General features: G+C 48.5%; 43 protein-coding genes, 6 long non-coding RNA genes, 4 other non-coding genes and 3 pseudogenes across 93 annotated transcripts; 22 read left to right on the plus strand and 34 right to left on the minus strand.

Moving 5' to 3' along the window:
* Positions 1-13,221: 13,221 nt before the first annotated feature.
* Positions 13,222-30,416, minus strand: TMEM248 (transmembrane protein 248). 2 transcript variants are annotated; one of them, XM_075771233.1, is made up of 7 exons: positions 30,157-30,416; positions 20,668-20,842; positions 19,702-19,987; positions 18,254-18,404; positions 17,369-17,552; positions 16,764-16,907; positions 13,222-15,982 (listed from the first exon to the last, which is right to left on the minus strand). In XM_075771233.1, the coding sequence occupies exons 2-7, from the start codon at positions 20,824-20,826 to the stop codon at positions 15,962-15,964; spliced, it is 945 nt and encodes a 314-aa protein (XP_075627348.1). In that variant the 5' UTR covers positions 20,827-20,842; positions 30,157-30,416; the 3' UTR covers positions 13,222-15,961. The 2 variants fall into 2 exon arrangements, with proteins under 2 accessions (XP_075627348.1, XP_075627347.1); XM_075771232.1 differs by lacking the exon at positions 30,157-30,416 and adding an exon at positions 22,645-22,662.
* Positions 30,417-32,582: 2,166 nt separating this feature from the next.
* Positions 32,583-57,487, minus strand: RABGEF1 (RAB guanine nucleotide exchange factor 1). 4 transcript variants are annotated; one of them, XM_075771773.1, is made up of 10 exons: positions 57,025-57,152; positions 46,317-46,502; positions 43,786-43,952; positions 42,663-42,782; positions 39,502-39,671; positions 37,812-37,893; positions 36,901-37,033; positions 36,411-36,502; positions 35,789-36,045; positions 32,583-34,780 (listed from the first exon to the last, which is right to left on the minus strand). In XM_075771773.1, exons 2-10 carry the CDS (start codon positions 46,493-46,495, stop codon positions 34,382-34,384), a joined length of 1,599 nt encoding a protein of 532 aa, XP_075627888.1. In that variant the 5' UTR covers positions 46,496-46,502; positions 57,025-57,152; the 3' UTR covers positions 32,583-34,381. The 4 variants fall into 4 exon arrangements, with proteins under 4 accessions (XP_075627888.1, XP_075627887.1, XP_075627886.1 ...); XM_075771772.1 differs by lacking the exon at positions 42,663-42,782 and having other exon boundaries at positions 39,502-39,668; positions 57,025-57,487; XM_075771771.1 differs by lacking the exon at positions 42,663-42,782 and having other exon boundaries at positions 57,025-57,143.
* Positions 57,488-58,140: 653 nt separating this feature from the next.
* KCTD7 (potassium channel tetramerization domain containing 7) lies at positions 58,141-72,888 on the minus strand. Of its 2 annotated transcripts, none has more exons than XM_075771781.1 (6): positions 72,371-72,888; positions 70,466-70,585; positions 67,895-68,087; positions 66,919-67,088; positions 65,073-65,251; positions 58,141-64,554 (listed from the first exon to the last, which is right to left on the minus strand). In XM_075771781.1, exons 3-6 carry the CDS (start codon positions 68,036-68,038, stop codon positions 64,178-64,180), a joined length of 870 nt encoding a protein of 289 aa, XP_075627896.1. In that variant the 5' UTR covers positions 68,039-68,087; positions 70,466-70,585; positions 72,371-72,888; the 3' UTR covers positions 58,141-64,177. The 2 variants fall into 2 exon arrangements, with proteins under 2 accessions (XP_075627896.1, XP_075627897.1); XM_075771782.1 differs by lacking the exon at positions 72,371-72,888 and adding an exon at positions 71,404-72,263.
* Positions 72,889-73,653: 765 nt separating this feature from the next.
* TPST1 (tyrosylprotein sulfotransferase 1) lies at positions 73,654-116,517 on the minus strand. 6 transcript variants are annotated; one of them, XM_075771778.1, is made up of 8 exons: positions 104,706-105,021; positions 103,208-103,267; positions 95,751-96,694; positions 88,564-88,762; positions 78,455-78,505; positions 76,654-76,729; positions 75,585-75,632; positions 73,654-74,180 (listed from the first exon to the last, which is right to left on the minus strand). In XM_075771778.1, the coding sequence occupies exons 3-6, from the start codon at positions 96,593-96,595 to the stop codon at positions 76,685-76,687; spliced, it is 1,140 nt and encodes a 379-aa protein (XP_075627893.1). In that variant the 5' UTR covers positions 96,596-96,694; positions 103,208-103,267; positions 104,706-105,021; the 3' UTR covers positions 73,654-74,180; positions 75,585-75,632; positions 76,654-76,684. The 6 variants fall into 6 exon arrangements, with proteins under 6 accessions (XP_075627893.1, XP_075627892.1, XP_075627890.1 ...); XM_075771777.1 differs by lacking the exons at positions 103,208-103,267; positions 104,706-105,021 and adding an exon at positions 116,202-116,442; XM_075771775.1 differs by lacking the exons at positions 103,208-103,267; positions 104,706-105,021 and adding an exon at positions 105,144-105,366.
* A 217-nt stretch (positions 116,518-116,734) lies between these two features.
* Positions 116,735-160,427, minus strand: CRCP (CGRP receptor component). 6 transcript variants are annotated; one of them, XM_075771650.1, is made up of 8 exons: positions 160,236-160,378; positions 159,690-159,851; positions 156,667-156,703; positions 153,267-153,365; positions 149,880-149,974; positions 136,896-136,953; positions 128,191-128,320; positions 116,735-117,204 (listed from the first exon to the last, which is right to left on the minus strand). In XM_075771650.1, the coding sequence occupies exons 1-8, from the start codon at positions 160,241-160,243 to the stop codon at positions 117,137-117,139; spliced, it is 657 nt and encodes a 218-aa protein (XP_075627765.1). In that variant the 5' UTR covers positions 160,244-160,378; the 3' UTR covers positions 116,735-117,136. The 6 variants fall into 6 exon arrangements, with proteins under 6 accessions (XP_075627765.1, XP_075627769.1, XP_075627766.1 ...); XM_075771651.1 differs by lacking the exon at positions 116,735-117,204 and adding an exon at positions 126,216-127,384; XM_075771654.1 differs by lacking the exons at positions 116,735-117,204; positions 159,690-159,851 and adding an exon at positions 125,367-125,597 and having other exon boundaries at positions 160,236-160,427.
* A 41-nt stretch (positions 160,428-160,468) lies between these two features.
* TRNAG-GCC (transfer RNA glycine (anticodon GCC)) lies at positions 160,469-160,539 on the minus strand. The gene has a single exon. It is a non-coding gene; the product is annotated as a tRNA-Gly (tRNA).
* Positions 160,540-164,876: 4,337 nt separating this feature from the next.
* On the plus strand, positions 164,877-173,487 carry LOC142604544 (argininosuccinate lyase). The gene is made up of 17 exons (XM_075771649.1): positions 164,877-164,995; positions 165,105-165,167; positions 166,553-166,747; positions 167,593-167,676; positions 168,004-168,060; positions 168,317-168,414; positions 169,047-169,124; positions 169,562-169,639; positions 169,784-169,836; positions 170,190-170,252; positions 170,471-170,585; positions 171,239-171,323; positions 171,498-171,557; positions 171,828-171,911; positions 172,182-172,262; positions 172,636-172,742; positions 173,243-173,487. The coding sequence occupies exons 2-17, from the start codon at positions 165,156-165,158 to the stop codon at positions 173,391-173,393; spliced, it is 1,401 nt and encodes a 466-aa protein (XP_075627764.1). The 5' UTR covers positions 164,877-164,995; positions 165,105-165,155; the 3' UTR covers positions 173,394-173,487.
* On the minus strand, positions 168,377-181,415 carry LOC142604545 (uncharacterized). Its single transcript, XR_012838410.1, has 3 exons — positions 181,280-181,415; positions 177,686-177,808; positions 168,377-168,513 (listed from the first exon to the last, which is right to left on the minus strand). It is a non-coding gene; the product is annotated as an uncharacterized LOC142604545 (long non-coding RNA).
* LOC142604543 (argininosuccinate lyase-like) lies at positions 177,518-187,125 on the plus strand. The gene is made up of 17 exons (XM_075771647.1): positions 177,518-177,591; positions 177,701-177,763; positions 179,816-180,010; positions 180,975-181,058; positions 181,386-181,442; positions 181,979-182,076; positions 182,709-182,786; positions 183,225-183,302; positions 183,447-183,499; positions 183,947-184,009; positions 184,228-184,342; positions 185,003-185,087; positions 185,262-185,321; positions 185,591-185,674; positions 185,945-186,025; positions 186,274-186,380; positions 186,881-187,125. The coding sequence occupies exons 2-17, from the start codon at positions 177,752-177,754 to the stop codon at positions 187,029-187,031; spliced, it is 1,401 nt and encodes a 466-aa protein (XP_075627762.1). The 5' UTR covers positions 177,518-177,591; positions 177,701-177,751; the 3' UTR covers positions 187,032-187,125.
* A 1,643-nt stretch (positions 187,126-188,768) lies between these two features.
* GUSB (glucuronidase beta) lies at positions 188,769-200,767 on the plus strand. Of its 2 annotated transcripts, XM_075771645.1 has the most exons (12): positions 188,769-189,042; positions 190,797-190,985; positions 191,444-191,625; positions 192,132-192,274; positions 192,793-192,980; positions 193,904-194,056; positions 194,889-195,067; positions 195,465-195,611; positions 196,754-196,838; positions 198,364-198,540; positions 199,165-199,300; positions 200,545-200,767. In XM_075771645.1, exons 1-12 carry the CDS (start codon positions 188,806-188,808, stop codon positions 200,700-200,702), a joined length of 1,974 nt encoding a protein of 657 aa, XP_075627760.1. In that variant the 5' UTR covers positions 188,769-188,805; the 3' UTR covers positions 200,703-200,767. The 2 variants fall into 2 exon arrangements, with proteins under 2 accessions (XP_075627760.1, XP_075627761.1); XM_075771646.1 differs by lacking the exon at positions 198,364-198,540 and having other exon boundaries at positions 188,781-189,042.
* Positions 200,768-203,027: 2,260 nt separating this feature from the next.
* VKORC1L1 (vitamin K epoxide reductase complex subunit 1 like 1) lies at positions 203,028-219,892 on the minus strand. Its single transcript, XM_075771656.1, has 3 exons — positions 219,637-219,892; positions 207,808-207,917; positions 203,028-207,107 (listed from the first exon to the last, which is right to left on the minus strand). The coding sequence occupies exons 1-3, from the start codon at positions 219,828-219,830 to the stop codon at positions 206,881-206,883; spliced, it is 531 nt and encodes a 176-aa protein (XP_075627771.1). The 5' UTR covers positions 219,831-219,892; the 3' UTR covers positions 203,028-206,880.
* Positions 219,893-223,162: 3,270 nt separating this feature from the next.
* Positions 223,163-225,719, plus strand: CHCHD2 (coiled-coil-helix-coiled-coil-helix domain containing 2). The gene is made up of 4 exons (XM_010313444.2): positions 223,163-223,337; positions 223,867-224,113; positions 224,714-224,873; positions 225,400-225,719. The coding sequence occupies exons 1-4, from the start codon at positions 223,288-223,290 to the stop codon at positions 225,408-225,410; spliced, it is 468 nt and encodes a 155-aa protein (XP_010311746.2). The 5' UTR covers positions 223,163-223,287; the 3' UTR covers positions 225,411-225,719.
* Positions 225,720-226,882: 1,163 nt separating this feature from the next.
* PHKG1 (phosphorylase kinase catalytic subunit gamma 1) lies at positions 226,883-234,670 on the plus strand. The gene is made up of 10 exons (XM_075771318.1): positions 226,883-227,232; positions 229,770-229,903; positions 230,194-230,369; positions 230,687-230,741; positions 231,341-231,406; positions 231,629-231,792; positions 232,373-232,463; positions 233,377-233,530; positions 233,615-233,740; positions 234,355-234,670. Exons 2-10 carry the CDS (start codon positions 229,821-229,823, stop codon positions 234,604-234,606), a joined length of 1,167 nt encoding a protein of 388 aa, XP_075627433.1. The 5' UTR covers positions 226,883-227,232; positions 229,770-229,820; the 3' UTR covers positions 234,607-234,670.
* Positions 234,671-235,476: 806 nt separating this feature from the next.
* Positions 235,477-240,601, minus strand: SUMF2 (sulfatase modifying factor 2). Its single transcript, XM_010297954.2, has 9 exons — positions 240,449-240,601; positions 239,895-240,051; positions 238,899-239,013; positions 238,268-238,312; positions 237,908-238,058; positions 237,302-237,357; positions 236,771-236,855; positions 236,052-236,217; positions 235,477-235,699 (listed from the first exon to the last, which is right to left on the minus strand). The coding sequence occupies exons 1-9, from the start codon at positions 240,513-240,515 to the stop codon at positions 235,594-235,596; spliced, it is 948 nt and encodes a 315-aa protein (XP_010296256.2). The 5' UTR covers positions 240,516-240,601; the 3' UTR covers positions 235,477-235,593.
* Positions 240,602-241,446: 845 nt separating this feature from the next.
* On the minus strand, positions 241,447-248,928 carry CCT6A (chaperonin containing TCP1 subunit 6A). The gene is made up of 14 exons (XM_075771711.1): positions 248,731-248,928; positions 248,382-248,445; positions 246,803-246,937; positions 246,014-246,187; positions 245,750-245,853; positions 244,961-245,071; positions 244,302-244,461; positions 243,956-244,038; positions 243,444-243,540; positions 242,885-243,032; positions 242,570-242,703; positions 242,354-242,456; positions 241,980-242,052; positions 241,447-241,798 (listed from the first exon to the last, which is right to left on the minus strand). The coding sequence occupies exons 1-14, from the start codon at positions 248,862-248,864 to the stop codon at positions 241,726-241,728; spliced, it is 1,593 nt and encodes a 530-aa protein (XP_075627826.1). The 5' UTR covers positions 248,865-248,928; the 3' UTR covers positions 241,447-241,725.
* LOC142604595 (small nucleolar RNA SNORA15) lies at positions 245,217-245,352 on the minus strand. Its single transcript, XR_012838449.1, has one exon. It is a non-coding gene; the product is annotated as a small nucleolar RNA SNORA15 (small nucleolar RNA).
* LOC142604596 (small nucleolar RNA SNORA22) lies at positions 246,320-246,451 on the minus strand. Its single transcript, XR_012838450.1, has one exon. It is a non-coding gene; the product is annotated as a small nucleolar RNA SNORA22 (small nucleolar RNA).
* Positions 248,379-253,243, plus strand: LOC142604560 (uncharacterized). The gene is made up of 3 exons (XR_012838427.1): positions 248,379-248,465; positions 252,691-252,819; positions 253,133-253,243. It is a non-coding gene; the product is annotated as an uncharacterized LOC142604560 (long non-coding RNA).
* A 5,609-nt stretch (positions 253,244-258,852) lies between these two features.
* PSPH (phosphoserine phosphatase) lies at positions 258,853-264,130 on the plus strand. Its single transcript, XM_010307162.2, has 5 exons — positions 258,853-259,181; positions 259,871-260,005; positions 261,578-261,723; positions 262,487-262,635; positions 263,944-264,130. The coding sequence occupies exons 1-5, from the start codon at positions 258,961-258,963 to the stop codon at positions 264,052-264,054; spliced, it is 762 nt and encodes a 253-aa protein (XP_010305464.1). The 5' UTR covers positions 258,853-258,960; the 3' UTR covers positions 264,055-264,130.
* A 4,018-nt stretch (positions 264,131-268,148) lies between these two features.
* On the minus strand, positions 268,149-283,147 carry NIPSNAP2 (nipsnap homolog 2). Its single transcript, XM_075771712.1, has 10 exons — positions 282,951-283,147; positions 278,562-278,701; positions 278,438-278,483; positions 275,484-275,578; positions 273,432-273,502; positions 272,882-273,022; positions 272,431-272,462; positions 271,087-271,181; positions 270,151-270,234; positions 268,149-269,353 (listed from the first exon to the last, which is right to left on the minus strand). Exons 1-10 carry the CDS (start codon positions 283,034-283,036, stop codon positions 269,289-269,291), a joined length of 855 nt encoding a protein of 284 aa, XP_075627827.1. The 5' UTR covers positions 283,037-283,147; the 3' UTR covers positions 268,149-269,288.
* Positions 275,487-281,006, plus strand: LOC142604561 (uncharacterized). Its single transcript, XR_012838428.1, has 2 exons — positions 275,487-275,770; positions 278,043-281,006. It is a non-coding gene; the product is annotated as an uncharacterized LOC142604561 (long non-coding RNA).
* Positions 283,148-285,238: 2,091 nt separating the features above from the next.
* Positions 285,239-288,956, minus strand: MRPS17 (mitochondrial ribosomal protein S17). 3 transcript variants are annotated; one of them, XM_075771227.1, is made up of 4 exons: positions 288,897-288,915; positions 288,111-288,153; positions 287,343-287,489; positions 285,239-286,046 (listed from the first exon to the last, which is right to left on the minus strand). In XM_075771227.1, exons 3-4 carry the CDS (start codon positions 287,463-287,465, stop codon positions 285,756-285,758), a joined length of 414 nt encoding a protein of 137 aa, XP_075627342.1. In that variant the 5' UTR covers positions 287,466-287,489; positions 288,111-288,153; positions 288,897-288,915; the 3' UTR covers positions 285,239-285,755. The 3 variants fall into 3 exon arrangements, with proteins under 3 accessions (XP_075627342.1, XP_075627343.1, XP_075627341.1); XM_075771228.1 differs by lacking the exon at positions 288,111-288,153 and having other exon boundaries at positions 288,897-288,956; XM_075771226.1 differs by lacking the exon at positions 288,897-288,915 and having other exon boundaries at positions 288,111-288,667.
* Positions 288,957-289,055: 99 nt separating this feature from the next.
* Positions 289,056-314,417, plus strand: LOC104642649 (merlin). 2 transcript variants are annotated; one of them, XM_075771229.1, is made up of 20 exons: positions 289,056-289,409; positions 290,384-290,484; positions 293,575-293,815; positions 295,296-295,413; positions 297,184-297,309; positions 297,680-297,802; positions 301,452-301,535; positions 302,313-302,381; positions 302,602-302,684; positions 303,913-303,988; positions 304,437-304,574; positions 306,336-306,410; positions 306,945-307,058; positions 307,501-307,623; positions 308,542-308,759; positions 309,643-309,745; positions 310,474-310,601; positions 311,197-311,347; positions 312,029-312,238; positions 313,260-314,417. In XM_075771229.1, the coding sequence occupies exons 3-20, from the start codon at positions 293,808-293,810 to the stop codon at positions 313,293-313,295; spliced, it is 1,983 nt and encodes a 660-aa protein (XP_075627344.1). In that variant the 5' UTR covers positions 289,056-289,409; positions 290,384-290,484; positions 293,575-293,807; the 3' UTR covers positions 313,296-314,417. The 2 variants fall into 2 exon arrangements, with proteins under 2 accessions (XP_075627344.1, XP_075627345.1); XM_075771230.1 differs by lacking the exons at positions 289,056-289,409; positions 290,384-290,484 and having other exon boundaries at positions 293,679-293,815; positions 309,643-309,761; positions 310,493-310,601; positions 313,260-313,429.
* Positions 314,418-326,556: 12,139 nt separating this feature from the next.
* Positions 326,557-327,647, plus strand: LOC142604538 (C-C motif chemokine 3-like). Its single transcript, XM_075771613.1, has 3 exons — positions 326,557-326,716; positions 327,027-327,135; positions 327,299-327,647. The coding sequence occupies exons 1-3, from the start codon at positions 326,644-326,646 to the stop codon at positions 327,390-327,392; spliced, it is 276 nt and encodes a 91-aa protein (XP_075627728.1). The 5' UTR covers positions 326,557-326,643; the 3' UTR covers positions 327,393-327,647.
* A 368-nt stretch (positions 327,648-328,015) lies between these two features.
* Positions 328,016-335,795, minus strand: LOC142604585 (E3 ubiquitin-protein ligase PHF7-like). Its single transcript, XM_075771929.1, has 9 exons — positions 335,684-335,795; positions 335,407-335,501; positions 335,201-335,302; positions 334,762-334,886; positions 334,517-334,679; positions 334,307-334,413; positions 334,063-334,176; positions 333,702-333,820; positions 328,016-328,191 (listed from the first exon to the last, which is right to left on the minus strand). The coding sequence occupies exons 1-9, from the start codon at positions 335,793-335,795 to the stop codon at positions 328,106-328,108; spliced, it is 1,023 nt and encodes a 340-aa protein (XP_075628044.1). The 3' UTR covers positions 328,016-328,105.
* Positions 335,796-337,072: 1,277 nt separating this feature from the next.
* LOC142604579 (E3 ubiquitin-protein ligase PHF7-like) lies at positions 337,073-341,561 on the minus strand (annotated as a pseudogene).
* Positions 341,562-342,321: 760 nt separating this feature from the next.
* Positions 342,322-347,363, minus strand: LOC142604580 (E3 ubiquitin-protein ligase PHF7-like). Its single transcript, XM_075771919.1, is given in 9 exon segments — positions 342,322-342,706; positions 342,855-342,973; positions 343,218-343,341; positions 343,344-343,411; positions 343,515-343,676; positions 343,759-344,157; positions 345,004-345,026; positions 347,170-347,177; positions 347,270-347,363. Coding segments are annotated over 9 exon segments (1,167 nt in total). The 3' UTR covers positions 342,322-342,536.
* Positions 347,364-348,548: 1,185 nt separating this feature from the next.
* Positions 348,549-350,916, minus strand: LOC142604581 (E3 ubiquitin-protein ligase PHF7-like). Its single transcript, XM_075771921.1, is given in 11 exon segments — positions 348,549-348,753; positions 348,996-349,109; positions 349,240-349,297; positions 349,300-349,345; positions 349,449-349,611; positions 349,693-349,709; positions 349,711-349,818; positions 350,133-350,234; positions 350,339-350,433; positions 350,615-350,850; positions 350,912-350,916. Coding segments are annotated over 11 exon segments (1,149 nt in total).
* A 4,592-nt stretch (positions 350,917-355,508) lies between these two features.
* On the minus strand, positions 355,509-358,063 carry LOC142604586 (E3 ubiquitin-protein ligase PHF7-like; annotated as a pseudogene).
* Positions 358,064-362,963: 4,900 nt separating this feature from the next.
* Positions 362,964-365,441, minus strand: LOC142604587 (E3 ubiquitin-protein ligase PHF7-like; annotated as a pseudogene).
* Positions 365,442-367,256: 1,815 nt separating this feature from the next.
* Positions 367,257-369,317, minus strand: LOC104635002 (C-C motif chemokine 3). The gene is made up of 3 exons (XM_010301675.2): positions 368,458-369,317; positions 367,912-368,029; positions 367,257-367,513 (listed from the first exon to the last, which is right to left on the minus strand). Exons 1-3 carry the CDS (start codon positions 368,528-368,530, stop codon positions 367,414-367,416), a joined length of 291 nt encoding a protein of 96 aa, XP_010299977.1. The 5' UTR covers positions 368,531-369,317; the 3' UTR covers positions 367,257-367,413.
* Positions 369,318-369,449: 132 nt separating this feature from the next.
* On the minus strand, positions 369,450-370,578 carry LOC104635001 (C-C motif chemokine 4-like). Its single transcript, XM_010301674.2, has 3 exons — positions 370,467-370,578; positions 370,159-370,273; positions 369,450-369,994 (listed from the first exon to the last, which is right to left on the minus strand). Exons 1-3 carry the CDS (start codon positions 370,543-370,545, stop codon positions 369,889-369,891), a joined length of 300 nt encoding a protein of 99 aa, XP_010299976.1. The 5' UTR covers positions 370,546-370,578; the 3' UTR covers positions 369,450-369,888.
* A 23,782-nt stretch (positions 370,579-394,360) lies between these two features.
* Positions 394,361-421,380, plus strand: TMEM132E (transmembrane protein 132E). The gene is made up of 9 exons (XM_075771616.1): positions 394,361-394,692; positions 407,259-408,156; positions 409,099-409,239; positions 412,583-412,775; positions 413,026-413,169; positions 416,998-417,203; positions 417,782-418,061; positions 418,143-418,334; positions 418,853-421,380. The coding sequence occupies exons 1-9, from the start codon at positions 394,611-394,613 to the stop codon at positions 419,879-419,881; spliced, it is 3,165 nt and encodes a 1,054-aa protein (XP_075627731.1). The 5' UTR covers positions 394,361-394,610; the 3' UTR covers positions 419,882-421,380.
* A 34,736-nt stretch (positions 421,381-456,116) lies between these two features.
* Positions 456,117-723,791, minus strand: LOC142604549 (uncharacterized). 3 transcript variants are annotated; one of them, XR_012838418.1, is made up of 6 exons: positions 488,110-488,252; positions 487,121-487,945; positions 486,477-486,574; positions 466,247-466,388; positions 465,493-465,661; positions 459,655-461,399 (listed from the first exon to the last, which is right to left on the minus strand). It is a non-coding gene; the product is annotated as an uncharacterized LOC142604549 (long non-coding RNA). The 3 variants fall into 3 exon arrangements; XR_012838417.1 differs by lacking the exons at positions 459,655-461,399; positions 487,121-487,945; positions 488,110-488,252 and adding exons at positions 456,117-457,074; positions 723,128-723,791; XR_012838416.1 differs by lacking the exons at positions 487,121-487,945; positions 488,110-488,252 and adding an exon at positions 723,128-723,791.
* An 825-nt stretch (positions 723,792-724,616) lies between these two features.
* Positions 724,617-740,251, plus strand: LIG3 (DNA ligase 3). 3 transcript variants are annotated; one of them, XM_075771872.1, is made up of 21 exons: positions 724,617-724,795; positions 725,183-725,283; positions 725,387-725,761; positions 726,258-726,395; positions 727,346-727,543; positions 727,993-728,144; positions 729,071-729,237; positions 729,889-729,966; positions 730,069-730,237; positions 730,914-731,069; positions 731,527-731,658; positions 732,436-732,515; positions 732,942-733,029; positions 734,008-734,085; positions 734,346-734,469; positions 734,824-734,966; positions 735,817-735,891; positions 736,494-736,640; positions 737,685-737,859; positions 738,756-738,847; positions 739,689-740,251. In XM_075771872.1, exons 3-21 carry the CDS (start codon positions 725,476-725,478, stop codon positions 739,920-739,922), a joined length of 2,712 nt encoding a protein of 903 aa, XP_075627987.1. In that variant the 5' UTR covers positions 724,617-724,795; positions 725,183-725,283; positions 725,387-725,475; the 3' UTR covers positions 739,923-740,251. The 3 variants fall into 3 exon arrangements, with proteins under 3 accessions (XP_075627987.1, XP_075627988.1, XP_075627986.1); XM_075771871.1 differs by having other exon boundaries at positions 724,649-724,795; positions 725,183-725,275; XM_075771873.1 differs by lacking the exon at positions 725,183-725,283.
* An 812-nt stretch (positions 740,252-741,063) lies between these two features.
* On the minus strand, positions 741,064-774,315 carry RFFL (ring finger and FYVE like domain containing E3 ubiquitin protein ligase). Of its 4 annotated transcripts, XM_075771875.1 has the most exons (9): positions 774,161-774,315; positions 770,423-770,495; positions 753,863-754,053; positions 748,254-748,658; positions 746,270-746,353; positions 745,679-745,886; positions 744,343-744,366; positions 742,893-743,769; positions 741,064-742,819 (listed from the first exon to the last, which is right to left on the minus strand). In XM_075771875.1, exons 3-8 carry the CDS (start codon positions 754,046-754,048, stop codon positions 743,588-743,590), a joined length of 1,089 nt encoding a protein of 362 aa, XP_075627990.1. In that variant the 5' UTR covers positions 754,049-754,053; positions 770,423-770,495; positions 774,161-774,315; the 3' UTR covers positions 741,064-742,819; positions 742,893-743,587. The 4 variants fall into 4 exon arrangements, with proteins under 4 accessions (XP_075627990.1, XP_075627991.1, XP_075627989.1 ...); XM_075771876.1 differs by lacking the exon at positions 746,270-746,353 and having other exon boundaries at positions 774,161-774,295; XM_075771874.1 differs by lacking the exons at positions 770,423-770,495; positions 774,161-774,315 and adding an exon at positions 769,412-769,640.
* A 1,310-nt stretch (positions 774,316-775,625) lies between these two features.
* On the minus strand, positions 775,626-783,388 carry RAD51D (RAD51 paralog D). Of its 3 annotated transcripts, none has more exons than XM_010299689.2 (11): positions 783,304-783,388; positions 782,814-782,946; positions 781,520-781,581; positions 781,247-781,365; positions 780,422-780,503; positions 780,180-780,314; positions 779,642-779,737; positions 779,365-779,455; positions 778,436-778,506; positions 777,380-777,547; positions 775,626-776,678 (listed from the first exon to the last, which is right to left on the minus strand). In XM_010299689.2, the coding sequence occupies exons 2-11, from the start codon at positions 782,893-782,895 to the stop codon at positions 776,595-776,597; spliced, it is 990 nt and encodes a 329-aa protein (XP_010297991.2). In that variant the 5' UTR covers positions 782,896-782,946; positions 783,304-783,388; the 3' UTR covers positions 775,626-776,594. The 3 variants fall into 3 exon arrangements, with proteins under 3 accessions (XP_010297991.2, XP_075627627.1, XP_075627626.1); XM_075771512.1 differs by having other exon boundaries at positions 775,626-777,134; XM_075771511.1 differs by lacking the exon at positions 775,626-776,678 and having other exon boundaries at positions 777,141-777,547.
* Positions 783,389-786,983: 3,595 nt separating this feature from the next.
* UNC45B (unc-45 myosin chaperone B) lies at positions 786,984-799,535 on the plus strand. The gene is made up of 20 exons (XM_075771639.1): positions 786,984-787,255; positions 787,391-787,560; positions 788,347-788,383; positions 788,715-788,890; positions 789,449-789,538; positions 790,031-790,198; positions 791,378-791,546; positions 791,826-791,996; positions 792,816-792,987; positions 793,346-793,646; positions 794,052-794,146; positions 794,824-794,965; positions 795,416-795,556; positions 795,750-795,877; positions 796,306-796,372; positions 796,746-796,859; positions 796,963-797,078; positions 797,439-797,556; positions 797,656-797,811; positions 798,724-799,535. Exons 2-20 carry the CDS (start codon positions 787,399-787,401, stop codon positions 798,988-798,990), a joined length of 2,790 nt encoding a protein of 929 aa, XP_075627754.1. The 5' UTR covers positions 786,984-787,255; positions 787,391-787,398; the 3' UTR covers positions 798,991-799,535.
* A 290-nt stretch (positions 799,536-799,825) lies between these two features.
* On the minus strand, positions 799,826-805,667 carry LOC142604489 (uncharacterized). Of its 3 annotated transcripts, none has more exons than XR_012838356.1 (5): positions 805,400-805,667; positions 804,051-804,240; positions 802,793-802,849; positions 801,334-802,378; positions 799,826-801,205 (listed from the first exon to the last, which is right to left on the minus strand). It is a non-coding gene; the product is annotated as an uncharacterized LOC142604489 (long non-coding RNA). The 3 variants fall into 3 exon arrangements; XR_012838355.1 differs by having other exon boundaries at positions 799,826-801,500; positions 802,164-802,378; positions 805,400-805,644; XR_012838354.1 differs by having other exon boundaries at positions 799,826-802,378; positions 805,400-805,642.
* Positions 805,668-805,865: 198 nt separating this feature from the next.
* LOC142604490 (uncharacterized) lies at positions 805,866-807,994 on the plus strand. The gene is made up of 3 exons (XR_012838357.1): positions 805,866-806,165; positions 806,593-806,673; positions 807,596-807,994. It is a non-coding gene; the product is annotated as an uncharacterized LOC142604490 (long non-coding RNA).
* LOC142604594 (Z30 small nucleolar RNA) lies at positions 806,952-807,049 on the plus strand. The gene has a single exon (XR_012838448.1). It is a non-coding gene; the product is annotated as a Z30 small nucleolar RNA (small nucleolar RNA).
* A 1,815-nt stretch (positions 807,995-809,809) lies between the features above and the next one.
* PEX12 (peroxisomal biogenesis factor 12) lies at positions 809,810-812,716 on the minus strand. Its single transcript, XM_010299691.2, has 3 exons — positions 812,539-812,716; positions 811,679-812,223; positions 809,810-811,022 (listed from the first exon to the last, which is right to left on the minus strand). The coding sequence occupies exons 1-3, from the start codon at positions 812,662-812,664 to the stop codon at positions 810,623-810,625; spliced, it is 1,071 nt and encodes a 356-aa protein (XP_010297993.2). The 5' UTR covers positions 812,665-812,716; the 3' UTR covers positions 809,810-810,622.
* A 67-nt stretch (positions 812,717-812,783) lies between these two features.
* On the plus strand, positions 812,784-892,363 carry AP2B1 (adaptor related protein complex 2 subunit beta 1). Of its 3 annotated transcripts, none has more exons than XM_075771325.1 (22): positions 812,784-812,925; positions 817,030-817,087; positions 819,159-819,264; positions 820,520-820,655; positions 822,379-822,624; positions 834,956-835,146; positions 837,281-837,502; positions 838,404-838,524; positions 840,674-840,769; positions 845,487-845,602; positions 846,692-846,857; positions 847,474-847,572; positions 850,525-850,784; positions 856,152-856,344; positions 866,795-866,836; positions 868,735-868,881; positions 869,963-870,108; positions 872,629-872,758; positions 881,376-881,460; positions 882,170-882,256; positions 890,641-890,795; positions 891,856-892,363. In XM_075771325.1, the coding sequence occupies exons 2-22, from the start codon at positions 817,051-817,053 to the stop codon at positions 891,928-891,930; spliced, it is 2,856 nt and encodes a 951-aa protein (XP_075627440.1). In that variant the 5' UTR covers positions 812,784-812,925; positions 817,030-817,050; the 3' UTR covers positions 891,931-892,363. The 3 variants fall into 3 exon arrangements, with proteins under 3 accessions (XP_075627440.1, XP_075627442.1, XP_075627441.1); XM_075771326.1 differs by having other exon boundaries at positions 812,807-812,906; XM_075771327.1 differs by lacking the exon at positions 866,795-866,836.
* A 4,805-nt stretch (positions 892,364-897,168) lies between these two features.
* On the plus strand, positions 897,169-906,405 carry RASL10B (RAS like family 10 member B). Of its 2 annotated transcripts, none has more exons than XM_075771659.1 (4): positions 897,169-897,656; positions 899,967-900,299; positions 902,980-903,024; positions 903,386-904,994. In XM_075771659.1, exons 2-4 carry the CDS (start codon positions 900,084-900,086, stop codon positions 903,698-903,700), a joined length of 576 nt encoding a protein of 191 aa, XP_075627774.1. In that variant the 5' UTR covers positions 897,169-897,656; positions 899,967-900,083; the 3' UTR covers positions 903,701-904,994. The 2 variants fall into 2 exon arrangements, with proteins under 2 accessions (XP_075627774.1, XP_075627773.1); XM_075771658.1 differs by having other exon boundaries at positions 897,179-897,656; positions 902,900-903,024; positions 903,386-906,405.
* Positions 906,406-907,186: 781 nt separating this feature from the next.
* Positions 907,187-912,154, minus strand: GAS2L2 (growth arrest specific 2 like 2). Its single transcript, XM_075771393.1, has 7 exons — positions 911,716-912,154; positions 911,244-911,613; positions 910,339-910,577; positions 910,125-910,232; positions 909,449-909,545; positions 908,823-909,096; positions 907,187-908,646 (listed from the first exon to the last, which is right to left on the minus strand). The coding sequence occupies exons 2-7, from the start codon at positions 911,599-911,601 to the stop codon at positions 907,437-907,439; spliced, it is 2,286 nt and encodes a 761-aa protein (XP_075627508.1). The 5' UTR covers positions 911,602-911,613; positions 911,716-912,154; the 3' UTR covers positions 907,187-907,436.
* A 1,980-nt stretch (positions 912,155-914,134) lies between these two features.
* Positions 914,135-932,592, minus strand: MMP28 (matrix metallopeptidase 28). 3 transcript variants are annotated; one of them, XR_012838396.1, is made up of 9 exons: positions 932,429-932,592; positions 924,965-925,044; positions 924,137-924,300; positions 920,051-920,272; positions 919,155-919,400; positions 918,574-918,723; positions 917,869-918,036; positions 914,828-916,697; positions 914,135-914,736 (listed from the first exon to the last, which is right to left on the minus strand). XR_012838396.1 is itself a non-coding variant. In XM_075771571.1 (8 exons), exons 1-8 carry the CDS (start codon positions 932,528-932,530, stop codon positions 916,303-916,305), a joined length of 1,527 nt encoding a protein of 508 aa, XP_075627686.1. In that variant the 5' UTR covers positions 932,531-932,592; the 3' UTR covers positions 914,135-916,302. The 3 variants fall into 3 exon arrangements, 1 of the variants encoding a protein (XP_075627686.1); XR_012838395.1 differs by having other exon boundaries at positions 914,776-916,697; XM_075771571.1 differs by having other exon boundaries at positions 914,135-916,697.
* A 7,242-nt stretch (positions 932,593-939,834) lies between these two features.
* Positions 939,835-962,301, minus strand: TAF15 (TATA-box binding protein associated factor 15). Of its 2 annotated transcripts, XM_075771328.1 has the most exons (16): positions 962,142-962,299; positions 958,090-958,126; positions 956,939-956,987; positions 956,647-956,737; positions 956,451-956,568; positions 953,471-953,754; positions 952,531-952,645; positions 945,723-945,757; positions 945,073-945,105; positions 944,375-944,484; positions 943,703-943,832; positions 942,361-942,450; positions 940,901-940,985; positions 940,725-940,810; positions 940,507-940,609; positions 939,835-940,205 (listed from the first exon to the last, which is right to left on the minus strand). In XM_075771328.1, the coding sequence occupies exons 1-16, from the start codon at positions 962,149-962,151 to the stop codon at positions 940,166-940,168; spliced, it is 1,416 nt and encodes a 471-aa protein (XP_075627443.1). In that variant the 5' UTR covers positions 962,152-962,299; the 3' UTR covers positions 939,835-940,165. The 2 variants fall into 2 exon arrangements, with proteins under 2 accessions (XP_075627443.1, XP_075627444.1); XM_075771329.1 differs by lacking the exon at positions 945,723-945,757 and having other exon boundaries at positions 962,142-962,301.
* Positions 962,302-964,687: 2,386 nt separating this feature from the next.
* RHBDD2 (rhomboid domain containing 2) lies at positions 964,688-971,930 on the plus strand. The gene is made up of 4 exons (XM_075771330.1): positions 964,688-964,865; positions 966,410-966,811; positions 967,197-967,347; positions 969,481-971,930. Exons 1-4 carry the CDS (start codon positions 964,718-964,720, stop codon positions 969,911-969,913), a joined length of 1,134 nt encoding a protein of 377 aa, XP_075627445.1. The 5' UTR covers positions 964,688-964,717; the 3' UTR covers positions 969,914-971,930.
* Positions 971,931-974,732: 2,802 nt separating this feature from the next.
* Positions 974,733-1,005,350, plus strand: POR (cytochrome p450 oxidoreductase). 4 transcript variants are annotated; one of them, XM_075771939.1, is made up of 17 exons: positions 974,733-974,845; positions 976,902-977,027; positions 987,126-987,318; positions 994,485-994,533; positions 995,408-995,536; positions 996,152-996,301; positions 997,202-997,326; positions 998,246-998,335; positions 998,807-998,905; positions 999,561-999,677; positions 1,000,490-1,000,608; positions 1,001,828-1,002,009; positions 1,002,171-1,002,320; positions 1,002,890-1,003,157; positions 1,003,615-1,003,760; positions 1,004,011-1,004,096; positions 1,004,351-1,005,350. In XM_075771939.1, the coding sequence occupies exons 3-17, from the start codon at positions 987,140-987,142 to the stop codon at positions 1,004,493-1,004,495; spliced, it is 2,034 nt and encodes a 677-aa protein (XP_075628054.1). In that variant the 5' UTR covers positions 974,733-974,845; positions 976,902-977,027; positions 987,126-987,139; the 3' UTR covers positions 1,004,496-1,005,350. The 4 variants fall into 4 exon arrangements, with proteins under 4 accessions (XP_075628054.1, XP_075628057.1, XP_075628056.1 ...); XM_075771942.1 differs by lacking the exon at positions 976,902-977,027 and having other exon boundaries at positions 974,776-974,845; XM_075771941.1 differs by lacking the exons at positions 974,733-974,845; positions 976,902-977,027 and adding an exon at positions 981,852-982,030.
* A 463-nt stretch (positions 1,005,351-1,005,813) lies between these two features.
* Positions 1,005,814-1,014,701, minus strand: TMEM120A (transmembrane protein 120A). The gene is made up of 12 exons (XM_075771943.1): positions 1,014,539-1,014,701; positions 1,011,946-1,012,064; positions 1,011,323-1,011,439; positions 1,010,797-1,010,856; positions 1,009,972-1,010,067; positions 1,009,590-1,009,679; positions 1,009,116-1,009,181; positions 1,008,669-1,008,730; positions 1,008,307-1,008,399; positions 1,007,496-1,007,560; positions 1,006,792-1,006,860; positions 1,005,814-1,006,701 (listed from the first exon to the last, which is right to left on the minus strand). The coding sequence occupies exons 1-12, from the start codon at positions 1,014,611-1,014,613 to the stop codon at positions 1,006,588-1,006,590; spliced, it is 1,026 nt and encodes a 341-aa protein (XP_075628058.1). The 5' UTR covers positions 1,014,614-1,014,701; the 3' UTR covers positions 1,005,814-1,006,587.
* Positions 1,014,702-1,014,966: 265 nt separating this feature from the next.
* STYXL1 (serine/threonine/tyrosine interacting like 1) lies at positions 1,014,967-1,025,869 on the minus strand. Of its 2 annotated transcripts, XM_075771322.1 has the most exons (10): positions 1,025,621-1,025,869; positions 1,024,817-1,024,878; positions 1,024,241-1,024,364; positions 1,023,839-1,023,895; positions 1,022,776-1,022,921; positions 1,021,256-1,021,404; positions 1,020,068-1,020,162; positions 1,017,914-1,018,023; positions 1,015,650-1,015,784; positions 1,014,967-1,015,226 (listed from the first exon to the last, which is right to left on the minus strand). In XM_075771322.1, the coding sequence occupies exons 1-9, from the start codon at positions 1,025,721-1,025,723 to the stop codon at positions 1,015,653-1,015,655; spliced, it is 978 nt and encodes a 325-aa protein (XP_075627437.1). In that variant the 5' UTR covers positions 1,025,724-1,025,869; the 3' UTR covers positions 1,014,967-1,015,226; positions 1,015,650-1,015,652. The 2 variants fall into 2 exon arrangements, with proteins under 2 accessions (XP_075627437.1, XP_075627438.1); XM_075771323.1 differs by lacking the exon at positions 1,023,839-1,023,895 and having other exon boundaries at positions 1,015,089-1,015,226.
* Positions 1,025,870-1,025,888: 19 nt separating this feature from the next.
* Positions 1,025,889-1,034,873, plus strand: MDH2 (malate dehydrogenase 2). The gene is made up of 9 exons (XM_075771321.1): positions 1,025,889-1,026,058; positions 1,028,187-1,028,355; positions 1,029,111-1,029,194; positions 1,030,193-1,030,302; positions 1,030,798-1,030,923; positions 1,031,594-1,031,671; positions 1,032,875-1,032,974; positions 1,033,413-1,033,564; positions 1,034,564-1,034,873. Exons 1-9 carry the CDS (start codon positions 1,025,990-1,025,992, stop codon positions 1,034,693-1,034,695), a joined length of 1,020 nt encoding a protein of 339 aa, XP_075627436.1. The 5' UTR covers positions 1,025,889-1,025,989; the 3' UTR covers positions 1,034,696-1,034,873.
* An 8,384-nt stretch (positions 1,034,874-1,043,257) lies between these two features.
* On the plus strand, positions 1,043,258-1,072,357 carry SRRM3 (serine/arginine repetitive matrix 3). Its single transcript, XM_075771332.1, has 15 exons — positions 1,043,258-1,043,421; positions 1,051,509-1,051,764; positions 1,054,939-1,055,040; positions 1,058,760-1,058,894; positions 1,059,051-1,059,131; positions 1,059,544-1,059,573; positions 1,059,984-1,060,052; positions 1,060,351-1,060,386; positions 1,061,169-1,061,219; positions 1,061,315-1,061,419; positions 1,061,946-1,062,117; positions 1,067,948-1,068,276; positions 1,069,303-1,069,530; positions 1,069,761-1,069,898; positions 1,072,005-1,072,357. The coding sequence occupies exons 2-15, from the start codon at positions 1,051,541-1,051,543 to the stop codon at positions 1,072,219-1,072,221; spliced, it is 1,917 nt and encodes a 638-aa protein (XP_075627447.1). The 5' UTR covers positions 1,043,258-1,043,421; positions 1,051,509-1,051,540; the 3' UTR covers positions 1,072,222-1,072,357.
* Positions 1,072,358-1,076,383: 4,026 nt separating this feature from the next.
* Positions 1,076,384-1,078,344, plus strand: HSPB1 (heat shock protein family B (small) member 1). Its single transcript, XM_075771545.1, has 3 exons — positions 1,076,384-1,076,845; positions 1,077,681-1,077,744; positions 1,077,994-1,078,344. The coding sequence occupies exons 1-3, from the start codon at positions 1,076,485-1,076,487 to the stop codon at positions 1,078,151-1,078,153; spliced, it is 585 nt and encodes a 194-aa protein (XP_075627660.1). The 5' UTR covers positions 1,076,384-1,076,484; the 3' UTR covers positions 1,078,154-1,078,344.
* Positions 1,078,345-1,083,489: 5,145 nt separating this feature from the next.
* Positions 1,083,490-1,103,424, minus strand: YWHAG (tyrosine 3-monooxygenase/tryptophan 5-monooxygenase activation protein gamma). Its single transcript, XM_075771119.1, has 2 exons — positions 1,103,133-1,103,424; positions 1,083,490-1,084,676 (listed from the first exon to the last, which is right to left on the minus strand). Exons 1-2 carry the CDS (start codon positions 1,103,217-1,103,219, stop codon positions 1,084,020-1,084,022), a joined length of 744 nt encoding a protein of 247 aa, XP_075627234.1. The 5' UTR covers positions 1,103,220-1,103,424; the 3' UTR covers positions 1,083,490-1,084,019.
* Positions 1,103,425-1,114,649: 11,225 nt separating this feature from the next.
* On the minus strand, positions 1,114,650-1,125,825 carry SSC4D (scavenger receptor cysteine rich family member with 4 domains). Its single transcript, XM_075771930.1, has 10 exons — positions 1,125,711-1,125,825; positions 1,121,635-1,121,670; positions 1,120,524-1,120,829; positions 1,119,185-1,119,256; positions 1,118,505-1,118,819; positions 1,117,491-1,117,571; positions 1,117,136-1,117,213; positions 1,116,180-1,116,491; positions 1,115,598-1,115,675; positions 1,114,650-1,114,966 (listed from the first exon to the last, which is right to left on the minus strand). Exons 1-10 carry the CDS (start codon positions 1,125,823-1,125,825, stop codon positions 1,114,650-1,114,652), a joined length of 1,710 nt encoding a protein of 569 aa, XP_075628045.1.
* Positions 1,125,826-1,128,806: the final 2,981 nt, after the last annotated feature.

Raw genomic sequence — 1,128,806 nt, forward strand, 5'->3', positions numbered from 1 at the left:
TTAATTGTAAAATTCAGTTTTACCCTCCTCATTTTAACTTTGTTAAAGCTGAAAAGAATTATATTCTATTTAGAGGAAAGAGTGCCATGGCATGTTTTTCCAAGCAGGAGTAAGACCCCCAGCATGGACTGCACCAAGATCTGGACCTTCCCAAAGTGATGCTGTGATCCAGCTCAGGCACCTTCTCTATTCATAAAACTGCAAAGCCCCTTCTTTTCAGAAGGGATTAGTAAAAATCTTTTGTGTTTGCAATTCAAATCTCTGAAGCGTGGGGTAAAACTGACCTAAATCCAAGACTTCTTGGCCACAGAGGGGCTTCTTTCCAACCTGGAGTAAAAAGTTGGTATTTCAAAAATAATAATTATAAATCAAAGTTTTCATTCACTTGTGCAAGGAAAACTTTCTGATTTCAGAAACACTAATTTTCTTACTGGTTTACTGCGACAAAGTGACGGGAAGCAAGGCAGCTGGCATCAACGTTACACCGTGTTTCTCTTTAATGATGCATCTCCTCCTGCCTTCATCCTCCCCCTCGGGGAGGGTCCCTGACCCGTCTGGGCTCCAGGGATGAACCCAGGACGATGCCTCTTTCCAAGCCGACCTAAGAATATACCTGCCTTGCAATGCAGGGGTAGACCTTGCTGAGAAGCCTCATCCGCAGGATAAAATAGGTAATAAGAAAATAACTTGCATCATGCAGTGTACCAGCAGCAAAATTCAATTTTGTTTCATTGAAATAATCAAACGTTTTGGGGTCATTTCAGCCAAACACAGTAACGCGAGTCAGGCTGACCTGATCCAGCATGACATACTCGCTCGGTGCTCCCCTGGCAGAAAACACGGCCATGTTTAATAGGGAATTTGCCGAGCAATCCCGAGTGCTCTCAGGGTCATGGCAACTCCGTCCCCTCCCACCGCAGCAGGGGAGCAGAGCTGCCGAGGGCTTTGCAAAACCAAGCCTGATTTTAGATTCTATCAAAAGGATTTATTCAGGCATTAAAATCCCAGCGCTCCCTCGGTCTGGCCCCCGAGCACAGCCCCAGGTAAGCAGCCCAAATCCCCAGCCAAGGTGCCCAAGACCTCCCAGCAGGTACGGCTCAGATTTTAACCTCACTGACAAACACTTCCCTTCTTCCTCCGGTCACCCCCAAAGCATCAGAAGAGTTGACAGAATCAAGGATTTTCCCTTTTCCAACCCAGCAGAGAAGCCCAGATCCAGGTGCTCAGCCTCCGGGGCTCGCTCAGCTCCAGCTCCCGGGCTTGTCCGTATCCAACGTCCCCGTTCACCATGAGGCAATTAATTACCCAGCACTATATAAGGGGCTGGTGAAGTCTTTTGCATAAAATATTTGTTTCCTGAGAAGAGGGGGAGGGGAGATGCGGCTTAAAACATTCCTTGGGATGCCTAAATAATCCAGCCCAGATGGAAAACGTGTTCATAAAAGGAAGATGTTAAATACAAAACAACTGTGGGGGAACGCAGAAGGGCAGGAGTGGAAGGGAAACAGCCGGGGCAACGCAACTCTCAGCCTTCACGCAGCAGGTGATACCCAGTCCTGTGAAATCCAAAATCTGCTCCTTTCTGGTTTATTTCTTTTTTTTCCAACAGCACAAACAGTATTATTTTTCTCATCGTGACAAGCAGAGGTAGGACAAGAAAATAACAGCAGAAACCATTTGATGAAGGTAAATGGAAGGAAAGAAAGTGCAGCTTTCTTAAGGAAAAAAGAAAAACGGGGCTAGAGGAAGAAGATGTGGGTGGACAGCCCTCTCCCCTTTGCAGATAGGAGCATCAAAAAGTTTAGGGCATTTTTAGAAAGAAAAGACAAGCTGTGCAGATGAGCCACAACCCAAAATTTAGACCTAATACCTGGGGAAAATTTAGAAACAGTCTTGAGAAGCGTGGATCTACTTTCCCTTTACTGTAGGGTTCCTTTCATGGCATTACTCAGCATCTCAGCCATACCGTGTGCAAGAGGAAAGCAGACACGAAAGTACCGTAGGATCGGAGGAACAACATTTTTAAATGCAGTCACTGGACTTAATCTCAGAGCAATTAAAAGCAATAGCCACCATCACTTAGCAAAATTAAGATTAAAAACTATCCTAGAAATCAACCACCGATGGATCAGACCTTCATCACGCCTCTGCAGAGACTCAATGCAGAGGCTGCCCTCCAGACCTCTGTTCATTCCTCAGCAGAGCCAACACGCTGCCATGCCCAGAGCGGCATTTTTAGGTCTCTATCATCAGCACAACAGTAACAGCCATCACTTCACAGCTCTTCAACAACCCAGAGCCTCTGCTATTACCAGCTGCCATCAGAGGGGTGAGAGCAGCCGCGATGCTGAGAAGCTTTTGCCCTGGGACAACCAGTTCAGACACACAGTGATTTTTGATTATTTTTTTTTTCCCCCAGTATAACAAGCACAAATTAACCCAAAAAGATTCAGCAAAGAATAGATGAAGCTCATCTAAGTGCCAGATGGTAGCAGTCCTGACCAAATTCAAAGGCCTCATCCCTGCTTAGTCTTCTCAGCCCTAATCTAGATAAAAGCCCTCGCTTCTTGAGCAAAGAGCTTATTTTCCACAGTAAGAAGATGAGGGTGTTAAACCCTGGAGAGCCAGGGGAGTATTGCTATTTAGAGGAGGGGATGAGACATCCCAACTGTCTCAGATCTTGCACTAAATATTCCCAATCTCACCCTTCCTTGTAAGTGATGGCAAATCAGTAGATGACCTGGGAGAGCCTACACCCTCATCAGGAAAGAAGGCCCAAAGCTCTTCAAAGTAACTTCAGTTGATTGTGACCATGGCTTGGACCCCTGAAATAACTCTTTTGCCAATGCACGTTCACGTTTTCAGACCCAGGTTTGTAAGGATATACAGGCTCCCAAATGCTAGAGTAAGCCCACCTGTAAGCAAATCCTTGGTGGAAAGCCAAGCACGGGTGTCTGGGGATCACATTGAAGGCTATTTGCAGAGGATGGAGTCTGGATTTCCATGGAGTCTGGATTTCCACGGAGTCTGGATTTCCACATGACACTTTCAGAAGGAAACCTGTGCTTGGGTACATTACCCCAGCAGCACATCTGGAATTGGAAGGTCAACCCATGGATTGGCCACAGACACTCCAGGTTTCCCCGTGCTGTGGTGTGGGAATGCCCTGGCCATAAATAGGAGGAAAAAGTCATGAAAGCACGAGGAGATCTCCACTCTCAGGTACCACCTAGTCCTCGCTCTTGCTATCAGGACAGCTGTCAACGTAACCAGCCACATTGCTGCTGCCGAGGACGGGAGCGAAGCCGGCTGCCTGGCAGCTGCACATAAGGGATGAGCAGATGGATGTGGCGGGGTGGATCGTGGGGGGTGGGAGGGAAAGTTATGGGCCTGAAAGTCTTAAAAGGCACAAGAAGAAAGAGAAATCCAATCACAGTTAAATGCTGCAGCTCTCCCTCTCACTACAACCTTCGGTGCTGAAATAATCCAGGAGTGCTTTGAATACCTGCAGAGAGGGCTCTGAACATCTGATTTTGGATTCAAGCCACAGCACAGACCAGCGAGCATCAGCAGCGTTAACCCAGAGCGCGGCGGGAAGCAGCAAGCCCTGCCTTTCTTCTCGGCCATCCCAGGGAGGCTTCCAGACCTCGCCACCCCCACGAAATCCTTCCAAAACACAACCTCCCATTTAACAAACATGGACAGAGGGATGCAAGACTGTCACCTGCGACTACAGCAGCCTCACACCGACGCTCTTCCCTGCTGGCAGTATCGATCCTGTCCCAGTCTGGGGCTCCATCTTCTAAACCACCGGGACAGAGAGGTTTTATCCCTGTTTTGCACATGAGGACATGAAGCAAGAGGCAGACTGGAACATGAGGTGGTCTCCAGAAGCCAAGGTCAGGGTGTCTCTCAGATTCACCTGAGCTCATATCTTTGCCAGAACAGGAGAGTTGATTATTTTTTTATTTAAAAACCTAAACTGCAGAGGTACAGCTATGCTTCTCATTCAAGCCTGCTTTCTCTTAACACACCCCTAGCTCTGTAAAGCATTTCCCAACCAGAAACGGCAGTCTTCAATTCTTCATGAACAGCGGTTAGTCTCGCCACAATTTTTATTGTGCATCATGAATTTTAATAGAAATACACACAACCCCCAATCCCTCAGCACCAAGGCATCGAGACAGGCAGGGTTTGTACAAGGTGAGAGGTGCTACTGTTTTTTTAATGCAGTCGCAGCAAATGGTTGTGGTGGGTGAAGGAGAGCCTAACAGAGCTACTTCCATCCGCAGAGAGCATGGAAATCATCTTGGTCAGGTCCTACATAGCAGCACGGTGTCCTGACTCGGGTGCTTTGTATCAGCATTTGTCAAAGTTATGACAGCCCCAAAAAACCACCCCAAAACCCCCAAAAGAAGCTAGTGAACCTGCCTGCTCCCATCTGACTCACAGCACTTCCCACCCCATCTCCCCATCCACCCAGGCACAGGAGATGACCCCGCGCACCAGCAGCCCTCCCCGCTGTTAACAGCGCCCCTGGATGAGCCCCAAACACAGACCCCAAACCAACCCAGAGACATCAAAGAGACTTCTGGCTTAAATGATCTTTCTGGCTTTGACGAGGGAATGGTTTTCCATTGCGGCTTTGATAGCAAATAAACGAATCGCTTTGCTTTCTCTTTACGTCAGCCTCAAAAATGTGTCGTGTCCGTCCCCGTCCCCCCCCCCCCCCCCCACCGTTAACAGACATCAGTTCTGGCACGACGCAGATCCCTGCCTTCCCACACAGAAGGGATTAGTGATTCACCCTCTGGTTTCAGCAACTCTGGAAGCCCAAGAAATTAGATTAAACTTCTCTAACACATCTTTGGTATCTTCTCCTGGAAGGTTAAAACAAACAAACCAACCAACCAACCCACCCAGTTTCATTTACCAGAAGGAAAAGCAACCCCTACTAACGCTCGGCATGGAGAAGCTTGGGAGATGAGACGGATGGACAGTCAGTTCAGTGGAGGGTTTCCCATTTCCAGGAGCAGGCTCGCTCACAGGCATGCTCAAGGTTGCAGTCTTACTGGCAGCTTCCTGCAACAGCAGAAACCCCAGATGCTTGTGGCTGGAAGCGACCTATTTTGGGGAAACGAGCAGAACAATGCCCAGAGCACCCTCTCCCTGCAGAGAAGGCAGTGGGGAGGAACATTTCCCAAAATCTCTTGGCAGCAAAGTACCCTCTAGTTCCTTATGGGCAAAGCTGTGTGTCACATGAAATCCAGCTGGGAGGAGGAGGCAGCAGCATTACCAGCATTACTAAGAAGCCCCAGAAGAGACAGACCCCATCACAGAGACCTCTCCAGCAGGAAGCTAATGCCTCTCCTGGGCTGTCCCATACAGACGCCACAGCTCCTGGAGACATCGTGCTTCCAACAATGTGAACATTTGCAAGCTGCTCTCAGGAAACTTGGCCAAAAAACAGGAGACGCATTGTGCTATCCACAAGAGTCACAGGCTTTTGGCCCTCCTGAGGTCACACCATGGGACTCACATGGAGAACACCCATAGCAGCTCCTACTTCACTTACCAGCCTCCTCCTTCACACCGCGGCAGAACTGTCTCAGTGCTGAAAGCTCCTACAGGCCATGCCTGTAGACAGAGCTGCTCTTTGCTTTTGAAGATCCTATCAGAGATGCTCTCGGTGGAAAACACACTACCACCTTGCCCTAAGCATGGCAGCAAAAAAACACCTGTGGGCACGAGTGCATCCGAGTCTCACCAGCACACGGGGAAGCAGCAGCTCTCAAGTCACTGAGGTTTCTGATCTGCAGGTCAATACGCACTGCTCAAAGCAGGTTATGAGCCGCACACAGAAGGATTCAACACTACCAGAAATGCTGGTCTCAGCAAGCTCCTATTGCCTGTGATGTTAGACACCAACCCTGTTCACATGTAGCAGCTCATGCCCCCAAAGGCTAATGCTCCCCATGCCTGGGTAAAAACCACTCAGCTCTAATGTGATGGTTAAGATCTTCACCCAGCAGCCAGATCAGTGCAGCACTAGACGGCCTCAAAGGACTTAGGGCTTGTGAGAGTCTAGTGGAGATGCCAGCAGCAGATGGCAGGTCATCGGAGAAGGCCCTTGGCAGCAGGGCTGCAAGGACCCTCCCTGCACGGTGTGCTCCTTCTCCTGGGGAGCATCACCACATCTTCCCCATCCCATCTGGGAATGGCAGCCTGGGCTTCATCACTGGGCAACTATGAACTTCAGCTCAAACTTAGCTCTATCTGCTGCTATGACGCCATGAATGACTCAAGGGGAAATCTTCATGCTGCAGTAGCTGGCACATCCATCCGAGATTGTATAATTCAGTGCACACTCACACTTCGCCCTCAAGTTTTCAGCAGATCTGCTCGGATCCCAGTTCTCAATGATGGGGAAGTGCTTCACTAAGTATTTTGACTTTGTCAGGGTGATCGTTCCAGGGGGCCATTATCTGCTCCAGCATATTCAGCTACCCCAGCCAAGCAGGCAAGTCCCAGCAGTGCTGGGCTCCAACAAGCCCCGGACACCAGTCAGCTCAAACACAGCAGCTTTCAAGCTGCTCTAATTGACACCAGGGTCTATGCCAGCCTCCAGCTGTGCCCGGCCTTTGAGAAGATGACAGCCACCTTGTGTGCCAGGGTACGGGCTTCCCCCCCCGCACTACAGTCACTTGTTTGTTTTACGCACGTACAGTCGTGCCCGGGCAACTGCTTGGTGGAGGGAGCTTTTCTGCTGTAAATCTGCTTTGTATCAGTCTACATCCCTTCTGCACACAAATGCTGGGGAGACAGTAACTCCTGCAGAAGGGCTGCCTTGACACCGGGCAGACCGTGGTGCCCCAGCAATGGGAGACCATCCTCGTGCAAGTGGCATGCCCAGGGCAGGCACTGCTGGGAGATCTCCCGCGATGAAGGCTTCCTGTATTCCTACAAACCATTTTATTCATGCACGATGGAGTGTCATAAATAATCACAAGTGGGCTGTGCTCCCAGAGCACCGAGTGCAGCACGGTTCGCCAGGAGTTTGCCTCGCTTGCTAACAGCCAGCGGGAACGGTGCACACAGCATCTTCATTCAAGCAAGATCCAAAGTGGTGGGAGAAAGAAAAGATCCCTCATCCACCATGGCTGGGCAACCCAGGGACTGTGGCTTTATTTAAAATAGGAGATGGAGGAAAGCTCAAATACTCCAGAGAACAATTAGATGCCTAATTCCCATTGCCTTCAGGGCAAAGTTAGACACAGGAGCTGGGTCCTGGTCAAGAGATACTAATGTCCTGCTGCCAGCAAGAGTTTGAGTCATCTTCCTGGAAACATTGCTGCCCTCCTCCCGATATCACTGTTGACATTAATTCTGAATTAAGACAGACCCTATGCTTGTTAGCCAGCACCAGTGTCAGACCTGGTGGGCTGAGGTTTATGACTGTCACAACAGAGAAAGGCAAATCCTCTGCAATACCTTCTTTAATCAATAGCAGGAACAGGCTTGTCTAATTGCTTTGACCTTTGCTTGGTAAGCCTTCTGCTCACTGGGCTGGGCTTCAGCAGGGGAGATCCACAAGCCCAATTTAATCCTTACAAATTTCCTGCTGTTCCATTTTCTTGCCTGAGAGCAAGACCCAGGAAAAATGCACTAATTCCCCAGGCTTTCCCCAAGCAACCGCAGACATAGAAGGGCCTGTGGGAACAGAACCGAGCCAAGGTATCAGGCTGTCTCTGCTGCACCGAATGTATCGAGGCGCTACTTCTGACACTCATCTGGAGCGAGCACCAGTTTGTAGGACCAGCTTTGAGCCAGTCTAAAAGCCCCACACAGCAGCCCTGGGAACACTGCAGGGCCTCTGTTGCATGAAAGATTTGTTTCTATTTAAAAGAATGCATCCATGGCCTCAGACGCTGCTCAGGGGATACCTCGCACCTACTGCTAAGTGAGCACTAAGGCTAGGTGCGTTGTTTATTGAAAATACACGTGGAGACAGAGACAAGGCATTTTGTCAGGTAGGAGGTGTTTTGGCACAGCGTGCTCTCCCGTTGTTCTCGGTGGCAGCTGTGGAACGTGGCAGCGAGCAGGACTGCAGGAGGGGAGCAGCGTGGGCACGCTCCTGGCTGGCACCCAGAGCCCCCCAGCACCAGGAAGCCCAGCAGGTCTCTCTGTGCTGGTTGGGATCACTCCCATGGGGAGATCTCACAGCTCGCCCCCTCCCCAGCAGCACCTTGGCTGGACCTGGTGCAAGAGGAGATACCAAAGGGCACGGCCTCGACTGGACAAGCTATAGATAAAGTCAACCTTACTGAAAAATGCCCATCCTCATTCCCACACTTGAACTCAACTGCACAAAACCTGGGGAGTGACCAAGTCCAAAGGAGCACGTGAACTAAGAGACCACTTGGGAACATCAGGGGAAAGGGCTGGAGAACTGCTGCTGTTGAAACAATTTTCCATCCCTTCCTAAATGAATCCCTTCCTATTTATGGAGGTCCACAATATCTGACAACGAAGTATTTATTGGGGGAAGGAGGGAAGCAATCTACCTTTGTGCTACTGCTCCTTACGCTCCTTCAGGAGATACGGCCACAACACCCAACGCAGACCCCGACTCCCGAGCAGTCCCAGCTGGATGCTCCCACCTCCCTTTGGGGTCACAGACACCCCAGGAGGGCTGTGGGGTGCCCGCAATGGAGCTTTTCACTAAGAAAAGGCCCTTATAGCTCCAGGCAGAGCCACAAGCCCTGACCCGAGTCCCTGAAGGGCTCTGCTGGGCTCTGCTCTGAGCAGGCAGGGCAGCAGCACGGACAGACAGACAGACACCGCCATGCCCTGAACAGGCCTCAGGACACCTTACACCCTCTCTCAGCCACTTATTTCTGGCGTGGCTTACGCCAGACTTGATGTTCCCCTTCCTGCCCCTTCCCCGCGGGGTCAGACGCAGAAAGCGGCCGGGGTGTCCGACACCCCCCCGCAGGACAAACACCCGCTCTGCCCGGTTTCGGGGTGACGCCGCTCGGCAGAGGCCCGGCAGAGGCCCAGCGGAGCCGGCTGAAGCCTGAGCTCCTGCCACCATCTAGCGGTGATGCTCCACGGGGAGAGCCGACCCGCCCTCAGCCGCGCCCCCCCGGCCCTGCCCGGACCCGCAGCCTGCCAGAGCCCCGGCCTTGCCCTCGGCCTCCAGCTCTCCCTGCAAAACCTCCTTCGGGTGCAGCCATTCCCCCCCTCGCCCTTCCCCAGCTGACGAGTGTCAGTTTCGGTGCTTCAAATTCTTTGTTTGCAGGAGTTTCAGGCATCTTTTCCTGATCCAGGTCAGCTCTTGTTTTCTCCTTGTTTCTAGGCTCTCTCAGGTCACTTGTACTAGCTCCAATCTCACACAGGATTTTCTTGGAAATTTTCATTTTCAAGCTGTTTGGTCCATTATTGAGCCATAATAAACCAACCAGGTTTTCAGGAGGGCGAGGCTTAAAGGTTAGGGGCAGGTTCAGCCGCCCCCATTGCTCCAAGCTCTGTAGCAAGCTTTTAGCCACAACCACAGTCTCCTAAAACCCTTTGAGATCACCCTGAAACCCAGTTTTGCCCCACAACAGCAAAGGCACCGCTGGAGACCCCCACACCACAACCATCCCCCCAGGCAGGGACTCACCAGGGCTGCAGGAATCCAGTAGCTCCAGTGCAGCATGTTCACATCCCAGCAGTTACTCCTATCACACCCAAACCATCCATTTACTGCCTGAAATACCTCTCCAGGGTTCCCTGGAAAGACAAGTCACCCCACTGGCCAGGGAGCAGCAGGAATGCCAGATGGTGACTGCCCCAGTTCAATCACAGCCCCCAACGTGAGGGGCCATCGGGTGATCAGCATCTCCTGTGGGTAACGACCAGCTCCACCTCAACAGCCTCCAGCTGTGCTAAATGCCAGAGCAAAACTAGCATGCATGAGATTGCAAGTCCATGTTAGTCTGCTAAATGATAAATCCACTCACCTGAGACCCCCACAACAGAGCAGGCAGTAACTGGCCCCAGCTGCTCAGTAAATGCTGCTACCAAAGGAAGGAAAGGGGTAAGAGTCCAGGGAAACAGAATTAAACTCCAGGGTGAAAATCCTGCTTGGGGTGCTGAGCTGTGGTGAGTGCTGCCAGGAGGAGATGCAAGCAGCAAAAACCCCATCTATGGGTCACAAAATCACATTTCTTACCTACTTGTGCCTGCTAGAAGATGTTGTTTTTGTTCATACAGGACACTGGGGTAAAATGGGTACAAGGACATAACAGGTTCACCCATGTTTTTCAGTCACTCACCTTCCCTGAGTTGCTTCTGGGCTCTCACCCTTTCCCCCCAGACACGACTACTCCGTGGTTGTACTCTTTATACCAAGACTGTAAAGAAGACATTGCCATCTTCCTTGCTGTAAAGCCCCCTTCTTGCTAGCAGGTAAGGGTCATTACCAGAAGGGATCTTTTCAAAGGCTAAATGATAATATAGTGTATTGTGAAATGTTTTATTCGTAAACAGTAATAAGGCCTATGAAAAAGCTGGTTCATGGATTGTAGTGGGGATTTTTTGTAGCTACAGCTGAAATCTTACAGTTATTTATTTCACTGAGGTGCAAGAATCATGTTGCAAGGAGCTAACAACAGAGATAGCACAAGGAAATCTATGTTTATTTAACATCCTGTAAAGAAACACTTTCAAAAGGTACATTGGGAATATTGGTTCTGCCAGGAAGCCTTGCAGGTTGGGGCACAGCCTCCCCCTCCTTGTAGCAGCACGGTCAATCAGATGCATTTTCTAGCCACGGGTAAGTTACTGCTCTCAGTAAAGGTCATAGCACTTAGCAGAGCTGTAAAAGCCCTTTATAAAGGAGAAACTGAGACCTGCAGACACAAAGCAAGCCACCCAAGTCACCTAGTGAGGCACCCAGGTGTCCCGTGAGCCGGTGTGGTGCACCAAGGGACAGGAACGCCTTGGCATCAGCGCTGAAGGAAGATCTGAATCCAGCAAGCTTGCACCTTGCTTCTCAGCATGGCTCCTATTTATTTAGCTGAGTTGTTTTCAACCCGGGATTCACGGACACCTCGAGGTAAGTCCCCAGGCTACCTCTGAAAAGTTGGCACCAGCTAACAGACAAACCCCCCAGGTAATAAGGTGCCAACACAGGAACCTTTGTGTTTCCAACTTTTCGGGCATCTTTGAGGAAGATATTTGTGGGGCTCAGAAATCAAAATTTTGAAAGTCACCGAGCCAACTAACAGCAGACAAACAAGTTGCAAGAGCTTGACACACACATGGGTTTCTACCGTTAGCTACAGCTTTATTTTCTCACTCTGCCAGGCAATTCATCACTAGCACAATTTTGATTACAGCTGGAGGGAAAAGGAGAATTTACAATCCAAATTTCAGCAGCTGCCAGCATACTCATTCATATGAACTTTTGAGAACAACATTTCTTTAGAACTCTCTGTTTTAAAAAGAGGGCTAAAGCAATTTGCTTGCCAAAAGAAGGCACTGCTGGAGAAGGCAGATGCCGTTCCTCGTTTTCAGCAATACTTTCACGCAATACCAAAATATTTGGCACAAAGCAACCGATTAAAGAAATGCCATCGCTGATGGCAGATGGTACTTCTCATCCCAATCTGTAGCAGCCTGCTAACGTTCGATGTAATCTGATTGCAAACACAACACGTGCATTTTTTCCAGATGAGCAAGCTTTACATAGTTTTTCATTGCCCTTATTTTAGTTTGATAACAAACATCATCATTATGAGCAAACAACCTGATTACAGTGTTATCAAATGAATCCCTCCTGCTCACCCCACCCTTCCAGCACCTGCAAACGTCCTGTCACATCAGCAAAACAGTCTTCCTTCCCCCCCCCCCCCCCATTGTACTACCTGCTTGTAACACCTAGTTTTAAGCTGCTCATACTATCAAGAGCCAGGAGGGGGCCTGGAAGGAACCTGAGTTAAGACTAGGGCACTAAATTACAGCAAGACTTCCTATGTGAAGGAATATTATAGCCATATTCCAGGCAGCAGGTTGCTGATCTTTACTTTAGAACAAAATGGATTCAATCACAAACTGATTTTGCCAAGGACTTTTTATTCAGTGGGAACTCACCGTACATCCTCCTGTAAGTTTACTCAAGTGTAACTCTATGCACTAAGAGCTATGAAAACAGGATTTTCTTCAAGGAAGTTGTACTTCTATAAAACTCACTGAACAAAGCCATGCACTTGCCAAATAGTGGCTGCCCAAGTTATGAAAGAGAGTTTGTTTAACAGAAAACAAGTGAATACACGTCCGACCGCCTTTCTCTTCCTCTTTGCTGGCTGAGGGACAGAATTCAGTGGAGGCCAAAGGCGACTGCTTTGCTAATTAAAACAGCGCAGACTCACTCAAAGCTGAGGCCATGCTAACACGGGGCATTAATGCTCGTTCAGGGCAGGCATTTCAGAGCTGGCCAGGTTTCCTAGAGCCATACCAAGGGGATTTGTAAAACTATTCTATTAAAATCACTTTCTTCTACTAATTCTCAGAGTCCCTCGCCCCAGTAAAAATTATAAAACAATGTCGCAGGTTTGCTTTTTAATGATGCTGCCATTCGCCACCAGATTTGAATGGGCACCGTTTGGATGCTTTGTTTTTTTGGACAAGCAAGACAGGCTGGCCGCCGTGCCGCACTTTTCACAAGCTTCCAGGAGCACAACACAGTATGTTTTTCCTACTCTCTCAAGCACTGAAGCCAGCCAGGTGCAACTTGTTCCAGCTGCCCAGTAACTGGAACTAGAATTTCACAAATCACATTATCTTGATTTCAACAGCCACCCACCTCCGTCCTCCAACCACCTCCGGTCACCTGCAGGCACTCTGAAATGCCCTGTGGTTCAGCTGAGTAAGTTACACAGCAGATGTAGTGAGGAGGCAGCAGAAGGCCTGATCATCATCAGGGAAGAGCAACAGGAGAGACGGGTCCAGGTCACAAATTCTGCATTTCTCACCATGGGCACCAGCTACTTGCCCAACCCCATGATACACAAAAGAAAAAAAAAAAGTTTATGTAAGGTGCTCACTGCACCAACAAAGGGTTTGAAATTCCAATCTGTTGTGGACTTTCACTACCGATTTCCTCTAGTGGTCCATATAACAGATGATTTATGAAACCTCCGCAGCAACTAGGCAGTAGAAATAAAGACAACAGAATAAACTTCATCTTTTTTATTCTGCAAAGCAATATGCACATCTTACAAACACAAAATTAATCTAGGAGAGAAATGTCATTTCCAAATCAGCTATTAACCATCATGCAACAAGACAAGTGAAATGTAAGAAGAAAACAAACAAACAAAAGCCATCTTAACCCTACAATCACCTGCAGAGGGTTGAAAACCAAGGCTCAGATTTTCTATGTAATGCCAAAGAAAAATGCAAAACAAAATGGCAGCTTTCTAAGAACAAGAAAACACGTACAAATAGAATCAAAACTGATTCAAGTCATAGTTAAAAAGAAAAAGAAAACAAAAAAGGAAAGATCAATATGATCTGAACTTTAATATTAAGTTTTTACGCTTCTGTTTGGCTGCATTTAACTTTTGTACATTGCGCCTAGGAACAATCCAGTACTCCTCAGTATTGCAGCATCTCAACCCGATGGACACCCTTACCTCTCCGCTGCAATACAGGGGTGCAAAGGGATAAACTAAGGCCAAAAATCACAACTCTTTAACATTTCCCCTTTGGGTTCGTGGGCTGCAATCTTAGTATTTCTGGGTTCTTCAATACAGTGGGTGGTAAGGTGCAAAGCAGGCTCCTCTAATTACCAAGTAGCAAAAACAGAGTTAAAAAAAATCCCGTTTTCCCCAACAGACCAAATTCCTGTTTGGACATTTAGAGTTTGATTTTTTTTATTTGCTGAAACAGAAATGCTTTTCTTTTTTAAAAAAGAGTTGTGTTGTGTTGGGTGTTTTCTAGGTATTTCCAGAATTTGCACCACCACCCCAATCCGCTTCCTCTTCCTGCCTTTGGTCCCCAGATCAAGCCACCCTCATAGGCAACTCTAGAAGTCAGTATTAATGCAGAAGGCTGGGTATGTGTGAATTAGGAACAGATTGGACAGTTTTCATGAGAAGCCATCTACCTGTTTTGACTTCACCAATTCATTTCAGCGAAGCACTATTAGCTCATAGCAGCATCAGGAGAAAACTGGAAGCTTCATTTTATCCCTCGACTTCAAACTAGGCCATCTCTAAAGCTTTGCCTTAACATCCCCAGAGAAAAACACATGTTAGTTAACGCCACTTAAGTAACTGAAATTCTATAAAGGTAAGATGTTCCGAAGAAAAGTGAGACCATTTTGCTTCGAACACTCTGAAGACTCGTGAACTTACTGAAGTCCCATACATCCAAGACCAGTAGGTTACTGTTCAATAGTGTCTACAGGTAATAAACTAAGAATCTTATGCCAGCATAACTGAGACTGTGAGTTTTTTGACTTGGGTTTCTTCTTCTGTGTATTTTAGAGCAGAACTTACCAAAGGAGGAGGGAAAAGAAAAAAAAAAAAAAAAAAAAAGCATTGTGTGTATGTATGCCGACCTCCAGTTATAGTACCTGACAAGAAAGCTGAAAGACAAGATGAAAGGGTCAATTAAGGCAACCAGTGAGATTTTAAAAGCAGTGGTGGAAATGTCTGCAGGAAAACCCTGACTCCTGAAAATTAAGGAGGCTACATAATAAGAAGCCAGAAAGAAACAGCAAAAGCCAGAATGGGAAAGGGAGAAATGCACAGGATAAACCCTCCAGTTTCAGAATGGACACAGAGAGCGGTGTGTGTTGCACTGTGTGGTTTCTTTGACCTTAATCACAACAGCCCTTAGTTCTCTCCTTGTCATTTTCCCCTGAGTGGACAGCATGAAATGGAAATCGGACAAAGCTAATAAAAGTGTCATTTTCAGCTGCCCTTCAGAGATGGATGGAGAGTCCCAAAGTGAAGCTCTATACCAGACTATGGGATTTCTTCTCCTTTCATTATTTGCACTTGCCCAAGGCTGTGCAGAGCCCCAACAGACTGTTAATACAATACAGCTTTTTATTAAGTTTCACCTTCTAGAAAAAAAAAAAAAGTGTACAGAAAGCTGCTCTGCAGCAGAGACATGCAATCCTGGTTTGAGGGCTGTGGATGGGAGGCCAAGTGGAAAGCTTTCCAGACAGTCTCTATGCTGACTGATTCTCTGGCATTCAGCAAGCCAAATGGGGGGGGGGATCAAACTTAGCACTTTTCAAGAAGAAACATTTTAAAATGGGACTTCACTTCTTATTTTTTTTTACTATGAATAAAAGCACAAGTTTGTCCTAAAAACAGCACTATTAAAATGTGAATATGTATGTCTTTTTTCAAAAAAAAAAATCTAAAATGTTGATATCTTTTCTTGCAAGCAAGGAGCAAATGGAAGAAAGTATTAGGCCACACAAATACACATTTAATTCATGTAGATTGGTGGCTTTGGAAATGCAGTATTATATCAAAGGTGCATACTGTTTCAAACACACTGTACATATCATTGGGCAAAAAACAAAGATCTGTTGGTTTGTTTGAGACACTTGCAAAGGCATCTTAATCTGCCCAGATGCAGCTAGACAAAAATATCTTGCTCTGACTATATGTAGCCATATCACTAAACATATCTACACAAACATTCGGCTATGTCCACAGGTAAAGACTGAAAGTTTCCGGCCGCACTACAATGCGGAACAAGTGCATCATCTGACCTATTCTGAATATACTTTTATAAATATGTACAAATCAATTACAGGCACTTGAAATGTCTTTGGTTGGAATAAACCAACATTGCAAGATAATGTATTCACAGAGTGTTAAGACCCATTCTGGGTTCAGCAGGCAATGATTACGGTTCTCAGTCATTCTCAGTAAAAGGAGAGGATGGATTATGCTTCTGACAAAGCAACCTAAACAAAAAGAAAAAGAAAACATTTAATTAAAAGTCAAATTCTTAATCCTGTAACAGTGATATTACTTATCGCCACGCAGCTGGCACATCTGTCCTCGCCTTTTCAAAGAACCTTGAAAAATCTAACTTGGAAAGGAAATCAAAGTAAGTCTGAAGGTGTTTTGTACTGAGCATAATCAATTAAAAAGAAAAAATCCACAAAAAAAAAATCAAACCAGCTTACACTGCAAAATATCATTAAGATCAAAAGGTGCCAACATTAGCTTCCTACTTCACAATTAAATATATTCATATTTAATCCTTCAAGCAAAGCACAGGTCTCCAATGCAGTATTGAATAATGACTGTTTCAATAGCTTTGTCATTGTTTTAATTTAAATCTGATTAACAACCATTAGAGTTAAATATCATGTTTTATTCAAAGTTTTCAGTCTGTTGTGATAAAAGATAAATAAAAACTACTCAATGCTATCTATTCAATGCCTAATACAAAACAGCGCAAGTAACATCAAATTACGGCAGAAGAGTTGCATTACAGCACTTACTAAACTGCAATAATCCACTTCTGCAGGAGAGAAATCTAACTCTGAGGATCTATGAAGCACATACACATATTTTTAGCACCCGTCAGTACTGTCCACAATGCAACACCCATGTCTCTTTGAAAGGGAATTAAATCTACATCTCCAGAGATAAGAGAAACCAGTCTGTACTATGTAAAAAAGGAGGTTTTCTATGTTTTCTTATCAGAGTCAATATTTTGTTATTACACAGACTCACCTTTTCAGAGCAGAATTCTGTATTGCTTTGCCTCAGTTTGCTTGGTCTGCCTTTAATAACTGCATAGCAGAACATTGTAATCACCATCACAAAAAGAAAGTAACTGGTATGCATGAGATGCAGGTTTATTAGAGAGCGATCATCCTGCACAGAGAATTAAAACCATTTACTGACAATGCACCAATAGCTGGCATTTTATATTAAAGCAATAATTATCAGATCAGCACAGAAATTACTTAATGAATCAACTTTCTCCCCTTTACACAGCTGGCATAGTAATGAAAGTGATTCCTAATTGTGGCACATAAAGAGCCAAAATGTTCCTCATAATAAAAATCTGGTCTAGAGATCTCTTCCCATATACTGACAGTGTCTTTTGTCAAACAATTTCAAAATATAAATGTTAGTTATTAAAAGCTGTGAGGCACATGGAAAAGACCATCATGCACCAGGGGTAAAGCAGATCCAACCCTCTCTCAACCCTTGCCCTACATAATAAACCAGCACTGAACATGACGACTTTAGGACATGAACTGAACCATATTCAATTAAAACAGAGCTAAGCATTTATTCAACATAACACATAAAACCACCAGGGCACTTACATCTGGAACTATAACAGTTAGTTTGGGATTTAAAGCATGATACACTTTTCCAATTGCTCCTTTGTAACACCAGAAAGGGTTATAATCTTGTGCATATTTTGTATTAGAGTCTCTTGCTGTGGTAAAGATCTTGTACCAAAGTGTAGCATTGCTGTATGTTTCAGGAACGCAATGTGGTGGCTGACTGCAGAAAAACAGAAATAATTAGCACCCTAATTGCCATTCTCCCTGTTCAGTAAGGCTAACTTTTAGAACCGTGACAAGCCCAGTCTTCTCAACAGCAACATAAAACACAGTTTTATTTTGGAAATTCCAAAAACAACAACAAAAACCAAAGCTTAACCAAAAGAGTGTATAAAAACCATATGATTCCTATACTAAGATTAGAATTTAACTGCATGTTGTTCCACTAAGTCAACATCCCCTAGCTTAATTAGAAAAGCACTGGTTTTCCTAAGGCTTTACATAGTCGTGTTTATCTATCTGCTGGTTCTCCAGGGTGTATTGCATAGTGTCAGTCGAGAGAAGACAAAGGGAAACTATTTTGATGAAAGGTCTGTACCTGCTGCGGTATGGCAGCACAGCAGCATTCGGCTTATGCTGATCTCTCTGCAGGGAAGAGGCTAAGAACCGCAGTGTCAAGCCTTAGCTCTCACACAAGGTAGTGAAACTAAATTATAGGGTATCTTTCTTAAATATTCACAGATTCCTTTGTTCCTACTGAAGTCCAAATCACAAGTAGCATGTTGAAAGGCAGGTAGGGGCTATAGTTCAGGTACATAATTTCCACAGTCAACAATAACATTCATCAGGAAGTAACAACCTCAGAGAACCAGTTGAGGAATTAATCACCCAGTAACCAGTCAATGTTTAAAATGCACTTACACGGTGACAGGAAACACATTGCTGGCTGCTGTCACAGTCATGCAGGTTGTGAACACAACCTGTTCGCAGTGGCCATGAAGAACGCAGTCATCTGAATTCCAGGCAGCCGGCAGGGTGAATGTAATATTTATTTCCTCATGGGATTCTCTGCCTTTGAGAAAAGAGAGAAGGAAAGCTGGTTTTCGTTCACAAAAGTATCTGAGCAACAATCACTAGGATAAGGATAACGTGCAAATGACTAAGGCAGCAATCACCGCCCTGAATCTGTACCTTTGAAGGCATCCAGGATCTTTACTATCAACAAAAAGAGCAAAAAGAAAGTTAAAAACCAAAACAACTCAAACCAATCTACAAAAACCCCAGCTGCTGGTCTTTCTAATCTCTCCTGCCCCCAGAAGCAGCGGGGTCATTAGGCTCCTTCCATAAATGAAAAACTCGCTATTTAATGAGTGAATTCATGTGTGATCAGAGAACTTTATTAGTAAGTAAAATCACAGATCTTTAGCCTTTCTCCTCCCATAGACTTTGTTCCACATTTGCTTTTTCTGATGCTTACTTTTCAAACTGGAGATAGTCGTGTAGACAAAAAGGTGCCAGCTGATATTGAACTGCAGATTAAGTAATGTACGTTAACTCCACACGGATATGTTCATACTGAAAATAAATCCAGGCTACTGGAAATGGAACTTGCGTTTGATAGATCTTAAAGCCACAACAAAACAACAACATAAAATACAGTAATACAGATTTACAGCTATGGTAAATGTCTCTTCACAGGTCTCTGAGGTTCAAGACACCTTCAGGCATTATTATAAAATGCAACCCTAGCTAAAAGCTAAAATTCAATGAGGTTCTATTATCAATTTCTACTAATTTTCTACAATCACCTCTCAAAACTTACTGGCGGGGCAGCCACATAGCAGATCAGTCTCTTCACACCACAGAAATTTTAAGCATCTTATTTGTTGCTGTTTGGGATATTAAAGCTTATTCATGTGTGCATTTTACATAAACTATTTTTTTCAGACAACATGCCACTTCATCTCTAATGGATATACATTAATGCCTTTAAAATGTGAGTTAAGGACTTGAAGATGTATCAAGATAGAACTGCAGATAGTCACTGCAGAAGCTTTTGTTGCTTGGAATTTTGTTGGCTTAAAAATTACCTTCCATTGTCATTAGGTTAATCATTTAAAACCGCAAAGCCTAACCTTGGCAAACCTGCAGGTTCTTATCCATGCTGAATGCAGGGAAATGTTTTGCTAGCAAACAAGTGAAGGGCTTTATATAGCAATATACTCACAGCAAATCAGGAAACACACATATGTTCTAAGCAAAAAAATAATCTCATCAATAATAAGCTGGTGAATTTTTATTTGTTTATGTAGTTCTCATTCAAATTACGTAGTTCTCATTCAAATTTATAAAGGTCAAGTCTTGCATACCTGAGAGTCCAATTTGGTGTCCAAAAATTGTGGAACTCAGATGTGTGACATTGCGAGAATATCCGCCAAATGGTCTGAGCGGGTCCAGCGTCAACGTGATTGTAACAGAGATGTTTATTGGACCGGAGTCCTCAAGAGCCTGCGGAGACTGCGTAGAAGATCTCGCCTGTCCACTAGTCACGGTACTTTCGGGAGTTGTGGTATCATTGATGAGATGCTTTAAGGTTTCATTCTCAGATATACAGAAGTCCAAATCATTAAACCTCAAGAGGAAAGTATTCCAGTCCTTAAAACAAATGTGAAGATTTCAACCAGATTAGCAAGTTAACTGTTGGCTGCCACTTCTCTGGAGCAGTGCAGACCTCAATATGTACCATCCTGCTCGCAGTTCCTAGCCATTTAACAAAAATTACATGGCTTACAAAGCAAGCACAGATACCACCACGGCTATCTCAACAACGGGGCAAGTGGTTTACAAAAATTAGACGCGTTTGATCCCAGCCACCGCCTGACCGCTGCTCAGCGCGGCAGCAGAATATTCTCCTTTAAACTACAAAAGGAATGTACTGACTTGGTCCGTTCTCGCCATGCTCAGGGTATGAGTGGTTTCTAGCAAGGCTTCCCTCATTACAGAATAGTACTATTAGGTAAGACGTTTAACAAACAAGCTAGCTGACACAACAGAGCAAGAAGAAAGGCAAGAAAGGCTTCCGGCCATAGCAGGGATGATCCACGTCAGATGATTTGACCTCATCCTTGAAATAAAACAAGACTATTCAAACATTCAAACCAATAGCCTCTTTCCTTATGAAATTAGAGGAAAGTATAAATGAAGACAATCTCCCAAGACTCTGTGCACTCCCTTGAGAGGGTTCTTGGGAGCAGGGGGAAAATAACTCATTAGCTCTGGGCATGTTTTTCAAATTAGTATTCCCACTGTTTAGCTCAGGAACTTTTTGTACCTACCTCTGTCATTTCTGGTGACTTGATCTCCTTGATTTTGAAGAAATAACCCAATGTCAGAAAAGCTATTGCCATCGCGCTTACACTGATCATAAAGACCACAAGCGGAGGTCGACTGCTGATGTAAACCTTCAGGTTCTCCAACAGGTTTATGTTGAACATTATTCTGATTGTTCACCTGAAAACAAAGAGTATTACAACAGAGTGGCTGGGCTATTTGTGTTATGGGTGGGGACTGGTAGATCACATAAGACAAAAAGTTTGACAACAATATATACTAAAATGAGATTCAATTATATGACTCTGTACTGTTCATTGAACACAGACTCAGTGTGCCTTACATAAAGCACAAATCAAAACATGCTCGACATCACCTTCTCAGCACCTGAAATTGCCAGCTAGGAACAGATTTTAGAAATGAGGACAACATCTAGCACAGACAAACATCGCTGATAAGCAATAAACCAGTTCTGTTCTTTCCCCACACATCCAGGCAGGATATACACTGCTACACTTTAATACCAGCGATATTTGAATTCAGTGTGGATGGAGTTGTAATGCAGCGCACAGATCAAGCTTTGTACATCCTTGCACATACCTTCAAAACTGAGGCTGAAGCCTTAAAGATCTCCCTTTGCCCCATCCCTAGCCCCAAATGCCTCTACCTCCAAAACGGGATCCGAGAAGCAGCCTATGTCATTTTAGGCTTCTGCATCAAGAATCCCGTGGCCAGAAACACCTAACAACTGCATTAGGGTGGAGGCCAAAAGACTCCTTTCTTTATTTGATTCTTGCAGAATCTAGAGAACTTTTGCTAGAGTCTGTAAATAAAGAGAGGATCCTACACATGCTGAAGAAATGTACTGAATCATTAACTTTTATCCAAAATATAATATTTTCCCTGATTCCCCTTCTGAATTTTCATTTGCAGAGCAGAAAGACCCAAACTAAGCTTCCCCACCTCCACTCACAATGAAAAGCAAACAGTCCAGTAGTAAAGAGCAGCCCTGCAGCATCTGCTTCAGAAGCTCTGCAAGGAAGGAACTTCAAGCAAACCTCTTATCTTTGTCTTACCTAAAATCGTGGTTGAAAAGGCCTTTAATCCCAACTAAACTAGAAAGGCAGCAACTGGTCCTAGCAATGTGTTGCTTATCCCCAAAATTCATAGCAAGAGGTGATCTTCAGGAGTAGCATCTAAAGAATTCAGCACTGCAATGTTTAATGTTGGAGCATTCATACAGCTCTGATAACATTTAATTAAGTCAGGGACTCTGGTCCCTGCAGGTCTGAGTGATTCTCACTGACTTTTATTGGAAGCACATGTCATTTACAATCCAGATGTGGCACGGCTGAAGAGCGGTAAGTCTGAGGATGAGAGAGGGATGGGTTTTGAGAAAGAGGGCAAGGGAGAGAGTGATCTTTGAGCTGATCTATTGGTTTAAAAGAAAGCAAGAGAAGGGGAAAGGACAAGCTTTCAAAGTCGTTTTCAGATCCCACCACGTACAATCATCACAACTTTCTGGTGTCTACTCAAGATTTTACTGGCAGAAATGCTTCTGTTATTCTTAACAGAACGAATATTGACAAAACCTGCAAAACTGCCCCAGAGAGGGGAAAATTCAACTCACTGAGAAGAGACCCGAGGTCCTGTGGCAATAACACAACTCCAAGTTGTGCACACTGACTTTCCTCGTCTCCTCCCCATACACCTACTTGCTCTCCTCGGTGAAATCTGCTGAAACAGGGTTCACTCCAGAGCACAAGATCACATCCTGGGTTTACTATTTTACACCATCAACCAATTTTCATCCGCTCTGCAAAGACCAGGAAAGCCCGCAACTTTTTATCAGCAAGAATGTGTGCTGCAAACACCTCTACAAAAATACAGGGTGTGTCTGAGAGTGAAAACCACAGTGCAGAGAAAGGATGGAGAGAAGGAAAAGAGAGGAAAGAAAAGGTGATGACAAATGTGCACCTTACCAGAACTTCTATCTTTGTCCAAACCCAGCCGTGTTATGGCCAACAGGCCAGTGAAGGCGTCAGAAGGCGGCAGGACTGAGAGGGAAAGGGAGAGCTGGTGTTGGCAAGGATCACGCTGGGTACGAACTGCGCGTCTGTACGTTCTGCCTCCTATCTTGTCACTGGCAGCAAATTACTTAAATGAGCCCTAGTTAAAAATCCCAAACGCTCCATCTAGAAACATTGGAGACACATGTTGAGATGGAAAAAAAAAATATCAAAAGATAAACCAAAAGCAGAGTTCTATTCAGTGCTCCCTTCTGGATTTCCTTTTGAAAATAACACAGATGCGGGCTTTATTACAGTATTTAATCAAAGCTGAATGTCACCCAGAGCATATACAGTACGGTGATCCCTTTTCAAAGGGGCTTCCAACAGCTCCATTAGCATCCTTGTTTACCACAGGGTCTAAAATCAGCCATAAAACTGGATGCACTGAAAAGCATACATATAAAATATTTGGGCTAATATTTTTATGTAAGAGATCACCGGCTTTTAAGTGCTGGTTGCTTAATATGCTCCCATAACTCAACGGCTTTGAAAGCAATTAGAAAATGCTATAAGCTGCAATTTCCAAAGCGTAATGTGCCTTTTGAACATTTGTGAAAGAAAAGGGAACAACTGTGGATTTCAATACTAGAACTGACGTGAAAATAGCAGTTGAACATGGTTAAAGCAAACCAGAACAGAGGAGAATGTTTCCGTATTGCTGCCTGAAGAACTGCCGATTTTTTATGAAATAAAGTGCTTAAATAACACTAATTATCAAAGAACTTGTGAAACAAATTAGTGCACGTAGAGCAAAACATATCCCCACTAGATTTTAGGGGTTTGGTTAATGGTCCACATACTTAAACTCCTCCTTTCTGTTAGGACCTGTTAGAAACACAACACAAATGCTATTTTCTACCAGCTCTAGTTGTAACTAACAACTTCCTCTGTGTAAATGAATAACTTAAAGAATATCAGTTAAACTTTTATTCCTTTTTCACACAGTTAAAAAAAGAAACCAAATGCTATTACCTCCTGGCAGGTCAGAAAAGCAAGATCAGATTTCACTTTTTTAGCTAAATAAATAATTTAAAAGGCGGCTCTAATAACTGCTGCCTGCCTCTCTCCACTCCAGCTAAGCTTTTTAATACTCGTGCAATAAAAATCTCCACAGTCAGCCTAACAAGTAGCTCAAGCGCAACAGGAAGAATGAAAATTGCCAGCCCGGAACATTGGCCACCAACTCCAAAGTAATTGCTCGGTATTGAGGTGTATACGTCAAGACAAAACGCCACGTTCAGGCACAGTTACAGCTGACGGTTCTCATTGGGAAACACTCGACAAGCACCGGAGAGATATTGTGCTCTTAAATCAGACCCTACAAGCCCCAGAAATTCTGTTATACAGTAAAAAAGACAAAAACGTTAAAGGATGGAAACACACAACAGTTAATATGTCAGAGTGGAAGGCAAACGCAGAATTGGGTAACCATCTAAAAAGCGAGGAAATAGCCACTCATTCTACAACCTCGGGGAGTCTTCCTCCACAATAGCTCAAGACCGAATACAGTAACCTCAAAGCAGCAACATTTTTAATTCCTCCTTATTTGTACATGAAAGATTATAGAAAAGGTAAATTCTGAAATAGACCTATGAGTTCTTCAAGAATAAATTACAAATAAGGAAAATCTTGAAGTCTGTTGCACAGACCCAAAAGTCAATGGAATGAGTCACAGCAGAAGTATTAAATTCCTGTTTCGAGGCTTAATATCAAAGGAACTGAATTCCTAACAACAATTAAAAATGCATGCTGTACTAAAGCAGGTATTAAAAGTAAAATTGCAGTTGCCAAAAGAAAAAAAACCAAAACCCAAAACCAAACCAAAAACTAATTTTGAAGAGAGAAAGTAAACATCTGACATAATTTTTACATGTTTCTTGCCATAATATTGACTACCATCTTTCCACCAGAAAACTTAAAATCGTGTAATTTCTTTACGAATATTTCCCCTTCTTGTTGTGCATGTAAGATAGTCACAGTCTAGAGGAGAAAAATATTTTGAGGGGGGTTCAATACTAAAAACACCCCACTGAAACACCTTAAGGAAGAAAATTGTGGGTGGAAGAGAAGGGCATCAGGCCAGCGCCAACCCATCCAACAGCACGCCATTAAGACCTCGCGTGTTTTCTAAGCCTGAACCTCTTATTGCACATAATAGCATTTAATCTTAACCGTGCAGTTCAGTTTATTTATAAATCAATTATGTTTTCAAAGATGCCCCATTACTAGTAGTACAACGGGGGTTAGGAAATGGGTCACATCAGGGTTAACCACTTTGAATGAAAATAATGTTGCGTGCCAGAAAAACACTCATAAACACAAATCAACTGAGCTGTGATTTTCCTAGCAAACCAGCCATAAATAACATGCAAACAAAGAAATGGTGTTGATCTCAAACTAAAGTGCCTCTCATTTAAGAACAGTAAACAGTAGTAGGTAGCAAAAATATCTTTAATTTGGTTTTCTTCTCTTCAAACCAAACTTGATGTCCAACACCTAAACCACGAAAATAGTAAAGCAAAAGAGATCTCAGTTGTGTGCCTATTAAAGTTCAGAATATTCAAAATGGTCTGTCAAAGCTTTATAAAGACTAATTAATAAGAACGTCTGTACCTCTAATCTAATATCACCAGCCTGCCGAACAGAACTTGCAAAAGCAACCTCAGTTGATCTTACAACTGAAAATAAAACCTCTGCTGGTTCTCAGAGCAGCAGCAATTATTATCTCCCCTTCCTTTCTTCTAAGAAAAGAGGATAAAAATTAAACAGAGGCTTCTGAACTCACCAGAAGGCTGCCCTTTTATGCCTTACAGCTTTTACAGTTTATTTTAGGAAGTGGGGGGGGCTAATCAACAAATTTGTTCTTTACATCTTTGTTGCAATTTCACAACATGGTATTTTTATTATAAAACATGCAGTTGGAAGAAAAAGAGCATTTTCCTACTAATTTAATAGGAAGACTTACTTCACCATACCAATATCTATGGAAAAAAGGAGGTGCCTGTATCTGCAGCTGTATCAGTTCATTTTTTTAGGAAGCATATCAAGATCCTGTGGACTGAAATTGTACAGCCCAAAACCTGTGCCAGCAGTGGAAGGGCAGGCAGAGCTGGCTCTGGGAGGAACGAAGGGAGGGGAATCCTCCAGAGCAGAATGCTTTTTCTGTCCAGCTGATCCTCTTCCCCTTCTCCTGTCCTTCAGTGTTAAAGAAAATAAAACAAAGTAAACAGACTCATAGTAAATGCCATCAGTCTTCTTCACAAAGTAGGGGAAGAGAAGTAATCAGGACTTGCAGAGGAAGAGAGTTGATGAAAACATCACCTAGGAGCCTTCAATCCACGGCAATGAAATACAACCAAAAAACCAGCAGCCAGATGTGTACAAACTCCTCAAGAAGGTGCAAGAAGAAAGCATGCAAGTGGGAGATAACAGTGCATCAGATCAAACCAGCCTGCGGCTCATGACAGTTTTCTGAGCTATTTTATCCTACAAATGTGTTTACTGATAAAAAAAACCCCAACCAAAAAAAACCCCATCAACCACAAACGCATCTTCCTAGAGTCTGGAAGCAGCATGGCAGGAAATGGCCTGGCCCTTTGTGCACGCAAAGAGCGCGGACAGGAGGTGCTGTACAGCACAGAATGTCACCTGTTGAAAAGGAGACTCTTTCCTCGGGTTATTCTGATAATGGCGTCGGTTAGGAAACAGGTTGTTAAAGCCTGAGAGCCATGGGGCTTGCAAGAACACAACGAAGCAAAATGCTTCACACTTGCATGGAATGTTTCACTTTTCAAAGCATAATTAAGCATTTCAACATCCCCAAGAGCTACATAAACAGCAAACATTTCAGTTCTCCCCATAAAACAAAGCCAAGGAAGGGAAGTAATTTGGTCAGAGTTATAGTGAATTTTAAGGATCAAATTGATACTGAATTTCACACACCCAACTTCCTGACTAGAATTCTTTTTAAAGACAGAAATCTTATAATAAAAAGTAGATGAGCTAAAAAATAAAAAGGAAACTTTGTGGATCAGACGTTACTCAATCTGTGTACACGAAGTTGCCAGATACTTAACAGCCCTTCCCAACAAACGTGTGTCGTAGTTCAGAATGTCTGCGGTGGATTTAACACAAGCACCTGAGCAGTGTGTCCGCTGATGCTTCTGGGACAGCAAAGGTGAATTTAATTTACCACTTTAAAAAAAAAAATTTGTAGAAACAGACAAATGCAAACAAGTTCCAAATACTTTTTTTAAAATGCTACGAATTTTTTAAAAAATGAAGACCCAGAAAAGAGTAGAAAAGTTATAAGCCAGGAAATAAAAACAACGCGAGGAAAGCCTCTTTCACTGGTTCAATGAACCTCAAATTCTGACGTTTGTTAAAAGTGAAAAACACAATTTAAAATACATCCAGCTGTAAAATAAAAGTAAACCTAACCTCTGGTTGAAAATAGACATTTTGCTGCCAAACTTTACACAGGCAGCCCTGTTTGCCAAGCGAGCCTGTGCCATGGGAAAGAGAACGCTTTCATATACAAGAGTTCTGGCTTGGGCATTTTTTAAACCTTCCAACTTTTACAAGTCAAAGTCATGACTTACAACATGACTTATCGTAATCTAAATCATACGGACTGCAGTAAGACATACAATATTAGACTCAAGGACTTTGAAGTTGTATTAAAAATTGTTATTCTGCTTACTGCTGCTTAGCATGAGAGCCTGGAGGAGGAAGGCAAAAGTAAAATGATTTGGTTTTATAGGATCTGTTGAATTTCCATGACAAATCAAATTCTGTGTGTACCGTACTGAAACAGCCAAACAAAAGCAGCTCACAGAAGGGCTTCACTCAGGAAGTATGAAAAGTCTCAGCAACAGTTTAATAATCAAAACTGGTTTAGTGACCAATTTAAGAAGGTTAATCGTTGACTTCATTAAGGCTACCCATTAAGGAATGCAGTACAGAATTCAGCAGCGTCAGTACAGAAAAATGCCAGAAAAAGGCTCCTCAGCCCGTTTGTAATGAGAACTGTTGCTTGTAATGAGAACTGTAAGGAGACAGACACAGACAGATACACAGCTTGAATCACAAGCAGAAAATGAGTGACAAGATGAGGAAATGGCAGCTTCAGTGGGAATGGCAAAATAAGAGTTCTGGATGTAGAAAGAAGGTAACGCTGGCTGTGTAAGAGAAGTAGGAAAACAGCCAGCGGCCACTAGTGAAGATGAAAATATAAACAGCAGCAAACCGGACTGAAATAAGGGACTTGGGCAACAGCTGAAATCTCAAGGATATGGCAGTAATATCACCATGTCTGTATACTTCACCCCCGCTGGTCAAAAGAAACAGGACTTTAATTTGCTTTGCCCAAACTCAGGTTTTGTTAATTATCTCTCTGTAAAATGGAGACGGTACTTAACAAAACCTGACATGCCAGGGCACATGTAAGTTTTCTTCCTAAACAAAACCCGAGAGTTCTGAGTCCTGGGAACCAGCTTTATTCACAGGTCAGAACGGTCTTCTCCAAAAAATGAAACCCCCAACACAGACGTGCTTTTGGCAAGGGGAGATTTGGGAAAACCAACAAAATTCTGACACCAACAAGTTTAATTAATACTTAGTTTACGGCTCATTTGATAAACCAGCTTCATTTCTACAAAAAATGTTTTACTATTTAATAAAATCAAAATACAGCTGATCACAGCTAACAGATCTGCAGGAACACTGTCAGGGAGTGTTTAAGGAGGGAGCCGCACTCCTGTGGTATGCCTGCCATCCACCCAGGGGTGATGGACGTGCCAGTCTCCTGTCTCTTGCCGGATGCATCCGGCTCACACAAAGGACACCGAGGTCTGTTTGTTCCTGCCCTCAGATGCTCCTCTCCTCTCACAGAGCACAGTGTCTATTTTGTATTACCAGGCGGCATTTCAAGTTCTTGTCTTTCAAGCGAGAAAGAAGAATCACATTCCACCAGCCCTGAGCCACTCCTCAAATCATGGGAAATAACAAAGCTACTAAGGTCTTAATCCTCTTTGATGGGACTAAATCTAGGGTCAAGGAGCATTCGGTCTCGCAGGCACAATTCAGTATTATCTCTGCTGCCTACAAAAGTTGTCCCCTGTCCTGCGGACACCTGCTGACCAGCAGTTGGATTGCAGCCATCGCTCCTTCCCGGAGATCAGAGGAAAAGCAGGTAGATGACCGAAGTGGCAGCAGCTCACTAGATGAACCTAGAACCATTTTGTATGTCCAACCTAGAAGCAAAAGGATTAGTAATGTATTTCCTACAACTCAACTGTTTATAAAAACACAGTAGTGATTTACCACAAAGGACAGACCCAGCCACGATAGGCTTTCATCTCACGATACACTTCCAATTGCAAAACTTCTCAGAAGTTTGATGAGGATGTGAAGAGTAATCCTTCATGAATTCTTATCTAGACTCAAGGTTTATCTAACAGGGTAAATTTACCTGTATAATTATACCGCTACAGCTAATCAGGCAAATAAATTTCCCCAGAGAAGACAAACCCTAAAAAAGCAAACAAAGTGGAGGGAGGGGGAAAAGCTGTGCTGTAATCTGTTCATTCCCTTGTCAGGCAGAAATGTCTCCCACGGTGTCCATATCTGTGATTACGATATACGGTTCAAATTTAACGTTCGGAATCTAGCAGCCATGTTCCAGGCATGATGCGCCAGAAATTTTATTATGACAAACATTATAACGGCTTTAGACATAAATTAAATCAAAAAAGTAAGAGAGGATAAAAATATGGGTACGTAGCGAATAGAAAAAAAAAAAGGAACGAAGGAATCCCTATTCAGAAGCTATTTTGAAACAGAAATATTTTTAGTGCTACCAGAATTGCTGTCTCTCACTATTTTTTCCTGGTACGATGCCACACAAAGTTCAACCTAACAACCTCTTTTTTTTTTTTTTTTTTTTTTTTAATTAAAAATTATTAAAGTAGAAGGAAAGAGCAAAGTAAAACAAAAGCCGAGCGGCCAGCCCCAAGGGCCCGGTTTATCGCCGTGCGGATGTGCAAACCCACCGCCCGGCACCGCCGCTCGGCGCGGGCGGCACAGCAGGGATGCCCCCGCCTCACCCGCTCTGCTCCGGCAAACCGGGCCGAGGCTCCCGCACGGCGCTTCCACCGTTACACAACCGGCACCGGAGCAACCCAACGCCCCGCTCCTGCCCCGCCAGCGGGACCCCGGCGTTGAGGCCCGGAGGTGCCCCCCGCCGCACACCGGCAGGACACCCCCCCACACACCCCGCCCCGGGGCGGAGGAGGACGAAGGCGACCCACATCCACCGCGCCCGGGCGCGCCAGGCTGGCGACGGCCGGGATCCCTGCGCCCGGCACGGCACGGGAGGCCCGCGGGCCCCCTCGGCCAGAGCCACCCCCGTCCCCATCTTACCGGCGCCCGAAGCGGGGGAAGAGGCCCCCGGGCCGGGAGGGTCGAGGCCCGGAGGCAGCGGCGGAGCTCAGAGGCGGCGGGGCTGCCGTGCGGACGGGCTCTGTACCATCCTCCTGCCCTGACGGGGGGCTACGGGGAGGGGGCCGGAGGGTGGGGTGGGGGGAGCCGCTGCCGGCGCCGCTGCCCGGACACCCGCCTCCTCCGCCACCGCCTCCCGCTGCTTCCGGGGACGCAGCCGCGACCTCTCACCCCGGCCGGCCGTGCGGACGGTGGCGCGGGGGGGACAAACTGCTGCGGCGCCGGCAACGCGCGGCCCGGCCCCGCCCGCGGGAGGAGCCAGGCGGCGGGCGGGCCCCACCGGAGCGGGTGATGCCGGCCGGAGCGGGCAGTGCCGCACCGGGAACGGGCTCCGGGTCGGCGAAGCGCTGACGGCTCATCTCGTACAGCCGCCCCCCCGCTGTCTTGTCAGGCCGGGGCGCAGCGCTGGAGGGGGTGGTACAGCGCCGGCCCCTGCCGTGCCGACATTTCCAGCCACTCTTCACCCCCTTTTCCACCAAAAACATTCAAAACCAGCTTTGTTTTTTTCTTTTTATGAAGGTGTCCAATACCTAAACCTGTTCAAGATTAAATCCTTAAAGCAGTTGACTTAACAGAAGGAACCAGAGGAATTAACATTTTAATTATAATGAAGCCCAAGAGAGGAGAACATAAACTTGCACCTGGGAGGCGTAACACACCAGAGCAAGGCCGGCCATGGCGGAGGAAGGGGCAAAGAGGACAGAGCAGGGCTTTGCCCTGGCGTCCAGTGAGGGGACGAGGGAAGGGCCCGATGCCCTGGGAGGTGACAGCACTCCTTTCGGTCCGAGCAAGGACAGCCCGAGCCCCCGCACAGGTCCCAGCCAGGGGCTCGCTGCTGCTAACACAGCCCAGATTGACAGGCTGGCAGGAAAGCGTCTGTAAGAGTTGTGGTACTTGGGAAAGGTAAAAGTACAGCGTTTTCCTGAAGATGAGACAGGTCAGAAATGACCCTGGCTTTGAAGGTGTCTAAAGAGGGAACTGAATTACTCTCCTTAGTTAATGACTGACTCTTCCTGACCGAGGCTGGTGGAAGGCAGGAGGGAGTAGCGCCAATGCTCATTTGGCAAGCCTCTCAGACAATTAAAAACGAAAGTCACATACACTAGTTCTGTATGCGTCTGACAAAAGAATGGTGGCTGTAGATAAAGCAAAAGGACATGTTTATGTCCTACTGCATACTCAGATAAAGCACCAAACTGTTCTGCCCTGTGTTGCAGCCACAAAGCAGCCTCCACGGTTCAGTTCTTGATCAGATGGAACACTGCTTCTTCACCCCCAACCCTCTTAACCCCCTTTTTTTCCAAATTGCTGTTGAATAGCACTAGCCATAGGTATCGGCATCTACCTGTGCCTCCCTCCCTTAAGCGTGAGCTACCCAGCCACAAGAGAACATACACCAGAGAATCTGTAAACATTGATGGTAACTGGGTAGAAGAATCAATTTAATTTCATAATTATGAAACCAAAGTGTTGTACAGTTTAATTAATTGGTACTTCCTGTAAAATACCTTCTTTACTACAGCAAAATAGGTAGTTCACATGCAAAGAAGCAGTTTACAACTTTTAGCAATGAGCTGCAAAGTCCTCATTTTGAGTAATACTGAAATAGTAGCGGGCTGTTGAAAAAAAAAAAAAAAAGGCAATTTCTGATACTATGACTGCCACCAAAGCACAGCAGCCTGTAGTCCGATTCATTTTAAGATAGTATTTCAATTAAATTCTCTGGTTCACAAGTAACTTGATCAGATACTATTTCACAACTTTCTGCATAACTGGGGTCCCTCACTCTATCTTATCCCAGCCTCACCTGTGGGACCAGAGCATCTCTCTACCACAGCAATGCCATCTGACCTACAGACAGGTCATTTGCCTAATAAAATACTGACAAGGTCTTAAAGTAGTTGAGTTACTCAAACTCTAGAATGCAAGTTCCCGCAAGAGCTGCTCCCAGCGTTATTGCTACTCAGGCTATACTATGGCTAGGAGCAAACCACTCCTGCCTGCTAACTTTTCGATGGGGTATGGAAATCCCTCTTACCTGCTTCACAGGGGATTCCAGGATTTGTTTGTTGAAAACACTCCTACTTTAGTGACTTGATAACAAGATGGCACATGAATAAGAGATACTTTAGTACAAATGCACCAGCAAGTCTTTAAGTACTTAATCACTACAACGATCTTTCTGCAAAGAAAAAGACATTGTTACCTAGACTTGCACTTGAATGGCTAAGAATTGTGTCTCCCTAACACAGAGAATGCAGAAGCGGTCACAATTATATTCACATTAATCATTAACAGCATAACAAAACCCAGTGACGAGATTTTTAGGAACTCATTAACAAGGGCATAATGTACACACTTTTATTTAAACATGGCAATTTACACAATAGCTAAAAGTTTACTTCCCCCCTCCCCTTCAGGAAAACCTGTGTACCTGGATATCAGAATTAGCACCTAGTGTTTATAAATAAAATGAAGACCTTGCAGTATTATTTACTGCAAGCACTGGTCAGAACTTAAGCAATTTGGGCGCAGTGATACATGGATACATTAAATAATTTGTGATCATCCAATTAGCTCAGTGCTTCACCTCAGCAGTGGAGTTTTGGGTAACCGGTTATCTCTGAAACACTAGGAATGCATAGTTCATACGGCTAAATACGTCTGACAAAAAGGGACAAATCACAGTTGTGGTCTGAAATTATTGCAATGCAAATTTAAAATAGCAGTATTTTTAAAGCAGTGGAACATAATAAAGAGGTAGGTACTTTCCTCCTTGATGGTAAGAACTTAACATTGCTTCAGAGTAGTCCAAACTAAGTATTTATGTCAGATATCTCAGGTACACAAACAAGTCGTGGCAGACTGGATTAACTGGAAAATATTTAAAATGATATATAAAATGTTTCACTGGCATAAAAAAGATATATTGCAAGAGGTTACTTTTTGCGGAGTGAACTATTATTCCTCACTTGAAATACACCCATCTAAACTTTTAGTGGCATGAAGCCATATTTATTACCTTGATGTTCAATACTTTAGCAAGGTAACGCCCTTTGCTAAGGGGGGGTCACTAAAGATCAGAAGACTGATGTTTTTGTGAAAATAAAGTGCACTTTTCTGCTCCGAACAACGGCTCATGCTTCTTCCAAAAAGCAGCCTCTAATTATATGAACTTATTTATCTGCCTACCAGGATTGTCAAAAAAGCAATCAAGACCTCAACCACTGATGGAAATTACCAGGCAATGCCAGAAAAGCCACTTTTTGGTGCAACTCTTGCACCATCTCCTCCCTGCCCCCTTTTTGTTCCACATTATGCCATTTTTAATAAAGATACTTCCCTCCTTTCTGAAGTTCGACTCAACATTCTGTTCAAAAGTAGTAATATCAGCACTTGCGTGCACCACTGAAGACTATCAGGTGTACTGACAGAGCAGAAGGAGTGTTTACATGAAGAAATGTTGTATTTTAAATAACACTTTTTTTTTTTTTTTACAGACCAGATTGAGATGAGTGTCAGGTTTTCAGATCATTACAACAATATCCTCTCTGACTGCAATTCACCAGTTACACCATCTAGCTTACTGAAACATTAACAGTATACTTGCCTTTATACTGCGACATGATTTAACTGAAAGGTGCTAAAATGAACACCGTTATATCATTTTCACTCGTACACAAGATGTCATGCACAGTTGAGACATTAGATTTTAAATCTATTTACAATTTTACATATTTTACAATATATATTTCATCTTTACAGCTACAGAATAAAGTCAGACTAACATTGGTACCTTTTGAGTTTCTGCTGGAACTTGAATTCTTAAACTAATTATTAAAAACAAGTAAGTGCATGCCTACAAGAAAGCTTTCAGGAAAGATGTCAACAGACTAGTGTTGCTTAAAAATTACACCGGTTTGTGTAGAAAATTTAAATTCAGTTCAAAAAACCCACAAAAGCCTAATAGAAATCTACTTGACTAAAATAAATACAATTCATTACACTTAAACAAACAAAAAAAGTACCTTTAAAAATGTACTAATTTAAGCTCATCTGATTTTTTAGCCGTAAATTTACTTCCCTTCCCAACTAGGGGATAGTACTAGGTGAGGATAATGATGCTTTTCAAAGTTAACACTGATAATTATCCTGCATAAACCTGAGGCTGCAGTGGTGGGGGCAGCTTGTCATTCTCCATATTTTCAGAGTCAATAGCTGCTAAGGCTTGATTTTTTGGTTTTATTTCTAATGGATACTTCTCAACAATATCTTGGACTTCCTTTGTAATTCCATCAGTCCAATCTATTAGGTCTTTCTCAAGCTTCTTGGCTTCATTGACAATTCTTTCCTGTCTCTCATTCAACTGAGATAGTAGGTCTAAGTTTTTATACATTTGCTTAACACCCAGGCACACATCAGGTGAAAAACTGTCAGATTCTTGCTTCTTCGGGGATGTCTGACCAGTCATAAAGCGATCAAAATCTTCTTGGCTTAAATTTAAAGACTGAGCATCCAGTTTTTCAATGAAGGCCACAGCACAGCACTACAAACAAAACAGAAAGTGAGAATCATTGCAAGCTACAGATTGGAACTTATGTGTTCTATGTTTTAACCCTGCTGTTAGACCAGTAACTGATTATTTTATTTAATGCCTCAACAGATTGCTCCTAAAGAGCTTTTCGAGAAGCTAACTGTATCAGACAGTTCACATGCCTCTTTCTTCTTCCCAAAGTCTGAAGAAGTCAAAAACTCAGAGAATAATACAGGAAGACACTGCTTTACCTGAACAGTACTGACTCATGGGATAATGGACATTACAAACCTCAGGGTCACTGCATTTTGGAGGTGAAAGAACAGAAGATGACAGCTAGACAAGAGCACTAGACTAATGTTTAATAATCTGATCAGCAGAGATCTGCTATGCTCTCTACTAATTTTTCTGAAGGAAGGAATGTCAAACGCCCATTTTACCTTGTGGATGCTCTCCTCCCACTGAAAGGAATTTTTAACGTTCCAAGTATTTCTTCAACTACATATTTTTGAGAATTGCTTTATGAGGAAATGCAGAGAAGCCAAATTCATTAATATAAACAAGTGCACAAATAAATGCCTCCTCCAGAAGCTTTAAAAAGCCTGTTTACCTCCACATATTAATGGCTTAGTTCTGCAGCCCCTTCAAAATATGAACTCTCATGAGCTTAAATGTGGAACTTTGCATCTCTAACATCTGCACAGTCCAAACTCAGGATTTTAGTAATAGAAAATACTTACTGCCTTACAGAATAAAAATATAGCCAAGTCTTACTATCAGACTGTTCAAATAAAGAGTTTAATTAAAAGAAAACAAAGCACTGTCTGGTTTGGAAAGCAGAGAAGAAGGGAGGGGAGATAGAAAGCAAAAGAGCTTCCTGCACTCTAAGTAACTTCAACTACTACTTGAAGATTAGTTTTAATTTTCCTTCTATGTTATGCTGTGTATTACTGGAAATTCCTCCATCCAAATCAAAGACAATCTTGTTGTACAAGATGTCAATGCTACTCCTGCACTTACCAGATTCGTAAAATAGTAGCCATCTTCTCCTGTCATTAACCTGCTTGGATTACAGAAGCGTGTTATATACTGGATGTTAGACTGCAGGCGGGGTGGGTTTCCCTTCAAAACAATGTATATAAGTGTTGGAAGAAAGTCATCAGCAGAAGCTGGTTCATTTTTTGTGATTTTAATAGCATTAAATATATGCTTGCTGCATTTGGTGATGCATGCTAATTTATCACGCGGGACACGCTTTGAATCCATTTCAATAATATCTGTAAGATAAAAAAAGTTCTCAAATCATTAAAACCATATTAATCAGACACCTGAATGAGTAGGACACTTAATGGACAATACTAAAATTGCATCATTTTTATGTGTGGTGCTTGTTGTTCCATAGAATTATCTGTTTATTTAACCTTCTCGTGGTTCAGTCCAAGCATTTCAAATAGGTCAGGTAAGCCCGTCACACTTCTGTGATAGCAACATTATTCCCACTTCACAGATGATAGTCCAATACCACAAAGACTACCACAAATCTAAAAGCCTGGACTCCCTTCTGATGACAGCAGAAAATAATTTCTATGAACAAGAGATATGAAATTTTAAGCTGTAAATGTAAACTTCATTGTTCACAAACCTGTAATTGCTTTTACAACCATATCAGAGACTTCTGGAATTTCTTCATTGACGGGAACACAAAGCATTTGTGGAGTTACCCAGTGCAAAGCCCTGTGACAAGAAAAAATGTTACACTATTCTGTGCCAGTAATGCTCAGGTGTTTGAAACCAGCTGCTTCTTTAATTCAATGCACAAGGAGTGCTTTGTGTAAATGAGGCACTAGTCCAGTTATAAGCTAGTTTGTTCCACTGAAGTAATTTATTTCCAGAAAAAATATTTTCTTTTTTTGCTATCATTTAACAAAAGCACACCAATTAGTTTTCCTACCATAGCAGCTTTCATTATTCATTCTATTCATTCCTTCTCTGTTTCTTAAAGTATTTTTAACTCTTCCTGGTTAAAAAGCTTGCTATTTTTGAATGTACAGCAGAATATTTTTAATGTGCTTGATTCAGAGCTCATTCACAGGACTGTAGATTACTCAACTATTTCTCTTTCAAAGACTTACCTGATTCTCTTCTGGACAGCAAGATCTTTCTTCTCATCATCAGTCGTTTCAGGGCAAAAGACATATTTATACTGCCGAGTCATAATGTATTTTTCAATCTGATCCATTGCTTTCTCAACTTTTTCAGGGGGCACTGAAAGGTAAATAAAGTATTCCACAGCTGTTTTGAAGATTTAACAGAGTTTGGTCATAATATCACCAAATCAGGACTACTGAGCTGAGCCAACTCGAGTTAATAAAGAACTGATATACTTGGAGCATTTTCACTCTGTACAGCAGAGTAAAAATATACTGGTGAGAACACCATAGTGACATGCCAAAGTACATCCACAGGTTCACAATGAGGCACATTCAACACACAAATTAAGTTCAGCTGTTTGTAGCTAACAAGAATATTTCTTGAAAATACAGTCTTGGAAGACCTCACTGGATTTATTCTCAAAATCCTCTGTTCCTGTTTATGTCTCTAAAAAAGTCCCTGGGTACGTTTAAGCTGTGCCACTTGCATACCAGGCACATAAAAGCAGTCTGCAACAGGAACACTCCCCTCTCCCTGGCTTCTTGTGCATTACAGTGCAACGTAAGGCTCAGAGCCTGTTAATTGGGTTGAGGCTACACATTAAACCTCAGTTTTAAACAAACAGTATTGAATTTAAAACAAGAAATGAAAACAACTGAACCACATTTAATTGAGAGTTTAAAAAAAAACTTGTAAAAACAATGAATTTAGACTGCAAAACTTTATAGAACTGGTGCTGCTGGGAATAGTTTTAACTATGGTACCAGAATTTGTTAACAGCATTTCTGAAAGCTAGTAAGGAATGCCTCATTTTTACTTGAAAATGCAAGAGGCTTTATCCTCAAAATGTTACTTTTTCAGCAGTGAGATATAAGGAAGAGGAACATGATACCTTTCCAACGTGTCTGTAATTTCTCTGCTACATTTTGATAGAAGTCCTGGGCACATTCAGATTGCTCCTCAATACTTAAGTCCTGTAACAGAAAACTGAGTAAGTGTGCATGTGTGGAAGAAATGGCAGCGAGGCCTCTGATGTTCTGTTTTTGTTTAAGGAAAGTGTCCAGCTGCAGTAACAGTCTGAGAATGCAAATATATCAGAGGTGTTTATGTTGGCTAAACTATATTTAAAAATACGAGAAACCAAGACATACTGGCTCCTTAACATGTGAACACTGAACAGATGTATATTAGCAACGGAATGGGACAGGTGTAATGATATTTCCCCCAGACACATCCCTGAGCAATGGTGCCAAATAATATAGACTATGAAGCAGAATGCTTGCTCCCAATTTTGTCTCTATAACTTTTTAAAAGATGACAGTATACCAAAAAAACCCAAGAACATATGTTATAGATTTGAAAGAATATCTACACAGTAAACACTTCTAATGATTAAAGCTACTATGAAATATATTCACAATGTTATTTGTGAAACAACATTGTCTTTTGGGCATTAACTAACTGAGCTACTGAAGAACATATCAGAGGTTTGAAGGGTTATAATTAACTTTACTGATGTCACTTTTCACCATTAAATGGCAGCATAAAACCATATATATATATTAAAAAAAATAAATTGAAAGAGAACTTAGTTTCTGAATTCTCTAAGGCCAAAAACTAGACAGTTACTCTGAACACAAAGTCTCAGCTCTGGTGGCAGTGCTGCATTTTAGGCCTGGTTTACGTGTAGTAGCAAACTGTACGTTTTGAGAAAGACTTCTTTTTGACTAGCACAAACTATCAAGGAACCAGGAGAGTACCTTTCATGATTATAATCAATAATAATAATACACTATTCTCACAAACTATGCTCAGAATGAATCAGTTCTAAAAGAAAAAAAAACCTTCAAGATGTTTTCAAAGTGCCTTGAGGGCATGTAAGATTCCATCAAAACTCCCTTTAATTTCCAGTCCAATTTGAAGACAAAATTTGAGTAACTACATGCTAAATAGGAAAGGTAGGGGAAGGAAAAAAAAAAAAAAAAAGAGGAGGTTGTGAATACTGACTGATTTCAACTACAGGTGGCACTACAAACACATTAATATTTCAGGAACATTAAATATTTTATACTGAGAATGAAGATGTAACCCTTATTCCATATTTAAAAAAAGCACAGTCAAGTTCCCCTTCCACACAGAAAAGGGGACCTGTGGGTTGATACTGTACAGTTGTACAACCTGTGGGTTGATACTGTACTGTTGATCTTTACAACTTTTTAGACTTAAGATATCTGAAAACTCATTATGTAATATATTATAATTTTTACAAGTCATTTATCTAGAAAATTGTTTGTTCAGACATTTTTATCTTTCAGAATTAATTTATTCAGGATGCAAAGGAAAGTTCTCTCGAGACACCTGAGACACTGTGGTTTGAGGGTTTCTTTGGTCATATACCATACCAAAAAGGAAAGCATTCAGAATTTAAGACTGCCACTGGATCTTCATCTGACTCAGCATATCAACTGAAGACTCCTGTATACAATATATAAAACCCAAACTGCTGGAAGAAGTGTAGCATTTTCCCCATTTCTCTCTAATTTGCCCATTTTATTTATATAAATAAGGCATGCAAAACTTACCCTTTTATGATTCATTGTGTCCAAAAATAGTTTACATTGCTTATAGATATCTTGTCCAGGTTTATGATATGTCTTGAGAAATTCTATGAATTCCTTGGATACTCGATCTGTCTCGATGCTAGCTTGCCTGTTTATAGAAGGGCTGGGAGCCTTGGCTTCTTGGATCTCTGCTGGGAAAATGCGGGCACATCAGATTAGCTTTTTTATACTGATGGATGAATTCAGGAAACATTTAATGTGTATTAAAATTTCAGTTGTTTTTTTCAACTGTGCAGATGAATAAGGATTTATTTCTCAAGCTTGACCAGTGAAATGCTGGATATTATTAAACAGAACTCTAGGAAACTGAGTATTCCACTGAAGTGAAACATTCATAGCCACATACCCATTTACACTAATGGCTTTTTTTACATTAGCAGATTACTGTAACATGAGTTTGCTTTTGGGTTTCTTACATTTTCATTCCCAGGTAAGATCAAGGCTTCCAGATGGGACCGTGCAGCAGTTTAAGATAATGGAGAGGTCCCTTTCCCATTCTCCCTCGCCTTTACTTGCACCAACACAAGTATTCATTCAACTGGCTTGCGAACTAGCTCAGGGAATAGTAGTTCAGGGCAGTCCTAGTCAGCAATCAGTGTTTCTTATGGCGTTATTTTTCAGCTGGATCAGCTCCTCAAGCTGGCTTCCTACCAGGTCCCAGGAGCAGCAGCAGCAGCACAAGACAAGGAAGGGGAGCGTGAGGTTGGTGCAAATGCAGCTGGGCAGCAGATGCCACAGAAGCACACCTGCAGTGTAAATGAGAACTTGGCCATTTCTGTTTCAGCAAGAGGAAAAGCACTGCATCTCTTCAAGGAAGAATGTGTTTGGCACTCAAGAAGGAGCTGGGAACACAGACTGCACACAGCACTGGATTCAAGTTCATATAGCTGCAACCACAGGGTTTTTCCACACAAACACATCTGATTTCCCAAGGTATATGTTGCAAGTTAATTGTACTGATCCAATACCTTCGCTACCCAAGTTTAGTTCACCCACCTTTCAACTTGCCAGCCAACACTGTTCAAAATGAAGGATTGAATAGAGATGATGTAAATGAGCATGATGAAAAGTAAGCAGCAAAGAGACAGAAAACATGAAAATATCCATGATCAACATGATACAAACATATCTTTCAGTCTGAAAATACTAACATGCACAACAAAAAATTCTTCTTTCAATAAGCATACGTGCAGAACTCCAAAATGAAAGGAAATAAATGGGATTAGTATATTTAAATTGGTATGTTTAATTTGAACTTGAAGTAGCTTTGGTTGTTTTTGTTGCTTTTAAAGTGATCCAGCACTACAGTAAATTCAAAGCTGTATGATCCAGTGACTAACAAACACTGATCATCTGACCAAAGCACAAGACTCATTAGGACCTCTACACTTCAGCATAACCTTCTCTGGACAATTTGGTCAGGTACTGTTAGAACACTTACGGTATTTAAAGATAAGAATGGAAAAGGTTTTACAAATATTAACATTCCAACTGTAGCAATCAAGATAGAAAGTGCAAATCAATCTCCTTTCTAGTTACACAAGAACAGTTTTTCCAGAGGGGATTTCCTCCAACATTCTTTATACCTAAGATTCAAAATAGAATGTCTGTATAGTATTCAAGCTGAACGGCAACCATCACTATATGTTGATCTAAATTTGTCACATTTAATGTTATATAACCAGTGAGAACACAGTTTTGAAACAATAAACAAAGAAAGCAGGTACACTTTCGAAAGGGTAGAATTCTAAGATTTTTTTTTTCCCCCACAATTAATTACTGACTTCATTCCAAAGAACAGCTGAAGATTTATTTACTCATTTCAACATTGAGTTCACTGTATTATAAAAATAATGAACCTCATTCCGGTATCTGACCTTAAGGAATATGAATATGACTCAGTCACAAATTTAAAATATATTCTTTTTTAGTTACTATAGAGATACAGTCAACTGAGGCAGATTACTGTTAATGTAGGCATTAAAAAAATTGAATGTTAGAATAAACTATCTTTTTAACGACACACATCAAGAACTACAGGTAGTCAACTCAGAAATGTTGCAACTTCATTGATTGTGTTGAAATCGTGATTTAAGGAACATGAATCTGTACAATATGCACTGATTACTAAGGACTGCAGGAACAAATGTACTTTCAGCAACAAAATATTTTCAGCTTTGCTGTGTACTCTAAAAGAATTAATTCTAACTAAAAAGAAGCTGTTTACAGAAAAGAAATTCCATCTGAACGAGTTAAAGAGAACCTAGCAGAGGAGATATGCCAAAATGAAAAGAAAGAGTATGGGAAGAGTTAAGGATCACCTTTACAAAGAATAAACAATATATTAAAATCTTTCTCAAGACATTCTACAAAAATGCTAGTTGTCACAGCAGAACTTTAGCACTCCAGTGATTCACTATGGTTGTGCCATGGTCACGGATCTGAGTCCAAGTAAAGAATATTAAAAAAAGCATTGTCATTAGCTCTACTACACACACCCATTCATCTTCATAGAATTTGCAAAATAAAAAGTTCTTCAAATTTCTTTAGTCAGCAGAACACATTGGAACTGCAAACAAATAACATAGGACAAGATCCTAAAGCTGTTCACATCAAGGGTTTTGCCGTCCTTTTGGTTTAAATGAAATCAGCATGTCTTCTCTTGATAGGAAATTGTCATCTTGATTAATAACAAACATCTGGAGATGTTTTGAGACTGCAAAAGTTCTTGAAGTGGAACTATTAAATTGAAGTAGTTTCAACTTATAATCAGATTTATAATGGCAACCTGCAATTTTATTTTGATAAAAATACGAAGCAGCACAAGATCTAGCTACTTCTTATAAAATTCTTATTTTTTTGAAACTGCATAATCCTTCAGATGTCATGCTGAGGTAGAGCTCAAAGAAGCTTCAGCTTTATTCCTATATCCTCCCTACCAACAAGCAAAGAATTGGTTGAGAGATTCAAGTTCAAGATGCTAGACTTGCTCTTTTTGAGTCATCTTCTCATTCAACAACATGAGTTATAACTGGCACAACCCTAGTTTGTATTTTGCAAAGCCCAAGTAGTAAGCTTACTAAAAATCAAGCAGACAGCTTGCTCAAGCTGTACCGCATTACCTTCAGTAGGGGAAGCCAGTTCCCAGGAGGGAGTAAAAATCTCCTTCAAATCCCTGAGAATGTTATCAGCATTTCGCTCCCTCCCAAGCTGTCCTTGCTTAATGATTTTCTCTTGAGCCACTGAAATAAATGCAAAAGCAAGCAAGACACCAAGAGCGGGAGCACGTTAGGAGAGATGGTGAAGGGGATAAAAAAAGAAAACATGGAAGGTGAGAAGAATGAACGTAAAAAAGTTTTTAATACATAGCTGAATGCCTCATTTAGCCAGCTGCTGCCCATGCGCTAAGAGAAATTCTAAGATGAAATCCAGACATATTTAGAATTTCTTATTAAGGAAATGCATCATCTATAAGGCTAAGATACATTAATGTTGCTTTTTCTTCTGGAATGCCTCCTCCACAGTCTAGCATTTTCTGGTTTTTGCCCATGTAAGCTATTGCTATGCAAAGGCACCAGTGCCATTAATCATTCTTACTTGTAACACATGCTGTAGAATAAACATTCAGCCAACCACAAACTTGATATTCACAACCCACATATGCAGAAACACTACAAGTTTCCTTTCACATTTATTTTCATCTAAAGGCACCCTGCTTACACATTCCAATTTTCCTGTTAAAGCTGTTGAAGTGATCCATTATGGCAGTATGACCTGATATTTTATATCAGCATTTCTATCACACTTCGGCATATCAGTTTGTTTGAGCTGACTGACAGTCTGTGCCTTTTCTCTTGCTTTCTTCAGGAAGAGTGCCCCTTCAAGTCCTAAACCACAGTATCACACTCATGAATCTAGCAAGAATTTCTGCCATACGAATAAGATATTTCCACTCAGCAGTACAGTGGTAGACCACCACCAGGAATACATTTGTGCTACACTTTAGTGGAAGAACTCCTGTACAACTGACACAAATGGCCACATGTTCAGACTGACATCACCCAAAAGCTCGTGTTTTTCTGTGTTTTTAGTAAGACTTCACATATCACTCTCCAGAAGCATCATTATTCCAACTTTTTAAAGTCACAGAGCACTACTCTGCTTTTTAGCACAACACATCTATCTATCAAAAATACTTTGTAACTGAAGTTGAACAGAACCATTAAAAGCAAAGGAGAGAGTTACCCTTCTTAGCTCCTGTTCTGGAAGAAGCAGTGAAGAACTTCTTCACAGTAGTGACCTTTCGTGTTTTCTCATTGGTTTTCTTTTCTTCAAATTTTGAAAAGGTCAGTGACTGCGCCCCTTGGGTACTCTGACTACTGGCATATGCTTCCTCCTCCTCTCGCTGAAGCCTGGAATTAGAAAAATGTAGGTCTAATTTAAGTGCTTAAAACCAGCACAAATAAGCTAATTTCCTGTGCAATAAATTAATTACTCATTTGACGTGCTAATTCTCCTCTATACCCATCTTCATTTCTTGCTTCCTACCACATCTCCCTTTGCTACATTATGTTCACTCCTTCCATGTTGCAATGGTGAAAGTGAGGGAAAGTTTAAGATGGCCAGGGAGGACTAAATAGTAAGGTCAAAAGGGAGGAGACTGAAGTATAATCATGTCACAGCCCTGAATTCTACAAAGGCAGAGGTGAGGGGAAAGATTGAGGGAGGACTTCCAATAATTGACTCAGTTGCTGTCCTCTCTGCATCGTGTTCCGAGTTTCACAACCTATTACCACAGGCAATCCTTTACCATCTTACTAAAGATAAAAAATATGGCTCACAGCTGAGCAAGTGAAATACCCTGTCACAATCTCAGAAATATTCTGGGAAATAGATCATTGCTGTCATACTTTGTTTTTGAAGTCTTGGTAATACATATGCTTGCTTGAATGAATGAGGCAAACCACTTCACTGCAACACTAACGGGTGCTTTGCAAAGACCAAGCCCATCTTTTAATCGACGTGTACAAAGTAGAGGATGACAAACATACTAATCCTTCAATGGCTACTTTTTTTCCTATGCAGAAAGATTAAAATAGATTACATTATATTGCCCTTCAAGATGCTAAAAGGTTGAGCAATTTTCTCTAAACATCCATCCAGCTCAGAATGGACCATAAACGGTCTTGCATTTGTAATCTCTTGAGGCAGGAATTGTGTCTTATCTGTGCTGACAAGCCTGTCTGTTCATTACAGCAAACAATGACAGCTTATCTGTTCCTTTAGCATCTCCCTACTGAACAGTTACTTATTAAAGAATTCCTTAAATGCCCTGTTTTATTGTACATAGATGTCCTAAGACTGACAGCATAACTATCTGCTCTAGTAATACTGAAGTCCTTATTAACTGTTTAAGCCAAATTTATGGCAGAGGAAAAAATGACATGTCCTCTGTACTGTACTCAACAGCTTACCGATTTGGCTAGAGAAAGTTTCAAGTACTTTCTACCTGCCTTTGTGGTTAATCTGTTCCAGTGCCAGACAGTAAAGAGAACTTTTAAAACAAACAACTCGGGCCTAAGGTAACAGAGCCTAGAATAGTTAGATATCAGAAAACTTGGAGTTTCCAAACCATAACACAACTCAAGTTCAGAGAGCTTCCACAGACGTCACTTTCTTCAGGCAGGCTGATGTGAACACAGCACTTGATGTCTTTTTTTCTTTGGAGTTGTTTGTTTTTTCTTCTCCCTCCCCCCCCCAAGAACTTGGTTAATGCATCACTAGGTAACTCAAGTCTACTGAAGGGTTTCAGACTTGAGTGCAGACACATATATACTGTGTCTCAGTCATCTGCACTTTTTCCTAGAGTTCTGTCATACTGTACTAATACATTAAGGTAAGGGTAAGTGGAGAATCTGTATCAATATGAACAAACATCTTGGCCAGCTCAAGTCAACGGCCAATCAACTCTTAATACACAGCTAGATGGTCCTCCATCTCAAGAATCCACGTAACCCTGAAACAGTTAATTCTGGGTGGATATCATGTAACTCACACCTGGAAGTGACACAAAGGACAGTGTAGTACAACAGAGGATGCTTTGCAGTTTTTCAGGCAGTGGATAATGCTTTTGCTTTCTACCCAAATCTAACAAAAAGCAGCTGTAGCTGCTCTTATTTTCTCACTGAAGCATAGATTTCCTCCAATACCCATTTTCAGAGTCAAGCATTTATCACACTAGGAAAACTAGACTGTTTTGCAGAAAAAACATGCTTAGAAAAATTACCTAAATTATTAAAGCTAAAGCTTTGATGCATTTGGACTTAACGCCACAGTTTAAAAGAATGACGACAGACCCAATTTTTTTAACCAGTAGCTGCAATGTAAAACCATTGTGCTGGCTATATTCAAGACAATAACTGCGGTCTCCAGAGGCAGAGGTATTTTAATAAAAATTGTCGCTTTCACCCTTCTAACTGCTAGTTAGAATTACAGATTTCAGTATGCAAATTAGGTCAAAGTAGTTGTTGAGAGGTTGGGGGGGTGTTTACATTTGTTACTTCACAGACTTTCTTTTGAAACCTCTTAAATTAGAATGTCATGAATATTCATCTTTGCATCAAAAAGACGATTCTAATTCCTGCTGCAAAGGTCAAATTTGAGAATTTATGATGCAACTGAGCCCGAGCAAATAGGAATAGAAAATAGGAGACAGGAATAGTATTTAGTGAAGTCACCCTACTGTAAAAGATGAAAGAATAAAGAGAACTCTTTACCGCTCTGCCAGCTCCCAATCCTCTTGAATCTGTTTCTGCCTGGCCTTATGGTATTCCTCTCTCCAGCACTTGGAGCAAAATCCCTGCCAAGCAGGATTGCCATAGTAACCACATCCCTTCTTGCACAGTAGCTCTGACTGATCAACGTGAATTCCTCTGCGTTCAGATTTCAGGTTCATTTTCTTCCTGTTTACAGACAAAAAGGGTTAAAGACAGAAACATGATAACAGCCTACTAGAAATAATTTCTTTTGAAGGCTTGTCTTTAACAAAGAAGTCACCTCTTAATTATTGAATAGTTCCACAGTAACAAAATAAAGGCCACGAGAGGAAGGGCAGAGTTATGTAACTGCACAGCCCCGAAAGCCAACTGCAGCATTAGCATATGTTTGCATAGCTTTGACCTGCAAATAGTACCAGACAGCTGGCCTGGAAAGCAGTACCAGTCATACAGCTACGTACACGTGTGGAAAAAGGCACAATTCTCTGATCTCACCAGTGCATTGTTCTAACAGTCCCAGAGGCACAAAGCAATGGAGGAAAAAAGAGATACCCAAAGTTACAGTCACCATCGAAAATGAGCAAACTGAGTAAAGGACAAAATGTAAATAGATTTGTATTCAGGCTGGGACTGTCTCTGCAAAGAATCACACTAGTAAAACTTTAGATAACGTATCTTTGGCCACGAAGAATACATCTTCACAGCACACTGAACTATCACAGCTAATTAACATGGATGAGGTGCACTTCCATTTCCTTCAGTACTCAAGTTACTTCAGAGTTAAGTTGGGCATCTGTATAAAGCACAGCTCTATCGAATTTATATATAGTGACTGCAACAAAAGGATTTATTTTCATGCCTACACCACCACCACTGTGCAGAGCCTGTCTTCCAATGATCTAGCCTTCCCCTTTCTTTTTTTTTTTTTTGCTTGACAGAAACCTGCCCACATGTCAGCTTGCTCCCAAGGGCATTTCAACTACTTTATTCTAATTCTAAATATTGGATTCATTTTAGGAGAAAAGCAGCACCGGATCACCTGCACTAGCAAATTTAAGGTCCACACATTAAAATATTGACATTTGGATTGCAATGTTGACATACACAGATACTAGAAATATCACAGCCTGGCAATGGAAAGCAGGTTTTGGTCACCAAATCCAGCCCCTTTTTCTCCCTGCCATCCTCAGCAGAGAGTGCTTTGCATAAACTGAGCAAGCACCTTAGCAATTCGGTTTCTTGCTCTCACATTCATAACCAAAGGTGTCCCTAGGACTTCCTTCCTCTAACAGGAAAATCAGAAGATTTCTAAACAAACACTACCCCACAGTTTGAAGACCCTGCCCTCCCCTCCAGCACATTACTTAAGATCACACAAGGAAAACAGAACACACATTGAGGTGCAATGTATGGAAAACAAGATGAAAAGCAATTTTCTTAAATTAAAGAATGCCAGTAAGTGCCAGAGTAATCTTATTTTTTCCCCTGAGATTCATAATCACCCCTAAGTTCATATGTTTGAGCAATCTGGATCTCTGGTTGCTCATTTTTCTGCCCACCAAAGGTTAGTCACCCTGGAAGCTCTTGCACTTGACAGTCTCAGAAAGAGCCTCAAATGCTTCTCTGGGTCATCCAGTGAAACAGATGTGATATGCACAAGCATCATTACCAAAGACAGTTTTCTGCTATCAGAAGTAACAGCTATTTTGTTCCAAGCTGAATTATATAAGAACAACCATTTTAAAAGACTGGTAACATTTAACATTTCCCATTAGTCTAAACAAGTTAGGTGAAGTAATGAGAAACACATAGGATTTTCTCTGAGGGGGGAACAAATCAAATATTCCATCTTATCTAAGTATTAAGGCTCCTTCCACTAACATCTTTTCTATCTTTGAAAGAACTAATGAGTTTCTAATAAAAAATAGTTTAATTGTAGAAGTCTATATATTAAGGGAATCTGTTTCTTAATGACATAATTTATAGACACATTGTCTCATTTATATAGACGGAAAGCAGTTGAATACTCTCTTTTCTTTCTCACAGAAATGTCTGACAGTTAAATAGACATTAATATGCTTCTGCAAAGCAAAATAAGAAAAAAAACCAACTAGATTTTAAATATTTGAGAGCTTTTTACTTCATTCCTATATGGGCAAATTAACAGAGGAAAATAAGTACATTGTCTTCACAAAAAATCTTTTGGTTTCTGTACTGTTTCACTTTCCGATTCCTCAAGTAAGGTCTCTATGCTGACTATGATGGTACACAGATCTGCTGACTGACAATCTATCTGGCAGACCAGAAATTAAACATCAAATGTTTGTCAACTACACAGCCTGGGACAGAAATTACAGTTGGCAGTATTTGGAAACACAGCCCATTCTCAGAGCACCATACATGCCCTTTATCACCAATTCTGAAAAGAATGGGGAAGCAAAAGCTTCAAACTCTTCAGTTGCTCCTGTTTCAGTTTAAAAACCACTTCCTTAAACAGAACCTGCTGCAGGATTTTGATTAGAGGCTTCTATTGCAGATGCCTATACTAGAAAAAAACCACCATGCATAAAATTTGCGATATTGCAAAATGGTAAATTTGCCACGTTTGCTAATGGTAAAGATGATCAGTCAATGTTTTCACTGTAAGCTGCAGGGAGCTATAAAGACATGACAGATTAAAACATTTTCATAACACAAACTTCAGAGAAATTTTACACTGATCTCTATCGCCCAAGGAAATAAATTCCCTGATCCTATCACCCGCTACACTGGAGTAAGTTACAACAGGTTTGCAATTGCAGTCTATAGGCCAATTTCATCAATTCAGGCGTCTGTTGTTCTTATTCAAAAGCACTGTGCTTTGGACACTCAGATTTTTTGAAAAATAAAGGATAGAAAGAAATACATGACCTTGCTTCTATCCCACATCAACACCTTGCTTTCTGAAAGCTTAACAGCATACTCTGTTTCTGTGCCAATTGTGCACTTTCACAATCTCTATGCAGATGCACAAAAATTAGCTTTCTGTATTCAGAGCTTTAACCACATACTGGTGCCACAATTACCTTTGGCATCCTGCTAGTGCGTTGTGTACATTAGAACTAAAAATAAAGTTCTGTTTAGTGTCAAAGTTCAGCAGCTTTCCCTGGAGTAAGCAAAGCAGGTCTCTTAATAGCAATGTTGGGTTTCTTTGAGGGTTTTTTGTTGGTTTTTTTCTTCTTTCTGGAGAGGTTTGTAAACAGCTGCAAAGCCAAGCCACTAGAAAGCAAGGTGTTCTGTTTCCTCCCCTTCAAGTATTTTTGATTGCAGTTACATCAGTTTCAGACCCAGGGACAAAAGAGGTCACCCTGAATCAATATGAACAAATCACATGCTGCACTTAAAAGCAAAGGCTTTCTGCTTCCTTCAAAGACATATGGCCATGATAAAAAAAGTTTCACAGCCAATTTTTGCAGGTCAGCATTTAAATTTTAATGAACAGAACAACTCAACAAATTTTAATAAACTGAATAAGAAAACTGGCTCAAGTCGACTTTCTGCAACTAGATCATTGTATATTTTATGATCTTTCATTCCTAAAAATGTTTTGTGGGAACTTCTGAGTATTTAAAATGCTTTTTTCCTTTCTCTATTCCCTTCTCCTCCAACTAAAGGTGTATCATTCTTTATTCAAGGATCAACTCCTCAATTTATTTGCACAGTCACAGCTCTTATTTTGCATGCTCAGACCTCTTATTTTCATTCCTGCCCTGAACGCATGACCTGTTCAAAGCTCACTTCTGAGTAACATAACCCAAAAGAATGAACAAATTTGTTGTTTTCCTAGTGTTGGAGAGGCAGACAACTCTGGACAGCTTCCATACTGCCTGACCACTGAGAAGTCGGGAAAGCAATAGTAAGGAAGGTAACAAAATTCCATGTTAACAATAAAGAAATAAAAAAAAAAAGCAAATGTAATAAAGTACCAGAAGATCATAAATCAAATTAACTAACTAGTTGAATTCGGAGAGGTACACTGCACCAAACATCTTTTTTACATCTCTTGTATCCCAATTAAAACACTTCTCAACAACTGCAAGAAACTGCGTCTCCCTCCCAGGAGCAAATGTCTGTAATTTAAAGTGCATTTGTACTCATACATTGCTTTGCTCAGAGTGCTTCAAATAGTTCTGCCGTGAATATAGTCAGGGAAACAGGTATCACACTGTCTTACACATTTCCTCACAAATACCATGATATAGAATCTTCTTTTGGGCATTTCTGTACCAGTACTAGACCTCATCAAAGGTCAGCGTCTGTGTTAATTAGTGTCATCCCTTTGAAAAGTTTAGAAAAAGAACATGTTCTTAGACTTAGTCATTAATTTATAAAATCCCTTTCCCCTTGTTACTCATTTGCAAGTAAAAGCTTCTTCCCTCCCATTTTCCTCTGAAACAGAAAAATGGAAAACACCCAACCCCTTTCTATGCTCATGATCTTTAAACTCCACCTAACACAGTGTGTGTGTGGCTCCTTAAAGGATCACTGCTAACACGTGCTGTTACATCATAGCTGCAAAAGTGGATTAATTCTGGACAATTACAACATGGAAAGCTGTCCCATTGCTGGCAATCAGTGTATTTGCACCCCCAGCTAACAGAGGACTAGACTGTATGGACACCAAAGAGCTCCTTGTCTTACTGCCACATGCATTCCTGAGCCGGTACCCGTCTGGCCTGACAGCACACTAACTCCGAGCTACAGCATCAGCTGCCCATGGCCATGTCTTTCCACACTGTTCTAGATGTCGAGCTTTATTTTCCAAACTGCAGTGATATCTAGAGCAGATGAATACTTGTGCACTGTTGGTAGATGAGGAATACGATACATATTATGTTACACATTATGTGAAGCATTGCACGTCAAAGGTCTCTAATGACAGATCAGATTTCCTTCTGTAGCTTTTTCATAAACATCTTAGAATATTTTGTTTTGTTATGATGTCTAACACGTGAGGAAAAAACCCACTGTGGTTTAATTCAAAACTGGCTTTTTACTTGCTTTAATGCAATTCTTTCTAAAGCTCTTGAATACATGTTCCTATTGACATATTTTTCTTGTACTTAGACTCATTTATTTTTTTTCTTTTTATTCAGTAGTATTTTAAGCACCCATTTACTTAGAGCAAATACTCTTTAAAAAGTGCAATACCACCTCAGAGCTATCTTGTCCCTTGCTCACACCCCTAGATTTTTCCTGTCAAGTTCCTCATCCAGGAAGAATACCCAATAAACCACAGATCTTACTTCAGAAAATGGAAATTCACATAATTTTCTTAGGAAGGCTGAACCAGCTGTCTGCCCAGCAGTTCCTCTATGACTCTGTCAAAGCTGCAACTGAAAACGTATGTGCAAACAGTACAGGGTTTTGGTTACCACAGCCCTGAAAGCAGACACCGGAGCCAAAACCAGAAAAACCAACTTTTCTGCAAAATACTGCTGGCTGACAGCCACGTCACTTTCTCCAAGTCACATATTTCAATTTGTCTTTGAAGACTTACTAAAGAAAACACAGAAAGAGTTAAGACACAGGAAATATGTATTTTGTTACAAATATTATCAAAGAAAAAGAACCAAGACATTAAGGTCAGCCGGGGGGGGGGGGGGGGGGGGCGGAGAGTGGAGGAAAGAGGGTTTTTTTAAGAAATGTTTTCGATTGACCTGAAATGCAATGGTATTCATTGAATGCGGGTGCTTAACAAAATCTATATCCTAGTTTTCAAGTATTTCCAGTTTCAGGTCTCGGGAGCCCAAGTTTCTCATGGGAAGCAAAAAAGATACATCTAAATCTACAAAGGGATTCCATGAAAGCACTTGGTCCTCAGACACTTGCAGTCTGCAATCTACAATCTTAATTCCCTACACACAAATGGGAAACAGCCACAAACACCAGAACGCAATCTACAACAGTCATCAAACTCAGGCAGCAACGCCTTGCTTACATCCCACCTTCCTGTATGGGTCTAGTTCCGAGTACATCAGGCTGGACGCCCAACGTCTGGCATCTTGACTGCTCACATAAAATGACAGTGAAGTTCACCAACGTCAGCGCAGAACTAAACCAGATTGCACCAACACAGAATTAGGCAACCAGACACTACTTGACTTTTTTTTTTTTCCCCTCTGATGATCTTCCATTAGATTCCCATGGGGCTAAAGATAAAACCTTCATAATCAGTACTATTTCACAATTAAAACTATGGGATGAGAAGAGAGCTCAAAAGTTTGCCAACACCTGATGATCACATGTGATATCTTGATATGCAGGCGACTTACAGAAAGCACAAATCTAGCTCTAAGTTTCCAAAAGGCGCACTCTCCTCCAATTATAAATCCATAAATCCTCAGGTCATTTTTATCAGTATCCTGTAATAGGGACTGAAATAGCAGCAATTATTGCTCTAGGACATTGTACCTTTCGTATCAGAATCAAAGTTCTCAACACCAGCAAAAGACTATATTCTAATTTTCACAGACCAGATTACAGAATAGCTGGAAAAAATCATAGTAAACTTATTAAGGCAGGTATCAGTCACTGCAAAGAGCAAGTGCGTTCTTAGCTTTTATGTGGTATGAGAAAGGGACTCCTTTCATCAAAGTAGAGTCTGTCACTAAGGGCTGATTTAACACATACACATGAAAGAGACTACACTTACGTAACAAGTCCTTTTCAGCAATCAACCTAAGATAATTTTCATAACGCATTAGGGTTTCCAAAGACTGCAGACACAGCTTTAGCTTCAGGAAAAGCACTGTGTGTGACATGAGGTTTAGAAGCAGTACAGATTTATCATGAGTTCAGACACCACCAGCTTGTTTTTCTTGTTCCTCTCTAACGTGTACCTACCTTACTTCCCAGGGACCGAGTAGGCAAACAGATACCTTTATTGGCAATGCAGATTGCATCGCTGCCACGACAACAAGATATTGACTTTTTCATAAACTATTTATTAGTCCTGGATTGTTTAGGTCACCTTCGATGGAAGAGCTAGTTGAAAAAGCTCACATATCAAAGCTGAATAGAAAGGGGTCTCATTCTATCAATCAATCTATAGATGCCTTTAGGAGGAGGTAACTGCAAGTCAATTTATAATTATTACAGGCTATGAAAAACAGTTTCTAAAGAACTCTGCATGCTAACTCTGGAAATGAAAGCAGTGGCTTTGTTCTGTAAACAAGTTTCAATATTGGTACCAAAGTTCATTAAACATCTGTAAAACCAGGAAAAGACTTCACGTAACAGACTCAAAACAGGCAGGCTGACACAAAGGTATGAAACTGCCTTTGACTTCTGCAAAGCCTATTCCAGCCTTCTACGCTTTTGACCACGAACAAAAAAATTCTGTCTCGTGACATCTGAACCCCTCCTTCTGCTTTTGGTTTGGGTTTTGGGTTGGTTTTGTGGTTGTTTTTTTTTCCCCTCTCATCTATTTACCTTACTCTATTTCCTGAAATCAACAGTCTTCTCAAAACAATCTTGGCACAACTCTTAACAACCTACACCAGTCTTTTCACTGGACTGGTGCAAACGTGATTTGACTTTTCAAGTTTAAGTCTTCATAGCATTTAATGAACAACTTGCATTAATTCTTCTCATTAAAAAAATATCAAAGTGCTCCAAAGAGTGTTCATAATGTCTCATGCACTATCACGCACCATCCCCAGACATGGGATTTTAGAGCAGGAAAAGAAGAAAAACTGGGGAAGTCTCCAAACACACAAGTCTTACAGTAACAGTTGCTGTTTTACATTTTACTGGTGCCTGAATAGTACACCATACTTCACATCAGACCAAGGAGTAACAAGTCCCACCGCAAACTGCATACACCTTCAGTTAGTGAAACTAAATTTATAAGGTAGATGAGAAAGTGCATCAAAAGAGCGGGGGTGGAAGGATAGGATTGGGTTAACGTCTCTAACAACTACAAATTTTGCCTATGGAAAAACATCCTTAAAATAACATGTATGTATTCCAAAGAGCAACCACTGACCCAAATGCCATAAAATTATTAAGAGCCATGTAAGTGTTGAAATAGTCATGATTCATGTGCAATCCTAAACATTCAGGCATGTAATTAGGAGAAAGGTAATTAACCATGAGTTAATTTCCTCTAAAGGAAAGGGTGCGGCAATATGATCTAAGAGACTCATGAACAGAAAATACAAAAGCCATTAGACAACTTCCGAATTAGGAAGGAAACGTGGTTGCTATCTTTGCAGAATAGATCATATGAGTCTTTACAGTTTTAATGTGCATCTTACTTGCAATTAAGAAATTTCAACTATAGCAGTAGCAGTTAATTCCTAGCATAAACGGTACAGGCTGCTAACTAAGGATCCTGAGAAAAGACACAGTCATTAAGTGTGATGACAGACACGCAGAGTCTGATTAGCCACCTGAAAAAACCCACACTGTTTGGTACTGTAATTTGGCAGGGGAAATTGCAGCCACTCTTGTAAACCTCCGAAACCCAATGACCAAGAGGCTTCACCACTTAACCCACAGAGCTCACAATTCACTTCAACATGAAGATGCATCTTCCCCCTCCGTCAGTACAGACCTTAAGCCATGGTTTTCTTTGTCTGCACCAAATTCTTAACTACCGCCCGTAGCAATGACCGCTCAGCCTGGAGTAGCATGTATTCATGAATTAACAGACTGTGTCTCACCATCTACATGTGACTCATAATTGCACTTTTAAATGAAATCACAAGAAACATCTAAAAACTGCTTTGTACTGTTTGACTGGGAATTCAAGTAAGAATATGAGGAGGATTAGCTAAAACTTCTAATACCTCCTCAGAAACAGCAGCAATCGGCTTCTACATGCTCTGTGGTTTTTGCCAACATGTCAACCACGCTCACCTGGTTACAAATTAAAAGTGAGTTTGCTATAATCTCAGAGAAAACCTTCAAACCATCTTACGCACTTTGTACCTGACTTGTTACTGACAGCATTTTAATAGGATTTCACAAGCGCAATCTTTAGGTCTAGTTTAGGTCACAAGTAGTCCATCAGAAGAAAAAAAAGCATAACTGAGAATTCTATAGCAAACATCAGAAGGGGAAGGAAGGAACCCTAGATTAGATAACACTGCAAAAGAAAATTAAATACCAGAATCATGGAGTATCTTCAAGCTCATAATCATAGATTGTTATGTAAACTGATCTGATGAATTGGTATAATTGCCTTTATATTCCTGTTCTCCCCTTCTACTGCATGTTGTTTTGGGGTTTTTTGTCAGCAAAGCATTCCGTTGAGTTACGATTCTCTTCCTAACCCTCCTCTCTGCAAAACACTCGTGTAACCATGTCTGGAAGGCCAACCCATCCAATTCCTGCGTGAAGTACTGTTCCTGGAAAACACTGTGTCCTTCTATGCTGATCCATCATAAGTCTCAAAGGAGTCTCAGGTAACTGGAAAACCAAGAGCTGCTTGGTACACATCCCAGAGTACTGGCATAAGGAACTGCCAATACAAAGCACTGCTTTGAAAAGAGCTTTGTGACTAAGACCAAACAGGAAAAATACAGCAAGGTGCATCAATAATGGATTTAAATCACAATCTCCATAATGCCACCCTCTTCCCAAAACTCTGCAGTGCTGCTAATTCCCAGATCAGGGCACCACTTAGCCCCAAAAAACCGATTTGAATTTTGCCTGTAACAACCCCCTCAGTTAATGCAGCACCCCATCACACAAGTAATGGTGCCCCCGTCACAGACCAAGGCAGCCCAGACCAGCAGAGTTTAGGACAGTGTCGAACCACTCCCTTGGAGAGCTTTTTTGTTACTTGGAGTGCGTCATTCATCTTTCAGTATCTCACACCCTCTCTGAAAATACGGCCACTCCCTACTTCAAGGGAACAACGTGAACGCTACACAAGGTGCTGACACAGTGACAAACACCCACAAAAGCATACAAAATGCACTGTTCAGCATCTTAAATATACTCCAAACTTCGTTGGCTTGAGTTTAAAGGACTTTGATCCATAGTCTCACAATAAGAAGCCATGCAGCAGTAATACTTACAAGCAAAGTCAAAACTTCTTCGACCCGCAAGGAACTTAGTAAGGAAACAGGCTGAGGGGTCAGATTTGCAAAGTTATCGGTAACATCTTCACCCCAATTTACTAGCGAAATATACCCATGGAATTAAAAAATAATAAAAACACATATTATAAAACCAATTTAGCTTTAGGAGCTGCACATGGAGGAAATTGGTTTACTAAGTTTCTGTCTACCCCGGTGCATTAAGCCCGATTACACTTTACCTCCCGGAGCCCGGTGAACCCTCCACACAGCCCCAACCCCGGGGAAGGGGCTGGCCGGGCGGGCAGCGAGGGGCCGGGTACGACCCCCCCCTCAGCGGGACAGCAGCGGCGGGGCCCGCCTCGGCGGGGGCTCAGACACCGTGTCACCGAGACTTACAACGAACTGTAACGACCGGCGGCAGAGACGATGGGGGGCGGGGGGAGGACGGGACGGGGACGACAACGCGGACAGCCACCAAACTGTCACTGAGTGTCACCCCCCGCATCCAGGGGAGGGGGCTCCCTCAGCGCGGGAACCCCTTCCCGCAGCCAGGCCCAGGCACCGGGCAGCCCCTGAGAAGGGCCCGGCGCGCGGCCCCTCAGCGAGAAGCGCGACGGGTCAGAGCTGCGGCTCACCGGTTGCCCCGGGCGGCGGGGACGACCCGCCGCTCCGCTCCACACCGCGCTCCTCCCGCGGCGGCTCTTCCCCCACAGCGACCCGGCGCTTCCTCCTGTCCGCGGCGGTGGCGGAAGGGCGTGGCGTCACTTCCGGGGGCGAGGCCCTTTGCCCGGAAGGAAGCTCGCGGGACGCCTGAGGGCTCCTCGGTGCTGCCGGAGGGTGTCCGCGCCGCCCTCAGCGGGGCGGCTGGGCCGGCCTGGGGACAGGGAAGGCGGCCAGAGGGAGGGATGATTGCCGGGAGCGAAGAGCTGCCGCACGTCCGACTACGCGCGGCATCCCCAGGGCTGTTTCACTGTGTCACGTACGGGCTGGAAATAGGAACAGATCCAGAGGCTTCTGGGGTATCTACGTGTCGTTCTCTTCAGATTCTCATTTTCTGCCCCTCTCTCCCTTCAGACACAGGCCAACAGAGGCTGTTGTGACCTCCCGCCCAGGCGCTGTCCCCGTGAGCGCTGGGCTGCGTTTATGCTGACTGCAGCAGAAACAGCTATTTAAAGCTTACTCCCCTCTCCCGTCTCGTTTACACAGTGCTGTGCTGTGCTGCTTTCGGTGTAGTCTTTGCCTCCCACAGCGGGGCTCAACCCAGCCGGCCAGCTCTGAAAGCAGGGATTGCTTTTAGCCAGACAACGGGACAGCAAGGAAAATGTTATTTTAGTTATTTCAGAAACAAGGGGAAAATACTTCTGAACGCAGCCAGCTAAGCAAATCCAGAAACCTAACTTTCTTGTCGAGCCTTGCACAAGCAGGGACAGCGACAGAGCTTCTTTGGGCTGTTTCAGGTGAACAGGCGGGCACGAGGGAAGGAAGAACGAAAAGGATCCGATACCAGTCGGTCTGCCTGAGGAGAGAGCAGACACTGCGTAAGTGCCATCTGTTAGGGAAGTGATGCTCAACGAGTCGGTGGTTGGTGCTGTTAAATGAAGCCTGGGACAGACACCGGTGTCTTAATTTTCGTTTGCAGTCACGCAAAGCAAACTCGGATGACAGGGAATGCGAGGAGGGGGACGGCAGCGGCTGCAGACCAGATTAGCCAGATTCCAGCAATTTCCAGCAAATATACTTTTATTGCACGATGCAAACTTTATATCCACATTTTCTTCTACGTATTTTAAATAAAAAATATATATATTACCCGAACTGAAAAAAGTCAAACCTAGTAAGAAATAATACACTTCAGTACCCACAGTATTAAACTTCACACATGGACTTACTTAAAAACAAAACATATTTGGAGATAATTCCAAACCCTGATCATCAGCATCCAGGCTGGATTTTCAAAGGCATTATGGGTTACAATGCATAGACGCATACAATTTATAATTTGGCAAAACAAAATCCATTTATAAAATTCACAGTGAAAGTGGAGGTAAACTTATACTAAGCTTGTGTAATTAAAATGACTAAGAACTGCTGTTCTGGAAAGCAATTTCCAGTTTGAGGACTATATACAGAAAATACTAACAGAACACAATTACCCTCTGAAATCTAGCTTATTTGCAGAAAGATAATGAAAGACTGGAGGGTTTTTTTCTGTTTATTAAATTAAATTGTGCATCCATAGCCCAAAACTCAGAACTGTCCTGGGTCCCCTCTGCTGTGTGTGAACAATCTGACAACATTTAGAATTGTTTACCTACAAATAACCAAAGAGATCAATACAACTCCAGGGTCCAGTACCAATGAGAACTTAAAGCCAGTGGGGTCTAGAAATTGTCCAAAGTAGTTATTAAATGAAGAAAGTGAAATATGATGTCCCAGAGATTTATGATGAGTTAAGAGGTCATTTCTACAGTCTTTGCTCTGAAGTCTTCTCTTACCTGTCAGACAATTGCATCCTAAACTCGACTGCTCTGCTTTGCCACGCAGGAAAGAAATCTCCAGTGAACAAGCTGTGGCATAAAGGTCTTCAGACCTTTGAACGACACTGAAATTCAAGCAGCATGACCGCGCAGCCACCTCACCTGTCACTGCTGTTATTTCCCAGCGCAATCCACAGCCACTGGATCTCCCCACCCACCTAACTCGATACATCACAACACAATGAACTTACACAGAAAACGGATGAACACAGTCGAGGTTAGCTGGGCTTCCAGAGAGACTGGATCCTCTGCCTGACCTCACATAAATGGTGATGAATGTTTTTCTGCCTCACACAGTACAAGGGTTGAAATAAAATGGAAAGAACACTCTGCAATCCAAAAAAACCAGCTCTGACATAAGACTTTCCCTGTTGGCACTTCCATCATCTTCCTCATCATGTCCCCTGTCCCAGGTCATCTATAAACAAGAATGAGCAGTGAGAATAAAGTTGGGAAGGAAGGTTCCCAGGGGTTGCAAATGCCAAATGAAGCTAGAAAATAATGACCTTTAATTATATCAGTAATAATATTTTTTTTAAGAAAAAAAGCACACAGATGAGAGAACATGCACTTATCCTGCAGCTCATAGCAAGCAATAAACAGCCCTCAAACCCCAAAATACAGGTACTTAGCCTGACTACATATTACTATGAAACAGATTTAAGCCCTTAAAAGAAGTAAGAGTTCACATTTCTTAACAGTCTTTAGAAAAAAATAAAGCAGAAGACTGAAATTAAAGTGATTATGCTATAAATAAGTTTAATTCATTTATTCAGGTATTTTTGTCAGCAATAAGAATTTCACTGATTCTTTAGCAACTATCAGTGACCATCCTGTAATATTAAAATAATCCCTTTTGTTTAAAACAGACTAAAAGTATTCACCTTGCAAACAAATTTGAGGGTGCAGCAGAGAGAAGTAAAACATTTCCTGCACGTAGAGTTGTACATCTTAAAGAGAAAGGGGCGAGGACCAAGGGGGAATCCAGCCAGAGTCATTATCTCACTGCGAATCTTCAGGCTAGACACCTCATCTCCTCGTGCCTCTTACAACTCATCTAACAAATGGAGATGTGGGGGAGTGTGGATCAGGATCTCACCAAAGTCTTCCTTCAGAGCTAGTGAGGATTGTCTCTGGGGAAATACACTGCAGAACTAACTCTCTCCCACTTTCGCATTTGCAAAAAAAACCCAGCACAGGCTCAGTGCACAGGATACATTTGAAACAGGGTGTATTCAGTTCTAGGGGCAGTGATCAGCACCCTCACTCGGCTTCAGAATTGACTAGGAAAACGCAGATATACCAAGAACCATAAATAAAAGAACTGGCCAACCTCTCTGTCTTTCCCAATACATACATTGGAACAATCTGGTTCAAAACAGATTAGGGTTTAACAAAGCTATCGTTTGGAATAGTTGAAAATATCAACATCCTTCCAAGTTTGCTGGAATTTTAACAATCACTTCAGTAAAGATCAGATTATGTGCTTAGGCAAATCAGTACATTTCTCGTATGACAGAAGTCTTTGACTTTTGCCTTCAAGGACTTGCGCTGGCAAAACCCAACATTGTGATTACTTTGTTTCACCGCTGAAGCGACAGGCATCTAAGCAGAGCAAAAGAATGGTGACTGCAATTGGATTAACAAATCCTGATTCTCTTAATGGACTCACTGTTGAGAATCAAGGAAGATTCTTGATTTTCCTTTACCTGTAACAGCCATTACTTTGTCATATATTGAACACCTCTGGTATCAGTGAGTTTACAAAATGGGGCCAGGGGATATCTAAGGCATAAGCAGGCTTATCAGAAAAGCAATGTTCAATCAACCCTTAACTCTCACACTCTCAGGAAAAGAGTATTACACAACTGAACAACAAAAACCCCCTCAAAAATATCCACATTAACAAATTCAGGTATTTGTACATATTACTTTTTAAATAACTATCCATCAACTGTCCCCCTATTACCCCTAGTATTCATAAAAACCAGGGTAATCACTGCAATCCAGATACGCAGTCTTGTGCTTTGAAAATATCAGACTTCTTATTTAGGGAAAAAAAAAGTTGATTCTAACACAGGTGTTCTTATGTATCAATTTGGAACTTAAAATGGCATGCATCCTGTCTCAGAACACAAAACAAAAAATGTCTTTCCTTCAAATGAGCTAATGGATGACAAGCACTGTCCTTTTAATGATCTGCAAACATGGTATTCATAGCAACATTCTATTAATGACATGAGACTGTTTACTTCATGGCCAATTTGTCTATGGTGTCAGCTCGCAAACACAGGGTATTTGGGAGCACGGGGGTGGAAAAGTAGCTATGTAGATGGTAAAGTGGCAAAAAAAGCTAAGTAGGAGAAGCACAGAGAAATAGGTAAATGTGTTCTAGCAAACCTCTGGCCTAGCCAGATGTAAAGAAAAGTCCTAAAGAAAAAAAAAGCACTATTACATAGGCATTTCATTTAATTAGACAATTATAAAGCATTCATGATATACAAAAACATCAATTATCTTAAACATGGATTTAGTAGATCAGCTACTCACATTTTTGTTGCAAATGCAGAATTTCAAAAATTACGCTATACGCCAAGAAAAGATAAGTCAATAATGTTATATAAACCAGTTATTAGATTATACTCCCCTGACATCCGCCTGCACAACTCTTCTGTTTCTGTCAAAAAATGAATACATATTAGGCAATATCATCTAAATCACTGTAAACAAAGACTGCTTAGAACAAATGTAGTCAATAACAATATTGTTAACTTGCACAAATCACAACACAGAATGTATGTGTTTAATGAAAGTATGTTGGCTCAAATCCGTGTTTACTTTTTCAATATTGCACTTAATGTTTGCTGTCTTCTGGAGGATCTGAAGGATGAAAGCTTCAATTAAGATGCAACTGATATAGACCAAGATTTTAATTCTATCTTTTTGGTTAGGTAGTCTTCCTTACTTATTTAAGCAATAAACAGGAAAAAGTTATAAAATATCAGTGTGTGCACATTAAGAAATAGCAAACATAACTGAAACAGAAATTTTGTCATCATAGCTTCTTTAGAGTAACAGCAGAAAAATTCTTAAAGCCAAACCAAAAAAACCATACTGTGTTCCATTTCTGTAAGTAGTGCTGAAATTCAAACCAGAGTTATGTCCCATGTAAATACACACATGGGAAGTAGCAAAAAACACCAAATAACCCAGTAAAACTGCACTTCTCATTGTAGTTTCTAAATAAACTGACACTGAAAACCCTGAACTTAAATGTCTGAAGTGTACAGGTAGCCAAAACTTTGTAAGCCTCAGCTTTAAGATCTTAACGTAATTTTATTAGAAATTGCGATTTGCAGTTCAAGATTCCCTGGGGAAAAAAAAATCAGCCAGCAGAGTAAAGAAGAAACCACACAAGCTTCCTCTCATTTTAGGGAAATTTTACTAGTCTCAGTTTGACTTTTAATTTTGGGTTGTCAAACACAACAACTTGCAACACAAAGGCCAATATTTAACAAAACAATTTAGATGACCTTAAAATAAGATCCAAATGCCCATAATTTCTTCCTTCCTCCCATTTCAAAATTTAAGCTCTGGACTAGAAATTCAGCACTTGACAATGATCCTCTGTAAGTAAACATTTGAAAAGAGATCATCAGAGCTCTATGTCCCCACCTCAGAGAGACAATTTACTAAAAATTCCTAAATTAAATACATAAAAGTGTGAAGGTTGATCAGTACAAACAATTTGCCTCTTTTTTGCAAGACAATCTGATCATAAAGTTCTTGGAATTATTCTAAAACTTACCTCAGGTAACTGAGAATTTTGATCACTGTAATTAACACATTTCTTAAGTGTTTTGGTCAAAAGTTTAATTAAGCAATATTCTTGGATTAACTAATCCAATGGAATGCAATATGCAAACATTTACTTCCTCTCTCTCCTTAAGATTATTTTGGGGTCTTTTTGAAAAATACTTGAGTTTTCTGTACCTCACAACACAGTAATATCTTCAGATGTTCACATCGACCTTTCAGGTTTGGATATACAGTAATTCAACTTTGGGATGTGGTTACTAATGACAGAAGTGCAACAATTACCTTTTGAAAAGAATATGATTCGGCAATGCTGTCTCTTTCACTGTGGAAAGAAATTTACTACTCGGATATACTGGTTGATAATTGGAGAAATATTTGAATATGAAGGCTGATTCTTTTTCTTCCTGGTATTACACCAGGAAGAGTCAACAATAATGTTTAAAATGAGACTTAATTGTCTGAAGAAGGTGAGATGAAGGAAGCACTTGTCTAGTGTCATCATTTGGCTAACTCTAGAACAAAGTTTACTATCACAGAATGTAAAAAGAGTCAGTAATAAAATAATATACATTAAATATTCCTCTTACTTCTGCTAATAGGAACATACATGTAGGGTTTTCTCATTTACCAAAAGCCTTTGCAAATGACCTGATTCTATAGAGCTTCTTTTTTGTAGATACTGTAAACATTTAGAATTTCTAAGGCTAAAAACAGGCACAAGTCTTCCATGAATAGTTATTATTCCTAAAAGCATTAAGGAATATATTCCAAATCTGCTATTCCTTTTCATAACAATGGAAATAATTGAAATATAGTAATTCACAATGCAGATTCTTAATTAATAAAAGAAATATAGCTTAATTGTGACAACAATTAGTAATATATAGGGAATACTCATACTTTTTTTAAATGGTCTATTACATCAAAATTACATTTCCAGAATCTCTGTGCTGGGTGTTACTCAATTTTATAAAGTGGTAAGTTTAAGTAGTGACTAAAACATTTCTAAGTGGGTAAAATTCAACCCCGTTACATCAGCATTATTAGCACCCCGGCTTTATAATAATGCAGGTGAGATCTGCAATATCCATTTTGCAGACTATGATATTAAAGCCACGTGGTAGGTGGCACCTTTTAAAAGATGTTAGACGCTCCTCTCCGTAATTTCCATGAGGTGATTTTGTTTTGTGCCTCGTTAAGGTACCTGAGCCAACAGTCTTGTTTCAGGCTGGTTTTTCAAGATTTCAGAGGTTTTTCAACCTCCGTAACAGGTTCCCTTTTGCTAAGCAGCTAAGCATTAGCCAACATTTCAGCAGACTGATTCCAATGTATGTTAGCAGCAATGCATTTCCAGAGACACGTTGCAAAAATATTAAAAGCAATCGTCATCTAGAAGTCCTTTTATTCCCTGCACCATTCTGGACAAAATAACTCACCACCAAGTAATCTTGAATTCATAGATAGGACGCTTGCAGTAATAGTGATTTATCAGGTGTTTATCACATACCCCGATACACTGATGATCCACAGTTATCCCTCTATCAGACAAGTCTGTCACAATACAGTGCAGAAGATCATATACATCAGCTACAGCCTCCCAGGGGCCAAACGATACATCTACTTCGCAATGATGTTCAAATAGCTTTGTCTCACTTTCACTCCTTTCAAAACGTAAAGAATTGAAGTGTGGGCATTCGTAGGGAGTGATGGGCATCTCTTCTTTGAAGACGCAGACCTTCAATTTTGCAAATCTTGCTTTTCTTTGCATAGCTCTAAGCTTTGCTATTTCGATTATCCGTTCCAAATGATCTAAAAAACAATAAAAAATTGAAAATAACAATGAAGGACCTAGTAAAAGAAAACAAATGCAATTATTTCACGTGAAAGATTTGGTGTTTAACAAGTTATTCTTAACATTTTTAACATAATATTAGCAGCAATGGGAAGTTGCATGTAGCTAGATATATAATAATTAAATCAATCTTAGTTATTTTGTGAACTCAGTGCCCTTACTATATGCCCAAATTTGCTCAATCTCAGGTCCTAACAGAACAAATGCAGAGGCAGAGAAACCTTCTTATTTAATAAGCCTTGCATGTTATGGCCTAGATCTTGCTCCCTTTTAAGACAGCATAAAAATCCACATCCTTGGATACAGCAGGAAGAAGTCTGATGTGGAGACCTCAAAGATCTAAAGAGCGTGGAAGATACCTAAGAAACCTCTCAAATATAATGGAATTAGTTTGAAAGCTGAAAGCAGACCAGAAAGCACCATGTATACTTGAACCACATTGGAAGAAACAGTCAATACTACTGTGTTTATTTACCTTTGTAATATGGCATTAGGCCCAGGAAAGCTTGTCTAACTTTTTCTCCTTTAAGAGGCTGGATGTCCTCTAAATTGTCTAGCAGTGGTCCTATGGAATAATACTGAGCTTCCTTGTAAACTGACCTCACTCGCTCTCGTGGTGGCAGGTCACCAGATCGTAGAAAGTTAAGTATGTCTCTAAAAAAAGGGCAAAAATATTGTTAAGTAACAAGTTTCTGCCAAAACTGTTGCAGGTTGGAAAGGAGAGGAAACACTGGATATTCATTGTTTAGTCTATTGAGATAGAAATCCTTACAGTTAGACAGTAACTGAAGTAAGTGTGAGTCATATTTCTACATATGTTTTTAAAAGCATTTGCCATGTTTAAGTTTCCAAGTTATCATTTCACATTTTGACACTGTTAATGTCAAAATTCATTTTAAAATATACTGTCATATTTTAAACCAAAAGTTCAAGGTGGAGTTACCACTTAAAATAGAAGACAGGACAGTATTTCATGGGAAAGAGATCATAGTCACTGCATTTCAAATTTAGGTCTGTGACAAAATAATCTTTTCCATTTTCCTGGAGAATCATATGCATGGACACTTCATCCCACACAGAACCAAGATTCTAGCTGAATAGATGGTGCATTTGCAAAAGAGGTGTTTGATTCACAGGATCAGGGTAATATGCACTTGTAGTATATCACTATTATTATTATTATTTCCTTGTAGTTCTGAAACACTGTAAAGCTACAAGATTTTTAATAAGAAAATAAATCCCTTTATAAGCGTTAACCAACAAAATTATTACTGACCATATCAAATAAAACAAGCATTACTGCAATCTTCATTAGAATGTCAACAAATACAGCAAGTGCTAACTTGGCTCTCTGTTCCAGCTGTATTTTCAATTCAGATTGATAACATCACAAATTAATTGATTTTCCAACAAAGCAGCAGGCACTTCCAAATTGCCAAATGTAAAGAAACAATTATTTTCCAATAAATATAGTGGCTTAATCTATTTCTGTCCCAGATTATGGTACAATCCAAATGTGCTTTGAAAATAATTCAATCCTTCTCTATTGAAGAGATTAAGGAAATGTCAACAAAGGAGAAACAAGCAATGTAAGTTAAATTGCAAAGCGTGCTTTGGGCAAAGACCTTAACCCCTGAACGTTAACCCATGCACACTGCTTACCTGTTCTAGCAATCTCACACCAATTCAAACAGAATATTAGTAAGATCATGGTTAGTTTAATTAAAAATAAAACAAAAGCTAAACACATAAGAAGGAATCCTGAAGGTGCAGGAATATGGCACTACCAGCAAAAATAATTTAAAAAAATTTCTTTGAGGCTTGTGCTTTTTTACCAGTTACATTATATCCTGTTTAAACACTGAAAACATGACACTTTCAACTGTTTAAGAAACCTAGATGCATTCCATCCATTCCCTCTTTATCATAAATACTGTAATATCAATTAAAGGAGCCGCGTTGTGCAAAAGAGCTTCCTATGAAAAGCAATACCAAATACATTCTTTCTTAAAACATCAACTTGACACCTTGAAATGAGGTACTCTACAGAAGAAAATGCACTAAATTCAAAACATTACTTTTTTTTCTTTTCCCACTGTAAAACTTAAGCCCTTAAGAATAAAACAAATAGCTTTTAAATTGCAATCTACTCCTCTCCTCAGATGTTTTGAAGGTGTGGATGCCAGCGAGCCACATTTACCTACTACACAAATATGATTTAACTAGAAGGAAAAAAAAATACATTAAAACTTATTTTTCTTTAAAAATATTTTTCTTCAGTAACAACTTTTAAAGTATACTACTGAGGACACTGTACATACCCAAAGTAGGTTCCATCTCTGTCAATAAAGTATCTGCCTTCAGCATCCGTTGGAATATAGTGCCTTCCACTGAACATAGCCGCCAACATTGTGTCCTCATAACGTCTCAGTGTTGACAGTCTTGTTGTAAAATACATGCCTCCTACGTTTAGTGGAACAACTTCTGGAAACTGCAAAAGCAATCACATCATCAGAAATGAGCCTCTAGTCCTTTGCAGACATGTTCAGGCCAAAAGGGTTACAACGTCTAGAAGATATAGCATGCAGTCTTTGCCACTGTAACATAATTTGGTCTGACAAATGCTTCTTTCCTGGCCTGTCACCACGAAACAGTGAGGTTCAAGGGTGAACAGCTTGAATACTCTGGCTGGCTTCTGGGTGCAATCAGTGAATGTTTTCATTTTAGTTGGAAATCTGAAACAGCAGTAATCACTCAGCTTTAAAACCAGATAGTCACTAAAAGCATGAATGCCTCCTCTTGGCTCTTTTGGGGAAAGAAAAGAACCCCAAACACCGCCCGCCTCCCCTTCCATACACATACACACACAAAAAGGTAGGAAATCTCAGGCCAACCTTGGGATTTGCACTCAGTTGCTACTCTACTGATTTCTTTACACTATACTACTATACTATATTTTACTGTATCATACTATACACTGAAAAAAACAGTGATTCTGTATTTACATTAGGTTTACAGCAGGCCTAAAATCTTAGTATCACACCTTAAGATGCCTCGGTACCAGAATAAAAACTTACTTGTATTTGTCAAGTCCAAACGGATGGAAATTCTAAGTAATGCTGCCAAGCTATTGAAGTAAAATTCAAGAGAGTTGTGTTCAACCATTTAGCTACTAATGGAAACTGAACTGATATCCATAAATACTCCGACAAAGAAATCCAGAATTCTTGGGCACTTGAGCAGTACGTGCTGCAATAGCTGGACCTTACCAGGTGAACAGGACCAGAGAGCTCTTACCTGCTGAGGCAGCAGAGGTAGTGCTTGTCCTGCCTGGGTTGCGGTAGGAGTGGCTGGCTCTTGGAAATCATCCTCTGCATCTGAGCTCGACATGGCATCATCCGGGTTTCCACTCACTTTGTTCTGCCCCGTAACTACCACCATCCCTCTGGCTCTCGTAAGCAGGTCTGCTGGGTAGGCAGCCGTGGCAATGCTAAATGGGAAACAAGACCCAAATCACTTGGGCGCTCTCCCCACCAGCTGCAGATCACGTGGCAGGCAAGGCACGGCACTCCCCGGCTTTACACTGATCATTTACAATGGCATTGTTATTACTGGGAAATGAATCACAGCAAGGATAACTATAGTGCTGAGAAACAAACTCAGAGAGGGCTGTCTCTGCAGGAATGCAGTTTGCAGAGCTGCAAGGTCCTACAGTCACAGAGTCCCTGCCAGTGGCTGGGTAAGAGACTGCCGTCCATTGGCTATGTGCTGCAATGCGTGATTGGCTCCGCCACGCTTTTGCAGCAAAATGTCATTTGCTGCGTGAATTTGGGTGGCTGCTGTTCCACCCCAGCCATCGCAATAGGCCATCTGCAGCGGCACGTCCTGAAATGCACATTCTCATTGGCCATGCGCGCTGTGCAACACCCTGGGCTCCTGCTCCCAGCCAAGCTCCCAGTCTATCACCTTCAGCTGCAAAAGCGGATCAGAGCCTGCTACGGACAATGACAGGCGCTGTAAAGGCGCTCTCTTCAGTTCTAGCATTTCCTGTGAAATGTGAAAATTGAGCTTTCTAACCAGACAGAGAAAACAGACGTTTTCCTGCCCACTGCATCACATCGTGCTGTACACAAACGCATGCATCTGATAGGCATGTATTTAACTCCACATATTATCTTGTGCATTTACTGCTAATTATCAATTTCCTTTCCTGCACAGAAAAAAATGCATAGCAACACCAACTACAATGCTTTCACAGTCCATCTTCAACCAGCAGACAGGACGGACTAACAATAAGCTGCATTATAAAAATAATAATTGAAAGAGCTGAGTAGGAAAGACTGGAAACCCTGCTGTTCTTTATACACCGCGTTCTTGCATAAAAAAGTACCTCTGTTTACAAGATTGCGGTGGTGTCTCCAGCGGCATCAAAACATAACAGACACATTATACTACTGGAAGCTTTATCTAGTGCTCTAACCCTGCAAGCTCCTTCTCTCAAATCGCTATAAGATGTGAAAAGGGGAGGAATATTTGCACAAGCACATCTGGTACATTTACTTATTGACTAAATAAATGTTTCATAAAGGTTGCTTCCAAGCAAAATCAACAAGCAGAAATGACATAAAATTTTAACAGCCATGATTAATTATTTTGCCTTAATAATTCTGCTAATACAGTCATTATGCACATTGTCAGGCTGTCTGTGGATCTTAGCTCTTAAAGGGAAAGCTGCAAGTTCACAATGAACAGACAGAACTGGGATGCTCCTGGTGAAAACAGAAAGCTGATCAAACCAAAACCTCTACATGCTGTGGGAGTGTACGTAGCCTTCTTCACCAGCATTTGGAGGTGAATTCTAGACCCTGTTTATCACCCTAATAAACTTAGATAATTAGGTATCATGCAGTTTCAAAATTTTCTTTTTAAACTGCAGCTTGTTAAGAGGTTTGTCTCAGCTCCAGATAGGTATTTAATTTCTCTTCTCTACAGTTCAAAAGATGGACTTTCACTTCATCATCTCTTTTGTACCACAGTACAATGCAGAGGCGGATAAATAAGGATGGAAGGGCTTCTCAATGTCCACACCCTATTAACAATTTTAATATTTGTCCTGAAACAACATTTATTCTGACATCATCAATTATCAAAACAAGTCAACTATGCCTTACAGATAAAGAACATATACAACATAATTGAAGATTATTTTAGTAGGGACTCCTTTAAGGAGGTAAACAAATTACCAAGAAACAGCTTGCAGAAGCTTAATTTATAAGATGCATAGTCAAAATTGAGCGTGAGCCTGTATTTACTGCGAATGTATTATTTATAATGCTGTTACTTGACACCAGTGTTTTGACTGCTGTATTTCCAGCTCTCTGAAGAGTATGCAAAAGAACTCAAGACTGACCAAAAATGTGATCTTTAATTGTCTACATTTTTCAAGAATGTCCCATAGATTTCACATAAATGGACCATACTCTGAATAAACAAAATTCAGCTCCATTAAGTATATTGGAATCATGGACCACAGAATGCATTTTGGGTAAGTTCAGCCATTTAGCACTGGACCAAAAAGGTCCTTTTTCCCCAAGAGAAATAGAGGTTCGGAAAAAAGAAATTCTTCTTCCTCTTTCAGAATCCTCCTTCAACATGACACCGAGGTTTCAGAAAAGAACATGAGAGAGCATATGTTAATTATGTTACGCTCATGAGTAATAACCTTCTTTGCCATTGGAACATTCACACAGAACAATCTCCTGAATAGTGAGGTTTAGCACACAAGATCTCAGCCCATAATTAGTCCAGGATTTGAAGAATAAGATAGATGGCAGTAAAATTAAGAGACTGATCATTGACAAGTTTAACCTGTTTTCTGACGTTCATTAAAGGTAAGTGAAGTTCCTCTCTAGGTTTGCTTCACTTGCAGTTCATCCACGGACACGGAGTAGTGAAACAGCAGTATGCTCAGTGGAACAGAGAGTCTTCCTAAAAAGAAAAAGATAAATCAATGACTGGCTAGTTTTCTGACATACAGTCTTCTGCATTCTGGTTCTCTGCATTTTGGTTCTTTTCATTTCATGAGGAATATGCGTCCATCTGAATGTCCTCTTCTTGCCACTTAAAGCATGCACAATAATTAGTATTAACTACACACAAAAATATTTCTTTATTAAATCCCTCATTAAAGTTACAGGGTTTGTTTCATTTAAACTAAGTTCATCCATTTCACTTTCAAATACACCTAGGTCAACATCAACAGATAATTAATGAGAAAACATCATCAGTAAATAAAATTATTACTAAATCAAGTATTTAACTCAACTATACATCATCCAACTCTACCAGAAATACCTCCTTCCAGTTTACAAGCTACCTGTCATTTAAATGGCAGAGATTACTTCCTGGAGCTTTGTTATCGACAGCTCAGATGCTGTCTCACATACACCCACCAAAGAAAGCTTACTGAATGAACTGGACCTGCAAGTTTTGCTTCATTCCCTAGAGAATTACAGCAACCCTAGAGCTGCATCGAGTTTTACTTGATGCTAAGATTCAAAAAACCTTTTCAAGGCTCTCCTGTTCCCTCAATTTTTCTGTATTGGTTTAAACAACTTTCTCTTAAATACCTTCTGAGATTACACCGGTGTTGGCAAAGTTACATACCCATAAAGAAGTGACATAATGATTACATGGTCAGTCTTTTTCATCAAGGTACTGATGTATGAATCCATCATAGGAGACCTACAGAAACTGCTATTCAAAGCTCATTCATTGGAACGTGCTTGTTTTGGGGAGATACCAACCAGATTGTTACGAAGGCTCTCCCTTTCTCAAGGGAGACTGGGTCCCTGTGAGGGCGCAGAATGAGCCGTGACTTAGCAGTGTCTCCACAGCGTTCTTCAAGAGACTCAGATGATCAAAGGTTTGCGTGAACAAAGTGGGAAAAGACACAACCTCCAGTTAATTCTAATGAATCCACATCAGAACAGCAAAGAAACATCCTGGAAAAGGGCAGGGATGCCTGAGCTGCAGTAAACTGCATTATACATTTGACTGTAAAATTCTGGACATACTCAGCATCTCATTAGCAAAAGACAACACAGAGTATGATGAAGGGATACTGTAACTTAACTCCTGCATCAGAGCAAAGACACGCTGTATGGGAGGATATGACAGGACGCTTCATCACCGCTGACCTTCTTGGGTAGGAACAGGCCTAACCAGAGGCTGACAAATGACCACCGGCTAAAGGCCACGCACCCTGTACTCGCTGGCAGCAACGTCTGCCTTCTTACACTGAATTTCAGAGCGCGGACAAGCTTTTAGGAGCCTGAAGCAGCTTTCCAGTTTTGCCACCACGGAGGCATCATCCCATTTGTGGATGGGGCCACACAGTCCCAAGCGAGCTCAGAAACTGAGCCAGACGTGTGGGTAAGCCAGGTGTCTGGCAAATCAAGTATTAATTAGGCACTTAAATATTAACTGCCGCTTAGCGCCTTGCTAGGTCCTTCTAAATAGCATGGTTAACGGAGTTCACCAGAAAGCACCTGCAGATGCGGCAGCTGACTTTCTGACTGGCCCAGGCCGAGCTCCTGCCGCGACCCCACCGGCGGCGAGGCGGCGGCCCCAGGCAGGGCAGCAGCTCCCCGTTCCCCCAGCGCTCGCTGGAACCTGCCGTTCTGCCAGCCGCCTCACTCACCCCCTCCCGTTCCCCCGGCCGCGCCCGGGCAGCGCCTCAGCCCAGCGCCGCGGTGTTTTCCCGCCCCTCACCTGACAGGCGCCTCCCGCGCTGCCGGTGCTCGGTTAACGGTGCCGGGGCCGCGCTCATGCCCCCTGCCGGGCCGCGGGGGAAACACCTGCTGCCGCCGCCGCGCCTTCCGCGCCCAGCCCGGCGCCGCGCCGCCCGCCCGCCGCATCTGCCGAAGGAGGGACAAGGGCCGTCACGGGGGCGGCGCCGCCTCTCCCCAGCCCGTCCCGGCACCCGCCGCCCCGGAGAGGAGCGGGCCCGCCCGCCCTCACCTGCTGCCCGCCCCGCGGCGGCGGCTCCGGAGAAGGGTGGCGGGGGAAGAAGCGAGAGCGACCGCCGCGCCCCCGCGTCACGTAGGGCCCATCCGGGTCCCGGGCGGGCGGGGCCGCCGAGGCGGGGACGGGGACCGGGACTCTCCCCGCACGGCGGGAGGCTCCCCCCGCACCGATCGCACAGCGTGGGGCTGGGGGTGGGCTTTTCCTCAGTTCTGCTCACGGAGGAGAGGAAACGTCCCATAACTCACCGATTAATTACCCTCCCGTTAGCCACAGGCCCGTGCCGGCACCTCTCCCCCCGCTCCCCCGGGGAACCGGCAGCGTGTCCTGGAGAACGAGGGGCAGCAGCTCCCCGCCGCGGCACTAGGGGATGCTCCGGGTTTACTTCTGCAAACAACTGTATTTTTGAGTTTTAAAGGATTTGGTAAATCTGTACCAAACTGTAAAATTATTTCCTGAGGGCACTTAAACGTTATTCATTCACCGTTGGGTTTACAAATACGCGTTACTGATCTACAAAGGCAGTTGTAGCAACAAAAGAAACAGGAAAACTAAAACTGTTTCAAACCCCAAGAGACAAGTTGTGGGGAAAAAAAAAATTTGGGGAAGAAAAAAAAAATCTTTTTGGGACACAAAACTCATCTGAATACCCTTACTTGAATAATCACGTTCCATACTGACTGATGGATAGGATACAAATTTCACAGCCAGTTTGCAGCAGCAGTTGCACCGCAGCAGCACCTGTCTGAACACAATTGCTTTTTAGGAACAAATTCAATAGGCTAAAAATTACCTGACTTTTCCTGCAGGAAACAAATATCATGTTACTCTTTTGTAACTCTCACTAGAATGCTCTAATTTACTTTTTCTTCATCATCCGGTCATTAAAAGCAAACAAAGTGCATTCAGTTGCAAACCTTAAAAAGAGATCCAAACCCAGGACATTAGATCCTATCTTCCATCTGACTAATACATCAATATCTTGAATTATTTAAATCTTAACTGAGGCAAATACATTAATAAAAAAAAAATCACATTTAAAGCATTTATTTTGAAAAATAAAATACAAAAGATCATTGAATTGTAATTGTACATGTAATTTATCAACTTTTTTAAATAAAAGATATTTAACAATTTCCACATGTGAATAAAACAACTGTTCCACCAAAAATCTTTTAGGACAAGCACAGACCACTCTTTTGAAAGCTTCATACATTTAAAACCAAACTGCTACAGTAAAAAAAAAAAATCCTTTAAGATGGAGTTTTGTAATTGAGACAGAATAGCAATTTCTGAGACAGCCATTGCTTTGAATTTTTTAAAACCTTAAAAAAATAATTGTGCGAATGTAATACGGTTCTACATTAACATCAGTGATTTTTTTTTTTTTAAACAGTTTTACATGCGCTCACAACAGCAAAATTTTGAACAAAAACAGTATGAAAGAAATGGGGGAGAAAATTCTGAAAAAAGCAGGCCATGAGCAATACACCTCACTGGTCTCAGCGCGACAGTCCTTGTAAGATCATTTCCATTGAAAAGGCAGCAGTCTTTTTTTCTGAAGAAAAAGAAAAATAAATGTTTGAGCTTTCAATGTAATATTCTGGTTTTATCCCTGAAAACATTTCATAATTACAAATAATGCCTAGTGAAGAGTAATCATCATTATCTCAGTAGGTGAAAAGTCACTGTCAAGCCTCAGCCACTAAAAACTTCATTCCTGTAAGGATTATGCCTGCCTTTGCTATCATTTATCATTAGAGTTACTTCTTGGAGAATTTAAATATATTTCATTTCCACTTACATTCAAAACACTTGTGAAAGTGGGCTGAGTTTACATGCTGACAGGGTCTCTCATGAGAATGCACCAGTGGTACTTACTGCTGGGAAGTTAACAGACTTGGTTTCTCAGAAACGACAGCAGCTTTAGGTCAAAATATTGCAGTTTTAAATACATTTGTCAGAGGTAAGTGGAAAAATGAAGGAGATGGTTGAGTCATTTCAACGCTGAGTATATGGAAAGATTATGGTTTATCGATTTCCGAATGAAGGCCTGCAATTAATCTTTGGAAAACTTTTACATCCATTATTTCTAATTGGTATGATGCTTTTGGCTATATTTAGGGCTACAGAGCGAGCAATATTTATGGCCACATAATAAATATCTATGTTGGGTATATTCATGTGGCATGTTGCTTTTGGTTATATTTAAACTAGATGCATTTTGCCATCTTTTGTTGTCAAGCTAGAACATCTGATAATCCAGGATTTTTACTTGTCAACCATGTTAATACAGTAAATCTTCGTTAACTAGTCCGGAATTTACCGAGTTCCCTGCACAATCTTGCCATTGTTAATTCAACAACTAAAATGCAGTTTATTGAAAATACTGGCTATGGGACATATTAAAAGCATTTTACACAAATCAGCTCATCTTTAGCTGTTTATCTAGAAAGGACAATTGATTTAAAAACAAAAGACAAAGGCAATTAAGAGTCATCTTTAAGGTTTCACTATTTTGTTAAAAAAGGGACTATTTTGTTAACACTATTTTGTTAAAATCAATCTGTTGTACAAGTATGCCATAGTGCTGAAAGACATACAGATACTACAATGAACAAGAAACTCTGCTGAAGAATGCCTGGACATGTAGTGGTATAGTTTTATATAAATTCCTTCCAATTTCAAGCTCCAAAACAGTGCTGGCAATCCAGTGGCATGGCAAATACTGCAAATTGTGATGAGCCACATAGAACTGCATTGTGGTTCTTAAAGCATATGAACTACGCTTTTGTAGCTCACACCACTAGGACTTACCTCAATGTGATTTTTACAGATTCTGAATCAAGATCCGTATCTTCGAATTTTTCTTACTCAGAATCTTACATGGACTTTAAAAAAACCAATCACCTTAACTAAATCAAGAAGAGCAAATGAGCAGGACTGCATGCTCTTTTATTACCTTCTGTGCAAGAAATGTCCATTGCATCTTCTATTCCATAGGTTCAGTCTGTCAAGTAAGTAATTAAAATGAAATTAGTGATTTTACATTGGAAGAAAAGTATCATTATGAGCACCAATGTTTGTTAGCTGCTTAGTTACATTAATGTTATACTAAGGATAAAATTAACATAAAGGACAACACTATTGGCATCAATTTCAACTCCAGTGTCCGTTTTTATGACTTAAGCAATATTCTCTTACTATTTCACAAAGCTTATTTTTTTGCTTTTTAGATGATCTTTACTTTGGATAAATCTGCTCAGAGTTTGGTGAATACTGTAATCATACCAAGCTAACTGTATAAACCCACCTCCTGAAATTTAGCAGAGTCCCATTTTGAAACCTCCCTATCATATGGATTGAAAGAGGACATTTGCTAGAAATAGCAGACCAAGTTCTTTTGATGTATCACAAGATAATTGGAAAATACAAACAGCATAATTTAACAGATACTGTAGGCAGATCAAGGATCAGTTATTTTGCTAGCACACTATCTATACACAGTGTGATAAATTTTAAAGATAGCTCATCTCCCTGCATTTTCCAGAAATCCTTATCAGCAATATTTAATTTCCTTCAGTTCTGACACACCCTGTGCTTGCAGCCATACATGCTGCAATTTTATCTGTAAGGTTGTAGACAATCTTCAAATAACCACAACAATTGCATTTGAAAGCGTTAGAAATAACTACAGCACACTTTCTCAATACAATTTGCTGACAATAACTTTTAAGCAGCACACATTTAAATAGTTGTCTTGCCGTTAAGCTGCATAGACATTTTGGCCAGCAGTCGAGAGTGAACAATGCTGTGAGCAACAGCACATATAGCTGCGTGGTGGCAGGTTCTTAATGGTTTTCCATTAGCTGAGCACAACTTGCAAAGCATGAGCACTAACTGTTCAAAGGGTGAGTGCAGGCAAACATCCAGTAAAAGAGCAAAGCCCACATCAGAGATCACACAAAGATTTATCAGAAAGATTTGGTGTCCACAGCAAAAAAGTTATATTCTGAAAACATGAAACAGACACTACGGCTATTCGACTTTACTGATCCACGTTCATTTTATCTTGCCACGAGACTTCCTTTCTACTGTCTTCTTTGGCTGGAACAAAAGAAACCAATTTTCCTTTTTAATCAATTAATTTTCGTTTGAATGAATGGAATAAGTCAAAATGCTTTGTTTGCATGGGCTAGATTCTCCTGTGTATTCTTCAATCTCTACATGTAACAGAAGTCATAATCACAGAGTCTTTTCCTAATATTGGGGATCCAAAGTAAAGAAAGCTTGTGCTCATCAGGTTTTTCTTTTAAACATAAAGACATTGCAAAATATTTTACTTTTGATGGGCTACTTACATTCTAAATAAACTTCTGCACTGTAGGTATCATTAAGGATTGGAAATCAAGTACAAATAGTAATGCAAGCAGATACACACAATTCTGGGGGCAGAGTGGCCCTAAAAATGCTTTCTCTCCCAATTCTGCAATGCTATACTCCTGCATATGCAGGAGGAATCAAAAAAAAAAAAACCCCAAGTATTTTTCTACTTAGCTTTACTTGAACATACCCCGAGACAGTAACTGTGATGAGCCACTTCCTGTTTTTTGAATCAAAGCACAACGTAGAGAGCACTTTAGATGGCATTTAGACGTTTACCATCAATTATACAGCCTACAAAAATTGGTATTTTTGAGCCTAGTTGAGCAGCTCTCACCCAAGAAAACAAAACCAATTGCTACATGTTCTACCTATTTCATATGTATTTTATTGCTTAAATGAAAAAAAAGTATTTTTGTTATTTCTCTGAAAGGTGAATTAAATTATTTGCTCCTGTCTAGATCGTCTGCTCTGGTTTTTCATGGCTAGATTAACAGAGCTTAAATCTGCAAGGCTATGGGACGGAGAATTAATTTCACTACACACTGGAGAGAAAAAAAGAAAAAAACACACACACAGAGAAGCCCTTCAAGCTACTGAAATGGAGCACTCCAACAGGCAGCTCCATGGAACAAGTCTGTTCATCTTGTCTGCTCCATTACCTTCAGGAGACACAGAAGAGCTGCCCAGCAGCAAGGGATATCATCTTCCAAACTCAACTCCTATGGGCTAGAGGTTACAGCCCATGTCTATGTGAGGAAAGGGCATGAGGTTGGAGCATGCCTCCCACACAGGCACACTGCTGGGGGCAAGGTATCAAGGCATCCTGCAGTTTAAGAGAGCTCCATGATAACGATTTTGCTTTTTCAATCGCTATTGCAAAGATTAGGTCCCTTGGGTAGCTGATGCCAATTAATAGCATTGGAAGGGTACCAGACGATGAATTCTCGGTAAAATCTGAAGTTCAATAGCTCACTTGATTATTAAATCAAGACACCATCACTATCCATGGATGAACTGGTTTTGTTTGTCTGATACAGTAGTAGTTCTTTCAAAAAGTCTCTCGTTACTTATCTCTGCTCTCTATACTATACTTGCTTTAAACCTTTCCATGCAAGGCAACAAAAGATAAAGTTTCTCTACAAACAGCAAACTTTGCAGTTTGCAAACTTTCCTTGAGTTTCACAGCAATATTCAGTCAGCTCAGGTTTACAAGCACCATACTGTTACACTGGAGTTAAACAGGGACTCAGAAGAGGCTTGGGACTGCCGAGTGCAAAAGCACTAGAGATTCAATCTCACAGACAAGCTATTCTCTTGTTATCTAGTCACCTATTCTCTTACAATCAAAGAAGAAAACTCCAATTTATGAAGAAGTGGTTTAAAAAGACTAGTTGCATACTAACTTGCTGCTACACCCGCAAAAAGGAAACTAATCCAATACTGTACCTGTGGCACTTCTTTAAGAAAGTCAGGAAGCTGAAATTCACCTTTATAGACCTGGAAAAACAAAACCCAATACATTACTCAAAGCTAGCATTCACTGCTGTTTGAAATGCTAAAGAGCTTATTAAAGGGAAGAAAAAAAAAAAAAAAAAAAAGGATTTTTTTGGGTTATTAGCATCCAGTAACACTAAAACAGATCTACCTAAATTGAGCACAATCTATTTGTAAAAGCAAGTTTTATTCCTAAGGCTTGGTCATCCGAAGTAGTTCTACAGCTGTACACTCAGTCCCAAGCTTGCTCTGTACTCACTCTGACCACGTTTCCATGAAAATGGTAAAACTATGTAACTCATATTACATTTCAGGTTTGCTCGAATTATTAAGTCCTGTGCAATCCATTCACTATGCTTTTAGAAAAAGATTTTTAACAGGATGATTAAATACACTAGGAGTGAGTTACTACAATACTTAATTTTGAAGTTTATCTATAACAAATCTGTTGCTTCACGTTTTAGCACCTTCAATAAAGTAAGTTCCTTTTGGGCTTAATTACAATTCACAATTAAAAGATTCTCCATTTAAGGTTTTTCCGAAAGAGCTACCTGTCATAATCTCATGGGCTGTGTCAGAACCGATATGCCAGCCAGGCCACAAACAACATTCAGTTCTCAAACATTTATATTTTACAGTTAAGAATCTCAACAAATGTCACATCATAAAACATTTTCTGACACATCACAGTATTCATTATGTACAAAATATATACTATTCACACAAACAGAAGTATCACACATTGAACAACTGATCCCATCTTACTATGCTGTCAAAGGAAAGTTCTGTTAGTTTTGATGTAGTTCATCAAGACAATGCGACTACAATCAAAGTCTGACTAACAATTTCGGTTTCAATGCTTTTACACATATCTATCCCTTTATTCTGGTGTAATTTTCAGGTAACAGGAAAGTTTATACATTTGCTTTAATCCTTAAAGATACACAGATGCCACTATAATAGGTACAGATATACTACTAGCAATTTTCCCCAAGTACTCTGTGTCAGACCTTGAGTCACTTGGCAAACACACTGCGTGAGATCAGGTACCTAACTCCTTCCCCCACAGGCTGTAACCACACATCTAAAATCCCCAGCTCTTGCAGGGAGAACACAGGGTTGGGTAAGGCTGAAGTTTTCCTCTATTATTCTTATACCATTTGGTCATTAATTTGCTTTTCGTCTACATCAATGTAAAAAAAAAAAAATCAACAGTACAATCCTTTTCTGTTTGGACTAGGTGATCATTGTAGGTCCCTTCCCACTAGAACAGTTTATTCTAAACTAACAGACATATAGATTTAATAGCTTCATATACCAACACAGAAGAGCTCCACTTACTAGTAGGGCTGTCACAAAGTTAGTCAGCAACTCCTATTGTTATGAATTTCTACAACATTTGTAGCTTCATTACCAGCTTGACTTCATGAGAGTCCAATCTTTTACAGCATAATGCTAATTCTGAAACAACACTGTTTGGAGAAAGAGCAAGCAACAGATATCATCAAACATACCAACAGCCACACCAAACGAGTGTTTCCACTATCTAACCAATTAGGAAATCAATTGGCAATGTATTGTCTTCTCTCTAGAGGATCCTTCTTAAAAAGCTGTTTGCTTCTGAGATTGAACTGGAACCAATTCCAAAGAGGGAGGGGGAATATTATTTTTATTTTTTCTTTCCCAAAAGGTATAATTGAAGAGTTTTACTACCCTTTCTACTGAACCAAAAAGACCAAACAGCCTAATGTCATGAGTTCTTTAGTCTTGTGTAGCTGTAATCACATAAAAAAAAAATCAAAAGCCACAAACCCACTTTGAAAAAATTCTCTACAGCCATAAAATGGAAATGGGGCTACTCTAAAACCTCAAGAGTTGCACTCTCTGGTTTGCAAATTGCGTCAAAGGAAGATGATGCAGGAAGTCAAGGGATGCTTATTAACAATATCCATTTTCTCTGCTTTCCTATGAATAGATGACCAGAATATAAAGACATACACATTTTGTCAATATACTGCGGTGGCCTAGGACTGCAGCTGAGTCAGCTCAGAACCTCCTGTCCGTACGACGCCTCACCCCACAGCAGGCCTGCGGCATTAAACAATATGACTCACGTGGTGCGGACTTAGGAGCTGGCAGTTCTCATCACTCTCTATCGCTAGGCTAAACACATCCAAACAACACGGCTTCACTAAATCCCAACGTGAGAGTAGGAATTATTATACACATACATTGCGGAACTCTGTTCCTTCTGATATGCCATGTTTTAGATAAAATAGAAAGGCTGAGTCAAAATGATAGGCACAGCTCTCATTTATATTCAGCCAGGGGGTAATGTCATTCCCATGGAAACCTTAATGAAAGCCACACTGGTCAAAAATTCAGTGTGTGGCTTACTGGAGCTTAGATAGACTATAAATATTTATAAGTGAAGAAGAGTATTTCATATTTTCAGCTTTTAACCAAGCCATTAAAATGCAGACTATGTTCTAAAGAGCAGCAATGGAAGTTACAAATCAACAATATTATCACATCAAAAAAATGCTACAGATCAACCTAGGCAAGGTTCACAAGAAAAAAAACAGTATCTTTTATTAGACTAGTGCTGATGTTAGAAGAAACAGACAGGCTTCTTCACCTCTTCTGGCAAACCACTACAGTCATTATCCAGGAATTCCGAAAACCAGTTAATACTGATGATGATAGTACATTGCAACTGATTCCGAACCAGAGTGACCAAAACCATGTTCGTCTCTCTGGAAGCCTCCTCCTCTCCTTCTCATGTAATCCTGACTTGGTCTAATTTTTATATTGCATATATATATATATATATCTGCTCTAAAAACCTTACCAATGTAATGCCCTTTGTAGGAACAGCATTTGCTCCTAATAAGCATCAATAGATGAATATCCTTGGCTATCTACTATCAGCAACATTAAGAAAAATAATGCCTAATGTCATAGCCTGGAAAGAGAAGAAAACATTTCAGGGGCATTTGATATTATGTTCACGTGAAATATCACAATTTACACAGGCAAACCTAACCAGCGACAGGCCCAAGAACATTAGGTTTAACACACAAGTGTGCCTAGTTTTTGTTCAGAACTGACACTATCTAGAATGCTGGTTTTGTCAAGATTGAGACTGCATAGAAACTAGTTTAAAGCAGTTCCAAAACCAGTAAGTAGTTCCTTTTGAATCAAAATCCAGGGATCAACTGCAATCCAGAAATTCTAAAAACAATGACTCCATCTGCAGCCAAAGAAATTAAGAGGTTTCAGATTCAAAATTCGTTTCTGACCAATTTCTAAGTCTAAAACACATTATTCAGAGAGTGGCAGCAGCAAGCAGAAGCAGGACACTGGAATGATTTCCAGGCTAAGCAAGAATTCAGTAAAACTGAGCTGAACTGCTGTTTAACATTTCTAAGGGAATTATTTTGCAAGTCCAAATGTCTTTCCAATGGGGGGGGGGTGTAAACTGAAGTCTCTGTCAGTTTGTTGTTCAGTGTTGGCAGTATTCAAGCTGTTCTATTAAAAAAAAACCACCACCACAAAACAAAAACACATTCTTCTAGCCAAACTAAATGCATGTTATTCTTAAAAAGAGATCAGAAAACAAGTTCCACATCCAGTTGTCTGAGAAAACCCTTGTAAGTACTCAAGGAAAATTTAAGAACCTAAGTGTAAGTCAGAAGTGTAACCTATACCTCATCTTTATAGTAGATTAAAGCACTCCTTTCCTTTTCACCCACTTTCAAGCCTGGTTTAGAAAGAGTCACATTATATTTGGTCAGTTCCACTACACAGAGATAATGGGTCTTTTTGTCTAAAAGTTAGTCTGCAACTACGTGTACTTGGGCTTGGTAGATTTTCAAAACATCAAAGTTGCAGAGTACAAGGCTATCGATGTTTAATTGTCAAAAAAATAATAAAACCAGAAACACTGGCAATACCAGACCAGAACCCCTTTCTAGAAACTGCACAGTACATGGAGGTACCCTCATCTTGCTCTTTCAGACCTTCCTTAACTTTTAAGGCAGCTTACAAGGCTTAGACAATTCTTCACCTCTTTGTTGGAACTGCCAAGAAAGGGGACATCTGAGTTGTAAATATTTACCTAGTAGAAACAACACAGAGAGCAAGATTTTAGACAGGCCTATGAACGTCTGCCAAAAGGCAGCTTGCAGCTATACCAAATTTTGTATTTTGCTTGTTAATATGTCTGTACATCTTACTAATCAGGCACCTGCATAGTTGTTTGTTTGGGTTTGTTTTTTTTTTTTTAAAAGATATCAGCACCTCTGGAGAAAAACAATGCAGTTGGCAATCTACATGTTGGAATAAGCACGCACTAAAGATGGTATTAAACACATTTGAAGGACGCTGAGAAAGTCTGTGCTGTTGGTGGTCACAAGACAGATGAAGTAAAACCCCCGATTTTTGGTTTAAGTATCAGAGAAAACATCCACAAAGCCAAATGCTTTATGCTTAACTTATGTTAACCAGCGTAGAAACACACTGCCTTTTTTCTAAGCTGCTTGAGCAGCCCCTCATTACAGCATGTCTCCACAATTACACATCTTTGACAACACGAGTAATTATTCTCATGCATTACTACAAATATACTTCGCACCCTTTATCACAGATTGTTTCTGTCTTTAAAACCTCAAATACAATGTCTTGAAATCACGATTGTCATGGACATCTCACCTCTTAACAGCAGGAGACATTCCCTCACAATTTAAAACAGGCACGAAATAAGAGTTAATAATAGAACTCTGTTTTTTTCCTCTAGATGTTACTGCAGAAAATACCATCAACAGAACATAAAACAGAGGTAGATAACAGCTTTCGGATGTGATTAGAAGAAGCCACATGTATTTAAACAGTCATGATGAAAACCATAGCTTTTTCTATGGAGTTCTGTACACTTCCGTCTCTCGATCTCTCCAGGGCAAGGAACACAACTTCATGAAGTTAAAAGAAATAACTGGAATACGTATTCCAAGCATACAAATTCATTTAGTGGAAAGTATGTGCCAAAGAAAATCTGATGCAATACGTTACAGATGTGAGAGGAAACCACTTAGCCAATCAAAACATACAATAAGCCAATTTCTACTGGGCATAAGTCAGAGTCTTGCAGTTATAAGCTGTTCTCCGCTTTGGGTATATTCTGTTAAACTGCTGACACACTTTTACACAAACTCACAATATTGATAAGGACATCTCAGACACTCTTGTAACTTGGAGTAATTCTATTTTTGTAATTCATTATATAGTGATTGGGCCACCAGTTCAGACAGCTAAATTATTTGCATTTTCTGCATCATTTGCAGATGAAAAGTCCTTTTAGCTATAGGATGTTATCTTCTTTTATGTTCAAGATGTAGAATTTGCTAAAACTCGGGGCGGGGGGGGGGGGGGAGTGGCAGTAGTCAGTTATGTAACTATAAGGAAGGGACCCTTCCAATCATTATAACAAAATGAACACACCAGCAACAGACTTACAAGAAAAACAGGCGATCGCACAATTCTGCAGTCACTGAATAACTAAAGGCTGTCTCTTGAGGAGGTCACACGCAGAAATCTGCTGAATAGTGCAATACTAGTCAGACCTTGTTCCCTCTCTCTGCATTAACTGAGACAAGATAAAGCGTCATAAAAGATAATATTGTCAGGTTTAACATAGAACAGATAAAAAGTTAATAGCTTTGTTACTGAAAACATCAGAAAAATCTGTTATACTCATGTCAGATTTGTACTCTACCAGTGCAGATACTGTCAGAGAAGTCTTATTTCATAACACCACACAGCACTTAGAAGCTAACATAAGAGGTGATGAAGTTAGCTTCACCGTTTACGTCCCAAAACAAAACCAGAACTAGGATGACAAAGTACAAACACTGATTGCATCTTACTATTTTTGTGCTATGGGAGCACGGAAAACCAACCTAACCATTTTGGTGTCCTAGGCAGGTAACATGAAAGTGAAAAATCCAAATTTAGGAGAGAGCATCGACTTCCTTTCATTACCTACAAGCACACAGAAATTCTAATTCAAGCACTGTACTTTAGCTGATGAGAATCATCATTTTGTTTCCAGACTGAAGAAAAAAATTAAGCTGTACATATGCAAGTCACCGGCAGGGGGACAAAAAACAAAAAAAGAGGAAAAAGAAAAACAAGAACAGGACTTCACTGCTTAGAAAGCTTAGGGGAAGCTAAAATTTTGCACTGCACTAGCCATTCCTTTCCATTTTTCTCCAGTACCAGCCCTTGTTTTAGGTACCCTTACACTGTTGGTTCTTACTTTCGGGACTGACAGCAGCAGCTTTGAAATTGCTGAACAGTATTTTCACTGTGAAGTCTGATTATAGTCTCTTCCAAGAAGAGATAGATTTTGCTCAGTGCAATTAGTGCAGTATAAATGCAGTTCTACAAGCAGCATTTAAGCACATTTTAAGACAATCACATCGTGTAGTTTAAAGTTTGGAATCCTAAAATTATCTTCTACAAGTGGGCCTCAAAAGAGGCTTTCTAGCTACGAGCATATTTTGCATCCTGACCAATCTTCATTCCACTTACCTTTTTGATTTTGTATGTACAGTATAAAAATGCTTTTAATCATACAAAACAAGAACTCTCCGTAACAACAAGAACTGATTTGTTTGTTTTTTAACATATCTGATAGCAATGAACTAGCTGACACAGTGTTGTTCCATCTTTAGGTGGAGCCAGAATCTCCCCTGCCAATAATTTCAGTGGTGTTGCGCTTCCACCCTGTTGCAACTTCCACCGTCAATTTAAGCCAGCATTACATAACTGCCACAAAACTGGAAAACTCCCCCTGCAAACCCACACCAAAGGGTGAAAAAAAAAATTTAAAAAAGAGAAAGAAAATCAGTCCTTCCCCCTTACCATTGCTTTCTGTTGCCAGACAGAGGCAACTTCCTCATCTGAAGTGCTAGCCCGTGCCATTTTAAACGGGCTAAAAAACTACAACAGTACTGGAGTAGTAAGTGTCAGATAATTCAACATTATTTAAAGTTAGTCACTCTAAGGGGTTACTATACTAACACAATACAGTTCTGCTTTAGTAGTCTAAACTTTATCTGTTTTCAATGAACAAAATTCAAGTTCTGTGTTCAGTTTGAAGTTCTCAGAGACCACAAATATAAATATAATAGAACAGCTTCCAAACACAAAGTCAGCAATAAACAGTTACATGAAAGATTTATATATATTTCTTATTATGTACTGAAGAGTAACTTTGGAAAGATTTTATGCGGACAGCTTCATCTCCAACAATATACCCAGTACAAAACTCTGTGAAAGACTATCCCAGGTGAAGAAATTTAACATGAGAGCAAGAACAAAAGTAGTGCTACAGTAATTTACAAATTCAGCAGCTGCGAGTATGACATTACACACTTAACTTGTCAAGTGCCACTTCCTAAAGGCTGGGGAAAAAAAAAAATCTAGATCAAGAAATACTTTTTTGTTTAAATAAATGCCCTCTTCTCTAAGCTGTAGCAGCAAGAAATAAATTAGCATAGGTTCATGGAAGAGAAGGGGAAACCCACAGGGCAGCATATGCTATCCCTGATAGGCAAAACTAACACATCAGAGTTACCTTCCTTTCTCTCCTTCCCCTCTACTTTTCCCAAACACCTTGAAGTGTTTTGAAATATCTGCCCCCCATCCTCAAATCAAAACAACATAAAGCTGTGGGGAAAAGAAAACAAAGCATTTTTCAGAAGTGAGGCAGCTCCCACTGATCACCAACCAGAATATTAGTTCTTTCAAAACTTACTTGGTTTCAGGCCAAGCTCAGTGGCCAGCATTTTGGCAATTTCCTACGCAATATGCAGGGTGGCCAGGAAGCCTGGCACTTCTACAGAGGCTGATGAGCCTGCTGTCCTAAGAATTAGGTAACCTAAGAAGCAAACTGGTCTGGGAGTTGGGAAGCCTTAAATCTTGAAACCCTAGGAAGTCAGGACATCGACGTTTCCATAGTCACAAAGACAGAGAACCCAATGGTCTGAGCAGGGATTTGCTGGGAACCAGCTGGGAGGAAACAAAGCAAAGTGAGTGGGGAGGAATTCAAGCCGCTCAAACACAAACTCGAACACTGATGTGAGCCATCATTTTAAATGGCTCCTTGGGGTACAAGACATTTTGAAAGCCTCATGTTTCTCCATGTTTCAAAAGGAACATTGTAAATTTTGAAGATTAGCCATCTGTAATCCTTTTGCTTTTTTGGATTGTAGTCTTAATTCAGGACATCTCCCTCGTTTTGTCTATATAAACCATATATGCAAGAGTAATTTTGTTAAAGAACAAGTGACTAGGAAAATATATACCAGGTACTACAACAGATAACAAAATTAAAATGCTATCTTGGGCTGTAAGTAAAACTATTACATTAAAATAGCAGTCAAAATATTAACAAGTGTTCCATATGCTTGCAATATTTAGATCAGCTATTATAACAGTAACCTCCAGTTTTTCACAGCTTTTTTAACAGTAGTAAACAAACTAATTATGCTTCAAAGCAAACTTGTGAAAAAGCCTCAATACACTTTAGCTTTTAAAAAAAAAAAATCAAAGCCCAATTTGAAAAGGTATGCTTGTGGCTTTGTTTATTACCTGAATTTCTCTCTTGCATTTTGAACTGAAATAGATTTCAAGAAGGTATCCAATAATTGACTGAAATCCATACAACTTTTACGACTCGGACTGAGCTTGCCATGCACAGGTAGCGGCCTCAGAAAGGCTGCCATACTGCAAAAACTTATTTAAATTGTATCAGTAAGAGATAACCAGCCTTAAATTACTGCACCGTGATACAAATTCGGATCTGGGTCACTGTTTTATAGTACACAGAAGTAAGTGCATCAGGATTTTCTTTTCAAGGCTCCGTGAAGTAGTATTGAACACTTTTTTTTTTTAAAGGTTGAATTGAGTGCAGAAAAGTTTGTTTGTGAGCCTTTTTAAAACAGTAAGTACCAAGAAACCTACAAAATGCTAATCACTATCCCTACCAGAAAAGGTGGGTCACCTTTTCCATGCTGAGCTAACAACTGTTAAAACAGTCAACCTGCCATCCTTTAATACATTGATCAACTGGTTAATGAAAGCTTCCCAGGGAGGACTCCTAAAAAGAAATAATGCAAAAACATTTAGAGACTTCACAAAATGTGATATTTTTTTCTTTAATAAGTACCTAACCCATTGGCATACCAATCAGGTTTTTTAATATTGGAAGGCTAGTGGAAGACAGTCCTTTTACATTGTTTCATTCCATTTTCTCAATGATTACTTTGCTGCAGCAACAAAAGTCACCTTTTTTAAATAAAGTACACATTCTCAAAAGAACAGAAGAGTTAATTATTCTTATTTCAAACAATGGTAATGAGCTTTTCTATGGATACCTCTAGGGATAAACAGCTGTATAGCCTAACTACTCAAATTCCAACAACATTAAATACAGACTAAAATCCTTAAGTTTAGGTTAATCAGCACCAGACCTTCCTCCATCTTTAGTTTGTTCTACAAAGGACAGGAAAGAACTGGAAAATCTGACATTTTGATAATCTTGGGCCATTTTCCATGGGTCACACTTCAAATTCTACCCATTATTTGGGGTGTAATTTCGTGACAGAGTTTCTGCCAACCCTCATGTATAAAAAGCTGAGCTCATCAATCAAGTTTGATGCCCAGGTGAGAAAGCTGGCTTTTCTTCCACTACTAACTAGTTCCCCAACTATCTGGACAATTCTGAAGAGGTTCAGCCACATACACCAAAGAACACAGCTCCAGCCTGGGGTTGGGGTAAAGGAAGATGAACTGAATTCAAGACAAACAGCAGGATCCAGACTTTCAGTCCTCAGGGTTCCACAGAATTTTTCCTCCTCCCCGCAGCAAGGAAAACTTATTGCTAACTATCAAAAGGTATTAGAAACAGACTTAAAAAAACCCAAACAAAAGACAAGCCTTCCACTCTATAGTTCACATGCATTTGCTCAATAATTAAACACACACAAATGCCTTACCCTCCTTGTGTTTTCCACAACTTTTTGATCTGGCTTTCCATAATTTGGTGGATTGGCATATGGATCATAACCCAGTTTTGCTAGCATTGGTGCAATCACGGGCATATCTTGCAGAACATCAGCAGGTATCTTCCCAACCCACTTTGACAGTGCTTCCACATTGACTGGCTTGATTACTTGGTCAGTAGATCTTTCAACCCTGTGGAGGCAGAAAGGTAAGTTATATTTTGCATTCCAACCAATACTTGCTTCTTCACTAGCATCAAGGCCTTTAGCCTTTTTTTTTTTGTTCGATTGGGTTTTTTCCCCTTTCCTCCTCTTTCCCTCTCAAAATTTCACATTGCTACAGAGCCGAAGGGAAGTGAAGTTTTACTACATAAGGCTAAAGTGAGAATACCTAGCACAACATTCATGCATGCTTTCTGGTTTAGGCTTTCACACAGAATGTACTGGAGCAAGTTCTTTATGTAAAGACAGTAGTGAAAGCCAAAGAGCTGTTAAGTGAAAAGTATGCAGACACCTACATATAAAGCTGTTTTCCCACATTTGCTGTTTCGTCGTCTTAAATGCTCTTGAAAGTTGTATTCTAAATTAAAAAAAATCCACGTGCCATTTACTCCCCCTCCCCTATACTGTGACTAAATTTTTTACATAGAGAGACTGCAATAATGTTTCATAACCATTCCTTTTAGTGATTGTTTGGTCGTTACACAGTTCTTAAAGGCAAGTGCATAATCATAGCAGTGTCATACGTACTGTATTTAAAAAAATAGTTGATCTGTTGCTTATTTGACCAACAGTTCTAAAGTAATTTTCAGCCGTGCACTCTAGTTTTGTTGTGTGTTTTTCTTTTTGTGTTTTTTTCAAGGGAAGAAATCTGGCATTACTTTGTTTTCCCACATTCCTTGCTTCTATTAGATTAGAAGATGCACAACTTCTTTACCGTGTTTATTTCTGAAACAGGCCATCAGGACTCAGAACAGACTGAGTAATTTAAAACTCTCTGAGTTTTTACTCTGAGTAATTTAGAACTTTTTTCTGAACTCAGGAAGACACATGCATTTTGGATGTCAAAGTTTATTTTTCTTTTATGGCAGATTAAAAATCAGGTCTGTATATACAAGTTGCCTAAAGGAATATTTGCATCTGCATTGCAAGTAATGCCATAAGGTATGCCACTGTATCAGTAGTTCCTGCTGGCTGGCTATACCTGCCTCAAACCCAGCTGAGCATACAGCTGTCACATCCACTTGCAGCTATCATCCTTCCTGGGCCTTATTTACATCATGAAGAATTTTGATCACAAAAAGCTCTACCATCCAGAAAACAAAATTGTTATACTTGAAAGTAACAGTACAAAAGTATAACACCAGTACCTCAATTACACAAGATAAAGAATGAGAACACTGAGATTCAAATTAATTCTCAAACAGCTAACTCTTCAGTTATACAGGAGGCAGAATAAGAAAACATCTTTTGAGAAAAATAAATGGAAATTTTCTGAAATACTCCCAATAGCTTCCAAGTCCAGAAGCCTGAACGAAAGTCAAACTGCTCGCAAGACTAACATCAGTCAACTCACAAGAGCAAAAAGTTTGATTACAGTTATCTAAGTTATCTAATTAACCTCAGCCAAGAAGAGGCTGAAGTATTGTTGCACATTAGACAAACATTAAATCAATACCAAGAGGCATCCCATTCAGATGCACACTGTACTGTGCAATGAAAGCCTTAAATTATAAGCTATGCATGCATGTAGTCTGCCAGTCATTAACTCAATTTGATCTTAATGACAGTCTTTACCTTGTTACTCTTTTGTACTTGTCATTACAGCTAAAATTCTTCCAGGACAGAGGAAGGAAGTTAGTCATACAATGTTGGAAGGTCAGTAACATAAGTACTTTAAACATAATCAACAAAGAACACACCAGACAGGAAAGTGATCACCATGGGGAAACTGTCTTGGCAAGCAGGGCCTTCAGATTGCTGCAAAAGGTGTTTAAAGGAAGCTGGGCAAGATGGGTAACCACCTGACTGACAAAAAAACCCTGTAAAACAACCACCAGAATTTTTCAGCCTTACTCTATTCAACCATTTTCAGTAGCTCAAACCGAAGACAGGAACTCAGAATGGGATATTGGGACCAGGGAGTTGTGGCCGAACTTCAGCCTTCCTGAAGGCTATTGGCCTGAGATCACAAGTCTGCACAGCAAACCAAGAAGTCTGGGCATTGCCTTTTTAACCCTAATTAGCAATAAAATAGATGTTAAGAGTTGAGTTTCAGAAGATCAAAGTGGCAAGGCAGAGTCAGGAGTCTGTAGAAGCATAGTGGGTGGGACCCTCCAGAAGAATTCATCACTAGATGTTTGAAAAGTTTAAGACTTATGGTCCTCTGCCCCTCGGAGCCAGCCAAGCCCAAAATCCCTTCACCAAAACTATAAATTGATTTGACCATTTAAAATAAGAGTGATACTGTGAGAACCACGTAACGGGTTTGACTAATAGTTTACTGGAACCCCAAACAATGGGTGCTATACATCAATTAGGACCTATATTAGTACACATATGTGCTTTACCTCAGGACAAGGTATTTGTTTAAACGTGCACATTTTGCCCCACTGCCATTTTAGTCTTTAGTAACAATAAGCTCAGCATGAAACATTTCCTGTGATTAATACCTGGCAAGAGATAAGCAGGGAACTACATTTACCTGTTCCTAGGCACCGATTCTGTTTAAATCCTTTTCTGTCCTTTGAGTTAAGGTGGGAAGAAAAGTAAAACACAATTTGTGGGAAAGATTTTTCAGACCAAAGAATATCTGAGAAGTATAGGGGAAGACAGAGAGGGGCTGGGAGGAAAAAACCACCTCAAAAGCCAAACAAAGCTAAACAGGGACACATACCAAGTCTTGGCAAATTTGATTATGTATGCATATGGCAAATGCTCCCTGGTCAGTGCTTCCAGGCTCCACTACAAAACCACAGGAACAGTTTCAGCTTTAAAAGCAGCTGGTGGCATGGAACACAGGACTAACCCCAAATACTTCTACATCTGTACTAGAATCAAATAGAAGGTGTGTATTAAGAATAGTGTATTCTGATGTAATTTTGCCTAGACAGCTATTTTCATAATAAGCCTAATAAAATTGCTATAAAAGGGTTGACATTTCTTTACATCGGTGGTCACCACAGCTGTTTTTAGTTAGGAGGCAAATGCCAGCACTACATTAACAATACTAGTTATAGCACGTAGTCCAGCCATGATACATTCCTTGAACAGCCACGCTGGCAATTACTTCAAACCACAGAAAGTCTCCCGCTACTACAAATGCTGCGGTGCACATCCTTAAAACCCTTGCTGTGTTTCTCCTTGCAGCTGGCTAAAAACCAAAATAAGGGGCAAAAATGCTAAGTAAAATAGAACAACAGTGAGGCTAGGGCTGCATGAACAACAGAAAAAGCAGGGATTACTAAGCAAATGCAGGAGAAGAGAGTAGGGCAGCCAACGGTTTCCTCAAATCAAGCAGCCAGGGGAACAGACGAAGTCAGAATCTTAAATACAGACTGTCTAGTACCTAATATTGCTATTAACAGACTATTGCATAAGAGTTTCTGAGTCTGGAATTAGAGAAAAATGGAGTCAGCTCACGGCCTGAAGAATTCTGCAAGCCACTGGGTGGCTAGCTCATCTCTGGAAGGTAAACAGTCTGCACGCACAATTTAACTCTCTATACAACTGAAAATAAAACGCGCTGACCTAGAGCTTCATTCATCTGACAGATTTCATTTGGCAGAATTGATTTTGATTTCAGATGAATTTAAAAGATATTCTTAAACATTTGCTTTCTGTTACGAGGTAATAACATCATTATAAAGATCTTTTAGCGATACTGTAATCTCTTTCTGAAAGTGTTTTAAAGTATTTCAAGACAACAAACTTGCCAGATTTCTTTTCAAAAACCCTCCAACAGTTAAAACACCTCCAGACATCTTATGTCGGACCTGACTTGAGCAGGTATCATGCCTCTGAAGTGGATACTAAGCCTGTCTGAAAATCTTAAAGGTAAGTGGAAGATGACTGAGGCAGGTTTCTCTGCTCATTTTCTTATCTGTACACAGTATCACAGCCTTTGCAGATTATAATCATTGCTCATTCTTTGACTTCAGAGGTTTTCTACCCTACCTAATACTTTGCAGACAACTAGGGAACTAATTTTACCTAGATTTTCATACTCTCCCTGCTGTGCTACAGAGGCTAGGCCTATGTGGTGGTATCTTTTAGATGAGCATCACATTTCAATACAGATGATTTGGTACTTGTGATATCTTCCTCCTGCCAGTAAAAACTGTAATATAATTTGAGCATTCTGATTTTAATATACTATTATGAAACAGCCCGAAGCACTTGGTACCAAGCATGTGGTAAATTAAAGCTCTGTGAGAAGACAGAGTTGTAATAGACAGCAGCAGTTTGAATTTCCTTAGATTCTCTGAAGTGATCTTCATCATCATCCCTTTGGATAGTCAGGTGGGAGAAATCTGTTCATCAGAATACGGAGGTCCACTGTTCCCAGACTCTGTTGTTTCAGCTGAAAGATGACAGTATTCACTCCATGAAGAAAAGAGCACTCTCCTGAAGCCTGAAGAGAAATTCTAAGTCGTAAGCGAACAATGTTGGTTCGAACCTGACACAGAACGTAACAGCCATGCACACTTGATGCCATCAAGAATTTTGCTGCAGCTGAGAACAAGCCAAATGCAACTTGATAGAAAGAAAACTAAGTCTAATCCAAGATATATTCTATTCAGCTGTCAAAATTTGATAAGCTGTTTGTGGCAGACTAAAGTTCTCAAACTACTCAGGAAGCATCTTTCCCAAGAGTCATTTTTACAGGCAGTTACCCCCTGCTCTGGGCAAGGACTCCCTAGACAGGCAGCCATCCCCATCCGCAGCACTCAGCTGCACATGAGAGGGCAGTGAGGAGATGGGGATGCCGAAAGCATGAGGTTTTAACTGGTACAAGGAAATAAAACTGGGGAATCTTGAGCTCCCCACACACAATTTCAATTAGTGTCATATAAATGCACAACAGACATCCAAGTTAGAGAATTTTGTATTCACTGTTTTTTCTGCAGCCCTCAAAAAGACTGACTCACTGAAGTCATTATCAAATTATAAAGGTCTCTTGCAACTGAAAAACAAATCTTGCCATATATTTCAAGGGTATTTGATTAGATAAACACCACAGACATAACACTAATAAACCATTCTTTTCCACTATTGCCAAAGCCTTCTGAAATAATAAATTACTTTCACATATCATCTCAAGAGAGATAATAAAAGCATAAAGCATTCCATGAACAGATTGAATTGAGGGTCACAAGAATAATTCCATACTCTTTTGTCTTAAATTCTAAAGTTTGATTAAAAAAAATAATCGTGAAGCCACATCTTACTTTCAACAATCCTTTTTTTTTTTTTTTGACACATGAACAAGTATTCTCAATTGCTCACATCCCATTCCACCAGATTTAGCAAGAAATACTACTTGAAACTGTATGAATTCAGTAAGGCTAGTGAGTTTTATTGTATAGACGTCCATTAATTTTTAAAAATGCTAATCTGGAAGTTTTAAAGTAGTAATATTTTACTAGAAATAGCATCATGCATAGTTATTTTTACCTAACACTTAACAGAACTTGACAATCACCTATTTATATCAGTAAAAGTAAGTTTACTCCCCCCTCAGCTGCCACATAACACGACAGAGGTAACGAAATAGAAGTTCAGACACAGCTTGCAGAGATGTACAACAGTACACTGCTTCAGGTTAACATTATCAGAAGGCTTCAATCTGCTAAGGAACAATAAGGCATTAAAAAAGGGTTGAGATGCCTTCTCGATAGCTCTGTGAACACAGTGGTGGTGACTGTTTCCTCAGTGGGAATGGGGATGCGAAATCTCCAGACTGTAAATATATAACCATTATCTGAGTTTTAAGTTCTCTTTGTAGCCACTGACTAATAGTTCTATGATTTGCTTTAAATCATATTCCCCTACAATATATCAGAAAATCCACACAGTCACTCCCCTAGGAATTAAGTAAACAAAATATCTCATTCTTTATTTCTCAAAACTGTAGTTTAAAAAAAAAAAATCACTCTGTATTCAACAGCTTGACATGTCTCTATCTGGCCCACATTTCTTGCTGTGCAAGGTGCCTCTGTTACTCAGAAGGACTTGGCCAGTAGTGAATATTCAAAAACAGAAGCCAAGGAATTTAACTGGGCATGCCTTGCTGCTGGAATAAGGCTTTTTAATCAATCCTTTAGAAACTCAAACAAGACAATCTGGTTGATGTATCTGTCAGGAAAAAAAAAAAGGGAGAGATTCAAACATTCACAGCTTTCCCCACAATAAAGACTAGCCTGCTTCCATATCTGAGAAGCTCCACTGTAAATAATGTCCAAGAAACCAAAAAGAGTAGTTTAACTAGAGAATTAACTAGCTTTTCCCCTTCCCTACAATACCTATCTAGATTTTCTAAGCAGAGCTGGATTTTGGTTTTTGAAAGTAGCTAAGTCAGGTGCACAGATAGCATAACGGAATACCAAGAGATTTGCTTACAACAAGGTTAATTTTATTCAAAATGCTTGTCCTTTTAGGAACACATGCCAACAGAAAAGCATGCCAATTCTGCTTTCTATTTTGTTGGAACAGTTTCTCAAGTTTCCTGGAAGAGTATGTTCTTGGCAAGTATAACTCGAAGGCCATTCTTGCATTGACAACAATACTTAAGTGCCTGAAATCAAACAAGTGATCTTGCTAGGATGGATAACACCAGTCTAAATAAAACAGTCCAGCTTTATCTTGGGGTACAGGGGAGAGCAAAACTCTACTGGAAGAAAGGCTGATACTAGACATCCCAATTCAAGTTAGACTGACCATTAATTAAAAGTTAGTTCACATGTTCCATACGCATATGTTAGCAGGAGCAATTCGAGACTGCAAATTGTCTGGAAAGCAAGAATTATTTTTAACTAACAATTTGCATCATAAATCAGGTTCCCGAGACATCATTAGCTACTTAAAAACTGAAATCAAGTTATGACTAGTCTTTTACATGCAAAAAGTACTATTTTACCTCTTAGAGCAATACAAGGTAAAGGAGGAATGCTCATACTCACTTTGAAAGAGAAACACCCCCTGCTTTTCCAATCATTTCTTCATGGTGCAGCACTGCTTGGTTCCATGGTATGCGGAGAAACTTTAAGAGAGTTCTCATCCATCTTTCAGGATGCAATACGAGTTGTTCGTAATGTACCAGCATACACCTTTCAAAACCAACCTCCATACACTGGTTATACATAGTTTCTATAGCACGATTCCACTTGGTCAAACAATCCCTGTAGCTGTTAAGGTCAAACCCAGCTATAGTGACTTTTCTAGATATCATGGAATGCACAGATGCACGACCATCCCGTACCATTAGAAGAAATTTGGCATTAGGGAAAATTCTAGCGAGATAAGTTAAGGATTTTAAAGCAAAAGGATCTTTGTTACACAAATATGGAGCAGGCTCTCCATGTTTCACAATGATTTCCAGTAAGAATGCTTGCATGGCTGAGTCCAGAACCTCATCTGTGACTCCAGCTTCATCCAGTCGGATCTTCTCTTTGCTTGATCTAGCCCACATCTGCTTAACTGCCAGAATTCGTGGGATTACCCTTGTCTCTTCTCCACATCGAATATCCGGATGGGCATCAAGCATGGCACGCATTAAAGTAGTGCCACTTCGAGGTACTCCTCCAATAAATATTAAAGGCATGTCTTTGTTGTAAGCAAAGGTTTTGTTTGCATTTACATCGGAAGCAGTTCTTACTGTGCTTCTCACACTTTCCATCCTCACAGGCTGGCTGCGTTCTTCTATTCGATGGTGACACTCCATAGCATGTTGGCCCAAATAAAACACTGTCACCGAACTGATCACCAGACATGCCAACAGCAAGTTCTGTTTGAGTTTTCCAACCATTTTGATAAAGACTGTCACTTCAAAATAGAGAGACCTTCTATTTCAAATTCTCTTCTAGTTCACATGCCATGGGAATCCTAATCCAAAATAAATTAAGGTCTGGCAAGGGGGAAAAAAAAATAAAAAATATTTAGAACTTTGTTAAGAACTACTACAATAAATCAACAACAGAAATACCTGACAGCATTCAATAAAACTATTATCTCCTAGTGTTGCGTTAAGACCAGTAAATACAAAGTCTAAACACGATCATCCCATAATAAAAAGCCTTTTTGTTTACCCCTAGAAGTCACGAAACATAACAAGATTCATGACTACAATTACTATTTACATAGAAGTTCTCTGGTACATTTTAAAAACGTATTTGGAAGAATTCTACCACTGGATAGCTACTGTTAAACTTTACAGTCAAGCAAAGACATCATTTATATGAGACACATTAAAAAAGTAATTAAGAAACCACTTTACTTGAGGTTTTACAACAAAAGATGACCAAAAATGACCCCTCTGAGCCAGAATTGCCTAGATAAAACAAGTGAACAAGACACCCCACACAAATCATGTTGGAAATCACCAAAGAATTTAAGTATTGGAATAACTCTGGCTTGCTGAATAGATGGAAGCAGTATCCTGCTCATTGTCACATTTTCACATCACTACATTATCTCCTGTTTTGCTTGAAACGTTCCGTTTCCTTCTCAGGATACAAGATGATAGTAAAAGACGTTTCACAGTTACATACCAACACCGACAGCATCCAATTTTTGATCAAGGCCTTTAAGCAGTGAAGAAAAACAGTTTGCAGCAAGTAAGCGAAACTTCAATTTTTAATTCAAGGGAAGCTTTGATTAAAGAAGTGTGTAGTCATTAAAAGCTACAAACACAATGCAGGATTAGAGTGGACTAAGATTAAAACTAAAATGATTCTTGATTTAAATAAGAACAACAATTAAAAAAAAAAATCAACCCATGCTGACTTCAAAAATTTCATCCATCTCAGAATCCAAATAATACAAAGCAGGATATATAAAAAAAACCCTAATTATTTCATCCTAACTTCTTTATTGGTTTCTTTACCTAAAATTTGGCCCACCAACCCTCCCCCCACATCTTATGCAGTGTTTTGAACTCCAGAGAAGTGTTAGCTGAAATGCTAAAAAATTGAGTAAGTTCAGAAGAAAAAAAATAGATCTTGTTCTCAATCAGCACCCCAGGGAAAAGCGTTAAAGCACTGCATAATTTTAAGTCATGTAATAAGTCATTGCCAGAATAAAGTATATACTGCATTCTACCTCCAAATAAGAAGGTTTGGATTCTTTTTAAGCAGTGCTAGTAAGCTTGCTCTTTCTTTTAGTCTCTTTACTTCACCTAGATAAGTCTGCGTTTTTGCTGGTATGACAGAAAGACTCTTCCCCTTCCGAGATAAAACGTAACACTTCAGAGTTAAGAATTTGAATATATGGTTACTATACAGAAAGGTTTATGGCAAGAACCATGTGGCAAATCAAAAGTCAACTGACAATAACAGTAAGACAACTATGCTTTATAAAGTATTGTGGCAGCCCACATTAATTAAGTTTATGGTTATAGTAATTTCATATTTATAGCATTGAATAGAAATACTGTAAAAAAATTTAACTTATGTCATAGTATAATCTTCCTTTATTTTATTTAAGATTCTTAAAATTGCATTATTTAAAAGTAACTTTCATTTTTACAGATGAGAAGGAAAACAAAGACTATATTAGATGATTTTCTGGACATACATGTGAATCTGAACAAAACTTTAAGACAGAAACCAAAGATTTAAAACTCTGTCTGCTGAATTCAAATGTACACACTTACAAGAAGGACAAAGAATATGCCGTGACCTACAGTGAATATCAGTGAGTTATATTCAACACTGGCTTAGATAAATTTGCTACTTTGCTGGATGACTTGATCTGTTCACACCAACCCATAACTTTCCATTCGTAACAGTTAATGTATAAACAATTGGTTTACCTGTATTCTGTAATTCAACAGCTTTGGATTTTCAGATAAGGCAGGCTGAAAACTGACTCTTCCTCTCAAAATTCAAATGAAATTAGTACTCTAATTGAAATTTTAAATAAGAGAAATAACTCACTGAACAGTATGAATCACAAATGCTTTTAATTGTAAGGAACTCCGAGTAGTGAGGTACCGCCAACATTTTAAATGACTGGCTTCCTCAAAGCTTTTCCATCTCTGTCAGCAATGCACAACACATCCCTAAATGAAGAACATGCTTACGCCGACTCTCTAGCCCCTCTACAAAACATTATCCACTTAACCTTTTCCTCCACGCAAATCCAGTCACCAACTCAGAAATTCTCAAGTCACCATCCGAGCAAGACTCTCTGGACCTGTCCCTCAAACCGCTGGCCTTCACTAACTGCTGGGCTGCCTGGCAGGCTCTGCTGCAACTCTTAGCAGGCAAGTGCCTTGCGCTGCACCAGGCAGCGGCAGACAGAGGACAGAACGTAACAGCGCAGGGGCAGAAGAAGGGAGTAAGGGAATTCCTCATGCAGGCATCCATCACAACGGTATTTTTCTCTTGCAGTGCATCCAAGAGAGCCAGTCGCCGAGCTGTGAGAGAATGTCTCGCCCCCTTCACGCTGACAAAGCTTATTCCAATCAACAGTTGCCACAATACTACATTCAAAGTTCAGCTTAATAGTTTTTCTTTCCAAAATTAAATTGGAATCATAACTTAAGAATCATAACTCTTACCAGAACACTGCTCTGTTATAATCAGTTCATCCTCTGTAACAAGATTCATTCTACCTACATACCTCTCCTTGCTGAAGAGGTGGCTTTAACCATACCTAAAATATCTGGACATTAAAAGGAATAAAATTCCAAAGATTTAAGTGGAGGTCATCTGAGTAATGCTCAAAAAAAAAAATCATTCAGTAAATACTTCCATAGCACCAAAAGGCAGAAAGTCTCTCTCCTGAAGAGATTCCGCATGAACACCTAACTTTCAACTAGGGAAGGGAAACTGTTCTGCTTAAAACCAGCAAATAGTACACAGAACCTTTTTAAATGCTTTAGATACAGTAAAGATTTAGTTAAAAGTCAGTACTTATTTGAAAGAGGAGTTAACACAACAGAAACAGTATTTTGCTACAGAGCACACAAGACGTGCAAATATTTACACTTCATACAATCCCTAACATTATTCAGTTTGAGTAAATTCCATAAAACTAATTTCCTCAAAAAACCCACCCAAACAAAAGCCAAAACCAACAAAAAAACCCCTCCACAAAAATCTTTATCTTTGAAACTAAAAACTACTCCTGGAAGACACTAACGTTCCCCAAATGCAAAAGTTATGTTTTCCTCTAGTGATCAGCTACCTATCAAGACCGTGAGCATCGACTGTTTTCCTTTGATCATTTATATTAGGATAGCACCTTAAAAAAAAAAAACAAACCAAACACACACACCCACCAGCACCAGCTTTCAGAACACGAAGCATTGGAGGAAAGCCTGTTGACTGAAGGCCGAAATCCTCAATTCACAGGCTGGGTAAGGCAGAAGGATGACTCACTGTCAGCACAATTCCAGCTGTGAACGCAAATACACACTGCAGTCTGTGAGCAGGTTTCCTAAATTGCTCTAAGTATTGACCACTCACATACAAAAGCAAAAACCCATCCACGCGACCAAAGCAGCCCCACACCAACCAACCACAAATACTTTCATTTGATGCAGTAACTTTTTTCCTAAGTTCAAAGATGCCAAAGACTGAAAGACCATAAGGAGCTAGCATTAAAGTGTCCTACAACCTTCTGTGCTGTTTTCTTGCCTGGAAGCAATACCTAGATCATGCAACTGCCGTGAACTGCAGCAAGACCAGGGCTTTGTATGTCAGGAAACCAACAGAGGAGCAGACAGAAACAGCACCTCTCAGCAAACTAATCTATTCTACAAGCCAGCAAACTCCCTTCTGTGCCTGAAGTAACACAGAAAGCTCTTTAGGACAAGTATGACGTATGGCAGTTACTGCCCTTCTAGCAGCTTGCAAATAAACCCCACCTTCTCCCTCCTCGCCATGAGTAAGCGCTCTGGATCACATCTGTCAACCTGAAGGATTATTGCAAGTCCATTAATGTTCTGCTGTTAACAGTAACTAAATTGACAGCATTTAGAAATCACAACAAGGCAATCAGCAACCCCTTGTCAGCATTTAAGTAGAGCTTTGAAAAATTGTGGCGTTTTTACCTGAAGAGCAAAGTGCGACTCCACCTAAAAACACATGCAACTCTTCATAAAAATATCCCAAAACAAAACAAAAAACCCCCACCCAAAACAAACACAACCCCCTCACACACACAACACAGTCCTAAGTTGAAGAAGTTGAAGATGACTACAATGGTAGAGAAGGCCTTTAGCAGCAATAGTTTCAAATGACAGACTAAAACAAATTCCTAGAAAAAACTAAGTGTAACAAAAAAAAAAAAAAAAGGGCAGAGTTAGGATCTACAAGTTTCAGTACAAGAAAGTGCAGTTAAGCAGAAGTGTAGTAACTGAGTTTTATTCCCAGAAAAGTCAGGCCTATGAGTCAGCCACAAGATGATGTTAGCAAAGCAAAAATGACTGCTTTGTTTCCTCCTTCTGCACACACTAATTCTCTCTCCCTCCTTCCCTCCCCCTACATGCAGCAGGTCAAGACCTTTTTCCTCAAGTTCATCCAAAAAATGTTGAAGATTTTTAGCTGAGTCCAGGCAAGGCATTCATTTGTATTTTATGTTAGAACAGTTTGGGTTTTGCTGTTGTTTAAAGCCAGGGGAAAAAAGATGATCCATTACCACCCAGTAATAAGCAATCCTCTTAAGCTCTAGAGCTCAGACTTTCACTTTGGAGGCTGGAAAGAGCGATGACTACCTCCCTTCTCCTGTTCAACCCAGCAGCTTTTCCCAAGGCTAAATTGACAGGACAGAGACACTGGCGTTACTCATCTCAAAAAAAAAAAAGAAACACACACCACTACCCCCATATACATATATAAAGCATTTTTCAGGGATTAGCTTGTCCTCTGCTTCCATCTCTTGAACTTCTGGCTCAGATTCTAATAACCGGATCTCTTCCTGGGAAGAGCAAGTATAGTAGTCCTGCTTAGATTTTTGTGGAGCATACCTTGTTCCTGTATCTGCCCAAGTGTTCATCACAGTGTTTGACCTCAAAGCTTCTAGAGAACTTTGCTGGGAGGAAAGATCACACTCAGCTCTGTGTCAACAGGCCTTCAGACTTCATAGGCATCCTTCTCAAATCGTTGTGCCCTGCCCCTGTGCTGGAAAGCAGGAGCAAGATAGAGGTGAGGGGAAGAATGCTAGAGTTCATACTATTGGAAAGTTGTCTTTCCCTTCATGGTCTTTTTACAGTTTACCCTCATGTCCTCCTACCATGTTCCTATGATTTTCTTTTCCTACTTAAGAGTTCCACTCAATCCCTTAGTCTCTGGGGCAATGACCCCCTTTCTCCCTCACTAAGGCTTTATGCAGTAGACTCCAAAATACAGACTCCAGAAACAGAGAAAATTCTCACAGTTCAGAGATGCTTTCAGATGCACAACCACAGTCTGACGACTACACCCAAAGCTTGTGGTATAAATCTGCAGAGGAAATTTATTTTACAGCAGCAAGTTAGCTAAGCTGAATGGAAAAAAAAAAATCCTAAACTGTTGTTCTCCATTGTCAGTCTCTCTGCTCCCGACTGTAGGAAGAGAAATTAAAATACTGGTAGGACTCAAAGAAGAAAGTGTCAACCATGTCAGCATCTTCCTTAGCTCTTCTTGAACCTTCACTTTTCCTTGGTAAAAATAAATACTTGAAAGGCAGCAGATACTGAAAATTCTCAGGAATCATCTTCAAAACAATACACATTGAGAAAACTGGAGATAATATATGTCTTAGAATAAGTTCTAGATTAAGCTCATCAAATAGTCCAAATAAGAAGCCCTTGCATACAAGGCATAGTCTTTCACCATTCCTAAACGAAAGTTAAAGAAAGCAATTCCCTAAAACCTTTCCTTCAATAAACTGGTTTGTTTCTAGTTGTTCGTGTTTGTTCACCACAAAGAAGATTGCATAGGAAAGCCGACAGTTACATGATAATGGTATAGCACAACACCAGGGAACACGACTGAAATATTCACAGTATACCACTTCAAGAAGCTATCCAAACCATGGTAGGCTCATTTAGAAGTTTGCTCCAAAAATCGTTTAAGTATTCAGGAAGCATTTTTGTGCCTTCAAAGCGGCGTCTGCACAATCACCTTAATGATTTCCCCAAAGACTGGATATCATGTATTCCTACCAGTCACGTAACAGAATCTGAGAGAGGAATGTCAAAGTACGGCACAAGCAAGCAAACCCCAAGCAAAATACTCAGCAAAGCCAGAAATAAAAATCAAGAAGCCTTGAGCACCAAGTCCATCTTTAGCTTTTTAAGTCATCGTGGCTCTCAAGTCCTGCAGCTGTTTTCTCTAGATTTCTTCCCCCCTTAGTTATACAGTAAAAAAGGAAGATAAAATAGAATGAGCTATTTTTAATCACTTGCACAAAGAAATAAGCAGTAAGCTACCTGGTGGAAAGCATCTGGGATGAAAGACAGCCAACTAGACCTGTCTTCATGCAGAGCAGCCTGACAAGTAGAATGATAGGACTAAGTTGTATAACATTAGTATAAGGGAATGCAGATGTATGAACAGCATTCCTTTATAGTTCACACTGTAGGAACTATAGGAATGTTGTTCACACATTTGCATTCCCTTGAACCTACACTTTTATTTTTAAATCTAACACTCTGAAAAATTGTAAAGGCCAAATTAATCTTCACAGCCATAGACCACTACTGAATCCGAAGTTTCCACGTTGGGGAAGACTGCATACAACTATGTAATAATCCCACAATTTCTAGTACAATCACATTACAAGGAGTAAAAAAAGATGTTAAAAAGATGTGCTCATATTTATGTATTTCCCTCATATAATCAATAGGTAAGAGAAGAAGCAAGCTGTACTCTTTCCTTTTACCAGTTAACCCCCACAGAAAAAAACCCCAGCTTTCTTCATAATCCTCTACTAGACAGATACATAGATACACACATGAATATATATAGGTTCGTGTGTGTCTGTAAAGAGAAATTCAGAAGCATCTGGCCTTCCTCAGCAACTACGAACACTTTCAAGCTTTCTTAACAAGCAAGAGAAAAAACATCCCAGATCCAAAACAGCTAATAAGGTTACCAAAGCACTCAAAATTCAATATTTCTGGGGTTTTCAACATTCGAGACCTCTAAAGTGAGTTTAAAGTACAATTAATTACAATGTTCTGCCTCAAACGACAGCAGAGAACTCTATATTCTGCTCTACGTACATATATAATACATACAGCAAATTATCTGGATTTGCATACTGAATAGTCAAAAAACAGTTACCAACGTGCTCCCAGTTATGCAAGAATACACAGTATTTGTTAAGTACTACAGTTACTGCTGGAGAACAATTCAACAACAGGAATTTTGTGGCAACACACATAGGCTTCTAGCTCTTTAAATTTATGTTAAAAAAACAAAAAGAGAGAAAGAAAAACAAGTCAGTAACACACTGATAGCTGATGAGCTACTGTTCTGCACACTTTTGTGTACTGTGCCTCCTCAGAGGGATTTCAGCACTCCGTTATACAATAAGGTAATTCAAAGAATCGAACTGCTTAATCGTATTAAAAAAGATACAGACATACGAAAATTTGCACAACACGTTCACAGTAACACATGCAAATGGCTTCTTCCAGCAATACCACCCGCAAAATCACTTCCAGTTAAGAGACACATTGGGTCTTCTGCTAAAACGTTTAACACATACTCTGAGTAGTGTACGTTGTGCTTGCAAATATAAATGCAGCGCTATAAAACTATTTCTGCCTGCCTCCCCTACTCAACCGCGGGTCTTTACAGCGGTGTAGCACCCGCGGCCAGTCCCCCCCCCCCGGCACATCTCAGCTGCTGAACAAAGACATCAGAAGCGCTGGGAGCTCCTTCAGCAAGTCAGCCCGCCCGGACGGAAACTTTCCCATTTACCCGGCTCGGATCCGCCTCGCACCCCGCCACGGCACCGGCGGGAAGCAACGAGCCGACCCCGTCGCGCATCCTCGGGCGCTCCCGGCTGCAGCTACGGGACCCCGCGGCGATGCCCACAGAGCCGAGTGCCCCGGCCAGCCCGGCCCAGCCCGGCCCGGTTCCCCCAGCCGGCAGCGGCGCCTGAGGGGCGCGGACACCGCACGGCCGCAGCGCCGACCCGCTCCCCGCCGCCGCCTCAGGCCGCGGCCGCCCCTCAGCCCGGCCGACAAAGGCAACGGCTCCGGCAGCACCAGAGCCGCCCCAGCGCCAGGCGGGGCAGGGCGGAGCACGGCAGCCGCCGTCGAGGCTGCGCGGGCGGTGATGGGGCGAACGGCCGCACCCGGAGCCCGCCCCGCCGCGCCTCCCGCCTCAGGTGCTTGGCGGGCAGCGGCTCCTCACCTGCGCTGCCACCGCCCCCGCGCCGCGGCAGCCGCTGCCAGGGCCGGGCTGGAGCCGCGCAGCAGCAGCACTGCTGCCCCTCCGCCGCCGCGGCTCCCCTCAGGCACCATCGCAGTGGGTAGGGACCGGGACCGGGACCGGGACCGGGACCGGCTGCGCCACCACCGCCTCCCCTCAGCCGCGCGGCTGCGGCTGCCATGGAAATCACAACCACGCCCTGATTGGTCGCGGGCCTCGATGTGTCGCGGGACGCGGTTGGGCCGGCGCTGAAGATTGACAGCTGCGGGGGCGGGGCCGGGGCCTTTAACCCCTGCTGGCGCGGCGGGCCTGGCGGGAAACATCTGGAGCGCACAGCTGGAGCGGGCGGCGGCGCCACGTGAGCGTCTGGATGAGCCCATGTGCACCAACGTCTGGACAGCTGTGCCAGACAGATGTTGATGTCTGGGAGCAGCTGGATTTTGTCACAGATCGCTCCACGCAGCCCTGCCGCCGCTGCTCAGGGAGGAAGGCAAAGGCTTGCGCGACAAGAAGATGTTAACAAGAAAACTCTTCACCAAATGCTACCCACTGGGCTTCGGTTTCAGGGGTTGGTCTTGCAAGTGAAACCATCCAAAACAGACAGTCCTGTTGTCCTGGGCAAATGGGTTTCAAATGCAGCGCTGCAACCGCCCCTTAAATGGAGAAAAGCTACAGTTAAACGTTTTAACAGATGGGAGGCTCTGGCGGCGCGGGACAGAAGGGAGCACTGCCTGGCTCGGAGCTCAGGTGTCCTCCGGTGTTACGCACCTGTTTTGCGGCAGCAGGGAAGCACAAGCCACGTGCCTACCGTGTGTGCAGCTGTGGAAACATCTGGAACAGCATCAGGCTGAAGCACAAGCTCGAGCCTGAACCGGCTGCCGGCACATCTCATGGCTCCTCTGACCCACAGCTGGGTGAAGCAGCCAGGCAAGGACCAAGGATGGGTTGTACCAGCGCTTTGCCCCTGGAGGTATAGCTACAACATGCTTAATCCACAAGGAGACTCAGAGCTACAGGTTAAGCCACCTCTAACAAAGACTGGCCTTAGGCCATCCTAAGTGCTTCCTTCTCGGTAGTCTAAGCAGTAAGACAGCTTTTATCTCGAAAGAGCAGGAAAATAGGTTGAATTTGGCTTGTTAACACAGTGGTACATAAAGACTGAATCAAACTGAACACGTATTTTTTTCTGTACGTACAGGAGCTCTGGCCCAGCTGCCATCACCAAATGCAGACAAACGCCCCATGGAAATGTCAGCGCTGCTGCAGAGTCATATTGAAAGGAATGATCCCATGGGACATTCCCTACATTAGTGTTTCTTGCCAAATGGGAGAAAAAAAAAAAATCAGCTAAAGGGATTTAACATGATGCCAGCCCAAAAATCCAGTCTGGTAAAAGCCGCCTCTGCACTGAGCTGTGATGCTCCTTCCCGACAGATGTTTGTGCCCTCTGCCTCCCAAACCCTCCTGCGGCTGGGGCATCCCCTCTGCCGTCACAGCACAGGGGGCTGGCAGCTAACGAGAGCCACCGCCAATTCGGTGCCATCGGGCTCGGCTGGCTGGGGCCACCGGAGTTGGGAGACAGCACCAGCAGCGAGACCTTGGTATAAAAAGAACAGGAACCACCGTGTGGGAGAACATCCCCTTTTAATTCCCAAAGCCCTAAAATCAGGTCTGACTCAATGTCCTGTCTCCCAGAGAGACGGTACAAATCCCGCGTGGCTGGGGAGATAACCAGCTGGGCTTTGCCGTCATCCCAGCCTCACGAGATGCAGAGCGACGGTGCCTGAGCTGGCAGCGATACCGTCAGGATACGAGAATTAATCACAGCCCATTACCTCATTTCTCATCGCTGTTGCAAAACACCTATCATACGACTTTCACAAGCCTGTCAGGACGCGGTTTCCATCGATCCCGATGAGCCGACGCTCGCTGCCGGTGCTGCCCGGAGAGCCGATACGGATGAGCGCTTGTTCTGCCTCCTGCTTCTCCGAGGTGACGGAGGAGCGTTGCTATCGAGCGGGGCGAAGGTGGTGTGGCTCACGCGTGTTTTATTTGTTAAGAAAATGAAGCGGAGGCGGCCATGTGAGCAGGGATCTACATGCAGGACAAGCATTTTCATGTTGGGAGAAGTTCTGCTCTGTAAGGACTGAGTTTTAAGAGTTTAACATCCATTTTTTTTTCAGACATGCTCAGGGAGCTGCTGGGAGCAGAGAGAAACCAGCACCTCCTCTCAGGTGGTAAAATTCCTTTCAGATTTCTTTTCTCTGACAGCTATTGACAGGGAGTAAATGCCATTTGCTTCCAAATGCAGCTGGATTTGAACTAACAATTCAAAGATGAAACAGTCTGTATCCGGTTTCCAGTAAGTTTGCCTCCATCCATTAAACAGCACTTTTCAGATCGCTTTATTGGTTTTTCTTTTATGGCTTTCACTGTGACTCACACAGATCTTCCCTTTTAAAGGCTTCCAATCCGTGACAATCAAACAGTGCCTCCAGGGGGGGAAAAATGCTGTTCTCCAAGGGAAAGGGGAAAAGCACGACCCTGCTGCGTGAAGCAGACGGAGCTACTGTACGTAGCGGGTGCCGCACGCTGGGCCCTTCTTTAATCAGCGTTTGTCTGAAAGCTACGGATCAAATAACCCATCAACTATTGCATCACGGTACCGACGGAGCTTAACTCTCGGCCGTGAAGTTGCTGTTGCTGGTGGATAAACACTACCAGAAGCAATAGCATCTCATTGTTCGTTATCTGACAGTCGCATTGGCTGTTTCTTGTTGGCTCGTTCCTGTTTTGTTCCTTAAAGCTGGGAAATAAATTCCTCCTCGCCGGGGAGTCAGCCGCACGCATGGGATGAAGGATGAGCCCGGGACCAAAGCCGCAGCTCTGGGGGGAGCCCAGCATTTGCTGAGCTCCAAGAGACACAGAGCCCAGAAGCGGGTCCCGGTGGCTGTGCCTGCTTTGTGCCCGGTTTTCCCTCGGCACTGGCACAGCTTACGGTTGTTCCCAGGCTTTAAGTTCTAGCAGTGCCCCACGGCGCGTCTGGGACTGCTGGTGGGAGGAGGAGGGGGCGAGAGCAGCCCCGAGTCCTGAAAGCTGGTGCTATTTAGGACCCTATGTTAAACTTTTTTTTTTTTTTTTTTTTTTCATTTTATTTCTGAATGTGAGCCACAACATAGACTAAACTTTTTCTCCAAATCACTGCTACGGCAGAGAGCCGCCATACAACATCTCCTGGAGGGACCGAGCCCGGTAGCTGCATCCGCGCTCCCTCCGCACGTCAGATCCGGGGCACGTCAGGGGTCCAGGGCGCGCGGAGGAGCCAGGAGCCATCCTGCACAGCCTCAGGCACCGCGGACTGTCACAGACCCAGCAGCAGTGACGGATTGTGCTGCCTTACTCTGCACCAAGGCCTGCCGGTGAGCGACAGCTTTCCTACCACATCATACAAGTTGCTGGGCCAGCGCGTGAGCGAGCAAAGTCCCCAGCACGCTGCCCTGACCTCTGCTAGCTGGAGGTCTGGCACAGTCAGAGACAAAAATGGGTCTTTTTTTTGGTTGGGTTTTTTTTTTTTCCATCCCTGGACTTCCAATACAATGCTTTTCCTGACACTAACTCCACTCCAAAAGTAGTCCTGAATACAATTCAAGTGTGATGTTTAAAAGCAAGAGAAAACTTGCTAGTCCAGATATCCTGGCCCTCGTCCAGGAGTATTTTACCTTAATTCCACCTTCCCAATCCTAAGAATGTAAAGAATTTCCCTCTGACTCTGCCCAGCTCATTCCCCCGCGCAGAGCAAGGAGAGCTGCGCTTGCTGGCTTAGGCACGTTCTTACCAGAACTATTAAATATTATTCTTTTTTCCTCGAATGCCTCAGCCGTGATTGCTCAACCCGACTTTTTGCTGGCTGCCTCGCACGGGGAGGATCCCTCCTTCGCTGAGAGGCAGATGGAGGAAGGTCAGTGCTCGTGGCTTTCATCCCCACGCTCACTAAAGGCACTTTTTGAAAGCCAGGGGGGTGAGAGGTTCAGCTGTCGCTTCTGCCTCAAAAAATCTCCCTGTTACCTCCGTTATAGGTTATAGATAGATAGATCCGTTACAGAAGAACTGAGGGAACAGAGGAATTTGGTGGAGGGTACCGATATGATAAAGCACAAAGAAATTCAGCTGGATTTCAGCCTGTCCTGTGCATCTGGGAAATTCATTTGGCCTTTTGGTAGAAGGAATTCAGAAACCCCAAGTCCTGCGTGTGCCTGTGCTGTCTCGCAGCCCGGAGCACGGCTGGGCATCCTTCCCCCAGCAAGCAACCCCGCTTAAGTGCTCGGTTGGCTCGGTGTCAAAGCCGTGCTTAAGCCAATCCCGTTATCTCTGCCTTTATGAATACAAACTGCCCTCTGAGTAGGGGAAAAAGGATGGACTTACCTTACTGACGAAGTAAATTGCCGTCAGTTAAACCAGCACAGACTGCAAGCCCTCAGTGGGTGCCTCGGCCAGGGGAGGACCATGGGGCAGCATCCCTCTCCACATCCCCCGGCCTCTGAGATGCCCTAAATTTATCTTGGGCTGAGGGTTATTCCAGACCCCAGAAGCACGGGCAGGAGACGGGAACACCCGGCTCCCGGCTGCACATCACAGCAGGATGGGGAGCTGGTACCCAGCACCGCGGATGGATCCCAGCGGTGTCTGTAAGTGCAGACTGAGCCAAAAAAACCCAGCCTGGATGTTCAGGGAAGACTTATGATCCCCAGAGGAGGAGATCATCCAAGGACTGCGTTCATGAGCCTCTGAGTTTAGGGAAAACAGGCCCCACAAGACATTAAGTTGATGACATTCCTCTGCATCCCCTCACAGCAGGAGAATAAGATGTTTCTGCTGAATAGATGTTTCTGGATCCAGAATCACGCCTTGCACTTAACGCAGTCTGTCTTGCGAGCAGAGCAAACCTGTCAGCTGCGAACCCGGCGAGGACGCTGTTTAACTTGGAAGGATGCTAATGTCTCTCTCTGTGTTTCCCAGAGGCACGCTCATTTTTATTGCTTTTCTCTGCTACCAATATTATTTTCCTGGCCCGGCTGCCTCGCGTATCGATCATGTTAGCAGTGTAAAGTTTGCCCTCGGCGGTGCGAAGTTTGCCCCTGGGGATGCCGGAGCAGATGCGGTGCATGCACCAAGGGGCTGGGGCCCCGCTGGGCATTTCCAGCAGCCACACAATTTGTATTTCACAGCCAAAGCTAGCAACACCAAGCCCTGGCAATCACTGCGGGAGCTGAAAGTGCCACTTTTGGTGTTTGCCTACAAAAAGCCTCAGCTGCCAGCACAGGGATCCACCTAACCTGCACGCACAGCACCATCCTTGTGCATAACCCGAAAGCATCACTCCCGTGCCTCCGGCTCTGCCCTAGGCTCACAGCCAGCGATCCCGCCGGGTCTCGCAGCGCACGGGCTCACCCTGCTCTTCAAACCCGCTCTCGCCCATCCCACGTTGCGGCCGCACCTACCTGCCGGGAAAGATATTGGCCTGAAAATATAAAACCTCAGCCTGCTCCCCGCTGCCTGGCATCCCGCCGGAGGGCAAAGCACGACATATCGGATCTGGTTATGTTTCAAACACGCTTTGCACTGGCTCACACCGCTGCTGGAGGTCCGGGCCAGGGACCTGGGCACCGCTGCTGAGCCAGAGCCTCCTGGCTCACGCTACCCGGGTGATGCAGCCCCAAGAAACCCACCTCCCCGCCAGCTCCAGCCCCAACTTTGAGCCCTTTTATCCCTAAGCCCGGCAGGGCCACACTCCATCACCAAGCTGGGCTGGCTTTCCTGCTGCAAGCACCGTTTCAGGAGGATTTAAACTGAGATTATCGAAGTCAGGAGAACATGGACTTTTCTTTAAGTAGCTGCAACCTGGCCTTAACCCGCTTGCGGCTCAGAGAGGAACGAGGCGGTTTCTGCTCCGACCCCATAAAGCAGCTCTTTGTGATAAATAGCTCCATATTCCCCCGTCTCTGTCTGATCTGGTGTCTGCTGCTTTCTAAATGTGACAGCTGAGAATTGATCTTTCCACATGCCTGGAGAAATAATTACGGGGCTAGGAATATCTCCGTGCAGTCCTCATCCCTGTTCTCGCAGGCAAAGCGTTTTAGGCATCAGATGTATTTATTTCACGGGGAGATTTTTTCCCCAGCTGTAGGAACCTCTGGAGGTGTAGAGTCCTTGGGTTTTTCCAGCTGGTAGGCAGTCCTAGCCATCCAATAAATATAGAAGTAGCTGTTTTTCCAGTCAGAGGGAAGGAGTGAATACTCTCCTCTTTTACATTTATAGGCATCTTCCCGTGTTCTTGGCTTGCAGACAGCTGCCTATGTGGCACGACGGACGTGTGCAGGCAGAGCGCTCATCTCCGGCACGGGAACAACCGAGAACAAGCCATTGCCTAATTCCTTCCCCTCCTTTAGGTTCCCCTAAAAAAAAAAAAAAAAATTAAAAAAAAAAACCAAACCAAAACCCAATATTGCAGAGACTGGCTAAGCTGTAGCGCTTATAAAGTCTCATGTGACCGCTACCACGCTGCTGGAGGAGTTTGCTTCAGGTAACGTGCGATGCCCTCACCGCCAAAGGCTGCTTTTGCTGAGCTGCCCTGCATGGCTGGCCGGGGAGGGAAGCGCCAGGCTTTCACCCACCAGCGAGGATCGATGCTCCTCAGAGCCCCGTTGCACCCGCGCAGCCCATCCTCGGCACATTTATCCATCACGTGCACGGGCGTCTGCTGGGAAAGCACCGCCGGCAGCACGCCAGCCCTTAACAGAAGAGGGATAAGCTATTTCTTGCGGAACTTGTCCCGTGAAGTTTAAATGGCTGAAAATGCCCAGTGGTTTGCAGGATTAAGGCCTGAGTTTGTAAAGCAGTAGCACGTGTGTCAGCCAGTTAATGAGCTAAATATCCATTAACTTATTTGTAATGCCAGTGATACAAGAAATGATCTCATCTGTGTCTGGAAAACAGCGCAGGGAGGTGAAAGAGCAGCTCACAAACTCCAGCATCTAAAAAAAAGAAAACCAAAAAAAACCCCACTGCCAAAGACACGGAGCTTTGCTTGCATCGGATCAAAGGATTTCAAACCCTCTGGGTGCGATGGTGGCAGTGAGACATCAGTGAAATCGCCTCGGCCGCACACGCCGTGCCCGGGCAGTTGGCGACGGTCCATGCGATGAGTTACTCCGGCACAGGACGGACAGCGTGGCTGGTCTTGCAGGACTTGGCTCTTGCAACCGCGGCAGTTCTGAAAACAAAAATATCCCGTCGTCTAAAGATGTTGGCATCTCTACTGCGCACAAGGCGCGGGCGTTTTGAAAGCAGTGACTGTACGACGAGCGCGCAGCGGGTCCGTCACTCGTCCCTTCGTTAGCTGGCCAGCTTGCAAGGAGCTATAGAAGTGTAAATGATTTTAAAATTGCATAAAGGTCTGAAGGACCATGATTAACGCTGCTAATGAAATCATACGTGGTGCAGCCCTTTTCTTTGAGGTTCTTACGAGTGGTTTTAAAATTCACACTGTTAAAGATGAGACAAAGCAGCATTTAAATCCTGTCCCCACCATGGTTTCTTGTTCCCAGCTTGCAGTATTTTCATCATCCCCTGCCTCCTTTATGGTTGAGCTTGATTTTTGAGCTAAAGGAAACCGAACTGAATCCCAATTCTCCCTCCACGGGGGCTGTGTCCCTGCTGCTCTCAGGCTCATCACCGGGAAGCGTCGGTTCAGCAGTTGGAGTTTGGCACCTTTCCCGGGGCGAGATGAGGAGGGTAATGTGATGCCCCAAAAAAATAATAAATAAAATCCCCTTGGTTTGGAGGACAGGCTCATTTGCTGGATCCAGCACCCTGCCCTGGCAGTGGATTTCCCCCCGCTTTGCAGCGACTGAACAGCTCAGCCTGGGATGTTGCTTGAAAATCCTTGGTTTAGACCCAGTTTTTCTTCCCAATGTCATATCTTCAGGCCTTGAGTGAGGCACGTTGTGAAGTGGGTGAAGCCTGAGCCCCCGGGCCAAAGTCTGGCAGAACGGTAAATAGGGGAGGGAGAAGCGGAACCTTCTGCAGAGCTCCCTCTTCTTGTTTGGTTTCCATCAATCATTTATTTTTACAGTGGCTTTTTGAAATGGGAAGGTGGCGTTTAATGCTTTCTCTGAGCTCACCGCAACGCTGCTGGGCTCGCTATAGGGAGGGGAATAGCCCTAAAATAGAGGAGGCACCTTGAAGTGTTGGGAACGGTGAGACCCAATGAGAACTTGGGGGTGTGAAGATATCTGAAATCAGTACCCACCATAAAATGGCCTGTGTGAAACTATAAACTCATTGTAGACAAGCTACAAAATCCAGACCTCCTTTCTCCCCGTCTCCAGCTCTAACCACCATACCATATCCCCCTCAACTATAAAACAGACGTTAAATTAAAAAAGCAGCACAGAGAAGAATAAAATGCACCAAGGAAATCATCTACCGAACCTCTGTCCCTTTATGCAAAGAACCTGGGGCACAAAAAGAAACAATCTCTTCTTTTTTTCCTTAAGAAAACCAAAATTGCACCAACAGAGGCAAATAATGAACCCATCTTCCTGCAACAGTACTTTTAAATCAATAAAAGAGAGCAGCCATCAGTACGCCAATTTTCCAGACTGCAATGGAGACAGAGGGAACGGAAATGGCAAAATCAGGACTTGCTTGGCCCATCCTCGTCCAACACCCCCCGTGGATTCTCCGTTATTTCCAAATACACAGGCATAAATAGACCATTCACAGTTCGTGCTAAATGCCGTTGGACCTATTGCCATAGGAACCTGCTGAATTGTGTAGGTGTCTTCCTTAATATTCACTTCTGCATGTTCTCCTGCAGTCAATCCTATAGGAATATTCTATTTCTTGCTTTCCTAAGGAAAAACGGGACTTTCTCTGCCAGAAACGGAGCAGAAGGAGCAGAACTCCCCAGACAACATGCTTATAAAACGCAGTAAGAACCTTTCTTCACTCGTGTGGCCAGCAAGAAGCTTTTGCCCATAGATCAGGGCTTTCGATTCCAAATACTTTGGGTTCCTTTGGGCAGAAATCCCTGCCTTGCTCTGCAGCCAGCCTCTGGCTAACCCGGGGTGGATGGAAAGCAGTTGGGTTGGGTTGGGTTGGTTTGTTGGGGGTTTTTTTTGTGGACACATCCATAGGTCATTGCACAGACTTGCTGAGAGCCAGCAAGGATGGTAGCAAACCATCGGGCACCCAGATCTGCAACGTGTCCGGCAAAGCGCTGACGTGCAGCCACCGGCAGCAGCAGCAATACACGGTCCCATTTATCTGCACGGAGTCCCAATGGCACGTCCTGCGCAGGGATGTGAGAAACTCATCCTGCTTTGCCTAAAATGCATTTTTATATATATATAAAATGCATATACCTACACTGGAACAGGCTCCTCAAGGAAGTGGTCACGGCACCAAACCTGGCAGAGTTCAAGGAGCATCTGGACGATGCTGTTTGCCGTATGCTTTAGTTTTAGGTAGTCCTGTGAGGAGCAGGGAGTTGGACTCAATGATTCTTATGGATCCCTTCCAACTTGAGATATTCTACAATGCTATATACATATATATGAGAATTTCTGCTCCAGTCCATGTTTTTGGAGGGGTGGCGGTGGCTGGCTGCCAGGTGCCCACCCAGCCGCTCTCTTGCTCCCCTCAACAGGACAGTGGAGAAGATAAGATGAAAAATCCCAACACTCATGGGTTAAGATAAAGACAGGAGACACCCCACAGCCACCAAACCAATGCTCCGAGCTGGAGGACGCAGCCTCTCCACCACCCAAATTACCCCACAATTTGAATTTCCAAAATTATCCGACAAGTGCCTTTTACCAGCACAGGATCGATACAAACCAGCCGGGACACAAGCGAGGCAGCTCCACTATTTCTCCTCCAGTGACTAAGAAAATGTGACTATGTGATCAACCCTCATGAATGCATTTGGGGAAGCCTGCCAGTGCCTGCATTTGATTTCTTGCCTAAACTCCAGCCAGCTTAACGCAACATCAGTTTGGAAGCCATAAAACACGAGACAAACAATGTAAATCAATGCAACCAGCAAAATTTAACAGGAAACAGGCTGTGTGCGCTTTATTTTCTGGATCGAAGAGCAGCTGGCCGACGCAGCCACGATTACCTCCGAAAGTCCTTGCACCCATTTGCTTATTTGCAAGCAGGTAAAAGGGAGCTGAAAGCTGATTTGGTATAAATCAACTGTACATGACTTAAAATTGGATAAAAGACAGAAAAGTCACAAAAAGAGACGGATGAAATACTATTAAACTAAAAGACTGGAGAAACCGATGTCTGGAGATGTTGGGATTTACTGCTAAGGACTGGCAGCAAGGGCAGCGGCGTTCATTGCCGCACGAGTAAATGTCTGTGCCGTGGAGCTACAAATAACCGCACTTAACCCCTCTTTGGGGTATTTTAAGGCAGGCAGCAAGCTCGGTGTCACTTCTCCCCCCCAGCAGATATATTCCCACCCCAGGCACGGTCAGTGCTGTGCTGGGGGGTCTCAGCTGCTCACCAAGGGAGCCCGGCGCATTGGTCCCACGGGGCTGTGAACGGTAACAGGGATAAAGCTGAGCGGCGCCGGTGGGAAGGCTGGGACCAAGCGCCGGGCTCACAGGAGGAGAGGATTTGAGAGAGCCATCAGGGTCAGCTCACAAAGCGCCCAGCTGATATAATCCCTCTCACAGGCCGATCAAAGTCCACTAAAATCCATTTCCGTTTGTTTTTCCCCCTTCTATTCCCGTTATAGAGCTGCTGCAAAACCCCAGCAGCAGTGCCTGCTCGGCGCTGCGTGTCCCCGCAGGGTAACACCAGGATCACGCTGCTTTACACCGTCACATCTCCAAAACCGCAAGCCCAAATGGGGTTTCACCAAACCCAGCCACTTACCCTGGGTCCGACCCACCTTTTGGAAGAGCATCCCGCTCACCCCTGACCCGAGCAACGCAACCCCCAACTCACGGCACTGCTGAATTTCACCTTTTTAGACTTAAACAGGCGATTCTGGTTCCCATGGGCAGTGCCGAGTGACAGCGAGCGCCGGCTCCGGGCAGACAGACCCCCGTCCTTCCCACCGCAGCCACTGACCGCCAAAGGGATCACCGATATTTGGAGAAGGGCTCAGCCCGGAGCTGGAGCCTGATTTCAGGCAGGTTGGGAGGATCTCCGCACGTCGAGAGGCGGCTCAGGACACGCATCGGGTCTTTGGTGATCTCTTCCCACCAGCTGCTATTTCTTCCCCACCCGCTTTTATAGCAGCCCGATAGCTCCCATTGGCTCGAGGCACGCATTATAGTGACTACTATGACCCATTTAAATTGCGCTAAATAATTTCTCAGTTCATTGTCCTGCAGAGATTAGTTACATATAAGCATATTTTAATGATTAACTATCAGGCTCTGCTGAGGCCCCAGCAAAAAATGCAGAATCCGCAGCCTCCCTCCGTCTCTCCCTCCCCTCCTGCCAGCTCCCTGCTTCATCACCAGTCTCGCAATATTTATAGTTTTCCTCGGAGCCTCCGCTCCTGGCCTGATACAACCAGCTCAGCTGGCGCTGGAGGGAAGGCTCCAGCTCGCAGAGCTGCGGAAAGGCTGGGAAAAAGGCTGGGAAAAGCTCAAAACCCAGAGTCCAAAGAGGAAAAAGGAACATTTAGAGGTTAAATCGTGAAGAAGCAGCGTTTGTAGTCAATCACAGGTTTTGGAGCCAATCTCAGGCTTTCTCAGTGCGTTGGGCACTAGAGATGAGCCGGAGCCTGTGGTCGGACCTCACTGTCCATTGCCCTGATGGAACCCAGCGAGATGCCGCAGGCGGTGACGTTACCTGGGACGTGAGCCGGCGTCAGTGCAGAACCTGCCCCGCGCGTGGCTGACGCCAGCTGTGGTCCTTGCCCCGGGCATTTCTTCCCGCATACGGCTCTAAGGGACGGGGCTGCGGGAGCAGGACAATTTGGGGCTGGATTTGCCTTTTGAGCCACTCCCAGCATCTGTGCACAAGGAAAATAGGTCAGAAACAGCGATTGCTTGTCCTTACGTGCACAGCCCTTCACCCAAGCAACCCCTGCTGCTGCTCCGGTGGCTGCAGAGCAAAGCCTCGCCTGGGCAAAGCGCAACAAGACTGAACAGGATGAATCATGTTTCACCAGAAAAACATCGGCCACTCGTATGCTGCTCGTCCCACCTCGTCCCACCACACCTGGCAAGATGGGGCAGCAACAATCCTGCTGCGGGCACCCACCAAGGACGGGACAACCCCAGCACCGTGCGGGGATGGGTTACACGCCGATGCCCTCCACCAGCTTTTTGGAGCACGAGGAGAATTTTGGGGCTGTTTTCAGAGCGAGACCCGTGACGCTCAAGCCGCTTTCTCCGGTTACTTCAACCACTGTGGTCTCACCGGCGGCAGCGACACGCGGGCAGGGGGTCCCGTCCCACTCGACGCAGCCCCACAGGGCTGGGAAAGAGGCGACTTTCCGCTGAGCCCACACCTGGGGACAGGAGGTTGCACAGGAAAAAGGAAAATGTTTAAATTGGCCTGAAGCGGCCCATTTCCACCCCCGGCCTGCTCACGGACGCTGCAGCGTGGGCAGCTGGGAGCAGCAGCGTTTGGGGGGGTTTGATGGGTTTTGTTGGGCGACGAAGGAGCAAACTGCCGGGAGGAGGCGGTTGAATCCCGCAGGTTTTGAGCGGGTGTTTTCAGTGCTTCCTCTTCCCTCCCTCACAGCCACCTCCGGCTGCTGCATCCCGAGGAACCCTTTAGCCCTGCCTTGCCATGGCGTTTCCTAAGGAAATCAGTGAATAATGAAAAAGGGGGGGGGGGAATGCCCACCCTTTGTGGTTGAATTTGAAGAGTATTATAAAAAAAACCCAAACCACCCGTGTCTTGAAATGATATGCAGCAGCTTTAAATTTTTCACTGCAGCCGGAGAGGCTGGGAAGGGGCTGGTCCGGAGCTGACCTGAGATGGGGAACAGGGCTCAGCCAAGCGCCTGGGAAGACGAGCCCCATTGCAGCGGCACCAACCACTTTCCCCATGGGACAAGGGACACCAGGTGCCCAATGCATCGGGACGGGGACTGGGGTGCCACTTGCAGAGACATCAAGGTGCTTGTCCTGCAGGTTTCCCCCAAACCCCACCTGCTTTCTGTCCACCCACGACATTTCAGAGCTCACCGTGTATCGCAGTTCCGGAACAGTCAGGTAGCCGAACACATCTAATTAACACAAAATCAGCAATTTGAACCAGGTGATGAGCCCTTTCGGCCCAGTGCAAGACCAGATGCTTGAACTGCAGCCGCCGATAAAAGACCCCAAATTCATCCCGGCTGATGCCCTCCCTCCTTGACGGGCAGCGCAGGGAGCAGCAGACTTGAGGGTCCTTTTAGACTTTGCAAAAATATCTCTAGTCCAACATAGCGCTTTTTTTTTTTTTAAAGCCTTTAGCATGTCTCCAGGGGTTAACTTTTTTTTATATATATATATATGCATATATATATATATGTGGGAAGAGCTGGGAGAGCACCCCCACACATGCTCACCGCTGAGCTGGATAATTTCAGCAGTTCAGACTTTCTATTTTTAGATGCCTTTTCCCCCGACAGCGTCTGGTCTGTAACAAAAGGGATTTGCTCCCCTGAACTGACATCCCGTGACGGAGGAGCCCCAGGGACCGACGCGGGGCGAGACGCGAGGTTGGGGAGCCAGGCTGGCTCTGCCGTACCGGGACAGCCACCAGTTTTGGCACGGAGGAGCGAAGGGCAAACGTTTGGGGGTCGGGGGGGGTGTGTTTATCTGCAGCTGGGCAGAGCTCAGCTCACTGCTGGGACAGGGGGGTTAATCTCAGGCTTAACGTGCCCTTCTCTGTCCCCGATGTTCTGCAGACCACAGAGCCCATCCCCGGGGGAGCGGGTTGGGTTAATGGAGGTGTCGCCCACTCAGGGGATGGCTGACCCCATCCAGCACCCTGACCCCATCATGGAAACCTCTGGGATAGCAAATCTCTGGGTAAAGCCAACCTTAACCCTTAGTTTCACCTAAGCACTGCTGGGCTCAGTGACCGAGGCCGGGACAGAGCCCAGTGAGAAACCGCTCCTCCGCCGTGACAGCACAGCAGGGCAAATGCTCCAGAGGAGCCGCAGCAACACCCCAAGCTTCAGGCGCCGCAGCCGATGCCTGCTCCATTTCCATCGCTTTCAAGAGGAAAAAACCAACCAGTGTGCAAAGAGCAAACCCGGCAGGAGGCATTGCCCTGCTGCACAAACACAAACGTATCAGGTCCCCGCCGCGCTGCAGCAGCCCATCACCGGTGGAAGCGGCAGCGAAGATGCCCGGTTACATGTTTCCAGCTGGGATTGATGGTTTGAGCTCATCCCCGTCGTCCCCCCCCCCCGCTGGTATCTCAGGTGAAAGCCCCGCTCCGCGGCCCCGCTGCTGCCCCGGCTCACGTTAGGCGTCACCGTCCTGCGGTCGCCCCTGCCTGGGAAGCAATGGGGCATCCGTGACCACGCTATCCTCCTGTCCCCAGGGAGGCCAACGGCGGGAATGTTTTGGGGTGAGAGGTGGAGGAATTTGCAAAACTGCTGGGTTTGGTGGTTTGGTTTTTTTTCTCAAACAATGAAGTTTCTGCCCGGCCCCATAAAAGAGCCGTGTGCTTCCCACCAGCTTTTCTCCCACAGCTCGGCAGGGTACGGAGCGGGAGCCCAGCAGGGCCCAGCGCTAATTGCACACAGCGGGGCGGGCGGTGAAGTTGCCCGTTAGGAGGAGGATGAGGGGTGGGATGCACAACCGAGGGCTTTAAACCACATTGGCACAGCGAACCCTCGCCCTGAGCGCCGAAGCCGATCTGAAGGGACTGAAGACACTAGTGCCACCACCGCCCTCCTCACCAGCAGCCTCCAGCATCGTCTGGGAACAGCCCAGGCCCCGTTCAAGGGAACAAGAAAAGGCTAAAATAAACCAGAATATCCAACAGCTCTGTAAAACCTGCAGAGCTGGACTTCAGGCGAGGCGGAGCCGTGCTGCAGCCAGACCTGAGTGGCTGTATAAAAACGCACCATCAGCACCGGTTTGCAGGTGGCCACAAGGAAAAGCCCCTGCGGCAGGTTTGGCTGTGGGGAAAAGTGAATCTTGGATGGAGATCTCAGTGCCGGGCATCTCCGGTGCTCCCACGAAATGTGTCCCCCCCAGCTGCCTCCCCAGGCTGGATGTGGCAGAGATGCCGGGGAGAGCTGTTCAGAGGCTGCTCTTCGTGCCCCCGCGTACCGGCCAGCACAGCCGCAGCTCCCGCTGGGACCGTTTGCAGCATCCCTGAGCCCTCCCTGCAGCTCCCTTCCCAGCTCTCCTAGTTGCATTTTTTGGCTTTCCCATCTCTTTCAGATGTTCTCTCACCCCTTTTGGCTGGTTCTCAGGCCGGCCTTATTTTAATCATCTTTAAACTTTAACAGCATCACAGCTACATTTGATGGTTGTTTTTATAAACACTAAAGTTAATAAAATAAAGAACCTTAATGCAGAAGGAAATTAATTTAAGCAACATATGCAGGGAGACTTGCTCGTGGCGAGCAAAGGTTCTTGGGGCTTAACAAACGTTTCCTAAGTGCTCGCTGCATTTTAGTTGTGCTTTAGCCAAAGCTCTGATTTTTTTCAGAACAAGCATTTCTTTTTGCTCAATAAAAACTTTGCAGCAGGATTTCTTTCTGTGGGAACAGAAAATATTTTCTCTGTCAATGTCTTCGGCAGCTCCAACCTAAACAAGGCTGCCCTCGACTCCCTCCGGGCCGCTGGCCGGATCCCAAACTGCACCTCCACAGCAGCCCTGTGGAAAGGAGCTGACATGACTTTCCTCTCTCCGGGAAGGCTACAAACATCATTTGTGGTTTTCAAGGGTGCTTTGGGCTTCTTTAGAGAGTTCCCAGGGCTTGTCTAGGGGGGCGTGGGGGTGTGTGGTGGGTTTGGATACACCCAAGCTGCTGTTGAAATATTTCAAAGAGCTTTAACATCCCAAGGACAACGAGTTCCCTGCCTGCCCTGACCCAAGCCCCTTCCCCTTTTACAGGATCCCACCCCGGAACAGGGCCCCCAATCCCCGATCTCACAGCGCAGCATCGGAAGCGTTGGCTTACCAAGCTGGTGGTGAGGAACATGCGTCCTCAGGGCAGGACCTGGCCGCCCCGACGAAGGCATCGCTCTCGCAGGTGAGGAAGAGGCATGATGCTCATTGTGCTACTCGCCGCTCATTCATCTCGCAGTGGTTTTCCAGCCACCCCCCACGCTGCCCGCTCCCTGCCCCGCTCTTCCTATGTCCCCACCCATGTCCCCAACATCAGCTCTACCGCGGCATTCACTTCAGGACACAAATTGGATCTTCCCTACCAACACATCGCTGATACAGAAAGGCCGGTTTTGGTGTCCCCGAGTTACCCTTTGCAAACTGTCTTGCTGGGATGATGCCAACGCCGCCCTCATCATGTTTTCTGTGATTCAGAGGATGCTCCTGCACACGTTGCTGTTGTGCCACCGAGGTCGGAGAGCAACGTCCGTGTACGCAGCTCAGGACCTGCTCCCACAATTACATTTTAAACACAAGAGGAACCTGTGTAATTTAGGTTTCCTGCATAAACATGACCCTCTGATTGCCATGAAATAAATTAAATTAACTGCTTCTCAGGAAAGCGCAACTTTCCCCTGCCGAAGGGGACACGGCCACCGGCCCCACGGCGCTCAGCAGCCCACCCACGAGGGAACGCTTTCCTTTGCCTTCATGGCTCAGCCCCATCCTCGGACTTGATCTTGTGCCCAAATCAAGAGCACAGATGTTTTCATTAGAAAGTCATTTCATCACACAGTTCAGCTCCCCGTTCTCTCTGCTACAGGCGACGTGAAAGATGTGCGACAAATGCAGGACATGCCTTCGCGGTGAGGTAATTCCCAGGGGTGCAAGACTGTGAAGCCTGGCACTCCCTGTCCTATGGAATTCCTAACTCAACTCCCTGGAACAAACAGCCTCCAAGGGTTCACCGCAGGTATGCAAGTGCACGGTCACGTCGGGACTGCCGCTGGAAGGGGACAGCCCCAGCAGAGCTGGGATTGCGGTCACAGCAATGCTGCTGCGGGTGCAGCCGCCCCGACAGCGTGTCCTGGACACCCACACGCTGGTCTCAAAGCGTGGGGAAAGCCGAGGGCTGCAGCCCCCTCGTCAGCCCCACAGGTGTGAGTACAAAAGGCTCCCCTGGCCATCGGGATGTGCAGAAATCTCAGACAGGCCCTCGGGCAGCGCTCCTGCTGCCGGCCCCACTGCGAGCCCCGAGCGACAGCCCTGCCTGTGCCCCCGCGATGGCTCACCTCGGGGTGCTGAGGGCTTCGGGAAAAAATAATGGCCTTTGGCCAAAGAAGAAATCACGGCAAAGAGAAGCAAAGTGACTTACTCGAGGCCACAGGCCGGTGGCAGAGCTGGCGTTTGCTGACCGAGCCTGGTTCCAAAGTCACTGTCTAACTCTGCTCTCCTTTCGCTGGTCGGGTGGGGTTGGTGACCCAACGGAAAGCTCTCGGGGTGGCAGACACCGACCCTGCAATGGGGTCCCCTTTCCACCTGCACCTCGCTACCCAGCGCTGCTCGACGTACCCGTCCCACAGGCATCTCCTGTTGCTGGCACAGACATCACCCGTCCTGCCATGCCGGCTCCGCACCTTCCACCCCAGCGCTTCTCAGCTGCAGGAAGGGAAATAAATCTCCAAGGACAAAGAACTCACCTCCTGGAACAGCAGGAGCTTTCAGTGCCTACCTGGTCACCTAAAAGGACGATACTTGTTGCTGAGATTTAAATGTGAGGCTTTATTTTTGTGGGTCAGAGCATGAAAAGGCAGCTGCTGCTGCCTGCCGGGTGGTTAACTCGTGAGCGTCACCTGCCTGCACTGGAGAGGAGTCAACTGAGATACTGCCATGAATCTTTCTCAATTACCAGGAACATTTTGAACCCACAGTGGCAAAGCTCACGGGGCGAGATCCTACCTCTTATTTAGACCAACTGGTACAACTGCAAAAAACAGACAAATTTTCAGGCATGAAAAATCATCTTCATGCTCCTTCTGCAGTATGTCTTTCGAAACAGCCTGGCACCCCCTTCGCTTGGGGACCTGGTATCAGGAACAGGCTGGAAAAGGCTGGTTATGGGTAGCGGATGGAAAATGAAGAAAGAAAAGTGGGAAAAGCCCCATCTGGTCCAAGCCGAGCTGCACACAGGTTCCACCAACCCCCCTTCCCCCTGCCAAAGCCCAACGCGTTTCAGAAGTCACTGAACAACCGAAGCTCCCAGCTGAGACCAACGCTTCCCAAGCCCGTGTCCAAACACAGAGATGTGGATTTCATGCCTAGGAAGTGAGGCACTTTCTGGGACACAGAACATGCTGTTCGCACGTTGCCGTGGCAAAGAGCTGCCACCCAGGGAGGCAGAGGCAATAAAAAGTTTAGTCATAGAAAATGCAATACAGAAAAAAATTGTATGTTTCAAACCCAGAATAATCCCAATTTGGGTCGGGTTAATTCACCCGTGGCTTGACTCAGAGCGGCCGCGCGCAGCCGCTGTGAATGAGGGAACGGTTCTGTATTTCGGGCCAAACTTAAGGCAGTGGAGAGGCACCACGGATTAATTTGGCCCGTTGAGTAACGTTAAGCAAAACTCAGGAGCAAAGCGTAATTAAGATCACACTGAAGCACCATCTCATCCCAGCAGCATCCTGGGACGCATCCTTCACACCAGAGAAGCCTCTTTTGGAACAGACTCAACTCACCGTCGTAGAAGGACACACTGTCAATGCAGAGCAACTCCGATTTCAGGCTCAAGGCAACTCATGGAACCACAGGCACGACACAAAATCCTGCTGCAACCCTTGCAAGACTGTCCCCCTCTCTCTTCCTCAATATCCCAGAAATAAAGTATTCGCACTGTGCCAGGGCCCCAAGCACCACGGGCAAAGGGGCCATGGTGCACCAGGCATGGACGGAAAGGGGGACGAGGGAGGAAGCCCCATCTGCTGCGTCTCAGCTCTTACCAAGAGCAGCCTTTGACTCTGTGCTGAGCGAGCAAAGGAAAACATCCTGAGTCCATAGCGGGAGGAAGGGAAAGCAACCTGACAGAAACACCAAGGCTGGACAGGAGCCATGCAGATCACTTAGTCCAACTCCCCCGCTCAAGCGGGGTCAACCAGGTCTTCCAACTGCCAGTTGGGAGAAACACGTATTTCAATGGGATGAAGAGCAAAGTACAACCTAGGCAGCCTGTGGCTCCCCCCGCTCCCTCTGAGCAGCCTCGAAGACAGGTCTGGGACCAGCAGGAATTTGCTCCAGGGCACACGCTGACTTCAGTCTGCAACAACTCAGCTGCGTTCTAGTTACATTTCTCAACTTTTTTCTTCTAAGGTATGACAGTTTCAAAAATATGTCCGGTTTGATTATTCTTCATGTGTCAGGGGTCTGCTAGGATTACAGCAGCTGCAGACATCCAGCCCGGATGCCGTATCCTGATGTGACTGGTTAATTACTTTAGGGCATGATTCTCAACCGGTGTAAATCAGCCAGGTTTGGTTGGCTTCAAAAGCAATAGCTTGTCCATGACCAGTAGAGATTTTAGTAAGTAAAACATTATGGACAGTACTGTTCATGACAGAGCCTTTTTTAAAACATTAGTATAAACACTTTGAACTTCAAGACACTCTGTGGGTGTTATTTAACCCTCCCAGCACACCAACACGTTAGGCTTGAATGCCATTTCAGTGTACTACTACAATGTTGTTCAGAGACATGCTTCAGAAGAAAACCTGCTTTAGAAGAAAACCACAACTCCAAACTTTTGGAGGTTTTGGGTTGCTTTTTGTAATTAAGACTACACACCTTTATCACAAATATAGACAAAACGCATTTTGCTACCTGCAAGAAAAAGGCAGTTTGTCAAATTCTGCATTTCAGTGGTGGGCAACAGCCTTACACACAGCCCTGCCACCGCTTCACGGCACGACCACCAAAGCTGCTCAGCTCATCAGCAGGAATTTCCTGTATCTTCCACAAAATTCCCTGCGCACATCTGTTTCCAACATACCTACTTCCCTTTCCCAGCACCAGAGCACAGCGAGGTAGGGGCAGCAGCTCCTTCTCCTCCCATAAAACAAAGCTTCTTGCTAATAAAACTTCTCCAGCAAGGACTGCCAAACAATCCTGAAGAAAGCTGGCCTTCCTGGGCTTGAATTCATGAGAAGTCATGACACCTCGAGTATTTTAAAGTAACAAAACAGCAGAGGAATTCGGGCAGCTCGTTCCTCCTTTCTCCCAGAGCAGTGCCGAGAGTGCAAGAGCTGCCGCAACCAGAGGGGTTGGTCAATCTGCCAAGACCTAAACACGCAATACAGAATAAAAGCGAGGGACACATAAGAAATGAGAAAGCTAAAAATAACAGATGCTTCTTAAATATTCAGAAAGTGCTGAGCGCTCTGCCCTTTTCTTCTCAAAACTAGGGACCGAGCTTTTAAGAGCCCAATACACATGTATGTTTTCTTGTACACAACGCATCAGAGTGCCGCTCCCTTGCTGCCGGCTGCTCTCCTTCAGAAGAGCTAGCAGAGTACATTCACTGTGTTAGGTAACCGATTAGTTAAGAAAAGCAAAAGCAGCCTTGGGAGACAGGCAGATCTTTTCAGTGCTGTACCGGACACCAGAAAAATGGATTCACATAAGCAAGATGCCATTTGCTTTCCATAAACCACCTCTGAGTCTTGGGTTTCCAAAGAACACACCTGAGAGTGAACACCACAACGTGAAACCTGCTCTCGGAGCCACAGTAACTCCTCACCTGCACTTACACGGTCGGAGACCACAGACTGTAGATTTAAAAAAGATTTCTTGATGTAATGCAGATGTCGAATTCCCAGATCCCTTCAAATGTTAGTTAGTATTGCATTTTTAGGGAAATTCTCGTTTCCATATCTTAATTGAGACTGAACAAGCTATCCATGCATTTGCACAAGTGTAATATACATATCCACCTGGAATTGATTTTGATAAAGAGGTTAAACACAACAGCAAGTGAATGGGTTCTCGTATCTTGTAGCATACACGTACAACAGAAGACAACATCGATGCTGGTAAAAATCCATTTTGATAACAAATCAGCAATTCCCAAGATGAAACATCCAACTTCAGAGATCAGTTAAAATATTCTTCCTGGCTAAAGACACTTGTGATCTGGTTCCATCTGCTCTTCATAAGTTTAGAACATGCATCAGTAACTTAATTTTAGAAAAAGACAGATAAAAATGTAAACATCTGCAGCCCAAGGCCACAGCATGTCAAAGAACATCAATGACTGCTAAGAGTAAAAATGCTAATTTAAAAATTAATTTCAGGTAATTCCGCGATATGATCTACTTATCTCTCATTTTGTTGCACATTTAGATAGACAAATATATATTGATGTATCATAAAAACCACCAAGGACTTTTCCCCTCTACTACTACACTTACCCAGTCAAAACATACCTTTAGCCTCCAGCCTTGGAATGCATTTAATACAAGATAAATTATCTTTAAGAGGTAACAAATACATTTTCCAATAATTTCCTTTCCTCTCCAAACATCAAAGAAGCTTAAAATACCATGGAAATGCATATCATAATCCCCCAGACACTGGAAGTTATCACTCCCTTTCATATACGGCACAGCTAAAGCTCAGAAAGGGTAAATTCTTTGAAGAACACAAAATAAAACCGTGACAGAAGGGAGGGGGAGTGTGTGTCAGATATTCTGATTCAAGGTCTTGTACCTTTTCTATAAGCCACAAGATTCCCAAGATGTACTTAAAACTTTATTTCTATTTCCAGTATATTATAATAATTATAAAAGAATGATCTGCAGTCATAGTATAAAACCAGTGTCACACACAACTCATGACTTTATGTATGTGTGTATATATATATGCACACAAAAGATTTATTATAATCATCAATGCTTTCAACATTAAATACTTGATCCTGAAATGTCGAATCAGACAAAAGCTCAGTACACAGAAAACTGCTTCAACCAGGACCGATTCTCATTCTTCTAAACCAGCCTGGGACTTCACTTCAGTGTTGACTCATTCATTTATTCCACAGTCGTCAGCATGTTCACAAGACTGTGACTTGTCTATATATAAATATTGGAACAAATGTTCAGAGAAAATACTACACCTCATGCTTAAAATGTTCTTCTGTTTGTATTATTAAGAGCCTTAACATCTGAATCCAGAGCCTTAACTGCTGTAACCCTGTCCAACTCAGCTGATTTCAGTGGCAACGTGTTGATTCAGCTGATGATCTGGATCTCTCTTATCGCGTACAGACCATCGGACATCCCTGAGAACAGTTACTCTACCAACAGAACCTCTCACTTCCATGATGCCAACAGCCTACATGGAATTGTCTGGCCAGATACCAAGTAGTTCTTGTACGTTACTCTGTGTTCTGATCCCTGAAAACAGCCCTTTTCACAAACAGCTCCAAAAGTTGGCTTTATACTGTAGATCATATTCTGAAAACCAGTCGGGCAATTCAAAAGCATATGAAAGCAATCATAATGTACTGCTGTGATAATTAAAACATTGCCAGCTGTATGTAAGCCTATTCAAATGTACAGCTGTTACACGGGTAATGGAAAAAATACAAAAGCTTCAGATTCCGTGACCCATAATTTCTCAGACTGCTACATTACAAACTCAGTTACTACCATCCCCATTTATGAAAAGATCCCAAAACAATAGTGTCCTTTCCCATGCTTTCTTGTAAACAATTGGTTCCCTCATCACCTCCGAGTAATAAAAACTGTAACATTTTACAATGATGTCCAATACAACATTAAACTGATATCAAGTAAAAAGAACAAAAATATCAGCTGATTCTCCTCTGCTGAAATTGTTGCCAGTTTTGGTCTAGATGTCTCCTATGCTTGGTCACCTTTGTCGTCGGTTGCCATTGCCAAGTCTCTCTGCTGTTCTTCTGGATCCCCTGGAAGAATACTGGTGACTGTCTGCAGAAGTGACTCAATCTGCTCTTCTGTTAGCCTTTCCTCACTTTCTTCTACCATCTGCAGGTCAAAAAAACAATCTATTGTTATCATTCAATCCATACTTCCTTCCTCAGCTCCAAACAGAAAGACTCAACTGATTGGGAAAACTATTTTCAGTGGATGGAAGACATAGTCTGAGCTCATTACAAAAGCATTTTACAAAGTAGAACTCCTACAATATTAAAAAAAAAAAAAAAGCAAAGCTCCATTGTTAACCACGACAAATGGCATGCCATAATGAGACCCTGCTTTTGTTGCAAGGAAAACAACACGCTCAGAACAGGCTTTCTTCCCTGGTTTCTCCTAAAGCCTCTCAATCTACGCATCAGTATCTTGGGCCAGGCTTTTCATTTAGCTCATTCCAGACCTATTTTTCTAAGTTCCTGTGCTTTCACGTGAGAACTGAAATGACATAACCTGATAGTGGTTACCTAAACCTTGGCATCTTATCCAGCACGTAGGCTACAAGTAATTAGGCCATAAAATAAGCCATCTAATCCCACAGCAGCTATACTTTATTGGAATTTACTTAGATTGTGAAATTCCTGAATATAAGAGCATATAAAAGCTCTGAGCAACACAAAACATGTTGTCACGAATCAACAATAATTCCATAAGATTAATTAGGGACCTACTCTCACTGCGGAGCTGCGGGAATTCTTGTATCACTGCTACCAGTAAAACAACTGCCCTAATTTATAGGCAGCTGTTAAAAGGAAAAGCTTGTCAGAGGACTGGAAAAGCAAGCCAAATGAACTCTTCAAACGCAAATGAAACCAATTAGGATTGCGGGGTTTGAGATTTTCTTTTTTATACAAAGTCCTTTAAAATGTCCTTTGAAGAGCAGTGATTTATATTAATTATGGTTCCAAGTCAATGCAGTCAATCAGTTCTAGCTATCAATTGTCAGCTATTCAGATGCATCTTGCCTTCTAAAAAGCAGAGTGGTGTATTTAATTAACTTTTTTTTCCCCCCTTCAATGTCCTACGAGCCCTCTTTGCACAATCTGATCATCTTTCATCAGCCATTATCCACAGATCCCTGACGAGAGCAAAGGGAGCCCGCTAGAATCCACTCATGTAGCAAAAGGTAGACAGTGAATATCCATTTGCAAATGACTGTTTCTGGGGACCATCCTGACCAAAGAATGAAATTCTCTGCGGAGTGGCTTTCCAACTACGGTTAGCTCAAGAATTACTGTAGGACCCTGGCTTGAAAACCAGCCCTGGCTCTCATTACTGCCAGCTGCTATACTATACACTAGGAGTTAAAATGTACTAAAAATCCTCCTAACATTACCCTTCTGTGTAAGCAACTGCTGCAGCTACTGAAGTGGTATCGGAGGTGATCTCAGCAGCCCGACTAGCATACCTTGGAGCACCAACGATATACAATGAAGTATGTTACAGCGCGTAAACACGCCCTGTGCTGCCAATGCCGCCGACAAAGCCATTACTCTACAGATGACCTATGGTATTAAGTTTTGTAGAAGATTATCAGCCTGGGTTTTTGGACTGGATTGTAGTGTTATTAATTACTGTTACACTGAACTTTAAAGGTGACAGCCCCATAGCAGCAGGAACCGTACAAAGAAACAGTCACATCCTTTGGACAGGCAGCGTCACTTAAGGCAGAATGATTCATCTCTTAGTGGCCAATGTCTCCTGCATTCGTTACCACCCCACTGCTTTCCGATCTTCAGAAAAACGGCACCTTACCTTCCCCATTTAAATTTTATCCCTCCCTATACATCTCCTTTCCCTTTCTTCTCCAAACACTTTCTCCTTTAGTGCTTGCTTCAGGTAGCCAGAGCTAAACACAAGGATTTGATCAGAACTTAAACAGATAATAAGAGAGCGATTTCTAGATCAGCATCAACTCAACTTCTGCATTTAAGGCAGAATATACTTATGTGTCTAATCACTGCTTCTTAGGTGCTCCTGAGTGCCAAATGAGTAACGCCCCAACTCCCAGTATGAACAGTCACATCGACGTCATTTGTACTGGCTGAACACGGAAGCCTGCGGGACTGACAAACAGGACACTGACAGATGAGCTCCGGTGATTGCTCTGGCAGTTTAAGAAATCACACTTTACCAGAAAGTTGATGAAAGAAAACAGTCTCTCATGTTTCAGATGCTTTGGTGCTCTAAGTTATGTCTCATTAAACTATTGAGAAAAGCACCTTTAAAGAAAGATGCTGGATACTGTGCTGAGGAGCGGGTAAAGTAGCTCCAAATTCCCTTCTGTTGACAGATCTGTAGTCTCTGCCAGAGTGAAGTGGTAATTCCTTAAACTGTGTAGCAAATTCATCCACGACTCACCTCTCAGTGCCTCTGAGCCGTGCATCCTCACTGCCAGCTCTCACACCAGCAATTACCGACAGACAAAAATCTACATTTGGCAGGATGGATGCCTTGTTATTCAAGTTGATGCTTCAGTGCTATTTTGCTGTGATACTATTCAAGAGTTCAAAGGATCAAAAACATAAGCTATAAAAATCAATTTTTTTCACTTTTCAGGGAAACAGCCTGAGCAGTGACTTAGGAAAACATAAACAATTAGGAAGCAGCAAAGCAGCACACCAGAAGGAAAAATTCAAAAAATAAGCACAGAGAGCAGGTAGATAGAGACAAATGAAACTGTTCAAAAGGAAACCAGGTATCAAGGGAAACAGGAGGTCACTCAGAGCCTTATTCTAGATTCAACAGATGTTCGCAGTGTTCTGATTTACAACTATAAGACAAAATACCTTTGCTACTGATGGTACTAGGAAATAATGTTATGATATGCAGAAGAGAAATTATGTGTAAGAAAAAGCCTAAGATGCAAAGAGAAACAACTGTATTCAAGTACCTACTTTACCAGCAAGAATTTTACCAATATATGAAAAAAAGTCTACTAAAAAGCCTTGCTAACCCTTAACTTGCAATTGGCTGAAACTGCTCAAGTAACAGATTCAAACCATAAGCAGCCAGGAATGCAAAGTGTATACCAAGGAAAACAAAAATGCAAATGTTTTTAATAAGCGTATGACCTAAGATGTTTATGTTGGCAGTGCCACGCACACCAAATGGAAATAGATTATCCTCACAGACGATGCCATGTGCAAAGTGCAGGGTATCATCAACCAAAGCTCCGCTGAACTGTGTATTTTCAATATTTGGGGGGTTGCGTAAGTAACAGAATTAGACAACGTTACAGTAACACAATTGATTGATAAAAAGCACCCTGATGTGCAGCAAGCCAAGCATGTCGTCTTCTCAGCGCTGAGACCAAGGATTTTTGTGAACACAACAGAAAGGCAGTAAGCCATGTCAGCTATGCAGCTTCTTGTAGTAAATAATTCCTAAGTCATTACTGTTTTTCAAGTCTATACTATACACTAAAACAACTACAGTGTTTTGGTAGCAAATGTTATAGCCTATTAATGTCATTTATGCATATACACAGTATGTATTTTCTATAAAATGCAACTATATGGTCAAGATTGATTCAGTCAAGTCAGGCCTCAATAATAAATTTGATTTCACTCAAATCAGTAACAGTTTTTAAACACTCACTGCAATATATGCATACAGTAAGCAATGTTCACATTCCAGTTGCCCCCCAGCTAATGCTCTAAACAATATAAAGATGACCAAAGAAGGAAAACTTTACTTGGTAACGTAGTTGGTATAAAATTCTTACAGCTAAAAAACCCGAGGCACATTCCCCCTGCAGCTAGTATATACTTTTCAAGCCTGATTACCTAGAGTTGATTCTTACTTTATTGATAAATGTATTGACAAAACCAGCCAGATCTTCAGAACTGTGGAATATATACAAAATATTCAGAAGGCAGCTGAAGCCACTGTACTGCTTGCCTCTGAAAGCAATGCTACCTTTATTTACAAGTTGAATAACCAATTTTTCACTTACTTACGCATCTTGCACTTAAAACTCTTAAGCCACAGCTTATGCATTGACTTAATAATTTCAAGTCCTCAAGAGGTCCAACTAACTTAACTGGACTTTTAAGCTTAAAAGTAGTCAAACATTTACTAAATGGAGAGTATGTCAAGAAAAGGATGCCAATTCTGTTCTGCCTCTCCAGATACATCTACGCACGGGCTTTCTAACACAGCAAAATGAAACATGCATCCAACATCCATCACTGAATCTTGCTACAAGAGAATGAAAAGACAAATCGCTCGCCAACTGCAGAATTAAACACTGGCAGATGCCTTGCTCAGTAACGTAACCGCTACTGGGAACCAGAGCTGTGCTTGTTAAACAAATGTGTATGTGGAATATTTTACTACCATGCAGCCTTTCCCAGCTGCACATTTTAGCAGTAGCTTTTTTTAATTGAGCACTATGTATGAATTTCTCAGAGGAACAAAACAACCATACTTACCAAATCAGAACGTAATAATAGAATTACATTAAGCAGTAAGTCGCATTAAAACTTGCTGATAAATTCTCATGGCAGAAAGCAATTTTCAGAAGCTTTTACAGATTTTATTTCTCAAGAAGCTATATCAGAAAATAACAGCTAGCCTATCAAGATAATTTCAGATTAAAGTGTTTATTCATAAAATAAATGTGCAAATCTGTATGTTCATAGTGCCATGTACACATCTAAGCACAAGATATGAACACAGACGTATATATACACATACTTCTCTAGATTTTTTTTTTAAACTCAGTGAAACAAGGACATTTTAGGAATATGCTTTTCCTAATTATAACAATACCGTATCTTTTCTGTTTACCCAAGTAAAAGCAAAGTATAAGAGACTTCATCATCCTCACTGTGCTTCTTTTAAGCTTTCAATGCTAATATTTATTTCATTTAGCCTTCCGAGCCATGACAATACACTGCAAATGCTGAATAAATAAAGCCACACTGAAGAACCTTATGAAGTTCTAAAAAAACTGAGAAACTGTCTCAAGGATAAGTAATATTTGATGGGTAACCAACCTCAGCATCACAGAACAGAACAATCTGTGGGTTAAAAGCTATTGTTTATTTGAATAAGCTAAGAATTCTATTTTAAAAATAAATATTTAACTGCAGTAAAAAGGAAATAGGGGTTCTGATCACTTCCAAAGCTATCAAGCTCATAATTTAACTCCAGTGTAGGAGGTACATGAATGATTGGATTAATGTCCCTCAGAGATAATTAATCAAGTATGCAAAGTGGGAAACTAAATATATTGTTGAGAAAATAAAATGTTTAAATCCTCTAACACCTTCCATTTTCCAGAATACTTTACATTATTATTATTTTCTATTCAACAATGAAAGACAATCTGCCAGGCTGGTTATGCAGAGCACGTATCACGACATATGAAGCTCTCCAAGCTGGAAATCTAGTTTTAAAAAGCACAGAATTAAAATCTACTTTTCCATTCAGAGGGAAGAATGTGGAGCAATTTGTTCATTAGAAAAGATGATGCTTAATCTTCAAACCCATCGCAGTTCAGCATTAAGTAAAGCTGGACCGCTGTCATGGTTAGAGCAACATCACTGTCTTTTTTTTCCTTCTTTGTGAATCACTGAGCCAGGAACAACATATGTTAAAGATTAAAACAGGAGGTCAAGATAGCTGCAATGTGTATAGTGTTTTACCCTGTGGGATATGAATTAGAATTTCATGCTCCTTTTGTTGCTGTTGTTGTTTGAAAATAAAAAAATCCTGGCACACAGTCCGGAAAAGGCAAATATGAACAATTCCAGCAATTTATGCATAAAGACTTACAAAAGAACTTGAGATCAAAAGATCACAACATAAAGTTGCTTCTTAGCTTAAATATAATTTTATCAAAATTGATGTATTGTTTGCATACAACTAAAGACAGGGAATTTTATAGAGGGAAAGTAAAAAACCAAAGGCTGGAAAGGCAAAAAAGCAACAAGCAGTAGTAAATATAACTATCCTCTCACATCAGCTATTAAAAGCCTATCAGATAAATTTGACTGCATTCCATGGACAGGTAACACTGAATAGAAGTTTGAGACATCAAAACTATTGGAGCATGTGAGACAGATATATGGCTTGTTTAGCATTTTGTTTAAAGCTAGCTTCTTAAAAAGTAAGATTTATTTCCCTACATTATATGAAATGGTCAGAAGTTTTCATTATCATCATAATTTATTTCTGATTCAATTCCTGGAGCGCCTCAAAGCTTTAGAGTGAAAGTTCAATGAAAACAGAATCAAGGCGATTTTAGACCTAGTATTCACTTCTCTGTAGGTCATGTCTGAGCCATCAGCTGCAGTGAATTGATTTGCCTCCACGAAATCTCTGTATAGATCATCTTCTCCCTACCAACATGTCGTGGTTTAGCTCCAGCTGGTGGCTGAGCACCACACGGCTGCTCACTTGCTCCTCCCTGCCGGTGGGATGGGGAGGGGAATCAAAGAAAAAGGTAAAATGCGTGGATTGGGATAAGGACAGTTTACTGGGACAGCAAAGGAAGAGGAAAATAACATCAACAATGCTAATAAAAGAATATACAAAGTGGGTGATACACAGTGCAATTTGCTCACTGCCCGCAATCTGATGCCCAGCCCATCCCCAGGCAGTGATCCCTCCTCCCTGGCCGGCTCCCAGTTATATACTGAGCATGATGTCCTATGGTATGGAATATCCCTTTGGGTGGTTTGGGTCAGCTGTCCTGGCCGTGTCCCCTCCCAGCTTCTTGTGAAAATTAACTCTATCCCAGCTGAAAACCAGGACAGACAAAGAAGAAAATGCTGGTAGCCTCCACTGCTCTGCATTATTTTATACTCAAAGATGCTCAGAGAAGACAAAGATTTTGTGCGTTCAAAGACGCTGCACTGCTACAATCTCTTTCCCCTGTCCTTGTCAAAACCCAAAATAATTCAAGACAGTGATCGAACAGCAAAATCATTTCTTTGCTATGGCTCCTGTCTCTGTATTTCACTAACAAAAACGGCTTGCAGTTTCCTAGCAGTTATCGAGCTCAAAAGACTTTGATGTGCTTTGATGAAAGAGTAAATGTACTGCAATTTTGGGGAGGCTTAATTTAACACAGTGTTAACAATCCAGTCAACTTAGACTACTGTAATGCTAGTTGTGGAAAAACTCGCCCTAGGAATTACAAGGGTATCGCAATGTAATAGAAGTAACTGTTGCCAATACTTCCTTGATGATACAAATTCAGACTAGTCCCCAAATGTATGAATATTACATTTTTCATAAGTCGCTTTTGATCATTAAAGAAGGGTTACATACCAATAATGGGCTGACACTGAACTAAAATCTTGTATCTGTATTCTGTAAGTTTAAACAATGAGTCTTGTCTAACTTTGATGATACAAACCTTGAAATATCTGAAGCACGACACTCTACAGAAACCTGACTTCTAATATGAAGGCCCAAATTTCTTAGATTTGCCTCCTGGACTTCAAACATGACACGGGAGCAAAACAATTTTCAATATTTTATGGATAGGTAAGATAATGAGGAACTAAGTATGATAACGAGGGGAGGATAGACGAAACCACACAGTCATCCGAAAGCAGCAAAACATCATTGTATTTGAAGAAGAAAAGGGAAAAAAAGACTGTACATGGCCTATACGGGAATATAATAAAACTGTGTCCAAGCACATGAAGCTAATAGAGGTATGAGACAGGCGTCATTGCTTATGAATAACTTTCTAAGCAAAACTCATGAAGCCTTAATGCTCTTGGTTGGGTTGATGATTGACACTGATCTCTTCAATCACAAGACACAGTATTAATTCCTCAGCTAGAAGCGTTCTTTTATGAGACGCCTTCAGCATGACAATGTCTATTCCTTGGCTATGAAAGAAAAATAGTCCTACTGGTTACCTCTTTAATCCTTCCCTTTTTTTGCAGCAAAATATGATCCTATTACTACATAGTTTGGTTTCAGGGTAAGATTGAAAGAGATGATCTTAATGTGAGAGATCTTTATTAAAAGAATATCCTTATTACAATAATTGCTTTATTACCACGGGGTTTTGTATTCCTAAGGAGATACTTCAGAGCATATTACCATCTATTTCTATTTAGCAACAATTCCTCTTTACACCAGAATTACACTTAACAGATTGGCAATGGCTAATTTCCATCAGAAAGTCTGTTTATATCCATTTCTCATTCTGTACCACTGCTCAAAATGCCGTATCAGTCATTACTCACTCCTTTCCTGCATGTTTGGTTTTACTATAACATAAAACCCCAGCATCAAAACAACCTTGTCATCACAGCTGTCAAAAAATGAAATACTTGATTACAGAGCAGCAGCAAAAAGACTCAGGTTAAATATATTCTTAGTCGCAATACTGTAACTAACCTTTAATGACTGCATTGGGCATTTTCAATATGTGACACTGAAGCAAACAGAGGTGGAGAATCTGTCTGAGAGAAAGATGGGCAAGTCTCTAAGGAGTGCTCAGAGGAAGCAGAGTGGATTTGAAACCGTGAATGTAAAGATGTGCATAAAGGGATACATTCAATCACTGACCATGAGAAAGTAATTATTCAATTGATCTTCAAGGTTAAAGCTGCTTTCATTTAAGCTTTGAACAGTCAGAGGCATTGTTACTCACCAGCTGTATTTCAACTGCTGTCACAGGCCTGTGGTTCAGCAACTGGAGCTTTTCTGCCCTGTTTAAAAGCAAAGTGTAAAACAATCCACATGACTATATAATTTGAGGATCCCAAAAATGACTGGTAAGAGGCAAATACATTCCTGATAGTTTAGTTTCTGACTGGGTTTGCAGTGTGGTTTAATTGCCGTGATAATTTGGGTATTTTAAATACAGCACTTCCTTGCGTGTTTAGACATACTGCTGTTGCCACCTCTAGTCTAAGGTGGCAAGGCAGAGGACCTTAGATCATTACTGTACAAGCATTAATTAACATGCACCGTTGCTTTGTTAAACACAGTATAGAAACGCTAAACAACTCAAAGATCGCAGACTCTTTTGCTATGAACACACAACCGCAAGAACAATTATCATACCTAAGAAGCTATTGCCATTTGGCTGATGGACTGTAATATGTTTATTCTTTTAGCCCGCTGCAAATGTAAAGCTAAGGAAAAAAAAACCAAACCAGCTTGAAACCACTTGGCCACATGTATTCTCTAAAACCCACATGGTTTAAGCCGATGCATTTTCTCATACTTTATTACAATGGGCTGAGGCCGTACTTTTACACATGTATCTTTGGGCAAAAATATATCTTCATCTCTGTTCCCATGCAAATCTACCTTTCCGTTGTGTTTCTACACCTCTTGGGCACCATGCAGCAAATCGGGGGGACTGAGCTGGACTGTGAAGATAATCAACCTCTTTTTCCTGGGTTGTTCTTGACTTGATTCACTGCACCGTCCCACAAAGACTCGTATGACCACAAACTGCAAGGTAGCAAGATACAGAAGATCCGACCCACCCCTCAATCAGTGCCTGGGTTGTAAATGTATGGTCATTTATTGTGGTTGAAAAGATGAGTGATAATTCATTAATATGCAATAATTCAAACACTTCTGATTACCTGTCCACAAGCTAAAGCGGACAGAAAGCGATTCTATGCATTCAGATTTGCAGTCTTGTGCCTTTAGCACAAAAGCATTTCAATTCAATGTTAACTTCTTTTGCCTTGATTTTTAGATATGAACCATGTTGCATCTGTATTTTTAATAGTTCAAATTCCATCCTCCTCTGCCTACAAGGGGGAGAAGTCAGTAAAACTCATCTGATGCTGGTACTTAAACACAAAACACTTCAATATTCAGGGAGACGCTTTAGCACTACTGAAGCCAGTGGCAAAATTCCTGATGCATTCAGAACCATCATTAAGCTGACCCAGCCTCACTGCTTTTCTGGATTCATTTTAACCAAACTGCTATTAGATCTACTTTTTCATCAAGAAATCACGAGATCTCACAAATGTCCATTAAAATACTTTGATCATTAAAATAGAAGAGAGGAAAAAAAAGGGTGAGAGGGAGAAAATTTTGTTGACATTTAAATTATTTGGGCGGGGGGGAGGGAGGGGGAGGAGATGTGATCAAACAAGCATTTTCATGAAATTCAAACCACAACATTTAGGCAATAGCTCTGCAGTCAAAAATTATTCATTTTACACCCTACTTAAATACGAATCATTCTAAAAACAAAGTAAAACGCAGCTGTCATATGCCAGTAATGCATATTTCATTAGTTTCAGAAGCTCAGAACATTAACATTGACCACATAACAGCAGCAGGGCTAATGATCTGAGCTGATCTTTGTAGTTTAGAACAGAAAAGCACAATAACACAACACCCCTAAAGATACAACAGATGTTTAAAAGGACATATGAAACAGTAACAAATGCACTTTGATAAATAAAAACATAAAATTAAAGTATAATAACAATAGATACAATGAGTAAAGGAACTTGAACATACTTTTGGAAAAAAAAAAAAATCTTGAATGATTATTACTTGACACACAGCCCCTCCCAGCAGCCATCTCTGTTTATGCAGCACACTGATGCGTTAAAGTGAGAAGTGACAGTTAACACGCGTGATCTTCCAGTCTCTGACACAGTAGCGAACTACAATTTTGAAGAAATAAAGCTTGGAATTCATTATTCTTTAAAGGGCATCTTTAATGCACATTTAAACTGATTCTGAAGAGTTTCCCACTGGTTTATTGGACCTGTGGGTGGCTTTCAGGAGAACACAGATGCTGTAGTTCACAGCCCCGAGCTCTCCCATGTAGGTGTTTACAACCAGCAGATCAATGTCTATGAGTCTGGAGATACTTCAGAGATACCGTCTCATTTCCAGTGCCCTCCAACACCGGCTGCCCTTGAAATCTAACACCAGCTAACAGCTTATAACACTGTCAGACGCTTCAATACTTTATCATTCATGTATGTGCACCGGTACACGTTCAAAGACCAAAGGGGAAGCCTTTGACAAGCGAGGCATTGCGCTGGTGTGTACATGCACGCACGTCTACGTGTCAAGAGATTGAATTTAATACTTAGGGCAGGCAGTTGACACCCAAAGAGAGTAAGGCCCTTCATTTATCCGCTGAACATGCCAAATGAGCAGCACTAGCATAAAATTTTCCTGGCTGATGTCTCCTGAAGAAAAAAATCCTGTATTACCAGAGATTGGATAATCAAACCCTATTCAGCTAAAATGCCCACCATTGCAAGGGATTTAGTGATGGGAATAGGACTACGGGATGCTCTTGGCTCAATGAAGACAACGGCTCTGCTGATACCAAACAGGCTTAATTATACTGGAGGGTTCTGTGATGTGTATTCACAGCCCTAAAGAACAGAAAACAACTTTGAAGAGATGACATGCTGACTGTTGGGTTTAGATCCTGTCTAGTGGTGACAACCCCAAAATCCTTAAAAAAAGAAAAAAGAAGCTTTCAATTGTTCCACCTAGTCCCTGAGCCATTCTGCCATCATTTTTATAAAATGCTGGAAAATAATTCTAATCATGACTTTCAGCTTCAAAAGAAAAGCCTGGAATTTTTAAATGCTGCATTTGTGAAATATTAACAATTCACAGCAGATAGCTCCAAGAAATCCTCCTATATATTCATTAACCATTAAAAAGCATACATGATTTGACATCTTGAATTTACATTTACATTACAAATGTATCCATTTTTTTTCCTCTTTAAATTTCAAAACTGGAGAAGGGGATAAGGAATTAGGACTTTATAAAGGAGAAAAAAAAGAAGAAAAAGCTATTTTAATCAACGACAGAACTATTCAAAATGTCCATTTAAAAAACGAGCTCAAACATTTTGGGTACCACCCTATCCTTTTAATCTTCTTTTCTACTCCTACAGAACCACATCAGAAGATTTTTTCCTCCGTCTTCAGAAAAAGCTTACAATAAAGTGACATTTGGCACCTGGATAAATGCCAACAAGCGTGGCAGATTTCACATCGATCGGGTATGGTCTTACAGCTAAAAGATTATTTTTGCTGAAGAACAGGAAGACGTTTCTACCTACACATCGGCATCTGCCCTCAAAAGCAGGGTGATGAACTTACTCATGGAAAAAAAAAAAAAAAAAAAAAAAGATGCCTAAAGCAAATATTTTGATGGTTGTTTCAAAGTTTTTTCTAACACAATTTATCAAATTAGTTCCCCAAGTTTGTCTACACTTATTTGTGGGTCTTTGTACAAAGCGGTAAGGATCACTAGCCCCATTTTACAGACCGGAGGAGTGAGGGGGAACGATTAAGTGGGGAATGCTTTAAAGGCAGTGGGGCTTGGAGGTATAAGAGTCGGGAAGAGGTTTGGCATGGAAGGAGAGAAGGAAAGGCCCATAAGACAGTACGTCACAGCAGATGTTGCTATATTCTTTAAAGGCTCCGCTTGCTGGAAAGCACTGTGTGGTCATGGCCCCTGGCCAGACCTGCTCCCTCCTCTTGGGGATTTTCTAGTGCCCTGAAAAGAATCTGTCCTTGCATTCGTGAACTGTAAGGCGCGCATCCAGGCTGCAAAAATACAGGAGGATGCTGGCGGGGGGAAGGTGCTTTCTGTCAGTTACTGCACAAATCAGTATTTAAAGGCAACTCCCACTGTAGTGACTATGCTTTCTCTTCCATCCGGCAGAATAACTGTTTACATTTTTCCGACTTCTCCTGTTAACAACCCCTTGGCAGCACCAGGTTTGGTCTTAAATTCTGGATACTGTGATTTTACAGACGACAAAAAGGAATCAGAATTAGCTTCGTTAGCCAGATTTATTAGATTGCTTTGGGTTTGGAGAATCAAGGATGAAAGCCAAATATGCTTCCATTGGCGAGAAGCAGTGAATACGCCTCCTTTGTTTTCCCGTGCTAATCACTTAAATCTATTTATTTGGCAGCTTGATGTTTACAAGAAGAGACTATAAAGAGCATGGCTGAATTTAACACTGAACTGAGAGCACCATTGTTGGCTGCCTTATTATCAAAAAGATAAGGTGTCTATAACTGCTGCCATTTACTACTGTCATAAGCAATGAAAGGACAGAAATAAAACCTTAATATTGACAGGAGACAAGTACTGAAATACTTTAGACTAGAATTAAAATTGAAAGCAGGTCATCTAAGGAATCAGTAAGAGAAAACACCCACCCTTGTAAATTGTACTGAACGATATCACCGCCATAAAAGCAGAAGTCCTAACAGAGCTGGGTAAAGAATATTAAATGACCTCTTCAGCGTACAAGTATCTGTCCAATTCATCTGAATGAATGTATGAAAGATTTAGTGCTTTTTCCTCAAGGGCTAGGAAACTGCCTGGTTCAGTGCCTGGAGCACTTGATGGAGATGCAGAAGCTGGCGCTTTGGTCCTGGCTTTCAATGTCAGTTGCTTCACGGTTCCTGGCCAAGCACGTGTCTGTGCCTCAGTTTCCAGACACGTAGAACAGAGACAACATTTGCAGCTCTCATAGGACAGCTATGAGGATATCTACTTGGAAAACACCTCCCCCTCCTTTCAGAGCCCTACTTACAAAGACAGGCTTTTATGTTCGCTGTTTAATGAATTCATACAAGTTTCTAATGAATTCATAGAAGTTTCTCACTGCACTGTACACTCACACGCCTTTTCAGAGATCAGAGCCTTTCAAAAGTCTTTCCTTACTTTTGCAACAAGACATGTCCCAATCCAATCCTATAGCTCCACCACATCTCCAGATAAAACATATTCTTTGACTTTTCTGAAAGACCACATAAGATAAATTTTCTCATATTCTTGTTTTTCAAAGTAATATCTTTAAAATTTGTTGCCGACAAAACTTCAGAGCCAAACAAACCGGATCAAATAATCAAAGCCATATCATGTCTGTGCTAAAGAACACAAATCTTATTTATCCAGAGCTATTTCAAAACAGGCAGAGCTCCATCATATTATCACAGAAAGGCTAATGGCAGAGCAGGTAACAACAGAAATAAATTAAAACCAATTACACATTGTGACTAAAACAATCAATTAGTGAAACTGTTCATGGTTCCTGAAGACAAGAAATACAGGACACAATAAAAAAGGCCACCTCTCAAAGACTTTTTGCTCATAAGCCATTAACATTTAGTATTACTCATTAGGGAATAGATTGAAGTTTTACAGTCAGGAGAAGTGGATCTCAAAAACATTATTTCAGCAAAGATAGTACCATTCAGAGTACTTGCAGTTTTTAAAATGTGTACAGAAGAATGAGAGATAATTTGCCAGTAAGTCATTAAAATGTGTTATCTGAAAACTTTCGTGCCTGTTTTTGATCTGCAAAGCTCCCTACTGGAAAAATGACTCAGAACATCAAAAAGGAATTAGCAGCAGGGTGCAAAAAACCAAAAGCTACAGAAATGACATATTTCATCTGAAGGTGCTTGTGTAGAGTTAAGGGGGTTTAAAAATTACAAACACTAATTAACACTGAAAAATAATAATCTGTAGACATGTTAACATTCTATATTTATGATTTAAGCAATGTATTTGTTTTATTTACATAGAGATTGAATCCAAAGACACAGAGAAACGACCAGCTATTCATTTGGTACCTAGTCAGTTTCTTGCTGATCAACCTAAACATCATTCGCGCGTAATGAAGAGGTAAGTTATTTTATTTTGGCAAAATACTGCAAGATGACAAAGGGATAACTGACTGTAATTGAAGACATTTGGACGAATATGTTGATACTAGTGTGGGTACACTGGATAGTAGTATGGGTAGCTATGTTCCTCCTGCAATAGAGAACAGCTAACATTTTATCTTTTCTCTTCTGTTTAGTAAATATCCAGCTGCTGAGATTACTTAAGAAATACCAAGCATGCATGTGTGCAAAACATGAAGTGACCTCTGCTTACTCAGGAGGTCCACGTTCGAACCTCTCCCTGGTGTTTGTACAGAATACAGACACGGACTCCAAACACGTGATCTGAGACCAGCTTAGGGGACCCTTTTGATGCTTTGGTCCCAGCTCTTCTCCCTGCGTGCAATTTCTGACCTTCCCTAGTCATAAAAACGGAGTGACTACTCTTGGCATCCCCTTGATGCAAACACTCACAAAATGTCTCTGAAGTTCAATGTCACAGTAGAAAACTGGATTCCTCAGCGCCCAATACTAGCAGTAAGCACTGCAGCACGGCGCGCAGCCCGAGTCAGAGCTCAGTACTCACTGCACTGACATTTTTAACACTGATACCAAAAGTTTGCTGTTAGGGTCAGAGTCTCTCTGTACCTGGGATTTCTTGCTAGCACGTACACAAGTTAGAACCCAAATATTCACAATTCTATTCGAAATAAGCTTTAAGGAAGGCAAACGCTGCATGCATCAGTGCTGACTGCAGTATTTTGTATGGGCACAGACATGATAAGCCTGAATTTAATTCGTGTTCCGTTACATCTAAAAAAACCCAAACAACAGGAATGTTTTCCAACTCAGATGAATCCATCTTTACACTTTCTACAGCACGCATGTTTACACCCATGCTCATTAAATAAAAAGGATAACTGTCCCATTCAACTAAACAGAAGGTGAAGGATATTTTCAGCTTAATTGACCTCCAAAAGTAAGTCTTTGTATTTTCTCTGGGCTGTCTGGATTTTAGTAACACTGTTTGGAACATGAAAGCTGCTCATTCAAGAGAAGAATACATACAAAAGATGAGTGATGGTTGAAAGCCATTTTCTCACATAAAAGCAAGATTCCACTAATCAGAGTTAATCGTCCGTTACGCAGACTCTTACAGGACCCGCCTAGCGAGAAATCCCAAAATGGCAATTACTGCTGTTGGGCTGAGCAGTGCCTCCCCCCTTCCAGGCCACATCCAGCAGTAGCCAGGACGCAGCTAGAGCCAAGATCAGCATTTCCAGCTGAGGGCAAAGTGATGTGGAGTGGGCTTTGGGACATATGAAGCTCAGGCTGCGGGAGACAAAAAATATGTGCAGTTATGGAAGAAAAAAGAATGAGTCTGAGGTCTACGTTTGAGGGGAGAGTGTATATTGTAGGAGGCGCAGATGTCAGATTACAATAGTGTAATCCTTCACAAGCAAAAAAAAAAAGTTCTCCTAGAAGACAAAAAAAAAAAAATAATCAGTGTCTTGTGTTCAAGATCACACTGCATATCTGGGTAGAGAGAACGGACAGCACATTGCTACAGTGCATAATAAATTCACAGATTCTAAAAAATACTAAAAAGTTACATACTGTTGTGCAAGTTAAGACAAAATGTATCGTATTACGTCAGCAGTGATCCAAATATTTGCAGCATTTATATTTTAACCAAAACTTCGTATTATGTGTCTTGGTATTGCCCATTTTTTAAGCTACTCAACTCCTAGACTGTATATAAATATATATGCATGCGCGTTTTGTTTTTCTAGGAAGAGATCTATAGGCATGGGTAAGGAGAGAACAGTACTGGCACCAAGACACAGCACACAGAGCTAAAAAAAGGCCCTAAAACATCTGTGACTGTGCAGAGGCAGATTTATCCTCAAGAATGTATGAATGCTAGGAAAACCATAAAGTAACAGCAGTATACATAACCCTATATTTTATTACTAGCTGAAAATACTTAAGAGTCAAATCCTATGGTCTTGAGTCAACCACGGCAGCTCATGTAAAACGTTACCTGAATCAAGACCGCAGGATGTGCCTTACGGATGAGCTGCGGTCTGTGAAATCACCTATCGGGCTGCATTCTGCACAGGGCTTACCACTGTACTTCAACTTCGTTACATTTGTCTGGGATGATCTCTGAGGGCTGATAATGGTGTCTGAATGCAAAAGATTGAGCAACACTGCTACAGATCAAAGGGTTAATTTCAAATCAGTTCCATGGGAAACACAATGGTCTTTTTAAAGACTATTAAATGATGCTATTGTTAAACTAGCACCATCCTGACTTTAGTGTTTCACTTTGAAAGCTCTGGAGGAGACAAAAATTACAAAGTAAATCATTCAGCCCTTAATATTGTAGAGGTTTGTATTTTTTATAGTTCTTGGCAGTAATGAGGGAAAATACTTTCTAAAAGTACTACAGATCTTCAACTCAATACTTCCTTGAATGTGTTGATTTAAAGACAAAAAGGGCAATGATTAAATCCAATTTTAAAAATTATAATAATATGCAGTGATTAGAAATTTGATTATTCCAAAATTAGATCTAAGATAGGCTATCAGTAACAGGAACAAGTACAAGTAGAGTCAATTTTCATTTAACCACAATTACAGAGCGCAAGCTTAATGAATGTTCTTTTCATGCAATGCCATTCGCGCTACCTTACAAAACATGAAGCCATTCCAGGGACTAAAACTGGAAAATTAGCTGCTAGTGGCATACGGCATTTCCAAGTACAACATGGCTTACTGTACTGTAGCATTAGCCAAAGCTTGAGGCCTCAACAAGGTAATAATAAAATTCACCATGATGTCAGTTCAGAGCTTTTCATTAAAAAAAAGAAAAAAAAAAAAAGAAAATAAACGTCAGTTCTACAGTTTCGATTTTACCAAAATAACTGATGGCAAGGAAAAAAACCCCTGTGCTTTACCATATTTTACTGACTATATCAGCAAAATATATGTTTAGATGTCTTTGAATTTGCTCCATTTAGCAAGGCAGCTATCTGAAATTACTGTGAAAGGTTTAAGTTGTTTTTACATGTTAGTATTTATTTTAAAATTTGCATTTTAGGAAAAATTATTTTTTTTCTGCCTCTAATATTAACGAGAAAAAACTCATCACAAAACAGATAGCTGTCTGCAGAAAAGATATGCTAGTCTGTTGACCTGGTATTTTGAGTAGCGAATATCAGCAATAACAGAAAGAAAAGACTTGAGGTGATTTTACAGGAACTGCACCATTTGCCAGCACAACGCTATCAGCTCTAACTGAAGCCAGAACACTTCACGACATCATGTGTAGCCCGACAGGCGATGCATTCTGCAGGGTTAATATTCAAGATTTGTGGAAGGAGGGCAGGAAGAATGAGAATTCCCTTGATTAAAAGCTCTGTTCTTCAAACAAATGTGTCTCAGTTCTTGGTGCTTCTCTGGATGGTGTCTGGTCTTGCTTCACTCCCTAGAAATCCTCACATACACTAGCACAACCTAGTGCTTGAGTGCTGCAATAACATGTGGAGTGGGGAAACAGCTCATCACCCTACCTCCCTCCATCAGGTTTTCAGATATAGCTGCAAATCTTTCTTATATTCAAAGCCCTGAAATCCTTGTATTAGAAAAGAAGTTGCTGAGCCTAACTGACAGCACAAACACACTGCTTAATTGTTTCCTCCTTGATTAGAGGCAGAGTCATAACAGGAATTTAAAAGGCAGAGGAAGCAGTCTAAGATGAGGGGATGTTCCTGACTAGTTGTGCCTTTTAACCGGATTCGCTGTTCCTTTTTCAAGGAGAAAACAGAAAAAGCTGCTGTGCCCTCACTGAAGACAGACACCAACTAACAGATACACCTTAGATCAAATCAGCTAGCTTCAGAAAACTGTTAGCAGCAGAGACAGCATATGACCAGCTAAGAGATTAAGGAAGAGAGCATCTCTTTGAATGCCTTACCCAGAAAGGAAGAAGCAAAGACAGACTCTGGAGTTCATTACTCTTCGTGGGAGGAAAAGTCATTACAGCGAGATCATGTAAGCAAGGTCCTGGAGAGCAAACATTGCAGGTTCTTTCCTCTCAGAGGGCAGGAAAGCTCTCTACCAGCTAACTGGAACGAAATCTCTAGCGAAGCCACCTCCATCACACAGAATGGAAACAATTAAAGCCTTTAGTTTTTCATTTATTTAACAAGAAAGCAGTGTTGAAATGATCTTGGTTATGAACCAAAGGGTAGTTCAAAATTTCCTTGGAGGCATTACTATTTTAAGCAGTTTAACATAAAGTGCATTATATAGTAATTGCACACCATATGCTTTCTGTGTTTTGCTGAGAAGAGGCTGCCAGATGGGCTCCGGTACTTCTAGCTTGAAGTGTCTGAATGGAAAAGATTAGAATAAAGAAAAAGTGCCAGGATCACATTCTGTTTCTTATATTGTAAAGTACGTGGCAAATGTAGAGCTGGCAGGTTCTTTACCAGATGACAAAGATATTAACAAAGTAAAAGTTGCACAGGATGCTCAAGAAGCTAAGGTATCACAGTTCAATCTGAGTTCTGATAAGCCAAAAATGCAGTAAATTTGTAACCTAAACCAGTGGTTGGCTCTTCACTCTCATCCTTCTGCAGAAGGAAATGACTTGGGAATCATTCTCTTGCTTACCTTACAGATTGATTCAGAGAACAAGCACAGAGAGGATGATACCTAAAACCAAAGGCACCTCCTAGCATCCATAAAAAAAATAAAACAGTCAAAAAGCTCATTTAAAGCTTGTAACTATTACAACCTTTGCAGCAGTGCTATATTCAAGCTCACAGAACAAGCAGGCGTAGAAAGGCAAATATTTGGGTAGATCTACAGGAACAGCTAAGCTCTATGGGACACAGAGATTTTTGTAGCTAGAATTTTCTGGGTTTATGACTCAACATCGTTTAGTACTTCAGTCTTAGAGACCCGATATGGGGCAGCAGATGCAGTCAAGATACCTAATGTGATAACAGAGCTCCCCTGCCTTTTTGCAAGAGTTAACCCTGAGGTCTTGGTCAAATTCTACCAGAAAGAAATTCAGAAACGAGCTTTGAAACAAAAACCAAAACCCAACACCACCACCCCCCCCCAAAATGAACCAAAACCTTTGACTTTTAATGGGACTCTTTTACCTAACTCAGTTACTTCTGAAAAATCCTATTCTGCCTTTTGAACTCCTGCTGGCTTTTTGCTGTGATACGGCATTCTCCTGGTGCTTTCCTAAACAGCTGTCCTGTACAGACTGAACAAGCTTATTTCACTTCAAAGAGGATGACTGTTTCACATTACCAGAAATGAAGGATGCTCATCACTTATTCAAGAAACAGTTTGCTGACAATTTTAAGATACTCTCTTTCATTTCCACACTATCAGCTCTTTACAGTAAACAGAGCATTTTCTCCATGCTTCAATACCTCCGTGTCAGAAAATAATTAAAATACCTTGCCCACTACATAAATTAGGATCCTGCTATATAAAATGAGCTACAGGAGGACTAAACAGTGACACACTGACCTGGCAACTTTAGTTCTACAAAAAAAGCACTACAAGCAAAGTTACAATACCCATAACAAAGCTCCCAAGTATGAGCACCCCTGTGTCTGCAGTGACAGCAATACTGTGATCAGAGCTGCTGATAGACTGGATGTGAGCACACACAGAGAGGGGGCACTGAAAGTCAACAAAATAGCTGACAATCTGCTTTCTACTCAATTTACTATGCTTTGGAGAGGGTAAAAACTTGCCTTGTAGCATTGCATCCTCCAGATGCTCTGACTTTGCATTTCTTTTTGTGACACAACCAAATCATTAGTAAGAGCATCCTTTCCAGAGCACGAACTCCCTGGGAGTCCTTCCAGCACGGAAGAAAAATACGGTCAGTGTCTATATAGCATAAACTACTACTTCGTGGTGAAGAGGGAGTCATTTAGAAGCAACTAAATCTTTGTTCCTTCTGCTTTTAAAAAATCAGATGACTGATTAGAGCTATCCAAGCAAGTAGCCAACTGATTCTATTTCTTTTGGTTCTGACTATTTACAACAGGCTTCACTCACACTCTGGAGAGAGGTTCAAGAGGATTATGTGTTTCAAGCACTGTGAACAGGCACTCGCACCACTGTCAAAGAAGGAAAATGCTCTTGTAACTGTGAAGGAAGTCTTGTATTTTCTATGCAGGACTTCCCAAAATAAGAAGATGGAACTGTACGTTCAGCTTTACTAGAAACTGGGGCAGAGGAAGGTTGATTGCCACAGTATTTAGGTAACTGAAATGGACATCTCGGAAATCCTAGTGGACATAAGTATCAGCGGACAAACAGCACAAAAAGAGAAGATGAACATCTTAGTTTGCTAAACGCCAATTAGAGAGCATAACTTTGAGAGATGAGCTGCAGCAGTTGGGGTTCACAGGTTAACACAAAACTTAAATTCAGAATAACATTCTTTCCCATACATCTATCTTAGGATTTTGTTTACTTATTACCTCCCTGCAATACAGCCACCTTTTTCACCTCTTAGGAATGAATGCATTTTTGCTTAAGGAAGTTTATAAAATAAGACTGACAATAAACTGAGGTTGGGTTGGGGTTTTTTTGCAGTTCTCTTACTGTGTTCAAAACCCATTTACAACTCACAGCTTCTTCCTCAGAAGACATTTTATGAGCTCTACTTTGCGCTTGAACCATGTGAGATTATGCTAAAAACCAAAATACTGACAAGAATCTGTTCGAGAAATATTGAGTGGGCAAACACAGGCCCACTTAAGGAAATACTCATCCATGTAGGCGTTAATGAGAAAAGCAAAAGATGTTTGGATGAGTATTTAAATAATGGCACAAAATACTTAGGTTAATAAAACACAGACAGATTATCATACTGTTTCATTTCAACATTTCCATGAGCTTGTATTTTTATTCAAAGACACATCTCTACTTACTTGGTTAGCTTATGGCCTTTCATTGCGCTGAGGAAATCTCTCACAGTCTCAGGACTCTGGTATCTACAGGGTGTTTTTGAAATGTACTTCAGTGTCTGTGAGGGATAGGAAGAAAATACACATTATTTCACAGTTACTATTTGCTTTACCAGTTGTGTATGACACAAGCTGATTTTGAAAAGTCTCCTCACTACTACTCAGAAAAATTGGAAGAATCAATTTAGGTTTTAGAGTTTGGCATTTCACTTTTTTTTTTTTTTTAAACAGTGGGCAATGCTGTCATGGACGACAGATCGTACTGGTTTTCTGTCTTCAGTAAGACTATACTGGTATTTGCTGAGGCAGTAAGAAACAGGCAGTATGTAACTACAGCTTTCTGTAATGGAAAGTACATTAGCACTGATCCAGAAAGCCCCAATGAGTTCATTCTGTGAAGACATGGCACAGCCAGCTCATGACACACCCAGGTGAGAGTTACAGCTTTGACTATTCCCTCTGTGGCTATGGATGGTCATTTATCTGATCTATTCAAAACCCAGCGTCGCAAGTTGAAGAGCACAGGAAAGGAGCAAGTTTTAGCTCTGTCTACTAAAAAAAACCCAAATCTGCTGTTTGTGAAAGACATTTGCTTTCTTGGTTTGAAATAATCTCCGGTGATGCCAAGACTGTGATGAAGACATACTTGCAGCTCTGCTGAACAGTATCACTCACATTTACTTTTTCTTTTAAAACCAACAAGTGTTTACAGCTAGCTTAAAAAGGTACCAAGATACAGGGTTTGGGGTTTTTTGTGGTGGTTATTTTTTGGTTTGGGTTTTGTTTTTTAAAAGCACTAACACTTCAGAGAAGTTGAATACTATTCATCCTTAAAACCATGTTACCTTCTGCCAAGTTTTCATGTGCCCAGTGCCAGGGATACTCTCACTGCCAACCCATAAACAATTCGTTAAGCTCTCCAATCTATGGTTGTTTTCATCCTTTATATGCATATTTGGCAATGCTTTCTTAAGTTCATAAAAGCAGGTTAGGTGGGTTGTCATGAAAATCTGCCAGAATACTGTAGTATTAGAAATGTTTATCTGACTTGAGACAATTTATCTTTGTTCCATTTTTGACATGAAACACCTACCAACCGCAGCTAACTTTTGCAGCAGAAGTTACATCTGCTTTCTTTATTTGAAACACCACAACACCTACTAGACAGATAATACATACAAAATTTGACTCGAATGAAAAAAACAATTGTCGATAAAACAACCCCACACAAATTCCAGTTCACAGCTGTCTTTTCACTGGAAGTAGCTTAGAATCTTCCTGACATGTTGCTTGGATAAGACCTCAAAATGAAGAGCTGGAAATAATGATCATCAATGGAAAAGTCAAGGAAATTCTTGCATTGTCTGCATTGTGTGCATCAGCAACTGAAGGATTTAGAAAGAGTATTGTCAATGCTTGTTTTGAATTAAGGAAGACAATCTTCATCTGTTGGTACTGCATAGCTATCTATACATAAGGCTTAAAAGTATCACTACAACTGACTCATGATGCACTAACTGGATTGCAAATACAGGGAGATGTGTGGTAGGATACTACGTGCACAGATTAGCTATAATAATAATAAAAAACCATAAAATTCTGTATGCTACTCTGAGTTTCCTTCTACATATGTAATTATTCTCAGAAAATCTTTAAAGTGAATATTTATATTTGAAAAGTCTGAAGCCAAGAGAGCTGAATCAGCATTCAGACCAGAAAACAACAGATATTGGGAAAAAATTATCTCCAAGATCATTATGGCATATTAGAAGATAAGCAAATATATTTCCAGTATATTTCCATTAAAATCTGTTATCATTTAAAAATACTAAGTAAAGGAAAACAGACTTCAGCAACACAGGATAATTCATCTTACGTGATGGACAGAGTTGACAAAATACAAATCACTGGAATTCTTACTGACTAGTTTCGTTGGTCTACTGGGAAATATATTTAAAAGCACCATAAGGCATTAGTTAACTCTCCTTTCTCTTAAGTCCTGCTTGACCTTTTCAGATAAAATGAAGTTGTTATTCACCGATAATGACTGAAATGAAGTCACCATGTTGTCATGTAATAAAATTATTTAACTGGAGTAATTTCTTCTCCAGTTTAGTCTTTTTGGCAATTTCAAATCAATTAAAACACCAGACATAGAGCAAACCATAGCTCCAGTTCAGCAAGCTTCAACTAGTTATTTCAGTACCGATGGATACAAGCCTGCACAGTGCTCATGAAGACTTACTCAGCATGAACAAAGATAGTCCCTTCAGATCAAATTCTAGTTTTCTTTCTGTCAAATAGAGAAAATACACCTACAGTTTACATCAGCTTCACTCCATGCACAAAAATGAGCATCCTATAGGTTTTACCATGTAGCAATATAACAAGGCAATTAAAGCTTTAAGGTGCATTCTGACAAAATATACTTACAGGATCTTTCTCAGCTGTTTCAAAGAGGTACAGGAAGAGACTGTTAGTCTCCATGAAGATTTAAATTAGATTTTTTGTAAGCCCCTATTTTGTTGAATATGAGGCTTAGGAATTACTACTCTATACCTTTTCAAACAAAGCCAGAACTAAAACAAAAACAAAGACTAGGCCAAATCTTCTTCACATGAGTAGTTTCACTGCTCAACAGGATTACTCACACAAGCAAGGCAAACTGCTTTCAACGCAGTGCCAATCATGGTGCTACTCGTGCAATTCTCTGACACGGACAAAACAGGTCACACTGCAAGCCTGTTATGAAGTTGCTAATTTGAGATATTTCAAATGTCAAGGTTTGTATTATACATTTTTAAAAGTTCTTCCTAGCAATAGATTGAACATTTATTACCAGTCCGGCATCCAACTGTGTTGCTAACTGTACATGTGATTTTGTTATTCAGGTTGTCCAGATCTTGCTGTTTTGACACACGCACAAAATAAAAATCTATTTTAGTGCGAAATTATAAGTTTAATTTTGTTAATAAGAAAATACATGTGCCTCAGTTTTGAAACCATGATTAGGTGGTACCATCAATTCACCAGATGATAGCAAGTTCTGCCCTGCGTCTTAAAAGGACAGAATATTTGGAATCAAAAAACTCCCACGAAACTAAACAGTTAAAATACAAGGCAGGGGTTATTCTTTTTGTGATAGATTTTAATAAGAGCAGCTGCATGCCTCTGCCCTGACAGCACAGTCAGCCTACAACCTGAATAATCTGACCACAGAAAAGTAGCCAAAAGATGTATTTTATTGTATTTTTTAATAGGGGACATTTGATACAAAATTATTAATATACAAAGGATGTGAATTACTCCAGCTTGGGCTAATTCACAAAGGAATTTCACAGTGCTACTCACTTCATACATGATTGTGTTCAGATTCTGCTGACCAGAGCTCTGTTTGTTTTTTCCACTCTCTTTGCGCTGCTGCTTAAGATCAGTAAGTAACTGGAACACCTGGGGAAGAAAATAAAGCGTTTTGGACCATTTGAGAGTATTTTACCTAAAAATATTACAGCAGTAAAACAAAAGAACAACGCAAAATCTTATCTGCCAAACAACAACAACAAAAAAAGCGCGGCTTCTTTGGTGAACACACCAGCAATTGAAATTAAAAATGTTTTGGCACCAGAATGATGAATAGGCAAGTAAATTGTTTTATAAAAATTGTGACTATTTTAAACAGTTTTTCAGCACTTGTTAAATGTTATCCAAGAGCCCAAAAGGAGAAGCTGCCAGGATGAATCTATCCTACTTGTTTATCTTATCTCATGTCCTGAACAGAGTTGGGTCATACCCTGCTGTACTGGCACAGAACTCCCATTTAAATATGAGTGATGCTTGAAGCAAAATGTCACAAGTTTACGGCCCTACTGGATTTGTTATGACAGATGTACCTACAATATTAAAATGGATATATATTCTGTCTCACAGAGATGAAATTTAAATTATCTAGAAAAACAAAAGTAAACTACAACCGTCACGCTGCCAGGAACCAACTAAAGTCTTGACCTATAAGATGCTCCTGAGATTAGCGTTCCTATTGTAAATTCCAGTGGAGTTATTCATAATAGTAAATGTTACAGTGACCAGCATAGTGTTATGGTATGCTAAGCCACAAAGGTTAAATTGGCTCCCTATTTCATCACAACAATGTAACACAAGCAGACATTCCTGAAAAGAAGGTAATAAAGCTGTCTTCACATTGATGATGCAGTGAATATTAATGTAGGAGCAAGATTCAGAGGCTAAGTCCAAAGGCAAGGAAGACGTTTTAGTTTTTACAACTGTGCTTTGTTAAATCTGTTACAACAGAACATCTTTATTCATCACAGCTAGATATGCAGCAAAATGCTGAGACAGCATCACAATTACTCCTTTATTCCTATATTAAATCACTTTAGGTTGAAACTTCTTCAGATGTTTTGCTTCAGGCTTTACAATATAACCAGAGCCAACAACCACAGCAAAGTAACAGACCACTTTTTACTGTTTATCCCCTAATTTTTAACTAGCTTCGTTCAAGATCCAGATCCAATGGCATTATAAACTGACAAGTCCATAGAAATAAAACACAAACCATTCTAGACAGTGCAAAATAAGAACATTACCAGCTACAAACCCTGCAGTTACTTTATATTGCATCTTCTACGGAAAGGAACAATTTGTGTACCAACCACCAGTAGTCAATCCTCACTTGAAAGCCAAATCTGAAGCTATCAAATTTTATCTAATAAATATTTGAAGAAAATACAGCCAGTGACAACGAGATACAAAATGACAACTCCAAACTCACGGAATAAATAAACGTAGGCATAGGACATACAACATGTCAGTCCTGAATACTCCTTTCAAACACCACTTTCTGTACGATAAAGAGAATGTTAGCTATGCCAGACAGATTGCAACTGGAAAGAGGAGCAAACAGAAAGAGATCAGTAGTTTTAGGGGAATGGGTACTTTGAAGAGCTGTGAAAAGCCATGCCCTGAAAGCCTACAGCTGCAGACACTGCAAATCCCTTCCTGCAAAGGACGGAAAAGCTGCAGGCATGACAACTGCTGTGAAAGGGGAATGAGAAGCACTCTCATCAGTAACTTCGTTTTTCCACTTCCTTTTGCTCTTTTTCACCATGCATAGTGCATTCACCAACAAAAAGACTCGGCTGAAGAAAGTTCCGACTGAAGAGCATGAAGAATGAATTCTGCAGTTCTCCCTGTTACAGACCATACCTTTAGGACACCTATAGATTTTACATGATGTGGCTGACACTACTACTTGAACCTCAGCAGGCAGTAATACCTAGACTCCAACAAACACCCCAGCAAACAAAGGAGGAGGAAACAGAGATGATTTTGCAATAAATAATCTCTGAAATTCTTGCTATTTTCTGTACTGCAATAGTACATGTTTTTAACAAACGGACACTTAACACTAGTTTGGCTGATACACCATCTATTTCTTAGGCAAGACAGTTCTTTCCAAGTACCTCAATCAAAGCTCTTCTCACAGCCACCAAATGGTTGCTCTGCTGTACACAGACAGATGTGGCTCAAGCTAAAACATTTCAAGATTTATTTCAGAATAGAATGAAACAGCTGCGCAACTTTCAAGCTTCGGCACTACAACCATATAAACAAAGCACTTGAGTTATTAAAAACCGTTCAAAAAATTACATTTGTAAATGAAGCACTGAAATCTTTCATTACCTGGCTGAAGTTAAACCAACATGAACACTACATTTCTTTCTACCTCACTAAAAAAATACCTTTACTCAAGAGAGAGGAAAATGATTCTGAACTTATCTATACTAGAAAATAAGATTATTTTTTGTTATTTGTATGCCAATATTCATTGTTTGTAAAGACAGGGCACTGTAGCTTCCCCATGACACTAGATCAAGGTACACCAGGAGTGTTTATCCTGAATAACACAGATCAGCGAACTGCTCCTCCTTTACTATAACCTAACCTGCTTTGGAAACACCTCAAGATTTTTAAAAAAAATAACTGTCAAGCATTTGGGGGTGTAAGACTGCATCTCCAGTAGCCCTGGCTTTAATATAACTATGCATTAATAACTTACGGATTCTCGGATGATACTGCACATCACAAGGTGCAAAATGTTTGACATTTTCTGCAAGAATTTTTATTTGAAATATTAAAGAGACTCTGGCAATCAGTGTGTCGCTCACTTGGTGGTATATTGGCTTGTCATAAGATAAAATTTAAAAAAAAAAGCAAACTTGGACACTACTGCTCAGTTACATAGGTGTCAACATGCCCAATTTGGGATCTGACGCACCATACATCACACAAAGCACCAGTGAATCCAGTGCACTTGCCCAAATACTCAAGTGTTTAAAGATGCAGAGAATCAAACTCTAAACAACAAACCACCATACACAAGAGGATTCAGCAAACCACGCAGCAACAGTGTAAATACGACAAGGCTGAAGTTAAAGATACCAACATTCTAAAGATCTGCTTCTCATCTATTTGGAAAACATATGTATATCTGGTTTTGTAGATTTGGACCAAACAAATAATAATACAGTATCCATTACTAGCAAAAACATTTCCAGATCTCCTTTAAAAAGCTTTTTGCTTAAAAACAAATCAAATGCGGGGGGGGGGTGGTGGAAATCACATGCAGGTCTTGCTGATTGCCACTGGCAATTTTCAGCTTCCAAAGTAGTAGACAAGTGACTGATTACAGCTTTAAACTGCTGGTTTAAAACCAGGATGCAGATAAACTTACCTCAAAGTTACTTAGCAATGCAGCATTTGCATCTTTTCTAAAAGGAAAAATAAATACGATTATTTATGTTCCAAATGAAACTGTTTAAAGTTTTTCTTTACTGAGTCACGCAGACTCTAAAAGAACAGATACTATTTTCATAAAGTGTAAAAAAAAAAAAAAATCCCAAAGAATTCTATTTTTGGCGACTCTACAATTACCAAGCCGTTGCCACCGCTGGAAAATATTTTTCCATGTTGTTCATAGAATTATTACATAAATATATAGTATATTTGGCACAATTTGCCCCATAAATCATAATACAGTTGTAAAACATAATCCTTTTATTCAGCCACCCTATTTTATTCACTCACCCAATTTTACAAACTGAAATGAAATTGCCTTGCCTCTTCCTTACAAAAACAGGTCTCCAGTTTTATTTGAATACAGACTGATCGGAAAAATAATTCAGATTACACACACTATTTATATATTAGTCAAGAGCACAGAAAAAGAAAATATGACTATTTTAGTACCATGTACATATGTGTGTGTATATATACAGATATGGCACTATATTTACCTATATTTACACATACTGTGCTGAGTAAAAAAAACAATCTTACTGCATTTCTTCTTTATTTATTCTTTGAATCTTTATGTGCGTACTCCTTTATTAGCAGGCCAAGGCTGAGAGTTTCCCATTTTCCACCAACCAAACACTTCCCCACTAATTCTGCCCCATTTAAGCAAGAATCATTATCAACCACTGGTAGGCTGAATGCAGTCTCTTTGAGTCAAGTGCATATTTAGATTAATCACACCTCTATTACTACTGGATATTGTAATTTGATGTTTTTAAATTTTAAAAAAAGGGAGAAAAACTGAGGCAGAACATCCTATATTCCCTGAACAACACATTCTGCTGAGCAGTCAGTAGCCACAACAACAGAAAGTTTCATACAAAAGGAAAAAAAGGCTTTTCTCAGGTCTGCACAGCAGCTTATTAAAAAAAAAAAAAAAGAAAAAAGGTACAATGCATTGTTAAGCACCGTCAACTGTTTGAATAGAACTGTCACGTTCATCACTTTCAAACGAGTTAAATGCATCCACAAACTTCCACAGGTTCTATCATTGTTTTTAAATGAAAAGGACCTTCTAAAATACGCTGAGATGAACTTCAACTTCCATTTCGCTGACTCGAGTGAAAGTTCAGCAAGTGAGCTCACACACGCATTAGTTTTCATTCATGTTTTACAAACCATATAGCTTTTGTTGCTAGGTAAATGCAATTCTTCAGAATGTTTGCATTCAGGCTATCACTACAGAAATCCCGATGGATCAAAGACATTCTTTGTTAGAAATAATAATGCTATAGAAGAATTATATAGGGAATTATTCTGTTAAATAAGTGAAAGGGTCATATAGAGTAAATACATTACTATGCAAATGAGTCTGCGAAATCTATCTGAAGTTGAATTATTTATGACAATTGGTTTCTTTTAAATTCTAAACCACTTTGTCATTCAGAAAAAATACTTATTTTTTTCTTCTAACAATGGATAGCAAATGACTCAGTCTGAAATCCTCAATGATTTTTGTTGTGCTGAAATACCAGAATTATAAACTGATAAACAAGACCAGTCTCAAAAACTTTTGCAGAACTTGTAAAGTAGAAATACAATTTTCTTCGGTCCTAACTCTCATGAAGCAACCATCAACTTTAAATTCAGAAAACAAGAAATTATAAATAATGAATTCTAATGTATATTTAAAAATAGTCAACTACAAGTATGCTTAATTTTTATGAGATTAAGACTTAAGCAGAAAGGAAAAAACTGTCATGTTAACACCAAATATATAAACACTTTTTAGAATCTTTAAATAGGCAATATTTGCCCAAATTTTAGTCCAAACCAAAACATTAGTGAGACAGTCTTCTGCATATATCAAAAAATATCTTACTATATGGCATCATACCTCTCAAAATATCACTGACACTTCATGTTTTTAAATCTACTACTTAAGAATATGTTGCATAGTTAAACCACGATGTTTCCTGGAGGGTTCTTTTCTCTGGTAACAGATACTTCTGACAGGTAAGAACTTATGAGAGGTTTTCCTAGTTGCAGAGATTAGGAAGATTAAATTCCAATAGCAATTCAAGTGCAAAATGGACCAAATTGTTCCATTCCAATGCAAGGAACATACACCCACAGCTCAGGACGTTGAGCCCCCAGGTCTTCTACATCTGATGCACCTTCCTATTGGTACTAAAAGAGGTAGCATCAGTAAGGTAAGTTGGGTTACTCAAGGTAATAAAAAACAAGTGGACGTATAAGCAGCATCAGCATAAGACTTACTAGTAATGGTATCAAAAGCATCTTTCTCAACAGGGCAAATCCTATTCTTCCTCACATGCAACAGTGACTTTGAGCCTGTGTACGTGTTTCACAGCATTTTTCAGTATATAACAGCAACAACAGCTCGTTTCCCTGCAGGCCGCTACTCACGTTAAGGCTAACGTAATATAAGTCCGTATTTCAATGGATGCTTCTTATTTGTTATCTACTTTCAAATTTTATGAATAGATTTAATTATAATAGAAGATTTAATGATAATAAAGCATCCATGGATAACGTAACCACAAGAGCTCAGCTGACTTTGGTGGATGCTGGCATACATCCTCCGTGCCCCTGTTCATTAGAAACCAGTGTTGCGTACACGTATGTAACCACACGATGTAACGGGCTCCACAGAACTCACAAGAATGATGTTCTAAGCTTCAAAATCAGTGAAATCCTACTGTTTTGTGCCCAGATGACACTAACAAGACACAAATATGTATAGTGTTGTCAGCGTAGGAGGCAACAAAACTTGCTGCCTGGGACAGCAACCTGGGGGCTGGCTGGTGTGATTGCCACAAACCACCAGCTAGCCAAAATTTTGGCTCTTGTGTTTGCAATTGCTGGTGCACACGTGTCAGGTTATGTCCTTCTCCAGCAAATTCATCTCCTACAATGAGTCGTCTACCTGATGCTCACAGGAATAACTCTCTCCTCGAAGCTGCAGCAAAGGATGCCCATTTCACCTCTCCGGGTGCAGAAGGGAGAACGGAGTGTGAGGACGCAGGAGGGCAGGGGAGATGGGGATGCAGAGCAGGACTCAAGCTGAGCCACGACACCTTTTGCCCAAACAAACAGATGCTTCGGCAAGATTTTTAAAGGAAACATAAAAACCCAACTCAGTTTCCCATCAGAATGCCTGAACACACTGCTGGTTATAGGGGCGTTAAAGGCACAATATACCCCCTATACACCGCCTGCAGGTCCGTATAGATACACACACAGTGTGCGGAGGTCCACATAGATACAAACCACTCCACCCCGCCCCCCGCAAATACACACACGCCCCCAGAGGCAGGCCCATATGGATATACGCCCGACACACACACTGCAGGCTGGCCCATATGGATATACCCCCCACCCCGGCCCTGGAGCCCCCGCTGCCGCCACGGAAGGTCGCCGCTGGGGGGGGGGGGGGGGGAGGTGGCAGCGGCCCGTCCCCGCGCCCTCCCTGCCGCTCCTTACACCTCCATCTTGTCCGCCCCGGGCACGGCGGTACGCTGGGGCCGGCCCCGGCCGCCGCCTGGCCGCGGAACTTCTCCTCACAGGCACACACTCGCAGCACACCCGGCGATGGCGAGGAGAGCGGGCGGGAGGCCGGGGCTGAGCTAAAGGAAGTTTTGGCGGCCGGGACGGAAGCGGAAAAGGAAGGAGAAATGAGGAGGTGGAAAGAAAAGAAGAAAAAAAAAAAATTTTGCTGCATTGGCCGGGAATCGAACCCGGGCCTCCCGCGTGGCAGGCGAGAATTCTACCACTGAACCACCAATGCCCGCGATGAAAAATATTTTCCCGCCCCCTTCCTTGTAACTACTGTGGCCAGTGCGGAGAACATCTTCTGAATGGGGAGCGTCTGCTGAAAACCGGCTCGGACTCTGACACCCAGCCATTGTTAAGTACAATGACAAAGGGAAGACAGTAGTGTAGAACTCCCTCCAAATAAGATCTCTAGCCATGTGCAAACAAAATACTGTAAGGCTGAACTAGTTGCGTAATACTCCTGTCAGCTTTTAGAGCACCTGTACTTGGCATCTTACCAAGCTCATCAGCATCGTATGTCTTTTCCTACCATCACTGTGACTCTTTCCCATTTAATCTATGTGCCATTAAATTTTGCAAGAGCCCTTTTCATTCTTGAGAAAAATGAAGACATTTCATTGAGAGCAAACAGCTGAAAATCCTATTGCCTACAGCAAGGAAAATTATCTGGCTCAGAGACCAAGAGCCAGGGAAACATTAATTAAATTATTTTGCCATTATCTCTGAGCCTAAAGTTTATATGCAAACACAACACCACTACGTCCCTAAGGAGTCACATACATGTACACTTGCTTGTTTGCAGCAGGGCTGTAAGAGCAATTTAGGCAATTTAATGTGTTAGACTTCTTGTGCTCACAACGCCCGGCCTGCAATACTAGCCCAAAATCCACCGGCCACCTTTCTCTCCAGAATCAAGCCAAAAGAAAGTCCATTCTCACTGTGGGACTTTACTTCTTCTTGGGGTGTTGCAAATCCTCAACCAACTCTGAATAACATGAGCGAACTGCAGCGCTTCAGGAGCAGTCGGCAGTGCCAGGGCAGTGGGCAACAAACAGCTCCCGGCTCATCAGGAACCATCATCATCAGATACCTAAGTGCTTGGCAAAGTTTAAAAGCCTACTGCAAAGCTTTTTCAGCCCTTTTCAGCTGCAACCCCTAAAAAAGTTCCAGTGGACATGTGGACCCCATCACATACAGATTGTAGAACAGATAGAAATTAATTTATACTCCAGAATCGTTTGTCATGGAGTCCTTAGGAAAAGACCCAGGAGACAGGTCTCCAAACTGTAGACTGAAAGCTGTTGGTCTGACTCAGTGAGAGTATGTAATGGATGCTGTCCTTTTTCATGTCAGGATTAACTGACCTTGTAAGTTGGCCAAAACCAGCACAGCAAACGCTCTGTGACTTCTCTGCCATGTTCCAAACCCTGCATGTGAAACCGCCTGTACGCCAGCTCCAGCCAGGCTAAAGGGAAGAAAAGAAGAGGGAAGATGGCAGCTTTCATTTGAGAATATGGTACTTCCAGACTATCAAATTTCAGAGTTTTGTTCCAGAAATCTACTAATCCCTGCCTGCTCCTCATCACTCCCTTTACATAAAGGTTCAATATCTTCAGCATATTATTTCTCCTTTGCATCTCCTCTTTATATCTCTCCCCCAGCACCAATTTATCATCTTTATTGTCACATTTTCTCCAAAAGTTTCATTCCAGACCTTTTCTGATACACCTTTTTAAAATCCGTGATGATGATGCCTGATCCCAGCAGCTGGGATGAATAAGCATAATACAAATGCCTCTCTCGACAGCTTTCCTTTTTTTTTTTTCCTAATAGAAATATTCTTCTTAAATATTTTCCAATGGAGACATATGGCCTGTAACGGTGTAAATACATAAATGGACCAGCCTCAGGTCCATTGATACCATGCAAGGGAGAAGGGGAATCTCTAAGAGAGAACTCATTATTCTTACATACAACTTTTTAGGAGAGATGGAGTGATTAGCTCAGTTCACTTTGTTTTTAATGGCTGCACTTTAGGTGTTAGACAGTTATGCTACACCATCCATAGGGAATGCAGACATAGGTTTTTCTAAATGTGCTTAGCATGTCAACATTTTAAGCATTGGCTTGTGATTGTTACCACTAAGGCTTGGTGAGAGAGGGGCCTCGGTATTAACTATTGAAAGCAGGGGGCCTAGTAATTGCTATTGAAAGCAGATCTGCAGGGTATTTGTATTCTTTGTCATGAAAGATGTTTACTGTATTCAGCATTTTGCTGATCACCCTATAGTGTCTTTTTTTCTTTTACATTCAAAATTCATTAAACAAAGTTGTTTTTTTTTTAACAAAAAATGTCAGCACCGCTTCACATCAGTCTAGCTGACAGTGCGTTTGACTAGCACTTTCAGCCCATAGAGCTTTTTTCTTTTTCTAAACCAAAATGACAGTTAAAAAAAGAATGTGTTTGAAGAAGGTACACTGTAGCAGTTTATGCCATCCTTTTTCTTCACTGGACTCAGTTATGAAAATAAGTCTTATTATGAAAAATGTATTTCCAGAAACCACTAAAGCACTCCTTCAGAGCTGCACTCCCCAAGTATTGCACTCTTCTAACAAAAATGCTCTCTAAAAGAAATAGTAAGGCTGTGACTGATTACAAAAGCAAGAACAAATAAAGTTCAAATCTCTGAGGACATTAAAATATATTTAATTAAATCTCTCCATGCTGCAATAGGGGCAATTTACTCTCTAGTAGTACATCATTGTACGTTAGCTTGGGAAAGGGTGTTGCTGGGAATATTAATGTATGAACAATGTGCCACTCTCTGTGCCAGAAGGGAAAATAAGTAGAAGACCTTTCTCAGACCTTCCTTGGTATTTAACTGTGGGGTGGGGATTTTGGGAGTTAATCTTCCTATTTCACTAAGGAAATAAAATACTGAAAGAAGATGATGGGAAATGGAGAGCCATCAAACCCAGAACAGAGAAGACAGTAATGAGAATACATTTCAGCGTGCATTAGAAAACCTATTTTACAATGCTATTTTACTGTTTTTTCCCCTCAAAAAAGTCCAACTCTCCAGCTCTAAGCATCTTTAAGAAATCCTATTTCTTCAATGTTCATTTTTGCATTAATGACTTCTGCTTGGATTTAAAGTTTCACTTCCATTTTTATTACAAAATATTACTCTATATTCTACATTGCTTATTATACAGAAAGGCTAGTTACTGCCTGTTTCATCTAAAAATGGGAAAAGAGAGAATTAATAATTTCCTAGATACAAACTGGGACAGGAGTTAAGCAGTGTAGTACAAGCAGACTAATCCCTATGAAGTTTGCTAAACACACAGTGATACTGCTGACAGATCCCATGTAAGAGCACGCGTCCTTGCCACATGTAATACCAGACATAGATTAATAGGATTTTATTGACATAGATTCACTCTGGTTATAAATTCAGTGCTTACTATTTCCCCAACACATCAGCAATCTCCTGTCAAAACCCAGAGTAAGGACAAAGACACTCCTAAAGGGTGAACAAGACAAGAAAAGAGGTAAAAATGAGGGATTTCAGAGTAGGAAGGAACATGATCACAAAATAATCAAGCACTGTTTCCTAGTGTAGATGTCCTAGTGTAAAAGGAAAAGGAGGTAAGTTGCAGAACTGAAAGAACAGTAGAAAAGGACAAGAGGATCAGTTAAAGGGAAGAAAATAACCCAACAAAATGTGGACAAGAGAGTTGGAATATGTTTCCTGAGCTCTGTGAAAGGTTTGGACCATGCAGGTAGAAAAATATTGTACTGTAGTAGCACACTCAGTAAGGCGAGCCAGCAAGCATTCAGCTTTCTGCGGAGTGTCTGCAGGAAAGTGCCCCGTGTCTGAGGAGTTCCTGAGAAATTGGTGCTGAGGAGAAGCTTTGTGAGTTGCTGCTCCCAAAGCTCCCCTGTATTTTAGATCGATTCTTTACATCCATGCTATTTAGGGTTTGATGAGTTTAAGATATGGCTGTTTGCCAAGGCTGCAGGGCACAACCTCACACCCTACAGCCGCAGTATGAGGCTCACAGGAGCCTCTTGGCAAGAGTGGCCCCATGCAGCTGGCCACAAAGCTGGAGCTGCAGCATCCTTACAAGTGGGGTGGAAAGTCTCATCCACACAGAAACGGAGGAGAGCAACTAGCTCCCATCTATTTAATTCTTGTGTGTTTGCTGGGGTGGCAATGATCCAGCCATCATACCAAGTACATTCACATCAATAACTACTCATTAGAGGGGTACACAGAGTGACACGACTCCTTCAGTACAAGGATATTCCCAGAAAAGGAGCTGAGCTGTCTGTGAAACCACAGAAAAGAACCTCTGGCACTGCAGGAGCTCTGCCTAAAGCTACACCAATAACTTCACTAGCAAGCATCTCTCCCAACCCTCTTCCTTGCAGCAACCCTGGCTCCAAAGAAACTTCTCGCCCAAACTTGCTAATCATGCGCCGGGCGAGCAGGGGCCGGAGGCAGGAGAGGGGAGGGAAGGGCGAAGGGGACCGAGGGGGGGGACCGGAGCAGGGCCGGCCCCAGCGACACCCCGCCCCGCCGGGGCGGGACGAGCCGCCAGCCCCGCACCGAGGTGTGTAAAAGCGGGGCGGCGGGGCCGGGGAGCAGCGAGTGACCAGCCGGGGCTGCGCTACGGAGCAGGTGAGCGGGGCCGGGCGGGCAGCGGGGACCGGGGACCCCGTCCTGCAGCCGGGCCGGCATCGGGAGCGGGACCGGCGGCAGAGCTGAGCCTCACCTCGCTGTTCCACAGGTTGCACCAGTCGCCGGGATCGCTGCGCAAACGAGCAAAACGTCGTCCGAAATGGCAGCCGAGGTGAGGGTGAACTTTGCTTCTCCGGTGGGGTGGTCTCGGGGTGCTCTGGCAAACACAAACTCAACTGCCTGATAACCCCAACATTGCAACCTGCCAGGCTCGTCTGGGTGCTTCTCTCTACTCGATTTGTTTTCCTGGGGTTTAAATGGAGAAGGGGACAGCAAACATATTTGCTGCAATATTTCTGACAACCCATCTCTGATCCTGCTGAAAACCCACGGTAGTGAAGATATACCTAGATACCTCGAAGATATACCTAGATACCTCTTCCCCATCCAAGCGCTGGCTCCCAGCACTGGCCTTTCACGCCCCATCCCCTCTGCCACTCACCCCAGGGACTGGTTTCCCAGCGAGGAGCTGCAAAACTTTGTTTTTTCAACTCCAATTATCTCCCAACCCCGCTGCTCCTACTGACAAACCTGCTTCAAAACCAGATCTTCATCACCCCGTGCCTATACCCTGCCCTCCGCAGGCTCTCTCCCGCTCTCCTCTCAGGCACGCTGGTTCAGAGAGGCGCCGGGAAAAGGGTCACTCGTGTCACCGGCCACAGCCCCGCCGGACACCGGGCACCGGCCCCAGCAGCCGCCCGCTGTCCATGGTAGCTCGGCGATTGGCCCGGCAGCCCGGAGCCACGCTGCTTCAAAGCCCTTCTCTGGGGGTAGTTGGGTTTTTTTTTTTTCTTTCCTTTTCATTTCACTCGAACATTTGAAATACTGAAAGGTACCAAGACCTCCCTCTCTGCAGTTTGCACCTTAACCAGTTTTATGCTAATTTTATACCAAACCTTGCAAGCACATCATGGACTCTGGAGATGCTCAAAATGGTAACTTCAAATGCTTTATAGTTACAGGAGTGTTGTACAGGAAGTAGCTTGTGCTGGCCTACAGCTCTTTGTCAACGAAATATTTTCTTACAGTCTCCCTAAAAGAGTGGGGTTTTTTAATTATTATTTCAAGTAACAGGAAATACTAGCTTTCACTATAGCCCTGACTCCCTTTTTTTCCCTGCCAAGAGACTATCAAAGGGTCAGTGATCAGCAGCTGCCTTGAGAGAGATCCATGCTGGTCTGGGACCATATGCCCTGATATTTGTTTTCAAAGACAGGATGTACTCCTTCCAGAGTCTTGCAGGAGTAAAGTAAGATAGAAGATTCCTGAGTCAGACCTGACACCTCAAGGGCTAAATGCTAGTGACAGTGACATGCTCTCCATCTCTACAACTACTTGCCAAAGCTCTTAAAGTTCTGCTAAATGGTACAGCACTGAAAATTCATTCCTGAGTATGTCCTCAGTTTTAACTGGATATGGAGTAGGATGGACATTAACTGATTTTTAGGGAATATATCAGTAAGTCTTTTGAACGTGCTTCAACTTCATTACTTGCAGGGGGATAAAATGTTGGGAGGAAGGTTTGTCGGAAGCACAGACCCAGTCATGGAGATGCTCAGCGCTTCCATTACCTATGATCAGAGACTGTCCGAAGTTGATATCCAGGGGAGCATGGCTTATGCCAAAGCCTTGGAGAAGGCTGGGATCCTATCTAAAACTGAGCTGGAGAAGATCCTGAGTGGCCTGGAAAAGGTATTTATTTCTTTACATCTATGATGTGCGCTGGAACGAATGGCTGCTTTTCTGACAGCATCTGCAGTAGCCTCCCTGAGTTACCCTCAGTACACTTGGAGGCATGTGGACCGGGGATCGATGCTCAGATTGCATCCTGCTAAAGGCACCATAGCCCGGCAGTAGGATGTGAACCAGCTGACAAGCCCCCCCTTCCGTGACAGCCTGAAGCCCTGATGAGCACATTGTCAATGCTCATGATGGCAGCCCCAGGGCCTCAGGGAGGTGGCTCAGGGTGACCTGCCCGCCCATCCTCTTCAGACTGAACATGCACCAGGAATTGTTTCAGGGTGAATTAGGAATGTTCTTTTCCTGCTGGCACTTGGGATCCTTTTGAGTCTGGCTGCCTGAGTTAGTAGGAGGCAATGCATAGCATTGTATAGGGGTGAAGAGAAGTCCGCAGCTAAGCGCTTTTTTAAAATATCCATTGTTGTTGCTCACCCGCCATGGACAATGGTGAGTCTATACAATGTTTGCACAGGGAAATCTTTGTGGACAATGCTAACGCAACCGCTGACGTTTCAGCTCACTTTTTTCACCCCAAAGCTTAAATCCTCCTGTAGCCATAACACTGCAGGATCATCGTGGGCAGAAAGGTGAACCCCACCAAGCACAGCATAGAATATCAGGATGGAGCAAGCAGCCAGCCTTGGCCTGAAAGAACAGGAAGGCCAGAGCTTGTGTGAGACTTAACACTTTGGTTTCCATTGGGGTGGCAGAAGTTGGTATTTGCTGGGGACACTTACAGCCCCCGTGCGCAGCAGGTATCAGTAGCGGCTGACTGGTGTTTCTGCTGATGTTTGTAGATCTCAGAGGAATGGTCTAAAGGAGTCTTTGTCGTGACCCAAACTGATGAGGATATCCATACTGCCAACGAACGCAGACTAAAGGTTTGGCTCCTCTAACCTCTTGCTCCCATTCCCTGTTGCTAGATCTCCCTGACATGAAGTGCATGTGCCCCTGTCCCTCTGTGAAATTCCTCTGGGCCTTGTGGCACTGAAGCCCCGGGTGCACAATCAAGTGTCTCCACGACTCCCTTTGTGGAAGAGGCAGTGCACTAGCATAGAACCCAAACTTGCCCTTCCCCAGAAGGAATCCCATGGCTACTCACAGGATCCTAGTGCTGAGTCCCTTCCAGGCAGGGAGCGGGGCTGCTCATGCAGAGTCTCCTCCTTGGAACACAAAGGTACTGATAGAAATGCTCCTCTTGTCTTCAGGAGCTGATTGGAGACGTAGCTGGAAAGCTGCACACTGGAAGAAGCAGAAATGATCAGGTATTTACAGAATCTCTTTTTTCCCCTTTGTGCTCCTCCCTTACGTTCACTTCAGGAGACCTTGGACCAGAATGGCCTTTGGCTCTCTTCCTGGAGAGCAAGATATAGTGACATTACCACATCAAAATGACCAAATAATGAGAGGATGATGCACCTTCCCATCACACAGAATGAGGAGGGTTTTACTTTGCAGTAAAAGTGGCCAGTCATATGTATGTCATATCCTACTTTGCTGACTGTGGGTGATCTCATGTAGGTTGTGACTGACTTGAAGCTGTTCATGAAGAATTCCCTCTCTGTCATCTCCACTCACCTCCTGCAGCTCATTAAGACCCTGGTGGAACGCGCTGCCATGTAAGTCCTTTTCCATATCCAGGGCCTTGGCCTTGCTGGGGCAGGAGGCTTCCAGGCTTGCTCGTTGCCTGACACCAGTCAGGGCGGCAGCAGAGTCTTCTGTGGAGGCAGTTAGGCAGGCAGATTGTGATAGCACAGGGAAAGACAACAGACCCTCTCTCTTTGCGGCTCATGTCACAGACACCATCATCCTCTTCCCACAGTGTGTCCTGGCAAAGAAACACAAGGCTTGAGAAGGCATGCAATCCATCTGAAGGAGGATGGACATCCAACTTGAATGTGTCTCAAGTTGCGACCTATGAGAAAAGCTCAGCTGTGTGCACTCCCTAACTCTCCTCCTCACGCACCACACTCCAAAGCAGTGGTGGACTGGGGAACCTTTGCCTGCCCTGGTGGGATTACTGTACCAGGCCATTGCCCAGGGGGGCCTAGGGCAGACACACCACACTGGAAGATCCAGAGATCTAAACCCCGTGTGCTTAGGTTGAAAGGTGAAAGGGAGAGCAAGAGACAGAGCAGCTTCAGCACAACAAAGGCTAAAGAAGTTCTCTTTGTGACCTTGCTAGAAACCCCTGGGGTGTACCTGCTGCTGCCCTCTGTCCTGACAGCTCTTTCTGTCCTTTCACATGCAGAGAAATTGATGTTATCTTGCCTGGCTACACCCACCTGCAGAAAGCTCAGCCCATCAGATGGAGCCAGTTCTTGCTCAGGTAACCACCTCTCCCACTTGGCTGAAGGAAGCCTTCTCCACCCTTGGGGCCCTGCTCAGCTGGAGCCCAGAAGGGCCTTATCCTCTGATGGGGCAGCTGGGGGTGGGGACAAACCAGAGATGACCCTGAAACAGGAACAGGAGCTCCCTGTGCTTCTATGTGGGTCTGACCATCTGGGGACCCAAGCGCTGAGTGGCCGGTGGAGGCTGGCACCCTGTACGCTCCGTCCGCTGGCCACAGTTGGCTAGTGGGGTAACATGGAGAATCTTGTATGGCTGCTAGCTGTTCCACTTCAGAGGGCCTTAGTGCCTGGGCTCCATTTCAAGCATCTTCTGTTCAAGAGAGGATCCCAGGCTCTCGGCGTGGCAGCACACTGCTTTGGAAGGAAAGTGACGTTTTCTGACTTCAGGTGTTTCACTTCTCATGTCCTTTCCTAGCCATGCTGTTGCTCTGACCCGTGATTCTGAGCGCCTGGGAGAGGTGAAGAGGAGGATGAACGTCTTGCCTTTGGGAAGGTAAGACCTACTGTTTATGTAATCAGTAGGCCTTGCTTTGCTCTGCAAAGTCTTCAGAGGTGCCTTCCCTGCTTCCTAGAGCTCAGTTTTGGTTGGAGCGTGCAGGATATCTTGCATGACTTCTGTTTCTTTCTTCCCTGGCAGCGGTGCTCTGGCTGGCAACCCACTGGAAATTGATAGAGAGCTTCTGCGTAGTGGTAAATGTCTCCCTGTGACTGCCTGGCACAGGACGATTTGTAATATCTAGGAGGGAGGGAAGCATTGATACATGGCTCCCAATGGCACCATAATGCACTGCCCTGGAGCCAAAGCCTTTCTTTCAGGCTTTGAGATATGCAATGCCTGTGAGGTTGGAGCAGGAAGAACCACCTCTGCTGCACATGGGCTGCCTGGGGAATAACAAAATCCCCACTCAGCATAACACTTAAGAACATTAGTGTTCCTGGGACTAGTCAAGGGGTCACAGTCACCTACATGCTGGAGCAACCTGATGCATTCAAGCTCCAGTCATGCCAAGCCTGACCATCCCTGTCCATCACCTTCCTTACAGAGCTGGACTTTGCTTCCATCAGTCTGAACAGCATGGATGCCGTTAGTGAGAGAGACTTTGTGGGTAAGCACAACCTGATCACTTCTTCCCACCAATATTTTAGAAGCAGGCTTCTCAGACCTTTCCAGTTGACCTCCTTTAACAAGGGGAATAAAATCCCTCACTAGGAAGTAATTATACAGAAAATCTGTTTGCTCATGTTTAACCTCCAGTCAGGGCTCCCTGGGTTTTCAAGCAAACAATGACGTTTTTCACCTCCTGATTTCCTGCCTTCTCTGCAGTGGAATTCCTCTCTGTTGCCACCCTGCTGATGATCCACCTTAGCAAGATGGCTGAAGATCTCATCATCTACAGCACCAGCGAGTTTGGATTTCTGACCCTCTCTGATACCTACTGGTAGGTTTCTGGTCTCTGGGCAGTAATTCTGCTCAGCTGTCCCCTCCTGAGAGAATGAGACAGTGTTTGGAGTCTCCTTGCTGCACAAGGCTGATGCAGCAGTAAAAGGCTGGCAGAAAGGCAGCCTCAGGGTGAATATTGCTCAGTAATGATCACTTGTTTTCTGATTCTGCTAACTCAACCAAGCCTGCATTCAGCAGACACTCCTCCCCAGCAACTGCTGGCAGACAGAACTTCCTCCTCTGCTGGGAATGTCTGCCAAAGCCCTTCCTCCACTGGCCGGCCTTGCCATCCTAACAGATTTCCCGTCTCTCCGAGCAGCACAACCACAGCCCTCCCTCTTTCAGGTCACAGCAGCACTTAGGCTGCGCTGCTGATACCCCCTCTCGGGTGGGAGCCTCCTTTCTGCTTCCCTCCTGAGAGGTGGGACTGCATGGTACCTCCAGACAAGACTGCAAAACCAAAGGCTTTGCTGTGGGAAACATAACAAACTTGGCACACTCAGTTCACTGCTTCCCTACACCCTGAACAGCTGCGCAGGAAAGGGGGACCTACGTGTCGCTTTGGGAGGCCTGGGCCACGACGCTGCACAACCTGTGTCTGCAGGGACCGGGGTCTGGCTCGCCGCTACATTCCAAACCCCTTTCTTTCAGCACTGGCAGCAGCCTGATGCCTCAGAAGAAGAACCCCGATAGTCTGGAACTGATCCGCAGCAAAGCTGGACGAGTGTTTGGACGGGTGAGCCTGCTAAAGAAAGAAGCGGGATGGGAAAACTGCTCATACCGGGGCTGAAGGACATTCCTTCCCCTTGCCTCTGTGGAGAGAAATGTGCCCAGGCTAGGCTCTTCACCTCTGCTGGGGCAATGTGCTTCTCTTCCCAGAACTAACTGCCTCACCTACTTCTCTCTGCAGTTGGCTGCTATTCTCATGGTTCTCAAAGGACTTCCAAGCACCTACAACAAGGATCTGCAGGTAAAACAGATGTTAGTTGTCACACCATCTCTCTGAGCAGACACAGCCATCTTCTGCTCTTGAGCAGCCTTGCCACTACATTTCCCTGCACAGACTCCGCTTGTGTGCGGCATGCCGAGAAAGGGGCTGAGGCACGGCACGCTGCAGTTGACAGCCCAGCCGTAGCAGGAGCCCCGGGGATGACAGGCCTGCTCTGCTGGCTGGGCTGCTGGGGCTCTTGGGCTGCATCAGGTTGATTTTTCAGCAATTTCCATCCCTGTTCTAATGCAGGAGGACAAGGAGGCCGTCTTTGATGTTGTGGACACCCTGAATGCTGTGCTCCAGGTTGCCACTGGAGTGATTTCTACCCTCCAGGTAAGGCTTCAGCCTCTCACTCTTGAACATGGTTGGGGTGCACGTTCTGTGAGTAACCGAGGTAAAAGAGCTCTGGACAGGTCCCATGATGAAAGCTCTTCAGCGGCTCACCCATACTGCTCATTATGTCCCCCACTGTCAGCTGCTCAGGGTGTCAGAAGGTCCTTTTAGAGCCAGGTCCCTCCTAGATGAAGTCCTCTCACTGTGACCACTAACGTGTCCTCAAGCAGGAGCTGATGATAATGTCTCCCTCTGACTCTTCTTCTGCAGATCAACAAGGAGAACATGGAGAAGGCACTGAGCCCTGAGATCCTGTCATCTGACCTGGCTCTCTACTTGGTTCATAAAGGAGTAAGTATCTTAGGGAGAGCTGGAGCTGTGATTTCTCTGGACACAGAATACTGCTCAGCGAGGGCCTGAGATGAGGCCTTCTGTTCTGTCCCCAGGTGATGATCAGTCTGGGTCAACAAACACGAAAGCTGGAAACCCATTCTTTACATGTATCCCAAGTAGTGGAACTGCGGCCGGGTGGACTTGATAGTAATTTACAGGTGGAGTTTTACCTCCTAAAGCCTCCCCTCTTCACACCCAGAAAACCCGGATTTAGATTGCATTGCCCTAAGTGAAAACAAGCCAACCAAAAAAGAGAGCACATCCGTTTTTCCCTTTGAGGCTGCACCCCAGTTGCCTGGTCACTCACTGTGGCCTCTGCTTCTCACTGCAGATGCCATTCAGACAAGCTCACGCTGCCTCTGGGAAGGCCGTCCACCTCGCCGAGTCCAAAGGCATGACCATCAATAATCTCAGCCTGGATGACCTGAAGAGCATCAGGTCAGTATCACTGTTAGTTTGCCATGACTCCCCCCAACAGGTGGGTAGCGGCCTCCCCTTGTATGGGCCTCCTCACGGTGCTCTTCCCCAAAATGCCTGGGCCAAACAGCACCCCAAAATCCTCCTGGCCTGACTGGCATCCATGCTGCGACTGAGGGGCCTGAAACCACTAAAGGGGACAACACCACTGCGTTCAGCTCCCACAGGGCATGGGCAGCAGCTTTTGGGAGGGACTGGAAGAAACTCATGCCCTGACCTGGAGGCACCAGCCCTCCAGAAGAGTTTGGGTCCTTGGTCTCCCCTTGGAGCCGACGCTTTGGTCTGCCCCAAGCAGCTACTGTCAGGCACTAGAAGTGCAGAAGCAGGGCTGCAGGAGACCTTTCCCCCTGGAAAAAGGCTCCGTCTCCACTCCCTCCCCGTCTCTGCAGGCGGTGAGCAAGGAAAGGCAGCCAGCAGCACCCAGCGTTCTCCACTGACACCTCTTCTCTTTGCCTCCCCAGCCCCCTGTTTGGCAGCGACGTCTCCCAGGTCTTCAACGTCGTCAACAGTGTGGAGCAGTACACGGCCATGGGTGGTACCGCCAAGAGCAGCGTGACTGCCCAGATCGAGCAGCTGAGGGAGCTGCTGAAGAAGCTGAAGGAGCAAGCTTAGAGTGTGGGGAGATATCCCGTGGATGCAGCTTTGTGCCTATCTATCACACTAATCTGGAGTTAATAAACACTGGGGTGTATGTAGTTCACTGAAACTCCTGTCTTGTGTCTTTCTTCTTAGGGACAAGCTTGAGCTGGTCTTCTTCAGCCCTTGTGAGGCTTGGGAAATGTTCACTGGTGTAGGAGCCTGGCAGAGGAGCTGGGTTCTGGGGTGTTCAAGCTCTTGGGGGTGGTAGGTAAAGAGCAGCAGGAATGTCTGTCTACAACAAGAGACCTGAAAATGTGTCTCTTGGTGAGGAGGGTGGTGGACTAGGGCAGTGATCATTCCTTTGCACTCAGCATCAGTGAGGCTGCACCTTCAACACTGTGTTCAGTTGTGAGCCCCTCACTACAAGAAAGACATTGAGGTGCTCGAGCGTTTCCAAAGAACAGCACCGAAGCTGGTGAAGAGTCTAGAGAACAGGTCTTAGGAGAAGTGGCTGAGGGAACTGGGGTTGTTTAGCCTGGAGAAAAGGTGGCTGAGGGGAGACCTTATCACTCTCTACAACTACCTGAAAGGAGGTTGTAACCAAGTGGGTGTTCGTTTCTTCTCCCAAGTAAGAAGTGACAGGACGAGAGGAAGTGGCCTCAAGTTGTGCCAGGGAGGTTTAGATTGTGCACCTGGTAGTGCATTGGCAACACATTGCACATCTCCAGCTATCACTGTCCTCCTCATAGCAGTACACTTGCCTGCCTGCCTTCTGGCAAGGGGATTATGAGGCCATAATAAGAAGTCTCCTCACCACCTGGTACCGAAACTTGCATAGTCTTAGGCAAGACTTGGCCAGTAGGTCAACCCACAGGGCTGATTCCAGCCCAAAGCACAGAGGTTGCACGGTCCCAGGTCAAACTTTTTCCTCCGTGTGACCCAGGCCAAGCTAGCTGGGGCAGAATGCTTGAAGAGAGACTGGCATGGCTGGCTGCCTCTTAGAAATCTTACACTGTCTTCCTTCTGTCCTTACAAAAACATAACCAGAACAAAGATCAGGAAAAACCTTATTTGGGGAATGAGAATGCAGTAACTTTGTATCTTTCATAGGGTGAAAATATTTGATTAAACGAACACTTAAAACATTATTCCCCACTATTATTCTGCACTGATTTCTGAATGGCATGTGCCTGCTACTTGATTCTAAAAGTAGAGAAAGAATAGTTGTCTACAGGGAAGGTGGCAATTGTCATTAAACACTAAACCAGCTTGAACCTGGCACGCACAGCACAGTAGCGCTAGTTTTGTCAGGGACAATTTTTTTTCTGTCACAGCATGTGAAATCTGGCATTTTGCTCAGCACGCTGCCCTCCATGCTGATGCAGCAACACATTATTGACTCAGTACTGCAAGACTCCGTAACACACATAGGTAACGGCAGTAACGCAAGCATTGCCTCACCATGTTTAGGTTAAGGGCTGCACTACAGACAGTACAAACTGCCACGAGCTAAATCTCCTGCCATTAACAAAGTACCCCAGGAGACACAAAGTGCTTTATTCCTACCTTTGTAGCATTTGTGTTTTAAACACATGGGAGGAGAACCAGCAAGAGAAAAATTCCCTTTCTTCAACACTTTCCCCCAACCTCAGTCTCCCATTATCCTGGCCCTAAACCTCATCTATTCTCCTGGCATTTGAAGAACAGCACATTTCAATTGCCACTCCATAAACCTTCTTTGTGTTTGCTCTGTTACTTCCTGCTGTGTTTCTGTTTTGGCACTTGTGTCTCACTCTCCAGATAGGTTAGCTGTGGCCAGGAAATCACTTGTGCACACTTAGCTGATAGGAGAAAGGAGCAAGAAAGGGAGAGGTGACACCAGTACCCAACACCTACAGAGTCAGAAGAAGGGATCTCTCATCTTCACCTCACAGTTCTTTTTCCTCCCATAAGCTTTCTTGATCTGTGCCACTCCCCTCTTTTTCCCTATTTGTACCTTCTAGCTCCTGGTCAGTACCTTCAGAGGCCTCAGCTGAATAGATTTTCTCTCGTTCACAGCAGCAAATGTCTGACATTGTTCCTTGTGGCCAGTGCTGAGTGACACAGGGCCCTGCCAAACTGAAAGGAGAAGGGAGGTCTTAGCAGATTATCACATCTCTGTCTCCTACTGAAATAAGTTCATACTCACTGGTACTTCCCACCCATCCATCCTTTTCTTAAAATTATGAAATAATTTAGATTGGGAGGGACGTGTGGAGGTCTCTGAAGCTCCACGGACATTACAGGAGTGTGTGGTCCACGGTATCTGCAGACTTTCACTTTCACCCTGCTATGACTCATTGTGATTTGAGTTTTTAAAGCCCTGTGCCTTATCCCAGGAAGATCTGTATAGAAAGAAGGATCAGTGGCTTGGACACTGCTCTGGACTTGGCCTTAAATCCCTGCTCCATTATAGACCACAGGAAGGGACTTAAGCCAAGAATTCATGTAGGCTGATCATGAACTACCAAAACTCTCAGCAGATGGCTATGTAACACTGATCTGACATCCAAGCAGATAACAAACATACAGAAGGGCTCTTGAAACATTACAAAAGGTAGTGAACTCTTCTCTGGGTCCCCTCAAGGAAAAGATCTTTAACTCGCATTTACACTCTGGAAAAATCCTGTGGAATATTTTGTCTCCTAAGCAAATTGCTATGCCTGGTCTTTTTGTCCTCCAGCTCTCTATTGAAGAAGCTGAGCTAATAACATTTCTCTGCCACCACAAGAGAGTTGTGAGAACAGATGTACCGCATGTCTACAACGTCCCCTGCAGGCACCATGGATGAATTTGAGGCAGCAATAGCAAAACGTGTCCCTCTAGTCTGGACTCCTCTTTGCCAGGGGCAACGCAAATCAACTTCATTGTGATTCTTCAACCATTTGTATTCCTCACCCTACAGAGAGATGCACATACAGATAAGTAGAAAAAATTACAAAGAGGCCTGGAACTAATGGAACAGAAACTGGAGCTTTCACTGGTGTATTTAACCATGTAACTGTTTAATTACAGTTATATTAAATTAATATTTAGAAATCAAAGCTGTCATGTATCACACATACATAGGGTTAATGATGTGAAAACACAAATAGCGAAGTAGATAGAGGGCACGGAGATCCCATCTTTCATTTTCTAGTCCTGTGGGTCACAACTGGTCTCTGAGGGAGACCAGATCAATCTTTGAATGGGTTGTGCATATTCGACATATAGACAATCTCAAGCCCATATCACAAACACAACGAGGTAAAACCTCTCCCTGTATATGGTTCATTCTGGATGTAAATCTAGTGCTTATTATTTTTCCAAATCCTCAGCAAATCTCCTGTCAAAGCCCAGAATAAGGACATTCATAAAAGATGAACACGACAAGAGACGCATTAAAAATGAGGGACTTCAGAAGAGGAACGAACATGGTAACAAAACAGTTCAGAGAAGTTTTCTCAGGGTGTAGACAGCAAGATGCTCTGTGCATCTGCAAGCTGAAAGTTTGAAAGAGAACAGGGACATCACCTCAGAAAAATAATTCTAATAAGGGGAAATTTTTGAGAAGCAGTGAATTAATAGCTGGCTATGAATCCAGACAGAAAGTTTGAGCCTTGTTCTAGACCGGTACTGAAGGCAGCAGGTTGGAAACCCAGCCACAAAAGGTACTTGCTCATTCAGGCTGGGTAGCCAGAGGCAGCCTGATGCTAGCCATGTCACTCTGCCTGTGTCCTCTCTGCTACAGAAAGCAGCACGCCTTAATCGCACAATCCCACTGTGCCCTAGACTTCAACATAGAAAGCGGATGAATAGTAGGACAGAGAAGAACATGGGAAAGATGGCTGGACTAGGTCCCTTCCTACCTGAATTATCCTACGGTGCTGTGACAACAGGGCTGGTTAAAGGGCAGAAAACCCCGAAAGGGGAGAAGAAAAACTGGGATGCACTTCCTGCGCTCCCTCAAAGGCCTCTGACAGTGCACAGCGAAAAAAACCACGCCGCCGTAGCACACTCCCTCAGCAAAGCAGAAACAGCCCTGTGCTGCGGGGTGGTACGAGGGGAGGGGGGACCGGAGCAGGGCCGGCCCCAGCGACACCCCGCCCCGCCGGGGCGGGACGAGCCGCCAGCCCCGCACCGAGGTGTGTAAAAGCGGGGCGGCGGGGCCGGGGAGCAGCGAGTGACCAGCCGGGGCTGCGCTACGGAGCAGGTGAGCGGGGCCGGGCGGGCAGCGGAGACCGGGGACCCCGTCCTGCAGCCGGGCCGGCACCGGGAGCGGGACCGGCGGCAGAGCTGAGCCTCACCTCGCTGTTCCACAGGTTGCACCAGTCGCCGGGATCGCTGCGCAAACGAGCAAAACGTCGTCCGAAATGGCAGCCGAGGTGAGGGTGAACTTTGCTTCTCCGGTGGGGTGGTCTCGGGGTGCTCTGGCAGACATTGAGCTCAACTGAGTTAAAATGTAAGAAGTCCCGAGATGAGCAGCCTGCCATTGCCTTCAGGTTCTTCCCTCTTCCTGGGAGAGACTAATAACCGATGCAGTTCATTCCTGACGACTTTTTTATAAGCAGCACCTTGCGTAAACACTTCTCTGTACAAAAGCTGCATTTTCAGTTTCTGTGCCTGGTAGGCGAGACGTGACGAGCCATCTGAGTCACGCTTTCTGCCTTCCAAATGGCTACTACAACTCTGGCTTCCTCTGCTCTGGGTTACACACAAGTGCCCATCAGCTGTCAGACCATACAAGCCACTTCTCTAATCAGAGTCCTGTAGCTAGCTAAAGTTAATCTCTCAGGTTTGATTTCCTGATTGCAAATGTATCTGTTGCAATGTTTCTGCTGAACAATGTCTTTCTTTGGTGGAAACCTGTAATACTGAAGATATACCTAGATGCCTAGATATACCTCTTCCCCATTCAAGCGCTTAGCCTCTGGTACTGGCCTTTAATTTAGCATCTCCTGTGCCATGCTCCTGTCGACACCAGATGCACACTAAGGACCTCTAACACTTTTTAAATTCTGATTCCCCCTCTCTGCCTTTCCTCAGTTTTCTGACAAAGCTGCCTTAAAGATATCAAAAAACCATGTGCCTACACTCTTACCTCCATAGGGTCTCTCCTGCTGTCCTCTCAGGCATGTTGTTTCAGCAGGGATCAGCAGAGATGTGGAGACAGTCACTAGGGAAAAAGTTTCTAAGGTTACTCAACAGTGCTTTGTCTGACTGATAAAACCCTGGCACAGATTAGCTTGCAACTGTCCCACCAGGTTCTTGCTGTCCATGGTAGTTTGAGTGTACAGCATGAGAGGAGACTTGACAGAGGTGCTTAAAAAATCGAGATTAGTAATTATTATCTGCTCTGCAATGGCCCTTCCTTTAAATGTTCTCCAATTTCTTTTATGTGCCTGCTAGCACTGGAGAGTTGCTTTTGAAATCTTGCATAAGTTGTAAGGTCTTTGCACCAGTAAAATAACTATTTCAGTGCAAGTTTGTCAGTTAGGACTTCACCTAGACAAGCAAAAAGCTTCTGATCAAGTGACATACCTGGCTATTAGCTAGTGAATCCATTCAGTTGCTGAATCACTGGTGAAAAAAAATCTTATGTACACCCTGCTGTGATGCATAGCTGGAACCATGTACCTGTCTTTGGTCACCCAATGAGGTAGTTATGTAAATGACACATTCAAGTTTGTGAGGTTACTATATGAATCTTGGTTTGGGTGGAAAAACACCTTTTGTTTCTATGTGTTTTAAAACCCATTTGTTGATTCCCCCCCCCCCCCCCGAACATTCCTGATGCTCAAAGGTACCCAAACCTCCCTTTCTGCAGTCTGCACCTTAGCCAGTTTTAGGTTAATTTTATGCCAAAGCTTGCAAAGCACATCATGGACTCCGGAGATGCTTCAAATGGTAACTTCAAACACTTCATAATGTGGCTTGTGCTGGCCCACAGCTCTTTGTCAATCAAAGAAAAATCTCTCTGTTAGCTCAAGAGCACAAAAGGACTTAGAGGATAGTAGCTTTCACTATATTCCTTACTGACAGCTTTACTTCCCCCCTCCCCCCGCCTTGAAAAGGCTATCAAAGGGTTGTTGACCTGCAGCTGCCTCAAAAGAGAAATCCATGCTGGTCTTGCAGTATATGCCCTAATAGTCATTTCAAGGACTCCCTGCAGAGGTGAAGTATCTTGGAGAATTCCTGAGCCAGACCTCAGAGCTCAGGGGCTGAATGCTAGTGACAGTGACATGTTCTCCACCTCTACAGCTACTTGCCAAAGGTCCTGATGTCCAGGGACCTTTCTGGTCAGCGCTACCACAATGAAAGGACATAACTGAGCATGGCCTCTATACTGGATAAACAGATCATTGGATGTTACATAGTGCATAGGACCTGAACTGAGGTTACTAGGCTTCTTTAATTTGCTTATTCCTCTCTGTCAGGGGGATAAACTCTGGGGAGGAAGATTCAGTGGAAGCACAGACCCAGTCATGGAGATTCTCAATGCTTCCATTACCTATGATCAGAGACTGTCTCAAGTTGATATCCAGGGGAGCATGGCTTATGCCAAAGCCTTGGAGAAGGCTGGGATCCTATCTAAAACTGAGCTGGAGAAGATCCTGAGTGGCCTGGAAAAGGTATTTATTTCCTTCACAAACTATCACGCATGCAGGAATGAATGGCTGACAGCATCTGTGATAGCCTCCCTGAGTTGCTTTTCTAAAAAATATATTTAGATGTCCTCAGGTCCTGTTCCTTAGAGCTAGCCATGTACTGAAGTGCTTTCCTGAAAGGGAATGCTGTCCTAAATCCCAGACATGACAGGCCCATGTGTATTGCACTCGGTACTCTTGGAGACATCCTGGGCAGGGGATCGATGCTCAGATTGCATCCCGCTAAAGGCACCACAGCCCGGCAGTAGGATGTGAACCAGCTGACAAGCCCCCCATTCCGTGACAGCCTGAAGCCCTGATGAGCACATTGTCAATGCTCATGATGGCAGCCCCAGGGCCTCAGGGAGGTGGCTCAGGGTGACCTGCCCGCCCATCCTCTTCAGACTGAACATGCACCAGGAATTGTTTCAGGGTGAATTAGGAATGTTCTTTTCCTGCTGGCACTTGGGATCCTTTTGAGTCTGGCTGCCTGAGTTAGTAGGAGGCAATGCATAGCATTGTATAGGGGTGAAGAGAAGTCCGCAGCTAAGCGCTTTTTTAAAATACCCATTGTTGTTGCTCACCCGCCATGGACAATGGTGAGTCTATACAATGTTAGCACAGGGAAATCTTTGTGGACAATGCTAACGCAACCGCTGACGTTTCAGCTCACTTTTTTCACTCCAAAGCTTAAATCCTCCTGTAGCCATAACACTGCAGGATCATCGTGGGCAGAAAGGTGAACCCCACCAAGCACAGCATAGAATATCAGGATAGAGCAAGCAGCCAGCCTTGGCCTGAAAGAACAGGAAGGCCAGAGCTTGTGTGAGACTTAACACTTTGGTTTCCATTGGGGTGGCAGAAGTTGGTATTTGCTGGGGACACTTACAGCCCCCGTGTGCAGCAGGTATCAGTAGCGGCTGACTGGTGTTTCTGCTGATGTTTGTAGATCTCAGAGGAATGGTCTAAAGGAGTCTTTGCCGTGACCCAAACTGATGAGGATATCCATACTGCCAACGAACGCAGACTAAAGGTTTGGCTCCTCTAACCTCTTGCTCCCATTCCCTGTTGCTAGATCTCCCTGACATGAAGTGCATGTGCCCCTGTCCCTCTGTGAAATTCCTCTGGGCCTTGTGGCACTGAAGCCCCGGGTGCACAATCAAGTGTCTCCACGACTCCCTTTGTGGAAGAGGCAGTGCACAAGCATAGAACCCAAACTTGCCCTTCCCCAGAAGGAATCCCATGGCTACTCACAGGATCCTAGTGCTGAGTCCCTTCCAGGCAGGGAGCGGGGCTGCTCATGCAGAGTCTCCTCCTTGGAACACAAAGGCACTGATAGAAATGCTCCTCTTGTCTTCAGGAGCTGATTGGAGACGTAGCTGGAAAGCTGCACACTGGAAGAAGCAGAAATGATCAGGTATTTACATTACTGGTTGGTTTTCCTCTTTCTGTATTCCTCCCCCACCTCAGGTCCTTAATCAAATTTCTTTATGCCGTCTTCCACATGCCACTCCAGCATATACTCCCTAGGGCTCTAAACTTGTGAGTCATCTGCACAGGGGAATGGGCTCTGCAGGTGCTAAATGGACACAAACTTCCACTGACATCCCTTTGAAAGCCTACAGAAACAATGACTTTACTGGCTGGGTGACATGCCTCTTTCAGGATCAGTCCTTCTAATGATGACTGACTAGTGTTGGTTGGGAATTTTCTGATCCAAAGTTGACAATACCTGAGAAAGCCAATGAAAAGATTGGGCTTTGGTTCTGTGATGGAAAGCAAGACAGAGCAGCTTTCACAAATGAGTGACCAGGGATACATCTGGTAAGAGGAAGATGTCCTTTCCCATCACACAGAACAAGGAGGGCATAAGTCTGCTGAGGCTTTCTGCTGAACAGTATTTGGTCACTAAATATGTCACATTCTGCTCTGACTGTGGGTGATCTCATGTAGGTTGTGACTGACTTGAAGCTGTTCATGAAGAATTCCCTCTCTGTCATCTCCACTCACCTCCTGCAGCTCATTAAGACCCTGGTGGAACGCGCTGCCATGTAAGTCCTTTTCCATATCCAGGGCCTTGGCCTTGCTGGGGCAGGAGGCTTCCAGGCTTGCTCGTTGCCTGACACCAGTCAGGGCGGCAGCAGAGTCTTCTGTGGAGGAAGTTAGGCAGGCAGATTGTGATAGCACAGGGAAAGACAACAGACCCTCTCTCTTTGCGGCTCATGTCACAGACACCATCATCCTCTTCCCACAGTGTGTCCTGGCAAAGAAACACAAGGCTTGAGAAGGCATGCAATCCATCTGAAGGAGGATGGCCATCCAACTTGAATGCGTCTCAAGTTGCGACCTATGAGAAAAGCTCAGCTGTGTGCACTCCCTAACTCTCCTCCTCACGCACCACACTCCAAAGCGGTCGTGGACTGGGGAACCTTTGCCTGCCCCGGTGGGATTAGTGTACCAGGCCATTGCCCAGGGGGGCCTAGGGCAGACACACCACACTGGAAGATCCAGAGATCTAAACCCCGTGTGCTTAGGTTGAAAGGTGAAAGGGAGAGCAAGAGACAGAGCAGCTTCAGCACAACAAAGGCTAAAGAAGTTCTCTTTGTGACCTTGCTAGAAACCCCTGGGGTGTACCTGCTGCTGCCCTCTGTCCTGACAGCTCTTTCTGTCCTTTCACATGCAGAGAAATTGATGTTATCTTGCCTGGCTACACCCACCTGCAGAAAGCTCAGCCCATCAGATGGAGCCAGTTCTTGCTCAGGTAACCACCTCTCCCACTTGGCTGAAGGAAGCCTTCTCCACCCTTGGGGCCCTGCTCAGCTGGAGCCCAGAAGGGCCTTATCCTCTGATGGGGCAGCTGGGGGTGGGGACAAACCAGAGGTGACCCTGCAAACAGGAGCAGGAGCTCCCTGTGCTTCTATGTGGGTCTGACCATCTGGGGACCCAAGCGCTGAGTGGCCGGTGGAGGCTGGCACCCTGTACGCTCCGTCCGCTGGCCACAGTTGGCTAGTGGGGTAACATGGAGAATCTTGTATGGCTGCTAGCTGTTCCACTTCAGAGGGCCTTAGTGCCTGGGCTCCATTTCAAGCATCCTCTGTTGGAGAGAGGATCCCAGGCTCTCGGCGTGGCAGCACACTGCTTTGGAAGGAAAGTGACGTTTTCTGACTTCAGGTGTTTCACTTCTCATGTCCTTTCCTAGCCATGCTGTTGCTCTGACCCGTGATTCTGAGCGCCTGGGAGAGGTGAAGAGGAGGATGAACGTCTTGCCTTTGGGAAGGTAAGACCTACTGTTTATGTAATCAGTAGGCCTTGCTTTGCTCTGCAAAGTCTTCAGAGGTGCCTTCCCTGCTTCCTAGAGCTCAGTTTTGGTTGGAGCGTGCAGGATATCTTGCATGACTTCTGTTTCTTTCTTCCCTGGCAGCGGTGCTCTGGCTGGCAACCCACTGGAAATTGATAGAGAGCTTCTGCGTAGTGGTAAATGTCTCCCTGTGACTTCATGGCACAGGACGATTTGTAATATCTAGGAGGGAGGGAAGCATTGATACATTGTCCTGATATTATTTTGCATGTGTTGCAGCACCTTAACATGGGGATGGAGGGTAATAAATTAAAGAAAAAAAAAAAAAAAGTATGATCTGATGCTCTGTGACAGAGGTGGGAGGCAGCTCCCAATGACTCAGTAAGCCACAAGGCTTTTTACTACAGTCAGAAAGCAGGTGCCTGTAAGGTGGGAGCATAAATAGAACCACTTCTGCTACACACTGGCTGCCTGGAGGGTAATAAAAAAGACCCCACTAAGCACATTTTGTGTTCCTGGGACTAGTCAAGGGGTCACAGTCACCTGCATGCTGGAGCAACCTGATGCATTCAAGCTCCAGTCATGCCAAGCCTGACCATCCCTGTCCATCACCTTCCTTACAGAGCTGGACTTTGCTTCCATCAGTCTGAACAGCATGGATGCCGTTAGTGAGAGAGACTTTGTGGGTAAGCACAACCTGATCACTTCTTCCCACCAATATTTTAGAAGCAGGCTTCTCAGACCTTTCCAGTTGACCTCCTTTAACAAGGGGAATAAAATCCCTCACTAGGAAGTAATTATACAGAAAATCTGTTTGCTCATGTTTAACCTCCAGTCAGGGCTCCCTGGGTTTTCAAGCAAACAGTGACGTTTTTCACCTCCTGATTTCCTGCCTTCTCTGCAGTGGAATTCCTCTCTGTTGCCACCCTGCTGATGATCCACCTTAGCAAGATGGCTGAAGATCTCATCATCTACAGCACCAGCGAGTTTGGATTTCTGACCCTCTCTGATGCTTATAGGCAAGTCACTGGGCAGAGAGACCTTCTCTCAGCCTCTCCTCAGCTGTCCCCTCCTGAGAGAATGAGACAGTGTTTGGAGTCTCCTTGCTGCACAAGGCTGATGCAGCACTAAAAGGCTGGCAGAAAGGCAGCCTCAGGGTGAATATTGCTCAGTAATGATCACTTGTTTTCTGATTCTGCTAACTCAACCAAGCCTGCATTCAGCAGACACTCCTCCCCAGCAACTGCTGGCAGACAGAACTTCCTCCTCTGCTGGGAATGTCTGCCAAAGCCCTTCCTCCACTGGCCGGCCTTGCCATCCTAACAGATTTCCTGTCTCTCCGAGCAGCACAACCACAGCCCTCCCTCTCTCAGGTCACAGCAGCACTTAGGCTGCGCTGCTGATACCCCCTCTCGGGTGGGAGCCTCCTTTCTGCTTCCCTCCTGAGAGGTGGGACTGCATGGTACCTCCAGACAAGACTGCAAAACCAAAGGCTTTGCTGTGGGAAACATAACAAACTTGGCACACTCAGTTCACTGCTTCCCTACACCCTGAACAGCTGCGCAGGAAAGGGGGACCTACGTGTCGCTTTGGGAGGCCTGGGCCACGACGCTGCACAACCTGTGTCTGTAGGGACCGGGGTCTGGCTCGCCGCTACATTCCAAACCCCTTTCTTTCAGCACTGGCAGCAGCCTGATGCCTCAGAAGAAGAACCCCGATAGTCTGGAACTGATCCGCAGCAAAGCTGGACGAGTGTTTGGACGGGTGAGCCTGCTAAAGAAAGAAGGGGAATGGGAAAACTGCTCATACCGGGGCTGAAGGACATTCCTTCCCCTTGCCTCTGTGGAGAGAAATGTGCCCAGGCTAGGCTCTTCACCTCTGCTGGGGCAATGTGCTTCTCTTCCCAGAACTAACTGCCTCACCTACTTCTCTCTGCAGTTGGCTGCTATTCTCATGGTTCTCAAAGGACTTCCAAGCACCTACAACAAGGATCTGCAGGTAAAACAGATGTTAGTTGTCACACCATCTCTCTGAGCAGACACAGCCATCTTCCGCTCTTGAGCAGCCTTGCCACTACATTTCCCTGCACAGACTCCGCTTGTGTGCGGCATGCCGAGAAAGGGGCTGAGGCACGGCACGCTGCAATTGACAGCCCAGCCGTAGCAGGAGCCCCGGGGATGACAGGCCTGCTCTGCTGGCTGGGCTGCTGGGGCTCTTGGGCTGCATCAGGTTGACTTACAGCAATTTCCATCCCTGTTCTAATGCAGGAGGACAAGGAGGCCGTCTTTGATGTTGTGGACACCCTGAATGCTGTGCTCCAGGTTGCCACTGGAGTGATTTCTACCCTCCAGGTAAGGCTTCAGCCTCTCACTCTTGAACATGGTTCGGGTGCACATTCTGTGAGTAACCGAGGTAAAAGAGCTCTGGACAGGTCCCATGATGAAAGCTCTTCAGCGGCTCACCCATACTGCTCATTATGTCCCCCACTGTCAGCTGCTCAGGGTGTCAGAGGGTCCTTTTAGAGCCAGGTCCCTCCTAGATGAAGTCCTCTCACTGTGACCACTAACGTGTCCTCAAGCAGGAGCTGATGATAATGTCTCCCTCTGACTCTCCTTCTGCAGATCAACAAGGAGAACATGGAGAAGGCACTGAGCCCTGAGATGCTGTCTACTGATCTGGCTCTCTACTTGGTTCGTAAAGGAGTAAGTATCTTAGGGACAGTTGGAGCTGTGATTTCTCTGGACACAGAATACTGCTCAGCGAGGGCCAGAGATGAGGCCTTCTGTTCTGTCCCCAGGTGATGATCAGTCTGGGTCAACAAACCCGGATTTAGATTGCATTGCCCTAAGTGAAAACAAGCCAACCAAAAAAGAGAGCACATCTGTTTTTCCCTTTGAGGCTGCACCCCAGTTGCCTGGTCACTCACTGTGGCCTCTGCTTCTCACTGCAGATGCCATTCAGACAAGCTCACGCTGCCTCTGGGAAGGCCGTCCACCTCGCCGAGTCCAAAGGCATGACCATCAATAATCTCAGCCTGGATGACCTGAAGAGCATCAGGTCAGTATCACTGTTAGTTTGCCATGACTCCCCCCAACAGGCGGGTAGCGGCCTCCCCTTGTATGGGCCTCCTCACGGTGCTCTTCCCCAAAATGCCTGGGCCAAACAGCACCCCAAAATCCTCCTGGCCTGACTGGCATCCATGCTGTGACTGAGGGGCCTGAAACCACTAAAGGGGACAACACCACTGCGTTCAGCTCCCACAGGGCATGGGCAGCAGCTTTTGGGAGGGACTGGAAGAAACTCATGCCCTGACCTGGAGGCACCAGCCCTCCAGAAGAGTTTGGGTCCTTGGTCTCCCCTTGGAGCCGACGCTTTGGTCTGCCCCAAGCAGCTACTGTCAGGCACTAGAAGTGCAGAAGCAGGGCTGCAGGAGACCTTTCCCCCTGGAAAAAGGCTCCGTCTCCACTCCCTCCCCGTCTCTGCAGGTGGTGAGCAAGGAAAGGCAGCCAGCAGCACCCAGCGTTCTCCACTGACACCTCTTCTCTTTGCCTCCCCAGCCCCCTGTTTGGCAGCGACGTCTCCCAGGTCTTCAACGTCGTCAACAGTGTGGAGCAGTACACGGCCATGGGCGGTACCGCCAAGAGCAGCGTGACTGCCCAGATCGAGCAGCTGAGGGAGCTGCTGAAGAAGCTGAAGGAGCAAGCTTAGAGTGTGGGGAGATATCCTGTGGATGCAGCTTTGTGCCTATCTATCACACTAATCTGGAGTTAATAAACACTGGGGTGTATGTAGTTCACTGAAACTCCTGTCTTGTGTCTTTCTTCTTAGGGACAAGCTTGAGCTGGTCTTCTTCAGCCCTTGTGAGGCTTGGGAAATGTTCACTGGTGTAGGAGCCTGGCAGAGGAGCTGGGTTCTGGGGTGTTCAAGCTCTTGGGGGTGATGGTAGAAAGCAGCAGTGCATGTGTTGAGGGAGGCTTGTGTGTGTCCACTAAGGGAGACACTTGGTACAATATCTGCAACACCACAGCTCTAGCTATCACTATTGTCCTCCTAGGATTATGTTTCCCTGCTGGCCTTCTGGCAGGAAAAAAATCTCACCACCTCCCGGCACTGGAAATTGCATATCCTTAGGCAGGTCTTGGCCAGCAGGTCAACTCCCAGGTCACCCCAGCCCATCACAAAAACACCTTTGCTCTGGTTTACATTGAAGCACAGGGTTGCATGATTCCAGGTCCATCTCCTTCCTCTGTGTGAGGAATTTACCGTGATGTACCTCAAAACTTTAAAAAAAACATCCCTGGCATTGCATTGCTCTTGCCTCTTAAAAATCACTTACCATCTTCCCTTCTGTCCTTATAGAAGTAACATCAGAACGAAGAGCAGAGAAAGTCTTACTCAAGGAACTAAGTGCAAGAAGTTCCTGAGTCCCTGGCTGTTTACTGCCATGTTTCTCTGGTTTAGCAAATTTGTCTCACCTTCCAGCTAAGTTAGCTGTGGCAGGGAAAACAATAATGTACACTTAATTCAGGTGGAGAGGTGACAGCAACAGCCAACACCAAGAGACTCGGAAGAAGGGATTATCTCCTCCTCCCCAGCTCATGATTCTTTTCTTTCCTCCCATAAGTTTTCTCACAGTTTTCTCATTCCTGGTCAGTACCTTCACATGTCTCAGCCAACTAGACTTTTGCTTGTTCCCAGCCTCCACAGTTCAGCATTTTAGGGGTTAGTGCTGAGTAATGTGGGGCCCTGCTGACTGAAAAAAAGAAGGTGGTTTTAGCAGATTATCACATCTCAATATCTCACTTAAATAAATAGTTCGTAATCACTGGTACTCCCCATTTGACCATCCACCTTTCTGATATTCTTATGTGTCACCAAGCCTTTTGTTGATCTGCAATAAACTGAGCTGTTGCTTCTGTAATTGAATCAGATGACTGACAGCTGCTTATTGTGCACGGAGGTACATGTGCTCATCCAAGAAACAAACACAGGCTACAAATAAATGTACTATAAAATTCAAATCAATCTGATGGCGTTTCCCTCCTCCCTTGCCCCTGTGATGCTTTATTCCTAACAAAGCTCTGAGGGACGTGGTCTGAATAGGAAATGTTACCATGCTTCACAGGTGAGTCCAGAGGGGGGTTTCTAATGCAGAGATCATCCTCCTGCGGATCCCCAGGATGCCGTCCGGTCATCCGTGCTCTTCTTTGCTGTTTCCAATAACTTCTTGTTCTCCTGCTTCGACAAGTGACTCTGAAAATAAATAAAAGTAAGGAAGCAAATAATTAACAGGAAACCACCACCCCCACACCCCGAAAAATCCAGCAATCCTGGACACAGCCCAGCGCCTGCAAGTGTTTTTACGCCCGGATGCCGACGGCTTGGGCTGCAGCCCCGTTGCGGAACACCCGGACCCTGCCCGGGCTCCGCAGCGGCCCCCGGGGCGGGACCTGCCCGCGCCCGGGCACTGCCCACAATCAAGATGGCGGCAGGAGCATCAGGCGGCGCGGTGGGCCGCGCCATGGTGGGGGGCTGCCGCCTGCTCCTGCTGCTGGCGCTGGGGCGGGCGGCGGCCCCGCCGGGCGGTATGCTCTACCCCCGGGAGACCCCTTCCCGGGAGCGGAAGGAGCTCGGCGGCCTCTGGACCTTCCGCGCCGACTTCTCGCCTGGCAGGGACGCCGGCTTCGTGCAGCGCTGGTACCGGCAGCCGCTCCGGCAGGTACCGTGGGGCCGGGAGCGGGCAGGGGCTGCCCCTTCCCCGGGGCAGGGCGGTGCGGTGTGGGGGTGTGCTGTCCTCCCGGGAAGGGCTGCCCTGCGAGCCAGGCTTCCTTCCTCTCCCGAGAGCACCGTTCCCCCCGTCCTTCCCCACGGGGCTCGCGGAGCGGCTGCTCTTTGCCCCCTGCCCAGCGCTAAGTGTCTTGTCCATGTGCAGAGGTTTTGTTTTCTCATTACCGACCGGCGAAACAGCAGTCCGATTATCCCGCTTCTGCTTAGAAGCCAGAAAGCATTTGAATGAACTACGGCCGCCTTTAGCTGTCGTAGAAATCCCTGTGCTGCAAAAGCAAGGCTGGCCTCACACAACATTTACCTGCCCTCAGCAGCATAGAATAAACAAAAACATGCCAGGAAAGGGAATTATTTATTCCAAAGTAGCCAAGTGGGCTATAAACAAGTTCTAGTGTAACCGAAATCCATTATGAAATTAACACCATTACATAAAGAAGTTATGTATTCTGTGCATAAAATGTATGCATCCTCCATCATTTCTATTTTAGCCCTTTGGGCAATTTTTTGCCAAATTGCGGAAGGAGAGAAGAGCTGAAAGACACTATGCTGCTAGAAGTTTTGCAAAAAGAGACGACCAGAGGAGAGGAATCCTGGACTGAGCCCCCCAAAGGGAGGTTTAGACATGTACGCTCAACTTACTTCAGACATCAGAGAATCTCCCTGAAGGAGACAGACTTTGTGGCCATCCCAGGCAAAGCTTATCCTGTATGGCATCCTAGAAAATCCACCTCACCATCCAAGGATTTTCCTGCTAGGATTTTATGATGTCTAATAAGGGTGCTGAGTTTCTCTGCAGTGCAGGTGCAGTTCAGTGCTGAGTCAGCTGCGCACATGATGCTCACCCCTGGGCGACCAGACCTTCCTCGTTCTGCTTTCCATGGAAAGGCTTCCGTAGGAAAGGGGAAGCACTCCGGCTGTGCTCTGCTGCAGTGCTCATTTCTGCAACATCACGAGCGCAGTAGGTGCTAAAAATGAAGGGCTGTATTTTGCAATAGCATCCGGTTAGCTCAACGTTAAATGCAGCACAACACTGCCTGCCTATAATCCTTATAGTAAAAATAAGCAAGTGAATTGACTCTCTTGTAATCCTAAGGAATCTATGTGGCTTTCAGGGAGTGACAAAGGCTAGAGTCATCCCAAACGCTCTCCACGGACCTTCCCTGGGGGATCCAGCCCAAAATATCCGATGCTCTTGCTACCCTTCTGTTGCAGCTCTCAGCCTGACAAGCAGCACCTCGTGCCAGTGAATTGACACCACAACACCAGCACTGCACACCGGAACAGCTAGAGCTGTGCAGGAGAAACTACAGTTTGTGGGAAGTGCCAGGCTGAAACAACCACCTGGGCATTTCCCCCCCCCCACTTCTCTGATTCCACAATACCAGAACCATTAATTAAAGCATTTCCCTATCATAAATCAGGAGGGGAAAAAGATACGAGCAGCTTTTTTTCTGTAGGAATAAGCAGGTTCTTCCCGGGCCTGGTATCAGGTAGGACTTGTATAGGAGCTGTGACAGACCACTCCAGTTTCTAAACAGGTTTTCCCAAGTATTTCGACTTGGCAAAGGGATTGTAAGGCTGTCAGGGGAAGGGGACATCTCCAGCAGTACAAGTTCGACACCCAAGACAGTAAAATTTCTTTTTTTAAATGATTTGTTCTCTCCCTTTCTATGCAATTTCTGCCAGACCGGTCCTGTGATTGACATGCCAGTCCCTGCCAGCTTCAACGATATCACTCAAGACCCCAGCTTGGAGAACTACATTGGCTGGGTTTGGTATGAGAAAGAGGTGCTGCTTCCTCTCCGCTGGCTTCAGGACGACCTCAGCACCAGAGTGGTGCTCCGTTTCGGTAGTGCCCATTACTACTCCATTGTGGTACGTTGCATGGAAAATTGTCCGTGTGTTCCCAAAATTATGCCGTACTAAAATCTGACCTATGACTTCTTCAGCAAACACATTTCTGCCTAGATTTTACATCAGGTGTTTTCTTAACTCTTGGCTGTTTTCCTCCAATCAAGAACTTGGCCATGTTTCCCAAGTCTCTCTTCTCTGATCCCCCAATATCAGGACTAGTAACTAAAACATTTCCTTGCTACAGGATCTGCCCAGAACAGCGTCTCCTAGTAACACTTGCTTGTACGTGACCCAGACCTAGCTCCTAGTAAAGAAAGGTCTGCTAGATTGATCCCTCAAGGAGTAAGAGCCCAGAACAAGGTTCGGTGTTACTGGGAATCCTGACTGCCCTTTGCTGGGCTCCTTCCCTTCTCCCTGCTATGCTCACCACAAACCACAGCAACCCTCCCTCTTGGGCTCACGGGTTTCTTCTCCTGCAGTGGGTCAACGGAGTGCAGGTTGTGGAGCACGAAGGGGGTCACCTCCCTTTTGAAGCAGATATAAGCAGCATCGTCCAGAGCAGCCCAGGGATCCCCTGCCGCATCACTGTCGCGCTCAACAACACTCTGACGCCCCATACTCTGCCTCCGGGGTCAATTCAATACATGGATGACAAAACAAGGTGAGTTGCTAAAGCGCCGTCCCACGGAGCTTATCCCAGGGATGAGAGAATGGGAATTTACTTGGCTACTGGTTCATAAGACGCTCTGAGCAACTTACAAAACCATGGGTTGTATTTATGCCAAAATTCATCAGTTGAGCAGGGAGGAGCGTAAGCCTCAGTGTTATGAGGAATCTGCACTGAGTTATTGCATCTGTTTTATACACGGGGAACTGAGATGAAGTGATTTGCCAAGCTGAATCAATGGCAGATTTGAGAAGCTTGAGTTCAACTGGAAACAGCTATCCTGAAGGGTCAAACCTACTCAGTGTGTTAGATGTTTGTTAACTGGTAGTTCCCTTCAGTGTAGCAGCAGTAGCACTACTGAGAGATAGATTATCCTGCTGTAAAGACAATTTTACCAGCTAGCATCTGTTTTTGTATTAGATTGCTAGCATCCATGTGCTGCCTTCAGTTCCTGTGTAATGAAACATAATGTAGCCATTTCTCCTGTCTTGCTCACTCAGGTATCCCAAGAACTATTTTGTACAGAACATCAGGTTTGATTTCTTTAATTATGCTGGAATCCATCGCCCGGTTGTGCTTTACACCACTCCTTCTGTCTACATAGATGATACTACTGTGACAACTACTTCATCAGAGAGCGTTGGTAGGTCCAGAACACTTACAGCAGCTACCTCAGGCTCCAAATGGAGATGACAAGCGCAGCAGAGAAAATATCCTGCAAAAGTCTGATTGAATTTGTTTCAAAGTGGCTTTCTCTTGAACCTGAGCTGGTTTATTGCACAGCTCAGCAGCTGCAAGAATATGGTAAAGAGTTCAGGAGCAGTAAGAAAAAAAAGAAGTGCTTGCAAGAGACACTGTTGAAGTGAAAGGATGATCAGGTGTTTCTTGAAGTAGAATTTCTCAGTAGGGGCTGTCTTCCTGCCACTTAAAGCAGGATTATCTCTAAATAGCAGAATTGTGTGATACTCAAATCTTGCTGGAAACTTCTGGACCTCAAGATAGACAGGTCATGCTGCTTACATTCAATTCATGCCACTCTGTCCTTGTTTTACATCTCCCTTGTTTTTTAATGCTGCTTTATGTGAAAAACCTCCAACATTTAATGCAGCCATTTTTCCTTTCATGCCAGCCTCTGATTGTCTTTTGTTTCCTTTGAACCAGCAATGGTGCAGTACCAGGTGTCAGTTGTTGGCAGCACACTCTATTCCTTGTCCCTGAGTTTACGTGACCAAGAGGGGAAAGTGGTTGCTACAGGCGATGGACCAGCTGGAGAGCTGAAAGTCCTGAACCCAAATCTTTGGTGGCCTTACCTGATGCACGAGAACCCTGGATACCGCTACTCCTTAGAGGTAACAGTGACATTTCTTCCCTTCTGCGTGCATTCCCTCTTACTGTCTAATAGGGTTAAGGAATTGCCATATGGCCCATCTTCCATACTTGTCTTCTCCCGTGGATCCTGTTCACATGACCAGAGTGGCATTGCTAATTATGCAATAATCAAATCAAGCTTTGCCAGCTTCCTGAATGCTGAACTGAAAGATCTGTCAGTGAGAAGGGGGGGCATGCCTGGAGTGCACGCCTGCACTCTCAGATGCATTTAGGGCATGATCCACCACTCGCAAAAGGACCGTTTGAGACAGTACAGGGGAGCAGATACTGCAAAAGCAGAGTCTCTGAGCAGCAGGCTGCTAACCTCTTCCATGTGCTGTGCCATGCAATGAGCTTCCTTCCCACTCTGCAAGACAAGAATTCAGCTTCAGTAGCATGAGCCTGGAAGACTCTGTGTGAGTTAAGGCTGAGTAGTGACATTTTGATGTAGAAATTAGGGCAGATGAGCTGCTGTGAGTTTCCAGGGGCTTGGGTTTGTATCTCTTGTGAGCAGATGACAGTTCAGTCGTTGGCTGGTATCAGGGTGCAGAGCAGAAGAGGTGTACCGCTGCCTTGCCTGGGGGGATGAAATGGCCTGGATGAGTAAGGGGAAAAGAAACTGAAACTCCTGGGGTGAACAAACCCCAGAAGGATCATCCAGGCCTCATTCTTCATCCTTAAACTTCCCCAGGCTGGATTTCTGTTTTCTGTTCAGTCAGATCTTACTCCTTGACTGAGGACCACAGGAGTCAGCTGAAACAGCAATGAGGGGCAGGCAGCATGCGGAGGCAGGGCTGGGAAATGGCCGGGCAGTCAGGATAGCCCTTATGGACATGGGGCAGGGAGAACAGGTCATCCTTGCAAAGCCCAGCACATCACTTACATCTCCCTTTTGGAAATCCAGGTGAAAATGCAGGCGCAGGTGAATGAGATGTTGCTGGAGGATGTGTACACGCTCCCAGTTGGCATCCGCACCGTCCACGTCACCAGCACGCAGTTCCTCATCAACGGCAGGCCTTTCTACTTCCATGGTGTCAACAAGCACGAAGATGCGGATGTAAGTGTGCAGCACTCGTGGTGGAGCCACCTAATAGCACCTTGCTTTGTGCCACTGAAGCGGTGCCGCTCTTGCCTCCCCTCTCCACTCAAAGGGTCTGTTTCCTCACACCCTCCTCCCAGGCTGGGAGCTGCCAGGGTGAAATTTTACCAGCCTTAAGGAGATGCCATGCCCAGTCCTGCCGTAGTTGTCACATCGCTCTCGGGTGAACCCGGGTGTGCTGGCAGAGGAGCTAAACTATCTCCCAGCCATGGTTTCCAGTCAGAAATAGCAGCTCTTGGGTTCCCCGCCCCGAGAAATGCTGGGGACAGTCTCCAGTGGGGTGGCGGAGCTGCGAGTCGCAGCCCGGCCACAGGGAGGCCCCACAGCCGCACCAGAGGCCCTGTCCCGCCGGGCAGAGCCACCCGGTCCCTGCCAAGTCACTCACCTCAGGGGTGGCAGGTGCTCCTCCTTGGTACGGGGAGGAGGGCTCTCCTCAGAGGGAGCACAGAGCCCCACCAGCCCACGGTGCTCCTTCACCCTGTGTCCCCCCCCCAGCCTGCCTCGTGGGTACCGCCTGCGAAAGGGAGGGAGAGGGCAGCTCCCTGAAACGGTGGGCAATAGCAGTGCCAGCAGCTTGCCTGCAACAGCCATCCTTGTGGATTGTTCAGACAACCAGGGTCTGAGTATGCATGTGGCAGTGCCTCTCTAAAAGGCAAACACTGCACAGAGAGACAGTGCAGTCAGAAATGACAACCAGGGAACGAGAAGGGAGGTGTGGTGCCCAGCTAATGCATGAGGAGAAGCCCTGGCCCAGCAGTGTGACAGGGTGCGATGTCTCTCCCCCCCCCAGATCCGTGGCAAAGGCCTTGACTGGCCCCTGGTTGTGAAGGACTTCAACCTGCTGCGCTGGCTGGGGGCGAACTCTTTCCGCACCAGCCACTACCCCTATGCCGAGGAGATCATGGACCTGTGTGATGCCTACGGCATTGTGGTGATCGACGAGTGCCCGGGAGTGGGGATTAAAATGCTGTAAGTAATCGCTCAAAGGACTCTTCCCCTTCTTTCTATGTTCATCCCTGCCACAGCGACCTCCTCCTGTCCCACAGCACCCATTGTCCTGATAATGGAAGTACTTTGCTCTATTTAGAAATTGGCCTGTTGCGCCATGTGTGCCTAGTGAGGTTGGGCAACTGGAGGGCGTTTTGCCACATGGCCGTCGAGTCATTTGGTCTGGCTTGATTAATGAGCCCAAACCACGGCCCTGAACTGCGCAGCAGGCTTTGGGGAAATAGGGCAGAAGCCATATTCAGTGTCTGGGCTCAGCTGTGCTTATACATCCCAGAGGCTTAAGCTTTCACAGGGAAAGGCAAAGGGGATAGATTTTATACCCTCACCTCACTGGGTCTTGCTTCCTTTTGTCTTTAAGCGAGAGCTTTGGGAACAAGTCCTTGCAGCATCATCTTGTTGTGATGGAGGAGCTGATCCGCCGGGATAAGAACAGGCCATCAGTCGTGATGTGGTCAGTAGCCAATGAGCCGGCATCAGAGCTGCCCCCAGCAGCTTACTACTTTAAGTAAGTGCATCTGCTTGTACACAGAGCTGAGGCTAGAATCTTGAGACATGATGCATCTTCCTTTGTGATGGCACAGAGAAGTAGTATAGAGAAGGCAAGCATTTTTTTGGGAACCTTGAAACAGTACCCACAGCTGTAAACTAAAAGTGTAACTGCTGCATGTGTTGAACTGATGCTCAGAACTGCACAAGTCTCAACCTATTGTTTCTGAACCATTAAGGCTCTGCAAAATTACCAGGAGTCCATTTGGTCTGAGCAGCTCTTCTTGAGCTAAGGCCTGTTGGGAACAGGATATTCCTTGTTACCAATGCAAGATGAGTGCTAAATTCTTTGAGAATGACAGCAAAGCTGTAAAATAATTGACCTTTAATTCTGAACACAAGATTCTTCAGTTAGTGCTAGTTATTTGTTCTGCAGGGGATTGTGATACCCCACTTCAAGGCCACTGCTTTGAGTCCCTACAGACCCCTTGGTTTTATTTTTAAAGAGATTTAAGCTTTGGATAGCCAAGAGCCCATCTGTAATGGGGTTGCAGTCTGTCCCTAGTAGCTGTAGGTGCATTAAGAGATAACCGAATTTTCATTCTTCAGAATGATCCACCACCCTCCTGCAATGTCAAGGTAGCAGCAGAGCTTGACCCTCCCATTCTGTGTCTCATCTCTTTCAGAGTTTCCTCAAAAGCAGCCAACCTGTGACTGCTCTGCCTGCTGTGGCCTCCGGCTTTTGCAGGAACACAACCCAGGCATTCAGAAACTTCCCATTACGATTCTTACCTTTTTGTCTTCAAACTCACTGTCCCTTCTCCAACTTCTAAGCCACTAGCACCAACAGACAAATCAACATACCCACATTCGCTATACTTCCCCTCTGGTCTCTTTTTCAGGTGGGATAGCGACCAACTTTGTGACAGATAGTCTCTCTCTCTCTGCCGTGATATTTCTACTCCTACAGAACTGGCTAGAATTGCAGGCACTTTATTGCAGATGATCACTAAGTATCTTGCAGTATTTAATTAAAAATACTGTCTGCTAAATCAAAAGCAGCTCCAAATGTTTGAGGGGGGTGGAAGGACAGAGCTTGGGGAAATGGGGCTGTGCTTCTCCATGCTGTTGTTGAACTCTTGCTTTACTGTTTGCAAACAGGACAGTGATAGCTCACACTAAAGCTCTCGATCCCTCCAGACCAGTAACCTTTGTGACAGATGCTAATTATGCTCTTGATCATGGTGTAAGTTTACTTTATTTTCTAGCTTTTTTTTTTTTTAAATTCATATATTAGCTTTCCTCTTCCAGTGATTTGTTTTACAGTAATTTCCCCCCACCTCCCCAAGTTTATTGGAGGTATTTAACAGGAAGAAGAAAACTTACATTTTTGTTTCTAGTAGAAAGCACCTTATCTTGTAGTTGTAGTCCAGCTGAAAAAAAATATCTGTAAGAGAGAAACAGTTCTTTGCCTTGAGTGAAATATGCAGGATCAGACCACTGGATTCCATTAACATTGTCATGCTTTGCTATTCCATTGATTGTGTTTACTGATGCTCAGGCTTTTCACTTGCAATTAAACCAAAGCTTAAACCTCTTTAAAATGCTAACAGCCCTTGTGGAAGTCTAAAGGAAGGAAGCTTTGCTTTAATTCCTGGTTTAAACTGCTCTTGATCTTCTTTGGCAGATGTCTGTTAATGTTGAACAATCTGTAAGCTCTTCCAGCTTCATAATTAAGGGCCTAGAGCTGTATGAATAGCCAGAAGGCACTTTTCTTGGATGTGCTGGCCCATAGCCAAGGATCCAAGGATCTTTAACACCCATAAACTTGTTTCCAGGGTAGTTCCCACGTAATTTTTAATTTTTCAAGATGGGTTTGTAATCCTTGTCACTATGGTACAATAAACACTTCTAGCAGGTGAGTTTGTAGGTACATGATACCTCCTACAGGTTACACTTTGTGCTTCTTTGAAGCTGTCCTGCAATTAGCAGGAACGTCTGTTCCTCCCACCCCAGGAAAAAATACAAAACTGGTGGCCTTAGTTTTGCAGGAGCCCAGCAGGGATCTGCTCTGAGGTATCGCCCTTTCATCAGGCACGCACACACAGACTGACATCCCATCCCCACAAGCACATTCCGACTAGCTTGAGAAGACACAGGAAAACAAAACCAAAGAATACATCTCATACACTGAAGTGAGATTAGAACTTTTTTTCTTTTATTACAAAACATGTTAAGAGAACATTGAACAAGTTACATACAACATCACTTTATCTTTAGTGGGCTTTGTGCCCTTTTATCATACTGTCCATGTGGTAGAAATGGCATATAACTTGCAGAATGCTTAGTCTTAGTATTGCACCATTGATGCACAAATTTAGTTGCTAGTCAAAATATTTGACCACTAACTTGATAATCACATTCCAATACTCAAAGTACATCTAAATGTACCAGCAAGCCAGAGACATCTTGGAAACTCAAAAACTTCTAACAAACCTGAGGATGAAATGGGTTCATCTTGTCTAACTCTTTGCTGTGACTTCCTAAGTCTGTAAGAAAGAAAAATGCCTATATGCTATTAGCTTATTAAATTTATCCTGCTTTTTTTCTGGGAAGGATGTTGGGAGGGCCTGAGTGATGGGGGAAAAGACTTTTCTATGTGTAGTAAAACTGGATTCCATGAACTGAACCAAAAGGAGGATTTAGCTTTAGGAATGACGGTTGTCTACTTTGAGCTCTGTAACAAAACAGTCTCACCTTGTTTTCTCTAGGCTCCTTATGTGGATGTAATTTGTGTAAATAGCTACTTCTCCTGGTATCACGACCCAGGCCACCTGGAAGTTATTCCACTACAACTCACAACACAGTTTGAGAACTGGTATAAAACCTACCAAAAACCCATTATCCAGAGTGAATATGGAGCAGACTCGGTTCCTGGACTTCACAGTGTAAGTGTTATAAGATGCCCTAGGTAGGGAGAAGCACTGCTCTTCTTACAGGGTTCAGAAAAACTTAATTAGAAGAGATGGGTACAATTGAGCCCGACTACTAGATTGTTAGATGTATTAGCTTCCTAGTGTCTGAAAGGCTCCAGGATTGTAATCCTGCTCCACTGAAATCAATAAGCTTTGCCACTAACAAAGGTTAGATTCTACCTAAAGAGAAGTTTTTAGCTGTGACTAAAAGCACCAAAACCTGTACTTTGGCATTTGTAGAAAATGGTTAATTGGAAGATACGACACTGGAGCCCAGCCCTTCATTTCACGATGCTGTCCTGCACAGAAGGGGGTGGCACTCCTATACCTATGGTGATAAAGCACCACAGACTCCCCCCCTCCAAGTACATCTGGACTACATTTGTATTTTATGCACAAAGTTTCCCTGTGTAATTTCAGTAGTTGCTAATTGTCACTAAACAGCCATTGTTAATACAGCCACAATGAAAAGACCAAGCCATTGTAAAGCTTGTCTTGAGGAAGCAGGTCCCCAGCAAATAGGAAGTTAACATATGGAGCCTTTGCTGAGATCAACTATCACCTTCATTCAAGGCCACCTTTTTTTCCTGGCTGTAGGATCCACCTCTTATGTTCAGCGAGGAGTATCAGAAAGCTATGCTAAGGGAGTACCATTCCGTTTTTGACAAAAAGAAGAAAGAGTATGTGATTGGGGAGCTGATATGGAATTTTGCCGATTTCATGACTAATCAAGGTAAGCTCGTCTTTATATTTTAAACAACTCCCCATCCTCCCTGCAAGTTTAAAATGGTTTATGATACAGAAAGAATATTGTGCTGTAGGGTAGGACAAAAGGGCCCTCTGCTTACCAAGATGGAGCATAGCTGGTTTCTGTGGCAAAGTCCAGCACCAAGAGGGAAGGTCCTGCCTGTACTTAATGCATCCTCTCTCTCCAGCTTGAGCTCCTAGATGTCCCACCTGCAAAAATGCTACCAGAGCATGAGACTATGCACTAGGGCAGAATGCAAGGGAAGCCTGTGAGCAGACCCAATTACTTTATTTCTTGGCCATCCTCAACTCAGAGCTTCAGTCAGCTGTTAGGGAAGCACCTCACCTGCTTCGTATTTCATCTACAACTGCCCTTAGTAACAGAGCACCTTAATTAACATATTATTAACTTGATACAGAGGTTTAGCAATAAAGGACCAGATGCCACACTGGTAGACAACTATCATGACACTCAATAAGTGTATTTGCAAAGTATGGGACTTAATGTTCAGTGCAGACAGTCACACAGAAATTAAATTATTACAACTTGGAAGGAGACCCAGTAAGGAACCAGTTATGCATATGCCACCTGCAGTGAGTTAGGGTGGTAAACAGTCAGTGTTAATTTCAGGCAGAGAAACACTATTAAGAATAACCTGTAGAGCACCAATGTAGGTATTGGAAAGCTAAGTCATTGCAGAGAAGCAGTCAGAAAAGTAATACTAGTTTCGAATAGGAGGATGGAGAAAGTGTAGACAAGTTCACATACACATATTCAGTTCTAGTCTCTCTATATGTTGCGATCATCTTTTCTAGTTTCCTATGAAAACTAAAATAGGCAAAAAGGACATGGACACCACTAAAGGACAGTACAGTCAAACAGTTAGTAATTTCACCATCAAATTTCAAGGTGCAACTAATGGCAGAAGGAACATCTGCTGTAAATATAATACTGACCAAGTTAACGAGCACACCTGAATTAACTGTCATTGACTTACCAGTTGTAAATACAATGAATTGCAGCTATATTGCTCAATTACATCAATTAATCTTGCCAAGATGACGCAAGTGAGATCTGCCAAGTTCCCCGTTGTACCTGACTATGTGTAGAAGAAAGTGCATAGGTCTCTTCCACCTAACCTGATTTAGTACATCCATTGTAACAGTTCACAGTAGGGGAATACAAGAGCATTTTATATATACTTGCTTTATTTTATAACTTCTTTGCAGGGACCACACGTGTTTTGGGGAACAAGAAAGGAATATTTACCCGCCAACGACAGCCCAAATCAGCTGCATTTGTTCTTAGAGAAAGATACTGGAAGATTGCAAATGAATCAAGCTGTCTTCCTCCTGTAATAAAATCACATACCCTCTTTCTAAAATGAAATCAAAAGGTATAGTGGCTGGGTACTATGCTGAATTCATTCATTAAATTTCTGTTTAAATAGTATTTATGGCTGACTCAAGTCTTGCAAGTCTAATGCAATTTCTAGTCCACCTGAAGTAGTTAGTGTGATACAAAGCACATCAGAAACACTAGTTTTCTATGCTTAGCCATGTCTGTAGGATTCCTGTTTCCAGGTATTAAAATGAACATACAGAGTTTCAAGGAGCTGAAGTTAGAGATCCTGACTGAGGTATCGGTTTATGGAAAAAAAAAAAACCAAAAACCCATGACACAAATCAATGCTGAAGACTTAAAAAAATCCAAGTTACTCTAAATGACCGTCACATCCCTCCAATGGAAATGAGGTTTTCCAGTTATACTCCCCTAACAGTTGCACTACTCTGATCACAGTAAATTGTCCACAGGATTACTGAAGAGCACAATTTATATAGCTTTTCTTGCTGGACAAAATGTATGTGGCTGGCTGATAAATGCTGAGAGTTCACAGCTTTCAGGAAGTGAACAAGCCACTATTATCCTATGTGAGGATACCCAACATACTCCAATACAGTATGGAATGCATACTAAAGCAGCAAGGTGGAATATGTTAGATAGGTAGGTCTTACATTAACTGAACTTGGTTTAAAACTATTTATTTTTATCACAGTACCAGCACTGCTGCTATTCGATGTGGTTTTACCTTCCAGCATGGAAGGGCTTCCTTCATACTAAATTGTTACTATGTAGTACAGTAATACTAGTCTAGAGGTTAAATTTGATCTAAGCTTTTTTTGGTACTGGCCTGAAGCATTCTGGGATAGGGCGATGTGTAAATTAATGTGCATGCGCTACTTGAGACAGTAACATCCGTTTCAAGCTGCACACCAGGCTTGGAGGACTCTAAAGGCCAGGGGTTTAGACTGGAGTAGATTATGCCAATGCTCACAGAAGAGCTCAGAATCTGCAACCTTCTTATTGCAACATCCCGGAGCTGTCCCAAGAGGAGCACTGCCCGTAGGAGAACCACATGATTGGAGGCTGCCCACTGATTTTTGGAAGTTGGCACAATTAAGTAGTTTCATTATTCCAATCCGCAGATACTGTGTGTAACTGTTGCTATGACTACTTTTTCCTGCAACTGGCTCTTCTGCTAATACTCAAGAAAATGACCAAAACATCTGCCAATATAAAGAAAATGTTTGCTCTTGTTTGGTGGCCAAATTCTCTTTCCTTTAGATGTGATACATGAGAAACCAACACTTCCACACTGCCACGTGCAGAATAAGGACATACATATTTACTGTAGACTTCAAAACAGTTTTTCTTGAGTTTAAGGGCAAAGAAGAAACATACTATCGACATTCCTTAGGGTTATACCATGTTAGGCTTACAGATTTTATATATAACTAAAAACCAGAATATAAAATTCTATCCACAGTAAAAAGACACTTGCTCAAATGTACCATAGTATAAGGGCAGGTACCGTATTTAAGCCCACTACCAGTGTTTGAAAGTAATTTCAAATTCTCAATCTCCAGGCATATTTTTTTTTTAACCCACTTTCTTCCCCATTTCAACAGCCATGACATACCAACAACTGCCACATCAAAATACAGATCAAGATTTCACATTGTTAACGCGTTACAAACTAGGGCTCAGATCCCTACGATAACACACCGGGCTTGCGGTTGCAGAAGAGAAAGCTATTACTTTCATTCAGTCCAACAAAACAGATGCAGAGTTTAATATCCACACGTATGGTAAGCACACGTTTCAGTCGTAGTTCCTGCTTGTTCTTAACAGCTCAGTGCAATTGTAAACCCAACCCACCCCCCAAAACCTCCCTCCCCCCCAAACCAGGAAAACATACAGCAGTTTCCAGATGTGCGATCTTGTCAGAGTGGAGTTAAAGCAGACCTACAGAACCAAGGAAAACGGGAAGTGATAAAAATAACATACGGAACATTTTTTTCTTTGCATGTTGCTTAAAGAACTGTAAACAGTTAAAGCCTCAAGTCAACGCTGCTCAACCTTTACACACTCATGTGCACACAACATTCAGCAAGACTCTATGATGCTGCAGAAATTCTACAAACTGCTATCTCTGGCGACCCAAGTGCCTTCACCCTTCTACCGCTAACACGCAACGTCTTTAAAAAAAAAATCACAACTTAGTACATTTCTAGAAACAGAATTACAGTACTGACTTTAAAAAACAGTTTCTAAGGCTCAGACTGAGTCCAAAAAGGCCTCTAATTGGGTTCATTCAAGCTCTTATGTCTGGACTGCATGAATGCAGCGTAAGAATGATTGCAGCAAGACATCCACAGGTAATTTCTACATTTATTTTTTATACCAAAAAGTTATGTGCAACAAATAGAATTCGTACATATTTACATTGTTTTACCTGTTAGCAAAATTGTATCCTAAACCTCCAATAGAGAATCTTTCAACCTATATTGATAAAAGGAACATCTGCCCAATGACTCCATTTAAATGGATGTTTAATTTGGAGTTTAAAGCACTAGTAATAAATAGTTGATGGAACATACTATACAGAACAAACACCTAATATTTAGGTCATGCTTCACACAGTTTTATGGTACGAGAATACTTCGTCTTTTCTGGACCAGTTTTGTCTGGATTACATTTAAACAACATTGGCAGAACCAAAGCTATTGGATCTCTCTTTGACTTTAGCCCATAAAAATTAGGAGCATCAAGTGCTGCCTGAAGCACCTTGACGATGTTTTTGAACAATCAAGAGACTGTACAGCAGGAGACAAATGCGTACTACAGTATGCAGAAACCTCCTAATAAGAGAGATTTGGTGTCGCTTTAGGTATCAAAGGGGGTAGGGAATGTTTCATTGACCTTCACATTGCAAGCACTTTACAGTAAGAAACTTCCAAGAACATTCATTTCCTAAATGAGACGTGAATGCTTCGTTGGCCTTAAGAGTAGCAAGTATCTTACAGTAAGAGGATTTCAGGAATGTTTAATTCCTAAGCAGGTTTTGGGATGAGGTTCTTTTGCCTTTCCAATCTGCCCCTCCTTGTGGAACTTCTGAGAGCCAGGAGGGGAAGAAAGCCCCAATTCAGAACCACTGTTTGTAGATTAATTATGAATCATTTTCCCCGCTCTGTCTTCAAAAGTGTTGAAACCACAACCAGAATCTGGGTAATGATACTGCTCCCCGTCCCTCTGCCAGACCAGGTATTATTTACTAGCTTTTACCCACAGTCTTGTATCCTCAAGAATTTGCCTTCAGATTTGTAAGGCTCCAATTAATCTCAACCACACGTTTGCAATGACATTTGTTTTGGGTGGGGGCAGCAGGGGGGCAGTTGCCTGAAGCACTTGTCAGATTTCCATCACACTACTAATTGTAACCCGAGCCATTTTACTGGAAGAAATATGCTGTTTCTATCATTGGGAGCAACGAGGAAAGAGTCAAAAAACTGGAAGCAAAAAGGTCCAAATTTCTACTGCTAATATTATTTTGCCCTTTATTCAGGCCAACTGCATTTCTGAAGCACAAGAGAGAAAGTAGAAGAGTTAGGACCATTTCTAGCAAATCACTTCCAGTAAAAAGTAACTGCGAGAAAAGCACACAAGACAAGACAGTTCAAAATTAAGGATCAGATTTGCAAGTTCGTGCACAAAGTGTAGCTGCAAATTCTTCCAGAGACCAAACTCAATTCCCATTTGATCCCTATGCACGCACAAACAAGGACTGCAGACATGACTGCTGAAAATCTGGCCCTAAACAATTTTACTAAACAAACTGAATTAACAGACTATGCCCACACAGAAAAGCACAAGACACAGCGAAATTAGTCAACATCTACACTTTCAGCTGATGGGGCTTTTTTCCTTTTTTTTTTTTTTTTTTGATATGCACTACACCCAGAAATTGGACCAAGTAATCATTGAATATACTTGTCTCCATTGCTGCTTGTTCTGAGATATTAGCACTGCAACTAACCATTTCAGGCAGCACGTGTTCACCTCTTCCTTGGATGAAAAGATGCCTTAGTGTAGATCACAGGAATGCATCAAAATAAATCTATACAACATATTAAACAGTGAAACTGCCTCAAGGCTTGTAAAAGAACAAAGTAAAGCCTTGAGGGACCAGGTTAACATCACTCACTCCCCTCATGTCAAAGTTCAAGGCATTTGAGAGACAGAACTAAACATCAAGACAAGCTTTAACTATACTCTGGTCAATACAAAACGCATTTAATGAATTGTCTAAAACTGACAAGAGGGACAAGTAATTTAGTGTTACATGCAACAGATGTTACTCATACCACAGAACTCTATACATAAAAGCAGTTTCCACCTACATCCTTGATACAAACCAGAAAATTACTTCAGTAGTAATTTAAATACTATTTTGTGAATTCAATCTAAAATGTCTATTTTCTCTACGGAACACTGCATGTTTCACAGTCAAGTTTATCCTCAGCAACTTAGTGTCTATAATCCACTTAGCCATACAACATAAGTGTCTCTCTGACATTCAAGTTTAAGAAAAAATATCCTAAAATTAGTTTAATTCTTTAAATAAATGGGTACGCAGTTGGAATTCTTCATATTTAGAAGCTGACAAGGGCAAAAAGCAGCACAGCACCAATTACAGAAAAAAGCTGAACCTATATATTTTGGTGTCACAGAGTCTGAAACACAAATATTTTGCTTTTCCAAATCGCATCACCAACCTTCTATCACATTAAGTTAACTGACACAATATTGCTACCACTTCTCAATCTAAAAACTAAAATAGATCTCTTAATACTCTTCTATGCCCAGCAAGTTTGCTGGGAATTTTGTTTGTTTGTTTGTTCATTTTTAAAGCAAGGACACTTCTGCCTGCCAAGTTCAACACAAAGTATTTGGTTTAAGATTTTAAGACAGAAGGCACTTTTAACATTCAGCCTTAGAATACTGAGTGCAGAAACAACATTTACAATTTTGTTCCTTGGTTTAAATCTGCAGTTTATTTTTTTTTTCCCTAATTAGTTATTAGAGAGAGCAATGATAGCACTATATCACATTTCATTTTCAAGAGCACATTTACTTACTTATCCCACTAAATAGGTTGTCCTTCCCAGGGATCTTATGTGTGTCAAGCCTAAAGTTCACTTCCCAATATAGCACAAACCAAAGATCCTGACGAAGATCAATTAACTGCTTCTTCAGTGCACTACTTTGTTATCCCACTCAGTCAGTGGTTTCCACTGCGAATTGCAATTTTATACTGCAGCATTCATATAACATCAAACATTAGTAACACTGGCTGGCTGACTGCAGTTTAAAAATGAAACAGCTCTGCATCGAAATTAAGTCCTTTGATACATCAACCCCCAATCTGCATATCATATCCCAGTGGTATGCCTTCTATTGACCACATTAAGCTATTTTCATTCTTTACAGAAAGTAATGAAGTTGTGGTTTAATGAACATACTTCAGGTTTCAGCTTAAATTCTATTTTCCTTACTGGAGACAAAAAAAAAAAAAGGAACAAACCCCAACCATCATTCTTATGAAAGCACTAGCAGCGAGTGCAGCAACACGGTGTTCTCTCTATAGAGGTCACTTCTTCCATCGTACCCATTGACTGTTAGCTAACACTCTGACAGCTCCTAGGCTAATGAAACTGATTGTACAGTGACTTCTCCAGGGATGAAACGAGTATTTCTAATTTTATTTACAGTATAAGTCCTAGTCAAATCTAAGTCCATCAGCTAAAAAAAAAGTAATACATATACTGTAAACATGGCAACATTAAATATGGTAATGCTAGTCTAGAATATTTAATGTCATGACCACATCTTGTTATACCTGAATTTATATACAGGATATTTTATAGCAAGTGTTATCCACTTCACAAGTGGAGGTGGAAGAGAGTCTAGGTTTTGCTGTGGCTAAAACTCCTTCAAAGTAAAGTTAAAGCTTGTCTTTGATTGTATTAGAGCTTTCTTTCATAACCACATTTAAGTTGAAGATTAGCACACAAAAAATTATCTAGGGCCCCTTCAATTTTATAATTAAAAATTCAGTTACAATTCTCAGGGAAAGTGTCTGATATGGAGAATAAAAAATTACTGCAAAATAAACTTAATGGAAGTTGGGTCTTCGGACTGTCAGTCAAAAGTTCAAACAGGCATTATTCCTGTTTGGGTTGGAGTTGCCGTTTCCAGGCCTCGTTCAAATAAACTAGTCGTTTGTAGTTGATGATAAAGAGAATGAAGTTCAGCAAATATGTGATGACGCAGACAATGCAAAATTCCTTCAGCACGAAGTACAGAATGTATGCCAAGTACAATGACCCTACTACAGACACTATGGAGGATGTCATGAGGATTAGAGCTGCTACTGCACTTGCTGTCATACCTGCAACAAGAGAGAGAAAGTTACTACCGCTGCTCTCATTCCCCCCCTTCCACACAAAGCAAAAAGCCTAAGCACTCTAATTCAAACTGCAGGCTACTCAGCAAGTCTGTATTACATAAAAGTCTGTTTAAAATACCATGAGTTCAAGATGGCTGACAAATCGCTATTTGGAGGGGAGCTTCTAGGTTCTGTACGACAGTCCTTTGATAAGAAGTATGTGTGGTATTAATCATCTTCCGTATTCCTGAGTTACGGGAAAGTTACATGTTTGTTGTGTCTATCAGTATTAATACTTTATAGCAGATCATATAGTTATGAAGAAATATGCATACATTACATTTCATGCACTATTTTTGCCTTCTATCTCTATTACTCCTGCAAAACTTGTAAATTCCATTTTTATTTCCTCTCTTTTCTATCGTGCAATCCAATGCTAAATACATTAAGTGAAAATACCAGTGCAGCAACTGTTTTGACGCTTATATTAACAGCATAGCAGGAAAAAATGCAATTGCTTGTTATCAGTTGTTTTTTTAAGCCCTTTGGACAGATGTATCATTAGGCTGGTGCTAAAAAATAGGATTAAAAAATCACATGCATTTATCTGGTCTCTTTCAGGTTGTGCAATGTATAATGCACTCCTCTTTCATCACCACAGACCTATTATATATTTTAGGCTCTAAACTGAATAAATACTTACCAAGTAGCATTTGTAGTATATAAAACACGAGTCCAAAAACACTGTTTGACTGATTTATTGCACTGTCCTTTCCAAAGATGGAACCCAACAGACCGAATCCTCGACCCCATCTGTAAAACAGTGAAACTAATTAACTTTTATTTGGATACCTATTGCTTTACATCAGTATTTTCAATTCATCATTGACAAAAAAAAAAAAAAAAAAGAAAAAAGATACATATATTGTGATGTGATGACTGCAGTCATGTATGAAGTTCAGGGGTATCCCTGAACCAACCAAGCAGCTTGCACCGGAGGGTGCACTAGGTACAACTTTATCCCATGCATTGCTGATGTAAGTTATTTGACACACCAGGAACCAGCAAGTTCACACAACTGCAACTTCACCAAATACCATGTCTGCTTCTTAGGGTTGTAGTTCAAAGCTCTTTTGTCAAATAAATACTTCCTTCCTCCAACAAGAGCTTTAGTAGTTCTCTCCACTACAGCAAGTTGGACACATGCTCACTAACCAGCTGAGGGAAAATGGTACAACTTGGTAACTAGTTGTTACCAGCTCAGCCAGGACTTACCTTGCTGGCACCAGAGCAAGCAGATCGGAACATATGTTTGCACTTCAGCTGCTCCTGATCAGTCTAACACCTTAGGAGGAACCCAAATCCATCAAGCAAACAATCTGGTGATGGTACCATAAAAAGATTCACAGACTTTATTTGTTAGATCCCTTGCACAGTGTGATGTTTTGAACTAGCACCTTAACCACAAAGTGACTTTCAACTTTTTAGTGATAAGGTAGAAAGTGGCACAAGCCCTACAAAACTGCTGGTGCAATAAGGGGGATAAAAGATTAAATTAGCAAATGTATTTGTGCTAGAAACCATTAATTTGATGCCCTAAGGCAGATCACACCATTATTTGTAAAAACAAGGCGAGGACTATACTTAGTGTCACTTGAAAGTATGAAAAGAAGTTAACAGTACTTCAACATGCAACTTAATTAACTTACAAGAGAACGTGAGGATATCTGCCAGCATGACTTTGGAGCATCAAGTCAAGCACTACATAAACATAAGGCTAGGTTCACGTTATCAGGTTAACTTTCACATAACTATGTAAAAAAAAAAAGGCACAATTCCTCACTGCTGTTGCAGCAGAAAACGTTAGTGTGCTACATTTATGCCAACAGAAGTGCAGTTTCTGAATAGCTTGTTGTACTGGTGACAATGGTTCTACTAAACCAAGATGCAGCAGAGGTTTGCTCTCTACACACCACAGGAACATTGCTGATATACTTCATCATACATCTGAGACCAGTGAAAGGCTACCACCACATTACAAGTAGTTTCCTCACATGAGAAAGATGCCACAATAAGTACAATTTAATACCATCTCCAAAATACTTCATAATCTCACAGCCATTTGTGCAATATTTTCAAAACATATTTGAATTAATCATTTTAATTCAAACTTAATAACTGTCTGCAATTAACTATTATACCCGAGTCTCATGCTCTTCTCCCCAAGAAACTGAGCAGAGAATTAGGTTCCAATTCCCAGAAAGCATGTTTACAACATAAACAGTAAAAAAAAAAAACCCAAAACCAACAAACATACTTTCAACTAGTTTGATCTCAAATCTTATAAATGACTGAAGTTAAACTTATGTGTAAATACAAAGCTTCAAGCCAGCATAGAAAAGACCAACACTTGCTTTACCACGGGGACAACGCCTCACACCCCAGAGCTGCGAAGGGTTAGAAAGACAAGAAGTAAACTGCTTGGGGGAGCAGTGCAATACTGCCTCACTCCCTGCAGTCAACCCAGTGTAATTTGGAGCTATGCAAACCATGGGGGACAAAGCTGGTTACACATCCTCCCTGCAGCATATGAAGGGCAACAGTCCCAGTTAACATATAATATAGTATTGAGGATAGAGGGCAAAGATCTGGAAAAGCAGCTGGAGAGATGCGAGTGCAGCACTTCAGAACTAAGCCACATTTCCAAGAGGGAGGGATTTTAAGAGATCAAACACCACGCAACAAGACATAAGCAAACACTGTAAAGAAATACTGCAAATTCCAAAGCATCTCAGCTATAGTGAGACTTTCCTCCCACATATTGAATGTTATCTGGATTTTAAGTGAGAACTGTTTATTTTTTAGCCTTACTTTGATAAGATGGTCACAGGACATGTAACAACTGTCTCCCAGCCACCAAATACAGCATTAAAGAGCCAGACAAATATATTAAAGGTATTATCATTTTACATTTAATAGTCTATTTTATTTATCTGTATTACCACATTTATAGATCTTTCAGCTTACTATCCACAGGTGCAATTTATTGTTCCAGTCTCCAAGCGAGAATTCTTTGCAGGGTGACATTAAACTCCATTTGAACACACTCAGGCCTTTCCTTACCGAGAGACTAAACACTGTAACTCAAAGTGTGCCCAAGTCTATGGTTCAACATTAGCTTAGCTCAAAGTAACTGCAGAATGCTGAATTCCTGCATTCTCCCTGCCCTAGCTGTACGCTCTCACTTCTGATGCTCATGAGATCCTGTCACGTTTGCAGGCAAACTCAAGCTTAAAACATCAGAAACGTTAGACAGAATCTGACCCTACATTTATTCTGCAAATGAATAAAATGTTGCTAATGGAAAAATAACGAGTTGAAGCCCTTCCTGACAGTCAGTGTCCCCAAGTGATCTGTTCATAGCTGCAAGAAGGTCAGAGCACAGTGAAAGCTTTTTCCCGTGCAATAGTTCATTAAGTGTCTTGTTGGCCTCGTAGCAGCTTTAAGGACATCAAGTATTAAATTTCAGTCCATGGAGTACAGCTCTAATCTCGCATCTTATTCCACACACTTCAAGACATCTAAGAAGCCTGTAGTTTAAGACATGAAGCACTTTTCCCAGCCTTATAAGGTTTGAAGTTTGAGGAAGTTTTCCGCATCAAACTGAAAAGCAAAAACCGTAGACTTTGTGTATTTCTAATTTCTTTACTGAAGAGGTTAAATCATGCCCTAATGCTATCAAGGAGCTCCCAAAACCCACTAAAATGCACAATGAACCAAGCACTTTTGCAAGCAATTGGACGACGGAAGAAAACTGACTATGATAAAAATCTTCCTTCTCACAATGAAATCATTCGAATCACACCTGAGTTATGATAACTTTGAAAGTCTAAAAACATACAGCAAGCAAATAGCAAGAAGGAAGATTGCAGTCCTAACACTGGAATAAACGTCAAGAAATAAAATATCAGTAAAAAGGACTATAAACTGCTCAGAATTGTGTCATGGAACTTGCCTTTCTTATACAGGATATAAGTTACAGTAACTATTGTTAACTTGGATCAACTTTTTGGACACAGAATAGTAAAATGAACTGCACTAACTAAAAAATTGCTTGCATAGCAAGATACAAACATAATCCAACATCACCAACTTTTTCCTGCTACTGACTTGTGGCTCCCCATCCCTGAAGCAGTCAAGTGTTCTGTTGTGCACATAATGCTGAAGTCACCCTGTGTGATTCAGAGCAGTATGACAAACCGATGTGGCAAGCTGGCTTTTGCCACACCCAAGTTTCACTTCTATTAAAAAAAAAAAAGGCACCTGAACTAACTTCAAGGAAGTTCTTTTAAAACAAATCTTTAAGATACTTTCCTGTATGTTTTAAGTACCCCAAATTCTCTCTCTGTTCAAGATGACGGCCTGCATCACTTCTCATTTGCAGGTACAACTTTGGTCTTGAAAAAAAATTTCAGACTAGTGATTCAAGAAATCCAAGAAAGTGTTTAGAACTGTTCATGTAGTTTCCTAACATCTAAAATTGAATATTGCCATGACTTTTAGGCCAATGTCCTTTTTATCAAAAGGAGGTCTTGAAAATTATTATCCACCCTCTAAGCAGTGTACCTTTTGGTCTGTGATACTTATCAAAGCTCAGAAGCATTGGATTTTTAGAAGTTTAAAGCAGTATTTGCATGCACTTGACACTTCTTAGCAGGAAGACAAGAACAACTGATGTAACTTTGATCCACAAGTGACACATCTCCAATAAAATCTGATACTGTTAAATCATTACCTCTTTTGCACAATTACGAACATCCTCAATGTTCCAGAAGAGCGTATTACAGGAGTATACTTTAATTCTCAACATTTTACCATAATTTAGCAGAGACAATACCACTGGCAGAAAGGCAGCCAAGAGATCCTCCTGCAGTACACTAGTATCTCAGTCATTTTAAAGGACAAGTAAACAACCTCCATGTTTAATAAGTTAAAAGCTGTAAGAGTTATCAGTATTAGTTCAAAAAGCAACAGAATTCCAAGTCTGCCAAACACAGCAATTCAAACAATCAAACAAAAAGTATGTATTTAGCCAGGAGTCAGATTATTATCTTGTTCACTCTCTGTCAGAAATGCTATACTGTTTTTTCTAGCCAAGCACCCCAATTCTGACAGTACCTGCAGGAGATGTTTTCAAGGGCTTTTACAAAGACATCATTCCCCAAGATGCTCTCCTTGACCTCAGTTGTCATTAAGTTAAGAATCAGCTTAAGAAACTTATGAACTGGGGTTTTACCTGCATCAACATGCTTAGTAGCCTACCTTGAAGCCTTCCTGAACGTACCCAGATGCTTTCTGAACACATACTTTTGACCTCCTCTGCATCCCCTGGTGATAATTCCAGAATCACATCACCTCAATTTCACTTGGCAATCCTTAGTTCTCATGTCAGGGAAAGAACTAACTACTGTAAATTCATTTTAACATGAAAATAACCATACTAGATCAGGTCAAGCACAGCCAGCTACAGTACTATGTCCCTGACATCAGCAAGTAGCAAACACCTTGAACAAAGCATACATATCATACTTCCCAGTTCACATTCTGGTCTCCTAAATGTCTAGTTGAAAATGCTATCAAATCCTTCAGGAGACCAGATTATTAAATGGCATGTATGATTCAAAAATCTGAGAACACTCTGCATATGTGCAGCAGCACGTTTTCCAACACATTTCTCTCTCTCAATTACTGGGTTTGCTGCAATGAAAAGGGCAAACAATAAAAAAATTGATTCTATATTCAGAGAACTGTAATGAACTCAAGTTTTGTTTTCCGAGTAACACTAGATTACTCAAAGCCTCTCATTTCAGGATTACTTTTCATCCCATAAGCATTATTTTGTTATCAACAGCAAGCACCATTTACCACTTTGTAACCCTGAAGAAACAATAAATATAATTTTCTAAAAAAGCTTAGACTGGATGAGCTATATGCACATTTCCTTAAGTCTTGTCTGACTTCTAAGTTATGGTACAGAATGAAAGTTCTCGGGGGGGGAGTAAAGCTGGCCTGTGCTCACACATCGCCATCACTGAAAAGCTCATATAAAGGTCAAAGGATCTGAACCATGTTAATACTTAGCAATGTCAAGAAACTTCAGTTGCAGCTTCTTTACAGCTTCACTAGAAGATTTTGGATTAAATGTAGTTCATGGTTACAAGGTCGCTTAGGCCACACTAACAGTTTTAATAAATTAAGTAAAAGCCTTCAATTAGAAGCCACAAGAAAGATTAAAAATTCCCATTTGTAAACTTGCCAAGAGTGCTCAAAAATTTCAATACTCTTAATTTTATGTTTAAATCTATTAGCAGTATTTACCATAAACAAATGAAATTTTGTTCTATATATCTTCCAGCTCTACCTCAGAAACAGTCAAAAAAAATCTCATTGTCTAGATCTGCAAAATCTCAAGCAGCCAGTGGTTAATTATTTTATAGCAGTCTTTACAGAAACACTGGTTAATCAAGCTCCAAGCCAACAGCATTGTATTCCTTCTACATAATCTCTTCTATTAAGCTATCACAAACAAGCCTGAATTTGAACTATAGGCACTTCGTTAAATACACTTTGCATCAGGCGAAATAATTCAGCCCTATTGCAAATTCTAGTCAAGCTAGAAATGATGTATTTTTGCTTTTCACAAATACACATGCCAAAAAAAAAAAAAAAAGACTCACATAGCTAGGGTACTGCTGTATTTTGTAAAAGATGTGCCTCAGCCACTACATATTATACCAGTTTGAAGTATTAAGTCATCAGTTTTCTTTTAAAAAGATGAGACAAAAATTGCTTGAATATCAGCTTCTGCCACTTTGGGAACGACTGGCTTTAGAACCACTGAAGCTGTTACTCTACAGATGTTCCTGAAACACCTTCCTTCCCAGCACATGGAATAACCCCCAGCCCCTGTCTCCCCAGCCAAGTCCATTATCTATCACCTCTGTCTGAGTCCTGTTTGCACACTTGCTGCCTGCCCGCCTGGCAGACCAAATGGGAGAGATAACCTTAGCTCACGCAGCAGGTTTTTTCCCCTTCAGCAGAGTTAGTACTTTGAGTTTCTCTCCCCTCCCCTTTGGCATTGAATCTGCTTCCATAAAACTTTAGTGACTTGTATCCTTTGTTAAATTTTTCCATTAAAAAATGAAAAATTATGAAATAAATTATTAATACACAACACAGAGGCTAAATCTTCTCCAGAAACCAGGGTAAAAAACCAGTATAATACAACTTATCTTGGCCTCAAGTTGTTTGTGCTTTTTTTGGCTCGATTTCCTTAGCAGTAAAACTTGTATCATACTCATCTAGCTACAGCTATGCCAATACACCATCATGCTGAACCCACAGCACTCCAAATCCTAATGAAGCAAAGTGCTTGACATACTGGATGGATTCTGTCTATGCTGATTTCCTTCTGCCCAATCAACAAGCCAGAGATCTTCAAACCTTCCCTCAGACAGCAAAAACAATGAACTGAGTAACTGAAGTACAGAGGAACTGAAGCAGCACCATTACACCTGCTAACAATTTGCAATCCTCAGAAATTAATAACAACCAATTTTAAATTACAGACAGATTATAGCTGAGTCTCAGGAGGCAACCTTTTCATGTAAACTATTTCAGTAGGCTAAGAACCACAAATATGATTCCTGTTGAATGACCGCCAGCTGCTCCACGTACCACCCTGCAGCAGTTTAACCAAACTCCTTTTTTTTTTCTTCTATACAGAATCAAAGATGCCTAACAAAAACAATAACTTGGCTCAGGTTAAAGAAACTTCTGACTAGCAAAGACTTGCAAAACTAGTAACAATTAAACAAAAAAAAAGCACGTGGCCCTCATTTGCCTACGCTGGTTCACAAGAAGGGACTAAAACTTCCCCTTTTATACTACCTGCATAGAGCTACCTTTCCCATTTCTCACCTTACAACAACTGTCACAAACAACTGCAGCTGTCAACCTCAAACATATCTGAATGCTTGCTTACAGCAATAAAAAAAGTGCTGGGACATCAGGAACTTGCCATTAATATGAAATCCAACTTCTATATAACATTCTTAAGCTGGAATCAAACAAACTTGACAGACATCAAGTTTACAGGAACCGCCCCACAACAGAATGGAATGGGAACCTGCAATATAAATATCAGGTCAGGGAGGAGGTCAGAGTTTTCTTTCATGTCTCATTTCCTTAAATAATGGGGTTGTTCTTGTCAACCTGATCTCTGTTACAGTCTGCACTCTATAAAGATGCACCAGAACAATAGTTCTAGCAAGGTGTGCTTCACTGGAAAACCAGCACATGTCAAATTTTAACTGCAATATCTTATAGCATAACTGCATGCTCTGCAGAGGAATAAGCTCTACACCTGCATAATTATACTCACACAACATAGTGTTAAAGTACGATGTCAAAAGACTAAAAAATTCCAACAATTTACACAGGTCTAAATTCACCATATAAATTATTTATGAAGGTGAGCAGAACAATATAATATTACAGTTGGCACAGGCCATGCTTGGGCCCATCCAGTAAAACAACCACATGTCTGCACAGATCTGTCCACAACACATGCAAAATTTTACAGATATATATTTCCAAGAACTACCAGATGATTATTTTGGGGCATCCACTAGAAGACATAAGGCAGAGATGCATATTAGACTGTTTCAGAACATGCATGTCAGAGTGGCTTAAATACAAGATGACAATCCAAGGTCTTGCACATTAGCATGAAGTTCAGAACAGGGAATCTCTAAAATACGTCATGTATCAAATTATATATCCAGATGAACACAGATTCTTAAAATCCTATTTTGACTCTAGAACTTCTTCAGGAAGTCAGCTAAAGATGTTAACCTAGATCAATATTGACTATTTCCAAACCTCGTCACTTACGCAGCTGCAAATATTGCTAAAGATACCCAGTGACATGTGCCCTTTGGTCATTCACGCCAGCTATCTTAAGTCTGTATTAAAGTTGTTACAGCATTAACACATGCAAGGCTACAAAACTTCCTTCAAAAAGAGCCATCTACCAATCTGCTCTGCAGGAACCTCATATTAATCAAGACAGAAAGCAGACGCATATTAGAAGACCCAAAAGTCTCCCAGGCATGTAAAAGAACAAAGCAAAAAGCTCTGGGTCTCTGCATTATGCCATACCACTATCCTTATTACTTGAAATTTGTCTATTAGTTTAATTCCCTCTGTGAAACTACTGTAACAGCAAAAGCAAAAATATTTTTCAGGAACTGCTATTAGCCAGTTTCATTATAAAGCAAGCCATTCTTGACACTTAATTATTCTCAAATATAAGACAGCAATTTGCTTAAAACATCTAGAGCAACTGCCAAATGAAAACATTAGGTATTTCCCTAATACCTTCACTTATTATACTGTCCTTAGCAGTTTTTCTTTTTAAACTATTTCATGAACTTTCCCCATGATAAAAGCTTGAAATATGCTGATCATTAGTATTTTGAATAAGGGATACTAGGAAAGTATCTCTCCAACCTAATCTTCTGGATGAGTCAGTCTCTGAAACAAGATTTTCTATGCTCCTCCCTCTGCCTGCTTTACAACATTTCTGTTCTCATTGCTGTGCCAATACCAGATTTGGCTTAAAAGCAAGACTTGGAAATACTAACAGCTTATTAGTGAAAAAAGTCCTCCCCAAAGATCAGAACTTAGTTCCAAAGTAACTCAGCTCAGGGAGGAATATGCTAATTTATTCTCATTATTCTATACATTTAAAATTAATCCCAACACAATAATGTGCTTTTTAAAGTTCAGTCCACTGTTGGAGTCGACACTCAAAATGTGAAGATTGTTACTTTTCAAGTTCCATCCGCAAATGAAGCTTAAATAGTCACACAACCAAATGAACCGTAGAAGCCAGTAGAAGCCACAAAGTATAAGTTTGTCACCCACTTAACTCTACGGAGTTAACTCTGCTAATCAGGTAATCAAATAATTTGTGATTGCCAGTGTAATAGCTTAATGAGAAAAAAAACCACACGAAAGTTAAATCTGCATTTCATTGGAAAACACTGGAACACAATATTTGAAACTCTACTATCCCAGTGAAATCTAAATTGTAGTTAAAAGTTCCTTTTAGAAATCAAGTTTCAGGTAAACTTTGGTGACACAGTAACAAGGAATATTTGATTGGAGAGAGAAAATGATGGATGGGGAGCTTTGGTAACATGGAAAATAAGATTAATTTCTTTCGATGTTATTCTTACTTCAAAGTTTAATAGCTTGCCATCTTGTCTTAGTTTTAAAGCAATACTCCTTTTTTGTCTGTGTCCTGTACAGCGTTGAAAGCACATTCTTCTCCAAATATGGTTTGACTGAACAGAACCTTCATGCTCCTTTTCCACAAACTCCTTTTACCACCTGCTCCAATTATCATGAGCCATCCTGACATTCACAATACTTCAGTCAGATTTTCCTAGCAACTGCTAGTGAGATTTTAGTTGATTTTATCCCTAATGGTTCATATTATAAAGAATTACTAAAGTAAAGTATTTACGGGTCTTACCATGACATATTCAACATTTCAGCTGCAGTATTACTAGTGAATACTTTAATTACCAAGCATTATTCCATAATTAGAAATACCTGAAGATATAATTGGAATTATTTTACTTCTTCAAAGCATTTAGTAAACATGCATTAAAACTATTACTTCAAATTCCCTGTCTCAATAGCAGCATTTGCAGTAACAATGAAAAGGTAATGAAGGACCAATTCTATACAAGAACAGACTCCTACAGAGGCTACTTAGGCACTTAAATCCCTGTTACTCTCTTTTCACCTCTATAGCTGTGCTAAAATTTAGATTACTAATGATACTCACATGGTTTAATCTCAGTAGCCTGTGCATAATTTTAATTTATAAGTTTAAGTTATCTGGCAAGCTTAATGAAGTCTTCTCATTTCAGGACACTTCTCAAATAGAGACACAAACAAACACCTTCACAAACTAAAGATTATCTGATGACAGACAGAAAAGCAGAGTTAAAGCCCTCATTCAATCACAAGAGCCTTCTTTCTAACATCTGCAGATACACATCTCTGCAACATAACACAATCCCAATTCTGTCACCACAGAAGTGGATTTAAGAATATGAGTTTCTTGTATGTTTTGCCTAAACAACTTAATCAGCTTCCACCTTGACAGAGTACGGGCATATTCATTGGCTTGTTACAGTAATACAGCAAATACCTTTGCAAAAACTGTGACAGCTTTTATACAGGTTACACAGAAGGGAAAAAAAAAATCTCAAGTACTCATTCAGCTGAAGGCATTAACATAATAACAAAATTCTCATTAGAAAAAGGAAGCTTTCAATACCTACATTTGCTGAAGAACCAAAACCCTCCCCTTCCCAGCTCCTTACGTGTGGACACATCTGCATATGCCTTTGTACGCCTACATATATATATATATATATGCACACAGACATATATATATGCGCGCACAGAGCAGTTTTGAGATTGCTGGACAAATCATCTTATTTCTTTAGTTGAAATACTTGAGAATATGCTTCTAGAGGAGTTTCTTAGTCAATTACACCCAAAAGTATTTCCTGTGGCATTTTTATACTGGTAGCACTTGTAACTATACAACAGGTTAAGGCTCTTCATTATTGTAATTCAATCAACTAGTTACTTGACAACAAGTCAAGCTAGCAGCATATTAAAATTTATACATTGACCGTCCTAACAGAAGTAAGAACCACTGACCTTTAGAAAACAATTACTAAAGTAATTACTGACAGGAAACCTGTAAAATAAATCACGATTTGGACTGGGCTTTTGCTGCCAAGGCATACAAGTATCTCTCAAATTAAGCACTTCCTCTGCATCGTGAGGGCAATCTTCTGTGCTGCCAGGTAACATTATAATGAAAAAGCAATTCAGATACTCAGATTGAAACAACCCAAAGCCAATCATCTACAATTGTACACGTTTATGTTGGCCTCAACCACTAGTCACACCTAAAGCATTTCACTCTAACCTGCATTCACCACTAAAAGGCCTGTCACTCTAGCTAACTGCCACTGATTACAACACAGAAACTGCGGGTGCCTCACTCTCCAGGCCGTGGTGATCCCGAAAAAAGCCGTTCCCACACCAGCCCTCCAGCAAAGGGGCTGCCTGAACCGGGAGCCCTGACACCCCTCTCCTCGGCCTGCCCGCCCTGCGGCCCCCAGCACAGACGCGGCTGCCCAGCCCCCTCCGGGCCCCAGACAAGCCCTCCCCGGGACGAGCCCCGGCCCGCAGCCGCAGGCTCCCGCCGCCGCTCCCCTCACAGAACCGGTCCGGCCCCCCCAGCAGCCCCCGCCTTAGCCCCCGAGGCACCGGAGGCAGCGCTCCGGGGCCCGGCTCCGCCGCTCCCCGCGCCCCTCAGCCCCTTCTCGCCGAGGGCGGCCTGAGGCGGCGGCGGGTCCCATCTCCGCCTCACCTGGAGGTGATGGCGGCGGAGCAGCGGACCCGCTCGCTGAGGTCGCACAGGGCCTGGTAGTGGAGGTCGCGGCCCTTCTCCCGCTCCAGGTGGCAGGCGTAGAGGGAGAGCAGGATGCCGGCCGCGCACACCGCGGAGCGGGCCACCCGCTCCCAGCGCGGCACCGACACTCGCAGCAGGACGGGCGCCGCCATCTTACCCCCTCCCTCCGCCTCAGCCCGCGACGCGCGCCCGGCGCCCACTGGCCGCGCACGCGCACCCACACCCCATTGGTTCGCTGGGCGGGCGCGCCCCTCTCGCCCCGCCCACACCGACCGCGCCGGACGTGGCGCTCCGCGACGACGTCACGTCAGGCCGGTGCGAGGGGGTGTGGCGCGGCGGGCCGTTATGGCGCCGCCTGGCGGCCATGAGGGGGCACCGCAGGGTGCCCGGGGTGTCGTCGTCGTCCCGCCCCCGGATTTCAGCAGGAAAATGAGTTTTTCCCCCTTTTTTCCTCAGATTTGGGCTGTTCCGGGGCGTGTTACTAAACCCGGGCACGGCTGACATGACCCTCAGGGCTGATGTGCCACTTCACTATAGCTAAGGCGACGCTGGTCTCTCCCACAGGTACTCCAGTGGCTGCACCAGGTTTTTTCCATGATTTTGGAGAGGACCAAACCACTGCAGCCCACAGCCACACAAACCCATCCGGTGCCGCCTGTGCAGAGGGACCTTGCTGAGGGCCTGTTACATTCCCTGAGTTCACCCTGAGACTTTCAGGACACATAATTTTGGAGAAACGATATAAAAAAATGGATTAAAAGTTTGTTTATTCTAGCGCACACCATAGCCTGGTGCTCCGCCTGACTCCGGAGCAGCTGTCGATGGATTTCCCCAAACCTCGCTCAGCCTTATCTTTGGAAGAATACGCTTCGCACTTGAGCAACAGGATTTCGTCATCTGTTTCACAGATCTAGGATCACATTTGTATCACACCTCTAAAAATAGCCAGCAGACCTGTGAGTCAATAGCGCTGCTCAGAATTAGACGGATACAACCAGAGGCAATCAGGGCTGGATCTTCTTTCTTTCATGCATGTCTGGTTTCTATCAAAAGTAGCATCGATATCTGGCCGTAGCTTAAGGAAATAGCTGATACCTTGGGTCTGCCAACACAGAAGTCACCTACTAGTTGAAGATAAAATAATCTTTGCTTACTGTAAACACCCACCACAACCACCATTATTGCTTTATTTTGAGGACGGCCACCAGCAACTTGTTCTTCTTCCCTTCCCCGTTTCCTTGTACGAACATTGCTGCTGGGCATTAGCAGATGGAAGAGCGAGTCAGTACAAAGCGAAGCTGAGTTTTCCCAAGGCAGGCAGGACGACAAAACACAACGCCAGCATTCATACCGCCAGTTATGCCATCCGTGCCTTCATTGTTCTGCAAAACAAAACGAATTCAAAGAGAGACGTGTTGCAAAACGACTTCAGCAACAAGAAGGAATCCCTCTGCCAGCAAAAAAGAGAAATTGAAAACTATTAATTAAAAAGAGTCAAGCAAACCATTCATTAAGAAATGAGTTGTTATCTCATGTATTTAGAGCTTGGCCCTTAAATAAGATGAGTTCTAGTCAAAGTTTTGCCTTTTTGTCAACCAAATGGATGCTGTGAGATGTTGGGCCCAGGACGCATCGCTCAGGCTGGCAGCAGCAGACGGAGGAGCGGGGCTGAGCCCTGCCCTGCCTTGCCCTGCCCGCCTCTGAGCGCTCCTGCCTAACTCCAGGAGCTATCCACAGGGCCAACTGCAGGAGAGAAAGTGCCAAATCTGAAGTGACTTACTGTCTGTCTGTCGTGCAAAACTCGTAATGCTTCGCAGGCATTTGACAAAACCCCAAACGCAGAGCTGCTGAGGAAGAAGCCAAAATGGAGAGAGGCCAAGAGTAAAAGAACCAGAGAGCAGTGGTGTGCGGAGATGAGCTCCTGCAGTAATGCCAGCAGTCTGAACTTATGTGGATGCCGCTGTTCTGAATATGACATATTCTTTATATTCATCTCCTAATAACGTTTACATTAAGAGCAACTGTTTTTCTGACCAAAGCTTTGCTTTCGGATTATCGTTGCTGTATAAACTCCCAATATTCATGCTTCCTTTATCAGAGAACTGTTACACCCCCCTCACATACAAGATGTTGAAATGACTGGTTTTACACAGCTACGTCCCTTTCAACTGAGGAAATTGTGAACAAGCAATTTTTGGGTCATGATAACAGCTTTATAATGAAGTGAGATAACGTTGCAGGGTGGCAATCACATTTTGGGGATGAATGTGTGTATGTATACTCTAAGGACAAGAAGCGAGGTGCCTGCCTGTAACGGGAAACAGAGTTGTATGAATTTTTACTTTCTGTTGAGACTGAGAGTTTATTACCTCCTTAGGTCTAATCCTGCATGTTAGTCTTCTAGACTCTTTTCATTCTTTTCAATGGGGTTTAGATCAAGAAATAAACCAAACAACTGGTGTGCTAAACTAACTGAGTAAGGAAGGATCAGATTTCAGCAGAACAGCTTTACCTCTGATATATCTGGACTTAGGTAGTAACTCTAGGGACTGTATTTTAATTGCAGTCCAAGTTATATGACATAACTTGTGCCTTTCTCATCCTTATTAAAAGATTAATTCTTCTCTAAAGCTCTGCTAAGGTTAATAACTCACAGCAGATTCCAGAAATCATTTATGTTCTGTCTAAAGACCTCCCTCCATTTAACAAAGTGCAGTGACATTCACTTTATTATAACCACTCTGCATCTAGTAGCCTAACTACACAGTAGAAGGCCTGACTTTATTCTCTCTCATTTGCTATTTTTATTGTGTTCCCCTCCCTGGACTATTCAATACCAATCTTTTCAAGCTGTCTTTCACCATCTGTCTCCAAACTTTCCAGCCCCCCCGCCCCGTTTGTTTTTTTTTAAACAAACCCCAACTCAGGTGTGCAGACCCTTCCACCCAGAGGGACAGCCGAGATGGGGTCAGGCCTTGCTAGAGCCACCAGCAACCATGGCGCTGTCATGATTTATCTTGTGCTAGAGCTGCTGTGTATAAAAAAAATAAATTAATACAGTAATTATTAAAAAAGACATCCCTCAAAATACAGTGTCTCAAACCCCACAAACCCGAAGAGCTCATGCCAGCCCACGCAGATGGCTTTGTGCGTGGGGCTGAGGTGGGCAGGAGGTGCCCTCGCTCCTTTTTGGGGTGGACTGAGGTAAATCCCAGCCTTTTGGGTGAAACTCAGCAATTCTGCGAAAGGCTGAAGGGCTTTTGGAGGCTCCTTCACGGTGTCTCGCGTGCTGCCTCTGGGCTTCTCCAGAGAAAGCGGTTCCCACAGGGCAGGCGCACGTCTGAACACCATTTAACCATTTAATTTTCACAGAGGCACCCGCCGCCATCCCTCCCTCAAACCTCCGTTTCCCGCTCCGGGCCAGCGCCTCAGGCGGGCGGTGGAAGGGGCGGGCCTAGCGCAAACCCCGCCTCCCCGCGCGGCGTTACGGCAGTGACGCAGGCGCGCGCGGCGGGTGTCGGGTGACCTTCAGAGGCGGTGGCTGACGGTCCGCGTGAGGCCGCGTTCTCTCTTCTCCTCACCTCACCTCAGCAAACCTCCCCCGCCGCGATGCCGAGGGGCGGACGGAGCCGCACGTCCCGCGTGGCGCCCCCCGCCAGGTGAGGGTTGTTGGGCTCCTTCTTCCCCCCCTCTCCTTTCCTTCCCCGCCCCCGTGTAGGCCGCAGGCGGCAAAGGCCTTTCCGCCATTCCGGGGTTGGGCGACGCACCGGGGCGAGGGGGGTTGGCCCAGCCCGGCTGCTTTGAGCTCGGTTATAGCAAGGTCGGCGCTTGGCGGGAATGGAGGTGGATGTCTCCAGCATTTGCTGGGTGGCAGGGCCCGGCCATCCAGTGCCTGAGCGTTAAGGGCCTACTTAATCAGCCCCTTTTAGGCTATATCTCATTTCCCGCAAAATAGCACGCTTCTTTGGGATGTGGGGGCTGCGGCTAGTCCTTAAAACACAGCCAGGAGGAAGCCTGTAAACCTTACCCTGTTGTGCGTTAATTACTCACCAGAACATTGCGTTCCTGCCATCAGTGCGCAGGGTGTAATAAGGAGGAACTGCAACCGCATGCTCTTTGCAACTGGGTGGTCTCTGCCTGCTTTGAGTTTGGAGTGACAATGTGAGGTTTCTCTTTATGTCCTTGCAGTCGGGCACCACAAATGAGAGCTGCATCACCAGCGCCTGCTGCTCGGGCGCCTGTCCCGGCAGCAGCCCCAGCTTCTGCTGTGGCTGCTCCTGCACCGAAGCAGCCTGGTCTGATGGCACAGATGGCTACAACTGCTGCTGGAGTTGCTGTAGGCTCTGCTGTCGGCCATACCATAGGTCATGCGCTTACAGGAGGGTTTGGTGGAGGAAGCAGCTCTGAAGCTGCAAGGCCTGATATTACTTATCAGGTAAGAGAAAGCATAGCTGGATGCCAGCTAATGAGGCGCAGTTAACTTGGCAGATCAGTTTTTTATATATATAGGCTTAGGTAATTGCTATAGACATAAAAACCATGCAAGTAGCTGGGAAAGCACGGGTAACTGTAGAGACTCAGTCTCCATGGTAACTACCACAATCACCATGAGTGTCTTAAAAGTACTTCAAAGGGATGCATGAGTGCTTGCAGTAGGGTATTAGTGTTGTGTTCTGCTGTAGTACGCTCTGATTCAAACAGGACATGTTCCAGGCCTGATGACGGTAAGGTCTATTGCAAGACCCCTTTGTGCTGCTCACGCATTAAGATAATGCTGTTACCTTGCCCAGATGCTATCCAGGGTTACTGAAGTGTATCCAAAGTTACCTAAGTGTTTGTAACTTACAAAACTGTTCAGAATGTGTCATGCCACTGCTGGAAACTTTTGTACTTCAGCCCTTTTTTTTGTTTTCCATTTAAACAGTAACACAACATTTTGACTAAAACTCAGGGAGGAAATACAGAGCAGGCAGTACTTGGGGTGGTTTCATAGGAGCTGTGGAAGGGATGCTCATGAAAGTGTGTGCCATTTCAGGAGCCCCAGGCAGCTCAGCCTGCCTACCAGCAGCAACAGTCGCAGTTTGCTCCTTGCCAGTATGAAATGAAACAATTCCTGGAGTGTGCGCAGAACCAGACTGACCTCAAGCTCTGCGAGGGCTTCAGTGAAGTGCTGAAGCAGTGCAGGTTTGCTAATGGTAAGTTGACAGTGCTACTGGGCAGCTACTAAATGAGTTAATCAGTAAAATTATCATGGGAAGTCCTGGGTTTTTTCAATCCATACGGTAAAGAATGGATTGATGCAGAGCACGTGCACTGAAGTAGGTTAGAGCAAGCTGCTGTTTTGTTTGGCTTCCTGTCTTGGTCTTGTACGTGTAGCTGGAGGTGATGGGGTGGGGAGAGGAGGAATTCCTGAAGCTTTTGTGCTGCTGCATGGACAAAGCTGACAGTTTGGGAGAGCGGTGGCAGCAGGCTTGGAGAATCAGCACAGCGCTGCTGGCCTGCAGCAAGCGCTGGTTTGGCACAACTCACAACCCATCCTGACCTGGGAGAAAGGAGACTGCCGAACACCAGTGTTGGGTGTTCAACACCTCCCAGCAAATAGATGAGGGGAGAGGGAGCACCCCAGATGTTAGCATACCTCTGCTTTACAGCAAGGAAGACCACCTGCCTTTCAGGGATTCCAAACTTACTGCAGTTAACCAATAACTTCTTACCTTACAGGTTTAGCCTAAGCCCTTGGAACAAGGTTGCTGAAGACCATCTTACAAGAACTGACCTATGAATGAAAAAAAAAAGCTTCATTAATAAAGTCTAAAGCTGTCTGATCTTGTTAGTTCACATATCCGCGCTATTGTCCTCCTCGTGGTGCAATTCCTGCCATAGCCACTACAGATGTGATACAATTTACAGCAGCAAATTAAGTTAGCACAAAATGGAAGAATGAACAATAAAGCAGAATGAGCTGATTTGGGTTAACTGGTTTGCTGATTGTTGTGTTGAATGTAAGTGATGTGGTGTATAAATAAACTTCTCTCTCTGAAGTACCGTGCTTTAGTGGACTTTGGAGTTGAGTGAAAGGTGAGCAGGCGAGACCTGATTTTGGCAAGTTCCTTTTGCCTGCAGGGCCTGAGCTACAGGAGGTGAGAAACGCCTGTGGCTCCATGGTTGGACATCTCCTGCCTGAGCCTTTGAACCCCACTGCTGATGGAAACACTCTGTGAGAAGGAAGCTGTGTCTTGTTCCATGCTGTACTGCCTGCAGTGGGGCTCTGTTCCCCAGCGGCATCTTCTCATCCCTTTAAAAACAAGCTCTGTGTTCAGATTCAAGAGATCTTGAGAAATCTTCCCTCTGCTCAGAGAGGATCTCGGTGGTCGGCCATTACCTGTGCTATGGAGCAGCTGTTCACTTGTGAGATAACAGCCTGACATCAGCCTCGCCGTTCCCAATAACAAGCAGAAGCTGTTGGGTTGTTTTTCTTCCTCCGTCTTGCAGTAGGAGTCTTGGACTGAAAAAGGTGGGAGAATTGAAGGTGTATTCTCATGGGGGGAGCGTGGCGGGGAATAACCTTGCACTGAAAATTGCCATTCCTGTTAAAAATACTTCCATAGCACGACCTGTTTTTCCTGAACTGTTTTTACGTTGTTGGGTATTCTGCCTGTTCCCAAGAGTCCCCGTCTGTGATCTGCAGTGCCTGGAAGTGAAAACATAAAAATCAGGATTCAAAATGGGGAGGGGTTACCTCAGGCCTGGCGGACAAGGACACAACCATCTTTCCTGGTGACACCACCAGTTTTGCTTCTGCTGTGGAAGTTCCCATCTCAGTTGCCAGGTGTCTCACTGTCCTGGTGAAAAGAAGTAAAATCAGTTTGGGCCAGAAACGCCCGCACTGGGCTGGTGCTGAGCTTGCAGCAGACATCCCTAAAATGCTCCCCGCGAGCAGGCAGGAGATGCGCTTAGGCTTTGGGGAAAGCGCAGCGTGGCTAAAACAGTTCGCAACTCGCCGCGGTTGGAAAGCGACAACCCACGCAGGAAAGCCGGGAGGAGGGACCCGGCCACGCCGGGGGCCGGGCGAGCCCCGGTTCTCCCCCCGCAGCATCTCGCTTCGGGGCGGCTCAGCCGTGACTCAAAGAGATGATTTAGCTCCGGGGCTGAGCCCAGCCCCGCGCAGGGAAGGGTTAAGGCTGACGGAGGAAGTCCCCAAACCTCCGCACTGCTGCGCGCCTCTTCCGCTCCGCGGCGGCCAGCGGCTCCGGTGCCCCTCCAGCCGCCCTCCCCGGGAGGGGGGGGTACGGGCTCCCCCCATCACCCACAGCCGGAGGGAACCTCACTTCGAGCCGCGGCCCGACATGCCCGCCCGCCGGCCGCGGCTGCCAACTCGCGTTGCGCTTTATTTTTGGCTGGGCAGCGGCCGGCAGCCCTGAGCGAGCAGCCGGCGGCAGCTCCCCAGCGCCCAGGCCCTTCCTCCCGCCCCGGCCTCTGCCCTTCGCCCGCCATCGCCCGCCCCAGGCCCGGGGACGGAATTGGCGGCGGCGGACCCAGGCTGCCTGCAGCGAGGTGAGGCCGGCGGCAAAGCCGCTCTGCCGGGAACCCGGGTTTGGGAGAAACCGGCTTCAGGAGACGGTGCTTTAGGGGCGGGGGAGGATTTCGGAGCCGGTGGGGGTTTTTAGCTGCCCCAGAAAGCTTGCTGTCAGTATTACTTTAAGCATTATTTTTTTTTCTTTACTTGCTAAGTACGCCGGGGCTGGTTCCCCGGGAGCTGCGGTGTCCCCTTGCTCGCTTGCCCTCGCCGAAGCGGGAGGTTTCGGTGCAGAAACACCCTCCCGGGGGGTGGGGGGGGACTTCGCCGGGGGGGCCCCGGGGTGCTGCTGCAGGGCGGGGGGCCGGGACGAGGCGGGGGGGGGGGGGGGGGGGGGGTGTACTCCCGTGCTGGCTTAAAAGCTGACTTTAGTTTGGGCTTTCCAGATTTCTCTCAATAAATATCTGCATGTTATTGAATATTTACCAAGGCAAGCGTTGAAAGCCCCGTCTCACAGCAGCGGGCCGGGCACACGCCGGGTGGCAATGCCCAGCGCCGGCTCCGTTAGCATTCCTCCATCTCTGCTTCAGGACAGAAACCTACAGCCCCTCTCTCCATTTCTCCCCCCCCCCCCCGCCCTTGCACTGCCACGGAGCTCGTACAGCACTGATAAGTAAGCCTGGCTTATCCTGTTAGTGCTCTGTACCAGCTGCTTACATGGTATCAGGGTGTTTTAAACAAACTCCTGGGCTCTTTCCTCCCAGAAGGCAACACACGGACACCAAGCTTCTCCTGGCAGCGCTCCGTGGATGCTCCCCAACCTCCAGCCCTTCCCTACAACACCAGCCCCCAGGACTTTGGTTTTCAGCTTCAAAAAAACACCAAAGTTGTTGGTTATCCCCCCGCCTTGCAGATATTTTCTTTTCCCTATTTCCTGATCATGCCTCTCATTTATAATTTCAGTCCTGACTTGGTTTGCCATTGCTCACTATTTCCAACAGCTAAAATTCTATGAATTAAATTAAACTCCTGGCTGTTTAGGAATGCTCCAGCCCTTTTTAGACATCCCTCCCAGCAGCAGACAGACACCTGAAACACAGCATCAGTCTTTATAACCAGGTCAGGACAGATACGCTTTGATAATAAGATTTAAATGTACTTAGAGATACAAACCTGCCTGGGAACCTCCTGGCAGAGTTACTGCCGCCTCGGAGAGAACGGCAAAGGAAAACCCGCAGTATCAGGGCTCTCCTGCCCACCTACTCCCTCCCCCAGCAGCAAGCTGTCAGCCCAAAGTGACGATTTTGCTGCCCAAACCTTTAAGAGCTGCTTTCCACACCAGCTGCTTGGTCTCTGCGTAAGTTTGCGGAGGAACTGGACCCAGACAATCAGGATTTCAGCAACACCAGGCCCAGGCACAAGCTGAGGATATCCAGTTCCCAGGGCTTAAAGGGAAATGCCGGTGAAAATTAGGGATGAGGACTACTGGTATTCCCCCTCCCCTGCATCAAAATACTGTCACATCGTTCCTCCTCCAGCAATGGCAGCATATAGGAAAAAAAACACCAAAAAAGAAACACACACCACCACCCCTCCCCCCCCAAAAAAAAAAAAAAAAAAAGAGGGACAAAAGCCTTTCAGGAGTTTTGGAGGCTGCTGGCAGCTGTACGCATGTGGCCGAGGAAGCTCGCTGGGCTGCCGTCCTCAGGCTGGCTTGGCCCCGGCTGACCCCGCAGTGCTGGCTGTCCCCGGGCACCCAGTCCCCTATCTGCACCCTGACCCACAGAGGCCCCACCCCACTGCTTCACTGACCCTCACCAACCATTTTTCCTCCTTAGTCCTTTTCCCTTCACTTTAAACACTTTTTCCCTCCTTGTTCTCAGCCAAACCATTCTGGACAACTTTGTTGTCTTAAAAATAGTCAGGGAAAAAAAGAAAAAAATAAAAGGCAACGCAGATTTCAGCGCTTTGCAGGGGTCTTTGGGTGGTGTCAGCATGGGGTGATGTTTCTGGAGGCTGCTGCTTCTGGGGACCTTTGGACCTGCAGTGCCAGCATTGCTTTGCTACTGCGCCCCTTTGCAAGCGTAAGGTGCAGCTCAGCCACTGCCTCCTCCACCAGAGCTCTCCCAGTGGGAGTCTCAAAAAAATAATTAAATTGCTTTCCCAGGTGGGAGGAACCAGGAGAAGTGAGGCATAGTCCTTAGCACGTGGTAGGAGCTGGAGGATGATGTTCTGAGCAGGGTGCAGGTGCTCTGCAGGAAGGGACGAGGTTTTGAGGTGCTGCAACTTTTTCCAAAGCCTTGGCCCCAGCCAGGCTGCTTCTGCCCCTGGGGACACCCAGGTTACAGGGATCCAGTGGGATTTCTCCTTTTCTCAGTGGGATCTCCACAGTGTCCCAAGGGCAAGGCTTTGCTTTTCCAACCAGCAAAATATCCCCTTTGGTCTGTGGTCCAGGATCATCCTCCTCCTCCTCCAGCTTGACGTTTTCCACTCTGGGGGAGATGGGGGATGGGACAGGTCCCTGCTCCAGCCCTGGGTGCAGCACATGCCCATCCTTGCTCTCTTCTCCTTGCAGCCCCTTTCTGCCAGCAGACGAGCCCAGAGTGCTGCCAGGCAGGAACCAGAGATGACCAAGGAAGAAGATCTACCAGACTGGAACTCATCCAAGGAGTTTTATGAAAAATATGAGCCGAAGGAGGTTTTGGGCAGGTAAAGCTTGGTTTTGGCAAACTGTGGTTTCACCTACTCCAGTACCTGATAGGAACAGCATCCCCTTGGGAATCTGATGCAGTGCCCAAAGTAGCATGGGGTTAAAAATAGCATGAAGAAACATTCTCCATCAGCTCAAAAATCTTCTGTCCCACCAAGACAGGGTAACAGAGCAAAACCCACTCAAACATGAAAATACCAACCAGCCCGGGTGCCGATGGCACGGCCAGGAGGTTGGGCTGGACGGGGAGGAATGGAAACCCCCATCTTGTCCGTGTTGTCCCTGGCAGGGGGGTGAGCAGCGTTGTCCGCCGGTGCATTCACAAAACCACCCGTCAGGAGTATGCAGTGAAGATTATCGACATCACGGCAGGTAACATATCCCCCAAGGAGGTGCAGGAACTGCGAGAAGCCACCACCAAAGAGATCGACATTCTCCGGAAAGTCTCGGGCCACCCCAATGTCAGTAAGTCAGGCTCTGAGTATCAGGGCAAGGGAGTTTTCTGCCCCATTTATTCTTCAGGGTGTCCTCAGGAAGGGTTTTTGGGGTGAAATCCCTGGAGGGTCAGACCTCCAATGGTGCTAATGCAATGCAGGGCACCTGCTTAGAGCATTGTTTGCTCTACCTCCACACACCCACCAGCGGTGCTCACGCTGCCCGGGTTGTCTCCAAACTAAAGCACATCAACTCTTCATTAATTCAATTAGATCAGCAATTTTTAATCCGTTAATGGACAGGAACACAATACACACTGTGCTCACAGCCCCCATGTTTTATTGCAGTCCAGCTGAAGGACAGCTACGAATCCAGCACCTTCTTCTTCTTGGTGTTTGACCTGTAAGTACCAGCTTGCCTTCTCCCCAAGCCCTTTCCCCCTCTGTAGATGGCCACCAGCCAACACTTGCCCCAGCCTTTCGTGGCCCAAACAGAGCAAAGGGGGGGCATGACCAGCTCTTGCTTAAGAAACGAGTCTTGATTGCTGCAAGCCCGCTCGTTGCGGCCTCGCTGCTGGCAGTGTTTTCCCTCTGTCAGCGGCTCAGCACTGCTCAGGTTTCCCCATAACCTTTGGTGGGAGCCGTCACGCGTCCCTGTGGGTTATTTATATGCCCAGCAGGACCAGGGTGTGCGTGACGCCGCATCTCCTGATGCCGGGGCAGCGCGATGGACGTCAGCAGAGGGGGATGACGCTGGGAGAGCCCTGTCCCTTTCCCATCCAAACCCTGCCCTTTCCAGGAACAGCCTTTCCTCCTCCCACCTAAATTTTTTGCAGCAATATAGGGATATTTTTACCCCTTTTTATTAACGAGTTGGCTTTTCATTTTGTGCAATGGGTGCCCTAGGGCTGTTAAGGGCCAGCGACCCCCAGGTGATCCTCCCTAAGGGCTTGGGGCCAGTTTGCTGCTGCAGCTTGCCTCTGTTTTCCCTCCCGCACACAGGATGAAGAGAGGGGAGCTCTTTGACTACCTCACCGAGAAAGTCACCTTGAGTGAGAAGGAAACCAGGTAAGGCCAGATGCAGAGGGCTGAAAATCATATTGCAAAAGCAGAGCGCAGGTTTGAAGAGCGACCTTGCGGCCAGCACGGCACCCACCGCCAACACAGCTCCCCAGGCTGAGCCCCCACGCTCAGACATAGGGGCTGAGCTGTGTGGTCCCTGTCCCCATCCCCGGGAGCGCAGTGCTGGTGGGTGTTCGGGCTAGAAGAGATGCTGTCACCCATCCCCAGGAAGATCATGCGTGCGCTGCTGGAAGTGATCCAGTACCTCCACTCCATCAACATCGTCCATCGGGACCTGAAGCCAGAGAACATCCTCCTGGACGACGACATGAACATTAAGCTGACGGACTTTGGCTTCTCCTGCCAGCTGCGTGAGAATGAGAAGCTCAAAGGTAGGAGGATGGTGAGGAGGGGGCGATGCCTGGCTGGCCTGTGGCCACCCCGATGCTGCAGAGCCCACAGGGAAGCCCCGGTGCCTCCCCTGGGGCCAGTTTTGCTGCCATGGGTGCAAATTGGTGTCTGTCAGCTTGGGGTTGCCCCTCCTGCTCACGCACAAGCCCGGCTCTGCCTGCAGCACAGCCTCCACACCTCACTCCTTGCCATGAAGAAGTTGCTGCCCATTAGGAAAACCATCTGATTCTTTCTCTTTTTTCCCCCTCCAGTTGATCCTCATCACCCCATCCATTTCTGCCCAACATTAAGGTTTTTTTTCCCCAACTCCATGTATCCAACAACAAGCATCCCCCCACCAGCATCCTCATTGCTCTCTTCGCTCACATTTTAACCATTATAATCCACCAAGAGAAGTCACCAGCAAAATGTGCACACATTGCAGTTACTCCCTGCAAGCATCATTGCTGCAAAGATCCCACCTGGGATCCAGACCCCCCCTCATTGACCGCTCAGAGGTGGGTGGGGATGGCACAAACCCTTCCAGGTGGCTCAGGGGGATGCTCTGCCCCATCTTTGCAGAGATCTGTGGCACTCCTGGCTACCTGGCCCCCGAGATCCTGCAGTGTTCCATGGATGACGAGCACCAAGGCTACGGGAAGGAGGTCGATATGTGAGTGAGATGCCTGCCTTCCCACCTCGCCCCTTGGGCTGCTCCCAAAACACCCGTGGTGTGAGGCACAGCAAGAGCTGTGCAGATGGGTACCGATTTGAGTGTTTGGAAGAAATTAAATGATGCACCAGAAGACACCTTTGGGGGCCACAAGGGGCTGTCTTGGAGACCAGGGGCTCTGGCACAGAGCTGGGGAAGAAGCAGCCTGGGGACAAGCCCATGTTCCCATTTTGCCCCATCAGGGAGGGCAGAAAGCAACATTCTGTTCATAAAAATCACCTCAGGGCTCAGCTCCAAGACATGGGGCTTTTTAAACACACCCCATAGGAAGACATGAGCCCAAGGCAGCCCCCAAGACAGCAGACAGCTCAGGACAGCCTGTCTGAGCCCAGTCTGAGCCCTGTGAGGACTCTGCCACCATTTCTGGTGGCTTTGGTCACAGGCCTGCAGCAGTCAGAGCTGTAACCACTTCAGACACACCAACGCATTTCAGCCCTTTTTCAGTTGAAATACATCCATTGAACCACACACCAGGACACTTTGCACACCACAGCCTGAACAGAGACCCCCCCAGAGCATCCAGTCCTGCTGACACCACCACATCCCACCCTCCCCTGTCCTCTCCCTCCCCCAAAAAAACCCAAGAAAAACCAAGTAAGGCAAACACCCCCAACTCACAGCTTCCTCCTGCAGCATCCAGAACAGCTCATCAACTCAACACCCCTGCTCCTTATGACCCATCAGGGCTAACGAGCCCCGGCCATGAGCTCAGCCTCCCTCATCAGACACCGCACAGGGCAGCATCCTCCTGGTTTTCCAGGGTGGCAAAGCCCAGCATGCCCTGGTTGGGGGGAAGCACTGAGCCACCCTTGGGGCACGGATCCAACGGGGTGCCCCGGGGTGCTGCCCACAGGTGGAGCACCGGGGTAATCATGTACACCTTGCTGGCCGGCTCGCCTCCCTTCTGGCACCGCAAGCAGATGCTGATGCTGCGGATGATCATGAATGGGGACTACCAGTTTGGCTCCCCGGAGTGGGATGACCGCTCAGACACCGTCAAGGACCTGGTAGGCACTCGGGGATGGGAGAACTTTTGGGAAGGGGTTACAGACACCTGGGACACCCTGGGTTGATGTGGTGCTCTCGTGCAGATCTCCCGGTTCCTGGTGGTGGATCCACAGCAGAGGTACACGGCTGGCGAGGCGCTGGCCCACCCTTTCTTCCAGCAGTATGATGTGGAGGAGGTTCGGCACTTCAGCCCCTTCCGGAAATTCAAGGTGAGGTTGGGTGTGGGGGTGTCTCAGCACCCCGACCCTGAGCCCGGGAGTTGCAGGAGCTGAGAGGTGGGATGGGTTTCCCAGTTGAGTTGGGAGAAACTGGGAGTTAGAGAAGGCTGATGGACCTGGGCTTTGGCAGGAAGCTGCAGTCTGGGTGAAGACCCTTCTCCAAGCGCTATTTCACTTATTTTCTGGTGCTTCCTAAGGGCCAGAAGAGGATTAAATAAGAAAAGGGAAAAGCCTGCCTCCCCTGCAAATCATTAAAAAAACCCCAAAACAAACACTTCTAAGGGGAAATCGATGACCCTGACATCACATGGGTGCATGAAATGACGCATGAGGAATCCTTTCCCTTCCCTGTAGCCAGCCATTAGGGCAGCTCATAGGCACCCGAAGTGGCATTAGGTGACACATTTAGGACTGACCTGCAGTTCTGATGTCAAGGGCACACTTGGAAAGAGCCTGTACTGCTCACATGGGAGTAAACACCCGTGCCAGGAGCCGGGCTTCCTCCCAACTCCACACGGATAGCAGCCACGTGGGATGTGCTAGGGCTGATCTGGTCCTGTTTTAGGACTGGCCACCAATTCCAGCCTGTTCCTCCCGCGCTGCAGGTGATCTGCCTGACCGTCCTGGCATCGGTCCGTATTTACTACCAGTACCGGCTGGTCAAGTCGGTCACCCGGGAGCTGGTGGTGCGGGACCCGTATGCCCTGAAGCCCGTCCGCAAGCTGATCGACGCCTGCGCCTTCAGGACCTACCGGCACTGGGTGAAGAAGGGGGAGGCGCAGAACAGAGCTGCCCTCTTCGAGAACACCTGCAAGGCCATTTTGCTGACCCTGGCAGCCGAGGAAGGGCTGTTTTGATTGCTGCTGCGTAAACCGACGAGTTTGCTCAGAGTTAAGGCGAATAAAATCTTTGAAAAACCAACCGGTGATTTCTTTTGCTTTTTCTTAGATACAATTGGCCTCGGGTCAGGTGCAAATGCAAACCCAGCAGACAGCTGCGATTTGCCCCTGGGGAATGTCCCACTGTCAGGGAAGGGTTTGGAGAAGCTGCCTCTGATAGAGCCGTAACCAGCAGCAGCTCCCAATGTGCAGATCTGCTTGGGGAAGGCTCAGCTCAGCCCTGGAGCAGGACCCTTTCGGGGCAGTCGCAGGTGGAGGAGGGATGAGCAGTGCCCGGGGGGGTGTCCTTGCCCACCTGTGTGCTTGGGGCTTTGGTGGCAGAGCTTGTGTGCAGCCGGTTCGTAGCTCTTGTGCTGGCTAGAACACCCAGGAGAGGTGGGTCAGTGGTTTGTGTCATTTGTGCCCTTAGAAATGAGAGCACACGAGGTTTAGACACCGTTTAAGGGCCAATAAAGGCACCTTGTTTCACTTCTGGGAAGGCTCGGAGGCTGGTACGAAGCTGGGATTTCCCAAGAAGATGGGGAGTGATGTACGTGTCCCCGTTCCAGGGACGTGCCGCCATCGCTCCCCCTGCAGCCGCCCCTCCTGGCAGCCCCATGCCGGTGGTCACGGGGGGGGGGGGGCTGTGGGTGTTCGCTTGCTCCAGCTGGGGCTGGAGGTCAGAGCAGCTCTGACCCAGTGTCGTCCCCACCCCCCTCTGCTTATTTAAAAGAGACACCAAGAGGAGAGCTGTAATATCTCCTACACCCAGAGGACATTAAAGACAAGCCGCCCTGCCTGCCATTCCCAATCACTGCTCCTGCCCGAGCATCCCAGTGCAGAAAGGAGTTTTAGCTGAAAGTATTTATTTCTCATTTTTAAAACTGTCCTGATGAAAGTGACTGCTGGGGGTTACTGTTCATCTCCACAGGAGAAAATGCCTTCAGGTCTTCCTGAGCAACCTTTTCAGAGCTCGGGTTTGGTCCGGCTTTTCTTGGCCGTAACGTGCGGGATGTCGGCAGCGCAGCGGAAGCTGAGGTTGTCAGAGGCTGAGTCTGGCGTGTTCCCCATTCTCATGGGGAAAAAAGAGACCCAAAGTTAGGGATCCTTCCTAGTTAACATTTACATCCTTTAATGTGACCCTCTATAACAGACCAGAAACATCTTCCACTTCCCTTGAATAACTTCAAGAAAAAGCACTTAATTCTACATACTTGATGGAAAATACGTATTATTTGAGAAGCAATTAGGAACACATTTATAGCAAGAAAATTTTTAGCAGTGTTTGTAGTATATTTTCCTAACTGCTTCTCAGAAAAATTGAGTAGGAACAGACAAATGTCTTAAAATAAATCCTCTTTCCAAATAAAGCCAAGTCAGAAGAAATCACTGTGAAACAGTGCCTGAGCACTGCCCAAACCTACCTGGTAGTAACACGAGCTTTATGATTTGCAGACCCATCTGCAGTGTCAATCCACGAGGCACCTCTCAGGACCCGCATGTTCTGAGCACGCTGCCTCGATGAGAGCCCCGGAGTCAGATACTCGGACGCGGTCCACTCCCAGGTGTTTCCCAGCAGGTCGAAGAGCCCTGAGACACGGATGGTTTTGCATCAGGATTATTAGAGCACATTTGCAAGGGCTGCAAAAGCACTTTGGTGTACAGGAGGGGGGGTGCAACATTGAAAGCATCACTGCAAGAGTGTGGTTTAATGGTGCGACTGGGAACCAGAAGCTCTTTACTGTATTGCAAACTGGTCCCTGTTTACAACTCAACCTTCAACAAATTTCTCATTTAAATGTGTCTCATTGTTTCCCACCTGCGTGCGGGCATGACATCTGCTGCCCTCAAAACAACACACTTGGGATTTTCAGGTAAATCACATGGAAGTGCAAAATAACTGACTGCTAATTAAAAGCAGGGGACGGTTGGGTGCATTGAAGTGCACTAGGTGTGCGTCAGCCAACTTCAGTAACAACCATCAGTGTTTTTGCTGGGCTTGGTAATTCTATCAAGATGCTGATGTGATCCTATGTCATATCTGAAACCTTGCTACAATGACAGGATTTTATAGTTAGTGTTGAACGGATATGAGAGAGCAGATGCCATCCCCAAAACCAGGGTGGGGGTGTCTGCTCCATACCGTAGTTGTTCTGAGGAGGGAACGCTGCCACTGGTGAGACGCCATGATAACCGTCTTCTGCCGTGTCGACCCTAGGGAAATCACCCTGTAGGAAGAAAGATTGCTCCCAGTAAAGACCCACCGAGGAGATGACATGAAGTCCTTCTCTTCATGGGACTGTGTTACACTTAAATAATGGAAATAACTCTCCATTGCAAATTAACTCTATGCAGTGTTTCTGGCCAAGAGAGGAGATCAACCATCTAAAGTTCTCCCAAGACATCCTCCTTTTCAAACAAATTTATGTATGTAGTTTTGGTTATGTATGAATTTTTGGAAGCACTGAAATCCTGGTTTCCCAGGGAAGCTGGGCTGAATTTGCTCCCTCTAAGGGTATTTCAGCCCACCAGGAGATGAATCTTGGTACCTTACAGGTAAGTCTGCATTACTTCCCAGGACCACGCAGCCTGCTCAGCAGCCACACACGCTCTGGTCAAGTTAAAACACCATCAGAAGAGCTCAGCATAGATGGGATGATTTTTAGGAACCTACCTGCCACAGATTTGTACGGTTCGGCTGAAATTTGTTTCCCCAGGGGTACACCCTTTCTGCCAAAGAGGAAAAGACACCCATCACGCCTGTGTCACTCCAGCCTCTGCATTTGCCTATTTTTAACCAGGCTTTTATGACTGTCCTTTCTGCTCAGCTTGGGACAGCGAGAGGGCTTACATGAACGGGGCTGGTTGGTCTAATCCCTACAGACACTGCCAAGGAGCCGAGGAGAGACGGGAATCAGCAACAGCTTCCTATTTACAAACCGTCACTTGCACCAGGGAGTCCCACGGTCCCCCCAGCTGCTTTATGCCACCATCAATGGGTGCGGGCAGGTGGGTCCCTCCTTGCCCCAAACCCAAGAAATGGTATTTTTAGCTGGCAGAAGTGCTTTCTTTAGCAAGATAGATTAAAAACATAGACAAGCCATTACTTCTTCTGATATTATGATTATGATTATTATTATTTCAACTCCCAGGCCAAAAGAGGTGGTTCAGCCCCCCAGATTAATCTCTGAAAACATCCCTGGATAGAGGTTTGGATCTGGCAGAACTAACATTACTTGATGCCTCGGTTTGGAAAAAGGGCAGAGCTTGTGGTACGTACGCTCCAGTCCTCCCCTGGCAGCAAATTCCCACTCCTCCTCTGCCAGGAGCCTCTTCCCTTTCCAGGCGCAGAACGCCTGCGCGTCGTTCCAACTCACGTGCAGCACCGGGTAATCCAGCCTGTCCTTTATGCTGGAGCCAGGACCTGAGGGCTGGGAAGAATTGCATCAAACAGATTTTAATCTATTTTATAAACTTTTCAATTAAAAAGGGAATAAAGGACAGAACAGACCAAGGCAGGGAATGTGCAGCAACCAGAGATGCTTTTTTTCACCATTTTTGGTCAATAAGGTTCAGCACACAGTAACACGCACACATTCCCAGCATGGCAAGGACTCACCGCACCGTGTTTTTCACCCACCTGTCGCCAAAAAGCCTTCTCGATGGGCAGCCACCAAGGGGCAGACTGGGAAAAGAAATGACACCAGATTAAAGCTGAACTGGTGACATCCCCCCAGTCACCATCATCCTACAGCAGTGTGTGTGAAGACGAGCACTGGAAATGGTTAAACACTGCATTTTGAGCTGGGTTATCACAGGCATTTTGATTGTGCTTTCCAACAGAGTAAAGCCGTCTGCTTTTAAAAGTGAAAATAGATCAAGAGGCCCATACTGGTTAGTTTTTCTATTTTAAGGATTGATCAATAAAGTACTTTGAAACGTGCTTTGCTCTCTCCCAGCTCACTGAAGCATCTCTTGAGTCCTGTCGGACAGTATTTGGAGAGCATGTAAACAGAGGAGCGCCATAATCAACCCAGCTCAACACTGCTGTTAGTTTCAAAAGCAAAACAACCCAAGACTAAAGAAAAACCACTGAGAATGGCCAGACTTGGCACTGAGAGGTAGCTGAACTCAGCAGAAAAGCAATACCAGCAAGGGTGTCCCCTCCTGTTTTGTTATTTTTTTTACTTAAAAAAAAAAAAAAGGTCAGACAGGGATGTGACCTCTCCATCATCATCAATGAAACTCATCCCCTTGTGATTTAGATTTACCTCCAATTTTTGGGTGACTTTTTTTTTCAGCTCTTCCGATACGAAATCCTCAAAGACAAAGCTCCAGCCAAATGCTTCTGCTTCTGTTTTGTATTTCTTTTCTCTAACAAACTCCCTGGCATAAATACAACACACTCAGGCATCTGGGTAAGAGTTCTTCAAGAGCCACACCACCAAATACAGCGATCTGCACACGCAACAAGTTCAGAGCAAGGCAAAATGTACATGACCTACAGACACCCCATCTGCAGAGAGTCCCAGCTCCTCCCCAGAACAGCTCCAGTTGGTTTGGTACGGATTTAAGAGATAAAACAGTCCAATTTCACAGATCTGGTTTTATGTTATTTACACAGGTAAACTCATCCTGCACCCTGGTCTTCCATAACATATAACAACTGCACAGATGAAAAATCCCTTAAAGCCACTAAAGCCAAAAGCTCCTGTTAGTTAAATGTCCCCAAAATGCAACAAATGTCACACGCTGCTGAATAATCTCACCCTGCTTCTGTCCCATTTGTTTCCCCATTGCCTAAGTTACAGTAATTGCCATTACTGTATGTTACTGGTGTGTGGAAGCGACAGGTCTTTTTAACCAACAAGGGCTCAGCCAGGCAAATAAAGGCATTTTCCCCAGTGTATTTATTAGTGCTCTGTACAAGGGCTTCTATAAAATACATGGAGGAGCAGTCCTGTATCTACAAATGGAAACTGAACCTATAGGAACCTGAAATCTGAAGGAGTACAGCCCTATTAGTAGGGGAGAGAAAGAAAAAGGGAAAGGGAAAAGGGAGCATGTTTGCAAGCTACACTGGTAAGATGCTTCAGCTTGCACCCACAGAGGTGATTTATTACTGACAGACACGGTTTTTGTTCTAACAAAAGTGCCAGCAGCACCCAAGCATTGGATTTCAGACCCCGAAATTTCCTGCACCCCCCCACAGCTGCCTGAGCTGCTGAGACCCTGCGAGCCGAGCAGACCCAAACCTTCACTCTTACCTGAAATCCCTGTTTGTGACGGGATATTTGTCGACAGCAAACGGCTTCACCGTCACCTCCCTGATGGGCCCCTCTTCATTCATCTTCTCCAGGGAACTGGATCCCATCTGAAACTTCCCACCAGGCAGCTGCACCATGTTTTCATCCCGTCCAAATGCTAAAAGTGAAGAAATACAGTATGAGAACTTTCATTTTTAAACATGACAGCTGAAGACAGCAGGGATTATTTGCCAGAAAGTCACTTTAATGGAGATAGGGTGCAATATAGTAAGTAACTATGATTAGCATTTGTATAGGTCTGCATTTTATTGATAACAAGCTTAAAAGATTTTAAAATCACATTTTCAGCATCTCTTTTGGGAAAGAAACGGCTCCAATCAAATGCAATCGACAAGGCAGCTCCTTTAAATTAACCATTTGCTGCAATTAGAAGAAAGGGAACCCGTACAGGGGGAAACAAAGTGATTTTTTTTTTTTTTTTTTTTTTTTACAGCTTCCCTGCAACAAGCCACGGCAGAAGGACCGGCAAAAGCCGCTCCAGCTCAGGTGCTCACCCCGCAGAGCAGCACCCAGCACCCAGCAGCACCCCAGCAGCACCCACGGCCTTTCCCAGGGAGCCATGCCCGGCAGTGACTGGGCCTGCGGGAACAGAAAAGCCAAATAAATCACCGGTGGAACCGTAGGGCTTTGACCCAGAAGTGCTGCAGGCTTGGGGAAGTGTTTCCGGGCCCTTCTCCACACCAGGCACGCCTCCACGCGTGGGCGGCACGGCCATGTACCGCGCCTGCAGCACCACACGTGGGGTTTAGGATTACGGAGCAGACGGTTTGGTTTTGTAGGAAAAGGGAGACATTCGTAACACGGCCGCTACACCTAAGGATTGAAAAGCATTTTGTCTCTGCACATGAAAATCCTCCTGGCAACCGGGGCCACCAGAACCAGCCCCCCCTTGAGGCATGCAAGGTTTCACATGCAAAACAGGTTTTTTTCTGGGTGTGGGTTTTTTTTTTTAAAAAAAAGGTTGCTGTTCTAGCCGACTGTGACTAAGGCAAGCAAGCCTGTCTGTTAACAAAGCACAACTACGATTAGGGATAAACCTTTAAGACCGCTGGACCCCTGTTCCTCACCCCTAGCCTTGATGTAAAATGCAGTTCATACTACATCTGGTATAGCACTGGCTGTCCATACTGTAATACAGGAGAAACAGCATTAAAAAAATCTACCAGTCTGTTATGACACGGATACCACCACACAACAGCTTTTTCAACACACACTTCAAGCCATTGTGGAGTACGTTAACTCAGTTTTATCTAACAAAACTGAAGTGACTGGCTTAATGCAGCTTTATGAGCGACTGAAGTTCCAGGGCTGAAGCCGCATCACTCCAGCAGCAGCCTTGAGTATTTCACAGCCCCCAAGAGCAGGACTGTGACACGGCAATATCGGAATAGATAACGAGCTGGGAACCAGAACTGCAACTGAAGGCTGTAAGCAAAGCACTCGGACCTTGGCCCAAGGAACGTGAAGTTTTAAATAACCGACACACACAGAGCACAGAACAGAACAGTTTATTGGGTAAAAAGTAAAGCAACTTCAGTCATACACATCAGTGAAATTAAAAATAAATAACTGATTTTTAGAGCCAAATATATGGATAGTTGCTAATATTTTGAGTGGCCATGTTTACCAAAGAGGGGCTGCTTGTTACAGCAGAGTAATTTCTGTTGCTGGGAAAATCCACCACGGCTAAGAGCGCCTCCGGGGGGATTTCTTAAAGACATTCCATGGTGCTCTACGGGAGCTGACCACTGCCGACAACAGCAGATCCAGCTCAGCCTTTAAGGGAGGACATTCCAGCTCGCATAATTTCATCCACCAAGAGAATGTTGCTGGCGATCACCGTGCTACAAATATTAAATAAATATTGTTAGAATATCCATTTTGACATAGCTCAAAGACGACTCAGCTTCATTTCTGCCTTTCAAGACAGCTTCTTCTACATGGATCTCTTGATTCTGTATTACTCTATCTATCCAAACGATCAAACACTCGTTGTTAGTTAAAGTGAAAATAACTAACATTTACCATGAATGGAGCAGTTGCTTTTTGACATTATAATTATCCCAGATTCCAGCTGCTGCAGCTACCATCGGCTCACCTGCAAAAGTAGTAAAACAGTCTTTAAATTCAAAGTAAGACTTTCTGCTAAAACCTGGTATTACATCCAACAGTGTTACTGTGTGCTTTATCTTCACAAAAAAAACTTTGAACAGAATGCACTTAAGTACTGTGGCATGCCAAAGCTGACTGCAGCAACAGGACATCTACCAAGGCATTCTGCAAAACTTTTTATGAAAAAGGTACAGCTTTCTGCATTCACAGCAACTTTATTCTTCATGGAGCTGAGCCCTGACCATTTCTTACTAGGGCATCATCCCACTCTTTTACAAAGCCCTTACCAGTGTTCAGATCAACTCCGGTGAGTTGCCCCGATTCTGCGTGCTCTGTCTGAACCTTCACTAGTGTTTCCTGGGGATCGTAACCAGAGTTCTGAGCGAGAACCTTTGAAAGAACAGAGACATTATTTCACATTGTTCATTAAAAGAGACCTCCAGCAGAAAAAGCAATGGGTCTTAGCATGCTTTAAAGCCACTTTATTCAGGAGTCCCTTATACCTTCGGAATGATGAGCAGAGCATCAGCAAAAGCCTGAACTCCAAGCTGGGCTCTTCCTTTTACATTAGGTTTATGCTTAACAAGAGCATTAGCTACTGCCACTTCTAGTGCACCTGCTCCTGGAACCACACATCCTGCAAGGGAAAACAACATTGAGACTTCACAAGAAGCACCTATTCAGATTTCAACAGTTCATTTTTGGTGTAGTTTGTTCTCTTCCCTCATCCTTAAAGAGACGGTCTATAAAAAAAATTCACTCATTTTGAGGTGAGTTTCAACAGAAGATCCTTAGCATCGCTCAGAGTGGAGACTTACCATCCTCAATAGCGTTTTTAACAGCACGCAGACCATCTCTTACTGCATCCTTGATTTGAGTGAGCGTGTGCTTATTCGGTCCCCTGATCAACAGGGTAACAGAGCGGGGGTTGTCACATTTCTCAATAAAGGTGTATTTCTCTTCACCCTGTAAAAACAGGGTTATGTGTTCATATCATGCATTTACTTAATCAACATGTACATGTAATAAAAAAAAAATTTGAACAGACACCTTCAGATTCAGTTCTGCACTAACAGCGCTTCAGTAAGTGATGAGAAGTAGTAGAAACGTATTTCTGTTTTCTCAGTTTTACAGATATTAAAAGCACAGCACGGAAATAACAGGAAAATACACTATGACAAGAGCAATATCCAGGTAGATGTTCGCATACAAGCGGACACTGGGATGTGCAAGGCCACCAGCCTTTATTCATGTTCCACTATAGCTCTTAAAACAGTTAAGAAAAATCCACGCATGGACATACCAAGACAAAAGAAAAGCTGGCATCAAGTGAGGCACATTTAACCTGCCTTCAGCTGAAAGCTCAGTTGTACTTACCAGTGTATACTCATAGACAAGCCCTGCATGTCCCAGGCAGTCAGGAGTGAGATCCTCCACAGAGTTCATGGCAGTGCCACCACATGCAAGGGTCAGTCTGAGAGAAAATACGTGCAGCTTAGTACTTACTTTATATTAAGTAAAATCTGAAGTCGCTAACATAACAACAGTATCTCAGCACACAGAACACCACATGTCATAGGCTTGGAACAGTTTGCTTCTGTTCATGAAAGAGCTATTCACAAAAAAAAAAAGCTTGTTGAATTAAGTCTCCTCTACAGGTGTGTACATTTGAAGCATACGGATAGCTCACATTCCTGCATCACCCTGCGTGTGGAACTGACATTGCTATGGTTTGTACAAGCCACCCCGAGTTACACCAGTAAGAGCTGGACAGACAGAACTGGACTTTTTAGTGCAAGTCCTTAAAGGTGGATTCAAGCTAGACTTGACTCATTCTTGATGTTTGGAAGAGCGAGGTATTTTAGTCCCTCCTCTCCCCAGGAACTCACCTTTCCATGTTCCTCCTTTTAGCTCTCCGCAAAGCAACTATTCCTTCTTTTGCTAGTGCATCCAAGGAAAACGGGTCAATTCCCTAGAAACAAACAAAGTGACCATCAGGATAAAGAAAAAGCTAAAACCACCCTCTCTCAGCCTGACACTAATGAGTAAATTCTTTCTCAGGGCTCAAAGAAGATCTCAAGTAGGAACTGTATGCATATTTTCAAAAGCACATCAGCCTAAATTCAGCTATTTTTATCTGAAGAACTGTACAAAAGGAGTCAAACAGCACACAGCTTGCCAAGAAAGCCAACACTTCAAATTTATTTTTCTAGTTGGTTATACCCTTCATCTCACCTTCTGGTTGATCACAACAAATCCTTTATCTGAATCACCACAGACTCTTCTTTTCAAGTCTATTATTTTGTTCACTCTGTCTTCAATGAACTTTCTTTCTGCTTTCACTAGCTTCTCTCTCTCTTCTGCACTTTTATAGAAGAATCCAGAGCTCACCTCTCTGAAGGAGAAAAAACAACAAAAAAACAGTAAGACAACTATCCTCTGTGCTGTAGAAATAAACTTCAGCTACATTCTAAAAATTTAAAAAAAAAAAAAAAATCAAACCAAACCAGAAACCTCCCCAAACCCAGCATGCAACACATAGCTGTTCCTGCTTTCTAGTTCAGAGCTTCTCCATTTGAAACCAAGTGATCGTTTAAGTATATTTACGTTTGCTCTAGAATATGAAATTATGCCCAAGAAAGGAAGGACTTCCAGCCTTTCTTCAATAAAAACCACACAGCTCTGCCGTTCAAAGACATTTTCACAGCCATCAGCTTCCCTTTTCCAAAAAAGGACTGCAAAGGGAACATCACCTCTTCCATTCCGCTTCTACACTACCTGCCTCACTCTAGAGGAGTATGCAGTCCTTTCAGTTCTTATTTAAGCACACCTTAAATACAAGTCTTTTAAGACGGGAGCATTTTCTGCTCCTCACCTTGTTGTTGTGCACTTACGTTTTCTCATATTCTAGAGATACATTGCAAGTAAGAACATAAGCATCTTCCACTCTTTTCTTCATGTCAGGGTGACGAGCACCATGATCCAAAACCAGCCCCCTAATCAGCCTGTAAGAATAAAAAGGATTTTGTGTGTCAACATACACATGCAGAAGATACGCACTTCATGGAAGTGTGAACTACTCAGAGAACTGACAGTGCAACTGTCAAACACAAACTCCCTGTGCACTTGTGTCGCGAGTAAAGAAGGATCGTGTATCCCACTTCCAAAGGCATGGCCCTTCTCATATAAAAAGCATGCCAATCAGAGTGTGAAAAAGGAATTTATTCTGGCATAGTGTCTGACTGCATTAGCTACTGAGGAAAGCTAGTGCAGAATTCATCCATGCCACTGAGGTAAATAGAAGAGCCTATGGAATATCCAACTAGATGACTACAATCCAGTTTCCATTTATTGAATGCTATTTTGTACTCATAAAGAACAGATACAAGCCTAAAGCATAATCAAGCCACAGACACTAAGAAAAAGTCTAAGCCAGTGTTACTCTGCAATTAAAAAAAATTTCTTGTCAGGGAATCAAGTTCAGTGAATGGCGAACTTCTGCTGTCTAGGTAATTTATGGCCAAAATTGGTATTTCTGCCTTTTTTTCACCTCCTCCCCAATGACTTTTCCAGTGGTAGCTTTAAGACACACAAGTTCTTCTAAAAAGAAAATAAAAAAAATCCCAGGCTACTCAGATGTCAGGACATCATTAAACTGAAGCTCAAGCATACTCATTACTTACGTTGTGTCAGTTTCTGATTTGTGCTTCATCTCCATAATCTCTACCATGTGGAGGTCAATAGGCTCATCTGGTTTTCTGACTGTCAAAACAGAATCTACTACAGCCTGGAATAGAGGAGAGGGGAAAAAAGCCCCAAAAGGACCATTAGTCTTCCAAAGTGCAAGGTCCTATCTTTCCAAGCACCCTTCATTCAAGTAATAATCACAGTAGTTTAGAACCTGGATCTCTTCACACAAAACAAGGCACAAGGGTAAGTACACTTACCTCTGTTAGGATGTCAGCAAGCTCGGTGTGAACTTTAGTACGGAGGGATGTTCTGGCAACATCTATAAGGGTCTCCCTGTCCATTTCCTTGGTTACTTTGACCTGCTCCAAAACTTCAAGTGCTTTTTCCTTTGCAATCTCAAATCCTTCTGCTACTATTCTAGGGTGCAAACCCTAATGCAAGAAAAGAAGGAAAATCATTAGGCAACAGAAGACAAAGTGGTACTTCTTCACCAGTGGAACCTGTGGTTTCAACACTCCATATAATGTCAAAACATAGGGAATACACATGCTACAAAGACAAGAAAATGTACTGTCCTTCTGAATACATATAAAAGGAATGCAAATCCTTCCAATGCAGAGGAAAAGTACAGATTACTCTAGCACAGAATTAAAACCAAGGGAACTACAAAGCACACTTGGGTGTTCACTGTGCAGTATGAATGCCTATTCTGTAACTTATACCATCCAAAATACCCAATATCAGGGAGGATCTCCTTGTTAGCATACAAGTAAAAGAAGGGTTTTCACTCACACAAAACAGACAGTAGTAGTAGCAGGTATCAGACAAAACCTTCTTAAAAGCTACAGTATCCACAATAAGACTTGTTCAAAATCAAAACAGCTTAAGTCCTCCATTTACAAGTTCTGTGACGCACTCATTTTAAGCAGAAACATTCATTTTCATGTTTGTCTTATAAGCATTAATCATTAAATGCAAAACAAGTTGAGTGGTCTCAGATGAAGCTTTTAACTCGTCCACCTACGGAAGAAATACTGCATACGTACCTCAGAAATATAGAGGTCTGCCTGCTTTAGAAGTTCTCCTATGATCAAGACATTTGATGTGGTACCATCTCCAGTGATGTCATCTTGTGCTGTTGCTACTTTTGCTATCAAGGAGGCTGTGGGGTGTTGTATTTGCTAAACAGAAATAAGCTGAGCAGTAAGTCCTACTGCACTAGTACAGGAAGCAAGCAATCTGAAATCAGCTAAACAAAATATTTAAGGACTACCTGATGTTTTCATGATTCATGTCAATTCAGCAGTGTTCAACAAATAACACCAATTAACTTTGACAGTAAGATGACTGAATTAATCCATGTAATACTATTTCACCCCTCAGATTATGCATCTATACACAAAAATGTTGAGTGCTAAAAGCCAAACTAGTCCTCAACTCAGGCTTGATAAAGCCCTTTTCTCCTTTAGGCAAAGGATGCACCATCACAACTAGGCTCTTGCTGGCACTAAGACCAGCATGTTTAGAGCAAATTTAGGAATCTCTGTGTGATCAGTGCTGTACATACCCTAACTGGTTTGCTATTCCTCTGGCAGTTTATTTTACTCATTCTTATGAAACTAAAGAACATTCAATTAGTTTGTTTCTTGCCACTTCCTCTGCCAAGTAGCATATCTGATGTTCCAGCTATGGCCATCGTGCCTGTCTGGCCAAACTTCACAACCACCACACATGGCCTTATTTTACTTACAAAAGTCAGTCTTTTAATTTAAGGAACACACACATCACTTAGCATCTCCAATGGCTGACTGAATATTTTAACATAGGTTGAAGCCTATGACCCTGCAGAACTATCCACATTTGAAAAGGCTGGTGCTTAGTAACTCCATTAAAGCAAGATCAAATCCAATGGGACCATTTATACTGTCGCTTAGCTTTGTACCATTCTTCTCTTCAAAGTACTACCTCTAGTGTAAAAGAACTGATTTCATATTTTTTTTTTTTCTGTCTGCCAGATCACCGCATATATTAACTTCAATAGTTTGCACTGAATTACAGTGGACAGCTAGTATGTAATGCTCCACACACATCGACAGGCCATATTGACCTCCAACCCAACAGCCACGGACTCAAGGGCCCACGGTGGGATGCTGCCATTCCTCATGTAACTTTCACCCCTACGTTGGGGAAACTGGGATACAAACCCAGATAGGAAAGCTATATTAGATGCATCCATCACTCATATTTAAACACTTTCCAAGCCAGCCACCCATGGTGAACTCTGCTGTCCTAGCCCTGCTCAAATGCAACAGAAGCATGCTTTCCATAAGCAAAGCAGAAGGCGACAAAAGTGCCACTATCATTATTTAAACAGCTCATCTTTCCTTTATAATTGCCAACTTAGCACACAAATTTCATTCAACGTCTACCAAGGTGCACTTCCTCCCAAAAGACATCTGCCCCTCAATGCACAGGGGTAAATACGACAGAAATGCAGGCCGGGGAAAGCAGGGCACGTGGCCTTCCCTCAGCCGCAGGTACTCAATACAAGCAGGATCCTGCCTAAGTCTCCCCCCACGGCTCCCCAAAGCTCCCAACCTCCCCCGCGGGCAAGAACCTCCTCACCATTTCCTGCAGCAGCACGTTGCCATCTTTGGTCAGCTTTATGTCTCCGGCCCCCGACACCAGCCTGCGGGCGACACGAAGCGGGTGAGCAGCCCCCGCGGCCCCGCCACACGTGCCCGGCCGAAGGCCCGCACCGCTCCCTCCCCATTCATTCAGCCCCACCCGGCCGGGCGGCCTCCGCCTTTGTTCCCCACCGCATGGCGGCGGGAGGAACGGCGTCCCGACCTCAGCCGAGCCTCCCCCCCACCCCTCTCCTCACGCTTCCCCTCAGGCCGTAACGGCCGCCCGCGCGGTGAGGCGCCTGCCCGCCCTCCAAACACCGACGGGAGGCGCGGGGGGGTTCCCTCACATCTTCATGGTGCCCTTGGGGCCCAGGTTTGTCCTCAGCACGTCCTGGAGCCCGCGGGCCGCGCTGATGTTCACCGCCAGCGCGGCCTGGGCACGGGCCACCTCTGCCTTGGGGTTGAGGGCCTTCACCGCCATGACCGCCGCTCCGCTCCGCGCTGGGCCAGGCCGGGCCGGGCGGGGCGGGGCGATCGGAGCGGCGCGGCGAGGGGCGGGGCGAGGGCAGGCCTCCCCTCCCTGCCCGCCCCTTCTAGAACACTCCGGGGCACGCGCGCGTCTATTGGCCGGCGGCCGATCCAGCCGCATTTCCATTGGCTGCGGCGCCCGTCGCTCCGTCGGCCCGCTCCCGCCTCGCCGCTCAGGCGCCGTTGGTCGGAAGGCGCTGGCGCGGGTGGAGGCGCGCGCGGTGGGTAACGGGGAGCGCGGCCCCTGAGGGGGAGCGGCTGGGGCCGGCCCTCGGCGTGGTCAGGCGATGCGTGTGTGAAGGAGGCCTTTGAACGGGCAGGGTCGCTCGGTCAGTAATCCCACCCACTCATGTGACAGACACCCCTGGCAGGTTCGTAGAACCGTGAGAATAATTAAACCCGGTGATTTAACATTAGATCGATAGACTTAATAGTTAAGCGGATCGGATTAATAATCAAAATGGTTCTCGGTAAAAATTCAGAGTTGAGGTTAATCAAAACTCGTCTTCCCTTAATAGAGAAGCTGCTGTGTGGGCCAACGAGGCCTGCACAGCCACCACAGCACAGCCCCGTGTGCCCAGGGCCTTCCCTGGGCCTGAACCCTTCACAAGGCATCGTAAGCACACGGGGACGATCTCTCCCAAGGCCATGCAGAGGTTTCCTGTGAGGCTTGTGGAAGAAATAGTGTTGAAGTCAAGGCAACCTTGATGGGTGCTGGAAGCCATTGGCCTGTGTGACCTATCAGGGCTCAGTCCTTGAGGCTGTAAAATACTTGTGCCTTACCAGCTTTGGGCTCCGAAATGGAGAACAATTGACAGTTTCCCTTGAGAGGACCTTGAGAAGAGAGCTCCTGTCATGGTTCCTTACACACTGCCAGCACAGATTGCACCAAATTTGGCTCCCACATTGCCCCATTTAGGCCTGTACCCCCAAACACCCATCTGCTACATCTGAGCAACTGGCAACATCAGGCATGACACAACCCTCTTGTTATTTCAAATCTTTCATAAGGAAGGTGCCCGCCCCCAGAATAATCATGGCCCCTGGCTGCAGAGGTGTGCCAGGGAGATCCAAGCCAAGCGGTTTTTGGTGTTTTCCGGAGGGCGCTAACCCCAGCAAACAGGGACAATTGGCCAGCATTTCGTAAGTATTTGGTACAGAGAAGACAGACAGCCTCCCCCAACACTCATCCACCAGGCGTGAGGATGGCACAGGGTAAATCTCCCTGTTCCATCCCACTTTTTGCAGCAGAGGTCGGGATCCAGCCCTGGATGCTGGGCTTCAGCAACTTACAGTAGTGGCGCTGAGCAGCAATGCAATGAGCTGAACGTGTTTGGTACAACTTTGTTGCACAGGCGTTTTGGGGGAGCTTGACTGAAACAAGAGTGAGTGTTAAGTGTCAGGGCAGACTCACCAGCCTCTCTGGCTTTGGCTGTAGGATATGGCACCTGCTGGGAATCTGCTCTGCCACTTTGGGTGAGGATCTCAGGTTTCCGGGCAAAACGCCATGCTGTGCAGAACTCCCATGCATGGCAAGTCAGTCTGACTGACTTGGGTCAGGAGGTCTGGAGGGGACAGCTGCTAATACGCTTGGGTTTCTGTTTTTTAAATGTTTTGGATTAAGTTGGTGTTGAACGTAATACACCACAAGTTTGGAGCACTTCTGTTTAGCTGAGCAGTGCATACGTCTTGTGAAATATTTTAATGCTGACTCTTTAGTATAGTGGCTGGGCTTTCTGTTCTGTTACTGTAATCATTAGAAATAAACATTAAACATTGCAAAATGCAGGAAACCACACTTAGCATTTTGATAATTGGCTCTGGAATTCTTCTGTTAATGTTTAGTCTTCACTTTCATTGGGATGCTACCGGCCTGCTGAAACCGTAACAAACCAAAACACGCCAACCCAGCCCCCAGAGGCTGCAGCGCTAATATTTGAGGTGCCTAGATGCAGTGCCTGGTTAAAACACCTGAATCCCCAGCTCTGCCCTGGATTCTATAGCCCCCAGGTCACAGACAAATATTTTGGTATTCTTGCTTCTCTGGTTTGTAAATTTTTTTTTTTTTTTTTTTTTGCCTTGATCCTCTCTCAGGGCTGTTCTCAGCAGAGGGCAGCCTTGTCAAACCCATACACATACCAGCAGGCACGTTGTATTTTATATTTTCCTTGTTGCTGTTCTATGACGTGCGTGGGTGATGTCCTGTGGAAAAGCAGGAATTATCCGTCCTAAATACCTGCAATGTGTGGGGCTGGCTACTGACAGCGATATGGCCATCCCCCAAGCAGGGGAATTATTACTGTAGGAAAACAAAGGAGTTGTTCTGGGAAAATTTAGTTTGAATTTTAGATGGAGTTTCTTTGGGGGGAAAAAAAAAAAGGAAACCCATTTTCAAAGATATTCTAGTCCTTCGTGTAGGTGGTGTCTGCTTTTTGTACAAATTGAGAGGTTTTGTAGTCACCTACAAGAGTTAGCTGCTGTGCTTGTGTTGATAGTCACACATCCACGTGAGTTGTGCTTTTCACTCTTTCTTAAAGCTTCCAGGCAGAACTCTTTGTGTTTCTTTGCTGGATCACATGTCTGAGGATAGTTATTTCATGGTATAGTAACATTTCTCATTAGCATTTTCCCTTAAATCCCCATTTTCCAGCATTTTTCAGACATCAGAACAAGCTTTTCTGCACTTTTCTTAGCTGTAGTTGTTGAACTGTTCTGCATATTTGTTTTTAATGCATAGTAAAAATACAGGGCAGATGCTTACTAGGCCTAAATTGTCCTTTGAAATTAATGGATTTACAACAAATTACACCAGATTAGAATCAAAATATTTAACTGAATTACAACCACAACATGTCTGTTAAACTAAGCCAAATAAATGGAATATCCTTCATGAAATATTCAGCAGGAATTCTCTTAGTCAAATCATGCACTGCTTATCTTGGCAAAAAACCCTCTGAGATTCTCGGTAAAAGCAGTTTTCTTTCATCTTCATCAAGACCTGTTTTCATTTAACCTTATTCACAGAAATGATTTCTAAATCTGTTTTAAAAACATACTGTCTTGCCACGATAAAACTAACAAACAGGACCAGACTGAACAGTGAACCATGGCACTGGTTTTGCAGCAAAGAGGCTTGGTACCAGCTTTTCCTGACACAAGAAGTTATTAATAGATGCTCATGTTGACAAATACTCGTGTACTGACAACTTCTGAAAAAACATAAAGGAAGACATGGGAGGAGAGACACAGAAGGCTATTGATTTTAATTAATGCAGGTAATTTTGAGGGGTAATACTGCCAGGATGGCAAAAGAGATCATGCATAGAATATTACTGGTGCACCCAGTGGTGCAGAACAGTTTTTCAAGACGGGCAGCAGTCATAAGACTCCTATCACAAGCGAATGAAAGAAGCTAAATCAGCTAAATCTGGCTTTCTTGACCTTGAACCAAACAACCAGCTTCACAGTTCTGGGTTGGCAGCCTCCCATTTCCTAACCAACATCCACAGTCAGGTCTAAGGGAAGCTCTTCTGTGGGATGCCAAAACACGAGCACAGACAGGTTTTGCAATTCTTCTGTTGCTTTTGACAACATTGCATTTGGGGAAACAAAACAGAGCCTTCTCATAAGCAGAAGTTTTAATTTTGCCTTCAAAGCTTTTGATGAATTCTGATGTGATTTTTTGTGTAACATCGCTCACTCTGATGCACCGAGTAACAGCTTAAGCCAAAATGCAATACTGCAATCTTAACCCACAAACCCGTTCATCTCATCCACAGTGAAAGAAAACAGTGTCGCTGCCTTGCCTCTGATTTCACACCAAGAGAAGCTCCGGACCGCTGCTTGTCCAAGCCCCTCCTCAGCTCTCGTCCCTTGCCCTCCCGCACTGACGCTCTGCATGGAGCGAGGTGAGTTTGCCAATACCCGTCTTGTTCTCCGTGCCTGTGGCACAGGCTGGCTGGCGGGCAAGCGAGCTCCCCATCATCTTGTGCAGGGTCTGCTCCCCGCCAAGCTGTGCCTACCCAAGCTGGGAGCGCCCCAAATTGGGCCCGAGCGGCTCCTCCCCCGACGTAGGCAAGGTTACACCTCTCTTCCCTACGCCTGTCAGTGAACAGCTGGACTTCTCTGGTTACATGTGTGCAACCGTTTAAAAAAAACATCTAGGCTGGCTTACTCAGCAGATTATAAAAGAGTGATTTACAAAATGCGGCTTTCTTCCAGATCAGCCCGTGCCGTTGTATTTATGTGACTGAAGGTCTCAGCTGATCCCTTCTTTTCTTGTGCAGCCAAGAGGTTTGCAGCAGCAGCAACAGCCACGGCCAGTACAATACTGTAAGTCACTGGGAACGTTTTTTTCTCTCAGTTTGGAAGGGGTTGGCGTTTGGCGTATCAGATCCATAACACTTACCATATTTTACTAGCACAGAAAATGAAGAGTATCTTCTGCTGGGGCTGTGACTGTGCTGCCCCGCAAGATGCAGCAACAGTGTGGTGCCTGTTTTATAACAGCAGCATGAATGAATGATGCAATCATGCAGGGGGGAAGCATCATCGTTTTGTCAGGACAGGCAAGAGGGGATTGGAGAGTTGGGAGGTGTATGTCAACATCCATCAGGTTCCCTCTACCCCTTTTCAACTACTTTTTAATTAAGCACTGCTGTTCAGATGTTAGCGTATAGCTGCAAACAGTTCATCTCTTAACTTGCATACAGGTTTGTATTGCTACCTTTAAAAACTGAACAGAAAACCAGGCAGTGTGAAGCAAGCTTAGTGAGGTTAAGGACTGAATCTTTCCATTCTCACACTGAAAACCACAGAAACTCACAATTATGGATGGATGGGTTGAACTTTTAAAGAGTAGTACTTGCAGATATAAGCAACAGTCTCAATTTGCTTACATATAACTAATCTGCCTAAATGTATCGCCTTTCCTCTAAAACTTTCAAAACATATTGCTAATACTGAGAATTAAACGTCAGCACAGAAAAGCTGTATCACTATCTTATTCCCATTTTACAGACATAGGACTAGAAACAATGCGGATTAAGTGGTTTGTTTAAACTAATCCCATGGAAACACTCCTGTGAACATTCTTACAAGCAGGACCAGTCCTGTAGCGGGAACAGGTTCTGAGAAAAATGTCAAGAACTATTTTCTCCAAATCCCTTACTCTAAGCAGCAGTTTTCCTGCAATGCAACAGAAACAGTTTAATGTGGTTGCCTTTCTGTTAATCTCACTGTGTGTTCAATGCAATGTTCTCCTGCTGCAGGAATGTATCTTGGAGTGTATCTCAGTGAAGTGCTCGCTCTCACCTTGTTAAATGGGAAAGCGAATCAGAATCAGAAACACCAGAAACTGTTTGCAAACTAGGATATTCCTGAGTGAGCTGTTAAAAAAGATATTTTAGGTAATATTTAATTAGGATTCACTTAACCTTCATTTTTTCACAGCAATAAATGTGAACATAATGCAAAGTAGCAGTGTGGCAGCACTTCTGAAAGCCAAAATATAAGTGTAGTCACAATGAGGATTTTGAGATCTTGTCAAGATCTCATCAAAATATACCAGCCCCAGAACACCTGGAGTTCCGAGTACCATTTACTTGTTCCTTTTGCATTACATGTAGCAGATACTGTGGATGTTTCAGCTTTTCACAGTGCGGCAAGTGCCCTTCTTTCAGGGGTCAGCAAACAGAAAAGATTTCAGTTGTTTTCCTTTGGCATGTGGCCTTACATAATTCCCGTGCTTGCTTCTGTGACTCCACCCTCTCTGTTACGAAACAGAACTATTTATTGTGGAAATGCCAGGGTTTTTTCCAAATGGCTTAATGAAGTACTTCATAGTCTGGAAGCAAGGACATCTCATGGGAATTCCACTTGTGATTTCCTTTTTCTCTGTCTTTTCTCAAGTTTCACCCTACCTCTCTCCATCACTCTTATGCCTTCTCTAGTCACTTTGCCCATTTCTTCTCTTCCCCCATTTTCTTCTTTTCAGCTTTTCCCCACAATATTTTATTATCAGACCTGCTGAAATGTTTGCTGTTTGGATGCTTTTCCAGCATGCAAATAATAGAATAGGAATAGATTACCTATATGAAATTCAGTGGCAGAAAGATCAGAGATTTTCCACCCATGTTTTTCATATGGAGACAGAACTCATTATTTGTGGGAATTTCCTTTTTCTTACCATCTCATTAAAACCTCAACTCATTTAAGCAATCAGATGCCCTGTATTTCTAGTAATTAATCTCTGCCAACTGTAGAGGCCTATACCACCCTGGAATAAAAAATTGCTGTTCCCTTACTACAGCTGTTAAAGATTTGTCCATAGAAAGGTTTTACACAGCTTCAATTTTGAAATTTTTGAAAAGAAGGGAAGGAGCAGAACCTCTCCTGCTTGTGTTTTCCCTTACTCCTTTTGCCCATTACTCAATCACTATTGATGAAAGCCTTGCCTTATGCTCTCATCTATGTTTTGGGCTGGGAAAATAATTCACAAGTTACTGAAATTGGCATGTTACCATTTGGAATGGCATTTGCCAGCCTCTGGAGCTGATGGTGACCCTTGGAGCTCTGCCAACAAGGGCAGAAGAACCTTATTTCACTCCAGCTGAACCACCTTTAACTCCTAAAATTTGCTTTTCCCACCAGCAAGACTCCCTGCAATAGCTGAAGCTTCCTTCATAGCTTCTCCTCTTTGCTCCTGTATGAGCTCCTCTACTTTACAGTCCATTACAAGTTCTCCTACATGTGCGATGATACATACATTAGCCAAAACCAGGTCTGCGTTTTCCAGGACTCAGTGCCCAGCTATAGGAGAAACTGGAAAGATTTTAGCAGGCCATAGGCCAAAGGAGATCAGGAACTACTAATGGCTTCTGCATTTCAAAACACAATTCTTGCATTCCAACTTGTCAGTTTTAGGCACTATAAACCACAGCTTGAAACTCTTTCGAAAGAGTTATTGCATGGAACAAAGAGAGGACAGGGTTAATTCTAACCATGGCTCCACAACTGATATTTGTAATTCTTCCTCTAACTTGTCTATTTGTCCATCAAAGTACAAAGTCCACCACAGCGGTGGTCTTGTCATTGTAAAGAGCATCCAGAAGGGAAAGGAGTGTGGGAAATGTGGATACCTGAGAGAAGGAAAAGTTAATGTCTCTTCCTTCCTGCTCCCCAAGTGTATTTCTAGTGATAACAATTTTCTCAGATCAAAGTTTTGAAGACATGTATCCAGAAATATATTTCAGGTTCTCACCAAGAAATCACATCATGGTGTGGCGTCCACACACAGTGACATTGCATCATAATATGGTAATGTTGCAGTGCAGCCTCAGGTTAGTGTGAGGCAATGTGATGGCTTTGCATAATAAGGAATCAGTGTTGGAACGTGACGCAAATATCATGCCACAGTGATGCAACAAGTTTGTCCAGTAGAGCAAATCTTTAAAATTGGCATCAAACCCATGGCTGAATTTTTGGTGGACTTAATAATTTCCAGTAGGCTGGAGTGGATGTTGTTTTTTTTTTAATTCCGCTGCACAAATATATCTAGCAAATGGCTGTCAAGGCCTGCCCTAAAGTCAAAGCCCTCCTGCTCAGAAAATCAAAATCTTCCACTGAAAATACAAACACAGCACTGTGGAGCCAATGTCAAGTCAAGGCTAATGCAAAGTAAACTTGGAATGCACGTGTCACTTGTCCACTCACTGCCAAGTCTTAGCTCAGAAACAGTCTCTGTCAGAGGGAAGTTTTTATGTCCATGGTCACTTAAGAGAGAGAGGTTTCTCTTACGTGCCGTGCTGATGGCGTATGACTATATTTCTTGTATGTACAGTGCAGTCTTTATAGAAAAATATAAAAAACCACGTGCTGTCTGCAGCAAATAATTCTTTAGTGATGCTTGTAAGGCTAGACCAGAGTTTTACAGTATGTCTGTGCACAGAGTAGCTCTGATGCACCAAGAGCTGAGGCCTATCAAACAATGGTTCAGTCCCTGTTTCTGCCTTTCTCAGAGGTGGAGCTTGTAAAAGCCCTTTTCTGGACCGTCTCCTCTTTACTGCCTACCCGCTCACCTTTGCTTTCTGGCACAGTGGGGAGGTTGAGCCCAGTCTCTGTCCTACCTTCCCACACCTAAACCGAATGCACAGAAATGTGGGCTGTGCGATACCTGCTTTCCCACTTACACCTGTGATGCAGATGAGCACTGAGGAAGCTACTGTGTCACCTTCCTGGCCTTGTGCAAAAGCCATGAACCCACTTTGGTTACTATAGTAACATGTTCACACCAAAAACCTCAATAGCTAGAATGACCCTCTAAAAGAGTAGTTTCGTGGCTGCCTTTGGAGACCTGTGCCTTTAACGTGACTTGCGCTCTCTGTTTCTTGGTATTTCATACCTGTTTGTTAAACAGAGATTATCTCTTACAAATATGGCTCTTAGCTGTTCACAATGGGTTTCACCCCTTAGGTTTGGTGGCTTCATTTATACAGACTTTTACCTTTCAATGAAGGACTGGAGTATTCTCTTTTATTCTATACACATGAACAGATAAAAGATGAGTGTGTGTTCTATACATTTTTTAAGTGATTATGGTAATTTTTCATAAAGCCTTTTGTATCTCAATATTCACCACATAGTTGCTAGTTGTGGGAATAAAACCAAAGGTTCCTGTTCCTGCTTTGACTGTTAACTATTTAGCTGTGATCTCTCAGCGAGTGCACAGAAATCACCTCAGGAAACAGCACTGGTGCTTACCATGTGTGATTCCTGGATGACTCCTGTCTGGCAGTGAGCTACACCAATACCGATCAGCTCCTGTGCATAGTGATCATCTTCTCCATCTTCACTGGATGTCTTTTGTATCTGGGGGTGCTAAGTTTGTCCAAAAAGGGCAAAAAAATAAATGTTTTGTGGCATCTTGTGTAAGACCTCTCACCATCAAAATTCACATGGTATATAGGAGAAAAATAAATTAACTTAGTAAGAGGAAAACAAAAGATGAAGGTATATATGATGAAGGTATATAACATGCTGTTTGATTATTTTTTTCCCCTATCCCAGAGAGAACCTGCTGCTGCTACCCAGATCAATTACACAAGACATGTCCTGAGAGAAGTCTAGGAAATTAGAAGAGGCAACAACAACAAAAAAAAGCTTTTACAAAAATCTAGGAAATTGTATAGATAGAAAACTGTGTCTAAATGTAAAGACTGGTAAACAGCGGAGTCCATACTAAATTCCCTTATGAAAGGGTGAAGCCCAGGATGAGTAGGGTAGAGTAAGAAAATACCCAATTAACACCGTGTGCTTCTGATCTGCAGCAGTAGTGCTCAACAGCACTTTTAAGTGGACAGGTATAAAAGGGAAGAAAATAAACTTTTGTCAGGCATTGCAATGGAAAAAGTTGTGTCATGATGTTGTGGTATCTTAAGGTGTTGAGTGAAGCTCCCAAAGCCTGAGACTTTATTGGGTGTTCTAGAAGACTAATTCCCAATGCTAATGGCCAAATCTTCTATGCATTCATAGATTACGAGAGTATTTAGTTTGTATTAATCAGGACGTAGAAAAGGGTCTAAATCTTCATGATTTAGGGACAACCACGGATAGGTTTAAAATAGTTATGTCTACTGCGATCAAGCAAATCCTTAAGGGCTGAGTGTCTTTTACTATCTCCTGGAGCAACTAATTTGACACACTAGATTGGGTCTGATGAGAAATCAAGATCCATTTGCATGGTGAGGGCGAGATGAGAGAGAGAACTGCAAGTCCCACACAGCAGTTGGCAGTCTGATGGTTCAGCAAATGCCAAGTATTACAACCTTGAACCCCATGCGAACATCAATGGGCCGAGCCTACAGAGAGCAAATCAGCAACTGACCAAAGCTCCACGGCCCACCTGTAATGTAAATTGAATATCAGTAGGCAGCAACAAGAGAGCAAATCACCAACCGAGCCAGACCTCCACCACTGCTCACAGTCTTTGATAAAAGCTGGCTTTCAGGCTGTGCTCATCCTTACTCGCAAGAGCCAGATCAGTTGCACCAATGGCTCAAGACGGAGTGCAGTACTGTCACTCAGAGAAAGACTTTATCTTGTCTCCTCACAGTAAGAAGGTTCCTAAAAGGATGGCATCCCTCTTGGAGATGAAAGAAATCTTCCGCAATGCTGATGCAGTATGCTTTGATGTGGACAGCACAGTCATCAGGGAAGAAGGCATTGATGAGCTCGCGAAGTTCTGTGGAGTCGGAGATGCAGTTGCAGAGATGTATGTATATTTGCTGCTTATATCATAGGAGTAGTAGTAGTAAAAGATAAGCATGGATAAGGTTCATCTGTGACAATGAATTTACAACAGGGATTAATTCAACTCTGTCACAGAAGATTATTACCATTTAAAAGGATTTTAGGAATAATAAGTGGAATTAATACATAATGAAGTAACTTCTCTTGGAATTGTGAAGCCACTCAACAAAACTATACTGACATCAATTCTGTAATGTAAATTTCTTTGATAGACTAAGATCAGGCCTCATCACTAAACCTGGCCAAGCACTAGCAAACCTTATTATTAGATGGAGGAGAGGTGACAACTCTTCTCTAAGGCTGATGTTTCCATTGAAGCTTGTAGCAAAAGTTCCATTACTTCCAGAGAACAGCACCTGGGCTGCGGTTTAGTTCTGGTCCGAGTGGCTCCGATGCACAGAGGGAATGAAGCAGTTTTCCTTTGCCTCACTAGTTCTCACAAGAGCTCTGATCTTTGGAGACCTTATACCAGTGGTTGCTACCAACCTTTGCAGTGTCCCAGTCTTCTCCTTTACAACATAGATACACTATAACCCAGAACCTATGGACTCTTAACCTTGTTCCTTGTCATTCTTCTTTAACTACCTGTTCTTGGGAGAAGCCTCAACTTGTTAAGTGTCACTGAATTGTTTTCTTTGGATCACAATTTAGGACCCGCAGAGCTATGGGTGGCACTGTGACATTCAAAGCAGCTTTAACGGCACGACTAGGTCTCATACGTCCCTCCTATGAGCAAGTGCAAAAACTAATATCTGACAACCCACCTCAGCTAACACCAGGAATAAGGTAAGAAGAATTTCAAATGATGTAATGAAAAAGTCTACTGCACATGGCATAAATCAACAAAATTCTGTGACATTAGTGAGGCTGTAAGACCACAGAGCTGGTTTAGATTGCTTTCCTACTCCGTTTCCACGTTGTTTGTGTACAAAGCTTATATTAGGAGCTTATAATGACCTGACTCCATGTCAAGTGGCTAAGCATCCATGTAAAAAGAAAACAGTGTTAGGTATTAACTAGTGCTTTGGCTGGCAAGCTCAAATTCTGACTTGAGGACTAAAAGCGCATGGAAAATAATCTGTTCAATCACATCTGTGTTCTGATGGGTGATGGAATTGGCAAGAAATTTAATACCCAGTATGAACTACTGGCTTGGTCTATTTTGCAATTGTATTGCCTCTCTCACACTTCTGCATGCAGTCACGCCCCTGGACTCTGCTTAGGGGATGCCTTGTTCAGAGCTACCCATTCTGTACTGAAGTACCTAAAAAAGTATTAAAAAATCATTACGAGGAAATACATATATATGTGTGCATTCAGTCATCTTTGGGTTTGGAATAAACATTAACTATTTATATTGAAAAATTTTTCCCTATTCAAATTGTTTCAAACAATCAAAAAGAATTTCTTTACTACAAAACCTACCCATAAGCTCAGTCTAAAATATTCTTAGCACATACAGTAGTTTTAGATGATACTGTGCTTCTATTTTCTCCTTGAAATGAAGCACATACTCAGCTTTTTCTGTAGAAAGCACAGCTCGATGTAACTACAAAGAGAACATTGTTTCCTTGGTTAGAATCACATGATTTTCCTTTTCATTCCTTCCTTTTCTTCCTCCTTTTCTGTGTAGCCTGCTTTAAGCCTCCATTTGCTTTTTAGTATTGAGCGTTTCTGCTGTTCCCGCTACCACTTCTACTGCTTAGCATTGCCGCACGCTGATCTTTCTGCCCGTAGAGCCAAATCCCATAAAACTGCTAACTGCCTTCAAGCCTCATTGACATTAACTGGGTCTGAGAACTTTTACTTTTTTTGATTCCTTCTCTGTAGCCGGTGCCCTCTTCTAAAGATGGTATCGATGTCCAGCATCTGGGGAACCAACTCCGAGTTAGAAAACGTTTGCCCTTTGCACATGTGTTGCCCCACTTTTGCATTTTGGTGCAGTGGCTCCCCCGCCTTCCCTACTTTTTTCTGCACTGTAGATTTGTTTTCTTGCTGTTGTCTTCAGAAAAAAATCTGAACTCGATCTGCTCTTGCTTGTTCAAGGGATATAACGTGAACAATATCAAAGTGCAAAGAAAACATTTCTAGGGAGTGCTTGTTTCTGAGCAACTAAATATCTGTGTCTAGACGTGATGGTTTTGTTCAGCTCTTTTCAAGCAAGCTGTATGCACAAACTTGCAAGGGAAAGAAGGAAAAGCTTTGGGCAGCAGCAATGGATGGAGCTAAAAAGCTGCATGCATCCTAACTAAAACACAAAGTATGGGCAGCCTTGTTTAGGAAAGATGTCTTTTAACTTGCTTGTTATCCCTAGATGCTGCCAGGCACTCACGTTTGGTGACTGCTTTTTCTTCCCAGAGAGCTGGTGAGCAGGCTTCATCAACGAGGAGTCCAGGTCTTCTTGGTCTCCGGGGGATTTCAGAGCATCGTGGAGCACGTGGCCTTGCAGCTGAACATTCCGACAGCAAACGTCTTTGCCAACAGGCTGAAGTTTTACTTTAATGGTGAGATTCCCTTTAAGTCTCTTTTCTCTGCCACTTGTTGGGTTTGAACTGTCAGGTATCCGGCTACAGGTACTGTCCAGCCTACATCACCTTGTGACCAATCCACCTAGCTCCAAGTAGGACAATTGCAAGACCTCACCAAAAACATGAGTTCAGGTTATTTTCCAGACATGAAACAGAGCTGTAGTTACTTTTTAATTGCAAGCTGTGTCAAGCGTAAAATGTATTACAGGCACCAACAGCAGAGTTTCATTTTCTCTTGCTTCTTCAAGTTAAAAGAGTTTGTAACTTACCTCCATTCAGAGGCAAACTCCACTTTCAGTGACTTTGAGGTATGTATGGAGACCGATGTACTTTAGTAGAGCTGCTCTGGACTTTTAGGCTAGTGTAATCAAGCAGAACTGTAGTTAGTGAGGTTTTTTTCTTACACTGTCTATACATCATACTGGATGCTGCTTTTGAAATGTTGACACCAGAATGACTGGACCAGAGGGACTGGGAATGGATTTGTAACGCTACCCATACAAGGTTTCTACTTTTGTCTTAGCATTTTGGCTCTTTGAAAATATCCCCACTGAAACTTGGGTTAAATTCTAGTTTTCACACTTACCTTCTAATTAATTTTTTGGGATGCCGATATTGTGAGGTTTACGGGACTGCATGTAATTAGCTGTTTTCTGAAGTAAAGACCATAGGCGTGTATCTTTCTTCATTTTCAAGAAAATATGCTATGTGTCTAACTTGTCCTTCCACTGTGTTCTAGGAGAATACGCAGGATTTGATGAAACACAACCAACAGCTGAATCAGGGGGGAAAGGAAAGGTTATTACTCACCTGAAGGAACAGTTCCACTTTAAGAAAGTAGTTATGATTGGAGATGGAGCTACAGACATGGAAGCCTGTCCTCCTGCTGTAAGTATTAAAGAACTAGACTTCTAAATTCCTTTTGTGCAAATCCTTTGGGAAGAAAAAACAAAGAAAAAAGTGCAGTTTGAACTCTTTATAGTCTTCAGGGAAGATCTTTAGCACTTCCCACAGCCTGAAAGAGATCTGTGTAGGTAGTTTTCCTCTAGAAAGCCTGCATCGTGCAATAGTTGATTTCTCTCAGTTCAGACAGCCTCAGTAAGGATGTCACCCCCTAAGCCAGGGTGCTGGCGGGGTCTAGCAGGACTGTGTAACAGTCTAGGGACCGGTCTCAAATCAAGCTGGTATTATCACATCTGCCTTTCCCTTCTATGTCCCCACAGTCAGTGCTTCCTTCTGTGCCCAAGTCTTACCCTACCAAGATCCTGGTTCTGTACCCTGATTAATGGTGCTGAATGTGAAGGTCTGGCACAGATCTGGTGCGCATTGACCTGATACTGGCCCTGCAAGAGGGCTCATCTCACTGCACAGTGATGATATCTCTGAAGATATCAGCCCTAGTAGGGTGAAATAATAAAAAAATGAATAGAAAGACAACTTTCCTAAATGGTCGTTTCATAGAGGAGAGATCTTAACTCCGTCTCCCCTTTAGCGCCTTTCTCTACATAAAAGTACCCCAATGCCCCTTCTTTGCCAGTGTTGGGGGGCAGATATCAAAGTGCATGGAAACGCACAGAACAAACTCTGGGAGCAACTGCTGAGCAGGTCCCTCACTGTTAAATATGTGCATGACCAAAGCAGCTTAGTATTTGCTGAATGCTTTCTACCTAAAGGCAAAAAAGCAGCAGTGGAAATTTTAAACACTGCACTTTCACTGCAGATGGTTGTCTAAGATGTAGAAATGATGATTGTTCCTGGTTAATGATTGAAGACATGGTTAATGTTTACTTTTGGTATCTATCAAATGAGGTAAACAGAGTTAAGATAAACAGTTTAGGCATAATTGTGAGATGCTGCGTGCATATTCGAATGTTAACTCATTCTTCAATAGTAAGGCTTTATGTTGCATCATATTTACATCAGATTTTCAGTAAAATCTTAAAGTTAGGAGGCACTGAGACACAATTTGCCTACTGGAATAAAACTCTAATAACCAAAGTGGTGCAAAATTAAATGTTAATGAAGTTCTCGTTAATAAATCTGAAAAATGAACATGCAAAATAAAATAGGGGAAGAGGCATGGAGGAATAGCATAATTTTCAAAACCAATCTTAAAACCAAAGTCAATTGCTAAGAAGCTCCATTCCTGACGTGGGACTGCAATAATATATGTGCCCATTTGTTCTATTTTGCCAGGACTGCTTCATCGGATTTGGAGGAAATGTAATCAGAAAGCAAGTGAAGGAGAAAGCTAAATGGTACATTACTCACTTTGATGAACTGCTAAAGGAACTGGAAGAACGATAAATTATACAAGAAAATAATATATTTAACAACTATAAAGCCATTATACAATGCAATTAAACATATATTTGTTTGCAAAGTTGTGTTCTGGAGTTTTTAATGATTCTGGGTGTTGAGTACCTTCCTCTCTGGCCTGAAACTCCTGTTGCAAATGGCACCATTCTACTGAAATATTTTGTAAGGTAGAAGTCAGTTGATTATTCACTTACAAGCGAAGACCAAAGGTAGGAAAATATCAATAAATTAAAAAAACCTTAATGGACTGGCCCCTGGTCAATACTGCATCTATTGTTTCTGAATCATTAAAGGTAATACTTCTACTTAATTTGGGTGGCAAAAGAAGAACAAGGGGGCAACAAATGAGAAGTTTGTCTAATCAATAAGAAATAATAAATTAATAACAACAACAATAATATAGTCTAAAATGTAAACAGTATGGTAAGTACCTTCCATTCCAAAGAATCTCAGAACTAGGTTAAACAGTGAACATGTAGGTAGGAAACATTACTAAGTATCTCTGATTTCATTAAAATATGGCTACAGGAGAACCCAAGATGTCATCTGTTACTCAACATCACTGTTACTCAACCTGTAGTCTGAGACACGCAAATCTGAGATATACGCAATATTCATCAGTGCCCAAGAAGCATACTTTAAGGCGAGTGATATAGTGGTTCCCATACCTCATTAAAATACTTTAAACTCCAAAACGTTGATTTTGTAAAATGGTCACACTGTTTACTTAACTGTTCTATTTATTTAACAATCCCCCCCCATCAACCTATAACTGGACGAAAGCTAATTCATCAACCTTTAAAAAAATGGTCTACTGATTAAGAAAATACTGTGAAACTTACCTAGTCTCTTCCTCTGCCTCAAGTGTGGATCAACCACTCTTAAACTGTTTGTGCTAGAAGTAAGTCTAACCTGTTCTAAGGAAGGATTTCTCTGAGCTTCGGCTAATGAATCCCACTTTCTTAAGGATTTGTCTTTTGTGGCTGCAGTGTCTGATCCAAGAGCATCCTTATACAGAACACACTTAAGATAAATGCTGCCTTTTTGCCAGCAAGTTCCTGACAACTCCTCTGCGAAGGCCTTTAACCAGCTTTGCTGACACATCATGGTACTTCTATTTCCCTGACTTCTAAGACTGTCACCTCTGATAATGTGAAAAGCTTTACCAATGTTAAAATACATGTCACATCTTCCATTTCCTTCCATTCACCTAATACCATCACAGGAGAAAGATGGGTTGATATGACATGATTTGTCCTGGAAAAAAAATAAAAATCTATGCAGGCTCTTATCTTTTGGGTGCTTACAAATAGTCCCAGTATTTTTCCGGAAACTGAAGATTAGGCTAAGTGTGCTAATTCTCTTTCATCCCACCACATATTTCATAGAAAGGAGGATAAAGTGATGTGCCTACCTTCCAAAATCTGACACTCTCCCCACAAGATAATCACAGGTTTTCACAACTTGCACTTAAGAAGATTAAATGAAGGTGCAGCCAGAGAGCTCCTGTCCAATTGTTTAACCATCACCAACAATTAAAACAAATACTGGTTCTGTCCATTCTGCAACATCATCAGAAAGGGTATGGGGGAAAGAGGCATTAACAAAGCCCTAGAGTGCTGAATGGCAGCTCTCAGTGATGCCATCTCATGTTTTTGGCAAAAACCTGAGGCACTAATTGCTTGACGTTTCAACAGCACGTGAACACTAGCAAAGTAGAATGGTTAAAAGAAACCAAATCCAGAAACAAATTTCTGATGGCTTTTTAGAGAAAAGACATATAAACAGCTATACTGAGTATCTGTATACAGACTTTAAAAAACTCCACAAAAGCTAAGACAGACAATAGTTGGCAGGCTGCTCACCAGAAGTCTTCTGGGAGCATGATCTCTTTTAAATTCTTCCTGAGAAAAATCTCAGCCAACTCCAAGGGCAGCTCATGTACAATCATGCTTTTGTTTAGTCAAGACTGCATGAGTAGAGCAAGTATAAACTCTTTCTGCTCTCATTCAATGTGTTCCTCTGCAATTCTACAGTTATGAAGCAAAAGACAAGTGTGTGTTTGCTGCAGTTTTCTATTGAATTAAAAGGCCACCAAAAAAAAAATCTAACATCCAGCTAATCAGCTATAGCTACAGGCCCTGATCCTCCAAACATAGTGACAGGATTCACTTCAAGTATATGTAATTTCAGCAATGCCACAGTCAGAAGACCCTGCAGGAGGCTCCAGGCCACAGAGATGTTAACATTCACAGCAGTATCTTCTGCCAGTCTGAGTGCTATGGAAACATGGCGTTGCGCCAATGATTTCACAAGAGCTCTTTAGGTCTGACTGGTTTGAAAAAAAAACCAAAAAAAACCCACCCCCCTTCCACTGGGCAAATATCAAGCCTGACCTCTAGTCCAGGAGGTACCAAAAGGATTACTTAGCTTAGTGGGTAGCTAAGCTCTTTTGTCTGTAAAATACTGGGGAAAAAATAGGAGGGAATAAAAAATTTTCAATTTTTTGAAAGAGGGAAGTTTCAATTTTACAACTAAGCTACCCATTTACGTGAACATATCCCATCACAGTAGAGCAAAATCTGGAGTAGCACATCAGGCAAGTAGTATCTTGTCTTCAGGTCGGTCTCCTGGCTAAGAGCATGGGGAGGCACACCGCTCCATAAAAAGCCTTTTATTTTAATAAGATTATTCAGTGAGGCAGAATTGCTTTAAGTTATATATTCAATTTGCATAAGGGGACTTCTTAAAAGAACGGTTTGCAGATCTTTCTAGGAAGACTACTGGACAACTAAACAAGTTTTAACTGTGTCTTCATTCAGTGGAACAAGAATTGACCAGAGACCCTTCCAGGCATTGTTCCCCACTTTCCAACCACTAGAAAGTGACTTCAGTTCTGAACTCTACAAATTCTGCTCTAAGAAATACTGAAGTATTGCTAGCAACGAAATACTAAGGAAGAAGGCAGACTTGGCCATGAAATTAAGAGGGAAAAATCACAACAGTATTCAACTTTCAGGGGAAAACCATCTTTAGAAAGGGCTCAGGCAAAGGGAGGCAAGAAGATTGGCATTACTTACTTATCTACTGTGTTATGTTGGGTGAGTTTACATAGTTATCTGTAACTAAAATAACAGGAACTAATCCCTCTCTGATGACAGCCAGAGCACGAGTTTGAAGCTCAGATCAACAGGAGGCACATTCATAATACATGACAACAACACTAGTGGGAATTCAGATCTTAGGTAGTGTATCAAGACTGAAGAGACTTGTGCCGTATGATGTCACCCCGCAGAACATCCAGTTATTCCTTAGATTTCTTATTCATGCAAATTAATATATTGTCTCTGACTGAGATTGCTGGTTATGAGTGGTAAGTTACAAGGACAATTCTCTAGGAACACAAAATGTGGGAGGATACTGGGAGAAATAACAAAGACTGGAAGCCAGTATTGTCACCCTTTTTTTCTCCTTTTGCAGCTAAACAGTAGTCCCAAAAGTCTGGGAAAAGGACAGTCCCAGATGATAGTACTGCTCATGACTGATTTATAAGAAGGAACAGCTAAAGTGACGCCCACTGAGTAAGCCAAGCTGAGAACTTTAAGCTAATACAGTACAGAATTTTATGCAGTAAAATCCCATCATCAGTTGACAACAGGAGGAAAATATGAAAATGGACAAGAATCAGATCAAATATTGACTTTTTTCAAGATGAAATTCAAGTGAAGGCAAGAGTGCTGTGTATTTCGCATGGGAAGAAAAGAAGAAATCAGACCTGAAAAATTCAGTATAATTTGTGGAGAAAAATCGAAAGGAAAAATATTTTCTATTAATCACCACAGCACTTCTGACCTCTAGAACACTTAGCAAAATGGGATGCAATGGAGATATTGTAAATTCATTTTGGCGAAGGAGAGCAGAATACTGGGAAATGCTGTCCCTGACACAGAGGCGTGATACTGGCTAACTAAGCTGAAATACTCTATGCAGTTACACAAAATTTCCATAATAAACACTGCATGATGAGACAAAGAGAAGAGAAAACACAGGTGGTGCAATACATATAAGGTGCCAGTAAAATGTGAAAATTAAAAGGATTTTATTGGCTGATACGTTCTTCCTGAAAACTTATTGAAATGTACAAACTGAACATTCAGTAACTGATTTGTACGTTCTGTGTGTTACACTGATTCTTGTAGCCACTTTAGAGAGAGAATTTTTTTTTTTCACTTACAGGATGTTCACATCATTGCAGACACCAAAAGTGTTGATATATTCTAGTCTAAAAGTGAAACCAAAATAGAACTGGACATAATGGTACACCGCTTTATGCCAATCCTATTGACTCAACATGCGCCAGTTTCACACATCAATTCATAAGTACCTACTGTACAGTTAGTGAAACACCCGACCAAGCATATGTCTGAAGTCATGATTGCTTATTAAATTAAACCCCTTTTCCTAGACTTCCAAGTTCGTTGTAGAGATAAACGTATTTAACTGAACTTGATTCCCTGCAGAAAGTTCAGGCAATCACGTCTTCTCAGTATCTCTTTGAAAACTGTAGGTCATACTTCAAAAAATTAATTTCAGGTGTAGACATCTACACTAACGTGTGGTTAGTTTCAACAGGCTTCAGAGTCCTTGCAAAACAGAATGCCCTATCTTCTGTCCATAAGCTATCACCTCACAAACCATGTTATCCTCAATTAATGACTGCCTAGAGCTACTTACTGATTTCAGGCCTGCTAGAAAAGCCAGGTGTATTTCAGAACTGCCTGAGGGCTTCAGAGCTTCTAATTTCAGAACTCCCACGTTTGTTTTTAAAATCTGCAGTCATTACAATGCTACACAAAGGCCACAGCAACTGTAATGCTCCATTCTGTTGCTGTTACTGAACACTGGGCATTGCCTATGTAGCAGAAGATATTAAATACTGTACGCCATACTTAACCAGAGGAGCCGTCTCACAGAGGAACTCGTGTACGTCTTTGTAGTTGTTTACAATTAACCAACCTTTTAATTACAGTCCTATATTTCTTTTTTTTCCTGGTACAATCCTAAGAGCAAAAGGTCATTAGATTCTGAAGAAAAGAGGTCTCTTTTATAAGCTCAATACAGTACTTGTGTATTTCAGACTATGATATACAATGTATACCATAAATTAATTTAAGACAAATACTTGTCACTTTATCTATGTAGGCACAAGTAAATCAGTGACTTTACTGAAGCGGAGAAATCTTCAACGGTATCATGATTCTGGACTCCATTTCCTGAATAAGGGGCACTGAAAAAAATTGAGACAGGGTTTAATTTCACCAACAGAGATCATTAGCTGTTCTGCACACTCAGTTTGAACAGATATTATTATCTTCAAATTACTCTCCTAGCTAGTGCATGCCAAGTCATCAGTAACCACCAACATTCCTGTAACTGAAGCACAGTAGTTTTGAGAACAAGTGATTTTTAATATAATCTGTCTGCCCCTTTGAAGATAAATATTCCTATTCCTTTTCATCATAATGAAAATTACCTCACATTTTTTCTGGTATAGTTCCTTTGAAACATACCCTATGGAACCAAAATCTGACATGCTTAGCATACTTTTGTGAGTTTTGTTATGAAAGTTATCTTTGATCTCAAAGATTTCCTGGCTTCTAGTTCCAAAGTCTAAATTCCCTTCTCAAAGGAATGCATTTAACAAGGCTCCCGTATTTCATGAAATATTAGAGGTAATAATTTAATACAAAGACAAATTTCACTATTGGCTCCCTAAAGTTTTGGGCACAAACTTAAGCATTTACACAAATCTATTCTTCTACAGGAGAGGTGCTTGTATAAAAATTTACTATTAATGTAGCAATTTTTCAGCAATTAGGCAACTTTTCCAATTTTGTACAACCAATTGCAAAACTCACTTTACAGCTTAGTGAAATATCCTTCCTTTCCCTTACAGTAGGAAAACCGACACACAGACACACCAGAGACAGAAAACTTTTTATCACTGTGCAATGTAGTGAAGAACAAAAAAGATGGCATGCACAAAAGTCTACCTCCAGCATTCCAATGAAGTTAATAGGTTACCTGTGTAATAGACTAGTTCATCCCAGCCAGGTTTATGCCATGCAGCGTTCCTTATATCTTCTCTGGTTTGTAGATCTTTGTAAGCTGGTGAGGAAAAAGAACAAGCAGAAAGCTTAAAGGCAACCTCTTTTCCTTCTGTATGTGAATAGCTTCCTTAAAAGTATTCTAGTGCGTAATTAGGAGGCTGCGAACACTGGGAAGGAAAAAAGTCAGAAGTTCTTCTCTACAAAAAGGAAAAGCTCCCAAACCAATGGCAAACAGAAGGAACTGGGGAAGACAGAGAATGTCTTAGACGCAGGTAAGACAGATAATGCAACAGAGTACAGTTCTACATGAGTGCTGTCAGAATTCTAATGCTGGAATATAGTATTCTGAATTGTTGAGATATGAAGATAATACTGCATATTTTCTAAAATAAATATTAGATGATGAGTTTCTGCAAATCGAAACAATCCTAACGTGAAAAGTAAGCATTTGTGGAGGCTAACACACAGATAAAGCCAAAACACCGTGATGTAGTAACGTAAATAAATGCTTCACTTTCCTTTTTGTAGGTGTGGTATATGTGATGCGTGAAACTAAACTGTAAAAACTTGACTTCACCATGAATGGGGATGGAGGAAAGAGATAGCAGGACATGGCTTGTCATGATCATGTTACTGAAAGCAAACAAGTAGTCCCTAATAAAGAGCGAGCCATGAGAAACTGTTGATGGAAACAGAACAAAACATGAAATGTTCACTTCTGCCTGCTTGTTTGAGAAATAAAGTTACCTATGCAGGGATTAAGAAAATGAACATTGCTGGTGTAAAACAAAAAAAGTCTCTTAAGATATTCCTTTGCCTTTTGTAAAAACCTTGTCCCCTGGGCAAAGTCAACAGTCTGGTAGGGGCTGGTTCAGTAAGAAAAAAAAACAGAGAACACAAACAAATTTACCCCAGAGGTGATGAACCATATACAGCTGCCCAATTTGTGAGAAAAATCCTCCAACTGCTTCATTATTATCCTGTCGGAAACGAATTGCACGAGCCCTACAAAAAAGCAAAGTAGCATTTAAAAACAGCAGATCTGGGTAGAAAATAAGTGATAACTGAAAGGAAAGCAGAATTGCCAGGAAACCCAAATGTTAAACAACATTTGCAGTACACTTCGGTAATTAAAAATGAGAAAGCAATCCACAATACACTAATTAATTAAAATATACCTACATATCTTGTTAGAATGAGTTAAAATTGGAGGCTTACAGTTTCACTAGACTGTGCATTAATCATTATTTGTCTTCAACATTAGATCCAGTATGACAATATCTGCTGGAACAGTGTAAAGCGGCAGGACATTTTTATAGCAGGTTCTTCTGAAATTAAATCCTTGAGTTTCAGCCATATCATCTTTGACACACTCACTTACCATAGATTTTTGGTAGTGGAACACAGCTTTTTTTATTCATATGGACCCTTCCTTTGCAGCTGTCCTGTGCAACACTCCATGATTTGTTGTGTAAGTATAAATCCATTGCAATTTCTAAAACAGACTGGCTACCACTATAGATAGACCTATTTTATAAAAAAATCTAAATTCAATTTATTCACATTACTGTAATTAAATAAATTATATTGATGGCAATGACACATCTAACAATCCAAGTCCTCACCTTTGTCACAACAATTGAAAATACTCCAAATTATTTAACTATCAACCATTAGAGCTGCATGGACTTAGTGAATGTAAACTGAAAGAAACTTACACTGGTTTTAAATAAAACAAAGTCAGAAGCATATACTCAAGACTGACTCAAATGCTTTTAACCCATATATTAAAATACAAATGTGCTGCTCAATAGGTCTTCTAGCAGCAACTGATTTTTGAAGACTAAAAGAGCAAAGACTTAGCCATTTAAACTAAAAGTAAGTCAGCTTCCAGTGGTCTTGTGAAAGTTGTGAGAGATCAACATAGTCTCATGGAGTTAACCACCACCCTTCACTGAGCAGTGCTTTCTGCGGAAAAGAAAGGTTTTCTGCTGTATTACATCAAACTAAAAGGGTTATGTGAAGGAAAGCCAAACCACAGAGCCCACAATATTGTCTGCACACGGAATTCCTCTTTCTTTCCTCAAAGGATAAATAAGAGGTCAAAGAACTATCTTACAAGTTGCATAAGTACAGAAGCAGGCCATTAACTGGGTGACTGAAATGCTTTTGTACCATTCTGCCACCTCCCCTTCAAGGTTTTTAAACATACATCTCTCAAATAGGAGAACACAAGTGCTAAAGCAACACTTACCAGTAATTTCCCCACTCGATCATTGTTCCAGGCTACAAAAACAAAACAGACTGTTAAAACTGTAGTTTAAAGAAAGTTAGAATATTTGAACAGTTTTCACAACATTTATGTATGGAAAACACTTTTTATTAACAAGATCGCTTCCTTTAAGTGATAAGCATATTATAACCATCTGTAATTACTCTGTTTACTTACTGTATTACTTCTTAGTCATTTGCCTGAAGTTTCCTTCAAATGAAAACACAGGGGTTTCAGCCCTGCAGATATTAGTATCTTGTTGGAGCCTGCCTTCATTTTGTATCCCACACTTTGAGAGCAACAATGACTCAGACATCAGCTTTGATAAGAACCAGATTTTTAAGATGAGGTCTGTTTTCCATCTACGTTGTATAAACATGCTTTGAACATTTTACGACAGCATAGAGCTTAAAAAATAAAAATTTAAACTTACTCTAAGTTGATAGGATCTCAGTTCATAAATATTAGGCCCCTCTCTGGGAACAGGTTCATTCCAGAAACTAAACTCCAACAATAATTGGTTCTTGCGTGAGAGAAGCATGTTACCTCTTTCTTTGCGAAACTCTGTGAATTCCTAAAAAAACAATGTGGTAACTGTCAAACTGTGTATTATGTTTCAACAACAAAAAGCAGTATACCACACAGTCATTTAGATTTTTTGGTTTTTTAATACTATCCTGGGGTTTGGGGACATTGAAATCCTTTAAATTGTAAAGGCATCTAAATTCCCCTGGCATATTTGAAACTTTCGACTGGCACTTTTACACAGCACTAAGTGTGTTTCATAAAGTATTCAGGTATTAAACCCCAGTATTTCTGAATATGAGTATAAACCCTTTTCCAAAGAGCTTTCTAAGTTTGTACAAGAAACACTGAGATATTGAAGTAAAAGCGGGTATCCAAATATGCTGGTTTTTGCTCTGCGTATTCTTTGTTATCCTCTGAGGAAAATAACCAATTCTAACAAAATTGATGCATTTTACCTTATTTTGACGGAGTTTACTCATGACCTCATTGAGGGCTGGATAGCCTCCCTCATATCTCCACAGATGAACTGAAACAGAAAAAAGGAAGTTTTTTCAGGGATGTCACAGACCAGTGCTAAATCTTACGGAATAACACAGTATAAAATGCTCTTCATACTACAGTATTATACAAAACTAGAAATCATGTGACAGGTTTAAAAGAGATTTTCAATAAACAAAGCACTACACACGAGCATTTTCAGAATAATGGAATCATCTGCTTTTTGAAAAGGGGGTTTTTTTTGAAAATTTTGCAATCTACTCTGAAGGTAACAGGGAAATTTCTGAAAGGACTTTTTGTTGCCATGCTAGTAAGATGCGATGACTTTACATCACTGTAGTTGAAACTGAAATTCAATTTAAGAGCATGACTTCATTAAAAAAATGTATTTTATACCAATTTAATCTAAAAGCAATAGAGGGCTAGACTTTTTAGTTCAGTAAATTACTCAAGCACAAAGAGCAACACATTTTCTGTAAGATATGAAAAATGATGCAAATGTTATTTTGAGGTAAATATTACATTAAAAAAGCAGAAGATATCTGAACATGCTACAATTGTTACATTTGCTAGGATTTTCCCCATAAAAACAATTTCAGAACAAGTATCTACATCTGAGGTTTTTCAAAGCATTCTCTCTTTAATAAATCATAATAAATCCCTTTAATAAATCATAGCAAAATTTATTTACAAGCACTTAATATAGCAAGGCAACAATATTTCACCTCAAAGACTCACAAAAGCTATTTTCTCTCCTCTAAAGCAGTCCTGTGCCTTTTCCAGGAGAGCGAACTGGAGACTAATGTAAGGCACTTCACTATGATAGCAGATTCATCCAGTGCGCCTGCTTCTGCTGTCTTAACCCCAGGGCAAATTTGATATATCCAGCTAATATTAACACAGGCTGGGCACAAGTATTGAACAAGTCAAAACTCCATAATCTGCTTTATTACGCTGCTAGAACTGTTGCAGTAACATTTTCAAGGCAGGCTATGGATGCAATTACAGATACAGTCTGTGTTAATACATTACAAAAGCAACGAATGACTCTTGGCTAAGATATTCTCATTTCAGTTGTCTTCATTCCTCAATTTGCCTTCAACTTTTAGAATTGTTTTTCAGACATTGGTTTATCTACTGTTATTTCTTTGCATTTGTTCAGTGTCAATATTGCAATATGCTGTGAATGCGGGAAAAACTGATGTGTACATGAGTATATTTTTTAATAAGAAAGCAATGACATTGATACTAGCATAGCTCTAACAGTGGAGCTACATAACAAACTACATAACAAGTATCAGTACACCACTCTGGCTTCCCATGGCTTCCCATTCCTTCAATTTCCCAGAGACTAGGAATTTTTTCAGGTTTTCTCTCTGCACTAGACTCTTCGTAGTTCACCTCTGTAGCAGCTCTTCAGTAATTCCTAGTTCCAGTATATTTTGAATCTGCATAGTTAGGCAGTATCTTTATATGAACATGAACAGAAATAATTTTACTTTCCTCCAGTAAAGGCCTAGCTTATTGTTGAGTTTACAATGCAATCATTTTTTTCAGATGGCGTGAATGATTTGCATTTCATTATCATACAGCAATTGAAGTATGAAAGTCTGAGTAGAGCTTTGATACCGGCCAATGCAAGATAAACTGTCTTTGTAAGCCTTTGCCTTTACCCTAAATATTCACAAACATGATATGTGCCTGCAAAATATTACAGGACCACATTTTACAAGCTTTTCCTAAAACTGTTAATCTACCACCTGGAAAACATGAAAGTGTATTAACAACAGGACAAATTTTAGGAATTAATGCTTCACTGTCAAACTCAACAAGACAAAAAGCAAGCACTGTAAATGTTAATATGGCTACTGATAATTGATGCACACACACCCTCACTGTATACATTGCTAAAGGTTTACTGTCAACAGAGATGATTTAAAGAGAAGAAACCTGCCAAGCACACGTTTCACTTGTATGGTTTTACATTCTGTTGTACTTCTATCTCCTACCAGCCTGATCTTGCTCTCCGTACCACGTGTTCCAAGTCCCCACCAGTGCACATGGGTAGTGTTTTTCTTCATGAATCTTTGGCAGCACCTCTTGACTTGAAAACAAGGAATACAGACACTATGTTGCATTTCCTTTAGGGAGGCTACAGTTGATATGTATAACAAATCACCACACGTTTATCATTATGGTATGAAAATTCACAAGCTCTACTTTTCAGAAGAGAAAGCTGAAATACAAAAATCTGCTATACAGGGGAAAGATAGCTACAACACTAAGAAAAATTAAGGTAAGTGTTACCATTTCTTAGACTGTATGGCAAATACACAGCATGGCAGAATTCTTTCGATGCAGTAAGTTACGTCTATCACCTAAAAAGTTATCCAACGCATTAGGAAAATAAATATCAGGATGTCTCACTTACAGAAAATGCACCCTAACTACACGGGTGATCTGCTTTAGGAAAAGCTTTTCTTTATCAAGGGAGGTAGAATACACAAAAATAGGAAAGGACAGTCTTCTCTACCAGTTACAATGCTATTAATTCTGTTAAGCTGAATGAATAAAACCAAGTATTTTGATAGATCAGCTGATGACTGTACTTCATAGTATGCAGCCTTATTGCTTTCTACCATTTCAGAAAGTATAGTTTGAGGTAACTTATTCATTAAAACACACAGTAAAACTGCCCTAAAAATACTTCCAACACAGAATTTCTATTTCACTATTTCTAATATTTTTTCAAACTTTAAAGGTGGCCTACATTAGCATTAGGAAATTAAGTTTTACCAATTGCTGACTTGGTTAAGACAGCTTTCATCGCACTGTACTTTGATGAATAAGTCAATTAGTCTAGTTGAACTTTGCCTTTTAATATTTTTCCCTGAATAATTACCCCTCTTAATCAGTTTGGCTTATAGGCAATGAGTCTCTGCACAATATCAAATAACAGAAAGTAGACTGGTCTTGGGCTGCGAGTCATTAGATACGAGTTTTGCTCTTGATTCTGCCACTGACTTTCTACACAACTTTGAGCAAATCTCATTACCAATTTGTACCCCACAATTTCTCACTACATAGCATAAATAATATGATAGAATGACTCTCCAAGGATGTTTTCAAGGATGTTTCACCATTGGTTTGTTTTTGCAAAGCATAATGAGATCCTAGAAAAGCAGCTTTAAACAGGAATGTTAAATTATTACAATAATCCTAAAATATATTTTTGTTGCAAATTATAGAACACCCCCCCACAGAATACCTTATCATTCATAGATATGAACACCATCTTTTTCTTTTTAAAAAATAACTGTTTCTAATTCTTCAGAAGGGGTCTTTAACCACAGTGATTCATGAAGAACTCTTATAATTGTCTTCATTACATCAGTTCTTTATTAATACATGATGACTAATCCTTATTCTGATTTGATACAGAATAAGGAATTAACCTGTTCATATTTAATTTAGGGAGAGGAAGAAGGGAAGTGCAGAGTATCTTAGATTTTTTTTTTTTTTTATTACTCCATTCTTTTCTCCTTCCTTGCAATACTTAAAACTGGCTTTGGTTTGGAAAGAATAAATCTAACCATACATACTTCATCTAATTGCTCTCAGCAGTTTCTTTCTTTGCTACTGTCTCCTTGATAATAAAAGCTTCTGCTTTCACTCAGCATTTAGGTAGCTCATGAGATAAGGCGGAGAAATGGTTCCCTGTCTTGTATAATTGGACATGTTTATATTGAGCTTTTAAACAGAAAGCTGGTTGAATGCTAATTGTGCTTCTCTGTGTATATACATTTTTTTAAACAAAAAAGTTAAAATACCTTATGATTGAATGTTATTCTAATGGATTTCTGTTTCTATAGCAAGGAAAACAGTTTTGGGTTATCCAGCCCCATTTCAAAGCTGAACACATGAAGGCAGAGAGATGCTAGATGACCTACTTGTGGCTGTACAGCAAACCAATAACAGAGATAAGGACATAAACAGGGAGTTGAGAACTTCCTCCCCACCCTCCAGCCCGTCTGGTGTTGTCACCAATACACCACACTTTAAAAATTGGTTGCAGTAGGGTATCATTATGCTAAGAATGTTTCATTTAACTGACAATATGATCATGGTCAGTGAGAAAGCCTTGCCGTTTCAAAACAGGTGAGGCTCACGACATTTCCAAATTTAAACATTCAGTTCTTGAAAAGGCAGTTGTTCTGGCTCCAGAGGAGTGATTATGTAGGCAGAATAGGACTAATATATCTGCAATTTCATCCTTAACTAGTAAATTTTGAACGTTACTATACATACATTTTATAAAGCTGTAACTTTTTGGAAAACTCATAACAGTACCGCTCCCTTTGGAGGATATCACCCCAGTGCACAGATTGTATTCAAGGATTTCCATAGCTCTTTAAGAGGAGATCTCAATAACATCACTTTTGTAGAAGTAGGAGATCGATGAGCTGAAAGTCAGCCCCTGGGTTTTCAAAATCTCCTCAAAGTTATACTTTAATAGTGGCATGTAGTTCTACTTACCGGTGATCTCCCCCTTTCCTTCCTGTATGCAGACGATAACAACCCTCAACATATTCCTACATGGCAGCTGCAGTGGGACATGCTACCATACCAGGATCTACCCGCAGGGACCAGCAATTGTAAGACAACTAAGGGAAGGGGGAGAGCTGTTCCAACAAATATCATCAATGTTTTGACAAAAGGCATTGTCCTAAGATGTAGCTTAGGAAAATGACACCCCCAAGAAGGGAAGGCAGGGGGTGAACTGAGTAAAGTATCTTTTATCATATCTCTCTCCAAGAATAGTATGATCTATTGAACACCATACCCTGAAAGTAAAAGCAGAATTTTTTCACCTCCTAAGTAATTACAATATTTGCCAATTTTCAGAACAACTTGTGATCAAACCAACATGTCTAAAATGTGAAAACATAATACGCACACTTACCAAATCTTGTTGTAGGCCTCCAGACACTCTGGTTTTACATTGTGAACTGAAATAACAACATTATGTGAGAAATGCAGAAACAGAATAAAGAAATGGTAATGTTAAATATAAAAATATCACTCACTCTGTAGTTTATACAGACTGCTGGTCTCTCTTTTGGCTAGAAGGTTGGAGTGAGCATCTTTCCTTGGATCAACTTTGCGAACAAACAGCGATTTTAACCAACTGTCTTCACGAGGTCTGCTAGCTGAAGAAACCAGCCCCCTACACGTTAACAAGTACAGTATACTGTCACTGAGCGTGAATTGAAAATGCCCACAATGCAGGGCAGATAGGCACAATCAAGTTGAATGCAAACAGTATCATAATACACAGTTACATATAATGTCTGTTACTAAAACTTTCCACTGAGCCACTTCCTAGCAAGGTAAAGGTGGTTCTCTTCCCACTAAGATCTACTCTCTCACAAACCATTTTAGCAGATACAGAACGGAACAGTTAACCATACACTACACACTTTCATCCTTTGCGCACATGAAGGGGAATGGGTGGATAGCTGCTTTTCTGCCTATTTATCTCCTTTTTAATAAGTGGCTTTGCTCAAGAAGGCTGGGTCTGTCCTTACGTACACAGGCAAGAGTGAAAAAGAGCAAAAAGACAGTGTGCATAAGGAAAAATTTGTGCAGTGTAAATAGGAAAGTAACCGCCATATGTTCCTATGTTGCTTAAATATAGCTCTAAAAAAGGAAAAGTTTAATGGTGCATCTTTCAAGAGAAAAAACATAATGAAAGCCTAATTTGGGGGGGGGGGGGGGGGGGGGGAGGGGGAAGAGTGGCAGGAAACAAACAGCCTGCAAATATTTCAATTCCAAATTCTGGCAACTATAGTATGTAAGGATACAGATCCACATTCTTTGTACAACATTCATGATTTCCCTTTCTTTGAAACAGAAGAACTTCACTGTCTCTTTTTATCTAATCTTTATGCAGTTTCTGCAAGTACACTTCCAAAATAATATCACTTCCCTTTACACCACAGAGTCCACAAAACATTACAACTAATAACTGCACTTTTATAAAATGATGTGTTAAAGGAATTATTCTTCTCTTTTCCAGGTAAGACCCCCCCCAACCCCAGGTAAGACTCACCAAAAACTGTGCAGAAGTACAAGAAAGCTTATGTATTTAACTGACTGTCTACAAGGTTCAGTGGACCACAAGCTCAAATGTTTTTATTTCTTTCTCATAAGCAGCAATTCCTTCAGTTTACCTCTTTTTGATATGGGGTTTCTCTGAAATACTAAAACATTTCTGACGTACTAAAAATGTGGCACTACAGCTGGAAATGTAAACCTTTTCCTGCCTCAGAAGTCAACTTTTCACCCTTAATTACTGACTAGGAGATCCAGAAGAAAACTATCAATTTTCAGCTATAAAGCTGTCTTCCAGATATCAAAAGTTTGTGACAGTCATTCAAGGAAAAAAAATCAGGGAAGAAAATCTCATCTTCCTTTGTGAAAAGTATCTTCATGAACACGCCTGTCTGTATCACACAAAAGTAGTTCACACTAGCAGTGTTTTTCAATAAGCAACCTTTTAGCCCCAATGTCTGAAAATAACATAATTAACTGGTTCACTCTGTGGAAGCAAGATGGAGGAAAGGAAAAGCATTTCATAGCAGCGAAATACTAACAATCAAAAGAACAACTGCAGCTGAGATAACCTTCAATGTTAAGAAGTAATTGGTAAATACCTTATTTGTGTATTATATTGAAAGTAGTGCCTTCTTTAGCCCAAGGCAAACACACAAACACGTTAAGTGTGCTGAAAGCTAAGCAGCTATTCCTCAGTACAAGCATTTAAAAGGGCACTCCGCCATGAGGCTGTTGCTAGAATAGAGGGTAGCAGCTGCCTGGAGTAGAGGTATCTGATCTCAGCTGGAGGAGGTGAGGCACAGGTGACTGCAGTTGTGTTATCACACCTACATCAGGTATCACAGGAACACAAGCTGCCCCAGATGATAGGGGGTAAACACCATCTAATGAATCCAAGTTGTTTTAAAAAGCTTCCTTAAAGTAAGCACTAATGCTCACTGGACAGCAAACAGGGCTCTAGGAAACAGAACTCAAGCCCTGTCATGCAGTATTCATTTTTGCAACTCAGATCTGTAAACTATTGCCATTTCCTCCTATTTATCAAATAGAGTTATCAAACTAATATTTAGAACCTTCCTCTATGAGGATTATTGTTTGCAGCAAACTTTGAAAGAGACAAATAATCATGTTGCTTTTTTGTGAACCACCTTTATCAGCAGCAAGAGTAAACTGGAGTTACAGGGATAATACTGAAAAGCAAATTCCTTTGCTATTAGGAGTCTCATGACTTGAATGTCAAACTGCACCTAAAAATGAAGGAATATTTAATTTTCGATACAATGAAATGCGTAATACTTTACATTTATGTAAAATCTTTTACCCAGCAATTGTAAAGTTCCTCATGAACAATGACTAACAAATCATGAATATCCATCTAAATATACACTTTACTTATAATAAAGAATGGTAACAGCTGAAGTTTATTAAAACAGATAGGCAGTGCACCCAATCTGAGATGCTAAGGCCTTATTTTTAATCCATATTCTTAGAGAAGTCCTACACTACTGGTGTCAATCTAGATACCCACAAATCAAGAAGCCCTGAACTGATTACTGGTTCACTTGTTTGGGTAATATGTACCCAAGATTAGCTCTGGAAGAGTAGGGACTAAATTCATGTCTTTGGACTGCTAGTTGTAAGCATCAACCACAAATTAGTTCAAAACTAATCCATCATCCAAAAGACTACTTTTAACTAACTTGTTAACATTACGCCCCACAATATTATACTACCTGTTCCAAGTAAAACAGATATTGGATCCAAATTGTTCCAAAACCCAAATACCACTAATGACAATGTGAATATACACATAGACATGCTATATGGTATTACCATCACACTTAGCAATTTATTTTCTGGGAACAATACTTATTAAAGAGTTTCCATGCACTCTTTAAGGCACTGCTTGACTTCGCTAGCGAGTTCTTAGCCTACAAATGTTACCTATGGGCTTAGCTTTCTTGCTACAAAGACTGGGCTGTGAACACAAAAGTTCACAGTGGGTGAACACACTATATAGCTTCCTTAGATTAGAACCGATGGTGAGAACACTTCTACCCCACTTAGCTTCTGCTTTAGCACAAAATATAAACTGGCTGGGAGACATCAAGTCAAATATTTAGATTTTGTAGAAACCCATGTCTGCTGGAAGAGAAAGAAAAACAACTTCTCTATAATTGTTAAGTTTTTGATCCGTGGTCTAACAGATGTCAAAGTTTATTTGAAACCCACATATCCTCCACAACTCTTCCTGCGCCTGTTTTAAACAGCTGCTTGCAGTGATGCCCTTAGTCTTGCACAGGGACTGCTGCCCATTCTGAGGCTTGAGACAGCAGCTTTCCCCATTTCAAAGAAAGGGAGAGAAAAATGTGTGTAGATCCATCCCTGCTTGGCTGCATCTGTGTTTCCAACACCCAGGGAGCATGTGTGCGTGCTTCCTATACCCAAGACACGTGTGTGCACATCTGAGAGCTGCGTATGTGTGCGTGCACCCTGGCCACCCAGGAGGTGTCTGACCCTTTATGCATCAGACATGTGGGCATGCAAATGTCTGCACTCCAAAACTTGATGGATGTGTCTGTGCGTGTGCCCTGAAACCTGGGGGTTGCATGCATATGTACACACATCTCAGCTCCTAAGGGAAGTATGAATATATGTGCCCTTACACCCAAGGGGTGCACACACATGCTGGGATCCATGTGTAGCCATGCATCATGAAGGTAGAAAGATGCTGGTGTGCACAGCCATGCACCCTGACAGTGGGGGAAACATGGATGTTGGGCAGGGGTGCAACCTGGCACCGTGAGCATGGAGTGGTTGTGTGTCCTGACACCAAGGGGCGTTGCTGCGTGTTCAGCCATGCACCCCAACACCAGGAATATGCATGTGCAGGGTGGCTGTGCAGCCCGACACCCGGCGATAAGTGGCCGTGGGGTGCCTGTGCACCTTGTTGCCTGTAGGGGCGGGGTGTCCCTGCAGCCTGAGCCCGTGGAATAGGCGGCAGGGGGTGGCGGGCACTCCGTTCCCGGCGGGGCAGGGCAGGGGTGCGGCGCAGCGGGCCAACGGCACGGCCATCATCCCCACCTAGGGGCGGACTTGAGGGAGGGAAGGGGAAGGGGCTGGCCTTGGGACCCATGACCTTGAAGGACACCCCGAACTGGTCGCACTCCCCGCCCCACGGGAGGGCCGCCGGCCTTGCCAGCTACCTGCCCTGGCGAGCGGCGCGCCATTTCCAGTCAGGAAAGAGGAGGGGGGAGTCGTCTACGCGGCGGGGTGAGGGGAGGCGCGGGCGGCGTCGGCTCCGTCTCCAGCCTCCCTCGACGACCCTCTCCCGCCCGCCTCACCCTCTCAGGGCTCACCTGAGGGCCAGGCCACCGCCGGGCGGGAGACGCGGCACAGCGCTGACTCCCGCCAGGCTCCGCCGCAGCAGCACTCGCGCCGCCATCTTGCTCCGGCCGCCTCCCTCCTGGGCCGGGGGGCGCTGAGCGTTGCAGCGCCGCCGCCGAACGCGAGGGGCGCACCGCCGCGGGGAAAGGGCTGTGGGCCTTCGGCCACGCCCCTTGGGAGCCACAGGTGCGCATGCGCGGGCTGCCCCAGCTCAGGGCCCCCGCCCCACCCCGGCTGCTCAGCTGGTGGGGAGATCCCAGTCCCGGGTCAGGGTCTCGCCTGAAAAACACCAAGAAGGAGCGCAAGCATTTTTTTTTTTTTTTTAATCATATGCAAAAGCTTATTTGGGGAATAAGAAACAAGTTTTTCACCCAGACATAGTTGAAACGTAGCTGTCCCAGCTACAGTAGCAGTTAGCTTGGCTAAGCCAGTGGTGTGCACTAGCATCCAATCCTTAAATAACTTTAAAAATAAACTTGTAATTAGGAAAATAGTTATAAGGACAGTTGTAAAAGCAACTAGCCAATAAACATAGAAAACAAGTTAATGAGCAAACCTTGTCTTTCTACATAGCACATATAAAGTTTATGTCATTCTGCTGTGGAGTTTCCATTGCCATTTCATGACTTTACATCAGCATGCTGTGAGAGCAAGCCAGCGGCTAGCACACCCAATGTGCTTTAACATAAGTACAATGTTTGTGGAGCCTCTTTAAAAACCAGTTAAAGCTACAATTGCCATCATTCTTTTAAAAATGAGTTACACTTCAGACTATGTACATTTAATCACATTTTGATCTGACAGCATCTTGAGTTCTTGAGCAACCCTCTGAGAGCCTACCTGTAAACTGAAGAAAGCTGACAATCTTCTGTGATGAATCAGTCTTAGAAAAAAATATGACATTTTCACAGCTACTCAAGAAAAATCACAGGAAATACAGGGAAATACTTCCCTAATCACATGTAGATGCAACTCATTAACCAAACAGGAAACTTCTATTTCTTATAAAGATGATACATCTAGTTATTCAAACACTCATATCCCAAGTACTGAGGGTCAAATTCCTTTGCTGCCTGCTTGGATACAACTTAAAAGTTTATTTCCTATAGTCCAGGGCTATGTTCTAGGCTGCCTCTGATTTCTTTCAATCTCTGGTAGGGTTGAAGTTTCACATTTTACACGCATTCAAGCAGGAGTCAGAGCCCAGGTTTCCTTCCACTTTGATCAGGGCCTTAATCAGCCAGCTATAGTAACTAAGTAATTTACCTAAACCTAAACCACTTCAAACATCAACAAGAATAACCTACAACCATACATTTAAGACACTTCCTCAAAGTCAGAGACCATGTCCACATTACTGATTTAGAGACACATTTGAATCAAGGTGTCTTGACATCCCAGCTTATTGATCTGACATGCAGGACAGTACTCTAGGACTAGCATTCAAAGAGCAGTATTTTTTGGTTTGAAGCACTGAAGAAACTAAGTTTTTCATTCTTTCTGGCCCAAATAATTTGCTGAGCTCAATTTGACTTCATTAGCCATTTGTAAGGAGCTGAAATTGATTTTTTACAGGTGAAAGAAGTTAAAGGCCAAATGATTCACAGCAGTGACAATCGAAGAGAATACAATTGATAGTTTACTAGTGTAAACTGGCTCAGTTTCTTGAAGTAAGGTATTTTAGGTCAGATACACCTTGTTTAGCTTCTCATTTTGAAGACCATGCCATAGGTAGACACTTCAAACTGGGTCTCATAGCTTTAATGCACCACTCCCCTCTCCATAGAGACATATGGAATGCTGTCCCCACAGATGCTGGATTTTGAGGCAGATGCCCCTTTAGATCTGAATGACAAGTCAGCAACATGAGGCTGCTGTAACAGCTGCACACTCTTAGTTTGCTTTATGTCCTGGAGGACAGGACAGGAGATCCCCAGAGCTGTAGCAGGATAAAACAATCTTTATAATCATTAACTGCTATGGCCTTCTAGTTTCATACAAAAGCATGCAGCAAATCAGTACCTGTACTTCTCCTGAAATGTGCTGTTTTAATTAGCTTTTCTGATGAGACCAAATCTAACCATCTTTACTTCTATTTTTTTTGGCTCTATTCTCAGCAGGTTTTATTTCCTGCTAACAGTTCAAAGAGATCCATCTCTGAGAACTAAATACTTCCTTTGGACAGGTTAAAGACAACCATGCTAAGCTACCCAGATTTTTTACTCTCACCTTACTGGCATTATAAAGGCAAGTGGCTTTGTTTTGTTAGAGATTTTGGAAGTTAGAAGATAATGCAATGTGGTATAAGCAACTGTAAAGAGGAAATAAGGACACATGCAGGTAGCTGGTTTTAAAATGCTGCACTTCCTTTCAACAGGTTTAATAGCATTATCTGAAGTAATACTACAAACCACAAAAAACTGAAATACAGAACAACCAAATATAATGACCCTCCCACCAAACTTAAGCATTATACAGTTATATTCTTGTCTTTCCCAATACCGAAGTTATCCCAAGTGAACAGCTGGCTTTTGAAACTGTCAAAGCTTGGGGCAAAATTACTTGCAACAAAATGAAATGTTAACACTAAACTAATTTTCTCTGTATTTTCATTTAAAGATTTGAGGTGCTATCCATCTGTAACATCTGTTCTTATAAGCAATTATGTTTACTATTTATTTTGACTACAGATTTCACTGAAACATTTAACATACAACAGCAGGGCCCCAAACATCCCTGACAGACAGGCTGAAAAGCCCTCTGCTTAAATATTTTCTCTATTTGTCTGTTGAACAAACTTTAAGTTCTTGAAGTTTTTCACTTAGATAGGTAGTATCTGCCTCTGTCAGATTTTCCGAGTCCGACAGATTTTCAAGGAATCTGGTTCCTGCACAGGGCTTTCCTGTTATTGGATCTATGACATTTCCAACCTTGAAAATAATTTCAGCCAGTTCGTGTTTCACATGTTTGCTCCTTCGCTCAGGCAAAGCTTTCAGAAGAACAATGTCTCCAACAACACACTGCTGCAACGGATCATGGGCAAAATAGGTTTTTCGTTTGTTAAAGAACTGTAGAAGGAAAAAAGGAAAACTTGACATTAGATTTCAAAATGAAGCAATTGACAAATACATAGTTAAAACAAACTAAGTTTCACTAAGGAGTACAGACTTATGTATTTTTTAATGAGATTCAGTTTGGATCATGAAAAGAAATGCAACTGTACAGTCTGTTTTTCCAAAGAAAACACAGCACTATTCTCCTCCGACTATCTTTCTGGTGAGGAGAGGCTCCAACCATGCCTGTAGAAAAAGAGATTTGGAAGAAAAAGCCAAGTACAAAAAGTTGTTCATAGTGAACATGTGGATACAGGTAAAAATAACAAGCTCTTCACTTCAGAGATTCCCTGTCCCAGCATCACCACTTTTCATTGGCCTCTCTGCTCTCTAGTTCTGCTGTGTTAGCCTTTCCTCTCCTTTGGATGCCTCATATCAACACTGCTTCAGCAAGACAGCTGCCTTGGCTCTTCCAAGCTGAATGACTTTCCTGCGCAGTCCATGCTTCAAGAACTGATAGTAATTCTTATTCATTCTAATATGTCTAAGGTTCATCAGCCCTGAAATCAGTATTTTGAAGTTTGTCATTTGAGAGCTTTCTTGTTCAATTCATCTTCTTTCAGATAAAATTTAAGTATTTATTCTTATTGGAACAGCAGAGTTCAAAATTTTTTTAAAGAAATTAACAGGTGGTTCTACTCTATAAAATAGCAGACTGGGATCCACAAGACCCATGATCTAATCCTTAACCTTCTGGTCACCAAAAGCAAGGTATTCCACCTACATGTACCACAGTTTCCCTATCTAAAAATTGAGAAAATACTAATTTTAACCTCCCTGTCTGACATGCATTGACAAGAAGTGATAAATACAAAGCTTGTATAGCCCACCACAGTACAGATTCAAATACCAAGTATGCTACAATTATGCACACAGAAAAACTGCTACAAAATTTATTGTAAAAGTGACCACTATGTCAAGTTTCCAAAACAAAGCATACTCCAAAGTAAAATGAAAAATTAAATTTAAGTGTGAAACAACAAAAACTTACCTTCTCAACTGAGATCAAATGAAGGTCATTAACAAAGCACTTCAAAGAAATAAATTTAGCAGGTAATTTGTAAGGAAGTGTCCTCACAAACACTGCTTTTCATTCTTCGCAGTCACCCCCACAGCCAAATTACCATGTAAGTTCCTTAAGGAGTTTGCATTGTAAAGAGCTATCAAAAATTCTAAGAGTCAAATCAATAAAACATTCCTCCACACAGTACAAAAGTTACCATGCAAGACAAGCTGCTAACCAGCTCTTACCTTTAGTAAGTATGGATCTAGCACAAGCCTTGTCACTCTCACTTTAGCAGTTTTCTGCATTTTGGTTCCTATTACTTTCCCTACTATCCATTTTGCATGAACAGCTCCACGTGGTACAGACATTGTTTAGTTTTGGTCATCCAGTGCCTGGCAACAAGCAAGCAGACATGTTATTTTAACAAAAAACCCATAACCAGTTTCTGATCAATATCAAAATTATTTCCATTTCAGACTAACAGCTTAATTAGGTCATTTTATTGGAAAAACAGGGTAGATACAAGCAGTTCAAAAATCCATATATTGCAGTACCTCAGCCTTGTTTTACAATATAAGAAGGGATGCGAAAACGTCCCCATTACTAGGGGAAGTTACTTCAGGATGGCAGTAAAAATGGACATAATAGTGTGAAGATGAGACCTTACCCCACAAAGTCCACAAAATTCCTTTGAATCAATTGTCACATATACAATACAGAAACATGTAGCTGTGGCAGTTATGAATTTAACTTATATTCCAGCAGCTGTTTTTGCTGGAGACCTGTTAATCAGGTCTGTGTATGACCAGAATTAACCCAAACAGGGAACAGGCTATAACTATTATTCAGAAAGTCATTTGCTTCTGTGTATCTCTATTAGCTGAGCTGATAAAACCTCAGAGAGTTAATAAGCTTCTCAAAGCATAAATGACCTATCAAAGAGTCATCTGAGCTACAGTAAGTGTAATCACTTTGGAGTTAGTTCTTTCCTGTAAGTAATTACACTCTATTACCTTATTTGTTTTGTTTGATTAGGGAGACCTTTCTATACCACTCCTGCAAGAGTCACAGGCAAAACAGATAACTAAACATTAGAAGACTTGAACCAATATTAAAACTGATGAAGACTACTGACCTTTTTCTCTCCCACCCACCTACGTACTGTTAAGCACAACTGACACCTGTTGAATCCCCCATCTATCCATTCTGCAAGACTAAATAACACTTGCTTTTATGTCACAACAGATCAAACCAAAAGTTTAGGGATACAGAGACACATCCATAAGATGAAACACTTCAAGCAGCACCATTCAGGGCTACTTTTACCATCACTGATTCAGCTGCATGACCCGCAGGGCTGAGGGAGGGAGTCAGCAGGAGTGGCCCTCCTTCTGCAAAGCAGGAATAACCACCACCAACCACACTGACCAGCCAGGGAGATGCAAGCATGTACAAAATAAGTAACACCTACAAAGCACAAGGGAGCTACCAGGAAGACAGGAGCCAGACAGCTAGGCTAGGCGCATCTCACACGGAAGAGGATAAAGAAGGAAGTTCAAACAGATTGGGAACCTGCCCCCGGCACTCCCCAACCCCCGGATCTCCACGGCCCTCCACACCAGGCCCAGCCTCAGCAACCTCCCTGCCAGCACAGCTGAGGGGGAGGCCCTGTCCCGCAGGCGCTGGGCCCCAAGCTGAGCGCCACAGCCACCTCCCGGAGGGCTGCTCAAGCCCAAGCCCAGACAGCACCCCACGCCCGAGCTACCCCCCCGTCCAGACGCCCCCCCAACCCCCCTCACCACCAACACCGCCGCCGCCGCGCCTCAAGGGCCTTAAAGAAACCGACGCGGAACGGGCGGAGCCGAAGCCGGAAGAGCCTCGCGGCAGCGGGGCGGGGCCAGCGGCGGGGAGGGGAGGAGCCTCCTGGGGAGGTTTTAAAGGGGCGGGGGGGGCTCCTCAGGCGGGGGAGGAATGTTTGGGTTTGTGTTGTGTGTATGTGCTGCCCTGGGCTTGCCTCAGCACGCAGTAGGATACTAAAGCCGATGGAAATGAGGTTTATTTTCCTTTCCTAGGCAGCGGGGGACAGGGGGCCCAGCCTGGGCATGCAGCATGGGAGATTGGGGAATGGGTGCTGGGCCCGGGCCCTGTTTCTCAGGGAGCCACTGTCTGTGGGGAGACGTGCCCTACCTCTGGCCCCTGTGGGCTCACACAGCTGAATTCACCCCAGTATTTGGTATAAAAAACTGGGTGCTGTATTCAGCAATGTGTTGTGCTGTGGGGCTGGACAGGCCTTGGTCTGGATGCACTGGAATGTGAGGGGGCAGAGGTGTGAGAGCTGAGGTGCCATTTTACACTCTGAATTTCAGGGGATGAAGTTGACTCTCAGTGCAGTTTCTCTGTGGCTGCCTGGTACTGAGGTCTCTTTGCCCAGGAAGTAGTTTTTGTGCTCTTTCACCTGCTGTTATGTAAATGAGCCAAATCTTGAAGGTTTTCCATGTAAATCTGGAGTAATTGTAACATGTATGAAGTGACAGTTGGCCTTTTGTCCTTGCTTATCCATACCCTGGTAGAAATTCAGTTTCTGTAAATCTGTATCTAAAATGAAGGGTTGGAAAAAACCCCAAACTTACACACTGAATAATGGTAAAAAAAAGTCTTGACTTTGCCATTGCCTTTGAGGTAATGTGCTCTTGGCAGTTCATGGAGCTTGTGGTCTTTGTTTCTGTGACTTCAGGCTGAGGCCATCCCCCCCTTTTTTTTATTTGTGTTCATTTATCTTTCTCTTCTGGCAAGTATTTTGGCTGCAGCCCACTTTTCAAGCTTGTTCTCTTCAGGCATTATTGTCACATCATCTCTCACCATGGGAAGAGGGCAGGTAGGGAATTGTATTTACTTAATAGGACAACACTGTGCAGCTTTCCTTTTTAAGGTGGCGGGATATGGTGAGAACAAGCTATTCTTTGTATGGCTGGAGACACTGTTGAAATGGTTTGATCAAATACTATCAAAGGAGTTATTTGGAAGTTCATTATCAGTTCTTACAGATATCCAAGTCCCTTATTTTTATGGGTTTCCCTTATTTTAGTGCTTATTGCTTGAATTACAGTGGAGAGAAGTTGGGAGGAGTCTTGCTGGCACAGGCAGGAAATGGTTAAGTGCCTTTCATATCACCTGGGAAAGCAATTCTTTGATTTTTCAGAGGGCGCTAACATGCTGCAGTTCATAGGAAACAAAGGAAAGGAGATCAAGTATAAAAGTTGTTCTTGGATTTTATTTTCTGTGGCAGAACTTGTGAGGGCTGGATATTGATGTCTGTTGAAAAATACGTGATTTTGGATTAAAAAGAATTTTTTTATTCTTATCTTCATTCAGAAAACGATCTGTGAGGTAAGTCTTGATTGCAGCTGGTGACTTTAGATAACTTCTTTTTAGATTGAGAAGTAAGAAAAACCTTTATATTGCTGACCCATTTTAAAACAGTGAATTCTTTGCTTGAGTTGTTACTTGGGCAGGGCAGGGAGCACAGGCAGGAGTGTGAGTCAACAACTGTAAAAAGCCCACAACGCTTTCCTGTATTGTCTGCATTCAAATTGCTTGCATTAATTTCTGAGCTTAAGTATAGAAATTCAGGAACTGGGAGAAACATAATAAGTCAAGGGAATTTGCGATTAAGAGTTGCAGTAAATATTTCAGCAATGACAGGAGACTTTCAAATTGTAGTAGTATCTATGTTAATGTACTTCTGTAGTTGATGCTTCAAGCATCTTCTATTGGTGGCTCTTAAAGTACTTCCCAAGCCTTGTTTCTTTAAACCACACTGCACTCCCAAGGTTTTATATGTCCAGCTCATATAAGGACTTTGTTAGCAGATACAGTTGTTGCCCCTGCGCTTGTGCTGCTCCTTTTGGGGTATAAGAGAAGAGTCTCACAGTTTTCCTTAATTCCTAGCCTGTCTGCAGCTGAGACTAAAGAGATCTCACCTTAAAAAATGCTGCTGGCTTTTTGTGTGTGTGTGAAAACAGATGCTTTTTCAGTTGAGTGTGGCTGACCAAAGTGTGATTGGATGGTAATAGCTCATGCACAGTTGTCACTGAAAGCAAGTGCCATGTGAAGGGAAATCTTTATATCCTGTGGAGAGCCCTGCAAACCATCCATTCACCTTGGAAATGCTGAACCAAAAGCAAATTGTACTCTCACTCTTGGGAAGGTTAATTACAACTTGTTTGTTGAGGTATTTCTCTGTGTCTGTCTCTAATGTACTGAATTCTGGTGGATGTATTGAGCTTTTGGGGGGAGGGGTTGCTGATTTCATTTTCTTTCTCTTTATAATTTTCAGTTAATACTGTAAGTAGTATCCAGTGTGTGGGTTATTTCCCATTTTGACAGTGTGCAGCACAGTGGTGTAACACGACTGCCCATGTAGAGCTGGGATATAGATAAGCATCAGTTCTTGCAAGAGTCGCCTTGCCAGTTCTTCTTGCTATTGCCTGCTGTTCCCAGTTTCCCTTGCACCCCCATGTTTTGCTCAGGCACTAGTTTCTCATTGTCAAGAAGGGAGAAGACCATAATCAATCAGAGCTGGTGGATGTCAGTTCTTTCATCTTGGACATGAACGTGCTGAAAGGCAGAGTCAGGACCATTTATTTCCTGCAAATTATATTCCTCATCACTGCACTTCTGTTCCCCTCATTAAGCAAAGCTTTTATCATCTTTCTGTTTGGACATTCACAGCTTCTATCTGTTCCCAGACTCTGGCTGGACAGGAATCTTTTATCACCCCACCCTATTTTGGATTAATGTGTTACTTGGTAAGGTTATGACATCCTCTGATCTATGGCATGGCATTTTGCTGCATCTGGGTCTTGAGCTTAGATCCCTGTGGCAACTGCAGAAATAAATCACTGGACCTCAGTGACAGAAACTCTATCTTGAAACAAGTTGCACATGATTCACAGTTAGAAGTTGTTATTAGCAGAGATCTAGAGAGCGGCTTACTTTTGCATTCAAACAGAAGATTGCAAACCCAGATTGTCTTACTCGGCAAGATTTCCCTTATTTGAAAAAGTTATTTTTCTAAAAACTTGACTGTTAAGTGCTTTTGCTTATGTTGTCAGTATCTGACATTCATTTAAGCTGTTCAGTGTGAAAACCTTTTCTATTTCTTTACTAGTGCTATTTATTAAAATGCAGTTTACATTTCTTGGGAAAATTTGATATTCAAAAATGTCTTTTCACTGTGAGTCAGAATGTACTTTTCCATGGAATAAAAATTCTGGAAAGGAAAAAAAATGCTATTGGAAATGTTGAACAAATTATATTGTCATTTCAACCAGGTTATATAAAAAAAAACCTTAAAAGTCAAAATGAAGGGCTCTGGTGTTTTTGTAATATTTTGAGAAATTTAGTACATTCTTCTACAGTTGTTCAATTTTATCTGTTCAGCATTTTCCATATGAAACTCTTTGAGAATGTTCTGTACTGGCCTTAATTCCAAGTTCCTGTTTAATTCAATTGGCCGTTTCAAATTACATATTAGAAATGAAGTTTTTTTCTTCTTTGTCTTCAGCCATTGGTGTTTCTTCTAGAACTAGTAGAAGGGGTTGTTTCCAGTATTGTATAGTAGTTTGTAGTTCTCATGCTTTAACTGCTGTAACCAGTGGTACGATTATTAACAGTAAACCTCTGGTTTTGAAGAAAATTGGACAGGAAAAACCTTTGGAATGTAACAGGTTAAAATAGAATTCTGCTATTAGTTGTGTTGCAGCTTGCAGATTAGAGACCAAAAAACTACTGAAATAATTTTGGCATTTTGGATGTCTTCACATGATGCTCTCCCTGTAAATATTACTGTGGTCGCATACCACCATACTACTATGGTCATTTTTTGTTTTTTAAACATTCCTTTCCTCTTAATTGAAAACATTTTTCTATGCTAACTAGAAAGGACCTGAGCTGTGCTCAGACGTACGCACTGAGATATTACCTAAATTATAGAGGAAACGCACTCTGTGGCAAGATCTATTTTTTAATCCTTTTAAAAAATATTGCCTGAGGACAAGGGGGTACCCTGAGGGTGATGATGGGATTTGGGCTCTGGATATGCCTATCCCTGAAAAACTCTGGCTTGCACTGATTCCTGGTAGTGTGAACTGGCCTTTCGTAGGACTGGTGGCAGGCACTAGCAGAAGGACCAGCTTGGGGAGAGTGCTTTGAGAGCGTGTAGTTCCTGGTCTTGAGGAGGGAGCAGGTACAGTTACACTGGTTTGGAAAGAAGTTCAGAAAAATAGAAATTCCATCTTGTGCTTTTCCAGCATCATAATATTGTTAGTGAATTTTTCTTAGTGTGCCACCTGTCTGCAATTTATTTAAGCCCATTATTCCTTGTCCTAACCACTGTGGTCAGGAACAGCAGACATTATAATGTCTCATCACACTTGACCCTTCTCTGTACTAACCAGTACTTTCATTTTACCACAGGTTATTTTCTAGCCCTTGGATCTCTCCTTTGGATTCTCTCCAGTTAGCCCATTATCTTTCCTGAAGTGTGTTGCCCCAAACCGAACAAGACTTCATCAGAAGCTTTGCCAGAGCCAACTGGAGGGAGAGGACTGGTCTCAGTGGCATCAGAAAGATGAATTTCCTCCTGAGCTTTTCTTCCCTGCTCTGAGTTGTCTCAAGTACTTGTTCTCAAATCTGCTGTTGATGCCCATATGATTTGGTAACTAACTCATCTGTTCTTTGCCTCAACTTCCCTACAATTTGAAAAGAAAAACTTCCATATACATTTTACCTCCTGCTTAGTTACTTGAAATTTTTGGATGACGGGCACAAAGTGGAAAATAATCAGTACATTTTCAAGCCAATTTAGAGCTCAGCAGAAGAAAATAAGGGGATAAGATAGTTTATAAAATCTTGGAAGGTACAGACAAATGGAACTTTTCAGTTTAAACTGGAACTTTATTTTGGAATTCCTTAAGGAGAGATTGGAAGTCTGCCATACTGCAGTAGTCTTATATTGTAGGAAACCAAGAATGCCTCAGTCTCTTCTTGACCTATATAGTTCAGATACTAATTAGGTTGTGCAAGTCTGAGCTGTTAATTTTATGAAGTAAAAAGAAGAAAACTTTACAGGCTGATTTCCCCTGCTCAGAAATAAACATCTGAGAACTACATAGTGCAGATTCACACTATCATTTAACCCCAACTTTCAACATTTGGTTTGAGTGGTATCCACAAAACTCTTGGGGCTGTGGAAATAGCACATATCAATTTTCTTGATGGCATGCAGTCAATTGCATTTAGCATAGAAGATTTGTGAAGGAATTTTCTGTAGGCTTTTGCAAAATTAAATTCATTTCACAAGAACTCCACTGGGAGATTTTCTGTTCTAAATAACTTTCATCCTTGTGAGTTAGTATGCCCAAGAGAACATAGTAAATTCAGTTTAATTTCACTCCATGTATTCTTGGCATTTGTATCATTTCAAGGAGTTAAGATCTCATGTTGTAAAGAAACTCAATAGGTTAATTGCTCAAGGAGCCATAAGTGATGGAAAATGATTGAGTTGGATTTGATGTCATGTTTTGCTGTGTGATATAGTGCTCTACTGTGTGTTTTACAAGCAGAGCTTCCACTGATGCATTTGGTGTTGGTATGTGCCACAGAGACCTTTGAGAAAGGGAACTTTATTTGGATTTGTAAAAGGGATGAGGAATGCCATATTTCTGTTGACATTATTAAAAAGTCAGGTATTACTTTTATGAAACTGTAAACATTCATCCATTACAGAGTTTTGTTGCAAGAGACTGCTGAATTGCATGGACATGGGTGACTGGAGCACGAGGGTTGGATTATAGGTTCCCTAGATGTCCTCAGCAGTAGTGAGAGGCAAGCCCCTGGACCTTGCAGTATAAGGTCTGAATGATGTTCTTTCTAGTACTGTAGGAACCCAGAGTCTGCCGAGGTCTGAGGAAAGACAGGAATGACATTTTGGAGCAATTTATTTTAAAGATCAAACTAAATTTCAAGGTCAAACTATTTTTTTGTTGTTTCAACATCCTTTCTTATTGTCTTGGACACAAAAATGCATATTTAAAGGTGACTTTATTCTGCAAGTTTGGACTCACCCTGCTTTGGAATCTAGCCAATAAAATGTTACTGAATTTCCATCCCTAAATGTAATGCATGTTCTATTTCAGGTGTGGCCATCCTCATAAGCTAAAAAATATGTCCATCCGAGGCCTGAAGAAAAAACAACCAAAGACTTTTAAAGTCAAAATTGTAACAGTGGATGCTGAAATGGAGTTCAGCTGTGAGGTAAGAGTCCTCAGCAGAATGCTAGGAAGATGGAGACTGACCTTTGTATTAGCAAGACATAAATTTGAAAAGTTCAGATTATCAGTTCATGGATGGTCTTAACTGATCTATTTTTGTAAACAATGGATTACTTACTCTCAGATGCATTCTTCTGTTAAACAACTCTGACTACTCAGAATTTAACGCTGTTTCCGTGAAATCCATTTGACTGTGACACAGCTAAATTAGCAGTAAGGCTGCTTTCTTTGTAAGCATTCCAGCACATGATGCAGGGCTTGTTTGTAAGTATACCTACTTTGCCACAAAATTTTTTTTTTTTTTGTGAGTGACACAACTTTTTAAGACACTGCCAGCTTGGATAAAGAAGTCTGGTCAGAGGTGGTCCTAAGATGTTACATATAAAATAATTTATAAAATGGTACTTCTGTGCTCAGTTGATCTGGGACATTCTCTTCAAATTTGCCATTTGTAAACTCCAGTTTATTTCTTTAACTACAATGGCTGTTTTGTATCTCTGGGCAGAAGAGAAAAATGATCCAATGAAAAAGCTAGCTTTTCTTCTATTAGTTATGGCTATCTAGTAAATTGGATAGAGAAATCATGACTGCAGAAAAATATGGAAGAAAATCAATGTAGGAAGTGATCAATTGCTAAATGAATTGGGCTGCACTATTGAGGTGACATAACTGTACCTGATTAATTCCTAATCATCCAGCAAAAGCGAAAAAAAGACGTACAGTTATTTTGAGAAGTGGAGTTAGAAAACTGAGGTCCAGTGAGACTGGCAATTCTAATGAGAGACTTAACTGTCTTGTGGGGCATTTAGTATTTCATTTACTACATCCCTCAGAGACAGAATAGATTAGTCAGAAGCAGTGCATTTCTGTGACTTACTGATCTAGAATACTTGCAGGCAGAGTTGTGAAAATAAAGGATTTGGAAAATTTGATTGAGAGATCAGATGTCTTGTTAACAAATCCAGCTTAATGTACGTATTCCTTCCTTTGCCATCTCTCCCTTCTCCCTGGATAGTGCCCTTTTGCTGGGATGATTTCCTGCTTTCCATCCAAATATTGCCTAAAAGTTCTTTTATTTTTGCCATTAAGTTTTTAGTGGCTGACCCATACAATTAGACAAAAATAATTTTTTTAACATGTAGCCAAATAGAAGAAGCAGATGTGCAGCCTCTTCAGTGAAAAAAATGAGGTATCATATGTGTGTGAATTTTGCTCTCTACGGAGCCAGGCTACTAAATTACTCTTCAAGACAGGCTCCTGTTAATTTAAATCAGAGTAGCATAAAGGCTTGGCTTGGTGCCACTGAAATAGCTGAAGTATGTGAAAGATGGATTTGCTTTCATTGTTTGGCATTTCTATGCTGTGCCCTGACACTCCTTTGATTTCCACGGCCCGCTGTCTCTCCAATTTGTATAAACTGTTGAATAAGATTTTTTACAAATATTAATAAAGCCTTGCCATGTCCTAGGAAATCAATAGTAGAATTCTCATTCCCTGTGCTCAAAAAGTGCTTGATGGTGTGATTAAATGACTACAGCTGCTGTGTGAATGTTTCTCTGGAGAAGAGGAGGTAGAGCATTGTAACTATTGCAACTTTGCTATAGACAGCAGCAGGCATATTTTATTGAAAAGCTAAAGGTGAAATAAGAGTTCATAGGAGAAAGGTAAATGGTAGCCTAATTTGCTTGACTAAACCAGAGCAAATTCATTTTAAGACATACGTGTTTTTCTTGATTTTCTTTTTCTCTTTTAGATGAAATGGAAGGGAAAGGACTTGTTTGACCTGGTGTGCCGAGCACTTGGTTTAAGGGAGACTTGGTTCTTTGGCTTGCAGTACACAGTAAAAGGAATGTGCACCTGGTTAAAGATGGACAAAAAGGTATAGGAAACAAAAGATAAGTGTGGCAATTTCTTACTTATAAAAATACTTACTTTTTAAAGCACAGGAGCTAAAGGAATGTGTTACATGACAACTCATAATTTTAGATGATATCATTTTTTTAAGACTAAAGTTCACTGTGTTATTTGGTCTGATTGCTTCTATCACACTTGGCCTGAAGTATCACACACCAATCACCACTATATGCACTGATTCCTATTAGAGTAAAGCTCAGCATTGCCCTTCCCTCTAAAATATGGAAAGGCCGCTTTAAGTGGATTATCAGCTGCTTTCTGATTTTCCTCTGGAATATTATTTTGAGACACTTATGTACTATTTTTGCTGCTGATTTTATTTTATCTGTAAACAGGTTTTAGATCAAGAAATCCCCAAAGAAGATCCCATTAGCTTTCATTTTTTGGCTAAATTCTACCCAGAGAAGGTAGAAGAGGAACTATTACAGGAAATTACCCAGCATTTATTCTTCCTTCAGGTCAGGAACAGTTTTTAACCATGAATTCCTTCTGTATTTACCCCAGTCCTTTTGTATTGTCTTTGATCTTGTCGGCAACTGCTAGTCTCAGAGTGATTCTGCTGGCTTCAGCTGTATCAGTGTCTCTGTAAGGATCTCATTTTTATGAAATACAAACCTCTCTCCTGACTGCTGTGGTTTTGTGTACTAGTAAACTGAATGTTGTTTATCTTCTGCAGGTTTTTGTTCTCTTGATGGCTTCTCTTACTGTTGGTGCTAGGAATGGGAGTTAAATTGCTGAGACCTCTAGTTTCATGTAAAATGACTTTTACGCCTAGCAGTTTGGGTGATAATTCTACATCTGGATATTCCAGATTTGTTTTGCTTCTATAGTATATGTTAAAAAAAAAAATCCATGCAAGGCTGGCACTGCTTGAAGAACAGTGAGGCTTTTCCCCTAACTGGTCAGCGCTGAGAAGTGTAAAGAGAAGCCATTGTTTTTATCAGCTTCAGAAGTTCTTGAGGACTGTGTCATCTGGTCTGCTCTGGCTGCAGCTAAGTGGGATGAAGAGTCTCAACAGCTCCTTGTTATTGTTGTCTTAGACCTGCTGGTGTAACTTCTTGTGTAACCATTCCCTAACCTAGTTCTTTCAAAATGAGCAGAATTAGAAGAGACTTGTTATTAGATATATGCACTGTGTGGGGGAGTGACTACACAAGCAATTACGGTGGCAGTTGTGAAGGTGAAGAGGAGGGAAGCAATGGTGATAAGCAGTTGGGGACAATAAGCTTTTTCACCCGTATCAGCTGCAGATGGAACAAGACCTCTGACTACAGCCTAACCCTGAAACTTAGAACTTGCGAGTAACTAAAAATAGTCCAGGTGGCTACTGCGAGATCTTGTTGTGTATGACTGTAGAGGGCACAGTCACTAGAAAACAAGAACTCCCTAACCTGTCCTTAAATCTTCATTTTGAGTTGTGGGGAAAAAAGATCATAGAATTTGATAGCCATTCTGAAATGAAGGTTTGTTCATCTAGCAAATTTCAAAAGGAGTGGAGCAGCATACACAGCTATGACTCACACAGAAGATTCACCAGAATGTGTGATCCTTTTAAAAACAAACTCTGGAGGCATCATCATATTGTCTGATAGCCCCTGGATGAGAAGTGCTGTTCCTTTGGTACGGGGCTGCTATTCTTCTGAAACATCCAGACTTGCACATGCTAACTTCTGCCAATCAAATTAGCCAGTTTGAGTTGTCTTCCCTACCCCATTGAACTTGGTGCCTGCTACTTATGCTAGCAAAATAAATCCTTAGCCCTGAAAAATCTTCATTATAGGTAACAGAACCCATTTCAGCTCTGCCACAGGCGCAGCTACTGAGGAGCTGCAGGACAGCAGTACTGTGCTCAAGAGCAGAGTTGTTAGCCGTGTGAACACAGCTTGGTCTGTATACCATGGTGGTTCTTATGAAGTAATAAAGTTAACCCCACACATGCATTTAGTATCTTTGCAGAGGCAGCCCTCTTATTTGCCACTTGGTTTTCTTTTGTCCCAGAAATTGTTAGGGTTCTCTTAGCTCCATTAAAAAGTAAATGAAGGAGCAAATTCTTGGAGTACAATGCTTCGTTACCAAAATAAAGATGCATCAACTATGAAAAGCCATGCTATGGCTCCATAGCTGTAGCAGTAGGTGTACAAGCATTGAGTTTTGGATGGCTCCTTGTTGGTCAGCTGATTGTTCCAATGTCTGTGACATCCTGCTTCTCTCCTGAGTAGCTGTGGAGTCCTCTGCAAGTTACAGCCTTGCGGTGTGTTGCTTTTATTCTGGTAGCTTTCAGCAGTATATGTCTGTGCAAGTAGGTTAGGTGTATGGAATAAATTCAGTCTGCATCTGTAAATAAATACAGTAAATACACTTGTTCCTTGAGGAGGATGTGTTAATGAAGTAATGGGAAAATACGGTTTCAAGGGTTAATATACTAACTAGAACTTCATCCAGAACCCTTAACCACTTGACAATTTGTTTCGTAAGCTAGTTTTGGAAAGGAATGAGAGGGGCAGAACTCTTTTCCTAGTTTTTTAATCCTGATTTTTTTTCACTTTTTTCTTTTCTCCTTGAACCTGCCTTGACTAGCAGATATGCAATTAGCAAATTCTTCTCATTCCAAAGTAGAAAAACAAGACTGAAACAAATTTGAACTTGCAAAGTTTCCTGACTATAAACTTAAGATCACACCTGGATGCTAATAGGAAAAACATGTATGGACATCTGGATGCCTAAAGATTTCAGCTCTGCTAACTATTCAGACCTTTACAAATTAATGTGGTGTAACAGCTTTTTACAAAATGTGTGAATAAATGTAAATGACTAAAGCTAAATGTTGTCTGTTTAAAGATTAGGTTATTTGCTCCTTCATAAAGAATTATAACAATGTCCTTTTAAGAACTGATCAGAAGAAAACCCCAGACACTTATGGGGTATTTATCTTAAGTTGTTCTAAATTCTGAAATGTATCATTTAGACCACAGAGTATGAAAGCTGGAGCCTTCCAATCTGGAAGAAAAGTCTTTTCAATCTTTTCATTCTTTCCGTTTTAACAGCTTAGAAAGAATTTTCCCTGTGCTATAACTCAGGTTCCTAGATTGTGCTCACCAGAGACTAAATTTAAAAGAAAAACTTTCTTGATAGTTCATTTCAGTTCACAATACCTACAGTGCCAAGGTGTATTTGTAAAGATAGCTCAGTACTATCTCAAGTAACTTTTCTTACTGGAAATGTTTAAGGCTGTGCATTATGCAGAATTTTCTTGTCTTGTGCTTGTTAGTAGACTAAATACACTACACCTGCGAGGAGGCTTTGTGAAGATTAATTTCCCCTCCCATCTTTAACTTTTCAAGTAAAAATTACCCAACTGATTTAAAATCAGGCAACATCTTACAAACTATTACACCTCTGATCTTGGTAGCACCATAGATTATTAAAATGAAAAGAATGTTAAAAGACTCTTTACCATTTATACTGGGCTTTTATTTTTAAGCCCCTATTTTTGTTGTGCTTAGAGCACTGTAATTAAATAAAGTGCTTTATTAGTCAGCTTCCCTTTGTGGGGTCTCCTTTATTTTCTCATTCTGGAAAGCTTGAGAACATATTATTATGGTTTTCAGTATGTCTCTGTCCTTGGCAATATTAGTCAGCTGGACAGCCCTGAGCAATCTAGTTGGACCTGCTTTGACTAGATAACCTCCAGAGGTCCCTTCCAACCTAAAATTTGATGTTTTAAATGTTGTAAAGCTAACTTTTCCAAAGCTGGAAGAAAAAGAAGAATTGTTAAAAGGAATGAAGTGCAAACAATAAAACTCATGTTTTACAGTATGTTCTTTTTCAGGACTCCTTATATAAATGTGTGGAGATAGCCCACTGGCATTTCTATGAACTTAGATTTAAGACACTTTAACTTTCAAAAGTCAGTGGTTTTTAATTAAATGTAATGCCAAGTAAAGACTTCCTGTATTTCTGAATGCCATTTTATTGTTGCTGTTATTAACTCATAATGGGGATGTTTGGTGCCAAGTTATAGTCTGGACATGTCTAGTTTCATTTCAAGCCTGACATAAATCCTGACTTTGAGCTTCTTCAACTTGCTCCCTTTTTCTCTTGATTTAGGTTAAGAAACAAATACTGGATGAGGAAATCTATTGTTCTCCAGAAGCAACAGTTTTATTGGCTTCTTATGCTGTTCAGGCCAAGGTTTGTGTATAGAATTGCTCTTTTTTATTGATTTTTTCCCCCTTTTTTAACCAACACATATACATGCTGGTATGTAAAACATAATAGTGTTAAAATTTGCTGTTAAAGTAGGTCATTGTGGGAGGTACAGGCACAGCTAGAAAAATAAGCATTAGATGCCACTACAAAGATTTTGGTATTATATACTATGCTTTCACAACTTAAGGGATTTCTGTGGACTTAACGTTTTAATGTAATCTTTCTCCCAGCTAGAATTATTTCCTGTTGTTTTAAAAAATGTCCATGGATACGGAGCTCAATGGAAGGACATGATGTTTTTTAGTATCTCTCAGAACATAGTTCACTTCATGCCACCAGGAGGCAAACTTACATGATGGCAGGAGGTGAACACAAATTCTTAGCAGGGCTGGCCCTCTGCAGCAGCCCAGCCTATATGCAGTAGGCTACAGGAGTAGGGGAGCTTATACTCCTGAATGTAGTTCAGAGGAGGGTATGAAGTCATGGGTGATTCCTTCATATCTGCACTTAATCAAGAGCTGCAGGCTAGGACTGAAGTCCACCTTAGTCGCTCTACTGGAGCCATGTGCATAGCACAAAGGCTGGAAGTAACTTCCATAGACAGCTTAGATGAGGGGAGCCTGTTTACTATGTGTTACCCTGTATGCAGGAGAACCAAAACAAAATCTATCTAAGTGATTGCATCAAACTACGCAAATAACGAGTTCTTCAGCATTCTGCATCTAACAAACTGAAGTATGTTTTCTTTTCTTGGGACAGTATGGTGACTACGACCCAAATTTTCATGAGCCAGGCTTTCTAGCCCACGATGAACTTTTACCCAAAAGGGTAAGTTTTTATTCTGTATAAAACCAAATCTTTGAATCTACTCTTTGCAGCACAGATATTGCTGTGGGATTAACCAGAGCATTAAAAACTGTTTGTATCTGCCCTGAACTTGGCAAAATGACCGAGCTGTGAACTGCATGGCTGCATTCACATTGCTTGGGAGAGGCAGCACATGTATTTGTATCTTCAAAGGAAACCAGACTCCTTCCTTTCTCTGTAGGTCCTCAGGCAGTATCAGCTGACAGCAGAGATGTGGGAAGAAAAGATTACTGCTTGGTATGCTGAGCACAGAGGTATTGCCAGGTACTGAAATAATTTCATTCTTTGGAAATCCCATACATTTCAGTAACTGGTTATTTGTTGTCTTCAGTGAAATTTGGCTATTGTAGAGTGAGCAAAGAAATACTGTTTTCCAAGCTGTGATGTTAATACGTTAATTTATAACTAAGGATAAAAACACCCACTCATCTGGGGTAAAAAATGTCTTGTGTAGGGCTCCAAGTGATTGTCAAATGGACTTGTTTTGAAGTCAACAGAGAAGCTGAAGGCTCTTGCAGAGTTTCAGGACCTAACATATCTAAAATAAGAGTCCCGTCTTATCAGAGTCCATGTATGCCAGCAGAGAGAAGTTCCTACAGAAAGAATCTGCAGTTAGTCCTGAGAGAATTAGTCTTTTCATTTAAGGCCATTAGCTGCCTGGGGTTGCTGGTGTGTCTACCCTATGTGGCAGCTGCCTTCTGGAGCCATATCACACCAGTCTCCCCCTAGAATAAAAGAAAGAATCTGATATATTTTATACCTTGTGAAAATCATAGCTGTCAGCGTACTTAGCAAGGAACCAAAACAGTGAAGACATGGCATCATAGTTCCAGGACTGAGTTTTGGCGTTAGTCCATGTGGACTTTCAACTACTTCTAACATATTCAGCATGCCTGGAAGTTCAATTAAACAAGAAGTAGGAGCTGTTGGCACCCAGAGGCAGCGTTTCCTAATGTTTCAGTTCCACTTCTCTTTGGCTGTTCTAGATGCTTCTTAGCACTATTTTTACTGAATATTTTCCTCAAGACTTATTGATGCCTCACCTTGAAGGGAGAAGAACAGCAGGTGGAGAGATTCTCATCCTTCTTTGGCCTCTGCCCAAAGCGCTGTTTAGAATTTGTTCAGGACTCCTTTCTCAATGAACTCTGTTTCCTAAAGGAAATACCCTCATGTCATGGAAAACAGTGATAGAGTAGGTTTCCAAGACATAATAGTGATGGAGTGGCAAAACTAACACAACGATAAGACTGGACTTGAATTTTAATAAACATTGCACTCTACATGATTCAAAATAGGTACAGCTTTACTGTCTTTATTCTGTAGAGATGCTGTTTTTATTATCCTTTTTCTATTGTTGAGAGTAAGATGGGAAAATTAAATAAAGTACAAAGAACCAGATTGCCTGTTCTTTTCTAAGTGGGAAATGTAGAGTCAGCTAGGACAGAAAGCTTGGAAAGGAATCTCCAAGTATAATCATGACCTTATTCTCTAGGGATGAAGCTGAGATGAACTACCTGAAAATTGCCCAAGACTTGGAAATGTATGGTGTCAATTATTTTCCAATTGCTGTAAGTGCTTTATTTTAGCAGTTTTCAATTGCTGTAGATGATGGTACTATCCTTTTAAAATCCTCCAGGGAGTTTGGAACTGGGACTCCTGGCTTCTGCTTTTCTCTGCTGATGGGCTATGTACTGATTGCCCTGACTTGGTTGACTTGTCTGCTAAATGAGTAGATGAATAAAACAGTTAAGATTAATGTTTTACAATCTGACAGAGTTCTTGGATAGCTCTGGGTGTGTAATAGGAAGGAGAAATAAACTAGAAGTTTGTTTGCTATAGTCAAGCTAGAGGACTGGGTTTATTAGCTTGGAGTTACAACACTCATAATATTTTATGGAAATACCAATGTCCTAAAAATACAGATAAATATCAATGTATTAGAATAAGTGTGGTTCTTGTCTGTGGTTGCTTAATGTCACCATAAATGGCTTTTACTGATATCTATTGTTTTTTTAGCAAAATAAAAACCATACGGATCTCCTACTTGGAGTTGATGCCAAAGGTATTCATATCTACAGCATTAACAACAGGTTCTCTCCAAATAAGTCATTCGAGTGGAGTGCTATCAGAAACATTTCCTATAGTGAGAAAGAGGTATGATGGCTTTGATATATTATTCTTTTTATATGGGCATGGGTGTGGACTGGGATTCTTGGAACAGCCTGAAAGCTGTCCCTGTTTAAATAATTTGGGGGAGAAGGGGAAAATCCTAGGGAGCTTTGTTACAAAACTAAAAATAACAGACCTGCCTTTCAGATGTGCTGCATAACCGCGGTTCCCCTAGGAGCCAGAGGCTGCTGTGAGCTCTCCAAACTTGTGGAGTCCACTGTTCTTGTTCCTTCCCTGCTGCTTGTCCTTTGCAAAACAAGTGTGTTGATCTCTGAAAAAGATAGATACTATGAATGCCACCGTGACTAGCTGCTTCAGCTATCTCAGCAGGAATTAGATGATCTGTAAAGACTTAATGCCATTTTCATATGCAGAAGCTGTCCTTGTAGATGAGTTTTGGAGCACACTGGCAAGAGGAGACATGCAGGGAGATGTACATGTTTTTCTACCTGAATTCTGCCAGTTTGTCAGTGTACGATTTCAGTCTTCAGCACAACCCTACCATTGCAATTTCACTGTGATGTCAGGGCCCATCTTTTACTTGCATAAAGTACAATGGGGAGTGGGTGAAATTTAGTCTAATTACAAATTGTGTGGCTACATGGAAAGCTATAATTAGAAAAACAAAACCAGAAAAACTACATTGGTACTGGAATATCTGGAGTTTGTGAGACAAAGGATAGCACAGCCTGTTCCATTTTCTGTGGGCCTTTTGAAAAACATTAAGGATAAGATTTGTGGTCCAGAGTTAGATGGGCATACATTAAATCAGGCAGGGCAGCCTACAGGAGTTCTGTCTCCAAAAAGTTTTCAATCCTTGAATAACATTAAACTTCTTTGGTCTGTGAATAAACTGCTTTAACTCCCTATTCCTAGGAAATTGGGCAGCCCTGTATCAAAGCTCCAGTATATTCAGTGACACATTCACAGCCCTGCTCCTCACAAGGCAACATATTCAACCAGTTGTTACCTACGGGGTGAAACGAGCTGTAGGACATTATGATCTTGGTGACTCAGATGGCCTGAAATTATACATTGCATTGCAAATGAATTATAGGAGTAGAGTGCTAGTTAACCCATGAGTTGCTGAAAACAGGATCTTAAAGAATGGAGCCATATTTTGTTATGCAGCCAAACTGAACACAACATCTGAGGTGAAACAGTGTGTACTGACCTGTCAACATGAAAGCCCTTCATGTCCTCTGGAAACAGCTTGGGAGATTTGACTGAAAATGTGAGAAAGCAGGAGTGCCAGGACTTATCTGATGGTCAGAAGAACAAGTCCTTCAGGCCCTAGAAACATTTGTTTACACCTGCAGTGACTGGTATTCAGAGAGGTGTTTGACATCTTCCTGACTTTAAGAGTATGACTACTTCTGGGGATTAATAATGTATTGTTTTCCGATAACCAGTGCTTGTTTCAGTGTTCTTAGTATACCTTGCAATACAGAAGTGGTATTATTATGAAAACCACCGTCCAAACTGGTACCGGGGTGGGTCTGTAGGAGGCTTTATCTTCTGACAGTGTGCTACGGGAGCAAATGAGGAACCTGTGTAACAGCAGCCCTGGTTCTGAGTCTTGAGCAAAACATTTTTGCTTCACTCTCCCCACATTTGTGGCATAAATCACTGCTTCCGTGGAGAGAAGTGGAGATGGGCTAAAGTTTGCATTAGTATTAATAGTTTCAGCTTTGTTTTTCTTCCTTCTCACTGTGTTTCCTTTCTTTTTTTCTTTTGCCTGTACAGTTAACTATTAAACCTCTTGACAAAAAAGCAGAAGTCTTCAAGTTCTTTTCCTCTCAACTCAAAGTGAACAAATTGGTAAGTGTCCTGCTTTCCTTCTTTAAAACTGAGCCTGGTAATACTGACTGATACCTGAGTGAGAAGTATTATTTGTAAAACCTGTGGAGAGGCCATGGAACACTGAGTTTCAGCATGCGTTTTCCTGAGGATTGTTCTGTCTGGGAAGTCAGGACGCATATGTTTGTCCTCTCTGGGAAGGGGAGATGATAGGTGGAAAGCAAGATGTGAAAGAAACAGGTGACCATTCCCACAGCTACATCTTGTGTACTCTTGGCCTAGATCTATTGCCTGTTCTTATTCAGGAAAATGGAACCAGAGGGATGAAGGACAGAAGGAACCCCTGATCCTGTTACGAACCTTTCTGAAATATTATGTACCTGGGTATGAACCTGCCCTGGGTGCTGATTTTCTTGGAAGGGAAGCAACTGCCAGCACTTGCGCTGAAGTCAGAATTGTCAGCCTCTGTCCCGTGAGGCCAGTGTGGGGCTCTCTGTCCCTCTGGCTGGGGCACAAGTACATCAAAATTGCATTTGCTTTGCTTTTCCTATCCAGATTTTGCAGTTATGCATTGGAAACCATGACCTATTTATGAGGAGAAGAAAAGTGGACTCAATAGAGATCCAGCAAATGAAAGCACAAGCCAGGGAAGAAAAAGCTAGAAAAAAGGTAGATTATTTCTGCTCCTCCGTTGTTGAAAACACTGATTATTATTCCAGCTGGTGCCCTTGCTGTCCATGCACTGCATCAGTATGTGTGTGGGAGGTGATAAAGTGCAGCAGGATTGAATGTGGGGACAGCTCTAGTGTGTCTGCAGCATCTGAGGATGTAAGTGATGTTTGTGAAACAGAATAGGTGATCGTAAAGATGTGGGGTACATAACAGATCGATCCAAGTGCTCTTCCAGCAGTCCAAAATAACTGGTATTGCCTGTTAGAGGAGTTCAGCGCTGCAAAGTTCAACCAGCTTTATTATTGTATCTCTGGTGAATATCAGTCCACCAGCTAGAGAGCCGTCCATTCCTCATTAGATTCATTTGCTGTGCTGCCTCAGGCCCAGAGGAGATTCTGCTGCAAACCCACAAATGTGGTATTCCTCATTCTGTTTCCAGATGGAGAATCAAAGGCTGGCCAGGGAGAAGCAGCTCCGAGAAGAAGCTGAGCGAGCTAAAGAAGAGCTGGAAAGGCGTCTTTTCCAGCTGGAAGATGAAGCCAGGCAGGCCAATGAGGCCCTGGTGAGTAGCACATTAGTCTTAATATTCTTGTACTTATGGGCTTTCTTGGTTTGGAAGCTTTTTTTTTTCTTCAGGATTCTGTCAGACACCAGGAATTACGGCTCAGACAAGGCTGGAGAGTTTTTGACTACTGGCGGACAGGGCATGCTGGAATACCTGGGAAAACTCTGATCTGCCATCATCTCCATTCGCTGTGAGCCATTCATTCCCTGTATTTGGTTCACAGTGCTTTCTTCAGGCAAAGAGGGAAGAAGGGAAGCAACCTTGGAGCTGAAATTGGGAGAAAGGGGCATGGTGCACTGGCAACTGTAGGGGCGAAATTCAATTTTTGGTTGATGTCTTTGTCCAACTCCAAGCAAATGTGTCTCCTTGCTTTGTAGAGGTGAGAGGCAGGAAGGAAGTTAGGCAGTTCATAGAATCCCAGACTGGTTTGAGCTGGAAGGGACCTCAAAGCCCATCTAGTTCCAAGCCCCCTGCCATGAGCAGGGACACCCTCCACTAGACTAGGTTGCCCAAAGCCCCATCCAACCTGGCCTTGAACACTTCCGGGGATGGGGCAGCCACAGCTTCTCTGAGCAACCTGTGCCAGGGCCTCACCACCCTCACAGGGAAGAATTTTTTTCTTATATCTAATGTAAATCTATCCTTGTTTGGTTAAGTTTAAAGCCATAACCCCTTGTCCTATCAGTATTTGCCCTTGAAAGGAGCAGAGGAGGAACACCAGATCCTGCAATTATATTTACTATACTTTTAAGGAATGATATTTTTTATCACTTGATCTTTTGGGAAAAGATGTCCTAAGGAATGATATTTTTTATCACTTGATCTTTTGGGAAAAGATGTCCTCTTCCTATCTGACTGCAGGCATGATTTTGTAGATGCCAGGCAGAGTAACCAGGAAAAATTGTTGTTTCTTAGCTCCGATCGCAGGAAGCAGCAGAGCTGCTGGCTGAGAAAGCTCAGATTGCAGAAGAAGAGGCAAAATTGCTGGCCCAGAATGCTGCAGAAGCTGAGCAAGAGCGACAGAGGCTGGAGATCACAGCTTTGAAAACCAAGGAGGAGAAACGCCTGATGGAGCAAAAGATGCGGGAAGCAGAGCTGATAGCAGTGAAGCTGGTGAAGGAGTCTGACCGGAGGTTAGATTTGCTTCAGTGGGATTGTGTGGTCTCTACTGGGATGTCTGGGTGGAGAGGGTGCTGCTTTTCTCAGAGCTAAGCCCAGGAGGGCACGATTGTTCCCAAAGCAACACTTCACTGTGACTAAGCTTTCTTGCATCTTGTTTGTTCCACCTCATACCAGTGGTTGTGATGCAGGTCAAGAAGTTTACAGAGGATGAGATGCAAAGCTTTAGAGATGTTTAGCATTAAAGATCCAGAATGCAGAAGCATTTTCTATTTAGAGTTATCATAAGAGCATTGGCTACCTAGCTATCTAAATTTATCAGTCTGTATACCCTGTGAGTTATGAGGCGGGATTCATTCATTAGTACCAAGAGATGATCTCTTGTTTACACTTCTCAGATCTGAGAGGTGTAAACCAGGTAAACTTGTATGGAATATAAACCACTCTGGAAGTGTTTGCATGTTTCATAACACCATGCTGCTTGAAGATGCAGAGCAGACCAGCGTTGACAGAGGATGTTTAACCTTGCTATTAAGGACCTCCCGCTTGGTTTAGGATACTGCCAAAAAACTTGCCAAAATAAAGAGCAGATATGTTGCACCTCTCCCCACCTCAGGGAGGATCTCTGACAGCCTGGAGAATCTGTATCAGCAGGTGATGGAAATTAGGAGTAGGAAAAACAGCCTAAAAATTCAGCCAGTTTGTGCAGGATTGTCTTTGAAAGCATGTGTCATGCTGTGTTCTGTTAGTTCTCCATGTCACCATCCTACCACAAGTGTCTTTGGGTAAAGGAATCACTGACAGTAATGGATCTTGTTTTCTGGAAGCTAGTGAGGTGCATAGCTCTGAATATATTGGAAATCATCAACCATTCACATCAGGATATTTGTCTTACAGAGCCAAGGAAGCAGAGCATCTGAAACAAGATCTGCATGAAGCCAGAGAGGCTGAACAGAAAGCAAAGCAGAAACTCTTAGACATAACCAGGCTTAATTATCCTGTAAGTTTCTGCTCTACTGGACACTACTTCATCTTCAGAGATAGTCATATGTTGATTGCATTTTTATAGCCCACACCAAGCTGAGTAGTGGCATGTCGGCATCCAGCTGGGCAACAAACACCTATAGGACCAACTGGTGCTTAAACACAGTGTAGCTAGGATGGAACTTGTATTTGTTCGTGGCAGTCAGAATGATAAGAAAGGCAAGACAAAAGCTAAAAACAGGCCTTGTGTTGGCACTTAAGGAGCAGAGACTGTCTTGCCTGCGTTCGTGCCTAATACTGACTCTGTGCCATCTCAGTCAGGCAATGCTTTGTGGAGGTGGTTGTACTGAGCCAGCTGTGTTGTCCCAGCATGTGAAGTGCCCATGAGTATCTTTAGGCAAAGCAGATGAAGCTGTCTCCAGCAGGAAGGCAGCACTAAGGCTCTATGCCCCAACTCCCTCTTCTGCTCAAGTCTGGCTGAGAATGGATTTCCATTCGCTGCTGAAATAGATAGGAATGTTGCAACCAGGATACTTCTTTGCCCTTGGATCTGTGGCTTGGACTTCAGCAGTTCATCTGGGGCCACTCGGGTAGAGGGGAAGGGCTGCAGCAGCATCTGTGTGTCTCAGAATCCACGGGTAACTTCTAAAATGGCTCAGCATAGTAGCCTTGCAGAAGCTGGGGAGATAAACCCAAAATCAAACAATCAGATCTCAGTGACAGTGCTTGTGTTGCTTCTTTCAGCACATGGTGAGGTACCCACAATACTCACCAACTGACACCAGAGATGCCAACTTTGACAAAGGATCCATAAAGCTGGATTTGAAGGACATTGACCTCAAGAGACTATCCTTTGAAATAGAGAGAGAGAGGTATCAGTATGCTTATGGTATAAATAAATGAGAATATTTTTTTGCTTTCTGTACTTTCCATGATTAACAATCTCTGGAGTCATGGGTCATCCTTTTAACAACTCAGGATGGCCTCCTACTTGTACATACAGCCTTTTACTGAGCTGGTGTGGACTGTGTCTGTGTAAGACTAGTTATTTACACAGAGGAAGAGTGTCCTGGTGGCATCAAGCCATGACAAGTCCAGAATCCTTCTGTCTTGGAGAGCGTTATGTCAGGGGCAAAGTACTTTGTCGGAGTAACAGCATGTTAGAGGAAGAAGTTTCCCTCTAGCGTTGAAGTATGGTATTGCTTTGATACATCAAGAGGCTTTTCCTCTCTTGGTCTGGAAGGAAATGCTTGGTAAAAAGTTAGTAAGTGTGTGAATGCTGAAGGATGGAAGTGAACCCCCTTCTCCCTGGGTCAGGGGAGTCAGGCTGACATGTGCCAGACTTCATTTTGCCTATCAAAAAAACCAAAATGAAACAAAGAACTTCCTCTCTCCTCCTTCCACACACACCTGTTCTTGAGCTATGTCATGCCAATAAGCTTTTTGTCTCCAATGTGTGGACTACAGGCTAGACTACTTAGAAAAGAGCAGAAAATTCGAAGATCGACTGAAAGAACTGAAGTCTGAAATTCATGCTTTGAAACTAGAAGAAAAACAGTCTGGGCTTTACTCTCATTGGAATGAAGTACTGGGATCCTTGGATCGCTCCTTAGGAAATGTATGTGCCTTAAATACCTGCCACTTTTTTCAGCATGAACCATAAAAGAGAATAGTGTGGGTGTGCCAAAGATAGTTGCTGTATTTCAGTTCAAAGCACATGCTCTAGTACCCTTGACTGTAAAATATTAAAAGCATGAACACAGACAAGGAAAATTCATGTCAAAACAAAATCTAGGAAGTTTTTCCTGGGTGGGATACCAGTACCATAAGCAAAAAATAATTATCTTATTTTACAGATTATGAAATCACAGTAAGAGTTTAAGGTCTGGGAGTAAACTAAACTGTTGTAACTTAATAACACATTTAAATGTGGTTCCTCATAGTTTGCATCACATTCTCATTCACATGTTTTGTGGTTGCTAAAAGTCAGAAAAGTCTTGGTGTATTTTTAAGGCACTGAGGAATTAAACCCAGATTTTTGTCCTACATTTGTTGTTATTTATAGAAACACTCCAACCTCTTACTAAACCAGTGCAAGAATAGGATTGGCTTTGTCTTCCCAGGTTGTTCCACATGTAGCAAAAATGGCTCTGATTCTGGTTTTAGAGAGAAAAGGGAGGCTTGGAAAAATTATGAGCGACGATGGCCTTTATTTTCTGACTATGCATCTGACGTTCTTTTTGGCTTAATGAGTGTTTATATAGAGCATTAAATTTCCATGTGTTCTCTTCTTTTAAAGACCCCATCATGGACGAAAATCTTCGAAACTGGAGATTCATTGGATATAAATCTTCAAAGACCTTTCCCTGCTTACTCATTAAATACTACAAGCAGCTGGCCTTGTACCAACAAAATTCAACACACAGCGCCAGTGGAAAAATCATCTTTTCAAGCAAATTCCTTGGTTGCCAACAGTGTGGGCACAGGAACCAGAAAGCAGATTATAAAGGTAATCAGATTTGTAAGTAAATTCCCAAATGTTGACTAAAAGTTTAGAGTTCAGAGAGGTAAAGAATGCCTGGCTTTAGGGACCTGTTTTGTCCAGCTCTGTCACAGCCTCTCACATGATGAGTCAATACATGGCTGTTGCATAAGTTTGAGACCCTGCACTGGCACACCATTTGGGACTGTTTATAACTTGAAGCCACCTGTTTTCCTCATGATCTAAGCAGGAATATAAAGCTGTAAGCCTTGCTAAATGAAACTGTGATGCCTGTATGCAGTAAGAGGATCTGTGTTAAATTTTATTTGTATCAGCCGGACTTGGACATGAGAATGTGCTCCCAGGTTTAGAGAGCTTAAAACATACTGTGCCTGTCTTCTGGTTTTAAGGGACAGGGAGTAAGATACCAATAAAAGCCTAGACTTCCAACAGTTCAATTCTCTTCCAATGTGTTCTCTGTCAAAGAGTCCTGATGAGCTAATGAGCTGGGTCTTATGAAAAAACCCTGCTTTTAAATTTCACTAGAATGGAGAATCTAGTATGTACACAAGAAGAATTGTAATGTCATGCAGTCTTGAACAGTGGGAAGGAAATTAGCTTTTTCTAGGCAATGCTAATTGTGCAAGGTATAGGGAATAAAGAAAGCTTGGTGTAGTTGCTGCTGGTTTATATGAACAAAACTGAGGGGGTTTAGGATCAGTTAGAGGCTCTAGTATATAATATTCAGGACCTGAATCTTTAGGGTTGTATGCTTAGAACTAGAAGGAGCACAACTGAGTGTAGCAACAGATGAGGAAGCAGCTCTTTCTAATGCAAGTAACAGAAGCAACTTTTAGCACTAACCTAATCCAAACAGCAGGGCTGAAGCAAACATGCTTGTCTTAAGAAGGAAGAAAAAGCTATTGCAGAGCATCTTGCAAAAGGCTACAGAGTCAGAGGTAAAGGAAGAACTGGATCAAAGGGAGTTACTTTGCTTTCAGTAGGAGTTCAGGGCAAAACTAATTTTTCCTATTTGATTTGCCTGTAGGTTCAGCAGCATGACTCGGATGTGATCTACATTTGAAGACTCCCGTTTCCTTACCAGACTGGTAGAACCTGGTGGCCATCTTTTTGGCTGCTGCAAAATGCATGTATACGAGGACGCTTGCGCAGCTCTGTCTGCTGACAGGCATCGGCGTAAGAGACATGGTACTATAGTTAGTGTGGTGCCATTCAGCTTCCAAGCAGGTAACACAAGCTGGGACCACTAAAAAATGCCACTGTAAAATGGCTAGTGTCTTTGGGTACAATGGTAAACATACAAACCCAGAGGAGTGTTGTTTACTACTTATGCACTTTTGAAGAAACACTTTATACTTCGCTAAACCTTCCTTCCCCAGATGTTTTTACACACTGACTTACCAATATGGTACTCTGCTTTTGTAGAACGGATGCTAGGCAGCAAGTGTCCAGGAGATGTTTGGGATGAGAAAAAAATTGTACATGAGCTTGGTGTTTACCTACACAATAGACTAATTATGTTTTTGGTTCGGACCATGGGACATGACTCCCACAGAGCTGCTCAACATTTTAGTGTTTGCCTGCCAAATATTTTTCTGTTCCTCCCCAGACATTTCTTGGTTCACTTAATTGATTTTCATTTCTCTGTGAGAAATCTCAGCTTTTAATTCCAGATGTAGAAGTGGACATCTTCAAATACCTCTCATTCCTGGGGGAATCCTTTGTTTGGAATGCAAAGCTTCTGTTCTCCTTACAGTTTCTCACTAGATCAAGCACTTTCTGTGCTTTTGCCGCTCCAGCAAACTTTGCATACATTAACTTGTTTCCCAGTTCTCTGCAACACAGCTTCCAAATTAGACAAAGGCAAAAGATGCAATTGTGTCTGCTAAAGTTGGACTTGTTTCTGATGGAGAGGTGCATGCAGCAAAATGTCTGCCTCATTAGTAAAACCTACTTGCATTTTCTGGTTTTGTGTGTGTGTGTAAGTGTCTGTTTCACCATAAATCTTCAGTCTGAGGACTTCTGGAGAAGCAGACAATATGTAGCTGTAGCTAAAGTAGTAGCACAGCTGAGCATGTGACATGTGATGTAAAAATGAATGTTAATGTTGTTAAATATTTTGTTCTAAAAAAGCTAAGACTAAAAAAATTACATTCAATAAAGAGCTTCAATTTCCACTTGGTAGTAACAGCTTTGAACTGAATGTTGTGTCAATATTACAGCAACATTAACAAGGCAGGTTCTAAGAACAAACAGAAATCTCCTCTGTACACATCTGCAACAGACTGAGAGCACAGTGGGGAATAGCATCTGTAGCGAGCTCTGTTCTCAGACTTTAACCAGTCATGACAGATACATAGCAAGATGCACGTAACAGTGATCCGCAGTGCTCTCCTGTTTGTTTTCTCAGCCTTGAGAGTAGTTGCTGCCTTTGGCAGGGACATAGAGTGGTGGGGTGTCTTAATTCTGTTCACAACTCTGATATGAGATGTTTGCAGACTATTTTGCTATTACATGCATAGTTTCTGATCTGTCTGGGAAAAGCCTCCTGTGTGAGATGGAAGGTGTCAGATGGAAGAGGCAGATGCTGTCTAGGTCCCAAGGTTGGGTAGGTGGCATTGGCCAGAACTTGGATGGTGAGGAGATAGGAAATGGTCCGAGAGCAAAACAGTACAAAACAAGTCTGAACATGGCATTCTTGGATTTGGGGGTGGGGAGGAGTGCTGGAGTTTCCCTGATTCTTTTCCTGTTTCCTCTTTTTTTGTGTTTTTATGTGTGTTTTGCCACAGATAACTAAGCTTGTACCCTCATTCTGCCACATGTGCTGGGGTTTCCTTTCACTGTCGTAGCTGAGCTGCATTGGGGTATAGGACACAGAGGAAAAGAACTGCTCCACATGCATGATTGATCTATTTCTTTGGACTTGGTCCTGTGTATCACAGTGAAGAAAAGGACAGGGTCACACTGCTGCCAGCTTAAAAATGGAGCCTATCTGCACAAGCTGTTCTCAGCCCGCTGTCTCATAGGTATTCTTGCTGTGCTTTGCTCATTTGTAGCATCATCTTCCTGCATACTTGTATGGGTGTTTGAAAGATTAGATGGGGCAAGAAGAGCTGGAATCTCCTGAAGTCTGATGTACTGGGCTGCTGCTGGGAGGGCACTGCAAAGAGAAGTGCCACCTGGGCATTAGTTTGCTTAAAACCTAAATAAATATTTGCAGCAATTAAACTTTGTATGTTGGTGCTTCTGATGCTTGTTACTTGCACTATTGACCACTTCTTAAAACAGGCAGTTACAGATGTGTTGAGGAAGATGTGAGATTGTCTTTCAGTTGAAGAAAGTATGAGAAGCATGAGCCCTATTTTTCCCCAAAGCAGGGAAGAGAACACAGATATCTGGTTCTAATCAGTAATTGCAAGATTTGTCACCCTAAAGAGCAAGGTATTTATCTGATGATGCTGTCAGCATCTTCGAACACTCGAGGCCGAACATCCAGCTGAGTGGTGCAGACCTGTGGACCTGCAGTCAGCAGATGGTGCTGCGTTGCCACTCTGCCGCACAGCTTAGACGTGCTCTACAACAGCTCGGAAAGCCCTGGCTCAGAAACCCTGCACTGCTCCTTGAGAATCTCTGCCGATTTGTACGTTCCCACACTAGCCTGAACTTGCTTGCATTCTCTTCCTGGAGTTGAACCTGGCATAATTTTTGATGGGGATTCAAAATGTGCAAGCACTATACTCTGAGAAGTGATGATTGCACAGTTTAGTGCCACAGCTATGAGCTAGCTCCCCATGTTACAGAAAAATCCACTAATAGTTTTGACACATCCATGTCATCATCAGACTGTAAAAATGGCCCTCTGAATGGATTTCATCCCACTGCCAGAAGCATGTGGGACCCCACAGGTCCAGTGCTATGTGATGTTTTCATTAATGTTATTTGAAACAAGCATAGGCCTGTTAAATTTGCAAAGTGTGGAAGAATTATGGCGTGTAGTCTAAAGATGGTAGGCAGTCTACAGGAGCAGTCTACAAGGGTTAGTCTACAAGTCTACTGAGAGCAGTCTACAAGGGTTACTGCAAGGAGGAAAGAACAAATTAATCCTTTGTTTTCATGCTGGATAAGACACAATGTTCTGATCTCAAACTAGAGAAAAAAAATGGGAGAAAAAATTTTGCAGGTAGCGAGGAAGTGCTAGTAGATCACCAGGAGAGTGAGGAAATCTGTTCCAGGAGTGACACAGTGAGTACTGATCATCTGTGTAGACGCTGATGATTCTCCTCAGCCCTCTCTTATGTGTTTCTCTGAAAAACCACTTGCTCTAACCCCAAGGGGCTCTCCCTGCCCTCATAAAAACCTTAAATGGGAAACTGCGTATTCCTGCTCAGCAGGATGCTCCTGATCTGAGCTGTGGGAGTGAGCAAATGCTGTTTAGTCCTTAGAGACAGCATGTCCTCACCAGGGACCTGTCTCTTAAAGACCAGCCAGTCTAGTCCAGATCCAGGCTTAACCTGGCCCTGGGAGGTTGGCACCGCAGTGCATGTGGCTGACCCCTGAGTCATCTGCTCTTGACCTTTTCCTCCCTGCACTGCTGCTGTTAGGGAGTACAGTCACCAGCAGCACAATGAGTTCACTTCCTGCCTTCACAAACTGCTGTTGCAGAATTACGCTCAAGCGAGCTTCTTCCTCTTCTTCCTTGCAAACAGGGTGTCATCCTGACATCTTGCTGTGTTGCTACCCTCACCTCTCTCTAGGCTTGTGGACTCTGAGCCAGTGAGGTCTACTGTTGTCTCTTGTGCCCAAGGTATTTGTTCTCTGTTGCTGGAGGGCAGCTGCCAACTTCTTGTGTCTTTCCCAGAGCATCCCTGGCACTTGCGTTCAAACCTCATGGGGGGTGGGGGGACGACGACGAGGGACGGACAAACACTAGGCTAGCACCCTTAATTTGTCATTGTCACATGTGTTCCCAGCCTGCTGCTCTCGGTGCTGGGGAGTATGGTGAGGACACAGTCCTGGCATGGGGACAGCTGTGATGAGTCCTTGATGGCAAAAATCACAGGTCAAATTGTTTTCACACAGCTGTATGGGCAAAAGGCCCAGATGCAAGATTGTGCTATGTGTTGCTATTTCTGGATCTCTGTGCTCTTTGGACTCCTATCTTCCTGCAAGGCATCTTCAGGGGGTAGCAGCGTCAGCTTTCTGGAGGTGCTCTGGGCACATTGGGGAGCCCACTCCTGCGACTGCATTGAGGCATTTAGATGGGGGTAGAAAGTAGTTTTCACACCAAAGACTGCTTTGAATCAGGAGCAATATCCCTCCTGGGAGGAGAGGGCTTTGTTGTGCTGAATTACACCCAGCAGGGTTAGGGCTGGAGTCTGCAGGAAGGAGCCATCTCTTAAAAGGATAGTAAAGGGCTAATGGTTGCTATTACGCCAAGCTTGGTCCTAAAAGCAAAGCCAAGATGTGACAACTTGTTACTTGCAAGGCCATAAACCTCTGCGCTCTCACTGGGGAATTCACAGAAGGAAAAATCAGCCTCCTTCAGCTGGAAAGTGGAAGAGACTGTCCAAAGAAACAGCTTTGTGGCTGGGCCATTGAGTGGGGAGATGCTGTGGGTGCTGGGGTTCACAGATTCGGGCGGGGGGGGGGGGGTAGAAACAAGAGATCTGCAGGGACCATTAAATAACCTGCCTATGGTGTGATTCAGTCCTACATCCCGTGGTTGAAAGGAGCAAGGGGAAAAGGATGCAAGCTGACCCCAGAAACAGTCTTGTGCCAGTAAATTTGAAAGGGAGATTCCAGAGAAAGAGGAAGTCAATAGAAAAAGCCTGAAAATTTAAAATAGTGTTATAAAAATCTTTTGACTCAGCAGAGAGGCAGCCCAGGAAGCTCTGAGGAACTCATGGGAGGCGATCAGAGTCAAATTTGCAGAGGAAACTGAAAAGAAAGAAATAGAAACCCCTGATGATGCCAAAGAAGATTTGATGTGCTTAGGTACTGCAGAGAATGTGACTGTGTTCCTGGGGATGTGGCAGCAAGGCCAGTGAGCTGGGATGGGTAAATACAGGGAATGTGAAGAGTAAAAGGCTGCCGTGGCAAAACTAAATTCACATCCTGGGGAGCAGAAGGAGCTTAGGAGATGGGGGTGTCTGTGCTGCGAGACACTCTGCTTCAGCCCTGCTCCTTCAGAGCAGAGAAAGAGGAGCTGCCAGAGATGAGTGTGTCCAAAAAGGATACTCTGGAGGAAATTTGTCAGAAGTGCTATTACTCAGTGATTCCAGACTGAATGGTTGAGCTCAGCAGGCCACAGAGGTTTCAGAGTGAAGCAGTTAATCACATACCAAAACCCTGCAACCACTGAAACCACCTCCAGTTCTGGAGGGAAACAAGTGAACCTAACTTTCGTCCTGGGAATAAGAGAGCAAGCAGCTGCCGTCTGCCCGGGCTGATGGCATTTGTACAGCCTTGTAGTACATTTGATTCCAAAATAACTGTGGTTAGTGACACCTTTTAAAACAGTACTCTAAAATGCCTCTGTGAATAGGCCCTTGTAAAGACAGACCAGTTCAAATTCAGAAGGAAGATCACACCCATAATCTGGCTGGCTTCTGGACCATGCTGGTTGCACAGTAGGACTGATACCCATCTGAGTGGTGGTGGGTTTTTATCTGCCCTGCTTGGGTCAGAAACCTGCATGAGAAACTTACTATTTTAACATGGAAATCTAATTTCCCATGTATTTGTATTCCCAGCCAGTTTCTAGCCATACATCCTTATACCAGCCGTGCCCACCACACCTCTTTTCCACCCCTGGTGTTGACTCTGATGCGTTCACACAGATCAGTCCCTAATTTTCCTAACCGCTCAACCCAAGCTCTTTGCATGGACATTTCTCCTGTCCTGTAACACTGGGGTCTTGTGACAGTCTTGTGATTTGTAGCATGGGTCTTTCCCTGCCCCAGACATTTCCAGCTGACAGCCTCCCAAACTAGAACAGCTGCTATTGTTATCCCTTGTCCCCAACAGCATGATCGTAAAGTCTGCACTGCTGAATCAACTCCCTTCTCCATTACTCCAGTCCTCAAGGTCATTGTAATCTTTCTGCGTGATATCCTGGCCTCTGCTAGATTGATGATAGCATCTTGTTTTGCCTCATCAGCAAATTTCCTTTGCATTCTCCTGCTTTTTGTGCCAAGATCATTAATGCAAATGTTAGGCAGATAACTTTTGAGGCAGAAACTCAAGGATCTGTACTGGTAAGCCCCCTTCAGTCTAACACATCCCCTTTCAGCTGAAGCAATTACCATGCTCCTTTCAGGCAGCTTTTTACCTGCTTTACGTTTCACATGCCAGTCACATCTCTGGCTTAGCTAATAATTCACTATGTGGCACCATTTCAAATGTCTTACTGAAGCCCAGACGAGTGAGATCTACTGCATTTCCTTCGATGCAAATATCTGTGAACTTATAAAAGGAAGCTATTAGGTTAGTGTTGTGGTGTGTCAGGACCAATAGTGTGTGATGTACTGCGAATATGTTGTATCTTGCGTGATGCCTGAGGATCTGGAGAGGGGAGTTCCGTGGGAGGCATGTGTCTGCAAAATACAAGATTATTTACATTAATCGGGGTTGGAGAAGACTGGGGTTTAACAGAGTTAGTTGATGGAGGAACATGCTAAGCAGATTACATTCACTCAGGAGTCATTTAAAATACTAATTTCTGTTTCTAAGGTCAAATGAACTACAGCTACTTGGGAAGAAAAAGGCCTGTGGTGATGTTTTTGAGTTTATGGCCAGATTTTAAAGATATTTAGGTCCTGAGTATTTGGCCTGTGTGACTCTGTTCCATTCCTCTTCAATGACATTCAGGTCATTTTCATAGGAAAACGCTATTTTCTTTAGAAAATGGATTTAACGTCTCCTTATTTTCTAGAGTTGATCTTTGATGCTGCAAGTCCAAGGATTAAGCAGAATATTGGAGTGCATGAAGGATGGGACAGAAACTATGTCTCCAAATGCCATAATGTGGTTGTAGAAACCAGCAGGATGATCTCGAATGCTGCATTCAGCTCTGATAATTTTGACTCAGAGATGGATAGAACCAACCCAGAAGACTTTGAGCCAGGTGATGAAAGCATTTAGCGACTTGGAGACGAAAGATTGAAAAGAGTGGGACAAATAGATGAATGGAGCTTAAAAATAAACATTCAATATTGATTATTTACCCTTTCATGCAGAAGAAGAAAAGGACATCTACGTGCTTGAAACCATTTAAAGAGAGAAACTGGGTACTAGAGAGAAATATTTTGACACAAGGCATAAGGCGTCGTTAACATGTGAAACTCTCTGCCAGAAGGCCTCATCAAGGGCAAAAAGTGGAGAAGAAAGAAGCAATTGCTTTGAGATAACCCCAGCTATGTAAGCTTAAATTTTTTTTTATTTTTAGCCCGTTTTCATGGAAATGGGGCTTATGCAATATGCTGTCTGGGTGCAGGAGGTAATGATAGTTGGTGTCTGCAAACTCAAAACTGAAATAACTTTTTGCAGTCAGACAACCTCTTTTTAAAGCCCTGATGATGAATTCACTTGGGCAGGTGCAGATCTCTGCAGAGGCAGTAGCTGAGAGCCACTGGCTCTGCCAAGATGCAGATGGAAGAGATGTAGGTCAGTCCGCCTGAGAGACCATAATCCACGTGCCCTTGCAAAACCAAAACCAGCCCTAGTGAGAATTAGCCCCAGGGTTTTCCTCCACTTGAGCACAGGGCTGCAGGTGCAAGTCATGAGGCACAGGAGACAAATAGCGGGAGGGGGGCCTGGGGTTGGGGGGTAAGCACTGTGTGAGCACGGGGAGGGGGGGGAGGCTGTGGGTGCTGTTTGGGGGAGCTAGGGCACAGCAAAGCTGGGTTCACAGTGTGGCAAGAAGGTGCCCGTGAGCTGGCGAGTGAGCTTCTAACCTGGGCGTTTCACAGTGCCTTGTGCTCTGAATCCTGCTATGCACAGAGGGATGTATTTACATTTAGGTGAAGCTGGATGCTGCTTTCTCATGTAAATGCTTGCTCTGCTCACACAGCATTTCTCTTCCCTGGTTTTGTTGAAAGAAATGTAGCTGCTTGCCTTAAGGAGCAAAGGGTGCTCGAGGCTGGGGACTTGGAGACGATATGGGGAGACTGGGAGAGAGTGAGAGAAGCTGAGGTTGCAGCTGCCTCTGGGTGAATATATCCCCTGGGGTGGTCTCTAAGCTGTCAGACATGGAGCTGAGGGTAACCAGCTCAGGGGACCCCTGTGGTTTGGCAGAGCTGTGCTGGGAGGCTGGAGGGTGTCAGGCACAAGTGCCTGCAGTGTCCAATTACCCTTTTTTTGTTGGACCTTACTAATCCCCTTGTGCTTGTGTTTTTCTGCGATGCGTGGACACACTGGTGTGCAGCAACCTCCTGCCTGGGGAGAGATTATTTTTGCCTTTACCACTCTCTTTCCGTTCAGTCTGCTGTAGAAGTCACTCAGGCTGGGGGAGAACAGGTCTATCATTGATCCAGGACCATAGAAAAAATCCCTGTCCTGCGTTGTGGGTCCTTATGCTGAGCATAGCACAGGATCCTCTGAGGGGGAAGAGATATTCAGGAATTTGAATTAAAAAGATATCAGTGGGGATTGGTTTAGGAATTCCACTTCCAGTGCTGAAATACTCTCAAAACAATTTATGCAAGGGTCAGTGATAGCTCACTGCAGGATGAGACTGACGGCTGATCTGTTTTCCTTGCAACCTCTAGCCATGGGACTCGTTTGCATAATTTTTATCAATGATAAGCGTCACTTCCCAGATGGATGTTGCACAATGTCGTGTGGTTTTTCTCTCTACACTTGCATGGGATTGTGGTGTTGGCAGTTTCTGTCATTTCTTTCTGCCTGTGGTTTCCTTCTGTTTTATGCTGGTGCATGGTGAAAGCAGAAGGGCTACTGTGATCCCTTTAGTGCTGCGAAGCGCAGGGCCCCATGTGTCTGCCAGCCTCTCCTGAAAGAGGTGCAGACAGCATCTCTCTGCCCTGACTCAGGGTCAGAAATACAACCTGCTTCTGCCAGCTAGCAGGGGTTTGTCCTCAGGGCAAACTCTGCAGGGTTGGGGAGGCTTTCCCAAAGTCAGCTGCAGACTGAGGCAGTTGTGTCTCAGCTTTCCTTAGCAGGCTTGGGGACCAGAAGCAATGCTGTCCTCTTACAGTGACCGAGAACATCCCTCGACTTCTCTTCTAGTCTAAATGAATCCTGTGACATTGTCTGGCTGCCCTGCTGTGTCTGAACTTTCCTGCTTTTCTCACAGCCCCTGGCGGTAATTTTAGACTTTAATCCCCCCATTTTCTTAGAGAGACACATGCAAGGCAGTGCCAAAAGCATCTAATAATGCAAGACTAGTGTCATGCTTACTAATCACTGACTTTCTGGTATCTCTCCCACTCCATTTGAATTTGTCCTGCTAATCATCAGTGATTCAGAGATGGCCTCAGCCTGGCTAGGGAGGAGGTTAGGGATATCTCTGGGGACTTTGGTTATGCTTGCCTTATCTACCTCTTCCTTACTTAGTTGTTCTCTTTTCTCTTTTCTCACCTGCGTGCACTAAATTTAGTTGTGTTGAGTACTTGACCATAACCTTTTGTTTTGTTCATGCAAAGACAAGCCCAAAAGAGGTGGCATCTTCCGGTACTTGCTCCCCATCCTAACTAATGCGCTTTTGCTTTCTTTTGTTTTTTAAATGTGTATTTGTAAAGCTGGGTTTTCTGATCTCCTGTGTTCACCCCTCCTCCCCCCTTGAATTTCTCTTGTGTTTGTCTGCTGGATTAGAAAGTCTTCTACTTAGAGGTCTTCCATGACAGGAGAAACAAAACCATAAGTCATTTCTTCACTCTCCCTTTACATCAGTTCCTTCTACTTAATTTTTTAAACACACTTAAACAAAAATTGTCTACTTTTGCTGAGCTGCAATTTTGTGGAATTCATTGAAATATCCTTGATTCCAGTTAGAATGGAAAGTATTTCATCAGCGTCCAGTAAGAAGTCTCATCTGGCTCTCATCTAAATGGGGAACTGAAAGCTTGGCCAACTATTTCTGCAACAAAGAGGAAATATTTTCACCATTTCCATCAGAAATCTTTGCAATTGTGAGATTTTTCTATGGTTCCTACCGGATGACAGGGTTTCCTCTGGTTCTGCTAAAGCCAAATGCCCACAGATCATCATGCTTCTCCTTCTCATTGTGATGATCTCAGTTTCTAATACTTGCTGGGTGTGGGATATTCCTTACCAACAAAAAATGTTTTCTGTTGCTACTCCCTTACCTATCTCACTCCTTTTCTCTGCTTGGGCAGCAAAGGGGCTCCTGCCAAGCCAGCGTTGTCCACTGCAATTGCTCATCGCAGGCTGTGGGCCCTGTGACTTGGTTCTCCTGCCCAAGCCAAGCTCAGCTCTGGCTTGGGGCTGCTCTCCCCAGAAGTACCCCACCCTGGGGTTCGGGTAGCTCAGCATCCTGTTCCTACAGTTGACTCGGAGAGCAATTGCTGGTTGCCTTCATTATAACAGCCTGTTGCACGCTGTTGTCCCCCCTCATGCTTCTCCTTGTTGATCAAAAGCAAAGCTGGCTCTGGTGAGGGCAGGAGAGATGCCAGAACGGGGTGGTTGGCAGGCAGAGGTCTGGGGCAGGTCTTGTGGGAGACGTGGGGGTTTACGGGCAGAGGGGTTCATAAAACCACAAAAGGCTTCTGCCAGCTCACCCCTGAACTTGGGATTCCTCTGCACACAGAGGACACTTTGGGATTAAGAGAAACCTCTTAGGGACTCTGCAATGGCATTAACAGAAAAACTCATGCAGATTTTCAGTCCTCTGAGGAACTGAGCTTTTTCCTTCTGTTTTTGTGTATCCAGTGACATTTGACAAGCAGGAGAATTTACAGCAGGTACCACCTCTCCTCCACGCGCTTCTCAAATGCCCCAGATGAAGACCCTGGTCACCATTCATTACAAACGATTTATTCATTTGTAGCCCCAGGCACAGAGCAGCTTAAACAGAAATAGCTGAAACGGTGAGTTGGAGAGGTCGTTTCTGTTCATACCACTGCCCTGAGGCCAGATCAAGCCTAGCAGAGACCTGAAGGTCTCCAATGAGATGATTTACACCTATTCTCACCCCTGTCCCATCTTTTTCTAAAAGAAACAATCATGACCTTTTCTCTTACTCCTAGACCTCCTCTCAAACAAGTGCTAGTTGGGAGGGACGCATCCTTCAGACAAGGACCTGTTGGCAGGGGAAGGTTTTTCTGGGCAAAAGGCCATTGTGGCCACCGGAGATTTATCTCTGCACGTGAATGGGGAGCATTGCCCCTGCCATGCGGTGGGGATGAGAGGACAGGCACAGCCGTTGCTCAGCGTTTTGGTGAGTTAAACTCTTCCCTTGAATCAGGGTGGCAGAAATTAGTCATGCCAGAGCAAGGGTCAGGAGGCAGGTGGTGGGAGGATGGTGGTTTGTGTGGTAGCTGGGAGCCGAGGAGCAAACCTTTTGTGGCACCATGGGGCAGCATCAGGGCAAGGCCAAAAAAAGGAAAAAAAAAAAAAAAAAAAGGAGGAAGCAGTAAGTTTGGCAGGTCTTTCTGGCTGTGCACCGGTGGGGGTCTTTGGGAATTACCCTCTGGGACTGCAAACACTGCCCCTTTTCAGTCATGCAACAATCTCCTTGAGGTTTCATCTGCAAGGCTGCAATGAGCTGATCTCAGTGGGCATGAGCAGACTTCTCCCTCCAGCTCCAACTTTTAATGCCCTATCTCTTGACATGGATGTATTTGCTTTTTTGGGGCTAAGCCAGTAGAGAGAGCTTAAACTGGATGAAATTATCCTGCTTGGGAAGAAGTGGGCAAGCAGACTGCAAAACTAAAATCCTTAGAGAGGTGTAAATCCTCTGTTCACCCTGGGGACAGGGAGGGTGGCAGCTAGGCTGCAGCCAGGGTCCATGACTCCAGCCCTGGAGCAAGGCAGCAGAGCCCAGTCCCTACAGGCCATGCAGTCCTCCATGTCTCTGCAACCTTTCCAGCACGAGACTGCTGCTCTTGACCATATTATCAGCAAAAAGCGACAAATGTGAGACCCCCCTTCCAGCTTCACACAACCTCGTTCCTGCATGTCAAACGAACTAGTGCTCAGTGGAAATGAACGTATGCGCAATGCATCGTTATGGAGCTAACTCTGTGTCCCTGCTGTGATCGGCAGGGCAGGATGAGGAGAAGTGGTGTTTGTGGCAAAACTGGGGATAACTTGGGATTTGACACCTGGCAGTGGTTTTCTGCCAGCAATAGCAGCCGTGGCTGGGGATTTCCATGCCATGGTGTTGTCCCAAAAGTTGGGGTTTGTTTACCCGGTGTGCAATATGTCAATATACACACAGAGCTGAAGTATTTTATTGCATCTTTGCACAGATATGGGTGTCTCACCCAAGACAGCACACCAAAGCTCCAAATCAGTGGTTATTTATACATACAACATTAACATACTCATCTTTCTAATACATATATATTATTTATCATTATATGATTGGTTAATAAATCTTTGCCTCCTATGTTAATTAGTGCACACACCAAATAGTTCTTTCTTTTGAGTCGGTGGTATAATTACGGTGGGTGGTCCATGGATCGATGGTCGTGATCTCCTCCTGTTGGAATTACCTTTCGCCTAATTTCCTTCTTTGCCAATCCTCAATGATTCTTCAGTGCTTGTTGGTCAAACTAATAATTCATCAGTTATGCTTCTACTTCTTGACAATCATGTCTTAATTAGTACATTGTTTGGCTATACATTAACTAACACAGGGGTAGGACTTAGCACCAATAGTCTTGGTTGCATTTGATTTTGCTGGAACAATGGCGCCTGAGCTGGGCTGTCTGCCCACAGAGAAGCTCCACTGCCCCCTGACACAGTGGCATTGCTGAGGCTGTTGCAAAGCAAATCCCTGCCTGGAGCTTGCTGGCCTTGCTTCACGGCTGCCCGCTTGGGATTGCCATGGGGCTCTGGCCCAGAGCTTGATACCCCAGCCTGGCTCATGGTCAGTAGGGTCCTTGCAGCAGGCGAAGGGTTAGTGTCATGAGGGTTTGTGCTCTGGCTGGTCCCCACCGGGCACCCAAACAGAATCTGAAAGTTGCAGCCCCGTGGCCGGTGCTTCCCCTTCTGCGGTTTCCTTGTTGTGTCCAGCTCAGCAAAACTGGGTGATCCTAACACAATTTCCCTGGTATGATGCACTCTTTTTTCCCTTGAAATCTTGTACCCGCCCAGCAGCTGGGAATAAAAGGAGAGCATCACCACAGGGGCCAAGCATCGTGCAGAGGAGAACCCTGCAGCCCCCCAGCTCCAGCCCTGCTTGCGGATCCCTTGCCCCGCGCAGCACCATGAAGGTCACCACAGCCACCCTGATCGCTCTCCTCCTCGCAGCCACCTGCGTCCTGTCGGAGGCCCATCTTGGTGAGCACGTCGTCGCTGCGTTTTCCTTGGGGCTGGATGTGCCCTCGCTCCATGGGAGCTGCCGGGGCAGCTGGAAAGCCCCATCCCTTTCAGCGGGGACCCTGGCTGCTGAGGGGAGGGCTGGGAGCAGCAGACCACTGCCAATGCTGGGACTCAGACCTGGGGCCAGGGGTCTCCTTGGGTGCCCCAGGACACAAGGAGAGGGGATGGGATATGGCAAATCCCTGGGGGATCCCAAGTGCCAGTGGACCCAGAGGCTGTGCTGTAGCCTGGGGTCTCACCAGGGCTGTGTGTCTTTCTGCCCTCACAGATGGCGTCCCCACCACCTGCTGCTTCAGCTACCAGCAACGCCCCGTGCCACGGGGCCTCGTTGCCTCTGTCTACATCACCAGCAGCAGCTGTGCCCAGCCAGGGGTGATGTGAGTACCCACCACTGCCAGGGGCTTGGGGTGTGATGGCCAAGGCAGTGCCTCGAGGGTGGCTGGGAGGGGGATGGGGACACCCGGGGTGCTGCTGGTGAGACCCATCGCAGACATCCCGCTGACCTGGCCGTGCACCTCAACACTGGTTTTCTCCCGGCAGCCTGGTCACCAAGAAGAAGAAGGAGCTGTGTGCGGACCCCCAGGCGCCCTGGGTGCAGGCGCATCTGAAGCACTTCCAGACCCCAAAGAACTGACCCCTCCCTGCTGCTACCTGCGATGGCCCCGGTGCGATGCCCAGCAGGCTTGTCTTCCAGCCCCAAGCTCGCAAGAACTGCAGCCATCTTCAACAGGAACATTTATTCTATTTAACTTATTTAAGTTAAATTAAGTATTTTTTGCTAAGTGAAAATATAAACTGTATAAAAATAATAACTTAAAATAATTTAAACTATATCAATGTGCCTGTCAATGAAGCGTCAGGAGTTTTGATGCCTAAATAAAGCCTTTGTGCTGTCACCCCTTTGGGTGTCTCTGCAGTCCTTGCTGGAGCCCCAGTATGGGAGAAGGGACCCACAGGGACCCCTTGCCTTCCCTACACCCTGGGTTTCACTGTTCCACTCCACACAGGGCAGCCTTGGCCCCACGGCAGCTCCTGCGGTGCTTGCTGCTGCCCAGCCCGGGTTGAGCTCCGGCACCACCCAGCACATCCCCATGAGGTGACACCAGCATCTCACCTGGGGCTGCCAGGGCCAGCTCCTATTTGGGGAAGGGCCTGGCAGCACCTGCAGTACCAACAGGAGGGTTGGGGCCACTGTGGAGGCTCCTGCCCTGCTGTGCTCAGGCACACCAGCAAACAGATGTGTGAAGTTCCAACTTTTATTAGTGAGGGTCTGCAGGATTCTGGGACAGGGGCTGGGAGAGCAGTGGGGTGTTGGGGTGTCCTTTGAGGATGCTGGCCTCTTCTTGCTCAGCCAAAGTGCCAGGAGCTGGGGCGCTGTGTGAGGGTCCCTGTGCTGGGGGAGCTGGAGTCTGGGCTGACTACAGCAGTGGGCACTGCAAGAGCCAGGGAAAGGATGAGCACAAGCAGCCCATGCCACATTTCCTCCCTTCCCAGATCACAGCCCTGCGCCTGGTCCCAGGTCCCAGCTGTCTCTGGTGGCCACGTGGCCCTGGGGACCCTGTCCACCAGCTGCACCATTCACTGGTACCCGTGTCCCAGATGACCCACCACCTGCTCCTGTCCTGCTGGCCACAGGGACTTGCCGGAGCCGCAGTGGCTGTGACAGTGTTAAGGCAGAGAGGTCAGATTGCAGTACCAGGCCCTAGATTAAGAGCTGGCATCAGGATCCGGGGTGGGGTGGTCTTGATCCCCCCACCAGAGCTGGGTGATGACGTCAGGGTCCGGGGCAGATTGCGCCTACCTGGATGCAGCGCCGGTGGAACCAAGCGCTGGCACAGGCGGGGCAGACCAGGGTGTCGTAGGTGGGTCGCCCCGCCACCGCCTCCAGGCACACGAGGCAGGCAGTCTGGTCCTGCTGCACCGCCCGCACCCGCTGCACCGGGCGGTGCTTCCAGCAGAAGGACCTGTGGGACGGAAATGAAAGTTCAGCCCCAGCCCTCCTTTGCCCCAGCCCCGGCATCAGCACCACGGGGCGACTACACTCACTTGAACTCCCCGAAGAACTGGGAGATGCAGCCTCGCTCTCTTCCGCAGGGGAAGTGGAAGTTTCGGGGGCAGCGCCGGCCCCGGCAGCCGACCGAGGCGCCCCGCGGCCGGCAGATGCAGCACCTCTGGCGACGGCACGGACGTGGACAGCGAAAGGCCCCCGCGCTGCGGGCTGCCCGGCCCGGCGCCTCGCTGAGCCCACCGCCAGCCTGCTCCCCCGCTTCCTGTGGGGCTGAGCTGCCCGCCGTCACCCTGCCCCTGACGCCGAGGCGAGGAGCTCCGGTGCCGGCACGATTCGGAGCGGAGCGGTCCAGCGCCGTGTACGGGGGGGGTCCCGAACCGGGGATACCCCAGGGGAGCGGAGAGACCCGCCGGGAGCTCGCGGCTCGCGCGCCAGCGGCTGAGGAGAAGTAGGCGGGGCCAGGAGCAACGGCGGGAAACGTACCCGCAGCGTAACGACACTTGCCTCAGTCACCAGAAAGTTCTCGAACTGCAGCCTTCTTCATCGGGAAAAAATATTCGTTTTAACTTATTTCAGTTAAACGAAGTAGTTTGTGCTAAGAAAAGGGAAAATACAGACCCAAGGTCACCTTTATCGAAATAGTGATGCTGGGCACAAGTATAAATTGGGAGAGGAGTGTCTGGAGAGCGGCCCTGCATTAAGGGATGTGGGGGGGGTGCCGGTGGAGAGCTGGCTCCATAGGAGTCATCAGGAGTGTGCCCTGGCAGCCGAGAGGGCAACTTCACCCAGGGTGCTGTTTTTTTAGTGAGGATCTGCAGGTTTCTGGGACAGGGGCTGGGAGGGCTGTGGGGTGTCAGGGTGTCCTTCAAGGATCCTGGCCTCTTCTTCCTCAGACTATCTTTTGTTATTTTCCCATTTTTAACCCCTTCGCTCAAGAGACCGCTTCCGCTTGGGTGGCAAAGCTGGGGGTGTCCATTTGGGCTTGCGGGGTGTAGGGCAAGGTCATTTAGAGTGGCACGCAATAAACACATGTAGAAAAAGGAATAAACGTCTCCCTACAATAATGCCTTGACTCAGGTGTCCCACTTGTCCTGTGAGAGCATTAAACCACTCTGGGTTTGATGACCTGGTGTGGGATAATCGCCCACACAGATGGAAGAGCTATGGCTCACGCTTTTTCAGGTTGAACTTCAATTCGATGTCGGGTTTGCGACACCAATAACACCGTCCCAAAGCTATCTATCTATCTCCTCTAGATAAGGCCCAGGTGTTTGTCAAAGATACCTGGCGTACTCGAACTCAAGAACCTGGTATCAGCAGAGGATGTAAACTAAGAGGAGCAGTTGGGGTACAGAACGATACGGCATTCTCTGGGGTTGTTACATGAGTCTTGTCGTGGTTTTACCCCAGCCGGCAGCTGAGCACCACGCAGCCGCTCGTTCACTCCCCCCACCCTCATCGGGATGGGGAAGAGAATTGGAAGAGTTAAAGTGAGAAAACTCGTGGGTTGAGATAAAGACAGTTTAACAGGTAAAGCAAAAGCCGCGCACACAAGCAAAGGAAAGCAAGGAATTCATTCGCCACTTCCCATGGGCAGGCAGGTGTTCAGCCACCTCCAGGAAAGCAGGGCTCCGTCACGCGTAACGGTTACTTGGGAAGACAAACGCCATTGCTCCGAACGCCGCTGCCCCCCCCCCCCCCCTCTTCCCCCAAGCTCCTTATAAACTGAGCATGACGTCATATAGTATGGAATATCCCTTTGGTCGGTTTGGGTCACCTGTCCTGTCTGTGTCTCCTCCCAACTTCTTGTGCACCCCTAGCCATCCTGCTGGCCGGGCAGTGCAAGAAGCAGAAAAGGCCTTGGCCCCGTGTAAACACTGCTCAACAATAGGTCCATAGAACAAAAGCATCTCTATATTATCAATGCTGTCTCCAGCACAAATCCAAAACATATCCCCACACTAGCTACTATGAAGAAAAATCAACCCTCTCAGCTGAAACCAGGACAATCTTCACATCTAGGGTATGATCATAGGGTGTTTGCTGGATGAATATTCCAGCAGTTTAACAAACCCCCCCTGCTTGCATAAGATGTGCCCTCCAATGTCGTAAAGTTTTAGTATGGGTTAGGTTTTTGAATTGTTCCTTCAACACCTTGTTCATTCTTTCGATCAAGCCACTAGCTTGGGGATGGTAGGCAGTGTGGAATATCCAATCTATTCCGAGCCCTTGAGCTCAATCTTGTATCTTATGTCCACTAAAGTGTGTTCCTTGATCGCTTTGTATTTGGTGAGGAGGTCCGTATCCATGGATGAGTTGTTCTAACGCTTCAGTTGTGCTATGTTGATTAGCGTATTTGGTGGGTTTAGCAAAACCCAGTCCTGACACTGTATTCACAGCAGTGAATACATACTGCCACCCCCTTGACAGGGGCAGGGGGCCAATGTAACCGACCTGCCAGGTACTGAAGGACCGCTGACCCTGTTTTATCTGTCCCCATGGCCTGTAGAATGCCCTTAAATGGAGCTGCGTACAAATAGTACAATTATGTGCGCATGCTTTATAAATATGTAATGGCAAAGGGGTTTGATTGTGAGCAACGTCCCTTGCGCAGGCAGTATGAGCCGATCGACGTCCACAAGCTGCATGTGCATTTACAGCTTGAGCCTGTGCTTTGGCAGAGGTCGTATGATCTACCTACCCGTTATTTTGTGACTCAAGCGAATGGGTTTTTTTGATGAGCTTATTACCTTATTTGGTAATTCTCTAATCTGTCTACGCCACACTATTCCCCAAAATTGTATGGTAGTACTAGGGCTCTGTATTTTCTCTGCATTAGTTGCCCAGCCTCTGTCCTGTAAATGTGCTTTCAGTGATTCGGCAGTTACTTCAACTTCTTGTTGTGACTCTGTCATAATCAATAGGTCATCAATGTATTGGTAAACAGTAAGGGTACTTGACCACAGTGCTATCAGCTGCTGATCATTTGGTGGCAAATGGAGGGACTATGTTTGTATCCCTGAGGCAATGCTTGGAAAGTATATTGCTTGTATTGCCAGGTAAAGGCAAACTGGTCTTGGCGTTCTGAAGCAATAGCTATCGACAAGAAAGCATTAGCAAGATCTATCACCACCTTCCAGGGTTGTAAATTTTTGCTGATTTTTTCTATAAGAGTAGCTGTGCCTGGCACTGTAATGGCAGTTGGGGATGGGAGGTGGGACTCAATTCTCTCTAATCTACAGTCATTCTCCAAGTGCCGTCTGGTTTTCGAACAGGATTATTAATCCAAATAGGATTATTAAAAGCAGTCCCCGACTTTCTTGTCGGCCACGGCACAGCTGTTCCTGGATCCTGCCGACTACGCCAGCTGTGTGAGCCGGCACAGGCAAAACGCAGGAGCAACCAGAAAACCAGGGTCGAGATGCAAAGAGTAAATTTATTTTCGTTACCTCGCCAACTGGGGGATCCCCAAAGCAGCAGGCAGGCAGAGACACGCAAGCGGGGATGCAGGCACCGTGGAGCTCGGTCCACGCTAGAGTATCACCAAACCTGCTGTTTTTGCCGGTATTCCAGGGATTCGCGCAGGCGTAGCTTGCCACTGTGCTTTGATCTGTCCCGTAGCAGGGCAGGAATCTCAAGCATGTTCGATAGGGTGCCTCCAAGTCTAAACCCAGATGTTCTACTTGCCCAAGAGACAAGGCTGAAGACAAATTAGCATGACATACGTGTTTTCCTACAGCCCAGTTGAGCGTGTTTATAATCCTCCTCGCCAACGGTCCGTTATTTTTCAGCATTGTCCTTCAGGATCCTGGCCTCTCCTTCCTCAGCCAAAGTGCCAGGAGCCGGAGTGCTGCGCGAGGGTCCCTGTGCTGGGGGGACCGGGGTCTGCATTGGCTGCAAAGGGGTGTACCGAACTGTCCAGGACTTGGATGCCCAGGCAAAACATGTCCGCCTAGACGGTTGCCGTGTCCTGGCAGAGCGGTCAGCAGAAGTGCTGCAGGGCAGAGCGCAGTGGTGGGAACAGGGTGCTGTTGCTCCCCCCGCCCCCCCCTACGAGCTGGGGGACGGGGTATTTGTGGCAAAACTGGGGATAAGTTGGGATTTGACACCTGGCAGTGGCTTTCTGCCAGCAGCTAGTGGCCGTGGCACCTGAGCTGGGCTGGGCGGTCCGTCAGCAGAGCAGCTCAACAGTCCCCCGACACAGTGATGCTGCTGGGGCTGTTGCAAAGCAAATCCCTGCCTGGAGCTTGCTGGCCTTGCTTCACGGCTGCCCGCTTGGGATTGCCATGGGGCTCTGGCCACGGAGCTTCGTGCCTCAGCCTGGCTCATGGCCGGTGGGGTCCTTGCAGCAGGCGAAGGGTCGGTGTCGTGGGGGTTTGTGCTCCGGCCGGTCCCCACCGGGCACCCAAATGGAATCTAAAACTCAAACCCCCATGGCCGGTGCTTCGCCTGCTGTGGTTTGCTTGTCGTGTCCAGCTCAGCAAAACCGGGTGACCCTGACGTAACGGATAGTAATCCAAGGGCCGTATCACGGCGCCAACAGGAGGGTCAGGGCCACCGTGGAGGCTCTTGTCCTCAGGAACATCAGCAAACATGCGTGTGAAATTCCAACTTTTATTAGCGAGGATCAGCAGGATCCTGGGAAGGGGGCTGGGAGGGCAGCGGGGTGTTGGAGTGTCCTCTGAGGATTCTGGTTTCTTCTTCCTCAGGCAGAGGAGCCGGGGCGCTGTGTGAGGGTCCCTGCGCTGGGGGAGCTGGAGTCTGGGCTCCGACTGCAATGAGGGGCACTGCAAGAGCCAGGGAAAGGATGAGCACAACCAGCCCATGCCACGTTCCCTCCCTTCCCGGATCACAGCGCTGCGCCTGTCCCAGGTCCCAGCTGTCTCTGGTGGCCACGTGGCCCTTGGGACCCTGTCCACCAGCTGCACCACTCACCAGTGCCCGTGTCGCTGCAGTCAGCACACTCCCAGGTGTTGGCGTCTTCTCCCACGGCAGAACAGAGCTGGTGTGTTCCGCGGGAGCCGCAGGAGCTGCAGAGCAGGAGTCTCCAGGGCCTGGGGGAGCAACGGAACCCGCTGTCACCAAAGGCCCCCGAGCTGTGGGGTGCCAGCCCCAAGGCTGCGCTGAGCCCACCTCCACCCTGCTCCCTTGCTGACAGCCCAGGCTGAGCTGCCAGCACGCACCATGCACCGTGGCTGGCTCAGCATCCCAGGGGACCTCCATCCCTGCCCAAAGGAGGAGACGAAGGCATCGTCGCCTCGCTGGGGCTTTGGGGACCGGGATGATCAGCACTCACCCATTCTCCTCCGCCTGCTCCCGTCCTGCCGGGCACAGGCACAGGCCAGCATCGCAGGAGCCGTGCCGCTCATAATGGTCTGCAAAGGCTCCATCCTCCTCCCAGGCAGCATCCCTGCGGGAAGCGGGGAGCGCTCAGTACCAAGAGCATCAGGGATCACCCCGCAGGCACCCCGGGAGGCAGGAGGGGACCAGCTGGGGCATTGCGGAGCGGGAGTGCGCAAGGCAGCGGGGAGCATACCGACCTGTTGGGGATTTTGATGCCCAGGCGGAACATCTCCGCCTGGAAGGTCGCCATGTCCCGGCACAGAGGGCAGCAGAAATGGTGCAGGGCAGACCGCAGCGCCTGGCCCTAGGTTACAGGTGGCATCAGCGTCAGCATCGGGGTGGGGTGGTCCTGGTCCCCCCACCTGAGCTGGGTGATGACGTCAGGGTCCGGGGCAGATTGCGCCTACCTGGATGCAGCGCCGGTGGAACCAAGCGCTGGCACAGGCGGGGCAGACCAGGGTGTCGTAGGTGGGTCGCCCCGCCACCGCCTCCAGGCACACGAGGCAGGCGGTCTGGTCCTGCTGCACCGCCCGCACCCGCTGCACCGGGCGGTGCTTCCAGCAGAAGGACCTGTGGGACGGAAATGAAAGTTCAGCCCCAGCCCTCCTTTGCCCCAGCCCCGGCATCAGCACCACGGGGCGACTACACTCACTTGAACTCCCCGAAGAACTGGGAGATGCAGCCTCGCTCTCTTCCGCAGGGGAAGTGGAAGTTTCGGGGGCAGCGCCGGCCCTTGCAGGTGACCGAGGCACCCTGCAGGCGGCAGATGCAGCACCTCTGGGGATGACAAAGAGGTGGGCAGTGTCAGTGCCACAGACCCAGCCCTGGGGATCCTGGTTTGCCCTCACCCAGCACAGCCCGCCCCATTTTGGTGGGCTGCCTGGCTGGTGACACCGAGCCCCTACTAATGCCGCCGATCCTCTCCAAGTCCCCCATTTCTGCAGCAATGGGGCTTTGTGGATGAAGGAGGAGCTGGGGCAGGGCTGGCTTGCAGCCGGCTGTCAGAGGATCCCTGGGGGCCTGCTGCCCTGTGCAGCACACCGGAGACGGGGCGCGGGGACCACGGTGGGGACACGTATCCCCAGCCTCACCTTTTGTGCCACCCGCTTCAGCTCCTGCCGGATGTCGGGGAAGAGGAAGCCGTAGAAGCCCTCTTCATCGGCCCCTCTCTGCGTCAGTCCGCTGGCGTGGTACTGCAAGTGGGGAACAGAGGGCGCGTGGCAGGGGCTGCTGGCGGTGCAGGGCTGGGGACCAGGGTTGTTTGGGGACTGGGGACTGTGGAGCCCCGGGGACTCACCAGGCAGTTCTCATGGATGAGGAGCCCATCCTGACGGCACAGCTGCCCGAAGATCTCGGGGTCACAGTCTCCCCGTCGGCAGAGCCCGCACACTGCTGGGGGACAGTGGCACCGTCACCCTCAGCACCACACCGGGGTGGCAGTTTGGGGTAATGCCGGGAACAGGATCGGGGAGAGGCTGGAGCACCTTGCCACGGCTCAGGGGCCTCTGCTTGCCCAGCCGGGCACCGGCCAAAATGCCCTCTGGCAGGTGCCCGGAGGGATTTTCTGCGCCTACCTTCCTCCTTGGGGATCTGACGCTTCCTCTTCCGTGGGGGAGGCACACCCGAGGGTCCTGCCTGCTCCTCCGGCGGCGCTGTGGGACACTGTGCGGCGGGGGACTCCCCCATCTTGCGGCGCTGTGACCTCAGCTCCATCACTACAAGTGGCTGCAGTGAAGGAGATGACTTGGCGTGGGGACGTCGGTGCGGTCACAGACCGTCCTGATCCTCCAGTGTCTGTGGCAAAAGCACCACTGAGCGGGGGGCGGTTGCACGGGGGTAGTTATGCAGCCCGGGGTGTTTGTGACACGGCACCGCATGCACGCGCCATCACAAACGCAGTCTTGCATGTGCGGAGCCGTGTCACAAACATCCCCACGCCAGGTCATCACCATCTTCTCTGTATCCGGGACCTGGAGACAGGCGCAGGGCTGCGATCGGGGAAGGGAGGGAACGTGGCATGGGCTGGTTGTGCTCATCGTTTCCCTGGCTCTTGCAGTGCCCACTGCTGCAGTCGGCCCAGACTCCAGCTCCCCCAGCGCAGGGACCCTCACACAGCACCCCGGCTCCTGGCACTTTGGCTGAGCAAGAAGAGGCCAGCATCCTCAAAGGACACCCCAACACCGCGCTGCCCTCCCAGCCCCTGTCCCAGAATCCCGCAGACCCTCACTAATAAAAGTTGGAACTTCACACGTGTGTTTGCTGGTGTGCCTGAGCACAGCAGGGCAGGAGCCTCCACAGTGGCCCCAACCCTCCTGTTGGTACTGCAGGTGCTGCCAGGCCCTTCCCCAAATAGGAGCTGGCCCTGGCAGCCCCAGGTGAGATGCTGGTGTCACCTCATGGGGATGTGCTGGGTGGAGAGGGGAACAGAGGGCGCGTGCCAGGGCCTACCGGCAGTGGGGGCTGGGGACCGGGAGTATTTGGGGACCAGGGGGTGCTGAAGGCCCGGGGACTCACCAGGCAGTTCTCATGGATGAGGAGCCCATCCTGACGGCACAGCTGCCCGAAGATCTCGGGGTCACAGTCTCCCCATCGGCACAGCCCGCACACTGCTGGGGGACAGTGGCACCGTCACCCTCAGCACCACACCAGGGTGGCAGTTTGGGGTAATGCCGGGAACAGGATCGGGGAGAGGCTGGAGCACCTTGCCACGGCTCAGGGGCCTCTGCTTGCCCAGCCGGGCACCGGCCAAAATGCCCTCTGGCAGGTGCCCGGAGGGATTTTCTGCGCCTACCTTCCTCCTTGGGGATCTGACGCTTCCTTTTCCGTGGGGGAGGCACACCCGAGGGTCCTGCCTGCTCCTCCAGTGGCGCTGTGGGACACTGTGCGGTGGGGGACTCCCCCATCTTGCGGAGCTGTGACCTCAGCTCCATCACTACAAGTGGCTGCAGTGAAGGAGATGAACAGTCAGCACACTCCCAGGAGCTGGCTTCTTCTCCCACGGCAGAGCGGAGCTGGTGTGTTCTTCAGGAGCCGCAGGAGTTGCAGAACAGGAGTCTCCAGGGTCTGGGGGAGCAATGGAACCCGCTGTCACCAAAGGCCCCCGAGCTGTGGGGTGCCAGCCCCAAGGCTGCGCTGAACCCACCTCCACCCTGCTCCCTTGCTGACAGCCCAGGCTGAGCTGCCAGCACGCACCATGCACCGTGGCTGGCTCAGCATCCCAGGGGACCTCCATCCCTGCCCAAAGGAGGAGACGAAGGCATCGTCACCTCGCTGGGGCTTTGGCGACCGGGATCATCAGCACTCACCCATTCTCCTCCGCTTGCTCCCGTCCTGCCGGGCGCAGGCACAGGCCAGCATTGCAGGAGCTGTGCCGCTCATAATGGTCTGCAAAGGCTCCATCCTCCTCCCAGGCAGCATCCCTGCGGGAGCCTGGGAGGTCGCCATGCCCTGGCACAGAGAGCAGCAGAAATGGTGCAGGGCAGACCGCAGCGCCTGGCCCGAGGTTACAGATGGCATCAGCGTCAGCATCGGGGTGGGGTGGTCCTGGTCCCCCCACCAGAACTGGGTGATGACGTCAGGGTCCGGGGCAGATTGCGCCTACCTGGATGCAGCGCCGGTGGAACCAAGCGCTGGCACAGGCGGGGCAGACCAGGGTGTCGTAGGTGGGTCGCCCCGCCACCGCCTCCAGGCACACGAGGCAGGCGGTCTGGTCCTGCTGCACCGCCCGCACCCGCTGCACCGGGCGGTGCTTCCAGCAGAAGGACCTGTGGGACAGAAATGAAAGTTCAGCCCCAGCCCTCCTTTGCCCCAGCCCCGGCATCAGCACCACGGGGCGACTACACTCACTTGAACTCCCCGAAGAACTGGGCGATGCAGCCTCGCTCTCTTCCGCAGGGGAAGTGGAAGTTTCGGGGGCAGCGCCGGCCCCTGGCAGCCGACCGAGGCGCCCCGCGGCCGGCAGATGCAGCACCTCTGGCGACGGCACGGACGTGGACAGCGAAAGGCCCCCGCGCTGCGGGCTGCCCGGCCCGGCGCCTCGCTGAGCCCACCGCCAGCCTGCTCCCCCGCTTCCTGTGGGGCTGAGCTGCCCGCCGTCACCCTGCCCCTGACGCCGAGGCGAGGAGCTCCGGTGCCGGCACGATTCGGAGCGGAGCGGTCCAGCGCCGTGTACGGGGGGGGTCCCGAACCGGGGATACCCCAGGGGAGCGGAGAGACCCGCCGGGAGCTCGCGGCTCGCGCGCCAGCGGCTGAGGAGAAGTAGGCGGGGCCAGGAGCAACGGCGGGAAACGGACCCGCAGCGTAACGACACTTGCCTCAGTCACCAGAAAGTTCTCGAACTGCAGCCTTCTTCATCGGGAAAAAATATTCGTTTTAACTTATTTCAGTTAAACGAAGTAGTTTGTGCTAAGAAAAGGGAAAATACAGACCCAAGGTCACCTTTATCGAAATAGTGATGCTGGGCACAAGTATAAATTGGGAGAGGAGTGTCTGGAGAGCGGCCCTGCATTAAGGGATGTGGGGGGGGTGCCGGTGGAGAGCTGGCTCCATAGGAGTCATCAGGAGTGTGCCCTGGCAGCCGAGAGGGCAACTTCACCCAGGGTGCTGTTTTTTTAGTGAGGATCTGCAGGTTTCTGGGACAGGGGCTGGGAGGGCTGTGGGGTGTCAGGGTGTCCTTCAAGGATCCTGGCCTCTTCTTCCTCAGACTATCTTTTGTTATTTTCCCATTTTTAACCCCTTCGCTCAAGAGACCGCTTCCGCTTGGGTGGCAAAGCTGGGGGTGTCCATTTGGGCTTGCGGGGTGTAGGGCAAGGTCATTTAGAGTGGCACGCAATAAACACATGTAGAAAAAGGAATAAACGTCTCCCTACAATAATGCCTTGACTCAGGTGTCCCACTTGTCCTGTGAGAGCATTAAACCACTCTGGGTTTGATGACCTGGTGTGGGATAATCGCCCACACAGATGGAAGAGCTATGGCTCACGCTTTTTCAGGTTGAACTTCAATTCGATGTCGGGTTTGCGACACCAATAACACCGTCCCAAAGCTATCTATCTATCTCCTCTAGATAAGGCCCAGGTGTTTGTCAAAGATACCTGGCGTACTCGAACTCAAGAACCTGGTATCAGCAGAGGATGTAACTAAGAGGAGCAGTTGGGGTACAGAACGATACGGCATTCTCTGGGGTTGTTACATGAGTCTTGTCGTGGTTTTACCCCAGCCGGCAGCTGAGCACCACGCAGCCGCTCGTTCACTCCCCCCACCCTCATCGGGATGGGGAAGAGAATTGGAAGAGTTAAAGTGAGAAAACTCGTGGGTTGAGATAAAGACAGTTTAACAGGTAAAGCAAAAGCCGCGCACACAAGCAAAGGAAAGCAAGGAATTCATTCGCCACTTCCCATGGGCAGGCAGGTGTTCAGCCACCTCCAGGAAAGCAGGGCTCCGTCACGCGTAACGGTTACTTGGGAAGACAAACGCCATTGCTCCGAACGCCGCTGCCCCCCCCCCCCCCCCTCTTCCCCCAAGCTCCTTATAAACTGAGCATGACGTCATATAGTATGGAATATCCCTTTGGTCGGTTTGGGTCACCTGTCCTGTCTGTGTCTCCTCCCAACTTCTTGTGCACCCCTAGCCATCCTGCTGGCCGGGCAGTGCAAGAAGCAGAAAAGGCCTTGGCCCCATGTAAACACTGCTCAACAATAGGTCCATAGAACAAAAGCATCTCTATATTATCAATGCTGTCTCCAGCACAAATCCAAAACATATCCCCACACTAGCTACTATGAAGAAAAATCAACCCTCTCAGCTGAAACCAGGACAATCTTCACATCTAGGGTATGATCATAGGGTGTTTGCTGGATGAATATTCCAGCAGTTTAACAAACCCCCCCTGCTTGCATAAGATGTGCCCTCCAATGTCGTAAAGTTTTAGTATGGGTTAGGTTTTTGAATTGTTCCTTCAACACCTTGTTCATTCTTTCGATCAAGCCACTAGCTTGGGGATGGTAGGCAGTGTGGAATATCCAATCTATTCCGAGCCCTTGAGCTCAATCTTGTATCTTATGTCCACTAAAGTGTGTTCCTTGATCGCTTTGTATTTGGTGAGGAGGTCCGTATCCATGGATGAGTTGTTCTAACGCTTCAGTTGTGCTATGTTGATTAGCGTATTTGGTGGGTTTAGCAAAACCCAGTCCTGACACTGTATTCACAGCAGTGAATACATACTGCCACCCCCTTGACAGGGGCAGGGGGCCAATGTAACCGACCTGCCAGGTACTGAAGGACCGCTGACCCTGTTTTATCTGTCCCCATGGCCTGTAGAATGCCCTTAAATGGAGCTGCGTACAAATAGTACAATTATGTGCGCATGCTTTATAAATATGTAATGGCAAAGGGGTTTGATTGTGAGCAACGTCCCTTGCGCAGGCAGTATGAGCCGATCGACGTCCGCAAGCTGCATGTGCATTTACAGCTTGAGCCTGTGCTTTGGCAGAGGTCGTATGATCTACCTACCCGTTATTTTGTGACTCAAGCGAATGGGTTTTTTTGATGAGCTTATTACCTTATTTGGTAATTCTCTAATCTGTCTACGCCACACTATTCCCCAAAATTGTATGGTAGTACTAGGGCTCTGTATTTTCTCTGCATTAGTTGCCCAGCCTCTGTCCTGTAAATGTGCTTTCAGTGATTCGGCAGTTACTTCAACTTCTTGTTGTGACTCTGTCATAATCAATAGGTCATCAATGTATTGGTAAACAGTAAGGGTACTTGACCACAGTGCTATCAGCTGCTGATCATTTGGTGGCAAATGGAGGGACTATGTTTGTATCCTTGAGGCAATGCTTGGAAAGTATATTGCTTGTATTGCCAGGTAAAGGCAAACTGGTCTTGGCGTTCTGAAGCAATAGCTATCGACAAGAAAGCATTAGCAAGATCTATCACCACCTTCCAGGGTTGTAAATTTTTGCTGATTTTTTCTATAAGAGTAGCTGTGCCTGGCACTGTAATGGCAGTTGGGGATGGGAGGTGGGACTCAATTCTCTCTAATCTACAGTCATTCTCCAAGTGCCGTCTGGTTTTCGAACAGGATTATTAATCCAAATAGGATTATTAAAAGCAGTCCCCGACTTTCTTGTCGGCCACGGCACAGCTGTTCCTGGATCCTGCCGACTACGCCAGCTGTGTGAGCCGGCACAGGCAAAACGCAGGAGCAACCAGAAAACCAGGGTCGAGATGCAAAGAGTAAATTTATTTTCGTTACCTCGCCAACTGGGGGATCCCCAAAGCAGCAGGCAGGCAGAGACACGCAAGCGGGGATGCAGGCACCGTGGAGCTCGGTCCACGCTAGAGTATCACCAAACCTGCTGTTTTTTGCCGGTATTCCAGGGATTCGCGCAGGCGTAGCTTGCCACTGTGCTTTGATCTGTCCCGTAGCAGGGCAGGAATCTCAAGCATGTTCGATAGGGTGCCTCCAAGTCTAAACCCAGATGTTCTACTTGCCCAAGAGACAAGGCTGAAGACAAATTAGCATGACATACGTGTTTTCCTACAGCCCAGTTGAGCGTGTTTATAATCCTCCTCGCCAACGGTCCGTTATTTTTCAGCATTGTCCTTCAGGATCCTGGCCTCTCCTTCCTCAGCCAAAGTGCCAGGAGCCGGAGTGCTGCGCGAGGGTCCCTGTGCTGGGGGGACCGGGGTCTGCATTGGCTGCAAAGGGGTGTACCGAACTGTCCAGGACTTGGATGCCCAGGCAAAACATGTCCGCCTAGACGGTTGCCATGTCCTGGCAGAGCGGTCAGCAGAAGTGCTGCAGGGCAGAGCGCAGTGGTGGGAACAGGGTGCTGTTGCTCCCCCCGCCCCCCCCTACGAGCTGGGGGACGGGGTATTTGTGGCAAAACTGGGGATAAGTTGGGATTTGACACCTGGCAGTGGCTTTCTGCCAGCAGCTAGTGGCCGTGGCACCTGAGCTGGGCTGGGCGGTCCGTCAGCAGAGCAGCTCAACAGTCCCCCGACACAGTGATGCTGCTGAGGCTGTTGCAAAGCAAATCCCTGCCTGGAGCTTGCTGGCCTTGCTTCACGGCTGCCCGCTTGGGATTGCCATGGGGCTCTGGCCACGGAGCTTCGTGCCTCAGCCTGGCTCATGGCCGGTGGGGTCCTTGCAGCAGGCGAAGGGTCGGTGTTGTGGGGGTTTGTGCTCCGGCCGGTCCCCACCGGGCACCCAAATGGAATCTAAAACTCAAACCCCCATGGCCGGTGCTTCGCCTGCTGTGGTTTGCTTGTCGTGTCCAGCTCAGCAAAACCGGGTGACCCTGACGTAACGGATAGTAATCCAAGGGCCGTATCACGGCGCCAACAGGAGGGTCAGGGCCACCGTGGAGGCTCTTGTCCTCAGGAACATCAGCAAACATGCGTGTGAAATTCCAACTTTTATTAGCGAGGATCAGCAGGATCCTGGGAAGGGGGCTGGGAGGGCAGCGGGGTGTTGGAGTGTCCTCTGAGGATTCTGGTTTCTTCTTCCTCAGGCAGAGGAGCCGGGGCGCTGTGTGAGGGTCCCTGCGCTGGGGGAGCTGGAGTCTGGGCTCCGACTGCAATGAGGGGCACTGCAAGAGCCAGGGAAAGGATGAGCACAACCAGCCCATGCCACGTTCCCTCCCTTCCCGGATCACAGCGCTGCGCCTGTCCCAGGTCCCAGATGTCTCTGGTGGCCACGTGGCCCTTGGGACCCTGTCCACCAGCTGCACCACTCACCAGTGCCCGTGTCGCTGCAGTCAGCACACTCCCAGGTGTTGGCGTCTTCTCCCACGGCAGAACAGAGCTGGTGTGTTCCGCGGGAGCCGCAGGAGCTGCAGAGCAGGAGTCTCCAGGGCCTGGGGGAGCAACGGAACCCGCTGTCACCAAAGGCCCCCGAGCTGTGGGGTGCCAGCCCCCAAGGCTTGCGCTGAGCCCACCTCCACCCTGCTCCCTTGCTGACAGCCCAGGCTGAGCTGCCAGCACGCACCATGCACCGTGGCTGGCTCAGCATCCCAGGGGACCTCCATCCCTGCCCAAAGGAGGAGACGAAGGCATCGTCGCCTCGCTGGGGCTTTGGGGACCGGGATGATCAGCACTCACCCATTCTCCTCCGCCTGCTCCCGTCCTGCCGGGCACAGGCACAGGCCAGCATCGCAGGAGCCGTGCCGCTCATAATGGTCTGCAAAGGCTCCATCCTCCTCCCAGGCAGCATCCCTGCGGGAGCCTGGGAGGTCGCCATGCCCTGGCACAGAGAGCAGCAGAAATGGTGCAGGGCAGACCGCAGCGCCTGGCCCGAGGTTACAGATGGCATCAGCGTCAGCATCGGGGTGGGGTGGTCCTGGTCCCCCCACCAGAACTGGGTGATGACGTCAGGGTCCGGGGCAGATTGCGCCTACCTGGATGCAGCGCCGGTGGAACCAAGCGCTGGCACAGGCGGGGCAGACCAGGGTGTCGTAGGTGGGTCGCCCCGCCACCGCCTCCAGGCACACGAGGCAGGCGGTCTGGTCCTGCTGCACCGCCCGCACCCGCTGCACCGGGCGGTGCTTCCAGCAGAAGGACCTGTGGGACGGAAATGAAAGTTCAGCCCCAGCCCTCCTTTGCCCCAGCCCCGGCATCAGCACCACGGGGCGACTACACTCACTTGAACTCCCCGAAGAACTGGGCGATGCAGCCTCGCTCTCTTCCGCAGGGGAAGTGGAAGTTTCGGGGGCAGCGCCGGCCCCGGCAGCCGACCGAGGCGCCCCGCGGCCGGCAGATGCAGCACCTCTGGCGACGGCACGGACGTGGACAGCGAAAGGCCCCCGCGCTGCGGGCTGCCCGGCCCGGCGCCTCGCTGAGCCCACCGCCAGCCTGCTCCCCCGCTTCCTGTGGGGCTGAGCTGCCCGCCGTCACCCTGCCCCTGACGCCGAGGCGAGGAGCTCCGGTGCCGGCACGATTCGGAGCGGAGCGGTCCAGCGCCGTGTACGGGGGGGGTCCCGAACCGGGGATACCCAGGGGAGCGGAGAGACCCGCCGGGAGCTCGCGGCTCGCGCGCCAGCGGCTGAGGAGAAGTAGGCGGGGCCAGGAGCAACGGCGGGAAACGTACCCGCAGCGTAACGACACTTGCCTCAGTCACCAGAAAGTTCTCGAACTGCAGCCTTCTTCATCGGGAAAAAATATTCGTTTTAACTTATTTCAGTTAAACGAAGTAGTTTGTGCTAAGAAAAGGGAAAATACAGACCCAAGGTCACCTTTATCGAAATAGTGATGCTGGGCACAAGTATAAATTGGGAGAGGAGTGTCTGGAGAGCGGCCCTGCATAAGGGATGTGGGGGGGGGTGCCGTGGAGAGCTGGCTCCATAGGAGTCATCAGGAGTGTGCCCTGGCAGCCGAGAGGGCAACTTCACCCAGGGTGCTGTTTTTTAGTGAGGATCTGCAGGTTTCTGGGACAGGGGCTGGGAGGGCTGTGGGTGTCATGGTGTCCTTCAAGGATCCTGGCCTCTTCTTCCTCAGACTATCTTTTGTTATTTTCCCATTTTTAACCCCTTCGCTCAGAGAGACCGCTTCCGCTTGGGTGGCAAAGCTGGGGGTGTCCATTTGGGCTTGCGGGGTGTAGGGCAAGGTCATTTAGAGTGGCACGCAATAAACACATGTAGAAAAAGGAAATAAACGTCTCCCTACAATAATGCCTTGACTCAGGTGTCCCACTTGTCCTGTGAGAGCATTAAACCACTCTGGGTTTGATGACCTGGGTGTGGGATAATCGCCCACACAGATGGAAGAGCTATGGCTCACGCTTTTTCAGGTTGAACTTCAATTCGATGTCGGGTTTGCGACACCAATAACACCGTCCCAAAGCTATCTATCTATCTCCTCTAGATAAGGCCCAGGTGTTTGTCAAAGATACCTGGCGTACTCGAACTCAAGAACCTGGTATCAGCAGAGGATGTAAACTAAGAGGAGCAGTTGGGTACAGAACGATACGGCATTCTCTGGGGTTGTTACATGAGTCTTGTCGTGGTTTTACCCCAGCCGGCAGCTGAGCACCACGCAGCCGCTCGTTCACTCCCCCCACCCTCATCGGGATGGGGAAGAGAATTGGAAGAGTTAAAGTGAGAAAACTCGTGGGTTGAGATAAAGACAGTTTAACAGGTAAAGCAAAAGCCGCGCACACAAGCAAAGGAAAGCAAGGAATTCATTCGCCACTTCCCATGGGCAGGCAGGTGTTCAGCCACCTCCAGGAAAGCAGGGCTCCGTCACGCGTAACGGTTACTTGGGAAGACAAACGCCATTGCTCCGAACGCCGCTGCCCCCCCCCCCCCCCTCTTCCCCCAAGCTCCTTATAAACTGAGCATGACGTCATATAGTATGGAATATCCCTTTGGTCGGTTTGGGTCACCTGTCCTGTCTGTGTCTCCTCCCAACTTCTTGTGCACCCCTAGCCATCCTGCTGGCCGGGCAGTGCAAGAAGCAGAAAAGGCCTTGGCCCCATGTAAACACTGCTCAACAATAGGTCCATAGAACAAAAGCATCTCTATATTATCAATGCTGTCTCCAGCACAAATCCAAAACATATCCCCACACTAGCTACTATGAAGAAAAATCAACCCTCTCAGCTGAAACCAGGACAATCTTCACATCTAGGGTATGATCATAGGGTGTTTGCTGGATGAATATTCCAGCAGTTTAACAAACCCCCCCTGCTTGCATAAGATGTGCCCTCCAATGTCGTAAAGTTTTAGTATGGGTTAGGTTTTTGAATTGTTCCTTCAACACCTTGTTCATTCTTTCGATCAAGCCACTAGCTTGGGGATGGTAGGCAGTGTGGAATATCCAATCTATTCCGAGCCCTTGAGCTCAATCTTGTATCTTATGTCCACTAAAGTGTGTTCCTTGATCGCTTTGTATTTGGTGAGGAGGTCCGTATCCATGGATGAGTTGTTCTAACGCTTCAGTTGTGCTATGTTGATTAGCGTATTTGGTGGGTTTAGCAAAACCCCAGTCCTGACACTGTATTCACAGCAGTGAATACATACTGCCACCCCCTTGACAGGGGCAGGGGGCCAATGTAACCGACCTGCCAGGTACTGAAGGACCGCTGACCCTGTTTTATCTGTCCCCATGGCCTGTAGAATGCCCTTAAATGGAGCTGCGTACAAATAGTACAATTATGTGCGCATGCTTTATAAATATGTAATGGCAAAGGGGTTTAATTGTGAGCAATGTCCCATGCGCAGGCAGTATGAGCCGATCGACGTCCACAAGCTGCATGTGCATTTACAGCTTGAGCCTGTGCTTTGGCAGAGGTCGTATGATCTACCTACCCGTTATTTTGTGACTCAAGCGAATGGGTTTTTTTTGATGAGCTTATTACCTTATTTGGTAATTCTCTAATCTGTCTACGCCACACTATTCCCCAAAATTGTATGGTAGTACTAGGGCTCTGTATTTTCTCTGCATTAGTTGCCCAGCCTCTGTCCTGTAAATGTGCTTTCAGTGATTCGGCAGTTACTTCAACTTCTTGTTGTGACTCTGTCATAATCAATAGGTCATCAATGTATTGGTAAACAGTAAGGGTACTTGACCACAGTGCTATCAGCTGCTGATCATTTGGTGGCAAATGGAGGGACTATGTTTGTATCCTTGAGGCAATGCTTGGAAAGTATATTGCTTGTATTGCCAGGTAAAGGCAAACTGGTCTTGGCGTTCTGAAGCAATAGCTATCGACAAGAAAGCATTAGCAAGATCTATCACCACCTTCCAGGGTTGTAAATTTTTGCTGATTTTTTCTATAAGAGTAGCTGTGCCTGGCACTGTAATGGCAGTTGGGGATGGGAGGTGGGACTCAATTCTCTCTAATCTACAGTCATTCTCCAAGTGCCGTCTGGTTTTCGAACAGGATTATTAATCCAAATAGGATTATTAAAAGCAAGTCCCGACTTTCTTGTCGGCCACGGCACAGCTGTTCCTGGATCCTGCCGACTACGCCAGCTGTGTGAGCCGGCACAGGCAAAACGCAGGAGCAACCAGAAAACCAGGGTCGAGATGCAAAGAGTAAATTTATTTTCGTTACCTCGCCAACTGGGGGATCCCCAAAGCAGCAGGCAGGCAGAGACACGCAAGCGGGGATGCAGGCACCGTGGAGCTCGGTCCACGCTAGAGTATCACCAAACCTGCTGTTTTTTGCCGGTATTCCAGGGATTCGCGCAGGCGTAGCTTGCCACTGTGCTTTGATCTGTCCCGTAGCAGGGCAGGAATCTCAAGCATGTTCGATAGGGTGCCTCCAAGTCTAAACCCAGATGTTCTACTTGCCCAAGAGACAAGGCTGAAGACAAATTAGCATGACATACGTGTTTTCCTACAGCCCAGTTGAGCGTGTTTATAATACTCCTCGCCAACGGTCCGTTATTTTTCAGCATTGTCCTTCAGGATCCTGGCCTCTCCTTCCTCAGCCAAAGTGCCAGGAGCCGGAGTGCTGCGCGAGGGTCCCTGTGCTGGGGGGACCGGGGTCTGCATTGGCTGCAAAGGGGTGTACCGAACTGTCCAGGACTTGGATGCCCAGGCAAAACATGTCCGCCTAGACGGTTGCCATGTCCTGGCAGAGCGGTCAGCAGAAGTGCTGCAGGGCAGAGCGCAGTGGTGGGAACAGGGTGCTGTTGCTCCCCCCGCCCCCCCCTACGAGCTGGGGGGACGGGGTATTTGTGGCAAAACTGGGGATAAGTTGGGATTTGACACCTGGCAGTGGCTTTCTGCAGCAGCTAGTGGCCGTGGCACCTGAGCTGGGCTGGGCGGTCCGTCAGCAGAAGCAGCTCAACAGTCCCCCGACACAGTGATGCTGCTGAGGCTGTTGCAAAGCAAATCCCTGCCTGGAGCTTGCTGGCCTTGCTTCACGGCTGCCCGCTTGGGATTGCCATGGGGCTCTGGGCCACGGAGCTTCGTGCCTCAGCCTGGCTCATGGCCGGTGGGGTCCTTGCAGCAGGCGAAGGGTCGGTGTTGTGGGGGTTTGTGCTCCGGCCGGTCCCCACCGGGCACGCCAAATGGAATCTAAAACTCAAACCCCCATGGCCGGTGCTTCGCCTGCTGTGGTTTGCTTGTCGTGTCCAGCTCAGCAAAACCGGGTGACCCCTGACGTAACGGATAGTAATCCAAGGGCCGTATCACGGCGCCAACAGGAGGGGTCAGGGCCACCGTGGAGGCTCTTGTCCTCAGGAACATCAGCAAACATGCGTGTGAAATTCCAACTTTTATTAGCGAGGATCGGCAGGATCCTGGGACAGGGGCTGGGAGGGCAGCGGGGTGTTGGAGTGTCCTCTGAGGATTCTGGTTTCTTCTTCCTCAGGCAGAGGAGCCGGGGGAGCTGGAGTCTGGGCTCCGACTGCAATGAGGGGCACTGCAAGAGCCAGGGAAAGGATGAGCACAACCAGCCCATGCTACGTTCCCTCCCTTCCCGGATCACAGCGCTGCGCCTGTCCCAGGTCCCAGATGTCTCTGGTGGCCACGTGGCCCTTGGGACCCTGTCCACCAGCTGCACCACTCACCAGTGCCCGTGTCGCTGCAGTCAGCACACTCCCAGGTGTTGGCGTCTTCTCCCACGGCAGAACAGAGCTGGTGTGTTCCGCGGGAGCCGCAGGAGCTGCAGAGCAGGAGTCTCCAGGGCCTGGGGGAGCAACGGAACCCGCTGTCACCAAAGGCCCCCGAGCTGTGGGGTGCCAGCCCCAAGGCTGCGCTGAGCCCACCTCCACCCTGCTCCCTTGCTGACAGCCCAGGCTGAGCTGCCAGCACGCACCATGCACCGTGGCTGGCTCAGCATCCCAGGGGACCTCCATCCCTGCCCAAAGGAGGAGACGAAGGCATCGTCGCCTCGCTGGGGCTTTGGGGACCGGGATGATCAGCACTCACCCATTCTCCTCCGCCTGCTCCCGTCCTGCCGGGCACAGGCACAGGCCAGCATCGCAGGAGCCGTGCCGCTCATAATGGTCTGCAAAGGCTCCATCCTCCTCCCAGGCAGCATCCCTGCGGGAAGCGGGGAGCGCTCAGTACCAAGAGCATCAGGGATCACCCCGCAGGCACCCCGGGAGGCAGGAGGGGACCAGCTGGGGCATCGCGGAGCGGGAGTGCGCAAGGCAGCGGGGAGCATACCGACCTGTTGGGGATTTTGATGCCCAGGCGGAACATCTCCGCCTGGAAGGTCGCCATGTCCCGCACAGAGGGCAGCAGAAATGGTGCAGGGCAGACCGCAGCGCCTGGCCCTAGGTTACAGGTGGCATCAGCGTCAGCATCGGGTGGGGTGGTCCTGGTCCCCCCACCTGAGCTGGGTGATGACGTCAGGGTCCGGGGGCAGATTGCGCCGACCTGGATGCAGCGCCGGTGGAACCAAGCGCTGGCACAGGCGGGGCAGACCAGGGTGTCGTAGGTGGGTCGCCCCGCCACCGCCTCCAGGCACACGAGGCAGGCGGTCTGGTCCTGCTGCACCGCCCGCACCCGCTGCACCGGGCGGTGCTTCCAGCAGAAGGACCTGTGGGACGGAAATGAAAGTTCAGCCCAGCCCTCCTTTGCCCCAGCCCCGGCATCAGCACCACGGGGCGACTACACTCACTTGAACTCCCCGAAGAAACTGGGAGATGCAGCCTCGCTCTCTTCCGCAGGGGAAGTGGAAGTTTCGGGGGCAGCGCCGGCCCTTGCAGGTGACCGAGGCACCCTGCAGGCGGCAGATGCAGCACCTCTGGGGATGACAAAGAGGTGGGCAGTGTCAGTGCCACAGACCCAGCCCTGGGGATCCTGGTTTGCCCTCACCCAGCACAGCCCGCCCCATTTTGGTGGGCTGCCTGGCTGGTGACACCGAGCCCCTACTAATGCCGCCGATCCTCTCCAAGTCCCCCATTTCTGCAGCAATGGGGCTTTGTGGATGAAGGAGGAGCTGGGGCAGGGCTGGCTTGCAGCCGGCTGTCAGAGGATCCCTGGGGGCCTGCTGCCCTGTGCAGCACACCGGAGACGGGGCGCGGGGACCACGGTGGGGACACGTATCCCCAGCCTCACCTTTTGTGCCACCCGCTTCAGCTCCTGCCGGATGTCGGGGAAGAGGAAGCCGTAGAAGCCCTCTTCATCGGCCCCTCTCTGCGTCAGTCCGCTGGCGTGGTACTGCAAGTGGGGAACAGAGGGCGCGTGGCAGGGGCTGCTGGCGGTGCAGGGCTGGGGACCAGGGTTGTTTGGGGACTGGGGACTGTGGAGCCCCGGGGACTCACCAGGCAGTTCTCATGGATGAGGAGCCCATCCTGACGGCACAGCTGCCCGAAGATCTCGGGGTCACAGTCTCCCCGTCGGCAGAGCCCGCACACTGCTGGGGGACAGTGGCACCGTCACCCTCAGCACCACACCGGGGTGGCAGTTTGGGTAATGCCGGGAACAGGATCGGGGAGAGGCTGGAGCACCTTGCCACGGCTCAGGGGCCTCTGCTTGCCCAGCCGGGCACCGGCCAAAATGCCCTCTGGCCGGTGCCCGGAGGGATTTTCTGCGCCTACCTTCCTCCTTGGGGATCTGACGCTTCCTTTTCCGTGGGGGAGGCACACCCGAGGGTCCTGCCTGCTCCTCCGGCGGCGCTGTGGGACACTGTGCGGCGGGGGACTCCCCATCTTGCGGCGCTGTGACCTCAGCTCCATCACTACAAGTGGCTGCAGTGAAGGAGATGACTTGGCGTGGGGACGTCGGTGCGGTCACAGGACCGTCCTGATCCTCCAGCGTCTGTGCAAAAGCACCACTGAGCGGGGGGCGGTTGCACGGGGGTAGTTATGCAGCCCGGGGTGTTTGTGACACGGCACCGCATGCACGCGCCATCACAAACGCAGTCTTGCATGTGCGGAGCCGTGTCACAAACATCCCCACGCCAGGTCATCACCATCTTCTCTGTATCCGGGACCTGGAGACAGGCGCAGGGCTGCGATCGGGGAAGGGAGGGAACGTGGCATGGGCTGGTTGTGCTCATCGTTTCCCTGGCTCTTGCAGTGCCCACTGCTGCAGTCGGCCCAGACTCCAGCTCCCCCAGCGCAGGGACCCTCACACAGCACCCCGGCTCCTCTGCCTGAGGAAGAAGAAACCAGAATCCTCAGAGGACACTCCAACACCCCGCTGCCCTCCCAGCCCCCTTCCCAGGATCCTGCCGATCCTCGCTAATAAAAGTTGGAACTTCACACGTCTGTTTGCTGGTGTGCCTGAGCACAGCAGGGCAGGAGCCTCCACAGTGGCCCCAACCCTCCTGTTGGTACTGCAGGTGCTGCCAGGCCCTTCCCCAAATAGGAGCTGGCCCTGGCAGCCCCAGGTGAGATGCTGGTGTCACCTCATGGGGATGTGCTGGGTGGAGAGGGGAACAGAGGGCGCGTGCCAGGGCCTACCGGCAGTGGGGGCTGGGGACCGGGAGTATTTGGGGACCAGGGGGTGCTGAAGGCCCGGGGACTCACCAGGCAGTTCTCATGGATGCAGAGCCCATGCTGATGGCACAGCTGCCCAAAGACCTCGGGGTCGCAGTCTTCCCACCGGCAGAGTCCGCACACCGGCAGGGGACGTCGGCGCTGTCCCCCTCAGCATCGCTCCGGGGTGGCGGTTCAGGGTAATGCTGGGAGCGGGATGGGGGGAGAGGCCCGGAGAAGTTCCCCCGCGGTGGCAGAGGCCTCTGCTTGCAGAGCCGGGTACCGGCCAAAATCCCCTCTGGCCTGGGGGGTTGGGGTCTGAGCCGGGTTCAACAGAGGTCACTGCAAGGGGAAGGGCGAGGATGAGCACAAGTAGCCCATGCCACATTCCCTCCCTTCCCGGATCACAGCCCTGCGCCTGGTCCCAGGTCCCAGGTGTCTGGGGTGGCCACGTGGCCCTTGGGACCCTGTCCCACCAGCTGCACCACTCACCGGTGCCCGTGTCGCTGCAGTCACCGTCTGTGACTCCCAGGTGTTGGTATCTTCTCCCACAGTGCAGCCGAGCAGGTGCGTCCCTCAGGAGCCACAGGAGCCGCAGAGGAGTCTCCGGGGCCTGGGGGAGCAACAGGACGTGCTGCCACCAACGGCCTCTGAGCTGTGGGGTGCCAACCCCACCGCTGCACTGAGCCCACCTCCACCCTGCTCCCCCGCTAGCAGCCCGGGCTCAGCTGTCGGCACGCACCCTGCGCCATGCCTGGCTCGGCATCCCAAGGGACCTTCGTCCCTGCCCGAACAAGGAGACAAAGGTTATTGTCTCCTCGCTGGGTCTTCGGGGATGGGGATCACCAGCACTCAGCCCTTCTCCTCCACCTGCTCCCGTCCTGCCAGCCACAGGGACTGGCCAGTGCCGCAGGTGCCGTGCCGCTGGTAATGGCAGAGACGGCAGTGGAAATGATGCAGGAGAGACTGCAGCGCCTGGCTCTACGTTAGAGATGGCATCAGCATCAGCATCAGCATCAGCGATAGGACGGTCCTGTTCTGCACCGCCCCCCCCCCCCCCCAAATAGCTGGCTGACGGGGTGACGACAAGGATGATCAGGTCAGGGGCCGCGGGAGATGGCACCCACCTGGATGCAGCGGTGGTGGAAGCAGGCGCTGGCAGAGGCGGGACAGACCAGGGTGTCCGAGCAGGGCCGCCCCGCCACCGTGTCCAGGCAGATGAGGCAGCAGGTCTGGTCCTGCTGCACCGCCCGCACCCGCTGCACCGGGCGGTGCTTCCAGCAGAAGGACCTGTGGGATGGAGGTGGCAGTTCAGCCCCAGCCATCCTCCACCGCAGTCCCAGCTACACTGACTTGAACTCCCCGAAGAACTGGGAGAAGCAACCTCGTTCGCTGCCAGAGGGGAAGTGGAAGATTCGGGGGCAGCGCCGGCCTCAGGTGTCACCCCGCAGCCGGCAGATGCAGCATCTCTGGGGACGGCATGGAGGTGGAGGGTGTCAGTGCCACAGACCCAGCCCTGGGGATCCTGGTTTGCCCTCACCCAGCACAGCCCGCCCCATTTTGGTGGGCTGCCTGGCTGGTGACACCGGGCCCCTGATAATCACGCCACCAGTCCTCTCCAAGTCCCCCATTTCTGCAGAAATGGGGCTTTGTGGACGAAGGCTTCCACAGCCGCCCTGATCGCTCTCCTCCTCACAGTCTCCTGCGTCCTGTCGGAGGCCCATCTTGGTGAGCACGTCGTCGCTGCGTTTTCCTTGGGGCTGGATGTGCCCTCGCTCCATGGGAGCTGCCGGGGCAGCTGGAAAGCCCCATCCCTTTCAGCGGGACCCTGGCTGCTGAGGGGAGGGCTGGGAGCAGCAGACCACTGCCAATGCTGGGACTCAGACCTGGGGCCAGGGGTCTCCTTGGGTGCCCCAGGACACAAGGAGAGGGGATGGGATATGGCAAATCCCTGGGGGATCCCAAGTGCCAGTGGACCCAGAGGCTGTGCTGTAGCCTGGGGTCTCACCAGGGCTGTGTGTCTTTCTGCCCTCACAGATGGCGTCCCCACCACCTGCTGCTTCAGCTACCAGCAACGCCCCGTGCCACGGGGCCTCGTTGCCTCTGTCTACATCACCAGCAGCAGCTGTGCCCAGCCAGGGGTGATGTGAGTACCCACCTGTGGTGGGTTGACCCTGGCTGAGGGCCAGGTGCCCACCAGAGCCGCTCTATCACTCCCCTCTTTCATTAGACAGGGGAGAAAAGGTACAATGAAAAAAAAACTTACGGGTCGAGATAAGGACAGGGAGAGATCATTCTCTAATTATCATCACGAGCAAAACAGACCCGAACTTAGAGAGGGAATTCATCTTATTTATTACTAAGCAAAACAGAGTAGAGGAATGAGAAATAAAACCAAATCTTAAAAACACCTCCCCCCACCCCCCTCCCATCTTCCCGGCTCAACTTCACTCCCGGCTTCAACCTCCGCCCCCCCGCCCAGCGGCACGGGGACGGGGAGTGGGGGTTACGGTCAGTTCATCACGCGGTGTTTCTGCCGCCTCTTCATCCTCAGGGGGAGGACTCATCGTTCCCCTGCTCCAGCGTGGGGTCCCTCTCACGGGAGACAGTCCTTCACGACCTTCTCCAACGGTGAGTCTCCTCCCCGGGCGTGCAGACACTTCAGGAGCAACTGCTCCAGCCGTGGGTCCCCCACGGGGTCACACACGTCCTGCCAGCAAACGTGCTCTGGCGTGGGTCTAGTCTCTCCACGGATCCACAGGTCCCTGCCAGGGAGCTCTGCTCCAGCGCAGGGCTTCCCACGGGGCCACAGCCTCCTTCAGGTGTCTCCACCTGCTCCGGCGTGGGGTCCTCCACGGGCTGCAGGTGGAATCGCTACACCCCCTCATCCTCCCTCCATGGGCTGCAGGGGGACAGCCTGCCTCACCATGGTCTTCACCATGGGCTGCAGGGGGATCTTGCTCCGGCGCCTGGAGCACCTCCTGCCCCTCCTTCTGCACTGACCTTGGTATCTGCAGATGTTCTTACATCTTCTCACTCCTCTCTCTCTGGCTGCAAAAGCGCTCTCTAACTGTTTTTCTCTTTCTTAAATATGTTATCACAGAGGCGCTGATTGGCTTGGCCTTGGCCAGCGGCGGGTCCGTCTTGGAGCCGGCTGGCATTGGCTCTATCAGACACAGGGGTAGCTTCTAGCAGCTTCTCACAGAAGCCACCCCTGTAGCCCCCCCCGCTACCAAAACCTTGCCACGCAAAACCAACACACCACCACTGCCAGGGGCTTGGGGTGTGATGGCCGAGGCAGTGCCTCGAGGGTGGCTGGGAGGGGGATGGGGACACCCGGGGTGCTGCTGGTGGGACCCATCGCAGACATCCCGCTGACCTGGCCGTGCACCTCAACACCGGTTTTCTCCCGGCAGCCTGGTCAGCAAGAAGAAGGAGGAGCTGTGTGCGGACCCCCAGGCGCCCTGGGTGCAGGCGCATCTGAAGCACTTCCAGACCCCAAAGAACTGACCCCTCCCTGCTGCCACCTGCGATGGCCCCGGTGCGATGCCCAGCAGGCTTGTCTTCCAGCCCCAAGCTCGCAAGAACTGCAGCCATCTTCAACAGGAACATTTATTCTATTTTTAAGTTAAACTCAATATTTTGGCTAAGAAAAGTGAAAATATAAACTGTATAAAAATAATAATTTAAGCCCAAATAATTTAAACTATATCAATGTGCCTGTCAATGAAGCGTCAGGAGTTTGATGCCTAAATAAAGCCTTTGTGCTGTCACCCCTTTGGGTGTCTCTGCAGTCCTTGCTGGAGCCCCAGTATGGGAGAAGGGACCCACAGGGACCCCTTGCCTTCCCTACACCCTGGGTTCACTGTTCCACTCCACACAGGGCGGCCTTGGCCCCACGGCAGCTCCTGCGGTGCTTGCTGCTGCCCAGCCCGGGTTGAGCTCCGGCACCACCCAGCACATCCCCATGAGGTGACACCAGCATCTCACCTGGGGCTGCCAGGGCCAGCTCCTATTTGGGGAAGGGCCTGGCAGCACCTGCAGTACCAACAGGAGGGTTGGGGCCCACTGTGGAGGCTCCTGCCCTGCTGTGCTCAGGCACACCAGCAAACAGATGTGTGAAGTTCCAACTTTTATTAGCGAGGATCGGCAGGATCCTGGGACAGGGGCTGGGAGGGCAGCGGGGTGTTGGAGTGTCCTCTGAGGATTCTGGTTTCTTCTTCCTCAGGCAGAGGAGCCGGGGTGCTGTGTGAGGGTCCCTGCGCTGGGGGGAGCTGGAGTCTGGGCTCCGACTGCAATGAGGGGCACTGCAAGAGCCAGGGAAAGGATGAGCACAACCAGCCCATGCCACGTTTCCCTCCCTTCCCGGATCACAGCGCTGCGCCTGTCCCAGGTCCCCAGCTGTCTCTGGTGGCCACGTGGCCCTTGGGACCCTGTCCACCAGCTGCACCACTCACCAGTGCCCGTGTCGCTGCAGTCAGCACACTCCCAGGTGTTGGCTCTTCTCCCACGGCAGAACAGAGCTGGTGTGTTCCGCGGGAAGCCGCAGGAGCTGCAGAGCAGGAGTCTCCAGGGCCTGGGGGAGCAACGGAACCCGCTGTCACCAAAGGCCCCCGAGCTGTGGGGTGCCAGCCCCAAGGCTGCGCTGAGCCCACCTCCACCCTGCTCCCTTGCTGACAGCCCAGGCTGAGCTGCCCAGCACGCACCATGCACCGTGGCTGGCTCAGCATCCCAGGGGACCTCCATCCCCTGCCCAAAGGAGGAGACGAAGGCATCGTCGCCTCGCTGGGGCTTTGGGGACCGGGATGATCAGCACCACCCATTCTCCTCCGCCCTGCTCCCGTCCTGCCGGGCACAGGCACAGGGCCAGCATCGCAGAGAGCCGTGCCGCTCATAATGGTCTGCAAAGGCTCCATCCTCCTCCCAGGCAGCATCCCTGCGGGAAGCGGGGAGCGCTCAGTACCAAGAGCATCAGGGATCACCCCGCAGGCACCCCGGGAGGGCAGGAGGGGACCAGCTTGGGGCATCGCGGAGCGGGAAGTGCGCAAGGCAGCGGGGAGCATACCCGACCTGTTGGGGATTTTGATGCCCAGGCGGAACATCTCCGCCTGGAAGGTCGCCATGTCCCGGCACAGAGGTCAGCAGAAATGGTGCAGGGCAGACCGCAGCGCCTGGCCACTAGGTTACAGGTGGCATCAGCGTCAGCATCGGGGTGGGTGGTCCTGGTCCCCCCACCTGAGCTGGGTGATGACGTCAGGGTCCGGGGCAGATTGCGCCTACCTGGATGCAGCGCCGGTGGAACCAAGCGCTGGCACAGGCGGGGCAGACCAGGGTGTCGTAGGTGGGTCGCCCCGCCACCGCCTCCAGGCACACGAGGCAGGCGGTCTGGTCCTGCTGCACCGCCCGCACCCGCTGCACCGGGCGGTGCTTCCAGCAGAAGGACCTGTGGGACGGAAATGAAAGTTCAGCCCCAGCCCTCCTTTGCCCCAGCCCGGCATCAGCACCACGGGGCGACTACACTCACTTGAACTCCCCGAAGAACTGGGAGATGCAGCCTCGCTCTCTTCCGCAGGGGAAGTGGAAGTTTCGGGGGCAGCGCCGGCCCTTGCAGGTGACCGAGGGCACCCTGCAGGCGGCAGATGCAGCACCTCTGGGGATGACAAAGAGGTGGGGCAGTGTCAGTGCCACAGACCCAGCCCTGGGGATCCTGGTTTGCCCTCACCCAGCACAGCCCGCCCCATTTTGGTGGGCTGCCTGGCTGGTGACACCGAGCCCCTACTAATGCCGCCGATCCTCTCCAAGTCCCCCATTTCTGCAGCAATGGGGCTTTGTGGATGAAGGAGGAGCTGGGGCAGGGCTGGCTTGCAGCCGGCTGTCAGAGGATCCCTGGGGGCCTGCTGCCCTGTGCAGCACACCGGAGACGGGGCGCGGGGACCACGGTGGGGACACGTATCCCCAGCCTCACCTTTTGTGCCACCCGCTTCAGCTCCTGCCGGATGTCGGGGAAGAGGAAGCCGTAGAAGCCCTCTTCATCGGCCCCTCTCTGCGTCAGTCCGCTGGCGTGGTACTGCAAGTGGGGAACAGAGGGCGCGTGGCAGGGGCTGCTGGCGGTGCAGGGCTGGGGACCAGGGTTGTTTGGGGACTGGGGACTGTGGAGCCCCGGGGACCTCACCAGGCAGTTCTCATGGATGAGGAGCCCATCCTGGACGGCACAGCTGCCCGAAGATCTCGGGGTCACAGTCTCCCCGTCGGCAGAGCCCGCCACACTGCTGGGGGACAGTGGCACCGTCACCCTCAGCACCACACCGGGGTGGCAGTTGGGGTAATGCCGGGAACAGGATCGGGGAGAGGCTGGAGCACCTTGCCACGGTCTCAGGGGCCTCTGCTTGCCCAGCCGGGGCACCGGCCAAAATGCCCTCTGGCAGGTGCCCGGAGGGATTTTCTGCGCCTACCTTCCTCCTTGGGGATCTGACGCTTCCTCTTTCCGTGGGGGAGGCACACCCGAGGGTCCTGCCTGCTCCTCCGGCGGCGCTGTGGGACACTGTGCGGGCGGGGGACCTCCCCCATCTTGCGGCGCTGTGACCTCAGCTCCATCACTACAAGTGGCTGCAGTGAAGGAGATGACTTGGCGTGGGGACGTCGGTGCTGGTCACAGACCGTCCCTGATCCTCCAGCGTCTGTGGCAAAAGCACCACTGAGCGGGGGGCGGTTGCACGGGGGTAGTTATGCAGCCCGGGGTGTTTGTGACACGGCACCGCATGCACGCGCCATCACAAACGCAGTCTTGCATGTGCGGAGCCGTGTCACAAACATCCCCACGCCAGGTCATCACCATCTTCTCTGTATCCGGGACCTGGAGACAGGCGCAGGGCTGCGATCGGGGAAGGGAGGGAACGTGGCATGGGCTGGTTGTGCTCATCGTTTCCCTGGCTCTTGCAGTGCCCACTGCTGCAGTCGGCCCAGACTCCAGCTCCCCCAGCGCAGGGACCCTCACACAGCACCCCGGCTCCTCTGCCTGAGGACGAAGAAACCAGAATCCTCAGAGGACACTCAACACCCCCGCTGCCCTCCCAGCCCCCTTCCCAGGATCCTAGCCGATCCTCGCTAATAAAGTTGGAACTTCACACATCTGTTTGCTGGTGTGCCTGAGCACAGCAGGGCAGGAGCCTCCACAGTGGCCCCAACCCTCCTGTTGGTACTGCAGGTGCTGCCAGGCCCTTCCCCAAATAGGAGCTGGCCCTGGCAGCCCCAGGTGAGATGCTGGTGTCACCTCATGGGGATGTGCTGGGTGGAGAGGGGAACAGAGGGCGCGTGCCAGGGCCTACCGGCAGTGGGGGCTGGGGACCGGGAGTATTTGGGGACCAGGGGGTGCTGAAGGCCCGGGGACTCACCAGGCAGTTCTCATGGATGCAGAGCCCATGCTGATGGCACAGCTGCCCAAAGACCTCAGGGTCGCCAGTCCTTCCCACCGGCAGAGTCCGCACACCGGCAGGGGTCGTCGGCGCTGTCCCCTCAGCATCGCTCCGGGGTGGCGGTTCAGGGTAATGCTGGGAGCGGGTATGGGGGAGAGCCGGAGGAAGTTCCCGCGGTGCAGAGGCCTCTGCTTGCAGAGCCGGGTACCGGCCAAAATCCCCTCTGGCCTGGGGGGTTGGGGTCTGAGCCGGGTTCAACAGAGGTCACTGCAAGGGGAAGGGCGAGGATGAGCACAAGTAGCCCATGCCACATTCCCTCCCTTCCCGGATCACAGCCCTGCGCCTGGTCCCAGGTCCCAGGTGTCTGGGGTGGCCACGTGGCCCTTGGGACCCTGTCCACCAGCTGCACCACTCACCGGTGCCCGTGTCGCTGCAGTCACCGTCTGTGACTCCCAGGTGTTGGTATCTTCTCCCACAGTGCAGCCGAGCAGGTGCGTCCCTCAGGAGCCACAGGAGCCGCAGAGGAGTCTCCGGGGCCTGGGGGAGCAACAGGACGTGCTGCCACCAACGGCCTCCGAGCTGTGGGGTGCCAACCCCACCGCTGCACTGAGCCCACCTCCACCCTGCTCCCCCGCTAGCAGCCCGGGCTCAGCTGTCGGCACGCACCCTGCGCCATGCCTGGCTCGGCATCCCAAGGGACCTTCGTCCCTGCCCGAACAAGGAGACAAAGGTTATTGTCTCCTCGCTGGGTCTTCGGGGATGGGGATCACCAGCACTCAGCCCTTCTCCTCCACCTGCTCCCGTCCTGCCAGCCACAGGGACTGGCCAGTGCCGCAGGTGCCGTGCCGCTGGTAATGGCAGAGACGGCAGTGGAAATGATGCAGGAGAGACTGCAGCGCCTGGCTCTACGTTAGAGATGGCATCAGCATCAGCATCAGCATCAGCGATAGGACGGTCCTGTTCTGCACCGCCCCCCCCCCCCCCCAAATAGCTGGCTGACGGGGTGACGACAAGGATGATCAGGTCAGGGGCCGCGGGAGATGGCACCCACCTGGATGCAGCGGTGGTGGAAGCAGGCGCTGGCAGAGGCGGGACAGACCAGGGTGTCCGGAGCAGGGCCGCCCGCCACCGTGTCCAGGCAGATGAGGCAGCAGGTCTGGTCCTGCTGCACCGCCCGCACCCGCTGCACCGGGCGGTGCTTCCAGCAGAAGGACCTGTGGGATGGAGGTGGCAGTTCAGCCCCAGCCATCCTCCACCGCAGTCCCAGCTACACTGACTTGAACTCCCCGAAGAACTGGGAGAAGCAACCTCGTTCGCTGCCAGAGGGGAAGTGGAAGATTCGGGGGCAGCGCCGGCCTCAGGTGTCACCCCGCAGCCGGCAGATGCAGCATCTCTGGGGACGGCATGGAGGTGGAGGGTGTCAGTGCCACAGACCCAGCCCTGGGGATCCTGGTTTGCCCTCACCCAGCACAGCCCGCCCCATGTCGGTGGGCTGCCTGGCTGGTGACACCGGGCCCCTGATAATCACGCCACCAGTCCTCTCCAAGTCCCCCATTTCTGCAGAAATGGGGCTTTGTGGACGAAGGCTTCCACAGCCGCCCTGATCGCTCTCCTCCTCACAGTCTCCTGCGTCCTGTCGGAGGCCCATCTTGGTGAGCACGTCGTCGCTGCGTTTTCCTTGGGGCTGGATGTGCCCTCGCTCCATGGGAGCTGCCGGGGCAGCTGGAAAGCCCCATCCCTTTCAGCGGGGACCCTGGCTGCTGAGGGGAGGGCTGGGAGCAGCAGACCACTGCCAATGCTGGGACTCAGACCTGGGGCCAGGGGTCTCCTTGGGTGCCCCAGGACACAAGGAGAGGGGATGGGATATGGCAAATCCCTGGGGGATCCCAAGTGCCAGTGGACCCAGAGGCTGTGCTGTAGCCTGGGGTCTCACCAGGGCTGTGTGTCTTTCTGCCCTCACAGATGGCGTCCCCACCACCTGCTGCTTCAGCTACCAGCAACGCCCCGTGCCACGGGGCCTCGTTGCCTCTGTCTACATCACCAGCAGCAGCTGTGCCCAGCCAGGGGTGATGTGAGTACCCACCTGTGGTGGGTTGACCCTGGCTGAGGGCCAGGTGCCCACCAGAGCCGCTCTATCACTCCCCTCTTTCATTAGACAGGGGAGAAAAGGTACAATGAAAAAAAAAACTTACGGGTCGAGATAAGGACAGGGAGAGATCATTCTCTAATTATCATCACGAGCAAAACAGACCGAACTTAGAGAGGGAATTCATCTTATTTATTACTAAGCAAAACAGAGTAGAGGAATGAGAAATAAAACCAAATCTTAAAAACACCTCCCCCCACCCCTCCCATCTTCCCGGGCTCAACTTCACTCCCGGCTTCAACCTCCGCCCCCCCCGCCAGCGGCACAGGGGGACGGGGAGTGGGGGTTACGGTCAGTTCATCACGCGGTGTTTCTGCCGCCTCTTCATCCTCAGGGGGAGGACTCATCGTTCCCCTGCTCCAGCGTGGGGTCCCTCTCACGGGAGACAGTCCTTCACGACCTTCTCCAACGTGAGTCTCCTCCACGGGGTGCAGACCTTCAGGAGCAAACTGCTCCAGCGTGGGTCCCCCACGGGGTCACAAGTCCTGCCAGCAAACGTGCTCTGGCGTGGGCTCGTCTCTCCACGGATCCACAGGTCCTGCCAGGAGCTTGCTCCAGCGCGGGCTTCCCACGGGGCCACAGCCTCCTTCAGGTGTCTCCACCTGCTCCGGCGTGGGGTCCTCCACGGGCTGCAGGTGGAATCGCTACACCCCCTCATCCTCCCTCCATGGGCTGCAGGGGGACAGCCTGCCTCACCATGGTCTTCACCATGGGCTGCAGGGGGATCTTGCTCCGGCGCCTGGAGCACCTCCTGCCCCTCCTTCTGCACTGACCTTGGTGTCTGCAGATGTTCTTACATCTTCTCACTCCTCTCTCTCTGGCTGCAAAAGCGCTCTCTAACTGTTTTTCTCTTTCTTAAATATGTTATCACAGAGGCGCTGATTGGCTTGGCCTTGGCCAGCGGCGGGTCCGTCTTGGAGCCGGCTGGCATTGGCTCTATCAGACACAGGGGTAGCTTCTAGCAGCTTCTCACAGAAGCCACCCCTGTAGCCCCCCCCGCTACACCAAAACCTTGCCACGCAAAACCAACACACCACCACTGCCAGGGGCTTGGGGTGTGATGGCCGAGGCAGTGCCTCGAGGGTGGCTGGGAGGGGGATGGGGACACCCGGGGTGCTGCTGGTGGGACCCATCGCAGACATCCCGCTGACCTGGCCGTGCACCTCAACACCGGTTTTCTCCCGGCAGCCTGGTCAGCAAGAAGAAGGAGGAGCTGTGTGCGGACCCCCAGGCGCCCTGGGTGCAGGCGCATCTGAAGCACTTCCAGACCCCAAAGAACTGACCCCTCCCTGCTGCCACCTGCGATGGCCCCGGTGCGATGCCCAGCAGGCTTGTCTTCCAGCCCCAAGCTCGCAAGAACTGCAGCCATCTTCAACAGGAACATTTATTCTATTTTTAAGTTAAACTCAATATTTTTGGCTAAGAAAAGTGAAAATATAAACTGTATAAAAATAATAATTTAAACCCAAATAATTTAAACTATATCAATGTGCCTGTCAATGAAGCGTCAGGAGTTTTGATGCCTAAATAAAGCCTTTGTGCTGTCACCCCTTTGGGTGTCTCTGCAGTCCTTGCTGGAGCCCCAGTATGGGAGAAGGGACCCACAGGGACCCCTTGCCTTCCCTACACCCTGGGTTCACTGTTCCACTCCACACAGGGCGGCCTTGGCCCCACGGCAGCTCCTGCGGTGCTTGCTGCTGCCCAGCCCGGGTTGAGCTCCGGCACCACCCAGCACATCCCCATGAGGTGACACCAGCATCTCACCTGGGGCTGCCAGGGCCAGCTCCTATTTGGGGAAGGGCCTGGCAGCACCTGCAGTACCAACAGGAGGGTTGGGGCCACTGTGGAGGCTCCTGCCCTGCTGTGCTCAGGCACACCAGCAAACAGATGTGTGAAGTTCCAACTTTTATTAGCGAGGATCGGCAGGATCCTGGGACAGGGGCTGGGAGGGCAGCGGGGTGTTGGAGTGTCCTCTGAGGATTCTGGTTTCTTCTTCCTCAGGCAGAGGAGCCGGGGTGCTGTGTGAGGGTCCCTGCGCTGGGGGAGCTGGAGTCTGGGCTCCGACTGCAATGAGGGGCACTGCAAGAGCCAGGGAAAGGATGAGCACAACCAGCCCATGCCACGTTCCCTCCCTTCCCGGATCACAGCGCTGCGCCTGTCCCAGGTCCCAGCTGTCTCTGGTGGCCACGTGGCCCTTGGGACCCTGTCCACCAGCTGCACCACTCACCAGTGCCCGTGTCGCTGCAGTCAGCACACTCCCAGGTGTTGGCATCTTCTCCCACGGCAGAACAGAGCTGGTGTGTTCCGCGGGAGCCGCAGGAGCTGCAGAGCAGGAGTCTCCAGGGCCTGGGGGAGCAACGGAACCCGCTGTCACCAAAGGCCCCCGAGCTGTGGGGTGCCCAGCCCAAGGCTGCGCTGAGCCCACCTCCACCCTGCTCCCTTGCTGACAGCCCAGGCTGAGCTGCCAGCACGCACCATGCACCGTGGCTGGCTCAGCATCCCAGGGGACCTCCATCCCTGCCCAAAGGAGGAGACGAAGGCATCGTCGCCTCGCTGGGGCTTTTGGGGAACCGGATGATCAGCACTCACCCATTCTCCTCCGCCTGCTCCCGTCCTGCCGGGCACAGGCACAGGCCAGCATCGCAGGAGCCGTGCCGCTCATAATGGTCTGCAAAGGCTCCATCCTCCTCCCAGGCAGCATCCCTGCGGGAAGCGGGGAGCGCTCAGTACAAGAGCATCAGGGATCACCCCGCCGGCACCCCGGGAGGCAGGAGGGGACCAGCTGGGGCATTGCGGAGCGGGAGTGCGCAAGGCAGCGGGGAGCATACCGACCTGTTGGGGATTTTGATGCCCAGGGGAACATCTCCGCCCTGGAAGGTCGCCATGTCCCGGCACAGAGGGCAGCAGAAATGGTGCAGGGCAGACCGCAGCGCCTGGCCCTAGGTTACAGGTGGCATCAGCGTCAGCATCGGGGTGGGGTGGTCCTGGTCCCCCCACCTGAGCTGGGTGATGACGTCAGGGTCCGGGGCAGATTGCGCCTACCTGGATGCAGCGCGGTGGAACCAAGCGCTGGCACAGGCGGGGCAGACCAGGGTGTCGTAGGTGGGTCGCCCCGCCACCGCCTCCAGGCACACGAGGCAGGCGGTCTGGTCCTGCTGCACCGCCCGCACCCGCTGCACCCGGGCGGTGCTTCCAGCAGAAGGACCTGTGGGACGGAAATGAAAGTTCAGCCCAGCCCTCCTTTGCCCCAGCCCCGGCATCAGCACCACGGGGCGACTACACTCACTTGAACTCCCCGAAGAACTGGGAGATGCAGCCTCGCTCTCTTCCGCAGGGGAAGTGGAATGTTTCGGGGGCAGCGCCGGCCCTTGCAGGTGACCGAGGCACCCTGCAGGCGGCAGATGCAGCACCCTCTGGGGATGACAAAGAGGTGGGCAGTGTCAGTGCCACAGACCCAGCCCCTGGGGATCCTGGTTTGCCCTCACCCAGCACAGCCCGCCCCATTTTGGTGGGCTGCCTGGCTGGTGACACCGAGCCCCTACTAATGCCGCCGATCCTCTCCAAGTCCCCCATTTCTGCAGCAATGGGGCTTTGTGGATGAAGGAGGAGCTGGGGCAGGGCTGGCTTGCAGCCGGCTGTCAGAGGATCCCTGGGGGCCTGCTGCCCTGTGCAGCACACCGGAGACGGGGCGCGGGGACCACGGTGGGGACACGTATCCCCAGCCTCACCTTTTTGTGCCACCCGCTTCAGCTCCTGCCGGATGTCGGGGAAGAGGAAGCCGTAGAAGCCCTCTTCATCGGCCCCTCTCTGCGTCCAGGTCCGCTGGCGTGGTACTGCAAGTGGGGAACAGAGGGCGCGTGGCAGGGGCTGCTGGCGGTGCAGGGCTGGGGACCAGGGTTGTTTGGGGACTGGGGACTGTGGAGCCCCGGGGACTCACCAGGCAGTTCTCATGGATGAGGAGCCCATCCTGACGGCACAGCTGCCCGAAGATCTCGGGGTCACAGTCTCCCCGTCGGCAGAGCCCGCACACTGCTGGGGGACAGTGGCACCGTCACCCTCAGCACCACACCGGGGTGGCAGTTGGGGTAATGCCGGGAACAGGATCGGGGAGAGGCTGGAGCACCTTGCCACGGCTCAGGGGCCTCTGCTTGCCCAGCCGGGCACCGGCCAAAATGCCCTCTGGCAGGTGCCCGGAGGGATTTTCTGCGCCTACCTTCCTCCTTGGGGATCTGACGCTTCCTTTTCCGTGGGGGAGGCACACCCGAGGGTCCTGCCTGCTCCTCCGGCGGCGCTGTGGGACACTGTGCGGCGGGGGACTCCCCCATCTTGCGGCGCTGTGACCTCAGCTCCATCACTACAAGTGGCTGCAGTGAAGGAGATGACTTGGCGTGGGGACGTCGGTGCGGTCACAGACCGTCCTGATCCTCCAGCGTCTGTGGCAAAAGCACCACTGAGCGGGGGGCGGTTGCACGGGGGTAGTTATGCAGCCCGGGGTGTTTGTGACACGGCACCGCATGCACGCGCCATCACAAACGCAGTCTTGCATGTGCGGAGCCGTGTCACAAACATCCCCACGCCAGGTCATCACCATCTTCTCTGTATCCGGGACCTGGAGACAGGCGCAGGGCTGCGATCGGGGAAGGGAGGGAACGTGGCATGGGCTGGTTGTGCTCATCGTTTCCCTGGCTCTTGCAGTGCCCACTGCTGCAGTCGGCCCAGACTCCAGCTCCCCCAGCGCAGGGACCCTCACACAGCACCCCGGCTCCTGGCACTTTGGCTGAGCATGAAGAGGCCAGGATCCTCAAAGGACACCCCAACACCGCGCTGCCCTCCCAGCCCCCTTCCCAGGATCCTGCCGATCCTCGCTAATAAAAGTTGGAATTTCACACGCGCGTTTGCTGATGTTCCTGAGGACAAGAGCCTCCACGGTGGCCCTGACCCTCCTGTTGGCGCCGTGATACGGCCCTTGGATTACTATCCGTTACGTCAGGGTCACCCGGTTTTGCTGAGCTGGACACGACAAGCAAACCACAGCAGGCGAAGCACCGGCCATGGGGGTTTGAGTTTTAGATTCCATTTGGGTGCCCGGTGGGGACCGGCCGGAGCACAAACCCCCACAACACCGACCCTTCGCCTGCTGCAAGGACCCCACCGGCCATGAGCCAGGCTGAGGCACGAAGCTCCGTGGCCAGAGCCCCATGGCAATCCCAAGCGGGCAGCCGTGAAGCAAGGCCAGCAAGCTCCAGGCAGGGATTTGCTTTGCAACAGCCCCAGCAGCATCACTGTGTCGGGGTGCATTGAAGCTGCTCTGCGGACAGACAGCCCAGCCCAGCTCAGGTGCCATGGCATGGACACCTCCATCCATGGCCACTATTGCTGGCAGAAAACCACTGCCACGTGTCAAATCCCAACTTATCCCCAGTTTTGCCACAAACACCACTTGTTCTCACCCTGCTCCGCTGGTCACAGTGGGGACACAGAGTTAGCTCTGTAGCTCCGTGGTCAGAGCCCTCATGGGAACCAGGCAGATGAAGGCTGCTCCAGCCTCCCTGTGCTCACCAGAAACCTGCCCAAAAGCACCTGCATTTTCAATTTCTTCTTGTCTCTAAGGATTTTTAAGGAAATTATTGACACAAGTGACAGGCCTGGTATATCCATTTTCATTTGTTTGCCATCCCCAATGCTGCTGTGGTGGGTGGATGGGCTCTAGGGGCTGCGGGAGGATTTTTCCTATGAGACAAGGTGATTCCTGGGGACCTGGAGCCCCCCCGGCACAAACAGGGTCACCCCCATGGGTTCCCATCTCCAGGGGCCTGGCCAGGGCTGAAGGACAGTGCTAAACCTCCAGGCACCTGTCCTTCTGCAGACATCCCTGTTTAACCCCTTGGTCCATCGGGGAAAAAAACAACCCAACCCCCCAAACTCAACCTTTCTCCCATTGCCAGCCTATGCCTGCCTTTACCCCTGCCTCAGTCCACATCCCACCAGGAGAGCAGCTGCTCAGGGAATCCCTAAACCCCACCCCTGGGCAGGAGCTGTTTCCTCTTGGGGAGGAGCTGGGGGCATCAGCCTTGTCCCTTTGGGTTTCCTTGCCCTCCCAGGGGCTCCTGGACTATTCCGGGGTCCCCGCAGGGATGCTGAGCCCTGATGTGACCCCTGTTTTATGCCGCAGGATTTACATCGTCTCACTCCAGCTGCGGGTCAGTATGAGATGTTTTATTAAACCCTGGAGGGATGTACAGTAGTGTGGAGGGGGTGACGGCAGGGGAGGGGACAGAGCTGGCTCCATAACTTAACAAGATGTGAACATACAGATAATTATGGGATGCAAATAAATAGAGCTTATATGGAAAGCAGTTTCAGGTGGAGGTTCTGGATGACTCCTTCTCCCGCAGGTACTGCTGGAACCATTCTGCCTCCGGGTCCACGCAGAATTTCCTCCCCTTCAGCAGCTCCACACTGGCAGGGAGAGAGAGGCTGCATTAGCTGGGGGGGCGCAGGATCTGGCAGTGCCCTGGAGTTCCCCCACCAGCCGGGGGATGCCTGCAGCATCCAGCCCCCCACTTCCCTCAAAAGTGGTGACTTGTAGCAATCTCTGAAACCCTGGTTTCCTTCCCATTTTTCTAGCTGGCAACTGAAACAGGGGATTTTGGGGCTATTTGGGATAAAGCAAATATCCTTTAGGGAGGAGGTGCATGTGAAGAGCCAGGGCAGGGCACCCCCATCCACAGCACCCTTTGGGGGTGGCTTGTTTTGGGGGATCCCCAAAGGCAGAACAACTGGTAGGGAACATGGGCGAGTGAGGATGAGGAGTGGGGTGCCAGGAAGGAAGGCTTGGTTGGGGCTGAGGTACTCACCGCATGGCCTTGCGAGAGCAGTGGGAAGGCGTCTCCTGGTAGCTCCTGATGAGCTTGTCAGGGATTTTCTTGGAGACAAACATCTCTTTGTAGCAGCATGTGCCATAGGAGCTGCGGACTGAAGGGAGACAAGAGGAGTTGGAGCTCTCCCACAGCTTGGGTGCTCCCCCAAGGGGTGTGGGTGCTCCCCTGGGGACTCTCCTGCTCCCTCCCGCTACAAGGAGTCCCCTCTCACATGCCCATTGGTGCTGCTTTGCCCCAGAATAGGAGCCCCCCGTTTTCCTGCCTGCAGGAGGTTATTACTGAGCTCCCCAGCTGGGGTGCTTGGGCTGAAGCCATCCCCAAGCCTATTTTTGCTCATTTTGAATAAGACCAGAACAGTCCTGTGTTCAAGCAGCTGGCAATGCCCCTCAGCCCCCCAAACCCACGGCAGTAGCAAGAGTTGAAGCTCTCATCCCCCTCCCCAACCTACCAAAACCCCATCAGTGGAGGAGCTGTGGATGGTGCTGGGGCAGCTGTGGGGAAAGGCTCAATGTCAGTACTTACAGGACATGCCCTGGCTTCCAGTCCAGACAGCCATCAGCAGCAGGGTGAGCAGGGCCAAGGAGAAGACCTTCATGTTCAACTCAGGGCTCGGTCAGCGCCAGCAGTTGGCAGCTCTTGCTGACTTGGGGCCACCGAGAGCTACCTGTCTCTCCTCCCTACACCTCAGCATGATATACCCCCTGGCCAGGCTTTCCATGACAGCTCTGGACTCTCCCTGGGGAAAGAACCGCCCAGAGATGTTGATAAAGGGCAACTGATGAATGGAAATTCCTTCTCCTGGCCCCTCTGGCCCCTGTGGTACACGAGGGCTGCTGGAAAGTGTGGCGAGCAGCCGGCAGCTCTGCGCCACTGGTGATGCACTGGGGCCGACAGTCTATTTTGGGTTTGGTTGTTGCCGCCAGCAAACCACACAGGATGATGCTTGCGCTTGCCAAAGCCCTGTGCAAGTTTATTTTCAAAAACCACCCATTGTCAGCTCAGCTGCGATGCCTCTTTTGCAATTTTGCGCCTAGGTGAGTGGCCTGGAGGTGGCCAGGCTCACCCCAGCCCATCCTGAGACTCATGGCTGGCTGCCCATCGCAGTGGCTGTGCCCATCACAGTGCCTGTCACAGTGGCAGTGCCCATCACATCTCGTGGCATCCCAGGAGCGTGGGCTGTCAGTGGGACCTGACCAGACGTCCCCGAGGGACAGCTCTGATGGGATTTGGGTCAGGGGTCTCCACTCATTAGGATGGCTGACAAGGAGCATGGGAAGTCCCCCCCTCATGGGCTGTGCCTGCTTCTTGCCCCTCTCACCGACGCCTTCCCCAAAGCCCATATGGATGTGTTTTGGCCCCATGCACACCCCAGACCCCCTCGCAGAGACATGGTTGGGGCTTCGGCTCTTCCCAGCTCCTTACTGACCCCAGCACTTACAGATGTGGTTTAACATCCAGGTAGGAAAGCCAGCAGTAGGATCTGCCCACACTCAAGACACTTGCACAGCCAGATGTTTGCATATGTGAGATCATGTTTAATTCTATTCAGTGTCTTGTACAAAAAATAACCACAGACCTGCTCCCCGTTAACCCCTCTGCTGCTGCCAGGCCGGTGAGCGCAGCCTCACTGACATGCTGCTGCTGCTGCCTGCGAGGGGTACAGGCAGCTGCCTGCATGCAAAGCAGGGCTGAGAGCATGGGTGCGGGCAGCAAGCATGGACCCCAGCACCCCACGGGGTTGGCACACCCCATCCCAGTGGGATGCCGGGGCTGGCAAAGGCCCTTTGCCTTCAGGGAGGTGGTGAGGATCATCACAGAGTGATGGGGAGGATGTCTCTGATGAGCTGCTATATCTAAACGCGGTGTCCCTTCAGCTGTGTCTACAAAGGGGTCATCGTTGCGGTATCGTGTTCGCTGTGGAGGGGACTCCCCGTGCTGCCTCTGGCTGCCCCACTAGCTGGGGATGGAGAAGGAGCTGACTTGAAAACGCTGCTGGTACCTCTTCACCCAGGCCTTGCTCGCCTGGGTGCAGATCTCCTTCCCGCTCTTCAGTCTGAAGCTGAGGCAGAGAAAAGACGGGGTTAGGAGGGCGATGGTCCGGGAACCCTGGCACTGAGTTTCCGAGGGGCTCGGAGCATCAGGATTGGACCCACGAAAGCAAGGCATGGTGTCTGGCAGGCTCTAGAGGAGCTTTACCCCCAGGGCTGGGTTTAGGGTACTCACATCACAGCCTGGTGCGGGCACTCGGGGCTGGTGAGGTAGCAGTCGACGATGTTGTCTCTCTTGATCCTTTTCATCTGGAAGTTGAAGCAGCACTTGTCCGGCACAGCTGGGGCTCCTGGGGGGGGACAGCGCAAGCTTGGCTTAGCCTGGAGACCCCCACATCCCATCTCAGCCCTCCTGCCGCGGGAATGGCGGCTCTTTGTGGGGAGTCCCCCTGCGCCCCAAGCACGAAGCAAACCCATCCCCACAGCCCTGGGGGCTGTCCCCAGCCCCCAGCCCACGGGGACAGAGCGGGCAGCAGTGCTTACTCTGGGCCAGGCTCTGGCGGCACAGTGCGGCGAGGAGGAGGAGAAGGAGGGCGCAGACCAGCCTGGTTGCCATCGCCATGCCGGGCTCTGGGAGGGCTGCTCTGCAGCACCAGGGCAGAGCTGCAGTTTGCCAGGGTCAGGGCTGCTGCGCTGCTTTTATGGGAGAGCAGCGGGGCTTCCCCCAGGGTCAGTGGTTGTTCGAACAGGAGGTGGACCTGGTCCCCTGCCATGTCCCAAAGCACAGATGGTGAGCAATACTCATCCCCTCCCCGCACAGCCCCAGGAAGGGAAAAATGTGCACCTGGACTGTGCTTTTGGCCTCTGATGGGCTTAGGATTTTTCCCGAGCTCCTGCCTCCAGCGTTAGGGCTGGTGGCCAGGTTGCTCCCAAAGTTTGGCTCCGCACCCAATCCCCCAGGCAGGCTGTGTACCCCAGGGCAGGAGCCCCAGGGCAGGTGAGAGAGTCTGGGGATCTCCCTTGGATGAGACCACAGCCAGGCTCAGCACCTTGCACTGAAAAGATTTGCATCCTATCGCTTTGCATCCTGGCCCAGATGACAAATGGCCAAATACCCCCTTTCCTCCTAAAAAAAGTCATAAACAACTTCTGTCTGGTTGCACCAGGCATGTACACAGCTCTGTGCTTGTTTGGGGAGTGATGGGGCCCGTCAGGGTCAGGAGAGGCCAACCGGGTGGCTCCACTTCCGTCCCCCAGCACTGAAGCAACACCTCATGTTCTTGGCCGTGCTGAGCTGGGAAAGGCAGAGATCAATTTGGGGCTTTCCCAACTATCCGCAGCTGTCCAAAAAGCCCCCTCTCCCCCAAGCCCCCGCAAATTCCGGGGACGCATCCCAGCTGCCGGCAGCTGGCGGTTGGTGGGATGCAGCGGGGAGATGCAAACGCACATCCCCATCAGGCCAACTGTGCCAGCAGCCACCTCCTGCAGGACTGGGGCCACTGATGGCACCCTGCCAGCATTTTGGCCACCCTTGGCTGCAGTGCAGCCCTGTCACGGAGACCTGGCTGGGGAGGGCATGGGGTGCTGGTCCAGGCAGAGACCTGCCCTGACGGGAACAAGGGCCACCTCCACGATGCACGTGTCCCTCCATTTGCTCTTCTCCAAAGCTATTTCCCAGAAATCAGCCTCAATTTTTTGGGGAGCATGTGCTGGTAACAGTGAGGTGCAGCAAGTGGGGCTGGGTGATGCCCCAGGGCTGGCAGGTGTGGACGGGGGGGGGGGGGTTCATGTTTCTGTGCTCTGCTGGTGGAGCAGAGCACCTTCACATCATCACCCCAACTCCCATTTAATCTCTCCTCAAGGAAACCCCAGGGAGCAGAGGAAACTGGATGACCCTGGTCCTGGTCCAGCACAGCTGCCTGGCTTGCCTTTCCCTCCCTGGATCCATCTTTTCCCTCTTATCCCCCTTCTTACTCCCACGCACCGATGACCTCCTGGTCCAGCTGGGCTAAATGTGGCCTCCTAAGGGTAGAAAATATTCTCTGCAATAAGAAAATGAAACAGAAACACCAGGAAAAAAAAAAAAAAAGAGGGTTTATTGCACTGGGAAAGGCCCCTTCTAAAGACTCCCATGCAAAATGATGGGATACATCAGGCCAGGGAATTCTGGGATGACGTTCTTTGGCACCTGCAGTATCCCTCCGTCACAAGCCCCCGCGCTGGTGTTGGCCCCATGGGGGTGAGCGGCTCCTGTGGATGGGGGGATTTTGGAGCACGGGGGATTTTCAGCCCTAGTTGTGCCCCTGGAGCTGGCAGCCCCTGAGCACCTCTGGGTCGCCGAGACTCACCTGCATCTCAGGAGGAACATCCTGAAATTCAGTAAGGGCAAGTGTAGAGTCCTGCACCCAGTGAGGAGTAACCCCAAGCACCAGTATAAGTTAGGTGTTGACCTACTGGGAAGCAGCGCTGTGGAGAAGGACCTGGGAGTCCTGGTGGACAACAAGCTCTCCATGACCAGCAGTGTGCCCTCGTGGCCAAGAAGGCCAATGCTGTCCTGGGGTCCATTAAGAAGAGCGTGGCCAGCAGGTCGAGGGAGGTTCTCCTCCCCCCTCTACACTGCTCTGGTGAGGCCACATCTGGAATATTGTGTCCAGTTCTGGACACCCCCGTTCAAGACAGACAGGGAACTACTGGGGAGAGTCCAGCGGAGGGCTGTAAGGATGATGAGGCGACTGGAGTATCTCTTGTATGAGGAAAGGCTGAGAGAGCTGGGTCTGTTTAGTCTGGACAAGAGAAGACTGAGAGGGAATCTTATTAATGCTTATAAATATCTAAAGGGTGGATGTCTAGAGGAAGGGGCCAGACTCTTCTCAGTGGTGCCCAGTGACAGGACAGGGAGCAATGGGCACAAACCGCAACATGGGAAGCTCCATCTGAATGTGAGGAAAAACTTCTTCACTGCGAGGGTGACCGAGCACTGGGACGGGCTGCCCAGAGAGGTTGTGGAGTCTCCTTCTCCAGAGAGATCTGGAGAGAGCAGACCCACTGCTGTGATGAGCGGATCCAGTCTCTGCTCTGGGGTAGCCCTGCCGGTCCCCCAGTCCTACATGTGGTCTGGGCTGAAAACCATCCTTTTCCTCCCTGTATTCCTGTGTTTCATGAGGGGGCTCCTCGCTGGCACTTGCAGCTCTGGCTCTGGGCTTGTCTGCGGATCATGGCAAGGAGCAGAGACGCTGGGGACAGGCCACCAGCCTCCATCTCTGCCTGTCCTCTCTCCCAGCAGAGTGTGGTGTGGGGTCCTGGGGCTCTGCCAGCCCTGACTTTTATCACCCTTGCTCGCTGGGAAATCCCACGGCTGGGGAAATCCCTCTGGGAAATGCAGGCAGTACAGGTGGGATCCCAGGAAATGCTGCCTCATCCCCACATCCCTCCCACCACCCCTGGTGTGGTGGGAGCATCCAGGGGTGGGGTGGGGGAGAACAGCTGAGCTCCACGGAGGAGGTGAGAATTGTTGGTGCTTGCAAAACATATGGGACAGATCCTGCTGCCAAGAGGCGCAGGGGAAGGTGGCAAATCTGGGGGCTGGCAAGGGTGTTTGGGAACCTGTTGGGGCCTGAGCTCTCATTGTCCCCTCTGAAAAATCTGCAGGGGCTCCAAATCTCCCACTGCTGGGGGGGGGGGGTTTGAGGATGTCCCCATCCCACTGGTTCTGTGTGGGTATTGCTCTCCACGGCTTCTCTGCATCCCTGAACAGAAGGCGCAAGCAGCTCCTGGGGAAATCACTGCCCCCGTGGGAGTGTGTCGGTGCATAATCACCTTCCATGCTCAGAACCAGCGCTCACGGAGCGCTGCATTGCTGGGGCTGCTGGAGAGAGCTGCTGGGGCAGGACGGGCACTGCCGGGCATGCTAGGACACCCGCTCGGCAGCACAGTTCCCCTGGAAATGCCACTCGCCCCTGGGTGAGAGTTACTTTTCCAGCCGTGTTTGCAGATGCTTTATTGATGCTGTGGCACTTCTCCTTTCAGCTGATTGATAACCCTGGGGGGAGAAAGATCTAAGTGCAGTGCCTGCAGGACAGGACAACTGCTGCAGCTGAGGCAGCCAAAGTCATGAACATGATCAAAACAGCTTTGCCAGGTCAGGTCTGTTTTCTATAAAGGATTTGTTTGATTTATTCTTCTCCCTTTTAAATCTCTGTCAGATCAGCTTTTCTACTACCTTGCTGGGACTGATGGTGAGATAACCACTAAATGCACACTGCGCATGTGCTGTTTCCTTTTTTAAGGTCCTTGGCCAGCCCCGGCCACCTGGGATTTCCCCAGTTACTTGCAGAGATGGTTTATATTGAGATGGGTCCACCTTCGCCTGTCCCCAGGAAGAGATGGCTCATAGTCCCCGCCCCCGTCACCCACACCCCTGTGGAACCATCACCTTCCCCAAAAAGCAGCAGAGGTCTTTTTTTTTTTTGTCCAAGGCTGGAAAATCCGTTGGAGATCTGCATCTCACCCACAAAGCTGGTCATCAGGGTGAGAGTGGGTTGTGCACCTCTGAGGCTGCCCTGAAGCTGCGGGGATGGGCCTATCTCCTGCTGTCAGAAAATGCAAACATAGAGAAATAAGACAGAACAGATGCCACCATCCTTGTCCAGGGGAGAATTCACCAAGTCATGGTCCAGACTCGATTTCAGACATGTTAATCATGAGGGAGTGATGGTGAACATGCTGCAGCTGGAAGAAGCTGCAGACGTATCGCCGGATATGGACCGGCCTGTCTCGCCCTCGTCTGCCTAACCCAGCCATGAGGAAAGGCTGGCAGCGATGCTCCCCAGCTGCAGGAACCAAGAGTCCAGCAAAATGAATGGCATCGTGTGGCTTTCATGTAGATCTGTGGAGTTTTGGAGCCCTCTCTTGATTTTGGAGTCCGTGCCCTGCTCCTGGCTGGTGGCTGTGCTGGGGCAGCCCCCTTTATCCTGGCTGCCGGTGCCAGGCAGTGGGATGTGGGTTGTCCTACGTCGCACTGGCCCTATAAAGGGGAAAGCAGCCCCAGAGGGAAAGGTTTTCAACCCAGAGCGGTGGGTGGGGGGCTCAAGATGCCTGTGGCAGAGCTGATCCCAAAGGTGAAAAGCTTTCCTCCAGGATGATGGTCCCTCTGCATCACCTGGGGGAAGGGACTTTGTGGTACCCGTGTTGTGCCGTTCAGGCAGCTCGTCCCCCAGCATTTCATCCTCTCTCAGCAGTCCTGGGCTGAACTCTCCACCTTCCCTGGCGTCCCCCGCTGTGTGCTGCCTGACTCATTTCCGTGTCCTTTGGTCCCCCGCATCCTGGCTGCCTCCACACGGGGACTGGCCCTGGCTGAAAAGCTAATTTCACACAAACTCCTCTGCTTGAGATTACGATCAGGGCTGGTCGAGTTGAGTGATCCCTTCCCCCCACTCCCCAGCCTTGGCCTTTGAAAACCCAGAGTTTAAAACTAAAATAAACCCAAAGCACTATCTGCCTCATCTGCACCCCGATTTCTGCAGGTTGTACATGCCTCATGATTTCCCAGCAACCTGAAAGGCAAGAAGCAGCATTTAATGGTGGAAAAAAAAGATGAAACCCCAAAAGAGCAAGTGAGATGCTCATAAAATCCTCTGCACCCAGGAGCTGTGGTCAAAAATAATAAAAAAAAATTTACACTAGGGACTTGCTGGGCTCTCTGGATTTTCTCCAGGCACAAGACCCAAGGCTGGGCAGCACCCGTGGGATGAGGGAAGGAAGTGATAGACAATGGGGCTCAGCATCACCAGGACATGGTGCACCACACTGAATCCCCCTGCAACCTGGTCCCACATCCCCGTGGTGTAAAAACCCCAGGCTGCAGCTATCGGCAGCTACAATCTGCTGTTGTGGCATTAGTGACTGTTAGTTTTCACATGTATTTTCTGAAACCACCTGCCCAGGGAGGAAAAGACACCTAGCAGAAGATGAATTAATTTCCCTCGAGACCACCCTGGGGTATTTTCCTTGTGCGTCTTTTCACTGCTCTGAGCCTGGGGAGCGAGAACCAGTGTGGCTGTGCAGTAGCCCTGGCATGGATGCCCTTTTCCCTTGACGTGAGTAGCTTTTGGCAATTTCCCTAAAATGTTTTGTATATATTTCCTGTATATATATCAGCCATGGGAAAAGCTTTCCTCCCCACCATCCCACCGAGTTTGCTGTGGGGAAAATGAAAGGTGAGAAGCTGGTGCGTTGGATGCGGCACCGGCGATGGAGATGAGCACGGGGTGTGTGGGGCTGGGGTGAGGGCTGGGTCCTGCTGGCCCTTGCCAGTTTTGGTGCCCCGGGGCAGTGGCCGGACTATGAGCTGGGTGAGGTGCCGGCCCATGGGAGCCCGTTAGTCCCGCCGGATGGCTGCCCTGGCTCTGCTGCGCTGGGCATGGGGGGAAAGAGCAGGGTTTGGGGTGTTGGCCTGGGGTGCAGCATCAGCGGAGTGGTTTCTGCATCCCTCCAAGCCTTGGCTGATGTTTTTCCTCCGTTTGGCACAAGATGTCAGTGCTGCCCAAGGAACGGCCGCTGGTGCCGTCCCACCACGCCGGGCCACGGTGCTCCTTCTCCATCGGGTCCCCAGTCTGGGGTGCTGCCTGGGTGCTCCCGGGGCCCGGCCCTCCCCCCCCCCCCCCCGCAGGGACCCGCAGGGGCTTCTCCTGGCTGGTGGAGATGCACCGAGAGCAGCAGGGCTCAGCCAGCCCCATGGCCTCAGGTCCTTCTCCTTTGGAGCCCCACAGGAATCACCTGGGGAGAAATCCAGGAGCCTGGAAGAGGAAGGTGGAGGGGGATCCGTCCCATTCCCATATCCCATGGCACTGCCATCATTGCCACTGGCCATCCTCCTCCCTGTGGTGTGCAGGGGATGGAGAACAGCCCTCCTGGGGCTGGCATTCCTCTGGAGGAGATGAGATTTTTTTCCCCACACTGGGGAAAAAAAAATAGGAAAGAGAATACAGAGGCAAAAGAAGCTGGGAATGAAAGAACTGAAACCCTCTACCAGCCACATGGGGGGGTGGGGGGTGGGGCGGGAACCTCAAAAGAGTGTTGACAAGTCTGGAGGCTTCTGGGACCTTGGGTGACCAGAAAAATAACACATCAAAGACCTCACATATGCCTGAAGACAGATAAAAACTCTGAGCCAAAATGTTCTATGAATATTTAACTACCATCAATATTTAATTAGCAGATAGAGAGAGATTAAGAGCAAAGGGATCCATCCTCTGTGTTTGCTCCAGCCCTGCTCTTTGGGTGCATGGGGGCTTGTGGCAGTGGCGGGGGTCACAGCACTGCAGCTGGGCTTGTTGCCAAGATTGGGGTACAGGGGCCCCAAAGAAAAGGCTCTGCTTTCTGAGCCCCCTGCTGCCGGGCTGGGTGGGAGAGGGGAGGGATAACTTGTGCATGACCCGGGCGTTGCATCTCCAAAACAGTCATTCAACAAAAATCTGCAAAAAAATCTTTTAGTAGATTCAGGATGCTCCAAACAGAGCATCTTTGCCCCAGCACTGTGCCCCCCCCTCCTCGCCCCCATTCCAATGAATTGGCTGCCAAGGGTGGCAAACAGAGCTGGGGAGATTCTGCAGAGAGTGGGTCAGGATCTGAGATTTCCCAGGGGATGCACAAGGGCTGAGCTGGGGGAAGCTTTCAGGTAGTGCAGTGCTGCTGGGGGCTGCTCAGTCTGGGGTGCTGTGTGGGGCCAGGGCACAGGACCTGGCCCTGGGAGGGGATGCTGGAGGCAACTTCTCCCCCCTGCCCTGGGGACCTAGCTTTCGATCCATGGTCGCCCTCCTCCAGCCCTGAAAGGCCCCTCCTGCCCTGGTGACTCTGAACCCCCCTGCCTCTTGGCTGCAGGCAGAGGGGCAGAAAGGTGCCTGCCTGCCCCCCCAAGCTGCCCCCCCAAGCTGCCCCTCCCCTGCCCGTGCTGCTCGGCTGCGTGCTGATGCTTTGCCCTCAGTGTCTAAGCCATATGCGCCTGAGTGTCTAATCCACTATTAATCCCTAATGACTAATCCTTTTAGGTGACAGCAATGGCTGGGGGGGTGGCAGGAGGAGATGGACACTCCGTGTGCCACAGTGGTCCCCTCCTAGACCATGTCCCCATGTCTCCTGTGTCAGGGGACATCTCAGCAGCCCCCAGCCCAACCACACAGCTCCTACCCTTCGTGGGAGGCTTGTCCCGGGCCACCACGGTCCCCGGTAAGGGGGTGGGCACTGAGGAGGGTCGAGGATGGGGAGGGCTCACCTTGCCTGGGGAAAGAGCTGGGAGGGTCCCACCACAGCTCAGCCCTGGGCTTTGCGACCCCCTCTCTCATGCTTTGAAGTCATTTCCCTCTCTGGTAGCTGCCTTAGCTGGAGGGGGACTGGAGAGGGCAGTAAAAGCTAAGCCGTGATGGATTTTCCCTGCCTGCTGGGCCAGATGTAGGCAGCACCTGGGGGATGCGGGACAGGAGCATTTGCAGCACGTTTGCAGCCCCCCAAAACCTCAAAAGCTCTTCCCAGCCCCTTCATAGCCAAACTGTTGCTTGTGCAAGCGAAGCGCTTTGTGGGTGCAACCATGAGGGAGTCTGGATCCAGGTATTCTGTCTGCACTGGGTCTCGGAGGTAAGGATGCAGGGCTGGGGGCTGGGGTTGGGGTAGTGCCAGGGACCCCTCACACTGCCTCGTCCCCTCTCTCCATCCCAGCACTGGTCCCTACAGCCCATGCCAGTCAGCCGGTCAGCCATGGTGCCACGTCATCTTGCAGCTGGGGATATCCTGGTGGCTTTACTCTCCCAGCAGCTGGGGCAGAGCTGGAGCCTGAGCAAGCAGTGGGAGCCACTTGGGCTGGGAGCGGGCACGGGGGTCCCCACCCTCCATCCCAAAGGGGTACCTGGGAAATAAAACCAGCCTCCCAAAGCCCAGCCTGGTGTCTTTAGTCACCAGCAAAGCCGAGCCCAGCCGGCATGGGACCCGACACCTCTGCACACCCTGCAGCAGTGCTGTCACCCCGCGGCAGTCCCTGGCCCCAGGAGGATGGGGATTATGCCAGATCACTCTTGTATAAAATTGCTCCTCGTCTGGTGAGGAGCCCATCGGCAGGGGAAGCCGTGATGGGCTCCGCTCGCTGCCTCGGCGTGGAGACCTGCCGGGCCCTGTGCCGTGTGGCGATGCGGCGGTGGCTGCAGTTTCCATATCTGGGCCATTCACCACTCGAGACTTTTAGCGCCCGGAGCAACGGCATGTACTGCTGATGAGTTCTTTCTGCTCCAGTAATTACAGTGAGGAATTTGTCAGAACGAGCTTTCTAAAACCTTCTTGTCTTGTTCTGATTTTACCTGGAGTGTAAAAAGTCATTAGTATGGTAAAACGGAGGCTGTGCTAAGCCAGCAAGCCATCCAGATAACGCAGTTTACATCCACTACACACTCAATATGCACAAAAAAAAAAAAAGAAAAAGAAAAAAAAAAAATGCTGGCTTTCTATTTTACCCAGATGGAGTTTTCCGTGATTGAAATTAGCAGGATGGGAAGGCAAGCGGAGAAGGTGGCAGGGCTGTGGGCTGGGCACGGTGAGATGTGCCGGCTGCCGATGCCTCCTCATGTTCCCCGCTGCAGCTGCGTCCCTGGCTCCTGAGGCATGGAGAGACCCGTCTGCTGGTCCCCTCTGGGATGGGACAGCCCTGCTATTTGGGGCAATCTGGGTTTCACCCACAACCCCTCTTTCAGGAGCTTCTCTCCTGCTGGGAAATGCAAGTTCATTGGCTACATGCGTCATGGTTTGGAGAGGCTCCTGCCGATTCCAAGCTACAGCCCGTGATGGGGCCGCGCTGTCCTGGTACAAAAAAGCCAGTGGAAGACTCACCTGGATGATGCCCCAGATCCCCCAGGGCTGCTGTGAGCATCCCACTGCAAGGCATAAAGCCCAGGGTGGGGAAAACCCCTCCTGATCACATCATGGCCTGAAAATAACATCACTTGTGGTTTCAAAGCCTCCCAGGCCCTTCAGGCTCCGATTTCAGGCGTATTAGCAGATGTCAGGGAGCGTCTGGGGAACTCAGGCTTGAAATGAGCCAGGAAAAAAATCATATCAAGAGGAAAAAAAAAGGAACTGAGGTCAGGAGAAGTTGTGAAGCGGGTGTCAGCACCCTCCCCACTATTTTCGGCCAGGAGCCGCAGCCAGGTTTGCTGGCAGTGTGAGCGGGGCTCTGCCTGCAGAGGGTCACTGACCCCACTGGGGGAAGATGGATGGGTGTGATAAGACCTGGGTCTTTTTTTTTAAACTTTCCAGCCAAAAACTAATTGAAATTTAGCAAAAAGCATAATGTGGCAAAGAGGATTTTGCTTACAGACCCCCTCCTTGATCTCCCTCAGGGAGATGGTGCCTGACTGGGTACCGCATCCATCCCTGATGTTGCTTCATCACTGTTCTCCCTGAAACTCAGTGGGCAACTTTCACCCCCCCATGGTCTTTGGGGTTTTTTGTTAATAGGAAGGTTTTAAAAAAAGAAACGCTTCTGTCTTGAGCTCTAATCAAAGCATTTTATTTTGGATTTAGTTAAATGGTAACTTTTGGGGGGCTGAAAGGAAACCCTTCAGTGGGGACTGCTTAGATTTCAGGGTATTTCCAGCATCCCTGAAGGCCAGCTGAAAGAGAAGTGATTGCAGAGCATGTCTCTCTGCCAATGCAAAACCTAAACCTTCAGATTTCCTCCCTTCTTATTTACTTTCATGAGCAACTGGGCAAAATTCAATCAAGTTTGGAGATGTTTTTGGTGTCACCAGATCTGTCTTTCAGGCCCAGAAATCCTGGGGAAGGGGAGAACATTTCATTCCCTGTGTTATCTCCTGGAGACACAGTGACTCCCAGGTGCCAGGCAGGTATTTTGGTGCTTAGATGGGTATCTGGGGAATAATGTTTATAAGCTGGGCAGCAGATTAATCCCCATGCACAACAGAGCTTGGCTTCTGCTATTCCCCTTCCTTGTCCTCCCATGAGCTATTTTGGGTTGCAAAGACCCATTTTTCCCTTTGCTGCACCCCAACTCTGCATACCTGAAGGGCCCTGGTGTGCAATTTGTAGCACCTCTGATTAATATTAATTATTCCCTCTTATTAATGATATAAGACCCCATATCTGTGTATCCCGGAAAGGCTGGCGGCTTTGTGCTCTACTCCCAGGGTAAATGGCAGGTGAATAAGATTAGGAGCTGTGAGTGTGTGCTAAGAGCCTTAACTGGCAGTTCCCAGAAGTGACGGGGAAATAATTAAATATTGTTTATGTGATGCTGCTATGTCAGAACTGGGCTTGGACCATGGCTCCCTGCTGCACAAGGAGCTGCCTGAGACACACCTAAGCAGGTCCTTGATTCCCTGCACCACCCCCCCACCCCCCCACCCCCCCCCCCCATAATTAGGCTCCAAACAGAGTGTCAGAAGCATTAAAAGGATGGATTTGGGAGAGCAGTGGTGATGGGAAGGGTCTGGGTGCTTCATTTTCTTCCCCAGGCTCCCCATCTGCCACTCCTGGATGTCCCCAGCCAGATGTGGGTGTCCCCAAATGACGAATTCCCCCCCACACACCCCCAGTCCAGCTGTCACCCTGTGGTGGTGGTGGGGCCATGGAGACCATTCAGGGTGCTTTGGGGTGCCAGTAAAGCTGCCTTTGGTTCCGGTGCTGGAGAAGAACAGCGTTCATCCAGCTACAATCTTTATTTTGCTGTAAAAACAGTGGTTTTGGTTTGGCAGAGGGAAATGAGACACTGGTTCAAGGTCAAGCTCCAGCGGCTTTGGCCAAAACCCAGAAAAATAACCCATTGCGGGTACTTCAATGCATTCCACCTTGTGGTCCCAGAGGGGAATTTTCTTTCGTCTCTTTGCCCAAACCCAGAGCCAGAAGCCAGCCACAGTCACGGAGAAGCACAGGGCCGGTGAACCCTGCCATCCCCATGCTTGCTGCTCTCCATGGCTCTGGCTCAGCCCTTGCCTGATTTTTATTCCCCTTTTTCTAGCCCCATCCCCAGTTTCCAGCATTTTGGTTATTGCCCCACTCTGCAGTGCTGCCCCTGACTCTCCTCTTCTTCCCTCCATCATGAGGATGAGGAGGGTCTGAGGATGCTGTGGGATGGAGCATCCCCCAGGGATGGCTGGAGGGCTGATCCAAGACGTTGATTTAATGTGAGTGCTGCAGTTTACTCACTAAAAAAGATACAAATATCGCCTGTCAAACACATAACCTGGGATTTGGTTGACAGGAAGGGGAATTAAATTATTTGTCAGAGTGTATTCCCTGTTGCTCACAGTGGCTGGCAAGGGCAGGGTCTGAAACCTGCCCTGGTGGGATGTGCCCATCCCATCCCTGTGCCACCCAAACATGCACCCGCTACTCTGGGGCGATGTTTTCACCAGTACATCCCACTCTGCTGAAGCAGTGGTTTTATTGGCTGGGCCGGGATTTCTTCACCTCCCCATCCCCTGCCCAGACCTTTTGGCATCCCTGGGTGAAGCACCGGTGATGGGAGAAAGGAGTTGAAGTGGCTGTAAAATGCTTTTAACAAGCCTCAAAGCCACGTTGCATCTTCATATTGTTTCCAGTAATAAAGTCAGGTTATTACAAAAATCTATTACCATCAAAAGCCACTGATAAACCTCCAATCCATCTGCCCTGAGGTTTAATATTCCTCCTGGAGAGCTTCCCCCTTTCTGCAGCATCAGGCCCTATCTGCCATCATCCACCTGGGTGGGCTCTGCTGCGATCAGATTGGGTTTGCCATCAAATTTGTTTGATTTCTAATCTGCAGAATTTTGATTTCGGCATGCTGGAGCTGTTGGATCCCACTGGGATGCAAAGGATCCACACAAGGGCAGCGGGCAGGAAGATCCAGGCGATGCCACAGGGCTCAAAGGTGTGACTTGGGCCCCCCCTCAAAACTCCCTCCGCATTAAATATGGAGATTTTGTTAATAGCAAAATTATCTAGCAGCAGATAAAGTGCAGGGCCCCAGTGTATGCACCAGGGTTTGAGAGCTGTTGCAAACAGAGGCAGCTTTTGGGGGGGCATGCTGCACCCCTGAGCTGGGCTGGCAGCAGAGCAATTGGAAATGGGATTTTTTTCCCTAGTTTCTGGCAGTTTTAAGAAAGGACAGAGAAGGAATCTTCTTTGGGATGGCTGGAAACTATGGCTTCTCCCCTCCCCAAATTATGGTCAGATGGAAACACGGAGGAATAAGGAATTAGGAATTAGGAGTTAGGAGTTAGGAATAAGGAATAAGGAATAAGGACAGGGTCCATTCCCAGCCCCAGGCTCCAATTCCAGCCCCACGGACCAGGACCCCTCTGCTGCCACAGAGCCTGAACAGAAAAGCATCCTCCTGTAGCCAGGTTTGGGGGCTGCTCGTGCAGGGGATGCTGCCAGAGCCACGGCTCACTTCCAGCCTGGGTAAGTGGGAGTCCGAGATGGAGACTTAAGTGACAAATTGCCTGCTTTTTAGTGGGATTAAAAATAGACGGCGGGCTCCTGGGATGGCACTGACGCTCTGGCAGATCTGGCTTGCAGCCGGACTGATAACGCCGGCGCCGGCGTGTTTTCCGGAGAGCTCTGGGGAGACAGGGAGACAGCGAGCTCCGCTGTCCCGGGGGAAGCAGGGCTCACCACGGCGGGGAGGCAAACCTTGGGCCCAGACCCAGCATCGATCAGGGGCCGCCGTTAATTGCTATTAGAGACGCAGGGCCTCGGGGGGCTGTTCGCCCAACTTAGGCTGGGCTGTTCCCAGTCTGGGGCAGCTACAGTCCATAAGGAGAATGGGGGCTGGTGGGGCTGGTCCGGTCCTTTCTGCTATTGCTCGGCTCCGCTATGGAGGTGGGAAGGATTTTCCTCTGGGTTTACCCAGGACCACACATCAGCAGGGGCTCAGCACTCAAATCACAGCTCTGAACTGGGGAGAGGCTCGTTTCGGGGTCCCTCTGCTCAGCTGCAGCCCTTGCTGCTACCCTGGCTTCTCAGAAGCATATAACTAAGAGGGGGTAGCGCAAGAGGGGGGTAATTAATTAAGATCACTAACGGGTGGAGCAGGGCTGGGCAGGTGCTCACAGCCCCACTGCCCCAGCTTTTCCCATGGGAATCACCCCGCTGAGGAGCATCCCTGCCTCACCCCACCCTGGGAGGGCCATTCGGGGCCAGCCCTGGCACTGAGCACCTCCACGGAGCCTGCGCGGTCTCGCCAGCTTCTGGAGGGGGAACATAAATCTTTCAAGGCTGCAAATGTCTTTTTTTTTCTTTTTTTTTTTCTATTCTGGGTGAAGAAAATGGATTTTTTTTGCAACTCTCTTCAATGTCACTAGTATGGAGAGATGGGAGCAGGTGCTCTTTGTGCACTGCAGACCCCTCCCTGTGCAGCCAAGTAGAAACTTGCTGCCTTCCCTTGCCTGGCCTTTACATGTTCTTACTTTTCTTGCTGCCTGGTTCTTTTAGGAGAGTTTTGTGCATGCCAGGATAATGCCTGATGATATGGAGAGGGACTTGTGCAGCAGAGGTGCCCTGGCATCCCACGGGCAAGCCCGGGGTCCCCCTATGCTGCAGCCTTTGGGCACCCTGCAGCAGGAGAGCACAGTTCTCCTGAGGGCTGAGATCTGCATTAAAAGGATGCTGTGATGGTAAAATTAAATCACCTGCTGCGGTGGGACCCCCAGCTGTGGGACACGGTGGCAGGGCTCAGCCTCCCTGTTGGTGCCTTTTTGTGGCCTTCTGGAAATGGCCCGAAATACAAAACCATTTTGACTTGTGCACAGGGGCAAGCAGGGGCGAGGTGAAAGGAGGTGACAAAGGACACCCTGCAAGTCGGTGGCAGGGGTTTGGCCCTTTTGCCTACCTCCTGCAGAGCCCTCAAAGGCTGTTTGACTTTGTAAAACATAATCTGAGGCTGGGGAAATGCAGCCCATACCCTGGCAGCCCCCAGGCAAATGGGGGACCCTCACCCTCCACATCCAGCTCTGGGAGAGGAAGATGAAGCTGAGAAAGGATGTGATTGTCCATCGGACCCCCCCCCCCCCCCAAGAAGGTCCGTAAAGGGCTGCAAACATCAGAAAAACCATCCCCACATTCAGCCCCATTAGCAGGGTTGATGTAAAGGATGCGTCAGACACATCACTGAAGATGTCAGGGGCTTTAATTGAGATGTGACCACCTCTAGCCAAATACTGAATCATCTTTGGCCAGATACCGTCAAGGTCGGGAGCATTTTGTTCAAAAAAACAATGAGCTGTGCTAGAAATTGTTGCTAGAAGTCTTAAACACCAGCTTTTGCCACAAAATCATGATCCTTTCCCTGTCTGCCCCTGAAAGAGCCCAGCAGCTATCCTGCTGGAAAATTCTCCCTCTCTCCTGACCATTCCCCAGCCTTCTCTTCCGTGTCCAGACTTTCCAGGGACTTTATTTTATTTTAAACGGCTGCTGCATATTGAGCAGAAAAATGACGTTGAAGGAGGCTCTTTTGACCCCAGTACTATAATTATTCCAGACTCCAGCAATGCGTGTGGTTCAAATGCTATTTTCCCCGATTCCTCCCAGCCCTGGCTGGTGGCTCCTTTCCATCAGATACGGGATTACCTGCAGTCCTGGAGGCTCAGCTCAGGTGATGGGGGATGCAGGCAAAGCCCTTTGCACGGGTTTCCAGCAGGTTTTTGCATCCTCCAGGTGCAAACTGAGGGGTTTTCTGTTGGTTTCAGGCATGTTTTGGGTGAGACTCAATTTCTGCTGCCTCTGGGGCTGCCACTGCTCGCTCTCTGCCAGCTCAAGCCTGCACTGGTGGCGACGGGTCCTTCTGGTGCAGGCAGCAGGTTGCTGATGGCCATGGAGAGCAAAGCAAGGAGCCAAATCTAGCCCCTGCCCCTACCTCTGCCTTCTCCGTGCACCCTCCCCTCCAAAATCACAGCAGCCCACTCCCACTCGGGTCTGCCTTCTCCATCCTCCCGGGGGCTGCTGAAGGGGTTAATCCACTTTGTGCAAAACCAGAAGGGAAAATGTTTGCTAAATGAGCTCCTGAAAAATTCATGGTCCTAAATGGTCTTCCAGGGGGTTCTCCCCACCCTGCCCCGCAAGGAGTGGGAAATCCCAGCTGGGAGGTACTAATGGCAGGAAAGAAAGGGCTTTGCTGAACCCCGCTCCAGATGGGACCCCACGCCCCCGGGACACCCTGGCAGTTACTGGGGTGGCCATTAGGCAGCGCTGGGGCTGACCCAGATGAATTAGCAGCTGCTCCATTATTATCCTGCCGGACACGCCAGCCAGGCAGGCGTTGGGGATGGTGCTCCAAACTCCGGGATAAAAGCCGGGCTCGGGTTTCGCCTCCCGAGGCCAGCAGGCAAGGGGGGGGTTCCGCTTGCCGGGGTGCGCAGGTGCCCCATCTGCCTGCAGCAGAGCACTGACAGCCACTTGGGAGCCTCTGGGGGGAATTAGGGCTGTGTTTGATGACTCCTTGCTTGCAATTAGCTGCTCCAGCCCTCAGTTGGAGGGAGATCTTCCCGGGTAGGTATCTGCTGGTGTTGAACCATGTCCTGTGGGAGACGGTACAGAGGGGGCACGGGGAAAATCTCCCTCCTGCTGCTGGGGCCTGGCATTTTGGAGATGATCAGGTGCTTTCTGGGGTGCAGCGGGGTGCCCAGCTTGGGGCCACTCTGCAATGGATGTGCTGTAGGAGATGCTCGTGGTGGTGGGACCCTGGAGCTGCCACCACTCTGTGCCCAGGAGCAAACTCAGCCCAACGCACCACGGTGCCTCCGAATACAAGGCAGGCTGTGGGATGCTCAGCCGGTCTCAGCCCTTCTCCCAGTGCCTCCCCCCTGCTGCCATCTCTGTCCCCAGTGAATGCTGTTGTGACAGGTCCAGCGAAGGGGAAAGGGAGGCCCTGCTCACTGCCGGGGCCTCTCGCCGCTCAGCTGGCAACGGTCCTTGGCCCCAGCCAGGCGGTGCCAGGGCAGGTGGTGGAGGGGCCCCACTGCGGGAGATGCGGAGCTGCCGGTATGGGGGTCCTCACCCGGAAAGGTCATGGTGGCCATGGGGAGAGAGGGGATCCAAGATGAGGAGAATCTGCGGGGGGATGCAGAGAGAGGGAGTGTGGGATGGGGGGAGGGAGGGAGGAAGTGATGGAGGGATGGATGGAGGAAGGGTTGGAGGGATGGATGGATGGATAGGGGTGGATGGACAGAGAGGTGATATAAAGGGATGGATGGATGGATGGGTAGGTAAATGGAGGGACAGAGAGAGGGTATACAGGGAGGGATGGCTGCTGGCTGGATAGGTAGCAGCTGACCATCCCAGTGACCAGATCCAGAGTTAGATGGACCTTTGCTCTCATCTGAACTGGCCATTTTCATGCTGCCCTGGTAAGTACCCCAGCCTTTGAGAGCTGGTGGGATCTCATCCTGCTCAGCCACTGCCAGGCTGCCAACCATGGGTCAGCTGCGAGCCTGGCGCTCACCGAGCCTGTGCTCAGGGCACAGCTCCCCACCAGGTGCAGGCAGGTCCCCCTTCCCCTCATCCTGCAAATTAATCTAAGTCTAACCCAACCTCCCCATTGCCCACAAATTGCCCAGGATCAGCTCAAGCCCAGAGCATCCCAGCTGGGGAGATGGAGGTGGGGGGAGAAAGCGGCTGAGATCCTGCCCCACCAGGCACACATGCACTGGAGGGGACTTGTCCAGGAGATATTTGGCATGATGGGGAGCACGCTCCATGACCACGCTGAGGCTGTGGGAAGGCTGCGCCCGGTGGTGAGCTCATCCCTGCAGCACCATTAAGGGCTGCACAGCCCTGAATCCTCCCCCTCCCCCCCCCCGCCCCCCCCTTATCTGATTAGGGACCGGGGGAAGCCTAAAAGCCTCCGGAAAATCAAACTGCCTGAGCCAAGCCAAGTGAGGGGGCGACTGGAAACCAAAGCAAATGGGCTTTTCTCCTCCTCTTAAGTGCTTTTCCCTGTCTGTCTTTCCATCTTGGCGAGAGAGGCAGGGGAGGGGTGGGGGGACACAGGGATGGAAAGGCGAGTCGGGGCAGTCAGGTGTTCCCTGGTGAGAGCACGGGGAAGCTGATGGGGAACCATCCTGGGGACATGGCCACCACGTGTTTTGCTGCACCCCTGCAAGGTCCCAAACAGCACGGTACGCGAAGTGAGGCTGGAAAAGGAGGGATTGTGCATTTATTTTTTTATATTTTATATATATTATGCATGAGGTCTGAATCTATGATGGCAGTAACTCCTTTAGAGGGGTCCCTTTGCAGTCAGGGGCTTGCAGACACCCTTCCTGCCTCCTCCCTGCCTCCTCCCTGCCCTCCAGCCCACTCAAAGTCTAGAAATAAATGGTTGCAGCTCCGGAGCTGTCTGGAGATGATGAATGTCCCTTCTTGCCCCCATGAGACCCCGGCCATCCCTTTGGGCTCATAGGAGAAATCAGCTGCAAACTCATCAGCCATGTGGGAGGGAGCCAGGCTGGAAGCAAGGCTCACCCTGCCTGCTCTTGCCTGCCAGCCTGCTGCCTGCCCTGCCAGGCACCCTGCTCCAGAGGAGTGTATATCCATAGGGGCTATAGGGTCTCAGGCATTGAATCCACCGGTGCTCCGAATTTTCCCGTCAGCCCTCCTGCACCGCCAGGCACCGCAGGGGCTTTGGCAGGTCAGGATCCGGCTGTTGACAAAATCCCACGGTCAGGATGCAAAATGTGTTTTGCTTAAGGCAGAACCTGTTGCCTTTGATTTCCTGGCATCTGCCGATGCCTCACTCACCTCCTGTCCATTGAAGGCCTTGATATTTCATTTAGGTGCTGCAAATCCCCTCAATCCCTCCAAAATAACAACAAAATAACACGGGCTGGTCCTTGCTGTGCTGCTCCCTGCATCTAACAGCACCCAGCACCGGGCGTTTGTGGCCTCAGCGCTGCCATCAGCCCACCTCTGAATTTGGAGAAGCTGCTTTTGAACTCATCCAAGTGTCTAAATCCTCCCCCGAATCTCCACGGGGTTTTTTATTATTATTATTATTTTATTGGGAAAAAAATAATAAAGCAAACAGCAAGGCAAAAAAAAGAAACACTATTGCTGGCCTCCCTGGCTGCCAAGATAACCACCCCCTCCTAACGAGCTGCTGTAATTAGGTGCCTTGAATCCCCAGCACTGGAGAAACGTGGTGTTCATCAATTTTCTGCGAAGATGCCTGCTGGGATGCTCTGTTTTAATACGGGGTGTTTCAGCGTGCAATGGATGCTCTCACGTGCACACGAAGCACAGCCTGGTACCCAGCTGCAGGGATTTACACCATCGGTCCTGCCCTGAGAGGGAAAACCCAAGCTTTGGCATTTGCCTCTTTTATTCCTTGGAAATACAACAAGAAATGGAAATGGAGAAATTTTCCCCAAGGGGTAAAAATTTTTGGAAGGAAAGGGGAAAAAAAATCACTGCTGGTGTACTGAGGTTTTCCCCTCTGAACCGCTGAGTCTGCAGGGTTTCCAACGCGCAGGGCCATTTCATTCCCCCCACTTCCCTGTGCTGAGCCCCAACAACTTTGATAATGTTGACTTGTTATATCAGATAAAATATTAAAGGCCTATGATATAGCCTGAAATTAATATTTTAATAGAACGTAAAAGTCGAGGCAAAGACAAATCCAAACAGTAAAATTGAAATGAAACATTTTTATCTCACAAGAAGGAAAGGGCTTGGCGCTACTGCTTTGATTCACCCTTCCGTTACTTTTATATGCTATTAAAATATTCATTTTAATATTATAAATATTGCATTCAATATCTAATGTGCCGTTACACTGTTTGGGGCACCCAAAAGTCAAAACAATTTGCTGGCCGTGGGTACCATGGGGTGTGTTCAGGACCTGCAGCATCTCGGTGGTGAAATACCTCAGCCCGTTTCTTGCTTCTCCCACCCATGTTCCTCTGCCAGTGTGACCCTGGGAGGAAGGAGACCCATGGGGCGACCCTGGGGACCAGTGATGTGGACAGTCCCCAAGTGGGCAGAGACAGGGGAAGGAGCAGGACAGAGCCATGGACCCACATAATGAGCCACATACTCCATGAAGAAACCAGCTGGACAATTAATTACAATAAAAGGCTTTTTTTTTTTTTTCCCTTGCCTTAGAAATAATAATATAAAATTAATTTATGGCAATTACGGGATTTCTATATTTATGTCATTATCAGAACTATATAAGGAAAGGCAGATGATATAAATGTATTTCGGGCACTGCTTTGAAGGGGAGGGAACTGATATATATTTTTAATCACGTTCCAGGATCAGCCATTCAACTCCCGCACAGAATTAGCTGTCGGGCCGGGGTGCGAGTGCTCCAGCCGCTAACAAGGCAGTGCCGTCGGGGAGAGCTGCTTGCAGGCAAGGAAATTCCCTGCCTGCATTAATCTTTATTGGAAAATAATGGGGAAACTGGAGGCTTGGGCTGAGAGTTTCACTGTCCTGGGGTGTGCCCTAAGCTTTTTTTTTTTTTTAACTTCTTTCTCGTTTATAGGTGATTTATTGGCTTTGGAGGGTCCTTGGGGTCACAGCGTGAAAAATAACAACCCGGGGTGTCCCCTTAGGTGCAAACCCTCAGCCCTGGCTCTTGGCCCCCCCTGAAAGTGGTGTTTGGTGCTGCGTTTGCCCATGCCACTGTGTCCGGGGGGAAGTTTGCACCCCCTGGGCCCTCCCCACTGCTGGTTCATACCTTTCATAGCCCCATCCTTGCATCGCCAGCGGAGCCAGTAGGGCTCAGATGTGCCTTGGGGGGATCATCTCCATGAGTGCCTCAGTTTCCCCATGTGAAGGGAAAGGTGGGTCCCCCCCAGACCCCTTGCCCATCACCCAGGGGTGTTTTGCAGCGGCCCCTCCACCCGCTGCCTGCCTGCCTGCCTCTGCGGTTCGGCTCCACCGTGACACCTCCGCAGCAGCTCCCACAGGGATTAGGGCTGGATTTGGCGATTAGCGCCTCCCGGGCACTGTTATCCCAGCGATTAGTGCTGTCCCGGGATTACAGGCAGGTGAAACGCAGGCCAGGGATTACCGGGGAGAGGACGGGCTGTCCCGGCACTGCAGATGCTTTCTGCCCGACCCAGCACAGGCACTCCTGCTTGGGGTTTGCTCCCACAACCATGATTTATCTGCATGGAAGTCGGTGGCTCCAAAGTGCCTCCAGCCCATAGAGTTTGCACCCCAAAATCCTTCCCCGCGTAGGGGCTCAAGGGGCTGTGGCTATCGGGGTGGATGTGATACCATCAGGAGTGACGCCAATGCCACAGGGGTGAGCGGGATGTGTGGTGGGCAGTCAGTGGTGCTGGCCAGTGTCCCCAAGCTGTCTGAGGGTGATATGGGAAGCCATCCCAGCCCTGCCTGGACATCCATCCCTCTTTTTTGGGGTAACTCCTTGGGAATCCATCCTTGGGCTTTCCAGTGCATTGTATGCCTGAAAGAGCAGGAGATGCTCAGGTGGGTCCCACAAAGACAGATGGGACCCTGCACTGGAGTCACATTTTGACGTTCCCTGCCTTGGCTTCTGCTAAAATAACAGGATTTATCTCCGGCATCTCCCCAGTACAGGTGGAGCCTCGGCTTTGGTCCCTGCTCAGGAAAGAGAGATCACAGCCGCCTGCTCTCGCGCACCCCAAGCCCTCTGCCTGCCAAAGCCAGAGCCATAAGTAAAATCCAGCTGGAGTAAAAATACTTATTTCTGTAACAGCTGAAAAATAACCCAGTGTCAGTGCCAAGAACCTGCCAGAGGCACCACAGGAAGGCGGGAGGGATGGCACTGAAACACCCTGCTTTAAAAGCCCTCATACATGAGCAGGAAAAGGCTCCTATGATGGGGCAGAATGCAGCACGGTCCCGTCATCGTCCCCAATTCCCCAGCCCTGGGGCCCATTTCAGAGTGGGGAAACGGAGGCTCTGCCCCATCGCTCTCTGGGCAGGTTGGGGAGGGATCAATCACTGCTGTTCTCTGTCTGCCACTTTGCCATCCCCAGGGATTCAAGCCTGTGAGTCAGCCCTCCCCTCCCCAAAGTAATTGGGAGATTGGCTTATAAATCAAAATTTTTTTATGAAAACAACTGGTGGTCGCCTGGGTGGTGGCATGGGACCACTTGCCACAGCAGCTGGGTCTTTTTCAGTCACCAGAAATGATGCTCTGCCCTTCCCACAGGGCTCTGGGTGGTGGGTTTCAGTACTGACCCCATTTCCCTCCTCTTCTTTGCGCTGGTCCCTCTGCTGTCCCCCAGCATTGTTTGCAAAGACCTCCCAGCAGCACCCAAATGTGCCAGGGGTGTGCACGGGCTTGGCCCGGGGGCTGTCTTCCCCCCCTTGGCACTGCCGGGCTGCTGCTTCTTGGGGGCATCTTCAGCTCCTGTCACTGCTCAAGGTCAATGCCATTAATTGCCGTGAATTATTTTGGCATTAATGGAGATGTCTTATGCACTTCCACTGTAAATGAGGCTGCCAGGAGGAACGCGCCAGCCAATATTTCCTGGTGAAGGGAGATGGGGAAATATACAGCAGCAGGGAGGGAGGGTGAAGGCGCCTGGGATGCTGGTGGAAGGAGGAAAACCCACCCTTGGGCTGGGGCAGCGCGTGGTGTGTGCGTGTGGGGATGGGACACACGAACCATGTAGGGAATGGCTGCGATGGGGACTCAGTCCCCAAATGCTGGCATCCTTGCTGGGCACTGTGTGGTTGAGGGGATCATGGCATTCCTGGGGCGTGAAGGCAGCGATGCTCCCTGAAAACCTCTCTCCCCTGTGGCTCTGTACTGGCAGCAGCAAGCCAGGACAAGGGGAATCCCCCCCCCAGCCATGCTGTGAGCATCTTCGGGCCCTGCGGGAGAGGGTCCCTGGGTGTGCGGTGTGGAGGGGACCAGGCAGCCCATGAGGGATGGGGGTGAGGTGGTGGTTGATCCCCCATCCCCAGGGGGACACCGGAGGTCCCCAGTCACCTGCAGTCATGTGTGGGGGCTGCAACTGGGCCATGTCTGTGTGCACAGTGCTGCAGGGAGCAGGGTGACAAGGCTGATCCCCCCTGGGTGGCAGTGGCAGAGGGGACCAGAGAGGCAGGGGACACCCTGGCCACAGCCGGGATGGGGAAGGGGCCCAACCCCCTCCCCCCAGGGTGGAGAGAAGAGCCCAAACCCAGCTGGTTCTCTCCATCCCAGGGGTGAGGAAGCATGTGCCCCCCGGTGCTCCACACCTCTCTGCTCGTCCTCCACCTCCAGCCCTGGGGGGTCCCCAAACCCCATTTTTTATTGTTATCCCCTTGCACTGCAGCGGTGGCGGTGCATGGCACGGAGGGGAGGGCAGGGCCAGCCGTGCAGCCCCCCTTCCCCGCACCCCGGGGTGCTGGGGTGGGGGTGGGGGGGCTGGGAACCTGCTGGGATGGGGGGGGGGGTGTCGAGCCGCGGGGGCAGGCTGCATTGCATCGCATCGCCTGGCATCTCCTCGCATCGCACTGCACCGGAGGGGAGCGGGGCTCCGCTCGGCTTCCACCTCCTCGCCCGAAGAGGAGGGGGAGGAGGAGGAGGAGGAAGGCACCTCCCCCTGCCGCCTTCCCCTCGCTGGCACCCACTGGAGCCTGATGCGGCTCCGGCCGGGCGAGCGGCCACGGGAGCGCCCAGCGGCGGGGCCCCCCCGGCGGTGGGCACGGCACGGCCGGCCCCGGCTGCAGGCGGGGGGGGGGGGGGGCTCGGAGGGGGGCAAGGGGCAGAACCCCCCCCAAACTTGCCGCTTTCCCCAAGGCTTCTGCACCCCCTCTTTAATTTTATTTGCAAGCAGGAGGGGGTGCACCCCTCCTTTTTAATCGGGGGGGGCAAAGGAGGGGGGGAGCACCCCCTCCTTTGCATGCTTATGGCCGGGTCCCCCCGCTTCCAGCCCTCGCAGGGGGGCAGCGGATGAGCCCAGCTCCCCCTCCCCGCTCCCCGGCCCCGCTGCCCCCAAACTTCGCCTTCGGATGCGGGGACTCCGCTGCTGAGCTGCTCCTGCCGCTGATTAATTGCATCTGCCTGGGATTAATTATTCACCCGCCTGCTTTGGGTTGTGGTTTTTTGTTACTGTTGATTTTTTTCCTGGGGGGAGCGCTTTAATTCAGCTTTTTTTTTTTTTTTTGAAGAACCGCGCTTGGAGATCTTATTTTTATTCTTGTGCATGGGGGGGCTGGCGACCTGCTAGCCCTGCAGCATCATCCTTCATCAGCACAGCTTTTTCTTTTTTTTTTTTTTTTTTTCCCCGGGAGGGGGTTACACGTGCTCTTCTCCACACATCCCCCCGGCTCCTGAGGAGGAAGAGGAGGAGGAAGAGGAGGGGGACCCGCCCCCGCCGGCTGGGCGCTCCCCCGGTCGCCCTGCAGGCACTGGGGGGGGGGGGGGGGTTGCGGCAGGTTTGGGGTGCAGGGTGGGGAGGGGTGGGGGGCCGGAGATGGAGTGCTCTGCTCAGTGAGTTGGGGGGGGCACAAAGCCGAGGCCCCCCTAACCTGAGCCGAGTCTCCCCCCCTCCCCAAATTCCGCCGTTGGCTGCTGCTCCCGGCTCGCACGTGGTTGGATTTAGGGGATTTCTGCGGTTTTTTGGTGCTTGGTTTGGATTCCTTTTATTTGTTTATTTTTGTTGCCACGGGGGTGGCTCGGGGTCCGCCCGGCTTTCTGGCTGCCCCCCCTCCCGCCTTGCAATGGCCTCTCCGGAGAAGATGCAGAAGATGCACCCCGGGCCGGCCGCTCTGCTCTGCTGCCTCTGCTCCCTGCTGCTCCCCGGTAAGTGCTGCTGGAACCGGGCGGGGGGGAATATATATGTTATGTGTGTGTCTGCATCATGGGGGGGGGGTTTGCACCCATCTTCCCCTCCAGCCCCGTCTGTCCCCCCAGGGGCAGCCCCAGCCCCGCCGTGCCTGGCTGGGACCCCCTTTCCCGCAGCAGCCACCTCCCCTGGTCCTCTGGCCCCCCCCCCCCCCCGCAAAATGGGTAAAGATTAGAGTTTATTCCTGGCTTAATAAAATGACAGCTTGTGCTTGCGAGTGCTTGCAGCAGGCTGTTTCCCCGGGCAGGGAGCGGGGTGACAGAGGGAGAGATAGGGTGAAGGGGCTTCAGTCGTGTCCCCCCTCAGCCCCCCCGCCCCTTGTCTCCTTAATGCAGAGCTGCTTTAGCAGGAGGATCAGGGGCTTTATCTGCTATTATCCACTCGCTTATCCCCCAGACCCGCACCCAGGCACTTCCCAGCGTGCGCTGAGTTTCGGGGCAAGCGCTGCTGAGGTGGCATCATTTTGGGGTGTGGGAATGGGGGTGTAGCCCCTGTCATCCCTCTGTTTCTTTCTGATCCCCCTCCCATGAGTTTTGGGGCAAGGGTTTTGGGGCTGGCGGTACTGCCCCTGCCTGCGGCCTGGGCGAGGGGTTGCTCACGCTGCCTGTGCTCACTTGCTCAGAGTTGCATCCGAATCACTGCCGTGCCACGGCCGAGCTGCGGTGACGTGCCGGCCTGCCCCGGTGACAGCCCTGGGGACACCGGCACCTGCTGCTGGGGGCTTTTTTTGGTGAGCGAGGCTGAAGTGGGGTCACGTACCCTGGGGGACATGAGGCTGGTGTCTGTCGATGTTTTTTTCAGATGGTTTCTGTGTAAAACCAAGCCCCACAGATACCCCAGCCAAAGCCACTTTTTCTGGCAGCTGGCTTGGCTGAACAGAAAGCGGGGGGCTGCTTGCAGTTTGGAAGGAGCCACCTGGACCCCTCCTGCCAGCCTGGTTCTAGCTGTGGGCTTGGCATGTTCCGGGGGCTGGGGGCTGCACTGCCCAGCTCAAATGAGACCCCCTCACAGGAGCTGGTGGGGTCTCCGGACCGTGCCCAGCTCCATTTTGCACAGGCAGCCCGTGGCCAAGGCACTTTTGGGGCTCAGGCAGGGCTTTCTCAGGCATCTGCAGCCCTCTGAGGTTCTTTGAGGAGCTTGGGGAGCTGCTCACCCACAGTGGGGAAATAGGGAGCAGGGAGGACTTTGGGAGCACTGTGGGGGGCTGGCAGGGAGTTCCCCTCCTAAAAAAACTCTGACCCCAACACAGGAGCAGAGATGCTCTGAGCTGGCAAGCACCACAACTTTACATAGCATCCTTTGGGGTGGCAGATGCTGCCCCCCTGTACACCAAGACTGGGATGCTTCCTGGGCAGGGTTTGCTGGGCAGAGCTCTCCTCTTTGGGACCACCAGGTCAGGGATTTTGCAGGCAGGGGTCTGGCAGTCAGCAGGGAAGCACGATCTCCTTCCGCTCCTCAATTTGTCTGGAGGAGATTCATCCGTCTGGGTCAGCGCTTCCCCACGGCGGGTGCACTGCCGAAGGCGACTGTCGGCTTTGCTAGCAGGTGATGGGAAACATCCCCGTGGAAGCAATCCATCAGGAATCTCCTCCGGTGCAGGGGCTGGATGCAGTCCCCTGCTCCCATCCCCTCCTGAGCATTTCTAAGCCCCCCTGTTGCTGCTGGGACACCAACAGCCCTGTGGGTCAGGCCTCAGGTTTATGTCAGGGCAGGATCTGGCCCCTGGGCTGGGGGATGCGGTGGGTGGGGGGGAGTTCCCGCGGCAGGGATGCCAGCGTGAAGCGGGTGACAGTGGCCTGTGCCAGACGTGGGGCCGGGGCTCGCTGCGCTGCTGCGGGAGGATGCCTGCGCTGGTGGGGAGAGAAGCCTCTGCCAGGAGTTTTTAGGCTCGTTTCAGGATGCGCAGCTGCCTTTGCCATCGCTTCAGCCTTTTCTGGACAAATAAAGGTCTTGGAGGGAGCCAGAAAAAGAGGCTGAGAGCTGCTAATTCTCCCAGCCTTTCTTACAAATCACTCGGGCTGGCTGCAGGGGTCAGCCGGCGGTGAAGCAGTGCCCTGCTCTCCTGCCCATGCTTTTTTATTTCATTTTCCCTTGTTTTTTATTTGAGAGTAACCCTCAGTGCCAGTCTCGTCCCTGCTGCACTCCCCTGCCTCACCCAGAGCCCCAGGAGCCACTTGGCTGCTGGCCTGGGATCCGCTGCTTCCAGAAAGGGGTTTTTTTGGTGCCTCCGGGGTGGGGTGGCCCCAGGGCTTGCGGGAGGGACGGTCGGACCCCAGGGCTGCGGTGCAGTGGGGGGTGCTGGTGGTGTGCGCTCTGTGCAGTTGTGCTGTGAAGCTGCGAGGGACTTGTCGGGATGCGGCACGAGGGGGATTTACCCACCAGTTTGTGAAATACCTTGTGCTGTCCGTGGGGTTGAGCTTGGACTCCTGCGTCTTCTCTGAGCCTTGTCCCTGCAGCATGCCTCAGTTTCCCCTCTTCTGGAGGCAGCGCTTGCCAAAGGCTGTGGTCCAGGGGTGCTGGGGTTATTCAGCATCTGTCCTGGCATGCAAGACAGGCTTGGGGTCCTGAGCTGGATCCTACAGCCACGGTGCCTCCATCCCACTGCCCATGGGGACGCGGCTGTGCTGCTCCCCCCCCCCCCCCCCCCCCGTATCTCCCACTGGTTATTTCCACCACAGGCAAGTCCGAGGTGTGGTGCTGGGGCTGAAGGACGATGCTGTGGCCTGTGGCTACATCCCTGGTGGTGGGCTCCAGCCAGCAGACCCCAACCCTGGTGGGGGGGATACAGACGCTCCCCCATCCCCATTGTGGCTCAGAGCATCTCCGGGCTTGAGGATTTTCAGACCAGCAGGTGGAGATGTGCAATAACTCGCTGCCGAACCGGGAACGTATACCCAGTGTTTGCTCATTTAATGGCTGAACCCGGAACGTACACCCGGTGTTTGCTCATTTAATGCCCAAACTGGGAACATACACCCAGCGTTTGCTCGTTTAACGGCCCCCATCCTGGCCATGCCGATGGGGTTGGAGTGGCTGAGCATCCTTAGCTCCAGCCAGGAGCAGAGAAGGGGCAATAGGATCTTTCCTTGCCCTGGCAGGCAGGCGAGAGGACTGGATCCAGCCTTTGAGCTGGGTTAAACCTGGCACGAGTTTTACCTTTAGTGCTGCAGAAAAGGGGGTCACGCAAGGGCACCTCGGAGCCGAAAGCTTTTCGGCTTTCGGCTCCGGGGTGCCCTTGCGTGACCCCCGGGCCCATTCCCTCTCCCCCCAACTCCAATACCTTAAATCCCAGCAGGATGCTTGTGCTGGGACGTAGGGGTGCAAAGCTGGACACCCCACTGGGGAAATTGCCTTTTCTTCTACTCCTTGCGTCCTCTTGGTGTTGTTGAGGAAAGAGAAAAGGGTGAGGGATGCTATCGGTGGTATGATGGAAATCTGAGCGATGATTTTGGTGAGCATCAGTTGCAGGGTTTGGCCCTGGGGATTTTGAGATGTGTTAGGTGCCTTCATACCCTTGGCCAGAACCGTCCTTTTGTGTGTGCACAATGCTGCACCCTGGGCTCAGTCCTGCTGCATCGTTGGGGGAAACTGAGGCAGGGCACCGGGTTGCAGCAAAACCCTTGCTGAGGATTGCTCAGCAATTTTTAGAAACCTGGCTAATTTTTTTTTATTTTATTTTTTTTTAAGTGCTACTATTTAATTCACCCCACCATGACTGGCTGCTGAGGTCCCTCCTCACCCAGACTCTCTGCATCTTAAAAAGAGGAGGAAAGGAAAAACCCACCCAGCTGGGTCCATGCTGTAGAATATCCCCGATGTTGCACCAGCACATCCCAGCTCCATCCCCTCTGTAGCCCCCCAAACTCTAACAGGGAGGCGGGCGGCAGGATGTGGCCTCATCCGGGGAGTTACGGAGGAGATGATGGGTGATAAAAGAGATGCTTACATGGTATAACCTGATTGTGTTGGGGTTTTTTTTGTTCCTGCAATTGCCTGGCTGAAATAGCCTGCAACGGGTGTGTGGAGGAATCGGCGAGCTGCCTGAGTGTTCCCCACCCGTGCGGCGCCTGTCACTGCTGCCGTACGAGCATCCCATCCATCTGAAAAAGGTCATGCTTGCTAATCTAATCAGAGTCTTTTATTATTAAATACGTGACTCTGCTAATGAGCAGCCCCCCAGGGAGGGAGAGAGGTGGCTGCTCCTGGGGTGGGACGCGCTGTGACAAGGCTGGGGACCTGAGGAGTGCCTTTGGGGACGAGGTCCCTCCTGCAGAGTTTGTCCGTGTGTCACTCCAAGAAGAGAAATGGTTCAGTGGTGGAAAGCGAGGCAGGTCCTGGTGTTCCTTGCCAAGGGGAGAGGAGGTTGGAGCTCACCATTTCCCTGAAAATTGGGAGAAACGGGGTCTTCCAGCCGCATTGGATGGCCCAGCGATCCCCCCCCGGGGGAGGCACCACCCGGGCTGGGAGATTTATGGGCTGTCACCTCTCCCACAAGCACCCCTGGTTTGGGATGCAGAGCCTGTTCCTTGGGATGTAGCTCTCCTGGGGACCCGTCCCTTCATTTTTCTGAAGCTGTTGCCCAACCTGTTGCTGCTCCCTGCTGGGCACACATCCCTCACTGCCGGCTGGGTGCTGAGCCCCTTGCTCGCTGGTATTGCCTCCCAGGAGGATGCTGTAATCAAGGCAATTCGCAATCTTCTGATGAAGCCTCCGTCTCCTGCCAGCGAGCATTTTCCCATCGCTTGGACAATATTTGCCGTCCTTGATTTTTCAATAGCTCTGCTAAAAGCCCAAGTGGATGCTGCTGGCGTGGCTTTGCCCCCACTTGCAGGCACTGTCACCTCCCGGCCTCTGCAAGAGTTAATGGGGCAGGTTTTGCCGTGATGAAATGAGCTTGGCTGGGCCAGGCTGGGCTCTTCCCCAGGACTGGCAAAAATTGAGTATTCATTCATTTTTTTTTTTTTTTTTTTCTTTTAAGGAAAAGCTATGTTTTCCCTCTTGAAGATAAATCAGGCAGAAAATGCAATACCTGCCGCTGCCAGCTCGGTGCGGCTGCTGGATGTACTCCTCTCTGGGTACCAGCTAAATTGAAAAAGGAAAGGGATGTATTTGAGCTGTGCACGTTGGGCGCTGCGGCGGCTTTGCTGGGTGGCAAAGTGCTGAGCTGGTGAAGTCCCCAGCCCGGTGCCCGTCCCTGACCCTGCTTTTGGGGCCACCGGGCGGGGTCTAGGGCTGATGCTGGACCCCAGCCCCAGCTATGGACTGGGTTTATCTGAGGCTCCTTGGGTGCCTCTGGAATTGAATCCAGCTCCGAACGCAGCCTGACACACGTCACCGGGGGGGAAAAATTAATCGGCGTCTAATCAGTCTGAAACGTGTCACTTGGCACAGCCCGAGCTGGCGGTGGCGGGGGGCGGGGAGGTGGCGCAGCCCAGGGGATGTATTTAGTGTTTGAATTTGGAGGGATCTGGGAGGATGTTCCTGTTCCCTGCCACGGCAGGAGGGGATGGAGAGGGGACGGGGGGATTTGAGCAGGACACGTGGCTTTAGGGGGGGTCATTGCATTGCCTCCACCCCAACGCTGTGATGCTGGGAGCTTCTCCCTCAGGAGCTGCTGTCCCTGCTTCCCCCAGGGCCCATGGCCACCCTGCAGGGCTCTTCCCCCGGCTGCCTGTCCCTCCACTTCTGGCTCCTCAGGAGGTTATTTGGGGAAACCATTTGTGCCCACCTGCTGCTGCAGGCAGCCAGGGTGGCTGCTCCCAGGTCCCAGAATGGGGGGAACCTGGCAAGGGGGGGACACACCCAGCCCAAGACCCACCACAGCACGTGCTGGGGGCTCAGGGGCTGCTGGCTTTATCCGGGGGCTGCTCCACCCCCCTGCCTTTCAGAGCCCCAGGCATCTCTGTGGACATTCATGGTCAGGTACTTCCTCATCTTTTTTTTTTTTTTTTTTACCCTCTTTTTAATTAATTTCTTCATTTTTCTTCTTGCTCTGTAAAGGCCCTCTCTTCCCCGTCCCCTGACCTGTCCCTTGCTGTGATTTGTGGATATTGCTCTAAAGTAGCTGCTGCGTAAAAGCCTTGCTGGCTCCAGGAATTTATGGCAGGCTGCGCCTCTGCACGGCACATCCCATTTAGGCCATATTTATTTATTCCTTTAGGTTCCTTGCTTCCCCCTCTTTTAATAATTTCCTGGGGGAAATGCAGACCTCAGCACCGCAGCCTGGTGAGGCGCTGGGATGTTTCCCTTTTGCTTAGTGCTGCTGGCCCCGAAATACAGGCTGTGTGCTGGCCTGAGGCTGAGTCCCACCAGCATTTCTTATTTTATTGCTTCTGCCAATGAAGCTGGGCTGGACCTTTTGGAAGTGTAGAAATCTGAAGGACTTAAAAGAAAGAGGAAGATAGCAGTGCCCACCAGGCATAAGCACAACCCTGTATTAGACACTAGAGAATCCACATGGAGACAGCGCTACTGCTCACAGGAAGATTTGATTCACTTTTCCTGGCCACCACCCACTCAGTTCCTACCCCAGGCTTGTTTTGGGAAGCCAGGACCAGTTTAAGCTCCTGGGCTGAGCGTTGTGGTCCTTGGTACCATGGACCTTCCCAGCCCCATTGCCCCATCACTGCCGCGGCCGTGCGCAGAGTTGGGGGCTGGGAGCATCCTCACGTCCCTCCCTTCCCCATGGCCACAGCTAGGGCATCTCACTGTCACGCGCCTGGGGAAGGTAATTTTACATTTGTAACAATTATTCACTTAATTGAGTTCCAATTAGCTGGGACTGGAGATTGAGACTCTCAGTGCGTTGGAGGGAAGGGAGAGCTTGTTGTCTTTTATGTCACCGAAAGCAATTTTCAAGGCTCTGGCTGCTGGGAAACATTTCAGAGGTTTCCACGAGGGGCCTGCTTGTGTTTTCTAATTTCGGCTTGTGTTTTATTACTGGGTGTTTTTTTTTCCCTGGCTGCGTGGAAGCGTGGAGGGGCACTCATGTTGAGGCTGACTGAGCTTTGGGTGGAGGTGGAGGCGTGGAGGGCTCCATTTTCCCTTTTTGTTGTTTTTTAGAGTGTTTGGAGGTGCTGACCCCACTTGGGTGGGAGCGCAACATGGTGGGGATCAGTGCTATGGGGCAGCGAGGGAAAGGGATGGGTGCCATGCCCGTTCCTAGGACAGACAGGGAGATGGTGCACAAGCCTGGCCCTTCCCGGGGAGTCAGGGCTGCTTCTAGCTGAAGCATCCAGCTGTTGGGACATCCAGATGTGGGACCTCCAGGTGTGGGACATCCCTGGCATTTGGGGCTGTTGCTGTCCATGTTTCCCCTTTGCACTTGGCCTTGATGGCTGTGGGGACAAAGCCTGCACTGCCAGGTTTTGGGGCTCTGAAGCCTTGGCCAGGGAGCAGGGTGGCTTTGTGCTGGCTTGAAACAAAACACAGGCTGGGACATCTTCCCTGGTGGGGGCTTCCTCCTCAGCAGCTGCAGGGTTTTGCTGTGGTCTCCTGGCTCTTTGTGTTTTGGGTGGACCCGTGACCCCATCACCTTATCTGGACACTGACCCATATGGGGAAACTGAGGCAGCATCCCACCCTTGTCTCCCCAATTCAGTCTGGCTATGGGGTGAGATCTGGGGACATGGGAGCACTAGCAGTCCCAGCTTCACTGGTGGTCCTGTACTGTGGGAGGGACACTGCTGTGTGGCTGGGAGGAGAAGCATCCCCTGCTTGTGTTTGCAGAGGGCTGGAGACAATGGCTGTGCCCTGGGCTGCTGCAGTTTACAGGTCCTGGTGAAATCCTGCTGGCCTTTTCATCCTGAAGTCCGGCTGGTGGCTGAATCCTAGCCACTAGTGACCACCAAAACCCCTCCAAAGAAATCCTAAGCTGGGCTTGAAGCCAGCATGAAGCCCTCTGCTAGGGACAATAACACAACTCCCTGCCACTCCCCGCAGCCCTTCCCATGTATTTAGTAAGGGGTTTATCATCGTGTCAGCTCAAGTCATTGCTTTATGGACAACTTTCCTGGCAGGACCACCATGGGACCCCAGCTGCGATGGGCTGGCCTGCGCTATGGCCACGGCACGTGGCGGTGGCCTGGTAGGAGACCAGGCAGCTGGGGCTGGTGTGTCCTGTCACTGGTATTTCAGCATCTCCCTCGGAGCTGCATTTGGTCCATTGATGCACCAAGCCCCCAGTGCCGCCTGTTAACATCACAGCGGTTTTAACACGCCTCACATGACCTCAAACCTCCCCTCCCTCTTCTCCAGTCCTTTTCCCCTGCTAAGTGGGGATATATGTGCTGGGAGCTCCCCACCGCATCCCACAGGATAAGCCAGGATAAAGATCCCCCCTGGAATGTGGCTAAAGCGATCCCTATGGCAGACGGCTGGGGCTAAGCTGGAGCTCAGCCCTGGCTATCGGTGCTGGATAAGGGGAGGAGGAGGAGGCGGTGGCGGCTCTTCAGCCTCGGGATGGCAAGTGGGAGCAGGGATGGGGCTGGCGATGCCGCAGCAGGGGCAGGATGGATGGGCCGAGTTGTACCCTCCCCCATGCCCCGTTTGCTGGGGATTTGGGGCAAGAAGGGAAGGTGAACGAGCCAGCATCCCCCGCCACCATAGCTACACCCAGGCTGTCTGTCAGCCTCGTCCCATGTGTCCGTCAGTCTGTCTGACCCCAGCATCCCTGAGCAGGAGGGTGACCGGTGGTGACCGAAACCCTGCGGTGGGGACGGGCAGGGGCTTCTGGTGCTGTTTTTTGCAGTAGCGAAACCCCTTTGCTTGAGGGGGATCTTCTTGATTTTAAGGCAGGGCTGGAGGGTGCTGCTGCTGTCCCCGCGTGCCCTCGCAGGCAGGGGGGAGCAGCTCAGCCCATCTGGCCGCGCGGCTGCGGCCGGCATGGGGCACATCTGGCCAGGCAGATGTGGGGGCTCTGCGAGGGGGTCTTCAGCAGTTCTGCATTTCCATCTCTCTCTGCCCCCCTCTCCCTGCCATGGGTTGCAGGTCGCCCTGGCTCCCCGTGGGCTGCCATGGGTGGGAAAGAGGGGATGCACGGGACTCCTGTCCCATCCTGCTGTGAGGCTGGGTTGGCTCCTCAGCCTGGGGGGGATCCAGGCAGCCCCCGGGCCAACTGGAGCCCAGCCAGGCACCGAGATCTGCTTTTTTTGCTTGCAATGCTGAGCTGCCAGGGTGGAAGGACCATATGGTCCCCTCTGTGCTGGCCTAATAAACCCAGGAATGCAGGTCAGGTGCTGCAAATCCCATTAACCACAGCAGGCCGCAGAACGGAGCCGGTGACCAGGGCTTAACCCCTCTGTCCCCCCAAACCCCACCAGAGGTGAAGGCACAAGAGCCACCGTCCCTCCTGAGGGCTGCTAGAAACCAGGGCAGGGGCTGGGGACAGTGGTGTGGGGACTGGAGTCTCCTGAGCTGTTTTGCTTGTCTGACCATGCTTCCATCCATCCTTTCTCCTTCCATCCATCTTCCATCTCCTGAGCTGTTGTACTGTCCATCCGTCCTTCCGTCTGTCTCCTGAGCCATTGTGCTGTCCTTTCATCCATCGCCTCTTCTCCCTTTTCCTGGAGCTATTCTCTTGCTGTCCATCCGTTTCTGATCTATCTCATTCCATCCATCCATCCTTGCATCCTCCATTCTCTCTGCTGGTTCATCTACCCTTATCTACCCTGTTGCCTTTGCCGCCTGGCTGGCAGCCATGTATCCATCCATACAGCCATGCATCTCCTTCCTCCCTTCTCCTTCCCTCCCCGCCCTCTGTCACTCCACGGTGCAGAGGCTTGGGCTGGGCTGTGATCCCCCCTCCTGGCACCCACCCTGGGCTGGATGTGGCCGGGTTAGACCCTCTCCCGGCAGGATTAGTTTATGGCCGAGGAACAGAGGCGCCGGGCCGGTCCCGTCCCCCTCCCGGCGACAGATTATAGCATCATTTAAATGCATTTTGTCTGTGGAAGGAAATAGCTTCTCTGGGTGCCGGCAATCTGCCTGCACTGAACTAATCGTGACTGTCACATTAATCTCCATCCCAGCTCATCCCTGCTCCCTTCTCCCATCCGGCATGGCTAGGGTGCAGGTCTGTGCATGGGCTCAGTGCCGGTGTCCCCAGCACAGCAAGGCTTGGCACCGCGGTGCCTTATCTGCATCGTGCAGGGTTCCTAGCACACGTCTGAGAGCCCTGCCCGGCTGCGGAGAGGAGAGGGGCTGTCCTCTCCCCCTGGCACACAACGCTTATTTGCCATCAGAGAATCCCCATAGCAAGGAGGAAGGAGCCGGATGCTGGGGGCTTGGGCTAGGGGTCTCTGCCACAAGCTGAGGTCAGGTGGCAAATTGCAGAATTTCTTTGTGATATGACCTGATCCTTCCCCAAACCCCAGAGATTTTTAAGGGATAACAACTGATGTTGTTTCAATGAGTCAGAGTTAAATGTAGCCTCTTTCCTTGGCTGCCTGTGCAGCCCGCTGGTACCTCACCCAAGCGGTCAGGCTTATGTCACTCCGGCTGGTGGATCCTTTCACAGCTTTGCTTTTCCACAAATAACCTCATGCCTTGGAAAAAATTCCCTTTTCTGGTTGCTGGGGATGGCAGGAGCAGCAATGGCCATGTTAACTGGGATGCAGGGAGGATGCAAACCTTCACACTTCGTGTTGGGAAGCAACTTCCACGAACTGGAGGAGCACAAAGCCCCCTCGCTGGTGGTTATTTCTGAGCAAGGTTGCACCCATGGGTGCTTTCTGAGGCTCGGCATGTCTCCTGTGGTTCTTGACTCTCCGTGAGGTGGGAAAATGGAGTGGGTGACCGGGATGGTCTCAGCAGCTGGTGGCGAGCAGAGTTAGTTTGGCAGGCACTGGAGCTGTACCCACGGCAGTGCCGGCACGGTGGTTTCACCAGTGATGCTGGCAGCATGTCCCTGGTGTCTGCCCAGCCCCAGGGAATTTGCTGCCTGGCTCTCGGACAAATTTCATCCCAGGCGGCGTAGCTGTGGATGCTGCCCGTCCCTGTATCGAGTGCTAATCCTTTTATGAACTCTCTAAGCCGCTTAACTCCCCTGTGCCCAGCAGCCCAGAGTTCCCCCGGTGGGCTGCAGAGTCCCGCTTCCCCTTCAGCCCCAGGAGCCCCAACCAAGGCCATGCTCCCGGCTGGAAAAAGCCCCAAGGTCCCGGCACGCTCCGAAGCCCCCGCTGGGGAGGAGGCCGAGACGTTCCCAGGAGCCGAGCCGTCACATCCTCGCCTTTCGCTGCCGCTTGACACGGGTAATTTGGGCTCTCCTGCTTGGGAGCCGCTTGGGAACGGCTGCAATCAGCACCAGGAATGGGGGTGCAGGGGGCTGCCGGAGAGCCGAGGCGGGGACCCGGGCCTCCTGGGAATCGCCGGCAGCCGCTGGCGTATGCAAAGACCTTGAGATGTCTTCCAGGCTCCTGCAGCTGCCGGCGCAGCGCGTGCCATCGGCCCGGCTCCACACCCACCGCCTTTCACAGCATCTGCTTTAGCAGAAAGATTTTCGTGGGTTTTCTTTCTGCTGGCTGGCCATAGCAGCAGCAGTGTAGCCGGCTCCGACCCCCGGGAGTGCGTGGCTGGCGGGCACTGTATGCTGTCTGCTCTGCCTGTATAGCATTTCTTCTTTTTTTTTTTTTTTAAGGCAAAATGGTCAAAATGAAGGACAAAAGGGATTTGCTACAGGCTGTCAGACCTGGGCATGGCTGGGGCTGGCACAAGGTGGCACCAACATAATCTTTTCTACCAGGCTGTGTCCATGCCTGGAGAACTTGAGGCCGGGCCAGTTTTAGCGCATGGGGACAGCACCATGTGGGTGACACCCCTGGGTTGGTGATGGGCGACAGACTGGTTATGACACCACCCTTACAGGAAGCTCATGGGGCTGTAGCGGGTCTGGGGTGGAGGAGCCGATTTAGCCACCTACCCCATGTGATCTGGGAGCTAACAGCAGGGAGGAAGCCTTGATCATAGATACTTGGTGGGATTTGCCAACCAAAAATTAGCCTGGACTTGCCTAATTTTTGGTAACGAGCCTCCGGAGAAACTCAGCATCCTTTTCTCCGCACATGTGGAAGTAGGGATGTAGCTGGTTATGCCCTATTTCTACGAGTGGGTCCATGCTGTTTCAGCCAGTGCCTTGGCGTGGGTGACCGGTGTTTTGGGCTCCTTGGGGGCAATACTGAGGTTAGATGTGGCTTCAACACACCCTGGTCCAGCCTTGGGTGAGCATCCCTCCTCACTGTACACCCCATCCGATGCCGAGGACAGGTTTGGTGAGGCTGAACCACCCACCAGGAAGCACAACGATGCCCAAGATCCCTGGGGAGATCTTTCACAATTTTTTTGCAAGAGAGAAACCCAGTCAGGCTCTTGCTGCCCTTGTGAAGGGTCCAGGGGCTGAAGCATCAGCTCCTCCTTGCCACAGGGCTGGAGCACTCCTGCCTGGGTCTGCTCTCCCTGCTCCGAGGCTCGGGGTGTGCTCTGGGGGAAGATGCTCGGCACTAACCTGCACTCTCCATCCCCTTTGCAGCCCATGCCAAGGGGCCAGCCCCCAGCCCCGAGCCTGCCGAGCCCCCCGGTGCCATCACGCTGCCTGTGAGCTACCGCCTGTCCAACACCCGCTTGGCCTTCTTCCTCAAGGAGGTGGGAGCCGGCCCGGCGGGCAACGGCAGTGCCCCGCTGCAACGCGCCGAGCCCTTCGTTGTCTTCCAGACCAAGGAGCTGCCGGTCCTCAACGTCACCCTGGGGCCCTTCAGCACAGGGCTGGTGCTGCCCAAGGAGCAGCTGCAGCCCTCCAGCACCCTGGAGGTCCCCGACCGCCTCACCGTCAACTGGAAGGTGCGCGCCTTCATCATCCAGCCCCGACTGGTGGCCAACCAGCCCGTGGTCCAAGTGCTCTTCTATGTAGCCGGCCGGGATTGGGATGATTTTGATGTCACTGACCGGCTGCCCTGTGTGCGGCTCCACGCTTTTCGTGATGCCCGTGAGATCAAGAGCTCGTGTCGCTTACGGGGCAGCCTGGCCACGTGCCTGGTGCAGGCAGAGCTGCCCCACGCCTGGTTCGGTCCCCCGGCCGTGCCACTGGGCAGGCGGAAGAGCCCTGAGAGCCTGGAGGTGCCAGGCGAGAGCCAGCAAGCCGAGCTGTACTACACCCTGCATGCCCCCGACGGGGCCGGCCAGTGCCTTGGGGAGACGGTCCCCCGCCGCGGGGCTGGGGGGGCCAGGACCGAGGGTCCCACACAGCACCCACTGCTGCGCATCGGCAGTGTCAGCCTCCTGCAGCCCACCCCCGGGCAGCCCATGCAGGAGCATCGGTTGGACGGCAATGTCTTCATCCGCCTGCCCGACAAGCCCCTCAAGCCAGGTGAGGTGCTGAGCATCCTCCTCTACCTGATGTCCAACTCCACAGTGGAGCACTTCACGCTCAGGTAAGGCCCCAGGGCTGCCCCCACTCTGGGAGCAGCCCCTTTTCGGGGGGGTGATTGTTTCGGCTGGGCTGTGTGAAGGCAGCCACGGGCAGGAGGGAGAGGATGGGGAGGGTGTATTGCATTTATGGGACCCACCAGGGGCTGGACTGGGTCTGGCAGGGCTTTGGGAAGAAGAAGGAGGCCAGAGGAGCAGCCAGCATGTGGGGCTTTCTAGTGGCAGCTTCTTGGAGGGGAGGGAAGGGCTGTCCATCCGGGATTTCCATCTCTGTATTCCCACTGTGGACTGCTGCCTTCACCCTCCCAGTGCTCCCAGTTGCACTGGGATGAGGACCCTCCCAGCAGATGTTTGTTCACAGCCACGTTGGGGACAAGGTGCAGTGTGGCCATGGGGCTGCAAGTGGGGCTCCCCGCTTCCCCCTCAGCGTGTCCCAGAGCCAGGGTGGGAGGGGAATGGAGCAGTGGGCAGGAGGTGCTGAGCATCTCGGTGTGGAGAGGTGTGCGGGGGACCCCCCCTTGCTGTGTGTCCCTAAGGACGGGGGAACAAGCCCCAGCCACATCTCTTCGAAGGGTATTTACAAGTCTCTCTCTGGCTACTGGACCAGCAGCGAGTCCCTGGCATGGGGGGCATGGCAATCGAGACCCTCCTGTCCTTCGCCCTGGGGGTGCCCAGCCCCACAGAGGTGTTACTGTCCTGGGGGGCAGCACTGGGGCTGGGGGACCAAACTCCTGCCAGAGGGGTGATGGGGGGGGGACAAAACCCTATGAAAAAGAGGGGCTGGGGTGTGCTCAGCCCTATGGCTGTTGCTGCCAGCCTGGATTATATTTCTGACAGCCAGGAGGGATTGGGGGAAAAAAATACCCCTGCGCCCATGGCAGGGTGCCCGGGGGGGGTCCAGCGGTCCCTGGGTGCAAGGGTCTGGTCCTGACTGTCGCTCTCCGCAGGGTGAAGGCCAAGAAAGGTGTCAACCTGCTCAGCACCAAGTCGAGGAGTGGGCAGTGGCTGGTGAGCTCGGAGCTTCTGACAGGCGGCAAGCACTCCACCGCCACTGTCGACGTGGCAAGGGTAGATGGCACTGGACCCAGGTAAGGGGCCCCACTTTTGCCTCCCCCCAGCACCGGGGCGGGGGAGGGAATTGCTGGGATTTGGCCTGAAGTAGCTCTCCCTTTGCTCCTACCCTCGGTGTCTGGTTGGCTGCAGTGCTGCATGGGTGCTGGCAGGGGAAACTGAGGCACGGTAGTGCACAGCCCAGACTGTGGGACTTTGGAGGCACCAAAGGAGGACGAGCAATTTTGGGGTCAAACTCTCAGTCCAGCTGAGGTAGGGGTAGGTCCCACACTGACACAGGAAGAGACTTCATTTATCTCTGTGGTTTTTAACCTCGGCCAGCACCGTGCAGCTGGCTGCACGGCAGAAGAACGTGTGTTTTGTGGCCCAAGGTGGGCAGGTTTGTTGTCAGGTAGGCAGCTGCCTGATAGTTGTGCGAGGTGGTGTGTTCAGGGGGGATCTGCTGTGTGGTCAGCCCAGGCGACCAAGCTGGGGCTCAAGCAATGTGCTGTAAGTTATCGGTACCATTTTGCAGCTGCATCCCTGGCTCTGAGCTGGGATCGCCTGGCCATGTCAGATGCTGGTGGCCACATGGAGTGAATTCTGGGGCTGTGAAGCCATGGATGATCCCCCAATTTGGGGTGGAAGTATTTTAATTTTTTAAGAAGTTTTAATACCATGAGAGGCAGCAGCTCTTTGATGAATATCCTGGCATCTCCTCTGGGAAGGATGGGGAGCAGTCCCCAAGCAAGGTCCCGTCTGGTCCCCAAGGTGATGGATGAATGTCAGATGGGGAGCACCAACCAAGGCAGCACCTGAGACAGGCAGAGCCAGTTCTGTCCTGCTCGACACAAAGACGATGCCTGTTCCTGGGGCTCTGGGAAAGGCTCGGGTCAGTTGAGGATAGAAATGAGAATGATCTGAAGGTGTGAGGACACACAAAGCCAAACTGAAAACCCAGAGGCTGCTCAGCCTGGAGATGGGGAGATATGGGACTGGCCTGTGAGTGCATGGAGGCTGCAAGGACGAGGGGCAGCTTTGTCCTTTGCATCCAGGACATGGTGAGCAATGTCAGGGGATGGGCACGGGCTCAAAATCACTAGCAGGAAAGACTTTGAAGTGCTGGAACGCCATTGTTCCCTGGCTATGGCATCTCAGTCACCGTGTCTTTGGGGACAGGGAGACAAATGTCTCCGGGAGCTGGGTTAAAGCAAGTTGATGCACTTGAGCCATTCCTGCTCTCTGTGTTGGAAATCTCCCCATATCTCTGCCTCCCACCCCAAAATTGAGTGAAGCTGGGGCTAAGCTCTTGGAGAAAGGAGAGATCCTCAGCTTTGACTGCTTTGAACAAGAGCTCAAAAGCTACCTACAGAAAACCCCTCCAAAGGGCTTACCCAGAGAGTGGATTTTCCTTTACCGCACACCATTGCTTCCAGATACAAAACGCAACCACAGCATCTGAGCCTGCAGCACCGTGGCTGACACTGGAGTGTCCCTGGGGCCACAATCCCACCCCCCCCCCGCCCCCCATCCTCTGCACGGCCACCCCAGCACCCCGGCATGCAGCTGCCAGAGCTGCCGGCAGCGAGATCCTCTCCTCTCCCCCTTCCCTCCCTCCTCGTCTGCCTCCGCTGCCGCTTCAAATCAGCCTGGAAAGGTTAGAGACGGAGGATGAATTTAAAGTGATTACAATCACCTTTTAGACAAACAACTCCATCAAATATTAACGGAATGGAAAGTATGAATGACTCAAAGCCGTGTTGCCCTCCAGGCTGTGCAGCCGGAGGAGTTTGCTTCGCCGGGGCTCTGAGGACTGTTGGCAGCACCAGCTGTGCAGGGAGGGGGCAAGGGCGAGAGCCCCGAGCATTGTGGGGGTGATGGCTGACTTGGGATGTTTTGCACCCCAACAGCTGCATCATCAGTTATTCCTCCAATCTGGGCAGCCCAGCTCCTGTCTCTGCTGTGGCTGAGAGCAGATGATGCTCAGGGAGGGCAGAAGATGGTGGCTGGCCCCTGGCAGGGTTCCTGGGATGCCTAGGCGTACCCCGTGGTGAGGAGTCCCGGCACCAAACCACCTCTGGCATGAAGCCGCAACTCTGGTTCACCTTTGAACCTGGCTCTTCCTGGCTGTATTTAATACTTCCATGTTGGAAGAGGCCATGAGCAGCCAAATCCCCTTCTTCAGACCAGGTGACCTTTGGTGATTCCACTTGCACCCCCACAGCTGCCTTGGGGGCACAAAGTCCCGGCAGGACCCCACCAGCCCACGCGTGGCAGTTCTGCTGCAAAGCCTATTGTCCCTGCTGCGGGAGCAGGGCTTGCTGCGGCCTGGAGCAGCCCTGGCTTCTTGGTCTCCTCTTTCTCTGCTCCCTTTCACTCATTAGATATTTATCAGAGAGAAACCCAACTGTATCCTGTGTCCCCAGATCGATGGGACCTTCTTGAAGGCTGCTATGTGCCCAGAAGAGTGGGGCCAGTCCCGGCTTCCCCTTCTGCAGGGATTTCACCTTTCCTCCTCCTGCTGGCTCTGTGGTTCGCAGGGGCTCTGGGGTGTCCCCTGGGGATGCTCTGGGTTTGGGGACCATTACAGAAGTCCCCTGCCAGTCCTGTCTGCTTCTCCGAGCCCCTGCCCATCCGCCCTGCGCATCCCCACAGCTGCCCATGCCCTGCCCCAAGTCCCAGCCCAATGTTGTCCCATCTGGTGTCTACAACTGAACCATTTTCTCCTGTGCCTCAGTTTCTCTGTGTGATCTCCTTGGAAGGGGCTGTAAAATCAACAGCGTGGGCTGGGCTTTTGTATAGGGACTTATTTGCCATCCCCGAGCATGTTGCCGTCCTGGGTGTGGGACACTTGGGGTTTGACCTGCAGGAGATGAGTGTGCAGGCGGGAGGAGCCTGGGGCGGTAAATCCAACTATACTGCCGGGAAGATGGAGCCGGGGAGCTGAGGGCAGCATCTGCAGCCACTCGCCATCCCCCAGGACCACACACTTGCCCTGTGATAATATATCACCCACAGCCTTGGGACAGCACCCACTTGAGCTGCCAAGGTTTTTCTCCCACTGGGAAGAAGCAGTGAATACATTTCTCTCTCCCACTGGGAAGAAGCAGTGAATACATTTCTCTCTCCCACTGGGAAGATTCCCATGGAAATCTGCAGGTTCCCACTGGAGCAGCTCCTGGTGGAGGCAGGGATCAGGGCTGCTCTGTTTGGGAACAAGCAGGGTTCCACCCACAGCAGGGTTTCCCCGACAGGCATGGGGACCCCAAGAAGGGACCTGCTGGGAATGCTCTGCATCACTAGAGGGGACCGCCCGGCACTGATCCCTGCAGAACCCAGGGCACCCAGCTCACCGTGTCCCCCTCCTGTCCCCCTGCCCAGGGACGGGGACTCCTCCTCCGAGATCATGCAGCTGGATTTTGAGATGGAGAACTTCACCAGCCAGTCGGTGACGCGCCGCATCATGTGGCACATTGACTACCGGGGCCGCAACCCCCCGCCCGACCTGGAGAAGGTGGTGACAGAGCTGACGGTCATCCAGAGGGACATCCGGGCCATCGTGCCCCTGGCCATGGTAAGCGGGTTCCCTGTCCTCTGCTTAGCTTATCTGGTTTGATATTGGGGGTGGGTTGGGTCCCCCTGAGGGATCTCCCACCAGCCCATCCATCCCGTAGCACCTATACATCCATACATCCCTCTCGCCCACCCACTCACGGGTCCTTCTCTGCCCCAGGGCTGGAGAAGGAGAGAGGCCAGCCAGGATCTGGCCCTGGGGGCACAGGCTGCCCTCTAACGTGATGGTTCCCTTTGCACCCCATCCCCAGGACACGGAAATCATCAACACTGCCATCCTGACGGGGCGGACGGTGGCCATTCCCGTGAAGGTCATCGCCATTGAGCTGAGCGGCGTCATTGTGGATGTCTCAGCTATGGTCGAGTGCAAGTCCAATAACGAAGACATCATCAAGGTGGGTGGAGGGAGGGGGCTGTCGTGGCCCTAGTGAGGGGTTGAGCTTCCCCCTGGGGTGCTGGCCCCAGCAGTGGTGCGGGCTGGAGCTGGATGAGCTGGAGCTGGTGGCTGAGCTGATGTGCTGCACAGGTCCACCCCATCCCAAGCATCATCCCCTCAGTAGCTTCAGTCCACACATGCCTCTCCCTGGGATCTGTTGGAAGAAGGACAAGACACTTTGTCACTGTCCCTGGAGAGGCCATGGGATGTTCCAGCGCTGTGCAGGCTGGCACCAGGCAGCAGCAATAACTACGGGTTATCACGGCACTTAGTGCTGATAAGGTGAAATATTGTCACCTCGCAGTGTAAGCTGCACGTTTCCATCAGCGGCTTCACTCGTGCCTCTGGGTGACATTTATCTCCTGTTCGGACCAGACTCTGGGCTGAGCTCAGGCTGGGGGCTGGCCCCAGTGAGGCGTGGGGGGATGAGCGGGGCAGTTGGGGACAATGGAAGGAAAATGGGGACTGAGGGAGAGGAGCAAGATGGGTTGCACAGTAGAGATCCCAATAAGGTGAATGCAAAAGGCTCGCTGTTGCAGCAGCAGCAATTGCCCACGCATCCGCCCCAGCCACCGAGGCAGCAGTCGGTCCTCACATCCAGCCATGATTTTCCCATCACCAGACCCATTCATCCAAATACATTTCTCTGTCACTGTTTGTATCCATCTGCCCGCCTGCCTGTATTATTCTCTCACTATTTCCACCCATCCACCCCTAGACATCACTACCTTCTCCCAAACACCTCCCACCCCTCTCCCTGCACGCACCCAGCCAGCCCACGCTCTCCATGTCCCCGGGCAGAGGCAGGGAGTCATGCAGGGAGTCATGCAAACAGCTCCCCCATGTCCCCCAGCCTGGGGGATGTAGCCCCTTCTCCCCTTCTTTGCCAGCAGCCACCAGCTGCTCCCCCAGCCGAGCCAGGGGTGATGGGCAAAGCCCCAGCCCCGCTGCCCTGTGCCCCGGCCCCCTTGAGACTTGCTCTCCCTGGTGGTCCGTGGGTGGGTGAGAGCCGGTGTCGCAAACTGTTTACCCAAGTTCTTGAGTAAAACTCCGATCTGTGCGATTTACAGCACTGGGTCTAATTTATAGATACTGGTCCTCTGCAGCGTGATAAAACACTGGAGCAATAATACACTTCAGGATGGACTCCAAGACACTTAAACTGTTTAATGTGCTGCCTTTCTACTCATAAATCTATTTACACGCTGTCCCCAGACCTGGGGGAAGCAGACACATGCACACAAGCTGGGATGAATAATGCATGGAGCGGCCCTCCGGCCCTGGCTCGCCTCCTGCTCGCCTCCCGCTCGCATCCCGTTCGCCGCTTGGAGCTCCGTGCAATTTCTTGCTGAGTTATTTTGTGTTTGTGCCGGAGCTTCGTTTCCGAGGGAGCTCTCAGTTACCTGCTGAGATTGGGGAGTATGATTATGGTGTCAGGGCTATAAACCTGTTACATAAATCAAAGCTTACGTAGTGGGATGCGCTGTTACTGTAAATAATTTAACATGAAGGAGGGCTGGGGAGCTGCTTCTCCCCACGCTGCCTGTGGCTTGGTGGTGGTTGCTCTCATGTGGAATGTGGAGGGGAGATATCCTGGACCTGGTGAACATGGCTGTGAAGGTGCCAGTGCCACCCATGAAGGATGGTGGGAGAACATGAGTGGCAGCTGTCACCCTCATCCCCTTCTGTGGTGACATGGGAGGACTGCCTGTGCTCAGCCCAGAGAGGAGGACCTCATCACTCAAGGTAGCATACAAATAATCCCCCTTCACTGCCTGCATTGTGGCCTCAGGGACTGTGTACATGTTGAGGGAAGGACCCTCTCTGCCATCAGCCACGCTCTATGGGAGATGCTCAACCTCACCTGCTATGTGAACCTTTCTTAGGAGGCCACCATCCACATCTGCTTGAGGACCTAGCAGGAGCGAGTCAGCTCAGTGGGGCTGAGCCTTGGGGACGCCGGTCACCCACAGTCACTGCTGGGACCCCTGACTGGCCAATATGGGATCCCACCACACATCTTCCCAGTCTCGAGGGCCTTGGAGAAGACATGTCCCCTTGATCCCACGTTTGAGGCTGTGCCAAGGGGGAGTTCCTGGCCACAGAAGCAGAGCCACTGATGTCTTGGCTCGGAGCCCGGGCAGACCTCAGCCTCTCGCTTCCCGAGGTCTTGCTGTGAATCCGGGAATTTTCTCCGAACAAGCATGCACTTCATTTAAAAGCTAATCTGCAGTCACTCCATCATCAGGACAGGCCTGATGCGCTGGGAGTTTTTGTTGTCATAGTTTCAACCCCCCCAATTGCAAAGCAAATGGTCCCCAGAAGAAGATGCTGGGGGGATTTATTAGCTAAGGTAATGCAAGCAGCAGCCCATCATATTTATTGTGATAAATGGCATAATATCCAGAGCACTCCATTGCTGGAGGATTTGCCCAGGAGCTCATCTTTATTCAGACACCGCCCCACCAGAGATGAGATTGTCTTTTCAGATGTGCTGAGCTGGTTTCTCTGATACAAAGATGAGGAACAAACCCTCCTGCATTGCACTTCCTTCCCGTGCCTGAGCAGTGGGGACTTCCCGAGGAGCCCAGGTCCCAGGCTCTGCTGCCTCCACTGGCCCCGGGGACCATGGGCGCCTCGCAGCAGGCTCCTGCAGCCGAAACATGGAGCTCTTGTAGAAGTCAGGCCCTGCTCGTTGGCTTGGAAATACAAATTTCCCACAGTTGAATGACCACAGGTGCCCAAAGATAAGGTGGGGAGAGAGACAGTGATGCTATCACCTCTGCTGTCAGCTACCGTGCAGGATGGACTGAACCCCTTATCAGCCATCAGGCAACCCACTGGGATAGCAGCTTCTTGGAAGCTTTTCTGTGCTGTTGAGCTGTTTGGCACATCTGAGAGAGTGACTGTGCTGCTGGCTGAGCAAACAGGTTTTATTTTTCCCCGGCAGCGAACAACTCTGATGCAATTCCTGATGGTGTAGCAGGGGAAGGACAGGGGGGTCAGGGTTGGGCCATAGGACCGCTGCAGGTGAAAGGTTGGAGCCTCCCCAGCCTGGTTGTCTTCGGCCACCTTTGCTGGGAAGGAGAAGGTGCTGTTGACTCTGATGGCTTAAGCTGAAACACGGGTGATGCTGCAGTGGCATCCTCTTAGCTCCTTAATTGGCTCAGATTGGTTGGTAATAAGTGGCCCCTGCAGGATGTATTTGTTTTATAGCAAATTTAACTAATGGCATTTGCATAAATGGGAATTAAAAGAGAATGAGAGAGAAGATGAATGTGAGGATTCAGATGGACTATGGAAGCTCCTCCTAGGGTGAGCAGGAGGGACACAGACAAGGCACTGGTGGGTACCTGGACACGGGCATGCGGCTGGTCCCTGCTAGCTGCCTGTGCCCTCTGGGCATGGGTGGAGGAGATTTTGGGGCAAATGTTGAGGATGAGCAATTTGCAACCTCTGTGAAGCACCCAAGGGGCCTCTAGCTTGAGCACACTAACTGGGTACAATTTGGTGTGGGGGCCAAGGAAGCTGAAACACCAAAGGCAGGCATCTGCAAGGGCTGGCAGAGGAGCTGGATCGAGGGAAATGTGTGTTATAGCCATGATGTGTGTGGGTCCACACATCTGAGCAGGGACCTCGGGGAGGAGAGAGCACCCCCACTCTTGGGCCGCCTTTAACTGGGTGTGTGCCAGGTGATGTTCTGCTCCTCTGGCATTTCCCATCCAGCCAGGATCTCTGGTGTTTCTACAGAAGTGTTGTAACCCCTCCATCCTCCCTTCTCCCCCAGGTCTCCAGCAGCTGTGACTATGTCTTCGTCAGCGGGAAGGAGTCGCAGGGCTCCATGAGCGCCCGGGTCACCTTCACCTATGAGCACCTCTCTGCCCCGCTGGAGATGACGGTGTGGGTGCCCAAACTGCCACTGCACATCGAGCTCTCAGATGCCCGGCTGAGCCAAGTGAAAGGTTGGAGGGTGCCCATCCTGCCGGACAGGAGGTGGGTGCTGCGGAGCCACCATGCTTGGGGTCTGTCCAGTCTGGAGAAGGCAAAGTGAAGGTGGTGGTAGTGGTCTTAATTGCCTTGTTCAGCTACTTAATGAGGGGGTTTTGAAGATGATGGAGCCAGAGTCATCTCAGGGGTCCTTGTGAAAAGGTGAGCGATCATGGACACAGGTTGCACATTTGTATGCAAGGGGAAAAATTTCACAATGAGGTTGGTGGGGAACATCCATCCTTGCAATGGTCAAAACTTCCCTGGATGAGGTCAGGAGCAGCTAAGCTCCAAAGTTAGCATTGCTTTGAGGTTTAGAGACCTCCAGGTGTCTGTCCCAACCTGAGATATCTTGTCCTCTCAGCTGGTTAGGGGGCAGAGATGCTGGTGACCCTGTTACCATGGGCTGCTAAAGTCCTCAGAGACATCATGGGCCACAGGCATCTTTTGGCCAGGAGTGCCCATTTTTTTGGTGATCTTGCATTTGTCCCTGCCCGGTCACCCCTCTCCTTTCTTGTGCGGGCTGAAGAGCCGCAGCAGCAGAGAGCTTGGTAGCACTGCCCACCCACTGCCCCATCCCGCAGGTTGGTGCGGGACAGCGAGCATGAGGAAGACGAAGAGGAGCGGAAGCAGAGCCGGGGCTGTGCCCTGCAGTACCAGCACGCCACATTGCAGGTCTTCACCCAGTTCCACACCACGGCAGCGGAAGGCACGGGGCAGGTGGTCACCATGCTGGGACCCGACTGGCTGGTGGAAGTCACCGACCTGGTCAGCGACTTCATGCACGTGGACGACCCACGGGTGGCCCACATGGTGGACAGCTTCACGCTGGCTGGGAGGGAGCCGGGCACCACACTCTTCAAGGTATCCCCTGGCCACCTTTCCCCATCTCTGCCAGCTTGGCTGGGGGTGCCAGATGGTTACAGGCACTCTTGTCCCCTGCAGGTTGTGTCCCCACTCATGGAGGCAGTGCTGGGGGAGACACTGGTGACGGTGGCAGAGGAGAAGGTCAGCATCACGGACCTGAAGGCCCAGGTGGTCTCCAGCCTCTCACTGTCCCTCCACCCCAGCCCTGGCAATAGCCACACCATCATTGCCCGGACGTCCGTGCAGCAGACCCTCAGCTTCTTCAAGCAGGTGAGGCCGGGGGGTGCACTTGGGCTTGGGGGGGGTTGGTGGGGGACTTGGGGTGAAGTGAGGGCTTAGCCTACAAACCCCACCTCCCAAATCCTGCCCACAGTCATCCCAGGCACCCGCAGCACCTGCTGTCCTCCAGACACCCTGGTGAAGCCCAAAGCACCCTAGAAACCTTCACACACACCTTTGAACCAATCCTGCCCAGCCTGAGGACAGGACACAACCATGGGACAAAGGGGTCTGGAAGAAATTCTATACAGTTCCCAGCCCATCTGTGGTAGCCACATCTGGCCCCTAGGGCTGGGATTTGGGGTGAGCCTGGGCAAGCCTGGGAAACATTGAGGGAAGAACAGGCAGAAGGGAAAAACTAGCTGACGGTTGGAAGGAACAAGATGGATGATGGAGGGATAAAGGGTGAATTGGATGGAGAGAAGGATGCAAAGGAGGAGGGATGAATGGATGGATGCAGGTGGGACTGGCATCGCGCTGGGCAACCGGTGCCTGTGTTGGTCCCACAGGAAGCGCTCCTGAGCCTGTGGATTTCCTACAGCGATGGCACCACGGCCCCCCTCTCCCTCTATGACCCCAAGGACTACAACCTGGTGGTGAGCAGCCTGGATGAGAAGGTGGTCTCGGTGACCCAGGACCGAGCGTTTCCCTTGGTGGTGGCAGAGAGCGAAGGCGCGGGGGAGCTGCTGCGGGCCGAGCTGGTGATCTGCGAGACCTGCCAGAAGACCAAACGCAAGAGCGTGCTCTTCACAGCCTTGGCCAGTGTGCGGGTCCACTTTGGATCTGAGGAGGACCCAACCTATGACTATGATCATGTTCCCAGCAAGCCGGGGCTGGCAGAGACGGGGGCGAGCACCACCCTGCGGGCAGAGGTGGAGAGGAAAGCGGAGCCGAGCGAGGACAGTAGGATGTCCAGCGCATCTCACCCCACCGAGGACTTCCCCACCATCCCCACCGGCTTCGTCCAGGTGACCAGGGGGCTGACGGACCTAGAGATAGGCATGTACGCCCTTCTGGGTGTCTTCTGTCTGGCCATCTTGGTCTTCCTCATCAACTGCATTGTCTTTGTGCTGAAATACCGGCACAAACGCATCCCACCTGAAGGCCAGACCAACATGGACCATTCCCACCACTGGGTCTTCTTGGGCAATGGGCAGCCCTTGCGGGCTCACAATGACCTCTCCCCGCAGCCCGAGAGCCCCGGGAACCCCCTGGAAAATGTCCAGACCTGCTGCCATGGGGACCACCACAGCAGCGGGAGCTCGCAGACGAGCGTGCAGAGCCAGGTCCATGGCCGTGGGGATGGTTCCTCAGGGGGCTCCACACGGGACCAGAGCGAGGACCCGCTCAACTCACCCACCTCCAAACGGAAGCGGGTGAAGTTCACTACCTTTGCAACGCTGCCCTCTGATGAGCTGGCCTACAACTCCATCCCCATCGCTGATGAGGAGGACTTGGAGTGGGTCTGCCAGGACATGGGGCTGCAAGACCCCGAAGAGCTTCACAACTACATCCGCAGAATCAAAGAGATCGCTTAACGCAGGGGCAGAGGGGATGGGGTGGGAGGGAGGGGGCTGCCACGCCATGCCACACCGTGCCACGCCACGCCATACCATGCCACACCACGCTGGCTGCTTCCCTGGGGCTGGAGACCCAAATTTGGCTCTCTCTTGCGTGATCCCTCTTCCGCACATCTCACGTCCTCCTCACCCCGTCGGAAGGCACCCGCAGGGGCCTTTTTGTTTTCTTGCCCTTTACCGTCTGGTTTTCCCAGGAGAGGCAGCCGCGCACACGTGGCCCCCCCATCCCACCGGCCTGCGGCGAGGGGGCAGCAAGGGAGGCGAACCAGGGGGCAAAGATGGATGGGGTCAAAACCTCGGGGTATGTGCGTGGGGCAGGATGATGTCCTGCTGTGCGGGGGGTGGAAGAGAGGAGATGTCCCATCCTCCCCAGGAGCCCAGCGGGGCAGTGGCAGATGGGGGCTTCCCGAAGACAACCCCCGCTGCCTTTGCTGCTCAGTTGCACAATTTTGGAGGCGAGTGCTGGTTCAGGAATTTGCTGCTCCAAGACTGTTGGGGTGTTGGGGGCTCCCCCGGCTACAGCCCGCTGCCTCGTGCTGTGGGTGATGCTGGGTGAGCCTGGAGGGGAGGGCAGCTGCCGGTGGGCTGGAGCCCCATGGCCATGGGTCCAGGGCACCGCTGCCCCCATCGCCTGCTGTGTCCCAGCCCCAGATGCCCGGCTTGCCCCGCTCCCTTTGGCGTGGGCCCTGGGACACCGTGACAGTAACGTTTGCCACATTTGCATTGCTGGGGGACTGCGGGCGGCTGCCTCTGCCCCCACCTTGCTGCCGGGGAAGGGCTGCGGTTCCCGGGCAGGGGCAATTTGGGGGTGGCCAGCAAGCTTGCTGCCTGTGAGCTTGCCTGCCCTTGCCTCCCCCTCTGTTTCGAGCCGTGGGGCTGGTGCTGGGTCCCCTCCACCCAATAGTGCTGCTGGGACCTCCAGGGCCAGCCCCTGGTTTCTGCCGCCCCCCCCCCCAGTGCTGGGACGTGGCTCTGGGAGGTGGTGTAGGGGCTTCCCGCTGCCCTGGGGGGCCAAGCCTGTGTGGGGACACCCACAACCGCACCTGGCCCAAGTCTCCCAGTGCCAGCCCAGTTCCCCCAGTGCCAGCCCAGCAGGGGTGCCCGGAGCCAGGCTCAACCTCCGTGGTGCCTTCTGACTGCCATAACCCAATGCCTCCCCGGTCACCCCGTGCTGGTGGCAGCTCCCAGCCCCTCTGGCTCACCTGAGAGGCCCCCCCAGCCCAGGGCCACCCCATCTCCAGCCCAGTGCAGAGCATCCTCAGCCAGGTTAGACCCAGGTACCAGGGCTGGAGGGCTGGGGGTCCTGGGCTGTGGAGATGGGGACCCCCCCTGGCATCACCCAGTGTAGGGGGGAGGCAGAGACTGGAAGCGGATTATTTCTGGATTGAAAGTTACCCACCACTGTGTCTCTTTTTTTTTTTTTTTTTCTTAAATAAAAGACCAGAAAAGAAAAAAAACAATGGAAAAAAAAAAAAAAGCAGAAACCAAAATGCATTGCAGCACTCTGATGAGCCGTATCTCTGCTGTGGTGCTTGGGGCAGCTGCTCCCAGCAGTTTGGGGGTCGGACCCGGTGGGTGCAGGGTCTGCTGCGGGGGGAACACGCTGATGTGGTCCTGGAGGCATGGCTCAGCTTTGATCCCCACCTAAGCTCTGAGCACTTTGGGGTCAAAGCTGTGGATTTAGGACTCCTCCCTCCAAAATCCTCTTCTCTTGGGCAGCCCGATCAAAGACGTGGTCAGGAACAAGGCGATGCTGCAGCTCCATCCTCACTGGCCCTTGTGCCTCAGTTTCTCTGGCAGGCAAGCAGCAGCCCGTGGTGGTGTGTGGTGCTTCAAAAGCCTCTTTAAAGAGTTTATCAAATTTGAGCTATGAAAATTTCTCCCCCAAGCAGCCTTAAAACTTACCTGATAGCTCTATGCTGATTTTATATATACATATATATATGGGGGAATTGAGATGCGCTCAAAGGCCAGGCAGCTGATGCAGTTAGGTTTTACTGTGCCCCGTTATCTAAAGGACCCAGGTCTGGCTGAACGAGCTCCTGAGCTGATAGCGGCTCGGAGCAGTAAAATTAATACAGCCGACTTCCCTGCTTGGAACTGCCAAACCTCCTTGTTAAATTAACATATATGAATATTTGGAAAAAAAAAAAAAAAAGGAAGAAAAGGAGGGGAGAAAGGTAAGAAAAGTGTATAATAAAATTTTATAATTGTAATAAGACATGGCAGCACCCAATTCCTGGTCCGTGAGCACGTCCTGGGGGCTGTGAAGGTGGAAGGTCGGGGGGGGGGGGGCGGCACAGACCCTCAGGGTTCAAGGACGAGGTGGCTTGGCCAGGCTCAGCATTGGGTGTCCCTGCAGCTGAGTTTCCACCAGGTTTTGTCCCCTTTCTGGCCACTTTCTGCCAGCCCCCCGAGCAGCACTGGCTGCTCCCCCACTGTCTCCTCCCAGCACTCAGTGGCTGCAGGAGGCCCAAGGTCTGACACCAAGCATCAGCAGCGGTTCTGACAGAGACGCCAAGCATCAGCAGCGGTTTTCCAGCCCATCACTTCCCATTTTGGCTGATGGATCCGGTTCAGGTCCCCAAGAGCCTTTGGGAAAGTAGCGCCCACGGAACAGGGGAGCCCGAGCTGTTTGCAGGGACCGATGATGGTCTCATGCCCATGCACCCCCCAGCTCACATCCTACCAGCGGCTCTCGCCACCCAGGCACCTCCATCTGCATGCTTTGTCCCTGCCAACATCGCTGCCTCCCCGCAGCTGGTGGGGACAGTGTGCAAGGGGCAGCAGGGAGGGAGAGAGACCTGCTCAGGGTGGCTTTGCTTTTGAAAGAAGAGAGCATAAACTTCTCTATAGCTGTACAGCTATCTAGTTATTGATACATAAATATGTATATATTTATATTTCATACATATGTATATATTTATACTTTATACATATGTATATATATGCATACATAATATGTGTGTGCATATATATTTATATATATTTTTATATATATATAAAAGTATGTATGTGTGTAGTGCCTCTATGGATTGATGCAAAAGGCTTTGCTTCAGGTGCAAGGGTGCAGTATGCACATATATACACCTATAAATCACACACACCCCTGAGCATCACCCACTATCCCAGCCCTCAAAAGCCCCCCCGGGCATAAGGAGCAGGAGGGAAGCAGCTCACCAACAATTTATTTGGGCTCCTGATGCCCTTGAAGCCCATCAGCAAATGCACCAGTAGGCAGTGGGCACGATGCTGGGGTCAAACCCAAGGAAAATGGGACCACTGTGAAGGCTCTGGTGGAGTCAGGTGCCTGGTCCCTTCCCCAGCTGGTCCTCTTCTCTTACTACTGCGATTTTATTTTTTCCTATATCGGGAATGATCAGCAGTTGGAGATGGTGCGATTTAGGCTGCAGACCACCCTCGTGCTGGGGGCTAGTGGCACCCGCCGGGACAGGCCACTGGTCACCTGTGCCCCAGCACCCAGCTGGTCCGAAAACAGCACCTTCCCCCCCTTATTGCTTCAGATCTCATTAAATAAGCCCTCTACAAAAAGCCAAATCTCACTGAAAGAAAAAAAAAGAGGAAAAATAATTGAAAAGAAGCCTCTATTCCAGCTTCCCTCTTGCGCTGCCCTCTGTTTATTCTCCACTGCCTCTTTCCTGTTTAGCGTTTTACTATCTGCTCCCAGCAGGCAGGGACAAATTTGCATTTTAATGCGGTGTTGTGAGGCTGCACAAACCACCTGTGAGGAGGAGGCAGAGCTGGGGACAGGCACCCCTGCACCCCGACGGATGCTTGGTCCCACCCTGATCCTGCCAGTGTCACAAGAACCTAATATTCCCCTTAAAAAATGATACGCTTTAAAAAAAAAGAAAAATCAGACCTCATAAAGCATCCAACCCCTTCATACAATAGAAAGAGAGCAGGGAGTGGGGGTGAAAAAAAAATATGAATTTTCCTCCGCTGAGGTCAGCCCCAGCCGAGCCCCAGTCTCCCCCCCACCCTCTTTCTCCCCCATCATCTCCCCCAGCGTTTTCTCACGCCTTGGGTTTTCTCTCGACCAGCAACAGCTGTCAGGGCCCCTTTTCCACAGTCCCACCCCAGCACAGCCCTGTTGGGCTCGTCTTGAGATGCCTCCAGCCACGTCCCCTCTATGCGCGACTCTCCCTGTGATGGGACAGGGACCACAAAACCCAAGGGGCTCTGGAGGACCTGATTGCTTTTCCATCCTCACCTCTACCACCGAGGTCCTGCCCTGCATCACAGGGGATGGAGGGATATTCCCAACAGCGGGAGCGATTTGTTTTCTGGGAATACAAGCGATAACAAGAACTTCTCTGCAGCCACCGGCTGTGGGACATTTAATTAAGGCCGGCCCTGTGTGCTGTCATCTCCCCCCCGACACTGTTGACATTAACTGGGCAGTATTTGCACAGCAGCCAAGATAATTACTTTGGTAATTGCACCATTATTTCTGGGGTTCTCTGCAACTTTTTTGCCTGGCTCAGCAAAGATATCTGCCTGGGGAAAGAGGAGGACCAGCCAGAGCTGAGGGAGTGGCTCCAGGGAGCGGGAATAGGAAGGTCCATCAGGTCCCAAACATTTTGGGGTTCGTCCTCTGCGCTGGGAAGCTGTTCCTCTCCTGCCAACTGCGGGTCCCTCTGTGCTGCCAAAATATTCCCCTGGGCAAGTGCTGCCCATGCAGGGAGAGGAGCTGCAGTGGGATCCGGCCCCCCCAGCCGGCAGCCCTGGGGTGAGGAGCATGTTGCAGAGCCCCAAAACATCAGGGAGTCTCCGCAAGGTTTTGCGACCCTGCTATGAATTTCCCCATTTTTTTTCCTAGGAATTCCTCAGCACTTTCCAGGGATGGTGGGACTAGAGCCCATCTAGGAGGTTTTCAGGGCTTGCTGGGAAGTTTTGCTGCTCTCCAGGACTCCCCTCGGCTTGCTGGGAACTCCGGAGCCTTTCTGGGGTTTCTCTGCCCTTTCCAGGAATTTCCATTATCTTCTCATAAATTCCCAGATCCATATCTTGGCTGCACATCTTGGATAACAGTTTCAGCGAATCAATAGCTGGGTCACTAGAGCTTCGAAACACCGCAGCACCTGGGCCACAAGAAAGAAGGAAAAGAGAATGTGATTTTTCCAGGGGTGCCTCAGTTTCCCCAGCTGCCTGTGGCCCCAAGGCACGAGCCACCTCTCGAAGGTGAGCAGCTGTGGGATGCTCTGCCTCAACTGACATCATGCAATTGCTGCATGTCCAGAAAGTCCTAGTAAATAAAACCAGAGCACCCTTGGGTGATGGGAGGATGGAGCTCATGGATGGAGCTGCATGGGCAGTGGTGGGGTGCCCTATCGCAGCTGGGTCCTATGGCACCGAGCCCCCACATTCAGTCGTGCTCCCAGCGGCTATGGCTTCTCCCCTAAACCGGCTCCAGGCTTTCATTCAAGCGCCTCGGTAAAGATATTATCAAGATGGCATTAGGAGAGACAGATCCCTTTTAACCACCATTGCATTTTAAATAAGCTTCACTGCTTCCCGTAAGGTAAAACGCTCATTTTCATTTCACTAACTCAGCACCGCAGGCAATAATTTCCCGCAGTTCGCTCCTGCCCTGCCAGTGGGACCGTGCCCAGGGCAGCACTGATGGGGTGACCCAGGGCTTGTCCTCGTGGGGGTCTGGCTCCGGCCGATGCCATGGGCACCACTAGCACAGCTGGCTGGGACCACCGTGCCCAGCGCACCACGTCCCCCATCCAGCCCGTTGAAGCGGGCTGACTTTGCGCTGGAGCGGATGAGGAGCGGTCACCCACAGTGCTGGAGGGGGATCGCTCCCTGCAGAGGGGGTGCAGCGAGTGCCCAGCTGCTGCTAAACGCAACTATTCTTGGCCGGTCCCTGCCTGTACGGCAGAGCCAGGCTGGGCAGGCAGCAGATGCTGCTGGTGGTCCTGGCAGCACGGCCAAAGAAACGCCCCGATTTCATTTGTTTGTGGATTTAAAGGTCACGAAAGAGCATCTTGTCTGACCTCCCGTGACATGGCTCAGGGAATGGCACCCAATTACCCGTCTGTCGAGGCTCTGCGTTATGTCCGATTAAAGGGTTTCTCTTGGCCACAATCGAAACAAGGCTGCGAGGGCCCGCACGTGGCCGGGTCCCTTCGTTTTCCCGGGAGAGGTTGCCTGCTGTGGGAGAAAGCACCTCTCAAATATTTGGCTTTTGAGGGACAGCAAAGCACCTGGGGTCTCTGCACTTCTGGGGCCAAAACGCTGAGTGATTTTTTGTGCCAATCCAGGGAAAACAAAGCCTTTTGGCCACGCAGGAAATCACAGCCAAAGTTTTATGGCTTTTTTTTGTTCTAGTTGTTGTTGTCACTCTGTTTCTTCATTGGGAATCCAAAGAAATGGCTCCACAGGATAGAGATCTCCGTGGTGGGAGAAACCAGCTCAGCCTTGAGGGAAAAAATGGCTTAAATTGGGATGCAACTGGGAAGACCAGACTGAGGAAGGAAACAGCATCTCTGTCACGATCCTGCACGACGGGGACAGGACGCAGAACCCCGGTCCTTCAAAACTCCCCTGGGTGCCCCTGGGAAATGGCTTCGTCCATCCGTGCCTCTGTTTGCCTTGACACTACCATATCCTTACCCCGCTGGGAACCCTGTCCCTATGTAGGCTCAGGGTTGCAGTCTCAGATGCAGCCTAATTAATGAAATAATAATTCACTGCTCAGTAATTAATCACAGCCAGTTTTCACACCCTCTCCGTCCCCTTCCCTGGATTTACAGGGTCTAGCTCTGTCCTTTGCAAGATGCCATTTAGGACAGTTAAAATTACAGCCCACCTTAGAGTGAACGAAATCCTTTCTCGGCTCAAACTTCCACCCAGCTCCAGCTTTGTCAGCGTTGTTCACCAGGCGCTGATGGCCCAACACGCCAGGATGCTTTTGCATGTGTTCAAGTGGAAGTGTTCAAGGCCAGGTTGGATGAGGCTTTGCGCAACCTGGTCCAGAGGAGGGTGTCCCTGCCCATGGGACCCCCGACCTTGCAGGGGTTCAGGTCTTTTGGCTCTCACTTGAAAGCCGCAGGTGCCCAACTGGGGCTGTGCAAAGAGTAATTGAAGGCAGCATAGATCTCACTAACGACGGCAAATCCAATTAGCCAAGGGTTAAGCACTCTGCTGATGAAAACCAGGGGTTCAAACTGCTGAGCCAGCAAAAGTTCTGCACCGATCAATGCCATGTAAATAATATCGCTTGTTCTTGGGAGCCCATTTCTTTCTGTTTCAACAGTGAAATACATTTTGCCTGGCAGGACCCTGCTGAGCAGATTAATAAACATTTCTCCGGTTTAGGTCTGGGAAGGCTGTACGTAGAGATGCCGCCTTTCCCGGCTCTCACACACACAGAGTTAAACAAAATGAGGAATAATTGCTGCTCACATCATGCTGGCGGCTGCTATTGAATGGTCCTGGGATTACTTAGTGAACGAGGAGGATTCTCTGAGTTGTGTCTGTAGTGGAGGGAAAAAAAAAAATGCTGTTTCTAACTCGGTGTAATCCAACCACCAGTTTATGGAGCAAAGTCCTCCGGGGAGTTCAAGAGAGGGGACATGAGCTGGGAGACGTAGAGAAGCACCCAGCGAGAGCTGGCTCCAGCTCACCTGTACCCATCATCACATCTGCAAGGTCCATGAGCAGGTCTGAGTCCCACCATGGATTCTCTAGTGGCTACTAAGGGTTGTGCTTCTCCATATGGGTTGTGCCTCTTCTCCATGTCCCCACACATTCCCTGCCTCTATCACTGATCCTAATTCCTCCCAGCCACTCTGGGCACTGACCAGAAGGTTCAGAAACATCTAAAATCAGAGGCAGCTCCATGGGGAATCAGTGCATTCCCCTAATCTACCTCTGCCTGCCCCAGATGCCTAAAGGGACCAGCTGAATCATAGAATCATAGACTGGTTTGGGTTGGAAGGGACCTCAAAGATGATCTAGTTCCAACCCCCCCCCCCCCCCCCCCCCCCCCCCCGCCATGGGCAGGGACACCCTCCACTAGACCAGGCTGCCCAAAGCCTCATCCAATCTGGCCTTAAACCCTTCCACTTGAACACTGTTGCTTCTTGGGATTAGGCTCAGCAAATGCTGCCAGATAAATAAGCAAGGGGGAAAAAAACCTAAGCAATGAAAAAAACCCCAAAATGCAAGTGCAGGCAGAGGTGATGGTGGGAGAGGCACCTGCTTCAACCAGGTCCTTGGTCCCAGTGGCTTGGAAAGTCCTTTTGCAGCACGGGAAGGGCTCCTCACCACTCCCGATCGATTGCTGGATGCTGCTTGGCTTGGTGATATTCAAACCCCAAAGGGTGACTGCTTCCAAATGGAGGAGGGGATGTGCAAAACCGGCCTGAAGGTGCATGGAGCCCAAAGCTGCCCAAGTGAATGGCCCCTGGAGAGGGAAAAGGGATGGGGGCCATCAGGGACCATGGTGGTGTCACCCCGGGTGTCCCAGGATCAGCACAGGGGCTTTAGGCTGAGCCTGCCCTGGCCAAATCACCAGCCGCAGTGAGGCTTTTCAGTAGCACTCCCAGCCTGCTGCATGATTTCAACTTCACAGAATACATCTTGTAGTGTTAGATAAATAGGTAGAACCGGCCGGTGGCAGAGATGCTGCTGGGGGCTGGGGAAAGCATGTCCTTGGCGGTTTCAGGAGTAAACCAGGAGTTTGTCCAAGTTGCTCTGATTTGTCCCTGCTTCACCTGATCGCTCATGGCTGAAACACCAAGACACTCGGGGAGAAAAAGGACAGAAAAAACACATTAAAAAAAAAAATTTCCTTTTGACATGTTTTCTTAGCTTGCAGTAAGCTGCTTCGATCTTTTGATCTGAAGTTGCTTTCCCCTTGACATGTCCTTTGATTGCATTTATTTATTTTTTGCCTTAAAAAGCTGGAAATCAACCCAAGCTCTTTTGATTTTGACTGGAACCGAGAAGGAGCACAGATGATGTCTCCGGAAAGTGATTTATTTTTTTTTTTCCTGAACTGCTCCAGAACTGGGAAGAAGAAAAAACCCCAAATAAATCTGTTGTTGGCACAGCTGAGAAGAAGATATTGAACATGTGGAGGTCTCTGGGGGGGTTGGCCTTGGCTCAGCTCTACCAACAGCTAGAGATGCCAAAATGCCTCTGACAAAAGCTGGAGGGGAGCTGGGGAGGGTGCAGGAGCAGGGCCCCAGGGTGCTTGGCAGTGTGAGTGATGGAGGAGCATCCCTGAAGCCAAAACGAGACCCTCCAGCACAGAAATGATCCCTTTTGGGGGAGATATCATGGATTTGGTCTCTTATCCTGGCTCAGCGGAATGGAAAGGCAGCAGGTCCCACAGCACAGGGAAAGCCGCCTGCCCCAGCTCATCGAATGCTGACACTACCGTTGCGTTCTCCCTCTTTCCCCTGGGAAGAACTGGGCCTTTGCGGGGCGGGGGGGGGGGGTGTCTTTATAACTTGCAAGCTTATTTTTGCTGAGCTATTTCCTTCTGGTGCTTTGCTGGGTTTTGGCTGGCCCCCAACCCTCTCAGCTGGCTGGGATCACAGGACACTGCGTGGGGTAACCACACAGACCAGGCAGCGTTTGCTTGGGTGAGCATGAGTCCACACGAGGAGCATCGTAGGTCATCTCCATTTCAGTCAAGCTGAGTCAAGCAGAAGTTATGGGTTTGGAAAGCATTGAAGGTGTGAGAGAGACAAGCCAGGGCTTTCCAGGAGTGGCAGCAAAAAGTTCAGTGCCATTCCAAGAAATTTATGGTCCCACCAAAGCTGATGGCATCACCTTGCCTAGATGAAGGGTCTGCACACTGTGAATGCAACCAGGAGACAAGGACCCTCCTGCACATCTCTGCCACCATACAGCAGTTCCCAAACCCTGCTGAAAGCAGTTGAACCATTTTATTAGTGTGTTTATAAAGCCATCTTTATTGTGGCTCTCAGGTAGCTGTTTTACAACCGGGTTATTTTCTCTCCATGCTCAAAACATCCACAGTATGTTTCAAATCACTGTGTACACATGTGCCAGGCCCTCTCTCAATTATCTGATTTTGTATTTAGGCTTCGCATTGCGGGTTGTGATCAGGACAGAGGTCTCCATCCGTCAGTGTGGAAACAAAGTCTCTCTGGGGCAGCTTCCCTGGGCTCATATGGCCGATGGCTGCAGTTGAGAAGATACAAGTATCTTAGATCCTGCCCTCCTTGTGCTTTTGGGACTGGGGCATCTCTAAGTCTGAAGACCTGAGCTCCCTTCTGGGAGTTTATGAAGTTACTAGAAACCTATTGCTAAAAACTACAGCCCCCAGCCCATGGTGCCCAGATGCTTTTCCCTCTCCTCGATGGCCCTGCAAATTGCTATTTGCCTACTGTAGTCAGGAAACGTTTTGTTTCACAGCTCAGTGATACAGAGATGGCAAATTTCCCCTGTAATCAGGTTGCGATTTTTTTCCTTTCCCCCCAAAAAAATTAAAAAAAAATTGTGTTTCAAAAAAGGTGGGGTTTTTTTTCCAAAGTGTGAGACTCAGGCATGGCAGAAGACACAGGAGGCAAAGGCAGCCAGGAGGGGAGGTGGCATCCCAGGCTACAAACCTTCCTCCCCAGCAGAGAGAGGAGAAACCTCTGAACCCAAATTAGACAGCAAAAGTGGCACTGCTGGTGCACAGGGCTGTGCTACACTTCCCACACATCCCCGTGTCTGTGATTGTGGTCACTGCGATCAATAGTGGGACAATCCAGCTCCTTCCCCCTTTCTGATCCTCGGGACCCACCTTGGGGGTCTCCCCGGTCCCACAGGCTCTGCAGATGCTGTATGTGCCCACCCTGCAAAGCCCCTGGGTCCCAGCCTGAGCTCATGCTCTCTGCACCTAAAAATCTGGGTTCAATCCTAATAAAGGGAGAACAGACCCTCTTCCCCCTCCTGGGCCATAACACACAAACCACCGCCCAATCTCCACAGGGCTCAGAGCTGTGCAACGCAATGCGGGACGGATCCAGGCTGGCTGTGGGGAGCTCCAGCCATTTTTCTTTCTTATTTTTCCTCTCCTTGCCCCTTCCCCCGCCTCCACTCCCAGCACCGTGTGATCTATAGCAAGATAACAGCTTCAATTGCTCCAAATTGCTTATTGAGGACTCTGTGGTAAATCGATGATTTTAAAATGGGATCACAGAATAGCAATCCCAACAACAGTGGAATAAAAAAAATAAATGGAGCTGGCCAGCAGAGAGGGGAAGTGAAGAGGCCGGGCTGATTGCTGCCAGTGATGGGCACTGGAGCCCCCAGCGTGGGATGTGGGAGACGGGATCCAGCCGACCTGCTTGGAAAGCTGCCTGGGTAAAGCCAAGCGAGGGGCAAGCTTGCAAAGGTCCAAGCGAGCTCCCCTTGCTCCTTCGTCTTGGGTGTTGCAAGTAAAATTGAGATCAGCTCTTCAGCATCGTGCCTGGGTCAGGATCCATGGCACTGGACTCCCAGACATGGCACACAACTGTCCCTACAGCAAGGTCCTGAGCTTCCTTGCATGGGGCAGGGAAACTGAGGCACGGGTGTCTGGACCCCCTGGGCTCTGCCCATTGGGCCCCATTGCCACAAATTGGGTTAAAATCCCTCCTGCCTGTGCATGTGGGTCTCTGCGCATGGCCCACGTCCCAGCATGTGTTTGAAGACATGGTGTAGACAAGGCCAAGTTCCCACTGAAGCCGTTACTCATCCCCTCCAAATTTAATTTCTCTGTGAAAATATCCCCAGTCCTCTCAGAACAAACAGCTTGTTGGTCGCTACCGAAGAACATGAGTTATCATGTCCTTAAATAGCCATTTTCTTGCTTTTAAGCGCTCAGGTTCTCGCAGTGCGTTAGTGCGAGCAGAAATGCTGTCACTTAGCAACCTCCCCAGTTTGGAGGATGTGAAGGGAGGTGGTGATGGGGGATTTTTGTCTGTCTTCTGCTGGAATTTCCAACTCGGCTCAGTCCTGAGATTTCAGCATGCGTGTCTGTAAGGCAAGACAAAAAAATGAAGATGCAGGCAAACAAAAGCACCATTAGGCACGTGAGTAAGTGGATGAATGAATGCTCTTCCCTTCAGGTTTTTCTCTCCCCCTTGATTAATGAATTTCATTTACTGCATTAACAACCATACCTTCATCTGCATGGTCAAGGCAAGAAGTGACCCTGCCTCAGCAGAGGCCAAACAGACAGAGATGCAATGGATGAAGGGATGGATAGAGGGACAGACAGGTAAGGGGATGGACAGACGGGCTTTTTTATGCATGGTGCTGCTCATGATGTCCCACCTGGCAGAAAACACATCAGTTTGGTGGGCATCCCTTGTGCCTTTCAGGGATGGGATGAAAGGAGACCTACGAAATCACAGGACAAGTTTTCTGTTGCTCTCCACAGTCATTTCCTATCTCTGCCACCCAAATCTGGAGCATTTCAGTCCATACAAGGCTATTGTAAAATGACGGGAAGAGGGAGAGTTGGGCGTGACATGTCAAAAGCCAAGAGTAGGCTCTGGAGAAGGTCGTGGTAGTTCTGGGACTGTGTGGGTAAATTAACTTCAATTAGCTGCAGGGTGGGATAAAAAGTAGGTTATAAAAAACATTTAGAGAGTCAGGGAGTCTTGCATGGCCATGGGGAGGGGTCGGGATGGGTTTCACCCAAGGAAAGAGAAGCTGTATGGAGTTCAAGACCCTGGGCTCTGAGATGAGCTGGTTCATGGGGTTCAGATTAAAAGCAAGTGGGGATGAATCTCCCTGAGTCAAGGCTGAAGCTGTCATTGTGGCCTCCACATGGGACACTTTGGGTCTGCTACATCCCTGCTGCTTGACCATCCCCAGACAGTGCCACAACATGGGACACTGCTGGCGTTATCAACCCGAGTAGCCCAGGAGTGCATGAGAAGTGATGGAGGAGAGGGATGACGATGCTTCTGCCGGGGGGTACACAGAGCAGGGACAGCAGGTACCTCCCCCGTGCATGAACTGCACTTAGGCAGAAGAAGCAGGTAAGCAGAAACCACCTTGTTTGCGGGGTGCAGGATAAATGGGGAGAGCTGCAGGCCAGCGATGCTCACGGTGAGGGGTCCCATCACTTCTGCCTCCCGACTTTGGTCCCCGTTGGGTTTCTGGCTGCCGTGTGGGGCCACTCTGACACACCCCAGTGGGACATGGCTCAGCCCCGCTGTAATTGAGGTGTCTGAAACACAGCCCCCATTCTGCTTTAACAGACCACTTATTATATATAGCGAGCAAAATGCCACCGACCTTGCAAATACAGCTGGAACAGGCATCACCACAGAGCACCATCGGTGTCTATTGTGCGACTGCTAAAGAACGCTCCTAATAATTAATTGTTAGTTATTTTGGAGGCGAGAACTTGCCCGTTACACACAATGTGCAATTAGCTGTATTTAAAAAGCTCTCTGCAGGGCTGGATTCAGCAAACTTGGCCCACCCCAAAGAGCAGCTAAGTGCATGCTTAACTTTAAGCAGGTCCTTCTGGCTCACTGACTCCAGATTAAGCATACGCCTAGCTTTGTTGCTTATTCTGCACTTGATTTATTGACTGATTTATTTAAAAACGTAACGTAGCACTGCTGAGAGTTTAAACTTCAGAGACCTGTCCAAGAATAATTTTTATGAATAGAGATGGAGGCAAAATCTAACTCAGTTATAGACTGACACTAGAAAGCCATCAACTCTGTGGTTCTCACGGGGCGGCAGCAAGCGGAAAGCTCAGCATGGGCACACACACGCGCTTCCTCGTGCTGCATCACACCCTGGCTTGCAGTTTCCCTCCTCCCTAGGGTGGTTCCCCCCACCCACCCCCCCCCGGCTCCAGGAACCTGATGCTGGACCTTAAAGAGGGGACTGGAGGGACGGAAGGGGTGGTGGAGAGCAGAGAGCATCCTTGCGAGGTGCTGCACCCACAGCAAATACAATTCCCACCGCAAAGGAAGATCCGGGATGGCAACATTTAAGGACCAGCAAATGCCACGGTTCCTGCCAAGGCTGGAGGTTTTGCTGGTGTCGAAACAGGCTCCTTGCCTGTGCCAGTGAGCAGGAGGGGTCCCACCGCAGGTGTCTCCGAATCACGAGGGGAAAAGCCCTGTCAGTCAACCCTCGAGCCGCTGCCCGTGTTGGGGACAAACTGAGCAAAGTCTCTTCTCACTTTGCTGCTCTCCCCGTCTGTAAATACTTAGAGATAGCAGTCATAAAAGTACCTTAGAGAGAAGGCAGTGGTAAAATTACATCAAGCCTAGGGGCTTAAACTGATTGAAGGATACATTTTCCAAGCTGATACAGCTAAAGCAGCAGCAGAGCGCTCTTGCACCAAGCAGCCAGTGGAGTTTGATCATTTTTTGCCCTTGTAACTGGCCAGACACCTGAAAAAAAGCCCCACGAATATTTTGGGAATGTTTTCAGAAGGAGAAGTGCAGCAATGGGGGAATGCATTAGCCAGAGGCAAACATCTCAGAGATCTTACATGCAAACATCATTGCTTGGAAAATAATAGGGATGGTGTTAATCTCGGTGTGATGCTACAACCTGTGCTGTTTTCTGGCCCATTCAGGGGTTTCTGCATCAGGTTGTGAAAGGTGATGGTGGTACTGGAGCTGCTGCTGTTGGAACAGAAAGGGAGAGGGAGACAGCAACTATTCCAGCAAGGGCATGGCTTGCATATATATGTTATCTTAAAAAAAAAAAAAAAACAAAAAACCAACAACTTCTGCACACCTCCTCCCCATTAATTTCCAGCCTCCTTGCCTTCTCTCTGCCTCCTCCCAGGGGGCTACATCACATCCCCCCACCCTGCACGGAGCAGCCCGACCTGGGGCACGGAGGGGCTCAGCCCTGCGGGACCTTGATCCAACAGCCGAGATGAGATCGGGTATATTTGCTCTGACCCGCCCTGGCACCTCTAATTATGATTAATGGCTGTGATGGTTATCTGGCTGACTTTCACTCGGCACCCCGGCCAGCGCTGGGGGCACGGATGCCTGACCTGCCCCGGCGTGTGGGGGCCGGCGCTGACACCAAGAATCGATCACGGCGGCTGTGGCTATTGCTATTGCCGGGAGCAGGAAAGAGAGAGCACGGGGAGGGAAGGGAGGGCTGGCTTTGCTCTGCAGTGGGAATTTCCCTGGGGAACGCGAGTAAATGCACCAAAAAGATGCTTAAGCCTCTTCAATTACCCCCATTGCCCCTTCTCTGGGCTTGCCAAAGGACGGGAGGGAGGGGATGGGGCAGGGGGACTTTTGACCCAAAACCTAAAGGCCAAAATCTTGAGTGATTTGTGTTGGTAAAGTCTCCAAACCTTCTGGCCCCACTGGCTACAGAAATCTGGCTGTCCAAGGAATTAAACATCCACTTCTCCCCTGCAAGAGATGGCAGGCGGTGGGGGGGGGGGATGTGGGATGCAGCCTCACAACCCACATTCAAGGGACTCGCACACCAAACCCCTTCCCCAGGGCAGAGCCTGCCACAACCCGACTCCCCGAGACGCTCCTTCTCCCCGAGCCTTCACAAGGACAGACAGTGCTTGAGCTGCTTTATGCCCGGCTCGGGGAATAAAAGCTGCCCAAGTGCCTGCCCCATCCCATCCTGTCCCATCCCCAGCTCACCCCGTCACTCATGCTGGCATGAGGGAAGGGAAGGCAAGAAGAGAGCAGGGGCAGGCAGGGCAAAGGGCAAAATTATTTCTTTTGGTAGCAAGGAGGGACTTAAAACAGCATTAGCTGGTTTCTACTTATCTCACAGCGTTACCTTCCAGGGAGAAGCGAAGGGCAGCCTGGACCTGGCACCTGGGTAGGATAACACTGACCCACTCGTGCTGGGAGACGATGCAAAGCTACCCCAGGGGAGCTGGTGGGGTTAACCAGATGCACAAGATCGTGCTGGCCTCACCACCGTCATTTCAGCTTTGCCCAGATGCCTGAGGCGGGGGGGGGTGTGGGGGGCGAATATGGGCTATGATTTGGCTGGCTGCAGCTGAATTTCACTGTGGGCATGGTGCTAGCAAGATGCTACCGTGGTACCCAGAAGGGCTCTAATGATCTGGGAGGAAAATAAAGGCAGGCGTCCTGATCGCAGCTCACTGCTCTCCAGTGCTGCAGCTCATTTCTGAGATACTTCCTGGCTTCGTAATGAAGTACAAGCTTACGCCGGACTTTAACAAACAACACAGAGATGGCAATATGCTAATAGATGCTGATTTAAATTTGATGGAAGCCAGGAAGAATGATCCCAGAATGTATTAATTAGTGTGATTATGAGGTGTTTGAAAAATGAAAATGCAAAGCAGAGAGTATAAGGAGGAAAGGTATTTAAGGAGGGAGAACCTTTGAAGCTCTTCCTGGGGAGATGTGCCTGGATTCCCGCACCGAGGCCGGTCCTCACCCCGGGACTCGCTGTGGCACCTTTCCCGTGACCACCCTGAGCCGAAGCTCAGGCTGTGCTCCCGCCTCTCAGCACAAAGCCCGGAGCAACCCGTGGCCCTACACCCCATTTGTCAAGGTGCGATAGGGCTGCGGGAGTGGGAATTGCCAGCCCAGCTCTTCTCCCTCAGCAATTCGGCACTGCAAAACTCCGCTTTGCTGTAAACACACCAGCAGCTCTTGAAATCACTTACTTCCCTGCCCAAATGCCTCCTCCAGGGACCACGATGCTGGCTCTCGCAGAGCAGCGTGCTGCGGTCGGCTGTCGGCGGGGCAGGCACGTGTTTCCCCTGAAGGGGAATAGGTTTTCAAAGTGAATCTTAAATCAGCAAGCTGACGGGCAGTCCTGGCTGATTTTCTTCTTGCACTCTTTTCGTTATTGATGTTATTTTACCCCCAATATTCCTAGCTGCCATTTCCTCCACCACCCTCCCCCTTGCAATTCCCTAAATCACACAATGTGCATCAAACTCATTCTTCAACCACCAAACTGGGGCTGGTGCTTCCTCTCTGCTGCAGAAACCTTCCCAGTGCCTTCCCTGGAGGATGGCAGCTCACGGAGGTCTCTGCCATCAAGACCATGAGCATCACCCTGGGATGCAGCAAACCTGGACTTGCCCCCCGCACAGCACCAGCACTGAGTGCTGTAATTGGCTGCAACACCCCAGACTGCTTTAAAATAACATCCCTGAGCTCCTTTGATGCAGACCTGAGCGTTGGTGCAGTTTCCCACTAAGAAATGCTGCAGGGACAGCGAGAGTCCCAGGATCAGGCTGAGATCCCACCTCTGCTCAGCGTTGGTTTGTGCCCTATTCACCAGCCTCATTCCCTGTGAGAGTGGCTGGAGGGACAGAGGGATGGATGTTTGTCTGGAGGAGGCCAGGAAGCATATATGGGGACAGGCACATGGTGCTTTTCTGGAGGTGGCCAGCTAGCTACACAGCCCAACTTGAAAGATTTCCCTCTCCTGTGATGGCACAGATTTCTTCACTCTTACCTTTCATCATCAAAGCAGATGTGTGCTCTGCATCTCCCAGCTGACAGCCTTCCATGCAGCAGCCCCAGCAGGCACGGGGCAGGATTTCCCAGCAGCTTTCAGCTGCTCCTCGATGTACACTTGCACGCATTTATCAATTGCAGCTACCCCTTTTAGCTGCAGCAACTCACTGAGCATTGGTGCTGTGGTCCTCCCAGTCTCCCCATCAAAGCTCAGGACCAAGCCTCAGCTGGGAACATAAAGAGCCTCCCGACTCCGGCTGCCTTGTTTGCGGTGATAAACGCTCAGCCACAGCCCGAGCTGTCACGGCTCCAGACTGAAGTGTGGGGGAAAAGACCCCAAAGCCACTTCCCTTGATGTGTCAGAAGGCAGGAATTTAGCTAAGGGGCTATCGTCATCATGCAGCAGTTTGTCCTCTCGCATCTGCCCCTGCTCTCCCGCAGAGTGGAGCTCAAGTGGGGTCATGCTGGGAGGGCTCGCACCTATTCCCGGCAGGAGTAAGAAGCGCTGGTAAAACTCTTTACATTTCTTGTGGGGAGCAAGTTCAGTGCTGGGGAGAAGGTCTGGAGGGGACAAACACACAGGGACAACCCCGACCTCCAGCTGGGCTCACCGTGGGTGATGCTACCTGGGCACAATGATGATTTGCACCCTGCGGAGCGATGCACCACCCGGGTGGGCTGGGGATGCCGGTAGCAGTGAGCTGGCTGGCTCTGGTGGGAGAGGCAACCAGCTCTGGGAATTTTTTCCAAAAGCCTCAAGGTTTTGGCCATTCAGATTTATAGACATTTGCTTAATGCAGAGGCTGGGGAGGAGGAAACGAAAATGAAAATTCATGGCTCTATAGGAGGGGGCAGATGGATGGGATTTTCTGCTTGGAAATCTCTACCTACCTTCTTGCATTTGGCTTTTAAGAGCCCAGATTTTCACCAACAGGCTCTTCAGGAGGTTCAGAAACACCCACCCGTCCAAGCTGGCATCCTTCATGCCAGAGCTGCCCCAGCCCCAGGCATCACCTTCCTTTCCTTGTCCTCTGAAAGAATTTAAAGAAAAAAAAAATGTTCCCAGCTGCCACATCCTTAGAAAAAGAGGATGTAGGTTAAAAATATCCTACCGAAAGGAGAGAAAACACCCCATCAATAAGAAAAACCAAGCCAAAGCAAAATGAACCTATCTAACAAACCTTCAAGTCTCCGATCCCATCTTCAAAGCTGAAGGCATCAAGGGCACCTTTTCACTCCCTCCAGTAAATCCTTACATTTTGTGTCTTTCCTGTGAAGTTCTCTGTGTATAATTCATACTTATTCCTCCACCGCCCTGGGTTTTTTCCCCTCTCATGTTCAGGCAATTCCTACAAAAGCAGAGCTTCCATTGCCAGCACAAGCTCATCGCCAGCTCATGCACACAGTGCAAAATCAATTTGAGGAGCCTTGGTGGTCAGTGCAGCTCTCTCATCCCTCCTGAAGCCATGATCACCCTTCTCTCGGTGGGTGATGGAGCTGTAGGGCTAACGTGAAGACCGAGCTCACCAGTGTGAACCAAGATCTGAAGTAGTTTTCCAAGACTGAAGTGACCACGAAGCTCCAGGTCTGGATGTCCCTTGTATCGGCTTCAGCACTAGGACAAGGCAAGGTGAGGAATCCTCAAATTTCCACTGGCTAGAGAAGATGTTTCATTAAAAAAAACAACAAAAAAAGGCAATTCTTGCTCTTTGAATATCAAACAGAATCACAGAGCCCAGAACCACCCACTGCCCTGGGGTCCCACCTGCCACAGTGGGAGGGCACCCAGGGGTGGTCCCCCCACCCCATTTCACCCCACTTCACCCAAGCTGCATCCTGGAGAAGTTCAAAAACAAACAGGCAAAATCTCCCCAAACCACACTGGCCCATTCAGAAGGGAAGGATTTTGATTGAAAGTGACTGCTCCTTTGGAAATTTCCTCCCGCTAAAGGAGAAACACCAACAAAACCCCTTTTCTTTGGGGAAAAAAACCCAGGGAAACCAAGCTCAGATCAGAAGGGAAAGCCATAATAGGAACAGACACCCTCCCCTGCCACGGCTGAACTGACCGCCAACCGTTTCAGGTCACTGCAGAACAACACAGGCTCTTCTCGGAGTTGGAGAGGCTGTGATGGAAAAGCACCACATCAATTAATTTGGGTGTTTTTAATTAGGGCAGCCTGGCTGGGCTGTAAAGCCAGGCTCAGCTCACTGTGGGTTGAGCCTGGGACCATGGCCATGCTGGCTGCCTGTCTGCCCGAGGTGTGAATCCCAGCCCTGCCCACACGTGCCATCCGTGAGGTCCAGGCATGCCATGCCCTGCCCTCAGCTGCCGCTGATTTGGGGTTGATGGAGCAAAGAAATGGCATTTGCTATCCAGGTCACCCCACCTGCTCAGCTTGGGTGGTTTTGAAGCTCAAGGAGAGCCCAAGAAGTGAGCAGGGGGTTACATTGATCCTCCAGAGCAGCAGTGACAGCAAAACTCACGCTCGAGTAAGGAGGGACAGACACGTCCTCCCCCCTTGCCAGCACACTCAGGGCTGATGGGGCACGGAAACACCAGGGTCTCTCTGCAAGAATGGCTTGACATGGGGCAGCACAGGAGCCAGTTCTGGACATCCTACAGGACACGAGTGTCTGCCCTGGGGGCTCCCTGCCCAGTTAAGGAGGAGGGTGATGAAGGGATGAAGCCCTCAGGACTCCCAAGTGCTCATCACCTCCTCTCACTGGGCTTGGGGCATCTCAGGGCTGTTCAGCCCTGGATGAAGGTGCAACAGGTGGTGCAAGGAGAGAAAAAAAGAGAGGGTGTTAGCTCATGGAGATGGTGGGGTGATGGCCGAGCTTTGGCAGTGCCATCTCCTCCCACAGCTGAGCGTGGTAACTCTGGATTTGGCAAGTAGAAAGCTTTTCCCCTTCAAAAGCAAAGCTGGTACAACACTGTCCCCATGCTGGGAGGCTGAGCATGGGTGGGGGTAGAGCCTGCAGTGGGATTAGACAGAAATCCCACCAGAGCTCAGGGGCTGAGCCCTGCAGCACTGGGCAGGGGGCCTGGGGTCCAGCACTCCTGGCTGCACCCAGCTCCCATCTTGGTGGGCAATTCCCTTGGACTCAGCTAACAGCCACTGCAGGGCACTTACGGGGAGCAGAAAAGGGGCCAAGAAAGTCCAAGGTGTCCATCCCAGGCTCACCAGAGGAGTCTGGCGAGCCCATGCCGGGTGGATGCTCAGGTGGGGGGCACATGGCCCAGCAGAGGAGAAAGCTGCAACCAGAGGCAGAGAACTCTGTAATCTATCAGGCATCCCAGTGCAGGCTCTGCAGCAAGACTTTAATAGACTTATCTTTACCACAATAATGTATTTTATTTTTCCAGTGCACATTCATTATTCACACACTTATTTCCCCATGGATTATGTATGCTGCCTGAGCTCTGTTCTCCTGCCTTATTTTCACAATGTCAGGTCTGGTACCTACTTATTTTTACAGCATCGTCACCTGCAAACGGGTTTCTATTTAATCGCCAAAACTAATAATACGGCTCAGTGGAGATGTCAGAGGTAGGATGTTCATTCCCTTCCAAAGTCCCTCATCTGAATAAGACCAGCTGTTGGCACCAGGGCATCCTGCGTGCAAAGACTTTGGAGGCTCTCAGACCACCTCCTGCACGGATCCTCCACCATGGTGGGTGGACCTTGTGGTTGCAGCATCCAAAGCATCGAGATGGAGGAAAAATGAGGAATATACCATGCATCAACCCTGCTGCTTCATCCCAGGTTTAAAATGGACTTTAAAAGGCTCCCAAACCCAACCTCCTACTCAGTCACTGGACCAGAGCTTCCCAATTCCACAGCAAACCCCTTTCACCTGTACTGGGCTGCACAGTCCGTGAATATTTTTCACTCACTCAGACCTGGGATGACCTACAGCACAAGGGGAAAAAGTACAAAGTAGCTGCTCATTAAGCAGAGACATCTGTGAAGCAGGTGAGTACTGGTGTAGTGAGATGAGCAACATCTGCTCAGAGGCACTGAGCTCAGTCTGCAGGGTTTCTGCACAGAGCAGCTGCATAAACTGCACCTTGGTAGCCCAATTTCCAGCATTTCTGTATTTCCAGCCTCTTGGCATGTTAAAGTGAAGCGTGGCTCCTTACCATGGGTTTATGGTAAGCCCAACATTCACCCACAGTTACCAAGGGCACATCTGAATACTCACACAAAGCTACCATGCCATGCCTTTCCCCCCTGTACAGCACACACACTGCGATATCAAACCACCTCACACCCTGATGATCTATTTTTGAGCTGGATCTTGGCTGGTTTTGGCATTCTGGTGTTTTGTGGAGGATGATGATTTAATTTCATTGCTTTCCTTTCCTGGGAGAGGGAGGTTACTTTACACCAGAGGAAGCGAGGACTCGTGTTTGCATGCATGCCTTTCCATGTCAGGGGGAAGCAGCACAAACAACTGCAAGCTGTGAAGCACTCCAAAAGGAAGAGATACTTCTGTTTTTTCCCCCTAAAATGGCTTCTACAGTTTAGATTAGCTGCACACTGGGTTCAGGGTTGGATTCTCAGGCAGCAGAGGGGAGCTCAGCACCTTCATGCCAACCATCTCCCTTCTCTATTTGCTCAACTTCAGCCTTGCAACCCAGACAGCAAGGATGGGCTGAGAAAAGCAAAGCCTCCAAGCACTCAGGGAGAGAGTTTTCCTTGCAGCTGCTTTGTCAGTCCCTCCGCAGGGGCCGAGCAACCTGTATAAGGTGTCCTCCTGGACAGGTAAGCACACATCGGTCCTCATCCTTCACCTTCCCACTGGGTGGCCTGGTACCCTGCAGGATGCTCCAGCTGATGCTCTTGTCCCCAGACACAGCCTGACCAAGGTCACCTTGGCTCAGCTGCCCCCAGGGTCCTGCCCTGCCTCCCTGCTCTCAGCCTGCACCCAGCGCTCAGCCCTCATCCACCACCAGATCCCTGTTTTCTCTTCAAACCTTTCATAATGTAACTCCTGAGCCATGCTTCACCCTGAGCCTGGATGCTCCCCACCCAGGACAGGTCCTCGTGCCCACACTGCTCCCCCCAGCACAGCCTTAGCTTTGCTGCAAGAAGTTATTCTCACCTGTAATTCCTCTCCCCACCTTTAGCCAGTGCATTATTCTGTCCACGTCCCTGCGCTCGTTCTTTGCCTTCAATGGGAGTCATAAATAAGGCATAAGGCATGCTAGAAAGGGAGAGAAAACACTTAATCTTTTATTCTAGTTTGTTGCAGAGTCGAGATGATCAGGATCCCTCCTCCAGCCCCGGATGGCCACTCCTGCCCTCCCCAGCACTTGCTTACAGAGACAGGAGGGTGACAAGGGATGAACACTGTTCCCCTGGGGTTAACCTCATAAAACAATTTTTCTTCTGTGTTTTTTTCTGCTGATGGCAAGTGCCAAACTGCACATGAGCAGGGATATCAGTGCATCCCAGGGAAGGGATGGAGATGCCCCATTAACTAGTTTGTGAGCCCTCAAAATAGAGTTACTCCTGGTCCCTGAAAGCACCAAGCTCTGCACCCAACAGAGCTTATTTGGGGGGAAAAAAATTATCCTATAGCTAAAACCCATTTAACCCCCCCCTCCCCGGTGTGAAATCCCAAGGCAGAGGGCATCTCCCATCGTGATGCTGAGTCTGTGCTTCAGCTCAGTGAAAAATTCCGGGCTGGGTTTCGTCAGGAGGTTTTCCTGTGACTCAAGGACAGGTCATTCATCATGGGCTTCTCCTGGGAGGGGTTTTCAGCAGCGCTACGAGACCACGGGTGAGCATCCCCAGAGGGAGCAGTCCCTGGATGCTGCTGCCTGCCGGAGAGCTGCCACAGCGGATGCGCCACTGCCGTCCCTCAGTGATGCCAGGATGAGCTCCAGAGAAACAAACAACAACAACAAAAGGGTATTTTGGTTTCCATAAGCCTGGTTTCCTGAGGAAGAGAGGTTTATGCAATCGTACTCCCTGCGCCCGAGACAGCCGGTGCATCTTCCCCTCGTCATTTTATACCTTACGAGGTAATTTGAACCAAATTTGACAGTAATAATAGGAATCTGAAAAGAATTATGTTCCGACAAGCTTGGTGAGGATCCGCAGCCTGGCAGAGAAGTGAAAGACATAATTAATGGCCTCGCTGAGGAAAAGATTGCGTTGTGAATGTTTTCCTTACTAGACATCAGAGAATCTACAGACAATTAAGAGCAGTCCCCGGGGGAGAGCCTTGGTCAGCATTTGCATTAGCCAGTGGAGAAGCCATCAGTAAGGAAACTCCAGCTGGCAGCAGGTACTCTGGGGTCTGCTGGGGCAAGTCTGGCAGAGAAAGCTTTCCCCCTGTTTGGGACATCACGCTGCTGCTCTCCTGTGTGGATTCTCTGGTGTATACTACGTGGTTGTGCCACTGGGCAGCCTTCTCACCCACTGTCCCATGCTCATGGCCGGGGCACTAGGAGGAAGAAGGAGCTTCAGCCAGGCATGAGGAGCCCATGGGCATGCATGGTCCTCACAGGCTGGATCCTTCCCTCCACCGGGGCATCGCAGTACATGCTGCCCTACATTTCTCCAGCACTGAGACCATCTATGCGTGCTTGGGGGGGACCGACGTGCTTGTCCTGCCATTTCCACTTAGCTCTGTGCAGGCACAGGGATGCGCGGTACATATCTTTAATCTTAAAATATAACTTGTTACACCTGGAATCCAACTGAATGTTGGTATTGCAGCCGAGGACTTTGCTCAAGCCTCGTGATGGAAACACCAATTTGAACCCTCAGGAGGTTTCATGGAAAGGTTTGCTTCAAACCTAAACTTTAATTATACTGACTTTTTTTTTTACCATGTAAAAAATTTGTCTTAAACAGCAAATACAAAAGCTGCTGTTTGTGTCAAGTTTATAGCAAAGTGCATCCCCACAAACCATCGATCCAGGGCTCAGCTGGACCAGGGTGGAATTCAGCATCATCTCCCACGGGGATTTTTTTTTATTTTTTTTTTTGCTCTCTGTATCCTTACAAACTAAAGGAGGCTGTCCTGGGGCACAGTAGGCTGATGAGGAGTTAAAAAGCATTTAAAAAAACAGTAACAAATTATTCCATCTGCTGTCTCCCTCTTGCAATCTCACCTGCATCAGCTGGAGGAAAAGGGTTTGTTTGCCTCCAAGATTAAAAGTTCCCTTTCCCTTCATGCCCCTTATTTCAATATTTGGAAGCAACACTGTTTTGCAGTCATGCATTTGGTCTCCTTTCCATTTCCTTCCCTCTAATAGAAAATAATTCGCCAAAGCTGATGGCGGTCCCCAGGCAGCTTCAAAGGCTGTTTTGGGGCCAAATTCCCCCTTTACTGGGGTAAGGGACCAAGGTGCAGTTGGGATTTTCCTCCAACAACTGGTTTCTTCAGGAAGCACCAGAGAAGGGCTGAAGCTATGAGTGAACAGTAGGTATACATGACAGTTTTTGGCTAAAAAAGGCTCAGAAATGTAAAAAACCCCAACCTGCTCTGTATGGCAAATGTAATGCCAACCACCACCCTGTGCTCCCCAGCACATCACCATGGGTGGATGAAACCCAGCGCCGGCGCTTCCTCTTCTTCAATAAATGCAACAAACCCCCAAACTCAGGAGGTTTGCAAAGAAAAGGAAACAAAATAAACCCAAGTCTCAGCATCAGGAGAGAGGCAGAGCCTGCGGAGGCTGGCCCAGCAGAGGAATGGGTGGGAATAAAATAATAAAGGCAGAAAGAGTCAATGTAAGAGGAATTATTTAAGAGGTAGAAGAAAGCTGTTAAAAAGGGGAAGAAAAAAATCAACCCTCTCTTGGGGGGATGGGGGGGAGATAAAAACATTCAAGCAAAAGTAGGCCATTTGCTAAACAATAAAAGGGATGAAGCAAATGATGACTAAAATGGCTGAGATGCTGAACTGCTTTTAAAAATCTGCCTTTATCAAGAGAAATGTGGAAAAGTGGTTTGGACAATTAGGAAGTAACAAAGGCCTCATAAAAATAGCTCCGGGGCGAAGAGAAACACTCGGGAAACGGGAGTGTGGCAGAAGCATCGTGGCAGAGCGCATTAAGGGATTAGCTGATGGAGAGGCTGACCCTGCGCTGGGGACCGAGAGGGATGGATGGGGACTGGGGTACAGGGTCACATCCTGCCCCGGCACGGCACCAGGAGTTCCTAAATCTGCTGCCAGGGCAGACTCAGGGCTTTGGGAAGCATGGAAGAGGGGTGAAACGAGAGAGGCTAACAAAGATCCCGCCAAATCGCAGCGTTGCCTCTTTGCCTTTTAATAGCAGAGCCAAATTAAAGACAGCAAAGCAAATTCTCTCTGGATATCAGGATGCGATACCACTTCCCAGGGGGTGAAATGGAGGAATGATGGAATTAAATTAAGAAAGAGGAAGTTAAAACTGAATATCTGAAAGGAAACATTGCTCAGAGTAATTCTCTGCTCAGCTGGGGATCAGCATCCCAGAGGGTGATTGCAGATAAGGTCCAATAGCACCTGGGTGTCTTGGCATCCAGAAAGCATTCCAATCAAATTTGTTGGGGCTGCTCTGAAGAGCTGAAATAGGGGCCACACGCTGCCCAAGGGGGGCTCGGAGCCCACCATGCCCCAGGGATGGCAGAGAACAGGGTGGGGGGGAAGGAACAAAATTACCAGGCAGGGTGGATTTTCCTGATGTTTTTTCTCTGCATTACAGCCACCTGGACCCTCTCTTTTCAGGGTAGAAAGCAACAGGGAGCAGGAGGAGATGAGGTACACAATCACACAGGGCACCTGTCTGCTGCCTCATTTTCCCCAAGGACAACACGGAGGAGAGGCCCCCGCGTTCCTACTGCTCCTTGCTATTGCTCTGTGTGGGCTGGTGATCCAGAACAGGCATATGGGGTCAGCCCTAAATCCAACCATTTCCCAAACCTGGCCTCTGACCATGTCCTCCAGCAGCAAGGAGGATAAATGCAGCTTGAGAACATCACGCTGCTCCCCCAGCTCCTCTCCCTGCCTCCAGGATCCTATCACAGGGACCAGGATGGGTGATGCCCCGGCTGCCTGGGGCAAACAGCCTCCCACCAGCAGCTCCAGGCTGGAGAGCAGGATGGCTCCTGTGTCACAGCCAGCAGAGAGGAGACAGTGGGTGGGAGAAAGGGAGTATTTCTCTGCCAGATCCAGAACAGCCTGGGGCTGGTGCAAATCTGGCCAGTCCCAAGGGTTACTTCCCCTGCTCCGACTCAGCCAGGCTCTACTCATCCCTACTAGCCGCATCCTCCTCCTCCAGCCAGCCTCCCTGTGCCTCCTGCAGGTAGCAAACAACACATCCCAAACGCCACTTGTGGAAACCCCTGTTATAGAGCAGGGAAGCACCTGGCAGCCTTTTTGCACAGGGAGAAAGCAACCAAGGGGGGGGGGGGGGGGGAAAAAAGCATAGAAAAAACTCAGAATAAGGCAATTTGGGATGCTAGCACCCCCAAGTTTTCAGAAGTATTTTTAGCATCAAGTTTTAAGCTAAAGGAAACAGCTGTACAAACCCTGGCAGCAGGAGACCCAGCAGGTGGGAGCCAACACCCTCATATTTTCATTGCATTTTTCCTTAAACCACCCTGAGTCATGCAATTGGCAGCCCTCTGCTTCATCCAAAATGAGAGCAAAGCATCACCAGCATCCCCACAAAAAGCCTGTCCCCTTCACAGCACCAGAAGGCTGACAAAAATAGGTCTCACTGCAGTGCCAAATGTACTTACCACCACCCAGGAGCCAAAACCCCTCTAAGGGCCCAAAGACCCCTTTTATAGGGAGCTCCCAGCCAGCTCAGGAGAGCCTGATCCTGCCCCAGCCCATCACCTGGGAGGCTGCAGGTGAGGCTCAGTCCAGCCTTGCACTTAAAGGACCAGTTTCCCTCATGAATGCAGTGATTTAAACAACCGATTTTAGGTTTTCTGTTAAATTATGGTGTGTCCTGGCTTTGCGCTGGGCATGGGGAGAGGAGGAACCCTCCTTGGCTTTGGGAAAATGCAGTCCTGCTCAGGGAGGAGCCGACGGTCTCTGGCTTCAGCCTCTGGTCTGCTCCTGGAGGAGTGGGGACAAGGAGTGACAGCGGGGCAATAAATCAGGGGACGGGTTTCTGCACGGCTTTCTAAGCAGTTGAGATGAGACAGAAATACTCCCCAACTCTGGAGCATCCACTCCAGTTACCATCCACCTGCTCAGCCCCAGCCGGTGCCCAAAAAGCCAGAGGAGTTCACTGGGTTCTTTAATAAATCTTGTGATGACTCAGCCTGGGTTTTAGGGCAAAGAAAAGGGAGAAAGACTCCCGAGTGCACCCTGAGTGCTTCACCTGCCCTCTCCCACTGCGGTGGGCTCGCTCCCTTGCCCTGGGCTCTTGTAAGAGACTGCTCCGAGCCTGGGGCACCTAATTTCTGCTAGTCCTGACCCAAGGTGAGAACAGCAAAGACACTCCTCAGGGATGTGCACAGGAGAAGCAGTGGAGGACTCTGATTTCAACTTTGGGAGCCCAGGGTCAGGCCTCCCCAGCTGAGCTGGTCCCCAACTCTCCAGCTGAGGTCCCAGGCTGCTGGAGGTCAGGGCAGGTCTTCTGCTATTGCACCAGCCAGCAAGTCCAGCAGGGTGGTGAGCTGAGGCTTATTCCTGCAAAGTGCTATGAGGCAGGTGGGGGTTTTGGACAGAAAACTGTTGATCTCCCACCAGATCTGCCTCTCAGGCATTCAGTGATCTGTACAGAGGAAGACATCACCTCTGCATCACATGAGGATGCAGAATTAGGACCATGAGAAGATATGAATGGCGACCCAGGAAAGATAGCCTGGGTTGCATCAGCTCTAGAAAGGTAAGAAATTTGAGAGAGAAACTTTCTGATGTGTCTGGGAAGGTTGACTACTGGGCGCTGGCATGGAGCTGTGAGTCCATCAGTTGTCTCAGCTGGGCCCATCTGCAGCTACAAGCTCAATACAAAGAGAAAAAGAAGGTCACCACATCTCCCAGAAAAACTGTTGGGGTGACTATTCCCATTATACCTTGGTGCCAGCACCAATCTCTATGCCGTGCAAGACTGCATGAAGCAAAGAGGATCCCGAGCTGTCATCCGGAGGTGCAATTCCTTGGACGCAGATGCAACCCTTGGCGAGGAAGAGAGCTGCTGGCCATGAGCCATGTGAGCACAGATTGGCGTCTGGTACCAAATGCCATTGCTCCATGCGCTAAAAATTATATGTTCAAGTCAAACAGGAGAAATTGGCTAAAAAGCAAAAATTAAGAGACTCAACAAGTAAAATGTTGGCACTATGAGTGACTGGTCAGAGGACATAATATTAGGGTTGGCCTGGAAGGGTAAAGGGGAGAATCCTGCCTCAGCATAAGACATGGAGATGCTGAGCTGAAGGGTTGACTTTCAAAGGAGCCAAAGGTGCTTTCCACTTAAATCTGGCCAGTTGACCATAAAAAGGGCTGGCTCCTGGGCACGTGGCTACTGGTAGCAACTTCAGTGTGGTGCTTTGTGGGGAAAACTCAATGAGCTATAGAGTCAGAAATCAAAATCCTCCCTGTCAAATATTCTTGATTGGTCTTGAACAGACATAGATGAAGAATTCAGCCTGCTCCATGCACCAGGATGGGGGGAAGGTCTTTGCCATTTCAGCCATACCACCCATGTTGGCAAAACAGAGGGTCAGCCAATTCTTGGCTTGGGTTTTGTTTGAGGAAGGAGGTGTATCACTTCATCCTGGGAAGAGGCCTTGGGCATTCACTTGCTAGAAGTGCCTTGGAAGATGTAAGCGAGGGTGAGAGACTGAGACAACTGGTCTCTGTCAACAGAAGCCATCCACCAGAACATGCTTTCAGCTAAGAAGAGCTTCCAACACGGAGCCCCGGTGTCTGTGCTGTCAGAAGTGACGTTGTAAATGGGCCTTGGATGTACTATCACCTTGTAATACTGTACAAAGAGCTTGGTGGATCAAGTGGAAAAATGATGACTTTTCAGAAGAAATAATATACTGGAGATGGGGGAAAAAAAGGAGTAAGTTAGACTGATGTGAACCTACTTTTTTTTTCTGAGCTGTGCAAAAAGGATTTTTTTCCAAGAAAAGCTGGCTCTGCCAGAGATTTGGGCAATAAAGTCAAACCTCTGCAATACTGTGGCACACAGTACTTGTTGGAAAGTTTGTGTGAGCAGTCAGACAAGGCAAAGTCTTGATCCATCGCCTCCCTTCAATCCTCTTTTTGCTCGTATTTATTAACTTTGTTCTTTCACTGCTACTTACTCATCACAGTTGCCATCTCCAGCCCTTTTTGCTCAAACAACAGTGAGGAACACAACAGTTCAGATGTACAGTCATGGTTTTTAATATAATTTGCCTTCAGGGGCTGCAAAGAAAGCACAGAGAAATTGTTCTGATGGCTCATATCCAGGGAGGGGTGAAAAGGGGAGCAGGAAACGTGATGGTGATCGATGGAGAAAGCGTCACTGCGGAGTGGTGAGAGTTCCCTGAGGCACACTCTCCTGGGGCTGGAGCTGGTCTGGGGTGCAAGAACAGAAAGCAGCCAAGACCTTTGCTGGTAGCCATGGTTGGGGCAGCTCAAAGGGAACTGGGAGGTGGGACACTGAGACCCCGGGTGCAGACAGTCTGGAGCATTACGACAACGCATAAGGTCATCCGGAGAGTCTGGGAGCCAGAGCCACTCCCTAGACTCTAAGTGACCTCAAGAGTTTGGGGCCTTTGGGAATGTGAATGAAGCTATGTCCCATATCTATGGAGAAAACCAGCCAGCCATGGTCTGAGTCTCTTTGGGTTGCACTGATTGATGCCCCTAACTACACCCTTCATTTGCACACTTGAGGAATGGGCCTAACGACATTATCTCAGAGACTGCATCTCCTTGGAGCACCAGCTCTTGGGAAAGCAGGTCCAGGCCCACCTGGAAGCACCAGCAAAAGGGCACTGTTGCCCCCCAGATGGTCCAAGCTGTGGAGGTACCGAGCGGGATTGGACACTTGCTTAAATTAGTCTCTTCTCCATCCTCCGCACATCTCTCATTTCCCATGAGCCTCCCTGTTCCTCGCCTGCGACATCATGCTGAGCCCAAGGAAGCCATTCCAGGGCAAAATGACAATAGCTGAATTCTTGTTAGCAGCAATGTGATGTCGTTAGGTAGGATGAGGTTTTCATAGAGACCAGAATTTTATTTTAAAGTCAGAAAAATAGGGATGGAAGTGGGAGGCAAGTAAAGGTCTCCATTCACACCTTTTCCACAGAAAGCCTCCCCAAACTCACCAATAAAAGCCAAATTTGTGGCTGTAATTAGGAGGAGAAAAAAAGGATTCTTGTTTCGCAAAACATTTCTTTTGGAGTTTATTTTTCCTGTGAGAAAATGGAGCTTGTGTGTCTTTGAGAGGTTTGGGGCAGTTACAGTAGCCATGTCTCAGCTCAAAGCTAAGGCTCTGGGCAGGGGATGTCTCATGGTCTCCAAGCGGTTGAGATGGGCATGATGCTGAGAGAGACCATGGGAGAGGATGACGAGATGAAGGTGATGCTAAGACACCCCAGTCTACATCTGATGGGCCTAAAAAGGCTTCCAGCTGGTCTCCTGCCATCACTGCTTTCTTATTTCTGATGGAATTCCACCAGCAGTTACTCATGTCCAATGCTGTGTTCATTTAAACAGGCTGAAGACGAAAAAAAGCCACGTGCCACTTTCCTCTCCTGTCAAGGAGAGAGTGAATCTAAACTCACCATTGTGAATGAGGACTTGCAAATTGCTTTTTAATTTGCTTTGGTACAGCCAAGAAAGCCTGGAACTGGGGGCCGTGGGATTCACTCATGCCTTTGTGGGTTTTTTTCAGTGAGTTCCATTTGCCTTGCGTGAAAAGGACATGCTCAAAGAGTTGGCTTTTGCCTTGGGAAGAAAGTGCTCTTAAAAAAAAACCAAACCAAACCCAAAACTTTTTTTTTTTTTTCCTTTTTTAAAGAGACCTGGCGAGCTTCTGAATTTTGTAGGATGGCCCATGAGCTCTCAAAAATCAATGAGAATAAGATAGTGGAGTTGGTGCTAACAGACTGCAAAGTGGGTTGTGAAGGGTCAAAGAAGCTCTTTTATACCCAGCTGGAGATTTAGCATATTTTGATTTTTCCTCTTATCTGGGCAGGTACTGAAAAGGAATCGGGAAGAAGCTGATTCCTCACCAAGAGGAAAATTCTCATTTCAGTCAGCACTGGCAACTGGAGTCTGCTTGAGAGTGTGGAAGGTTAACACGTTGCAAAAGAGCAACCTGAAAATACCAAATTGAAGCAACGGTTCATGGCAAATTTCCCACCAGCTCCATGAGACACCAGAGCACACACAGGTGGGAAAGACTCATGGCCCCAACCCAATGCATGAAGAAGATTTCCAAGAGCTGCACAATGAAAAGGAGCAAATGGAGATGTCAGCCCGGCTCCTAGCACCATTTATCACATGGCACGTGGCAGAAGATGCCTCCCACATGGCCCCAGCGTGGCAGATGCCAACAGGCTTCTGACATCTCTCTTCCACCCATCCTTCCTGCACCATATGGCTCTCGCACACTGGGTCCCAGGAGGTTCTTTCCAACAGCTGCTCTGCTAATGACTCCTTATTAATAGCAGGACTCTGGAAGGGCACCAGTGATGCCCCTCTTGAAGGTGAACCTTTCAGAAATGGATTTGGCTTTGGATCTTCACCTTCACAAACAGCCCAGATCACCTCCACCAGCAGCAGCAACGGTTTGGGCAGCATGATTCGATGTGTGCTGAATGGCTGGCAGTTAATGGCCCGCGGTTGTGTCATTTCCCAGCCTTTCTGGGCCTCGTAGATCCGGGGTGCCAACATCCCACAGAAACTGGAGCTAGCCTGAAGAAGGCTGGCCTCCAAGAGGAGTAACATCTCGGTGTCTTCTGCTTCCACACCACCATCCCACATCACTCACTGTAAGAGAGCATGGGATGCAAACTGCTGGGTATGTTTGCTTCCCTGACCTCTTGGCTCATGTCCTGGCTTGTACAAGACCCTTCTCTCCCTGGGCAGCTCCTCCTTTGCTTGCAGAGCTGTACAGACAGGGGCTGGGAAGAGGAATGTCTTTCCTGTCCAGAAGTTGTGTGGGTGATGGGTCTCAGTGAAAGGAGCACTGACCATGTCCAGGACAGGGCAGAGAGAAACCATCATGGAGTGGTCAAAACAACCATTCACAAAGATTTGGTTCTCAGCTGATCTCAGAAGATCCCAACTGAAAAGCTTGAGTACCAGCACTGCACTCAGGCAGCCCAGGGTCATGGCAGCCCCGTATTCAGGGAAGAAGGCATGGGAAGCCACCCCACAACGACCTGCTCCCATAGTACTGGTCCTAAAGCAGCTTGGGAGAGGGGATTGCAAAGTCCTAAAAAGCCCAGCCTTACTTTTGAGGAATAATGTGTACAGTATCTCCAGTACTGGCATTCTGCAAGCACAGGATTTTGGGGATCCACAGGTCCTTTTGGAGCATGGTTAGGAGGACATTCCCAAGGCTGCCAGGACTGCCTGGTGGGGCAGTGGGGGAAGGAAGGCTGGTTGGACCAACACCAGGGACTCAGTCACTCCTCCTACAAGCCAGCCCTGGCAGGCAGGGTGAGATGCAAGAGCATCCCCAGAGCAGGTACCACCAGCCTGGACCAGGGTAGAGTCCTGTCCCCAGGACGCCAGAGCAGTTGGAGCAGCCCGGTGGGAGCCCCTTTCCTCCCACAGCTTCCCCATGTGGTGGGGTCCCCCCCCCGAGAGCTGCTGTGCCCCCCCCCTCCTTGCTCAGCCTCGCTGGCCGCCCCAACCCACCCCCGTGAGCAGCCTTGCCGCAGACTGGCAGTGAGGAGCAGAGCCATGCGTAGGTGTGTGTGTGTGTGGAGAACATGTGTCTTGCTGAGAAGCACTAGCATATGGTGACTCTGTTCCTGGAGGCACCAAAAGCCACAGCCATTAATCTATAAATAATTTTAGCCATGAAGCCGCTGACGGCTGTTTCCCCCACTCCCTGAACCCCCCCCCGAAAAAAAAAAAAAAGCAGCTTTCTAAAACATTAGTGTTCCTGAAACAGAACAGCCTGACTGAGACCGGAGGACTGGAGAGCAATTAAGTGAGGCAACTAATTGCTAACAAGTGGTGTTTCTCTGATGGGTGATGGGGGCCCTGTGTGCAGCAGGAGTGTGGCCAGCGAGCCGTTTGGCAGGAAAGCCGCCGCCGATGGGGCTGGGTGGCTCCTCCGGAGGGGGCTGATTCTGCCTCACGGGATTTCTGCCCTACGTGGGAGCACGTCTGGCACGACCAGGGCTGGGAGAGCCCCCGGCTCTGCCCCAGGGATCATCTGAGGAGTCAGCGCGGGTGTCCCATCCGGACACCCAACCGCATCAATCCTGTGCAGGCACGATGGATGCGCTCTGGCTTTCCAGAGCGCAGACGTAAGCTTGGGCCCTTGACTTCCCAAACCAGAGAGGACATGAAGCACCCACAAATACACACCAGCCAAGCCATGCACGCCTGTGTACACGCGGCTGTAAATTATCACCCGCGTTGAGGGGGTGGGCAGAGGGGATGCACACCCCCCCTGCCCGTTACTTCCCAGCCACTTACTGCTGCTGCCTTTGCCCGGCTCTGTCATTCCTCTTATCCAGGCTGTGACCGGGAGAGGGGTGCCACGTTTGAGTTAATTGCAGCTCATCTCCATGCATAGAGCAAGACACAGTGCATGCTAAAACTGCTCATCTACGCTGTGTCCCAACCCATGCCTGGGTGGAGAAGGATGATGGCAGGACCTGGATCTGCCTTGGGTCCCCAAGTCACCCCCCAAGAGGCAGCTGGGCACAGGCTGGGGCTCGCAGGATGGGCACAGCACCCAGTGCTGTCCCAAGCAAGTGGCCAATTTACCATTAAAACGAGCCGTGGTGGCATTTTCCCACCGCTGGAGCAAGTCTCCTGGCCATGGCAAGGCGGGACAGGGAAAGCACCCCAAGTGCTCCAAAAAGCCACATAACCCAGAACAATAAGGGGGAGATCAGTATGGGATGGAGCTGATTCACCTTCGCAAATCCCGGCCCTGCATCTCCAGGATCCATGGGAGGCAGCAGCTTTCGCACCAGACCTGGGTACCAGCAGCCCTTGGCCCAGTCTGGACCCAGCCCGGTCCTCGCCCCCCCCCCGGGGAGCTGCTCTCCCCTCCAAGGGTTAAGGCAGGAGCCACGCGGGGTGATGGAGTGAGAAATTTCACTTTGCTCCTATTTGTAGTTAAAAAAAGCACTAATTCATTCTAAATCTGCCTCAAAGAGCCTTAAGTGGTAATACGCTGATAAGACGACTTTATTTGGCTTAGCATTTAGAAAGTTTTATGTGTGTAAATGGGTGAGGATATCGCAAAGGCTCATTTTCTCTCTCTCTCTTCTTTAAAGCAGGGAGCTGTCTGGCTTCCCTTCTGCTCTCCTGCCAGCAGCATTTATATATCCCAGCCTTTTCCCCAGACGCAGGCACGAACGTTGCCTGATTTTCAGCAGGGGATTAGTGCTGGAGGCAGGACCAGCACCTTGTTTGGGTGATTCCCCCTTGCTTGACGGCCCCGTGGTCTCCCCATGGCCTGAAGACTTCTCCACCCTGCTGCTCCAGGGTGCTGCAGCCCCGGGCAGACCTGCTGCCGTCCCTGAGCCTCTGTGGGTATTTTGGCTCTCGCTGGGGTCTCGGCCCAGGTGAATGGGGGCTGGTGCCCAGGCACACTCGGAGCAGAGAATGAGGCACAGCCTTGCAGCAATTCAGGGTGAACGGGGTGTGCAAATCCTCCCATGAGCTGTGAGGCACACAACCATCATTCCCCAAAATTACCCCAGGCAGTTTCCCAGGTACCACCCCAACAGTCCAGGGGAAGAGACATTCCCCCCCCCCCCCCCCCCCCCCCCCCCCCCCGCTTTGGCATCCCCATCCTCACCCCTCACCCGAGTCAAGGAGACATTTCATTCTCCAGGGCACCACCAGCCTTCGCTCTCTGACTGCTTGGGTCAATGGGGCTGGGGATGTGATTTCATCTGGCTCGAGGTTCATTTATTCACCTTCATGTCAGTCACCAAAAAGCCACCGGCCAGCAGCACCTTCCCCAGCCTGGCCACGTTCCCCTGCTTCTTCCAGCCCAACTCTTCACATCCAAGCCACCACCACAGCTGGCTCTTACACAAAACACCCTGTTTCACAGGGAGATTTCTCATCCTGATCCCTCCGTTTACTTACAGGGCCATCACAGAACTTCCCAGCAGCTAACAAGGCTCATGAAGTGCTCTTGTCAAAGGTTAGCATGGCTGTGAAGAGACTGATCATTAGGAGCAGGGAGCCGGCTGCGGGAGAATAAACACCGCCGAGTGGTACTCGGGCCGTGCGAGATTTGGCAAATTTCGTAAAGGTCAGTTATCAAATAAATGAGAGAAGATGAGAAATTTCAGCAAAATGGCCCTGCTTCTTAGAAATGTCTGATTGAGCACAAGGCTTGATGGATGCTAATAATGGGCTCCCTTATCGTAGGTCTGTCGGTGTCTGAAGTTAACTTTTGCTCTCTGAATACGAACACCGGCAGGGTTTTGAGCGCACCCCTTGGGTCTCGGGCTTTGCCAACAGCCAGGCGTTGTCGTACCGGGCTTCGCATTTATTACTGTGGAGCTCATTCAGGACGTAACAACAGCAACGATATGTAGTTAGCCAGCAACAGTTACACTAGTGCAAACACTTGTGTCAATGGGAGTCACTTATCCCAGTATTAAGCAGCATTAACTGGTGGATTCCCAGCAAAGGGACAACCAGGGGAGTTCAGCTTGGGCAAGCAGGTCTGGCTGGAGACACCCTGAAATGTGTCTGGAAGGAGTTTCATTCTGATGCTTTCAAAGTAAGATATTTCACTTCAGGACACTCAGCTCCCTTTGGATCATTTTTAAGTGAAATGTTTTGACTTCTAGTGGATTTTTTTTTTTTTAATAAAAATTGTCTGATTTTAAAGAAAAAAAAGGGTAGATAGGTTTATTGGGGAGGGAGGTGTGTAAAAAAAAAGTTTCTGACTGACGTGCAGTGATCTATTTCATGATTATTTTTTTTTTCCTTTTGCATATTCCCAGACACCCCTCACCTGGGAAGAATTGCTCTTTTGGGTTAACACCAGCCAAATAACACAGATCAGCTGAGCACAGCTTTCCTCCTACAACAACCCGCAGAGAGGAGGGGAGGATGAGAGGAGAATGAAGCCGGGTGGTCTGAAGACATGGCCATGGCAACAAGGGACCACAATCAGACCTTCTCCTGGAGATCCAGCCTGGGATGGGGCTGTCACCCAGGCTTGGGCTGCAGCAGCCTCTTGGGCAGCAGTCGGATGTCACCTGGACATGCAGGATGCCACCAGGGAAGTCACGCAGGAGACACCATGCTTGGGTGCAGCATCCTGAGGAGAAGCATCTCCAGCAGCTGGTCTTACCCTGCAAAATTTGGGTAAAGCTCCCGGTGGACATGAACATGGGAAGCCTTTCCACTGCTCGAGACGGGACTGTCCTTCCTGGCTTCCTTCAGTTGCTTTATTAGGATTGCAGTCACGATGCCGTGGGTCTATTCACCATCGCGCTTGGAGGCTCTGTCTCTCTTGGGCTGAGCAGACCACAGTGCCGGGGAGGGCAGGGGCTTAATAAAGAAATGCAAAGCAAAGAGGCGATGAGACATGGTGAGGAGAGTTTCATGCCTTCCCTGAACAATCTCCGACAGCCCAGGAGGAATCTGGATGATTTCAGTTTGGTTTTAGCATTATTCCTATTCCATTTAGCTAAATAAATAGAGGCTGGGTTTAAACTAATTTAATCATGTGCATGCAGCCAACTTGCACAGCCTAGAGCAAATCATAATTTTTACTGAACCGGTGTGGTTTGAGTTTAGGGGAAGAGTCTGTTACCTGATGAATTTTCAGATAGTTTCCTACCCTTTCCAAAAGGGCCAGTGGCTAACTGCTTCATGTGGGGAAATGGGAGGAAGTACCAAAAAAAAAAAGGCCAATTTTCAAGGAGACGCTTGGATTTACAGCAAAGTTTCATTTGTCCTGGGCTGGTTTAGAGCCATTTCACCAGGAGACATGCTGGATCTGTCTGCACATGGGATTTAACAGCATCTTTTGAAAAAGGTTCAAAGTACAAGAGCGGATAGCTATTCAAATGGCAATAATGTGAAAATAGGTATTAAACAGATAATGTAGATCCTCCCGTCCACCCCTCCATGCCCTCTTTCCCCACTCCTGTTATAACAGACCAGGAGCAGAGCCCGCAGGCAGCACACCCCGTTGGGGTGGCACGGGAGGGCAGAGACCCACCGGCAGCAGGTGACACCTTCACGGACTGTCCCTTCTGGAGGCTGCTGAGAAGAACCAGTGAAAAGTTTCATCGATTTATAACCAATACCCCCCCCCAGCACTCCCTATTGTCCCCTGCCCAGTTTCCCACCCCTGCTCCAAATGGTGGGGACGCCAGCCCTGCTCACAGCACCAGGAGGGAGCAGAACCACATGCCTTTGCATTCCATCATTTGCAGGAGTGACCCAACATCTGTATTTGTGGCAATTCCCCTGCTCCCCCCGTCACGGCCACCCTAAGGCAGTGATTTGGCAGGAAAGCTTTCACCCTCAAGGGCTGAGGCTTGGCAGGGATGCAAGCAGCTGGTCTGCGGTCCGGGGGTGCACACTGGCCGTCCCGTGGAGCCGTGGTGGAGCTGCCGGTGCGGGCTGTGATAATCCTGTGGGAGCTTGATTCCTTGCCACGCTGTTACTCACGTTTGTTTACTGCAGGAAATTCATCTTTTCGGCTCATGCTGGGGATTAATTAATGGTTATGGCTTCTGTGACCCTGTGATTAACTCATTTTCACATAATTGCTTGAAGACAAAACGATGTATTAGTAGCTTTTCTCCCTCCCCATCCCCGCTTGCCATGGCCTCCGGAGGGACTCAGCAGTCAATAAGAACTTGTTTTTTTCCTTCCCACTTTTTTTGCCTTTCCCTGTTTTTTTGCATAACCCTTACAGATCCGGAAGAAGAAAGTTGGTGAGATTTGGGGTTGAGAGCATGTCCTGGCTGAAGTCCAGCTGGCCTTTGGCTGGGCACAGAGTCCTTCACTGTGACCTACATGACAAATGCTGACCAAATTTTTAAGGTTTGCTATCTGAGGGTCACATTGCACAGAGAAAATGGCTTGGCTTTGCCCTAAGACTGCTGCAACCTGGAGCAAGGCTGAGGCGACAGCTTTGCAGCCTTCTGATGAGAGGGAGTGTGGTCACCTACTGTGGTTTGGTGGCCTGCAAGACAGGTTACCTTGAGAAGGTTAAGGATGAACCTTCCTCCATCATCACCAGGCAGCACCTTGGATGTTGGAGTCGTGAAGTTTTGGTGTGCAAGAGGTGGTGAGACAGAGAGCTAGCATGTGGGTAGGATCCTTCTCCCCCCTGCACATTGCAAGGGCCATGCTCTTCTTAGGAGTCAGAGTCTTAGATGGGGGGACCATGTCCTAATCCTCCCTCCGGGATCTTTTTGAGCATGTCCTGCCTAGAAACTGCTCTGCACAGAAATGGGGACAGAAAAACTGGCCTGGTGTCAGGACACAGTCCCTCACTGTGCATGGAGGAGCAGGGGTCACCCCTTCTTGTATATCCATGAAGAAAAATAACCACCTTTGAGACCCTGCAGGCCTGCTTGTGCCAGAGCCCTTAGCAAGCAGAAAACCCTCCCCTCTGGGACACAGCTTAACCCACCACTGCAGGTGATTTAGTGCAGGACCTACAGAAACCCCATTGTCCCTTGTGGGCCCCAGAGGAGAGGGGCTGCCATGGTCCTCATGCCTACCAGGGGGCACAAAGCCTAGCTTTGCATACCTTCACTTCCCAGGGACCAGGGATGGCTGGGATGGAGAAGGAGGTGGGGAGCCTGGAGATCCATCATGAGATGACCTGCTACACCTGGTCCTCTGCCAAACCCAGGGCTGTGGCCCCATCCCACCTCCAGGTCAGAGACCGCTTTTCACCATCGAAAGACAGGATGAAACTTGCTCTTTGCCTAATCTGGACTCCTGCAAGAAAAGCCGCGCCGCCTCGCCTCCCACCGCTCCCTCCCCTCACAAAACCCATTTCAATCTGAGATTATTGAGTTAAAACACTCAGCTGACAGAAATAATAAGCACTCAGCAGGCAGCCAGTAGCTCTGCTGGGCTTCCCTCTTCCCACACCCTTAATCTATTTTTCAGAAAGTCTTCAAGCAATTTAAGCTGGCCTTTCAAAGCCAAGGAGCTTTAAACTTGGACATCAAGAGTTGTCCCTGCTTGTCCTTCCCAGCAGAATAGGGGACACTGCAGGAGGGAAGAGCCGTGATTTCTTGTCTGAAGTGATGGGATGGTTGGAGAGAGACAAATAGGGGTGAGGCCACAAGACAGGCCAGTGCTGGCAAGGTAGATGTGGAAAAATGTGACTACGAGGATTACGGTGCTAAATCCAGGTTTCTTGCACTGAAAGTTGGCAGACTGCAGAAAAGGACCCCAACGTGAAATGCTGACTTAGGGTCTGCCTCCAAGCAGGAAAATCAGATTACATGAGATAGAGAGACTTATCTCCTTCCTCTGATGGAAGGGAGGAGCACTGGAAAGGTGGTTTCCATCCACACACTGCCCATCCTGTGTGGGCCCAGGAGGAATGAGAACAAAGTTTAAATCAAGCAATTATTTCCTTAATTTCTCTCAAGCTTCAAATGTCTCAAACTGCCAGAGGGCTTTTTGGGTTTTGGTTTTGTTTTGCCTATTTTTCTCCTTTTTCTTCTTAATCTTATTCTTCCTATCCCTCTTTACTGGTTCTAATTGTGTCATTAGTAATTAATGACTTTGGAGGGAGACATTTTCTTTTTAATTAAAGGAAGAAAAGAGGAAAGCTGTAGCAACACACAGGCATCATTCCACCTCCAGGCATGGACAAGGATCTTCCTGAAGCACTTTCTCTCTCTTCCAGCAATTGGTGAAGGGGCTGGGACCAGCCTGAGGACATTTTCTGTGTTGGTGTACCCCAGTTTGGAGAGCTCATCCTCCCACCTCCTCATCCATGGCCGGAGTTCTTCTGTGCCTTAGTCAAAGGGAGCCAGGGAGTAAATTTTAACTCCACAGAGACACGCTCTGAGTGCGAATTTACATGGAGAAGGCAGGCTGGATGGTGCAAAACCTGCTCTGGCTCTTCTTCCACAGAGATCACGGAGAAGACCTCAGGCTCACCCGGTCCCCTCCAAACATCTGGAGAGCTTTGTGGAAGCTCAACCCACTGCTGCCCTGGAAGCTGAAGAGATTAGCACAGCCAGTATTTGGACCCCAGCAATGCTACGTTGTGCCCACTGATGGCTGGGGAGCCTTTCCCCAGCCACACTGGAGACGTGCCAGCCTTGGGGACCCCCAGAGCATCACTTGCTGATGCATCTCCACCAGGATCTGCTCTGTGGCTGCAGTGGGGACCCTCTCCCTGCCTCTGTGCTCAACCGCTGCGAGCTGCCCAGCTCCCGGGAAGGCGGTGCAGGAAAACCGCACGTCCTATCTCATCCGGCAAATGGGTAATTATTCCTCCTGCTGATGTTTGCTGCTCCATCCAAGTCAATGCGGTGCTCCATTTGTCATTGTTTGTGAGAGCAGGAAGGGAGGCCACCGTGCTGAATGGGAATTGATTGCTTGGATGCCGGCCGGGCTGGGCAGGCAGCCTGGGCTCTGGGTAATTGCAAATTATTCCTTTAGTGGCCATACGCAGCAGAGTCGCACGCCGGGATCCCTCCAGCGACTCCCCAGCTCCTGGGAGGACAGATCTGCTCCCAGAGAGGAGGAGGAGCATCAACAGAATGCGATGCAGGTCTTGGGAGAGGACGGCAGCCACACACCTTCACTGTGGATTTGCTGATGCTCCTCAAATTACTTCCAGCAGCAGGTAAAAGTGGTGAAGGGGGTTTTGGAGGAGCCTGCGGGAAGCAAAGCTACTGGGAAGGAGAAAAAAAGAATGAAGCCCCACGTCTGCAGACGTAGCTCTGTAAAGGATACAGCGAAACACAGTGGGAAAGGAGGGATAATTGGCCCCGAATTAGCGGCTGATGTTCAGGCAACAGCTCTTGGGGCTCCTGCGAACAGCTGGGAGCAGACACCTGCCCAACAGTCAGAGGAATTAAGGGAAAAAAAATAAACCCCCCCAAAACCTAGCACAAATGTCAAGGCGATACAAAGGAATGAGCACAAAATAGCACAGGACATTTTCTAAGGCCATTATCTGAGATTCACAGCCACTCTTAGGCGATGGGCTCGGCCCTGGCTGCCTCCTTGGAAAGGCTCTGCAGAGAGGAAACAAGGGTGAAAAGAAGAAAAACGGCTGTGGTTAATAGGGGAACAGGGAGCGTGTTTCAGCAGGGAGCGAAAGTCAGGGATGATCTTCATGCCTGGTGGGGAGCCCGGAGTTGGTGTGAGCTGCAGGCGTTGCACCGTGCCAGCCCCAAGGCACAGGGGATGCCGAGCTCGGAGGGGAGCGGGGCTGAACATCCACCCTTCCTGCTGGTTACAGACTAAAAGGAGGGATGTGAGGGAGATAATTTGCCATGTTTTGCGGGTGGAGGATGGATGAGGAGCTCGGCTGTCCCCAGCAATGAGGGAACAGGCTCAGAGGTGCAGCAGGGAGGAGGAGAGGAGCTCGGGGTGTATTTTGTGGTCCTGCACCCTGGGCCAAAGAGCTGCCCTTGGCCAGGATGGGGATGCGTGCCTGCTCCTGCAGGGTGTTATTACAGCAAATGCATTAAGAGAAGTGAGGTTTTACAATTCAAATATGCTGTTCTTTGCAGTGGACCCCCCCCCTCCTTGGGAGCAGGTGAGCCTTGCACTGGGGGTTGACTTATGGTAGGGAAGATCTGGGATCTTGAGGGCTGCTGGGTCTTCCTGAGCGCTGGCGGTTTTCTCAATGGACCCATCCTCAACGCTGGGATGGGACGTCCCGCCAAGGTCTCCCTCCTTCCCTTCGCTCAAGAGTTCAACAGAAAAATGTCATGGAAAAGATAAGAAATCTGAGACACGATTCGAGGCAAGCCAGGAGGAAAAACATCATTATCCACCCAATGCTATGGGAAGAGATGATGAACAGGATCGCGTGGGCCACTGAGTCCAGCCCCAGCCATTCCATGTGCCCTCGTGAAAGGTGATACTCCAGGACGGGGGACCGACCCCTCCAGTCACACCATGCAGGTGACAGCCGCTGCCCCCTCTCCCGCACCACAGCATCTCACACTCGAGGCAAATCAATCTTCTACCAGCTCAAGGAGGCCACATCCTGCCCCTGTTCCTCCCTTTTACTCCACTCTTCCCTTTTTGCCCCGTTTTTATTTCTGAAACTCTCAGGGAACCTCACATTAACTGCAGCTTGGAGAAAGTAATCAAGCTATTTCTAGGCAGAGAACTAATTTAATGCATGGATGACTTTAGCTCAAAAGAAGAAATAAGGACACTCAGGCATCCTAAGGGAGCAGAATAATAGGGTAATTTGCACAAGATGAGGAGAAAGGGGGAAAAAAGGGCCACTACTTCTTTTGCATAATCTTCTTTATAAATCTTCTTTCCCCTGTTTGCTGGTCACCACCACCGAGTCTCCAGACGTTGAACGCCCATGGATGCTGGTACTTCAAAAGGGGCAAGACCCAGTTCAGCTTGGCGTGATTTCTGCTGTATGCTCACAAGGGTGGGAGGAGTGGGAAAAGGGACAAGGTTTAGTGGCTCTTTGGGGTGCACGAAAGGCTTAAAATGCCCTCAGCCTGTGCCGGAGGCAAGGAGGCAGTGAAATTTCTAGCGCCTGGGAGAAATTCCACTATTTCCAAATGCCTAAAGGAAGGAAAGGGAAGAGAAGATGGGAAAGGCGGGGAGACGCCACTCAAAATGTTTCCTTCTGGCGGCGAGACTCTAATATTTAGAGCTGCCTGATTATATGGAATAAAAGAAATGTCAGCATGAAAATCATTTGGAGGTGAAAAATTGAAGCTTTCCCTTCCAAATGTGTGGAAACAAGGATGTTTTCACTTTACCAAAATGCTCCGTCACATATTTTTCCCTTCCCTTCGCCCTCCCAACCAACATTTGATTGAAAGCACCACTTTCTTGCGGAAAGTTTCCATTTTGAGAAAACCGCCTTTCCTGTCAATAAAGCTGCTTCTGCTAAGGATTTCCAAGCAGTGTACAAATCCACGGGGACGGTGAAGTGCTGGGAATAACAAAGTTAGCATGGCAGAGGCACACGTGGTCACAAACTCGTGTCCTCGGGCTGGGAAGGGACGGGTCTGTCCAGCCCTGCTGGCACTGGAGAGCCCAGTATAGCAACTGGCAGCACCCGGAGCAGCCTCGGGATGCACGGCTGAAGGGGATGCTCTCCCGGTTGCAGGAAGTTATTCACCTCTAGATTGGACACGGCAGGTTCTGCCACAAAAGCGGATGATTTTTCTTGGTTTTGTCCTGGATCAGCTCCCTTCCCAGAGCAGCTGCAGTAGCTCTGCACAGGCAGCGTGGGATCAGCTGCAGCCAGGAGACCCATCACCCCCTCATCTTCTGCCCCCAGCCCCAAGGAAGCAGGATCCAGGCACAGACTTGCTGTAGCCACCTTCCTGCATCCCTGCCTTGCTCCCTGCCCAGCTCCAGCTGCGTTGCACCAACAGGGGGAAAAAGAAAATATAAGTAGGTCAGAGCCCCATTTGTCAGTTATTTTGCACTGGGTGGAGTGACTGGAACCGGCAGCTTAATGGATGGATCTCACTTGTGAAATTACCCAGCGCAAAAACATGTGTACCTGCAGGGCACAGAGGCTCCGTCACACCAGGAGGAGAGGAGATTTGATCCCATCACCAGCAAAGACTGGAAGAAAAGAACCTGTTCCTTTCCTCCTCCCTCCTGTTCTCCTCCTCTCTGTGCCCAGGGCCATGTGCTGGCCCGGGGAGAGCTCGCTGGCTGTATTTCTCCTCCCTGGCTGTGCTGTAAGGAAGCAAGAGACCAGCCTGGCTCACCTGGGAATGGATTGAGCCTTTTATTATGCTGGGCTGGAGGCTGGATTTACAGCCAACCCAGGGATGATCTCTCTAGATCCAAGCCACATCTATTCAGAGAAAATGTGGGGGGTAACAGTTCATTAGGTAATTTCTTACCCCTTTTAACAACTGAAAATGGAGAGAGGGAAGGACTGTGTACAGGGGAGCAGCTTTACTCTCTGCATAAAGTCTTAATAAATAATCTTTCATTGTGCACCAGCCTTATAAACTTTTCCCTGCTCTTGGCAAAGGCTCCTGAGGTAGCACGTGGCACATGGGCTCATTGCAAGGATAAAGCCAGTTCACTGTCAAGGCGTTCCCTCCCTGGGGGCTGCCGGGGTGGGAACACCTCTCCTGTGGCACTGAGAGAGATGCTGCCATGTCTTGACATCACCTAAGCTATTGCAACCACAGTACGTGCTGCGGGTCCCAGTACAGCAGAGCCAATGCAATGGGTGTCCCCAGGGAAACGGGGTCTCCTGCATCCCTGGCACTGAGCGATGTCCCCCACCTCGTCCCAAGCTCTAACTCAATGCTGGATGCACGTGCAGAGGAGCACGTGGGTGCTAAGAAGGGAAGCAATATGGAAACACATCCTCGGATAGGCTTGGAAAGACCCCGTAGATGGAAAGTGAGAACATCGGGAAAGAATTGTAGCATCTTATTAGTAAAGGCCATCTGAGCCTCTAATTAAAATTTGCCTAATGACCTGGCTGCTTTGTCATTTTCACTATCAGAGACATTAATTTAAAGTGACGGGTACTTAGGCAAAGACAAAATTAATTTCTCCTTTAAAAAAAATTAAAGGGGCAGAGCGTGGATTCAGCCATGCCTCCACCTGCTGTCCCACCGCAGGAGGAGCTCGATGCCTGTGCCACAGCAGGACACATCTTGGTGAAGACGGGAGGAAGAATGAGCCACACAGAGCACATGGTTCTTACCCTTAATCCCTGCTGGAAAGGGGCCCAGACAGTGGGATCATGCTTTCACAGAATCAGAGGGCCCACTCTACCTTGGTGGCTCCGATGACATTTGGGTAGGGTTGTCCCAGCGTTGCCAATGAGTGGTGTGTCCTGCAAAACGCACGCAGATACCAGCGTCAAGGTGGGGTTTTCCTCGAGGTGGAGGGGAAAGATCCACGGTTCTTCCCCCAAACTCTCTTCCTGTTTTCCACCTTTTCACTGCAAATAGAACACTTGATGTTTTTCAGCTACAGTCCCTTGTCCTCAGCAGACACCCTGCCCCATCCCCAGAGCCACCTGCCCTTGTCTCCCCCTTGCCACCCCGCTTGTTTTCACTAAGTCCACTTTAAACACTCAAACCTGCCTCAGCAAACTCCCTTCCACTTCCCCAGGTCACCCAAAGCCTCCTATGGCCCGACCTAAACTGGAAGGAGGAAGATACCCAAAAAACAATGTACTTCTCTCCCAGCAGTCCCCATTGACCATCCACAGGCAACTCATGGGTGTTCCCCAGGGATGCAGATCTGTCCAGCGTGCGTCCCCCCACACTGCCAGCCCTGCCTCTGCCCACACTCCCACCTGAGCAGCGAAGATCTCTGATGATCTCATGCCTTTGCTGTGTCCCAGCTCATGGGACAGCGATGCCGAGCTGCTCCCTGGCCACCTCCCGGCTCTCGCAGTGGCCGTGGCAAGGCCGATGTGTGCAGCCTGGGAAATCACGGCTGCAGTATTCCTCCCCATCCCTCTCTCTTTGTTAAATCAGAGGCTGTGGTGGATTTAGTGTTCAGCGTCGGTAGTCCGTACCTCATCGTTCATGCCACATTGATTCTCAATTCCAGCCCTGTAGGTTATTTAATTGGGCAGATATCCCTTCAATTTTCTCCTCCAGCGATATTATTGATGGCTGAAGTCTATCCATTTCTTTGCACGAGGCTTCAAAAGGGGCCTGTTAACAATTATAACAATAGTCAAACACTTTGCTTTCGATTGTACTTCACAGCCCCAAATCTCAAACAATCCATTAAGCCCATCTTGGAGGTATTAATTGTCCCAGGTTCAGTCCAGAGATAGCTTGCACTGCCCTTCGGGCTGAAATCATTACTCTTCCCTCTCCGTTTCCCCTCCACCAAGTGCTTTTTTGAGTTGCGAGCCAGACCGGAGGACTGTGCCCCCATGTAAATCTTCCAGCAGGAGCTCACAGCACGGTGCCGCCAGAGTCAGCCAGTGGCCCCGGTCCCCAGCTCGCCTAAATCACACCCACACCACCATGCCCAAGCAAGGGACCAGCCATCGGGGCAGGCGCCAGGATGGGTCCGTGGCTAAATCAAACCTTTGCTTTCCCAGCCCCTGCGTGAGCCTGCACCGACCGTGGGAATCGATAGGCCAACCACCCCCAGTAAATCCCCACTGCAGCACTGAGCCATGGCTGGAGGCGGTGAAGAGAAACAGTGACGAGTTCCAATTAAGGCACCAGAGATCCAGGACAGTCTGTCTGCCTCCTGCCACCCTTCTGCACCAAGGTCTAGGTGAAGCATTGCATGGAAATAATTTTTCCTGGGCATCCTGTATCCCCAGGCAACAACGATTCTCTGAGATGGGAGAGACCCGGGCTCAAATCCTCCCCAACTCTGCTGCATGGGACAGAAGACCAAAACCTTGGGCAGAGATGGAGCCAGGCTCCTGGGGAAAAGGGCCACCAGGAGAAACTTCTGTTGCTGGAGAAACTCTGCTACCCTCCCCAGTTTTCTCCAGGACCCCAAAACCCAACCAATATATTTTCTAGCCTGGGGGTATGAAAGTAGAAATCTCTCCTCTAGGCTGGTTTTCCAGGTGTGTTATTTGAAGCTTGTTTTATTTTGTGCACAGATAAAAGCTAGATTGGTTCCAGCTTCATTTGCACATGAGATGGTCATGCTAAAGAAGAAGGAGCGCTCTCTTCCCAGCGAGTTCCCAGAGCTGCTGAGGTCCTCTCCTGGCACCGGGAGCACCCAGGTGCTTCCCAAGGGATCTCCCTCTCCTGCAACGCTGCACAAGATGCTCCACAGCACCAGTCCTTTGTTATCTGGTGGAGGGGCTTAAGCTGCTGGGAGCAAACTGCAGCAAATCACTTCGACTCCCTTATTTCACCTCTCCAACATCCCATGTCGTACAGGGGAGGAAATGTTTTATTTCAAGCTTTATTCTTTTTTCTAAATTTTTGATGGATGTAGTCTCAACCTTTATACTATCTGAAAATGAATATTTTACTATAGTATAAAAGCTGAAATTACATGAATTAATTATATTTAAATATTATACTGAATATTTGATTTGCAGGGTAGAATAGCCGGTGTTGGAAGGGAATGTTTTGGCCGTGCCCATGCTGGGCAGATCCCAGCAAATATGATCCATGGGTGCAATTCCCCAACGGCCCCCATTTCATTCATGCTTTTCCTCCTTCTTTCTGCATTTTCATGCAGAGGGCTACAGAACAACAGGTCTGTGGCTTCCTGGGGCTCCTGCACCGAGCTTTCACCCTGGTAGCTCTCATACAGCCATCTCACAAGCCCCACAGACCTGTTTTCTCAACAACATGATGTCCCCACAGCCACATCCAGCCTCAGCACCACGACGGGGCTGCTGCCGCGGCACAGAAACACACTCCACGGAGAACACTCCTATTGCTGCTGCTAATTACTCTGGGGCTGCTGGCCACGCACCACAGGCCACAGCAGCGATTCTTCCTGTATGAAAAGCTGTACCAGTAATTTCATGTTTCAAATGAACTCCGGGAGCACCCTGCAAGTCATTCTTTGCAGGAGAATAGAGTGTAATATCTATAATTAAACGCAATGGGGATGGTCTAACAAGAGCGCACCAAGGAGCTAAACAGAGATGGCTGCTCCGTTCAGACACCCAAAGGGATTTCCTTCACTGCTGGCGTTGTAGGGAGAAAGACGAGGAGGTTTGCTGGTGCAGCACCAAGACAGGAGCCACCAGCCACCGTGGTGGTGAAACAAGGGGATGCTCAGAATGATGCTAGCCTGGGTTGGGTGTCCTGGTATAAACGCATCCAAACCACACCATGCTGTGAGGTTATTTGGTGCAGGGAGGGGACAGAGAGCTGCAAGAGCAAGGGGACAGTGGTGACCAGGGACCACCGCATCTCTCCTGCACACCAGCCCTATCCTTTGCTCCTCTGAATGCATCTGACCCACCTGCACAAGGTGCTGGTTCACATACCATCATCAGCCTCACACTGCTGCCCAGCCCCTGCTGAGAGCTGCCCCGGGAGCCGAGGATGGGGGTGGTGAGCCAGGGAAGGTCTGGGCTGCAGAGGAGGAGGATGGAGAGCCCAGGACCGCAGTAACCTCGAGGTGACTCGAGATGGAAATGTTTTTACAAGGAGCACAGCGCGAGAAGCTTGTACGCCATCTGCTCCCAACTGCCCTGCATCCAGCAAACCAGTGCGCTGCTCTTTCCTACATGCTAAAAATACTCTCTTTAAAAAAAAAGAACAGAAAAGAAAAGAAAGAAGACAGGGAACAAGAGGAGTATAAACAAAGACTCCATGGAGACCAGAGGCTTCAACATGCTCTTCCTGCTGCATCAGGCCCCTTTCCTCTTTTGCTCTATCTTGCATTTTAAGGCAGAGACATGCTATTACTGGTTTTCTATAGCTCCAGAAGCAGGCACACGCAGACACGCACACCCCAACCCCGTGTACAGGCCATCTGCACTGTTAATGGAGCTGAGAGAATCAAGCCATCCCCCTCACTCCTCGGTGGCAAAGCTGAGGAGGAGGCGGTGGCAGGTTGGAGGGGAGGGGATGGAGAGTCAGGGGCTGGTTTATAGATGGAGCCCCCCGGGGAGGGACGGGTTCAGCTGCCTCTGGCGGTTGCTCTGCCCTGTGAGCCCCAGCAGCAGACCCAGCTCCACCGCTGGAGCTGGCCCATGGCCACCTCCATCCCTGCCAGATCCTGACCTTCCCTGGGGTACTCAGCAACAAGCCATGATCTTCCCAGAAGCAGGTCCCCAAAACCAGACGGTTTTGCCTCAAGTGTGACCAACAACCCCTGCAAACCCTTTTGGGACCACAGCGATGGCCATGGCGTTGAGCACTAGGTTAGGACTTGGGCACTCAGGTCCTTGCCTGTCTTTTGCCACAAATCCGAGACAACCCAGGACAAGCTGGTTTTTTGCCTCTGAGCCTCTGCTTCCCTCCCCATCCAATACTGATTTACATCCTGAACTCTCCAAAGCAATTCTGGCTGATGTGCAACACAAAGCCCCAACATATGGGCCCATTGCGGGCCACCACCTCGCTCCTGGCAAGTGAGCACCTGCAGCCGGTCAGGCTGAGAAAATCCCATTTGCAGGAGGCACACAACAGCTCTAAGTGATGGAAATCCTCCTTCCTTAGGCAGAGAAAGAGAGGAAAGGGAAAGAAAGATGAAAAAAGCTCTTTCTGGGGAAATTAAATTGGACTTCAAATTTACAGGGTCTTCATTTTGTTCTGGTGATAATGAATTAAGCTCTTGCTGGCAGTTATATTGCTGCAGAAATAAGTAGCGGTTAAAAGCACTTTTGGAAACTATGACTTTCATTTTAAAGCTGCCACAATTTACATTTAATCCATTCATTAATTCATTTATTTATGCTGCTCAGGTACAAACCTCGCATGTCTCCTTTCCCAGGATTCACTGAAACAATGTTTTTAACCCAAAACCAGTTTCCATGCAGACCCAGGGGCCAGGGCAGAGCACATTTCCCAGTGAGTGTTTCGCTCAGCATCATGCAGGGCTCTCCAGGAGCTCTGGCTTGGAAGTGCTCGACCAAACCTTCCTCCTTCCTGGGACCGAAGACACATGCAGACATAAAAGACGCACGGTGGGCTCAGAGTGACCACCTCTGACAGCTGTGGGGAAGAAGCCACATCTGTGGGGGCCTCCTGACAGCACTCCAGACCAGATGATCTGGAAAACAAGCTTTTGCATGGCAGCAGAAAAACCCCAGTGACCCCATATTAATGTTTTGGCTCCTTCTCACTAAGGATCTCCCTGCTGACGTGGAGCAAGCCCACGTGTCCATGGCCGCAGCGCACTTTGGGCTGGGGTAACCAGACAGGAGCTTCCAGTAACTATAAAAAACAGGCAACCAAAATCCTACCACCCCTGAGGACATCCTCATCCCCGCAGCCCCGGTGAGTGCCCACAGGCAGTTCCCTCGCTGTCACCCCAGCAGCAAGGGTTGTCCGCCCCCACGACCCTGTTCCCTGATGGCCTTGCAAGGACAAAGAGTTGAACAGGAGCCAAGACCTGGAGGTGAACAGCCCATTACCCTGATTAATGAGAGACACAGAAAACGTTATGGCTTGCGATAATTTTACCTCTGCCAGGTGCCCTGGCCCGTTTCCATGTGAATCCAGCCCCCACCTCCCTTCCTACACAAGCCCCGCACTTTCCACAGCCCCTTGCACAGCCGCACCACTGATGTTTCACTTATTCCTGCATCCCAGCTCCTCCAAAAGTGCCTCTCAAAGGTTTCAGCTCCACAGCACGTGTGCGCAGAGGGTTTAGCAGGGATGGGCTTTCAGAAACCAAACCCAACTGTTCTGTCCACAAAAGATCCCACCACCTTCCCTTGGACAGGCTCAGCAGGGTGACCTGAGCTGCAGTGGCGCATTGCGAGCATTTGCTCACAGCCAGGGAGCGCATGGACAGGCTGCCATGCGTGGCCATCACCCCTGCGTCTCGCTAGACGGATGCGGAGAGCAGCAACGAGATCACAGCCTGGCAGCGGTGCCCTGCAGAGGGAACATTGCCTCCTGCCAGCACCGCGTATCTGCTCATCGCTCACGGCATCTCCGGTGCTCTGCAGCATGACCTCGGGCTGGGATTCTGAATCCAGAGCTTCAGGGAGGTTCAAATCCAGCCCACATGCTGCAAGCTGGGAGCAGGACCTCACATCACACCTGCCGATTCCCACACACGTAAAAGCTCTGTAATTCCTCCTTGGTCCGAGAACATTGCTGCCAGCTCCACCACTGCAGACTACGTGCCAGGAGGGACCTGGCCGAGCCTGGGAGCAGCGGGGGCTCTGCCTGCCCACAGCAAAAGATGCAGAAGAGGAGGGGGGGAAAAGAGGCTGGGTCAACAAAAAGGCCTGTACAACCACTCTGTGCGGGGACTGCTGATGCTACAGGGCCAGTAAATCCCTCCACCCCTTACAGGAGAGACAAACAGCATTTCTGTAGGAGATGTTTGCACCGTAGTGAGCATGGCTCCATCTCCCAAGGACATGGCTACTGGTTTGCTTTTGGCAGCCCCCATCCCGTTTCCACCCACCTCTGGCACGGCACTGGGAGGCGTCTGCTCCTCGGTGGGTGTCTCGATGCAGTCGCCAGCTCCATTAGAGGCCACGGAGCTGCCGTGCTCCTGCCAGCAACAGGATCCCAAATGCTCCTGTAATTTATATGGCGGTTTTCATTACTTCCCTTCTCCAAAGACTTGTTCAATAAATTACCAGTTTATGAATTCCAAAGTGCTCTGCGCAGCCCTGAACAAAAGAGAAGGGAAAAAAATACAGCCCAAACCAGCTCTAATGGCAAAGCTTTTCATCCTGGAAAGAAAGCCATTACTAAAGTGATATCCCGTCTCCCCCATGCAGATAACACTGCTTTCATGAGCTGGAGGATAGCAACACCCTCGCTGTTACTGTAGTGCCCAGATGTACCAACTAAGCTCAGGGCATGGGAGCCCCTCGTTATCCAAATCACTGCATAGACATTGCACAAAGAGCTTCCTCAAATCACTGAGCTACTGAAGAGCACGGGAGGGTGGAGGGAAGGCCTTAAGAAAAGGTTAAGCAGGGAGAAAACCCCCCATATTTCTTTGCACTTCGATCCAGCCATGAACCCACGGCTTTGCCCACTCCTGTAGGCTGGATTTCCTTTAGCAGCATTATTCTTCTCCATAGGACACCTCATCTTTCTCCTAGCACTCCTGGTAACTGTGAGGGTGGAGGGCAACCCTTGGATCAGCCCTGAAGTAGTGCAAGGTTTGTGCCTCTCCCCACAGCTGTGCCCCCTGAAAGCAGCAGAGACACCGCAGAGAGATCTGACAGTTTCCTTAAATCACATCTGAGAACTGCAAGTGGTAGAGGGAGAGATAAGAAGAAACAGGGACTGATACATTCATGAGAAAAACACGACAAGTCAGAGATGATCAGCAGGGGAGTGGAAAAATTGCTGGCTGGGTGAGATGGATGCTGCCAGGGTGGAGGTGGCTTACTGGAGATGCTGAGGTGGGACTTTGGCCAGAGCTGTGGTCCACCCTTTTTCAGCCCTATCCCTACCTCTGACTCCAGCCTTGATTTCCCCTCAGGCTCAAAGGCAGCTTCAGGGATGCCAAGCCAGGCTCAGGCACAGCAACACAGGCAGACAGGAGGCTCCATGGATGGATGTTATTGATGCCGGCCACTCATGGGCACTGCCCTCCTGCACAGCAGCCAGGAGCAGGGAGGGAAGGTGGGCAAGCTGCTGACCAGAGAGAAAGCCCCTGCAGTGCTGCCTCCGGAGCCTTTCCACTCTGCTGGGCAGCAAACGGGGGGAACAAAAAAAAAATGTCAATAACCACCACCCATTGTGTCTCCATCTGCCATTGATTTATGGCCCCGCTGAAAAGCCTTGTTGTCCACAATTATTGGGCAGTCAGCTCCTATTTGCCATGATTTCCTCACCACTCCTTTCCACCCGCCTCCCCAGCAGACCCCCGGGCTGGTCAGGGTCTCCCGGGCAGATCCCAGGGCAGTCAGTGGCTGGGTCCCAGCTGGATCCAGTCCCATGGTGGGACAGCAATTGCTTGTTAGGCTCAGGTCTGACCCTCCAAGGGCCTGGGATGGCAGCTGGAGTGCAGAAGTGGGAGCAGGGATGCAGGCATCTCAGATGCAGAGCAGCAAGGAGGGGAAAGAGCAGTCAGGTGGACTGCAAGTAAAGCCAACCAGAAAATTACATTTTGCCCTGAGCAGCTGAAAATTCAGCTTTATCTCACAAGAAACCAAAAGCTAAGCACAAGAAGATTTCCTTTCTAGCCTTCTTGACAACCTTCCCAGTTCGATTTTGCTCTTTTAGCCATTTCTATCATATGTCACACTGACCCAGAAGGTCAGATTGATCCAGCCAACCAAGCCTTGCAAGAGCCTGCTGGATGAGTTCCCCGAGATACACGTTTCACTATACCAGTGTTTCCTTAGAGGCAAAAAAAAAAAAAAAGCTGTGTCAGAAAATAAGGGTCCTAAGTCAGCAGCCTGGTGCCTCCATCTGCAGAGCCCAGCCACCTCTACCACCCCACACTGAACCGGGGGCACTGCTGTCAGATTAAAGAGCGCTGCCTAATTCCAGTCCCCTGCCCAGGCTGTGCCCGCTGGCCTCCTGCCCACCTCCAGCTCCCTCGTGCTGTGTTTGAGATAAACAGCCCTGAAAATTGAGGAGTTAACATTACCTCCCCAAGGCCAGGCTCAGCTTTGGCAAGGGGACCCTGCACAAGCAGACAGGGCGCGGATGGGGAGACGTGGGGTAGCTCAGGGCAAGTCCTGAGGACCGACCCCATCAGCTGTTGGTTGCCCACATGCAATGACACTGGGTTGCAGTGCAATGCAAGCAGCGATGGTCTTCTCCAAAGATCTGTTGGAGACCAATGCTATGGAGGAGACACGTGCAGGGGATAGGTGAATAACTCAAAGGGGTGAGAGGGAGGAAAAAGGGGTTTGAACAACCAGGTTGGGGAAATCCTCCATATAGGAACTGCTCGAAATATGCAGACCAAGTTATGATCTCTTCATACAACAAACCCTGCTCTGGGAGATGAAGCGGCAATTCTTGCTAGGGCACTTCAATCACTTACCCTGTGGAAACCACTTCAATGGCTCTGGTCTACAGAGGAGTCTGGAAAGCAAACACTGCTTGCAGCCACAGAGCAGACAAAGCTGGATATAAGAGCTGGCAAGTTTATGTTTGCCTGAACCCACGATGCAATGATTATTTAGACTTAGTTTTGGGGAAAAAGGAAGATATTATGGAAGGGCTGATTGCAGAAATGAGCCCTGAATTGAATACTTTGACCTAAATCAACTTGTGATTAAGTGAATGAATAAATGAAAACAGGACTGCAACTGAGGATCTTGATTTCAAACAGAGTGAACATCAAGAAACAAAAAGGAACTGGTTAGTGAAGTCAGCTGGGGAGAGGTCACGGACACAAATATACAGGATGCCTGGAATTGCATCAAGTGAAAAAGGTGTAAAAGCTGCAAGAAATCCTGAGCACAAGGAAGAGAAACTAAAAATAAAAGCTTGCAAAGAGCTCATGAGGTAATGGGCTGAGCAGTCACTTGAAGTAAGGTGTTAGGAAGAAGCAGGGACCCTGCACAGATTGGAAGAGAGGAGTCCTGGAATGGAGGTCATGGAGGCCACCAAGTTCTCAACAAAGTAGAAATTGCATCAAGTCAGAGTCAGACCTTGCAAAAAAAGGTATTGAAACAAATAGCTAGTTATAGAGCCTCAGAACCTTTCTGGCTTGAAGAGAGAAAGAACAAGGGTTGTTATGCAAGGAGAATAGGGAAAAGATTAAAGGATAACTCAGGGCACATCCCAGCACTACTTGACCTTAGTTTTCAACCAGGGTGAGGTTGCCCGTGGAGGGTAAGAGACATATGAGGAAGTGGAACAGGGAAGCGGGAGACAGGAGCGAACAGTTCCCTGGAGCAGTGAAGAATAGGCACAAGGGAGAGCATTTCTGCTGGCAATTATTTTTATTACATCAAGATAAAGTATTATTGGTTTGGCGTACAGCACATGTGGGGGCTGTATTTAAATACAAGACACAAGCCCATTAATCTGATCTCGTAGAGGATGAGGCTTCACAGCAGCTTCAGACAGTAAGGCTAATTGAAAGTAAGTAAACAACATTACAAGGGCTTAGCAAGGGGAGATCACACCAGACGGAGTGTATTACCACATCCCCTTTGTCTGCAGGATCAACTGTTCTCATCCACCTGGACAGAACTAAAGCACCTGAAGATGAAGACTACAGGAATACACAGAAGAAACATGGCATGGGCTGGGACAGAGGAAAGACAGGGAGGCACTAACAGTGAGGCAGAAAAGATGAGAAACTTCACCAACCCGACATCAGACACCACATCTCAAAGGCAGCTTCAGAACATCCGCAGATGGAAACCACTATATGACTGCAGCAGCACCAGAGGACCACTGCGTCCATGTAGGAATTCTCCTTTTATTTGATCATTAAAATAAAATTCTCTTAATCTGCCTAAGGCATACAGTGAGACCAAGCCTGCCTGGCACTTTGAACACAGCCCTTCCTCCCCAGGGGAAATTCAGATGAGACTAGTTGCAAAGTAAGAAGATGGGATATTGTACTGCCAGACTCGAGTATCCTAGAAGTGGAATGAAATTGTAGCATAACAGTGTGAGGTGTAAGGCCAAGTACTTGGATTAAAGTTGTTATTCTCTGCATTTTTACAGGTCCTTCAGGAAGAGGGTCAGGTTGACTTAAGCAGGATTATGAGACAACGCTGACACATGGCTCTGAATGAGACTAACATAGTCTGGGTACACAGAGGGGAGAAGCTCATCCCACTTGTAGGGTAAGGAGTAACACTGCCATAGGGAGGAGACAACCTGGGATCTGGCCACCTGTGTTCATGAGAGAGGGAGACCATGAGAGGGGAGCTCATGTTAGCAAAACAAAAGCCAAGACAGAATATCACTGTCAGCTATAAATACATCAGGGTCTAAATACACAGAAGGGAGAAAAGCTGTTGAAGCCAGAAGACAATGTTGGCACGAGGACAAATGGGCAGAAACTGGCTGTGAGTAACTGCAGAAGGAAATGTCCAGTTATTCCCATGATCCAGCTTTGGCACTGCCATCTGGGAGACACTGCCTGAGGAGCCAGCCCATGAAGGGGGCTGGGAGATTGTGTTCATGGCAGCAGAGGACCGAAACAGATGTCCCAGTCTGCAGTCTCATTGCCCAGGAGCTCTTACCTACAGGATGTGCCAGCTTTCTGAAGTTTCTTCTGTAATGTGCCCTGGGTCTCCTCTGGGTAGAGGGGGACCCGTTACCATTGCATACTGGAAGTCTTGTTCCCAGATGTTCAGCATGCAAAACCTAACCAGATCATCTGCTTTCTGGTGAGGTTTTTTGTGCACTTTTGTCCAGGGGATGAAGGGTGATAAGATGGGACGAGCGGGGGTCAGCACCTGCTCTCTCCAAAGGGGCAGCGTGGCAGGAAGAACAGCCAGCTGTCATGCAAAGTCTCCCCAGTTCCCCTCTGGCACATGGGCCCTAAGCTTCCAGCTCTGATCCAGCAGATGAGCTGCTGTGCACACTTGTCCCTCCAGTCCCTGCCATTCCTAATGGGATTAGAAGGGTAAACTCAGCACTTCCTGGACCAGAAAGAGCAGGGACTGTTCTTGAACAAAGCTGAATATTCCTGGCATGAGGCATGAACACAAGTTCCTCCCTTCTCTCCTGCCCTAATTCTCATCATCCATCTGGGACCTCATCTTCCCTTGCACCTGCTCCAATCTGATCCCCACAGAGCCACATCACCAACAGCCCAGGACCAAAATGGATTTCACAGTCTGAGAAAGGTTGTCTTCAGAGCAGCCAAAAAGGTGGTCAAAGCACCCAAAAATGTTGAGCAATTTTGGATGGTGCTCTGTGCCCAGGGTTTCCTGGTGATGGAGACTGCCAAGAAGCACAACCACAGCTGATGTGGCACTCTAGAAACAGGGTGCTGCCAGTGAGATTTCAGCCAACTGGAAGGAGAACAAGTTGGGGGGTGTTTCTCCCCAGACTTTTGCCTGGCAGAGATCAGCACTTGCTGTGCATTCACCGGCCAGAGCAGGAGGATGTTGCATGCCAAGCAGACCAGTAATTATGAATGAGACACTGACTGACATCAGGAGACAAGGAAGCCTGAGCAGTCAGTGCTCTGCACAGAGCAAAGAGGGTGGCAATCAAACATGGGTCTGCCTTGCAGGCTCAGAGAGTCCTTTCCCTGCCTGACTTCTGCTCTCTTACCCTTCAGTGACTCCCTGCTACACATTCAAAGGCACCCAGTAGTGTTTGGTAAAGCACTGAGCCTTCAGGCTTGCTTTGAAGCCCCCTTGCACAGGTCTGATGGTCCACCAGGGTCACCTGCTTCTCACTTACCTATGTGCACCCACCCGCACCTCTGCACCCTCCCCATGTCCATGGAGAAGTGAGCTCCTGCACCCTTTGCATCCCCACATCTGCAGGTCCACGTGAAGCTTTTGGGCAGGGGTACAGCTCCGTGAGAAGCAGCATCTGCTTGGCTTCTACCCCCCCATTCTGTGCTCCTGCTCCATCACCATGGAAACCCAGCGGTGGGAGATGAGTTGCTTGGCAACTCGAACACCCAGCTGGACCATGCTGTTGACCCCAGGTACAGGGACCCTGGAGGGGGATTGGTGCTTGCAGCAATGCTCCCTCTGTGAAAGGGCTGAAGCGAGGAAGGAGATGGTGGGAGAGCCTTCCCAGCCCTCGGGAGGCAATGGAGTAAGTGGCTTCCACTGGTGCTGTGGTGACATCCTTCCAAGGACATCCCGTCCATCCAGGAGCAGCACTGATCCCTCCCCAGGCCCGGGAGCTGCTCCTCCCATGGGCACTGGGGAGGGGGTTGCATCAATGCGCAGTCAGGTAATGACTTCAACAGCCCCTCAAAGCGACCCTGCTGATGCTTCAGGTTCTGTTTGCATCCCAGGCAATGAGAGACAGGGTGTACTACAGCTTTCCCCCTCGCCTCTGCCTCCTCCTTCCCTGGTCTCAAGCACAGCCCCCTCCTCCCCAGGTCCTCACACCCACTAGGCACAGCAAAGTTTTCCATGAGAAAATGCAGGACCTTGGAAGAACCAAGCAGTGAGCAACCACATTAAATCTGATAATGAAGGCAATTGCAGGATGCATATCCTTCAGCACACAGTCTAATCTCAACCAGATGAAATATAAGAAGGAAGATGACTGAGGTTAGAGAAGTTAGCATTTGCAAAAGCCGTCTGAAGAACCAGACGATTTGAGATTGCCAAGAGAACAGATAAAAGCAGTCATTACAACCTGCCAATGTGTGCGTGATAAAAACAAAGATACAGCCAACAGATCGAGACACATACACAGAAAGCCACCTGCAGCCTCTAGCAAAGGCTTTGCAATAGGTGTGGGTTGCATCATACAAAGTTAGATGACAGCCGGGGATATCGCCCAAAGTAGGACAGAGAAAGTAATTTTTGCATGAACATGCACAAAGGTACAGGGTGTACAGAGCATGCAGCTGCAGAACTTAGCAACATCGACTCTGAGGCCCTTTTGGCCCTGGTACAAGGCAGAAGAATACAAATAAATAAAAAAAGGAGTGTGATAAAGCATGCATAGCTCTTACTAGGGTCAGCAGAAATGCAGGGAAATGAGGAGCTGACAAAGCTAGCTCAAGCAAAACTGCATCTCAAACAGAATATGGAGAGAAAAAGAGGAGCTGCCATCACAGAGAGCAGGAGATGAAAGCAGGGTTAAATGCTTGTGACCAGGGGATGGTAGGTTTGATATGGCAATAAGCATGCCCGCACAACCAGAACACTGTGTCGGCAAATTTCAGGATCACTCAAGTGGACCGAAACGCTCATGACAGCAGTGAAACCATAGACACATCTTGCAGTGGAAGAAAAACAAGAGACTGATTGGAGGCACAGGGTATCTAAAGAAGTCACCAAAAAAAAAGTCTGCTGAATCCACCTCATTTCTGGCCCAGCAACACGAGTGCCATGGTCCACACACACAGGGGAACTGCAGCACATGGGGACCCAGCGGGTGCTTGGGAGCTGGTCGGGACCCCTGGCACTGCCCTACGGCCAAGGGCATCCCAGGGCACCCCGCACTGCCCAGGCTGAGCTGCAGCAGCTCACTAGGGCTACAGATCCACAAGTCACTGAAACGGGGGGTTTCCTCCGGCTACCAACAGGCTGGCTCCGCTGGGTTAACTTGGGGGCTGCCAGAGAGAAGCTGCTATCACAAGCCACGGATTGCTGAGTATTTCCAAACCCGCTGTGAAGAGGAGGAATTACTGGCCAGACAACAGGCAAGCTTGTCCCAGCTCCGGCCCTTCCTCAAGCTCCTTCTCCCACAGCAGCAAAAGGCACGTCCAGCTTCCTCAAGCTCCTTCTCCCACAGCAGCAAAAGGCACGTCCAGAAGTTTCTGCACCCTCACCCGACACCGCCACGGTCTGGAGCATCTCTTGGCTGACCTCACCCTGGATGCACACACGGATGTGAAACCAGAGCTCACCGCCCCCAGGGGAGCATTCCTGCCATCTCTGGCTTCTTCCTTGCCAAGTCTGCCAGAGCTGATCCGAAAAGCTGCAAGTGGATCGCAGGCCTGGTGCGGAAACTCTTGGAGCAGAGACCTCTGAGCAATTGGAGGTGGGGAGAAGGCAGATGCGTGCTCCAACTCTGCAGCGAGTTATACAGAGACTTCTTCAGAGAAAGCAATCAGGATGAATTGCACAGTCCAAGCAACAGACTCCTCTGGCTGTGAGAGATGGTGGAACAGAGGAGAAAAAAGGATTGACCCCAGAGCCTGGACTGATATTGAATGGAGGAAGAAAGAAAGAGCAAGGCCAAGGACAACACAGCTGAGAGTGTTGTGAGTTATAAAACACCAGCAGAGACTTTCAGCATGGTGTGCTATGGCAGAGAGGTCATTGCCCCTTAAAATTAAAGCATAAATAGGTAGGATTGAGATGGCTGCATAAGCGTGAAGCACTGGAGAGAAGAGCTGAGAACCACTGCTCATCTGTGACCCATCCAGGAGGACCAGCCCACAGCAGACAGATGAACTGCTCTGACACAGAGGCAACCGTGACCTGTGCACAGCTGATTATCACCATCATTTTTTCCCCAAACGACTTCAACCAGAGCTCACACTAGCCAGCACTGCAATGAGTCACATCGTGACATTGCTCTCCAGGCGCAACATTACTGATGAACTAATCCCAGCGAGCAGACATCGATGCAGAAGACACATAGCGCAGAGCAGCTCTATTACTTACAGGCCACTGGACTAGCTCAGCCAGACCAGCTAACAGCCAGGCAGTGACAAACCAAGGCAGGTAGACAGGCCAGTTCTGCAGATTCATTCAGTGAAGACCCTGGCCAGGGCGTTACTGCTGCCAACTACAAGCCACCAGCAAAACCAAGCAGCAGTGTGGAAAGACAGAGAGCTCCTGCGAGGAGCTTTTCCTGGGAGACTCCCCTTCCACGCTACCTGGGCAGCTACAGGCAAAGGAACCAGCAGAACAGGCAAAGAAAGGACAGCAGCAACAGTTGCCAATTCACAGCATTTATTGCCCCCCCCCCCCAAAAGCCACCCTATTAAGCCCTGATGGGATGAGAAATGCCAGCTAAGGGAGGTGGGCAACTTTCCTGGTGACAGCAGGGATGCCCATCTTGCCCAGTGACGGCAGGATCAGGCAGGCGGATCCCCTGCAGGGTCTGCATCCACAGGGCAATCCTCACCCCAAAGAATAAATTTTAAAATATTGTTATAGGGTGGTTGCGTACCTTTGTGGCTTTTAGAGACATAAGAAGGCAGCATCCCTCCACATGAGAGTGGAGTAGTTTAAATAAAGCAGCACTGGGAGAAGTTAACTGGATTACCAGATTCCCCAGTGATCTGTCAACCTCACCCCTGTTGGCGTAGATCAGCTTTTTAGGGACTGTCTCTGGGGGAGCACAGAGCAGCCTTGATCCAATTCAGCCACCGTGAATGAGCAGCAGTGTGGGAATACTGCACTCAAAAGTCTTTAGGGAATCTGGGATGAAGGGTCACCAGTGGGTTTGGGGGGTTTTTTTGGGTGAAAAAACTGCTCGTATTTTATTTATTTGCTTCAGAAAAAGCAGGGGTTTTTTTGTGGAGGTAAGCAGCTAATTGAGTTCAGGTTCTTTAGCTAATGAAGAAATACACTGAATAATTAATTATTTGAAGATAAATTATTCATGGGCAGTTGTGATTCCAGTGTGGGAACAGGGGGCTCAGAGTATTTTTTTAGTTATTTTCATTTAAAAAAAGAATAATGTATGTAACCACCCCACCCAGCCCCTCCGAGTCACAGCTGTGATGAGAGATGGGTGACTCAGGGGGGACCAGCCCCTCTGCATCCCAGGGGAACAGGAACAGCTTGTTTCAAAGATTAGTCACCTTCCAGTATAAAGTGTAATCCAAAGTGAGCTGGCGCTAGACCCCGTGTCGCCTTGGGTCTGTGCAGGGATGCTGATGGAGTGAAGTTTCTGCAGCCATGTCAGGGCTGTCCTCTGGGACAGCCTTCCTCCTGAAGCCACCCTAAAACACCCTAAATCCCACATTTACACCTCACACAGTGGAGAACCAGCTCATTCTCACCTCTCACTTTTCACACCTTGCTCGAGGCCTGACCTCGCAGCTTGTTGGAACAACTCCTTGACCTGATACCAGCACTGGATAATGAGCCATTAGCCACAATGATAACGATGGTTATTACAGATGATGCTGATCACAGCTAACTGACAGGCTTATCCTGGAAACTCCCCTGCAGCTCAGACCCAGGGCACAGTCTGTTTGGAGTGGGGTCACCTGGGACCCCAGCAGCCCTTTGCTTGCCCCATGTTGAGAGGAGCCCCTGGGGCAGCTATCTGTGCTGATGGCAGAGCCCTTGGATTACTCCCCATTTTAAAGGATGATCTTTTGCCCCGTGCATGCACATATAAACTGGCTTTTCTTGGCTCCCAGCAGCTTTGTGTGGCCCTGTGACTGAATGGTGGGACTGTTTAATCCCATCGCTGCCACTCTATTGCTCAATATTTGCTCCCCCTCACCATGCCTCCTTCACAGCACACCAGCAATTTTACCTTTTCCTTATCAAATTGACACTGAATCAAGAAAAGAATCCATGGGATATCCCAGTGGAAATAAATATTAATTGATCCTCTCATTAATACCTGCATTTCAAAAGCCATCAATGACTCACCCAGCAAAATAAGGACCCTTTTAATTCTCCACAATACACCTGAAGGAAACAAGAGGCCATATGGTACTGAGCTAAAGGTCTTGAAGAAATCTTAATACACCCAAGTCTTAATGCTCTGTAGCCCTGCAGATGCCTCCAGACCACAGACCTGCCATAAAGACCCTGCTTCAGTTTGACCTACTCTTCACCAAGCCATGCCAACCTGCAAAGATATTCCCAGTGCCCACTTCCTCACCAGAAGGATTGCTAATGGATTTTGCCATGACTATCTCAGGGTGACCCAATTTCTTCCCCAAGAGTTTCAATAATACTGGAATCCCTCCAGCCCCCAGGGAATCTCCCAGCTTCTTAAGATCTGGGTGGAAGAAGCAGCAATTTGGTGAACTGCCTGGCTGCTTACTTTAGGGCTCCATACTTGGGTTGGCCAACACTAGATGCTCTCCAGGCTGTTGTGCAGCCTCCTGCATTATGAACAGCAGGTTTTATATGCCAGCCACAGCACTGTGTGGCAAATACATCCTCCTTTCTCCTGTACGTGGAAGATCTATGGAACATCTCTACCTTTTCCACTCTGCTATTTACAATTTTACTATTTGTCTCTAACAAAGCTATTTTTGACACAGAAATAATTTCCCCCCTCCATTTAAGTGCTTTCTTATTGTCTTTGACCCTTCTGGTCATTCATAGTCCATTAGTTTCTTTGATTTCTTCCAACTATTTTTAGGTAACACATTCCTTTTTTTAGCATTTGCCAACATATTTGTCTGTTTTCTCCCTCCTCCCTACACCTGTGCACTATTGAGGACACAACAAAAAAAGCCCAGTTTCACAACACTTGGAAGATAACACATTGCTTACTGCCTTGTCCTGCCATCCTGGCAGACACACACAGTAGGCAGGGGCTGTAATGAAATTACATTTGCTCCTACTTCAGGCAACCATGGGTTTTGTTATTTTTTTTTTTCCCCAGCCAGCAATTAATGTTCCTCTGTCAGTGGGGATGAGGTTTGTTAGTGGGTTGGGCTGCGGTGGGCGCAGGCACTGCACTATGAAGTCATCCATTATTTCAGTTCAGTTGGGGGCTGTTTTGTTCTTCAAGACACAAAGTGTTCCTGAAGTCGCCCCTCTTTCTACCTCCAACTCTTGAATCATCTCTCTAAAGCTCGCAAACAGATGGTTCAGCAATTTATCCCATTTGCCAGCAAAACTTCATAGTATTTAAGCAGGCTCTCACTCATTCTCCAACTTTTTAGATTCTCAGGCTCCTGCAGGTCAGCATTGGTGTGCCCCTCTGCATCTACCAAGGTCTTGCCCCTTGCCACCACCCCCTCCAGTTTTGCTGCTACAGGAGGGGTTTTCACCCTTCCTTTTAACACACTGGAAAGCACAGGAGACATTCAGCCAATTCTAACCCATGAGCACTTCTCATGCCCAGATATGAAGAGCTACAGATGCTGTATTACTTTGGTCCTCATGTTGAGACAAATGGAAGTTCTCTCCTTACATGCCTCCTTTCTGTTTCAGTTCAGATCCTGAGGCAGGCTCATGTATCTGCGCATTGATAGCCCCGCTTAGTATGAACACCTTTAGTTAACTCAGAGGTTAATAATTCTAGAAGTTGGAGGCCAGTGTGTCAGCCAGCACCGCACAGGGAAGCGGCATGCTGGAGCTAGGACCTACACCAGGGAAGATTTATAAGGTGCAGGACTCAGAGGACTGTCACACTATTTACTCTCCATCACTGCTCTGCAGAGGCACTGTCCACAGCACTTGTTCAAGCCCCATGTACATCCCTCATCTGGAGGGGCACAGGCCAATTCCTCTACCATTACAGCTTCAGCCCTGCTCCTGGGGTCCCCACAGCCCTTCTGGTCCCCATTTTCACTAATGACGTCTACACATAACATCTTATGGCACCTATAATGTACTGACACCTCTCCACTTGATAAAAGTCCTTATCTGGGTCACTCTACGCTTTTCCTAATCTATTTTCTCTGGGGACATTCAGTGATATCCCTTAACTATGCTGCAGATAAGAGCAGTTGCTTAGTTATAAACCACCCAAGGACTCCCAGGGTCTGGAGAGGGAGAAGAGCTGAGGTTTTGCATGGCTGCATCATGCAGGCATCTGTGGATCACCAAGAAGCCACTCACGCTCCTGACCCAGCCTAGCACAAACCCAGTGCAGATGGGGCACGTAAGAGCTGGCCTGCAAGGACCACAACTGCACGTTTCCTTACTGAGAGCAAGATGAGAAGCATCTAACGGTTAATGTTCCTATCTCGTTACAGAGGCTGTGAGAGCTGGAAAGCAGCCACGCACCCAGAAGACATCCTAGGCAGATATCTGAGATGGGCAAGCAGGAAAAGGAAAGGCAGGGCGGGCAGGAGGCAGAGCAGAAAGACGGTGGTGAGCGACAAGGGGCAGCCGCAGTGGTGTGGGGCTGGCGGCGAAGGCAAGCGTGAGCGGCAGCGTCCCATAACGGATGTGGGCTCACACTGTAGCAGCGCGGGCCAGTGATGAATTAACATCGCCTGCTCCCCAGGAAGGGGCTGTCAGCACCAGCCACTGAACCGTTACTACACTGAAAGCACTTCACAGGAGGGGAAAGAAAAGAGTACTAGAGATGGAAGCGTGCAATGCTTGTGCTCTCCCCTGTCAGCCCTTCTGGAGGGGATGAACACATCCCGGTCCAGCTCCCTCACCTCCCACAGCACAAGGGATGGGATGCTCCAGGACTGATCCTTCCACACCAGGAAGGGAGGGACAGCATGAGCAAGATACCCATTTCACTTTCCTTCATGCACTTTATTTATTACTTAGATACCTTAAATACTTTTTCTAGCAGGAGACAGTTAAACTTAACTCCTCAGATGCTACAGGAACAGCTTAGTTACCAATAAATTACCTGAATATCCCATCATTTCCTATGCAACTGTCCTCACAATCCCACAAAGTACTTTCAGATGAAAGCCCAGAGACTTTCCAAAGGTCTCAAGAAAGCTCAGATGGAGCAGAACACACATTGGGCTCCTCCAGTTTCAAGCAAAGTGCTTTGAGCTCTGGACAGCCCTTCTGGGGCTTCTGGATGTGAAAACCACCAGTGACCCCACCAGGCCACTTGTGTACTGCAGTGCCTGCACATGCCACCTCTTCTCCCTCCCTGCCCCAGTGAAGTGCTTAACCAAGAGAAGACAAAAGTGAACAGTTTTGGTGGGTTTTTTTCCCTGTCCTTTAAGTGATTGAAGTACCAGCTGAGAAAGAGACACTTGAAAGCAACTTGAGTCTGGTTAAAGCTGGTTATCCATCTCGATTTGCATAATGATTATGCAAATGGCAGTTTGCATAATGTTGCTATGATCTACAAGCACTTTAGGGTTTTATTGCATGAAAAGACCACAGAGAAGATATTGAACAGCTGTCCAACCCCCTGACTGTGGCTTGGACATCACCCGGCACATGCGCCGGTGATGCTGATATTTCCCCCTCTCGCCCACAGTTTTCGGTCCCCCGCAGGGGCTGAGCCTGACTTTGCAAGTGCCCTTGGGTTATTTCAGACTTCACGCCTCAGAAGGAGACACAAGGCTGGAACTCGCTTCTTGGCATTAATTCCTCAACCGAAACCAGAGGCGATTTTGTGTCCGCCTTGTTGCGCATAGCCTGCGCTAAAGTTGTAAGCTCTTCCACTCTCCCTTTTACGAGCCCTCCAGTGAAAGTGATGCCTTGTGAGGCAGAGCCAGCCAAACCCTGGAAGAAGGGACCTCAGACTCAAGAACAGGTCTCCCCCACCACCCATCCATCCATCATCCAGCTGTAGCAGATTTGAATCAGGTGTTTGGGGCAATTAAACTGATCCCCAAAGAACTGCAAGGAAAGTCCTCCAGACCTGCTACCCTTCACCCCCACCCCACAGCAGCACCCAAATTTAGGCAGGTCCAGATGCACTCCTTACCTGCTAGGACAGAGCTGGCTCCTGGGGTGCCTCCTGAATCCCCCGTACACATGCCAACCACCATGGGCTCCAGCACATCACACCCAGCGTTAGGCTCCCTGCAAGGAACATCATCACACAGCTTTTTCAGTGGGGTGGCTCTGGCAGGAGCAAGCACCAAAGCCACCCATGAGGTAAAAGCTCCCTACAGCACGAGATGCAGCTTTCCCACAGGCAGGAGCATTGCAGCAGCAGATACCCCAGAGAAACCCAATTAAACAAAATTGCCCCCAAGCCACCCTAAATCACCGAAAAAAAGGTTACAAAAACCCCAAACAACTTTGCAAACTGTCCCCACCCAGAAGGCCAGGAGCAGAGCCACAGCACCCAGAACAGCCCATGGCTACTGCCCAGGATTTTATACTTGCCCAGACACCCAGCAGCCACTGCAAGGAGGGTGGGTCATCTGGCTGACTGACAGCTGTGAGAGCCAATCAGCTCCCTTCCCTGGCCCCAGGGCTGTATTCTCTCTGCAGCCCTTGTGCCACCCGTGTAGTGGTGCTGGTGGCTGAGGGTGCCTTGGAGCATGTCACTGTGGCCCATTAGTGGCCCAGTCTAACACAAAACCATTTGAAGGATGAGGTGAGGCCTAGATATATCCAGACCTTCGTCCTGCCCCATTTTGCAAGAGGTCCCGGTGCTAAGTTTGCTGTTGGGTCAATCTATGGTGGCTCCATGGGACGATGGTGACCCTCATGGTCATCATCATGGTGGTGATGATGGTCACCGTTGATGGCACTGGTTTTGCAGTGGTGTCACTGGTCCCACAGCCCTGTCACTGACTGGGCTGAGGTCAAAGCTTGTTTCTGTGAGCTGAGGGGGTGCAAAACACAGCCAGGGTGCAAGGGTGGCTTCCTTCGTCTCCCTCTGTCAGTGGTGGCACACAGCCCTCATGAAGCCCAGAAGAAGGAGGGATCACCAAGTGTTTCCATTTGCATCAAGCAAAAGGTTGGATTTGATCCTGCAGCCCCGCTTGTGTTACAGTCACACCCACGCAAACGCTTCTTGCCTGTCCCCGTTTTTTTGGACAGCAGCATCTGGCCGCGGTGCCGTGGCTGTGGGCACGAGTGGCACCTTCCCCGCAGTGTCCTTGCTCCAGCATCAGAGCCAGGAGTGGTTTTATCTCCTCATACCTCAAGGTTACAAAAGCTATAGCAAATGCAGAAGGATGGTAGGCAGCAACCTGGAAAGAAACCAAAAACTAGAAAAAAAAAAAAAAGAAAAAAAAAGCAGCTCTTTAGTGATCAATCTGAAACCAAACAAAAGCTCAATGTGAAGTGGCTCTGCCCTCCCTCAGCCTGAGCGGGACCTTCCCGGAAAGGCTGAGCGCCGAGTGCATTTAGCAACAACGGCTTCTCGAGAGAAGCTGTGCAGCGGAGGAAGAAGGATGGCTGACGGGCTCTCGAGGTCCCTCCCTGCCTCAGGCTTTCCTGTGGGAGACATAGATAGACATAAACAACACGGATCAAAAAGAAGAGCGGTGATGAAAAGCTCCCCAGCTCTGGATTATATTTGGGTTCAAATCCCAACCCTAGTGAAAACTTAGTTGTTCAAATTAAGTGGAGCAGCTTCAAAGGAGACCGTGGGGACCCACCTGTGGCCGCCGGCTGTGAGACCTTTCCCAGACGCCCTCGAGGCAGGTGCCTAAGCTGGTTCCCCCTCCGGCTTCCCCAGCAGCCAGACCTGTGCCCGCATCTCCTCTTCCCCGGCAGGTATCTATCTGAGCAGATGGCAGGATGGATACAGCTGCAGAGGGAATCCCGCTACCACCATGAGGATTAATACCCAGCGGAAAGCCACCACTCCCTTCAGCCCACACTTAGGAAGCAGCTGAAGCTTTGCTTTTCGTCAAGGATGTGATTCAGAACTCAAACCAACTAAAATCATCTCAGTTCTGGGCTGCAGCTCCCTCCCTGGGCCGGCTCCTAGTCAGCAGTTTATGTGCCGGAGCGATATGTAGAGGTGTCAAATGCTGAGTGGCACACTCGGGAGCTGGAAAACATGATAAAGAGGTGCTGCCACATTCAACGACAGGAAGCTGAGCCAAACCGCAGCTGCTGCAGCATGCACCATCTCTACTCTGTTCCCTTCCGCATCGTGGCTGCTTACCTGTGTGTAAATGGCTTTTTTAGTCTTTCATAATATATTTTGGCTTTCCCAGGGATGACAGGATCAGCTGACAGTGCATTGCCGTGCAGCCTGACCCCCACAGTGGCTCATAGCATTTCAGGGGCAGTGATGGTTTAGGATGTGTACAGATCCCCTAAAGCCTCCTTGCAAACGGTCCCCATAACCGCAGTCACAGATCTGTTCCTCCCCGCTGATCGGGGCAGGGTGGGACCTGACAGGAGGTCCCACACACCAGCCAGCCCTGAGCTGGCCTGGAGAGAGGCAGCACTTTCAGCAGACTGGAAACTAGATGGTGATTTCTCTCCATGGAGTGAGAGAGGGGGATGCAAAGCCAAGTGGGAGACCGCAAGCCAGGCTGGGAGCTGGTTTGGGACCTGGGAGAGCACTTACTCCTCCCTTCTGTTTCTTCTCTCTTTTATCTTCTACTGTGGGGTCTCTAGCTGTATCCCCAACATGAACCACAGTCCAAGCAGCCCACCCTTCTGCATCCCTGCAGGTCCATGTGTGCATGAACCTCACTTCAGCCTTTGTCACTCCTCATCAGGAATGACACCAGGAGGGTCTGGAAAGCAGCTCAAGCAATCACAACTGTTCTGGGGACGGAGGATACAGGCAGAGGCACGTTCCCATACCCAGGACAATCCCCAGCTCCCTGCCAAGTCCCTGCTACCCTCCCAGCCTATTCTCCCCGCTCCGCCCAGCTCTGGGTGTCAAGGGGAACAAGATGCAACACTGAGACCCCTTTCCACCCCAATCGCTCCCAACCCATCAGGCTCCTGTTTGCGCACCGAGCTCGGCTCCTCTCTCCTCCAGCAGCGTCTTCTGCCCACCCACCTCAGCAAAAGCCTTGCCGCACTTCAAAGCTCTGCAAACAGGGCTGCTGAGCTCCCCAACTTTCCCTGACATCAAAAGCTTTACTTATTTATGTTTTACACAGCCCCAAGAAGCCATTGGGATATGGTAGGTTTGTTTTTCCTAAGAAGAAGCCAGACCACGGGAGCCTGAGTATAAATTCCTCAGCAGGAACAGAAATCCAAGTGAAAGGGAGGAGAAAGCTGGGGTTGGAGACGTGAGCTTTCTTTCTCTCTCCTTGCTTTGTTTCCTTTCCTTAATGGTGTCTTCAGCCTTGATCTGCTTAATGTTTCCGACCCTGAGTTTGCTGAGCATATGAGAGGGAAACTGGTGACAGCTATCAGAGGTTAGGTACAGCCAGTGGAAAATTGAGGTTGTTGGGAAGATGTTTTATTCATACGCCTGAGCCTGACACATGTGAGGCTGCTGCGGGGCGGACGGACCCTGCTGGGGGCCCTCGCTGGGAACACGCTGGGAGGATGTGTTTTCTTCTACGTGACCAGAAGGTGCCTCTTGCTTGGCTGATCGTAGCAAGGTGCCCCATGGCGAGATGTCACGCTGGAGAGCAGGACAAGTGGCCGGAGAGCTGTCGCTGGAGCATCATGCAACAAAACTGAATTGCAAACTAGCTTGATCCCCCGTGAGACTATCCCAGAAAGGCACAGTGGGGATCAATTACATCCATCGCTTCCAAAGGATGTCCTGGATCAATCCTACTGACTGTTGAAGGCAACCAGGTCATACGATCATTTCTTACGTTAATGTATCAGCCTCTGTCTTAAAACTCTGTAGGCTACTTTCCTCCTTAATTTCTAAACCTTCTTTACATCTCCTCATTTTGAGCTTAAATGTATTACTGCCTTCTACTGCGTTTTCCTCTGCAAAGATAGTACTTTAACCTAAAGAGCTCTTCTCCTTCCCTGATGTATTCTTAACCTCCTTTTTAACAGGCCAAGGAAGCCATTCTCTATGTCTCCTCTGAGCAAATGGGTGCTCCACTCCCTACAGCAGCAGCAGAGTCCTCTCCTGCCCTTCCTCTCTTTGAATTTGCCTTCAGGAGAAGACCAGAAGACTAAAGAGCATTGCAGATAAATCCTACCAGTGATTCAATCAGAGGCATTTGTCCTCCCTTCTCTACACTGATGGCATTTCCCCACGCTGTCACTCATGCATTCCTAATATTTATGCTGAGGTCAGGAACCAAATTACTCAATTGTCCTCAGGACCAATCTCCTGTAAGCCAGACACCACTGCGTGCAGCACACCAAGCTGTCAGCTCCTCTTTAGCAAGTTCCTTGTGCACTTTCTACTCTCCCATTAGTCCCTGTCCTCATTAATAATTTCCCACAAGGCAGTGTATCAGACACCTTACTGGAGCATGGAGAGAAAAGATCTACAGCATTTCCTCTGTCCAGCACCTAACATGAGATGAGCCTGACATCTCCTGTACTGCATTTCATGTCATTTTCTATTTAGCTCTGTGTTTTTAATGACTCTTTCCCTCCAAATTTGTACTAAAGCCTTGTACACTCTGGGGGCCAGACTAATGTGCCTGAAGTTGCTCAGATCATTTATGTTTCCATTTCTCAAACAGGGAGTGAAATCAGGGGAAGAGCTTGGGTCAGTAAGTATAAAATCTAGAACCATGTATTCTCCGCTGTGCTTGTGGCGTGGTTCATGGGGAAGGTGGGGAGTCCCCGGACAGGCAGCTGTGCAGGCAAGGAAGGGTAAGGAAAGGGCTCTATTTGGGTCACACCAATCCATTGTCCTTTGCATCCCAGCTGTGACAGTGGCCAAGAGCAGATGCCTGGAGAGAGGGAGGCATCCAGTCCTACTTCTCTTGCTTTCAGCAGGAAGAAAATCCTGACTCAGAAGTCATCTCATCATTCTGGGGCTCACCCACCCATGATAACCATGTCCTCAGCTAATTTGCCTAATCATCTTTTGAACCCGCTTACATTACACAGCGCATGGATGACATCTGTGCTGGGAGGTGAATCTGGTGGAAGTCACAACACGCTCGGGTGCGGGGAGTAGCGTAGCTAAGAAAGGGGTGGTTTTGCCCAGACACAGAGTCTCGTCCGTAGTGTTACTTGAACTGGCAGGATCCCTCTGAGCTAATCTTTAGTCAAGGAGAACAAACTCGCTGACAACAAGGCTGGGCTGCGATACAGAAACGCTCCAGGCAGATTTCCTGGAAAACAGAGGAGGGCTGAGGTGCGAATGCTGGAAAGGAGCTTTTGCACGGTGCTGGTGATGCTTATGAGCAGGACCTGCTTTCTGATACCACCTACAGAGCTCAGCACGGCTGCTGGTGCAGCTGGGGTAGGTACTGGACTGAATTTGCAGTAAGAAACTATTCTTGATTGAGGACACTGCGATACAAACACCTTCTGTCTTTAGAAATGCTGCACAGTCCCACAAACCCAAGTTATTAAACATTTTCTAGCAGAGTCCTCCTGTCCTTCAGGGAAATGGCTACAAATGCCAGGAGTTGTTTAGGGTTGGAGAAATTCTCGCAGTCCTTTCATGCTCCTCTCTCCTTAATGCTGGTGAAAACATCCTCCCTTGATCCTCCTTGCTTGCAGTGCTGTGAGATGAGCTCCTCAGTGCTTTGAGAGACTCTCTGATGGGAAGTATTGATGGGTCTTGGAAAAGAAAAGGGAAAAGGAGGTTGGATGCATTGGGGGCAGTCAGGTCTTGACACTGGGCACCGTCTCTCAGCTGTCTCATACCTGCCCAGGAGCCTGCAGGAGAGCAGAGGGAGGACCTGGGAGGTCGCGGCACACCTCTGCCCCGGTGCGATGCTCTGTCCCCAGTGCTCCCCCAGCACCTCCCGGGCTCCCAGCCCCCCCCATGTTCCACCACCGGGGAGGCAAAAGGCCGTGGTTCACACTCAAGTGATGCATCCCAGATTGAGGGTGGCAGCGCTGTCACCCCCATGCCGTCACCATCTCGTCCCCGGCAGCCACCCAGCCATGACCGCAAGACCAAGTACCGCTGCCCTGGGTGCGGGGAGAGCGCAGGGCGCTGGCAGCCTTGGATCGATGGAGATGGGGTTTGACACCCTCGGGGGAGGCCGGAGGGAAGGGACTGGAGGATGGGATGGAACCGGCACATGAGGGGGCTCACAGGGACTCTCTGGGAGAGGAGACCCGCAATGCCACAGCGTGAGCCCCCACTGGGCTGCTGGCACCCAAAGGGGACCGTGACAAGAGCTAACGGGTGACCTTTCCAAGAGGAGACAGGTTGTCAAGCCCTGGATGTGCTCTGAGTTTTGTTGGAGGAGATTCCTACTTGTGGCTCACTCCTCTGCGGATGGCAGAGCCCAAGCCAGGCCCCGAGCAAATTCAGCGACATCCCACCCTGCTTTGGAGCGTTTCCTCTCTGGAAATGACAGCGATGGCACCCAAACTGTCCCCCTCTCCCTTGTGCCCCACCGGTGGCAGGGTCAGCACAGCCTGTGCACGGCTGGATTCCTCTGAATGAAAGTGCCTGGCAGGAGGCCACGGGGATTTTAGGAGAAGACAGCAGCATCCTCCTTGCCCACAGCCCCCTCTCCTCGTCTCCTGGGACCCGCTGGTGCCCCAGAAAATGCCCTGGGGCATTTGTTTCTCCTTTCTACTTTTCCTTCTGTCTGCTAAGTCTGGCTGGAAAACAAGAAAAATACCATTCTCTTTGTCAAAATGTTCCCCCAAATGAACATTTTCTATCTGGCTCCAGTTTTTGTAATATATTCCTTTATTTTTTCTTGCTCTCCATAGGAGACTTTCCTCTGGCTTCTCTATTTGGTTTTATTTTATTTTAAAGGGAAATCCCTTTTAATTAAAGGAAGAGGGAAAAGCCCTTCAGTCCCATTCAGCTCAAAGCAAATTGGTCCTTCTCTCTTTCGAGGAGACTCAAGATACAATTTAGGGTTGGATTCATTTCACAAAGCGATCTGAAAATTCGAAGCAGCAGGATCAGCTCCACACCACATTTTCTCATTTCCCCTTGGCTCCCATTCCCCAAACTTTCAAATCTCCAATTCATTAAAAAAAAAAGTTCCCATCACTTGAAAGAGCCAGCTTTTGCCCAAAACTGAACAAAAGGAAAAAACATTGTTGAAAACCTTCCAGCCCAGCACATAAAGAATCTCTTCCTCTCCCCAAATCTGCATTGCTCACGCCGGGTTTCTAGAAACAATACCAACTGATTGTGGAGTGGGCAATAATAATAATGTGTGACTGGAGCGCGGCACCGTGCTCTCCGCTCAGAAGAGCCCATTTCCTTCCTCCGCAGCCAATTCCCGCTGCCCGGCGTGGGAGCACGGCGCCGGGGTGGGATGCGGTGCTATGCGGCGCGGTGGACCCGTGGTTTGTGGTGTCAGGGCTTTGGTGCAATGCCTGGGTGCTGGTGCAGCCGCGGTGCAGGTGCTGGTGTGGCTGCACCCTGGCAGCAATGCTGTGCAAAGACACCCCAAAGTCAGCAGCCCCCGAAGCGGGGAGCAGGGGGTGGCGGGGCCGAGTGGGGCACCCGGCATTTGCCTCGCCGCAGAAGCCAGACTAAAGCGTGGTGGTTGCTAAGTGCTCTCTGAGGAGATTAAGTGCCAGTAATTAATCTTCGGTGTTCAGATAACCAATTATTCAAGTGAGAGAAGTGGGCGACGTGCTGGATTCGGGGAAGCAGCACTGGCAAGTGGCTGTCGGGGAAGTTCGTGTGCCAGTGCTGGCGGAGCTCGGTTCCCCGACACCCAGCCGGGATGGTGCCTGTCCCGCTGCGTCCCCCGGTCCTACGCAGGGTTGCATCCCCCAAAAGCATTGCAAGCACATGGGGGCAGGTGGACAAGGAAAAGGCAATTGTGACCTGGGAGGTAAACTGAGGCAGAGCTGAGGTTAAAATAACCTGAGGCAGAGCCAGGACCCAAACCACGATGTCCCCCCGCCACAATCCATCGCTTTGCCGGCCGGATCTGCCCCCGGGCTGGGTGCTGCCGGGGGCTGCATCAGGGATGCAGGTGCCAGCCCTCATTAAAAGGCCTTTTCCATTTCTGATTTCTCTGATACAACTGAGTAAGAGTATTGACATGTCAGAATGGTCTTTTATTATGATCCATTTATGCCATTAATGTAATATCCTCCTCTTGGATTGCTTAGTTATGTATTAATATTGTAAGAAACTCGGCATTTCTTTTCGCTCTTCATTGTCTAAAATGAGTCCCAAACTCTCTGTGTGACAGGATTTTGATGGATGGTCATATTTTTAGCTGTGATCATGCCTTGATGCTCTGAAATTAGGGACATGTTTTTAAAATGTTTTACCACAAGCATTTATCTTATTTTTCTTAATATCTGTCTTACCAGATATCATTCTGCTTTTATTGTGGAATCATTAGTGGTTGTTATAAGTCTGATGTATGTATATGGCATCATTTATTTGCTGTTCTTAGCATAACAAGGAATGGAAAAATAAAACATGAATATGGGAAAATTATCAGTGGGTGTTTTACTTTTTTAATAAAGAACATTTTTAATGAATTGCTTTGCTGAGGCTGCTGGGGCATCATTACGTCCAGCCAGTCTTAGAGGTCTGAAGAAAGATGCTGAGGATTCAGGAACAAGTTACAGGAATGAACCTGAAGGAAATGCTGTGAAATGACAGACCAAAGGGATTTGACCTATTTGATTTATCAAAGACATCAAGAGCTGTAAGTTAAAGTGCCAAATACCCTCACCAGGAGGAAATATTAAAGGGTTTATTAAATCTCACAGAAATGGGACTAAACAAAGCCACCACCTGGAAATTTAGTCTGGCCGCTGCAGGTCAGAAGCTGCCAGCACAGGGTTTTAATAGAGATCAGACTAAGGACTGACCCAGCGTGTGTGACTTTGGGAGACCCGGGAGTCCTGCAGGATTTTCACCACAAGCCCCGGAGCGCAGGGCCAAGGGAGCGGCTGGAGGTAAAGAGAATTTCCTCATTGCCAGCCCAGCAGCACCGAGTCCATCCCCATCGCTGTGCTCAGCTGGGAGCACACGGGTGAGTTATTTGGTGCTTTATATAATATGATAGTAGTGAAGAGGTGCATTAGCCCAACACAAATTACTGGGCTTGGGAAAAATCTCCGGTTTGTGTTGTATGAGTCAACTCCTTCATTTAGTGGTTTCAGCTGCCCTGAAAAGTGGATGAAATTACGACTGTTCTGCTCCCTATTGCAAGGGAGTTTACTGGTGTGAATCTGAGGGGTGGTTCCCTCTGGCTCCGCCAGCAGAATTGATGGAGAAGCCTTCATCCCTGTGCGGAGCGAGGAGGAGCTGGCCACAGACAGAGACCGCCTTGAAACCCAAATCCCAAATCCAGTCTCCAGCCATGGGGTCCCCAGATGATGCCTCCTTCTGCCCCCAACTTCTGTTTTTGCCCGTAAAAAAGAAAGGTGGAAAATGGATAAAAATGGTGCTGATTATGGGGAGAGGATCAGTCCAAAACACGGGGACGCGAGGCCACCCCTTCTCCATGCTCACTGCTGGGGTAGTGGCAGCTGCTCCATTCGGCTGATGAACAGGAGACCTTCTCCTCTAGAAATTTGATGGATGATCCCAATTATATTCTTCCAGCACTGATTTAATGTAATGTTTTATTAATAGCAACAATCAGAGGAAAGCAAACAGCTTATTCTGCACACGCCATTCCCTTTCTGCTTTTACTTTCCCGTGTTCACATACACTCCGAGTCCTTGATGCCACGGCATCGAGGGGTCAGGAGGAGGAGGAGGGTGGGGAGAAATGAGCAGACAATTCACTGAGCAGGGCTACAGCTCATTAGTACGCTCTCGACTGAATTAACAGGATTGTGACAATATTTTCTTCACTCATTCTTTACGGATTATTCGGAGGAAACTGCAAATTGCTGGTTTGTTTCATTGGATGTTAAAAGATCATGTGAAAAGATGGGGAAAAATAATCTACAGTTCTGAATTACTGGTTTTAATACTCTTTTGTTACAGAAGGAGTGATGGAAGGAACATAATAAATCCATTAGAGTTGTCTGAAGCCAGTGAGGCACAGCACCGTCAGGGCTCGGTCCTGCGCTGGGCTCTTTGCTCAGAGCTGACCTGTTTCCCCCCAGCTGAGCCTTGCTGCCCACACCCGGGGTTTGTCCTCCCCCCCAGGGAAAAGGCTCCTGGCTGGCATTGCATCCCCCACCCCTGCGAAGGAGGCAGAGCAGCGGGATCTCCCTGGATGCAGGAGCGTCGGTGGGACCGGCAGCTCCAAGGTGTGTGGGATGCACCCTGCGTCGCTGACGGTGAAGGGGGGGGATCCCTGATTCGGGGGGCAAGCCCGAGCTAGCAGCCTGCTTAAAAGAAGCACAATGCAACAGAGACCAAGGCATCCTCATGTCAAACTTTGCCACGTGCCAATACTAAATCCAGCCTCCGGCTTCTTTCACTCTTTGAATCCTCCCTTCATCAGCAGCTCTCCATCATCTCCCTGTTTGCTTTTGTATTTGGAAGCCTGTTTGCATATTTACTCATTCGATTGCTTGTTTTAATAGCAATACAAAGCCCCCTGGGCCAGTGGTGATAAACTCAGCGGACACGAGCTTTCCTTAGTTTGTTATTCCAGTTTTTGCTCCTGGCTCAAACATGGAATTTAAAGTTCTTTTCAATCAAAAGTGCTCTATATTGTAGTTAAATGATTTCTTTTCCCCCCAGAGAACCATTAATCAGGCACATGATCTAACTTCTCTAGCTCTTTCTCAATCTCTTTTGGTGAATACTTAAAAGAATGGGGGGGTGGGGGGAGGAAAAAAGAGAGAAAGATTAAATGGAGCAGGTGTCACATTTATCTTATTTCCAGTGCAAATACAATCAACAAGTGCCAGGCTAAAAACAGACCCTAAACAAAACCTGCAAAATGTTCTCTAAATAAATGATTCTTGGCTCTCTTCTGTTTGTTTTTAATTTGCAGTCATCCTCTGAATACTCCTGCCAAGCAAAAACTGCTCCGGGAATGAGCTCATCGGAGCCGACTCCACAGGGGGATGCTTCTGCTGCCGGGTGCCCTGCAATGCCCCGTCTCCATCCCCTTCCCAAGTCACTGTCCTGCACAGCTCTCGTCCCAAAACAGCCCAGCATCCCTTCCTAAAACACAACTCTGAGGACTCACAAAGCTGAACTTTGCCATTAAAACCTCTACTCAGCGCTGGCTCTGCACCAGCGGAGAGAGGGAGATTTGCAAATCCCAAAATACATCTTATTTGAGCGTTATTATTTTAAATAGGATTTATTTTAGGATTTGGAGCCTCCTCGCTCTCCGTGCCCTCTTTATAACATGGCTGTGGCTGGACTCTGCCCTCTTCACTGGCTGCTGCTGGGTGCTCTCCCCTGCACCCCAACACTGGCCCATGAACCCCCCCTCCACTGACCCCACTGACTCTTTCAGCCAGAAGAGAGCAGCTGAAAAACCCTCTGGGTCGCACCTTGCTGAAGGGGAAGATTTTTGGGCTGGGAGATTAAGAGCAGGCTTAAATACACGGATGCTGTGTTAGGGTGCTGGAACCCACGGGGATCTGGTAGGACAGACCATTTCCACGGCTGCTGGGCGATGCAGGGAATCCTCTGCACGAGGGGGTGAGCGCGGTAAATCCCCTCTGACCTGCTGCTGTAGGAAAATGGAGCTCATTCAGCATGTGGGGCCCGAGCTGTGCACCCTCGGCTGGGAGCAGAACGACAGCCTAGGGAATTCATCTGAGCACAAGCATAAGTGCAATTTCCTTAGCGCTCATTAGAAACACCAGATGTACCCCAGGAAAAAGAAAAAAAAAAAAAAAAGTTGTTTTTCAATTGAAAATTGGAGATTTTAACAAAGAAAGCCTTTTACAAAAATTTTCCACTTTCTATGGAAAGGATAAAGAAAAAAAATCAAAATACATTAACAGGAAAAGAAAACCATAAAAACTCTTCCCTGAGTCAAAATATTTGACTCAGTGCTACAAATTGAAACAGCTTTTTCTCCATCTTGGACCACTGCAGTGCCCCACGGGTGTTGCTGTTTGCACCTGATAACCACATTTTCGTCTGTGTGTCCAATTCCCAGACCAGGCTTTCTCTGCTCTGACCCACTGGTCTTTTATATATCTTTCTAATCCATCACAACGCATCATTTGATCTGATAAAAGCCTTGCCTCTTTCTACAAAGCTTGCCAAGCCTCTGCCTTGACCCCTTGTGGCTCCAGCACAAGTTTAAAGGGCTCCCTGCTCCCCTTGGAGCTTCCGTGCGGTGCGTCCCGGGGGACAGCCGGGTCCTGCCGGGGACTCCGCTATGGGAGCTGCGATGCCCCTGCCCTCCAGCCAGCCCACGGTGTGCTGTAACCCCAAGCCTGGTCTATCAGCTGAGCAGCTGGATGCCTGAGTGTATTTTAAGGAGGTAGTGAGCGGTCCCTGGTAAGCCAAGGCTATGAAGCTGGAGTAAGAGTCATGGGGAAATGTGTTCATTTTTGCTTCTGCTTTCTTTAAGGAATTGCCAGGGCAGCGTGTGATCCCATACAGCAAAGTGCTGTCTCCTATAGCGTGACGCCTTGCCCCCTGTGATGCACTTATTTTAAATAACTCAACCACCTGCAGTGAGTGCAGAGGAGCAGATAAGATGTCCTGCACCACCCAGTCCTGACCCCTCTTCCTGCAGGGAAAGACATTCACAAAGGTGAGCTGCTGGGAAACTTGGGGGGCAGATTTCTGCTCGGACCAGCTGGGGACACCTCCACCCACAGCAGCCGACCGAGGGATAAGCCCTCCCGCTTCCCTTGCTGCTGCCGGGTCTGCTGCAGGATGGAGAGGGAGGCCAAGCCCAAGGGTGAGCATTGCCTCCAGCCCGGCCCTTTGTGTCCTTGGCAGTGCCCGCAGGATGGGCGCCCGGCCCTGGAGTAGCCATCTGGGAGCAAGAGGATTGCATTTCCCATCCCCAGGAATGCTTTTACCATCCCCATGGCACAGCCCAGCGATACAGCCCAGCGCAGCTGGGGCCGGCCTCTCGAACCAGGGCAGAGCACGGTGAGCTACAGCGGCATTAAAATGATTTCATTCTAGCTGCAGGATATGAAGTGAATTTCCAGGAAACCTCTCAGAGGAGAAAAACACTGCCCCCAGACAATACATAACTTAAAACCAACATGCTCCTTGACGTGGGCAGAAGAAGCAAGCGTGGCGGCTGGGGCGGGCACGTCACTGATGAGCCATACAAGTTACCTACAGCCAGCAGCAGGATGGAGAGTGCAGGAGGCAGCCGGGCACGGGGCAGCCCAGCTCTCCCTGGCCTGGTTTGGATGCTTGCACTGGCGCAGGGCTCGTGGCACACGCTGGGGATGGCTTGCATCAGCCGTGCCGGTGCCACTGCATTGCCAGGCAGCCGACGGCTGTGCCGAGCAGCACTCATCTTGGACATCAGGCTCCGGCTCTGGAGGAAATTGCTAAGGGACCAGATTCATTACTGGCCCCTCGCTGCTCTGATGGTGCAAAATAGCCATAAATCCACCCAAAAGGATTGCTCTTGGCTGGTTGGCTTTGCATCAGGTGGAGTAGAGCAGGAGACTGGTCCTGGACTTTTCCTCCTTCCTCATGACATGCCACATCCCGAGAAATTTGGCCCCAAAGGAAGAAAAGCCAGGGGAGCGTGGCAGTGCTGATGTTAAGGCTAGGCTGGCTATAGTGACACGGGATGAATTTCAGGCTTTACAAAAAAACCCTTCCCCCATCCAAAGCTGAAACAGCGGGTTTCCATTTATAATTGCAACGTACTGTGCGAATCAATGCAAATAGCCGGTCTGTTTGCAGTCGCAAGGGGAGGCTTTTGTTCTGCCCCAAGACTGGAAATTTCTGTTAAGCTTATTTTAACATTGGAAACAACCAGATGTTGCAGGAGACAGAAAACTCAGCTTGTGTGCAAGCCCCAGTGCCATGTACATCCATCGCAGCCGCCCCGCGGCAGCTCTGGGTCTCTGGGCTCACCGGGAACAGCTTGTTCTGTTCAGTGCCGGAGGTCCCGGGGTCAGTCCCGTCCTGTTTCCCAGATGGTGGCTGTCGCGTGTCACCGAATTACATGGGCAGGAGCACAGGGACCGGCCAGGGCTCTGCAAGGCCGAGCAAGGGCTTGGAAAGGTTTTTGTGCACTCTGTGTCACTAAAAACAGGTAGAATTCAACCTGGTCATCTCCCCTTCCTTGCACTCACCACCCCAGTACCTTGACACGTGGGACTGCAATAATTTGTGACAGGGACAATATAACCAGGCTGCTGCAGATGCTGTTGCCGGTGCTGGCCCCCCAGGTGTTGCTTTTAAGGTTCAGCGGCAGCTGAAGCAGCTGCTGCCCTGTTTTATTCATGCACCTTGTCTGGGGATGTACGTTTTGGCCAAGAGCAGCGGAAAATTAAAAGGAAAGAGGTGCCAAAGCCCAAGCACAGCACACTGGGCTGTGGCTTTACAGGCTTCTGGGTGATGGCCAGGGGATTTTGGGGCTGCCCTTCCCTGGCTATAAGATGGCAACAGAGGTGGTTTCCCTACCTCTCCCTGCTCCACACTGCACTTTGGTCCCGTACCACATTCACCGACTTTAAAGTCGCTGCTCCTCCTGGTGAGCCACAACTTGTAAATCACGGCTTCTTCTGCGTGACACTGCTAACCCACAGGAACCTGAGCACATCCGCAGCACGTGGCTCCCGGCCTCCCGGGGCCCCTCTGGTGCCTTGGGCTGCAAACACAAAATTACTGTTTGGGGGTATTGTTTTCAGTTGAAAGTGTCTGATATAAAGCCGGCGCTGGGGTGCAGCTGGGCACGGTGGGTTAGCAAGCACAGGCATGTGGTTCATGCCCCAGGGCACGGCGTGAGGACACACAGGAGGGTGCAAAGCCTGCCCTGGGTGCTGCGGAAGGTGCTCAGCTTGGGCTGCTCTGCACCACTGTGCCTCCCAGGAGGACTTTTTGATGTGGGTTGCCCCCAAGCTAAGCCAGCGCTTTCAGAGTTCAGCAGGGCTGGGGAGGGCAGTGGTGGATGAGCACCCACCTCATGCTCAAGTCTGCTCCCCACATTTTTGGGCTGTTACCTTCCTCTGAGGCACCCGCAAGGTGTGGGGACCTGAATCTGTAGCAGAGAGGATCGAGCTGATGGCGGCTGAGAACATGCAACTCATTCCACTGATGCATGACACAAGGGGAACAGGAGAAGGAAAAGGGCCATTGATGCCCTAAGTGCCTTATTGATTTAGCTGACGCAGCAGATCTACACAGCCCATAAAATGTATGATTGCATTTATAGTTATGTTCTTTCTAAGCGGGAGGCAAAGCGGAGATTAATCATGTGAAGGAGGAGGAAGAGGAGGAGGGGAGCACAGGGACTCCTGGGGAGCTACTAAAGGCAAGCAGGGAAGAAACCCAGCTCCACCACCATCCCATCAGCTCCTGCAGGTCCAGAGGTGCCCACAGGACCCCCTCCTGAATCCACATCCCATTAAAATGCTTCTTTCCCTTTTCCTTCCCTTCCCCCTTCCTTCCATCCTTCTATCCTTCCATTTATCGGTGTGAGTAAACACAGGCCATCCCATCCTGCTTGAGGAGGGAGTCAGGATCTGGTTCCAGCTGTCTTTACCTTTCCAGGGCTGGGGGGAGCCCTTTAGGTGCAGTGGAAAAGCCCCTCATTTACTCTGCAAAGCCTGACAGCCCTCTCCTGCCAGGCCACAGATACTAAACACAATTCCTGGCGAGTGATTTGGGGGTGTATTTACTGGATGTGGTCAGGATACAACCCCACGGAGAGCAGGACATTCTGGCTTTGCCTCCAGCTAGCTGGGCAGACAGTTGGGAAGGGCTCAGCTCTGCCGCAGCCTCCAGCCCTCATTAAAGCTCTCCCGAAGAGGCCGTGTTTCCAAAGTCAAAATGTCCCTTGCAGGGGGAGCAAAGGACTTAATAGGAGAGGCGGCAGGAGGAACTAAAGTGCTTTTATTGCAAAGGATGTTAATTGCTTGACGAACTGTTGTCATACAGCGTGGCTGGGAAGCAGCTGCGTCCCGGAGGAGATGTGTTTGTCCCCACACGCAGTCTGTGCTGCGGAGGAGATGTCGGGGGGACAAATACGCGAGGCCTTTCGCCTGCACATCGAAATGCCGTAGTTAACCCATGTCAGCCCTTCATGCAACAGCCGAGCACCCCGGGTTTGCTCACGGTTTACCTTCACGCCGTGAGGACTCAGATGGGAGTCACTGCGTGTTGGCTGAGCGGTGGCAAGCAGGGCTGAGCTCCCTTTTTCTGTGCTACAGACCCATACGGGCTGTGGGACCACAAACCAACCCCGATTAGGATAACACAAGCAATTCTATTAAGCTCTGGACAAGGTGATGCCCTGTTAGATGCAGGGGAGAAAAGAAAGCTTAGCACGCGTTGGGTAACAGGAGGGGGAGCCTGGGATGGAGTACACCCCTTGTAAAGCTAAATTTGGCAGGCGGTACCCAGGCAGCAGGATGCAGGATGGAGAACCACACCGCAGCGACTGGGGATGTGGTCAGCCCGCCCGAAAGCTGCCGTCACCTTCGCAGCCATCATCAGCTTCCCATCAGCCTCACGAATAGAGGCAGGGACACCTCAACCCCAGCCAGCTGGAAGGTCGATGGATGGGGAGCGTCCCAGATCGCTTCCCGCTATGGCAAAACCCCTGTGAGCTCTTCCCGATGTTTCTCAAAGATCTCCTGCAGCCACCAACAGCCTGGGGGGTTTGAAGGAGAGCACGGTGCTGTGGTTCCCTGCATGTGCAAGAAGAACACTCCTCCAGCCGCTGATAGCTCAACAGCAGAGTTATAGATGGCTGCGTGCAGAAACTGTGAAGGGTGTGAATGCAACGGAATGAAAGAATTATGTAGAAAATAAAGGTAGTTACAGTTGCTTCAAAATATTTTCGCAGCTAGGGCTCAGGGCTTTTAATCAATTTTTTTTTTTTTTTTTTTTTTTTATTGCAGGTTCTCCCTTCTGCCAAACATTTGCAGAGGGAAAAAGAAACTAAAGAAAAGAGAGAAAAACAGTTTTAGCTGCCAATCTGTTGCTTGCAAAGCCACGGAAAGCACCCTGAGAGAGATGAGCATGTATTATAAAAAAAGGAAAAAGATTTTGTGCATCCTCTATGCTGAAAAGTCTTTTCAGGTCCCTCCCCTCCTGAGACCTCCCATGTCCCCAACATGCTCAGAGCCATTATAGAAGGTGGTTTCAGCCTGAAAACATGGCTCAGCTCTCCTCTTCCCTGAAGTTTATTCTGGTTTATTGAGGCCATAGTCCCTTGCTCCCCCCCCAGCTCAGGCAGGGGCTGCTCCCCCAAGGAGCTCTGCTCCAATGCCACACCATTCCCCATGCAGCATTGCTCCCAGCGCTACTAAAAACAGAGGGGCTGCTTTGCAAAAACTTCTTTTTGACTTAAACGCTGCCTGCTTGCTCAGTGCCGGGAGCCCAGGAGCGATGTGGCTGCCTTGAACATCACAGCTGCAAAGAGACCTGCATCCTCCTCGTTAGGAAAATCTGCATCCCTCCCAATTTACCTCTTCTTTTTTTTGTGAAGTTTGGGGATTTCTACCTTTTGCCCTTCACCACAGGGCTGGAAATCCAGATTTCTCATCCCACCCAAGGCAGGGATGCCCGCAGAGCCCCGTGACACCTGGAGAAGTGCACTTGGGACAAAAAGACTTGTGGTAAAGCTGCCAGAGTAGACAACGTTGGGTTGTCTTCAGTGGCGGAGGGCTGAGAAGTCTAAACACACCCTTTACTCAGTTTTATTAGGCCAGAAAGCCAGGCATGAGCCTGAGTATGTGGGAGTCCCCTCCCTAAGGCCATATGAGCAGAAAAGTAAAGATAAAGATAGATATATGCACTTGTACAGCTAATCGAGGCTGGGAGAAAGGAGAGCTGTGCCAGCCTTCCACTGCTCTGCCATGCAGGGAAGGAGAATTAGAGGAGCAATGAGGAGAGAAACGGAGAGAAACATCCTCTAAAGCTTGTTTTTAAGACATCCCTTCCACCCTAGGGCTTGTTTTAACGGCCCATGCCGCACACTAGATACGTCCCCTTTTATTTACGATGATTATTACGGGCTGCTGCAGGGTCCCCTGGGTCCCAGAGAGCCAGCGCCGGCTGCTATTAAGGCATTTTGTCTTTCTCTAAAATCACATAAAGACCTTCCCCGTGCTCCTCCCGCTGGGCAATAAAAAGCGAAAGACAATCCACGACTGAGCTGGCTGCTCTCTAGCCGGATGGGCAAAGCGCCTCGTTAGGCACAATAAAGTGCTCTCCTTAACCCCGGGCCATCCGAGGCCAGGGCAATCGGGCCAAAACGAAAGGAGGTGGCTGCAGGGAAGCACTGGGAACAGTGGCCACCAGCCACCGGCCACCGGTCACCGGCACGTGCCAGTGGAGCAAATGGAAGCCGAGCACGCACCGGGCAGAGCCGGCCACAGCAGCATTAATATATCTCCCCGTCCTGGAGCAAAATGCGGGCAGCTTCCGCTCGCCCGGTCCCCCGCACGAGCACCCCGCCGCCAGCCCCAGGTTTGGCTTTGCTCCCCGGGGACAGGAGTGGAGCGCGTGTCCAAGCCAGCCAAAAAAGCATTTTGGAAAATTAATCAGTCCAATTGAAATGTGATTGATTGAGGATTGAAAGCTGCAATCCAGCAAGTCCTGGAAAATGTAATAGTCTAAAACCCTATTAATTTTTCATGTTCTTTCAGTTTTGATTTTTTTTCCTTCCCCTTTCCATCGTGGAGGTGGCTTCGTGCCAAGATGTTTATGTGTAAACAATTCAGCTCTCCCCCGTCTGACTCAGTGCACCGGCTGCAGGCAGCTTTGGAGACAGTGAGACCCCGCTGCCCAACGCTTTCGGTGGAGTGGGGATTTCCATCCTTCGCCTGCTCCCCCTCCCCAGAAACCCATCTGCCAAAATGCACTGACAAGGAGAAAACGGAGGGGAAGAGCCTCATGGAGCTGAGCTTGACAGCTCAGACTGACCCCAAACCTGGAAGCAGGAGTCCTGCTCCTCCTAAACCAGTACGTACTGTGACAGTTACTGTTAACACATGTAACGCACGTGCATCCCCTCTGGTCATCGAGCAGCCATAGGACCACTGCAACTTTCAGAGCTGGACAATGGAGAGGAGCAACATGAACATCAGGCTGAGCACTGGCACCTCCTTCAATCTGAAGACTGTCCTCTAGTGTGGTCAATAAATCACTGCTCTGAAACGAAGGGTAAATTTAGCGTCCAGAAAGTCAGCCATATTCCTGAATGCAGCGCAGCAACCATTTTGTGCAGCAATGAAAACTAGATGCCACACGTGGAGGGAGCCCAAAGCCAGGGACACAGTTTAGCTGCTCATCTGAGGTTCGGTCCAAAGCTACCTGTCAACATTTTGCCAGTGGACTGGCCATGTAATTAGCAATCGCTCTGAGCATAAGTTGCAAGTGGAGCTGTTAGTATGAAAATATTTCTGTTTTCAACAGATCTATTTTGATTTTTGGTTCCAAAGTGAAAATGTCTCGTATTTATTCAACATTTGTTGTTGGCCTGTATTTTTGGTTGGTTTTTTTTTTTTTTTGACCCAGTGTCAACATTTCTCAAGTGGGAAAAAACCAATATAGTTTAGTTTAAAAAAAAAAAAAAAGACCAATTTTCTGCCAGCAGCATCCATGGAAATGTTTCAAATAGGCCTCTGATGAAGTAATCTGAACATATGCCATCAGACCCAAGATCTGACCTCTTCCAATAGCCCTTGTTGGAGTGCTTCCCTGGGGAAATGAGGCTGTAAAATCACACCTTCTCTGTGTCTATTTGTCACCTTTCCACCATCAAACTTTGGCATACCTGGGCAGTTTTCAAGCACAGATGGGATGAGATCGTGGAGATAATTGGGTTGTGACAAACTTCTGAAAAATCGCAGTCCAGATTCAATTATATTTGGTTTTCTAGCTGAAGAAAAGGTGGTAGGTAGCAGGGGTGTGGCTCTTACTAGACACAAAAGCATCCCAGGTGGATGAAAATCCTTAAAATTTCCCAGCTGGCGGGCAACCATCAGTTGGAGTTTGCACCTTTCTGGCCTGCAAGTCAACCAATGTTCTCAGATGTACTTTGAGCAGGAGCAACCCTTTTCTCCTGCCTCATCTACGGTGCCCTGCCTGCCGCATCCGTGGAGTCACCCTTGGGACAGCATTTCCCGTGATAGCTTGCCATGTGTGTCCTCTGCCAGGCCAGCCTCAAAAACTCAATGAAATGAGGATAAAGCAAGTGATCGATCTTCATCCGAGGGCGAGAACGCAGCTCTCTGCTGGGTTTTCCGTTGGATTTTTTTCCTGTGGGACCATGGGGCTGGTTGTCATGGTGGTGCTACGTCATATTGTGTTTTCCCCGGGAACTCTTGCTGTTCCCAGCGTTTTGGCCACAAGATTGATCAAACCTGGCTGTGGCCTTAGGGCCCCTGCGTGTTCATCACTGTGCTGGGTCACTCCAGCCTTTATTAGGACCGTTTATTTATGTCCCGCTCTGCCCCGAGAGCCTTTCTGAAGTGTCTTTGCTATCTCCAGCAGCTCCTGTTAAATCCGGAAGACAAAGCGTTAGTCCTCTCTGTGAGGGTGTTTTATTTTTAATAAAACTTGCTTGTGCTCTTCCCCGAGGGACTTGTTGAAGTTGCAAAAGTCAAAGATAAAATGTTCTAGCTGCTGTTTCCTGGAGAGCAATGCTGTGTTTTCTCATGAAACTCCTTTAATGAACATCTGTAAAGGGCAGAGATGGGACTGAGGCACAATCTGTGGTCCAAGTACCTCTGAACCTCAGAGGTGTTGGCAGCCAGATCCAAGTCCATTCTTTCCAGCTCTTCTTCCAAAATGATTCCTAATGGGCTGGAAAAAAACTTGAAAGGGAACAACTTTAACATGGGAGAAAAACCAAAGGCCGTTTTCCTTCCTAGTCTATGCTTTGTGGCTCTCCTCCAGCTCCCTGCAGATCTCAGGACCTTCACGGGGCCACATCAAGAGGTTCAGCCCTGTCGGAGAGACAAGCTGATGGTGCAGGGGCTGTAAAGGTAATTTTTACACCAGGTGAGAGACAGTTCCTTAGGTCAGGACCTACCATGCCATGAAACAATACTATCTGCAGGAGGAGCCCAGGGGCAGCTTAGTTCTTGGTTACTCATCAAGGCTAATGAGCTGATGCACATGCGGGGCTAATGAAGCTGCACTCTTGCTGGTCCTGGAGCGAGCAGTTGCTTGGGGGCTCTGCCCTGTGCTGCACTGTGCAGGAGGGAGACGCTTACAGACCGAGCTCCCTTACAGACCATTTTAACAGGGAGAAAATGTATTTCATCCTCATCAAATCCTTGGCAGGAAATGTCAACTTGATGCCAACAGGAAAAAAAACCCTAATAAATAAAAGGAAGCACTGTTTTCTTTCTGATAGTTTGAACTGTCAATGTTTTCTAGGCTGGAAGTTGACTTTTTATTATTTTTTTAACTCTTGTCTGCTACTGGGACTAAGCAACACACCAGTTAAATACATTTCTACCAGCATCCATGAGTGCACACCACGGGTAGCAGGGTTGGTATTGTTTGGGCACGGAAGTCCCATCCCCTGGTACCCAGGGCAGTATGGGGACACGTCCCTGTGATGGGAGATGGCCGTGGTGTCATGGGGATGCCATGGCAAGAGGCAGAGGAGCCAGCAATGCTAATCTCTGCAAGAGAGCAGGATGTTTGGCACCCAGATCTTCCCCATGGGTACCCCCATCTCATCGGTTGGTCCTTGGAGAACCAGCTGCACACTGTGCTTCCAGCAGGAATACGGAGTCCTCAGCCAGGCTGTGCCTCCACAACTGTCCCCCAGCCCCTGCACAAGGTCTTGGGTTTGCGGGCAAACTGGGGCTGGAGGATGGAAAAAGAGAAATATCAGTGTTCTGCTATGCCACAGAACATCACTACAGTCTCCCCTCGTCATGCCCTGGGCATGGGCACTTGTTGAAGGAGGAGGGGTGCACCCACTGAGGGTACATCAGCAACTGGCTGACCCCGAACCACTCACTCTTAGAGAAGAGGATTTATAATGAAAAAAATCACATTTTCTGTGAAAAACAGTACTTTGCACGCAGACATAAGCTTAAACGCAGCTCCACTTTTGACAGGAGGTTTCATCTACCCCACTTCAAACTTTATACAGGCTCCAGTCCTAAACCCTGACCCCGCTGGGACTTCCCATTCAGCTCTGAACAAGTTCCTCCTCATCCTAGGAGCCAGCGCAAAGGCTGGGCAGAGAAATGGCTTTCCTGGCACCCTGATCTCTTTTCTGATTATTATTCTGGTCATTCACCCTCTTTCTCTCTCAATCTTGAGGAAGGAGCAGTGATTTTGTGAGTTGGAATTTGGATGTATTCCCAGCTCCTTTTTTTCCCCCCTCCTGTTAATTAAAACTAATAAATCTGCTCAACAGAGTTTGCAGAGCAGGGGGACAAGGTACAGTTATCTTGACACGGCAAGGCCATCTCGCTCGTTCTCCCACACCTTTTATTTATTTAATTTATTCACGTATTTATTCAGTTTTTGAGCCTGTTCCAGAAATATGCTGCTGATCTGAATTTCTCGTCTATGCTACGTGCAGGCTCTTTGCCTTTCTTTCACAAGGAAGCAGTCCCACAGGAGCTGCAAATAATCAACAATTATCATGGCATGCATCCCTAGACATAATTACAGACAATCCAGAGTAACCTGGAAACAAAAGGAGTCCGTGTTATACAAGACCTACTCGGTCTTTTCCTCCTCACATGCCCTGTACCCTCTGTAGTGTAAAGGGAGATGAAATCCCAGGTTTTGGGGCACAGGGGGGTTAGTGCAGTGCTCAGTCCTTGTATTGATTTGGGGGATGTAGCAGGAAAAGCCAAAACAAGGGACCAGCCCCCCCCCACTTGGGTGTTTAATGCCATCTGAGATGTTGCACAGCCCCCCTGGCCACCCCAGAGAGCTGGGTCATACCTGCCATCCCCAGGAAGGTGACTGCAGTACCCTGCGGGGTCCCGAAGGGCTCTGGGAACCCATGAACTACACCCCGTGTCCTTCTCCAGCGTGGTAAATATGTCCTCCAGGAGGACAGAAGTGGCCTCCGAATTAGGTGCCCAGTCTGAGATGGGACAGACAGGATTTTTTTGGAGACGTTGCCCATCCCCAGCTTTGCAGCCAGGTCCTCCTTGCCCATGGGGAGCAGGCGGTGGTTCTTCCTCCCCAGCATCCCGCTGCTGCCGGAGGGGAGGGCTGAGGAGAAGGGTGACACACGGGTGCCGCGGGGCCCCTGGCTGACTTTCAAATGCAGAAGTTTTTGCAAAATGGCTTTGCTCTGAAGTTCTGCGGTCTCCTCCTCCTCGCCAGGAGGAAGGCAGCGCTGGTAGCTATAGCAACCAGACCTCCTTCGCTCCAGCCGCCAAACTTTGCCCAGACAGACTTGGGCGAAGAAATGAAGAGGGACGGGAGAATGCAAATGACCTGCAATCCCTCCAAACCCTTCCAATCAATATTATATTAATTTTAAACCATGGGAGTTAGGTGAGATGTGTGTAAGGATAAAGGAGTGAATCCCAGGCAGCGTGAACGACAGAAAAAAAGCAAAGGGAAAGGTGCGAGACAGAAAAACAAGATGATGATCCATCTCTTCCACCCCCCTACCCTCCAAGCAGGCTGAGAAGAGGCCGTACTAGTGTCATCCAGAGGGTGACAGCTCTAATTAGTGATTTAAGTACCCTCCACAACAGACTTTGCTCTCTCAATGCTCTTGGGAAATGGCTACGCTGCAGTTGTTGAGGCGAAGCACGTCCTTCCCATGCTCATCCCCCTCTCTGGCACATCCGCACGAAGCAGCAGCGGGGTATCGGTCACCTCCGATATGGTGCTGTGCCCTTTCCATGCCTAAAGCAGAGCTGTGGGGAGAACAGTGGCAGCCAGAGAGTCGTGAACATCAGCCCCTGCGGCTGTGTTTGCCAGTGCAATGCTCCATGTACACCTGCCCCAATGACCACCATTGCAGGGAAATTTAAGTCCAGCTAAATGATGGGACAGGACAACCAGGTTCCCCATTCAATGGTCCAAGCAGCTTCCCATCCCCTGCCCTGAACAGCACTGGGGCTTTTCTACCCCACCTTTGTCCCTCTCCTCTGCACAGGATTTCTTGTGGCTGTCGTTCCCACCTCTCTAGCTTTCTGATGGCTGTTCAAACGACCCCACAGTCTCTTTTAGCCCCTTTCTCCTGAAATGGGTGAATTCCCTTTTCTTGCTTTACAGATGGGGAAATGTAGGCAGCAGGCAAAGGACTTGCTCCAAGTCATCCATTGAAAACCAGTGGTAGATGCAGGAATTGACCCCGAGACCCTGAGTCAGAGTTTTATATCCCAGCTAGGCTGCACAGCCTGGAGATTTCTCCTATGAAACAATTATTTTTGTTCTACTTCAGATGGCTTTTCAGCCAAAACTCAAGGGGAAAAAATAGAAAGTTTGACTTGTGAAAGAAAAGTTATCGTTTCCTTTGTGCTGAACCGCCGACTCAGTTCTCCAATGACAACTTCCAATCCACTAAAAGCACTTAAGTGTTGATTTTAGGAAGTTGATTGTTGCTTTTTGGAAACAATCACTTTTTAGAGAAAGCTGCTTATATAGATAACCGCCATCCTTCTCTCACTTGAAGCAGCAGCTGTTGTGGGAGACAGCTGAAATGGCAAACACGCTCTCGCTCAATCCATCACCCAGACACAAGGAAAGAAGAGCTACTTAAGTTAAAGGACAATGTTTGCATAAGAGGAGCTAGGCCACAAATCAATTCGCGCTGGAAGTCAGCAGAAGGTTTTAACCAGAGCGGCGGGCTCCTGGAATGATCTTCTGATGGGATCAGGGGATAAGAAATATCACCCTTTTCTGAGATGGAGCTGAAACAGGTGAGTAAGTTCACGCAGCATCACACGTGATGGTGCTGACTTTGACTTGAGAGAATCAGAAAGATCTGATTTCACATTTCTGTTTTGTGCCAGAGGTCTCTGGACAGCTAGAGCTCTCCCTAATGATCTGTGCTGGATGGAAAGAAACTTAAAGAACATTCACTATTGAATTTCCATAGTGTTTCCCATCCTATTTGCATTTAAAACTAGTTTTCAGATGCTGTGTGTGGGACAAGACACATTTCTGCTCAATACGCATCCAATTTTCCCTGTTGCGGATTCAGGCTGGCGGCACCGATTGCTATCGATACAGATGGAATTGCGTGAGAATCCAGAGTTTTCTGGCCCAGAGAAATCTTACAGGGAAATAGCTGCAGTGGTACTGAATGCTCTGGTTGAGCCAACACATGGCAGGGCGAGTATGGTGTTTCTGATTACTGAGAAACGTTATGAGAAACTGGGGGGGGGTTTAAATCTTTCCCCTTTCTTAAATAGGGACAAAACCCCCCAATTTCTGGCCCGAACATTAATAGTTATTCCAAAGAGACTTGATCTCAAGTAGCAAGAAACATTTTGCTTCAGCTATTTCAAAGCATTATTTTTCAACCTTTGCAGCTTTGTTATTAAAACGCTTCTATTTTTTAGAAGAAATTGATTTACATTTTGAAACAGCAGAAAAAGTCACTTTGAATTTAAAAAAAACCAAAAAAATCCCATTTGAAAATGTCAGAGTGGCTGAAGAGGGAAAGCTATCGACAGACAATGCTGAGAAGGCTAAAGCCTCTTTCGGTTTAGTCTTTACTAAACAGATCAACTGTGAGTTGGTGTCTGACACAATTAACACTGAGGAGTAAGATACCAGGCTAGGAAGGGACAGAAGAGTTTCGAGCGTACTTAGCTAAGGCAGGCGTTTTCAAATTGGCTGCACCATGCCAGCTCCATCCCCAGGCACACTGAGAACCACCGAACACGATTTTGGAGCCAACACGGTGATATTTGAGAAGATGACAATGGAAAAATGTAGAAAAGGGCAGATGCAACACCTGCCTTTTTGAGAGGGGAGGGAGGTGAATGAGTTTACGTCTAATTTTTAGAAGCATACTGAGAGCAAACAAAGCCTGTGCGAGCACCTGGAAGAACACAGGAAAATGAATAACAGCCAACATGAATTTGTAAAGACCAAATTGGGTCAAACCAATCTAATTTCCAAATTGGGTCAAACCAATCTAATTTCCTTCCATGACAGGGTGGCAGGGCTGGTGCTGGGGGAAGATGCCATCTATCTTTACTTCAGGAAGGCTTTTCAAGCTGTCTCCCATGACATTCTCATCAGCACGCTGGGAAACGACTCTATATTGCAATTCGGCTGTACCTAGAGAGGGATTATCAATGGTTCCCTGTCAGAAAGGAGGGATGTGTCTAACAGGGGTCTCTCTTCATCTGGTACAATTCGATATTTCAGTTAACATCCTGGATGATGGAAGAGGGGAGATGTTTATTAGATCTGCAGAGGGCTCACCCCAGGAAAGGCTACCGGCACTTCAGAGGACACAAAACCAAATTCAGACCAGACTTGAGACCCAGTGATGGGAAACTGGAGAAAGGGCCTGAGATATCCTATAAAGTTGATGAAATACAGGGAGGACCAGCGCACAGCTCGATGGCGAGCCGCTCACATAAACACCAGATGGGCTACAACGGGCTGGGCAGCAGCTCGGCGGAAAAAGATCCAGGGCTGTATTTGATGAGAAGTGGAACAGACTGTGGCAATAAAAGGCAAAGGGTTGACTGCAGCGTTGTCTTAGAAATGGCTCGGAAAGAGCTTTCTCTGGACAGGGGAGTGAAATACAGAAGCCCTCTGGGGCTTTCTGTCCTTGTTTCTGTTCAATGGTTTGGGTCCAGCAAAGGCAACTTTGGCTGCCACTGGGTTTGGTTTAAATACACGGGTATTTCCGCCAGGAAGTTTCCGATTCTTTCTTCTTTCTGCAGAGCATGATTTCCATTCCGTGCCCGATACTGCCTCCCTGTTCTTTTGATCTTTCATGTGCAGCCAGGGATTAATATCGTTTCAACACCATTTTCAGAAAAATCAGCAAATAGCATTTGCGTCTCACTGGAGGATACAGGCACCAGCGCGGCCTTCTCCTTCGAGGAGACGTGGAGTGATGGGACTACTCCGATGGACTGCGACCAGAAACCGGCCAGGAGAAGGAAGATTCACAGTCTCTCAGCTCTCAGTGACAGCTCTATCCTTTAGCAACTCTGCTGTAAACATACGCCGAGCAGTAACTGTGCATGCACAAAAAAGGCTGTTGCTAATAGATTGTACTGCTTGTTGCTGCTCTACTAAGAATGTCCTGCTAATTTTTTGTTTTCACCAAATTTTCCACTTGAAATATGAGAGCGGAAATGAAGCCGTGAGCTGCATCAATAAAGAGAGGCAGAGCTGCTGCTTGCCTTTGGCTCTGCAGCACCGGTGGGGACAGGAGCTCGGAGCCCTCCAGGATCACCTGGGTGGGTCCTGCAGGACCCTGTCTCATAGCTCAGACCTAAAATGATCTTACCCCTGGCAAACTCCACGCAGAGCCTCATCCTGGGCTGCAACAACCATGAAAAAGGAAAGACGGGGCTGAAAATTGTCAGACCAACCTACTCAGCCTTGTGGAAAGTAGGGCTTATTCCTGGTGGCTTTGCAAATATTAAAAAAGCAAACAAACAACAAAATAAGACCAACCAAAACCCATCATACAATTTAAGCCTTAGAAATAAGGAATGATGCTGCCAGTCCTGGGAGACAAGGGCTTCTTTGGAGAGAGAAAGAAAGATGATAACTGAGCAAGCATTGCCATTTCTAGTGGTGTGGTGGCTGAGCTTCAAGGTCAAACTGACACAGGCTATTTGTTTCACTCAAAAGCCAAACTTTTTGTTTCCCAAACGCACCTTACTCCAGCCGTATTTCACACAAAGCCCCTGTCCTCGTGCGATCAGCTGCAAAGCAACACGGTGAGGACCCAGACAGCAGAGCCGCATCAAACTGTGCTGCCATTCAGCAGCACCCGGCAAGGAGATTTAGAGGCTATTGTGGAGAAATCCTTTAAATCCATCCATGTAGTGTAGGAACAAGAAAGGCAAATGGGTAACTGGGAAGCGTTTTGACGCTGGGAAGGAATACAAATCAGGAGGGCTGCTGGAGCTTTACTGTACAACTCTTCACGTGTCGTTGCCAAAATCCCTGAATCCTGCCATTTTCAATTGACTAAATTATCTAGGAAACAGCAGCAGGGGCAGCTCCCAGCTCCTGTGCTTAGGGGATGCTCGTGCCGACCTGCTCGCCCAGCCTCGGCACCTGGAGCACCTTCCCTTGGCAGGGCAGAGGACCCCGCTGGCCCCGCAGCCCCCTTCTGCTACAGACACCCCAACCGGCCCACAGTGCAGCGGGGCTGGAGTTTGGGGTGCGGCGGGGGCCCTGGTGTTGGCTGGTACCTCCAAAAGAAACCCAGCAAGGTCATGCACAGCAAAACACACCGATCACTGGGGAAAGGACATGGGACTGAAATCCAGAGCTGTCAGAGCTAGATCTGGAGGGTGGGAGACTGCTAACACTTCCCTCTTGGGGAATCGCCAAAGACTACCCACGGCCCGTACCTGGGAAGGCACGGGGGGCTGGATGACTGTGCACAGGGGCACGGGTGAGTGTGCATGGGGATCCGGGTGAGTGTGCACGAGCGGCTGCTGATGGAGAAGGAGTAAGTGAGAGGCAGAGCCTGGAGTGTTTAAACATGCAAACACACAAACCCTCTTAACAATCAGCACGGATGGAAATATTGATGTGCATTAAAAGTAAATATATTTTTAATTAAATCATTTTCCCCTTCTCCATTCAAGGGGTGTGAAAGCACTCATAAAATTAAACTGCTGCTTGAATTTCCCTGTCTCTCTCTCCTCTGACACACACCAAGGCTTCCCCCTCTGCCCTCCCACCATTGCACCACCGGCTTTTGGCTCTTTAACCCCTTCTTGGCATCCCCGAAAACACCAAGGTTAGAGCAGAGCAGCTGATTTTTCTCCCCCCTTCTCTCTCCTCCTTTCCCTCAGTCCCAGCTCAGTCCCAGCTCTGAAAGGCTCATTAATCAAAAGGCAATTAATTCCCCATCATGGGGGCAAATAACAGATACAGACATTCAATAGCCGCCTTTTTTTCCATGCTCGAGTGTTTCTCTGATTCCTGCAAACTAAAATAAAAAAGAAGCCAAAGCAAAAGAAACACCAAATGATTAAATGCTTCATTAACATCCTGCAAAGGGAGGGAGGCCACAGCTTATTTATCTCTGTCACCAAAGAGACAAATAGTTCAGAGGTGTCGAAACGGTCGCCAAAAGCGGAGTGCAAATTGGGGTGCAGGGTGGTGAGGTCCCCTTGCCTCAGAAGGTCTTGTGAGCATGAAACATCCGCAAAACAGGACTGGTTCCCACAAAATGAGGGGAAAAAAAATCCTCTTTTCCTTCTTTCCTTCCTTAGCCCCCAGGCTTTGAGATGGGATGCTGCTCAGTCTCTCTCCATCTCACCCTAATATCAGATCCCCGCTCTGCTCCCAGCACGTGGTCTGTGCGAGGGCCATTACACATCACACCAACAACCCACCACCCTTCAAATATAACTAATGAACAAGTTCATGATGTGGAAAAGAAGTTATTGCTCCTTTTAATTTTGTTGCTGAGGTGTCAGGAAGGGACTAAGAGTTTTGGTACATAAAACCGTAGGTTCACTCAACCCTTGTGTCTGAATCAATTAGCCGATGATCATTGCCTATAGAAAATTAAGAGTAAACTATTATATTAGTTATTTAATTACTGAACTTACAAATACAAGGCACACAATTCAAATGCTCAGTTCGTATCATTAATCATAGTTTGTAGCAGAAAATAATTTTATATTATTAAAGCAATTACCATGTAATCATTTACGTTAGCAAAAATTCATTAATCTTTATTCATTATTCAATCAGATCGCATTATTTTAGCCTATTTCATCTAACTTGCTACTTCACAGTGGTGCAAAAAAAAAAAAAAAAGGGAAAAAAGTGACAAAAGGAACTTTTTATAACACTAAACTATAAGGCTTGGCAGAAATTACTTCTAAATATAATTAATGTAAAGGCATTATGTCTGCAGGAGGGACAGCACAAACGTCCTCTCCACAGCATTTATTTGCTATTTCTCTATACCTCGGGCTGCGATTCCCAAGGGCTCAGCACTCACAACTTGGAGCAGGGTATTTTTTTCTTCCGTCCCTTTTATTTAGTCACCTGAATAAATTGCCAGATTGTGTGTTCAGAAACCAGCAGTTCTCATTGTGAGCCTGATGGGCAGATTAGCAGAAAAATTCAGCTGCATCAAAAGCAGGAGAACAAAGCATGGTGCTCCCCATCAAAAACCTGACCAAAAGCCCTCCACCCCTTCTACCCCACCAGCCCACTGTGATGTGCAAGCAACTGGCAGCTCTGCTTGTGGTTTGCAACCTTGGGGTTCGGGGTCTGACAGCCAGAACTAAGCCTCCCCCAAGAAAATCAAAGCTGCAGAGGAAGCTGAGCTCTGCCAATCTGGGTCAGGCTCTTATCTGCTGGCAAGCAAAAAGAAATTGGCCTGACTTTTTTTTTTTTTTATCTTCTGAGATGAGTGCAACTGCAGTGCTCATTATTATCGTTATTTTACTTTAATAGTCGAAGAGGTTACTAAAGATCTTCTGATTTTCTATCCATGAATTTATCTTGATAGTTTTTCCTCTGGGGGAAAAAAGGAGGAAATAAAAGCAAGGTTCTCCCAGGAGACAGTGGTTTCAGGCTCCTTAGCATGCCATTTACAAACCGGGTGGCTAAACCCTGTCTTGGTTGGTGAACAGGTTCTCCTCTAGTCCCTCTCCCCAGGGAAACACAAATTTGTCTTCAAAACATCACTGCAAAGTAGGACAGTAATGTTAATGCTATTTTACTGCTAAGAGAGCGTGAGCAGTTTGCCCAAAGTAGTTGACGGGGCGTGTGATGGATCCAGGAATAAGACTTGGATCTCAAGTTTACCCTCTTCCTTGGCATGCTCTAGAGTCAGGTTTCCCCTATGATCAGGGGCAATTAAACATCCCGCAGCCCAGGGACCATGCTGAGTGCTGGATGGGTTTGGGCACTGGCCGTCCCACGCAGCAGCACCAGGTTGGTGCAGTGCTGGAGCCCTCTGCCTCGGAGCTGCTTTTCATGCCAGGTGGATGCTGTTGAAGACAGAGTGACATCTCTATCGCACTCCCCTTCAAAGTCTTTGTGCCATAGTTCCGGCTCAAATTCCGCCTTTTTGTGGTCATTGTGAGCTATCCTGGATTTCTGAGGAGTTTCAACCCTCCCTGCCCCTGCTGCAGCCTGGGGACTTGCACAGCTCTTTGCATGGCGCTGTCAAGTACCCGGTGTGCTCGGCCGCCGTGGGTGTCACGCATTTCTGGCCATGGGGCTGGCACAAAGCCCCGCTGGGACCCTGCTGGGCACCCATACATCCCTCACCGCAGAGGAAGTACAGAGGCAGAGCCATTTATCGAGTGAACAGAGCGCTTAGCAAGACCAACCTGGGGCCATTTACTTTTCATTTGGGTGCCTTTCAGAGTGGAGCAGGGCAAGAGAGACAGGTTCTAAGGACAGGGGAAGAGGAGGATGAAGAAAAGCATAGCCATGGCAAAACATGGGCATTTCCAGGGCTCCCTGGAAGATCTCTGAGTGCTATCCCTTTGCAGAGATGGGATCTCCACCATCTTTTAGTCTTTTTCCCCCAGGTCTAGAATTGCAGCTCCTGCTTCCTTGCCATGTTACTCCAGGTTTGCATCAGTGTGATATGAAACTGGAGCATGAGCAGGGTTATATGGTCCCAGTGTTTCCATTTTCCCCACTGCTGGTCATCCCCAGCAATGCCAAGGACACTCAGCCAGCTCTCCCCAGCGTAGGTTGGCAGAGCACCACAGGGTCAATACAAATGACCAGTTCAGCCCACGGAGGGATCGACTCACATCACCCCAAAAAGTCATTATTTGGATTTACAAGGCAGAAGCAGCAGCGTCGCTGGATGCGAGAGGCAATTCAGTCTCCATGTAAATAATAAAAAAAAGAGCAATATTGTTTTCCTTTGGAGCATGTAACAGGTTGTCATGGGGAAGGCATGCGAGCTTTTTTGCAAAGGGAGCATCGCAGATGACCTTTGGATAGCGTTTGCTCAGAGCCAGCTGCTGCATTCAGCACATCCCTGGGCTTTATGAATCCACAGCTTCGTGGCTGCGGCTGCTTTGAGTGAAATGTTGCTCAGCCCTGTTGTCCCTCTTGCTTCAAAACCTGACTGTCAGATCCGCATCTCCACGCTTCTTCCAGAGCCAGAAGAAACCTCCACTATGCCATCCTGTAATGTAATGTAATATGCCATCACAAGGGGTAATGGTTTTAAACTAAATAGGGGAGATTCAGACTAGAAATAAAGAAGTCATTTTTTATGCTGAGGGTGGTGAAACACTGGCACAGATTGCCCGGAGAGGTGACAGATACCCCATCCCTGGAAATATTCAAGGTCAGGTTGGACAGGGCTCTGAGCAACCTCATCTAGTTGAAGATGTCGCTGCTCATGGCAGGGGGATTGGACTAGATGACCTTTAAAGGGCCCTTCCAACCCAAACTGTTCTATGATTCTAGATTCTGTGATCCTCAAGAGCTGGGGCTAGCGCTTGGCATTGCACAAAAGTCACTGAGTCCCTGGAAAAATGTCCCCTTTGGACAAGAAGTCTAATAAGCAGCTGGAATTTGCCCCTAATCAAGTCTATAACAGTCTATAACACGGCTCCTAAACCTCTAACTGAGCTGGAGCACAACTGCAAGCCTGCGTTACAGCTCCGGTACCTGTAACTGCGGCAGTGAGCCATGCTTTGCTTGATGGATAAAGCACGGGATCAATAGCTCATGTTTCTTTCCCAGTTTTGGCAATGATCCACCCTATGATTTCAGGGCTTTAACTACTTATTCCTTCAGTTTCTGGGAAAACTCCAGGAGATAAAGGCTTACAGCCAGCCTCCACCCAGTGCTTGGAGATATGGAGGTGGGACGTATGGCTTAGGGTAGCCAAGGGCTGGTCTGATTGGGAGCACGTAGGACAAGTCACACGAATTAGCAGTAGATGGCAACTGAATGCAGACATACCACAATGTCCAGAAATCCCAGAAAATGAAGCCAGCTGGGGCAGGGGGACACGAAACTTTAATGTGGAGGGAAACCGCTCTGTTCCCAAGCAGTTCTCCTGCACGTCCCTCTGTGGACAAGCAGAAATGTCCTGCAGATTTCCTTAGAAATGGAGCCATCTCTAGGACATGCTCGCGGGGCACCTCAGGAGGGAACACGGACTTTTGCAGCCGTCAGGGATGGATGCTGCTCGGCACGGGGCTGAGCTGGGTTTTGAGGCTGAAGCGGGAGGTCTGACTGCAATCCCATCTCCCACCCATTTTGCAGGCTTGGTTTAGTGCATCTGTAGTATGCTCTGGAAGCAGCTTAAAGAGATTTTGATAGCATTGCTGGGAGAAAATGAACCTGTTAATGCTGCTATTTGCTGCAAAAAGGATTCACGCCCAGAACACTTTCTCACAGCAATGATCATTTTTAGCTGTGAGAATGAATTAGCCTTCCACTGAAAAGCTATTTGCATGGGAAAGAGGTCAGCTAGGAGCAGCAAAGCGATTATTTGGGGGTAAAGCCCTGTCCCAGCTTTGAGGAGACATGGGTTCAATTCTCATTTTTAACTCTCAACTTCCAGCCACCTTCTGCACCCTTGAAATCTCTTTGTCTCCAGCTCTAATAATTAGGGGCAGTGCCTAGCACAGAAGGGCGCAGGGGCATCACAAGGGCTTTAAACATACCTGCAGATAACCTGCTGCTCCCATCTTGCTAATAAAAGCTCTGGGTTTATTCTGGCAGGACTGGTTCATCTAATCATCTTCAGATTGCCGAGTTTGCTTACAGCAATTTAACAACAAATAGTGTGAGATCAATGTAACTAACCCCGGGCACTCCCTCATCCACAGCCCCTTGGCTGATCCCAGGAAACCCCTGCACCCGGTCCTGCTCTGCGGGTCCATCCGCCCGGGTTTGAACAAGGACCATGATCTGTCGGGCTCCCCTGGTAGGAGTTAATTGCAGGCAACATTTCCATAGGAAAGAGGTCAAAAAGATAATTATCCCTCCGGCCCTGGTTCTGAGCCTACCAACCAGCCCTCGCCTCAGCAGGCCATTGGGAACGGGGTTCGTTTGGTCTCTAGGGAATAATGCACGGGCTCTGTCTGAAAGGGCTTTATCATATTTTGGCTCCACCGATGGTCACACAAATGCTAGTGTTTGCCCCACTCATCCAGCCCTTCTATCCCCAGGCAGGGCTCCAGCACGTAGGGCTTTTCATCAGAGGGTGGGTTCACCCAAGACAAGGAGACCTTTGTATATCTGGACTTGGCATCTGCTCCTGATGGGACAAGAGTCCAGGACAGATACTGTCCCCTCCACCGCTCAAATCATGACCAGGCGCCGGGAGCCGCACCCAAGACCAACTCCTCCAGGCTGGGCATGATGAAATGCAGGTCTTCATCACCTCTCCTGCTGGCTCCGGTAGCCCCTGTTGGGTGGTAAGCAAACTTTTCTCAACCGCACCATTTATTTCCTTCTCTAACTTCCTGTGTTACTAATTATCTGAAAGAGATTGATAAACCCGCCAGTTGCCGCTCTGGTTACAGGTCACTTACCGCGGTAATAAGAAGTGCAGAAATCAATAGCCATAAATAGCGGTTGGGAATCAAATTCCCTGAACGGTACTTTAAGTGAGGAGAAGGTTTAATTACGCCGTCATCTGGCTTACTTTGCCCGGGAGAAGCAGGACAAAGCTGAGGGGAGGCGACAGGCAACGCACTCCAAGAATTCAGCCAGTCCTTTATTTTTGGGCCAAAGCTGGAGAAGCCCATAGGTAAGGAGGAACATTGAAGACTTTGAGAGTCTTCCAAAGGCAGCACAGCTTCGCACCACGTTTAGCTGCAGGCAGGATTTTAACACTGCCTGTGCAATCCAGAGTGAAAGCTGTGCGTGATTAAAAAACAGGCTGGTGGCAGGCAAACAGGAACAGGTGGAAGGCATACAAAGAAGTAAACTGACTTTTTTTTTTAAAGCAGACAAGGGTTTAGGCTTGGGACTGACTCAGCCATGCACTGCGTTCTGGGATGGTCCATCTGATGATGGTCCACAGCTTTTGGACGCAGAAAGAGGGAGGCTGTTTGCTCTCACAGGGGTTTGGGATGATGGAGCTGAAGGCACACGCATGAGCAGCTCCCATCGCTCAGTTGTGCAGTTCCAGCAGGAGCGAGAATGACTGCTGGGTAAGTTGAACAGGGAAAACGGCAGCGTTAGTTTTTATTACTGTTCGTGATAAACTACTAATTTGCATGTTTAGCAAGTCTTGCATGCTTTTGCAAGTTTGCAAAGTGCAAGGGTCTGCTATACCCAGATAACAGATGGCCTTTTTGGAAGAGGCACATTGGTCAAACACTTGTACCTGGCCTTAATGCCAGGGTAAGTGTGTGAAGTTTTCCACAGGGATCAGACTCTTCTGGGTGTAAAAATCTGTGTCTCCAACCATCTCCAAAGTCCTTTCTCTTCCTGGTGGAATGATGGCCAGAGACCGTGGATGGCACTTCTTAAGGAGAGGTGGGAAATAAAGGAAAATCTCCCAGGTCCTCTAACCCAGCTGCCCCTTTCAGTTGCTGTCCTGTGCTTCCAGAGGAGCCAAGTGCTGCAGGACCATTGCTTGCCAGGTCTCCCTCACCCTCTCTGCTCTGGGAAGGCTGGTGGACCCTCCAAGCAGCGTGCAGCTGCCAGGTTGGACCAGGAAACCATCCAGCCGGTTTCCCACCACTATCTCCCAAACAGCAAGACTCTCGCTGGAATGAGGAAGAGTTTCACCCCAGGAAAAAATATTGGAGAAAAAGCCAAGGAAGATTGGCAGCCTTTGCGTTTCAGGGATCGCTTTTCCCTCCAACATCTGCTCCCACACCTGGACCCAAACTAGGGCTTGGGCAGCCCTGTCCTGGTGCCAAAGGGAACTGGCTTCTCCTGCTCACTGCACGGGGCTCGTGCTGCAGCAAAGTGATGCATCGGCACCAGCCTTGTGGCAGGTTTCCTCCACACTGTGTCGGCTACACTGCTTGCACGCAGGACTTAGAATATATCCACTACAGAAAAATGCACGGCAACACTGCGAGCAAAGTGGGGAAATGCACCCAAAGCACCTCCTGTGCCCTTTGCTCCAGGGCAGCTCCAGAGCCTCTGCTCTGGGTTAACAGCTCCTTCCCTCGGGGATGGGTCCTCTACTCTGCCTGGCTTCCCTTGCTGCTGCCTCCCCAGGTCCCCAAACCCTTTTGTTCCCCCCAGAATGGCCCTGGGACTGCACCCATCTGTCTGCCTGCCTCACAGCACCCGCTCTGCTTGTGGCCGCTCCCAGAACCGCTCCTGTACTTCTCTAGCTATCAGGGTATAAATATGGTATGAGATAAATATTGTCACGGCACATTACCCTGGTCCTTCCTCACCAATACACACTGCAGACAGAGTTATGCATCTATTTATATGTGTATATATATCTAATTATACTATATAAACTGTATATTCAACTCTCTATTGTGTATATTTAATATAAATGCCAGCTAATTGCCCTCAGTAAATATATATGGGGATTAACCGTATTGAAATTAAATTTATTGGTAATCCCCTTGAAAATAAACACGCAAAATAAAATAAACACATAAAATAAAAGCAGAGGACATCGCAGTTTTTATGTTTGGTTCTTTTCACCATACACAAGGTTGGGGCTTTGCTAGGCAAGAGCGTCAAGGTCTCCAATTCCTTTTCCAAAGACCCCCCTGGCAGCCATCGGCTTATATTGATGGTGTTTGCAGCTGCAAGAGCCCACATTGCTCCCGGCGTGCCGGCCCCCGGTTTGAGCCTCGTGTGCAACGGGAGGAAGGCTTTGGCCAGCCCCGCTCTGCCCGCGGCGGCTCACTAACGCGGCCGACAGCTGGTCCGGCAGATTGGCAATGGGCTCCGGTGCCTTCCAGCCCGAGGTCACTGCCTCGAATATGGCCCCGGTCGGCAGTGACGGAGAGTCATTACGGTCGAGCAGATGTTTGATAGCATGTGTGAAATGGGCTGAGGGGGCTTGGGCCAGCTCCGGCGTGCAGGTGGCCATGGTGCAGATCAGCGTCCATGAGGGCAGACCCCATTAACCCCATCGGCCAAGCGGGCAGGGATGGCTGCCTGGCACCATGCTGAGCCCACGCTGGGGACGAGCAATGGGGTTTCTCCTGGCATCAATAAAATCCTCTCCGTAGCAGGGAGAGTTCAGCTCTCACATCTCTTTTTCCACCCCCAAAAGAGGTGCTGCTTGGTGGCTCCATTATTTGGTGGTGGACTCTTGTGCTCAGGCTCCAAAGGGATTTCACAAGTCAGAGCAGGCAAACCTGCTCAGAGCATTGCCGGTGCAGGCTGCTGTGGGGACCGGGATGGGTTTCAGCCTCCGTTATCAGAGGTTTTAAGGAGAGGGTAGGCGAGCTTCTGCTAGGATTGGTTTATGCCAAAATGGTCTCATGAAGCAGGTTATATAGCAGGCATAGTGTGCAGAAGGAGTTACACGGGGCCCAAATCAGTCACTGACAACTGGGCTATATGGAGAGTTCCCCCATCTGATGCCTCAGATCTTCCCCTGCTCTTTTTGGCTTCATCAGGAAACCCCTGACAATGCTAAAATCTGCTGTTTAACAGTTTTGCAACATTATCTGTCTATGCAGCCCTCCCAGCTGCTGTGCTGCTAATTATTTGGTTGCGATAATTTTGTGTCCTGCTCCTTCATGCTGGCAGTGAATGTGCTGCTGCTCGGGGATGAGGGACCCCATGGAGATTTCAGTCTGGATCCAGAAGGGACTGTGAGCCTTTGACCTGTGCCATAAATCCTCAGTTCTTGTGTTGTTGTTTTGTTTTTTTTACCAGCAAGACGATGGTTCCTATCCACCTTCCTCAGATCATTAATTTATTTAATCCCACGCCTCACCAGTTTGCAGGCCTCTAGTTTCCCGGGGAGGGGCTCTGGAGGGAGATACTGCTCCAAGGCCTGTCCAATGTGCTCTGCAGAGCTGTCCCACTGCACAGGGAGAAGTCACCCAGCCTGTGCTCTCTGTCCCTCCTGTCACCCTTTTTGCCCTCTCCTCTGCCCTAGACACGAATCAAGGGAAGCCGGGTAGCCTGCAGCCAGTCGTGTTTCCTTTCTTTCCTTCCCTCTTCACTACTTCTCTCTGCCACGTGCTTCGTTTCTCTCTGCAAAGCCCTCAGGGAAAGGCTGTCTTGACTGTTTTGAGCCCATATGTTAAATTAATGTTCTTGCTACCCTCCTGGATCCTGGGTCAATTGACAGGAGCAAAAGGCAGAGGGAAGAGGCGCTTCCCCAAACGCACAGGCACATGTGGGCGCACTGGCAGCAGGACAGATGGCTCCTGGGTCTCTCCATTTGACTCGGAGATCTGTCTTTGGGAATGAAGCAGAAGCAAGATCGTAGAAATGATGACTCAGAGGTGTTGCCTGGTCCAGGTGTTTGGAGGGGCTGGGGGTCAGGTTTGGTGCTCTCTGTGAAAACATCTTGGTTGGTCACTCCGTTACCACAGCATCATCTCTCCTGGATGCCTCTGGTCGCCCTACAATGGACCTACACTCATTCTCCTTGGACAACTGCAGCAGCTGATTTGGGGCTATCTCTCCAAAGGACAGGTGTCCTGGGCTGGTCCCAGGCCCGTGCCTTGTCCACACAGCATCTGGTTTCCAGCTGTGGAATGGGCTGGTGCTGCTGTCCTCCTTATCCTGACTGTCCTCCTTATCCTTACTGTCCTCGCATTACGGCCCCTGTGGACCAACCACCACAGAAACATTCATACCCAGAAGAAAGTCCATGTGCTACCATATGGCCCTATGTGGTGGTTAACTGCCTCCTTCTAGCCTCCAAAGTGAGCTACAATAAAATTCATCCATCATTCACGGAAGCTTCCTCTCCCTTTGGACCAGAGCAACTTGTTTGGCAATGAAAAAAACCCCGCCACCCCTTGGATCTCTTAATTTGACAGGGCTGGGAGCTAGCAGATGAATATCTTAAATAACTAATGGTGACTCAGAGGAGCGTTAAACAAAGATAACATTGTCACTTCTCCTCTGTTCCTCTTTTGTTTCTCACTCTTCAGTTTTTCTGCCAGTTTATTATCTCTTCAGTTTTCCTTCTGATGATCTTGTTACTATGACAGGATGTATATTATCTCTGGCAGCCTCTTCCAAATGTATGACCTGTTGTATCAATGCACGGCAGGAATAAACAAGACAAATGCATGCAGAGGAATAAAAGCACCTTACAAAATGATGTGACTGCAAAAGGAGGGCTCTGTTTGTCAGCTATGAGGTTTTGGTGGGCTAGGTGTGTGGGCTCCCCATGCTTGGTGTGTGTGAGAGAAGCTCCATGTGGGAGGGTTCTTCTCTCCACTAGCCCATCTCCAGTTTGGAGAGATTTCGAAACTGAATCTCCAGCAGTCCAGCATCTGGGCTGCCTGTTTCATGATTCTGTTGTGCATTGCTAAATACATCCTAAAGCTCTGTCCCACAGTAGATGCATTTTACAGGAGCTGGGGTGATTTGTGTGCTGAGACCTGCAGCTAAAGGCAGCCTTAAGCAGCCCTGGGATGAACTGATAATACCAGCAAACACCACTGGCACCACAGCAGCACTCATGTTCAGATGATCGTTGGCTCATTTATTACAAGGATGGGCTGATTGCGAGGTTACCATTTCATGCTATTGTTTGGGTATTCCAGGGCCTGTTAGCCGCAGCTGGAGGTCTGCAGTCACCACCCTCCAAGCATTGCACAAAGCCAAAACTCAGCAGGACCATCCCAGTCTCCTTTTACAGCAAAATACATGCAACAGCAGGGATCATCCACTGCAGGAATGAACCATCTCCCTCAGATCCAGGATTATGGTTCCCAAGGACCAGAAGTATTCATTTCTGACCCGTTAGAGAAATACATGTGATTGGCAATGCTTGGTATTGCAGAAACTTCTTCAAAGCTGAGAAATGTCTGGTTAAAAGGCTCTGGTCTGGTCTGTCTTTTCGAATATGTCAGTAGAAAGCCTTGGGGAAGTAGGAAATCTCATTAGGAATTAACTTGGGATCATATATGACCTCCCAGGTGATTCTGAAAGGCCAGGTCAGTCTAAGGGAAAATTGCTAGATGAACAGAGCCACCTCAGATTTCTTTGAAGAAAAGTACCATATGAAATTTTGATATTACTAAGTATTTAATAGATCTAATTTACAAAGCAGTGTTGCTCCCAATTCCCAGAGTGCTAAAAGTCCTGCAACCTATTTCTTTACAAGAATGACTTCAATTCATTCATGGGTTTTAATGCAGCAAGCTGTTTAACAGCTGCAAAAAATGTTTTAGGACAGGAAGCCTGAGCCCTACAGAAGTGTGCCAGGCTCTGCTATATCTTCAGCAAGCCTCGAGAGTTATGTAGCTCTGATACAACATGAGGTACCAGATTTTTTTTCACTCAGCCTGGTAGCAGCATTACCACAACATGTGAAGTCATCATAAAGATCCTTCCTCACTTGAGAGCTATCAACAGGACAAGCAACCTCTGCTCAGGGGAACCAAAAAACCCAAAGAGTTTCCCCAAACCCCACATTTGCAAGCATCCCACAGCCACCTGCTAGCAGGTACATCATGTCACCAGAATACAGGTGTCCCTTTGGGTGATGGTTGCATGTCTAGCCATGTGATAGAGGGAACTGGGACATGTGCTGACAGCAGCTATCACAACTTTGGAGTGAGCAGGGCTACATCCACCCATTGGCCACAGTGCAGGTGTCCTCCAATATCTGATAAGACAAGTGCTCTCCAAGAGACCTGCAACTCCCATGTCTTAATCAGAGAACAGTGACACCTCCAGTTAGGTGGTGGGAAGTCATGCAGTATACATGGTCCTCAGATCCTTCCCATTCTGGTCTAAAGGTCATGCACAACATTTAAACAGAGAAGAAGGCATATTGCATTTGCACTGGTGCTGCGCAAGGTCAGAGTTTGGTCTCTTGTGACCCAGAGCCCAGAATTCTGCCCAGTGTGACCACAGGATGTCACAATGGCAACGCACGACCCCTGCCAGAATTCCCCAAAGCCAGGGTGGATGACATCCAGCTCCTTGCAGAAGTGTTTTGAAGATGTTAATTGTCAGGCAGGATCAAACAGAAAAGTACCCAAGATTTTGGTGAGTCTTCTAAGAATATTAGATTTTTTAATAAACATCTGAGCAGCTTTTCCACTCCTGCAGGGTCCAGGGAAGCCAATGCTGAGTGCAGAGAAGTCTCCATAAAACCAGATGGCTTCAGGAGTGAGAGCAGTGAGATAGCTGACTAATGCAAGTCAGCCATCATCACCCATCTCAGCTTCCCTGCACACAGATTCCTTGTTGAGAGCTTTCCAGGTTGCTACTTGATCAGAACCATTCTCACTGTAGCTTTCTTTGTGGCATTTTGGGTTTAGAAGATCTTGGGTTTGTGTCCGTGTTGGTGAGCACTGGAAATAACTCACAGGCATACACAGTGCTTTCCTTTGCTCAAAGCCTACCTGGCAGCAATGAAACCCTACTACACTCCTCTCCTGCTCCAAAGGTCAGCCAGAAGCCCTCCTACAGCCTTCCACCACAGCACAAGCCTCACATTGTGTTTTCTACCTGGAAATTTGTTTAAAAGCCAGATGTTTTCTCAGTGAACTCAACTGGAAATAACTCGTGTTTTACCCTTATGAATCTCTTATCTGTGAAGGCTGCAAGCACCCACAAAGAGTTTACACAAGCGCCTTGATCAGTCAAAGACATGCAGTTTCAGAAGCTTTCTCAAACCAGCGTCTCTGAACGTACTATGGGATAGAGCCAGTTGAAAGAAGGTAATAAGCATGTTTAACAAAATATAATACCAAAAAACCCAACTCCAACCCCAAAAAATCCGAGGACTTTTGCTTTCATACCAAATGCTTATGAAGAATTTCAAAAATTATTTCTGTGCATGCTGGAACACAAACAAGAAGATAAAAGAGAAAACCCTGCTCTTCCCAGCTGGATTTCATGTTGACCAAAGAACAACCTCTTTTCTCATGATTAATTCTCCCTATTCCCTCTGTTACTGTTAGCTGGGGAAAGGGAAAATATAGAAGAACGAGCCAGAAGAAAAATCACTGCTTGTTTCACTTTGATGGCTGTATTGGGCTTACATTTCTTTTGGAAGTGGAAGCAAACACCATATGCAGTGCAATAATGGGACAGCGATGGTGAGAAAACGGTAAGGAAGTCAGGAGACTTTCCCTGTGATTTGCTGCTTCTCTGCTTGCAAGGCTGAAGCTGTGGAGGCACATCCCGAGGCAACTTCATTTGTATTTCGTATGCCAAAAGGAGGTGCAGGAGCAGATATGAAGTATCTCTGTCCTTGAAGCTGCTGCTAGGGTTTGCCACCTGAACTGGACAGACTGTTGATTGGCTCCAGGGTGGTGAAAAAAACTTCTGGGAGCAAGTTTTGATCCTCTACAGGAGGCAAGGCCAAAAGCATGCCAAACTAGTCTGGCTGGAATGGTCCCTGCCTCTGTGATTAAGGGGATTCATAAATATTCAATGTTTCTTGGCAGCTGGGAGTGCTTCAGTTGTTCCAAGTATCATCTCAAGGGGGATGGGAAAGGCAGAATGAGCCTTAGTATTTCTGACACCTCGCAGAGACAATGAACCGGGGAAGGAGAGTGCTCATCTTCTTGCAGAGAGGCGTTTCACGTAGGGTGATTTTAATAATTCAGCCTTCAACTGGTCTGTTTAAATGTTTGATGCCTGCAAGTTGAGCTTTAAGATCTGGCCTCCTACGAATCCAAGGAGCTGGACTCCAGTTGGGTGCTGTCTGCCTTCCTCATCAGTGGTTTAAACATGTTACCACGGTACGGCCCAAGCCTAAGTAAGAGCACGGATTTCTTCCTTCACTGCATGAAATTCTTTACACCACAGGAAAAATATCAACCATCCCATTCTGGTTTGCATTTGGAAGAGAAGAAAAAAGAAAAAGTAATGATCAATAAGGATAAAAATACTTAATTACATTCTGCTTATATGAGAGATACCAACCAATGCTGTAGCGAAATGAATGGAAATCAGACAACAATCATGAGAACGCTGGCACAGAAAGGGCCCCTGGGGCCTCGGGTCAGTCTCCACCAGCTGCAATCAAACCATGTTGTAGATGAGGACACTGGTCTGTCTGAGCAGCTCTGGGGTGACAGAAGGCGTACTGGGGTCTGCGAGTAGGTCCTACCAGTGCAATGATTCACTGAGTGATTTCTGTCTTGTGCATCAGTCCTGGGCCCCATCTAAGGTAACATCCCAGCTGCTGCTGTAATCTGCTGGGAGAAGGCCCAGTCCCTTTGGCAGCACTATCTCTCTGCTCGCTATAACTGGGCATTTGGACTGCAGAGGAAGGTGCTTTTTCTGGATTTCTGGACAAGTCCCAGGATATTAGACCTCCTGCTTCCACAGAGTGGAGTTGGGATGCTCACATCTCCTTTGACTGATCCAATTTTGGCCATTCTCAGAGACAGGAGACTGGGCCAAACATATTTTGAGTTTGGCCGTGTTGGAAGATACCAGCATTCAAGGAACCACGCCATTTTCTGCTCTCCCAGCCATTGGCATGTTGCCACATTCAGAAACTCTCCGTCCCACAGCTAGAGTTTCCCATCAGCTTTGTTCACAAGAGACCCTTCACTTCCATGTGAGATCCTGATCCTGTAAGCCCTTATCCTAAATTATCCATGAAATGCGTGGGCATGAGTTATGCATGAAATGAATTATCCATGAACTGGGTTGGTTGCCTTCTCTTTCTGTCAACTCTGTAGGTTTCTGCCAGGTTTCAAAGCATAGAGTAGGCCTTGTTGGTTGGGTGGTTTTTTTCCCCCCAAAGAATCCGCATTTTACACAGCGATGTACAAAACCTGGGAGAGAGCTTAAATATTCAGTGGGTCGTGATGGAAGAACACAGAAGGCTGCTAGAGAGTGCACAGGGTCAGCCTTTCCCCGCAGATACAGTTTCAGATCCTAAATCCATTCAGTGGTTATTCATTCCTGTAAAGAGGAATAGCTCCAAGAATGACAGAGACAACTTGTCTGTCTCTGACAACACACTCCCACACCCAGGCTGGTGGTAACTGTAGTCATCTATGAACCGGAGCTTGAGATTCAAGCCTCTTCTTTACAACAAACACAGCAGTGTCTTAATTTTGTTGGATATCTACTTCTGATTTTGACATTAAAATCTATGCGGGAGCTGTGTTACTGTTCTTGAGGTAATTTTTGTCAAAGTTTGGAGAAGGGAGGGGGAGAGAGGATTCCGGAGACTGAGATTTTTCTGGGGGGAAAAACATTTTTTTAGAGAATTCCTGACCAGCTCTGTCATCTTGCTAATCATGTGGTTTGTCCCTAGGCAAGGCCAGCAACGATGTCGGCACCAGCTCCCCAGCGTGCAGCTAGGAGCCTCTCCCCTTTGCCAGAGCACACGCTCTCCCACAGCTCCAGGGCCATCAAATACATCTTCCTCGATGGCTGCAGGAACATCACTACATCTCATGCCCTGGCCGGTGCAGGCATCCACAAGGTCTACAAAGGATCTGTCTCCTGCCACCCCAAGGTGCAACACAACCCCAGCACAGCTGCAGACTGCTGTACCCCCCTCCCCAAGTACCTCCCCATCTTTTCCAACTTTCCCACGCACCCGGAAAAGCAAGCCAAGGGTTTGGGGCACTTCCTTGCCTCCAAAAAAAGGCTTCCGGTATTTCAGCAGCTGTGTGGGGAGGCCATGCCAGTCATGGCCCTTGGAGATGTGCATCTTCAAAACTCAAGCCAAGAGCTGAAGGAGCAGCCTGATGACTAAGCACTGAGGGAGGACACGAAAGGCTGGAGGATGAGGCAGGCAGTGGAGTGCTCCCCTTGTAACGAGGCATGAACTGACTCTGAGATAGTTTCTGAATAAAATACAAGATTATTGCTGTCCTTACGTTACCAGGTCGTCAGTGGAGACATGGTGTGAGCTCAGATTACTGACAGCTGAGGGCTGGTAAAAATGGGAGGAAGGAACGGTATGATATCATCTACCCGGGATATCCCTTCCAGCCTTCCAGGTGCCACGGCAGACTGCCAGTCACATAGACTGGCAGTTTGTACAAGGATGGCCACCCAAATCCAACCCTTTCACTCAATCCCCCCGCATGCTAGAAATAAACAAAAACTTCCTTCTCCACATCCTGAAACCCAGCAACATCTCCTATACCGACACCAACAGCCCCTTCACCAAGCATGCTTTCCAGCTGCTGTCCTGTAGAAAAATGCATTGAATACAGAAAAAACATTGAGTATAGGCTGTGGCAGAGCAAGTATCAAACACTATGTGGGAAAATAAAAAACACAGAAGGGAGAAGAAAGCAAACAAGAAACCTCATGTGAGAATGTCTAGGAGGGAATGTGAGATATTTTCACTGTTTAAGTCTAGAGATTGGAAAAATGGTGACATTTAGAAGAAATGCCCCACAAAGAAAAAGGTCATAAACATAACTGGATTCAGGAGTTTTGGCATATGTATCACTCTTAGATGTGTCTCTGAAAGAAACTGGCTACATTTGGAAGATCCCAGACTGACAGGGACCTTCTGAATGGGTATGTGAAACCAGTCTCAGCAGAAAAGAGGAAGAGGCAATGGAGAATGCAATGGTTTGAAGCCTAACGAAGGATAGGATGCTACTCAGAGAACTTCAGGGAAAACAGGACAATCAGAAAACAGGAGGAAGACCAGATGCGGGAAAAAGCAGACCTCACAACCTTGGAAACAGGCAGGTATCTGTGAGAGGGGACTTCTTAGGAAGAAAGCTGAGTCTACTGCTTATTTGGGACCAAAGAACAGAAGGCCGTGTGTCTGCCAAGGGAAAAAAAAAAATCTTATGGGTTTTAGTTAAAAGCTATTGATGGTCTGATGGTCCTTCACCAGTAACAGTGGCAGAATCCCACAGGAATCTATTGCAGATGCCAGCACCAATCCGGACGGTGTTCAAATAGAGGCTTGAGTGACTGTCAGAGGTGGTTCTTGCTGTTAGCCAAGCACACCAAGAGGATGCAGTCCAGCAGGCCCACCAAATGCTGATGCCATGAGAAACGTTTGAGGATGCTGAGCTATTCAAGGGAGGAGAATGATTTCCAGAGAGTAAATTCCCCCTGGTTAGGTTTGGGTCTTGCATGCTGAGATTAAGGCTGACAAATCTCAGAAGAGTACTGTAAGAAACAGGGGGACCCAGAGACAGAAGAGGAGAATCACATAACCACCATACCTACCTCCACAACACAGGGAGTGGAATCAGACTAGCCAGGATAGGCCAAAGGACAAGGATGGGCTAGGCTGATGAAAATAAAAGTTGTTTGGGAGAAGGACTCTGCAATGAGTTTGTAGGTCATGCTGGAGACCGATTTTAGATCTCCCGAGTCAGAATGGGACTGAGTCATCACAGAGGCTTTAATTTTTGAGGCACAGATTGCAGAGCAAATGTTGCTTATTGCAGGCACCACTTATTCCTGAGCATGATAATAAACAGACTTTGTCTCCAAATGGTTACTGATCCAGGAAGACACAAGGCTATTTTAGTAGTATTTCAGTGAATGTGAAGACATTACAGAAGGGTTGACCTAGAAAATAAACATGAGTCCAGTGATCAGAAGTTGATGCCATTTAAATTAAATGGAAGAAGATATTAAAACAGGTCAGTAGCTGAGGCTATTTGCAATGAATTAGCATATGAAATTACCATCATGGCAACAAAGAATTTTACTGTATGTAACAAACTGGGAGTGGAACCATATGCCTGGAGTTTACCAAACACAGCACCCACGCTTAAGGAAATGGGGCAAGAGTAATCGGGACAGCTAAAGAGCCTTTCTTCTGACCTCAATAGCATGCTTCGATTTCTAACCAATTTTGAAGGTGAGCAGAGAACAGGGTCCAAGGTAATATGCTTTTATGGAGGTTAGGTCATGCCATGTTGGCTGTGCAAACACATCACCCAATGGCCAAAACCCACACCCAAGGCCACACTTGGCAAACAGGATCCCAATAACAAGCCAAAAATCAGATAGGGCCTGAATCAACAGCCAAAATTTCCTCCATTGAGCAGCCCAGGAGCAAAAACCACCTTCACAGAGGTGCTGCCCTTGGCAGACAGGCACTCAGGGTTGCTACTCCTGTGATGAAAATGAGATTTCTCTGGCAGACCTTGAGCTGACCTCTGAGGACATCAGTCCAAATCCAGTGGCCTGACATGAACCGACACCCTTCTTTGAAAGGGGAACCAATTCTTTTAAGCATGAAGAGCCTGGTACATCTAATCCATGTGGGCATCTGCACTGGCTCTGCAGTGCAGGAGATGGATTCAATGAGTACAAGTGGAGCTCCTCAAACAATGGCCAAGGGACTCATCTCTTTGGCATTTCCATTGATGGATTTGGCACAGAAAGACATATTGGATTTAGGAAGATTGCTGATTCCCCAAAACTGAAAGGAATCTATTTCTCCTGTGGGAGAAATTAGGTGACCTTGAGGAACAGCAAATGCACAAAATCTCCTGTATAAGGAGCTTCTGCTCTGAGCTGGGAGCTCATCTATTGGAAACAAGTGAGGGGGAGAAAGGCAGAGATGAACTTGCCGGTCATGGGGTGATGATAAATCTCTGGTGTAATGTGGCTCTGAAAAAAGGCAAATATGATAGAACAAGGTGTCAAGGGAGATATTCCCTTTGGAGAAAGGAGACTGCTTCTGTCATTGCACAAAGCCACGAGGAGGCCTTGTTTGGAGTCCTGTCATGACTCCAATCAATCATGTTCAACAGAGATTAATTGAAACCAGAACAGGTGGGAGAATGAGTGGGATGAAGATCCTTCCTTGAGGACTTGCAAGAGTTTGGTTCATTCAGCCTGGCAAGAGGTAGACTGCAAAGGGAGGGGATGCAGCTGGTGCCTGAACAACTAGCTGAGAGGAACATTTTGGGGGACAGGATAAAGAGTTATTGGAAGTTGGCATTAGAAGAGATGGCGATAAAAAGCCCAAGGACACATTTCAGCTGGAATTAGAGGATCCTTCACCATGAAAGAAGCAAAGCTGTGGGACACCCTCCAATTCAGAGGAGCAAGGTGTGAGAAACCGAGCAAGAAGGTAGCTCTGTTTAGGAAGAGGAGGATGTAGCTGGTATCTCTCATTGAGGGGAATTTCAGCCTGATGACCCGATCCTGATCAGCACATGATCTCTCTACCCCTTGCCAGTTGCAAGATCCCTTTTTTTTTTTCTGTAATGCTGTCATCTTTGGGTTTATGCCTCCCTCTGTGCTCTAGTGACTGGTTTGAAATTTGCTCAGTATTGTAGACTTTCTCAGCCTGAAAGGCAGGACTGTTTCTGAGATCTTGCAAACTGGAGGAACAAAGACATCTCTTCCTTTCCCAAGATCAAAACCAGAGACCTGTTTCTCTACCAGCTGGCTAGCCTAGCATTGCCTCTTGCGTGAAGTGTTAGCTTTGCTCAAATAAATGAATGTCAGAGACCTGCTTGCACTTTACAGCTTCATTCAGGGGACAAGAGTTGCCCTCTGGAGCTGCCAATCTTTCCCCATCAGCTGTAGAAGGAGCACAGGGGAGTCCCTGCCCCAAGTTTATGTGGTACAAATACATGCTGCACAGCTTTACGTGGTGTGGTACCAACTGACTGCACTGTCCCTGTGTTTCCAGTTACAATCTGGTCCTTGAAAGAGGACAAGACAAAGGGTATTTCTGCTCCTGTTCTCTGCTGGGCACGCATGTGTGCATCTGGGCACACAAACCTGCCCTCCCTGCAAACCTCCCGGCCTGCAGTGAGTTTGCTCCTCTGCTATGAAGGAACTAAAATCCTAGTTTTCCTCATCTGCAAAGAAATCTCCCTGTTTTAATTGTTTGCTGCCAAAATCCTTCAGAACCTAGCCCAGTCTCTCCCTTCATATCACAGCTTTTTAGCCTCTGCTCTTCTCATGTAGGCCTTCCTCTTTTCCTCTACTTTTCCTCCCTACCCAGTCATCAGCATGCAAAACCCTCTACCTCCTGCTATTCCCCAAACACCTCCCACTCCCAAGGTCTCCACAGGTGCCTTATGCATGTGTGTGAAGAGCAATCAGTGCCTCACCTCCAATAATTGGAGTTGAGCCTCCGGAGCTGAGAGATGAATTTGATCTCTGCTGTTCTGCATGTGAGGGATGAGCCTGGGGGATGAATTCTGCTGAATGCAACGTGCTTTGGTGTTTAGGAGGCTTTACAGCACGGCATGGAGATCAGGATATCCTACCAGGGACCAGCATAGGACACAGGCACACACTGCTCCCTGCCTTGGTGTCTGCGCCTTGTGCTCTGCTCCTGCCCTCCAAAGGGGAATGTCTGTCCAGCTCCTTGCAAATGAAAAAGACTGATTGCTCTAAAGCTATTTTATTCCTCTAGACTTTGTCACTGATGTGAATGCCATCGAGGTATCGCTGCACAGCACAGGATTGCTCTTTGCAGTGCAGTTTAACCATTTCATCGACACACCAGTGCAGACACACGGCTATGAACAGAGAAAGCCCCTGTGCCTTTGCAGTAAACCATGAAGTTTCAAGAATGAACATAGATAGCAAGGGGGCACTTGTGCAAATCTCTGCTGGCTTGTATATACGTGTGGGACTGGTTTTCCCTCTAAATGATCCTGAAAAAGTGGTCTGACTTGCGAACGTGTGAGAGAGACATCTGTGTGTGAATATCTGAAGGTGTTTTATCAGGATGCCCAAGAAGCCAGTGCTCCCAGGGAAAGGCAAATCACCTTCTCCCCATTCAACAGCATCCACTTGTAAACAGGCTGGATCCTGAACAGCGCTGGGATCCATACGGGGAGGGGTGACCTATTCCCCACAGGTGCCATCACATTTAGACAGGCGATGGTGTGTGCAAAAACATGTTCATCTGTGAATACCGGAGCAAATTACTGTCTTGTGATTATTTATATGAAGATGTGTTTGTGGATGAATTACCAACCAGCCTAGAGCAGAGAAATGGAGCAGTGACTCCACCTAACATGTCAGCAGGCAAACCAACAACCCACTTGGGATAGTCATTAACAAATTAACTGATCACCTGGGTCTCTCCCTCCCCAGGGGGGCTCTGTGTGCCTTGAAACCCAAAGCAGCAGATTTGCATTTGCAACAGAGGTTTATGAGGATGACAACATCTCTGCATTGATAGCAGGCTGGGGCTTGCTGGCCAGAAGTCAGCGCTGGGCAAGGCCAGGCCAAATCAAACTTGCCAAGTACAGTCTGCAGATGAGAACAGACCAGAAGACCCAAGAACCAAAGAAAGGCAGGAGGAAGGCTCCTGGAGAGGCAGAGGGAGAGAGTGTAAGATGAAATGAGAGAGCGAAAAAAAAAATTAACAGCTCGCTTTATTCCTTTTCATTTATAGACAATATTATGCTTCTGCACAGAAGGACTAATTTAGCCCTCCGCACAGCCCCAGTGACCCTTCCTAATAGAAACCATTTAAATCTTTAAACAATTTACATGAAAATGTAACTTTGCTGCGAATATATTTCTTCCCCCTCCTGCTCCCATCACGAGTGCAATCCTTCAAATCTCTGACAGCTTCCATTATCTCTTAATGAAGTGAGAGCATCTTTCTTAGGAGACGCGCCGGCCCTGAGGTTAATCGCCGAAACGAGGTTCACAAATAAAAATCAGAGGAGGGAAAAGAAGAGGAAAAGCAAACACTTAAAAGAGCTCAAGGGGGTGGCTCCACCACCCAGAGACTTAAGATTCAGGACAATGATCAAATCCTCCTTGAGAGCCCATGTGGGCTGATGGGTGACTCCATCCCTCCATCCCAGGTGACTCCTCCATCATGCCCACTGTTGGCTGAGCCACCCTCATGGGACCTGGGGTGGCTGGATCTCCCCTTGTGCCCTATCTTATGGCTGTGCCAAGACAAGGGTGGGGGTAATGCCAGGCAGCACCTCACCCCGAGCTCCAATGAGCTGCTGAGAGCTGCAGGAGCCATCACCACGGCTGATGTATGGGGGGGTGAGCTCTGAGAGACGGTAAGAGCCCTGGGAGGTGTGAGGGCCACCAAGGCCAGGCCACAGAAAGCAGAGCCCCGAGGCTGTGGGGAGAGGGGCAGGAGGGAGAGGAGCCCAGAGCAGCCTATTTAAAACGCCATCCTGGGACGTGCAGGGCTGCGTGGGAACGGGGCTGCAAGCATGTTCCCACGCAACAGGGAGAGCTCCGCCTGCAGCAATGACCCAGTTGTCCCAACATCAGGCACCAGAAGACCTCCAGTCCCCTCAGTACAGCCTTCATCCTCAGACACACCAGGGTTATATCCAAAAGGCCCATGGAGGACGGCATCAGGGTCATCTTCAGAACCAGGGTCCACAGCTATAGAGACAGCGAGCCTGAAAGCAGGGGCTGAAAAGCATCTTCCAAAGCATCTGAGGTTCTGTGTACCCTCGTAACACCTTGCCACACGTTTCAGGAGAAACCACCTGCAGCACAATGACAGGGACAGGCTGGCATGCAGTGACACAGAAACACCCTGGACGGTCTTTAGATTTTGGAGGAGCTACACGCATTTCCAGCCCAAGCATCAACTACAAACCTTTCCATGTGTTTGTTCATTGGAAAACACACGGGCCTCTGGGGCTCGTGCAGGGCTGTGGGACTCTGTTAGAGGGGTACCTGCACAAAGTCGGAAAGGCAGAGCAGAAGCTGTTGCTCTGGGCTCTGCCCTCCATCACATGCTCCTTGCTCTTCTCTAGGCTGGAGGGCTGCTTTGCAGACGGCTCGGTGGTGATGCGGAGGAGGTTTAAGAGAGAGGACATAATGACAAATAAATGTAAAGGGCTGGAAATTAGGAGAGAAAGGCTGAAAAACTATTGAGCTGACAGGAGACAGTATGGAAGAGGGGATAAAAAATCAGGAAGGTCTCAGGGGAAAACAAATTCACAAGAAGGGGGACTACTGACTTGAACAGAAGAGAGATGAAAGCAGAAAGCAACAGCAGAGGAAAATAAATAGCTATTTCCAGAAAAACAATAAAGTTTGAAATATTCTGGGCCAGAAGAAAGAAAACAGGGAAAAAACTCACACCAAGAGTTAACAATTCTGGTTGTTGAAGCTGCTTAAGTAAAGAAAAAAAAGAAAGAAAAAGAAAGTACAAAGCGCAAAAATAAGGAGATGAGCGATGCAGAGAGCTCTTCTTTCCGCAACAGTTTGCTCCCTATGGTGTTCTCCACTGGGCCAGTATGGGATGCGGCGGCATCAAACCACGGCTCTATCTCTCTGAACAAAGCATCATTCCCAAGCTCAGTACATGAACTGATACTGTGTGGCCTCAGCACACTTTCCATCATATTGCCTCCAGGCCACAGGATCGATGAGCCTTTGGCTATAACTGGAGAGCATTTAAGTCCTCTCTAATCTTAACACAACTTCACTGCTGCCAAATAAACCCAAATTTGAAAATATTTGTACAGAAGTCTGTCATCTTGAGGAAAGCCGGAGTCTCTGAAGAGAAAGATCAAAATGTTTTCTTTGTCCTGGGACACTGCGCTCCTCCTGGTTTCCCCTGGTTTCTTCCTCTCCGCTCTCTGACCCGGCAGGCAGAAAGGCACAGGCGGAGACACGCAGACACGCAGGGACGTGTGCTCCCAGCAGGCCAATGTGTTGCATTAGCCCAGCTAAAAGCAATCCCTGGTTCACCTGGAGAAAGAGCATCAGGAAAACGCACTGCTCATCTACAGATGAGGCTGGGACAGCAGCAGGAAGGTGTGAAGATGGCCTCGGCTGTCAGCAGCAAGCCAGGAGCGGGCTGATCCCGCAGCCCCAGCACCGCAACACATCGGCCGGAGCCACGGCTGAGTGTGCCGTCTTAAATCAAATCCTCCATCTGCAAAACCTGCGGCCCCTGGGTGGGGGATGACGGATCTCCTTGTTGATAACCGCACAAGACAGCTATCAATCAAGTCTAAATGAAAGCAAATCAGTCCTTATCTGTGCAGGGTAAGCCTTATTTGCTGCCTGATGTCAAATAAGATGGAGCTCTGCTTTGCATCTCTGGGATTATCGGTGCCTGAGAGGTCACCTAGGTGCTTACGATGCCTCCCGGGCTGGAGCTGAGCCTGGGCTTTGCAGAGCACCTGCTAAGCCTGAACCACTGGCCCAGACTTTGTTACTGCACGTGAGCAAAGAGGGGGAGGACATGGACGGGACTGAAGCTTGGGATGACTCAGTGTGTGCCCAGGGCTCACGACCACCTACATCAGCCTCGGGGCTGCTCTGACTTATCCTCTCCCGGTCCCGCATGGGGTGACATCAGCAGTGTCCCCTCCTGAACTGGACACATCTGCCCTTCCTCCATCTCACTGTGGGACTCACAGGGGCCACTCCTCTCGCAGGGGTAGGTAATCCACCATGGAGGGGCTGGCAGGGACCCCTTGAGAAGGGATGAACTGATGGGACCCGACACTGCCGTGCAGGGGGAGAGGAGGAGCAGGGAAGAGAGAGCTGCGAGGGGGAAGTCAGCCTCTTCCTCCACTACTACCCTGACTTCTCACAAAGCTCCTTTCCTCCCAGCATGGAGAGGCACAAACAGCTCTCATTAGGTGAAGAGGGTTTTGGAGGGCGAGTGGGATGGCGGATAACAGCTGCGTGTCAGGCCTGAGTGCCTAGAGCCCAGCAGTCATCTCAAAACAGGGCTTTTAGCCGGTTCCCTTCCTCCCACCTTCCCCTCTCCCTGCCTCGGCACGGTGAGCGGGAGCGAGTTAACCCTGTAACCTTTAATCAAGGGCTTGTGTACACGGAAAAGGATTGATGGAGCTTGTCTCCCTCATGGCCTCACACCACGGCTCCGATTACACCATTAACTCCCCAAGCTGAATGCCTGGGCCGGTATCGGCAGCCAAGAAATAATGGCCCTGCAAACTGCATTACAGAGCGATCGCTGCGGAGCAGCGGGCCGCAGAAATGGGCATTTCCACCCCGAGGTGCTCCAGAGAAACCAGGGACCTGCTGACAGGAGGAGGAGACGGAGAGGCCATTGCTCTCCTGCACATATGGGCGGAGGGTTGGGTACAAACACCGCTTCCCTGCACAAGTTTGGGCGAGTGACAGCCTGTCCATGTCTGGTGAAGAAAATGCAGCCCGGGGAGTGGATGATCTGGGGGAAATCCCACCGACCATGACCAGGCGAGTCAATAAGCCCAATGGGCTGCAGAACCTGTCCCACAGCAGCATAACCTAAGGAAAGCTGAATTATTAACGTCAGGCGGAACATCTCCACCAGCAGAAACTGAGAGGACTCTGCCTACAACAGGGGGAAGCTCTTTAGTCAGATCTTCACACATTACATGGAAGACAGTGGGTCAGATCCTGACTGCGAATGATGGTCCTGCAGCTACAGCTACCGCTTAAGTGGATGCTGTTGTTATGGATTTACTGGCTGTCCTGGGGCACAGGACTTTTTGTTCCTTTTGGTTTGGGCCAGAAATGTCACCCCACAGGAGATGTGTCCCTGCAAAAAGCTTCATTTAAGTAATTGTTAAAGGCTGGGGAAAAAACCCCACATGATCAGAAAATCACCAGTAAGCACCATTTCACAGGTCCATGAGCTTCCTTCAGGCTGGGGCGGTGGGTGAGAAGGGGTATGGGGGGTGGTAGGGGTGACACAGACAGTGTAGGGACAGGTTCAGAGCAGAGCCAGGGCTGGGTGGCTCCTGGAGCTGCAGGGGGGAAGAGAGGTGGCAAGGAGAAAATCCTGTGGTCTGGGCCTGCTTGTGAAAAACTGGCCAAAGCAGACAGTACTTGACAAGGAGCTGAGTCTGCACAGGGTATCCTGCTGCTCCGAGTCTATTGTTGCAGATCCTGGAGCAGTAGCATCTTTCCTTGTAGTGCCACAGGGTGGGAAAACCCAACCAACAATCCGCAGTTCTGGTGGTGTGAGGTTGGTACCACTTTCCCCTGAACACAGGAGCAAGCTGCCTTTCCCAAGTGGGTGCGCAGCATGACCTGCTCCCCGGAGTGGGTTTTCGGGAAGAGCTCTGCTCTCCATGGAGGAAAGCTCGTCCTCCTGCCTCCACGTCCACGAGCGGCCGGGAAGTGGGATGCTACTGACACCCAGTGGCTCCGTGCATCCTGCAGACCGGGACTGGCTCCTTCGCTGGTGGAGGAGACATGTCCATGGCTCACCCCACGGCTGGGGCATGGCTTTTTGGGGGGACCTGCGTCTTTGGGGACTTGTCTGTGGAGGGAGGGGTTGGAGCCCCTGGGTCACCACGTGGCATGGCCAGCACAGAGACTGTGGAAGCAGGATTTTGCAGGGTGGCAAATGGGACACGGGGGAGAAGCAGGTGCACCCCGGAGGGTTGTGGCCCCATGTTTAGCTCAGCAGTGTCTGCCTTACATCATGTGCCCGGGGAGATGCTGTGCAACATCCTTACTCGCATCACAGCCACATCCACCTCTGCAAATGGCTACATTATTTTATTCTGAAAGCTTATACATGCCAGATAAATAAATGCCCTAAATTGCCACAAAAATGCTGGAGGGTGGGAGCAGGACAGAGGTTGGGGTTAGTTTCCTCTGAGACGTTCTGGTTGCTGCTCCCCAGATCCCCCTGCCAGCTCTGGGTGGTCAGCTCTGACCTCTGCAGACCATAAATACTACAGGGGTGGAGGCTGGGATTTTAGGACAGGGTTCCATGGGCCGGGTGTCCAGGTGAACTGCCCTGTGACAGCTCCTTTTAGAAACATTTTGGCTCCAGGCAAGGAAGCACATTAGAGCTGGAAGTGGATTAAGCCAAACCCCGTTCGCATTCCAGTAGAAGGCTGTCTACACAGGGAGTTATTTAAGAGCAGCAATGGAGCTTTTCAATCCGCTCTGCATGTCGTTCCAGCCCCCAAATCAATCAATCAAGCGAACAGCACGGAAAAACAACAACAAACTGCCTGCATTTGGCACCCTACAGTGCAGAACCAGAGAAGATACCGCCTCTGACCTGAAGAACAGCAACAGATAAGATGGACACAGAATGGAATAAAAACGGGTTCAGGAGCAATACTTCACAGCTGAGAAAAACACGTTTTCCTATGGCCCTTCACACTGACGAGCTCTTGTTTTAGCTAAGGAGAGCACCCAGAGGCTGCTGAAACAGAAATGCATTTTTAATTATTTGTTATTATCAATTGCTTTGCAGATAGAAGCTGCTGATAATAGAAGCCCATTGCACTGAGCGCAGGAGAGAGACGGCTCTTTCAGCCAGGGACTGTATGAGCAGACACCGACTGCATAAAGGCAGTGACTTACCTAAGGAAGATTACCTCAGAGTCTCATAGTGGACCAGCCATCGTCCCTGCAGGATCAGAGGAAGAAGGGATGCTTCCTCTGCAAGTGTATAAATCAAATTGTGGGTGGAGAAAAAAGAAACAGAAGCAATAAATGAAAATCATTGTGGCCACAGCACATGGTGCACAGATTTTGTGCACAGCACACAGATTTTGTTTGTATTCCTCCAGAGAAGGCTGGTGGCTCTCTGCTTACAGGTTCAGGAAACACTGGTTGAAGATAAGGCACCAAATCTGGGCTACAACCAGGGACAGAAGGCAAAGTCTGGAAGTTCCTATCTGCATCCTATTTCCAGGCCTTCGTTGCCTTCCCCTATCATGCAAACCGGGGGCACGGGAAGGCTCCGTGTGCTGTGATCTAGGGGATGATTCTGGGGTGTCCAACGAGTGCAAAGGAATGCGCCAGCTGAATTAATGCATCATTTCCATCTCCAATTTCTCAGCCCAAATGAGCCTTGTTGGCATACACTCACATGCACGCACATCCAGCTCTGGAAACAAACGGACTGATTAGCATCGACTCTATTATCATTATTATGGGCAGAGACGGCTGATCGATGTCTACTCAATAAGGCACAATCCGGTGTCAGTCACTCCAGCGACGCCTCCTTCCCCCTCTGCTGGGACCCATGCATGGCGGGTGCCTTGCTCCCGGACTGCAGCCCAAATGGAGAATGAAAGGAAGTATGGCTCCACTTTTATCCCCAAAAATGTGATGACTGCTTGTGTGTCAGCAGCAGGGACCTGATAGAGCAGTATTCTTCACGGCAGGACTTTAGCTGTCCCTTGGCAGAAGGTTGACTTCAGGGCCCACGAAGGATGAATCACTCACCCTGAACAATGCCTGAGCACACTGATTGTACCCCAGTGATGAGGAGGAAACCTCTCTACTGCCCAGCTGTCATCACATCCCATGCACACATCCCTAGCCTGGCTCAGTAAACATATTGTGCCTAAAGGATTAAAACATAAGGATCCTGAGCTGACCTTTCAGCTGGCCCTGTCTACCTTCTGCAGTCTCCAGTTCCATGCATTAATAAATAGCTCTGTCCTGCCTTCCCACTCTTCCCAACTTGACACTTTTTCAATAGCCTTATTTTCTTCAGTTTGTTTTGTTCCCTGCAAGTGTGCCAAAACTCCTTGCTCCTGTTTCTTCTGCACAAATTGGTTTTCTCTTATACATTGTCTGGAGAGCGGTGAAGGAGGAGTGGAGGAATCACAGCCCCTTTCTCATCTCAGATCATCCACTTTCCCTCTCTCCAAGTGCACATTCAGAGCCACGAACAAAACAACCAGTGGTGGCTGCTTCACAGCGTGGCTGAGGATCATTCTGAGGCTGCTGTGTGGAATGACTCTCCTGCTTCAGAGGTGAAATGTCCTGTGGAGCCGAGGGAGAAGCAGCAATGAATAAGCGAGTGGTGCTGGAGAGGAGTGCTCAGTCCCCTGATCTCTGCTCCCACTTCTCTGCCTGCCAGCAGTGATGAGTGTCCAGGTGCAAAGCGAGGAGGCTCACAAACAAGCCATGGCAGCAAGATGGAAGGTGAAGAAGGTCCTGGAGATACCTGGCTGTCTGAAGTGGCTCTAGGATGGTGCTCTCCCTACGACACCTACAGACAGAGGTAAAAGGCCTTACGCATCCACACGTGGGTCCTAGACTCTCATTACAGGAAAACTCAAGATCAGCTTCAAACCCCAGTGCAGAAACAACCGAAATCTCCACGCTGCTCTGAACGGCTATGGAGTCTTTATTTTCTTCCCTCGGCCTGGCTCACCTCCAGCACAGAGACCGTCCCCTCACAGCTGCACGCAGCGTGTGGGGCCCTGGGGATGGGGTGTCCTGTGCGGATTTGGACACCTGAAGGGCAGGGAGCAGCTGTCAGGCTCAGCGCTGACACACAGCATGGGGCTGGCTCAGGGCGCTGTGCCCAGGAGACCGCATTGCTGTAGTCTGGCCAAGAGGTGATGAAGTCATGAATAACTTAAGCCAGGTCGTTATCTGCCAGGATGAGGTAGGATCTCCTTGCGAGTTAGGGATGACAGAAAACATCATTCATGGCCATTCCCATGTGAGAGGAATTCAGAAGTACAGCAAAAAACAGGCCACCACTTGTAGATGTGACCAAGAAGCAGCTTTCTCGGGGAAACCTGCAAACTCTCCAAAATGCTTTTTTCCCCACGTTGTGCAGATCCAGCCTCCCTGCTGCCCTGCTCGGCTCCAGCCAGCTGTCATCCATCCAGGAGCGGGTGCCTCTAGCTAGCAGTGAGCTGTGCTGCCTTCGCATCCCACTAACCCCGAGGCTGCGCTGCTGGAGCGGCTCGTGCCCTGCCTGAAGGTGGGCAGGAAAGGCTGAGCCTGGGGGCTGCAACGGAGGCCCCCAGCCACGTAGGTGTACTCCTGAACACGCCTGTTACCGCAGAGAGCTGGCCCAGTCCAGCATGTTGCCCTGGCCCAGTGCCACCGCTCCCAGGTGAGGCACCACCACCCTGCCCGATCCAGAACGACGCACGAGGATGCGCGAGCGCCTGCCACCTCCTGACAGCGGGAGAGGATCCGTCGGCGGCACTCGGGCCACTTCAGCTCATGCTCTGGCCCAGACCCAGCTGCCGAGAGGGCTGGGATATTGGCTGCAGTCACACGAGCTTGTAGCTGGCCTTTGAATAACGTTTGAGATACTGGTTTTCAGGCATCTGTGCAATTCATTACTCTCCAAATAAACACAATATGCATCACGCCCCAGGGCAATCTGTGCACCAGTAAATCCCAATCCCTCACCTCCAGAAAGCCATAAAAACCAGTAAAATGCCAGTATCCGCTACTGAGCTTGGATTGCCCTGAGATTACAGTGAGCGCTGTGCTGGCAGCAGCGTCATGTGAACCCGGACGGGACGTGAGACCTGTCTGTGCTGGCAGCAGGGCTGCAGGAGGTGCACGTGGTAGCCGGCAGGACTGCTGAGCACCACGTATTTCAGGCTGGGAGAGGTGCACTCTGAAACCCAGTGCATAATTTACAGTTCTGAAAGCACACTGAAGTATGGTGCTTTCTGCTGATGCGAGATGGGCCATGCCGGTGCACAGTGCCTACCCTGCACTCCTGAACAGGGTGCGCGGGGACGTGGTCTGCTTCGAGCCCGGGTAGCTGGCAGGGCTCCTCGCACCTACTCAGTTGCTCTGACGTGGCAAAGAGTTTGCACCTCCGTTGTTCAAAAAGCCCTGGGAAAGCAGTTCTCGTTGCTGTGTCAGCATAACTAGAAGAGCCTCCCTTGAAGAGGGAATAACCCCCAGGCGTGAGCAGTCAGCACATGGCATGGTCTCTCTCTGAGACTGAAAATAGGAGGGGAAAAGGTGGAAGCTGCTACAGACATCAGAGGAGCCAAAAGTCTGAGATATCACATGCAGTTGTGTAGCAAAGGGAAAAAAAACCCTGTGTAAACTTGTCTTTGATTTAGATAAAATTCCCCCTTGGGGTTCCTTGGTTGGGACCATCTCCCGGCACAACTTCCCCTGCACTTTCATCCCGTGACAGGGCCAGGCCGTGCCCACTGCCGAGGGCCCGCTCCGCTCCCCGCCGTGCCGTGAGCCTCCCCTGGTGAAGCAGCAGTCACCCATAATCTGGTGCCGCCACTTCATCTGACGTGGCGAGTGGATTTAATGAATTAATTAATTTTGTTCTCAACTGGGTGCGACACGCATTCAAAAGCTAGAAAATAAATGTTTCCCTTTCCTAATTTATCATGTCCTTTTTGATTTGTCATACACACAACCACATGAGTACGGTCTCTATATATCTTCCCCACCAACTGGGTCCTGGATTTTCCATCACTGTAGAGATAAACAACCTCCCCAGCAGAAGCCGATATTGCTGTACCGTGTGTTTCCTTCCATCCATATCCGCTGCCGCTGGCACCGTTCGGTACCACATGTTGCTCAGGAGCCCAGAACTGATATTGCATCTTTCTTGTGGGTCATCACAGCCAAAGACAACCACCTCCCTCCTCTCTCGGTACAATCTTTTTAAAATTTCCATCTGAAATGAATTTATGCCCATTTTCTCCCATGCCAATTTTATATTTAAGTGTCTGTATCCTTCTCCCTCCACAGTGCCATTCAGTGTGATATACACTGAGGGAGTGATCCTGTTCCCACTCAACTTCTGTTTTGCTAAGCTTAATAAGCCAAGAGTCTCCACTGCAAAACATGCTTCTCACTCCTCTGGCCAGCCTTTTTTTCTGCTGTTCCAGTTTTTGGATAGGTGCCACAAAAATAGTGACCACGTTGTGAAAACCTTTAACAAACTACTCTTAAGTGACTGCAGCACAACCAAGCCTTTTCTCTTTTATAGGAGTGTGTGCGAGACTAACTATACCCAAAACTTGGGGAGGGTGGTGTTTTCCTCTGGTATTCTCCTGAGGCTCGGGGACCCCTTGGGCCAGATCTGAGATCTCAGCTGCACACCTCCTTGCTTCTCCTTATCTTCGTTTGCTCCCTCCACATTAGGGAGTCTTCATTCCCTTTTCCGGTGACTCGGTGACTTCATTTCCCTGAATCCTTCAGGAGACATTAAATGTCTTCTACCTGCTCAGTGGTGTATGTGCATGGTTGGGCTGGAGACTGTGTACATCTCATGACTCTCCCATGCCCCATGAACCCAGGTCCCCTGTGATCTTCCAGTGCCCTTTCCTAGCAGGCATGAGAGCCAAGCTCTAAATCTTGCACATTTTCAAGCAAATCACTTCTTTGCCTCTTCCAACCGCAGTCTTGCTATGCATGTGGATAGAGCCCCGGTGCTCTGAAGCCTGGAAGCCAATTAGCGCCATTAAGAGTGTTGCCACTGTTTCAAAAATCATTTGCAATTACAGGTATTTTCTGGCATGATATCTTTAGAAAGTAGAGCAGCAGTTAAGTGGTTAAGCATAAGAAATCATCTGCTTGCACAGCTGACAGAGCTTCCCAGGAAGAGCGCAGAGTTTCAACCCAAGAATTAGCATTCGCAATCCCTCTCGTAATGAGAGGCCACAGGCAGTCTGGCGGAACAATCTCTCACTAAACTGTCCCAAACACAAAGCTGCTCTGGAAAGCAAGAAGCTCTTTAGGAAGAAGTAATTGTTAAGATTTGCAAAATCCATTTTTTTTCCTTTGGCTCTGCAAATCCATTTTAGAATTTGTAAATTTGTTCTAGGATTAGATTAATAGGTTTCATGATTTATAAACCTTTTCTTCTCTCTCACCCTCCCCTTGACTTTAAGAAGCTATTGCAGACTTTAGCTCAGTCCAGGTTTTAGAAAAAGTTTCTCAGTCACAGCTACAGAGATGTCCCAGCAGGGTTTCGTGCATTAGAGTGGGAGATTTCCCACCCAGGACATCAAGACATCCCAGCACCAAACCCTCCTGACAAACAGATGCTTGATGGTGAGATATATTAGCCCCAGATCGGTGCCTCCTAGGAAGCACCATCCAGACCAAAAGCGTGTGCCATCTCCAGCAAATGAAACCCAGCAAAAGAAGTCAAGGCTGTGCTTTGAATCACCTGAAAACAGAGTACCACCACCACTGGGCCAGACTAGCTGTCTCCAAAGTTGGCTGCCTGGGAAAAACAGCAGAAAAGCGTGACCATGTTATGGTATTATCCAGAATATCTCACAAATTCCAACAGTTTGCTGCTCTGGGACTTCCCAAGCCAGTGATAGTGAGTTTTTATTCATTAGCCCTTAAGGGATTTGTCCTCTGTGTCCATGGCCCAGCTGTGCCCTGAGAAAGGTCCTCTCCACTTGGCTACAGAGGGCCCCAGAATGACTGGCCTCCTCATGCACACACCCATGCTTAGCACGGACATGCCAGCTGCCTGAGCATCCCTCACTGCCTAGGCATCCCTCACCGCCCGCAGATATCCCAGCAGGACCAAACGAGACGTCAAGACGTGAGTTCCACAGCAAATCTTAACTCGGTCCGGGACCTGTACCTAGCAGACCTGCAAAAGCAAATAATTTATCAGACTCCAATAAAAGGTCCCACTGAGTAGCCCCAAAAACACTGTCTCAGCTCCACTTTGCTCAGTGTCCGCATCATTCCCAGCTTGGGCTGATATATTCTTAATTAGCATCTTAATGTGAGGAGCATATGCAATGAAGCATGAAAAGAAAATCCCCATCATTTAAATTCATTAACAGTCATCAAAAGTCTTCAATGCAGAGGTGGAATTATCTCTGAACTCCTTCTGAGAGACCAGCTGTGCTCACTAAACTGTGGTGGATGTCGCTGCACTGGTTTATTTATTTACCTGCCTCCAGGAGGTTTTCCCCCCTACATTATTACAGACTGCACCCACCAGATCGCCTGGGTGTCTGCACCGGGGTGCACGTACAAGGATAACCACAGCCACCACCCCGAGTCCAGCTACAGACGCACCATTCACAGGTTGGTCATGGAAACCCTGCCAGCGCATCCCCACTGAGGATGTTTACCGGTCATGTTTACCACACGGCTTACTCTGTCTCCAATATTTGCTCTTCTTATTCTTGCAACAGGGAATACCTCCAGCAGCTACTGTGTTTAATCTCTCCCCTCTGCAGTTGTCATGGTTGTAAGGCAATAGATGCAGACGGCGTGAGAATGCACAGCCTGGCCCGCGTCCCAGCGGTGCTCTGACTTCGGGCTGGCAGGAGGCTGTGAGAGCAAGAGCAGGATGCGGCTGCCCAGATGTGCCTGTGCCCAGATGTGTCTGGGTGCGCAGAGCTGGGTTCACACCCTGTGCTCCAGCACTGTGGGATGTGTTTGGCTACACAGAGCAAGGGCTGGAGCACACCCAAGAGACACCACGGGGCTGCCTTGCTGTGGGTAAAGAGCCGTGCCAACCCATTCCCAGTATATAAGGTGAGGCTGAGTTTGTCTGGCTGTGCGAAATCCACTGCGTTAATAAGGCAGGATTTCTCCATCTACTGTAATCAGAAAGCACTCATTTTTCAACCCCATTATCCCAGCCTTCTGTCCTTTACCGTTTGCCATCATCCCAACAACGGCTGGTGACGCTCGATTTACCAGGCTCACAGATACCCTGCACAGAGAGTGCCCGAACCCCCGCTCAGAGAACCGACCCCTGAAACTGAGGACACAGGTCTCATAGCTCATCAGAGGAGACACTGGCTGGGCTCAGTCTTCCCATGTAGGGTCCTCCTGACTTAGGTGAGGAGCCGGTCAGATGTAAGATGGGAGTAGAAGAGAGGAAAAGCTTGTGCCAGCAAGACTTGTACTATTGAGCATCCCTTGCCTTCCTCTGTGGCTTGTCTGTCCTGGGTGTTTTGCTGGAGGCAAATTACCAGAACCAAAGAGGCAAAGAAAACAGAATAAGCTGCTCCAGAGCAATTACGGTGAAGGTTTCATTTACCGAGAAAACCTGATTTAATGCAAAATGGGCTTATAACCTGGTGTGAACTAGACTGTTTTAGAGTATTTGAAGCTTCTTGAATTTCTTTCACTCAATCAGAGATCAGTTTTATAAGCCAAAATTTTCTATTAAAAAAGAATAAAGCATCCTCACAGAAGTTTGAGCGAGTGCAAATAAACTGGATCCAGATCCTATTTGCATTCAGTCTGCGCCACTTTCCAAGTTCCTGAAGGGGAACTATCTGTGGAAGGAGACAGCAACTAACCCGATAAATCCAGAAAGCCCATGGAAATGTCAAATTGTCCACAAATATATATTCTTGGGGGTCAGTCTTCATATGCGGGTTACAATCATATCATCTTCTAGTGACAGAGCTGCAGGAGGAATGACAGGAGTGTTTGAAGAATGCAGTGATCTGAGATTCTTTCAGCCATCTTTAATAAATGATAGAAAGGGCTTTTTTTCCTCTATGCCAGAAGATTTTCGCATTGGGTTTCAAAAAGATCTTTTATTCCCAGAACAGGAAAATAAAACCATTTCCATTCATAACACTGCTCTAAGATTACATTTGCCTCAACTTAATTTTTAAAATACTTTCAAAAGTGAGGAAAATGGGTGTAAAACAAAAGAAACAAAAATCTGTTTTATTTTGGATTATACAGACTCTTCCATTTCATCTCAAAGGCTTTGTGAAGGTGGCGAGGGCTCGCGTGCATGGTAAGAAAAAAGCTTAAAAACTTTCTATTTTGGGCCACTCTGAAAAAGAAATCTCATTTTGCATTTTTTCTGGTTAGGCAGTAAAATGAAAAAGCAATTATTCATGCAGTTCTCATTAACCATCCATTTACAAGTTGTTTATAAGTGATTAGTCAATCTTAGACGCATGTCCTAGACAGGAGCAGCATGTGTTTATTAAAACCGTCAGTGGAAGGTGTTGAAGGCAGTTATAAGCTGTGGCTGAAAAGAATCAGCTAAACCCTTCAGCTATTGATTAGTGATTTAGCCAGCCCGCATTCATTACAGTATCTCTTCGTGGTGTACTAATGAGCACTTAGGAATAGACCTGTAATCCAAAGCTGAGTTCTTAAATGGCAAACTCGGGTCCAGCTCTGAACTACTGATAAATTTTACCTTGACCTTGCCTGGATCCCATGCCAGGGTTTGCTACTGGAGATCAAGCAATTTTTCTCTAGGCCTCCTTGGACAAAGCTGTAGAGTATTTTTCATCCAGGACCGTATCCAATTGACCTCCCGCGGATGGAGCCATCATGCTATTTCCCATTGAGGTGACTTTGGTAAAATTACCTGGCAGCCCTCAGTACTGATTGCATGGCCCTGACCTGAGAGCGAGTGTATGAAAGGACCAGATTCAGATTCTGCTCAATAAAAACAGGAGGATTTACTCCAGCAAATAATTCAGCCCAGTAATTGTATTCTCTCTCCTACTCTCTTGCCCTCCTCCTTTTTTCTTTCCTAATAAAATAACTAAATGACAAGGACTGAATTCTGCAGTAGGAAATTTTTCAACCTAGGCCTCCTCCCAGGATAATCTATTATCTCCACAAATTACTGCAGACATATCTTTATTGTTTAAAACCTTTTATCCAAATAAATGCATAAACCTTTAGGAAGGGAAAGAGGGTGGGGGAGTTGAAGGGAACCAGCATTTTAAATTAAAACCTTCTTCCCTCATTGACTATTGTATGCTAAAAAAATGAAAATAAGATTTTTTTTAAAAAATAAACCACTGAAAGAAGAGAAAAGGAATGAGCCCAGGGGAACAGAAATTGGTGATCTGCAATGGATTCCATTAAAGTCTTCCCCCTTTAAATATTACAAGTGTTTGTTCTCTGCAGCCTGATAAATATCTCGCTGTGTTGAGATTGAAAATTGATAAGCCATGCAACATCAATCTCTTTCAGATTCACAGGCTCTCTGCAAACTCATCACTTTGGGACGGGCACCAGTTTAATTAGCTGTTGGGGCAATGCCATGTCGGGCAGCTACCTAACAGCCTGAAAGCATTTCCAGTGTTCTGCTACATTAGGCCCCTTTGGGCAGATATTTCACATACACCCAAACACAAACAGGAATGCGAGAGCCCAAATGAGCGAGCAGCCTCCTCTGCCTTCCCTGCCTGACGCACTTTATTATCCTCGTTTCAGTATTAACTCGCTGGTGGCGGGTGAGATGCGGTTGGGAGACGGCAAGGGCAGAAGGATGCTCAGAGAGGATGTTTAGGAAGAGGAACGGCGGGGGATGGGGGATTTGTCTCAGTCTGAGGGCAGGCATCTGGTTTCTGGTGGCACAAGCAGAATCGTGCCGCATGGTGATTTTTTTGCAACACTCACCCACTGCTTTCTGCCTCCGAGGGCACAGTGAGGAGCATGGCGGCTGCCATCCTATCTGACCGCCCCATCACCCCAGCTCAGACAAGCACAAGTGCATTTATAGGTGCAGTTCAGACTGGGACACAGGCTTCAAGATTTTGCTCTCGCATCGTGAGTCAAATCTTAATGCCCCGCTATCACCCCAGGCCCCTCGTTGTACCCAGCTCAGGGTCAGGGCGCCAAGTGGGTGAGGGTTTGTCAGTGTGGGGAGATATCTTGGCTCAGCACAGATCCGATGGCCCCTTTCTGGGGACCTGGCTAAAGGGACCTCTTCAGAGCCACCCAGCAGGAACTGAACTCCACATGTCCCCTTGGGGACTGTCCTGGGGGAGTTCACTGAAAAGCAACTTAGTCTGAGGGCTGGTGGCAAATCACCACCAAGTCCTTGGCTTGACTGATGGAGCCTTGCTGCATCACCTCTTCCGAGCACACTGAGGACCAACTCTGCCCAATTTGGGCATCCCAGCTATTGCTAGGGCAACTCAGGGCTCCCTTGGGCTTGCTGGGAATCACACCCAATTTCTCCTCTTATTCTTCCTCCTCCTTCTCCTCCTCTCCCAGACTCAGACAGGGCCTCTGCCACAGCATTGCTCTGCTCTTTCCCTGTTAAACCACGACACATGGCAAGCCAGGGGAACGGGGCCACCAGTATTTCACCCAGCGTTAGGGAGGCAAGCACGGCTCTTGAGCGGGAAGAAATGACTTGGAGCCATACACAATGAAGATGTTGCCCGGGAGAGCAACTCCTCTTGTCGGGCCCCTGCGACTCTTTATCAGGGAAGCCTCGTTCACTCTGACAAAGCACAGCTAATGTTCTGTTTATTACCTTCGCTGCTGCATTTGGACTGTCAGGAGATGAAGAAATATCCCCAGAATTAACAGCAACATAACAGAGGGAGAAGAGCCAGGGGAGAGGTTAAGGCAAGTGCTATTATCTAAGAAATAGGCTCATAAACCCTCTTCACTGAAAACGGCTTGTGCTTAGATGGCAGCACCCCTCCTGGTACCTGAGAGAGGAACTGTGGCTTCTCCTCCCTGCTCCAGCACCTGAACACGTAGCAGGCACCAGGGGAGAACCAGGCTTTTTCCCCGATCGCCTTTGCCTTCATAGATGCTAATGCTCAGACCATGAAAATACGTCTAGTCCTATGAAGAGTGTTCCTAGAGAAAGTTAACATTAAGTCCCTGAAGGCTGGAGTAGTCTTTGTGTATGTACAGTGCTTCATGTGACAAGCCATGCTCCAGGTCAGTGCTTTCAGGTGGCCCAGTCACAGGGAGAAGACATCCATTAGCACCCAGCACCAGATTGTAAACTCTCAGCAAGTGAGATTAAAGACTGAGGTAATTTGTGGGCTGGATAGGAGAGAGCCCATCAGACTAAAGGCTGAATCTCTGAGGTGAGGGAGGTGTCACCAAATCCAGAGGGCACCTAAATGCAGGGGACACTGAAGGAAAGCAGGAAAGGCCAAAATGAAGACACAGGATGAAGAACTGAACAGCTCAGGAAGATGATACTGGAAAAACCTTCATTTTTGCTGACTGAGGCATGACATGCCCTCCAGAGAGGGGACTGTCTGGTTGGGAGCGGCAGGAACATAGAGAGAGGGCAGGATAAGCTCTGTCAAGTATGCAAGATCCTAAATAAAATAAACCCAGTGTTGCTCATAGATCTGGAGCTATCAAGTCTGCAAGCTTTGGATGAAGAGCTTTCCAGTAGGCAGCCAGGCATCTCCAGCCTGACCGCTACACACCCATGCTACATGGAGAAAACTGTCTTTCAGTGGCTCTCAGAGCCATTCAGCCTCCCTTTGCTGGGATGCTGTGGAGCCGGTGCTGCCTTGGCCTTTCAGAGCTGGGAGGAAAGCCACAAAGCCTTCACAGTCTCTCCTTGCAGTTCGTGACCCTGTGATGCAGTGAGAGGGCTATGAGCCCTGCTGTGCAATCACAGTGCTGTTAGCGTGAAGTACTGCGCTCAGTCCTTCCTGAGGTCCCTGCGGCAGCAGGAATGCAAGTCCAGGCTATAAAAAGCACCGGGGCTTAGTGTATTATTGCTTCCAAAGGGACCTGAATATCAACAGGAATGAAACAGACTGGAAGGGAGCTGCAGGGTGTCTCTCCACATCTTTACATACAACAAACAGTGGAAAGTCATCTGCAGTGCTGAGCTGATTGGGCTGTCATTTGCATTTGGCACCAGAATGAATCTCCTGTTCAACAGCTCCCAACCAAGAGCTTCTCACCTGCACAGGTATTTTCTAGCTCGTGCTTTTGTTTTATCTACAAAACTAAGAGACGCAACCATGGACACGGAGTTGCTCCACACAAACTCTGCTGAGCGGACCAGGAGAGGAGGAAGCAGGCAACATATCCTCAGCTGAAACACATGCTCTTTGATCAACCGCAGTTGATGACCACAGTTCATCCCAGCCCACCCTGCATCCCCCCAAGTCTCCTGGCAATGTGCCCCAGCACAGGCCAGAAGTTACACGAGTCCATCCCCAAAGAGTACACCACTTCCAAACTGCCTCTCATTTAACGCATTTCACCAAAACCTGTGCGAAGCAAAGCACTCGCCACCTCCCCAGTGCAGCTCCCACAGTGAATCAGCTCAGGGCCGTGCCGTGCTAATCCTCTGCAAATATGCAGGTTTTTGATTTGCTTTTAAAGCACCTCCCAGGAAGGAGCTGATCTGGAGATGAGAGGACAGCTTCAGGCATGTCCCACTTGGGAGAGAGCAGACCATTCCCAGCACACACTCCCTGGCAGCCTATCTCAGCACCTGCCCTTCTCACCCTCCCCAAGAACTGTAGATGACAACCCCAGCCATGGTCCCAGACCATGCCCACCTCAGGACTCCCTGACCAGTGAGCCCTTTTCCTTTTGCACCTCCGCCACAGAGCCTGCGACGGGGCTGGAACGCGGCAGGACAAGCAGCGTCTGCTGGTACCCACAGCGGGATGGCCTTACCAACATTTTCATGCCCACACATAAGCAATTTCAATCTCACTTTTAGCCTGTCACGTTGGAGAGCTGCAGCCTGCTCCCCAGGCCCCTCTGTGCCAGCTGCAGTCTGGTGGAATAGAAATGACCGATTAAGCTTGTGGCATGTGGCTTGGCAAGGCTGGAGGGACAAGCACATCCTGGAGAGGAGGGTGCTACCCAGAAAGAAACACAATAACATGGAAAGGTAAAATCTCCTGCTTCCCAGCTATCCAGCAGATTTCCAAGAGTGCTAAAATACCCTTGCAGATACGGTGCTCCTTTGGTCAGGGCAATCTTAGGAAGGTGCGTCTCCAGAGTAAAACACCTCTGACAGCTACTCTCACTCAGCCCCCACTCCACAGGCTGCCCTTCAGACAGAGGTGGGTTGGATGGGACTGCTCGGTTACACAGGTCCTTGCATGTGGCCAGCCTGTGTCTACACTCTTGCTCGGAGCACGCAAGGGGGACACACCAGAAGAAGCAGGTTTATGCATGGATGGTGCCTTGAAAATCCCCTCCATACAGTAGAAACCTAGAAGAACAGGCAGTGTCTGCCTCTACAATACCAAGTCAGGCTCTCCAGCGGGCCACCTGTGTCCCAGACACACAGCTTTGGTCCCTCCAAGGACTGGCCTTGCTCTCTGTTCTCCAGAGTCTGCATCTTATTGCCCCACAGGCAGCCAGCCACACGCAGATGGCCCGTGCTCAGAGCTGTCATTATGTGAAGGGGCTCACTCCTCCCTTCTCCAAAGGCCATGCAGATGCTTTCTGGAACTCAAGGGCTGCTTCTAGCTCCAAGCAGCCCCATAGCTTGTATTAGTATAGCAGTGATAGCCACCTCCCTGTAATGCTCCCAACCCTGGGATCTTAACTGGGGTCCTCACACATGCAGTTCTCATTGTCCCAATGATGGGGAGACTGAAGCAGCTCTACCATGTTAAAAGCAGGCAGCTGAATCCTTTAACACTTTGGAGCTCCTGATCCCTCTGGCTAATTGAATAGAATAGGTGAAGGCTTACAAGGAAATAAGGAAACTCTAGGAACACATGGGTTACTGTGTGGTGAGGTGACTGGTGTGTCCTCTACTCTTCACTTTAATGGCTATTGCTTCGCACTAATATTGCTGCTGGCTGAGAACCAGCCACAGCATCTGCTCTGCTCTGTCCCCTGTGGAGGTGGAGGATCCCAGCATGGGGCCAAGAGCTGGGGCCAACCCACCAAAATCCAGCAGGACATGAGAGGACGAGCCTGCCCACCACAGCAGAATCTCATTTGGAAGATGGTCCGTTGGGTCGCCGCAGATGCTGTGACACCTCCAGCATCTCCTGACATTGCATGTCCAAATGGGTTTGGTCCACGTGGAAGGATGCGGCCAGGAATGGCTCCTGGGTTGGTGCCGGGATGAAACATTCTCCAAATGCCACCTCGCTGGGAGGGTGAGCTGCGCTATCAGAACAATGCAATTAGCCACTTAATTCTTAATGTTAATTAACTTTTGCTTGCTCTAGCACCTTTGTCAAGGTATCGCCCTCCTCTCTGGGGTGCTCTTGGGAAAGCAATTATATGCTAGTTACTTTGCAATTAATTACAGCTTTAAGAAGGCCGTGGGAGGGCACCTCTTCCTGTTTGATCTTGTAAATGCTTCATTAAAGGCCCAACAAGGAATAGAATATTTTTGTAGTTTTGCTCACCTGGCAACCCTGTCCTTCTGCCTTTTGAAGAGGCGGTAGCGGTAAGTATTTATACTTTGTTTTAGAAAAGAAGAAAGAAAGACCAAACCCAATGGAGATCATTTGATACGGACACCGTACAACACCACTGTTGCTTTCCCCTGACTACGCAGGCTGCTAAAATTAACACTGAGAGTCTCTAGTATGAACAGGGAAGGATGGGTGACACCTTCCTAATGAAAGAGCTTTTTCAGTAGAAACGCTGCAGATGAAACCAAACTTTTCAGTGTCTGCAAACCTGGGAAATGTTGACTTGTAGTCCAAAACCTGGAGAACATTTTGACCAAGATATCTGAGGTCAAACACTGACCACATACAGTCACATGAGAAAAGCCTTTAAGCCAAGAAATGGAAACTTGAGGTTTTACCACGGATAAGCATTTAATGAAAGATGCTGTGGTTTTAATTTTTTTTTAATTAAGCCATTGGAAAAAATAATCCTGTTAGAATTTTCTCAGAGAAAGTGCCATTTTTAAAGCCTGTTCTACTGAAGAGATGCAGTTTAACTATACAATAGCTCCTTTGTTTCTGCATTCTCACCCAGTTTCACAGTGAATTGAGCAACCGCCGCCAAAGAATGTCTTAAATGAATAATTGACACGGCTGTGTTTTCTGCAGCAGGGAGCAGAATCCAACCTCTCCTACATGGTGTGCCCTCTGAGCAAAGCACCGTGATGAAAGACAGCTGTGGCGGATGGGAAGAGGAGCTGCTGGGTGCAGAATTCCCTAGTTTGAAGCAATATCTCCATGGGCTGGTGACCGTTGCATAGAGCGATCTGCTGGCAGGGTGTCCTGGTGTCATCATGCCCTTGAATCCAACTGTGCTGCATCAGTCGAAGAGTGGGCCAATTTGGCCAACAACCTGGGCCCCCTTGCCAAGAAGGCCTTCCTCCCATCCTCACTAGCCCTTGTGCGACCGCCTTCTCCCCCTCCTTTGCCTGAGCGCTGGTGCAGGGAGTATTCGCGCCATACGGTGGGTTTCTGCTCTCCAGCTGGCACTCTCACTCAGAGGAGCTCTGCCTTTCCACGAGCATCCTCTCGGGGAGGGGGGGACACAGCAGCTCAGATAAACTTCTTGCTTGGATTATTTTGGACACTGCTGGCAGCTGGAGTGTGTCGGAGGTGCTATGAAGCCTGGCAATGAAGTGAGGGAGGAAAAAAGTAAAGAACAGATGAGGAGAGGAAGAAAAGAGTCTATTTACTTGGGGCTGCCTTTGCTGTTTCTGTATCTCTTAGCTTATCTACTGGATGCTGAGAAATTTAGCCTTTGTTATGCTAATATTGCTCTTGTCAGCACAAATGGCATGGCCCAGGCGCCTTCTCACTCGAGTGGAAGCACCAAGTCAGCAGAACAGACAGGGCCATCTCTACCCACACAGCCCGCAACTGCAGGCACTTTTTGTCTGGTATTGCAGCTTCCCACTTTCTTCTCCCTTTGAACCGATGCTGGGAAAAATGAAAGGAGGAGTTGAAAGAAAAGTGCACACATGCCGGGGAAGCCTGGGAGGTAGCTCGGGTGCTGCAGCGTTGCCCAGTCCCTATGGGCAGCGTTGGCTGATGTCCTGCCCTGATGGGTTGCAAGGGGAAGATGCTCACCCCATGTGTCAACCGACAGGGTGCGGGGTCTATCTGGGCTGGTAACTCCGCAGGGCTGTATGAGGTTGTTGAAAGATGAAATTGCCCCACTTGCACAGAAATGCTCCACACAAACACAGCAAACCACCCACACCAACCCACAGCAGAGCACCTGGCTGGAAATGGATGTGTTGGTGCAGCTCTGCCCACCACCCTCCTGTCCCGTGACAGTGAGACATTTCTGGCTGCTCCCCAAAGCCCAGCACCATTTACTTTCTGGGGAAGCTAGACAGATCTCATCGGGGGTCATAACTCCATTGGATCAGGGAGAGTTTGCGGGCATGGAGACCTTCAACAGAAGAAGGACAGGGGTTAGAACAGGGCTCAGGGTGTCTATGGGAAGGATGATCTGAGATGCGGTCTGCTTTCAAACTTTATCAGCGGTCTTGTTAATTTGCCCAGCTTCTCCCCTCTGCCATGACGGCACGGATCCATTCAGAGCTAGCTGCCGACTGCAAGAGACAGCTCTAATGTTGCGTTGGATAATTCATCCCGATAGCAAGCACACACCATGAAGTAGCCCAGCAGACTGGTAATGCAGACAGTGCCTGGACTGACCGAGAGGGCCACGAACACCTCCTTGGCCCGCTGCCCCATCCCAGTGCTCCTTCCTCGTCAGGGCTGCCTGTGCCAGGGAATCCTGCACAACTGACACCCGCATGGCAAGGATAAATGGGAGCCGTCAGTCACCAGGGCTATCAATCTGCCAAGCCACATCAAATCTGCCATAAAAGACGTTTAAAAAGAAAATTGACATTTTGTTTTATAGCGCTGCAATTTAACGAATGGCGAATGAGGGCTGGAGGACCTGTGCTACCTCGCACGGCTGCTCAGCAGGGCTGTGTGGGATTTGTCTTGTTCCCCATCCCAAACAACGTCCCCCGGCTTTGGAGACTGGTGTCCACCAGGACTCTGGGGAAGAAGGTTATGCTTTGGGCACAAAGGTTATCCCCAGCACAGGCTCAGCAGCAGCTCAAGGCTTTGCAGCAGCATAATGCAGTCCTGAACCCACCACTCTGCTGAAGAACAGCAACTCTCGGCCTGTCCCACTAACCAAAACCCGTGTCTGGCCCTGGGGCCGGGCATGTCACATCCTACAGTAACTCACTTGGTGAGCAGTAATGCTGGCAGAGGTGATTTTCCCACTGTCTGGCCCCAGCGAGGTGGAGATGCTGACTGAGCCTTTTCCACCACTTAGGGCAATCAAACGTCTTGCTCCCAAGTGGGTTCTTCCGTGTCTAATAAAGGTTGAGCATGCCTAAAGCCTCTTCCTCAGCAGCAGTACCAACACAGACACTCGCTTTCTCCTCCACCTACTTCCATGAATTGTGCAGATCCTGAAAGTGTTGGTGACCTGCCGAGGTGTTCAGCACTGTGCGGGAGGGGACTGCAGGCAAACAGATGCTCCTTAGAAAAATAGGAAGCTTTTCCCTTCTTCCTCTCTTGACTCCATCCTCCTCACCCTGACCAAGGACAGCCCATGTTCTTGGACTGACCCTGATGCGTTGCACCATTTTTATGGAGGGGGAGTCCCTAAGTGGCATGTTCCCATAAATAATAATAAGCCATAAAATCTGGGATTTATGGAGTGCCTTTCACTGAGACGCTGCTGTGTACTTTATAGCCACTGATGAATGAAGCCATGCGGTGTCCTGCAAAATACAGCAGTCTCTGCCTGTTATGGAGGAAACTGAGGCATAGAGGAAGCAACAGTTCCATGAAGGATGCACAGCTGGCCAGGAAAGGGACTGGCAGGAGGACCCGCATCCTCCTCTGAGCTCCTGTATTGAGCTGCCAGCTGGGGTTAAACCATGACAAACCTCAACTGCCATCAGCAACATGGGGGCCCAGTGGTGTACGATGCCCTCGAGAAGCCCCCTCCCTGGCACGCACTGCTGCCCTACTGCAGACATTTACTCCAGGAGCTCCTTCCACATCTCATTTCAAGCCTTAGCTTTTATTCCTAGTCCTCAGCTCTTAATTTCTCTCTCCTTTGCCTATTAATTAATTCTACAAAGCACTTTGGGATACATTTATTATGAATGACACAGTAGCAAATAATCTCTCCAGTTTCATTACTGTGTGACTACAGCAGATCGCCTGCTGATTGATGGCTACTTATCTGAGCGGGAGAGTGCCCAGCAGCCAACGTGCATTAACCCCTCGCTTACGAGGATGTAGGTCATGTCAAGGAGTCACGGCAGTTTAATGGAAATCTGGGCACCGTCCAAGAGGACCGGAACGGTGTGTTCTCAGCAATTTGCCTCTTTTCAGGACCTGATGTATCCTGGGAATGGGGCTCATAGACTTGTTGCAAAGAGGATCACTGGGCATGCAGGGCGCTGCCTCCTTAACCCATTGGGCACTGGGTTTCGTGCCGCTGGTGCTGGGCACTGCACGTGCACCTTTTGGAAATGAAAAAGCTGAAAACACTGCATGGCTGAACCAGAAGGATTTCTCCTGGCTTGGTGCAGTGGATGCTGTCAGGGGGGTGAAGGTGATGTTTGCAGAAACCAAATCAAACGTGGGATGAGCAGGAGCAGGGGTTCAGGTGAAGCTCAGAACTGCAAAGTCCTACCAGGGCTGAAACCAACTTTGGTGAGCTCAGAAGCAGGAATATTGGTGTCTGGGAAACTTTAATGCTGAAAACTAGATTTTAGGTAGCTCCAGGGTTAAATGATAATTGAGAGGGGTTTATAGGCTTTAAATTTTTGACTTTGCTATCTAAAATGGAAACCAAGTGCCTCTGTCCTCCAGCAGATTTAATTCATGGTCTCCTGTAGCTCAGCTCTCCATCTATTAAATGAATAATACTTCATGGACGTGCAAATAGGGCAGATGTGCTAAAAAAGTTGAGGGGCTCGGATGCAAATTTTGCAAGCCCAGTAATTACCTCATGGGGATGAACAAACCACATTCTTGCCTTGATCGTGAGAGATCAAGATGAGAAGCAAGGAAGGCCCCAAGATTCAAATAAAAAGTTCCACTAGCATAGAAAAAAATGAAGCCAAATGATCATCATCTTGATGATAAATCTAATTAGACTTGTTGCCGATAGTTTCCTTTTATTTCCTAGAGCACTTTTTCAGGCAGAAGGACAGATGTCAAGACCGGCCTCTTAAATATCATTACCAAAGCAAGCATGGATATCGGGGAGCAAAAACTGTTTATGTTCTTGCTATTTAATGGCATAAAACAATACTCTTTACAGCAACTATTAGCTGGCTAATGGCATCCCATCATTCCTCATATCAGTTAAGTGACAGATGGAGCTGACGGCATAATTAAGCCACTAAGAGTCTCATAAATTACAAAACTACCACTGAAGCACCAACCACACCGAAGGAACCATTGCAAATATGATGTATGAGGAGCATGAGCGAACACTCTTCATTAAGTGACTGAAAGAAAACCATTATGGGGTTTGGTCGTGCTATGAAGAAACCTTAAAGTCAGTCACACTGCGTCACTAATGTGACACGTTTTGCTGCTGTTCGGCCACGCTCCCGCTCACAGCCGAGTGAGGGAGGGTGGAACTGGCCTTGTCTCGCCAGCATCCACGGTGCCTGGAACGGCTGCAAATTCAATTTCTTGAAATTGGAGGTAAGGGTACTTCAGCAGGAAAAAAACTGCACCGCTGGAGTGGTACCTGCAAATGGGGCTTGGGTATAGGAGAAGGTGGCAAAAAACCGAGTCTTTTCTCCATAATCTCCCCATCAAAGGGAGGTGGCACTTCTGTGTCTCTCACTCAGGTTTACTAAATTGCCTGGTGCTAAGGATGGGAGAGTCCAGAAACGCCTTGTGGAAGCTGGAGCAGATTTTCACCTGCCGCTTTTGTGTTTCTAGAGTCGCAGTAACTAAGGGCTCCTTTGTATTGCTAGCTGAACAGATTTTGTGGGAGTGGAGCCGTTTTTGACAGCAGTAAAATTTCTAGCTCATTACAAACCTAAGTGAAGTTGCTCTCAATCTTTTCACTTCATTCTGATATATAAGGACAAAATGAAATATTGAAGAAAATTATCTCAGATAATTCTGACAGAAGTTTTTTGCTGTTTCTGAGATGTGAGGAAATTTGAAATAACAACTTTTCATCCCCCTTCCAGAAAAATCAAGTTTTGCACTCCTGAAATGTAATATATTGATAAGCAGATCCCTGATATGAAAATAAGATGTGGATCTTCTGTCTTTCCCCTTGGCTTTGCCTCCTCTCACGACCACAGTGTTCAAGTGAAGGAAACTGGGAGCAAGGGAACAGTGGGTTTTCTACTGCTGCATTTCCTTGAGCTCCCCAGAGCACCATGCAAAAGAGCAAAGCTAAGGCCTTGGGGAAGGGGGATGCTCAAACAACGGTGCATTGGATTTTAAAAGTTCACTTAGATAATCTCTTGGATGCCACAGGCCCAGGATATGTGAACACCTCCCTCTGGTTATACTGAAAATGAACATCTTTCCAACTTCTCAGATGGCTCTACCCATCACATTGCTAGCTTCTGGGAGAAGAAAGCTTGTAAATGATAAGTTATAAACAGGCTTTTATTTTACAGTCCAACACCATGACCTGTAATGATACAGCAGATCATTTTAGCAGAATATTATCCCTTTGAATTTTAAATGAATTTAATTTACAAGACTAAAGATAGAGAAAGAGAACTATCCATGGAGATATTATTTCATCAGGGAAAAAAAAAAATCACACAGAGAAATCTGTAGCTCAGACAAACAGAAGCACATTAAGGCCGACAGTGAATGATGTGAATTTACCAGGGAATTATATAGAGAGGGTAAGGGAAGTGGCAGAATTTACATTTGGTGCCTGTGTTTATTGCTTACAGCTGAGCATTATAAATAATAAACTGGGTTCTCACTGCCTGTGCTGTAAAGTTGTATTTTTCCCCTTCCTCCCCCTCTTCAGATCTTGTGGATTTTGTGATGTGCACAAAGTACCTTGGAGAAGGAGCTGAAGGAAATGATTTGTTGGACAGCAGGAGAAAGGTGGGGGTCAGGGAAGGAGAGAATCACAGAACAGGCGGGAGAGGAAGAAAACTCAAATTTTTCCAAAGCAACAGTTGCCACGAGGGTTGTCATATTGAGTGGTACCCCTCAGGGACCTGGCTTTCAGGAAATGTCTTTGAAAAGCATGTCCTTTCAAAGCTTCCTAGATCAGGCCTACAAAATGGCCATGTGGCCTCGGAGGCTGTGTGCTGGCTAATTTCCACATGGGACATTCCTGTCCCCTCGCTGCCCTCAAGCCCAGCTTTATCGACCCTGGCACCTCATCTGAAGAGGTGCTGAGCCAGAGGGAAACAAGGGTTGGAAACCCTCCAGTGATCTCCTGCCTTGAGCTGTGGGCAAGACCAACCACTGCAGCATTTCTGAGAGGTGGTAGTCCACTGGGAATGATGTACTCAGGGTGATTCTGCCTTGGCTTAAATCACCCCTGCCTTGGGCAGCGCTTTCCAGCATCCCAAAAGCACCTTGTAAATGAGATCAGTGAATTTGTCATCAAGACAGGAACGCCGAGGCTGAGGCGTGGAGGGACAGAGTGGCATGACAACGGCCCAGACCCACAACCCAGCCTGCTCCATGCGCCAGACCAAAGCGTGCCCCGGGTATGCAGCTAGGAGGACGGCACTTACCAGGGCCCTAGTTCTGCTCTTTCATCTCTCTCCCTTATCCCCATGGCCTCTGCTTCGTGCCTCTGGCCATCGCAGTGCACTGCAACACCGAGCCCTCCGCAGAGCTCCTGCAGCTGCTAATGGCAAGTTATTTTCCTTCTTCTCCGTGGCAAGAAAGAAAAAGGAAATTTGATACCAATTTGTTTCCAGTTATTGTTTGCTCCTCCAACAGTGGCTCATTTGGAAAGCTTAATCACCAGGTTCTGCTCATTCTGCTTTCTCATAGAACATCTTTTGTGCTGCAAGACATGCTGAGCATTGTTTTCTTTCCCTGACACGGTTTTCATGGAGTGAGCTTTAAAAATAATTTTCCTTGGCCACTTTTCTTCTTGAATGTTTAAAGCACCTCTTCTTTGTGAATCCCTTGCTCTCCTCCCTCACAACTTTGCTTTTTGTGATCTGCTTTGACCCTGTATGGTCCAGTCTAATATTCAATGAAATCAGCTGACAGATCTTTTAGTGGAAGCAGGTTTCGGGTCAAACCCCCAGAGAAGCCAAAACCTGAGATCAGCTCAAACCACAGCGTGCAGATATAAGCAGGCTGAGACTGCTTAGTCCATCAGACTGCTGACTACCCTGTCCTGCCTACACTAAATTCCTTCCAACCCAGAATGGGTTTAACAAAATAAAAGAAATAAGGCAAAATAAGAAACCACTGTGCTTTGGTATGTTGTAACGATTGCCACAGAGAGAATCTACTCCAAAACTAGCAAGGACAACTCTTGCTTGTGTTGCTACAGGTGATTCGTGCAGGTGCAGTGAAGTCTGGCATACCCGAAACATGTTCCAGCAAGATGTGTCCACGTGCAGCAGATCTTGTGATTCCTGGAAGTACCAGGTTCTTTGCATGAGTGGTATGTTACATGAGGACACGTTTCTCTTGGGGAAGTCCCAGAGAAGACAGCCCTGCCTTGGGCTCTCACTATTGCTCGCTGCAGTAGGTTTACAGGACTGTCCGTCTGTAATCCTTCTGGATTCCAGTGGCTGGACTTGGCACACAGTCTACACATGTGTACATGTGTGTAACGATCTAGTCAGACAGTGTGTACCCAACTATGTCTTCTGTACATTGGCAATACTCCTAAGGTCTCGGAGATCATTTAATTAATTACACTGTACCATTTCATCTACATTCATTTCAATGGCTCCAACTATGAAAATACCATTCTCTTTTTCACTGAGACGGGAATAAAGGTGCCCATGTGAGAAGTCTTTTTTAAAAGGCTTCCTTTTAATTTTTTTTTTTTTTTTTCTTCAGCAGTGTTGAGAGGATGCAATGGGGTTCATTTCAGGTAAGAAATAGGAGGAGCTGTTGAGGATGAAGCTGTGCAAAGACCAGGCGTGTGAACAAACTGGTACAGCTCAGCAGGGTGTCTTGTCTCCCAGCTGAAGGCTAAAACAGAGGTGGATGCTGTGCTGTCGGAGGAGCAGACACCAACAGGAGGAGTGTGTGCAAAGCCCCTGTCTGGGTAATAACACTTGGAGTCAAGGGCCTGTGATTTGGTCCTTTGACCCCACAGGAGCTGGGTGACATTAGCATATAGGCTGGACTAAAAAAAAAACCAGATTTATCTGCATTGGCAATATTCAGTTGAAAGAGCCAAAGCAGAAAGCAATATTCCTCTCCATCCCAAGTCTGAAATACTTTAGTGTGACATTTTTCATAGGGACCATTCTAATTTCTCAGCACACAAGGCTCATTCTCTTTTCACATGGACTCCCATTATATACGACCATACTCGAAAGGGTAAAACCCTCCCAATTTTCATTTGGGGTTGAACAAAGCATTTCCTTTAGTCCCAAATGAAATCATTGCTGATTTCTCCATCCACTAAAAATTCAAAACTACAAAAGAAAACTACCCACTCTGGCTTGGTCTGAAATGAATTAATTTCCCAGCGTGTTTGGGAATGGCAGGTGTTAGAGCCAGATTGCAATGCAGGTAGTAAATGAGCTCATCAAACTTTAGTTAGCAAAAATTCCACTCTGGACTAAATGAATCCAGACTTGACTCTTTCTGTAGTCAACCGCAAGCAGGGGCAACCCTGAGAACAGCAGCTATATGCAGGGACCTTGACTGCTAGCTGGAAGACTTGAACCTGGGATTTCTTGTTGCACCAGAGATCCCCAATGGCAGGAGGTACTCCCCCTTCAAGATTTTTTGGAGGAGGAGACAGAGCCTGATACAGAAGAGTGACAAATACCCCCAATAAGGCATGCACACAGCGACTTCATCTCAAATCCTGGGCTCATTAATGAGAAACATAAGTGGCACCTCTTAACTGCTGTGTGTCCTAAACAGCTCCGCTCCTCTTTATTAGCACCTCCAGCTTTCTGCAAGAAAAGGGGATGAATAAATAAAAGGTACAGTCCACAGATATGCCTGACTGACCTTGGTAAGTCAACATGACCTCAGCTTGTCTGTCTAATGAGTCAACTACATAATTACGGCTGACTCAGGGAGAGGCTAATAAGTCCCAGGTATGTGAGGTGTCACCAGCCAGTGGAAGGCCTCTGCCACAGAATAGGAGAGGTTGCACTTGTGCTGGAGGCTGAGGGATGCAAGTGGGAGGGAAAGAGGAGGAAGAGGTAAGAGGCAGAAGGCTGAATTTTGGCTGTTTCTGCCTCAGGAACTGCTCTGTGCCGTGGATCTGTTTCCTTTGGGCCCAGGGACTGTCGTTTAAGGACGGATCCACCTCTCCACCCAAAATCCATGCATCTGGGCTCCCTCTGCAGCTAAAGCAGAGACACACGCTTGCAGTGGACATTTGCTGTAGATGGAGGGGGTGACAAAACGTCTGGAGAAGGTGCTTCTGCCTCTCCACTGCCTATAGAGAAAGCCCAGGGGGCTACCTTGCATTTGAGATTTGGATGGTTAAAGAAAAGGTACATCCAGCTAAGTCCTTCCATATAGCAGCCTTGAGTGGGAAAATCTCTTTTAAGAACAGGTCTCTGCGTCCCACAGCCCCTTCTCTACCCCTCTCCCCACCATATTGTGTGGGACTGGGACACACACAGAAATCCTGCTGCAGGGAAAGGCTAAATAACTGAAATGTAGGCTGAAGCAATAAGGAGGTTTTGCTGTGCCACGGGACATCTCTAAACAATCCTGCCCTGTGCGAGATCACTTTCCTCCCATCGCAGCCAGACACAAGCCCTGGATTCAGGAAGCTCCAGCTCTACCCTCCTAAGCAGGATGTGCCATCCCATCCTGTGTGTGCAGGGAAACGCGTGTGTTTGTGGCTGCAATGCTGTGAGCACGGTAGTGCTGCAAACCCTGCAACCTCTGCGTATTACCAGGAGACCACCAGCAATATCTGCGGCTTACGTCTTTGTTCTTTCTGGTGAAAGGACTCCTGAATTTGCACATGATGCAATTTATTTGCCTTTTTTACAAATACACACCCCTTTCCTCCTCCCTCACTCTCTCCTTCCCTGAGATAATATTGACACCAATATCTATAAAGGAGAATATTAAAATAACCCTTTCCATTACATCCTAATTTAACTACTTCCCTGTGCTGCACGACACACCTGGCTATCTTTGTCTGTTTGTAATGTGCTCCTTCTATTCCATCAAATTCCTCCTCCTTGCACACTAAGCTGCAGATTACTTTTTCATAAGATGCAATTTCACCCAGATCTCATTACTTACTCTCTTAATGTATTTTCTGTATTTGTTTCATCTACAATTTCTCTTGTGCTCTGTTCTGCTGATAAAATAGTCAGCTGAGGTGCTGTGGAAAGCAACTTGTGGGAGTGCATTAACTAAAACTCTTCTTATTCTTCATTTGATATGCATTCTCTGTGCCTTTGGCCTGCCAGGCAGAATTAGACCCAGTATGTGTATGGTGCAGAAAGGACCCTAGAACATAGCTCTCTTGATTTATTAACATCTATCTGACAGTAGCATTTAAGCTGGCCAGGAACTGGGGGCAAGAAGACAATGGGGAAAGAAATCCACTGTAAATGCTGGGTTTTCAAGCCAACCTTGAGATGCTGAAGTTTCGGGAAGATGCCATAATGCTCCACAAGAGATGGAGTTCACTGCAGGTACCTTCTCTCAGGATATACTACAGTCTCCCCTGCTCCCAGTAGCCAGGAGTGGCATAGAGATGGCAATGGCAATGCCTCATTGGAGATGAGAGTCTACTTGGGAGCCTCTAACCGAAAGAGGACATGAAGAGCCGGCTGCCTCCAATTGCAGATCTTGCCCAGCATCACATCAGCCCACCTAGGTGGAAATTGTTCCATTTTGCCAGAATTATAGCAGTTGTGGACTGGATGTTTTCTGCTTTTCAGGTGTTCTGGGAGAAAAGTGGAAAACAACTTTTCTGGGGAGAGATGACAATGTTCAGGAAATGAGCTATTTTCTAGAAAAAAATCACCAAAAGTTTTAGATGAACCATCCTCATCAATTAGGAACTGCAGAGGAGCACTATCTGCATTTGCCAGAGTTAGAGCTATGGACCACATCTGCCAACCCATCCTCACGCTGACACAACCCTCTCCCCAGGCAGCCCCACCAGGGTGAGCAGAAGTGAACAAGAGAGTAAAAGGGTAGAAAAAAAGAGGCATCTGTGATGCCAGGGAAACAGATAAGATGAGGAGGTCCCTTTGAAGTCACAGTGGGAGCCAGTGGCAGCGCAAGGGAACACACTAATCTTTACTACATGTGGGAATCCCTCAAACATCATCCTGATGGACTTGGATTATTCAAACCTTCTCGGGCTTGTATGGGAGTCACTGCTGAGCTCCTGTTCCTAGAGCATATTTAAGCCCGGCACTGGTTTGCCCCTTCCCTTCATATTCACTGCTGGACCCACAGCTGCAGGCAGACAGCAGCAGTGCTGGGGACAGTGGAGAGGACATGGCACCTCCGACCTGAGATATTGAGCTGACAGGGGAACATTAACAGCACAGCCTGTTCTCAGAAAAGAAGTATTTGCCATAAGAGGCTTAAAGTGCAAGTTTGGGGTCTGGCCTGAACTCAAGCCAAAAAGAAAAAAAAAGGAAACCCTGTAATTACAGGCAATATTTTTACTCTGCAGAAGATTAACAGGTCAGGAGAAGAATTTAAGTCTCCTTCTTTCCTGAATTCCAATTTAATAGCAAATAATCCTGCCCCTGAATGCAAAGAAAATATATTACCCTGGAGAATTCTGGTGAAGTTCAAAGGAGGTCAGACAACAAAAAGGTCAAAAATTAAACAGATGGCATTCTCTGATGGTGTATACAAAAAAAAAAAAGTGATCTGCCTTCCTTTTCCATACCTACACTCCTTCCCTAACATTACATACCACGCATATACCCCTTCTTGCTTGTTCTGCGGCTAAAATAAGAGTTTGAAGACGCTAACACTCCCTATCCTTCAGTGATGTTCAAGCAAGCGCACCATTTTTAATGTGTCTGGAGGGAGGAATTTATTAAAGAGGCACTGCATTAAAAATATGCAAATGTTCCCAGTAACTACACAGGCCCATGAGGAAGCCAGATGAAATGTCATCCCTCCCTTCTTCCTTCCCCATTTTTATGCACTGAGATGGTTTATGGTTCCTCCTGTTTTATACTGTAACTGGGAGCATGGCAGATATTTAATCTGTTTGGAAATAATTGCAGCAATAATGATTATTTTATTGGGTCTAACTACGTTCTAAAAAAAGGAGAAGCTGCAGCAATGACACGCCAAGAAAGGGAGAAGGAGAAAAGATGTTCTGAGTGTGTGTGCAAGGTTTTAGACTCCTCTATCTGCACACATGCAGGCAGGCATGGGGGACGCCTGCGTGATGCACGTGGACACAAGGGAGCACATGAAAGCACGTCTGGTTGAGCACGGAATGGACTTACAATGTTTGTGCCCCAACATTCACAGGCGCAAACGTGGCTGGCTACACCTGCGTGCCCTGTGCATGGTGAATTTAGGTGTGTATGGACATACTACTACCAGCATAACTGGATTAACTCTTGTGTCTAACAGAGGCCCTTCAAAACAACTGGGTTGATTTGCAAGAAAGAATACACGGCACAGTCTGCAGGGTGTAACAAAACACATCACCAGAACCCATAGCATAAAGCTGTGCTGCTCAGAGGTGTCGTTCACTGCCCTGCTATGTCAGGGGAAAGAGCACAGGGACGCAGAGATCTTGGGACCACCAGACACTGCAGATGGGCCCAGACTGAGTCTATCCCACAGCTGAGGAAGTTTGTCCTAAAAATAAACCTTCTTCTAAGGCCAGAAGTCCTGCAGAACAGGAACAACTCTCCCCCCCCAGTTCAGACCATTATGGCTGAAAAGAACATCTCGACTGAATCACAAGGTTGACATTTCATCCCTTTCCAGCTCCCGCCTAAACTCACTGGGGCTACGTGGCAGGCGAAGAGCAGCTCTTCACTCAACAGCAATGGGGCTTCGCTTCAGCTCGACCACAATAGGGCTGGGAGAGCTGCAAGTGATGCTCTTATCTGGTATTTGCTTCTAGCACTCCATCCCAATCCTCATCTCTAAAGAAGGAAGTTTTCTGCAGCAGGGACTTAGCAGCAGTTTATTGCACATCCTACACAATAGGAGCCAAGCTGCCTGTGACCTCCAAACAGAACCACATCTCTGAAATTAATCGCTCATCCTGAGCTTTTACAAAGTTCTCTCTTTCAGAGTGCAACAGGACAGGCGGGGCATGGGGAAAGGAAACACCATTAATTTTCTGTTTCTCTAGATTTCCTCTTTGAAGCTGCTGTGTTACACAGCCTCAAGGCAGCTAAAAGCCACAGTGGGATGGACTCTGTGGTCTTAATCCCAGAGAAAACGCATCTCTCAAGTTCTTTTTATATCTTCCCAACCTTCCCAAATCCCTGCCTAATACTAAGCTTCAGAGAGCTTTCTTTTTCATGTTTCCCCCAATTTTGCTATGCTCCCTGTTACCCCCCTCCCTTTCGGCTGCTGCAGCAGAGCTGGGCTGTCTGAGAAGCGAAGGCCAGCGCAGCCATGCAGCCCTGCGAGGACTCAGCAATGATAGCTTGAAAGAAGGGCAGGTATTTTTACACGCTGTATCGCAGCAGCACATCCATATCCAGCAGCGTTTGATGGTACCGGTCCCAGATCAGGAGGAGCTAGAGTGTGCATTTTGGGGGTTGCTCATGTTGTAGTGAAAGGAAAGGTTTTTGCCAGGGTCATACAAAGAAACTGTAGCAGGACTCAAATTCAGGCCACCTCCAATCACAGCTCCTGAGACCTCATGGATGACAGTGAGTTGTTCTTCTTCATCTCCTTGCTTGCAGTGTATTTTCTAAGGTGTATAAGGAGTTGCATACCTTAATTAGAGGAGCATTTAGAGACATTTACTGTCCTCTTCCCTATCCAGAACGCCAGCTCAGCCAGTGAGCGCTGGGATTAGGCCAAGCAGGCACTGAAACTGAGACACCTTCTGAATTCCCCTCCTGCACCAAAACCAGCTATTCTGAAACACAGCCTCCGTCCTCTCCCCATCAGCGGGAGTCCTTGCCATGGTGTGCTGGAGTGAGTCCTTGCTGTGGCATGCTGACACTAACAGGAGGAGCAATGGATGCACAAGGTCGGGGCAAATTTTGGATGGGCAGAAGGAGTAGGCTTCTGTGGGGGTGCCATGCTGGAAGCAAAGAATGACACCAGTATCTGCAGCTGGTCTGTTTTGTGTCCAGCACGACTCTTGGAAGAGGAGGTGAAGCTTTCCATCCCGCAGCACAGCTGCCAACACCACTCAGGATCTCGAGGCTTTCAGCAGGAGCAGGGGATGAAAGGGACACCTGAGTCTCAGTGTGACTGCTCATGAACAAGGTTTCCCTGGCTTTGGAAAGTGCCTTTTCTCAACAGAGCAGCTCTAGTTCCTCTTCCAGAAAAAAAAAAAAAATCCATTTTCAACAGCTTTCATCCAGCTGTTGGCCATGAAAGTGTCCTAAGCACCAGGTTCTGCCTCTCCCTGAGGTTAATGGATAGCTGCAATGTGTGAAACCCCAATCACTTCCACAGCATCTATTTATCTCTTACAGGCTGCATTGTTAAACCTCCATAAATATGTTTTCCGTCAGCAACTGGTGCTTAATTATTATCTAATAACTGTCTTAATAAATAGAAATGCCTTATCTGAGGCATTTCATTTAACAGATGAGCCATCGCCTTCCCTCCCATAAATCCTGGAGCAGATCAAAATGCCAGAGGGTCTTAAAGCTGCGACAGGAGGTGAGGCTAATATCCTTATTTACAGGGAAAGGGAACATCTCCACAAGGTCTTCTCAGACCAGAACAGCACCCACATGTTTGAGTTTGTGACAGTATCTGGAGCCCATCAAGCCAGAAGAATTTGTCCAATTAGAATTTACACAGTATAGATGTAAACTGTATAATTATCAACATGGAGCAAAGAAAATTTTGGGAAGAAAAATGACAAGATAATTCAATCCCAACAGGAGAATCCCTCCCCATCCCCAAATCCAGAGCACAGTATGACACTGGGTCTACGAATAAGATATCAGAGGTTTTCCATGACCACTGCAAACCCTGCAACACTTGCCTGGGCTTCACCAACACACATTAACCAGAGCTTGTTGCCTGATGTCATCTCCTTTGATCTCAATTAACTTCCCTTCTTTTTTCTCCCTCTTGACTACTCAATTAAAAGTGTGACCAAAAGTTAATTATACTAATTCAATTTAGCTACAATTCCTGTGGGGGAATAGAGAAGAGAGAGTGGGTAAGGGGCTGAAGAAGGGAGCAAAGGCAGAAAAGCTGTGGTGGAGTCTCCTGAAGAATCAGCAGATCTTGTGGGCTTAGCTCTGCTTAGAAGAAGATGACCAGCACAGCTTGGTCACGCCTGGTGGGCAGAGCCTGGGAAGCAGGACTTGGCTAGCAGGGAAAAGTGTGATCCCAAACAGGTTCCCATGGGAGGAGCAGTAAGATCTATCTAAGAACAAGAGATGAAGAGCAGGACAGTGATGATGGGTGGTTGGATGGACAGATAGATACAGACAGCCAGCTATGCAGAGGGGCTGACAGACTGCTGCGCATGGGGATGGGTGGACAGAGGAACAGACAGAGAAATTGGGAGTAAGAGGTGAGGCGCAAGTCTGACTTCCCTGGCGAGCTGTCCAAATGGATTCTGCTAATTAACTTCCTTCTCACAACATCCTGGCAGGGTTACAGACTAATTAGAAACCCCTCTCCTATGCTGGGAAGCTATCCTGACTTGGGCACTCACGGCCACAGCCCTCAGATTGGGGACATATGGCAGCTGAATGTGCCAGACAAAGCAGCATGGCTTGTCGGAAAATGTCGGCAGCTGGGAATGAGCAGTCCGGCTCAGTTGCAAGCCCTCTCCAGTCCGCTCCCCTCACCGCCTGCAAATGACAGGGCCTTGAGTGCAAATCAGAGGCACTTCTTGGCAGCAGAGCTGGGCCAGCTTAAGTCAGAGGTGGAAATCAGGACACCAGACTCCCAGCTCTGTTAAAGTTACTCTCCACTCCCTTTTAGTCTTGAAAACAAATACAAAAATGTGTCATCAGCAAACTTACCTACCTCTCTAGTCAGCCCTGGCCACAACCATTAGTAAATAGACTGAGCAATATTCCCATCTAACGCTGACCTGCAAGAACCCCTTGACAATCACAATTTCCCCTGCTGAGAATTGCCCATTTCTTCCTATTCTCTCCAACAGCATTAATCTATCACAGGGATTTTAACTTGCACCCCCTGGTCACCATCATGCCTTGATAGCTCTCTGTCAGGGTCTTTATCAAAGAAGGCTTTTGAAATTCAAAAGAAGGAGTGTGTGTATATATACTCTCTCATTCCCTTTTATCCACTGGTCTCTCAACTCATCCAAAGGATTTAAGCGGGTCAGAGAAACACAATTTTCTTCAGCAGAAACCATGCTGTCTGTCCCTTATCCTATAGAAAAGCCTAAATATAGACTCTGAAAGTCCTCGCAGCTGGGAATGTGAATGCAGGCATCCTGCTTTGAAGCTGTCTGAGACTCGTGCAGTTCCCAGATGAAGGGCTAGCTGGTTCTGTCAAAGGCAGAGACAAGTCTTTCAAAGATGCTTGGAGATACCAGGAAAGATGTCAGTGGCCCACAGATTCTCCTTTTTCTCCTACTTTTCTTATATTATCTTTAGCCTCTTTAGCTCCTTGTCTCTGTCAGCTTGTGCTGAGGAGGAGCAAGGGAGTTCTGCAGACTACACCCACCTGGGAAAGGGCTTGATGTCAAATGGGAAACAACTAAACCGTCATGGAAGTGCAAGTCCTTAGCCAGGCGCTGCTGGGGCTGGGGACATACACAGCCCAAGGAGAGGCTGAGCTGTGACCTGGAAGTCCCAAGACCGGGTTTTTGCCCAGTTGAAGCCATGATTCAACCTGCAGAGAGAACAAAGCACCAACCCAGCGCTGATCAGCGCTGCTCCACAGGATGCTTCGGGGAGCATCAGCCACCCTCTCTGGACTGACCGATGGCTGTGCATCACTTGTCTTGCAGCTCCCTGGCACCTGTCCAGGGTGGCTAGATGTTTTGCTAATTCAGTTGTCCGTAGACTGACTGTGCTCCCTCCCAAGGATCACTCAGAGCCCACTGCTGTATGACAGGCTCACCTGAGCAGTCCAGTGGATTAGCACGTGGGCTCCTGTCTTGCTACCAACTTACTGCTCCAGCTTCCTTGCACTTTGCTTTCGCCTCTGATAAAGGCAAGTTTTCAGGATCCGCCTTGCCGCCAGGGAATAGCTAAGAATGATAGTTATTATTGGATCCTCTGACCAGTCAGTGACACATTTGCCAGAGCAGAACACCTGGATTAAACCTCCTTCTCCACCCAGAGCTCAGATGTCTCCAGGATCTGCTATCCATTTTCTTAATGCAACTGCCTGACAGTTAAATCCATGCCTATGTCTATTAGGGAAATGCATGTGTTATGAGCACCATGAATTCCGGCATCCCTGTTAAATCTATTTGATGTATTCACTTCAACCTTAACCCCCCCTTCCCCCAAAAGTTACCTATTGGCCAGGCACTAGAGCTGTCAGGTCATGAAGGATAACAACATTATGGGAGTAACAGAGAACAAAACATCAGGGAGAGCAGGCTGGCTTCACGCTGCCTGCATTAGGCACAGGGCAGCTCTGGGAAAACAGCACTTCTGCATCAAGTGCGGGGGAAGCTTTTGAGACATCAGGCTCCACACGCTGATCTGGAAGCACTTTGGAGACGTTCGCTAATGGAGATTATTGCCCTGAGGGGAGCTGGGGAGGCAGGGAAGGTAACAGCTTACATTTGCAGCTGATTTTAAGGCACTGGAGAGAGCCCCACGTTAGCTCTGACTGAGCCAGACCCAAAGTGGAGTGGCTGCGTTGGCAGAGCTGAGGATCCTGCCCAGAGCACAAGGGACCCTCCAGTCCATGGCTGGAGACGTCATCTCTGCACTATGGACCTGCCCTGGGGAATTTCAGGTCTTTCAGCTCAGTCTCTGGGTCCCAGTTCCTCACTCGATCTCAGGCTGCAGACGGACTTTGGAAGGGCTCCAACGGGTGCCTGGAACAGGCCAATCTCAGCTTTGAACTGCTCTCCAGAGAAACCTCTCACGCTTTCTGCTGGCTGTAAGGAGACAGACTTCAGCTGTTTGCCATTTATTATTGAAGAGCAAGGTGAGATGGTGTGAATAGCCCTTCCCAGGGTGCTCGTGCATGTCCAGATAAGTGGGTGGAGGAGACGGGGAGGTCTGTACAGAGGGGGATGTCCTTGGCTGGAGAGAATCCAGATAATACCTACATCAGCATGGACTTCTAGGAACCATCCACGGACTCTGGGCTCTCTGACAACTGCTTCTCCTGTTTTAGGGACTAAATGAATGTTCCAGATCTTCACCAAATAGTATCACGGTTAAGAGATGGGTGAAATTCCCTTGGGCCCTGGCTGGAATTGGCCAAGATGCAGCGATTTCCACACAAGTCACGCAGCCTTGTCTTGAGCATGTGGGCTTCCCTCCCACTCCAAGCTGCTACCAGGGCTGGGATTTTTGTTATTTCTTTTTCTTTTTCCTCCTTCTTCTTTTAACCTTTCTTTGAGCTCTCGCTTGCTTCCTCAGCACCTAGTGTAATTGCTTGCAGTCTCTGAGGATGCTGGTGAGGATTTATGTAACACACCAGGCAGCAATTTGAAAGGCTGCTTTCGGATATAAGAACTTAATGCTATACCAGCCTTGGGGAAAATGAGCTGAAATCCTTGGGAGGGCTGTGTGGTGTTTGCAGCACGCTGCTTATGCGAAAGGCTCTGGGGCAGCGCAGGCACCTCGGAGTCTCCTTCCTCCTCACACAGCGAGAAGGGGAGGAAAGAAGAGGTGTCTTTAGGCAAGTGGCTCGCTCCTTCTATGTCTCATTATGCTGCGGCTTTATCTAGAGGGGGAGTTGGAGGCAGCCAGCAAACGCTCAGCATTGCTAAGCAGTTTGGAGAAGGGAGCAGAGACAGAGGGAGTGTGGTTATTTTTCCAGCAGACAGCGTGGTTTTGCTGGAGTTTCTTTCTCTCCTCTGCATTTCTGGTTGTAGGAGAGCCAAACAGTCTCCTGGGGTACCTCTGTTACTTTCAAGATTGCCACCTGAGAAGGGCATCAGGACTTTGGTGCTATTGATTATTTAGGGGAGACATCTGGGCAAGGATGGGAGAAGAAGTATTTTTAGGGGGAAGGGGAGAGAAACAATGTTCTTGTAAGGCTCTTGAGCCCGATGGCCCTGCAGCAGCACTGAAGTGCCCTGGTTTGAGGGATGCATTCCTCTGGTTTGACGGCACAGAGTGTGCCGCGCAGGCAATGAAAACACAGCTCTGTGCACCAGACACCCAGAAGAAACCGCCCCCAGCCAGCCCAGTTAGACCTGTCATGCACTCATTCTTCCTGTGCTTCCTCCACCACCTGCCTATGTGAGAGTCTTCATCAGAGATGGGTTCTGGCACCTGAAGGAACAGTGGGCTTTTTCAGGAGGGCTGAAATTTTTCACTTCAACTTTTCTTAAACCAGAGTTTATAGTTTTTTCCCCCTTCAAAATCATATTTGCCTTAATTTATTTTCCAATCAGGTTGCTGGTGGAAATAACACTGGAGCAATCAAACTGTTTCAGTGTGTGAGTCTGTCCATCTGTCAGTCTGTTTGCTCTCCCTCCATCAAAGCTTTTGAGCTGATTTCAAGTGCATTCAACACAGAATTAGAGACCTTAAAACTCAGAGGCACCAATGAGTGAGGTGAAGAGGCACAGATAATCAGAGGAGAGCCATCCCCCGTGTGCCTTCTCTGATCGATTCATTAGGGAACTGTTATGGGATAGAGACGCAGGAAACTGGATACATCATTCAAAGGAAGAATTTCTTCACTTAAAACTTGATGGCTTTCTAAGCTTTTTTCACAATGAAAAGGAAGAGAAAAGCCTTTAAAAAGTTATGCAACCTGCAAACTAAACAAAGCCTTGCACTCCTGGACAAAGAGCCCAGCTCTGGTCGGCTGGGGAAGCCCTCACCATCCTCACTGTCCACGTACTGTTGGTGCCTGCAGGGCCTGGCTGCAGGTAGGAGCTGCCCTGCCTTTAGCACGAGGGCTTGGCCTACTCCTGACTAACCAACGTGGAGCCATGAAACTGTGCTGGCAGTGGGAAATAAACCCAGGCTCTCCTTGTTTTAATATTAAGACTAGCACAAGGTCTGCCACCCTTTGGCTTGCCTCCCTGGCTCTGCCTTCCTGGTCCTGCAAGGAAGATGAGCTGCCCCTCGGCTGTACAGTGCTGCTTCCTGCATCCTCACATTTACATGAGTGTTACAGCAACACCAAACCCTCCTAAGTCATCCTGCTCCCCACAAGCACTGTTACACCTTGCTATTGTGATAGCTTCGGGCCTCACTTTTCTTCTTCTGAGCCACAGCGTAGCCTTTAAACTCCCACCTCCCCCCCTCCCCAGAACCCACAGCCACAGCCTGCCCGGGAATTACCAGTGCTAATTTATCATTTGCAGCATCAAACAGGAACATTGCCACTTTCCTTTCTCGTCCTTCTTGTATCTATAAAGAAACGGGGCGGGGAATGACTAACAACAACAACCACCACCAAAAAAACCTCGAGTAAATTAACATTACAGCTGAGGTTTACCACGCACAAAAGTCAGGAAGTTCAAAGTTATGGCTCCCCCTCCAGCTGTAATTCTGGCACACTGCACATATATATTAAGACATTAAAGTTAGCCCCATAAACAGTAATACAAAATACTACACGCACACAAGGGGGCCAATCTACGATGGCCAGGGGAGCCATAACTCTAGCTACCCTGACTCCTGTGCGTGCGTTTCTCCCTCAAAAAAGGAATAAGTCAGCTCTCATTCACTTGTAATTCAAAGCTCAGGATGCTGATAGGGAAGAGAAAAGAGAGATTGTTCTGTCGTCTTCTTCTTCCTCCTCTTTTTTCTTCTTATTTTTTTTTATTGCACAGGCTGTTGTCTAGCTGCTTGCGATCAATGCTCTCCCTCTGTCTGACTTTGATATATCGGGAGAGATCTCAGATTTCTATTCTTGTCCTCTCTCGCTTTGTAACTGATCCAGCTCCCCAGCAAGGCACACGCATGCAATAGATAAGGGATAGCCTTTGATTGAATTTACTTAATTTATACAGACGATGGGACACAAGAGGAATATTAAAATACAAATTAGCAGCTTCATATTTCACATGCATTGAAATCTCCCCAGCAGATAATGAGCTGCTGGAAACTTATCTGCCAAAGGTCTCTCCCCATCCACACCTATTCCCTTTCCCCCGAGATCCTCAAATAAACACTAGGAAAGTTGATAACTCAAGAGTTACAGTTTAAGTCCTTAAAGGGACAATAACTCAGGCCAACATTTTTAAACAACTCTTCCACTGTGGGGGAGCGGTACTGAGAAGGCACAAAAGGTTTTTCAGACCTTGTGACCACCTTCATGCCCTGCAGAGCAGGATGAAGAGATGTCTCCATCTCCATCTCCAGGATCTCTGCTCCCCTTGTTTAGGAGCTGAACCACAGAAAGTGTGGCTGTGTGAGAGTCCGGCCGCTGCAGGGCACAACAGCAAAACCTCCCTGGGCATCAGCGTGGGCCCCAGGTGCATTTCTGCTGCCAGATGTAGCATCAGGGCAGAGGGTCCCATTTGCAAGTTTGGGGACGAGGATTCTGCCTGGATGACCCCATGGGTTACCCTATTACCTGTTTACGATGCAGCCTGCAATTACTCAGCATCTGCAGTAGCTGGGCTGCCTTTCAGCAATTTGGCAATTCAAATGTGGCACATCCCTTCACATTCTCACAGGGCCACTTTGGTAGAGGCACATTTTCGGTTAGCTGTAAGAACCTAATCCCATGCCTGAAGACGGTGTCTCTCTCCATTCAGCAGGCCCATACTCCCGTCCCACACATCTGAGTGGTGATGAAGTGTCATTATTCATAGGAGCATCCTCTAGCAGTCCCAAGCAACCCAGTGGCCTTCCTCTAACTGGATTAGGTAAAATCCCCAGTTTGGGTACAGTATTTCATTCTGCCACACCTGCTCAGATAACAGGCTAGATAAATCAGAGGTTTCTGTAATACTGTGGTCATCCTTGGATGATGCAGATGAAGGGGTGGGGAAGGGGCAGAGCAAAAGGACCAGTCCTGGTGCACTGCAGGAGGGATGGGAAAGGTCTCCATGTGCATCTTTTCATCCTGGTTGCCCTGTAGAGCATGGATAGAGATGCACAAGTGCGAACAGGAGACCCCTGAAGAAGCTCCTGCAATGTTAAATTGTTCTTCCAATGGAGATCGGTATCTGGATTTGAACAAGAAATCTGCCAATAGACCTGACTTTGAAGTGGTCAGTAGGAAATGTCTACAGGTAAATTAAACCAACAAATAAAGTTAACCTGGAGGTCAAACCTACACTGTATGCTTAAACTAAGTTTAAAAGGGCTCTGTTGCTTCTCAGTCCAGGTTCTTTAACTCTGGTAGTAGCCAAAGTCAAACAGAAGTGAAGAAATATTCTTTGATCGGATTCTCAGGAAGGCAGGCATATTTTGAAGTTAGGGCAATGAGTACTTGAGTTCTGCACACCAGGGCCAAGCAGCCATTCCTCCTCGAGAGGCTCCCGAGATGACTATCTTCACTCAGCTGAAGGCATCAGTAACATGAAAACCTGATCTGCTTTACAAGAGATTAGATAGAGCTTGAGCCTTGCTAGGGGTGATGACGTGAAAGGCAGATGATATTCCCCATAAGCGACAGTGCCTGACAGCAGGGAATATCCCTCACTCCCCTGCTCCCCACCATGCTGGGCCCTAATGTCACAACAGTGAAAAGGAGTAGGAGTGGGGACACGTTCACATACTGATGGGTATTTGGGGGCAAGGGGGGGCTGCTCTGCACATTCTCTTCATACACACACTGGTAAAGCTGGCTCAAAGACCTGGAGCAGCACAGAGTCAGATTGACCCAGAAGGAAGAGATGCAGACGTAAGTGATGTTGGCTTACCCTGTTCTCTCTGCCGGTCCGGGGAGACCACGACCCTTCCCAGGCCACCAACGGGTCAGGCCCTTTCCTTGATGGCAAGAACTAAGGGACAAGATTTCCCTCGCCTTCCAGGCAGGCACTTACCTACCTCCCACTGCCATCAAGTACATTTGGGATGTTTCAGCGGAGACTCTATGTAGTTTCAGAGGACACTGACACTTTTAATACTGCTTTGGAACAGAAGGATACAGCTTTACCCAAGTCTGCTTGGCACAAGTGGGGAACAAATACCATGACTTTCAACCAACCTCCCAACTTTCATGAGCACGCTCCTTTCCCAGTGTCACAAAATAGTCAGATAACCAGGATGCTCTTTCTTCATTAAAGAACAGTCCGATCCTCTGACTTTCTTCCCATTGGAAAGTAAAATGACCCAGGGAGTGACAAAATTATGCTGTCAAAAACAAGACAGTCACTTTGAAAATCAATAATACCCCAAGGTGTTATTGTGAGTTAACAGCTCTCTTAGGCCTGAAGCGCAGAGCTGGTATTAATGCTGTTCTTGCCGCCTTTCCCGCCAACATCCCCGCTGCTGCCTTTACTGAAGAAAATCTCTGACATGGAATTCTACTTAAAGCAGTGCAAAGGACAGATTTTTCAGTTCGGTGACCAACCCAAAAATAATCGAGAGAGATGAGAGAAAAAGAGAAAAGAAATGTGCTACAGGCCACCCTACATGCTTTATGTGAGGCAAAACCAAAATATTATCTTTTTTTGTTTGGGGTGATTTAACAGTTACTGACTCCCACTCCTTTATTTTTGTTTGTTAAAAGCAGCATTGGAGAAAAAGTGTTACTTCAGAATGAAATACCGGATTTGTGTAATGCTGACACAAGCTGTTCAGCTCTCTGCCTCACTTTCGCATCCCTCTGTGCTCCTCACCCCAAACTATTACACTTGCTGAACTGAACCCAAACTGGGTCAGTCCATCCCACAGCTATGAAAACGCACCTTCCAGCAAATTTAAAAATAAAACCCAAAATTGATCAATTCCCAGCATATGGGTGGTTTAAAGAGACACGAAACATCTGGGAAGACTGGTGAACCTCCAGAGGTTTTGAGGTCCCTTCCAGATGTGTCCCTGTATTTCCAGCAGTTATGGAAATGCAGGACCCTCAGAGGGTAGGTTTGTGCATGGAACAGGTACAAGCCACCTTGAATACCCCTTGCATTTCTAAACTGCTCAGGGGGAAGCTCAAACCCCAATTCATACAGCTGGTGCCACTGCACCGGGGGATTACAGGTAATTCAGGAGGAGATGTTTGGCACTGGGAACTTATTAACCCCCGCTCCTGGGAATGGGCATTTAGCTGCTGGGGAAAGCAGTGGTGTTTCTTTTCACGAGCACTGAATATGGATAGACAGGGTAGAACTGGCACCGGGCTCCTGGGTGGCTATTCTTCATGTGAGACATAAATCCAAGGTCCCAAGCAGCTGCTGTCAGTAAAGCTCCTGCTGTATTTTCACAGGAGTCAAAGTGTTAGATCTGCCATCCTCTCCAAGTTCTGGGTTGGGGTAATTAGCTGCTGCCTAAATCCTGCTTCAGAGCCTTACATATCATTTACATACTACTCCTGCCATCTCCTAAGGAGGAGAGCAGGGGAGGCTCACTACATATGAAGACTTGCCTCACACCATCCTTCATCTTGCTGCACAGGCATTCCTGGCATGGAAAGCACAGTGGGAAAATGGCCAAGATAAAAGACAGTGAAAATGCAGAGGATGATATTTCTTTGATCACAGCAGGTCAGCTGGGCAGGCAAGCCCTTGAAATAACATTCCCTGCCCTCACGCACATCCCAGCCTGGCCTCACAATGGAAGAGATCCAGTGTTGAGAGATGGGGAGCCACATTACCCCAAAGTTTCTGCTCGAGCTGCACTGCTGCAAGGATATCCTTATACCACAGCATCCAGGGGCTCCGAGACTGCAGGAAGGTCCAGGTGAAATTACACATTAGTCTCATTTCCATCCCCATCTTGAAAAAAAAGTGTCCAACAGGGCCTTTTCTCCTCCTCCTGTGACCAAGGCAACAATCGGAGAACATCTCCCGCCTTGGACTCCTTATTAGTTTAATTAGATGATTTTCTGCATGATTTATCCTGAACGCTGCAATTGCGCAATCAAATCACAGATCAGTTGACAACTTCATTTAAAGAATTAGTGTTTAGCAGCTTTGCGGGCTCTAAAAGCTCTGAGGACATCTGTCAGCAGTGACCCCTTCTGATAATGACAAACAGTCCCAGCCTGTGTCCCCACCTCCTGTCCTGCCTGCAAGCTGGCATGCTAAAGAATCCCTTGAGAACAAAAAAAACCCCAAGCCTCAGGGCATTCCCAGTTTGCATCTGCCTACGCTGCCTGCTGCTTGGCCTTCCTCCTCATATGTCAGTCCACAAATGTTAGTGAGTGTTACAGCCCTGTCAGAAAGAGAATAGATCCTACTGCTCGGAGGGGGCTTGGTGTTTCAGATGCACTTGCATCAGGCCCCATGCTTTTGCTAAATTATGTGGGAGTTGATGCCCGCTGTGAAGCTGCTACCCGTGCTATCCAGCAACATCTAAAGCTAGAGCCCCTGCGCTCCCCTTTTGAGCTCTGTTCATCCTGGGGCATGTGGGTGGTGATGGAGGGATGGATGTTGCTTCTGGTTGAGCAGCAAGCTGAAGAACCCGAAGCCAAGCATAGCAGCTGTCAGCGGTGGATTTCCCAATTCACAGGCCTCCTGCAGGAAGGTGTTGATCCTGCAGGCTCGGTTTGGATCAGCTCAGCACGGCAAGCCTTGGGTTCTCATGTGCTCAGCAGGCTGTCAGGAATCAGTTCCAGCAAGGGGGAGGGCAGCGGTACCCACTGATGGAGACAGTGATGCCATAACGATATTCCTTGCAGGCTTGGCTTTCTGCAGCAACAGAGAGCTGCTTGAGCAGATCCTGCAGGGAGTGGTGGGAGAAGATGAGTGATTTACCAATCCTTTCCAGCAGGTTCAGGGAGGAGAAGACATCACGTGCCTTCTGAGCAGGGAATGCACAAACTGTGTCATTCCTCTAAAGACGCAGAAGCCAAAACCTGCTTCCCTTCCTGGCTTTATCTTGTGGTTAGTCCAAAGAGCCCTGCTACCTAGGGTGGAGGATCTGTGATGGGTGGACAATTGATCCTTAAACCATCTCAAAGCCAAGGAGCTTCCTCTGAATCCTCCATGTTCACGGCCAGCCTGAGTCAATGGCATTCCTCCTGAGGGAGCCTGCCTTTCCAAGGGAGACTGTCCAACCAGGGTGATACCATGATGACAACAAAGCATCTGGCATCCTCAGAGATCTCCAGAAACCCCACTAAGGCCATCTGAATTCAGACCTTGTTAAGAAGCTCAGGAATCAGCCTCCATTCCAGATCTTCAGCAGCCTGAGACACTGATTATAATGAGCTCCACTAATTAGATTGTTTTAATTCAAAGGCCAGCAGGCTAAGAGAGATGTGAATCAGGGAACCTTTGTTAGGCATCTGCTGGGATTTCCAGCCAGCATAATTCCTCCAAGCTGCCCACTGAGTCCTTTAGCAAATGTCTCCTCTCCCACCTCTCTCCCCAGAATGCGACCTTGGCCAGGAAGGTCTCCAACTTGCCAGACCCCCATTCCCTCCATTCTCCAGCAGGCCCCTCTGAGGGATGAAACAACAGCTGTTTCCAATCAAATGAACCTGCTTCTCTTGTTCCCTCTTCATATGTTTGCTTCAACTGTTATTCAATTGCACAGATGAAAAAAAACCAACTCAGGGACAGAGCTAATTAGAGGAAGACAATGGAAGCAGATTAACTGAGATGGAACTAGGAAAGGAGGTGGTGGATGGTAGAGAAGGGAATGGAAATCCGTCTTGAAAGGAGCAGCAAATACATAGAGATGGTCCACAAAGGACCATGTGGTGGATGACAAGGAGAGCAGAGTTCCTTGCTGGTGGCTGATTCAAGCTGGTCAGGTGCCACCAGGACTCAGGGCCATGCACTCTGCATGCTGCCAGTGGTGAGGTGCCTAGACTGCACTGATGGTTCAAATCCACCCAGCTTCATTGCTTCACCCAGACTGGAACAGAGCCTGTGCTGCCTCGGAGAAGCCACAACCAGGCTGATGGGCCCTTTTTCACAGAGACATTTTTACAGCTTTCCCAGAACACCAAGGCTTGACCTGCTCTGGGCAGAGTGGTAGAGCTGTGCTGCACCAGCTCCTGCTCTATAGATAAATGGAGATCTCCCAAGCCTTCGATCCATCGTGTTGCAGATGAGATCTGCAGATAACCCAGATATCTCTGACTGCAGTTTGTGCTAACAGAGGCTGTGGCTGGCTGGATGAATGCTGTCCTGCTGGCTAAACTGGCCTGGAGCCACATTTGTTCAATCACACATACAACATAATCCTTACAAGAAGACAAAGAACACCTAACTGCCAGATGCACCTACCAGCATTGCTAGAAAGTTAAGAAACAGCTAATCGCAATTTCAATGGGAAACCTAACTTCCTCTGGCACTTGTGTGTCTATGGGAGGTTCCCATGCTACATGGGAGAGCTAATTTGAAAAGAATACCAAGCAAAGAAGCAGGATAGAAAAGGAAAGGAAAAGGAAAGGAAAAGGAAAAGGAAAAGGAAAAGGAAAAGGAAAAGGAAAAGGAAAAGGAAAGGAAAGGAAAGGAAAGGAAAGGAAAGGAAAGGAAAGGAAAGGAAAGAGAAAAGAACCTGTTTTGAATCATTTGCTGTTAATGGCCCAGACTTCTGGATTTCTGTAGCACAGGACAGGACAATGTGGGAGAGGTAGAGAGAAGCATCAGAGTTTAAAAAAATGACCACACTGAGCAATGCCTTGGAGTGTGAGTTAGTAACATGTGGCATCAGCGAAGCCCCACAGTCAGGAGAGAAAAGCAAGGATGTGCATGAGCTAACAGTTTGTGAGCCATCTCTTAACGCTTACAGTAAAGCAAGACTTGCCACCCATCTCTTGGTTGTGCCTGCCTTTCTAGCCAGGTGCCCTGGGAACTCTGGAAAAGCTGCTGATCCCCTTTGGCCCTGAGTTTCCCTTTTGTAAAAATCAAAATCCATTTTTGCTTGTGTTCAGGAATGATCAGTGATGGACTTAGAAATATCTTGAGATGTGCAGACAAAAGGGACTCCAGAAGAACAGGTCTCCTTGCAAAGTTGCTATCTGGGACCTTGGGAAGGTGTGCAGGGGAACAGACAGCTGGGAGAAGGAGAAAGAATCCGAGACATCCTTTAGGTGAGTTTTTGGCCAAATCATAGTCCCCATGGTCCACGGGAACTATGGTGATTGAATCCAGCCATAACTCGGCTCTCTATATGGCACATGTAGAAATTCATCACCTCCCAGCTTAGACGACTGAGAAAAGGAAGGTAATGGCCTGTCATGCCAGCTCCTTCCTTTTAGTGGCAATATCTTCTTCTGTCTCCCATGCTTCTCTTCATTACCAAAATCCCCCGAAGACACCATTGATGATGGAGAGCCATTGGAGAGGCAATTAGAAAGAAGTTAGAGTGAATTACATATGCAGGGTTTATTTTCTGTTTTCTGCTATAGCTGCTGCCAATTATTGTGCAATTAGGCTGCCTTCATTAGCAAATGAGATTAAAATTAACATCGTTAATTACTCGTTCTGTTAAACAGGGGAAAGCAGGCATTTAACAGGAAGATGCAGAGAAGGTTGTTCTTGGAGCAGATGCAGTTACGTTCTCTGTTTGCAGCACTGTTTCTTCAAGGGTTGCATTGGGTTATTCAATTTCAGCTAATACAGCGGGGAAAAGAAGCGTTTAAATTCAAGCCACTAATACAAGGCCTTGCAAGAACACTTTTCCTGTTTCTCAAGAAAATCATCATTACGTGTTGCAAAACACAAGCTGATGGCCACAGTGAGTAGCCACTGGATTGCTCCCACCAGGGACTGGAGGGAAACCTCCCTCCTCGGCTGCTGGTGCACTAGACCGACTGTCAACAGAAATTTCTGACAGGGTCTACAACCTGGCAAGCTGGGAGCATGGCTGACACCGCCAACCATGGTGCAATAAAGCCAAAACAGCTATTGCTATTTATGACAATGTTTTCTTGGTGCTGGACATTTTGTGGACACTGAAGAGGACAGCTTTCCTGAGCTCAGAGACTAGAGAGGGAGGTCAGGGAAGGGCAGCAGTGCTCCAAATTGATGGTGTTGTCTTTGCAAGCCAACTCAATGGTATGGCTTGCTGCAAAACTCAGATGCTGAGCAAGCACGAAGTGATGCCGCTAATCTATGTGGTGACATTTTGAGGGTCCTGGAATCACCGGGCTCGAAAGGATCTCAAGAAGTCACCTAGCCCAGCCTGCTGTCTCCATACAGAATTGAAGTGACTGCCTTATTTTTATCTGCTGTTTCTCCAAGCCATTCTTGATGGCCTAAATCAGTGCAGACCCTCCTGAGACGTTATGTCTAACATTTTGCTTTCTTTATGCTTGGGAAGGCTTCTCAGAGTGTTTAATTGGAAATGCGGTTGCCCAGTACTAGCTGTGCTGCTCCCTGCGGACATGGAAAAGTGATTTTTCCCATTCTGTTTGCATATTTAAGAATGTTCTGCTTTTCATATTCAAGAACTATTCCTGTCTTGCCTGAGTTCCTCTTCTTTGGAGTAAATCATTCCAATCTACTCAATCTTTCTTTGCAGATCATGTCTACTAGTCTTCAGTCAATTCTCCTTGCCCTGGACTCTCCTCTATTGCTTTGCAACTTTCTGGATGAGTTGTGCTCAAAACTGGACCCAGGCACCCAGCTGAGATCTCTGTAATGCTGGGCAGAGTAGGAACACTATTTTTGTGTGCCTTGCTGGTGATACGTCTGTCTAGACTTTCCTGTTTGTCATTTTTCACAGCAACTTGACATCTCTGACTCTCATTCACACAGTGATCAAAAATGAGCCCCAGTCTTTTCTGCAGGATTGCTGCATAGTCAACTCTGCATCCTGCATGTGAACAGTTCATTATTCCTGCCTAGATGTAGAATCCACTACTTATCTCTATTAAATGGCATCCTATTTCTTCCAAACCATTTCTCCAATTTGTCAAATCATTTTGAGAGAAATAGAGAGATTGCTACGGTCCCTTGGAAAACATGGAATGTCGTAAGACAGCCCTGAATTTCAGCTTGAACTTTGCCAGGTTGAATGTTTTTCTTGGATCTATGCCTGTCTCACCTTGCTCTGCAACACCTAAAAGCAGGATGTGGCCTCTGTGAGGGACATTTTCACAAGCTGAGACACAAGCTGTAGGTGTGCAAATAATGTACTGAACACCAGGAAACACACTGCCATGGATGTAGAACCACTGCTTAGGCTGCTCTCTCCGCATGCAAACCTCAGTCCATACTGAAGCCCTTGCATGGTATTGTAACATCCCTCTCCAGCCTGGCCAAAGAACCAAAACTTAGGAGCACTGCAAGCAAAAGCAAAGACTCCAAAACTAGACCAAAGACTTAAGAAATAGCTACTCAAATGGACTCCTCAACTGACAGTCAGGATCAGCTGAATGGGTTACCTGCCAGTCTATCTGCTGGTACGTCTTCTAATGGGTTCGCTTTTCAGTGTACAACAGGTAGCAGCAGTACAGGTGCAGCTGAGAGCCTCTATGGATATGGGTAAGACAAAGGAGTGCGAGTCTTTTATTAGATCTCCTTTGGAGTACACAAGTCTCTGCATTAGGAACAGGAACATCAGACACCAAGTGAATGAAGGCTGAGGTCACTTATTGTCTGTCCCCTTGCTTGCAACTTCCTCAGCTCTAAAAATGCCAAGTACCCATCTGCCGCACCGTCCAGTTCATTAACGTACATTTAAAAAGGAGCAGGCTGGCCGGAACAGGCTCCGCTAACTCCAAGCTCTGAAGAAGCATGTAGTGCTCAAATGCTTATTTGTTGTGTTTGGACCTGCTGGCTGATCTAATAGAAACTATTTCCTCCTCTGTGGGTTTTCTCACATGCTCATAAGAAGATGCACCAGCAGCGAGCAGCATCACCAGCGGCAGTGACCATACAGCCCAAGCTGAGCACATATGGGCTGTACCCCTTGCTGGAAGCATCTGAATGCATCACATTTTTTGTTTTCCTGACACCGCTGTGAAGGTGGGAGGAGAAATTTTCCCATCTCTCAAGCTGGAAAACTTGGGCAGAAAGCGATTTAACAATCCACCCATGGTTAGTCATAAGCAGGAGGCCACTTGGGGAACTAATACTATTTCTTAGTCAGGGGAGATTTTCAGTGTCGATGATCTGTGAAATGTTTGCCTTGAATTTCCTTTGGACCCAGCACAGAGCAGTATCTTATTCAAAAGCTGTATTTAAGAATGGCAATGAACTTTATTAGGTGTGTGCCGACAGCTTCACGGACACCTTCAATAAGAAAAGCAATCGGATTCTGAGCAATACGATACCTTCTGCATAGCAACAAGCCAGCTGGCTCTGAAAACCATTTTCTCATGCAGACCTCATCAAAAAATGAAATGAGAAAATAAGTAGACAGGACTAGGCAGGGAATTCTCCTGCCCTTGTGCCTGAAGGGGAGTATATCCAAATTAATAGGCCTTTTCCACTGCTAATGACTTACTGAAGATGTGGGAGACTGATTCACATCATCAGCTGGTGTAAATCAGCGTGTACCTGGAGATACTGCAGGAACAACATCAGATTACATTCATCTTAGTGCACAGCCCATCTTACTTTCTCATAGCACTGGGTTAAGCCAAAACCATCTCGGGAGTCCCTAGACACTACCTGGCTCTCTGCATAAAGATAGAGATGCTATTCAAAGCCTCCAGTTCAGAAGCCACACAATGTTTTATTGCCACTGGTAAAATCCATACCAGTGCCAAATCAGCCAGCATTAGGACCTCCCTGCTGCTCTCCTGGGTTCAGCAATTCCTTGGAGAAAAGCTGAATTGAGACTGGGAGAGGAGAGATGCACAAGGCAGAAACAGGTAGTGTGATGGGATCAGCAGGCTGGAAGGGACTGGGAAAAGGTGCAAAGGGATCCTGAGGTGTGTACAGGGGGGGGGAAAAGATAGATGTATGGGTATGGGAGAGAAAAATGAGAGATAAATGAGTGATACGAAATTTTCATGTCAGACCCCTCTGTGAGGGCAGATTTATCTGCCTGCCTTCTCTAGAAAATTCATTAGGCATTTGTGCCTCCCTCTTCTCCTTGGCAACGTACTCTAGCTTTGTCCAGGAACGAAACAGTAATTCATGCCCATGCGCTCTCCTCTACCAACAACCGTGAAACAATATAGCATCCTCCCACCCTAGCTCTGCTCTTTACCTCAGGCTTCTGCAAGGGGCTGATGGGGACCAGCATCCTGGGAGTCTGCAGCTATTCCTTAAGGAATTTGCAGGACAAATAGCAGAAACTCTCTGGTCACACCACAGGTTGGTGTGAGATCCGACCCATGAGTGAGCAGCATAAACGCTTCCCTAGGAAGAAGAGGGAAGAGTCTGCAGGAGTGGGGCATGCTCTCTAGTTAGCTTGGATAATTTATCTAGAACTCAAACTGAAGGAAATTGAAATGGCCTGTACCAACACTGCTTAATTTGCCAATGAACTGGCTATGAAAAAAGATAAGAAATAAAGTCTGAAATCTTAAAAGAAGCCATTAGGAAAATCCAGACGTGAGGACCAGCCAAAATAAAGCCAAATGCATGTTTGTGAGCCGATAAGATTCCGAACACTCCTCTCAGCAGCTGACAGCCAGAGGTATCAACAAGGTAGACAGATTAAATTCCTACAGGCATTAATTAAAAGAAGTCTGATGAGGAGAGAAATTAAGGCCCAAACACTGAGCAGAAATAACTGTTATTTTTCTTCTTCAGAGAATGTTTAGCTCTAAACAACTGCTGGGGGGGGGGGGGGGGGAAGCTTGTGGACGTAAGGTGTGAGATGCAGATGGGAGATGTGGAAACACATCATGAAAGGATAAGGGCAACCAGCTAGCTGAACCAAAAATAATATTGGGATTAATCTGGTGGTGGTGAAACAGTAAGGAAGAAAGATGAGAAGAAGCTGACCACTGTGGGTAGCCTGCAAAAATGTAAATGTAGAAAATGCAGTGAAATCCCAAAGATTTCATTGGCCAGGGTATAAGATTCCCAAGTCAAAAGAGAGTTCAGCAACACATCTCCTGGTATCAGCTCCTCTGTGGGAAGAGATGGAGGAAGGGCACAAGCACGGTGTGATTATAGCTGAATCAGAAGAACAGGAACCTGCTGAGATGGGTCACGCAGCTCTGTGTGTACAGAGCTCAGAGGAAAGGAGAAAAATCTCTGTTTATGAATTCTCACCTGCTTCTAAAATTGGCTGTAGGGAGCCAGGGTGTGCTTTGTGCATAGCTGGCCAAGCAGGGATGTGTGGAGCAGATGTCCCGTGGACCTGAACACATCTCTAGGCAGTACTACCCCATGACGACACAGCCAGAGAGACCTGAGAGGAGGAATAACCTTGTGTTTAAGGCATGAGCTTGGGGAATGGCACATCCTGAGCAGACTCCTGGTTCTCCCACAAATGCCAGGTAGAAGAAAGGACTTGAGGTAAGTCATTTGCCCTAGTTTCCTTTCCTAATGAAACAAACGTCCCCTTCTCCTACCCTTCGTCCTATGCATTCTTTTGTACCAAATATTCTTTGTCTCCTAGGTGGTACATGCACAGTGCCAGGATGTCTCTAGACCCTACATCGAAGTAAACAGGGCTTACTACACCTGAAAGATTTGTGGCTGCCAAATTTATTGTTCCACCTGCTGCACTGGCACAGGAGGGTAGTGATTTTGTCATGGCTTCCCTATAATATTCGTGTGGGTGAGTGCTTTTCCGACAGAAACCCCAGCTTGTGTGGAAGTATGTTGATTCACGTTTAGCTGCAATCCTGCTTCCTCTGGAAGACACATCTAGCTGAAGCCAGACTGATTCCACCCACCACAACGCAACACAGCTGACGTCTTGTGGCAGTCCCTTGAGGACACGTCTCCAGAAAAAGAATCACACAGCTGCTCATCTCCGCTCCCAAAGTCACCACTTCTCTCCCTTTTTTTGTTTTTCTTTTTTTTTTTTTTTTTTGCTTTGCTTTATTTACATCATTTTTCCCCCAACAGGTTGACAGAACAGCGAATGCTTCGTGGCAGGGAGGGATGGTATGGCAAAAGACTCACAAAACACTCGAGTGTCTCAGAAACACCCGCGCTTTGCAGCCACGGTGCTGAACCCGTGATCGCATTATAATGCAGCTGCTATGTGCTACAGATTAAACACCAACTTGGAAGTTCACATGAGTGAAATGTCAGCTCAGGGGTTGATTTCATTCACCTGACATTCCTGTTAATAACAATGCCTAATTAGAAAGGCTTTTAAGCATCCGTTACATTAATTTAACGTGAAAATCTCATGGAGCTTTATTGGAATTTTTTTCCCCTGTAAAATTAACCCTGCAGGCTTGTTACACATGTTTTCATTAGGGACTGTGAGCAGTGGGGATATTTGATGAATTAGAATCAGCCCCTTAGTCTTTGAGTTTAACTTTGTATTCCAAGTCCTTTTATGCTGATAAAGCCCTGATTTGATTTTTTTTTCCCTCCCTCTATTAGTTTTAATACGTGCTACAGACTCCTCACACTGTGGTTGAGGGCTAGAAATCCAAATTCACTGCTGCCAATTTCCATGCAATGCAGAACAAAAGCCTGTAGTTCACAGCCTTTTATACCAGCTGGTGCTAAATTCTGGTCTGCAGCCCTGCTCTGCTCCACGGAGTGCTTGCAGCTCACATGGCTCTTCTTCCGCACTTCCAGCTGCCAAGCCTTCTTTAAAGGAGCTAAAAAGCCATGATAGGATTGCCCCAGTATTATTTTCCTTTCTAAGTGTGAGAGATGCCATCTTAGCCAGGGCTGAAGCTTCTACCACCAAGGGCACAAAGTACTCCAGCAGGAGCTAAAATATCAATGTCCTTTGCAGGGAGGGGAAGAACAGAGGCTGTTAGAGATCATAAGCTCCACGGCACAGCAGAGAAAGGGACTAGCAGTCCTAATGGCCTCCACATCACACAGACCACTCATGCTCTTGCCACAGTCTCAAACTGACCGCAATTACGTGTGGCTCGGCCAAGTGCCCGCGGGACAAGTCTGCTGCAAGTCCCCTCTGAAAGCTCTTCTATACATTGAGAGCCTAGACCTTTGAAGAACATCCTAGACTATTTCTAGCACTGGGATTCATTAAACTGTGCTATTATGTTAAAGTTTGGACCTCCATTGAACCTCGCAGCTTGCTAGAACACAGAATAGGCGAGAATTATTTTAATGATGGATCCACTCAGGGATTTGAGGGAGAAAAGTTGGAGGAATAGGAACAAATACTTGACTGGCATAAATCTATGGAATTGTTTGACATCCAGTGGAAATCCGACATGAAGCCAACTCCCCTGTCACACAGACCGTGTTACTGAAATTGAACCTAAATGGCAAAAGAATCACACTGTCACAGTGATGGAGGAGAACATACACATCACCTTGTTCTCTAGCAGGCCACCGCAGGATGGTTTCCCTCGTTATATTTTATACTGCTGCAGCTTTGCCAGATCTACAATTCCCAGCTGATTTCACCTCTCCCCATAGTTAGCTGTCCTATTGCCTAATGCAACAGATGTAAGAATATTTTCCTGATAACCACAGAGATTTCTCCTCTTATTAAGACTTTCCCTTGAGTCACTGAACATTAATATTACCCATCTGTGGTATTTATTCTATTTCAATATACAGACGCTTATCATGTCCCTCCTAGTTGTCACTTTGCCAAGCTGCACATAATTAGATTTTTTTAATCTTTCCTCATTAATCAGACCCTTTGAACTCCCCCTACCCCCAATAATTTTGTTGCTCTTTCTTGAACTTCCTAAGTTTGTCAATACCCATCTCATAATGAGGTGTGCAGAACTGAATGCAGTATTACAGCTGTCTCACAGAGAAAGGGAGTACGACCCCTGCCTCTATGCATATAGTGCCATCAGTCTTTCTCTGCAGCCGTAGCACATCTAATCTTTTCCCATCTACAATCCCTAGATCCCTTCTGATCATCTTCTGTCTCAGAAGTCCTCCAAGGCTCTGTTGAAGATGACGGAGATCTTTTCTGCCAGCTCAGTGCCCTGCTACCTCCCTCCTACCACTCATCATACGGATCAAGTTATTAACTCAGAACCCAATTGGCAGAAAAAGGGATATACAAGGATAGGAAATGAAAGGCACGCAGAGATTTTGTATGCAAGTTTAGTTCCTCTGTATGCTATTGCATTGGCATTGCCTAAGAAACTAGTTCAGTTTGCTCCCTGTTGAGAATTTGTTTCTGGAAACCTGTCCTGCCTAATTTCCTAGACTTTCCAAAGCCGTATCCTTTGAAAAACAGGCTCCTCGGCTCCCCTCTCTCTCAAACTGCCCTCTATGAAATAGCTTTTCCTTGATCCTTCCCAGCTGCTCAGTAACTGCTGCCTGGGTTAACCTCTTTCTTGCTGTCGTGGGGCAAAATCCACCCATTGCTCTACATAGGCACAGGCTTGGGCCAAGAACCGTCAAACCTGATGTGAAACCTCTGAGACAGTGATTGAGATTTCAGCTGAGTAAGATCTGGATGTGATTTCGTATTAGGAGGCTGTTGGCATCTGCTGAGAAAATTTTGACACAGATTCCCCTCCACCTCTCCCCCAGCTGGTCTGACAAAGGCCACTGGGACCGGAGCCCCCTCCTGCTAAGAGCAGACAGAGGCTGTAAAAGGATTGGGAGTGGTCTGGAAATTCTGCTGTTAGAATGGCTTTGGAGTCTAGAATTGGATAAAAAGCATTGAAACTGGGGCTGGCTGGGTTTCCCTGTCATTTACATCCTTCTGATGATGCTGTCTCTCATCCTCGCTGTGGATGCTCTATGTTGAGATTTCTGAGAGGCTGAATCTCAGCACCTGAGCTGACAACGCTTTATCTCAGCTGCTCAGCCAAGCAAAAGGACTCGGAGCAGGTGACAAAGGCTGAGACATGCCTGCTAATTGCGTGCATGCTGCTTTTCCATAGGATGGTAGGGCCTGAAAAGTGACAGACTAAAAAAAGCTTAAACCTCAAAAAAAGCCCTCACCCACAAATTACCTAACAAGTCTTCTGTCATTTGGAAGGGGAAAGAAAGCCTATTTCTGAGGATCTTCCCCAAATCACGGAAGAAAAGAGCTATGAGGGCATGTTCGAAGCAAAAGATGCCAAGAGATGAGAGAGTGGGAATAATCCAGAGGCAGAGCTTCTCATATGGGAGTTAAACCTCTGAGCTCAACTCCTGACACAAACAGTTCCCTGCCTGTAGAATAGGGATGCTGATACAACCGTAGGACAGATCCACCTAAGATGGGAGGAGATGGCTTAGCAGAACCTCCCACTCACTAACAACAGAAGGTGGGAGGACATCCTTCCCCCAGGGACTCCCAAAGCCTGCACGGCCAAGCAAGGCTGGCTTTGAGAGAGACAAAAAGGCAATTCACTGCTGGAGGTCCACAAGGAGAAGAATTAGTGCTGCGGGAAGCTGTCATGGTTTAACCTGGCAGGCAGCTAAAACAACCACACAGTCATTCACTCGCACTCCCCCCCAGTGGGATGGGGAAGAGAATAGAAAAGAAAAAGGTAAAACTCGTGGGCTGAGATAAAGACAGTTTAATAGGACAGAAAAGAAAGAGGATGATGACGATAAGAAGAAGAATAATAAAAGAATATACAAAACAAGTGATGCACATTACAATTGCTCACCACCTAGAACCAATGCTCAGCTAGCTCCTGAGCTGTGTGCCTCCTGGTCCACCCCCCAGTTATATATGGAGCGTGATGTCATATGGTATGGAATAGCCCTTTGGCCAGTTTGGGCCAGCTGTCCTGGCCGTGTCCCCTCCCAGCTTCTTGGGCACTTCCCCTTCTCATTGGCAGGCCAATATAAGAAGCCAAAAAGTCCTTGACTACTTGGCAACAACTGAAATATCAGTGTGTTATCAATGTTATGCTCATCTTAAATCCAAAACACAGGACTATGCCAGTTGCTAGCAAGAAAATTTAACTCTATCCCAGCCGAAACCAGGACAGAAGCTCAATGATCTGAGAGCAGCGAGGGGCTGCACAAGGGTTTTTGCTCTTGCTGCACTGGAGAATGGGGTAATGATAGCGCGGCTTCTCATGTTTGTCAGCCAGCACAGCAGCAGCCCCAGCCTGGGTTTTCTTAGGACTGCCTGCTCCCAGCAGGCTGTGAAGGGATTTACATAATAACGTGCCTATTTTAACTTTGCTTCATTGACTCCTGACAAGATACAATATTTTTGATTAAACAGCTTCCTAGGAAGGAGCTGCTGCCTTAAACCGCTCACACTCTTTCTGACCCCATGCGATCTCGTTAGCGGTCCCCTCAGACACCATCTGACGGCATCTAAAATTCCTCTTTTCCTTCTTCCTCTAAACGAGCTCTTCAGGATAGGGCAGGGCCCTCCTTACCGCCGCACAGTGTCCAGCTCTGCAGGACCTAACCCTGGCCAGGGCATTTTGTCACGCCGTGGCACCAGCCCTTCTGCCTCCCTGACCCCATTAGTCCTGAGAACGGCTTTCTCTCCAGCTGCTTCCCTCGCTCAGTCCTTCTTCTCCTCCTTTGTTCCCCTATCAATCTTTGATCTGCCTTTTCAGTTTCTCTTTATCTCATACCATCTGTCTCCTTCCTTTCTGCCTTCCTTTTTTTTCCTTCCTCTACTGACCAGCCCAACAGAGACAGATAAATCTCTCAAGCCAAGGAGACCACGTCCTCCATATATATTTGTGCGACAGTCAGAATCTACAGCGACAAAGATCAAATCACCAGCTAGCTCGACAGAGAGATTCAATAAAAGCAGTGAGTTATATTGATAGGACCAAGGCAAACGGATAGTTTTGATTTTAGTAGATTATTGACTGCTCAATAGAGACAAAAAAACCCTTCCCAGCAGCATGGCTTAGAGAACAACTCTTCCTGATGCAACGCGGCCAAACAAGAGGAGTGAAATATGAGACAGGGAGCACTCTGTGGCATGTCTGACAGTCCCATCATCCGTGTGAGGAATGGTCCTCTCTGCCGGATGAACCACTCGTAATACGTATGAAAAAAAAATGAGATCTGCTTTCAAGTAAGCCTAAAGCAAGCTGTGCTGTACAGAGAATTGGGGTGCGCTCTCACATAACCCCCCTGTTACATTTGGGCTTCAGAGAAAGACTCCCCATCTCTCAGGAGAGTCCTGGCGTGGAGATAACTGGTCTAAGCCAATACGGAGCTATGTAGGACGCAGGGTGGTGTTTCTCCTCAGTCTGACTCTACATACAGTGTATGTCTGATAACTTACACGGCACTCGTGAATCACCATGGTCTCCAAACGGCTGATACTCTGCAGTGAACATATCCTCACCGCTCTTTTGCCTGTTAAATGTTGGGAACTGAAAAACTATGAGATGTGCACATGGTTCCCAGAGGAATCTGGGTCAGGGCAAGAAATCATCTTTGGTTATGGCTCTTTACTGTCCAAATCACTCAGTGAAGCTAACTCCGCATTCCCCCATGATCACATTTTGCACACAGATTATTTGCTTACAGTCCTTCTGTAAGAGAGGAAGAAATTCAGATGTAAAGCTCAGACAGCAAGACTTTGCCTGCAAACTCATCCCCGGAGGAGACTCAACACACACAGTGAAAGTTGGGGAGGTAAGGTCTGCATAAGGCAAGATTCGGTATGAGGCTATGGGGGAGCAACAAACCCCACAAGCCACATCAGACTTGGAGAATCAAGAGCCAGGAAGATCTCTCTTACTGTTATGTTCCCCTCAAAAAGTTCATGTGAAAGTCAGTGCATTTCTTCACCCCTTCCACATCAGCTGGTGTCAGCTGCAATACCATACTGGGTAGCAGACCCAGAGTCCAGCAGGCTTTCAGACCCTGCAGCCTCTCCAGCTCTCTTCCAGCCTACCTCCTCATCAGCCTGGCAGCCCAGCCAACCACAGACCCACACTTCTTGCTGCAGGATGGGACAGAAGGGAGCAGGTGAAGGAAAATAGGTGATTCATCCTCAGCTGACCCATAGGCCCGAGCCAGCAGGGAGCTAGTGGGACATGGGTGCTTCATCCCCATCTTACAGGGCTGCGGGCCAGCAAATACCTACAGGCATTCGGCTGTGTCTCCTCTTACCGGGTGCCACTATGTGGGCTGTGCTCAGCCCTGGCAGACAGTGGGACAGTGAGTATAGACTCCAAACAAATGGGACACCTTGAGCTTTTCCAGCCATGCAAACCAGATTAGCAGCTCAGCTCCAGCTAAGCCCCTGGATGTTCCCATAGCACCTGCAGGACCTGCTGAAAACAGCCAGGAAATCATAAGACAGGCTTCAAATTTGTATTGTGCCTCAGAGCATGTTTCATGCTACAGAATGTCCTGCAAACAGCAGCCTGGCAGAAGGATGCGGGTTGACCTCCAAACGCAGCGGCTAACCCAGCCCTGAACAGGAGCAACCAGAACAGAGGAGCAAGGATCAAATCACTTCACCCCAAGCCCAGCAAGAAGCAGCAGCATTTAGTGAATATTAATTAAACAAAAATGACAGGGGGTTGCTAAAGCATCTCTCTGAGAGCGTGGAACACTGCAGATGAGGTCAGGAGTGATGCGGAGCCATCTAGTGTATTGAACAGGATTAATTGAAGCACCAGCAGGCTGAAAAGCTAGGAAGGGGCCATGAGTATGGGTTGTGAATGATATTTCATCTCTCTCTGCTTAATTTTAGCCAATTAGCACTCATCCAAGGAAGGGGGGAACCGTTAAGCACTAAATAACAAGAGTGTGAGCTCAAGTGTGAACAGGTACAAGCAGGAACAGAGAGAGATACTTTCAGCAGCACCTATGTCAATATTCACAAAATGGAAAAACACCGTGAAATTATTTCTTCTGCATTATGGGAAAGGAAGGAAATCTTACAGTACAAACACACTAATGGGCTACGCAGGGAGGATTGTTGAGGTATTAGAGCAGACTGCATTAGAGAAAAAAAGAGCAAGAAAAGAAACAGGATTTTCAGGGAGATTTCATCCAAATCGATTAAGTGAGAAATGTAAAGGGGCAGCATTCCACGGGGATGAAGCCAGTAATTGGCCCACGCAAGTCCCAACAGAGAAAAGCACTCAAAATGCATGCTGGAAGGTAAGCACGTGGCTGGCACGTTTCCTTCAGTCAGAGGCCAAAAAAGACCGTGGAGAGAAAAGTTTCTCCTATGCTAATCCTCTGGACAAATCTATGAAGCCTCCCTTATCTTCCTTCACATCCCTCCTTAAAAATCACTGCTACTGCAATGCCTATAAAACATTGACAGTGCCTAAGCAGCTGGTGCAGCAGGACCAAAGCTTATCACAGTAATCAGATATTGAGTATCACTGTTCCCGCGTGCAGGTCCATGTGTTCTTTGTGTTGACTTGCCTGTCATCTCAGACTAAGCTCTTTGGGATGGAAACTGTCTTTATGTTCAAAATGTGGTACGGGAGGAGGGTTCACGTCCCCAAGGTGAGGGGAGGAAACAGCACACAAGCTCTCTGCAGACAAGGGAGGGACGCTGCCACAAACAGAATGCAGAATGCAGAATTGTGGTCAGGATGAAAGTAGGTCCAGAGGGAAACAGACAGCATACAAGGTCTCTGAAAGCATCAGATAGAGATTGTCACTCAAATGCTGCATGTTTCTCTTGCACCAAGACATCTCTGATTTCTTCCCCCAGGAAAATCAAAGAAAACACTTGTCCCTGTTTTTGTATTTCCCTCTTTTTAGGAAAGAAATGAAAACTTACACCAAGAGAGGAAAAAAAGCATCTCAAATGGCCAAATCCAGTTTTTTAAAATGCATTACTAAAAACCCTCAAACATGTGAGTCGGGGAGAAGGTTCATTAAAAGTAGCTCCTGACTGCTCCCAACTCACTTCAGTGAACAAACTTTTGAATAAGATGGGACAGAGATGAGGAAGCTGCACCCTGGAAAGTGGCTTCATCCATCTCCGTGGGTCCACGGGTAACACTGGCTCGGTTTACAGCTGAAGATCTGGACAAGAGTATAATCGTGGGCTTAAGAAAAAAAATCCTTCTTTCTCACTTGTTTATTTTCAATATAAAAATGTTCTGAAAAGTGCAGAATAGAGTGGGTGTCAGCTCTCACTGTGCTCTGTCCCATGTAGATGTGCAGAACCAGCATTTCTCACATGAATAAAACGGCAGGTCTGCAGGGCTCCTGGTTCTGCCTATGCATAACTTAGTGCCATCGTGCAGAATAGCGAGGTCTCTGCAGAGGTCTTGTCAGGATTAGGGTTGTATTTTAGCACCTCTGGCTCTGAAATCTCTCAGGACTGACTATGGAAGAAAGCACTATTTTTACAGGTACTATTTCTGGTTGTGTTTTCCATCAAGAATTCAAAATATAAGTGATAGAAGGTTTGTAAATGATTAATAGGTGTTTTAATAAATGACTAATCAATGCTTACAGATTACTATAAAGCCCAAACAGTCAATAGGTTGCTTATAATATTCTGTAATACCGTCTCCTGACATGCTTATAATCACCTGCTAAATTATGCTACTCATGTCTATAATGCCTATTAATCATTTATTAATCTTTTATAAGCCACTTGCAAATGAAAGCATAATATAAACCATGAGATCCTTTTCCTTCTGCCATCCGTGAGCACCACACTTTCTGGGGTTTAGGAAAACATCAGTCAAGAAGAGACATGATTTGAGCCAAAAACTAAGCCTTTGCAGCACTGCCGGGCTAGGGGTAATTCACCACCTTCTGCAGGATTTGAGACGAGAGAGGGAATGGCAAGGCCAGCTGATAGTTTTGTGGTTCAGATGATGTCAAAGTGGTGTTCAGAAAAGATGAAATAGTCACGCACACAAAAGCTTCAGGAAGAAAATCCTCACCGAGAGAGGGTGAGGAATTAACTTGAAGGCTTAAAGCAAGGAAAGGAAAAAAATATCATATCTGTAAGGACAGAGGATTGAAGCAAATGGACCACAGGTAGGTGAAAATAACCGAAAATCGTTCCATGTAATCACAGTAAAATCAAAAGATGCTCTGACACAAAGCAAGTATGAGAAAAGGAATTGGTAACACAACAGTCACATATTTCTCCCCTCAGATAGGACCGATTTTTATAAAAATATATGTGTATTCGCAAGATCATGCCAGGTTAGTTGGAGGCATGCGAAGCTGCCTCTGCTTCATCACTAGATCCCCCGAGCTGACAGCCAGAGGCTGCCATTAAATTCTCTTTCCAATTACTTATAACTGCAATTACTTAAAACAACCCATTTTTAACCACTTCCAGTGCAAAGGTCTACACGACGTGTTACAACAGGACTCATCTCGACCATCTCAGGACCACGCTGTGCAAATCCCTCTCCCGTCCCATGCCTGTGGAGGCAGTCTAGAGGACACAGAGCCAGCAGCTGCAGGTTAAATCAGGCAATTTATCCAAATAGCCCAAGTGACGAGGATTTAAGCAGTGCCTAGGCTGTAAAACTGTCCAGCCTGGCCTCTTTTTCCCTGTCCGCCTGTAGACAGCTATTGCCTTTTGGCTGTTTCTTGTTATGTCTTCACCCAGCACCTAGCACGGCCCAGCCCCACCGAGGTGGGACTACTCAGTGCAACTGGAAAGATTGAAGAAGCCTCAGGAAAGGCAGCGACACAGAAAAATCAATTGAGGGGTAGGAGAAAGCATTGAACCTGGTTTCACGTGTCTCCCCGTGTGCAGATTTTCCAGGGTCTAATAATGTGGCTTAGCTCCAAAGACTGCCTTTTCTTCAATAGGACAGTAATTCAGATCTTTCTCTTCTGCCCATTTTCACCAAACATGTAGGATTTTCACATCTCTGAGTGCTTCATTCCTCTTTCAAATTTGCTTGAACACCAGCAGGTTCTAAAAATTCATCTCCGTGGGGTGTGCCCCCACGTATACACGTATACACATGTATACAAAGTTGATTTTAAATCCTTCTTTCCTTTGGGCAAAACCTACAGCCTGCCCCTCTGCCTTGAGGAGCTGTCTCACTTTTAGGCCAATGCTCTCAAAACTGTGCAAGAAGCCACCAAATCCTCTTATTTGGGCAGCAGAGAAGGTTCACTGAGGTGTCATCATGTGTAGCTCCTTCTTGATCCAGGTGATCCTTGTGGTTTGAAATGCCCTAATTAACTTGCATTAATTTTGTTCCCTCGTTTCATGCCCTGCTCCCTTCTGTGCCCCGGGTTGGTTTTGGGTGCTCTGCTGTGTCACCTACTGGAGGCATGTGCTTGCAGTAGCAAGTACTGTGAGGAGGAAAAGAAATCTGAGTGAGTCTAAATTAAAAAAAATGAAAATAATAAAATACAATCCCCTTGATCAGTATGCCTGTCATTTTAGCGGCATTAAATACATTAAAATGGGATCTGCACACCAACTTAATTAAATGAGCCAATTGAAAGTTGCTGCCAAGTATTAGTTTAAGGTAGAAAATACACTTATTTTGGAGCTTATGCAGATTGAATTTGTAGGGCCTTGTGGGAAATGCTAAGCATTTTTTTTGGAAGACTCACAGTTTGGAAATTTATTGCGGTGATCTGAATTTTGTTTCATTACGAGTGTCAAGCACAATCACAGTTAGAAGTCTCTTGGCTGCTTCCCAGGTTACAGTATCCCTTTTAAATTGATCTTTTCTTCAAAAGTGCTGCTGAAACGTATCCGGCTATCAGCACCCAGGGGCAGAAGATGCCTATTTGCCCACCAAAGAGGCATTTCAGGCTCTGAAAAAAAGAGCAATTAGGGCATTAAATGTGAGATGATATTTCGTGTCCAGTATCATTGTTTGATCTTTGCTCTTAGGTGACGTGCGCCCAGCTGCAATGTGATTACTGAAATGGAGCGCCTGGAACATGTAGCAAAGCTCATCATTTATTCTGGGCCCTTCTTATCCATGTAACACTGCAATCAAGAATTAGTTGAATAGCAGAACAATTGATTTGAAACTATTTCCGTAAATCAAACCACCAGTTTCAGCTCACTGTCAGTCTTACCCGGAGATGTGTCACCTCATTGTCAGTTGTCTGGAGGCGCAGCAGGAACTGAGGTTGCCTCTGTTGGGTTTAAAAGTTGGTGAAAAAGGGGGTTTTAGAGGCAGACCTGTGTAATCAGGGTTCCAAGCAAGCTATTGGAAGAAATTATTTTTCAGCTGGCCTAAGACTTTTCCTCTAACAAAATTAAAACACTTTGCCTCTCTGATTTTTACTGAAATGTTTCTTTGAACCAGAATGAAAGTGTTAGTTATTTTTCAGTGATATATTTGAAGATCTGGGTGTGTTTTTCTTAATGGGAAAATTTTCAACCTTTTAAATACAAATGTTGTTCCAAACTGATGAGTGGAAATGTTTGACTTCACAAATATCAGATGCTTTAAATTTTTTTCTGAGGTTTCAATTCCACTCCACTCTGAAAAGAATAATTTGGGGTATTTAGCATGGATTCAAACATTTTACTGAAGTCCTCATGTGATGACATTTTTCTCAACTTTCAGTATTTTGATAAAATTTCAAAACTGGGAGGTGGAAATCAAGGGAAAAATATCTCTGATGCTTTTTTTTGATCATATTCTTCATTAGGCAGCAGCTTGCAATTTTCATTTTAAGAAAGTTTTGAATGAAAACTTCCCTCGGCGCTTAGCTACCTTGCCTGAGACAAGTAAGTGTGATGATCTCCTTTATAGACAGCCAGACAAAGATCCACAGAAATTAGGAACGGCACAGCTCCTCAGAGCAATGCCCAGCCCCAAAGGGAGCACAAAGATGAGGGGTGGTTTCCAACACAGATTTCAGCAGATCTGTGCTGTCTGCAGTCTCCCGACGGTGTGGAGACCAGGGAGGCATCTTGAGGACAGCCTTCCGCAGAGGTCACAAGTACCTTGCAGGCAGAGAAAATCAGAGCTGGTCATTATTTGTGAGTGATAACTCACAGACTTCGGTCCTGCCCGCCCTGCTCTTCTAGCATCGCTTCCAGCCTCTGTTCAGCTTTGCCTGATTCAAATCAGACACCTAGAGGTTAGAGAGTTCTGCTGCTCCTAATTAATCACCTCCTGAGCTGACTCGTTTCTGCTGCCCCGGAGATCATTTAACGAGCACAGCTTACTTAGCCGATTCGCAGCACAGTGCTGGTAGAGCAGTTGTCCAGACGCCAGGTAGCCAAGCCAGGCAGCGTTTAGAGGATGGCTGGTCTGAGCACGTCGTAGTCCACCAGCCTGGTCAGCACTGGTCACAATCTGCCAAGCAGCTGCTCAGATCGCCGCTGAGGAGCTCAGGGGTGATCCCTGCTGCTGAGGGCCACGAGGGTGCTGTTGGCTGAGGTCTCCGCCAGGTTCCAGATTCATTTCCATGGGACACTTCAAAGGTCAAAACTGAGCTCCAGACACCCTCAAGCCAATCCTGGGGCTGTGCAGATCACGGTGACGGCTGGGCTTTAGATGACCTCACTGCACTTTCTTTCCATTAGGCAGCTGAGACATCACATTGCGGCAGAGCCAGGTCAGAGATCTCTGCTGCCTCTGAGCAAACCCCAGCCCAGGCTGAGTTTGCCTCTCATCTCATTCACAGGAGCTGGGGCCCAGATTGCCCCATCCTCCCCTAACCGCCTGCCAAAAAAAATCCACGCAGCAATGACAACTCGCCTCGGAGGGATGACGTGAAGGCCAGCAGTGCACCCAGCCGCCACGTCCATGGGAGTCAGGGGAAAGCAGACATCAGCCATGCAGAGCTGCTGTTGGGCTGGATGTACATTACTCGCACGGAGCTCGCTCTGCCAGGGACAAGCCACCCACCACAAGGGACATGCGGTCCAGGTGGCTGCCCGCTGCTCACCAAAGCTTACATGTCACGGTTGGCTAAGTGGCTCTCTAGCTCTCTCACTTTTTGTCTTACAGTGCTCTGTCAGATGCACAGACACACCATCTATTCATGCTGCAGGACACAGTTTAAAAAGACATATAAAGAATTTCCATCTGTGACATCCCCCTGTCCCTATCTCTTCAACCATCCATCTGTTCTCCTAGCTGGATGGGAGTTATCAGGCTAAACACAGGTTTCTACAGGGTAAATGTTTGCTCGAGTCACCTTGGGAGTCACAAAAGCACCTGTCATTGCTGGTGGAGACAGGAGAGAGATTGCTGTCCTCTAAAGTGGGCATCTGCAGCTGGGCACATGAATCAGACCCTCAAAGCGCTCATTTTTCTCTCGAGAGTACCCAAGGAGTGTGAGCAGATGGATCAGAGGGAGATGCTGACACTGCAAGGGTCTGAGGTTGTGTGATGTATCCTACCTTCTGCCCTTACCTACTTGCATCTCTTCTGCCCTGTCTGCCACTAGCCACCTGCCAAAAAGCAACTGGACACGGTCTTGGAAGACAAAATCCATCATGGGCTACTAAGAACTGGGGGAGCACCTCCAGCTCAGCACATCCTGCAAATCACTGGAGCCTAGGAGAGCCTCCTGGGCAGACTGCTCCCTTCTGTGCTCTCCCCAGGGCAGCTGCTGCTGACCACTGGCAGGAAGAGCTTATGGTGGGACTCAGCAGGTCCCGTCTCATGCTCGGCCATGCAGATCCCCTGGCTCACCCAGTGATCAGTACCTGCATCCTCAGAACTACACCCATCTCTCTCCACACCCGATCGCTTTTCTTCTTCCCTTTTTTTATGTAAAGTAGAAGTTATCCAAGAGTCTCAGAACTGTTCTCCAGCCCTGACACAGAGTGTGTTCAAACACCATGAGGGCAGGGTTCAGGCATACCAACAGCATAAAATGAGCATTGTTCAGTGCAGCCTTCAAACCCTGTGCAGTTCTGGGAAGAGTTCAGGATCCTTCCATGACATACAGGGCATCTCCCAGGCCAGGATCTGGCACTAGGACCAGTACAGTGGCAATGCAGAGAAGCTCTTCTGGACAAAAAGCTCCTCGCGCCCTGGGATAGGGAAGGTATGTGTAACTTGCTTAGTGCTGGCTTTAGAAAATGAGCAACCTGGACAGTTGCACAAAGCCTCTAGCCATGGGGATCCTCCCCACCCAGATTAGATAAAGTACCACAAAGGCTGACCCAGCTCCAGCCAAGTCAAAGGAGTCCCATGTATCCTAGAAGTCTAACAAGCTTGGTCTTACATTACCAGCACAGCCAACAAAGAAATGGTGGACAAGAGGAAGAATTAGAGAGTGAAGAAGGTTATGCAAAAGAAACCCAGGGCAAGGCACAGTAAAATCTCCTATCTGTGTCCTCTCTCAGGTCTCTGCCAAGCCTTTCTTCCCTTCTTTGCTCCTCTTTTCCCTAAGCCCCACTAGAGACATACCCTCACAGTGCTGAGATATAGGTTATCTTTACTCCACTGTCTGCTGACCCCTCAAGGGAAAAGCCAGCTTCAAGCCAGGTACAAAACCAGAAGTAGCTCCCTTGATCCCACCTCTGCTGTCTGGGTTTAGTTCTCCAACCAGCTCAGCATCTTTGTTTTAACTACTCACTGCTGATAAATGGTTTCTCTGCTTGCCACGGGTGAGTGAGCACAACTGCTTATTCCAGGCCCAAAGAAAACGTGCAGAGAAACCGTAAGATTGTGTACTGACCTTTCAGACAATATGCATGCTAGTAAATACCAGCCAGCCTCTCGAATATTAAACAAGCCACAGTCAGCCCTGCATTTCCTATTACCCCAAAGTCCTTAAGACTTCATCTTGAGTCCAGCCCTGCATCTGCAATGACCTGCCATTTCTCATACTTCTCTTCCACATTGGACTTCAGGGGGTTGTCCAGCCCTGACACAGTGACTTTCTGAACTGATTCCTGTCACAGCTGCCACCAGTTCCACCACAGTGGTGAACAGTGCAGAAGAGCCACTGGCAGCACGAAACCCCTGGGAGACCCCATCTGTACTGTCCAACGTCACTCAACATTGTGTAGTTGTCCAAGACTTGATGTAAGGCCCGACATTCTAGTCTCTTTCCTGGAGAACCCTTCAACGGCTGCCCAAAATCTTCACTGTATTTTCCCATCATTACCTCAGAGAATTAGGTTAATATGCACCAACATGGACTCCTGGGCATTACAGAGAGAGGAACTTCACAGAATACACAGACCTGCACATTATGTCGTGTGTCATGTTATACCCACACCATGCTATATTCCAGGTGTCATTTCTATCCATGCCTGCTCACTCTGCAGTGGGCTTACTGTAGACAAGAACTGGCTTGACATCCACAAATGAAACAAGCCCACTCAGAGTAGAGTTGCCACTGAATTTTGCTGCAGCTTTTAGAACTCTAGTTAGTCTTTTTTTCTCAGTTGTGCACTCTGGTTTCTACTCTTTGTGCAATCAGGTAGCCTGGAAAACAGAAAACAGGACCAAAGCTGAGGATTAGCCTAAGGGAGATGGCTCCCCCATTTGACCTCTTTATGGCTTCCCAGATACCTGTTGCTGCTCCCTTTAACTTGTGCAGATAATGTTTTATTGATGAGTGTCAGCATCCCCTCCTTGGTGGCGCTGACGGATGCTGTGCCATCTCATCAGTATGCCAGGCACCCCTTAGCCCACGAGCGATCTCACGCGCAGCCTCCCTCTCACGGCTGGTCCTGACCTTCCCCATGTGGGTCTGAATAACAATTACACAGGGGTAGAAGGCTCTCCTGAGAGCCACCTAATTTCTACAAAGGGTGGATATGGACTCGAAGAGAGCCCTCCATCGCCATCCCCCTCTCCACTCTGTCTGCCAGCGCATGGCTCCCATGCCATTTGCAGCAAGGAATGCACATGCAGAGGCAGGGTCAGCTCTGCTGACCGGTGATATAACCTGCAGATACAGCCTTGGATCTGGGACACACAACACGCTCCCGGGGAAAACAAAAGCAAACAGCAACTCCCAACGCCCAGCGCAGCTCTCAGCCAGAGATCTCCACTCGCCAATTAGATTTCCTCCACCAATTTGTACGGGGAAAGACAGAGAGGAAATGCCAGATGCTGCTGGGCACGCAGAACAGATTCGATACGTGTGTTTAAAGCACTAACAACTCCCTTCCTGCTGAAAGAGGGAAAAGACTTTCTCTTAATCCCTCTTTGCATCAGTAATCAGAGAGAGAAGCAGATGGTGCCAGAAATACAGTAATATGCCCATTAAAGTAACCTCAGTAGCTGATGAGTTAGCACCAGACCCCATACAGCAAACACTTTTATGAGAGCCCCGCTCCAGCAGCAAACAGTGGCTCCTGCAACGAAGCTGAGGAAATAAGAACTCGTTAGGAATGACCCAGCTACATTTCAACAGTAAAGCCAGAGCTCTCGCCCATAAACTCTTTGCTAGCAGATGTGCTCAGCAAGATTTACCCTCCAGGCACATCTACACAAGGTGTTATGTCCAGTTCTCCCCCTCGCCAACACTTGCCTGTGCCCAGATGGACTCCGTGCCTCCCAGCTGAGTGGGGAGCACCTCCAGCACTGCTGCTGGGCTTTCCAGAGTCCAGTTGTCCCTCAGGAATAAGCAGATGGACAACAGGCTTTCCAATGATGGATTTCTCTTCTACAATTCCCAGCATAAGGTCCATACATAAGCAACCCTCTTTCAATCAGATTCAAGTCATACCATTAATATCTCAGTGGATTTGCAAGTTTTTGTCCTACTGCATTTGTCCAGAAATTATATTCTTCTACATGGGCCATCTGAGCAGTTTCCTGCAAGTTTTCTATGGCATTCATAAAGAAAAACAGAAGTGTCAGCAGTCACCATATTGCTGCCCTTGCAACCTTGCATGGCCAACCTATCTGCTCCTGAACACAAAGTAAGGATGTTTAAATCACACCACCCATCTTGGTTGTGAAGGACATAGGAACCAGCAACTACTAGGGGTGAAAACATTTTTACTATTCAAGGTCTTCATTTACAGTGGGAGTGCTGCCATCTCCTAAACCGGTATTTGAAAAACAGCATCCTACAGTCCAGGTAAATGCCTGCATTCTTCTTTCTCTTTCTCTGACCTCATAAATCTTCCTGGCAAAATTTCCATCCAAATAGATGTGCTCCCACAAACATTTATGCCAAGTCACACTTATGCCAAGTAGTGTTTCTCAACAGAAAAGCACTGCATCCAAACTATTGCATCAACTCCAGCTCCATGCCTCCAGAAGGGTGAACATTTCTTTATCATTAATTAACTCTTTATATGACATGACATTTATTTCATTATCTCACTGAATGTCACTGTCCAATTAGCTCATCCCCAAGGAATGGGACCTAATTAACCAAGACAAGTAAACTGAACTTCAGCAACCTTCCTCTCCTGTAAATAAGTTGCTAGTACGTAATTACTCAGCAATAACTACCTCGTTAAAGCTTGAATAAAGATTCCTTCTGCCTTCTTCGGCTTTATTTTGAAAGAAATTTCTAACTCATCTATTTCCATTTTGCTTGTCACAATGTCTCAGAAATCTGTAGGGTCGAAGCATGTTGCCTTCTAGCATCAACTGTGTGGCCAGTGGTCATATGTAACAATACCTCTCCCTCCATGGCTAATAGGCACCAATTTGCTCACAGGGCAGTGGCAGATTTCCAGTGGCTGAAAAAAAGGAGTGCTAGCCCAAATCTGTGCCTATAACACCTGCTGGATAGACTCACAACTGCCTCACATCCCGGAGCAGCTGAATTCAGCTGCAAGAGGAAATAACTGTACAGAAAACGGGAGGTTTCTTTTCAGCTCACTGTCTGGCCCCTGAGGGTCTGATTTGGTTCAGCATGTTAGAAATCTGAAATATCCCTCCTTTCTTTCATTGTATCTTTCTCAATTGCATGTTTTAGCTTTTCCAGTAGCAAAGGACCCCCTGTGCCCTTAACTGAACCAGAGAAGGTGAGGAGCAGAGCTGTATCTCTATCAGCTGAGACATCCCTTCTTTGAACTGCGCTGCCCTGGGATGGAACTCTAGACCACCCTGGCATGACCACCATGCAACTACAAAGGACAGAGCGAAACGAATAACTCTCCCCAAGCTGATGAAATGCTCAGCCCTTCACTTGCAAACAGGCTATTTTCTTTGATATTTTTTTCCACAGGTAGCATGCTAGGGGCTATATTTTACATGGTACCTGATCTGAAACACAGAGATGAAGGGTCATGAGATGAAAGGGAAGCATTAATCTCACATGTTGACTCAGCATCACAATAAATTTCATCCCTTGATTGCTTTTGCTCTTGGCTGGAGGTCAGCATTTTCAGGGAGGAATTCTCCAAAAAAAAGACATTATACTGGTACAGGAGCACTAATGCACCACTGCCCAAACCTGCATCTGTCTGGTAGTGCAAGGGTTTTCCCATGCTGGTGCAGAGATACTTGGGAGACATCCCACAGGCTCTGGAACAAGCCTTCCACAAACCAAGGCTGCAAATCCCAAATTTCTCATTATTACGTTTGGCTTTACATGGAGTTATTCTTCTAAGTGGCTTTGCAACGAGCTATCTGAAACTGGCTGCTGCAATATGCGGAGGCTCACACATGGCATTGCTGAGCAGGCACGGGCATGGCCAGGTCTCTCCTGGCACCTGGCTCTGAGCAATCGCTGACCACCAAAGCTCTCCCCTCTTAGTGCAACGCAAGGGAGCCTGGAGCCCTCATGGACAGAGCAGTCTCGTAAACATCCCAGCGTTCCTCACCCATGCCATGCTGAGCTCCCGGTTAATGAAATTCAGAATAAATCATCAAAGACTATTTAATATCTGCCTTAAAACCCACCTCTTTACCTGTGTGGATCTTAAAGACCCAAAGGCACAAGATCATTCTTAGCAGGCATCAAGCAGCAACAAGAGGAAGATCTGCCTAAACCCCCTTTTGGGTCATCTCACACTTGGGGATCCGCTGCTGACATGTAGCACGCCCAGGGCTCCGCTGCCAGAGGAGCCATTGGGAGTGAGCACTGTGGGCAGCAGGATCAGTCTCCCCTTGGCACTGCCTGCAATGGAGATCACTGGTTGCCTGGAGCACCAAAACATGATCTCAGAGCAGGATCCACAGAAGACAGAAAAAAAAGACCATTTAGACTGTGCTGCTATCTAGCAATGACTTAATGACTGAATGGTGCTCTTGGGCAGGGGCACAAAGGGAGGAGGTACCAGTTCCCCTCCCAGTTCCATTTATTTATTATTATTTTGTTATATATTTTCTCCTGGTGGGAAGCACAGTCATCCATGACAATGTAAGGCACGTGCATGATGGCTGCCAGCACCACTGGGGTGACAGGGTCAGAGTGATCAGATCTCTACATATGTTATTTCCTTGTTCTTCGGCTTAATGGGGCGTTCCACTTTATTATTGTATTTTTTTTAATTTTATAAGACATGTTTCATTAAATCTGAATTATGGCAATTCAGGGAAAGAAATTAGCCCATTAAAATTACAATGAAAACATCTTATAAAAAAGGCTGTCAACTGCCATTTCTGCTCTGCTGGGTGAGGAAATAAGGAGGAGAGAGAAACGTGTCGTCTCTGAGCAGGGACAGCACCTGCAAAATAGGGATCTGTCTGCCAGGAGCTCTGGAACAGGAGCCCCTGTCAGGAGGAGCTAAAGGGCTCCTGGGGACTGACAGATCATTTTTTTTTTCCATCAAAAGGCCTATTTCAGGTCTTTCAAAAGATCTAAGAGAAAAGAGGAGTGCTGTTCTACATTCATGTTTGGTCTCATTTCCTTCTGACCAGCCAGCCGGCAGAAACGATTGGGTAATTTCTGTTTGGATTTCCCTCCTGCAAAGCCCCAGCAAGGCTGGAAGCCATGGCAGTGTGCACTGGGAATACAGCACCTTGGGCTTTTATGGAAGTGAGAAAGTTTTGTGCTGGAGAACAAGCCCAGGCCCTGGCAGACAGGGAACTGGAAGCAAGGAGTATCCCCAAGGCCTCATTTAGGAAGATTTTGCACTTTTCTTTGAAGCAGATTGCTCTTCCTGTTGTCAGAGACAGCTTGTAACACCAGGCCCAGGCTCAGGTGCTCCTTCCACAGCAAGGACATGCTCAGAGGAGGAAAAACATTTTGTTAAAAATAAAAGTGGAAAGAAAAATAAAACCCCTTAAACTCACTCATTTGTGGTTATATGGGGCAGAAAGCTCAGACCTATTCTCCAGTCCAATTGCTGCGTGATTCCTGCTGCTGTCCTAAACTCTCCGCACCCTCTGAGTAAAATGGTGCTGCACCTCTCTGGGCTTTTCAGCAATGTAGCAAAGGTATTAGCTGGAGAAAGAAAAAATAGTCTGCCTGCAAGGGAATAAAGGTCAGGTCTGCTGAAATGAAATAGATTTTGAAACTGCATGTCAATTAGACACATACAAAAGAAACTAATAAAGTTAATCCACTAAACCAGAAAGCTGTGATAAAGCAGCCCTGTAAGATACATAGAAAAGAAGGTGGGGAGGGGCTGGTAAACAGAAAGAGAAGTGAGGAATGGAATAAAAAAAGGTACAGAAGAAGAAATAGCGAGTAAAAGAGGAGATGGAGATAAATGTGATATTCATTACTGAAAAGGTAAAAGCAAATGAAATAAGATCAGGATGAAAAGCAGAACCCAAATAATCAAAAATATGCAGTTCTGCTGTGTCAAACATAAGAAGGGAGGTGGTTTCTTCTTCACAGACAAGATAATTGTCTTCAGAGCCCAGGAGAGTGGATCCGTGTTTGTAAAAGAGCACGGTGGCAGGGACAAGAGGAGGGGGGGGGACACCTGGATGGGGAGAGAACAGCCTGACCTCCTGCATCCTGGGTACTTATGCAGCCCCCCAGGGAAAGAGCAAGGGTCAGCAGCCCTCAGGTGAGATGCACCTGCTGAGCCAGCAATACAGGTGGTCGGACAGGCTACCTGGGGCAGAAATGGGCACATCCAGTAGTTCAGGTGTTCCTTTCCAGTGCAGTGCTGTACACACACTGGTAACAATCTCCAGTCTCATGGATGGCCTCCAGTGAAGCAACGATCTGCACAATTCACAGATCCATGCGTTGGACCTATATGTCCCATTCAACAGGGATCACTGTACTGGCTGATCTTCAGCCATCCCACGAGGGGCTGCTGAGGACACCAGAAAATCAAGCTCTGGTTGAAATGTTTACACGGGAAGCTGAAAGCCTGGCTCTGGTTTTACTACTGGTGCCCCTGAAGTCCAGCAAACACTTGCTTGAAAATCTGCCCTCTCTGTCACCTTGTCTTCCAATTCTTTGATTTTTTTTAAAGTGAAGATGACGCACTTACACCCTAAGAGCACTTAGTCCTTGAAAGTCTGTTTCACAGTGGTAACTGCCTTTGTCCATTTGATCACTGATATGCAATAAAATTCAGCAGCAGTTTACGTGCATTGGGGAAATATGCTTGTAAAAGTCCCATTACAATTTATTGGATGCTTTTTGCTTCCTTCTGTGGTTGAGGAAGAGTGGAAATTGCTCTGTTTAATGTATACACAGTGGACCCGGTGAAGAGTTCAGCCACATCTGGGCAGTGCCTTGGACACCACTCACACAAGCAGACCTTCTACCAGCTGATATGGCCTGAACTGAGCAACAGTATGGTCTGAATTGCCAACCAGGATAAACTGGCCTTGCTCCACTGGAGCACTGATTTAGACCTGAGGGCAACTTGGATGGATCTTAGTCCAATATGGTCATGGATCCAGCATGGATCTCAATGCAGCGTGGACAGAACTTGAGGGAATGAGGGAATGGTGTAGGACAAGGCTTCAGATGCCACAAAAAAGCTGCTGTTACATGACACAGCCTGAGTCCACATATCATACTTGAGCGAAACCATGGAGCTGGCTCCAACCAGCAGCTGACCTAAGAAGGACTTAATTTGATCCTTAGATCAACTTTAATTTCTTCTGCCTATTTTATCTTTCCACAAAACCTACTGACCCTGAAAAAACTCTCCATGATTTCCTTTAGAGGAGTCTAGTCCAGGATTTGAAGAGGCAAACAGTTCATCCATTTTTTCTCCATCCCTTAAAAGCTTCCCCCAGCCCAGATCCTACCCTTGATTTGGCAATGCTTCTGGACACAGGCCAGAATATGCTGGCTGGAGGTACAGTTTGCCAGTGAATGGATACCCCACCTTGTCTTTCCACTTTTATTTTACTGTTGCAATTGTTACTGTGCTGCAGGGCATTTACTGGGTTTAATGAACATCAGGCGGGCCTTCCGCTTGACTGTTCATTAGTGCCTTCCAACAGAGAGCACCACACTGAAGTCATTACTGATTTGTTACATGCACCACGGAAGGATTTCCATATGGAGAGGTAGTCAGTTGAGGTGACCCTGAAAACATGGAGTCTCACACCAAATGCCAAGCAGAAGATGTATGAAACAGCATCAAGGAATTTGGTACCATTAGCCTGGTGTCTCTGATCTGGCTTCAAGGATGGAGTGGAGGCTGTGTGGCTGATACCGTCCTCAGATTTTGGGACCCCCACAGAGGCCATTGCATTGAATCGACTGCGTTTCTCAAAGAGTTCTTACACCCAGCACAGCCAAGGCTCTTCCAGCTGTGGCCAGCAACGAGCCTCCTGGGTACATCAGCCCAGATGCGAGAACTGAGGGGAAAGGGATTCTTTTAGTGAGATCCTAAATGTGGTTTTCCAGTGAAAGAAAGAGAAGGAAAGTATAACACTTCACTGTAAGAGGCAAACATCTCTCTGAGTGGCTCATTAGGAGAAAAGAAGGTCGATTAAAGCAGGAATCAAAGAACTGCAATACTAATGTTATAAATATATGTGCAAAGTGGTCCTCTAGCCTCACTCTCACATTCTCACGCACCCGGTTTCTGTTCTCCCTTGCCTCTTCTAAAAGGAGAGAGAGGAACAGGCTGATTAATAAGGCTACAGAAAAACAGAGAACCATCTCCAGAGAAGGAAATACATTTTGTTTAAACTCATTTCCCTATTTTTCTTTCCCCTCAATGAATTCTGACACTGATCTTTTCCCCTTTTCCTGTTTACTGTTTTAAATAGAAAGTTTCTGCTTTCAAAATGCCTTCTCTCCATTTCCCCCCTCTCCTTTTGATTAATCTCAAAACAAGGGAGCAAGCAGGTTCTCAGCTCCTCCAGTGAGGGAAATGTTCAGTTCGAATTTTCTCATCAAAACCTGGTAGGTGTTTACCTGATTTTTGTCACACACACTACTTAAGCCAAAGCATGTCTGAGGAGGCATATTCATGATGTATATCAATATATGTTTATTGCAGTGGCTTCCTCAGCTTTTATTACTTTGCTTTTCTCTCTGGAAGAACTTTATTCAGCTTTACCCACCATTGCAAGCATGGTATCAGCCCCAGGTTCAAATCAGAGTAGCACAGATGTGTAGCAGGTACTGACTACAAGGGAGCTGAGAGGGAGCCCTCGGGTACCAAACACCTGAAGTCCCTTGTACCTGACCCGGAGCATCCCGGTTTGGCGCAGTGAAGGAGCAATGCTGGCAAAGCGAGCCTGGCACTTCCAGCCGAGCCTGAAGCAGGAGGAGAGGACATGCCAGGCAGCCCCCTGAAAGGGCAGTGCTTTAACACTGCTGCAGAGTCATGTACGCTCTTGGGCAAAGGAAAAACAGAAGGGAACGTAGTTTCTATTTGTTCCTGGAGAGGCACACTGCAAAACTACAAACATCACTACTTTGCCGTGCATCTATATCCCACAGACAGAAACACACACACATACTCTGATGGGAAATTGGTGCTGCACTTATTACTTGCCATTTGCAAATGGCATGACGTGTCTTAGGAGATAGTGGTGTGCATTTGGCATGCAGCATCCAAACATCCCCCTGGCCTGAGACATGAAGCATGATCAGATCCAGCTGCGTTGGGAAGATGCGCCAGAAAGGACTGAGGGTGTGTGGAAAGGAAACACGTAACTACATTGTATGCCCTAGCATCTGTATCCACCCAGGGTGGGGTGTGGGGGAGCCCCTGACACCCCTTTTCTGACAAACCTGCACCTGTAAGGGATGCTTCGGCAAGGCAGCATCTCACAGCAAATCAGACAGCGCTGAAATCTGGAATTTAGCCTAAATCTAAAATATATGTATTTAACACCCCAAATGCAAAAGCATGACCCATTATTTACTAACTTGGGCCAAGTTAATAAAGATAATACATAATTATTGCTGAAATAGTTCAATGCAAAAGTTCCCTCAGCTATAAACATATCACATTTCTCCTCTGATGTCCTAATTACAAGTATCACCGTCCATCTGAGTTAGAACTAGATTAAGGCTCTGCTTGCATTTAAAGTAGCTGTTAGCACTGCTTAACAGTGAGAGATGACTAATTGGCCATCATGTTGGTGATGAATGAAGCTGAGACACAAGGCAGTGCATGAAAATTACATATGATAATTGCCAAAAATTAGATTGAGGAAAAAAAAAACCATGTGCACACACTCCCCCCATCCTGTTTGAACACCAAGGTTGATCTGAAACCCGCCAACAGCACTGAACACAAGCGGAGATGGGTTCACACCGTAGCAGGCAGCTGAGCGTCCCACGTTCATCCCTGGACTGGACTCAAGCACCTCCACCCTCTTCACACATGGTTGGGATGTGCTTGTCGTTGCGAGTGTGAAAGAAGCTGTTTGTCACACTGCAGCTGGTTCTTTCCCCACCATCGCCACAGAGTAATAATCTTGTCACATCTTGCAAGTTAAACATGGTTTATCCAACTCTCTGTGCGGCACTGGCAGCACAGCGGGTGTCTGTCTTCCCTTCCCGGCCGCGGTGAAGTAGCTCCCCTGTGTGCTGTTAGGGCGTGCGTGTTGTTGCAGGTGCTACTTTTCAGTGGAAACAGGAAAAAAAAGGCCCTGTCTGGATCAGCTCATTAAAGGCTCAGTGCTGTGGGGGGCTAAGGGTGTCAGCAAGGCAAGGACTGGTGAGAGGAGTATCTTTCATTAACCTAGTGAGAAAGCTAACAAGCTTAGAGGCACGTGAGGCAGACATGGAGAAACCAGCCTGCTGCTTCTCACAGCTGCATCAGCTCTCTGATGAAATTCATAGGCACTCTTTGCAAGGGTGGAGGAAGGGGCTTTTAAGGCTATTGTGCGTATAAGATACTTGGACTCGCTTCTTCCCAACCTGTTATTTCTAAGGCTACGTCCACCTCTTCGGGTTGCCAGTGGTCAGTGCTTGGCTGTTAAAGCACCTTTGTGTTCAACCCTCGAGGTGGCTGCGTTTCAGCAAGGCTGGACTCACTTCTGTATAGTTTTGAAGACTTCTTCCTGTGAAATGTTCACAAGTGCAAGCAGTACTCAGCACAACGACAGCTTGCTTTTTCACTGGAGCACATGCTATGCAATGCATTGGTAATAATAATACACTTTTCTGTTTCACCTACTTTCTCACTGTCTCCACAAGAGCAGCAGCACTTCTTCCCTCTCTCTCTCTCTCTCTCAGCTTCTTGATACAAATCTGCTTCAGATTAAACTTAAAGAACTTGCTGCTGAAGGTAACAAAGACTTTGCCCTACCTCAATCTCATTGTTGGACACTGGTGATTGCAGAAATCCCTGATTAAGGTGGAAGGCCAGGACTGGACCACTCCATGCCAAATATAAGATAAAGTTTGTTATCTGTTCAGAACATGAAAACAGCAAAATCTTCTTGAGAAAAATCTGACTTCTAGCTTGGACATAGGTCCAGGCACATCTGGGATGTGTGATAAGAACCCCATAGCCTGAATTTTGACCTACTCCAGCAGCTCACGACGAGAAGTTACCAAAATGTATCACAGGAAGTAAAGTTTTCATGGCGGGGGTCTTAATTCTCTCTGGCACATTGGCTCAATATGACCAACCAGTGGAAACTGCTATTTCCCAAACAAAATGATAGACATTTGGCCAGGTTTTTTTCAGCTGATTTTTGCAAACAAGATGTGAACTTTTGCTGAGGGACATCCTCCCTGTTGATGGTTTCTGACATTTTTTCACAGCAAACCCCAGGTTTAGAAAAGGATGAGGAAAGAGATCAGTGTTCTTATTAAAAGAGTTCCTGCAAATACTTTCCAGAGGAGAAAGATCTTTGGGTTGAAAAATCAACTGGTGAGTCCATTAGGCATTCCACATAATGCGACCCAAGATGCTAGAGACTTGTCCCGGGGCTCCTCCTCATCCCTGTGTCACATTGCTCCTTGCTGAAGTCTCACACGTCAGTGCTGGATGTGTGCTATTATGTCACACAGTGTGCTGCTCTCCCAAATGTACCGAGCCCGTGCCTTGGCAAGGTTTTAGGAGTGCTGTCAGCACTGCAGGGTTGCCCATGTTTCAGTGCAAGGCAACTAGCTTGTTGTGACCACCCAGAGTTGATTTAAAGAGGATGCAGAGGTACAGTGGAGTCTCCTGTGCTACACACAAGTCTTTATATCTACATGGGGCGCTTTTTGCTGGTGTGTGCAAGTGGGAAAGAAAAATGGTCATGATACCAGATAACCTTGGGGCTGCTACGATCCATGCTAGGTGCCAGCCCATGTGAAATGCACTTAACAGTCCCCAATCGTCTGAAAATTCATAAATCTCCAAAGTTATCCTAATGGCAAATAGAAATCTTAAAAATGCCCTCGCTTCTCACAGTCCTTTCATGCATTGCTTGGCAGTCAGCTTGTCCCCAGGATATGAGGAAGCATCTGTGTTTGTAGGGTGGGTGTGAGAGGAAACTGGCTTACCCATGAAAATATTGCCAATTGCACCTTTTATTTCACACATTTAGCCACTGAGATGAAACAAAACTGTGTAGAAAAACTAATTTCATCTGCTGCACAATACCATTATTACCATAATCTAGTATAAAGGGGTGAACTTCACAGCACTAGTAAATACATAATGAGAGTCATTTAACATCCTGGCTCAACAGCTGAGCATACAGAGAGGTTTGCATTTTTGCAAACAAGGGCTTACAAAACTAACGCCTTCTTCCTGCTATGATCTAGACACTTTAGCTCTGAGTTACCTGAGGAATAATGAAACACCTGAGCTCGCTGTTCCTTTTTTTCCAGTCTTGATTTCAAATATTTCTGTCTCTCCACCCCACCTATAGCCTGGAACTGCATGTTCTTCAGTATAGCAGCAAGGAAACTGCAGGAGGATAACAGACAAGACCTTGTCTATTCCTGCCTCTGCCACCAGTTGCCTTGCCAGACTTGAGAAAAACACTTTACCGTGTCTGCCTAGCTGTGTAGCACCCCAGGGCTCTTGCTCTCTGTTTGTACAACATGCAGTGCAGGGGGTAAAGCACTGTCAAAAGGTGCCTGCAGCTGAAAGCATGCTAGTAATTAGTAATAGCCCATGGCTCCCCTGCTCCAGGCTCAGCACATCATCTGTCAGCTCAGCAGCCAGGGTGCACTTCTCTGGCCAGACAGTCTCTCTTCCAGGACAAGAACCAGAACTGCAAAATATGGGGCATGTTGTGACAACCGGATGGAGATGCGTAAGCACACACCAGTTTATCCAGGGGCTACCTTTTTCCTCATTCCTTCAAATGAAATAGCAAGTTTCTAGCAAAAGCCTTTACTCAGAAACATTTTTCATTGCCCTTCCACAAGCCAGTATCACACCATATCTTCCTTATTCTCTGTGTTGTATCCAGGGGGTATTTTCCACGCATCCTGCACTCGGCCAGGAGCTACGCCTCCCTGCACCGCAGACTGACCAGTGAACTGTGCATGTCTGACACCTTGTACCTCACACTGAGTCTATGGTTTCCCTACAGTTTCCTTACATCTTTTCTCCAACTCAATAGGGAATCCTTATCAATCACACTTTCTGCAAGGGTCAGTTCCTGACCCATCTGACCTCAGCCACCCACCATGTGATAATGCATTAACATCGCTGTTCAGGGGTGGTGCCCCAAAGGGCTCCCCAGACCAAAGCAGGCTTGTGTGCTCACCAGAGTAGCTCTTAGATTAAAAGCAGAATTCAAACTGGCTGGATTTGGGCCTGTTTACAGATGCTGGTCACTTCTGCAGAATGTATTAAAGGCATGATTGCCTGGTGGAGTTAAACTTTTTGCCCCCAACTCAAAATCTTCCAGGATGGGTGTGAACTCATAGAATCTCAAACTGGTTTGGGTTGGAAGGGACCTCAAAGCCCATCTAGTTCCAACCCACCTGCCATGGGCAGGGACACCCTCCACCAGCCCAGGTTGCCCAAAGCCCCATCCAACCTCGCCTTGAACACTTCCAGGGATGGGGCAGCCACAGCTTCTCTGGGCAACCTGTGCCAGGGCCTCACCACCCTCACAGGGAAGAATTTCTTCCTAATATCTCATCTAAATCTCCCCTGCTTCAGCTTAAGGCCATTCCCCCTTGTCCTGTCACTCCCTGCCCTTGGAAACTGTCCCCCTCCAGCTTTCTTATAGCCCCCTTTAGGTAGTGCAAGGTGCTACAGGGTCTCCCTGGAGCCTTCTCTCCTCTGAAAATGCCACATCTGGAGGTTGCAGTACAGCATAGGTGAACTCCCTCTTCATAAGCACCTTTTATGTACGCTGCAGAAGTACACTGCCCTCCGGGAGACCGCAGCACACGGCAAAAGCCACTGGGTCATAGTCATCTGACTTGACTGAATGTTGTCCCCAGTTAATCTTATGCTGAAGATAATCTCTGAAGTACCAATCATGCAAAAATCGACTTTATGTTTGAAGGACAAATGTAAAGTCTCTCCTACTGTCCTTTTATAACACACACTCCATCATACCTGACACAACCACTCCTGTCAAATATTGTGGTTTAAATAGCTCTGTTGGTAAATGATAAATACAAGAGCATACATTTGGATAACCTTACACCCTGGAGAGAAGAGGGTGCCCTGGATTTATTGTTACAACGTTTAATATTGCTTCATTTTGTCCAAAGAGAAATACTGGAGTTGTTCATAAAGATGAACCCTGTAAATCAATAACAACATTCTTGGTAAATCTGATTTTTAGCTGGGAAAGATTTTAGCTGCATTGCTAAGAGGTGCAGGGGGGGTAAGCTGTTTTTTTCCCAAAAATGAAAAAAGAACATGGCATGGAGAGAAGTGCTTTCCGCTTCAGGTGCCAAGAGATAGAAAGTCAGCTCATCTGGAGTATCTTCCCAAGGTTGTCAAACCCCCATGGTGTTCAGAGGCAGCAGCGTGCAGCGAAAAGCACCCGAAGCAGGGGAATCCTTCCAGAACATACCTTTGAGCTTGCCTGAATTTCTCTAATGGCAGCGCTGAGTTTCATCGCTCCGTACTCAAGAGTCTGACCAGCTCGCGGCTGTAGCCCAAGCCAGGGCACTTTAACAGGGGTGCAGCGCCCCGATGCTGCTTTCCAAACATCTCTCGTTGGCTGCATTAATGCAACAGAGTCCTCTGCAGGTAAGCCCCGTCAGCAGGCAAGCTCCAGGGGATGTGCTGGTCTCCTAGAGAAGTGTTCGTACGCTGGTTTCCTCTCCTCAGGAGGAAGGCAGCTGGTCAACAGGAGGACCCAGGATCTGACACCAGTGGGAAGCATCTCACAAGCCGAGCCTTCCCACTCAGATTCAACCTTGCAGGGCAGGATGCCCTTTGCTGTTCAGTTCAGAGGGTGAAAACGTGAATGTAAACCCTGACGTCAGCATTTGATGACCTAGGGAGCAGAGGCTGTTGATAAGTCTATCCTGGAAAGTAGTGGGAGAGATCCTAATTGTATTCCTACGGCTTGTTTATGTTGGGCTTCGCTGCTTGCTTCTTTGAACCGCCTAGATTTTGAAGGTTTGTTTGGGGGTTTTTTCTTGTTTTTCTAATAAGCTGTGTACTGCCATTTATTCTGTATCACAGAAACCAGAGAAACGTCTCTGAGAGAAAGACAACTCATGCAAAGAATGACTCAGACATACATCCCATCCTGCAGAGAAGAACAATACTCATGCCAGCACAGCAGAGCCTGCTAAAATCTGTAACGAGGCTGCTGGAAAACAAGAAGGTTGGACAAGTTATAGAAACAAAAGCCAAACCCTCTGATCAAAGAATCGAATTAGAGACAAGAAAGGAAGAGACAACTGGCTGACAGTCTACCAGACACCCTGCGGGACTCGGAGAACACAATTTAATCTCTCTTTGCTTCAGTTCCCCATCTGTAAAATGGCTGTTGGCCACCTTATCCGTTTAGTCTATGGGAGGCTGGGGTCAGAGCCGGTCTCTCGTTATCTATCTGCACACTTCCTAGCCAAGTGCATCCCATAATTCTATGAAGGTAAATAAAGAAGAAATTCTTGAACACCAAGACAGTTAAACTTCTGTATTATTTTGTGTTTCACTGTTAACTGCCTGTGAGCTCTTACTGAAGCTTTTTCAACTGGGGAGACATTCTGGACCTCTTTTTCCCATGAGACACGCTGATGATGTTGGAGCTGGGGCCTTTGAGCCTTACAAAATCCCTTTCCTCTTCCTCACCCGTACTTCTGTGAAACTTGTATGGGCATCAGCCCTTTTAAGACAATTACCCCTCCCTCAAACAGGGCTGAGATTGGCTGAGATCTGCAGAAGTTGGTGAGCCAAAGGACATGCAGCTGCACAACCCATTTCCAGGGAAAACAAACTCAAAATCAAGCTGGCTGGAGCAAAACCAAACCAACCCTTCCATCTCAATTAGCAGATCAGTTTAAATGTCCTCTAAACAATCCTCTCTCCTCTCCCACACAGTTTAACTCCAAGGGGAATTATATCACCAGGCAAATGAGAAGACAGTCTGGTTTTGATTTTTCATTCAGTCTCCATCGCCTTAGCTGTCTTAACACTCCAAGGACCCAGTGGCTGTAAGCTGGGACTGAAATATTTAAATGGCATCTGAAACACAAATATTAACAGGGAGAGAGCTATTCCCTAGAAAAGCTGACCAAAGAGCAGTGCTAATTCTCCATCACCTAGATCCAAACCAGAAGAGCATAGGAGGAACCACTAACTAGAATCAGTGTCAGTCATCGAGCTTTTCTGAGCTTGAACAAGTGCCAGAGGCCAGAGCAGAGCAACACACAGGTTCTTTCAAACTGGAAAACCTACAGGACTGACTCTTAGTCATACAGAGTCTCTGTTGCACTAGCATCAACCCTGCGAGAGGAACTTGCACCACTCCTGGAAGACATTGAAGAAATACACAGTAGAAAAGCACAAAACCCATGACTAGAATTTCAAGCCAAAACTGCATCATTTATGGCAACACATCCGGTCTGACCACAGGGTTTTCTAGATAACAAAACAAAACTCTTTGTCATGCCATGCTCTTAAAGAGTTCATCTGCAGCTGGATCCCTCCTGGGCTGCCCAGCTTTCCCAAGCTGCCTACTCAGATGGGCAGCCCATTTCCAGGGACACAGAAGCCCTGCTGCCCTGGTCACGGTCTCAGGGTGATGGACTCTGTCTCTGACATGGGGGTGCCTGGTCTGACACAGCTGCTGTATACATGAGGGATCCTGGCACTCAACGCGTTAATGCAGATCGCTGTTGGAGACCATTCATCGATGTTGATAGCAGTCCACAAGATTCTTAACCTCTGTCTAATACTGTCACGCTGAATAGATGGTTTGCCCTCGTGTTTGCAGCTTTCACTGCCTTGTCACGTAATATCTTCAGGGGCCAGAGGCCACACCACTGCTTCTATCAATCCAGCTGCGTGCCCTGCCTTATTGCATTAGTCCTTTACATCTCTGTCAGACTCTGGTAGGCAGTCAAGGATGTTTACTGATATCCACTGCACAGTCAATCTCAGAGTGATCTCGGTATCTATGACCCCTCTCTTTACAAATCACATTGGTTGAAGGCTATAATTATGGGATATAATTAGAATTGGAGTTTCATTTAATGGAGGCAGCAACATGTCAAGTGCCCCAAGAGTCCACCAAGCTGCAAGCTACAATTCCTCCTCACTCCTCTCTGCTGCTGCTGCTGTTTTGGAACACATAAAATGCCTGTTGCACTGAGGATGACCTAGATGATGCTGATGGTCTTGCTTCAGATGTTGTATCTCCAGCCAAGAAGTAAAGCTCTAAACATGAATTTAGCCCATCATTACACCTATCAGATCTTACAAGATGATAGAAACAGGCTTTACAGACCAATGGATTGAATATGCTGGCTTTCAACTATTCCCATAGTAGGGCCCCTCCCTTTTCCAAGCCCAATGCACACTCAATACACGCACTTTTGCTCTCTTCCCAGATCATGAATTCAAGCAGAAATGAATATGGATGTAGGAAAAAGTCCCCCCATATATGAAAGCACAGAAGATGATCCCGTCTTTGTTATACTCTGTCTTGAGAGAGGTTTGTTCTAAGTCTCAACAATCCTCCAGTAGCAAAAAAGCTCTAGAGAAATTCAGGGGACCAATGAATTTAGCTGTAAAATGTCTTTGGAAAGATGGAGTGCAGTCTTTATCCCTTGATCAACCTAAACCTTTCATGTCCTGGTAGATTCTAAAGCCAACCTTTTCTGGACTATCAATCAGCACTACAAAAAGAAGTCATTAGCACAGAGCAGGAACAAAATCCAAAGCAGAAAAGAACAAAAAGTACCTGTGAGAAAGATGACAACAAACCAACCTAATCAGCATGTATTCTTCTTACACTGCACCACCCAAGTGTCCAGCCCTGCATCACCAGGGCACAGTGGAAGGCCTTGGCGGCATTTCGGGTGTAGTCAATCTTGGTCTTTCTGCTGCAGCAAGCAGTAACAAGCCCTTTGATGACTGAGATGTGAGCCATTGTCAGCCGCTGCAGTAACAGCAGCAATGACTTTTGCACCTGGGAAACAGGTCCTTTAGACAGCACCACTGGTAACTGCGAGGATGAGTTACCTGAACGTACTCACCAGGCCATTGTGCCACCCAGATCCTGGGGCTCGGTTCCTCTCTGGGCAAAAGAGCCAACACAACTCAGCCTGGGAACCAGCATATGCTGGCACAGGGCTCAGAAGGCAACGCTGACGGGAAATGGCAGCTGTCAGATCATGGAAAAAGCCAGTAGGGTCTTTGTTCTGAGATGACTGGAGGACACAAGGAGCCAAGATCATTTCTCATCAAGAAAAAGAAGTGAAGACCACATTCCTAACTCAACTGGTGTCAGCAGGAATTCAGCCTCTATTCAGGCATTGGAACTGGTGAAACTGCACCAGGAATTTGTTTTGCAGTCTGGGCGGGGAGCAGACAGACACGACATATTTAAGTCCCAAGTACAGCAATGAAGGGCATGCAAATACCATTACCTATTTGGAAAGCTTTGGGGTGTCTTTGGAGAAAGACAATGAGATAAATTCAAAAGATATCACTGACTTTGAGTGGTGTTTGTTTACTTTTGTGCCTCTGAATAAAAACCACCAAGGGAAGAAATATAACCACCACTGCCAGAGTGAGATTCCCAAGTGCTGTCTCATAAGGAGTTGAGTGGTTCAATCTGAAAAGGAGAAGAGAGAGCTGGAAAGAACCAACCCTATCAAAGGTCTTTCTCAAGAGACCTGTCTTGCTCTGATGGAATCATTCCAGCCAACACTGCACTCCAGTCAAAGGGGAATTTTGGAAGAAGCTTCCCAATCATCTTGTGTGATAATCCAGCTCTCTTTCTTTCACCCTGACAGAGCAGAGACTGGAGAAAATGATGAGAATTTTATAGCTCTCTGCGGTAAGCAGTTAATAACTCTCTGAGGCTATAGATCTGGGCTCCACTGCAGGGCTGGAATAATTCACAATAAAATATGACTTTTCATTTATCACTCTGACACTTAATAAATACTTCCTGGTGAAGCCCAGGAAAGAGGAAGAGAAGGAGGGAGGGGGGACATCCCATGCTTATGGTCACCAGGTGCTTTCAGTGAACATGACACAGGGTAAAGGATGGTGAGAGACCAATCAGGAAACACAGGCCTGGGATCTGTTAGAGGAATGGATGGAGTGATGAGGCCTCAGCTTAATAGGGATTTTTTTGTCCATAACCATCATAAGAGGCTGCTTCTAAGCTCAGGCAAGGCCCCTGTGGACACTGACGTTTTTTAATACCGATAATGATGGATGAAGGGTACAAATATCAAAGCAAAATGGTATGTGGCCCTTTCTCCTCTCTTGTATTGCCATCACCCCACTGCCATCACACGAGGAGGGCTGGTGCGTCCCAAGGTCTGCGTGCCAATGGCCTTGTGTGCCAACACGCTTCTGCGGCCACCTTTGCTTGAGTATGGAAGTGCCTCAGGGACATACATCATCATGTTGCTGCAGAGAGGCAGGAAAACATTGTGTTCTTTGGGAGAAGAAATAAACCTGAGGCAGAAACTTGCCCTGAGAGAACCAACAGCAATTTGCCTGGGGCATCACTCCAAGTCCTCCAGCAGACGGGCTAGCCTTGCTAAGAGCATGTCTCTGCTTACCCTGGAGGCAGGAGCAATTCCCACAGATGTGCAGCCTGAGATCTGGGCAAGGATCCTGGTGCCTCCAGGTTCCACCTAGCCCCAGAAAGAAGTAGGAGCTCACCCTCAAGGAAGGGAAAGTAAGCCAGCCAGTAACTCTGGCAGGAGCTGCCATTTGCTTGCAGCCCCAGGTCCCTTGGAAACTGCAGCTGCCTTCAAGATGAGCAGCAGTGCCCCCACACTGCCCACATGCCATGGGGCTGCCGGCAGGTTTGCTCCCAGGGCAGGTGCTTGCTACTTGGAAGAAGCTTGCATCCACTTGTGGTTTTTCTGTGCTGGATTCCCTTTGCCTTGAGCTGTCAGTGACAACAGCAGAGACACCGGCCTTTATAAATCAGATAGCGAGGCATGGTTTAGTGTGACATATAAAGCAAGGGAGATTGGTGGGAACTAGATTTGCCTGTGGCTCTTTCATGTGGCGGCTTTGCAGATAGTCTGTCCACTGCCTCACATCTTCTTGAAGGCCTCTGTATCTACATAGATGCGATTTCTTTTTCAGTTCCTTGCATCTACACACTTTATCAGCTGATCAATGGAAGAGACTCTCATCTTCCCACACCCTGAACAGGCCTGTGGCAGCTGCTGCTGTATGCACACAGAACCCTGATGGACCACAGAGCCATGAAGGTGCCTGGTTCCCTCTTCCCATCCCCGGCTGTTCCTCTCAGAGCGATGGCATCCTGGTTTAGCTGAAGAGCTCATCCCTACAGGGGGGAGGTGAGGATATTGCTATATTGCTCTAAACACTGTGGAAGTGTTTTAGCAACACAGGCAAACAACAAACATTATCCTGTGCACAATATCGACTCAGTTAATTGGCAAGTGAGGTGTTGGACTGGCCTCCTGCTTGGCTTAAATTGTATATGCACCGAACACTGTCTCCGCTCATCATGCTGTCAGTGGGAAAGGCTCCATACAGGGTAATCACATGCTATTGCAAACTCAGTGCTCGGTAAAGCTGCAAATCAAAAGAAAATAGCAGACAAACAACGAGGGGAGATGGAAGGAGGGGTGGAGGGGGCCAAACTGAAGAACACAAGCAAACTCGCAGCCTGCAACTGTAGCTGCCCCTGCTGGGAGCTGAAGGATTCCTGAGAAACTTCTTTGAGTTGATCTGAGGTTCACATATGGTGGCTGCAGGCAGACCCAGCAGAAATGAACAGGAAGGAGAGAACTGGGGAGCTGCATGAGTGAGTCTCATATCTTTCAGCCCTGGTGCTAACAAGAGAGGTGAGACCTGGCGCTGGGGAATAGTGTCATGGAAGAAAGAGGATATTCTACCACTGCCTTCTCGCAGAACCTTGGGAAAGTCACAGGTACTTCCCTTGCCACAATTCCCACATGGCAAATGAGCATTGCAGTCCTTCCTGTGTCTTTCCCCACTGCTTACTGCCTAAGGACCAGGCTTTCTAAGACCCCTGAGGATGCATGTGTGTGCCTAGAAGTATTTAAAATTGTTCTAAGCAATTATGTGCCTAACTCACTTGGGTCTTATCTCATTTCAATGCAGCCTTGGGCATCCAAATGCCTCTCCAAATCTGACCCTTAGACTCTCTGGGCAGGAGATTGTCTCTTACTATAACTGTCTGTGTAAATGTTAAGTATCTGTGCATGCATGCACATGCACATCGCTGGCTTGTGGCATGGCACAAATAACCAAAGAGCTATAGAGTTCTGAAACTAAAAGCTGTCTCCCGGGAGGTCTCAGGTCTGTAGCCACCTTGCAGATTCTTATTGCAGGTGCAATATTGCATCTTGGTTAAAAATCTGTGGATCTGATTCTCTTCCCACTTTGCACTCATGCCACCTGAGACCTCTCTTCTTCCTGCCTGTCGGCAGCCAGGAGCTGGGCAGAGCCATGCTGATGGCCCTGGCAGTTGTTGACTATCTAGAAGGGTTACTGAGTGCTCTTGGCCAGCAGACACTTCTCAGGAGCTAAAGTCACACAGAAGCACAAGCAGATCGAGGGGAGGCAAAATAGCTCGTAACCTTTTCAGCCCTGAACTGGGAGAAATAAAACAAAACCCACACACAACCCACATGCATTAGCAGTAAGGACGGTAGCTGTCAGAGGGGGTTAATGAACCAGCTGCTCAATTCCCTTGCAGACAGGCATTTAATTTATAGCTGCCAGAAAATCCCACACATTTGGAGATCACATCCTTGGTGGAAGTGGTGTCACATCAGAGAAGCACAGGGCAATCTGGCCACTGGGGACATGGCTGCTCTCCACGATATCAACTCCATCAAACTCCTCTCCCCCAGCTCCGTACATGCCAGAAAGTGTAGGGAGTTCAGGGCAGTGAAAATTTACACTCTCGGCTCTGACAGCCACTTTGGCTAGGGTTTAGGCATGTTTGCTAGGGAGTCATTTGGACAAGGGTGTTAGCCTTTCTGTTAAGCTCATGTTCAGAAAGGATGACAAAGAGGGGGAAAAAGCGTGTAGGTGAGAGCACTCCATAATGCTGGAGCCAGGCCACATGGTTGGCGGGCGTATTTAATGTACAGATTAGTCCTTCACTTGAAAGCTGCAAACTTAATTTGTTAGTACAGGACTTACTCTCTGCCTTTGTGTATACTGTGTCTAACCCCAGTTCCCAAGTTCATCTGGAAAGCAAGCATTCCCATTAGCAGCGCTTAAAACTCATCTCTGTCAGCACTTCCACTACAAGTTTGGAGGAGTTGACTCCCCATAAAGCATCCTCTCCCAGCTGGAACACAGCATACAAGAGGGGGAGATATATCTGCATAAGTCCCATTAGCGCTTAATGTTCGTTATCTCCTGGGCCCTGTAGTTGGAAAACACCTCCTGAGCTCAGTGCAGGAGCCAACATCCTTACCAGATTTACTCTGCAGACATTTGGCTGGGGATTTTACTTAAGGTTTAACTCAATTGGCAGACATTGTTTTTCTGGGTGGCTTCTGTTCCAGCTCTAGGTTTCTGTAAAGCAAGTATGAGATGCATTGGCACAGTGTGCCAGGTGTTAATTACCAGCTACGAGCACATCCTCAAAGGCAGCAAGATTTTTCATTCACAATCTGGATTGGAATAACGATGCAAACAGAGCACCAGGTTGTGGAGAAGGGTGTTTTCTTCATACCTCCCATTAAATTGGATAAGAGTTTGGGAGCCAGGCGGGGAGAGCAGAGAAAAGGCTATTTAGCATCAGTACAGCAGAGAGGAATAGATTTAGGAGAACACCATGTGTCAAACTAAACACACAGTTTCACGTGTGTGATCATCTGCTGCAGAGAGAGGTGCACACTGGTACCCCATGAAAACCTGCCCAGGAAAGCAGGGGATGCTACAAATCTATGCAGATTCACTGCAGATGTTCTAAGATTCTGGCTCCCCAACAGCCCTGCTGTTCCTCACAGCCCTTTATTTTGTTTTGGTTTGTGTTTTTCAGTTTGATGAGGAACAAGGACATGAACTATAGCCCACAGTGCATACATTCCTTAGATCCACTGCCTGCAGGCCAGGCAAATTTGGGAAGGCGGTACCTTAGATGAACTTCCACATGAAGAAACAGGGGATCCCATCCATGCAGGAGCAATGTCAAAGCTCAGACTGGTTCACAGCAGAGAGGGAGTTGCTTCAATTCCAGGCAGAGAGAGGAAAGCAAGGAATAACCACAGCATTTTATCTACCAAACATTTCTGTCTCACATTAAATTGAATTTTTTTCAGAGTCTGCATCTCCCTCCCTACGAGTCAAGGTTGGAAACATCCTTCTGAGAAATGCCGACAGAGGCAAAGAGAAACGCAAAGATATTTCAGCATCGCTGGTGGGGTTTCAAGGCTGCAGCAGAATTTTTCTCTCCTCTCCCTCCTACCCTTATCTCTAAAGCTCTTCATGTTGCGTCGAGTCCAGGACCTTGTGAATCCTAGAGCAGAAAATGAATAGGGAGCATCGCCAGCAACAAGACTCTTATTGAAGATCCCTCCTGTCCACAGCTTGAAGCAGGCAGAGACAAATCTCTGGGAGCCTGCCAGCACACGGGGCAGGCTTTCCTTGAGATTCCTGGCTGAATGTTAAACTTCTCCCTTTGCCAGCGTGATTACTGCTTGAGAGCAGAGAACACACTTCTCTCTGCCTTGCTTTTGGAAGGACAGCAGGGGAGAGGGGTAGAGAGGGAGAATCAGCTATTTACCTTGGCTTACACGAAGCCTCTCAAAACTTTTGTTCAGGCTGGAGGGAATGAGCCTTCTGTTGTCTTGCTAAGTACTCAGAGCTAAGTTTTAGGTCTTGGTGCTTAGAGTGGGACGTTAAGCACAGGACAAGAAACAGGAGCTCCAGAAAGAAAGGTAATGTGTGTCTTACAGTAGTGCCTTAGAACTAACAAGGCTGAAGTGAAGGTCCTTCCACTGTGCTAGGAGCTGTACAAAAGACAAGCTCTGCTCCTGAGACCTTGCAATCAAAAGAGATGAGACAGGGCAGGGGGACAAGCAACAGGAAACCACAGGAATCAGGAAGGTCACTTCAGTGCTGCAAAGCGTATCACGAGCCTCTGAATGATCCACTCCCACCATGCTCACAGGGTTACTCAAAAGCTCAAGCAGGATTTAAGCCAGTCCATTACCAGGAAGAGAAACCTTTAAGAAGAAACTTATCAATTGCTATCAAGTCATTAGATGACTTTCCTTGAGACGCAGGTGTTAGCAGATGCGAAACATCATTTTTTGAGAAGAAACAAACTCAGTCCTTGCTCTCAGCGTCTGTTTCTGTGCTGGATTTTTCTTCCTGCAGCTCCGGGTCTCCTGAACTTCGCTGGAGATGCTGCCTATTTTTAACCTGCCTTGGCACTTATGTTATCGTTCATGTCAGAATGAGGCCAGGCATTAAATATATCTTTCCACCAAAACTTCCCAGATTTTGTTAATTTAGGCATTCTAGTGTGATGCCTACCACACTTAGGGGAGCACTCAAGAAAGAATGTCTCAGTCCTGCACTGACACCAGACTCCTGCCTCTGAAGCAAGGGGAAGTCTCCTGTATGCACATGTACACAGCACGTGGTATTGCGAGGGAAGCTCTTGTTCCTGAGAAGGACTATTTCTGTCACCTGCGCAAGTCTTGCTCCAAAACTGTGTTTCAGGGGCCTCAATATTTATATGTCACCAATTTGTCAGCTGCCCTGTAACATCTGCTATGGGTAGTAAATCAATACATGGCATTAGCACAGCCCAGTACCACATCTTTTCATATTAAAACCTCTCTAGATTTCAAGGCTAAGAGGTACTGAGAGCTTCCAAGGAAATTCCAGGGGTCTTGTATAATACTTACCAGCCTGACAGACTAATTGCCCTATAATTCAAACACAATTGCAATCTATACTGGAAGCGATTATATGCAGATGACTGGGGTGACTCTCATTTCCTCTACGATTTCTTCTGAGCCTTTTTTTCCGGTATCAATTCCATTGAAAAAAAAAGTCTTGGACATTATTAACACACAAAACCACATTTTATTAAAGCTTATTTTAGGAACTGTGAGTTAAATCCACATATAGATACAAAGGCTCATGAGGAATCGCTCCTCCTGTTTAAGGTCTCAATACAAAAGCCTTCCTGCATTGCCTTCTGGGAATCATGCCAGCCAAGAGCTTGAGAAATGGTGTAGTAATAAAAATGTAACACGATGTATCGTAAATTATACACAGGATGGGACTGATGAGGGAGGTGGTGAGTGTATTTGTCTTTCACCCCTTGCAATGAGCTCAAACACTGCCTAAGGTCTCTTGCCTACAAGAACTTGGGAGGCAGACTTCTTGGTCTGCTTTGCACCTGCGAGACTTCTCTGCAGCGGTGTAGGCTGAGTCTTCCCCACACCAGAGAAGCAACACCAACGGGGAGCAGCCCTTCGCTTGCTGCAACTGGAAACTCCCTCCAGGGTGAATGAAGCACACCAAGCACCAGCCCACCCGAAGCTGCTCGTGGCACAGAGCTCTGCTCATCTCCTCCCATGCCATCTCCTGGGTGGTGACCTGCAGCAGCTCAGGAGGGGACACACGCCTCGTCCCATCAGCTCTGCTACCGGGGAGATGCACGTGAGACAGCCCTCTATGTCTGCCTTTCACACAAGTGTTACCCTGGGAGGAGGATGTCAGGACCCCCCTGCCATGCACACACAGAAACACACAGACATACGGACACAGACACATGGACGGACACAGACACACACACACACACACACACACAGACATCCCGGCACATCTATCTGCAAGAGAATTGCTCAGCAGCAAGCTAACCCACTGTACACAGAAAGGAGACAATTAGAAATGCCTAGCAAAAAGGATTTGTCTCTAAATTATTATTTACAAAATATGTTGATCCCTTGCAGCTGAATTTCCTTCTATCTATTTTGCGGGAAAGATGAGGCTCTAGCATAGTCAGCAATCCTGTAACGAGGACATGTGCCTACTCTCTTGCAGGTAGGAGAAAAGCTAAGGAGGAATTTAAGAGCCTTCTTTCTCCTCCATGCCACTACTTCTCTTCCCCAGACTCTCCCAGGCTTGCTGTCTCTCATTTTTACAAAAACTGTTAGAATATCATAGTTACAGCCATATGGAGCTCAGGCATTCTAAAAATCTCAGCTGTTTTGTGGGATGGAAAAAGAGAATTTCCCTCCTCCAGCCTTCCAGACTGTCCCACAGCCCAACTCTGTGTGCCAAACATCCCTTCTCCCTTGCCTGCTGACTCCGGGGGCAGCTGAGGAGACCTGTCCCATGTGTGAGGCTCTGGCCTCCCACATTGTGCCCTAGATTCATATTCCCACATTTCCCCGACATCCCCCTGCTATGGGAATACCGAGCAGCAGTTTCTTACAAGTACCATCCACATGTGCCTTGGAGCCACAGCTGGCAGATACCAGCCAGAAGAACCCAAATGAACTCAGCAGGAAGGAGCCTAAAGAGCCTGGTGCCTGGGGATTTGCAATGGGACACGAGCAGCTCATTGCATCTTGACTGCTGAGGCTGGAAATTGTGCATTTTAGTGACCTGAGGACAGGAGGACACATCATAATTTCACAAAGGTCTGCCTGGTGCTGAGGGAGCAGTAGGTCTCACTGCGTGGTCTGACAGAGGGATATGAAGGGCCTTTAATCAGATCTCAGCGAGCAGAAAGCACAAACAGAGCGTATTTTCTGGAAAAAGAGAAAATATGTTGAAAGATAGATTTTTAGGGGTACTATTTCTCTCACAAATGTGGGATAGTTCTTTTCTTTTTGTTTCAGAAATACCAAACCATTTTATTGCACCAGTTCCTAAGAGCACTTCAGCACTTCACTTTGAGGCTGCCATTTTCAATTTTACTGAACAGCCTATGGGAAGTTACATGGAGCCAAATGTTCTTTCAGTTTTCAGTTTTGACTCAAATGAAAGGTTTTTTGTTTGTACCCCAAACAAAAAGCTTTACTCCGCTTGGCTCCAACAAGAGCCTATTCCTTGTTTTTTTGTCTGACTCCTAAAGTACCTCCTAACCCCATTACAAAAATAAAAGCAAAGCCAGAGACCAGGCTTTGGTGGAAACTTGGCTCCTTGGCCTCCACTGCAAGTCAGGCATGCAACGAGGAACACCAGCTCAGCTCTCAGGCCAGGTGGATAACAGCATCGCTGAAGTTTCACTTGCCCCCCTGTATGTAATTCCTTCTCCTGGGACCATCCCCTCTATTTCATCACCCTCCACTTGCTGCACTTCTGGAGCCAGCCACCAGCCTAACGCTGGAGGTCCTGCATCCCTAGGGAAGGCTGACACAGAGCCCTCACCCTGAAGCGAGTTAATTCAACCAACCCACATAGGCAGCCTTCAGGATACTGGCATTTAATTTATTTGTTCTTTTTATAATCATGACCTCGGTTTATTCACTTGAGAAACACAGAAAGACAAAGCAATAACATGAGCTATTTGAGGAACTGGTCACATCCTGACTCGTTACTTTGTCCTTTTTTGGCTTTTATGCACTGCGGCGCTGCTCTTTCGTGTCCATCTTAAAATGGTTGTACTGAATCTCTATTAAAAAACAGCAGCTCTAAATGGAGCGTTAGGAGAAAAGCTGGCTCCCTGCAGCAGGCAGGGTCTGCAGACTGGCTCGTCTCTGCCTGCTCTTCTGTGTGGACAAAAATCCCGGCAGCCCACTACGGGCATGCAGAAAGAGCTTCTCAAAGGAGACAGCTAAGAGTCTGTGCCTGTGGGATGAGGTAGAAGAAGTCTAAGATGAGCCATCACCCAGAAGTCAAGGAGACAGAGGTGGGAGGAAGATCAGATTGTCATGGAACAAATGCAGCATATAATGAGGGAGAAGTGAAGGAAGGAAAACAACTCAAGCACATCTCATCTCTTGACAGAGAACTTGAGAAAGGGTGTTCTTCTGGGCCTCCGTTTCCCTTCTCGATAAAGGAAGGGAATGGTAATTCTCCTGCCTTACAAGGATGTTATGGGAAATCTATTCTGCATCACGTTAGTGGAATTGGTTTCAGTCCACACTTTTATATCCCCCCCATACAGAAGGTATTCTGCCCTGCAAAAGCCAGTGCAGAGTCGTATTCACACCGCATAATGTTCCATGAAAAGGGTGGGGTTTGCTCTGGGCTCCTTTTAATCCATCAGATTGATCAGCAGGAGATCTGCATCATTCTCTGAAGAAATCTCTTTCCTTCTAGCCTGGGATGTCAAACACCTATGGTAAGTGGCACAAACACCCCTTCCCTCTATGTGCCACCCATCTGCGGCCCTGTTTCAGATGGAAGGAGAATGCCATGTAAAAATGCAGAGCTATTTTGCAGACCCACACTGCATGGCAGATTGGATGGGTTTCACCAGATCCCACTCGGGAGCACAAAAGGATGATTTTTTCCAAGACAAAAGAGCTATGAAAGCAGACACACCATCCGGCAGGAGAGATTTTTCTTTACAAGCACGATAGGGGTCTGGCAATTACAATTAAAGGCAAGTGCCCTGAAATGGGTGAGGGTTTGGCCACTGCCCAGCTATGCCGGCATTGCAGGGCAGCGCAGAGGCCCTGCATGTTCACAGGGCCAGCGTCACCCTCACGTCCACCCCAGTCCTGCTCTCCTCGCCACAGGCAGGAATCTGCTCGCTGCTGCTGACATGCAGCACTCTGCGAGGGGGACCACTGCAGCTGCTCATCAAGGCGAAGCCACACCACATCCAAGCTCAGGACAGACGTGAGGAAAGAAACTGTCTCCTGCTGCAGCGGCAGTAAAAGTCCTTCGCAATTGTTAAAGCCAGACAGAAACTAATTTTTCTCTTTTGTTACAGCCTCTCATCCTCTCCCCTCCTTCCCTTGCTGGTACAAGGCTGTACAAGACTGTGAAAAACCAATAGCAATTAAATGTTTCACTTCTAAATGAACGGCTCGGTTTGTAAACAACAATAGCGACAAAAGAAATGCAGCTCTCAGCAAAAGCAGCCCAGCTTTCTTTGCAAAATACCACAGGTCTCCAGCGAGAAATTGCTCCTCTCGACATCATTCTGAGCTCTCCTGGGGCGCTCCCTTGCCCCTCCAACCCCTCTTTGCCCCAGATTTAGAGCCTGTCAAAGCTAATATGAAGAAGTAGATGCAGGCACTGAGACATCCTGGCCTGGAAGCTGTTCTTCTGAAAAAGCACTGCAAACCTGCTCCTTTAGATAAATAAATAGCGCGTCCCCTGTGAGACATCATCTGCAAAGCACTATCGTACGATGCCTCCACTGTCATAATTCCCCATGTCCTTATTGCCCGACAGCCTCCATAAAGAGCCGGCAGGTTTATGTGCCACTTAAAACCAACCTATTACTAGCAGCAAACTTCCTTCAACAAGTTTCTGTGTACTCTGACTCAAAAGCAAAGGAATTGTATCTCAGTGTGACTAGCTACTGCTACCCACACACCCTACCAGTACCCCAGAGACAGGGGCATTACTGGTCCCAGAATAAAGGCCTGATCCTTCACTGCTGTCTCTCGGGCAGCCACACTAAACCAAGTACAATTACATCAGAAGAAGATCGAACCCAGCATGCACAATTTATAAACTGCAAGACATGAATGATGCTTCCCTATAGGCTATGCATGAAGGGAAGCAGGTTTTCTGTAGATAGAAAGAGACATTGATATCAATACGGTAAATGGGTGTTGCATCACTCCATGATTTGATTCAGTGGGCATGTTCAGAGGCTGCTGTGCCTGAGGGACACAAAGAATGCCGGTGTGGTTTGCAGCCCTATAGATAAAGGTTTCGACCTTCATTTGGGATTAAATTGGAGGAACTGCACTGATCTGCATGCTGCTTTACACTAGCTTGCAAATACAAGCAGGTCCTGCAATATGCAGTGATCTCTGAACAGTAAGGGGAAAAGGTACCTAAAATCTCTTGAGCCTTTCCAGCCTCCCTGTACATAGGTCTGTGGTTAAACACAGTAATTTTTATGTTAAGATACTGAGAAGTGTTTTTTTCCTGTCAAACAAGATTAAAACACAAAACACAGGGGCAAGCCAATTGCCCCAAACTGTCCCATCTGCTTCATGATCAGATTTTATGCGACAAAGGCTAGAGTATTTGTTTTATTTTCAAAGAGCATATGGTTTGATTTTTAGAAGCTCAGCCACTCACCGCCAGGGCCAGCCTTCCAGAAAAGCTTGATGCACAGCAGCTCCTCTGGTGACACATGGGACTTTTTGAAAGAGCCTATCACCCAAGCTGGGCATTTGAAGCTCTTGTTTGGGAGAGCTGAACAGCAGAAAAGCAAGCTTCCTGGTGCAGGAATGTAATCCATCTACCCCAAAAGCAAGGAAGACTTTAAACCAGAAAAAAAGGAAAAAAAAAAAAAAAGGCCAAAAAAAAAAGGCAGAAATATAATAAAACAGAAAGGGGAAAAAAAAAAGAAAGGCAGGAAAGGGTTGAATAAATTTCCCCTTTGGTTTTAGACTAGTAACACCATAAATGCTACTGAATAAATCACCTACAGACCAGAGAGCTGAAATAATACAGGGGAAAACCTGACTTCCCATTCATCACACTCCCCCTGACATATAATAAATGCTACTCATTCAGCTAAAATGAATTAGCATAGTCGACACAGCACGCTTACATACTGATGCCCACAGATTACCCTGCTCTTTGCTCTCTGCCTGAAGCCTCCTTTCCTGCCACCTCCTGCCCTACTCCCAGGGAAACCAAAACAGCCCCAGTTAGACTGAGGGGTCCTTGCTGCCACCAGTCCCCGGGACACTGGGGCCTGTGCTGTCATCTGGAGCATCTATAAGCCCCAGTCAGTACGAACTATAAAGTCTGGTATGAAAATACAGGCTATGAGAGATGCTAATCACCATTTCCTCCCTGAGGACAGGAGCTGGCAGGTGAGCAGCAGAACTGGAAATGGCATTTCTGAGTCCCACTACAGCGTTTCAGAGCCCAGACAGTGATGTCTTACTGATATTCAAAGATACATGGATGAGCCACTTGCTTGGTACCACAATACACAGGTCCAAGCGAGCCCAGAGAATGTGCAGTCGTGGAGCGGAGTCACCCTCACACAACACACAGGGAGTCCTTCACATCAACCACAGACAAACTGCAGTACTGACACCAGCCTGGAAGGACATTCAAGACCTTGGGGCACAGCAGGAGAGTTATAGTAAGCCAGGTTTATCCTATGAAACCAAGCCAGCACCTGTCACGAATGTTATCATGGAAACACTGCTTTTCTGTGATGGAAACGCTCTGGTCAACATGGACCCAACCATGGCTGCAATGGGGCAGACACTTGTGGCCAACAATGGGGCCAAGATGTGACAAGCAACCTCTATCAGCAAAGGCTCCGTCCCAAGACCTCCTTTGCATAGGCACAGAGGGTGAGGAATTGATGGGAAGCACTCCCTCCAGTCCCTGCATGGCCAGAGCCAAATGAGAGCCCACGCTGAGCAATGAGCCCAGCCCACAGCAAACTGCATGTGGCAGGGGCAGGCAGTGGGCAGCCGACAGCTGAAGAACTATTTTAAAGCCAACTGGAAGCAACCTTTACCAATGCTCTGAAGGTTTGAAACCAGCATTGGTGGATTAAATCAATTTCAGGGGGCAATATCACGCCAGGTCTGAGTGATAGCCCAGAGTAAGGCTGCAGTGATGTGAAAATGGGTGATAAATATTAAGAGACAGAGATGAGAGACATATAATGGAATGTCTGACAAAACCTTAATTAGAGCCTTGTATATCCTCTGAGAAAATATATTTAGCCGATAGCAGCACTGGGGGTTTGAGGCTTTGTACAATGTGCTTAGGTTAAAATAAACATTTATTTTAAGTACAAGCAAGTCATTCTACTAGTTAGTTTAAAGTTGAGGTAGGTGAATAGCTTATAGTAAATAATCTACTACATGCATTTATTAAAGCTTCTTTTTAGCCTAGATTTCCTAAGAAGAAAAAAAAAAATGGCCTGTTATTGCCCTGCATTAGTAATTTCCTCCGAGTAACTCTTGAATTGCCTGGCCGATTTCTCTGGGATTCACCACAGGAATAAAGGGCTTGGAAATGCTACGGTCCTCCAAGTATGGTGGAAATGGGTTGCTGATGATCCCCACTCCTGGAACAGCTGCCAGAAAATCCAGATCAGATGCCTTCAGGTTTCTTAAACTCAACTTTGCTTGTTTATAACTCTCCTGACTCCTAACACAAATACCTGCTCCCTCAGGTAGCCCAACGTTGATCCGAGATGAATTTTGGTCAAGACATCATTTTCATGATAGTTTCTCATGGCTCCTTCTCCCTCTTGCCCTTGGCTATTTAAAGGCAGGAACTTCTCAGAGTGATCCCTGACTCAAATACTTCCCAGACACCCAAATACTTCTCCTCCCCAACAACTGTTGCTGTTAATTATCTGTACAGCCAGCTCTCCCCATCACAAGCCTCTGTGGAGAAAAGGGAGGGAGCTCAGTGTGTAACCGGTCCCTGCTCTGAATCACAGGTTCAGACTTGGCTCTCTGAAAGCAGACAGCAGTTCCAAACAGCTCATCTAACGGCTTCAGCAGCTGCTCACCTACCTCGGCCTCCAAAATAGCCTGCGGAGCAGCTCCCATCTCCTCAGTGGATGTGGGCACACCCTCAGACAGCCGTCAGTACCCAGAGCTGGGCTCCACTCTCTCTAGGCAGACAAATTACCCAAAATAATTTATTGCCCTGGATGAATCCTGCTCTCCGGCAGGATGAGTAAGGGCCTCGGTGTGTAAGTGCCCACTCCTGCAGCGTCGATCACAGGCAGTAGCAGGCAGGGCTGGGAAGGACTTGAGAGACATCTTGTCCATTCCACTTGCTCCAAGGCAGGACTCTTAACAGCTCACATGTTTGTCAGAGCTGTCTAATCTGTTCTTAAATACCTCTGGTGACAGAGCTGCCATGCTGCCCTTACGTGCCCTCTTCCTGTCGTTCATATTGTCACCTGCTGCCAGAGTCCTGTAAGACTAATGGTGTTTTTGCTGCAGAATGAGTCAATCCATGATGGGGTTTTCAATCCTCTGGTGTGTCAGGAAAGGTCACACTCAAGTTGTCTGCAAATGCTGCTCCCTCTGTGATCTCCTCCAGGCTATGAGCTCTCACAGCCCAACCGTATCCATCATGAAGCATCACAGACTGGGCCCCAAATACCCACTTTTGTTTCCCTCCAGACTTTCAGGACTTCTACAGAGGCCTGGAGAGACCATTATGTTCCTTTTCAGACCAACAAAGCAGCGAAGGCAAGGAATTCCCTTCCCTCATCCTTCCAAAGGCCTCGCACCCAGCCCCATGGTGCAACATGTTTTGCAAGAGGTTCATGCATTAGTAGCAGACCCATCTTTCCACCAACACCAACTGTTTGCAACCCAAAGAACTCAAGATACTGGGTTGTCAGTGACAGATCCAGCTTTTGACACAAGCACAGAGCCCAGGGAGACAGCTAGCGTGCTCAGCCACACTCCAGCATTCAGCAGGGCCAGTGTCAGCCCAGGCAGCCACGGAGTGCAGACAGCCTGGAGATTGATTGCGTTGTCGCCTTTGCCTACCGCTCCTTGGTTGCCAACCAGCAGAATGGATGTCCTGTTTTGCATAATGCTTGTACTGCGAATATTATTAACCTCATATATCACTGGGGAATGCACACAGCTCCCGTTCACAGAGAGCACCAGGGCTAGCCCTATTCAATCTACTTCCATAAACAGAAACAAGGACCATTTAATAAGCAGGAGGCAGCTGGTGTCTTTAGAGGTTAGGGCTTTGTGTTGATTTTTTTCCCCTTTGCAAAAGATAAATATGTTCAGGAAATTTTCTGCTATGGATTTTCATCTTGTCGACCTCTCATACACTAAGCAGGGTCAAGCATTGGTCAGTATTTGGATGGGATATCTCAAGGGAAAACAAAATCCACAGTAGAGGAGGAAGAAAAATACTTGTGACTTGGCTTTTTAAGGAGTAACACTCTTCTCTCTGAGCCAGCCCTGAATCCCCATTGCAGGCAGGGTTCAAAAGGCAATTATAGCTGCAGAAGGTTCCTTCTCCCTATGGAAGGTGAAACCGGGGTGGGCTGGCGTCTTCAAAGGAAGCAAAGGGAGTTAGGAACCCTAATTAAATGACAGTCAAGCATTTGAGGTCCTTTAAGAAAATATCAGTCTTGATCATAAAATCTCTTATCTGTCTCGCTCCAACACCAGGTATTAGCCAAGAGGTAGCTGTTTAATGCTCCACGTAAAAGGCATTCTACCCTGCTTCTTCCCCTAAATTTAGGTAGCAATTTTGTTTGAATCCAGTATGTTTGCTCCCCCTACTGAACTGTCCCGCATGCTCAATTGTATGTTTTCCAACAGTTCCCCACATACCGTTCCTGCACTGGCTGAATTTCCCTGGTGAGTAAAACGATTTCTATGTTCAGTAGCCTGTAAAGCACTCAGAGATCTTTCAGATGAAAGGCCCTCATCGAAAAGTGTATAATAAGATTTCATTATTGTATCATTTGTTCTCATTATCGCTAATAGCAGTGGTTGTATAAAATGTTCTTCCTGTGATCAGAACCGACTATCTAGCAAACACCTCAGCCCACAGAAGCTAAGGACAAAGAAGGCATCAGGGAACAGGCGCCCAGAGTTCACTTGGCTGTTCTCTGGTCCCCATACGTCCTCTCTGCTTCTTTGAAGATTTTAATTAGAAGCCTACGGAACGGTGTTCCAGGACCTGGAAAAGATCCAGAGGTATAAAGGACAACAGTCAAACTGGGAGCCTCCACTCATCGTGGGCATAAGGCTTTTTAGAACCGAAATGCAGAAGGCACTCACAAAGGAAGCTGGAGACCAGGCAGTGCGGAGGTCTGGGGACACAGCATGGCCAGCAAGGAAAAGGGGATGGTTTGGATTCATCAGGCTCTGTTTTGGGGGGGCAGGTTACCCATGAGTAAACAGGCTAGCTAACATGTAGCGTTCAAGGTTGGCTGGGGAGTAGAGGCAGCATTTCCATGAGAAATTGAGGGTGGGGGAAAAAGAGGATTCTGAATTTAGCAGTAGTAAAATAGGCCAGAAAGAAAATTGGGCAAAATAGCATAGAGAGGGAATGCAAAAAGAAAAGAAGGGGGAAAGAGAATGAAAAGCCCTACTATCTCAGGCTGACCTAGGAAGCAGTGTTTGGAGCTGTAGAACTAATTGCCCTAAATAAATATATGAACTAAGGGTAGGATTTATAAGCAAGAGAGATACAAGGAACAGCTGGCTGAATGGTGTTTGAATGGGTAGTGGAAAGTATTTACAATGTTGGCAAAGCAACTTGACAGGCAAGAGAAGCCTAGTCACCATTTAGGGCAAGAAATAAAAGAGGTGACAGCTGTAAGATCTCTCACCACCTAGAGAGACTGAGAATGAGGGATTTCTGCACCGTTCTTGCTCCTCCTTGTGTGTCCCAGATGCTGTAACTTCAGTGACTTGTATTTCCATTCAGTCACTCATAGCCTTACACATGTCAAACAGTGCAGTAATAAAGAAGAGAGCTTCATCCAGGGGCTGGAGAAAACAGATGGGCAGGAAGGCATCTCAGACCTCTGTCAATCCAGGGTGATGAAGACCAGGAAAAAGCAACCAGAGCTGGATTTGATGCTGGAGCCTGGGGACCCTTCAAGCAGTTGCAATGTTTGGAGATAGGCCAGTATGAATGGAAAAGCCAGTTTCCAGATTGAAGGGGAAGAAAGACGTGAGACAGTTGAGATTTGACTGCAGATCCAAGGGCACAGATGAGATACAGAGAAGAGAGTGGTTCTGTGGTACCCCATATTTAGTGAGAACAAGAGAAGAACTAATATCCAGTTTCCTAAGTTGCTGAAAATTCATTTTATTTGAACATTAAGTGATAGCAAAGAGCATGACTTGTGTTTTCATTCCAGATCACGGGTTGTCTCCAAATGAAAGGAGACCATCAAGTTTAGGCTTGGGTGATGCAGGAATTTCTTGTCAATTCCCCTTCACCATAACCATTCAAAGATGACCCATTTTTCAAAGCTTAGCTCCAGTTCCAGTAGCCAGACAAAAGGCACAATATATGTTGCATCTCCACTGTTAGGCCAGATGAGATATGGTCTTTAGGAACTCAGAGAAAGAGGAGGGTGCTCTGCTCAGCTATGAGCTGACAGGTATCCTCTTTCCAGGGTGACAGATCCAAGCACCCCAATGGAAATTTAAAAAATACTCTCAAGATTTTGTCAGAGCTGTTCATCAGAACTGCTCTGATTAACAAGCATTACTGAACAGCAGCTAATTTGTCCCTTTGATCACGACCGGTCCTCAAGTCATGGATGAATTAAATATTTAATAGCCTGTGTGACAGCTCAGGACAGCTGCTGTGTCAAAATGGTCCTGGAAGGCCCCTGCATACCTCAGAGCAGTCAGCAGACAGAGGAACACAGCAATGGTGAGAGTTAGCAGCATCCTTGGCTGGTCTCCAGAAAAGAACTGGAGCCACAGGCTCTGCGGTTGGAGGAACCAGGACTTGGCAGCCAAAAGGATGGATCTGAGCAGAATGGGAGGATTTTAATGCCAGGATTTGTGCTTTTCCAGAATGTACAATATTTTCTGGGCTGACATCACGCTGACAAAGGGGGTTCTTGCAAGACCTACCCAGTATTTATTCCATCATGTATGTCTCCATACAATCCTGGACCATGAGAAACAATTCAAAGGCTGCAAGCCACCCAGAAGAGCTAGCACAATGACTAATCCCCGACTCACACACAAAGAAATGCTGCATTGCACAAGCAAGAGAACACACTCCACTTTGTACATGCAAGGAATGGACTTGCTTATACACTGCATCCTAACTCTGCACCATATGCACTCTGTAGGTTGGATATGTATGGTGTTGAACCTTAGACATTGAACCTTGGAGTGTTGAACATTAGAGAAGTCCAAGGAAAGGACTAGCAGAGGTGGAGCTGGGGAGGATTTGTGAATATGATGATCTCCTGAAATCCCTTTGGTACCTGCTGTTTGACAGCTCTGTGATTCTGAATCTGGTCTTCTGGCTCACCCTCAAAAATCGAACAAACGACAGTGACTTTGGTTACAAAACAGCAGCACTTTAATTGCAACAAGGGCCCTGCTAATTTAGCAGAAACCCTTTTAGCTCAGATAACTGCTCTCCTAATGAAATCAGAGCCATCACTACTTCTGGCTCCCCATGGCAAAACCTCTGTCCTTTCCAGGGAGTGAATCTCACCATAGCTTCAGACAGAAGTTTTAATGGGCTTTAACAGCCTTTGAGGGATAGTGCTTGAAGGACAAAATAAATCATCTCTCTTACTGTGCTGTCATAAAATCCCCCTTCCCCTTAATATTCTTCTTGCATCACCTTCTAGTTCTGCCACCTTCTCTCTTTCAAAGCTTAGACTTAACTTGAAAGAGCAGATCTAACCCAAGGGGAATAAAAAAGACCCCCCCTCCCCACCAAGTTTCCATTCCTCAGATCCAGGATTTGGGAGAGCTAAACGGCACCACAACTCCAATCAACAAATTCCTCTTTCCTAATGCAATGGGAAAACTGCTGTGACAGCTCTCCACAGGGAACATTTAGGGACACCAGCTCCCTCTCCTCCTCTTAATGCTCTCTGCTGCTTCGGTGGGATACTCTGTGGGTTATTTTGAGTCTGCTTTGGCAAAGGTTTTAGTCTTCTGTGATTGGGGGAATCTCCAGCCAGCACAGGAACAGCATAGACAGCTATATAACAGTGCTCTGCAGAAGTCATCTCCAGGCCAAGTCCTTGGAAGGATCTAGCTGGGCTGTTCCTAGACCTCAAGTACTGCAAGGCATAGGAAAATCTGTGGATATCCAGTGCCATCCATGCTAGACTGTAGGAAAGACCAGAATAAGGCGGCAAAGCCACCTCTGCATCCCAGCTTTTCTTCTAGTACCAACAACAGAGCTAAACTGGATCCCAAGTGTTGGCTCATATTTCCAAACACTTTCTAACCATTGCAAAGAACAAGTGCTTAAGGGCTTGGCTGTATTTATGCTTTTGCTTGTCTTTAATAAAAGCTGCATTTAAAATGCATGATTAATTATTTTGCACAAGTCTCCCTTTTATGGGAACCTGTGAAATGTAAGTGATTTTTAATACCACCTCACAGACATCACTCCTTCTTCCCACCCCCATTACCATTAATCCATGTCGTAGAAAGATGCAACATTTGTCACTGGTTTATTATGAAGTGCAATGTTGCGAGTTATTTATGAGCTTGCTATTTATTGAAGTATTTGTGGGTAGTTTTAGCACTTCAACTCTAGGGTGAGAATCAGCCACGTTTTACCCAGTGCCTGGCAGAACCCTCTGCTGTTTAACCACTTCGCTCCCACTCTATGGCTGGGCCCTCACAGCACTTCACCCAGGGATGTGTTTTAGGGCAGCCTCTCAGACTTGTCGCCTCTAAAGGACCAGACAATAAGGTCAATTACTTCTTGTTCTCATTAGGTGGAAGGATGTTTGGAAAGGACCCAGAGGCAATGAGCAGAAACAGGTAAGGAACGGAGATGTTACTGAATTCTGATTGCTGGCAAGATGGCAGTCTGGGGGTCTCACAGCATAGGGGTGAAGCAGCTGGCCAGACCACAGATCAAGCCAGTCCACTATTCAATGCCTAATAACAGATACCCAAGAAACAGCATTAGAAGAGGACAAACACATAGCAACTCTTCCCCAGAGTATTCCCCCTGCTCCCAGCGATCTGCCACACAGGAATTTTCCCTGTGAGAGTTTTGTGTCTGTCTTTAATAGCCCTCAAGAGATCTTTATTCCTTGACTGTGTCCAATCCCTCCTCAAATCCACATACGCTTTTTTACACCACAGTGTCCTGACGGCAAGGAGTACCACAGCTTAAATTACATGTTGCCTAATAAGTATTTCCTTTTGTTTGGTCTGAAGCTGCCATCACCTCTTTTCACTTGATGCTTCCCTGTGTATCTGAAGCTGCCTCTGCGCCGCAAGTCCAACAGGACAACCCCTGTTTCTGTTGCATTTCAAGCCTGAAAGGAAAAAGCTGGCAGATACACAAAACAGATGGAGAGAACGGGAGGCAATGGTGTGATGATTAGGTGAGGAGGGTAACGAAACAGCAGTCAAGAGAAGCATCTGCAAACCCCAGTGCTCCTGCCACCCAGAGAATGACTGTCCCAAGCCCATGCTCTGCTCTGCTTTGCACCTAATTGCAAGAAAGCCCCTAAAACCTTCTGAGCAAAGCCACTGGTGCCTAGCTGGGATCTCTGTCTATTTGTGGCTAGCACAACCCAGGAGATCAGGAGGAGGCCGTAAGCAGTCTGTATAGAACAGCTCTCAGCATGGTGCATGTCACCACCATGCAGGCCCTGGCAGTTGTGCTTCGTTCACCTCTCTGGCCGGGAGCAGTACGACAGGGGGGGAAGCAAATTTAAGGTATAACCTTGGAGTAAAATTGTTCTACAGCAACTTGGCCCCATGTTTGAAACTATGCTCTGAATTTAACCAGCTGTGACTGTAATGCAATTGTTTTGGGGTTCCCTTGGTTAAAGTAGCTGGACTCTGCATTTCAGCTATTGCTTTTTAAAAATTCAGAGTAGCTTGGTTTGCCACAAGTGAACCTGCTCATATGACCATGATCGTAACCTCTGTTGCCCCTCTGAGCTTCCCACTTCCAGCACATAAATGAAAGGTGTAAGATCCTGAGCACTTTCCCTGCCCCAGCCAGGCCCACAAGAGGAGATGTGAGCAAGAACAACCACAAATTTACTGCTGGGACCTTGTGAAAATCTGCTTTCTTCTCTGAACACGTCCTGCCATCTGTCAGTCACCCATTTGACCTCAGCATTCAAGGATTAACACTTTAGGAAACTGGCCATACAGTGAAATTAAGAGCAACAGCAGTCGTTGCTTCTTATCAACAACCCAAATTGTACATCACTATAGCTGTATAGCAAATACCTGCTGCAGCCAGAACATCTAGTCCTAGGTCAGTCCCTGATTTTTTCCTCTCCATTACATAGCATTTCAATAAGAGAAAAGAAAGAACAGGAGCTAGTGTACAGCACTATGGCTTTCCATGAAGGATCAGAAATTAATCTCCTCCGTTTAAAGGTGTGGAAAATGAAATACACTGAAGTGTTATACTGTGGGGTTTAGAAATGCAAGCCATGGAAACTTAACCAATCAGTTACCCTGCATTATCTAAGCCATGCTAATCTCTACAGAAATGCTCCTAGTCCATGGCAAACATGGAAGGAACTCATATTACTCCACTACAAACAGAGGAAATGCATTGAAACTCAGACTGCCGACAAAGCAGGCTAAGCAAAGAGACCCCATGCCTAGGACTGAATGCTCAAAAGACGGCTGTTAACTTATAGATGTAACTCACAGACAGATTATGAGCTGAAGTCGCCAGTCACACAGCTGACTGTGGTCAGCCAGAGGGATTTGAGCAGAAAACTCCACGGAAAGCAGAATATTGCCTTTATTGAGTTCAGTGAGAAGGCTTCTGCTTTTACATTTGTTTTTTTATCAACTGCAGCTACCTAAGTAGTCAGTTTTCAGCACTTGAAATGTCTTGCTGAAAACTGTTTACAACACTTAGCACTTTGTGCTGAGATCACTTGCTAAAATGAAAGCCCGTATTTTATTAAAAAGAGCAGACACTTTGCAGGCGCAGTTTTAGTTCACTCTAACACAAGGCACTCCCTGGCATTAGCACGATACAGAGATGCTATACTGGTATGTAGTTTGCTGCAGGTAGAGCATTTGAAGGGTGTGAATTAGAGGGCCACAAAATCTGTTTAAAAGGTTTAGTAGTCATCAGCAGACGGATCTGAATGCATTTCCTCTCATTCTATACATTTTTGTTCTAATCCTGCTGTGTCTGTGAATGCTTCTGTTGTGTTAGCTACAGTTAAATTTCCTTACAACACCTTTTCCGACAGAAAATGCTATTCCATCAAAACAAACCCACTTGATTTTGATAAAAATTCCATGTTTTAAGAGAAGTCTGCTGATTGGAAGCATTTTGTAAAAATCAAAACAAATCTGGGAACTTTGAGGTTTTGCTTCAAACTACCTTTTATTATAAATAATTCTGGGGGGGAGGACCCACACTCCTACTGCATTTTTTAGAGCAAAGCACAGTCACTTGTAATTTCTAAACACTAAACGCTCTGAAATGCTGTGGCAGGGCATTTTGATATGGCTCAGTGATTGCTCCAAAGAGAAAGTGAGGCAGAAAACCACTCAAAGTCTTTTAACTAGCTTTTAGCAGACCTGTCCCCACCTGATCCAGCTGGCTCCTAGACCCCCTTCAGAGGGTCAAATGACATAAAACCTTCACTCACAAGTATTTTATCCTGCGCCACACACTAGGCCTTATTCTGCCAATATGAAGTCAGACTAATTTCAAAGTCATCAGAGCTAGAACAGATCTACTGAGGCATGAATGAAGAAAGATGATGTTTGATTCAGACTCTGCAGTTACATGGTCTCCAGCTGAGGTTCAGTAAAGGAAGTTTTCCATAGTGAAAGTAAGGACAAGTTTAACTGCATCAAAAGGTGGGTGTCAGTCCTGCTTCCACTCCTCCAACCCAGCCACTTTTTCTTTCACACCATGCCTCAGTTTCCCTCTTTGCAGATCACAGCTCGCTACCCTAAAAGCTAAGCATCGCTACAGCTCCCTGGTGTAGCTGAGGTCCAGAGCTAAAGCCCAAGCTCCAGGGCCTCTTTCCCCATTTCTCCTGAGCTGCAGTGGAGAGGCATGGCACGATGCTGGGCAGATTGCCACATGTTAGAGCTTCTATGAGATTTCTTCTCCAGCCAAGGACAAACTGGATTGTCAGGAGCTGGTTGGAATGGGGTGATGGGGTGAACAGCTTTGCTAAGAACAAACAGGATAATAAACCCACCTTAATGCCTACAGAGGAACACAATCTGACCTTATCTATATGCAAATTGTGGCTCGGCTTCATCCTCTTTGAGGGCAGGTGAGCTGGCTCTAATGTGCCTGATAACAGCAGTACATTTGCATTCCACCAGGCGCTGTTAGGAACTTCTCTCTGCTTTGTCGAGTGACTTGGGCTATATTTAAAAAAAAAAATCCCTTGTGATTAGAAAGCAGCTCCATTTGTCTGCCACCTGTTACAGAATCACCAGAGCCTTGGGAAACTTTGAGACACCAGCTCCCACACTCTTTGACAGCAGCATTTGCCTCCTTGTTCTTTGTCATCAGGCTGTACTTGCATGGAAACCAGCCTCTGGTGCTGAGGAATCCATCTGTTCCTGCTGTGTCCTCCTCACCTGAAGTCAGGCAGTCCTACTTAGAGTGTTTTGGCTGCCTGTGAGTTGAAAAGACCTAAGAAGTTAGAGACTGGGAGAAAAAATAAAGCAAAAGTGAACAGTGGATGTTCTTCCATCACGCAGCCAGCTCAGGATGGTTCCCTGCAGAAGGAGGCCTCAGGCATCCCAAAAGCAGTGTGCCACACTATTCTTCTTTCCAAAATTAGAAGTGAAACACAGCAGGAATTCAGCAGGATCTGCCCATACAAACTACTATATTCTCCAAGGTTTTGCAGAGAGCAGTATGTTCATATAGTCATATGCATACCAACCCACAGTGAAATCCACATCCTCCAAAAGTCTACATAGCTCCCTTGTCCATCATCTCTTTCCCAATTTCTTTGAAGTTACTCCAACACCTACTGAGGGCCAGTTACATTGTCCCAAATGCCACCAGCAGTGTAATCGTGCTTGCTCCTATCTCGACCAGTCTGCAGTTAGATGAAGTTTGGATGAACTTCCAAATCTGAGGCATTCTGCTTCTCCACAATCTGACATTAGTCTTACATACTGGCCCACAGCTTTCAGGGGAAGAAAGTAAAGAGGACTCTTCCTCTTTATTAGTTGTATTTTTAAAGGAAAAAATTGAACATCGTGTTTTTATGCAAATAGCCTTAAACTTTGGGTAGGGGCAAGAGAGAAAATGGGGGAAGAAATACATTGAAAAACCTTTCTGCTTCTATTCTTTTCTCCTTTATGTTTTCAGTGTGGCTTTAGTGGCTCTGTAAAGATGTACTACAAAGCTTTTAATAAAAGCCAGAATGAAAGGCAGAATCCTCTTTAAGATCCTAAATCAGTCTTGCAATACGTGTCTCGACTCACACGTTACTAATACATTAACTTTTCAGAAGTGAGATATTGTAACACCCAGTAATCCCTTCAGCTTCTGCTAAATTCCCTGTCAAGGAGGCTGTGTGTTTCTGTTTAGATGGGAAGGAGCAACATTAACAATGACCCCTTCCAAAGAACATTTAATAGGCAAGTAGATCTCTCAAAGTACTTTTCACTTCTGCCTCCCATTCATTTAGCAGTCCTTTCCACCACTCTGTGAGCATTGAGGGTATGATGGCTTTGCATCATGCAACTGCGGCACTCACTGAACAAAATACGCAGGAGTTTGGTCCTAGCGCAATGTGCTGGTTTTGGCACTGATCCCACCAAATCTAAGGTTACACTTTCACACCAATAGCCATTCCATCTTCACCGAGCAGTCGCAATTTCCTCTGGTCACAACTACCCAGCTTCTCTTCTGCAGGAACTCAATTTTCAGTGCTGCTGGCTTTCAAAAATGTTGAGTCCAAGTAAGCTTTTATCAGCCACAGTAAGCATATTCTCCTATAATTTGCAGTTGTGAGACATATGATAGTTTCTAGTTTGCTTCCAGGCCTAAATGTGGCATCTACAAATTGTCTGTTGAGAAAAGGTAACAAGCAGTGTCTAAATGAAGTGCGGATTTTATTTTTTTTTTCTTAAAAAGACCCAACATTTTTCAGGCACAAGCAGTGGCTGTACTGCATCTGTTTCCTTTGCTGGGGAATGCCCAGGGCAAAACAACAGGTCACTGAAAAATCACCTGGTTTGTCTGAAGCTACAGAAAGAAACTGGTTTTGAACTCAGTTCCCCTGAGACCCAGCTCCTTACCTGGCCTCCCCTCCTCCCCTACAACCACAGGCAAATCACTTCATCTCACCGAACTCCAGCCACCCAGCTGTGAAGCGAGAATAAGAGCTTTGTTCATCCAGGCCCTTGTTTGACTTTCCCACACAGACTGCAAGCCCTGTGGGGCACAGGCTCTCATTCTTCCCATATATGTAAAACAGCTTTTTTTTTTTAAATAACCACCAAATGCACCCTGTGAATCCACGAGCCCCAAAGACGTAAGAGAGGTACCTGGAGATACAACAGAGCAAGTGTTTTGCTCTCCTGTGTTGCCTGCAGCCTTTAGATACAGATTCAACTTCTAAGCTACACAATGCTGTGAGCAACTGCCCCAGCAGTCACAAACCTCAGGAGCCCCAGGCAGGCTGCAGCTAAATTTAGATCCTCTCTTCCATGCTTCAGCTGGGATTTTCACAGATTGATTTTCTTTCTCCAGTGCAGTCAGGGCTGCTCAGAGGGATCCCTTGTTTCTCTAGTTAGTTATTACCCTCCTGCAGGGAGAAGGGGCCCTGTTTGCACTAGAAACATCAGACAAGCTGTTCTGAGCAAAACGGTGAATGCTGAGTCCCTTCATCAAAGCATCAAGGCTAGAAACTCCCCTGCATGACAGTGACTATGAGGAACCACAGGAGACTGTCACTTCTGCTGCTGCTGCTGCTGAGACAGCCTCCACGCAGGGCAAGGGGAAGGGCCCGAGAGAGCAGAAATCCTGATCCAGCCACGGGAGAACTCCCCAGGTGCTCTGGGGTGCTTTGTGCAACGTCCAGCCGTCCCCCTTCCCCAAGGTCACGCAAGCCATTCGTAACCCGCACACACACACAACCCCATCCGCTCCTCGAGGTTTGCCTGCAGCATAGCTTTCTGTAGGACTCAAAATTATCAAACCAAAGACTTGTCCCTTGCCAGATCAAAAAAAGCTCAATGAAACCAAAACATCTTTGCCCTGGGGCCACTTGATGCTTGCTTTAACTGCATCACTCCATTAAGGATGATACGATTTAAGTCAGAATGTCTGGTTTGCATTAAGATTAATAGCAGTTGGTTAGCCATATTCCTTGGACATTAACAGCAGAGCTTTTTCCTGGTGATTTCTCATTGCTCCTAACAAGATGAAGGACTCCAATCTCAGCAAGCAGAAAACTAAGTTTGACTATTACCAGCAATTAAATGGTCAAAAGGAAGAAAAAATAACCCTGCATCACTGTTAAGCAGCCAGACACCAATTAGATGCATTGCTTTTCAGGATCGCCATGCGCATCACTTTACTCAGGTTTCAACCTAAGCTGTGAAACAGCATTTCAAAGACAATTAAAACATCGTAAGCAACCATGTGTGAATATTCCTGAATGCAGCTACTAAATAAGAAACAAGGACAGATCAGCAAAGGAAGAAATCATCGTTTAATATAACCTCTAATGGGTGTTTATTAACTAAATGATTACTCCAATTTAGAACTAGCCACCTGTTAAAGACTGGAACTATATCACAGCTTTTTCCATGTTGAGGCTCAATGGAGATAGCGTTCAACAGGTTTATGGGCAGTGAAAATGTGATATGCTTACAGACTAAACACGCCTGATCCCACTAGATCATCCTGTGCCCACTAAATGATCTGGATGGAAGGTCACCGGCATATACTGGAAACTAGGGCAGCAAACCAAGGAGTCATTGTAGAAAATGTGGTTAATATCAGAGCACAGAAGAAGTGAAAGAGCTTTATCCAGCCACACGATTGCTGCAGAAGAGACAGAAGCATTTAAAAAAACACTCCCTGGAGGAAGAAGAGTGGCTGTCTCTGAGAGAAGACCAAGGGAGCGAAGGTCTCATGGGCTGCTGGTGACAGGTTCAAGTTGCTCAGACTGAGAAGGCAGAGTAGAGCAGGAACTAGTGAGTGGAAGCTGGGCACATTCACTGCAAGAAACAGTGAAAGATGTTAACCTGTTAAGGTTACCATCAGCATGAGCTAGTTTTCTGTTCCCTGCAGCCTTAAAATCAAGACTGGACACCCTTGTGAAAGAGATGCAGCTGCCAGGGTGACATTTTATGCTATTGCAGGAGGGCTGACCGACTCAGCGGCCCCCAGCTTTCCTGCTGCTGGAGCATGGCTGGGCACAGCACCAGGGCAGCCTCCCCCTGCCCACCCAACTCCAGACTGGGAGAGGTGCAAGCCCACGTTAAACAGTAGCAGTCAAACATCTGACCACACTCTTACAGCCCCTGAGACAACCAGGGTGGCCTTCTTTGCCCTCAGATATAAAAGCCCAAGGCCCCACTCAGTGATGGAGTTGATTAGCTTCAATTCATCTGCAACAAAACCATAAGCAGAGGATGGCAATGGCTCTGGCAGGTCTGGCCAGCTCTGGATCCCACTCTCTGTTTATGGCCACGAGCATAGCCCTGGGAGAGGATATATATGGTAGTGCTAAACTTTATATTAGAGTGGGTAAGGGCTGAATAGAAAAGGGTCTAATCTTACATCCAAATACCGCAGTGACAGGGCAGGAATTTAACTGAAGAGAAAGGGGCAGTGTTCACCCACCTTTCACCCTCCTCTAATACGCTCTGTCTTCCCAGGCAACTAGTTTTGTTCTCTCAGGGGTAAGTCAACATCTTGCTCAGCTATTTTTTCCCCTCCTCAGCGGCCAGGGTGGCCGCCTGAATTTGCGGCTAGTTCCCCTGGCAGTCTGAAACTCACTCAATTACCGAATCCTTAGGTCTTGGACTCTGTCGCCTGCTTCTTCAGAAGGAACCCCGTCGCTCCTCCCTCAGGGCCTCTGACCTGACATACATTTCTTCTTACTGAAGCTCACTTCATTAACCGAGCAGTACCTAACTCTCACTTTATTGCTTCCATCTTTGCTTCTTTGGGTTTAAGGTTTTCTAATGCTAAGGGTTTTATCAAAGCAGATAGTCTGCAGCTGATGTTCCTGCTGCAACAAAACGGTCTACTAATTGCCCAGCCATCTGGAATTAAGCTTTCGGTCTCAGACCTGTCCAACAGTGTCTCCGCAGAAGGCAAGTCAGTTCCTTTGTGTCATTGTCTTGACATTGGCCTGCGGTCTGAGATGGGGGGGCTCAGTCCTGTCTTCTGTTGATGGAAGAAAGGTAGAAAGGAGACACATCTCATTTGCATGAGTAACCACCCACCATGCCAGGCCAAATATTGTCATTGTTTTCATTAGAAGATAAATTTGTGCTTGGAAAGAAAAGATTACAGTGAGTTGTCTTTACTGCACAGACAGAGGAGAAAGAAAATTACATTCGCAGTGTCTTCAGCAATGGATTCGCCCTCCCCATATCCCAGTGCTATACCACTAACTCATGGTACTTGGACTCAAACAGGACACTCTGGGATAACAAACAGTCCCAGATGGTCTGCTTCTGCAATATAGTTCATGTCAGAAGTCGATGGATTGTTTTCAACTTAGATTTGTCTCCCAAAAGAAAAATTGTTAAAATAGAATATTCAGGGGCATTTTTTTCATTTAAAGAAAAAAAAAATAGGTAATTTACATTAGGAGGAAAAGTCTGGAAGGGCACTAGTTTCTTTTTATGGTTGTAAATCCAGGGACACGATCAAGCATTGGTGTTGGGTAAGGCATTACGGCTGCTCGAGCTCCCATCCATCCTGTAGTGTGGCAGGCACCCAGAGCCACCTCCAGGCCCCACCAGCGTGAGGGAGTCACTTCGGGGTTCATGTATGCTTCCTTTATGCTGTCAAGTTAGTAAAACCCCTGTCGCCATCACCTGCTTCGAAAGTTAAAATACAGACATGTAGAGGAAGAGAAATGAGCTTCCTTGTGTTTAGCTCTAACCATCAGGGAGAGCTATCCACATATATTTTTCCTTTGTTTCCCCTATCTTGTCAATACAGAGTCCCAGTATCCACATGCTACCTACAAAGATTCTCCAAACCATAAGCTGATCTCATCCACTATTACAAAGGTTTGTTAAGCCTTTGCTTCTTTTCCTAGTGGGAAAAATAGGTGACCTGCACATTTATTTTAAGACAGAGATGATTTTTTTTGGTAGGGATATCTGGCAAGATCCAAGAGACACTCCCACCACTCAGGCCAGAAGGTGGAGAAGTTTGCATCAATCTTTTGGTCATGGGGGAGTTCACCATAAATCCCAGCTTATGACATGAGCTACAAGGACTTTCACCCCAAGGCCAGCACTGCATGTGACCCTTAGCCTTAATGTGCATATTGACAAATCCTGCATGGCTTTGTAAAAGGCACTAAGAAGTAAAGGACATTTGAAACTGCTGTACAGCAAGAAACAGACTTTGCTGGTACGTGACTTGCAATGCATTCTAATAATCACATAATTATAGCAACAATCCACTCACCCTGCCGGAGAGAAGAGGTGAAATTGTTTAAGAGAATTCTCTCCCTGAGGATCCTCGCAGCTACCATAAGGTGACAACACCAACATGGCTCCCAAAGCCAGCAGAGGAATGTGGGGTACTCAGGAATAGCTGTTTGTGTTCACTAACAACCAACGAATCACCAAGAGCAAGCAAGGGACAAAGGTCCAGGGATAAGACTCTCTCCGATGGCATAGTGCTGTCAAGGGATCACCCTCTGAACTGAGTCCTCAACCTAGACATCTCTTAGGAAAACAGACTGAAAATCAGAGCTTCACATGAGCTTCTAGGAAATAGATTTATTGCCAGTTGCTTTTCTTGGTCTCATTTTCCTTCTTGTTGTAGTCCTAGTATTGCAAAGAGGAATGTAACCCTTTGCTTTATTGGAAAAGGATGCTTTGTCCTTCTCCCAGTAACTGCAGCAAGCACAAGGAAATGCAAAGCCCAAACAGACCTGCTGGGCAGCCTCAACCCAAGGCCAGTTTGGGATGTTCAGGAGTCCGAAGATGTTTTCCATGAGGGGAGTAATGTCAGTTTGGGGACAGGCAGGATCAAACAGCAGGACACAGGGAGAAGTGACGCATACCCGTATTTTGAGAGTACAAAAAAGAACAGCAGGCTACAGTCTGTATTGGCAGAGCAGACAGACGGACATCTGTAGTGCAGTGAGAAATGGAAAACCTGAATGTTAAAACACGCATTATTTGGACACTTGAGGGGACAGGCGCTTCAGCCTGTTTCATCAGAAGGTTCTTAAAAGCTAAACTCTGCTTTGCATGAGTATCAACTATAGACAGGGTGCCTCTATTGCACAGACTCCTCTGGTGCCAAAGGACCATAGCCACTTCTAGGGTCTTCCTGAGTGTTAGATGTGTCCTAGATACCCAAAATGTGAACTCAGACCGCAGCAAGAAGGTCAGGACCGATGTGAACTTGAACTTGATTCAAATCCCATGGGAAGTCAGCCTGGAAAGTAGAGGGAGAGAAAGCTACAGAGCCAATGAACTCCGAGTAGCCTGTGTTGCTAAGGAGACACATTACAGCATCCTTTAGTTGCAATTTCCTAAGTGATGAAGGGCTCCATGCCCAGGAACACCACTTCACTACAGCTCAGCCCAAAGGGGATGAAGACACCAATAACCAAGGTTGGGTCATCATCTGGCAGGCTGGAGCAGAATCTCCCGGCCAACTGGACACAACAGAGCAAGCCTTCAGATGGCACCAAACCCAATCAGGGACATGAGTTTGTTACAGTCCCTCTGCTAGGTGGCTTCAGAATATTACATCTTTGTAATATTGTAAACTCGACTTGGCCCCTCTAATCCTGCTCGCCATAGTCACTACTCACCTCTTGCAAAAAGGACTTAGAAGTCCCTTCGAGAGGATCAGAAGTGCGATCTGGCCTCTCACTTGGTCTGGGGGGCTGCCCGGTGGAAACTGGAGCAGCATTCTTTCTGGAAGAGTCCCTTTTTACAGCTGTCTTGCCTTGTAGCTCATGTACGCATGCCCGCAGGGTTGAGGTGGGCTTCCCATCCCATTTCCTCATGTCTTCTCCATGGTCACGCAGGAAAAACCACAGGATACGTCGTGGTGTGTATGCTCTCTATCCCCTCTCTGGAGCAGAAAAACGCTTACTCCTAACAGCTGAAATGTGGGTCTGTACAGATGGGAAGTAAGATATATCCTCTTTGAGTTGCCAGACGTCCTGAGACAGTTTCTCCACAGCTGAGACTAGAGAGGAAGAAAGGCTCTCTTCATAGTGCCGGAGTCGGCCAGCCACTTCGTCCACCGTGGGTGCCTCTTCACTTTTCCAGTCGATTACTGCCAGTGAGTTGGCGTACGATGATGGTGCACTTCGCACAAATTTTCGCCACATGGGTCGGGTACAGTGGACTTCATCGGGGTCTGTGGGCAACTGTGCATTGTCCGGATCATAATAAACCATCTCCCGCACAGCTAATTCCCTCAGATATTGAATACCTCTCTCCATAGTTGTCCACTTGCCTGGCTGACATACGACATCTTCGCTGAAAGGATACCTTTCCCTCACACTTGACAGGAGTCGCCTCCAGAGGCTAAGGGCCTGTGCCTTCTTCCCAATTGCTTTGTCAATGCCCCCTTCCCTAGACAAGGATCCTAGCTGCTTGGCCTCCCTGCCCTCCAGTTCCAGGCTACTGGCCCCGTTATCCCAGCAGCGGAGCAGCCAGGTAAGAATATGCTCCCCTGGAAGGCGGCTGAAATCTTTCCGCATATCTTGCAGCTCACTCAGGGACAGGGATCGAGTAATCACTTCTGGTTCTGGCTCTTCTTCTTGTTCTCATGATGGCCCTGGTTCATCATCATCTTTCACTAAATGAACCGATTTCCTTGTGTATTTCTTTTTGTGTATAGGGGCAACTGATACTGGTGTGGGTTGATCTTTTGGCTCGACTACAGTGCCTGTTGCGGGGGTTTGGGTAGCTGCAGTGCCTGTTGCGGGGGCCTGGGCAGCTGCAGTGCCTGTGGGTCCGCTCTCTCCCTCTGGATGGTGCTGTCTACTATCAAGCAGTGTTTGATAGATTGTGGCCAGGGCCCAGCACAGCGCAGTAAGTTGTGTCTCCTTAGAATCCCCACAGCATTTTCCTTTCAAATATTCTACCATTTTATCAGGGTCTTGCAATTGTTCAGGAGTGAAGCTCCAAACCATTGGGGGTGAAAAGGTCTCTAGATACCCGCCCATACTCTCCCACATGCCATGCCAGCCCTGACCATTCAGCCTTGGGGAAGATCCCTGGGTGGTACTCTTGAAAAGATTTTTGCTAACCCTGAACAGGAGTGGGAAAGCATTCAGGAGACCTAGCAATAGGAATATACTGGCATGAACATTCCAAGGGTATTCAAAATACTCAAAAATTGTTGTAACCAACCAAAAGGGAAAAGAGGAGGTGAAAGAGTGGGAGAAGGTATCCCCCCCTGTCTTCCCCATAGATTGGGTCCAATTATTAATCAATTCTGAAAGATATTGACCGAGGTACGGGCCTGACCGAAATGCTACATACACATACCAGCTCAGACCCATGACTGTCAATGATATCTTATCATAAGTCATTATCACACAATACAACAACATGAGAACACGAACCCCTCTCCCAGAGGTGATAAACAGCACCGCAGGGATTGCACAGAGTAAACACGGGTTTACAAACCAGAGCCATGTAACCAAACAGAACATCATTATGACCAGTGACTGTTTCAGTAACATTATAAATGCTTATAACAACTTTGTTTTAACACACTTGGGTCAGACTTGTCGTTATCACAACCCCTCGAGCCCCACGTTGTGCACGAAAAGGACTGACGAGGTTCAGCCCCAGCCGGTAGCCAAGTGCCACGCGCCGCTCGCTCACCCCTCCCCCGGCGGGACGGGGAGGAGAACGGAAAAACAAGGGCAAAGCCTGGAGGGTTGGGATAAGGGCAGGTTACTGGGACAGCGAGGGAGAGGGAAAACAATCAACAACAGTGCTGATAACAGATAGTAACAATGGTGATAACAGAGAACGATTTACCGATCGACGACCGACCGACCGGACGCTGGACCCGTCCCGGAGCCACGCCGACACGCCGAACCGCCCCTGCCCGCCTGGCCCCCTTTTATGGTGAGCATGATGTCCCATGGTATGGAATAGCCCCCGGCCAGCTTGGCTCACCTGTCCTGGCTCCTTGGGAAATTAACTCTATCCTTGCCAGAACCAGGACAATTGGCCAGATGGTGGGGTGGGTTTATGTGACATTTCTACTGGTACAGCACAGTGTGAATCTGTAAGGCTTCCTCCATCTACTTAGTGGCTATATGCAACTGGTTATTAATGCTGCTGCCAGATCAGCTTCTCAGAGGATTTGCTTATCTCCTGCAGTGGATGCTTTGTGAAAGGCTGACAGCTTTTAGGATTGCTACTGGAGACTTCCAGGAGGAAAACGGAAGGTAGAATAAGGTGAAGCTGTTTCCTTCTTTATACAGCAGCTTCAGTTCTCCACCATCAGAAGCAAGATGGATTGATGAACAACACCTCCCCCCAGCCCCCATGGCGCCTTGCAGGACAAATCTCCCAGGGGCACATCACACCTATGACCAAAGCCTGCCTCATCTCCTCAGACCGGAGCCAATATCCTTTTCAGCCAAGCTGGCTGAAAGAGAAGCACTGGGGGACAGTGCTTCTGCATGGAAGAAGTCAACCTTGAGGAAATGTAGCAAAGCTTGTCTCCTGCCTGACCCACAGGGTGCAGTGGGGGTCTGGGCTCTCTCAGCTGAACCACTGCTAGGTCACGTTGCTGGTCTGCAATAGTGCCTAGCGGCCACGGATAGGAGCTGGACCCCTCACGAAACTACAAACAACAAACAGCCAACTCTCCAAGCTGTTAGCTGCCAAACTCAGACTTATGACTCCAAGTGAGAGACTAGAATTTTGTCAGCTTTTCCTGGGCTTAGTTGGGATTAACACTACAGATCACTCCCACTCCGCCTCACCCTGAGCTGATGCTTCAATACACCCAGCACAGAGGCTTTGCCAGCCGAAGGGCATGAGGACTTCATCCCTACGGGTTCCATCGCTCTCCCATATGTCTCATAATCACTAATTTGCACAAACAAAGAGAACTCGGCAAACCCTTGGGCCACAGGTGGCTGCAAGGTGCACTGGAACTTGCCAGCTGCTGGGGTGTGGGGGTTCCCCAATAAAGTTCTTTAAAAAATTAGTTTTAATGAGGGAAAGCACACTCAGCATTCACAAATGCCAGTATTTTTGTGTTATCGGTTACTATTTCATCTATTATTTACAGGAAAAGATCTATCTGGGAAAAAAAAAAGAAGCCCTCTCTTCTGAACTCTTTCCAGGACTGACTCAGCAACTTAATTTTTATGCTGGCTACTTTTTTGCTTCTCTTCTCTTTATTGCTAATTTTTTTAATTTTCCACTTAAAATCCTTATTTGCATGATAGGTCTGTCCAGCCTCAAGCAGATTTTTCTTGTCTTGGACTTTTATCTCATTCTCTCTTCACTTTTTTTTTTTTTTTTAATTAAAAACCAGCTTTGAATTAGTTCACGGAAGCATTCCTTTCCCCATCTTCCTTTCCCTCCAGAGAGCTCCTCCCACTGTCATCCTGCCAGACCCTCCTGCCATCTCAGCACATTGCCATCACAAGAGCAAGCCTTCAGCATGGAAAAATTGATCCAGATTCACCCCTGGAATCTGGATCCCTGGAACGCCAGACCCTGCCCCAGGTCTTGTCCCAGAGGGAGTGGTAGTTGCATGTTTGAGTAAATCCCTTCAACATGCAACAAAACGAGCACTTCATGCTTTTAAGGCGTTTTCACCTCTGCAGGATTAGACAGGATCAGACCCTCTATACTTTGCAGAAGGTATTTTAACAGAAGACATGAGCCTTTCTGTTTCCACTACCCATTCTGCCCTGGCACAGCCCTTTAGATGACTGGGAGGAAAGGAAAGAAATCATTGTCAAGATGGCTCACTTGGCATTTGCTAAGATCCTAATGAGACCCAGTTTCACACCTATTCTGACATGGCCTTAAGCGTTGCTGCAGAGATTGTTTGCAGAAGGGAGAGTGCAAATGCCTCATGAAAACATGTGCAAGCCGAGATGCCAGTAGCTACAAATCAAACTGGCACAAATCTGGGTAATGCTACTGATTTCAAGTGAGTTGCTCCCTGTTCACATTAGAATGAGTCAGCTCATGATATGACTTTTAAAATTTTCCAGGTAGTTGCAGAAAAATGCTGAAAGAATCTATGTTGCTAATTGCTTGCTTTGCCTAATTCTGGATTGCTGTAAAGACCCCGCTGCATCTTGGGGAAAGAGGGATCAAAGAGTTATATTGCTCATTTACCAACTGAAGTATCAGTGGTTTGTTCCCACTCTTGAAATAGCCACTGTTTAGTAGTAATACCAATACTTTTCAGCTCCATTTAACGCTTAGCAGGATCATGCTTGCATTGAGGTCAGAAATGACTGCAGTGTGTTGGAGAGGGAGATCCATGTTGGCTTTTATTGTCTGTCATGTGTACCTGTATCATCCCAGCTGCAGCAGCAGAGAAAGCCACACAGACTAAAATTGATCTTGCTTTTCCAAACAGCTCTGTAATCCTCCTGCTGCTGCAGCGAGACTATTACCACTAGAACACAGGAACAGAAAAACATACAAGCACAAAGAGTGGTTGGGTCAGCCCAAACATCTGTGTACCTATCCCTGACAGTGGCCAAAAATAGATACCTGGGAAAAGCACAAGAATTAATAGCAAACATATATAATCTTTCCCCAAATAGTCTCTCAGATTCCAACCCCTGTGTCTCAGGGACATTCAGAGTTGGACAGTGCTTCCATATATTTAGTATCTCTGAGCATATTTCTCTTCCATTAATCAGTCTAGTGTCCCCTTGATATTGTATAAACCATCCTGCAGCAAGGAGTTCCTCAGGTAAACTCAAGAACCAGCCTCCTCTTGTTTCTTTTGATCCTGCCACCTACAATGGGATGCTTCACCTGGTCTTTCTGGTTCTCCTGCTGGAAGCAGTAGTGCACAACCAATCCCTGCCCATCCTCTGCAGGCCTCTCACAACTCCACAGACCTTTCTCATACACACACGCCATCAGTACTCTTTCACGCAGAGGAGTCACAGCGACCTACTCACCCCTTGCACAGAGGCTATTATAGACTTCTGATCACTTTTGTCACCCACCTCTGAACCTCTCCCAGTTTTCTTAGATCCTTTATGAAACAGGAAGACTAGAACTGCACAATGCAGGTGGGCTGCCAAAATTAACTCACTTGGCAGTAGTTCCCACACCCCTGCTGTATACTGTGATCGTTTCTAGGGCAGTGCTACAGCTCCCGATGTGTCTTTGCTACAAAAAGAAGGGATGAAAGTGGAAGACGTATTTGATCTCTGCCAATTGCTGCTATTCAGGAAAAGGGGCTGGGCAAGATCTTCCTAAGCAAAGGCTGCAAAATCAGTGCCCCAGACACAAAACAACTCCCTGCAATCCTGGGCCCATCCCCAGTCTCCATTATTTTGGGGCAGAAGAGAAGGAGAAAGACAGAAAAGGATTAGCTAAGCTCCACAGCATAACTGGTGTGATCCAATTAATGGCCTGTTCCAGGAACATGGCCACAGCTAAGAAGAAGTGAAGCCAATTGAATCCTGTCATTGCTCTCCTTTTATAATAGATGCCAAGTCTGGACTCCTCAGCACAGCTGTCCATCACTTAGCTCCCCACCGGGCACTACCAAGCGTAAAATCCTGGCTAGGGGAATGGGAAGCACAATCATTCACCGAGGACCACAAGCAGCAAGAAGCAGATGGACAAAACCAAACCTTTCGCCCCATCCCCTTTCCACAGGAGGCAATTGCATACATCCTGACAGGTGGCCATGCAACGCCAGCGCAGAGTAGGCACTTTGTTACCCATATCCTGCGTAACCCATCGCCTTCAGCTCCCCGCTATCACCGTACTGCCTCTGCAGCGCTTTCTGGAAAGCTGGTGTTTGGCCAAACGCAAAAGCTCTCAGAAGAGAATCAGCCACACAGCATTATCAGCTGACATCCGCAGTCTTATCTAGTCTCTTTGGAAAGCTCCTCAACTCAGGGCAACCTCCACCTTTTTAATTTCTAAAAACCTGATGCTAAGTAATTGTTTCATATCTCCGCAGCATTTGCTCCCCTTTATCTTGGAATCCCTGCTGTAATTCATTGACGGAGCCGTCTTTTCTTTTTCTCTATTCCACCGTGTATGTACTTGAAAATGCTTTCATTGTAGGCAGAGATACTTGCTGCTAATTGATGCTTATTATTCCTTTTAAGCCTGTAATTGCTTTTTCTTGTCTAAATTTACTTCTCCCCCCCCCCCCCCAACTCCTCCTAAAATTGCTTTGGTTTTCTCTTCTAATCAGCCCAAATCCTGGTGTTCGAAAGATTATTTGAACGTGTGCCAAAGGTTTTGCTGTTGCTTTGACATGCTGGCTTTTCACATCTGTGGAGTTTACTTCAACTTCTTGAATATTTACAGGCAAATCGAGTGGCCTGCAACTGGTAATCTCCCTGCCGTCTTAATGAGGGCAGATTTTAGGTGTCAGCTTCCATGCAGACTTTTGATTAGAAGTCTACAAAGGGTCCTTAGATTATCTCATTTCTCTCTTACACAACATAGGATTTCTGAGTCAATTCTCTCAGCGGATAATGAAACAAATGGAACAAGTGGAACAAAATGCAATTTTGGTTGTAACTGAAAGAGCATCTGTTCTTTCTGATGATCTCTGTTATTTCTTCCAGGTTATTTCTTCAGGCCTTTACTGGACTGACCCAAAGGAGTTTCCAGCCCATCACTCCCTGGAGGACCGTACTCCCCCTCACTGAGACCCTCCCAGAGCCCTCCTCTGCATTCTCACCATCACAGAACCACAGTCTCGTTTGGGCACTAAATCCCCACAGGGAAGAAATCCAGTCAGACAGGCAACAAGCCGTGGACTTTGCCACCTCAGATTTTTGTTGCTCTTGGCAGCTGATCCAAGGCACCATGCAAAATGAATGTAAACCCCTGCCAGCTGGAATTCACCTCCACTGGGAAAGGCCTGTCATATTGGCTTTGCTCAGCACCAGGCAGCAAGGACGCACTTGTACCTGGGATACATTGCCCTGCGGTCACAAGGGAATACCTGACTTCTTGCTGTGTTGCTGGAAACTTGAGAGTTCTTCTCACTTCCCAGCTGCATCCTGTCCCGTGATGTCCAGAAAGGCCGAGTGGCCTCAGGAGGCAGTGCTTGTAACGCCAGCTCTAGTACTGACAGTTTTAGGAAGCATCTGTGCCTTTGTTTTCTCTTCCCCTTCTGTTCAGTTATGACTACTCCAGCCATGCTTGTGCTGATTTACTTCTTCAAAGTTTTACAAAGCCTGTAGAGGTCTCCAGCTTCATTCCTTAGCATAGTTGTCATGCTGTATCTACCTGATATTTAGGGCTGACCTCAGCAGTTGCTTTGAGCCACACAAGCCGTTCTTCCCAGCACGTTCAATTCCCTGCAGCCAGCACAAGAGCTGTCCAGATTGCCTGGTCTGGACATGAAGCAGAGCTTCCCTAGCAATGAGTTTCTGCTCTTTGTCTGGGCTTGCCTCCAGTAACTGAAGTAAGAGGAGGGGATGCGGACAGGCCAGAAGGAACAGTGGAGCTGATGAGCACAGGAAATCTTCCCACCGGGTTTATAGGAATGAGTAAGCTCTAAACATCTCTCATCAGGAAGTGGGCACGTGGCTGAACTCAGACCCATTCAGCAGCACCCCCAGATGCAGCAGAGGACAAAGTTTGCTATCAGAATGGCTTCTGGGAGTGCTTTAAATACTTCCATCCTGGAAACATCATCCATCATCTAGCTTATGTCTACATTGCAACCTGATAGCCAGTACAGCACAGTCCACCCAGGTCTCCACGGGAGAGAAGCAGGGGTAACCATGGACTCATGAAGTACCTAGTGAGCAGCTGAATCTATGCTATTTTAGACACTCAGCCACGAGCAAAGACATCACATAAATATCCCTTGCATCTCAAAGTACCAAGACAGAACACGGAGGAACAAGAACAATTACTATCATACAGGAGCATTTACTGTTGGGAGTTTGCTGCATTTCATTTTAAACAAGTTTCTTTTGCAGCTCTAGTGACCTGAGGAGCCAGGAATATGAACATTAACAAAAGAAACAAATAAATAACGCATTCCAATTACAGCTTTAATAAGATGCAATGTGCTAGAAGTCCATGCGGATACAACAGCAATTTCTAATTAAAAACATGCAATTAATTATTAACCTAAAAAAGTTTTAGTATTATTCCAGCGTGTTCAAATCAGAGTGTGCTCTCAGAGTGAATTCAGGATTATGATTGTTAATGCTTGGGGTGTTCTTATGTTTGTTTCTAATCTTATCAAGGGAAAAGGTAATTTTTCAGCCAGCAAAACTGTGCAGCTGATAGGAGGCCATTAGGAGCTGTTCTGGTGGCTACATCATCCTCACCCTTTTTAAAGGGGTAAGTCTAGCCTCTGTTTTCTGCAAGATACCTTCTTTAATCCCTCTCAGATACCTTTGTGAGCTGCAGTCAACAGATCAAAGTACCTGCTACTGGAGGAAGCCCATTCAGTCTGAAGCATCCATTGACTGTATCAGAAGACAGAGTCCGAGCGTTGCTTGGGGACATGAGCTCTTCCACACAAGAAAGTGTAACCGGTGAGATTATTAAGTTCATCCTACACCAACCACAACTGGGAGCCCATGAGAAAAGCATAGCAAGAGAGACTGCTAAGGGCATCATGGGTATGTTGTGCATCTCTAAGAGGTTCTTTGTTTCAGGAATTAGTCAGGAAATTTGGGGCCACTCACCACTGGAGTGAACTGGGCCCACATCCAGTGTGATTCATGCCAAATGAGAACTTGCAACCTATCAGCTGCCTTTTCATGGAACAGAATGATGCCACCAAATTTAAACCAACTCGAATCCAGTAAGATACAAACACTAGGATTAAGGAAGAGGATTGGTCATGTAATCAGCAAATAAATCGGTGATTTGGACACTTCCATGAAGCCCCACTCTTTCATGAAGCCCAACAGTAATTAGGATATTTGCCCTTGGAGCACGAAGCTGACAGCAGACAGTCAAGTAGATTCTTCTGACATGTATAAAATGTGTGCAAAAAATTAAAAACTAGTGGCTCTGGGCTGCTAGAATAGAAAGCATCCTCAGGAGAGGCCTGAGGCAGTGAAAGTTTGGAGTCAGACATCAAGAGCTTCACATTTTTTGCAGGGGGGCAGACTCAGCCCTCATGGAAATGTGCAATTTCAAACTAACAGACAGCATAGCCTGATGGATCAAAGATTGGATTGAGGCTTAGGAAACCAAAGCTGATTTTTCAGCTCTCCCGAGTAATCTGGCTTCTCTCTGTGCTTTTGCTTCATCCTCAATGGAACAATAGTCTCCCTCCCTATGCACAAAGTACAGCACCTGGCAGCTTGGTCCTACCATAACGCAGAGGATATTAATAGAGGAGCTGCACTTCTGTATTTAGCTCCCTATTTTGGATGAAGATGAAAATGAGCTGAACTGTGAATCTAGCTAACAATGGCCAAAAGCTCCCCGGGTGGAACACAGAGTGATGACAATCCTCAAAAAGCCTGGAGAGATCTCCTGCCAGCTGAATGGCTTTTCTGCAAGAAGGACAGCTTTAGGGGAAGGAAAAAAAAAAAAAAGAGAAGCCTAAACAAGAAGGAAGGCTGGGAGTAAAGAAGCTGGAGAAATAGTTGAGGGAGTCTTTCTTCCCCTCCCCATATAGCCTGCTAGAGACCAGCACACAGGCCACTCAACAGCAACGCCGAAACCAACCACTGCAGCTGCTTGTCTGGGCAAGGTTAGCTGGCATCTTAATACTTGGAAGCTACTGAGAAGTCTGTCAGCACTCTAGATAGTGAGAAAAGTGGAGAGAAAGGAGGAGACGGGTACTCAGCATGTCTTTTATCAATTATAGTTGAAGTTCATCCTGCATCTCCATCTTTGGGGGCAAGTGGTCACACAATCTGGAGAACTCTTGCAAATGCCTTATGGTGAGTGTGTCTGAGCTTATGAGGCACAAATCAGCATTTCCCAGCACTTCCCAAGTCCTTGAACTTTTTTCCATGCCACATGGAGCCCTAGGAGGCCCAGGGAGTATTGTGCCTTGTTCAGCCTCTTTCTCCAGTGAAGACCTCCAACATACAATGGATTGTGCCATCTTCTTCACAGATTTAGCTGCTTTTCAGCTGCGCTGTGTGCTTACATTGTATATGTAGTATGGGATGTGTTTGGCATTTCTTTGGGACAGAAAGTTTTTATAGACTTAAGAAGGCAAGTTTGAGTCCTGCTACCAATAATGGCTCTTGTATACACGTCTACTTGTTAACTTTCCTCTGAGTCAATCTATGCAGGGCATAAAAAGTTATTTCCACACTCCCTGGAAATACATACACTTCAAGAAGTAGAATTACATGAGAAAATTTCCCTTTTGGGTATTTAAGAGAGTTTAGAAACTTCCTAATTTCCATGAGACAACCTAATAACCAGCATTGCAGCACAGAATTTTGCAGCATCTCTAATGCATTTCCCTCTCCACCCCAGTCCTTTTCATTATGACCCATTTTCTTGTTTTTTTCTTCTCTTATCCCAAGTCAAAGCATTTCAACACCCTGCCCTTTGTGAACATTGTGTGTCAGAAGATCTACAAGGATGGCAAATCGTGTTTTCTTCTGTCTAATCTATGCAGGCAGCTGGACCACTTTCATCCATAATTGGGCGCCTCTGGGATAGTGTCACAGTTACAGCGTTACCAGTGGGTGGGTACCACTATCATGCGGCAACCCAGCAGAACTAGTAGGCACATGCAATGTATGATAGAGGAGCTGACCTAGACCTCAGTGTACATACACCTAAAAATAGGAAGGGATTAATCTGCAGGAGTTCAATTTAGTACTAGAGGAGGTCAAAAAAAAAGAAAAATCACTTTGAAGCCAGCAAGCAAAAGTCAGGCTCCATCAAAGAAGATGGACAGAAACTGCAAGAGAGCAAAGTTAGATTTACACCAGAAGACAGCTGGTATCAGAGTCTGTGCCACAGTAATGGGTGTTTACAGCAGGGCTACCTTTGGCTTGGAAATGGCACTTAAATGGCAACTAGCTTGTTTTGCTTGTTTGTTTTAAACCTGTATATAATCACCTTCACCTCTGCTGCCTGCCATACTAATGTGGCAAATGAGACAAATCCAGTTGTTTCAGCTTGTAAAAAAAGAAAACATAAGGCAAACCACACACTGGCTTAAATAAATACTTCTCTTAGATGCCTCAGATCTACTCTTTTTTTTTTTAAAGACTGTTTTCTTATTTCAAAAACAAGGTTCCTCCTCCCCATCATCTCTTGCCACGTGTGGCAACTACTCAAAAGCATGAGGGAAAAAAGCAGCTTTGTTTAACACAAAACAAACAAGCATTTGCAGTTGCCAGTTCTTTTTGTACAAACCAAGGTCTGTGTGGGATTTCGGAGGGAAGGGGGGATTTACGAGGTAGGCAGGCGCTCAAAGCAGCACTAACGTGTTCTGACACCCTTGCTTCTGTCTCCCATATGACAGTCTTGTTTTACACCAAGATTTAAACCATGCAGGCCTTCCCCCACATGAAGGGACACAAGCGTGCATGGCCTCCGGGCTTTTCAAAGAGCCCTGGGGTCCTGCATAGAGGTAGCTCACCACAACCAGGTCATTTGGGATCTACCACCTTGATTGAGGCAGGATGGGCTTGGTGGAAAGCAGTCCACATGTGCTGTGAGGGTGATGCAAACCAGGAGAGGTGAGCTCTGTGGGGGGATCCCCACTTGAGGGATTAACCAAGGAGAAAAGGATGGGAAGAAAGTGGGGAAGGGCAGATTTCCACATTGCCTTTCACCCCTGGTATCTCCTCATCCTTCTTATTTTTGCTCCTGAATAGGACTGAATGGCTTCGAAGCAAGCAGAAAGTGATCACAACCCCCATGCATTAGAACCAGAGGAATACATAAGTCCAGGATAAGTTCATTATAACAACCAATATCACACAGCAGAGCTTCTTATTGCAAGTGCATAGGTACATGAAATAGAAGCCTTTCTTCATACCTGCGGGCTCCACCATCCAAACAATCCTTCTTTTTCTGAGTACAGTGTTCTTAAGATGGTTTAAACCCTTGTTATTTGTTATGCAGCGTTATAATCCCCTTCTTTAATTCTGCATTATTGGCAGGGATTTGAAGTCTGAACACGCCGCACAGACTTCGATGCCTTGCTGAGACATATTGCTACTTATTAAGTAAAGAGTGCAGAGCAGCTGGGCCCAGACCTGCTTGTGAGGAGCCCAGTCTGGTTTCTGGGACAGGAGATTGAGAGCTGGGACCACACATGGTCCAAAGGAGCAGCAGCCCTGTGTGGCTGGAGTCAGCCCTTCCCAGGGCACCGAATATCCTGTTCGGTTATTTTTGAAGATAAGGAATTCTTCCTAAGGAGAGAAAGACAAGTCCCAGGAAGAAAATTCTTTATTTAAAAAATAAAAGAACTTGGCTAAAGCCAAGCAAAATTTAGCAGTAAAAAAAGTAAAAGCAGCCTGTGATATTCTAAAAATGTACAGACATATGTGGAAGGACAGGATTTCTTCAACAAGGATATTTTTACAGTGTAATCTGTGAGGCCCTTGAACACAAGAGCCTGTTCCCTCTCCCTGTTCACCCAACACTGGAGCAAAAACCACAGAAAAGTTGCCCCACTGTTGGGGCAAGGGAGGAAAAGATAGGGCAGTTTCTCAATGTAGCAATGAATGCAAGGAAACTGAAGGAAGGGAACAGAGATCTAGTCTGCGCTCAGCACACCACAGCCCAAAGCACCGATAATTTTAAAAGAAGTAGATCCAGAGGTGGCTACTAAACCAAGTAAGGAAGGTGCAAGCTCTCAGAGGAGACAAGGGGAGAAATTGTAGCCAAGCTTCAGCCGCTTCCAGCGGCTGGGCAAGCCCTGGGGTAAAAGTGGGACTGATACCACGGAGAAGCCTGCTGCAGCCCCCTCTGCAGAAGGTAGGGTTAAAACCTGCAGAGAAACCTGGCTGGGCCACAGCGCTGACCCACATGGAGGGCATGCAGAGATGTGCTGCAGGGACTGCTCGCCAGGATTCTTCAGCTGATTTGCTTTTGTTTTGCAGATAAAGGAACAGGCATTGAGGAGAGGTTTTCAAAGGCCAAATGCTTGGAGCCCAAGCTCCTTCCCTGGCCCGCAAAACTATTAATTTAATTCCATTTATTGAAGAGTGCCGCCAGAGCCCCAGCTGCTGAGCGTGACCGGGAAGACGTGCATGCAGGGAGAGCTGTGCCCATCGCACACTTCTACAGAGAAACAACAGAGACAGCAGTTCTTCGGGGAAGAAGAAAGGGGCTTGAAGTACCTCCAAGGGGGTTTCCTGAGCTCCCCCTAGTTTGTGTGCTCAGTAGCAGGTCTCAGGTGATTTTGAACAAGATCCATCTTTATGATGGCCAATGAATTGCACGTCCCTGCTGGCTCCAACTGTAGAGATAATCAAAGAGAGGAGAGCGTGGGAGAAAGGGCTGCAGGTTACCTGTCCTCCTGCCATTACAGCACTGCCGTGTTCAGCACATGGGTGCTCGGGACTATAATAATGAAGCAGCAAATGGTCAACCAGCTCCACTCAGCCAGCAGCTTGCACCTGGGTTTGGCTGCCAGCATTTATAGGCACTCAGGGTTCAGGAGGTCTCGGCAGGAAGAAGATACTGGCAATGGATGTGCAGTGAGGTCACCCAATCAACCAACCCCCCCACCTCCTCCTACCCCCCAAAAAAAGAAAGAAATTAGCAAAAAAGACACAATCACTGTCAAAATAGGTGTTACAGCCAGAAGACAGGCACTAAACTACTAAACTCATAGCAAGATTCTGGACAAGGAATTTGCACCTGGAAACCATGCAGGAAATCTGTGCTACGGAGCAAGGCTGGAGCTCTCTTACAGCGGTGCAGTGTCTGTGCCTCACTGCTGAGCCTGAAGTGGGGAAGGAAGGACAAATGCAAAAGGCATCTTTGTGCATTCCTTTCCATCTTTATTTGATTTGGAAACTTGTCAAAGCCATTAAAGGATAAACAGCAACACTGAGTCTACCTGTGCAATCAGATAGGTACCTGCCAGAGTTAAGAAAACAATACGTTGCTTCATTTTATTAGTTGCTTTTTTTCTTTTAATGAAAGCAAAATTTCAACACACACAAGCCCAAAGTTTCCTCTGCAAACAAATGAAATGCTGGGCTCTTTGCGTCTTCAGAGACTTTGTACAATTAGACTCACGCTGTTGACAAAGATGTTGGAATAGGAGTTTCCTAAAGAAGCTGCACATGCTGTCTTTGATTTTGCATTTATGATCTATGTTCAAATTACCTATATGCTTTGTTAGAAAGAACTCAACCAACACGCCACTGATCGTTTCTTGTTACCCCAATATTGTGATATGAGTGGATCTGACTTTGTAATCTCAGCACTGTTAATACCAATTAAAACCAAATTATTACATATTTATATCAACCCTGGCAGCAGAGTCTCCCTTGTCCTTCAGCATTAGCAAGTGAAGCTCTGAAGCAGCTGAAGCCCAGAAAAGCAGACTATGTCCCTGGAGAATGGAAAGCAAACCAACCCCCTGAGAAGGGAGGTGAGAATTGCTCCTGAAGGCAGTGCTGTTTCAGGGTGGGCAGTGTCTGAACTTCTGCAGTGCCTGTTGCTCACTCCTCTCCCACGATGCTTTATCCTTTGGATGCAATCATCACTGTAACACACCAGTATCACGCACAGCGGATTACAGTAATTAAAAAGCCTGCTGCACTCTTTGCTGGAGTAGGTAGCAAGGCACAGAGATGCTGTCACATACAATTCGGTCTAGAGCGAAGTGATTGCTGTCTACAAAACTAATACAACAAGATGAAAGGTGCTTTGTACGGACTGGGGATTATCTCCTACTACCCAAATCCAGCACAATTTGTTCAAATCCCCAGACCTGCGCTTCTTAGCGTATCCTCGGCTATTTACATTATGTTTAGGAAAAGAAAATGTGCTTGGGAAAGCCAAATAAAATCCAAACTCTACTATAATTCCAAGACCAGGTTAAAAACACAAATGAGGAGTTTTATGGTAGTATCAGTGTGCCCTGGCCTTGATCACAGCCCTGTTGTGCTAGGTGCTATAAAATGTGGAGTAAGAAATCCCTTGCCTCAATGACATAGATGTCTCTTAGATCTTCTAATCCTCTCTTTGATAAGACATGATGCAGCTTGACTGGAAGCCCTATGATTTAAAGTCCTGCAGAGGGGTCTAGCCAGCGAGAGTAAAGGAGAGGCCCAAATAGCTCCTATAAAGTATTTTATTACTGAGGAAATACTGCTAAATTGTTTTGTTGAAGTGGTTTAAAATATTTCAAGTTTACAAAAGAAAAACAATTTTCAAAGAGTAAAACTGTTGGGAAATGATTTCATTATTATTTTCCAATATGAAAGAGTCCAGTGAAACATCCAGTCAAATAGATTCCTACAGAAAAGGGTAATTTTTGCAGAACTGTCATTATTCTCCATTGACAAACTGAACATTCCTTGAGAAGTCACTATCTCTTGTCAATTTTTTCACCAATGAGATAAGAAAAGTCAGAGCTAACTGAAAGGTAAGAACTGTCTTTCCAAAAGAGTTACCCTTTCTTCCACTGAAATTTTGATTTTAAAAGATTTCATACATTTCAAAGCTGGGAGCAGTTCTAATAACTTTTCCCCTACTCAATTTTGTTAAGTAGATAATTCTTCAAGCCAGTGATTCTTATGGTCTATGTACGGACTTTAACACAATAGAATCCCCATTTCCAACAGTGAATTAATGTTCTGGAAGTAATTAGAAAAAGTCTTGTGTTTTTAAAATCCTGATTTAGGATTGTATGGTGCTGGGAATATTTGAACTCCATCAAAAACAAACTCTGCATCTTATTCCTCAAAAAAACCCAACAGAAGTTTTGTCCAACCCAAGGTCAATGACTCTCTTAGTACCAAAAAAAAAGATTACAAGCCACCCAATGATACAGCTAACACAATCCAAACAGCCATAATTCTGTCCAAGGGTACTGTTAGCTCCCTACTTTCTGCAACTGTGGAGAAAGAAATTAAATGCAAAATGCAAAGATCTCCTGTTTCACATTTATCTCCAACACAAGCATGAGATCCATGCAAGGCATTGCTCTTTCCATCTTCTACCCACCCCATGCCTCTGGCTTGCCCCCTCAGAGAGGGTCTTGCATCAATCAAACCACAACCTGTGCTCCCAGGTGGAAATGGAAGGCCCTGTGCTCAGGGTGGGAAAACAGCCAGCCTTCAAGAGGCTTTTATTTACCCAGGTCCTGATAAGTGGCTGTTTCCTCAGGTTGGAGAGGCACTTAGGGTACACATGAGCAAGACAGATGATTGAGAACAAAGCACTGCCTGCTCTGAGAGGAATGGGAGATGAAGGGATTACTTTGTCTCCCAGTTCCCGGTTGTTGTCAGCTCAGTTTTGGTGGGGGCAGAGAGAAGGTCGTTCAGAGACCATTAGATGGTGGTTTTGCTCATTTCCAGCGCTGCTGGCAGGCTTCCCAGCGGGCAGCACTCAGAGGCAGCCACACCATCAGAAGCTAGAAGAAAGTGTAGTTCAAAACCAAGGAAAAGGGCAGGGAAATTTAGTAGAAATGAAGAGGTCTGAGGAGGTGCAACATTATTAACTCCTGTTGTGCCCACTCCAGACAGAAGAGTCTTTGACATACGATCTCTGGGCACCTCACTTGGTTGACTTGACAAATGGCTCTCTCTGATTCTTAGAGGGAAAGAAAAATAATAAAACAACCCTACCCTTGGGTCATGCTACCCATCCAACTTATAGAAATCATTTATCATTTATCTGATAGCTTAAGCATATCTGCATAATAAGTTACATGCAACTAGAGAAGCTCTCTATATTTTCACAAATCCTTAGCAATGCATTTTTTAATAGAAAACATCAATCCCAAGTAGCCTGAAGGAACAATCCCTCTTTAATCATCCACCACACTGAGGACTAATTTTAGACAAAGGCTCAATGTTCCAAGTCACTTATACCATGTAATAATGCAGATGATTCCTAAATTCACAGGGAAAGGTTCAACTGCCTTTTCAAAGTTGGATTGCAGATCCTGCGTTAATTACTACGGGAAATTACATCTACAGTAATACTCAGCAAGGCTTTACAATAAATGCTGTCTGATCTATTCCTGCTCAGCCTTGAACTCTTTGTGGAATATTTGTAAATGTAATGGGTACTTCATTTTCACCACTGCTCCTGAATAATTCATATAGTGGAAGATCCTTGCATGGTTCCGTGAATCAAGAATCTTGGGGTATTTTGTTCCCTATAGTTAATGGATTAAAACAGTTTTTTTCAGCTATGAAACCAGGTAATTTATCACCACAAAAAGAAGCATGGTTCATACATCACTGGCTCAACCTAGAAACACATCTCTGAGTATGGATAGCAGAACTTAACAATCAACAATTTTTAAATTATCCTATGTTGTCCGAAAAGCCAAAGTAGTTGCAAAATGAAACGCTGAAGAACTGCCTTGGATCAGTCAAAATATTTTATTTCCTTTTTTTTCAGGCATTCGATTCGATTCGAAACCTTTTTTTCCCACGAAACAGTATATTTTGAAACATCATTTTGAAAAGAGAAAAATAAATAAATCAAAACTCCTTTCCATTCAGAAAATGTCATAAGTGGGAGCTCCAGCACTTTCAAGATATTCCTCCCCAGCTCCCTTCCAAGCAGAATTGTCAAAATCAGTAAGATTTCCTGAGCAATTTCTGTTTCATCAAAATGACATTTTTCAAGACAAAACTGTTGTGACAAAAAAAAAATCAAAACCAAAACTCAACAAACCTGAACATCTCTGATCCAATTGTCTTTGACAAAAAAAGATGTCTCAAAGATGCAAAACCTTTCTTTGGGTGAGTCCCAGAACATCGGTATGACACATCCAGGCTGAGCATGTAAGTTCCTCTTAGGTAACCACAAAAGAGAAATGAAAACAACCAGAACCCCAGAGGCCAGAGATACCTTCAGATATGTTCAGAGCCAAGCAGAGAGTTTCTTAGACTGCAGTTCTTACACCAACTTCACCATTTAAACTGAGGAAATTCCAGGTTCCAGCCTTAAAACGTGGGGAGAAGAATACTGACACTTTGTCAGTGTCCCTCTCTGGAGTTGGGCACTGACCTCTCTGTTCTGCACCTGTGCAGAATTTGGTGTTACAGCTCTTTCCATGGGTGTTGGTGCAATTTGCACTTAAATCTCTGGGTTCCTGTCTGCTCTCATGCCGTTAGTTTTACCCCTCACCAGGCACTACCTCTCAGTTCCCACCTGATCACTTCAACTAGAAGTGAGGAGTGCCCAGCCAAGTAAACACCTGGATTGTCTCTATCAAATGAAGTTAATTCATCAGAGGAAAATTCAGAGCTGTCACACATTGTTGGAGCTTTTAAAAGATGTATTTCCAAAGCTTTGTTGTGGGGCACCACCTCCATTTTCTAAATGTCAGTAACAAATCTGCTCAATTCACATGTTAAAAATGACTCCTCATACCCCTCTGCCAAGAGAAAACGCCCATGAACTCACTTGGGAAGATCAAATCATTTTCTCTTTGGCTCAGCCATCTTCACCAGCCATAAAAAGACTCCCCGGGCCGTGTCAGACACCTCCGCAACCCCTTTCCTGTAAAAGGATTGCATAGCTGTAGCTCAAGGCATAGGCACAAAGTCAATCAGGATACGTAGACAGCTCTTATTTGGAGGAAAGTTCATAATTCTCTTGATTCACAAAGCAGAGAAGACTGCGTGCTCTCCCACAGCAGAGCTGATTCTGCAGGGATAACGATGGTAAAAATAGTGAAAACTGCCTCTAATTTTTTCCTCCAGCAAAGCAAATGTGACTCAGATGCTCGCTGTTTGGTTTCAGAGGAAGAAAGGTTCATTTCTACAGAGTTACTCTGCTGACCTTCATCTCTCCAATGGCGTGATCTGGGTTTGGGTTTTTAAAGTGATGCTGTGTGTGCTGGGGCAGGACAGATGCTCGACCGCTGAATCCCAGAGCAAGGAGGGAGATCTGAAATGGCACATTGCAACAAAGGGCCTGTGAAGCAAAAAGGTGCTGCAGAGAACAAGTTTTCTACATTGAGCAGAAGAGGTCACCAGTATCGCAGGTACCTGTGATGGAGCAGAACAGCTGCCTGTTTCCCAAATTCACAGGGCTGGGTTCATCCTTTTAACCAAATTTCAAGCCCTTATTTTTGCCAGAAAAAAATGTCTTTTTTTGTCCCACACAGATTTGCAGAGTTCAGGGGCAGAGAAGGCCTAATATAGTGTCAAACCTCATTCCTTTATATCACAGACACCACATTTTTCTTGCTAAGCCCTGCAACAAACCCTCCCCTGAACTGGTGCCGCACATCCTTAACCCGCAGCAGCCAGCCTAAGTAACCTTTGTGTGAACAGGTATCTTCCTACCAGAGGAAAATTTCCTTGCAAATCCCAAAGCCTGTGGAAAAATCACCAGATTTTGCCAGTGATAAACAGGATAACGCCTGCCCAGCAGAAGCAAGAAACTTGCCAAAACGGATAGCTCTAGGAAATGGAGCACTCTGCTCCAATTTAATTAAAAAGGTATTTGGGAAAATTATAAGTGCATCACAGAGCTCAGTACTATCTGGGGTAGACATGGAGCTTTGCATGCTTTAAAAAGCAATTAAGACAAGACAATAATCACCATTAGCCTAGGGGCAAAAACATGAAAACAAAACCCCACAAGCCATTTTCAACCCTCAGGCAAGAAAAATGGAGGAAATGCCACCTCCAGCCCTGTGTGTAGCATGGCTACCAGAGCATCCTCCCCTTTGAAGCCCAGGCCGAGTCTGTGTCCTCCAAAGCAGAGCTGTTCAATGCACAGGAACATGAACAAGGACTGGCTTTTTCTGATCAAGCTCAGCCCTGCTCTGCTCTTTGTGGGCAGCTCAGTTCCATGTGAGACAGGACTATGATTTATTTACACAGTTTTGAAATTCTGGGGCCTAAAATGACTGAATGCAGAGAACAGGTTGCATGAAACAAGCAGGCAAACAGCAGGGTATCGTTCGTCTGCCAGGCTCATTGGATGTCTCCAATTCCCTGATCCATCTACCAGGAAGGGATGTTCATGAAGACAGATATGTCAGCCCTGTCTCAGAGGGGCCAAAGAGGACTTCTGTGTGGCTCCAGTCCAGAAACAGGAATCGATCTTCACAGCTGATACTGCTTGAGTCAGCAGGGACACAAGCAACATGGGATGTACCATGCTGATTGCCCCCTTTGCCCAAGAGCTGTTTAACAGGTAGAGGGAAGATAGTATTTTTGTTTCCTTTCATTCTTTCCTGCTTTCCCCTCACACCATTTCACTTTTGCTGCTCTTTTTCCTCCAGGCAGAAACTTCAAAGCAACCAAAAAAATTGTCAGACCAGTCTAGAAAGAGAGATTCCCCACTGGAGCTGCCCCAGTTCCCCATCACTCACCCATCCAGCCCTGCACACCAGTCCAAAGCCTGGGTGTTCACTTCAAACAGGAGGCCACTGGGCCAGTTCAGGCCCTAGGGCAGCACCCTTCTGCTCACAAAAAAGGAAGAAAAGATCCTTCAGCTGGTGGGGGAGTCTACCCCACTCCAAGTGTTTGCATCAAAACTACTTTGGTTGCTGGAGCTGTGCTCCCAAACTGTATGGACAGGAAAGTCTTTTAAACAGAGACAACAGTACAGCATGAGATCGCAGACCATGACACAGAAAGGGAAACTGAGGCACAGCCATGGGCACAACCCACCCAGACTCACCTAGCAAACCAGTGGCAAAAGGAACAGCAACATCCAATATCCTACATTAATTTCAGCAGTATTTTTACAACAGTCGCTCTGCTTGGCTGGAAAGAAATTCAAACAGCAGTGGTTCAGGTTATCATCACATTCTGCAGCCATATTTGACTGACAACTTAAACCAGCCCTTGCAGGGCTGGCAGGCAGAAGAGAAAGAAAATGTCTTCCTCCTGTCTCAAGGAAAAAGACAAGCTTGAGGTGGAAGCAGAGCATTAATCTGCTATACTGAGATGCCAGGGTCATTGCTTGACTCTTTTTTGCAGGCAAAAGTGCACTCCTCTGTCTTTTGTTTTGATCATCATTTATGCCTTCAGCTTAGTATTTGGTTGTCCAGAACACAAATATTACCAAATACTGTCCACTTATAATAAAGTGAATTTTGGCTTTGGGTTAAATACCCTGAGCAGCCTAAAGCAGACTGTAAGATGGCCCCTTCAAATGCCTGCACAATGAGATTGCAGCTAAAGAAAACACTCCAGGGCCAGATGTGAGAATCTGAAATGCTGGAGTTACCACCTGTAGGTAGTTCTGGCTGAACATCCACATCTGCTTTCATCATGAACAAGAAATTGAAAATCTCTGAATAGAAATGCCAAGAATTCATTTTGGAAGCATGCAGTTCCTAATTTCTGATAATTATCCAAAAAGTAGAGACATAAATAAAAATATGGTAAATGTGTTGTTTCCTTATTGCAATGTAAAGGAAAAATTACAAGTGTCTTACTCAAATCAAAATAAAGGCATTTGTTTTGACACATTCCAGTTTAAAATGATGCTGGAAGAGACATGTTTCCATTCAATGTTTTGATTTTGACAAAAATGTTTTCCAAAAAAAAAAAAGAAGTTTTCCTACAGTTTTTTCTGCCAGCTCCCAGAGGGATCAGTCAAAGCTTCCTGAAGCTCAGTCATTAGCAAGCTGTCACATAGCTGAGACCCTAAAATGCATTTGACACATCAGATCACAGTTCTATCAGACCTGGCAAGTTTGCCAGTGCTAGATCTTCACATCTAACTCTTGGATCAGACTCCTTTAGGATTCACTCTCTTTTCTGTCAGAGCAAGAGAAGGGAAATTAGCCTAGTTCCCACACCCCACCTACCGCCAAAACCACAGGTTCATTTGCTGTGCAGAAAGAGGAATTTATGGAGGATCTCATGCCATTCCCACTGTATGTAGCTACTCAAGCCTTCAAGGTGAGAGGAGAGCAGCAGCATCCAAGACCTCAAAAAAGAGCAGAAGAAATAATGATGCTTATAAGACAGGCTCTTGGGGATCTAGTGGGCACACCACACTAAAAGGGCCTCTGCCTGATAATGTCACATCCTGGAGATCCCATGTAAAAGCTGTAGAGTGCAAAACATACTGGTCTTGCAGACCAAAGGGTTGGAGTTGACCCACCTGGCAGTTGACCTTGCTTTTCCTACAGAGCTGAGTTATTTTCAGATTAGCTGCTTAGATCACAAACCTCTCCGACTGTTCTCTTTGAGTATCAAGATAATGACTTTCTGGGAAAAAGATTGTTCCTGCTCCAGTACGCAAACCCAAGGCCTCCATAACATGACCCCGTGCTCAGTTTTCTTGTTGTAGTTGAAACAAACATATGTTCCAAGAGCACTGATGCAAGTCTAAGTCCAGGTGGTCATACAGAGCTGTTGGTGTAGGCAGATGTCCCCATTTATATCCAGGCAGTTTTAGGGCATGGCTTGTTTGCCTTTTTCAGACAGGTAATCCCATCAGTGCTTCGTGTGGATTTCTTGCTGCCCTTGTGGCTGTGATTTGCCTATATCTACCCCAGAACAGCATGCATCACCTCCTGGCTTTTCTTTGCTTCCCTGATGGACACTGGGACTCTTCCAAATGGCAGTGCTCCCACAGAGATCGCCATGACGTGCAAAAGGGAGAGCTTTCCAATTGCTGTGAAGTGGCCCAACTCCCATGGCACATCTGCCGTGCTCAGGAGCACTGTGAGTCCAGCTGGATCCCAAGTGCAATCTTATTGTTACCACTATGATCCTCCCGAAAAAGAGATCAGGTTCTCCTCAGATAGGAAGCATCAGAAGGGCCATAGTGTCCTGTACCTGGGACATCAGACTAAGTGCTCAGAGCTCCAGCTCCTTGCACTGACCTTGCCCTCAATGAACTGGAAAAATCTTGGCTTTTTAGAGTGTAGGCTTCTGCATCCTCTCTGGGAACATCTCACTTTCTTGTCTCCCACACTCAACTGAGACTGAAGTTATATTAATACATAAAAGTGTCTCATCCCAGATCTGGCTAAAGCGCTCTCTTCTCTTGCAAGGACATTTATTGTTTTTTGTCCCCCTGAAGAAACTTGTTCTCTATGAAGAAAATGTGGAGTAAAACATAAATGAGGAGTTGACATTCATCAGCCTGTCTAGCAATGCTAAGACTTACGGTTGGATCACCCAGACCCTCTGGATCATCATTAGCTGTCAAGGTATTTCAGTCAAGTTTGCAGGATGCTTTTTATCAGTCAGGAGAGACTTTCTAATCAACGGACACAGTTTAAAGCATTTTGGATGGGGAAGCACGTACATAGGAACGTGAGCCTGAGCACAGATGTATAAAATTGTAGGTGATCAAAGGTAGTGCATCCAAGGCAGGATTAAAAGACGTTTAATACAGCTTTTCCCAATAAGCCTGAGAGATGAAAGAACTGCCACAAGGCCTTGCTGGAGGCTTAGAAATTGCTCTGTGAAATCAGCTGCAATTGGTAATTAAATGGAAACCTTGGGGGTGTTCTGAAGATTCTTTTCATAGCCTGCCATAAGGGAACTCATCTTTAAATTACGCAGACTTTTACCTTCCACGGAGGTGAAGGTAAAACACCATCCTGCTGTTCCTACACGTCCTGCCTCAGAGCAGCTGGCTTCATGCACAAGCAGAGGTGGCTCCTCAGACCTCTCTGCAAGCGGGTCAGGGTGCCCAATCCAACAGCCTGAGCCTCTCAGGACACTCCTGTCTTACCAGTGCCTGCCCTCAACTGACCCAGCTGTAAAATGGGTACCGTGTCATTCACGCTGAGGCTGCAGATGTGGCCAGGTGCCACAACAACTGTGCCCCTGCCTCATGCAACACAGAAAATGAGCTATGCTATAGAAGTCTCCCAGCAGGTCCCAGAGGACCTCCTCCTTCTTGGAAGTGCACACAGTTCCTATACAACTTCTTCCAGCCTAGGTCTTTGCTCTGCTACAGGGAGAGCCCAAGGTAGGCAGGAGACCCCTTGGTTGACTAGGATGTGGGGAGAAAATGGGAAATCCTGTTTCTGATAAAAGACAGGAGAATGACTGTGTTTTGTTTAACCACTTACGATAGATTGGAAATTCTGGGTGTGCACAGGAGAATCAGGGAGGGAAACCAGACCACAGCAGAAGGCAGAGGCTTGTGGGCAGAGCATCCAAATGGACCTCAGGCGATTCTGGTTGGACTCTGAGCTCTGCTACCACTTTCCTCAGTATGGCTGAGAAATAGCCCTTCATATGGCCCATTTCCCTTCTCTTTTCAGTAAAAGGGGTCTGTCTTTTTTGATCTACTTGCAAGAATGGATTCTTTACTGTTTGCTTGCAGAGTTCCTAGGGTAACAAGGGTCATAAACAAAGCAAACCACCTACTTTGGATTGCAGTTCTACAGTGCTTAAAATGCCTGTTTGATGCAAAGTGCTTTGTTTCTTGTTGTAGCCTTTCATTTCTGGATGGCATGACACTCTTACTCTGTAGCAAAGTACTCTCTTAGACAAAGCTGAATCTGCTGAAAAGTAGCAGTGGATATCCCATTTTCAGCAGAACAACAAGCAGCAGGTGAGGGCAACTCAACTCCAGACAGCTCATCAGCTGCTGAAAAACAAACTAAGATAAAAAAATGTTTGAAAAAGAATTTAAAGGAGGTTCAATTTAAAAATAAAAGTGCTAAATCGCTGCTGAATACAAGGCAGGTAGCCAGAAATAGCTGCCACTGGGAGAGATTGACAGCTGATACCAATAGTAGTGACTCATGGTGTAATGGGGATCCAAGTTCAGGGAAACAAATCCCTATCAGTTGCTCAGACAAAGCCTCCTACAGAAAACGCCTCTGAATGGCGCAGGCCTAAATATCTCAAGGCATCTGGAAATACAGAGGTTGGGATAATACCTCTCAGGCAGAAAGCCCTTAGTTCTGGTCCCCTGTCCACTAACCCTCCACTGCTGGGGATGGCTTTGGTTTGTGGCCGGACAGAAGGATTTATGCAGTGCATAAAGACACTCTCTCGGACAGATGTCAGAAAAAATCTCCATGCATCAACTGCTCAGCTGCTGCTGAAACCTCTCTCCCAAGAGTCCCTCCTTGGGGGCCTCACACTCACTCACGTTCTTTGAGGTGAATGTGACACACACACATACAGGGTTTGGGAAACAAATTAGTGCCCTTTAATTTCCTAAGGACTATGCCAGCTCTGAGCAGAACATAGCTATATGCCTTCCTAGCTGTCAACCAGAGCTCCAGCCCTTTCCACTCACTGGTTTGCAGAAGTTGCAAACCTGTAAGCAATGGCACGCAACCACTACAAAATTTTTGCCGGCTGTATTTGGCCCTGCAAACTCATATAGACTAAAGTTCTCCTGCACGTGTTACACAGCCACCAATGTTCAAGTGCTAAACATTCCCAGAGGACATGGCCACTCACACACACAGAGCGATTCTCACTGCTACCTGCCTGCAGTCAGAGCCCATGGGTAAATCCAAACTGACCAGAGAGCAAGGGAGCAAGAGGGACAGATGGAGTTATTCATCATGAGCAGAAGTCCATTGATGGCTGGAAGGCATCCCTGGGATGCCAGCTGAAATGTTGACTATCTGGTACTTGTAAATCCTTTACCTTCCTTTTACTTTTAGGGTCCTGGTAGTTAGCCCTGGAGGAGATGCCAGCTCTTTGCATCCAGCTCTTCCAGCCTCTGAAATTGCTTCCTGCCCTGTGCTGATGTTGAAGTCAATCCCAGAGGCAGAGCAAGCCTGAGAAATAAAGAAGTATGAGCCAGAACGGGCAGGGCAGCAGCAGGGATATTGCACAGAAATGGTAGCCTCCAACACAGAGATGCTTTTCTTTCAACTGCTTTAATTTTTTTGCCCCTCCATATAATTCTCTAATAATCACCCTATTAACAATGTTCCATTTGCCACACAACTCGGAATATTAATCCTATTAGTTGGTACTAATCCTCTGCAAAACAAAATAGAAATATTCACTCATTTTCTCAGGGTAAAAAAAAAGGCGAGAAAGAGGTGGGGAAAAAGAAGACAAAGATGCTTTCAGAGGTTTGCTGTTTTGTAAGTTAATTGAATGGAACTGGGTCTCCTGTGGTCTCTATATAGGATTCCATTATCACGTAATGGGGTGTCGCATACAGCCTGTTGATAAGAGACAGCCTGTCAGATTAAGCATTAACTATCATATTTGGAAACCATGCGTTTTTCTACCCATTGGGGCATCAAAACACAATATCCCATTTCCCTTTCCTTTCCCCAACACCTTCTTCCTTTACTACATGCTAATTAAAGAGTGGGGGGGAGACTGGTCTGTGCTGCCGAGCCCAAGATAAACTTTGCTGAGTAGGGAAAAAGAAATGAAGTGAGCATCCCAGAGAACAGAGGTCTTTCCTATAGGCTTTCATTTTTCCTCCCACCCCCTCTTGTGCTGTATTTTTTGTATTTCTGTGAAGAATTGCTAGCAGTTTCCATTCTCCCCTGCTCCACAAGGTGAGACTGGCACCTACTGGAACACGCCTGGAAAGGCTGAGACTGAGAAGTAAAAAAAACCTTTTCTCAGCCTAGTTTCATCTCCAGCTTCACATTATTTCTCCCCCTTCATCAGACAAACAAACAGCTCAGCAGACACAGCAACAGACAGCACATGCTGGAGTAAAGATTTAACACAGCTCCATTTTTTAAAGGTGCTCAATTTTTAAGCTGTTTTGTGGTAATTGGGGGTAACCATCATTAGTCACTTCATTTGTGTCAGCCTATACAAGGGAACCACAGGCACAGGTCCTGATAAAGCTCCCGAGGTTATGCTGGGTTTCTGAGGCTATTCACTCTTCTCATGTGTCTGAGTACCTAATGGTAGCAAGAGCAAACATCCCTCCAGGTACAACATCTATCTTCATTAGTTTTGTCTCCCCTTCCCCCACAAGCTCTAGGCTGGTACTGAGGATTTCCTCATGTGATGTGTTCACAGGCTGGTCCATCCTCTGGAATTTAGATTTAGATCCCAAAACACTGCTCTTCCACGCTTCTCCCCTAGCCACGGACTTATTCTTTGATGTCCCCCTCCATAGCCCCACTGGCCAACCTCAGTCAAGGGGCAGCTTGGCTTCATTCTGCCTCTCTCCCTCCTCCCATCTCTCCTTGCTGTCCCCACTGCCCAGCCATAACGCCAGCTTTGTTCCCACTCCAGACCTCCAAGACAGCTCATACAGACCTCCAGCAAAGCCCAGCCAAGCTTTCTTGCTTGTCTCCAAGCTTTTGTGAGCTCTGGAGAATGCATCCTGAATCCATCACCATCTGATCACCCAAGAGAGCGGCTCTTTGACAAAGGTTCCCTGCCAGTTTTGCTCTCTACCACACTGTGTATTTTATCATTAACTTCGATACACAGAGCAACAAGCCTCCCAACTCAGACATCACCACACCAAAAGCCACAAAATAGGCACCGCAGATTAAGTGAAGGCACGTAAAATGGGAGAGGAAGGGCTGCATGTCATAGCATGATGTGGAAAGATAAAGGGAGAATAAGAGAAGCAAAGCTGGAGAACAGAGCGAATCCAGACAATTTTTAGCTGAACAAAGTGCAGCTGGAGGCTGGGGACATCTCATGGACTAGAGCTGCCTCGATTATAGGGCTGCAGCTCTTATTAAGGGAAAGTCCTCTCTCTATTTACACTCTGCCTAGCCCCAGGGCTGCTAACCTGAGCCCGCATGACTCACCATTATGAATAAAGCTGTCCCAACACAGGGCACCAGACACCTCCTGATTAGCAAGTCTAATCCTCCCTCTCGCAACCTCTCCATTAGGGAGCTCTGGCTCAATAGACTCCCCTTTTGTTTGAGAAGCAGCAGCTTGCCAGAGACCTGTCGGCACTGACAGACGAGGCCTGTCGGATGGAGCTAACTCACGTGCCCCAGCTGCGGATGTTTCAAATAGTCCTCAGTCCTCCAGAGCAGCATACCCCTGCTTCGAAAAATACAGAGTTCAGCATGTCGTAATTGCTACAGGCTGCACAAACAAACAAACAAATAGATGTTTGTTAGATAGCTTTCCAGAGCAGCCTCGGCAGTTCTGTGTGCGCAAGGTGGGATGAGATGTTCTTCTCCATCTCCCAGATTGATCCGCTCTCAGCTGGGAAGGAATCGGAGGCTCATGGCATGGAGATGCTCAGCGGGCTGCCCTTAGTGTGCATCTCTGGAGGTGGCAGAAGGAAATAAAGACTCCTCCTTCCAACAGAGCTTCAAGATGTCCTGCTGCTTTCAGGAGCATATTGGATAATGACCAGGAATTGGATGTACTCGAGAGAAAAAGGGGCTCCATTACATTGATGCAAGCTTGAAAGGGCTGTTACAGCATCTGTGAAATTTCTCTGGATTTACACAGGGGTAAAATGGAGTAGATTCACCACTCAGCTGGACTGACTGATAGCATCTACAGCCACTGATGGGAACTGGGAGAAGGAGAAGAATCGGGTCCAGGGGAGTACATAAGGGTTCAGCCACCAGCCAGCTCATTGTCTGGCAGCAATTCATAGCCTAGTTCTGAAATCAATAGAGGCTGAGAGCACTCAGCAGACAAAGCCAGGTCTGCAATTTACTGTAATTCTGAACCGCTAGATTACTTTCTTCAGGTTTTCCAAGAGGAACAGTTAGTCACAGTGAGTTACTCCCCTTTGTGGGCTCTGTTTCCCATTTTTCCCTTTCCCAATTGTCGCCCCAACTTCCTTTCCACTCCTGGAGAGCAAAGAGTGCTATTCCAGCCTCCCATCATGGCCTCTGCTACCTCAGTGCTGTCAGTCTGGGGGAAGAGAGAAGACTTTCCTAGTTTTTAGAGTAAAAATTACTCTCCAGCTTCATGGATGTCATTCCTTACTCCACCTCTGGCAGCTACACAGGTATCTGAAGAGGAGCCAGCTCTACTGATGCTTCCAGGAACAACTACATCCCAACCACCACTAGGCTTCTTGTGAGATTCCACAGCCTACAAATTCAGCTGAAGAGGACCAAATGCACAAGTAGAGCATTTAGTGTCTTGGATTATCTCCTCATCTGCATTTGACAGCACGTAGTTAGGAGACCCACCTATAGGCAGCACATACAAATAAGAGCAGCTCTGGAGAGGCCCAAGATAGACTTGATGGGAGTGGCATTCCTTTTTATAGTCCATGCTTGGGATTTACTGCTCCAAATACCAACATATGCTACAAAATACGATGTTTTGTTCTCCTGAGCGTAGAAGACTTTTCAACCAACTACCAGTACTGAGTTGTGACTGTCATTGCTCTACAGATATAATTTTGTGTAGCTGGTGACAAAGCCCCCTTGGGCTTCTTTAAGGAAGAAGAACCACCCCCAGCATAGTTCTGGATTTGCACTGCCAGAAAACCATAGCTGGCTACCTCGCTGCTAGGAACAGCCTGGGAAAGAAAGATTTTGACCTCTTTCGTCTTGACTGGGTCAAGGGAACACTGACTCTAGTGATGGATGGTTGACTGTAATTCCTGCCTACTCATTTAATCAGTGTGAACAGACAGAAGCACAAGCATGCTCAAAAGAGAAAGCAGCAGGCAGTGGTGGAAATCCCAGCGGTTCTATAGAGCAGGGAGGTGTGAAGGGGAGATGCTGGCAGGGGAGCGAGACCCTGGGGTATAGTTCTGATACAAGGGACCACAGGGAAGGAACCTGGGGCTTTTCCTTGGATGAGAGCTGAAAAACAAAAATCACTTCCGCTAGCTGTGTCATTTCAGAGGCTGAAACCATGCTGCAATGAAAGAACAGCCCCTAGAGTAGCATAAACCACAGCATGTGCTGCATCCTGCCTGCCTGCCTGCCCACGGGCAGCCTGCCTGCCATAAATACATAGGGGCATTCAGGCATGGAAGAGAAAGGAGGGGGTCCAGTCATGCCCAAAGCTACTTCCGCAGTCTTGCAACATGAAAGCCAAATAAATCTGCTTTTAAGGGATCCATCAACAGCCAACACACACACAGAGTTCAAGGCCAGAATAGATCACATGGTCTAATCTCTTGCCTAATAAAAGGTGGCCAGTAAAACTTCTCTGTTTCCTTACCCTGATAACATACCCCAAAAACTAAGAGCACCCAAACTGCAGGACCATGTAGCCATTAGAGCATTTCAGATCCAAGCTGGTGGTGTGGTATAGGGGGCTCTCCACACGCTCCCTGGAGCTGGCACTAACCTCAGGCCCCAGCGTGATGGCCAGTGGGTTGAACAAACTATCTCTGCTTACAGAGGAGCAGACTGTTGCGTAGCCAATGGGGTGGAAACGGGAGAGGCCAAAATGGCACAACAGCACTTCTGGGCTCCTGCACAACCAGCAGCAAGGCAGTTCCATGCCTGCTGAAGCAGGGAAGCAGCACGACTGAACACATCCAGGTTGTGCTGTCAATGAACAGCCTGCTCCAGAAGAAGAGGGACGCATTGCGAACCAAGTCCAGCCCTGAACGTCTATTTTCGATGTAGCAGGAGTACCCCCTAGTGGGAGAATGGCTTGGAGAAAGCCTTTAAAATCATTACATACACACCCCCCCCCCCCCAGGATTTCAGATCTCAAAAAAAAAAAATAAAATGCACTGAGAGTAAGCGTAAGATAGAGACAGAACAGGCTTGAAAACAGAGGAAAACTTAATATCATGGGGAAATAAAGGCATAAAGTCTGATTATCACTTTCAGTGTTATTTTTTTACTTTTCCAAGAAAGCCATCTAAAAACATAGTCAAAACCGCTATTTCAAGTATTTCCATGCAGGGAGAGTGCTGGGTTGGAAACCAGAAGTCTACTCATATTCATGAAGCCAGGCCAAGACTGTTTAAATACCCAAAGGTCAGAGAAAAGCCTACGGCTGTGTGTCTTAATCCTGCTTACTGCTTGAAAGCTTCTGGGTGTGGAAGTAGTCTCTGTACTCATGGCAGAAGCCCAACACATTTCCTGAGGACATCAGAGCTGGTGAAGCTGTTTTGCTTTGGCTCATGGATGAAAGATTTTGCTGTTAGAGGAGGGGGGTAAACTGGGCAAGGACTGATGCGTTGGATGTAAAGGATGCAGAGGATGCTGTAAACTGTATACAGATGGGATCAATACGCCCTCCCCAGTGACCCACTCTAATATCACACTGACACCGCAGTGACAGGTGCAGTATTAGAACCTCAATAGAGTGGAATTATGTAGTACCTTCGGGGCCCTTCCCATGCAAAAACCTATCTAACCTGAATGTTATATATAGATCCCTTCATCCACTATTGAAATGCACCTACCTCTAGGGAGACGTTCCTGGTGTCTAAGCCTCCAACCCTTCTGATCTGGGCAAAGATAAATACAGTTGGGGAGTCTGAGCGCTTTTGTTTTCAGATTAAAGATCTAAGCACTGTTTCCTGCAAAACTGCAACTGTAAAGGAGTGAGCGGATTTAAAGAAACATAGTCCACTTTTACAGCCAGGGATAGGAAGGAAACTAAAAAAAAAAAATCCATGCCACACTCAAGGTGATCTTTTCTATAGAAATGTAGCCTAATTAAGCAGCTCACAGAAATCCATGCTAGTAGTCACACAATCAAGGTGAAGGAGTGAGAGTTGGGCATATGAATGTTTCGCAGATTAGTTTAGAAATGGTGGGAGAGGTGACAGGCAGAGGGAAGTGGTGAGTTAAGCCCAGCATCCCTCCTGGGAGACGGCATAGTGCTCCCTCTGCATCATGTGTCATGTGCAACCCACAAGTTCCCTACTTTCTTCAAGCTCCAGTTACTCCCAGGAAACCCAGCAAGGGTCTCAGAGTCACAGTTTCTGGTTATAAGTATCAAATTCCGCTTTGATCCCACCTTCAGTTCAAAGAGCCTCCTCCCAAAGGCGATCCCCTCCACAGCAGAGCTCACCTCCATGGGGACTTCCCAGCCAAGCACTGACCCAGCAAGGCACAGCATGGAAATTACAGTCGTATAAAAAGGGGCCAGTCCTAGGCACTGATTCCACCCTGGATCCTGCTTATTTTGCTGGGAAGCCTCCTGGAAGGATATTTATTCACCATACAGTAGGGAGGAGCTTGGCCCAAGGTGACTGGGCTGCAGAACTGGACCAGTGCCCAGACCTGTCCCAGAGGTTTTCCTCTTCCAGAGGCAGAGGGAGGGAGGGTGAGTTTGGCTCTTTGGAGGGTTACTCTGCCTTCCAGAGCAGAAGGCTGTGAATTCCCCATTTCCCACACTGCATGCTCAGTTAAAGTGACAGATGACTGTATGTGTGCACAAGCCTCCATCACTGTAGAAAGGATAGTGTAGATGATTTCTTAGAGAGAAAGAAGAAGTAAAAAAAAAAAAAAAAAAAAAAAGAGGAGAGAAATTTGAAGTAAATGAAGGAAAAAGAGAAAGAGATTTTCTAGATACAGAACGTGCCACTGCAGAACCAGGGACACGCCTAGGGAAAATTTTTATAAAGTTTAAAGGAAAAGCAAAGCAAAAAAAAAAAAAAAAAAAGAAAAAGGATCCTATTAAGATTAATGCTTTTTGGCTTTCCATCTCCCTCCAGCATGGCTCTTCCATTTCCATAAACCCATTATCCTCACTGCTGTTTCACTTAATTGGAAAATGTCTATTGCAACCTAGCATGTTCCAAGACAAACCTTGGATGTATATATAACAGGCACTTAAAAGCTTTCAAATATTTCAAATTTGCTCAACACAATTATGTTAACAAAAGCCCTGTGGGACTTTTTTTTTTCTTAACAAAACAAAAACCACCAAAAAAACCAAAACCCACAATAGTCATAAAGCATGTGTTCACAGGGCTAGAAATGCCGTTACTTTTATCCTGATTAGCATTCACTAAGCTTTTATGTGCACACACAGTTATTGCCAGGGTAGGGAAGAGGGGAGAGTAGGAAATGACAGTAAATGATTTGGCCAGTGAAGGTCAGGGAACTGAAACAAGGACATTAGTTTCACTGCAGTGGCACAGTGACAGCAACGCTGAACAGGGAGGTTGTGCTTCAAGTCCCCTGTGTGCAGTACCCTCCTGGGAAACCCGTGAACTGTGCTGGGGGAGGGCAGGGGGGAACGGGTGAGCGTTAGGGGCAGCGAGCAGAGCTCCAAGGTGGCTGGGCAGGAGCTAACTTGGAGGAATTGGGACTTTTTGGTGGTTCCTGTCAGTTCCATAGCTCTAAAAAGCAGACAAGCTCCTTTGCCTCAACTCCTTTTGCTCTTTTCCTTTCCCCGATCCCCACCAACCTCTCATACCCAGGAGCTACTGGGGTGACCAAGGCATCAAGACATGTTAGGTGGATGCTGGCTGTGGGAGCTGGCTCGGTGCTAGGCACATCAGCCCACCAGGCAGGCTGGAACCTGGTTTTTGTCACCAGTTGGCTGCAGGACAGCAGGAGTTGTAGGAAGCAGAGCAGGAATCAGATAAAGTTTTCTACCCTGATAAGTGGTGGCTCTACTGGTTTTTAGCTGGTAAGGATCTCAGCAGAATATTTTGAAGCAGACTTGCGTGCACGTATGCACAAGTTTACAGGATCCTTTGAAGATAATGGCTAATTTTTCTGTTTTCACATGTACCAGCTAGTCTCATCTTGGTTGTAGTATCTTGATAATGAATAAACTCTGCTGTTCTTGTTTTGTACAATAACCTCCACTCCATCACTTATTGCACATCACTATTAAGACAGAATGACAAACATTTCAGCAAGCTTTATAAAGCTCTTTGGGGATGAACCCCACTGTATTCAAGGTAAGTGCCAGCGCTGGCCCTGAGAAGCTGTGTTAGGGCACAAATTTCTCAAATATTTGCTCTGTTCTCCCTTCCAGCACATCTAGGCTGCTGTCCACGGACATTATTCTCCTGCTGACCTACCCACTGTGTAATGATAGCACACCACTTGAAAATATGAGATTTCCTCTTGCTATCTGTGCATCTGGCTTAGACCAGCAATGCCCATGGAGAGAATGCCAGAAATGCTTCCAATCTGCAAAAAATGCAGGAAAACCCCTTGATAGTATCCCTGAATGTGTCAAGAGACCTGCCAGTGGTATTCCTGGCCCTGCACCTTCATCCTGCCTGTTCTGTAAAGGGTAAAGAGCTGAGCATGCCAGGATTTCTATCAAGTGTGTCACAGCATCTTCCCCTCCCACCTTTTCCTTCCTCATCTGTACCAGCAAACACCTCTCCTCAGACCTTCCTTTGCCTTTCTGGGGGAATCCTGAGAGCATGTACTCTACAGCACAGGCTGAAAGTAGAGGCAAACCATTATCTGGCAGCAGTAACCAAGCTGCCTCCTGCAGAATGGCATTGCCTGTGCCAGAGCTGGGCTCTGTGTCCTCAGCTGGACATTTACTGAGATGGATAGCTGCTCCTCTTCCAGCACTGTTTAGCAGGCACTAATCCTGCATGTAGGAAGTGCCTGTGTTCCATACTGGGCCTTGCAATGCATAGGGAAACTGCTAGATTCTAAAGTCATTTTGCAAGAAGAGTTGTCAGGCCCCATGAATGAAACAGCAGCGACAGTGATGGTGGTGGATTGCACAGAAGTCTGGGCACTCAAAGCAGCACTGAGACTTTGAGGATGGTTCCTGTTGTGTTTGTGAGTGAAACAACCACATACCTTAGGCTTGTTGTATTGCAATTGAGTGAGAGTTTTGAGGTGGGGAAGTGGCTACCCGCACTTGGGGTGTCCAGGCTGAACTGAGAATCCCTCTGCTGTAAGGGAATGAAGAAGGAGAGGGATGTCAGAGGTAACTGTTGCATTGGACTATTTCCAAGGCAGCACAGCACCTACGATCCAGCTTTGTGTGGCACTTCTGGCAGTTAGAGCTGAAAAACAAAGTCTGTGCTGAAGTCAAAGTGTGAGGGGCCACGTAGTCCTAAAGGAGGTTGTGGAGCATTAGCAAGATCTGAGCACCAAAGGGGGAGGACCAGGAAGAGGGTGAAATGAGAATTCCTGCTAGCCAGGCAAAAAAGAACCAACTCAGAGTGCTTCTAATAAACCAAAAAATTATGACACAGTGGGAGAGAAATTGAGTATGTTTTCCTGACATACACAATTTAGCTCCAATGGTCCCACACCACACCAGTTCTGTCTCTGTTGCCTCCTCCATAAAGACATTATATCAAATGTTGAAGCTGCCTTTTCAACTAACAAGATGATGCCCTTGTTCACGCTGCTGGCTGCTTTACATACAAGTGTTACTGAAAGCCCCAATAACTTCCCTGTAAAAGAAACAAGGCGGCTGAAAGAGGCTCACTTCTGCTGTGGAATAAGAAATACCAAAACATTTTGCAAAAGCAACCAAGAGCTGCAACCCATGAAACTAGGGTGTATGCCTTAGAAGATGCAGACTTAATACTGTCCCAACTTCCATTCAGCCACAGCTGTATGATCTTTTTTCTCCAGATTTAATTCTGGCTAACACTAAGGCCTGATCAGGCTGGTAGAAAAATCTGTTCAGCGCTCAGTTAAAAAAATGCTCCCCTAATTTCTGCAGAGACTGTAGGGCCACACTTCATGTGGGAAACTCAAAATTAGTGAGCAGGCTGTTGTTCTGTGCCAATGGAAAGCACACATGAGGTGTGGGAGGTATATACTAAATGTACATGCATGCCATGAGAAATGCAGTACAAACAGAGAATGAAATACCCTCACATCTTTCCCCTCTCCAAGCATCAGGTGCTGCCTACAGCCTCCCCAGACAATTGGGACACAAGAAAAAGTCACTTTTGGTTTATCGGTAATTCACACAGGGAAGAAGCAGCTAAGTTGTCCCAGTGACCACTCAAAAGCCAGTCAGGAAGACGTGGAGAAGAGCAGCAAATCAGGAGAAGACAAATGCAACTATCTCCCCACAATTCACAAAGTCACACAATCACTGTTTCCTTCCCCCTACACTGCAGTTCTGCTTAACCCAAGAGACAAATTTATTGCTCAGCACAGTTGCCCAGACAGTGCAATTTATTGTTTCAAGACAGAGGTCAGAGATGACAGGTCAGTACACCCAGATTATTTTTTTTAACTGCCAAGACAAAGGGTTATGATATGGTCATGTTGGGAGCATGAGGAATGAGAAGAAAGAAACAGAAATTTTGGAACACAATCAGAGAAAGCAGCAACTAAACTGACATCTGATTTGGTAGCATAAATGTTTTGCAGGGCTTTGGAGTACCTAAGCAACTAATTTCCTCATTTAGCTAGCTCTAACTCTTAGTTGTATCTTCTCTTCTGCTAGTTTCAAAATCACCAGCCCATCTAACATCTACTATTCCAGATACAAACATAAATGTTTTTTTCTTAAGTCCAGCACTACATTTTTCTGAGGGAGAGATCATGTGCAGGTACCCAGAACAACCAGGGAGTGCTGTAAAAGAGCAGAGGAAACTGAGAGTTGATCTGCCTTGCTGCTGCATAGTGCAACATGCTTATGGAATTTGAACTACCGAATGCAGTTGTTTTATCTCAGCTTTTTTGCACTGCTTGCTCTAAACCTGCTGGCCCATCACACTGACAGAACAGCGACTCTGCTATCTATTGCCCTGGGGCTGTTCTTCCCTTCCCTACCCTCCTCTGAGTCCAAACACAATTTCCCAACACGATTTCCTCCTTCCCCATGACAAGAAGAAAAAAGCTTCTTCGCTTTGTCCTCTAATGGAGGCTGCACTTGATGAAGCAACACCGTTATTAGGGGAATGGACTGTTAAGAGCATTTGGGCATTTCTTAGTAATGAGGGCAGTGAGATGGAAGGGGGGAAGTAATCAAAATACACGTACCAGATGGGCTATTTCAGACACATTTTTCTCCCTTAGCACCTGTGAAAAGCATTGGCTTTCAGCAGGGACACTTTTTTGTAATGAAGTTAAACCCACAGAGCATGGTGGGACAATTTGTATCTGCTCACAGACAGAAGGAGAGGGAAAAGCATTGTCTTCAGAGTTTTTGGGAACTAAAGGGATTCTGCCTTGACTAGGCCCAGGGGAGCAGGCTGAAAGCCCCATTTCTCTATCTATTCCCAACACAAGCAGAGGTTGATTCAGACTCCACAAGCTTATCAGTCCTTTCTCTGTCACAGTGAAATAAAGGGGGACAGGGAACAGATGGAGAAGCTTGAGGCTGCTGCAACTGCAGAGCATGACTCAGTGTCACGCTGTGTCTCAGGCTGAGAAGCCAAAACCTGCACAAAGCCCTAACACTATGACAGTAACTGCTATATTAGCTCAAGTCACACCGTTCCCTCAAACTCCACAGTGGTGAAACGCATCTTTAGGACAGAAGAGGGAACAACTCTCCTTCACTTCGGCTCAAAAGTGACAAACACAGGACAGAGTGAACCCCTCTCCAGGTCTCTAGGAAGCCCAGACGCTGCTCTGGCAAAGCCATGGCTCCAACCATTTGTAGGGGATTGCCAGCTCTGTGAAGGAGCTGCTTAAGGGAAGTTGCTTCAAACAGGGAGAAAGGATGTCAGAACAGCACGGGATGCCTCTGAATATGGAGAGGTTTTGCAAAAGGATGGAAAGGTAAGTCTTGGGTTTGAGATGCTGGGCTAGGGGCTAGGAGACTGAAGTGTGTTTGACTACTGAATGAGTGCATCTTTGGGTAAACCAGACAACTCAGGGACCACCATATAAACCAGAATCCACTAAAATCAACAGCGTCTACATCAGTGCTGGCCACTGTGGTACTGTATCTGTCTGCTGCAGAGATGAGGAAACTTCATGGGCAGCTTTAGTACAACTGCCAAGACTGAGGCAAGAACCGTAACAAACACTGAAATGTAGAATTTTTCCCAGCCAACCTGAAAGTTTTTATACCACAAGTTTCCAGCTTTCCATTACTTGTTGAACTGAGTGCATCTTCAGCCTTGAAAAGGGAACGGCTATAATTTCAACTCATGTTGCTGAGAGCAGAGCATAATAAGATGGTAATCCTACCATTAGCATATGAGCTTTATTTACCCAGCTGTTACCTGCAGATATGACAAGTAACCAAAGGGTGCAGGGTGGAACAGGCAGAGCTCAGCGATGTCAACAACCAAAGATGTTCCATTATCTTCAAAGCCGACACAGTGAGGATGGAGCTTTAACATTTGTCTTCCGTGCTGCAGAGACTCTCCCCCCGCCCCAATCTGTTTGAAAACCATCTCACAGAAAATGGATGCTCTAAAGTAAAACAACAAAGCCCAGCTATCAATGTACTGTTGGTAGGAAAGAAGCAGCAGGAAATTGTGGGTAAAACCTGCCTGAGGTATTTGGCTTTGCAGGACAGCCAAAAAAACCACAAAAAAAACAACCAACAAAACTGTTCTCGCATTCAGAGGAGAAGGACCCTCAGCCACAGGGCTGTCAGCAACACAACTGATCACCAGTGGACTGTTTTATTGCTCAGCTTGTTTTGCATTTATACAGTGATAAAGTAGCAGGAGTTCCTCAAGCAGGAAATGGTGGTATCAGCTTTACCTGTTTTTCAAAGGGAATTTAAGGTGAGACTTGGGAAAAGGTTGGTGCTTGCTTTATTTGTTTGTATCCCCTTTCTGGTCCTGTTTGCTTTCTAGTCAAGAACTCTGCTTCTTCAGTGTGCATTCAATATTAAATTGCCTCTTAATGTACTAACAGCCAGACTTCTCTTGAAGAATATGCTCCAGCATAGAGAATTCACAGCATTTGTCAAGGAGAAAAGGTTTAAGTGAATAGGGACTCCAGCCAAGTTTTATTGATAATTTTTTCCCCAGTTACTGTTAGATTAAAAAAATTATGAAATTTCCTGGATTATTTATTTATTTATTTTTCCTATGCCTACATAAACACTTTTTTGTTGACAAAAAGATCTCAAGCTCTCATCTCAGCCACCCCCATGACAAGCAAGACTTAAACAAGGTCACAGAGTCACTGGCAAAACAGGGAATCAGACTCCATCTCCCAGATTTTAGCCTTGTAAATCTGGCAGCAGCTAGATTCTTTTTGTTCAGAAAGGGCTTTGACCCAGGAATTTAGTTGGAAGCACATTCCCTGAGGACAGTGCCTCATCAACTGGGCTGGCACAGGCACTGGATGCAGTGTTGCCAGTGCTGAGCGGTGCAAAGACCTTTCTCATCATGGAGGAAATTACGAACCTCCCCATTATTTCTGACAGGGAAGGGAACTATCTTCCAAGCTTACAAGGACTGTCATCTCTGGGTTCACCTTGTGTTAAAGGAGATATTTCCCTCCCTGTATGTCAGAGACAGCAGTTGGGAAAAGCTGCCTTTAAACTAAGTTTTTAAACACACATGAGCAGCATCCAGGGGGAGGGATAATGTGTGAATTCAGAAATATGACACATCCTTTGCCATCACTCTTCATGGCCTTGACTCCTTAAAACACCATGGGCTCCAGCAGCATTTCATAGACAGTTCAATTGCTCTCATGTAGCGCTCTGCCACCCACATCCTGAGTTATGGAGGGGCTCGGCTATATTTCTAATAAGAACCACATTAGCCAGTGGAATGAACATGGCTATAAGGATCCACATTAATACTGCTTATTGCCCCAGAGGTTGAGATCCTTGGGCTGAGGGCAGGAGAGGTTGAATCCCCCTCTAAAACCAATGCTGAAGGAAAAGGTCTGGCAAGCTAGATCCCAAATATTGAAGCAGAAATGGAGGCAGGACCTCCCTGCTCTGCAAAGGATGTGGTAGAGGCCTTTTGCGACACTCCTGCTTCCCGTCCACGCACAGGGTGAGCGAGAAAGGTTACCTGGAGGGCTGCAGCCCCCCTCCAAGATGCAGAAGTCTTCAGAGGGAGGAGAACTGGTATCATGAAGACAAAACTCCTGTTGAAAGCACACTGCCTCTCTGAACTAGGTCCCTCTCTTTTATCTAGGAACTGCTGCCCTCTCTAACAGGGCAAAAAAAATCAAGAGGGCTCAGTCTGGAAATCCTAAAACTGCCTGCGGAGAAAAATGGGATTGGAAAAGTCCAGATATGTTTATCCTCCCACACATCATGAGGCTGCCCCTCAAGCAGGACAACAGCTAATCCTAGGTATGAATCCCTCTTCCCACTTATCAAACAACACTGTAGCAAAAGCCTTCCCATTCCTATCCTTAGAATAAGGAAAACTTTAATCCTGCTTAAAAAGCCTTCAAGGCAGCCTGGCTTCCCACTCAGCTTTCCCAGCAGCAAGGCAAATCCCAAGTGCTTTTAACTCCATTGCACTGTAAACATGCAAGCACTAAGCAGTCCTCAGAAGCACATTTCTGAGTGAGCCTTAGGGACCTTGGGCAAAGTAAATAAAGTGGCGGAAAGCCTTTCTAGAGGTTTCATAGCCTCTAATTTCCTCACCCAAGAGTCACAAGTACAGCAGCTGTCACTTAAGGCTCTCAGCAATTCACACATCCCAATCCAGCTCTTGCTGTTCAGTGTTTGAGAAACACTCAAAGCCATCTCGTCAATTGTCTCCAGAGTAAATAAAGTTCAAGGCAGTATGACAAGAAAATTAGAGGCTGTAAAATCTTGAGAAGCAGTTGTAAGGTAAACTGTCTTGCCCAGTGCAAGGTGCATTAACTTATAGTCCCTTGTAAGTCATTTCTCCCTGCCTAGAGTTTTTGCTCAGAAGAGCTAGCTACTCTCCAGGATACTCCAGTAAGACACCCAGCTGAACAAGTCAGAGTAGGTATTGCTACCCTGACAAGTGGGCACTCAAAGGACAGAACACTCGAGTGTGTCAATGGGATTTCTCCAGACCTGAGAGAAGGAAAGCAGAGGTGGCTTACAGATAAGTGCTGGAATGAAGGTCTGGAGAGATGCTTAACTGGTGGGATGTGTCTGGTAAGAGGACTGTGTGTGCAGGAAGGACTCCAGACAAGTGGAGGAGCAATGTGAAAACCTACAAGCGCAGAAATGGAGGAAGAGCATCAGCACAGAGACAAGGTCTTGTTATACAGCAGGAGTAAAATGTGAAGAGGACTACAAGACTCCAGGAAGGGACAAAGAAACAACTTAAAATAGAACGGCAAATAAAGTGAAAGTACGAACAAATGAGCAACACAGCTAGAGAAGTGCCAGTGCTGCATTTAGACAGGGACCTTCGGCTTACCATGCTAATGCAGAAGCTCTCATGATAAACAGAGAAAGGCCTGGGACAAAAACATGAACTAGCTTATGACAGATGTGACCTCAACATGAGAAAAGATCCATCGATTTATCAGGTTTGATCACAGAAACTAAATGCAGTATGTTCAGGAACAAAAGTAAGAGGCAATGGTGAGTGTATGTCAAAGATAGTAGGTAAAGATGGCAGATAGGACAGAAGATGAAGATGGGAGACTTCAGTTTGGTTCACATCTAAATGTGCCATCTAGGGGAGAAAATTAAGAGAGTTCTCTGGGTGGTAGGAGGCTGCTGGTCAATTTTGAATCCCCAAGGAGAAACGAGAAGGTATTCCTGGGTAAGAGTGCCAGACTTCCAGGATCTGAGAATGGGGACAGGTTAGATCTCCTGAAAAGCAGGAGATCTAACCTGCTATTCTGTACAACACTTTTCCTTTGGGAGGGAAAAAAAAAAAGTTAAGATGGAGAGGATAAAAGATGAGAAGTGTAGGCAAGGAACCAAAAGAAAAAAGACTACAAGGCCTGCAGTGCTCTAAGGGGAGGAGGCAGGCAATCAGTGGACTTCTGCCACGAGCTCTGCGATTCACATGGTCTAAAAAAAAGAAAAAAGACTGTTCTGTGGTGCCAGAGGTGTTGCATTTCAGTTGCCAGGATAACACAAAGAGGGCAGAAATAACGGGCTGACCTTGAACACCTGAGACACAGAAATAAGATCAAACAGCCTAGAACAGAAGAGGTTTTGTCATGCATTCACTGTCTGCAAATAACAGAGCATCTAGGCGAGTTTGGAGTCTCAGTCCTTCCAAGACCAGCTAAATGATGTAACTGTGACAGGCACAAGTGTGAGAGAAGTGAGGCATTTCCAACAGAGACAGAACAGCAGAGAAATCTCTTCTCCCATAGCCCTGTTCAAAGCCAGAACACATAGGCATTGAGGAACACCACAAGGATGTTCAACGGAACAGAAGGTTTAACAAACGGAGGTTGAGATTTGCAATATTTCCAGGTAGCTGCACACAGAGCCCCCAGCTCCTCTGCTCTCTTCCCAGCAAGGCTGCCCAGAAACTAGAAAGCTGCACTGGCACAGCATGAGCCTGGCTTAACACACTTCCCTAGCAAATGGCCAAGAGGTTGAACTTGCTGTAACCTTGGCAAAAGAGATCTGCCTTTAATCATACTTTGTGGCTGAGCTTCTGGGCTCCTTCCCTGATGCAGAGACATGGCAGAAAAAATTGCAGCCTAAAAGTTGAGCTTTTAAAGAAAAAAGCTTTCTCTGCTATATACATCATTACCCAACAATACAGACTAGCTACTTAGAGTATCTACGTTCGTTGAGTAAGAGACCTGATTTTAAAAGCCAGCGGCTTTATCCATGGTGTAATGTATCAAGTGCAAGCTGAATTGACACTTATGCAAGTCAAAGCAAATGTTTTTAAGATGTGACAGCAGAACCATTACCAGCTTCATATATTTCATTCTACTTTTGTGCACACAACCAAGCATATTATTGGCTTTTTATTTCCCTCCTTGTTTGCTTCAGGATTCTGATTAAAGCAAGGAAATATTTCATGAACTGCCAGGTTGTGCTTAAACCATTAGGTCCATCTATGAGAAATATTTATTGTTTTAGGAAATGGGGGGAAAGGGAAGCTGGAGCAGTGGTGATACATCTCTTCCACTTAGAAAACAGAGCAAAAGCTTTTCAGATTCTTGCTAGCCAAAGCTCTGTTTCATGAGAGGCTGAAGTTGGCTCGATATCAAAAGCTGTAATGGCCAGATGATACAAAGCCCTGATCTGGTCTAAAGCTCCTGGATTTGTCCAGCTTTGTATTGAAAATGTTAATGATGATAACAGAATTTATGCTTGGTTAATGTCTTGTAATAAAATCCCACAGGCCTCTGCAACAGTCCTTTTTTGTAGTTTCCCCTCTCCTGATGCTGTTGGAGGTCACTGTACATGACTGCACGGCCCCCTTAGCCTTAAGACTGCATCACTGAGTCTCCTTTGGCATGAGCCAGTGGGGTTTTACTGCTAGCACTAATGAAAAAATGCTTGCTTTACCTGACATGAGATAGCTGGAAGGCAAGCAAGGTTCGAGAGCCACAACCATCTGCGGTTCACAGTACAAACCGCAGCAGATTTGGGTGCAAGTGCTTGACCTGCTGGAGCTCCAGGGAAAAAGAGGAGACAGTGCATCAGTCCAATACCAAATGACATGATGTACCACGGCACTGCAGAACAGACCATCCCATTTTGGTATCACCAAGATCTTGTGCAGTGCTGTGCTGAGGTGAGGCTCTGAAAAGGGCTCACCCAAGGGCTAGGGACTCCCAGCAGGCACCTGGCAATGCCAGACCAATGCGCTCAATCTCCAAGAGCACAGTCACAGGGAGTCACAACTGACTGGGAAAGCAAAAGGCAGGACCAGCAGTCCCAAGAACTCCCATTATGCAAAGGTATCCACTATGATATAAGACGGAGCGAGATTCCAGGCAGCATGCCAAAGGCTCACATCACTGCAATGTCACTACTGCACCACCTTGCTGATGTCGCTGTGCAACTGCTTTATTTGTACCCAGATTCAGAGTAACTCTGTGAAATTACAACCTGAAAGACCTGTCCTCTAGACAACTTAGCTAAGCAGAAGTGGGCCACATGCACATTCTCTCATTACCAGCTATGAAATGAAACAGAGAAGGGAGGCCCATTCTTTCTAGACTTGTTTGGGATAACAAGACACTCTAGGGTAATTAGGGTACTTTTCCAGCCATGCTGGAATAAGAACCTGCACAGTTTTACTGCATCTTAAAGTCTAAAACCTGAATAGCCACATTTAACATAACCAGCTCAAGGGCAGACAAAACCTAATCTTCACTATGGGAACATGTTGTCTTCCCTTTTCATTCTGTAGAGAAACAAAGGGCACAACAGGAGCTGCTCTGCAATGGAGCTGGAAGACACCAGCACATGAAGTTTCTCTGTTCAAGCTTCCGCAGAAGTGAGGGGAGAGTCACAGCTGAGGTTACAGCACACAATGCCCCATCTGCATCTCCAGGGCAGGTACAGAGCTGAATGAGTAATGGACAGGGGGGAGAAGAAGAGGTGATTTATTTAAGAGGCTTCTAAATCAGTTCACTGAGATGACTGACCTTCTGACAGTGACTTAATCAGCACAAAACATTTTCTTGATTTGTCACCAGGGAACGGCAAAATATTCTCGGAAGAGCTTCATCTTTTATCTTAAGAACTATTTACATCAAGGAGGTTAAGACACAGCCTTAACCACACATATAGCATAATCTTTGGAGCACAATCAGATTTGCTGTTCTTAAGAAACACTACCTGGGAACACAGTCTTTCTTGTCTAGACTTGTATCTGCTTATCCACAAAAGAAAGAGCTGTGTCGCATCATTTTTATTCATGAAAATAAATCCATTGTGTATTATTCTAATGATCTCTTAAGTCTGCAATTTGTACTATTTTATAGCACTAAAAGTTAGAGATGCAGTAAGCCATGTATTTAAGGCTGGTAGCTTAATGGGAATGGCATTAACTACTATTTCAGATTTTTAGTTTGTCCCCCTCCCCATCCTTTGTAATTACCTTGTTACTTAACAGCAGCATCAGCAATTTTATTGATGTGCTTTTAGCACAGGCTACTACCAGAGGACAAGTGTGCTGGAGCATGTTACAGGCTCCAGAGTAAATTTTATCTTCTACTCTTTTTAAAAAAGTATGAGAGAATTACCACTTCTCCCCTAGCCTTAAAAAAACTGCATGTATCAGCAAGGGCTGCTTCACAGATATTTTTAGCTAGTCCTCTTTTAAAAGATCACTTTTGGCCCCCAAATCAGAACCCAGGTTATCCCAATAGATAATATCCTCTAAGAAGCCTGGCTTTCTTATTTCTCTTGTAACCTTTTGCATCGATGGGATGGGGGGAACTCTGCAACCCCATTACAATCAAGTCTAATTCATGATGGAAGTCCTTTTGAATAGGGACACAGAACTAAAGAAAGGTTTAACAAAAATATCATTGTGATCCTCCACTTATTTCTGACCTGGGCAATACTAGCCTGTAAACCTTGAAATGGCCGATGCTCACTCACCCTGCTTCCTGTTCCTCAAATGAAGGAGGGACCCCATGTGAGCATCCCTCCCTGCGGCCCGGCCTCTTACCAAAGAGACACCACGCACACAAACAGCCAGCTCATATCAGGACTTGCCAGCACTCCTGCCCTGCTAATCTACCTTCTCAGCCTTATGAGGCTGTCTTATAAACCAAATAATTCCGCATTTGGCAATGTTCAGCCAGCATCTACCCTCATTACTGAATTTTCTGTACATCCCCACAGCTGCTGGGGAGAACCAACACTGTCTTGTAACAGCCTTTATATGACTGGCAACAGATTTGGGAAGTTGTATCTACTATTCCATTGTGCACTTTGTCCTGTACACATGCTCCAGGAGAAGACAAAAGGTCTAGCACAGAGCTTATCAGCACATGGCAGGCATTTTAAGCCATCTAGCAAAGAAAAAAACACATTGTACATGTAAGAGAAGGAAATCCCTAATTGGAAACACAATTGTCTTGTAAGAAAGGCTCCAAAATCAACAGCCACTCCAATTTATATGGTGTTTTATCAAGCCAAATAGCCCCCAAGAGCTTTGCAAGATGAGACTCTAGTAAGGCTTATAAAACTAGCCTTCTATAATAGAGGCTAGGGTGGGGAGCAGGGGCGGCAGGGAGTAAAAGGCCTTTAAGCATGTGAATTGTAACAGAAATGTAAGCCTGTCAAATCTTCAGCAATCGAGGAAGCTCAGAGGGGATCTCATAAAATAGAATCATAGAATACTTTGGGTTGGAAGAGATCTTTAAAGGTCATCTAGTCCAATCTCCCTGCCATGAGCAGGGATATCTTCAACTAGATCAGGTTGCTCAGAGCCCCGTCCACCCTGACCTTGAATGTTTCCAGAGATGGGGCATCTACCACCTCTCCGGGGAATCTGTGCCAGCGTTTCACCACCCTCATTGTAAAGAATTTCTTCCTTTTATCTAGTCTAAATCTATCCTCTTTTAGTTTAAAACCATTACACCTCATCCTATTGCTACAGGCCCTGCTAAAAAGTTTGTCTCCATTTTTCTTAGAGGCCCCCTTTAAGTACTGGAAGGTGCTATAAGGTCTCCCCAGAGCCTTCTCTTCTCCAGGCTGAACAGCCCCAACTCTCTCAGCCTGTCTCCATAGCAGAGGTCCTCCAGCCCTCTGATCATTTTTGTGGCCTCCTCTGGATTCACTGCAACAGGTCCATGTCTGTCTTGTCCTGGGGACCCCAGAACTGGACACAGTACTGCAAGGGGGTCTCACAAGAGCGGAGTAGAGGGGCAGAATCCCCTCCCTCGACCTGCAGCCCAGAACACAGTTGGCCTTCTGGACTGCGAGTGCACATTGCCAGCTCATGCCCAGCTTTTCATCCACCAGTACCCCCAAGTCCTTCTCTGCAGGGCTGCTCTCAATCCCTTCATCCCCCAGCCTGTATTGATAACAGGGGTTGCCCCGACCCATGTGGAGGACCTCGCACTTGGCCTTGTTGAACCTCATGAGATTCACACAGGCCCACTTCTCGAGCTTGTCCAGGTCCTTCTGGATGGCATTCCATCCAGGCATGTCAACCACACCACTCAGCTTGGTGCCATCTGCAAACATGCTGAGGGTGCACTCCATCCCACGTTCCATGTCACTGATGAAGATATTAAGCAGTACTAGTCCCAGTACAGACCCCTGAGGGACACCATTTGTCAACGATCTCCATCGGACATTGAACCATTGACCACTACCGTCTAGATGCAACCATCCAACCAATTCCTCATCCACCAAACAGTCCACCCATCAAATCCGTATCTCTCCAATTTGGAGAGAAGGATGTTGTGGGGAACCGTGTCAAAGAAGTCCACAGAGATGACAGCTGTAGCTCTTCCCCTGTCCACTAATGTAGTCACTCCATCATAGAAGGCCACTAGGTTTGTCAGGCAGGACTTGCCTTTGGTGAAGCCATGCTGGCTGTCTCAAATCACCTCCCTGACCTCCATGTGCCTTAGCATAGCTTCTAGGAGGATCTGTTCTATCATCTTCCCAGGCACAGAGGTGAGGGTGACAGATCAGTATCTACAATAGTTTCAAGTGCAGAGGTTCATGGAGAACAGGTAGAGCAGCTGGGATCCAGCCACCCAGACTGGGCAGCCGGGGCAGGCTCTGATGTGGGACTGGGCACCACTCTCAGCTCTGTGATGTTCCACTGTCTGGATCAGAGCCACATGTGGAGGGGAAACTCTAAGTCCTTGGGCATAACTTTGGTGGATGAGCTCAGAAGACACCCCTGCAAGTGGAGAGTGAAGGCCTCCTGTCTCACCAACACCAGACTTCCCTGTGGTTTTTAAAAGGAAGCTGTGTGCCTTCATCCTAGCCATCGAGACATTTCACAAAAGAATGCAATTTTAAGGCTTTATTTCCTCTTTGTCTCTCCACCCAAACAAGAGGAGAGAGGCTGAAGGGAAAGCAGAGGGGATATTTTGATTCTAGCCTTTATGGTGCCTCTGGAAGGCAATGAGATACTGCTGCAACAAGCATGTGATAAGGAACCTGAACAGGATGGGGAGCACTCACTCTGAAATGTGCATGTAACATCATCCACAGGAATACATCCTTGGAGTACCACTGCTCCATCATCACTGTCCTATCCAAGTGATAATACACAAGTCAAGAAAAGCAAACCCAGACTGCATACAAGTCACACTTCACTGCACAGTTCTGAAAACTACTCTAAAAAACCCTCAGAGGGAAGAATCGTTGCAAAACTGCTTTCAAGTCTATTTTGAGTTGAACACTGGGGTTTGTCAATACCTTGTTTCTAGCAGTTTTACAGTGGTTTAAAAATACATAAATTAGCCATGGAAAATCCAAGACATACATTTGTTGGAGAAAGAAATGTCTCCTTCCTTTTGCAACAAGGAGAGCATGTGCTTTAATTGAGTTTACATTTTCTGGTTGGTGCTATTTTGTGAGCAAGTTTATAATGGCAGATCTGTTCTTTGTGGTGATGATTCAAGAAGGATGTACCCTGCCCTGCTGTGAAGTTGGAAGGCTGCACATAGCCTGTTTTTTAATCAACACATGCATGTCTACCAGTGAGCTAACAGATTAAGTAAGGCTGTCACTAGTTTCAATGTCTTAAGATCATCTTGCTGAAGTCTGGGCGGGGCGGGAGGGAAATCTGTTTTAATATTTTCTTAGACTTATAAATAGGTGGTACATGAAAATCATTGTGGTTCTGAGGGTACAAAACGTGCCCATCCATAGGGAAAGGTATGTAATTTAGGAGCAACATGTCAGGGCCTCAAGTGCATCAACAGGCTCTGCAATCTTCCCCACACATGCCTTTAGGACTCCCTCAACAGCTCAAGACTGACCTCCAAACCTTGGCAGAGACTATGGCCAGCCTATAGAGGCAGCTTGTGGCCCTGCAGGCTTCTGTACCCACCCCTACTCTCCTTTCTCCAAGCCACTTCATTTTAGCCATGGAAAAGGGATGACCTCTCTGCAGAAGTTCTCCAGGCAATTGCAAACATCCTGCTTCTGGCATAGCATTGAACTGGCACCACCTCCCCCAGCCTGCAAGACCAGGCAGACTGCCTGTATTGGGACAAGCAGCTCGGCACCCAGAGGGACTGCTGTGAGCACGTCTTCCCCCAGTGCTATGACAGACCCACAGCTGGCTGCCAGAAGACATAGCACCTGATTACCCAAAGGACAACATTACACACACATTTCAGCAAGTGCCTGTGCCTGACCTGCTGGCTTAACTTCCCAGCTTGACCTCGGACCTGCCTTGGCACAATGGATTTGGCTAGTGATTTCTGGTCTGCGGCTGACCCTGGTTGCTGTCACTGGACATGCTCTGCTCTTCTTGCTGAGGTACTGTGGGACTGGATCGCTTGTCTGCAAGGCCACAGTCTCTGCTTGCCCTGCTGTCACCCTTGGCTCCCTGCTCATTCTCCTTTGCTGCTCCCTGACAACATGAGCCTGCGATTATGCCTGGAGTTAGTAACCCCTGTGCTACAGAGGAACAGAAGCAGCCAGATAGGCAAGTAACTGGCCTAAATAGGAGACCAGCTTCTTCTGAAAAATACAGCTCAGGTATGACTAATGCACCAGAAAGCTCATGTCTCAAGTAATCCCCTGCTCAAGACTTTATCAATAATGCAAAATTGGATTGTGGAATACAAAACCCCTGAAACTTAATAAAAGAACTAGCTTAAGCACCACGTTAACATCATTGAAATTGATGAGTAAGGAAGGACAGCCTCAAACAAATTACACCTCAGAGCCAGATAAGACCTATCTCCAGGAGACTGCATGAAAGACAAGGAGCTTAGAGTAGCTGTTCTCACATCCAGCGTGAAGAGGCTCTGAGTGGAAAACAATGGGTGTAAGAATTAAACACATTTTCCAACCAGCTTCTTCAGAACTGAAGGGTTATAAATTATGGGGGAGGTCTGTCTAATGCTATTTTAGACATTCCGATACTGGACAAAAATTCACCCAAACATGGGGGTGGGGATGTTGGCACTATGCTTGCATTGTGAAAGTCACCCAAAGGGCCACAAATACAGGTGTCTTACACCCAGCTCAGTTTCCCCTCACATCTGTAGATGCCTGTGCTAAAGTCTTTCTGCCCAAATGCCCTGTGACTGCCCCAGCACAGGCACGTGCTCAGTCTTGTCCTGAAGTCAGCCACAGCCCAGCACACTGACCCCAAACTGACTTAGTTTGGCCCTGGAATAGGCAACAGGAGAACAGACTCGGAGGGAAACTGGACAAAATCAGCACAGTGTAGCACACAGAAAGGAAACTTCAGAGGCAGCAAGACACGTGGGCTAAGAGAACAGGGAATGTACATTGGGTACTGGTCAAACTGGAACCAGGACTTTTGGATGGTAATGGATGAAACTGTGGATGGTGCAGAAAGAAGGGAAGAAAAGTTAGAGCCGAACCTATGAAAAGGCTGAGATTCTTAAATGAACACACACTATTAAGTTATGCAGACTGTGCAAGCAGTGAACTGCAGAGGTAAAGCATGCATACCACACTCCAAGACCTGCCAACCAAAATATCAGTTTCTCAGGCTTATGGATAGAGCCTGATCCATCCATATCCTGATCTGAATCCTGATCCTCATCTTTGGATTAAGGCTGTGCTGGACTCTCTGTTACCATTTCTGTGAGAGGCTTCTTCAGTGAATACAACCTCCCTGGCTAGCTGAAGACCAGGGCCAGTATTTGGGTTGCATGTCTCTCACAGGATCCTCCCCGCACCACGCCTCCCTCACAGAGCCTCTTCTGCGGTTGTACCACTATTCTGCAGCATCCTCAGAAGCCAGTGAAGGCATCAGCACTTCACATCGGTTGCACCCACCCTACATTCAGCACCCACAACCCGCATGCAGCAGGCTCCAGCAGTACAAGCAGAGCACCACAGGAATCTGTCAGGAGGAATTAGCCCCATACGTCCCCCCCAGAGCTAGCACAAGCTAACAGGATAGCATGGACAAGCCCAGCAGTTCTCAAGAACACTTTATACGTTGCAATCCAGAATGAGAACATCTAGTCTGGAGCCAAGCTCCAATCCAGCTCTCAGTACCAACTGCAGGGAGATAGCTGAAATCAGAGTAATGCAATTTCAATATCCTCACAGAGGTAAAAGCATTCAGTTGCCTCAAGGCCTCTGTAATCATTAATTATTAACTTAATGTCTGTCTTCCCTGAGGTATCCATTATCCTGTGTATTAATGTGCCTTCCAATAAGGCAGGGGGTAAACAGCTTGCAGATTACCTGATAGTATTAATGAAAGTTTGCAAATTGATTTGGTTAGATTAGAAAGTGCTTGGCAGTTAACTGATCTCAGAATTTGGAAAAACAGCAGTGTACAATGAAAGATGTTTCCTTTCCTCTCAGCTTTATCTGCTCAGAAAAGAAGAGGAGCCAGGCACGACAGTGCTGGCTGTTCTTTTGGATGCTTCTCTTTCCTGTCTTCCATCCAAAGTGTAATTAAGGAAAGCCTCAGGCAGTAAACTCAGTTGTAGCAAGAGGTAACATTAATACTGCCATGTTCTAAATGCCCCTTCACAAAAGTTAAGTCAATCTTATTCCTAAGACCCAGATATTTTCTCCAGGCTTCTGTATTTTCAGTGCCAAGCTATGGGATAGGCCTGAGGGGTCAGATTCACAAAAGGATTTCAGTGAACAAACTCCAGTCTAGTCCAACACTGAGATCCTCAGAGCTGCCTGCCTAATCCTTTAAATACCTCCAGATCCACAAACACAGAGTGAGGGAAGGGCGACAGGCTGAGTGTACAGACATTTTATAATTTGCACTTTCTTCTTGCATAAGCTGCTGCTCAGCTTATTTTCTGACTCCCAGAAAGCTGCTTTTATAACCCTCTGAAACATCTCATTTAACCAAAGGAGTATTTGTTCATTAGCGTTACTTGCAGCAGGATGCACATATCAGCGTGGGAGTTCCGTCCCCGAGGATATGACAAGACAATTCATACTGCAACACCCAGGCTTTAGAGATGCTTCTGTTTTGAGTTTGCAGCTCAGCTCTCACCCCAATTCCACTGCTGCCACCTCCACCCTGGTGAAAGTATCACGGTCAAGTCGCAAGCAGGACAACCACATCTGCAGGCTGTTCAAGATAACACTGACCAATATTAAAAGTCAGCATCTCCCCTTTCAAAAGATAAGGCAAGCCTGAGCAGATTACCATTACTATTTTTCGTCCAGAATACCATATGCTTTTAATAGCCACATGCACAACAAGCAGCAGTCACATTTCCAATCTGCCGTTCACTTTGCTGGGCCCCTTGTGCTTGAAGAGAGATCTGTATTCTCTGATTCTATCTGAATGTCAGGGAGTGATTTAAAGTGAGACCAAGTAACACTCTTTTCTTGATAGATTTTTGGATACGCTGCAGTTTGCTGTTTAGTCAGGTAGCATCTGTTCTTCAAGCAGAGAAACATGATACTGCTTTTTTTGTGTAAATTTATGGAAGAAGTTATGATTTTATCCTATATTCTAATAAGGATTCAAACTCAGTTTTTAAAAGGAGAACCTTGTTTGTGCTGGAGTTTTGTGCCTGTTATTTTATCATAATTTAAAATCAAACTAGTCAGACACTAAATTATTTCCTGCTGAGAAATGTGCAAAAGCTCCCTTTATTCCTATATCTTTACCGCTGGCATCTTGTATTTATAGAGTGTAGATGGAGAACTTAACATCCATGTTTTCTCCTTTTAAAGTCTCCCCTTTGATCTAGTCATCCATCCAGGATATTGCTTTGATCCTTGCAGTTTTGCTAACTCCAAATATGCAATTATGCTTATCTAGTCCTGGAGGATCCGAATGTTTCAAGCTGTCCCTCATACACTGCCGGTTTACCAATACACCACAGCTCCAATCAAAAAACTTGTTCTTGCCCAGAGCACTACAGGCTACAGACTGCTCATCTGCCATCCTGAAAACCCCAGGAGAGCTTGTTTCTCCTTGCCTGGCCACGTCACAGGATGACCGGTCTCTCTACAGGAAGCAGGATGGAGAACAGGCTGATCTACTGCCTGTGATAGGAGGGCATCTCCTCGTGCTGAGAATTGAGGCTGGTGAATAAGTGGAAGAATCCAGAAAGAAATGGTCATAATGAGGAACTCTGGGCTCTCAGACAGCTGCATTGGCTGGAAGCCTGTTAGGTCACCTAGTCATGCTCTTTCCCTCTCTCTTCCACTACTTTTCAGTCATTCAAAAGTCACTGCTTACAGCGCTGGCATTTGATGCCAGGAACCGGGGCGTACGTGAGAAACTGGACATCATGGCCCACAAAGGAACTGGTTAGTAAGTATGGCAGCAAAAATGGCATGGGGAGCAGCTCTCCAAAAAGACAACCATATTCCCTCTCCCATCAACCACAAGGAGCGTGAGCTGAGCCTCTGACTGAGTGGGCTGCAACTCTTGATTCCAGGCCTATTTGTTGCTTGTTTTTAAATATCTTCTCTCTTATAATGTCATTATGCCACATGAATGAAGACTCAGGTTTTCTAAAACGGCCTGATCTCTCCCCAGGGGAGCAGGGAGGGAGGCAGAAGAGGAGGAATGCCATTATTTCATGATGAGATCTGTAGTAGTAGGGGATTTCCTTTCTGAGGATTGAAACAAATTGAGATGCATCATCCTAATGCTTCATTGCTCGGTATTTTGACACCAAATTACTACTTAGCACCTGACACTGATCTGATGGAAGATGTGACCGCAGCCATGCTTTCCTCTCTACTACTAACTTCTTGTTTGCCATACCCCATTCTCATACTCAGAAAGAAATGAAAATGTTTTCTAACATGTTAAAGAGTGATAGAAAAAAATAAAAAGGAAGGAGAAGACAATCTGAAGAGACAGCAAGTGGCCACAACTATGGTACAGTATTTAAATAATTTTCTTACATGAGCCCAGACAAGCCTGCTGGAGGTGCAAATTTCTCCCATCAAAAGATAACTGCAGGTTCCCTTCCCTCCCTATATAAAGGCTAATATTTCTGTTCTTGCACATTGAAGGTCAAAGTGGCAGTTTCTGTGCAAAAGCTTCTCCTATCAACAGCACAAGAAAAATTACCTACTATGGCTTAGCACCACCCTTGTACTACCAGCAGCTTTTCAAGTGGCAGATTACACATGGAAGGTAGGGAGCCGAGCCGCTAAATCACCCTCTTCTATCCAGCAACCCCGTCAGCAGGAAGGCAAAATACATTTTTCATGCTTTGCTTCAAACAAGACTGACAGCACCAGAGCAGCCCCAACAGCACCTTGTATTTAATAAGTCAGTTGAGAGATTAAAGAGGACTTTATTTTGCCAGTCTGCCCTAATGAGAACTACTTTTCAGGAGCTCTCAGTAGTTCAGACAGGTACGTGACAGAGGTTCAGTGTCTGCCCTCGCAGAGTGAATCCTGATGCCATGAGGGGGTGCAAAAAAGAAGCTTGCAGCTGGGGAAAGACAACTGTTACCCGATGCTGTGTGCACAATCCTGTTACACTGCTGTAGTGAAAACCCTTCCAGGAGAGTTGTAGCAGTAGAAAATGAAAGTAGGTGCCTGGTGATGGAGCTTTTATGAAGTCTGCTCTCGTTGCCACACTGCAAAGCTCTTGTGCAGGGAGAGTTTGCTTCCTACAGAACTTGCATGGCCACCATTACCTGAAGTTTCAGGCAGGGTCACTGAATCTCTCAGCAGAGTTGTGTTTTGCAGACTGACTCACCACTTCAAAGTTGCAGCATTCTGAACCAGCTTTTCCAAGCTAAATTACTTGCCTGACATTTGATAAATCTCAGTGAACTCCCTTTACTTGTAAGGGAGAACCTCTAAAATTCATTCTTCTTTGTATTACAGAAATTCCCATCTAGTCCTCCTCTGGAAAAGCTTAACACACTTTTATGCTGCAACAGGGCTTCCTGCCTCAACAGATTTTAGAGTTTCAGTCCTAGATATGACATACGCCTGCCTCATGTTTCTCAGTTTCACACATCAGTGTTTTGCCTGAAAGAGGCAGGTTAATCATAAGATTGTTTGTAAATTCGGTGGGGGAGGGATGGTGTAAGTTTAAGATCCAAAATCATTAAGCACTTGGAAAAGATTATTGGTAAAGTTTTAAAAAACAGACCTGGTAACAAAGTTACACTTTTTGTGACTGCCAGTTCAAAAATTCCCACTATAGTCTCAGTACTTGTAACTTCAGTTTCAAAAATATTTGTTCTACTGTAACACCTGGCCTCACTAGGTGAGAGCATTAAGTTGGTTCCTCTTACTCTGAAGATGACTCACTAGGTGATTCTACAGACATTGAACTGAAATATATTTAAAACTCAGAATTACAGTATCTCACTTCTCTGTCCTCAAAACATTTGTCTGCACCTTTGGGGTAAAAATAGAGGGAAAATGGGAGTATATAGAGGTCATACATGTTGGAAAGAAAAGAGGAAGGAAAAGGGGACAAAAACTACCATGGGAATACATATTGTTCAAATCCCATTCCTTTGCATAGAATATGAGCATCAGACATGTAACATGGTCCCAACCAAATGCAAGCACCTAACACACTCTATCTGCACAAGCAGCAAACAATCCAGGCATATTTTGGGCGATAGATGTAGGACTGGCACATATTTAGCACTTAACTATCTGGAGATTTGATCTTCAGGTAAGCAAGAAGACTGTTAAAAAGCATCTGCCTCACAGCACAGAAATTTAGAAGCTCATACTCTGGAAATTGCCCAGATTCAAAAACTGCTGCATTTGACTTTCGTGCCTGTTTTACCCTTAAAAGATAGCTCAAAGTCACTTGACATTTGTACTAGGAAGCCAGAGCAAACAGACAAAGCTGGATAAGGGCTTCTCTGCTATGTGTGCTCACAAAGAAATGGACAAACGTGTCAAGCCAAAAGCCAGAAGCTCTGGGAAGCATGTCCGGTAAGGCTGCAGCTCTCAATGGGTCCAGAGACAGAGGCTGTAACAGTTTCCATCAGTGCAGCACTAGCTGTAGCTAATTATCACAGTAAGCAGTTGCAGTTGGCATTGGTTAAGACACCTCCTATGCTTGAGGGATGGCTCTGGAGGAAAAGGAAGAGGGTAATAGAGGGAAAACTGGAAACTTGACTTCCATAGCATCTAACTGCCTTATGAAGATGTGACGTGATCTACACAGCCGCTGCATACACAGTTACCCTCCTACCAAATCAGCAGCTTCCAAGCTTGATTAGACTGCAGAGCTGGATAGCGTGGGGTTTATATTACAGATCAGAGACTTCTCACAGCTTTTTAAAAAATGCAGTCTGACCTCTGTTCTAAAGCACTTTAGGGAATCTTTGTCCCAGAGCTTGAGAAAAAGGTAGAGCTATAAATTAAAATTGCATTAGTAGTTTCTTTGGTGGTCTGCAGAGCAGGAAGAGGAATAGCAGGGAAATTTTTTTGCATTTATAAAAAGTTATAACCCAAAATTATACGCAGTGCTTTAGCATGGAAACACAGATCCACTAAAAAGAAAAAATAAAGTTTAAGCACTGTATTGCTCAACAGAGAGGAAATGGCATTACCAAAAGACCTAGCACATTAATTGCTGTTTCTAGCATTGTCGTAATCCTATATGTCTTTGTGATATCTACATAAAAGCATAAACCTCTCATTCTTACTGAAATAACTCTTTCTATGCAGTTTCATATACATGAAATGTACAAAATGTGGACACTTTTACTTGCAGTTGGCGCTATTTCCAGGTGATTTCTGGTTAGCGCTTAGAGAACTTTGATCCAGTTTTAGCTAAAAATCAAGTTATATTCCACACATTGGTTTTATACTTAAAGGGTAGTCTGAAATTAATCCATAGACATACTATTTTATTGCTTTTGCACTGTATTTCCTGTTTTAATGCTAGATTTTTTGATGGAAGGTAGCAATCATTTAAACATTAAGAACAGTCATCTTGGGGACACAGCTGTCAGATTTAAGGATCAGAAATTATATAGGCAGCTATAAAAGGATAGGAAGTGAGTAGATCAATATTACGAGGTCCAGTAATTCTTTGAAGTATTAAAATTAAATGGGAGAACTGTTTGCAAGAACAACTTGATGATTTAAGTTATGCAGCAATTCCAGGGGCAGGTAAGAAAGCAGCTAGCTGCCTCTGTATGGTGTCCTGAAAGAGTTAAGGGCATCTTTATCAAAAAGGTTTTTGCTCTGAAGCAAGGGCAGGCTAAGTAGGACTTGCAGTTATGATTCCTTTCTCAAGGCTGGAAAAAGAAAGCCTTGACAATTTTAGTGCACAGAACAGCACTGGCAGCCACTTCATCTGTAGGAGAGTCAGTGGGGGAGTATTTATAGAGAACAGATCTCTAACATTACGCAGCCCATTTAGAGGGTCCTGTCGGCACCCTCCAGATCACTATTTACATGCAGAAAGTGAGCAGTCACTGAATTAACCTTCCATTTCCACCACATAAACAGTTAAGCATGTTTATGAGTGAAGCCCTGAACGCATAGTAACATACTGCTTTGTGATATCAATCCTAAGAGAATCTGGCATTGTTTGGAAGCATTTGGCCAATGACTTTTTGGTGTTCATTTCGCATGCAGGGGAAGAAGGAATGTACCATCACATTAACTAGAACATGAGTTCCCTGTAAGGATGTGGCCATTTGAAAGCAAGCCCAGGATCCAGCAAGCCCACCAGTTTGAGGGTCTACTCAGAATTCACACTAATTCAGGAAGAGGTACACAGCTCACATGGAAATGCAGTGACTCAAAGCAGAGCAAAGCTTGGCTAAAAAAGCAACGCATAGGGCAGGACAAAGTTGGGTATCCTATTCCACTCTGAATTTCAACCAGATATATATGAGTATCGCCTGTTGTGTGGGAAAAGTGATCCAAATCATGTCATTACTCACCCCATCTGACTCTAAGCATGCAGTACAGGTAACTTTAACTCTTAATTTAAGATGACTTCATGCATTTCACTGGGATTTCAAAATTCAGCCTGTAGACCTAAGCATTTCAGACAGGTCCAAAAAGCAGTTACTTGGTTTAGTGATTTTTCTAGGACACAGACATTTAAGGTTGCAGCATGAAAGTTTGGAACCTTTAATATTTTGGTGGTTCCTTGAACATGACAAAGCAATTCCCCCTCACTATGCAAGTCCAAATCAACAATCCAGATTTCTCTTCCAGTCCCATTTGAGGATAAATCTAGCTAAAAAGCCCCTTTTATCTGCATTTAAGAGGTAACTTTCTATCAGCAAAAAAAGCTAGTAAGATTATTTAATTCATTAAGAAAACAACTGCCTTTGGTTCATTTTCCTGGCCCTATTATTTCCCAATGCTTTTTAAATAAGCCTTTGTTGACAGATCATAAAAGGGTTTTGGCTGTTAAGAAGAATCCAAACAAAGTTTCAGCTCAGAGTACTCCTAAAGCAGGAGAAGATTTCCCAACCTGGTTCATCTGTACTGGGTAACGGGAAAGTACACTGGGAGGCGAAGATCACTCTAAGCAACACACATCTAGAGAAATGGTCATCCTGGTTATCCCACTGAAGTACAAAGGCAGGATCATTCACCTCATTTAGGCATACTGTCTTTCGGTCCTCAAGAGCCTTGGGGACATCTGAGATTCAAATTGGGAGCCTCTGATCTCAGAGTTTTGTCAGTAACTTGGTCTGCTTCTCAGCAGTGGTATTAGCCCAGGCCATATTTAAACCAGCATTAGCAATTCAAAGCATCACAAAACAAGGACATAACCCTTACAGGGAGTGGAAACCTTCCTTTCTGACATTTTCTAGCAGCAAAATGGTAGAACCCTAAATTAGCAAGAACAGGGCAGAGTCCAGAAGGTACCCATGGGAGAGAGGTTAACCCACCTGTTTCAGATACCAGCTAAGAGGTTTCAACCAGGGTAACCTCCGTGCCTGTACTTTCTATGTAGTGAACACAGCAACTATACCTCAGCGACTAGCTTACAGCAATAACTCTCCTCACACATTGCATAATGAGGTCCCATCTATAGCTGCAGAAGTTGTTTCACCCTCAAAAGTGACTTATTCCAGGCTATCAGCCAAGTGAATGCTTAAGTAGAATATATGTAGCTATGATCTTCACAGGCTGGTATTCATCTTGTCTCAGAAATTGTTTAGGGCAGAGAGGTTAAGAAGAATAGAGTGCAGGTTTAAAAAAGATTTGTTTCTAAGAGACACCTCACTGGATTCATTCAATTTAGTAACGAAACTAAGGTTAGGAGAATGCCTTTTAGAAACTATTGTCTCATAGTAATTTAATACATAAGTTTTCAAAAGAAGACAGAAAGCAGTTAAGAAATGTTGCAGTTCAGTTAGGTAAGAAGGTATCTCATTAGTATGGATTAGATCTAAACACCTTAGAATAGCTGTCAGCCTCTTTACAAGGCAAATTCTACACCCCTTCCTTTTAGAATCTACAAACCAAGCTACCCAGAGCTTTTAAGGGGTCCTGTCATATCACAGACTTACTGACTAGTCTAAAAATACCCCTGAAAGTAAGAAGAAAAAGACACTGATCTAGATAAGGCAATTAGACCTGGTTTAAAGAAAATTCACTGATCAGACAGGCATCATTCTCAAACACTGTTATTCAGCACAGCATCTCCTATCATAAGGGGGAGGAGTCTTCAGAAAGACAGAGGAAAGAGTAAAACTTCTAGGTCTGAAGCTGAACACAGCCCACACATCTCTCTCCCCAGGCAAAGAACAAGCAGAGATGCTGCTTGGGGTTTTTATAACAGCATGAAGCAGGTTAATTGGGTTTCATCTGCAGCAGGTGGGTGTTTCCAACACTGTTGGCATCTGCTCAGACAGTTAACGTGACCTTGTGTGTAAAAGTAATGATGTAACTGCAAGCAGACTGTCTTTCTCCAAAATGCCAACAACAGATGATAACCAAGATAGAAAAGCTTTTTTTAATGTTGTTTTAAATGTATTTGCTTCAATGTGCAGGTGTTTTTACTCACTCATGTTTATTTCAATGAGATTCTGGATTTGGAATAATGAAGGGGGAAGACTGGGAACTAGGAAGGAATGGGATGAGATAATAGAGGGACAGGGCAAGCCTGGACTTTGAGTGAGGGAACTCAAGAGTCTGAAGAAAGGGGCTAACAGGAGCCGCATGAATTCAGCAAAGTCTCTCTACCTGGGACAGCTAAGTTCCCATGTGTAAGTGCAGCCTAGGACCTCATTTTCTGGGCAGCAGCCCTGCAGAGAAAGACCTGGTGGTTCTGATAGCAACAAAGGGAATGTGTAGTTATTTGGCTGGAGATACACGGAAGCCAAATGGCAGATCCTCAGTTCATCTCAAGTCATTTGCAAAACCCATAAGATAGAATATGGAGTTGCATTTCATTGAAAGCGAAGCAATAAGATATCCCAGACAGCAATAAACCAGCATCCCCCATGTGCTCTGAGAATAGACAGAAAAAAATAGCCCCTAAAGCAACATTTGCAGATAGGTCAGAGGTTTTGCATTTGCTTTGGCTTCATCTTTATCCCCTTGCCATGCCCCAGGGCACTGCAAGTGAGACAGAGGTATTGTGACAACCCATGCACTCTCTAGAGGGGGGAAGGAGCCACTTTGCAATCATTACCATTCAGCTGTTCAGACAGGAACCCTGAAACCCCTGCTTCCAGCACTGGAATCTAGGTGCAGGGTCTTTGGAGCTGAAGCAGCAGCAAATAGCCCATCCCTGGAGAGCTATTCTCTGCATAAACAGCTCTGCAGTGGCAGTCGCAATCTGGCTCTGGAGACTTTTATGTCTCCAGTTTCTAACGATGATCAGTTTAATATTTTTTTAACATCCTGTCTCCCAAATAAAAGTCAGCTCCAATGTGGAATTGGCTCTAAGAATTGTGGTCCCCTGATCATAAATGCTTTCAAGAGATGCGGCGTGGTGATCAACACAAAGGTTAGATTAAGGCTTAGACTGTAGCTTTCGGGAGTCATACAAATCTACTTACACATACAGCCCTTAGCACAGAAATGTGTAACGCTGCATATTACTTTGGGAGAGATTCAAAGAGAAATAACATAGTTTAGCACAAAAGTAAGAAAGTTTCCTGTAACATTAAACAGCAGAACTCTCCTCCAAGCAGAGGTTTGTCTGTGCCTCCTTAGCAGGTGGCATCCTGAGGCTCTGTTAAAGCCCACACGTAACAACTCCTACTCTTGAACAGCAGAGGCCAAGAGCTGGGGTCTCCAGAAGTCATCTTGTACCTGAATTTCCATCAGCCTTCTGAAACATGTGGAAAGGCCAAAAAGTTCTAATACTTCATATAGCTGAAGATATCCCACAGCCTCCTTGGGCAGGACAAAATGAAGCGACTGTCATTATTCTTACTCAGGTATCAGAGTGAGATTAGATCTGCAATCAGGTGTACCTCCATCCCACATCACAGGCAGCAAGGCACAATCTATACCAAATTTGTTTAGGAGTTTCTTTCATTTAACTGTCTTTGCTTTGAACGTATGACATCCATACAGACCAGCTGTCGAGTGCAGATTTGACAAATTGGCTTGAAAGAACATAGGAAAGTGCACATAGGAAAGCCTTGGGACTACTTTGTATTAAACCAAAGCACACAGATTACCTGAGACACAAAAAGAAGTTAAAACTGCCTTGGCCCTGTCTGTTCTGTGTTGGTACATAACTGCCACTTAGTATAATGAAGAAACAGAGAAGAAAAATTGGGAATTGGAAACCTGCAAGATTCCTGGCTGTTAAGATAATAAGCAGTGCTTTGCACACGTATGCTTTTAACACAACCAACCGCAGATCTGACAGGGACAATGAAAGGTAGGCACCGATTAAATTGCACCATTTTCTTTCTGGTCACAAGTGCTACTTTGCAGGAGAACTAGTCAGAAGTGTTTCAATAAAAAGCTGTTTACATTCAAAAATAGCCTTTTTATCAGAAGCCTTATAGATTTTCCAAAAGAAAAAAAGAAAAAAACTTTAAAGTTTTATAGCCTTTCTTGAAAATATTCATGTTTTTTCTGAAATTAATTTTAGACATCACAAAGAATGGTATCAAAGTGATCTCTAGGTTTTAGCAACAATGATTCCCTAACAAGGTCAATTAAAAAAAAATTTCAGCCATGGTTTCAATCTCATTCTCAAGGATTCAAAGCTAAAATTTTCCATTAAAATTTTGAAAAAATCTTCTCCAATCCTACAGAAATGACAAATGAATTAGGGAAGTGCTTTGAAACAAACAAACAAAAAATTGTGAAGCTTTTATTTTAGCTTTCCTTTGTTTTCCAAAAATAGGTGTCATCTTTCAATCAGCACCAACATATAGTTTGAGATTTGTGTTCACTATACTTGCGTGTGTAATGATGCTGGTATAATTTGCAGCAGATGTACATTTGGGGAGAAATTATTTTCCTCAGAATCTATTTGTGTGGGAGGATGAAGTATGGTTATAATGAAGGTGCTGTGGGAGCTGAATGACTTTGCATCTCAAGTACAGGTGCACTTGGGTGTAACTTAAACATAGTTTGCAATCTCTCTAAATGGAGCATTTATAGCCAATTACACTTGTCATTCACCTTGCAAATACGTCTATCTAATTTAACAGCATATGCAGTAAGCAGAAAAATAAAGGATATTATATTAGCTGACAGCAGAATAGAGGTGTAGATGTCAGCATCTGTATATATTGCACATTTGGCAGATTTCTGAACTGAAATACAATGAATTTAAATAGTGGCCTTCAATGCCCTTATTCTCTCTGCATCAGAAGCCTTCTGTCAAATGTAATTTCCTCCAGGAAGACATGAATCTAGCTGAGACTTTCCAAAACCCGTCCAAGTGATTTGGACACTCACTTCTCATTAGTATTAACAGCAAATGGGCATGAGCATCTCCTAAAAGCCTTTGGAAATCTCTGACACATTTTTTGTGGCTGTTAAATGACTCTTTGGGCAACCTGCACTAGAAATGACAAATTTCATGTTTGTTTCCCTACGCTCAGATATGCATAATGTCCATGTACCAAATGTCAAGATTTTCTCTCAAAAAGACAGCAGAGATGCGGTAGGGAGGAGGGGAGAGACAGACTTGTGCTGTGTTTGGATTAAAGGACAAATTTCACAGTCCAAAACTGTCTCCTCCACAGAGGACTGTATATACCAATTTCAGGATAACACCACATTCATTGTCATCTTTTTGTCACCGCCCTAGGCAGGCATGTCACTGCAATGGGAACAGGGATGCAGGAGTTACACGGCTGCACGTGTCATATGCGCTGAATCACAAGTGCCGCCCTGGAGAGCGCTAACATGGAGGGAAAGGAAAGTGAATTACCGTCTGTACACCTGATTACATGTCCTACAGAAGGGAACAGCTATTCTTCTGAGATCCAAATTTTTAGCGTTACACCTTAGATGATATTCAGTCCCATTTACAGTTCCAGGAAACACCCTTCCTCTCCATGAGAAGAAAATGTGGACTGAAGGAAAGCAAGCACATTTGTAAACTGAGAACAGATTATATTCTCTTCTTTCCCCACCGAACTGAGGGCCAGAAAGAGGCTTGTAAGAGATTTCATTCCTGTTATACACATCCAGCTTCAACTTTTCGCACCCTTAGAAGCCAGAAAGCCTTGTAAGCCACTTCTCAAACCTGTGAATCCTTTCAGACTTAACTGTCACCTACCACTCTATATTTGATTTCACCATTAAGCTGGTAGTAGCTTTTGCTTTCAAAGCCCCAACCAAGTAAGTCTTACCAAGAAATATATATGCAAATAAGTGAGTAATATTGAGCTTTATAACTCCCTTACATGGCTTCTTGATCTGTTATTTAACTGACATCACTTCTCTTTTTTTTAAATGTATTTCATGTATATATGTCTGTTTTCTATAATCTTCTCCATTTCTCTTATCTCTTGTATTTTAATAAACCACATGTCCAGATTCAGTATCTTCTTTAGCAGCCAGAGAAGGAGATATATTTGCTCATTGCAGTTATTAAAATTCTAAACATCTCCCTCCCTTTATTTGATTTTAGTGAGATTCTGGACATTTTCTCAATACCAAGAAGATTGGATTCATTGGAATGTAACTCTGAAAGAAGTCTTGCATCAAAACTTTAATTTCAGTTCAAAACCCCATCAATTTAAGGTATCCCCAGAAGATCTGGACAAGGTGAACTTTTTTTTATGAACTATTCTCAACACTAGTTTCAGGTGAAACTAAAATTGTTTTTTTGCTTCTTAACACTGAGAAAAAAACACAAACAAAACCCGAGACAATTCTTTCGCTTTCACATATATTTTAATTCCTGACAGGACTCCTGATGGCCACTTTGCCTAAGCAAGGACAGATTTAATCCTTTAAATCTGACTTTTTTGGGCATTATCCTCCCTGTATTAGTGGAATAAACTACTTAAAACAGAGTTCTGCTTTCCTAGGGGCCCCTCTACTACTCTGTCATTGATGACTTTTACACAGAGAGCGCATTATGTTAAGAGGCTCATCTCAGCAGTTCCGGTATTAGCTACCAAGAGAGACGCCAGCAGTGATTCCTCGCTGATCCTTTGAGAAACAGCAGTGATTTGTCTCCTTGTTTTCTCTCAGTTTTCTGTGAACTCAGTGTCCTGCAGTTTTGTGGAAAGATGCTCACTGGATATATTGCTCTAGTCAGAGCTGTTTAAAGGTACATCTTGGCCAAAGTGGGAGTTGGAGGAGTTTATTCAAATAAGACTGTGAAACCTGAAGTAATTTTAATTCCTCCCCTTGCAAACATACTCTCCCACTCAGAATAAGAACAGTAGATGCACATTGCAACTTCAGGGGAAGAAAGTACTTATGTGGAAAACTTAAGAGCAGTGGCCAAAATCAGGGGCTTTCACTCCCACACCAGTTGAAACTTTTGTATCTCTTCCTAATGTCATCTCAGACCTGCTAGCCAGAGAAAGCTCAGAAGATGCATAGTTTCAACTTTTCCCCTGTTCCTTTGGGGCTACAGTGGAAGAATAGCAAAATTAATGCTCCAGGCTAAAGACTCTTAAGCTACATTGCTCCAGAGAAAGAGAGCTGGAATTAGGAGTGTCCCAGCTCTGCTGCTGTTATTCCAAGGCCTTTCAAAAGCAACCAAACATCAGTTGTGTCTGTTTTCCACTGAAGAAATTAATCTGAAACTCACACTTTCTCCAAGCAGCATTCTGCCACCTGCCTGCGCATACTGCATTTCATCACGGGTTAGGTCATCAATCTCCAGTCTCGGCAGGACTCTCCGGAGGGGAGCCCTCCTACTTCACTTACCTGTCCATGCTGCCATCCAAATACCCTCCAGACTGAAAACAGCCAGAAGGCAATTCATCTCACCCCAACTCAAGCCTCTGAAATGCCCTCTGCAGGTTCCTCTACTGATTGTAGACACAGCCTAGTTTAGATCATGCTGCTGACTTCTAGACGGTAAAAGTTAGGGAAGCGAATCCCACCAGTGAGAGGTTGCTCAGCTGCCTTATTGAAATCCGATAACGACACACTGCAGAATATGTCAGCCCTTGAGCCCATCCTTCCATCTCTTTTACCAGGCTCAAACATACAATGAATGAGAGATCTCCCCAAAGGGGATGCTGTGAGCACTGCACTGAGCTCCCAGCAAGCTCTGTCTGAACAGTTTACCCTCTACATCTTTTCCTGGTTTTTATCATTTTCTTCCCCTATAAGAGGCCACTGTTAATGCAAACTATTGCACCAGTCACTGCTGGTTCTGTAAATAATTTGTCAATGGTACATCTTTTTCAGAGCAATTTGAATGATTAAAAATTTAACCACGTGAAACTTGCACACATACCTTTAATCCAGATCTGTCAAATGCACGGTCTTGGAGCTGAATGCATACAGCCTTTTGTTCAGCACCTTAAAACTGAAGCATAGTCCTGTCTGGATGCCTTCCATGTAAAGTCAATAGCAGTCAAGAAGTCCCTTCTGAACTCCCTGAATCCTTCTGCAAGTCCTCTTCTTGTGACTCAAAGCCCCAGCTGGATTTGGTCGGGGGAGCTTGTTTCTTTCTTTTGTTTTGGGGTTTCCACCACTTCTGGGCCATGAGGAACAGGAAGGTATGTTTCCATTCTGAGATCACTGATTGAACGCATTGTCCAAGAGCAAAGCATTGCAGCGTAAAGTATTGCAAAGTAATGCAGACTGACTGCTTTACAGACAGTTCCTGTTGATCAGAAATGCTTATCTCATGGACTTCATCACGGTTTTGTGACCAGACGTAGTTGTTATGCTCATCTGCAGCTCCGAATAGCGTGGTTTGTGCAGCAGGAGTTCGCTGTGCTGAGAAAAAGAGGAAGGCTGCCTGTACCTTGCCTTGCAACTAGCTGGAGGCCAACAAAAAGACAGACGTGTCTGGTGAAGCAAATTCTGAACCTTATGCCTCATACTCTGCCTTTGAGGTACAGCAAAGCAGGTGAGAGACAGCCCAGCTGTAACCACCTACACAGCATCCTTTTCCGGGATGAAGGCAGGAATCCCATTGGTGCGTACAGCATCCGCTCCAGCTTCCTCAGCAGCCTCCTGGCACAGCACAACAGCACCTTCATCAGAGAGACAAGGATGGCTGCCACCACCACGGCCAGCAGCTGGACTGCAGGCACCTGCCCACCCGTACTGGGATGGAGGGCTGTTTTCAGGGGGCTGGGGTGATACAGCAGCACCTCAGGGCCTGCACAAACGCACTGTAGGGCTCTCAGAAGGACAATTTCAGGCCAGATGATAAAGCAGCACTTCAGGCCTGTGCAAAGTGAAGCACTCTTGGAGGGCCCAGTCTGAAGGCCAGGTAACATGGCAGCACCTCAACCCTGAACAAACACAGCATAGCCCTCTTGCAGGACCAACTTCATGAGGGGAGGGGTAGGGCAGCAACTCAGACCTGCATGAACGCTTTGCAGCACTCTTGGAGAACCGATTTTGAAGACCAGCTGATACAACAGCACCTCAGACCTGCACCAACGTGGCGCAGCACCCTTGAAGGGACGATTTGGTGAAGCCAGGGACAGGGGCATTGCCTCAGACCTGTACCGACATGGCGCAGTGCTCTCGGAGGGCCGATTTTGAAGGCATCGCCTCAGACCCGGGCACACAAGGCACAGCGCAGCGGAGAACCGCCCGCGTGCCGGCACGCGGCATCGCCTCGCTCGCGCCCGAAGCGGGAAAACGCTCTGCAGCGCGTGCGCGGGGCAAGGGGCGGGGTCTGTACTCGGGGGCGGGGCCAGCGCCGCGCGGCCGGGGCCAACCGCCTCCACCGACGCTTCACGCACGCGCGCGACCTGCGCGCCACTTTCGGGCGGAAGAGGTGGGGCGCGGCGCGGCGCGCATGCGCTCTGCTCTACGGAAGCCTGCGGGCCGCTTTGAAAGGCGCGGCGGTGGCGGCGGCTCCGGCCTATAGCGAGGGCTGGAGGGTGTCGCGTCCGCCGGCCGGAGGGAAGGGCGGGATGGCGGCGCCGTGAAGATCCCGGTGAGTCCTTCGCCTCGGCCACGGGCGGGGAGGGGGCCTGGGACCTGTAGCGGCGGGAGGCTGCGGTTCGGCCGGGGCGGGCAGGGCGGGAAAGCGGCCTTGGGGCGGGCTGGCGGGGCCGGGGCTCGTGTGTGAGGGGAGAAGGGACTGGGGTCCGAGGGTGAGGGGGGTCCGAGGGTGAGGGGGGTCCGTGGTGCAGGCGGGGGGAAGGTCAGGGCCTGTGGGGCAGGCTCAGGGGTGACGGAGGCCGTTGGGGGGCTGGGGAGGCAGCAGCGGGGCAGCTGGGAGAGGGGGGGAGGATTGAGGCCTCGGAGAGGCTCCGCGTCCCACGCCGGGCAGGAGGCGCAGCGGCCGGGGGCGCCTCAGTGTCTCCTCTCTCGCTTGCAGCACACCCCGGCGCAGGCTGGATGCCCGCAGGCAGCAGGACACTATCGCAGGCTGCCCGGGCGCTCGGCAGGGGCACAGGACTTTTCTCCCCACGTACACAGGTCTCCTTGCCCAGACCCTGCCTTTGCTGTGTTGGCCTCGCCGGGGCCAGCCCCGGTTACTGGTACCAGCTCCTGTTACGGCGTGTATCTCTCCGGTCCGCAGGCAGAAACCAGGGTGGTGGTGCTGGGGCTTTCCGTTTCTCGCTGCTTTTGAACGCTTGGCTTCGCCAAGCCTGTACAGCTGCAGAGGACATGGCAGAGCAGAGGTACTGCGTAGATTATGCCAAGCGTGGCACAGCAGGCTGCAAGAAATGCAAGGAGAAGATCGTGAAAGGAATGGTGCGCATTGGAAAGATTGTTCCAAATCCTTTCACGGAGTCTGGCGGGGACATGAAGGAGTGGTACCATGTGAATTGCATGTTTGAGAAGCTAGAGAAGGCCCGGGCCACCACCAAGAAAATTGAAGACATCACAGACTTGGAAGGGTGGGAAGAGCTACAAGATGGGGAGAAAGAGTTAATCAACAAGCACATCTTAGGTGAGACACGTGGCAGCACCTGGGTCACTTTTCTACTTTACTCATTTTCAGGGTATGCCACTGGTTGCCATACAGCCGTGCCCTTGCCACGAAATGCTCATTGATGTATTAGTGTGACCTAGTGACAAAGTGGGTAGTGCTGTTCAAATCTGTGTGTCAGCTCTATAGGAAAGGGAAGTAGTAGTCACTTCTACAATAATGCTTCTTAATTAATTTGTCACAACTGACTATGGAGAGGGTCTGGGTGGTTTAATTCATGTGCAGACACAGGCAGATAAATCCCAGGAGGAAGCATCAGTCATTTTCCATTTTCAGCTTTTCTTCATGATCTTTAATAAATTATGTAGTCTTTTGCTATCTGAAAAAATGTTCTTTCGCTTTTTTCCTCCATCTCCAGTTCTTTTAAGACTTGTTTGTTGCAGTATATCTTACATAATATGTTGAGAGATGTATGAGATTATTTCTGAGTGCTGGTTTGAACCTTGCTATTTTACAGAAGCTAATTCCAAGGCTGCAAGTACACCGAAGAAAAAAGTGATAGTCCAAGCTAAGCTCACTGCCACAGGACAACTAACCACAAAAGATCCATTGGCTCTCATCACTCCATCACCAAAGAAGTTCTCTGGTTTCACAGGTAGGACTAAAAAACTGATTCTGCGAAATCCTTCTCTTCTAATATCAGCATCGGGGGTGTTTTAACTTGGCTCAGATCAGTAGTTTTTTATCTATAGAAGGTGGTTTAGTTTTAATTTCTTTTTAAAAATCTGGTTTGCCAAAAAATTGTTAGTGCTTTCTTAAGCTGTCAGTCTTGAAAGAACTGATGTTTGGCTTTCTAATATTCCCAAGGAAACAAAGGTTATGCAGTAACCCACGTTGTCAGGCTGACTCCACTCCTGTGTTAGTCCATTGGCCAATTTCAATCAAACTGTGAAGGTGTAGAGTAACGATGCCCTATGTGGAGCTCAGAATCTGTAAAAAATTGGTTGTGAGGGATTCGCAGTCGCAGTGTTCGTGGAAGGGAGAATGGTTACTCCTCAGCAGCTTGTCCTGAGAAGCAGCTGGCAGCAGGACAGTCAGGGCATGGGCACTGACCTGACGCAGATGTGTAGCTCTGAACCACCCAGAGCACATGTTGCCACATACACAGCCAAAGAGATGAGTAGGGGTGTTAGTATTATGAAGAAGAGGGGATGGGGACATTTTTTCCCCCCGTTTTAGAAATTATCTTAAGAAAACATGTTGCTGTGAAGGGCAAAGTAGAAATAAAACAGAAGCATCTGCCAGCAGGAATTCCTTTTCAGCAAGGTTTCACCATATTTGTCTGGCAGAATTAAGGTCCAGAAAATTCTGGTGTACTGTGAAAAGCAAAACTAATGAAAAAATAGTTTGGGTTTTTTCTTTTAATGGTAATTAAAATTTAAAGTCACAAATTTTGGTGTAGCACAGATCATTATTCAGTTCTGAAGCTTTGCCAGCATAATGGGACTGTTCTTTTCAGCTTGCCAAGCAGAGGTGGCTTCAAACTTCAAAGTTTGCACCTTATTGTACTTGTTAAAAAAGCAACTTCTTATGTCTTTGATGCAGCCAAGCCAAAGAATTCAGAAGATGTCTCTGCAAACTCTTCCCACAAGTCTAGCCTATCTGCAAAAAAATGTGATCCGAAGCACAAAGACTGCTTGCTGCGAGAGTTCAGGAAGCTCTGTGCCATGGTTGCTGAAAAGCCGAGCTATAATGTGAAAACGCAGATCATTCAGGATTTTCTGAAGAAGGGATCTGGAGGAGGTACGATTCCTGCTTGGCATTCGCAGCCTATGAAAGCCCTCTCAAAATCAACCTCAAAGTATTATTTCAAAAGCAAGGAGGAAATAAAATCTGATTGCTGTGTAGTCCAAGCTGTGTGCCGTGATGATTTCTGAACTATGCAGATAGTGTTTGCAGAGTGAACTGTTCATCTAAATAACAAATTCAGATAAGAATTAATCTCAGTCTAGGATTGTGGGGAATATTTGTAGGTGCCACCAACTTAGTGCTGGGATCAGATTTGGAGACAGTTGTGGGCGTTTCCCCTAAGAAATCTCCTTTTAGGTGAAGCAGAACAGTATGGTGGAAAGAGTAAGCCCCAGCTGTGGGGTTTTTTTCCCCAGCATCATGCTAATGGGCACAAACACCTAGAGCCTGTATGTGAAAATAAATTGTGACAGTTTCTAATGGTCTGTGCTTTTTTTTTCCAGATGGTTTTCATGGTGATGTATACCTGACCATTAAGCTGCTGTTACCAGGCGTCATTAAAATTGTTTACAACTTGAATGATAAGCAGATTGTAAAGCTGTTTAGTAGGATTTTTAACTGCAGCCAAGAAGAAATGGTCCGGGACCTGGAACAGGTGAGTGTAGACAGCAGTTCTCTTAATTTCTGCTGTTCAGTCCCAAATTCTGTAATGGCTTTTTTTTTTTTTTTTACTCCTATTTGAAAGATTGTTAGCTTGACTGTTAGAATGGAAGTTGGTGATTTTTTTTTTTTTTTTTCCTGTAGCAGTTTTCATAGCACTTTCTGCCATCTGGAACCTTTAGAAAATAATGTTTGAACAGAAACCAAGATATGAATTGACCTGCAAAACTTTAGAAAGCAAGACTAAAATATCTAGGCAAGTCGGGCTGCATCTGCTTTGTCTGAACTGCTTTGTCTAGCATATTCCTATATAATTGATTTGTATGACTTTTTTGTAACATCACGTATCAAAAACTGTGATTCAATTAACAGATCTGTTACTGTGAGCTTAAGTTAATTCGTATAATTAAGCTACACTCGTACAATTGCAAGTGCTCACATGTATGCATTTAATTCCAGTGCATAGGAGTTGATAATTGACTATGCACACTTCTGAGTCATTGCAAGATGGAGAAAATGGGTGAATTAGATAATGAAGCTAATTGTTTCACCTCTCTTTATTGCCTTGGTATATACTGCCTTCTAGTGACATCACTAGACTGTTTCAGATCCTTGGATTTACAAGTGGATTCATCCTGAGGCAGTAACAGGTCTGTGATGCTGCAGCAGAGAAAAATAGAGCAATGAGATGATACTGGTACTCTTACTTATCTTTTTTTTTGCAAATGAAACAGCTGAGAAGCTTTATTCTGTGTTGTGGCGGCTTTTTTCTAATGTTTGATTCGAATTCCTTCATGTGATCCCAGGATCATTCCTGTGCTTTATCCTACTTACTGGAACTACGTTGAATCCCCAGTGGGGCATCCCCATTCTCTAGCTGTAGCTCTGATCCACACCTTTATTTTGGTTTTTTGGAGACAGGGAGATGTTTCCGAGACCATACGCCTCTTCTTTGAACAGAGCAAGTCTTGTCCTCCAGCAGCCAAAAGTCTCCTGACGATCCAAGAGGTAGATGAATTCCTAATCCAGCTATCCAAGCTTACAAAGGAGGATGACCAGCAAAGCGTGCTGCAGCACATCACTCGCAGGTAAGGAAAGTAACCGGCCTCTGAAGGTTTACCCTAAAACTAGGAGTGGTTATCAAAATATCACAAGCTGGAATAGGTGAAAAACTAATAAACCACAGAGACTGACCTTAACATCTCTTAGTGGTTTGATTAAGACACCTTGACTGCTGATCAGCAGTGGAGAACATGTGTGACTCTCGTTCACACCAGAGAATTTCATCCTTGCCTGTCAAGACGCTGTTCAGCCAGTACTAAACAAGTGGCTGGCAGAACAACCTTAATGGTATTTAGCTGTTAATTGAGTTGCTGTTCTTAGGTATGTTGGGAAAAGCCTTCAAGCCATTTAGACACGTTGAAGATTCTTGATCTGGCTCACTTTGTGTTGATCTGAGGATGTTATTATGACTCTTGATGCATTAATTAAGTGAATTTTGGAAGGTACATCAACACTGAGGCACAACTAATACTTGCATTCAAACATAAAGATGCTAAAAAGCCTTTTGGATATTCTCTTGTGCCTCTGAGACATCACTAGTAACGTGTCCTCTTTGAGTTTACACCCAACAGAAGGGGACAACCTTTTTTTTTTTAAGAGGCCTGGATCAGTTTATTTCAGATGAAAGGCAGTTCAGTTAAATGTCTACCATTTCTGAATCTTCTCTCTCACTTCAGATGTACGGGCAACGACCTGAAATGCATCATCAGGCTAATTAAGCATGACTTAAAAATGAATGCTGGAGCAAAGCATGTGTAAGTCTTACCCTTCATTGTGAGATCAGAAGTGGGCATTAGCCAGGAGCAGCAGACCTGAGGTTAATCCATGTTTTCCTGCCTCTCTTCAATTTGTTAAAGGTTGGATGCTTTGGATCCCAATGCTTACGAGGCGTTCAAGGCATCACGCAACCTCCAGGACGTGGTAGAGCGAGTCCTGATGAACCAGCAGGAGGCTGAGAAGATGCCAGGTCTGAAGCGAACCCTCAGTGTGCAGGCCTCTCTGATGACCCCGGTTCAGCCCATGCTGGTAATGTTGGCTCCCCTGAACGGTAACTTCAGCTGAGCAAGAGATGGAGTCCTCATACAGACTGTCAGGGACCCTCACCTTTAAGAGGGGGTACACAGATAAGTGCCTGTGTGTAGTATGAGCCGATAGTGTGTGCGGTGCTGAATTTTGTGTTTAATGCCATTTCATAAAGTGTTTCCTACCAAGAGGCCAGTATTCAATGTATTCAGTACTTGCAGCTTCAGTGACACCGCAGAAGCTAAAATCTTGACTTTGTTTCAGTCCAGAAATGACTTTTTTGTTTGCTGTCATTCCAGAAGTTGATCCTTTCTCTGGAAATAGCACAAGCTTTCCTTTGGATTAGAGATTCAAATAAGTTTGGTTTTTTGTTTGAACAAATCAGAGTTAAATATTTACTTCTGGGCTAAGCACACTGCTGCAAAAGGGACAGTACTTACACCTTTAAGTATTTGGAGGAGATAAGCACTGAAAAGCTGTAATTATCTGGGCATATGCAGATGACTCTTAAGTAAATGAGTAATTAAGAAAAGGAAAACTTGGACTGAGTATCAGAGACCCTGGACAAAAAGATCTACAAAGGAATTGGTAGTTCATTCATGCACCTAGGTTACAGTAGCTTTATTTTTAAATATATCAGGTGAGTTTTTTGGAACTTCTCTCTCTCCACCTTTTTAAGGCTGAAGCTTGCAAGTCAATTGAGTATGCCATGAAGAAGTGCCCAAACGGCATGTATGCAGAGATCAAATACGATGGTGAGCGCGTGCAAGTCCATAAAAATGGAGATCATTTCAGCTACTTCAGCAGAAGTCTCAAACCTGTCCTCCCACATAAAGTAAGCACCTATAAACTGTCTCTTCTGTTCTGCCAGCTCCTCTATAAACATGACTGAATTTCACAACGGTTTCTATAGGCAAGGTGGATACCTTCTCTTGTAGACTTTTTTCTAATTTATGTAGATATTTGGAATCCTGAAAAGCAACGCTTAATAGAATTGTAATCAATTAGTTTTGGTGGACATTAAGAGCTTGAAACTGAACTCAAGCTATGTGCCTTAGAGTCCTCTTTATGCACTGCATTTTGGGAGGCTTGATGCCAGTTGGGTGACTTTGAAAAATGAGTTTTGAACAAATATAACCGTTTGTAGACTGTGCTGTCTGTACCATAGTAGAAAGTAAAGCTCGTGCAACTATGCATACACGTGCCTCAGACACGCTTCTAGAGAATACTTTTGGATTGGAGGGAGTTCCTCTTTTCAGCCAGTAGATGTATTTTTCTTTTTTTTACCCAAGGTAGCCCATTTTAAGGACTTCATCCCTCAGGCTTTCCCTGGTGGGCAAAGTATGATCCTGGATTCAGAAGTTCTTCTGATTGACAACAAAACTGGCAAGCCACTTCCTTTTGGGACTCTTGGTGTACACAAGGTAAACAAATAAAAATAAATTAATCTTTTGTTGTGCTTGGAGACTGTTATTCTGCTGATTTAAATGCACTAGCCTGCAATCTGTTATCACAGGATAATCTGAGAGATCTGGTGCTTACTAGAGCATTTGGGGGAAAAATAAGATCCCCGAGAAGGCTGCTATTAATGAAAAGGTATTGCTCTAGTACAATTTATTTGATACTAACATCATCACTAGCAGGACAGTAAGAAAATTTCAGCTCAAGATAAATATTAAAAAACCCTTGGAAAATCTTGCAATCCTGTCATTGCTTATCGTTGCTTGAGCAGTGTATGGCAGATTGGAAGGCCAGAATGATGCAGAGAGTAGTTAGGCTGTGTGAATATTATGTAGTGCTTATGTCTAGAGTAAAAGGTGGTGAGGAAGAGGACAGTAAAATGAAAATTAAATTGTAAGTGCTTTAAATTGAAGTAGCCATTAATCTGCAGTCTCTAGAACGCTTTTCTGGTTTTTGTTGCAGCTGTAGTGATGGATGCTGCATTGCCTGAAGTAATTAATATTTGTGGCATTATTTCTTTGTCACTATGAAATTAGCGTTTTTTATTTTCTTATTTTACGCTTTGACACATTCAGTCTAATCTTAATTCTCAGAATACTTCTGTCCTTTAGAAGAGACCTAAGCTTATTATAACTAAAAGATTACGGAGGTAAAAATACATCATTTCGTTTCTGTTATTTTTCTAAAACTCCATGGTGCTGCTTGCTACAACTGCAAATTTCTTTTTAATTGCCTTTCAGAAAGCTGCTTTCCAAGATGCCAACGTTTGCCTGTTTGTGTTTGACTGCATCTATTTCAATGACATCAGCCTGATGGACAGGTATGTGTCTGGTGCAGTGTGAGAGTAGCCTGACCGGTTTCCCAGCATGAACTTGCTGGAATATGCTTCCACTGCAGAGGGAGCGGTTCGTGTTGGCTGTTAAGACTGTCCATTTACCCCTCTACCATCAAGACAGCACAGACAGGGAGAATCTTGGCTGTGCTATGGAGCATCACTACAGAGCTCCATCTTGCTCTGCAGCTCCAAAATAGCAGGATTAACTGCATTTCAACTGGACAGAAATCCATATTATATCCTCTGAAACTAAACTTAACACAAAACTTCTATTTTAAAACTTAGTTCCTGGAGGAAAGTAAGAATTGATTGTCCTTTCTGCAACTCTGTAGGATGTCATTCAGTTATTTAAATTGCTTTTCTCGATGTTCACATGACTGGTACTTCATGTTGAAATCGCTTGTTTGTTAGGCCTTTGTGTGAACGTCGGAAGTTTCTCCACGACAACATGGTTGAAATCCCAAACCGGATCCTCTTCTCAGAGATGAAGCACGTCACCGTGAGTTCAGTGTTAAAATAGCATGCATGGTGATCTCATAGATTGCGCTCTGGACACTTCACTGCTCCTTTACCATGTGGCCTTTTTATGATTAAGGCTGCAAAACCAGCAATTCCCTGCCTGTCAAAATGGTTCTACTTCTGGGCTGCGTGCAAGACTTCTTGAGCTAGCATTGTTCGAGAAGGCCATGCCTGTGCTCCTGTCTCAGCTACAGCCACTTCAACATAGTCTCAACTTGCAATTCTTTTTTTTTTTTTTTTTTTTTGGCTTCTTAATGATTTTGTAGACATTGTGACTTTGATGTTGTTAGGAGCTAAAGCCTGTTGTAACTTAGTCTGTACTGTGCAATGCTGAGCTGTCTAGAGAAGACTGAAGTATGACTGAGGGGAGCTAGACTGCTTTCAGTACCCAAACTGGCAACCTCAGGTGCCACACAGCCCTGTTTTTTGTAGCACAGATACATCCTGAGTGCTAAGAACTGCATTTAGACAGTAGCATGCTTAATTTTACCTTTGTTATGCGCAAGCCCTATGTCCCGTTATTTCTCCTCGCTGCTATTGATTTCTGTAGCACCTTGGTTTTGGTGGAGAATGTGGCACATTTGGGGCAGAGACAGCATTTTGGGAAGAAGAAAAAAGCATAGGCCCCAAGGCAGTTGCATACAGAAGTAAGCAAGTGCTGCTGGCTGAGAAAATCTGATCTTGCACGTATGGGACATACTGTGGACACAGTCGGTGTGGCTACCTCGCCTCTGAGGAATATTTTTTAACTAACCAACCCTTCTCTTCTTGGGGTGTATTCCCAGCTTAGTCACTGGATGAAGAGAACACATATAAGACTCTCCTTGGAAAACTATTTTATGAAATTACCCGTTCATCTCTGCAGTTGCTTTGGTTTTAGTGCAGCACTGCTCCAAATAGCCTGAAAACCATAGCCCTTTGACAGTCTTGAGCTTACCACAATTCCTTTCTTTTTCAGAAAGCTTCAGATCTGGCAGACATGATTACCCGAGTCATCCGTGAGGGACTGGAAGGACTGGTGTTGAAAGATATAAAGGCAGGTTCACATTTCACTGGTGTATGCTGGGGATTGGGGAATAAAACCAGACAGAGGTGTGTAGATGAAGCACACAAGGCTCAGCATCCTCGAAACATGTCTGGGTTCTTGTTGATGCTGACATCCAATCCAAGTTGCTCCTCATACATCGAGCACTGCTGTACCCTTGTACCGCCAAGCTGGATAAAAGCACGGGATATTTGAGGAGATAGCTGTCCACTAGATGATCCTTCTGAGGCTTCTTGCCTTGTTTTGCACAGGGTAATTATGAACCAGGAAAACGACACTGGCTGAAAGTGAAAAAGGACTACCTAAATGAGGGTGCGATGGCTGACACAGCAGACCTGGTGGTGCTGGGAGCTTTCTATGGACAAGGCAGTAAAGGTCAGTCTCTGGAGTTGGCTTAAGTCAGAGATCTGACAGTTCAGAAAACTCTCAGGCTTTTTCCTGCTCCGGGCCTCCTGTAGTATTTGGTCTCCTACCAGAATGAGACTGGCTGTGGCAGTCAGTGACATGCCAGGCTACAAGTTTGCTGTGGGTTTTGGGCTGGGCTCTTAAACAGCATAGAGGCTCTCTGTTCGGTTTTGTATATGGGAGCTGATGCTGTAGAGCCATCACAAACCCAAAGGCCCTTTGACTCCCCAAGATGGAGAAGGGTTTTGGTTCATTATGTTGCTTTTGAAAAGTTGTGGCTTGTCCTGTAGAAGATGTGAACCACCCTGCTTTCCCCTCCTGAAGGTGGGATGATGTCCATCTTCCTCATGGGCTGCTATGATCCCAAGAGTGAGAAGTGGTGCACAGTGACCAAGTGTTCCGGTGGCCACGATGATGCCACCTTGGCACGTCTGCAAACAGAGCTGGATATGGTGAAGATCAGCAAGGTGAGAAGGGCTCTGGCATGGGGGCGACCACAGGAATGTTCAGCAAAGGCCTTGGCAAAAGCCTTCCTCCTAAGTTACAGCTGAGGTGCTGGCTAAATGCAGAATTGAAGTACTCTGCTGGGAATGAACAGAAGCTCAATCAGAGTTAAAGCAGATAAACTTCTCTGACACAAATGAGATGTGGGTGCAGCCAGCTCCCAAGGTGAGGCTCTGCCTCAGATTTTTACTCAGCTGCTGAGTGGGAGGCCAGGCACCATCTGTTTCCTGCTAAGACAAAGTTTTATTGGGAAGAGCAGAGCAAGTACCAATTTTTTTTTTTGGCATATTGTGATTGTTGAAGACAATCACTAGATGGGGCTGCAGGTAAGAAATGCTCCAGTCAGACTGTTGTCTTGTGGCTAGATAACCTGGCATGTTGGAGTTAAGATTTTTTTGTGAGTGACTTACTTAGGTGAGGAGTGTTACTTTTCAAGACTTGACAAACAGATGAATTTTAATATTTACTTGACATCCTGCAAGCCATTTGCATCAAGGTTATAGAATCTTAAAAAAAAAGAAAGGATAGTTTTATATGAATCACAATTGGAGCAACAATGTTATTGTTTTACACATGGAATTACAGTAATTGAGAGCTGTTACAGATAATTTTTGTGATTCTCTAGATAAGAGAAGCCGCTGCAGATAGTGCACCTTGCACTGCAGGCTAAAGCAGGTTTCATCTGTACAAAGGCAATATAATACTTACATGCTAATCTACTTCTAGGTTATCTTTCAGCAATGTCTTTCGTAGAAATAGTACTTATGATCACATATGAGCCTATCATTTTGGTTTTGTGCTTTTAATTAATAGGATCCTAGTAAAATTCCAAGGTGGCTAAAAATTAACAAAATCTACTACCCAGACTTCATTGTCCCAGATCCAAAGGTAAGTGCTGTCAGAGTTATTTAACTATATTTTCCAGCCCTGATATAACAATCTACTGTACTTCATTTAAGTGTACAAATTGTCTCTGTTACAAGATTAGTCTTCATACTTGGAACAGGAAATTAAGCACAAGTTTTTATCTCTGAATGTTGCAGGTGCATTTGAGACTAAGTGCTTCATGAAGAAATCATACCTGCAGCAGTTCTGGGAAATATTTTTGTGCATTAAATCCCTTCCAGAAGTGAATTTATTTTAAATTTGAGGCATGAAAAAATCTGACTTAAAATGGCTGAAGCACAACTGTAACCCAAAAGTTGCTATTGTTTTACAAAATTTATCCATATGCTTTGTGCGGTGTATGTCTGATAGAAAAGGCATTATTTAGAAATTGGTATTATATATTAGTGGAGGATCTCTGACTCGCTGAAATTAAAATAGAAGTTTTTCTAGTTAATGTGACCAAGAAGTTCAGCTTGTGTGTATGGAACCCTGTGCTGGGAGGGAAGGGGTGGTGATGTAGAAGTAGAGGAATACAGATGTGTTGGAGTTAGTTCATGAGAGAACACAGGAATCTGACGTGACTTCCTCAATACTGTGTTTAGAAAGCCCCAGTGTGGGAGATCACAGGGGCTGAATTCTCTAAAGCTGAAGCCCACACTGCAGATGGGATCTCCATTCGCTTCCCTCGTTGCACCCGCATTCGAGATGACAAAGACTGGCAGACAGCCACCAACCTCCAGCAGCTTAAGGTAAGTTAACACAGCATTTCTGCAGCATGTTTGAGAGTAGCTTCTGACAACGGTCTATATTTAAAAAGACAGATTTGGACAGCAGGGTATGTAGTAAAGACATCTGATGACTGGTACCTAGGATGGCATGTTACATTTCCAGTTATTCTAGGCTCAGGCTGCTTGCTGGATTATTTTGATGTGAATCGTACTCCTTCATGGGGCCTCTCAAGTCTCTTGAGCTGTTGTGTTGTGCACTTTCAGGGAAGTCTGTGCTGGCAGCTAGTTGTATCAGCTTTTGTAACAGCCTTCATGGTGAGGAATTTCCTTCCTGAAAGAGGTGACCTTTATTCTCTTAAGTCTTTATGGTCGTTTGGTCTCCCATTAATTGCTGAGATTGGGGGAGGCATATGGGAAGTGACTTTAAGGGTAGGCTGACCCAGTTCCAGGGCACAGGGGCCAAAGGGCAGTGTGCCAGGGACCCCTGGGGCTACACCCACCCCACTCAGCTTCACTGATAGACACTGGTTGGCTTGCTGCCATCCCCAGCAGTCAGTCAGCTGTTGATGAGCTCTGAGCTCTGTTCTCAGTCTAGTTTTTGTCATTTGGGCTGTCTTTGCACTGCCTACAGGGATACTGGCAGCAGATGTAAGTGCTTGTTACACCATCGAAGCAAGGAGTGATTCAGCTCAGTCCTTCTGGCTCCCTGTGCAGGTTAAGGGACTCTTCAGACAGACTGTTCCCTGCAGCAATGGGTATTGTTCGTTTCTCAGGCTAGGGAGCCAGGTTCTGAAGAGTTACTCTGTCTTGCTCTGCAGTAGATCATGTGAATGTGCGTTTGTTACCTCCCTGTATGGCTTCCCTTAAGGTCAGGCAGCTGGGTGGAATGCAGAGAGCTTGAACAAAGTTGACAGGAAAATGGCTACCAAGAGGTGCAGGAAGAGAAAGCATGTGAGCAAACATGTCAGGGGGGAACAAACAAGAGGAGCAGATGTATTATGGCTCGTGTGTAGTATCAGAGGCTTCACTGTGGCTAAAGGCAATGCTTTGTTTCTGGTGGGACAGGAGCTGTACCAGCTCTCCAAAGAGAAGGCTGATTTCAACGTTGTTGCTGGGGAGGAAGATGAGTCCACGGCTGGCAGCAGTGGAGAGAATGAGGGAAATTCCAGGTCTTCCACACCACACAGCACTATTAAAACTCCCCCAAGCAAGTCACCTGCAAAAGCCCAGAAGCCAGAAGGTAAGATGGTGCTTTCCAGGGAGAGGAGCCGCAGGGTGTGTTCTCTGTGTTTGGGGCAGGCCCACTTTGGATCTTTGCCTTCTGTCAGATGCTTGAAGATCCCACAATAGCTTCCATGTGCACGTCGGGGCTAATGGGCAAAGCTGGTTAGAGCCTTGGCTTGGCCTGTGTTATTCACAGCATGGATTGAATAGCCACAGTTCTGAGGTGTGCTGGGATTGAGAAAAGATGGAAATGGCACTGATGATTCTGTTTATGCTGGTGCTTGGGCAACTTGTTTAGACAATAAAAGCTCTCTGAAATTATATGCTGCTTAGAACAGATAGCTTGAACCTAGCAGTCTTGGTTATAGTTCGTACCAAAACTACTTTGGAGTAATTTCTCTGGGACTGCAGTCCTTTTTAATCTTATTAGATGCAGGTCCTTAGCAGACTGTATCAGACTGATCTGAGCAGCAGACCTGCTGCTCCCGTACCTGCAGATCACATGCCCTATGGTTAGACATTTTTGGTTATGAACCAGTATTTTATTTGGATGAAATTCATGCATATAATAGGGCACCTGGATGGAGGGGATTTCCAGGTAGTAAATTGCAAAGCTGTGAAATGAGTTTGCTTCACCAGCGCTTTGTCACCAGGGAATAACTTGAAGCAAATTTCTGAGTAGTCCCAAAAAGGCAGTGTGGTGACAACAAGGAGGGAAGTTGAATAGCAACATCCCGGAGATGAGGGCAGGAAGATGCCCTGAGCCATTTGCAGTAGAAAAATGTGTCTTACTAGTTACACTCTAATTCATGGATTTTCCGGAAAGAGGGAGGAAAAGCCTTTTACCCTCTTCTCCCCCTCACTTTAATACACAACCAGTTCTGCATAAATGAGATGAGTTTTTGTTTTCAGAAAGCAAAGCAGTCATCAGATCCCCTCAAAAATCAGAGGAGAAACGAGGGGAGAAGCGAAAAGCATCTGAGATGGATGACAATGGAAAAAAGGTACGGACAGCTGGAGAGCAACCACTTTGGGGTGTGAGGAAGCTGAGGCAGTTTCAATTGTCTGTTTGCTTTTGCCTTCCATCTAAGAAAGTCTTTGAAATCTTCCTATAGCAGCACAGTATAAAATGAAATGTAAAGGCAAAACCAGCAACAATAATTCCCTTTGTAAAGGAAGTGAATGGCTGCAGCTCTTCTTTCCTGTTGCAGAGCTGATGTAACTGGGTTTGTCATGCAAAAGGCCAACACTCTGTTACCCACCAACAATGTCCTGCTCCACAGAGTGGTGTGATTGCTGAGCAGCTGTTCTTCCTGAGTGCTGCAGATAGAAGAGTTTAGAGCTGTAAAGGGAGAGAACTGTCCTTTCTAGCCCATTGTGCAGCAAATTGTAGGAGTGGATTAAGAATTGCTGAGCTATAATTTCCTGATAACCCTGGAGTAGCTATTTTGATGTAAACAGCAAGCCCCCTCCCAGAGCGGTTATATTCTCCTACTTTAACTAAGAAGCATCAGCTTGTAAAGGCAAAGACATTAAGATTGTGTTTACTGGACCACATCGGCATCACCACTAAGGGGAGTAATGGGGTGATAGTTCCCCGTAGCTGGGGCTGTACTGTTTAGCTGTAACATCTGGCTTTCTGAGGAACTGTATGAGTGTTGCTCTTGTGTATGATTTAATGATGGTCCAAAGAGCAATTTACAGTTATTAGGCATGGGATTAGAATAATAACCTTGGGAACTGTGAATGAACTTGTTCATGCCTCAAAGAATTTAGTGTAATTTCCAGACCAGCCTGATGGTTTTTTTCCAACCTATGCTTCTCATCTTCTTTCACAATGTGCAGATGCTGCTGGACATATTCACTGGTGTGAAGCTGTACCTATCGCCCTCTGTGAAGGACTTCGACAAAATCCGGCGGTACTTCATAGCATATGATGGGGATCTTGTGCCGGAGTTTGACACAGCCTCAGCAACGCATGTTATAGGGGACATTGATGAGAATCCTGGTGCTAAGCGTGTGTCTCCCAACTGGATCTGGGAATGCATCCGGAAACGGAGACTGGTAGCCCCATGCTAGCAATGTGGGGCAGCTGACCAGTCTTGACACCAGAATTCCCTGAAGGGAACAGCTGAGAACTAGGTAGGTGGAAGAAATGGTGAGATTCCTCTGTGGAGACATGGATAGGAATAAAATGCCTAAGTCCATCAGAGGTAGTTATAAAGGTCCGTAACACCCATATGGAATTAATTAAAACAACTCTCTGAAGAAATGTCACTGGTGAATCCATTTTTCTGCCCATAATGTAGACCACTGCACTTATCTAAGTGCTGGTTTAGTCTCCTTGGGTTTTTAAAGTTTGGGTATTTTTATAGATAAAGAAATAAAACTGAAGCAGTTTCTCCTTTGCTGTCAGGACTTATTTTCCAAAGGTTATTCTCTGCCTGGACAGGAAAACAGACCACCAAATATGTGAAACTATTGGCTGTATTGCCAGGATCATTTTGCTGCATGGCTACAGTTTAGGTGAGACACCTGTCCTTCTCCTGGTTTGACTTTCCTTCCCTGTCTTTTCACATTCAGCACAGGTCCGTATCCAGTCGCAGTTTACACCTCTGCCACAGGCTTCATATTAAAACTAAGACACCAAATAAGCTTCTGTTACAGGAACTGCTGTAGCGTTATCCAAGCATCCTCATTTGTTTTTCTAGACTGTGTTGCTCATGTTTCAACAAGCAAAAGCTGAGAAAAGGAACTCTACCATCTGGATCTTTTAGGATAGTTGAGAGATCTCCTCATCTGAAGCTACTATTGCAAGTACTTGAAAATTAATAAAATAAGGATGATAAGGTTTAGAAATAGAAGTTCATTTTAACTATTTTGCAAATGACAGTGTGCATTTGCTGAATAACTCTGCACGAGTAGCCTGAGTGCACGTGTACATCATGAAAGGAAAAGTGAGTTGACCGGTTTTGTCTCAAGGGGATGGAGTGTGCTCTCCCCTTTGTAATCTTCACTAACTTTGTAGCAGTACAATCTTAACTTGGCTTTTTCAGTTAACTTTTTTCCTTCAACCTCTTCTGTGCTTGTACCCCACCCACTCATGCTATGTAAGCATTTGGTATCCCAAGCCTCTTCTGGTTGAGGTTGAGAAGTAGCTGTTAGGATCTCTGCTTTCTCCTAGCCTGTTGGTAACAGAGTCAGAAAACAAGGTTAATTAAATCACATTTCAACTTTATTATAAAATTATAAACCAAACTTCTGTACCAAAACTAGTAAGTTTAACCATCATAGTACCAAGAGGATTTAATAGAGAATAACATGCCCTTTCATGTAGAATATTAACTTTTAAAATATTTAAACTATGTACAGTGTACATAAAGCACATAAATATTTCCATTTACTTTATTAGTTAAGATCATTATATTCCTTTGGATCTTTAATAATTTTCTTTCAGATTTTGATTTTCCTTTAAAAATAACTCATATCCCTAAGTAGAGAATCCATTTTTGCAAGGGAAACACTATAGTCAGGAAAAAGAGAAAAAAAAGAAAACCAGAGTGCTCCCTTCAGAAAGCACGTTTCAGAGTCATATGGCAGGTGTATCTTCTCATTCCTAACATTTCAGGCATTGATCTGTGACTTGATTTATCTGCTGTAGAAAATAAGCCTACCCTCTACAAGTAAAAGTCCATCTGCCCACAGGGGAATAATCTGCTTCCTGCTAAATTCCCCCAACCCTGAGTTTACTGAAAAAAATATGACAACATCAATTTTCACAGTGAATTTACTAAATGAGGCTGTTCAACACTTTGCATGTGTTTCTGTACCTCCTGAAGAGTAAATACAGTTACTGCTTACCTGCAGTTTGGGGTTTTTTTGACATGATGCATTGAATTGTACCAGTACTCTTTTTCCTGGGGGAAGCTGTTAAACCTTAAGCCAAAGATTAGAGATCAACCTGAACAGGGAAAGAGGTAAAACTCAGCATTTTTAGTTCAATAAACCTCAGCAGCTGTTGCACTTTCATGGAGTTCAGAGACCACCTCAATAGTGCAGATGTTCTGCTACCTACTGAGTGTCAGATTCTTCATCTTAAGTGCTTTATTGATTCCAGCTTGCAGAGTAGAGACCCTCCACTCCATGCCAGCTGAGAAGCGAGTTGCTACTCAGGCAGTATTCCATGTTAAAAATTACACAAGTGTAATTTGCTGTTAACATATATTACTGCTTATTGCAAAAGTAGATGGCTTTCGTGATCACTTCTGTAACTGCACTTCCACTACTCCAGAAGCTGTAAGTGGACACTTGTTTTTCATGCAGGGCCTCTGCTGGCAGCCATGCAGAGATGCAGTTTGAACACTGAATGATCACCCAGCCCCATAAAGGGGAAAGACAGAAAAAAACCCGCAGAAGGTACTCGACATCACAAATGACTTGAAGTGAGTATACAATTCCACCGTGGCTGAAAACTTAAGGCATGAAGATCATGAAACTGCTGTGTTACCAGCCAAATGGACCGAATGCTGGCAGGCCACTGAGGGGAAAATACACCAGTTACAATTTTCTCTAGAGAGTCTTGTAAATGAACATGCTGATTGGGCTTGTAGTTGTCGCTGTCAGACACAGAATCTCCTATCCCCCCCCACAAGCAGAAAGAGTACAAAATAAATTGCTGTTGGTAAGCAGTCTGAAAATAACAGGACTGTAAAATGGAGCAAAGGGAAGGAGAGGGGGGAAGCTGATTAGTAAACAGAAGCGTCTGCAATGATGATCGCTTCTCTCATTCATTCAAGGGAGATTGTTTGCTTTCTTTCACGTCTCCCCTCTGAAAAGAAAAAGTCATCGGTACTTAAATATGATTGTGTAGCAATGGAATCCTTACTACTTTTTAGCTGTGTGTTTTCCTCACTAAAGACTCAAGCAGCTTCATAGCTCCTTAATCAAGTGAAGTCAGTTCACTTTTCAAATGATTGCTGGCATATAGTGTAAAGAAGCCTGTGAAGTCAAAGGAATTAACAACAGCCAAACTACAAGTCTTTATCTCACTGGCATGTAAACAGAAAACCACCGCCACCACCACACAAGGTAAGGCTGTATGTTTCACAGTCTCACTCCCCTTACATTTTTCAATAATACAAAGTCCATCTTCAAATAAAATTGTACATTTTTTCAACAATTGCACTAGGCTAGAATTATGCTTATAGTGAATATGGAAATCGGAGGCAGTCTGCCTGTCCTGCAAGCATAAGAATTTAACATTGAATTTAACAAAACAAACCCAAAATCAAGAACAGGCACAGTAAAGTTTTAATCTTTGAAAATAAAGTTGTCAGTGGGTGTATAAGCCTAAGCAACAAAACAAATGTCACTTCTTGAGACCCCAGTCCTCTTGAATATTCAGGCAAAAACAGGAATCCTCTGAATGCGATGTTTGTGGTGGAAAGCCAAGCATCCATCCATCCTCAACGCTAGTGGATCAAAGTTATTCTAGAATGTAGGTGGTTAATTTCTGTGTCTGCTGCTGGCAATAAGCTCCAAGGAGTCCAGGCACTGTGGTGTAAAGCACTATAGTGGGAAGAGCACAGCCAGGCATGGCTCGAATAAGAACAATTTTCCCCAGGCTTCTTCCTTCCCTTACTTCTAGTGGAGTCTGTAAGCTAATCTCTGACCTATCTGTAGCTGTTTTGACCATTTCTCTAACAGCAGACGCTTTAAGGCACACCAGTCTTCCTTACACACATTTAGGACTTAAAGACATGGACAGCCCTTATCACATACTGCCTGCATATGGGACATTCGCTCATCCGCTTCCCGCACTTGGTGCACGTCACCATGTGGCCGCATTCTAGCAGGACACAGTCAATAGGTGCGTCCATGCAGATTTTGCAGAGGTTGTCCTCTGTGCCAGGGAGCCCAGCACCACCTGAGTAAACAAGAGACCACAGTTTGCATGAGACAAAAGAAAGGTATGTCGGTTTTGTGAGTTTGCTTTATCAAAGGGCTTCCCCTGGTGTACTTCTGCACGCTGAAGGTCTGAGAAAAAAAAAAGTCCCCTTTCATCTACACTGATGTGGGTATATCTGCTCCATCACCTGGCAAGGAGCAGAAAGTTTTAGCTTTTACACAGTAATTTCTGCACAATGAAAACAGAAATACCACTGTGATTCTTCACAATGAGAGGAATGAAGCAGCACAGGTCTCTTTTCCAAAGTAACAAGCAACAGGCTAAGAGAAAATGGCCTCAAGTTGCACCAGGGGAGGTTTAGATTGGATATTAGGAAAAACGTCTTTGCCAAAAGGGTTGTCAAGCACTGGAACAGGCTGCCCAGGGAAATGGTGGAGTCACCATCCCTGGAGTTATTTAAAAGACGTGTAGATGTGGCACTTAGGGACAGGGTTTAGTGGTGGACTTGGCAGTGTTAGGTTAAGGTTGGACTCAATGGCCTTAAAGGTGTTTTCCAACCTAAACAATTCTGTGATTAAGAATATCACTTACCAGTTTGATCATCAGTGTCAGAAACTGCAACACAAGAAGAGAAAATTATTTGGTGAGAATAAGAGAAGTTGAAAAAAAAATATAATGTACTCAAGCAGTTATTATTAAGCAGGAGATGAAAGCCTTGAGATTACTAAACCAAAACTGCTTTTTGCTGATCCCCACACAGGTTCAGGCTGAATCTCTGATCAAGATAGGTTGGTTAACTGGCAAGAAACTTTCTCTTTTACTGAGCTTGCACAATAGCTAATGCTTTACAAAGACAAGCAACTGTCTGAAGGGATGTCTGAATTTTTAAGACAGCCTTGGAATTTACACAGTATTTGGCTTCCTAGAACTACACTTTCAGTAACCCCTTGTGCCAGTTTCTTTGGTGTTACACAATCTCACCAATGTTGTTGAGCACAGCTAAGAGACAGGCACAGACAACACTGATTAACAGAAAAAAATAAATTCTGTCAAAAGCATGAGATACAGTGAAAGAAGAATATAAACCCAAAGCAGTTGCCTTAAATCTTTTATCATTCATAGCGGACAAAGCTTAGAGATGTGTGTAAGAAAATAATGCTCCTTTGGACAACACTGATCAACAAACCTATCTATGAAATCAAAGTGTTAAAATATGTTTCTCATGTAAATAATTTACAAGTATATGTCTTTTTTTAATGAATCACCTAGAACTGCAAACTGGCATCAGAAAGCCAGGCCAGATAGTTTATGCTCCTCTGTCACACTACTATCCTCTCATCAGTCAACTGTGCAGGCGCAGCAGGAGCGGGTAGTGCACAGGAGGAACGCTCTTGTGATCCCGAGGACAGAGTTAAATCACAGATAACCACAGCTCTTCAGCAACGGGAGCCACTGTCACGGAGCACGTGCCCGCTCTGAATCTCCTGGCTGCTTTTTGGTGGCATCTTCCAGCTCGGGCAGGGCATCTTCCTGCTCGCTTTGCCAGCCACCATGAGTCAATAGACAGGAGTTCACCCCAGTGCTTAAACAGCCGTCCGCCTACGGTTGCGCAGCAGCTGTTTTATGGGTGGTGCAGTGACCAGCAATCTGCCACAGCTATACAGAATCCCAAGATGAAGGGCGCACAGTTCCCATTTGTTGCTACTACAGGGAAGTCACCCTCCAGAGCTACCATAATGCTCTCCTCTTAAACAACTACCAGTACTCGTGACTAGAATTTAGCTACTATCACTCTAACGTGCGTAACACTCCCTCCTTTCTCCTCAGTTGCACAAACAGAATTGTAAGATAAGTTCGATTTCCTTCTGCAACTGTTCATAAAAAGGGAAAACCTGGAAAACAGGAACATGTTTGTAAAGTTTCTTACCTAGATGTTGAAGGTCTTTCTCTTTGTAAAGGCGAGTCACCCTCTCTAGCAGCTCCCACTTTTCACAGCAGCCTTTGTAGTTGACAAAGTTGCGAGCAAGAATTTCCTTCAGCTGTCGCACAGAGAGTGCATTGATGTCTCCAATGCTTGTTAGATCGGAAAGAGAAGCCTTCCTGCCCTGCACCAGGTTATCTTCTGAGTCAGTAGACTGAAAGGGAACAAAGAAGGAATGATACTTGCCCTCAACACCTAGCACTGCAATTTAAATCAACTTTCAACATGTGCACTGGCAGGAATTCATGTTTGGATGTGCATATAACTCTGATTACCCTGTGAATTCCCTCTCTTATCAGGAATGCAAGTCCTAGGATTGAAATAAATAATTTCTATTATTATAGGGTCCAAGTGACATCAGTTCTCTCTATACATGGAGGACAAGATGATGCTAAATAAAGGGGTTGGTTTGGTCTGCTGGTGGTCAGTCTGAATTACTGTTTAGCTGCCCATCTCTCTCCAGTAACGGTTCTGCAGTGTCAAATACGGCCTAGAAAACCTGGTATTCCTTGTCATCTAATTCCAGGACACACAAACCTGTGTCTCCTCTTCTGTTGGTGCTTCTGCTGCATTCTCAACGCCTGTCATACCAACTGGGCTTGGAGGCACATAACCATTTGCCTAGAAGAGGAAATAAAGGTTTCACCAACAGCATATCCCTGTGTCCAAAGGGAAATAAAACTCGATAGTTCAGCATAACTGCAAACCCTGCCCACTGGAAGGATGAACTGCAGCAAGGTAAAAGCGAGACACACTCACAAGGTATTTCCTGTGCGGCACTTACAAAAATAAATAAACTTTATAAACAAGTAAAACTTTTTGAAACTGAAATGCACCATCTGACCCTTTAAAGCCCCGCTTTATTTAAGCCCTGATAGAGTGCTTATACAGTAAGATCTCATATGATGTTCTCATGAGGCTGGATCAGGAGGAGGCCAAATTTATACATGTATATGTGTGTGTGTATATATATATGTGCAATCCTTCGCTGCAGTGTTGCTGTGTGACATCACAACTCTGATGGCACATCGGCTGTCAGTGCAAGGCTCTGTATAAGACTCCTCTGTAGCACAGCTCAAAGTCTACAGGCCATCTTCAAAATAACCGCACAGAAGTGCCTCTGGTGGGTTCTGGATGGACAAATAGAAGATACTAAGTGAAGGACCAGTAGCTCAAAGCTGGAGAAAGACAAGGGGCAGTTGCTTTGAGCTTTTAAAAAAAATGAAAGTAACTGCAGTGCAATTCTAGCCGACTTGCCCTCAGCAGCTATCATTCCCCTCTGTTATTTTCCCTACTGACAAAGGAAACTGTAATGTTACCATCCTGCTTATCTAACTGGTAACTTGTTAATATTTACAAAGCAAAAGAATAACAATAATGATGAATGAGCCTGAACTGTAGCAGGATGTCATGCAAGCAGAGACAAGAAGCTGAAATGCATCGTGGGGCAGTAAGGGAAGACAACAGAGCTGAATTGGCTAGTAAAAATTGGAATGGCAATATCCAGAAAACCAGAGAATGAAAAGGCCTTGTAATGAGTTGTAAAAAACATCCTCCCAGGAAAACTCTTCTTTTTGTACTAGATATATCTGCCAAGAAAGCAGAAGGTACATACAGTTTCACAGCTCTGGTCCACGGGGAACTAAACACGCCTATTAACTTTGTAATAGGACTAGTAGCAGATGTCAAGCACTGAGTAAACTTCCCATACCAGATAGCAGAAAGACAAACAAAGCAACGTCAATAAAAAATAATTAAGGTCAAATGCCCTTGACAAGATTCGTCAGAACTGCAGGGTTCATCATAAACTGAAGACTTAACAACACTCAGATTTTGTCTACTATTAATCCAAGTGCGGAGGACACCAAAAACCTCACCCATCCCGTCAGTTTCTGTTCCAAAATTGCTTTAAACTGTGCTTGCTGTCTTGCACACCAATTCAATAACAATAACAACCATTTCATCTAAACACCTACATACAATTGTCAGAAAGTTGTCAACGTCAACACACAAGACAGATCTGTGCACCAACACAGACATGAAGTACCAAAGGAACTAGTGACAGGAGTATGTGGTCGCAATGGCAAGAGCACCAGAGGAAACACATCGCAAAATAGCGATGATGTTCTCAGAGGGAATGCGTAATATATTCAGCACAAATTAAATTCCACTAGTGTAGAAAGGAAATAGCACATCACAGTTGGTGACAGCGAGTCACAGTTTTACACAGCAAGGCAGTGTAAAATAACTCATCTTACTTCCCTAAGTATTCTGTAAGAAAGTGTGAGGTCCTCACTTCAAAATTAAAAACAAACCTGAGAGGAGCATGTATAAAACACAACTGAAGTATTTTGTCATCTGTTCTTAACAGAAGCCCTCCTTGCTTTTTAAGCAGGCATCTTTAATGTAAAACTTTTTTGGCACATTATCCACTTGTAAAACCTCATATAACATCTTAGCAGTTAATCCAAAAATAGAGATGAATGAGTTTGCAAAAGATGCTTCACGCTAGAGACTGTACCTGCTGATGTTCCTGAGCTAGCGAACTTGAGATGGGATCTGTGGACACTGGAGACGCATCATGTGAGGTAGAAGATGCTGTGCTGGTTGGTGGGAGAATCACAAAGTCTTGCTGTCCAGAGGCACTAGTATTAAATGGATTTGTTCTTATCTGATCTTCCTGGGTAATTACAGGCTGCTGGCCAAGAATCAGAAATACCAGGTCCTCCTTTTCACGACACAGCTCTGTGGAAATCTCACGGAGTGCCAAATAGTCTCGCAGATCCTTCACCTTCATCTTGATCAACTCTTCCCGCTGAAAAGCTGTGGCTCGGAAACGCTGGCATAGATGGCAGAGAAGGGGACCACCTTCGGGCTGGTTTGAGCAGGACGTACAAAAATTCTTCTTGCAGTCCAAGCAGATGTGCTGGTAAAGAGAAGGGAACAGAATCAAACCCATCCACCATGCCCTGCAACAGAGGTGCACCATAACCTCAGGCAGTGTTCCCTACCACCTGGAAGCCGAAGTCTTAACCTCTGTTTACACATAATCAAAACCTTTTACTTTATGAAAAAGTGCGAAGTATGTCACTCATGTGTTCCTAGATGAGGAAAAGGATTGATCCCATGAGCAGATCACAAGATTCCTCACAGTTCTTAGAAAAGCACTATTTACGCTCCATTTACCCAGAATGAAATATTACATTCTTAGATAATTCCCTCAAATGACAGGAATTTTCTGCACCTTATTCTGGACCTGTTCATCCAGTTTAAACCACAGATGAAATCAGGAGATATCTATGAGGCAGCAGACTTTCAAGTAAATTACAGCTAGCTGTTCATTGCTTTAGAAAGCAATTAAATATTGCTCTGTGCATTAAGAAAGCTCTAGCAGTGGAGGGAACTACCTAAAAACATTTCTCTGTTTCATAAATTTAATACTTACTACAAGCGACTTCCCCCCCCCCTTTTTTTCCCCTCCAATTTGTTACAATCACCAAATTAATCATTTTTCACCATAAGAGGAAAAGGAAACAGCAAGGCTCACAGTGTCTGACAGACAAAGAATTCAACATTTATTTACACAACAAAAATAGCCAGCTTATTTTGAAAGTAATACACACACTGTGTGCCAGTTAGGTGCTAGACAGAAAGTGTTGGAAGTTTTGGAAATACTGGGCCCCAGATGTTTAAAAACTTTACAGATTAAATTCTGGTTTTTAATGTTTATATTTTATACTGTTCTGGTCTTGTCACACAGGGCTCAATTTTCAGCAGTTCCAAGCACTCACAGTCCATGTTGACTTCTGCAGAAACTTGACTGTTCAACACTTTGGAAAGTCAAATTCTATATTTTCCAATAGGAATAGCAGCAGAACAGCCGCATTATGAGCCTTTTAAAAAGTCCTGAGGGAAGAAGGAACTAGTTTCAGTGCTGGTTAAAAATGTTAATTCACAGTCTCAGAGAAGACAAGCATGTCTCTGAAATCCTGACACCCTGACCCTTCAGAGCTATGCAAGGAAAAATACACATGCAGTGTTAGAGAAGCAACAAATACAAACTCAGAGACAAAAAAAAAATGGTTTAATGAAGTGCTTCTAGTGATTAAAGGACATTTTTAACTTCACAGTTCAAAGAAAGCAGATGTTTCTTATGTTTTAAAAGGTGTAAATATACTACTTGCTTACATAAGCTCCTTCTGATCCCCTTTACAGCCCCCTTGCCCCACAGCCCCCTTTACAATTATAACCGACAGACTTCTCATTTAGACCCTGTAATAGACTTATAATGACAGTTAGTGGAAAGAATCCCAATTTCCTGCCTGAGCATTTTAAGACATGAACATTTTTACCACAGAGAGAATCTCTGGTCATGCAAACTTGAAACCTCATCTCAAAATTGCTGTTCAGGGGCCTGCCAAGTAAAAGTGACTTTCATCTAGACAGGAAGGGCAATTTCCACATACCATCCAGTTTTGAGAGGCGTTCTTTAACTTGGTCAATATAAAAACCATTAGTAACTGACTTTTTTTTTGATCGTACGATTCCAGGAGCAATCCAGTTCCTTGGAAAATTTTCAGGGCAGAGACAGGAACTACTGGTTGTGCATGTGTCTAGAGCAGGGGAACAAACCCTCCACAAAGGCAGAGTGATGGAAAATAACCCCGTCAACAACAGCTTCCCTCTCTCAATCACTCATCTCTGACGGGGGAGCAATCAGAAGAACTGAGGAGAAAAAAAAAAACCCAAACCAAAACCCAAACAACCCTGCTTTACTCTGGCAGGGGCAAGCCTTCCCCGTGCTCTGCAGACTGCCAAACTGGCTCCAAAGGGACCCACTGTAAGGCCAAGGACCTTCCAGCCAGAAAACCCCTACTTGAGTATTGACATGTTTAGGTATCAAGTAAGCGAGCACAGTACAAGGGCTGCACTATCTAACATGTTTTTTGCAAGCAATTAACAGTAATAACATGAGTCTGCCTTAGTTATCAAATGATACATTTGAGAAGTCAAAATAAAACCAGGCATGTCTCTGGCTTATCAGTTCACCACTAGGATTCATCTCCAGAGAAAAAAAATTCCCCAGCCTGTATCTGAGCATCAAGTATTTAAACACACACAGCAGCTGTTTGCTGCATCTCAGTATTAAGCAGCTTTTACAGCTCCAGTGTATTTGTTAAACTCTGACTGAAAGAGCAATGATTGAAGACACCGGTCTCTTCAGAATGATTAGTTTCAAATGTTGTTGTAAATTAAAACCTCTTATTAAAAGGTCAGACTACTTCTGAATGATGCTTATTAACTAGTAGCACAGTCACAGAATGGTCAAACAGAAGTGAAATACTTTAAATCAAAAGTCTGTGCGGAATAGAAGCTGATCCTGGTTGGTTGCTCTAACAGCTAGTCTCCCAGAGATACTAGGATGGGGCTTTAATACACTTGGCTCTTCTCTATATGCAGGATAAAATGAAGAAATGCCAACATTCAGGCTTTCACTACGGCTACTGTTGTTCAGGGTTATTTCGGTTTTGGTTGTTTTTTTATTCTTGCACTCTAGCTTGCCAGGAGCTTCTTCTGTAAGTATGCAAAGAAAAGCATCTTCCTGAAAATGTCAGCCAATTTAAGGCACTGAAATCAGAAAATGGGGAAAAAAGGAATAACAATCTGAGATATCCACCAAGAATGCCTGCCATAGTTTTCTATCGGCAGAGAGGGAAATGAAGAATACTTGTTTTAAATTTAAAAGATTTTGTGGAATCAGTTTGCTGCAGAAAACCAAGATCAAAAAAGTAATCTAAGAGATGGAAAACACCAAAAAATCTCAGAGATTTTTGCTACTACAAGTAAATTTTACATCCTTTAAAGATGCTCCAACAGTTAAAAGCATCTTATAAACACATGCTCCATTTAAACCTCACCTAATCCTTTTAGTAGGTGCCATGTTATGTGAAAATCAAAATACAATACAGTAACAGATCAAGTACCTAAGATACCATCATTCTACCTTTTTTGGTTTTTTTGTTGGTTTTGTTTGGTTGAGTTTTTTTAAAGCAATTTAGGTTATCCTTATGGTCTCCAGTGCAGAAGGAATTAATTTTTATCTGTTGTACTTTAGCGTAAACATTAACTGGACACTAGAGTTCAAAGGTATTGAAAGGCATGTCTTGGGACAAAATGCAGAGTTTTCAGTGCTCTTGTTGCAGCAAAGTGAGATTTCATATACTTCTCGGTCCATATCAACAGAATTAAAGAATTAATAGAGCTTACAAACACGTCAGTGTTTTATAAGTTGCGTACTCAAGTTCTTTATCTCAAATTCTTTTCTGGAGACCAAGGACTGACAGATGTTCTTGTAGACCTTCTCACAGTTATTTAAGCTTTGCCACCTGTAGCCACCTAGCTCAAGTCAGTCCCAGAGATTACTGCTCAGTAGTTGTGGTGGCAGAAGGAAGGTTTAGGAGCCCCCCTTCACAATACAGAATATAAACCTCAAACTCAGTTTCGTTGATAGTCTGCACTGAAGAGGAGCGGCTGAGACACAAGCACACATTGTACTCTGCTGCCCCAGTTACGCTGACAGCCAACTCCAGCGGAAAAACAGGAAAGCGTGCCGGGGGCAGAAACCTCTTAAATTGCTTCAGCAGATCCTCTACAGTCTCCACACCTAACCTAAATCAGTCTCAGTCAGTATGTTTGCACATATCTGGAGTGGTACTGATGACTCTTATACAAGAGATTGCTTTGAAGACAGCTTATATTAGAACATATATTTCAAAAGATAGGAAATATCTTTTCCTGGGAAATATCCCAGGAACAATGGAACCATAGTTCTAGCACTGCTACTGTATAATCCATACTTCACTGGGTGAATTGTTTTCATTTCAAAAGCAGAATCTTCTTCATCCGCTATTTGCTACTCTGCAGAATAGTAAGCACTGGATCCAGAACAATTCTTTCCGCAAGTGTTTGTGAAGACACATCACATTAATGAGGACAATGTTAAAGACAACCCTGTGGAGTCGTGTGCAGTGACTGCACCATTCCAGTTGACTCAGAATCTGCCTACTGTCAGAAAAAGTCTAAGCATACTTACATACCCAAAATATATTCCATATATACCCAACCCCCAAAATATATTACCAAAATTTAAATTTCTAATGATTTCTGGAGCAATAACATTTGCCAGTGCAAAAACGCATAAACATCCCCATCATTCTGTGAGTAGAAAGCCACAGCTCTGCTGAGACTTACCATTTCTCAGCTATGTGCCAGCACGCGTGAATAAAAAGGTGCATGAAAGTCAAATCAATTTATGAATTTCCCCATCTAATCTAAAAGGGCCATGGCCAAAATTCACCATAACTTTTAAGTTCTCACATTCTTAAGTTCAGTAACATGCTATATATAAGACACTTCTTAAGCCACAGAGTTTGGACTCTGAACAACTCTTCTCACTAAACCATTTTTCAAGCAGCATTATAAGAACCACCATGCCCAAATAACGTCCCAGACAGGGTTTGCTAATTAAAAATCTTGCGGCAACAATTGTTTTGGCATCTATATGCTCACAAATAAAGTTTACAAACAAGATAGAATGGATTTGGTCTTTTTTTTTTTTTTTTCTCTCTCTCATGAAGCTTCAGCAATTCAACACACAACCTCAATAAACTTACATGGCCTTTTAGGTTGAGCAACAATAGTTTGGAAAAGATTGTCCTTTACTCAAAGCGCAGATTGCTAAACTTCTTGACAAATTTTTTTCTTTTTTTTAAGGGCATGTTTTTAAATAACAAATTTAAAAACTCATGCTGAAGTTAATGCTCCTTTAAATGATTATAAGCAGTTTGGCTTTCTGTTTTCAGCGCCTGGGAAAGCCAAGTCTGCTGAAGGTTAACTACCACATTTCCAGTCATCTTGAACTACGTCTCCTAATTGCGCAAGAATGACTAAAGACATAGAAGCAAAGGCAAGCTGTCTTTTCCCATATGGTATGTCCTCAAATCAGAGGCCTCTAACATGCGCCCATTTCCCTTCAAACTGGCTCTTTGCAATGAAATGGAAGCCAGATGGCACGCTGCAGTCAAACTGAACACTGCCCCAATCAGCAGCAGTGAGATGTTCGCGACTCACCTTCCTAGAGGAGCTGTCGAAGTGCACGCCACAGGCTTTGCAGCTCTGTTCCGAGGCGGTGGGAGACGGGTAGGAGCTGTACCCAGGGTTGGAATAGGCTTGGGCTCTGGCTCCCTGCTGCGGCTGTGCCTGCATCTCTTCAGGTGAGCCATCCAGACAAAACCAGTTACAACAGCTTGCCCACATAGTAACTGAAAGTAGGAGAGATACACATTAGAAATAACATGGGAAACAATCTGTCAGCTGAAGTGAGAACAAAGCATAAAACGTGTGTTTAATTTTCCCACCAGCAATTCATTTTTGACAGTGTGCTTGTAAGTTTGGATCTTTCCTTTGCACATGCAAAAACCACACACCCAGTCCAGCACAGTATGCCTTTTCTGAGAAAGGACAAATAAAGTTCAGGATAGTTATTACCAGAATTTCTTAGAGTTAAGAGATTACAGCAAAGAGAAGATAAATTTTATGTTCCAGTTGGCCGTATGAGACTCTATGATCAAGTTTGCTGTAACCGGCTGTCTTTATTCCATGTGAGGCGTAATACGCCCACTTTGGTTTTTGTGCATTGGAAAAAGCAAACAGAAGCTTAAATTATGTCTCATACATTATTTAAACGAAATCAGCACCAAGATCATAGATTGCTATTCTTCATTTTTATTTTAAATCTCTCTGCCAATTTACAGCTACAGATCTAAAAAGATAAAAGACAAGGACAGCGGAGCCTCTGATTTAACATATGCCAGTTCTCAACTGAATTTGCAGCATTACAAGGCCAAATCATCCCACAGCGAGTAAAGGTCAGTAACTTAAGAAAAATCAAATATTAGCTTCCGGTATCTTACTTGGGAAAACAATTTAAGCTAAGACACATAATCATTTGCTTATTTTGTTTTGCAAGCCAAACAATGATTGAGATAGATATATATGTATGTATAAATATACACACACACTTACCTAAAATCCTAACAGTCCAGTGCAAAATGCACAGTTTTGGAGTTTTCTAAGACCACCCATGTAGAAGTATTCCCGAAACACACTGCTATAAACTTGCTTTTGGGAGTTTACAAAGAAATCTGAATTTATCTGGGCATTCAGTTTCTAGAGCATACACCATGTGTCATCACTTACTGCTAAACAGAATACAAATTGCCTCCTCTGCATTTCTGCATTCACACTGTAGTTCCTGGGCTGTGTTTCTTTTATCACTTAAAAATCAGGTCCATCACTGATGGTGTTCAGCAACTGCTTGATTTTATAAACTTCTGGAAATAAATCATCTCTCAGCTACACAGCCAATTCATTTCTTTCACATCAGTAAGTGTTGCCACTGTAAAACTCCAGATTCCCAAGGGAAGGAGGCTGGTATGAGTCCTAAAGGTTATTTCGTATAATACACCAACATGCTGTTCTGTTGATTTTTTTTTTTTTAAAGCTCTGTTAAGTTTTTTGGATTGATATACTTGAATTGGGACGCTTTTGCGGTTTGGTGCAGTTCCAGTATCTGTAGCTTTAGTGGCATCTTTAATCCTTGCAAAATCTAGCTGAATTTGGCTCGTCAAAGTTCCTGCTGTCACTGCGGTGGACATATGCCTTTCAAAATCCACAATGGTGAGCTTACCAATGAACTCTACCCTGCAGGCTCTGCAGATTTTAATGTTTAAGTGAAAATCTACAGATTCATGACATGATAAACAATTCTTAGTGTAACTGATGTGCACAATGCTGCTAGACTGGCAACTAGATCTCTAATAACAGAACAGTAAGAGACAAAAAGGAGCAGCAGCTGGCTGCCAAAAAGACAGGGATGACCAAAGGCACAGCAGGGACACACAGGGCACAAGACTCTTATTACCTGTTGTCAGAAGACAATTTTAAGTTTAAGCACAGTTATTATTTATAGGCATAAACGAGGATCAATGAAAAACAGTTCAAGTTCTTACTGACACACATGGATCTGAAGCCCGAAACCATTAATGGCATAACTGGAGTGTCTTAGCCTAACATTGCGTTTCATGAGCCACAGTACTCCTCCTGTATAAGCAGGGGTAATTATCCCTTAATAAATACACGGAGAGAAGCACTCCATGAACAGATATAATGTGGCAACCATTTGTATTAGCTCTGCACTGCAATCAAAACACATGCTTTAGATATTTACATTAAAAATCCAATTACTCTTTTTTATTTCTGCACATTAATTTTCAAGCAATCAGTCCCACTCAGAAGTTAACACATCCTTTCTATTGCAAAAATACCAAAATTTTATTTTAAACTATGCTGTTTGGAGGTTTAATTTGTTCCTAGGAATTGCAACTCTAAACACCACGGAAGCTGCACAGCGAAACAAGCATTTACAACCTCCACGGCAGTGGAAAAGTGCATCCACAGTCAGTTCTCTCCCTGTTTCAAGGACCCCTGCAAACCAAAGGCCACCCACGATAATGGAATACACAAATGCTACTGCCTGCCCCAAAAACTTTGTTTTGCTAAAAAAGACAGCCCTCTAATTCACTCTGGAACATTGCAACATGTCAAATGCTGGGAAGAAAAACACAAGGGAGTGCACAAACCAGGATAAAATAAGACAGAACTCAGCATTCAGCTGGAGTTGTAGTTTCGTGTAATTGCCAGGAAATGAAAAGATTGACAAAAGGCTCAGATGTTGCTTTAGAAGAACCTTAATCCTGCTCAACTACAAAAGCATGGAAGGGACACATCCATAAACAAACAACAAATAACCAGGACTGTCCTCTGATCCGTAACATTTTTCCAAAGATATCTCCCACCTGCAAGAGAAAGGAGCACATAGAAACACAACAGCCATTCCTACAACATGGGCATGCTACTTCAGCCTGTGCCAGTGTATGTCAGGTTTTAATTACTTAAGGACCTCTATATATAGGTGTAAGTTTAAGTTAGGGCTTGTCTACGTGCAGCATTTACATTGATAAAGATGCTTCACTGAAAACCGCTTCGTGCTGATGGTTGATAGCCGCACAGAAACGGACAGCGCTCACTTCGCTATCAGCTCCTCCCGAGCACATACTTTGCACCTTGAGCAGGCATCCCACGCTGCTTTTGTGCTGCTGTCAGCTCATACACAAAGTGGGATTCTCCTCCAGGCACAGCAAGATACATGTGCCAGCCAGCAACCATCATCTCTCAACACAGCGTACAGGTCGGGATCAACACCTGGGCGATGCCACAGCCTGCTCCAGCTGCAGCTTAGACTGCTCCAAGTGCAAGAAAAGGAGCTCACAAACATTTCCACCTCTGCCCGTACAGTGGCCATCACGTTCTGCATCTCAGTCAACATTGCCCCAACTGATTTTGTAGATATCTGCTACCATTTCCAAATTGCCAGGAGACCACAATGGCTGAAAAGCAAGAATTATACTGTCGATTCCTGGAACATGCACTGGTTTCTACACTGGAACTTAAAATTCTGCCACCAGCTAGGCGAAGCTTTGCTAACTGATGGCTACACTAAGAAGCAGACATGACTGAGGCTTAAGATACTAAAATGTCTCTGTATCTGCCTACAGCTGCACTGAGATGATGACAAGGAATGCAGGTAAGATTCAGCAGCTGCTTCAAGAAGGATATTTCCTTTGTTCTGCACAGGATCAATTCTAGACCTGAGGAAATAAAACACTGCTGGTGGGAGATGACAGGCAAGCAGCATTTCACAGTGACATTTCAGGATGGCAGCTTCCTAGATATCTCCACAATGTTTGCTACAGCCTAATTATTCCCTTATTTATTTTATTACCCATTCAGAGAGATGCAGTCAGTACCATCCAGAAATGGGTAATTTCCATAAGCAATCCTTTGATGGATAGGTTGTTGGTACAGATGCGGCAGAGTTTGAGCATCATAACTAGAAAGCACTGCCCTGTGTAAAGCCTGTCAATCCTTTGCAGATGAATGGCTGGTTTGCATGCAAGGAGCTCCCCAATTACACTGAAGCGAAAAATAAATGCCCAGCCAAAAAATTTACCAGCAGAAAGAGCTGCTGCTTTGTTGTGCTCCAGGGCTTGGTAAATACTTACAGTAACCTAATATGAACACGTTGGTTTGGAAAAGTTAATGACACCATAGATTTCAGGAATTCTCAAGCAACTTCATGAATAAAAGATGTTGACTTACTGGCATGACTAACGTTACAGGCATTACTGATATCAGCAGTCTTCATTATTCGTGGACATGATGCTCATACTGGCCAACGGGAGCCACAGGATATAACTGTTTTAACTACAGAGCTGAGCATGTTTTTGGGAAAGTGAAAGCCAAATGGCAGGCACTCAACAGATGAGTTCTGGCAGCCAAAAAGTAACTGCCCTAAATCGTAACTGCATGTTGTGCTTGGAGCATCTGCAAGAGCAAAGGGAGAAGGAGCTTCACCAAGGGTGGAGATGCAAGATCAAACACTCTATCCTGGACCTGCAAACACCTCCACCCACATGGCAATCATCAGGCTGGGCTTCTTTTTGGGAGGGGAGGAATGTTTTATCTTGAGTCTATTCAAGGAAAAGTCAGAAGAAATTCAGTAAATATTGGATGAGGCAGGGAGTTGCTTGCCATGGTCTGTAGGCAAAGCAGTGCTAGCACTCTATCACGCTCTGCTGGACTGCTTTTGGTTTTGTTTTTTCAGTATGAAGCTCTGAATGCTGTGATTCCCTTCACTGATTTTAAACAGAAGAGTGAAATTCATTTCACCACCTGTTCATCATCATGAGTTTTGTATAAATTTGCAAGCATGATTTAATTCTGGAGGAAATATCAGTGATGTCAACGTTTTCCTCCCATACACTGTTGAAGATAGCATTCATAATGCAAGCCTGGATTTTCATACTTTCCATCTTTGTTAAAAAAGTGTTTGAACTCAGGTTCTCACTATATATGCAATATTAACGCCATAACCCTGCTAGCTGGAGTATCGGAGATTGCAGTCTACATACAGGATTTATTACACATGCTTTGTGGATTTCTATAAAAGGGTAGGCTTTGGCAGTATAGGAAAATGGTGGTTTATGATTTAACATAAAATTTCCCTTTATTTTCCCAAGAGTGCAAACAATAAGGGAGTAGAACAAACAAAAGGAATATCTCTCAATCATCAAGCTTTTGGCTCTGCATAATAAAGCTCTCGATGACTGCATCTGGGTTCTTTTTTGACTGCTCAAGAATTTGGGGGTTGGAATGCAGTAGCACACACGAGCCACTTGAGTTAAGGGATCAAAAGGAACTGAGCTCCCACAGGCAGCTGATTTTGCTCCCACGTGAGGGGAAGCCACAGCAACGAGTACTCCTCCTCCCAAGAGGTCTTCAACCACCAGAACACCAGGGCTGATGACCCTTGAGGCTACTGCAAATGGAGAAGAGTGCCAAAAAGGGAGGGAGATGCAAGACAAATAGCAGCTTTGCTAGGGCATGCTTTCCTACAATAGCGTTTGCTCATTAGTTCTATCAGCTGCCTTCCCACCTCCTGTTCACCACAATGAGTGGCTTTTCTATTAGCTCCCTGAACCATCCAGCTGCTCTTTCATCTCATTGAGAGGCTATCCTCCTTGACTACCTTCTTACTACCGTTCAGACCCCTCCTATGATCCCGAACTGTCTTCTGTATCTCAGCAGTTTCCAGGAGATCACTGCAGAGTGTCTCAGTCTTCTCTCTCCACCTTCCCCTCACTCTTTGCCAAACTGCAGAATCCAGTAAGGTCTGTGTGCTTCAAGTATAGATGCTATACAACAATGCATATCCAACCTGTTATCCATCCTGCGCCCTCCACAACAGCAAAACCACATTCATTGGTAAGACACCACTTTCAAGGCAACACACCAAGCCTGGGATTAACATTACTCACAAAAGCAGTAGTTTCCGCCATTGCTAGTAGCTTCAAGATCACCAAAATCTGTTCAGAAAGCCAGAACATGGCAGCGTGGCTTTAAAATACTAATGTCTTGCTAAAGCACATTTAAAATTACTATTTTTACATTATTATTCCATACTGTATCCCCTGCAAAATTAATCAGATCTCACTTTCATGAATGCTGTTTTGCAATGATTTAAGTATTTAATGAGTTAACCATCTTGGTGCCTCATTAATAGCATTGCACAGTTGTTCATTGTTACAATTTACTTTTTTTTTCCCCCCTTCAGTAAACTTGCACTGATAAGAGATGCCTTGCTAAAATTAGTCTCACTAATAACCTACCACTTAGAAACTGAATTCACAGCTCGCTTGGTCAAAAATTAGTATTTACTTGATAACACAGCTATAGAATAATCTGCTCAAATGACATTTATGCATGAAGTATTATTTTTATCAGCCTGTGTCACAGGCACACAGACCTGAATTGTGATAAATGGGAGCAACCATATGTTGGGACAGGTGGAAAAGTCAGCAAATTAGCCATTAGGAGGAGGCAGAAGGGAAGGAGGCAGGTTGCCAGTCTGAGCATGACATTTGCAGAGGTGGTGTCTTAACCAGTACAAAGCATGAGAAAATGACGAGTGGGGAGCAGCCCTGGCTGTCTATCACAAAGCATGCAAATCTATTGAGCACATCACATTTTTACCTAAAGATAGGAAAAAAAAGTGTTTATGAGTAAAGGTACTAGTTCATGTGTGCCCAAGATGACAGCACGCACATCTTGGGAAAAAACCAAACAAACGAACAAACATCAGCACTGTATCACAGCTAGAAACATGAGTCTTCAGAGGGAAGAGAGACTGAAATTTTGGTATGGAGGAAGAGACATTTTTCCATTTTGTTCTGTGCTTTCAAAATGTCTGGAGACATTTCACGTTGTAATCATCTAAGTATGCAATATCAATAATCTTTACAAAAACAAATATATGATTGCTCACCAGTCTGATCAGCAACTTTGATGTCAGTCTAAAATTTTTCAGGCGAGAAAATGGCCAGCTACAAAGGCAGAGGACAGAGTAAGGAGGTCAATCTGCACCAAGCATAGTCAGAACCAGGTGGCCAGGTTAGTTTCTGTGGCGTCTTGGTCAGGCTTCTGTGCATCCAAGATTGCCTACGCTGTCGGGCACGTCAGGGCTAGCAGTTGCACTTGAACAGCGTCTGCATACTCGCTGGCTGCTTTCGATGGACAGAGCAGGCTGATACTGGCACCCCGCGCCCATATGCTGTCTAGATCTTCCCTGTCAGCTGTGGACAGTACACGGCTGGTAGTTCAGCTTGTGCCTTCTGATAATCCATCTTCAGACCCTCTTTAATACAGCATGACACAGCTGCATCTGTGCTTCTCCGCCTCAGAGATGCCTTCAAAAGCCTCTTCGTGCGGGCGCTGGGCGTCTCTGAAGGCAGAGACGCAGCACATCCCAACGCGTCCAGCCAGGAGCCAGATCAAGGAGCACAGCACGCAACTGGATTCAACAGTGTGCGCGTTTACTAGGTGCGCTGCTTCTCCAAGCGTGCGAGCCCAAAGGAAGAGAATTTGGCTGCGCACCAGCATTTTAATCAAGGAAGTGACAACCATTTACCACAGAGCAGAAAGTAAACAGCGTAGCCTGTTGGGGCAGGGTGCAAAGCAGCGCAGGAAAAAGCTGGAATGGGCCACAGCAGTTCAGCACAGCCACAGCCAACTTCAATGAAATGCTATCGCCTTAAATTATTGCTGATTCTGAGAGAAGTACCAAAGTAACTACCTACTTATATGGTACAGAGGAAACCATCATGCAGACAAAGATGCTTTTATACTGCTATAACCTGGTTTACAGTAGAGTAAATAATTTGCAAGGTAAGCCCCCTTAGAAAATTTGCTTAAATGAGAGAAAAATTAAGAGAGTTCTCAAATACATGAAAAAAATACAGTGGATATTCTAAGAACGCTTTGCAGCTTTATCAGTGTTTATCAGCATGTTCTGTCACAAGTAATTTGCAATCTTAGTCTCAGCCACACTTGCTGATGTTCTGTTTGTTAGATTTACAGATAGATCTTCAGCGACAGCACCTTTGCCTATCAACAAATCCCACCAATACCGATAAAAGCACAAAGAATCTAAGCTTCAAGCACCTCTTCAAAACTAGACAGCTGCAATTTTCATTTTAAAATTGAGAAAATGGTTTTAGAAAGCCGTGTGATTATTATAGAGCATAGCACAGGAAGCTAATTCCAAAGGCAGACACAGAAACCCTCTCACTTGACTCCCAGCCTTGCACCTGAACTGCAAACTCGACACTCGCCCACTTTCTCTCTCCTCTGTAGCACAAGTAAAACCAAATGGCTTTTCCCAATTTTAACATGAGAAGCTTGGAAATCCTGTTTTGTTTTAAAAGGAACTGCGTACCTGGGGGGTGTATTATTTCAACATAAACTGTTTATTTTGACCCAAAATTGCACTTTATATACTGAAAAATATTTAGATAAAAAGTTCTTGCTATTAACTGTAATTAGGTCTTTAGACATCTGCCAAAATGGAAATTCAACAACAGCCTTTTTCCTTTGCAAGTCAGTGACATTCTTCCAGCAAGTTAACACAAAACAAGACAAAATGATTAACGAAATCATGTGACTAGTTTTAGAAAATCATTTCTTTTACCCAGTCTATCTTAATTCCTTAGTCCTCTACCTCTTCCCAAGTAATGTGCTGTGACCTCAGATAGATTATCTCCCTTCCACTCTCCTGCTGTCCTGAAAAACAATTTAAAAAATCCGGTGCACTCTTTCACACTAGTATGGTATTCATCAGCAAGACAAAATCAAGTCAGCTGTAATATATAGCATGAACTAAGTCAGAAAGAGAAGAAACAAAACTCCAGAGAAGTAAGATTCCAGACTGCTCCATTTTGTTCCCATTCCCACCCTCCTAGCATCCTGTGCAACTGTACGTGTGTCTCTATCCTTTGTCCCCCACACAAAAGTGGCAGTGAAAGTGGAAGCTCTCTGTCAAAACTTTAGCAAAGAGCAGTCCAAGAATCCTAGACTATCACATACAATTTCAATCAGTCCTTTTCATGACGGAGAAAAAGGTCAATGCTGGCTTGCTCTCTGAATTTTTTTCTCTGTTCATTCACATCATCACAAGTCTTCCTTGGATTCAGTTTCAGCCAGCTGTTTTTTTCAAACAGTGGCTAGCTGCTAAAGTTCTGATTGCAATATGTAGCAATAAATTGCTAAATGAAAACCTAAAAAATTAAATAACTGTGTAGTTTCCTTAACCAGCTCAATTCAAGGCAGGTCATCATTCCATACTCTCCACACTTCATCTCAAAACCCACCTAGACCACTCTTCTGTGACAGCCACAGGGCAATAGCTGAGGGAGGTGAGCTGGATCTGTGCCCACCTGAAAGCCAGAAATGGTCTCCAAAAGCACAGCATAAGCTTTTCAGGGAGTCTTCCTCCTCCTAACGCTACAAATACCTTGCTCTCTTTGCAAATTTTACATTGCCCAGAATAGAAAGTTGCTCAAATTAAGCTTCTGCTGTGCTGCAAAAGACTGCTATGAACGAAATGACTTCAGCATTCAGTTATTACAAACAAGCAGGAGCAGTTCCACAATTTAACCGGGAATGTCAGGGGAACAGCTTTGAATCGCCTCGGTTTTCACCATGGAAGAAGGTAGTTACTGTTGGGTAGCTTTAATGATAACTCTTCTCCTAAATGGGGGGAATGCAGGGAGCTAGAGAAAAAAGGAGGAGGAAGGATATCAGTTTGTATTTTCATCATATCACTAGAGTTCCTACTTCAGATAAAAAGAGATCAAGCTATTTCCGTTGAAATCCTTGGCCCAAGAGGCCTATGATGACAGCTGCACATCTTGTTTCATTGTGACAGGAGGTTTCTCTCCACCTGGATAAATCACATATTCATCAACAGTTCATCTCTGGAATGAAGCACAAGCATATGGGGGCTGTGAAATGCCTCTTTCTCATCCATTCATCCCAGACACAGCTCCTCAAACTCATAAAACCCCTTACCCCCAATCTACAGAGGCAGGGTAGGGACACAGAAAACAGGAGGCATCTCACCACAAACTGCAACGATGTGCACAGAAACTCCCTGTCCCACCTGGTGTACAAGGATTCAGAGAGATGAAGTACTCTCAAGCAGCTGTTCCCAAAATAGACAGTTACAAGAACCATCTTAAATCTTGCAGTGTTGTTCATCCAACAGCTGAGCTTGGGTTGGAGGTGGTACAGTATCAGTCAGAATTACATCAAGTTTGTCTGAAATTGGGATTGCAGTTGGCAGTAATGCTTTAAAGACTCTGTTCTATTGCTGTCTCTCAGACACCCAGAATTGAGAGCGTTTGCTGATTAAGCTACAACACCAGTTGGAAATCCCGTAAGTTACTTTTTATGCCAAGCTTTGGGTTTATTTTTAAACAGTAAACCTCTAAATCTTTTTTTTTTCTTTTTTTCTTTTTTTTTTTTCCCGTCCCAGAAATCAAAAGATAGCCTCAAAATTCCTCACACACAAAGCCTGTTCTTCCCACCCCCTTATTTCAGGAGCTGTTAGTAGAAAATCAACCTAAACCCCATGGAATTCATACGTGTGGAAAAATGCACGTGCAGTAAAATTACACGCAACAAAGATCTGTGCAGACTGGTAGGCAACCTCTAACCTATTTAACTGTTAGCTTGAAAAAAGACCATTTTTATTTGGCTAGACTGAAAAAGATCTGAATGTATATAATTGAGGCACATCATAACAAGTACAAACACTGCAGACTCATTTCATAGCTATGCCTATTCCAAATTAATCTGAATTCAAATCCAAACTAGGTGCTGAAATAGAATAAAATGCAACTGTGTATCATCTCCTTTGGTAGACATGTACAAAGACCAGCACATACGTCACATCTGAAACTGTGTGGAAAGCTCTGTTCTCCCAGACTGCAGAAATACTTATGAGTTTGTCAGCACTTAAAGAAAGGTCCAGGATATTGAATACAGTACTGAAAAGCAACAAACCTGAATACTAGTTTTGTTACTGAGACAACAAAAGATATCGCAATAAAAAAGTCAGTTTATTCATGGCTTAGTTGCCTCATCTGTGGACAAGGAAAAATACCTCACCCTCATTTGAGGTAAGTTAGTACAGGTGAAACTTTGAGAGACACTTTGAAGTTGCACTCTTAAAGCATTTCCATAAATATTAACTGTTATTTTTATGCCAATCTCCATTTAGCACTGAAGGGTTTGAAATTCAAAATTGCCTACATGCAGCCCTGGATGAGAGCTTGAAAACTGAGGGAAAGTTCAAGCTTTACCACCCCGTGTCTGCCAACAGGACTAGCATGAGCTACTGTAACATTCATGGGACAAACATGAAAAAAATCCATTTACCATCATCTACATAGTACTTTTTTCTAGGGCTGAAAGATTCTGCATTGGTCCCTTTACCACTGCCCTTGTTCGATTGCCGTGCCTGTCGTCTTCTTCCAGCCTCATCCTCTACAGAACATTAACCCCAAAACAATGCAGACTGAAACCCGGGCTTTAGTCAACCTGGAACATGAACAAACCCAACAACCAGTTTGTCCCATATTTTTGGTTACTGAGTTGAAGGGTAACATCCTCAGAAGATTCAGAGACTGAGAGGACACTAGGTAACGAAAGCTTCAAACAGCCGTTAAGGACCTGCATCTTCTGAAAGGAGGTTGTAGCCAGGTGGGGGTCGGTCTCTTCTCCCAAATAACAAGCAATAGGACGAGAGGAAACAGCCTCAAGTTTCCTTCAGGAAATGCCAGGGGAGGTTTAGTTTGGATATTAGGAAAAATATCTTTACCAAAAGGTTTGTAAAGCACTGCAACAGGGTGCCCAGGGAAATGGTGGAGTCACCATCCCTGGAGGTATTTAAAAGGTGTGTAGATGCGGTGCTTAGGGACATGGTTTAGTGGTGGACTTGGCAGTGCTAGGTTAATGGTTGGACTCAATGATCTTAAAGGACTTTTCCAACCTAAATGATACTACAATTCTATGATTCTAAGAGGAAATTTCCCATATACGGACCAAGCCGACAGGCAGACTAGGGTCACATTTCAGTTCACAGCTTTTGGCAAGCCCAAGCATTCAGACATCATGAGTCAGTGCTCCAGAAATCATTGGGGTTTATAAACCAATAAATCTATTTCATTTTGTTTTTTTAATTTGCCTGGGATTTGTTGGGATTTTTTTTCTCAACCTTTGCAGTACACAGGCATCATCACATTTTCATTTTGCTTCTCTGTAACTGGGAGGAGCACTTTTTTCCATGCTGGGTTTGTTTGCTTTGTAAAATGCCAGACAAGATTTTCGTATTAGACTAAATCCCAGCACTGGGGCATTAAGAAAAAAAACATACCAACTATCATGGAAGTTGGGAACAGATACTACACTGTCTTGTACTTTCACACAGCCCTTTAACAACGAAGAACACTTATTTTTTAAATAAAACCTCAAAACACCTTCAGTTCTGTTCTTAGATCCCAAACAAATAACAACTTATCTGGCATTTCAGCACAAGCAGACATGACTTGTGCTGCTAAGAAGCTCCCTGCGACACAATCTTTTCCACCAATAACCTGAAAACATCAGCATGAACTTTCTTCCTTTTTGAGTTCTACTTTTCTCAGGTCAATAGTGCAGCAGAAACTGCCCCATTTTTGATTACACACACAAAATCACATATCACTTATTCCTATTTAAAAAAAAAAAAAAAGTCCTGAAGTTCAACAAATTCCATTGGGTAATTACTTTCAGATTAGTAATGGGATAAATTAATATGGGACAATGGGGGCTGAGGATTTTTGGTTTCAGTTTCTAGCTGTCTTACGGACAATCTGTGCATCTGGATCACTTCCATTCTCTGTGCCTCAGTTTTCCATACATAAAATACAGATAATGCCTCATCAGGGAATGGAATCAAGTTAATATTTAATTTCTTCAAAGCAGTACTGTATTCATAATGGAGATAAATATTTTCAGAGAACTATCACAGCTCATAGAAGTAAGGCATTTCTGGGAAGAAATACTTATAGTGAATAACCTCCTTGCACTTTTGCAGAGCATCCTAACAATTTAACATTAGAACAAAACACGTAAATACGAAAAAAAAGAAAAAAAGACAAGATGATTTTTGAAGCCAACTTTGTTTCATACAAGTGCAAAAGAAAATACAAGTCCAGTTCATTTTTTGGTCTTTTTTTGTTGGTATTTGTTTGTTTGGACTCTTTACCAGTTCACAGTGAAAATTATGGTAACATGCAGAATAAAATATTGCTCAAAAAGTTTGTTTTTACTTAATGGGGCATTTTAACTTAAAAAAAAAAGTCTCACTGACAAATGTGGCCTTGTCAATAAAAAAAGATAGACATTCTTGGTACTTGAGACAAGAATAATGTCTGAAGGAGGCAGCACACTATCAAATTAATGATTAGAAAAACATCTAGGATTTTAGATTTCAAATGTTTTGGGGATGTTGTAAAAATTCCTTTTTATTTTAAAGTTTAGGAAGTTTAGACTGTTTCCTCCATAATCAACGATTAAAGTGATCAGTCAAGTAGACAGTAATAGTTTATATCCTTTTCTTCACATTTGTTTTTATTAGGGGAATTTTAGGAAATACTACCACGTATTACAGATCTAATGTCAAGCTTGCATCTGTTATTCCAGGCTGAGTAATAAAAGCCTTAGCTTGTATTATTAAGAGTCACATCCAGAAGTAAAAAAAAACCAACCAACCAAACAAACAACAAAAAAACCCACCAAGCTTAGGTCTCCATAACAGTATCTTACCAAGTTACTTAGGTTTGGAGCAGAACACTACTTGGAAAACCCTGACGAAGAGACAGGACTCATTCCAAGAATGATCATCTTACTTCACTTAGACAAAGTAAAGCCTTTCATGAATTAGGCTGGGGTTTGGCCTACATTCTGTTGTATGAAAAGGCTTCATTATCTGCAGTTGAACACATTGTTTGAAAATGTGATACAAATGACATTTAACGCAGCAAAAGGTGAGCAAACCAAAATGGTAAAACTGTATTAAAAGTGCTATTTATTATCCCCAAAGTATACACATTCTGAAAATCTTTAAATAGGTTTTCACCCGTGGAAGAGTTCAGAGATGGTATCAGCACCACTCATGACTATCAGATAAAGCCACTTGCAGATTTAAGATGTCTCTGAAGACAGACAGGAGTGGATAAAAAGAAACAGTGCAAGTAGTTTGTTTTTAAGCATGTTACTTTGCTATATACAAGTAGCCATTTTCTGGTGCTTTGAATTCCAACTGCATTCTCTACGCACATTTTGTAGGCATTGCGATTCACTTCTGAAGCTCCAGCAGCAAGCTAAACCACATATCTCAATTCTTTTCAGGAATTTCTTACTTCACTCAGGATGACATTCTTGATTTCGTTATTTCCATTGCAAAATCAGTCTGTGATCGGTCTTCAAGTCAGAGAAGCAAGTAACAAGAAGCAAGAAGTATAAATAACAGATACAGAAAGAGTAATAAGTTTGTCAAAAAGAAGGCTGAGGTTTTGGGCTTTACGTTATTAAATGCCTACATCAACTCCGTCTCGCTTCTCTTCTGCATATGAGATTTTACTCCTCTTACCCGAGAGCCCTTTGCACAAGACGACACACAATGATAGACTAGCTTTGACTAAGCCGACAAGGAAATACGTGATCACATGCAACAACCGATAAGCCGAGAAACATGAGGTAAGAATTACACAAGTATCAGCCTCTGAGCTCCGAGAGCATAAATCAGTCTCTATATAAACACCAGCTTCAATTTCTACTTTTTTGATTATACAGTCAAAAGGGACTTTGAAATCTACACTTTATTTGGAATTTGAAAAATAAACTGTTTCCAAACTATTTCGTAATGCTTGTGTAATGGCCTCAAGACAGCCAGTAATTTAGACAGCTGTGCAACTAGCCACAGAAGCTGCATTTTAGAAATCGCCCTTCTTTGGAACAATTGAAACTTTCTCCAGGACAAAGTCCACACACAGAGAGCTGTGTTTCCCTGCAAGCATATAACAGTTTCATTATTGTTTAACTACCAAAAAACAGCTCCAACAATCTATCAAGCTTGACATTTTATCCATCTCTGCTGCTAGCACAGAATACACGGCATATATAGGAAAGAGGTTCAAGTATTCAAGTAAGTTATTTTGTTAATCTAAACGGAGAAACATTTCCCTTCTTTTAACAATTAGTCATTTTTAAAACCTGTTCAGGAAACTATGAGCCTGTTTGTGCTCCAAATTATGAAATCCAAGTATCTATAAAGAAAATTATTCCACCAGACAAGTAAAAGCTCCATTTTAAGATATGTATAAAACAAATTGAAAGGCAATTCTATAGACAAGGGATTCCTCACTGCAACAGAGCGGCAGTACCAGCTGCGGTTCCAACCCAGCTGTGATTATTCTGCCACCAAAATACAGCAGGGCATTAACTTGCTGCTCACTGACCCTCCCATCCTGGGAACACCACTGCTCAGCAGTTTTCCAAATAACTGTGGCTCAGGCAAAGTCCTAAGCAGCACCAACACGTTCATAGAAGAAAACTTACCAATGCACGATGCAACCTCGCGGAGTATGTCCTCAAACACAAGATTGAAGAAATTATTCATCTGAGTGATTCTAACACCCAGAGTAGCTGGGTGAATGAAACCTGGAAGTCATTCACTGATGACAGTAGCAGTTGCTTTCCGAGCAGGGTATTTTGACATCAACAAAAAGTGGCGTCACATAGTTTCAGTCTGGACTTCCACGGGATGCAATATTATGGTTTCTGACTCATTTGGGGAGCAAGCCAAGCCAATATAACCTCATGCACGCAGTAAGTGGCATTGATTCAATAATGCTGCTTGTGACACTGCAATTTGAAATTATCTGTGTGTATATATGGAATATACAATGCCCAAAGGAACTATCCTTCTGCAGTAGAGGTTACTATGCAACAAGCTACTCCCAAAAGAGAGTATTTTAAATTTGCCTGTTTAAAAATCTCACTTAACATTAGTCTAGAGGCTAAACTAAAAGATTCAAAGCATGTGCTGCTTGAATATATTCTTATAAGCATATCCCACAACCTTCTGAATATAAATAAAAAGATGGCAGCATAAAAAAAAGGTGATGTTAAATTAATATTTTAGACTACACTGAAATACAATGTGGAAATTCCTATTCCAAGGCTATTTGGCAGAAAAGCCAGAGATCATTAGAGAAAGAAGCCTAATTAGTATTTTACAGAAAAGTGAAAACCTCAAGAGCAATTAATGTGAAGAATTCGTCGATTTTACAGACACTGAGAAGAATAAACAGCATCTCAGAAAGCAACAGTTCTTTTTAAAGAAAGTCCCTTATGGGAACATAAATTTTAAAAGCCAAAAAGGGCTTTCCGAGGTTACAGTAAACCATCTCTCAGTTCTGAGGAAACCGGCTGAGAAAGACGGGAGAAACTAATACAGAATTTGAATTCTTGATCTGACAGTCATACTCTGTTTGTTAAAGAAAACTGTAATTTTTCAACCTTGCAATGTTCTTTGAAGACTGAATAATCGACTTCGGAGGGACATACCATCAGGTGGTTAGAAGACTTGGCATGCAGACAAGTTCTGACATCAATTCAGCAGTGATGCGATTCTCCCCACCTGCGAAACAGAGATTACACTTAATTTATCTCTGCAAAGTGTTCTGTGCTCCCTCAACGCCACTTGGTGCAAGCTCAAAGTACTAATTTCTGGTTTCTTGTAATGACCGTCCCTGGGAAGTGGAGGAAACAAGCTTGATATGGGGAGACGCATCAAGACTAATGACTGGAATTACTTTGGGGAACAGGAGACTGGCTGGGGTTTCGCAATGGAAGTGGGCGATCAGGGGAGGGCTGGAGAAACATTTGCACCACATGAATACATTTAAGCGCAGAGGACAAAGCACAGGCAGATCAGCGTCATCGCAGCAGCGCAGTCTTTACCACAGCATTGACCATAACACTTCCTGAGAATTTAGATCAATACTCGAGTATTTAGCCCACGCCAGACTGCTAGCAATATTCAGGTAATTTAAAGCCATGCTATGCTTGTAGTCAGAGCTCAGACTACAGAGAAGCACTGAGTTCCCTCAGTTTTTACTACCACATACCAATAGGTCCTCTTTCCCTGGTCAGCAGCAGTTCACACATAGTTGCGTTCAAAAAAGGGACACGTGCACACAATTATCTGCATCTCACATTATCCTTCTGCCAGCAAAGTGTTTTATTAAGAACCAAATACTTGGTTCAACGTACCATCTAATTTCTTATCTTTGGATCAGGCTCTGTATCCCTCACGACTAGTCAAAGGCTTTAGAGAAGAGACGCTCTGAGATATCCTACGTACATATGAAAATGCACTCTTTCTATAAGGGATGGGAAGGCAGCCTAAACCTAATTAAACACAATTTTTCCTACATGTATCACAGTGAAACCAACACGCACTAGATGAAGACAGCATTTTGCCTGGCTAGATGTGAGGACACAAAGCTGCAGTACTGGGTCAGACACGCAGCCTGTCTAGCTCTATAGCCTGCCTCCAACGCAGATCTAGGTGAGTCAGAGGCAGGCACGCTGATATAAGAACACCACAGCAGATGACTGCATGAAAACCTGCTTCCACCCTTCCACCATGCAAAAGCTGGTTCAAAGTCTAAAGCATAAGTTTTAATAACCCTTCTATATATAGCACAGGCGATTCAACTCAAATCATGCTCCAACCTGATTGAAGAGTTTACAATCTAAGTTGTTACAAACAAGAAATCATGGTACAAAGTTGCATAACAACAAGTGAAAATTACACAATTTAAAGAAACAAACAAACCAAAAACAAAACCAAGAAACAAACCAACACAAAACTACACTGAAGTCAACTACAATAAAGAGAAGAATGAAGGCCTGAAGATCAATTTCTGTCATAAACTCAACGAGTGACCACCAACCCCAAAATATAATTCATATATATTATTCCTTTGTACTCTCATTGCAGAGTATTGCATTCGGCTCTTATTTTAAGTTGACTCCTAAGAGCTCAATCACACGTACCTGCCAATGAGAAAGACTAAGCCTCACTGAAAGTCAGCCTACTTTTTCTACCCTACAATTAAATGAAATATTTAAATGATGGCTTTAAAACTAACTCAATTCAGCAAAAACTTGAGCAATTAAGCATTAACCCATGAACACCACTATCAAGGCAATCAGCTTTTAATTAAAAATTCAATTGCTACCAGCTGAGGGGACATGCAAACCACAGAGTGCTGTAGCCGGGTAACTCTGCACCAGGATTCCCACAAGCAGAGAGAATTGCCCATAATGGAAAATGACAACAGCCTAAGTAAATTGTTTTGTCTCATTAGACTCAATTGTTCTACCAAAAGCAATTATGTTTACAAAGAATGAATACAAGATTTCCTCCCATCACTGTGAACACAAAATGTGTTAAGGAGATACCACTATTTGACGGGTGGCAGTAGGTAAATGCAAGGATCTGGAATTCATAAGAAACAACATTTAAAGCTCACAGCTTTGTGTCCCACTTCTCGGCTCTGGAAAAACAAGGTAGCAGTGGAAAAGATGACAAAGGGTAAACACTCTTGTTGTTTGTTTGTTTCATGTAATCATGTTTCTGCCTTAATGATAATTTATCTTAAAATCTGAGCTTCAAAGTTTTGAAATACAACCCACTACAGTGTAAACATTCAAAAAATGTCAACTTATAATGCATTTGTCATTTTCCATCCTAATGAAATGGAAAACTAAAAAAACATTTTGTAAATCCGCTAAGTTCTTTACCAATCCTATAATTGGGTTCCTATACTGCCATGAAACAGTTCTCAAAAACCAACATCCAAGTCCTCCTGTGCTACCCACAGAAGATATGTTCTGTGTCGGAGAAGAGGAAGTGAGCTCAAACAAAACACATAAACAAAACATTTTTATGTCTCGGCAAATTAAACATTACCCCGAACATATCTTAATCAAAGAACCATAAAACTAAAACATTCCTATCTACACTTTAATATTATACTTATCTCTACAGTATCTAAGTAAGCCTGGCCATCCTTGCAGCGTTTGAAAACACGTGAGGCTATCAAGTGCAACAGCTTATTTATCGTACAGTCATAACATTGAGCGCATTCATTCTTAGCTGTTTTGCCAAGTCCCTGATCTGTAAAGGCTCAGACTGGGCTGCGCGCGTGCTCACACTGCAGAGAGTTTACATTTATTTACCTGCAATCACATGCTGAAATACCGGTAAGAAACTAATTTGATGATACGTCAACACTTTCTCCACAGGAAACACCTTGACCAGTTTACAGGAACAAATTGTTCTGAAGAACAGTTGAGTACTTTTATTTTCTGAACTCCTTTTGCCTTCTGTGGCAAAGGAAGAACTTGCATAGCATGCTGTACGCCCCCGATTTTGAGCAGAAGCAGGGCAGAGCTCCTCATTAAGAAAGTAACCTGGGTTCTTGTCACCAAGGCAGCATCACCCCAGTACACTGCCACCATACCAGACAAATGGGTACCCAGGACACAATAAAATGCAGAGAGACAACAATTTAAGCAAAGAGCTATACTGAAGGCTGGCACTTATCAAGAATTCCTCATTTCTCACAGCATTTTGAGTGGAATAACCTATTAAACCTCAGAGCACCTTTGAGAGCATAACTCAGAAAAGGAAAGAGTTTCTGAACACCACTTCCTCAACAAGAGAGAAGAGGCTGTACCCGAGTCGCACCCACCCTGGTTAGGGAAACCCTGCAAGCGCTCCCCGTGAAGGAGCCCCTTCACTCCATCTCCCCAAAACTGAACTCCAGGTGCTCGGAACCCCCTTCCAGCCTCTCCCTGTCCCCCTGGCTGCCCCGGTCCGAGCAGCCCCATTCTCCCCGCCCCATGCCCCCCAGGCCCTGGCAGCCCATTACTGCCCCATATTCCCCCCTACTTAACACTACCCCCAATCCACAGCCGTTCCCCTACCCCACAGCCGCCACTCCACTGCCTCATGGTCTCCACATTTACCGGCCCCCCCTTACCACATCCCACCCCCCCTACTCTGTCAGCACCTCTGCTGCCTCACACCCCGCAAACCCCGGCAGCCCTCTCACTGCCTCACACCCCCCAAACCCTGGCAGCCCCCTCCCTGCCTCACACTCCCCAAGACCTGGCAGCCCCCTCGAAGGCCTCACTCCCCCCCCCCCCACCTGACAGCCCCCACCACCGCCCCACCCCACCAAGCCCTGGCAGCCCCCCCAAACACTGACAGCACCCCAACTCCCTCACCTGTCTCCTTGGGCAGCCCCGTCCCAGAGAGGGCGGCCGGGCTGCGGGTGGGCCCCAAGCCCTCCGCTCAGCGCGGCGGCGGCGCTATGGCAACTGCCCACCGCGGCGGCGGCCAGCCACAGAGAGACCGGCCAGAGCGGCGGCCATAGAGCAGCGAGCTAGACAGCACCGGGCGGCCCGCCCCTGGCGGCGCGGCGACTTCTCTGGCGCCCTCAGGAGGCCGAGAGGGCAGCGGCGGCTCCGAGGGACGCGGGTTCGAGACCCGGTCTGGGCAGCGGAGAGGGGGGGGGGCTAGGGGTGCTGGGGGGTCCCCTGTGCTTCGGAGGGGTTCCTGCTGTGTGCACGGGGCTTAGCTGCATTGCACGGGGAGCAGACATATACATACAGGTACACCCATATGTATATATATGCACACAGCCATACGCACACAATACATACAAACACCCACTTATACGTGTATTTTATACACACCAAGGGCAAGCAAGCCATCAGTGCCAAAAGGCATCCCCACCACTCAGGGCAAGGGGTGCCCTGTCTGCCCTTGGACAGGTTTTATCACCCTGCTCCGGGCCTTTCCCACAGTTTTGCAGCTGATTTAGGCAAGGGGAAGGAGCAGGGAGAGGAGACGTCCCGTGCGCACTGGCACCGCCAGGCCCCGTCTTACAGGGTTGCAGAAATGCCTCTCTGAGCATGGAGGAGAAAGGCTATTTAGGTCACAAACTCTTCTCAGCCTAATTTTGCTAAGCAAATTTAGGGCAAATCAGCTTGAGTAAGGAGACAAGTTTTTCCAGATCGGGTAATAGATTCCTGTAGCCTGAACCCTTCTGCTGTCCCCGCGCCGAGCAATAACCAGCACCCCCAGTGACGCCTTCCCTGCAGCAACGCACCCAGAAATTCAGGACATCGCCGTCACCTTGCACACACGCTGCCACCAGAAACTCAGTTGTGCCCCATACCACGCCGTCCTCCCCAACCTATCCAGCTGTTTCCCAAAAGGGCATAAAACTCCCACAGCTGCAATCAACTGATTGCCAGAGAGAGAAAATCCCCCCAGGTCATGGCTATGCCCAAAAGCCCGGGACAGTTAGCTTTGGAGGAGCACAGCCCACGTGTCATCACCTTTCCCAGTCTCTTCCTGACCAACTGGCACCATCCCTGTTGAATCACCGTCCCATGACTGCTCCCTGGTGACTAAGTGCAAGAGCCATGTCTCACCGCCATTTCCCAGAGGCCACGGTGAAGATGCGCGCTGGGCACATGGCTGGTCTCACGCCAAGCCTGACGCAGGGTTCAAAGCGGGCTGTTCCACTTCTCATCCTCCCACTGGTTCGGGGAAGCAGACAGTGAGAAAGCCCCCTTGGTTCAAACTTAGCTAAAACAGGTTTCTCTCCGGCTTTTCCCCTGCTCGAGATTTGCTTCCCCTACAGAACCTCCGGCAGAGATAAAATAGTAGCACACACAGTTCTGATGAAAATTGTGTGTACCAGCTCTTTATTCACAGCTTTAAGAGACATAAGCTAAATGGTCTGCTTGTAAGGACCAGCCACATCAGCACCAGCCTCCAACAGGCAGGAAAATCATCCTCCTCACTCCAGCCAGCCAGGCTGCAATCCCTGGGGCAACCCAGGACATTGCCCAGAGCAGGCGAGAGCAGCTGGAAAGCACTGGAGCAAGGAGAGATTATTTTAAACTTCACCATATGCAATTAAGTAGGTCCTTGAGCATCAGACAGGGCCAGCTGGTATCAGTCAGGACTCATCCACTCCAGCTGATCCAGATCATAACCTCCATCAGTGAACAGCAATTCTTTATGCAGCACAGCAGAGCCCCAAAAATACCAGCAGCTCCCTGCAGGGCCGGGGGTTGCTCTGGGGAGAAGGTCAGATCAAGCATCCAATTCTGTCACTCATCAAGAGCCTGTCCCACCCCACTCCTGCTAGGGACTAAACCTCAAAATTTTAATTAAGTTAACAACAGTCACCATTAATTGAATTCCAGCACTCAACAACCACAGCAGTGTGCAACATCTTTTTTTTTTATTTCTGAACCAAGATGACTGTGGGCTGCTCCAGGACCAGAGGGCGGTGAGTTACAGGGGGAACAAAACCACCACAGGGAGCTACGGGTTTGTGCAGGGCCATGCCAGCTGGTCCCAAGCCACCACCTTAGGACAGGGCTGGTTCTGCTGGCTGAAGACAAGCCTGCAGCAGAGGACAGGATCTGGTCGTCGTGCTGCCCACACAGCCTGGCCACAATGGGCTGCATCTGCCGAGGCAAGGATCTCCGGGGAACTTTTTCTCCCCAGCACAAAACAAAAGCTTCTTGGTCCCTCCCAGGACTGCAGGACCAGAGGCAGTCTGTAAAACCTTCAGTGTGCTTGTCCAGTTTGTTGGGTTTTTTTTTTTGCACCTTGACATTTGCTTTTCTGCCTGTATCACAGCCCCTGTGTGGGTGTTGCTGGGCTGGGCTCCTGCACATCACCATTTCCAATATCCAGCTCCACCTGTATCCCTGTCGGCTGCAAAGGGAAACAGAGAGGAGCTTAATCTCACATTGCTGGGACTCTACAAGCAAACCTGCACATTGCTCCATCACCTGCCCCAGAGCCAAAAATCCCCAATTACATCCCCTTGAGGAATACTGTCTGCTCATGCCCTCATTTTAACTGGGTCTGCTGAACAGAGATACAAATAGAGAATTTAGTAAAGAACATCTTTACTCCGAGATACCCCCAGACACACTATTATTTAGCACATCCAGGCTGCGTTTTGCTGCCCAGCACACCACCGCATCCAAACCCATTTGGATCAGGCCACAGCGTGGGTTGGGAGCCAGGAGGCTGAGGCAGTGCTGCCCCGTACGGAGGCAGGATTCAAGCTGAAGTCACCTCTGCGAGTGTCAGAGCCAGCTCTGCAGGATCCTCACTGCCCATATGCAATCAGGAGAGTAAGACAAGCATGAGGAACATGGTGACCTGGATTGGAAGTGGTGCCACTCATTTAACATGCCTACAAATACAAGCTCAGGCTGTTGGGAACAGATGCTCTTCTCCTCCATAGCATACAACCAGGCTGCATTTGCTCCTCTCCCATTGCCGTGGGTCACCCAGTGAGGCCTGATCCTGCCCTACCCCCAGGACCCTCCCCTCTGCTCCGAAGCCAGCTCCAAGTCACACAACTGCTTCTCCATGACCAGAGGGACCGGTCCGGGGAGCCTCACCTGCCGGGGTGACTTTGCCAAGGAAGCGACGCGCTGTGTGGTGGCTTTCTCCCAGGCGGCTTCTTTGCTCTCCAGCAACACCCGGGTGCTGGGCACGAAGCTCCAGGAGCGGCCGAGGGCTGGCTTCAGTGGACCAGTGCTGCTGTCCCTTGTCACCTGGTTAGTCACCTGCAGCACAAACAGGCTTATCGGTGCCCAGAAAAAGCAGTGCCACTCATGTAATGAAACACCAGAGATCACCAGGAGATAATGGCAAATCTGCTAGTTTTTCTTCTCCAAGTCTTCCTTCCTGGCACACCCATGCCATCCCCTCTAAATGTAGCCCACGCAACTGTCCCAGGTATGTACTTGGGTAGAAGCTCGCTGGTACCTGCAAGCTGCAGTGACTCCTGGTGCTGAAGCCATCTGCAAAGTTTAACTTGGAGCCTCCAAGCATCCTCCCAGGCACCCTGTCCTTGTCACTTTATCGCTAATCAAAGGGCAGGAGTGTCTCAACACCTTCCAGTGCCAGGTTCAGCAGACCACCATTTTCTGTCATAGCCTTCCCAATTCAAACACATTAATTAATTGTGGTCCCAGCAACCTGTTTGGATGCACTGAAGCAAACTTAATCACTTGGCCAAGAGCTGGGGAAGACTAGAGCAGAGCTTCCTCCAGTCCCCAGCTCCTTCTGGGTGATGCAATGCCCTGCAGTTCCTCCAAGGTAACTAAGCAAGAGGTTACTTGGTAAACTGGCCAGCCTTTTAAACGGTGTTATATCAAAAATAAATACGCGCAACCTTTCAATCCATCTGTACTTAACTCTACCTTGCTCAATCAAGTGAATGCCTTGTTTGCTGAGGACAGCAATACAAGCAGGCAGCAAATCAGCCCTGTTCTTGCTCCACACTTGCTGGAACAAGACATCTGTGGGCTGGGGAGCAGCAGAACTGCATCAGGGAGCAGAACACCATGTCCTCCTGCTCAGCCGGGAGCAGGGCCCCCTTCCACAGCCTCTGCAGGGCTCCTTGCTGCAGCACACACTGAACACAAAGGACAAGGCACAGCAACACTCACCACAACAGCAAGGCTGAACTCCCTGGCCAGTGTCTTCAGCTCCCTGGCCAGCTGCATCATGATGGCCAAACCTGGAAGAGGACAAACATTTGGGTGTTTGGGGGATCAACCCCCAAAGTGCATCTTGAGGCAGGTGGCATCTAGATTTGCATGAGCACTAGATGTAGTGCCAGTGCTAGTGTTCATGGACACCTTCAACCCATTTCCATTACCAGCACCCCAATGTACCCATTGCAGCTGCACACTCCAGGGCGCCTTGGCCAAATGGACGTGGCATGGACAGACTGATCCCCAAGTCATCCCACCCCCTCCTTTCCCATCTTAGAAGCCCTGAGGCCTAAATACCCCACAAAAGCACCAGAGGCTCCAGACAAAGTTGGCCAGATTGATTTAACAGGGACAGGAGCCTTTTTTCCAGCTCACAGCTTCATTTCCTACAGCACATGGTGGCGAGGGGACCTCCTGGGATAGCACTGGCTGGCCCCCAGGTATACAAGACCCTCTGGAAGGTGTCTGAGGGGTCTCCTTGGCTTCCCAGTCAGCAGAAAGCCCCTCACTCCTGATTTATGGTCCTTTCTGGCAGAAAAAACCGCAGGGGAGCTTTGCAAACTGTGCCAGCAACCACCATGTATCTGTGACACTGTAAGCAGAGGTTTTAATCTGTGGGCAAACAGCTCAGTGCCTCCTTTGTCCCCTGGCCGGGTTTCAGACCACTGGCATGAGCTTGCACGGCCACTACCAGCTTGCATGTTTGCCGATAACACTGCAAACAGACTCCCCTTTTATCCAGTCGCAAAGGCAAAGCTGGGAACAGTCGCACCCACATCCGTCCTGCCGCAGCTCCAGGCACAGCAAACATGGGAGGAAGATGCTCCTCAGGACAAGCAGAGGTCTGCAACCTCATTGCGCATCCTAACGAAGCAGCTCACCCTCCGACTGCTTGCCGCCCAGCAGCGGGTAAATCACAGCCGAGACCGAGTCGATCACCACAATCTTGAAAGGTCCCGCGGAGCTCACAACCTGAAAGGAGGCACCATGTGCAATGTGGAATAGTAACAAATCCAGCGATTTTGGAGGTCCTGAGCTGCACAGAAGCTCGAATGTCCCCAGGACAGGGTGATCTGGTGTCACTCGTCAGGCACACAAGCCCCGCTGCCCTCCTTGCAGCTCCAGCGAAGGGAGAGGGGCCCAGACCCTCGCTCCTACCTGCTGGGAGAGGCGATCCCGCAGCTCCTGCAAGGCACTCAGCATTTCATAGACATCGAACACACGGACAACCTGGATCCGCTGCAGAGCCTCCAGCTGTGGCACAAAGTGGCATCAACAACAGCCTTATCCCCTCCAGGACCCACCGTATTCCTCCTGTCCAGCTGCTACCAGCTCTTTGCCTTTATACCATGCCACAGAGACAGGGACCCTTATTTCTTCCACATTTGCCTCCGCTCCATGAACACTGTTGTCCCCACTGCACTGATGGAAGAAGCAATGTGGACTGAGCTCGGGGAGCAAAAGCATGAGGAACTACAGCAAGCCCTCCCCTCCTCCCCAAACCCAAAGTGCAGCATCTGTCCCTGAGCACAGCACCCACCCGGCCATGGGAGGAAGAGTTTGGACCCAAAAAAGCCCATGGGGACCAAGGCAGAGCTGGACAGAAAACCCATCTCTAGGGGTTGTCTGCAGACAAGAGCCAAGGCAGTTTTCGCATGAGTGGAGGAGCAGCAGGACCAGCTCCAGGGAACCTTGCCTGTTCTTCCTCGTCCTCTGCCCGGGCTCGAAGCATCTGGTAGAGACGGGAGGCGGTGAACCCCCCCGTGGAGTCAAGAAACAGGACGTGCTGCTTGAGGCCGAGAGACACGCTGGCTGCGATGCCCAGACACACCTGGAGAGGCAGGGACCGGGCATCAGCCAGCTCTCCCAGGGCCCTCTGCTTCACGTGCCTGGAGACATCTGCACCCTACCTGTCCTCTCCCCTCCCGTCCCACTCACCTGCGTTTTCCCACTGCCCGGCGCTCCCATGAGCTCTGTCACTTCCCCCGTGTACAGCCCAGAGTCCAGCAGCTGGTCCAGGCTATGGGTTGAACACAAGGTGGGATTAGCAACACATCTTCAGCCAGAATGGCAGGGGCATCGGGAAGCAGCCGTCCCTGGAGACCCCTTCCCAAATGCAGAGAAGTGCCTCAGGCTCCGCTCCTTCCCTCCCATCCCTAGCTCTGTCCACATTGTGGGCAACAGCGGATCTGCAGTCTGGGGGATACAAGAGGACAGTCCTGAGCTGAAGAGCTGTGTTCCTCAGAGCAAGGTTTCTCTGCACAGTCATTGTAACAACCCAGCGAGGAGATGGGGGAAAAGAAGTAAGGACATGCAATAGAGTAACTCATTTCCATGCCTGGTCTAAACAGTTTGGAGCATCATCACTCAACAGTCCTCCCAGATCCATAACCCTCCTCTCTGGAGCCCTCAAGGGAAAGCTGGAAGGCGGCATGTTGTCTAGTCTAGAAGCGAGACACACAGCCACTTCCCAAAAGGTGTGCAGGCTCTCGCAAGGACAACGGCAATGTCATTCCCTCAAGGGACACAGACCAGGTGGCTTTGCAGCCACAGGACATGAAGAATAATCATCTCTTGCTCACAAAAGGCAGAGCCAGGCTCTGGCTAGAAGTTTTTAAAACAGCTGCTGGGGAGTTTGGACACCACTGAGCCTGCTCAGGGCATCTCCACATTGAAATTCAAAGCCTGGGTTGGGCAGCCAAGATCTTTTGCAGCAAGCCCAGCCCCAGGCAGACCTGCTGGCCCATGTGGCAATGTACCCACCTTGGGCTCCCAGTGGGCAGGATGGCTGTGGAGCTCTTGAGGTCCTCATAGAGGTCTGCTCCATTGGCAGGGAAGGCAGAGAACTGGGCCAGGAGCACACGTCTCACTGCAACCAGCACCTGGTGGGCAAAGACACATCTGGAAACAGGTGGCCCCAAAGTCCAGGGCCACCCATGTCCGCTGCAGAAGATCCCCCCAGAGAAGCCCATCCAAGCCATGAGCTGAACAGCTCTGAGCTCCCTGGCTAACCAGGACTTCGGAGTCACCCTTTACCTTGTAAGACAGAGAACACTTCTGGGCAACATCCTCCAGGTCTGATGACACGAAATCCACCACTGCAAATAACATGAGGGACAAGCAGTTGGAAGCCAAACCTGGACAGACCACGAACACCAAAGAACCAACCAGCTTAGACAAAACGTGCCTGCACAAGGCAAAATATCTGTGCCCTCTGCCAACACTTCAAGTGGGTGAGCAGGATGCCCCAGGAAATGCAATATTGGAGTTGTTCCTCTGAAACGGCCCTGCTGCCCATTGCAAAATGAATTGTTTCTTGAAAAACAGATCAGGGAGAGAAGCTGGTAAAATTTCTCCCTGTTTTGCTCAAGAAATGCCCAGGGCCACTGGATAGCTGGGGTCAGCCAAGAGAGTCCCCTTCTGCCAGCGTACCAAAGCCTGGAGGGGCCAGTGGCTGACCCAAAGTGCCAGCCCTGGGCATGCCAGGAAGGGCTAAAGCCACAGAAGGTAGAAGAACTAATGGCCCTGTCTCTGCTCCCAGGAATCACTCCAAGATTCATTTTTTCAGATAGATGTGTATGTTATTGGTTGAAAAAATAAAGGTAAAAAGTAATTCGTATAGGGAAAACAAGGATTGCAACATCCATGGCTCCAGCACCCACAGGATCTCACAGACTCCATTTAACAAGAATAAAATGGTGTCTTTGTCAGCTCTAATCCAGTTTCTCAGAGCCAGTAAAGAATCCACCTGATGTCTTTTCCTCCCCTCCTCGGAGCAGGAGGTGCCCAGGGTGCAGTGCGCCAGGAGCTTGGGCTTTTTCAGAAGGAAAAATGCACAAACCCTCCCAACATACCTTCTAAAAGCCATAATTGATCATCCCTCAAAGAGCCTCTGTTGGCCATGTCCTACCACTCTCCTGCTCCTATGCAGAAGTCCTGACTCGCCATATCCACCCAGGAGGCCATATCCAGCAAGGAGGACATGGGAAGGACATTGCAACACCACCACCCTTCCAGGGTGCGGGATGCTGAGGGCACAGGTACTGGAGCTGCAGCCCCCTGGGCTCCTGCACTCGATACCCAGCATGCTCATCACAGGTAACCTGTGGCCACCCTCCTTTTCTCCGTGGGACTTTAAGAAAACTCCCCACTGCAGCTTCTGGGCTGCAAGCCAAAGCCACAAAGGCAGGAGATGTTTTCCTGGGGTTGCCCCACAGCCCAGACCACCCAGCCTGGCAGATGGGTCCTGCACAGGAGGAGGGTGCAGTGCCACCCCAAATGTTCAGGGAATTACATTCCCCAAGCTAAGACCCCACTGCCGCTCCGTTACCTGTCCTGATGTCATTTGCCCTGAGAAGCCGGATCATTTCTTCGGTGAGACCAGGGCAGAGCCCAGCCCGCAGGACCACCATGTCCCTGACCACCCCCAGGACGGAGCACCACGGGGCCAGGAGAGAGGAGACCTGCAGAGGAGATGGGAGACTGGATTTGACACCGTCCCGACATGGATCCTGCCTGCCCCCGGAGCTACGCACGCTGGGGAGATGCTACCCAGGCTGTGTGCGGGACGGGTGGTTACGGCGAGTGTTTAGTCCCCCTTTAGGGGGAAACAGCCCCAAATCCCGCAGCCAGGCGCTAGCAGGCTGGCACAGGGGACATGGCTCCGGCTCAGCCAGCAGCTCCCACTCTGCCTTCGGCAGAGCCCTCCGGGGCGGACGTGCCTCACGAACACTGAAAGCCCCGCTCTGAGTTTCCCACCCCATCCTCACCACCCCGTGTTCCCTTTGCACCCCAGATACATCTCCTGCTCCCCCAGGCACCTGAAGCCGGGCTGCCCCGGGGCCCTGGCCGCAGCCCCGTCCCCATCCCCCTGCCCGCTCCCCTTCCTGCTTCCTGCAGGCAGCGGAAGAGCCGGGCAGGGCTCACTTTTACACTCCCATCTAGCGGCTGCTCAGCCCGGCTCCAGCCCCCCCATCTAACCCCCATCTAACCCCCCGGGCAACCGCCAGCCCCCCCCAGCGAGGGGCTGCACGGGGTTTTCCTGCCCCGGTTCCCCACCGGGCGCAGCAGGGACCCTGTTTGCTTCGAGAGGCCCGCAGGTCCCGCCCGGTGGGAAGCGCTGCCAGCCTCTGCCTGCAAACATCCCTCCAGAGCCTCTCCCCTCCTCGCTGGCCCCAGCAAGGGAAAACCTCTCCAGCTGCTGACACCCAAGGGTGCTTCTGGAAGCGCACCCAGCAAACCGGGGTTTTCAGCTGGCAGCGCAGCCCTGTACGAGCAGGGACACCGGGCAGCACCACAGCCTGCCCAGGAGCTGCACCAGAGGGAACGCAACTGGAAGCGCCTTTTCCCTCTCTTACCTATAGCGAATTCCCCCCAACCACCAGCTGGCTCTAAATGCCTGTAGCACAGGTGCCAGCAGTGCCACAGCCCCCCCGGCTCTATAAATCACAGAACCAGAGCCCGGGCTGGCTGGTTTTGGGGGTGGGTGTTGCTGCTGGGGAAAAGTGAGGAAGCTAATTTGAAAAAAAAAAAAAAAAAAAAAATTAAAAAAAGGAGACAGACCAAAGGAAATAGAGGTGAGGCTACTCCAGTCTTTCCTTACAGAGCTCTCTGTGTTTCTGGGTAGGGTTTGTTTCACTTTTAAAAGCCTCGCTTGTGCTCAGAGCTGGGTTTAATGCAGCTGCAGCGGCTGGGCAGACCCATCGTCCCCTGCAGGGCTGGGGGGGGCTGAGTGCTTGTTGGGAGAGCAGCTGATGTGGATAGGAAAAAACCTTTAATTAAAACTTCTGAAACTATTTCAGAGATGAGTCTGAGCTCTATGGAAACACTTTAACTGCCCTAAACTTGCATTAAGGGTTTGGGGACAGCTCTAGAAAGGATTGCATGCAGCTTTACCCCAAGGAGAAGGTCTTTAATGCTGTGTTGGAGAAAATCTCGAGCCCTGGCTGCTGAGCACAGCTACCTCCGCAACCCTGCTGTTGCTCTAGAGATCCTGGAGCTCATCCTGAGATTTTCTGGAGGGTAATTTCACCTTGGACCTTGCCAGCTCTGTGCAAGGTCCTGGGTTAGAAGGTGGCTTAAAGCTGCAAGGTAAGGTGGGATCTCAGGACAGGGTTTGGTTAGTCTCATCAGCTGGTGCTTGCAATTGAGGTTGCAGGGTGGAAAATTAAGGTGGGGGAGTGTCTTTGCCCTGCAGGTGGGGAGAGCCCCCCTGCAAGGAGCTTGCTGCAGGAGCATCCTGGGGGCTGTCCTCTTCCCTGGCTGCCTGGGATTTGAATTTCCCCAGGAAAAGCTTTTTTTTTTTGCTTTTTCAGCTGAGGCCTGAAGAGGACCTCCTGCACTCGCTGCCTGCCCTGCCAGCCCCTCCAGGGCAGGGACTAGCCCAGAGCATATTAGCACATTTGCTCCAGCTGCAGGAAGGGCCAGGGATAAGGTAACTCCTGGGCTTCCAGTGTGGTGTAATCACTCATACCCCATCCCAAAAATGCAGACCACAAAGAGCTCAGGTCACTCTTAGCTCTGTCTTCAACATTAGCAGCATCAAACACAAATTTATTTTATAACTTAGTTTACTTGAAGTACCTGCAGTGCTGCTGCTTGTAAAAATGAAGCCTTTATTCTGGATAACTTGAGAAAGGCTGTGCGATATACACCATGAGTACTGAAATTGTAGCCAAAAAGATAGGCCTGTAATGAAGGCTTACTTGTTTCATATGTGATAAGAAACTACTCATTGTTTACTGTAAGTAGAAGGCTAACGATTTGTAGGATGAGCACATGTTGCACTCATGATGAAAAGGAAGAGCTACAAGACAATTCAAGGTCTTCATGTATGTACTTATCAGAAAGGGAGGATGCTCGATGCCTCCAGGAACATCCTTATCTTCCTGAGGCATTTAGTGAACATTTACCAGGACCGAAGTACTGACACACTAGGGGAAAGGTAACTTGGGCCAGGGTCCCCGTGACCAGCGAGCCAGGAGCCCCCCACCCAAATTATCCCACCTACTCAAGAGAGAGAGGCGGAGAAAGGAACTGAGCGTGCATTCCAGTTTGCATACTAGGCGAAGAAATATGAACCAACTATTGCAATGGGGAGTGCACGACTTTGTAATCTTTGTGTATAAATGACAAGAGAACCAGCGTTAGGTGTGCTAGATTTGTGGGTACCACCTAGCACCCGGTGCTGAATAAAGCAATATCTCCTCTCTAAACTGAAATAAGTTTTGGGATTTTTACTTTTTGGGTAACAGAACGAAGCAAGCTGACCCTTCCTCTATATCTAAAGCAACACTGGAAGGAGTTTCTGGTGTGTTACTCCATGTGAGTCCTAGAAAAGCCACCACACTGAGTCCATCCAAGGCAGAGATGGCCTCTTGCACCCTCCACAGATGTGACCCTTGTGCCTTGGACCTGCCCCCAAGCAGGTGGAGGGGTTTGAGCTGCCTGCAACTGCTGTGCAGGTGCTCTGAAGACACTTCCAAACTGCTTTGCAGTCACCTCCTGCCCGGATACCAGGGACCAGGCAGTGCTGTCAGTGCGGGGCGAACAAAATAGGAGACCTGCCCAGGGCAGCCTTGTGCCAGTTCTTGCTGTATAAGGTCCACAAGCCACAACACCGACCACCACTACTAAAGATAACTGATTTTTTCTTTTCTCGGCAGCGTCTCGGTGTGGAAGCGTGTTGTCTATTATAGCTCAGCTCTGCAGCAGGAGCCCGTACCAGTCAGCCTGTGTTCTCCTCGGTCATTTCTCCATCCCTACTGCCAGTTCCCCCATTTGTTGATAGCTGGGATGCTCGTAGGTACACTCGGGAAGGCGAGGCCTGTGTTTTGGGGGAGATAAGTTGCAAAGCAGAATTCCTGATTGACTGTGACCCCTGGGAAATGGGGGTTTGAAAGGTTCAGCTGTGTTGGAACTCAGTGCTGCTCTGTCTACTGGTGTCACTGAATTTGAGACCTGAGATGCTCATCACAGCAGTGGGCCAGTATGCTCCGGTACAGATACCTGTGTCAGGGGGCTGCCAAATGAGGGGACGTGGCAGTGCTGGACACGGGTGGGATTCCCAGTGGGGTGGGCTCCCAAAGGCCCTGCGAGGAGGCAGCAGCACTGGGTACGAGTTGCCTTCCCGTCCCAGGGTGTTCTGGAAGGTGCCGGGCGCTGCCGCAGCTGCTGGCGTGGGGCCGCTCGTCCCTGAGGCTCAGCTGTCTCACGCTTCCCTAAATAGAAAGGGAAAAGGGTCTGAGCACTGCGATGGGGGTCAGCCATCCCAGCCGTGGGCTTTTTCGGTGCGAACCCCCGCTGTTCCTGCTCCCGCACCCTGTGCGGCTCTACGGGTAGAGGGAAGCCAGGATTTGCCCCGGCGGGTGGGACGGGATCCCCTCCGGCTGCAGGGAGGTGCTCCCCGCTTGCACGCAGGTTTCCCCCCCCCAGGCTGGGCTGGCTGCCGGGGGCCCTGGCTCACAGCCCTCCCCAGGCACTATATAGCACGGACGTGACGAGGAGGGGACAGGCTGCGGTGACAGGTGATGCTGACAGGCAGCAGGAGCTGCCAGGTCCTGCCCAAACTTGGAGCGAGAGGCGAGCTCTTTCCTGAGCCACACGAACCCTCTGTGGTGTCGCCGAACTTTTTTAATTCTTCTTTGTTGTTGTTGTTTTTCTTTCTTTTATTAATTGACTTCTAAGGATCTACAACAGCCGTGGGAAAAGCTGCTGAGAAGCCGCAGCCTTGAGGAGCAATTTAGGTCTTCATTTTCCAAACTCTTCAGCCTGGTAAGCTGCTTTTATTAATGTGTGCATTAATGATATGCCAGTCTCATGGTGAAGCTCACCTTGGTGGAGTAGGCAAGTGATGCTGGTGACACAGGCTGCTGAAAATGGGGCACAAATTAATGTTTTTCCTTAAAGCTCTGCAGATGGAGGATCCCATCCAGCTGAAAGAGGAAGGCAATAAATATTTTCAGGCCAGCGACTATGAGAAAGCTGTGCAAAGCTACACTCAAGCCATAAAGCTCAACAAGGACAAGGCGCTGCAGGCGGTGCTGTACAGGAACAGGGCAGCGTGTTTCCTCAAAAAGGTGAGAAAAGCTCCCAGCTTGCCTGGGCAGTGCCGAAGGGGAGAAGGGCAGGGAGGCAGCCAAGGGCACTGTGTGGTTTGTCCATTTATTGAATAGAGTGTTTGCCATCTGGTCTGAAATGATGTGTTCTGGGCTTGTCCTGGGAGCTGTAAAGCTGCCTCCTTGCTTCAATCCTGATGGGGCTGAGTACGGTGGTTCGGCTCAGAGATGGTCCCACTTGGTTGCTTTGAAGCAAAAGCTTGTGGCAGCCATTGCTCCACGCTTACGGGAGAGCTCTGCAAGCCGTGGGTTGGGGTGCAGAGACATCGCTCTGGCTGGCTGTCCCAGCACAAGAGAAGCAGACGTAGATATTTAGCAAAACAAAAAGTTATTAGTATCTGTACTAAAATTGTCTCAGCTCCCTGCGGTCAGCTTGTAGTGACCTGCTGTTGGATTTTAGCAGATTTTAGCTTGCATGTTCCTGAATTTTCACTAACCCAGAAGTGACACCAACCTAGAACGAGGTGCAGATAGGCAGTTGTAGTATCCCCTCTCCCATCACTGCACAGGGTCTGCCGCTGCATCGTCTTCAGCGTACGTTGTCTCACCTGCATCACAGACCTTTTCCTCTTCCCCCATCAGTGATGAGAAGGTCCCTAACCCCCCTCTTTCCTTCTGTAGGCTGCTGCTGATTTCACTGGGGCGTCCTGTTAGTAAGTGGGAACAGAGAGGTCGCAGTGTGCATCGGCAACGGGGACGTGCCCTGCTATTCCACCGCTAACAAACCCCTCCCTTCTGCTTTAACAGGAGGAATACGCCAAGGCAGCCTCGGATGCATCTAGAGGTAAGGAGGGGGGCTGTTCTGAGAAAGGAGAGCTGCGTTGCTGGGTAGGCTTGCTCCAGCCTGCTCTCACATCTGCTTTTGGGGCACGGGCGTCTTATTCCTTGATGCCCACTAACACCCAAGAGCTGAGGCCACAGGGGAATTAGTAGAGGAGGTTCAAAAGAAGATGCTCCAATTTGGTGTGTTGATGCAACTGGTGCTAATCAAGTACCAGTTCACCCACAAAGAGCTACATTGCGAGGAGCTGTAGTCATGATAAAGCAAATCACAGTTTACACAGAGGATTTCCAAGAAACGAACTCTGATGCCTGGCTTTGGATCGCTTTCCCAGCTATTGACATCAATGCTTCCGATATCAAAGCCTTGTACCGGCGCAGCCAAGCTCTGGAAAAATTGGGGAAATTGGACCAAGCGTTCAAAGATGCTCAGAAATGTGCCACCCTCGAACCCCGCAACAAGAACTTCCAGGAGACCCTGAGGCGACTGGGGGCCGACATCCAGGAGAAGGTAAATGCTGGGGGAGCAGTCTGAGGTTCAGAGACCAGGTGTGAGAAGTCCTTGCTCTGGGTTACTCCGATGGATTGGTGGTCGTACTGGAAACTCGTAACAATGTGGAGGGATAAATAGGCTCCATTAACTGGAAGTTCATACTAGATGCATGTAAATTTGAGGATCAGATTGAATGGTTAAATTAAAAAGCATGGCAGCTCACTCCTGAGGCTGGCCTGGTCCTGAATGTCTTGGTAAGGTCCTGGCAAGGAATGGGACCAGCTTTGGACTGCATCTGCAGTCACCTTATTGACTTAGTTACCGTTATGCGGGTGCTGTGAAGTCCCTGCATCACTAGGTACCATGAGGTCTCAGAGATGATGGGTTAGGGCTGGCTCTGTCCATGTCGCTGAGTCTGAGATGGGTAGTTGATGCTTTCTGAGGAGTGATGCCTATTTTGTTATCCAGCTTAGATTGTCTGTGGTTTGAGGGTCTGTGGTGTCCTTGAAGTGATAACGGAAAATTGCTCCTCAATTTTTCTCCCTCTGATGTTCCATGCACTCTCTGTTGGCACAGCTGCGCATTCAGTTCTCCACGGACTTGAGGGTCCAGAAGATGTTTGAAATTCTGCTGGATGAGAACAGCGAGAAAGAAAAGCGAGAAAAGGTGAGAACTGTCCTGGACTTATGAGGACAAATTGCTGTTGCTTAATGTCAGAGGCCATACCAAGGAGCAGAAGGCTGCGTTCCCTTCCCCACCTCTCCCGGGTGGAGGAGGAGGAGGTAAGGAGCTGGGAGATGAACTGCACTTGGAGAGACAACTCAGAGCTGAAATGCCCCAAAGAGGCATCACCCTTGTGCTGTAGGAAGGTGGAGCAACCTCCCAAAATACTGGAGGTGGGATCAGACCGTACTTCTGCTCAGGCCCATCTCCACCACCTTCCCCATGTTTCCCTCCAAGCAGTGACCCACTTTCCTTGGGCAGAGCAAAGCTGATCCCCAGATGCACCTGGAGAAACCGTCTGATGGGGTCAGAGCTGGTCTACTGCATCTGTCAGGAGATGGTCACCCCAGAGCTCCCACCGGGATGTCCCAGAGCTGCACGGAGGTGTTTCGGAGGCTGTGCCACTGAGCCCCGGTTCTTCTGTCTCCCACCCAGGCTGCCAACAACCTCATAGTCCTGGGGAGGGAAGAAGCAGGTGCCGAGAGGATTTTCCAGAACAACGGGGTCAGCTTGCTGCTGCAGCTGATAGAAACCAAAAATGCTGAGCTGATCCTGGCAGCCGTGAGGACGCTTTCGGGCATGTGTGCGGGACACAAGGCTCGGGTAAGTAATGGGGTGCTCGAGACTTTCACTGCTGTTGCCTTCACCTGGGGGAGTGGAAAATTGCAATAGTTCATGATGTTTGTGAGCAGTGGGGATTACTTCTCTTCCTTCTGGTTCTTGCAGAAAATAGAAAAGAAATTTAAAATTATGAGGGGGGTGGGGAAATACATATAATTACGCAAATGGGATTAACAGAATATTGAAACTGCCCCTGTTACTCTGCTCCTCATCTCCGGGGTCAAAGCTGTACGTGTTCCCTACGGTGCCTTCGTGCGTGCTGGTGAAGTAAAACTCACAATGAGTTGTTACCACAGACATGGTGGTGAGCACGGCTGGGAAAAACCTGAGTCCTTATCACAGCTCTCAGAAAAGCAGCCAATAACTTTGTCAAAGTTTTGTCTGAGGCTTAGATGAAGGAAAGCAGGGAGAGGATCTACAGGGAAGTTAAGATTCCTGGGAAGGATCCCAAGGCAACTCCCAGTGGTCTCAGTGCCAGCTAATGTCTTACTCCACGCCCAGACAGTTGTTATAGGGTGTAAAACAGCTCATGAGAAGCCCTGTCTGTGTTACACGGTTGAAAGCAGGAGGTGGACGTGTGCAAAATGAATATGTACATCAGTGTAATGGCGCAAAGGAGTTTGGGGGAACTACAACACAACAAAAATAAAATCTACTGGATAAAAACCCAGTGGAGTGGAGATCTATTTTCTTTTTCTGAAACGTTAACTGTTGTCACATGCAGGAAGGCTGTTCTGCAAAGCCCACTAGCTGAGTGTGTTTCTGAACACACCTCCCCTGAATTCCTGACGTGCCACCGTGTGTGGGGACAGGCTGTGTGGTGACGCTGGGTTTGCTGACAGCCAGGACGGGGTTTGTGCACTAAAGAGGCTCTTTGGTAACAACCTTGTGTACGGGCCTCTTCCAAACCCAGCCGCGTTCTTCTCATCGTCCTTGTTGGAAATATTCTGTTGCGTTACTGGCAAATCTAGAGTTTAGGAGTTGTCTTATAATAGATGAAAATAAGAATAAAAAGCAAAACTCTGCCTTGTACTGTCTCAGGATTCACCCAGGAAAATACCTGCTTTGTACAAGCTGAGCCTGACCTTTCTAAAGTGCGCAGGAAGGAACGGCTCGTACCCTTGGCTAACGGCTGCCCTGCTCTCTCCTTTCTGGGGCCAGGCCACCGCCATTCTCCATTACCTGGGCATTGACAACATTTGTATGTGGATGTCTGTCAACAATGAAGAAATCTCCCTGGCCGTCTGCAACCTCCTGCAGACCATCACTGACTGCTTGCTGGGCCAGGGGAAAGAGGAGCATCACGGGAAGGAGGAGGCTGTGGTGCTAGGTAAGAGTACATGACCTGGTGGTCCTTCAGTCTTGCTGGAGAAGTGGGGCGAGCAGGGAGGGCTCTGCTCCTGGGATATCCACCTTATTCCTTGGTGAAGTGGGGACTTTACCCTTCAGGTGTCCAGGATCACAACCTGCACACAGCTCTTATCCTCATGGTGGTAACTTCCATACCCGTGTTCCAGCCACACAATGGCTTTGAATGGTTTTCACTGGGTTCACCTGCTTTCAAAGATGATTTCTGGTAACTGGCTGCTACTGTCTTGCTTCTGTGTAGATAGTAAAAAAGATCTGAGGATGATCACAATGCGCTTGCTGGATATGCTGGTCAGTAAGAAAGTATCTGGACAAGGGCGAGACCAAGCTCTCAACCTCCTCAACAAGAATATCCCGAGGAAGGACCTGAAAGACCATGACAACAGTAGGACCACCTTTGTCATTGACAATGGTGAGTCCTTCTCCTCCGTCCTGTTCTGGTTTGGGAGAAGTGGAGCTGTGTATTCTTGCTTGAATACCTGTAGAACTGACCCTCTGTATAAAATAAATCCTCTCTGGCTTTTTTTGGTATGTGCAAGCCTGGAGTAAAGTTAAATTTATTAGCAGGAAACAGTATTAAGGTTAAGAGAAAAAAACCTGTGTATGAGAACAAGAATTTTTCGGTTTCTAAAGGACTGACTGAACTTCTCTGGTTAGTTTATTCCAATGTATTTGCTAATGTTAGGAGGATTTGGCTTGGATAAATTGTCTGGCTTAAGATGAGATGAACAGCCGCTGAGCTTGCTGGATCCTTAAACTGGTCATTTCTAAAGCTGGAAGGGAGGTGAGGAATTTGTGTGGGGTGTGTGTTTTCATACTAATTCTGATAACTTCTGGTGGAAGTTATTTAATAACACTTTAGGAAAAGGAGGGTTAAGACATCCAATCGCTGAGTTTTCCTCAGATTTTCCTCCAGCCTTGGAGGTCAGTAGGTTTAATGCCTCCTGACAAAAATGACTGATCCAGCCAGGGACCAAACGCACAGTTTTGCTTATCTCACTCTGAGAGCTGGGTAAGAGCCTGATGCTGCAGACCTGTAATCTCACCAGCAGAAGCTCCTCCCCAGTAAATATCCGAGTGCCTTCTTTGTTTAAGGCTTATGTGATCAGGCTGCAAAGTAATTGAAAACCGTCCAAGTCGGCTATTTCACTGCAAGAAACCAACAAATAATATCTTGAGTTTTGTACAGACCCTCTCCCCTCTAACAGCTGTATCTCTCCATTGTTTCCAGGCTTAAAAAAGATACTGAAAGTGGTGGGCCAGATTCCTGAGATGCCTGACTGCCTGCCGCTGACAGAGAACACCCAGCTGACTGCCTCCGTCCTCCTAAATAAACTCTACGACGACCTGCGCTGTGACCCGGAGCGTGACAACTACCGGGTGATCTGTGAGGAGTACATCAAGTGAGTTGGGGCTGGCTTACTGGGGCTGAGGTGGCCCAGAGGCACAGGAGCAGGAGGTGTTAAGAATGAGATGAGGCACTAGCAATCCACTTAGATGCCAAATTGAGGCCCTGGGAGATAATGATTTCCTTGAGATCCTGCTAGATCCTTCAGCTGGGATACTCACATCCTCACGTTGTACTTCCACCTGCTGGGTCTCACAGCCTTCGCATGAATTTGGGCTCAGCCGTGTCCCAGATACCTATATATTTCAGCAGTGGAGCTCAGTTCCAAATCTGAGGGAAGAGTTCCCTGCCCAAGGGAATGAGAACTTTAAGCAACTACTGTTCTACATGGTAACTCCCTCTACCCCATGCAGGAGCAAAATCGACCCACAGGACATGGATAAGACACTCCATGCAATCCAGATGGTGTCTGGAGTTCTGCAAGGGCCCTTTGACTTAGGCAACAAGCTGCTTGGCATGAAGGGAGTCATGGAGATGATGGTTGCTCTGTGTGGGTCTGAGAGGGAGATTGACCAGCTGGTGGCTGTGGAAGCCCTCATCCATGCCTCCACCAAGCTGAGCCGGGCCACCTTCATCATCTCCAATGGGGTGACGCTCCTGAAGGAGATCTACAAGAAGACCAAGAATGAGAAGATCAAGATCCGAGCCCTGGTGGTAAGGATGGCAGCCCCTGCCTCTATCGCCTGGCACGCTCACCAGCTTAACCCTGGACTTCGGAGAGGAGGGAGGTCCTGGGAACATGTTGGATTCACTCACCTCAGCGAGGGGATGGTTTATTGTGCTTCCCTGTGCAAGAAAGGGGGGTATGGCAGGCCAGGAGAGCACATGGATTATTGGTAACTTTGAAGGCAAAACTGGTTAATCTTCCATTAAAGACATCCAATAAGAGCACAAAACCTGACTTTGTGCTACAAGATGAACGATCTACTGGGTATTAGGATGCTTCCTCTTTGTTAGACCTGGCTTCAAACTTTAGATATGGGATTAGGCTGTTTTGAGGCAGCAATACTAGAGGATTAATAACATTTCTCACTGATGTATCCTCTCCATCCTCCTCAGGGTCTCTGCAAGCTGGGCTCAGCAGGAGGTACAGATTATGGACTGCGGCAGTTTGCTGAGGGGTCCACTGAGAAGTTAGCCAAGCAGTGCCGAAAGTGAGTGGTTTTACGTTTTTCTTCTGTTGTTCCGTACTTTGCAAAATACAGTACGCTTCTTTCCCCAGAGATCCTGCCCACACGTTGCCTTCATTTACTGTTGCTGCCTGACAGCTGACAGTGCCCGCCAGAGCACTGGGACCTGAAGCTCTTCTGTGCCTCAAGCAACCATACGTTCCTCCTGCCTCAATAACCAGATAAGCCTTCTCCCTCACTCACTTCCCATGTGAGACACCAGACATGGTGCCTCTCTCTTTGCCAGAATGGTACAGCCTAGTCAAGTGCTATCTGGAATATGCACAAGTACCTTTTGAAGGTGAATCTGCCAGGTGGACTAACCAAGGAGGTGAGATGAAGTTAGGAAGTGACCGAATGGGTGATCACTGCTACTGGCACTGGACAGCAGGGCATCACGTGCTTCATGTGATGGTGAAGGCAAAGCAGTGCTGAGTAGATGTTCTGAGCTGTCTTTCTCTGCAGCATTTAGATCCCTTAAGCTGGACCATGGGAGGAAATTTATGTCTCAAGGGAAGCACCCACAGTCTTTAGGAGCTGCAGCAAAACCTGAGTAGATATTCAGGCCTGAAACTGTCTCAACATCTGTTTTTCTTCCCTCTTCTCCCCGAGAAATTAGTCCTGGTTCCCAAGGTAAAGGTGGATGTCTTTCTGTCTTCCAGATGGATGTGCAACACCAGCATTGATGCCCGGACCAGGAAGTGGGCTGTGGAAGGGCTGGCGTATCTAACCCTTGATGCAGATGTGAAAGATGACTTTGTTGAAGATGAGCCAGCCCTGCAAGCTATGTTTGAATTAGCCAAGGTCTATCTCCTTACCTTGTTCCCTCATTCCTCTGGTAGCATCAAGTTCTCCCAGTTCTCCAACCCAACACGGTCTCCCCAGGCAGGAGGAGCTGTGACCCCAACCCCTCACCTCTAGTTTAGCAAAACTAAAAAACCTCTAGTTTGCCTGTGCCACAGAGACATCTCAAGGTTGTTATCATCCTGCTCTTCTCCCAAGGCTGAGGAAGGTTGCTCTTTACTGTCAGCAACTGCATGAGAACTAAAGGCATCAAGGTGTTGATGGCATCTGATGTCAAACACCCTTTTTGATCATCAAAACATTTTGGTTTTCTCTGCCCTGTGCTATAAAGCTAGGGATAAGCCTAAAAATACTTCAGCTAGTGCAAACCACCATGATGGCAGTCTCAAGGGACCTGTTTCCTTGCCGTGCCCGCCTCACCCTCACATAAGCTTTTATTTTTCTGTGCAGACAAGCGACAAGACTATCTTGTATTCTGTGGCTTCTGCGCTGGTGAACTGTACCAACAGCTATGATACGAAGGAGCTGGTTCCAGAGCTGGTGCAACTGGCAAAATTCTCCAAGCAGCACGTGCCTGAGGAGCATCCCAAGGTAGGTTGTCTGCAGCTGATGAGCTGGGAGGAGATGCTTGGATCTGAAGACTTTCTTTGGTGTATCCATTTTCACAGACCTCAGGTCTCCTGTCTCGGAGGCTGAAACTGCTTTGGTCTCCAACCAGGCTTGGCTGTAGTCAGCAGGATGGCAGCTGCTAAGGGGCTAATCCCTTTCCAATGTCCCCCCTCAGGACAAGAAGGATTTTGTGGTGAAACGGGTGAAACGGTTGCTGAAAGCCGGTGTCGTCTCCGCCTTGGCCTGCATGGTGAAGGCGGACAGTGCCATACTGACGGACCAGAGCAAGGAGCTCATCGCCAGGTGCCTTCATTGCTGTTGTGGGAGCAGGGACTGCTGGCCAGCCCATGTGCCACTGAGATGGCACCTCGCTTTGTGGGGTGGTGCATTCTGCCTACGGGGCTGAGATGAAAGGGAGAAAAGATTTAAAACCAAAGTTTTTCTTAAGCAATGTCATAAAAATCTGCTTTCTGACCTTGAAGGGCTGCCTTGCTAGGATGTGTTTTGAATTTCTAGTCCGCTATACTGGTATTGGCTGAAATAGAGTTCATCATACAGGCTGAGAAACTTCTTGCTGTGCCATTTGTTGCTTCCTCCTAGAGTGCTGCGGGCACTGGAATTTACCTGGTGGATCTAGCACCCCTGCAAAGCTTTAGCTCCCTTCCCATGAGGGACGTGGGTTATTGCCTTCCCATGTGGCTGTTTCACTAAGTGATGCTGTGCTTCTGCAGGGTGTTTCTGGCCTTGTGCGAAGACCCCAGGGACCGCGGGACCATCATCGCTCAAGGCGGTGGGAAGGTGATTGTTTTTATGTTTGCAGCCCAACCTGATGTGCAGTTGATGTCTGCTGGGAGCCCGCAATGTGTCTACAGTGAGGGAAGGAGACAGAAAATCATGAGCTGTCTTGGTAGGCCCTGGGCCCCAGACTGACTCTCCAGTTTTATCTCTGCAAGCCTCCAAAAAACCAATCTTTTTGAAACAACTGTGTGTGAGCTACAAGCTCTGGCGTGGCGCCTATTTGAGGACAAACATGAGACATCACTGTGGGCTACAGTCCAGACCCATTTTTTCAACAGACACATCTTTAGGACATTTTTAACTTATTTTAGTATATTAAGGCAATCGTGTACATCTTCTCAGAGGCACTGAATGCTTTCCTGTGTGTCACTAGGCCCTGATACCCCTGGCTGTGGAAGGCACAGAAGTTGGCAAGATAAAGGCTTCTCATGCTCTGGCGAAAATTGCTGCTATCTCCAATCCAGACATGGCATTCCCAGGAGAGAGGGTAAGCTTTAAAAAAAAAAAAAAAATCTTGATAATTCCTTTAGCAAATGAAAATTGTCAAGATCTGAGAACTGGAAAAGCAGTGACGTGCCTTCTCTTCTCAGGTGTACGAGGTGGTGAGGCCCCTCGTCAGCCTGCTGAACACAGAGAGAGATGGCCTCCAGAATTACGAGGCTCTGTTAGGTCTCACTAACTTTTCAGGAAGAAGTGATAAACTTAGGTGAGTTTAACTGCTTTTTGACTTTCTTTCTTCCCCGGGAGTGAATGTGAATTTCAATTCAACACTTTTCTTGTAGGACTATGCAGAGTGGTCAGTTTGAGCTACCTTTGGTAGAGCTGCAAAGGTCTCAGAATTAAAAGATTAATAAAATAGTCAGGAAGAGGACAGTGGCACATTTTCCTCTAGAAAGAGGAAAGACATGAATCTAATCTGCATTAGATAGGGAATGAACCACATATCATGAGCTCCAGTGCTGCAGACACTGATTGTTTCAAAGCCTTCCCTGCCTGCAGTTAATATTTTATAAGTTGGTTATTACTTGTCCCAGGATGTATTTTGTTTGACTGCTCTTCAACACAGGATGAAGATAGTCAAAGAGAGGGCTCTGCCAGATATTGAAAACTATATGTTTGAGAATCACGACCAACTTCGACAGGCAGCCACAGAGTGCATGTGCAACCTGGTGGTTAACAAGGAGGTAACTCGCTGGGCGTCTCGGACTTGCCGCATGCACCAGTTCATGACCCCCTACCTAAATGTGTTGTTCCTGGATTTCATGGGGTTGTGGTTTTTTTAGGTTCAAGAGCGGTTTGTGGCTGATGGAAATGACCGGCTGAAGTTGGTGGTGTTACTGTGTGGTGAAGATGATGAGAAAGTCCAGGTTGCAGCAGCAGGAGCCCTGGCCATGCTTACAGCAGCACAAAAGAAACTCTGCTCGAAGATGACTGAAGTGGTAAGGCCATAAATCTGATTATTGGCAGTGCAGACATTCCCTTGAAGGGGCCTGGCTCAGTCATGAAAATGCCTCTCAAAAGGAAGATGTAGTCCACCAGTTTGATAGAGAGGAACTTAGCGGTGAAGCTGAGACCTGGACGTGCATGCTCCTCATTCGTCCTGGCACAAAGTCAACCAGCCTGCCTTATTCTAGACTTCATCCCAGAACTGAAACCTTTTTATATAGCTATTTCTCAAGCTAAGTCCAGGATGCTAACTGTCAAGCAAGGTTAGGAATGCAGAATATTATTGTATAGGCCCTGAAAACTTTTCGTAAATAACCTGAAATCCAAACCTTGTTTCACTCAGAAATGAGAAGAGTTTGATAGATAATATATTGAGCTTTACAGATCTCAAACCATCTCCATTTCCTGCACAGTCCTGAGAACTCAGACCCCACAAAGCTGAATATCTGGGAAGAGCTGAGGTTGAGAAGACCTTAACCCCGTTGTGTTGCACACATGCTGATGTTGGACACTGGGGCTTGTTAGAATAAAAATGATTCATTAAGCCAAAGGAGGGGCTCAGGAAAATCAATGGGGGGAGTGGGTGGTCTGCTTCTGGTCGTCTCGGCTGTGTCAGTACTCTGATCAGATTCTTTGCACAGAGATTATGCAGCAGCTGAAAAATGAACTGTGTTTCATGTGGTGCTAGTGCCATGAAAGCTTCTGACTATAGTGTAACAAAAATTGAGTTCTAAAGTTTGGAGCCAGGTTTCCTTAGTTAACAAATCCAATAACCATACCTGACACGAGTGGTGAAGAGGTGAGTCCCTGTGCTTCCTTCTGCCGAGAAACGCCTTGCCAAACTCGCATTCTTGGTTGAGGTATTCTTCAGATCAATGCTAATGATCTCTCTCTCTCCCTTGAAGACCACCCAGTGGCTTGAAATCCTGCAGAGGCTCTGCTTGCATGATAACATGGAAGTGCAGCACCGAGGACTGGTCATCGCTTTCAATTTAATCAATGCTGACAAAGAGCTAGCGAAGAAGCTGGTGGAGACAGAGCTCCTAGAGATCCTGACATACATCAGCAAGCAAGAAGATGACCCCAAGAAGCAGCACATCATTAACGTGGCACGGGATTGCCTCACTAGGTGCATGGATTATGGGCTGATCAAACCTCTCTCTCGGGCATGAGGAAATGAAAAGCACCAAAAAAGGCTGAGGGGGGGAAAAAAGGCTACTGAGAAATATGGAAAAGTAAGAGCCATGAGAAAAATCTAGTGCTGTTGTTCAAGGTGTGGAATAATTTGGGGACAACTTTGGAGGATCAGAAATCGTGAAGAAAAGGGGGGGGCATTTGCCTGGGAAATTTGGAAGTGTCCAAGTAATTCCCAGAGGGTGAAAATCCTTTGCCCCACTCAGCCGATAACGATGAAAGCTTCAAGGCCCAGCTGTACCAGTTGGTTGTGTTAGAACCGTGTGGCGGGCTGTTGGAAGGAAACTCAGCGGAGCTGAAATCTGTTCAGCAGCCACCGACAGCTCCTGGTACTTCTGGAATTCCCAGCAATGCGGAACAGGGGGGTCAAATTCCTTGTATTTTGTAGTCGGAAAATAGGTTGGGTTTTAGCTGTGTGCTTTTTGTTCATTTATGGTATTTTTAAACAGCCTTAAGTGGTGTGCCAAAGTGTGAAGATGGCGGATGAACTCTTAATAAATTCACTACTTTGTTCCACGTGGAATTCCCGTTCTGCTTTTATTAAGCAAATGGAGACTCTAAAGCGGCTCCCACTCGCAGCCTTGCATCATACCTGGGAAGCTGGAGTAGTTGGTAGCACAGGCTGAATTTTCACCACTTGCAAACTATGCAGTGCTGCTCAAGTGAACGCGCAGTCACCGTGAAAGGCTATGCGAGGAGGTGGCACCAGTGGGGTAAGCTGAGGTTCACACCAGGGCACAGTGTTTGGTTCAACAGGGAACGTCAAAAATACCTCATTTAGGGAAGAAGGAGAATGAGAAGCAAACACATCAGTTTAATCAATTAAACTTTATTATAGAAATGTTTACATTCAAACACAGATTCTTTATGCATGCTGTGGGCAATAAAAAAGTCACAGACCCTTGCTTTAGTCCCCAGAGGGAAGAAAATCTAAGCATAGAGTAAATATAATTGTACTCAGCAATGATTTGAATGTGAATTCAAGTGCATTAAAATATTTCTCATCATACTAAATGTTGGTGATGCTCACGTGATAGGCATGGCATGATTAAGTGTTGGGGGTTATGATAAGAACACAGGAATAGTCTTTCCTTGTAGATTGATTAAGGGGAAAAAAAGTGCCTCTTTTTCTAACTTGTAACCACATTCAGTTAAATCGCTGGTGCTTTATAATCACACTAGGAGGATATCAGACTGCTCTTCCAAACCAAATGACCTACAGGTCATTCTGTGGTGTGGTTTGTTTTCAACCAGCCTTCAATTTTGGATACCTAGTTTTAGGAATTTTGGATCTGTCTTTCAAAAGTACTTTGCATCTAACTCTACACAGAGTTTTAGCTAAGCAGCATCTCTGAAACCTGGACAGAAAATGCCTTTGGTATCTAAGGGCGGTTATAGAGAGTTTTCCTTCTCCCACTAAAACTCCTCTTTGGAGCAACCAGGTTCTTCTAACCCACACTGACTGTTGCTGAAACTACTTCTGCAAAAGCCATTTATTTGTATTTCTCAGCTAAAACATGGACAGAAGGCCTCATTTTTACTTACCTAAATATCTAAATTGAGGCTGTCTTTTTAAAAATGGCTTCTAAGACAGAATGCCTATGCTTTTGGTAACTTTTCTGAGCAGTACGATGAGTATGGGAGGGACTTCTGGCTTTTCTGGTCAAAGCCAGAAAGTCTTCCAGTTTCCTGTCTTGGCATGGTGGTTTCCACTTGGCAATGCACCTGCGTGCAGTCAAAGGCTGAGCGTCGGGTTTTGCACGTCCCCGGAAGGAGCCTTCAGGGAATGATGTAATTCCACTGACATTCAAAGTATCTCTTTTCTCTGCATTATTGAAACCTTACCTTTGATTTAAAACAGACTGTAAAGGATTTCCAAGAATGGGCTTTTAGAGAGGACCAGCCATTACAAAGGAAATCCTTCTAGTTCAGACACAGAATTAAAAAAAAATCCAGACATACATAACCATGGCCTTATCAGGGCCTTGTTTGGATCCTGTGCAGTTACCTGTTCTCAGTTATCAAACAAGTGTAAATTTAAATTAGCTCAACAGCCCAGCTTCTGGAAAATATCATAACTCCCTCAGAAAGCTGCTTCAGTTGATTTTTCCATTAAAATATCCAACCCTGGGTGCTCTTGGAGGAGATCTTCACTGAGTTTTTCTGGAGTATATATTGTGCTGTGGGATTTCACTAACAAGGCAAAGCAGAAGAAATGGTTAGCGTTAGCGTAAGATATGTAAATCCAGCCCTCTGAAATGATTCTGTGGGATTTAATATTGGTGAAAGGTTACAAATACAGACATAGCTGCCTGAAATACCTCTTTTTGCTTCTTCAAAATTTTCCTTAACCACTCCATGTGTTTCCAGCTGCTTTTGCAAAGACTACTTCCTCAGGGAACTCAATCCTCATCTCCTTCCCAGGTCTCAGTTCCTTTGCTAAAAATCCCAGCACAGGAGCGGCTGTCACCAACCTTGTTTTGGAGACCTGGTGAGTAAACAAAGATGCAATAACGGATCAGTCCAAAAGCCCTGGACACCTGGTTGATCTTGCAATGCTACAGAAACATTGGGCTCTAACCAGCAGCAGACTCTCCACTCTGGTCCCAGCCCCAGTCACTTCATGTATTTACATCGGGCTGATTCCAAGTGACCTTCTCCTCCTGTCTTTCCCATTTTTCAGTGGATTGTGAAGAGACATTGGCCAATAGAAACATGTGATGCAGCATGAGCATTTGCTGTCCCTCACTGCAAGAGTGACAAGCTGTCCTCATGCTGGTTTTAGGTATTTTGCTCTTCATTGGAATAACAAACACAATGCATAGACAGAAACCTTGCAACTCATGTGGACAGCAGCTGATAAGCAACAGAACGGGATCAGGTCATGGACCACGGAGCTGCTCCTGGTCTCCTTATCTCATTAGCTGCTGTTGTAACCTCTAACTCTGTCAGTGATACCCCTTTCACTGCCCAAGAATTGGCCAGTGAACAATTTTTCTGTCCATAGCTCTCAGCTTAGTCAACTGTCAGCAGCAGTGGAGAATATCCCTAAAATCAGGAGGGAAAGCAGGTAAGACTGGCTAAGACTAACACCACTGCCAGGCAAGGAGCAAGAAAATAAAAGGAAATATTGGAAAGGAGTCTTTTGGACCTGGATCAGCAGCAGTCATCCACACAGCCCATTCATCAGCTCTCAGTCTCCTGACGGTGCTGCCTTCCACTAGCCATGAGTCCAGGTCTTTGGAAAACACGACACAGGTAAATGGCTGAATCTTCACAGCGCAGGTGCAGCCACGGTGATCTCCAGCCTTGCTGTGTACTTTGAAGATTTTGTGTTCATACCTTATGCTGTGTATATTTCCACTCCTGCAGAAATGGAAGAGGGTTAATTTGAGAAGCACCACATTGTGTGTACAACCCAGTTCTCGGGCTACAGATACTTGGCTTTGTACTTGTAGAGGCTAAGGATGCGATTTCACTGCTCCAGGTTTCAATAAAATCAAAAGGTCATTATCTCGCTGTTCAAAGTGCAAGTATTTTCTCCAGTCTGGAAACAAAAGAAGAGACCAAAAAGTCTCTTCTAAATCTAGTCTGGTCTTATCTCTAAGTTGTAGTATTCATTTTCAATTTCTGCTTTTACAACACCTCTAGAGTTCAAGCAGGGCAGACAGTGCACAGGCAAGGGTATATTTTTGATCTTGTTTTGAATTGGTATCTTTTTTTTTTCTTGCTTTTTCACCAAAACATATTTTTCCAACACAAAAAACTACTTCAGGATACCTTGTTGCTAAGCAGACCATCTGCTGCTGTTGATCATCTTCAAGAGTCATTCTGGGCCTGAAACAATTGGAAAAAAAAATTGCTTACCATTTATGCTGAAACATCAGTCTTTCAAAGACTTTGAACAATAAATACACTGAGTCACAGAGATGAGAGCAACAGGGATTTTCCTCCACTTCCAAAATAGAGTGCTTGCTTAAAATCTAAATGTGTCCCCCAGGTGTTTATTTTTCTGTCCTTGAGCATGAGGGGATGTCGGAACACAGAAGCAGCCTCAAACAGTTTCTCTACAGCCAGGCTCGTTCCTCCCTTCAATACCACCCCCTTACAAATTCCTGGACTGCATGCCCCTTCCTCCTTCCCTCTAATGACTCAGAAAAGGCTGTGCTAAGCCTCACCTCGATCTTCAGCATCCAGTAATCTCACTAATAATCAATCAATAATAACAACTGACCCTTCTACTTTCAGCTCTGTTTGGCCACCTTCGGTAGTAAGGCGGCTGAATCTTGGCTGATTGCCACTTGACACTTGGACTGCAGGCAAATTCGTTAAGTGGTGGCAAAGTGCATCTGCATCACATTTAAGCCAATTCCTTAAAATGAAATCCAGCCTCCTTGCTACAAAACACATCTGTGGTAAAAAAGCACCTGGAAATAAGTGAAAGTGTGCCTAGAAGAGATCTTGCCTGTGACAGGACCACAGCTTATTTCCAGTATCACAGATTTGCCTTCCACATGGCCAAATATTAAGCCACAGAGCTGCAGGGCACAAAAACTCCAACGAGCATCTCCTCCAGATCTGACACAGCAGACAAGTTTCCTGCCTTGTGTGCCTCTCCTCTGAGTTAGTTCTGCTGAGCAACATCGCCCAGATCCTCGTAGCTTTGAGTTATGGTACAACTAAAGCAGCAAGGATGTTAGTGTGGCCTACTTTCTGCTATCAGGTAGAAGAATTTTCCCATCCAGTTCCAGAGCCCCGCTCTAGTGTGCTGCAACAGGACAGCCTGGCTGACTGCCGAGATCTCAGACTGCCTCGGTGTGACAGAGAAAAGGACTTACCCCACCTCTTCTCCTTAGTTCTGGGCTAACACTTCAATATTTGAAATATCAATTTTAAATCCTTAAATATATTTATATTATAAATCCTTAAGTTCCAGAATGATGTGCAGCAGAAATGGGGTATAAAGTATCCAGATTGTGTTACCTGTTTTCTCCTTTGCCCTCTCCCTCCATTAAAATCTAGGAGAAATGAAACTCACTTTGTTGCTGGTTTCACTTCTCTGCCTGTTTTGGTTTTTTCTCCTCTATTTCCTGTGATGAAGCACCAGTGTCCACAGACTTCACTGGATCCTTCTAGCTCTATCTGAAGTTCAAAATAGGTTTTTGCCGGGAGCCCAGCCCTCCGGAGCTATTACGTCCCTCCCCCAGCACTTTTCCAGTGGCCAAAATCTATCAGAAGAAAGAGACAATTAAAAAAAAATAGCTCAGAAGAAATCCCCCAAATTACAGCATTTACACTAAAGCTAACAATTTTATACAGAAATCATGCCTATATACAACTTTCAGCTGAAATAATTAAAGATATGGGTTAAAATTGTCTCATAACTTTTCTCTGTGAAAGTGATCCACTTTGGAGCATCCTCAGTGTCACCTCCCTCCTTGGGGCAAAATTCCAGCAAAGGCACTGAGATTGGGGCAATAGTGAGAGCACTGAGAACAGGGAAGGTTGTGGGCTTGACTGCAAAGCCTTGAGAAGCCTCGCACAGTGGTGGTTGAGCATGTCCTGGGTATCTGCTCAAATAAAAACATAGTGTGCTCATGGGCAGGATTACAGCTTCATGTACAAAGTAAAAATGCTTTTTTAGCTTTTGATTCCATATCGTGTCAAAGAGAGCCCCTGGCTCAACCCGCGTGGCAGGAGCCCGTGTAAAAACCCCCCTTCCTTGCTTAGCCCCTTGTCTCCTTTCTCTTCATCCCCCTCCAGACCCCATTCTGGTGTCCCAGGCTTCTCTTCATTCATTACAGAGCACACTTTTTCCCAGTTGCATTTTTCATGGTGCCCACCACCAGTTACAGAAGACTTCCCTCCCTTTCGAGATTTCTCCTTGTGGGCTGTGCAGAGTCAGAATGAAACCCACAGGTACAAAGGTGGGTTCAAAAAGCTTTTATTTTTCAACTCTGAGTCTTGCTCTCAGGTTGGATCCTCCTCTTGATCCTGCACAGAAAGGAAGGCCCCGGCAGGGCCAGAAATCCCCTCCCCAGGAGAATCACATGAAATATATCTGAACAGGCATGCGTGTCACTGAGTTACTGCTTTAAAACATCAGGATGGTTTTATCCACCTGGCCTTAAACAAGAAAGCATTTTATTTTAACTTGCATATTAAATCATGATATTTTTCCTTCCAAAGCACCTTCTGTTCAATTGTTGGAATATTTTTATTCCTCACACAATTTTTTTTTAATTACTTCCTTTTTTTTTTTTTTTTTTTACCTTAGTTGTAACGGCCATACCACACTCATCACACTGCCCCTTGTCGTGGAGCCGTTTCTATACAACATGACAGCCGGGCCCTCAGGACCGGACAGCGTTTGAGGCAGTGACTTACCACTGCCTTCTGCCTGTCGCTGAGAAAACGGAGGAGAAAGAAACGAAACAGCTCCAGGGCCGGATGCCGCAAGGAAGAGGAAAGGCCGGGCCGCCTCCTCAGGGCGGGAACTGCTCGCGCCGCACCGGGCTCTACTAACGCGCATTCCTATTGGCGCCCACCCCGCTTCGTCTGCAGTGCCGCGCGCTGCCATTGGCTGTTGGCCGCCGGGGGTGGGACAAAAGGCGGGCAGCTCTGCCTCGGCGTGGTTGGGCCTGCGGGAGCGTGGTGGGATGAGGGGGGCTGGGGGGTGCAGGGTCATGGGGAATGTGGGTCATGGGGAATGTGGGTCATGGGGAATGTGGGTCATGGGGAATGTGGGTCATGGGGAATGTGGGTCATGGGGAATGTGGGGCCTGGAGGGCTTAAGAGGGGCTGGGAGACGACACGAGGTAGGGCAGCTGAGGGCTTGGGGGGATTGGGCCAGAGAGGCTGCGGGGAGGTGAACCCGACGGAGGTAGGGCATCTGGGGTTGAAGGGGTGTGGGGGGATGAGCAGGATGGGGGCAGAATATTTGGGGGGGTGCAGGAGGCTAAGCGGGGCTGGGGTAGGGGGAGTTCGGTGGACAGGGGCAGAGGAACTGGGGACTGAAGAGCTGCAAGGAGGCTGGGGGAGAATGCAGGGTTGGAGATGGGAAATAGTGCTCAAATAGTCACATGAGGGAAGGGTTAGATCTAAACGGGCCTCGGGACCCTTGAAGAGCCACTGACTTCAGCAGCATTTATAGGTATGACGGGTTTTTTCCTCCTGTTTTTGCCAGGTAGCAGGTCTCCTGACCTTCTTGGAATCCCACTCATGGCTTGCCTTCTCTAGCTCTATCAGACATGACACCTCCCTTCCCTTGCTCCCCTGCTAAATGTGTTTCATCCCCCCCTGTTATCTGTAACAGAAAAAAGGAGAAATAACCCAAACCCTTAATTCATGGATAAGCATAAAACTTAAGCCTGTTCCTTTTACCTGTCATGTGCTTGCAGATCAGCCAAAGCTTTAATTAATACCTATTTGGAGTCTCATGCCTTGTGGGATGGCATTGTGTATAGGTGTGTCAGGAGGAAAAAGAGGGGGTTTGCTGGTTTAGCTAATGGTGCTGGGAGGGGGAAATGGAAAGCTTTTGCCTGTGTTACTCTACCAATGTGGCTTTGTTATGCACACAGCTGAACACACAAGATCTGTGTAGAGTCTGTATCTGTACTGATGGTGCAAAGTACCACCTCCTCCGTGCTGCTGTGTGACAGGTGGGTACAGGAAGGTAGAAATAGCCACTCGGGGCTCAGTTTTTCAGTCTTGTAACAGCCACTCCTGTCTCATCTCCCAAGGATCAGTGTTAATTTATTGCAAACTCTGTCCTGTAGAAAGCCATGTGGTCCTGAAAAGATCCCAAGTTAATCTGTGTTTTTGAGGGTGAGGAGGTGTGTTTGTGGTTTTTTCCTCCAGGGAAAAAAAAAAAACCAACCACTGTTCTCATTCCTGACCTGGGAGTAAGCTCCTTATTGAATGGAAATAAATTTGCCCAAAGCAATGATGAGCGAAGTATACTCTGAACTGGTATTGCTAAGACTTTGTGTCTTTGCTCTGACCAGGGCATGATCACGTAATCTTCTCTCTGAGCTTATTTAGGCTAAGCTCATCCAGAGTAAACAGCTTTGCTTCTTGAAACTTTTTTGGTGCACCCTAAAAAACATTGAAAAAGCACTAAGAATTTTGAGCAATTTCTTTTATTGGCAGAAAACAAAAACCTTGATTTGAAAAGTGAGTTGTGCAAATACTTGTTTGGATTTGTCTATCTTGCTGCGACACTGGGGTTAGTACTGAGCTTGCAGCAAGAGGGGTTTCTTGGGTTTTCTCCTGTGTGCAACAGGGCTTACAAAACTCCAGATATTGTAGTGGAGTATCTTCTCCATTTGTAAATGCAATGGGGACTCTGTAAAATGGAGTTTGAGCCATCTGTCCTGTAGTCACCTCATTAGCAGTTGGTTCAGCTCTATTCTCATCTAGTGATTGCCAGCACAGAGTATTTTTGGAAGTGAGTTGTGGTGTCAGGGCTGGCTCTGGTGCTCTGCTCTGGATGAAGTGGGTGGGGGGGAAGGCTGGGCTAATCAAGCAAGTACGGGAAAAGATACGGAGCGATTATCTAATCCATTTTTTATTCTCTTCCAGGCCTTGGTGACAGCTTTACATTCATTTCTCTCTTCCTGTGGAGAAGGAAGCTTCTATGGGGAATGTATACCTAGGAGTACAGTTGTGGTTCTCCCTTAACAGGAGAAGCCATGTGGTTTCTGTTAAGTAAGTAGGGAAAGCAACTCAGTTGCTAATGCACTAATATCTTAAGAGCATCTAGATGAGTTGTGAACGTAGCTTAGGTTCACTAAACAAAATCTTTTTTAAGACTTGCAAAGTCAAGTTCTGACAGTAATGTACTGGGCAACACCAGTGCTGCTGTTGATGTATTAAGCAACAGAACAAAGCATCCTGAATGCATATATGATACATGACTGTATAGAAGCCACAAACTAATATGTAAATCCAAACGTTGATTTAATAAAGTTGGTGTTTCCTGGAAAATCTTCTATCGTCTTATCTTTAGACCATCTTGGCTTTAATAACAGTATTGTAATCAAAAAGCAGATAAATGGGAATGTTTTGTATAACCCGAAACAGTTTCATAGCTTTTATTTTAGACAATAAAACCCAATAAATGGGTGTATGTTTGGCTGCTAAGGACAGGAGGTTACAAGAACCAGTCAAATCCAAGTTGGTATCCTGCAGCTGCCTGCAGGAACACTAATAAACCCTGGCATGTAGCTGCTGAGCCTGTCACCATTGTAGGCTTAATGCCTGTTAGTCAGCTAGGCATGAAAGAGCAGTTTAACATTCAAGAGAGTAATTGCAGCTGTTTGGAACTGTGAGGCCTAGATGTGGGTGGCTCTGTGCAGGTCTTGGAGCGCAGTTGTCCAAATCTAAGTCTGGCTGGGACAGGGTGTTGTGCAGCAAGGGCCTGACAGGCGGGCATCTGGTGGCCATGCTGGGGAGAGGAAGAGAGATGAACCCTGGGAGGAGGAGTAGAGCTGTGGAGCAGTGTGTGTGCAGGCAACTGGGCTGTGCTGTTCAGTTAGTGAATCCCCCTGCGCTGGAAGGGATATGGTGCAGAACTTGCCCAAAAGCTCTGCAGTGCTGGTGGGTCAGCTGGTGTTGGTCAGTCTTCTGTGCCCGGTCTGCCCAGCTTCTCTCTGAGCAGCACAGAGATAATTTGGAAAGTATAGGAAGGAAAAAAGGGAAACAAACCTACCCTGAAACTGAATCATCAGTTGTATCCCTCAGCCTTTATTTAATGAGTGGTTGCACTAGAATCAACAGGACAATCAGGCCTGGGTCTGTCTAATCAGACAGGTGATTCAGAGACTGTGGAGCATCTTGGATGCTGGTTTTTCAGAGATGATGATCTCTCTGTATGAAGCAAAACTGACATAGCATGTGATGTGAATTACTATCCAGCCCAAAGCCAGCTATGTTAAAAGTGATCTGAAATCTGAGAACATCTTGCACCTTGATGTGATCTCTTTCCCAGGAAGATGTATGTGCTCTTACTGGCTTTCTAAAGGAAGAGAGGTGTCTTTATGGATCTTGTAACTACTGGAAAAAAGGAAAAATGACATAGGTTTTATTATTATTCCTTAGTGGCACAGGTAGAAGGGTCTAGAAGTTGTATAGAGATAATAGGAAAAGCACTGGGGATAAATCTCATTTGTTATAGTAGGTGTTTTCCAAAGCATCTTTGGGAGGATGCAAATTACTGTATTTTTTTCCACATTATTCAATAACCTTGCTATCTTGCTTACAGGTGAGGGAGGATATTAGAGATATTTATCTTCTGAAGCAGAGCTGAAGTGGCGGGGGGGAATGAGATGACTGGTTCAGTGGATTAAATATTAGAACATATCTCTTAATCTGAAAAGACAGGTACTCTGTGTGGCAAACTTTGCTCTTATATTCTATAAGCAAAGTCACCGTGATGTCTGGAGTAGCTAACTGCTGCTCCCTAGAGCCCAGTCAGGAAAAAACCTTCCATCATGAAAAATCAGGTGTCAGGCAAGAACCAGGCATAATGTCACACGCATTTTCTTCTCTCCTCTGTTCAATGAAGGGATGCTTTCTTATGATATGAATGTGCTACATGGCTGGGACTGGAATAACTGCAGAGTAATACTTAAACACAGACATTGAAGATTCCCAGCCTACAAAATAGTAATCTTATATCCATCATCATCATCTGCAAAGATGAAAGCAGCTTTAGTCTAGTTGCCCTTATGTAAATAGAGCCCCTAGAGGAGCAAGCTCTGTTTTTTCCAGTCCTCAGAAATGTTAAGTTCTCAATCAAGAAAGAATTTTGCTTTATAAAAGCAGATAATAACAGATGCAAAGACTTAACAAAAAACAACTCCCGTCATTTGGCGCAGTCGCTGCTTTAATCTGGTTTGTTGTTTTTCTCCCTCGTGCAGAAAATGTAATCTCCCCCTTGTATCCTTGTTTGTTCATGTCATCCTTTGTTCCTTTAAAGAGTCAAAAGCCTAAATTTAGAACTGTTGATGGGAATTAGGGGTGTGATGTTCTCTATTCAAAGGTGAGTAGCCTGAAAATGCTGGGAGACTCTCAAGAATAGCACAGAGGAGAGGTCCAAGCCTGCCTCTACCTCTTTGAGAAGTGCTAGTGCCAGAGCTCGCCCTGGGCAGCATGAGCGCCTGGGAAGCTCCTAATGGAGGAATAACTTGCCTAGAAAGTTTCCCTACCTCTTTAATTTGCTGGCTCATGCCCTCGAGCAGCACTTTTACCAGGGATGCTTTTTGATCCTCACATCTGCATTCTTCTTATCCAAATCAATGTTTCTTCCCTTCCAGTTGGTCTTTGAAGGCGTTCCTGTGCCGGCTGACAGACTGTGGCTGTCCGATCCCTGTGAAACTGTCAGAGGATGTTTGAGCAGCTAATAAACAAAGGGGAGAGCCTTACCAGAATTCACAAAGGCAGCAAAACTCTGATTTGCCACCAAGTTCAAAGGAACTTTAGAGCTCACTGATGAGCTGTAGTGGTCGAAAGTCTCCTATGGGACATGAGAAAAGGCAAGTTTAGGCTCACTGCTGCCCAGCCGCTAGCCTCAGAGATGTATCGCTCTCAAAGCACGAGGCAGGCCTTTCAGCTCTCAGGGGAGTACAGTTTGACAAGGTGCTGCAGCTCTGTGGCGTAGCCTGTGATCGGGCAGCGCTGGTGAGTCTTCACGTAATTATACGCACAGCGGTAGCAAAACACAAAACCGGAGGTGGACAGGGCCGTGGCATTGACACGAATTTTGCGGCACAGAGGGCACACGGTCTTCAGTTTGGGTAAGAGAGCTGAGCTGGCCTCGTGGTCGAGGTGCACAGGGGGTGGAGGAGTTGGGAGCGCTGTCAGAGATTTGATCGTCTCTTGGTTTTCTGAGGAGTACCACCAGTCCAGGAACTGGAGGAAGAACATGCTAATGGACAGCCCAGTGGACAGGGAGAACGCAATGCCACCCAACGCTTTCCTAACTGCTGACTGCACTTGTGTTTTAATGCTGTAAAAGACAGAAGATATGAGAAATCATCACTACTGCACATTTGTCCATCTGCAAACCAAGGCAAAAAGGACTTGGGGAGTAAGTCATTGCTTTATACAGCTGCTTAATGCTAGGGAGGTTGGTCAATATACCCCATGTTCGTAATGAGGAATCTGCTAGGATGTTTCTCTCAGATTATTTGTATTTTAAGAAAGCTTCAAATCCTGTTTTGTTCAGAAGTTTAAATTGGAAGAGTTTGGATTGAGGGGACCTGGACCACACAGCATTTCACTCACAGATCATCATTTTACAGGACATTAAATGTGGTCATGACTAGCTCATAAAAGTCAAAGAGCTAAGTTTCAGTCCTTTTAGCAATTTTGTTGCCATCTACTTCCCTTGTTAGAAATGTGCAGGTGAAGACTGAACAGGATAAAGGCTGGAGCGCCAAAAAAGGCCCCCAAACATTGCAATTTCATTACCACAAAATCTTGTAGAGCTAATTCCTGCTACTTGTTCCCTTAATTACACTAACGATCTACCCTTTTGGAGCACATTTTGCCAGAGGTAAACTTCATCCTGAAGAACTTCTGGAGAACAAGACAGTTTTCCTTGCAGCATCACCTCCCACAGAACCCCCTAGACTGCAGCTGCTAAGCCATGTTCTGACGTACCTGCGTGTTTCACTTGAGGTGGTTCCAACCAATTTCTTCTCCAGGGCCTGGATATCCTCTGCAGTCAGTCTGACCAGGCGAACACCGGCCAGCCGCAGCATGGGTGAATGATGCTGAGCTTTCCCAAGGATATAGCACAGTTGGTGGATAAGAAACCAGCCCTCCCAGGTCATGTTTACAAAGGGGTAGGCAGCTAGAAAGGCTCTGTAAAAGCGCTTCCAGGACGATGATGGAGGGTGGATGGAGTACTCATCCTCTTCCCTCAGGCTGCACACCAGTTTCTCTAGCTTTCCTTTCAGGTAAGGAACAAGAACCAGCAAGAGGAGAGACTTCCAGTGCTGCCTCTTCGGCAGGCCAGCAGTGGCCAGAGGTTGCTGTCTGCAATCTCCTATCGGTATCCTCTTTAAGCTATAGAAGTTTTCAGAAAAGGAGGCGCTGCACCTGGCCAGATAGTGCTGCTGGAGCAGCAAATCCAGAAGGACGTAGATCTCATCAAACCAGTGCCAGAGGAAGCCATATCGGTCAGGATTAGATTCAGCAAGCACCTACAGAAAGGGACAAAAACCGAAAGGAACCAAAAGCAGAGTAACGTGCTAAATTACAGTAGCTATAAATTATGCCTCCAGTTCGTAAAGAGAGCTGGGTAGGTCAGAACTGTTATGCTAGCTGGTGAGCGTGGCCAGAGGTAAACCCTGGTGATGAATGTCTCAGCAGAGAGCCGTGCAGCAGGGTCCCTCTCTGCAGCGGTTTCCCCACAGAATCTCCACCCTCACGACACCGCTCACCTCAGTGTCCTGCTCCCCACAGCGCGCCGGCCCCTTCTCTCCTATCCCCAGGCCTGCGGGCTGCTTCACCCTTACCTTGACCAGGTGCTGCAGGGCGGGTTTCACGGCGGCCATAAGGCTGTCCTGGGCCACCGCCTCGAAGATGGAGGGCCGGTCATCGCCGGCCGAGGCGGCCGTGAGGTGGGCGCCGAGCTCCGCCATGGCGCCCGCCGCGCCGCGTCCCGCCCCGCCGCCAGGGGGAGCCCCCCTACCGCCCCCTCCTGGCGCAGCGGAGCACCACCCCCTCCCGGAAGCGCGGCGCGGGCGGCGCTCTGTCTCCTCTCCGCTCCCCTCTATGATGGCAGGGGCGCGGCCGCTCTAGGCAGGGAGGGTTTGTTCTCGCTCCTCGCGAGTCCTCCCGGCTCCTCCGCTCCGCTTCCGGTTCCGCCGCCGCCCCCACAGCGGTGTGTCCATCCCGGCGGTGTGAGTGGGGCCGGGGCAGCCGCTGCGGGGCTGGGGGGCGCTGGGAGGGGACACTGGGAGGAGGTGGGGGGCACTGGTGAGGTATTGGGAGGGGGGGGCTGGGACAGGGTGGGGAGGGTCACTGGTGGGGCATGGGGAGGGGGTGAGGAGCGCTGGTGGGGTACTGGGATAGGGTGGGGAGGGTCACTGGTGAGGTACTGGGAGGGGGTGGAGAGTCACTGGGAGGACTGGGCAGGTGGGTGCGGAGGTATTGGGAGGGGCGCTGGAGGGGCGAGGGTGGGGACTGGGCCGTGGGGGCACTGGGCAGGGGCGAGTGCTGTGCACTGGTGGGGGGTGCTCAGGGCTGGGCTGGGGCTTGGTGGGACTGGGAAGGGAGGTGGGGCGGGGGTGAGCAGAGCGAGCTACGGGGATATGAGTGGGACTGGGAGGGCTGCTGGGACTGGGAACGCTGGGGAGGGGAGCTGGGATTGGTGGGGGTTGCTCCTGCAACTGGGGGGGTCCTGGGAGAGGCCTGGGGCGTGCTGCTGAGGGGGGAAGGCTGGGGGCAGGGAGGTTTGAGGGGGCTGGGGTGCCTGGGAGGAGGGTGAGTGGGTGGGTGCTGCGGGTGGCGGAGGGGCTGTGAGCCCTGCTGTGGGCTGAGGCCGGAGGCGTGGGGGGGGGGGGGTCTGGCAGCAAAGCTGGGACAGGGGGTCTGAGGAGGTGGTAGGAACCACGGGGCGTTTGAGAAAGGGTAGGGGGACACCAAAGAGGTGTTTGCTCCCCAAGATGGAAACAAATTACCTGCCCTTAGCTGGTAACTTGCTGTTAGGGCTGTGGGTTTCTGAAGCTGAGGCACTGCTTTCCCTCTGCCATCCGTGTTCGATCTCTCTGCTTATTTTCCTGATGCTCTGGCGGCCCTGTGCCGCGCTTGGGCTGTCATGCGGCTACTTGAGAGGCTTTGCAGGTGAAATGGGTGCAGATAAGAGATGGTGGAGCATAAGCCTGGTTAACCCAGGGATCACTTTAGAGATTTAGGGTTTCAGCACTGGATTGTTCCAATACTAGGGAGCTTGGATCAATACTGAGGCCTTAAACCTGCCACCTTCCTGTTTATACCTATGTGAAATGAGTGGTAGAGAACTGGTTTGGAGTCATGCATGGGGCAGAGCGGGTGTTGGTCAGATGCAGGATGCAGTTTTCTGTGTAGTTTTGGGCTGAAGGGCTTGTCTTTCTGTTTCTGATGGTTCCTTAGTCTTTTCATTTCATCATATTTTTGGTTCAGTCTACACTTAAATGTCAAGCCAATGCTCATAGCATTAAGTATTGCCAGAGCTTCTGGAGATATTCCTCTATTTCATCTCTTCTTGTTTGCTGGGGTTGGAACAGGAGCCTTTTGCTGTCAGCTTGAACACCTCTTACCTGTGTCCACCTTAGCAACTGCTGGACACAGAACGCTAGTAAGGAGGGAGCAATCCAATGTAGATTGTCTCCTAAAAATACAAGGATGTTTGTAATGCTGTAATTTATCTTGGCTCTCTTCAGTTTAGATTTGTGTACAAGAAGCTGGCATTTTCTTGAGTTATTTAGAACATTGTTATTTGTATATCTGGGCTATTTTGTTTTTTGCCTTCATCTGGGACTAGCTATAAACCATGCTGAGTTTGCTTAGAGGATGAGGTAATACTCAGTACTGCTAGCAAGCTGTCTCTGAACAATGTGCAAAGCAAGCTCTGACATACACGAAGCAAAAATCTGTGTGCTCATGAGAAAAAGAGCTTTCTCCTGTGTTGCACTTAGAATATGGTAGTTTGCTTATTGACCTAAGTCAGATCTTGTTTATATCTATCAAAACAGGTTGTAAAGACATGTGCTGTGCTTAGCCTTGCCTGAGTCTGAGTGTTTCTAGGATTCTTTGTGTTTCCGAGTGTGTGATCTGAAGTTAGAAAAACGGCAAAATGTCCTGCTTTTGGGTTTAAAGATAATCTCTGAAATTCAGCAATTCATCCTTCCTCTGTGTAGGACTCATGCAGCTGGGATGATGTGTATGGTGGGGTGTTTTTCTCCTCGATTTTCTCTGTATTCTGCTGCTCTGGCCGCTGTTAAAACAGTATTGAAGTAGCTCAGCTGGGAGGTATGACCCAGGTTGACAAATCCACATATAATGCAAACAAAGAACAGCAAGGCTATGTTCAATGCCTTTTGCATGGCACCATGCCAAATACTCCCGTAGAGGAAAACATTTAAGTCCTCTTTTAAGCTGGGCTCAAATCCGAAGGACTGTGTCAGCAATAACATTGCAGCTGAACATGAGCTGTGTTTTTAATTATAAAACAAAACCCACAACAACTTCTTCTTTTGGGATGCTGTGCTTTTTTGCTTTTTTTTTTTTTTTTTTCTTTTTTTCTTTCTTTCTTTCTGGAAAGATTGCATGTGGCTCATGTGGCTTTCCCAACCTAGCCTCTGTTTTGGAAGGAGGGCAAACCTCTCCTGCAGAAGGAACGGACTTCCAGAGCTGTCCCCAGGCATAGTTTGCTTTCCAGCTTGGCAGGAGCAGAAAGGGAGAGAAATCAAACCAAACCCAGTAATACTGCCTAATTGGGGTGAGGCGGTAACCACGCAGGCACGGGGCAGGCAGGAGCTCCAGGGAACTGGGCTAAGCAACAGGTTGTTTCTCATCTGGTCGCTTGGCAGTCGAGCACGATCACGATGTTGAAGGTGGTAGAAATTGCAGCGTTACCCCTCAGCTGCTGCTGCTGGGAATTCAACTGCTGAGGGATTAAATTGATCGAGGTGGATAGGGGAAAAAGGAGCGGTAGTGGTGTTGGGGTTGGTTAAGGGATGAGGAAGGAAAGTGTTAAGAAACAGCAAGCTGGTTGTACTGCTGGGCAGTGTCTTGGAGTTCAAAGCTATGCTTGTCCTTTTGTTGCTGAGCCAGCAAGACCTGCAAGGTTTAGAGGCAAGACGGGCAGTGTTTAGGGAACAGATGACTTGCTGCTTTGCTGGTAGCATTTAGGGTCATAGAAGTATGTACAAGAGAAGGGGAATTGGGGGGAAAAATAGCAAAAGGAGGAAAGAGATAGGAAACCCCCTTTTTGGGATGGTTTCAGGGTCACAGGTTCTTAACAGTGATGCAGATTGTTTCATCAAAAACAGTAAAACTGCCCACTCCTGAGCTTGTTTTTCAGCCAGTACTTGAAAACTGTTTGAGTCATGTTTGTCACAGAGCTGGCAATTGTAAGAATGAAATGATGGATATCCACATAGGTTTGGGCAATCCCTGTATTCTAAGATATTAATAATTTGGTTCTGTGGAGCAAGAAAAGTGCTGGTGAGACGGTTCTCTTGACTCTGCTAAGTACTTGCTGGCCCAGCAGCGTTTTTTGGTCCTGTCTGTAAAAATTCAGTGTAGCACTGAAATAATAAGCTCGTGCATGTGTCAGAGGTAGGATGTCAGATCTTGGCAGAGAAAGATTTCAATTTCAAGCTTGAGAGGACTGAAAAGTAATGGCTTTTCTTTTTAAAAAAAAAACTGTGTTGCATCTCCTGGGAACAAAAGAAGGGAAGAAATGAAAGGGCCTCTCGTGGGGATTGCAGGTAGGGTTAATTGTTCCTTCCATCAAGATGCAACACAGGAAAGTATCGTTAGGGGGAGTTGACAGTTTCCTTTGTCTGAAACATGGACTTCTCTCTTCCAGTCGAGATACTAAATGTGCAGTGTTTTTTTTGGAAAACAAAATTTTGCACCCAGGGGAAACACAGCTGCAGAACATGTCAAGATCTGCTGATTATAAGGAGTTAAAACCCACCTTTTCCCCTTCCGAGACTGAGAGTTTAAAAGCTGGGCTGAGCACCACTGCTTTCCCAGCCTCTCCCCCTCAGGCTGTGGTGTTTTCACTAACATTGTTCATCTGAGCCCTTTAAATCCCTGGGTTTGCCAACTAATATCAGCAGCAGGTGCAGAATGAAGATTGTGAAACTTGTGCCTGTGGATGTAAAGCATTTGCTTCTTCCCTTACATCATGCATTCACCAACCGTCTTTTCTCCGAGTTCCTGCCTTACAAACTGGCTGTTGTCAGCTCCGAATGCTGTTTGACTGCTTGTTCTTTTTTTATTCTTATTCTCAGGTGTTTTAAGGAACTGGAACCATGACGGACTCCAAATACTTCACGACCAATAAAAAAGGTTAGTGTTAAGCTGGTGCAGTGGATTGGAGGTGGTGGGTGGCTATTTTTACACAGCTTTTTTAGCTGCATGCAGAAGAACTTGTGCTTTTCTGTTAGCTCTGTCCCTGTTTCTTGTCTTAATCATCCAGGGAGAAACTTCTAAAGTAGGTCACATAGTGACAAAAGACAAAACTGATGTATTATATGGTTTTGTGATACACAAAATGACCCAAATTGCTGCTTTTTCAAGGATCAGAGAACAAAACATTGGGATTTAAGTGCAGATCTGGTCAGAGACAAAGTTTTAGTTATGGACTAACAAGCTCAAGACTGAGGACGGTTGTTCTGTTGGGCATCACAGGATTAAGTTGATTGAGAGGCATTTAATATTTAAGGTGTAAGTCTATATCTCTATATCAAGCTGTTGCAAAGATAATGGGATTTCCTATTGCCAATTCCTTCAAAGCTGCAGTGCTCCGTTCAGCTTTCCCTTGGCATTACTGTAGGTGTGGCGGTCACCTCACCGCAGGAAAAATTGCTGCCGTTAAAAATGGGAGCATAGGAAAGGATCTGTGGGGACATTTTACCCATTCACCTGTTTCAACGCAGGACTTGTTCTGCTGAAAACTGTCCCAAGCAGATTTTTTTTCTCTAACTGCTGGCTGCAGTTTAAGCCTGATGTTGCTCATCTTTCTCCAGAAGATGTGGAAAATGGTTCGCATTAACCTCTCCTCTTCAGAATGGCTGAATGTTTCTGATGAATGCTTGCCAATGGGGAAAAAATCTACAGTGTTGATCTATTTATGTTTCATTAAGCTTCAGAATGAGCTCATAAATTAAGCAAATGCAGTTCACATCTAAGGAACAACTCTATCTGTAAGTTCAGGCCTGAAGTATCGGGCAGATTTTTCTGGGATGGCTGCAAGAGGCCAGCCTGCACTGTCTGAGCTGTAGTGAACATGCTGCTGCTGGCTCAGCTCTGTTCCAGGGCATGATCTCAGCGTGAGTAACATGAGCATCTCTTTCTCAGGCAGGATGTATTACAAGTGGTCACTGTACTGTGTTCTGAAGAACAGTAACTTTTCTTCTTTTTTTGAAGCACCTGTTAGTCTTTTTTGTGCCAGGCTCATCAGTAATTAGTGCTGCCACAAAGTGGCACTGGTGTGTAGGAATCAAAGGCTAGGGGCTAGAATGTATTTTGTCAGAGATATTTTGATATTTGTAATGTGTCCTAAGCGTGTGGCTTCCAGTGGGAATACTGCTCATTGTCCTTCCTGGGGAAAGCTGTCTGTCGGTTGGGAGCATTATCCTTCTCGCACCACTTGCTCTGTCTGGAGCAGGCCTGATAAGCTGTCCTTTGCATGTGTTGCTTTATTTTGCAAGCTTGCTTTGTCACTTTTGTGATCCAGCCTGAACTGACTTTCCATGCAGTAATATCTGGAAGAATTAGTGCCATGAAAAAGGCTGCTTCAGCAACCTCAGAATCCAGACAAGCTGTGTTACTTGCTGCTTTTGTTAGTAGTAACTCTGTCTTTCTAGCTCAGAAGGAATTTATTCCACTGGACTAAATTTGTGCTTTCCTGTTTCTGCCACTCTGTATCATGGCATTTGGGCTACACTGCAGTCTGCTGTTTTCTCATTGCATTCGCAGGAAGCAAGCGATGATGAGTAAAAGTTAAAAAGTCTGGGCAAAATTCCTAGCTAAGTTAGTTGTGTTTTTTTTTTTTTTTTTCTTGCAGGCACTAATCTGATGTCTCCAAATATCTTTTCATCCTGGTTATATAATAGTTGCCTCTGAGAAACAGGCGCTACAGTGATGTGGTTTAATGTTCTAGAAGTGGGAGGGCTGCAACATGCAGCGTGGTTCTTGTTAACTGCTTTTTCGTTAGCAAGTTATAGCCCATATCATTCTCGGAGTGTTGCAGCTTTCTTTCTACGTGTTCTCCATAAAGTCTGACAGCTTCCGCCTGTTGCTGTGCCAGTTTTATGGGAACAGCAGGCCAGGAAAGTCAAAAGTCACTTCTGAGGTATCACTGAAGCCTGGCCCTTTTCTTCTCCCAAGAGGCTCAATCTGTTTTGTCTTCTACCAGGAGAGATTTTTGAACTGAAGGCTGAACTCAATAATGAAAAGAAAGAGAAGAGAAAAGAAGCTGTAAAGAAGGTTATTGCAGCCATGACCGTGGGGAAGGATGTCAGGTAAAAACAACTTTTCTTTCACCTGTAACAGCTCTGGTTCTCCTGGGACTCAGTTGGGTGTAGTGGTGCACGTCTCCCTGGAACAGTTCTGAGTTTGTAATCTCAGCTGGGTAATGAGGCTGGCTGTGTCCTTGCCTGTGCTCTGCCTGAGCCACAGGTTTCTTGAGCTCTTCCTGTTACTGAAAGTAAAAGAAATGACCATTTTCAGTGCAGGTTTAACTAGGTGCCTAATAGCACTTTTTGTTTAAAAACCCATCCGGAATTCAACTATTTTATATGTCACTTTAGATGATGCTTTTTCACTGTTTGCTAGCCTGGCTTTTAGTGTTAGAAAGGTAATTCCAAGTGTTATTCTTAGCCTGACTTGTCATAGCATAAATTTAAGCTACACTTTAAAATGAGTGGTTTTTAAGCTGAACCTTTGCCTCATAGTGACTAAAGGACACAGGCGTTTACCTTCTGCAACGTGGTCCCCAATACTTTTTTCTGTCTTTGAGGCAACCAGGAAAACTTGCTTGAGTGAATGCTTTCTCCCTTCCAGCATCTCCTGTTACTGGAGTCTACCATAAAGTTGCAGGAGTCGTGGATTTGTGGCAGTGTGGTCTGTTGCCACGGAAATTAATGCAAGGTTGCAAATTTAGCATCATGACTTCATTGGAGAATGAAGGAACAATTAAACTGGAAGGAAGAAAAAAATAATCTTTTTGGCCAACAGCACTTGCCTTTCACCTTTAGATCTCTACAGCATGCCTGAGAGCTGCAGATACCCTTCTGTAACGTCCTGTGTTCTTCTGCAGTGCTGTTTACAGATTGCTGCTTGATATTTCAGTGAAACTCAGCTTGTCAGCATTTAAGCTCCTAACTGCTCTAGAGTTTACTAGTCTGAAATTTGGCAGGTTATTTGTAAATGTCCTACGTTACCAAAACATTTTTAAATAGCTTTTTTTCTTGTGGGTTCATTTTGAGGCCTGGCACGGTAGAGTTTTGTTTGGTGAACTCCCCAATTAAAATGCTTTTAGGAGATTGCATTAGCTTGTACTTCTTCCGGAACTAACTGATGTTAAAGCCCTAGAAGAGTTTCAATGATAAATCCATCGCAAAATGCTCTGATAGGGAAGTTGACCTCTCATTAGACAGCAGGGTAGCTAGAGTGGAACTCCAGTTTTCCTGGCTTCCTTGATATTGTTACTACCCCTTTGCATACCATGTAATCTCGCTGCTGTTTCTCTGTTCTCACTTGCTGTTGTCTATCCAGCTCACTCTTTCCTGATGTTGTGAACTGCATGCAGACTGACAACTTGGAGTTGAAGAAGCTGGTCTACCTGTACCTGATGAACTACGCCAAAAGTCAGCCAGATATGGCCATTATGGCTGTCAACAGCTTTGTGAAGGTAACTCCCACGGCTCATCAGAAAATGGTTCAGCGCAATGGCTGTCACCATGTCTCCTTTTTCCATTAGCCTTTCTGAGCTGTTTATCTCTGCTTTTGTACTCGAGTCTCTTGGCTGGGGATGCTTGTAGAGGAGCAGAAAATAAGGAGTTGGCATGCTGAATCCAACAGGTCTGGGTCCTCTCTCTCACTTGCTGCTGCTAGTTATTGCAGAGGAGATGACTTCAGCACCCCGTAAGTGGTTATGAGAGAGCCTGCTCCAGGAAAAGCTACTTCTGTCGTTTTGCTAATCATCAGTAAAGACCAACTTCTGGTGTTGGATAACAGAATTTATATTTTTCATCTTCCAGCCTGTGTAGTATCTCTGTTGTACAGATATCTACTTCTTGTTTGAATGTTTCAGGTGTGCTCTGTGTGGAAAACCTTTATCTCTGGTGAAACTGAAAGATGTTTTACTGGAAAAATAAAAGCCTGATGGCTGTATTACCTTTAATTCTGTTGTCAAGTTGCTGCTTCTTATCTAGGAAATGTTATTTCAGTCCTAGGTTATGTAAGTTAAAACTCAGTGCTTAGAGAAAGTTTGAGACTCCCAGAGCATTATAAAATCTGAGAGACTGGGGAATCTGATCATGTTTTAAGTTTCTGGCATGGTGCCTAACACTAAAAGAGGTGAGAGGAGCTAGGCTGAGAGTGGATCTGCTCTTCTGGCCAGAGATGTCCCTACCTTTCTCTCTGTAAAGAATATTATTGCCTGTCATAACTTTAAAGTGTAATTCTACTAGAGTGGACTAACAAACATCCATCGTAATTTTCCAGCTTCATACTTTTCCATGCAAGGAAATGTCTGATGTCCCTTTTGGCAAGGTGAGGAACAAGCATTAGTAAAGAGAAAGTGCTGACACTAGTCCGCCCTAGCTTAGCACATCAGACACAGTTCAAGGTGTTGAATGCGCTGGTAAGAGATGTCACTTCCCCCGTACGCTTTAAGTGATGCATTCAGGTGTTTTTTCGGCTGTAGAAAATTTAAACAGTGAAAGATAAATGTACCTTGTGGCTTTGTAGGCCATTCTGCATCCGTCCTTTTATAAGCTGATTTTGGAGGAGTGTAGCTCAGAGATGTAGATGGATTGGATGTATGGAAAATTACGTAGGCTTGAAGTATGAAGTGTTACGTTCCCTTCTGCTTTTTTCTTCCCTCATCAGAAAAGCACCTCGACACTAGCCTTTGCTTAGTGCTTCATATGTTGCAAACTTAAGGGATGCTTGTGTCTAGAACTGATGGCCTGGGAGAAATATACCTTGACGATGGTTGCATTATGTTTAGTTGTTGACTTTTCCCATTACATTCTCTTGCTCCTTTAAACCAGTAAGGCTGGAAACCAGTATTTTATTTTGTCTGAAAGTTGCCCATGGTGAGAGCTGCCTCTCTAGCGTAGCTGTAGCTGGTAGATCACGTTGAAAGAAGCTTTGCCTGGGAGAACCAAGGGACACTGAGATCACAGTTTTACAAGCTATCGTAGCCTGAAAACATCTTGAGATGGTGTAGAATGTTTCTGTGAACCAGTAAGTTCCACCTTTTATCCCTGATCTGAAATGATTGCGCTTTTTAGCATGTAATCAGAGAGAATGCTTTTTGTTTGAAATAAGCCCTGATTCTGGCTACGGGGAAGGTATTGGCAGCTAGTGGTGCAGATTTGTTTACCACGTATTCTGTCCCCTTGCAGGACTGTGAAGACCCAAACCCTCTCATCCGTGCCCTGGCTGTCCGTACAATGGGATGCATCAGGGTGGACAAGATCACAGAGTATTTGTGTGAGCCTCTTCGCAAGTGTCTGAAGGATGAAGACCCTTACGTACGAAAGACTGCAGCTGTCTGTGTGGCGAAGTTGCATGACATCAATGCCCAGATGGTGGAGGACCAAGGATTTTTGGATTCTCTGCGTGACCTGATTGCAGACTCCAATCCCATGGTAATGTATATTTCCTTCCAGCGCACTGCTTGAGTTTGTAATGGACAGATAATCAGAAATGTGAAGGCTTTTTAATTGCAAGTGATGCACTGGGATGAATGCATTGGTTAGAGAACACTTGTTGCCTCAGAAAATAGGAAATGCCTTCTATTCTTAGATCTGTTTGGGCTTTTGCCTATCTTGAGTGCTGCAGCAAAATAACTTCCTGGTCAGATGAGTTAGAAGAGCAAGAAATATTTGATGCTGCTACCTTGGTGACAGCTTGTAGCTATTGCTTTCTTGTAGGCTTTGGCTCTTTTTGGACTAAGAGGTTGAATTAATTAATTCGCTAATGCAGATAAATCCACTGGCCTGTAATGAGTGGAGAAAATCAATGCTTATGTTTTTAATAAAGTTAAATGAGTCGTCAGAGCAGAGGTGGTGATCAAGATCAAGAATTTCGCAGGAGTAAATTACCTACTAAATCAGTGTTTCATCATGGTTGATGAAGGGTCTGTTTCCACGCCAGGCATCTTCCGCTATTATTTTGTAACTAAAAGATGGTGGGCAATGGATTGAAGTGCCACACTGCATAATCCTTTCATTCAATATTTTTTCCTGTGATCTACCAGAATCCAGTGAGCATACTGATATTGTTGTAACTCCTAGCGTGGAAGAAAACTTCTACAGCTCATTTTAACTCAGAGTTTAATGATATGTCTGCTACTTTTTTTAGCTCTTTTAGAGCACAGATCTGATTTGACTCTGCTTAAAGACATAATTTCACATTATTAGGGCAGGTCTAACAACTCTTTCCATGGTGCACGAATCAAACCACATAAAGGAAATTGCTGTGCTGTTATAGCTGTCTTTGGGCAGGTTTGGGTAAGTCAAGTGCAGATGGTAAGGTACTGTCCCCTGTAGTAGGACAGTGAAGGCTGCTGGTTGCTTTTTTTTCAGCTTTCTAGGGACAGTAAAGGTGTCTGACTTTCACAGGCACAAGTCTGCGAACTGTGGTGCCTATCAGAAGATACAGGCATCTATTGCCTCTGATATCTCTCTTTTACAAGCTGCTCTTTTTGTATGCCTGCCTGATTTTTTTTATGCCAGGTTTCTGCATGAATATTGGTGACTACTTGAAGATGCTCTCCCTGTCTAGGCAATTTTAAGGCATATAGAGGAACACCTGCTTTTTAATTTAATGTTGAGGGTGTGCTTTGCAGCCTCTGAAAGTACTTGACTGGGCTGCTTCAGCTCCACTTAAATATTGGCTCCTGGCATTCACTAGCTCATGGGCAGCAATGGAGCGTGCTGTGGAAAGGGATATAACCTAGCCTTGGTTCCAACTCTTTAATTTTCTTCTGCTGATTACAGCTACATGGATATGAGTTGAGGAGCTCAGGCTGAAAATATGAGGTACTTCAGGAGAAATTATTAAGGTTTTGCTTGCCCTTTCTGCTCATTAATCTCTATGGAACTAACTGTTTTGGTAAATGAACCATTGGCTGTTACAATAATACCGATATCTATTTCAAAAGCACATTAACGTAATACTGACTTAAATGAATGGAGAGAAGAGGAGAAATACCAAAGGGCTGTGTATACTCCATTTGCTAAATAAACCACCAAAAGTAGCATAGGGATTCCTAATAAAACATCAGTACAACTAATGAGCTCCTTGGTGGTAATGAAGATGGGCTGGGACAGCACAATTGGTTGCAGCTCTACAGCTACTGAAACTGTACAGGATCACAGTACCTGCCTCGTGTCGTACTCACCTGCTCTTCCTGACACTGAGGATTCACAGCAGGCGAATGCGATTTGAAGGAGTGGTAGTGATGAAGAGGAGAGGCCTGTGGTGTGTTTTCAGATCTGCAGGCTTTGAGAGGATCACATGGCTGGTGTTCAGTGTACTGTTTCCCAGGTTTTACTGTAGACAGGGCATTATATTCTTGCTGTTTAAGGGTGCATGGGGAGAGATTTTATCAGGTTTGGGGCTCTTATAGCTGCTGACTTAAAACAATATTTAATCTGGTCACAATTTTAGTAGATACAGACATTCCTTCTAGTTAAGTTTATTGCTTTGCTCTGCTTTGAAATTCATGCCTATGTGGTACAGTCGTTCCCTCAAAAGTACAGGAGCTATCCACCCCTAATTAAGGTTCATCTTCCTAGTCAAACCGTCCAGCTCATTGCTGTTTTCTCCATGTGAAATTCCAATGGGGGTTCCTGATGACCCGGAATTGTTTACCAAATAAGTTATATTTGTATGCAAGCTGATATTTAATAAAGTATTTGTCGATGATCAGGTGGAATGCAGCCCTGCCTGGAAGCTCTTTTTAAATAAAATGCATGTATCAGTATCTGGTATCAAAAGAAAGATGACTGAAAAGAATGGTACAGATGGATCTAGCCTTATGGCCTATTCCTCTGTAAATGGTGCATCTCAATCATTACAACCTGTTATCTAAACTCATTCATATTTATATTATTATAAGTATTGCTCCGCTTTTGATGACTTGTGGAAATAGGCAACATTAGACACGTAATGAAGCAGAATTTTTTAGATGGGAAATCCACACTTGTTCTCTCTGAGAAATGAGGATTTTGAGCAGGAGCTAAAAATCTCCCGTTGAAAAATAGTCTGCAAGAAGGGTTTTATTATGGGTTTTGTAATTGGCTGCCTTTAGCACATGAGCAAGCACTAACCATTCTAGCTGGGTAGAGTAACAACTCCATCTGTGGCCTGCTAATTGCCTTGTAATTGTGCAGAGATCAGGGGGCATGTTTCTATCAGCTCAAATCACCCTCATCATAAAGATGTCTGACTAAGTTGGAGGTGACCTTGTCAGAAATGTTTTGGGGTGGGGCTTATTTACATATTTTTGGACTAATAGTTTATTATCATAGAATTATGTGAAGAGAGACTGGGGATGTTCAGGGCATCACTTTGAAGTCCTGTTGAAGTGCTGTAGGTGCACAGCCGAAGTGCTTTTCCCCTTTATCTGGGCTTTTTGTTGTCAGGATCTGGCCTTCGTTCAAATACGGTGCTACAGTAATACAGTGACCTTTTGAAGAGGGGTAGGATTGCACCCTTCCAGATGAGCTGACTATAGTTGTGATTAAAGAACTGGTAGTTCACTAGCTTTTCTGAAAAATCTCTGGTAGCTTTGCAGTTTCTCCTGGGTGAATTAATTAAAACTTCTAATTGCATATATGTTCATATATATATATCAAGTTACCAGATGGGTTGGTGGCTTACTGCATTTCAGCTGAGTGAGCTGCCATGTCTTACCTTGTGCAGGCAATGGGCCAATAACACGTACATGGGCATGGTTTGGTTACTGGGTGGCTATGCTGCAGAAGTTTGATTGTGGATGGAGTCTTTAATCTCATTTTACAGATAGGCCTAAAGCGCTTGTGGCTGTTCTCTGTCACTTGGGATCCTGCCGAAGAGTTTCTCTCCATGGAAGAACGCTTGTTTCTTCCCAGAGCTGTCTTAAGGCAAACCCTTCCCCTTTTTCGCTCTGCAGTTCCTTGTGTAAAGCTCAGCAGAACCAGGTCTGGATGGATGAATGTAAAGCTGGGGCCAGGCTGCTTCAGGCTGTCAGCGTGCTGCTGGACTTATTTACACCTATGGGCCCTTCTTGCTGGTAACTTTGGTATAGTGCAACTCAAAGCACCTCCTCCCATAATCCTCATGTTCTAACGAAATACAGTTTCAGTATAACATCCCAGGATTTTTGTGTATTCCTGTTTGTATGTGGGATGGCAGATTACTGCAGAACACCACTGACATCCATCAACAGCAGTAGATAATAGTGGGGTGAGAGAGGTAGGTCTGTTACACACCTACTGATGGCCAGGGGCTCTCTGGAGTCTTGGACAAACTTTATTTCTTTTTCCTGATACTGTCTTGTTCTGACATTTGTGAATCAGACCAAATGACTGCTTGTTGTTGGAGTATTGCAGGTGCTGAGCCCTGGTGATGCACAGCAAGACCAGGAGATGGCAGCAGTTTAAAGCAGAACCAAAGCTATTGCTAGGCAGACACCTTATTTTGTAACTAGTTCCCTCCTGGCTTTTATCACAGCACTTCTTCATTTTCTTCAGGAATGTAAATATTAGCAGAAAAACATAACAGGAAATCCATCTTAAGCCTTACTGGTCTTTTAATATTTGAGTGGAACAACCTTTCTTTCTTCAAATATTTTAAATCCTCAACCTTCTAGGGTAACTCTTAACCCCATGGAATGATTTTTCTTGTCAATCTACCTGTTATCCACATGGCTTAAATTAGGTTGGTGTCACCTTCTCCCAATTCTTTTTGAGGTGCTGTGGGGTTTTTAATTCTTTCTTGTAGCATTTCATCTTCCTTATGTCCTGCTTGATCACTGTGGTGTGCTGGATCAAAGCTTTCACAGGTGTGGCTGTTCTGCTCCTGTGTTTTCGTGGGTTGTATAGACATAGCGCTTATGTGCTGTCCAATAATATGTCATGTTTTACACCATCTACACATCACAGTTTATTGGGAGAAACACTGTTGTGAATCAATATGGAGTAAACTGAGATAACATAACAAGCTGATTAGTAAATACACCAAGTGCATGCAATATATTTAAACTCTTTGTCCCTGAGTTTTTTTGCCTTTAGCATTTAATAACCTGTGCTAAGAAGGGAATCTGTTGAGCTCTGAGAACTAGAGGTGGCCAGGTCCATCTTGATCTAATCAGAATTCCCTCTAGCAGTATTGGGTCCCTGTAGTTCACAGACTAGACTAAAAACCTGTTGATACAGATCTCGGTGCTTTCTTGTCTCTCCCACTGTGACTGCAAGCCATGTAGGTTCCTTCTCTGCCAGCCAGAACTTCAGCGTGTTTGTTTGGGCTTCCTGGATGACCATATGGAGGAAGAAGGTCTTCATTTTGTTCTTTTTCCTACTAGCTGGCAAGCAGTCTGTCTTTCTGCGATGATGTCCTGAGGAATGAGCCTGTTTAGAAACAGAAGCAGCTTTTGCCTCCTAGGCTGTCGTCCACTGTGTACTTTGGGGGTATTTTATCCCTTGCTGTGTAATAAAGCTGAGAAATGAGTCCCTTGCTGAGAAACTGTTGGTGGTCCTCTGAGTCCCAAAAGGACTTTGTGGGAGGCAGTCTGGGATGTTGTGGGACTTCTCTTGCACAACAGGGGCTGGAACATCACCTTCTTCATGGGTGCAGGAAAGCACTTGTTCCTCACAGGGAAACTTGGACTTCTCACAGCTGTGTGGGTTTTTTCCCCTCTGCATCTGATGTTTTATCTAGTACGAGGAGTGAATCACCATTGCTGGATGAGTTCATGATTCCTGCTCATGCAGGTTGTAAGGAGTTGAAAATTCATATCCTAGTATGGAGCTGAATATTGCTGGGAGCTGTGGGCTGTGCCTCTGCAGTGTGTTGTCAGCCCAGGGCTGTCTCCAAGATAACCTGGCTGTCTCACCAGCTGTAAAGTATTATTCTTCTTTTCAACCTAGGTGTTGCAGAATGAAGGCTGTATCTTGAAGTCCCCCAACCATGTCTGTGTTGGTTCTGTGTGTAGTTTGTTTTTTTTTAATCTTTGTGCTGCAGGTGGAGATAATAATTCCTTCTGGGAGATACCTGATGGTGTTTGTAGGTGGTGTTGGATACGTTACAGTAGATGAGACTGTTGCTTAGGGGCTGATGAAGACCTTTGGGGCTGGTAGGGCATTCCTGCTGTTTACATGAGGCTGCCCAGGAGGGAGAGTAACACTTTTTGCAAAGTAAGCAGACAGCTAGCAGTAGCAAGCTGGAAATTAAATAGGTAGAGGTTGCAGAGGAGACTCTGTAAAACAGCAGCTATGTTAATGTACATGGTGGGATGCTTGAAAGAGGCAACGTGGGAGATTACCGGGGATTTCAGAAGCCAGCTTGGATGTCTATATTGCAGCAGTCAAGACTGCAAAGATTTAAACTGGGGGAGAAGGTAGAGCTGCCATCTGTAATCAACAGGACGGCTTCTAGTTAGCCACTGACCCCGCGTACTCTGCCTGCGGAAATCCGGTTTAGGCTTTGGGCTGAGCTCCTGCAAGGAAGGCTGGAGACTGACTTGCTGAGTAGCTAGGTTTTTTTCCAGATTGTCATCCTAAACAGGTCTGAGGGAATTTCAAGACTATGTGGAACCTGACTTTTTTGTTTTGGTAGGCTTGTGGATGAGGGATGCTGGTCTTGAGCACTTTCCATAGCAGCCATGCTTTTCCCTACCTTTTAAATACTAGCAGTCTGGCAGAGAGATGCAACAAATTTATATGATAATGAATGAATTTCCATGACTCTGCAGAGTCTGTCCTCCCAGACCCCTCATTTATAAAGCTTAATTGACAAATTCATCCATCAGAGACCTGTCATCTTCCAATTGCTTCTACCAGCATGTGTCTAATTTCCAAAGCGTTAGTCTTGCCGAATAGATCATTCCAGGACCTCTAATATCAATCAGAGTGCTGGGGAATTTTTCTGACATGTGTCTAGATGTTACATTTTCAATCGGAACAGACACTTCTAGCTATTGACAAGTGCTATTTGTCACAAAGCACTGGGGCTATGATGTTTTGTAACTCTGCACCCTCCTTCCTCGGGCCGCATAAGGTTTTTGTTGGTGCTTAGCTGGTGCCTTTCTTCTAAATAGCTGCTTGGATGAAACACAGCCATTTGCCACTGGATGGTGCCAGTGAGAACCTCCACAAGGAAAATTGCAAAGGGCCTTACAAAAAAAACCTGCAAAAGAAACCTCCCTGGTGTGTGATAGGTGCCTGATCCAGGCTGGGATCAGACCACGGTGCTTTCTGGAAGAAGCATAGGGGGTTGCAGGCCCTCGGTGGCTTTCTTGTACAGCTTGGTTTCCTGCAGTGGGGGAGCTCAGCAGTACCAAGGAGAAACCCTTTGTGTTGGAGCCATCCTTGAACAGCTTCTTGCCCACCTTTTACAAAAGGTTCACCCATTGGGGGAAAGTATGGTTTCCTGTCTTACAACGAACGCATTCTGATTTTGCAAGGACGTGAGAGCAGGAGTGGTGCTTTAGCATGTCAAAGTGGCATTTTTCTGCAGTGCATAGTAGGAGCAGGGAAGGGCAAAAACCAGTTAGGGGAAGCACACTGTGGGAAGCGTAACACTGACTGACTTTACGTTGCCACCTCCAGAAAAATTCATCCCTCTTGCAAAAAGCAAGCAGGAGGTCTTCCCCACCCAGGCAATTTTCGAGACGTGGTCAGGAACTGATCACGTATCCAGCAGTGCAGTTCCAGACTTTTAGGCGCTAAAGTACAACCTCCTGCAATGGAATTAGTAGAAGATGAATGACTTACCCAGAGCCCTGGAAATCTGTCACAATTAAGGCTGAGCAGGTGAGCTGTTACTACTTTCCAAGACTATTCATAGACAGGGGATGTGTTAGTCTCCCAGGGTTCTAATTTAAAGCCATACATGTTACAGGCATTAATGGTGTGAGAGGTTCATATAGGCTCTCTGACTGCCTGCTTGGGCCATTTTAATAGTTCATAGACCATTTCTAGGGAGGCTTGTAGATGAAAGATATAATTAACTTGAACCACGTAAGGGTCACGTGCTCAGGAGTGAGAGCTTGTCTGTGTTGGTACTTGTTAGGGACCTTTCAGGCACACAGCATCATTGGTGGCCGTGAAAATGAGTGGCCTTGTGAAATATCCATCCATGCGGATGCCCCTAATATCCCATCTAGGAGTCTCTGCTTAATGACACGAACGGACCGTGCATGCTCAGCGTGCTCTTTGAAAATGTCAGCACTTCTCCATTCTCAAAAACATCATGTGGTGCCTAGCTCCCTTGAGGGTAGGAGCCCCCAGCTATGTGGGGAAGGCAGCCTTTCCTCAGCATCTTTTCGGGGCCTCTTAATTTTTCCTCCTTTTCTTCATTTTCTCTTCATTTTAATGGGATGGTGAGCCAGAGGTTCCTGTTTTAAGCAGCAGAACGTTGTATTTCATTAACTCCATTACACACTTGGTTTAATTTCCAATTAGCCTGGGATGCTAGCAAAATAATCTGATTGCTTTGACTGTTTGGTGTTCTAGATCTGCCTAGCTTCCCTCCTGTCCCCCCACCCCCTGCAAAGCTTTTCCGTGTGGGTTGATAGGCAGACACTCAGGTTTTCACCCACCCCCTTTCCTCCTTGTTAATGTATTTTATACCATTTGCTCCAAGCTAAAGGTTTGAGCTGCCAGAAGGAATAACTGGCAAATCAGCGTTCCTACCTCTGCAGCTCTCTGCGAGGTCAGATCTGTCTCTGGCTGTAGAGGGGGTTTGTCTGTAGGTGGGTTTAAAAATGTTGGATTCTTGTTAAATCTGTAATGTAGTTCTAAGGGCAGGATTTTATTTTTTCTTTAATAAGAACCTGTAAGATTTAGTTATCTTCATCCCAATGACACTTTTCTGAGAGTCTAAATTTGTTGGGAAATTCCAGCCAAAAAGCAGGTTTATTGTCGTTTGGCTCAACTGTGCTCTAACGGGATGTCGGTGTGACTGCATTTGAGTAATGTTGAAGTGTACCCAGGGTGAACTGATTTAAGTCAGCAAGCCAGGGACCTATTATTATTAAATCTTCAATCTGCTCTACATTTGTACTTTCTAGGTGTTTTTTTTAGGCTGATTCTCATTGGCCAGGTAGCTGTTAGCTTAAAGTCTGTATTCTTAATTGCGAGTCAAGTGAGGCATTTTGCCATGGAGTTAACTTATAAGTTTAAGCTTTTAAAGGCTTTTCATGTTCATTAATTGTTTTGGCTCACATACTTGTGGCTAGTGGGTTGACCTTGGGTTTTTTTTTCATTATTTTTGAGAACTAGAATCTATACTAGATGTTAGTTTCTTGCTTTTAGTCTCCTTCCAATCTGTGAAATAAGTTATCCAACTTCTGGTTGGTTTCTCATCAAAATGAACTTGTTACATGTTGTGAAAAGCAGAGAATACTTTGTTTGCTAAAGAAGCTTATGGTGCTTTTTCCTCAGCCAAGGTATGGCATTGGCTGTGAAACTTTTCCAGTTCCGTGGAGGACTCTGTCCTACACCACTTGTAAAGCTTTAGCTTTACTTCTGATATGTCCCCCAGCAGTACATAATCATTGCTACTTATTTTCAAAGTAAAAAAAAAAACCCACACTCAGTTATTACTTGGTACCTTCTAATTGCTGTTCGATGCCGTTGGACTTCACTATCTTGCGTTGCTCTGTTAAGGAGAAGTATCAACCAAGTTGAAGACATAAGGTTCAGCTTTGATGTTGTAGATTTTATTTGGCCAAAACATCTTTCTAAATATTTCCAGTGGCACTTATGTGACTGCCAAAGTATATACTAGGTTACCAGGTGATGTACTACATGAATTGGTGTTGGCTGGTTCTTCATGGACTCTTTTCCCATACCTGAGCAGTAACTGTTAGTATCCCAAACTGTGGACAACACTTCAATCTTTGTTTGCATGTTGCCTGAGCCATCACTTAGAACTGTCAGCAAAGTAGGAGTCGTGTACTGGAATGAAACCATGCAGTGCCGGCTTGTGTTGCTCTATGTTCCTGTCTCGTAATGAAGCCAATGGCAGTGCCAATGAGGAGAGGTGAGCGTGCCTACTTGAACCAGTGTTTATGTTGGACTCGTTCCTGAAATCTGTTTTCATTTCAACTGTGCTGCGGCTGTGTAAAAAGCCTTGAAGATGCTAATTATTTTTGTTGGCATACCATAACATATCAATATGTTCAGTGCAAATCGCCAGCAAGTATTTTTTTTTTAATAAATGTTGCTTAAAGTTTGAAGATATTCCCCATCCCTTCCCTTATCCCCTTTTGCTTCATTTATCTTCTTGTCACCAAGTCGACAGCAGCCCTGTTCTGCTAAGGTAGAAGGTGAGGACCACATGTAATTGCAGGCTATGAGATTGTATATCCCAGGCCGTCTGGCAGAACTGAGCTGCCACCGAACATTTCATAGCCCATTTTTCTAACACCCAAGGAGGCCACAGCCCATACTCCTGAGTGCATCTTGCCATCTGACGCTCTTTCTCATGGATACCTTTAACAGAAATCCGACATCTAGTGGGTTGCCATGTAGTGTCCTGTCCTCAGCTTTAATTTGGACGCTTGCATTTATGCTGCCATGCTAGTTCCTGAAAAGAGTACAGGAAGATCCTAAAAGCAAGACCTCGTTCACAGTCAGGTCTCTGGGTTGGAGCTACTGTGTACCAGGCAGCCCATGGTAACAGCATTTCTGTGCATCCTTTGCCTGTGGCAAACTCAAAGTGATAGACTTCACTTATTCCCCAACGAAAGAAAGTTAAGCGCAGCTGCTTTGACTTATACTTGCCCCAGGGTTTAGGAAACCCACATGGCCCAATTACTGCAAGGAAGGCGCTGTGAGTGCATTTGCCAAAGCTCAGCCCTATTCCTTAGTACAACTGACAGGTACATTTCTGCGATGCTTTGGCTCTGTCACTTTAATTACTTCAATGTTTTTTTTCCAAGTCCTCATTTCATTTTATAAGTGTTTTTTCATATGGTTTTGAACTTGTCAGTTGCTTTTAGAATTTGTCTTTACTTGTAAACTTGCAAAATATAATGAAATTAAAACTGTATTTTTACTTCTGTTTTATGCTGTGTCATATTAACCATTCAGGAATTAGGCAAATTAAATAATGGGAAGAATAAGCAGCACATCTTAATAAGTTACTCATTAAAACAGTACAAGAAGACAGCAGTTCTGATTGCTAATGATTTTGGTAACAGAAGGCTCATTCAGCTAATGAAATTCATAAAATCTTGGATCAAAATCCTATCTCTGACCTCTAGGTGTGAAATGCAAAACAATCAACATTACTGTGCTTGTGCAATGACTTTGGAATATATTGGTTTAATGACAAGCGGTGATGGAAACAATGCAGAGAATTTTCTGGTCGCGCTGTTCTTGTTTTCAGTGTTCTATATCAAAAGCGTCTTTAGTCATCCAAAGAATCAGACGATTAGAGATAAGATGTTTCTTTGCCGTAATCCCATAGAAAATAATGCTATAAATCTTCACTTTAGCAGGTATGAATTGTGAGTTGGGCTGGGCATGATATACATTGCAAAATAACCTGAAAGTGCCTTTTCATAGGGTATATCAGATTTGTGTGTCAAACTCAGGCTTAAATCCCTATTCTAGTTAAAAAAATCAGACTTTTGTCTCGTCAGTAAGTTTTCTATTTTTGTCTATATATTCTGCAACTCTTCTATTTTAAAAGTCTTCACATGGCATCTGTTAGAATAACTGTTGAACTTGAGTACGGAACTAAGAATTATAAATTTGTGTTGCACTCCCACTTCTCACTCTTGTCAAGCTGGACCCTGAACCTCATCTCTGCTTCCTTTCATCCAAGCTTAGAAAAGAGAAGACCTTATACAGTCTTCAGTGTAGCAAGAATATTTTCGGTGATGAGTTGTGCTGAGTGCTTGCACAAGGGGGACTCCATAAAGCAGACAAATGGCTGCTATGGAGACTATTTGGAACTGAAATATATGTTATTAAAAATTTAGCTGGAGTTGTCCATGTTAGGAAAATTGTGTGTTTGCTTTCAAACCAGGTGACCTGACAGAATTGCTACGGAGCTGAAGGCTGGCACCTGACATCTCCTCTTACCAAGGAGATGGTGGTTCTCATTTAGGATCACGTTGAGCAGTGTGTCATGGGACTACTGAGGGGAAATTAGGCAGGCATCCATCCTGAATGAGATGGGCAATTAGAGGTTTTGAGACCTTCACTATATCAGTTGAGCATCTCCTGGAAGTCGGGAGTCTGCAGGAAGGTGAGATGTTCTTGTTCCGTGTGGACACTCTCTGATGGCATCTCTAACTCCCTCCAGAGTAAAGTCTCTTGTGAGGTGCTGGTCCTAGGCCCCCATTCTGTCCAGAGGCAACTTTAACTTTTGTTTATCGTCACCAAAAATACTTTCAAGTTGTAATTTCTCTAGCAAAATGCTCTTTGCAGCCATGCTGGCTTTTCATGTTTCCTGTGTGTGTCAGCAGCCCCCTCCTGCTGCGATGCTATTCTGTTACTTCTTCCCCAAGAGAGACTTCACATTTTGGCAAAGAGCAAGGTTACAGTCAAGCTTTGGGCCCTCCAGGTTGTTAATGAGGTTGTACTGGGTCCCTGAAGGCTCGGATGACTGATGTGGTGGCTGCTGCTGAGCAGCTGATAGCACGCACCAGGATCTCCGTCTTTGTTTCCCATGTGTAACCCATGCTAAGCCCAAGTTAATCCCTGCCAAGCCACTGATGGCATGCTAGCAAAGAACACATCTTGTCTCTTCTCCCAGGTGGTAGCGAATGCTGTGGCTGCCTTGTCGGAAATCAGTGAATCACATCCCAACAGCAACCTGCTGGATTTGAACCCTCAGAACATTAACAAGCTGCTGACCGCTTTAAATGAGTGCACGGAGTGGGGCCAGATCTTCATCCTGGACTGTCTGTCCAACTACAACCCCAAGGATGATCGCGAAGCTCAGAGGTATGCTTGTTCCTGCTCTTTGCATGGGCTATTTAAAGTTAGTTGGTAGCAGGGCACTTGCAGGCTTCTGGTAGTGTTGTAACTCTGACAAGGGTTTGAAATTACAGAGGTCTCTGTTTAGGTCTGTAACATCGCAAATAAGACTTGAAGTAAAAGAGGTTTGAAAGGGCGGCAACTTTTGGTGGTTTGGACTGATGCTGGAAACCTTCCCCTTCCCTTTGCAGAAACACTTTCTCTGGTTATCATTAGGGTTTTGGGTTTTTCTACTTTTTTGTATTTAAAAGGCTAGTTCTTATGGGAACTGGCACTACTGAGAAGTGATAAGCCCAAGACCAAACCTATAACAATGGTTGACCTATCCGGAAGCATTGTTTGGAGGATTTTCTGTTTTAAAGCAGAGATTTCAAATCTGGTTTTGCTACTTTGAGAAGCAAGAAGTCTTTATAGGTTTGGGGGCTTCCAAAGTACTGCAGGTCTGAGGCCGGAGTATTTTTTCCAACTGAAAACTAGTCTGTGATACGATAGAACTGAAAATAAAGGTAAGAAATTATTTTTCTTATCACTCCAAATTCACCCTTGTGCTTTTACCTTTAGCTGCAATGAGTAAACCTAAATACAAAGACTTAGGGTTTAGGTAGAGGGGTTAATTTGTGGACTTCAAGCCGCCTCCTCATCTGTGTCCAGAATAACAAAAAATCAGATTCTGTACCCAAGAGAACAAGGAACTAGCAAGGAAAATTACTTGGAACAGAGGAATTCTCAGACTTGATATATTTCATGTAGATGAGAGGGGTGGAGGGGGAGGAAAGGGCACAAGCCCTCACGCACAATCCTGGGTAGGTCTTGTTGGATTTGATGGGTTTCTTCAGTGACTCTTGAGGCACAACAGATAATCCACTGTTTTTAAAAAGCTTGCCATTAGTTTTGCTGATTTTTTTTTTTCCTCCTCTCCACCTCCTTCCCCCTTGTGCTCTGTTTCTGTGCCAGAAACAGCTATTAATGAGTGCTAGAAACCTGCAGAGATCTCCAGGGTGTCAGGCCAGTATTATCCTAGCTTTGTCAGAAAGGGACCGCTAGTTCCAACAACTGTGAACATGTCCCAGTCCCTCATCTGTAATTCCTCTGAAGAGTGGTGTATAAAACTGGATGGGCAGTAACTACTGTTACTCCTTTTGTGTGGAGTTTAACTCTCGGATCCTGCCTGATCTCAGGTAGAATGACAGCACCTGGGTTTGTATAGTGTTCTCCTTCACAGCAAGGCTGGTGTCATTACCCCTGTGTGTGGAGAAACTGAGGCACAGAGAGGTGAAGCAGCCAGGTGACCTTGGGCAGCCGCAGCTGGGGACTGCCCCTGGCTTTGACTTAGGGATTCCTCTGCTCTTCACTCGGCCATGCTGCTTCCCTCCCAGCAGATCTTTCAGGGAAGGAAACTTTGAGTCACAGATGGGAATAAGATTGTTCTGGGTTAGCAATATGCAGGAGGGGGTGGGAAGAAACTTGACAGCTGCTGTAAGAAAGACCATATGAACTCAAACTTCCTTTCTGCTTGGGATGGGTTGTTTAGGATGCTGTTGATTATAGGATCTAGTGAGGCAAGTGGTGAAGCTGAGATTTGAGAGGGTATTTAGGTCACTCTTTCTCTATATCTTCAGAGTAACAGAGAACTCTTTTTTGCAGAAATAAATGGTTGAAGTGGCAGCAAACTCCCCAAGCAAGCCAGAAGTGTGTATTGCCTCTGAATGATTATATGGGGGCTAAAGTGTTTTTCTGATAGCTGTTTTGTTAAAGTTGTGTTTGTAAGTGACAGACGAGATCACAGAAATAGAGAATACCACCAGGCAAAGGCAGAAAAAGCTAGTAGCTGAACATGCGTTGGGACTGTAGTGCTGAGAGCTGGAAGAGTTCCTGAGCTCACTGTGGCAGGAGAGAAACTTGAAGCTGTGAGAGAAGTCATCTTGTTTGCTTCCTGCTGTGTTCAGGAAAGCAGGACTTTCTTGTTCTCTGTGAACAAAACCAAATCAAAGAAGTGTCTGAGGAAGCTGTTTATAGCTAAATCCCCTAAATTCAGATAAGGTCTGGAATATTTGCCATTCTGAAATAAATGTGAACCCTTTTCTTACTCCTCTGTTTCCAGTATTTGTGAACGGGTGACCCCTCGGCTGTCTCACGCCAACTCGGCAGTGGTGCTGTCAGCGGTGAAGGTCTTGATGAAGTTCCTGGAACTCCTTCCCAAGGACTCTGACTATTACAACATGCTGCTGAAGAAACTTGCCCCTCCACTGGTAACCCTGCTGTCTGGAGAGCCTGAAGTTCAGTATGTTGCCCTGAGGAACATCAACTTGATTGTGCAGAAAAGGTGAAGGCTCACGGGGGTGTTATTCCTGGGTTGTCAAAGGGCGTCTGGTTATCTCAGACCTTCTGATATTTCCATGTGCACAGCACTTCGTTTAATCCAGGGTCAATCCCGTGAGGGATGGATTAAAGTGTCTCATGACTCTGGTAGCCTGAATTAATTTTCTTTACAGCATATTTGTGATACCAGTATCATACAGTGGTTCTTTACCTGCCTCTCTCTTCACTGCCTTTTGAAGAACAGTAAGAACTGCCCTCTCATTAGACCATAAATCAGATTGCAAATAGGAAGGAGGGTGTAACGGTACAGTTCACAGTGACCCGTAGAAACGCAATGTGCCTATGCTGTTCTCTTCAGCATAGAACCACCAGGCTGGTGACATACTGATGTACAACGGGTTGGGGCTTTTTTTCCCCAGTTTACTCCCACGTGCATGTTTAAATACTGTTGTTCCTTGCTGGAAAGGTGGGATAGGTTGGATAGCACTTTGTGATTGTATTCAGGGCAGAGTTACTGTGCACTGGCATCTTGCAAGTGAAAGCAGAAAATGAGTTTGTAGGTGGGTTTTGCATTGAGATGAGGATGTTATTCTTTCACTGAAAGCACTGATGTCCTCTGACTGTCTGCAGTGGTTGGCTCAGCAGTTCAAATGAAGGAGGTAGAGATGTAGGCACAGAGAGACTTGAATTCTGCATTTTGCATTTAAATGATCTTTTTTTCCAGCCTTCTAACTTTCTTCAAGTCATTATTCTCATATATTCCTTTGCATGTCCTGGACACAAAGCGACCCCATTGTGGTTCTCAGTGAATGTTTGTGTAGATTTCTGATAAAAGATACCTTTGGTTAGGATAGAGCTCATTGTTTTTACCAGTCTTGTGTTAAACAATGTTATATTCCCTCTAGGCCTGAAATCCTGAAGCAGGAAATCAAGGTGTTCTTTGTGAAGTACAACGACCCCATCTATGTCAAACTGGAGAAACTAGACATCATGATCCGCCTGGCTTCCCAAGCAAACATTGCCCAGGTCAGCTGAGCAAGTTCTGATGTGTCCTGCATGTGTTCTGGGGATGGAAAACCTTCTCATGGTCCTTGCATGAGGATGTATGCAACTACTGCTAGTGTTGTCCTGGCCTTTAGGCATCACTGTCCCTGGTATAGTTGCTCTTTGCAGCTACTTAACGGGAGGTGATGGAGTTTCCTCCATAATTTAAATAAGAATAGCATGGTTTGTCTTGCATCTTGACCCTTAGGTACATCTTGTTTTACAGATTACACTTCCAGGAGGAGAGCTGATGAGTCAAATGAGTCACTGCTAGTGCTAAGGTTGGAATGAGAGGCTTGTTTCAAGTGAGAGGTGTGCCTGTGGAGGCATTCAGAAAGGCCAAACATTACTGAAGTGTGAATTTCAAGTTTATTAGTTAAATTCTAAACCTTGCACAGGCACTCTTCAGAGCTAAAATAACCTTTACTTTGCTTAACTTGCTTCCAGAGTGGAAATTGCACAAAGCTAAACTGATTTGAGACTGCTTTACAGTGTAGATTTTGGATTTGACATAGTTTTAATCCACATTCTTTTCTTGAAGTGTTCTTGAGTGCCACAAGGCCTAACACTAATGCAAAATGATTAGTGCCTCTGGTCAGTGCTATTAATGTCCTATCCTAATTGTCACAAAGCAATTTCATTTAATGTGACACTTTTAAGCACCTCTCTTCAGCTCTCTCCTCTGATATTTTTTGGAACAGAGCAAGGTAATTCACGCCCCTTTTGTGCTAGGGACAGGGAAAACATTTTAAAAATCAGTTTCCATGAGAATATCTTCAGAATTTTCTATTTACTCTTGATAGGCTCCATACCAATTTTAATGCATAATGTTTAGATAATGCAGGTTGTTTGGGTGAAAGGCAGTGGTGTCTGGAGGGCAGAGTCTGGCACTGGGATCTGCAGATTAATCTCTTCCTGGTTCTAAAGAGGCATTCCTAAAACCAACCCAAGTTTCATCAGAAATACTCCCTGAAATGAGACCCAAGGAGAGCAGGCTTCTACCCACATCCTTCCTGTACAGCTTGTCGAGACTCTTCATCTCCGTGCCCGTTCTAGACCAAGGCAGCAGACTAGTTGAATTTGAGGCACTCAGACTCGGGGAGTATTTGAAAAGCATAAGCTGCTAAACCCGGGTGCTCTAAGTACTGTGCAACATAAATCATCCAAGGAAATAATAAAACTTCAAAACACAGATGTCCTGTCTACTCCTTGCGGATTTATTTGTCTGCAGTCTGGCCCTTCAAGGCCCCTTTATCTTGTCATTGTTCTGAGCAATTGGCATCGACTAGAGATTTTTTCAAACAACTGTCTCACTTTGTGCTGTTCATCTGTCCCTTGCAATCTATTTGTGACATCACGATGAAATCCCTGATGTCATGTTTGACATGAGAAACTGAAACAAATGAGATTTTGAGGGAATAGCTTTTTTAAAATCTTTTTTTTCTAATCCAAGTGATTTGTTTAAGATAAAGTAGTTTTTTAGTTAGTGGTCTGTAAGATCACACCAGGTCCTGGTTTAAGCCCTTGTTCAGTTTCCATTAGTAAGAAAACCAGAGACAAAATAGTAAATCTTATTCTTAAGAGGGGAAAAATCTTCACACTGTTATTAATCTCTGTATAGGTGCTCCAGGGTGTCCTCAGATCTCCTCTGCCACCTCCTTTGGATCCAGTAGGGATCCAGAGATTCATCTCTACACTGGAAATGAGAAAGAAAAAATGGTTGTTACTTAGAGCTTTGCATACAGTGAATGTAGAACACTAAGCACAATAAGGTGTGCATAAAAATCTTATGTGCATGGATGTGACTCCCGCTTCACTGCGTTTTCAGTGTAAGAAGGAATGGCAACATTTAAGTTTGGCAGGGCTAATTTTTCCCTCAGCTTTTGTTCAGGGGAATTTGAAAATAATCTAGACCAAACCATCTTTTAGCTTTGGCCACCCTAAACCAACTCTTGCTACCTATTCCAAGCCTGTAGGTTGCAGAGTTTAACTGTGTTAGCTTTGAATGTGTGTGGCTAGCTGTGGAAGAATACATCCTGTTCGTGTTTGGGTACGCAAGTAGCATCATTTGTCAGTGGCAAGTTCTCTCTGTGTGACCCCAGGGACTCACGTCAGTATGCTTTCTCTGCAGGTCCTTGCAGAGCTGAAGGAATATGCTACGGAGGTGGACGTCGACTTTGTGCGCAAGGCTGTGCGAGCAATTGGGCGTTGTGCCATCAAGGTTGAGGCAAGTATCTGAAACTTCAGGTTTTATGTGGCTCTCTGTCTTCAAAAACAATGATGGGCTTCGCCATCTCATTCCCACATTATACAAATTTTCTTTGCCTCTGCATTGGCAATCAAGTAACCTGGATACATCATGCTCATGGGCAAAGCCCCAGCTGAACAGTAGGATTTGTGAGCTCCGGTTGAGTACATCACAGGAGGGTGACGTGCTCTTACCAACCTCAGCCTGCAGGCAGAACGAGGCAGCTAAATCATCCTTGATGGAATATTTTACTGTACTGCCTTCAATGGAACAATGACTGCTTATCTGTGAGGCCCTCCTTTAATAGCTGTGGCCCGACTTTTTGAAGGGGGAAGGAGAGGAGATTGTGCAGAAGAACTCAGTATTATGAAATGTTTTGTGTTCCCCCTGTTTCAGCTGAATAGAACACATGCATAGAATTACAGAGATCTGGGGCACTTAAGTGCAATTTGCACAAAAATAGTGACCCTATCTGCTCATCTAGTATTAAAGGTCCTTATAGCTTACAGCTTCATTTGGAGTGTGCTCTCTTTAGCCTAGATGCTTATGCAAATAAGTTCTCAAGAACCTCTGCAGTTATTTAAAACAACAGTCTGAAATGTTCTCTGCTGGTTGAACATCCACCAAAATGCTCATAATAGAATTTATTTATTTTTTTTTAGTGATGTCCCTGTTAATTTCCCTGTAAATGAATCGGGTATGCCTGACAGGAGCTCAGAAAGCCTGTGAAGAGAGAGATGACTTATGCTCTGGTGTTGGTACTTTTCAGTAAACTGATAACCAAGTGCAAAATGTCACATAAGTGGTCTAATTTCAGCTGAGCTCATTTAGCTTTTGCTGAAGTGTGTTCCCATGAGCATTGCCTGACAGCAGATTTAAATAAAAACCTAATCATGCCTGGCTGAGTATAGTGTCAGTGCACAGGTTTCCCTTGTTTCAGCTAAACTGCTGTAAGTCTGTGTAAAGAGGACACTGACTTCTGTCCTTTTGAGAGAATCGACCTCCCATGCAGCCTTCGGTTCCTTCCTTCAGCTCCTAAAGGCTCATCACTGCCATGGCCTTTCTTTTAAGTGGGGCCCAACAGAGCAAGTGATCACTGCCTCTATTGCATGTCTGCAGTTCAAAATACTGGAGTGCTCCTTCCATGTTGTGTGCAGGTGGGAGGCTGGCTGGAGCCACAGCAATGACAGTACAAAATGCTCTTGAGCTTGAAGAGGGCTACAAAGAAGTAAAAAGCTGATGGCAGCTCTTTTTGTAGCGGTGCATGTGCTGGGGAGTGGGAGCTTGCTTTAGTTCTCAGCAGGGACTTACTTTCTCGCTAGGACTTGGCCATGTGTCTGTCCTAGTTTCACATGAAAGGTGGTATATTCCTTGCAGCATCAAGATGTTTTTAGAAGTTTCTACCCTTTGCTGCCCTCATCCCCTACGCACTTTCTTCCCATCCCTGATACGTGACAGTCACATTCAATATGCAAAGGACTAATAATAATGTCCCAGCAAATTTGTGGGACTCTAACTGTGTAATTGTATCTCAATAAGTAGTGTTAACCTTGATTTTTTAGCAACGCTCCTTTGAAGACACTGCTGCTACAGATGAGATCTGTTTACTCCTCTGACAAGAACCAGATTTAGAGAGGGCAAATATAGAACAACTCATTACAGTGTCCTCATCTCTAGGTTAATCCCTGTCCTCAGTGCATCTGTGTTTACTAGAGGCTGTTTGCACTCAGTTATGACTAATGGAAGAGCATTCTTACAGCCATCAGTGTCCAAGTTCCCAAGGCTTAGAAATCTGCTTTTTTGACATGGGGCACAGCTGGCAGGAGCTGTTGATGAAAGTATTCATGGGGAACCTCAGCTCCACCTTCAAGGATCCTACCTTTTATCTAATTGTCTCTCCTAGAAGAGTAAGATAGTAAATAAATTTGCCTGCTGTGACATGCACCATAGAGCAAGTGTGGCATTACCTTTGCTGCGCAGCAGTGCGTGGTGCTAACAGCAGAGGTAGCGCTCGTTTTGGAAATGTAAGCAATACCCATGTTGAATAGCAAGGCTGATGGATTTTGCCCAGGCTTTGCCAGTTGTATGAGTTTGAGGGATGTCAGAACAGCATTGTTTTTCATGGACAGACTAGCTGGGCTCAGAGTTAGCTTGGGTATGTCTACAGCAAACTGTGTGGTGTAGCTGGACTTGGTAGCATGAGGTGAAGGGATCTATGGATTGTGCATTGGTTTGCTGCATTGACAGCACTAGATGAAGTCATCTGATGCTTTTGATTGTAAGGAAATGAAGTATCACTTCTATGGGAAAAGGAAATGAAATGGGTGCAGTAAGAATAGTGATTCCTTTGGAGTAAAGTAGAAGCAGAAGGAGCCATATTAGAGAGGGATTTGTCTCAGTTTCAGGAGATTCTGCCAGCAGCCCAGTTCTTAGAAATCATTGAGGCTTATGGCTGTGAGCATGGTAAGTGCTACTTGAGTAATCTTGCAGGCTTTCATTTGGTTTCTACAGAAAAACAAAGCAAGTTTGACGTTGGTTGGTTGTTTTTCCTCATTCCAACTTGAGAACTGTTCTGGTTGGGGCACTCTTTCATCAGTTTGCAGAGCACTGCGGTCCCCAGGGATGTCCACCTTCAAATAGCAGTGTATTTACAAGGGATGGGGTGAGCTGAGATGTATTTTGTTACTGGGAAATTTTATTAGAGGGATTGCCGTACTGTGCATGTGCCCACATGACTACTCACTTTCCAAGGGACTCTTGGGCTAAAAGTCAATACTGCGTATTTCAAAGTGGATGTTCTCCTTTTGGAAAAATCACGCTTCAAAGTGTCTAAATAAAAGAAAAATAAACCTTAATTTGCTTTTCCTCGAATTCTGCAGCTCTTAAAGCTTTGCTAGTTGTAGGCTCTGACAAGGCTGGACTGCTTGTTGCAAACAGTGACTGGTTCTGTAGAGTAGAGTTGGCTTAGGACAGATCTAGCCCAAGTGCCCCTTAAGGCCACTTGTTAAAACAGCTAGTGAAAGTTGTTGAGAAACTGGTAAGAGATGAAATTGCAAGCTCTGAAGCATCTAGCTTGCAAGGACTTTGAGTCGGGTTCCCACTGTGAGCAATGTCAATCTATGTTGAGCCAAGGCCATGGTCAGTCTCTGTGAAACGAAAAGTGTCTTACAGGTCTCAAATCTCTTCTTGAGCAGGAAAAGACATCAGAGTAGGACATTGTCACGTTGCCTTTTCGCTGCCTCCATTGTGGCGTAGTACCTGTAAAGTCATGCTAGGGAGGGAGAGGTATCATAAAAAAATACCAATCATACAATTTTATATAATACCTCTCTGTATCCCGATACCAATTGTATTAGATATTTTTGTTTGGTGTGAATTTCAGGGGAGCGTCTCATGGTCTTGAGTGCCAGTTTGCAAAGACAGGGCAAATGCTGGTTTATAGTGTCGCCTCCCTTGGCTGATCCCCATGCCAGCACTGTCACTGTTTGCTCTTGTAGGCTGCGTAAGATAGCGGAGCTACGAGTTGCGAGGGAAGAAGTCACCGAGAGGTTTTAGTCTCTGCTTGTCCCAAATTCAGCTCTACAAGTCTTGAGGTTTGTCCTTGAGATTGTTGCCCATTCTCAAAAAACTGATTCCTGTGACTGACTTAAATGCCATTTCATTCCTCCTCCTCCTGCCCAGCCTTCAAATGCTTTGAAAGTGAAGGGGACTGTTAGCTCACTTGAATTGAAAAATCCACCTACGTTGCTATTGTTTGTGCTCTATAGTATTTGTCTTGATCCTGAATGCTTTATGAATGTTCTGATGGTGACTGCCTAGGCAGTGTCGTGAGCAGTCTGCTTCTCACATTAATCACCAGCTGTGTAATGAGGCTTCATATGTGCTCTGCTAATAGCCAAATAGCTGTCCTTATTTGAGACTCTCTGGTGCTGGAGTTGGTTGCTCCTGTGATGTCCTGCTTCACTGTGCTATTTGGGAATAAACCTCCTGGCATTGTTTGCCTCTAACTCTTGTTCTGGTTCCTGGAGTGTGCCAGTGCCCAGTTCTTGTTACCTGCCAGTGCCTGTGGCTGGGAATTTTGAACTAATTAATGTGAAAGCTGCATTGATAACAGCTGGATTTCTATTTATAGCTGTATCTTCACATGTTGCTAGTGACCTCACCCGAAAAATACTGAACCTGTTGCTGGTGTGAGCTGCTTTTTTCTGCCGCTCTTGCAGTGTGATTGACAACGTGGTTTTCTCCTTGACAGCATGGTTTTCTCATGCCTTCTGGCTTCGCCAGACACCTTCCAGCAGTCCCTGTTAAAACTCTCCTAGCCTCGATTGCCACAGCTTGGGCAAGTCCAGGAGAGCTCATTTGGTGGCCTGTTTTAACTGCTAGCCAACAAGAGGGTGACATAAGTAGGAATGCAGGGAATGATCCTAATGTCTCTTGTGTGGTGGTCTGACTATCTGCTGGCACAGTTGCTTCAGCCATTACTTTTTGCAGGAACTGGAGTCAGCTGGTATCTCCACTGTAATACACAAGCACTTGTCAACCTGTAGGTTTTTTCTGGACACACATACTGAGTTAGTAGCTGTCGTCCTTTTGTTTTCCCCCTCTGCACCTTTCTTCATATGCGTGGTGTGGTGTGGGCTGGGAAGGAGTGTTTCTTCAGGTTGTTTTAATTGTATTGTTCTGTACTTCTCTCCAGCAATCTGCGGAACGCTGCGTAAGCACACTGCTAGACCTCATCCAGACCAAGGTCAACTATGTGGTCCAGGAGGCCATCGTTGTCATCAGGGACATCTTCCGCAAGTACCCCAACAAGTACGTGAAAGTGGTATAAGGCTTTTGGAAGCCCTTGTCTACTAGCATCAGAATAGCTCAATGTAAAACTCAGCATAGCTTGCCAGGGCTCTGAAGCAAAAGCAGTGTCCATTCTGATTCTAGCTCCTAGTACGGTAGGATTGAGATGTTGGCTTTAGATGAGGTATCAGCCTGACACGTTATTAGTTTGAATTGAAAGCTTTTCTTTCCCCACTGCTTCATATTGATGCTGAGTATAAGCCTTAATCAAAAGCTAGTAAAGCTCTTACAGAGAATGCTAGAAAGAAAATTTGACCAAGTTTACGGCATTAGGCTTCTGGTTTTGGTAGTTTCCTCTAGAACACTTGTATATGATGCCATGAAAGTTCATGAGATCCCAGTCAGATTGTGCTGAACAAAACACTGCTGGCTTTCTCCATCGAGCGTTCTCTCTGGCTTGGGCAGTGCTCAGCTCCTTTTAAGTTGTTTCTGCAATAAGGTTTTGTCTCTTCAGCTACAGAACAGCAGCAATATCTTTCAGCAGAGACTTCGTGATCGCCTAAAAAGTAATATGGGACATCTGCAGGCCTCTCTGGCAACTTCTGCTGTCAGTTACAAGATAGATTGCCTGCTTATGACAGGGATACCCTCACATGGGAATATGGGAAGCTAAATAATTAGTGTTGGGGTATTGTCTGTTTTACAGCAAATCCTTTGGGGAAGTGTAATATCCAGTTTAGAGTTACCAGTCTGAAGATGCCAGCGAGGCTGCAGGATCTGATACAGACTCATGGTTTGAACTGTTGGATCAAATATTCACTTCAGCAAAACAGAGAGGGAGGCAGCTTTGTCTTGAATTCCACATCTGGGTGGTCTTGCTGATTAATGAAACTGCATAGCTCTTGAGGACCCTGTGAAATCTTAGTGCTCAGCTTGGAAAAAGAAAAAGCCTAGGAATATCTTCTGCAGTTGAGTGAAAATGCTGCTTGTTGCATAGAAATACAAGACATTGTAATTCAGGGCAGGATTGTCTCCAGAATGATGTGGGCAGAGATGGAGTAATACAAGTTGAATTCACCCCAGTAAGTCACCTGTACTCTGACAAATCAGGTATGAAAGCATCATTGCCACTCTGTGTGAGAACCTAGATTCCCTGGATGAACCAGATGCCAGAGCTGCCATGATCTGGATAGTGGGCGAATATGCAGAAAGAATTGACAATGCAGATGAGCTGTTGGAGAGTTTTTTGGAGGGCTTCCATGATGAAAGTACTCAGGTAAAATTGTGTTGGTGCATCTTATCTGTAGTGTTTCATGCAGTATATGTGTGGGGTGGATGGTAAATATTGCAGGGGTCAGAAAATATGTCCCAATGAATACTTTGATATTTAGCTAAAATAAAACTCTTGGGAGTCTGTAGATTTCCTCTCTTGTGTGTATCTCCCAAGTGTCTTCTTGAAAGAATAAGACAGAACAGGAGGAGTTTCTAGATGTTGTATGCTTCTTGGGGAATAGCCCTACTAGGGACCAGAACATACAGAAGAATAGTGTTGAGATGCATAAAAGTATGATGTAAATCTTAGCGTGCTGATCAGGGAATTGTCCGCAAAAGCATTTTGCAACAGGCAAGAGTCTGACTCTCGTCGTTTCACTGACAAAGAATAGTGTAATGCTATCATAGAATCACAGAATGGTTTGGGTTGGAAGGGACCTTAAAGATCATCTAGTTCCAACCCCCCTGCTGCAGGCAGAGACACCCTCCACTAGACCACGTCGCCCAAAGCCTCATAAAGCATAGGACTTGGGTTTCATATCAGTAAAGGATGTTGAGACTTGGGAGACATTGGTAAAGCATGGCTGAATTTTCTAATCTCTACCGTGTGCCTTTCCTAGGTGCAGCTCACCCTGCTGACTGCTATAGTGAAGCTGTTCTTAAAAAAGCCTTCTGAGACACAGGAGCTGGTTCAGCAGGTCCTCAGCCTGGCCACACAGGTAAGCCGAGATATCCAGTGAACCAGAGTCCTCCAGACATTGTGTCGACCTGCTGTGTGGTGCCTGCCATCTGCCAGGCCAGTCAGCTGTGCAGTAGACAGGATTCAAGCGTGTTCCCCTTTCTCCCAAAGAGGAGGGATTTGACTCTGTTTAAGAGTTGCTCTGTGCCCGTTACCATGCCATCTGGTATCTGCTCTCTCCTCCTTAGCTCTTGCTTCATCCTAATTCTTTCTGTTCATCCACCAAATGAAATGTGAGGGACAGGGTATGGTTATGAAGAAACCAAAATGCTTTCTCCTTGAAGGTGACTTGCAGTTAAAACATCTGGAGCTATGATAGAGTTAAAGGGCCTGGCAAAGACTTTGTTCTGTGAACAGCAAAGCTTAAGCACTGCTATGAAAAAGAAAGACCTGAGCTTTGGGTGGTTTTTTCCCTTTGTACTTGGATGCTGTCAACCACAATGTGGCAGCTTTGCTGGAGGCTGTAACAGTGGGTTAGGATCCTGGATTCACTGTGCATGAGGTGCTGAGTTATGAGCTCAGATCACTGCAGGTGGGGCTGGGCTTGAGCTGGCAGACAGAAGTGCTGTAGTTCTGGAGGGCAGAAGTGGAGATGTCCTGGTGGCAGGAGTGGGTAAGACCTCAGCCAATCCTCCTACACTCCCTGGCTGTAATGACTGGGGCAAATGTGTGATAGCGTAGTCCAAAAAGAGCAGCTCCTCTCCAGACCTGCTGTGTCAAATGATGAAAATAGTCTCCCGGCTGTTTTGAGTGGATTGCGATTGTTTCTGGGCAGAAAATCTGGAGTCAGTCATCAGCTGGCCTTTTTGGTCCTCTTTGCTGCAAAAAGTCATGGCTGTGGGTTTACTAGTACTTAAAGCTTCTATTCATCCTTTTGGGGGTGTTACATTGATCAGGGGCAAGAAATCTGTGGCCTGCTTTTCTTGCTTCAAAACCTACTATTAGGCAGGCTCTCAGCTCCTCTCTAGAGAGAGGTGGACCAAGGGCATGCTGTATCGTTTGACTAAGCCAACAGAAGAAAGGTATTAAGTGTTAAAACCCACTATGCTGAGTCACAAAACACTTAATGGCACCCTAGGAATATAATAGGCGTCTGTTTTTTCTCTGTTTGTCACAAATGTTGATTCAGTCTGGCTTCTTGTATTTTATGTGAATAATAAGTCAATGTAGGATAACAGGCTGTAAAACACTAAAAAGCCTTATGCTTCAAGGTCTGATTTCTAGGTAGAGATACTGTTTTTCACTTGAGTGGGAGAATAATTACACATGTGTTTCTTTCCCGAGCTTAGGTATTGTTGCACTTTGAGTGTCTCTTAGGGTATGTCTGCACAGCAAACTGCAGGTGTGATTGTAGCAGGAGCCAGCTTAATCCAGCCAACACTGGTAAAAATAGCAATGAAGCAGCTGGGGATGGGAGGGATCCAGATGTGTAGCAGTGATCAGGGTCAGTGATCAGGATGGCACAGAACCTCTACATCTCCATTGCTGTTGTCTGGCGTGGGTGGGTAACTAAGCTAGCATAGGGTCATCAGTATGCACTGCTACGTGCAAACCCTCAAGAGTGGAGAATTGGGAGAAATGGGGAAAGGGAAGATCTGAGCCTCTTGTTTCAGTAGATTTACTAAAGTTTCAAGTCTGTTTATTTGGCTGTGGGAAGAAACAGTCAGTCTTGAATCTGTAAGTGCCTGCAAGTAGATAGGAGCCTGTGGTCTTTCATGTCTGCCCTTGCAGAAGCCCTGCCTGATCTTGAACTGCCTGCTGCAAGCAGGATGCAGAGCGTCTTGTAGGAATTGAGGGCGAAAATTGTAAAAAGAGTCCATGACTCCACCATCAAACTGAAAAACAGCACTGCAGAGAAATCTATCAGTTGGCCCAGACATTGTATCTAGGTTCTTATGAGCAAAATGAGCTTAGCATGCTCAGCCTCATTACAAATAGAGGTTTTGCTGTGTGCCTGAGAATGTCTTGAGACAGAGGGCAGAGAGGCAGGTTATAGCAGGTCAGTAGCAGCGTGAATGAGATCACAGAAGAGGAAGAGAAATGCTGAGGAGGAAGGCTAATGAGGTGTGCAGTATGTTGCCAGAATTTTATGGGGGGAAAAAAACCTCAGAAACATTTACCCTGTTATTCTGCTGACGTGGGGATCAAAAAATCCCAGCTCTTGTTTCCATGAACATTTCAAACATGTTGCGCTACAACATAAAACCAGGCCACCTCCCTCTCCCTAGAACATTAGCTGCAAACTATCACCACTCACTTTGCTACTCTGAGCAGAGCTGTTCGAAAAGGAGAGAAATAATTAGCACTTCATGCAGAGGCAGAAGTATCTGCAGTAAAACAAGGGTATTATTGACAGCTGGAGATCTGATGAAGTATCCTAACTGTGTATCATTAGCATCTGTCCATACTTCATTAGATAACTAAAAGGCAGTATAAATAAGATCTCTTTTGGTATGAAGAATACAGCTTAGCAGGGTCTTTTTGTCCAGCAGTGTCCTTGGGGAAGTGATATATTTCCAGGAATCTTGGATCATTCTGTTACAATATGCAGTATTGCATGTCTACCCTTAGTATGTGACAGCATCATTTCACCTTCATTTCTCCTGTCTACACCCTCTTGGAGTTCTTCTAATACTTAATGTTATGTTAAGTGGCAGGAGAGTTTGGAAAGCGGTTGATAGCTTTGTGGGTTGGGGCAATTGTGGGATGTAAGACCTGGGCAGGACGCTAAGCATTAATACTTTGGTTCTCATTTTTAATTTTGGGATGTTCATCACAACAAGCAGTTTGTAACATGATTCCGAAATTGGTGACGCTTGCTACTGGATGGTTGGGGTTTTTTCAACCCAGCAGAATCACTGCTAGAAAAATTAAGTGATTACGGGTGTTAGTCACCTTCAAACCTGGTGACTGATGTATTGCTTTGTGTCAGGATTCGGACAACCCAGACCTGCGGGATCGTGGCTACATCTACTGGCGCCTTCTTTCCACTGATCCAGTGACTGCCAAAGAAGTGGTCCTCTCAGAAAAGCCACTTATTTCTGAAGAGACCGATCTGATTGAACCGACTCTGCTAGATGAGTTGATCTGCCACATTGGGTCACTGGCTTCTGTGTACCACAAACCACCCAATGCTTTTGTGGAGGGGAGCCACGGGATCCACCGCAAACACTTGCCAATTCACCATGGAAGGTAAGCTGAGGTAACCGTGGTGATAATGGGCAGGATTGGTTGTTTCTTTCTAGCAAACAGTCCAAAAGATGCAAGGATCTTTTATAAAACTGGTGAGGTTTTTTTTATTGATTGTGTAGGGGCTTGCAGGTCGTTCAAGGGGCCATTTCATTGTAGAATTTAATCCTGGGGGTGTAGTTTCTGAGTTCCTGGGTCAGAAGATAAAGGAAGTATCAAAGTTCTTGTGTGAGGAGCAGCTATGATGGTTTTTTTTGAGAAGATACTGACTATAAGTCCTCTTGACATGAGAGTTTGAATAAAAAAAGCAGAAGCTTTGGATAACTGGTGCAAGGGCATACTTCCAGGAGGGGGACAACAGTGGTAAAAACAAGCATCTTGGAGAAGGATATACTACTTTGATTTTGTAAGAGCTTTTGCTTCAGCAACAGCGCAGCTTTACAAGCCTCATTTGTGTAGAATAATACCAGTTTCTTGGAACTGGCAAGTACAGGAATCCTTTGCTGTTGGAATGTGAAATGGGGAAGGACAGGCAAAACTGCCTGTCTCGTTTGGTGCCTATAAAGCAAGGGGAGTGTAAAAGCCATCTAAGCCCCATCACTGAAACCTGTTTGGGCTTAAAGGAAGATGACTAGACTGATACGGTCTACCTAACCTTTGGGAGGTGAGGGGAAATGCTTTGGCTTAATGTCTGGAGCTTTAATGCTTCCCCATGATCGCAGTCCTGGAAGTGGATTAGATCTGCAGGAGCAGGCAGTACAGTAGTCCTGGGCTGCGGCAGTGTTGCTGTTGAGCTTCTTCCCATGATTCCTCATTCAGGTAAGCAGTGCTATTTGCATTAATGGTATTAATTACAAATGTAAGTGTACTTTACAGCAGGAGGCAGAGTATCCAGGCTTACCTCTTAATAATATTCCCAAAGTGACATTTGGAGTGTTATTTTTTGCTGTTGCACTGGTAAATCAGTGTGCGATGCTGCTCCTTTTCTATTTTCTGACACCACTTCTCTGCTATTCTTAGCAACTAAAGTTATTTCTGACTAGTTTGGGGAAGCTGAGTTGTTTTCTCCCAGCCTATGAAATGAAGTCTGGCTGCATTGACCCAGGACCAGCAAGCACAAGTCTACCAGTCGGACAAGAAAAGCAGTGGCCACTTTCCTCAGCTACTTCTCCTAGTCAAAGATTCAGGTCACTACAGAAGCTGATGTTTTAGAGGGTTTTAGTCAGCTCAAGGAATTCAGCTTTTGCAAGGAGTGGTCTTTTTGCCAGCTTCTGGCATATACTGTGTATGTGGTTTGACTCTCGTAGCTTGTGCTCAGGCAGTCTGCTGACCTCAAATCTTTTCTGACTATAGCAGTATTGTACATCACCCCAGTGTTGTTTACTACTAAATTACCCATTACTTCAGCATAAAACCTTCAGGCTTCAATCAGCAGTGGCAAGCTGAGGAGGAAACCAGGGCTCGTGGAAGGTCTGAAGGGTGCTCAGCAGAGCACACTGCATACTGATGCAGTGCTGTAGCCCATTTGGAAAATTGAAAAAAAAAGAATGGTGTTATTTAATGACACAGCAGGCTTTTCCAATGTGAGTTCACCTCACAAAGAGGCCCCATAATTGTGGTTTTCTGCTTTACTCTTAGCAAAAGGACAGTAAAACCTTACAAGCTGATGCCGAGGCCTCCTTGTACCATGTCACAGCATGCCAAATTGCCACTTTCAGCCATGAGAATTACGGTGAGCAGCTCTGCAGGAGCATGGTTGTGGGGAGCCTGAATTTGTGCATCCAGTATGATTTTACTGATTACTAAGAAATTGGTTTGCCTCTTTCTAGTGCTGAATGTGCATTAAAAGATATACGAAAATCTGTCAGTTCAAGGCAAGTTAAGGATGTCCAGTGAAAGATAACATCCTCACCTAGTTCTTTGGAGTTATCTTCATTACTTCTGCACTCCGGTAACGACCATTCTGGTGGCTGACCCATCTGCTAGAGGCTAAGGTTTTCCTTCAGATTGCACAGTGAGATGGAGGTGGAAGCATGGAAGTGTGGAGATGTCCACACTGAATGTGGCATAAGAGAGTCAAGATAGTGTTGCCTTGAGTAGATGGGCAGAAGTAGGTAGATGAGTGATGCTTTCCTGGGTATAAACCCAGGAGGAGTTAGTTACGGCTGACAGAATACACTACATTGCTTTTTCATAGAATGGTTTGGGTTGAAAGGGACCTTAAAGATCATTGTGGTGGTTTTAGCATGACAATCATCTAGTTCCAACCCCCTGCCATGGGCAGGGACACCCTTCACTAGACCAGGTTGCTCAAAGCCCCATCCAACCTGATCTCGAACACTTCCAGGGATCAGGCAGCCACAGCTTCTCTGGGCAACCTGTGCCAGTGCCTCATCACCCTCACAGGGAAGAATTTCTTCCTAATATCTAATCTCACTCTCCTCTCCTTCAGCTTAAGGCCATTCCCCCTTGTCCTATCACTACGTGCCCTTGTAAACTGTCCCTCTTCAGCTTTCTTGTAGGCCCCTTCAGGTACTGGAAGGTGTTTTAAGGTCTCCCTTGGAGCCTTCTCTTCTCGGGGCTGAACAACCCCAACTCCCTCAGCCTGTCTCCATAGCAGAGGTGCTCTAGCCCTCTGAGCATCTTTGTGGCCTCCTCTGGACTTGCTCCAACAGGTCCATGTCTGTCTTGTACTGGGGACCCCAGAGCTGTACTCCACGCACAGTACTCCAGGTGGGGTCTCACCAGAGCAGAGTAGAAGGGCAGAATCCCCTCCCTTGACCTGCTGGTCACACTGCTGGGGATGCAGCCCAGGACACAGTCAGCTTTCTGGGCTGCAAGCGCACATTGCCAGCTCATGTTGAGCTTTTTGTCCCCCAACGCTCCCAAGTCCTTCTCCTCAGGGCTGCTCTCCATCCATTCCCCATCCAGTCTGTGTTTGTGATTGGGATTGCCCTGACCCACATGCAGGACCTTGCCCTTGGCCTTGTGGAACTTCATGTGGTTCATGCGGACCCACCTCTCCAGCCTGTCCAGGTCCCTCTGGATGGCATCCCTTCTGTCCAGCGTGTCCACTGCACCACACAGCTTGGTGTCGTCGGCAAACTTGCTGAGGGTGCCTCGATCCCACTCTCCATGTTGCTGACAAATACGTTAAACAGCACTGGTCCCAATACCGACCCCTGAGGAACACTACTTGTTTGATTCATTTAATTCTCATTCTAAGCAGTGTAGGACAGGTTCCTTTCAGCTCTCAGCTGATGGGAAGACCCATTAACAGCTCACAGATGGTGAGATGTTCCTGCCTCGTTCAATGAGCCCCAGTGTCATAAAGTTGCAGATGAATCCTAAAGGTGGGGGAGAAATCTCCTAATTGCTTGGCACTGTTTCCTCAGGTGGTGGCTCCCACTGCCCCTGCTCAGCTATAATGCAGCTGGGAAATTTGGGGAGATGTTTACAGAGCTCCTGGGAGAGGAGGGGTCTGGTTAGACTCTGCAGGAGTCCCCATTTCCACACAGGTGGCTGCAGGAAATTTTTGATTCTGGTTCAGGCTGTGCATCCCGTGTGACACCAACATCTGGGAACTGCTGGAGGCTGAACTCATAGGAGGGTCAAATCTCCAGCTCACGTGGACAAACCTAGCTGCTAGCCACTGCCCAAGACTATAAGGGAGAAAGCTTATATGAAGTCTTTTTGCCCTTTATAACCCATGTATTCTTCATTAATTTTTTTTCTTTCAAAGAAAATGCAAGGTTTTTTATGCAAACCTCTTTAAAGAGACCCACTCTGTATGGGAAATGGAAGACGTGGTGTTTTAATACAAACTTGATGTTTTAGTACAAAGCTTTGTCCTCTCCTAATTTCTTGTTGGGCTTTGGGGCAACTGCAGTTACACAAGACCTTGAAGGATTGCTTTATCTCCATCAGAAGAAGGATGAGTAAGTGTTGAAGAGGTGTAGTGTTAAAGGGATTATATACTGGGAACGAACCAAGTGTGTGCACTACCGGCTTGTAATGTGCCTCTGCTTATACATGCTGTTCTTCCCTGTTCTCAGGTTGGGGGTGGGAATGGATCACAGTAACCGCTTGCTCTTCAAAACTGTTTTAGTTAGCTGTTCAGCATACTCAGAAGTCTCCCTGCTGAAGGGAGAAGCAGAAATGACCCCTAATATTAGTACTATTAGGGGTCTAAAGCTTTTAATGCAAAGAAGCTTTCAACCCTTTCTGTCGCTGCCTGGTAACTAATTCATTCTGCAGTCCTTATGCTACATCTTTTCCTCTTGGCACTGAAGTTGGGAGCAGCTTATACACTGTTGCTAAAGCTTTCCCCTCAGTGATTGAATAAGGATAAGGAAGAGAAGAGTGGCTACTCAAAGTCAGGAGCTGCAATCCTTACAAAAGAGCCCCAGTGTTAAACACCTTGCCAGGATGCTAATTCCCGTGGCATTTGTGTGCAATTACCTGTTGGCTGCATCTGCAGTAATATGAGCTGGAAATAATTTTGTCAGTTAGTGCTGGCAACAGGATACAAAATAGATTTTTAAGTTATCTAAAATATTAGCATCTCTGGATTTGAAGAATAAATACATTGTAATGAGATCTTCAGGAGCTACAGTCAGTCTTACCTTTTTTTTTTTTCCCCTCTCCTTGTAAAATTCAGTGGCAAGTGAATATAAAAGGTAGCCAGACTGCATATGATGAGAAATTTTGGGAGCTGTATAATTAGCATGCCTGCTAACTCAGAGAAAAGGAAATTATTGACAGAAGGGAGGCATCCATTTTAGATTGAGGCCTTTAATTGGAAAAGAGTTGTGGAGTTTGGAGCTGGTCAGCAGAAGTTGGTTAATCCAGATCTGTGGGAAGTGGTTGAGTTTGCACTGGTTAGAGTGAGGGCTCAAGGGTTTTATCAGTGTAAGGTCTCCAAGGAAATCTGGATTTTTATTTTCCCTGTGCTTACATGTAGTTCTCCAGGCCCAGTGGGCTGAAAATCATCTCTATAGGTTTCTCCTGAGCTGGAAAATAATTATTTTCAGTGCTGTAGTCCATGTAGTACTCATGGCTCACTGTTTGGAGGGTCTGTGATTCTCAAGGTGGACAGGTTTCACACCTTGAAGATTCCCTTTTCTGAACTGAAAACTACGCACAATGCATGGAAGGCCTTTGTGCTCAAAGCATGTGTTGAAGAACCACTTGCCATAACACACTGCCTTGTACGTGGCAGTAGTCAGATCAGCTGCTAGGATAAGATTTTAACTGACTTCCGCTCGTGAGCCACCTCTTGCTGTGTTTACCCATGCTGGGAATCTGAAGCTGGGAGACCAAAGGTGAGTAATGTTTCTCTCTTCTGCTTCTTGTTCTTCCCACCCATAGCACTGATGCAGGCGATAGTCCCGTGGGCACAACAGCCACTACAAACCTGGAGCAGCCGCAGGTCATTCCATCGCAGGGTGACCTTCTGGGTGACCTTCTCAACCTGGACCTGGGACCCCCAGTGAATGTTCCCCAAGTGTCCTCCATGCAGATGGGTGCTGTGGACCTCCTGGGAGGAGGGCTGGACAGCTTGGTAAGCCACATCCTCTTTAGCTTCTGCTGATGCGAAATAATTGGAGCTGTGCTTATCTCTGCAAAGCCTTGATCGTTTGTGCTTGTAATGCTTGGATCACTGAGCTCCCAGTGATGAGTCCTAAAACTCCAAGAGGATTTAACCAGTGCTATTGTACCAAATTTCAGCAGGTTTTTCCTGCTATAAAACAAATGTTACTGCATGCTGTAGAATCCCCATGGTCAATGGATATATTTGTTCTGTGCTTTTTCTGTCTGTCAAAGAAAACCAAAAAGTTGTTTTAAGCACATAAAGTGTCCCGCTGCTTTGTAATTGATTCAGGCTGCCTTTCAAGAAGATGTTTGTTCCACCAGGTTCCCATCCCTATTGAATTTCAGTGCAAAATTCTCAGGGCTGCAGGCCATAGCCCCGTGTCATCCCATTTGTATATTCTCCAGAGTGTGTCATGGTTTAATATCGGTGACGTTTTAATTGCAGTTAGGTCAAGAGGGAAGCACTCTGCATAGCCCTCCCCGTGCCGCAGCTGCTCACGAGGAGATATTCTAGTGCTAACAGGGTCAGGCCCCAGAGTATGAGTAATCACACGTTGCGTCTGCTCTGGGGTGCAAGCTGGGCATGAGCTGCAATGAGAGAATCACTTAGGAAGGAGACCGCAGCAGTGGAGAGGAGCTCGGTGCTGTGGTCTTACACTGGCGACAGCCAGGCATTGAGAAGTGGCGAGTGTAATCATCAGCCTGGGAGATGTTCCCGTGGAGCACAGCACACAGATCCCTAACACCTTGGTGACTTACCTACAGGGATGAGAAGCACTCTAGGTATATTTGCACCATGTGACCTGAGTAAGACTACCTCAGTGAACATAGCTGAGTGTTTTTCAGGCCTACAGTGGATTTGTCTCGCTTTGGTTTGAAGTTTGGCTTGTAGTGAGCTGGGTTGGGTTATCTGTGTGCCTGGTTTAGGTGCGCTTTCAGTTCTGCATCAAGCTCTGAATAATAGAGGTAGGAGTCAGCTGGATGAACCCCAATGCAACAAATCCTTATTTGTCAAAGATATTTTTTTTAAGCTGCCATAATCTTATTAAAGTAAACATTAAACACATTTCCAGTGCCAGCGCTACAGGGGATAATGAACTGGAAACAATCTAACCCTTAATGGCATTGGCGTTCACAGAGGTCAGATGTGCTTTAGTCTCTGTGCCATCTAAAGAGCAGCTTGCTTATTTGGCAGGGAGACTGCTTTTACACTGGGGAGGTAGGGGATTAGGGAAATGGTTTAAACTGGAGTTGCTGGGAAAGCAGTGAGCCTGGAGCAGTGACCTTTGCAGACTTCGCCCTGCATTGCAAGGCATGCCACTAAGAAACTGGGATTTTTAATTATGTTACAGCATTACAGAAAACAGTGTTATCTGTGGCGGCTCAAAGTGGTTAGGAGTTAAATTCCTTTGTCTATACTGTCTTCCAGGCCACTTACAGTAACCTTTTGTTTCTCATTAGTGACAGAGACAAATAAATGGACACAGCAAGAGGACTAAAACTTGGTTTTGGGAAAAGAGTTGTCTTGCACTTTGCATTAATGTGCTTAATTTAGTGACCCTCTTTGGCAATAGAGCTGTTAGTTGATATAGTACTACGCTTTTACTTAATATTTTTCTCAAGCCTTAAGTAAATTCATAGGGCTGTGGAGTGTGATGTAACAAAGTGATCATGTCTGGATGGGGAGTAGCTGTGCCTTGGGCTGCATGGGCCAGCACTCTCAGCTGAGTTACTAGATGGGAGAGCATTAAAAAATATTGGAATGGTGATGGGGGGGGGGTTTCCGCCCCTTGGAATGGTCTCTACTGAAGTGCTGTTGCATCAAATGTCCTATCTTCTCCTGATCCCTTGCATGTATAGGTGAATATTTTCCCAGTAAATCTTTGTATTTCTCTGGGTTTTCCCTAATAAGCCTAATTAGTGTGTGAGTGAATGTGATCTGTGTCTTTGTGTATTGCTGTGGGCATGTGTTTAAGAAGTATCAAGCTGAATTAACCCTAACCTGGTATTAGCTAAATTGCTAGGCAGTGTCTCTTGGCTGCATGGCTAGCCAAGGGGATTGGCATTTGGATCTTAGGCTAATATTAAGCCACCTTGTGCAGTGCCAAAAACACAGGCCCAAACTGCAGGTACGCACATGGCTGATTTCTGTATGTGGTGAGGAGGTGAGATGTGTACCGAGGTACCCTGTGAAGAGGGGCTGAGCTCTTCACCCTTCACCAGGAGTCAAAACCAGCCAGGAGCCAGGGATGGCAGTCACTTGGGCTGCTTGTGCAGTCAGTGGGGTTAGAGACTGAAACAAAATGATCTTCCCCTGTCCTTATCAGTGTTCTGCCTATCGGTGCGCCAGTAAGCATCCTGGCTGTTGGTGTAGCAATCCCTTCCTCTTTCTCCACATGAGATACCTTGTCCACACAGTTTCCTTATGTAATATTGCTGACTGATTCATTCAGCTTTGAATTTCCATCTCCATTTCTCCTGAAGTTTTTTAAAATGCATTTTTTTCCCCCTGCTTTGTTGGGAAGACTGAGGCTCCCATAGCCTTGCATGAAGCATGGAGTGGTGTGAACAGTCTCTCTTGCCCCCTCAAACCAGACAGAATTTACTTCACTTTGGGCCCTTATGCTACCAGAAAGTAACCCTCTTTGGTTGTGAATGCTGAGGCAGCTGTCTTCCTCTCCATGCGCTGCTTTGGTCTTTCTTTTCCCATCCCTCTTGTTGTCTTAAGAGTCTAAGTAAGAGTCTACAACCAAGCATGGCTGGGGGCTGATAAAAGGAAGGATTGAGTATGCTTTTTCCCATCAGAACTTTGTCAAGTGTATTTTTTTTAAGGTTCCCAGTGATGGAGTTTGTACCACCTCTACTGTTGATTCCTGTTTTCTGCTTCTCTCTAGCAGATCCCTTTTGGATCTCAGGTGCCCTGAGAGGAGGCAGGGGAAGATGAGATATTTGAATGCCGTGTATTCTCTGCATTGTGCCTCTGGCATTCTCTCAACCTGAGCAGGGATGCAAGTTGCTCTACTGCCAGAGTAGAGCAACCTCAAACCCCACTTCCATTTTCCAAGCAACTGTTTGATATGTAAAAAAGCCTAAATAAGTCTCTCTCTAACAGTGGAAGAAAATGGTTTGGGATGTGCTTGAGTTGATGCATGAAATCATGGTCTGTTGCTGTGATGGTGAGATTGTGTCAGTACTGTTAGTGTCTCAAAGGCAGCTGAAGGTCTGGAACAGGCTGCTGGCAGGATCTCGGCCAGTTTGTCACATTCACTCAGTGTCATGTGTTGATGTATTCCCTCAGATACTTCTTGCAGCTCTATTGTATTTGATAATGCCTCCTTTTCTTTGGAGAGGGTGTCTGTCATCAGAGGGATCCTGTAGCAGTGAACATCCCAACAGAACTAACCTAGAAAGATCAACAGAAGCATTAACTTCCATGTCAAATGTCATTCTGCATTTCCATTTCTTAAACTGGGGGTGGGGGGTGTTCTTCCAGGCATTTAAATAGAGACTGCAAGGTGTAAAACTGGATAAACACCAAGTTAATATTGTTCACTTAAATTTTCCTCAGCATTGCTAGATATTTATTCCTATGATTAGTGAGACTCCAGCTGCTTGATAGGTTAATTTCTGTAGTGAATAACTCTTATTTTATCTCCATAGTGAGTCCTGTAATTGGTATTAAATGTAACATGCATATTGTACAGGCACAGATGCTGAGCATGTGTTAACAATTTAAAAAAAAAAAAAAAAAGGGGGAGGGGAGAAAAAGGGCCTTTAGTACAAGAACAAGATATGCTTTGCTTGTAACCACAGCAGACTCGCTATATGACTTAGGGAGAGCTGTTCCCTAGTGAACAGAGCCAGGACTGAGCCTGCTCCTGATTGTGCCCGTTTGCCACCCTGGGCAGATCTTGTTCTCTGCTTTGCTTTCTTGTTTGTAAAATGATGACCAAGCCCACTGTTACAAAGCTGTTTGAAATCTCCAGCTCCAAAATGTAAAGTAATGATACCAGTCACTAATATGGAAGTAGCAAAACTTGCTTTGGGCAGCAGATTGCCGGATGCAGGGTTGTGCATGCTGAGAGCTGGCGTTTGATGCTTTATCCCCTTAAAGCCGGCTCTAAGTGGCTAAACTTCATGCAGATTATGGCAGCGCTCCAGCTCCTGGTTTACTGTTGATGCAGCGCTTTGTGGGATGTCTATCCGTGCTGTAATGAGCTAGGGTCGTTTTGCCTTTAAACCTTTTTGTGTGTTCATTTGCTCTGAAAATCCATCGGGCACGAGAGCTCTGTGTTGCTCAGCACATCGTGCAGCTCACACGTTTAACGGGAGCGGGGCCCTCTGCCCAGGAGCCAAGGAGGCTGCCGTTAAATCCGGGGGCAGAGCAGTAAATCTGTAGGAATGGACAGGCTTGGATTGTCTGTTATGTAAGGATTTTATTTAATACTCTAGCCGCTCATCTACAAGAATATTATTGATTCAAGGCTGGCAGCTGATCAGACTGATTTATGCCCTGAATAGTAAAGCTGTTTGATAAACACTGGATAGCCACGCTTTTCTGTAATACTTGGACCAGTTTGGGCTGTGTTGCTCTGTGTAATCAATCTGGATATAGGGGGATCTGACCCCAGGGGTCTCTTCTTGCATGCTTCAGGGCAGTGTCCCACCACCGTGCTTGCTCTGAAGTGTGGTGGAGGGCTGGGAGCTGAGCGGTGGCTCTCACTGTCTCCTGTGGAGTGTCCTGGGCTTGGCAGCCTGGGAGGAAATGGCTGCTCCAGCGGTCCCGAGTCCCTGCTCAACAAAGGGCTGGTGAGCAGGGGCTGCTGGTGTTGCTCCCTCCCTCGCTGACTGCTTTCACGTAGAGAGTTCAAAGTCTGGCCTCAGTGGACAACACCCTGGCTTGTTGAAGTTGATTAGGGACTCACCAATATTTTATCAAAAAAACCTTCTACTTAGTTATTTCATCTACTCAGAGTAGGAAGCCTCATATAGTTGTGGAAGCCCAAAAGCAACCCCCAGTCTGCCCTGGGTGCCAGATTCCTCTCCTGGCTCTGCAAGTGACATGCTGCATATGAAGTAACTTTCCTAAGATTATTTACCTTTTTGTGGAACTACAGTGTGAGCGTGTCTGTGCTAGGTCAGCCCCAGCACCCATTTATGCAGTGGATGTGATGCTTCCCCAGGGTGGTCCCTCAGCTTCCGACAAGGAGCTGAGCGTCTCACTTAGGCTGTTCTGGTTTGATGAGCTACAAAGGACATCTGAGGATTTCTGACAGGGCATGTGTCCGTTGCTGGAACAGTGCTGATACGGAAAAGGAGCTCTTCTGGTGGGTTGCTCATTCATATCTGATTTAAGGCTGTTGCTGTAACAGCAATAGGACTGCTGGAGCTTTGCAGAGCTGCTTTTTTACACTTTAGAAAATGAAAATGGCTCGTACTTAGTTTCATTTGGTGATGGAAATCATTCAGCAAGGCAAAGCATTAGTAATAAGTGCTACTGAAACTGGTGGCTGTGATATTGGCAGCATGACCTGTCCTCCTCCACCTTTGACACAGCCATCCTTGGTTTGGACCGTAGCCCTTTCACTTTGCAAGCCTGGCTTGGCAGCATGAAAAGATGAAAACACATAAAATAGGTTGCAAACGAGGTACTGAAAATGCCTGTGCGTGAGCCACAGCAGAGTCTGCAACAAGATACCTGCAGGAGATCAGAAGATGCAGACCATGCATGATCTGTCCTGCAATTAAGATGTCTCTAACAGGATTAGCCCAGATCAAGTGGCCTGCTAGGAACTGTGCTCTCAGCATTTCAGTCAGCCCTATCACCTGATTCTTGTTCAGTAAATGACTTGTGTTCCTCGCTGCTGTGATAATGAGTGCATGCTCTCATAGAGCTCCTTGAGCAGTGATGCTTAACTCTTGATTTGGGGTGCAAGGGAGGGAGGAGGCAGCAATTGTCTCCTGTTAACCTGTGAATTATGGCTCCATGAAATGCATGGCTGCTCTGAAAGCCATGGCTATGCTATGGACGGAAGGCAACGTGGTTGCTGAGCAGTGGTTGTTGTAGCTTCTGTCCCTGGCTCCACCCTCCTCCTTATTTTTTGGAGCTGCAAATTTCACGTCATGTTGCAGAAGTGATTGTAACCCCTCCGGATCACATGAACACTTCAGAGGAGTCACTTCATTACAAGCTGCTGTTAAGATGCAAATAAACCCTCCTAATGCAGTAACTCTGGCACTGCTGCATTTCATAAGTCAGCATAACTGCTTACACAGAGCTGAAATTACAGGGCAAATGCTCTTCAACTGCAGAGCAGCCGCAACGCCATCTGAGCCAACTAATACAAGTAAAGACGCTGATGCAGTTTGGGAAGAGGTGCTAGTGCTGGTTTTGTTGATATGGGTTCACGCTCAGCCTCTTCTTTAAACCCGTGTGGCTGCTTGAGTGATGTTGTGGCAGGATGGGTTTGGAGGGAATAAAGATAATTCCTGTTTTAAGAACTTTGTGTGTTTGCTGGCCAAAGGCTCCCTATTCATCCCCTGCTCATCTCCTGAAGCCGACGGCTCTTCATCCTGGACAGAGGCTTTGTGCTGTTCAGCAAGAGGCAAGCCTGCCAACTTTGGGCTAAGGATCAGGGCTTTGCAAGTGCCACAAGTTCCCCTTGGCCATCAAGTGGCAGTTCTCGTCCCCCCCACCTTCATAGCAAGCATTTCAGCCCGGGTGGGCCTGTTAGTTGTAGCAGCATGGTCCTCTTCTCCACGGGGCTGCTGCCTGCTCCCATGTAAGGCAGGTTCATGTTGTCCTTCCGACAGGAGTGGCTGCCTGCCTGTGAGATGAATGGAAATGGTTAACTAGAGCTGCCGGCCCTGGGGAATTGGTGTTCAGCAGCACTTCATGCCTGACTAATATCTGCTTCTTTCCTTCTGCACTCTGCCTGTCACTCCAGATGGGAGAGGACACTCCGTGGGTAATTGGTTCCTGTTCCCTCTGTCTTCCTCCTTCCCTCTTACTCACACACGTTGCTGTTACCATCATTTTGAGTCTGGAATAAAGTTAGGTCTTGGGCGTCTTGCAGGAGGATTGGGTAAACCAGACCTGTAGTTTCTGAATGGGGAAAAGCGTTGGTGCTATAGGAGGGTGACAGGCAAGAAAAATGGAGAAAGGAGCTTCTGTACTGCTGCAATGGGTAGTGCACCCCAGATCAGATCTGGAACTGATTAGTTCTTTATTAACTTCCCTCCTTTAATTTCTGTTGAAGCTGATATGCTGTAACTTCTCTCTTCACTGTATATGTAGAGCCAGCTCTGCCTGTAGAGACCTGGTGAAGCTGCCAGCTCCTCGGAGCCTGCTCTGCGGCTTTGTAGTACACATCTGCAGTACTTGGTCCCAAGCACAGGAGCCAAGAGAGTGGCAGGCTGCTGTGTGCAAACCCCTCCTGTGTGAGTAAAGCAGGACTTTGGGAAGAGCAGGTCAGAGCTTCCTGGCATTGAAAAGAGATTTTTTGCACCTGGCATCTCTGTCTGTGGTACAATCTGGAAATGTAAGGACACTCACGGTAAATTCTCTGAGCCAGTGAGGTGGGTTTTTTCTCTGCCTTGTAGGGGTTTCAACTCAAGACAAGCAATAAATCCAAATTCTACTTTTCCCCCAAGGCCTGACAGCTAGGGAAAATGAAGACTTGCAGATAGCTTGAGGAACCCCAATATGTCATTCCTTTCCTCCTTCGCCGTGAGTGCATGCAGATACCAGTGTACGGGTTTCTTCGAGCTTCGATTCCTACCCTGCAGCTTCTTAGGGTGAGTGTAGTAGGAAATGATAGAATGGTTAACATCTGGCTTGATTATGCAAAATTATTCAGTCATTTCCATAATACCCTTTGTAAAATGCTTGCTGCTTGATAAACCAGTCGTTCTCCTTCAGACAACAGTACCAGAAATCCTTCATGCATGCAATAATATCTGGAAATGAACTGGATTCTTTACCTTTTTTTCTTTTCCTCTGGACTTCATGGCTTGTCAGTATAAAGTGTGAAGTTCATTTGTGTGCAAGACTATGAATAGGGATGAGGTGTAATAGTTGCATTTATTACTCCTCAGTGAGCCAGTAACAAGATGTAAATGATCTGATATATTAATCTAAAACATGGCTTGGCTTAAAGAGCAGTGTGTAGAACAAAACTCTCTTCTGCCAGGCTGTTTCAGTGGGGGAGACCTGACAGTGTAATAAGCCCTATTTTATAAGCTCAATATTAATTGGATTTGCATCCTCTGGCTGGGCTTCCTTTGGTCTGTAACTGGTCCTTCTTTTTGGCTTTGGAATCGCTCACTCTTATCTGTTATCTCTTAAATAAGCAAAGAAAAACTGGACTTGCACAGTGCACTGCTGTGGGCAGCAAGAGGATGGGTTGCTGTATAAAGAGGTGGCTGTTGCAGAAGATGAGGGATGTCCTATAAATTTCTGCCATAACCTCAAGTAGGGATAAACTGAGTCTCACACAGGAAAAAAGCTCTTAAAGCTTCTTATCAAAAGGCAAATTGTGTGTGATTTGTACTTCTCTAACACCTACCTGTGATAGCTAATATTGTGTCAGGTGGCTCCTATGGGGAGTAGGGGAAGGAGAGATGTCAGGGGATAGGAGGAGGATCCAGAGTAGCACAGGGATTTGCTGAATTTTACAGGGGTTTTTTTTGGAGGCTAGTTATCATCTAGTAAGTCACCATCTTGCAACTTTGCTGCTGTTCTCAAGATATTTTATCCTTTTTATCTCTGCTCTGAGGGACAGAAGTATGATGCTTTACGGTGCCTCTTGACCAGTGTAAAATACATTTGCCATGAGATCTCCCAGGGAGCAGGCTAGCAGGGACCAGAACAAAGTTGAATTTCAAGTCTTCTGTGCAGAGGGAAAAGGTTGGAGCCTTTTTGGCTCTAAGCACAAGCACTCCTGGAAGCTTCTGCTTTAGCTCTGTGGTCCTTTTTTTTTTTCCCCAATATCCTAACACATCAGCATATATTTGAACAACATACCTAGAACCTTTGTTGACCCAGTTTGTCAAATGCTTTTTTTAAAACAAACAGACTCCCCAAACCCTGATCAAATGGAAGAGCAAAGTCATCTACAAGGCAAGCTGTGTTGTTGTGGTCTGCCAGTCCAACCTTCTCCCCGTAGGGCTGACTCCTACCTCGCCCCTGCGCTTGCTTCATCCTCCTTGTATGTTGTTGGGGCATGATCCTTGTCTGAATGTGACTAAAAAAAAAAACAAACCCCGCACTAGGCAAAAAAACTACCATGGTCTTCTGAACAAAAGCCTAGGACACAGATAAGCCTGGAGATGTGTCTGTGTGAATAACCTCTGCAGATCTGTGCATGTTTCCTCCTGGCTATCAGTCATCTGTCGAGTGCTTTATAAATATTCACAGGAGTGATGTTGTACTCACAAACAGCACTTGTAGCCAGCTTTGGAGTCTGTCCTGATCACTGAATTCTCTCAAGCATGTAGAATGGTGGGGATATTTTTTAATAATGGGCTTTATCACTAAGAAAGTGGTCTGGATGCTTTGTAAAGGGAGTTTGTGGAAGGACAGCTTCTAGGTGGGCTGCAGGATGGGCAGAAGAGCTCCAGGATTTGGTGTTTATGGAGGGTTGCGTGGGTGGTATACCATGGCTATTTCAGTCGCTTCAAACTTAGCTGTGTAGCTTGGCAGTGATCGTTACTGAAATATCCTAGTGCACTGTAAGGTTTCTTTACTATTTGAGTTCCCCATTAGATCATGAAGTTGTTTTGTTCCTGTCTAAGGGAGGGGAGCACCTTCAAAGGGGAGACAAAGCCCACCTATCTGAGCCGTTGTAATAGCCAGCACGCATCCCCTTCTTTCTTCCTTGTTATTGAGAAGAGCCGCGTGTCGGAGGAACGTAGCCAAGATGTATTGTGTTTTCCCGTAGTTCGTAGCTGTTCCCTAGAAAACTAAAGCTTTCAGGAAGTGAGCTTCCTGTCAGTTTTATTTTTATTCCGTTTCACAGTTATCCCACTGGGTTTTGTGGAGCTGCTCAGGACTGCTGGCAGCCAGCGTGGTGGGTTGAAGGGAAAGCACTGATGCATGAAACATGAACTGCGCAGAGTTTTTGGTGCGGATGACAGGTGCAAGAAGGGGATGAGGTTTTGTTCTTACTAACCTGCAAAATGCTCCTGTCCACAGTAGATGTGTGGGGTAGTTCTGCAAATGGCTCTGCTCACACAACAGCAAAAAAGCGCCTCTGTTGCCTGTGCTTTTCCATCATTGCGTTTCTGTCTGTCCTGTACGCAGCAAGCAAATGAGACGTGCTCGCAGCAGTGCGGTCAGCTGAGCTCCACTCTGGCCATCTGACACTTGGCTTAAATGAACTCGGTCTTTCTCTCCTCTCTCTCCTTCTCTCTTTCAGCTTGGCAGTGACCTTGGCGGGGGCATTGGAGGAAGCCCGGCAGTAAGTGCCATTCCATTTTTTTCCCCAATTTAAAAAGCTGCTCAAAGCTTAGGGTTTTTAAATACAGACTCACTCGTTATGTGCTGGAAGATGCTTAAATCCCTGAAGATGTTTGAAAATGGACAACTGCAACCGAAACACACGGGTCCCAGCCTAGGTTGCTTTGAGTCCTGCTGTCACCTGGGCTTTCCTAAGAGCAGCCAGGGCCAGAGTTGTCGACTCTATCTGCTTAGGTCTTCTTTCTCAGAGCTTTTAGTTTGACCACCAGCATTAACATTGGCAGTAGCCCAGTCCTTGTTCAACTGCTTTGGCAGCTGAATGGCCAAGGATGCTTACCTCTCTACTCACAAAGCCTGTTCTGTTGTAACCCTAACCCATTGTTACCATGGGCTTGTCTGAAATCAGTGCTTTTCTCCTCCCAAATGCCACATAAGATTTTTCCTGGACATCAGGTGATCTGAGCTATCCTACTACGTGTGGTCAGTGCTGAACTCTGCCTGCCACCAGCCACCTTCTCTGTGCCTGTGCTTTGGGAGTGTCCTAGTGCCTAGAGTGCTTGCCAGGACATGGGAGACTTTCAGGCTGCTTCCAAAGCACCCTTGGCTTCAGATGTATACCAACTTCTTCCAGGAAAGCATGGGAAAAGGATGCAAGATGACTTGGAGACACAGTGGGCAGGAGGGAATGTGCCTCTGACCCACAGCCAAAAGCCATCTCCTGGAGAAAGCTCCAGTCCCTCTTCCCAGGACTGTGTAGCCAGTAATTCAGTGAGGAAAGTATACTCAGTTCTGGAGCGAGGGCTTTTCAGAAACCCCTGTTATGGCTGCAGTCATTCTCTCTCCTTCTTTCCCTGTGAATCTTGCATTCCTTTCTAACTTCAGCGTAAGGGCAGAGGAGAGCCAATGGTGCAGTATACCTGTAGCTCCCAGGCAGCACACACCAGGATGTGGGAAATACTCTCTAGACATCATACCTACAAAGCCAGATCTCTGCCTTCCTCGGTCAACATCAACCCACTGAGCAGTTCTGTAAATCCACCAGTCCTCCTTGTCCAAAGGGTTGGTTGAAACACCACATCTTGGGTGTGTTCCTCAACACAGACCAGCACTGAGACTTCAGACCCAGAGCAGTCACTGATATTTCCTATTGCCTTAGTCATTCTGCCTGTCTCTGGGCTGCTGACTGGTAAATCCTGTTCTCAAGCATGTAATTCCTCCTGCTCACAGTAAATAAGAGAACTCGGGAGCCTAACTTGAGTGTGGCTGTCCCACCTGGAGCTGGGCACCTAAAGGTTAATATTCCAGGTTTGGCGCCCTCATTTTAAATCCTGAGAGGGAAGGATTGCCCTTCTTGCAGAAAGGTTGTCCTCTCACAGGCAGAGACAACTAGTTCTGCTTCATGTAATGAACTTTTTGGACGATAGTGCTGAGAATGCAGAGCTCTGGCTTTGGGTGGGAGTACACAATACGGTCATGACTCCCTTGCTATCTCTGGATATGCAAAATCTTGCAGATTCCTGAAGACTGCTGTAGCTGGGGGAAGATTTGAAGCATTTTTTTCTTTTCCCTGGGTTTATGTAGGGTTGATCCACAAACCATATTGTCTTTATGAGAGGGAGAGATGGAGAAGCAAGATTCCTCTACAGTGGGAATAGATAACTGGAGCTATAAAAAATGATGTGAAAGCTATTGCATGGTTGAGGTGACAGCCGAGTGTAGGGATTAGTTGCCAAGAGCTTTGGAATTCAAATGCATTATTTAGCACTATTGATAATTCAGCAGGGAAGCTGCAAACGGCTTTAAAACATTTAGGATATTGCCCAAGTTCATGCTTTATTAAATAAGTGGTGTTCTTTATATGTGATGTTAATCAGTGCCTGTTCTTTTTAACTCCTCCAGGTGGGGCAGACCTACATTCCTTCTTCGGTGCCAGCCACCTTTGCTCCTTCACCCACCCCAGCAGTGGTGAGCAGTGGACTCAACGATCTCTTCGAGCTCTCATCTGGTATAGGCATGGCTCCTGGAGGATATGTGGCTCCCAAGTCTGTACGTAAGGAAAAAGAATCATCCTCAGTATATTACCTTACCTAAAAGAATGGCTTATGTGAGATACGAGAATTTCAGTTTAGTCAGAGCAGCTTTCCTGGAGACCTACTTCTTAGCAAGTTTCCCCAGAAAACTGAGGGCAGGATATAATTTGCTACAACTTTCATAGAAGATTCATTTATTTGGAGGACTCCAACATGACGGTGAAGATAAAATCACATGATTGGGATGAGCATGCCGCAGTGTAATGCGGATAAACGCTCTCTTAGTGACAGAGATCGCAGATGAACTGACTGAAAGATGCTTAGTCTGAAGGGTTCATGAGATGCAGGCATGGTTCTGGTAACAGGCTGTGGAGCAGCCACAGGGAGCTCAGGATTAGCCTTTCATGCCTGAAAGGGAATAAACAAAAATTAGCAGTCTCGTTAAATAGTCAATGGATGAATAAACCGAATTCACCCTATGAAATCTAGGATCTCAAGGTACCGCAGAGCATACTCGAAGCTTGTGGTCCTTAGCTGCTTGCAAGTATTAAACCATATATAAGACCGAGTACAAAAGAACCCAGTGATTTTGAGCTAAGCACTTCATTTTGCACCACCCAAACTTGAGTCTGGGTTTTTCCCACAAAGATGATTTGGGAACCCATAGCCCAAACAGCTAATAGTATCAGCCCTGTGATTTTATTTGGTTCACGCTTTAGTATTGTCCTGCCTCTAATAGCCCAAGAGATCCTTGGAGAAGCCTGTCCATCAGCAGACTTGGTAAGTCTTGTATTAGTGTGATGGACACAAGCTTTCCCTGTTTCTTGTGCAGACTAATGTTATAGTGTATTTGAATTCTTACGTGAGTGCTGTGAACACGGATTAGGAGCAGCAAGCTTGTATCTCATTGGTGAGCTTGATCCTTCCAACACCCCATGTCATATCTTCCCTGTAGTGTTTCTTTAGCATTTGTGGGCTTAATGTGCCGATGTAGCTGGATTTCTGAACTCCGGACTTTTCTGTTGTTTGGAAAACTCTGCTTGTTTGTTATCTTCAGGCCGGACTTCTCATGCTGAATGATAGCTCTTGTGTTCCAGGTTTGGTTGCCTGCAGTGAAAGCTAAAGGATTGGAGATCTCGGGCACATTCAGTCACAGGCAGGGACACATCTACATGGAGATGAACTTTACCAATAAGGCTTTGCAGCACATGACTGACTTTGCCATTCAGTTCAATAAGAACAGGTAAGAAATCAATACACTCTGTCCACTATACTAAAAAGGTTGTGTGCTCCTGTGAAAGGAGTTTGTGCCTACACTGCTAGATATAGGGAGGACTTTTATGTAGGTATATCATACAGTCATGGCAACAGCTGGATGATACAGCCTGAACTCTCCATCACACCACAGTTGTGTGAAAGGGATGAAAACACAGACTGATAACTCTGTGAGGAAACAGGCAGCAGTCAGTCCCATCGTTCTCCTAGCTCTGAAACAGCATCTGCCCCATTTAATCTCTGCAGAGTTTTAAAGCAGCCTCATGAGTTGTTAGGCAGGTTAGTGGTTTTATAGCCAGTAAGCGCCCCGAGGAAAGTGAGAGCATAAACAGGCATGTGTTTGAGCTGCACAAGTATCAATCCGTAATGCCTCTACCTCCTGACTTAATTGCTGTGCTGCCCCTCAGACTGTCTGGAAGTACGGGTCTCATTAATAAAGCTATTTGTCAATGAAGAAGTTGCAAGGTAAGAGCCTATGGCACATGTTTTCCCTGTAATTGGCAGCAGAACAGTTTTGTCAGAAGCAGCAGCCACTTGAATGTTTAGAGCATACAGATTGTTCTCAGAAATCCATCTCAGCCAAAAGACATGACACGGCAGTACAGCCACGGTGTCTTCCCACAAATACCTTTTCCAGTCAGAGAACTTATTATGTGGTTTGCTGCAAGTTATCTTGAGCAAGGACCAGGCTAGTTCTTATCAAGACTAAAGAATGTCTTGTGACTTGAAATCTTTCCCGTATTTTTTAATATCCTTTCACTGGAAAAGGGTTCTCTATCCTAAAGATCCACTGAAACCCCATCTCTTTAATGTCACTGTTAACCATGCAAATTTGGGATTTCTTGGGACGAATAATATTTACTTACAAAAGACATTATGCTAAGTAAGTCTTAGTAAATGATCTCCCTGGACTGCTGTATTTTCTGGAGAGTTTTGCTAAGCTGCTGTATGCAAATGTTTCATGCAAATTGGCCTGAAAAAAAGCCGGTTTGCTTGTGATTTTTCCCCATACATCAAGCTGTATTTTATCCACACCTACATGGTACTTCTCAAGGATGTAAGAAGTTTAAATACTGTACAGTAAAACAGCAGTTTCTCCTTTTGCAGCATTTCAGCACACACTCCATATACAATCTACTACCATTTACTCTTCTACAAATACTGTTCTGTCACTGCTTTCCACTGTGGCTGGTGCATTGGAAAGAGCTGCAGTGGGCTGGCTCTTTAGGTTTAAATATTAAGGTTTGTGATTGGGAAGTTTCTATTGCTTTTCCCCCTCTCCTGCTGCTACTAATCGCATTCACTGCAGTCTTGGGATAGAGCATTAAAATAAAAAAAAAAAATCAAAGAAAGCTAGAGCTCTAGTGTGCTGTAATATCACAGCAAAATGTAGCAGAATGCAACTTTGTTTTTCCTCTGAGTCTTAGGGAAAACACTAGGGCTTATGTCCCCCAAGGTAAAATGGCTGCAGAACGCAAATCATGTGGCTAGGCCCTTGCTGAGAATATTCTTATTTCAGCTCCCTAGAGCTGAAAACTAAAGAGAACAAAGAGCGGGGCATCTACTGGTTCCTGTAAATGACATACCCAATACACATGCAGCCGACTCTCTTCACAGACGGCATCAAGTTTTTAGTGCATAAAATAAAAATACACACCTATACATCTTTGTTCCTGTAAATGCTCTATCACTTCTGAGCTAATGTGAATTCTGCTAAAGAGAATGAGTGGAAACTAAAACTATCCTATGCATCTGCACTTCCATCTGCTTTCGAAAAAAAGCTGGTACATAGGACAGAAGAGTTATGTTAAATGTTAGCTGCTTTTCCTCTTCTCCACACCAAGCAGAGGTGCCTGTGGAGTTAAATGCCTCTTGGACTGAATGGGCAAGTAAACATTTGCTTTGCTGTGGTGGTATATGTCCCCAACTGAAGGAGCCTCAAACCAAGGAACAGAGCCAGACGCTGTCATTCGGGACCAGACAGCTGGCTGCATTGATTCATTTGTTCTACAGTGCTCTGTTACAAACCGCATACTCCTCCTTGGCTATGTATTTGTTCTGTTTTGGCTCTCGTTCCTTCTTCCCTAGCTCCCAATGATATAACAGCCGTGCAGTGTGTGACTTTACTTACAGTGCTCTGCAGCTCTGTAAGAGAGAGCCAAGAGGTCTGAGTCCCGGTGCTGCTCCTTGCTGGGCAGGCTGCTGCTGAGCACGTAGACCAGTGCCGTGCGGGTAATAGAAGAGTTCCCAGGTGCTGGTAATGTGGGCAGGATGGTGCTTGTTGTCAGCGAGACCAACCTGCTTGAGTTTCCCAAGCCTTGTCCTACTTGGAGTGTCTGCTGGTTTGAGCTGTGTTTCTCCCCTGGAGTTACAGCAGGGGCAGCTCAGGAATAATGGGAAGATGAGCCAGCTGGTGCTTGGCAAAAGGGGAATAGGTGTTGGGCAATGCAGTGCTGCTGTCATAATCTCTCTTTTTTCTCTTGCCCAGCTTTGGGGTTATCCCGAGCACCCCACTGGCCATTCACACGCCTCTGATGCCAAACCAAAGTATTGATGTCTCCCTGCCCCTCAACACTCTGGGACCAGTCATGAAAATGGAGCCTCTGAACAACCTCCAGGTAAGGATTGTCTTGTTCTGGGTGGCAGGGAGATCAGCAGGTGCTCAGCCCAGTTTGTTTGACCCAACACAACATGGTAAGACTCTAGTAACAAAATACCGTGTGTATAGGGTAACCAGGCAGACCTCATGGATTTGGGCCATGAGTCTGGCCAAAACTTCTTTCTATTCCCTTTTCTAGTCTCTTCCAGAAGGACTGAAGCAGAGACTTCTTGAATTTTGTGACTTATCAAACACCTCAAACCCACTGCTTGCACCTGTGTAGACTAAAGTCTTTGTCTCCTCCAGTAACACTCTTCTGTAAACTGGGCATGAGGTTTGGTTGGGCTTCCAAACTGGAGATGGTCTGAACAGAGAAAGTGCCTGCCTGTGGTGGAGCAGGCAGAGAGAGCTGTCAGCAAGAACTGAGGCAATTAAAGGAAATGCAGGAAAGATGGCAACTGCTGAGTGATTAATATTTGTCTAGTGCTCTTAACTTCCAGGGTGCTTTACAAAGGCATTGACACATCCCTGCCCCAGATAGCTTAATCCAAGGCAAACAAGATGTGTTCCAGGAAAGGCAGAGGAGAAATGACGTGAGTAGCTAATGTTTCATTAATGAGGCCGTTGATGCATCTCAGGGACAGCATTCCCTAGAAGGGACTTTTTATCTGATCCAGGGAGATGTTCCCCTCTGATTTGGACCAGAGACTGTCTTCATCAGTCCTGATGTGCCTCAGGGGCTTTGGTCTTGAACTACTCATCAGGCCGGTGGCTCTCCCTGCAAGCAGGCTCTTTCCCACTGCTGCCATGTACAGCCACTCTGCGGAGCTCAGCGAGTGACTCCTGCCTCTGCTTTGTGGAGCTGGGTCCTCCAGGATGATTTTCCCAATATATTTTCCCAATATATCCCAAAAGCACGGTTAACTTGCACTGTAGCATGTCTCACTTGAATCAAGTCTTCAAGAGATGGAATTAGGTTGGGTTCCTGTAGCGTAGCAGCCCATAGAGGGGAATATTTTGAAGCAGCTCATTCTCTTTTTAGATTAAGAGAATGCAATGGAAGTTACTATTTTTTCTGCCTGAGCAACTGTTTTTTCCCTTCTTTTGACTTCCATTCTGGGGCTTATGACTTATTGATGAGTCTTTGGGCAAACAGCTCGAAATAGCTTCTCTGGCGCTCAAACGAGCAGTCCTACACTCCGGCTCTGAGCTCAGTCATGCGATTGGGGGAGCATGCGGACAGTGAATGAATTACATGTGCTTGTCTTCCACAGAGGGCCCTTCCAGCTTGTGGAAAAGCTGGATTCCCTCTGCGTCCAGGTCACAAGGAGGTGGTTGCATCACTGCATTTGGGTCAACTGTGGTAAAATCTATCTCATGCTGAGGCAAATTTGGAAGTCTCTAGGAGGTGATGGTCCTGATCTGCTTCCATAACACCGGGGACTCTCTCAACGAGGCATTCTCAAGTTGCTGCTTCCTTTGATCAGGAAGGAAGTGAAGTATTTGGGTTATTAAACCTCTAAAGGAATAGGAACACAGTTTGTTTCTTGTGGCATCTTCTGCTAGAACAAAGCAACGAGAAAACATGTGAGGAAACCTCCAGCTACCTTACACTGAGGCAGCGGAGCATTCATTAGTGCCAGACTTAGTTGCTAATTTGCTAGCTCTCTCATTGCCATAGAAGTTGGCTGCCCTTTTACAATTGGGGAAGCTGCCATATGGAGTAATAGTATATTTCTCTGCAAAGAGTTGAATCATGATAGCAGATGCCAAGTTAAAAAGAGCACTCCCCTTACTTTTTTGACAGCAGTGGGTTTGATGGAGATCTGTCATTGCCCTGACAGCCAAGGCTCTGGTTTTGTTTTGCGAGTTCATGTAGAAATTATCTGTCTTGAAACATTCAGAAATCATTTTGGTGACCTACTTAGGGAACAATTTATAGCATATTATAGGAGTAGAGAATACAAATGTTCCTGTATTCATTGAAGAACCAAAACACTCATCAAGTTGAATTTGCTTAATGTGGTTTTTCTGAGCTGGGGAACATTGAAGTAGATGCAGGGCTGGTTTGAACCTGAGGACCTTATGTTCATCTCCTGTTCTGGTGGGGGTTTTTTGTTTTAGTAACAAGAAAAATAAGTCCTGAAGTAACCAAACTGATAGCTTTCAACTTTTTGTCATGTTAATTAGAAACTTCAAAGACTAGTTGTACCTTCCTTAGGCAACTATTTCAGAAGTAATGAATTCAAGTCTTGTTCAGGTTATTTTTATTACCGTTTCTAATCTTTCACCCAATACAGCTGGTTTAATCTTAACATTTGTAATCGTGGAAGGAAACTAAAATATTTGACACATTAACAAAAAAAGCCATTTTTACAAGAAGATGAGAAAGACTGAAATATTTTCAGAGGCTTCTTGGGTAAAATATTACTGTTGCTCCCAACTGAATAGTCTTCTGTTTGCCAGTCACCTTGCATCTTGTGATAATGAATAGGAGGCTTCTCCCTCCCACCCCAAAGCAGTGATGATAATGTGACTGATAATCTGACCTGTTGACTCAGATTCAACTCAGTCAAGCAAGCCAAAATTAGACTGGGTACAGTACTGTAGGGCTGAACAGACTCCATCTCTGCTCTCTGGTTTATCTTTTTTTTTACTCCTTGCAGATTAAAAAGCTGGTGTCAGAATGCCTTTGGAGTCTGCCTGTGGCTAAAGAAAATATGACTAGTTATTTGTGTGCTGTTAACTTCTGCTGGCTCTTGCAGTGCCTTGTCGGCTTTTTGGAGGCTACCTGGCACTTGGGGGTGCTGTGGTTTCCTGCCCAGAGCTGCCTTTGCAGAGCATGGCACTCATAAGTAATAACAAGCTCTTGCCCAAAGGTGTGTGCAAGGCTATGTTGAGCTTCACACGTATTTAATAGCCATGGCTTGTTTGCCAGCCAGGGAGATGGCTCCAGTGGTTGTACATGCATCCTTGGGTGCTGTAGTCACCTTTTCAGTCAAAGCAGCGAAACCCCTCTGATGACATCTAGGCTGTCAGGCTTGCACCTGGTGGAAGAGATGGGGTATCTTTGCAGCCCTGTGTATGAGACCTTAAGCTGTCAAAGAGGAAAATAGGTTCTGAAATAGGGATTTTCATTGATGAGGGAATCTTCTTTCCAGATACTTCTTCGGCTTCAAGTCAAATTGGAATAAGAAAATGCCTGGGATGAAAGCTTTTCTATGCTAAAGAGAACCACTGTTCATAATAAATGGCCTTTCAAGGGCTGTGAAATCAGAATGCCCGACTTGTTCTTTGGGGTACGTGTGAATTGCTCTCCTAACCCTGGAAATGAGTGAAGTGGAACCAGCCTGCTGCAAGAGTTTCGGTGCTCAGACCTGGCCTGTCATGGCACGCATACAACAGCCTCTTCTGTGAGGTGGTAACCACTTGCAGGAGATGATACAATCAAAAACAAGCTGCAGGCACTCCCAGAGCAGTAGCAAGTCTGCCTGAGCCCAGAGCATTGCCATTCTTTTGGGATCCACATTCAAAATTGACAATCAGTGTGTCGCATTCCCCAGCGTTACCTGCTGTCAAGCGCCAGGGCTGTTTTTTGCAGCTACTGAGCATGCAACTGAAAGAAGCATAGCTTCAAGTTTTCCAAAATGCCCATAAAATGATCTGGCAAGTATTGAAAGGGAAGGATCTGCCAGCCACATTTCTTCCTGAAAAGTGACACTTGGAAACACAGACCTTTCCCTTGCTGCTAAGCAGTCTGAGGGTGCAGAACATTTTTGTTTCTTCCAACGAGTTTGGCAAAACATTTCTATAAAGGCAGGTGAAGGTGCAGCTGCTTCATTGAGAAAAGCTTGGTCATGTATTTGTCCTTCTGCGCTCAGTTCTGCTGTAACTCGTCACCTGTGCTCCTCCACTCTTCAGCATCTCGCAATGCAGAACCGCTGGAGCTCTTATTCATCAGAAGTGTACCATGTATCTCAGGTCACAAATACAGAGCACTCTGTACTTGGAAACAGATTTCACACATTTAACTCTCCATTAAAAACAAGGCTGAGAATTGGCATGAGCAGCAAGTCCAGCCAGCAGATGTTCTCCCTTCAGAGCCTGCTTGATTGATGGCACAATATCTGCTTGTGTGCAAGCTGTGTCCAAATTACTGCACCAACCACCACAGAACAGCCTTGGGTAGCTAGATGTGGAAGGTGGTTTCTTGGGTTTGTTGCCTGGGTTATTTTTATTAACATCCTCTCTTAGTTGAGGATCTTATTCTAGCAAAGAGAACCCTCCTGGGAGCTCCCTGAATTAAAGACTCAGATCACAGCTTGGCATCTGCGGCCAGTTCCTAGCTCAGCTGCGGAAAGCTGTTGGCTTGCCGATTAAGGGCAGGTCTGCCACATGGTACAGCACATTTGATAAAAATGAACGTTTTGAACTTCAAGTACGGGCAGGCACACACGAGAGCATAACCCTCCCAGTAACTTGCTGTTCCCTGACCATTGACGTAAGCGGCGTGCCTGGAGCTGACAGCCGCAGCCAGGGGTGCAGCACCCAGCCTCGCTGTCTGCTCACAGCTCTGCTGCCCGGGCTTGAGACTTGTGCCTGTAGGTAGAGCATCCGACTGGCAGCGGCTGTCAAGCGCCGGTAGGATCCTGAGAACCCTACCTGTCAAACAAAATGAAGTGAAGTAGCTAGCACTCCCTGGGGGCATCTGACAGCCAGAGCAGCAGACTGTCACAGAATAAACCATGACCTTGTGCTGGCAGAGGTAAAAAAGATTCTGCAGAGGAGAGTTCTCGCCTTAACAGTTTGGCTGTTACCAAGCTCTAAAGTAAAACCCAACTTGAAGTAAATCCTTAATTTAGTGTAGGTGCTAATGGGATTCCAAGTGGGTATGTTGTGTACTTGCTGCTGATGGAAAGCATCTGTGTTGCTTTCAGACTTGACTTTGAAAGTCAGTTCTTATGCTCAAATCTGGGATTTAAAGCATCAGAAATCTACACTATTGAAGAAAATAACTTAGTATTGTTCTTATGAGGTACCTCTTCCCCAAAATACCATGTGCTGGCAAGCAGAGGGTTGCACTGCAAGAAAGGACATCAGAAGGGTGCTCGTGCTGCCAGGTGAGCAAGTATGTTCCAGGGATTATTTCTAGAGGTGCTGCTTCCTCTAGTCAGATCATGAACAAGACGTAAGTGATTGGGAACCCTGTGCCAATTTTTAGTGGGCTCACACCTTTTTCAGCAGTGAAGCATCACATGAAAATCTGGCACCTTTTGACTTTTATCCCTCAGAAGTTCTGTACTCTGCTTGACTAAATTCACAAGGTAGTAATATTATTTTTTTTCCTCCTTTCAAAAAGGTCACAGATGGAAAGCCATTTTCATTTAAAATGCTTCTGTTTCAATGTTCAAATGTTTGAACCTGAAGGTCTTGTTAAAGATTTAATAGTTCACATGCAGGTTGGCAGGTTAAAGCTTCAAAGCCGCAGAAAAAGTTAGTCTGGACTGGAGGATTTATTGAATGCGAGTGGAGGTTTCTTTCAGGTATGTCAAACCTGGAGAGACTTCTCAACTACTGGTATCACTTTAGATATCATTGATTGTCTCAGGTCCATATTCCCACCTAAGGAGCATTGGATTTTTTTTTTTTTTGCAAGTGGCTGTTGTTAGCTATTCAGTTTCTCACAAGCGCTGATGTGGATCTGCTTTCTGCCTGCGGTTGCTTTTGTAGCCTGTCAGATGGCATTGGGTGCTCCTGATGTGGCAGTGCAAAGGCTGAAGCATGACCTTGGAAAGCTGTTATCAACTGACAGGGCCTCTTAGCCTCTTCTGGTGAGAGTTTCCCCATCCAGGTGTCTGCAGGTGCCTTTTCGTGCACCAGATCTCAGGGACCATAGCGCTAACAGTGCACGCCTGGCTGTTCGGGGGAAGTACGTGGTGTTGCACGATGGAAGCTAGTCTTGAAAAGCTTGCTAGTCTTATCCTAGTGCTATAGGTTTAATGAGACTGTAGCTTTTTCCTTTCCTGTTTGCAAAAGTTATTTGTAACAGCTGGTTTCTGCATCATTACAGATACTTGCAAGGTGACACGTGATGTCATTACTGAACCCAGTGATGCAGTTTGGGAGGAAGACTGGTGTGTGGCTTGCTTTTCTTTGCTGGGAAGAAATTGCACTTCAGAACATCTTAATTGAGTAGCTCTCCAGAGTATAGCCAAAGCAGCTTACTCAGTATGTTTCTGCAGAGTTGAGAAGCAGGTCAGCAGATACCTTTTTATAGCATTCTTATAACTGCAGGGACAGGGTTAGCATATTAATTTGGAGTGTGCCTCTAGAACAGTGACTGGAGAGAAGGCACTGCTTTCCAGCCCCTCTTGTAAGAAACTGCTGTTGTATGGCAACAACAATTAGCGACAAAAGCTAAGTAATCTCTGCTGTTCTAAGGCAAGGCAATTAATCATTAAATCAGAGTTGGAAAAGATCTTAGGTCATGCAGTGTAGTCCCTGCTATGCTTTGTTGTTTTGCTACAGTTCCTCTTATTGAGAGGAACTGATTTTAAACACTCCAAGCACTGGAGCTTCTGTCTTCCTCAGGAGAATTTTGTGCTGCTTAATAATTCTCACTATCAAGTTTTCCCAGACGTTTAGCCTAAATTTTTCCTCTTCTGGCTTGTCTCCATGACTTATACCCAAGCGTAGCATCTGGAATGGCTATGCTGCTGTCCCTTCCCCAGCTCTCCCCTCCCAGACTCAGAGGTGCATTTTTGGCTACTCACCCAGTCTGTTCAATCACATTTTGCAGAGCTGAATCACTTAAGTCCATCCACAAATCTGCTTTTGTCCCTCTGGCTTTGGTTTGAGCCTCTAGCTCAAACACTAGACACTCCAACTCGCGAGTATGACACCAGCAGTCGTAGCATGTGACAGCTCCCCATTACAGGGGACCGTTTCCTTCTTTTTTTTTTTTTTTTCTAGGTTGCACCATCATCATTTACGTGGTTTTAGTGGGCTTTAAACTAATCCCTTCTTAAGCTGGTTTGCACTGTGGGAATTAAATATAAGCTGCTACCTTTAGTGATGGCTCAAAGTAGAAACCCCACAGACTGTCACATCTACCTTTCTGCTGTTCTTTGCACTTCTGGGACCTTCCCAATTGCTAGAAGAGTTCATTTTGGAGCTTGATCTCCTACAACTTGTCCTCTGGCTTGCATGCATGTCTAATCAGCTGACTTGTGTTTGAATTCTCTGGTTTATTCCCCTCCCTTGTCTATCTGCAGCTGTTTTTACTGACGTTTGGGGGTGTCTTTCTGAATCTACCACTGTGGGACAATAGATTTTCTCAGCAGAACACTAATGTATGTAATTGTTAATGTGAATGGAGTTTGTCTTGGCATAAATCTTTGTAGCAGCAAATTTATTTCTTTGGCTCAGCATTTAGCATGGTCTGGTTTGTGTTTCAGCTGGGTGACAAATTGGAGAACTCCTTCTGGGATTTTTCAAAGGAAGTAGGAACTCGAACGGCTCCTGAAATTCAGGGCTCCCCACACAACCTCAATTCTATATCTCTCACAGGCTAAGTTCCCTTCATTGCAAGCAATGGCAGGTGTCTGCTGAACTGTACTCCCATGACAGGCTATTGCTATGCGGGATGATGTGAGGAGAGCGTGAGAGGCATAGAAATAAAGCCCAGAGCTACCTTTTTCTGTGCTGTATTATGACAGTGCACTTTCTCAGACCTCCAGTTTGCTCCTGCTGTACTGTCAGCTCTCAGCCTAGGGAAAACTGAAAGGGAGGTTGCTCTCTGTGTTAGCAGAGATTAGTCGGTAATGTGGCAAGCATGTGCGATAAAAGGCAATCCAGTGCATCTTCCTGGCTGGCAGAGTTTAATGACACTGCAAATTAAGTCTTTTGTCAAGTGATCTTTTTTTACCTGCCCTGATTGCTCTGTAGCAGGGCTTTCTTGTTCCAGGAATCAACACCCGGCACATGTTCGCTATATAGCTTTCCACTAAGGAAAGACAGGAGGCTTGGGAGATGCTGCAAGGAAGGTGCAGGCAATGGACTCGCTTCAGGCTTTCTAGAAAGTGTCTGGGCTGAGATACGACTAATCAAGGAGTCTGCATGTTCAGACATGACTGAAAGCTGGGGGTGAAAATAACACACGGGTTTGGAGCCGGGGAATTACAAGAGTGAGATGGCAAAGAGGAGTGATGGAGAAACTTATGTGCAATATGACAGACGTGATAGTAGCTGTGTGCAGCCAAGAGATATGAATGTACCTCGGAGGTGAAAGAAGTGAGGGGAGGGAGAGGCTGAATGGAGCAGAAAAGAGCAAGGATGCTGGCTGTGACCCCATCAGTGCAATTGGCTCTGAAGCAGCACAGTGAAATGCTCATAGGAGAAGATTGAGCAGCTTTTAGTGAAAATGGAGCGAGCACAGAGGGGTGAGACTGATCCTTGTCTGAGACTACCCAGAAGCTAAGCAACATCTCTCCAGGTAGTCTCACATTTAGAGCTGGCCTCTGCTCAGAGAGAACGCTCGGGGGTGCACGGGCAGGTGATGAGACTGTGCGAAATCTTGGGATCCCTTCGGACTTCCAGTTGATAAACTTTAACCACCCCTGTTTCTTCTGTAACAGGTGGCTGTGAAAAACAACATTGATGTCTTTTACTTCAGCTGCCTAATTCCTCTCAACGTGCTTTTCGTAGAGGATGGCAAAATGGGTGAGTGCTTTTAGGTCTGTGGTCAGCCTCCCTCAGCCAGACTGTGCTGGCTGTGCCCAGCTGGGTGCAGTTGTCCCATGGCTGAGATTCACTTGTGCTTGGCCGTGACCTCCATGCCAGTGCATCTCAGCAGTCTGAGTTGATCTGTAATGCTTTGGTAGCCTGTCTCCCTTGTCCTGCAACTCCAATAATTACCAGAACCCAAGACTTCTGCTCTGATTCTTTCTGCCAGACAAGGGGTGGATCTGTTTTCTTTGAAGCTGATTTTTTGGGGATTTTTTTGGAGGATTTAATTCACTCAAATAGGTCCAGGATTTGCCCCCATACCTCTTTCGCTGTAATTCATGTGTTCCCGGTCACCTTTATTAAAAACTGTTGTTTGAATTGGCTGGGAAGTTGCTGGAAAAGCAGCTTTCACTAACATAATCCTAAATGTGTGGCTCTCCTGCCTTCACCTATTCTTTGTTTGTAAGCAGCTCATATGGTAAAGACTGTCTCTGGTTTGGGGGCTCCAAAATCCATCAAAGCTTTGCTGCTTTTACAGTGAGACTGAGGTTGTTACAGGAGCAAATCCTGGATCTGACCACAGCAGGGCAAAATGTGACCAAAAGATCTTTTGTGTCTCTACCTTGTATCATTCTATGGTGAATTAATTAATGATCCAGTCCTGTGAGGATCCGGGAGTGCTGATCATCTTTCTCATTTCTAGAGCGCCAGGTCTTCCTTGCAACATGGAAAGATATTCCAAATGAAAACGAGCTTCAGTTCCAGATTAAAGACTGTCACCTGAATGCCGGTGAGTCGCTTAGTTCTACCCTGCTGAGAGCACTTCTGATGTGTGGTCACTAGACATCACCTTATTAATAGCATTGTCTATGGCTAACAGATAGGTGAGTATTGCACTTATGAACAGAACAGCTTTGGGTCCCAGGACTTGTTTCAGTCAAAAACTTTAGCTGAGTCCCCATAAAAGCACATCTAAAATCCCAGATTTTAGGTTTTACCTATCTTTTTCTTTGTTTCATTCTGGACTTTATATTCGTGTTTTCTCTTTTATATTTTGCTTCTCTGTAAAAGCTGCTCTTTTCAATAGAGCTGAATATGGTGTTGGGGCTGTACAGCAATCCTGTCCTGCTACTGTGTGTTTCAGTCAAGGTGTTTCAGCCCTGGCTTTAACCTACTGCATAATCCTGGGCCAGTCACTTCACCTTTCAGCATCTGCTTTCTTCTTTCTGTTGTGCAAGAGTAACCCTACGTACACTACGAAGGGTTTTGACATCTATGGAGGACAGGCCATGTGAGAAGAGTTTTGGTCTGCTGCTGTTAGCCGCTATATTGATGCATTTTGATGACACTCAGTCCCATTCAGCTCTGTGTTTAGTCATCTAGTTGCCTCTGTGATTATCCTACTTGTACATATGACCTTACTACTGCTGAAGGATGAGGGAGTGTAGAAAAAAAAAAGTGGAATGGGGCCAGTGTAGCAGCTTTGCTCCTCTTCAAGAGGTTCTGGACAGGAGCCAAGTGATTCTACCGAAAGCTGCTGTGTTTCACAGGGAAAGTGTCCCTATTGATTACAAACCCCATAACCTTTTTATTCTCTCATGTCTGCTGTTACACAATGAACACCCTCTTGCTTCAATTGCAGACAGAAACCATGGGTCTCTTTGTACTCGTAATTATTACTATTTTGGAATATAAAAGATGGAGCACGCAAGAGGGGGAAAAAATAGCAGCTGTTGGACCTTATGACTTGATTTCACTGTGGGGTTTCAAATGAGAACAACCTCTGCGCCTCCCCCAGTCCTCCCTCTGCTCCCGACCGAGCTTGGCATAGCCTCTTCCCCTGCACTGCAGTGCTGCTGCCGGTAATGCCTTCTGCCTCGGCCGTGTCCTAACTGCGCCGTCCGGGTCACTTCTCGTGTTTGGTGCTGGGGTGTTGTGGTGCTGGCTGGCGCAGGGTGTCCTTGGGAGGGAGAGGGGGCTGTGCATGGCTGAGATGATGAGCACTGGCGATCCTGCAGCCTGGCGTGTGCCCCCTTCTCGCTCCAGAAGAAAATGTTTGAAAATGTGGAGTGAGAGGCAGTGCTCCTCATTCAGGGAGGGTTTGCCAGCTCAGGACCAAACTGCTTGCCCAGGTCTGCTTGATTTGATGATACTCAGTGGAGAACATGTTACTACCTCGCAGGGAGAGCACGGGAACACCGGGCGGTTTCTCTGCAGTGGTATCCGCAGCCATTGCCAGGGCTCAGATGAGAAGAGGCTTCTGTCGGTGCTTTGGAAGAGCCCTGGACGCAGTGCCTCTCCTGAGCACGATCCATCACTCGGGATGCTCGGGGGTGTGCAGAATCTGCCAGCCTCTTTGGCTTATATACGGGAGAAAGTGGGTCATGTCTCATAAACAGATTTCAAACGCTTCCATCCACTGAAGCTTCTGTTTTTGTATTTCCGCTGCTGACACCTCCTCCCTCTTGTCACTATACCTGCCGTTTCCTTCCTTGACCACCTGGGCTTCAGCAAGGAGCAGGCCAATAGATTGCAGGGTGGAAAACTAGGGAAATCTTGTATGTTTGTCTTAGTCCTTTGTATTTTAACTAGCAAGGCAACCCTGACTCAGTCTAGTGCTTAGATGAAATCAAGGTAAGCAGCAACCTCCTCTAGTCCAGACCATCCTAAGAGCATCAAGTCTGTCTGTACAAGGATCAGCCAGGCCCTGAGCCCCGCAGAGGGCTGGGCTTCCAGCATCCTCAGGGATGGAGATGTCTCGCAGCGTGGCAAGTAGCTGATGGTACACACGGGTGGAGGCAAAATAAGCTGGATGACCTCTGATGACAGTTGAATCCTTCTTGCTACTAGTTTACATGAGAGCAAGGATGCGTGTCTGGCCACGTGTCACAGTAGGGCAATAATCTTTCAAGATTCACAATCTTGATTGTTTAAATCCAGTGAGAATAGCCTTGGTTTAAGGCACCTCCTTTTTTTCAAGAATAGCAACTCTGTGTTGAGTATAAAATCATTAGGAACTTGATCCTTGTGGAGGAAAGGCCGGTTCATGTTCAAAAGACTCTTGTAGGAAATGCCTAAGCAGAATAAAGCTCTCGACCTGGGCTGTCAGGTCTATTGTTCACTGACAAAACGCCGCCGCGTGCAGCTCTCATACCAATGCATACAATAAGGTACGCAACAGCTGCCGTGGCAGAACCGTGCAGAACAAAATCTACAGATTTCAGCGGCTCATAACTAAAACTTAGGAGGTGCTGGGTTTTTGCAGCCCTTCAGCACAGATGAAAAGCTTCCAAGCGCCGCTGGCTCCGCAGAGGTGTGCAGCCACCGTGTGAATCGTTATCCCTCCTCTCGCGCCCGCTCCGATAAGTAATTCATGCCTAGCGTGAGCCCACCCACTCGGTGGCGAGTTGCCGTTGAGGCTCGGGGACGCACTGCACCATTCATGCTTCGGTCTAACCGATTCCAGCCCAGTGACGCGAATTTAGCTGTGATCTAAAAATACCTCTGCTCCCAGCTGATGCGCCCTAATCGCAGCACTACCAGCCACTTAGAGTCGCGTGGCTGCAGCAGGCGTCGGACAGATGGAGCAGAGCATGCCGAACGGTGCACGGCTCCTGCTGGGCAGAGGGCTGATCAGAAGTGCGGCCCCCGTACCCTCGGTGTCTGGCTTCTTTTCTCCCAGCTGCAAAGAGCCTTTGTTTTCCTGAGCGCTCAGATCTGCGCTGTTTCTGCACCATGTGAGAAGTGGGGCTGAAGTTGCGTGCAGGCATGCAGGAGGCCCAAGCCAGCAGCTAAGCAGGGGATGCTGATTTTCTTCACTGGATAAATTGAAATTTGAGTTGTTTTAAACCAAAATCAAACCGGGTTGAAACAGGGATTTTTAGGGGGCTGGGATTTTGTCTGTCAGGAAAGCAGCTTGTGCATTTCTTGTACATCCAGGGCTGGCTGGCTGTCACTGTGCAGCAGTCACCTTACAGCACCTCCGGTGTAAACTGCAGGCTTTTCCCCAGGTTATTTCTTTTGTTCCTTCAAACAAAAAGGAGATAGACATGGTCGGTCAGTGGAGATGCTTCTGCCTGAGTCTGTGCTCCCAGGCCTTTGTAGGCAAGAGATCCACCCTGTGCCCAGGAGGCAAGCCAATTAGGACTGACTCAAACTTTGATGGCTTGCAACAGGAATGGCAGAAAAAGCTCCGGTCCCTGGCAGTTCACCCCATAACAGGGCACAGAACAACCAGAAAATCTGGCTGCTGCAGCTGGCCCACGGCACCACAAGCTGCAGCCCAGGACAAGGTGCCAGGCTGTGGGCTGAGGAGCAGGTACTCTTAAATGGTCAGAGCTTGCCACTCTGATCCCCATCTCCAGCATCTTTGTTTCCAAAAAAAAAAAAAAAAAAAAAGCAAATCCTGGACCCTTGAAGGTATTCCCACAGTTCCCAGTGACTCAGTGAGAGGTGAATGCTTATTTCTGGATGAGGGATTTGGGGCTCAGGTTCCCAGCGGTGAGGGCCGGCACCAGCCTGTGGCTGTTCTTTAGGGATGGAGCCGTATGGCCATGGAGGAGCGAGTCTCTGGAGTTGTGTAGTGGGACCAAGGTGTACTTAGGATGCACTGCACATCTCGAATTAATTAGAGCTCCATTTCATGCATCTGCCTCTTAGGAAGAGGTTATGATAGAAAACCACATTCAGAAATACAACTTGTAGTGAAAACACAAGGTCATGGTTATACCTCAGCGTTCTCATCTTTTATGAATCCAGTGCTAAATTAATTGATTTTGGGTTTTTTAATTAAAATATAAGAATCTAGTGCATAAAGATAGATTCATAGACTGTTACAGCTCAAGTAATTTGGGTGCTGCTGGTACAACTATACCAACTGAAGTTTCCCCTGCAACTGAACATGTGCTAAAGCTCAGTCTGCCTTGTTTGCACTGTTTTTTCAAGATGCTAAGTTTGATTAAATTTTAAAGGACCATTACATTAAGCTAAGATATGCAAATCAGATTAGCTAAATGTTTTTCTTTTTTTAAATTCCACTTACCCAAACCCACAGAGTGAAAGAGGACAAGCTGACTCGTACATGGAGACTGAATGCCGTTAACAAGGAGGCAATTAGTTGCTTTGCTGTTCAGCAGTTCAGGAGCTTTGGTTTTGCTTATTGCTGGGCCACAATGTGGTGTGAAACAACAGCTGTAGTGTCTGGAGTTGAATGTGGCTTTATTGCTATGCATTGGTCACTTTAATCCCCCCCCCCCCCGAGTAATTTGCTAATGCTAGAACAAAGAGAAATTGGATTTTCTTGCTGGAACAACCTGTGACAATCATATGCAAACTTCCCTGGTAAATTTTTTTTTTTGTATGCGCAAATCTAGTAACCTGATCGTTATTTAAATTATAGAACCCATGCATATTACATGTGTTGGAAATGAATGTACTGTCATAATATTGACCAAAGTGCCTCCCCGCTGGATCCGAGTCTACGGATGCGTTTGGTATTTGAATGCAGTTCTTGGCTGGATGCTCAGAACCATTCAGGTGTTACTAGAAACGGTGTGGGGATGTTTTCAGCTACCACAGCATAAAATATAGGGATTAAATTTCACTTCCTGATATCCAGTGCTCGTTGCAAAATGCCATGAAGGTCCAAGTTCAGAAAAGGTATGTTGTTGGTGTTAATTGTGCGTGTCCTTTGTGAAAACTCCTGTTGTTGCCAAATGGTTATCTTGGCTGTTTGAGTTTGGAAATGAAATTCTTCAGCTATATGGGTAGAAGATTTAAGCTTGTCCTTTGCTTAAAGGAAAGTGCTGTTGAAAAGAACTTGATTACTTCAGTGCAAGGGAGGAGACCTTGTCCATATGTTCTTCCCTGTGTGCCTGTGTTTCCACGTGTGCTATTTAGTTGTTGGACTGAGGTAGGGTAAAGAATTCTGTTTAAAAAAGAAAACAAACAAGCAAAACAAAAAAAAACAAATTACCCTGAAATATGGACTGTTGTCAGAGGCTTCCCTGGCCTTGATGATGAGGAAATCTTTCTGTATCTTTACATTGTGCTTCAAGAGTTTTGAGAATAAGGATTGAGCCAAAAGAAAAAAGCCCTGTGAAAAGTTGCTTAGCAAGGTCAGATGTGGGCTCTGCCGACTCGCACAAGGACTGGTGTGGCTCAGAGTCACCAGACCCCACGTGTGCCTGGGTCAGCGCGGCTCAGCCCTCCGCCTGCCTGTGCCAGGCACTAACCGGGGCTTCGGTAGGTGCCGCGCTCTCGGTTGTAAACCAGCAGCCTTGCTCAGAGCTGGGCTCAGCTCTCTGCTCCCAGCAAATATCTGCCTTTTTCTCTTTTTCTTTTTTTTTTTAATAGGCTGTGCTGTCACATGGCATTAGTGGTCCTGCCTTCAGCCAGGCTCAGCCTGGCACCGTTGCTTAGCAACTCTGCCCGATCTCCAAAATCCTGACACTGGGGAGCACAGGAGGGATGGGAGCTGCTACCTGGGGGGAGAGGGGGTACACTCTCACCAGTCCCCAAATCTGTGCTGAGAGAGGGGGCAGGAGGAGTCGGGCGAGCTGAGCATCAGCACTCCAGCCTGCTCACGATTGCTCCGGGTGTCTGGCAGAGACAGGGTATGTTTTGTAGGGTTTCTTGCATTCTTCAGGGGGTAACTGAGATCAGACAAGGAGGCAGAAAACAGACTTTCCTAGGAGTTTGCCCTGCCTCAGTTTCCCTCCCTGTACCCCCTCACAGTCAGAGTTTTGGGGCAGGAGAATGGACGGTAAGGGTGGCAAGAGGTGATGCCAGGCTGGAGCTGTGCCGCCATGGCCATTCCCTTCCGTGCCTGACAGAGCATCCCCCATCCCTGCACAGAAATCTGCCCCCCAGCAGAGACAACGACTGTTTAAATTGCAAGAGGTGCCATCTCATGGTTGAAGGCTTTGGCGCGAGAGCAGCCGCTCTGCGGCCCCACCTCGCCTGCTGTGCCCCCGAAGCATAGCTCTCCTGGATGGCAGGAGCGCTCCCCTCCTCTGCGGTCACACTGCGTGACGGGGTACAAGCCGCATGGCTGCCAAAATTACAACTTCCCGCTTGCAGCCTTGCTTCCGACCCTGCTCCCACGCTCCCTGGGGAATGCCTTTGCTCTGACAGCATCCCCCGGTGGAGGGGGAGACTGCTGCCGGCAGGAATAACGATTGCTGGAGAAAGTCTGAGACCCTTGCCAGCAATTCCCCTTCCAGGATACATGTCCAGAGGGGCTTCAGACCGGTTAAAACTGGGCAAACAAAACCACATTTAATACCAACATCCCTTACAAACAAGGATGCGCTCTCTGAGCTGGCGCTTCTGTTGAACACAAGCAAAGCCCTGGAGGCTGTTCTCTCTGCCTGGGGGGGCATGAGGAGATGGGAATTTGGGCTTCATCCCTAGTGGGTGATGTCCCTCCAGCGCAGGCTTCTGCCAGCTGCGCTCCCTGCAAGCAGAGGACTGCTCTGCATCGCCCGTTCCCCTAATCTGGATGAGTTTGTTGTACAGAGGAGGAGTGAGTAGAGGTGGGAGGAGGAGACAGAGGGAATGAGGGGTTTTTAAGCAAAGGATCTCATTAGTTACTTATATCTGCCAGTTTCCATAGTAACCGAGGAAGAGAGGAAACCTAAATCTGAGTGTGTCTGGGTAGCTGGATGCCTGAACCCTCCGCAACCTGCACGCAGCCGCTCTGAAGCCTGGGGAGCGAAGGGGTTCAGCCCAGCCATGGGCAAAGGGTCCAGGCTGCCCGTGGAGCTGCTCCACAGCTCTGGTTATCAACGCTGCCCTGGGGAGAGGCAGCGGGTCCAGGTCGCTGCATTAGGGCGTGATTTGTGGGGCCCTTTTCTTTCCTGCTTTTACCATTCCCTGGTGCACGAACAGACTCTGCTGTCCCCTCTCTAATCCCTCCGTGCACCAGAACAGGCTTGCATCTGTTCTCAAATCCGGCACTGATGCCGGTGGATCTCAGTGTTCATACGTGCAGGGATGAATTGCAGCTGCATGGTTGCTTCACGCCGCTTCTCTGCTGCTGTCCTGCTCCTCGTGCTCCTTGAAATGGATCCCATGTTCCCAATCTCTTGGATTTCAGTGCAAAATTAAGGCCACTTCTCTCCCCTGCTTTTTGTCAAAAGTGCCCAACCTGCTGCTAATGGCCCAGCATAGACAGGGTGTTCCTCCCCAGCCCCAGCTGAGAGCTTGAAGGGTTAAATTTCTCCTGTTGGGCACCAGGAATGGGAATTTACCAGTGATGTTGTCAGGTGTGGAGTCCTCCTCCCTGAGCCTTCCACCCAAAGTGTGAACGTGCCCCTTTTGCTGGCACCCAAAGGCTGAGGTTTGCCCTGCTCTGTGCTGAGAAACCCTCTGGCATCCAGAAGCTGCTCGTTTGGGTCTTTGTTCTGCGGATTTGTTTCTGTTCTTGTTTTTCTGAAAGGTCCCTTAGAAATAACGCGTGGTGTGGTTACATCCATACAGGCCCTCAGGTGAAATCACGCATCTTCTGTGAGTGCTGAGGTCGTACAGTGTGTTAAAACTGTATCACAGCCCTGTGATGTCTAGAGACAGCTGTCTGTGGGTTTTTACCCTTTCAAGTGCTTGCTTTAAAAAAAAGAGGAAAGGATTTTTACTACCTCGTAGGACATTGGTTTGGCCAGAGGTGTCTGTGTGTGAGAGGTGGGAGCAGGAGGGAGCTGTCATGGTTGGGACGGGACCTCAGAACTAGGCACCCGAGCGAGTCTCAGGCAGTGATCTTTGTTCTTCTCCGCCTTCATCTTCTGACTTTTGGCTGCCTCCAGCTTAGCCTGCCTGGAGCTTGTTGGGGGTTACAGATAGAGCAGAGTCCTCTTGCCCTCTGAGCTGCAGACTCGCGCCTTGATAAAGGCAGTAAGTCCTGAGTGACCCTGAGCAGTGAGCAGTAAGTGAAAGCCCTGCAAGATGGGCTAATACTTCACAAGGGATCACAGCCTGAAAGGAATGAGGTGGGTTCATGGCAGCAAACAGGAATTTTTTCTCCTTGTGTCATGTCTGCTTCTGTCCCCAGGGAAAACTCTGGGACAGAAGTCAGCATTTCCTTGTGCACTTGCATCCTGGGAATGCTCCTCTGGGCTCTCCTGTCTCCACAGATGATGAATCTGAATTAACAAATGTTTTTCTTCCTTCTCTCTGAAGACACCGTCTCCAGCAAACTGCAGAACAATAACGTCTACACCATTGCCAAGAGGAATGTGGAGGGTCAGGACATGCTCTATCAGTCTCTGAAGCTCACCAATGGAATCTGGATCTTGGCTGAGCTTCGCATTCAGCCGGGGAACCCAAACTACACGGTGAGGTGTCAAACGCGGAGCAGTTTCTCCCTGCTTTGCCTAATGTGCTTGTTTTGGGGGAGATCCTGTTAATTTGACTGAGAGGGGTTAGGAGTGCCCACCGAACTGGAAAAAAAGTGAGAAACAACAGAATTACACTGCTCTGTTACCAGTGAGCTGGGACAATGCCCACTCAGCAATGAGCAGTTACTTGCCAAGGTTACCCAGAGATAAAGCCAAGAGACATTAGCGAGAAAGCATTGCCAGGACGCCCTTCCCCCTCTCATAAACAAGGAGAAATTTATGTCCTGCCGCGTTCCTGCAGCGGAGACCGGCTGTCTGGATGTCAGAGCCTCTTTGGCCTTGTGCTGGCATCAACCTATGGCTGGTGGGAAGGTGCGGTCTGTCCTGCATCCTGCACCCGTATAGCTATTCCCTTTGCTTTTGCTCCCCTTCTGTGTGTCTGTCTAAGCATCCTGGTGTTAGAGGATTTATCTCCTGTTGGAAGCTGTTCCAGGAGTTTCAAGAGAAATCCATGGTCTGGGGACCTGCAGGGTGAAAGCAAGCGATAGAAGGTGATTTAAAGTGTTTGCTCAAGGATTGATGCCGCAAGCCTGGTCTCAGCCCGATCCTTGCTTTAGATAGGGGTGACAGCCAAGTTTGTGTCCATCAGGACTGAGCAGCAAATCGTTAGAAGCCGCTGGGCTTAGTGCTGTGATTTACAACGTGGGGGCAAGCAAGTCCCTTGTCTGGGGTCTGGGGCGATGTCCCCTTCCTTCGTGCCCACAGAGGTTCCTACATTTGTTAAGGAATTTGGGAACACCACAGTGTTTGCTTTCACGTACCTCCTCCTGCTTGTGGCAAGCTCTGACAAGGCAGTTCAGTGTTGGTGATGAAGGAAGCAGTACCCAGGAGAAATGTTCTGGGTGAAATGTTCTGGGTGACTTTGTCATCAGCCACATCCATGATCTGTCCAACCCATGCTGTAGGTCAGACATTTCCAGTTGCCTTTGTGGAGATGGTTGAAAGCTTCTGCTTTCCTTTGCACCGCTGCTAACCTCTCCTCTCCTCCTCTCCGCAGCTCTCCCTGAAATGCCGAGCTCCCGAAGTGTCCCAGTACATCTACCAGGCTTACGATGCCATCTTGAAAAACTAACAGGAGATCAGCCTGTGCCTCGCCCTGCAGAAGGAGGGGGGAGAAAGGGGTCCCCAGATCCTCCTTCACCGCTAATGCGGGGAAAAGCACTCTTAACTGGAAGCAGCTGTATTCATGTGTAGGATTTCAGTCAAAGGCACTGATTAAACAAGGTAGCAATTAGTATCCACGTGCTAATGATGATAGGGAACAAACCCCTTTGATATTTTTAGCGTCCATGGAGTTTGTAACCACTGCTTCCGACTACTCCCACGTCCCCCTCGCCCCTCACTCGTTGTCCGTTCTCGTGGGCTTCTCCATTTTGTGCCAATGTTCAATGTTTTCTAAATGGCTTTAGGCGTAGTTACGATTTTGTAAAATACCGCTCATTGAAAAAAACAAGCAAAAACCACACATCGGCTCATTAAAATAAGGCAAAAGTGTCGAAAACATACACTGCACTTTATTTTATATTTTTATACATTTTTTTTGAGTTTTTCTATTGTAATTGGCTTAAAGGGAAGGTGATTCCAAGGAAGTATTGGGAGCCCTGCAAGGAAGTCGGGCTCTAGCAGCGTGAGCACGACCTCGGAGAACTAGGAACAGAGCCATCAGTTCGGTCCGTGGAGGCAGATGGAGCCCTAAAGAGAGGGGGTTTTTTTATTACACTTGTGCTGGCAGACTCAGCTCCGCTTTTAATGGTGTGTTTTCACTCCAACCATCTCCCTGGCTCATTACCTGCCGATTTGAGAAGCGAGGCTGCTCTTGTGTGGGGAGGAGCTGCGGACTTAGAGTGGTAGCGGGACAGCGGTGGATGTAACGAAGGAAACGAGCCTGCTCTTGGAGCAAAAGGCTCTTGCCAGAGCTCCAGGTGCAGTCTCTGCATCCTCACCCATCCGCAGCCCCTCTTCTTGTTCTTTCCGTGCCTGCTACAGCCGAACTGCCTTCTCGGCCATCCCCTGAGCTGTGCCACCCTCACCCGGCGCTGTGCTAACCCCCAGCCATCCCCGAGGCTCGCAGTGGTAAATCCAAACGTGGAGGTGCTGCTTCACCCCCCGGGCTGCAGGCATCAGTGTGCCCCTATGGAGAGGTGCTGCTGCTGGCGGTGTCCTGGGGTGCCACGGGGAGCGGAGCGGCTCTCCCTGTTCCCCTGCTATCCCCCAAACCTGGGCTGTGGCACAACGGGGGATGGTTTGGGCTCCGCAGTGTTTGTGCCCTGCCTGCCCGGGGGCTTCGGGTCCCACCTGGGCTGAGTCAAGCAGATCTTGGAGGCGTTTCTTCCAGTTGCAGCTTGGCTCTTTGTGCCCAGAGGCACATGGTAATGAGGGCCAGTCAGGTTCCTGCTCTCACCCCCTGTCCCAAGCAGCCCCATGCCCTGGCCCCTCTTTTCCTCCCTGTCCTTAGGGCCAGGACTGCTTCCCTTTCCTGTCCACGGCTGTGGACTCACCATGTTGCAACCACTAAGTGCTGCGGCCACAGCAGTGAAAGCAAAGCCTCTTGCATGTCCTTGCTCCATCCATAGCTTGTCCTGCTTAAACCAAGCCACTAACCAGAACAGCTTTGCCCTCCCCAGCATGCTTTGACACCATCTCCTCCCCAGTCAGCAAAGCTCTTGTGCATAGCAACCCCCATGTTGTCTTTTTAGATGCCACATTTAAAGTCAATAAATGTTTTACGGTGGGAGATGGTTCATCAGGGCTTTGGCACTGTCTGCAACCAAGAAGCCAGTGCTGGGAAAAGGTCGTGATGCCCTGGAAGAGACTCCAGCAGGGCCTGGGAGCTGCAGGACCCTGAGGAAGGTGGGGTCCCTGTGTAGGAACCCCTGTGCTCTGGCTGGGGAAAAAGTGGGGCAGAGCTGGAGCAATCCAGCCCTGGAGCCCTGCCCACGTGTGCTGAGAGGTGATTTGTTCCAAGCCCTGTGGGGGCACTGCAAAAATCATTAATAGAGCAATTAATGAAGCATCAGTGGCGCTGAGCGCAATGCTGTGTCGGGGCAGGGAGGAGATGGCAGAGGGTCAGGAACAAACGAGCCTCCGCTAACCAGCGGTGTAGCTTTGATGTGGGGAGGGGGATGCTGAGCACTCCCTTCTCTTGCCAAATTTCTTCCCAGCTTTCCGGGCGGGTGGGTGTCTGCGCTGCAGGGCAGAGCCTGGGCTCGGTCAGCGCTGTTTCGCCCTTCTCTCCCACCGTGCCGCTCACTCGAGTGTTCGCCGCGTAGTTGTGTTGCTCTTCAGGCTTTACCTGCCGTCCGTGTCAATAAACTCATTTCCATGATGCTGCGGTTCTGTGTGGCTCTGTGGGGCTGGGGAGAGGATCTGATTCTCCTGCTTTTGGCCCTGATGCCGGAGCAGGCAGGGCTGAAGGCTGGATTTGGTGGGATTTGCTCACTGGGAGCTTTTCGTCCTCTTTTCGCCTGTCACTTTTCTACAGTGGATACCCCCCCCCCAAACAGGGGCTTGCATGGTGAGGAGGTGGCAAACATCTTTGGCATCTGCCTCTGGCTGCTGCTCTGTTCTCATGTCAAAGGGCAGCGTGGAAAGGGCCCTGGGTTGCAGGGAGCACTAGTACCTTGGCATGGCCAGCCTCTGATGAGGAGCGGGAGGAAGATGGATGTACCCACTTAGCCCTCTCTGGGCCGCACGTGGGCTTTGTGTAATGTGACCTGCTTTCCCTGCAAGAGAATGATAAAATCGTGTGAGTCGGTGATGCATTCAGATTGCTCTGGACCAGTGCTGGGATCTCCTAGAGGGCTTTGCCATCACTGTGGTCCTCTCTCGGGCAGGATGGGCTGGGCTGCAAAACCTCTGAACCAGGTCAGAGCCAAGCTCAGGTGGCCCCAAACTCGGCCCTCAAAGCTGCCAGAAATGCAACAGCGGAAGCAGGTTTGGGATGTGCCCCTCCCCAGCAGAGCAGCTCTTTCTCTCACCCCTGCCCAGCCTTGGCTTAGTGGCACGTGCAGATAAGGTGACTTCTGCCCTCTGAGGACCTGGGGTGGCAGCTCCCTGTCAGCCCGCGGTGCCCTGCACGGGGGTGGTTTTGTGTTAGCAGCTGGTGTATGTGTCTAGTAGCAACAGTGACAGGCTGGTTTGGGGTCACTAACGTTGCTGTCGTGTCCCTTCACGTCCCCCTGATGTGCCTGGGATGGGCTGCACGCCCCTGGGAGGGGATGGGACGGGCTGGGATGGGATGGGATCGTCATTCCCTGCTGTGGGTCTGCTCCTGCCGCGGTGCTGGGGGTGAGCCTGGGGCAGCATTTGGCCCAACAGGAACAAAAGCTGCTGCGAGATGCTCAGGGCTCTGCTGTGTCGGCCACTGTCCCCTTTGTGTCCCATGGCAAAGGGAAAGGCTTCTCCCTCCCTCCCCATTCTGCTAGGGGCTCCTCAGGGAGAAATTGGTCTTCCCCGCTGCTCTGGATTTGCAGGCACACTCATGGCCAGTAAATGGGGACACACCAACCCCAGGCCATGCTGTACCTTGCAAACTGGGTTTGCTTCATTAGCATCGTTAATCTCCGGTGCTGGTATCTCAAGGTACACAGGTGATGCTGCGGGCTGGGAGCTGCCACACGGGTGGATGCTTCCCAAAGCCTTCCCCATTCCCGAGGCCCACGCCATGGGGCAGGGACCTCCCGGGTTGCTCCTTACTGCTCCGGCTGGAGATGGGGCCAGCCCTGATGCTCTGCGTGGGCTCCCCAAACGCCCTGCTGCTCCCGCCAGCCTTGCACACATCCTGCTCCGTGCCTGTGTGTGCTACGAGCCAGCACGGGGGGAGGCAAGGACTTACCGGAGGATTTTGGTGGCTGTGGCAGAGGTGGGGCTGACCACAGCCCCCCCAAGCCATCAGCCCTGCCTGTCCCCTGCTGCCGCCTGCGTGCCAGGACACAGAAGCTCTTTGACAGATGATTTTTTACATTTGTGTCGGTCTCCTGCTGCTGAGGCTGGGATAAGCCTCCCAGCCAGCGGGGACATGCCAGGATCCAGCCCCGCTCCCCTCCCCCCTCCTTCGTATATTAAATTTCACAAATAAAACTGCAAGTGAAGAGCATCTTGGAGGGAACTGCTAAAAATAGCCCCGAGGCTGGAGCCCGAATTGTGCGGGCGAGTTCATGTGCAGCCACGATCCCTGCCCTCTCCCAGAAATATTTCAGGGCTCAGGGCTGTTTTATGGCGATGCGGGGAAGGGGAGCTGGGGAGCTATGGAAGCAGAGCAGCATCTAGGGCTGGTAATTACCCCCAGGGACACCTAAGTATTTCCCTAGCTGCGAGCATCAGGCAGCTCTGCAGAGAAATAAAGTCCAAATCTCTGAAAGCTTGGGTGCAACCTGAGACACGGAAAAGGGGCTCTGACTCCCTTCGCCTGGTGCTGATCTCAGCCCCAGCCTTGGTGCAGAGTGGCATGAAGGCTGCTCTGCGTTTTGCCAGCTGCCCTTGCCTCTCCCTGAGCTGTGGGGCTGTGTCTGCTGTCTCCTTTTGCCCCAGGAAGGATGTGGCAATGTGTTTCCACTGACACCCCCTCCTCACCCTGGAGAGGAGCCCCTGGAGATGATGCTTTTCCCAGCCAAAGGGGTGGACGAGGCTGGGGGGGAGCCCAGCCGTGCCGTGGCCAGTGTTCAGGCTCAGCCAAGCCTGTGTGATCACAGCCAGACACACAGGGACACCCCGGTGCTTGCCAGTGTCATGGTGAGCTGGAGCGGGGTTCGGGGTCTGTTTTGAGGAGCAGAGAGGCACGGGAGTCCATCATCAGCGTGTTGCGCGGGCCTGGACCACGCTCCCTGGAGGTGTGACCAGCATCATCTTTGCCATCCGGCACGCAGGTAAATGCTCGGTGTGGGGTGTCCCAAAAATGCAGGTGCTGCAACAGAAGCATCCCTCCCCTGGTAGGGCCTGGCACCACCCTGAACTGAGAGCACGTCCCGGTGAGAGTGGGCACAGAGAAACCCCCAGCCCTGCCAGCTGGACAGGGGCGCACGCAGCACGGAGGTGAAGTGATGTGCCCAAGAGCATATAGAGCAGCGGTGTCGGAGGAGGGAAAGGCTCCCTGGGGACGGGTCCTACTCCCCTTCCCTCAAAGGAGTCTGGCCCCAGGGGCTCCCACAGGGTGGCCGTGAGGGCACAGATGCTGCTGGGTGCCGGGGAGGGAAGGGGGGACAGTGTCGCACCCAGCACACTGCAGGGGGGACATGGGAGGGTCTTTTCCCATCGGCACCTCCCCAGAACCCCGGGAGAAGCCGGTGTCCCTCCTGGCTTCCTGCGACTCGGTCTGGGCATTCCCTGCCTCCTTTTCCGGGCACTGCCTGCATCCCTCCCCGGGCACTGCCTGCATCACTCCCGGGCATCACCGCCTGCATCCCCGCCTGAGCAGTGCCTGCCTGCCTCCCTCCCCAGGCGCTGTCTGCCTCCCTGCCTGGGCATTCCCTGCATCCCTCCCCGGGCTCTGCCTCCGTTCCCCCCCGCCCCGGGCGCTGCCTGCCTCCCAGCCTGAGCGGTGCCTGCCTGCCTCCCCGGCCACCGCCTGCCTCCATCCCCGGCCACCCGCTGGCTTTGCGACCCGGCGGCGGCCGCGCTCCCCGCCCGGCGCCCCCCGCCGCCGCCGCCGCCGCCGCCCGGCCCCCTCGGTAGCGCCGCGCCGGGCGGGGGCCGGGCCGGGCCGGGCCGGGGCTCTGCAGCGGGGCCGCCCGCCCCGCACCGGGCTCGCCGCATGGCTCCGCCGCCCGCCGGGGCGCCGCCGGCCCGGGCCGCCGCTGCAAGGTAAGGGGGGCCCCGCCGGGAAGGGGAGGCGGGGGGCAAAGTTGCCGCTGGGCAGGGCCCGGCGGGGGGGGGGGGGGGGAGGCCGGGGCAGCGGGGCTGGGGGGGGGGTCTCCAGCGAAAGTTGAGCGCCGGTGCTCCCCGCTCCTCCCCGCCCCGCCGGCCTGGGGGTGCATGTGTACCCCCCGGCACCCCCCGACCTCCTCCAGCCCCAGCACACCCGTGTGTCCCCCCCCCCGCGGGCCGGTGCCGGGGATGCTGCGCTGCCCGCCGCGGCGAGAGCAGGGAGCATCCCCCCGGGAGGGTCGGGGCGGGAGGCGGGGTGCTGCCGCCGCCCTCGCCCCGCGGGTGTCAGGGCTTCCCCCTCCGGCTGCCCCCGGCGTCGCGGGGTGGCGGGTGCGGGTGGCGGCGGGGTCCCCAAGGTCGCGCCGGGAGCCGGGGCATCCTTCCCGGGAGCATCCTGCGAGCCTCCGCCCGGCCCTGCAACCCGCTGAGCTCGGCCTGGCGCTGAGCGCCTGGGGGCCCCGGGCCGGTCCCCGCTCCGCCACCCCACCGGGGCCACCCCGGCTGCGTTCCCCCTCTGCGCCTCAGTTTCCCGCGGTGGGACGCTGGTGGGAGATGCTCGTGGGGCTGGGAGCCGCCAGGTCGGCCTCTCACGCTTGCGGGGTGCAAGCCCGCTTTCTGGGGCCCGTGAGCCGGCTTTCCCCGTCCACGGTCCCCGTGTGACAGCCGGGAGGGGGACAGGGGTTTTGGGGTGGCACGGCAGGACTCAGCCTGCTCCGCAGGTCAGGGCAGCCCCGTGGGTGCTGGCTCTCCGGCTCTCCGGCTGTGTGGCTCCGTCACCCTCCGGCCCTGCAGAGGAGCTGGGGCTGCTTCTGCGAGGAGGAAGGGTTTGTAGGGACAGGGTTGTCCCCGCAGCAGAGTGGCCTCCCGGGACTTGCGATGACAGTGCTTCGTGCTGGTGGAGAAAGGCCCCGGCAGGGCCGGGTGTAGGGGCTCCTGCACCCCCCGTTTCGCTGCATGTGGCACGGAAACGCTCCCACTGCCGGCACTGGGGTGAGCGGGTCCCCGAGGGCAGTCAGCGCCGGAGGGGACAGTCCCAGCAGCACAGCGTGCCATGTCCCCCAGCCCTGGGCACAAACCCACCCTGCTGCCCTGGGGCTGGATCAGGCCTCGCTGCAGGTCTGCAGCCCCGCTGGGAGGGTGAGGATGGTGTGGAGCCATGACCCAGCCTGGGGGACCACGGGAAACCCGGCCGCCCCGACAGCCAGCAGCAGGGTCATGGCTCACACCATCCGTGTGCCGAGCTCCGTGGCCGAGCTCTCATCAGGCAAATAACCCCTGTCAAAACAGGCAGGACAGGGTGGGTTGAACCTGCCGCTTTCTGCCAGCTCAGGCACCGCTGCCCTGTGTTTTGGGGATGGTTTTCAGGGAAAATGAACAAGAGCATCACAAATTGATAACAGCATCCACACTTTGGGATAAAGCAGAAGTTGCTTCCTAGCGATGGGAGTGAGCAAAACTGGGACCTGGCCCCTCACCTTTGCTGTTTCCGTCGCAGCTCCTGGTCAGGAACCCGGTGCCAGCAGGCATTTGGGCTCCTGGACTCAGCTCTCGCATCTTCACGTGTGGGATATCACCCCGTGTCCCCCAGCACGCGTGGCCCTGCCCCGGGGCCCCTCTGGCCTCAGCACGTGTGCCAGCAGCTTGTGGGCTCACCCCGTCAGCTGGCTCGGAAATTAGCCTCCATCAAGTTAATTGCCAAACCGCTGAAAGCCTGAAATTAAACATTAAAGCTGTCGCTCACAGGAGCAGAGCAGTCTCCCCCCCGCCACAGCAAAAGGCAATTCTGGCTGTCCAAGCAGAGGGAAGATGGATTTCCCTGGATCGGGGCAGCACTGGCATCAGGATGGAGCAGCCGGTGACGGTCCCCATGGGTGATATGGAACAAGTTCCCAGCATGGCCTGGGACTCCGCTGCTGCAGGGCTGAGCAAACCCCGAGCCGCAGACGGTCCCTTTCCCCGAGGCTTCCTTGCTCTGGTACCAAAAGGGCTGAATGTGCCCGTAAGAACCTTCCTGGGACAAAGTGCGCTCAAATCCTGTCTCTCCTGGGCTCTGCAGGGTGGGAGCCTCCGAGGGGAACCCTGGGGTCTCGCAGCGCTGAGGCTGCTGCTGGGGACGTTGCCTGTCCCTGGGGGATGCTCCTGCTCCCCGAGGACAGACATAACCCTTTCCCTGGTTTCCTGCTTGGAAAAATATTGCCTGACACGAGATGTCTCCAGGATCTGACCAGCTTCTCCTTGGCCTTGCAGTGACGGGCTGTCCCGGAGGGGAAATGCATCCTGAATGGGGCTGAGGCCCCCTGCGCGGGAATATGCAGCCTCGGTGCCACAGGGGCAGCACCAGGGCAGTGGCCGGCGCGCGGCGGCATGGTGGCAACGTTCAAGATCGCCGTGCTGGGAGCCCAGGGCGTGGGCAAGAGCGCCATAGTCCGACAGTTCCTCTACAACGAGTTCAGCGAGGTCTGCGTGCCCACCACGGCTCGCCGCGTCTACCTGCCCGCCGTCGTCATGAACGGCCATGTCCACGACCTGCAGATCATGGACTTCCCCCCCATCACCGCCTTCCCCGTCAACACCCTGCAGGTAGGGTCACACCCGGCTCCGTGCGATGGGACCCCACATTGAGGGGTCTCCGGTGATCTCGGGGGGGTTTTGCTGTAGAACCCCGCAGGGTCTCAGTTCCTCCTCTTCAGGGGATGCTTCTCCTTCCTCCTTGGGGTTTGCTTGTTAAAAGCCAGTGCAAGGGATCGTGTCCTCACGGCCACCAGCTGAGCAGGTCCAGGATGAAGCGTATTTTGCAGCTTTTTCACTTAAATTGATGGCAAACGTAGGAAGGACAGTGTCCCACCCTGAGGACCTCAGCTCCAGTGATGCCCACGGCCCTGCCGGCTCTCCCTGTCCAGCTGGGCGGCGGATCCTGGAGCGCTGGGATCCGATTCCATCGCTGTCAGAGCCGGGGCCAGCAAAGGGCTGGGGGAGCGTGGCCAGAGCATTCGGGTAAAAATCTGGGGTTCCTGGAGAGCCAGACCCTGATGCACCCACTGCCCGAGCCGGGCGGAGCGGGGCTGCTGGTCCCCTCCCGAGGTGGCTGTCACCCCCCACCATTGCCTGGGCTTGTCCCCGGGGCGCTGAGCCCACCAGCTCCTCCTCAAACCCCCGGCGCTCTCAGGCACAGCCAAAACAGCCCGAAAATGCAGCGTGGGGTTGGGAAACGTTGCCATCAGTGCTGAGCCCTTTGGGGGGGCGTTAATGTGGAAAAGGGGGATTTTAAGTTCGTGCCATGGCCCCATCCCAGGGACACAAGTTGTGCCACTGCTGCAGGGAAAGGAGCCGGAGGTGCCCAGCCGCGCCGGGGGGCAATGCCACTGGTGGCAGCACCTCTGTGGGAGCTGGGCTCTCTTATTTTTTTAACCAATATAATTATATTGCTCCTATATGCGATGGGGACGGGGTTATAGGGGCCTTATAGTGCTCCAGGCTTCCCCTGTGCTGTAGGGGAGGAGGAGAAGTGAGCGCTCCAGGGGCAAGGAGGAGGTTTAAAAATTAATCGGTGTGTGCAGGGAATGAAAGGTCAGCACGAGAGACAGCCCAAAACAGCAAAGGGTAATTTATTGACACGGCAGCCGATGCTAACATACTCGATTAACTCCCTGCCTCGCTGTGCTCAAGAGGAGGTGGCCGGTGGGAACAGATGGAGATTTCCAGGGAAGAGAGGATGGTCAGAGGGATGGCTCCGAGGGGGAAGGAGGGGACCACGGTGGGGGATACGGCTCTGTCTGCTGGGAAGCATCACCGGGCTCTGCTCCGTGCCCAGGAGCAGCATCCCTGCGGCGATGTCCTGGGAGAGGAGCGGGGGCTGGCAGCTCCCTGATGTCCCGCTCCCGCACAGAGCCAGGCGGGATGCGCAGCGCGACCCTCCATCGGTCCCGAGCATCCCGGGAGACCTGCCCCACGCGGGGAAAACCATCCCGATGTCACGGAGCTGAAGCTGCACCCCAGCATGGTGAAATAGGTGCAATTTGTTAATCTCCGGGGTTTATCAGGACTCAGAGTAACCGGAGACACTGCTGCTACATCCGCCTGCATCCCTCTGATACCGAGGAGCTCCACATCATCTCCTTCCTTCGGTGGATGGGAGAGGGGCTGCGTCATGCCACTCGCTCCCAGCTCCTTCCTGTGCTGCGGTCTGCAACGGAGACCAACCCGCACCCCAAAACTTTCCTTCGCCCCGTTTCCTTCTGTCCTAGGTCCTCTCGTTTTCCCTCATTCTGATGATAAACTCAGGAAGGGATGGTTCATGGTACTGAAGAGGTTGGTTTGGGGAGAAGTGACGCCTTTCCCCCTTGGTGCACCTTTCTCCTCTCCAGTGGTGCTCAGGAGGGTTTGCGGTGCTGCCTGCACGGGCTGCCGTGCCCACTGCTGGGCTGGGAAAGCAGCTGCAAGTGGGGCACCGAAGGAAAAAAAAAATCCTGTTATTCCCAGAAACCCAAAGCTTTCCTAACAACATGTATTTCTTGCAGCTCCAAAGTTTGGCTGTGGAGAGGCCACCCCAACTGCCTCTGCCCCAGCTCCTGGTCTCACTCTCGCAGACACCCCCCTCCCGAGCAGCCGCTGCTCCCCTCCCGTCCCCATGTCCCCTCCAAACAGCCCAGCTGTCTCCTGCCCCGTCCGACCCTTGGAGTGCTGGTCCGTCATCCCCAGACTCATGGGACCAGGGCCCCACTCAACCCTCAGCATCCTCCTCACCCTCCCTGCCTGAAAACCAGGGTGCTTCACTAATTAACACACCTAATTAGCAGCTCTGGAAGGTGAAGCTTTTACATCCAGGGCAGGGGGTTGCATTCAGCCCTGCTCCCAGCTGTCATCCTCGCTCAGGAGAGGAATTGGGGCCGACAAATCCCGTTCTCTCTCCTCTCTATTAACCGGGGGGATAAGGGATCTCTGGAGATGGGGGGGATGGCTGGAGGGCCGCGGGGGGGGCAGACGCAGCCATAGCAGGGATGGGTCAGGGCAGAGCAGAGGTGAGACGGGTGCTGGGTGTCAGGGCTGGAGAGCACGCAGCCCCCTCGCTACCTGCCAGCGTAGCAGCCTCCTTGGCGTGCCCAGCCCCGAAGCACTGCGGGGCATCCCCGGGGCACGGCGACGGGGCTGAGCCAGGATTGATCCCTCTCTGCACCTTGCAGGAGTGGGCGGACGTGTGTTGCAGGGGGCTCCGGAGCGTCCATGCCTACATCCTGGTCTATGACATCTGTTGCTTTGACAGCTTCGAGTACATCAAAACCATCCGCCAGCAGATCCTGGAAACGAGGTAGGGACCGCTTGGCCGGGGGTGCGTGCCCCTGTGGCTCCCAGCGGGGTGGTGCGGCTCGCCCCGGTGCTCCCCTGCTCTGGACGTTAGAGACTGGGGCAAAGCCCCTTCGCTGGGCTGGGAACCCAAAAGCAAAAGCAAAACTGGACCCGAGGGCAGGAGAAGGAGCAGGTATCCCCTGCGGGCGAGGGCAGCCATCCCCGGGAAAGCGACTGGGGCTGGCACGGCGGGTGGCTGGCCACAAAGGGGGACAAGGGGCCGGGCCGAGAGGGCCAGGTGCCGGTTGGGGACGGGTTGGGGTCCGCGGGCCGGTGCATCGTGACGCAGCGCCCCGTCCTCCCTCACCGCCCGCCCTCCCCAGGGTCATCGGCACTTCGGAGACGCCCATCATCATCGTGGGCAACAAGCGGGACCTGCAGCGGGGCCGGGTGATCCCGCGCTGGAACGTCTCCAACCTGGTGAAGAAGACGTGGAAGTGCGGCTACATCGAGTGCTCGGCCAAGTACAACTGGCACATCCTGCTGCTCTTCAGCGAGCTCCTGAAGAGCGTGGGCTGCGCCCGCTGCAAGCACGTCCACACCACCATCCGCTTCCAGGGCGCCCTGCGCAGGAACCGATGCACCATCATGTGAGCCCCCCTCCCGCCCCCATGGACCCCCACCCCGTCCGGGGGTGATGCCGCGGTGGGAGCTGTGCCGGAGGCACCTCGGGGTTTGCTTCCCCCGCCCCTGCGGTGACATTTGGGGACGGCGCAGCTTGGGCGGTGCTGGGCAGGGTGATGCGGTGGCGGCCGGCGGGTCGGAGCGGGTGTACGGCCGGGCTGCCTGGAGGGAGCGAGGGGTGAGGGAGGACCTCAGCTAAACCCCCGAGCCCTCCTGGAGCCTCCGGCACGTGCGGCCAAGGCCATCCGGGGGGTGGGGGGGGTCGTGTCTGTGCCGTGCCTGAAACGCTGCGTGGCGCCAGGGGTGGGGGAGACAACTCAGACAGTGCCCAAGGTTGGCGGCCAGGTCCGTCCTTGCCGGCTCCTGCCCCGGCATCGCGGGGACAACGCTCGCTGCCGCCAGCCGTCACCTGCCCCTTAGAAGGAAATTGCCGGAGGTGGCTCCGTTCCCAGGGCAGAGCCGGGAATCCCATTTTCCTCCCCGCGGAGCCGGGGTTTGTCCCCTCGGAGGAGCCTCCAGCAAGAGGCCAGGTAACACGGGCTCTCTTTTGGCTCAATTTGAGTTGAGTTCCAGGCAGAATTTCTGGATGAAAGCAACAAAAGGAAAAAAATAAATAAATAAAGCCCCCATCCTGCTCCTTACATCCCCCCCAGGGTGCCGGGTGCTGCTTCCCCAGGGCTTCGAGTCCCCCTTCTGCCCCGGTTCAGCCAAGGAAGGCTCCTCCTCCCCCACCAGCCCGTCGAACACCAAATAATCTGGAAACGCTCCTTGCCGGGCAGGTCACCCCTCCGCTACCTCGCATCCCAGGCTCAGCGGGCGACCGGCTTTGCACGGCTCTGACCCAACGCCCCGGCGTCCCCCGGGCAGGCAGGCGGTCCCCCCCGTGCCGTCGCACCCTGCCAGCGGTGCTGCGAGGAGGGTCTGACCCGTGCCGGGCTTTCCCACGGCGACGCTCGTCTCCATCCGCGTGAGACGGCGGTGGTGCGAAGGCAGCCTCCGGAGCAACAGGGAGCTGGACTTGCATTTCCAGTTGCATTCCTTTTTTTTTTTTTTTTAATCTCTACATATCCCTAATAGGAAAGTCAGCCCTGCTTTTTTTTTTTTTTTTTTTTTTTAATTTTTCTTTGATCTTTCAGCTTGTTTTTACACCAGACATGCAGCTCACCTGCCTCTTGTCCTGCAGAGCGGGCGGCAAAGCCCAGCCTGCGTTAACTAACGATGTTGGGGCGGTGTGCCGGCAAGGGGGGAGCGGGAGGCCGAGGGGGTCGTGGTTCCTCTCTCTTGGCTGCTCCCTGTGAGACACAGGGAAACGCCTGTCCTCACCCCCCGAGGCAGGAGCTGAGGCCGGTCCATCCTCTGGCAAAACCATCTCAGTGACTGCTGGTGTGAGGAGGGGCTGCAGGTACTCAGCACCGCTCTGGGCAGTAAAGCGAAAGGACGCCAGCCCCATCTCTTCCCCGCCAGCCGGGTTCCCATCTGACAGCAGCACTGCTGTGCTCTCGGTAACGCTTTCTATTAGGAGTAGGTCCAGCTGAGCTCCGCCACGGCGCATTTCACTGCCCCGTCCCTGCCGCGTGCTGCCCCAATGCTGCAGGGCTTGGGGGGGGGTCACCCTGCTCCTCCCTTCCCGCTCCCAGCAGCCGCTTCGGGAACCAACCCCCATCCCCCTTGCTCCAAAAAAAAAATAAGGAAAAAAAAAGAAAAAAAAAAAGGCAACAGGGGGGACACAGGTCCATCTCAGGCGGCTGCGGGAGCCCCGGCCAGGGAAGGGCACTCATCCCCATCCCTCGCCTTCACGGCAAACCCACCGGGCTTCGCCCAGCCTCATCTCGTCAGGATTTATTAACACCTGTAAGTCCACGTTATCGGTCTCTGGCTAGCTTTATCCCTCCAAATTGTTTGAGAAGGCAACTCCTTGGTAAATGCTAATAATAAAGCATTTATAAAGTGCTCCGACGTACACATATCAACGACTAAGCCAATACATTGTTTGTTATAACCCGTTAGCCTGCAGTTTATAGCACAATTAGTTACAAGTTTTTATAGCATCTATTTAGTATTTTGGAAAAAAAAATGGTTATAAATATAATTGTTATATTCTATTGTACTTTATAGACAGAGAAAGTTATATTAATAATAACAACAACTCTCACTGCTTTGACAGCATTTCCCAGCTCCCAGGAAAATGAGGGCTACAAAGAGCTACTTTCCCAAGAGCCCAGGAGGGGGTAGGTGGTGGTACCCGCCGGGCGCAGGCAGGGAAATGGGGGCAGGGAGGTCCGGCGCGTGGCCAGGCCCGCGGGGACCCGAGCGGCCAGGAGCACAGCAGCAGCTACAACCGACCCGCGCCTTGCCCCTACTCACACCCTTAGTACAAAGTGTTACCGCTCACCCAACGCCGCCCTGGTCCTGCTGAAAACAACCTGCTCCTGAGCCTGGGAGAGGCTGAGGACGTCCCCACGCTGTCCCCCAGGGCAGCGCCGCGTTTCTGCCCCTGTGCACGCGGTGCCGCAGGAGGCGATGCCTGGGTTCGGTCCAGCCCCGGCAAGGATGCTTCCCTCTCCTCCTCCTGCCCCGGTGAGCGTCCTGGTTGCCTGGACTTGGCTTTCCCTTCCTCTCCCCTGGACTTCTTGTCGGAGGTTCCTGAGGTGGCTACGCCGCCTGTAACACCCTGCACCCCCTTCTTTGAAATCAAATTAAAAAATCAGGTCTGTCCTCCCTTGTTCTGTACCCGCCTTGCTGCTCTTTGCCCGGATTGCTCGCCGCCGCTCTTGCAGCCATTCTGAGGGCCGCGATGGTTCGGGGAGGGCGGGGAATTGTTTCTCCCCTGCAAAAGGAGCAGTTTTGCAGGCAGGTTTTGCATCCACAGGGCCCCGGCGCTCGCCCTTGCTGCTCCTCTGCAGGGGTGTGTGTCCGGCTTCATCCTCTCTTCAAGGATGGGGCTCTCCTGGCCCCTGTGAGGCTCTCGGAGGGACGTTTGCTGTGCGTGCAGGCAGCAGACCAGCAGCATGAATTCCCTTCGCCAGCTGTGACCCCCCCATCAGGATTATCCTCTCTCCTTCCCCACCCCCACAGAAAAGATGCTGAAACAGAAGAGCTTTGGTACGTCTCTATTGCACAAAGAACATTGCCGGGTCCGTGGCTGCAGGCTCAGGAGGGCAGCAGTGACCCCAACGAGCCTTGGGACAGCCATCACCCTGACCATCGCTGCCGAGGTGACCACCCACCCCCTCCCTGGGTCTCCCACCTTTGCCCATCAGGAAGTCGGCGGGGCTCAGCAAGGGTCATGTCCTGTGACCCCCCCGACCCGAGCGACTCAAACACTCATTAAGGCTCTCGGTGCTGTAAGACGTGAGGATCGTTAGTCCCGTTGTACAGACGGGGAAGTCTGAGGTACCAGATGGTTTGCATGCTTGGATGCCAGGTGCGGGGTGTCCCCACTTTAGGGGGACACCGTAGGGGCTGGCTACACCCCTCTTCCCTGCAGAAAATGCCCCAGTCTCTCGCTTTGGGGCTGGATTTTTCCACCCAAACCAGTACCAGAGCGCCTGGTTAGGGGAAGAATTACCAGTCAAAAAACCTCCAGTAAACCATGGGGAAGGAGGGGGTGCAGCCCCAAAGGGCAAGGGGGATGGCGGACCCCCTGGGCTGCCTGGGAGCAAACCCATTGCGCTGCCCGGGCTGACCTTGGGCATCGCTCCCGCCTTCACATGAGTGAGGGGTCCGTCCCCCCGAAACTCGGGGTGGGGGTCAGACCCACGCCTCCTCGTCATCCTCGGTCAGCCAGGCGCTGCTGTCGGCCGGCGAGGGCTTGGCCCCAGGACGGGTGCCGCCGGCCTGGGGGTGCCGGGAGGGTGCCGGGGGGCGATGCTGGCCCCGGGAGGTGGGTGGGCGCTGCCCCAGCGGGGTGGGAATGCGTGAGGGGCGCTTGCCCGGCCTGTGGTCCCGCCGGGGACGTGCCTTGGGCCGCAGCTTCAGCTTGTAGATGGAGGGCACACGCTCAGGTTTCTTGAGGCACCGACGGGGCTTGGGGACGTTGCTGGCCTTGGCTCCCCGCGGGGTCTGGCCCCCCACTCCCGGACCCTCTGCCTCCCCCCCTGACGGGAGGGTGGTGGGCTGCGGGGCGGCTTGCGGGGGTGTTTTGGGGGCCCAGCTCCCCAGCTCCACGGGGCGCAGGGGCTGCCATCTGCGGGAGAGCTCCTCCACCACCCTGCTGTAGCCGGGGGGCTGCGTGTGCCCCCAGCACCCCCGGAGCCCCTCACCGGGACCACAGGCTCCTCCCGGTTCATCCACCAGCACCCCGGGTCCCTCAGCACCCCCAGCCCTTGGGCTTGGGGCTGGGTGGCACTGCCGGGTCCCCTGGGGACCACCCCCTGCAGCACAGACCTTGCACCCATCTGCAAAATGGGCCGGAGGGGTGGGGGGGCGGTGGGGGGCTGGGCTGGCTTTGATGGGGGGTTTAACGCTGCCGTCCTGTTTTGGAGGCTGGCTGGAGGAATTTCGGGGTGAGGGCAGTTGGCCCCGGCCGAGGGCTCCCCCGCTCCCTTCCCGCGGGCTTTTCTGGCTTTGTGAGTCTCCCTGAGCATCCCGGTGTGGGGAGGGGGCACGGACCTTGATGGGGCTGGGGGCACGGGGTTTCGCCACAGCGGGGACCCCCCCTTCCTGCGGCCTAGCAGCCACCACAGACGATTTGCCCCGTTGCTGGGTGCTTTTCGGAGGTGCTGGTGTCAGCCGGGTGCTGGGTGTGGTGGTCCTGCCCTGGGCCGGTGCCGCAGGGGTTTTCCCCGGGGTGCTCCCACGTGGCCCCTTGGGGACCCCCATGCTGTCCTGTGTGCCGGGACCCAGCCGGGAAGGGGTGGGTGCCCGGCCCGTCGCCCCGCGGCCAGGGGAGCTGGGTCGAGCGGGTGACCTGGACGGCGGCGGCCGCCTCCCCAATGGGGCAGCCGGTGGCTCCTGCGCCCTGCAAGGAGAGAGAGTGGAGAGGGGCCGGGGAGCCACCACGTCCCCCCCTTCATCCAGCCTGGTGCTGGGCACCTCCGGAAGGGAGGGAAAAAGACTCAAAGATGGGAGAAAAATTGCTCTGAAACCAGGCGGTTTGGGGCACGAAGCATCTCTACGCCACTTTACACCACTTACCTGCCCAAAGGGACTCTCCGGGGCTGCGCCGGCTCTCGGCGAGGGCTGGCACCCGGTGGGCGACCCGAGCCCTCTGGCGAGGGGGTGACAGGGGTCCGGGGTCGGGGGGGCACACGGGCCCCCCAGGTGACAGGGGGCAGGGGGCTCTGCGAGCGGCTGACCAGCAGCGCGGGCTGGGGCTGGCCACGGGCGGCCACCTTCGAGGCCGGGCACAGCCGGATCTCGTGCTGCACTTGCTGCTGGGGGGTCCTGGTTTTCAAGGCTTGTTTGTGAGCTGTGGGGAAAACGAGAGGGGCTCAGCACCCCCCTCCATTGCACCCAGCCCCGGGTGCAGCCCACCCAGCTGCCACTGGCCCTCCGGCTGCCCGGGGATGCGGGTGCAAACCTGTGCTCCCTGCAAAGGGGATTTTGGGGGTGCAGCTCCATCCCAAAGTCTGCCGTGACCTCTAGTGGCCACCAAAGCCAAAGAGAGTCCCCAAACCCACACAGTCCCCAGCCTCACAATAACGAAGCCTCCCGCTCCTGAAAACGGCCCCAGAAGCAGCGAGAGCCATGACAGACACCCCCCACCCCCCCACCCCCAGCCACGGGGCAGACCCACGGGCTTTGGGGACGCAGGGACTCACAGAGCGAGGTGCAGCGGCACGGGTCATGCTTGTCCAGGTAGTGCTCCAGCGTGTCCCAGCCGCCCCCAACCCGCACCATGACGTGCTCCCGCAGGATCTGCACGGGATGCCGTGTGCCGTGAGGCCCGGAGGGGCGCACGCGGTGCACCCCTGGGACCCCCCATCTCTTTTTAAGCGGCCTGGGGGTGGCACACTCAGCTGGGCTTCGAGAGCTGTGGGCTCGCCCGAAGTGCTGCCAGGTGTCCCAAAGGACAGCTTCATCCCCAGCTCAGCGCCACCAGGGCAGGAGGGTCTCCGCTCCCGCTGCCGTCCCAACGGGCACCTTTCACCACCCCGAGGAGAGTGGGGAACCTTTCCGAAAACCCCTCTCCACCATCATGTGCTGAGCCCTTTGGGGAGGCCAGGCTTAGGGATGGATCCAGGCAGGGACAGCATCCCGGCGTTCCCATTGCTGGGTAAGACCTGGCTCTGGCTTGGTGTGGGACAGCAGGTTTTGTCCTGCACGCGTGGTTAGTTACACCCACGCAAACATGGACCTGCTGCCCTGCTGCCCTGCTTTGGGGCTAATGGTCAAACCCCCACACTGGCGGGGGATGGATTATGGAGGAGGCTCCACGGCAGCAGAGCAGGATTCCTGGTGCCTGTGCCCCGAAAGCGTGGGAAGAAGCAGACTCACTCGGACAAAGATGAGGGTGTCAGAGTCGCCCACGCGGTATTTCCCTTCAGTTATCTTGATCATGGGGAACTGGACAGGGCAGGTACAGCGGCTCACCAGGTGCTGGACCTGCGGGCAGCAGGGATGGGTCCTCACCAGGGCTCCTGGGAAAGGTCCTGGGGTGGTCATCCCCATCCCTACCCCCATCCCCATCCTGCTCCATGTCCCTCCGTACCATCTGGTCGAGGTTGTGGAGGTCCCGCGGTTTCCTGGGGGGCTGGGGCGGGGGGGTGTCTGTGGGCGGCAGGTCCAGCTCCTGGCGGAGCTCCTCCTCGATCTCCTCCTCCATCTGCACGAGGGTCGGGGCACGCATGCCAAAGCGGGCGGCACGGCGCGCCAGCTCCAGCAGGCACAGCACAAAGTTCTTCTCGTTCTTCCTCAGCACCAGGTCCTCCGTCTCGAACATCAGGACGTCTGGGGCAGGGCAGGGCTGGGCTGAGCCAGGGCAGGGGCGTGGGGATGGGGACGAAGGGGATGGGGGGCACAGGCAGAGTCAAAACCCACCCGAGGGGACCTTATTCCCTGGAGCCATCCTGCTAGGAATATGGTTGGGTCTGACAAAAGTTGGGATAAATTAATGGAGATAGAGTCTTTCTCTTGGGCAAGGGCACTATGGCTGTTTCATGGCATCCCAAAGCCACAAAACCCAGCGGCTGGGTGCGCTGAGGACACGTCACTCCATGCCCATGCCATCCTGGGCACGCGCTGGTGGTGGGGACAGGGTGACAGACCCTTTGCTCAGAGCTGGGACTGCTCCCGATGTCCTTACGGCCAGGATCATGCCGTGCATGGCAGAGCCATGCTGCAGCATTCGCCCTTTCCTTCCCACCCCTCCGGCGCATATCTGCGCCCAAGCAAACACACCCACCGCGTGCCTGCACCCCGCAAAGCTGCTGCCGAGCCCAGAAGAGCTTGTGCAAGGAATCCCAGCTCAGGAATTTCTTCTGTTCGCAGTGCTCCCCGATGCCGGGGTGGCACCGGCTGTGGGGGACACACGGGAAAGCACCGGCAGAGATGCCAGGAGCAGCTGGAGGGGAATCGCACACGGGGACACGGGGTGGCTGGTGCCCAGCATCCTACCTTTAATATCCATCTCCTTCCTGCACCACTGGATGAAGTTGGAGATGTTGTCCCTGGCCTGGAAGGTGCCCGGCTGTGCCGTGAGGTTGCAGGCGACGCCGGCAGCGGGCAGGTGGAGGTGGCAGGCCAGGCCAGGGCAGTCACGGGCAAACTCCCTGGCCACGTGGGTGACGTTGTTGGCGTGGGAGCAGAGCACGGCCCCCGTCTCCAGCACCTCCACGAAGGTGCCCACCTCGATGTCTAGGTCGTACAGCTCCTTCAGCCACTCGGCCAAGTCCTCCTTCATGGCGTAGAGGTACTGCTCGCTGGACCGGTAGGGGCGGATGCTCTGCACCGCAGCGCCCAGCGTCCCCCACATTTTGCCATAAGACTGGGAGGAGACCGAGGGAAAGGGGTGATGAGGACACGGGTGATGGGAACACGGGTGATGGGGACATGGGGAGCTGCCCACCTCCCCAGCAGCCACACTCACCTGGTGCCACTTGCTCTCTGCCACCCGGGATGGTGACGCCGTCCTCCCGGCCCTTCTCGGGGTCCAAGGGCTGTAATGCAGCGTGGGGAAAGGAAATCACCCTCCTGGGCAGTGGGTGTTTTGTTTTCTTCCCAAGTGCTGTGCCCTTCTCCTTGGTGACAAGGCACCGGCTGCAAACACTCCCCGTTAACCCTTCAGCGCCCGCTCCTCTGCCGGCAGCCCTGCGCCTTCTTCCCCAGCCACCCCAGGGGTGGATTTTCCACCGGGGTCCCCAGACCTAGGGCAGAAGCGGGTTAGAGAGCAGCTCTTCAGTGTCCCAAGTTGCTCACAACCCCAAAAGAGGGGGGATTTGCCCCCTCTCTGCCCCCCCTGCACCCACCTCCACTGCCCATGGGGTGACCTGGGGGCCCTACAAGATGCATCTTCAGGGCTTGGTACCCCTGAATTGATAGACCTGAGGCAGCCACATCTTTGCACCCACGTTACAGGCTCAGGCACTCTGCTGAGATGCCACCGTGTGCCATCGCAAGCCCAAACACACCGTGGTGAGGAGCCCGCCCGGGTGACCCTGAGCACAACTCCCTCCTCCCTGGGTGGGATGCCCAGAGGGATGGAGAGAGGCTGACCTCACCTCCAAAGTTTGGGGCCAGAGCAGGTCCTCTCCAGGAGCCCCTTCGCTCGAAGGCTCGTACCACCCATCGGTGGGAGTAGGGAAGCCCTGCAACATGCAATTTCCACGGCTCAGCCCAAGCTCCAAGGAGATGTAGCATCTCCACCTGCAAATCGCAGCACAAATCCATCATCCTCTCCCCCAAACCTCTTTACGAAAACAAAAATAATTAAAATAAAAGCATGAGGGAGTTTATTTGCCTGCCCACCTCTGGGGATTTTTTTGCACTATGCTCCCTTGCAAACTTCTTCCCAAATTGCCCATGACAGGGAGGTCTTCAGCAAAACCCGAGCTCCTCCAGGGATGGCATGACTCCAGGAGCTGGGGCTTTAAGAAAATAACTACACGGGTGAGTGGGCACCGCTGGGAATGTGGGAGACTCCCTCCCTAACCCAGGGCTTGCAGAGCTGTCCCAGCACCCAGGTACTTCTGCAAAACCCAAATCTACCAGGGGCGTGCTCACCCCTTGGGACTGAAACAGAGTCTCTCGTGAGCTTGGGGGGCTTCTTGCTGTCAGGGGACCCCGTTGTCGCCCTGGAGCCAGCTGCTGATGCTCGCTGCAGATCGGGGTGGATCAGCCCGTGTCATTTTGGGGGAGGAAATGCAAGAATCCCAGCTATTCCCCCGGGCTGGGGAATGTGCGGCAGGCTGGCCGGAGGAGTCTGTGCCTGGCATGCCCTGCCAGGGAGCCCGGCAGCAGAAAAGGACCCTTGTGACGCAGGATTTTCAGCCGGGGCACCCAGTGGGGCCAATCGCAGGGCTCAGGGTGTGGGTCCACCTCCCCTGGGGCCCCCCCCAACTTGTGGGGTGTGGGCGATGCAGCACAGTCACCCCATCTCTGCCAGCAATGCCGTGCCCAGCCCCAGCCCTGGCAGCTTTGCTCGTGACCCCAAGGCATCCCGACAGCACCCAGCCCCAGCAAACACGTCATGGCAAGAGAGGAAAAGGAAAACCCAAAAACGGGAGAGAATTTGAGGTCGTCCCGTCCTCCAGCTCCAGTCCCACAGCAGAAGGGATGCCCAGCTCTCTCCTAAGGGGACACGAAAGGGGATAACAACCTGCTGCTGCTCTGCAGGGCTGCAGGCATGGAGTACCCCTGGGGTACAGATGAACCAATAAATCCTCCCATCTCCAAAAAGGGGTACATGGAGTCACGCTGCTCTTCTGACCCTTCTCAGAGCCCAGAGCAGATGTCTCGACAGCAGGACCTCATCCAGCACCAACCTTCCCCTTCAGCCCCCCCAACAACCCATCAACCTCCCCCATCACGCTGCGGATCCCACGGCCGGCAGCAGCCAAGGGGCAGGAGAGACGCGGCTCCAGAGGCACAACTGACCTCCGCAAGCATTGTCACACCCTCCGCAAGCATCGTCACACTGCCGGCAGAACGCTGCCTGCTCAACGGGCAGCACAGGCAGGACGCCCCGGCGTGTTGCAGCACGAAGCGAAGCAAACAGGAGCAGCAGGGAAGGTTTCAGGGTGCTCCGGGTCCCGCGGGAGGCAAGGACCCACCTTCACACACCGCGATGGGATGGGGCGAAGGGGGAGACCCGGAGGGCTCCCATCAGCGTGAATTCATCCTCCATGCTGGGAAAAAAACCCCTAACGACACATCCCAAGGTGCGGAAAAATCCTCAGTAATTTGGGATGGAGCAGGGAAGAGTTTCCACGTTTTCTTCACCGTCAGCATCATGTGCTTCATACAGTGAGTTTTCAGTGGGATCCATCCCCTTGTTTGATCCAGTAAGCATGAGAGCTGAGGCCAAATTCAGCAATATCCACACCAGCCCCAAACACACACAAGCATCTTAAATACAGCCCTCTCAGGAAACAGATTTGCTTTAAAAAAAAAACAAACACAAAAGCGTGACATGAAAACAAGCAGAAATCCCAACACCGCATATCCAGAGGTTTGTTTTATTTGCCATCAGGTCTCCAAGCCCTTGGGACTCCCAGCAAGCGGCGTTGCCTTATTATTCAATTCCAAGTGAAAATGATGCGGACCTGTCTCTTTGGCAACACTGAAAGTCCCCTGAGATTTTAAGCCGCGAGCAAATGAAGTGCCCACGTCTGGGCTGCGCAGGAAAGGCTCACTCACAAATACCACGGAGAATGGACAGAATCACTCACGTTGGCTCTCTGTCCGCCTCTCAGCTGGCACCTGGCAGCACCCAAAGCCCTCGGGAAGTGCCAGTCCTGGTGCCCTGCCTGGGGCAAGCCCAGCTCCTGCCTCCTCTGCGGGGAAGGTCTAGGGTGGGCAATGGCGAGCAGAGGGTGCTGTGCTGAAGGGAAGAGTCCTCGAGGCTGCTGGCACTGGGAGAGCACCCCGGCACAGCACCCCAACAAAGCACCTCAACACAGCACCCCAGCACGGCACCCCAGCATGGCACCCCAACACAGCACCCCAACACAGCACCCCAGCACAGCACCCCAGCACGGCACCCCAGCACGGCACCCCGGCACGGCAGGACCAGCCGCAGCCCAGTGCTGAAGCCCCCGACCCGAAGCAGGGCACCCAGCACCGGGGTGTGAGTCCTGGGAGAACGATCAGCGAAGCAGCAGCCCACCCGTGTGCAACCCCAGCGTGGTGAAAATCCCCAAATCTCTCAAATCAAAGGACATTTTAAAAAAGCTGAGCCCCATCCTGGTCGGCACCGACGGCTGGCACTTGCTGCCACCGATTTCGAACCTCGGGGACCTGACGCTCCCCCACCGGCTGTGGGAGACAACGGCCCGTTGCAGACGTGATGGGTGACTCCGTGCAGAGGAGCCAGCGACCTTTCAAGGTGGGGAGCCTGCTTTGGGAAAGGAATGAGGAATATGCAGCCGAGCTGTCCTCGTGAACCTGCATGCACGGACATGTCCATCCGTCCTGCTCACCCGCGCCTCTTCCCCTCCTCCCCCAGTGATTTGTCAACCCCGTTCATTCAGCCGTGGCAGAGGGGCACAGGACTCAAAAATACGTTGATCCCATCTCTTTCAGAGACAGAGCAGAGGACAAGACATTTTCTCTGCACACAAGAAAGGCTGCAGGTGAGCACAACCCTTACGAGACACCAGAGCACCCACCCAGCCAGCAGAAAGCCAAGCTGCAGTGCTCCCGCTTCCCTCGTGCCGCACAGCACCGTCCCACAGCAACACAGTCAGCAGCCCAGCTGTACACCCCCCCCCTTCACCCAAAGAGGTTCCTACACCAAAACCCTCTGCTTTCTCCCCAAAAATCCCACGGTATCGGTGTCTCCAGCCGGTGCCTCACCCCAGAGCTGGGATGTGAACGCAGCCCAGCAAAGCTCCGGCAGGCGATGGGCTCCTCCTCCAGGTCCTGACCCTCCATCCCTGGGGCAAGGCCGGGGAGGAGGGGGGGGAGCGGGGGGGCTCTGTGCACACAGCGGGGGCAAAGCTCGACATGGACCCGTAGTTTTGTCCAAATGCTTCTTTTCTGTTTTGTTTTAACCAGGAAACATCCCAAGCCCCAAACCAAGCAATGGTGAGGCACTTCTCTGCCAGATCATGGGAAAATGACAGCTCAAGTATCAACAAACCCCAGTCCCGGTTTGAAAGAAATGCGTAACGATATTCTGAGAGTTTGCAGAAATGGGTGTGTTTGCAGTCTCCATGGCTTATACCTTTTTTTGTGGTCTTTTTTTTTAAAAAAAATATTGTCTCTCAAAGCTTCCAGCCCACCTGGCTGTGGCAGACCCGCCTGGGCTGATGGCTGCCCCGACCCGGCTGCATCCCCGCTGTGCCGGGACACCGCTCCACCGACCCACGGCTCCGGCCGGCCACAGGCAGCCCCGACCTGCCGGTCCCTGCCAAACCGTGCCCGGACAGGAATCAGAGTCAAATAAAGAGGGATCCAGGCAGCAGCAAGCAAGGTGGGGTTCAGCACCCCCCCCCATTTCATCCCAGCACTCTGCTCAGAAGAGGACCTGCCCACCGTTTGCATCCCAGCAGCCCATCCAGGGCAGCTCGGTGGCCCATTTGCCAATGGCCACCACTTGCAGCTTCGCCCGGTCGAATTGCCAGTACTGGTCATCCCGAAAGAAGTAGATGAAGCCGTCGCGGTGGGTGAGGGCGCCCGCCGTGCCGGGGGGCAAGCCCTCCCAGTCCCGCAGGCTGCGGGGGTAGTAGGGCTCCACGCTGAGGGTCTCCTCGCTCACCACGAAGTACTTGGGTCCTTTGAAGAGGACCAGGTGCCGGAGCTGCTGGAAGTAGAGCGCGGTGTCGGGGTGGCGCGGGAGGCCGCGGGCGCTGCATTTCTGGGGGAAACCTGCCTCCAAGGTGGAGCCCGTGTAGCGCCAGCATCGGCCACCTGGGAAGAGCAGGGTAGAGGGGTTAGTGCCCACCCCATCACAGGATCGGCTCCAGGAGACGCGGAAGGACTCAGCCACGGGACCAGCCTGGCAGCCTGAGGCATGCATGCGTGACATCCATCCCGCTGGTGACCCTACCAGCACCACTGCGGGGCTGTCCCATGGACCAGGCTGGGGGGGAAACTGAGGCACAGTAGCTCAGGGGCTTGAAGACACGGAAAGAGACTGCGAGGTCCAGAGCAAGGCCACCACGCTGGCCGCTAACCCATGCTGCTTCCTTGCAAACCTCCTCCCTGTTCCTGCCCAGCGAGTGGGACAGACAGACACAGACCCCTCCAGGGCCGGGACAGCCAAGAACAGGACTGCAGCAGCAGGAATTGCAACCGGGGCTGAGCGTTCGGCCATCCCCGCAGAGCCGTGTCCCCGCAGAGCCGTGTCCCCACAGAGCAGGCAGACAAAAGCCCCTTTCTGCTCACACGCTGTGGCCTGACCCAGCCCTGGGCAGGGAGGGAGCGGCTGAGGGCTGGGGAGGGAGAGGGGCTTTGGGCGCTCATCCAGCCGAAGCAACAAAGCCCCTTTTCTCACGAGCCAGCCACTGGTTTCCATTAAAAGTTGGGGCTGACCCCAGCAGCCAAGCTGCCTGGTTTGACCTTCCTCTACCCGTCCGGTTGCAGCGTGCCGCCGGGCAGCTTGCGGATGGCGTTCCGGCTCCCCGTGGCAGCTCAGCCCCCCAGCACGGCGCAGGGAACCACGTGCACCACGAAAATGCCGCGGTCATCTCGGCTCCCCTGTGGCCACACGTCTCTAGGGAGCGTTTTCTCCCAGGGACCCCAAAGGGTTTGATGCATCTGGGTTCATTTTCAAACACAGGTGAGTGCTGCTCTCCTGAAGGCGTTCAAAGGGAAACTGAGGCACAAGGTGGGGTGCAAGCTGCTGGGGCGATACGCCCGAGGCCATAGTTAATCCACGGTAGGCACCAAGCCCACGGCTCCTGCGGGACTTTGCACACGCGGGACCCAGCGATGCCCCAGCTCAGCCCTGGGATGGGACCAGTGGGAGGGGACAGGGGCCATGGGCAGCAGAAGGTGCTCCAGCCAGACCCGGACAGCCAGACCAGCAGGCAGGAGCGGTGGCAGCCCCGAGGGAGCTCTCCTGCCATGCCTCACATACCTTTGAAGAAGTAAAACTTGCTGCTGAGCTGGGACCAGGCGCAGGCGTCGATGCCGGCGGGGAGGCCAGGCCAGCGCGTCTGCAGGGGCCGTGGGTCGCTGGCATTGCCGCTCGCCGGCACCACCCAGTAGTGGCTGCCCTTGAAGATGTAGAGGTTGTGATCCGTGTCTGCGGGGCGGAGGGAGGAGTGAGGGGGGTCAAGGGAGAGAGGTGAAAAGCCTCGTCCCACCTCCCGGCCACCATGCCCTGATTCCCCCCTCCTCCCTGCGCAGCTCCGCGGTGCTTCGAGGATGTTTGGGTTTTGGAGGCTCCCTTCTGCCTTTCCAGCCACCCTCTCAGCTTTCATCATTCATTGCCTCCACTCCAGCCTGGAGAGGATAAAAGCTGACCACAGCTCCCTCTCAAGGCTCATCTTTCACGGTTGAGCTCCTGCAGCAAATAAGCGTTGCCACGGCCCAAGTTTTAGGATGTTTTCCCCTCTCCCAATACATCAAGCCATCGCTGTGTCCTCAAGATGCTCCACTCTGCAGCAGCGACGTGCACTGGTGATGCCACCAGCCTCAGGAGCACATACGGGGCTGTGGCCCAGCCAAACCCACCCTTCCCATCACCGGAGCTTATCAGAGCAGAAACAGGCTGCTGCAGCACTGGATCGAGGTGTAGGGGTGCATGTTTTGGGAGAGGGCTGCACCGACCAACACCCACCAGCAGTTATGGCATCGAAGAAGGAGTGGCAGTAATAGGCGCTGAGGCTCCTCTGCTGCCGGTCCCCACCATAAAGGTCCGTGCTCCAGTCCTGGAAGTGAGTGAAGACTTTTCCTGGGAGCTGGATGGCCAAGCCCTTGGAGGGCTTCCCTGGGATGGAGCAAGGAGTGGTGAGTTGCGGAGAAGGGGCAGGGAAATGGCTTTCCCCAGAGCACTGCATGAGCACAGGGCTGGGGATCTGTCCCAGGGCTCCAAACACTCCTTGTCCCACTGTGGTTCCTGTCCCCCTCTCTACGGTGGTGGCAAAGACCCCTCAGTACCCCCAAAAACCATGCACCAGTTTCCCTGGTTGCAAACAAGTGGGCAGCAAGTTCAACCTTCAACCGGAGGGCCTGGTACCCATCCCACATGCCCTACCGCATCCTCCTCCCCAACCGCAAAGGTACAGACCCATCCCCACCACGTCCCTTGCATATAGTCCTCTCCCCTTGCAGGGACCTGCTCCCATCCCTGCTCCTGCCTCTCCATCTCACGGAACAGCCCTGGAGGAACCAAGGGATGCTTGGGGAAGCCAGGCTCACCGTACAAGTTCTGGATAGCCAAGATGTCATCCCAGCTGAGGACAAAATCCTTGCCGAGCTTCTTGTAGTAGGGAGACATCAGGGCACTCTTGACGGGGGAGTGCTCCAGCCCCAGCGTGTGGCCGACCTCGTGTGCCACCACGACAAAGAGGTTGCGTCCTTTGCCGCTGCGCAGGGACCAGCGCTCGGCGCTGTCGAAGTGGGCTTCTCCGCGCCGCGGGAAGAAGGCGTGAGCCAGGGCACCTCCTGGGGACACGAGAGCCGTCAGGGACCGTGGGGCAGGAGAGGACCACAGCCACAAGCTGAGGGGCAGGGGGGCACATGCAACTCTGGTTTGCTTAAATATGCATCAATTTTAGCTCTTTGGGAGGTCTCCTGAGAAAGAACAGCAGCTTCCCACAGCGGGTGCAGCCCAAACCTGCTCTGCCTTCTGCTTCTGAGCATGGGGGGGTTGTCTGCTCTGTGGTTTATCAGTTTGGTTTCTCGCCCCAGGCTTGGGCCAGGGACTGAAGGCACCAGAGTGACCCATGCCAGGCAAGGGCTCAAGGAGACAGAAAGCCTGATAGCACTGCACAGAACAGCTTATCTGGAAAGAACGAGCTCGGGTTTGGAGGATGCCATCAGGGTGGGGAAGGCTCCTCAAAGGCCATCAGCATGATCCTACAATGAGCATCTCAACCGCCTCGCTAGCAGTCCTCCCATTGCAGAGTTCGGAGTGAGGACCCCAAATCAGAAAGCAAACTGGTGCAAACTGGGAGGTGTTCTCGGTTAGAGGGACTGCTGGGGCAGAGCCTCACCTCCAGCACCCCCAGCCCATTGCCGCCCCAGCCCTCCTCCCTGCCGGGGAAGAGCCCACGTTGTAAAAGAGAAGCTTACGAGGGGGAAGCGACCAGCACCTGGTCCATCGAAGGCGTTGTTGAGTCCATCGTTGTGGTCCCCATGGAAGAAGGTCAGGCGGATGTCAGCTGGGCCATCCTGCGCCTCCCAAAACACCAGTGACGACACGTTGCTCCAGAGCTCAAAGGCAGCTTTCACGGCCAGGCGCACCTCGTGCTGCGGCAGGTAGGACGGCCAGTTCACCACCCGGTAGGTCAGGTGCCGCTTGTACCATCTCCCGCCTGCAAGAGGGGCAAGCTCAGCACGACGGTGGGGACTTGGACTTGTTCCTCCACCTGGGGGTTGCTTGGGTGGAGGAAAGCTTCCCGGTGCTGGGACAAGCCATGGCTTTCTCAGGCTGAAGCTGAAAGTCAACCCAGGTGTCTGACCAGCTGCCTCAGCACCCTGTACCAGCAGCAGGACTCATGAGATCCCTCTGAAGGTGCCACCACCAGACCCCACTCAGAGATTCCCAAGGCTGGAGCTAAAACCAAACCCCAAGAGAGAGGCCAAAACCTGTTTGAGGAGAGAAGAAGCTGGGGCACCCAGTTTGGACGCCCCCGTGCCGCATCGCACTTTCCGGGGCCAAATCCAGCACAGGTCCCTGACCTGCAGGTCTCCTGCCTGATGTCAACTTCACACCCAGCAGAAGAGGCAGCCTAAGGACTGGCTATCAGGGAGGGGAAGCAAAACCACCTCCAAAAACAAGTTGCCCAAAGGCAGAAGGCGTGGAAAGGGCTCTCAGCAGCACCTTGGGGACACAACGGGACTGCGGGGACGGGGGATGCAGGAGTGCAGCCCGCTTACGCAGATTTACTGAGAACTGGGCACCAGCCAGAGGGAAAAAAAGATCCAGTCCTCAAGGGGAGAGCAGCTGGGTTCGAAACACCTCCCCGCGAAGGAATGGTACGGAACACCATGATGCTGATCTCCATCACACGCCCAGAGACCCAGAGATGTCCAGGGCTCCATTCAGCTGGCTGGCGAGCTCGGGAGGGGAGGGACAGTGCCTGTTTCTATGGGGGGGGCTGCAGCACAGCCCTGCGGCTGGTCCCTGCGGCTGGTCCCTGCGGCTGGTCCCTGCGGCACCCTCACCCTCTCCACCAAGCCTGGATGCTGCAGGGACACCAAAACCGGGGGGGCAACGGGATGTGTGTGTGCAGGGCTGGGGTTCCCCAGCACCCAAAGCTCCCTTGGTGAGAGGGGGACCCTGTCTCCCCTGAACTCCCTCCCCGAGTCCCAGCCTTGTCTTTTTTTAAGGGTATCTCTTTTCTTCCCCCACCGTACGAGTAGTTTGAACACAGCAGATACTGAGCCAAGGCTAGGAAAGGAGGCCATCTCCTCAGTGGTCAGGGCTGGGTTTTCACCGTTTTTAAGGGCACCCTGGCCATTTCTACCTGCAGAAGATGTTGCCTGGAAGCCCAGCTGGGGATACCCCAGCCAGGGACAAACCACTGCTCACCATTCATTCCAAAAGCATCGTTTTACCATCACCAAGGATCTTAATGCCCACGGCTTCCTTAAAAGCTCTGTCCTTTCAAGGGGAGACACAGCCCCCAAGCCACTGGGGGTGACAATGATGAAGAGGACAAGTCCATGAGATCCCCCTGAGGTCTCCACCCTCCTCCCACCATGCAGGGGTGCAAAGGTGTGAGTTCCCACAGCCACCGCGCAGCATCACAGCCCCCTCCTCCTCCTCCAGTGCCCTCGGCAGCTGTGGGGACCCTGGGACCCCACGATTACACCTGGCCGGGGGTGTCCAGGAGCGGGAGAGAAGCTGTGGGGCCGCGCTGGGAAGATGCAGGTGCCAGAGCCAGTGCCGAGGCGTGGGAGCGGCAACAGACCTCCAGCGCCTGCTCCAGATGTGCGGGGAAACAGGGGGAACGGAGCCGGCAGCACGCCGGGGCTCGCTGTCGTGGGTCTGAGCCAAGCTGCTCAGCAAAGCTGGCAGACATCCCATCCCAGCTCACCCTCCCCGGCCGCAGGGACAAACCCCACCAGCTCGGCTTTCCTTCCCCCCGGTTTCTGAGCAGCCCACGGCACGGGAGGCTCCGGGCCAGCCGGTCACCCTCCCGGGGCAGAACCGGCCCCCCCCTGCTCCCCAGTGCAACAACAACAGCCTCCAACTCAAAAGGGACACGGCTGCGCTTGCCAGCACCCAGGACAAACCCTGCGTGGTCAGAGACTAAATAACCTGCGTGGGCGGCTGCGGCCCTAAGGTGAGGCCCCGGCATCCTGCCCTTCCCTCCACGGGAGCAGAGCATCTCCCCGCAGGCCCATGGCACCACCAGGCAGGGCTGGGCCAGGCGAACGTGGCCGGCTCTGGGGGAAGAGGAGGGCTGGGAGCCCGGGACAATCGCAGGCAGGGAGCTCCCCGAGGGGAAATGCAGGACACGAGCTGCCCAACATGCCGTCTGGCCGAGGACAGCAGAGCTCCCGGCCAGCTCTGGTGCCTGTAAAGCCCAGCAAGGCAGCTAGAAGAAAGTCCTCTTCCCAGTGCCCTCCACTGCAGACTGATTTCCACACCTGGTCCCTTTCTGGAGGCAAACAGGACCTGTCCCCAAACCTCCCGGGAGAGCAGAAAGCCTTGGGCTTCGTCTGCAGAGGGGAAGTTTTGTTTAGAGGCACAGAGCAGGGTGGACGTGCCGGACCCCATCCCACGCAGGGACCCAATCTCCACCGCTGGGCTGGGACCGAGCCCTGGAGCAGCCGAAGGGATGGATGCCCTCCCCAGCCCCGCGCGGGCCACCGCTGCCGGGCTAACCCAGCTGGGAGCCGAAGCTAACCGGGGCTGGCTTTTGCCCGCACGCCGGGGTGCAAGTGCTGCCTGAAGCTGGTGGGATGACGGACACGGCGGCTGCCGGGGAAGGTCCTGCTGGGAGAGGGGTGGATAACAAAGCACTTTGCTGGCTCAGCTGCGGCGGCTTCCTGCTTCAAGCAGGATCAACAGCCAACTTAGCACAAAGCCTCTGACCTTCCTGGCCGGTGCCACCAGCCGTGCGGGCACCCTCTCCTTCCCCCCCCAGCCCGTGGGCACGGATATGGCGCTGCTCCCATCCCCGCTGCCTGCTGGCGCTGCCGCCGGCTGCACCCCGGCTCGCCGCCGCAGGAGATCTGCTGGCACCAGATCGCCGGAGCAATAACCGGCACCGCACAGAGCCCTTCCCTGCCTGGGCTGGGGGCTGCCGGGCGTCTCTTGCCACCGCAGGGCTCAGGCTGCTTCTGTTCGCCCGTCTCCTGGTGCACGCCGTTCCCGGCTCTGCCTCGTCACCCTCCTGTCCGGGGCACGGCAGACCCTCTGCCCGGGCTGGCACATGGCGTCAGGGTTTGGAAGGAAAGTCAGAGGGAGGAGGGGGATGACCGGGCTGTCTCCCGGGGCTGTCCATCGCCAGCCCTGCCAGACGCAGAGACAGCCTGACATGGCGCAGAGCCTTTTCCTAATCTCGCCGTCATTTTTCCCATGTCCTAAGCACAGCTGGTTCCAGCCCTCTTGCTCTCTAGGAATCCAGTTACTCATCCACGAGCCCAAGAGGCAGCTCATGAGAGACAAGAGGCCCAGTCCTGGACACAGAGGAGCAAGAGAGGTTGCTCGGAGCAGAGTTAAACTCCTTAATGTGGGTCAAACAACTCCCCATGGCCAGGCAGCCCAGCACCAGCAGGTTTTGCAGTTACTGCAGGGTGACTGACACACATTAGAGGTCTCAAAGCTCAGCAGAGCCTGGAGATAACGTCCCGGTGTGCCTGCCCCTGCCCTCCAGATCATGCCACCACAGCCATGCCTGGGGCCACGGTGACCTGATAGCTCCTTGGGAGATGTCCCAGCTCCCTGGACAGCAATAAAACCACCCCAGAGAGCCGAATTTCCCCGTGAGTGGGAGTTGCATCTCTCTATTCATTGCTGACATCAAGCCATACAGAACAACTAAAAATAAAGAGGTTTAAAAATAAAGTGGTGCAAAGCCGAGGCAGGTCCTGGGATGGACGTTGTGCCAGCGGGGCTGCACCTCCCATCCTCGGCCGCATCTCCAGGAGCCTGGATGGAAGAGTTGGACTGCCAGCACCCCAGAAACCCAAACCCCACCAGGAGCCCCGGCATCGACGCTCACCGTGCTGCGTGGTGCGCCTGCGGCGCCGGGTGGCAGACGCCCGGTGTGCCCTGGCAGCGCGGCTCTCCCCGTCGCCCGTGCCACAGCGTGGCAGAGCCATCTGATGGAGCGTGGGGGCGTCCAGGACCCCGCTGAGTGGGAGGTGGGTCACCCGCTGGAAGTCCCTGGAAGAGGAAGGGAGACGTCAGCACCCACACCCGGAGCCCCCCCAGGGGTTTTGGTTGTGTTTGTGCCGGGTGTTTGACCTGAGCCAGAGCTTTCACCCAGCGAGCTTTGTGCCCCGCCATCAGGAACGCATCCAGGTGATAAAACAAGAAGAATTTGCCTCTGCAACCACATCTGACCAGTGAGCCTTGTCCTAACAGGACAAAAGTATACAGGGGAGCCTAAAAAAATGCCTTTCCCGGTTTTTAACCCCCATTGTTTGACTTTGCACTTGACTTTGCCCAGGGTCAGGCCAGGGATGCTCCCAGAGCCGATGTGATCTCGATAGGAGAAGTTCGAGCAGGGGCTGTCAGCTCGGCCCCCTGACATCTCCCAGCCATCCCCAACCTCGGCCTCGCCGCAGAGATTATTGTAAGGGGAGCACCGGGCCATAAAAGGCAAATAAAGCAGCGCAGCGAGGCGCTGGGCTGCCAGCAGCCAGCATCCAGCTGCAGGAGCTGGGTACGGGCCGGCGTTTCCAAAAAGGACCAGTTGTGCTTTATCATCGGACCACGCAAGAGAGAGCCCCCGGCTGCAAAAAGATACCCCCCCCCAAGCAGCGGCAGCTCCCACACAGCCAGAGTTGCTGCACTTCTGCTGCGGTTTTAAATAAAAGCCTCGTACCTCACCGCCTCCGTGAACTCGGCGGGGCTGTGCGTGCCGGTCCCCAGCTCGCCGAAGTAGCCGTATTTCTCCAGGAAGAGCTGCAAGAAGAGACACGGGAGAGGCGCAGCTCAGAGCACGGGCAGGCGTTTGCACATGTTGGCTTGGGAGGGGAGGAGAAAGAAGGAGATGTGATGGGAAACAGCGCAGCAAACCCAGGGCTGTGCACAAATGCCCAGTTATTTTTTTCCCCGAGACCTCTGCACCCCAAGCAGCCGCACCTCCTGCGCTCCTACAGGTTTATGTGTGTCTCCTCCCCATCATTTCTGATGGCTCTTGGGGTTTTGGCCATGACATGATGGAGGCGTAGGAGGAAACATTGCTATCAACAGATCAAAAAAACCCCCGCTGCCATGTCATCCGCAGCCAGAGGCTACCAAACCCACAGCTCTAATCACCTCGGCTCAACGCAATGATTAAAATAAAGGCTAAAATGCCGTGGACATGAGTAGGGTGGGGTGAGACGGGGTCAGGCTGCAGCCTCCCCCCATCCTCAGGCAGGATGTGCTGCTGCAAAGCGGAGACGCTCCGGGGGCAATCTGCTCTGCCAAACCATTCTTCTTCTTATCGGCCATTTACATGGACGGAGATTGTCGCTCTGAACTTGCTCCAACACATAAATTGCACGTTAAAGAAAATAAGCGGCTTCCCTCTGCCCAGCCTGCGCCCCCAGCTTTCGGAGAATAGCCACCGTCGCAGGAATGCTCCACACCCGCCTTCCCCGCCGGCGGCGATGTCTGCAGGAGACAAACAAGCCACCCAGCATCCTGCCAGTGCAAGAGAATGGGAGCTAAAGTAACGAGGAATAAAAAGTGAAAGTGGCTGCTTCGTTTCCCGCATCCCAAAGGAGAGGTGGGCTGAGCACCGGGAATGCCATGGACTGGACAAACTTGGGCTTTTAACGTCTCTTCCCTCCCTGCCCATCTCAGGGCCGAGAGAAGGGGTTGGTGTAAACCTGCACTCGATGCTACCCCTCACCATCCACCTCCGGCCGGCGATTCAACCCCCACCGCGCCCCCGCCGAGGCGGCAGCATCCCTTCCCGGGCGCGGGCAGCACCGAGCCGGCCGCACCTGGCCGGTCGCCTGGTGGGGAGCGGGAGCGGTTTCTGGATATGGCAGCCCTGGGGTGCAGCAGGGCCTCTCCCTCTCCTCCTCCCGCCCAAACCCTCCGCTTGCCCTTAACAGTCATCTTCACGTCATCCCCAAACACGTCACCCGCTGTGCCCATCACCTCCCTGCAGGCAGGGCAGGCAGCTGCCACGTGCTCCCTGCCTGTCGCTCACCCCTTTGCAAACCCTCCCTACCTCCTTCCCAGACCTCATCTCCTCCAGCTACCGAACTGACCTCCTCCTTTACACCCCTTCTACCAGGAGGATCCCCCTCCGGCTGCAGCACGGCGAGGACCGGCACGGCTTCCTGCCGGGACACGCTCTTTACCCTGCCCCAGCCGAAAAACTTGGCCGTGTTTCCCACCGAACACATTTACCAGCTGCCTACCTTGGCCGGAGGCAGCAGCATCTTGTAGCAGCATCTGGCTGCGGCAGTAAAAGCCGGAGCATGGCCGGAGTAACCCGGACACCACACACCCGGTCCCGGTGAGTCAGGCTAAATCAGGTGTGAGTAAGAGCCGCGCCGGCAGGAGAGAGCTTCGGTTTGTGTGCCGGGTGAAGCCGCAACGTCGCTGTCCGGGGGTGGACCGTATAGCCTGGACGTGCCATCTCTCCAGCCACGCGGGGTAACTCCCCGCTTTACACGGGTACCAGGAGGCAAAATACAGCAGCGACGCGGGACGCTCAGGCAGGGAAGGAGGGTACGGGGATGGGGGAGCCTCCCGGGGACGGGGCGGCAGGGAGGTCTGGTAGCCCTGAGAGAGTAGTCTGGAGAGGAGAAGGTATCTGGCCCTCTTTCTGTGGTTGTGTTTTTATAACGTTCTCCTCCCGAATTAGAAATTCATCAGCTACATATATGGACACGGGGTGATAATCCCCAGCGGTTACATCACCACAGATAAATGTGAGCTACAAAGCACCCAGACAGAAAGTCCCGGGTCTCAAATCATGGCACAGTCTAAACCTTTTCTACCATAATTTTGCTTTTCACTCAGCATCTAAAACATAACAACTTGAAGCTGTTTCCTCTCCTGTAACCGAACACAATCCCATTCTTAAAGCATGAAAATATTTTTTTCCCACCATGATCTCACGAAGGCTTGAAAGCCCATCTGGACAAGCCAGGGTGCATGGCCAAAAAGCAACCGCTACCAGAGCAGCCGCTCTTGAGCAGCACCCAAATGTACGCAGGCCACTGGCTTTATTATTCCTGCGCAGATCTCCTTGAGCTTTGCAAGTCCAACCAAAGCAGCACTTGCCCTGCAGTTTCTGGCCCGCGTCGGGTTGAGGTTCTCACGCACAGGCACCAGCTCTCGGGCTGCAAAACCGCCAGGAGAAATTGTATTCCGTTTTCTAGACGCGGTTATTGTGAGCCCCAGGTGATGCTAGCCCTGGAAACACAGAGCTGCAGGAGAGGGATGTGCTGATCCTCCACTGCGCAAGGTGTTGATCAGGCAGCGGAGCATAAAGTCCCCTGGACCAGAGACATTTCAGGGCGACAGGGGAACCCAAGAGCTCCGTGCCACGGTGTCCTGTGCCCGAATCAAGATCCCCTCCAGCGCTGCCGGTGCCCTGCACAACCCCCAGAGCCCAGCCAGGCTCTGGCAGGGCTGGGTGGGAGCTGGCACCAGAGGCAACGCAAAGCCTGGCAGTGCTGGGAAAACCCCCTCCCTCCTGCCCCAGATGGGGAAATGCTCTTTTCCATACAATGGGGAAAGAAAAACAGCAGGAAACCAAGATGGGAGTGTTAATATGAAATATGCCCGGCTCCCCGTCTACACAAGGGAGGGAGAAGAGGAAATATCCGGGAGCCAGTGCTGGGGCAGAAAAGGCTTCGAGGCTGCAGCAGGGACAGCGGGAGGATGGTTTGGGGGAGACGGAGGGGCCCTTCCCATCTCAGGGCTCTGACGGGGAGCTGGTTACAACCCTGGAAATCATCTCTGCTGAGAGCTAAAGCCAAGGAAACACCTTGCCCTCGACCGCAGGCATCCCAGGTGGAAGACGGCCAGCAGCAAATACAATTAGACCTCCCTCCCTGGAAACTGGGATAACAAGAGTGCAGAGACAGCAGGCTCCGGTCCTGCCTGCCCTCCCCTCCAGACACTCGGCTTCTGGCACCTTTCCACCAGTTAAGTATCAGAGAAGCTTCGCGCTGGGCTCCCATGGACCGTGGTCCCTTCTGCTCTGCCTGGATACAAACCCCATCTCTCCCGTCCACCCCCAGCAGCGGAGGGAATCGATCCCATCCTGCCGAAGGGCGGGCAGGCGCGCCGTGCCGCAGTTACAGAGGACGCCGGCTGCAAGCTGCACCTCTAAGGTCTTTCTGGTTTTAAGGAGGAGACGACAGCAGCCCAGTGAGCCAGCCCAGGTGGGTCCTCAGCCCCAGCGCCCAGCAGCCCCAGGCTCCATCCTGTATCATTTCACCGCCGAGACGGACACAGGGGAAGCTGCAGCTCCCGCTTTCCAGCCTCAGTTTCCCCCGCAGCACAGACACAAGGGGAGCCGACCCCCGGGATGAGCACGTTTTGGCATGGCCCATCGGGTCGCTGCCTGCCGGAGCACTGCCTTCGGAAGATGTCAAGGCATTTAAAAACGTTCCTTTCTCTCCGCTCTCCCAAGCCACATTCCTGCCTGCAGTTGCAAACCCTTAGGCAGAGTCCTCGTGTCTCTTTTGTTTAAGTGTGTGTATAAGTATCTATATAAATATTATAGATATAGACACACAGAGACACACAAGAAGGGAGATTAGCAAGTACAGAGCTTGGTTGTCCTCCCACTGAAAAGACAGCAAAATGTCAAGCTAATTCTGTATGTTAATAACAGAGGGTGATTAAAACCCCAAGCCCCGTCTCATTGCTGTGATGCTCCCCAGGGTGCCTAATCCGGTCCTGAGGGAATCTCCTCTCCCACCTACCCCCCCCCCCCATGAAAATCTACTTTAGCCGGAAATTATCTACTTGCCACTGAAGATGTGGAGCTGGGGGAAATACTGTGCCCAGCGTCTTTTAAGCTCCTTCAGTTTTCACACTTGATGTTGTGGAGCTGAGAAGCAGAGGGAGCAGGCCAGGACTGCAGCAGGTCTAACGAAACCCCCTCCCGGTTTCAGTAACCCAGATCTTCGGGATGCTGAACCGGAGCTAGCTCCCTGCCTCCCCGTCTGCCCGGACAGGAGGGATGCTACGGGGCAGGAACAATAAATATCGCATCACTTGAAAGGAAACAAACGCCATGAGATGCACCGGGCTTGGTGGTGTCTGCCTGCGGGGCTGGCGGATCGCTCGGCTTGCTGGTGTGTTAAATTCAGGAATATCTCCTCAGCAATCACCACAATTCACCCCTGCATTTGAAACCCGGCACGCCAGGCACCCCACGCTCGGGGTAGCGATGGGGCTGTACCCTCAGCCACAGCTCCGGCAGCACGGAAGCTATCCGAACGCGACCCAAAGCACTCGGGAAAACAAGGGAAAACACCGCGCTTGGCCAAACCTTCCCCTGCGAATACCGGAGCAGCTGACAAACCAGTTCGGTCACGCAGACTGGTTGTGCTTTCATGTCTAAGGAGAGAAAGGAAACAAGACGCTTGGTTTTCGCCCTCCATCGGGATGGGAACTGGGGGGGGAAGGCGACGTGCCCACTGCCGGCAGCCGCCGGCCCCTTGCGTGGCGGGCGTTATTCGCAGTAACAAGGGGGGATTGTACTGGGGGGAGAGCCGGGAAGAAAGCGGGGCTGTTCACGCTGCGGTGACTCATGGGGCTGTTAGTCACACCGGAGAACGGCGGGGTGCCTTGGAACCGTTTGCCACAGCCCTGCTATCGGCAGCGACGCAGGGCCATGATCTCACGGGTTTTACTCGCTCTCCCCAGCCGCGCCGAGCCCAGCGGGTGACGGCACCTCAGTAATTCCTCCTCCTGTCCCCCACTCCTCGCATTGCCATGCTGAGGCTCAACAGCAGGAATTGTTCCCAGGAAGGTTTTCTTCCTCTTATTTCAATCAGAGGGAAAATGTGGGGGTGCCCTGGGAGCACCCCGGGATCCCAGCTGACCCCTGAGCCCCCACGACGTGCTGGCTGGTACCCAGAGACCCTCGCTGCGGCCAGGCTGTGCTCACCATCCAGCATCCCAACCGGCTGCCTGCTCCGTAAAGGAGCTCATCCGGACACCGGAGCATTTCTCAGCACAAATACAGCTCACAGCCGATGCTAAATGCGAGCCCTGGCGTTTCCGAGGAGGGGAAAGTCAGAGGCCACGTGCCACTGCAAGAGAGGGAGAGGAAGGGCAGGATAGGAAAAAAAAAAAGAAGTTTTAAAAAAAAGAATGAAATGAGAATGTCTCGGTCCCTTAGTCTCACTCTCCATTTCCATTCCTTGCTTTTCTCCAATTTCTAACCAATTTTTCCCTCCCATCGCAGCAGACCTGTAGCTTCTCACACAAATCATTACAGGGACTTTATCGTCCTTTGTCCTTGGCACCACCAGCACTCGGCCACGCTCTTCACTCCCAGCACGGGGCGAGGTCTCGTGTGCCACGTATTTTACACAACCCCCCAGGATCAGACTCGGGCACTACCGCACACCCCGCTGCTGTCCTCAGCACAACCCAGCCAGAAACCAGGTCTGCCAAACTACGTGCTATCTAGCATTAGATCTTCTCCTATCTGAAGCCTGTAGATAAGATGATTTAACATACAAATGTTTCAAATTAAATTTCCAAACTTTCCTTCTTTTTTCTTTTTTTTCTTTTTTTTTTTTTTTTGGAGCTGCAATTGATACAAATGGAGTGAAAACAAGGGCACAAGCTAGGAAAATAACACAACTGGACATTTTTCTCAGACTTCTGCATCTAAGTTTGTACAACCCATCGTTGCTAACTGTGGTTATTTTAAAAGCAATAAAAAAAGTTTTAGAAGCAAAGCCTGGCAGTGGTCTGAAAGCCACAAGTAACAAGAACTATCTGATGTTATGTGAGAATTTCAGCTTCCTCTTAAAAGCCAAATTAACTGCTCAGTTTATTTAGGCAAGCTTTCTTACCCCAGTCTCTACACATTTCCATCGTATGTATCGCCCCAAAGCGCCTCGCCAGCGCAGCACATCGCACTGGGGAAACTGAGGCAGGGAGACAGGACAGTCATTTGCCCAGCACCTCTCGCCTGGGATCTGCCACAGTCCCAGGACTTGCTCTGAGGCCTCAAGGGAAAAGTTTGCAGAAGTCACCGCTGAGGAATCAAAAGTCAGATCGGCCCCTTTAAAGCTCTCGCCCCCGATGACCTGGTTTTCCTTTTGAGGTGAATTTTAAATCACTGATTTTCTGAGCGTTAAGAATTTTGCAGATTTATTTTTCTCCAGGTGGCACGAGGACACTCTCCAGGCTGCGGTTAGTACACGCCGGGACAAGCACACGTATAAATCACCTCTTCGAAACAGCGTCTCCCAGCGTAAGAAGCCTGCACATTAAAACAACCCTCCGAGCATTTGTGTACAGGTTTCATCTCAGAGCACGCCAAAAATCCCAATTAATCCACCAGGACTTGCTGGGGTTTTAAAATCAAGCATCTGTGCAAACGTACACTGGATGGATGCCCAAACAAAAAACAAATCCGCACCATCAACCTTTGCTCACCAGCCAAATCTCCTACCTTGTCCTCCCAAACCAAACAGGAACGGACGGCGGCACGGCGTGACAACGACACGGGGACAGACAGAAGAAATCCAAACAGAGGTGATGGGGACAGCTTCGGCTTTCGTCCCGTCCCGATTTGCTGGGAGACGGGAAGGTTTCCTAGCGCGAGACTTTGGCTGTTGTCAGAGCCCTGCGAAGGGTGGCTTTGGGGATGCCCACGGCCCGCAGGGACGCGCCGCCCCGTACAGCGGCCGCGGGCACACGCCTCGGCACCCCAACCACGAGCGCGGGGCGCGGGCCCTGCTCCAGCAGACGCGGCCGTATCCCACGCCACGCCACGCGCACGCGGGGGGCTGTGGCGCGGACGCGTCGCCAGCGTGCGCGGGGCACGAAGCTGGGGCTGGCACGCGCACGCCCGCGGCACGCGGGGCTCACCCTCACCACCCGTGGGCACGCGCCCGCGCCACGCGGGCACGCCGGGCACGCGGCCTGGACGCACACGCGTGGGCACTCACGGGCACGCTCCTACGGTGCGCACGCATCTCGGGCGCGCACCTACAGACGGGCACACCCGGGGCACGCACACACCCCGACGGCCGGGTGCAGGGCGGCGGGTGGCAGCTCCCGGTGTCCCCCCGTCGTCCCCCCCCCCGGTGTCGTGTCGTTCCCCCCCCGCCCCGTGCCCCGGTCCCGCTCCTACCTCCGCCTCCCGCCGCTGCCGAGCGGCCGGGTCGGGCTGCGCCGCCGCCAGCAGCCCCAGGGCCAGAGCGGCCCGCAGCGCCCCGCCCGCCCGCGCTCCCATTGCCGGCTCCGCTCCGCTCCCCTCCGCACCGATCGGCACCGGGCGGTGCGGCCCCGGCTCGGCTCCGCTCGCCTCTCCCCGCCCCGGCCCCGGCCCCGGGGGCGGCCCCGGCCCGCCCCAGCCCCAGCCCCGGCCGAGGGCTGGGCTCCGCCGGCAGCACCCGAGCGGTGGGGGCTCCCCCCTGCACAGGGAGCTCCCCTCCGCCCCCCCCCCCCCCCGCTGCTCCTCACACGGCCCCGGCGCCTCCTTCCCCGTCTGGCTCTGGGAAATCATCCCCTGTGCATTCTGCGTCCCCCTTTCCCAGCAGGGAGATGCCCCTTCCCTCCGCATCCCTCTCCTGCACGCACCCGTACAGTCTGCGCAGGAGGGGACCAGAGCCGAGCTCGGGGCGAGGGGGCAGCTCGGCCACCGGCACAGACCCCCCCCCCCTTGGGATCTTAAGGCCACCCCAGCCCCAGCCCTGAGAGCAGCCCCGCGGGCTCGGCCTGCGCCCAGCTCGCTCCCAGGTAGCACCGAAGATGGATCCCTCTTGTTCTCCCCTGCGCAGCACCTCTGCTCCGCTCCCAGGCCTGCTGGGTGTCACTGGCTCACCCCGTGCGTGGCAGAGCAGGACACGAGCGGTGGCCGTGCCAGGATGCGCCCACCCGCTGCGGGTGCCGTCTCTCGGGGCTGGACGGGGAGCAGAGTGCAGGCAGGCCAGGGTGCTGGGACAAGCGTCCTGCTCGCTGTGGCAGCTAGGCTTGGGCTCTGCCCAATTTGAAGCTGGGGGGAAAGGGAAGGAGAAAGCAAGTCCAGCTTTTCCTAAACCTGCGTTCATCTGTGGTCCGGATCGCCCGGCTGCAGAGCGGATGAGGGCTCGGACGCGGGGGGGGGGGTGTCTCTGACAGCGGCCAGCGCTAGTGCAGCAATGCAGGAGGCTGGACAAGCAACGCTACCCCTCTTCAGGGGTCTGGCAAAAATGACCCCACATGTTAGAGCAGCTTGCTCTCAAGCTTTACAAAACAACACCCCATCAAGGCTGTTGATTTGCACTCTTTACGCTTAAATTTCCCTCCTAGCCGTGGGACTTGGTCACCCGTCGACAAAACGAGGGGCTGTTTACCACCCAAGGCACTGCAGCCTCTCCTGCAACTCGTACACAGCCAACGATCTTGCGGTTTCCAGTGACAAGTCAACAGCTCTGTTTACTCCCTGCAGTATTTTGTTTGAATATTTTGTTTTAATTTGACTAAAGCAAAAGGATGTTTTGATTCTGCTTTGGTTTGGGGGGAAAAAAATAGGATGTGACTTAGATCTGCTTTTGTTTTCATGCCAGCTTCAACCACACACCTATTTTAAAGCTCACAGGCCTCTTCCTTTTCTTTTTTAATCATGCCAAAATCTGAAGTTACAGGAGCATCTGTTGAGTGCAGCTTGAAGAGATGCGCAGGGATCCCGTAACACGTTGCTTCGCAGCAAGCAGGGAAGGCGAGCGGGATGCGAAGGAGAGAGAAAGGCAACCACGTAACACGGCAAAATAAGGAAGTCGCTGAGCCACGGGGGAAAAAATACAGATGGGAGAAATGAAGAAGGTCGCGACTGGGCCAGTAAGCGCTGACCGAGGGGCTGCCGGGAGAGCGTGGCAGGGGGCCGGCACGCCGTAAGGGGCTGGTGCAAGGGGAGTACTTGGCCTCGCTACGGAGACCCAAGGGCCGGCGGCTCCTTGCACAGGTCAGCACAACGCTTCCTTTCAAAACAAGAGCAGCTCTGTCTGCAAACGCATCCGTGTTTGGTTCGTCTCTAGGAAGCAACTGATCCATCTGCTCTTCCACTTAAGAACATGGATGATGAGAAAGTGACTGGCCGGGCTCCAGCAGGAGCAGGAAACTCCCTCCTCTGCTCATTGTCAAGCGGCGAAGCCTCTGGGAGGGCACCTGCAGCCCCCGGAGCAGCCAGCTTTCCGACCTGGCATTTCCCCGGGCTGCTGCATTAGTCCTTAGGGGTTTGGGCATTCAGACGGAGAAGAATTCAGCCCAGCCTTGGAGATGCCAAATCACAGTTGTCTGCAGACTTTTGGCTCAGACTGTAAAGATGTTTATCCAGCTGCTGTAATCAGAATGGTGTCAGGAACAGAAAAGCTATCTTGTGGAAAGGTGAGCAGATTTCTGACTCTTTCAGCTTTAGGTAAAAACTCAGAAAAGGGGCAGAAGAAAGAGTTTGAATCCTTGTAACTTCTACCCTAAAACTGAAACTGGAGAAGTTAAGCCTCTGGCAAATACCTGACAAAGTTTTACTAAGAAACGTTCTCAGAAGAGTGTGATAAATCAGACTGGTTTGGGTCAGAAGGGACCTCACAGCCCATCCAGTCCCACCCCTGCCATGGGCAGGGACACCCTCCACTAGCCCAGGTTGCCCAAAGCCTCATCCAACCTGGCCTTGAACACTGCCAGGGAGCCAGGGGCAGCCACAGCTTCTCTGGGCAACCTGTGCCAGGGCCTCAGCACCCTCACAGGGAAGGATTTCTGCCTCAGATCTCGTCTAAATCTCCCCTGCTTCAGCTTAAGGCCATCCCCCCTTGTCCTGTCACTCCCTGCCCTTGTCACTAGTCCCTCTCCAGCTTTCCTGTAGCCCCTTTAGGGACTGGAAGGGGCTCTAAGGTCTCCCTTGGAGCCTTCTTTTCTCCAGGCTGAACAACCCCAACTCCCTCAGCCTGTCTCCACAGCAGAGGTGCTCCAGCCGTCTGAGCATCTTTGTGGCCTCCTCTGGACTTGCTCCAACAGGTCCATGTCTGAGAGCGGAGTAGAAGGGCAGAATCCCCTCCCTCGACCTGCTGGTCACACTGCTGAGGAGGCAGCCTAGGAGGCGGTTGGCTTTCTGGGCTGCAAGCGCACATTGCTGGGTCACGTTGAGCTGCTTGTCCCCCAAGTCCTTCTCCTCAGGGCTGCTCTCCATCTGTTCCCCACCCAGTCTGTGTTTGTGCTTGGGATTGCCCTGACCCACATGCAGGACCTTGCCCTTGGCCTTGTGGAACTTCATGTGGTTGATGCGGACCCACCTCTCCAGCCTGTCCAGGTCCCTCTGGAGGGCATCCCTTCTGTCCAGTGTGTCCACTGCACCACACAGCTTGGTGTCGTCGGCAAACTTGCTGAGGGTGCAAACAGATCCACACAAGCTCTGATTGCCTAAACATTCCTGATTTCTTGGGTTCTGTGCAAAATCCCATCTCTTTCAAATCTAATACAAAAGGTCTCAATGCCATCAGCTACCTTGATTTCAAACCCCTTTCCTAAGATGCCTCAACAGCTTGAACTTGGGAGATCCAGAGGGTTCCTAATTCAGTAACATCAGCATATCCACCTGAAAACATCACGGAGAACTAAACGCTGTTGTCACAGACACGGAGTCTGGAAGCACAAGGGCTTGTTTGTTGACGGGAGCAGCGTAGAGCAGTTGGGCGCTGTGGAGCAAACAGCTGAACCGCCAGTGAATCACCGCCTGCTTCCGGCGGAGGTGAGCTCCAAGAGGAGTTTATAAACCAACGTTATGAAACAGCACTTTAATGACCTGAAATTTCTCGGAGCAGCTTTTAAAGTTTACCACAACTGATAAGCAAATAGCAACACCATTACCCCTGGGCTAGTTTCGACCCAAGATGGATGCGATGCACAAGAACTGCTGGTTAAAAAAAAAAATAATAATCTTTCATACTTTGCACTAAGAACACGTTCAAGTGGTTCCATTTCATCCACTCGAGACACCGCCTCAGGAGAAGAGTCATTCTTCAAATGTTTGCTGCTCAGCAACAGTTGCAGCAGCTGGGGAGCAGTGGGACGGCTCGCCGGGTGCCATGTCGGGCAACCTCAAAAATACTAATCCTGCTGCTGAAAGGTGGCCAGATCTGGGACCACTTCAGCTTAGATCAGACGGGCAGAGTCACAGAACCAGCTGTCCCTCGTGCCCTCTGGTACAGGCAGCAATCCTAGCCTGCAAGAGTCAGATTCTTTAAAAAAAAAAAGCACAAGAGGCTTATGTTCCCCTGGCTTTAGCTGCCACAAGGGTAAAGCTTTTCTGCTTACACGCTGTTTTCTTGGGTACTTCATCTGTGCACAGTAAGTTCTGACAAGTCAACGGAGTTCCCCATGTCCTTCGTGTGTTAGGTAAGTTTATCTAGTTTAGTATCCTGTCTTCAACAGCGCCAGGAAAAAATACTTATCAGAAGGGTGTTTAGGAAATAAAAACCAGAAAATGCAAAATCCGTACGTACTTTCCTTGGCTTTACCTTTCGAGCGCAGAGCTCCTGGGAAGTCGGGGAGGTCAAGAGAGGCTGCACCCAGCTCACGAGCCCTCCTACGAAAAACATCAGCACAAGTTGTGCTGCGTTCGCTGGAGCACTTTGAATCTCACCAGTTATTTGCTCAGGGGACAGCTAAACCTGTGGATCTCTCTTTCTAGGACCAGGCTGTCACCTGAGTTCCAGCAGACATCATCATATTAATATGAAAAGTGGACTTTTAAGCTCTTCTGCAGCTTCGGGCACATTCTGACAGCTGTGTGTTATTACAACAGCTTTACAAGCAATTTCTACAGCAGCATTAGCATCACCAACTACTGGGGACGTCACAGAGCTCTTTGTTACCCTGGAAATGGGAATTATCATTTCTAGATTAGGCAAAGCAGCACCGGCTAAATCCTGGCCTCAAACCCCCAAAGGCTCGAGCTATTGGCTTCAGTCACAGCTTCCCTATCTCTTCTCTAGGACTGTGGTATTTGAGCGACTTATTAAGTTGCATTACTTCTTAGGGTGAGGTGGGTTTGGCTGGATAGAGCCAGCACAGAAATTATTTGGCTGCCTTTTAAATTGTTTAGCTATTTTTGTTGCATTTCAGCTCTGTAATGATCATATGCTTCTTCTGCACTGGCACCCCTCTGTTACGCTTCTCTCCATAAAGTCATTGTTGAGCTTGGCAAATGCTAGATGTGTTTTTATAAATAAACCACCAGCATTCCATACAGGACTGATTTCCAAAACTAAAACCGCACCGCTTAGAAAATGTATTGGAGAAGAGATCAGAAAAAAGAGATGAAGGAAGCAGAGCCTCTGTGCCCAGCTCAGATGACCCGAACCCATTCCTTCTGCAGGGATAGCTTCTCTTGGTTTCCTGCCTCCTGACAGATCTGCAGTCCTCTCCCTCCTTAGTTTGCAATTTTATTACATGAAGTCCTACCAAATTCTTCCAGAGCACCGAATGAAGATAAATTCAAAGTAGGATTTATGAGCTGTGCATTTTTGACTCAGCTGTTGGTCTGTTAAAAGATTACTTGTCAACAGACACCTCTGTCCAAAAAAAAAAAAAAACACAACAAAACCAAACCCAAACCAACAGTGCTGACCATTAGTAAAGCATTTTATTTGCATAGTATTACAAATAAATCCCTAGTCGCAGTGCCAGCAGTGCGGACTTCAATACGAAACCTGCTCAGTTCATTTAACTAAATGCAGGAATATTCCTAGCATGACCGTAAAGCGCTGTAATTAAAAGAGCAGTCTGCTTAACCAGAGTGCAAGTTAACGGCAAACGTTACCACGTCAGGAAGAGCTAAAATTCATTCAATTCTTAATATACTAGTTACTGATTTTTTTACTTTTAAGTTTCTTTTCTTTTCACCTCAGGTAAAGCTTACCCTGCTGAACTTTAGGCAGTTGTGGAGAAAAACTGCAGTGCTAAAGGACTCAGCAGAAACAGTTGGAGGGCAATGATATAGTTAAACCATCATCCGGGTTGACATCTTTTACAAACGTCGCTTCCCAGGCATCTCTAATTCAACTCTCCCTACACCAAAAGCAACTAAAAACATACGTGCCATCAAACTAGCCTCACCCTTTCCCTGACCTGCAAGTTTTCTGTAAGATGACAAAACAGCTGGTGAAGCCATCTTCACTGTCCTAAAAAACACAGGTTGTGTTTTGCCCCGAGACAGAATAGAACGTAAACAAAACAAACGTCCAGCATCCTGCCAGGCTGGAAAAGCCGTGAAGGTGGTGACAGCTCCAGCGGTTTTGTGGCTTACTTGAATATTGGTCTACTTAGTAATGCAGCTGGGTAAAGGCTGTTTATAAAGACCTAAGTGCTCTTAGCCTGGGGGAGAAAGCAGGGTTGGAAGCCTCGTAGCCATTAAAGGGAGCTGGAACTGTTGCCCCAATATTGAAAGCCTCACCTATACGTTAAATTTTATAGTGTCACTAATACACATGTAACTCAAATTCACTGTTTTAAGAGGAAGAAGCCATATAGAATTTGTGACAAATGCCTTTTCTGACAGAGCAGCGACAGCAGCCGTGCTTTCCAGGAGAAACCTTAAAACGGCACAGCATAGTTACAACATTTACAGCCACGGGTAACGGCCGATTTGAACTTACCATGACCATGAATGTACACCAGGCTGGGGAGTTGGCTTACAAACATTAACAAAAGCTATTTTTGTTCATTTCTTTGTGAGAGGCCATGGATATTGTGCAGCTGTATACCCAATTATCCAGACTGTAAGTACCGACCCCGAGAACTTGTATTTGTAGTGTTTTGCCCACTGGAGTATTGTAGGTCCAGATGGTCTCTCTCAAAAGCCAGCGATGACAAGGTAGCACTGGACACAGGCTGACTGTGGCAGCACAGCTTCTCTCAGTTTCCCACCAGCCCATTCCTGCAGCATGCAGGGTGACCTCGTCTGAGGAGGAGGGATAATTAATCTCTCTTCTTTCTTCAAACCTTAGCTTTGGTGCCAAATCCCAAATGCTCACAATGCATCTACTGAACCTCGCCTGCATCTTATCTCCAAGATGAAACGGCTCCACGCAACACTTGTCTGCCATCACCCACACTTCAAAAGCAGCAATTAAAAGGTACAGCAATATATAGCAAATTATCTTTTTTTTTTTTTTTTTTTTTTTGGAGCCATTCCACCTTGGTTTTTGAGTTACCCTGGCCCGGACACGGTATGCTCCTTGGCAGCACAAGAACACACTGCCATCTGCCTGCTCCTCAGGAAGGCTGCAGGGCACACCACAGCACGTGTAGCAGGAAACACAGGCAACGCAGGACTTCAGTCTCAGAGGGAGGTAAGAAAGGCGCCGGGGACAAGTCCGCAAGCCTGGGATAGAGGGGATGGATAGCAAGTGGGCTCGCCACAGACTTCCCTGCAGATTTTTGCCAACAGCACAGAGCTGGGATTGAAGCAGCAGTGACATTCCAAACAAGACCCTATTTACTCCTTAGGAAGAGAGGGACTCTGTAAGGAAATGCAGGCAACTGAAGTAATTGTGAAACAGATTTCACAAATAAAACAATCAGCATTTATTGTTGTATTACAAAACACTTCATATTTTGGCAATATTTTACAGTTTATCCTTTTCCTTCTTAGGGCCTGTTGGAAAGGTATAGGGGGGGAAGAAAAGAAGAGAATGTTGAAATCAAGATTAAATTTCAATGTCTTGCTTAAAAAAAATCCTCCCAAACCGCCCCAGTCCCTCCCACCAAAATAAAAATCTAGTTTCACTCAATTTCACTATCCAAAGAGGCCATGGGTGAAGCGGCAGGCAAAACTCTGGCAATTTCACTATCAAACGCATCAAGAAGACAAACAGAACATTCACAGTGATCTTCAGTATGGTCTGTTGCGTTGATCATTTCTGAAATCATTTCTGAAAGGGAAATAAAAAGTTATAAGGAATCCCTTAAGCAAGTAACAAATAGTCCCTTCAGACAAACATCTCTACACCAACTTCTGTGTATTCTTCTATGTTTAGATAGCCTTATCCAAAAATGCTCACAGAACAGACTCAAGAGGCAAACTGACTGACTTTCTCCGGAAGCTCCTATCTGCAGTTAATGTTTTCATAGCAGTTGTGCACACACACATAAACAACACTCTTTTCCCACAGTTCCTATCAATTCCGCAGTCTGTATGCCACACAACCAAGCAAGGGCAAAGAAACCGCTTACCTTCCTCCCATTTTACCACCGTAGCCACCTCCCCGATCACCGCCTCTGCCACCACGGCCTCGATATCCTCTTTCTCCTCCATAGCCACCTCTGCCACGAAAGTCTGGAGGAAAACGCAAAGCAACACATTAGCCAGGTTTTTCAAAAAGCTGCAGATGTCATTAACACTTCTAACACTTCGGAACAGACGCAGTTGTTTTGACTGATCTTTTACACACCTCCTGATGGACGTGAATCTTCTGGTCTGGGCTCACCACACTGGTTGCAGGAATTCCGGCGAGCAAAGTTCATATTACCACAGGCCCTGCAGAAGACAAGGATTCCCCAGACTTAGCTGCTAAAAAACTCGGAGAGCATATATGAAACACCACTGCCCAATTAAAATGACACTTACGGGTTAGGACAAACCCAATCACCATTTTTGGGTTCCCCACTTCTACCCTGGAAGCCCCCACCTCTTCCATATCCACCTCGTGAACCTGTAGACAAAATTATAATCAGAATAAAGGAGAGGAAGTGTCTATACCTATACATGAAAAACATTTATTAAGGACTGTCACTGGCTTCAGAATCCAAGTGAGAGACTTTTCAGGTGGAAGGAGGAGCGTTTAATGTAAATATATCCCTACTAGGCAAGACTCTGAAACCATATTAGACACTCTGAAAGAAGCAGGTGGTGCCAATGACAAAAAAAAGTTGTACTACCCTAGAATTCAGCACCTACTAGCTGATTTACTACTAGCTACAAGACAGCTAGAAGACTTGGACAAATGACAACGGAAGTTTCAGCCACCACCAAATCTCAACAGCATTCGATGTCCTGAAGTTCATGTATCTGCACAGCTTTAATACACATGTTCATATGCACAGATTTATAACTTAGGTGGATGGGGAAAAATAAGAAGCAAGGATAGCACATGGTGGCCAGAAAAAAATCACGTATTTTTTATAAATTCTTTTTCAGCAATAGAAGGAAAATTTGATCTGCTTGAATTACCAACGGGTAAATGTAAACCCACTATGTGCATTAAAAGAATTTCATAAAGATTTAACAATGTATAATATCAATCACATATTGTCAGACTTAGTCACAGAACAAAAATTTAACAACAACAACAAAAATCTGTCTGGATTAATGCCAGGATGCATCTGACACAAGCACAGGGACAACATAGTTCTAGCTTTCTGCATTAAAAAGATTAAGAACTTTTACACCAATTGAAGGTCTTGAAGAATCACTTGTTATCAGCCTACAAAACTGCCTGATTTAAGAACCAAAATTTCTTGACAGCCACCACACAAAGCATGTTTCCTGTAAAGCGGTAATTAATATCCAGTGGACTACTAACAAAACTGTATTATGCAGAGAATCAGGGAAATTAACATCTAATTAATTAACAGAGTTGGACATCCAACTGCTGCTTTATTCAACTGCTGCTTTAAGTAAGCAGCAGTTGAATAATTTACCCTGCTTAATACCATCTGGAAACACCAGAGTATCTCAAGGCTTTGCTGTAATAAGCAAACACTCACTGAGAATTCACATGTATATACGTGGAACCTGTACAGCCCCAACATCGTTATACTAGATGTTTAAAAGCAACGCCAAGACATGACCTCGAGACCTTCCAGTTCAAAAAGAAAGCATAAATTCTGTGCTGTGCAAAAGACATTACATATTTCAATTTACTTAACTTGGTTCAATCCTCATTACTCCCTTTCACAGCAGAATCCCAGAGGCCCGTATACTTTGATGAACCACTGCTTCAAAGTCAACTTCTCTTTTGTAAACCAGTAATAGTTAAAAAGCATTTAACTATGCAAAAACAAGGATTCTACAGATTTTCGTCCTACCTCGACGTCCGCCACCTCCACCTCCTCTCATGAATTCAGGCCTTCTAGTTGCAAAAGAAACTTTGATAACATTGCCATTGAATTCTTTTCCTGTGGAAAGACAGAAAGTGAGAGAAAGATCAATACAGCTCCCAACAGCACAGCAGCAAGTTCAGAAGAGCAGAAGTGATTTGCACACACAGACTGAATACAAAGCTCTTAGGACACAGGGGAGTCTGGAGTAAATCTCTTATTTTTGAAAGCACTGATCCAAATGTGAGATGGCAAACACTGAGGTACTTGCTAGGTTCTCCATAAACCCACAGATATTTATCTCAATTTAAATGGGATCTGTAAGTTGTAATTTAACTAGACACATAAGAACATTAAAGATTTCTGGCCATGTTCATGGACAAATAGTTTGGATGTTAGAACTCTGTTCTTCCCCCAAGTCAGGCAACAAGGCTTTTGTACGATTAAACAGCCAGCACAAAAATTAAAAACATGGATTTTTTCAATACAAAGTCTCAGTTCTTCATAGATACAAGGTTTATCACAGAACAAACAGGGTGCCTAGTATAGCCATATTTGCTTTACCCTCCTAAACAAAAGTCAATTTGCATTTTATTAGCAAAATATAAACCATCAAATAGCTGCCATGCCAGATTCTTTTTATGCACTATTATTTGACACCAGATGTGGAGTATGTCCTTTTGTTTCTGCCCAGTATTATTAAAATTCTGCGAACACAGAAGGTCACAGGAGCAGGTAGTTCCCTCATCACCCAGGTTTACTACTACAAAAGGAGTATTAACTGTATTTCCTGCATCAAGTCTGAAGAGTTTTACATCAACCTATTTCTGGGATCTGCTCTCTTCGTCCAATGAACCTGTAATTAAAAAACCCCCTTGTTCTTCACTGTGTATACACAAAGCCCTTGGCACAAGATTGCCATAACCATTACCAAACTACAACTGCTACCACAGCACTACCAACATGAACACTCACACTGTAGGAAATCCCTCCAGCTGCTAACACAGATCACTGCTCAACTGGACTGAACAAGAAGTTAGGCTCTCCCGGGCGACACGAACACCATCTCTCATACTTTGTGCAGGGATGACTGAGGTACAGCAGTACACCCTAACAGTTTCATTACACGTTTTTGGTCTTAACCACTAGCTGCTGTTCCATCAAGTGAGAGAGAGAGGTAGCACACACAAAATACCATGAAATAGAGAACTTTGTTAAAAAAAAAAAAAGCCAAACAAAAGTAGCATGGAGTCCCCAGTGAGGTTATTGATTTGCTTCTTCCACTGCTTGTCAATCATAAATAACCAAAAGAACAGGTACTCTCACCCACCGTCAAACCAGTCAATCGCTGCTTTAGCAGAAGGAGGGTCATCAAAAGATACTGTTGCTTCTCCCTTTGGTTTGCCAGTATCCTTATCTGTATAAAGATTTATCATAGGTTTGCCAGTCTTTTTGTTGGTCTGAAAGGAAAGGTTATACACTTGGCATAGGAGAAATAATGGTAAAGGCAGTTCATAACATAAACCGTAACAGCTAAGTATCATTAGAAAGAAGATTCTCTTGGAGCCAGCCTGCAGAAACAGATGCTTTTGACTGAAGAATACTGAATGACTGTTATCCATGAAGTAACGATGGGCCAGTTTCTACAAAAACTGAGGTCAAGTACAGGAAGCCCTAATTTAGAATTGCAGAACCAGAAGAGCGAGCCATAGAACACAGAAGCATACTTGAAGTATGAGGGTAGTACAATGGATAGAGTGGGAGCGTTAAGGGTTATAAAGACTAATGAATAGATACAAAGCAATCTAAATGTCACTAGAAAAAAGCTGCTAGTGCTGCCAGCTTACAAATGAGCTGTCATCTGGGAACCCGGATAAAAACATTATCTACAACTGCTGGGGAGTCAGAGCGAGCATCTGCCTTGAACGATACCAGTACATTTCCAATGCACTAGCTCCACAAGTTCTTTTCCTTCTTACCAACGATTTCTCATTTCACACACCTTTATAATACCAATTTGTTTGAAATAGTCTGCCACTTGGTCTGTTGAAACATCCTCTCCGAGTCCTTGCACGAAGATAGTGTTGTTATCAGAGTTGTCAGACTCTGAATCTACAAAAAAAATAAGCTCCATTTACCACGCATTTTTGTGGTAGCAACAGAAGCAACATTTTAAGCACAGGTCTATACTGCCCGGTAGCAGACCCTTAAATCCCAAAGATACCTTGCATGAAATACAAGATGAGCAGAGAGCATAATTTTGAAGTTAACATCATCATCTTCAAAAATGCACGCACAGCACCTTCGGTTGTTGTGGTACATCAGAGAGCAAATACACTCAACAGCTGACCAGCTGTCTGCCACACACTCAACTCGTCCATGCAGCTAGGACATCCAAAACCATCAAGCAGTACATGTTTTAAATAACACAAGTTTAGCAGAAGTGTTATGGCAGCGAAAACAGCTGCTTGACTCAAGCAGATTCAAAGTTCATCGGCAAATTCTTACTTGCAGCGTGAGAAGACATCCAAAAATTCACATGTGCTTTAATAAAATACATTTCTTTCAAGGAAGACAAGCTCTAGCTAAATTTCTTTTGAGCCATGGGAATTGCAGCCACATCCATCTTTCTAGACATCCATTTTAAAAGCAATGACCTAAGAGCTACAATCCACTCCCACCCACTGCTTTTTTTCTTACCAGCATCTGATCTCGGTCCATAATCCCTTTGACCTATGAAACGGGTTTAAAAAAAAAAAAGAAAAAAAAAAAAAAGAAAAACACTATTTTTAGCAAAACATTTTCAAATTACTTTTTTAGAGACAAGAAAATATTTAAAGTATGTATGTAATGCAACTAAGATCTAAAACATTAACCAGAGATTTAGAGAATATTTAGATTAAAACGTTCAACAGAAGGTGTCTGTAGGACGTTAACGTGTTCTTTAACTTGCAGCATGTGGCAGTTGCCACACTGATGCTATGCTGGTGTTATCTTGCAAATGCTGGTTGTCAGATCACCAAGCAGTTTACCATTTTTTTCTCTCTCTTTTTTTTTTTTTTTTTTACCTCTAGTACCTTTCTAAGAAGCATTTGTAACAAAAGTTTTAAAGAAATTTTAAAGAAAAGAAAAAAAAAATCCGGTGAACGTCACTGTCTCCACAAATTCTTTCATGCAATTTGTCAAAGTAGAAATCCAGTTTATTGCTAAGAGTTTGGCTATTAAAACTCATGAACACACCAGCCTCACCAAAACGCTATAATGCTTCTACTCGATAGTAACAAGATATTGGTGGCTTTTAGATTTATAAAGAACTTCCACTGAAACATTTTTGGATACTCGGCACTTACCACCGTAATTTTTGAAGCCACCACGGTCACCACCACTGCAGAGGAAAAATTGAAGAAATGATTTCTTCCTTAAGTCTCTATGTGCTGAGCCCAAGGCTCAATCTACAGTTAACTGATCATAAGTTGAGAGTTACTGTCTGGCAGCTAAAGCACCATCTCTACGTTCTCCTCACTACTCATTCATGTTCAAAGATTAAATTACACAAAAGTGCATAATCTCATAGGGTGCTGCACTGGAGAAGCCCTGAGGAGTATTTTAAACTAACCCATACATATGGCGTCGTTTCAATACTTTCTCCCATCCCATAAGCCAAAATGACTGCTATTAAAAACTGAGGTTTAAAACAGAAACAGTATTTTCATGAAGGTTAATGGGCTTTAATTGTAGATGTAATTGCTATGTTGGAATAATAAGTACTTTCCTAGAATGAAGAGCTAAAGTTAATTAACCTCCATTGTTATGCCTTTATATAGGGCGACAAATTCACAGTATCAGCCATTCTCTGAAAAAGGGTCTGTGGGGACCTACTGTACTATTAGCACTTGACATGACAGAGAAGGTGTGTGTATGTGAGCTTCAAAAGCAGAGGCCGTGAAGTTTTATTTCATTCATTCTGAAACCTGTGGCACAAAATGTAGACCAAGTTAAGAGATTACACATATCAATTTTCAAAGGTTAGAAGGGGATTTTTAAACAGGACGTTACACCTCCAATTATGCACATGAAAATAAACCCTCACTCTTTTCAGTGTCAGTATTCGTACTAGCAGGATTTTTCACAACAGCATTTTTAATTGCATCCACGTTACGAACACAATATGATCAATATGCAAAGCCTTCAAGAAAAATACAACCACTGGATTTTTTAGAAAGTCAATAACCAAGTGTCAGAAAGATTGTCGCCTGCTGCCATGTACAACTGCCTACCTGCCCTCCTTCATGGGGGACACACCTGAAAATTAGGCAGGTTCACCTAATCCCGAGAGCTTTCACACTCAGCAGCTGAGATAAAGCCAGTGTTAAGTTCAAACCCTGATGTAGAGGGCTCTCTCGACTCTGCAACTCGTGCCAGTACGAGTAGCCTCTTCACCAATGCGCTTTACGACTACAAGTCACTCCAGGCTTTCATTCAATCTATCTGTCACCACATCAGAGCCCAAACACGGGACACGAGCACCCCGGCAAAAGGCAATGAGGTAAAATTAGGGAGTAACTTCTTTGGCACTCTATATATCTGTTTATGTTACAGCAAAAGAGAAGTCATGAATGGGAAATACTGCTTACTTATCATTAATGAGATAAATCAGTCCAAAACGAGGAATAAAAAAGAAAGCAGGTTTCAACAGCTATTATCAAAACTGGCTTTAGAGACATTCTCCGAAGGGTGACTGACATTCTGTGACAGCACATATAAGGAGTATTAGATGTTTGTCAAAACAGACTATCATTTTTACTGGGACTTCTCTTAAAATAATTTTTTTCTGCAGATTTTAAATTGCATCTCCACAGAAAATATTGGAATGCTAAACTGCAGTGTCATTTACTTGTAAGTAATTAATTCTGCTCATTAAAGAGCTAAAATGAATGAATTTTCTATGCAACATCAGAGCTGGTCTTTATTCAAGGCTGGCTGTTTTCAAAGACTGATGATAAAAAACACAACAGTTATCATAAAAAAAAAATTTACTGTTATATACCACTTCATTACGACACAATTTTCAGCAGGATGCTCGCTCTTCTAGAATTTTAACTCAGAAATAACAAGAGTGAACACATCAACCATGGAAATGTTATCAAAGTTTTCCAACCCTAGATTATAATCCCAGTTTATCGGGACAGCATTACCCAGAACATGTATGCTTTCCGATTTGAAAGTACACAGCAGTAGAGGCATAAATTAGAAAGACCCAACAATCTAAAAACATACAGAAAATAAGTTTGTGCTCAACACAGCCAGGATTTCACAGGAAGTGAGGAGTTTGCTCAGATACTGGGTAAAAATGCGTGCACCATCATTCTGAGAAGTGATAGAGTTGGATATATAAAATGTAAAGGAAGTCAGTCAAACGCCTAATTTCTAACTTTGTGATACAGTAATTCTGCACCCCACACTAACAAGTGCGATCCACAATTTTTAATTAGTTTTTTAATTAATGTCTGTAGAAATATGTTTTTGCCCAAGTATGCTTCAGCATGTTATCTTCTGCTTCGTCTCACATGACCAACCCAACCAAAACCCATATCGATTCAGTGACAGATGCCTTTGATGACAGATTAATGCTTTCCTCTGTTTTTAAGTCCCGTTTCAGATGCGATTTATAAAGCTGCAGCGTGTTACCTTCCTGAGATTGCTGGGCAAAGCTACCAAAGATCTCCAGGAGGCATGAGGATACACTACAGCAAGTGAAGTCAAACACAGACATTGGTTGCAAGCAACTGATGCCACGGTCTCAGATTTATCCCCCACTGAGACCTGAACTCTAAGTCTCAATCTCAGCAACTGAGATAGTTCCCACACTATTGTCACCAAACTCGTGGAAAATAGAATTGCAGTCTTTCACAGTGTCTTGCTTTACCAGTCTTGCACACAGACCAAATAGATGGGCAACCAGATGGAGTTTGGGGTTTTAACATCCGCTGTTGGAATCATGAACAGGTAGATAAAATTCAGCAATGCCACCAAAGATAGTAAGAGACTGAATTGCAAGCAGCCAGAATGTGGCACCATTCATAGTGACAAAAACTTCCTGCTATGAAAGAAACGTCATCAGATGTTCTTTGCTCCCTATACTCAGTCATAAATTTAAACATCACCTGCTTGAGTGTAAATGGAATTCATCTGAACATTGCTTACTTCAGCTGGGAAAAACTCCTTAAATTAAAGGCACAGTTACATGGAGAGCTCAACACTACAGACATAAGAAACATACTTTAAAAAAAGCGATCAGACATTGGCAGAGGTAGCACTAAGAATTCAGGAACCAAATTTCAGCCTCCAACATGCATCTGTCTTGCCAAGAGTGTGGGAGTCACACGTAAGAATGTATTTTTTTTTTTACAAAAAAGAAAGGAATGCTTAGTGCACCAATCAAGTCACTGACATGTGGCTTTTTCTTCTTTTTTTTTTCTGCCTATATTTATTGCCCCTGTTCATGTTTTTCCAAGTCTATATAAGGCTAAGCTCAAGCATATACATGACAAGTCAAAATACTAATTCTGAACACAAACTGCACTGTTGTAAAAAACATTTGCACTAAGTTGTAGTTTCTTTGTATCACAATAAGCTAATTCCCACTTGTAATAGCTAATACAGCAATTAAGCTGCATGGGTAACTTTTGTTTACAGTACATCAACACCAAATCTGTACAAGAGGGGAAAAAAAAAAGGCAAAGTTAAGATTTCTATGACAAATCCTAACGCAATGATAAATCCTATTCTAAACTGCGTCTATGTTGTTCCACCAACACAGACTGCATGAGCAGATTCAAAGGCAAAACTTCTCCCATTTAACCCACAGCCTCTAAAGCTGGGCACTGCCACAGGTACAGCTACTCCACTGCCTGATGGCTTTCCCAAGATTAAAGAAAACCAACCTGCTTTGTATTGCTATTGTATTTCCCCACTTGCACGCTTAAGCAAAACAATTCGGTCCCACAATCACAATGGGCAATTAATTCATTACCTTTTGGATGAGGACTCTAACAAAAAGGTGACATTCTACAAGGAAGGTTGGAAGAATAGCTTAGAGTAAAACTGCATTCTAAAGACCTGGTGTACCTGCTTTCTAACCAAGAGCTCAAAGATGAGACACTTCTACTATGAGGGGTGGTTTGTTTTTTTTTAAAAAAGAGAAGATTTTGCTTCTTAGCCAAAATACAAATTAGTGAGATCATCAATTTTTCAAGCTTCAAAATGAAAGGGTGAAAAATTCTACTAAAATCCCAAAAAATGTAATTCAAGACCATCAAAAAAAACAACTCAAGAATAATTTTGAAACCCTTACTAAGATTAAAAAGTGAACGTCTGACACATCAGAAAATTATTGTTCTCTACTGTAATAGTATCAGCTAGGGAACCCAAACAGTTATTTCTCAAAAGATATTTTCTTCTCAGTGCTGCACAGGCACAAAAGAAAAATGACTGCTGAAAGTATTTATTACAGTACATATTTAAGTCATTCTAGTTTTCAGAATAACGATTCATACCTTAACATTACCAACTGTGTTTTGAAGTACTTTTATGAAGGTTATTCAAAGAAATGAAAGCTCTCAAAATTTAAAAAATGCTAATTTGGCTTTGCCCCAAAAAATAATTCCAGAATTATTTTTTGCACTTCAGGCTGCCCCGAGAGACCTTCACACAGGGCGGGTTTATACAGGCCAATGCAACTCGCAAGAATCTTGCGGGAGAACTGATGCTGCAGCCAAAGTCACTGTATCACCAGTACAGGACAGCAGCAAGTCAGCGATGACGCTTGTAAAGAGGACGCATCGATGGCCCAGCACTATAGAGCAGATCAGGCAATACAGCTTTAAGGACAGCGATGACTGGGTGAAGCTCTTAGCGACAGATGATGAGCTGCAACAAGTTCTCCCCGCATTTAAGTGTCAATCAAGACAAAATTTTTATGACTAGCTAACACAGAAGCGATTAATTCGTTATCATCTGAAGTTAGCTTTTTTTTTTTGTAATGTCAAGGAAAAATATTTTTTGTGTTCATAGAACCCATTTACACATTATTTTCTAACCACTACAAAAAAATCAAAGCCTATGTTATTACAGCAGTACAAACATCTGTGTAGACAAGTTGTAGGTAAGATTACTTCCTGATGGTTATGGAATTTCCCCAATTTAATGTTAAGCATTAAAATGTGATTGAAGTGAAAAACTGAAAATGGTAACTAGTTACTGGAGATAAACTTGACATTCCTACACAAGTTGCTTTCAGGGAGAAAAAAACAAACCAAAACCACCCAAAAAACTACCCTGAAACCCCACGTTTTCACAGGGCTAAACATGATTTCTTCCCTTATTAGAAGTTATTTTCCCCTTGATAATACAGTTTGCTATTTAATTTAACCTTTTACGCTTTTCTAATAAGCATGACTTTGGTAAAATATATGTCAGAAGCAGAATCCTCCATCATAATTATGCAGAAAGACTGAATAAACATATACAACACTGTAATTTCAGAAAAAGTCCATTGCAAAAGGCATTAAAGACTGCACCACTTAACAGAAGCAGAGAGATTTCCTAATAAATGCCTTCCCACTTTGCTGTATTTCTCCCCACTTCTTCATTCACCTCCACTCTTTTCCTTGTTTTGGCTTTCATGTCCACTGAAGTACTATTATCCACAGGGATGTGTGAACAAAGTGTTTTGGAAAAATTAAGGGAAGAGGTTTTATTTTCACAGACATTAATTTATCTTACGTCATCTTGCAAAGACAGAAGTTTGTTTCAAAGTGATAAAATCTACCAAAAGTGTGGTTTTTGAAGCTCACATTCATTCCTCTTATTGGAAAGGGCTCAGCTACAAACGGTTCTTAAAAACCTCAGATTTCATCATAGGAATATGGAAAACCCTCATCCACACAGAAAAGCTGATTTTAAAAAATTGCTCAGTTTTAACTGAAACTGAAGTTAGAAATTACTTTCCTAGTTAAGTTTATGTTATATAAAACCCCAGCAAACTGTAACATAAAATAACTATTAATACGCTTTTGTAATTGTGCTACCACACTAATTAGGAGAGATAGGGTCCACCTACATCATCAGAACAGCAAACCATGAAGTACAATTTGGGACCACATTAGGGCAAATTTTCAATGTGGTTTAAAAAGAAATCCTTTCAAAAGTAAACAGCATTGTATACAGTTCTAGCAACAACCCTGAGCTGTGCAGCCTATTAAAGCGTGAGCGGTGCTGACAAGCAACACTTCAAAGCTCACTGGAAGCTTCAATGTTCTTATTTTGCATCCAAGAGCACTCTACATCTCCAACCATTTCACAGAGGTACATAAAAGGTAGCCAATTGTGACCGTTCATTAAGAAATAATAATGTCATCTGGCCTCATTCTATAGGATTGAAAGCAGAGGTCCCAATCTCTCAGACCTATGCATGAAATCATCTGCAAGCAGAAAATTAAATATGTGCATAAATTTTCTTCACGGGAACAGGGCTAAGGCAATTGCAGAAGGGCTAACTGTATTTAGTATTTCAAATGTACCTAAAATAAACATGTTTAGACTGACAGCTAGACCAATTATAAAACTATTTTAAAAGAAGTATAAAACTGCAAAAGACAGTAAAGAATAAGTAATGTTATTCCTAAATTATTTAGGGAGCACAAAGATAATTAGCCAACCTCAGTGTAATGATTTTGTAAAATCAAAATACTTCCCTGCTAAAATGTTAGCTATCTTAGCTATGAATTTTATAAAGCTTTCTCAATCCCTGGCTGTTGGTTTTCTTGCCATTGAAAACACATTTTCACATGTTTTAAAGTATCTTATTTCAAGGGATGGGCTCAGGCAGTTTTTGTATTCCAACTCACGTAAATAAAATGCAGCTATGTGTCATAACAATCAAATGCTTGGTCTTAATCTATCTGAGCCTAAAAGCTTTTCCTAGACAAAATGCATTTCTGTGCAGGGCAGACAGGTTTAATTTTAGAAACCTTCCATTTTTGGAAATCTAAATCTGAACCACCTTAGGAACAGACATATAGTAAACAAAAATTAAAACCAGCTAAATAATAAGAAACAGGGGTAAGGAACTGCAGGCACTGGAATGAGATCACTTACCTATATCCAGACATATGACCTCTTCCATCCATGTCATATCCCCCTCTACCTCCTCCCTGTGACCCGCCATATCCTCTATTATCTTCTCCATACCTACTCTTTTCACGACGATCATCTGGAGGAATGAGTAAAACAAAACAAAGCATGAATAAATTGTAGTGCAAACTGCAGTGCAGTGAATTCCCACCCTACAATTTTTTTCCCCCTCCTGAAGTCTGCCATTTAAACCTGGAAAGCATGAACTCCTAAATCTTTCTTACGGTATCTACACCACAAAGTAATGGAGCAAAGTTTGACTTTGTTCCAGTTATCTCCCTTGGCTTCCAGAGCCACAAGGTATCTCAGAAAGTAAACACTCTGTGCTTTAATTACACTCCATTCTCCAAACTTTAAACACATATTGTCCAAAATGTACTTTTCATTCCACTTCCATATAGCCTTCCCAGTCTGCAAAAGACATCACTGAAGACAGAACAAGGATAAAGAGTGTGGGATGTGTGGCTTGTGTGAAGTTACTGGGGGGGGGGGGGGGGGGGGGAAGAGTTGATCTTCAACCATCTATCTCAGAATTCACCTACACAGCATAAAGCTGGAATGTGAAGTGCAAAAGCTCTTCATGACTGATCAAGACATGTGACCCTCATGCAGGAAGAAGGTTCAAAACAGCCTAGGAAGAAAACTCCATCTAGAATTTGCAGAACTCAGGGAGATGGACTCTGCAAGGCTGCCTCCAACACAGGCAAATGCAACCATTTTGGGGCCCCAAGAGTTTTTCACCTTAACAAGTCCTACCAAATAAAACATTCCCCAAGAATATCAACACAGAACAAGAGCTTTAACTATGCATCAAATCAACTGTCTGTGGAAGAAAATCCAACCATTTCACAGTGCTTCTGCTCAACTTTATTAGCCATTATTGAATTCAATCTGTGAATTTTACCTTGGCTGTTGTGGCTATAGCTTCCCTTCTGAGACTGGTAGGATTGCTGAGAATGGCCATATGAGCTTTGGTGCTGGTTATAGCCTGACTTTTGGTCATAGGAGCTCTGGTGGCCATAGCCCGACTGCTGGTCGTATGAGCCCTGGTGGCCATAGCCCGACTGCTGGTCGTATGAGCTTGACTGCTGGTCATAAGAGTCTTGGTTTTGTCCATAGCTTGACTGCTGGTCATAAGAGCTTTGGTGCTGACCATAGTTTGACTTTTGTTCATAAGAGCCTCTTCCACTTAAAATAAACAGAATTTGTATTAATAGCTAAATGTTCACAGAATAGAGAGCAAAATAATGGCTGAAAATTCATGACATGGCTGAAATTTCCTAGTCACAGTTACCTCCCAGTCATTGCTGGCATACAGATACAAAAATATTCCATGTTTCATCTCTGTCGGGATGTATCTGGCTTCCAAAAAAAGCAAGGCAGAAAACTGTATGTTACCACTGCTTTCAAGACATTCTCGGTTTCTGCTGTAAATGTAACTTAAGAGCATCACTCCCTTTACATATTCCAGTACAATGCTTGCTTCCTCCCCTCTCCCCAGTAGCGTGACAATGGCTGACACACAGCCCGTGACCTGCTAACCACCAAATCCTTCTCTACGCAACTGCAGGGAACACCTCGCTGCTCATGTTCTATTGTGCAGCTGATACTTGCCACCTATTAAAAAAAAAAAAATCCCAAAATTTTGCTTTCACTGAATTGCAACCTATCTTTTTCTGGGCGTTCTACCATTTGGCCAAAAACTTTTCTAACTCTTGTGATGCCCTCTGACATACTTGCCGTTCTTGTCACTTTAGTGCCATCTACATACGCTATCTCACCAACTTTCATTGGAAACACTGACCAATATCACAACTAAGGTACTCCAACACGATGTGGCTGTACATTCTAAGAGGGAGTTGTAACTCTTCTCTGGCTAGTAACAACTTTATAGCAACCAGAAGGATATCTCACCTACACTATACTTCCCCAGGCTACTTCAGCATCCAAGGTAGAAAGAAAAGTACTTTGAAAATCTAGCTATACGAGAGAATAGTTCCAGTTGGGTTACCATTTGATAGCAAGACATTATATAGATTTATGAGAAAGAAACTGCATCCAGGAAACACTGGCTGTTACTCATACCTTTGTTTTCCCCCTGGGTACTTAGTTGCAGCTTAACCGTATTATTTTTTCGGTAATTGAAATTAATCACTGACCTCTGCCACCCTTTCTTCTCTTCCTCCTCCCTGCTTCCACCCTTTTTCAAAAGATGAGGCACTACATTTGCCACTTTCCAGTCTTTGGCAATCTTACTTGCTAGCCAAAACGTTTCACAAAAAAACAACCAACCAAATCTAAGAGCCTACAGAAAGTTTGCTTTGAAAAGCTGGTGGAAATGACGTCCATTGGGTTCAATCAATCTCAAAATATCCCATCCATGTCAATACCCATCTAATCTGCTCTCTCCCACTTCTAGCCTAGATCTTAGCTTTAACATAACTAATCCCAGCAGCAACAAACTTGTGAAGATTTTTGTTAGTATCTTCACTTCAAAAAAAAGTCAGCTCCACTTTAGCCTTTGCACCATCACCAATGAAGGAAACATCCAGAGCATCCACTATTCGCTGTTTTTCCTTCCTTCCCTTAGGATGCAAGAGCTACAATTTTGTGGCCATCCTCATCAAAGTTGCTATCATTTAATTTCTCAGTTTCTCCTTACTTGTTATAACCATACATGGAAAAGTTTCCCTCTAATGTCTTTTTTTTTTAATTTTCTTGATCAAAACCAACTTGTTGGAGAATCTATGCTCTACTGCATTTTTTTCCCCACTGCATGTGCACACAGTTAAAAACCTACATTATTGCCTAGTCCTGTACCTCTGTACAGCTCTAATAAATGCTCAGAAAACAAAGCAAAGCAAAACTTCACCGTGTACCTTCCTTGCTAGGGATGCAAAAAAGACACTGAGTGACAGCACCTACTGCTGACAGATTAAGACCTTGCTTGTTTACATTAAGATGTTTTGTAATCGTAACTACAAAAACCAGACACCAAGTACAGGTTTGCTGGAGTCCAGATTATCAGTTTGCAAAAAAATACAAAAATATTTGGACACTGGACACAAGAATGAAGTTTAGTACATGACAATTTAACATGACAAATTTTAAAGAGGCCACACGATGCTCAATAAAGATCTAATGCAAGTAGTAACCTTGGGGCGTATGCACAAAGATTGTAAATCAGATCACGAAGGTATTCTAGCACCAAGTGGCCTTACAAGTCATTACAGAAAATCAAGCTGTATTTTCCAACATATTTTCAAAGTTGTATTATTAAAAGACATTTGCAATAGCGTGAAGGAGTGCATCAGAGTGCAGTATGCACAGGCACACTTAGGTTATTGATGAGAATATAAGAACACGATGTTTTGAGAATACTACTTAGATGGAAAAAGAAATTTCTTAAATGACATTTCTGAATCCTTTCCTCTTCTTTCACCAAGAAGTGGCATTCTAAATCAGATGAGAAGTCTGCAAATCTAAGAACAGCTAAGAATTTCCTTGCTAACAGCTTATGTGAAGTTAATAAGAGTACTGTAAGTTTATACAGAAGAATGTGATTGGAAAAGTACTCGATACATCTTTTTCCTTATCAAAATACTCTCTACCAAGTCCATTCTTCTTTGTAGTCACTATCCAAAGACCATCTAAAGTGTATCTCCCTGTACAACTTGACTTCAAAACAACTGCATCCATCCTTCTTATATAAAGAAATATTCTTCCCTTAATGTTCTTTCAGGCATTAAAAAGTCTTGAGAATGTGGATTTTCAGACATTTGTCTTTTAGCAATGATAGCAGGAAATTTGTTATAGCCCTGTTTAAGAATGTACAGCTACTAGACAGTACTTTAAATAGATACTGTTAATCTTGGCTTCCTTACCCTCTAGACGACCCTTTCTGCTGCCCCTGACTGCCATAAGACTGCTGGTTGTACGAGCTCTGATTCTGATTTTCATAACTGGATTCATCATCATATCCCTGGGAATCTTGTCCATAACCTGGAAATCAAGGAAGAAATTTTTTAGTAAATATTCATCTTTGAGTTACTGCCAATGAATGTAACAAGCTAGCCAAACCTGTTTGATTTTGTCCATAGTTCCCATGATAGCTTCCATAGCTCTGTCCGTAGGAGGAATTGTCTCCACTCTGCCCGTAACCAGAATATCCCTGTAATTTCAAGAACATACTCAAATAAGCATTAAATTCCACAGCAGCTAATCAGTTTTCCTTTGCTAGACACGACTGCAAACATCAAGCACAGCTGAGAACGGACTCCTTCCTGGCCCAGATATGGTCACCAAGGAACAATTATTTTTGCTCAAGGAACATCTGCTTTGAAAGACACAATGGGTTTTTTTTTCAACCTACCTGTGGTTGTCCATAATTTTGACTGCTCTGATTGCCATAGGATGAATAGCTGTAAGAGAAAAACGCATTTAGTAAATGCTTACAGCGCCCTCCACATGGGTTGGAAAGTAAAGGTATTTTTGGTGTTATTTTTAGTTTCTTTTCATTCCAAAATAGGTGTTTAGTCTGAGTACTGCAGTTGCAGGCATATTAGAAATGTGTCAATAAACTAATGGTTATCATAGCTGACTGTCAGAAGCCAGAAGAGCTTATTTTAATTTCTGCCTTGTTTCAAGTGTAAATTTAAAGTACGTGAAAGTTGGGCTTACTCTAATTTGACAGATTCTTCAGAATCAGAGAAAACTTTATCGTATGAAACCAAGGCATTTTTTTCAGTATATTCTTACAAAGTTAATTTTATTCTAATCAATCACTGTCAATTTGGTATTTGTTGGACTATTCGACAAGATCATAAAAAACCGCACTAGCTTTAGATTATACTTACTTGTTATTCTGCCACTTTAAGACTTCGTGAACTGACAGAAGAACCATGTGCTGAAACTCATATCATACTCAGAAATAAACTCAAATTCATGCAGTGCTACATGCATAGAACCTTGTGACTTTCATTAGCACAGTCAGTATTAGCCATGATTTTCGTACTTCCATAAAAACTTTTTTGTTTCACTGATTAAAATACCCTCCCCAAACTTGCAACTATTTTATGAAATGGCTTTTAAATTCAACAATTACAAACAGTTATCAGAGGATTTTAACAAAAATTTCCCTCCAACGGGAAAATAAAATGGAAAAATAAAATGTTACATCTATATGGTCCACCATCTTCACATGTGTATAGCCTTTGACTAAAATCTCAGTGAACAGCTTAAGGCAGTCACATGAAAAACATTTCTCCATATTCACATTTCAAAAGTTCTTAGTATTAAAAGATCATTCCAATTCAAACCTGCTTATAGTCTTCCCTTCAGGAATATAATTTTTTTCCCTGTTTTATAAGACATCTGAATAAAGGCCCAGGGCAGCAAGCTTCCTGCACCTGTAACTCCAAAAGCGTATCAACACTATATCATGCCCAAAGATTCAAACATCATGCTGGGAATCCTAAATGGCCTTTTATTTAATTGCTAACAGCAAAAAACCCCAACACATACCTCTGCTGGCCCCCAGACTGACTGTAACTTCCAGAATCTAGAAAAAGAAGTAAGTCATATTGAGAACTTCCAATTAACATTTTGTTCCACTACTTACTATAAGAGGAAGAAATGTGGGGAGAGGGAGAAAGATTCAAGTACACTGGATAACGCAGCTACTTTCCCTGCAGAATGAGACAGCTTCCTCTTTATTAACAACAAAAAAGAAAATGCTAAGGCTGGGAGACCAGGAGTACAGGGTGTGGGGGACTCGATACAGGTATAGCCACTTTGAACTTTCCTTTTGAAGGATCTGAATTCCATTTTCAAGGCATCGCTTCAGATATTCGGAACTGCACAACCCCCTCTAATGGCTATCCAATACAGTGCCACCATCAATGAACAGAATGCAGCAAGGGAAACGAAGTACGTCTGTCCTGCTGGACCCCTTTTTAAGATGCCTTCAGAAAGCTCTGCCTAGCAAAAGGGCACAGACACAGGCAGAATTTGGAGACATAAAATCAGGGATGGAAGAACACAACATTTCCCTTCTCTCACGTTGCAAAAGGAAAAATATTACTGATAGTTCAAACCATGCAAGAATTAATTGATTTACGCTCAACACAAATTCTCCAGGCAAGTATTATGAATATTATTTCCAATTAATGTAAACATCAGTTATCACAGAAATTGATTCTTGAAACGCATTGGAAGAATGTGGATTTCAAAATATAACCTCAAGTTAAAAAAAAAATAAAAAATCACTGAAATGGTTTGACTTGTATTTAAAACAGAGCATCTAATTTGTAGAAGCTATCAACATTATCTGCTAGCTGAAATTCAGGTCTTAAGTAGGGTGCTTTGTCTTTAGGAATTAGCTTATCACGTTATTTTATGTTGGTAATTGCACAACGATGGATTTCCTTGTTTTCTGCAAAACTGCCATTTTTTTCTGTGTTAAAAGCTCTTACTATACAGGGGAAAACACACATTCCTACAGACTTAGTTTCTGCACGTATCGGACACAGACACACGTGCATTGCTCCACCAACCTCAGGCCCTTCAGAATTCAGGTGGTCACCAGCAGAGATATCCACACGCCCCAAGCCCCAACTTCCTAACCACACCGACCCTGCCAACGTTGCTTTCCAAGCCGGAGTCTCAATTCCTCTTGTGATTTATGCTTGAAATTCTCATCTTCTTGCCAAAACTCAAACACTTTCTTCCTTTCCCTACCAGCCTCACCAGTACTGTCACTCTGGATAACAGCACTGCAATTTTCCTGTTCCTTTCAAATCACTTCAAGAATTTGTACAAATATTGTGGCCCCGTGGTCTAATAAAAACTGTTAAGAACTTCTCTGTTTTCATTCCTAATTTCAGTCTTTCCCCGCTCACTCTCTCTAACCTCTACACTTAGCATTGGCTAAAAAGCTGAAACCAAGAGTGAATTACAATGCAGGGTAAATGTCATAAGCTACAAATGTCTATAACCATTTTCCAATCAAAACATCTGTTCGTTATAAAAAATCTGTTCATTATACTTCTCTCATCTGGTTATAAATCCAATCCTGCCAGTACTTACACATATAGTTAAACACAAGCATATATACTTCCAAGAGGAGGACATCACCTATGCCATTCAGACATGAAGCAGCATTTTTAATGGTAAATTACCTCCTCAAGGCAACAAAAAGCATCAAATTCCATATTCTGTAAGAGTAACATTTACCAAAAGCTAAGACGAGATGAAATAATACTTCATTTCACACGTCGTATAAAGCGGTTCCTCTCAGATGTGAAACATTCTTCCTTTTGCTCTGCTACACAAATATTTCATTTCCTTTTCATAATGAAAAGCATTTTTTAAAAGTGCAACTCAAACATGTTTATTGTTTTTAATGAGACGAAGGTCAATTTTTTTACATTATTTCAATTAATGATCATAAAGATTACTATTAAATATGTAATAGCATTTTAAAATGATGGTTTCACTCTAAAATTTATATGCCATTAATGCTGCTAGTTAAAACAAAGAGTATTAATGGTTTTATCAGAAAGAATTCTTGAGTAAGGATGTGATCAGCTATAAACTGAAGGACTACATTTAATACTCCTTAGCTTCTCCCTTACGAACTTCTGCCAAACCACAAAATTTTGCAAAAAGTTTGTAAGCAACCAGATAAGGAGCCTGTAAAAAATGAATACGTAGAATCAGAGGAAGTTCCTATATTTATACAGTTTTTCTACGTCCTTTGTTGGAGTGCTTAGTCTACAGGCTTCTGATCGATTTATTTCAGTGGGCTCAACGTGGACAAGAGTCTGTAAGTATTTTCAGAAACAGATAGTTTATTCTGGAAATTCCTGGATATGCAAACATTTTTTCTGAATGTTTAAAAAGCTCATGGAAAAATTTCCTGTGAATGAAGTGGGGCATAGCAGACTAGTCACCTTACATTGCTCAGGAAGCGTATTCCTCTTAACATAGAAGATTTTGCTGTGAATGCTTGAAAATGGAAATTTTTGTACAAAGAAATTCATACAAAGACGCAGCATTGCTTCTGTAGTATTCTCAACAGAAACCTAATCTCATGTTTGAGCATCATCACAGAGTAAAAACAGAGGAGACACTCTCAGGTGCTTGACTGGGAAGTACCTGAGGTCTGGGAAGAACGTGGTTTAGTTTGCTGCCCAACTTTACTCATTTAGTAGAAGATTTCATGGTCTGAAGTCATTTTATGGTACCTTCAGACACGTTTTCTTCTCATGGCAAAGGGCTGTCCTTGCATTAAAGGATTCCTTTAACACACCTTGCTTTGTTTTGGTTTTATTCACACACACAGTGTGAGATAACACTAAAATGGCTCAACTCCACAAAGCACCTACAGCCCTTACATCCCTTCTCCCATTCTGGGGTACACGACCTATCCACGGCTTCGCAGGGGCATCACTGCTGGTGGGACCAAAACAGTTTCACCTCAAAGGGGATGAAGAAACAGCAACACAATGCGCTCGCAGGAGTCCCAGGAGAAGCTGGGCTGTGACAAGTCCTGTGGGACAGCAGACATACTGTGCCCGTACTCAAGTGAAGGCCGCCATAGGGAAAGGAATCACAGCCCGTGCGTGTTTAAGCTCACAGCAGGGGGGCTGTGAAACCAGCCCCTTCGCTAGGCTGGTGCCCTGGGGGGGCTGCTAGAGCAGAATGCAGGGCAGATGCAGCAGATACGGGACACAAAGGTGGGTCCCATGCTGGAGGTGGGGAGGGAATGTCCCAATTGGGGGGGTGGTCGCATTCCGTGAGGGTGTTGACCCCAAGGGAGACCACACAGACCACGCTGTGGGGAGCAGCATGACCGAAAGGTGGGTCCACATCTCGCATGGGGAGGCGTGCAGGACAACATGCCACCCAAAGGGAGGCCCACACGGGGGAAGGGCCATAACCCAGAAGGGCGGGGGGGGGGGGGGGGGGGCTTACATCTCGCACTGGGGTGGGTACACGATCCAAAAGTGGGGGCTTACACGGGGGGAGGAGCATGAACCAAAGAGGGGCCCACATCTCACAGCGGGGGGTGTGGCACAAGCCGGGGGGGGGGTCCCACACGCCGGGGGGGGGGGGGGGGGGGCAGACCCAAAAGGTGTGCCCTACATCCACGCAGGACCCGAGCGGGGGGGGCCCCGATGGGACCCTGCCCCCACGCCCCCCCCCCCATTCCGACACGGGAGGCGTGGCCAGGCTGACCACGCCCCCAGGCACAAAGGGGCGGGGCCCGCAGAGTCCTCGCGGAGTGGGGCTCCCCTGGGAGGGGGCGTGGCCTCGCTCGGGAGGGGGCGTGGCCAGCGGGGGCGTGGCTCCCCTCCCCCTCTCCGCCGGAGGGAGCGCGGAGCGGCGGTAAAGGGAGCGGGGGGAGGGTAGGGGAAGGGGCCGCGTCTCCCCCCCTAACATGGCCGCGGCCTTTTCTACCTGCGCCACATGGCGCTCACCCGCCCTCCCGCGCCCACAACCCCCGCCCTTGGCGACGGGAAACAGAACCGCCACCAACACCCCCACAGCCCGCCGGGCCTGGAAGCACCTACCCGAAGCCATAGCGGCGGCGGCAGCGGTCACTAACCGGACTGAGGGAAAAGGGGAGAGGGAAAGGGGAGGGGGGTGAGAGACAAGAAGAACCGAGCGCCGCGCCGGCCGCGCGCACACTGAAGCACCCGCAGCTCGCGCGGACTGCGGGGCCGAGCAGCCAATCAGCGTGCGCGGCACCTACCACCCGCGTAGAAAAGTGAGGGGGGTGGTGGGTGGGAGGGGAAAAGGGACCGTACCAAGTCACCGCGGGAGGAGGGGGTGCGGGTGGGTTGTACCAAGGGGAGGGAGGGGCGGGTGCTCGGCGCTGTACGAGTTGGGGTGTAGGAGGCTGTGCGGGAATCGGTTAACATATTAAATTAGTTTAATTGATAAACACGTAGGGTATGGGCGGGGTGACGGGGGGGGAACCGGGGGCGGTGGGCTGCTGGTGCGGAAAGCCGGGCAGACGCCCGGCTTTCCGCACCAGCAGCCCACCGCCCCCGGTTCCCCCCCCGTCACCCCGTTTGTGCGTCGCCATTTAGGCTGGAAAGTGTTTCAAGCTTTCCAAAAGAGAATTCACCATGCCAAAATTCACAGCAGCCAGGATGGAAAGTCCTTGCGACGCTTCGGGTGCGCACAGTCGAGAAAAGGAGTGAGACGCTGAGATGGAGTTAAAGAAAACATCCAAAATCTGGATCATAAAGAGAAAAAAAAAAAAACATCCACAGGGTTTGCCAGGATTTCTGACTCTTAAAAAGCCAAATATTGACTTGGAGAATGGCTTTCTAAGAAAAGGGATCGTGATCTCGGGAAGCACATGTGTGAAACGAGGCATTGCTTCAGAAAGGAAGATTGATGAGAAATGAACAGAAATGACAGCAAAAGCAATGTTGATTATTTCATCTGATTGTTTTTCACAGTCACATTTCTTGTTTCAGATCAAGCTACCTTCTTGTGAGAGTCAGAGAGGGAAAGTTAGCAGTTGCACACTTTCTGACTAGTGACCGTCTGCTCGTGCATCAGCCAGGGAAACTGCGAACGCTGTGAGGTTTTACCCTGGTTTGGTTTTTTTTTTTAAAGGCAGGGAAGAGCATTCTCTGATTTCAGCCGAATGGATTGAGCAGATTTGCAAACAAATTGGGCCGTTTCTTCCCCCCTGATCCCCAGGCGTAGCAGCGGGAGGCAAATCCCACTGCCACTGCCTAAAATAAGTTTCTGCAAAACAATCAGTGACTACAATGATTAATTTAAAAAAAAGGGGTTGAACTCTGTCCCTGTCTTTCGGTTTCTCCTTGAAAAAACTTATCTCCTCCAGCTGCGAGGTCTTCTCTCGCTCTGTGAACCTTCCCGTGTCTGCGACAACGTGGGCCCTCTCACAAAGACTGCCTTTGCGGCGCGCCGTCGGGATTAGGGCAGATCCCAAACAATGCGTGGAGCCTCTCGGTGCCTTTACATTCCTCAGAGATTGAAGGATTCTCACAAATGGAAAATGGCATTAATTGAGACAGAGCAACAAGCTCACGTGTCTGTTTGCCTGCTGGCAGATCTGTGCTGTGCTCTCCCGTTGCTTTCAAAAAACTTAGAAGCTGGGGTGGGGAAAACATGTCAAATAACCCTCTGCTCATCCCCAGCTGGAAGAGATCCCAGCTGCTTCAAATGCTTTCTCTACTTTGCAAAACCAGAAAGGGTAGAGGAAGGTGTGTTTCTTCTCATCCTTCCCATGCAAATGAGACCTCACGGTTCTCTCATTAGATGTGAGCCAGCACCCAGTGACTGGGGTCTTGTCTGGAGGAGGAGCTGGTGGCAGGGGAGCATTTCTGCCCCCGAGCTGTTCATGGCGAGCGGGTGCGGGTCCAAGCACCAGGAACGGGGCAATGGGGAAGGTTTCTTCTGCTCACTGCTGGAGACCTCCCACCAACCTTGGGGCAAAGCCTCCATTTCTCCCTGCCTCTCACTTTTTTCTGCACACCCTTCTCCTCACACAGAGGCTTCTCAGGGTGAGGGGCTCCCACACTGGAGCACCCCTTTATCCACCACTTCCCTTCAGGCAATGGTGTGTTCATCCAGTACGTGCACAATACTGTAGTCAACAGCAAAGCTGATGCTGTTCCAGGTTTAGCCCGGTTTGTAACACACTGCCATGGAGGGGGCCTGTCTTTGGGCAACCATTTGCCCCAGTGTGGGCGATCGGACGTGGCTCTGGTGCAGATGCGCCTGTCTGCCTCCGTCTGTCACACCCGAAGGGAGATGCTCGGCCCTTCCAAGTAGCCTAACCCCACGACACGGGCAGCGGGGAGCGAGCGGGGTGTTCGGGGCCTTCCCGGCTCCGTAGGGCCTCCTGCGTGGGGTGGAGGGCCGGCAGTAAGCCGGCCTGGGGTGAGCTTCCAGCGATCGCTCACACTTCTCGGTGGGGGTATTTTTCCCTTCTGGGAAGGGAAAAAGTAATAATTTAAAAAAAAATTAAAAAGAAGGGAAATAAAACCAAAACACCGCCCGCCTGTCTCCATGGTAACGGGGGCGCCGCAGCGCCTCGCGTTGCCACGGCAACGGTCCAGGCCTTCCGGCGGCGGCCGGAAGCTGGGCGGCGCGCGGCAGCATGGCGGCGGGGTGGGGGCGCCTGCCGGTCGCTTCTGCCCTCACGCTTCTGCTGTCGCTCGGCGCCTCCGCGCCCGGGCTGCTGCGGGGACTGCCCGCCGCCCGCTCCGCCGCCTCGCTGCGGCCCGCCGCCCTGCGCGCGGGGGAAGGTGAGCGGGGGCAGCCGGGGCGGAGCGCTCCCTGCCTCCTCGGCTTCCTCCGTCTGCCCGGGCCGCGCCCGGCCCCTTCCTCTCCCCCCCCCCCCCCCGCTTCTCCGTGGGTCCCCCATTCCAGGCTTGCCCCGAATCCCGCACCGAGCCTTTGCTTCCCTCCTCTCCGGGCCTTCCCTGTGTCCTACCCTAAAGTCCTTGGTCCCCCCTCCTCAGCCTCCATTCCTGGGCACGTCCTCAAGCCCCTCGCCGGGCCTGTGCTCCCTCCGTGGCCCGCCTCTCTGGGCCTTCCCCATGACCCGCACCGTGCCCCTTGCTCCCCCCTCTCTAAGCCCTTCCCCTGGCCTGCACCGAGCTTGCTGTGCATCCACCTCAGCCCCCAGGCCATCCCCATGTCCTACATCAGGCTGCTCCCCCCTCAGCCCCCATCTCTGGCCCTTGATATACAGAAGTGGGGTGTGCTGCTAGGAGCTTGGAGGGTTCTCTTTCCTCAGTCCCTGTGGTACTCACAGAATGACTTTATTACGCTCTTAATTCCCACGTTACTGCTTGTCAACATGCAGTGATTTCTTTTTAGCAGCCCAGTGCTCTGAGCTGATGGATGAATTCCAGGAGGGGCAGTCAGGATGTGCTGGGGGATAGTCTGCCTGTATTTTTCCTGCTATAGGACTGAGGTTGACAGGAGAGGTGTGGAGGCCTGTTTGGCTTAGTCCTCGCAGAGCGCCCAGGAGCATGGCTGACCAGAGGGCCTGGGAGCACTTCTGAGGCCTGATAAACTCTAGGTGTTTTTTGTGAGAAAAATCAGCCTTCTAACAGTTTGAGAAGTGTTTGTCTTTTGAGCAAAATGATAGTTACTGTAACAGTCATTTTTAGGTCTCTTGCCTTTTCTTTTAATGAGACTGAAATTTTCCACAGATACTGCTGCTTTTTTCCAGGAAGCAGCGAGAGTCATAGAATACCAGACCGGTTTGGGTTGGAAGGGACCTCCCAGCCCATCCAGTCCCAACCCCCCTGCCACAGGCAGGGACACCCTCCACTAGCCCAGGTTGCCCAAAGCCCCATCCAACCTGGCTTTGAACACTGCCAGGGAGCCAGGGGCAGCCACAGCTTCTCTGGGCACCCTGTGCCAGGGCCTCAGCACCCTCACAGAGAAGCATTTCTGCCTAATCTCTCATCTAAATCTCCCCTCCTTCAGCTTAAGGCCATTCCCCCTTGTCCTATCACTCCATGCACTTGTAAACTCTCCAGCTTTCTGTAGCCCCTTTAGGGATTGGAAGATGCTGTAAGGAGTCACAGAACCACAGAATGGTAGGGGTGAGTCAGTCTGCATGTCTGCGTTACCCAAGATAGCGCTTGTTTTTAATTTGATTATTTATGCCTTACATTTTAAAGGCCTCAAGTTCATTCTGTTCTACACCAGGACAGAAATGAAAGCTACTAATGAATCCTGTAGGCTCACTCTCCCTCTGCTCAAGCATGTCATCGTAGTGGCTTAAAACAAATTAATTGCTGCCTCTGCCGTTCTAACGTGCTGGTGTGTTCAGTTCACAGGTTAGTTACCTACATCTTTGTCTACGAAGACCTGATATCCTTGACCTGTGGTGCCGTCATCATCTGGTATTTTGCTGGCAGCTTTGAGAAGAACGTTGGCACTGCGAAGCACTGCTTCCTCACCATCGCGTTTGCCATCCTCTCTGCCCTCCTTTACCTCTTACTTGAGACCGTTGTCTCGAGAGTCTCAAAGGTGGAAGATGCCAAAGGATTCATGCCAGTAGCCTTTGCCATGCTGGGTGTGTCCACCACCCGCTCACGGATGAAGAGGAGTCTGTTTTTTGGGGTTAGAGTCCCAGTGGTGCTGGTGCCATGGTTTATGCTCTGCATAGCATGGTTTATCCCCTGCTCTTCTCTCCTGAGTAACCTGTGTGGGCTCCTAGCTGGGGAAACCTGTATCCTTTCCAAGTACGAAGCCCTGAACCAGAGTGGGATCGCTGGTTTGCGAGGAGGAGGACGTGCTGCGGTTCTTGTTGCCGAGATACACTGGCTTTGTGGTGTTTCCTGGGCTCTTGCTCTGCATTAACCTCTCACTGGCTTTGCCTGTCCTTATCACACCCAGTTCTGCATTTGTTTTTCACCTTGTGCTTCCCCTGTGGCTTTAGTCCACACAGAGAACACAGAGCTGAGAAGGGCGATGGTCTGTGAAGATGGCGCTGGGTAGAACTGGGAGAATTCTCCAGGGAAAGTGGTTTGTGGCCAGAGGGGAGTTGCGTGTGGCTGTGTTAGAAACGAGTGTGTTTTGTCTGCAGTCCTCCTTAACATGCTGCTGATTTTCAGATGGTCTTGGCTACTGTTTCTGCTTGGATTTTCCGGAGTCAGTGGGCTCTAAGCTGGACCAGGTGTTCCCTTTCAGCCTGCTGAAGAGGATACCAGGGCTGAAATATATCCCAGGGTCCTTAGCAGAGAGAAGAGCCTTCGAGAGTGGCAAGTAAGTACAGGAGTTTCTGCGAAAGATCTTATGATATACGGGAATTTGGAGGCATTAAATCACTTTAACAGCTGTATTATGCTCGTTGTGTTCGTATCCTGGGTGTTAAGAGGAACGTACTGACCCATTGATGTTATACTGGTGACATTACTGAGACTAATATGGTATCACAGATTAACTCAACCAGGTCATTCAGTGAGAGCTGAACGGAGGTGACAGACCTCTCATTTGCTGCAAGGGCAGTGTGTACCCGTGCGAAGGTATTGCGGCTCGGCTGACGTGAAGGCTAAGTAGTGCGGTTCTGCCCTAACATTAGGAGTTCTGGTGTTTGTTCCTGGCTGTACTGCTCCCTGGGGCGTGATCTTTATCTTTTTTTTGCCCCACCTTGCCTCCCAGGATTGCTGTGAAGTGAGTCATGTCCAAATCTATTTAGGAGCAGAGCATTTTAAATTAAAGATGTCACAAAGTTCAATGTGTGTTTTCAGTGTCAAGGCAAGATTGCTTTGCCGAAAAGAGACCTTGGGGCCTGTGGCTGATGTTCAGGAATGGCTTTAAGTTTGTGTGTATCACAAGCCATGAGAACTCACTTGTATTCTAAAAAGATTGGAAGTGTAGTTGGATTTTTTCCCTTTTTCAATTTCCCAGAGGAAGGATAGTCTTCTGTTAAAGGTTAAATTTTATGTATTGTTTAAGCCATCAGCTCACTGTAAAGCATTCCCAAGTGTTTGCATCTGCCCTCACCCGTGGGCAAACCGTAAAAGAAGCCCTTGGCTGTAGCAGGAGCGTACCCCAGATCCATTGGGGCACTCAAACGTGTGAGTGCTTGCAGAGGAGGCCAGGCAGATCCAGCTGCATTTGTCTTTTAACTCTCTTCCTTCTGTGCAAGTGCTGCTTTTGGGAGGAGGGACTGTCTTGCTGCATGCTGAGCCTATGTCCACATTAGTCTAATGCTTCTGCTAATAACTGTTGCGTGCAGCGCCTCAGCTCTGTGTCTAAACCTGCTTTCTTTAGGTGAGATGACATAAATAGACTATTCTGGCTCAAAGGTATTTACATAAACATATGACTATCAAGCAGGGCGTGGGAAGGTGTTTCTAGGATGTTTCCATTTCTGCAGCTAAATTTGCATGTGTGTGTGTCTTAGACACAAGTTCTGTATGTGCTTCTGGGGCTTAATTTTCATTACTTTGATTCTTATTCCCAAGTAAGAGCTCTTGATGGTTTGGGGTTTGTGTTTTGGTGGGGGTTTTGTTGGTTTTTTTTTTTAATTTTCGTAAGACGTCAGGCATCAACTTACCACCAGACCAGAGATATTTCTAGGAGGTCCAGGCTTTGGCATCATGTTTGTGTCCACAAATAAACCCCAAACCAAACTGCAAATAATAAAAATAAAATATTCCAAGCCCGAAACCCCCAGCATGAGCCAATCTCTTATTCTTGCTGGGAATCTGGTAGTCATAGTCTTCATGAGTATTGTCTTGATTCTCAGCACTTAGCGTTGTACGTGGGCTGAGCCGTACTCCTGAAGTCCCAGAGGCTTTGGCTTCGAGGCAGATTGCCCCTCTCTTGATGTCTTTCGACAGGATGAGTCATGCCTTCTGTTGGCAAATGCTGTTTCTAAACCTTGCTTCTGAATGATTAATTCTATTTGTAACTCTCTCCTCCTTCCCTTTTCGCTCTATACCCTGGGCTCTTAATCGCACCAACGGGCTTTATGGCTTCTTGATAAATAACACTTGGCAACTGTGACTTCTCCTGATTAATAACTTAGCAGATGTGTCGTTCAGTGGAAGGCAGGGAGGATGCGTATGGAAATCTTCAAGCATGCTGCAGTTTGGCTTGTGTATTCCTTGCACAGAGAGACTCAGGGCCAAGAACCGCGCTTGTTCAGTGGGTGTGGAATTGGTGTGGGTTGGGAGAGGGAACATCTGTCCTGGGAGATCCATAAACCTATTTTTACTCAAGTGCTGCTTATAATAAGAGCTTCTCTTGTTGTAGTGAATCTCTGTGATGGATTGCAGTGACCTTTCTGAGCACTGGTCAGGAGGAAATCTACCCCCAGGGCACTTCCAGCACTAATTAGGCCATGCCAGTTTTGAACACACTGTAACCTTCTGTGTTTTTCCTGCCCAGGATTAACCCTGCGCCAGGCGCCTACCCCACCCAAAGCTATTACTGCTCTTCGCCTCCGGCTCTTCCCTCTTTGCATATGCAGCACCTGAATGCGCAGCATCAAGGGTTTCAACACAGCTGCGCTCCGGGATGTGGCCACGCTCTGGGACACGAGGCATTTCAGCATGGCCATGCTGCAGGACGCAGCCTCGCTTCTTCCCCCCACCAAGGCAGAGGAGCTTTCGGAGAGCGTCACGTGCAGGCGCAAGCTGGAGCCTCACCTGGGCTGTGCTGCCCGCAGGGCCAGTTCTCGCCCCCGCAGCGCGTGTGCCCGATGGATCCACAGACACCTGCAAGTCTGGGCCCCCTGCCTGGGGTTCAGCAAGCATCAGGGTATCCCGCAGCCACAATGACTGCTGTTTCAGCTGAATTTTTGAGAGTCCAGGTGTACTGATCCTCTAGAAAAGCAGCAGCACTTTCATACTGTACGCAGCAGCGCGTTGCCAGTACCTTTGCTGTCTCTGGGGTGACTAGTGGAATGGTTTGGTAGCTCTACCATAGGCCATTCCCCTGCTCCCTGGGCACAGACTAATTATATTTCCTTTATAATTAATTTTTTTTTTTACTTTTTGATATTGCTGGGGGATGGGGACTGTATCAACTCTGTGCGCTTCTCATCCTTTTGGAGTCTTTTTTTCATTGCTGTATTTAGCAGCTGCTTTTTTCCACGCTGCCACGTTTACAGCGCATCAGCTCCCCAACTTAGTTGTCAAAACACTGGACTAATCTGGCGTTTAACTAGGCAGCAGCAATAAGGACAAGTCCCATCTACGCTGAGGCTCTTGGCCTCCTCTCTTGTTTACGGGTATGATATAGGTAGGACCGAAAAGAAGTTGAAATCATGGAAGCCTTAGTTTATAACTTAATATTGGAGTGGAGGGGGACAGATACCTGTTCTACTAGTGACTTCTCCACTGAGAGTGCGCGTTGAAGCGAGGCTTGTTAAACCAGGGTTGCGGCAAGAGGACAAAACACCCTTTTCTGCCCCTCAAAATGCAGCTTTAAAATGCCAAGGGTCCTTGGCTGCAGTCTGTGCGTGCAGCAACACATTGCCTTCGTTATCTGATAGCACTGCACTAGCTCAGCCTGTGTTGCCAGCGTTTGCCGAGAAGGCAACCTCAGATGCAGGCAAAGTAGTGGAAGACTCTTCAATAAGGGATTTTGGCCATTTGTGGAGCAAATGTATATAAATCCAAGGAGATGGGGGGGACCTTAACAGCGGGTTAGAAGAATTAACTGGAATGTGTCAATTCCGTGGGGTTGTTCACGCTGCTCAGCTTTAGATGTCTCACCCACCAATATTAGCACAATCTCTCTCTGTTTTCTTCAGAGCTGGTGGAGAGGTGTGTGGGAGGGGAGGGAATTTTCGGCAAGGGATGCAGAGCAGGATGCAGTGGTTGGTGCCTGTGGCAGCGACGAAGGAGTTTGGTCGAGTTTGTGGGACTTGAGCTTTATTTCCAGCTGTGTAACTGCTTTACTGTGCCATGCCCAGGAGGAACCTGCTGTCTCCGTGCCTGTAAATCAGCCAGGATTTCAACTATTGCCCTTGACTCTTTGTTTAAAGCTTTGTTGTGCTCAAAAAAAAAAAAAAAAAGCTAGATGAAGCATGAAGTGCCAGTACTGCTCTTGGAGATGTTCTTGCAGTGCCTAACCTGTCCCTCAAATGTAATAGCCTTGGGGCTCTTCCATGCTATCAGCGAGCCGGCGTCACGGGTAGCGTTGGCAGCTCTGCGCCGCAAAGCACATACGTGCCTCTTTTTTCCCCTCTTCAGTGTCTGAAGAAGCCCCGTGTTGCCGTACAGCCGCTTCCTTCTCCAGCAGCCCTTCTGGGATGCGTGCCACAGCTACGCGTGGCCTCGCCGGGGCTCGCTGCGGGGGAAGACCAAAGTGAATGCTGAGGACTTAGACCTCAGATACGCATTGGTAAGGAGCTCTGCTCGCAAAGCCCCTGGGCGGGGGCATTCTGCAGGAGGACGCAGCAATTTGGGAACCAGCCTGGAGCTGGTGGGACGTCTGGAGTTGGTGGCCTGCTCCATCTCGTCCCTGATTGTGTCACTCCTCCGTGGGATCACAAATGGCCTTGGCTTCGTGGTCCTGTTTTTCTTGAACTGCTGACAGAAATTGCATTGTTAGGAGTTTAGTATGGGGTAAGAACAGGATAAGGCGCTTGTTTGGAACTTAAAAGCATATTTTTAATACCAGGAAAGAAACACTAGAGATAACATTGAAATGTTGCTACTCCACTCGTTAGTGCCTTGATTTTCCTCCTTGTGAGATCCTTGTCTGTAAATCTAGGAATTTTTATCACTGGTTTTTTCCAGAAACGTCCAGAAGCGTGATGAGGACTGGTAGCAATCACAAATGTTGTATACCTCCAAATTGTAAACTTGAAACGCAATCTGAAAGACAAACTGCTACGTCTCTGTGTTTGCTTTCAAATGGGGAGCTGGAGCGTGTCCCTTGGGGCGGTGGACTGGGTGCGATGGGGACTGTGGGGCAGGCTGTGGGTGTCCCATGGGTGCTAGCTGGGTGTCAGGCTGGTAGCGAAGGAGACGCACGGGGGGCGAGCGGTACTGCGCACTGGAAAATGCTCGTGAGGCTGGAAACAGGTTATTCTTCCTTTCCGACTCTTATCAGCAGATCTGGTTAAGAGATTCGCTCTCCCTGCAGAGCCGTCAAAGGGATGGCCAGTTTCCAGCGAGCAGTTTCGCGGCTTTACAGTGGTAAAGGAAGCCCTGGCCTGTACAAGTCACCATGGCGTCACTGCCGGCAGCAAGAACAGCCCCGAGCCTGGGGAACGGCCGGCAAACCGACAGCGAACCCCCTCCCAGGGGCGAGGCAGGCCCCTTGGCCCCGGCAGCGCGGGGATGTGCCGGTGGGAGCTGTTAACCTTTCCGTGCTGAGACGAGGCAGCTGCCGCAGCCCTGCGGGCGAACCCGGGGGTGGGACGCGGCGGGGTGGGCACAAAACCACAGTTTGGGATTTTTCCCTTCTGCTCCCAGCTCTGTCGGGAGCATCTTGGTGACGTTGGCAGATCGCTTGGTCTCTGATCTCTGCAGCTTCCACCATGTCCCCGGAGCCGTTCCAAGTCCAGCTGCACAGCTGCCACGGTGTCTACCTGTCACTTCAAATGTGCCGGTCCTGTGTTCAGTGGCCTTTGGATGCGCCTTTGCAAAGATAAAGATGGTTCCTAGCAAAGTCCGTTCCCTGCCTTTCCCCAGGGCAGCCCTTTCACCGCGAAACGCTCTTGTATACATCAGCTGAGGAACTTCTGCTTCTCCAGAAGTGGAGTCCGACCATATCCCAGTGCCTCAGGGCTGGTGGCAAACTCGGAACTCCTTGCCCAGGGAAGGGGTTGGGATGAGACATTGTCAAAACGTGTCTAAGGCTGAAAAGAGGAATCACATTTGTAAGACAGGGGAGGTAAAAATCAGCTCATCGGGCTTTGGCATTTGCCTGCCTAAGCTCACAGCAGCATTGCTGATCGCATGTTGCAGTACCAGGTCACTTCCTTGGAGGGGAGACAGAGAATTAAAGTTCCTAAAGCAGGAAAAAAAAAAAAGAAAGAAAAAAAATAATCAATAAACCCCCAGTTCAGCCTGGGATGGGTGCCCGGGGGAACATGCTGTGAGAGGCCTGGCAGGAGACACCCATGTCCAAAGAAGATCCCGACTGTATTTCTTTGCTTTCCTGCTGCTCGTTTGTTTGTGGCAAAGCACACTCGCGTGCAGACGGCTATCCTGCGCGTGGGGCCACGTTAGCTGTGCCGGGGCATCGCTGAACGCCGCCGCTATGGCTGTCCCGCTGGGTCCCGGCTTGCGTGCCGGCACCATGGATGTTCTGTGGCCAAAAATTCAGCCCCAGCTTGTGCTGGGGACGGAGGAGAGCCGGAGAGGTGCGAGCGCACTCGTGCGTGCCCCGTGGCGGGTGGGAGAAATACGTGTGGAAGGAAAACTCCAACCAAATGGGTCCCTGTGGGGGGGTCTGCCCGGGGGGTTTGGCTGGGTGTGATCAGAGCCCCTTCCCCGCCGGGAACAGAGCGGGATGGGCTGCGCCAGAATGCCCGTCCCTGCTCCGGGCACCCTATGGGCCCCGTCACCCCAAAGCACGGGCCAGCTCTGTCCTGCCGTCCCCTCGGGGCTGGTGCAGGCGCGTCCTGGCCGCTGCCATCTCTGACCCGCGGCCGTTCACCCCCCCGGGGGACGGTCATGGACCGGAGTCACCCCGGGAGCTTCTGCAGGGTCGGTCACTCCAGGGCCCGTGCGGGTGGCAGCGGTGCCCGGCAGCCCCGCGCTGGGCTCCCGTCATGAAGGGGGGTGTCCCCGCAGCCCTGGGCACCGCCGCCCCAGAGCCGGTGCTTTTTGGGCCGGCACTCCCCCGTCGCACCCCTCCTGGCCCCGCGGGTGCGTGCTGGCCTTTGCCGGACTTTGCACCGTCCCCGGGGGCTTTTATTGACTCTGAAGTGAGCGTCAACACAGCGGCAGGACCGTGACCTCGGGCGTCCCAGCCCCTGGCCGGCCGAGGGAGGGGAACCAGCCCCGGGGTGACCCCACACGCGACGCTGCCCGGTGGCGTCGGGGCGACCGGCCGCGTTCCTGGCTCCGGCCGGGCTGGGCTTAGCGCAGTCCTGACCCGGCTTCTCAAACGCAGGAGAGGGGCGAGCGCCCGTCCCTCCGTGCCCGCGGGAGCTGGGGTCTGGGGGCCGGGTTGCGCAGCCTCTCCTGCCCGCAGCGCCGGGGAAGTTTCCGGAGCTGCTTGTGCAAGTCCCCGGTGGCGGCGGCGTTAGGCGAAAGGCCTCCCCAAAGCATCCCACTCGTCTGGGTTGCGGTTAGATCGGGAGCAGCCCCGCGTTTCCAGCGCCGCTGGGTGCCAGCCTGCGCCCCGGGGCACCGCGGGGCCGGGGGTCCTGGCACGGACCGGGCCCGTGTCCAGAGCTGCGCCGTGCCCTGACCCCAGCCCTGACCCCTACTTTGACCCCTGACCCCCTGCTTATACCCGACTGTGACCTCTGACCCTGCCCCCTGACCCCCACCTTGACCTTTGACCCCAGCACCCCTCCCTCCCTCCCTCCCCAGGGCTCCCTGTTCCTTTAAGACCCCCGCACACACTACGCCGGGCGCGGTAGGGCCGTACCAACCCCGCGCCGCAGAGGGGGAGATCTCTAGCGGCGGGCGCGCTCTCAACCCATTGGCGGGCAGCGGTGGGGGGGGGGCGGAGCGTGTTTCCCCCCTCTCGCGCCTGCCCGAGTGGTGCGATCCGCCCTACGTGCCGGCCGCGCCGGGGCTGCGGGGCGCCGCCGCCAGTGTGGGACAGGCCGGGCCGGGCGGTGGGTGCTGCGGGGGGCCCGGGGGGCCGCTCCCCCGTGCCGGGCTGTGGGGCCGGGCATCGCGGGCTTCCGTGGTGGGGCGGGTAGCTGCCGGGGCCCTGGGTCGGTGCCGTGTGGCTGGCGTGGGGGAGGCCGGGCTGGGATAGCTGGGTCCTCTGTGGTGGAGAGGGGAGGGCCGGGTGGGGTGAGCGGGACCCCTCTCGTGTGGGGGGGACTGGTGTGACTGGGCCACCCGTTACTGGGAGAACAGGGATGACGGGGGTGCCCCGGGTGGGGGGCTGTGTGAGGGGTCCCCCTGTTAGTTGGGGGAGGTTGATGTGATGGAGCCCGTGTTGTTTGGGGCGGCCTGGGGTGGCCAGCTGTTACTGGGGGGGGCTGGCATGAGTGGGCCCCCTGTTATTCGGGGGGGGCGGGCTGTGGGGCAGGGAGCTTGCCAGCACCCCGGGTCCCTACCGTGGGGCTGAGGAGGGAGTGCGAGGCAGGGCAGGAGCCAGCGCTTGTGGCCCTTCCTGGCCCTGCCTGCCCCCCGTGCTGCTCCCCGCTGAGCCCCCTGGCAGGTCCTGGGCCGGCAGCCCGGGAGGGGGGTGCTCCGGGGTGATGTCGGCCCTGCCTCGCTTCCATGGTGCTGGAGGGTTGCTTGTGCTTCCCCATCCCAGGCTGCTGCTGGTTAAAAGCCTTCAATGAACCTCTTTTTCTGGCCCTTCTCTGCAGAAAGTTATTCCTGGTGTCTAACTGACACCTTTATTGCACGCTGGGCTGGTTCGCTGCCATTCTGCCTGTTTCCCTTCGTAAACTTTTGTGGTGTTGGAAGATTGTTTATCCACGTTTTATCCTGGCGGAATTGCTTTGGAGAGTGAAGTTATCCCCTTAGGGAATATGCTTGTCGAAGGAAATAATGGAAAACCCCCTGTTTGGGAATATTAAAGCTGGAGGGGGTGAAGACACATGGATTGCGGTGTTGGGAGTTAGTCATCAATGTGGAATTGGTTCTTAGGAAGTTGTCTTACTTGCAGGAATAAGCACAGCTGGTGCAGCTTGGAGTGTGCTTTGGTGTGCTGGTGTTTAGACCTTGGGTGAGCTTTCAGAGCGTGAAAAGAAATAGTAATGCTTGATGGAATGCATATAGCAAAGAGAGTTGACTGAGGTTTTCTGGCTGATCCGAATGAATTTGGAAAACTGAAATGTGTTTGTACTTCTACAGCTTTTTTTATAAAACAGAAACATATATCTAGTTGAGAAGCTGGAAAAGTACAAAGAATGATCAAGTTTCTGATTCAAAATTCTGAAAGTGAAACAGTGGTGGTGGGGACATCCCTCCTTCCACAGGGCTTTGTGCCTCACGTGCACCGTAGTGAGGAGTTGCAGGATTTAATATTTTTTTGGTTGTTAGCCAGCAGAGCTGTGCTTAGTGGGATGCACTGATGCATGCATCCTTTTGCTAGGTAGAAGGGAATGTGCTTTCTTTCGGTATTTCTGCAGAAATCCTAATGACTTGTTGCACATATGCAAAGCAAACTTGCAGATTAATCAGTTTTGTCAGGGAAGGGGCTGGTGAGCCAGATCCCTCCTGGAGAACCTGAAATTGTCCCAGTACAGCTCTTGGTTTTCCTTCACATGTATCTCGTGATGGTTGATTGTTCTGAAATGGAGCGGGAAGGGCACAGAGTGGCTGGATTCAGAGAGTCCTCTGTGTTACATGTGGATGTGATGGTGCACAAGAACTATATTTGCAAAATGCTTTTCTGCAAGGCAGGGAGGATACCAGTGCTACAGGAAAAAAAAACCTGACACAGCTGAGCACTTGTAATCTTCTCGTGTAAAAGCCTTGGCGAGTGGTGAACAGTGGGCAGGAAGGAGGGGGTAGTGTCACACAGCTGGCTTAACCCTCTGATAATTAGTCCTGCTCCAGTTGTGACTGAGTAAAACCTCTTGCTTTGTCATCACTTTGCATTTGCCTCCTGTTCAGTCAATAATCTCTGGGTTGGTGCCTTCTGGGTAGCCAGGGTTGAGCAAGTAAGTGCCTTCTGCAACTTTTATTTTGTTTCTTCCCAAGCAGCTGGAGGAGCTCGACAGGGCCGTACGACCAAAACTCTTTGTCTTGAGGGACGCTTTCCTTGCTGCTCGCTTTGTGCTGGAGCTCACAGACCCCATCAGCGTTTGCTTGCAGAACCGTTGGTACAAGGTAACCTCTTTCTTTTGAGTGTCGCCGGTTGTGGAGCATCTGTGGGCGCAGTTGGGTTTGGGGGGGTGGGGTGGCCGGCAGCGGTGGTTTCTTTACCCAGTTCACCTGCAGCAAAAGCGGCACACGGATCCGTGTGCGGACTGAAATCCTGCTTGATCTTTACTCTCTCCTTTGGCTGTTGCGAAGCAGCCGAGATAATGTGTTTGCTCAGTCCTGAAGGACTAGGAAAAAGGCTTCCCTGCTCAGGTCTGCGCTCCTGCCATCTCCTCCCCATCCCTTTCCTCTGGTATAAAAGAAAGCTACCCAGCAGTTACCTTTGCTGACACTGAACTTTGTTCTGTTTCCTGACGTGGGCTCTCCTATGTCTAAAAACACAATTTGTAGAACTTGCATAAGTTGCTTTCCCAATGTGATCATTTGATCCAAGTGCTGAGGTTACTTTATACACGCTGTTGTTGAGAGTGAGTCACGAGCCCTGCAGTGGCAGGTGCACCTCTGCCAAGATTTTTTTTTAATAGAGTTTGAAATTTCATATATCAGAACAAATAATTACAGGCTGCTCATAATCTCTTGCTGCTTTTCCCCAAGTAAACATTCAAGTCAATTGTGTGCTGCTGATTGCTCACAGAATCTGTAAAGAGCAAAAGAGGACCGCTTGTATCTCTGGTGGCTTCTCTAAGGTCACAAGTCCAAAGAGCAGCAGAGTTTGACCTACGGTGGCAGATTACTGTAGTATTCTTGCTTAGTTGTCAGCTGCTCCTGGACCTCCAGTTATTCCTATGCAAGGGATAAAATACAGTTATTGACTAATTTTCCTTTCCATTTTTTGCTCTGTGGAGTAGCAGATGGGCAAGTTTGGAGTTGAAGATGGGGTCGATTATTTTCTTCTTGGAAAATCTGGCTCTGGCAGTGCGTGTGCGAGTCTGCCAGGAAAGTTTAGTAACCAGCTTAGGGAGTTGGTAGGTCTGTCTTTGCAGTGCTGGCAAGTGTGCTGGATCTTGCTGCATGGTTGCTTGTGAAATGCATCTATTGGCTTGCTTTCACGGGTTATTGCTAGCATCTCTGGGTTCTAACTAACTCCAAGCTTTGGAGGAGCAAGCTGATAAAATGCTTGCAAGGATTGTGCAAGCCCTGGTTGTGTAACAGGGCTTTATGCATAACCAGTGGAGGTAAGAGGAGCAGCTCCCATTACGAAGGGAAAGAAAAATCCTGTGTGAAGTATCTTCTGTTTACGTTGACCGTACTGGGGTGAAGTTGGAGACCTCCAGTTTTTGTAACTCAGGATCAGCCTTTCAGCCTGTGACCCCCCTGACTTCCTGCCTGACTCGTCCGTTGTCCTGTGGCCTCGTGTCCCTTTTCGGCACAGGGATCTCCACTTTGGGTATGGGATTGATGTTCTGGGGTCCGCTGGTGCGCGCAGCTGTGTGTGATTGCAGGGGACTGGGCTGGGTCATTGTCTGTATTTCACAAGCGTTCAAAAAAGTAAAATACAGCTCAGGTTGCCTTACCCATAGCAGGCAGGGAGCTTCGTAGGGTGACTGCACACGCTTCTAACAGGGCAGCCAGATGTTAAGCCTGGGTCTGGGACCAAGAGGGCAGCTCTTTCGCAGAGTTACGGACATGTAAGGATGGTGCAGTCACACCTCTGTCCCTTACAGCAGTGTGGGAGACAGGCATGTAATGTCTGAAGAGCTCTCGCATCCTCAGAGGAAAGTTACCTCATAAATACAAAATGTCCTGGTTCCATACAAACAGCGCTTGGTTTTCTTGAAATAAATAAATCCCCAACACACAGTGTTCCGATCGGAGGTCTTTACAGCTCTTAAACCTTTTCAGGATCTATTTAACCATGTGCCTCTGATGCTCTTCCAGCTGTTAGTTTCAAAGGAAACCTCCCAAACGAGAACAACATTAGAGGGTTTTGCTGTCCAAACTCTTCCCCTTGGAAGAAGTCAAAGTCTGTGGCTACCAACCTTGTCCATAGTGCTCCCCTCCCTGTAGTGGCTGCAGGCAAAATCACAGCTTGTCACACAAACCCTTAACAAATGCAGGCAGGAGGTGGTTGTCAGTGAACTTCCACCTGTGGTGGCAGCATTGGGTACAACACTTGCAGAAGAAAAAAGACCATATTGCCCTCTTGAGCTTAAAAAAACATCTTCAGCAGGACCTTAACCATGCAAAATACACACCTGAATGGGTTGCTCCTGAGATTTTGCAGCGTAGCCCTCTGAGCAAGTCGTTTGCCCAGGGTAGTTGGCAAAAGGATGGTCTAAAGCTCCTGCAGCCTTGTCCCAACTCCCGAATATTGGCGGTGCGGAGACCCCTATTCCGCTTTCAAACAATGCCTGAAGGGTTGATTTTTGTCCCTCCCTGGGAAGGGAGGCTGGGGAGCAGTATTAGCAGGGGGATCTGTTTACATGCTGCTCTCAGGTTTTATTTATCCTGTAATCCTCAACATTTGTTTTTCTGTGCTGGCTCATGTTAATCTGCATGAAGGAAGGTGTTCAGGCATCTAAGCTGGTGAGATGCCCCACATCCTTGTTTAAAGGTTGTGAGACAGGCTTTTATCTGGTGAAAGGAAGTGTGCAAATTCAGTAATTCTGGGGTGCTTTCTTTTAAGGCAGCTTGGCAAGTTTGAATTCATTTTTGTGTTGGATAATGCTTTAAGGCCTTTAGTTCGGTGTACTGGGCTTACTACTGCATAGCCTCACCTTGGTATACCCATAGGGTGGAGTTGCTTTCTGCCTCAGTAAAGCTGTTCCTCCTCTTCTTATTCTCTTCCTTGTTTTTACAGCTGCTCTGCTGTCCTTGAATAAGACACATTGGCCAGAAAAAAATTTCAAGTGTGACAGTGAAAGCTCAAATATGCAGTATTTCAAGCTCCAGACTGACTGATGCACGCTCCGCATCTGTCTTATGCCTAAAATAGAAGTTTTGCCGACATCTGAGCCAGTGTGTCAAGGTCTGGCTAGAAGAGACCTTGCACAGTGAGAGTAATTTGTTCTGTATCACCAAAAAACCCCAGCTTTTAGTTGGGTGTGCCTTACCGCGGCTCGAGGTGCTGCTGCAGCCAAGTTCTCTGGTTAGATTGGGGTTTCTGCGTTGCTGGAAGGCCCGTGGAGAGTCACTTTCCCAGTATTGTGTAGAGAGACTCTGCTGCTTTCTACCCTTCTTTATTGGGTGGTGGTGATTAATGGGAAGTTGTGGGATGTGCTGGGATTTTTTTTAAGAAGTATGTGGGAAGAAAGTGATACAGAGGTGATAGGTGTAGTGAAAGTCAAACCTGTCACAGGTACTGGTGAAAGTCAGCCCCGGATCACTGCTCGTTATCGCCGTGATGACGAAAGCACGCCTTTGGCTCGTGCCCTGTTTCACAGCGAGCACCAACACACTGATGGGGCGAGGAAGCCATGAGGATTTCCACCATGCCACCTTTCCTCAGGGAACCCCGAGAACTTGCCCGTAGGGTGAGCCCACCCAAAGCAGGGAGCCTGTGCAGACCACACCAAGCACGGCCACTCATCTGGCCAGACCAAAGGCATCTTACTGAGGGGAAATGCGATCTCTGCACAGCAGAGCTACAGAGAAAAGGCTAATCCAAGGCAATGTTAAATAATCTGGAGCTGAGCGCCAACTTCAGTGGTCTGCTTTTGTTCTGGAAAGGACCACTTTTCTTGCCAGGTTTCCCTTTACTAAAAAGGAAGGGGGGGGAAGCTAATTTGAGACTTGCTGAGGCCAGTAACTGACACAGGCTGATGTAAACAGAATTTCTTATTCTAATCTGTTGCATTCATACCTGAGGAGGAATGAGAGAAGACCTGGTTTTGCCCCAAGGGTCTCCTGGCCTAACACCACACACTAGCACACAGGAGAGTTCACTGCAGTGGGATTCAGAAGAGACTGGGCACAGGAGTCTGGGCAGGAATGCCATCTCCACTGCAGCCCTGCTCTCTTTCTGCTGCTGACCCTTCTCCTTCCTCGTGGGCTCGTGTCCATGGGGCTCTTTTTCCTGACACGCGTCAGTAACCCGGTTGTCTTGTATCTTTAGTGGGTGAAAGAAGAAAACCCTTTGCTGGTCACAAGACTGCGTTCCTGTTTGTAAGCAAGTCTCTTCCTTCTGCGCTGCCACCGCTGCACGGAGCCATGGGGCCTTGCTACAGCTTCCTTTTGGTGCTGCCGCCTGTGCGAGCTCTCGACAAGCTTTGCAGATGCCATGGGAATAGGGACCTGTGAGAGGGCCAGTGGGTGGTTTTCTTTCTTCCTCCCAGGTGTTTTAGTTGGTTTTTAAGTTAGTTTCTATTTATTTTGCCATTGTTTCTAAAGCTTGGGCTGCGAGTCAGTGGTATACAAAGAGAAGGAGTTTCCATTTGCTTTGGCTGCTTATTTCCGCTGTCTCCATCAGTCCTGAAGCTGTATTTTGGGGCTGTGCCACAATGCCAGTGGAAATAACTGATCGCTGGTTTAAAACTGTGGGTTTTGGAGCTTTCTTAAGGCTTCTTCTGAAGGCTGATCATGTCTCTGATCTGTGCTGTGGTCCCGTGCAAGAACGGTCAGCACGAGAGAAAGGGTGATCCCTCGGGCAGGGCAGGCCAGGCACGTGGTGAGGAGGGGGATCTGGTCATGCACACCCATTTGCACCTAGGAAATTCAGGTTGGTCCTTCTCCATCAGCAAAGTGACTCTTGTAGATCTCACGGTAATGCTGACATCCCCAGCTGCACAGAGCTTTCAGTGTTAGAAATCGTGACAGCTGTGTTTCCGTTTTGTCCACTAATGCAACGCATGTGCTGAGTCAGTGACACGAGGGTTGTCATCATGTGGCTGCAGAGAGCAAGAAGAGGTCTCTGCTAGCAGTGCCCCTTTGTCCCCTTCCCTGGGACCATGCAGGGCTTTTACCGAGAGTCTGAACTGGAGAAAGCTGGTCTGAAGGAGCCGGTGGCTTTTTGAGTGTGTGTTTTTGGTAGACTTGCATGGATTCCCATTGACGAGGAAAGCAGTCCTTTGGTAAGTGTCCTTGCTGGGTGGGAATGGGCCGGTTGGCACGGTGGGACTGGGTACCCCAAGGCTTGTGTTGGTGGCATGAGACGCACGGTGAGCTTGTTCTTGCAGGCATGGCTTGACTTAACCGGCTCCCTGGTGTCCCTGCTAGCAGTTAGCTGAGACAGCCTGGACCTTGCTGCAGGCTGGGGAAGGCTTGGCTGCCGGCACCCTGCTGAGCTCCCTTTGAATGGTGCCTGGCATCGGCGCGAGTGTCATGCGGAGGGTGACTGATGGCATTGCATGCATTTATGTCACTCCATTCCTCTTTTGACTTGGTCGTCACCGGTTTTTACGTGCACGTATTACAAAACAGACCTTCTGCCTGCAGCTCCTGTGTTTATCTGCAGGCATCCAAAGGACACTGATGTCACTTGGTTCCTGTTGGGAAAACTCTGGCTGTTTCAATAAGCACGGGAGATGGGGGTGCAGCCTTTGTGCTGCCCAGTGCAGGGCAGGCAGAGTCTGTAGGGCACAGCGGGACTTGTGCCTATTGCTGCGTGGGTGCGCGGGGATCGTGGGGAGCCCTCTCTACTGTGTTGAGCTGAACTTGGGGGCTGCTTGGTGCTACAGGCTGTGATCGGCTGGGCAGCGTGATCTCAGGCTGGAGCTGAATCCCAGTTATCGGAGGTGGGAGCAGTGAGCAGCCCGGGCTGTGCTTGATCAGCAGTCTTCCTTTTCCTTTCCTCTCACGTGAGTAGGGTCAGGGTGTGCTCTTGATGGCACAGGGTAGGAGAGTCTAGCAGAGAGCTTGGTCACTTGTTTTTGGAGCAAGAGTCATGGGCTGCAGTCCTGGTCTGGAACCGGGAAGCTAAATTGTCCCGAGATACTTGAAACTCATCGCAAACATTATATAAATAAAAAGCTACTTCAACTCAAAGAGCCAACTTCCTGCCCAAATCGCCAACTTAGCTTCACAGACAAGGCTTTTTGGTCACTAGAAGATACTACAATGTGACTCGAAGAAAGATCCTTGTATCTGGCCGAAAGGGAGACTTCCCAGCTGTGTTTCATGACAGTTGGAGTTCAGGGCTTCAGCGTGCTTTTGGGGGCATCTGTGGCTCCAGCTCCTAATGCTGCTGTGGGCTGTGTGCAAGCGAGGGGGAAGAACAGATCTCTGGGTTGCTGACCACTTGGCTTTTAGGGTACTCCCCATCCCATCTTGTTTGTTGTAATACTATTTTAATTTATATTTTAATATTTTTAATGCTGTGATGTGATAGCACCTTTAGTCCATGTGGAATTCATGGGGAATATGAGGATGTCTAGCACTGACAGTGCTTCCAGTCCTTTGCTTGAGATGTGCATGAGAAGTAGGAATACATTTTTTAATATGAGAAGGAAGTGCATCTGTTTGACAGCATGGAGATGTGCAGAGAGGGTCCCATGTGATTTGAATGATTGCAGGCTGCTGTGTATCAAGCAAATTCCCAGGTTTAGAAGCTGCATTCAGAGGCTGAAAAGCTGTGCTAAAATATAGTATCGCTTGATTGCAATCTTTCAAAATGTTGTGACTTTTCTGTGTGACGTAGATGCCTTGCATCTCGGCTGAGACTGATTGCTTTACACCAGATTCTCTGTGCATAAACAGGGATCCAGGAACTGGAGCCATGAATTAAAAAAAAAAGGAAAAAAGGGGAAATGGAAGTCTGTCTAATCTTGACTGAAGATATAATAAACCTTGGGGGTAAAATAACTAGCTTTGAAACTGGTGTCAGGGGAACTTTTACTTCTGCATCATAAATTTCTTTTCTTTTGCCCTTTAAAAACCTGATCTAATTCTATCAGGGTCCTTCCAGAGACTACTAGATTTCCAGGATAGCTAAATTCCAAGTAAGAGTCAGGTTTCTTTTCACTAGAAATTAGAAAAGGACATGTATTTGAACATGAATTGCTGTGAACTTCTGGAAAATGATTGTTACAGCCAACTAGGTAAGACTGAGATAAACTGAGGCATAATCTTCCTGTGCTAGGTGAAGCAAGTTAAATAAATAGTTCCTGAGTTATGACAACCCTTTACAAAAAAGATGTGAGGTCTAATTCCACATTCTTTGCCTTTCTCTTGATACATCTAAGCAAGCCTTTTCCTGAGGGTGGGGATGATGAAGGGAGAGCAAAAAGAAAAACCTGTAGCTAGGATATAGGACTTGAATAGCCAAATGTCCAGGACCAGGTGGAGCCCATCGTCAAAATTAAAGCTGTTCTTGTGTCTTTGGTTTCATCACTAGAGATTGACTGTGTTTCCTTCCAGGGTTGGAGGTCAGTATATAGCCTTTACGCTATGGAGGCTTGTGGCTGAAGAGAGGAGACCGAACCAAGACTCTGATCTGTGCACTAGACCCATAAGCCTCCAGAAATGGTGCTCTTCCCTCTGGCTGTGGGTGCAGGGAGCGAGCGGGTTGTGTAGGGTTCCCCTTTGAAGTGCTGGAGAGCTGCAGCATGATGAAGGCCAGGAGACAGCACGGCTTCCTCCTCCATGTCTGCTCATGCTGCGTTCCTGGGAGCTGCCTTCCCAAGGATGCCTCTTTCCAAGGCATCGCTGCTCTGGAGAGCAGACCACCTCTGGAGGCTTGAAAAAGCAAAACCCTGGCAGCTGCTGCTTGTCCCCTCTGCTCTGGGAGGCTAGAAGCTCTTGGCTTGGGCATGGCAATGAATGGCTGCTGGAGACATAGCCCTCACCTTGCTGATTATCCCAGGAATTCATTTGCTTGCCCTGTATAAGGGCAGCTGGCGAATGTCCATGTCTGAGCTATCTGGAGCTGGGAGGGGAGTTGCTGTGGGGCCAGGCGTATGCAGCCTGTATGCATTCCACCCCGGGCTGGCTGCCATTCACCGAAGACATGTCTAGCTTGAAACTCTCCTCCATGTGCAGTCAGTTACAAGGGACGCTGCTCTGTGCAAGGAGGCTTTCCTGGGGCTGTGCTGCTGCAAGTGCTGGATTTGGTGCTTAGAAGGGAAGGGGTGCAGCTCCTGCCCAAAACCAGCTTAGCGCAATCTCCATCATTTTTTTCATGACTTCCTCTGAGCAAAGGTTTGTCGTTGCCTTATGTGCCTGGGAAAGGACTTGTGAAGGCAATAAACCAGCAACATTTTTCCCCCCAGCAGTGTGTTCCTTCAGTGTTAGTTGCTGGACCCGCTCCTCACTCATTTACAGGAACCCAGCATGGAGGAGGAGAGGGATCTTGTTGGGAGTTCTGCATTGTTGGCAGCTAAGCTCCAGTTGTGGAGGCTTTAACTAACAGTTTAGTCTACAGTTGTACATAAATAACACCCAGCTCTTGCTTGGCTCAGAGATCCAGCGATGGAAAGCCTGCCTGCAAGGGAGGGAGGACAGGGTGACCTGCCTGATGGAGAGAAATGTGCAATTTGCTTGTCTGCAGTCACATCACTAACGTTTTTCTTCCGTCCCCTGCTTAGTGTCTTCTCTGGGAATCTAATGGGAAGCTTTGCAGTGGTGTTTTAGTGCCCTTCATAGTACAGTCTCCTGCCAAGTTCTCCACTGAATTAAACTTCTCATGGGGCTGAGAGCTGGTTAGACTGCAAAAATACCTAGGAGCCCACTCATGATTGCTGCCAGGTGGCTGTGGACTTCTACCTGCACTTCACAGAACTGCCTTTTGTAGCTGGTGGCCCGTGGCAGAGTACTTTGTGTTCTCCGGAGCTGGGCTTTTCCTTGGTGGGGTAACACCAAGGGCTTCCTATTTGCTGAAGAGCTTACCTGGTCTCCCTCGTTAGCACTCCCTAAGCATCACCTTCCATTTTCTTCCCAGTGCCTGAATGTGTGAGCATAACCTTAAGCTTCAGTCAGTGTTACTTGTCAGCCCAGGCATGGCCTGGGGTTTGCTGCTTCTCTTTCAGCCCCCCAGGAAAGCGGTCTGGGAGCTTTTCTCCAGCAGGCACAGGTTTGCTGATCAGGTTAACTGTCCCCTCAAGGCTCAGCCACAGGATGTGTCCTTTCTCTCTGGTGGCACCCCCACAGCTCTGAGTCACTTTTGTGTGTGCAAGTTCAAATGTCCATGGTCTCCTGGGTTGGCAGGATGCCCAAGTACAAGAAGAGAGTCACTTTGCCCTTACAAATCAAGTTTTGAGTTAATTATCTGTTTGCTTGGACAGAGTGTGTCCTTGTGTGTTGGGAAGATAATCTTGCGATCTAGACTAGGGTCAGAGGAGTTTAGAGCTTTGGCAGAGCAGCGGGAGGGAGTGAGCAGTGGGTGGCTCCCCAGGGAAAGGACAGGGACCACAGGGCTAGTCGGGGACTTGAGGGCTAGGTACTAGTCCTTGTGCTACCACAGACTTTGGCTATGGCCATGGGCAAGTCACAAGTCACTTAAACTCTGCCTCAGCAAATTGAAAGGAGTAATTCAAGGAGATGGAAGTTAAACTGGGGAAGAGAGTGGAGAGGACTGGAAAGCTAGAGGCCCAGAAAGAGGCGGGTAGTAAATCCAATCCGCATGCAGCGGTGAATAGCAGATCAGAAGCATTTGTCATTTGTGTTGTAATGACCTAATGTGGGGATGCTCACAGAAGGACCATGCCACAGTCCTGCTCTGCAATTTGTAAGCACAGCAGTAGGTCCAGGGCATCGTATCACCTTGTGGAAAGGAGGGAGAAAGACCCAGATCTGTGGGGTGACTGGAAGAGTGGGGTCTTCCCCCGCCAACATGCATGGGCTCTGTGATGAGTAATGGCTTTAGTAAAGGCCGGCCATGAGTCCCTGTTGAGTTTTGCTGGAGTGTTAGTAGGAGCCAGGTTGGGCTCCCTGGTGGGAATGTGGGGCTGCTTCAGTAGTGCTGGCAGAGGGGGGAGCAGAAATCACTTCTGATGGATCAGCGTGGATGCAACAGGAAGGGAAAAACTTGGTGGGACGGTGAGATACCTTAAGGCGCAAAAGGATTTTGTGGTATTGTGGTGCAGAGTCTCTCTCCAAAGAGTTGTTGGGCTGCCCTGTGCTCCTAGGAGTAAATGTATAGCGGAAGAGTATGCTGTGAACAGCCCTTAATGCTTTTCTGGTCCTCTTTGCACTGTGTGATTCTGGTGTTCATTTGTTTTTCTTTGCTTCCAGTGCCTCTGACCATCATGGGGGATGCCAGCGTGGAACCAACCATCTCCCCTCCCGACAGCACTGCACAGCAAGACTCTCTCTTCAGCATGATGGATGTGTTTCTCATCTCACTCATCACCGGGCTTCTTACTTACTGGTTCTTCTTCCGCAAGAAAAAGGAGGAAGTCCCAGACCTCCCCAAAATGCAGTCAGTGTAAGTAACAACTCTCAGGCAGTGTGGGGTGAGTGTAACTTTCCACCTGTGCAGGAAGCTCAGCTGGATTCTGGAGGTCCCCAGGCGAGGGGGCTTAGTCCCAAAGTGCGTTTCTCTCCCCTCATCTTTCTTCTGGGCCATTCACCTCGCAATGCAGAAATCCCTATGGCAGAGCCAGGCTGCAGTTCTGCCTTACTCCACCGTGTGGCCCAAATCAGTAATTTGCCTTTCCCGAGCAAGGGAAGAAAAGGCAAGGCAGAAAAGCCCCTGGCTGTACTTCAAAACTCTTAAGGATTGCTTTGGCTATTCTCTGCATTTTCTGATAAGTCACATTTAGATAAATCTGGAGAAAGGTGGACTTGCTCTTCAGCAGGTTTTCTATTGGGAATCTTATCTACCCTTAGCTATGAAGAGAAGAAATAGTCTTGGGGAGCTGGGAGAGAGTTCCTGGGCATGAGCTGCTTGGCAGCTCTTGTGAAACTTGTTTGGCTTTGATGCCAGGTTACCGCAGCAGCAGGAGACTGGATTTGGAGAGGGAGAGGTCCTTGTTCTACCCTGTCTTCTGCAAAGGGCTTAGGACCAGGAGCGAGCTGTGTTGGTGGAGATCTGGGTGCGTTTAGTTCCTGGTCTCAGGCACAGGCTAAACTTAACATCTCTTTTCTGCTGGGCTTTTTACCTCATTCCTTCTGCTTCCTCCTGGACCATTGGTAAGAGCAGTAGAGAGGTTTGAAACCCGCTGCAGCAGAGGCCATAGGAGCTGGTGTTGTGCGATACCTTTCCCTTCAGTCTCCTGGGATCTGTTCCCTGCGTGGGTGCAGTTTGCCCCAGAGAAACGACCAGCCTCAGCCTTAGCCCAGCTCTGTGCTTTCCAGTATTAGGCTTTTGCAGAAGGTAACCACACACCAAAGGTGAATCCTCTGGGTTTGTAATGCTGGCTGCAAAGTCACTGTATTTAACACATACAGTTGTACCAGCAAGGCGTCCTGTGTGAAGTGGGTTTCTCCCCGTGGCACTTTGTGGGCGCTGCTCTGACAAGAAATATTCGTCAGTCCTTCATTTCAAAGTTTTACAGCCTGGTGTGGAAAGAAGCTGTGGCAGGAGCTGTCTGTAGGCTGCGCAGATGAGGATGTTTGGTGATAAGCAAAGGCATTTCAGCAGGGGATTGATGCTCCCGTTACCCTGTGTGTGAAAGCTAAATCAAACACAGCAAGCGGTTGTGGGTCTGTTACCTCAGACCGTTATGTCTACCTTAGTGTGTTATGCTGCTTTCATTTTTCAGGGCTCGGTGTCCAGTGTTTGTGTTGTAATTCAGGTCATAATTGAAAAGGAGCAGGTTTGGTCTCCTCGTTTCAGCTTTGGTCAGATCATGAGAGGCCTCTGCTTGAAGGCAAGCCTGGAATGCCAGGTCTGTCGTGAAGTCCCTGGGTAACGGGAAGAGTAGCACACAGCTCAGAGCAAACTCAGGCAGGCTGCGCATGCTGGTGTCGCAGGAGGATGGAAGGTACATTTTCTGGCTGGGAGGGTTTTAAAAAGAAGAAATGTCCCTGGCTGCAGTACCTTGTGCAGGTGCACGTGAGGCTGGTAGCAGCCCGGCTATCTGTGCCTGATCAGCCTTATCTTGGGAATTTGTTTGGGAATCGGTAGGATACTTTCCCCTTCGTGCCTGCAAGGGAGGGCTGTGTGTATCTGTGCGTGCGGTTGCCTCTGGAGACTGTAAGGAGAATGGCTGCGCTGCGATGAGAGCTAAGCTGTCTGGAAAACTGGCCCTATCAATCTGAAATTAGATCCCGACATAGTGCAGATTGACTTGGAGAGCTCCCGTGCTCACCGTTCTTGTGACTGTTTCCACCTGCCACCCATCACGTGCAGCTCTTCCAGAGGCTGTCGTGACCTTGCAGAGAAGTCACGCTGCAGAGTGGCTTGCTAACCGCCCTGGGTGTGTGTTACCACCTCGTCCTGCTGCAGGACCTGGGCTTCCATCAGAGACTGGCTGGTTTCGGCTTTCACCTGACTCGTGAGTATTTTGCCTGCATTTCCTGTGCGGGGTCTGTGCTGCCTTCTCCGTTTGTATGGGAAACGGCTGGCACGGAGCTCCGTGCAACTGCCTCTTGCGAGAGCTGTGGAAGAGCAGCACCTCCCGTCACTGATAACCAGGGAGGAGAGGTGAGGTTGCTCTGGACCTTGTCTGATGCAATTGCGTTTTGAAAAAGTGACAGCCAGGCAGGTGAAGAACGAGAGGAAGCTTTGAAGTAGCTTTTCCCAGTACATTAAGCCTGACTGTGCCATTGCCTGCTGCAGCCCTGCTGTGGTCAGTGTAGTAACTGGTCTGAGGGCAGCACAGACCGTAAGCCAAGGCTGTGGCTGGTGGCACATCTGTCCTCCAGGATGGGGACGGCAACTTCCTGTAGCTTTTGCAGTGTTATTTTATGGGACACTTGGAACCGAGAGGAAAATGAGTGGGGAAAAAAGCTTGTTCAGCCTCGGGTTTCCTTCCCTCCTGTCGTCCTTGAGTCTGGGGTGGAGTTTCCTTTCTGATGAACAAGCAAATCGGCAAGATACAGGATCACACCGTCAGCCGCTGCCTGTGGCTGGCTGAGTAGCAAGCTGGTCCATGGGCAGGCCCGTCTGCAGGCAGGGAAGCTGGCCCAGACCCGTGAAGGCAGAGTGCCCTTGGTGGGACGGTCTCCTGCTGAAGTGGAGAGCCTTGACCTTAAGAGGTGTTGCTTTTTGTCAGCACGCTCTCTGCAGCTCTGCCTTGAATTGCCGAACTGTCCCGAACTGCTTTGTCTGATGGTGTTGAGTGATGGCTTCTGTTGTGTCGCTTTGGCCCCCAACTTCAGCTGCAGCCTTGGAAGACTGGAGGACGAAAATGCTGCTCAGCAATTCAGACGCCTCGCGATGGCCACTGCCGCTGTAGCGAGGGTGCTTGCAACGTGGGAGCATGGAAGCAGAGTCTCCGACCTGAACACGGGGTCTGGCACTTTGGTGCCATCCTGGGGGTTTTTGGGAACCTCTGCTGAGCAGCGCGCCTTGATCAAGCCGCGTCATCTCGGTGAGGTCGCTGGAGGAAATGCCACTGCTGCACCTGCCCTTGGTTGTGGAAGAACAGATGCATGGTCGAAATGCCCTGTTCTGAATGACATCTGGTCTGGGTTCATTCTGCGTGGCTCTGCCAGCCCGCGTGGCTTGGGAACGGTCATGATCTTGCCCCGATGATGCGTCTCTGGGTTCAGCCACAGCTCAGGCACTTGCTGGACCCTTACCCTCCCAGCCAAGCGGAGCTGTTTTCCTGCCCGAAGCCTCCGGAGAAGGGACAGAGCCCAGCGTATGCAGAGACTGGCTGCGTACGAGACGTTCTGTACCTGTGTTGTGTAACACGCATGTGCGTAGGGCAGGCTGGGATACCACCATCTGAGGATCGCTTGCATTTTGACCATTTTCAGACTTAATTGAAACCACCGGAGCAGTCTTCCTCACAGCCTGTTCTGCAGATGTCATTAGGGAGAATGGCTCTCGATCGCCACGCAGCCGTGGCCGCCACGCTCCCTCGTGGGGGCATTGCTGGGGAACGCGCTAATTGATTTTTATTCTTTGTCTGCATCTCCTCTGCGTATTTCTTCCTTTCTCATGTGCCCGCTCCGGAGTTGGCAAACTGTTGCCCTGGGGAGATGCAGGCGAGACATCGACTGGTACTCTGGGTGTCACCCCCTCCCTTCTCCTCCTGTCTTTAACATTGTTTGGGGCAGAAATTGGCTTATCTCTATTCTGCAGCTATAGAGAAATCCATTCCCTGGTGCTTGTGGGGCTTTCTGTGGCAGGAATCGCTCCCACTCCTTAGTCTGATTAGCTCTCTTTGCTGCCTGCGTGTGTGTTAGAGAGAGAGAGACCATCTCTAATTTAATTTAATAGGATCCTGAAGAGAACAAACTCCTTTGAGCTGCCTCCGTAATGGCACTGCCATAGTTACCCATAGTGTTGCTCACGCAGTGTCTGGAATCATTTCATTCAGCTACAGTGCCGACTTTTTTTTTTTTTTAAAAAGAATATATATAAAAGCAGCTGTGATATAAACAGTTTCCAAGGTAACAAGGCTGGGGGAGGGTTTTGTGTCCCGTCCCCCTGCTCCACACGGATGGGAGAGGGATGTGTGCTGCGGAGGATCCTGGGAGGTTTCATTCTCCACTCCTAATTCCTTTCTGCCACTGCTGCCAGATGTTGCAGTTTCTCAGGACTGTGCGGATCCACTCAGTAACTTCCAAAGCCCTGCCACGAGTATCTGAGCGGACGGGACCTCTCCTGCTATGACCCGTGCTGGGACCTTTTGTGCCGGCTCTCTTCTCCTTAACAAAAGGCTGACGCTTGGCTTTAATGCCCAGGAGGAGCAGAATGGAAAGGCCTGTGTGCGTGTTGCTCCAGAGCTAAGTTAGATCCGTCCCCCCCACACCTCCCCTCGCAGACAGACCCGGCTGCCCTGCGACTCTTTGTCTGCCTCTTCCCTGCCCCGACCATGGGCTGCGCGTACTCGGCCCCGCGAGAAGAGGCGGCCGTGGTGAGGTGAGTTAATTTGCCCGATGGGCAGGCGGGATTGCTCTGACTTGGAGGGTTGCTCCTGTCACCCCACAGCTGGGTGGAGTGGGGTACCTCTCACTGCTGGGTCAGGAGGAGAAGGAAGCGGAGAGGCTCTCCTTGGAGGCAGGCTGCTCCAGAGGAGACCCTGCTGTCAGTGCTTGGTTTCTCTGCAACGTCCAGGCTGCGTTCTCACTTCTGGATGTATGTGTGCTTTCAGGAGGAAAGCTACGGGCATGGGAGCTTTCTGAAGGAGAGGCATTTGGCTGAGACGGAGACTTTGATATCCTTGCTGAGCTGTCGCTAACTTCCTACCCCCTGAAATCCTGAAGTGAAATTCCTTTCCCTCCTGAAATCAAAGTGACAGAGCACCCTGGGAGTCGCTCACGCTGTGGGCTCTCACCAAGGGTGGGCAATCTGTACAAGCTAAAGACTCGCTCCAACAATGGAGTTAATCCCCTTTCCTCCACCCGTCACTTCTTCTAACTCTCTTAGCTCATACCATGAGATATCTAAGCTGTAAGAGCAGTTGTTGCTGAAAACTTACTTTCTCTTCGAAGTTTTCCTGAGTGGTGAAAATGAGTGTAGTTTTGGTCTTCAGTGTCTGTGCATTTTTGCAGCTCAGACTTTGAAGCCACCCTGATGAGGCAATTTCAGGGAGTTGTATAGCCTTTTTCTAAAAGCCAGACTTATTATTTCTTCTGTGTCTGAGCCACAGACTCTTCTCCACCACAACACTTCAGTGCAGGGTCGCCTCCTTTGAAAACGGACGAGCTCCATGTGCTGCACTGTTTTGTTTTCCAAAGGGAGCTTGCTGAAAAGACCTAAAACTTTTTTTTTTTCCTCCTTTAAAAGCATTTTGTTTAGCAGTTGACCCAACAGTTATTTTAATTGGATCTCATTTGCAGAGGGCAGTACACCAAAGAGATTCACCAGGGAGCCAAAAGCTAAGTGAGAGCTGAGTCTTGTGAGCGGGCTGGGGGGCGGTTCTCCCAAGCCCCCATCCTGGCAGTAGCATGGGCAGGGTTTTGGGGTTGCTCTCGCAAAGATGCTTGTGATATCCCAGTTCCCAACAGGGAAATAAGGACAGCACAGGGAGAGTGTTAACTGCTGAGAGAGCAAAGTTGGGGCATGAAGCATCTCCCTCTGGGGAGCACAGCCTCCTTGGGTAGCTTTTTTGGGTAGGGTTTGCTTGTCTTCAGTGTGTACTGCGTGGGATTGCATCAGTGCTTGGAGCTGTCTGGCCAGGTTACAGAGCTCCTCGATACCTTTGGGTAGAAAGGGGTGTTTGAAGGCATGCTTTACTGAACGTCCCCCACCCTGCCGCTCTGTGTGTGTGCTCTGCAAATGTCTCGGCACATCCGCAGAGATCCCTCCCTCTGGGCTGCAGAGTTTAGGAAACTGTTAGCGAGCTCTGCACATTCTCACATGGGCCAGAGCCAAAACCATTTGTTTTTTGCCTGGAGGCTTCTCTCTTCCCACAGGAGACCCAGCCTTGCATTCTTCCATTGTGAAAGAGAAACGGGAACGGGTCCCACGTTCCTCTTCCCCGCTACCGAAGCTCCAGTGGGGAAGGTGGCACATGAGCTCCTGGCACTTGTCCTCCTGCCTTGAAAAGACCCTATTGCCTAATCTGACTGTAGCTAGAGCCACCTCTGCTTGTGGGGACTCCGGGGTCCCCAGGGCTGGGTTACTTTCACCCTGTGACACTGAAAGCCCATGGGTGTGCTTAGGATAGCTAAAGCTTTTCTTGCTCCCTACCTAATAGGGTAGCCGTAGCAGTGTGAGTCTCTGCCTCGATGTTTCTGATGCTGCTGTGGTTTGTCTCTCTTTTGAGATAAAGCCACCACCATGCAATACTGCAAATGTTCTCCATGCTGGGGACGGATGCCCTGGCATGGGAGCGAGCCCTGCGGGACCTCAGCAGGCAACAGTCGCCTTGCGGGAGGCTCTGTGGATCTGATCGGCTGCATCTGTGTGCTCCGCAGGGCTCTCCGGCTCTGGGACTCCTGTGTGGCGTGCTGTTTTGAGGTCAGAACAGCTGGTGTTTAGCCCTGTCTGACTTCAAGCTTGGACAATCCGCCTGGGGGGGCATGACTCAGGACCGATCCCCTGCCTGTCCACTGTGGTGGGGGAAGCAGGGAGCTCTCTGTTCCCTTCTTTCTCACTGTGGCTTGGCCTCTTGAGATTTTTCTGGAGACTTACTCTTGCATCATAGCTCTGAGAGATCCTTGTAACCTGCTCAGCTGTGAAACCCCTCAGAGCAGTTGATAGAGTAAAGGTTTCCTGATGCTCAGGGCTGAATTCCTGGGCTTTGCCTGCAGGAGGATTTACCGATGAAGGTGAGGCAGGGTGTCAGCTATTCCCCCATGTTCGGAGAGTCCCTGGTTCATGGCTGTGTGCAGAGGAGAAGCCCTGCAGCTGAGCAATGGGTATCCCTGTGACAGGGTGAATAAGAGTGGTCGATGGGGACTCTCACCACTTTGGGTAGCCTTCTGAGATCTAGCATGGTTTGGGGGCCACTTTTTCCCCCACTTGCTTATTCCTGACCTTAAAGAACGAAGGTGCCCATCTGAAAAGAGGCTCCTCCTGTCTTTCAGAGCAGCTCCAGTGAGAGACAGCAGCTTCATTGAGAAGATGAAGAAGACGGTAAGCTTCTTGCTCTGGCTACGTGGGGTGCTGGGAAGGTAGAGGAGCTCGTGTCCTTCCCATTTTCCACTGGAGACCGTCTAGCTGTCAGTGGGGGGGACTGGTTTAGATATGGACACATACCTGCTGTAAAGAGCATCCAGAGGAAGGCTGTGTGGGCAGGCAGGGGTAGCTCTTTCAGTCTATGCCCAAGAGTTGTTCTTAGAGAAAAAATTAAAGTGAAAATTTGATGAAAAATAAATGTAATATGAGATCAAAGTCAGGAGGGAAATGGCAGAGACTTTAAAGTCATTGGCTGGCACTTGTTTGTCTGTGTGGTTGGTTCCCAAACTGGCTCACTCTGGAATGGGAATTATTGCACACAGAACTGGCAGTTTTTTATTCCCCTGGACTGGACACAAGAGGAAGCAGAGGAAGAAGCAAGGGCTGGATATATTTTCTGGTTTACTTCAAAGTAGCTGGCTTGCTCCACTACTTTGCGGAGTAGGAGTTCCGGTGCTTAGGCATTTTCCCAAAGCTTAGGCAAGTCTGCTTTCTCATCCAGGGAGTTCCCTGTTTCCAGGAGTCACGCTGCAGCCTTGAGGCTGAGAAATCTTGAGGATTTATTCTTTGCTTTGGGTTTTAGTCTGGCCTGAGTCACCCCTCTGAGACTGACAAGAGTCATGTTCTTATTAACAGCTTAGCCTTGAGTTTTCTGCTGCAAACCTGGCGCGGAGTCCTGTACAAGTGCAGGCTCCTAGCTGCCTTTAGGTTGCAGTCCAGGGCTCCTGATCCCAGGCATTTCCTTTGTGTCTGACAAGATGTGCTTCGTCTGTGCATTTCCTAAATGAGTAATCACCATTTAACAGAGATTTTTTTTTTTTTGTCTCTCCAGGGGCGTAACATAGTGGTTTTCTATGGTTCCCAAACGGGTACAGCAGAGGAGTTTGCCAATCGCCTCTCCAAAGATGCTCATCGCTATGGCCTCCGGGGCATGGCAGCGGATCCAGAGGAGTACGACTTGGTAATTTAGCCATGAACAACCTCAGGATAGGTAACATGCTTTTAGTGTCCCCTCAAAAACCAGAAAGGACCTAGCCAAAGGACATTTGCCCTTTTAGTAGTGTCATTTAGGGGAGAGAAGGAAACTGGATCAGCCTGAGAGATGCAGAGGTGGGCTTGGTCCTTGCCAATCTACATTTGGAGTGAACTCTGCAATACAACTGAAAGAGGAAGGTAGCCTGGAATGTTTGGGAATCAACAGTCATCCATTAGCAGCATGAAACTTGCTCTGTATTCCTTGTGTAGTCAGCATTAAACCCATACTGCTGCAGGCTTGCACAGTGGCATTGACATTGTGTCATCCTCCAGAGCGAACAACGATCCTGCTCCCTTAAAGCCTCATATGGAAAATCCCATCGCTTTCCTGGTGGGGTAGAAGTTTTGACTTGTTGTCTGGGGAGAGTGGTTAGCTTTATTTCCCTTGCCATTTCAGGTGGGTTTGGCTTTTCCCAAGCCCTTTTATAATCAGCTGTTGAACATTATGTGGCGCTGTTCCACACACCAGAGTTAGGAGTAGGCTTGCCCAATAATTGTGTTGTGGGATCCTTGAGGGTTTGTTCTTTCCTTTTGGTTGTAGTCGGACCTGAGTCGCCTGTCTGAGATCGACAAGTCCTTAGCTGTGTTCTGCATGGCCACTTATGGTGAGGGTGATCCCACGGACAATGCCCAAGACTTCTACGACTGGCTGCAGGAGGCTGATGCTGACTTGTCGGGGCTCCGATTTGCAGTAAGTGGCTCATTTCCAGTTTATGCTGCATTTGGGCAGGAAAGTCAAAAGCCCTCCCCTGTGCCTGCACGTGGCTTGGGTAAAGGCACAACGTGGTGTCTGTGCCTTGTACGCCTCTGTTGGATGCGGTCTCTGTTGTCTTCCTCTCCAAGCTTTGTGGACACTTGCAAACGTATATCTGGGGGCTTTAAAGGCAGATGTCAGAGTACTCTCTCCACTCCCTAAATCAGAAGGGTTTGCTGGTAATGTCTTGCCGCAAAAGCAGGCAAGCCCAGCAGGCTTTGAATACAAGGTCTGTAAATGAGTTACAGGCCGCTGCTGCTGTTCGGAAGCTAATTGAGCAGCCCTGGGCCAGATCTTCTCCCACAAATTAAATCACTTGAAGGGGTGTGTAGCTCTTTTTCCTGTGCTGAGCTGAATAATTGGCTGAGATACTGCCACCTCACCTAACCCTGGCCAAATTCCTTAGGCAGTATAATTGCAAATGAGGAGAAAATCAACTGCTGGAGATGTTAAACTGCTCTGTATAAAACAGTGAGCAAACGTTTGACGAGCAGTTTGTGGGAGGCAAGGGACAGCAGTTGGTTTCCAGGCAGTCCAAGCTCTTACTGGTCCCTTGAGGAGATGATGCAGGCAGCTCTTGTGTGTGCACATCCTCTTGATGTGCCTTAGGCCTGGCTTAGGGGAGGTGGTGGTGCCTACTGGCTGCTCTCCAGTAGTAGTTTTTTACTCAGAAGGTCCACAAATAGCTGACAGGGAGTTGGGAGAGATCTTGCTGTTGGTCTTCCATGCTTGTTTTTCCTTCAACATCCTTTGCTTGCTGATACTGGCCAGAGGATGCCAGCAGGATGGGAAAAATCCAGCTCCTGCCTCTCCACACTTACCAGTGTTCCCTTCCAGGTCTTTGGGCTGGGGAACAAGACTTATGAGCACTTCAATGCCATGGGAAAGTATGTGGACAAGAGACTGGAGGAGCTTGGAGCCCAACGCATCTTTGAACTTGGGCTAGGAGATGACGATGGGAAGTGAGTAGCTTGGCTTGAGAGGCTGGTCAGAGCTGTCTACAGCATTGTGGAAGGGACCTTGGCGGGGAGTTGGCCTTACTACTAAGAAGTAAACTCCGTGGGGCTAGTTGTGGGAGCTGACGTGTCTGGGGGTGTGTGTCTGGTCTTTCCTCCCACAAGCAGATCCCTGTATGCTTAGAGCATCCTAGGGGATCCTGTGCCTGGTGAGATCTTGTATCAGCTTTAAATGACCATAGCTGTATACTTGGGGAGGCTTTGCAGCCTCCGCCTTGGCCCTGCCGCAGCTCCACTGCTAACCCAGCCTGTATGGAGAGGCTCACTCATCCCTGCGGAGGAGACAAACTCAGTCTCCTTGTGAACCGTTTGTTTTATGGTGGAAGGCAGCAATTTTCCACCTTGGACAATGATTGGGGTTTTTTGACCTCTCTCTGCTCACCTGAGCACCCTGTGGGTAGCAGCTTAACTGGGGAACTTACATCAACCTGTAGCTTTGCCTCTAAGGCCTGCAAGATGTGATGAGAGGGATGTGCTGTGTGTGGGAGGCTCTGAGCCCAGAGAAATAAGCATTGCCACGGTGGGATCTGCCTTTTAGGAAGGTGGCCTAATGCCACCAGTGGGTAAGGGGGACCCGAGTTTGTTAAAGACCGAGCCTGAATAACAAAGTCTTCCTGGGCAGACCTAGTGAAGGGAGGGGTGGCTGGTGTAGCAACAGTTCCCTCCCACCCACTTAGCGCTCTGAAGATGCTCCTCTGATCTGTGGGTATGTGGAGGTACCAAAACTGCCTGGGTCCAAGGACAAATGCCTTTTGCCACGGTGAAAGGAGAAAGTCCATAGGGATTTCAAACAGCTCCTCTGGGAACAACACTCCTTTGCTCCCCCTTGGGCAATGTTATTGAATCTTTCTTTTGCCCTGGCTAGCTTGGAAGAAGACTTCATCACCTGGAGAGAGCAGTTCTGGCCAGCGGTGTGTGAGCACTTCGGGGTGGAGGCTACAGGAGAAGAGTCCAGGTGGGTAAGGGAGCAGGTTCTTCTGGGTGCCTGAGAGATTGGCCACCTCTGACTGGTGGCTGAGCCATCAGCCCTGAGCTGCTGTCCCCTCTCCTGTGCGCTGCCTCCTCTTCCAGACCGGAGAGGGCACATCTGAAGTAGATCAGTGAGTGGGGCTGTTTGGATTGAGCCCGTCCTGGTGCGAGTTTGAACCCAGCTCTGGATTTCTGTTCTGAGTGGGGATGCGATGGGTTTGGTTCCCTTGTGGATGGCTTTGCTGGGTTGTGATGCTCCCGGCGAAGCTGTTTCCTCTTAGTCTGGGCTTTCTGCGTTGTCTGCAGATGTCTGCTCCCTAATGTCTTGAGGGGGTTGAAGGGGTGCAAGTTGCATTTGGTTTTGAACTGCAGCAAATCCAGCAAAGCAGATGACAGTTCCAACTGTACGTTGTGACTTCCAGTCTGACTTTTTTTTTCTCTCCCTTTCCTTCTCCAGCATCCGCCAGTATGAGCTGGTGGTGCACACGGATGTGAACATGAACAAAGTCTACACCGGTGAGATGGGCCGTCTCAAGAGCTATGAGAACCAGAAGCCGTAAGTGCCAAACCGCCCTGGACAGGGTGTACGTGGGCCAGGCTTTGACCAACGGAGTCCTTGATGTTTGTAACAACGCGTGCTATGCAGGCAGTGTCATTTCTGCAGTGCACCTGTGTGACAGATGTCTGCCCAAGAGAAATAGGTTCAAATCTTTACTGGGGCTCTCAGGGATTCCCCAGTTAATGAATCATTAGTGTGTGAGAAGGTGGCTGTGCTGTTTGGCCGGTACATTTGCAGCATGTGTCTTAAGGTCACTCGGAGCCTTTCCTCACCCGGGGTAGCTAATGCGTGGTGGTTGCTTGCAGTTTTGCTTTGGGGAGATTAGCTGTATAAATTTTGTCCAGACTGACATACCTCTTTGAGATGTGACATTCCCTCCAATCTCCTCTTGCATCACTTGTTCTTAATGGGACAGAAGCTGTTGACTGCTGGGCTGTGCTTAGAAGGAAAATGATTGGTTTTCTCTGCCAGTGTGGGTAGCTGCAGGATCATAATTTGGTTTGTGCTGTGGTCTGCTGTGAAACATGAGCCAGGACAGCCCCATGCTCAAATTGTGGGAGCCTGCTCTGGAGGCAGAGGGAACGTGCTTGGATACAGAAAGCGCTGTGAGCCTGCGGAGAGTAACCCAGAGGATCCTTGTCTTTCCTTCCAGGCCGTTCGATGCCAAGAACCCCTTCCTGGCCCAGGTTACGGAGAACCGCAAGCTGAACGAGGGTGGAGAGCGACACCTCATGCACCTGGAGCTGGATATCTCCAATTCCAAAATCAGGTAGTTTCCCACAGGAGACTGGTCCTCTATTTTAGCAGGAGCAGTCTTCAACGGGATCAAAGAACAAGGAGGTGGCACTGGCCTCATCCGGCATTTTGGAAGAGGACCTTGTTCTCATAATTACTGCTGCTCCTCTGGGCTTCTGTACCACTTACCAGGTACCCCATGTCAGGACTTTCTCCCAGCTCTTGTGCAGTGCCTGGCCATGCCAGCTGGCTGCTCTGGGTCCCTCCAGAGCTGGCTGCACATACCTGTCCTACCTGAGCAGTCCCAGCTGCGAGAATTCTCTAGGAGTCATTCAAAAAGTGAGGAGGCAGATGAGCTCACGCCTGGATTTGCCTGGCTTAGGTGTACAAGCATAGAGGGAATAAAGCCCTGTTCTTAAAACTGTTGTTGCTGGCTTAAATTCCTCTGTGTGCTTGTGAGAAAGCCATGAATCCAGGTGGCTTAACATAACAAAATACTGCAGAGGTTTTGAGCAGCTTTGCTCCTTGCCTGTTAGGGAGTTGGCCTTGTCCTTGCTGGAAGTCTGGCCTCATTGAAGTCTCTGGCAAAACTGCTGTTATCTTGGAGCTCCTGTGTAAAAAAAACCCTGGTTCTTAAAGCCGTTATTCCACAATGGTCCTTTCTGCTATTACTGCCTGCTCTTTGGGATCCCTGACAGTGCAGGCACGGTGTGGCAGCTCAGATCTCAGTGTTGTCCTACCGCCCCTTGCAGCAGCCTGCTTGTGTTCTAGCTGAGCAGCTCAGGCCTGGGGCGGATGAGAAGTGGTGCTGGTGTTTCATCTGCTCTCCTCCTGCTCTCGTGCCAGGTACGAGTCTGGGGACCACGTGGCAGTGTACCCAGCCAACGACTCTTCTCTGGTGAATCAGATTGGTGAGATCCTGGGCACGGATCTGGACACAGTCATGTCCCTAAACAATTTGGACGGTGAGTATGGATCACCCCTGAGTGTCAGCAGTTTTCCTTCAGCTATGGCCTCTGTCCTGCCCACCAGAGCAACAGCCAGATCGCCTTGCACCTCCAGACACACAGAGACATCCCGTGGCTGCTCCAAATGTGGTGTCATTTTAGCAACAGTGGCATGGAGCCCGCTTGCTGAGAGCCAGCTGAAGTGGGTCAGTTGTGAAATACACTTAGCGTGCCCATTCAACAACAAATTATGTAACAGCACGCTCCTAATTACAGAGCATCAGCCCGCCAGGACATCCCTCTGCTGCAGCAGCCCCAGAGCTCAACAGGGGCCTTCCTGCCTGAGATGATGCTGTTCAGTCCTTGGAGGAGGCGCAGGCTTCGGGACCGAACTGCCAGGAGGGAGCACTTGTGCTGATACAAAGAGCTTTTCTTGGGCAACGTTCCCAGCAGAGCTGGCTGCTGGCAGGAGGGAGACAGCAGCTGCTGCCCATCTCGCTCCTGAGGCAGCGCGGCCTGAGCTGAGGCATCAGATGTGCTGGCCCAGAAGCCCAAGAGAGCTCCTCGTTTCACGAGAGCAACCAGCTTCAGTGCGCTGCTGGAGCCTGCAGCCCCGCCGTGCGGTGTCCCTCGTTGTCCGGCCTCACGCTGTCATTCCTGTCCCTTATGGACCTCTGTTTGCTGAACTGAACGGCTCCAGCCTCGACTGCTGGCGCTTACCTTTCCCAGGGGGGCTGTGAGCACACGAGTCCATGGCTGAAGGAGGTGAAGGATGCTTTTCAGGCCAGATCTGAAGGAGGTGTAAGTGCATGAGGCCAAATTAGCCATGGAGAACAGCCCTCCCACTTGGCCTGGGAGTTTGCTGGGTACCTCCATGCATGGGTATCTCAGGGCAGAGCGCCCCACTGGGGAGCACAGGGTATTTTTTTTTATTTTTTTTTTTTAAATTTTTCTGAAAAGCTGTCCAGCAGCATCTGTGAAACACAAAATGGGCTACTGGGAGACGTAGCTGCCTGGAGAGGGAGCTGTCCTGAGCTGGAGCTGCTTCAGTGTGGGATCAGGGCTTTGGCCAACGGGCCGATTCAGCCCTAGGGCTGCTCTTGCTTCTCTGAAGCCGGTTCCTCTGCTCTGTCTCCAGCTCTCATACGCTTCATGTAGCTGCTGGCACGAAATCTCTAACGTAACAGCATGTGGTTGCTGACTTTTAATTTTTTTCTTTCCTCTCTCTCTTCTCCAGAGGAATCCAATAAGAAACATCCCTTCCCCTGCCCCACGTCCTACCGTACAGCCCTGACATACTACCTGGACATCACCAACCCACCCCGCACCAATGTCCTCTATGAGCTGGCCCAGTACGCCACGGACGCCGGCGAGCAGGAGCACCTCCGCAAAATGGCATCGTCTGCTGCCGAGGGGAAGGTGGGAGCTGTGGCATTCCCAGCAAAGCTGCTGGGTTGAACTGGGTGCTGGGGGATCCCCAAAAGGGATCCAGGACTGTTGGGTACCACGTGCGGAGAGCTGAGGGAGCGTTTGCCAGCCGCGTAGGGAAGTCATCGTGCGTGTGCCCTCCTTGCCCGCAGGCTCTCTACCTCAGCTGGGTGGTGGAGGCCCGGAGGAACATCCTGGCCATCCTGCAGGACATGCCCTCGCTGCGCCCCCCCATCGACCACTTGTGTGAGCTCCTGCCCCGCCTGCAGGCCCGCTACTACTCCATCGCCTCCTCCTCCAAGGTGAGCGTGCTTCCGGCAGGGACTGGGGCTGCCAAGAGACTGCTGACCTACAGCTGCAGCTCCACAGTGCTGCAGTCCCACCCCCTCAGCTGGGGACAGGACACTGGGAATTTGCCCTGGTGACACTTTCAGTAAGGGGGGCAGCCTTTGTTACATCCGTGCATATCCCAACTTCCGTGGGGTCTGCAGAGGGTCCCACACTGCAGCCAGCTGCACCGATACCACCACCCTCCCTGCAGCCCTGCTCCTCTTCGCCCATAGGCCTTGCTTTCAGGGCCTTGGGAGCAAGGTACTGTTTTAGGGGTTGGTCAAGATTCACTCTTGACTTTGTGCCTGGAGCCCTGAGGTTGCTGGCAATACCGAGAGCAGCTCAGTGGGCCTGTGGCGAGTCGGGCGCAAGACAGAAGCCCTGTGTGGGACATGCTGGGAGGTTTGATCTGCCAGGGGAGGAATAGCTATCCCAACATTAATGTTAGGTTAAACTTCTCGCCATCCCTGAGCACGAGGGACTGAGCTGTGAGGTTGCTGGGGCTCCCTCTCTGCCTGGTGCTGACGTCCCTTCCCTGCAGGTTCACCCCAATGCCATCCACATCTGTGCCGTGACGGTGGAGTACGAGACCAAGACGGGACGCCTGAACAAAGGGGTGGCCACCAACTGGCTCAAGAACAAAGTGCCAGACGAGAACGGGAGCACCTCCCTGGTGCCCATGTATGTCAGGAAGTCGCAGTTCCGCCTGCCTTTCAAACCCAGCACGCCCGTCATCATGATCGGACCGGGGACTGGCATTGCCCCCTTCATTGGCTTCATTCAGGAGCGGGCCTGGCTGAAGCAGCAAGGTGAGTGCCCAGAAACTTCTCTGGGGACCGGAGCGGCTGCAGGATGATGCTCTGCAGGGCCTGTTGGTTCCTCTCAGGTGCAGCGTGTGCTGCTCACATCGCTGACGGGTCTTAGCCAAAAGCAGACCGATGGAGTGGAATGAACAGCAGCTACGTGTGTTTGTCCAGCACAAGGATGCTTTGTCCTCCCCTTGGGCACAGAGGATGTTTGGGAGGACAAGTAGACCTGAGCCAGTTCTCTGACCTCTGCCACCATGTCTCTGAATAACCAGTCAAGTCACTTAGGCTCATTTCTAAAGTACACGGGTACTTCTGGGAATCGGTCTCGAGCTTCTCCTTATAAACAGATGCAGTGGCAGAGCTGTGTGTCCCCTGGGTTAGCAGGAGAAGGGGAGGTGGGGAAGGCGGCGTTGGGGGCTGCAGGGAGCCAGCTGATGGGTGCTGTGTGACTCTGCAGGCAAAGAGGTGGGCGAGACGGTGCTCTACTATGGCTGCCGCCGTGAGCACGAGGACTACCTGTACCGCGAGGAGCTGGCCCGCTTCCATCAGGAGGGAGTCCTCACGCAGCTCAACGTCGCTTTCTCCAGGGACCAGGCTGAGAAGGTACCGCTCTTGTCCCCCAGCCGCTTGCTCATGCTGCCCACCATTGCTCCCAGCCCTGGCAGCAGGGGAAGGAAAGGCCCCGAGGGCTGGAGCCTCGCTGACAGGGAAGGCCCATGGCAGTCATGGGAGCATGCGACTCCTCCGCTGTCTTGTGCAGCCACGAGCACGGGCTTGGCTTCCCCTCCCTCGCCATGGCCTGTGGTGTCGGGGCTCTGTCCTCTCGGCTCACCCCCACCGCTTTTCCTGCCAGGTTTATGTTCAGCACTTACTGAAGAAGAACAAGGAAAACATCTGGAAGCTGATTAATGAGGGGAATGCTCATATCTACGTGTGCGGGTAGGTCCAGTGGCAGGGAAGGGACTTTTTTGGTGGGGGGGGGAATGTTTCTATTCTCAAGAAAACGTGGCTCGGTTTACCCACTTGCATGTTACAAGCCCTGGGAGGGTTACGCTGCCCTTGTTCTGGGGGGGGCGGGGGGCCAGGCAGATGGGCTGGGGTGAGTGACCTGTCCATGTTTGGGTGCTGAGAGGTGACCAGGGCTCTGTGGCTTCGATGTGTTACCGCCTCCCTCATGGTCCCCTTGTTTCCAGCGATGCCCGCAACATGGCCCGGGATGTGCAGAACACCTTCTACGACATTGTGGCCGAGTTTGGGAACATGAGCCAGCCCCAGGCTGTGGACTATGTAAAGAAACTGATGACGAAGGGCCGGTACTCTTTGGATGTCTGGAGCTAAGAGCAGGGGGCTGGTGGGGCTGGGGAGAGAATAGGTCCCCAGGCGTGGGCCCGTGGGAGGTGGAAAGTGCCTGCTCGCCTACTGCTGCTGTGGGTGACGGTGTCATCCCCAGCCCACAGCTACCCCGGTGTCACTCCCAACCCCTCCTGGGCCACAGCAGCTCCCTGGGGTGGGTTGTGCACCCTGGGGGGGTGGAAGGGGTTGAGAGGGGCAGGGGGGTAGCTCCGGCTGTTGTCTGGGAGCACCTTGTGCCACCGGTGGTTGCCTTGGGGCCAGGGACACAGCCGCTGTGGGGTCGGATGGTGCCAAGGGAGCTCTGGGGTCGTTCCCCAAGCAGGAGGTGTTGCCTTACCCCCTGGGGCTGGGGCCCACCCTGGCCTGCTGGCATGGGCAGCCTGGGGACGGCAGAGGGGTGGAGGAGCCGGCAGCCCCCTGCACTGTGGGTTTGGTGAGAGGGCACAGCGTGGGACAGCAATCTGTCCTTGCCTCCCTCCCACCCTGTTTGGCCATCTCTAGGACGTGGGGCTGGCAGCTGCCTCCCTGCCAGGACCCCGCAGCACCCCGCTCCTGTCTCCCGCTGCCTGCCTTTGCTCCAGCACGCGGTGGGGAGGGGACGGCTCCTCTCCCCTCTGAAGAGATCTGCTCATGGGGGCTCTCAGCCTGCAGGGGCCCTGCAGCTCCCTGTGCCCAGCCCCTCCCTCATGCTGTGTATGGTTATTTTTTAAATACTGTTTTTATTTTAACATCTTTGTGATTGAATCATAGAAGAAAAAAAAAAAACCAACTTTCAGGCTGTCCAATGACTGTAAATTATTTAAATACATTTGCCCTTGGAATAAAAATACTGTTTCTGTAGTTTGCTTCCTGCCCTCTCTGTGCTCAGCCAGAGGGAAGAGGGAGGGAGGTGGAGGAACACTGGCTGCCAACCAGGAGGAAAGCTGGGGAACCAGCACCCCCTCTGGGTTTAGGCTGAGCTGGGGTTGAACCCTGGCAGGGCCGTGAGGACGGTGGTGGGGGATCAATGGCTCTGGACTGAGGCACAGCTGTGCCAGATGTGCTCTTTGGTTCCCAGTGGTAGTACAGGGCTTTCCCCCCTTCTGCAGGGACATGAGGTCCTGTGGGGCTCTTTGGGTGGCCAAAGCTCTGGCTGCAGCCTGTGGCGTGAGGCTGCGCAGGTCAGAGGGTGCCCTGGGAAGGAGCTCGTGGTGCTGCCCTCCCCTCCCCACTGCGCACTTGGAGATGGCTTTTCTTCCCTCCCCAACACGGTGTGGCAGAGCCCACTGCCAGACAAGCCAAAACCGCAGAGCAGACAAGCTGGTCCAAGACCACCCCGGCGACCCGAGGCAGCACCTTCCCTTTATTTTAGACCCGTGCGTCCTCCAGCGATGTGAGACGAGGGTGCTGTCTGCACAGCTCCAGCAGTCTGCACAGCCTGGTTCAGGCTCATGGTGCTCCTACCCCTTCGGTGCCACAGTTCCTTCACCTCAGCACCCTCAGCTTGAAGGTGGAGGAGGAACCGGGGTATGACACCCCCTGGGAGCCACCTGCCCTTGAAAACAGGGCTGGGGGGGGGGCAGCGATTGCGTGCAGGTGATGAGGGCCTCTCTACCTCTGCCTTCAGCATGCAGGGGCTGGCCTGGCTGTCCCAGGAGCCGAGCGTGAGAGGCAGCTGTCAGCCCTGGACCCTGCTTTTGTCCCAGGGGAGCTGCTGCAAGCCAGGCACCCCGGGCTGCCCCCTGCCTGCAGCGGGGTGGGGAGGGCTGGCAGAGCTGGGCTTGGCCCAGGAGAACCATCCCAGTAAATGTCTTCAGGGCACAGGGAAGGGGAGCAGCTGCCCCAGCCCCCCTGCTCTGCTCTGGAGGAGTTGCAGGGTGCTCCTGCCTCCAGGTGAGGGACTCAGGCAGGGATCCAGCACCGCAGTGAACACGCAGTCTATTTGGGAGCAGGCCCCGAGCTCTGTCCTCCGCTCAGGCTTCCAAGGAACGGGGTGAGACAGCAGAGTCCAGATGGCATGGAGGAGGTGGGAATGGGAGATGGAGCTGGTGGGGAGAAACAGTCCTGGCCCCCACGCTGATTTCCCTTCCCCCCCCCATCAATTCCGCTTCGTGTCTTTGTTCTTGTTCTGAAACTTCTGGTGGACCACGCGAAGGGTGGTGAAGAAGTTCCCCAGGAAGAGGATGAAGAAGGGGAGGCCGCACATGAGGACCTGCAGGAGCCACAGAGGCATGAATCAGCAGGAGGGACCTGCCTGGGACACCCCCCTCTCCCCAGAGCAGCTGCCTGGGACCCCCCTTACCTGCCACTCCTTGCATTCTGGGTGCTGGATCATGCGGAAGAGGGTGACAGCGTTGTAGAGCTGCCAGAACTGCAGGATAGAGGACATTTAGGGGAATTTCTGCTTTCAGAGGCTCAACCCCATGCTGACGCTCATCCAGCTGCTCCCTCCAGGCACAAACCCCACGCAGACCTCGTGCAAGGCCAGCCTGCCCCAGCACGGAGTGAAACCCCCTCCAGGCTTGGGGCCAGAGGACCCCAGCTGGGCCATCTCCCCCTTTCTTGCCACCTCCTGGAGCCCAGCAGCCAGGAGAAAACCTCAGACCAGCCTCCTGCTTTTGGCCATCAGCTGAAATGAGCTGACCAGGGAAGAACCGGACCTTTGGCAGCAGCAGCTCAGGAGCTGAAGCTCAGGAAGGGGTTTGGAAAGGTTCTCAGGGCCAGCACCTCGGCTGTACTTTGCACATCACTTGAGCACTCAGCAGGACTACCAGCAGCCCCCCAGGTCCTCCCCATCTCACTAGCCAAATCGCGGAGGTGGGTGCTTTGGAGGAAGAGGCTCAGCATTTGTTCAAAGCATTTCCCTGCCCCTGGTCTCCGTACTGCGTGGCTGCAGCAGCCTGCAGGGACCTGGGTGATGTCCAGGCTGCCCAGCGCAGCCGGGAGTACAGCATGATCTACTCCCACCTGAGGCTCCAGCCTCTTACTCCATTGGTGCCCACTCACCTGCCCAAAGAAGAGGAAGGGAAGCAGGAACGTGAGGCCTCTCCACATCCAGGACTGGAAGCCCTCTGCAAAGGATGAAGGTTTGTGTGGGGACCAGAGAACATGCCTGCTGGGGGAGCAGATGGAGCCCAGCTCCCAAGGTCAGGGTCATGGGGGTTCAGTGACCATCCCATGCCGGGTCAAGGGGGTCCTGCCAGGCTAACACAGCCTTGCTGCAGGCGCTTGTACTCGCTGGGAGGACTGCGGCAGGGACTCCTAGCCCTAGGCTAACGTGGGCCTCTCCAGAGGAGAGAGCTGCCCTCGCCCGCAGCCGCTGTCCCTCAGGCCGAGCACTTGGTGTGGCAGGGGCTGGGGAGGTGGCAGCCCACAGGTACGTGGGGTGCTGGAGGGAGGCCTTCTCTCCGTGAAGCAGCTTCCTGGGGGAAGCTCGGATGCCAGCAGCCACATCTGCTGCTATCTTGCATCCCAAGGGAGCCAGCGGCGGGCTGGTGGCCCCCAGGAGAGCAGGAGGAGGAGGGTGTCCAGCCTACGGGACAGAGTATCTCCCTGGTGCTGCTGCCTCACAGCTCATGCTGCTTTTGGGGCTCTGGCTTTATTTGTAGCTTTTACCGTATCTGCCACTGATAAGCCACAGTCAAACTGACCTCAAAACAAAAATAACTGTCACCATTGTCTTTAAGAGAAACCAGAGCTCCCCGTTAGCTGAGCACCGGTCTGGTACTGGGAGGGAGGCTGCCAGCAGCCACGGGCCCTGTGGCAACAGCAGGTCCAGTTGGACTTGGGTGACCAGTAAGGGAAGATCCCAGCTTACCCACAGTCAGATCCATGTTGTGCCTCTCGCCCAGCGCTCGCAGCCGGTACAAGCACCCGCTCTGATAGTAGTACTGGAGGAACTGCACAAAGCCTGCAAGGGGAGCACGGGTGTGGTCAGCAGATGCCCAGGCATCATCCCCTGGCCCCAGCATCGGCTCTGAGACCACTCTGCATGCAAAGACCATCCCAGTGCCAGGGCGGAGGAGGGCAGGACAGAGGCCAAGGGAAAACCCAGGCGAGCCGAGAGCTGTGAGCAGCTACAGCCACGTCTCCGTGTGTTGCAGAGCCAGGCAGGTGTGCTCAGCCCCCGAGGCCAACGGTGGTCCCAGCCCCTGCCCCAGCACACACGGCAGCACTTACTCTGGTACATGGAGAAGGAGAGGAACTGGTTCCTGAACATCTGGTACATGAGACCATCCGGCCTGCGGAGAGACAACGCTGGCTGGGGAACGTGGGGCTGAGAGGGGACGCTGCCAGCCCTGCCTGCCTCACAGCTGGGTAAGGGCACCGCTGCCTCCCCCAGCTCCCAACGAAACAGGGCTTTGAGCCAGCCCTTCCACCAGAACTGCAACCCAGGGAATGGTGTTTCCCAGCCCAGGGACCCTGCCTGCTGCACAAAGGTGCCGACAGCTGCTTTTGTTTAGGGTGCTTGGGCCCGGTGAGGAACGTGTGGAGTTGCCTGTTAGACCCCAACATCCACAGAGCAGGATGTGGCCATGGGTTCGGGCAGCAAAGGCACCTTTGAGCTGGCCACAGCCTAACAGGCCGGCATCTCTGTACCCAAGACATGAGGGGACACAGCCTTACCACGTCAGCATGACACCCGAGAGGAAGGTGGAGATGTAGTGATGGAAAACCCACCAGCCTTTGATTCTGGAAGGCAGACACAGAGAAGGGACATCAGGTCTTGAGCATGACTTGAGACCCAAGTGCATGCCAGGAGAGCAGAGCCAGCCCAGCGCCAGCCGCCCTCCAGCTCTCAGGGCAAGGCAGGAGCAGGGCTGGTTATGAAATGGCCGTGTGTGGAGCAGGACCCAGCACCTCCGGTCCAGGCAGCACCCGGGGCCCTTCCAACTGCTGCTCCACCTTCCCGCACCACCTCCGCACAGGGAGTTCCTCCCGCTCCGCACAGCTCATTAGCAGGGTTTGCTACACACCCTGAGTAGGAGGGAGCTGCTCCCTTGGGAAGCGTGGAGCTACATGGTGGGTCTCAACTCCCCGGCCTTGCAGAGAAGGACCAACTTGCTGCATGCCCCCCTCCCCGAGCCCAAGGGGACTCACTTGGATCCGTTGTTGATCAAGATGCTCTCCCGGATGGTGAGGGTGCAGTAGTACCACACCAGGAGGAAGTTAAAGACGGCATCTGTCACCCTGGTATCAAACAAAGCAGGGTATAAAGGTGGCAGCACCCATGCGTTGGGGGCACAGGCCCCGAGACAGCCATCGCTGCAGAATGCTCCCCCCCCCCCGCAGACAGAGGACACCTGCTTCTCCACCACGGCCACAGCAAGACTGCAGCAGCCACAGAAGCCACCCCACCTCCAGGGCAGTGGCCAGATCCTTTGTCAGGATCTCCTGTTCAGCTCTGGACCTTCCCGGGTAGGAGAGGAGGACACAGAGGCCCTGGAAGGAGATCTCTGCCCAGCATCCAAGTCAGACTCACCTGGAGTTGAGAAGGAACCGACAGGAGAAGGAAACAATGAGTAAGATGATGGTGAGGTAGAGCTTGAACTTTTCATACTCATCTTTATAGGCAAACCTGCAGGGAAGCACAAGGACGGGCTTAGAGCAAGATGGCTGCTGAAGTCTGTGTCCTCCCGTCCCACCTGGCTGGACAAAAGTGATGTTCCATTGGGAACCTCTGGGACGTGCTCAGGAAAAACCTCATCTCTTGGGTATTTCTGAAAGAGCACACCAGGCTGCTTTCACACAGGTGAGACACCTTGAAGACACCCCAAACCACACCAGCCTGGCGGGTGGCCCAGAGGACTCCAGGGAAGCTGGGCAGACTGGGGTCTGTGCAGCTCTCCAAGGGGAGGCCCAGGGAACAGAGGGAGGGGGACAGGGGCTGTCTGGCTGGGCACCTCTGGCATTAGTGTCCCAGCATGGGGGGGCTCTCGTGGGCCAAAACTGGCCGTTAGCATTTCCCCAAGGGAAGAGCAGGGGGCTCGCCAGCGGCTGCACGAGTCTGTCTCTCCTGGAAGTTCCTAACACAGGGGACACCCAGACACGGCTTCAGTGGAGGATCCTATTTGGTTTCTCAGAGCTAACGGTCCATCCCAGCTCGGTGGCAGAGCATAAGGGGGAGTCGAGGAGTCAGCCGATTCTGGGAAAGGAAGCAGGGGACAGCCCAGGAAGGGAACCTGCACCAGGCTGGTCAAGCCAGCCACGTGTTTGCACGTGCAGCGGCTCAGCCCGGGAGCTGTTGTTGTTTCCTGGGATCCCAAGCCCGGCAAAGCACAGGGCAGCAGTGAGGAGAGAACCGTACTTGGCCTGCTTGCTGAGCAGCGTGACGTTCACATTCCCGAGCACCAGACTCAGATACAACCTGGGGAGAGAGCAGAGGCGTTAGGACGGGTGCCTGCCCGGGAGCTGGCAGTTCCCGCGGGGCCAGGAACGAGCCCCCAGCTGTTTTCCACTCGAAGCTGCCAGGAGGTGTGACTGGCACAAACGCTCTGGCATCTCCTCCCAAGGGCAGGGGGTTGGGCGGCCAAGCACACCCCCCACCTCCCGTGGGCACCCGGGGTGTTTGCCGGGGCTCCCCCCCCATACATGGCTGCCGTTCAAGGGCAGGTGAAGGCCACAAGCAGGCAGAGGAGCGAGGGGGGATGAGGGCAGCGCTGCAGAGCTCAGCCTGGCACCTGCCCAGGTGTCCTGCGGGGAGCCCAAGCGGAGCAGCACGGCTGTGACACTGCGGGAGCAGGGTGACAGAAGGTTTGTGCCTTGCAGCGTTAGGGCCGCAGGGACGTGGAGGGAGGACGTGGTGTTTCACCCAGAGATGAGGCGCCTCTTACCCGTTCTTCTTTGGCAGATAGGCCTCCATCTCAAAGAAAACGTTCTGCCTCTCTTTTATGAGGCTCTGGGTCTCTTGGATGGACTCCTGCTGTTCGGGGCTCACATGGGCTTTGCATCTGGGGAGGAAACACAGGCGTTAGGATAGACACCGTAACACAAACGGCACGTGTGGCACCTGATACAGGACCGTGTCTCAGACAAGGACACCCCAAGGACAGGGAAGATGGACTGGAGGCAAGTCCACGACTCCATCTGCATGGTGAGCTCCTCTGTCGGGGTGAGATGTTGCTCAAGAAAAGGAAGGAGGAATGAGAGTGAGACCGGATGGGTCTCCTCGCCCTCGAGGAAGGATGTAGAGAGCTTTGTGTGGGAGGGGGACAGTTCAAGTTGCCTGCAAAGCCCTTGCAAGCTCTGAACTGCAAACAAGGCACAAATCGGGGCAGAGGAAAGGGAAGCTGAAGAAGATCTGCCTGGGGGAGTCCAGATCTTCACAGCACTTTGCCATTAATGAGGCTGCAGTCAGGTTTGTATTGGAGAAGAGCCGTGAGAGGAGTTCAACAGCCCCATCCTTGCTGCTCTCCCCAGCCAGCCTGGCCCGTGCTGTCGCAGGACACCAACTTACTTTTTAAGGGACAATGACAGCTCCTTCAGCCGCTTCTTCTGCCGTGCGATGGAGCTGGAGATCCCGTCCTGGAGCTTGGTTAGCTCCTCAAGTTTCTGCTTGTACAGCTTGTGATTATCCTGGAAAGGAGAGACCAGCACACATTACAGCTGCCTGCCCAGCCATCCCTGTCCTTGGGTCCCTTGTGGGTGCATCTGTTGATGCATCTGTTAAAAACTGTCTCTAACTTCACCTGCACAGCAGCTGGGTAAGACAAGAGGTGGTTGCAGAAGACCAAGGGTGTTTGGGGACAGCCTGCAGCCATCCCTGCTTCCATGGGGGCAGAAGCAGCTGCTGGGGATGTCCATCCCCAATCCCAAGGAAGTTATCTACAGGTGCAGGCACATCCCTACGGCACAGCCTGGTCACAGCTGTGGGCTGTGAAAATCCAGCCAGCAATGGGGTCCTGCTCTGGGGATGCTCCCGTGGTTGGGAAACCATTGACTGCAGCATAGGGGATAGGCAAGACTCGGGGAAAAACTGCTGCTGGGGCCAGGGCTACAACTGAGGGCCACAGCCACCCAGGAGCGGTGGCTGTGACTGCTGCGATGGGACGAGCGGCTCTCTCTGCCTGGAGGTTCGTGCTGTGCCTGCCGCTGCCCTGACTGGTGGCTCTGGGGCTCCATCCTGAGCCCCCCAGAGAAGCTGGAAGGAGCCTGTCAATGAGCGCGCACAAAGAGGACAGACTTGCAGCGGGGCTGCGGCCAACTGCCCCGCTCCTCGTGCGACAGTAACCCAACCGCACCTGGGTAAGGCTAGATGCCATTCTTCTGCTATATTTAGAAAGGAAAGAAGAGAGCATGCTGGATCAATGCTCCTTCTTGTCCAGGTCAGCTGGAAAACAGCCTCACCTTGACCATGGGCAGTCTGAACGCCACCTCCACCAGGGAATTAAATGCTGCTCACAACAACCCTTGGACCAGACCTTGACGCACACACATTTTAGCCTCCATAGCTCTTATCAAGCACTTTATCAGCAGATCTCAAAGCTGTTCCCAAAGGAGAAAGGTGAAACCAAGACACAGAGGAGGGAAAGAACTCATTCTCCTTCCAGTGACAAGCAGCGGCAGGGTGGGAACGGATCCCAGATAGCCCCGGCTCCCCTAGCAGTGATTTATGGCCCTGATCTCTCACAGGACGTTCCCTGCTCAACCATCACGCTTTCCTGCTCCCATCTGGCGTCACCTCCTTCTCTTGCTCTGGAGTTAACTGACAGCAAGCGGCTTTTGTGACCGTTCCTTCAGCGGTGCCAGCCCGGGTCCTGCTGCTCCGTACACCATCCGAGCACCACGCTCGGACACAGCCTGGAGCAGGAGCCACCCCAGGAGAAGATTTCCAAAGGAAAGAGTCGTCACGCCACGAGGGCCAGCGCTGCGCAGCTGCGTGCAGAGTTCAAAGCAGACGACCCAGGACATCCACGCAACCCCTGTGGAGCAAGAGGAGGTTTCTCAAAACCTCCCTTGCCCCAGATCTGGGCACAGCCATGACGTGTCCGCAACAACATCCGCTTCGCCCTGCTCCCAGGGGGGAAGGAAGGGGAAAGGGAACTGGTGCAGATGCGCTGATTGATCTGAACCACAGCAGAAGACGGTTAGCCAACCCTTTCCCTGGGTGACCCCTGTCTGAGCTGAACGCTGCCCACTCCTTCCCCCAGCAGCAAGCGCCCTGGGGATTACACAAAGCAGGTGGAAACATCTCTGATACCAGTCACCTTCTTGGCACAGAGCCGCCAGCCCGCCCCAGCGGGTGAGGGAGCACCGGAGGGAGGGTGTCCTGGGGTCAAGGGAAGCAGGCTGGCGGGACAAGGGGCCCGGCTGTAGTGTGACCGGATTCCTGGCTGCCTCCGCTCTGCTGGCTGGCTTAGAGGAGCGATAAGGAGCATAAAACAGCATCTGCACACCTCCTTCCCGGCCGTGCCGCATCAGACGGTGCCGCTCCCCCCTCCTAGCCTTTAAAAACCTGGACAACTTGTGTCTCCACGCTATGTCCGTCGCAGGCTGGATCATTAGATTGACCAGCCCTGGAAAGTCCCGGCTCTGGCCAAAGCCCCAGGTCCAGGCGAGGCCCATGGCAGCGCCCGGCACAGCCTGGCACCCCTGCCCTGCTCGGAAACACTTTGCCCAGAAGCACAAGGGCTCATTTATGACTCGCGACCGAGGGCTGGGGCAGGAGCACACGGGGAAAAGCCACCGAAATCCAAAGAGGGGGACCCCGGCTGCCCCCGGCACCCGGCAGGGATGCTGCCGGGACACCCGCCGCCTCCACGGAGGAGCCTTCGCCCCCGGTGACAGTAACGCCGGGGTGCCCCGGAGGGTCCCTCGTCCGAACGCTGCCCCGGCAGAGCTTAGCGCTCCCTTCCCCGCGGCGTTTCGGGGCCGGGCCGAGCCCTGACGCAATCGCAGACCCGTCCCGGTGCGCTCGGCCCCGACCGGCGGTTGCCCAACCGGTGTCCGAGGTCACCGCTCCTGGGCCGGGGGGGGGGGGGGGGGGGTCTTCCCGGGGGAAACGACCCGGCTTCTCCTCGGGCCCCGGAGCCGGCGGGTTGCGGCGGTACCTGGATGCGCTGGTAGCCGTCCTGCAGCTCCTCCCACTCCCGCAGGCACTCGGCGGCCGAGACGCCGCAGGCCATGGCGACGATGGCGGCGGGCGAGCGGCCCCCGGGCCGCGGCACTGGGCTGCCCCGGGCGGCCCCCGCCTCCCGCCCCGCTTCCGGGCACGCCCCGCTGGGGGCGGGATAGGGGCGGGGAGAGGCTTGGTCCGGTTTTCCTTGTAAACGGTATCCTGGAATAAGGAGGGATTAAAAACAAGAAAATAAAACTCACAGACCTTTCCCGGGCGCACAAGGCTCTTTGAAGCTTGAAGGGTAAAGGCTGGCTAGCTCCGTCCCTGAGCGCGCTTGTTTGAATTACAAACCGAGGGGGATGGTCTAAAGTGAAAATCCCCGGTAAATCCTTAGCACAGAGTGCATGGAGAGCCCAGGAGCGTTTTCTATAATGCTTTATTTTGTGATGTCAACACAAAGAATTCACAATGCGGTAAGAGAGAGGATAGTACTGCGTTTAGGTGTCACGCAACAGGATTGATGGTTAACGTTACCAGCCGTGCCAAGAGGTTTGGGTGTTGTGCGAGCAGGTGGCGCGTGGGAAGCGTGGTCTTGCTAGAAAATCCAACCAGCGAGGCTGCGAGAGGCCGTGTCCGTGTCTGTGGGTAGCTGAGAAGGCACACGCAGAGCGGAGGGACTTCTGAAATGAGGAAATTCTGTCGTCACCTCTCCGGGCTGCACGTGGGTGCAGTCAGACTCTCAATTTACCATCCCAGGCTATGGATCGATGAACCTTTTCAGAGGTAACCCTAATGACTTCCCCATACCTGGGGTAAGGAGTATGCCCGATAACGTAGTTATAATTCTCTTCGCTTACAAAAGAGACGAGCAGTGTGTCATGGGCCACATCCCGCAGGACCTGCTTTCCCCAAACTGCCACTTTCTACAGCACAGGTGAGATCCCCTAATGGCTCCAAAACTTGACCCCAAATAATATGGAGCTAAAGATGAAAGCCTTTCCATTAGGTTAAGACATTTTTCAACCAGAGTTCAAGTAACTTTTTACCGACATGGTGGTACAGACAGGGAAGTGCCTTCCCCTGCTGGGTGTTCTCTTTGCTACCTGTCAGTAATTTGGTTCAGAGATGTCTGTGATCGTGGTCCCATAGATTTGGGTCTCCCAGTCTGAGAGCTGTTTCACAAAGCCCCGGTGTGGTCTCATGTTCGTTTTGCATTTCAGAACGTAGTGCCAAGCTCTCTGTAAACAGAGGGAAAGCAAAGAAGTGTTAGGAATTTGAACTGAAAGCGACTCTCGGGTATTTACACGAAGCAGCTACACTTGTAGACAACACACTTTGTATTTACGCCCTGTGTTGCACAGCAAGAACGTGCAAATAAGACTTTGGCTACCAAAGCAGGGACAGACTGGACCCAGATGTGAACTTCAGAGAAGGTGTCACCTTCATACTCTGCTCTCCTGAATAGGAGGACAGCTCAGGCTGCTTTCACTGCCTGGCAGGTCTCTTGCGTTATTTTGCACCAATGGAGCAATGCAGTCCTGGATATTCTACCCTAAAATACTGTTTCTGCCATGGATGATAAGCGAAGCAGTGAAGTATCGGCTATTCACAGGTAAGCAACAAAGGTTATCGTGTTTCTGGATTGGTGTGACCTGATATGGCAGAGCAGCTATGACACTCCAGTTATCCCACCGCATTAATTACAGCCATCTTAATTATTAATTATTTCCAAGTAACCAGTGAGGAACTCTGCTGCACACAGGGTAGATCCACCAGCATTACTTTGCATTACTCCAGCTGCATCCTTGGGTTTGCCCAGTAGTGCTCATCTTCCTGCTTTAAAAATAGAGTGCCCCCTGCACTTGGACGATTGCTTAAGCGTAATGAGACCAAAGGTTAGAAGATAGCGCTCCATTGGTTTGTTTTTCTAATCTCAGTCATTCTGCAGGCTCCAAGGCTCATCTTCCAATATTTACTCCTCTGGGCCCATGTTGTGGATGTCTCTAGTTCCCCTGAACTCAACAGATCTACTCACATATCGCTTACTAATAGAATAAGGGGTCGCACATCCCAAATCTGCCTCTCTTTTGCAATGTCCACGTCTTTCGAAGCTTTCAAAGATCTTTGCCTAGATTGGGTGAAGGATCACACGGAAATCTGTTGCACTGCTTTTGTCTGCAAGAAATAAACTTGTCTGCCAGGATAATCCCCCAGGAAAGCTTTGCCCAGCCGACAGTGGGCAAGCATTGCCCAGGCCAGCAGCACGCCACTGCCATGTCAACATTTTCTCCTTATTTTTTTTGGCACAGTAAAATGCTGAGACCAACCTGTTGATACCAACTGAGAGAAATTGCAAGGATCAGCCTTTGACTTTTGCACTGCCGTCGCAAGCACCTCCAGTAATTTAGTGTGCAAGGGAATGGTTATCAGTGTGCAGGAGCAGTCACACGCAGCATTAGTAGCAAAGACGAAATTGTGTCTGCAGCCCTGTTGGCACGCCTAACCTGAAATTACCCGTTGGCACACAGCAACGGTAGATTTCCTCTTATGTTGTAAATGTTTGCACAAAATCAATTAAATTATTACATACAGGCCCAGCTTCAGTGAAGCTTGGATCAATCCTTTCAAGCTCCCAAAGGAGGAAACTCCAAACAAGGACAAGATTTTTAAGGAGACGCCTTTCAGTTCCCATGAGAACTGTGCTAAGCAGGCACCAGGAGACAGTGCCTACAGCAGCACGATGCCTGTGAAACGGGGCCTGGCACCTGGGGAGAGGCCACATTATTTTTTCTTACGTTATTCAGAGCTATGGAACAGAGTGTACTGGCTATTTAACCTGTACATCCTTCCTGGGCTAGAATTATCCCATTCCAGATTTCTCTACAGTACTACCTGTGGGAAAGGATTGCTTCTGGAGAAATAAAATGGGATTTTGGAAGAAGCCAGTGCTGCTGAGCCCAGTGGTAAATCAGAGCCCTGCAAGCACTGCGTTCTGAATTTCCCTGTAACCCCATGGGATTAACTCCAGTAGCTTCCAGATACTCTCTTTCTCAGATCCAGGAGAGCAGAAATACTAAGTTCTGTAACCATAGCTTTATTTTTACAGCCCCGTAGTTAAGTAGGGAAATACAAGAATATCACAGGTGCCAGGGTAAGGAGTCACAGATCCAAAATCACACCTAAGCCACGTCCTTAGCAGTATAAAGAAGAAACAATCTGCTATAATTGAATCCGTTACATTATCAGGTGGATAGTCTGCATGAAACCACAGATAAAGTCTTTCTCATTACTACAGTAATGAGGCTTCAGAAACAGAAATAAACTGCAGACTCAGCCAGTATCTGTGGGAAATATGACAGTGATGTACCTTCAGGGAAAACTGGCAGGAATGTATAAGATAGGCCATGGTTACTGTGCTGCTCCGGCTTATCCCCAGGCTGGAGAAGACCAGCACCGCTCCGTGGTCCAGCTGAGTATCTGTGTAAAGAAATGCCAATCACAAATTAGTGATCTGGGAAATCAAGCTTCCAATTGTACAGTCAAGCTCTAATTCAGTGACAGTTGACAGGCTAGCAGCCTGAGCGACAGGAACCCTCATGATCCCTGACAACAGCAGATGGGCACTGCCAGCTACAGTTTCTGTAAGAATTTGCCTTTCTTAAAAATCCACTGAGTTACAACATGGCTTTGAAGACCAGAACCAAGTGACCAGTCACTGCTTCATGACAGATCAGTGTCGCCTTTACATCAGATAACTGAAGAAAAGTGGCCTACCATGACCAATCAGCTGTGGTCAGCATCCCATCAGCTACTCAAACTCCTCCCAGAAAGGTTTAAAGGTATGGAAATTTCTGATGAACACAAGCCTAAACTGTTCAACACTGAACTGGGAGGAATCAGCTTTCAAACTGGAGAGGACTTAGATTTCAAATCCCTTACCCCTCCATAGGGATCACCAGCAGGAAGCATGTACAGGCCAGCTAGGGTGCTGGTTTTATGATGCTTTTAAGATGGATGCTGTGCAGTGAAAATTGCTAAGATCAGCAAACTCAATTTCTACAAAAGCCAAGCCCACGTGGCTTTAAGAGGATGTGGTCACTCGCTCCTAACCACATCAACTCTGCTAACTATGCTTGAATGATTCTATATTTTATTAATAACCTTTTGAATTCTTTTCTTCCCTCTCCAGAACAGACAGCATGACATGCTTTTGGAATATCCGCAGCTGAACTCTAGAATTCATAGGGCAAAGCCTCTTCTTTTACTGCTGTCAAGAGGTTGTGGGGTTTTGTGTTTTCTTCTTCAGGAACTAAAACAGAGTTTTCTGACATTTCTGTCATGAGGTACTAGTTCTGTTCTAAGACCTGAGTAGAAATGGCCTCACTCCAACATACACCTGGCATGAGGATATCCAAACTACTCTGAGAGTATGTGGAGAGCTTTAGTCTAGTGTTCACCCATAACCGTTCCAGTTTAAGTAATCTACTCTAGACAGTCAAGTAAAAAGTTAGACTATCAAGTAAACAGTATACACTTCCACAAGAGCTACAGCTAATAAACTCTTATAGAGTGTTTTGGAAACTTCCACAAACTGATGTGAGAAAGATGTTTTCTTCTGCAGAACTAGTGGGAAAAAACCTGGGGCAAAATAAAAGGCAAGTAAGTGGATTTTGGTATTTGGGTTTCAATGCATGCAAATCATGAAATTCAGTTCAGGACTACAAAATTATATCCTCAAATATTGTTTCCTTGTTTTTTGTTTGTCTTCAGTTGTCTTTTCTTATTTTGTATTATAAGGTTTGTGGGGATGGGGTGGTCTTTAGCTTCTGGATCTGGTACAACACTCAGCTCAGCAGGGCCTTGGTCTGTAACAGGTGTTGCTTCATAAGTGTGATTAAAGATAACAACACAGTTGAACACCATCACAGGATGGAGCTGCGGGAGCTATGTCTGCTGTGCTACTGCAGGCACTGAGCTGGAGAGTATGTTTTTTCTTGCCCTCTCTGATGTAATCAGCCGAAGGCAGGTTTATGCTGTCCAACCTGAAAGTCTTCCCCAGCTCTACGGTGGGTCTGCACTGCAAATCACAAAGATTAGCAGTGTCTTGTGGTAAGTTCTGCAATGCATGTCACTCTCATGTTCAAATAAAGCTCTGGTGTTTGAAGATTTGGGCTGGTAAGAGTCAAAGGGTTGTGTTTAAGAACAAAGGAATAGGAGGGAATCCTATGAAGCCCTGGTAGACATCCTACAGCAAAGCCTTCTCAGATCTAGTGGAAAGCTCACTATTATCAGAGATGGAGGTATTCTTTAAAGTGAGTAGGAACATCTGAGTCAGATGCCCTGTAAAATCTCCTCTGTCCATCAGGTATCCATTAGGGTGTGGGCTTACTTGGGAGTATGCTGATCTTGAAAGATTACGACCCTCTTGTCTAAGCTTCCTGCTGGAGTGCATTGCAGTCACTCCCATCTAATATCCCAGAGTGAGCAAGCTCTCAGGAATTCCAGATTAGGAACAACTCACCTATGAAATGACAAATGGTGGCAAAGGTAGAAAAAAGATCTGCTTTGAGTGAATCTGGAACAGATATATGGAGATATTTGCTGCCTTCTGCAAACCTGGAAAAGGAGCAGACAGCATGACTTGGACCAGAGAAGCAGCTTTGAAAAAATGTGTTTGTTGGAGGCAAGCTGATAATTTTGTTTGCTGTTACATGTGTGAGTTTTTCATCATCGTCATCATTAACACTATAATAAGGGATTTGTTATGGTAAGGCACTGAGGTGATTGTAAAACAGAACCAGTTTAATTTCTGATTTTCCATTCCACATGGTGTCAGCATTGATGTCTTAACTTAACCTACAGCTTCCTTTATCCGTGAGGTAATGAAAACAGATGAACTTAAAGCAAGAGTACCTTCATGGCCTGCGCATTGGCAGTTTTGTGAACAAAGCCCCCCAGCTGACTTCATGTGGTTTTCTACAACAGCATCCTCCTCCTTCCACAAGCTCAGAGAACTCAACTCAGAGAACTAGTGGAGCAAAATGTTGGTGAGGAGTTTCTGGAATGTGAAGGCACATCATGCAGAGGGCATGGGAAGATTACCCATGGTGTAGGGACCTTTGATGTTTTCCTCTGGAGCCAAAGGCATGAGAAATGTCTGCTGGTACACATGCACTGGGGTAGGTAACTGGATTTGTTACTTTGCTTTCGTCACCACCGTGAGAAATGCCACTGGATTTTTCACTGTGTGAAATGGCATTTCCAGCACGGCCTACAGACTGAGCACAATGGCATGGACAGAGCAGGAAGGAAGGAAGACCAACAATGTGAAACTGAGGTGATTTAGCTTTTACACTGATGTGTTTGCAAGATTTTGCTCTGAGAGCTAGTCAGAGATGTAGGTCCTTTTCAAAAGATAGTGGTATGCGATAGACTCAAAATGCCAAGGGCCTCCCAGTCCTCCTCTCACCTAAGCCACACGTGTCATGGTAGAGTGCTGTGGACTGTGTTGCTGCTGTGCCAACTCTGGAGTAGAGATCAAAAAAATGAGCATGAAATAGCACTCAAATCTGCAGTTTTCCTCCAACCAGAGGTTGCCTTGGACGTTCACAGGCACCGACTCCTCTGCAAATGGGTTCTGGTGCTGTGCCACCTCACTTTTTTCAGACACAAACATTGGCAAGGGTACACCTCGAACTATTTAACTTACAGTGTGGCAGGCTGTTCAGAGATGTTAACTTGTGCTTTGATCTTCAGATCTTTCTGAATTTGTTGGTCACAGGCCTGCTTGAAATTGCCCATATATAACTTTGCAGGCAGTATTTCTACTGGGTATGGCTGGAAGTTGTCTAGTTCCTGCTGGAGAGAAACCATAGGCTCAGTTTAGAGTGTATTTGCTCCTCTTAGCTTGGTAAGTTCTTAAACAAGAAGTCATGAGAAGAATTGAACACACACTTAATCAACAGCCCATGACACATTCTTGTGTAATGATTCATTTAATCACCTGGACTTTCTGTATATTGAAGTCTTTCCTAGATTCAGTGAGAATAATTAACAGCGTTGCTGTCATTGTGGCATTACTTGAAACAAATCCTAACTAAACAGGAGGCAGCATATATTCTTTACGTTGTCTGGAGGGGCTGCAGCATAACGGATTCATTTGATGTTTTTCCCAGTAACTGTTTGCAGGGCTAAATGAAATCATCTGCCACCTGCAGAGCCGCAGGTGCCCCACAGTGACACAACACGAGTCCGCAGCTGCTTCCGGTGTCTGAGAATAAAAATACACAAATAGCCAACAGTTCCTTTACATCCCTAACTGATACTGGGCTAATGCTGCAGCAGAACAAAGCAGCAGCCTGACAGTTTAAAGCAACAGAGAACAGCGGCTTAAACTGAGAGGCAAGGAGGGACTCTGGGTCTGATTGAATCTGATGGGGAAGTTCAGTAGTTTGCTGCCCTTCACAAAGAAGCACAAAGTGAATTGATTTCCTCTCCTGCACTGCAGCATCCCACAGGTTAGCACCGCGTCACGGGCTATTTCATGTGAACTAGAAGTGAACGGGAACAACGGAAACAAAAGACATGTTGCAATGAGATGCTGTCTGCTGTCCAGCTCCTTCTAAATCCGCCCTGCCTCAGGTCCTGTCCTGGATGTGAAAAAAGGGTAATTGTTTCTCATAAGCTAAATAGATCATTGTTTGTAGGTGAAACCAAACAATTAGGATACCAGTGTTCCAGTGGATGGCTGTTTTCTTTCTGGGCCTGTTGAAACAATGCACCAGCACTTGCTTTGTGATCCTTCCTAATGAAAAGCTTTATAGACATGGAACACTGCTTGATAGGAATTGTACTTCTGCCTGAAAACATTTAGTGTGTAACATCCCAGATAACCACGTGCAAGAGAGGAACCTGCTTCTTTTCATCATTTGCTACTGTTTGTTTAGTTATCTGTACTCTCCTGTAGGCCAGTTTCGGGGTTATCAGAGAAACCTTCCCAGGTTGTTTTCATGAGCTTTCTTTCACGCAATAGAGGAAGGATAAAAAAGGCAAAGTGTGGCTGTAAAAGAATTAGTGGTGACACTCAGGGCAAGGAGAGTAATTCAAATTACATTTGTTTGAAATTACTCTGATACCAGGTTTACACCACCATTTAACTTGAATTCATTAGCCATCATCAGTTGAACAGGAATGCTAATGTCTTCTACTTGCAAATTAGTGTCATCTCACCTGAGGCATCCACAATATCTTCTGAGTCCTCAGAAAATGATAGCAAGCTGAAAAACGCTTGTATCCTCCCCTCAGGATGAGCACGGGATGGCGGGTGAACTGCTCGAAGCTTCTGGCATATTGGATGGCAGTTCCTTCCTCAGCATCTAATGAGATCAAAAAACTGTTTGGCAGGGCAGGTTTAGAGTCCCTCCATCAGCACTGGGGGTTAAATCTGGCCCACTGACACCGACAGCAAACTCCTTTCCATTTCATCTAATGGTCTGCAGAAAGCCTTGTTAAACGCTAGACATGTTCTTTAACTGTTGCTGCAGGTCAGTAACAAGGTATGCTGCTTTTCACCTCTTGTCCTGATCTTTTATTTCTCTCCTGGTTTCTTTTGTAGGTCTAGGTAGGTCTCCCCATTATTCATTGGGAAATGCTTGTAATAAGTTCCCATAATAGGGAAGTATTATTAATTTAAATCTAATAATCTTGGGTTTATGGAGGCCCTTTTCTTTAGTCTGCTTTAGGCAAAGAGGGAGGTATCTTGAATAAATTCTTCACAAGTGTTTTAAACACTACCCTCAGTGAAGCAAATTATGTGCGATGGCTATTCCCCCTGCTTCTCCCAAGGGATTCATCCTGCTCGCCTCTAGCTGTGTCTGCATTAGAAACAGCAGCACAATAGAAACCTGCTTGTAATTCTTCACACCTTCCCTTGCTAATATCTCACCACCGAGCATTTGTGAACATGCTTTTTCATTCCCCTTACGGTCACAGTTTATTTTCTTTAAAAAATGATGTAAATCTTTGGTTAAACTATAGTAGCCTTTATAAAGCTAATAGGAACCAAACAAACATACAGAGGTGGTTCTGCACACAGCAGAACTCCTTGCCAAAGGATGCGTGAAAGCTAAACATTTCCATGGTTCAAGGAAGACTGAACAATTACATGGAAAAATTTCCAGCTCTTCAAATTTCTCGGTGAACTCCATCAAATCACCACCTCCACTAAAGCTAAGTCTTTTTAAATATGACAATGTGAAAGCCTTTTATAACCCTCAAAGAAGGAAGTACTCACTCTGTGAACATATGGAATTTGAGTCAGTGTTTTCAATCTCTGAAGAAGCAGTGCTCCCTAAAAGGCAATCATTGGACAAGCCCAATCTCAGTGAAATGTGAAAAAAATAAAATTAAAAAAATATAAATCCATTCCTCACATGCGACAAGGAACTTTGGAAGGATCAATCCACAGATAGGGAACAAGATTTGCCAGGAAGCTTTGAAATAAAATCTGGATTTTTGAAGCTTAATAACATATGCAACACAGCGAAAAACCAGAGGCATAGCACAGATGTTAGTTTTTCAAATAAAATTGGGTAAATCTGCATCTCTTGCAATAAACTCGTAAGATTAAATGAGGAACAGGAACAATATCTGTCCTGCAGTGAGGTCTTGATTGACATGGGTCGGTCACAAGTACCTTTTTCTTTCTCCTCTTCCTCATAGTCACAGTCCAAAGAGCTGGTCTCGCAGTCATACACCACACAGTATCTGACACACCCCAACTCCTCAGAATCTGGTACAAGATACTCCCCCGTAGGACTCTACCAAAATCACAGAGGAATCCTATCAGGAGCACAGCTCCACACTTTTCTTGTGTAGAATTGACGCTACCGATATCTTGCAAGTTACTACTCTATAGCTATGGGATGGGTTTGGGACTACGTCTGTACTTGACTCTGAAGGCCCAGTTAATTCAGAAATGACACAAACTACACCGGGTTGCTTCATCAGCCACATCAGTAAAGGTGCCAACACTGTCCTTTGTGAGACAAGTCTACAATATGTCAGTTCTTGTGCAATATTTTTCCTGATATACGGCTCCTATGTGCCACTGCTGAAGCCACCTTTGCTTTGTGACAGAATACATCCCCCCAGTGGCAGAAAGGGAACAGGCAGGGGAGGCTGGGACAATTCCCTTGGGTTTTAAACCAATTGCGGCTCACTGCTAATTGCTAAATCCAGGGAAGGTTTACACCAACGATAATCCCCTCACCTGTTCAATCCGGCGTGCTGTAATAATATGGCTCTCATCATATTCACGCTGAGTACGGGCATCTGAAAAAAACCAACCAAGACAGAGCAATTGGCTTATTTGATGCTTTAAAGGTGGAATCCGGTTTGTGATTCAGTCAGTGGGAATTCAGGCACTGACCTCAACCACAGAAAGAGATTCAGGTTTTTAGAAACTGAGACTTTCTGATGTGGATATAATGAATGGCAATACTGATGTGAGTCCATGTGTAACACCAAGTGCTGCCGGCAGCTTCAGTCCTGACCCAAGTGTGGTACTGCAGCGTTCACCGTGCCAGTCCCGTGCTCCGTTCTGCTCTGCTCTGTGCCGTAGCCTGGCCCCCACTCACTGGGCCTGCTCTGACCTCCCGGCATCCAGCACCCTGCCTCTGTGCTGCCCCAGAGACGGGGAGAGGGGCACCGGAAAGACCCCAGCCCCACTCCCAACCTGGCTAACTCCCTTACCAAAGCATTTAACAATATGGCAATATCTGGCACACTTTTTTTGATGTATTGCCACTACGCCAGGTGCAAATGCAAATCAGCAATTGTTGTGCAATGGAGCAGCAGGGGAGAGTGTTTATCCCTGGACTGGATCAGAGCAGGAAGAGCCGGATGTGACGAAAGGCAGAGCGGTACCAGGTCACGGCACCTGAAACGTGGTGGGAGAAGCCCCAACAGCAAGGCCCCAGTAATTATAAGCAGTACCGTGTGCTCACAAACCCCGTTTCCTCAGGAAACCTGCCCAGGCAGAGCCGGGCAGCAGGCCTCCCGCCCGCCGCCTCACCCAGCAGGCACAGGTAGTTGGGCTCCGCCAGCCGGGGGACCCGCCGGTGCTGGTTGAGGATGTTGTAGAGGTGACGGGGCTCGCAGAGCACCATCCCCGCCATCCCGCGCCAACCTCCGACCCGGCGATTGTCGCCGACTAATCGTTACAGCTCGCCTCGTCCCGTTGCCGTGGCAACGGCGGCGCGCGGCCTGCTCACACCCTTGTTGCTAGGGAGGGACGCCCGGCGGTCACTGGGGGTGACGTCAGATTCAGATCTCGCGAGACTGCACTCAGCGGGGGGGGGACACAAACCTCGCGAGAGGAGCGGCCGCTCCCGCGCAGGCGCCGTGCTGTGGAGGTCGTTGGAGTCACCGGAGCCGCCGCGCCATGCTGTCCCGCTTCGCCCGTCCCGCCGCCGCCGCGGCCCTCCGCCGGGGCCTCGCCACCACCGCCCAGGTACTCCCCGTCGGCACGCCCAGGCTGCGAAGGGGACGCAGGGCCCGCACCCCGTCGGGGCCGGGGTCGGGGTCGAGCCCAGGCCCTCCTCTGTGAGGGGGGGGCGGCGGCCTCGGCCTCCCTGTGTGCGGCGGAGAGGGGCCGGGGGCGTCTGTAGCCGCCGAGTGTCACCGTCTCAGTCAGCGGAGGGGTGTGTGGGGGGCGGTGGAGTGCTGTGAGGGAGATGAGGAGCGCAGCTCCTCTGTGAGGGGGTGCTGGGTTGATGCTGTGTCCCTGCCCGGTAAAACATCCCTGCTGTTGGGCACCGCTCCGTGGCTCATAGCCGAGGAGGATAGGCCTTTCTCCCGACAGGTGTCAACTTGCTGGCCACATCTGTTAGTTCTAGATGAATTACTACAACATCTACCACTGTTTACAAGGGCCTGTAGCGATAGAATGAGGGGCAATGGGTTTAAACTAAAAGAGGATAGATTTAAATGAGGTCTGAGGCAGAAATTCTTCCCTGTGAGGGCGGTGAGGCCCTGGCACAGGTTGCCCAGAGAAGCTGTGGCTGCCCCTGGCTCCCTGGCCGTGTTCAAGGCCAGGTTGGATGGGGCTTTGGGCAACCTGGGCTGGTGGAGGGTGTCCCTGCCCATGGCAGGGGTGGGACTGGATGGGCTGTGAGGTCCCTTCCAACCCAAACCGGTCTGGGATTCTATGATACGTGATTCTATGAGCTCCTCTTTCTGGTGGTATGTAATGGATGATACGCGAGTTTACTGCTTTCTTCCCCTCCTGAAAATATGCCCCTGCTTTCAAAATGTGTTAAGAATTAAAGCTGGTGGTTGGGGGGTTAATAGTAATCTTTAATATGCTGAAATCCAACGTCCATGACTCTTGATACCGGGAGAGAACTGCTGATACGTGGTAGATAGATAGAGACCGACCTCGATCTTCTAACGTAAATAGTTCCTGGTAGCATATGACAAAATGATTATCATAGCTATAAAGATACTCTTTACAAGAGGTTTGTGTAATTATTTCAATAGGAATTAAATTTATTAGCAATGAGATTTTGACCTCACGGTATCAGCTCAGTCGTTTACATGGGGCATAGCAGTGACTAATGCTAGACTTTGCTTTCCCTTGGAGAGTTTTATGCTAAATTACATTTGTTGCAGTAGCAAGAAAATTGAGTGAGCTTTGGCTGATCAAGCTTCTGGGTAGATTATTTCCTGTTATAGCATAATAATTAAGCTGTTCATGTGGGGAGCTATTGTGGCTTTATCTGGTAAGACAATGTGATAGAGAATGTCCTTATCAGTGGTAATTGTATTACCGCGTTACATCTCTGCAGTAGCCTCTGGTTCTCCATTGCTTTGGCAGAGTGTTGCATTTTAAGATTGTTCTGGACTTTTAAAGTAGCTTTCTTCTCATCTAGGGACACTTTCCCTACAAAGAGGAGTGCAGGCATTCTTGAGAGAAATAGCTTTCTTTGAGAGAGCACGTTAGAGTTAAATTGATTCACCAGACCAACAGAGTTGATTTTACTTGCTTCACAGCCACACTTGATCAAAACTGGAAATTATAGTCACTTTATGCTCTCAGGCCTCAATCTTGAGGCACTTGCAGGTACTATTTTGAGTTTTTCAGGCATACACATTTTTTTCACATATATTCAATGGTTATTACGTTTATTGTAGCCCATTAAATGTATTGATTTGACAATTGGGAAGGTATTTTTTTTTTTTATACTGGCAATGAAAGCTAGAAAAACTGCATAGTAGGTTTTGCTCTCAGTCACAACTAGGTCCACAGGGTAGCAGGCATTAGCCCAAGGCAGACATTTCCATCTGAAGGAAGATGATCCTTTTGGTTTTGCCAACTGTGCTTCCCTTTTGAGCTTCAGATCGCAAAAGAACATTTTCCTCTAACTCGTCCTACCAATAAACCTTAAGGATCTCTGGGAGGCTGTCATGATGATCGCTTTCTGTGGGCTTAGGCAATCAAATTTGCATAGTGCTTGATAAAAAAATTGGGAAATAGAACTAAAAGTAAAGAAAATATGGTGAAATCCCCAGGTCACTGCTGCAGTAACTACCAGAACATCTCTACAGTGTGTTTGTCATCTTTTTTTTTTTTTCCTCAGAACAATGCCAAGGTAGCAGTTCTGGGGGCCTCAGGAGGCATTGGTCAGCCTCTCTCCCTTCTCCTGAAGAACAGTCCGATGGTGAGCAGGCTCAGCCTTTACGATATCGCTCACACTCCAGGCGTTGCAGCTGACCTCAGCCACATCGAGACAAGAGCGAATGTTAAAGGTACTGCGAGCGCTGGAAACAATCTGTGTTCTGAAGAGGTCCTTCTGGGTGTCTGACACTTGGAGATGTTTTGTGAAGGGGAATCTTCACGTGATCCTCAAGCCTAGTATCAGTTTAAGTAGCTTTTTCTCAAGCAGTGCATGACTAATTAAGGTTTAGCTGATTAGATTGATATGTGTGGAGATGAGAATTGTCTGTAGTTGCGCTGTTGAGGGGGAATTATTAATAACTGGTAGGAAATATTTAGTAAAATCAGCTTGGAAAAAAGCCTGAGTGTTGAATTGAAGAGTTTGACTACAAGTAGACTTAACACACTCTGGGTATGTACATGAATTCTACGTGCTTCTTTTCTGAAGGGACAGCTGTCAAGTTCTGATGAAATCAATAAAAACTTAATTTGCTGATCTTCATTTTTTTTTTTAAGATCACTGAAAGGTTACATTTTACTTGAATATGCCTATCTGCTGGGGGCACTGACTGTAGTGCCAAGCTAGGGTTTTTGGAGAGTAAATACAGAACGAGGGTTTTCAGAATAGATGAATGTGAGGTTCCCACTTTCACTCTAAATTTTGAAACAAGGATAAAGCATCAAATAGGGTCCATCCATAATTGTATTGCTTTGCTTTTCAGTGTAAGTCTGAATTGACGGCTACATTAAAAAGGAATTGGGTGCCTCTGGGCACAATTCTGTATTTCAGAGTGTCAGATACTTAATAACTGGCAGAAACATAATGTCTGAATGTCTTCTATTCCAGGCTTCCTGGGACCTGAGCAGTTGCCAGAATGTCTGAAGGGCTGCGATGTTGTAGTTATTCCTGCGGGAGTCCCTAGAAAACCAGGTACCTTCTCTTCGATAAAAAGCCCGAGGGCTTCCTTGAAGTGCGTCTCTGCCGTGCTGTTATTCAAATAGAGCTGTATCTCGTGCTTTAGCTGCTTTCAGCGTTGGCTTGGGATGTAAGTGGTCTGTTAATGACGCTGACCTAGAGCTTGTTGTGGTATCAGGCACCTCATTGTCTTAGATGGTTCCTGGTAAAACAGGGAGAATTGATTTCTGGAGTTTGTGTGTAGAGGTGAGGTGCAAAGACTTTTCACGCAAGTGATCCTGAATCTCCCTTGGTGTTTCTTGCCCAGGGCAATACTCTAGTAAAAATACTGGTTCTTTGTTTCATTTCTCAGCAGAATAGAAAGAATCCATTTGTTTTGTATTAATTGTATGATAACTTCTCTGAGCATCTCTGAATGAATGCTGTTAAGCCTTCCTAGAATGTCTCTGGCCTGCTCCATTTCTACTCTGTTTTTCAGTATCCTGTGGGAATGTAACAAAATTCTAGACTCTAATGCCTAGCTCTTCCTAATTCTTTATTTTTCATGGTTAAAGTAGTTGCTGCAACAGAAATGAGAAGTGACGCTTACGCAACAAGCAATATTTTGCACAGAGCAGTTGGTATTCAGACTGTAGTGGTGGTGGTGACTGCAGAGGGGGAGGAGAATTCATCTTAGGAGCAGTTCTGAGCACCACTGATGTACTGGTGATGGTCAGTATGGTCATACTGTACTTCAAGCTGCCTAGGTGAAATACGTTCTGACAATTGACAGCTTGGCTGGCTGCTCCTGAAAAGGGCTGATCTGCGTGAAAGGGCAGTAATCTTTTATTAGCCAGATAATCTTTGGAGCCAATTCATTATTGCAGCTGGAGAGTTTTCTTTTGATACACAATACACGAAACCAGAAGCTGATGTATCTCTATCCAGAGCAGAGTATTGTTTTTTGATTGAGTTGCTTGCCCATTAATAAGTAGTAATAGGTAACTTAAAATATGGTACTGGTTATGTTTTAGGTATGACCCGTGATGACCTGTTCAACACCAACGCTAGCATTGTTGCTACTTTGACATCTGCCTGTGCAAAGCACTGTCCAGAAGCCATGATCTGTATTATTTCTAACCCGGTAAGCGTTTTCCAGAGACTTTGAAAATGCAGAGAGGGGAAAAAAAAAAAAATCCAGACTGAGAATACTAATCTGAGTTCCTATTCGTTTTGACCAGTGTCTTTAAGGTCTGCAGGGTATTTGCAGAAAAGAACTAAAAGCCTGGTTCTACTAACCCATTTTTCTTGGGCTATATTTAAGTCAGAGGAAACTGTGCTTAATATCTCAACATCTGTATGATGTGGTGTATTAGCTGGAATAGAAGTCTCAGCTCACTAAGGGAGGAGCCTTTGTAATGTGAATGAACAAATTTGTTGTCTTAGTGGTTATTTAAAATGGAAGATTTTTATTCCAGCCTCGCTGTAAATTGCTCTTCAGTTTAGGAATTAAAGTAATTGGCTACAGTTTACTTCAAGTTGGAAGTATAGTTTGGGTTTTTTACTGGCTTGTTCAGTTCACGCACTGGCTTCATTATTATACTGGTTTTAATGAATGCTTGCCTGTTCTTGCCTATAGGTGAATTCAACCATCCCAATAACTTCAGAAGTCTTCAAGAAGCATGGTGTGTATAATCCCAACAGAATCTTTGGTGTTACAACACTGGACATCGTCAGAGCGAATACTTTTGTGGCTGAACTAAAGGTAGGTCATAGTAACAGATGCTGGGGGAGGGATATGGTGTGCTTTGGTCATCAAATCTCTCAAAAGCCTTTAAAATCACTGCACGGAGCTAAAAGAGCTCGTATTTCTGTGGAGCTAGAGGCGAAGGCAGTGATTCCCTGTTTCCATTCTCTACAGGAGCCTAGGGATAGGGTTTCTTGCAAAACGTGGTTCAAGAGACTTTGACCTTTCGTTTTCATAGCTGTCCCCTGTGAGCGAGCTACGTGTTCCTTTTAATTCTGTTGGCATTTTCAACCCTGCTGGTGCAACCGGAGGAGAGGGTTGAATTGTAATACGTATTTGCAAGTCAAACTGTCTGTGCTGTGTGTTACAGGATATTCTGCAAAGTATCAGGAGGTGTAACAGGTTACTGCTGTAATAGCTCTGGTGGAGTTTGTACTTGTGCTGCTCTTTATCTGAACTTGCATTAATAATATCCTGTAATTGTCTAAAGTTATCAGCATAACCTGGAGTTCAGCTGTGTAGATCTGGCTTTGTCCCTGGTTTGTAGCTGCCTCTGAGACTTCTACCCTGTGTAGCACTGGGTTATAGATGTGTCCAAAAACCCTGGGCAGAAAACGAAGCATGGTGGTTTTAAATGTTTTTCTTGTCTGTATGCTTCAGAAGCTGGGAAGTTTCGTGTTTCTCTTAGGGCTTAGATCCAGCTCGAGTAAGTGTTCCGGTTATTGGTGGCCATGCTGGGAAGACTATCATCCCTCTGATCTCTCAGGTGAGTTGTAGTTCCTACTGTGTGTGGCATCACGCTCGTCAATACGTTAGAGTTGATGTAAAGCGCCTTTGTGGTGGCATGTAATGCACTGAGATACAGCAGAGACCGTCTTCCCTGCTCTTGTGGCTGCTTTCATTCTGAGCTGAGGTACATCATCCTGGAAGGCAACGAGCTAAATCTAAACTCCTCTAGGTGTTTTAAATAGCTTCACTCTTTCTCCTCAAAAGGAGTTTTGGGATAAGAAGTGAGGTCTAATGTTGGTATCGGGTGACTAGGCACTGTTTGTTTTGGTTTTTATTTTTTGTGACAGGTATTTCATGATATGAATACCTCATTTCAGCAGGAAAATGATTTTGCCCTGGTGGACTAGAAACACCACTTCAACGTGCAGCATTGGAATGAGGAGGCATAGCTCGAGCTGTGTGGGGAGACCTGCTTCAGTAATGACTGGTAGTCAGGGAGAGGCTCCCTTCATGCATCTAAGCCAGAATGAAATGCAGGTCTAAAGCAGGCTGCAGCTTGGTGAGGAGATGGCTGGGGTATGGCCAAGGAGCAATCTGCAAGAAAGGGGGGGGGCGAAAGCTTTGCTCTATGTGGGGAATAAAGCATCCTTCACAGAAGGATGCTCTTAGGGAGTAAGAGCAAAGGCTTTGGAGGAACTGAATGCCGAGAGGGTGCTTTCGTTAGACCATCAATCGGGACAGAGGCAGCTGTGCTTAACATACTTGTGTAGCTGTATCTGAAGGCTCAGTAACTTCCTAAATACTGCTGGCAGACTGGATCCTTCATAAGGCTCTTGACTTCCATAATGCCACAGTGACCCAAATATTTACAAGATGGCTTTTTGAAATTCCTAAGGCCTGTTACGTGCTTGGAGGACATCTGTCTGGTGCAAAGGACTATGCGTTAGCAAGTAACCATGGCAAGCCCTGGTTTTCCTGTCAAGCTGCAGTTTGTCCTTGAGCAAGCTAGTCGTGTCTGGGTTCCTGTTACAGACCATGCAATAACTAGCAGCCTTGGTGAACACTTGCAGTTGGTCAGCTTGTCACGTGATCTGTGAGCTGGGATAATGGATTTTCCCAGTTGAGAACTGTTAGAACAACTGTAATCGTACCGAAAGTGTTGTGTGGGTGGCATTATGCGTATCTGGTTTTATCTGGAAGAGTCCTGGTATTTGATAGTAATTTCTTTTTTCCAATCTAGTGCAACCCAAAGGTGGACTTTCCTCAGGATCAGCTGGAAAAGCTGACAGGGAGAATTCAAGAAGCTGGCACTGAAGTTGTCAAAGCTAAAGCAGGAGCAGGTTGGTTGTTGACTACAGCTTCCAAGTAGTTCTTGTTAGCTAGCTGAATGGATGCAGTCCTCTTCAGTTTAATCTTATTTATGACTGTGGTGCAAAATTGTGAACTGCTGATTACAACTCTAGCTGCTCTGCCATGCCAGCGACTGCCTGAACAGTGTAGAAGCAGCTCAGTATGTAGGTAAGATTAAACATTAACTGATTCCATGCCACGTATGGCTTCAAAAAGAATCTTCTCTGTCAAATTAAGCTGTTTCTTTCTGTAAATTCAGTCAACTAAATAACGTGTAGCTGGCCAAAAGCTGCTGTTTTATCAAACTGGCTGTGAGCTTGAAGTCAGCGCCGCTGCAGCTCTGTCAGCGTATCAGTGTGGAAGCCTTTGATGCTAAAGAAAGTATCAAATTTCAATGTGATCTGTTTTAAGTGTTTTAACTTTTACAGGATCTGCCACCTTGTCTATGGCCTATGCTGGCGCTCGATTTGTGTTCTCTCTGGTGGATGCAATGAATGGAAAGGAAGGGGTTATTGAATGTGCCTTTGTTCGATCGGAAGAAACTGAGAGCCCGTACTTCTCTACACCTCTGCTACTAGGAGTACGTACTTTAAATGATGGGGCTTCTAGACAGCAGCTACTGATTTAGTCCTGTGGTTTTACTCAGTGGTTTCAATTTAGTCTAATGCTAGGTATCACTGATATTAAAAGCTGAGCATAGCTTTAAGAGTTCTTGAATATTCGGGTATTGTTCTTAGGCATATACCTCATGCTCAACAGGGATGCTGCTGCTTTTATCTGCTCTTAGACTGCAGGTCGCTGAGTAACCAGAGATTCAGACTTGCCTTAAGAGGTCACGCTTACCTCAAGTCAGTGCCTGTTTTTGAAGGGCTTTCATACGATTAACCAGAGTCAGCAATCCTGTCTGCTCAGCTTGATCTGCTACAAGCAAATCCCTCAAATTGAGGCACATGGGGAACTACAGCATGGATTAGGATTAGTAGATTGCTTTCAGGACCTTTCCTGAACTCTGAAAGAAGTGTTCCTTTTGTCACTTAGCCTGTGGATTGAGTGAAAAACAAGGATGCTGCAGCCCTGGGGTGGCTGCTGGGATGCAAAGGATGGTGTGTGCTGTCTTAGGTGGTAGCTGGTGAGGGAATAGGAGGAGCAATTTGGATGTAGGCATGAGATCTCGAAAACCTGAGTGCAACTCTGAAGAGGTTTCAGACCGCAAGCCAGTGGCAAACAAAAGGCACACACCAGAGGAGAGGGATTCTCTCGCCAAACGGTGGGCTTGACCATGGGAAGAGGCATGAGGGAGCAGTTGGTATCGGTCTCCTCTTGAAGGAGCTGAGGGCCTAGCTTCAAGTTTCACACCCCAGTGTGAAGAGTGAGAGAGAAGTGTGTGAAGGCTGTAGAAGCTCTTACAAGTAATAAGAGGCCTCTGAGCCTTGCCAGAAAGCCCAGGGTTGGCAGACTAGAGATGACAGAGGTCCCAGGCTGGGTCTCCATCTTAACTGGATCATACTTATTCAGAGCTGTTAAGTTACTCTCTAGGCCATTTGATGAATGGTTAATCCTTAAATCCTCTTTCCCTCAGAAAAATGGAATTGAGAAGAACCTAGGTATTGGCAAGATCTCCCCCTTTGAAGAGAAGATGGTTGCCGAGGCCATGTCTGAGCTGAAGGCTTCTATTAAGAAAGGAGAGGAGTTTGCGAAGAACTTCAAGTGAAGAGTTGATGATGGAGAGGAATTACAACTTCCTTAATTTATTAAGGCATCATGTCACTTTACGGCTTCTGATTCAAAGCTCATGCTTTGATTGAAGTCTGTCTGTATTAGCTTAATGATTGTTGCCAGTGCAGAGTCTAATCATCAATAAAACAGCCTCGTTTTTTCAGCGTACCATCTGGAATTGTCCTGATGTGCTTGTCTTTTGAAGGTAGAAGCGGTAGGTCTCGGAAAGGCTATCAGTTTCAGTAGTGATGAAATAGCCCCTTGAAGCGGCGGAACTGATTGCTCTTAGCGCTGCTGCTGCTGCTTGGGTTGTGGCTTGGGTTACTTGTGTGGTGCAGCAGCTGGGAAACCAGGCGTGATCACGTAAGATCAAGGTGGGGTGAAGAGGCTTGCAGAAGGGATAACTGAGTGAAGTGATCCAAGAAGTGTGGGTTTGTTTTTGTGTTGTTTTTTTTTTCAGGAGGTGATGTTACCTCTGTTACCTTGTGTTGCCTTAATCTCTTACGTAATTTGATTTTTAAAGGAGTTCGTAAAAGAGCACAGTAGTTGGAACGTCAGTCGTGCTCTAAGAAAATAATTAAAATGCTGAGAGTGACTTCTTTCTAGTTAGGAACAAAAGCCTTGATTTAGCATCTACATAAATTTCTTTTACATTCATCCTCTTGTGAATATAAAAATAAATGTCTGCAGGAAAATGATGATGATGAGTTCTGTTGCTGACTTCTTTGAAGGTAAGCTTTAATGAAGGAAGCTATTAATTCGCTATTCCTCCGTGTTCTGTGGGCTGCTTACCCTATTGCTTTAAATTGCTTTAATCCACGTAGGTTGAATTCTAAGTTGAACAGACTTTATTTTGATTAGATGAAGGAAATGCCAAAGCCCAGCACCTCTGGAGGAGCTGAGGGGAGTGTCGTTTTGAGCAAGAGAACCTGGTGTAGAAGCTTCTCTTAAGGAAGAGACCTAAAGGTAGCAGATGCTGTTTGGTCACTGCCTTTTTTACTTCCTCCCACTTGTATTCTAATTATTTTCTGAGCTATCTGAACTGGTTTTACTTTTATTTTAATTACTTCATCATTCTGAACTGGATGACACAGTTGTGACCCTGTTGAAGATGCATTGAGAATAAAGTGCTTGGGTCTTCCCTTCTGTGGAAGACGTAGGCAGAGAGAGGACAGCAAGCATAGTTCTTGTCACTCCTCCTTGCAGAAATTCTGTGTATTAAAGCTCGGTTTCTTTACAGGAATAGTAATGAAACAGAAGCGTCAGCAGTCATTACTCAGCAGGCTTGGAACAAAGTAATTATTAGGTGGTATTAATAGAATTAAAGATTATAGAATTAAAGATCGTGTTGGAGTGGGGCAGGGGAGGATGTCGGAACTGGAGGACACAGAGGAGTGACTGGCCAGGCCTAGTAAACGCAGGTTGGGCGTTGTGTTCAAAGCAAGCGGGAAGCGCGGGGCAGACTGCGATAAAGCAGGCAGCTGGGTAGGGGTCTTGCAGGCCTGTCAGCAATTGTGGATCCAGAAATAGGCAGCACAAGTTAGCTAAAAACAGGGGATCCATCTGCCTGCACCCCCCCCCGCGCGTGTGCCCAGGTGGTCCAGGGGAAGTACGACACAAAGCCGCAGGGCTGCAGGGAAAGCCTTGCCTTGCAACCGGGAGGGAAATAACATACGCTGTTTCCAGCCCTGCTGTTTTAAATACAGCAGACAGAGCAGATTTCCGAAGGTTGGAGATTTTTAGAACTTGAGGTTCGTAGTGTGGCTTAGGTTATTCTATCTTTTCCTTGTGTCAGCAGGCCAAATCCTGGGGGAATTGCATGGACAAGCAGAAAGCTGTGCTTACATGGGTGGGGACTCGGGGACAGCGTGGGTAAGTGGAGCTGAGGTGGAAGAGGATTATTTCCCAGCATCTGCTGACTTGCAGATTCTTCAGGGTCTCCTTGAAATCCCCTTAATGATGACAATGTCCATTCCCTTTCTGCACTGTTTAGTTTTTGGGTTTGGGGTTTTTCGCCCCCCCCCCAATCCCATACCTTATCCTTGGAGTTGCAGCCATTCCCTGTGCCTGGAGTTCTGCTTTCATTTTGGGGAAGGAAATGAGACTCCTTGTGGCTTTCTGCAGTGAAGGCAGAGACCAGGAGGACATTGGATGAAGGTGAGAAATGAACTTGTGTGGGTGTCCTCTGCTCGATCAAACGCACTGTCCCCCTGACTGAACACTGCTCTGGTGGGTAACTGAATCACAGGTTGTGGAGGTGTGTGGGACATCCACTTCTTCTCTCTGAACATGCGTGCCCCTGCTCGGAAGAAGTAGGAATTAGTTGAGTATGCCTAGATAAGCCGATGCTTTGCCCTGGAAGTTGTTTCCTGGTGCTGTGTCTCTAACCAGGCGCATGACCTTCATCCTCTGTCCTGCATGCCGCTGTGGCGTGGCTGCCTTGCTGAGTCACGGTGTGAGCTCTGGTGCAGGCAGCCTTTGGTTCTTATGTCCCGTGGAGGTGAGGGACCAGGCTGCTGTGTCTGAGAGGAGGCAAAACCCCTGCCCTGCTCATTGGGTTCCATCCTGTTTACTGAGCAGACTTTTGTCTCGATGATCTTTAAGCGTCTGAGATCTTCCATTGCAGCATCGTTGATGTGCGTGAGCTGCCTCCTCCTCAGGCAGCTCAGCTCTGTGCTGGAGCCCAGGTGTCAAATACAGAGGAGATGTGAATTAAGAGTAATAAACAAAGATACTCCAGATGGCCAAATGTCAGGTCACTTGATCCCACCTTCCACTCCCATGCTGCTGGGGAGGATAGAACAAGGAGAAAAGCAAATGGTGAACGTTACGGCTCAAATCTTTCATCCTGATCGACCTCGGTGTCCCAGGGTGGCTTCAGGTGGGGTGACCACAGGAGCAGGGTGCAGGCTGGCAGCCCTGTGTCCCTCATTCCTGGGAAAACTATTTTCCCTTCCTGACTCCATTTAAAGGCCGGTGCTTTGGGGCAGGGGTACAGACCTGCCACCCTGAGCCCCATCTCACCCCGGGAGGGCTCCAGGCGGTGGGAGCCGGGAGATGGCAGCAGCAGCTTGCCTTTGGGCAGGGCTGGTACCCCCACAGCAGGCCCAGCCGAGCCTGGGGACAATCGCTGGCATTTCAGTGATATTTAGGAAAAGGAGAAGCAGGGGGAAACAACAACAGGAAGACAGCTGGGTGCAGCCTCTGGCTTGCCAAAGCTGGCTGCCTTCCCGGCTCCGGGAAAGGAGCAAAACCAGGGGGCTGGAGGTACCTTGTGAAGACGTCGGGGTCCCCTGCCCCTCGCTGCTGCTCAGCCTGGGTTTACTGGGGCTGGCGGTTCACAGCAGGCTTTGTGTGGCTGCTCCCCTTTTGGAGGCTTCATGCTTTGTTCAGCAGGCATGGAGAGTTCCTCACCCTCTGGCAGAGCCAGCTCCCACTTGGTTTCGCCGGGGTGGATCTGGCATCCACCGCGCGTGGCCGTGCAGAGCCTGTCGGTGCTGCGGGCACTGCTCGTGGGCAGGGTCAGCCCCAGGAGGGGTGTACAGCCTCCCCGCAGTGAAGCAGCCTGGGCTGGGCTCTGCTTCGTGCAGAGCATCCTCTGCCCAGGGAGATGGTGGGTGAGTAGGGAAGGGAGAGTGGGGAAATGCACCCCGAGGTGGGTCGGGCACAGCCAGGGGTGCGGGCAGATCTCCCCTGCAGCCAGCTCAGCTTCCCCCTTCCCTCACAGGGCGGTGGTGAGAGGTGTTAACGTGAGCAGCAGGATCAGAAACCATCTGATCTGTGGTTTTGGCTTTGCAGAGGCCTCTCCTCTCCACCCCCCCACTCCCCTGGCTCTCCCGCCTGGCCACAGGCAGCATTAAATCACCCCCTGTGCGTTCGCTGCTCTTGATTTACTAAAATGCCCACGAGCTCTCGCTTCCCTCCTGGGTGCCTCAAAGCAGAGCTGGAGCGCAGTGCCGAGACAGGAGGGTTTGTTTGCATTTACAGGGAAACCTGTTAATAAAGGAGACCAAAGGGACTGCTCTTTCCCTGGCTGTGGGAACAGATGGCTGGATAACGCAGTGCAATTAATATGCAGGGACTCCTGCCGGGGCGGGGATTTGATTGCCTGTTAGGAGAGGTTGGTGCGCTTGAGCTGAGCTCTGCCGCCGCTCTGCCCATCCCCGGCACCTGCTGCCTGCGGGGGTCCTTGGGGACCCCGGGACAGATCGGATGGTGTCACGGAGGTGTCATCGGACGGTTGCGGGAGCTGGTCACGGGGAAAGATGCAGCGGGGGACTCGTGGCCACCAGCGGGTCTCTGCTGCTCGCGCGCTGGGTGATGCTCTGTGAGGACAGCCCTTTGGGTTTGTAGAAGCAAAGGCTGGCTCCAGTGGTGAATGGCTGCTCGTAGGCCCTTCCAGGCTGGAAGGGGTCTGGTGGGTCGTTTTTTTCCTCCTGTACTTGTTTCTCATCGGATTCAGGAGGTGCCAAAGGAAAGCAGCAAGCGGCAGGTCCTGAATGAGCCGAGGGAAGTGGGTGTCAGGACGTGTGGGTCTCCTCGCCATGGCACAGCGCGGGTGCAAAATGGTTCCCAGGGCTTCAAAGAGTGGCCAGGCAAATCCACAGGGAAGAAAAATCCCTGCCAAGGGCTGGGAGGCTTAGGGAGCCCTGGGGCAGCAGGAGAAGACCCAGCAGCCCCCTCCCAGCACCGAGCAGGGCCGTGTGGCCATGGGGTCAAGCCCAAACCGATGGGACCCTCCTGTGGTTGGGTCACGATCAAACGGCCCAAGGTCACCCCGGGCACATGCGGGGCTTTTCAGATCCCTGGTCTCCATCGTGCCCCGGGGGCTTTTGTGCAGTAAGAGCCCCCAGCCCCTTCCCCTGCGTGCCTTTGCTTTGCTCCCCTGCTTGCTGGCGTTTCCTCCCTCGCCGCTCCGGCGGGGTTGCTGAGCATCAAGAAAAGTCAGCGCGGGGCTTTGATCAGGGGCTATTGCCTGTGCCGTGCCAGCAGCACGCTCCCCGCGTGGCAGAGCCGCTCCCGGCCGCCCTTTCTTCTGCATCAGGAGGCGGCTGGTGGAGATGTCGAACCTCAGTACGAATCCTTGCAATTAGGCCTGTTCTGCTGCCTGCCTCGTTTGATCTCCTTTAATTATTTATCGCCTTTTTTTTTTTCCTTCCCGAATCCTCTGTTTCTTTCAAGTGATTATTTTCTTCCTCTCCCCCCAGCTGGGGCTGGCTCTGCCTGTTTATTTGCAATTACTGTCCCTTCTCCCTCCTCCTTCCATCCTCTCCCCTTTTGTTCTCCACCAGATCATCCCTTCGTGCTGCTCTGCTGGCTGCACACCCCCCCTACACACCCCCCCAGCTCTCTGCCTGCCTGGCAGCCTTTTCTTGCTGCTTTTATCTGGTGTTTTTTTTTTTTTTTCCTCACCTGGATGGCTATTGCCTTTCTCCATCCCATTCCAGGCATGGTTCTGGCTGGGATCCTGCACCCTGGGCTGTACTAGATCTCCCCTTGCTCTTCTCCCAGGCTCTTGCCCAAAGCCCAACGTGGCCCCGCTGCAAAGCCCTGGCTCCCCGCAGCGCCCAGCCAGGCCTGGGGAGCGCCGTGGGGCTGCTGCCCCCCCCGTGCCACGCTCTCCCCATGCTGCTGTTGCTGCTGCGGGTGGGCCCGACCGCAGCCCCCCATCCTCTTTGTTTCCCCTGGCCTGATGCATTATTCAGCTCTGCGGACGCTGCGGGTGTTGGAAAGATAACGGTGGTGCAAAGGGCACGGGTTTACCCTGGGGATGCCGGATTTTCCCCGTCATGGGCTGTTTTCCCCCTCCGGCATTAAACCAGGAGAGGCCCTGGCCACGCAGGAGGCTTCTCCTAGGAGGTGGCATCTGCTCTCACCCTGGGGGGGGACAGGGGGGACAAAGGCAGGGGTGGGGGGGGTCAGCAGCAGCCCTGGGGATGCCTGGGGGGCTGCGCTGCAGCTCTCACACTCAGCCCTGCTGCTTGGCCAGAGTTTAATAGAGCCGGTCCAGTGCACAGCCAAGCCCCTTGTTTAAGTAGTCCCTACAATAACAGTTTGCAGTTCCTGCAGCCCCTCTCCCAGCTCCTGTGGCTGTTTCAGGCAGGGACAGGCTGCCCTGGAGCTGGGGGTGAGCAGTGTGCGGCATCTGCTTGAATGTGTGCGTGCACACGTGTGTGTGCGTGTGTGCACGCTCAGGCAGCCCTGCCACGGGAGGACACGGACATCTCGCACCCCGTGGGTGGCTGCCGGCGGTGCGTGGCTGGCGCTGGCCCGGAGCAGCTCTCTGGGGAGTGTCCCCAGGGCACCGGGGGCTGGTGGGTGTCCCCGCTCGCCCAATGTGGCTGCAGAACCCCCTGCCCTCGGCCGGGCTCCTGCCCGTGGCTTTGTAATACCCGTGGCTTCCATCCGCCCGCGGCTTCCATCCGCCCGCTCGCTCCCCTCTGGGCAGGGTGCCTGGTCCAGGGGTGGTGATGCTGAGGAGGTGTGGGGGCTCTGAGCTGCCCCCCAATCCCACCCACCCATGTTTAGGGGGGCTGACCCAGCCCCTCCTTATGCAGCAGATGGGGAGTTTTAGTCTGGCCCTGTCACGCCACCGAGTTTAACCTCAGGAGAGGGTGACGGATAATGGACGTGGGCCGTGGGTTTTGCAGAGCAGCTGCTGGGAACAACCCCAAATGTGTGTTTAATCTTCGTGGAAAGAGGATGCTGGCTCCCTCCATCCTGTCTCAGCTGGGCACCATCCCCCCGCTTAGACCCATCCCCATGGTCTGCTGCCACCTTGACCCACGGGGACCCCCTGTCCCTTGTGCGTGGGGATGGGGAGGAAGGGGAGGGGCAGCGGCTCTGGCCATGATGAGTGATTTTGTGCTGGCGCTTGTGAGCAGTGCTGCTGGGAGCGGTTTGGTCCCTGGTCCAGTGCTGCCAAGAGCACCCGGGGGAGCAGAGCATCACCCAGCTGCCACCCACTGTGGAGACATTCCCCACCCAGACATGTGGGGGGATGTCTGGGCTGCCCCCAAAGCCCCCTTAGACCCCCAGCTCTGGCTCCCTGTCTCCTGTGCAGCTCCCTCCCCAAATCTCCCCTCCGGGGCGAACCCACTGCAGAGCAACACCCCGGTGCCTTTGTTAGCTCTCTGCTTGGAAAGGAGCAGCCAAATTAAGGAGGGAGCTGTAGGGAGCGCAGATGCACTGAGACACAGGGTGGGGGGCACGAGGTGTCCCCAGCCAGGTGCGCACGGTGTCCTCGGCTGGGGCCCCGGCAGGGCAGCCGGGATGGCTTTGGGCTGGTTTGGGCAGCTCAGCCCTCGCCATGACCACAGGGGGTGGCGTTGGGGTGCTTTGGGTACCCCGTCCCTTGCCGTGAGCACGGTGTGGGCATTCTGGGTGGTTTTGGAGAGGTTTGGGTACCTTGTACCCCACCACGATGGCACGGGACAGGGTGATTTTGGGGGGGCTAAGTGTGACCCCAAGCGTCGCAGGGCTGGTTCAGCGCTGCCTCAGGGGCTTTCGCTATTTTTTGGTCCTTTTGGGGATTTTCAGTGCACCTTCTCTTTTCACACTCGGCCTGCTCCCTCCTGGCATCCCTGCTCCATCCCGGCTGAGCACTCCTCCTCCGGCCTGATCCTGCCATGCTGCTGCTCCGCACCAGGCTAACTGGGACCAGCACTGGTGGCACTGGTTGTACAGGGAGCTTCCCCCTGAGATTCGCCGGCTACCAGCCCACAAGCAGGGCAAGTGCTTGACATCGTTGGAGGAAATGAGAATTAATTACGGGCTCGTTAACACCGACTCATCACTTGTGTTGCAGCACTGGGCAACATCCCCGGTGGGGACCTGGCACGTCCTGCATCGCCCCAGCCCTCGCTTGGCTCCCCCACCCAGCCCAAATCTCTCCGTACCCGCTGGGATGGGATGGGATACAGGGTGGGGTACAGGGTGGGATACGGGATGGGATACGGGATGGGGTGGGATACAGGGTGGGGTATGGGGTGGGATGGGATGGGATACAGGGTGGGATATGGGATGGGGTGGGATGGGATGGGATACAGGGTGGGGTACAGGGTAGGATACAGGGTGGGATATGGGATGGGATGGGATACAGGCTGGGATAGAGGGTAGGGTACAGGATGGGGGTTTTTCTGGCAATTGCATCCCTCAGGTGTGAGCAGCTGGGCCAGAGCAGGGGCCTTGGTGGCCGGTGTTTGGCGCTGTACCCCAAGGTGAAGCTTTGGAGACTGGAGGGGGGGGGGGAGTGGGCTGTTGGGGGGATTTGGGGGCTTGGGGGTGCAGGTGGGTGTTGAGAAGTGGGGAGGAAGGTGGAGGGGGCATTTGGGAGACTTACAGGTGCTGGGAGATGGGGAGCCGCCGGCTCTATCACAAGATGGGGGGTAGGTGGCTACCTCGGGTGTCCGGGGGGGTGCGGGGGGGTGGGGGACCCCGGGAGGTGCGGGCGGCCCTCCGCCCGGCAGGCGGCGCTGTGCGGTGCGGGCGGCGCGCTGGCGCGGCGGGCGGCTCTGTGTCGCGGAGCTGTCCAGCACTTCAGGAGGGGCCGCGCTCGCCGCGCCGGGAGCTGGGCCGGGAGGGGCCGGGCCGGGAGGGGCCGAACGGGGCCGAACGGGGCCGAGCGGGGCCGAGTGGGGCCGGGCCCAGCGGGGCGGCGCAGGCAGCGGCCGGCGGCGGCGGCTCCGGGCCGGACCGGGCCCGGTGGGGCGGCGGGGCGAGGTGAGGCGCGGCCGGGCCCGGGCCTGGCTGACGGGCCGGCCCCGGGCGGTGGGGGGGGAGGGGGTCTGGGGGGTGTGGGGACCCCACCGGACACCGGTGGGGGGGGGGGGGGGGCTGAGAGGTGCAGGGGGCTGGGAACCCCCGAGGGACAGGGGCGGGGGGGGGGGCTGTGATGCTCCCTGGGGGCAGGGGGGCTGAGGACCCCGAGGGGAAAGGGATGGGGGGGGTTACGCTGCTCCTCGGGGCCGGGGAACTGGGGTCCCCAAAGGGATGCGGACGGCAGGGCTGAGCAAGGGGTGCAGCGCTTCGTGGGTGCTGGCGTGGCTGGGGACCCCAGAGGGAGGCGGGTGGCAGGGGTGTCCCCGGGGTGCGATGCTCCTGGGGGTGCGGGATGGGGTCAGGAGCCTGGAGGTGAGACGCTCTTTGGGGCGCAGGGGGTCCCTCCAGGGACGTGGATGTGTCAGGTGCTCCCCGGTGCAGGGAGGGGGCTGGCTGGGGGGGCACCCCGCGTCCCTCTCCCACGTGCTGTGGGGACACAGGCCGGGACCCCCCAGCAGCGCTTTTTTGGCTCGTACCACGGGGCCGGGAAGGATGGGACGGCAATGAACCCCCAGCAAATGCTGGTGCCTTGTGGGGTGCAGCTGGGAGACGAGGCCGAGCTAAGAGCCCCCAAACCCCTCTCTCTTCCATGCCGACCCCCAGGCTGTGCCGGGGAGGGGGGCCCTGCAGCTCCGGGTTCGGCTGGTGAGATTTCAAACCCTGCGGGTGTTGCACGGGGGAAGGAGAGGGGCAAGGCTTGGCAGCCGGGGGAGCCTGAGCGGCGGCTGGGTGGCTTTCGGGAGCGTTTTGTGCTGGTTCTTCCCGGGTTTGGGAGGTTTGGCCCCGGGGATGGACGGACTGTGCCATTGCGGGGGGCTGGTGGTGAGGGGCCGCGGCTCGGGGGAGCAGGTGGCTTTCAGGGGACACGGGGTTCATTCATCCCCTGCGGAGCAGAGATTTCAGACTGTGGATGTTTCTTGGCTTGTCTGCGCTCCTGCTGCTGCGGGGGTGGGGGGCAACTGGGGGCTGCCAGTGTTTGGGGGCGTCTCAGGTTGATGGCAAATGCCGACGACCATCTCGTAGGGTGCAGGTGCTCGTGTCCCAGCTGGCCTCCCAGCCCTGGTGTGTGGGTTCGTGTCTGGCAGGAGCATAGGGACACCCTCAGTGGGGGGGATTTTGGGGACAGGAGCGCGTGGTGCTTGTGTCCAAAGACACAGCATCTTGGCTCTGTCCCTCTCTGCCAGCACAACCTCACACGATGGCTCCCCCCGCATCCCGCCTGCCTCCCCCCGCATCCCGCCTGCCTCCCCCTGCCCCAGGGACTCATCCTGGCAACGCGTGCAGGGAGAGGCAGGGGCTTTTGGAGCCAGAAATTGGGCAGCTTTTAGGGGAACCTTCGGTCCTTGGTCACCGCTGGGCACGACAAGCGGGGGCTTTGTCAGGCAGGCGGAGGAGTGCAGGCGTCTTGGCTGGCTTTGTCCCTGATGCCAAGGAAATGGGGCTCCCCCACCCCCCCAAGCAAAGGGTCTCCTGCCCGGGGGATGGATCTGGCTACGGGTGGACCCATGGCAGCTGGTCCTGGGAGCTGCTGGAGGGGGGAGTGGAGGGGGCTCACCCCACATCTCCGGGCAGGGGGTGCCTGGGGGGTGCAGGTCACCCCGTGGGTTTAGTCCCTGCTGCAGGGGGTCTGCCGGCAGGAGTGTCCTCGATCCCAAAAGCCCTTCCTCCTCCTTCTCCTCCTCCCTGTCTCCCAGCTCCCGTTTTCACCGGCCAGGTGGCCTGTGGCTTATATAATGTGCTCAAACCCCGGAATAGCTCCTCCCGTTACACAACCGCCCGGCCAGCCACGGCGGGGGGGATCCCCGGCTGGACGCTCCCCCTGCGCCGGCCGTGACCCCCCCCATACCTGCAGCGCTTGGCCCCAGGGGTCATTCACCAGCATTGTGTCCCCGTCAGGGAAGGTGACCCTGTTGTGACAGTCACCCCCCCTCCATATGCTTGAAATTGGCTATTATTATTATTATTATTATTATTATTATTATTATTTATTACTATTATTAGTCCCCCCCAAGTAGCGATGGGCCATGGGGCTGCCTGTGCCTCCTCTTGACTCCTTGCCCAGCAAAGCAAATGTCCCCAAGGATGCAAAATCGGGGGGGGGGGGGGGGGGGGGATTGGCCGGTGCCCCCCTCTGTCCTCGCCCAGAGATGCCGTTATTTAAGCATCTCTGGGATGGTGCAGGTCTGGCAGGACAGCGAGCGCCCGAGCCCTGCCTGCTGGGGCTGCCTGCAGGTCCCTCGGCTGCTGGCAGCTGCGGTGGCCCCAAGGGGGTGGGGAGAGCGAGGCCAGGGGGGTGCGGGGCTGGGGGGTCCCGTAGGGGAACCCATCGCCTGGACCCGCTGCCTCTGCTCGGCACGGGGGTTTGCTGCCATCACTTGGACGTGTTTCTCCTCCTTTCCTTCATCCCTGGCTCAGGAATGGGATCACTGCAGGTGTCCGGGGGTCCCCTGGGGCTGGTCCCCATCATGGCGTGACCCCCCTCCCCGTCAGCTCTCCTCCAGCCAGAGCTGGGAGCGGGGCTTGCTCGGTCTTCCCCAGCAGCCCAAGGGGTTCAGGCTGGGGGGGCTTTGGCCACGGCGTTTTGAGGACAGGAGTGAAGCCCAGCTCCTCGCCCTCCTTTGGGCCCTTTTCTCCTGCGCATCTCCCAAGGGAGCTGATGGATCCCCGCTGCCCACACCCCTGTGCGGTGCCTGTCCGGTGGGGGGGGACCCGTCCCCACCCCTGGCTCCCCCATCCCTACATCCCCAAGCTGGGAAGGAGCCCGGTTGCTTAGCAACTGTTTAGCTTCTCCACCAGCCTCCTCATCTATTTAAAAATATATATATATATATATATATTCACAGACGTAGGTAGGCAGCAGCAGTAGTGAGCCCTCACCCAGCTCATGACCCCCCCCAGCCAACATCCGTATATTCTTTATTAATTACTTTAAAGTCTGTGAGGGGTCAAATTCCGATCGGGCAGTTAGAGCAAAGGATGCTCTGGGCTTGGGGTCAGGAAAATACGGATGGAGGGGCTGGGACGGGTGTAACCAACCCCTTCCCGCTGCCCCTTCCCGCCGGCAGGATCCCTGCCGGCTCGGCACTGGGAGGCAGCGCTAACGAGCCCCAAACTGGCTACAATTTTAAAGCCAATTTTACCTTTTTTTTTTTTTTTTTTTTGCTTCTCCGAGGTCTGACTCATGGGTTTTGGCTCTCTGGGGCTGGTGAAAGCAGCTCTGGAGAAAGTCGGCCCAATTAATGGCAGCAACCCCAGACTTTTCCTCCTCGTAATTCTGGCCAGATGTTTAGAGGAGGCCGCTGCCTTGCCATGACGTTCTAGCCTTTTTTCGTCATGAAAAAAAAGCCCCTCTCCCAGCCGTCCCCACAGCACGGGCAGGGAGCAGCCTGGGACGGGGCTGTAAACACTTTGGGGACAGGGTTATGATTTCGGTAGGTGGTGGTGTGCCCTAATGAGACTCCGGCAGCCAGGGAACCACGAGGGCCACTCCTCTCACCGTCTCCGGTGGGGCTGGAGGGTCCCTGCCCTCAGCTGGGTTGTCTCCCGCTTGTTGAGACTGAGCTCTGGCACACTCGGTGCACGAGTGGTCCAGGCCCGGGCTCGCCGCCTGCATCCCGTGCCCGCATCCCCGGCACGCGGGTGCTCACCGTCGCCCTGGCTGGTGCAGCTGGATGTGGTGAGAATTAATCGAGCACCGGCCGGAGGCGGCTTTAATTAGCACCGAGGCGGGGAGGGGAGGATGCCCAGGCACCGCTGCCGCCTTTCCCCGCCGAGGGGGAGATGCCGGGAGAGCACCCAGGCACCGCCAGCCCCCGCTGCCATCCCCGCTCCCGCTGGGAAAGCGGCTTCATCCGCAGTACGGTGTGGCAGGGCCCTGCGGCGGCAGCGGGCAGGAGTGACGGGCAGCTGCCTCCAGCACAGCCCCGCGCCCCGGGTGCTGCGGGCATGGCCGGGGAGCCGAGCGGTGCCCGCGGCGGGATTTGAGCAGTGTCGGCTGGGAAGGGGGTTGTTTCTGGGCTGGAAAATAAAAGGGCAAGAGCAGTTTGGTGAAATAACACTTTTTTGCTCATTTTCCTTGTTTTCTTTTTTCTCATCGGGCTGGAGCTTCCCTTCCAAGCCCAGGCTGGATGGCCCCAGGGCTGGGACGGGGGGACGGCCGCGTCCCGGGGGTCCCAGCCCACAGGGAGGGAGCTCCTTTCCAAGGCTGATCCTTGCACCCCGAGCTGGCGGGGCCTGTCCTGCCCATGTGTCAGGGGCACAGCACGGGGTGTGTGTCCTTCTGTCCGTCCTGGCCTCTGCCCAGCTGGCAACGCTGGTGCCCGGGTCCTCCGCACCCTGGGTGCGATTCAGCGTGGCTGGGAAGGGAGGGAGAGACGCGGCGTGCCGGGCTGGTCCCTGTGCGTGGCGTGAGGCGTGGGATGGAGGATGAGGATGGAGGATGGGGATGATGATGGAGAATAGGGATGAGGATGGCGGATGGAGATGGAGGATGTGGATGAGGATGGAGGTTGGAGATGGAGGATGGGTGTACATGTGAAGGATGGATATGGAGGATGAGAATGAAGATGGGGATGGAAGATGAGGATGAGGATGGATGATGGGGACGGGGCAGCTCTGAACATTTCCAAAAGCTCTAATCCCGGCAGCAGAAAGCGTCTGCGAGCTAAAAGGGTGTTTTGACGTCCCCAAGCCCCAAGGTGGCACGTGGAGCGCCAGCGGGGAGGATCGGGATCTCAACACGTGTGCGTGAATGGCTCGGCAAAACGGGCAGAGAGAGATTTGCTCAGGAATTTCCCCAGCAGCTCCAGCCCGTGGTGCCGGAGAGTTTGAGCTCTCCTGGGTGGCACTAAGGGGATTTGGGTGGTGGGGACAGATGCCAGCGACTGTCCCCGGCCGCATCCTGCAGCCTTTAGGAGTCCATGGGGACACGGCGCAGTGCTCGCCCCAAGATGCCTCCTCTCCCTCTCGGCGAGGTGGCCGGGCAGCGGGCTGCCAGTGCTTGATGATTTGTGGGTAATTACTGCAGATAATGAAATATTTAACCATCGTCTTTATTATTGGGGGGAGCGCTGAGCCAGGCAGGAAGCTGCTGCCATTCGGGCAGGGCCGTGCTGCCTTCGCTGACGGGTTTGGTGCCGGTGTGAGCTGGCAGAGCCGGGCGGTCCCCGCGCGGTGGCCGATGGAGGGAGGTCGCGGTGGTGACGGCCACCCTGTGTCCCCGAGCCGTCCCTTGCGGGTGCAGGGCTGCCCCTGTGCAGGGTGTCACTGGGGGTGTCCTCTGGGGACAGGGAGGGCACAGATCCAGCCTGGGGGACACGGACTCCCTCTGCCCCCATGCCTTGTCCCCATTGTCACCAGAGATGTAGGACTGGCTCCATTTTCCACCCAGAGCTTTTGCCTGTGGTCCGGCTTTGCTCTTGGTAACCGGAGGGGGTTCGCGGGTGGTTTTTCTCTTCCTTTGTTTTCCCGCCCGTGCCGTGGCTGAGGCAGGGTGGCTGCTCTCAGCTCTCACGGTGGCTATTGCTCACGCCTGAGGGGACACCGGGACGCAGTGCAGTCTCCATCCCCAGGCTGGCTCCACCTGCCCGGCCCAGGGTACAAGGGGGATACTTCCAGCTGGATCCTTTTTACGGAGACAGGGAGCAGTTCCCGGTGGGATCCCCGTGCCTCCCCCACCGTGCAGCCCTCACCCGCAGGTACCGTCCAGCTGCCGGTTTATCTCGCTCGCTCCTCCATCTACCTGCCCGGCTGAATATCCCACACGCTCGCAAGGTTTCGCAGCAATGAATTTACCCACTGCTGGGCTCAGGATAAAATTAATTCCTGCTGGGGGAAAGCAAGCCGAGGCTGCTGTGAAAGGCGTCCTCTCCCTCCCCCTCTCATTCCCCGAGCCCCTTGGTGGGTGAGGGTTTCCCAGTGGGGAGCTTCCCCCATTCCCAAATTTCCTTCCCGGTTTTTGGCTTCATGCCCTGATGGGAGAAAGAGGAAGAGGAACCCCCAAGCCAGGTTTTTCTGCAGCATCTCTCCCATCTCTGGCCGAGGGCCACCCTGGGACATGGAGGGGGGTGAGTTCGGGGTCGCCCTGGGCAGGGACGGCTGAATGGGGCAGGTCCTTGCTGCGGGGTGTCATGGGGATCAAAACGGGGGTGCTGCCCTTCCTTCTGCAGGCAAGGGGGGGACCAAGGGACCCTCTGGTTGCTCTAACAGGTCTGAGCATCTGGGGGTGCAGGGAGCCCTGGCCAGCTCCTGCTCTGCTGGCAGCATCTCCCACTGCCTGCTCCTCCGTGCCTCTGCAGAGATGAAGGCTGCCGGCTCCTCTCTGCACGGAAATAATGGGGAAAAAAAAGCAAAAAAAAAAAAGCCTTGTAATTAAGCAGTCAGCTGCTGTCCTCCCTGGGCAGGCTCGTCAGGAGATAAATGAGTGCGTGGGGCAGCCAGCGGCAGTGGGAAAGCCGGGGGTGTCCCTTGGGGATGCCACAGGGTGGGAGATGCCTTCTCACCAGGCTGGGGCCCCCGCCGCTCCGGGGAGGGCTCCGAGGGTTTTTCTCTCCTCAAACAGTGGAGAAACATCCTCAAAGCCTCTTGCGGGCGATCTGCGTTCCCCCCCCGGCTCTGTCCCACCTGGCACGGCCACAGAAAGCTCTGAACCGCCTGGCGTCCCGCTGGAACAGCACAGTGGGAGCAGCGAGCCCTCCCTGGCCTCGAAACGGTGCGGATCAGTCCGTGGTCCGTCCGTCCTGCCTTCACGCCCATGCCCTCGGCTGAGGGATCCCTCCTTCCCCGGGCCAACGTTTGGCCCCATCCTCCTTAGGCGGCGTGTCTCAGACACCCCGGGCATCACGGGCAAGGGCCGGCTGCTTCCCACGTAGACAACGACGTGCAGACAGCACCCAGCCTTGGCAGCGCCTTTCCGGCGGGGTCCCTGGGATGGAAACACCCTGGAGAAGCGGCTGCTGACAAAAGCTGCATCTCTGAGCCCAAAGCCAGCTTGGTGGGAGCATCCCGTGCCGGGGAGAGGGCTGGTGCTTTGGGCAGGGGAACCGGGGCATCGCAGGATGGCGAGACCGAGGAATGGGTGCTCAGCCGTGCACCGATGGCCTGAGGTCACTGAGACAGGGTTGTGTCTGTGCTCCTGGAGATTTGGGAGCATCTCCTCCCCCCAGGCTCAGGGAGCATCAGCCGGAGCCTCAGCGCGGCAGTGCCACACGGGAAGGGCTGTCCTCTTCCAAGGGGTTATTTTTGGAGCCAAGTGAGGACACGTTGACTGTGGTGGCGGAAGGCGGAGGCAGGGACACGTGAAGGTGAAAGAGCAGGGAGAAGGCAGGCGGGCAGCAGCCGGTGGGGAGCGTCACCTGCCCTTGCAGCTGGCACCGGGCCATTGCCGGAGGGTGCCAGGCCGTTGCCAGCGGGCATCGGCTGGGCCAGACATCAGGATGTCCCATGGCTGCATCCTCGGTGGCCAGTGCAGCTGCGGGGTGCAAGGGGATATGTGAGGCCTTTGGGTCCATCCCCTTGCTGGGTGGGGACAGTGCCCAGGGCTGTCCCCGAGGGCCGTGAGGATGGATGTCCATCCCTGCTCCAAACCCGCAGCAGCTGACCGCAGGGTCCGTGGGGCTCGGAGGGACCTCTGCCCACCTGTCCCGCAGCTACCGTATGGCTCCGGGTGCCACAGACCCACGCTTTGCCAGGCTTTCCCCAGTACGAGGCTGGTGCAGAGCATCCTCCTCTCTGCGCCATGAGCCAGCCCTCGCAGCATGGTGATGGGAGTAGCCCCAGCCTTGCTTTGCAGATGGGGAAACTGAGGCAAGGGCAAGGAAGGGTGCTGGCAGAAGATCCAGATCTCTGTCACCATCTCCATCAACCTGCTGTGCCCACACCTCTTTGGAGACAAATTTTGTCTTCAGGTCCTGGCAGGGTCTCCTCGCTGTCATGGGGTGAGAGGGAAACCGGGGCAGGGACTGACCCCCAACTCTTTTTCTCCCTCCCAGGTGCTGCTGGCGGCAGGGCCGCCCACGCCAGCATGGCTCTCTACAACAACGGGGCTGACGTGCCTTCGCCCCAGGAAGCCTCCAATGGCTTCTCGCAGCCCGGTGCCTCGGGTACGTGGCACAAGGGTGAGGAGGAGGTGCGCCTGGTGGAGCCCAGCCTGGTGAAGAAGGCTCACCGGGAAATCCTGGACCATGAGCGCAAGCGGCGGGTGGAGCTGAAGTGCATGGAGCTGCAGGAGATGATGGAGGAGCAGGGGTGAGTGGCGGGGGATCAGGGCTGGGCTGGAGGTGAACTCCATGGCTTGGGATCTTTTTGACCCACTTGCACCTTGTTCTCCTCCTTTTTCCTCTCTAAAAAAATAGGTTGATGTGGCAAATGTCCCCACTTGGAAGTAAATCCACTTTGGGGTGGACTGGTGGGTTGGTTTGTGAAGCTAAATGCCTCCAAGAAAGGCAGACCCAGGAGTTCATCCACACACACGTTGGAGGCTCACTCTGGCCCCTCCACGTGGAACTCTGGGCTCCCAGCTCATCGTGCCGGGAGAGCTGAGGCAGGAAGAGGAGCGAGTTGCTCATGGTCATGCAAGCTGTCAGTGCCACCCAGCACGTGCCCCACACGCCTGGGGTGGGACATGATCTGTCTTGGTCTCTCGTGTTGGGGAGATGAAGGAGAGCTGGGGTTTAGTCCCAGGTGAGGCTGTTTTGGTGCTTCAGTTTGTCCTGCCTTCCTTCTCTCCCCCCAGTTTTGGGGTGAGAGGATCCCCCCTGTCCTGCCGTGCCCCTGGCCAGGCAGCGTGAGCTGCTCCCCAGCCTTTACTTTCCCCTGGGGATGCAAAGGGCCAGGGGGAAACCCGAGGGGCCGGAGAGCATCCCTGCCTGGGTGGGCAGGAGGGGCTGGGGGGCCAGCGAGGAGACCCCCATCCCCACCGCACCCATGGCCGTGCTGCCGGCTGCCCCACAGCTCTGGCACCAGCCAAACAGCCTGATCCCCCCCGACAGCTCGCTAAAACCTGACGGATGGGGCACATTCTCCAGCACACGTGGGTAGACAGGGACTGGTATCAGCTGGGGAGAAGGAAAATGGATTGAGGGAAGGCTTCGCCAAGGCTTTCATTAAGAGCGCAAGCGTGACCTAGAATTAAATTGTCTCACACAGACTGGAATAATGATTGTGCCTAATTTGTCGTTATGGAAATAAATAAGGCTGACCTGGCACCTTGGGGAGCCCAGAGCCTCCTGTCGGGTTCCCGTGCCCTACTAGGGATCTTACTACTAGTAGTATCATTACTGCAGTGGGTAATAGTAATATTGCAACCGGTATTGTTGTTATTGCTATAATTGCCTTTGCTATTATTAAGTCTATTAATAACGATGATGATGGTGATACACCAAAATGATAATATAATTACAGTAATAATCTTGGTCAACCTGGTTAATCCTCCGCCTGCTCTTCCCCTCCGCGCAGGAGCTCTCTGGGGGGGTTGCACAGGAAGCGCTTTGCACCCCCGAGGTTTCTGCCTGAGCTGGGGGCCGCATCCTGGCCACAGCCTCGGGGGAGTTATTGCCAAGGGCAGGACCCTCGGGATGAGCAGATGTGACAGCAGAGGAGGTTTTTTCCGGGGATTTAAGCGCTCCCTTGTTTCCTTAAATGCGAATGGCTCCTCCTGCCTGCGCTGCACCCGGCTGCTGCTCGCTCCGGGCTGCCTGCACGGTTATTCCCTGCCTGCAGGCTGGATTTCTGGTCTGGAAAAGAAGCGTCAGCAATTTTTCTTTCTTTCCCAAACCCATTCTATGTGTTAAATGCAAAACCCAAAATCCCTCCAACAGGGTTATAAGCAGGGCCAGGGGGTGCAGGAGGGAAGGGGCTGGGGCGGTGCTCTGGCCTCCATCACAGGATCGCTGGGTGCAGGGGGGGTTCCTCGGCTTGGCCTTGTCCCCCGCAGATTTGCTAACAGCCCAACCGCAGTGGCCCATCTGTCACCTCCGGTTTGGCCTCACGTCCCCTCTCCGAGAGCATCAGCCGCGTTTGGAATGTGCTGCAGCAAATGCTCATCTTCTCGGGCAGACATCTTCCTGCTGCCGCTGGCCTCCTGATGGCTGTGGGATGGCCGGGGCTGGCCTCTCCATCCTTGTGGGATGGCCACACTCTGCCCAGCTGGCTGCACCACCATCGAGGGTGCGGTGCAGAGCAGCATTTGGGGGTGCTGCCCTGTTTTCAGGGCCCCCTGTGCTCAGCCAGGGTGCAAGGCGAAGGGAAGCAGCCGGGATGCCTCCGTGCCCGGTTAGCAGCCCTCCTCCTGCGCAGGAGTCCTGGCCGGCTGGGGAATTAATGAGAGCCTTTCAGTGCAAATGAGCTCGTTAATATTAATACCCCTCTCCCTGCTGCTTCCCTTTGTGGGCACCGCAGGGGGGGCAGGTGCTGCCACGTGCTCCTCTGCACCCAGGGCACCCAAGGGCACCCAGGGGCTCTGCGAGGTGCCAGCCTCAGGGACTGCAGGGCTCGGCCAGGCTGTGACACCCCGATTTCTGGGCTCCTTAGTGGCGATGCTGATGGGATGTGACGGCGAGGATGGGCCACGAGAAGCCCCTGCAGACGGCGTGGGTGAGGACAGGGTCGCACGCAGAGCCCGACCCCTTCCCTCCCAGGGTGGCGGTGTGGTGGTGACATGGGGTCCCTCTCCCTTTGCCCTGTCCCCAGGGACAGTGCCAAGAGCACCGCAGGTCCCTCCACTGCATCCCTCCGTTTGGATGGTTTTGGTCGAGGGGGATGCTCAGCGCCCTTGTGCAGCCGCGGGATGTGGCACAGGACCACCCACCCTGGGCTGTCACCCGTCCCTCCCCTGGGACACCTCAGGGACGGCTGGAGCGCCGTGGTTTGCCGCGGCTGTTCTCAGATGCCAGGGACAAAGTGATTAGTGTCTCTCATTAATAACCCTGCAGCGGCCTGAGTCAGCGTTCGGCGTTAGCGCAGAGCTGGCTCGGCTGCCGGGGCCCCGGCGCAGCGCGGGGATGAGCGAGGGAGGCTCGCGATGGGACAGAGGCGCCTAGCGTGAAACCCGGCATCGCCAGCTGCGATGCTGGTGCTGCTGAGGGGGTTCAGAGGAGATGTGCCCCAAAACCTGGGGCAGTGGGGAAGGAATGGCAACTTCATGGTCATCTTCTTCTTTTACCCCTTCCTGATGTCCGTTCCTCTGCCAAGTACTGCTGGGAAGGGTGGGCAGGAGACAAGAGGGCTTAGAGGGTGGTGGCAGGGGACCAAGTGGAGGGACTTACTGTCCTCCAGACCCTGATGACCGTCACCATGCCACCTCTCCTTCTGACCAGCCCCTTGGGCCACATGTCACTCCTGAAGGTATGCAGGTCCTCAGCAGGTCCCTGGGGAGCCCACGCTCCGGCCACGACAGCCCTGACCACGTCTTTGCTCATCCAGGTACTCCGAAGAGGAGATACGGCAAAAAGTGGGGACCTTTCGGCAAATGCTGATGGAGAAGGAAGGCGTGCTCACCAGGGAGGACCAGCACGGGCGCCAAATGTAAGTGAGGCAGCTCCGAGTTGGCCTGTCCGTGCATCCTGTCTGTCCCTCATCCCAGAGAGACACATCCCAGATTGCCTCTGAGTATCGATGGGTGGGTGAGTGGATTGATAGAGAGAGGGCATATATATATAGGGATGGTTGGATGGACATAGAGAGGGTATATAGAGTTGGGGGGATGGGTGGATGGTGTTTTGGATCAGTGGTTGGTTGGTTGGACGATTGGTTGGTCAGTTGGTAGGTTAGAGGCAGGGCTTGCCTCTCTGAGGCAGGATCCCACCTCTGGAGAGGTTAGAGGTTATCCTGCACTGGTCTTCTGGACACCTCAGAGTGCTGTACGGAGAGGCCAGCGTTACAATGCTGCTGGCACAGATGATGAAACCGAAGCAGAGAAGGTCTGGATGCTTGGCTCGCCCCACCAGCCAGCGGCAGAGACCAAGCTGCGGGTTTGCTGTGCCTCACCTCTGCCTGCTCCTGCCTCTTGGGGTCACCTCTCCTGCTCTCCCCAGGGCTGAAATCGCTGCTTCTGCCTCCAGCCAGGCGAGGGCACCCGTTTCCAGCCCTTGCTCTTAACTCCACAATGCAGAATAGTCCTCCTGCCTCCGGGTGTGAAGCTGGGGTAACTCAGCTCGGCTGGCGATGGTTTGGCAGGTTGGCTGCTGTTCTGTAACCCTAGAAATATTAGCGTTAACAGTAACAATCATTAAGAATAATAATAATAATAATTTCTGTTGCAAGGGGCCCAGGCTGGATAGGCAGGGCTGGAGCCTGCTTCTCACCTGGGTAGACCCAGAACCTGCGTCTCCGTCAGACTGGTGTCACCCCAAGGAGCCCCACGGAAGACGCTTCTCCAAGGAACTCCTGCCCCGTGCATCTGCTTCCTAATTGCTCCTCACGCTGCCTGATCCCTGGGGCTGCTTCTGCCCCCCGCGGGGCAGCTTGGGGCTCAGGTTAGGTGTCCAAAGCAGCCCCGCTCCTGCTGGGGACATGCCACTCGCTCCTCCTGCCCCACGCAGGACCGTTCCCAGCCTCACGAGGGTCCGCCCTGGCTCGATGATGATTTATCTGCACGATGCTTAATGGCCCAGGCAGTGTGGCTGGCCCAGCGCGCACCATCCATCAGCCTGGAAACCAGGTCACTCGGGACAGGAATAGATGCTGCAGGTTCACTGAATATTAATGCTTCATTAGGGTCAGGAAATCAGGGCGAGGGGGGAGGCAGGGAAGCCGCGGTGGGGAGAGCCTTCCTCCCACCGCTCTGCTGGCACGTCGGGCAGGGAGGGACACCGGGGCAGGGGCGTGTAGCCCTGGGGTAGCCCAAAGCATTCAGGGTCTTCCTCTAGGCAGGAAAAACCAAGGCATGGGGAAAACCAACCTGCCCAGGTCACCAAACATCAAGGCAATGTGTTAACAAGTGGCCTTTGCCCATGGGGACATGAGTCATCTCCGGGGCATCTTCCCGGGCAGGCTCGTTAGGGCTGGCTGCACATAGGGAAGCGGAAGGTGCATTAAGGTTGCCCAAGCAGCCCTAGCTGTCGCCTTTGCGGGCTTGCTTTTGTAAAACAGAGGGTAATCATTAAAGATTAGCCCAGGGGCTATAAATAATAGTGCTGAGCTGGAAGGAGCAGTCTCCAAGCAAAGGATTGCTCGGAGGAGAGCAAAGCTAATGGCACCTGGAGGAGGCTGGTGGGAGCTGGGTCCAAAGGAGGTGGCTCTTCAGGCAGCGGGGACCTGAGCTGCCAAAGTCCCTGCCAGAGGAAGTCCTGGGTGCAAAAGGTCTGCGCTGGTTGAAGAGGCTGGACAAGGGAGTTAGTTAATTAAAGTTTAAATAAAGAGCCCCAGCCCTTGCGGTGGCTGGGAGAGTACCCAGCAAAACATCTCATGGGCTGGTCCTGCTCCAGCACCTCTCTGGACTTTTACAGCTCGGTCTTTGGCTGCCGGGACTATGAGCCTGAACCGGCTGCTTTTGTTTCAAAGCAGATGCGAAATCTCAGCATCATCTGCAAAATTCCCCAGGGGAAACTGAGGCACTGAGCAGAGCCGTGACCACCTGAGTCCCTGGCTTGCTCTCTGTGCTCTTCCAGCTCCTGTCCCTGTGCACGCACAGCCCAGTGACACAGCCCAGTCCCCAAGGAGTAACCGCTTGATGGACAGGCTGGTGGGATTGAAAACGAATACGAGTGTGTGTCGAGCGGGGAGGAATAATTGGAGCTGCACAAGCCCGTCTTGAGCCACTGAGCATGGCTAATGGGCGAGATGCTGACAGCAGGTTCTGGCGCAGAGCAGTGCCTGCTCACAGACCAGAGTCCAACAGGGAATTATCCCTGCTTGCTCCTCTCTTTTCCTCTTTTCTCCCCTTTCCCATGGTTGGGTGCGTGGTTGAAGGGCTGTTCCTGCCCTTGGGGCACGGCCAAGGCAGGAGTCACTTGGAGAGGACCCAGAAAGCCATGGCTACGGCACAGAAGGGAGCCCAAGATCTGCTTGAGCGATCGTCCGCGGTCAGGAGGAGGACGCCTTGCTTGTAGTTTTGGTCCAAACCATTTTTAATTGGGTTAAACAGCCCAGGGCCTGCCTGTGGCCAGGGATGCCAACACGTGCGGCTCTTGGATCTGCCGTCTGGGCCTTGGAGCATCTCTTCACTCGGCCGGAGGCACTGGCAGGGCTGCCAAGGGACTGGTGCCGTGGGGGCTGCGCTTCACTGGCACTCCCTGCCGCACGCCTCCGGGCTGGGAAGGGCAGAGGAGCCCACATCGGCTTTCCGAGAGCAAATGTCCCTTGGGGCTGGTGTGATGCCAGAACCCTCCAGGGACAACCCCGTCTGTTAGGGTTCCCTCCAGAGCACCTGGATGGCCGAGTCCCTCCCGGGGTGACGTGTCCTACATCCCCCAAGAAGAAACGAGAGGCCCTTGGGGGGGCTTGATGCTGCTTCTGGGGCTGATGGCACAGGAGGACCGGGGAGGTGGGGGACAGCAGGGAGAGGCTGGGCAGGGGACTCCTGGGTCCCTCCTGCCTGCCCGGTCCAGCTGCCAGGCCTCTGCCGAGCCCTGCCCGCAGCCCTGGTAGTCAATGGCAACCTCCTGCCGGTTTCCATGGCAGCAGGAAAAATTAATGCTGATGAAGTCACTTGAGGGGGGAGAGGAGACCCTGATGGCTCCAGGCCTGATGTTCCCCCACCCCATCTCACCTGGCCTGGTGGGGACGTCACCCATCACCTGCCTGAAGCTCCGGTGCTGAGCCGGCAGCACGCTGGGGCGTCAGCCTCAAAGCCGGGATCATCCCGGGCAGCTCCAGCCAGCGGGTGGATAATCCCCCGAATCCCCCGAGCCTCCTGCCGGCTCCTCTCACCCTAATCCAGCCCTGTCGCCTACCTGGGCTGACCCCAGCCCCCCGCTCAGCCCCGGCGCTTGGGCAATGCCAAGGGGGGCTCCAGATGTGCCAGGGCTGGACCCCGTGGGGAGATGGTGGCCTGAGCCCTGTCCCTGTGCCGGCCTGGCAGGGATTCACTGCAGGGAGACCCCGAGAAGAGCCCTACTGCGGGGCTTTGCTGCGTGTGGACCTCAAACGATGTGACCAAAGTCCCCTGGGGGTGCTGTGGTGGGGGGCACGTCCCCCGGCTCCCACAGCCACGCTGGGGCTGGCCCAGACTTCCCCCTAGCTGCTCCGGTGGGATTCAGGGAACAGGGAGCCCCGAATTAATCCTGTGCTTCCTCCTTCGGCAGCGTGATAGAAAACCACCATGGGGTGGATGGGGAGGAGTACGTGGCAGAGTACCCCGACTACGGTGAGGGCTGCCTGCTGCAGTGCGACTGCTCGGCTGAGTGCTACCGTGAGGACAGCGGCCACCGCGAGTACAGGTCAAGCCAGAACCACAGCAAGGATTTTGGGGAGCGGGCATGCACGGGGGGGGATGTCTCCCTGCCTGCCAGGTCCCCACTGGGGGACACGGAGGCCAGGAGACCCCTGGGTGGCTCTCCCTTCTCTGCCCAACCCTGTCTGCTTTCTCCTCGCAGGGTGAAAAGACGCTCGAGCAGCTCCACCTCTCCTCCACCCAAGAAGAAAAAGAAAAAGAAATCGGGTCACCGCCGGAGCCGGTGAGTCTCCCAGTTGTCCCTGTGCTGTCCCCTCTCCTGGGTGGGCAGCCCTCCTCCCAGCTCACCTCTTCCCCAGACTCCAGTGGGGCAAGTCCCCCCACTTTGGGGGGCAGTACAGCCCCAAATGTGCACCCTCAAGAGGTGCAATGCATCTGCATGCACCGATGGTGCAACACGCACACACAGCGCTGTGGGATGCACAGCCAGCCCACCCAACTGCACCCACTGGTGGGACCTTGCCCGGTCCATGCTGGGAAGGAGCCAGCTGCTGCAGGGCACAGCACCGGGCAGGATTTGGCTCCCTGAAGGGTCTGGCTCTGTCTACCCGCTGGTCCCCTCCCCGGTTAGTGCTGGCCAGCTGGGTAGGACACTGTCCCTAATGTCCCTTTCTTCTCTGCCTCCCCCATGGCAGCAAAAAGAGGAAACCCGGCTCGGAGCGCAGGTGAGTGCCTCTCGAACTGGGTGGGCTGCGGGGTCCCCGTTGGACATGCAAGACCACCGGGCATGGGCTGACCTCTGCCACCCACTGTTCCCCTCCAAAATCCCAGTGGGAACTGGCCGCCTCGTCTCCTGCTGGAGGCTGCGGAGCCCACGAGGTGGCAATGGGACACGGCGGGATTTGGGTGCTCCACCACCAAAGGCAGCCGGCGCCCTTCTGCTAAAAGCCCCTTTCTGTCCCCCACCCCAAATCCCCCCAGGAAATAACTTCCATGCGATGTTCATGCATCCCATGGGTGCTCCAGGGGAAGTGAGGTGCCGGGCGGGGTGGTGGGATGGGACTCCCCTGGGCCATGGAGATGGGGAGTCCCTTGCTCCCCCCTCAAGGGCACCCACTTTCCCCCCACTCCCCAGCTGTGACAGCTCTTCACCCATCCGCAAGGAAAAGAAAAAGAAGACTGGAAAGAAACACAGACGTGACAGGTAGGATGGACACCATGTCGGGTTGGGGATGGTGGGGCTGGTTGGCCACAGTGGGACTCATTGGTGGGTGCCCAGGCCCACGGGCTGGGGCAGGATGGAGGCATGGACAGGGATGGATGCTGATGGCTCTTCGTGGGGCCGTCACCTCCTCCTGGCAGCTGTCACCTGCCCCATCCAGCAGCCCATCTCAGGGCCACCCCCCTGCCCTTGTCCCCATCCCCTGGGACTGCCCGGCCTTTGCTCTGCTCTGGCTGGCTCAGCATGTTTCCTTCATCTCTGCCTCCTCTTCATCCCTCAGGTCTGAGTCGGGGTCACGGAAGAAGAGAAGACACAGGTGAGAGTGATGGCTGCTGGGAGCCCCCCCACTGCCACCAGCGCTGGCTGCCAGCTTCCCCCGTCAGGGACCCCCTGTCCCCTGCCCTCCCACTGTCCCCATCCCCTACGCCCACAGGGACAGACCCCGTGCCACCGGGCAGGGGATGGAGCTGCCGGGCACGGTGGGTGTGAGCGAGGGCTGCCGTCACCCACCATCTGTCTGTCTGTCCCTCGCCCCATGGCCAGACACCGCTGGGCGTCCCCCACCCTTGGAGGTGGCACGGGACCACTCTGGGCACCTGCAGGGTCCCACATGGCCCCGAATGTCCCCCGGGGATGAAGGGATGACACTGAGCAGCCATGGCCAGGGTGAGCCCCGGCTGTGCCCTGCTCTGCAGATGCCCTCTGCCAGCACCACTATTTTAGGGTGAAAGAAGTAAAAAACAGACAAAGGGTGCCCGGGTGGGCAGAGGGGTTTGGGGGGGGGGGCAGTGCAGGGCGAGATGAGTGGAGAGGTGACAACGGGCCTGAGCCCTGCGGATGCCGAGCAGAGCTGGTCCCCCTCTTCCCACTGCCACCCCCTCCCGCCCGGCCTTGCTGACTGGCCTGTGGCCCCACTGTCCCCCCAAAGCCAGCCGGGGCCCCCACCATGCTTTGGAGGTCAATGGAGCCCAGCCCCGGGCAGGTCCTCCCCATTGCTCCTCCTGCAGCCTCGGTGGTTCTGGGGGGGCTGGGGAAGGCCCCCCAGGTGCTGCCCCCACTCCCGTCTCCAGTCTCTGCAGCTTTTGGCTGTTCCTGCAGGTCCCGAAGCCCCAAGAACAAACGGAAAGAGAAAAACAAAGAGCGCAAGAGGTGAGGGGCCGGGATGGTGGGGGGGAGCAGGGCGGTGGGCCCCCCGCGTGCCCCCCCCGGTGTCTCAGCCTGCTCCTTGGCTGCCCTCTCCGCAGGTCCCGCAGCGAGTCCCCAGCCTGGCGCTCGCACCGGCGCAGCTCCTGCAGCTCCCACAGCGCCTCGCTCTCCTCCGACGACAGCGACTCCAAATCCCCCGGCAGGTAGGAGCAGCCCGGGACCCCTGTTCCCACCCCAGCTGGCCCCAGCCTCTGTTTTGGGGTCAGGGAGACAGGTGGCAGAGGTGTCCCCACGATGGGGACCTGTGGGGTAATGGAGGACAAGGAGGAAGGTGGCAGAGGTGTCCTAAGGATGGGGACCCTTATGGCATGGAGGGCAGGGAGATGGGTCACAGAGGTGTCCCCAGGATGGGAACCCTTGGGGGATGGAGGGCGAGGAGGCAGGTGGCAGAGGTGTCCCCATGATGGGGATCCTCAGAGGGATGGAGGGGAGCGGGACGGTACTGCAGCACCTCTGGGGGGGTTTGGGGATGTGGTGCCCAGACAGGGTTTCAATACTAGAGAAAGCACAGACCAGCGATTTTCAGCTTGTTTCTTGTTTCGGCAAAGCCTGCCCCGCCGTCTCAGCCCCGGCTTGCAGCCGGCAGCTCTGCTGGAGACGGGCGAAGGGCGATGCTGTGCCGGGCTCGGGGCAGGGGGTGCCGGCGGCTCACGGTGCCATGTCCCACAGGCTAAGCCCCAAGCGCCGGCAGGACGGCCCCAAGGGCAGCAGCGCCCGCTCCAGCCGCAGCCCGTCCTCCCCCTCGCCCCGCCGCTCGGCCTCGCCACACCAGAACGGGCACAAGGGCAGCGCCCAGAACGGCCGCCACAGCCACGGCGCCCCGCTCCTGGAGCCCTCGGATGTACGTAGGCTTTTCTTGGATCACCGTTCGCTTCCCTCCCCTCCTCCCTCCGCAGGACCCCCCACCCCAGCTCTCCTCTCTCCTCCTTCCCCGCTCGCTCGGCTCCCCCCTCGCCCAGCTAGGGCACACGGGGCCGGGGGGGGGATGTGGGGTGCAGGCTGCACCCCCCCCCAGCACCCATCAGTCTTCTGCTGGGTGCACGATCTCCCTGGGGGAGCCAGCCCATCACCTCGGGGCAGGTATCGGGGCAGGCAACAGGTCATCCACCCCCCCGCCCAAAGCCACATATCACTCTGCGGATGTCACCCCCCGGGGATGATGGCTTGGCAGGCCAGTGTCACCTGCCAGGGTCACCGCCGGGCTCAGCGTCTCCCTGGGAGTGGATTGAGCCCAGACAGTCAAGAAATGGGCAAAGCTGGAAAATTCTCGTTTCCCTGCCAGCCCCAACCCTCCCCAGCGCCAAGGTGCCAGCACCAGCACTCAGGACCCCAGCACCCAGTCTGGAGACTGGGGTTAGGCCAGGTTAGGGTTTGGTGCTGGGTGCTCAGATTTTAGGAACTCAGGGTCCCCATGGTGGGTGACATCGGTGCTAGGTGTCCCTGGCTCTGCCTTGGCACCCCAGGGGGTCCCGGTGAAGCCCAGAGGGCTGCTCCCACGCTGAGTGGGACAAAGCCAGAATCCAGTGGGACCAGCGGCCCAGCCCCAGTTTAACCAGTGCCGGGCTGGTGAGGAGCCTGCTGCAGCTAGTGGGGGGCTGGAGGCAGGGCTGAGCGAAGGCAGCACGCTGGGGAACCCGCTGATGGGGGGCACACACGTCCCTGCTCGCCCCAGGGGACTTTATTCACACAGGCAAGGTGCTGGAGGACGTTCCCGGGCTGGCAGCACCCAATGCTGCCACCCCAACACCTGCGGGGCCGGGAACACCCCGGAAAATGGGGCCAGGAGCCCCCACCCCATACTCATGCCCCTTTCTCCCTCCCTGGCTCCCCAGCCCAGGACCCAGCCCGCCCCCAGCAGCACCCAGCACCCTGCCCACCTCTTGGGGCACCTCTCTGCTTTCTTCTTTCCTGTGGTTTTGGCTGGGGTGTGGGGGGGGTTCGGGTGCCAAGCACCCATCAGGCGCCCGGCTCGCCCCGCTCTCCCCCTGCCCACCACCCCCAGCACCCAGCATCGCCCAGGCCGCCGAGCTCCCACGGCTCCCCGGCACCAGCGGGACTTTTCTCCAACAACTTTCTCTCTCTTTCTCTCTCTCTCTTCTTTCTCTCTCTGGTTTCTATTTTTTTTTTTTCTTTTTAATCCCATCTGTGTTTTTCTTTAGCCTCCCATTTGAAAAAAACCCAAACGGTAATATACACTTCCATTTCTTGCTCAGCAGAAGCAGGGACGAGGGGGAGGGAAGGGCAATGAAACGTGCTTTTTTTTTTTCCCCCTCCTTGTTTTAGTTTCCTTTCTCATGATTTCTTTTCTTTTCCCTCGTGATGTACAGAAATGCAAACGATATATATATCTCTCTCTTATTTTCCACCCCCGTTGTCGTCGTGTTGTTCTAGAATTTTTTGCTTTTGTGTGTGTTAATGTGGAGAAGAAAAAAAAAAAAAAAGCAGATGTGTTTTCTAAATATTTACGACCGCTGAACATTGTATTTCCATTTTCTATATTTTGAACAAGGAATTTAAAAGGGAAGAGAACCGAGCAGCTCTACACCGTAAAGGTAGCGGGCTCGCTTTGATAGCGTGGAGCGAAATGCCCTTTGCTTCCTTGAATTGGCTACTGCCCCATTGCCTCGGCTGGCGGCCGGATCCTGCTGCCATGCGGGTGCTTCCCCTCCACGGTTGCAGGATGAGGCCGATGGGTGCTGGGTTATCCCCCCCCCTCCAAGCCGAGCACCCCACAGCTATCCCGCATCCGACACGCTGGGCGAGCTCCTGGGTGCCCGCATCCTGCATCCCGGCAGGGCGGGCGCTGAGCATCCTCGGTACCCAGCCTCCTTCCTCCCCATCTCCTCCAGACCCTCCCAAAAGTGCCGGACTCAGCCTGTTCCCCCGGGCGAGCCGTGTCCCCCCCAGCACCCCCAGAGCCCCCGGGGCGCTGCACGGCGTGTCCTTCCCTTTTAAATACCCGGTCCCGTCTCCATCCATCCCTGCTGCCTTCCCCAGCCTTCCTCCTGGGTCTCTCCTCCTCCTCCTCCTCGCCCACACACACCCTCCGGCCCCTCTTTCTCGCCGGTTTTCTTTGGGCCGACACAACCCAACAACCCTCGCCGTGTCCCACCTCCATCCATCGCCCTCCCTGCATGTTATCCGGGACTTTGCCATGTTATATAGCGACTTTTTAAGACCGAAACGCAGCCGGGTTACAGACACCAGCCAGAAAAAGCCCCCGCCGCCGCCCCGCTCGGTGGCCGGCCACAACTTTTCCATTTAAAAAAAAAGAAAAATTAAAAAAAAAAAAAAAGTTAATGAGACCAATTTTAAAATAATTAAGAAAAATCGAAGCAAAGCAAACGGGATTAGCCGAGGGGTCTGGATCGCCGTACTAAAGAGTCCTTGTCTTTTTCCCATTCTGCCCTCCAAATGTGGAGATTATTGTTTTCTTTTTTTATTATCGCATTCCTGTCACTGCCAATTGCGAAGGTAGGTATTTCGTCCACCTCTGCACGTTCACTTCTGCAGATGAGCCTGTTGAAAAGCACCGTAGCTTGATTTAATGTTATTTTCTCTTTCTGACTTTCTCTTTCTTTCTTGCTCTCCTTCTCTGTCTTTCTTTCATTTTGTCTCTTTTTGGTGGCTATATATAATTTTTTTTGATTTGTATGGTTTTCCCCAGTTAGCTGCAAAGCCATGCTCTTCTCTTACGTTCTTTATTTCTATTTTTTTGCCCTGTCCATGTAAGATTTTTTTCTTTCTTCCTCCCTTTTCTCTTCCCCATCTCCTTGTGCCGTCGGTAGAATGCATTTCTGTGTCTTTCAGCCCTCCGACTTTGTGTTCGTTTCCATCCAGGGGCCGAGCACGGCTGCTCCGTTTGAGTCCCCCCCCTTAGGGGACGGATAACGAAGGCGAACATAATTAGCAAGAAATAGGGGCAGCGGCCAGAGCCCACGGGTGGGAGCGGCAGCAGATCCTGGGCACAGGGGGTTTTGGGGTGGATGGATGGGGCAAGAAAGGAGAAATTTGGGGAGATGTGTGGGTTTAGCCCCTCCTCGGGCCATGATGGGAAACACCCCCCCCCCCCCCCCGCCAACCCAGGGAAAATATTGGGGAGCTGCAATGGGGAAAGGTTGAAATCTTCCTCTGTGGAGAGAGGCAGGTCCGGAGCATCGCGGTCCCCGAGGGGCAGGGGACGGTGTCCCAACCCCGGCCGTCCCATCCCTGCAAGCCCCTGGAGTGCGTTTTCCCTTTTGGGCCAGGCCTTTGCCGATTTGGATTTATTTGGGATGCTCTTCCTTTCGTTGCCTTCCTGCACGCCTGGGCAGGAGACCCCTCCGCCCCCGGGGTTTGGGTGGGAACCCCGCAGCCCCAGCCTGCGGCGCGGCCGGCCGGCGCCAAAATGCCGCCCTGGGAAAGAGGAAATCCCTCTCTTTCTCTCTTCTTCTTCCTCTTTGTCTTCTTCATCTTCTCTGCTTTTATTTTGCTCTGCCCGGACGTGGGGGCTGGGCATGGGCTCAGCTGACCCCCCCTCCCCGGGCTGCTGCATCCCCTCGGAGGGGGTCCGTGTCCCCCAGCTCTGGCAGGGCGGTTTGTGCGCTGGGCAGGGCTGGCCGTCGCCGCCAGCCTTCCCCCTCGCTGGAGCGATTGCAACAGCAACAGATTTTAACACACACCCCCCACACACCCCCACACCCCATTTTGGCTCCAGCTCGCTGGTCTGCGGCTGGAGGGGTTGGCTTATCCGCGGGGACAAGGAGGTGATGGGGGACATGCACCGGTGGGGTGCGGAGCGGCTTGTGGAACCCCCCCTCGCCTCGGGATGCTCAGGGACATGGTGGCCTCACGTCCGTTTCGCAGCAGCATCGTGGTGGTCCCACGCCGGCGCCTTGTCGCTTCTCTTTTGGGGGAGAAACGCGGCATTTAGGAGGTGGCAGGGCGGGCGGATTGAACCTCGTCCTCTGGGATTAACTGACTGGGCACGTTTGGGGTGAAGGCCCGGCAGGGAATTGGGGTCACCGGCCCCCAGCTTACCCCCCGGGCGTGGTGACACAATCCCGGCAGCACCCCAATCCCCCTGAACCCTGCTAGATCCCCTCGGCTGGGCTCAGCGCCGCCCTGCCCAGGATTTACCCCTCCAGGGATGCTCAGGGACCCTCGCAGGGCTGCGGCTGGGGGGAGGAGACCCCCAAAGCCCCTCGAGCCGGGGTTTGCCGGCTGGGTCGGGGCGGGCAGTGCAGGAGCCGTTTCCACCCATCTTTTTGGTCTAGCAGAGTTTGCAAAGATGGGAGGGGGGAAAAAAACCAAACCCAGGCAGCGTCTGCGGCTCGGCGGAGCTCCGATATTTGAGAGCCGCTGCGTGCTGGACCCTGGGGCCGGGCAAAATCCCCCCAAGCTCTCGGTGAGAGCCCGGCACGGGGCCTTGGCCGCGGCGGTGGCCCAGGGTTTCCCCCACCCCGTAGGAGAAGTGAGTTGGTTTGTTTTATTTCTCCTCTCTCTGGCTCTGTCTCTGTCTCTCCTCCTTCTCTCGCTCTTTCTTTCTCTCTTGCATTTTTGTGAATCTAATGATGCACTTATATTGCCCCGCTTTTCCCTTCTCTTCATACCTTACCTACTAAAGGAGGAAATGCCACTTTTTTGGTAAGTGGATGTTAACCAAGAGGGACTTAAAAAAAAAAAAAAAAAGCATATAATGGAAAAAAAAAAAAAAGGAAGCAGAAAGCAAAGTCTGTGTTGAGTGCTGATGAGGACTTAGCAGTTCCCTGCAGAGTCACAGCTAACAGCTCAATGCGTGTCCCAGGAAGAGCTCAGAGACATTCGTTTATCTCAGTAACGAGGACATTTGTGAAGTTTTGCTTTGTTTTGTTTCTTTTTTTTTTATTATTATTTTATTTGGATGGGTTTTCTTCTTTCTTTTTTTGGTTTCTTTTTGCCTTCTCACCCCTGGCCCCCCACCTCCCTGCCTTGCCCTACATTGTCGCTCTGTGCTGTCCTCCTCGTTTCTTGATTTGTTTTAAGCCGAAAGCCGTACCATCTATAAAAACTACACTTAGCTGAACATATATCTCTCTATATATGTGCATGCCTCTGTGTGAGCAGACCCCCCGTCACCTCTTTGGTTGGACCCCTTCCCCTCAGCTCAGTCTGATTTATTCTCCCTCCCCTCCCCACCTTCCCTCCTCTCATCTTTTCTTTTTTCCCCCATTTTCCTCCCTTCGTTTGGGTTTTACCCCCCTTTTCCCTTCCCCTCTCTTGGTCGGGGTGGGCGGGCGCCAGGGTTTGCTTTATCCCTGCTCCAGGTGTTTTCGGGAGGGGTTGTTTCTTTCCCTTCGAGCTCTCCCTCCCCGACGACTTGGGAGTTTCTTGGATTTTTTTTTTTTTTTTTTTTTTGCTCCCATCCCACCCCTTCCTTTGTTTGTTTGGTTGGTTTTTTTAAATTTTAATTTTAGTTATTTCTTTTGGCGTTTTGCATGCGGAGGTTTGCATGACCCACGTTGTTGAGGGCGAGAGGAAGGTGCAGGGTAGCGTCTGTGTAGCCTGCCTTATGCGATGTGCGTTGACGTTGTGAACCGCGCCACCAGCCCGGCGCCCCCCATTAAAATCCCATTTTTCCTTCTTTCTTCTCTTCTTCCCCCCCCCTTCTGCCTTTTCCCCTCCCTTTCTCTCTCTCTCTCCCCCCTTGCCAGAGGCCGGCCTCGGCGTCCCCCTCTCCTCGGGCTCATGGCAGGACGGAGCCGCCGTCCCCCCGCACCCGGGGGGGCCGACACGGTGCCCGCAGCCCCCGGTCGCCCACGCCGGAGCGGGCCAAGCACGGCCACCGGCATCGCTCCCGCAGCGCCTCGCCGCCGCCCCGCCATCGCGGCCAGAGCAAGGGACGGCCCCCGGCCCCCCGGGAGCCCCTGCCGCCGCCGGTCAGCCCCGCCGGCTACAGCAGCGACTCAGAGGGCTCGGCGGGCTCCCACCCCTACCACCCGCCGCTCGGCCCCGACAGGAACCACGGCGCCCACGCCAAGAAGTAAGGGGGTCCCCGGGATGGGGGTCCTGGCAGGAGATGGGAGGTGGTCTCTGATATTGGGGGTGCAGCTCCATGCGGGCACCCCGGTTCCATCCGGGCAAAGCTCTGAGGGCCAAGCTGGGGACCAGGGTGGGGTTGGGATGCTCGAGGGATGGGGATGGGATGGGGATGGGATGGGGATGGAGGGACAGGGATGGGGATGGGGATGGGATGGGGATGGGGATGGGGATGGGAATGGGGATGGGGATGGGGATGGGGATGGAGGGACAGGGATGGGGATGGGGATGGGGATGGGGATGGGGATGGGGATGGGGATGGGGATGGGGATGGGATGGGGATGGGGATGGGGATGGGATGGGGATGGGAATGGGGATGGGGATGGGGATGGGGATGGAGGGACAGGGATGGGGATGGGGATGGGGATGGGGATGGGGATGGGATGGGATGGGGATGGAGGGACAGGGATGGGGATGGGGATGGGATGGGGATGGGGATGGGAATGGGGATGGGGATGGGGATGGGGATGGAGGGACAGGGATGGGGATGGGGATGGGGATGGGGATGGGGATGGGGATGGAGGGACAGGGATGGGGATGGGGATGGGGATGGGGATGGGGATGGGATGGGATGGGGATGGAGGGACAGGGATGGGGATGGGGATGGGATGGGGATGGGGATGGGAATGGGGATGGGGATGGGGATGGAGGGACAGAGCCGGGGCTGGGGATAGGGAAGAGGCGCAGTGAGTCAATGGCACAGACTGTGGGAAGGGTGGACCCCGCAAGGGATTATCCCTGCACGAGGGGCAGTGCCTGGATGGCTGCATGGGATTACAGCATCCTGCAGGGTGCAGGATCCCAAGCGGGTGGGCACCCCATGCTTTATAATCAGGGATGCAGCCCAGCCAAAAATTATGGTCATATCGATGCGCCTGCTGCTCCCCCATGGGAACTGGGGTCCCGGCTCCTGTGGGAGCTGGGCCACGGCGGGCGAGATGCCAGGAGGTGCTGGGGTCTGCCTTCACAGGGTGAAGGAGAGGCACCACCGGGGCCGGCCCAACAGCAGCTCGGAGTCGTCGGCCAAGCACTCCCGGCATGCCTCGGAGCGGAGGAAGAGCCCGTCGCCCAGCCCTGGTCAGCGCAGCAGCTCCTGGAGCTCCAGCGGCTCCCTCTCCAAGTCCCGTTCCCGCTCCCGGGAGAAGAGAGCAGGACGCAGCCGCTCCCGCTCGCCCTCGCCGAAAAAGCCCGCCAGCAGGTCAGCCCCTGGGGGGGACGGTTCATGGTGGGGGGGTGCAGGTCCAGCAATGAGCTCAGAGAGCATCTGCAGCTCAGGGTGGTCCCGGCTCCCCCGGGGCTCGGGGAGGGGGTTACAGGGCATTGCTGTCCCTGGTGGCACTGGAAGCAGCAGCCCGGGCTGTCCCTGCATCCCAGCCGGGACCCCAGACCGCACCCCTGACACTCTTCCTCCTCCTCCTCGTGGTGTAGAGAGAAGGACAACGAGCCCCGAACACGCCACAGTGACCCCGATCCTGCCCGCGCCCGGCGCCGCTCCAGGAGCTACTCCCCCATCAGGAAGAGGAGACGTGACTCCCCCAGCTTCATGGAGCCCAGGAGGATCACGAGGTGGGTCCCAGCACACAGCGAAGCCTCGGCTGTGGACACTGGTACGGCCCGGGGCTGAGCTCTGCCGTCAGCCGTGAAGGACACGTGGGTGGCTGGGTGGGTGGATGGATGGATGCATGGATGGATGGATGGATGGACAGATGGATGGTTGGGTGGTTGAGTGGATGGACAGACGGATGGATGGATGGATGGATGGTTGAGTGGATGGACAGACGGATGGATGGATGGATGGATGGATGGATGGACGGACAGATGGATGGATGGATGGTTGGGCGGGTGGATGAACAGATGGATGGATGGATGGATGGTTGGGTGGTTGGGTGGGTTGACAGACAGATGGATGAATGGACGGATGGTTGGGTGGATGAACAGATGGATAGATGGATGGATGGATGGATGGAGGGACAGACAGATGGACAAATGGATAAGCAGCTCTGTGGATGGATAGATAACCCTGAGGATGACCAGCTGGGCAAATCAGCTGGCCCAGACAGACGGATAACCAGACTGCCTCCAATAGTACAACCTTGTCATCTCTTCCTATTTTGAGGCATGAAAATAGGAATTGATTTTAATCCCTGTGTGCATATTCCAGCAAGACGTACAGCTGGGAGTGTGTATCTCCCCTGCCCTCCAAAAGCCGGTTTCTCCTCCCTGAGATCCTATTGACAAAGGATCCTGGGCTGTAAGACAGGCAATATTTAGTGCCAGACGAAACACTGTGTGCATATATAGTACCTCGTTAGCATGCAGCACTGGCGGCGGTACCAGCGGCGAGCTGAGATTACCTCGTTCCTGACCTATTTGTCTCTCCTGCTATCAGCCGGGAGATCGGGGCTGTGGGGCAGAGGCTGGGTTTTCGGAAATCAGCTCTGGCTCGCTGCGGGAGGGTTTTTATTTTGCCTGGGCTGGACTGAAGATGTAAGGAAGGAGGACAGGAGAAATACTGCTCAGCCGGTGGGTCAGAGCTCCCTGCAGCCCTCCCCGATGGATGCCCTGTAGAGGACACGGGCTGGGAAAGCTGCTCCTGGCCCAGAGGAGGGTTTCCCAGCCCGGGTACCACCGGCTGCTTCTGCATCCCTCCCTCTCCATGCCTGAGCTGGGTTTTGCTGGGATGTGCCCAGGAGGGTGGCAGGGCCCAGCTGGAGGACACAGTCCACGGTCCCCGCGGGGATTGTGACCCCCCCATCCCTGTCACCCAGCCCTGGGATGGATGGGGACGGCAGACCCAGCTCTGCTTGGAGCGGAGCCATTTCTGCGGGGCTTGGAGGGTGCTGTGGGGAGGGGGCAGCCGGGGGAACACCCCCCAGCCCTGCTCACCTGCCCCGTAGCCCAGCGAGAAGCCCCAGGGCCTTTCCCTGCCCTCCTGCCCTGTCCCCCGTCCCCGTCACCCCTGGCCACCCTGGGGTCCATCACCGTGTTGTCCTGCCTCAGTGATGCCAACTTCTCCTTTTCCATTTCATCCCAAGGTCCCTCTTGGAGAGCATCGCCGCCAGCCTGGCTCCCAGGGTAACCTCCCCCCTTCCTCCTCCTCCTCCTCCTCTTCCTCCTCCTCCTCTCTCTCCCGGCCCCCCCGTGTCTCCTCACACGCTGGGATGCCCTCGGCACCCAGCCACCTCCGGGCCGTGCCTGTGTCTCTCTTGGGTCCCACTAACACCGGGCCGGGAGAAGGGGGCAAGGGGTCGGCTCCTGCACCGGCTCCAGATGTCGCTGCCCCCTCTGTCCCCCCATCCCCACTGCCTCCGTGCTCCCCACATCCCTCCTCATCCTCAGGCGCCGGCGGGCCTCAGCTCACCTCCTGCTAATCCTGAACGTCTCTTTTTTCAGCAGCTTTCAGTCTTTGGTGTCTGGGAAACACAAAAGCCACATTAACCTGCTCACTTTCTGCCCTCGCCGCTGCCTAATCCAGGACTAACACCCCGGGGGGGGCTGGGGAGGAGGATGGGGACGGAGGGGGGGGGTGATGCCAGGCAGCCGCATCCTGACACCCCGTAGCCCTGCGGGGATGCTCAGCCGTGTGGGGGAGCTGGTGCCGGTCCCCCCTCCCTGAGCTGCCTCGGGGCGGGGGGGGGGGGGCCTGACTCAGTTTCCCTTTTCCATTTGCAGCGCTCGCAAGCGTCCCATCCCCTACTACCGCCCCAGCCCCTCGTCCTCCAGCTCGCTGAGCACCTACTCCTACAGCCGCAGCCGCAGCCGCAGCTACGACAGCTACAGCACCAGCCGCAGCCGCAGCCGGACTCGCAGCCCCCCCAGCCGCTCCCGCAGCCCCAGCCGCAGCCCCAGCTACAACAGCCGCAGCAGCTCGGAGAGCGCCGGCTTCTGAGCCCCCCCCGGCACCCAGCCGCAGCCCCCCGCCATCCCGGCTGTGCCCCCCTCTCCGATGCCACCTGTGCCCCCAGAAGGGACGGGGACCACCGGGGAGGTGGAAAAGAGCCGGGGGCTGCTGAGGATGGACCTGGCCGAAGGGGAAAGCGGGGGCCAAAAACTTCAATGGGTCCTTGCATCGCCCTGGGAGGGGGCGATTCCCCCCCCCAGGGTGTTTTTGGGGTCGGGATGGGGTGGGGGAGGATATCTTCTTATTTCTGCGAGCGCTGGGGTGGGGCGGGACGGGGTGGGAGAGCACAGAGCGAGGGAACAAATTGCTCAGCAGAGACCTCGGGGCGAGTGGGTGGGGGTGGCTGGGGACCCCCTGGGAGCCCCCCCCGTGCTTTTTGGGTTGGTTTGACTTTTTTAACACAAGTGTATCCTTGGGGGGGGTGGGGGGCAGGAGGGGGCTTCTCCAGCCTGGGCTTGGCCAGAGGAGGTGATGGCAGCCAGGGGTGACCCCCAGTTTTCCCCCGGCAGAGGAGTCACCGTGTCCCCATGCTGTCCCCGGGGACAGGGCCACCACAAACTGGTTTGGGCCCCCCCCAGACTCAAGCACATGCCGAGCCATGGATGAACAAAAGCCGTCAGCACCCACAAGTCTCTTCCTGAGCGGGGAGGTCTGGGGGGGCCACCCCTGCGGGCTATGGCTGCTTGTCCCGGCTCAGGAGCCGGCCCTGGCACCCATCCATCTCACCCAATTTCGGGGGGATGCAGCCGTCACCCCCAGGAGGAGGGAGCTGCGGGGCCAAGGGCTGGGCTGGCGATTTTTCCGCCCCTGGGGCCACATCCAGCCATGCTTCGGCATGTCGTACCCTGCCTTTGGGGCCGAGTGGCAGCTTTTTAAATTTAATTACAGAAAGAGGCAGGAGGGTCCCGGGCTTTGCTGGCAGCCCTGCTTTTGCAGGACTTTGCTGATTTTCCAAAAAAAAAAAAAAAAAAAAAAAAAAAAAAAAAAAAAAAAGCCCCCCTGGGCACCCAGGTCAGTCCTGGCCCCCCGGGGCTGTTGGTGTTTGATCCTCGCAGCCCCGCGTTTTCCAGCCGGCTGGAGCAGGACGATGGGGATGAGCCTCCCTGGGCGAGGGAGCAGCTGCCCGGATTAACCCGCTGCCCTCGGATGAAAAGCCGGGCTTTGGCATTCCCACTTGACACTGGTTTCCAGCCAGCCGGGCTCGGGGGGGGGGGTGTGGGTGATCCCCTGGACTCCAGCTCGGCTGGTAACGCGACAGCCTCGTTAACCAGCAGCCTGATGAACCGGCGGTCCCGGGAGGGCAGAGATGCGAGCGGAGGGGCACGCCGGGGTTGTTTCCCAAACCCTACGTGTCGAGGAACCAGGCTCAGCCACGGGCTGAGGATTCACCAGCCCTTGGAGAAACATCTCCAGGAGCTGGGCCGTGCCGGGTGCCAGCCCCTGGGTATCCCACCCACCCCCTGCTCTGCTGGCAAAGCCACTGGTCACCCTCTGCGGGGCCCAGCCAAGCAGAGCCCTTAGAAACGGGGTGAACAGGTAAGGAGGAGCCGTGCTCGAGGCTCTCCGTGGCTCAGCTTGTCCCCACGTGCCAGCCCTGGGCAGGACGGCAGCTCCGGATGTGACCCTGGCAGGAGGGGACGAAGGGTCCTGCTCCCCCCTGACCCTGGAGGGGGGGTGAAGCACATGAATGCCCCCAGCATCCCTACGAACCCCCGAGCCACGCTCTGAAAACCATCCCACCCCTCTCCGGCCGCTGCCGCAGCAGCCCCCGAGCACCCTGGGGCCCCCATCCCCCCATCGCCCCCCGGGGAAGCTCAGACTGCCCGCAGGAACCCCAAAACTCTGCTGGGAGAGTGGGGGGGGAGTCCCCTGAAAAACATCTGAATTCAGGCCACCGGCGGGGGGGGGTATTTTGCCAGTGGCCACAGCCCCCAGCCCTGCAGCCCCCCGGGGCCACGGCTCCCGAAAGCCCGAGACCCGACTGCAGCGCCGGCGCAGACAAGCCAGCACATCAGGGAAAAATTCCAGTCTTCCTCTTTTACAGTCTCTGTCTCCTGCCGCGGAGGGAGCTAACTGGAACAAATACTCTGTAGAAATACTTCAGTATTTTCCTCTCGCGCGTGCGCTCTCTCTTTTTTTCTGGGTTGTGAGTACAGCTGTAGATTCAGTGAGCTGGTTCAATTATAATAAAATATACAGTATATATTGTAAATGACTCTGCCGGGCACGGAGCGGTTTCTTCACGGGGGAGCAGCAGGACGGGGTTAACCTGCTCCCTCTGTGCAGGCTCAGTCTCTCATCCGCCTCCCCACAGACCCATCCCCGTCCTCCCCTGCCCTCTGTCTCCAGCCACCCATGGCTCCATCCTCCTTGGCGCATGGGTCCCCGGCTCCGTGCAGAGCAGTGCTGGGCACCCGTCGTGTGCCTGATCCCCCAGAGCATCCTGCTGCGGGGGGGGGGAGGGCGGGAAGGGGGGGAGACGGACCCTCTGGGGAGGCCTTGCTGCTGGAGCAGAGGTTTCCCCTTGCATCCTTCCCATCTCCCTGCAACCTTCCTGTCTCCCTGCAGCCCTCCCTGCATCCCCCTCATCCCTCCCTGCATCTCTCCCACCCCTCCCTGCATCCCTGCATCCTCCTCATCCCTCCCACCCCTCCCTGCATCCCTCCCCGCATCCCTCCCATCCCTCCCCACATCCCTCCCATCGCTCCCATCCCTCCCTGCATCCCTCCCACCACCCCCCCAATTCCCTCCCTGCATCCCTGCATCCCTGCATCCCTCCCCACATCCCTCCCACCACCCCCCCAATTCCCTCCCTGCATCCCTGCATCCCTCCCTGCATCCCTCCCACTTCCCCGCATCCGTTCCATCCCCTCGCCTCCGCAGTCCCTGCAGCACCTTGCACCCCCCCGTCCCCCCGCTTTCCCCAGGCTCCCCTCCAGCCTGCGCCAGCCCCCGCAGGATGCGGCCCTGCGCCTCCAGCCCCCGCGGGGCTCGGCTGCCTGCAGCCCTTTCCCAACGCCGGTGCAGCACCAAGGCTGGGCTCTGCCCCACGCAAAGGGGTTTGGCAGGGGCCAGCAGGGTGCTGGCACCCACTGCCGCCGTGGGTGGGGGGACACCTCCCCCCCCCAAATCTCCTGCTGTGGCATCCACACACCCGCCCCCCCCCCCCCCCCCCCCCGTGTCCCCATGGGTAGGGCTCCCCGGGGTCACACATCCCTGCAGTGAGCGTGTCAGGTCTCAGCTACCACCCATCTCCTGGCGCTGCTGACACGTTTCTTCAAAGCAGGGCAGCCTAGAGCTCAGCCCCGGGAGGCACATCCCACCATGGTGCCTCTGTCCCCCAAAAACTGGCAGAGGGGTATGGGGCAGAGGGGATGGGGTCCCAGGGGCTGCCAGGCTGGGGAAACAGCCCTTCCCGGGGCTCGGGGGCCTGGGGTCTGCCCCCAAACTGGAATCCCTTCCCGGGTGCCAGGATGGCGTCACTGGAGAGACAAAGGACCAAGGGAAGGAGCCGCCTCTCCCACCCCAAAAGGGTCCTTCCCCCTCCAGCGCCCCCCCCCCCGGCCCCATGGGCTGTATCGGCCCCCTGGCCCCCCCCAGCCCCCACGAGGTCCCATCAGCCCCCATCAGCCCCGTGGGGTCCCACTGGCCCCCATCGACCCCCATCAGCCCCACAGGCCCCCCATGCCCCCACCCCCAGGGGCTGGAGCAGCCTCACCCCAACTTGGTGCTGGGGGTTCCCCACTGCGGTGTCGAGCCCTGGGGCCACGGAGGTGCCAGGAGTTGGGGGGGGGGGGGGGCGAGGGGCTCCAGAAGCTTCTGGCTGCGGGGTGACGCAGCAGGCGTGGGGCTGCCCCTCCACTGACTCACGCCCCCCCGCCCCCGGGGTGCTGGCCCAGCCCCAGCCCCCTCCCCATGCGCGTCCCTGGGATGGTTTTACGGGCAAGCAAGGAGGCTGGGAGCAGGTCCAAGGGCCATCCATCACTCCCAACCAGCCAAACCTCCCGCAGCGAGCAGCAGACAGACGTTTCCCTGGCGGGGGGGACCCGGGGGGGGCTGCCAGCTCCATCCTCGTGCCGCCCACCCAATGCGGCTGCGTGCGGTCGCCCCAGTGCCGGGAAAGTTTCTCGTCCCTTCCCTGGGCCCTGCCGCAATTTCCATTAATAGCCAGCTGAGCCGCCCGGCTAAAAATAACCACCAGCCCTCTTCATAAGTCGTCGCCGGCCGCCCCCCCCGGCAGCCCCGCGCACCATGGCCGAACGCCGCGTCCCCTTCACCTTCCTGCGCAGCCCCAGCTGGGACCCCTTCCGCGACTGGTACCATGGCAGCCGCCTCTTCGACCAGTCCTTTGGGATGCCCCACATCCCCGAGGATTGGTACAAGTGGCCGAGCGGCACCGCCTGGCCGGGATATTTCCGTCTTCTGCCCCGGGAGAGCGCGCTGATGCCAGCCCCCGGCTCGCCCTACGGGCAGGCGCTGAGCCGCCAGCTCAGCAGCGGCATCTCCGAGATCCGCCAGACCGCCGACAGCTGGAAGGTCACCTTGGACGTCAACCACTTCGCGCCCGAGGAGCTGGTGGTCAAGACCAAGGATAATATCGTGGAGATAACCGGTGGGTGCTGGGGACGGGGGGGTCTGTGGGGTGGGTGCTGGGCTGATGGGGGGAGAAAGGGTGAAAAGGGAAAGCAGGGCGGAATAAGTGATGGGAAGGGAGGGAAGGGGGAGCAAAAGGAGGAGATGGAGAGGACGGGAGGGGAGGGGAGGGAAAAGGGAAGGGGAAAAACCAAAGAGGAAGGCCCAGCATCACGAGCTCAGTCTCGGGGTGCATTCACACCACTGGTGTTGCACAGGGGGCAGACCCCCCCATCCCCATCCCTCGCTGCTCTCCCAGCCAGGACATGGGGAGGGACCCCCCGGCTGAGAGCCACAGAGGGGCCTGGGGGGTGACCGTGGGGTGTCACAAGCCCCGCAGCCCCCCGTGCTCCCCCGCAGTGCCCTGGGCAGCTCAGCCAGGGACGCCATGACGCAGCCCAGACCCGCGGCACGAGGCCAGCAGCGTGCTTCGTGCCCGGCGAGGGGGGCGGTCCGCACGGCACGGGGGCAATTCCCCAAGCCAGCGAGATTTGGGGGTGCAGCCCCAGGGAGAGGGGGGTGCTCAGCCTCCAGCCCCGCCGGGCTGGGCAGCCAAAACGAGGGCTCTGGGACCAGCCAGCAGTGATCTGGTCCCCTCGGCCACCGCCGGCTCCTGGCACTGCACCTTGCTCCCCTTGAATTTGGGGGATACTCCCAGAGGGGCCCCGCTGCCCCTGGCCCCCCCCAGTTGTTCCAGGCTGGTATTAAGGCAAAGAAAACCAGGACAGGCAGGATCAGCCCTGCCCCGGCGCTGGGTCTCTGCCCCCCCAGCCACCCCCTTCCAACCATCCCGGGGTTTTTTTTTTTCCTTCCAGGCAAACACGAGGAGAAGCAGGATGAACACGGCTTCATCTCGAGGTGCTTCACCCGAAAATACACGTAAGTACCAAGGAGGAGGGGAGATGGGATCCTGGCAGCCCCCCCTCCCCGATGTCTGTGGAGACCTCTGCCCACATCCCCTCCAGCACCCACCGGGCAAACCGGGGATGCTGCTCACCCAAACTGGGAGCGGGGAAAGGCAGCAATTTGGGGCTGAGCATCTGACACCGGTCACAGCATCGCACCCGCTGCGGTGCAGGGTGGGGCGGTGGGCGCCGCAGCCCTCACCCCCCTTTTCCCCCCCCGCAGCCTCCCCCCCGGCGTCGAAGCCACGGCTGTGCGGTCCTCGCTGTCCCCCGACGGCATGCTCACGGTGGAGGCGCCGCTGCCCAAGCCGGCCATCCAGTCTGCCGAAATCACCATCCCCGTCACTGTGGAGAGTCAAGCCAAGGAGCCGGCCAAGAAGTAGGCGGCAGCGAGGAGGAGGAGGAGGAAGAGAAGCCGCCGCCACTGCCCCCCCCCCGAGGTGCATCCTCACACTCACCCCCACTCACACCCCCCCTTTTTATTGTCTATTTTGTACTCGCCCGGTCACCGAGTGCCTTGAATAAATGTGAAGGAATCAATAGAATCAGCCAAAATAAAAAGTGGTGAAAGAAAGCCGTCCCGGTGCCCTGCGTCTGTCCCGCGGGACCCCCTTGGCTGTGCCGCGCCGAGGGAACCGCACCGCAGGCACCGGCTCCCCGCTCCGGCAGGGCTGGACCAGAGCACCAGGATGGGGTTGCCTGGGGCCACTGTGGCCAGCAGGAGGGCCACCGAGACCTGCTCAGCATCCTGGGCTCAGCATCCCAGGTCTTCTCATCCCAAATGTCCCTGTCCTGCATGTCCCACATCCCAGGTCTCCTACACCTCAGCTCTCCAGGTCCCGGTCTCCAGCAGCCCATGTCTTTACATCCCAGGTCTCCAAAATCTCTGGTCTCCACATGCCAGGTCTCCCACATCCCAGGCTCAGCATCCCAGTTTTCCACATCCTGGATCTCTGACATGCCAGGTCTCCAAAATTCTGGGTCTCAACACCCCAGGTCTCCAACATCCCATGTGCCTGACATCCTGGGGCTCTCGCATGCCTGGTCTCCATCACTCTGGGTGTCCACATTCTGGGTCTCAACGTCCTGGGTCCCCTAAATCCAAGGTCTCTCAGATCCCAGATCTCAGTGTCCTGGGCCTCACCGTCCCTGGTCTCCACAGCTCTGGGTCTCACCATCCCGGATCTGGACATTTTGGGTCTCAACACCCCAGTGTCACCATCCCGTCTCTACGACCCTGAAGAACAAGCACAGACACCCCCCCGGGTCACAAGGGAGCCCGAGGGCAAACAGGGGCTCCTGCTCTGGCCAGGAGACACCCCCGTCCCTGGGAGCGTGGCCCCTCCAGCCCCAACCCTGGCCCCCCCCAGGCCCCCTTCCTTTCACCCCATTGCCACGGGCTGGACAGGCTGGAGGGGCTCAGCTCAGGGGCTGCAGCCACGCTGGGGGGCTGGACGTGGGGGGGCGGGTCGTGGCCCCATGCCTTTGGGCCCCAGCTGGCCCCGTGCCCCCCGCAGCCCCGCGCCCCCGGGCAGGACCGGCCCTACATGGCCGAGCCCGGGGCTGTGGCTGCGATGTTCCCGCTCCGACAAATCCCACTAATCCCCCCTGAGTCATCCCGGAGGCAGACGGTGACCTGGGAGGAATCCCGCAGCTGCGAGGCCCCTCTCTGAGCCTGGGGGGGCTGTGTGTGCCCCCCGAGCCCCTTCTCCCTGAGCCCCAGCCCCTCCGCCCCAGCAGCCTCAGGTGCAATGAGTTTGGCAGGTCTCAGACACGATGCCCAGGATGGAGCCAGGATCGGGGGGTGTGTGTGTGGGGGGGGTGTGTGTGTGTGTGTGTGTGTGTGTGTGAGATGCGTGTGCTTGGGGGCTCCCCTGTGCGTGTGTGTGTCATTTTGGGGGTGGGTGGCCACGGCAACCAGAGTGATGGAGACGGTTGCCATAGTGAGCAGCAGCCGCTGGCAGCCCAACCTGGGAAGGGGGGGGTGAACACCAACCACCCTGCCCGGCCCTGCAGCACCTGGAGCGGGGGCTCAGTGCAATGAGTTGGGCAGGTCTCATGCCTCCTGGGGGGCTCCAGCATTAGGGAAGGGGAGGGAGAAGGGCTGGGGGTGCCAGGCGGGGGCTGTCCCCCCCTCCCCAGCCCCTCTGCGTGTTTCTGTGCTGCCCCAGGCACTGCACTGCAGCACCCAGCCCTGCGCACGCAAAACACCCCATTTTAGGGCTAAATCCTGCCCGCTAAGCGGTGAGGAGGGTCCTGCCCACCGGCTCGTGGCCTTTCCTTCTCTCTGCCCCTCCAGCACATCTCTGGGGGACACTGACACACTCACCCCCACACCCCCATTTCCCCCTCCACGTGGGGAAACCGAGACCCCATCAGCGAGGGGAGGAGGGGGTCAGGATGGGGCCAGGATGGGGCCAAGCCGGGCTCAGGAGGGCGCTGGGCCAGGCTCAGCTGGGCAGGATCAGTCCAGCTTTCACAACACCCCCGAGCAGCACAGCGGCCATGGGCCCGAGTTGTCAGCCCAAGCATGTCACCAAGGGGAGAAGCCCCCCGAGGGGCATCCCCGGCCCCCTGCCCTCTCCTGTGGCCATGCCGGAGCTGGGGGGGGCCATGGGTGCTGCACAGGGCAGAGCCCACAGCCCCTCTCGCCTCCCAAAAAGCCACCCCAGCCTTACAAGAGGGAGGGTGTCAGCATCCAACAGTGCTGGGATGGGGTGCTCCCTGAGCATGTCCCCCCCAACCTGGGGGGGCTCGGTGAGCCCCCAGCCCCTCCTTGCCATCACCTGGGGGTTGTTCCCAGCCCCTTCTCCAGGGTGTGTGTGTGGGGGGGGGGTGCGTGTGTGTGCGCAGCACTCCCCTGGGCTCCCTCGCAGGGCACGAGTCAAGGCGCAGTTTCGGTTTATGGTTTCCAAGGGAGGGGAGTATTTTTACAGCGTGACTCACGGCGTGCGGCTTCGAGTGGAAAAAACATCAGGGAGGGAGGGAGGGAGGGAGGGAGGTCCATCCATCCGTCCACCCACCCACAAGCACCCAGGGACCTTCCCCACAGCTCACCCAGCCCGGGAGGGCGTTCGCCTCTGCCCCAGGAGGGCTGGAAGCCTGGTGAACCATGAACCCGCGGGATGGAGAGCACGGCCGCTCGGCTTCCCCTGCGCTGGCGGAAGGGAGCAGGGCTCCGGGGAGCAGGGAGCAGGGCTCCGGGGAGCAGGGAGCAGGGCTCCGGGGAGCGGGACGAGGCTGTTTACTCCCGGCCTCCGCTGCCTGCCCCGGCTCCTGAGCCCCGATAGCGAGGGGGAGCCCCCAACCCACCCCACAGAGCCCCCCCAGAAACTCAACACAGGCGATAACAATTAAGCAGCGCTGACGTCAGATCTGTAAGTTTATTTGCTCAATGTACGACGGCTACATAATGACTCACATTCATGATATTCCATCACTGAGGAAAAACTGCTAAGAATGGTCCGTGTGTGAAATAATTCCTTACAGAAACACGGAGTTGGAAAAATAATCACTGATTAGACCTTAAAAATAGTTCACTGCATAACATGACAAAAAGCACAAACAAAGGCTCATTCAAAGAACACAGTCATTGTTCTCCTACACTGTAATAGTTATAATTTCACCATGACGAACACCAGACATTAAGATTAAGCTAACACTGGTGTTTTCTTTTGCTTTTTTTTTTTCCTTTTTAAAAACAAAATCATATATAATTGCATGTCACTATAGCAACATCCATAACAGATCAGTTTGTTACGATCACTATTTGGTAGAGCAAACTTTACCCCCAAAAGAAAAAAATAAATTAAAAAACTTTAAAAAATTTTTGAAGACTATTTTGTCATAGGAATACATAACATCTACAGTATAAGTTAATAAATTTCAAGCTACTGTATAGAAATACGACACTAGCATGCACAATATTGTATCAATAGAGTAATGGAGCAGTAATCATTTCACTGGAGAGACAGTATCATAGGCAAGTGCATCTCTTAAAAAAAACAAAAGAAACCATTCAAGCTGCTTAAAAATCAAGTCCCTGACCCCCATTCCGTTTTTAGCCCTCTTGTGCCATCTCTCCTGCAGAAGTTTCCTAAAGCAGCCAGAGCAAAAGCTGAAAAGAAATAAATAAATAATAATTAAAAAAAAAAGATAGGTTTTGTAATTCCAGTAAATCACTTCCAAATGATACAGCCGGGACAACACTGCTCACGGGACACGAGGGTCGATCAAAGGAAGGTAAGAAGCCTAAACCGATCCTCCAGTCCACGGCACGCACCGGCACCGCGAGCATCTCGCCGCGGGATGCCGCACACCCTACACCCGGTAGATGGGCTTTGCTCGCTCGGCGCGAGCGAGGCCGGGCAAGACTCTGCGCGCGAAGGCATCCCGGTCAAAAACAAAAGAGAGAAAAGAAAAGCTTTGCCAGCATCACCGGGGCAATTTGTGGAGGCCGAGCACCGCCCTCGGTTCCGCTCGCTCCCCGAGGAGTTGGGGTAGCGGCTTCGTTTGATGGCGGGGAGGGAGCTGGAGAGACGTCTCCCCGTGCAACCCGACAGTAAGAGCGGCTGTACCGTGTGTGCAACACCACGACGCGCTGTTTGCAGACTGACTCTCGAAAGGGACAATGAAAGCCTGTTTCAAAAAAAAACAACAAACGAAAAACAACCCCAACAAAAAAAACCCAAACGAAAACTATGCACGAGTGCGATTTTTCCTTACTGCGCAGCTTTAGGTGAAAAGCTACGTGGCACAGCACTCCGCGAGCCAGAGAACAGCAGTGAACTTCCAACAACGATGTAAAACAAATTAAAAATAAATTTACTCAAAATGGGGTAAATATTACCTGCTAAGCAACTCAGACGCCCCGTCTCCCACCCCCAGCCAGATCAGACAGACTTGGAAAAGATTTTGCTAAGAAGAGAACTAAGTTCCTGGGCTCCCGATGGTTGATAGAAATGTCTATGATTGTAGCTCTTCCCTTGAGGATTTCTCTACCAAATTAGAAACTAAGCTCCTGAAGTTCACTCATTACACCACAAGCTTCCCCAGGAGAAAGGAAAATGCACCCGGCTTCCCTGGTGACAAACAAGGGAGCCTGGGTGCCGGAGATCTGCTGACAAACCTCATGGTACAGTGGGAGAAAGTCAGGCAGAGTGAAATGGCAGTGCAATCCCTGAGGAAGCAGCTGTGGCACCTTAAATCAGGATGGTCTTTTGAAATACCAAACACAGTACATGACATACAGACCTGAATGCTCTTTTTTTATTTTTTTTTTATTATTTTTTTTTATTTAAGTGGCATTTTAAGTTTAAACACTTCCCCCTTGTCTAATTAAGTTCTTAAACCTTTTGCTGTGGACTTAAAATAGTTGAAACAGCCGCTAGCCAAGCACCTGTTAAGCTGTTGACCAAAAAACTAGAGCAGCTTTGATGTTCCGCGGGCGGGCGGTCTTCTTGCCTTGGGCGACAGAGAATAGCTAAAGCCAGTCCACAGGCGAGGACTGATCAGGAAGGCAAGCCAAAAGAACTAGCAAAAGAAAAAACAGACAATCAAAGGCTTGATGTCATATGGCTGTAATGTAGAAATACTGTAAACTGCAATTTAGTGTTAATACTGTAAGCTACCCTAATAAATATCCTAACAACAACAACAAAAAGATTGGATGGCCTAAATCCCAGGGCTTTGCAAGCCCCGAATTCTTTAGTTTTATTTATTATTTTTTTTAATTCCTTCTCAATTTGGGGATTTCAAGCTACGCCCTGTCGGGCAGAGCGCTGCAGAGAGACGCCCTGCGACGTGGTACGGACACACGGCACTTGGACTGAAGAGAAACAAACGCACAAAGCCTTACTGGAACCACAGAACTCCCCTTTTTTTTTTTTTTTTGCGTTGCTTTCCTTAAAAACGAGGGCCATTCCATCCACGCAAATTCATCTTAAAACCCTTTTATTTCTAGCGATAAAGTTAAATTAAAGACAGCTCCACTTGTATTAATAATCTACAGAACAGTCCATATGCCAGTGAGGCTGCTATTCCATACCAGCACAGCCAGCCTGACTTCCACTAGTGGTGTTTTGGCAAAAATGTCAACGAGGCAATCAAAGACAGGTTGTGGGGGGCCTCCCTGGGAAGGTGTCCCCTCCCTTTCCCTCCCCCACCCCTGACCCCCCCCCCACTCGTGGGAAAAAAATAAAGACTGCAGTAGTTAGCATCAGCGTGCGGCTGCCAGTCCATCGGGGGGGTCTAGTTGTTGCCTTCTCCGCCATCGTCGTCTTGCTGATCGCTCGTCCAGAGCGTTAGGTTGTCACGGAGGAGCTGCATGATGAGCGTTGAGTCCTTGTAGGAGTCCTCGTTGAGGGTGTCCAGCTCGGCAATGGCGTCGTCGAAGGCCGTCTTGGCCAGGTGGCAGGCCTGCTCCGGTGCGTTCTGGATCTCATAGTAGAAAACCGAGTAGTTAAGCGCCAGACCGAGCCGGATGGGGTGGGTCGGCTGCATGTGCTCCTTGCTGATCTCATGGGCTTCGCTATAGGCTTTCTCCGAAGACTCCACCACAGTCGCCCTCTTCTCACCAGTGGCCACTTCAGCCAGGTAGCGGTAATAGTCCCCTTTCATCTTCAGGTAGAAGACTTTGCTCTCGTACTGCGTCTCGCTGCAGTTCTTGATCAGGTAGTTGTCCAGCAGGCTCAGCACATCCTGGCACACTGCTTCCAACTCCTTCTCGATCTTCTCGCGGTAGGCCCGGACCATTTCTATCTTCTTCTCATTCCCATCGGCAGAGGTCTTCTGCTCGATGCTGCTAATTACTCGCCAAGAGGAGCGCCGCGCCCCCACCACGTTTTTGTAGGCGACAGACAACAGGTTCCTCTCTTCATTGGACAGAGGCTCGTTCAGCTCCGTCACCTGCATGGACAGAGGGAGAGAGAAGAGAGACACTTGGGTTAAGCCCCAGTCACTTGACGTTCCCATCACACGTTCGGGCGCTCCCGCACATCTCTAGCAAGATGCAGAAGGCAGCCAGCTCGCAAAGTCCTGCTCTGTCATCCGGCATCCACTCCCATCCCAGAGGGAAATCACACTGTGGTCCAGTCCCCCAGCAAAAGGGGCAGGTTGCATTTTATTTGAGGTATTCTCCATCTCATCAGCGTTTTCCAGAATGAGAAAAATCCTCTTTCTTAGAGACGTCTTTCACCTGCGGGATTGAAGTCAGACTTCATGATGCGAGGGACTGTCAAACAAGAGGGCGGAGACGGTCTAGGGTTACGAGCTAGCCACATAGATTAACAATACCATAGCTACGGGGTGGTCATCTTTTCCGTTTCCCATAAGCACAGGGTATGCTTCCGAGATGCCTAAAGAATACGTTAGATGTTAAAATTACAGCTGCCTAAGGCATCTGCACAGATAAGGACTTAAAAGCTCACATGGTAAGAGCATGTTCTTCCCACACAGGATTTGCTTCATTGAGGATAAGAGTGTTAACGCACAACATCACTTCTACCTGCCTCACACACCGCAGAAACAGAGGGATTAAGGAGACGATGGAGCACAGAGCCATCTCACAAGCGGGCTGCCAAACGCCGCCTTGGCCGGTTCAGTTACTGGGAAGCGTCACACTTGACGTTGCAATAATCTCATTCCAGCTCCTGCAACCCCGTGGCTGGTTGAAACCACCCAGGCAGCACCTCCAGCAACGGCGAGGCAGCTGGCCAACGGCTGCACCAGCTGCCCTGCCTTACGGGCAGCAGGCAGCTCGGCAAGGGCTCGCACCCCCCTTGTCTGCATGCTGTGCCCCGTACGTGGGTCTCTGCGCCCCTGGAGCGGGTGCAGCAGCCCAGGACGCCGAGGCAGCCAGGCTGCTCCACGCTGCGGGGGTAGTTACACCTGCCAAGTGGCACTCTGAGCCTGGATATTGCTGTTGTCCCCTTCCCCAGGACACGCACACACCCCTGGGTTTGGCCGCCTGGGAAACGGGCCAGCGGAGCAGGAACCTGTAAGCCTCCTCTCAGAAGTCACTTCTCACAAGGATTAGGTAATGGTCTGAATGTGAAAGGCTTCTGCAAATACTGAGTCATTTTCACAAGCATTTGCAAGGACAAGGTTTGTTCTGGGCCTAGATAACCACATTTATGGCAGTGATCAGGAGGCCAAGGGCTCATGCTGGATGGTCCAGCCCAGGACTTCATTTGAGTGGCCTGCAATGACTCACCCTCGCTTATACCATATTGACCTGCTCATTCCAGCAACATCCACTGCTGCCTGCAGCTCTGCCTGATGTCTTCTCCCAAAACCAAGCTACAGCTAAGCCTTAGTTTCCCACACAGCAAGCGGAATACTCTGGCCTCTGATCCAGACTCCCTCTACTCTTTTCCTTGGGGCAGAGGCAGCAAGAAGAGCCTCCACTCCCACATCCCACCACCGTGCAGACCTGTGCTGCTCCACGAGACGCTCTACAGCCTGGCAGAGGAAGCAGCAGACAGCCCATCTCCATACAGAAGAGGGTCTTACTGTGCAAACCAGGCACAACTGCCTCCTGTGCCAAGGGTGGAAGATGGCTGAGGGACCAGGGAAATGGGTGTCACATTAAAGAAGGGAGAATCTCCCCTGCCTATCAGCAATCGCCACCGACAGAGGACAAGGTACACGGGGCAGCATGCCAAGGCAGCTCCCAGCTTCCACGCCCCAAGGCAAGCAGGGTGTGTGATGCCCGGGCCATCCCGCAGCTCCCGGTGCGGGAGACTAACCCACGTCCCACCTCTCCCAGCCGGGCCAACAGCAGCTGTTTAACCACGCAGCCCCGGGTTGCATGCGATGTGCTGCTTCCTGGGGCAGAGGCTCAGCCCCGCACGCAGCCTGACTGCAACGTGCTGAAATACCCCGGCAAGTCGTTTATATGCTGCTTCCAGCCCGCCCTGTGCTCTAAGTTCAGGGGCCTCTGGGTGTCTGTATTTTTACAGAACTTAACTGTGAAATGACTCCATTCATTCCTCCCTCTGAGTGACACCTGCACAAACATAAATTAAAGATATTGTGAGGTTAAAACCATCTCTGAAAGATATTGGGGCACAATGAAGGTGTCCCCCTGCCCTAGAGCTTACAGATTGTCTGTTGTTGGAGATAGTCAAAACTTGATCAGGTTACTTAGGGTTTCGTCCCATCTAAGCTGCCCTGCTTTGAGTAAGGGAATTGGGACTAGAAACATCCAGAAATCCCAGCCTGACTTATTCTCTTACCTTCCAGCTGTAAATAGAGCGTCCAACATCAACAGCCATACTACAAGAGACTCACTGACTCCCAACAGTTTTCTGTCCCGACGCTGGTTATGAAGGTTAATAACCACATCACGTCTTGCTTTTAGCGAGACGCGCTCTGAGCGGAGATACCAGTTTTAAGTGTGGACCAAGCACGTGACTTTAAAGCTGCCCCACAGCTGAGTCTGCTGATATTTATCACTGCAGAAAGAAGTAGATTTACCTCTTCTAACCAGAAGAGTCTTGCTGGAGGACAGATTTATTAAAACTACAGGGAGTTTCGTAGGATTAGCTTCACCATAAACATTTTAAATTCAAAGCTATTAAGGATTATGGAACAAAGTTGCCTGTCAAAATCCTTTCAACAAACTTGCTGACAGATGGGAGGTAGACCTGTGGAGAGAGGAGATTCCTCCAGGGAGCTCACAGAGAACTTACCGAAGCAGAAAGGAAGCCTTGTTAACTATGTAACTCCTTTCTAGCAGTACCCAGGCTCCCAGTAAGGTAGACCAGTGCAGAGATGCACTGCAGAGAAATGGCAGAAGTGGAACACGGCCAGAGACAGGGACCGCATCTCTCAGCACTAGGAGAGGGAAGGGCAGAGGCTGCAGTTCCGCATGTATATTTGGTTTGCAACTGAGCCAAGAGAGGAAGAAAGGAAATCCATCTGGCTCTTGCATTCCCAACAGGAAGAAAATGCAAGATGCCCAGCACACTAGATATCGGACAGCAAGGGCACGCTTAGCTGCCTTAATCAGAGAGTCACTGGAAGGGGGAAAGACATATCCCAGGTTAAGCTGCCTTTGAGAACTGCCATCATCCCTGCCCCTTCATCTGCCCAGAACCTGCCTGCCACATCTCAGTGCTACAGCTAAGACGCTGCTGCCCGCTTGCCTGCCCCACCGCACCGCCAAAGGCTGCGCTGGTGTCTTCTGCCACGATACACTCTGCGCTCCAGCCTGGGACTGCACAGTCACCGTCACGCTGCTTTTGCCAGCAGCACTGTACGGGTGAACATCTCCGGCAGAAGACCATCCAGAAACTGCTGCAGCAACCTGGCAAGTGGATGTAGGTCTGTGCCTTTCGCTGTAAGCCTGCGCTGGCCAAACAAATGCTGATTTTTTTTTCTTACGCTGCACGATACCAACACAAAGTGAGTTCAATCAAGCCAGAGGCTAAACAACAAGCTGCAATATGCTTAATTTATAGCATTGCATTAAACGCCTCTGATGTAACATCAATAAGGCAACATCCTGCATCAGGCGTGGATTAGATTTCAGCGGTCACATTACAAGCACTTTCAGAGAATTTTTGCTAATGTTTGTTTCCAGCCCCCAGATTAGTATTACCAGAACTCACCCCCTTCTTAACTCAGCCCCTGGAGGGGTCTCACTTCCCTTAAGAGGAGCAGCACCCTCACATAGAGGCCAACCCTGTGAGCATTCGGTCACCTGATGCCATTCGCAGCACTGCTATATGGAGTTAGAGACTTCAAATATCCAAAGAAAAAAAAAAAAAATATATCAGTTTGGCATTAAGAGGGCTTGGCAGGAACACAAAGCCAGCCTCTGGCTGGAAGTCTACCTGCTCTCCGGGAAGCTCAGTCATTTTGGAGTTTTACTTCCCTAATTGACAGCAGAGAAAAGCAGAACTTGCACCGCAAATCTCAGTAACTGTCAAGCCTAGTTTCACCCTTGTGCCCTGTAGATCAGCAGGTGTGGGGTACAGGAGATGCATGCAGTTGAAATGGCGTCAAGCCTTACACGTGACATAAAAAGCCAAGCACAAAGAGCCAGTCCATGTGCTCACGTAGCTGGAAACTTGATAGATGCAAGTCTTTTAGCTTATTACAAAAAAACCACCAGGCTTTGGCTTGGAGGCACGCTCCGTCACCAAGCTTGAGGACGCTGCCAAGTTCCAGTCTCACCAGTTCCTGCAGCCTTTGAGGGTGCAGTGTCTGCACCACCAAGACTCAAGTGCCCTAAAGCCACAGGGGTAGTCCAACAGTTCCCGTTGGACAAAACCTACTGGAAGTTTAGGGTTTCTACTGCTTGAGAATCCGGAGGTTTATACAAATCAAAGCCCTCTGATTTGCAACACTGCTTTTCAATGCTTTTTCAGCACAATCTTGGAGAAGGTTCTCCCAATTTCTCTACTACAGTTGTGCTGTTGGCACTCTGTCCAAAACCTGGCAGGCTCCCAGCATGCCCAAGTATCACATTGCAGCCAGGGGAAGGTTCAGCCTGACGCAGAGGAGCAAGAGAGCATGCAAAACTTTACCTGTGCCTAGTGTCAAGGTCTGTGCTCTCCAAAAGCCCAAGGGTTGGTCCTACTGTGCTGTCTTTCCAGAAGCATCCTAATTAGCAGGCTTTTTTGAGACCTACAGGGAAGGTTTGCTCACGAAGCTTATTCCAGGGCTCTTACCCTCCACTTCTCACCTTGCATCAGTAGGTCTAAAGTAATCATTTCTGCATACATTGTGAAACAATCACTTTTGAGGACCTTTCAGTAGCTGCAATGGAGATCCATCACAGGATTTAGTTTTACCTTTTATCCTTGTACACATGGATTTTCACTTGGTTTTATAACCAAGTGCCCACCATTTATGGCTGCTACCTAGCTTTGATGTGTTATCTTAAAGCATACAGCAGAGCACGCTGAGCAGACCCAGAGAATCTTCCCTGGGGAATACCATCAACATTTGGCAGTTTAATCCATGTTATAAGCCTCAACACTTGCTTTTCTGATTGCCTAGAAGAGGTCCTGATCCCTGAAGACATTAGCCAGGAGCCAAGCTTTGCTGGAGACACACCGACAACCATGAGAACCTTGAACAGTCCACTGAGAACAGCTTTTCAACACCACCAGAGCTCCTCTTGCACCAGGATACGCAACAGCCATTTCCTCCTCAGCACCTGTGTCTCCTCTGTTGAATCTATGGCTTCCGCACCACGTAATTATGTTATCTCTCAACAGAAGCCCTAAGTATTGCCTTGTTTTCCTTCATATGCAGCTTGTTAGTCACGCTGAGGTCTGGCCCAAAGGTCCCCTTTTCTGTTTTATTTTTTAAAAGGCAAATGTGCTTTTGAAAGAACGTTCTGGCCAGAAGTCCCCACCACTGAAATTCTTACTTGGGCTGAAGCCACCGGCAAGGGGAGCAACCAGCATGCAACCACTTCAGGCTCAAGCAGCTGACAAACATCCAGGATTATCTGCCACCATGCCACCTTCCCCCCCATCTCTAGCTGCTGTCTCGTGGTGGGACCCCATCACCTGTCTGCAAGCACCAGGCCACCTTCAGCAGCCCGTGCTCTGTCATTTTGGAAGTGACATGCCAGAGAGACCATCTGTTTTTTTCTGTCTCCATCTCACTCTATGTCTAGCTTCTGAAGAAATGGCTCCCCTCAAGCACATTAAATGTCACCATTAGCCGGTGGCTTGATTGCAGTCACGACTAGATGTCACACAACCTAGTCAAGAACAGCTTCTCCTTGTGCGCTCCAGAGCAAGCTGTCCTACGACACCATCACAGCAGTTGGAAAGATGCTTTTCTTAAGCACTGTCCTACTTTGACACAAAGTAGGCGTGTGTTAAACTAGACCTAAATCTTACCAGATTTCTCTGGTTCAGGTCTTTTTCCCCTGTACTCTAGCCTTCTCCCCCACGTCACATTTCCAAAATGGAGGTCACACCATAACTACTTCTTACTGATCGCCTCTGCTGTCCTCTCTGCTCGTGTCTCATCTCAGCATGGCCAGGGGGATTTTTGGCTGCAGGTCAAGCCCTTCCTCTCATCTCAGAGAAGACCAGAAAAGCACAAGCAGGCTGTGGGCAGAAGTTAGTTCCCCACTGCTGTCTCCTTTGACTGTTTCAGTATGAATAATGGTATGCTAGTTCCCATTTTTTAAGCTGGAGGGACTGGCTTTCATCGCAGGACAGCGGCTGAAAGCACATGGGATGAATCTGCCATTATGTTTCAAATTGCTCCCAGTGCATCAAGGACCAGGGTCTGCAAAGTAAGATTGCTTATTGCTTGTAGCATAACTGGATCTCAGAGGCCACTTAGGCAACTCCAGACACTGATTAGGATTTCTGCATGCTCCTATGTTTAACAGCAGCTTTCATCCCACTCCACAGCCTTTATTATTTAAGGTGACTTTGAACCACCCGAGACAAAGTCTTCAAATTGGAAGGGAGATGTGAAAACCAAGAGCTCATTTATTTCATTGGCCTCTATAGCTTAACAACTACTTAAGCCAAAGTGCATTTCATCGCACTACACACAGATTTCATCGGTCCTTGGAGCCTGCAGATCTACTCCAGTTTCAGTCTGGCTCTGATGGATTTCAGGTAGAGAAAAAGCAAGTTTCACCTATTTGGGTCATTCCTGCAGGTCATAAGGGAGCCAAGGTGAGAAAGCCAGTGACAACAGTAGAGCTCCGAGCTGTTCCCATTCTGCATTTGGTAGCAGCATTTCATGTACTATCCCTTATCTGTAGAGCTGCAGTCCCAGCTTTTGGTCCAACGGCTCAAGTTTTTCCTGCTGCAGGTGCCACCGATTTCCTCACCAGCTTCTTCTGCAGCATTTGAGATAAGACAAGCACAAGGGAATATCCGCCTGCCTTCTTTACGCGGCTTCCAGGCACGTTATTAGACCTTGCAATCTACCATGGCTATTGAGTTGAGAGAGGGCAACTCAGACGCATCACAATAACTAGCTGGAAGGAACAATCCCATCATTGGCATCATGTATGCCTTTCAGGGCTACAAACCATTTCTGAATTAGCACTGCAGACTCTTGTAGCAGGGAGCTGCTCCTATAGCTAGTATCTGCTTTTTGAGTCATTAAGGAATTAAAACCCAAGTTGTTCTTGTCTTCCTTATTAACACCCTGATTCCTGTCAGTCTTACCAAAGGACAGCCTATTAAACACAATGAAAACTAGTCGTAGGACAACTTGTTTCACTGTCTTGGAGCCACTAGCTGCCTTCTATCTATTAAAAACTCTTGGGAAAAATAATCAATCTCTCTTGGTCTAGTGCCTTCCTGCCACCAGATGGAGAAAGGAGCAAGTCAAAGCACATCAGTCCCAGCATTTAAGAGGACTGTCACTCAGGGCTCATCACACCGTCTCTGGCAGATGGGATACCAGCACCTTTGCCTGCTAACTACAAAGCAACAGAAGGGATGCCAAGCTACTCCTTCCCCAAGATATGGCAGGATGGCAAGCATCATCTGCCCACTCTCGCATTTCTGCAAGCACCTTAGCAGCAGCACAAGATCACCACCCTGCTCCATCACCCAACAGCCTGGGGAACTCTGTAGCCTTGGATTATCCAGTCTGTTCCCTGCTGATACACCTTTTCTCCAAGCTTTCTGCAAAGTGCGTGGAAGACCAGTGCCACAGCATGCCACTGCCGTGGAAGCTCAGATGTGCTCCTGGAGCATGCTGAAAGTTTCCGGAGCTCAGAGTAGATCCTTTTGAAAGGAGAATGACAATTCGATGATTTCTATAGGCTCTTCTGGACTGTGTTAAACTCCTCCAGGTGCGAGTTGAAAAGCTCTTGAAGAGTAACTGGAGTTCTTTCCTCTACAGCATTTCTGTACAAGTTTAAAGACTTGAATTTTTTTTTTTCCCCATTTCAGCATTATTCTTCTTCAGAAAAGCCTACCCACTCACAGGCTTTTTAGCTGAAGCAGCCATCCATGGGATGACCACTGGTCATTTCTAGAGTCTTAAGACTTGATCAACATAGGGGAAGATGACTCTTGCTTTTTTTTCTTCCTCCAGTTAATAGCAAAACAAAACCAAGCTAGACAGACTTCAGAGACTTTGGCATGTAAGCAGGGACACACTTGATAAATGAACCAAGTTTCATGTGGAGAGGGTGTTTAGTGCTGTTGGAAGCATTAGCTGCTTAAAGACTTACCTCACAGCTCCTAAGAGCACTAATCTGGCTCAGATATTAGTGCTTCCCTCTCACCTCTAGCCCCTCTGCCAGGTGATAAGTACCCTGCCATCAGATCATCAAATCCTGCCCCCCCCCCCAGCTTCAAGTGCCAGGCCAACAGAGACGCTTGTCCTTAATCAGGGGCTCAAAAAAATGACAGTGTCCATGAACTCTATTGAGTTGAACCAAGCAGAGAGAAGAGAGACTCAACCCCAGGAAAGGCTGAGTGCAAGTTCTGGCTGCTGAGTGAGCCTGCTCCCAGGTCTGCCGGAGCAGGATGAACCAGGCAATTCCTCCTGCACGGAAGAGCCATTGCTACCGCAGCAGCTTGCCAGCTGCTGCTCCAGCGGGATGAAATGGGAGAAGCTGCAACCATGCAAACAACTCCCTGCAGCTAGCACAGAAGTTTTTAACCGCTTCGTGTCGTGACACCAAACACTTTGGGAAAGTCTGCTTGTCACACATCAAGGCAAGATTCTGAAAATATATTTAAAAAAAAAAAAACAAAGATTTTTTTGCTCTAGGTCTTTTGGTCTGCAGAACCAGCAGTTCCTTGCAGTGTCTGAAATGTGTTTTACCAGATTAAGCAAGAGACTTTCCAGAACACCCAGGTGAACTCCAGCATGCCAGCTCCACGATAGGTTTAATTTCCGCATCAGCGAGTGAGGTGATTATTCCTCCAGATGTACTTTACCCTCCCACTGCTTCAGGGATTTCAGGCTTGATCTTACACACCTCTAACAAAGACAATTTTATTTAATTTCTGAAATGAACCTGCAGAACAGAAAGTCAAGTTTTTGCTCTGGCAGCTTTCAGGAGCACTGCAGCCAATTTTAAATTATGAGGAGGGTCACTTTACTATTCTAGATCTGACTGCACATTTAAGTACCCTTGCCTGGCTCCAGCTATCTCCTCCCAGCCCTCTTTTGAAGCCCAGGGGACTACTACCACAGATTTGATCTCAGTTCATCACAGGTGACAGAGCCCCTCAGGTGCTGACGTCTTGACACCACCAAACACAAGAAGCCAAGCTCCCAACTTCAAGGTAATGAAATATTCATCCCACATAACAAAGCCCAACAGCATAAACAAGCAAAGCTCCAATGCCTTCCTCAGCTCGGTGTAAATCAAAGGCTGTTAATCTTCCCCAAGTTCTCATTCACTGCCGAATACTAAGCATTAGTCTTTTACAGGCACAGATCTCCTACAGCAGGTCTATTAGCATACAGCACAGCAACAGCTTCTCCAACTACTATTAATAAACTTTATGCTGCAGAGCACCACAACTGTCCAAACAACATGTCCATCAGCAGCCTCGTTAACCCCGAAGCTGAGACGTCTCGCTGGTATTTTTCTAGAGCTTTGCTGAAACCATCTTAGAGAGGAATCAGAAGCAAATTGGCGTGCCAAGTAGCTTTGCCTGCTACGTAAGCAAAGATACATCCCAAGCAAGCCAACCCATCCAGTAAGATCACAGGGAATTTGCAAACAATTAAGGAATGTTTTGTACTTTGAGTCCCTGCAGACTTGCATACGTCCAAGTGCAGCTGCCTCAAACACCCATGGCCTGACTCAATTCTAACATCTCCTTTATAGAAGAAAAACATTAAGTACTCTAATCCCTAATCTGGGGATCACTTTAAGGGAATCTCAAGCCATCATCAGTGACATGTTCTCTAGTTACTCTCCTACTACTACTAACTAATGCACTGTCCTTGGTCACTAGATCACTAGTTTTGGGCCAAAAATCAGGTTTGTTTAATACCTAATTGAGCATGTGCTGGATCATTCCTGAGATGTGACTAAATCTGGGTGAACACAGAAAAACCCAAGATCAGGGGAAGTTTGTACTTAACTAGGCAGGCAAAGGCTTTTGTTTCACCAGCTACAGGAAGGCATTGCTTCTGAGACTGTCTCAGTGTTTCCCTGCAGCCCAAGGATTGCTGCCTCATCATTTCAGCTCCGTTTTCCAGAATTTACCATTTCTGAGCATTTCCAGACCCCACCAGGTAAACCGGCACTGCAACCAGGGTAAGACTCCTGGGTGAACATCAAGCCCTGTGCTCCACCAGCACCAGCAGCTCCTGGGGCTCTGGCCCACCGGAGGGGCTGGAAAGACGTGGCAGCTCGGGCTCACAGTCATTGTGTGTTCGGAGAAGCCGGACAAAGCCATCCTGCTGCCGAGCTCCTCCCCGAGGCAAGCTCCCCACCCAGAGCCACGGGTAGGAATCCAACTTCTTGACATCTGGAGAGAGGAATCAGGCCTCTTACTTTAAAAAAAAAAAAAAAAAAAAATTTAAAGAGAATGACAGTCCTTTTGTCACCATTTTCCTTCATTTTAGGATGGGAGGACGGACTTTGCTCATTAGATCAAGCAGCCAGGGGAACGAACAAGAGAAAGCTGGCTATGACAGCACTGACTGTGCCTAGCCAAGGAGATGAGACACCACCAAGTCACACGAACCCCACGGCCAGCTGGTCGTGGGTGCGTATCCTTCCCCTTTCCTGCTCGCTCCAGACCAAGTGCAGATTTGTGAAGTCCTCCACAGCTGCTCAAAGCTTGCTCTGCTTTGGAGGAGGGGGGAAGGTGGGAGGAGGCAGAAGCAGAGATCAGGAGGGACCTCAGCAACGCCAGCACATGAATCCTGCACAGGAGACCAGAGCCACACTCCCTCGCAGCCTCATACAATGTGCAGGGTCCTCCACCACCCACATGTAAATGCATGGTGCTTTCAGACAGTGCAGTGCAAGCCATGGGCTGGGTTCCCACAAAGCCATTTGGTCTGCATGGGGGGGAAGAAGAGTTCCCCCATCTGCAAAGACCGAAAGCTACACCGGCAGGAGCACAGGCAGAGCCTGGCAGCCATGGCAGAACAGTTTATCTAACTACCACCAGTGTGAAATCGGCTGTGGGTATTTATGTGAACAGCATCTTGAAGTCAAGCCAAAGGTTGCAGAGATCAAAAGACAAAACCACCATATCTTCACCAGTAGAGCGACAATCTCGCAGCTACTTCCCCTTCATTTTAGCAGGTGCTAAACCGGGTTTCCAAGCTGTCGCTTTCCAGCAGCAACCACCACTTGCAGAAAGGAATTGCTACCGCTTTCACAAAATTTTTGCTTTCCAGACATCAAACTGCCATTTGTCTTCAGTCATGTGAATCTAATAGGAGGGAGGGAGACTTCAGCCAAGGACAGGCTAGGTTAGTTATCTTTCTAATAAAGAACAGAAGTTGGTTAAGGCTGTCAGTCTTCCAGAAAGAAATAACATAGGCGTGAACAGCAAAGAAAAGAAGGTCTACGCTGACTCCAAATCACCTTGCACAAAAATACTCCTAACAGTATTAGCTTTGGAGAAAGCCATCTCAAGTTGCAGGGCAGTGAAGCGTAGAAGAGCGCCTGGAAGCATCAACGGTGCAGGAGCTACCCAGAGACAACCGAAGCCCTGCATCACAGCATTGCTGCGGTGAAGTGGAAGATGATGCCTGTATCCTATCAAGACTGTCAATGGAGAAATGCTTGGGAAGCCAGACCAATCCTGTTCCGCTGTGCTTTGTACTGCGGTTATTTCACTACACGTTCACTTTTCACTGTCACTCACAGGTCAGGAGGTGGAACTGGGCAGAAAAGCAGAAGGCCCCAGACACTGACCCTGCTAAGGCAAGGCTCCCTTGGGTCAGACTGTAGGCATTTTCCAACCTCCTCTTCCGCTGTACCTGGCTCTGAACAGCCCGGTGTCCGGCTGGGATACACCAAGCAGCTAGCTCTAGTCTGAACTACTCTGACCGTCCTTTTTGCTCTTCCTTGCCAGAGCTCCCAACATGCTACTCACCTCTCCCAAGAGAGAGACGCAGCACCAGCGAGTCCAGCAGTGTTCAGCGTCCAAGGACACTTCTGAGCTCAGACAAAGCCACTTCCCAAGAAGCAGCTGGTTACACAAGCATGGGTAGTTGGACACACAAGACCTTGGATTATTTTTTCTAAAACGTACCCTTGCACACAACTTTCTGTACATTCATTTGCACATGGTTTACTTGGCATGAAGCTGCTCAAAATGGAAGCTGAAGAGTTCAGTTGTGGAGTTCATCCATTGTACCCTGCCAGATGTGTTACCACCCATGGAGGTTTCTCCAGATGTAGAGTGACGGCTACCACTCTCCTCTCCCAGCCCCTGCTCTATCAGCTGCACCCCGAGACATGTTTCTTCTTGTATCCTCAAGAGTCACAGCTAGTAGGGGATCAATTCCTAACCACAGGTATGCATCAACCAAAATGGTAAATGTGACAAGCACATCTCATTTTTCCTGATGCCTCGTGGTGTGAAGATCTGTGTGCTCAATGCCTCACGCTACCCAAATCTGCAGTTCCACCACACCCAGGAAGGCTGGCTGGCATGTGTTCACTCATGTTGTCCCAGAGCATTTACTGAACCCAAAGGAACACAAACTCTTTAAAGATTTAAGACAGAAGACAGTACCCAAGGTTAAGTCACCAGAACAACCATACCAGAGGCCCCTGACCACACGTGCATTTCCTTCCATCAGCACAGCTTTAGCCCTCCAGAATGGCACAAACCATCCCATCACGGCATTTCAGCAGGAGGCAGAAGAGCAGCTTGCTGGTTCAGCTGGAGTCCTCCATTTATGCACCATCCTGACCACACTGACATCTTTCTCTATCTCAGTCCTAACTGTGCTTCGTCCAAGCACGTGACACCCCAGTAGGGAATGGCGCAGTGAAATATCAGGCTCTGAAAATCCTTGTACTTATGATTGTTGAAGGGGCTTGGGGTCACCCACCAGATTGGGAACAAAACCCTGGTCCAGCTCAGGTCTCCCCATGGGCTACTGGGGACCATCAGATCGCTCTTACTCCACCTCCCTGATCCGATACCCTGAGAGGCTGAGACCTCTTATTCTTACCCAGAAAGCCAAGCTGACCATGGCTCCTGCCCAGCTCTAAACGCTGTTGGCCCAGACACAAGAATGAAAACAGCTTAAAATGAAGTGGTCCAGTAATACGCAGTGCAGAAGAGATGAGGCAGAAAGATACAACACAATTATCCGGATAGCTCTCACTTCTCTTGTGAGCACCATCCAGCACATTCATGAGAACTGGTAAGAGGATACCAAACAAGATTGTCCAGTTCAGATGAGACAAACCAACAAGAGAGTGCACGTGCTCCAGAGGTGCAGAAGTTTTCAATTCAGAAAACACTTTTGGAGCTGAAGTGCTCTTAAATTGCCCTTAAATTGCTGTTCCTGTAGCTTCTAGCAAGCCTGAGTTCACATCACCAGTGCTCAAACAGCGCTCCTTATTCCAGGGAGCAACTTTGGCATCAGCTGGTGAACAAAGCTTGAGCAGATAGAGCTTGTCCATATGTATTATGAAGCTTATTTGATGTTCCCAAAAAAAGAGTTTCCTGTGAGCCAGCTATCTCGATCCACAAGAAGCAGCACAACAAGAAAGAAAAAAAGCAAGACAACTTCCACCAATCTTTCTGCACTTTCACAGCTAGCCACCATCCAAAAGACCCACTGGCTAAGCCCAAAACATTTAAGAGCCCTTGCCCAAGAGCTTCATTGTTTCCTTGTACCCCAGACATACACAGAGGATTCGGCAGCTATGTTCTCCATGACAGCCTCAAGATAATTTTTGTTTAGTTCAAAAAGAGCTATTTCTAATCAAACCCACACCTGGCTGTTACATTTGGCCAACTGAGGGAAACCCAGGATGCTCTTGCAAGTCTGTGGCTTTTCCTAAAGCCTGTAGATAACGACTTACCAGGAGCTTACAGGGAAATTTCCAAGAGCTTGAGCTGCTGAAGACTCACCAGTTAATATAGTTAACGTGTGCACTGCCCACTGTACTCGTATGCAGGGCATGTTGCTACCCGGCCACGGCTTAAGTGCAGATGTGTGACTCAGCTTACCGCTACAAGGTCCTGAGGCTGATTTACGCAAAGACAATCCACGTTATGAACCGTTACGAGGTCAGAAGCGCGGCAGGACAGCAGGTTGTGACTGCAGCCATCCTGCCTTTATCCCACAGACCTCTGGGAAGCAAGCCCTATTCCATACTGTCCCAGACCTCCCCCATCACTCAGGTCTGCCAAAGGGCGAGAGGACTGCTCCTCTACATGCAAGAGCAGGTCAGGAAGCACAATGACAGCCACGCAGCCCCACGCTGCAGTGGTCTAGGAGGCACCACGTTCAAGACACTTGCACAAGGGGCAGCAGCAAGAGCATCAAAGCAGTCATTAGATGCCAACGTACCCCCTCCACCTCGGCACTGGAAATGGTTTCTCCAAAGCCTTCCCTAGCCCCCCGGGAAGTGCTACTACAGCAGCTCACATTCCTTGCTCTCTTCCTACCATCACAGATGGCCTGCCCAGCACTCCTCCAGGAGAAGCCTTTCCATCTCACCCTTTTGTCTCCAAACCAGAAAACAGCTAATCATCCCCGCTCCACTCCCCTGGGACTCCCCAGATATAAATCCCTTCTATTTGTGTTACTCCCACCCTTTCCAAAGCCTGCTATCTGCGGTAACCTGGTTGCAGGATGTGGAGGATGATAGCCTGCCAGGCTGGTGAGCAACACGGCAGAAGCCCACATATCCCCTGCCAGGGAAGGCCTGCGGTTCCCAACGCTTGCTCTCCTCCTCCACCCACAACGGCCACATACTGCACCAAGCGCCAGTTGCATCTAAAGCTTGGGCAGCAGCGGTCTGCTTTTCAGCATCTCCAACGTTCACCCCTCCACACCCACCACCGGAGCTGACGGTCCTCACGTGCAGCACAGCCACAGCCCCACTGCAGGGGCTGGACCCCCAAAGTCAAATTGCCAGATGTTCCCCTCACAGGGAACCTTCAGGTGAGCTCAAAGACTCTGCATATGGTCCTGTACCTACAAGATACATAGGTGCAGTGTAACGATCCTTGCCCCACCCTTTTTAGGTGACTTATTTCCTGCAAGTTATTGCAGTTATTTCACTTGTTCACCTGCACAACCCCCCCATCCTAAAGATCGACGGGGAGGCACGTGTTCTGCTCCCCAGGCAGCACCCGCCAGGGGCTTGGCAGGGCTCCACCTCCAAAAAGCCTCCAGCAGCATCACCGCTCCTCGGCTAATGGATATCGATCCACATCCCCAGTGCTGGGTCAGACGGTAAACTCTTCATGGAGCTGAACCAGACAAAAAAAAGGCATCTCGCTTCAACCACGGGCACTGCGGGCAGCAAAACCCCAGCGAGCGCAGGGAGCTAGGAAGGAAACCGGTGATGCTGCTTGGGAGGGCAAGCCCGAGCCCAATGGCCTGATGGCCAGTGGGCACGGCCACCACCACCGGGACCAGCGAGGAGCTCCCCTGCTCTCCAACACATTATAGTGCCAACTGTACCCCCAGACAGGACTGAGTTGACAAGAGACACGACCAAGGTCGTGCAGCCATACCCTGGTCCCACCCCCGCCACCCTTCCCTGCTCCCTCCGGCAGGTGAGGGGACTGTCTGCTGTGTTTTACCAAGACACTCCAGTAAATCTGTTACATTCGGGGGCTGAAGGAACAGTCCTGCTCCTGCAGCAGCAATGTGACTGCACATACAAATCAGGGGCACTGGTGGCTGGCACTTAAGGCAAGGAAGGAGCTAGAACTTATTATACATATAATATTTGGAAGAAGCTATTGTGATCCAGTACATCACTGCAGTGAGCAGCGCCGGGTGAATCAGCAGACAATAAGAGCCCCAGTACACCATTTCCATTTTAAACCATTAAATTAGCCATTCAGCACGGGCTCCCGAGCAGGCAGGGCTGAGGCTTGCCGAACAACGTGCCCAGCTGCCGTGCCACCACCCAGGAGACAACCACCAAAATGCAACGGCGAGTTCAAGCTGCAGGAAAATGAACTTCTTTTATGCACATCATTACCATGCCAGGCTTTTAAGGAAAACCGTCTGGCATTTCTCAGCACAGTGTTAAGGCAGGCAGCGGACAGCTAGCTTTAGAGGGCAGGAGACAAAACGGCGACGACCACGGGAATGCCTCTGCATCACCTTAGCTAGACGCAGCCTGCATGCTCTCTGCTACCACCTGGGTGCATTGCAGCTTGGACCATCGCGTATGACATCACTAGGCGTTGCTACGGAAATGAGTGCGAGGTCATCAGCCTCCTGCACAACCGGAGCTGGGGGATGGGCAACACACAGGACAGTGACAGGGATAACCGAGTGTGACATGCCCATCACCGCCGGATCGGCCGCGCCGGAGTTTGGGTAGCGTCGTGCAGAAATGAAGAACAAAGCTCTGCCTTTTGTTTGCTGTTGCGGGAGGCGTCAGCACTCCTGCTGTGAATCATTTTCTTACGGCCAAACTACACAGCAACTGATAAGCGGCATTAGCCCAGGTTACTGTTTCACCAGGGCCAGTAAGGACTAAAAGGAAAAAACTATATATATATAATCTCTAACAACACCTCAGTTTAGACACTGACGCCGGGTAAGCAGGCTAGGGAAATTTGCCTGGCAGGAATACTGCAACACGGCTGTGCGTCCCAGGCATATCCCTGTTGGCTTTGTCATAGCCGTTGTATTATCCGTAGGAAATGAGCTGTAGGATCTGCTCACACAGCAGGCTTTGCTTTAAAATGAATAGATGCCGTTATCAGAAAATGGTATAAAAGCCACAGTGCAGCAGAGGAACAGCCCGGTTGGTTTTATATGATAATATCTTGTTCCGATTATCCGTATTTCATTTCTTGATAAGACATCTCCTCCCTCCCCGTTCTCAGGCTGTGACAGTTTTCTCTGTTTGATAAATGCAAGGTTATTGACAAAATGGTGCAATATGGGCAAACAGAGCTGCACCCACGGCAGACTGCGACATTCCTAGATCAGTATTCACTTTTCATCAGCCAGGGAGGACACCCCAGCTCCTCGCAAAGGTTCAGACCTGACTAAGAAGACAAACATAAAGAACAGTTTTCCCCTTTAAAGCACCCCCTCCCTCCCTCCACCCAGTCTAGCCTCTCTGCAATATGACAAATGCAGAATCTTCTGGAATGACTTGATCCTGCCTCCCACGATTGCTTTGTTTGCAAGATCAGATCAGAGATATGTTTTTTTTTCCCTTCTTATATTGTCAAAATGTCAGTATTGAAGGGGAGCGTTCAGTGTCACAAATCAGATCAGCCTGCTATATGCAGAGTCTTTATTTTAAGAGCGTGAAATGAATACAACATGACTCAATTCATAAATCTCCAACCAAGTGCAGTAAAAATAAGAGCTTTGGCAGCGAAAGGGCTCCCGATCTTTGGGGTCACGAGCACACACCAGCCTCGCCGACCGCACGCGGGAAGAGATGCACGGGAGCGATGAGGGGGTATTTCGGCAGCAAAGAGAGGTGTGCACACAACACCCCCCCCCCGGGGTTCCCCACAGCCTCGCCCCACGGAGCTTGGCAGCTCCCCCAGGGAGCACCCCACCCCAGGGCTGGCTCCTCTGCCCCCTGCGCTGGGGCAGGGCGGGGAGCAGCCATGGGGGCACAGCTAGGGGATGTGTGGGGCAGGCAGGGGGGGCCTGGTGTGGGGGGGAGAGAAGGGATGGGGTGGAGAGGCAATGCGTGGGGCAGGGTGGGGGCTCTAGGGCAGGGGAGAAGGTGTGTGGGGCAGAGTGGGGGGCGGGAGGACAGGAGAAAGGATATGTGGGGGCTCTAGGGCTGGGGAGAGGGATGTGTGGGGCTGGGTGGGGGCTCCAGAACAAGGAAGAGGATGCATGGGGGGGGCTCTACGGCAAGGGATGGGGGTCGGGAGAGAACAGGGCGTCCCTGGGCGGGGAAAGGCGAAGAGAGCGGGACCCAGCAGGGGGTGCCGGGAGCAGCACAAGGAGCGGAGCCGCACGGAGGGACGGCGAAGGGGCGTAAGGACGAGGGGCTGGGGCCCGCACAACCCCGCGGCGCGGTGGTGTTTCCTCCACATCCCCCCCCCCCGCCCCGCCCGCCCCCAGCCCAGCCCGGCCCCGGCCGAGCCCCCCACCCACCCAAGGGAGCTGCACGGGAAGGGTAAGGGGAGCGCGGACCCGTAGCCCCGGACCCGGCGAGGTTGTGTGTGTGAGGAGAGGTGGGAGGGGAGAAGAAAAGGACGACGGACACGAGACGGGACTCACGTTCTTCATGGCGGCCGCCATGTCGTCGTATCGCTCGGCTTGCTCGGCCAGCCGGGCCTTCTGCACCAGCTGCTCGCGGTCCACCATCTTCGCGGGGCCGGGGGAAGGGCAAAAAGAGGCTGCGGGCTCCGGGAGGAAGAGGAGGAGGATGAGGAAGGGCGGCGACGGGAGGAAGAGGAGGAGAAGGAGGAAGGAGAACAGGCGGGCGGCGGCTCCTGGCGCTGCTGCGGCTGAGGCGACGGCGGCGGCTGCACCCGGTGCTGTGCGCGCGCCGCGGGCCACCACAACCCCCCTGCGCCCGCCCCGCCCCGCCCCGCCCCACCGCCCAGCCACCTTCGCGCGGGGCACGACGGGAGATGGAGTCCACGGAGGGGTGCGGCGGTTCCCGCCGCACCCCTCCGTGGACTCCATCTCCCGTCGTGCCCCGCGCGCGTAAAGCGCCACACCGCCTCCCTCCTTCTGGCCACGCCCCCGGCCTCACGGCCTCGCTCTGCCCCGCCGGGGTCCCGCCCCGCCCCGCCCGCGAGGTCCCGCCGGTTGCCCGTGCTGATTCACCGGGAGCGGCCCGTTGGGGCGGGGAACGGGGCTCCCTTCGCCGGGTAGGCCTCTGCCCTGCGGGGAGACCGTGTGTGGGACTCAGGGCCGCTGGGTGTCACGCAGAGCACGGGCCTACTCGTAGCCCGGGCCCACGCACACGCAGGGGCCCGCAGCACCCGTGGGCACGGCCTCCATCATGCTGCCGGCCATCGAGGGGCTGCCCCGGTGTTGGGGTGCTCCCCCGGGGCACGGGGCCCACGTTACTATCCACGCCCAGGGAGAACCGTGGGGTCCGCGGTGCCGCGATGGTGCTGAGCCAGGCTGTGGTGACACGGCTTGGGGCAAACAGCTGCCTCACCCCACGCACACACACACACCCCCACCCTCCCCCATTTTACCTCCGTCCCCTCTCCCCCCTGCCCTGCTGCGGGACGGGGTCTTCCCAGCCCACGCGCGGAGGAGAGCAGCCCCACCGAAGAGCGACGACGCTGGGTAATTGATGAGCGGCCAGCCTGGGAGCGCGGTGAGCTCGCCCATCAATAACGCACGGAATAAAAGCGCGCGTCGGCTCAGGCCTAGCAGAGCTTCTGCCGCGCGTTAGGAACTCCATTAGGAGCCATAAGAGATCCCTTTTTCCTAAAAAGCCTACGGATAAAGCGATGCTGAGACGACGCTGCAGCGCTGAGAGAAAGGGAAGGGGTCTAAGGAAAGGATCCCGACGGAAGCGCTTTATCCCGGTGGAAGGGAGCCGGGCGGTGCTAACGCACGACTCGGCATGGGCAAACGCCGTCCTCCCTCTGGCACACCCGGTGTGCCCCAGCGCACGCACAGTGCGTCCCCGGCCCTTCCCGGTGTCGCCGTTCCCGCGCGGGCGCTTTGGGAGGTGTGAGGACGATCTCGGAGGACGCGGCCATCCCGCTTGCCAATCCCTGTGCACTGCGGTTTTCTTCTGAAGCACCACAGGAAACCTGGGTGGCACCGGCACACGCTGGTTGCCGCAGGGCAACGCCGCGGCCACGGCCTGCTGTGGCTGCTCAAAGCCGGTGGCCGTGGTCTCACCCACGTGGGTGGGGACAAACTGGTTTGGAAATGCTGTTAGAGCTTTATGATGGCGAGCAACACCATTTTGGGGTGAGATCTCCATTTTTATTGTGGTTTTAGCACTGCTTCAGGAATAATGAATGTATTGAATGGATTTTTTTTTTTTTACACAAAATACTTCTTTGTTTGCAGCTTCTGAGAGCAGAAGTAATCACGCCTTCTGAAAAATAAAACTAGAAATACGCCCAGACCCTCTCTATTTCCTCGATAAAATAAAACGCTGTCTCCTTGCTCGCATCCCCGGCCTCACACCCCGCGGCACACGTGGTTCTGATGTGAGAACAGCCTTTGTGCCCGGCCTTTGTTTACCACCACCGCCGCTATCCCAAGGAGAGCGCCCGCAGACAAGGGACAGTTTATTCCTCTTTTTTTTTTTGTATAACGGCGCATTCAGTCGTCTGAGGAGGCTCGTCGTCATCTCTGGAGAGCTCAGCAGCGGGTTTTTGCGTTGTTTTCTGTATGACGCCAGCTTCGGGGAGAGAATTTGAGTGAAAAAGTGCAGAATGCAAGAGAATATAAAAGCAGGTTGTGGGTCCCAAGCTGTTTTTTCAGCTGTTGCTACTGTTCCTGGAGAATTGCCGTGGGGCATCACCCAGGCCAAGCAGGACTACCAGATCTCCGGGTACCGACCAGAGCGGAGCTGCCTGCTCATCCCAGACACCTTTTGAGTGATTCTGCTACGTTTGGGATACATGTATGGTTTCTCTAACTTGAAAAAATAATACAAGCCCACAGGTACAACACCTGGGTTCTCACGGACAATATTGAACTCAAGCCTGGACCTGAAGAAGCGCTTGTGTGCGTGAAAGCTCATCTGGTTTCTCCAAATATATCAACTGGCCTAATAAAAAATATTGCCTCTCCATACGACACTTATCTGGTAATTTACATAAATACAGCAGGTTCTCAGCTAGTGCAGATCACCGCAGCTCTGCCAATTTACGGTGACCGCGTATTTGCCCCAGACCGAGCAAATACTGATTTATTCCTGTCAAAGCACCATAGCAATAAATACATTTCACAAGGCAGATGATTTCCTTCCCCATCACAGGTCAGAACATGATATTCATAATGCTGTAAATTCTTCAGAAAAGCGATTTGGCTGTAATATTTATTTGCAGTGTATCCAGCCCCCTTTTTGGGCTCTGATACGTCAATCAACACCCCTCGCGGTGCTTAATTCTTCTGTTTTACAGACCGGGCAGTGGTGGGATGAAGGTTAGTTGGTGAATGGCTGGAGTTAGAGGCTCCTGGTGGGCAGAAGGTGGGCAGCCCAGGCAGCTGGAGGTGTCATCTGGCTGCCCATCACTAAATGTCCTTCTCCCACTTCTGCCTGGTACCTCCAGACACCCCTCGGCAAGAGCCCAGACACCTGCTGGGTTGGGAAATCGCAAAGACCCAAAGGATGCGGGTCTGTTCTGCAGATGTCCCAGAAAAACCTAATAACCCCGATTCCTCCTACAGTATTAAAAATACTCTGGCGCATTCAAATGTGCCACTTTGTTAATTCCCGCGGCCTGGAAGACGAGTCCTTCTCTTCGCATTTTCTTGCCTTCCCTGTTACGTGCTGTCAACGCCTTGCGACATCGCACGGGAAGGCAGTAAATTCTCTTTGGCTTGGAGGTTCGTTTGGGTTAGTTGCTGACTGCTCCAAAAACGGATCCAAAATCCAAAAATCCCGCTTGCTGCGGGAGAGTGATGGTCGTGTGCCCCTTCCCTCCATCTTTGTTTGCTTGGGGCGAGGGGGGTGCCCGGCGAGGTGGGGGGGCATGGCGAGGGGGACGCGTCATGCAGGTTCAGGCTTGTCCCCGTGCCGAGGGCAAGGGTGGTCACTGCTCGTACGTCAACAGCAAGCAGCGACCCAGCCTTCGGGGTCCTGTGTGTCCTCAGCCGGTGGGTGGCAAAGCCGGGCAGAGCAGGGGACACAGGGTGGCATTCCCCAGGGCCGGCGCGTGGAGCTGGGATGGGTGCTGTCCTCGGGATGCTGCCCTGGCTCCTGCACAGCCCTGGGGCTCCCTGGCTGGGTGCTCACCCTCCAGCCCCACTGCCTGGGCAGCACCCCAAGAAGGTGCTGCCTGCCCAGGGGAGCGGTTTTCCAGCTTTTGTTGTTGAGCTTGTGTAAAACAAGCTGAGGAAACCTCTGGCTTCGGTGTCTCCTTCCCCACAGGCTGCAGGACAGCAGTGCCCTTGTGTCCTCCCAGCCTGGACCCTTGCTGGGCTGGACTGCCTGGCCCCAGCACCCCAGCACACTCACACCCCAGCACCCTCACACCCCAGCACCCTCACACCCCAGCACCCTGGCCCCTTTTTCACCTAGCTGCCCCGAGCCTGGCTGTGCAACACGGCAGGGGAAGCATCCCAGGAGCAGGCCAAGGGCGTCCCTTCTCCCCCCGCACCCACCAGCAGCACCCCCCATTGCAGGCTTGGTCTCAGCCCAGCACCCCTCCAGCCTGCCACTCACCAAAACCGGGGGATCCCACCACGCCCCGAGGACCCCGCACCCAACAGCTGAACGAGCTCAGGGGTGCACCAACCCTCCCCAAAACTCCCCAGAGCCAGGACGCTGCCTCGCCTGGGGCAGGAGGCGATGGAGGGGCTGCGGTTGATGGGGCAGGCGGCAGCGAGCCCACCGGCCCACCCATGCCTCGAAGGGGAACGAACTTCCCCCCCCCCGTCTGCAGAGCTGCAGCGCTTTGTACTCAGCCCTGGCCTTTCATCCCAGGCTTTCAAGGCACTTCCCGAGCCCAGATGAATTCTGCTGCAGCAGCTGCCCTCCCGCGCTGTTTAGCATCAGCCCTGCCACGAAGCGGGGCTGCCCGTACCCCTCGGGGTACGCAGCTGGGCTCCCCGGGGATGATTTTCCCTGGGACCACCTCAAACCGCTGAGACGGGATGGGAGGGCAGTGCGGTGCCTCCCACCCTCCCCTTATCCCTCATACCCCCACGAGCTCCGTGGCGCTGAGAACTGCAGCGCTGCCCATGCTGCGGCACCCTCCGTTCACAAAAATCTGCCCCCCCCCCCCCCCCCAGCCTTTCTCCCAGCCCTGGGGAAGATGTTCCCAGGCAGGACCCATGTCTGTGGCAAACCGGGGTGCCCAGGACGTCAGCCCTTGCCCCGGGGTGCCGGTGGGGAGTCGGGGGGACCTGGGGTGCAGGACCCCACCAGGGACCCAGCGGGAAGGTGGGCCGGGGCCGGGAGGGCACACTGCCTCCCCACGGGGCATTAATAATTAAGCAGGCGCGTCGGGCTCAGATGGCGGCTCTTATTTAAGGAGCCGATATAAATACCGCCCAGACGGCACTTATGGAGCACCTAAAAAAAGCCCTGGCTGTCTCGGTCCCTCCAGAAGCTGCTCCGAGCTCTGCGGGGCCGGTGGGCAGCACCAGGCAGGGTGGTCACCAGCACCCCGCGTGGATGGGGCTGCCCCGGGCTCTGGGCATCAGAGGTGGCACCATCTGGGGCCAGCCCTCCAGGCACCTGCTTGTGCCTCAGTTTCCCTCTGCAGCGGGGACCTGCCTCGGCCCTTTGTCCCGTGCGGTGGTAGGGGTGTCGGGGACCCAGCGCAGGGCTGGATGCTCAGCGCCGTGCCCTGGGTTGGTGGTACTGGGTGGGAGCTGGGGGTGGGGTGGGGGTGTCTCTGCCAACCCCCCCTGCATTGCCAGGGGAAAGCCACCCCACGTCCCAGTGGGTGCCAAGAGCCTTTTTGTGTTTGTGCTGGCAGCGAGTGGCCCCCCCCGGCCCCGCTGTCCCCCTGGTCACGGCAGCCTGGGGACACCCCTCCCGCACTGGGGTCGGGGACACTCATCCTCCAAGGACAGCTCGGCCCTCCCCCTCCCCACCTGGGGTCCCCAGGACCCCCACCCCAGAGCTGCCCCATCCCTATTGAAGGGGAGAGGGCCGGGGAGGCGCAAGAAGGGCCAGGACCACCGAGACAGCCACGACCTGGGGTGCAGCGGGACCCCCAGCTCCGGCATCACCCCCCCGTCAGCACCCTAACCCCCAGCACCAGCTGAGGACCCAGAGCACGTGGCGGGCAGGATGGACAGGGCTGTCACATCGTCCCCGTTGCAGGCGGGCGGCAGCGAGCCGGTTGCTGCAGTCCTGCTCGCCAGCTCTGCAGCGTGACTCAGCACAGCCTCACCGGGCTCCCAGCCCCACCGCCGCGGCCCCTTCCCCCAGCCCTGGGCAAGGGGGGGCCACATGCTCCCCGCCTTGCCACTGCCCTCCCATGGCCCCCGTCACCCCCGGAGGCACCCCCAGACCCGTGTTCACCCCAGCACCGGGGGGGCACCCAGCTCCATCCATCCCCGCCGCAGGACCACCAGCTGCTCCTCCGGCCCCGGCGCAGGCAGGGACCCCCCGACCCCCCCCCAAGGCCGAGTGGGGGCTCCCAGCGATGGGGAGAGGTGGGTGTCAGCCTGCCTGCACCCAAACTCCTCTGCCAGGTCCTGGGGCAGGGGACGGGCGGCATGCCGGATCCGGCCCTGGGGGTCTCCCCGCACAAAACCCCGGCTCAGGCTTTGGGGAGCTGAGCACCGACTCCTGCTCCGGCACCTCCCCAGCCTCCGCCGGGCGTTGGGAGAAAGGATTTGGGGTGTTTTTCCTGGGGGATGGGACTGAAAGAGATGCCGGGGTCACATGGGAAAGTCTCAGGATTTTTAAACAGATTTTTGGAGCCCCGCTTTCAGGGTGTTTGGAGCCTGCCAGGATCAGCTTCTCGCAGCATTTCTGTGCACGTCCCCTCTGGCCGTGGCCTGGAGGTTACTGGGAGATGAGGAGGGTGGCCAGAGAAAGCAACCAGTGCCAGGGGAGGAGGGCTGAGCACCCTCACTGTCCCCTCTACCCGTCCCCTTGTCCACGGGCATGAAGCCACTTGCAGGGCAGGACCCTGCTGTCTGCTTGTGCTGTGCCTTGGGGACGGGCATCCCTCCGTCGTGACAGCAGCACGTGGCACGTCCCCATCCCCAGGACGGGGGGGACAACAGGGCTGTCGGGGCTGTGCAGCCGGGAGCACCCATCCTGCACCCCGATGGCTGCACCCGAGAAGATGCTCAGGGGATTAAACCAAAGGCACAGCCGGAGGCAGAGCACCCAGGCACGGCCGGATCGCCTCTCCCATCCGGGCAGCCCCTCACCCGTGGGGTTCTCCGGTGGCATTGCCATGGGAAGCACGTTGCCGGCGTTGCTGCCAGATAATTGCTTTCCTGCCTCTCTCTAAATGCAGGCGATGGCAGCGAGGCGGCAGCGGGCTGGCTTTTGCCAGCGTTCGGCAGCCCACGTGGGGCGGCTCCTGCCAGGGGAACGAAATTAAAAAAAAAAAAAAAAAAAAAAAAAAAAAAAAAAAAGGCAGAGAGGAGGAGATGATGGATGGGAGGATTTGCAACCGTGGCCGTCTATCCTGGCGGAGGGAGCCCTGGAGCCCGCAGGTGCAAGGAGAGGCGCAGAGCTGCCAGTGCCCGCGGGCCACGGTCACACAGCCCCTGGCACGGCGGGGACACGGCGTGGAGAGCAGCCGGCCCCGCGTCCCCCCCTCCGCCGCCCCGCTCCCTTTGCCAGCCAACTAATTGCACCAGTGACTTTGCAGTTCCCAAAATAGCTCCTGGCTCCGGCGGGGTGACGTCAGCGGGAGCCGCGGCGGCAGGCCTGGCAGGAGCGGGGAAGGAGGACGTTGCCCGGCATGGGGTGCGGTGAACGGCTCCTGCACCCCACCCCGGTCCCGCTGGGTGACCTTGGGCTGGGCACCCTGGGCCGCGCTCCTGAGGGAGCGAGCCCTGCCGTGCCGCAGGGATGCTGCAGGGAGACCCGGTCCTCATCCATCCCATCCTGCGTCCCCGCCACGTGGGTGCCCGCATCCCCGGGAGCCCCCAGGGGACAGGGCAGGGTGGGGTGCCCCGACGGGGGCAAATCTGCCCCTCGGTGCCCCCCGTGGGGAAAGCCGTGCCCGCTGCTCCCAGCTGGGGCGGACGGGTCCCTGCAGCTCCCCGAGGGTGCCAAGGGGTGAGCTGGGGCCACCGTCCTGGGTGCCCCCAGGGAAACTGAGGCACACGGGGCGGGGGCCGGGGGGAATGCAGAGGCAGCAAGGAGAGCCGGAGCAGGGACATAGCGAGCCGGGGAGCGGAATGTGACCCAAGGTCACCCAGGTGGTGCTGGGCACAGCGGAGCCAGGGATGCTCTCCGGGCCAGGGCTGCCTCCGGCAGTGACTCACCCCTGCACCAGTGCCCAGCTCCTCCAGTTACAGGCACAGATGGGATTGCCTTAACGGGGCACGGCGGGGTGGCCAGCCCGGGAAGGGCACCCCTGGGACCAGGCACCCACCCGTGCGTCCCTCCAGCCATCCCCGCGCTCCGCAGCCTCCCCCCCGCAAGCAGCTCATCCTCCATAGCACGTCCCAGCCAGCAACACTTCTTGTACTGGTTTTGTACTGGTCCCAGAACGGAACCCCCATCCCTCCCAGTGCAGCTGGGGGGGATTTAACCGCGAGTGCCCCCTCACCTGCCCCAGCCCCCGGGGAGCAGAGCTCCCGAGCCCCACGCCAGCGCTCGGCCGGAGGGCTGCCTTATTATTCTGGAACGTGGTGAAATAATTAAAGCCTCCTCCATTTCCCCTTGCTCATTTGTGCTCCTTCAGCCTGGATTAATGGGTCTCCTCTCCCCAGCACAGACTCATTCCTTATTCCTAATAGCCCATAAATCCCAGCCCTAAAATAACCCCAGCTTTTGCCTGGACCTGCTGAAATATTTATTCTCCCCTCCCTGCCGCCCCCCCACACCATCCCCTCTCCAGGGATGAGGAGAGGAACTAATCAATGGCATTGACCGGCGCGGAGCCGCAGCTGCTCCAGGCGCGGAGAAACAGCTGACGTTGGCAAGAGGAGAAGAGCCGGGCGGCACCGTGGCTTCTCCCGGCTCCCACGCAGCTGCCGCGGCCTGGCTGTGGTCCCCCGGCGGGATGCTCTCGTGCACCCGGCATCCCCCGTGCTGGTACCCTGCTCCAGGCCAGGGCATCCCCCCCGCCCCACGCTGGTACCCTGCTCCCACGCCGCCTGAGTCCCTGCTCCCATGGAGATGATGCCCAGCTCGGGCATGGGGTGTCTGGGGGGATCCCTGTGGATCCCAGCGCATCCCAAGCCCTGTCTGCGGCTAGAAGACAAGGGAGGAGGCTGCTGTGTCTCTCCTGGCTGGAAACCCTTTGCTTGCCGGATTGCAGGGCACGGGAGGGAGAAGCCCAGGGAGAGCGGGACCTGCTCTTCCCAGCCCAAAGCGAAGCAGGATGTGGGGTAACACCAAAGACCAGGCCGGCTTTGCCAGCTCAAGGCACAGTCCTCAAGGAAAACAGGGAAACCCCAGCCAGCCTTTCTCATCATCCCCCCCCCCAGGGACACCCCGAGAGGCAGCAGCCTCCAGAGCAGCTCCTGGCCACCAGCCCCCTCCCCACATCCCACAGCCACACGTGGGGGGGGCAAAGCCAGCGGAGCCCACAGCACCCTCTGCCCCGTCCCCAGCTGGTGTGGGCTGGGGGGGGCCCGGTGGCTACCGTGACAGCCCTGTCCCCCCCGCTGCTCCCGGCAGGACGCAGGCATCGCCCAGCTGTCCTGGAGGCAGGAGGCGAGGCGGGAGGTGGCGGCGGCGGTGAGGGCGGGGGCGAGGAGGCAGCAGGGTGGGCAGCCGAGCTTGCGGCACCTGGGAACGCAGTAAAAGGAGGGGGTTTGTTCACTTGCCACCTCCCTGCCCTCTCCCAGGGTCCCACCAAGGCCTCCAGAGCCCGCATCCAACCGCGCCGCCACGGCCTGCCTGGAGGGTGCTTCTGTGCCTCAGTTTCCCCACTGGTGGAAATCTGGACTGGGAGCAAAGTGCTGGGCAAGCCCTGCCCCGGGAAGCGGTGGAGAGGCAGCCAGCGTCAGCCCGGTGCCAGCTGCTGCAGCACAGCGCCAAGGACACCCGGGGCACCCGCACCAGCCTGGGACCTGCGCGGGGGACACGTCCCCGACGTCTGCAGGGGCCCGGCGGCTGGGACACGCCACCTCACAGCACGCCGCCAGCACCACCGACGATCGGGGTGCGGAAAAACCTCACAAAATCGGGGAGCCCTCTCTCGGGGTCCCCAGCCCCGCCGTCACAGCCTCTCCCTGCAGGCAGCAGCAGGCAGCAGCAGGCAGCAGCAGGCAGCAGCAGGGGCTGCAGCTCCCAGGACAGTCTCCTTTCCCATCTGCTCCTCCATCGTTAGGAAGCAGCACCGAATTTACTGCTGTCAGCACTGCAGAGCCCGCACAGCCGCACACGGCTTCGGCAGCGACCCCGCAGCCCGCGGGGCTGCCAGATCCCACCGGGAATAAACCCGGAGCCGGACCCGACCTCTCCTCGCCGAGCCTGGCGGGGGTCGGGGCTGTACCCCCAGAGCTGGGGAGGGGAAGGGTCCAAGCGCAGCTCCCAGCTGGGTGAGAATCAAGGGTAGCTTGGGGGCCGGCAAGGGATTTGCACCAATTTTTGGCAGCAAGAGCTGAGCCCTCGCCTCTGGGCTTGGGGCATCGCCTGTTCCACGTCCGCTTGCTCCTGCCCGGGCTTTGAGGGATGGCAGGGAAGCAAGCCAGGTCTCAGCACACTTTCAAAGGGCTTTTATTTATTCACAAAACAAACCCAAACACACATAAGAAAAATGGGGGGAAAACCACCCCAGGAATACGCACAATCTATTATTAACAAAAGAATTGCACAAATAGAGGAGCGAGCGTGGAGGGGGGAGCAGCCGGCACCCGCTCTGTGCCACTGCATGAGCCTCTCCCCGCCCTCGCACCCCGTCCACGGAAGCACGAAGGTCGTTTTGCCGCTGTCCGAAATCGGAAACGGGTGACGGCGAAGGCGACGCGTGCCGCAGGCTGGGACCTTCCGCCTGCGCTGGGAGGGAAACAGCCTTTACCCCAACGGCACGGCACCGAGGAGGGACTGGGCTCCCGGGTTCGGCACCGCCACCCTCCCCTCGCGTTGGGCAGGGATTTGGGGTCTTCCCTACGGTTTTCCGTCTGCTCCCGCCCTACCTGCCCCGCACACCTCGGAGCGCAGAGCATCACGGAGCTGGTCTGGACCGCGCAGGACGGAGGAAGGATGGGGAGGCTGCGGGGAGCCTGGTCCTTCCCGGCTCCCCAAGGGCTTTTTTGGGCAGGGACCGGCTGTGCGGGAGCCCCCGGGGAAGGGAAATCTCGGCTGAGCTCTCTGCAAACCCAGCGGCGTTTGCAAAAGGAACGGGAGGTGAAATGGGCACGAGGAAGAAAATACTGGGCAGCCGTGAAGGGGGACAGGGTTGCAGAGGGTGTGAGATCCACCACGTCCGTTCCTGCGGCGTGGAAATTGGTGAGGACTTGGTATTTCTGCTGCCAAAATGGGCAGAAAAAAATGGTATTAGGATTGCTGGGGGGTTTGCAAAGCAAATTGCAGAATGGCAGCAACTCACTGCAGAGCCACTGGAATATTCTGGTTTGATTTCACCCCCCTTTTACATTTTCCAAGTATAATTTAACGTCATTTTCACAGCAGAAAATCCATTTTTCTCTCCTCATCTCTTCCATGGAATGGCTGAAACCAACCAGATTTCACACCAAAAAGGGCTTTGTTTTTCCAAGGGGCAGTTCAGGGAGGAAAGCTTCAGCCAGTATTTTAGGAGCAGAGAGCCTGATCCTCGCCCAGCTCTTCCCATCCTCAGAGCCCAAACACCCACGGGGGGGGCCAGCGAGTGCCCCCGCGGGGCGAGCGGGGAAACTGAGGCAGAGACCGAGTGTCCCCGACCAGCAGCCAGGGCTCAGCCCCTCTCTGTGGGCATTGCCACCAGCTCCCTCCACCGTCCCTGTCCCCCCCGTACCTGCGCGGGGGTCCCGGCGGTCGGTCGGTCATAGGATGCCACAGGCAGCGCCAGCATCCTCAGAGTGGTCGCAGTTGTGGACGTCCCAGCGGATGTGGGAGCAGCGCAGCAGCGAGGGCTCGTGGCCCTTACACTTGAGGTTGTCGAGGAAGATGTAGCCGGTGCCCCGGCCGTAGCGTGCCTCCCCCCAGGCCGCCACGGCGTGCCCGCAGCCCAGCTGCCTGCACACCACCTTGGCGTCCCGCAGGTCCCAGGCGTCGTCGCACACCGTCCCCCACTGGGACAGGTAGAACATCTCCACGCGCCCCTCGCACCGGTGGCTGCCGTTCACCAGGCGCAGGGACCCTGCGGAGGGGATGACGTGAGGCAGCCCCGGGGGCAGCTCCTGCCCGCACCCACCGGCACCCCGGGGCTGCGTCCCGCTCCCGGTGCCTGCCGGCGCCGTGGGACAGCGGTACCTGCCGGGCCGGGGGAGAAGGGGCCCTTCCCGGCCAGGTGGTCCCAGGGCAAGAAGAGCCCTGGTCTCTCCAACGCCCGGCAGATGCCTGCTGTGTCCCACAGCTCCGCCACTGCCTCCGCACAGGCGGGGAGCACGAGGGGACGCCCACGGGCCGGAGTCAGAGCTGGGGCTGACCCCCAGAGCATCGCAGCGGATGTTCAGGTTGAAGGAGCAGACAATAATCTCTGCTCCCGGCTCAGCCCCGTTGGTCCATCGCCTCCTCTGCCCACCGGGGCCCATCACCTAATGGTCCATCACCTCCTCTGCCCCGACCAGCCTTGGTGGCACTGGGAGAGGCCGTGGCTTAACCGTGCCACCGGCACAGCTTTTCCCCCTCCCGTGGGCTGCTCCAGGTCGGTGCTTCAGGCACCGCCGAAGCTGCTGGCCTCTGCCGGAGCCACCTCCATTCCCACCCTGTGCCGGTGCAGGGCGTCCCCAGGGCTGGCACCGTGTCCCCAGCGATACCTCAATACCTACCGTCCCTGGGACGCGTCGGGGCTGATGTGGTGGTCGTAGCGGTGGCTTCTTGGAAATGGTCTCCGGAGTCATCAGCGCCTGGTGCAGCGGGGAAGGGGTGGGAGAAGCGACTCAGGGGACGCCTGTGCCCCCCCGGGCTGGGTCAGAGCCCCCCAGCAGCGGCGTGGGGCTGGCTGGGGATGGATGCAGGGACGGGTGGGGTGGGGTGGGATGTGCAGCCACCGCGTTTCCAGGAAAGCGCACCAGCAGAGACCAGAGGTGGTACCCACGCTCCAGCTGTCACAGGGCACCACGGCACCCGGCCACTGCTGCTGTCCCCCCGTGGGCAGCAGGAGCCCCAGGGCAGGCTCTTGGGGCTCACCTTCACCCACCACCCCTTTTTGGGCACTCTGTTTCCCACAGCCAGCACGCACGTGGCCAAAACCCCGTTATCCCACGGGAACTCCATGCCACCGAGCCGGACTTCAGTGGATACCTGGGGAGCCCCGGGGCAGTCGCCTCCATCCCCCCTCTCCTGCCTGTCCAGCGAGAGAAGACCCTCAGGCGGGAGCCGGTGGCCACCGGGCTCGTTCCCGCTCTCACCTCGGCAAATGACGCCGGCGTCCTCGTGGTGGCCGCAGTTGTGCTGCCCCCAGCCCAGGTGGAAGCAGTCGGCCAGGCGAGCCTCGCCGCCGCCGCAGCCCACGTTATCCAGCAGGACGGGCCCGCTGCCGTAACCGAAGGAGCCGAGGACGGTGGCGGCGAGGGCGGTGCCGCAGCCCAGCTGCCGGCACACCACCTGGGCGTCGGGGAAGTCCCAGTCGTCGTCGCAGACGGTGCCCCAGGTGCCGCGGTGCCGCACCTCCACCCGCCCGCGGCAGCTCCCATTCCCGTTTGCCAGCCGCACGCCGTCACCTGCGTGGGGGGCCCCGGCACAGGCACGCTGCCGAGGGGGGACCGGGGCTCCGCGGGGGGTCCGATGTCCCCCGATAACCCTCCGGGGCATGGGGTGAGCCATCAGGGAACATGGGGTGAGCTCTGGGGATGTGGGGTGAGACCCTGGGGACATGGGGTGTCTCCCAAGCGGCACTGGGTGAGTACTGTGAGCACGGGGTAATCCCTGGAGATGGGGGGTGAACCCCTGGGGGGCAGGGAGTGAGCCCTGGGGATGTGGGGTGAGACCCTGGGGTGAGCACCGGGCACATGGGGTAACCCCTGGGGATATGGAATGACCCCGGGGGCATGGGGCGAGCCCTGAGGATGTGGGGTACCTCTGGGGACGGAATGCCCTGGGGTACTCCTGGGGCCATGAGAGAGCCCTGGGGAGGTGGGGTACATCCTGGGAGCATGGGGTGAACCCTGGGGGCATGGAGTGAACCGTGGGGTGCCGGCGATCCCCTGGGGATGTGGGGTGAGCCCTGGGAGAGTGGGGTAAACCCAGGGGGTGCGGAAGGTCCCGTGGGACCATGGGGTAACTCCCAGGGCTGTGGGGTGAGCCCTGGGGATATGGGGTACCCCCCCTCAGGGACACGGAGGGCTAACAGCGGCCGCACACTTACTTTCCTGCTCGACGGTAAGGAGAGCGGTGGTGACCACCTCGGTGGCCTGGGAGGGCTGGTCCCTGCCGTCTGTCGCTGCTGGGACAAGCGTGGGGACACGGGGGCACTGGCGGCTCCCGCTCCAGCACCCACTGCCCCCAATCCGGCCGGGGCCAGGGGCCCCTAGCGCTGCGGTGGCCCCGTGGCAAGCTCCTGCCGTGGGCAACGTCGCCCCCCCCAAGCCTCACCTACGTGCGGCCAGGGTGACCGTGCTGGGTCATGGGAGGACACAGAAGACTTGGTCATCCCCCCCCCCGTGACCCCCCCAGCCCTGGCTGTGGTGCAAGGGTGAGCCAGGTGGCTGCCGACCTCCTACCTGTGGCCGTGGCAGTGAGCGTCTCTTTGTAGTCCAGGGCCACCGAGGTGGTGAAGGACGTGATGGTGGACGTGTCCAGCCCTGCGGTGACACAGAGGGACAGAGGTGACACGTGGGGGAAGCTGCAAAGCTGTGAAGATGCTGACCCTGGGAGGCAGACCCAGGGCAGTCTGGGTGCTCCAGGGCGATGGGGATGGAGATGGACCGTGTCCATCCGCACGTCCCTGCTGCCCATGTGCTGGAGGTGGTGCTTCTCCACCCCAACCCAAGAGGTCCCACCTGCAGCGCCGAGGGGTCCCTTGCTTTTCCACGTACCCAGGAGGTTTATCACGCAGGGTTCGTTAGCTTTAAAGCTTCGTTTTTCCCCCTGCTCCACCAAGCAAGGGCTGTACATGGTGGTGCTGTCGGGTCCGTGTCCGGGCGAGGTGCCAGAGGGGACGGGGACGTTTAGGGAGGAAAGGACCAACCTGAGAAAATTGTCCCTTTTCTCCCGCATCAGCCTCTTTGTTTGTTAATAGTGGGAAAGGGAAAGCGCCAGCACTTAGTGCTCCCGTCATTAGCCGTGATAATGAGGGAATTCAGGGGGATTATTAACATTATAAATGGTAATCAGCGGAGAACGGCAGAAATACATCATTTAGGGAGGGGAAGGGGAGGCAGGCTGGGCCTGGCATCGTGCCCGGCCCCTGGCAGCCGCTCGCTCCTTCCGGACGCGGGCAGCTTGTTTTCCAGCCGGCAGAGCAGGGAAATGGCAGGCAGGCAGATGCATTTTCCTGGCAAATTGCTGCTCTGGCCATGTCCCAGCCTCTCGGCGCAGCATTGCAGCCTGCTCTGGAGCACCAGGGTGACGGCAGATAAAGAGAAAGGATGCTCCCACGGCGCTGAGCCCAGGTCCCTGCCTGACCTCGGGCACGGCAGCATCCCACTCAGGCCGTTTCTCCTTGGGGATCAGGATGTCCCTGGACGTTCCCTGCCCTGGGGGACAGCCCTGAAGGCGATGCTCTGTGCCGGTACCTGTGCAGATGACCCCGGCATCCTCGTGGTGGCCGCAGTTATGGATGCCCCAGCCGAGGCTGTAGCAGGCGGAGAGGAAGGGCTCGCTGCCATCGCAGTTGACGTTGTCGAGGAGGATGTGCCCCGTGCCGTAGCCGAAATAGGCGTTGCTCTTGTAATCCAGGGCTTGGCCGCAGCCCACCTGCTTGCACACCACGCTGGCGTCGCTCAGGCCCCAGTCGTCGTCACAGACGGTGCCCCAGTTCCCGCGGTAGAAGATCTCCACTCGCCCTCGGCAGGTGTCGGTGCCGCTCACCAGACGGATGCTGCCGTCACCTGGAGGGTGGCACCACGCCGTGAGAAGGACGCTGCTTTCCCCAGGAGGTGACGGCACACGCCATGGCACAGCGATGCCACCCGGCCTGGATCCGGCAGTGCCCACGGTGGCAAAGAAATGGGGCGAGAAACCGCAGGGGAAGGGGCGATGCTTTGGGGCAGCGTGGCTGAGGGGAGCCTCGGTGACCGCTGGGATAGGGTTTGGCCATGGCGGACACAACAACGGGGTCCCCGGGGGTCTGCCACTCGGAGCCGGAGAGTCGGGGTGCTTCACGGAAGGGAAGCGGGTGACAAGTGGGGAACGCTGCTTTTTACCAGCCCTCAGCCTGGACGGGCCCCCTGCAAGCGACGGCCGAGCAGCTTACTTTCCCCATCCTGTACGGAGGCTGTGAGGGTCCTGCTTGTCGGTCCTTCGCTGGCTTGCGTAGGCGAGAGCTCTGAAAAGGGAAGCAGAGAGGTGGCATCCATTTCTGCCCGCGGCAAGCCGGCCGCCGTGAGCCGTGCCTCTGCGTGCTGCCTGCCCCGCTGCTCCCGCAGCTTGTTGTTTCAAGCTACCATACTGCCCATCTCATCTCAGTTCCTCAGCTGGGCTGGTGAAATTTTCGGGGGTGGTGTGAGGAGCTGGAGGGGAGCGGAGCTGAGCGGTCCGATAGCCAGCCACACGCGTGCCCAAGGGCTGTGGGAAGCATCCCGGGAAAGCCAGCCCACCGACACGGCGAAGAGCTGGCTGGCTCCATGATTTCCTCCATAACCACAACCTACAGAAGATGCTCTTGAAAGCTTCCACGCAGCACAGGTGGGAGCACCCACCCTAGGGGGCTGGGTCAGACTCCTGCATCTCCTCTGATGGCCACCCCAGAGCATCTCCTGGTCTCCTTCACCAAGCAAGCTACAAACATCTAAGGGCTCAAGCTGCTCCTCTGCCCTCAGACCCATCTCCCCAACCTCCTTCTTCAGTCCTTCCACCTCTCCTCTCCAGCGGCACCTCGATTTGGGGTTCCTGCTCAATCCACAACCTCCTTTCTCTGGTTGCTGCTGGTCAAACCCACCAGCCAACCCAGCATCCCCCCCTTTCCAAGCTCCACTTCTGTGGGACGTAGGGATTCACCGAGTATTCGCAGCCGTGGCCGAGCTCCGGGTCTGCACAACCTCACGTTTACAGGTCGCCGATGAATGGCTGATGAGCAAACCCTACGTAGCCGTGCAGGAGGAACGTGTAGGGTACATAGGGGTTGGCACAGAACCGTTCCACTTTCACATGCCAAGTTCAACCGCTTTCCACCACTTTTCTCACCTTTAGGAACATTTCCTACTGAAAAGCTCAGCAATTTAAAGAAAGGCAAGTCAAAAGGGGAAGGAGCAGTTGGGCAGCGGCTGGCTCAGAGGCGGGAGCGTGGGTGGGCATGTGCTCTTTCCCCAGGGATCGTGCTGCAGAGGTTGCAAAGTCCCTGAACTGGGAGTGACGGGGAACATAAAACAGGCCGGTCACCCTATGGAGCACCGACATGCTGAGCTGGGAGATGACCTGGATTGAGGAAAGGGGTGGAGGCAGGAGGCAGAGGAGGTTTGGCTGGCCCAGGCTCAGAGGAACAGGCTCTGAGATATGACTCGTGGGCTCCCCCAAGGCGTTTGCAGACACCAAGGCTTGTGGCACCGCAGGCACCCCCCAGCTCTCCTTGCCCCCGAGGAACCCAGCCTCATTACCGTTGCACACGACAGCCACGTCCTCGTAGTGGTAGCAGTTGTGGATGCCCCAGCCGTGGCTCCAGCACTCGCTCAAGGCTGCCTCCCGGCCCTTGCAGTCCACGTTGTCCAGGAAGATGGGTCCGCTCCCTTGGCCGAAGGTCATGGCGGCCGGGAGGGTGATGGCGTGGCCGCAGCCCAGCTGGCGACACACCACGTTGGCATCCACAATGTCCCAGTCATCATCGCAGACTGTCCCCCAGGAGCCGTTGTAGAGGATCTCCACGCGCCCCTGGCACCGGCTGGGCCCATTGGCAAGCCGTATCTCTGGAAGGACGGACAGAGAGAGGTCCCTCAGCAGGCAACAAGCCCGCCCCAGGCTTGTCACCAAGGAGGTGACAAGGTGAGTGTCACGGGGAGGGTGGGAGCCTTCTCTGCACCAAATCTCTGCTCCTCAAAGAAAATGATGACCCTTCGCTGTAGCATGAGGCAGCTGTTGGCTTGCTGCTGCCCACCTGATGGTGGGGCACGGGCTTCTCTTCGTCTGCCGGAAGCAGCGGACATGAAGACTCCGCACATCTCAGTACAGAAATGAGATGCGCCATCACCCCATCATCTTGCCTACTAACGGCCTGGGCAATAACCCAATGGCAGAAGAGGAAAGCGGACACGGGGCATCACGGGATGACATATGATGGGTGACAAGTGACGAGAGGCAATTAGCAAATTCTTATTAGCCTCAACGAATGCGTCCAGAGCTGGTCCCACGTGGGAGTTGGTGGGATGGAGATGATCTCTCAAGCTGCTGGTGATGGGGAGCAGGCGTGTAAGCGCCCCTGGCCTGCCGCGTCAAGGGAATTACTTGCTCGGGCGTGAGGAATGGCACAGGGACAGGGCGTCAGCAGGACGTGGCAAAATTCCCCTCTCGGGATAACAAGCAGAACAGGGATACTAAAGAATCTCTATTTCCTTTCTGTAAAAGAAGTTTAGCTTTTTGTTGCTGCTTTTTGTTCCAAACCAATGTGCTTCCTTTTCGAAATTCCCCAAACCCCCTTTGTAACAACAACCAAAAAAAGCATTTTGCAACTACAAAACTATCTAGAGAAAAGTGACTTTAAGAGAAGAATCTCACCTGGGAATGGCGACAGCGCGGGCTCAGAGGTGGTGCCTGCGAGGGAGAAGAAAAGGGATCAGATCTCCCCAGCGTCCTCGCAGCGAGCAGAGGAGGGATGCAGCTCAGAGGACGACGGCAGCGGGGATGCGGGCGGGCATGGCGGGGACCAGCAGGACCCGGCAGCCCCTCAGACCCTTCCCTTTTCTGCAAAGACCTGAGGTTTGTAGGGGAAAAAATAAACAGCCTAGCCCAGGGCATCCTTTCAGCTGCTTCGCAGGTGGGGAAACTGAGGCAGCAGCATGTGGTGCGAGTGACCGCGGCTCTGCGGTGGGACTGTGCCGTGAGCACCGGGTTACGCGCGCGTGTCCCCCGGCCCCGAGCCCTGGTTCACCCGGGTCTGTGCGGGTCCCCGAGGTGAAGCGTGGCCGAGGGGTGCCCAGGGCTGGCTCTCAGACAGGGGAGCTGCTCCTTCCCCCTCTGCTTCCCGCCCCTGGTCGCAGGCCAGCAGCTCCTCTGAGGCAGCCGGCGGTTGGCAGCGGCAGCCCCGGCTGGGCCGTGCCTTGGGCCGACTCTCGGGGACCTTCGTGTCTCCCTGGCTCCGTGGTGACCTGCTGTGGGTCCCGGGCAGCTCCCGCATCCTCCTGCCCCACGCCTCGTCTCCCCACGGAGAACTTGGGGGGTGAGATGGGAATGAGGGAAACCAATCCTGCCTGGCACGGGAAACCCGCTGGAGATCTCCTGATGGAAGATGCTGCGCTGGGCATCCCTATGTGCATTTTAGTGGATTTTTCCTTTTTTTTTTTTTTTTCCCTGGCAAAGTCCGCTTTTTGCAAGCTCTGTATATACACGCGTGTACCAACACACCCGTTGATGGGGTGCAGCCACCTTACTGCTGGAGAACTGGAGCCACTGCCACGTGCCACCGGGCAGGATAACCCTTCTGGTGCTCTGCAGCCCACGCCTGGGGCCGCGGCACACAAAACACCAGTGGGTCCGGCCGCACTGGTCTGGCATGGGGGGACACAGGCGTGGGCACCCGTCCCCTCACTGTCACCCTTTGGGGTGCTGGTGGCACCGTCAGCTGCTCAAGGAGAAGAGATGCGCTAAACACTGGGAGGGGGTGAGGAGGAGCACACGGCAGAGCTGCGGCCACGGCTCCTCGGCCGGGATCCAAACCCTCCCGGTAATCAGAGCGCAGGCGATGCTGCCAAGGGCTTAACAAGAGTTTGCCGCAGAAATGTCCTCCCGCAGGCATGAAGGAGCTCGGTGGAGCAGAGCGAGCAAGTGCTGGGAGAGGAGGGACGACTCCGTTGCTTTCCCGATTAAACCAAACTGCTTTTGCATGGCGGTGGGGGTAAATCCAGGGGAGAGCTGCTGGTCTCCTGCGGCACCAGGGCTGGTGTAATCTGGGGGTGTCGGAAAGGCAGGATGGGGATCCCTCGATCCCAGCCGGCTCAGGGAGGGCAGCTCCGGGTCTGCGATACGCAGACGAAGCCCCGGTGATTTCTGCCTCGGGGCTCGGCTGCCTGGGCACGCAAAGAACGGTGCTGCCGCCGACATTCAGTTCCCGTTTCATTGTCAGCCCTCCCCAACCAGCGTGAACAGGCAGCCTCTGCAGGGAGCTGAACGCGGGCAGGATGCGTCCCCATCCCAGTCAGCTGGGTTTAAATAAGGGCTCTGAAAGCGCCCTGCCAGCAGCCCCGCACCCGGGGTTATGGATGCTCGGGGGGGGCCCGTGGGCAGACCCGAAGCTCCCCCCCAAAACCAGCTCCCCCCCGCCGGGCTGGGCCCCTCTCCCACAGTTTGGGCACAAAAAGCCTCTCAGCCCCAATTCTGAGTGGTGTGGGGTCCCCCCCGGGATGCTGCCAGCACTGGGGGGCACCGAGGTCACCGGCTTGTCCCGGGGGTCACAGCAACAGGATCATGATGCCCCGGAGGACAGGGATGGGTGGCTGGACCCCATCGCTGCCCCCATGGGTGCCCCAGGAGTTTGCAAGCCCTCGGCGGATGCGGGCAGCCAGCTGGCAGCCAGGGCAGCACCCATCTCCCGGGGCAGCACCCATCTCCCGGGGCAGCACCCATCTCCCGGGGCAGCACCCATCTCCTGGGGCAGCACCCATCTCCCGGGGGAGCACCCATCTCCCGGGACATCCCGGGCGCTCGGGCTTGGGGCTCCGGCTGCACAGCCCTCTCCCGCAGGTGACATTTCCCAGCAAACACAATCCCGCCATGCTAATTAGAGCAGCCAAGGGCTGATCAACGCCCGTGGTGGCTCCGTGGCCTCTTTTCCTACCCCTGACTTGAACCAGCCTGTCCTGCGTCACGCTCAGCCTACGAGCAACGGCGTGAAGGTCAATTCCTGCCGCTCCGGAGGTGGGTGTCACCGCCGTGGGAAGCAGCGTGAGCCTGGAGGGGACGGTCAGATGAACCCACCTCCCTTTTGCCTTGCTAGGACGTGGCCTGGGAGACCGTTAAGTCAGCTGCAAAACAGGGATGACTTTTGCCTTGACTTAGGTCAAGGAGAGACCTGGAAGCCCCAAGAGAAATGAGAGTGAAGCAGCTGTCTGACTGTAACTAGGGCTTAGCACCCAGGAGCAGGGTCTAGGAGCGAGGTGCCGCCTGTAGCCCATCTCCTCGTCCTGCCGGGATGGACAACGGCAGCCAGGGAGCTCCAGCCGTGGTCAGGCGCTGCTGTCCTCTCCAGCCACCCCAGCTGGACCCAAGCAGGCTGGAAAGTGACGCTGCGATGCCAGCAAGGACTGGGGATTAAACAGGTGAGACCAAGGGAAGAGAGAGGGTGGCTTGCCAAAAGAGAGGATGGGCAAGGACATGGCAGCCCCACGGGCTGGACCGCCAGGAGACTTGTAATTCAGATCACCTCTGCACCAAAAATGTGGAGATGCGAGGCTTTTTAGGAAGTGTTTGATCCTGGTTTGTATTGATTTTTAACACCTAGTCCACTCCAGTGCCGAAAAAGCAGCGGATAAAAAGGACATTGTTAAATATTCAGTATTTCATCTCCCTTTAAGTCAAAATCAAAGCTCTGAAATATTCATTTGAGAGCATCCTCCAGCAAAGTCAAGACCTGAAAAAATATGCCTGGTATGTCTACATTAATGAGGAACGAGAGGAAACCAGTCTTTTTGAGAAGAGAGCGAGCCCTCCACGTTTCTCTGATCCAGCTCCACAAAGGCAAAAGAAAAGGAGAAACCAGCTCCAGTAAACACCGTCCCTCCCAGGGCACGATCAAACCGCCAAATGGGAGGACAAATCGCCCTTAGTTAGCATCTTAGCCATGTCCGTTAATGAAGAGAACCGGGAGAACAGGGGACATGGGCAGAGTCACCGGGGTGCCCCCCGGGGTCCCCACGCGCCGGAGGGCCAGGAAGCTCCAGCTGAGGGGGTGGGAACTGTAAAACCTGATTTAATGCAATTACGGTGTCTGCCTACACCTTAATTGCCGGCTTTCTGGCTGGCTTTGTCTTGGCGGGGCTTTGTTGAGGCAGGAAGGTGTTACCAACCGCCTGGCTGTAATTACACTGATGAAGTCACACCAGGATAATTACGGTGCCGCAGCGTGCGTGCGGCCCCTCGTTGGAGAGCAGGAATGGCTTTTTCCAGTTTGATTTAAACATTTCCCCCCCGGCCTGGCTGGACCATGCCTGCCAGGAGCGACTTGGGACCGGTGTCCTCAGGGGACGGGTGCTCATCCCACCCATCGCCTCGGCAGGATGGGTCCCACAGCACCCACCCCTCGGCCATCAGCATCCTCCCTGCCCGCTCTGGGGCTCAAACCTGCACCGTCCCCATCGCCGGCAGCTGCCTGCTCCAGCCACCCGCCAGCCCCCAACGCCGAATTCGCCATCACGCATAGGTCATGGTGGGAAGCAAGAGCTGAACTTGCTCCCTCCATCCCTGTGCACGCTCAACACCGTTGGGGACGTCGTGATATTCCTGCTCATGGTTCTTCATGAGGAAAATCACCTGCTCATGGCTCTCCATGGAGAAGATCTGCTGCTCACAAATCTGAGGCCAGGGGGGAGATTGTGGATGGCTAAAATTACCCCCTCCCGCCGCACCGCATGGGGGCTCACCGGTGGGGCCGAGGAGGAGGAGGAGGAGCACGGCTGGCATCACGGGGAGAGGCAGGACCCCAATGTCCAGCCTCCCTGCGCCATGCCGGCTGGCCGGACACGGACCAAATCTCATTGCTGCACCACGGTCCTGCAGATGAGTGTCCAGAGGAGGTTGTCCCTGAAACATGCAGACAGCAGTGTTAGTGGTGATGGCCAGGAGAGCCTTTGTCCCACCAAGGCCGTGCGGGACCTGCAAACAAGTCCTTCCTCAGCACTTGCTGGAGCAGTGACCAGGAGCCACATGAAAAATAATTCAGGTTGGATTTATTGAGAACAGGAGATATTTTTTTGGAGTGGCAAGATGAAGCTGCAGGGCCACATCCCACCCCTGAGACAAAAGTGGAAGCAGCAAGAGCCTCAGGGCTGGGCTGCTGTAGAGGACAGAGCTCAGACCCACCAGGACACCCGAACGCTGAGCCTCAGAGCTCTCACCCAGGGTCTTCGGCCCCTCAGACATTCAGGGAACCATCCTATTCGCATCCACAAGCAGCTTGTCCTTCTGTTGCTTCTACATGAGGTCACAAGCAAAGTCCATAGCACATGTATACCATATGCCCCATACCGCATGTGGGTAAACTGAGTCATGCATTAAATGCAGGCAGAATTGGGAAGGCGTTCCCCATCCACACATGTCTGAAAGGACTTCCTAAACCATGAAGCGGACCTAGTACTCCACCGAGCCATGTCACACAACCCCCTTTGAAAGGGATGGTGCCTCACTTCGCCCCCAGCCAGGCTGCCCGCCCCATGTCCCCCCTGCAAGGCTGCTCCGGCGCTGCAGGTGACAAAGACTCAGCTAAATCCCAGCCTGAACACAGCCATGGCCAACACTCTGCTTTGCCTTCTCTCCTCTCCCTCCGGTGCTCCTGGAGACCATGCCCACCTGCTCCTGCGTGAAGAGGGGATCTGCTCCACGGGTGACGCAGCCTCCCCGCTCCCAGGGGCCCTTCCCACACCCAGCCTGTCCTGGGGTCCCCACATGGTCCCACCAGGCAGAACATGGTCATATATGGCACTTGAGCTACCAAAATGCCACGTCCGGTGCCTTGCACCCGTCTTTCTTCATCACTCCATGAGGAATTAATGCACCCAAGAGCTTTCCTGGGCAGCTATAATCCCTGGCCACCCTTGTCCCCCAAAACCTCCACACTGACCACCCGACATGAGACCTCCCCGCCTCGGCTGGCATGTTCCCGGGGGCTTTATCCAGAGACCCCCGTTGTCTCTGCTCTTCATCATCCTGTGGGAAAAAGGAATTTCTGTGGGAAGACAGACGTTTCTGGGGTCTGCTAGGACAACCTCCTTCACCTGGGGGATGGAGATGCAAACTCCATGGGGACAAGATGGAAAGCAAACAGGGGAACGTCAGGCAGAAAATGAGGAAGAGATTAAATATCATAAAATGCCATTTCTGCTTCATTTACTGCTCCCTTCAGAAAATACTGCCAAAATGGTGGGTTTCTAGCTCTGTTTCACTCGCACCCCATTGGGGAGTGGGATGGGGGCTGATCCTGCTCTCCGTTGCACCTCTGGGAACCCAGACCAAGGTCCCAGCAGTCCCAGCAGCCGGTCTGACAGCAGCACGGGGACAGCAGCGTGCGCCGGTGGAGGAGTGCCATCGTGAGGATGCTTTCCTACGCTGGCTCTAAAGCCGGGCTGTTAAGTCTCAGCTAAGCGGAGCCCTAAGATTAGTCTCTCCAGCCTACCCAAGGCACGACATCTCCTGAAGGGACCGGCACTGACTGCTGCCGCTTGAGGCATCTACTGATGGTCAGAAACTTGGGAAAGGATGTTGAAATCTGCTGTATCAGTAACCGACACCCCCCCCCCCGCTGTGGAAACCCCTCATCCAGCCTTTCGCTGCTCCTGGTTTTCCGACGCGGAGGCACAGGGTGGGAAGAGCCCCCAGGTGGGACCACGTGCCGGTGCTGTGTCCACCCGGCCAAGGTCCCTCACGACCATAGACTGGGTGGGCTCCCAAGCCTCCAGCCCACAAGCCTTTAATTCTGTTGCCCGCACCAGCGAGGGATGGTGGTAGCACAGCGCTGGAGGTGCAGGATGGAGCCACCGTGGATGGGATACGGCCCCGTGACACCTCCCTGCTCTCACCGCCCAGCTCCTGCTGACCAAGCCTCGGGAGGAGACCCGCCAGCAGACAGACGACTCAGTGATGGGGGATGAAAATCAATCTACTCTCTAAGGTGGTGTTTTTCAATACTCCATTCATCCCTTCTGCAGCACCGAATAATGTCGCCTTTTGTCCCGCCGGCCCTCCCCGCTCTCCGGTGGGGCAGGGCTGACAGACGGCCCCTCTGCCACCCCGCCGCGGCCAAACCTCCGCATCACGTCCTGCTCTCAGGGACGTTGTCATCGCGGGACACTTTTGTGCCGGAGCCAGCACAGTTCTGGTCCCTGGCAGGGCGACAGCGGGCATTAACCGCTGCAATGCTGTGCCACCGCCCACCCCAAAAAGGTGAAACCTGACTTTCCTTCTCTGCCTGTGCTTTTCCACCCGCTTCTCCATCCTCCCTCCAACGCTCAGGGTTTGGCCGCAAACCCAACCCCCTTTCCTTGCACCCAGGGGTGTTGGGGCCCTTTAAGAACTCCTATAGGTGACAAACTGCTTTTAAGCCATCGCAGCACTGTAGCAAAGCACATCTTCCCTTCTAGAGGGCTGCTGAGCGCGGGTTTCCGAAAGCGCCTTCACACTAAGGTCCTGCAAGCTGTCAGGGGTCACCCCAAGCCCAGCCCCGCACCCGACGGAGGGAGCAGCGTACCCCCGTCCAGCCCCCATCCCGCACGAGCGCCGGCCACCGCGCCTGACGCAACACGTACGGGGTAGGAGCAGTGTCTAACACAGGGCACCGAAACCCCCTGCTTTCACCCCAAATAACACACCCCACAGCAGGTACGCTGTGCCCTCGGTGAAAACTCCCTCCTCCCGCCTGGGCATGAGACCCCGTGGGTCCTTCGGTCCCCTGCAGTCCCCCCCCTTGCTCTCTGGTGTCACTTCTTCCACTTTTCAGCTATTCGAGCATCTTCACAAGAAATTAC

This window comes from Balearica regulorum, chromosome 19, assembly GCF_011004875.1.
Source record: "Balearica regulorum gibbericeps isolate bBalReg1 chromosome 19, bBalReg1.pri, whole genome shotgun sequence".
Classification (NCBI taxonomy): domain Eukaryota; kingdom Metazoa; phylum Chordata; class Aves; order Gruiformes; family Gruidae; genus Balearica; species Balearica regulorum.

Coding starts and splice junctions, on each gene's coding strand:
- TMEM248 (XM_075771233.1), bottom strand. CDS start 20,826: ATGTTCAACATAAACCTGTTGGAGAACCTGAAGGTTTACATCAGCAGT. Junction 18,405..19,701: donor ACACCAAATTGGACTCTCAG/GTATGCAAGACT, acceptor CTTTTCTCAAAG/GCAGAGAATCCCATGAGGAA. Junction 16,908..17,368: donor TAACTGTTATAGTTCCAGAT/GTAAGTGCCCTG, acceptor TTCTCTGTGCAG/GATGATCGCTCTCTAATAAA.
- RABGEF1 (XM_075771773.1), bottom strand. CDS start 46,495: ATGAACCTGAAATCTGAACGCAGAGGAATTCACGTTGATCAGTCAGAG. Junction 39,672..42,662: donor ACTGGCTTCCCCTACTGAAG/GTAATGCGGTAC, acceptor GCATTTTCCCAG/CAGAGATCCAAGAAGCCAAG. Junction 37,034..37,811: donor ATTACAGACACGTTGGAAAG/GTATCATGTTCC, acceptor TTTACCTTTCAG/TGCCCCCTGAAAAAGTTGAG.
- KCTD7 (XM_075771781.1), bottom strand. CDS start 68,038: ATGGTGGTAGTTACGGGGCAGAACAAAGTGAGTGGAAACCCGGATGAT. Junction 67,089..67,894: donor TACCTCTGCTGCCTCAGCAG/GTAAGAGCTCTC, acceptor TTGCTTTTGCAG/TTTCCAGAAGTTGTTCCACT. Junction 64,555..65,072: donor CCTAATGCCATATTACAAAG/GTAAATAAACAC, acceptor ATTGTTTTTTAG/ATCATTTGGAACGGATAATC.
- TPST1 (XM_075771777.1), bottom strand. CDS start 96,595: ATGGTTGGAAAACTCAAACAGAACTTGCTGTTGGCATGTCTGGTGATC. Junction 78,506..88,563: donor TTGTGGAAAACACAAGGAGG/GTAAGGCATTTG, acceptor TTGTTTTTCCAG/GTCTATAAAGGTGAATTTCA. Junction 76,730..78,454: donor TTCTTAAAGAAGTGCCACAG/GTACAGTATTGG, acceptor CTTTTGTTCCAG/CCAAAGAAGACAGTAGAAAG.
- CRCP (XM_075771650.1), bottom strand. Junction 149,975..153,266: donor TGAACACAATCATGTATGAA/GTGAGTAGCACT, acceptor TATCCCTCACAG/ACACTGAAGTACATTTCAAA. Junction 117,205..128,190: donor AATGGCAACCGACGACAAAG/GTGACCAAGCAT, acceptor CCTTGTGCACAG/ATGCTGGGAGTGGCTCAAAA.
- LOC142604544 (XM_075771649.1), top strand. Junction 166,748..167,592: donor TCCTGAGTGGCCTGGAAAAG/GTATTTATTTCT, acceptor TGATGTTTGTAG/ATCTCAGAGGAATGGTCTAA. Junction 169,640..169,783: donor AACGTCTTGCCTTTGGGAAG/GTAAGACCTACT, acceptor CTTCCCTGGCAG/CGGTGCTCTGGCTGGCAACC.
- LOC142604543 (XM_075771647.1), top strand. Junction 180,011..180,974: donor TCCTGAGTGGCCTGGAAAAG/GTATTTATTTCC, acceptor TGATGTTTGTAG/ATCTCAGAGGAATGGTCTAA. Junction 183,303..183,446: donor AACGTCTTGCCTTTGGGAAG/GTAAGACCTACT, acceptor CTTCCCTGGCAG/CGGTGCTCTGGCTGGCAACC.
- GUSB (XM_075771645.1), top strand. CDS start 188,806: ATGGCGGCAGGAGCATCAGGCGGCGCGGTGGGCCGCGCCATGGTGGGG. Junction 192,275..192,792: donor TACTTCATCAGAGAGCGTTG/GTAGGTCCAGAA, acceptor CCTTTGAACCAG/CAATGGTGCAGTACCAGGTG. Junction 194,057..194,888: donor ACAAGCACGAAGATGCGGAT/GTAAGTGTGCAG, acceptor TCCCCCCCCCAG/ATCCGTGGCAAAGGCCTTGA.
- VKORC1L1 (XM_075771656.1), bottom strand. CDS start 219,830: ATGGCGGCGCCCGTCCTGCTGCGAGTGTCGGTGCCGCGCTGGGAGCGG. Junction 207,918..219,636: donor TCCGCCGCCATCACCTCCAG/GTGAGGCGGAGA, acceptor ACTGTTTTACAG/ATGGGGTCGAGGATTCGGTC. Junction 207,108..207,807: donor TATACTACAAATGCTACTTG/GTAAGTATTTAT, acceptor CTCTTGTTGCAG/GTATGACAGCAAGTGCAGTA.
- CHCHD2 (XM_010313444.2), top strand. CDS start 223,288: ATGCCGAGGGGCGGACGGAGCCGCACGTCCCGCGTGGCGCCCCCCGCC. Junction 223,338..223,866: donor CGCGTGGCGCCCCCCGCCAG/GTGAGGGTTGTT, acceptor ATGTCCTTGCAG/TCGGGCACCACAAATGAGAG. Junction 224,114..224,713: donor GGCCTGATATTACTTATCAG/GTAAGAGAAAGC, acceptor GTGCCATTTCAG/GAGCCCCAGGCAGCTCAGCC.
- PHKG1 (XM_075771318.1), top strand. CDS start 229,821: ATGACCAAGGAAGAAGATCTACCAGACTGGAACTCATCCAAGGAGTTT. Junction 229,904..230,193: donor CCGAAGGAGGTTTTGGGCAG/GTAAAGCTTGGT, acceptor TGTCCCTGGCAG/GGGGGTGAGCAGCGTTGTCC. Junction 231,793..232,372: donor TGAGAATGAGAAGCTCAAAG/GTAGGAGGATGG, acceptor CCATCTTTGCAG/AGATCTGTGGCACTCCTGGC.
- SUMF2 (XM_010297954.2), bottom strand. CDS start 240,515: ATGGCTCCCTGGGAAAGGCCGTGGGTGCTGCTGGGGTGCTGCTGGGTG. Junction 239,014..239,894: donor GTCACAAACAGGGATTTCAG/GTAAGAGTGAAG, acceptor TATTTATGCCAG/GGAGTTTGTTAGAGAAAAGA. Junction 238,059..238,267: donor AGAAGGCTTTTTGGCGACAG/GTGGGTGAAAAA, acceptor AATTCTTCCCAG/CCCTCAGGTCCTGGCTCCAG.
- CCT6A (XM_075771711.1), bottom strand. CDS start 248,864: ATGGCGGTGAAGGCCCTCAACCCCAAGGCAGAGGTGGCCCGTGCCCAG. Junction 243,541..243,955: donor AAAAGGAGGAACATGGAAAG/GTGAGTTCCTGG, acceptor ATTTTCTCTCAG/ACTGACCCTTGCATGTGGTG. Junction 242,457..242,569: donor CTCTGCTCATCATTCCGAAG/GTATAAGGGACT, acceptor GTTCTTTCAAAG/GTTCTCGCTCAGAACTCTGG.
- PSPH (XM_010307162.2), top strand. CDS start 258,961: ATGGCTCAAGACGGAGTGCAGTACTGTCACTCAGAGAAAGACTTTATC. Junction 260,006..261,577: donor CAGCTAACACCAGGAATAAG/GTAAGAAGAATT, acceptor TTTTCTTCCCAG/AGAGCTGGTGAGCAGGCTTC. Junction 262,636..263,943: donor TGGAAGCCTGTCCTCCTGCT/GTAAGTATTAAA, acceptor CTATTTTGCCAG/GACTGCTTCATCGGATTTGG.
- NIPSNAP2 (XM_075771712.1), bottom strand. CDS start 283,036: ATGGCGGCGCGAGTGCTGCTGCGGCGGAGCCTGGCGGGAGTCAGCGCT. Junction 278,484..278,561: donor CAGTCTGTATAAACTACAGA/GTGAGTGATATT, acceptor TTGTTATTTCAG/TTCACAATGTAAAACCAGAG. Junction 273,503..275,483: donor CGGAGAGCAAGATCAGGCTG/GTAGGAGATAGA, acceptor TTTCTGTTTCAG/TTCATCTGTGGAGATATGAG.
- MRPS17 (XM_075771228.1), bottom strand. CDS start 287,465: ATGTCTGTACCACGTGGAGCTGTTCATGCAAAATGGATAGTAGGGAAA. Junction 286,047..287,342: donor TAGATCCATACTTACTAAAG/GTAAGAGCTGGT, acceptor TTCCTTCTACAG/TTCTTTAACAAACGAAAAAC.
- LOC104642649 (XM_075771229.1), top strand. Junction 301,536..302,312: donor CTTATGCTGTTCAGGCCAAG/GTTTGTGTATAG, acceptor TTCTTGGGACAG/TATGGTGACTACGACCCAAA. Junction 302,382..302,601: donor ATGAACTTTTACCCAAAAGG/GTAAGTTTTTAT, acceptor CTTTCTCTGTAG/GTCCTCAGGCAGTATCAGCT.
- LOC142604538 (XM_075771613.1), top strand. CDS start 326,644: ATGAAGGTCACCACAGCCACCCTGATCGCTCTCCTCCTCGCAGCCACC. Junction 326,717..327,026: donor CCTGTCGGAGGCCCATCTTG/GTGAGCACGTCG, acceptor CTGCCCTCACAG/ATGGCGTCCCCACCACCTGC. Junction 327,136..327,298: donor TGTGCCCAGCCAGGGGTGAT/GTGAGTACCCAC, acceptor TTCTCCCGGCAG/CCTGGTCACCAAGAAGAAGA.
- LOC142604585 (XM_075771929.1), bottom strand. CDS start 335,795: ATGGGGGAGTCCCCCGCCGCACAGTGTCCCACAGCGCCGCCGGAGGAG. Junction 334,680..334,761: donor CAGTTCTTCGGGGAGTTCAA/GTGAGTGTAGTC, acceptor TCCGTCCCACAG/GTCCTTCTGCTGGAAGCACC. Junction 328,192..333,701: donor CTGCAGCGACACGGGCACTG/GTGAGTGGTGCA, acceptor TGGCTCTTGCAG/TGCCCACTGCTGTAGTCAGC.
- LOC104635002 (XM_010301675.2), bottom strand. CDS start 368,530: ATGAAGGTCTTCTCCTTGGCCCTGCTCACCCTGCTGCTGATGGCTGTC. Junction 368,030..368,457: donor TGGAAGCCAGGGCATGTCCT/GTAAGTACTGAC, acceptor GTCTCCCTTCAG/TCCGCAGCTCCTATGGCACA. Junction 367,514..367,911: donor TGCTCTCGCAAGGCCATGCG/GTGAGTACCTCA, acceptor TCTCCCTGCCAG/TGTGGAGCTGCTGAAGGGGA.
- LOC104635001 (XM_010301674.2), bottom strand. CDS start 370,545: ATGGCGATGGCAACCAGGCTGGTCTGCGCCCTCCTTCTCCTCCTCCTC. Junction 370,274..370,466: donor CCGCCAGAGCCTGGCCCAGA/GTAAGCACTGCT, acceptor GTCCCCCCCCAG/GAGCCCCAGCTGTGCCGGAC. Junction 369,995..370,158: donor TGCCCGCACCAGGCTGTGAT/GTGAGTACCCTA, acceptor TCTCTGCCTCAG/CTTCAGACTGAAGAGCGGGA.
- TMEM132E (XM_075771616.1), top strand. CDS start 394,611: ATGGCCTCTCCGGAGAAGATGCAGAAGATGCACCCCGGGCCGGCCGCT. Junction 417,204..417,781: donor CCCATCCTGCCGGACAGGAG/GTGGGTGCTGCG, acceptor CCCATCCCGCAG/GTTGGTGCGGGACAGCGAGC. Junction 418,062..418,142: donor CGGGCACCACACTCTTCAAG/GTATCCCCTGGC, acceptor TGTCCCCTGCAG/GTTGTGTCCCCACTCATGGA.
- LIG3 (XM_075771871.1), top strand. CDS start 725,203: ATGCCCGCAGGCAGCAGGACACTATCGCAGGCTGCCCGGGCGCTCGGC. Junction 732,516..732,941: donor GACATCAGCCTGATGGACAG/GTATGTGTCTGG, acceptor CTTGTTTGTTAG/GCCTTTGTGTGAACGTCGGA. Junction 737,860..738,755: donor AAAAGCCCAGAAGCCAGAAG/GTAAGATGGTGC, acceptor TTTTGTTTTCAG/AAAGCAAAGCAGTCATCAGA.
- RFFL (XM_075771874.1), bottom strand. CDS start 769,472: ATGAATAATTTCTTCAATCTTGTGTTTGAGGACATACTCCGCGAGGTT. Junction 746,354..748,253: donor TAGCTCAGGAACATCAGCAG/GTACAGTCTCTA, acceptor TTCCTCTTCTAG/GCAAATGGTTATGTGCCTCC. Junction 745,887..746,269: donor CAACAGAAGAGGAGACACAG/GTTTGTGTGTCC, acceptor GTTCCCTTTCAG/TCTACTGACTCAGAAGATAA.
- RAD51D (XM_075771511.1), bottom strand. CDS start 782,895: ATGGTGGTCCTGCGGGCTGGGCTCTGCCCTGGTCTCACCGAAGAAATG. Junction 781,582..782,813: donor GGCAAATGACATCAGGACAG/GTAACGGAGCGG, acceptor TGTTATTTGCAG/TGGTGGATTTCGTGTCATCA. Junction 779,738..780,179: donor CAGAGGACGAGGAAGAACAG/GCAAGGTTCCCT, acceptor TTTGTGCCACAG/CTGGAGGCTCTGCAGCGGAT.
- UNC45B (XM_075771639.1), top strand. CDS start 787,399: ATGGAGGATCCCATCCAGCTGAAAGAGGAAGGCAATAAATATTTTCAG. Junction 787,561..788,346: donor CAGCGTGTTTCCTCAAAAAG/GTGAGAAAAGCT, acceptor CTGCTTTAACAG/GAGGAATACGCCAAGGCAGC. Junction 788,891..789,448: donor GGGCCGACATCCAGGAGAAG/GTAAATGCTGGG, acceptor CTGTTGGCACAG/CTGCGCATTCAGTTCTCCAC.
- PEX12 (XM_010299691.2), bottom strand. CDS start 812,664: ATGGCGGAGCTCGGCGCCCACCTCACGGCCGCCTCGGCCGGCGATGAC. Junction 812,224..812,538: donor CCCTGCAGCACCTGGTCAAG/GTAAGGGTGAAG, acceptor CCCTTTCTGTAG/GTGCTTGCTGAATCTAATCC. Junction 811,023..811,678: donor ACCTCAAGTGAAACACGCAG/GTACGTCAGAAC, acceptor TGTCTTTTACAG/CATTAAAACACAAGTGCAGT.
- AP2B1 (XM_075771325.1), top strand. CDS start 817,051: ATGACGGACTCCAAATACTTCACGACCAATAAAAAAG. Junction 835,147..837,280: donor GATGATCGCGAAGCTCAGAG/GTATGCTTGTTC, acceptor CTCTGTTTCCAG/TATTTGTGAACGGGTGACCC. Junction 850,785..856,151: donor TTGCCAATTCACCATGGAAG/GTAAGCTGAGGT, acceptor TCCCACCCATAG/CACTGATGCAGGCGATAGTC.
- RASL10B (XM_075771658.1), top strand. CDS start 900,084: ATGGTGGCAACGTTCAAGATCGCCGTGCTGGGAGCCCAGGGCGTGGGC. Junction 900,300..902,899: donor TCCCCGTCAACACCCTGCAG/GTAGGGTCACAC, acceptor TGCACCTTGCAG/GAGTGGGCGGACGTGTGTTG. Junction 903,025..903,385: donor CAGCAGATCCTGGAAACGAG/GTAGGGACCGCT, acceptor CGCCCTCCCCAG/GGTCATCGGCACTTCGGAGA.
- GAS2L2 (XM_075771393.1), bottom strand. CDS start 911,601: ATGTGGGGGACGCTGGGCGCTGCGGTGCAGAGCATCCGCCCCTACCGG. Junction 910,578..911,243: donor GAAGGAGATGGATATTAAAG/GTAGGATGCTGG, acceptor GCCCTGCCCCAG/ACGTCCTGATGTTCGAGACG. Junction 909,546..910,124: donor ACACCCTCATCTTTGTCCGA/GTGAGTCTGCTT, acceptor CATCCCGTGCAG/ATCCTGCGGGAGCACGTCAT.
- MMP28 (XM_075771571.1), bottom strand. CDS start 932,530: ATGGGAGCGCGGGCGGGCGGGGCGCTGCGGGCCGCTCTGGCCCTGGGG. Junction 919,401..920,050: donor CAACGCCTTCGATGGACCAG/GTGCTGGTCGCT, acceptor TCGTGTCCCCAG/GAGGTGCCCTGGCTCACGCC. Junction 918,037..918,573: donor CTTCGATGCCATAACTGCTG/GTGGGTGTTGGT, acceptor TCCGCCCCGCAG/ACACGGATCACAACCTCTAC.
- TAF15 (XM_075771328.1), bottom strand. Junction 945,106..945,722: donor TGGCTTCAAAAATTACGGTG/GTAAGTGCCGAG, acceptor CCCGTTTCATAG/GTCAAAGGGATTATGGACCG. Junction 940,986..942,360: donor TGGAGGTGGCGGACGTCGAG/GTAGGACGAAAA, acceptor TTTTGTCTACAG/GTTCACGAGGTGGATATGGA.
- RHBDD2 (XM_075771330.1), top strand. CDS start 964,718: ATGGCGGCGGGGTGGGGGCGCCTGCCGGTCGCTTCTGCCCTCACGCTT. Junction 966,812..967,196: donor GCTCCTAGCTGGGGAAACCT/GTATCCTTTCCA, acceptor GCTGATTTTCAG/ATGGTCTTGGCTACTGTTTC. Junction 967,348..969,480: donor AGAGCCTTCGAGAGTGGCAA/GTAAGTACAGGA, acceptor TTTCCTGCCCAG/GATTAACCCTGCGCCAGGCG.
- POR (XM_075771939.1), top strand. CDS start 987,140: ATGGGGGATGCCAGCGTGGAACCAACCATCTCCCCTCCCGACAGCACT. Junction 1,003,158..1,003,614: donor GGCCTGGCTGAAGCAGCAAG/GTGAGTGCCCAG, acceptor GTGACTCTGCAG/GCAAAGAGGTGGGCGAGACG. Junction 1,003,761..1,004,010: donor CCAGGGACCAGGCTGAGAAG/GTACCGCTCTTG, acceptor TTTTCCTGCCAG/GTTTATGTTCAGCACTTACT.
- TMEM120A (XM_075771943.1), bottom strand. CDS start 1,014,613: ATGGCCTGCGGCGTCTCGGCCGCCGAGTGCCTGCGGGAGTGGGAGGAG. Junction 1,012,065..1,014,538: donor ACGGCTACCAGCGCATCCAG/GTACCGCCGCAA, acceptor TCTCCTTTCCAG/GATAATCACAAGCTGTACAA. Junction 1,006,861..1,007,495: donor CCTTCCTCTTCTTTGGGCAG/GTGAGTGGGCAC, acceptor TCTATCCTGCAG/TTCTGGCAGCTCTACAACGC.
- STYXL1 (XM_075771322.1), bottom strand. CDS start 1,025,723: ATGGCGGGGATGGTGCTCTGCGAGCCCCGTCACCTCTACAACATCCTC. Junction 1,022,922..1,023,838: donor AAATTCCATATGTTCACAGA/GTGAGTACTTCC, acceptor TGATCTCATTAG/ATGCTGAGGAAGGAACTGCC. Junction 1,018,024..1,020,067: donor CACCATTTGTCATTTCATAG/GTGAGTTGTTCC, acceptor TTCTTTACACAG/ATACTCAGCTGGACCACGGA.
- MDH2 (XM_075771321.1), top strand. CDS start 1,025,990: ATGCTGTCCCGCTTCGCCCGTCCCGCCGCCGCCGCGGCCCTCCGCCGG. Junction 1,028,356..1,029,110: donor GACAAGAGCGAATGTTAAAG/GTACTGCGAGCG, acceptor CTTCTATTCCAG/GCTTCCTGGGACCTGAGCAG. Junction 1,030,303..1,030,797: donor TCTGTATTATTTCTAACCCG/GTAAGCGTTTTC, acceptor TCTTGCCTATAG/GTGAATTCAACCATCCCAAT.
- SRRM3 (XM_075771332.1), top strand. CDS start 1,051,541: ATGGCTCTCTACAACAACGGGGCTGACGTGCCTTCGCCCCAGGAAGCC. Junction 1,051,765..1,054,938: donor GAGATGATGGAGGAGCAGGG/GTGAGTGGCGGG, acceptor TTGCTCATCCAG/GTACTCCGAAGAGGAGATAC. Junction 1,061,420..1,061,945: donor GACTCCAAATCCCCCGGCAG/GTAGGAGCAGCC, acceptor CATGTCCCACAG/GCTAAGCCCCAAGCGCCGGC.
- HSPB1 (XM_075771545.1), top strand. CDS start 1,076,485: ATGGCCGAACGCCGCGTCCCCTTCACCTTCCTGCGCAGCCCCAGCTGG. Junction 1,076,846..1,077,680: donor TAATATCGTGGAGATAACCG/GTGGGTGCTGGG, acceptor TTTTCCTTCCAG/GCAAACACGAGGAGAAGCAG. Junction 1,077,745..1,077,993: donor TGCTTCACCCGAAAATACAC/GTAAGTACCAAG, acceptor CCCCCCCCGCAG/CCTCCCCCCCGGCGTCGAAG.
- YWHAG (XM_075771119.1), bottom strand. CDS start 1,103,219: ATGGTGGACCGCGAGCAGCTGGTGCAGAAGGCCCGGCTGGCCGAGCAA. Junction 1,084,677..1,103,132: donor TGGCGGCCGCCATGAAGAAC/GTGAGTCCCGTC, acceptor CTGTCCATGCAG/GTGACGGAGCTGAACGAGCC.
- SSC4D (XM_075771930.1), bottom strand. CDS start 1,125,825: ATGAGATTTGGTCCGTGTCCGGCCAGCCGGCATGGCGCAGGGAGGCTG. Junction 1,120,830..1,121,634: donor CGCGCTGTCGCCATTCCCAG/GTGAGATTCTTC, acceptor CCGTCCTTCCAG/AGATACGGCTTGCCAATGGG. Junction 1,117,214..1,117,490: donor GCTCACTGCCACGGCCACAG/GTAGGAGGTCGG, acceptor CGCTTGTCCCAG/CAGCGACAGACGGCAGGGAC.